At 36.6% G+C, this 1,153,433-nt stretch overlaps 4 protein-coding genes, 1 long non-coding RNA gene, 3 other non-coding genes and 3 pseudogenes across 61 annotated transcripts in view; 7 read left to right on the top strand and 4 right to left on the bottom strand.

Moving 5' to 3' along the window:
- Rims1 (regulating synaptic membrane exocytosis 1) overlaps positions 1-372,784 on the top strand; it is a 405,270-nt gene extending 32,486 nt beyond the window's left edge. The window contains exons 2-35 of one of the 50 annotated variants that reach the window (XM_074079910.1): positions 40,077-40,157; positions 108,143-108,211; positions 141,543-141,756; positions 143,842-143,853; positions 176,892-177,232; positions 180,596-181,461; positions 221,144-221,211; positions 223,060-223,170; positions 228,804-228,903; positions 232,328-232,451; positions 235,729-235,775; positions 236,814-236,926; positions 244,730-244,860; positions 245,264-245,435; positions 245,561-245,714; positions 246,780-246,851; positions 250,839-250,995; positions 251,990-252,115; positions 253,679-253,741; positions 257,912-257,989; positions 258,881-258,970; positions 266,829-266,912; positions 273,978-274,049; positions 279,498-279,680; positions 280,755-280,867; positions 284,812-284,841; positions 295,879-295,991; positions 301,425-301,591; positions 315,764-315,972; positions 358,934-359,072; positions 361,184-361,296; positions 368,533-368,634; positions 369,227-369,366; positions 370,499-372,784. In XM_074079910.1, coding sequence (XP_073936011.1) covers positions 40,077-40,157; positions 108,143-108,211; positions 141,543-141,756; positions 143,842-143,853; positions 176,892-177,232; positions 180,596-181,461; positions 221,144-221,211; positions 223,060-223,170; positions 228,804-228,903; positions 232,328-232,451; positions 235,729-235,775; positions 236,814-236,926; positions 244,730-244,860; positions 245,264-245,435; positions 245,561-245,714; positions 246,780-246,851; positions 250,839-250,995; positions 251,990-252,115; positions 253,679-253,741; positions 257,912-257,989; positions 258,881-258,970; positions 266,829-266,912; positions 273,978-274,049; positions 279,498-279,680; positions 280,755-280,867; positions 284,812-284,841; positions 295,879-295,991; positions 301,425-301,591; positions 315,764-315,972; positions 358,934-359,072; positions 361,184-361,296; positions 368,533-368,634; positions 369,227-369,366; positions 370,499-370,717 — 4,873 coding nt within the window. In that variant the 3' untranslated portion in view covers positions 370,718-372,784. Of the gene's footprint in view, positions 1-40,076; positions 40,158-108,142; positions 108,212-141,542; positions 141,757-143,841; positions 143,854-176,891; positions 177,233-180,595; positions 181,462-221,143; positions 221,212-223,059; positions 223,171-228,803; positions 228,904-232,327; positions 232,452-235,728; positions 235,776-236,813; positions 236,927-244,729; positions 244,861-245,263; positions 245,436-245,560; positions 245,715-246,779; positions 246,852-250,838; positions 250,996-251,989; positions 252,116-253,678; positions 253,742-257,911; positions 257,990-258,880; positions 258,971-266,828; positions 266,913-273,977; positions 274,050-279,497; positions 279,681-280,754; positions 280,868-284,811; positions 284,842-287,506; positions 287,592-295,878; positions 295,992-298,380; positions 298,433-301,424; positions 301,592-315,736; positions 315,973-358,933; positions 359,073-361,183; positions 361,297-368,532; positions 368,635-369,226; positions 369,367-370,498 lie in introns of those variants that run through there. The other 49 variants (XM_074079895.1, XM_074079953.1, XM_074079928.1 and 46 more) reach the window with 49 other exon arrangements.
- Positions 193,086-194,140, bottom strand: LOC141415595 (heat shock factor 2-binding protein pseudogene; annotated as a pseudogene).
- LOC141415734 (U1 spliceosomal RNA) lies at positions 219,402-219,565 on the top strand. The gene has a single exon (XR_012440678.1). It is a non-coding gene; the product is annotated as a U1 spliceosomal RNA (small nuclear RNA).
- Positions 372,785-445,567: 72,783 nt separating the features above from the next.
- LOC141415736 (U1 spliceosomal RNA) lies at positions 445,568-445,731 on the top strand. The gene has a single exon (XR_012440679.1). It is a non-coding gene; the product is annotated as a U1 spliceosomal RNA (small nuclear RNA).
- Positions 445,732-507,261: 61,530 nt separating this feature from the next.
- On the bottom strand, positions 507,262-596,695 carry LOC141424920 (uncharacterized). Its single transcript, XR_012449871.1, has 5 exons — positions 596,397-596,695; positions 595,860-596,007; positions 591,870-592,028; positions 589,224-589,306; positions 507,262-507,686 (listed from the first exon to the last, which is right to left on the bottom strand). It is a non-coding gene; the product is annotated as an uncharacterized lncRNA (long non-coding RNA).
- A 5,253-nt stretch (positions 596,696-601,948) lies between these two features.
- Positions 601,949-1,127,821, top strand: Kcnq5 (potassium voltage-gated channel subfamily Q member 5). Of its 5 annotated transcripts, none has more exons than XM_074079860.1 (15): positions 601,949-602,352; positions 959,500-959,590; positions 999,035-999,161; positions 1,031,679-1,031,854; positions 1,032,117-1,032,242; positions 1,047,309-1,047,419; positions 1,053,249-1,053,344; positions 1,062,358-1,062,452; positions 1,066,317-1,066,343; positions 1,073,884-1,073,904; positions 1,075,152-1,075,372; positions 1,100,129-1,100,237; positions 1,121,355-1,121,486; positions 1,123,553-1,123,679; positions 1,124,571-1,127,821. In XM_074079860.1, the coding sequence occupies exons 1-15, from the start codon at positions 601,949-601,951 to the stop codon at positions 1,125,531-1,125,533; spliced, it is 2,826 nt and encodes a 941-aa protein (XP_073935961.1). In that variant the 3' UTR covers positions 1,125,534-1,127,821. The 5 variants fall into 5 exon arrangements, with proteins under 5 accessions (XP_073935961.1, XP_073935954.1, XP_073935969.1 ...); XM_074079853.1 differs by lacking the exon at positions 1,073,884-1,073,904 and adding an exon at positions 1,071,277-1,071,333; XM_074079868.1 differs by lacking the exon at positions 1,073,884-1,073,904.
- On the top strand, positions 816,040-816,202 carry LOC141415758 (U1 spliceosomal RNA). The gene has a single exon (XR_012440716.1). It is a non-coding gene; the product is annotated as a U1 spliceosomal RNA (small nuclear RNA).
- LOC109684996 (2-iminobutanoate/2-iminopropanoate deaminase pseudogene) lies at positions 934,920-935,333 on the bottom strand (annotated as a pseudogene).
- LOC109686442 (protein YIPF4) lies at positions 1,114,317-1,120,180 on the top strand. Its single transcript, XM_020163752.2, is given in 3 exon segments — positions 1,114,317-1,114,433; positions 1,116,875-1,117,017; positions 1,118,753-1,120,180. Coding segments are annotated over 3 exon segments (1,164 nt in total). The 3' UTR covers positions 1,119,657-1,120,180.
- A 7,547-nt stretch (positions 1,127,822-1,135,368) lies between the features above and the next one.
- On the bottom strand, positions 1,135,369-1,141,096 carry LOC109686439 (KH homology domain-containing protein 1-like). The gene is made up of 2 exons (XM_074079838.1): positions 1,136,360-1,141,096; positions 1,135,369-1,135,748 (listed from the first exon to the last, which is right to left on the bottom strand). The coding sequence occupies exons 1-2, from the start codon at positions 1,136,550-1,136,552 to the stop codon at positions 1,135,552-1,135,554; spliced, it is 390 nt and encodes a 129-aa protein (XP_073935939.1). The 5' UTR covers positions 1,136,553-1,141,096; the 3' UTR covers positions 1,135,369-1,135,551.
- Positions 1,141,097-1,149,660: 8,564 nt separating this feature from the next.
- On the top strand, positions 1,149,661-1,151,378 carry LOC109686447 (thioredoxin reductase-like selenoprotein T pseudogene; annotated as a pseudogene).
- The last annotated feature ends 2,055 nt before the right edge of the window (positions 1,151,379-1,153,433 follow it).

The following is a 1,153,433-nucleotide window of genomic DNA, read 5'->3' as shown; positions in this document are numbered from 1 at the left end:
GTCTTGACTGCATTTTATGTTTTCTTTTTATGTGCATCACTCTTTGAATTGTGTTTCTCTCCCCTGAAGTCCTCTCTTTCCATGAGAGCAGGACTTCAGGCTATTTCAGCTCATTCTCCATCCCTTGGGTTTGGTGGACTGCTGACACAGTTGGCACTTGATCAATATTGGCTCCATGAATTAATGGCTTGCACTTTGGAACTTAAAAGGAGAGCAAAAGGTAATCAGGGAATAAGGTGACAGCTTGGGAACAGATTGCTTCTGTTTTCCCCCCATTTAAAGATGCTTGTATACCAGAACGAGGACAGAGGGCATTGTATTGGAGAAATATCAAACTATATTTCACATGAAGTGTGAATTTTAAATTCAGTAGTGGCTTGGGGAGTAGGCAACTTTGCATCATATGCACATGGGGAAAGCTTGAGGAAATAATAGAGACAGCTAAAGGTATGAACATTATTATTTTAAACATCTAAAATGAAAATAAATAGGCCTGGCGTGGCACAAGAAAGCATAAAAATTATTCTAATGTACTCTAGAACACTGTAAAACTTTGCAGGTGAAATGTCTGTTCCAGTTGTTAGGGAAAAGAATATTTCAATCTACTTTTGCAAATTTTTATTTGAGAAAATAATTAGTAATATTTTAATGGTCACTTATGTAGGTGATGCCAACTGTTGTCAAGTTAAGGTAGAATTTATTTCACTTTAATTTTAGAAATAGGAATGTCTGAAGTGAATAGGAATAAAAGTGAAAGTGTGATGATACTGTATGTGTAAAACAGAAAAGTGTATTTTCTTTTCTCACATTTATAATCATTATTTTCAACAAATGATGTTCTTCTGTATACTTCACATAATTTTAGATACATGATTCTAAAACAGTTTCAGATTTGATATCAGAGGAAATGTAATGATGAAATGAGCTTATTTGTATAAGGCCATTTTATATATGACTTTTTTTTCTCCACAAAAATAAGGCCATCTTTGTGTACTTAAAGTTTTATTCTGCAGTTTATTGTTTTTTATTTGAACATCTTCAGTTGTCCTTGTATTATTTTTTTCAAGTCATTATCAGTGTTCTAGAAGCCTTATTAAGCAGATCTGTTGCAGACAAGGGGATCCAGTGTTTGTGTTTTCAAGTGGCCATTATAACAGAACTTAAGGGGAATACTGGCATGTTAAAAGTAATTGTTTTAATAAAAGAAAACAAACCAGATGGCCTGTTGAAATGTGTGTGTGGCTTGTATGTGTGTGTGTGTGTGCGCGCGCAAAATACATGGTTTGTTATGTTTTGGATATCAAGTGACCCCTACAAGGCTCATGTGTTGAAGACTTGGTACCAGCATAATGTCTGAGCTGGAATATTGTGATACAAATCATGGGTTTGCTGATCTGATTAATGGATCACTCCATTATGAATCCATCATGATTGGATGAATTATTTGGAGGTAGTGCAAACTGTAAAAGGTGGGGCTCGATTTGAGGAAATGGGTCGGGAGGAAGTATGCCTTTGAAAAGTGTGTCTCGTCCCTGCCCGCTTCCTCTTTCTGTCTCACTCTGCTTTGTGGTTGCCATGAGGGTAACAGCTTTTCTCTGCCATGCCCTTCCACTATGAGGTACTGCCTCATCACAGGCCCAGAAACACAGAGTCCAGTGAGCATGGACTGAAACTTCTGAGACTGGGAACCAGAGCAGATCTTTCCTCATTTAAGTCTACTCTCTCAGGTATTTGGTCACAGTGACAAAAAAAACTAATACACAGTTAATTACTTTTTTAGCATTGCAATTCTTTTTTTGTTGTTTTTCATTTGTTCATATGTGCATACATTGTTCTAATGAAACTGTTTTTTACTTAATACCTACCAGGAGAAGTCAGAAGAGTAGCATTTTAATAGTGCTAAATAACCATTTAGAAAATTCTAGTTATCATTTCAAGATATAGTTTAAAACTATTTAATACAATGTCTTCCATCCTAATTTAGAGTAGTTCAAAAGTTAACATGAATTTATGACAATCTCCCAGATTACCTAATGTTTAGGTCTAAATGTGTCATAGGATCAGAATTATATTGCTGGTGGAGAGATCCTAAAGATTAATCAGCCTATTTTTCTGTTGTACAAATAAAATTCTGAAGCCCCAAAATTAGTTTTCTGGAGCCAGGAATGGTGACTTATTCCTGTAATCACACCTGGTTGGGAGGTAGAGGGGAGAATCATGATTGAAGGTCAGCTCTGGCCAAAATAAGAGAAAAAAAAAAAGAAAAAAAATAAAGAAAAGGTAGTTATCTCCAGATATGTGTGGTCCATGACCAGAATCAGATGTCATGAATCCCTTCATTCTCTATCATATGTTTCTGATTTATTAGTTAACCAGGCCTAAATATTTGTTATCTATGACTTTCCTTTCTTCTTTTTTTTTTTTAGCAAATTCAGAATTAATTTTTCCTCATGAAAAACTTATCCTCTTCCTACATTCTAAAACTTGCCTGAAGATTTACAAATGGAAATGATGTTTATTCTGCCCAACTCTGAGGATATCTGGTTTAAGTGTTTAGATTATATTGAGGTAAAGGTCAGGACTGGAAAAGTTAGAATAGATTAAAAGCAGCACCAGTGTAAACACAAGACCAGTGTCCACTGAATGTGTTAAGCAAAGACTGGCTGCATAGTGACCCTCTTTTATTATGAAGCCACTGAAAATGCAGATAGGTCCCTATATAGTTAAATAAATAACTTATTGTTGACACTAATTATTTTGATTCTTGGAGTAGGTTTTTGTAATCATAGTTTCATGTATTCGTGTGTAATTTGGTATACACTCAAATACATTGACCCTAAGGGAGTAATTCCTTACAGTAAAAAAATAGGGAGCCCTGAATAATTTCATCAAAAAGTTAATATGCTTGCATTTAAAATGGTCTTGTATGACCTCAGGAGAAATACTTGGTTAATGTCATATACTTAGATATAGGGCATTTACATTAAAACTCTAATTTACATATGCTTATGAAATATAAAAGAGAAAGCAGAGAGAAAACCTACAGGAGGAACTTAAGAATGACCCAAAGAAACATAACATTATTTTGCAGTGAATAGGCTCTACCGTGAATAAAGGAACTTAAGAAGAGCCATTCACAGACAAACTTGATAATCTGTCATCTTGCACTAATAATAAATTCATCATTACCAATGACTAGTGGATGTCCTTCTAGGATACATGGCTGATATTCAAGTGTTCTGTAATATGTTGTCCATTTTTTAAGTAATTAATAAGTGGGAAAAGGCCAGAATAAAATTTTATAGGCTGAGATGAGAAATACGTTGTAAAGTTGAGGAAGAAACTCAATAGAAATGATGAGAAGTTGTGAAAAGAATAGAGAAAGAGAACTTGATTTAAAAATCCCTTTAAACTGCTTGCTAGGCAGGTGATCTGTCATTTGAGACCCAACCCCCAGCCCTTTTTTGCTTTGGTTATTTTTCAAATAGAGTCTCATGGTTTTGCCCCCAGGCCAGCCTTGGCCCTCTGTCCTTGTACCTACATCTCACATTCTCTGGAGGGGCTATCTGGCTTTATTTCTGCAGTAATCATCTTGCTCTGTTTCCCCAAAAGTTGTCTTTTCTCTCTGCTTTGAGTCATTGACCTTTGTATCACAGAGCCAACAACATGGAGCCTGGCATGTAGCAGACTCTCTATCATGCTTGTTCTGTGATCTAAGTAAAGTGTTCAGTTATTGTGGAGAAACATGCATCTGTGTATTTGACCATTTTTATCTCATTGGAAGCTAAAAGGGAGTTTTTGCTTGATAAGTGATTTTTTTCTCTTAATTTTCAAGACCAAATACTATTGGCAGGGAGAGGAAGTATGAAAAAGGGGTGTTAGGGTGTAGGTTGTTAACTCTCCCACTTCCCCCAAATAATGTCTTATCAACTATACCTCAATCAAAGCCAATTTTAGATTTAAAAAAAACCCAAAACTGTGAATTGAAGTTTAAGATGCTTCCATGGGCCTATCTTCCAATCAGATTTCCATTCCAGGGCTGCTACCAAATAAGTAGATATTGGAAATGATTTACAATCTTAGGAGCAGTTTACTGAATCTTTTAATTATTCAGTGATTTTATATAAAACACAATCTGCATAACGACTCACAATTCTTTTTTTGTAGGTTTTACTATACTTGTAAAGGAAATCCATACCTTTGATGTCTGCAAGTAAAGATTTCCTTGAGTTAGTGCCTGGAGAACTTGCCCTCCTTCTCAAGTTTCCATGACAAGTACTGTTTTAAGTTCTCTCTCAACTCTGTAGAAGATCTGGGATGTGGGAGTAAAAGGGTGTGCATCGTGTTTAGTTCAAAACAATTAAAATTAAATTGCAAGATTTCCCTGGAGCAGTTTTGCATCAATTTGACCCAGCATTATCTCTGATATTTGCTTTAGAATATCATTTAGAACATATAACTCTGGTCTTTGTTTGCAAGTTTATACTCAGAATGGCTTAAAACTATTGGCACCTAACATAAAAGCCAGAGATGAACATGGAGCACATTAACACTGAATATAGGTTGGGGTGAATCACAGTTTGCTATCTTTCAAGTATTACAATTATCCACCTAAAAATGCCCTCTGTGCTCAGTCACCTTCCACGGGTGTCTATCCTGCTCACCACTTAGTGCTGCTGTGTGTTTGTTTTTAGGTTGTAATGTTAGTACTCTCAATATTTTTATTTAACGATTATCTTTTAATTATCATATGTCTCTCTTTTGAGATAAATATAGTAGTTCACTAATCACACTGATTGTGGGTGGGCATAGGTAGCATTACTAAGATTTGTAGAATAGTCACTATCAGGAGATTGGCAAGTCCATGTTAGTGGGATTGTATTAGTGATGGTAAGCTGAGGAGATTAAATAAATTTATGCAGACTTTGATACCGAACTCCAAGTCCTCGGAATAACTGTTAATGTTAAATTCTTGTTGTTCAGTATTAAACATTTCAAGCACAGCACACTCAGACAGCTAGCACACCTACCTGAGTTTTGGAAAAGACTCACCTATTATTACTTTTCCACAGGACTGAACTGTTTCTGTGGGAGAAACACCTTCACTTTCAGAGCTAATGACTGTGTTTACTCACGAGTGTGCTCTGTGTGTGTGTGTGTGTGTGTGTGTGTGTGTGTGCGCGCATGCATGTTTTACTCTAACAAAAGTTATGAGACAGAACTCAGAATTTAATTTCTATAAAAAGTAGACTATTGTTAACATCAAAACCAATGATAAAGGAAGCATGTTGAAAAAAGACAAAGTAAAGTAAATTGAGTTAGAATGAGAGCAAAGGAAGGAAGGGAGGGGGAAAGCAAGGAAGAAAGGAAGGGAAGGCAAGGAGAGAAAGAAGCCAAAGATAGCCACATGGTTGATTTTCTGGGAGGTTTTCTTATAGCTTTAAGTAAAATGAGAGAGTAACCAAGGGAACTAAGCCTTGCTCCTCACTTCTCAGATAAATACTCTGTTTGGTGTTATACTGAAAACTCTTGAATTCAAATAGATATGAGGAATGCATATTTAATCAATCATGTAAATTTACTAGTCAAATGAATTTCCTTCCTACCAACGCTATATTTTATTCTGTACATCAGAAAAGATAATTTATGTTCCAATTAATAATATATTAAAGAACAGACTTAGCTATTTAAGTGCTAAGTCTAATATCATATATCTCACATATACCCAGGCTGCATTTTGATAAGAAAAAATCAAGAAACATGGATGTGAGGGCGATCTGGCTGCGACATCTGTCACCCCATTGATCGCCAGGGTTGATTCGGTTGATCTGGCTGGCTAGGCGGGTGTCCCCTTCCTCTCTCACCGCTCCATGTGCGTCCCTCCCAAAGCTGCGCGCTCGGTCGAAGAGGACGACCATCCCTGATAGAGGAGGACCGTTCTTCGGTCAAGGGTATACGAGTAGCTGCGCTCCCCTGCTAGAACCTCCAAACAAGCTCTCAAGAAACATTATAATCACATAATTAATCTCTAGGAAATGTTTAAAAAGCATTATTAAGATTTTTCTTAGTAAAATATGGTTTGGCTTGGATGTAGTCACAGGTAAACGGAAGGGCGCAAAATAATTCTTGCTGGGGAGAGAGCATGCATGCTTCCCCATGGAAGTATTTCCAATTTGCTTTTTTGCCTTTTTCCCAGTTTATTGTATGCATCCTATCTGGACTGAGACGTCATGTGATACGCCCTTAAAGTGTAAACAGCCCACCTTTGCTGAACAGGATATTCTATGTATACAGCAGAATTAGAGGGCCTCCCTAAATCCTATTCAGTTCTCTTAACTGTCAGCTGTGGTTCAACGCTCTCCTCTGGAAAGAGAGAAGTGTTACTTTTCTTGCACTGTCCAGTTCTGCTTTGACATCTGGACATCTGGAGGAGCCTGAGAGGAGGCTTCCTCTGTACCTCACTTTTGTGCTTAACAGCACAAAAGCTCAAAAGCAGATAGTGCATCACTGTTGCTCTTGGTTTCTCTGTTTCAGCTTACTGATCGAGGCTTAACAGAAGCAAGAACTTCTCATTCAACCTAGCAGAAACTGGCTAACACTACTATTATTTGGCCTCCTGAGACAAATCAGTTAAAATAAACATTTAGTGGCAAGTGGAGCTACTAAGCCTAAATACCCATTCTGCTACTAAGTAACTGTAGACTTGGGAGAGGTAATAAACTTTTCTGATTCTTCTGTTGCCTTGTTTCAATATAAGCACCATATTCAGTTCACTGTAGCCCTGGTAAGAAAACCTGGTAAATTTACCCCTGGTAAATAATAGTGTCTACTATTGTCATTAATCTATAAGTCTGTGAGTGTGAGTGTGGGGGTTACAGAAAAATCAGTGCAGCTAGCTAATTGCTTCTTGTGTCCAGAAAGCGAGGTGAAAATGTAGTGAATATAATAGTATAGTTTATTAGGAAAGAAATTGAGTGTAATAGGATAAAAGTAACAAGAAATGGGAAAAAATGAGAACCATATCCTATTCCCACAGCAGGAAAAGGGAGTAGAGACTGAAAATGGTGATTATAATCTCTAGTCTGATACTTTCTGAGCTGGAGGAATACACGTGGTCATGTCTACCAACCTATAATCATTAGTATAATGGATCTGGTTGGCCAAGATGGGTGCTGAAGCAGGGAGATGTCATCTATGCCCACCTAAAACACAGGGACAATGGGTGGGTTTTAGGACTTCCGTTTGCTAGACATACCTTCCTCCACCCATCCAAGGAGCCTTGCAGTTTATTAGTATCTCAAAAAGGAAGGCAATGCTGGTAGTCCCTGTAAATCTCTCTTTTCTTGTAAATTAGCACCTAAAAGGATATGCGGCAGGGGGGCGGGGGGGGGGCGTGGGTTGCTGCTCTGGCTTTTCAGTTTTTACTTTCTTGTTTTAATGTCTGAGTCTGGTCTTTTTAATATATTGAAATAATGTAATTTCCTTCTCTCCTCATCTGTCTACCCTGCCTCACCCATAGCTCATGGCTAACTGCTACCTAACATGGGAGGTATTATAAACCAGAGTTTGCCTGGAAAACTTCCAAAGCATTATTTAGTAGTTTTGTTACAGAATGTTTGTGTAGCTGGTCTCTAGGTTAGGGGGCACAGACTTGTGAATTTCAGGTGACATTCTTAGATTGGGAATAAAGGTTGACTTGAATTTTACTTTATTTTTTGTTTGGGACTATTTTCAGGCCCCCCTTCTCCCTTTGAGGACTTTCTGAGCAGAACTCAACCCTTTGACTTCCTGCCTCCACAGTATGTGCAGCCTGTGTTTCTGAGTCTTTTGCTACATAAAGTTAATGGTTTGAATCTATTTGCACATACCTAATCTCTGCTTCTTTTCTCAGCTTCTTGTGAGTGCAGCATTGTTGAACTGCGTGCCTAGTTTTGATAAAACTTGGTTTGAACTGTGTGCTTAAGTTTTAAAGGACCTTCCATTTTCTTTTGGATCTCATGTGTTATAGTTTTTGACCCCACACTGCTTCAAATACTCCACAAATCTAGGCTTCCCAATCTGAAACAGGACCCTAGGTCCACACTGGAGATTCACAGTCACTTCCCATGACTGCTGGTACCCATGTGTTTCCAGGTCCACTAGTTAATGCTTTAACTTTTAAAACAAGAGTTCTTGTACATTTGTATATGAACACTAGTTAAGTTACCTTTCCTTTTCTTTATCCATGTCTGGGATCACGCTTTAGATGCATAAAGGGGAAATATCCACCACCACAGAGCCAAGTGGACTCTGAGAGCACTTTCATTACACAGATATTCATGACATTCTTCCTATCACCTGAGTCCTAGCACAGAGCCACAGAGCGGTCATCCACTGTGTGTGTAGAAGGCCACTCCACCTCTGCACACAGCTGAGTCAGAACACACAGCTAACTCTGTGTTTATTTCTGTTGTTAATGTAAGGGTTCAAAATAAACTTTAAAGCCCTCCTTTGGACGTCTTAAGGAGGTTATAAATTACACCTAGAATTAATCACTCTAAATCTAGTTAAATATCATTTCTACTATACATTGTACATATATTCTGGCAATTAGAATGTTTTATGTACTCTTCAGAGTGTTCAAATTTGTATAGTAAAATACTTTATTATTTACCTATAACATATTTTATGTTTGTGGTATGTATTATTATAGTTTCATGTTACATTTAATTGTAACATTTGTTAAGCCACAGACATGTAAATGTAACGTTTTGAGAATCCCTTAGTTATTTTTTTTTAATTTTTAAAAATCTTTTAAAATATGTAGTACTGTTAACAGCGCTGTTGCAATCTGTGATCGGAAGACTTCCAAATTCTTTGTTTCCCACTGGGAAGAATCCATGGCATGGCACATGGGTGTAACGGGAGTTTATTAAATGTTAGGGAAGGGAAATACAAGAGGGAGCATGGTGGGTACAGGTGGAGTCTGCAGGCAGAGAGGATGCTACTTTTCTCTAACTGCTTTTAAAACTTAGGCTAACCTATGGTAAGGGAGGAAGCAGGTGATTTCCACCCAATGATCAATGAGTGGGGAAGGGTATGGGTGGTCCCTGAACCAGAGTGCAATTTGAAATGTAGTATTTTTCTATGAGTCCCAAACTTTCCCTAATTTTAGTCTATGTTAGTCTGTTGCTATGTTATCAGAAATTACCTGATATTTTGTACGGAGAAATTAAAAGTTGCAAAAACTAACATGGAATCAAGGGTGAAAACAATATCAAATATAAAAAGTAGATGCTTGTTAACTGTGAATAAAAAATAAAGCTAGTATTTGAAAGAATCAAGATAGCGTCTAAGTAACTTACTTTCTCACAAACTGTAGATAGTCCAAAAATAGAACTGACATATACTTTATTAAAAGAAAGAGAATTACCTATTGCTGGATTATAAATAATTGATTTTCATTTCTGTCTTGATTATTTAGAGGTGACATTGTATCCTCAGATTTTAACTGTCTGCTTTGAATTTGGTTGTGATACTTACTGGCCTTGTTTAACCACTTGAAACCTGTGATATTTGTGACCAAGCAGGAAGAATGTTGATTTGTGTTAAGTTTAAGTAAGTGGGGTGTGGGGGGGTGATGACTTTATATATTTCCCACTGAATCACACCAGCCATTTTCCCCCAGACTCAGTAGTTTTGAAGGAGTTAGTTTGCAATTTCTGTGAACCGCCCCCTCCAAAAACCCCAAACAACAATAATTGTTTTTACAAGGAGGAAAAGAAGCCAGAACTCCTTGAAAAGGACAAACTTTCCTCTTTGCTATGTTGATTTTACCTTTGCTCAAAATTGTTACTGCTTTAATAATCAATAATTCTAATTGTGAGGCGATTCTGTGGGCACCGAAGAGCTGGCTGTTAGTGTGCATGTAGCATAGCGCAAGCTGGTTATTGAAGGGCGGTTAAGCTTTGCTCAGCAAGGACCATATATAACTTAGGCAGTAAGAGCTTTGTTTTTCTCAAAAGCAGCAGATAGTTATTTTAAATGTCAAAATTGTAGCCTGCATGGTTATTTTCCTCCCAAATTGTTTGATCATACCACTTTGTAATGGAGTATTTGAACAACAAAGTTGTCATACATTCTTTGAGCTTTTGTCCTCACATGTACAATTGCCAACCCAAAGTCTCAAATGATATAAACCTATTAACTGATAAGAAGTCATTGAATGATAAGCTTAAATTATATTGTTCAACCTATGAAAATAGATAATTTAGTTAGACATTTTTTATGTGAAATACAGGAAATGAAATTAATTCTTTTTTTACATAGTGTTTGAACTCAGGACCTCCTGCTTGTTAGGCAAGTGCTCTATGACTTGAACCACACCCCTATTCCTTTTGCATTTAGTTTATTTTTCAGACAGGGTTTCATGCTAGATTTGACTGCACTGGCCTTAAACCCTGATCCTCCCACTTCTACCTCCCAAGCTTAGGTTACAGGTGTATACTGCTACACCTGGCTGTAAGAGTTTTAGTTAGCCATTTTTATTAACGTTTGGAACACATCATGCCTATGTCAAAGGCATCGAATAAAACAAATGATGTTTTTCAACTCCTTAAGATTTTTTATTTAGTAAAATCTTGTAAGTTTGAGTGATGTTGGGAATTATTTTCATATTTGCAGAGTCTAACTACTAAAGGTTAACTTACACGCTTAATATTTAAAAATAAGTTATACATATGTGATTCTGTGTTCCTTAGTAATTGTTAAGTGAATTTTGCACACATATTTTAGAAAATGGGGGTTGCCAGACTACAGGTGCCTAAGCATAGAACTGTGCAGACAAGAGGAGGTGTCCTTCATCTTGTGTTGGTAACTTCCCAGCTGGTGCTCAGCATGGGGTGTGGCGGACAAGCCAGCACTTGACAGGGCACAGCTACAACTTAGCCGGAAGCCATGCTTGTTTCTGGTGAGAGAGGGCAGAGATTGAAGATGTTGAGGAAGACACAGGAGAACATGCAGATTTGGTGGGAGGTAGCTGTTAGAGAGAGGAATGAGAAGCTAAACATCCTGCCATGAGACAGAGAATAGTGAGACCATTGAGAAGAGTTTCAAATGAAAGAAAATGAAATAAGGCTGAGAAATTTCTCTGAAAAACAGCTGGAATATTTAATAACAACAGCAATAAAAATTATTCCTAACGTTGGTATGTGGATTTGATCTTATTTGAGCTGCATCGTGTGAGGTATTTGGCCTGATGATGCTCAGCATTAGTACCATGTTTTATCTAGAATTCAACAAGAGTATTACAGTGTTTGAGCTGGAATTTGAATTCCGAGATTATAAATAAAGCCCCCTTTTCAGTGATGCCCCATGTACTTCTTATGATTTATCTAAAGTTGACTTATTACTACCTTTAAGGGGAGAGTATTGCAGAATATTTGGCCACATACAGAAAAATCTAACACTTATGTTTTCCTTATATATCTGAATATAGTATGTACAAATTTTCAAGACATCCACTTAAGTTGTCTCCTACTAGGGCTCTGGTGGGAAGGAAGTGGCATGATTAAATGGATAATTTGGAAATATTTTAATAAAGGGACTAGTCACAAAGATGTGGGCAGCGTTCAGGACAGGCAACAGGGGATGGTGAGATAAATAGGAGCTAGTAATACAGGAATGCCATGCCTCCTTCAGCCAGAAGAACAGGGGCAAGAGCGACACTGAGAGCCGGAAAGAGAGCTATGTGGAAAGAGACAGAACTTGATGGTTATCGCACTCTGTAGAGAGACTAGAGAGACGTAGCACTGGAGGGACACAGGGATGCTGTCTGACAGTGAGGGGACTGTAGAGATCAACATGTCATCCATATTCACTCTCTACCTTCCAGCTTTCCTGTAGATGCTTTCCATTGGCAAGGCAAACCCAGCCCAGAGGGGAAGTGATCTCATTGATGCAGTTCCAATTGCTGTCCAAGAGCCATGTGGACAGGCATAGAGATTGTGTCTCACCGGCAAATAGAAGTTGTCCAGCACAATTTAGCCCCCAGCCATCCAGTCATAAAACCCTGTTTTATTATAATTTTTAGCACTTATTGCCTAAAATTATTTTAATCATGTATGTATTCTATTAATCATTCATCCAACACATACATTCCAAGAAGAATAAACTAAGCACAAAATTAGTAGAAGGAAGGAAATGATAGAGAACAGAGCATAAATGAAATGAAATAGAGAATAGAAAAACAGCACAAAATATCAACAAAATGAAGTTTTTTTGAAAAGGTTGATAAAATTGACATACTTTTAGCTAGACTAAGACAGTTTTGACTTAAATAAAATCAGAAGTAAGAGACATTGAATTTCATACCACTAACATACAAAAGATCATAAAACTGCTATGAATAATTATATGTCAATGAATTGAATACTTGAGAAGAAATGAATAAAGTCCTAGACACTTATAACCTATCAAGACTACATCATGAAGAAATGGACAATCTGAACAGACCAATAACAAATAAGGATATTGAGTGAGTAATTGAAGTTCCCTATTAAGGAAAGCCCTTGACTTGATGACTTCACTGCTGAGTTCTAACAAACATTTAAAGAATTTATATCAATCCCTCTCAAACTTCTTCAAAACTTGGAAAGAATATTTCTAAACTTATTTTAAGAGGCCAGAACTGCTGTGAAACCCAAGCCAGCCAAGGACACTACAAGGGAAGAAAACCACATGCCAGTGTACCTGTTGAACATAGATACAGAAATCCTCAACAAAACATTAGCAAACCAAATGCAGTGGCATATTAAAAGAATCATTTATCATGATGGAGAGGGTTTTATCCCTGGAGTACAGACAAGTGCCAGTACATACAAGTCAACAACTGGTACAGTACAAAAGAAGTACAATATGATCACCTCAATAGGTACAGAAAAGGAGTTTAACAAGAATTCAACATTCTTTCACGTTTAAAAAAAACACTGTGGACAAATTAGGAATAGAAAGTATGTACCTTAACAAAATGAAGGCCAGATACTTTAAGCCTTTAGATGACATACTCACTACCAAAAAGATGAGTACTTTCCTCTAAAATCAGAAAAAGACTATGATTCCTACTCTCACTGCTTCTATTTAACATGTACTGAAAGCAAAATGAGTCAAGAGAAACAAGACATCCAAATTGGAAAGGAAGAAATTAAATTATCTGTTTTCAGATGATACGATCTTTTACACAGAAAACCTGAAGACTTCATCAGAACTAGTGAAAGGATTTTATTAAAGTTGTAGGATACAAAATTGACATACAAAAACCAGAAGCATTTCTTTACACCAATTATGAGCTACCCAAAATAGAAATCAAGATAACAATATCATTTATAGTAGCCACAAAAATAAAATAAAATAGGAATAAATTTAGTCACAGAGATGAAAGAAATTAAAGACTCAAATACATGGGAAGATATCCTTTTTTATGAATTAGATGAATTAATATTAGTTATAGTGTCCATTATCCAAATTGATCTACAGATTCAATTCAGTCCTTATCAAAATTCCAATGATAGTTTACAAAAAATGGAAAAGCAAGCCTAAAATTTACATGAGTTGCAAAAGACCCTGGATAGTCAAAGCAATCTTGAGCAAAATAAGCAAAGCCAGAGGTATCATACTACTTGATTTCAAAAACTACTACAAAGCCATAGTTATCAAAACAGTGTGACATTGGTATAAAAGCACACACATAGACCACTGGAGAAAAGGGAGCCAAGAAACAAAGTCCTGCATTTCTGGGTAATTAATCTTTTACAAAGATGCCATGAACATATAATGAAAAAAGGACAAGCTCTTCGCTAAATGGTACTGGGAAAATTGAATATGCATACACAAAAGGAGATTGACAAAAGTCAACTCAAAATTGAATAAAGACTTATAAATGTGATACCTGAAATAATAAAACAATTATAAGAAAATATAGAGAAACAACTTTGTAATATTAGTCTGGTAAACTTTTTTTTGGATATGACCCCCCAATATAGAGGTAGTTAAAGCAAAACTACCTCTGTTAAAGACAAGTGGGAGTACATCAAACTAAGAAGCTTGTGGATAACCAAAGAGCGGGGGGGAACAGAGTAAAGGCACAACTATGGTATATGAGAAAATATTTGCAAACCATATATTGGATAAGGGGTCAATATATAAATGTAATCTAACTCACATTACTCAATAGCAAGGAAACAACTTAGTCTAAAAATGAGCAAAGGTCCCAAGTAAATATTTCTCAAAAGAAGGCATACAAATGGCTAATGGATATATGAAAAAAAATTGCTCAACATCACTAAACATCATGGATTGCTAATTAGAACCACCAGAAGATACCACCTCACACCTGTCAAAATGGCTGTTATTAAAAAACACACAAAAAATAGCAAAAAAATGTTGGCAAAGATGTGTAGAAAAGTGAAGCCTTGTACATTGTTCATGAGAATATAAATTAATATGAAGGTTTTTGAAAATATTAAAAATAGACTTACCATATGATCCAGCAACACAATTAATGTGTATATATTTAAAGGATATGAAATTGATATTCCAAAGAAATGGCTGTGCTCCTGTATCTATTGTAGTATTATTCACACTAGGTATGAAATTGGAACCTCCTAAGTGACCATCAGCAGATGACTGGATAAAGAAACTGTGAAACACACACACACACACACACATACACACACACACACACACACACACACACACACACACACAGTGGAATGCCATTCCGCTTTAAAAAGAAGGAAATTCTGTCATTTGTGACAACTTAGGTGAAACTGGAGGACATTTTGGTAATTGAAATAAGCCAAGTACAGAAAGAAAAATACCATATGATCTCTCTTGAAAGAAGGAATAAGTTCAACAGATTTATTGTATATCATGGTGACTACAGTGAATAATAATATATTGTGTACTTGAAAATTGCAAAGAGAGTAGATTTTAAGTGTTGTCATCATAAAAATGATAAGTAGATGAGGTAATACATATGTTAGTTTGGTTTAGCCATTCCACACATACACATATATCAAAACATCATGTAAATAATAAATATATATAATTTATGTCAATGAAAATTTAAAAATTATACTCATACATTCATATATATTAAATTATGAGTGTGTTTTATGGATATCCATAGTAGATATGTCTGTATAAACACTCTAAATTTCTTAGTAGACAGGCTTTATATTTTGTAACTAGTTTTAGCCTCACTTGTACTATGTTGCAGAATTATAAGTGAATATTTTAAAGATGGATAAATGAATGTATTCAAGATACTACTATAACAGGATTAATCTCATAAATCATCAACTAAAGTCAATATTATTAAGAAGTCTTCACAATTTGTATTTTCATACATCATAATTTTAAAATAGCCACTTAATTCGGCATTCATTAAAATGGCTTCATTGTATTACCAGAGCCTGAGGATATCAAGTAAGCTAGTCATTTGTGTTGTTCTTTGGCTTTCCTTCTTCTGGGTCTTTGCTAGAGTTATACTGTTCTACTTCCTTAAATCATGCATGGTCATGCAACTTACTTTAGCCAAGAAAATACAAAGAGCAGTGACATTTAATACTTCTAAGTACAAGCACATAGGAGCCCGTGGTCAGTTTGCCACCCTTTCCTCAATCTGTCCTGACAATTCATGATACTATTGGTGAGGCCTCTTGGAATGAGAAAAATGGAACAGAACCCCTGCTTACCTGAGATGAACTTGTAAAACGAGTGGGAAATAAACTGTTGGTATTCAAACAACTAAGACTTAAGAGCTATCTGTGTTATAGCATAACTTTGCTGATTTGTAGTGCAACAATAAGATTAAGTCTTGGCTCTCCGGGATCTCAATAATATAATAAAGCAGACAGCGTTTGGGTTTTTTGGATATGTGGTTGTTTTATATTTATTTATTTTTGAGATGTGGTCTCACGTTGTTGCTCGGGGTGGCCTTGAACTCTTGGTATCAAGTGACTCTCCTGCCTCAGACTCCCAAGGGGCTGGGCCTATAGTTCACACCACGATGCCCGTAAGGAGAGAATCTTAAAAGCAAATTATAAAACAACACAGGAAATGCCAGCCTGAGATGTTAGAGACCACAGAAATCACAACTACATGAGTTAGCGGATGGATTCACCCAGAGGTGACGCTCGAATTTGGCCTTAAGAGTGAAAAGATCTTCAAATAGAGAAGTTTTAAAGAAGCATTCTGAGATAAGCAAAAGCATGAGGCACAGCAGTCTTGTAGAGTGACAGAAAGAGCTCCTCACTCAGCTCTTCAGACACACATTTATATCCATAAGAGCTACTTGAGTCAGGCCCCCAGCACAGTGGAGTAGAGAACACAGAAGAGTAAGACTGCCTGGATTTGAGCCCTGATTTGATAGCAGTGCCAGTGTGGGTCTCCAGTGTGGCCTTCTAACATGGACTTTCACTCAGAGAACTATGGACAGTATGATAAACCACACAAGGAGGCTGTGAAGATTATAGGCCATAATATTTTCAATAATCTTGCAAAGTGTTTTGCATGTAATTCATGTACAAAACACGAGTTTTTTCTAACTATCACTAGTAATATTATATAGGCCATAGTAGTTTCATTGGGATAGACCAGAAAAGATTGGACAACAGGAATGGACAGGATTGACCCAGAGGAGAGGGTAGAAGAGAACACTGCAGGATGACGTGACCTGGGAACACCTCTGAGCTGTCAGAGCAGGTGTGCCCTTAAGATGTATAAAGATTCCAGAACACTGACCTTACAAAATCATAGCCAGAAATATCCCCTTGTGTCATTAGTTTTTATGCACTGAAGAGAATCTTAATTTTACTCCTTAAAACTATAAACAGACTGAAGGCATAGCTAATTTAGTCCTGCAAAGCAGAGGTTCAATTCGCAGGGAGTTGCTTTGTCCATGGTAATTAGACAAGTGCATTTCAAACTGCTGAATTCATTTTTGAAGTATTAGAATTTTTCGATCTAAGTGCTTATGGGTGTATTATTATGCCTTTCAGTGCAATATCTTACTGCAGACCCAGGGTGTATATGGAATAGGAATGAGAGAACGAACATGACTTGCTACTTTGATCTCAGGACTCTGTATCAGGATGCATGCCACCTTGGGAACACCACCTCCCCTCTTTGGGTCTGGGTATAGGAAGTTAGCAAGAAAGGCCTTTAAGTACATCATTATTTCCTCTTCTGTTTCCAAAAGATCACGAGAAAAAAGAGTGAGAGAGAAAAACTGTATGGTCTGTTAGTTGTCTATCATTAAATGCATTTTGTAGGCAAACACCAATTGCAGTGGGCTTTGGAAGCAGTCTGCCTCAAGGAATAATCCAATTTTTTCACTTGTGTTATGGGAAAGTTGGCTTTTCTAAGCTTTAGTTTTCTTATCTAAAAAATGAAGATAATAAGTATATCCTCCTTTGCAGAGATTCAGGAATGATGAAATGACTAGGCAGGCTCATAGTCTCCAAAGATGTTAAATTAACTTAAGTGACTAGGAGTTGTCAAGAGTTTGTGTAGTAGTACATACAGTAATTAATTATAATGTTTCCACTTAACAGTTGAGGACAGAGTCACTGGAATTCTCTTTACTGCAGATAATTTCATACAAAATTAAGATACATTTACCACATGATCCACTGCTAGGTATTTGTCCAGGAGAAGTGAAAATACATATTTTCACAAAGACCCATCTCCGAAATCCATAACAGTTTTATTCATAATGGGCAAAACTTCCCACAAAAATGGCCCTCACCTGGTTAATAAATGAACAGGTTGTTTACATTGATAAGCTGGAGCACCACTCAGAAACAAAAAGAAATCAACTACTGATATTCATGGGAACAGACAAATCTCCAAAATATACTTAGTGAAAGATGTCACACACAAAAATCTACTTGTAGAAAGGACTTGTTATAGAAATAAAACAGACATCAGTGATTACCATGGGATCTAATGAGGAAGGGGCAGGATTGAGTACAGGGATATAGGAGAGAACTGTTTCGAGTGTAGAAATGTTCCATATTTTGGCTGCTGGTGATTATAGGACCATATACACTTGTCAAAGTACATGTAAGTGGGCACATTAAGTGGGTGAATTTTATAATTTTTTTTCTTTTATTATTCATATGTGCATACAAGGCTTGGTTCATTTCTCCCCCCTGCCCCCACCCCCTCCCTTACCACCCACTCCGCCCCCTCGCTCTCCCTCCCTCCCCCCTCCCCGCCTCAATACCCAGCAGAAACTATTTTGCCCTTATTTCTAATTTTGTTGTAGAGAGAGTATAAGCAATAATAGGAAGGAACAAGGGTTTTTGCTGGTCGAGATAAGGATAGCTATACAGGGAGTTGACTCACATTGATTTCCTGTGCGTGGGTGTTACATTCTAGGTTAATTCTTTTTGATCTAACCTTTTCTCTAGTACCTGTTCCCCTTTTCCTATTGGCCTCAGTTGCTTTTAAGGTATCTGCTTTAGTTTCTCTGTGTTAAGGGCAACAAATGCTAGCTAGTTTTTTAGGTGTCTTACCTATCCTCACCCCTTCCTTGTGTGCTCTAACTTTTATCATGTGCTCATAGTCCAATCCCATTGTTGCATTGTTGTGTTTGCCCTTGATCTAATGTCCACATATGAGGGAGAACATATGATTTTTGGTCTTTTGGGCCAGGCTAACCTCACTCAGAATGATGTTCTCCAATTCCATCCATTTACCAGCGAATGATAACATTTCGTTCTTCTTCATGGCTGCATAAAATTCCATTGTGTAGAGATGCCACATTTTCTTAATCCATTCGTCAGTGGTGGGGCATCTTGGCTGTTTCCATAACTTGGCTATTGTGAATAGTGCCGCAATAAACATGGGTGTGCAGGTGCCTCTGGAGTAACCTGTGTCACAGTCTTTTGGGTATATCCCCAAGAGTAGTATTACTGGATCAAATGGTAGATTGATGTCTAGCTTTTTAAGTAGCCTCCAAATTTTTTTCCAGAGTGGTTGTACTAGTCTACATTCCCACCAACAGTGTAAGAGGGTTCCTTTTTCCTCGCATCCTCGCCAACACCTGTTGTTGGTGGTGTTGCTGATGATGGCTATTCTAACAGGAGTGAGGTGGAATCTTAGTGTGGTTTTAATTTGCATTTCCTTTATTGCTAGAGATGGTGAGCATTTCTTCATGGGTGAATTTTATTGTATGTGGACTATACCTTGATTTTTAAAACTACATTAAAGAGGCTGTTAGAATAGAAATCTCTAGGTAGGAAGTCAGATACTACTGAAGAATTACAACCCATATAAATAATCTTAGGAGAAATCAAGACCTTGATATTGAATGGCTTCCCTAACAGTAAAGACTTATACATTGAACCTGTCTTCTTGAGTTAGTAAACTAAGTTGAGATGTGAATTCTAAGAAAGCTTTAGGAAACCCACATTTGCAAATTTGTTAGACTAATTTTGAAAGGCTCTTCCACAACGTATGTTTGTGTGTGTGTATGAGAGAGAGAGAGAGAGAGAGAGAGAACTAAGATTTGTCCAAATGTTTTAAGATCTATTTTAAAAATGACTTGCTATCTTAACTTCCATCCAGAAACATTTTCCCCTTAGATTCTTCCTTTAGAGCTAGTTTTAAGTGCTATAGGCTGATGCATTTTTATCCAAAATGTGATGAAATGACACAAATTTCCTCCTAAAGAAAAGAGAAGCATGCCTTCTGTGTGTGCTTGCTTCTCATGTTTACATGTTATATAAGGCTGTTTTTATAAAAGAAGCCAGCATTGTAAGATAACATTTAAAATGAGGAATTGTACTGTAAATATCTGTAAAGCTTGACATTTAAATTCTTTCATAAAATCAGCATGCAAAAATCAAATATTTTCTTGGTTAGTAGACTGTGGAAGATTGGAAGACATGAGAAATCAAAGTAAGCACATCTGGAGGTTAAGAGGCTGCTTTTATACTTTTTTCCATATCTTCACTGGTGAGGGACTATTTGGATTGTTTCCTTTGGGAGATTAATAACATGACAAATAGAAACTTTTTCTTCTCATTTTTTTTCTACCAAGGTCCTATTTCAGCTTTAGCTTGGTTACCTCTTCATTCTAAGAGATTTTGTTATTTGCTGGTTTGTTTGTTTTTCTTGCTTTCAGAACTACCTGGTTCTGATGACATCACCATCATGGAATTAGTAATAATGATGATATTCACTCAACCATAATGTTGCATTCATTGTTTTTAGAATGCCATTTCCAATATAATATTTCAAGGGTAGCAAATGTCTACCTTTTAAAAAACAACACAACTGCATGATGCTTGGGTGCTCTCAACACATTTTATGCACAGTAGTGTGTTTGCTACTATGACCCCTCTCAGATTACTTCGCTTACCTGTTTGATGAAAATGAAGTACAGAAAGTTGTTTATCTAAATTTTTCTAGTTAGTCAAGTGGCAAAACACACTGCAAACTCAGCTCTTGTGGCTTTTTGCTCTGCTGCCCTACCACAACTCCGTTATGTGACTATAGTCTTTATTCCCAGCACGGTAGAAACAGAACTGTCGATTTGAGTGTTTGGTTATTATGCTTTCTCTACCCGAGTCTCATAGAAAGAGATCAGAATGGAGTGTTAAAATACAGGTCTGGATTTTTGGCCTCACAAAAACCATACCATGGGCAGGCTTGACTCTGATTTATGATCAGCAATGATAATGCACAGTGTTACATTACATGCAGGATTGGTGGGAAACCTATGTGGAATGATTTATGAAACTGTAGCAAGACTATACTCTTCCTTCTGAACCTGTAGCTTATCCCCCATTGTCCTTTACCCTTACCCAACGCCAACATTCTCTAGTAGCTCTGTCTTTTGGGTAAGTATAATAAATGCACCTGTTAAATATAGTTACATTTACAGTGGAAAACAATTTCAGTATATATTCATTCATTTAACCAACAAATATATATATATTGAGCGTCTTCTATATGCTAGATAATATTCTGTGTGGCCTTAATGGAGACTTTGATGATATTCTTATTGATATTATTATAAATTAATTTTTACTGAAACCAGGAAATGCGTGAAGAACTTGGCAGTGCACATTCAGTGGAGTAAGTAGTTGACAGAGTAATGTGTGTCTTATACTCAGAGAAAGGGCTGGGTTAGGTACCTTCGAGGAAGGAAGTACCTGGAAAACAGGAGCTTCTATATTAAGATGACATGATAAGCAGTTTGTACTTATGTCACTGGGAAGAAAAGTCTAGCTCAAAACTGTGTACAAAGGTAATCCTCACAGGGCCAAGTAGTGATTCTGGAGGGGAGAGAAGAAATCCTTCATAGAGACACAGGCCCCAGTATTTGTTTCCCAGGCCGGTGTGCAATGCTGTTGTGCCCATGCTGACTTCAGCTGGGCTTGCTCATTCATCTTCAAGTTGGCTGCACGGAAGTGACTTCCTTAGCTCAGCAGGGCTCTGCTGAAAGCTTCTTGTTGGACCCAGATTTGTTCCATGTGTCCCAGGCATGGACACATGGAACATGGACAGATTTGTTCCATGTGTCCATTACCTTTAGGAAAAAGGTAATGGTAATGGCAGCCCAAGAGGGCAGGCCTCAGTGCAGGAGCGTGTTCCAAGCTTTTTGTTGGATCTCACCTGCTAACACCTACAGTCCAAAGCAAGTAACATGGCCAGGTTCCAAATCAAGGGATTAAAAAATACCCTTTGGCTACCAGAAGGCTAAGACAAATGGCATAATTAAACCTGATAACACAGGTGTTGGCGAGGATGCGGGGAAAAAGGAACCCTCTTACACTGTTGGTGGGAATGTAGACTAGTACAACCACTCTGGAAAAAAATTTGGAGGCTACTTAAAAAGCTGGACATCGATCTACCATTTGATCCAGCAATACCACTCTTGGGGATATACCCAAAAGACTGTTACTCCAGAGGCACCTGCACATCCATGTTTATTGCGGCACTATTCACAATAGCCAAGTTATGGAAACAGCCAAGATGCCCCACCACTGACGAGTGGATTAAGAAAATGTGGTATCTATACACAATGGAATTTTATGCAGCCATGAAGAAGAACAAAATGTTATCATTCGCTGGTAAATGGATGGAACTGGAGAACATCATTCTGAGTGAGGTTAGCCTGGCCCAAAAGACCAAAAATCGTATGTTCTCCCTCATATGTGGACATTAGATCAAGGGCAAACACAACAAGGGGATTGGACTATGAGCACATGATAAAAGCGAGAGCACACAAGGGAGGGGTGAGGATAGGTAAGACACCTAAAAAACTAGCTAGCATTTGTTGCCCTTAATGCAGAGAAACTAAAGCAGATACCTTAAAGCAACTGAGGCCAATAGGAAAAGGGGAACAGGTACTAAAGAAAAGGTTAGATCAAAAAGAATTAACCTAGAAGGTAACACACACGCACAGGAAATCAATGTGAGTCAATGCCCTGTATAGCTATCCTTATGTCAACCAGCAAAAACCCTTGGTCCTTCCTATTATTGCTTATACTCTCTCTACAACAAAATTAGAGATAAGGGCAAAATAGTTTCTGCTGGGTATTGAGGGGGGGGGAGCGGGAGGGGGTGGAGTGGGTGGTAAGGGAGGGGGTGGGGGCAGGGGGGAGAAATGAACCAATCCTTGTATGCACATATGAATAATAAAAGAAAAATGAAAAAAAAAAAAAAAACAACCTGATAACGAAGTGTGGGTGGTGGGACAAGGATGGGAAAGAATGGATACTTTTGAACAACAATTTAATCAAACTCAAGGTAGGGGAGGGCAGAGGAAAACTTTAAGGGAAAAGAAGTACATCCATTGATGTAAATTGTCTGTGAAAGCATGTTAACATTCTGACTCAATTCTCATTATTTCATACTCTCCCATTACCACTGTTCTTTTCCCTTTCAGAATTAGTATCTTTCCTTAATGCAAAAACATACTTCTTACACAAAAGGTACACTGAAATAGCTTAATTTAGTGACTTTCAGCTGACTCTCCAGCATTCTCAAACCATTTAGGACTGAATTCACATTGAGGAGTAAAACCAAAGCAAACGTACCTGCTCTTCAATTGAGAGCACTGAGTTGCAGCAGCTCTAATTAAGACATAAGAATTACAGCTCTGAGACGTCATCATGCTTTCCCCCAACTCAACAGACCTAAGTTATAGGAATATTATTCCTTACAATATTGCTTTTACACTCAAACTATTTATGCCTATAGAAAAGAGGTTTGGAATAGTCATGTCTAGCTTTCAATTACTTACAGAATTTTTAAAGTCATACTAGTAGATGTGACTTTCATGCTATTTTGTATTTTCAGCATATTTCTAAGAAAATAACTTAAAAAACCTTTCATAGGAAATATTGCTTCTAGAAAGTGCAATTAATGCTCAGGATTTCTTAGAAAATAAGTATTGTTTGTTTCATCAAAAGGTATATAACAAGGCATCTTTTCAATTTTATATAAAATTTAGATTGAGTCTTTCAAACTATCAGTTTTAGGATGTTCCCAGCAATACACACTAATACAACTCTCAAGCAATATTTTCTGAGAAATGCTGATTGCAAACTTACCTTCTAAATAATCTGTGTAAAGTTTAGATCAGGTAAGACTTTTTAACATATAGTACCACTGTTTGTCCTCTTCCTGAACTCTACTTTTAAAAACTCCTTTAAGATTTTCATGTGTACATAATAATTCACCTCCAGGAAACTTCCTCCTACATAAAACAGTTTTTTAGATTTAACTATATTTACATTTACCTTTCTGATTTTGACAAGGTATAAAGGACTAAACTGTGTGCTTTGAAAAGTGTATCAATTGTTTAACTTCCATACTTGTTTATTAGGATGTTTGTTATCTGTAGAACATTAAATTGTATTCCACTTTCATGAAAAATGTCATATCCTCCAATTATGAGGAAGGTGCCTTCTTTATTTGAGCTGTCAGTAACTGTTCTATTTTTTACATTTTATTGGTGTATAATTCATATACAATTAAATGTACAGATATGAAATGCTCAGTTTGATGAGTGTTGACAATTGCTTACACTTTGTATGCAACTCCAACAAGGTGTGAATCATCTCATTACCTTCCCCCTAACAAACATACTTCCCACCCAGAGGGCACTACTTTCTGATTCTTGTCACCTTTGATTCTATTTTGCCTCTTCTTGGACTTTGTAAAAATTGAATTATACAGATATAACTCTGTGTCTGACTTCTTTGCTGAAAAAAATGTTTTTGAGATTCCTCCTTATTATTCCAAGTTTCACAAGTACATTCTGTTGTATGAATATATCACGTTTTGTTTCTATCAGTTCCTCCTCTGAGAAATACCTCTGTTGTCTCCAGTTTTAGACTATCATGAAAAAGATTACTATAAACATTCTTATACAAATCATTGAGGCCTATATTTTTATTTCTCTTGGGTAAATATATCACAGTCAACCTCTGGGTCACAGTATAGGTTGCTTTTTATTATTGATTTATAAGACTTTATTTTGTATACAAGTCTGACATTTACACATATATGTAATGTACATGCATAGGTACACATGTACCTATCTGTACATAATGTGTGTGTAAGGTTCATGATACAAGCATTTTCTTAAGTCTGTGATTGCATATTTGTAATCTTGATAGTGTGTTTGGGGAGGAAATTTAAATGAAATTAAGCATTTAATTATATTTTACTGTTAATGAGGTATCAATAATTCTTAACTAGTTAGTGTCAAAACTAAAATATTCTCATGTAAGGAGGTCATTTTGCTTTTTTTTTTTTTTTTTTTTTTTGTGGTAGTGGGGTTTTAACTCGGCCTACACTTTGAACACCTTGAGCCACTCCACCAAGCCTATTTTGTGAAGGGTTTTTCAAGATAGGGTCTTGTGAACTATTTGCCTAGGCTGGCTTTGAACCCTGAGCCTCCTGATCTCTGCCTCCTGAGTAGCTAGGATTGCAGGAATGAGTCACTGGCACCCAGCTCATTTTGAGTTATGTAGCAATAAAATTATGGGTGATCTGAATACATGAAGAAAGTGACACATTTATCATTTCTTGCCAGTGTTCTTATTTTTCAGTTGACTTAGAACTTAATTTTACATATAAAAAATAGAAAGTTTTAATGTAATTTTCAGGAGAATATCTCACGATATCTTTAGGAATTTATGTATAGTCAAAGGACAATACAGTTATTTGCCTGAGAAAAGTGTGTGAAATGCATATATAAATACCAGAAATACTGAGTTTGTAATATTTCCACTCTACTATTAGACATACATGTAGTCTAATTACTGAAATGATTGCAGTTTTATTCCCATATATCTAATTTAGGAGCCGCATAGAAGTACATTAGGATTTCCTATGCTACTTTATTTATTCTCTTACAGTTTACATAAGTACATTGTTTACTCCTTATTTAATAACAAATAAAAACTCTGGGCTTTGCTAAAGAATTATTAGTTTAGGTTGAAATCTGTTCATCTGATGAATTTATACAGAATGCTTAGACACTAGAGAATTTATTAAGTAGCTTGTATGTGTCATCTCCCTGTGAATTTAATAAACAATAATGAAGGAAAATATGTACTTTAAAACTACAGTCTCACTTGGAAGACAAATGTCTTAAGTTTTGGGTGATATATTAATTCAGTGGACCAAATTGTGAAGTGGTTACATATACTTAAGTAAACATGGTAATACTTGAAAACCAAGGTGGCGGCAAGCGGAAATACACTCTCCTAAAGTGGATTGCCACATTTGCTATTTTATAGTATCATTTATAATAACCTACCAAGCATGGATTGCTGAGAAAAAAATATATATATTCATGTGTTGTAATTCCTAATTATGTTTCACATAATTGTTTCCCAAACTGAATACTATTCCTTTAAAAATGGTACATATTGCACTCCTGTTTTAGAGGTGAAGAGTGAATATTGGCATTTTAAAGATTCTTAAGTTATGCAGTTAAATAAAATCCTCGTCAACTTGTTTAATTTAATGCTTCCTTAACTTATTTGACCATGAAACTGTTTTCTGTCTCTGAGATAACACTTACTTAATTCAAATGTAATGTTTCCGTGACATAGTCTTTCAAAATGCTAGCTTTGTATAACATTTCAACTTTAGCAAGATATCATCATCATAATAATAATTTACTGTATATCTACTAGGTGCCACACACAGCATACTGGTAAGGCAGAATAGATTCCCAAAACTAAGAAAAAATGGAGTCTTTTAAAACTCTTGTGAGAAATATAAACTTCTAAGATTCTTACATCCTGAGATTTTGAAACATTCTCTTTCTTTTTCTTTTTTTCTACTCTAGTTTTGCTTTTCTTGAGAGGATTTCACAAAAATCATAGTATAAAGAGATTGACACTTTTATGACCAAGAGAAAAAAATGAAGTTGTGAACATGCTATGTCAGTAGAATTGTTATGATAAACTCAGTTATGCTCTGAGTTTCCTTGGTTCCCTGGCCAAAAGATACCATTCTAAGTATTTATAACAGAAGAGTAGTGACACTTTCTTAGAGCTAAATTTTGAAAAGTATTAATGTAGAGTTTTATAGAGAAGAATCAAACTGATACACTACACAGTGACCCCACCACTATTTTACAGTAAAGGCAGAAACCAAGGTCACACAGTTAATTTCTTGTATTCACTGTCATAAAAGGTAAGGGTTTAAAAATAAATTTCCCTTCCAGGAAAGCTGTTTTATAAGAGAGTATGACAGTATGGTCCATGTTATGGAGTCTTAGAACCAAGAAAGCTTCCATTAAAAAAAAACTCTTCAGATGATTTTGATATGTGTGGTCATATTTGGAAGGCAAACTCACTGTATACAGATTTTCAAGGGCAGTGTTAGGATCAATGTATTCAAGTTACATAGAGGCAGATTTCAGTAAACATTGCAAAAAGAATACTCCAATATTTGGAAATATATTTAACAATAGAATCAGCTCTCTGAAGGCTAATTCTCTATGGTTTTAGGTTTACCTGCAGTAAAACAGTGGCTACTACAGAAGTTAATGGCTTAGGTAGAATGGTTGACAGATTTTACTCTTGGGGTTTTAAAATCTCTATTATTTTTCTATATACCTTGATCTGTAAATAAAATGTATATGAAAAGTAAATCCCAGGACTAGCTTATACTTTATTTATTTACTTTTTTTGATAGTACTGGTATTTGAACTCAGGGCCTCATGCTTGCTAGGCAGGTGCTCTACCCCTCAAGAGTCACTCTGCTAGCCCTAGCTTATACTTTTTTATTTAAACAGTTTAGGTGAAAAACTGACAGCCTTTATTGTGTGATTGAGATTCCTCTGCTTAATCTCGTTTTTACTTGTATTTGAAGATAATTTTTTAGTTAAAAGTTAATTTAAACAACTTCAAGGAAATAGAATGCTATAGTAATTTAATAGAGTTCAGCTTGTGGAACTAATACTTTTAGAAACAGGCTTCAAAACAGGGCTCCATAAATGGCACATTAAATGGTTGTGATTTAACCTGATTATCACATGGTTTGGAGTCAGTGCACATAAAGGGTATTAAAGAGTTTCTGTCATATTATAAGTGCTCCATAAATTTAAATTATTGTTACAACTGTTGTTAGTGGGCAGACTGACTTGCTTTCAGGTGTAATCTTAGCCCTTCACTTGATTCATGGTACTGAGGAGGTGCTTCTAAGTATTTGTTTATTAATTACACCCAGCCTTTTGTACCAGTTCATGCAGATGTCATGATCCTCAGGCCTTCCCAGCAGGACTTTATAATGCAGAACAACTTTATGTCCTATTTCCAAAGTAGGCATTTCTTGAACTGCTTCCCAGTACTTGGGCTGCTTCTATTAAACAGTCTCTCCTGCCCATATAAGGATCCATGTATTTAGAAGATGCCGTTGAAGGACTAATGAGAATTTTTTTTTTGCCTGAAAGTTTTCCTGTAGTTCTGTATGCTTGAGTTGAGTTTTGAAAGGACTAAAAATTGAGAGAAAAAGTGAAGGAAGGAAAATAAATGGAATATGGAATGAAAATGAAAGAGACAAAATGTGTTCTAAAAATGTGGAAAAGTGAGACCTGTCGAACTATTCTAAGAATCAGGGGAGGGGGACACAGGAGAATGATGGAGGGGTGAGTTTAACTAAGATAGATTGTAAGCACTTTTGTAAATGTCACAATGTACCCCCAGTACAACAATAATATAATAAATTTTTTTAATGTGAAATAGATTTACCTGGCTTGGCAAATGTGCTATGTTAGGTATTAAAAGGAAGAGATTACGGATAAGGGAAACGCATGGATGAAACAAGATAGCTGTGAATGCGCTGGACATGGTCGGAAATGTGAGGCCCTGAGGGGACTCTATGAATTTGAGAAAATGATGTTTAAGGAAGACCCTCTAACTGTTCATGTAAGAGAGAGAAAATGAATTAGGAGTTTTTAGATGTAAGAAAGAAAAGGAAAATTTGAAAGGTCTTCCAAAGGAATAACCAGCAGACTCTGACTTTTCACCATTCTCTAATGGTGCCACAGTGAAGAGATGACAGGGGTGTCAAGAGGACTACTATGTGGAACTCAGGAAGTGCATAAGTTTAAGAGGGGGACCATTGAGTTTAGCCTTTTTAGTCTGTTCAGGCTCGGTTGTCAGGGAAATTTCAGGTAGAAACTTTGAAAACTGATAGATAATAGGAGATGATATCTGGAAATAAAAATTCAGGAGCCATCAGTCCAGTTGAAACCACACAAATGACTGTACTGCCAGATCAGGAGAGAGCAGGTAGCTTGGAGAATGTTTACCTTTGTCAGTGTGGAGGAAGAAATCCTCCTTGCTAGGTGATCTACCCAAATGTCATATCATTCAGTATTTTCCTAGGATTGGTTCATATCTTTATCACTTTGGATGAAAGGGATGAGGGAGAATTTATTTGTAATAATTATTTGTTTTTCTCATTCTAGATACAGAAAGTATAAGACAAAGAAGCTATTATTTTCAAGTATTAGCGTTGCCATCATAGTGTCCAATTGATTTAATTCTTTTGTCATATTTCAGGTAAAAGAGGCATTGGCATTATGGCCTCTTGACAAAATGAATATTTACAATACAAATACAGTGCATGTTTCCTATATAGCACTTTAACATTTACACACAACTCATAGTCCATGTACAACACACATTCACAATTAGTTGGCTCCATTAACTCTTCGATTTTCAAGGCAGGTGAATCAGTTGCAAAAGTAGTTACCATTAATTGAAAGTAATGTCTGGAATATTTCATTAATGCTTTCCAAGTTTCATTTTCTCATTTTATTTTATCTATTTAAAATCCACTTAGATTCCACCAAGGAACCATTATGAACATCTCAGTAGATATTTATTTAGCTATCTGGTTCCCAGATGAGAAAAGAAAATGAGTGCTTTGTGGAGAAAAAGCATTCTTATATTCATAGAGCTACCCTAAAATCATTACTCAAAGAGCTGTAGGTTTGTGAACAAATAAAAATCAGAAAACTTGTTTGTTGTAAAGTAGCTATAGTAAAATTATTCTTACAAATGCCATGTCTTGCTACCTGTCTTACCAAATTTTTTCCATCATAAATATTTAGACTGTAGGCAGCCATTATCTGACATCTATCTCTTATTCTTGTGCAACATTAAATTTGGCAAGAGAATGTCTATAAAGCCTCCTACTTACAACTTGAAATATTCAATTATAATTGTGTGACAAAATCTGAATGACAATGCACTCATTTGCTCAAAACAAAACACTTCACAAGTATCTTGTGATTTTTTTAAATGATGAATTATATTTCTGAGAAGAAATTGTGATATTTCACTAATAAATCTGTAACTTGAGGGGCATTGTCAGGTTTTTTTAAAACTAAAGACACTGAGAACAACATATATGACCAGATTACATGAAAGAGTCGTACCTCCAGGACACCTGTAGGGTCTCAAAAACTTTTGCTAATTCTATTATTTTTTAGGGATTATTCTTTCTTTTGGTGTATATTAAATTGTACATAGTAAGGGTTTTATCATGATATTTCCATACATGCATATAAAATACTTTGATCATATTTACCCCCTCTGTTTTCTTATCCCTTACCTCCCACTCCCCTCCCCCTTCTCCTCCCCCCCCCTTTCCCTTTCCACCTCTCTAATAGTTTCCTATTTACTTTCATGACCTTGGTTGTTCTGTTTTGTTTCCCCTTAGCTTTCACAAATGAGAAAAAACATGACATTTGTTTTTGTAGGATTGCCTTATTTCACTTAGCATGGTGAGCTCTAGCTTCATCCTTTTTTCCAGTTAAAAACATACGTGCATTCTTTATAATGACTGAGTCAAATTCTAGTATGTATATGTAGTAAATTTTCTTTATCCATTCATTGGTTGATGAACACCTAGGCTGAGTCCATAATTTGGCTATTGTGAATAGTGCTACAATAACATGAGAATGCAAGTATCTCTGTAGTAAGCTGTCTTTGATTCTTTTAGGTATATGTATAGAAATGGTATAACTGGATCATATGGAAGTTCTGTTTTTAATTTTCTAGGATACTATTCACTGTTATCTTATTTTTTGTTTAGATTTCATATCCAAATTTATCTTATTTTGCTGAATTTATTTTTCAAATTAAGAAAATTTTAGTTATATGGTTCTCTTTGAGAATATTAATATTTATCTTTAAGTTGGTGTTATTATAGACAAAAGAGTATCTTGCAGTTCACTCATTCAGGTCAGCGATTGCTTCTTAAAGTGGGGAGACCATGAGGAATAAAGCCAGCAGTTTAGAACAGTGCTTCACAACAGGGATGTGAGGCACATAAATTAGCAGTGAGTAGTGTTGGAAGATTTTACTAATGGAAATGGAAATATGGAGGCTATAAACACTTTAGTCTCTTTAGTCTCAAGATTATTCTAATAATATTACTCTCACTTTTAGACAAGCATGCTTTCTTCAGTGGAAAACAAATGGGTGAGACTTTGATTTGTGCAACGGGAGCCCATGCTAATATGTTTCACACAGAAGAACCGTTTGTCGTGGGTTCCAGAGGAACAAAATAGGTTGTATGAAGTGATAACAGACCAGACTTCCAGTCTTACTAGAGAAAATTAGATGTCTTTTTTTTTTCCTGATTTTCTTCTTAATTACTGTGGACTATAAATTCCAGGCAAGGTTTCCTCCCTCCTATCCACTTTTTCCCTCCCTCCCTCCCTTCCTTTTTTCTTTAAACTCCTAAATTTAAAAGACTGAGCCTTATGAGTAGGCTTCAAATGTATTTATCTTGAAGTTCAAATAGATGGTCTAGTGAGAAGGAGAGCCGGAGTTAGAAGCCTGTGAAATTTGCCTGGCAGGGAAGTGGGAGCGCTTATTGCAGGGAAGCTGGGTATTTAAGGAGAAGGGAGCTCTTTTTCACCTTACACCCAGCCAGCAAAAAAGGAATAGGCCAACTTCCTCCTTTGAAGATATGGTAACTCCACTCACTAATGCAACCATAACTGTTAGTTGATGGTAGTTAGGAACAGAGAGCTCCCTGAAACATTCACCCCCATGTCTCAGGGAGGGGTGGAGAAGAAGTTTTGAGCTGATGTTTCCATCCTTAAGAACCAAGTTAAAAATATGAAATGAGGTGGAGAGATGCTTTTCATTCTCCAAAACTTTTCCAAACTCGAAGACATCAAGCATTACCCTGTGAAAATTGTTTTAGTAGCAAATGGAAATGGTAATTATAGTTCAAATGAAAGGAGACACTTGGGAAAATAATCTCTTATCAATTTACTTCATGTTATTCCTGTCCACCTGCATAGCAACCTTGATTCCTTACTAAACTCTGTTCTCTCTTTCTCCTCCCTTTCCTTACCCTCGCCCTCCTCACTTCCACTCCCTCATTTCCCTTCCTCTCTCCTCTTCCTTACCTTCCACCTTTAACTTCTTTTCCATGGCTAACTCTTTTATCTAGAATCTTGTCCATCATTATAAAAAAGAACCATTGCCCCTCCATCACTCTTTGTTTTCTCAGTTCAGCTTTGTGCATTTGCAGTACTTGTCTGTATTTTCAATCTCTGTGTTCAGTCACCCTTTTCTCATGAATCCACTGCAGTTCCATTTAAGCTCCATCTCATTCTTCTTTTTGAGAGGTGAAAAACTGACTTCAGTCCTCATCTTATTTGTTGCCTCCATCTACTACATTGGTTATTGATTTCTCTTCTGGAATTTCCTTATTTTTTACTCCATAGGATTTTTGTTGTTTTTTTCCTTGTGGAACAAAAAGAGGGTTCTCCCTTGCTGGCTTAGTTATAGGATATTTTTGGAACTTTAGTTTTTTCTAAAATTGTGTTGTAATTTGCAGGCATCAAGGGCTTGTGGAGACTGGGTACAGGGTAGAAAGAAAGAAAATATAAATGACAGGGTAGGTATATAGGGGATGATATCAGATATAAATCCATAGGTAAGTGTAACATTGATGAATAGAGAAAAATTGATTTTTTATTAATACTAAGTAGTGGTTTGGATAAAAAGAGGTTAATTAATTGGATATGTTGCTGAAATCTTGGAAACAATAGGATCTTATAGAATGAAGCCTGTTAGAATTCTGGTCTAATGGATGTTAATCAAAGTATGTTTCAGTAACCCAGAAGACCAGAGACTTGATTTCTTACCTATTTTTTTTATTTGTTTGTTTTCTTAAAAGTCATTGAAAAACTTTTTAAAAAAATTTAAATTTCCCATTATCTCACTAGTGAATCACCTCTATTTTAGAACCTTTGTTGTCTGGTTTTGTGAATAATGCCCTGGCCCTTTCAGGGAAGGTCAGCAGTCCTCTACCCTCATTGTGAAAGTTGGCCAGCTGGTTTCCCTTTCGTTATAGTAAAGGGTCTACTTTACTATAACGGGATCTACTTTATGCCTGTCTTAAAATAAAGATTACTCTGATGTAGCTTCGGAGGGTTCCCTGAATACACATTAGAGGTATAACAGTCCCTGATGATTTGTGATTAAAACATCTGGCTTTTCAAAATACAAACATTCACTTTCTCCTTCTGGTGTAGACTTTTCTCCATATTATGGGTAGCAGTCATCATACTCACTTGTTCTCTGTGAAATTGACATGAATATACAATTTTTTATGTAAAATGAGTTTTAAAATAGTATTTTTTGGCTTTTTCTCTTTTAGAGTTTGTGAATGGAAATAAGATCATTCTTGAAGACTTCTTTTGAAAAATGTACTTGAAGTGATTTTACCAATTATACCTGTCTTACAAATGAGTCTTTTATCTTTCTTGATTTTTTAATATAAAATCAAATACTAGATAAGTCATCTTGCATTTCACATTCTATAGTATTCCAATATTCCTATCAGTCTTAAGGTGACCCTACATTTCTAGTGTAGGCAACTTCATCTACTACTATGGTTGGCAATTTCTCAATGGTAACATTGTTCTGCTATATTTGGAGACTGTGGTCTTGAAAAACTAGGATAATGCTTAAATAATACTAAAATATGTGAGATTACTCAAATACTTCCAACAGTGTACCAATATCATGAAATCAGTGGTATAGAAATATATGTGAAGATACTTTACTCTGTTTTACCTCTTAAAATCAAATGACAGCATGAAATGATGGATAGGACATTAGCTTAACTCAAATTCTGATTTTTTAAGTGTCAACATTTGTCATTTACATCAGAAAAAATAATCTCTTAGATATTCAGTTTCTTTATCTGTTAAATGGGGCAATCATACCCCCTTTTAGGGTGCTATGAAAATTAAATAAGATATACTATGTATATTTTGGTATATGATAGATGTTAAATATCCTCACCCTATTTATAAAAATTAGAAGAAAAAAGTGATTAATTCCCTTTACTATTAAGATACTTCCTTATATACAATTATTTTAAAGTGTTATTTGATAAAGTATTAGTACATCAGATGTTAAATAGTGTCTCACTGGTTCAAGTAATAATTTGACATCAGTTTTTTTACTCCATAAGTCATATGCCGAGAAATACTGTTTCTTGTTCAGAAAGAGAATAAACATTAGTTTACATTACATCAGACAAAGGACTGATAACCAGAATATATAGGGAACTTAAAAAACTAAATTCTCCCAAAACTAATGAACCAATAAAGAAATGGGCAAGTGAACTAAACAGAACTTTCTCAAAAGAAGAAATTCAAATGGCCAAAAAACACATGAAAAAATACTCACCATCTCTAGCAATAAAGGAAATGCAAATTAAAACCACACTAAGATTCCACCTCACTCCTGTTAGAATAGCCATCATCAGCAACACCACCACCAACAAGTGTTGGCAAGGATGCGGGGAAAAGGAACCCTCTTACACTGTTGGTGGGAATGTAAACTAGTACAACCACTCTGGAAAAAAATTTGGAGGCTACTTAAAAAGCTAGGCATCGATCTACCATTTGATCCAGCAATACCACTCTTAGGGATATACCTAAAAGGCTGTGACACAGGTTATTCCAGAGGCACCTGCACACCCATGTTTATTGCGGCACTATTCACAATAGCCAAGTTATGGAAACAGCCAAGGTGCCCCACCACTGACGAGTGGATTAAGAAAATGTGGTATCTATACACAATGGAATTTTATGCAGCCATGAAGAAGAACGAAATGTTATCATTCGCTGGTAAATGGATGGAACTGGAGAACATCATTCTGAGTGAGGTTAGCCTGGCCCAAAAGACCAAAAATCGTATGTTCTCCCTCATATGTGGACATTAGATCAAGGGCAAACACAACAATGGGATTGGACTTTGAGCACATGATAAAAGCTTTAGCACACAAGGGAGGGGTGAGGATAGGTAAGACACCTAAAAAACTAGCTAGCATTTGTTGCCCTTAATGCAGAGAAACTAAAGCAGATACCATAAAAGCAACTGAGGCCAATAGGAAAAGGGGACCAGGAACTAGAGAAAAGGTTAGATCAAAAAGAATTAACCTAGAAGGTAACACACACGCACAGGAAATCAATGTGAGTCAACTCCCTGTATAGCTATCCTTATCTCAACCAGCAAAAACCCTTGTTCCTTCCTATTATAGCTTATACTCTCTCTACAACAAAATTAGAAATAAGGGCAAAATAGTTTCTGCTGGATATTGACGGGGTGGGGGGGGAGAAGGAGGGGGCGGAGTGGGTGGTAAGGGAGGGGGTGGGGGCAGGGGGGAGAAATGAACCAAGCCTTTTATGCACATATGAATAATAAAAGAAAAAATAAAAAAATAAAAATACCAGAAGAAAAAAAAATGTTTATTAAACATTTTAACAAATTTAGTGGAGTTATTCAAATCATAAAGCTTATTGGCTATAAATTAATTTATATTATATATAATTTTATATATTTTTAATATATTTTATATAAAACATGCTCTAACTTCAAAAATGATACCTATATTCTCTTCTAAAACATTTTATTTTAGTATTTAAATTAGTTACTCAAATTTATAGCCTTGAAATTTATAGCCTTTTATTGTTTTATCTTATTCACTTAACAAAAATGTGATCAGTGTCTATTAATAGTTGGGCACTATTTTAGGCTCTTGGTATGAGTGAACCAAACAAAGATGGCTGCTCCTCAGCAGCGCTTATTTCAAGCACGTGAACATAAATTTTGTAAATAATGGAGCAATGTGTGGATGTGGAGAGGAGAGTAGACTAGTAGTAGGTGGGATATGTAGGGTAACAACCATGAAGAACTGACATTTGAGAAAAGACATGGAAGAGGCAAAAGGTTTAGTCATACATGTTTCAGGAAAGGAAAGAAGGAAAGACAAAAGGAAAGGTTGGGTCAAATATCCCCTAAGACAAGAGGAGGTAGGGGAGCGTAGGAGGAGGTGAGCTCCAACAGTTCTGGGAGGCCAGATGATGTCCAAAGGACTGGTATTTCACTGTTAGTAAACTGGGGAGCCATTTCAGGATCCTGAGCAGAGGTGTCAGAATCTCCTTTATCTTTCGAGAGTCACTCTGGCTATTGTGTTGAGAATAGACTCTAGGAGGGCAATCATTAAAAATCTATGGTGAGAATTCATTTAAAAGATGATTTTGCTCGATACAGGGTGACAGTAGGGTGATAGATAGAAATGGTCAGATTCTGCACATATAGTGAAAATATAGTCAGTCTGGTAAATAAGGTTCAGAGTGTGAAAGAAAAAAAGGAGCCAAGTCTAAAGTTTGGGCCTGAACAGCTGGAGAAATGTATTTACAATTAATGAAGATGAAGACAGCTTTTAGGAGGAGTAAGACAGAGTTCCATTTTGGAGATGTTGATTTTGAGAAATCTGTTAGATATCCCAACGAAAATGCTGAAAAAACAGTTGGTTGGATGTGTGACCCTGGTTAAGAAGTGAGGATCGGGCTGGAGGTACAAATATTTCTTTTACTTTGGGTATTTTGTGACTTGTATCAGACTGTAGGATAGCTTGAAGCAGTGAATGGGAGGTTTAGAAGGAAAGGTGGCTCTGGGGTCTCTCCTTGTCTGTTTTTCTCCTGGTTTCGTAGGGTAGTGAGTTTGTTTTACTTTTCTTGGTGATATGGAGGTTTGAACTAAGGGCCTGTGTCCTTGCTAGGTAGGAGCCCTATCACTTGAGCCACACCCCTAGCCTTTCCTGGTTCTTCGTATTTTTAATCAGAGACCAGCAAATCAGAAGATTATGTATTTGAAAAGTGTTTCCTTTTCTCATCCTTCTATTATTTTAATCACCCCTAACTCTTTAGGATTAGTATGGGTTAGTAGAGTAGCACTTAGGAAGTCAGCCCCCATACACACTCATTTCCCCAGCAGTGTTTGGATGTCATTGCTATATCCACTGATGATGGAAAAATTAAGAAGGATTGAGAGCAGAAACATAAATAATTATGGCCTACACTTTGTCAGTTTAGTGCATAGTAGGTAGTTTTCTCTCAGTTATAAAATCAGGGCAATTTTAAAGTTCAAATTCAAATAAAGTTTGGTAAAATAGTGTTTTTTTTTATGTGTGGAAGCAGGATAGAGGGTAGATTGCAGGCACCCAAATGGAAAGTCAAAGGAGAGAGAGTAATTAGTAAATTGTGTTTCTTGAAGGCATTTAGAATTTTTAATTCACAAGCTCTAAGTATCTGCAAGCACATTTAGTTCCTGTTGGAGAGATGAAAGCCTTGCAGAGCCTCATCTGTAGGCTTGTGCTAATGTGAGTTCTCCTGCATGTACTTGCAAGGAAGAGTAGAAGTGGCTGAGTGGGCAGTTGGCAGCCATTCATTGAATTGATTGCAGTCATTCATAAAACCCAGCAGTGCTGAGGGCGGAGTCAGGAGGAGCATTCCCCTGAGGTGATTGCAGAATGTCTTATTTGCATATGTCTTCAATGATGCTTGAGAAGTGAGGGAATGCTTGCAATCATTTAGAAGACTGTAGGAGCCCATTTCTGAGAAATCCCTGAGTAATTAAAGACAGCACAAAGAATAAGAGGTCAAACCCCTTAAACTCCCGGTCCCTCAACCTGTGGTCATTCCCTGAAGTTAGCATCTCGGCAGCATGTTGATCTCCTAATTTGTGGGTGAGGGAGTGGATCATGTATACAGCTGCAATATACTGTCATTGCTGTGTTTCTTAAAGAATGAAGGAGTCTTATGTTATTGTAATAAGTCTAATGCATGGGAGATAATGGACATTGCTGGAGCTGAAAAATTTCCATACATTAGCATTGTCAAAATTATTAAGACACAATTCAATTATGATTGAATTTTAAAGAAATGTGAATCCACACAGGCTGAGGAAAATCCTGTGATCATATTATATTTTTGTGTGTCTTGTTCTGAGCATAGAGTATGTTTTTCTTTCTTGCATCTTGAAGAAATTTCATCTAAAAAGAAGTAGGATTAGAAAATACAGGAATATATATTATCATGCTTGAGTAACCCCTGCAATTGACTGAATAGCAATCTGAAACAAATAGTTTCCCCCTCAAATCTCAAATTCAGTATCTAGCTATGTTAGTAGTGATTGTATGTCATGTGGTCAGATATAGATTAGTATGGAAAAGGTGGTGTTCTCCTGTTTGTAAAGATTATATCTAAATTAATTCTAAATATTTTGAAGTATAATGTGTTTGTTTTCATTATTCAGTAAAACTCTAAAGTTCAGAAATTCAAATGAAATTTCTGTCAGATTTTACAACATGTTCAGACAGAAATACTATGTCAACTATTAGAGTTTTAAAACAAAACCACTAGGTTCTAAGATTAAAGTTTTCTTACAAAGACATGTTTGGCTTAGAAACCGACCTGTGCTGGGTAATACTCTGAATTTCATAGAAAATAGTCACTTCAAAACATATTTAAGGAAAACTCTTAAGTGCTAGGTTTCTTTTATTTCAAAGCTTTGTACCAATAACCTCAAACTTGAGATGGAGGAAAGAGAGAGGAAACATAGACATAATTCTTCCAAATTGGCGATATTTTAGATAATTTCACAAACGAGTCCATGTAGATTGAACATGCTGCCTGCGCTATTTTTAGTTGAGTGAGAATTATTAAAGATTTTCCAGTGCTATGAAATTCCTTGTACTTGTGTAAGTTAGATGAAAATGTCAGGGCTCAGAAGTCCTAGTATATTGCTTTAACAGCCACTTCCCTGAAAGTTGTCTTAATGCAGATGCATGGTGGCCTTCTCCAGTGCAACTGGACATAACATAAGGCTTTGTAGTTCCTGTGGATGTTTTTCACCATTTCATTGGGAGTTTAGCAATAGCTCTCAGGAAACGCCACGTTTCTTTACTTTTATCTTGGGAAGACTGTGTGTTGTGGCTTTGACATGGCATTGCTTTCTTTTCTTGTCACATTGCATATTGATTTTTGAGTCTACTTGACCTTGTTTGGAATGAGCAATGTGTGTGAGTGTGTGTGCACGTTTCTGTGCCTTGTGTCCACGTTTCCCTGTATCATTTCTTTCAGAAGTGGAGAATTTTGCCATGCAGCTTTTAGCTCTGGGAAAACAATTTATCCAGCACTGCCTCACCAGTGATCTACTTCTGGAATAAAATAACTGGCCCAAATATTAGCTGTGCAGTCAAAGGCCTTCGTGGAAGTTCTTAAGAACCTATACATGCTTGGGGGTCCTGGATCCTAAGAGACATTTCCATTTAGCAAAATCTAAAATGTAGATTCTCAGTTTTGCAACCAAGACTTCCCTACTCAAAGCTGTGTTTGGTTTAAAGGTTTTGAGGCGGAATATTCGAGTCATCTAAGTACAGTCACAGATAGAGGTTAGTTTCTGATTTTGGCCAATGAATCTTTCCAGTGCTCTGTAAGCCCTGTTTGCATGAGAGTAAGAATATCAATTCTTGCTACCTTTAGAGCTCTTTTACATCATCTGCCCTCTGCATTTATTTATTTTGTGATGAAGATTTAAGGCACAGAGACCTTTCATGATTTTTTTCCCACATTTTACACTTACACTCCCCCCTGCCCCCCACACACTTTATATATGAACATTTTCTTCCATCTCTTCTTCCTCCTGTGTGTGAAGGGAATTTGGATCATGGGGGATGTCTTGAAGCCTCTCAGATCTCCATTTGTGTAAACAGAAAGACCTGTGTGGTGACTAGTGGTGTGAAACAAGAGTCTGTGTCTTTTAGTAAACTAGCTAAAGCCACAGAACATCCTGTTCTTTTTAACGTATCAAACACAACAGCTGGTCCTATCTTTAAGCTTTCAGATGTCTTCATATGGTGAAACCAAAGCTTTCAAAGGGTTTGGGGAAAGCTGCTGACAATCATTTTATTGGTGCTAAAAAGAAAATCAAATACAGAGGCCGACACAGACTTTATTTGGGTATAATTGAGTTTTTGGAAGCCTGAGTCAAAGACTTCAGCTCTAGGGGCCTTTCCAGGGCCTCAAGATTAATATTGAAGGGGCTTGCAAAGACTTTCCTCAGAATGTGTTTTCAGTACCATGTTTAATTTCCAGATGTGTTCTACCCTTTTTATAATTAATAGTGCGTTGTGCTGTCTATCATGCGCCCCAGGTGTGTTGTCAGGGACATGGCGAAGCCTGCTGCCTGCAAAACACCAAGAAATGCTGAAAGCCAGCCCCACCAACCTCCACCGTAAGTATGGCATTGGTTTTATTGACTGAAAATGTCGTCTTTTCCACAGATCACTAGTTACAGATTTATTAATTCACATTGCATGTGGGAGTAGATACTCTGGCTTCTCTGGTGTATATATAATAAAAAGGCTACTATTCAATTAGGTAAAATTATCTGGAAACATGAGCTCTGGATTAGCTGTCTTTATTAAGTGATGTTTGTAATACTGTATTACAGCATTCAAAATAATCAGAGGACAGGAAAACATAGGACTCTGGAGTAGCAACTATTCTGTTTCATTTTTTTTTATTTACTTCTCATTTGTTTTTTTTGGGGGTTTGGAATGTGTGTGGCCATGAGCATAGGACCTTAGGTAGGTAAGGAGACGAGGGAGATAGGGTGGACCTGAATGTGTCAATAAGGGAAATGCGTTGGTGGCCATTACCCAATGTTTGCAATATATTATTTCAAGGAAATGTACAATTAAAAGAGTAGATTGGCCATCTATTTTATTTTTATTATTGCATTCTTAGGTATAAGTATGATGGATTATTAAGGGACCAACAAAAGGGAAAAGCAGGCAATAGAGAAGAAATCAAACAAGTAAACTTGGAGTTTCAAATATGGCATTTGATGAGAAAGTGTAAAAAAATAGAATTCTGCAAAGTAGCACAATCTATTCAGTTTTCTGAATATAATTTTGCTCCTGATAAGAAAAATTAAAATTTAGTTAAAATGTCTTAGCAGTGGCAATCTCCTTACTTACAGCCAAGTAGCAGCAAAACTACTGTGGAAATGCCTCCTTTCAAGGTTTGTAGCAAAAGCCTTTGAAGAAGTGTGTCTTCTGGATGATTTTCCATAGTTTTTTTTTAGCTTTCTTAGAATTATTTAATGTGAAACCAAAATAAAGTGATAAAGTAGTTAAAAGGCTATGAAGAGAAAATTTAAAATTTTAAATTATTTTGCTATGGCAACTTACTAACAATGATTAAAATTAAATGGAATTTTTTCCTACTAGGAACATAATTCTGTTCTTGGAACTGACTATGTCATTCTACTCTGCAGAATTTTCAGGTACTTTACATTTTATAAAAAAAATTCACTTTAAGTACTTGGAGTTTACTTATTTGATCTCTTTCCTGTGCTCTATTTTCTCCTTTGGTTGGCCATTGAAGTGCTTATGTTTTGTACATTATATACAGGGAGAAATAATTTGAAATAAGGGGGGAACAGGGAGAAATAAGCTTTAGGATATAACATTTTAAAATAAATATCAGGAGGCTCAATAAATATGTTTCAGATTTTTTTTTCTCAATGTGCTTTAATATCATCTTCTATATTTAGTCAGTATTTTCCAAGAAATAAGAATTTTGCTTTTAACCATAGTAAAAATGATTTATAATTACATTGATAAAGTAAAAACTTAGAAGTTCTCTTGATGGTGTCACATACTTCCTTTTCTACATTTTTACTTTTTTGTGATGGGGTCTCACTGTGTTGCCCACGCTGGTCTCAAATTCCTGGTCTAAAGTGACCCTCCTGCCTCGGCATCCTTAATCCTGGGACTCTAGGGATATACCTCCATGCCCAAATTCTTTTTCTTTAAATGTTCTTAGGTAAAACCATTTTCTTATGATGCAACTTTTCTTGGTAGATCCCAGGAAACTTAATGGTCCATCCCTTTACATCTTCTGTCTATGAATTCTAAACTTTACTTCTATTAGGATTTAAGTAATTTCTGAGAAAGATTTTGAGAAATAAACATTGATTTAAAATTATATTTATTCTGTATATTAAGGTTTCTTTTTGTTTCCTTACTTTTACTTTTGTTGTGCTGGTGATTGAATTTTGGGCCTTGCACATGTTAGGAAAGTGCTCTATCATTGAGTTATCCCCAGCCTTTTTAGGTTCCAAGGTTCCATCTTAACTGGTCCCACTCATTCCAAAGTCAATGCTGAACTGGAAATTTTGGGAAATAAAGTAATAATTGTCATGATCTCCAAAAAAATTTCTTTTTTTATTCTTTTAAAAAAACCCTTTGACAGACTTACAGTTGTAGAAACCTGTCAGAACTTAAATCTAACCTAGTACAACTTGCCTGGGGTGTCCTTTGAGTTATTGAGCAAGAAGCAGAAGCTGGGGATCTTTGAATCCCCTTTATGACAATTTCTTGTCTCACTCTGTGCTTGTCTGACTAAAATAGTGGAATTCTTTGTAGGTGACTTGAAGAATTTAAAATCTGGATTCATTTCCTATTTCTGTCAATTTTCTATACAGAGTGGTGTTTGTGAATTGAGATCTCCGTATGTGCATTAATACCTCTAGATCTAGGTTGATACAGAAAAGGCAAAAATAAACAGGGAGGGCATTGTTGAGGACAGACTTTAGTCTATTGATAAATGTTTAAACATTTTTAACTAACTACCTGTTAGTGGGTCAGGAAATCAATAGATACCAGTGATCAGAAATTGTTTTAAAATTTTACATGGAATAGAATAGAAAATATGAGTATATCCCAGGTTAGTATTTTAAGACAGAAAGTTAGATTTCTGTATATGGTAGGTAAGTCAAAATATGAAATTTAACATACATTTAGTTATGAGGATTACACTAATGAGTTTTAAATAGATTGGTATAATCAGATTTGCATATCTATATATGTACATGTGTACATATATAAAATATCTATTACTTTGGAAGGAGTGGAGAAAATGTAGTATAAATGTGATATGTGCAAAACCAGCAGTCAGTAGATTATGATAATAGTCCAGGGAGAGATGTGATAATCTCAACTTCGTGGCATGATGGAGAGTAGGGGAAGGAGACATTTCAGGAGCTTGTCTGGGCATAAAATGGGATTCTATCTCAAAAATAATGAATTCATAAAAGACTGACAGAGTGACCCAAGTGGTAGAGCACCTTCCTAACAAATGTTAGGGCCTGAGTTCAAACACCAATACTGAAAAAGAAAAAAGGAAGAGGATTCTCCCAACACAGCTGAAAAATAAGGGTTAAAGAAGCAGGGGAACCAAAAGCCAAAGTAGTACTGGGATATACTGGGGAACAAAGACATAACTGAACAGATAAAAATTGCCCATTGGTTTTGGTAACATAGAGGTCATTAGTAGCATTTGCTGTAACAGATTGAACAGATAAGTGGGTAGAAACACTGTATTTCGGTAGGCTTAGGGAAGGAATGAGAAGTCGGGAGAAAGAGATGACACATATACAACTTTTTCGGGGCAGGGATGTTTCTGGGGTTTGAACTTAAGACCTTGTGCTTATTAGGCAATCTCTGTACCACTTGAGTCATACTCTAATCCTTTTTTGTTTTAGTTTGTGTTAAAGATAGGGTCTCATGCTTTTGCCCAGGTAAACCTTAGATCACACCCTCCTACCTCCACCCTCTGAAGAGCTGAGATTATAGGTGAATACCATCATGCCTGGTCCCTGTATATGATTTTTCAAAAAATTTTCCTGAATACACAGTGAGAGAGGTAGCAAATTTGGTACATAGATAGAAAGCAGGGGGTACTCTACTTACATTGCTTGGTACATTGTATTATACAAGTCTAGGATGGCCACACGTTAATATACTTTATATTTTTGTTAACTGTATATAAACTATTCAGATTCATTTTAAGTTACTATTTATTACACTGTCACTTGATCATATCTTAAGTATAGTACACGAGTCATCATCATCATTTAATCAAAATTAAAGATATATCAAAATATTAGTGGTGTTCACCATGTTTTTGTCTTATCCCTGCTATTCCTAAGGTATTAAATATATAGATGAGATAATATGCTTGTCTAAAGGGTTTCCACTGAAGTTGTAAGAAGGGGAGACAGTTATATAATCAAACAAATTATAATTAATCAGGATAAGTGGTACACTAGAAGTATGTTAAAAAGAGAAAGTGACTTAACTCTGTATGGGTTTGGTTTGGTCAGGGAAGGCTTTAAAGAACCTGCTATCGTTAAGGCGAATGGTGAAGGATGAATAATTCAGTAAGTAGACAAGGTTGGGGTACAGTCTTCCAGAAGGAAAGAGTAGTTTCCTAAAACATCAAATTGTGGTGGAGTAATTTAAAGCTTAGACTCATTGCGGGATCCTGTGAGTGTGTATAATTTGGTCTTGAGGTCGCCCTGGAGAATGGCTACGACTCCACCCACCCTGCCCTGATGAGGCTCTAGGTTGGTGGCCTTGGATGTTTACAAAGTACCTTTTATGGGATACTTCATCATTCTGGTGGATGGCCTAATACCTAGGTGTGTAACCTGTGACCAAGTGCCCCTCCCAAAGGAAACTTGTTTATACTGGCAGCTGGTTTTAGCTCTTGTCTGATTTATTTATTCCTACAAGGTAGCTACTCCATATATAGTAGCCCTGACTGGGAAAAGGATTGGATTTGTGTTTATCAGTCAGGTGAGGAACATAACAAAACACATGAACTGATAGCAGCAGTGTATCACTGACAGATTGCAGAGACAAGAGGGAGCATTCTCACAAGGTGAGGAGCCTTTGTGGACATGCACCTCCTCCAGCAGGTGGGGAGCAAGTAAGAGAAAGAGTGAGGGACTTGTGGACCAAAGCCTTAATTGGGGTCCAGAGTATTGCCCATGCACATTTCCCTCAGACAGCTATAACTGGTGGGTTAAGAGCAAGCAGGTCTGAGCTCCATGGAGCTGTGCTGAGACTGAGAGGCGGTCACTGGAGCACATCTGAGTATCAGTGGGGGGTCGAGTAGGCTGGATCTAGCTCTTCTACATAATTCTTGTACCACCCCTTATTTGAAGTTATTGACACCACTTTGGTTAGTGGTCACTAGAAATTGAGCTCTGGATGTATGCGCATGCATGCATATGTGTGTTTGTATCATGACCAATATCGTATAAAATATACCAGGATATTTAGGGGCTAGGGATATATAGCTCAGTAGCAGAGTACTTTCCTAGCATGTGTAAGGCCCTGGAGTCCATCCCCAGCACAGAAAAAAAATTATTCATGTAACCTTACAGTTTGGGTTCTATAGAGTTAGAGAGTCGATCAGAAGGAATATCCAAAAAATCTTTTGTGTACATGTTTTATGTAATGTGGAGATTCCTTGGTTTGGGTTCCTCTGATTATATTTGTAAAAGTTGATAACCTGGCTTTGACATTGCGTTTATTTGTACTTATTTTTATCTTGTTATGTTAGTCAGCTGTTTGTAGGTCCTGTAATTACTATCAGTTTCATTCATTTATCAAAAAATAACTTTAAGTTCCAGGTAGAAAATCAAATTTGGTCTTAGGATTTTGCTCAGCCATTTCTTGTCCTCTCTGCTCCCTCTTTTCTAGAAGTCATCTTTCTGCACAGTGATAATCCATATCCTCGACTTGACTGTCTGGAGTGCCATCCACCTGAAGGCTTTTGGCATGGGCATGTGTGTCATATACACTTCTTTCCTTTTCTTCACAGCTTTGAATGGATCAGCCTTGAATTGCCAAGGAGACTGCTATCTCCATTTTTCTTTTAATAGGCATGCTTTCTCAGACCTCAAGGGCATGACTGTTTCCAGCAATAACAACTTCTGTACAGACTTAATCATAACACAGAGACTTCTGAGGACCAACATATATGGGTCCAGAATAATAGTGTAGATATGGTAGTATATATTTAGCTTGACTGAAATACTTAACCTTGAGCATTAAAATTATAACTGTGGTAAATACCATAGCAATATAGAAAATATATCTTTATATTTGAAAATATGGTTTCTCATTTGAAATCACACAACTACCACCATAATTATATCTCATGCCAGATAATATGTTAAATGAAAGTTTGTACTTGATATTGCAAACAGTTGGACAGAAGCTCTTGTCATTATGTCACTATGCCTTTCACCTTTGCGTACCAGACATGATCTTCAGGCTGTGTGACCTCTACTTACACCTCTAAATTGTACTGCAGGAATGTTCAGAATGAAACAGAAGAATGGATTACCCACTGACAGACTGTCACCACTGAGACATACCCCAATATGAATATAGTGATTCCTTCCAAAATCTGGAAGAGACCCTATAAATCCTGGAAACTGGCCACCTTTCCCTATTTTTAGAGCTTTACCTCTCTACTCCTCCTGAGCCATGTGGTCTTCTCTGCTTCTGAAGTTATTCAAATTTTTGACTCATTCTTTTCCAAATTCTCTTGCTTTTTGATCTCAGCACAGATGTGGTCCACCCATTTATGTGGAAACCTGCTAAATCAGCTTTGGGTGAGAAGGAGGCATTGAGAAAAAGGAAACTAAATTTCATTAACTGGTGGAAGAGTGTGCAGTAGGGGAAATAATTCATTCCTTTTTTTTTTTTTTTGCAATGAATTGGCCTACTCATTCTCCTTTCAACAGATGCATAGTCTGCAGTGTGCATAGTACAGTGTCAGGCAATAGATAGTATGATGAACAAAGAGGAGTCTTTGTCCTTGTAGAGCTCAGAGAATATCTAATCTAAGTCACAAACAAGAAGAGATGTTAAAAATGTTTTCAGCAAGGGCCTAAACTGAGTGAGTAGAATGATACAAAATTATACTCAGGCCAGACACTGGTGGCTCACACCTGTAATCCTAGCTATTCAGGAGGCAGTGATCAGGAGGATCGTAGTTCCAAGCCAGCCCAGGCAAATAAATAGTTCATGAGACTCTATCTTGAAAAAAAGCCATCACAAAAAAAAGGACTGGTGGAGTGGCTCAAGGTATAGGCCCTGAGTTAAAACCCCAGTATTGGAAAAAAAAAAAAAAAAAAAAGAAAGGAAGAAAATTACACTGAGGAAACTATTGACACAGTTTGCGCATAGGAGATTCTGAGAGGTGCTGACATTTAAGGATTGGCTTGGAAATGGAAGTCCTCCTTCTGAGGGAATGCCAAACAGACAAGACAGTATGTGCAGTGTTGTCATCTGTACATATTTTCTCATAGAGTTTTAAGCATGCACCCAAATGTATTTTAAAAGACATTTGTAAGTAAAAATTTTAGGAATCTAATGGTATTATTTTAGATATTTTATGTAAAGCTTTAAATCTTGAAGGTAAAAAAATACGAAAAAGAAAATTGAATAATAATTGAAGCATATTATTAGGCTTTTTCCATTTTAAATGAGTTTGTTGTGTGATTTCTTTCACTATGGCATTCTTTTGGGACAGAAGATTTAATAATTTTGTAGGTATTTGAATATCCTAGAGGAAATAAATATTTAAATATATAAACCGGATTAAAATATTGCTCCTTTTAAACAGGTATTCTATTTGCTGAGTAAGAACAGAAGATACTTTTCATATGCAAAAGATATTTTAGCCATATATTCTATAACAAGTGAAAGTATTTTTCAGAGACAGACCTTCTCTGTGCTATTTTTAGCCATAAGATTTTTGTCAAAATTGTGATGAGTTTTATTTTTGGGCTCAGTTAAAAATACCTTTCATATACAGTCAGAGATATATAATGTTATGGTCGGCAGTTCTAGTACCACTTGTAGTAGGGATTGATGTCAATTTTCTAATGATATTAAAAAAATAAAATGTCCAACTAGAAAAGGATGTTTTTGCCTTTTAGAATAAAATCAGTACAGCCAGTAACTTGAAAATAGAGAATACTAGGAGCACTGACATTTCCAATTCATGGTTATAATTAGGATGTGACAGATTGTAAAAAAAAAAAATGTGTGGCTTTTATAGTCTTCATTCTCTTTATGTGATTTGCTGGCTAATGTGAGTCCTTCTATTCCAGTTCACAAAGACTTCCAATGCCCCTCTTTCTGCTGTAACTATTTTGATGATAATGTAGTGCTCACAATATGCAGAGTATCTGCATTATAAATGCAGTGGTTTGAATGTATGCCTCAAAAGTTCACGTGTTGTGAACCTACTCCCCAGATTTACGTTAATGGTATTTTTAGGTGTGGCCTGTGGGAAGTAATTAGGATTAGATAAGAGGGGGACATGATGGCTTAGCACACTTGCTTCATCTCAGGGAGTGATACCCCCCACCATGTTATGATGTAGCAAGAAGGCCTTTTAGATGCTAAGTGTGTGCCAGTGCCAGACTCTTGGACCTTTCAGCTTCCAGAATCATGAGCCAAACAAACTTTGATTCTTTATGTATTACCTGCTTTCAAATATTTTGTTGTAAAATAGAAAGTGGATTAAGACATAATCAAGGAAAAGAATTTTGCAATTTTTTTTTTCCTGGAGAATAGGAAACCGTAACTTGAATGTTAGCACCTTCAGTTTCAGTCCTTACTTGTTGGTTAACCTTGGCCCAGTTTGTTTTATCTTCTTAAACCTTAGTTTTCTTATCTGGAAAATGGGAAGGAAGTTATCGCTAGTTATCTCATCAGAGATTTCTGGTGATGAAATGAAAAAAAATGCACGAGAGAGTTGTACTATATGACTGTTGTTCAGCTGTTCTAAAGTAGCAGTGAAAAATCTCTACATTGTTTATTATTTCATTCACTTAATGAATACTAACCTACCTCTTATTGTGTTCATACTGGCATAATTTGAATATAATATTTAGCCAATCCAGTTTGGATCTTTCATTTCTGTATTAGGGACACTTTATAAAAGTGTCCTTCTCACTTGACACTACCCCATTGTGTACAAATGCTCCCTACTGTGCATTAGTAAGGAGGCCAGGAAAATATTTGGAATGTTCCCCCAAATGATCCTGACACTGTGTTCTGATTTAAAATCACTGATATGCAGCACTGATATGTTCATAAAAATGAAGATTAATTGGGGTGGGGGTAATTCTTTAAGTAAAAAATTAACATATGTATCACTGAATTGGACTGCTTTTTCGAAGCTTTGTAGGGAGGAGGCAAGGGGAAATAAATATTAGGAATATTGTTATTAGAAAACTGCTGAGTCTCGGGGCCAGCCTGGTTACTCTGTGAATCACTGTTTCCTGTCCTCTTCTACAGAATCAGTTGTTCAGAATGTGACAGTCTGCCTGTGCCAAGAACATAGATGGTTGTGCAAAACCAGGAAGCTTATAGCCAAAAGAGAATCTGTATCCTCTGGCTACTTCTGTACTGGTATTAGAAGGAAAGTACTAAGTAAAAGGAAAAGATCATGCACTGGACCTTGGGCAAAATGTGCAGAGTATTAATGTTTATTTAGTGAAAAATGATAATGGTAGATCAATGAATGTACTCATCTATTATTTATATAACAAATATTAAACTTTGCAAATGTGCTTGGACTATCTTCAGTGATTTTTAGATAGCATTACTAGTAATACATGATTGAGGTCAATGGGTTAACAAATGCAGGGGATGACATGTTGAAGCAGACCTCTTTTTTGACTTCTAATAACATTGATTTCTATCATTTGCAAATGACTCATATGTAGCGTGTATTTTTAACAGATTTTATTAGTATACAATACTCATATGGGGTGGGGTTGTTGTGACATTTCCATATATGCATACAATGTACCCAGTTTGGTTCATCCCTTCCATTATTCTCCCTCTTCCCCTCCCCATCTTAAAATGGCTTGGGCAGGTTTCAGTGTTCTGTATGTAGCATGAATTTTGAAATTTGTTCACTTTTACTCACTCATTCAATATTGGAGATGTAAACAGTTAAGTAGATGTAACTTAGCTGAACTGAGCAACAAGTAGACAGATCATTTTAACACAGGGTAATAATTAGGCTATGAAAGACCTTACAGACTGCCATCAAAGCACAAAGATATGACATCTAACTCAAAATCTGAAGCTAGAAAAACCTGTTAGAGCCAATAATGCTTGGCATTTTATCATATTTTAGCACTTTATGTGTACTATTATATTTTCTCTAATTATAGAAAATACATGCTTTGAACACAAACTCTGTTCCAAGTGCTGTACTAAATGAGACAGTGAAGAAAGGAATCCCCCCAATAATATAAAATATCTGATCTGCTTTCAAGTAATTTATAATCTAATTATAAAATATAAAAGATGTCTAGATGGATAGATGGATTGGAGGACTGAGACCGTAGCCCAGTAGGTGGATAGGTACAAAAAAGATACTTTGCAATATAAGTAGATAACATCAAGTGAATTACTTAAAAATTAAAACAGGGTTCCTCTGGGAGGACCACACACACACACACACGCACACATACACACATCATGCACGCACACACGTGCACACACAAATACACACATGCACATGTGTGCACACACACTATATTTTTCATGCTTTCCTTGAAGAATGAGTTGTAGTTAGATAAAAAGAAGATATCATGGAACTTCAGGCTAAGACAATGACTTGAATAGCAGTTCAGAAATGAGAATGAAACAGTTAAGCAAAGGGAAGGTTGACATATGGTCTGGCTTGAGAAGCATATTTGGCAGAGGAGTTGGAAATACAAACCTACAAAAGGAGGTTGAGCCAGTTTATGAATATCCTTAAAGTCCAGCCACAAGGAACTGGCTCTACTCTGAAGGAAGACATAGAAGCTTCTGAACATGCAGCTATCCACTTTAGAAGACTGTTTCAGGATAATGAATTTGTCATGAGTATACATAATAGATGAGAATAGGGCATTCCTGGAGAGAAAGAGGGCAATTAGTAGATGATTAAAAGAGAGCAAGCATGTTAATAATAGTAAGGGTAATGGCAGTGGCTACAGATAAAATGGATGGGATTGATATAGCAGGCCCTTATGACAAGGAATTTAGCTATGAAGTGAGCAAGGATGAGGAAAACCTCAGAATGTTTTTCTGAGAATTTGAATCAAGAAGTTACCTTTGGAAAGCTAATGAAAAATAAGGAAATAGAAAAAGTCATGTAACTCTAGCAAATTATATTCCCTAAAATACATGTTTTTTTCCTGAGTACTTAAAGAGGGCCATCGGGGGAGAAGACTGTGGCACAACAGGGGGCCCATTCCATTTGGAAACATCACAGAGGAAAAGTGTACACACCTAAAATTCGTGAGACTGCCCACCAACCTAAGTTGTAGTTTTAGCTCTTGGCTGATTGTCCACCAACTCTGGTAACAACAACTGATTCAATAATGTAGTATTCTGTTCCAGGTACTTTGTGTGCATTTAAGCCCTGCAAACTTATAAAGTACCATCCCTCTCTCTATTTTATAGATGAGGAAACTGAGGCAAAGAGAAATAAATCACTTCCCCATGTGAAAATACCCACTAAGAGTGAAGCTAGGATTTGAAGCCAGGCAGGCTGATTCCAGAGTCTGTGTTCTTACTTCAGCATAGTCAGTACTGGTAAAGCATTTGAACTACCCAAGTGAGGATCCATTGAAGGACCTTTGCTTGTTTAGTTCCAAGGTTAGGCTCTCGAGAGTTGGAACACACAAGAATGCCAGTGCCTGGATTCAAAAGTTCATTTAGTAGGATGAGCACCATATGTAATCCATGAGTAAGCCACACTGTGTATTTACCCCAAGGTGGAATGAATTTATGGAGAATATGAAATTTAATAGAGACCTAGAAGAAAGTACAAAATTGCTATTGATGACATTTTGCATCTAAGTTTATTTCAAAAATAAGTAGGCTTTTATTTGCTTAAAGAAAGAGGTGTTACTGAAATACCTGCACTAGTCACTTAGTAATAAAAACCGTGCTACTTTGAGACATGTTTTGTCTGATTTCCTTAGATTATTTTCCAGGAAAAAAAATCCACTTTTTCATTTCTTGTGTGTTGTCTTCCCACCACCAGTGTTCACTTCTTAATGGAAGAGGCTGTATTGTGTAAAAGTCTTTTGGTCTATTATAATGCATACATCATACTGCTATTCTATACCATTGGAAATTAATATAAATTGCTTTTTAAAATTGAAACTATGATTTGACTAATGACTGCCAAATGACAAGTGATTCCAAGATGGATTTTGTTATTTCCCTTATTAATGGTGGCAGACTGAGCAGATAAACATCAAGGAGTAGAGAATAGGAGGATCAGAGAGGAGAATGAAAGCCTCTTTCATTTTTTCTGTTTAAATCTGCCTTCCCATGCAACGATGAAGAGCTCTTTTCACCATGTGTTATCCTGTGAGGCATTAAAAATGTTAAACTATGTGGATATTTTTACTATATGTATGACTTAGGTGATTGTCTTTAGTCTTGGGTCTTTTTCTTTTTTCTAGATGGGGTCTCACTCTGTTGCCCAGGCTGGCTTCAAACTCCTGGGCCAATCCATCCTCCTTTCATTCCAAATTTCTGAGACAAGGTCAGAAGAAAGTGTGATTCTGTGTGTGTGTGTGTGTGTGTGTGTGTGTGTGTGTGTGTGTGCGTGTACGTGTGTGTGTGTGTGCATGTGCGTGTGCATGAATATAGAATTTAGTTGTTTTGCAGTTAGGCAAGAACACGTGATTTTTTTTCACTTTCAACAAAATGAAAGGCATCATGTACCACTATACTCTGCACTTTGCTCTGCACACGCACTTCCTTATATACAAGGGACTCAAATATGTTGTTTGGATTGTGTAAACAGAACCAAGCTCAATATCTCCTTCCTCATCAAAATGCAACAGTCACACACGTTATCTTTCTTCCCATTCATCTTCCATTTGTGACTTTGCCTTCTCTTAGTAACTCAGACAGAAAACTCCTGAGTCACGTTTAACCTCTTTTTCCTTCTGCTCCCTACATGTAATCAGCCATTTGCTGTCAGGTCTAATTTTGAGTTGTCATTCACATGTGTTCCTTCTGTCAATTCTCACTAACACTCCCTTATTCCAAAATGACTTTCTTTTTAAATGGAGTTGAAAACCTAATTGGCCTTTTAATTTCCTACTCTTTTGCTAGTTTAATTCATCTCACCCAGCTTTGGTCAAAGTAGCTCCCTTCTCAGAGGCCTTCATGCCCAAAAATCAATATATAACTTGCAAAGTCTGTACCATCCAGCTCCTGGCTATCTTCCACAAAGCCTTCTGCCATCATTGATTGCAGGAAACCACATTTTCTGTACTTATTGAAGAAATCCTTTTCTGACCCTAAGCTTTTGCCTCTACTTGTTTTGGCATTTAATTTTCTTACCTAGATCACCTTCTCAACCAGTAATAATCCTACCAGTGGTTCAAGTCTATGCTTAAGTAAGTGCAATCATCTCAAAAACTTGTCTGGTCAAATGCCCCATCGGAATTTCTTCTTTCTTGGCCTTTGGTTATACTTGTCTTACCTAGAGCTTCCATAATGGTCCATCCCTTATTTGTGTATGTCTTGGGCCTTCTGTGAATGCTTGAGCTGTATTTTGATTCTCTGTTGTTTTCCTAATTCTTGCAGATGGGAGTCATTAGTTTTGAAGTGGAATTGGACAACAATATGAAAACACCTTCTACCTGCTCCTGCTCTCACACTCACACTATATCTCTCAGTTTAACTCATATAATATTAAATATAAAGATTAGCCCTATAAGGAAAGGCCCACCCAATATTGTGTGACCAGACAAAAGATCTTTTGTTGATAATGAAATAAAATTGATTTCTTTTCTTTCTACATTGGCATGAAAATTGTCATCTTTATTTCTTGTGAGAAAATTTCAAATTGTATAGCCAATCTAGTAACTTTTTTTAGTTAAAAGTAAATAAATTGTTGGATGTAGTTACCATGGTATTACAACTTCACAGGTTTCTGCATGCTTTTAATAACACACCAAAATTCATAAAATATGTTAATTTTTACCTGTCAGTTGATTAATTACAAATTGCTATCATTTATTATTTCCACTCCTATAACCAGAATGTATTAGGGACAAGGAGACTTTTTAAAATTGACATTAGATTTCTGTAATATATTTACACATTAGCTTGAGAAGAAGGCAAAGGACTTAAGAAATATGTCTCTACTCTGAAATGCTAAATAATTCTTGGATGAAGTAGAGGGAAACACAAAAAGGGGAAATGAGAGGTAAAGGTTGTAGAAATGTCTAGAGGGACAAGAAGCCAGAGTTCACCAACACATAGCAGTATGAACAGGAAGCTCAGACTAACTTATAAAAGTCAGCTGCTAAACTTTCAAAAATTTTGCAAGCTATTGTTAATCATGGGTATTATTATAATTTAAGTCACATAAACTTTATGATTAGGTAAATTGTGTTAAATTAAAGTAGTGAGTACTCAGAACTCATTACTTCCCAATTATTTTGCTAAACGTCAGTGTTTCTACTCTTGAATTCTTCTCATCCATTATATCTAAATAAAGGAAACAATACATTGCACATCTTTTACCAACTCTCTGCTAAAGTGACAACATTACATCTATAATTTGAAATCTGTCCTGGTAGGAATCTTTACATGATGGAAATTGAAAAACCTTGTAAACCAGCAATCAGCACTTTTCTTATTTCCCCTTTTTTTGGGTTTCTTTTTTCCTTTTTTTGTTCCCTTTGAGAGACAGTTCTGTTAATCATTTTATCAGTACACCATTGCAAACACACTCTTTATTCTCTCTTCTCTGCCTTTGAAAATGCTCTTTCTTCTGCTTCCACACCATCTGACACATGTGTGTGGCACGTGAACTCACATAGACAAATAAACACACAAATATGTACCTAATAATCTCCCTTTAGTCACTTTAACAGATGGCATTTCTTTTCAAAGACATAGGCCTTCCAGACATAGTTAATCTCTCTTCTATAGTAGTTCAAATACTTTTATTTCAGCATCTGGCATTATTAATTATACTTTGGGTAGCTATATGGAACAAATCAAAATATCAGGCCTTTTGTTAAATTTAAATTTCAGATGAACAATATGCTTATTAAAATGTGTTCCATGTTTGAGCCTACTTATACCAAAAATTATTCATCATACACCAGAAATTCAAATTTAACTAGGTTTCCTATATTTTATTTAGCAATCCTAAGTACTATAATTACTTCTAATGTTTTATCCTTTGCTAGAGAAATTCCAGGGCTTTTTTTCTCTGTGTTGTCCATCATATCTAACATAGAGAATTTCTCATAATCAGAAGTTTGTCTGCTTGCTTAGTAATGTCTAAACTGTTATCCCATCTTGTTCCTCATCTAACTGTATAATTCCTCAGTGTTTCTGTTGGTTGAAATTAAGAAATAATTTTGATGCAGTTTGGACAACATGTAAGAAATGTGTATTGTAAAGCTGACTTTATATGCTAGGAGAAATAGGTTCGAAAGTAGAGATGGTAGAATTGGGGCAACTAGCAGGAGGCTAAGGCAGCAAGCCCCATGAATGATGCGCCTTGCAATGGGGGTGGATAGCATGAATTTAGATAAAAATATGGAGAGAGAACAGCTAGATATGATCACTGGATATAGATGTTAAATGAGGAGAAAATAGAAATGTCTCTGAATTTCCTTTTTTTGGGTAGGAAGTTGATGCTGGTACCATTAACAGAGGGAGAAATAGAAGATGTGTATCAGATCAGGAGCAGTAAAAATAATTGAGTTCAGTTTGGGACATACTAAGCTTGATGTGCTACTACCAAGCATGATATGAAAACTACCTACTGGTGTGGTATGGGTACTGACAATTAGAATGAGATGCTAGTCAATTAGAAGAGAGGATAGTGATAAACAGTCATGCAGGGATGTTGCTGTGTGAGGCTGCTTTCAGCTCCGTAAAGATGCTCACTAGGGAATTATGGTTATGGATCTGGAGCTCTCTGGAGAACTTGGGGTCCTTGACTCAAAGGTGATACTGATACTTTGAGAACAAATGATGTTATATACAGAGTATTGGAAGACATTAAATGGAGGACTATCTATATTAATGTTACACAAGACATTAAATGGAGGACTATCTATATTAATGTTTACTAAAAATAGTAAAATTGAAAAAAGTAGTTACATTTTGTGCATGGTGGATTTGATGTATTATCTTACTTTCGCTTCATTTTCCATGTTTTTTTCTGATGGACAAATTGTTATGTTAGAACTGATGTTATATACACTGAGGGTTTTCTGCGAATTATTTTCTCAGTTTGTATTGTATGAAGGTAATAGATGGCTTAAAAAAAAAAGCCTAAACATTTATTTCTGACAGTGCTGGAGGCTGGAAATCTGAATTCAGGGAGCCATCACAGTTGGGTTCTGGCAGATACTTTTCCTGGTTTAGAGACTGCCTTTTTTTCTGTGTCCTCATGTGGTAGAAAGCAAAGAAAGAGTGGGCAAGCCCTGTCCTATATCTCTTCCTACAAGGGCAGTAATTATTATTTCCTACTGGTCCCATTCCTCCAAACATCACATTGGGGATTAAACATCAACATCTGAATTCGGGGTGAACATAAACATTCAGTCCATAGCAAACACCAAGCACCAGAGACATTTGGAGGCTTAACCTCTTATCCTATGACAAGAGCACTCATTAGCTAGACCTATTGATTGACTAGTGATAGAGTACCATTATCACCTCAGGAGTGTCTGGTAGATCTGAAAACAAAAAGATTCTGAGAAGGGGGAGAGTGGAATTAATAGTCAAGAACTCAAAGTTGATTGTTCATGAAGCCTCTCTGGCTTCAGTCTGTGAAAAGAGAAGAGAGGACTGGGAATAGGAAGTGGCCTGTGGTGTGTCATTGATCTTGTCCTTAGAGAGCTTTTGCTCTCTTGATAATAGCAATTTTGAGCTGATAGGAAATCATTTGCATTTGAACAGTGAAAATTGTTCTAGTTCTCTCACTCAAGGAGTTCCCGAGGAAACCAACATTGCTGAAGTCCATAAGGTCTAGAAAAGAACACCCTGCTCAAACGTGTGGCTCAGCAGGCCGCAGGGTTGTTTTTTTCCAGATCTGAGAGGATGCTTAATCATTTATCCCATTATTGCAAATGTTACTATAATAATTATAAATGTTCCTTTGGTTCCTGTGGCAGCAAATGCAAGCTCTTCCCATTAGCATAAAGATCCATGGTAGTCTACTTTCAGTAACCCTGCTCTTATATCTGCTTGCCCCCAAATTATATCACCACCTTTACTGAGTTTGAGTCATTGATTGCCACATGGGGCACAGCAAATTATTTCCTGCTGCCATATACTTGTCTGTCTTATTCTTTTCACTCACAATTTTATCCAGTTTCTGCTTTGCTTGTGCTCCAAAGTCTTTGGAGTTCGTGTGAGTATAATTCATATATTAGATCATTTACTTAGGAAAGTCTTAGAGAATTTATAATCATTGACCCAGTAATACCATTTATCGGAGTGTTTCAGACAGAAATAAGGTACCAGTATGGAATGGTATATGTACAAGGGTATTTAATGTGATCAGTTGGGGACTCTTGAATATCCACCAATAGGGAAATAGCTGAATTAATTATGATATTGTCTTGCTATAGAATCCTTATAATCCTTTGCAACTACTGACAAGGATCAATTGTCTTCACTTATCAAGTAAATGAACATAACGAATTGGAGTAAATAATTAAACTACAGCATTGTGACCAGTCCATCACAAGCTTGAAACAAGAATTAGCTTTTACTGGGGCTTTTGATATAGCTCTGTGGTAAAGCACGTGCCTAGCATATGCAAGGTCCTGGATTTGGTCCCCAGCTCCACAAAAAAAAAGAGAAAAAGATGAGCTATTAGTGATGCTATTGGTATTGTATTTATTATGAGAAAAGATATCAACAACATATTTTAAATGAATAAAATAATTTCTGTCTTATCTTTCATACGTATAATCCAGTTCTTATAACAACAACATCATAAAAAGTTTGTGTCTAAGCAGGAGTGGTTCAAATTATTGAATAACTATGAAACAATTTGTAAAAGCACAGACCCTGGCAGAGACCATTCTACTTGAATGCTGCTTTTTTCCTGAATCATTATAATAAACATGTATTGCTTTTTGTAATTAAAATGGCTGAGATTAAAAATAATACTTATCTAAGACAGTGAGTAGCATATAACTCAATGTTTGATAATTGTTATTGACATCAAGTCATTACTTCAAGTTCAGTAAACTTCAGAGATCTTCCCTAGCACTGCCTACCATATCCTTTGTGCTACTGAAGCTCTTATCTTTGCAGCTTATTTACAACACATATAATTATATGGGTAAGACTTTATTCATTATGGCATTACCTGCATTGAAGTTTTTTTTTTTGTCCTGACGCCATCTTTTCTTTTAAGACAAAGTCATATGTTATACTTAATTTACTTCATCTCATTCTGTCCGAAAATTTATTACAAACAAAACATTGACAAATAATTGCAATCAGTTTATTCCAGGTAGCTAAGAATTTGTGAGCTGCAGGTTCTTGACTACCTTTTCTGGTAATCATTGATTGATTCATTCATTCAGCTGATATTTGTTGAAAATCTGTGCATTCTAGGCACAAAGCTACAGTACCAGGAATACAATAGTGAACATGAAAGATAAGGCCCTTTCTGTTATAGAATTACAGGTAAACATATATTTGTAAATATACATAAATAAACAAAATGATCAGAGATTATGCTGGAAGCTAAGAATTAAGTGAGTAAGTGCAGTAACACAGACTACTACAGGGTCATACTTTAATGATGAAATTACAAATGGCTTTTATGAGAGACCTGAGAGCTAAAAGCTGAGAAAAGCAGTCTGTGAAAAGCTAGGGCATGGGTGTCCTCAGCAGGAGGGGCAGTGAGTGGTGACAGCGAATATGTCCTTGATAACTGGAGCACTTCGAGTGATGGCTACTGTGGCCTGAGGTGAAGCTGGAGGAGCAGACTTAAGTTAGGCCATGCAGGACATAGTAAGGGCTGGGAATTATTACTCATTTGATAGTGGTGTGTAAGATAATATAATCTATTAGTGATAGGAGACCATAGTCTCATAAGGCTTCGTGGAATGTATTTAATAATAATTAAGATAATAATTAGATCATATCTAAGCAAGAATATCTAAGAATACTTTTAAATATGTTTTGCTGTAGATTTTCATCTCTATTTAAAGAACCAAATGGAAGAGCAGTGGGTGTTTTACAAGGTCAAAATTACTAGTCTCAACTATATTTCTTTTATCAAGGACTATATATGTTAAGCCATATTGAAAGAAATATAGCAACTGCTTTATTTTTGTGACTTCCTTTAAATTACAGACTTTATTTTTGAGATATCCCCAAGACTATGAGTCACTTGTCTTTTAATTAAAAAAAAACCTTAAAAATTTTAATAGCATGTCAATTTCCCAAGAACATCTGAACTTTTTTTTTTATATCTAATGCTGTACTCTTTACTTTGTAATTTACTTGGCTATATCCTTCCTAGTAGTCCATCCTAAAACCCAAATCCTCTGTATTTTTTAGGTCACATAAATGACTATCTTCAGTGAACATTTCTAAACTTCATTACAGTTTATTAAGCATTGATTTACTCACCAAACATGAGCACATTCTGTATACCAGTCACTAGGCTAAATACTGTGAAGGATACCAGACCTCGTCCCTATCTTCAAGGATACTCAGGTTAGCAGCAGCCTTTCAGTGTAGCACATGAAAAGTGCATTAAAGAGGACAAGTCCAGTACTGTAATTTGGGGAAGTCATAGGTCAAGTGCTTCCACAAATAAATTGTACTGGGAATTTATGAAATGAAGAAGTTATTTATAGCCATCAACACACATACACAAAGATACAGTAACCCTTATAATTATGTAGAACAGAGGTCAGGATTTTTAAAACCAGAAGGTTTAAAGGATCATCCAGCCTAGCCTCCTTGCTTGAGACATAGTGACGCTGAGGTTCAGTGAAGTCATATTCGAGTCTTTGAGCAGTGGTTCCCAGGGAGTCTGTGGTGAACCCTGGTGAAATCCTGACTGACAAATGCTTGCTTCCATTGTGCTGGAGTCATGGCTGCCATGGAGCACCAAAAATGTTCTGTGGGACAAGCAACATTCATCCAGAGAATGTACTTTAGTCTTTTTTTTTTTTAATTTCAAATAATTGAATTTTAACAGGTATGGTGATGTACAACCTATAATTCCAGCACTCAGGAGGTAGAAGCAGAAAATCCACGAGTCCAAGGCCAGCCTGGCTACATAGTGAGATCGACTCAATAAATGAACAGACAACAACAACATCAACAACAAATCACATTTTATTTCCAGTAAACTGCTAATAGGAATTTAAATGAGCAAGTACATGCAAATCAGATTCTCCTTAGCACACAGAAGACTTGAGATGTTGGATTTAGTAAAATCAATTGAGATATTATAGTAAATCTGCTTCTCGGTGTGCTACAACATAAGAACAGTCTGTCAATTGAAGTTTTGAGACTCTGTCTCCATTTATTTATTTATTCATCTATTTATTTATTTTTGAAGTGAGATCTTGTTAGTTTCTAAGGCTGAGCTCAAACTTGAGGTCCTCAAGCCTCCGTCTCTAGACCAGTTGGGACACGGAACATTTTGAAAGAGAAAAGACTATTTGCTTATAGGTCTCAGATATTTACTTGCCACCAGGTCTCTGCAGTCCTCTCTGTTCTGGGACTTTATTTAAAATTTGTTTTGTTTTGCTCTCAACTCTGTGAGGAGAGGAAAGCTCTTGGTGGAATCTGTGCTGACACCTGCTTGTTCTCATGCAAACAGAGGCATAAACAGGAGCATTGCTATTTTGGTGTGATTGGCATCTTCAATTCTTGTTGAATATTTTTTAAATCAGAAGACTTCCTGGGAAGAAATCAATCATAGAGTAAGAGGTCTCTGTTTCTTCTTTCTGTCTCTGGTACAAAAGGATAAAACTATAGACTATCTAAACATGTCTGCTTACAACTTTTACACAGTGAAAGATTTGTGTATGTTGTAGGTTAAACCTATATAAATAGTTGTTATTCTTTTCCAGGTTTATAATTACTTACAAATTACAAAGTTTATACATTTGGGGATTCTAAATTTTCAAATAATGGTGCAGGGGGATATTTCCTTATAATTTTAAAAACTGGATTTTTTGGAAATTGTGGTGCAGATATGCACATGATAGCTTTTCATTTCTATTAACTGGTCACAAATTAAAGATTATTTTTACATTGTTGTCAACATTCAGAGAATGTTGATAGTCAACATTTTTCTTGTTATTTATTTCCTAAAGCTAGACTTCCAAGTGACAATTCGGGAGCATTAAACATTAAGTCAGTGACAGTGGAGAACGATCCATGGTTATCATTGTTTTATTGAGACAGTTTGTGGAAGACAGCAATGTGAATTCCCCCAGCTACTTTTGTTTGTTTTTATCTCCCTTGTCACTTTCAATATGGAGGATTTATGTGGGGAATTTAGTGTTATTACTTTAAAATTGATCTTCAGAAGGATAAACCAAAATCATTTGAGGTTTGGCAAAATATTTTATTACCAAAACAGAGAAGCTACCTCCAGCAAACACATGTAGTAGAAACCCTCTTTTCTTCTTTACCTTGTTGAAGGGCCAAGTATTGTAAATCAGTGGTTCAAGTATTGCTACTGGGCAATTGACATTGGAAGCAAAAATGTGCCAGTGGAAAGTACTTGCCCTCAAGAATCATAAAATGTAATATGCAGTATGGTATGATTATGAAATCATTTAACAGCAGTCTTTAGACGAGCCATTTTAACAGTATCATAGGATCATTTTGTCATGTCCTAAACATAATTTTTTAATTGCCCAAGAAATAACAGATACCCTTGCTCTCTCACCAAGTCTCTATTCCTGAGCCCTATTCAAACTGTTTTTGGGACTGAGATGCCTTACAATGCTTCATCATGCCATCATAACCACCCAGAGGATTTGTCATTGTCATAAACTGTTCTTTTGAATAAAGAAAAATAAAATAACCTAGAAACAGCAGTCCCACTTGTTGTGAGTAGAGATAGTACTTTAGATAGATTTAAACGATGTGTTATAATTTCTCCCTTAAGTTGTGTCTGTTGTCTTGCATGCCTCTGTTTCTAAAGCTGAGCTATGATACTTAATGCCCAGGGAAGGAAAAGGTAGGTTTATTTCCCACAGTGACAGAAGGGTCATTGTTCTGCTTTTGCATCTCTTTTGCAGATTCTTTTGTTAGTGTTTCAGCACAGAAATGATTTTGAAATATAGGCTTTGTTATGATGAAATAGATTTTCTAAATTATGTTAAGTTCAAAGCCTATCAAGAAGTAGGCTATGATCATAGAGTCTCCTTCATAACACAGATCCAGTACTCTGTCATGAAAGCCAGGGTTCTCTGGGAAGAAGAGACATGTGGAGAATTCCAATGAGCCATTCCTCAGTATTATTCATCTAAGATACACAGAAGATGAGGCAGAATTTTGAATGACTGAGTCCGAAAGGCACTGGTGAAAATGAAAAAAAAAAAAAGATTTCATTTAGAAATACTGCTTCCAAATTGAATTTCCAAACTTAAAGTGAGTTCCTGAATCATTTCTGCCTCAGATTGCATTTTCTTTGTATTCTCTAGATGTGTATTAAGTTATAAACTGCTCTTCCTTTTACAGTGATGTTTTATGAACTTAGGCAAGCTGTGCTGTCTCTGGTTTATGATCTTTTGATCTGCAATAGGATGTGTATGTGTGTGTAGTTACTAGGTATGTTCTAGATTATCCCTTCTGAATTAGACTGTTTGTGCTATAATCACAAAATACCATAGATGGAGTGGTCTAAACAATGGAAATTTATATTCTTACAGTTTTGGAGATTGGAAGTACAAGATCCAGGTGCTAACTTGGTTTCTGGTGAAGATTCTCCTGGTTTGTAATTGGCTCTGTCTTGCTTAGTCTTCACATGGCCTTCCCTTAGTACCTTGGTGTATATATAGGGAGAGAAAAAATTTTAGTCTCTGGTTCTTTTCTTTTCTTTTCTTTTTTTTTTTTTTGGTGTTTTTTTTAATTGCTGTACTGGGTGTACATTGTGACAGTTACCAAAGTTCTTACAATATATCATAGTTGAATTCATTCCCCCTACATCATTCTCTTTTATCCCTCCCTCCCCTATTCCTGCGATAGTTTCAACAGGTCTCATTTTGCCATTTTCATACATGAGTACATTATATTTCCACCATATTCACCTCCTACACCCTTTCTTTATACCCTCTCCCTCCCACTGGTACCAACCCCCAAACAGAACCTGTTTTACATTCCTGTTCTCTGTTTTTGAAAAAAATTATTTTGTTTGTTTAAGATAGCTATATAGGCAATTTCATTCCGATGTTTCCATGTATATATGTATTATAACCTGAATTGATTCATTCCCTCCATTTTTCTCCTTTTTACCTCAGTCCCCTTCTTATGGTGATTTCAACAGGTTGTCTCTTCTTATAAGGACACTAATCCTGTTGGATCTGAACCACAACCTTATGACCTCCTTTAGCTTTGGTCATTTTCTTAGAGGCCTCATCTCCAAATCTACAGTTAAGACTTTAATATGTGAACTTTAGGGATGCTAAAATGAGCATGCTATATCACCTTCAAAACTAGAATTTCGTTTTCAACATACTATGATATTAAGTCAATCTCATTTTTATGTAGTCAGGTTGCCTATAATAGCCTGCATATCAAAAATCCAAAACCATTTTCAAGTATTTAAACATTGCTTCTTAACTAATGTGAAGTGCTCATGTTCCAGTGGGTTTGCTTTATCTATATTACTTAATACAGATGGAAGAAAATAACAAACTCATCCACCAGTCCACATTTCCTCCCAGCCATAGTATCACGCACCACTGAGCTTGCGTCTAGCATCCTTGCACAGAGGGACTGAGCAGGGGCCAGGATGATATAAACCTTTATGGGGATAAAGATGAAATAAAATTAGGATGACATGGTCTTGGTAACCCAACCTGCTGTTGGCTGTTGGCTGGTTTTGCTGCAAAGCTACTTTATAGTTGTTCCCTAAAAGTTACACTGAATTTGATTAATTATATAAAGCTCAAAATTAACAATAAAATGAATTTGTGGATCTTATAATTGATAGCTAATAACTAATCAATAATGTAATTTCTATAATCTGTCTTTCGACAGATCAGTTTTCATCAGCGTGATTTTAATGGAATTTTCAATTTGTTTTCATAAAGCACTTTTTCCTTAGAGCAATAACAATATTTTGTCTGAAACACTTTTCAATGACTACTGTGTGTAATACTGAAGTAAATTAATTGCTTGCAAAAGGAGGCAAAGTTCAGTTACATACAATTTTAGAAAAGAGATAAAATAAACTTGCTCATATTAATGAAAAATTCCATTACCTGCCCTTAAGATGATTAAATCTTGACATGAGTTTTCAAATTTACCTTTATTTTAGAATAGTAGGAAATAGATGTAAGGAGATCATATTTTTTAAGCTAGATGATACTTAACATGTGGCAAGGTTTCTTTGAAGAGAGATTTTAAATTCCTGGTTATAAAAAGCAAGACAACTATATTCCAAAAGGAATGCAAAAACCATAAAGTCAAATAGCCATTTATGATACTTAATGAAGTGTGAACAAAGCTCCTGTGTTTTAAATGGTTGTCCTCATTAATTCCTTCTCTAAACCCTAAACAATTAGGTTGGAGTGTTAAAAATCATCGCCAAAACTGAAATAGCATTTTGTGGAATGAGGTGTTTTAGAGGAGGTGTTACTGCATAAGATCTGCAAACATGAAAATAGCTTTATCTCATCACAGATCAAGGTGTGTTTTCTATGTGGGATGGTGAAAAAAAAAGGGAAATTTATTACAGTTACAGACACCAAGAATCCCTAAAAATGTGTATCCTTTAATAAGAGAAACTGGCTAACTCAGGCAATTACTTTAGCAAATCAGAATTTTTAAGTACTAAATCAAAGTGGATAAGAAATCAAAGTGAGTACAACACATGCAAATGGCTTCCTTTGAAACCTCTCTTGGGGTTAGTACCATACTGCTCTCTTCCAGAGAGGAGCAAGTGCAGTAGCTTTCTCTCCTTGGAAATGCTTCATGGTTCAGTAATACAGAAATGTGCAGAAATAGAAGGAAGGTGCCATTTATTCATTTGCAGAATTATCAGTGAAAATATAACACCTAAAGCATTTAATAAATTACTGATGGAATTTAGAAAGGCCCTCTCAAGGAGGCTGAATTGGCCTCCTGGCCTCCCTTTTCAGTTTGGAGTTATACTTAGAATATGATTCAGAAATGCTTGCCTACACTGTGTGGAATTTAAAGAATTTTTTTTTAGTGTGGTACTAGAGATTGAACTCAGAGCCTTACACATACTAAGCAAGAGTTCTACCCCTTTAACAACGCCCCCAACCCAATTTTCGCTTACAGGTGTGAACCACTGTGCCAGGCCTTGTCTACTGTTTTTTTTTTTAATACAGCTTATTCACAATGCAAGTAAAAGATATTTTTGTAGCACTTTCCCTAATTTTTCTTCTTTTGGGATGGAACTGGGATTTGAACTCAGAGGTTTGCGCTTTTGCAGGTGCTTTACTGCTTGAGCCGCATCCCCACTCCAATTTTCCTTTTTTTTTGTGGTACTGCGGTTTGAACTCAATGCCTACACTAGCACTTCTTTTGTGATGGATTTTTTGTGTGTGTGTGTGATGATAGTCTCTTGCAAACTATTTGCCTGGGCTGACCTCGAGCCTGAGTTCTACTGATGTCTGCCTCCTCAGTAGGATTACAGGCGGGAGCCACCAGTGCCTGGCTCCCTAAGTTTTAACAGGATTCTTTTTACACTACTATATATCTCACTATAGTAATGGTTATTTTTATTTATTCTAACTGGTAATCTGATAAAATCTAATTTCAATATGTAATTTTATTTTCATTTGTTATTCTTTCAAGATAGACAGTCATATCACTTTATTTAACTTTTTTTCCACTTTTCTGATACTTGTAGATGATTTTTTAATTTCATTTCCTTATTGAAATGCATCAGGAGAGACTCCCCATGCAATACAAAATAAGAGCGATGGCGATGGTTTTCCTGCTTCCTCGTGATGTCAGTGGGACTGTGCTAGTTTGTCAATATGCCTGGCCCTGACTATTCGTTGGTAAGACAGACAAAAAAAGATCAACAGCAATTTAGAGTAAGATGTGAATATGGTGCGACTGTGCTCTATGAATTATGTAAATAGTGCTATCTTTGGTACATTTTCCTTTAAAGATTCTGTCGATTCTGTAAAATAAATTGGCAAGGATTCTCACTGTCTCAGATGGTTTCAATGGTGAATAAACATTGTGACAACTACAAGTGATCTGAGTCTAGCATTTTGAGGTGAGGAAGTGTAGTTCTTCTTTGATCAACTTAAAAAGTTGCCCACCTTTATAAAAAAGTTGCCCACCTTTAATAATATTAAATATGTATGTCTCTTAAATTAATAATAGCAAAATATTGATATTTGCCATGACTCTTCTGTCAGTGCCATAACTCTTGCTAGTCCATGGTGAGCACAGGTATCTTTAGTGGGGTCATTCCATCTTTCAAACCAGCCAATGCTTTCTGATCTTCTCTCTCAAAACTGGGTGTTGTTAATTTTTCCACAGTGTCCTTAACTTTCGGTATTATTTTGCTGTTCTTGTGTAAGATAGTTGAATGCTAGATCACAGCATCTTATTGCGAGTTGGATTCAAATATTCCACCAGATACTTCTCAAAACTTGTGCTGTTAGTTTGGTATTTAACATGAACACATTTTATTTCTCTAATTTGTTATACTTACTCATTTCAGTCAGTTTCTGAGAATACGTGAGGAGTAGGAAGGGAGCAGCGCAAGCTTGCACTTTTACCCTTTCTTGGATATCAGTATATGACATATATTAGTATCATAAATCTTAAGTAATAGTGATAAATCTTATAAGTCAAGTAGAAAAATGTCCTGATTCATGAGTGAAGCAGGGGCTGGGGTCATAGCTCAGTGGTAGAGCACTTCCCTAGCATGTGCAAAGTCTCTTGATTTGATTCCCACCACCACAAAAATATAAAATGAAAATAAAAAGCATTCTGGGAAGTAGTTTGAAATGAAAATCCAAATGTTTTTCCTTTGGATAACTTTTCATTGATTGAGTTCAAGATATAGAAGATTTACGATTTCCATAAATTGATCCATCAAGCGTATCTAGGAGATACTTATGCTAATATGCTTTGGAAAACCAATGGCTAACAAGTCCAACACTTCTGAGATGGATAATAACCGTTGCTGGTACAGTCTTTGATTTTCAGGTTCTCTTTTGCACATCATTTTTTCTACAACCCATAATCGCACCTGAAGTTTGTCCATTTTCAGTGTTCTCCTCTGCAAACCAGCCTCAATGTGCACACGACTTACATGGCCTGTCCATCTTCTCCTTCTCTTTACATCAAGGGAAGGGGCTGTCACCGTCACTGTGACTCCTGCTCTTGTCACTGCATTGAGACTTGCCAATATTTGTGCCCCTCTGGCCACATGTAAGTTTCTAATGACAAAATCTCATTATTTTGTTTTGTTTTTTTTTGTCATACTACTGCCTTAGTTTTGGGCTTTGTTTGGCTGCGTTGAGACTTCTCTCCACTATGACATTCTCTCCTCAGTACTTTACAGATGTTAGTCTACTCTGAATATTCTCAGTAGTCCTTCCTTCCTTCAATCTCCTGTTAACCTTTGTCTGTGCTTTCTGTATCTTTAAGCTGCTATTTTGTTGCACACACATTCAGAGAAGGGCGCTTATTATTCAGCCTATGGACTAAATACTGCTGTCTACATATTCTTCAGTTTTCTTAAATTTAAACACCTACACAAAACCCACATACTCTGCTTCTAGTCACGTATTTCTCAGTTCAATTAAGGTCATGAGTTTCTTTCATTCTGTGAAGCTGGAAGTCTCAGGAGGAAAGTTGGTCTCTTCAACACATCATAGAAGATGCTTGTACATTTTCAGGCCTCTCATTATTCCAACCTTACTTCACTATGATTATCAGTTCTTTGGTCCATGTTGACATTTTAGAGCTAATTGCATTAGTATTTGTTGTTATCGATGGGTGTTTCTTACTTCTGCCTACTCACTTCCCTAAATGCACTAGACTGTGCTCTTCTTAAGGGCAGAAGTAATATCTAATGTATTTTGGTTTATAAACAATGAAGTTTGCTAAATAAGAATTCAATAAGGGAAAAGGCAAATGTTCATTCTCATGGGTAAGTATTATTCCAAACCTTCTTTAGTTTAATACCCATTTCTATTGTATGTTTGGGTGTAAACTCTAGACATTATGGTTGTCTATCTACATCAGTATGAATAGTTTTCCAGGGATAAGTTATAATTACTTTGTATACTTTTGGGTCTCAGAACTGTCACTAACCAGGAACCATCCCTCTTGTATTCTGGGTACCAGAAGGATCTTATTTTGCTCAAAATGTGGTGCACAAAAATTTTACAAAATGAATAAGTGAAAAGATATGGAAGTTGAGGACATGGAAGTTTTCAAAAGAGCTCAAAATGCTCATTTTATTATCTTGATATCAGTTATGATAGTAAGTGATCAAATGGCTTTTAGAAATAATTAAAAAATCAAAACTAAGGCATCATAAGGAGAAGTTTGTTAAAGGATCTCACTCTGAGATCAAGGAACCTAAACACTGGATGTAGCACTCTATGTCCTGCGCCTCACTGCTCCAGCTTGTTGCTAACTCCAGCTGCCATTGTAACTAGTAAAAAAGTTACAAATGGTAGTAGGTGAAGAACACAAAGAAAAAAAATGCAAGAAATCTGGGGTATCAAGATTTGAAAAGTTGCTTAAACTGCAATCAACCGTCTCCAGGGCTTTCACAGAGGAAGAAATAATGTTATTAGCCCCCAAAATTCTCAAGTGTATAGAGTATGAAGCATGATACAGCACTCATGGCTCCATTATTTTCGACTTGGCAACAATATCCTCGAAGTCTGGGAAGGGGGAAAAAAGGTTGAAAATAGCATCCTAAAGATAAAATGTTTAAAAATGCTTCAGTGGGACTGGTGAGAACGAAAGACCAAAGTTGCATGGGGCGGAGTGCAGCAGAAGCTGCTTCAGCATTCATAAACCCGTCATCTCAGGCAGGAAGGCATGCCTGGCAGCCTGAGGAGGTGGCAGTGACAGTGTCAGATTCACTGAACAAAGGCAAAAAAGAAGCCTGTGCATTCAGAAGCAAGATCACTAGGAACTCCTGTGAACCCCACAGGGCTGTGTGAACAGGTAACTCAGGTCAGAGGCAGGATATAAGAGGAATCGAATTGGGTAGGATAAGAATGGTTAGCGGACGAAGAAGTTGAAAGTCAAGAGTATGGGAAAAAATAGAACTCACCTGGAGTGCTGTTTACCCTTTCATCTAAGAAAAGAAAATGGTAAATCCATCTCAGAAGTCCCATGAAAGAAAAAAGGCCCAGTGGATAATTGTCCTTGCACAGAGTGGAGCCCGTGTGCCTGAAGCTGCTGGTCTTCTCACTTCTGTATCTGTTTCACACCAGGAGGGATGCAGGTATGTTTTCTGGACCTGATGAAATAGCTGCTTTTATCTTTCCTCCAAAGCAGGTGGTTTACAGGGTAAGGGAATTTATCACCACTCACTGACCAAAGTAGGGAAAGAGATGAGGGAAAACTGAAAGTAAGTCTTCGGGGGTCTATGGAGGTGACTGTGTGGTAGGTTGGGTGTTGAGGGAGCAACCTCAAAGTCACCTTGATATGTTGCTGATGTCTTCATTGTCAGGTCCTTTGCCTGCTTTAGTTCTCCTTAATCTTGCAGCAACACGTGACACTCATCTAAAACTCCTTGAACAGATCTCCTTTCTTATATTCCATGGCACCAAATTGTAAGCCTACTGTGGCAGTGGTCATGGCTGTATTACTCTTCACATTGCTTTTCCTGCTTGCCTGAGTGGATGAATGAATGAATGACACAGTTCTGCATCTTCTTGACCACTCCTTAATTTTTCCACTGAGTGCAGATTTTGAGCTTACTGAAGTTACCTGATGCTGAGCACTGGTGGTTTATGCCTGTAATCCTAGCTACTCAGGAGGATCATGGTTTGAGGCCAGCCTGGACAAATAGTTCATGAGACCCTATCTCAAAAATACCTAACACTAAAAAGGGCTGTTCAAATGGTAGAGTACCTACCTAGCAAGGATGAGGCCCTGAATTCAAATCCCAGTGCCCCCCTACCCCCCAAAAGTTATCTGATATAAAAGTGTGTGTGTTTGATGTGTTTGTATGTAATGAGAACTTGTCCAGTCTCTCTACCTAAATTGTCACTATGAAACAACTATAGTCTCATGTAGGTCTCCCAGAAAAGTGTTCAAATAGATATATCCACCTACTGAGTATAGCCTACTACTGTTAAATTAACTATCCACAATAGTTGGTGTCTGTCTTCAATTAGTTTTTAAGTAATTTGAAATGAGGCTGGAGAGATATGTTACGATAAAGCTCCTTGACATTGATAAAGAATCTGGATTATTTTTGGTAAGTGATGTGAACCCTTTGAGACCTTTAAGGCAGGAGAGTCTACATGATTCAAATTATGCCTTAAAAAAGATTGTTCGGTTATACTTCAGTTGTTATGGGCTATAGCAATAATTTAAAAGTGTTTGGGTTAAACTGTTTGTGGAGAAGACATATTTTTATGAATTCAGGAATTACAAGGTTGTTTGGTTTTAGGGCACATTTTAAGGCAGTACAGATTGAAAATCAACACACCCGTGTCTAAATTATTCTTTCTTCTGTACCTTCATAGGTAATATTGTACAAATCCTTATTTTAATTCTTGGTTTCTTAAACATTGCTATGGTGGATTTTATCCCAATAACTCTTGCAATCTTTTCAGGCACTCTAAACCTATTCATATATTGGTATGCCAGTAATGCTTATACATTGGACCATGTGGACCTAATTAGGAGGGACTAGAAAATACCCCATGTTATTGTGGAGACAGCTACTAAAACCATTGAATACTTATCTTTGGCCACGAAAAGCAGCAATTTAATTTGTAAATATTATTTTATAATAAGTATAGTATTTTTAATTAATAATATTTTAAACTTTATTTCTGATTGTTTTGACCTAATCCTTTTATTCACCAACTGTCCATTGAATTTCCAATGCATATCTGAACTGGGCTAAATGTCATGACTACATAAGAACTAGACAGAATATGTGACACTTGCAAGTGCCCACAATAATGGGATAGAGTTGTGGAAACATAGGATGACAATACAAGGTGATCGGTATGTAAAAGTGTGGACTGACAACCCTGAGAACCCAGGAGAGAGGAACATTTGCCTGAAGAGAGACCAATGTCATTTATAAGCTTAAATCTGTCATTTTGGTTTTGGCTCAAGTTTCTCCTTCATTTTACATGTTCAATAAAGTAAAGCCCAGTTCCAGTACTGTTATCTTAAATAACACATTTAATTATATTTAATTTACATACTATAAAATTCATCCAGTTCAAGTGTATAATTCGTGGAACTTTTTAGTGGATTCACAGAGGTGTACTTCACCACTATGTAATTGCAGAATATTTTCATCACCCCAAAAAGAAAACTGATAACTATTAGCAGCCACACCCCACATAATCCTATACCCGAACCCTGGCAGCTGAATTTGCTGAATCTGGTCAATTGTGACTTGCTTATTTCACTTAGCATAATTTTCAAAGTTAATCCTTATTGTAACACATAGAATTTATCTATATTAAATTCATTTCTACTGATGAATAATATTCCATTATATGAATGTAGAACTTTTGTATATCCATTAGTGAGTTGATGGGCAGTTGGATTCTTTCCATATTTTGGCTGTTAGGAATAGTGTTGCTGTGAGCACTCACAGACAGCTTTTTGTGTGAGTGTGTTTTCTATTCTCTCAGCTATACAGATAGTCATACAATAACTCTATATTTAATATTTTGTGGCCCTGGCAAACTGTTTTCCAAAGTGGCCACACCATTTTATGGTCCCTTACACCATGAATTAGGTTTCCAATTTCTTCAGAATCCTGAGTTTGTTTTGTTAGTCATATTGACTTCAGCCATCTTAGAGGTTATGAAGTTGTATCTCAGTGTGGTTTTGACATGGAAATACTTAATAAATTAAGGAGTAGAGCACATCTTCATGTGTTTATTGGCCTTGCGTATTATCTTTGGAGAAATGTCTCATTAGATTCTCTGCTTATTTTTAGTGAAATTATTTCTCTTTTTATTTTTGAGTTTGATTATTTAATATTAAAGAATTAAAATGCAATTAATTCTTGTATATTGATTCAAATTTGTACCCTTGCTGAACTTGTTTGTTCTAATAAGGATTTTTGTGGCTTCCTTAGAGCTTCCTATATAAAAAATTATTCCATCTGCAAATAGAAATAGATTTTTGTACTTCATTCCATCCTTTCTGGAAGCTTTTTGTTTCTTTTTCTTTGGAATTGCCCATACAGGACTTTCCATTATAATTTTGAATAGAAATTGTAAAATCAGACATCATGGGCTTGTTCATATCTTAGGAGGGAAAACCTAGTCTTCTCCACTAAGTGTGACATCAGCTGTGGCTTTTTCATAGGTGACATTTAGTAGATTGAGAAACTTTTCTTCTGTTCCTAATATTCTGAGTGCTTTTTCCATGAAAAGCTTTGGATTCTGTCAAATGCTTTATATGCTTCTTTGGGGATGGGCATTTGGTTTTTGTGCTTTATTCTGTTCATATGAAGCATTATGCTAATTGACTTTCAGATATTAAACCAACCTGGCATTCCCACACTACATTACACTTGGCCATCCTGTAAAATCTTTTTTCATATGTTTCTGGATTCAGTTTACTAGTAATTTGCCAATGATTTTTACACATACATTCATAACCAAGATTGGTTTGTAGTTTCTTTGGGAGACCACATTTGTGTCTGCTTTGGTTTCAAAATTGTTTTTTTGATTTCTGCTCTTGTTTTACTTTTTTCCATCTTTGACTTGATCTTGGCTTATTTTGCCATTTTTCTAGTTTTCCTAACAACTATATCAGAGGCTTCTGATTTTCACAAATTGTTGCAAACTTGTAGCTAATTTCCAGACCCCTATAAAAATAGATTTTGATGTTTTGCCAGTGTTCTCCTTGCTTTTAGGGTGGAAGGAATTTTACTTTTCCCATTCTAGAAGTATTTTTCTCCACAGTATTATTTTAGCTCTATTTGAGAGGAAAATGATCCACAATTTCTTTCTTTCTTTCTTTTTTTTTTTTACTATTTTTCAATACTGGGGCTTGAGCGCAGGGCTACACCTTGAGCCATGCCACCAGACCTTTTTTGTGTTAGGTATTTTTGAGGTAGGGTCTCTCGAACTGTTTGCCTGTTTGCCCAGGCTGGCTTTGAACCTCGATCCTCCTGATTGCTGCCTCCTGAGTAGCTAGGATTACAGGCGTGAGCCACCAGTGCTTTGCTCGATCCACAAAATTTTAAAGAGGCATTAGTTGTATATTTATGTGAACACAGAGTAGATGATGATGTGATGTGGATGATAATTAAAATTCTTCTCAAATGTCTATCACGGGAAAAATAAAATATTTTTTATTTAAGTATTGATATGTGAAAGTGACATTGTATCCTATAGTTACCCTGATTATTTTTGCTTTAGTGTGGGAATTCTAATGTGTTCATTTATTTAACTAGAGTGTTTTATTTTATGGACTGGGTTGAGTCTACTAAATCATCAAAGTTTTGCTTTTTCAGTAAAAGGCATATGCCAGTACACTGGTTAGAGTTTAGCCCTTGAGGCCTTAGTTAAATACATGGACTAGAACATGCATTCACCATGTCTGATGTAGCAGAGAGCAAGCTGCCATCTCCTTCTGCTCATATTAATGACCCATTTTTGCCATGCTCTATGTTAATATTTAAATATTTTATTGGTTATTAACAATTTCATTCTAATGTGAACACATTAAGGCTAAGATATATTGACAGAGCAGTAGTGGTAACACAAGTTTGGTTTCTGTGGCTGAGTGCCACACAAGTTGCAATTATCCTTCTTGAGATTGTATATAGTGTTTCTGCAGATGTGTTTCATTCTTATTTCCAAATGAATATGAAATAGCCTAATTCTTTTATTTTATATAAGCAAAAAATAATACACGGAATGGAAAACTGACACTAAAAATAGTAAGTTTGAAAAAAGTTAGCATGATGGATTTGCGCAATGTGTTACAGTGGCATTGTTTGTTTATTAATTAAACATATTTAGGAGCCTTTGTTATGTGTCAGAGATGTTCCGGATTCTGGAATGCAGTAGTTAATGAGAAAGAAAAATCCTTGCTCTCCTCTTACATTCTACTAGAGAACACTTACGGAAAATTGGCAGTGTATTTAAAAACTTTAAGTACTTAAAGAGAAAAATGAAAAAGAGGAAAGGGGAAGGGAATGTTTCTGTGAGGCATTGCAAGAATATACAGAGTAACCAGGAAAATGCTTAAATAAGCAAGTATCATGTCAATAAAGACCTGAAAGAATTGTGAGTGTGAGCTGTGTGAGCCATTCTAAGCAGAGGAACTGGCAAGTGCAACATCCACAAAGTGGAACTGTACCCAGAATAATCAAGGGCCAGCAAGGAGGCCTGTATGCCTGCAGCAGAGTCAAGGGGCAGAAGTAGCAGCAGATGAGGCCAAAGAGGTTCCCAGATGGTAGATCTTTATTGTCAATAGAGGGACTTTGGATTTTGCTCTGTACAAAGGAGAAGGGCATTACAGAGTTTGTCTGGAGAAATGAAATGACCTAGGGTATATCTTACCAGATCACTCTCCTTGTTAAGCTAAGCATAGCCCACAGGCATGTAAGGTAGAAACAGAGATACCACTCAGAGGTTCCTGCAGTGACACAGGTGGGAGGCAATGCCTTCAAGAAGGGTAGAAGCAGTCCAGGTTTTAAGTTGTTCCATTCAAGATATAATTTGGAAGTAGAGCTGAAAGGATGTCCTGACTCTTAAAATATGGGGTATAAAACATTCTGTGATGCAAGTTATACCCTTAGCGTACCATTTCTACGTTCTTTGGAGGCACTACAAACAACAAAATGTCTGCACTGGAAAATCCCTTTTTAAATTGTCTACACAGCAGTCAGAGTAAACTTTTAAAATCACAAAACTAAGTTTTCCTACTTAAAACCCATTAGCAGTGCCTTTGCTGGAGGGCAGGACATCCAGTTATTCAGAGCCGTGCTCTAAGTCCAAGTTTTTGGCTCATCAGCCTCTTCTGCAGCTCTGGCTCTCCTGTTGCTTTCATAAGGATTTGCTATGCACTGGGGACCCTCAAGCTCCTTCCTGGCCCCTATCACCTGGTTATCTCCTACTTTATTTCTCAATTTAACAGTGCCTTTGACATTTCAATGATGTTTGATTATATGTTACTGAAGCTGACAGAAAGACTGGAGTCCTGTCTCCATGAAGTTCCTAATGAATCATAATAACACCTGAGAAATGACTACTGTCCCATTTAGTGAGCTAGTTTTGGGAACTCCCAAGAAAACTTTTATTAAAACAAGAACATGGCTTAGACTTAAAAAGAGAGTGGGAAGAAAGGGCCCAAAAGAGTTTCAACTTATCCATCCCTCTATAGGATTGGGAATCTCTCAGGTGCTTGACCTCATAATATCTCATCATATTAAAAAAGTTATCACTGTGTTTATTCACTGGCTCAGTTAAGGATAAAGCTTAAAAGTCCCTAGTAGTTTTTCCAGGCATCTTCTTGAGGTCAGGGGCGTGAGAGCAGCGAGAGTGTTTTTCTTTCTCACCAGGGAACCTTGTCTGATTGCTCTGTACAGGACTCGCAGGAGACAAACTTCTCTGAAGTGTGTCAGTCCAGTTCCTCCAGAAGCAGATGCCCAGATGAGAGAGACAGATTTTTATTAGGGTTAATGCTATGTGAGAGAGAAAACAGGGAGGGAGTCAGAAATGAATGGGCCCTAGAGAAGGAGGGAGGGTGGGGAAGCCAGAATAGAAATGTCCTAGATTACCGTGCAGTTTAAGGAAGCTGCGTCAAGACCGTCAGAGACCTTTTAATACAGTGTTGGTCACAAGGTGAGATAAGACCCTTTGCTCCTATGAATGAGTATCTCTGGCCTGCTCAGGAATTGGCTAGAAACAGCTTTGGGAAGAGTGGGAACTCCAAGTGTTGATGGTTTTTCAGAGTATTTAGGTTAGGGCCCTTGGTCAGTCACACTTTCTTCTCTGTACTCACCAAGACAGGCAACAAAATGCAACATGAAAAATGGGCGTTCTGGGCTGCTACTTTTGTGTCACCTTTAGTCTCAGGTCTGCCACTTATTATCTTTGTGAAGCTGGGTGGGTACTCACCTGCTTCTTGCGTCCCATTTCCTCATCTGCGACATGAGGGTGATATGACTAGCTAATGATGATGCTATTCCGTATGACTCTTGTCAAAGTGAAACTAGATGCTTATATAAAATTCCTTGAATGGTTATTCTGACATAAGACAAGCCCTGAATAAATAGCAGTAATAATTATCTATCATTATTATTATTATCAGCAGCACTATCTATGATGGCAGCATTCTCAGAATAGCTTGTTTTTCTTGCACAAGCATTTTTTTCTAATAGCAAGCCTGTTAGGTTAGTAATCATTCTTTCAGTGAACTGTTGCTGAGTATCTACTGTTTGTAATACTGTAATAAGCACTGAAGAGCTTTATTTTTAAGCTATTCCACATTCATTTTCTAATTAACATTGCAGTTATCATGATAGAGTAGATGATTCAGTCCCCGAATTTGACCACACTTGTACAGACATGTCCACTGATACATCAAGGTTAATAATTGTGCCCCATATTATATAAGGAAGCTGGCTCACTTTTGACTGGAATTGTCTCCTAATTCTCCACTCACGAAGGCTTTAAATGTGAGACCACGTGTTAAAAAAATAACAACCTTAATATGCCTGTTTCCTTCTACTGAAACTGAGGCACTCAAATATGTATGTATAAAGAAATTGTTGTTTAATGCAAATATTCTAGAAGCTCTCAGGATGTTGATGAAAGATTTCTATGAACAGAACTTGCAGGGATATATTCAGTTTGGCACACAATGACCCTTTTTGAACATTTATCAAGCCAGTACTATTTCTCAGAGACTTGAAGGATGGAAAGGTACATATGACATAGTTTCTTCCTTTGAGATTTAGACAAGTAGATGATAAGAGCCTGTGGTGAGCTGTGTGTTAGACTTAAGCCCAAGGATGTCCAGTACACAAGGAGAGGATGGTCTCATTTGGGATTAGAGTTGCCAGAGAATAACAGTAAGAGCATCCCAAATATTCTCTCAGGTATAGTAATCAGTTGAGGAGGAACATGATGTTGGAAGGCTTCTTCTGTCCTGGTACCACCCTGTGTAGCATTGGTTCCCAAGCTCACCTCTGGGTTCAGGGTGCTTGCTGGTTTAGTTATGTCTACTTGGAGGTTTCTGAGAGAGGAAGAGGAAAAGGCAGGCACCATACTCACCTGAGGAGTAACTCCCAGAAGCTATAGATAGCGTACCAGCATGTCTCCCCATTGACCAAAAAGTGGCCACATGTGCAGCCTACATGCAGTGAGAGCTTTTTCCCCATAATTATGGGCTTAGATAAAGTGATAGGTTATCTTGCTATGAGCATGGTTCTTAAAGACAACTCAGAACTCTGCCACAAATCCAGCCTACCTAGGAGTGTAGGTAGAGGGAATTGTCAGCCTTATTAAAACAGTAACGTTAGCGTGTATTATTTCAACTTGTTGAGCTACATTGGCTTTCAAAAATACTTACAGAAAATTCCAGCCTAATTGGAAAAACATTATAACAAATCTGTAGCCCTTGACAACAAAATGTTGTAAGTTGTTTATAAATAATGGGGGAAGGATATAGAACAGGCTACAAGTTACTCCATCCTAAAAGGATGGAGTCCCACATGTGTCATGTTCAAGCTTGTGTATTAGCTTATCATCTTTCTCAAATTACTGCATTCCAGTGCTTATACACAAGTGGAAGGGCTTTTGAGAAGAGCAGGTGATCTATCTATCATATTTGGATACATTATGTACACGGACATTTCAGTGCCTATTTTTGTAGCACAGAAGAAAAACTATTCTACTAATAGTTGATGCCATAGTTAACGTCAGGAAAAATACCTACTAATAGTTTATTAAGCATTACATAAGTAGGTGATTAGTGCGCTAGATGCTTTATGCCCAAATCCTTGGTGAATTGTTATATATGTTTAAAAGGGTTTTAGTCATATTTGGTGAAATTGTTTGGGGCTTGGGGTTGAATTGGAAAATCCCTGTTACTTTTTTTACCCCATTTAAAATATTGGAATATAGGCTCATGCTACCGAAGCTACTTTTTTTTCTTTCTTTCTTGTGCATTTTGTTTTGAACTTAGGATCTAATACTGGCTAGGCAGGTGCTCTACCACTTGAGCCACTCCCCAAGTCCTTTTTATATTTTAGTTATTTTTCAGTTAGGGTCTCACATTTTTGCACAAGGCTGGCCTCAGACTGGGGCCCTTCTACCTATGGATGCCTGCATAGACGGGATTGTCACAGCCTGCCAAACCTGGTTTATTGATTGAGATGGGGTCTCACTAAGTTTTTGCCTGGGCTAGCCTTGAACCATGATCCTGTCAGTCTCTACCTCCTGATTAGCTGGAATAATAGTAATGAGCCACTTTGCCTGTCCTACCTGAGCTATTTTCTAACCCATTCTAAGACGCATGTTAGTTTCATATAAAGCTGAATTCCTCTAATAAACTGGAGAATACAGTGGAAGGAGACTGACTAGGAAACCAGAGACTTTCTTTTATATACTGTATCTAACTGCAATATAAAATATTGGCAGGAGGTTTTTATAAATGACATTAAACACACACCCAGAATACACACACACACACACACACACACACACACACAGATACATGTCAATCTGTAGATTTTAGTTCCTTCATTCACTTACATGACTTTTCCTTCCATTGGAACAGTTGGGAATTGTAGGATTTTTTTAAGCATAGCTGTTAGTGATTTTGAACTATGTTGCTTTCTACAGAGAAACTCAACAACAAAAAAGGAAATGATAGTGTAATAATACATAGGGAGCTTTCCAGTGTGATCCAGGTTATCCAAACCACGTGAAAGTCTCTTTTCTTTTTAATTTTTTATTCATTTATTCACATGTGCATTCATTGTTTGGGTCATTCCCCCCGGGCCCCCCCCCCCCCCGCCCCCAGCCCACTGCCCCTTCTCTCTCCCTCCCACCTCCTCGCTTCCAGGCAGAACCTGTTCTCTTTCACATTCTGAAAAAGCAAGACAGATGTTAAATATCTGATAGCTAACATACATTTTAGGTCTACTTCATGATAGAGAACAGTGTCATACTTGCATGGAAGTAAGTACACCATAGTATTTCAAATGTAACCAAAGTTTTTAAGAGAAAGAGAAAAACTTCCAGTCATTCTTATGTTACTTAAAGCACAGAAGACATTAAGTTTTACAGTGTTTTATTTTACATGGTGTGTTTGTTTCCCTGTGCTGCTAGGGATTATGCCCAGGGCTTTGTACTTGCTAGCTCTAAAGGTTTTTCATTTTCATGCTGTGTATATCTTAGTGGGTAAAGAATTTCATTTATTTGGATACAAAACAATTGTTATATACTTCTTACTGTACCTATGCAGGCATCTTGCTTGTGTAAAATACTGAATCCAAATTCATTTCATGTTAAATATATATGTACATTTACTTTACGAGTATACTTACACTGTTAGTAGTTTAAATAGTATTGAAGAAGAATTAAGTGTTAAGAATATATGTTAGGCACTATAGTGATTATTTTATATAAGTAACTACACTAACATAAAAGGATATCTCCACCAGGTTCCAACTTGATAAAACAAACATAAATTAGTTAAATAAGATCCTTCTAAAGGTTGCTGCCTGTGAAGCAGTGTATTAGACCTGGATCCATTCATTAGCTATTTAAGTCTCATTATATACTGCCTTCTTTACTACAAGAGAAATAATAAACTAAAATGCATAAAGACTGTCTTGTCCGAGGTTACATAAGTAGCAAGTGTTAGGACTGAGATTTGAACTAGGGCTTCTTAAAATCTGTGCTCCTTTTACTATGCACTCCTTACAGTTCTTTTAGGCTAGCATTTGCTTGTTTGAATTTGGTTCCACCCAGTGATCACTGTGGTGGTAAGTAGGGCAGCTATATCTCTCAACCCCAGTTTGAAGCTGAAGTTCACAACACATTAATTAACCTCTAAGAAGTCCTGTCTCTGCCGCTTCTGTAAAGTAAAGCTAATAGCTCCACACATTTTTTCTTTATCTCTAGGTGATAGTCTCATTAAAATATAAGTAATCTGTCATACATAGCTATTCTACTTATACTAAAATGTCTGTTGATATCACACATATAAACATGGTTATACTTACTTTCTAAAATAATGTTTGTTCAGTAAAACTTAGGGTTGAGGCGATGCCTACAACTTCTTTGTGTTAGTTATTGGTTGCTTCACTCATGTAAATTATGCTAAAACTTAGTGACCTGAAACAACTATAACCATTAATTATCTCTCATGGCTTCTATGGATCAGGAATTTGAGAACAGTTTGAGTGCTTCTGGCTTGAATTTTCTCTTGAGGTTGCAGTCAGATGCCAACAGATGCCTGATGAAAGGCTTAGCTAGAGCTCACGGATCCACTTCTAAAGAGACTCAGATGGCTGCATTTGATGCTAGAAAAGGTCTTTCTTCCATTTTCAGATGTATGTCTCCATTGGGTTGCTTGAGTATCTTAACAGTATGGCTACTAGCCTCTACCAGGGGAAGCAAGCCAAGTAAACAAGGTGGGAGCTGCAATTCCTTTATGATCTTGACTTACAAAACAAGTACTTGCATTTCCTTCATATTCTTTGGTCATAGGGTCAGGCCTAATTCAGTGTGGAAGGGGATGAGACGACATAGGGCCTGAATATCACTGGCATGGATTATTGGTGGGTATCGTGGAAGTTGGCTACCATACTTATTAAGGGGAACAACACATTTTCTCATTTTATCCAGCACAGAGAAGAAGCGTATTGTGTCTGAAAGAGTACAGATGTTAAAATCTGACAGATTTATCCCAGAATAGCTAGATGGTCTACACTATAGTATTTCTGAGTTCTTTTTATTACAAAACTTTGTGGTTCTCTATTGTCAATGGAACAGAGTGCAAATACCATAGCCTGGCGTTTTAGTTGCTACAAAATTTCATCTGTAACATCCTTTTCTCCATTTACATCTCACTGTTTTATTACTAGGGAGGAATCTACTCATATGGGGTTCACTGGCAGTTTTAGGAAGTCCTTAAATCCTAGGAAAAATGTAAAATAATGTAATAGTATTATATGGATTTTTTTAACAGAGAAATTTGTCCAGATTGCCTATTATTTCTTCCTTACAGGAACAACAAAAAAGACAATTTTACCTAGTTCACAGAAATTCCATCCTCACTCCCCCTTGACCCTCCAAAAAACTATTTATATTCTGTTTTTACTTTGCAATGTCACTTTTTATATATTGCCCTATATCACCATTTAGTGAGTTCATGTGTCATCTGTCCAAAAAAATCTCTGAGGAAGGTCCTTTAAGACAAAAGCCATTTTCTAAGTTATTTTTGATTCTTCCCAAACATTTATTTTTTTCCAGTTCAAGTAAAATATATTCATATTAGAAAATTGGGGATGTATAAGTAAGAAGTAAGGTAGAAAAATAATCCTTACCCACCATCTGCTGTTAAATGTATTCATGTGTTAATATTGCCCAATTTATTTGGACATGCAGGAGTTTTAGTGTAAAAGGTGACAATTTTCTATGCATTTAAAAACCAGATTCTCATTTTTATGGTTCATTGGATATCATGCAAAATCTGCTTTCCATCAAGAATATGAACTCAGGTCTTGGGCCTAGAGGTCTGTGTTTCAGTGACATGGAAGACTGGAATTATCTAACAGATTATGTGCACCAGTGTCTGGAAACACTCTGCCTCTCTGAAGGACCAACCACAAGAAGAAGCTTGATCAATTTGATCACATCTTTACCACCAAAACTCTTTAGAGACGAACATAACATTTTGGAATTCTCAAAAAAGACAAAGGGGTTTTATTATTTGCTGATAATAATCTAATGTAAATATCCTATTTTTAATAGACTACAGTAGTCTCCTATCCCTATCAAATTCATGGAAATAAACTAATAGTACTAATAAACTTATAAACGTTTGCCTCTCTGTTAGTAAAAGCCATAAGAAATTTGGTTGATCTCAGCATCTTTCATAGACAGCATCTTACTGTTGTGAAAATATCATATAAGACTATATTCCATGCCCTAACTAACCAAATAACTACTACTTCAGTTTTTATAAATTTTTATCATGAGAAATGAGAAGATATTAGAAACTCAAGGATTATCAGATTTATTTGGCACAATTTAGATTTTTGAGTTACTTAGCTCAGAGAAGTATGTGGAATTAATAGTCTTGATTTTTGTATTTCTGGGGTTGAGATAGTAAATGTATCAAAAACATCCATTTTGATTTCTTTGCTAGGCAAGGACCGTGTGCAAAACTACTACCTTCAGAGTTCAGATTTCAGAAAAATTTAAATAATCACATGAATACCTGGTTGTATAGACTGCCAAATTACTATAAAATGGAAGGGAACATATTTTGGATTCTGACTGGATATGTTAAGTACAATCATTTTGTGATTTAGTCAATTAGTCACCGATAATTTGGTCTTACCTAGTCAAGTAGTATCAATTTAGCAAAAAGAAACATTTAGCTATGCAGTTATTAATCTCTTAGATATATTTCTATTATGTTCAAAAAGGACATTTAATAATAAACATTAGACATGTTTGTCAAACTTAAGTATATTGACCTGAGAAATTGTTTGGTATCACCTAACTATGCAAAGATTTGTTTTACATATTTCATTTTAACATCTGTACATGCCTGGACAAGCTGAAAATATATTTTGTGACTTGGGATTTCATATATAATTTGGGAATTTTCAATGTGCTAGATAAGGCAGCAAGGCAATGACTCTTGTCCTAAACCAATACCATTTCAACATGGTGGAAAATGAAATGCTTCCTTTCTCAGCTTCTGCATTATCACACTGGTGATGAGTCAATACACCTTTCTGCCAGATCCCCTCCTGTAAAGAGCAAATGAAACATGAATAACTTTTGGTTATTTTAAATGAATTTGCTTATATTAAAATGGGATATTTCTTTAAATATTTTAGAGCTTAAAAGCACTTAGAAGTACTCAGAATACATGTTCATTTTACTCTGTAGATTCTTAGAGTCACTTGAGTATTGAAAGAAGAGTCTAGGTAAAAAAATAGAGATTTAATAAACATTTATGTATTATGTACCTTCAGTAAGCCCATCTTTCTGTTAGATTCTGCAGAACTAATTGTAGACTGGCTTTATGTATCCTTGGAAATGTGCATATAGTGGGCTAGCGGAGTGGCTTACGCACTGAGTGCCTGCCTAGCAAGTGTGAGGGCCTGAATTCAAACCCCAGTGTCGCTAAAAAAAAAAAAACAAAAAAGAAAAAGAAAAAGAAATGCACCTATAGTTGCACTGAAGCAAATGGATGGTAGAATTGTTATATCTTTGTCTTCTCACCTCCGAGATAAAAGTTTTTGTTCAACTTTCCAAGCAACCTTTTGAAAAATGTAATGACCAGATAGATTTTCACCTTGTTCTTGCATACAATGTGGCTTCATTCTACCACTTCTGTTTACGCATTTTGCATACAAAAGTCTCCTCAAAGCTATTGATCGTTTGGTCAAAAGCAGAAAATGTTGTGACCAAATGCAGAAGGGAAAAATGTGTGTGATTTTTATGAGTTGGACAAATAACTTCCTGTGTAGGTTTAATGTTCAGACTTAAATAATAGCTCCTATGCAAGGCAGAAGCAAATTCTGAATTGGTAAGGAGAGGAGAATGGGAGATACCAGAATATCTGTACCAGGCCCCCAATTGATGTAGTTCCCAGTAGTTGATTTGTTCCAGAGTAAGATCCTAAGCAATTAAGACAATGTAACTACTAGAACTTACCCTGCTCTAGCTGACCCTGCTGAGGCAAAGCAAAAAGATAGATTGATTAACATTGTCACATAAAAAAGAGAAAATGAGTGAGGGGACCTGGGATTGGTGAGTTTTGAAGAGGAACAAGCTGCATGTGGAGAAAGATCTAGATAATTTGGTTTTTCCCTGAGAGGACACATGCAAGAGAAGACTTGAGATGCCTCAGGTACACTGAAGGAAATCTATCCAAGTCAAAATTTTATTTCGGGTCAGCCCTGTCCCCAGATATGTGTGTTCTTTAATGTCGAGATAACATATACATTAAGTCAACTGAGGCTATTGTTAAAAATGCATATTTTGACTCGGTAATACCTGGTGATGCCCACGATTCTGCATTTCTAACAAGTTTCATGTAGTGCAATGGTGTTGGTCTTCGGACCACACTTTGGTGTGGATACCAGCTACTAAAATTATCTTACTCGATTCCAAAAGACATTTTCCTCTACTAATTAATATAGAGACTTTGCCTGCACTTTCAGCAGAATATACTTGTGGCTTTCATACTCCTAGTGTTGTGATGGATGTTTAAAAATAATGCACCAAAATGCAATGGAGGCTATATATTTTATGTTAATTAATATCTATAATTGCCATGACATTTTCCACAGTGTTTTGCTAGAATTTAACAGGTATTTGACCAACATTTCTATAATCACAAGATACTACGAATTTTAAAAGACACAATATTTGATTACATTTGAATTATTACAATAAGTTTGTGATTTCACTTTTTAATTGTATTTTAAAATAGGATTATTCATTTTCTTAACATCTTCAGTGTTGTAAAGACATATTTGAGACCGTAATCTATATGATCGTTTTAAACACAATTGCACCGAATAGTTAGAAAAACAAAATTGGAGAAACATTATTTTTAATTGCGAACCACTGTTTCGATTCTTATTTTCAGCAAAATAGATGACAGATCAAAGAAAGGAGACTTAGTTCACGCTCATTGTCTAACTGCGCTATTATTTGAAAGGAGGGCATACAAAACAAAGAGAAAAGATATAGTTGAAATATACTTTCCATAGATTTTTAACTTTATTCTCTTATCCACTGTTTCTTTCTAAGAAAATCATTGAAAGCTTTTAGATATTATTGTTGAAGTAAAAAGTAAAATAAACACAACACATGACGTGACAATTTGGGCAACATTGTATCTTGTGATTACAGAACTTGCCTTTGCAAATCTTTGGTTACCTGTGATCACTCCCATGTGACTGAAGATTACACAGATGGCCATAAATGGCAATAAGAACAAACCACAAGATGACAGCTTGAGGGTTACATTAAAAGAAGTGCTAAAAGGAGCGCTCGCACCTCCAATTTTCTATCTGGCGGAAGTGTGGGAATTTTAGTTCCCACACTTCCGATATATATTTAGCAGTACATAAATGATTAAACAATACTTCCATCAGGGCCTGTATCCTATTCTTTATTTCCCAACTTATCTACCCAATAAAGTATTTTCATTTATGGCCTAAAATAACACTTTATATTTAAGTATAATATGCCAGTGATTCCAAGTAAGGAAGTGTTATTCTTGCAACTGGGATTAAAAATATAGGAAATGTTCCTCAATATGGAAATGTAATTATAGAATTCAGATGCTCTTGAATTGATGTAAAATAAAATCTGGGGGAAATAATCGGTTAGGGAAGAGCTTCCGATGGGTAAACATTTGAGAAGCAATAAAAACAAACACACAGCATTATGGTCCAACTTCCGAGGTGCATGGTGGTTATGGCAACACAGAGGTGAAAGCAGCTGTGGATGTCACTTGGATGCATTTGTTGTGAAACCTTTAGGCTTTAAAAAAATCTGTTTATTTCCATTTAGTCACTTATTTGTTATTTAAATGCCAATTATTGAGCATTTATTAGGTGGGTAGCAATATACTCTTGTGTTATTAATGAAGAGAATAGGCAGTAGAAAACAAAGTCTTTGTCTTTGATTCTGTAATACCAAAGCTGAAAAGAATAAGTGAGCAAATTTAAAATAATTAGAATAACTTAGCAAATGTTCGTTTGCTAATAGAGTCTAAAGTTTTGGCTTTAGAAAATGTGAGGAATATATTCATGGGAAATCTTCTTCTAAAGGATCATATTGGAGATCAATGATGTGTGTGTATTGGCAGGGAGGAATTGGGAAGTAATCCAGGGTCTAAAAAACAACATAAGCAAATGTATACAGAGGGGTGTGTGTGTGTGTGTGTGTATGTGTGTGTGTGTGTCTTTGTGTATGAGAGAGGTGTGTGCTTGTGTGAGGTAGGAGTGTACCATAGTTTAATTATGGTTTGCTTCCTCCCAACCCCCTGCTGCCTTTATAGATATGCTGAAAATTAATTCCTATAGTGAGATATTAAGAAGGTGGAAAACGAAATTGACTATGGTGTTTATAGGCAGGGCCTTTGGGAAGCGATCAGAATAGAATATAGTTGCTAGAATGGAGCCCCCATGATTGAATCCTGGTGACTTTATAAGAAGGGAGAGAGACCAGAAAAGACACACATAAACTCGTGAGTTCCCCATCTCTTGCCATTTGATTTTGTGTATAGTATCTAGACTCTTCCAGGAAGAAGCCCATCACCAGATGGGCCCCTTGACTTTGGACTTCCTTGGATCATGAGCCAAAATAAATGTCTTTTCTTTAGAACTCACTCAGTTGGTGATACTGTTTTACTGGCAACAGAAAGTGGACTAAAACAGTGTGTATGGAAGTGTGTGAGAGAGTATGTCTTTGTGGTCTTAGAAGCAATAAATAGCCCTGAATTAAACAGAATTGAGTATAAGAGGATTGAAAATACTATCCTTTAGAACTTTGACTTGATGCTATTCCTCAGTTGTTTCATGTGTGAATATCTAGACTTCTTAAACAGACACTACCTTCCTAGAACTCTCTGCAGCACTCACCTGATAGCAGTATTTAAGTCTGCCTCATCCTACAGTGGTTGGATTCGTTCACTTCAACTGGAAATGGCATCTGGAAAGAGAAGGCATTACATCCCAGGGACATCATGGATTTATATTTATTCATGAGGGTTGGTTTAAGAACAGTTCTATTTGTATAAATCTTCTGTAAATAGAAATACTTTATTGCATTTCAGTTGGATTTCACCCTAACGCCTTAAGATGCAATGTAGAATTTTAAAAAATAAAGTGTATATACAGTTTCATAATGGAAAGCAGCAGAGCATAGAGGAGAGGCATCTGAATAAAGGATCCTATACATTAGATTCTATAATTTTTGTCTCTGATTATTTCTATCCCTCTGTCTCCCAGGACCACTGGCGTTCTCATGCATTCATTCAGAAGTGTCTTGGGAATGCTTATGATTGATGCATCTGCTATTCTCAAATTGCCTTTGCCTTCTATAGGAGTACAGACATGTAGACACCTCACCCAACCTAGTAAGGCACTGACTATGTGGAAGCATTACATGGTCTGTTAGAAGTACAGTGGAGTTCTAAAGAAGCACCTAACCAGCCTGCAGGGATTTGTGCAGGTGGGATGACAGAAAGCTAAGATAGGTTTCCAGGGGAAGGACATCAGAACTGAGTACTAAAAAGATAAGTGGGCACTTTCCAGGAAGTGAAGAAGAAAAAGAACATTCTGAGCTTGCCTAGTTTTTCTGTTTCTTGGTAACTAGCTTTGCTTTTTCTCAGACTCATATATAATCTCTTTTCTTTCTTTCAGTTCACTACTCACAAAGATTGAAGTCCTGTTGACAAGTTGCGTGGGGACTGTGAATTAAGCAACAGTGCGAGGCATGGCATTGGCACTTTGCTCTCCTACTACCAAATAAGCCTCTGTGCATGGCTGGCGCAGTCCTGGGCATAGAATATTTTCATGCCCAATTCTATGAGTTGTGGTCCTAAATATTTTTGTGTCTATAGTTATTAGGTGCTTTGGGTCTACCTTACCATAAAATGTGCCTCTTTTCCATGGTCTACCTTACCATAAAATGTGCCTCTTTTTCCATGGTCATCTCCTACTTCCAGAGTTGCCAAATCTGACTGCAGGAGGAGTGGTTCAATGGTAGAGTGCCTGCCTAGCAAGTGTGAGGCTCTGTGTTCAAACCTCAGCACTGCAACAAAACAAAACAGAATTGATAAATTGTTTTGGGGTTTTTTTGGCACAGAAACTTCCCTTCTACCAATGTAATAGTCATTAAAGAAGACCTGTTAGAAGATTAAAAAGCAGCTCTGATGATTGCCTTATAGAAGTTCAAAAAGATTTTATTGTCTGTGGCATATGTGAACAGTATCCAGGCATATAATTTAGTCTTTCCCTATGTAACTGGTGTTGGATAGGTATAAATGTCTAAGGAATGAGGAATTGAAATGATACCAAATGTATCAAATATATATTCAGTGTTTCATCAGTTTTAATCAGGTTTTTTTGGTGGTGTGTTTTCACAGCAAAGGAGTGATATTTTTTCCAGTAAGGTTGCCAGGTAAAATATAAGTGCCTGGTTTAATTTCAGACAAAATCTTATTATGTTCCTAAAAACTGTAGTATGGTATACACTTTATACTAAAAGCAATGTCCCTCAATAGAACACACTAAAAATGTTACTCTTGGTTTTTCCAAAATTCTAATTAAATTGGGTGTGCTCTATACTTACTTCCTAAATCTGGCAGTCCCATTTCTTAGTAATATGGAGTAAGTTCTCTTTTACAGAGATGATTGACAATTAAAAAACATTTTCATAGTATTAGAACTGAGTTTTTTTGTCTCAGACTGGACAGCTGTGGAATCGTTTTTGGTGACTTTCAGTTACTACTACTTTTTCTTGGAACAAATATGTGCTCCTTACCCAGGCTTTAAAATTCTCCTTTTAGGACTGGCAGAGTGGCCCAAGTGGTAGAGTGCCTGCCTTGCAAGTGGGAGGCCCTGAGTTCAAACCCCAATACCACCAAAAAAAAAAAAAAAAAAAAAAGGAAAGAAAGAAAAAAAAAGCCACTCCTTTTATTCTAGGAAACTCAGTTAATAATAGAATTATTTCTTTGTTATCTGAGTCACGATCAAGAAGACAGAAGAAATATTCAGAGACTACAGAATTCTAGGAATTTGAAGCTGCAAGAAATATTTAAGTTTAAGTGATTTTTATTAACATAAAGGAACCAGCCACAACTTTTGATGGTAATTGACATATTAACAAGTTAACAAGTTAATAAGTTAAGACCATTTCAAGTTTTCCTCAGTCTGATGCTACACAGGTATATAAATATGACTGTGTGTTATTTCTCTTCTGCAGGGCACTAAGATGTTTAATTGTTAGGTAATTAAAATAGTGAAATTAATTGAATGTAATACCTTTAAAATGTACTGAATTAGATACTATGCACCATGACTAGCAACTTCCAATAGCACCAGTTGGTTACTATGCTCAATAGGCCATCCAAAGCCAGTTGATAAGAAGCCATACTGCTTACTTTAAATCTTTGCCTCAACAGCACCTGGCTATGTTGGTTGGTCATGTAAACTATGACTCAGTGTCTTTATCCATAAAAAGTATTATGGTAATTATAGCTGTGTCAAAGACTGAGGCAAAAATCGATGAAGCTCTGTAAAGAATTTCTAACAATACCTGATACTAGGAAGGTCTAATAAGAGTTATCTATTAGTATCTTTGTATTATTAGTTCATCAGATGCCTGTAAATGGTTAGGGCTGATCATTTGACAGACTTTGTCAGAGTAAATGTGATTAAGGAAGTGATTAAATCTAGGTGTAAATTTTTAGTGATTTTAAAGATACAAGGACACAATATTCAGTGTTTGGTAAGTTGCTGTGTTAATAATTTTTAAAAGACAGTGGCCCTTTCCCCTTCAGTTTTACCAAGCAAAGACAAATATCCTCTTCTCTTGCCTTCAGTGATGCCACATCTGAGATTCAGCACAAAATTTTCTCTCATCTTTTTAAGATTAGTTAGAAAAAATATGCCCACAATAGGAAATGAGTATTTGAATTTGTGAAGTTACGCAATCCTTTTAGAGATTCAAATGAATAAATAAATAAAATAACAGTCACTTTAAACTTCAGTTTCCTTTAGTGACTTCCCAAGAGGCCCAATTATTCACTCATGGGAAGAAGAGGAAAAGTAGCTTCCCACTTCAGGTCTGATAATTCCAATTAGAGGTTTATAACTGGTACAGTTGAGGATAAGTTTCCACATTTAGTGGAAACTGTGTTAAATTTCCAAAGACCCACAGGGGAAGTTCACTATATTTATTTCAGCAATACTGCTAGGTAGAAGAGTCCAAGTAATACTTTTGAGTCAAAAAGGACTTCTTTATTTTTTTAAGTAAAGGAAGACCTCACCCCTTTTAAATTTAACCAAACAAGTAGGCAGCTGTCATTCAGTATTCCATGGATTCAGACCTGTTATAATATCCCAAAAGGCACAGAAGAACTGCAGTTTTGTTCCTGAAATACTCAGATTCACAAATTTCTGCCTGCAGTTTATGGCAACATGTTCTAGATCCAATTCCTTCCTGCTAAATTAGTAGCGTAGCTGTGGGGAAGAGTGAGAGAGTGTGAGATCCTGGCCTTCCGTGAAACCCACAGTCTACGTCAGAGCACAGGAAGTAGTTTCAGATTATGAATTCTCACGTTCAGGTTTAGGGAGGCCTGTTCATTGTCAGTCTGAGAACTGGAGTTCAGGTGAGCAGTTAGTTTTCCAGAAACTCTAGATAAAGAGGGTCACATGGAACAGCAGGGAAAGGCCACAGTTTCCTGTTTTGTAATAATGTTATCGGGCATGTCTTCTGTGAAAAATCCTCAGCATTCATTTATTCACAGATCTGTTTGTACATTCATTCGTGTATCCCTTACTTATCCATGCATGCATTCATCCATCATTAGTACATGAATTGAGAACCAGTACTGTGCTAGACATTGGAGATATGAAGGCATGAAATTACAGTTCTTGATCTTTAGGCCTCAGTAAAGAAATATAGTTGTACTATTCCAGGAATGGGGGAGGAAAGAATAAAAGAGAATTATGGAGGGGGTGAATTCGACTATGATATATTCGATATATTGTAAGAACTTTTGTAAATGCCACCATGTACTCCTACCCAACACAATAACAAAAAAAAATTAAAAAATAAAAATATAGTTCCAAGCTGAGTTCTGTAAGTCTAGCAGTGAAAGGAATCCAGTAAAACATTAGGAAATGTTATCCTCTGAAAACTGATCATCTGCATATTAGCAGTGACCTCATCTTCAACACTATGTCTGTATACTCTGTGCATGGCTATAGGAAGTAAATAGTTGCTTGAAGAGTAGAGAAATATTTTGCTATAGAAATATTTTGGCTAGGTTCAACCAAGCCGAAATCATCGGAAGTAAAGAATTGTTCAAGTTGTCATTCATACAAAATGTTGCTCGCAGGCTAGGAATGGAAGTGGGCAACATGGGGATTTCTAACGCAGTAGGGGAAGGTATAAATTCTACATTTGCTTGTTAATCAATGTATGCATCTTAGCCTGAACTTTCTCCTAGCAACCATCATCTCTGACTAAGTATCACATTCATACCAGAAACAACAGCTGTGATTTGTGCATATTAAGATGATGAAGTTCTGGATATCTGGCCCAGAACCCTTCAGTATTCCAAGCCCTTTTGTGATCTGAGTTATTTCAAAGGCAGTGTAAAGGTTGGGGGTGGGGATAGCAGGCAATGTCTATATTGGTATGTGGCTGAGGTGACAGGAGGATTTTAGCAACTCCTGGGTGGGTGTTCAGGGAGCAGGTGGCATTGGAAGAAGGAAGTGACTGTCAGGATTCAGTTGCATTTGGGGGCGTGTATAGGCAGGCATTAAAAAAAATTGGGTATTCTTATTTAAAGTGTAAAAACACTTTGGTATTCTCATAATGAGAGATGTAATTCAGGGCTTTTAGCATTCTGGTATACAGCCTGTTAGTTTTTCACTGTGCAGTTTTAGGAAGAGCCTAAAGGTTAAAGATAAATAAGAACATTAACCAATTTGCTGAGTCTACTAACAAAACCTGAATGATTGCTCAAAGGTTTTTTTTTTTAACACCTTTATTGAGACCTAGTTAATATACAAAGCATTATATATATTTCATTTATCAACTTGGCGAAGTTGGACATATGCATGCATCATGAAGCCATCACCATAAAGTAATAAATGATCTGGGCATGGTGGTTTAGGACTGGAATCCCAGTTATTCAGGAGGCAGGAGAATCTCGAGTTCAAGACTAACCCCAGGCAAGTTAGCAAAAGCCTATCAAAAACAAAGACAAAAGCACTGGAGGAGTAGCTCAAGTGGTAGACGTGAGACCTGGGTTCAATCCCCAGTATTGCAAACAAAAAAATTAATAAATGATCTACAAAAGTGTCCTCATGCACCTCGGACTTTTACTTATTTTTTGGAAGGGGTGTTGTTTTGAGGCAATTCTTTGGCTGTCAATAGTAAGCCTTTTTATGGTCTTATCTCAGAGACTACACAGTTTTCACTTCACTGTTGCTGGTTGGTTTGTGGAGGCATCGCTTGCTTACCTCAAATAGAATGAATGTGTTTAGTAGGCTGATTGGAACTATACTACCAACTGTTTTTCTCCACCACTCCATTTCATATGGCATGTATGTCCTAAATACGCCTGGAATTGTCGATCTCTTAAGAAATATGAGCACTCTGACTTGTGTGATGGGAGAGCTTCTGCAGTTACTGATCGGAACCAACATGATCCCGGCCTCTTTTATGATTTGGAGAGAATAAAATTTTTCATTCAGTTCCCTGTTGAACAAAAACAAAATACTAATTTCCCCTCTCCCCATTTCTATGACGCAGTCTAGAATTCTTCAGTAAGGAAGGCTGAACAACAGAAATGTGAAAACCCAGATATGCATTAAACACAGTGGCATTACAAAAACATTTCTAAAAACTGAATAGCCTTTTATCAAGGTGGGTTTTAATAATCTGGTCATTTGTAAACACTGTCACATCAAAACCATATAGAAAAGACAGTATTCAAACCTTTGGGAAAACAGTTTTTCAGAATTCAGTGTAGTGTTTAAAGATAGGAGTGTCCTTCAAACACGTCACTACAGAGACACTATAGAGCTCACATACCTTAAATGTGTAAGTTCAACTTGAAATAGGTGTGTCAGGTTTAAATAGTGTACCTTCTTAGCTCACAATGTAATGGGAAAAATTGGAATTTCAAAGCAAGTCTTTATTGATCAGGTTATGAAAGGAAAATAACTGAGATCAATTATGTGGAAAATCACCATCGGTGTGGAGAAACAGTGCTGGTAACAGAGCCCAACTGCATATTTTGTTCCTCAGAGGAACAGTGTTCAGACTGCACGTACGTTGGAAATAACAGGAGCAGCTCACGCTGTTCTGTGCTTTGCAAAATCCTCCCGGGAATGAAGCATAAACGGCCCTGATGACTTTGTGTTGGGATTTTTTCACGTTACCAGAATGAGGTGTTTTCCACATGCCTGGAGCTGGCTGGGTTATGAAGTATTCTTATCCTGATTGTTTTAAAGTATCTCTCTCTTTCTCTTTGCTTTGCCTAATGTGTTTTCATTTTATAACTTGAAATAATTGTTTCTTGCAATTAGCTGTGATATTCGAAAAAAAAAATGAGTATTATTTCCCTGAGAAGTCAATGTAAAAATGGTCTCAATTTGACTTTTCCTAACAGTTTCAAAATGACTCTTAATGCTTTTTATTTGTAGTCATTTTTCCCCAGAAACCACCATTCATTAAATGCTTTCTAATAAGAAGAAACACTAATGTTTTTTATCAGTACTGGTGTGAGTTATCAACATTACTATTTTGAATAATGCCTATTACTAAATATTATACTGACATAATTGATGTCAGATATTATAGAAACCAATTTAATGAGTCTTATATAGATTTGGCAATGAAGAGCAAATAATGTGAGGGACATTTCTCTTACTCTCACAAATACAGAGAGAAAATTTTAATTATTTTTGAAAGTGGATCTTCCTTTCTACCCAACATTCATTTTGACAATATAAAAAAAGTATAAATACATTGATCAAAGTAGGCTAACCTACTAGTGAGTTTCAAATGACCAGTGCCACCACCCAAAAGACCACACCCTCAATCACAATGAACCCTGAAGGGACACACTGACCATATCCAAAACCACTGCATTCATAATTTTTCAAAATTATTAGTTTAAAATGTACCTTTAAATTTAGATACTCCTTTAGATATGAAAAATATGATTTATTTTATTAATAATAATATATATTTTTAACCTCTTAAACTCCCTCCCAAGCCTTTTTTTTTTTTTTCTGATGGTTCTGGGGACCTTGAATTTGCTTGACACACACCTTACCAATTGAGCCAAACCCCTGCCCTTTTTTCTTTAGGTTTTTGTTTTTGTTTTGGGGGACTGGCACTTGAACTCAAGGCTTAGCACTTGTGAAGCAGGTACTCTACCACTTGAGCCATAGCTGATTATTTTTGGAGATGGAGTTTTTGAGCTGGGTGCCTGAGCAGGTATCAAACTGCAATCCTTTGGATCTCAGCCTCCCAACTAGCTAGTACTATAGGCATGAGCTACCTGCACCTGGCTAGCTTTAGGTAATTTTTAAACAGGGTCTGGTTTATGCCCAGACCTCAGTAGAGGGCCATCCTCCTGTTTACACTTCCTATACTGGATTGACAGTTGCATATCACCACACCCTGTTTTTACTGGTTGAAGCGGGGTTGGGGAGGATTCTCACAAACATTTTGAACTGTAACCATCCAGTTCCAAGACTATTTCTTACCTGGTAATTATTTTAGATTTATTTTATCTTATTTACCTTATTGGCAACAGAGCAACAGAAATTCACCACCAATATACTTTTGTCTACTTTGCTGACTGAGTTCGTGGTTAGATATTTTTGTGTACTTAACGTGTGTGTGTGTGTGTGTGTGTGTGTGTGTGTGTGTGTGCGCGCGTGTACATATAGGCACACCTTTTATGTAGCTCAAATGGGTTTTATACACATGATTTTTTTTTGGAAGAAAACAACCCTGTAATTCATTCTTTTTGTCTGTTTGTCTGTTTGGGATCATACTTGCTGAGAAGACAGAGCTTTGCGTTCTGGCCATAAAGAGAAGTCTGAATATTTGTCTACAGATGCCATTTTGTGATCTTTTCTTTAATTCTCTTTTTTTATATACTAATTACAACAAATTTTCCTGGATTTCCATTTATTTTTATATAATTTAAAGAGGTTTTAAAATTATGTGGCCCTATAAGAAAAAAGTATAATGTAAAACTCTTAAAAGCTATCTGGATATATATCCCAAATGATATAAAAAGTACTATTTTATCTTAAATGACTTGAAATGAAAGAGTACTAATCTATTACAAACAGAGAAATAAGATATTTCTCAGGTGATTTCTCAATGGCTTGATGAAATTTTATATTCATACACATGTATGTAACATATATACATCGGATACCTATTTTACTAACATTTTAAATTATATTGTTGCTACTCTTTCTTGCCGAATGAAAGTTCCTTCCACATACCCATGCATTCATTCAACAAAAAATAACTGTAATGTATGTATGAGTTAATCAGGGAGTGCAGACACCTAGAATTTATGTTCATTTCCTATAGAGCACATAAGGAGAGCTACATAGGCACAAAACATACATTTTTCTTCGGTTAAATCATTTCATCTTCACAACAATCCTACAGAGAGGTACTTTCATCATTTCTGTTTAATAGATGAGGCATTAGGCTTAACAACTTTAAATAATTTGCCCAACAAGCAAAGCTGATAACTGGTAGAGCAGGGATTCATTATGAGGCTTATCTAGTCCCAAAGTTCAACTCAAAACCATGTGTTATCCTACTACTCTTCACAACAGAGAAATGTTACTTACGATACTCATCATCAGAAAACCCAACTTATTTATAATATTTCTTATTTTCTTCCCATATTGAGCAGTTAAATATTTCTGTTCTGAAAATACTTTCATAAGCCATCATATTTTAAGATGATAACATCTATAATGTTGTCACTAGTTTCATCAAAAATTTACTAAGCTCTCACTCTGTCAACCCAGATCAGATACTATTTAAAGCTAGAGTCTTAGCATAGGAAAAGGAGTTCTCTGCTTTCTATAGGTTAGACATTCTAGAAACCCTATGAATCAGAAGCTGCCCTCTTATGGCAAAAGACTGGCAGAAGAACTTTATAGCAGTATTATTTCAACAGTCATGCTGTAAGATTCTCAGGAGTTTCCACTAATATGATGAATGATGTATAAGATACTTTTTAAAACATTAGATAAGTAAAAGAAAATCATTTAAAAATTATTCCTAATTCATCATTCACATGTAATCAAGACAAATTATTCATTACAGATTTATAAGTATTATTCTACTACAGTGTATTTAATATTTGGAGACTATTTCACTATACAGGCATTCTATAATTAATTTTAGTAATTCTTTATCAACAAATACCTAGGGTATCTCAAAATTTTCCAAGTATTAACAATGTTATATAAAACATTCTCATACTTTCTTTGTATGCTGCCATTTCTTTTCTTCCTTTTTCTTCTGTTGTGGTTAACCTATGTACTTAGGGATCACAAATAAAAACAATGTAGTCTATCACTAAGACTATTTCTAGTGGTGTTGTCTTCTCTTTCACTTTATAAAGGTTCTTAGCATATAGAACATAGTAAAATATATAAACATGCTCCCAGAATTTCTCGAATTGGTATTTTAATAAGATGTAAAATGCTCCCAAAAATACTTGCTCAAAAGGATATCCTATAAGATTAGTGAAAGAACAAAAAAATATAATTTTAACAATCAGCAGTAACCCAAGAACTAGCTTCAGACAACACCTGAATTGGGTATGAAAATGAATTTTTGACTTCTGCTTTGCTTTTTTAGCTGTAACACTACACCCACTTGGTACTAATTATAATTTTTTCATGTTTCATTTTATCTTAGAATCTGTGCTGTGTGATGCTGTAGTCATAGAACACATGCACACACACATTCTTGCAAGAATGCTTACATCACTGATACTGTGAATGCAAATAAGAAGTTCCTGAAAAGGGAAGTTTCACCCTGCCAAAACTATCACACCTCAAAAAGATGACAGAAGAAGGGAAATGATAAAGAAGTAACAGTGTTAATAGTTGTCATTGTCGTTTTTCCTCTTTCTACCTTAAAATCTAAGAAAAAAAAATCTTTCCAAAAATACCAAGCTGTTACCCTTTGCTGTTTCACATTAATTGTGTATGAGGGGATGAGGGCAAAACTAGATCAACATGAAAATTGCTTGTGATTGCACTATAGAATTTTATGCTGAAATCATTCATTGACTTTTCTCAGAATAGTCCTGTTGAGAACATTTGGTTTAACTCTAAAATTCTGAGCCTGTTCCTTTGAGAATATTCAATTTAACAATAAAATTGTCAAATATAATCTGACATTGCTTTTAGCAGATGGCAAGATACTATTAACTAGATCTTCCTTCATTTTTCTGCCTGTCATACTATAGTCTAACTTTATTTATTGATGTAATTATTTCTTCTGTACAGAGCTTTAAGTAAAGATGCTATTCTGAGGAAGCAGAGAACCAAAAATTTTAATGAATAAAATTTCAATTATCTCATTATAACTTATATATTATAATGGAAAAATTTAATTAAATGTAGGAAATTAAAATTACCCATAAATATGATCAACCTGATAACTTCTGTTTTGGCAGATATGCACCAGATATATACACAGTCTCTTGGTTTTCCTGCTTTTGTTCCTCACTTGATAAGTGAATACACCATTAAATAATGTTTTATAAAAGCATTTACCAAAAGTGATGTGCATTTCTGAGAGATATTAATGCGCTAAAAAATAAACAGTTTTTATTATTAAATAAGTGTGGGGGAATTTTCAAGGGTGCCATTGTAATTCAATAAATATCTACATGCACAGAAAAAAAGACTAATTTAGACCTTTACCTCACACCACATACAAAAATTTATTCAGAATCAATAATAAACCCAGGTATAAGAATAATTTGAAGAAAATATAGCAGGAAATATTTTTGATTTTTCTGTTGGACAAAGAAATCTTGGAGTAGACACAAAAGCATAAAACATAAAAGGAAAAGACTAATAAGTTGGATTTCATCGAAATTAGAATTCTGTTGTTTTGAAGACACTGTTCAGAAAATGACTGTCAACTGCAGGCTTGACAAAATTTTTATAAAGCACATTTCTAATAAAAATGTGTACCAATAATAACTAATAACTATTTGAACAGACCTTTCACCAAACAAGATAATGGCACATTGGCACATGAAAGGATGTGTAACATCTTTAGTCATCAGGGAAATGCAAATCAAACCACAGTGACATTCCTTTCCTACCCACTAGAGCAGCCAAAATTAAAAAGACAAACTTGTTAATTAAAACTAACTAGTGTGAGCAGTTGCTTGATACTTTGGACTCTGGTAGCCCAAATTAGAAAGAAATTATTACCTACTGAATCTATGTGGAAGGATGGGAACAGGGATGGGTCCCTTACAAATGAAGTAGGAGAATCTTGTCCATTGGCCCCTTTTATTTTTATAGAGTGGGACAAGGTTATTTGCTATACATTGGGGTTCAGGGCATGTGGCATGTGATTTGTTTGAAAACTCAGTACTGAGAACTGAAGTTTTAAATTTCAATTTTGCAAACATGAAATTCTGGGGAACATATTTTGCTTTTTAAGAATATTTGCTTTCGATATTTGTTTCAGGCCAGTGGATCATATAAAAATAGATATTTCAGACCATTGTAACAATTTTGCTTTCATGTTTACATTTTTCTGTTCTGTGAGCTGTAGTACTCTGCTGTGCTTCAGTGACTTGAGTCTCCATAAAACAGATAATAAAATTTTGAATAATACAATTCTTATAACTCAGGAAAGTAAATCCTGTTTATTAAATGAATTACTCAAAAAACTCCCATTTGTTATAGGAAGATTGATACGCAGTTGCCAAAAATCAGTTTATCAATAGCCTACAATGAAATGTTTTGTAATTTATACTGACCTATTTAAAGAAGCAGTTATTTTTATAGTAACTCCAGCTTTCCAGTTTTAGCTATTCATTGCTTTTTTTGTTTGGCCCCCCACATTGCAGAAATTGATTTTCGATTTGTGCTTCTCATTGCAGCTTTAAGATTCTGTGAATAAGCTAATCAGATGTTACTACTTACCAGAGTTTTATGTCAGAGAAGCACCATTGTGACACTCAGCAATTCCAAATGAAATCTAAATGCAAACCCTGGAATTTTCAGTTTCATAATGTCTTTGAAGGTCGCGTAAACACTGCAGAGAAGGGATCCTGTGCTAGGGTAATTCTAGAAATGATGATCACATTAGACATCACTGAGCTACCTTATACTCACACAGTTTATTAATCTGCCTGAACTGAACACCTTGGTGAATCCTAAATTTGAAAACATGAGCATAGTATACGAATGAAAATGTTTCAAAAATTTTACCTATTAGGTCTGTAATCTATGGATGCCATCTTGCAGCTCTTTTGGCCTAGTTGGCAGTGTGGAAGGGAGTAAGTTAGAAGAGATAAAAATAATTCAAATAGTCTGTGTCAGTAAAATTTACACATGTCTCCAAAACTAAAAAGGGAATCAGTTAATAATGACATTGTTGGGGTTAGTTGGTTTCTAATGTTATCTTTCTAATAGGAAGGGTTTTTTTTTTGCTAACTCTATGATCATCTGTGGTTGAACTGAATAAATCAGTGGGAGACTGCTTGCAATTATTAGCTAAAGTCTTTGGGTCTATTGAGAAGTTTGTTTTCATTTGCTTCCCCTTTCCATTATTTCAGCAGTAAACAAGCATAAGTTATTTTTACCCCATTACTACTATGCAAAACAATTTATTTAACAAGTTTTTCTTCAATTTATTAACATAATTTAGTTGTATTAGGGATACATTGTGACATTTACAAAAGTGCTTCCATGCTTACAGTATGTCTTAGCTAGATTCACCTCCTCCATCTTTCTCCTTTATCTGCCTTTCCCCCCTTTTTCAGAACAGTTTCACCAGGTCTCATTGTTCCATTTTCATTCATTAATACATAGTAATATTTCAGTGTTTAGCAAACTTCTAGGTATTTGGGACATAGAATGAACATTACAAACAAAACTCCCTCTCTTGTGGAACTTACATTCTATTGGGGAAAGACAGGAAATAAGTTAGCACGTTATGTATTATATTGGAGGGTCATAAATAGCTAAAGAAAAATAGTGAGATCAGAAGTCCCACAAGGGAGGTGAGTTCATAGATTAAATAGGGCAGTGGGGGCAAGTCTTACTTTTGTGCAAGGTCTTGAAGATGAGAGAGTGAACCAAATAGATATGTTGGCAATGTTTTAGACATCTGGAAAAGCAAGTGCAAATCTCTAAGACCAGGATAGTCCACATGCGTGCTAGGAACAGCATGGGGGCCACCATGATGAGGTGTACAGGGGATACGGCCAGAATAGTAGCATACTTTATAGCCACAGCTGTAAACTAACAGTAGTGCCAAAAGACTCTACCTAACAATGCATTCTTTGTAAAAGGTACTGAGCATGCATAAACACACCAAATGCTACCTGTAGAGTTCTGTTTGCCTTGATGGAGAAGTTGACCTGATTTCCAGTAATAAAATTATAATATTAGAAGTAAAAGCATATATTTTAGAAAATAAGGAGAAAATATACTATAAAAATGTTAAATTACTCATAAAACACCATTTTTCTTAATCTGAATTTTGGCCATTTATATTTAATACAGCAGTTTTAACTTACTGTCGTAGACTCATACTCATCCTGGTTGACCTAAGGGGTTTTTGTTTGTTTGTTTGTTTTTTTAATCTCTTGCCTCATAACTCAGAGTCAAATTCAGTTTTTAAAAGCAGACTTGACCTATGTGTTTTAATGGAAGGTAACCAGCTAGTGTACTGTGGGAACACTAAGTGGCCGCTGCAAGCCAGTGGAGGGCAATTTTGACAGGCATGTTTTGATTTGTTGTTGCAGTTACCAAGCAGCATCTAAAGAATTCCCAGCCATATATCTGCCTGAAAAAGAACTAGAAGAGCCTCAGGTCTTCCTCCTTTTACAAAAACAATATGATACTCTTGTACTTGTTTTTGTTTGTTTGATTATTTATTTTTTGGTGGTACTGGGGTTTAAACTCAGGTCCTTATGTTTGCTAGGCAGGCACTCTACCACTTTAACTCTATCAGCTGTAAAGTATAGCCCAGGCTGGCCTTGAACTTGTGCTCCTCCTGCCTCATCCTCTTTGTCTCATTGATTACATGCATGTGCCACCCCAACCAGCTAGTTTCCTTTTTTTGGGGGGGTTGGGGCAGGAGAACTACTGGGATTTGAACTCAGGGCTTCACACTTGCTAGGCAGGTGCTCTAATGTTTGAGCTAAGCCTCTCCATTGTTAGTGATACCTTTCTGACTTTGAAGACTTAGACCTCCTGTGACAGCCATGGTTCAGAGACACAGTAGGGCCTCTGAGGCATTATTCAGAACACTGTGGGTCAATTTCCACCCCCTCCCCCCAACCAAAGCATCCTAAACTGATAGTTAGATCAGCTTCCTGCTTAGTAAAAAAAGGGTCTGGAAAGAGCCTGATGAACTGCCTCATATCTTAAAAACTTCATTAAATTTTCTGTTTCAGAATACTTTCCTTCCAAATACTACTTTTAAGAGTTATTTTTGAGACCCTAGGAAATCAGGAATAAAATGTAAATGACACACTGAGAAAAAATGGATTTACATTATGGTACCAGTGATACAAATTTTAGTTTGAGAAATCAGAAGGTAGGGAAGAGAAATGATGACCATATCCCTTTAATTTCAAACATTGTTTTAAAAGAGTAAGGCTGCTTTTCTCCTGAAATCTTTTAGTCTTCTCTTGGTAAACAGTAAAATTTGTACTTAGACTTACAAAGAATTCTTAGCTTGAAAGTACACATTATATAAGGCCTATAATTGTCAAATATCAGTGTATTGTATTTCTTAAATGAAAATCAGTGTGCTTCTGTGGAGATTGTATTGACCAAAAGGATTCCCAAGAAAGAGAAAAATTTTATCTCATTATATTGGTCTATAATGCAGTTTTTCTCTCATAACATAGCTTATGATACTCTTGAGATTAGGGAAGGTGGTGATCTGTTAGGCTTTTGTCTGTTACCTTTGAGCTAAAATGGAATATTTGTCAAGAAACCCAAAGTCTGTGATGATCCATCTACAGTGGTGAAAATATATGCGTGGTTATGTATGTATGGTTACTTTTAAAGTATGCAAGGTGCACAATGGATCCTGAAATGAATACTGAGAGTATCTTCATTTGTCATATTATGGTAAGAGCTATTTTGTCTCATAGTGTAAAAATCTAGCTCTAGACCAGTGTTCACAGGCTCTCATTTCCAAAGCAAAAGGATTTCCCAGTGAAATACTTTTAAATAAATAGCTCTATTGGTGACTGAGTTCTTTTCTCTCAGGGATCTGTCCGCTGGGCTTAGCCAACATATCCTCTGTTTCTTTTTGCCCTAATGCTGTAGCATTCTCCTGAGCCCTGAGCCTGCAGTATATTGTCCTTTAAAGTTGACAGTAATGCTTTTCCATTCATCAGGGACTTTCAGCAAAATGTGGCCTAAATGTTGCTGTCTCAAGGCTTATATGATATATTTTATTTGGCAATGTCTATAAAGTGTGCAAAACCAAACAAAAGCACCACCAAGAAATAAAACAGAAGAAATGTCTGAGTAAGAACAGCCATATTTGTAGCAATAGTAATAGTGTCATAATGAAGAAAGTGGGCCTGTTGGATGAAATGTGGTGTCAGTTGCTTTCTGGGAAATAGTATTAAACATAAAAATGTTAATGTAAAAGGTTATTATCATAGGAAAGTTATTTTCATACCGTTTAAACATTAATCATGAGAAATAGTTTGAGAATTGAGATAATTTATTACTCATGCCTGAGTTTAAGTGACTTGAATTTTTAGTGGAGTTAAAATATTTGAGGATAGGACCTCTGTAGACTGTCTAAACCGTGCCATGCATTGGGTTTAGCCCTTGACCTGCTGTCACCATCCTGCCCTTGTGGTAAGTGCAATCCAGGGTGATGGCAGATAAGACAAGAAAGAAACTGTTGGGCTGCAGGCAAAGGTTGGGCGAACATGAGAGACTAGACATGGGAGAGTAGATGGAGTGCTGCTACTGGTGCAGGGGTTGAGCCCAAAGTAGACCAGGCCTTTAAGAGGATTCAGAACTTGGTGCAAGAGAACAAAATCAAGGACCAAAGGCAGGGAATCCAGAATCAAGATATGGGATGTAGGGAACACATATACAAATCCTGGTGGCCCAGCCCTCCAAAAGAAAACAAGAAACAGGGAATGAGTCCTTATATATTTATTGACCAGATAGGAGTCAGCCTCAAGAGCTCAAGAGCCTATATCGGGGAACTGATCACCTCTGACAGTTTGGTGTGAGGGCAGAAAGGATCTTTTGTTACAGAAGAATCATAAGTTGAGACATCTAATTATAATTTATTTTGGATAGAGTCAAGGTCAATAGCAGTAAGATAGTAGGCATTCTAATAATGCTTAGTGTAGCATTAGGTAGTCAGAAGGTGAAAGGAGCAAGTGTCATTGTATAAGTCAAGTAGCAAAGAATAGTCCCCAAATTGCTTAGGTTTACATAATACCAAGGTATAAGATAGGGTCACTAACAACACAAAAGAAAATATATTCTTAGCCCACTCCAAACACCTAAAAACTTTAATTTTGTTAGACATATAGCCTTTGTTTGAGGAAAAATATTAAGGATGATTTTTTAAAGAAATGTTGTAGGATAATTAAAGACAAAGAATAAGTACAGTAGTATTTCTTAGCACTTTCATTATTGATCCTTGCTATCTATTTTTATCAGTTTATTCTAATGCTCATATAGTTTTTTCAGAGAAAGCACTTATTTCAAACCATAATTATTAAATTAAACTCCATACATAGTGAATAACTACATATTACTTCCGTGACAATTATCTTGTTTGTTTGAGCCAAATTACTCTTTCAGTGTAAGATTAAAGAATTCATGCTAAAGATACAATTAGAAAAATTAAAGAGAATCTGATAACTTTACTTCCCAAAACTTTGAAAGCCACTTTGGTAAAGGAAAAGTGATTATTATTTAAAAGATTAAATAGTGATTTTTTTGTTTTGTTTTGCAAACCTTCCAAGGTCCTGCCAACCAGTTGTGTGTAGTGTAATGTCTATATCACAAATTATATCTTATTTTTTAAAGAAGCTGTTTTGGTTGAGAATTTAAGAGTAAGTTATTCATCCTGTTTTATTTTCAGTATCACATTTGACCCCGAATTCTGCCCTTCCACACCTTACTATTGATATCCATCCTCAGTGTGGGGCATTTGGGACCCAACCTGCAGTGGAGGATTTTAGTCCTGTGGGACGGATTGTGATCTGCTCTCATATGCTGACCTCTCTCCTTCTGCTCTGTGCTCTTGTTCTGAAGCTAGGGGTAGGAGATCAAGTTTCCCTGTGGTATTCAGGGTATGTCTGACCTCTATTGGTGAGTCCTCATGGCTTCTGTGACTTGCAATGACCAGCACTCAGCTCCCTTTGTGGGATCAAGGCCCAAGTGCCTGCCTTCCACTACAACCCAGCTGTATTGCCTCAACTGAATTGTTGACTTATGGTTACTAATGACTGTCTAGGGTTTCCTACTTGGATAAACCATATCTCAAAATCTTGTCTCAATTCTACACTAGAAGTGACCATAGTTCTACCTGAAAGAGATGCTGATTCTAAACTCTCGCTAATAGAAGAAACAAATCAAAGTGCTTCTAACCAATGGGGGGGTAAGAGAAGAAAAAGTATAATCATGCCAGCAGAGTTGTAGGTTATGACATGCTCCGATAGGTCAAAGTCATACTTTGTTCCCTTCCAAAGTGAATTTACCTCTTCAAGGAACATAGAATCAATATACAGTTATCCTGTGGGTATATGTTTGTGTATGTATTCACATCGCTAATAAAAGTAACTGAACTACAGCCCATGCACTAGAATTTCTGTCAAAGTGAACACTTGAAGACATCTCAGAAATGATTAGCTGTAATTTCAAACTAAAAGAAAGGCCTTTTATTGCTTCCTAATGAAAGGAAGGAAAAAAGAAAGGAGGGAAGGAGGAAGGGAGGGAGAAAGAAAGGGAGGAAGAGAGGGAAGGAGGGAAAGAAGGAAGGAGGAGGGAAAGAGGGAGGAAAGAAATAAAAGACAAGTTGATTTTGTTTCCCTCAAGGTGAGACAGTGGTCTTACAACATTAGAGGCCTTTGGAATTCTTCCAGCTTGCCGGATTAGCAGTTAAGGACCTGCTGCCTCAGTAGCACATGTGTGCAGTAGCATGTTTTCCTCTGTAAGTCAGAAAATCCAATCCAAGTTGCTTAAGAGATACTAGAGAATCTTATATAATTTCAGAGGAAGAGTGTGGAAGAAAGAGAATAGCAGTGATAAATAGGGAGGGAACCCTGGAAGTGTTCACTTCTAGCTTTTTTGCTCCACAGCTTACTTCCTTAGCTGACTACTCTTTGATCTGATTTCACTCTTCTTATTCTGTTAAAATTAGAAAGCATTCATCATTTACATTTCCCTGGAGGGGAACCATAGTGAACTATAACATACACAGACATTGAATCCCGACTGACCTGGATTTTGTATTTCAGTTTTGCCACTTGCTGGCTATACCACTTCAGGGAAATAATTTAATCTTACTTTCCTTTTGAGTAAAAAATAGCATGCAATGTATTTGAATTATACTGAGAATTATACAATATACTATATGTAAAAGCATCTTTTTTGCTTGTTTGTTTCTGCATGTATGTTATTCTTTTCTTTTTGATTAAATGGTTGCTTGACTAATAATAACATAGCACAGACACAGTCATACTATATGAAACACTCGATTCACTTATGTGTTTGTAAATTTCCTTCCTACTATGACAAGGGAAACCACAAAGGTGGTAACAGAAACTGGCGGGGAATTTGCTTCTGAGGGATAGTTCCACTGCACTTACACTAGGTCTACTATATTGGACCAGCAGGTCAATCTTACGTAACCTATTTGTTATGGTAGAGAGTCAGAAAAAACTGATCATATGCTCTGTATGAAAGATGGACCCCAGCTTACTTAAAGAGAACAGTAGAGGTTTAAGTAGGTTTAGGAAGCAAAATCTTTCCACAAATTTCTTGAAGCCTAACCTGAAGGCTGACAGACTCAACATTTATGTGTTTCCTGCCTCTAAATTGTCCCCAATCACTTTGCTCATCAAAATGAGTAGAGACTCTTTATATTTATTCCTTCCCTTCCCATGCTTCCCACATTCATACCGGTACCATAGTTGTTCACACAGACATCTTTACACCACGTTTTTCTTCAGTCTGTTATACTCTAAGGTAGATAGATACATAGATAGATAGATGGATAGATAGATTTAATTTCTTTTTGTGTTTTGGAATTTCTACCAAGGAAAAGAGAGGAACAAGATATCTCATGTGGTAGGCTTTTGTGGAAGAATTTATGTTGTTCTTACTCTTTTAAGAATCACCCAACCATCTCAGTTTCTATAGTGATTTATCACTTAATGGGCACAGATTTGGACTATTTTTATGATAAGACAAGATGGTCAGTAGTAAAGATTAAGCTGAGTAAGGAAGCCTTGCCATGTACTCAGGGTTTCTTCACATCTCTGAATATTCACTTTGCTCATGGGGATATATGCAAATGCCCTCCCACAATGAGGTACATTTCATTTACTTATAAAGAATAGTACTATAAATTAAGCAAACATCAACAGCTAGTATTGGATAAGAAAAGAACACAAGACATCTAAGAAAAGAGTGCTTTTGAACCAGGAAATAAATTAATCCTTACAGAACTTAGGTAACAGTGTAAATTCACTTCTTGCTGAACCTGAAACTTTAAACATATCATAAACAAACCAAATGTAGACATATGGCATGACCATGCCATCAAATGTAACCTATCTGAAACAGTCTTTAGCAGTGTTTGGGTGCACTGAATTGCACCTCAGATTCTTTGACAAGTGACTTTACTGGAGATAACCCTATCTACCAAAGATTAAAGTTCTGTGATGATATAATTTCTTGTGCAAACAAGTACACTTTTGACAAGAAATATCAACAGATATTGTTCCTGGCAAACTAGGACTATGACCACCGTCTGTAAGAGTATTCATTTGATGTAGACACCAGCCACACAAGAGGTTATTGTGACAGTAGAGGACTATACTACTTGCACAAATGCTCCTCTTCTTAGTATAGGCAGAGTTGCATGGATTTGTAGAAAATAAACAGTATTTATTTTGTTTTTACCAAATATATCCAACAATCTCTTGCACTACAAGGTACTTTTTGTTGATTCCCCTGATATTGGTTACAAGGTTCTTAGGGGAACCCACTGGTTTTCTTAAAAAATATAGAACTGTGATTGTATAAAGTTTGTAGAGAGAAAAGACTTCACAGCCTGGCTTCCTGGATGTGATGTCACCTTTATTATTACATGTCACCTTCCCTGTGGGAATTTCTCACTCATCACCTCAGACTGGCCTCAGAGAGGCTCTACGGTCAGACTTGTGCACTCAGTTTCCTTTAAGAGTTGATCCCCATCTTAATCATTTAAACAAAATTTTACAAATGACTCAGAGATTATAGTTGGGTAATACACAGAAAGTGACAACTGTCTTGATTACCTGGTTTTCAAAATAGAGTTTACTCATCTTAGTTTTGGAAACCCCTCTGGGGTTGGGCTGCCTGCCAGGTTCTCAGTTTGTCTCTGCCTGACTGAGTCTGTCTTGTCTCTCCCTTGCCTTGCAGGAGCATTTTCAGATGTGTCTGTGCTCCCAGAAATCCAGGCAAAGAAGAGGGAGGCCCAGAGAGAAACTGGTATTTCCTCTCCTTCATGCTTTGGTCTTCTCTTCTAGGTTCTGTTTTTTTCCCCAAAAGGCCTCTTGGATTATTGACAGCAAAGCTGTGGACATACTCACAAGAGTCTTCCCTCATCTTACGTGTCTTAGAAAAGGCACCCCTAATTCTATGAACATAACTTTAAAACTCTTAGCACCAATGTGAGAAACAGAATTTTAGGAAGACTGTTTTTCTTCATAGATTACATGGAGGTATCACCCTTGCTCAGAACACTTACTAAAGTAGTATTACCTGAAACATTCATCTACGTAATGAATATTGAAATATTTGCATTATTAAAACTGGCCATGGGAAAAAACAACCTCCTGAGTGAGTGCTTAAAGGATTAAAATATAGCTATTAACTTAATCAATCATTTTAATATGTTAGTAGTGATACTAAAAGGAATCTTCATTCAGAACCACATACCTACCACCTATACTGTCTTCTTAATTTGTTCTAATTTTAAATGTGTGAATATCACAGAGAACAAGTATGTGACATATACACAATATATAACCATGACATACTTCCATTAGGTTTGCTTTTATACACTCTATATGTTTCATAACTTTATACAGCTGTGTGATGTATTTCTATCCAATATTTAAAAATGTTTTTTCTAAACCATATTGCTTTAGACTTGTTAATTACTGTGTATTAAATGCTAATTTATTGCTGGTTAAACATATAATAGGAAAGAATAATTAAACATATAACAATGCCACTACCCAATTCAAGGCCCTACGAATTTATTCCAGAATCACTTTAATGTATTTATTAGTGGTGGTTTTATTGAAAACTGGCAGCCCATAGACTGAATTTGGCTTTTTGGTCATTAATCTCTAAATCAATTAATAAAAAGTTCTTTTAGAATAAATTGACATTTATAAATTTAAAAAATTTGTACCAAAATCTAGTTTTGTAGCTTTGTGGACAGCTAGAATATTTGGCAGAATTGGACCTGTCAATTTTATATGGCCTAAGCTTAAGCCTTCAACAAGGTTGCTTTCTATAGTATCTTCCTGTCCTCGATAAGCACTTGAGTTTGCACTTGATCTAGACATTTACCATTCTAGTGCATCTGATACTCTACTCAGAGTAAGATTTCAGCTGCACCACAGTCAATGTGTTGCATCCCAATACCATAAAAACATTGTTCCCCATCAACCTTGTGACCTGGTCTTAAAGGCCTTCCTGTCCTGGCCTCTTTTTCTTACCTGATTTTCTGCTATTTGCCACTAGGTACCATTGTTCTGGTCAGTGGGACTACTTGTTGTCAGATTACAGCCTGTACGTTTGCACCTCTTCACTTTCTGGTGCTTTCTATTCTCCCTTAAATTCCTTTCCTTCCATATTCATTATGAATACCAAAGCCCCTTCTTGGGGTGCAAGTAGAAGTGAATCTCAATTATACCTCCCATGAATAACCAAGGTGGTAATAAGTCTTCCCTCCCCAGGCTGATTAATACCAACTTGTGTGGCTTTCAGACTACTGAATATGCACTACTGTACGTTAAACTTATGTGTGATCAAAGCTTATCCAACTATGGGATATCTAAATCTTGTTCCGTTTGAGTACCATGTATACTTGGCATATTTCCATAAACCTATTTGCCAGTCAGTAATTATATATTGAATGAGAAACTTTTGCTTCTTTGTTCCACTATACTTTATGTAACTAACTTCTTCTGAGAGACAGATGTTGATATTGATATTTGTATTTTAATTAGATACATGATAGATGTGTGTATTTAAAATATTGATTTTGTGAAGTATGTAATTATTTGGAACCCGAGAGCCTTTTATATAAACAAAATTTGACTTTCCTGGTTTTTAATAGGTCTCAATACTAAAAAAAAAAAAATGGAAAGTACTGTGGAACACCTGTGATATATCTTTATTGACATTTTAATGGTATCATGTAGAAACTGTCAGAAAAGCTATTATAGCCCGACTGTAGTATATTGTTAAGTTTTAGGTTGACAGGATGAAATGTGAACCTTACAGCTTATAGAAGTCTTTTAAAATATTACAAGATTTTAGTTATACAGTTTACTGGGATGGTCATTGCTCATGGTTGAGTTATTACTCAAAACCATGTGCTTATATTTAGATGATGTTGCATTTATAGTATGGGGTGGCAACTCCTTTTGTGTCTGCTGATAGGCCAGTCCTGTTGTTTCATGTGGTGGAACTCACGAGGTGCCTTGCATTCTGACTTCTGATCTTCTTTTTGCTTCTCTTTCTTCTCAAGTCCTGCATCTGGGTACATAAAGTAGCGAAGGGTGAGGCTTGAGGCTCGTTCTTTGCTCATGGGCCTTTCTCTAGTTTTCTTCTAAAACTATTCAGCATCTCAGAAACAGTAGCTGAATGAAAAATGAAAGGGGCTGCCAAGGTGGGTCAGTTTATACATTCATAAAGTTCACATCAAACTATTTTTTCTTTTAACATTTTAAGTGTGTTACCAGTAATTCTATAAGAGATTTATGACACAATAATGTCTTCATTTTTCTCCTGGAGGGAGTATTTAATTGTTTTAAAAGACAGAAACAATTGCATTCTTATAAATACATTTATTGAAATGTGCATAAATAGAATTGTTTAGTATAGCTGTGTCAGCAAGAGCTGTAGACATAACTTGTGTATGACCTTTATTTGAGAAGCAGAGAAACAATTTGATGTTGGCACTTTAAATCTCTCAATAGACTACTGCAACAGAGGAACAGCCTACAAAGTAGTGTTTAGACTTGTATGATATCTGCCTATTAAGGCACTTCAAGAATGTCCAGAAATTTTTTACTGGACTCAGTTTTTTTCCTGTCAATTTAAAAATATTTCTTATTCTGTTAAAAGTATAAGAGGAGTAATGAGGCAATTCTGTGCTTGTGACATAGCCATAAAGTGGACTTTTCCACATCTTGTTTGATCAGTTTTCCATTTATTTTTGTTTACATGCAACAGACTACTTGGATTCTCACAGCTGTTTTATCATCATTTCCTCCCTTGTTCTTTCCTCTTTTCCCTCCCTACTATTTTTCCTTTCCAAACCTTTATGAAGCAGTAAGTATAAAGGTAGTATTTTGCTAGTAATCAGAAGGATCAGAATGAGTAGAATGTTTAGCAGGGCATAGTGGCTCACACCTGTAATCCTAGCTATTCTGAAGGCAGAGGTCAAGAGGATTGGTTTTGAGGTGACCCTGCACAAAAAGCTCATGAGTTCAAGTGTAAAAACACAATAAATTGGGCACAGTAATAGGCGCCTGTCATTCCATCTACATGGGAAGTGTAGAGGGGCGTTGTGGTCCAGGCCAGCCTGGGCAAAAACACAAGACACTACGTGAAAAACCCATACATAAGAACAGGTAAGGGAAGGAAGACCAGTACAATTCGTTCCAATAAAGAGATACAGGGGGCAAGTGAGAAAACACAATCCTCTCCTATCTCACCAAATGAGAATGGGTGTGGAAGTATATGTGAATAACCCCCTGCCAGTCATGGAGGAGAAAATATTAATTCCCTTACTTCATAACTGTTAAGTACTCTAGGAAAAACAAGCTTCAGTCACAGAGAAAACTGTCAGGCAAAGAAATACAAGTGGTGGGAGTTGGAAATTGTGGCCTGCACTGAATTTAGAGGAAGGAGATATGGGAAGCATACCAACAGCAGCGGGACAGTACCTGAAACAATAAGTGAAAAACCCTGATCCCAACTGTATAAAGGAAGTGCAAAGCAACTTAAACCCTAGACTTGCCAGTGATAGCCAGAGCAGGACTTTGAACTTCTCTGAAGGAACTGATGAACTCAGTCAGCAAGGCAGCAACAAGGGCCAGACTGGATGAAAGGGGAGGTGGTCTGTGTCTGGTGGACCAGAGAAGGTACTTTCTGACCACAGGGGTTATCTTGCTGTAGCCAGGGGTGTTTCATCTGGAAGCATCTAGATGAATGCCATTTTTAGAATGGTTTTTAATGATTAGGTAACTGCTTATTTCTCAAGTCTCATCTCTGTATTAGTTTGTACTAATTTCATTTAGAAAACCTAATGTCAGTATCAGTTTCCTAGGGCTGCCATAATAAACCACTACACACTAGACAGCTTAAACAACAGAATTGTATTTTCTCAGGGTTCCTGCAGCTGGAGGTCCAGGATTAATGTGTGGCAGGACTGATATACCTGAGGCCTCTCTCCTTGACTTGTCCATCCATGACTTTGCCTGTGTCCTCACATCATCTTCCTTCTTTATATGTTTGTGTCCTAATCTCTTCTTAAAGGACTTCAGTCATATTGGATTAAGAGCCACCCTGTAGACCTCATTTTGATTTGACTACCTCTGTGAAGACCCTGTATCCAAAGATGTTCACATTCTGAGGTACTGGAGGTTAGGACTTCAGCGCATGAAATATTGAAGGTACATGAGTTATCCTACACTTCAGTGGCCTCTGGTTCTCCAACATTCATGCCCTTCTCATATGCAAACTACATTTACTCCATTTCAGCAGTTCCAAAAGTTCTGACCCTTTCCAGCACCAGTGTTAAACCCACAATCTCATCAAATAGCATCTCAAACATCTTGACCCTTGCATAGGTTTTTCTGTCTTCTCAGGATACTCTTCATTCCTTTCTCTTGTTTTTTTTTTTTCCCCTATTTATCCATATAACAAAAGTCTACCTGATGTTTCCTCCCATGTGACTCTTTCATGGGCCCTCTTTCTTGTTTGCTCCTTTAAGAACCTTGTAATTCCCTGCCATGGCAAAAACCACACCCTATATCAAGTAGCCTGTTAAATATTCTTAACAGTTTCCATAGGGATCTGAAACAGCAGGACTTCTAGGGGATCACATGTTATCACTGTAGCCCTGGGATAGTCCTTGAATGTAGAAATACAGAAAGAGTTTGGCAAAGCAGCTAAAAGAGAGGGGAGGCAAAGGGAGAGATGGGGAGAGTAAGGAGAGAGAGGGGGAAGAAATGAGAGGAGGGAGGGGGAGAGAAATTGAAGAAAGAGAAAAGCAAGGAGACAGGGAGGACAGAAGGGAGGAAGGAAGGGAGATTGGTTTCTATTAAGGGAAAGAGGTGGGTCCACTTGCTCAGAAGCTATGAATGCAAGATTATGACAGTATGGTTTCCATCACAGCTGTATGTGTCACCTTGATTGAGTGCTTTAATCTTACTAAAGCTTCATCTGGCAAATAAAAGAGCTGAGCTTTTTGATTTTTGATCTTTATGAAGTAGCTCTATGAAACAATGGATTTAAGATGCAATTAGGGCCACCTTGGCCCTTGCATAAATACAGTGTGGAGTTCTGTTTGAAAGAGAGTTAAAGTGATGAATTTGGCTTAAGTTATGATTTGGATATTTAACGCCTGTGTTATGTTACTGTTTGTGTTAGCATATGCCTTTTGCAGACATGTGTTTGCAGTAACATAATCATGGTGTATGTCATTTAGTACTACAATCACTTCTTTAAAAATATTTCTGTTTTTAGTATATATGAGAGAGCAGTAGTATGAAGACATTTATCTCAAGTCCTGTGTAAAATATGTGTATATATTGCTATTCTGATTTATGGTGATATGATCAGTTATTAATCACCTCTGATTAGAAACACACCCTGGTGAAAAGATTTAGGGATGTCTTCTGTGGATTAACATGGAGAAGAATAAGAGCCATTTGGAGCAAACAGGTATTATGCCAAATCCTAGCTTAGAAGTGATTTTGTGTGGCCTAATGAGTCTCAAACTCTTGCCAAAGCTCATCTCTTATCTCACCTAGAATTACCAGTGCATTGAAAGATGAAGGAATTATCATATGGAACACTGATTTATAATATGCCCTTAGGATCTGTGGGAATCATATATAAAAATATAATTAGTGCTGCCTAATTTAATGAATAAAAATGCAAAATATTTGTTAAATATCCCTTTAAATTTTAACATTTCAGAAGTAAGTATATTATTGGTCATGTTAGCTTTGAGAATTTTTTATCTTTTTGTTAGATAATGGTTTCCTCCAATTCAGAGGAAAGAAGACAAAGAACAGACAGAATTCACATACCTGTAAAAAAAATAACAGAAATAATGGTAATAACAACAATAATAATGCCAAAATTTACTGATTCCTACCCTATTCCGTGTACTTTATCAGGAATTTTACCTGTATTTTCTCAATTAATGCTCGTAATACCCTTATGGAGAAAATTCTGCTTTCTCCATTTTACATCTGAGAGTTTCTTTCTGTAAGGCACTGAAAAGTTGTGTGATTTCCCCCTGATCACAGGAGTTATGTGTTGGACTGAGATTTAAATTCAACCAGACTTGTTGTATTTATAGTAGTTAGTAAAAAAGCACTAGATGAATACTAATCATAAGTGATGTTAAGAATGAAATGAATTAAAAGCAGAGGAAAGGGGGTATCGTATGCTGATAATACAACTAAATTTACATTGTGTTGGGAATATTCCAAGATTATGTGATACAGAAGTAATTATTTCACTTCATCTTATCCTCAAAGGTGGTTTTACATATGCAGGGAAAGGGCATAGAGAGACTCGGATTACATGAAGGATTTAAACAGCCTCCTTCTTGAGACTGTTGAAAGACACACAAATGTGATAAGTGATTCATTATCATCTTGCATATTTATAGATTTCAATGTTCCCTTTAAATCGGTAGTTACCCAAGATAAAAATATTTGGCTACTTTAATTTTCTTCATTGCTTTCCAGGTATATTGTTGCACATGGGACCTATTATATATCTGTGACTTGATGAAATGTTTTGTTGCATTTCACTTACTGTAAAAACCAGAATCTTCTTTTTGAGGCCATTCAGTGTTATAATTAATGGTATGTTTGAGTCTCAGTCAATAACTAAGACTGTTTTGACATCATGCATTTTCAGATTTTTTTCTATTGATTGTACTTAAATTTATCCTTTCAGCCAACTCAGATTAGGAGTCCAGCTATTTATAAACTATTTAGATCCTTTTCCTCTTTTGTTTTATTATAATCATCTTTTGTGCCCAGTAGCAAATCATTTAGTTTCTCCAGGCCTATTTTCTCTTTTGTAAATTTAGATAATAATAGTTCTTACATCTTAGAACAATATGAACATTAACTAAGGCAGCTATCCTTAACTGCTTCCCGGAAGTCCCTGTATTCACAAATAACAGCTTCTACTTTATCATTCCGATATCTAGTGTACACTGCAAATTTAATAGGTCCTACAAGCTACTCTTGAATTCTCTCCCTCAAAGAAACTCCTCTCCTGACTTTCTAATCTCTGTAACCTACATACATGCTGGGGGCAAAATTTAGGAGTCACCCTTGAATCTTACCTTTCATTCATACCTTATAGCCAATCTATCAGTAATTCTGTGAGCTCTATTTTCAAAGAAAGTCCTGACGCTGACTATGATCATTTTACTTGGCTTCTTTGCTGTCATCCTAGTCCAAACCACCATCATCTTCACCAGGACGGTTCCTGTCTGGTCTTCCCGCCTTACTTCTTGACATCTACAGATTTTTCCCCTCCCAACAATAGCCAGAGTGATGGTGCTCATCTCTCACTAGATCATGTCTTCCCCTAATTAAATACTCATTAAATACTCCCAGCAAGTTCCATCCCCTTAGGAATGAACCCTATACAATTTATCATCAATGATTAGCCCCACAGCATCTGATCCCAGCCTCATATTCAGCTCACCTGTCACACTCATGCATCTCACTGGCTTTCTTACTGAGAAGTGCCTTTGCGCTTGTTAGTCCTTCTGCAGAGAATATTTTCCCTTAGATATTTGCATGACTTGCTGCCTCTGTTTACATCTTTGCTCAAATTCACTCTCTTATAGAGGGGTGGGGCCAGGCCTTTTTAGGATAATTTTTCTTGAGAAGCCTCCCACATCACTAGTCACTCTCCACTCTCTTTGCAAAAGTAGCATCTATTATTTGTTTTGCAATGTGTTTATTTACGTGCTCCCTTCCAACTAGAATGCATACCTTTTGAGCATAGGGACTTTGACTTACTCAATACAGCATCCTCAGTGTCTACAAGAGTAGATGGTACATAGTACATTTTCAATATGTGTTTATCAAAATGATGAATGAAACGTCCTAACATGCCACCTAGCATATAGTGACTCCTCAGAAATGTGAGTTATTATCACTATGCCCTCTTCTAATAATACAAATTTTAAAAATCAGTCTCATATTCTCTGTTAACATGGATAAAACACTTTTAAACGGTTATTTCTATATTCCTCATAAAATCTGTTAGGTCAGTGTTTCCATTTCACAGATAGAGTAAATGGGAGCTTAGAAAGATTTATAACTGATTCAGAATCATACTATCATAAGAAGCTCTGAGTTGACCCAAACTATTGTTTCTATGACCAGAAATCATGCAATAGAAGGTGATTTAAATGAAGACATCACTTTTTTTTTAATGTGACAAGAGTTTATTTGGTTGATTTCCCTTGTTGGGCAATACCTCTTTATTTACTACATGATATTCATTCATTTAAACTAGAAGAAGCTTAAAAAAATCCCAGAGAATAGGGGACACCATTTTTTTTAACCTATGGTATCTAACATTCTAGAACCAGACATGTTTTACCATCCGGTGTTATTCTACGATGCTCCATCTGCCTCCCTAATCACTGCCAAGAAACCTGCCTCATTTTTTTCTTCTTTTGAGTTTGTAGCTTTTTAAAATTAATTTTCCATTTTCATGATATGGGTGGTTGTTACACAAGTCAATTTGAAATAATTTTGCTAAAAAAAAAATCACCATACTTAAGTACTGGTAGATAAAATTCTTCCTTTATTCTTAGCCACTAACTGTAGGTCTGCTCAGTTGTCCTCAGAGGCAGAAAACTGTTGTGGAAGAGAAAGCAGATAGCAATAAAGCTGGGGAAAGTGGAGGGGTGGGGAAAGAAGAGAGACAAATAGTTCAAAGAAATGAGAACACATAAGGAAGGTAGCCAGACTTTCAAGAGTATCACCATGATGAACAAGAAAAGGCAATGCCTGTGACATTCCAGGCATTCAGGTGCCTGGAATGATGGCAATGCTGAAAGAGATTGACCTAAAACAAGCAGGGGAAAAAGAAAGCTCCAGAATAGTGGCAGAGAGAGTAGTTGAGGCTGCAGTAAAGTAGATGGTGAGGTGTTTGGGAGCAATGCAGTTAATGAAGTAGAATAGAGGCTAACAATGGTGTAACAGCTGCAAAACTGAATGCAGTATTGTCAAGCTATGGAAGCATGGATTAAATACTGTACAAGCTGTGGGAGAAAGGGAAAGCCAAACCTAATTTCCTCTGCTGCTAATTTGATGGCTCTAAGAGATTCTAGTAGCATCCAGGTGCTTTGCTGCTGTTGGTGCTGCTGTGGCAGGATGTGGAATAGCCACAGCAGAGAAGACAGTCAGGGAGTTTGAGTAACATAGCTCACTGGCCATCTTCTCTAATTGACATCTCTGTGGTTTGCAGAGTCTGGAAGGGCAAACTGAGCAGTGCTTGTGATAAAGATCAGATTCAAATTCCTTAAGGAAGCTTTACTGTTCAGGTTAGTGCTATGGCAAGGGTAAGATGAAAAGTAAATGTCTTAGGATGTCTCAAAATGATGCAGTTGTTTCTGTTTCTTTCATATATGAAGCTCATGCATTGTTTCTTGAACACAAGCATTAATATAGTCCACCCTGCAACCTGCTGCAACATTGCTGCTCAAAACCTTCATTTTTCCTGATGCTCCTGAGACACTTTCTTTTATTCCCACAGTGTCATTGGACATGGGCCCAATCACATGGTTTTCATTTTCCCTGGTAAACTGAAGCACAGTATTGAAAATTTTGTCTTAGAACAGGGGAACAGTAAGAACCCACCCTATTCACCCAAGCTTTCTTGCCTTTGCTTTTTGTTTCATGTTTAATTTAATTTGGTTTCACTTGTATGTCCTGGGACAAGGTAGGAAATCAGATACAGTGCTCAAAAAAACTGTATGAGTTGCTGCTTCTTAGAAAGTATGTACTATAATCATGTTATCAAAATTTTCAGTGCAAGTTTTAATTTGACATATTCCTTTTGCTCTTCTTATTTTTGTTTTTGTCACCTCACATACGAGTCTCTTATCTTGATTGATTTATTGACTCAACATAACTAGTTATGTTACCTGAGTAACTAGTGTGTGCTAGGCAGGATTTTGGGTCCTGTAAATATAATGGTGAGCAAGACAGTGTTAAAAATTCACATACCGAGAAAGTTCTTACATCATTTTATAAAATAGACTGAAATATGCCATTTCAAAATATATGGCAATTGAAAAATAGGTGAGTTATTAATCATTAATATCATTCCATTAATGAACATTTATTGACCTGGTCATGAATGATATAATACGGTTAGCCCTGAGGAGTTTATGATTGATTGGGGGAAAGACCTTGTAATAAATGAATTTGAACCAAACATAACTCTACAATGAATTATATTAGGGCAAGTATGGTTCATTTCTTGCTGATCATTATATTGTCATTTCCTAGTCACAAAAACAATAAAGAAGCTTTTCCAAATGAATTCAGAAATTCTTGTTAACAACAAAATCTAGTTTTCACATTTGTGCTGTAGATTAAGAAGCGTCCAGGGAGCATTTTCTACATACACATCCAGCAACTGTCCTGAAACACTGTACCAGTTTTTTGAGGGCAGATGTCTAGTGTTTTATATTTTTTAAATGTTTCTCAATTTTTTTGCCAAGCCCTTAGCAGGAAGGACTTACTTGGAGGGCAGTTTCTTGGTGCGTGCCAAGGAGCTCTGACAAAGGCTCTGGCATGCACCTCACTTTTGGTAAAGAGTAGAGTCATCAAATGGTGACCTCTGTTCCAAATCCATCCCACCATGTGTTTCTGTACAGCTTGTGAGGTATGATTGGCATTTACATTTTTAAATGGGTAAAGAAAATCAAAAGAAGAATAACACTTTGTAATGTGAAAATTACATGAAATTTAAATTTTAGTGTTTACAGATTAGATTTGTTTTGGAACACAGCTGCCTTCCTTTGTTTTATAGTGTATGTGGCTGCTTTCCCACTACAGTTGTAGGTTGAATAGTCAGGACAGAGACTGTATGCCCTGCAAAGCCTAAAATATTTACTATATTGCCTTTTACAGAAAATGTTTGTAGATCTCTGTAATGAGAAGAGAATTTTCTTTTTGGGGGGAGATTTTATTTATTTATTTATTTATTGTTTAATTATTCATATGTGTATACAAGGCTTGGGTCACAATTTTCACAGGATTTGAATGTGGGTATTATAGTAAGCGAGGTGAGATATTCCTATACAAAGATTCCTACCAGCAGGAGACAGTGGCCCAATCTAGCATGATAAAACACAACAGGTGACATAGTAAGGTCCATATAATGATCTAAATAAAATGAGATCACAGTCATGTGCAGTTTTGCTCTTGGAAATGTAAAAATGACGTAGTTTTAGTAGACATTAAGTTCAAATACGTGTCAATTATGTGATTATGACTGACAAAAATCTAATGTGATGTGGACCTATAAATAGAGATATAGAATATAAAATAAGGAATGATAAGAATACACCTAAATAATTGATACAAGTTTAAGCTGTGCTACTTTAATAATGGAACAGATATCTAAAGCATTTTCCTTGAGAACTATTAGGATGGTGAAGGGATACAAAATCATGCCAAATGATAAATGACTTAGCCTGAGGAAGAGAAGACTTGGAGGGGACATAGCAGATAGCAGTTCTCAAATATTTGGATGAATGTCCTATGGAAAAATAATTCAGTTTATTTTGAGTGAGCCAAAAATGGTAAAGCCTATTATGGAGATGGAGAGCAGAGGCATATTAGGCTCAAAATTAAAAATGCCCACACTAATTCTGGTAAATATGGAATTACATGCTTTGCAAGGCATTCCTTTAAATCCCTGAAAGTGCATCAGAGCCTGGAAAAACTGTGTTCAGGATGTTGCTGATGGGATTAAGTGATTTCTGGAATAAATTTCATCCATTTTTCATTCAACACTGCAGGAACACCTCCTGTGGGAAGTCACAATGTAAAATGAGGCAGGAAGTGTTACAATATTAAATAGACTAGAGATTCTTGCCCTCAAGAAGCTCCCAGCCCAGTACTGTGAAAATCAGTGTCACCTCTCTGCAGTAGCTTAATTTCTGGATGATTCAGCCATAAAATGGATCACTGCAAATACTGATATTCTCTCAACGAATACATACTGAACATGTACGTTGTTCTAGCTACTTGCAATCCATCGGGAGCAAAACAGAGCACTCATGCTAACCAGAATATAAATCAAACACATTGTTTTTTATGCCCTGGTTCTCCAAGAAATATAAAACAATGTTATATCTTTTGAAAACTTTGAGAGTCAAAATCAATATCTCTTTGGGTCTCCAGAAAAGCATTTAAGAACCCTATTTGTGGAGAAAAATGACATAAAATACGCAGAAGTATCTCTTTAAACCTGTGCTCCTTTTTTTCAACATTTGTATTTTTGTCTTCTGTTCTATTTTTTTGTTTGTTTGTTTTGTTTTTTAGCACCTGCAAAATTTAAACTGGAAATTTCATCCTTTGTGTCCTAGCTCTTGTCACTCTAAATGTCTCTTGTTGTGTGAATCAGTATTGGTTCTCCATACAAATAAAATGCAAATCATATCCTTGCCAGAGCTAAACACTTATCACAACAAAATAAGAACAAGTACTTGAAGGTTAAAACTGAGATTCATTGCCTAGCACAATAAAGAAAAAAATACTGAATGCAGCATGAATTTTCTACTGAGCCGAATTCAAAGTACAAGCCAAAAATTCACTAGAGATAAAAACACTTCTCATGCCAAATGATGGATTTTGCTTCCTACTCCAAATATCAGACTTATTTCTGAACCATTTTTCTTTCACATGAAATTTAATACTGAACATCTGATTGCTTTTCACTGTTGAAAAATTGCCATATTTAATTTCACTAAAGAAATCATGTTAACTCTAGTGTCCAGATCAAATGACTGTCCAAAAGAGTGATCAGTCAGACAGAAGCCATCACTCTGCTAGTGAGGGAGTGGCCTGGGTTTCAGCTCTGCTCTTACCTGTGTGACTTCTCTGAACCTTGGTTTCCTTTTATATTAGCTTCTTGAACCTATGAGTATCATGGAATTCAGACAATTGCTTTCACTCCTAAAGAAAACATCATTGTCTATCATGGTTTTTTTAAAAAGTGCTCTCCTTTATGTCTCCAAGAACTTAAAATGACCACACATATTACATCATAAATTTGTTGATTATTTTGATAACATTTCTAACACAATTTCTTTCCTCTTTAAGTTTCTGTATATATATTCTTAAAGTATTAATCCAGAAAGGGATTCATAGGCTATATCTATTTAACATCTCTGAATCTCTGAGTAAGTTGTTTTTACAGAATTCTTTTCTTTTAGACTAGACTTTTAAAATATCTATCCAAATAGAAAAAAAGAAAGAAAGAAAAACCTTCTCCAAGAACAAAATAAAGGAGCAATAATTGGGAAGCACTAGTCTCAAATGTTATGATGGACACTGAGGATAAATTTTACAATCACTTATCTGAGTTCCTTGTGTACAAGTTCCTTATGACCTGTTTATTCATGTGTAATTATATGTGACCAACATTCTAGTGATATTATTAAGTATTCACTGGAAAGCTTTAAGAATTTTAAAAATTATTCTTCCTAGGAATTTAGTCTTCTGTTAATCCTTGCAACTTGAGAAAATTTTAAATTTCAAGAATTGTTACTGCTACTTATTAAGCACTTTAAAATGTGCCAGACACTGTGCTGTAGTCTTTATTAGCTTATTTCATTTAGATCTCACAAAAACATGATGGAGTAAAAAATCTTATCATCCCCACTTTGTAGATAAGAAAACAAAGTCAACTATAGCCTGGAATAGGAACCTATTTCTCAGTTCTAGGGGCTAAAAAGGCCAAGAGCAAGGACTCCACCAATTTAGTTCCTTGATGACAGTTCTTTTCCTTGGCTTACAGATGGCTGGCTCGCGCTCTTTACTGTGCCCTCACATTGTAGAGAAGGACAAAATTATAGTTTCTCCTTCATGTTTTCCAAAGATACTCATTATATTGGGAGGTTCCCACTCCTATATGACCTCATCTAAACCTAATTACCCCCCAAAGGCCTCACTTCCAAATACCATCCCATTGAGGGGTGATGGGATTTAAATTTTGGAAGGGACTAACATTAAGTCCAAACACTCAGGGTGTAACGAGTTAGAATACTTTGCTTAAAGTTACAGAGCTAGTAAGTGGTTAGAGATGAAGTGTGCTTCAGAGACTTGCTAAAATCATGCCTTATATTGGTGCAATGACTAAAAAAATAATTTTCATTTTGACATTTTTTTACTACCCAAGGAATAAACACTCTTTCAAAGAACCTGTAGCTTGTCTCTCTGCTGGACTGCCTAGAGTCTATGACTCAGTCTCAGGTCTTCTTTCTTTAGTGGTTTTCCATTGTACTTGCCTGTCATGTTCTGTAGGAACACAGATTAAGAAGGAAGCCATACTTTGTTCAAAGGGGAGTGTGATGAAAGAGAACTAAGGGATTTATTGAGCATCATATCAGGGTCAGATACTGCATCAATACCCTCTATAATCCTAAGACAGAAGAGCTATTATCCTCAATTTACAATTGAGGAAAATAAAGCTCAGACAGACTGAATTATTTGTTCACGATCCTCAGAAAGTCAGTGCAGAACCTTTGTTTAAATTCCGGCATTTATTAGTGGAAGTGTCCTTACTCAAGGGATAGTGACCAGGAACCTTGGGTGAAATGCTTCCTTTCTGGGCCTTCATTAAGGAGAGTGAAAGGGAGAGGATTGTTTCACTTACATGATGGCAAAGTTTCACAGAATTTGCATAAACCATTTCACTTGTCCCGTGCCTTTGCATTTCTGTTTGCTGTGATGGTGTTCCAAACTGAAACAAGCACCAGAAACCTCTGGGTTTTGAAAGCAATCTACTTATAAAAACTATAATAATCCATATATCACTGGAGCTGAGGACATTTCTAAATGAAGCCTGGAATCTGATCACTTGGCGATGCTCAGATGGTGTGGTGAAAGTAGCTTTTAAAATGTCTTAACACTGATACTATAGAAAGGTGAACAGCAGGATGCACACAGTGACAAATCAGTGGTGCTTCTAGCCAGGCTGTTAAATTATTTTTAGGCAGGAGACATACTGTACACACCAGGTTTTAGATGTGAGTAATTAATATGAAATGCTACCTCTCTCTTTGCCGGTAGTTACACTGAGCTTTCTTCACCTCTCTCACTGTCTTCCCACTCCCATTCCCCAGTACCACATCTATCATCTCCCTTGCAGATCAGGCTTTCACTGAAAAAATTTTCTTGCTGAGTTGCAACAATGCATGGCTTTACAAAAGTGGTGATAGTTACAGCAGCCATGCCCAGGGCTCATCATGCAGAATCTCTGTCGTTTCACTAGTTCTACCATCTGAGATCTGAGCTCCACTAATAAGGTGGGCCAAAGGTATTTGTTCAGATACACTGGTGCTTAGACAGTGAAGATAGGGAAGACAGGCCACTGTCACAGGCCTTTCTGCAGCCCACTCCCTATCTACTACATTAGGTGGAAGCTTTCTTCTAGATTTAGGAGAAACAAAAACAAAAACAAGTAAGCAAGTAAGCAAACAAAAACAATGCTCCTCAAAGGAGCAATTCCTCAGCATCTAAAACAATTTCCCACATCTATATTTATAGCATCGTGCGATGAGAACTCTTAATAAAATGGAGACCTTGAGGCACTGTAATACCTGGATCATCTAACATAGTTCACACACACACATACACACACACACACCCACACACACCTTCTAAGGTATTGAATGTAGTCATGGAAGTTATCAGTTTAAGTTTATGTAATTACTTACAGGAAGGTAGAACCTATTATCAAACACATAGAAAAAAGTCATGTAAGAACTGGATACATATTTTTAGGAATTATACATGCTTTTGTTTCATCATAGAATGTGCATTGTAATAACCATTTAGTATCATCTCTAAATCCACTGGGACATAGATTCAAAAGTTGTAACCAGTAGAGTTTGGCACAGGAGCAAGAAGAAATGAAAAGGGGATGAAGGAACACTATTACCCTAAAAGTCTCATAGATGGGGTTACTGTGTGTACTCATATTGCTTACAGACTATTACTAGAACATATAAATTCAATGAAATTTCTGGTTATTTTAAAGCGATTCAGTGTTTTAATCCAGGTCTATCTTCATATTATAGTAACTGCCAGGTTTTAGAAGTTTGGTAGGTGTCAGGTGGGTACTTTATCCACGATGCCAAAAGAGTAGCAAATAAATTTGGGGATTTTAATCTTTGAGATAAGATATTATTGTAAGTTAGTATCCCCTTATGAGAATATTCTTCAACGGCACACAGCCTGCAAAAGTTGAACTCTTAAATTGGTGTGACTTGGCAATAATTGCATGATGGTGAAAAAAATACACAACATGAAATAGAAAATGCAACCTGAGAATGAGTTTTTAAAAAAAAAGTTATGGACATGAACATAAAAATATGGTGAAAAATATGTATACCTACACTGGCTCTTTAACTACTTCACCATCAGAGCTCTGTTCAAATTTCCCTTATCTCCAATCTGGATTATTAGTGGCCCCTGACTGCTGTTTGTGCTAATATCCTCACCTTGTACTGTTGCAAACAAATAGCCACAGGAATCCTATGAAAATATAAGAGCAGCCATCTGATTCCTCCTCTTAAACTCTTTTGCTAGCTTCCCATGCATACGGTGTAAAAGCCAAATCCTTCTGATGACCCACAAGACCTGTATGTACCCTGCCTCCCTCATCCTCTGCCCTTTTGGGCCTCTCCAGCCACCCTGGCCTGCTGCTTTGCCTCAGGCTCACCAGGAAGTCTCCCTTCTTTAGGGACCCCAACCTTGCTGTTTCCTCTGCTAAGTCACACTACTCATGACTTGCTCCCTCACCTCTTTAGGGTCTTTGCTCAAGTTTCACTGTTTCAGGGAAGTCTTTCCTAAATACCCCACTTGTATTTTAAAAGCAGGAATATCAGTAGTAACAATAATGTCACTTAGAATTCAAAGTTCTCAGACAGTAGTAAAGTGTGAATTTTACTCTGCATAGCTGCATATTTTCAATATGCTACTACATTTAATCCTAAAAGAAGCAAAGGGATACAAAAAGACATGGAGGAAGAGTAGAGTTCTCTGTAGGATGTTAGGATGTGTTTCCAGACCACTCCACTGAATGGCTTCCAATTCAATTAAATTCTACATATTTACTGATTGCCTATTCTGTGTGTCTTTATGCAGGGATTACTGGGTTGGGTAAGAGGGGATGGGACCCAAGTTTCAAGGTTAATATGATCTATTAAAGGGGATTAATCAAGTACTCAAGCAAAATAAGAAATAGTAAAGTGCTTTCTCTTTGATTTCTGCAATATCGATCAGATTATTGAACTAGATCATTTTTAAAGTAATTGGAAGCTAAATATTGATCTACCATTTGATCCAGCAATACCACTCTTGAGGATATACCCAAAAGACTGTGACACAGGTTACTCCAGAGGCACCCACACACCCATGTTTATTGCAGCAATATTCACAATAGCCAAGTTATGGAAACAGCCAAGATGCCCCACTACTGACGAATGGATCAAGAAAATGTGGTATCTATACACAATGGAATTTTATGCAGCCATGAAAAAGAACGAAATGTTATCATTCACTGGTAAATGTATGGAATTGGAGAACATCATTCTGAGTGAGGTTAGCCTGGCCCAAAAGACCAAAAATCGTATGTTCTCCCTCATATGTGGACATTAGATCAAGGGCAAACACAACAAGGGGATTGAACTTTGATCACAAAATAAAAGCAAGTGCACACAAGGGAGATATGAGGATAGGTAAGACACCTAAAAAATTAGCTAGCATTTGTTGCCCTTAATGCAGAGAAACTAAAGCAGATACCTTAAAAGCAACTGAGGCCAATAGGAAAAGGGGACCAGGAACTAGAGAAAAGGTTGGATCAAAAAGAATTAACCTAGAAGGTAACACACATGCACAGGAAGTTAATGTGAGTCAACTCCCTGTATAGCTATCCTTATATCAACTAGCAAAAACCCTTGTTCCTTCCTATTATGGCTTATACTCTCTCTTCAACAAAATTAGAGATATGGGCAAAGTAGTTTCTGCCCGGTATTGAGGGGGTGGGGAGGAGAGAGAAGGGGCAGAGTGGGTGGTAAGGGAGGGGCGGAATGGGTGGGGAGAAATGACCCAAGCATTGTATGCACATATGAATAATGAAAAAATAAAAATTAAAAAAATAAAGTAATTGGGCCATTGCAGGGACAAAAACAAAGGTTTTCCCCCCAGGGTTCTGACAGTCTATTTAATTAAGTACAGTTCATTCAAATCACTTTGATATCGTTCAGAGTTTTTCTTAGATAATGCAATATTATGAAAGGTAAAATGGACTATTCCAAGCTTTGTGTGCACTGTGATTAGTGGAAACTGATTATGATACATTTTTAGTATCTAAATAGAACTGATGATGCTAAGTTTTAAAAATAGAGTGATTATTCTCAGGCATTGCTGGTAGGGGTAGAAGAGGTTGTCTGGAGTTGATTAATAGTGATAGGGGTTCTGGGTCACATGGGACAGATATCGATTACATATACATTTGTATAAATTAAAACGTCTTCTGATGTTCTCTGGTTTTGGCTTTCTCATTTGCAGTTACATTTGAAAGATTTGCTTTATGGTCTCCCTCTCACAGGTGTAAAAGAACTTAAGTTATTTACGACACCTGCTGTATTATTTAGATTTTAGTTAGGTCTTATATGCATATTAACAATGTGCTTTAATTAAAGGATGAAAACAGACGTCACCATTAGCAAATTTAATGGGAAAGAAATTATATCTTGTCACTTGTCTTGAAATGCACTCTAGAATGACTTATAAAATACTGTACCTAATGATGACTGACTAATTCAGTTAAGCATGCAAGTAAAATCCAGGAAGCTTGTATTTCTCTGCTTTTAAAAGTAAAACAGAGTAAGCCTTTTTAGAATAGATTTCTTATTCTTCAGATATTTAGGCCTTAAAAGTAGAATAGTTGATAGTTCTACTTTTAAAAATCTAAACTCAGACAGTTTATTTCATAGTTTTATGTCCTATTTATATTTCAGTCCACTGAAAATCACTATAATAGGACAAAGTAGATGGTTTGTTTGATTTTTGTTCACTATGTCCTCCATACATTGAAAAAATAGCTAATATTTCACTAAGCGCTTACTGTCTAATACTTCCCTAAGGGCTTTGCATATATTAGCTATTTTAATCCTCACCACAACCCAGTAAGTAAGTAGACATTATTATCCCCATTTTATAGATGAAAAAGTGAGGTCTTAAGGCCTTAAATAACTTTCCAGGTCATAAAGCTAAAGAGAGAAAGCACCTATCAAAATTCTGAGCCAGAAATTTTGGCCCCAAGAACCTCTGGCACAAAGAAACATTCATGCACTCACTTCCTGGGACCAAGAAGCAGTAATGCACTTCCCTCTACAGACACGGTGGGGTGCACATGGCTTCCTTATCCTCTCACTGGGGATAAGGGGATACAGAACCCCTGCCCGGACGAGACAGAATTGTTACAGCTGGCCAGATAGAGAGCCTGGTACCTGGAGTGGGCAGGCACAAACTTGACCAACAGAAGACATCATCCAGGCAGACAGTCATTAGATACCCTCAAATTAGCACACAGGGTACTTTTCATCCCACCCCTATGGCTTTGTGATTTCTGAGATACAAAGCAATTTAAAGAACTTTACAGGTCTATTTACATTTTAAAGTAATTATTCTGATCAACTATTAAATGAAAGGTAGCTATTTCTTGTCCAAATGACGTTGAAAAGTCCCTCTTAGCAATTACATCATGGGAAAGAAGAGTGACGGGGGCCTTGTTTAACTCACTAAGAATGATACATTCAATGTGTAAATATATCAGTCATTAAAGAAAAAACAAGGGAAGGGGAAAACAAGTCTAAAATGTGAGAAGTTTTCTGTATAGCATTCATTTACCTACTATTTCAGAGCATTGGTAATATTTATGATTTAGGAAATTTACATGTCTAAGTTCAAAATAGCCTAGTGATAATAATTGTTAAAATACTAGATTTCCTCATTTCCTTCCTCCTTCTCTTTTCATTTGGTGAAAAAAATTTCAGAAAACAAATCATGTTTTCCCCCTGGACTTTCCACAAAACAAATTACCTTGGTGGGTTTGCCTTTCAGACTGACTCTTCTTACAAAATGGTCTTTTTTTCCCTCCGCAGTGGTCTATTGATTCCCTATCTGTGTCACTCATACTGATGTCCATATGCCAAGAAATCCTGCCAGTCCTAGCGGCTTCCTAAACTTATCAGCTAAGTGTACTCAGAGACTTAAAAGCAAAGTATTTTCTTCCCTCATGTTTTATCTATGTCTACGTATAATAATTTATTGAGCTCTTACCATGTGCTAGACCCTGTGCAAAGCACTTTACATTGATTATCTCAATTAACCTTCCCAATAATCCTGGTTAGTTGCTGATATTGTCAAATGAGGAAATTGAGAAATTGAGTCTAGATAATGTCTTCATGGCCAAGGAATCTAAGAAATAGTTAAAACTAGATTTGATCCCAAGTCAGCCAGTCTCCATCCTATACCTGGATAGTTACATACAATCCCCTCTAAAAAGTTTGCATTTGTGGAGTTGGTTTATTACTTTTTCTTTCCCCCTAGTAATATATCAGAGGAAGGCTGGTAAACATAGCCAAGAATACAGCAAAGGCAAGATATACCATGTGCTGTGCATTCCAAAAGATGCAGCCTTGATCGTATGTGTGGATACTGTCATTTACTAAATTGCCAGTGCATGGAGTTGGCTAAGTACATTAGAATGACTAGATGACATGTGCTTGAAAAGTTCACGTGGAATAGAATTATACCTACTTAAACTTGATTAATTACGTGTATAGCATATAGACATCCCTAACATTACTGTTAGGGTTGTTTTCTTAAAATTTAACTTCATTATTTTTAAAAATTTCATCCCTAATTAATACCTTGCTTCATGGTTTCTCAATTTACTTACAAACCAGTTTTTCAAAATAAGAAAATGTCCCCCCTCTGAGGCCAGATTTTCAGTTTTAAAACTCTGACCTGCCTCCAACATTAGAAAGCAATGGTATTGTTCCACAATCCCAAAACAGTATGCCAAGGGCAGCTCGCAAAGCTTCAACACATGCAGTGCCTCAACACAGTCAGGAGCATGTGAAAATGCTTCTGGAGAGATGAAGGGGAGAAAAATGCAAATGTATGCTAGTGGGCTCCATGTCCTGAGATGTCTTCATTTAATGCTTACTCAGGAGTGGCCTCCTGTGGTAAGTTTGAAAACGGAATTAAAAATAAATGCTGACTGAAGTAACAGGCTATAAACACTAATAGCTAATCATCAGTTATGCTCTTGGTTTTCCTAAGTGTCATCTCTAATGCTTTCAGAACGCTGGGATGCTGATTGGATGAACTACACTGTTAGCAGTGCTAAATGCAGGATAGGACTTGGTGCACAGGCATGCACACAAACTGACAGTAGCAATGAAAAAATATAAAACAAAACTGGCTATATAGATGTATGTATATAATATGACATATTATTTACATATTTTTAAAGGGCAGATGGCATAAGCATCCTCTAAAAACAGAAATCAACCATTTTATAAATATTTCTTTTGTTCTTTTTCGGTTACCTCTAAAACACATTGTTCTAATAAATTACACCCCTGCTGATTGTATTAATTTTCTTTAACACATTAGATGTGTTAAAGAAAAATAATTTTAAATAACTATGGAAGAATTAGATGTAAAACTAAAACTATTAGTGCCATCTGCTGGGCAGTTCTAATAACTAAAAGTATCCTTGTTTGAAACTAAAGAACAAGCATGTTTGTAGATCCTAACTGAAAAATAGTTTTCAAAATTGCTTTGGCTAAGGTATAGCTCAGTGGAAGAGCAATTGTCTAATGCAGACAAGGGCCTGGGCTTGCTCCTCAACACTGTAAAATAAATAAATAATAAATAAATGACTCAAGAACACTTGTAAATTTCTGAATCACTAAAATGTTTAGAATAATACCTTTGAATTTGGGTATGTTTATACGTTGTTTAAGAAGCTTACATGTAACAAGACACTACGATAATTTTTAAAACTTACTAATGTGTACATACCTGTGATTCATAAAATTCCTTGTGTAAAATAATGATGATCACCAGGTTAAAATACATAAATCAACATTTTTTTAAAATCTCAATATATTCGTACACAGTGTCTAAATTTTTGTATTTTTTTCAAATTTATTTGTATGATGATTATTTTTATGAAGTGAAAGATGTGTAAAAGAATGTCTTTATTTTCAAGTTTATCTTTGTTGCATGGTCCCTAAATCATCTGTCTCAGAATCACTGGATTGACTGCTACAAAGGCAGGTTCCTCGAATTTATAGCAAACCTATTGAATCAGATGCTCTGTAAGTTTGTCCAAGAATGTGCATTGTAACAAGCCCCATAAGTAATTTAGATAAGGAAACAGCCTTCACAAAGTCATAATTTTCCATTCCTTTGGCCATAGTTAAAATCAGTAATTCTAATATAGGATGGTGCAGTGGAAAGTTGGTCCTAATTACCACAGACCATTTTTCTGTGCTTATGTAAGTCTCTTTAAGGAGGATTTTACTTTTTCTCATTAATGAAATGAGAAAATTATACTTACTGTTCTTCAGAGTTCCTCCGTGTCTGAATTTTCCTAAATCTTTACTAATGGGCCTTGAAATCCTTCCTTTATCTTGTCTCAGAGAATAAATGATGCCAAAAATTAGGAACTATGAGAAAGAAGTGGGAGGCCTTAGTTTAAGCTTGTACAGCTAGATTTAAAAAGAAAAAATGTTAGGGTTGAAGCAGACAACAAACATAAGTGCTGGAGTAATTCAAAGTTCTTTCAAAAGACAGCCAACTTGCTCATCTACAGAATAGCATATTATATTCCTATGATTGGAGTTAAGTAAAAAACTAATCTAAATGCATTGCTATTACCAAATTATTGAGTAAGTTTAATATCTGGTAAGAGTTCAAGCTGTAAGGGGAAGTTTAAAGCTGATGGGAAAATACACTGCTGTAAAGGTGATTTCACTTAAATCATATATATTTGCAATTGCAATCAGTTCCCTTTGAAGAACACGATCTGCCTGACACCGTAAACAACTTATATTTAAAATAAAAAAATATGTAATATATACTAGGAACATTTTGCGAAAATACAATTAACATATGTTAAACAAGACTAATCGTTCCCCTCAGCTACAAAAGAGAACTATGTTTAAGCTTTCCTTAATGTTATAAACAGAGAGCTTGTATTACATTTTGCTTGGTAAAATCAAGTTTATTTTCATAATCAAAGCATCTTAGATTTGAAAAGAACACATCTCTAATGGAGATAATCATGTACAAAAAAGAGATTATTTTCTGATGTTAATCCAAACTCCATTAATAATGTAATAAAATAACTGAAGCTCAGTGTCTTCTCATGCAGTTACCTTTGTATGCAAGAGCCTCAAGGAGTGTTTCCTGGAAACTCTTTAGTAGGTTCCTAAATGGGCCTCATATTGGCTTTCAAATCAGGACATTTCTGAGGTGTTAGAATTCCAAAACCAGACGTTCGTTCAGTGACTTTCTGATTCTGCAATTTTCTGATACAGGGATTCAGTCCTAAAATCAAGCCAACATCCAATTCCTAACCCCCTTCCCATAGTCTTATAGCACAAAATCCAATTATTTAATCTTTTCATCCACATCATCCATGTGATGTTTATTATTTTCACCACAACCCAGACAAAGGGAACACTTTTTCCAGCCATCATTTAAGAAATTATTCACTACTGAAAGACAGCAAAATTTTGCCATGGTATTACAGTGAAAAAACAAAGAGACTGTTTCACTAAAAAGGTGATCATTGTGTTGTGGTAACAAGAGACCACTTTAACCGCACACTTCACAATTTACTGCTTTTCCTTCTCAACTGGTATATGTCGCTATAAACTGCTAACTTATATTTATACGTAACTTAATTCTTAAATAGACAATATATTCCCTGAAGTCGAAAATTATGCTTTAGAGTTGAGATTAGCATGAATTTAAGTTTTAACATTTTTCTATGTTGATTTATATCCTATTACCTTGCCATAGCTATTGATGATGTCTAGAAGCTTCTGAGTAGAGTTTTTTGGGTCTTTAAGGTATAGGATCATGTTGTCTGCAAATAGGGATATTTTGACAGTTTCTTTACCTATTTGTATTCCCTTTATTCCTTCTTCTTGCCTAATTGCTCTGGCTAGGAATTCCAGTACCATGTTGAATAGGAGTGGGGACAGTGAGCATCCTTGTCTAGTTCCTGATTTTAGAGGGAATGGTTTCAGTTTTTCTCCATTAAGTATATTGCTGGCTGTAGGTATGTCATATATAGCTTTTATAATGTTGAGGTACTTTCCTTCTATTCCTAGTTTTCTTAGAGCTTTTATCATGAAATGGTGGTGGATCTTATCAAAGGCTTTTTCTGCATCTATTGAGATGATCAAGTGGTTTTTGTCTTTGCTTCTGTTAATGTGGTTTAAGTTTATTGATTTTCGTATATTAAACCACCCCTGCATCCCTGGGATGAAGCCTACTTGGTCGTGGTGAATAATCTTTTTGATGTGTTGTTGAATTCGATTTGCCATTATTTTGTTGAGGATTTTTGCAACAATGTTCATTAAGGAGATTGGCCTATAGTTCTTCTTTTTGGAGGTGTCTTTGCCTGGTTTTGGGGATAATGTAATACTGGCTTCATAAAATGTGTTAGGCAGTTTTCCTTCCCTTTCTATTTCATGGAACAGTTTAAGGAGGGTTGGTGTCAGTTCTTCTTTAAAGGTCTGATAGAATTCAGCAGAGAATCCACCAAGTCCTGGACTTTTCTTTTTGGGGAGACTCTTGATTGCTGCTTCAATTTCATTTTGTGTTATAGATCTATTCAGGTGATTAATTTCCTCTTGGTTCAGTTTTGGATGATCATATGTATCTAGAAATCTGTCCATTTCTTTAAGATTTTCAAATTTATTTGAATATAGGTTCTCAAAGTAGTCTCTGATGATTTCCTGGACATCCATGGTGTTTGTTGTTATCTCCCCTTTTGCATTCCTGATTCTACTAATTTGGGTTTTTTCTCTCCTCATTTTAGTCAGGTTTGCCAGGGGTCTGTCGATCTTGTTTATTTTTTCAAAGAACCAACTTTTTGTTTCATTAATTCTTTGTATGGTTTTTTTGGTTTCTATTTCTTTGATTTCAGGTCTTATTTTTATTATTTCTCTCCTTCTATTTGTTTTGGGATTTGCTTGTTCTTGTTTTTCTAGGAGTTTGAGATGTATCATTAGGTCATTGATTTGGGATCTTTCAGTCTTTTTAATATATGCACTCATGGCTATAAACTTTCCTCTCCGGACTGCCTTTGCTGTGTCCATAGGTTCTGGTAGGTTGTGTTTTCATTTTCATTGACTTCCAGGAACTTTTTAATTTCCTCTTTTATTTCATCAATGATCCATTATTCATTAAGTAATAAGTTATTCACTTTCCAACTGTTCGCATGTTTTTGTCTTTATTTTTGTTGTTGAGTTCTAGTTTTATTGCATGGTGATCAGATAGTATGCCTGGTATAATTTCTATTTTCTTATATTTGCTGAGGCTTGCTTTATACCCTAGGATATGATCTATTTTGGAGAAGGTTCCATAGGCTGCTGAGAAGAATGTATATTGTGTAGAAGTTGTATGAAATGTTCTGTAGACATCAAGTAGGTTCTTTTGATCTATTGTATAGTTTAGATCTTGGATTTCTTTATTGATTTTTTGTTTGGATGACCTATCTATTAATGATAATGGGGTGTTAAAGTCCCCATTATCCACTGTGTTGGAGGTAATACATGCTTTTAGGTCTTTCAGGGTATGTTTGATGAAATTGGGTGCATTGACATTGGGTGCATGCAGGTTGATAATTATTATTTCCTTTTGGTCTATTTCCCCTTTTATTAGTATGAAATGTCCTTCTTTATCTTGTTTGATCAATGTAGGTTTGAAATCTACTTTGTCAGAGATAAGTATTGCTACTCCCGCCTGTTTTCGGGGGCCATTGGCTTGGTAAATCTTCTTCCAGCCTTTCATCCTAAGCCTATGCTTATTTCTGTCAGTGAGATGGTTCTCCTGTAAGCAACAAATTGTTGGATCTTCCTTTCTAATCCATTTCATCAAACGGTGCCTTTTGATGGGTGAATTAAGTCTGTTAACATTAAGTGTTAGTACTGATATGTATGTGGTGATTCCTGTCATTTAGTTGTCTTAGTTGCTTGAAGGTTTGATTGTGTGTACCTAAGTTGAGGTTACTCTCTACTTTCTTGCTTTTTCTTTTCCTGTTTTTTGGTGCTACCTGTCCTTTCATGGTTATGTTGGGTTTCACTTTCTATGTGCAGAATCCCTTGAAGAATCTTTTTAGTGGTGGCTTTGTGGTCACATACTGTTTTAGTTTCTGCTTATCATGGAAGACTTTTATTGCTCCATCTATTTTGAATGATAGTTTTGCTGGGTAGAGTATCCTGGGGTTGAAGTTATTTTCATTCAGTGCCCAGAAGATCTCACCCCAAGCTCTTCTTGCTTTTAATGTTTCTGTTGAGAAGTCTGCTGTGATTTTGATGGGTTTACCTTTGTATGTTATTTGATTTTTCTCTCTCACAGCCTTCAATATTCTTTCCCTAGTTTCTGAACTTGTTGTTTTAATGATGATATGTCATGGGGTAGTTCTATTTTGATCTGGTCTGTTTGGTGTTCTGGAGGTCTTTCTGTAGATTTGGGAAATTTTCTGTTATAATTTTGTTGAATATATTACGCATTCCCTTTGCTTGCACCTCTTCTCCTTCTTCAATGCCCATGATTCTCAAGTTTGGTCTTTTGATGGAGTCGGTGAGTTCTTGCATTTTCTTTTCACAGGTCTTGAGTTGTTTAATTAATAGTTCTTCGGTTTTTCCTTTAATCACCATTTCATCTTCGAGTTCTGAGATTCTGTCTTCTGTTTGTTCTGTTCTGCTGGATTGGCCTTCCGTTTTGTTTTGCAGTTATGTTTCGTTCTTTTTTCTGAGGTTTTCCATCTCCTGGGTCGTTTCCTCTTTAATGTTGTCTATTTTTGTCCTGAGTTCATTTATCTCTTTATTAATCGTGTTCTCTGTTTCACTTTGGTGTTTATACAGTGCTTCTATGGTTTCCTTTATTTCTTCTTTTGCTTTTTCAAATTCTCTATTTTTGTTGTCTTGGAATTTCTTGAGTGTCTCCTGTACATTTTGGTTGACCCTATCCAGTGTCATCTCTATAAAATTCTCATTGAGTACCTGTAGTATGTCTTCTTTTAAATTATTCTTGTGGGCTTCATTGCATTCTTTGGCATAATTTATCTTCATTTTGTTGGAGTCTGGATCTGAGTATCTGTTTTCTTCATTTCCCTCTGGTTCTTGTACTAATTTTTTGCTGTGGGGAAACTGGTTTCCCTGTTTTTTCTGTGTTCCCGTCATCGCCCTTGGTGTTGTTATTGTCCCTGTACTGTGTGAATTTAAGTATTTTCTGGCTGTAATAATAGCACTAGTGATACTTAGAATGGAAGGGTGAGAGGGGATTGAAAGCAAAGAAGATAAAGGAGAAGGGAAAAACAAATAATCAAGTAGAAAAAAGACAAAACAAAGAAACAAACAAAAAAAGTTTCAAAGATAAACAGGGAGAGACAGTGTACTAATCAACCATAAGCTTGTGGTCCACGTCTTCCCAAGCATTCTGGGTGTGGGCGTCTGGCAGCTCGGGGGCCCTCCTGGTTTCTCCATTTAATGTGAAGTGGAGATTCTCTGTGTAGGCTGGAGGTGTGGAGGGGTCAAAGTTTTGCCTCTTCTCGGTGGCCTTGCCTGCAAGGTGTGTCTCCAGTGTTTCTCCAAGATTTCACTTTAGGAGGCACACTTTCTGCTTCCTCCCTCTAGCCACCATCTTGGAATCTCTTAAGGTTGTTTTTTAAGAGAACAATTTAGTAGAGCATTCCAGGTTATAGAGTTGGTAATTTTGTGGAAATGACCATAGTGTTTGTTGTTTTTCCCTCCCTTCTTCCATTCCTGCCTCCCTCTTTTCCTTCCTTCCTTCTTTCCTTCCCCTTGTAATGTCTGCTAGTGAAAAGAAGGAACATACTAGGAAATAAGTTGGTAAGTTGGTAGGGACCTGGGTTGCAGAATAAAGAAATCCGTCTATAAGTAAAGGAAGGAACCCAGGCAGAAAGTATTTGAAGATGTAAGAAAGTTCCAGGCTAGGAAGGAATTTCTAACATGTATGAAAAGCTAGTACAGATGGGTACAAGCCACCAAGAGGCAGCATCAGGAAGGACATGCCTGTGGGGGAATGCTGCTCCCTATTGGCTTCTTCCTTAGGAACTACATTAAGATCTATGGAGTAAGTTAGGGGCTAGAGACCTCACCCTCACACCTCAGTGGAGAAGCCTCATCTGACCAGCCACATACTGTGTCTACTGGAGGAGGAAGTTTTGCCTCCACATATGCCATGGTCTAGGACACTTCATAGTCTAAGATGCAAGTGCTTACACAGCTGTCCCTGGGATCACACAAAACAGTAACTCCTCCAAAAGGACACTGTAGCTTGAAATCAATTTGAGATAAGAGAGTTTGGGAAGAATTTGAAAATGAGTGAACGTATTATTGAGCAGAAGTGAAGAATCTATGGAAGTTTCATGTCATGACTTTATCAGCATAGCTTTTGCTTTTCCATAGTGAGATTCTGTACATTATCAATGAGCTGTGATCAAGAGCTGATGTTGCCTGGTGATTCATACTGTCATGATTCCAGAAACACTAATTTGCTACTGGAGTCCAAATTTATTGTTATCCTTTGTATGAGCTCAGGATAAGATCTAAAAATGTGAATTTAGAATGGTGTGCTCAGGTAGAAAGAAAAAAGCAAAGCACTAGACAAAAGTTAGTTTCCCTCTCAATAAAGTGGAAATAATGCTGTCCACTTCACAAAGTTATTGTGTGGTTAAATAGATGCATTTCTTAAAATTAATTAGATGGCCAGTGAATTCTTTTGTACATTACAATGCTGGTAAGTACATTTATCATTTCAATTCTGTATTATGCTCATTTCTTATTTGATGATAGAGGATAGAAGTGGATTTTTCATATGAATATACTTGCATAAAAGAAAAAGAATAAGACATATATCATTACTTCTCCACATAGCTTGAGAAATAAAATATTTCCAGTGCTTTTGAGGCCTAGAGTTTTATAAAAAATTTGAAAAGCTTTGTATCTAGATTGAAAAAAACATGCTTTAAGCATAGAGAGAGAGACAGAGAGAGAGCTCAACATCAGGCTTAACAAGCTAGTTTAATCAACTTGACAGGTATACTTATACCTGTATATATGTAACTAATATATATTTATATTGTATGCATATATGCATACTTATACCTGTCCAGTATATTTCACTTGGTAATTATGTTATTAAAATATTTTCTATTCTTATTTATTTTAAATCTATTTTATCCATCAATTGCAGAGAAAGGTGTATAAAAATACCATACCAGGAATGTGGATTTCTCTATTTTCCTAGTATTTTTATCAATTTTTGTTTTACATTTTGTTACATGCAGTTTTTAAATTGTTATGTATAACACTAAATAAATACTTGTAAATAGGTTATTCTCTTCATCTTTAATAATAATTTTTGACTTAAATATTATGTCAGGTTTTTTTTCCTCATCTATTTTTGTTAACTTTGCTATATAGTATCTTCCTTTATTATTTTATTTCAAATATTGTCTGTCTTTATGTTTGAATATATTGCTTCACTTAGCAGTCTTTAAATTTTAGTATGATCATCTTTGGCTTATAATGATTCTGTAGTTCATTACACTGTGATACCTAATGTGTTAAATTGTTTCTACCTTTTCATGACATAGTTTGTAATTATTATATCCACTTTGCCTGTGTTTATGTACTTCTATATTTTAGTTTTATCTTTTTTACACTGACTTTTTTTCTAATTCTGTGGGGTTATTTTTCTGCTACTGGCTTGGATACCATACTTTTTATTTCAATTATTTTTGGTGGCTACCCAACTAAAAATTTCATTCACTGTATAAAAGTTAAAACTGAAGTTCTTGATCACAGAGCCTCAGTGTCTGTCCCTAGGGCAGACATCTGCTTCTGAGCTGTGTTACTTTTCTAAATAGCAATAGTCCTTTGAGGATTTTGTATACTTCCTCTTCATTGAAGGTCATTTAACAAATATTTTAACCAAAAATTTCAGTGTTATATGGAAGTAGAATTTTTTCAGGATATTTTATCTTCAATATGCACTTGTTTGTAAATTACTTGTTTTTTTCTCAAAATGGACTAAGAAAAAATGTATGTATATACACACATACAATACATATATATGTACATACTATTTAGAAAATATGTACTGACTACTATTAAGGTTAAACAGTTGAACTGTTTTCTAAATTGTACATTTCTAATATTTACTGTTTAGTAGAAAACAAGTATCGTGCACAGAAATAGTAATAATGTCAATTAAAAAAATATTAAGTGGCCTGTGAGTGACCAAAGGAGATTGCACTTAGGGTAAGAGTACACAAGTATATATTGTAGGAAGATTTTGTAAGAGGACTGGGATGTATACAAGGCCATGGGTTCCATCACCAGAGCCACAAAGAAGGAAGGAGAGGAGAAAAGGAAAGGAGAGAGGAGGGGAGAAAGAAAGGAGAGGAGAGGAAGAAAGATATTCTAAAATAGATGCTTTATATGATGTATAAAACTCTTTTATGTTTGAATTTTGAAATAAAAAAAGCTTTGTTTTGCAAACCATTATATATTAGCAGATCAGTCATTAGGTCAAACCTGGTCTACTAGTGTTTTGTTCTTGTTATACTGGGAATTGAACCCAGGGCGTCAAGCCCTCTAGCACTCTGTCCTACCCCCAGACCTTTGCTTTTAGTTTTTCAGATAAGGTCTCCAGCTTTTTGCCCTTGGCCAAAAGAGAAAAGATTCTTTTATCTCTGCCTAATTACCTGGAATTATAGGCATGATCACCACACCCACCCCTACTATGTATTTTTTATAAATAGTTTTGTTGGAATGTATCTACACACATTCATTTACATAGTATCTATGGCTACTTTTCTCCTACAAGAGTAGAATTGAGTAGTTGCAACAGAGTCTGTATATCCCATAAAGATGAAAATATTTACAATCTGACCTTTTACAGAAAAGTTTACCAACACTCAACTTAAGTCATGTTCTATATTATAGGATAAGTTTATAAGGAAGCTCTGATATTAGCCTAGCTTTTGCCTCATTTATATTTACTTAAATGGATTTTATTTGGTGGTTCTCACATGCACTTCCTTTATGCTTAGAGTTTTTGTTTCATTTTTCCCTATGAAATGAAATTAGCTGGTTCGGGAATGGTTTCAGATATTATACTATATTATGTGCTAATGCATATATGTTTGCTTTAATTATGAGAGTTTAATAGAAAAAGGTTCAATTGGAAAGCAGATAGTAATGATTGAAGTTCTCCTCAAGATGAGATATTACAAAAATATAATGAAATCCTGATACTTTCAACACTGCAAAGCTTGGGCCTAACTTACTGAATTTGGTGTCTAGAGAGTACAGCTCCCCATCGTTGTCTTAGATACAGAGCATCAAGCTAACTGCCTGAAATAACAATAGCATCTGTGTACCCAGTGTCTGAGGGAATACTTGATTCCAGCAAGCTAACTCAGGTATACAGATGAATTTGATCAGCCATTTCCCAGGAGATTCTCCTGGCAAACTAGCCAATGATTATTGGCTAGGTGTAGAACAACAATCTCAGTTCTCATTTGCAAAACCCAGACATCCTTTCCCTGGGAGATTCAGTGGATGTCATAGTGATCTATTCAGAACAGCAAATAGTTCTATTTGTAGCTTGTAGCAATTTAAGATTGATGAATTTGGATTTATGGAGAGGGAGGAAAGTTAAATCATATTAAATTTGAACATTCTTATGGGAAGCAGTTTGCCTCAGCAACTTGGGTTTTCCCACTACCAAAAGTTATCAAAGAGTAGTACTCTTTCTTGATTGAGATCACAGAAAATTAGAGTATGTGAACATCTGGACATTTTCAAAGTGTGGTTTAGAACTTTGAATGTGACATGGGAAAACTAGTGAGCCCAAACATAATGTAAAAGCCAATATTTAATATTGTAGCATTAAATCAGGTATTTGATATGAAGTAGATAATAGTCTCCTCATTATTTCTGTTTCCTTGCTCCTATTCCTTAATAATCATTTTATTTAATAGAAACTATAAGATTTTCAGTGATATATTATAACTTTTGAATTAATAGATATCCATGGCTGTTTTCTGTCAACTTGATCTTAGATTAATGGGAATTAAAGTATAAAATAGTTAATGCATCACATAACTCTTCAACAAACTTACCAGATATTCTTACATTTATTAAATAAAGGGATACATTTTATGGAAGACGGATTGCCTAGCAATACAGTTAAAACAGTAGTTTTCAAAGTATACATCATGTTCAAATAATTTATGTAATCAATTTATTGTAATTAAGTTTTTTCTGAACTTTATTCAGAATTAAAATTTCAAAACAATAGGATAGAAAATACCAAGAGTATATCACATATAATGTGGCTAAATATTTTGTTCAGTTTTTGCTTTAGTTTCAAGAACATGGGTGTGGTCGTGGAGTGTTGAGGTTGCAGTTATCATATTTTGAAAGGATCTAAGACGTGGTGAGATGGAGTAGCTATTTGGATTTCACTGGTGGGGACACACGTGCTTGTATAGATTCTAGACAGACATGGTAGTGAGCAAAACTGGAACATGGAATACCTGCTAGTACATTTCTTACTTTTGGAGCTCAGTAGAGAAAAGAGCTTTTATGTGTTTTGCTTTCGCTCATATAGCTCTACTTTCATTTTGTTTATGAGAAATTGTTCAGTTTGTCTTCCATGATTTAGTTTACTACTGTTTTCTCTTTGCCCAGGAGATTGCATCAACAATTTGAAAGCTATAAGGAACAAGTGAGAAAAATAGGGGAAGAAGCACGGCGTTACCAGGGCGAACACAAAGAGGATGCTCCCACATGTGGAATCTGTCATAAGACCAAGTTTGCTGATGGGTGTGGTCACCTGTGCTCCTACTGTCGCACCAAGTTCTGTGCACGCTGCGGAGGCCGTGTATCTCTACGATCCAACAACGTGAGTGTCCCCTGAAGAGAAAAGAGCAAATCCTTTACCTCCAGAGCTCGAGAACACCTGTATGAGATGTACTCTCACTTGGCGTAGTTTCCTTATTTGGTTTAAATAGGAGCAACTTCTCTGTTGTGCCAGTGCTTTAAATAAACACGATGTTTTGATGCTTTAAGATAATATTGTAGGACCTAATAGTATTATGTATGAAATTCTGGACTAATTCTGTAATTAATCTACATTTTAATACATTTTAATTTATACTTTCTCACATTTCCTACGTTAGTACAATAGAATTATTTTAAAAGAAATCTGGATGAGTTTTCTTGGGTTTAGATCTGCAGCATAATATACAACAGTTATGATTATCATAGTCCTAAAAATTCCTATCCTTTTTAAAAGAATTTCTCATATGGCTAATCATGTGAAATTTAATGTATAAAGTTTATTTTAAAACAACTTGAAAACATTGAGTATTCTTTGTATTTTTATAATTTGGAAAATCATATTAAAATTAAACTTCCCAGTTGACATCTTATTCTTGGGTAGTTTACGTTTTAAGTAGGATATCTGAAATCTCTTCCTATGGAATTAAGGCACTGAGTACTTTAGACATACTTTATGCTTTAAAGACTATATTATCTGTTTCTTGGGCAAAATAACTTTTTCTGTACAACAGTTTTTTTTTAATCTATAAATCTGGATCACAGTTATTACCTTGTATAGTTGTTATAAAAGTGAAATAAAAATCCCTGTCTTCATAATATTCATATTTAATCTTTCTTTAGATTCCATTTTTTTTTTACAGTGCTGGGGCTTGAACCCAGGGCCTACACATTGAGCCACTTCACCAGTCCTTTTCTGTGATAGGTATTTTCAAGATAGGGTCTTGTGAACTATTTGCCTGGGCTGGCTTCGAATCAAAATCCTCCCGATCTCCACCTCTTGAGTTGTCAGGATTACAGGCTTGAGCCACCAGCACCTGGCTTAGGTTCCATTCTTAAGACTACATCAGTTTTATTTTTCCCTTCTAAAAGTGATTTGTTATGATGAATGCTTATATGACACCCTAAAGCTTGTCTAGAACAAGCTTGGCTATTAAGATCATGTCTGGCACATAGAAAAGATACCATATATATATATATATTTGTTAATTGCCCTTTTTTTAGTATTCTTAAATATATACTGTGACATGATTCTCACAGCTGAGAACCTGAGTTGATAATCAAAACATTTAACAGGCTAAGTTGTAAGGCAGCACTATTCTGAAAAGGCCCTGGTAGTGAACAATGAATGAGGTGTAAGTCAGCTGAGTGTTAGGACTGGCTGAGTATACACAGCTGTTGAATGTTCTGAACTTTCCATGATAGGTTTGAGGGAAGCCAATAGCAATACAGTTAACTATTAATGTTAGAATCATCAGGGTGAAACTCGGGTTTCAGACAGGAGTTTATAGAATTGAATAGGAGGTATTTCTCATTGACGAGGACACTCAGGCCTATTATAGTTCACGCACCTCAACAAAACCCATCTCATTTTGGAAAAAAATGCTTAAAGGAACAAAATAAAAGACTGCTTAACTTAAAATTGTTAAAAATTGTAGGAAGTTGGTTTTTCCAGTGATACAAGTTTTAAAATATTACAAGTAGATATTGCTTTTGGAATAATTTATGGCTAAGGTAATTAACACATTCCTCTCAGTTTTTATCTGTGTGCAGATGTTTAGATAGTTCTTAATCATGACTAAATATTTTAGCAATAATCTGATAAAATTACTTAGTATCATTTTAGGCATTTTAATAAAACACTTCTTTCAAGAATAATATAAGTTAACTTTTCTTTCTGAAGAATATTTTAAATATAATTTACAAATCCAAATTCGAAAACTTTGGAAACTATAGGGCCCCATTCTTGTATCTAACATATAGTAGGACCTGTGTGGGCTTAAAATGAAGGATTTGCTTTTCAAAATGCCTGTGGTAATACTTCGAAGAAAAACATAATTGTTCTAATAAAGCCAGTTTATGTATACATGACTCATTTTTGTTTTTCTCTTTTTCTTCTCCCTCTGCTTGCTCGGATGCTTTCCCAAAGGAGGACAAAGTGGTTAGAATTTATGCTTTCTTTTATTATTATTTGTTATTGTGTTAGATACAATACATATACTGAGCTTTATAAAGTGAGCATTGTACCTAATACTGTTAATCAACGTCTCTCACAAGGAAATTATATGCTAGAAAAAGCTCATCCCCACTTCTCATGAAAAGGAAAATAAGATGAACACCTAGAAGCCTGACAGTATTTTCATTAATATGTAAAGTTTGAGTGACTTGAGTCTATGAGGACCATGTGATCTGAATATAATTCATGTTGTTAGGCCCCTATGTGTCTTCTTAGGTGCTTGAGTTTTGATGATTATTCCATTATGAGCTTTACCTTTCCCAGCACTTATTAGATATAAGGGCAGGTGATTCGAGCTTTATTGAAGAAGAAATGGAATATACCTGAGTTAGTGTACAGGGTGGATCAAATTCAAATCAGAAACTCAAAAATATAATTATTCTTCTGTAGAACAACTTGCAGAATTGTCAAGTTGAACCACATTTTGCCTGTTTCATCTCCCTTATGTATAGCAATCACCCCTTTAAGGAAGTGAAGGATCACTTTTAACTCTTACCAGCTGTACAAACCCCAAAGGCTCTTTGTGCTTGGGAAGGAAGAATCTCGGTGGATTCTTCAGTCACCCTGTCCTTTGTGTGCTCTATCCACCTTCATTCTGTGTAAAGTATAACTTCCTCCAAGCTCTTTAGTCTCCTGAGACTGAGGCAATGAATATTTTGGATTCAACGTATCAACTCAGCTGCCTTTGTTCAAACTTTCCAAGTTTAAGTGATGTCCTCAAGTGCATAATTAGCAAGCATGACATTTAGTTGAATCTTATCTGTGTTTTGAAACTTTGTGTTAATGTACGTTCATCAGTTTATTTCTATGAAAAGAAATCAGGTTGAAAATTATATGGGATAATCTGCTTTCACTAAATGTTTTGCCTGTGCTGTTGGTAGTATATGGGATCATTTTAAAGAATATTACTTTGATGTAATCATGTATTGTATTAGAAAAAGTATAACTAGAATACCATACCTGAGGTTTCATAAATACTGTTACTTTGGGTGAGTCTGTGTTTGAAATGTGGATAACGTTAAATTTCTTTAAACAATAAAAGTGTAAGTAATAATTGTGCTAGTGTTATGCAGACTTGGTGGTGGTAAGACTTGGGTTAGCACTGCAGGGCTGGCCAGACTCATGGTCCCTTTGCCAGAACCACCCATCATAGTAGGCTCTTTGTGCTTGTTGGAATTACTAACTGCATCATGAGAATTCAGGTGAATTTTCTATCCTGAAAATAGAGTGAAAGACTGTTAAATATGATCACTTTCAGTCATTCTCACATTGACTAAAATAAATATATCTAATACTTTAAGTGTTTAGTCATGATTTCCTTAAATATCTTATTGCCCATTGAGTTAGTCCAATGAATTACCTGTCTAGTCCAAGGGAACTGAAGCCAGATTTCACCTTAGTTATGTAAAAGAGAGTAACCAAGTACTAAATAACATGTTTGACTGCTAGCCCTCCCCTATTCCTTTGAGTTCTTTTATTTTTGACACCAAAATCATAATTTACAAGTGTGTGTATGCATGCATACATGCATATGCATATACTACTTTGGTTGAAAAGGGAATAGGAAGAGGATGAATAAACCTTTCCTCAGAGCAATCTTTATCTTGATCAGTATAGTAATAGTGTTGAATAAATGTGATTAAAACACTAGAAAAGTCCTAAGGATGGCTAATGTGCTAGTATTTCCTTCATTAAGTCCAGAATAAAAAATGGCATATTTTTGAGTCCAGCAATATGTTTATTATTTTAAGCTAAAATTTTATTTTATTTTTAGCCTAAATTATATCTAATAATTACTTGGAAGGTTGTGGACTTGCTTATGAAGAAAATAGCTGTCATGATGAATTACTTTGAAATGAGCATATGTAATAGTTTATAATAGAAACACGTTCATACTCTCATTGGTAAAATTGTGATTATGTTTTTTATTTCATTGAAATCCATCTCCTAAGCCTAAATAGATAGGGATACTGTAAAATTCCCCACAGCCTTTTAAAATTGCTTTTATCTTTGTTTTACTCTATTTGGTGGCAAAGGATTGAATTTAGATAGCTCCCTTGGTAACAGTAACACTTTTCCACTAGTAAGCCAACTGAATTGAATCCTCCAAATTCAATTCTTTTGGGATTTCTCATAAATTTCATCAGTACTTTTTTTCAGTATGAAGGATTAGTTTATGAATATAGCAACTGAAAACGAACTTGCTACATTTTCAGTTTACCTGTACTTTCAAAGTGTATCAGGTCTTAAAGTTAAGAATATTTTATAATAAAAGTGAACATTCCTTTGGAAAGCAGAACCCTACCACTTTTTCTCTTTTGAAATGTGAATGAAAGCAGCTCATATGTTATCTTTTAGTAATCATGTGTAAATCACTTTTTATATCAAAATAATAATGTACTATGTTTATGGAGTAACAGACTTTTAAACTGCCCTCTCATAACTTTTCATTGGTGTTTATTTTAGAAACCGTGTTACATGCTGTGATGATGAAACAATTGTGTTTCTATTTTACCAGCTTATTCAAAAAGTAAAATTGGGTGGAATGAACTGTACCAACTGGTAGGTGAAGCTAGCCTTCTCATAGGTGTTAGCTCTGGGATGATCAGTCATTAGCTTATCACTCACAGGCTCTGCTCTTAAACACCAATGTAATGGGTTTTGGTTTTTCTCTTACTTGAATTAAAGGCAAACAAGTCAGTAGAATTATAACCATTTTTAAAACATGATTTGCATGATTACATTAAATATTTATTATTATGAGAAATCTTCTCAGAGGTATCCAGATTTAGTCCATAGCATGATGAAGCAGATGATAAGAATTTACAATCCTACTCATATGAAAAAGTGATTGTAAGAACTTATAGAAACCTACTTTCATGCTTTCTTTGTTTTTTAGATGCTTTGATGGATTTCTATGACAGTTCTCTTAAAAATTCTCCCCAGAAAGATATTTTAAATTTAAAGAAAAGTATATAAATATAGGTAAATATATCAGTAAGGAAATGTTACAATGTGTCTAGAGGAGAACTTTCATTAGGCAATTTGGTCAATTTGATATCTCAAGGTGTTTTGTCTGACTTTGTCGTGCTTACCCTAAAGGGGAATAAAGCAACATGCTACAAAGCTCTTATGTCAGATAATTCAGAAAGCTGTGAACTTTTATTGGTATATATTAAATATAACGTGCTTTGATGGTATTGACCCCTCTATTCCTCTCTCTGTCTCCTACTCCTGCCTCCCCGCTCTCCCCTTCCCTTTCCACCTCCCTGTTAGTGTCCCTGTTACTGTCATAATGTTGGGCTTTGCTTTGTTGTGTTGTGTTTCCCCTTAGCTTCCACAGATGAGAGAACACATGTGACATTTGTCTTTATGGAACTGCCTTGGTTTACCTAACATGATGATCTCCAATTCCATCAAAGAACACAATTGCATTCTTTGTAATGCTGAAAAAAACTCCATTGCTTTCTTTAAACATTCATCTGTTGATGAGCCATATATTATAATTTTGCAAATCAATGTTAAATAAAGGCCCATAGCAGACCTAACAGAGCTGCACCAGGCTGCAGAAAACAATCCTTTTCTCATATGAGATAAGGGCTGTGGTAGGAACAGCTTTCACAGAACCTAGATGAAACTATGTTTGGATCCTGATCCTGTGTGGACATAAATATCAAATCTCCTGTTTACACATCAAGGAGTGAAATTTCTAGATCATGTGATAACTCCTGGCTTAACATTTTGACAAATTGCTGAAATATTGTTCCAAGAAGCAGCACAGCAATGACTGTGGCTCCAGTTTCCTCACATGTCTTGTCAACACTTGTTGACTATCTTCTCGGTCAGTAGCCATCATATTGCATGGGAAGAGAAATGATATCTCACTGCGGTTTTCTTAAGACTATTTAACCCAAAATTGTCAAACTATTTGATACCTATGACTTACCTATCATTATTATTATATGTGGATTAATAGTCTTCCATAAAATACTTCTAAATTGGAAATTTCTTGGAAGTACATTCTCAAAAAGCTAACATGTTTAATGTACTAGAAGTTCGGGTTCTTCCTTTGGGGATTCTTTATTTCTGTCAGTTAGAATTCTGTAAATATTTTTATCTATATAGTCAATCAAAATAGGAGCCCTATGGAATTTAAGCTAATTTGGATTCTACTGCCTGTGTGGACTAACTATCCCTAGGGTGCAAACAAACTAAGAGATTTTTTTTTTTTACAACTGATTGAAAAGGCTATTTTTTAAACACACAAAGAAACTTAGCTTCATTTTTAATCTACCAGGGAATGAAACAAAATTGACACAGAAACTTAAAACAATACCTTAAAAGACTGTTCTTTTAGGGTACATAAGATATTTTCTCTAATGATTGAGCTTTCAGTAGCATGCAGGCACACACATACAGACTAACAGCCAGATTTTCTGTCATCTGCCACCCAACTGCCAATCCATCCCTGAAGCTCGCTGCACAGCAGGCTTCCTCGGCAGACAGATCTCTGTTAGTGCTTTTATTAGTGGGGAATGTGTGACAGTCAGAGCCTATTTGTCAAAATAGCATAGCCACTCTAGCACTCTTAACCTTGCTGTCTAAATGGTATGCTTTTCTCATATTTTAATTCCATCATATTTTCAATTTTTTTATTAGCATATATTAATTTTACAAGTGAATTTCATTGTTTGTTCCACATATGCATATGATATACTTTGATCCTATTATTATCTTTGAATTCAAACCATATCTTCTGTAGAGGCTTGGGTCTTTTTTTGTTTGCTTGCTTTTGTTTGTTATTGTTTGTTTTGGTTTGGTTTACCCAATATGACCATCTGCCTGATTAGTATTTCCAGTGATTTTTTCATATATTTTCTGAGTTATTTTCTAATAGCTTTAGGATATTTATTTATTGGTGGTACTGGGGTCCAAACTCAGGGCTTTGCACTTGCGAAATAGACACATTATCACACCTCAAGCCCTTTTCCTCTTCTTATTTGGAGACAGGGTCCCACTTTTTTGCTCAGACGGCCTGGACGATGATGCTCCTATTTTATACCCCAACTGTTGTTGGGATGACAGGCAAATACCACGCATCTAGTTTTTCCATTGAGATGGGGGGGTCTCATAAACTTTTTGGCCTGGGTTGGCCTATAACCGCAATCCTCTTGTATAGCTGCAGTGACAGGCATGTGCCACTTCCCCCAGCTACTGGCTAAGATTGGGTGTCCTGAACTTTTTTTCCTGGACTGGCCTTGAACTGTAATCTTCCTGAACTCAGTCTCCCAAGTGGCTAGGATTACAGGTGTGAGCCTTTGGTGCCTGGCAGCTTTACATTTTACAATGTATATTTTAATTTTTCAGAATCTACTTCACATTTATACCACCTTACCTCAAATGACCTGTTGAATGTTAATTCTATATGAATGCGGTCACCTTTCCCTCTTGTTTTCTGTGCTGTTAGTCTCCCTACAGTTCTTATGTCTCTATATGTTACAATCCCAAAACTACAGTATTATAATCATTACTGTATCTAATACTGCGTTCTTTAAAGAAGCTGAGAGAGAAATGAGGGACCATTTTATTAGAATTCATATTTTCTACATTTGATTCTCTTCATTTCTTTCTACGTATTCTAAGTTACCATCTGTTATCATTTCCTTACTCTAATACAATATTAATTCCACCCATGTCTTTTGTCCTGTTATGGTAAACTACATTTTATTTCTATATGTTACAGGCCAAGCAATACTCTAATACAACTATGGTTTTATAAAACTCTTTAAAAATTATGTATGATAACAAAAGAGGAGAAACATGAAATTATCTTTTTATACTTATCTGTATAATTATCTTTAACAATATTCTTTTTGTGCAGATTCATATTACTGTCTTTTTATCAATTCCTTTAATATTTGTTTAAGGTTGGTCTTCTAGCAATGAATTCTATCAGCTTTTGTTTATCTTGAAATGTCTTTATTTAATCTTCATTTATGGATAGTTTTGCTGGATATGAGATTCTTATTAACAGTTTCTTTTTTCATGTGTTGAGTATGTCATCATACTGGTTTATGGCTTCCATTACCAGCTGATAACTTGATCAAGATGCTCTTGTATATATTTTCTTGTTGCTCTTAAGAATTTTCTTGTTTTTCAACATTTATAATCACGGGGGCATGTGTCCGGCCATAGATTTCTGAGTATTTCTACTTGGCATTCATTGAGTTCCTTAGATGTGTGCATCAACATTTTTTCATCAAATTTTGGGGGGTTTAGCCACTAGCAATCCCAGACACACTACCGCCCCCACACCTGGGCATGGTTTAGTTTGTTTGTTTGCTTTTTTTGTCTAGTGAACTGGCCGTACCGGCAGTGTTCAGCTTGTGATGTTCAGCTTGTGATGTTAACTGCTCATGGGCCCAGTTCTGGGTGGCATCATTCTGACCTACTCCCCATCAGTGAATCAGAGTTTCTGAGGAAGCTATCTTTGTACTTCTCTTTCCTTCACCTCCTTTTAAGTCCCTAGCTGTTCTGCCTTTATTGGTATCAGCTAGCTGTTCCCCTTCACTAATTGCTTGTCAATTGTTACATGGTTTGAAATAATACTCTGTGCATAAATTGTTCTACAGTCAGATCCTATTAAACTTGGGCCCCTCTTCAGGGATGATCTTTGAACCAGTCTTTAAAGCCTGCTGCAATTCTAGGCTTCTCTGAGCTGGCTTTCCTGGTTCCCTCTGGAAACATCAGCCTCTTCTTAAATGATTGCCAACAAAATCATTGTTTTTGACAGTTCTACTCTGCTTAAAATTTCCAAACCTCTAGTAGAAAATAAAGCCAGTCTCCTCAGGGAAGGCTACAGAATTTTGTCATGATTTGCCTCTTCTCCTGGTAAGAAGCTCTGCACCACTTTGTGAAGCTGGATGTATAAACAGCAACCCCCACTCCATTCCCCTGCACCCTGCTCCCGGTAGAAAACCTGCTGAATGAGGGGGTTACTAGATAGAATCAGTAGTTCCTGGTCATCTTTGCTAGCTTTTCCTGGCATCGAACCTCCATCCTGCAATCACATTAAGGTGAATATGATTAGGGCCTAGTAATTTTGCATTGCCACATCCGGGGGTGTGGGAGTGTGGGAGCCACGTGGAGAAAGTCTCTGACCAGTCAACTGCACTTGCCCTTGCCTGGACTTCGTACAGACACTATAACCCTTTAGTGCAAACTAGAGGTGAGGAAGACAGGAGAGAGCAGAGAGACACATCACGGTCTTGACTGCACCACCTACACTAGAACTTTCATCTTGCTGATATGGGAGAGGAGAAGCAAGGAAGCTGGTTGTGTTTCAGATTCCACAGACTCTTGCTGTCTTATGGGAAATTGGGAGCATTTCTTAAATAAACTTTAATCCATTTGCTATATGTCCTTCAGATAATCTCCAAATAATGTTAACGGCTGTTTTGAAAGCTAGTCCTTATAAATTATTATTTTCTTCAGAAGGAGGTCTGCGAGCTTCTGACATCACCATTCTAGAAATGCTCTTCAAATAGATTTTTCATAGGTCTATGTTAATCTATTTATTCACTTATTTATTCCTTCATTTGTAGGTTTCTCTCTCATCAGAACCTAATATATAATAATTTTTCATTTAAAAATACTACCTGTCTTTTCAATAAATGTAATATTGCTGGTGATGAATTCCAAGATGCTTATTAATTAATTTAATATAAAAGTTATTCAATGTTCAAGAAAAATCATTTGCATTCAATCATTAAGCTCACTCTTATTTGACCAAGCAGCCATGAAAATTAATTATGATAATTTAAAAAATTATTTTCCCTGAGTAACATGCACTCATTCACTGATTCCAGGGTTTTTAATTTTACTATGACTATGTTATATTCTATGTTTAATATACAATGTAGATAAAGCCATTTCTTAAAAAATTTATAATTTAATAAATTCAGCTTAACAGCACATGTGTATATGTATGTGCTTACATAATATAACACTGTATTTGTGCATAATAATTTTTATGGAATTTTATATTAATACAATTTCTAAACCTCCCTCTTAGCATATTGAGTAATGACTGTCTAGTAATTCAGTCAGCTTACTACTCAAACCTATCAGTGCCAAAGGCATCTTGTGCCCATTTGCTTAGAAGCCACAGTGTATTAGACTAAGACCATCCCTCATATTCTGCTTATTAGAGTACTTTTTAAAAGTCTTACAACTTTGCAACTTTTGTTTACAAAATAAATTTTAAATTTATTGGAGCAGTTTTGCAGACACTTAAAAACCTTTCTAAAAATATATCATAGCTGGGTGTGATGGCATCTGTAGTCCTAGCTACTTGGGAGGTAGAGATCAGGAGAATTGCACTTTGAGGCCAACCTGGGCAAGAACTCTCAAGACCCGGTGTCAACTAATAAAAAGCTGGGTGTGGTGCTGCACACCTGTCATCCCAGTTATGTGGAAAACCTAAATAAGAGATCACAACCCTATTTAAAAATATATATAACTTAAGCAAAAGGGCCAGGTGTGGCTCAAGTGGTAGAATACCTGCTTAGCAAGCATGAGGCCCTGAGTTCAAAGCCCAGTACTGCCTCCTCCAAAAAAATAAATTTGTTCTAAATTTCAGTGCTATAACCTAAAGTTAGGGATCTAGATCTTAAGAATTCCTCAATTTAATATATTCCCTTCCTATAGCATTTAATAAATGAATGTAAACATTAGACAATTTATCTGGTTATGTAACATGTAAGTACTATATTTTATATACATAAGTTTATATATATAGTGGATTTTTTGTTTTGGTGTTGTAGATGGAACCCATGGCATTGCACATGCTAGGCAAGCACACTACTTCTGAACTCTGAACTGCATCTTTTTTTAGCAGCACTGGAGTTTGAACTCAGAGCCTCATGTTTGCGAGGCAGACCCTCTTATCATTTGAGCCATTCCACCAACTGAGCTACATCTTTGGCACTAAATATTTTGTTTAGAAAATTACATTTGAGTTGCTTTATAATGGTGGAAAAATAATTTTGTGTGTTTAAATTTATAAACAACTGTGATGTAAAATATTTAATTTTCATAAAAACCAAGTGCTTTTATTGAGCAATTAAATGCTGTTGAAGGAAATTGTATGTCAAAGTGGAAACTAAACCTTCCATAGAAAAGTTACTATGCTTTTTGACTCTTCAGTTACTCATAGGAAATTTGAAATTGTGTCTTTTAAGCTACATAGAAACACCAAAGACCAACCATATCAGCCATCAAAAAAGGTATACACTTCATTTTTTTTCTTTACATATGCCAATCACAAGGAAAAGATGTATGTCCTGCACTTGATGCAAAAGAGATTTCTAGGGAATGAGGACGTCAAGCCTCAGACTGATGGCTGGGCTTCATGATCACAAAGTATTTTTGTTTTTCTCAAACACTTTGATATTTTCTTTGCTTTGTTTGTTGCTGTTTTTTTTTTTTTGTAACTTTTAGACTAAGTCTTTTTATTTCTTCTTATTATTGCTTTGTTAATTTGAGCATCAGACTAGTATATGATTGTTCCCTATAAGGATATTTGTTTTGAAGTCTGTACATTTTAGTTCCCCTTTAAATTTATAGTTGCTAGACATGTCCAAATTGTTATTTTATCTGAAGACCATTTTGAAGGGCTCTTGTAGAGATTTATGTATCAAATTCAGATTGGATTAAATTACCAGGAAAGAATAACTGCTACCTTCTATGAATATGTCTGTCCTTTATTCTTTCCAAGGACTTACCTGTCTTTCCAGGTGAGTTTTGAATCATCTGAAGGCAAAATTTTATGAAATCAGATTGTTCTGTTTTCATGGAAGAACAATCTTCTAAAATAATTACAGGATTTCTTTTTATGTAGGTTTATCCCAAATTGTAGTAGCGTTGTATAACATGACATTTTCTTAGAGAATCATTTGCTCTGATTCCTCGAAAAGTCTGCCTCTTGGCAAATGTATTTTTCATCTGTTGTTCATCTTTAAAACTTGAGATTGGCCCTTTACCGTCATTGTAGTTTTAGAAAGAGGAAAGCTTTTATTATCTATGACTCCAACCTGTCAATTTCCTGAAAGGCATAGGAATGATACAGTGGAGGAGGAAACCAGGCAGTAGGGAATTCCAGCTGATCCATCCATTATAGTTTTCTCCAGCCACTGAAGGTACCTCTGAGTTTCCCAGGGACTATGATATAGTTCTAATTGTCCTGGTGAATTGAAAAGAGAACACCGGGAAGGCGTCAGCCTGGTAGTTGAAGGTACTAGCAGATATTCAATGAGCATCTCAAACTTAACATGAACAAAACCCAAGTCCTGTTCTTATCATACAATTCGGTTTATACCATAGTAGTAGTTTTCACTGTAGTAAATGGCCACTCCATTGTTCAAGTTGCACAAACCAAAAGCCATGAAAACCTCCTGACCTCATCTTTTCTCTCTCTCTCTCTTTCACACCTTGTATCCAATCCATCAGTAAATCTTGTTAGCTCTGTCTTCAAAATATATTCACAGCACAATCTCTTACCACCTCTACCTTGCCATCCTGGTTCAAGACACCATCTATTTTGAATTATTTCATTGAACACTCAAGTGGCCTGTACTTGTGACCTCTCAACCCAGGTAACCCATTCATTGCAGCTAGAATGATTGTTTTAATGTATAGGCCAGATCATATTGTATCTGCTCAAAACCCTTTGATGACTTTCCATCTCATCTCATCCAGTGTAAAAGCCAAAATACTTACAGGTGTACCCAACACCTACTAAACTCCACAGTTACATAAGTCATCTCCCAAACCACACCATCTTTCTGCTTCCTGTGTTCTTCCTGTCTCTGGTGCATGCTAAACTACCCTAGTTCAGGTTTCTGCCCTAGCTCGTTCTTCTTCTGGAACACTCTTTCAGTTCAAAACTAAAGTAGTATCTCATTTATTCCAAAACTCATCCTTCTGTCTGCTTCACCTTGCTAGAAACAGATAAGAAACAGTAGGTAAGCTTGACCATGTCCAGGCAATTAAAATCCATACCATGAGTTCATAAGAGGACTCTTAGTGTTTTCATAGCTCTTAAAAACTGGGTTTTGTAGTGAGTCTTCATGTTTGTGAATTTACATTAGAAGATAAAACAGATTACTCCAGTTAGCAGGTACTCTGGGTCAGAAGCATATGGCAGCTTCAGCAGAAAGTCAAAATCAAGAACACAGACACAAGAATTTAAAAAGCACATCACTTAGACTTAAGTACATTTTCCTTGGTTGCAGCATGATAAAATAAATATATCTGTTCCTTACATTGATGGCCTTGGGGAGAGAAAAGAACATGGAATTTGGAGTCAAAGTGGTTTCAAATCCCAGCTTCTCTCCTTACTGGCTGTGGATAACACTAGGATTTCCGCAGCTAGGCTTTTTTTGGTCTGTGAGGCAAACATAAGTAACCATCTCTCTAGAGGAAGTAACTAACACAGGTGGAAAAGTTCCCTAGCAAGATTCTCAGTACATAATAGACATCGAGATTTCTCTCTTGCTTTCCTCCAAGGTCATGAAAGGAGGGTACAACATGGTGTTAGATAGACCTCGACTCAGATACTGGCTGCCTGCCTATTAGCTGGAAAGCTTTAGGCAAACTGTTTTGACTGTGAGTGACTTGGTGGTTAGATTTGCAGAGGAGTTCATAAAACCTGTTTTTCTAGGTTAGTAGAAGAATTGTCAGTAGTACACATACAGGGGGCCCTCCATAAATAGTAGTTGTAATGATTGTATTTAAAATTCTCCATCTCTCCTTTTTTAAGACAATATTGCAGGTATGTTATATGTTTTGGACAGATTTAGATCCTAAATGGTAAAAATTAAAATGAAATGAATAAAAACAAAACAAATGTGGTTCAAAGCATAGACCCTCAATAGTTCAATGTAATTTATTCATGATGCTTCTGGTCATTTATAGTTTCATTTGCTTTAATATTTAAGACTTACCTTCACACACAAAAGTACATATACTTCAATATTATGAATTTTTCTTATATATATATGTACCTATCTGTTTAAACATGTATATATATATGAACATATATATAGATATATGCATGTGTAAATTTTAATTTTTTCCTACATTCTTAGTACTGCACCTAGTTTTAGATCATTGCTCTCAAACACTAGCTTATGTAAGTGATTTGGGATTGGAAATTTGAGATTTTAATATGCTTTAACATTAAATATTATCTAATATTAATATTGTTATTTCCAGAAAGAGATAGAAAAACATAGTTAAGTCTCTAAGCTTAAAAGCAAAACATAATTAAACCAGACTTCTCTACCCATGAATTACATGAGTTGCTCATGTAATTTAGGATTATCTGCTTAACTGTATTGAGCCTCAGTTTCTCATTCACACAGAGGGGTAATATTCTGTACTTTCAGTGTTTGGGGGATGATCACTAACATTTATAATTTGCTTAATGTAGTGTCCATTATAAATTTCCTATAAGAGGACATCTTGTGTATTTATTTTGCATTGCAATGTCATCTTTCATAGTGATAATAAAATTATATCAATTGATCTTTAATAATTATGTTTTGAGAAAGAAAAACAGCTGGGCACAGGTGGCTCACACCTGTAATCCTAGCTACTTTGGAGGCTGTGTTTGGGAGGATCATATTTCAAGGATAACACAGGCAAATAGTTCATAAGACCCTATCTCCAAAAATATAAACAGCAAAATGGAGTAGAGGTGGGGGTCAAGCAATATGGCACCTGCTTTTCAAGCATGAAGCCCTGAATTCAAACTCCAGACTCACAAAAATAAACAAATAAATAAATAAGTAGGAAAAAAAATACTGACTTGTGCCCTAGTTTCAAGAAGAGCACAGTTTACAGGCAGACAACCACATAAATAAATGAGTACCAGGAAGTTATAGATGCTGTAGTTTATTAAATAGGAGAAAGAAAGGGAATAATTAATTCAACCTGGGGTGATCTAGGAAGGCTTTTAAGAATGACTTCGCTTATAATTCAAGAACAATTTTTAAATGATAATAATAAATATATAGCAAAGAAGAATGGATTAAAATGGTGAGAACACAAACGTAGGCACTTCCCCACCTGCAAAATTCCTCCAAACACAGGAAAAATTAAAATATAAACAAATTTAAAATAGAACTAGAATGTAAAAAGGTATCATTGTCGGACCATAACTTTTTAATTACTCCACAAAGATGGAAACTCTGAGCTAATTAATGAAAGAAAATAACATGCCAATAGAAATTGTTACAGTGGGAAACTATCAGTGCAATTGGTCACTGACGCCATGCATAAGGCGAGGACAGCCCGAGATCACCTCGCCTCTGAGCACAGCCATGTGTGCACACTTGAAGGAAACAGGCAGCGACGTACTTGACTCGGGTTCCAGGCAACACCTGAAGGCTGGAGAACTGTGTGTGAGGAGAAAGATATGACTGAGATGGGCGTCAGGGGAGGAAAGGGGACCAGGCAACCTGAAGACACCTGCCATTCGAAACTGACACGGACTGGAGAAGAAAGAAAGAAAAGAGCGACATAACAAGGGGGGCCACTGGAGCATTCTACCACGAGAGAATAGCCAACTTTGTTTTGATAAGAGAAGAGTTGAGAAATAGTTTTGATAGGAGACGGTGCTCATTTCCATTTATCCTCCACATCCTCCATATGCTCAAATGTGAAAACAAAGACAGTCAGTGAACATAGTCACCCATTTATGCCAAAGTCCCAGTGCCCCCTCCTGTTTCAAAGGTGGGAATCTTCAGAAAGTTACTGTATGACCTGCTTACTAGCAGAAGAAGTTAATCCAAGAAGGAACAGAGCTGATTCAGTGAGATTTGAGAGATCTGCATACATTAAATAAAAGCAGTCTACTAGAGAAAGGGGAAATAAAAGAAAAAAGAGGAGTTAAGAATTAAAATATATTTGCAAAAGTTGTTTGAGAACCAATCAATAGAGCAGGCAGAGCTGAGGCCTGAATCAGGAATGGTTAAGATAGATATTTTCATCAGATAATGGGAAGACAAAAACTATGGTAGAAGAGACAGTCATACACACTTAAAACAAGGAAGTCTAGCTAATTAATAGAAGCTTCAAAAAATGAGAAAAAATGGAGGACATAAATACAAAATCAGAGGAAATATTCCAAAATTATTAAGCATAATTATTTTTTAAAACTTACATAAAGACGCACCTGGGTGAAATTTAGTTACTCCATATACGAACAGAAGAATCGTTAAAAAAAAAGTGTACACATATTGGGCATCTTTGCAATGTGACCACTAAAAGGTATTTTAAATTTTAAAGAATCTTCCACAAATTTTAACATGGAAAGGATTGAAATAAAACATAAGAAAATCCAAAAAAAAAAGAATCATAAAAGGATTCAGGAAAAAGTGAAAAAGTTTACATATAAAGAAATAAAAATCAGATTGTCATTTTTCTATCATTGACATGTTAGAAGTTAACTGAGCAATGTCATCAATGTTCTGAAACAACCTTCTGAGTCTAGTGTTCTGTGCCCAATTGTGAGCATAATAAATATATTTCTGTACATAAAACTATTCAAAAGGTTTACTTTTCACATTCTTTTTCAAATTATCACTCTGAGATCTGGTGCAACAAAATGACCAGTTAACCTCTGTAGTACAGGAATATAAGAGTGATTTAATATCAGGAAATCTAACACCATAGTTTAGTGTAACAAATTGGTAAAGGAGAAAAATCATATAACCAGATCAAGAGATACTTGAAAAACATTTGATAAAATTGACAACCATTTCTAATGAAACACTAAGAAAGTTAGGGATATAATAAAGCCTCCTACATATGAATAGAAAACAGCAATTGTATTTTTGCAGATAAAACAAGAAGCCCATATTTTAAAAAATCAGGACTTTTAGCCAGGTGTGGTGGCGTATTCTGATATCCTAGCTACTCAGGAGGTAAAGATAGGACATCGTGGTTTGAGGCCAACCCCTGGAAAGTTAGCAGGAGAGCCTATCTGAAAAACAAACTAAAAGCAAAAGAACTGGGAGCATGACTCAAGTGGTTAAATACTTGCCTGACAATCACAAGGACCTGAGTTCAATCCTCAGACAGAACTGCAAAAATATTTAACTAGACTTTGGACATTTTGGCTAATGTAAAGAGTAAAGAAAATAAAATAATGAGTATCATAATGGCAATGAAAAGGTAAAGATGTATTTTTTTGCTGACTATAAGGCTACATGAAAATCAATGAGAAAGTAAACTGGTTAAACAGAAAAATATTTGCAAAGTCTAATATGTACATACCATAATTTACTCAATATTTTTACAGTTTCAGGTTTTTTTCACACCAAGAACATCACTACCATAAATATCTTTGTGCATATATCCTCACTAGTGTTTTAGATGTTAGGAATAAATTCCAAAAAATAGATTTTTCTGAAATGCTTACCAAAAACCTTTTAATGAGTTAGCAATATCTGAGACAACACACTCCCTGTAAATTCACTAGTAATCTATGCTAATTTTTTTGTTCCTATAAACATAATGTACATAAAATATTGCTTTCTGATTAATTTAATAATCTGATTTGTTCTTTGTTAAACATATGCATTATTTCATTTGTTTTAAGCCAACTGGGTTTGATTTTTTGAGAATTAATTATAACCTTTGCTCACTCTTCTCCTGGGTTATCTTTTTCTTGTCCACATGTAAGCACTCTTTAAATAATAGCACCTTGTAAACATGTTGCATATATATATATTATATATCCCTATGTGTATATATTTATATGTACATACGTAAATGTATATTTCTGAACCTGTGTTGTTTATTGATTATGTTTGCTTTCAGAACTTTCTATTTTGCTCTTCTGTTCTGAAATTAAGATAACAAAGTTGTGCATAGACTTAAGTTTATATGATCTTAATCATGCAAAGTCATATGTGCTTCTGTATGCATATACATGTGTATATAGAAAGTACAAAAAAGGTAGACTTTGAGGCAGTACCTAGTAACTTATATAGATATTTATAAAATATTGTTATTTGAAAAAGGCAAGTTGCTGAACAGTGTATATGTTTCTTTTAAAAAAAAAATTGAGCCACATTTTACATAGAAAACTCCTCCCTTCAAACGTTACATTTCATTGTTTATTAGTAACTCTACTAAGTGGCAGAACCATCACCATAAATCAGCTTTTATTAGAGTAAACTAAGTGTATAGGGATTTTATTGTGATACTTACATGCATATAATGTACTTTGATCAAATTCACCTGCCCTAATACTTTTTCTTAAGCTCCTGCTATCCGTCTGTCCCCTTTACTTAAAACTCCTGCCAGAAATAGCCAGCAGAGTCAGAAAACAGCAGCCTGCTGTTAAACAGGGATCTTGTTTAATGCAAGTCCACTAAACTAGACTCACAGAAAGTGAACACCCAAAGTCAGTGTTTCCATTCCTCTAATTTGTTTCAGAAGGAAAAAAAAAAAACCAGGCCTTTCATTGTACTGTTTTCACACACGTACATAGTGCAATCATATTCACACCGTCGCCTCTTCTTTTTCTCTCCCTGCTCCCACTGCTTTCCCTCTCCCAAACAGTGCCCCTTTTACAGCAGTGTCCAAAATAAATAAATAGCATGGCATGAACCAGTTTTTGAACATTTGAATACCACAGTAAGTTCCCTCATGCACATGTACAATTAATCCTCATTCCTATTCCCAGCTCCAGGCACTATACTTTCTTTACTTTAAACTTGCCTCCTGTGGACATTTGAGTTAAAGTGAACCAATTTTACATGTGTGTAAATGGGCTTGTGTGTGTTTGTATGATCAAGGAGAAAGAGGGGGAGGAATATGTACCTGGCTGACAATGGTTAAAATCAGATCATTGGGATGAGTGCAATGGAGACAAAACAGAAAAAATTACATAAGTTCTCTTTAAAAACAATAGTAGTTCAGCAAAAATGGGTGCACAGGAAATTTGTATAAGGTACATTCCAAATACAAAGAAGTACAAAAAGAAAAGTCAATTACAATGAGCAACGAAATATCTGCTTCACTGACTGGTCAAAACTTGGAAATCTAATTATGCCTAGTGTTGTTGGGGATTTTGAGAATTGGAGATTTTCACACACTCCTGGTGTGAGTGGCGATTAGTACAGTTTGCTTTAAAGGAGAATTCATCAGCATCTATGAGCATTTTAAAAAGCTGTGGGAAGTTCTTTTATTTTTCTAAATTCTCAGGAAATTGCAGGATTATATTTTGCTATAGCTAAATAAAAACTATAAATATATGTGTTTGTGTGTACACATGTATATGTACATATATATATATATCAGTGTCTCTGGATATATATTAAATATGGTCTAATGTTCAAAAGATACATATGAGAAGTGTCTGGGCTTTAACAAAACCTTAAAGATTCTACAACAGCTACTATTATTTCTACTTCTCTAAAGGAAAATTGTCCCTCATTCTTGTGGACATCTAATTTCTGATTCAGTATAGCTATATTAGTTTAGCAAACTAATCTCATCAGAGATTCACAGTAAAGACTATATGTCAGTTAAAATAAATTAATTTTAAACGGCTTCTTTTATAGCAACCTTTTGATTTGAAAGAAATCACTTGAATTTACTTTTTCAAGCATTTTTCTTCACATTACATTTTATTTGAATTTATTCTAATTTATGTGGACTTCTATCTACCTAGGAACAACACAAGTGAATAGATTATTTGGGTAAGCATAGCTACTAGACACAGTAGTCTGTAGTAAGGCCACCGAATGTCTAATTCTTCTAAAGTAGCTAAGTGCATTTAGAATTAAAAAAAATATTTTTAGTATTTTGCCTAGCAGAAAGTACAAAGCATTAGGAAAATATCACTGTTATAGTGTATGGTACATTATAGTTAATCACCTTGTGTGATTATGTAAAAGCTAGTGCCTTAAGGTTTTCTTTTTGTTAAATTTATGAAAAAGGCACCCACTTTTTTTTTCCCAACAAAAAGCAGATTCCTATGATGTGTGCCAGTGCTGCCACATCTGTCTTAGTCAAGTGGTCAGAGAACAGAAACAACTGGATTTGATTTCCTAGCTTCAGATTAGAAGAATTAGCTATCATTTTAGCTCATAGTTATATTTTTTTCTCTAAATGGTATCAACACTAATATAATGTATACACAAGTAAAACTGTGTTTCTGTTGTTATGTTGATGAAAAGAGTTACTTTTCAGTAAAAGCCCATCCTCTTCCCAGGGGTTTGGGTGTAAGGAAAGAAAGCTGGAACAATCCTGGAAGGAGGAGCCAGCTAATATTCAGGATAGAAAGGTTCTTTCTCCTCCCTCAGCATGACAAAAAAATAGAAAACTTGTTAATATACTAATTTACCCAGTTAATGAGCCATAGATCCCATGTATCTTATATTTTAAGGTGGTGTGGATTCCAATATTGCCAGAAATATTTTGGCAGACCTTTCTACAAATCCCCTAGGAGTAGATAATTTCTCACTGTTTTCATGACTGAGAGTTTAACAAAACTATTTGAAACACACCAGTTAGCCATTTAGTACACAGTTATGGAGCTTGGACACAGACTGTTGAGAAGTAATATGCTCTGTGAATATATGGCAAGAGTGATTTAAGGAGAAAGGCTAACTCCTCCCGGCAACAGTGATAGAGTGCACACCAGCTATGCATGGAGACCATTAAGGAGAGCCAATCTCATCCTCCCCTCAAAACTTGCAATATTCTTCCAAGTTTTGTGTAGTCAAGTCAAATGACTAGCAGATCCTACAGTCTACTATTGGTACACTTGGTAGTTTAAAGTTTGCAATGTGAACACAAACATCCCATTAAAAACATTTTTCCTAAGAATGATAGTGTTGACTGGTGGTAGCAGCTTTTGAAGAGTAAAATTCCTCTTTAAATAAAGGGAAAGGAGAGGTATTAATTTTTGTCACTTTTTGACATTTTATAAAGTTCCTTAAACTTTAAAACACAATTCAAGTATAGTACAGAAAAGTAAATACTGAAATTCTAAATACTAAATAGGTATTTTAGGGTGGTGAGAAAATTCCTTTGTGTTATATTTTTAAAATGTTTTTAGAATTTAACGTGCTTAAATTAGTGTTAGCATATAGGAGGTTTGTGATAAAAATGAGAGGTTACTAAACTTGCATTAAAGTGGTCTGTTCTCATCTCAGCTGAGCTGTTAATCAAATGTGTCACCTTGGGAGAGTGATAAGGGTTGAATGAGGTAACCTATTAGCATCCTTCATGTTCTGATATTCTGGTCATGAAAATATTTATAACTTTTAATCTTTTCACAAAATATTTTATATACTGTTTTTAAAATAATTATTATTAATAATATTCTGATCTGGGCAGTGTAGTACATAGTTATAAACCCAGGACCCCAGAGGCTGAGGCAGCCTGGGTTACATAACCACGTAACCAACCATGATCCAAAAAAACCAGTGGTACTCTGTATTTATTTGCCTTAGTTGTTAGTTGGTCTTTTAAACTTTTTTATTTTTATATCTTTTTTATTTTTATTTTAATATCTTTTTATTTTTATATCTTATAAAAACTCCCTATTTTAAAATTTTAAACTGAGTATGGTGGAAATTAATTTAATTCAGTCTCCATCAAGCATTGTGCTAGTCACATAACATAATCTCTTTCAGCTGAGGAAAACATCAAGTTGATCATTATTTTCCTTACTTTATTTAGAAGGAAAGTTATACCTAGAAAGGTAAACTGTATTTCACAAAGCAATAAGTGACATATTCTGAAATCCAAAGACTGTATTTTCCCCTACTCTACCAATTTAAATGAAAATACCTTATTTATTCCTTGGAACACAATATGAGGTCCTTTCTTACCACTTTAATGTGATTTTCTGACAGAAAGTTGGAGAACATTAAAAATAATCAGTGCAGATTTTACCAAGTTAGACAGTACATTCCTCATCTATACTATGATCCCTGGGGAAAACAGGCAATTCTTTATATATTGTTTCTAAAATGTATCAGACCTTACCCTTAGATCAGATATGATACTAAGAAAAGGACAGCTCTTTCATGAGTAGTTTCAGACTTCTCTCAGTGTGAAATCTCTGTCAAATACCATTTTCCATTATGTATATAGAAATGAGGTTAACTCCAGCTTAAAATTAAGCAGGCTTCATCTTGCAATGACAGGTGGTTCTGCTATGTTATGATATCATTTCCAAGGTAACTAAACAAAGCACCATAAAGGAAGGATTATGTTAGCAGGTGTGAAATAAACAGCAGGTGACCATTTTACAAAAACTTTGCAAAACCTTGAAAATAGATGACAGTTTTCATAAACATTGCCACCAGAAATAATACATACGGAGTTAAGAAGAGAAGCGAATTTTTACCTAGTATATGAAGTACATAGTGAAAAACTAGGTCAATATTAATTTACTAGAAATCGAGAAATTTATGCAAACAGCTTTGTCCAAGGTACAGTGTTATTAAGTAAGCTATTTTTGCAGGTTCTTTGATGACACTGGTTATGCTATTTGTGACATGTTGGTAGGTAGCGAATAAAATTATGTCTAGAAGACAATGTTAATGGTGGCTGTTGTTTTCCTTTTCTAATGGAAAGATGATTCCATTTCTGACTTGTAAGTTAGCCATAAAATTCTCTTGAATATGCTTATCCCAAGATTTTGAGAACAAAGACATATAATTTCTTTTTAGATATAGATTTAGCAATGGATTCTTAGAGGAGAAAAGACATTTTAGAAAATTGGACTGTGCACTTGGTTTTGTTTCTATTTCAATTAGTGAACCATAACAAAATAAGATGTTGCCTAAGTGCATGATTTGGGGGGAAAAGCACATTTTAAAATAAATTTACTTCATTAGAGTTGGCATCATGAAGGGATTCCAAAGCAAAATATTTGGTTAACAAACTCTCAGCCACATGACCATGAATGTGAAGAGTGGTCAGTTTTATAGAACAGGAGACTTTGGTGCAGGTAGGCATGAAGTCAAGAGGCTGTGACAATGAAACGGAGGAATGCCTTCGATATTTCACAGCTTCTGTGGTCATGGGTTAGGGTTCTGACAGAAGGGGGAGAAAGGCCTTAGATTGAGACCCCAGTAGTGGACCAGCTTTGCTTCTGTTGTGCTATAGAGATGTTCAGTTGGTGTTTAGTGGTGTCTATCAAGATCAGACTGCAGTGTGTGCATGAGATGGGTTCAGACCTTGTCAAGGGGGCATGGTAAATTTCCAACACAGTGACATGCTAGCATTATCTTACCGCTACGTATTTTCTGCTAGAAGAATGCCACTCCAACAAATGTCACATTATTGAAAAAGTCTTATTTCTTGAATGAAAACTCTTGAGTCGTCCATATTTTTTTGGCAGTTAAAGAGCAGGGAATGGATCCTGAAAATAGTGAGCAAAACACTAGAGAAAAGTGAGGAAAGCAAAGGTCATGTAACAAATTAAGTCTGTCCCGGGCCAGTTTTCTGGGGACTACTTGGCTCTCAGGTGTTTCCCATTACAGTGGCAGATGTAAGGTGACATTTGTAATAGCAAATCATTATCTAAGCCTTTGAGAGATACAGCAACATCAGCAAAAATGGCAACTGTTTAACATCTGTTGTTTATGAGTGAAAATATTAAAGAATATCATTTCTCTTTGCTTTCAAAAATAATAACTATACTATGTAAAAAAACATTCAAGGTAACTTTCAAGCCATAAATGGTCACTTTACAGGCAATCTAATGTCACAAACCAGTTTTGCAGAAACTGAAATAAAAATTTCTTTGTTTGTCACTATTAGCATGTCTTATTTCCTTAAGCCTGACATTTTTTCCTTTTCATTCTACTTCGTAGGCTAGCTTCCTCAAATTTAGGACATCTGCTCCATGGGTCACAAGGCTCAGAGCAACATATCGTTGCCATTAGAAGCCATTTCCTGCTTTAAAATTTTCAAGGACCTAATAATTACAGCCGGAATCACAGTTGCATTTGGATTAGATGGACCATGATGTCATAAATGTAGTTGAAAAATCATTTTTTTCTGAGATTTCTGAAAGTGCTTAAGGGGTTAATGTTGAAAACCTACATATTCTATTTTAAAGGAAAAAGCAACCAGCTGAATCAAGATAGAAGTCTAAAAATATGATATCAATTTAAAATTTTATGAAGGTGTCTTCAGTGGTTTTCTGACTCTTTGATCCCTTTCATCACAGCCTGCTCAGACTAGTGTACAGAAATTAGTGTACAGAAAATGATCTATATAAGCAAGAAAATGTTGCAAGATAACATTGTCTTAGCTACATCTCCTACTGTCAATAAATTCTCATATCAAATGCTATTCTTTGTCACTGAGACATGGGCTATTGTCTCTAATTATCTCTTCTGCAATAACCAAAGATAACAATGTATCTTTTCTTCCCTTCCCTCCCTTTCCCATTCTGAGGAATGACAGTCATGGTTGGATGGGAAATGCTGTCTTTAGTCTCCATAATCTCATTTTCTCAACCAACATTTACTAGGTTGCAGGCATTATTCTAAATATTCTGCTAGTGTTAATTCATTTAACCCACAAGGAAACTGAGTCATAGAGAAGTTGGGTAACTTTCCAGGGCAATAACAACTGGTCAGAGACAGAGGAGACTCTTAGCCACTATGATGTACTCTTCTCCAGGAAATTGTATGTTTTTCTGATATCTTTAAGAACTTAGGGCTCTGTTCTCAACTTTACCACCAGCTTTGGAATTATGCTACATAATTTCCTGGTGTTCTTTTGCAGTGTGTATCTATGATGTAGGTATGTGTGTATGTACATGTGTGCATTTGTGTTTGATATTATGGCATCATTTATGGAGATTCTGGCACTAGCAGAACTTTAAACAATGAGGCAAGACATTTTCTCTGATCCAGGCCCCCAACACACTCATTGCATTGTGAGACCGTGGGCAATTCACAACCACTCTGAATCAATTTACTTATCTTAAAATAAGGCAGTTGGACTCATTTGTTTTATAAATATTTAAATTTAAGACCTGAATCAGAATATATGTTGATTGGTAAGCCAACCAGTAAGGAAATTTTTCTTGAGAATTGAGCACACCCTTGACATTTGAAAGAAGTACATCCCAAGATATTACTGTACCTCTACGTTTACAAGAACCACGATCACATTTTATTTTCATAATGGAGTAATAAATAAATAAAATTTTGACATGGCCACTTTCTAATCATGATTATCTCTAAAATTATTGAGTAAATGATTTATAAATCTATTATGCAGTAAATAAAATCTATGCTATTATATAACTAATCAGATAATGCCACGCATAGCATACCTGCAGCTGCAATTGTGTTTGTGTACTTGCTGCATTAATGGAGGATTTCTAGAAGGAACTGGAAAGATTCTGAAGTGATACATAGAAGGCAGACCTGGTTTGATGTCTCATTATTTAACTTTATGTGATAACTATTTTATAGAAAATTGCTGATAAATAGATAGAACTCGATAATCTGTAATGGTATCTCCTTAAATATGTACTTTGGAAAATCTGATGAGTATGACAAATAATGCACTTATGTGTTTATTTGTATAGTTGGTTGTAATTCTATAGAAACATTTTGTATTTTAAAATGTTGAGATGGGGCTGGAGGTGTGGCTCCAGTGGTAGAGCACCTGCCTAACAAGTGTGAGCCTGAGTTCAAACCCCAATACTGCCCCCCAGAAGTTGAAATTTACATTTCACAATTTGAAATATACATGACATGAAAATACAGAATGTCTTTGCATTCTCTCTAGGTGTAAGAGTCTCAAAAATTTTTTGAGACCATAAATCTCAGAACTAACTATAAGCTTGAATATGCAGGTGATTATACTGCCTTGTAATATCTTTGCTGTTCTGAAGATGAATTATCTTTACTTGGTCAACTACTTGATTCCTAGAAAGTCTCTCTCTCTCTCTCCCTCTCCCTCCCTCTATCTCTCTTTATCTATCTCTGTATATGTGTGTGTGTATGTATACATATATTTGTATGTAATTTATATTTGTGTGTGCACACACACGTATATATGTATGGATAAATCAAACATCTATATATGGAATAGCTATGATTTTGCATGCTAGGAGGATAATTACATGTGGAAAGAATAACATGTTTAAGACAGAGCAGAATCTTTCTCCTTTTCTCTTTTGCTTGAGGTCTTTGGCGCCTCCTAAGAGAGTATTTGGCTATGTTTACTGAAAACTGACTATAGATAGCAATTAAGTACTACATGTTTTTAAAAGCTAGAAGGATTTTGAATGCCTTCACCATGAAAAATGATAAATGTTTGAGTAGATATGTTTAAACTTATGTAGACATTCTACAGTGTATTCTACATTGTATACATGTGTCAAGTTGCCACATAATACCCATTAATAAGCTCAACTTCTGTCTCAGTATATCGGTTACAATAAATCTGGCAAGGCGTAAATATCTTACTTTGTATTACTCTCTTTATAATTTCTATTTTCCCTTCTAGTCTTTTGAATTAATTGTATTTAGCATTCTGTTCCTCAATTAGCCTGTCACTAATATAATATTTTGCTATTCTTTTATGTTTTATTCATAAAATCTTATATTATTAAAGTTAATTACATATGAATATACTTACCACTTCCTAGAAGATATAAGAACACTACTACTACAACACAATTTATCTTTTCCAATGTTTTATGCTATTATTATGATTTATCTCTCTGATAAATATTTTAAATTATGCTTGTTTCCCATCAGTAGTAATTTAGATTTACCACCTGTTACTGTCCATTCTTTTATTTTGTTTTCATTGGGCCTCATTTTCCTTCTGCTAAAAGTTCTCTTTAAGCCAGGGTCTGGCAGCTCACACCTGTTATCCTAGCTACTCAGGAGGCAGAGATCAGGAGGATCCCATTCAACGCCAGCCCAGGCAAATAGTTCCTGAGACTCTATCTCAAAAAACCCATCACAAAAAAGTGCAGGTGAAATGGTTGAAGGTGTAGGCCCTGACTTCAAGCCTCAGTACTACAAAAATAAATAAGAATAAAAAATAAAATAAAATAAAATTACCTTTAGTATTTCCTTCCTGTGATTCTACTTGTAACATAATCACTTTTTGATTGACCCAAGATGCCTTTCTTAATTTTTAAAAAATATTTTTCACATTCATATAATCTCATTTGGCATTTATTCTCCTTCATCACCAAAACATAATTATACTGTCTTCTCATTTGGCTTTTGTTGAGAGGCCATCTCACAATTACTCCTTTGGAAATAATGTATCTTTTTATTCTGGCTATTTTGAAAAGTTGCATTATGATGTGCCTAGGTGTTTGTTTTCTTTGTATTTATTCTTCTCAGAATTTTCAGTGTTTCTTAAATCTGTGGCATAAGATCATAGACTGGGTGGTTTAAACACAAACATTTATTTCTTGTAGTTCTGGAAGCTAGAAGTCCAACATCAAAGTGAGAGCAGATTTGAAGTTTGAACAGACCCTGCTTTCTGGTTTTGCAGGATGACGGAGACAGAACCCTCTAGTCTTTTCTGGTTATCAGAGCACTAGCCCAATCATGGGGGCTTTACCCATATTATCTCTCTACATCTAGCTGTCTCTCAAAGGCCTCAATTCAAAATACTATCACATTGGTGATGCAGGTATAACATATGAATTTAGGAAGTAACACAACCATGCAGTTCTTAGCAATTAATTTTGGAAAAGCATGGCCTTAAGTATTGCTTCTGCTCCATATTCTTTACTCTGTCCTAGGACTCCAGTTACACATGAAACTCTTCACGGTGTCTCATGTATTTCTTATAATTTTATCTTTCCACTCCCTACTACAGCCTGTATATTTTATCCTAATTTGAGTTTACTGATCCTATTTTCTACTTTGTCTAATCTGAGAGTATACCATCCTACTGAGTTCTTGTTTTAGTTCATTTAATATCTAGTTCCAGAATTTCATTTGGTTATTTAATGTACTTCTAGGTTCTCATTAAAACTCTCCATCTTTCTGGGTGCCAGTGGTTCCCACGTGTAATCCTAGCTACTCAGGAAGCAGAGATCAGGAGGATTGCAGTTCGAAGCCAGCCTGGGGCAAAGAGTTCACAAGACCCTATCTCGAAAAAACCCTTCCCTAAAAAGGGCTGGTGGGGTAGCTCAAGGCCCTGAATTCAAGCCCCAGTACCATAAAAAAGCAGAAACTTCTCAATCTTGACATCTAACTTATTGAACATACTGGACAACATATTGAAATGTGTGCTTTATAACTCCATTCCAAGAACTGGATCTCCTTTGGGTGTGTGTTCTGTCTCTGTCCCCTGTCACTTTCTCTCTGTGTCTCTGTCTCTTTCTACATTTCTGTCTCTGGCTTTGTCTGTCTCTCTCTTCATGTGGTACTGCCTCCTTCCATGCACAGTAATTTACATGTGGATATATGGAGGTGTTATATTTTCCATGAAAAATTATTGATATATGATGCTCTTATGCTATGATCATCCATCCTAGACAATATCGTTTTGCATCTTTGGTTTTTTTGTTGTTGTTTTGTTTGTTTGTTTGTTTTGGTGGTACTGGAGGAGGAATTCAGGGCCTACTGCTTGTTAGGCAGGTGCTCTACCACTTGAGCCACTCCATCAGCCCTTTTTGCTTTCATTATTTTTGAAATAAGGTCTTTCTTTATGCCTGGGCAGGCCTGGACCATGCTCATTCTATTTGTGCTTCCCTGCATGGTGCCACCTCACCCAACCACTGGTTAAAATAAGGTTTTGAAAACTTTTTTGCCCAGGTTTACCTCAAACTCCGATCCTCCTAATCTCTGCCTCCTAAGTACCTGGGATTACAGGTGTGAACCACTATGCCTAGCCACTTTTGCATCTTACAGGCAGTAAGGCTAAGATCACTGTAATCCAGTCAGAGTATGACACTGGGAAGCCATGAACATACCAAGTTCTTGAAGGGAAAGGGGAAGAAATAGTGCTACTCAGGCCATAGAAGAGTGGTGTAATGAAGAGAATGAATACCCAAGGGGAACTATGGGGATGAGGTTATGTCAGAACCTCCAGTACCACAGAGGAAAGACATACCCAGACTTTTCTTCCCTGTGGTCTGGTATCTTACTGTTGCCTCTTGTTTGGGAGAATTGGCATATTAGCAATACTGAGTTTTCCCAATCATTGAATGGTGCCATTATGTTTCTTTGTCAGGCAGGACTTTTTTCCATTTTGTTCACTGTTGTATACCCAGTGACCAGAGCAATACCTAACATATAAGAGATACTCAAAAATATTTGTCCAAATCAGAAATATGTACAGAGTGAAGCCAAAAAGAATATTTACCTTTACTTTGAAGACACATCAGCAGTATGCTTAATATACAGTTTGTAATACCAATATCATTGAGTGTTTGCTATGTGTCAAACCATTATATATGTTATTTCTTTTAATCCTCATATAGATTCTGTGAACTCATTTTTAATAGTATTTCCCCTATTTTACAAATGAGGAAGTTGAAGTATAGAGAGATGATATAATGTGCCCTAGATAGTATAATAAGTTAGGGGAAAGCATTCAGACTCGTTATACAGCCCACATCCAGGGCTTGCTTCTTTCACCATCATTCAGAATTCATTGCTACTTCTTCCATGCCATTCAAGATAATAAGAAGTTTACACATTTACAGAAACATAAGCAGTGAAGGCTATATCATTGGGTAGACTGGGTAAAATGAGGTTGAACTGACAAGACTTTGAGTCTTTTATATGTAATGTAATCAATATGATCAAACCAATAAATAAGTTCACATATATATTTGCAACTCTGTGGAACAAGCTATAATTTTCTTACTGGGTTTGAAAGATGCTGATAGCTCTCTAAAGAGTTTATGTGCATGACTATTAAAATAATGATAATAATTAGTTATTATCAACAATTAGTAATTAGTAATTATTATATCACAGTACCTAATTAAGCATGTGTACAGTTCAGGCACAGTGCTATGCAATTCAGATGGATTATCTCACTTAATTCTGAAAACAACTCAGTGGGATATTAGTAATTAGTATAGATCTGTAGTCTATAGATCATGGCCCTGAGTTAGGGCCTCTAGTTGTGTGTCTTCAGAAGGGAACCTACCTAGGCCACTTAACTCCAGAGCCCAAACTTTCCCTTGAAAGTTAGCAGTGAAATGAAGAATTATCCACTAAGTCATGTTGAGACAGTGAGCTATGAAGAAAAAAAGTTAATGCAGATCTCTAGCTTATCAACATCAATTCTGAGTGATCAAGGTAAAGAATACAAAATATTCAAACAATATTTAAGCAGTTCCTGAGCTGAAGTAAGACAGAAGAATTGCAAATGAAGAAAACAAATAAGACATTAGATTTTAAATGGTTTCCTTTAGTTCTTCCTCTCACTTCTGTCCTGCCAGAGTAGCTGCTGTCTCCAATCTAGAGTTCTCTGGGCTCTGCTGAGATTAGCTGCCTTTGTAGCTAAACTTCTTCACCTGTGGTTTATGCTGCAACTTTTTCCATTTTATTTCATTAACTGACTTCTTCTGTACACTTAACTTCTAGAAATTTGTCATTATTTCCATGCTCTGTGGTTCCTTTATTTATTGTGGACTTATGACTTTGTAACTTTATGTACTATTATTTAAATGGGATCTCACTCTGTTATTTTAAAGTTGAAACATTTGTGAGAGTATGGGGATTGCGGCCTTATTAAATCACCTGAGTTTAAAGTGCAAAGCCAGTTTTGTCTGGTTTGGGTACAATTTGGCACAACACTTTTGGAAAATGAATTTGCAAAATATATTTTAAAAAACCCAAATAAACTCTCATTACAATATAGTGTTTATGCCAAGAGAGTCTTTCATGTTTATTAAAATTTTAGCCAATTTTATTTTTCCAATATATTGTTTAAAAATGCCTTCAATATAATAACCATTTGTTCAGCAGTTCTTCACGGTAGAATTCTATTTTATGTGAGAAAATGTAACAGCTCAAGGGTAAGGCACATGATATATCATCTCTATATAGTCTTTCATAGATATGAAAATGTTTTGGATCACATGGAAATAGTTGAGCTACAATACTAATAAATAGATACAATGCAGTTATAGTGGAATCTTAGTTATTTTAAATTTGCATATAAAATTAAACTATAATGCCAAGAGTGGGACAGTAGGGTTGCAAGTGCTTTTATTCATTAAAAGAAAACTTTGTATCATATTTTTATCTTTAGTTATTCTACTTAATTTATTTTATAAATTTCTGAGGGAAAATGTAAGCATATGAATAGTGACAAGAACAACAGATTTGGGAAAATACATGCACACTGCACTGAAACCAAAGAGAAATCACTTATTTCCATGTATTCCATCATCGACTATTTTCTACTGTCTCATCTACTTTTTTCAACAAAGTGAAATGTTACCTTCGTGATTGTCTCTCCAGTTTCTACTGGAGTGAGCTCTGCTTCGATGAATAGAGACGTTTGCAAAAATGAGGGAAAATGTCCAGAAAATGCAACAACTGTATCTCATTTTTCTCTTCATGTTTTTCAACATGGCATATTTTTTCAAGTATTATATGAAATTAAAACCAATCTCACAAGTTATCTGTAAAAATATAGAATGAAATATAGCAAAGATATATCTTTTGTCTTTTTAAAATGTACATGTTTATGGTCTTTGTAATACTAAATACATTAATATTATCAACAGTCCGGAAGACACATGTCTTTTGCTTTCTGTATCTGAGCCTGTAAACATTTCAAGTGAAGGCAAGTGTAAAGTATTTCTTCCATCTGAATACCATTTTTTTTCTGCTGAACTCATTTTACCTATGGCACTCTCTTTATGTATACAGCAGGAAGTGTAATTTTTATTGCTCCGGGTAAGACGTTCATGTGAGTTTTATAAAATGTTCCACTGTACTCCTTAATGATTCATTGAATAAGAAAGAGAATTTAACATTCTATATAAGAGCAAAACACCAAAGTAATTTTTTCTATTCTTTATTTTTCTGTGTATGGCATGTAGTTTCAGAAGCCATGTTTAACTACCACAATCTTTCATTTAAGTTTGTTTGATTGCTTAACATCTGTGAATTATTAAGGTAAGTGATGACACAGACCTTCCTCAGTTTAGATTAGTTTGGAACACGTCCCAGAGTATAATCCTGCATGGCAGAAGCTCTGAAAGGGGAGTGTGTGTGTGTGTGTGTGTGTGTGTGTGTGTGTGTGTGGTGTGTGTGTGTTGTGTGTGTTAGCATCGGTTGCTTTGACATAGGTTTGCCTTATCCTCTTTCAGAAAATCTGCTAAGAATGTCTCCTCGTCCCACCTTCTGATTATTTAGAAGGCATGTATAATTCTTAATGCCGAATTCAAAGAGAATATCTTGAACACACAACCCCATTGCTGCCAAGCACTTGTGATCACTTTTGCACATGGCTGCCACAATTGCATGAACTGTATTGAAAGGTGTAGCAATCTTCTATGGTAGCCTCACACATTCTCTGTACTTTTTAACTCATATAAGTAATTTCTTTTTTACTAGTGAACTTCATGATATGAATACTTCATATAACGTAAAACAGAGTGGGAGTTAGAAATTTAATTTAAAAAGTAACTTGACATTTTTATATTTAATTTTGTTTCCAAGTTGGAGGCTAGCTTCACCAGACAGCATTAATTTTAAAATAAGTGTTTTAGGTTGTCATGCTACACAAGGAAAGAAAACAGGAAAAAAATTTTTTTAAATGTAAAAACATACACAAATGAAGGCCAGACGTGGTGCCTCATGCCTGTAATCTTAGCTCCTTGGGAAGCAGAGGTGGAGAGGATGGTGATTTGAAGCCAGCCCTCCTAGAGAGTTCGTGGAACCCCATCTCACCAAATAAGCTGGGCACGGTGGCATGTCCTTGCCATCCTGGCTGCACAGGAGGTATACATAGGACGAATGTGGTTCAGGGTGGCCCCAGGTAAAAACGTGAGCCCCTATCCCCAAAATAACTAAAAGCAAAGAGGGCTGGGTCACAGATCAAGTGGTATAGAACACCTGCCTAGCAAACGTAAGGGCCTGAGTCCAAACCCCAGTCCCACCCCTCCCCCAAATAGACAAATGAAGTAAAGCAGAGCTAAATGAATAAGCAGTATTTTAAAATTATCCAAACTATTCTTATTTTGCGTATTCAGTAACCCTTTGAATACACCGGAAGTGAAATTAAATGAATTGTAAAAGTTAACTTTAGTTAATAACATCCTTTTTTCTTTACTTTTATTTATCCTGTAGCAATTCCGCACATTCAGAATTCAAATATTTCCCAAATTGGCAATGGCACATTTTTATAACACTTAAAATGTAGGGCAATAGATGGTGATAATAATTTTCTAGAAATTTCTCAAATATACAATGAAAAATATTAATATTCTTTATTTTCCTATCATTTTTTAAATGTTCTTTTCTGGTTCAGCTTATCCCCAGTTTGGAAACTTAGTAACAAGTGTAAATTTTGTTTTGTTTAATGTATGTTTTTAAAGGAATGCTTTACTATTTTTGTAGAGAAGGACCTAGTTTTGATGATTGGTGATAATTTGCTATGAGTGAATTTCAGAAATTCAAATTAATATCTATCTCTTCAGTTGATATAAAGTAGTAAAAAAGCTCCTACCAATCTTCTTGACCCATTTTTATTTTCACTTTATCAGCTAAAGAGGCAGCTAAAAAACTAAACAGGGAATGTGTACCCTGTCCTCATCCTCAGTTCTGGGAAGAGGGGCTCCTGTCACTATGAAAATCCTGGTCCTGGAGTACTGCCCCTTTTGCTGTCATTCTTGACATGGCCTGCTCATGCAATCACGACTTCTGAGGGACTGTACTCGTGACCTCAGAGAGATGATCATACACAGTGCAAAATTTAACCTTATTTCACTACCGTTTTAAATTGAAAGTATATGCTTTTTTATTTTAATATATGCTCTCTCAATGAATTTTTCATTTTATTTTACATCTTGTATTTGAAGAGATGGTTCAAGAGGATCCTGGAATCTGTCCTTTGACTGCTAGTTTTTCTATTATTGTTATCATTGGCTTTCATTATTGTTATTAGGATTATTGTCCTCATTATTGCATTTATTTTAAATGTTCTCAAAAGTAAGTATGTGTTTCCTTTAAATGGTACTCTATTATAATTTATCAATGGATATGTTTCTAAGTGATTGTCCCAAAATAGGTCTCTAAAGGAAACATTACACTGGAGTGTTCACATATGAATAAACCCAGTCAGAGATCTACTGCTTTAGTAAATATATTTATGGATAATTACAAGGTATAGCATAAGATAAGACTCAGTTTAGCTTACTGCTAAGAAACTAGAGAAATTATACAGCTTGACCTTTTCTTTCATGCCTCTTGTTCCCTGTGAGTAATTTTCACTATTGACTTGTAACAGATAATTTCTGAGGAAACAGACACCTTCTAAATCCATTGAGATGCCAAAGCTGATACACATAAATGTTAATTCTACAGCTCTTATAATAGTTTTATAATCAGCTGTCTACCTCAATTAGAACATTTTTACTAACAGACGCTTAAATGCAGCTTCAGAGTCAATTACACACAATATGGTAAAACGAATCTTAGACTCATTAAAGGCAGTAAGAACTCTGGTTGCCCAGAAGCAAGTTACCTTCAAGTGGGCTCCAGTCTAGACCAGGCACACATACTTGACTGACTGGTGCTGGGACCTTTCCCAGAAGACATTTTTGCAAGGATAAATGTGAGGATCGAGACCTTTCATTTTTTTTCTTAGATATATTTCAGTGTATTGAAAAGAAATGATTCTAAATTAGTGTAGAAAAATTATATTGTTCTCTCTTCTTCAAATAGGTTATGTGGGTATGTAATTTATGTCGAAAGCAACAAGAAATCTTAACTAAATCTGGTGCATGGTTCTTTGGAAGTGGCCCTCAGCACCCAAGTCAAGATGGAACCCTGAGTGATACAGCTACAGGTGCTGGCTTTGAGGTACCAAGAGAAAAGAAACCACGACTCCAGGAGCGATCAAGGTCTCAGACACCCCTAAGCACAGCAACTGCCTCCTCCCAGGACATCACTCCTCCCAGTGCACCACCAGACAGGAGTACCGGGGCTGAGCCCGCACAGCAAGCCTTGGGGCCAGAACAGAAGCAGGCTTCATCCAGGTCTAGAAGTGAACCTCCAAGAGAAAGGTAATAATTCATTAACTCTGTAAGCAAAAGTCAGGGTCTTGCTTGCAGAACAAACCCATTTTCAAGAATTTAACCTCTTATTAGGAGGGATGCGTGGAAGTAGTACTTTTCAGGCCCCACAAAGAAGGCATCAGTAGGCCTGAGGTGCTGTTTCTATCTGTAAAATACATTGTTCCATAGGAAACCTTTGTTGAAAAGCTTTTCTTTCATATCATGCATAGGTATAAACATGTTACATCACTTGACTGAACTACTAACTCACAACCTTGAACTCAAGAAAAGCTCTTAGATCATTGTTTATTTATATAATTTGTCCTTTAGTTATAAATATGCTGAGTCTGCTGGGTGAACGTGACCTATTCAAGGGTGTGCTGGAACATCAGAAAAAGTGAAAAAGCCTTTTTTTTTTTTTTTAATGCTGAGCTCTAAAATGTAACTAGGAATTTACCAGAAGGGCAGGCTGATGCTCCAGGTGTCTGCACAGGCATGTAGCCTAAAGGAAATAGTCTGGTGTGAGTTCTTCGTTAAGGATGCCCATTGGCTAGGTACATTGGTACAAGAAGAGCAGAGGCAAGGCAGATGGTAAGGTAGTGAGGGAACACACTAAATTTCACCGATTTTATCCATGGCATAAAGGAAAACCCTGGAGATTTAAACAAGGGATAGTATGATCAGGTAATTTACTTCAATTATTTGCTTCATTCATTCAAAACAATATATTTTGGGCCAGATAAGAAAGTACACTAGGAAATAGCACTGACAAGGATAGCATAGCCCCCATGTTCATGAGGCTCAAAGGTTAGGAGATCTGACTGTTGCTGGGACTTGGACTAGGCTTGACTATTTCTGTGAAACTCTCCTTTATTCCACTTCCCAAGGAAGGTTTTTGACCCCCCTTTCAAACAAAGCTCATACAATAAGATCAAGGATTTCAAAGTTAAACGGTCAGTCCTGGCTCTGCCACAAGAGGCAGTAATAACCTGCCTTAAAGGGTTGTATAAAATAAAAAGGAGAACATGTGTCTCCACGCTGCACAAGGTAAGCATTTAATAACTGTGGCTATTATTTAAGCTAGGAGTCATCATGTATTTACTACAAGTAAGCACTTTGCCAGGAGCCAGAGTGCATGAGGATGATTAGGACATAGTCCCTTTTCTCACAGACACTGGGGAAGAGACCACACACATCACAGGAAAGACAGACACATAGGCAATAAACCAGGATGCTGTTTGATCAAAGCTAGAAAACACACAGCACTTTGGGACTTCCATTCCCATCCCTCCCCCCAGCTCTGTAAGATTTCTAAAAGTTGTAGGGTAGAAAGGCAGAGTTCAAGAGGACATAACACAAAAAAAACAGGTATGCCTAAACTATTTGGAGAGAAGATAGAACACAAGAGGATACCTTAGTGAGGGTAGAAGTAATAACATTTGGTGACAAACTGTCATAGGGGAAGAAGAAACAAAAATATTAAAAGTACAGTTTAGGACTGGTCATTAAATAAGAAAAGATTTGGGAACTATAAATTTTCTAAAGAGAAGAGAATTCTGTTTTTGACATATGGTGGAAAATGACATAAATTTCAAGAATGAGGTCTGAAATACTTTGATTTTTAGATGAAATGTGAATATTGATAGAGGCAAACACATTTACGGATGATGTAAATAGACAGTGAAGAATTAGGGGTGTAGGAGCAGAAGAGAGGACTGTGGCCATAGGGGTTTGGGCAACTTCAGGGAGAAACAGGACTGGAAAGGTGACAGTCTATTTGTTTTCAGTTAGCGACAATTTCTTGATCATACTTTGTACACCGATCAGGAGCTGGTGAAAACAAAACAATTAGAGGTAGAGATGAGAAAAATCACAATTAGTGCAGCAAAGAACCAGAGAGACTGGCGAACTCCTACCATTTGCATAATACTGGTTCCTTTCATAAAGCATCTTCACAGAGGTGTTTCCTTTAATGCTCAGGTGAACTCTGCAAGGTAAGCAAGCATTACTTGTCAACAAAGAAAAGTAACTCTCAAGGGCAACTGTGCCTTACTGAGTTACCAAATGTTGCATATGAGCATTACAGTCTGAGAAGGACTATATTTAATGGTGATTAATATGACATCACATTAGACCCCAAACCTTGCAGTTCCACCTTCAGATCCACATCCCTTTCATTTCTGGAGAGCTGCCCCTGCTTCTGTGTTTTCCTGTACCACTTGACACCCTTTACCCTTTCTCTAGCATCCACCTCACAGCAGAAATTGCCCCACTTTTTGCCATTTTGTAGTTTGTTCAATTTTCACCCACGACATCTGCTTTTGAACTTAGAATCAAATGACTATACCTTTTGAAAAGCCCACTCTGGGGACCTCAGGATTCCAAAATGAGCCTGGGGCTGCTTCCATTTAAATTGCATATTAGATCATCCAAGTCCAGAATGCTTAGCCAAGCCTCAAACTGCATTAACTGGTGGAAATTCCCTAAATCAAGTGCATTCCTGAGAAGTACCTAAAAGGACAACTGAAGGATCCATTTACAGGAGTCAGATTCCCCTGCCATTTCTCTTATGATCATCTTTGCAAGTATCTTCAACAACATAGAAAAGTAAAATGAAAGCTGTTTTCTTCTTTTGGACTCTTATCCTGAAATAAGTGGAAGTGAGGAAGTGAGAATGAACAGCAGCTTCAAAGTTTCAGTATTTCTGAGCTGGAGGTGTGACTCACAGGTAGAGTGTGTGCCTAGCATGAGCTAGGCCCTGGGTTTGATCCCCCAGGAAGAAAAATAAAAAAGATTCAGTGTTTCTATTAAAGTTTTAAAATGCAAATTATGGTTCAGCTATTGTTTCCTAGTCATCTCGAAAAAAAATTGAGTGCACAAGATTAAGTCAAAATTCAGTTTCTACTACTAATTGTTATTACATTTTATTTCTGAAATGGACACATTCGTATTTACACTTCTTTAAAAGTTTGAGTTGTGATATTTGGTTTCGAAGTGTGAATTATCTTTTGCTCCTGTACATTATTATCTACATTATTTTTATCTAAAGCGTTTTCGTGTTTGAGTAACAAGGAGCGTAGCATAAAATGTGTCAATCTATTGAATTAATGGTTTTTACTGATTTTGGAAATGCGAAACTTAAAGTGTAAAAACAAGATTTCAAGCTCTTGACTATGATTGAAGCCATATTTTAAAAGTTAATCAGTTACACCGGTTTAATGTGGTGCTTTATCTCAATCCTTAATTAGACGTTAAATTGTGACTTTTAATTAAGACTGGAATGCGAACTGGAATTGGAAAAAAAGTTTCTTCCGTGTGCCTTTTTTGTCTTATAAACTGCTCTCCTCCTTGCCGTCCCTTGGCCTATCACAGGAAGAAGGCGCCCGGTCTTTCCGAGCAGAATGGCAAAGGCGCCCAGAAGGGCGAGCGCAAACGAGTGCCGAAGACCTCAGCGCAGCCCGGGGACGCGGCTGCGGACGATCGCGAGCGGAAGGAAAGGCGGGACAGCCGGCGGCTGGAGAAGGGGCGATCCCAGGACTATGCCGACGGGCCGGAAAAACGGGAGGCCGGCCAGGCAGCGGAGGACGAGAGGCAGAGGAAAGAGGAGGAATTCCAGACCAGGTACCGCAGCGACCCGAACCTGGCGCGCTACCCGGTGAAGCCGCCGCCAGAGGAGCAGCAGATGCGCATGCACGCCCGCGTGTCCCGCGCCAGGCACGAGCGGCGCCACAGCGACGTGGCGCTCCCGCACACCGAGGCCGGGCCCGCGCCGCCCGACGCCAAGGCCGGCAAGCGCGCGCCGCCCGCCGCCAGGGCCTCGCCGCCGGACTCGCCCCGGGCGCACGCGGCCGAGAGGACTGCGGAGGCCCGGGCGCCGGGAGCCAAGCCGCTTACGAACCACAGCCCGCCGGCACCCAGGCATGGGCCGGTGCCCGCAGACGCCCCCGAGCTCAAAGCCCAGGAGCCCCTCAGGAAGCAGAGCCGCCTGGACCCCAGCTCGGCCGTCCTCATCCGGAAGGCCAAGCGGGAGAAGGTGGAGACCATGCTGCGGAACGACTCGCTGAGCTCCGACCAGTCCGAGTCGGTGCGGCCGTCCCCGCCCAAGCCGCACCGCGCGCGCAGGGGCGGCAAGAAGCGGCAGATGTCTGTGAGCAGCTCGGAGGAGGAGGGCGTGTCCACGCCCGAGTACACCAGCTGCGAAGACGTGGAGCTCGAGAGCGAGAGCGTTAGCGAGAAAGGTAAGGGGCGGCGCCCTCCAGGAGCGGGCTGTGCAGGGGCCCCGTGCGCGCGTACCCGGCTTGCAGAGATGCGCGCGCGCGCCCGGGATGGAGGCGCGCGCGGTGCCAGGCTTAGAGACGCAGGTGCGTTGGGCTTCGCGGTCACGTGTGCTAGGGGTAGACGTACACCTGTGCCAAGGTCAGGCCTGCATTTCAGCCTGAGTAAGAGGGGAAGCTTGGAATGCGCGCAGGCAGCGATGCAGCCAATGAAAGGCCTAATTTTTATTGACTTATTTGTGGATTTTTTAAAACATAGATACAAACTCCAAATTTAGGAGTTTCTTACTGATTTTGATTCCATTCTGGGAAATTCATTCTGTACTCATGTTTTTAAGTTATTATTTGGAGGTCAAATTATATGGGAAAAATATTTTTTTTTTTTTAGTAAAAGCCCAGAAACTGTGCTCTAGAGAGGGATATGCCACCCCACCCCCCCAAAAAAAAAACTTCAGTTGTATATATTGCAGCCACAAAGGTAGAGTTTTTCAAATTTTAAATTACTCCTTCTCACAATTTGTGAAGAAGTTACAATGATTTCATGCTAGGTATTTTATATTGTGTTTTGGGCAATAACTTTGAGGAATGAAGCTCACATTCCAAAAGCTTTGGGCAATTTTTCTGTCTAAATCCGCACTGTATAATACTATAGCCACGTCTAGCTGTTAAACTAATTAAAACTACATAAGCTTTAAAATTTAGTTCTGCAATCATACTAGCCACATTTCAAGTGCTCAACACAGATCTTCACAAAATTTCCATTAGATATTGCTGGTATAGCATTATTATTAAAATTGGGTGCTTCTTTTGAAGATCATTCTCCTTTTTCTGCTGTTCACTCAGATTTAAGTAGACCACAGTCCTAACTTGTGGTAATGGTCGGGTCCTAGGGTATTTCTGAATGAATTTGTACTTGAGGGGATTATTTTCAGGTTTTTGTTTTTTGCTCATTTTAGAATCGCTGAATTATATGCTAAGGTGTGTACTAAATATAATAAATTTTATTTTAAAAGTTACTTTGATTCCTCACCTTCTCTCTCCAAACTTTATGCACCTGTGCTACTTCCACCCTTGCTGTACACTTCTGTCCAGCCAGTCTCATGCTTTATAGAGCAAAAATGAAGACAGGCCCTCCTGTTGCTGGTATTACTGGTGTCTGTGGAATTTATACCTGCTTAGGGTCAATTTGGTTCTTCTAGCTTATATCCTGATGACTTCTCTTTATAAGTTGCATGCTGGCTTTAGTCTCTTTAAAAATCTGTTGTTGAGTAGACTCTGTTGACTGCCTTTTGTTTTCCTCTGAAGTAATAAAGTAGGTGCTAAGTAAATATGTAAGTAGAAGTGCTTAACTGATGAGCAGATAAGTCCTGATCAGAATGGATATGTACATTTTCCTTAAAGACAGGACTTTACACCAGGTCTTATTCAATATGTATTGTGAGTCACAATAGGCATGGAACCAGACAGAATTGACCCTCAAATTATTTACAATAGCAATAGGTGGTGAAAGTGGCATAGGTGATTGGAGGGATGGGGATGATGGGATGTGGGGGATTTATCATTCTAGAGACTTTGGTGCCCTCTTGGGATGTACAATTCCTCATTAGCTTGTGTTAAATATCTATCTGGGACCACAGGGACATCACATATAAATTTATTTGATACAGATTACCCTGTTTTCTCTTCACTTACATTTCTCTTAATTTCATTCTCACATTTGTTGAATATACCCCAAAGTAGTTGTCCCACTTTAATATTTTAACCAAATCAATATTTATGAAATATTAACTATAAATAATATACCTCTTAATAATATAGCATAGACATTTTCATATTTGAAACTTAATTTTAAATGCTATCATCTGTAATATCTATTAGTGACTTTATTACCATTCCTTACCATTGTCTACAAATCTTGGCAACTGGCCACAACCATGTGCAGTACACTGTGACACTGTACAAGTTACATAGCTGTCATAAGTCTTCATTTTCTTACTGGAGAGAAGAGCTTCTACTTTTAAGGTTCTGAGATAGATTGGATGAGTTGATGATTAAATAGTAAAAATAGACTCTGGTGAGTCAGAGCATCATGGCAGATGGAGTTTGTTGCAGAAACTGCTCCCTTCAAGGAGGCCAGGAAGCAGAGATTGAGAGAAGGAGAAGGAAGGAGGAAAAAGAGAAAGGGGAATGGGGGAGAGAGAGACACACACACCCCAATCTCCTGGTATTTTCAAGCAGCTATCCACAGATCTCTGAGAACTTTAGAGAGAGAGGATGCTCCCAAGATGAAATCAGGCTCTGTGGTATGTATCATTACATACATTTAAAATTATAATTTTAAAATGGTTGTACCTTAAATGGGTGTTTCTCTTGTAATACCTAGCAAATGTAAGCACTTGTTTTTCTTACCCCATAAGTTCCCCCAAATACTCATGAAAATTAGTAAGATCCCCAAAATACTCATGAAAATGAAGAGAAAGGGAGGTGAACTATGAGCAAATGGAATGTTTATAGAGTATGAAAAAGGAAGAGTAGCCTGCTTTTAGAGAGAAGAGCTGGAGCTGGTCAAGTAGGCTAGAATGTGTGGTGTCAGAGGAGAAAACAATCCGTCTCCTAAAGCATCTCTCAGAGAGCTCAGGCTCAGAGACACAGATTTCAGTGGAGCTGGAAGTGATAGCAAAGCTTCAGGGCTTAGATTCATTCAGTATGTATTGACAGAACAGCAACTGCACTCTCCCTCACTTTTCACATTGCCCCTTCCTCCTTACCCCTTTATGCATGGTGAAGCCTCAACAGTCAATTCCTAGGTAAAAATCAAGAAGAAATTCAAAGGAAAGCTTGAATGAAAAACAGATATACTAGAGTGAGTACTTCCCCACTTTGGGACTCCCACCGTTATCACCTTACATTGCACGTCACAACTTACTTACTCTGCAGTGAAAGCTACCAGCTCACATACCCCATTCCTTCACAAATGATACGAGATACACTTGGTGTCCATGAGAGCAGCCTCCCTAAAACCATCTGCATGCAAACTCCTACTAGGCATTCACGAACATCCATCCAGTGCCCATTTTGAATATGAATGAACAACAAGAGTTATGAGATCTGAAGAATACCACAGAATGAGCAAGAGATCAAGATAATCCAAGATGCATTGATTCTAGAAGTAAGAGGTAATTCAAGAGCTCAGGGGTCCTTTAAACTAAGCAGTACAAAATGCTGTACCTCTTGGTCAAGTTTAGTACATCTGAAATGCCTAAATCTTATCCTGAGGGCAGTTTCACCACCTAACCACACAGATACCCTGTGTAAAATATTTTTTGAAATATTAAAGTTATAGACTATGCTCAAAATAAAAAGAAAGTTCTGGATGCCAAAACCCTTAGCACTGATGTGTTTAGACAGAGGTGGTTGGATAAAATATGAGACTATACAACTGGACTTTAGATTACAAGTTTACGGGCAGGTATCCAGGTAGTTCTCCTACAGAGGAAGAAGTAATGTAGCACAATCTGACACATTAAGATACAAGCTCCTATAAGACTTAGTATCTCCTTTGGGTCTGGAAAGAGACAACTATGAAACTGAACAATAGAAAGCCCATATAACCAAGGGGGTGCTCAAAGGATAAGTACGAATGTCATAATTATGAAACATAAACTTCAGAACATTAAAGGTGCTGAGTAAGCAGGGCAACCCAGTAAGCTTTTGGAGATTTAAAAAAAAAAAAAACAGGTCATTGGTGAGGTATGATGGAGGATGTCTATAATCCCAGCTGTTTGGGAGGTTGAGGAATGAGAACTGGAGTTTCAGGGAAGCCTGGGCAAAAGTAAGCATGACTCTATCTCAAAAACAAGTTGGACATGGCAGTGTACATCTGTAATTCCAGCTGTTCAGAAGGCAGAAGTAGGAGGACCATGGTCTGAGGCTGGCCCTGGAAAACTGCAAGACCCTATTTGAAAACTAAATGCAGAAGGACTAAGGAAGCCAATACCCAGTACCACTAAAAGCAAAATCAGGTCATGCACACACAAAAAAAGAGAGTTAAAAAGCCTTTGTACTTCTCATCAACAATGAATTCTAGACTACAGTGAATAGTTTCAGTGTTCTGAGCAAAATATCATTGAAATTACACTCTACACACATTGAAACACCAAGTTCTCAGAAAATCTACTGCTCAGTCTCTTTCTGAGAAAGATACTTAAGGGTATATGCACTCAGAAAACAATCGTAGTAGTCAAGAGATCGGGCATGGAAGAAACAGGAAATAGTGGAACTAACCAAGAAATCCACAAAGAAAATTCTCAAGTGGCATTATGAGCAGAAAGCAGTCTGCGCATGTCAAAGCCAAAAAGCATTTCCAGGAGATTCCAAACAGAATATCTATTAGGAAAAATGTCATAGTTTCCAAGAAATATCCAGTGACTACTGAGTTACATGACATCATTGATTAGAAAGGAAAAGCCATACCTTTCAGTAATAAAAAGCTGTAATTCAAAATTGAAAAATAATTAAATTCTAAAGAAGCCATGATCCAAATATGAAGCAAGCAAAACAAAACGAATAACTTTAAATAAAAACTTGAATGTTGCTGGTATTTACTTGATTCTGGATTATTCTTATATTATAATAAAATAAAAAGTGCTTATTTTTCAGTTTTAAGAATAAACCCTCTGCTGCATTGAGCTTTTATTTATTCATATTTATACATTTGAATATGAATACCATGTCCATGTCAAAATAAAGGTGAAACTGACAGGGGAATAGAAAGGGTTTGGAATAGGCATGCATATAAATATCTAATGTTTTCATATGAAATATTCAAGAGTTGAAAGTTATACTCAAATTTTAAGGAAAGAAATAGAGTATTAAGTATATTTAAATAATGGAACCTATAAAAAAAAGAGTTACAGGAAATAACTCAGTGTTGGAGCAGGTATTAGCATGCACAAAGACCTTGGTTCAATCCCCAGTACAAAAGAAAGGGAGGAGAGAGGGAGGAAAGAAGGAAGGAGTAAAACCATTGACTTTTGAAAGAAAAATAATGTAAACAGAGTGAACCAATGTCTCTTCTTTAATTGGCTTTGGATAATTTTAACCTTGATAATATGTTAAAATTAGAAACAAATAGACAATATCCCAAATAAAGCAGTCAACATTTAGAGGCAAATAAGAGTGTTTTCCTTGGGAAGAACTAATAATAATTAACAGTAAGCTTGAGGGCTTGGGATATAGCTCAGTGGTAGAGTTCTTGCTAGCGTGTGCAGGGCCCTTGGATTGATCCTCAGCCCTGGACAAAATGAGTGAATGAATAAATAATAAAGTAAGGATGAGGAGTGGAATTGATCATGTAGACAGAAAGAATATGAGGGGAAATTAATTATTGGAGATATTCCATATTGCAAGGCCTTATTTTTATAATATGCACAAGTTAATTTAATATTCATTAAAATAGAAAAATACAAAACACTGTCCCTTTTGTTAATCCGCAAGTAATTAATTTTGGTGTTTTCTGGGCTTTCTGTAGTTGGTATTTTAGCAGACAGAACCTTAAAACAGCATGGAGTCCACATGGCAATAGGACAACGTCAGGTTCACGTTTTGTTGTAACCTTTTGAATTTCCCTTCCTAACATATGCCCGGTGTTTACTGTGGCTTAGGGATTATATTGGTTAGAACATAGTGCCTACCTTGGAATTTCTCGCTTCATCTCACCTTTGCGCTTTTCCCTTTCATGTAACTTCTGCCTTGGCAGCTTAAGCTGATGAACACAGTATTTGAGACTTCCTCCACTTCTTAACCTCCAAACAACTGCTTTGTCTGGTCTCTTCCTATTAATATAAACAGTGGAAGACATTAGGACAATTGGACAGTTGGACAGGTTGACATTTGCAGTAATGCCCAAGAGTTTTACCTGGCCTGATTTTCTTTGGTATTACAAGTGACAGAAATAGGAATAAGCAGGCACTAAAGAGAAGAGAAACAAATATCTGACATTGCTGGTGGAAAAATAAACTTAATTTTTACCCACAACTACCACAAAAGAGATGCATGGTAAAGATGTTACTTTGATTTAAGATGGGTGAGGAGACACTGAGAGCTACTTTCTTCTTATAATAGATATGGAATGGACATTAGCTCTTTTAATCATCTGTGCAGTTTAAATCTTGGGAAGAAGGTAGGGGTGTGTGTGTGTGCTGAGCTAACATGTTTTTAATTTCTTATTTCTAATAATATGTGTTAAAAAATTTGGAAATTATTTTGTTGAAAGGCTGGATTTTCAGTTTCTACCTAATACAAAAAACCAAAACAATCTCTCCTTGGTTCTAAAAGAGGAGTTATAAATAAAGATAAGTTCTATAAAAAGAAGAGAAATTAAGTCTGTAAATCTACTGTGATTATACCTAATAATATTTCTTTTCAAATTAGCCCACAGATAGAAATATTAATCATTTAGTTGCATCTGAAAATTCGTATTATAAAATCAGAAGAAACTAAATTAACATCTTTAAAAATAAGTATACAAATTTTATATGTAATATATGCTTACCATTTTAATATAGAACATTTAAAAGAGTAACTAAAGGTCATTTTAAGGGTAATATTTATGCTTCAAAGTCTATACAGAACAAGATTTGATATTCAAGATGTCATTGTCACCTATTTTATCTTAGTAAGTTTTTCTTTAGTATCCTTTTAAAATGCAGAATCATACTGCAGTGTTTTTTGACCCATTTTGTCCAGTGAATGAAAAGGTTGTCCTTACTTCTGGTTCAATTTAACAGAATAACAGAGTTTCAGACCTTGGAGAGACTTCAGAAACAAACAAAAATCTCTTCTTTCACACACTACTGAACAGAGAAGGAAACACTTGGAACTCATTTTGTTTCCAGTACCAGGCAAACCCTCTAATAAATAGTGAATGTTCAGTCAGTTCTGCTACTTGATCTGTTCATGCTTGGGCCTAGTCCTAGCAATCTGGCTTCTGATGGATTCCTGAGATCAGGTCCCACATTTGTACCTTGTTCTAGTTATTAGATCCATGTTCTTGAACCCTTGTGACAGATCTGATTCTGCTGTCCAAGTCCTTCTAGAACAAAAGCTTTGTTTGCCCTTTCTAATCCCTGTCCAGAAGTTAGAAGCTGAGTCCCTGGTTAATGACTTTACTGATGTCAACCCACTACCATATTGCAAATGCAGATATTACCTTCCATATTCTTCTTCATTCATTGTGGGCCACCTCTCATTCTTACTATTGGCCTGCATTTAGTGCTGATTTTCATAGGCATCTTCATTGCTTGTCGTGTTCTAACTATTGAGGCAAACTTCTGAAGTTGGATCTTTTTTTTTTACCCCTGTTCCATCCCAAATGCCATATCTAATTTTAATTTCACTAAACTCTTTTGAGACTGCTGTGTGCCAGATGAGATAATAATTATATTAGTTTCTTAGACCTGCTGTAACAGGACATCACAGACTGTGTGACTTAAACAGCAACAATTTACTTTCTCATCCTTCTGGTGACTACAAGTCCTGGATCAATATGTTGAAAGGGTTGGGTCCTCCCGAAGGGCAGAAGATAGGGGTCGGTCTGCTTCAAGCCTCTCTCCCTGGCCTTATGGATTACTGTTTTTTCTCAGTGTGTTTGCCCATGATTTTCCTCAGTGCATGTTTTTATCCAGATTTCCTCTTATAATGATACTGGTCTCAGTGAATTAAAGCCCCCTGTAGTGACCTCACTTTAATGTAATTGCCTCTTAAAGACCCTATTTAGGCTTAATGACTTCAATAAATGGCTTTGGAGGGGGATACAGTTCAATGCATAGTAATATTCATAGGCAAAAAGAGACCAAGGCCTGTACATGTTTGTAAACATACATGACAAATACTGATATTGGATATTTGTCTTCACTTTTGTTTATGAAGAAAGGTTGGGCACTGTGATTCACATCTGTAATCCAAACTACTTGGGAGGCAGAGATCAGGAGGATCACAGTTCAAGGCCAGCCTGGGCAAAAGTTAGTGAGATCCCATCTCAACCAATAGCTGAGCATGGTGTCACACACCTGTTATCTCAGCTACATGGAAGGCATAGGGAGACAGATCATGGTCATGTGACCCAGGCATAATTGAGAGATCCTGTCTCATAACCAAATCAGAAGGCTGTGGGGGTGGCTCAGGTGGTAAGGCACCCGCCAAGCAAGTGAGAGGCCCTGAGTTCAACCCCTAGCACTTCCATAAATAAATAAATCGAGAAAAGATCATGAAGAATCTCTGTTGAGTAGCTACTTTATAGAGAGGATTTGCTCTCCATGACCATGACAACACAACCAAAGACTAAGCACCCTAAGTATCTTACTTAATCCTCAAGTTCCATCCTTTTACAGACTGGAATAATTTTCCATGGAGAATTTGTAAGAATTAAATGAGCTTATATTTGTCTCTATGTGATTTGTTCCTGATATACAGTAAGTGCTCGATAGACAAATATTATTTTTATGACATCAAATAGGATGTATAAATAATACATGTGTAATGAGTAGAAGGGAAGCCGATGTGCCAAAGTTTCATGTTGGAGCTGAGATAGCATTTGGACAAGAAGAACCAATGTGTCATTCTAGTCAGGTGGAGACAGGCATTATGAACTGTGACAGAACTCATGGGAACACTGTCCTGGGGATAGTAAGTTTATAGACCCATGAGAGGAAAAGAACCCAGGGGTTAGAGGTCAAAGGAACAAGTTTTAATCCTAGCCTCCCCCCCCCTTTTTTTTAAAAGAAATAAAAAACTGTGTTTCCGTGGTGATAAAATGAGAGCATGGGATTAGATCAGTGAGCTTTATATTTGCATGCACTTTGAAAGCACCCTTGTGGGTGCTTTTAAAAAATTAAGTGTTGTGGCAGAAAAGCAGTTATGACTTGGTCAATGGGGGGCAGTACCCTGATTTATTGTTGTGTATAACTGTATTGAGAACTCTAAATAAGACTACTTTGGTCCTCATTATACTCACTTGAGATTTTATAGGAAAATACTAATGTTTAGACCCCAATCCCAGAGATTCTGATATAATCATTCTAGTTTGGGACCTGGGTTTTTGTTGTTGTTTTTTGGTTTTAGAATTTTTGCCAGTAATTTCAGTCTTCAAGGACTTTTCCATATTTTAAACCTGATTCTTTGTAAATTATGAAGTGCTAGTTCTTTTATGAGAATTTTTATTTTGTGTCTGTTAGACACTTTCTTTTTTTTGTCAACATGACAAACACCCAAGAAAGCCTAATTATAGGAAGGAAGTATTTATTTTGGTTCATTGTTTCAGAAGTCTTTGGCTGTGTGGCTTCTGGGCCCATGCTGAGGCAGAACATCATGGCAGTAGCCACAGTGATAACCACCAAATGGTGGGCAGGAAGGAGAGAGAGAGAGAGAGAGAGAGAGAGAGAGAGAGAGAGAGAGAGGATGCTTGCACATTCAGGCTTCCTCATTTTTGCCCCTACATTCTATCCAAGCCTCCAAGCCTGGAGGATGGTGCATTCAGGGCAGGTTCTCTCCTTTCCTTTAGTTAATTCCTTTTGGACATTCCCCTATATACGTACCCAGAGGTGTGCTTTATTAATATTGCAGGCATCATTTCATCCATTCAGGTTGACAATCAAGATTATACATCACAGTAGCATAATGTGGACTTCACCTCAGGAAGATGTATATTTTAGGAAGATGCATTTTGAGAGACACATTTGATACATTTGACACGTTGGGAAAAGGATCCAAAATAGTTCAACTTATTTTTGGTGGATAACATAAAGTGTGTATCTAGCTAGGTGTGTTTTAGAACTCCAACACGGTACTTTGAATTCATTTTCTAACAGACTAGCAGGTGTGAATTCTAACCAGGCTAGCCCTGTGGCGCTTGGGAGTCCACAAATGAGGGCGCATGAAGAATAAGAGAGTGGCCTTTTTAAAAATTATTTATTTCCTTTTCCTGTCTTTTAAGTGTATTGATTTAATGGTCATGCATTTGGAAAAAGTAATCAGTCAATAAATACCTCTTCAATGACTGACAGAAGATAAAGATGGAGGAGGTAGCTGAATGGTAGATAATTTGCCTAGCATATGTAAGGCTCTGGGTTCAATCCCTGTACTACAAAAAACAAGAGACAAAAACTTTTCACCTTATTTTATTATAGCCTCTTTTTGGTCTCAGGATTCTATTTCTCTGTTTTAGTAATTTGGATATTACCTAAAATTTTAACTATAAATAAGGGACTGTAATATACCTACCACTAGATATTAGCATAGTATATATTTTAATTAAAGAAAAATCCGTATGAAAAACTACAGCATGAGTTATAGGAGAGAATGTCCCTTAGTTTTAAGAAAGAAATAAAGAAGAATTAGAAACATCCACAGTAATAGTGAAAAACAGAACAGTTTAGGAAGAACTGACTGGTAGCTGAACAATCAAAAAGATAGGAAATTGAAAATTTATTTGGGTTAATGTTCCCGAAAGTATAGAACTCTACATTAGCCTTAGGGGCTACAAAGTAAACTGTTGCTTTTGGAAGCCATGAGTTAGGTTAGAGATTAAGGACCTCTGGGAAGCCATGAGTTAAATTAAGCATCAGTGGCCTTGTATTTCTCAGTGAATGAGGAAGTTGAAATATTGATGAGTTGCTCAAAATTAAGCAACCCTGATGTTTGGAATTGAAACCAAGTTAGAACTTATTTGAAACCCAAATGAGTAAATAACCAAATTTATTTAGCAGCTAGCTTACTTAACCTCTAGTTGGCATATGTACATTTAGTTTATAAAATGTGACTGTATCTCAAAGAGTATCATGAGAGAATAAACACTTTATAATAATTAAGGGCAAATATTTCTTGTTTTAACAGTATTTATAACATAAAAATTGGAAACCAGCTTAGTTTCCAACAGTAAGTGAAGAGATACTGATTAAAGCAATACTGTGTATCCATAAAAATCCTGTTATGTTGTCTTATGTTTAATGAATAAAAATGTATCTATGATATTCGAGAGAAAGGCAATGATTATCCTATGTATATTATATAGCTTGTTTTTGAAGAATGTTTACATATGTGCATTAAAATGTTGAGTAAACTTGTATTTGAATGGTAAGATAACATGTATTCTTTATTTTCTCTTTTGTCTTTGTATTTTTTTTTCTTCTGACTTTTATTAATGGAAAAATGAGACAAGCCCCAAAAATATAGAACAAACGTGTCCAATCTCATTTGAAGTAGCATATTCACCAGAAGGTTATAAAAGTAAATGTGCATTTTGGGAGAACTAGTTATAATTTACTAGAGGGAATGGTTGCTAACCAATGAGAGAGATGGGTATTTAAACTCCCAAATTTATAGGTTACTGTAGGTGACGGGCAGCAAGGAGCTGGTCTAAGAATGCTCTCTCCATATAGTACAAACATGGGCCTTTCCAGAAAGATGGATTATTTTTTGGCCTACCATTGGCAAGATTAACCAACCACCCATAATATTGTCACTTCCAGGAAGAAGTGATGTGGATACATTTTAATTTATGTCAATCTCTAGTCAGTCGTATTTTGCTATCTTTAACACATCAGCCTAGGCTTACGTCGATAGTTTAGAAAGACAAAGTGAGTGAGGGATTTGCAGAGAGAAACACTGGCGTTTCCTCCAGTCACCTTGGTGGCCGAATATACTTTCATGTCACCTTCCAGATCATAGAGATCTTCCAGGAGTTCCTGGGCAGAGATCTGCAGGCAAAGTTGTGGCTCTTTGACATCACTAGTGTGCTTGCAGGGGAAGGGTGTTCTGGAACTCAGAGGTTGATCTGGGGATTTGGGGCTCTAGAATAGAGACTTCACAAGCCACAGTACATGCAGATATACCCCTGCATTTGATCACTCAAAGCCCACCACAACAAAGGTATGAATCCTGGGCTCAAGCCTTTCAAATGGATGCTCACATTGTACAAAGACATTAGCATTAACACTCTGAGTTTCGTGCACTGTCCTTGCTTTAAGTCTCCCAAATACTATGACATGCTATCCAAGATCACCCAACTTGAAATAATGACGAAGTCACTATGACAGAATATGGCAGAATTTGCCAAATTCTAGCCAAAGTAAAATCAAACTGATTTTCATCAGAATTAAGTTCCTTGATGTGCAGTGACTACAAAATTCTCCATTGTTTGACCGACAATGTTGAAAAAGTTCAATTCATCTCCTACAGAATGGCTTTGAGATCATCCTTGCTGGTGGAGTCACCCTCGGAGGGCCCAGGAGGCTACTCCCATTTCTGGACACTACTCTGCCTGCTGTAGGAGCCCCTGCTTCAGTTCTTTCAGCTGTTGTCCCCAAACCAGCTCCTCCTCTCTCACATGGTCTGCAAAGCTTATCGGAGGAAAGGAACAGTAATTCAGTTTCAGCTGCTGTGAGACTTTCTCCTTCCTTTCCAGTTTTTTCCTACTATTTTTAATTTCTGGAAGCTTTTCAGGACTCCTTCCTTTAGTGTTCTGGGTAAGAGTCAGATACTTGCATTATTTTGGTTATCAGGTGTTCCAAGGCTGCCTTTTTGACTTTGACATATTCTTTAGCTCCCATGTGCTCGCAGTTGCTTCAGAGCCTCCTGCCTCTTTCATGGCCCTGGAGGCCCAAGCTCCCAAGTTCCTGTGAGGCAGTGCTTGCTCTGGCCACACAAATCAGAAAGTGTGGGAACATAGCTGCACAGTGAGACTAGAGCCCTCAGGTTCAAATCTCACTGGGTTCGTGCAGCATTCTGGGGCTTGGGTTGAGGGGCAGATTTGGTGGGGTCCTTCTTCAACCCTTCTGACTTAGTTGGAGTTGTAAGCTTATTAACTCTCTTTCAAACAACAACAACAAAAACAAACGAAACCTCTCCTTCAAAGGGCCTAAATTTTGGTAACCAAAACTTCTGTGCCAGGCATGCAGAGAGTCAATGCCATGCTCCTCTTTCTGTTTTTAAGCTTCTACCAGTATTTGCTTATTCCAGTCTCTATTTAGTATTCATTTCTTAGCTTTGCTTTTTCTTTTTTCAGGCTTTCTAATACATCAAGTTGTTTTTCCGCTCCTTTTCATTTCTTTTTAGAGCTTATGGCATTGTACATCCTTTCATATCCTTTAATGCAAGCGTTAACTTTTCAATACAGTAGTTAATTGTATACATTTTTTTAGCAAATACAAAATTGTTATCTCCACTAAAGACTTTAGTATGCCTTAATTTTCCTCAAACCTGAATTGATTTTATTCTGTAATACATTGTACTGCTATCTGGAAGTTTAGGTGCAACTTGTTTTTAAACATTCGTGTAAGTAGATGTTAATATTCTTATTCTCTGTAGTTAATACTTACTTAAATTTATAGACATCTTTAACATGTTTTAATGATTTCATTGTTCAGTATTCTTAACATCTCATTTTTCTTTACTGTTTTATTTTTCTTGTCAGAACATGTCCTTTATTAATTCTGTCATTGAGAGTCTAGGGGTATTAAAATGTCATTGGTTTGTTATCTTCCCTTAAATAATAGTCTCTTTGGGTCTATAGCACATGTTTTTTCTCTTTCATAATTTCCCGAGCTTCATCCCTGAGTCACAAAGGTACAGCAAAATTCAAGTAGCACCCTGGGAGATGGCTTGGAGTTATTTTCAGCCCAGTTAACTGTAGGACCTTTGGTCAGGGACTGCCTTTATCTCTCCCAGATGGCCAGGGCATCATAGCTTCAGCTCCCGTATCCAGATCTATTTCCCCTTCAGTGGGCCAGATGGCTTCAGTCATTCTTATTATTGTGTTTTCTCTAGATTCCAACTCTGTACTCTTCTTATTCATGCTTTTTAAAATGACTGTTTATATTTTAATATGTTTAGAGTATGTATATTTTTACCTGAGCTCATATTTCATTTTTGAAGAAGAAATTTTCAAAACTTGTGGGAGGAATAAACTAAAAAGCATTCTGGTCCTTTAGCCCTAGTCCAAAGCAAAGAAAACACTGGCCTTTTGTGTGAATTAGTTGGCAATTTAATTGAGTCCTCTGTTCTGGAAAATCATTGGTTCTGATTTGTTTCATTTTATTTCTAAAAGGTTTTCCTATTTTCGTTTTGTGTGTGTGTGTGTGTGTGTGTGTGTGTGTGTATGTGGTGCGTTGGCAAGTGCTCTACCACTGAGTTACTTCCTCAGCCCCTTTTAAAAGTTTTTAAAAGTACTTCTACCAAAAAAGGACAAGGAATAGAAATAAATGGAAAAGAGAAATGATGTATAGAAATAATGAAATGACATTGCAAGTTTCTGTGTAGCATTTCTTACTTTGTACAACATGTAAATCTCAAATTTCTACTATGTGTTTTCTTTCATAACTGGCTGCTTGAAGTTTGTCATATTTTGCCTAACATCTGTTCTTAACTTTTAAAAAACTACTGCTTTGTTATGGAGAAATAGTTCATGTCTATGACAATAGTAAGAACCTAGGTAGTTGTGTGATAGGATTATAAAGAAGGAACCATTACTCCAGATAGCATTACCTGGATTGTAACATTATATAGGCGAATCAGTAGATTCCTTTAATGGCTTTTGAACTTATAAATAAGATTTAAAACTTACCACATATCTAAAAGAAAAGGCTAATCAGGACACTATTTGGACCTCCTTCCACCTTACAATAACATGGATGCCTAAGTTAAAGAAATCAAAAACAAAATTCCACTACAAAATCCTGTAAATGATGGATAAAGATAACACTTAAAAAGGCATAGCTGAGGCCAGGTACTGGTAGATGCAGAGATTAGGAGGCTCCTTCTTTGAGGTCAGCCTGGACAAAAAGCTCATAAGACTCTATCTCAACCAATAGCTGGGCAAGGTGGCATGCTCCTGTCATTCCAGCACAGCTAGGAGGATCATGGAAGTAGAGCTGAGTTCATGTGAAAAAGAAATCCCCAAACGCCAGCAATAAAATGAGAAAACTAGATCTGTAAGCATCACCCTCTCATGGATCCAGCATGTAGTAACTGGGGCTCGGATTTTTAAGCCACACAGGTGCAGGAGAGTTTTGTCCTCAAAAGAGTCAGGAAATTAGAACTGATATCTTTTTATAAGGCCAGGACCATCAAGAGTGCTTCTTCCACTATGAAAGGAGGATGAATATGAAACTTTATATAGCTCAGCTAACTGAGGAATCCTGGGTGAGAAAACAATAAATATCCTGTAAGACATTGAAATCTCATTTCATTCTTTAGATAGATTTTGTAGACTGAATTTAGGGTGCATACATTATATATAATCCCAAGAAGTAAACATTAAATTTGACCTCTGGTCTGTGATACTTTATTCTGTAACACTTTTCTTACCTAGCTCCAAGCTCAAAACCCTTCCCATCCTCCTAGAATAGTTATTTAAGCTACAAAGAACAGTCAAGTAATAAGAAGTGGTACTCAGAGAGCCAATGTTTTGACTTTGTCAGTTGGATTCCATTTGCTTTGACATGTTTCTCTCTTTTACAGAGACATACACTAATGGCTAAAACATTTGCATCTGGCTTTAGGATGAAATGCTCAACTTCTGATTATCCTTTAAATTTGTCACCATGATATCATGTACTACTTAGCTAGGTCTCCTACAGGGAATGTAGGATTAGTTGAGGGTATACACCAGAGACACATTCTAGGGTAAGGGAGTCAGATTTATAAACACTTTTTCTCTTTCTTCTGAGTTTTTCATTCTAATAGACTAAAAACATTGTCATTCCAGGGTCATGTCCTGTTACTCTGACATTTTGGCATATTTGCTCTTCTGACTTTATGCCACGCCTAGTACTGCTTCTATTTCCCCATGAGTTTGGGACATGGTTAATAGTTCCTAGGACTCTTTAGCTTAGAAGACAACACAAATAAATATATTCATTCCCTAAATCCTATTTATGTGATCATCTTCATGTCTTTAAGACTAACCTCGCCTTCTCTCATGTATTGTTATTCTACAGAGTTGCATTTTAAATATTGACTTATCCTGTGTCTAGACATGTACAATTAGAACTGTCTGTATTGTGTCAGTTACACTTTGATTTTTACTTTAGGTATGTTTATTTTATTGTAGCTTAGACTCTTTGAGAACAGTTGCCTCAGTGTAATTATGTAGAGCTGACTAAACACAAGACATTGGTAAAAAGCATATCCATGGGAGTCAGGAAGGAGAGGGTTGAGTTGGTGCTTTGTGGCAGCAGAAGCACAGATACCCCTGTGACAGCACAGGGCATAGAACACTGCCCTGGGTTACAGAAACTACCCCAAGGAATAGCTTGGTCCTAAACATCAGCTCTAAATCTGTAAAATGGAATCCCTTGCTCCTCTCCCTTCTTTTTCACTTAGGATATCTTAACAAAACAATTACCAATTAGTATTGCAAGGATTTCTCCAGCTAGTATTAGAGTAGAGAAATAATTGTTTAGTAAGTATTGCCAAAAATAAGTGTTTATGCTCAAAAAAAGTTTGGCCAGTGCTGACTTTGGCTAAAATGATCTTGAGGCAGGACTTCTCACCACCCTTAGTGGTAATGTACATTGTGATTATTCTAGAAAGGGATAAAATATGCAGCCTGTCTTGAATATATTTGTTTGATTAGAGGTCCTTTCATTTTAAATCATCTACTGATACATCCATAAACAGGTGTTCTGAGGTCAAAGCATAATAGAACTGCATATATCAGCCTCTTGAATGTCCTAAGCCAGTACATACTTTGTGTTTACTCAGTGTACATTCATTGGTTCAATCATAAATCACCAAGAACACAACCCTATATTAGAAACTAGGTAAAAATTACTCCTCAGATTTAAGGAAGAGATGATCTAAATAGTTGTTAACTTAGTTATTGTGGCATTCAAATTCTGGCTGAGCTGTTAACTTGTCACGTACCACATCATTTGTAGTATGGAAATAATAATTAGTGTAGTTAATGCTCAGAATTTTGTCTAGATGAAAGAACTTACAAATGCATGTATTTAGGGTTACTAGAAAAGAATAGCGGCAACATTAAACTTGAAAAGAGCATCAGAATAATGTCTAATGCGGGGCTTCCCTTTAGAAGGCCTGTAGGGAGTACAAAACAATGAAAAGAGCCATGCGCTTTGGGTTTAGCCAATGGAAACTTCTCAGAGGAGCTAATTTAAATTTGCTCTTATGTCCTAACTTTTCATAAATATTTTTTCTTCTACTGGTTTTAAAGATTAAGAAGCTTGATGTTGATAGTAAAGTCTGGTATTTATACATGTTCAGATTAAAAGACAATGTATTTATCTGTTCTGCCAAGAATTTGTCCCACTGTTGATTGATAAGTGCTAATACATTAATACAATATAGAAGGGCTCACAAAAGGGTAAAGCCAGTCAATATGGTAGCAGTGTGTTCTGTCCTCAGGAGCACTCTTCATTCTGTAGCCCCATAAGGAATCAGATTCTGAATTTCCATCCTATCAAGGATATATTGTGTAGCTCCCCTCAGTATGTAAAATTACTTGGTATTTGTATAGAAGAAATATTTTTTATTACAAGATATGATTGTGATCAGCAGAGGACATTTCATAAGTGAATTAGCAATGCATGTTAGAGGTTTTTCAACTTTCAAAAGCACTTTGGAAGAGTTGGGAAATAATATATACATTTACTGTTTATATAGTGCCTCAGTGCCACTTTCCTGAATAGGCTGGTAGGATATGAAACTTAAAAAATCAGTACAGTGTAGAGAATTACTTCAAAATGTACTTGAAAGACATTCGTGATTTGGAAATCAGAATTTACATATGCAATTCCTAGGATTGTGGAGGGTAAAAGGACACTCTAAAATATCTGCTGTTAATGTTTCAATGTTAAAAGTACTGGCATTTGATTATAATATACTTGTGTATATTTCAACAAAAGCTCAATAAAAGTTTGGTGAAGAAGTCTAAGGTTAATTACTTACGAGTTTAATTTCCTGGGCGAAAAAAATTTGGTATACATTCCATATCTCATTCTGTAAAAGGCTGATTCTCTTGTTAACACTTTCCTTCTTGGCAGCCTCTCAGATTTGTTTTGAAGCACATGTATGTGCCTTAGGAAGTATGAAACACATTTAAATGAAAGGAGATTGCAGCACTTTTACTATTTACAACATTCTCTGTATTAAAATCCAAAAAAGTAATAACTACTAGCAGAAAAAATATGACTAACTGAAATCACATGTTACTATTTATTTTAGTGAAAAGGATACAATTGTGACAGGGAAAATATAAAATATAATTCTTTTTCATAATATAGGAATATGCATAACATCTGTTGGAAGACGTAAATCTTCATATTCTGGAAATGTATCATGTCACATATAGTAGGAAAAACTCCCAGAGAAATATATTCTTTTTTAAATCGAGTCATACTTGTATTTCTTTTTTTTAAAAGATTATATGAGCATATTTTAGTTGTACAGGGGATTTCATTGTGACATTTCCATAAATGCTTACAGTGTACCTCGGTTACGCTCAATCCCACTATCAGTCTTCCTCAGCCCCTCCCCCACTTCAAATGATTTTGACAGGTTTCAATGTTCTGTCTTCATGTAAGTGTATAAAGCTCATCAACCATATTCACCCTCCTTTACCCTCTCATCCTCCCTTTCCTCCCACTAGTATCCCCCTAACAGGATCTGTTTTACATTCTTGTCCTTCACTGTGTAAGTGTATATTCATTGTTCAAAGGGGTTTTGCTTCTGACAAGAAAATACAATGGGAAGAGGGAACCTATGTTAAAATAGGTTGTGTAATGGATAAAAATAGTATGTAAGGAATATATAATAGATAAATATACAGTGTAATTTCATGTATTTATTGTGGAAGCAACAAAAAATGTGTTTTTCTTCACAAATCAAAAGCGTGATAGTAGGAAATACTCCCATTAAGTTAATTTTAATAGTGCCAAACAAAAGTGGAATAATTATGTTTCCTGAAATCATCCTGTGGTCTAATAGCCATTTTATTGTCATAAAAATCCTTCATATTAGCCTTCTCCACAAATAAGCTCACAGCAGGACAAAGGACACTAGTTAGAGGAATTTGGGCAATAAGCAACAGAAGGAATGGCTAGGAGCATCGTGTCATCTGGCAGAGAGCTTATTTCCTGAACCCTGTGGATCTGGTTAAAACCCAACAGAGATGCCAATATGCTTCTCCTCAGTAAATGCTGCCCGTCTTCACACCACCAGGCCCACTGAGGCTTCTGTATGGCATTTTATCCAAGCGCTCCTTTGGATAGCTGCACAGCTTCTGCAATGACCTGAGTCACTCATGCAGGGAGACTTTCTCATGCCTACCCCAATGTTTTCTTTCAGCTTCCATTGTTAGTGATGTAGCGGGGAGCGATAGAAGAGGTACTTCACACTCTCCTTAGATGAGATCTTGAGCAGCAGAGAGTGGTTTAAACAGCAAGGCTGAAATTCTCAGGCTGGATTTCTTTGCAAGGTTGCTGTCATGGGTGCCCCTGGGATACCCATCTCTTCAGAAGGGTGGGAAGAAGCGAGGTGTATTGATTCTGAAGGAGGAATGATCGCGGCCCGACGAGCAGGTGCCGGTAAGGGCAGGTGATGAGTTTGGGAAATGGTAATCCCACTTCATTTTCGTTTTGGTTGTATCCAAATCTGTATTTAACCCTTCTACTGGATCCAGTTTCCAGTCTACCTGTTCCCATTCTGTGTTACGTGCAGAATGATTTTGTTCCATTTCTAAACAGAACAAAGTTTCCAATTACCAACTTTACTCTCTTTCTCTGAAATGAGATTATAGGGTCTACAACATAGCCCTGAAGATTGTAAGATGACTAATCATATTTATGATTTATATTTTATGTAATAGCCAAATAAAGAACGATTTATAGATTAGATACTCAGTGTTGTGTGAAAATAAGGAAAACAATAAGAAATGGCTTAATTGTGCATGGGTTTATTTTGTAATCAGTGTATTGTATTCATTACTGTCTCATGCTGTTGCAAAGATTGAGAAACATATGACAAAATTGGAGTCATCATTAGTGGGGATTAATTAAAGATAGGAAGTCTGTGTCACTTTTTCAGAATAAATAGATCCTGGGTTCTTGTGAAAAAACTGAAACTTTTTCACAAACATAGGCCTTGACCTAGACTATGGTGCCACAAGGTCAAATGGTATATGGGAAGCCAACTCAAAATTGCAATTGATGTTAGGCTTTAGTGTTTTCTCACAAGGGAATGGCTGGGTTCACAGCTGAGTATGAGGCTGTGAAGTATATCATCCAGAGGGTAAATGAGCTCAAGATGGCAGTCATTTTAAACTGTTTATGTTTGAAATAAGTAAATATGGTTAATAGGAATTTCTGAATTGATAAAATGAAATAGAAGGGCTTTCCTACTTGTATGTTGACAGTGGCTTCAGTGCCTGACATTTGTTACCCTGTGTGAGGTCTCATAGTGTGTGGTATACTGAAAGGATATTTTACAAAAAAAAAAAAAATCAACAATAGTTTCTTCTAACATTGACTTCTTTTTTCTTATTCCATAATTTCGAAAGCTGTGAATACCATTTCAGAGATACTGCTAGGTTCATCGAAATTTTCTGTTAGAAATGCAATTTGCTACCATGTAACAAATTTCATAATGTCAAGGCACTTTAGATAATTATACCAAATTATTATAAATTTATGAGATGGAATGAGAGATAAATATTAGATTAATAGTATTCAAACTGCTTTTATAATTTAAAATTAGCCCATACCAGGTGATAAATGAGAAAAAAAGAAATAAGAGAAATAATATAATAATAATAAGAAATAATAATGAGAAATAAGAGCTCAGTTGACTGGAGCCTGCATAGACCTATAATACCCATTGTTTCTTAAGTTTCAATCAAAGAAAATTATATGGTGGCAGTTTCATCTAGGGGAAATGAGAGAATCAGTTGTTCAGGTTTTGACTCTCCTTCCATTTGTCCTCTTGCTGGGCCAGCAGGTCTGTCTCTGGACCGTGCCATTTGTATGTCTTCTTTATAACAGCACCATGATGAAGGAAACAAGTGTAGCAGGCGTTAAGACCTCAGCTGTGTTAGTTACTCTGGAAAATCCTCTCTGATTCCAAATGTGGAAGTGTATGATTGCAGGCTCTCACACACCACCAGAGATTTCCTACCAAGAAGTCACTAGCATTTTAACAAACACTGGCACAACTTTGAGGCCAGCCTCCAAAATAATTGTGGTAACGACCGTGGTTACTACAATAAAAAGCTCAAGCACGGGGCTTTCAAATTAGACAAAGCTAAGTTCAAATTCCGAAGCTGTTTTAAACCATGTGACCTTGAGCAAGTTAATTAGCTTTTCTGAGTTTCATCTGTAATATGGTATAAACAATACTGATGTGCCATATGCCTAAGATAAATAAATGAATTAAATAAAATTAATAGACTTAGCATGGTATTTGGCTTAAAACAAGCTTCTAATTAACTTTTATTTCTCTTTCTCTTTTCCAAGCAAAAATTTGATCAGTTTTTGAGTAATTTCAGTTTAAATCATACTTGAAAGTTTGAGAAAAGAAAAAAGAAAGGATCCTGAATAGAGGCTTAATAATACAATCTTTTAAGAGGGGAGATATTTAAATTAGTTAATTTGTTTGAAACTGGTATTTTTCAGTTGCTTTCATGATAGTTCAGTGTTAACATTTTCCTTAAGGGATGATTATTTTTGCCATGTACATAGAATTTAAGTCAACATAGTGCATTTATTTTAAATCAGTGAGGGATGTTCCTAATGTTCCTTCTGTTCTCATTTGACCGATCCACTTTCTGAAGCAAAATAGAAGCAGCCTACCTCTCAGCAAATAATCCCTAGTGGGTTATAGCAGTGTGGCATTGGAACTGAGTGACCTAACACAATAAAATGTAATTGGGGAAGTAACATTTCAAATAAGCTAATTTTTTCTTAATATTGCTGTTATTCTGCAATACAATAAAGTAAATGTAAGTGATATAACGTGAAGATGATTATTCTATGTCTTTTGTACCATGAATTATATGTGTATAATCATCAAAGACACACATCTTCAAAAAGCTCAGAAATACCACCCTTCCCTACCCCCAGCTCCCTAGGAAAACCTATTTGGGGGTTGTCCTTTTGCCCCCTGGAAATAAGCCACCATTAGCAGCAGGCTGGCAGACCGGAACAGCCTGAACGGCACTTTTGCTTGTGTTCCCAGCAATCACTTGTGTACTTCTGGCTTATGCATCCTAGTGCTGATGTTGCCATTGGGCTGAGTGAGACTCCTCAGTTAGGAAAACTGCAGAGGAAATGATCTGTTCCCTGGGAACAGATGCCAGTGATTGGTAATGGGACCCAATCTTTTCAGGTGAGTTTTCTGAGGTCCACATGTGAACTTGGGGTCTGCTGAAGTTTGCCATCATAGCCCATGGAGATTGCAGTGAAGTGTCAGTGGCTGTGTGTGTGTGGGTAACAGGAGGAGCTCCCAGACATCTTCCCGAGTCTTTCCTCCTCTGCTGGCTTTCAGGGACTACAGTGTTTTGTCTCTCTGGCTGTAGGAAGGTAGCTGCATCTGTGCATTGTTTTAGGAAATGGTTAATTGTGGGGTGAGTTGAGCTTTGGTGTTTGCTACAGTGAGAATCCCTTCACTCTAGCACAGAGCAGTATCGATTAATGCTGCAATCAATGAAAATCTTGTACTGCAGAGATCTGTTTTGATGAAAGCAGCACTTACGGCCTTGTTTAGTGTCACCACTGTATAATGCTGGACTCTGCAGTCATTTGGAGTTTGATGTAGAATGGAAGGACCATAGGAAGCTTTATTTAAAATTTTATATATATATATATTTTTTTTTACTGTGTTGTGGATTTGCTGCTATTGCGTGACCAGATACAAGTAGCATTTACTTAACCATTCCAATGCTGCTGTTATTATGTTTGCTGGGTGTCTGCAGTTTCTACTACTTCATACCTTGTACTCAGGACCAGGTAAACTAAACAATGATAGTAATTTATGGATGGATGTAATACTAATGGAATTTATTGTTTAATTATTCAAAAGAGTAAGATACCAAAATGCATTATTTATTTTCTATCAGTAGAGAAGGAATATTTTGCTTTGAAAGTAGAAATTACACAAATATATTATTTTACAATGCTATAATGATTAGTTGTATTATATAAAGCTGTTTTCATGTTTTAAATGTGTATCTGAAGTGCACACTACATTGTGTAAGTGTTATGTTTAACTCTCAACTTGATCTATGTATAACATGCAATTAACTCGGGAAATACATATTTTCCTTCTCTGACCAGAGAGTGTTTTCCGTGTTTACTGAATTACACCAAAATTAAAAGGCGTCACAGTTTAATCTTAAAAATAGAAAGACGTATGTCTACATGGATTGTTTTTTCAAGTGTTTAGACAAAGGCCTGGCTTTTCTTAATTGACAGCCAGGCCTGTCATGATTATAGATCACGTCTGTGGAGATACCTGTGTTTTTGTGTGATGTTAAGTGTGGACTAAAGGAAAAACTGTTTGAAGGTGGAAAGAGAGATCCCAGTCCCAAAGAAGGGAGGGGAAATGTAGTCTTTGGGGTTGGAGATCCCAGTGTGTGACCTTGGGTAAAAGGAGTAACCAACCTCTTCTGGCCCTTTGTTTCATTCTGCCAGTTTGGAAACAGATTCTATTCACAGTGGAAATGGCATAACAGTTTTAAGATGCTCTAGATTATCTAATGATAATGTCTGTGTAGAAAAGGAGCTATTTTTAATGTTTACAGTGATGCATTTCTTTAATATGGAAGGGAAAGAGAGCTTTTTTCTTTCTTTTTTTCCCCCCTTCAATTTGCAGCTTTGATTTTTTGGAAGGGAGGTTATAGCTTTTTAAAATTAACTCTTGGCTCCATTTTAACTCCTTTGCCAAATAGGTGTTGAGCATCTGTGGTGCTCTGAGGGCGCCTGTTAGACTGCACTCCTTAGGGGAAAAGAGGCATCACCTGCCAGCCTACAGCCCCTGGGTGCCTCCCAGGAACCTGAGCTGCCTTGTACTCACTTGCTCCCTCTCAGGTTCAGCAGGTATTGCTGAGGGCAACTGAGGAAAGCACCTGTCTTCTCTTCCCAGCAGTTGACTTTCAAGAGGTCCACTTCCTGCTAAGGGCAAGCTCACAACCCAAAGGATCCTAGGCAGCTGGGAAAGAAGCAGCCCTCTCCACTAGAAAAGTATGAATTGGATTACTGCCTTCAGAGGATAGTTATGGGTCTATGTTAATGAAGCATTCTATTTAGTGAGAATAGAAGGAATTTACTGTAAATCCAACCATGTGCTTAAAGAGTAGCTAAGAATGGCTAGTTGATGTAGACCATGCATCTTGTCTTCATTGTCACAGTTGGGTCTTCTTAATGGTAGACAACCACCATTATAAGATTAGGATGAGGCAATGATGGGTCATGCTTCCACGCATATGCCTGTGAGAGAGGAAAGAAAAGCACTGTGATTGGTTTGTCAAGCTTTGAACAACTGGTCTGATTCATAATCTCTACAGACAAATTTATGAACATGATAACTTTATTAGTAATATGATTCTCCATCACCAAAAGATCATCTGCCCCAGTATCTTCCAAGTTCCTAATTTTATGTGGTGCTGTTGGTGGCATGGTTAGAACAGGGTATTCCAGAGGAGAGTTCTGTTAGAAAAATGATGGAAATAATTTAGACAATAAAGACATTAATCTTGGTGAGCAAGTATATATCTACTCCTCTGTTACTTCTCCACATAATCCACAAACATTTAAAATAAAATGAATGCATGCTGTTTTCTAGTATCAAAGAGATTGTGAAGAAGCATATCAATTTAAAAGGTAGAGAAATTAATGAAAAAATTTTATACTATTATGCTATGACAAAATTAATAGTGAGAATACTTGTAAGTACCTCTCATATCCGTAAGTTGTAGGCTAATGTTCAGATTTTGTATATAACTTGCTTCAGGTAGGCCAGTTTTGTCTTTAAGAAGGAAATTATCATAATTACGTAATGAGTTGATTAATTATTTGGAGAAATCTAACAAATTTTTGATTACCTAGATAACTTAAATGAGTTATTTCAGAGAAGGTTTTATAGATTTTAAAACTCTTCATAAGAGTTTTTAAGAGTTTTAAAGACCTGGTGGGAGATAAATTCTTATTGTGAACATATTTCAAAGCTAAATTCACTGATTGTAATAGCTGGTACTACTAACATGCTTTCAAAAATACAGCACAATATCTATATTATTAATGGTTTAAACATTTTTGGAACTAGAAGCTATTAGTCTCACAATCTCTTTTTCTCTTCCCTCTAGAGAATGCTTTGCCCTTGAAGCTTGTTCAATTCAAGTATTTTCAAAACTGAACAATTTTTGTATTCACTTCAAATTTTTACCTTTACTTCAGGATTATTATGATTTATAATAACTTTTTTAGATTATATAAATTTTAAATTATTTTCTATATTTTCCTTTTTAGCATACATCTCTAAAATTGTTTACGATATCCATCAGGGAAGAGCTATCAGCCCTGCTCTTGCTTCTTCTATATTAAAGGCTTTTAAAAAATATGAATTACTGGAGTCTAGGCAGCTCATGAGAATGCTTCTGAGGTGAATTTCCTTGCTCTCCAAATGTATTCACAAAGCTTATTTTCTCAGAATATTGTTTCTTGATTTCCTAAGTGCCTGTCTTAAATAGGGGTCTTCATGAAAGCTTACTGCTGTGGCTGAGGGCCTACAAGAGAGGTTAATTCTGGGAGCTCAGGGGAAGGCACCACACCAGTGTAGCACGGTCTCATTCTAAGTCATTCATTCATCCAGACCTGTTAGCCATTGGTGCTTAATTTCAGGAGAGTGAAGTAAAAGAAGCCACAGACTCTCAGCATTTAAAATACTTATGCACACAGTTTTCTATACAATTTTAAGGAAGGCCTAGATCCTTTAAATGTAATCTTGGATCTTGTAAAAGGGCTTACATAACTCAGGTTATAATCTTTGTCTTAAAGATCACAACAATAAAGTACTTGACATCCAGTGGTGGAAAAAGTCCTGCCTATACAAAGTCAAGCCATTCCTCCTCAGTCCCTAGAGAATAAACACAAGACCAGCTTCAAATTGCATTGCTCTAAACTTATATTTAACATTTGAGATTTTCATGGGCTGTTATTTTACATCAAATTCAAAAACTCTACCCAAAGCTTCACTTTCTAAAGGATGAGCAAATGGTAATTAATATATTGCAATAAGCAAGAGGATTATGAGTAAATGAAAATTTAAAAAATACTGTGGAGTACTTTCTGAACAAATAGGGGAACTGCATTTTATCTGGACCAAAATTATTTTGTCTGTTCTTGGCAGGCTAGACATGGCTTGTTTCTTTTCAGAATGACTTGGCAGAGACTAGTTTTGTTTTGACAATAGGCTTCTTTGACAATGAGTTGTGATTCCCAAACTTGAGGCTAATCTTGTTTTAACAATAGACATTTACTTATACAGATCTCTCTGAAAGGTTTTTTGTAATCCAGGAGAATTTACTGTAATCAGAGCTGTTCCATGAGTACATGCAAATGATGGGAAAAAATAAGCACAGGATAAGAGACCCCAAAATATACATTTACTCTAACTCTTATAGAGTATTGGTGAGAAATGTGTAATTTCTAATGGGGAGAAACATCAGTTTTTGGAGGTTTTGCTTGAAACTGTCTCTTTTGAGTTTGCTGTATAGAGTTTGTGAACATACTGCTGTTCTCCATGCTTACCTTGGCGGACTTAACAACATTAGATTCTAATAGGTACTGTCTTCTTATGCCTGTGAACTAAGTGTACACCTGGATGTTTGTGGTAATACATCAAACGAAGATTGTGGTAAGACCAAAGGTGTGTGTGTGTGTGCGTGCGATTTTTATTTTTTATCATCAAAGCTATTAATACATCATTTTGAAAAACAAATAGAACTGCACCTGCTTTGTAATTGACATAATGACTAGCATAATACTGCCTTTTATTGTTTTTAATCCCTTTTAACAGTAAATAATGAAAAATATCCAGGTTAGCATAATACTGATTTTCTCACTTTAAAAATCAGTATTTTAATCATTAGAATGAAGAAGAACAATTACTTCTATTCAAATTCTTTACAAATGTATTTCAAACGTAAAGAATAAAGATTTCATACCAAAAAGTAAATAGTATTTGCATTCTTGCCAGTTAAAATAAAAATAAGTGGAGTATAGGAGATACTGTTTTGACAGACACTAAATGGAGATCAGCCTTTAATTTTATTTATGTATATATGAAATAAAGTCAGGGTCTGGAGTGTGGCTAAGTGGTAAAACACTTGCTTTGCATGCATGAGGTTTTGGGTTCATTCTCCAGCACTACAAAAAAGAAAGTCTATGTATGTTGTCAGGGATGAAGGTAAACTAATTTTTCTCAATTGTGGAACTCTTATAATCACTATAAATAATTTGGTATTTCTCATGGCCTCCATGTTTCTCCAGCTCAAGCTTGCTGTAAGATATTTTAAATGAAGTTTAAAATATCATTAGATTGGCTTATATAGAAATCCAGTTATGTATAATGGTTAATAGAATTATTAGATCAATCTTTAATATGCAGGTTTTTATTGGAAGAAACGAATTAAAATGTATTTGCCATCCTTATCAAGGACATCAGTACATATCTCAGTTGGGAAAGATTTGCTATGGACTTATAAAATTTATGTTAAAAATATACAAAGTGATTTTTAAAATCAGTGAAATAATTTTTAATCAACTTTGAGATGTAATGTCATTGAATATATTAGATATTAGTGCTAACAGCAATTTCATTTCTTTCACCAAGTATTTGTAATTTCACATCTTAAATCATAATCTCTGGAAAAGATAGTTGTGTTTGCTTACTTTGCTCTTATAAGAGGTATTAATTTTGGTTAAGAATCATTAGAAGACACTTTGGCTACCCTGTGTGTAGGATATTACCTCTTAACCCTTGATTTCCCATTTTTTGTATGTTGGTCATAAAACATAAGGAAATAGAAAACATAAAGGGAGAAAATAAGAGTTAATATTAATAGTGCAGCTATTTTTTTAAGTATAAGGTGAATCTGAAGTAGTATTTAATAAACAGTTGCTGTATGTTTCTGGATTTTGTTGCATTGATGAGGCATGATTTAATATTGGAATTTGTAAAAGATTTCTGCAAATCACTTCATTCTGGATAGCTGGAGTTTCTGATGTAGTAACTATCTTTGCCATCCATATTACAGTTATTGCTATTTGTTTACATTATGCAACTAAAATATTTCTTATCAGAATTACAAATTTGTCTTTTTTCTCTTAAATTGGGAAGGCTACAAAGGCAATTTTGTCTGTTTTCATAAGAGTTTACGTTCCATGAGTTTTTTAGTTATTGTTTAATGGATATTGTTCTAACACCAATAAGTGGCCATATTTCCTCCAGTGTGTCCATACATAATTGTTTAGACAGTTACATTCATAGAGCTACTCACTGAGCCAGTGCTGAAGGCAAGTGGACTCTTAACCAATTTGTTAGATTTGCTTTTGTGGATTTTTTCACTTGAGTTTCCCTGTCCCCTTTCCTATGAATTCTTATTGTTGCCAGTGTGCTTGTCTGTACCAACCCCTTTGCTCTTTTACACTGTGCATCTTCAAGTGTCCTGATGGAATTTAGTACCAGAAACTCTTGTGTTTTGACTGTAATATTATGAGTGAAGGCTTATGGGGTCTTCTGAGAATAAAGTCTAGAAGCTGAGATTTTGTAGTATTGGTTTTTTGCCAGATGAGAAGCCTCTTTTACTTTCTCCATTCTTTGGCAAGACTCCTAAATAGTTAACATTCCTTGTTATTTACTGAATTCTACTGTTTAAAATATGGAAAAGCTAATATTGTATATTAATCCCATTGCATCAAACATATTTTGAGATTGATGTATGTTTTCATGAAAATAGTTTTAATAAATATATTAAAGTATGTTTGTGCATATTCATTTAATCTTATTTTAATTCCCACTTAAAAACCTATCTTAATACCAAAAATGACATAAGGTAGCTACTAAAATGTAAAAAAAATATAGCTATCTGAAATAAATTAAAAATGCATAGAAAAGATTGGTGAGGGAAAATAAGGATAGAAAACAGGCTGAAGATTTCATCATAAATATTCAAATACACGTGATTCCAGAAAAGTACTATTGCCTGTAAAATGAATGTAATCTGTATAAAAAAATAAACCAGTTGTTCAGGGGTGCACTTATTCTTTCTGATGCTGAACCAGAGAGCGGCTCCTTTTTTGTCATTTCATGAAGACCAGCAGTATCGTGATCCACATACGATTCGTGCAGTAAATGCCCTGATGTAGTGATGTTGAAGCATAATGCATAAACAAATATGGGGCCACATGGAGAGAAGTCTAGAAGTATAGTGTTGGTCAGGTACATGGCTGCCTCATGGAGTTGGCTAATTCAGAGATATATTTTAGAAAAGCAAGGCAGTTTACTGCACTTTCCTCACAAAAACATATTTTTTTCAGGGTGGGGGGGTGGCTGGGGTTTGAACTCAGGATCTTGCACTTGATAGGCAAGTGCTGTCCCGTGCTCCTAACCCCACAAAGGTATTATTGATTCAAATTAAAGGTTTCAGAAACCTCCAGGGGCAGTGTATTGATGGGTATACTGTCTGACATGTGCTTGCTGATAGGTCAGTGCATTGTCTCATTATGAATTCATGGATTTAACTGGTCAGACAAGCTAGTGATGGGACCACCTTGCATCCCATCAATCCTTCATTTACCAGTTTCTTCTTTGAAAATTTAATCTAAGGTGAACATTCTTTGAAATGTTATTCTTTGACCAACCTCAAGTTAGATGGCTTTATAGTAAGAAATGAATATACAGTCAGCTTTCATTTGTGAATGTTGCTTCTTTACCCCCATCTGTGCTTTGTTTTACTTAAATTACTTTTGTCATGCGAGTTGGCATTCCTTTGAATGGACATGGCTTCACAGCTCCACTGCTTTTGTACTGCGGCAGAGGTTTAGACTGTTGACCTTGCAGTGTTTTGCAACCTCGTCTCCTGTGGCTGCAATTGTGAAGGTTTATGAATATGAATCTTAGCAGTTTTCTCAAGAACAGTGATGAGACAAAATTAAAAATGTTCTCCAAACTTTCATACCTAGTGATTTCCACTGCTTGTCAAGGAATTCCTAACTAAAATAAAGCCCTTTTATATATCTTAGAAATTGTTTGCATAGCCCAAATAAAAACAAACTAAAATATCAAATTAAAACAAGATAAAATTTAAAAAGGAAGGCAAAAATATTTATAGCAACTTGAGAGAACTGTGGTTTCAAAACATCTGTCTATATTATATTACCAAATTATTTGCAACAATGTAATCTTGTTTTCTACTTTCTACAGCTTAATAATACATTTTCAAATAATAAACACGATCAGTATCTCATAAATATATCTGTTTTGTTCTGTGTACCCTTAGAATTAATCTTTATTATCATTCGACTATTCTTGTTGTTTAAATCACTAAAGGCATGACAGTGTACTGATCTCCATATTTTTATTATTTCCATGTCTTTGAGATGCAAAGCCAGGTAGAAATTGATTTGACATCAGAATATTATTGGAAATTAATGCTGTTTTGCTAGAGTTGCCTGATTCTGGAAAGAGACTAGCATTTTCCCTTTTCAAAGATACTGGTTCTACAACGCATTCATGCATAATGTCTCTACTGTGAACACATCCAGCACTACAGATTCTTAAGCCTGTGGTTAACATCCAGTCCCCAAACAATGAAAGCAAATAAACCCCAATTTTTTCCACAGGGTTTCCTGGCTGGTTATTCCGAGGCTTTGCACGTGACAACCTGTTCTCCCACGTGAATGGAATACTCAGTGTCAATGTGGAAGCCTGGTCAGTTGGAAACTTGCAGTAAAATACTTCCCTGCTGTGTACAGCACTTCCCAGATTCTTCTATATGAAAGAGTCATTGTGTTGAGAACAAAAAGTTTCCCCAAGATGTTGATTTTTGTGATGTGTTATTCAGTGTACCTTACTATTTTTTATTTACATTCTGGAGAAGAAAAAAAATCTCAGACATTAGGTCTCATGATATATTACACAAGAAATGATTCCTCTCTAAACTATTGTAGTACAAAGCCCTTTGTCCTGCACCCTTGGGGACGTTTCTCCAGATACATTTTATTTTAATTAATTCTCACAATACCGTGTGCTCTAGATTTTTACTGAAGACCATGAGCAACTTTACTTGCTAATTGTAAGGCACAAAGTATGTGTGTATGTGTTGTTGGAAGCTTTTGGGAATTATGATTTGTCAACTTTCTCTGAAACTCATAGTGTCAGGGCAACGCAGAGGTAAAGGTAAGGATGCCATCGAATATCATGGTGTTTCCCAGTGTTTCCAGAACCTGAAGCCTTTTGTGGTCTCAGAAGTCTACAGTAATGCAAATCCATGTCACCATCAAAACCAGGAAAAATAAACTGACGACTAATACCCACTCAAATACATTTTAATTTCTCAATTTTATGATTTTATTTAAAATAAATCCTCAAAAGTTTCCTGTGACTTCAGAAAATCACATCAAGGGTGATCCTGTCATAAGTTTAAACCTACTACACTGCTTGTTTTCTTAACCCTCACTCCTACTGTTATTTAGATAATTTTGTCAGGACTAAACACTAAAAAGGAATCTAAGGGAGTTAATAAGCTTATTTTTTATTAGAATATAAATATTAAAATATATTTGTTAGCTAATATTTGTACTAAATGACTTTTTAAGGTATAATGCAAGCTACTGAAATATTGTCAAGGAGTAATTGCAACAGTTAATGATTTTAATAAAACAATTTTCTAAGACATTTTGAGGCATATTTTGCAAATATTACTGATATTACATGTGTTTTAGTTATGATAGTTACCTACCTATAAATCTAATCTCTAACAACAGGATTTCATAGTCTTACTATCCCAATTGTATAGCTAATTACACATTAAACTTTATTTCTAAAGTCTTTTAAAGTTCACAAACCTGACATAACTCCTCTAACCCCCAGGACACTTTTGCAAGGACGGTGGCAGTGGCAATATGCCATGGTACACAAGAGGAGAAGGTTTGTGGAGATGAAGTCTGAGGAACATGTAACTTGTTTCCACATCCTGGCCGTGGTGACAAGGACTTTAATGATCATGGTGTGTAGATATTTCTCAGAAATCCTAATTTCAGTTTCTTTGGACACGTAGCCAAAGTGGTATTGCCAGATCATTTAGAAGAACCTCCATACTGTTCTCTATAATGACTTTACCAATTTACATTCCCATCAACAGTATATAAAGGTTCCAATTTCTCTACATCCTCATCAGCACTTACCTTTATTCTTATCATAGCCATTCTAGCAGGTGAGAGGTGATATCTCATTTTGGCTTTGATTTGTATTTCCCTGTAACTAGTAATACTGAGTACCTTTAGTGAGATTTCCAGCATGTATGGAGAGGACAGTCCCCCTAAAGCTTCCCTAGTGGCTATGGGTAATGCAGTTCTTCCAAGGAAGGATACTTTTGGGGGCAGGGGTGGGGTGCGAAGGTCCTAGGGTAAAGCCAGAATTATTAGAGGTTCTTACTGAAGACCAGTGGTTTGGAGAGGCCTGTAGTCCTGTGTTAGACCTTGAAATCAAGGGACACAACTGCCCGATGTATAATTTTATGTGGTGTTTGCCTTAAAATATATTTGGGGTGTGAAAGTTGGCATAGATTTTGAATAAAATCACCAAAAAAGTATTTTAGGCAGTATTTTTACAACAGTAGGATCTTATACTGACAGTCATGAAAGATAAGAATTCAACCATGAAAGAACATTTACCAAATTTGCAGCAGTAAATAGTATTTATTTGTAAAATAATACATAGTATTTATTTGTAAAATAACTTTTAATATCTTACAGGTTGTGTGAGCAATGATTAAATTTAACAATATATCTATATTAATACCTAGAAACCAAGTCATGTAAAATAGTATTATTTCTTGACTCTAGCTCTTAGGTGAACTTAGTCTTTTTTGGAACTTTGCTATGTAGAACATTGTTTCTGATTGATTTCAAGGTTAGTTCATTATTACATATAATTGGTGACTCCCTTTGCAGTCACAACAATATTAGGAAACTATTCGAAGTAGTATTTTCAAATATTAATCAAGAGTTGACATATTATCTGAGTTCTTTAAATTTTCATTTTTATTTTATTTTTAATATCGTATTATTGTTGTACTGGGGGTACATTGTGACATTTACAAAGATGCTTTACAATATGTCTTGGTTAAATTCACCCCTCCATCATTCTCCTTTGTTCTTCCTCCCCCTATTCTTAGAACAGTTTCAGTAGGTCTCATTTTTCCATGTATATTTTCATACATGAATATATATTATTTCTGCCATATTCACCCTCCCACACCCATTCCTCATATCCTCCCCCTCCCACTGGTACCAACCCCGGACAGGACCTGGTTTACCTTCCTGTCCTCCATTTTTGAAAAAAAGACTTTCTTTTTGTTTTTCTAAGCTATCTATACAGGGAGTTTCATTATGATATTTCCATATATATATAAATTATATCCCAAAGTGGTTTATCCCCTTCATTTTTCTCCTTTCTACCTCAGTCTCCTTCTTATGGTGATTTCAACATTTAAAAATTTTACTTTCATTCTTATATAGAAAATATATCAACCATATTTGCCTTCTTTACTTCATTCTTTTACCCTCCCTCTACCATTAGTGACCTCCCATTAGCATGACCTTTTTTAGGGTGTCTGTTCATTGTTCAGTGGATATTTGCCTTCATATTACACCTGTACATGCATTGAACTTCAGTCAGTGTAACCCCCTTCCACTGCACTTCCTTACCCTTTTTCCGCTATCCTGTGTTGTTTAAGTTTTCAGAGCATTTCCTTGTGTCTTGTTCCTACACAGATGTGATGTATTTCATTATTATTCACTATCTTTATTTGCTTCTTTTCCTCCTCCCCTGGTCTCCTTATCAATCCCACCTTTGGGTATGTGTTCAGTATATATTGCTATGTATGTATAATATTTGTGTTGAGCCTGTATTCCACATATGAGAGAAAACATGCAGCATTTTCTGAACCTGGCTAACTTCACTTAAGATCATGCCCTTCAGTTCCATCCATTTATCTGCAAATGATAAAATTTCATTTTTCTTTGTGACTGAATAAAATTCCTTTGTATATAAAATTCCACACTTTCTTAATCCATTCACCAGTAGTGGGGCATCTTGGCTCTTTCCATAGTTTGGCTGTTGTGACTAATGCTGCAATAAACATGGGTGTGCAGGTGCTTTTATTGTAACCTGACATATTCCTTTGGGTATATCCCTAGGAGTGTATTGCTGAATCATATGTTAGTTCTGTTTTTAGGTTTTTGAGGTCCCTCCATGCTGTTTTCCATAATGGCTGTACTAATTTACATCCCCACCAAAAGAGTATGAGGATTTCTTCTTCCTCACATCCTTGCCAACATTTGTTGTTGTTTGTGTTCTTGATGGTAGCCATTCTAACAGGAATGAGGTGGAATTTTAACATGGTTTTGACTTGCATTTCCTTTTTGACCAGGGATGTTGAGCATTTCTTGGGTTTTTTTGACCATTTGAATTTCTTCCTTTGAAAAAGCTCTCTTTAGTTCATTTGCCCATCTCTTAATTCAGTCATTGATGTTTTGTGAGTTTAGTTTGTTGAACTTCCTATATATTCTGGTTATTAATCCCTTGTCAGAGATTTTCACCCATACTGTGGGCTGCCGCTTCAATCTGGTGACCATTTCTTCTGTTGTATAGAAGCTTTTCAGTTTCATGTAGTCCCATTTGTCAATCCTTTCTCTTAGTTGCTGAGCCATTGGAGTTCTATTTAGGAGGCCATTGAATATGCCTGTAAGTTCCAGTGTATTCCCTGCTCTTTCCTGTACTACCTTCAAAGTTTCAGGTCTTACATTAAAGTCCTTAATCTTCTTTGAGTTGATATTTATACAGAGAGCAAAACATGGATCTAGTTTCAGTTTTCTGTATGCAGATACCCAGTTTTCCCAGCAATATTTGTTGAAGAGGCTGTCTTTTCTCCATCTTACATTTTTGGCACCTTTGTTAAAAATCAGGTGACTGTAGCGGTGTGAATTTGTATTTGGGCCTTTAATTTGGTGCCACTGGTCCTCATATCTCTTTTGTGCCAGTATTATGCTGTTTTTATTGCTATGACTCTGCAGTATAGTTTGAAGTTGGGTATTTTGCTACCTCCAACATTGCTCTTTCTGCTCCATATTGCCTTGGTTATTCGTGATCTTTTGTGTTATCTCAGTTCTTAAACTACAGATTTTAACTCCTGCCTATGAACTGACTGTTTCTCAAATAAATGTCCCTGTAAAATATAAAAGTGAATAAAATGTATAAATTTTATCGTGTTATAGCCAAAATGACATTTAACTCGTGTGCTGTTCATGGGATTTGCTATCAAAAACACCTTTACCTTGTCTAAACTTAAAACTCATTCTTAGAGCTGAGTTGTTTTTGTGTATGCATTGAATACAAACAAAATAAACTTATTTTTACCTAATATTTTTATTTCTATGTGTGCTATACTGTAATTACCTTGATCCTAACACATATCCTGATATGGAAAACTAAACAAAATAAAAGAAGAAAAACTTTTAAGCAATTTAGGAAATATATGGGAAAGATGGTCCTCGTCTTTCTTCTCTGAAATTTATACTTTTTGGGTGACAACAATTTGTTTTATGTGGGAAGCACAATTTATTTTTGAGATAATAACTAGTACAATTAGGGATGTGTATTAGGAATTATCATCCAGACTCACTTGGAATCAGTCTTAGAATATGTATGAATTATTTTTATCATCAATCATTATAGTACTAATAAATGCTTCCTGTCATCTAGAGGTGATCAAGTAGCTTAATATGTCAAGTACAGCATTAATTTGGTGTAAATAATGTTTCCTTTGTTATCTGCACATTAGGTGTATTCACAGCTTGGGCAAATATAGCTGTCACATAAGCAAGTGAATATTATATATGTTATTAGAGCTGTGGTTTTCTTACAGCTTTGATATACTCGTACATGTCCATCAAGCATGTTATATGGACTTTGTTTTTGTTCCGTTGACGTTTATTGGTCTTTTGCATCCGTTGTACCTTGACACTAGACATCAAAAGAGAGAAAAAATTAAAATCATAAAGCTGCATTGGCACATCCTCTAATCATTGTGACCTGGATTTAGAAGAAATTAATTCTGTTTACAGAGGACTTGAGTGTTATTTAACTGATACATATTTTATTTGTGCACTGAAAATGCATGGCACATGGAAATCTGTATAATGAATATGCTGTGCTGAGTTTAAATATTCTGCTTTCCCCCATGGGGTAGGGAATGAGTCTGCCTTCCAAAAAAATAATGAACTCAGAAGTGTACTGCTTCTCTGAATGTGGCTGGGTATGTATTTGACCTGTTTCAGTAGGCTAACCTGCTGATACACTTTCTGATTCTGAATGAATGATAACAGGAAATTACTTCCTTTATAGTTATATTGAATATTAGAGCCAAGATGCTTTTGCATCTATTTCACAAGTAAATATCATTAATTTGTCATTTTTAGCTATGCTACCAAGCAGTCAGTATCTTTAATGATCTCATAGAACAATAATCAGTTAATGAAGTATATGATTATGAATATTTTAGGAGAAAGTTTTTTTCATGTTGCTTATTCCATTATTAATAAGGAAATGTGAGTAATAAAGACAAATTGGAATACTTAATAATAATTCAGTATCTTTTAAAATTATATTACATGTGTAAAAAAGGTTTAAAGCTACATATTTATATTTTAGCATTTACTTTTTTAAGTCTTAAAGCAAAAATGTTATGATTTAATGGGCAATAACAAAATTAATGATAAGAACACTATCAAAAACTTCACAATATGAAATAGCTGTAATTGCATACTAAAGTATATAAATATGCTAAATATTGATTTTTTGCATTTATGTTTGTTAGCAATATTTAATAGATATCTGTAGTATTACATATAATCAAAATTGTCAAAAGAATTTAGCTGTAAAATTTGCAGCATTCATATTATAACAGAATAGGATAAGAACCAGTGCTGGGCACACATTGTAACAAACTGGTGAATCATATGTAGATGAATCTACATAAATGTATAAATATCTGTCATCCATCTATCTATCTGTCTGTCTATCTATCTGTCTATCTCTGTGTGTATATATGCATGTGTATATGTGTGTATCTATCCATCCATTCAATACCAAACCAAATAAGTTAAGATTCCACTCAGGATGATTGCCTTGCAGAGGTTACACATGACAGAATGCCCTTACAGGAAAGCAGTGTTTTCATAATAAAGTATGAACTGTGTCATCATTGGATTTTACCAGTCCTATCAGCTTTGGTGCTTTGCTGATGAGGACTACTTTTTACCCAGGTATGTATTTGTGTAGATTTACTGAGACAAGATGAGCACAGCATAGAGTTGGCTACATATGAGGAGGATCCCAAAGAGTAGCATTTTAAGACCTCAGTCAAGTTTTTGAGAATACCATGAAACTGCTCTTTTCTTGAAGTCTTTTAAATGGATCTTTTTAGCTTAAAAGACTTCTTAAATAGCTTTTAATTAAAGGTCTGGTTTTTTTCTTCGGGGAATATAATTCCTCTCTTCACAAATATCTCTGTGGTTCTATTAGTTTATCGCAATGATTCAAGATGAATCAGCAGCATACTTACCTGGCAGGGGAGATACCATAATCAGGAAGGTGGTTTTCCCAGGGCGAGGCTTATCCATTGCACTCCGGATGTGCCGACCCCTGCGATTTCCCCAAATGTGGGAAACTCGACTGCATAATTTGTGGTAGTGGGGGACTGCGTTCGCGCTCTCCCCTAAAAAAAAAAAAAGATGAATCAGCATTTAAGAAATCATCAGGCCTGATTACTAGGAATATGAAATTTTAGGGAGAAACTTTAACAAATGGCAATAATCATCTTTTGAATAATAACATTTGTATTAGTAGTATTTTCAATTTTAATGTTAGTTTCTTTGAGAGGAACTAAAGACAGAGCTACTTTAAAAGCAAGCACATGAGGTTTTAGAAACTGTAAATGCAAAAAAGAAAAATAATTCCCTTTGCAACTTCTTTTCTTTCCTTTAAATGAAGACATCTAATAGAAGTTTAAGAATTTACAATCTTTGATATTTAGCTACATACCCATTTTGAGTATGTGATTTTAAGAGGGATATGCATCCCATATGAAGTAAATTTTAACAGAATGTTTTTTGCTGATGCAATTTCTAACTTTAATGTTTGTATAAATTTACTGATTGTTTCCATGACTATTTGAAGAACATTGAAGTGTTTATTGTAGTATGTTTAACACTTCCCTTCTATCTTTCTAAGATATGAAAAAAGAAAAGGAGAACAATTACTGAGAAAATGAAGTATGTGAATTTTTATGAACAGAGATTTTACACATTTAAAAAATTATTTCCTATTGCATTTCATTATACTGCCCATATCTGCCATGCCTTTCACCTATGAAAATTTACTTATGGCCTGCACAGGTATAAACCAAATATATTTTCACAACAGTTGTCTAGCTATAAATCTCACTATTAGTTGAAATGCTTTACTAACTCTATTCTTTTTTCTCTCTGGAGATCCATAAAGAGCAGATTTTCATTTGAGTTAATCTGATATTTAAAATACGAAAAGTCATTTATTCCTGTCCCTAATACTTCTCATATATGTGAATCATTGTTTTCTTTTGTCTGTTATCCCAGGCAAATGCTGAAAACACTGCTACTTTCATTAAAATTTTTCATTTTTCCTCAAATGCTTCCTTTGTTACTGTATTTAAGTCAATAATAAAAATAAAGGTTCATAAATTCATGTGTACTCAGTTTTTATGGCTTTTGGTGAAGGCTATATCATGTGCCCTTTTGATGAAAGTTTTTCTTAATAATTTAATCATTTTGCACTGAACATGTAAGTCATGTTTTTCAGTTGATGAGGAAAGATGGCAAGCAGGGAATAATTTTGGAAGATATACTATCGTTCAGAATAGTAGAAAGGGAGATGGTAAATTTTCATGGTTATCTCAGTTCAGTGAATGCAATTTTAGCAAGCACCAGTAGATGGCAAGCTGTGGCCTTTTTAGGGGAATCTTTTCAGGGTAGGAAGGGAGGATTAACTGTTCTTCCCTGTATGCTTAAATGTCAGTCTTTCTAGGCTTATTTATGAGATAAGAAGGTAGCTCTTCCGTATGTGAGGTACATTTGTAGAACACATTCATTCATTCCAGTGATTCAAGCAATAACCTTTGCAACACAGATGCGTGTCAGTCTGGGATAGACAAACTCTAGATCCCAGTACTCTTTACTTTATAAACTAAAGATGTGATGTTTAAAGTGATATGATCTCCTCTGTAACAGCATTGCACTTTCATTCTATTCTCACTGTCCAGGTGACTTGGATTATTACTGGTTGGATCCCGCCACGTGGCACAGTCGGGAAACCTCACCTATTAGTTCGGTAAGCTTTCTGAGAAGTGAGTGCAATTTGAGGATTATGTGTGTTATTCACTGTCCTTCATCTGATCTATATAATCAATAATAATCATATTATGCTCCTTTATGCATTATATGAGAGCAAATATTTTCATTTGACAGTTTTGGAGAAAAACAGCAATCACTGAAAATTGCAGCAGATTTTAAATTGGATAACAATCTTTTTTTCATTGTGAAATCTTTTTTTCATCAAAAATATCTTAGAAAATGCTTCTCTTGAAGTGTGGCAAAAGAGAAATGAGAGAATAATTGCTAACAAATCTAGAAATGCAGTTTGACCCCTATAATTCTACTTAATTTGGGGAGCTTCTTGAATTTAAGTGCATGCATTAGTGTTTAAGGTTACGTTCTCACACTGGTAGCAGAACTCAAAGTTCTTCAAAGGTTGGTGACGTTTATGCAAATAGAAATTAAAATTGTACACCATTTTGATAGACCCAGCATTTGCCTGGGTCACACAACTTTGCCTCTGGAGAATAGGAAACATGGTACCATGGTAAACAAATGATGTTGGCCTCTTCCCATGTGAATCTCTTTCCTAGAGTATTGGGCATCATGGGTAAGAATTACAACTCAACTCCTCTGAAGAGACCTTAATTTTATTCTTCAGAAGACAAGTCCCAGAGACAAGAATCCACTGTGTGGGTTTTAGCCAAATGGGTCACCCAGTGCTCAGCCCTGGAGCTAGAAGACAAGTTTCCTTTATACCAAATCTTTTGAGGTACTGGAAGAGAACTATCTATAGCTTCCTTCATTCTTTAACTATAATACCAAATCAAATGCTAGCATCTAAAACAGCAGAAATTTTGCCTGTGGTAAGGACAAATGAAGTTGAGTAGAGTGCAGCCCCCTCCCCCAAAATTGGGCCACAACTGTGGTAGTGAAAGTGTTGGTTTGATCAGTAAAACCAGCATGAGCCTTTCTGATGATACATCTAAGAAAGGGCAGCCTTCCCCATGCTGTTTCATATTCCACAGTGACAAATACAATGTTATTTTGAGTTCTCTTGCCTGCTGTTTTTCTTAATCCTAAAAATAATGAGTTCCATTGTGACATTTTCATTCCTGCATATAATACTTTGATCCTACTCACTTCCCCCCCAATTAGTTTTTCTTATTATCTCCATCCTCTTTCTTTAATAGTCCCCATTCTATTTTCATGTAATCTTAATTTTTTTCTCCAGAAAAAAGAGAGAAAACAAAACAAAACAAAATAACGACTATTGTATATGTAAATGAGATTGAGATGGTACAGATCCTCTTTGACTTACAATGAGGTTACAGTCTGATAAATCCTTTGTAAATTGAAGATACTGGTTGGAAACATTTAACCTACTGACCATCTAACCTACTGACCTTCGTCATTTAGTGACACAGCATACTACAGGGTGTTGTCGTGATTGCATAGATGAGTGGGAGCACTTTTGCACCGTTGTAAAGTTAAAAAAAATCATAAGATGATCCATTGTAATTCTAGAACATTTGACAAAAGATACTATGAAAATTCACAACTTAAAAATGTAGAAACATCTTTCTTTATATAAGAGATATTTTAAATTTCAGTTCTATTTCAGAACAATTTTAAAGAGGTACACTTAGCTGCTAACTACTTTTAAAACCATATAGTATGAGTCTTTTGCAAATAAAATATAGGTCTAACTGAAACTTTTTATAAACCAGTGATAGAATCCACTAAAAGAATTTCCTATGAAGTGTCTTTTAACCAAAGAAATTGCCTAATGCTACAACTAATGATTATGTGTATATGGGAAAGAAGGGAAGTTTTTTACTCTTTAAACTTTATGTTTTAATAGCATCCTGTTACATGGCAACCATCTAAAGAAGGGGACCGATTAATTGGACGTGTTATTCTTAATAAAAGAACAACCATGCCCAAAGAATCAGGTGCACTACTGGGTCTGAAAGTAAGTATGCTGGTGTAAAATATTTCTGAAGTGGTGAATTCCAGTATGGGCTGCATTCATAAACTTTCTGACAATGATTTTTAAATCTCTCTCTTCTCCAAAGTAAAATTCCTATAATGAACATACTTCATCTTCCATGTATTTTAATCTGGGTTATTATTCTAAGTCACTTTATTAATATTGCCTATAGATGTATTAGGAAAATCCAACAGAATATAGTAAAACTAAAGTATTTTTCTCTGAATATAAAGTTTACATATTATTTTACACAAAACAGATTTTTGTTTATCATTTTTACACTTACTCACACGTGTATACATTGTTTGGGCCACTCTCCCCCGCCTCCACCCCGCTTCTGGGCAGAACCTGTTCCACCCTCTTGATCTCTGATTTTGTTAAAGAGAAAACATAAGAGATAATAAGAAAGACATGGCATTTTTGCTACCTTGAGATAAAGTTAGCTATACAGAGAGATTCCTAGCATTGCTTCCATGCACTTGTGTATTGCAACCCACATTGGTTCACCTCTACCAGACCTCTTCACTACTTCCTGCTCCCCTTCCCATAGTGGCCTCTGCCAGTTAAAGATTACTATACTCGCTCTTGTACAGTGAGCACATCAACCACCTTCAAGTTTTAAGTTTCCTTCCCTTTCCCCATTCCTCCCTTCCATGTTCTCCCCTTAGTGTGGGATCCATGTCCAATAATATTAATGCATTTGTTTTAGGTCTATAATCCGCTTATGAGGGAGAACATGAGATTTTTGGCTTTCTGAGCCTGGCTAACTTTGCTTAAGATGGTGTTCTCTAGTTCTATCCATTTACTTGCAAATAACAAAATTTCATTCTTTCTGGCTGAATAAAATTCCATTGTATATAAATACCATATTTTCTTAATCCATTCATCGGTAGTGGGGCATCTTGACTGTTTCCATAGCTTGGCTATTGTGAATAGTGGTGCAGTAGACATGGGGGTGCAGGTGACTTTGCAGTAACCTGAGTCACATTCCTTCAGGTATATCCCCAAGAGTGGTATTGCTGGATCACATGGTAGATCAATGTTTAGTTTTTTAAGAAGCCTCCATGCAGTGCTATTCACAATAGCCAAGTTATGGAAAAAGACAAGATACCCCACTACTGATGAATGGATTAAGAAAATGGGGTATTTATACACAATAGAGTTTTACTCAGCCATGAAAAAGAATGAAATCTTATCATTTGCAAGTAAATGGATGGAACTGGAGAACGTCATTCTGAGTGAGGTCAGCCAGGCTCAGAAGACCAACAATCATATATTCTCCCTCATATGCAGACTTTAGATCTAGGGCAAAGGCAGTAATGTGGCTGAACTTGGGTCACATGATAAGGGGAGAGCACACACTGGAGGTATGGGGATAGGTAAGAAACACAAAACATGATGGTGTTTGATGTTCCCACTGCAGAGGAACTAATAGAGAAACCTTAAAGCAACAGAGGTCAATATGAGAAGGGGATCAGGAACTAGTGAAAAGGTCAGTAGAGGTGAATCAGTTTGGGTTATAACACGTTTGTACATGGAAGCAATGCTAGGAATCTCTCTGTATGGCCATCCTTATCTCAACTAGCAAAAATGTTTTGTCTTCCTTATTATTGGTTATGTTTTCTTTTCAACAAAATTAGAGATAAGGGCAGAACAGATTCTGCCTGGAAGCGAGGAGGATGGGGGGAGAAATGGACCAAACAGTGTATGCACATATGAATAAAGGAATTAAAAAAAAAAAAAAAGAAGCCTCCATATTGTTTTCCAAAGTGTTTTGTACTAGCTGACATTCCCCCCAGCAGTGTGTGAGGGTTCTTTTTTCCCCACATCCTGGCCAACATTTGTTGTTGGTGGTGTTTTTGATGATAGCTGTTCTAACGGGAATGGAATCTTAGTGTGGTTTTGATTTGCATTTCCTTTATGGCCAGGGATGGTGAGCGTTTTTTCATGTGTTTTTTTGTCCATTTGGACTTCTTCCTTTGAAAAAGTTCTGTTTAGTTCAGTTGCCCACTTCTTTATTGGTTCATTGATTTTTGAAGAGTTTAGTTTTTTGAGCTCCCTATATATTCTGGTTATCAGTCCTTTGTCTGATGGATAGCTAGCAAAGATTTTCTCCCACTCTGTTGGTGGTCTCTTCAATTTAAAGATCATTTTTTTGTTGTTGTACAGAAACTTTTTAATTTTATGTAGTCCCATTTGTCCATCCTTTCACTTAGTTTCTGGGCTGCTGCAGTTCTACTGAGGAAGTCCTTGCCTATACCTATTGCTTCCAGGATAGTCCCTGCTCTTTCTTGTATTAACTCTAACATATCGGGTCTGATGTTATGGTCCTTAATCCACTTCGAGTTGATACTAGTATGGGGTGATAGGCATGGTTCTAGTTTTCTGCAGGCAGATATCCACTTTTCTCAGCAACATTTGTTGAAGAGGCTGTCTTTTCTCCATAGTATGTTTTTGGCACCTTTGTCAAAAATAAGGTGGGCACAGCTGTGTGGATTCATGTCTGGGTCCTCTATTGCGTTTCACAGGTCTTCTATCTGCTTTTGTGCCAGTACCATGCTGTTTTAATCTCTATGGCTCTATAGTATAGTTTGAAGTCAGGTATTGTGATACCTCCAGCATTGCTCTTTTTGCTCACCAGCCTTGCTCTTTTTGCTCAGTATTGCCTTGGCTAGTCACATCTTTTGTTTCCAAATGAACTTTAGGGTAGATTTTTCAATGTCTGCTATGAATATCATTGGGATTTTGATGGGAATTGCATCAAAACGTGTAGACCGCTTATGGTAGTATAGTCATTTTTATTATGTTGATTCTGCCAATCCATGCACATGGAAGTTCTTCCCACCTTCTGTAATCTTCTTTGATCCCTTTCTTCAGAGGTTTGTAGTTCTCCTTGTAGAGGTCATTTATATCCTTTGTTAAGTTTATTCCTTGGTATTTGATTTTTAATGAGGCTACTGTAAATGGAATTGTTTTCCTATATTCTTTCTCAGTTTGTTCATTGTTGGTACATACAAAGGCTACTGATTTTTATATGTTAATTTTTATATCCTGCTACATTGCTGAAGCTGTTTATGGTGTCTAGGCGTTTTTTTGGGGTCTTTGAAATATAGGATCATGTCATCTGCAAATAGAGATACTTTGACTATTTCTTTACTCATTTGTATTCCTTTTATTTCTTCTTCTTGCCTTATTGCCCTGGCTAGGAATTCCAGTACTATATTGAATAGGAATGGGGAGAGTGGGCATCCTTATCTCTTTCCTGCTTTAGGGGAAATAGTTTCAGTTTTTCCCCATTAAGGCTTTCCACATTAAGGCTACAGGTTTGTCATATATAGCCTTTATAATGTTGAGGTACATTCCTTCTGTTCCTAGTTTTCTTAGACCTTTTATCATGAAATGGCATTGAATCTTATCAAAGGCTTTTTCTGCATCTCTTGAGATGATCAAGTGGTTTTTGTCTTTGCTTCTATTAATATGCTGTAAAACATTTATTGATTTGCATGTGTTGAACCATCCCTGCATCCCTGGGATGAAGCTGACTTGGTCACGGTGAATGATTTTTCTCATATGTTGTTGGATTCAGTTTGCCATTATTTTATTGAGGATTTTTGCATCAATGTTCATTAAGGAGATTCGTCTGTAATTCTCCTTTTTGGATGTGTCTTTGTCCAGTTTTGGGATGAGTGTAATACTGGCTTCATAGAATGAGTTAGGCTGTGTTCTTTCCCTTTCTGTTTCGTGGACAAGTTTAAGGAATGTTGGTATTAGTTTTTCTTTAAATGTCTGGTAGAAATCAGTAGAGAATCTCTCAGTTCTTGACTTTTCATTTTTGGAGACTCAATAAATTAATGCTTCAATTTCATTACATGTTACACCTCTGTATCAGTGGCTAATATCCTGTCATTTCAGTTTTGGATAGTCATAAGTATCTAAAAATTTGTCTAGTTCTTCAAGATTTTCCGATTTGTTGCAATATAGGTTCTCAAAGTAGTCTCTGATGATTCCCTGTATTTCCTTGGTGTTTGTTGTTACCTCCCCTTTCTGTTTCTGATTTTACATATTTGGGTCTTTTCCCTCCTCATTTTAGTCAGAATTGCCAGGGATTTGTCAATTTTATTTTTTCAGAAAACTAATTTTTTGTTTCGTTGATTCTTTGTATGGTTTTTTGGTCTCCATTTCATTAATTTTGGCCCTTATTTTTATTATTTCTTTCCTTCTGCTTATTTTGGGTTCACAAAACAGATTTTAATGGAAAACAGTAAAGTTTGATGAGGTAAGTCTTATCTAACAACACAGATAAGACAAGCAGAAAACATCAATAAGAAGATTGTTTTCTAATAACAACGATATTTATGGTAACACTAAAACAGTATGGTATATCTTTCAAATATACTAATTATCTAACAGATATGAGCCCATGATAGATTATAAAAGATTACTCCATTTTGTAAATTACTCCATTTTGTCTCTCTCTAATATACATATATATACACACACACGTATACATATACATATATATCTTGTGTTATGTGTGTGCCTGTGTATGTGTGTTAAATCATATTGTTTTATGTTCAGTTACTTAAGGTTGAATGATGTTGCTTTAACCTATCAATAGATTGTATTATGATTATGTGATCATTTAACTTTTCAAAAATCCTTGGACATTAATCCAATAAAAATGTGTTCAGGACTAGGGCTGTAAGCTTAGTGGTAGTGTGCTTGCATAGCATGCCTGAGGCCTGAGTTTGATTTCTAGATCAGGAACAATAGTTCATTTAATGTTCTTAATGCTGTCTTATTGATTATTACTACTAACTACTCACTGTGAAATAATTCTGATCACCCGAGGTAACAGCAGTGTTCCTAAGAACTGTAGGTCAGCCCCAGTGTTTAGTGATAGGCCCCCATTTTTAGCTTTGTAGATATGAGCCACTCATTGGGAAAAATTCATTCTAAAGGGTTTTTTTTTTCAGATGTGTACAATTTCATGCAATGCCAAATGAACGCATTAAATATTCAGTAATGTAACTCAGGCTTTGAGAGTCAGGTCAGTGCAGATACCTATCTCAGATGAGAGCGGAATCAGATGGTCAGTTGCAGAGATGCACTTAGGCTGTTGCACTTTGACCATGGTAAATTACTTCCACAGAGTAGTCTCTCCTTGCTTGACTCTCTAGTCTTTACAATCCTAGACCCACTGCATTCTACCATGAACACACAAGAGACCAAAGTCTGGTAAGATATTGGGGCATTGTCTTCATGTAGAAATCATAGCTCGAATGATAGGGGTGAATTCAGCAGATTTAAAAAATGAACCTAATGTAAACAGTGCAAAACACTTGCTGCTTGGTAGTAGTGGTGTTATATATTATTCATTAGGTCCCTTTATTGTTAGGTCAAAGTAAAAAGAAAATCATTACACAGGCTTCCTTACACAGTCATCTCAAATACAGTGAAATGTTTTCTTTTCTATACTATATTGCCAGTTCCTTTAATAAAAAATGTATGTTCCCACACTTAATTATAAGTTCATCATAAAAGAATTTAGGATTAATTCCCCAAATTAATAAATTTTTATGAGTCTCGGGAACTTACAAAATTTCAATATCCAGGTTGTTGGAGGAAAAATGACTGACTTAGGACGCCTTGGTGCTTTCATCACCAAAGTCAAGAAGGGTAGCCTTGCAGATGTGGTTGGACACCTTAGAGCAGGTAAAGTTTTGTTTTTTTTAACATTTAAACAATGTGTTCTCTATGCATAAGTTGTGAATTTCAATTTGGAGCTATTTGTTTATATTTGAGAGTTAAATTACTAATTAATTTGAGTGCATGAATACACTTTCTTCCTAATAGAGACACTTTCCAATTGCAGTAGTAGATAAGCATATATAAGTAGCAATTTGGAGGCAGTTAGAGGAGAAATCCTTCTTGTTTATGAAAAAACACATATTTGCAAAATAATGAGGGATTATTTTCATAACATTGCTACAAAACTTCAAATCTAAAGCTTTGTGAAAAATATTCTACATCACCGTGTAATTGTTTAATCTTTAATTACAGTAATTACTGAAGTGTTCCATAATGGTCCCAAAACACTTATTTCAGAGTGGTATTTTTCATAACACATAATGATAAGTTTTCTATGCAGATCATTCATAAAATATTTGCTGATTTAAATGTGACATGTATTATGCTCATGACAAAGTTCCGCTCTGGCATTTGGAAATGGGTGTAGCTTATAACCTTACCACAGTGCAGGAAAATTACTTAATATATCCACACGTGCCACAAGCTCAGTGACAATGTGCTTTAAAATCTACTTTTGGGAAATGGTTTGCTTTTCATTTTAGTTCACATCATATTACCATATTCTGGTTTATTTCACTTTAGAGTTTAGTAGAAATCTTTGGTAAGAGAGATTGAGTATTAATAACCCATAGAAGACCGTTCCTTTAGAAGTCAGTAAGGGTTTGTTTGGAATAGAATTTCCGTTGTTTAATGCCCTCATGGCTAATAGCCTGAGAAACTGAAATGTGAAATGATAGAAGCTCAACTAAAATAATTATAAAACATAGAGGTGTGCTTTTCACTTTCAGCAATTATTTGAACAAAGTAAAGGTTTTTTTGTATATTCAATTTTACAGTCTGCTGTATTTTATTATAATATAGAAATTTGTTTTCCTTCTATTTGCCTGTAAGCCTCATTGGCCACCAAAAAACTGCAGGCTGTTTTTATTAGTATGACCTTAATTCAACATTTGAGTCTTGTTTAATCTTGCCATAACTTTCTGTAGTCCTGCTCCCATTCAAGTGTCTGCACTTCACTGTGGCTTAATTCGACCACATAAAACACAAAATCAACACTGATTCACTCCTTAGTAAGACCATTCAGTGTCTCGTGATCTTCCTTTGTTAAGGTCAGAACTCTGCAGGTTTGTCCCGCACTAGCATTTCCAGCTCCCCAGCTATGTCAGTCAACCTGTAGGTTTCTGCAAGCTGTTTCCCACCTATAAGACTCGATCAACTCCTGTTAATCTACCTGGCTGCTCTTCTGCTATACCTTTCCATCCTTCAACATTCATCTAAAGTTGCCACAATTCAAAAGTGTTTCCTGATCTCCCAGCTGAACCAGTGATTCATTACTACCTCTCTGGGACCACTTGGCTCTACTTCTGTTCCTCAAATGAACTCCTGTCATTGTATGTAATATATTTACTAAGGTTGTTTGCGTCCGTATTGTTTCTCCACGACACAATATAAAGACAGTGAAAGTATCATTTTCATCTTTGTATCCTCATTATCTAAATCCTTGCCTAAAAAGTGTATCAATTTATAAATAAGTAGCATTAAAGAGACCACTTTCTGGCATGGGATCTGTTTGACCTATAAATAAATAAACATGTATTAATTTAATTTGATACTAGAAATTATGCTGTGAGATTGCTGTATATGTATAAGAAGGAGAATTTTATAATGCAGTACTTTTGCAAAATACTAGTTGCAACTGATTGCTAGGTAATAAAATCAAATTAATTGTTTATATTCATCATTTTAAAAATGAAATAGAACATAATAAAATAGGAAATAGGGTAAGTATCATTTCATACATTATTTTTCTAGCCTATATATGTATGTGCACATACATATGTGTATATACATGCATATATACGTATTTTATGTTATATATGTGTACTGAGCCATGATGGAAGCTTTTTCTTTTCTTAAACAAAAAAATTGAAAGCAATCTGTTGTAAATTTGTAATTATTTTCTTTCTTTCATTTTCTCAGCAGTGAGGTATATTATTGGATATTTGAAAAACTTTTCTAGGTAACTGCTTAGAGTAAATTACTACAAGTTATTTATGAGTTGGTTATAACCATACTGTTTTACCAAACCAAAGCAGGAACTGTGTTTTTCAATAGTCATGTTTTACCTTTGAGCAAAGACACACCTGGAAGAAAAGAAGAATTACTTTAAGTAACCATAGTAAACAAAATTTTTCCTATTTTTTGGTGAAATTCACCTGTCCCAAAACTAAAAGATGTCATATTCATACCTATATACTTAAAATGCATAATGATATTGGTTCATTAGTGTAACACATATTTACTTAGCTCATAATATTTTCTAGATACTAAGAACAACAAAATAGCATGAGCATAAAAAAATATTTAAATTTAGTCTCCCATTGTAAATTGAACCGTCCTGGACAGGGAGCCATTTGGGACCTCATATTGCTATATATATTTTTGAGAATACACCTTTGTTTCCAAATAACTATGGTGAAAACTCTATAATACCTTATATTAGGTTATAATACCTACTGTTAGTTTTTAGCCCATATTTTTTCCGTATTTTTTCTTGATTAAACTTGGACTAGCTAACAAACTAATTTCTAGTATATTTTTTGTTTTGAATTTTTTTTCTATTTGTACTTTAATACTCACTGCATATTACATATAGAATGTACATGTTTTGAACATCTGGAAGTGGGTTAACTGTCATGCAACAGTTTTACATCTGCTTGCTTTGTAACTTTGCCATAGCTACCTGTGTTGCCCCCTGGGTGTGAATCCAAATCCTTTCATGCATTTTTATTCTGTTGTGCATCTAGTGAAGAAAATAAAGCATGATTTATAACTGAAAAACTTCATGCTAACAAGTGTTAATTGCTGTTTTTACCAAAAATAAAACAGGATTTATGCACCGTTTAATAAGAGTCTTTCACATATGATGTGTCGCCTACATTTATTATATGGAAGGCATGCTGCTGGTTGTTATTTTTAATCTTTCCAAATAGGCTGTGCTAATTCCATCCCATAGCATGAGATTATTTTTATATGATTTCTGGTATATCTCAAAAGATAAGGGCAGTTTTGTATTATACTGTTTCCAGTGACCAGTAATATTTTGGGAGGAAGAAAAAAGGAAAAAAGATAGAAAAGAATGAAGGTGTTTAGAAGAACCATTTAGCTGACATTAATTATATGGCAGTTGATTTGCTTTTGAGAGCAGAGCCTAGAAAATTAAACTATTTGTATATGTTTTGCATTTCTTTGTTAAAAAAAAGAGAAAAGATAAGAAAAATAAACAGAATATATAAGGTAAAAAAATACCCTTTTTTTTAAATTCAAGGGGATGAAGTTCTAGAATGGAATGGTAAACCCCTGCCGGGAGCTACAAATGAAGAAGTTTACAACATTATTTTAGAATCAAAATCAGAACCTCAAGTTGAAATTATTGTTTCAAGGCCTATTGGGTAAGGCTAAAAAAACTTACTTCTTAAGTTTAGTTAATTACATGTATTAGCAGGGTTTTAAAAAGAATTCTATACATTCATAGAGTACATGCTAACATGGACAGTTTTTTCATCAATTATGGGAATACATCTTAGGTTTTCAAATTTTCTTAAGTTTTTCAACTAGACTACTGGATTTGCATCACTACATTTTAGAAGTTCCACACATTTAGCAATTATAATATCAAAAACACTAATATGTACTTTTCACAAGTGAAATATTGAAGTAAAATATTTTAGTGGCAGAACTACCTGTTGTTAGTAATTCTAATTTAATGAGTAGCATTTCCTTTAAGGAATCAGTAGCAAACTTATCTTCTTGTGATATGTAAATTTCATGATTTTGTATGTGTACATGAACTTTTTATTATTGTACAAAGGACAGAATATTTTTCCATAGACATCAATGAGTGGGTCCAATTTTATTTAAAATCAAGCAAGACATTAAATATTTTGATATTTGAATTGGTCATAATAGTTACTCTTATAATTTTAAAACCTCAATTTTCAACATAATTTAATTGTTCACAACCAATAGAATATATCTGTCTTACATCCCCCACAATGTTAGCTTTTTCTAGCAAACCCACAAAGTCCAGAGGAAATAGTCATTTGGACAATGTATAGTTTTTAGAAGGCATTTTGAACAATCTCATTATAGTTGGCTTAACTTTTGAATGTAGTCTTGGAAATTACCTTTATTTTCTTACTCTCCAAGATATTATAGAGCCATTAATTCAAGACTTTTTATGTTGAAAATCTGCTAACCTTAATGTGTTCATGAATATATGTCAATGCAAAACATACAAGAAAATATAATTACCCTAATTTCAAAGAAATGAAAAGTATAATCATATACCAAAGAATAATATTAATATATAAAAATTCTAAAATAAAGGCAAGCTTATAATCAATTTTAAGTGGTGATTATTGAGTCAACATTGAAGATGTTTGCAAAAGTATTGTACATTCCTTGTAGATTTCTTAAATAGCAGTATGATTTATGCTAGTTTTACATGACATATGTTCTAGTGGTAAGGGAAATAGAAGACTGGAAAAGAGGTAAGTAAAATTGGAAAATGAGTAAAAGTACAAAAAAATAAAATTTAAAATAAAAGGCTATGCTTACAATCAAATACTTTCATATATAGATATCTATCTATATATAGTGGTTTAACAGTAACAGCTAAAATTCTGGTTTATACTGGCTTAAGAAGTCAATAGGCAATTAAAGTAGACTGGAAGAAGGTTATTTTTACTTTTGTATGAAACTTACCTGCAATGTAATCATTTGCAGAGCCAAACCTTAAATTATCATGGGCTCTGGAACTTAACGAACATGGAAAACACAGGTTATATTTGAATAAAAATCAAATCTGGCATCAGATTTCTAATTAATAAATTATTGGAGTAATTTTAGTTATTTTGAATAATTATGTTCAGTGTCAGTGTCCAGCAATTGCAATTAATATAAAAGGTAAACACACATGCATTTGTAAGTCCCTGGTGCAGTGATTTCAGGAATCATTCCAAATTAACTTCCAGGCACATTGATCACCATAGTCAGAGGCATCAGCCATCTTGAGGTAGTGACTATTTTTTGAGCCCACCAAATACCATATCCTTGATCTTTATACTTTTGTAATTAAAACTGCCACATAATTTGTGAATAGAAGTAATTAAGGTATGTATGAACATAAAGTGAAAATTTGTGTGAAAATATTACTGAAGCAAATAACATTATTTATTTACTTTAACTTCTTTTAAAAGTCACTTTAACTTCTTTTAAACAACTTCCTCCGACCCCTGCCCTTGCCCTTCAAAGACACATAAAATCCAAAGTCTATACTTTGCTTTAGAGTACCAAGTTCTGATTTTCACTATTGACCATGAGGCTAATTTTCAATGAATTTATGCTGTCTAAGAAATGAGTGATCTTGAGTCTTTTAATAATTTATTCCTATTGGGTTCAATGAATTTAGAAGAAACTAGTAGGGGTATATAGGTGTTTTCCTATGCCCAAGGTATTACAAATTAGTCTCTTAATTATAAACTCATACATAAGTTCATTTATATAAATCATTAGTTACATGAAAATATCTATAACAAAATATTTTATAAAATGGATAACACAGGATGTTCTATCATTTGTAAGCAGTTTAAATTGTAGGTGGTTATAAAATTACTTTGCACATAAAAAGGGAAAATGAGACAGCAAAAAAAAACTGTTTTTATTTACATTCTCCCCAAAAGTGTAAAGAAAAATTTAAGTGAAATTAGGTTACAAGGTAAGTGATTAGAAGTTCTTAAATAATATGCTGATAATTCTGTTGGCATTTACTAACTCCAGTCTGCTTTAATATGTCATGTTAATTCTTTCATATTATTAGTCTTCTTAAATTGATACTAAGATATCTTTGGAAGGAGAGGTAAAGTAGTATTATGCAGTACAATCCCCAAATCAAAGTGGTTCAGGGTTCTTAAGGTCACACTAGATAATGATTAAAATTAGGTTATCTTAAATATTTCTTCAGAGTAATTTGTGAGTATGGCAGGAATGGGTGTTCTCACAAGTCACTTTCTGAGCACATAATAAATTGCCATATATTTAGCTAACGTCAGCATAGAGATACAAATCTCTATTAAGGGTATATATATGCATGTATATTATATATGCACATATATAAGAGTTTTTGGCTTTTGTTGCAAGCTTGAACCATCTTTAATTTTCAAAGCAATTCATCCTTTTAATTTTATTAACTTTTGCCCGTGGTATTCATCATGTCATTTTCTTACCAAGATGTTTCCATCCCTTTCATTCAGTAAACTCTTTCAGATGTGTTTGTAAAGCATATTACTGATTTGTAAAATTTATGTCATTTTGATTTTCTAGAATTGAAGTGAAATATTATCTTTAACATTTTTTATTTCCAAAACTTACAGTTTTGGTAGTAAAAATATTGTGGAGATTTTATCCACAATATTAGTCTGATTGTTGTCATCTTAAAGTGTTTTGCTATTAAATATATAAAAAGTTGTTTTTATTGCAATTTTTGTGTGGTGTTTGACATTCATGAACATTAGTAGTTTCCTAAATAGTAACCCTCCTTCATTTTTACATCTATAAGACACCACAGGATTTTCAAGTCACTTAAGTATAATGAGTGGCCTGTTGATTGATTGCCTCAGGCAGGGTTGCATTCCTAATGGGATTTTCACCAGACCCTGTTTCTTTTAGTGACATCCCTCGGATTCCTGAGAGCTCCCATCCTCCATTGGAGTCTAGTGAGTATAGGATTTCTTTGTTATTATAAAATATATTGAAATAAATTGAAAAATAAATATTTAAAATTTTCTTCACTTACTTGATATAAATGAATTGGTATTACTACACTAAGGCTGTCTTCACTGATACCAAAACTTAGCAATCTTGGCAATCTTTGGAAACCCAAAGTTCTACTTCACTCAGCATTTCTTCTTTTACTCTTTCTTGTTGGTATACAAAAATCTTTAGCAGCACCCATCTCACAATGATTAACACAACAGGCACCATCTGTAGTGTGTCTCATGAATGCTTTATTCATATGTGGATTTATCATGCAAGAGTCCCCCAGAAATGTAGAAACAAATGAGTAGGACCTCTTATTATATCTTTAAAATATCTTTAAAATTGGAGATTATCCCAAGGGTACAAAAATAACTTCCTAGAGCCACCATAGGTCCTATTACCAACTAGTATTACTACTTTATACAAATTACACATGTATTTAACATTTTGTAAAATCATTTATTCTTCATGCTTAAAAGTGTTACTGAATTTTAACATTTTTATTAGCATATAATAATTGTACCCAGGGTATACATTGTGACATTTACGTATGTGTTTACAGTGTATCTTAGTTAGATTCACCCCCATTCTCCTTCATCCTCCCTCTTCCCCTGCTTAGAACAATTTCAGCAGGTTTCATTCTTCTATTTTCATACATGAATACAAAATACACCCAACATATTTTCCCTCCTTCATCCTTTCCTTATGTCTACGCCACTTCCCACTGTTACCCACCCCCAGTCAGGACCTGTTTTAACTTCTTATCCTTTTTTTAAGTGTGTATTGATAGTTCAAGGGGTTTTGCCTTGGCATTTCACACATGCATATATTGTGCCTTAATCATATCAAACCCCTACCCCCATTTCTTACTTTTTCTCTGGGGCCCTGCTCCCTGTTCAGCAGCTTAAGGTGCGTTGCCTTGTATTATCTTCATACACAGAAGCAGTGTTTTGATATTTTTCACTGTCTAACTGAATTTTTTTTTCTTACTGTAGGTTCAAGTTCCTTTGAATCTCAGAAGATGGAAAGGCCTTCTATTTCTGTTATTTCTCCAACAAGTCCTGGAGCTCTAAAAGATGCCCCTCAAGTCTTACCAGGGCAACTTTCTGTAAGTACTTTCTGTACATATTGGAGACCGTTAGTATTTGCTCACTGTTTGGTGTATCTTTAAACAAATGCCTGACTTTTCTTGAGGCACACAATAAATCCATAGTCATTCGAGATAATACTGTATTCATCAGTTTTTATGCATTTCTTCAACTATTCCTTTATTTATATATAGAAATACTTATTGAGTACCTACAGTTTACCAGATGTTCTACATATGCATTGGCAACATAAGTATTGTTATGTGCCAGTGTTGAGGGTCCGTGCCTTCACAGGCAGGAGAACTGGCTCGTGAGGCAGCTGAATGATGAGCCAAAGTCGGTATAGGAAGTAGGAGTTATTAGAGAGAAAGGAAAGGCTACAGCTAGAGAAGCACAGTGGAGCCCGGAAGCCAGTATCTCTCTGCACAGGTGAAGGCTGGGGGTTTTTAAGGATGTTCTAACTCTGGGTTAGGTGGGTTTTTCTCATTGGCTATGGATTCTAGGGCTTTCTCCGGTGAACTGGTTTGGTTTGCACCTTTATTGGGGAAGGAGAAATAATCTTGACAGCATTTTGCTCATCAGCCCTGTGGCAGATCTGTATCTCTCCTTTAGGATGCAGGAATGCAGGCCTCCATGGGGGATGGGATACTCACTCATCTGCCTTAGGCCTCCAGACCCAACAAATCCCCACTCTGAGACAAGCACCCAACTGCTTTTGTGGAGAGGGGTGATGACTCATCTAGCTGCTTCATGCTGACAATGGGGCAAGGGGGAGCATAGGGGAGAGGGTACTTGTCTCAGGGGTTGACCAGTGTAGTCTCCAGGGGCCCCCCCGAAAGAACAGGATGGAGGGCTTATGCCTAGGCAGAGGTGAGTATTCCTTGACTAAAAGCTGGAGTTTGATCCATTGGACCTGCTGAGATATAAATCTGGAGAGAGATTTATTATTCAAGACCCAAATAGGAATATTAGTAGGAGCATAAAACAGTATCTGGTAAGGGCTGTATATCTCAGGATCCAGATTCTGCAAAGTCCTGTAACTCCCAAGAAAGCTCTAAGCTGCTTTATGGTATGGGGAAGAGGGAAACGGAAGTTTGGGTTGATTCACTCATGATTCAGGGAGTGAGTCTGTCCCTTTAAGACCACACCTAGGAAGGTGACCTGTGGGAAACATAATTAAGCCTTCTTCTTAGAGACTGTATCCCCGGGAGGCCAGAAAGTTTTGAAAAAGATTAATTGCCCTACAGATGAGGGGCTCTGTAGCTCTGCACAGAAGTACATCATCAACATACTGAAGAAGGGTGGCCTCTGGGTAGTGCCAACCTAGTAAGTCTCCGGTTAGGGCCTGTCCACAAAGATGAGGGCTGTCTCTAAACCCTTGTGGTAAAACTGTTCAGGTTAGTTGCTGTGAAGGGTTTGTGGAATCTTTAAAGGCAAACAGGAGCTGACTGTCAGGATTTAGGTTAAATGTAACACTTTTGGATAAAAGAGAGCTTTAGCTCATTATTTTATATAAATTTACACTTTTAACTTTGTAAATGTTTGTACCATATTTAGATAAAGTATAGACACAACACTGTTACAAGGTGGTCATTTAAGACACATAGCAAATATGTAAATGAACTGATTTAGTAGTACTTAAAGCTTGACACGATCAACAGAAAACACAAGTAATTACTTTGATAAAATCTTTCCAATTTACAGTTTTCTGTAGATGTTACTCAGAACAGAACAATATTAAGATAGCCTTGTTATTTTATAGACATAGAGAATTAGATTTTAGTTTGACATGACCCTAAAAATCTTTTAGGCAACTGTTAGATTCTAGTCTACTTTAACTTTGTCACACACTGAAGCTTTTTAGTATACACTTTTAAAATTTATTCAGATGTGCATACAACATTCTAAACCCTTTGATGGTTTGTCCTTATTCCTCCTCTCCATATTTGGAACAATCTTTAAGACAAACCCTCTTTATAAAATCCTTTCTTGTCCAAAAAAAAAAAAAAATTCCTTTTTTCCTTTAACTTCTCAAAAAAATACACTCAATAACTCTATATATCCTTTCTACTTGTTTACTTTGTAACTTGTATTTTAAAATTAACTTTTATAAGAATTTTAAATTTGTTATAGGGGCTGGAGCAACTAATTAGTAGCCCTTTTTTTTTTTTTCCCCCTGAAGGAGGGAGCAGCAGAGATAGCTGCCTGGGGGGAGGAGAATTTGAGCTTTTAGTTGAGATAGTAAATCCCATCCCAGCAGGGGCACTGGAGTTTCAGGAATTATGAGGAAAGAATGACAGAAGAGGAGGTCTCCCAAAGACCAGGCCAGAGGCCGGGTAAACTAGCACTCTAGGGGCTGGCCAGATATGCCCCCAATGATAACCTTGTTATTGGACTGGGGACCGGGAGAGAAAGGTAAGGCAGAGAAATGGGCTCCACTGTCTAGTCAGAAAATGACCTTTTACTTTTCTGCCATTATGGCTACCACGAGGTTCCTCAACATGGATGCCAAGAAGTGGAGCATGGACAGGAGGCCAGGACCCATCAATCCATAGGAGGTGGTACCTCACCTTCCATCTGGAGACAGACGGGGGCAATTAGACCTCTAGTGGTTATGTTTGCAGAGAGGGCAGGGTCCTGGTTGGGGGGCAGGGCTGTCTCCCACACTGTCCCCCTTCTGTCCACCATAGTAGCAAGTTCAGGATGCAGGCCTCAGTCGGTGGGGCCCTCTCTGAGAGCAGCAACGAGGCCGTGATGTCTCTTATCATTTTCTCTCCTGTTAGAAAGGTCCCGGTTATAATATACAGACATGGCTAGCCGTATTAGTTGGTTCAATGACTTTTTCCCATCAGCCACAGACTTTGAGTTTTTTATGAATATCTGGAACTGACTGAGTTAGAAATTTATTTTTGAGGAGAACCTCTCTCATCTGTGACAGTGGGTCCCCTGTGGTATGCTTTCTGATAGTGTCTTTAAGATGCTGTAAAAAGGTAAAGGAGTTTTCTTCAGGGCCTTGCTATACTACAGTCACCTGGGAATAGTTTAGAGGTTTAACTTTGGTTCCTTTTTTAGCCCTTCCACTATGAGATGGATTAAGTGGCATTGACGCCATTTATCTTCCTTACAACGTTTTTTTTTTTTTTTATTTAGCAAGGCCGGGGAATTGAACCCAGGGCCTTGCATATGCTGGGCAGACACTCTCCAACTAAGCTATGTCTTCAGCCCCAAATATCCTTTTTTTGGCTCTCCTGAGATTTGAACTCAGGGCTTTATGCCTGTAAAGTGGCACTCTACTGCTTGAGCAACACCATCAGCCCCCTTTACTATTCTGATTTTTAGTGTGGATCTGTCAAGAGGACTGCCTGTGCCCCTGTAGGTGTAGGCACATTTGTTCTCTCATTTTTAGGTGCCATGGGTATTGGGGTTCATTGTAAATGGTAATCATTTCCAACCTGAGTGGCCTGGGCCAGAACACATTACTTTTCTAATGAGGAAAGAGTTTGGTATAATAGAAGCATAATGTCCTTCCATGCCAATTCAAAGGTTTGGATCACAGAGGTAAAGGCTTGAAGGTATTGGTCAGGTGCATCAGTATAGAGTCCAGACGTTTTTTAATTTCTCTTAGATCTGATAACTGGAAGGGACATAGATTTGCCCTCTTCCTACCATTGCCTGTTGAAGGGGAAGCACCAATTAGGAGGTTCTGAATATTGGGGTGGCTTAGGAGGTAGGGCAAAGGGTGGAGCAGTAGGGGTGGGGGCCTTGCCATTGATGAGCTTTTCTGGTCCTCCTTCCCCATGTTTATTCTGTGGCTTACAAAGAATGGCCAGTATTTGAGTACCTATATAGCAATGATGGTGCCAATCTGGGTGGTCTCGGAGATAAAAGAAAATTTATATAAGGGACCTCGGTTTACTTTTCCTCCCTTTTACAGAAAAGGTCTAATTGGAGTATGGTATTGCAATTTAAGGAACCCTGTGAAGGCCACTTCTCTTGGTCACCCAAGGTATACTGAGGCCAGGCCTCAGTACAAAGCTTCCAACATTTCCTTTCAACGTGTCAATAGACAGACCAGAAGACTGGAAGGGGCAGGTCCCATCTAGAAAGACAAGAAAACAATAAACTGGGTCAGCTCCCTGCTTGTCAGCATCCTGACTGGGAATGACCTTACTAACAAGTCCAGGCGCCCTGTCCCATGACTCCCCCTGCCCCCCCCCCGCCAATCCATGGTCAGGACCAGGGAAAGTGAACTGGTTGGAGAGGCTGTTTAACAAAGGAATACGTCATCTGTAAAGTTACAGAAGGACGTTCAGAGGGCATCCCGGGGCAATCACAGTACCACAAGGGATGACTAGTGCTAATATTTGAAGGGAAAACTTATGCTGAGGCCAAAAGTCTAGCAAATTTTAAATGAGAATTTTAGAGACCACAGTAATGCCCATTTCACTGTTCCCAGGAGGTGACATTAGTGCTTTTTGAGACCATAACCTTGAGCTAATAATCGGCTTATAAGGGCTGGGTTTGAGGCCCGAGTTGTGTGGTGGGGCTGGAGTCCTGGGAGCAGGGCTTGCACAAGGTGCTGTCCCTGTCCCACCACACACCCGGGACAAGTGACCCTGCCTGCCTAGGCCTGATCCTGCGGCCTGTCACCCCTTCCCTTTTCCTGTGTATGCGCGCCTGCACACGTTTATTTTTCCTCTTGTCCCTTTTGGGGGAATGGAGGCGGGTCACAGCCATGTGTGGCTGGCGGCCCAGGATGTGCTGCTGAGTCCTCTTTATGGATTTTCTTAGCTTTGGCAGGCATTTTTGCTGTGTCCAGAAGCTGGCATCCTGTGCACAAGCATGCCTGTTTGCTTTCCCTCCTCCCCTTGTGGGGGTGGAGTTAGGGCGTGAGCACAGCAGCCACAGTTTTGTAAGCACTTTTGCCTAGCAGGTGATTTAATGTTACTTTAGATTGAGAAGCCTGACAAACTAGTTGGAATAACTTAAGTCATAAGGTACCAGGTTACAAGTTTTTCATGGGAGGCAGGGTCCCAGTAAGCCCAGGGAGGGGAAGGCAGACAGAGACAAAGGACACATGGTGAGACCATGGAGGAGGCAGAAAGGTGTGCTGACATCTTAGGTAAGGGAGGGGAAGGCAGAGCCTGGAGGCATGACACATGCCTGAGGGATTAGCCATCACCTGTGCCTCTGGGTCGCTCCCATTGACTGGTACTGGCATGCTTTCAGCAACACGAAACCTCCACTCTCAGGTCACTGTCTCAGGAAAAAGGGGCATTAGACATGGGGAAACAGAAACAGTCATCAGATGCCATAATCAATCAGAACTCCACCAACGTAACATGAGGCATAACTCAATAAACCCCGGGCTTGTTCTCGGCCCACAGGGAGGGAGCAGGAGCTCTCCCAGAGCTGGAATCGCCTTGAGGCCAGAGTTGGCAAGGAGCAGCTGGATTGACACCATGATGGGAAGGTCCCTCAGGCAGACAGGAAGAGACAGGCAGGGTGAGCAGCACAGGGAGGTCTGCTTTTGGCTAGTCCTCAGCAGTGGGTTTCCCCCAGCAGGAGCATCCAGCAGGATGCCAGACACTCAGTGGTCGCACCTTAGGCGTGTCCCTGTTGGTTTGGCGCTCTAGAGTTACCGACCTTGGTCCAGAAGACAGGAACTCCCTTCGTGTTCACCAAAATGTTACATGCTGGTGTCTAGGGTCCCTGCCTTCACAGGCCAGAGCACTGCCTGGTGAGGCAGCTGAATGATGAGCCAAAGCTGGTGTAGGAGGTAGGATTTATTAGAGAGAAAGGAAAGGCTACAGCTACAGAAGTGCAGCGGAGCCTGAAAGCTGGTAGCTCCCTGCTCAGGTGAAGGCTGGGGCTTTTATGGACGTTCTAACTCTGGGTTAGGTGGGTTTTTCTCATTGACCATGGATTTGCAGGCTTTCTCAGGTGAACTGGTTTGGTTTGCACCTTTATTGGGGGAGGGGAAATAATCTTGAGAGCATTTTGCTCATCAGCCCTGTGGCAGATCTGTATCTCTTCTTTAGGATGCAGGAATGCAGGCCTCCATCTCCTCAGGATGCAGGAATCATAGTGCCCTCCATGGGCGATGGGTTACCCACTCATCTGCCTTAGGTCTCCAGACCCAACAATATAATAGCCATTGCTTTTGGTATGCTATTAAAAATGTATATAAGTCATTTACACATAATTGTCTTAGAAAATCATGATAAATTTGCTTAGTTATAAGCCTGGAGTCTGAGAAACTTAAATTTGCCATTCATCTTTTTATCTTCCTGAGACATTTAGTGAAATGCTAGCACTGATAGCATTTCTAGAAAAGCTACTATTTCCCTCACTTTTGCCTTATCGTGTGATCTGGGGAAAGCTGGAGTTAAGAAACTGTGGTTAACATGAGCCACATCTGTGTGGATGAAAGCAGAAAATGGAACATTGGTCTTAAGAAAATATCAACTTCAAATTATTCTACAAACAATTGCTTTTTTCTCTTTTGATACTGTGTGGCACTTTATAGTCTGTCTCTGCTGCTTTTCTTGATATAATGAGTAAAAGAAAATATAAGCCATCATTTTCAAAAGCTTTTTTTGGTTTTAACTCCTCCCTTTAATATATATCTCAGTATAACTTGTTGTGTTTATCTGTTCTGACATCTTTTTTTTCAGTGTATATATGTGAATCTCTCTTATTCTTCATCTATGTTTTAAGAAGATGAAAATCCATTTTGATTTTATAAAAAACATAATCTGGTATTAACTGAGGATCAGACAGTGCGTTTCATACAGATCCAGATCTTAACCAGTGAAACTGTCTCACAGTGAATTTTAACTTGTTATCATGGCTCTTAAGTATTTCCAACACATATCCATTACATTAACCATGTGTATTTATATTTCTGTTTTGAAGAAATTTTAGCAAGATTTATTTTAGTATAACAGAATAAAGTAGGGAGAAATGGGGGGAACAACACTTCCTGTTCCCCATTCAGGAAATGGGAAGAAAAGCTCCTATTTATATTTCATATTCAACCACAAAGTCAAAAGTAACTTCTAAGTTAAAGGAAAAATGTTGACGTTGTGTGGTACCTTTGGTTTCACATGTAACTTTCACTGCTGAGTGCTGACATTTGACCCTTAGGACTTTGACAACAATGTGTACTCTTTTCCCATTTTTCTTTAAACTACTTTTCATGAAATCATCATTCTAAATGTCATTCGGTCTTCATGCAGTTTGAAGGAATCATTTATGTTATTGAGCCCACCTTTGTTTTCCTCTCTTCTCTCATAAATGTAAATTATCCTATAATAGGTTAATTATAAAAAGTTAAGTGGAGAATACTTAGCAATGCCTGCTGTAAAATAGGAACACAACATAGAAGCTTCCTGATCTCTTCCAACCCCTTGTGTCTTAATCTCAAAACTTATTTCTGATGGATACATTGGAAAATACATTTAGACGTCCTATGATCAAGACACTTATAATCACCAAACTCTTGTATTTAGAATTTAAAAACCAGAATAATGATTTCAATAGTCCCTGAATTAAAAACAGTATAAGTTTTATTTCTATAACATAAGATATAATACTGAAAGTTTGCCAGCTGTAAGTTACATTAAAAGTGTAAAGAAAAAAGTTAACTTACACATAATTATGCTTTCAAATTGGTAATCTTTTCAGAACGAATATCTATAATTCCTTTATATTGCAATCTTAAAATGTCTCTTTTATAAATATATGTTTAACATTTTATGTACTATTTATAATTATTCATGATTTTCACAAATAATAATTTCTTTCTTTATTGCTCTTAGGTGAAGCTATGGTATGATAAAGTAGGACACCAGCTGATTGTAAATGTTCTGCAAGCAACAGATCTTCCCCCTAGAGTTGATGGCCGTCCCAGGAATCCCTATGTAAAAATGTACTTTCTTCCAGATAGAAGGTAGTGAATAATTGTAGAAGAAAATTTTGTTAGAATCGATGCTAATGAAAAATGCAGAATTTCTTCTTTTGGGATTATATTTTCTAAATGTAATAAATAATTCTCTCTCAGGGAATAAACTCTGTCATTACTGAAAAATAATCCCTCCCCCTACACCCTCTTTTATTAGAAAATAATCTGTCCATTTTAAGTGTCTCTTATGTTGTTTATGCTATTATTAATATTTGATAGAGATACATCATCAAGATTGGAACTGGAATTGTAGTAATATTAAATCTATAATCTATTCAGACTTTTATGTTACAAATTAAAAACACCAATGACATTATTACATATAACTACAGTAGATGGCAGCATATACTTGTTTTTGCTTGTTCATTTACAAAACATCCTTATTTTTCAGTGATAAAAGTAAAAGGAGGACCAAAACAGTAAAGAAAATCCTAGAGCCAAAATGGAATCAAACTTTTGTCTATTCCCATGTACATCGTAGAGATTTTAGGGAGCGAATGTTAGAAATAACCGTGTGGGATCAACCAAGAGTACAAGAAGAAGAAAGTGAATTTCTCGGAGAGGTGATGTATATTGTAAAGACTCAAGTCAAATGCTTAATGAGTTCTGTGACACATATTAATTATGATTACTTTGAGAGAGTGTTTTGACAAACATGCCTGGTTTAATTTGAGAACTGCCTTTTCAGATCCTCATAGAGTTGGAGACGGCTCTGCTAGATGATGACCCACACTGGTATAAACTTCAGTCACATGATGAGTCCTCACTGCCTCTGCCTCAGCCGTCACCTTTCATGCCAAGGCGACACGTGCACGGAGAAAGCTCTAGCAAAAAGCTGCAGAGTAGGTTAAGGTCTTTTGAGTTATCAAAAATTGATTATGTTGTAGTGACCTAATTAAGGATTAACATTCACACATTCATGATATTTTTCATGTGTTTTATTAGAGTTCAAACTATTGGAACATTGCTCATCTATAAAAGATACTCAGCAAAACTATTTTCTACATTATCACAATAAAATTATGCATATATGTACATATATATGTACACAAAATGTGAATAATAGTTCTTTTATAGAACTGTTAATTTGTTGATTGGTTGATGGTGCAGTTATTTCTGTCATTACTACTGGGTTGCTATATGTAAGGTCTTAATAACTTTATGGCTATCAAGGATATTTATATTATTTTCCATAAGAAATATATATTTAAAAACATGACAAAGTAAGTATATTGTAATTAACCTGATGGTTAGGAAAAATTATTTTCTTTGGAACTATCCAGTGATTTTTGAGTTATGAGAAAATCTCTGATTTAACAACTGAAACTTAAAAGGCACATATTTTGGTAATCTGGAGCCAGATTTTTTCATATAATTGAATATTTTGCTTTAATGCTTCCCTGATAAAGCATTTCCTCAAAATTAATGTTTGGTGAAATATAGTGGCTAAATCTGGAAGCAAAATGTAAATATTTTATACAGGGTCCTGATGCCCTTTCACTGCCTTGAGCTCAATAGCCTTCCAGCCAGGGGACCTCTGTGAACCTTTCCACTCAGTACCATCCTCTAAAGTGCAGAGGAAGAAAGGTACTTTGTGTGATGTGCTTTGCTTCAGGCTTTTACTCCAAAATACTTTTAGAGTATTTTAATTAAGTAATCTGAATTGTTAAATTCTTACTCTGCATGGTCCCATTGTTTTCATGTCTTCAGCATAATGTTATAAGGAGGAAATTCTGGGAAAATATTAGAGAACAAACATTATTTCTTAAAAAACTGACTCAGTGTTTACTTTCTTTTTTCTTGTCAAAAATATTGAGTAGCAATGTAATTAGCTTTGAAAAATTGACCTTGTCAATTTCATAAACCAACCAGACACAGAGGTATCTGTTTGCCTTACTGTTGTGCAGGATCTCAGCGAATCAGTGATAGTGACATCTCGGATTATGAGGTTGATGATGCTATTGGAGTAGTTCCGCCAGGTGCGTGGGGAAGAGCATGGCTCTGCTTCACTGTGCTGCTTTGCCTGTTCTCTCTGTCAACCTCCAGACTTCTTCAGAATGCTGAACTGGAGAGCCATAGGACAGAAAAATCAGTATCACATTATTCCATGGTGACTTGTGTTTCAGATGGCTAAGAAGGTTTAAAATGATCTAGCATCTATCAATTAGCATCTGTATTAAGTTAGTCAGGTTCTCCCTTACATGCATAACCGGTCAGGTACAACGGATCTTTATTTCATGATGCCCTGAGCACAAGTGAAATGTGAATTCTGTTTTGAAAGGATATGGTTAATTTTAATCACATAAAAATGCCATTCTCCTGTGTTTTATATTATATTTCTATGATTTTTCTCCCTCCATTTCTGAAAATTCTGTAGACTTCATGGAATATACTGAAAATCTGCATGGCAGGGTCTAAATTGCATGTGGCATGGCTGTAGCTTTTAATGCTTTCGTGATGTGCTCACCACCAATTCTATCTAGAATGTGTGTGTTTTAAAATAAGAAAATGCTTTAGAAAGATTCTGTATGAATTCAAAATAAACATTTTTGCCTTTGTATAAGTTGGTAAATTTTTCATGACATTTTACATTTCAAATTTAGGGAAATGTGTAAAATCAAATAGTAATAGCTTACTTTCTTGGCACTAACCCTATACTGTTTCCTTGATTTATTCATAAAAAAGGAAGCAAATATTCAAACAAGAATTAATTAAAGAGACAATTCTGGGACATGTAAATATGATTTATTAAAACCAGTTCATTAGAATAGTATTTATAAATATTCCCTTATGTAATTTTTTAGATGTGGATGCACTTAATCTGAGGGCAATACTGTTGGCAAAATTGATAGAGTCTACACATTGTGACTAGGTTCACAATTTAGAGAGATACATACAGCTTCATTAAACATAGGGAAAATTGTGGGGGAGTTCTCTAAAATATGTTTCATTTGCTCTTTATAATCCAGAGAAAATATAGTATTGAGTCATGTATGAAAATAGCAAATAGTGGGGTGTAGTGATGCATGCCTATAATTCCAGATGCTGTGGAGGTAGAGACAGGAGGACATCTGAGGGCGCCCAGGAAAAGCTAACAACACTGTTATCTCAAAAAACAAAATACTAACCGAAGGCTTGGGGGAGTGACTCAAGTGGTAGAACACTTGTCTAAGCATGGGCAGGGCCCTGGGTTCAATCCTCAGTACTACAAAAATAGGATGGAAGTATGATTAAAATAATAAACCTAGTGTTGTGCACATCTAAATACCTACATATTATTCTTTGACATCAGACTATCAGTGAGAATTTTGAATAATACGTATAACATTTTCTGGTTGTTGTTTTTATTTCTTAAAGGACCATACACATTCTCAACAGAAACTTTGATGCAAAATATAATAGCATATTGGTTTTTATGAAGTTAAGTGTTAAAAATGACTATAAATTTAAATCCATTAGCATATTCAAATAGGAGTCAGATTATTACTGCTAGGAAAGTCATGATATGTGACAAAATCACCCTTAAGGTAAATGAAATTTCCTTCTGTGGGTGGTTCTTACATTTTATTCACCTGAAATTTCTTATTTTTTATGACAAGGCAAGACAGAATGAAAGAATAAATAGCCAACTAAATAAGCATTTACTAATGTGATGAGTTTGTTTTTCCTTTTTCTGGGATATCAAATGGATATTGCCTTCTGAGAAGTCAAAATGGGGTATAGGCCCACTGTAGATGTGATTATTGCCTTGGCAACATGAAAGAACACTGAATTCTAAATGTACTTATGTCCAGTACTGTATTTGTCACGGTGCTGGAAAACACACATAATCTCTTTTATCCTGCAGAAGCAACATTTAAATTATCATTTCAAGTAACAATTTCATTTAATTTAGCATTTTCAAATGCATTGAGCCTAGCTTTTAATAGACTATAACTAATAATATATAACCAATAAATAATACTTAATGTTTCAGATGTCTGTTCATAAATATATGAAGGGAATCATGTAATCCAGTCATATTTTCAGATATACCATCCTTTGACCCAATGCACAGACATATGCTAGTGTCTAAAGTCACACAATAAACATCTAAAGTCATACAGTACATTCTAAATACAGAGAAAAGATGAGGCACTGATAAAATGAGCAATACATGAATAAATGAAGTGGGAGGTTCAGTTAATAAACACAACACATTTCCCTATATTTCTAGAAATTAATTACAATAATAGTTCTTACATTTTCCCACATCCTGTGTGAAGAGAAAATCTATGTAGATGAACCTCCTGGTTGTATATGTCGTTAAGAAACTCAAAAGCTTAGTTCAGAGTATTCTACCTCAGCCAAATTTTAAATTTTCTGATACGTTGGCTTTTCTAGAACCTGCTGCATGATTTACTACTTTTTTCCACATAGATAAACATAACAGGACCTGAAAACTGTTGAGACCTGCAGAACTACACTTTATTAACTTATATTTATACTTATTGTTATTTAAAATAAATAATTGTAGCTGATTAAGGAGAATAAAATCATACTGAAAATGCTCTAATTTGAAGTGACACAGCTGGTAACAGCTTTTGGGAACATTACAACAAATTCAGAAAATCCCTAATTTCTGATCCAGCTAAAACATCAGGTGAGCATTTGATAGCAGTCCCCTCACACTCATGGTCTTGAATGTAGAGTACATGTTGTCAATAATAAAAGAAAACCAAGTTACTGTAAAATAGATAAAAGAGTTATAAATACATATTTACCTGTAAATGTTAAGTATAGTCAAATATTTTGAATATTATGACACAAAGATGAGATGCATACTGACTTTACATCATCAGAATGGTGTACCCGACAAATTACACTTTATGAACTCTCAAGATCTTCCTCTTACCTTAAATTCCGTCATCAGAGGATCCAGTGACATCAGATAAACCACTGGGAAATTATTTATCTGCCTTTAGAAATGATGTTTCATGCCATATTTAAAAAATAATACGAGAGTTATCTAGGGAAAAATGAACAACAGTTTTAGTTTCCCAGTTAAGTTACTATTTTCCTGGTTTGTGTACATTTTGTGTAACTGTAAATATAACTACTGTTTCCTTTCACCCAAATTATTGTTTTTATTTTCCTTGCACTCATAGAAAACAATGACCCTCATGAAAAAATTTTAAACTCTAAACTGTTATTATGGAGATTACTGTTTTATCTTAACCAAATCAGAGATGATAAAACTTTTCTTTTCATTGGAGAAGAGCCATAACAGTTTATCTATAATTGCAGTTTTATTAACTGCATTAAATTCTGTTAAACTGGCAAAATTCTGGAATAGTTTCAGGTGTGCAGGGTAGATTTAATGTTTTCATACTGTTAATTTTCTCTGCATTATTGCCATAAATCATCTCCATTCACATACTACTTATACTACTTACATTTGAAAATTGCACTATTATCCATGGTTTGCAGAATTCACAATCAGTATTTGTAGTAATTAAGTCCACTGCACTCTACATTAATTAAAATTGATAGGATTGCAGTCCAACTATTTTGAGAAGAAAATTCAAATAAAGAATTTATTTAAAATACATCAAATTTCTAAGCATTAACTTGTATATAAACTATAGTTCACTGTCAAGTGCTTGATTTAAGTTTTTGAAAGTCACTAACTCATTCATTCTTTATTAAAATAGTATCCTAACTTATCATGTCTGAGGCATCAACTGTTGTGTTCATATTCAGTATCTCCTTAGCAGCTTTGAACCAAAAAGAAACTTGTTCTCATGCATGTATATGTTACACTCTGTGTACGTATACTAAATACTTTTGAAGATAAGCTAATAATACGGATTGCATGGCATTTAATGTTAATAGATTGATGGCTGCTTTAATATAATTTCGTATTTCCACATTAATGTTTGAATTAAAGTAGAATGCTAATAAATTTTTGCATATACTCTTGCCAGTGGGTTATAGGTCTAGTGCTAGAGAAAGTAAATCAACCACATTAACAGTGCCGGAACAGCAAAGAACAACTCATCATCGCTCACGTTCAGTGTCTCCTCATCGCGGTGATGATCAGGGAAGGCTGCGTTCACGCTTACCAAATGTGCCATTACAGAGGTAGGCATTAAATGGACTCAGTGTCCTTGACGGTACTTTTTAAAAAATTATAGTGTAAATTACCATGTTTGGAACCATAATGAAATAATTGTTTGGTCAATCAGGTTACTTCTTTCACAATCATTTATGAATAAAATGCTTTATTTTTACTCAACCTATGCAATAATTTGTTTTTTAATTTTACACTTGTGCATGGAAACAATGTTAGGAATCTCTCTGTATAGCTATACTTATCTCAACTAGTAAAAACGCTATGTCTTTCTTACTATTGCTTATGTCTACTCTTCAACAAAATTGGTGAAAAGGGCAGAACAGGTTCTGCCTGGAAGTGAGGGGTGGAGGGAGAGGGAGGGGGCGAGGGGCAAGGGGGAAGAGAAATGACCCAAACAATGTATGCACATATGAATATGTGAATAAAGAAAAATAGATAAAAAATAAACATAATAAAAAAAATTAAAAGCAAAACAAAGAAAAATTTATCCAGAGAGTGGAAGAAGCTTATGTTCCAAGCATAGCTTTTAAGTTACTGTCTTGTATTCTATTTGCAAGTTTTCTCTCCTGTCAGTAGAAACGGTACAATAATTATTCAGAACTATAGAATGAAGTGGCAAAGAGGATAAGTTAAGAGGCAGAATGTATTTTTAAGAGATTTAGTGGTATCTTTTTGAAGCAGTTTAAATGCTAGGAAAATAAAGCATACATAATATACCGCTCTATTTCATCTTACCCTGCATACATACCAGCAGTAGTAATTATATAGATAAAAGTCATGTCCTCTTTTGACAGAGATGCAAAAGAAAATTGGAGACATTGTAGCACAGGCAACAGAGAGAATAAACACTCTTAACTCATTGATTAAAATAGGTTTATGTATGATGCCAACGCTTTTTAAGCCATGTTATGTGTTTGCTACTTACTGGCAGTTCCTCTCCCTTACTCTGTGTACACAGAGTACCCAGGGTACTTTGACACATGAATTTTTGTGTCATTTTAGGAGCTTAGATGAAATCCATCCAACGAGAAGGTCACGCTCTCCAACCAGACACCATGATGCCTCCCGAAGTCCAGTTGATCATAGAGCCAGAGATGTGGATACCCAATATTTATCAGAACAAGACAGGTACATGTCCAAATTATGAATTCTGTGTTCTGAACTTTTTGTTTTAATTTAATATACACAAATATTATGGAATTGTACGTTTGAGAGTGAAAGTATTTCATTACTCAAAACTGAACTCTGCTGGAATAAGTATTAAGATATTCTAATAGAAATGCAACTCTAGAAAGTACTGAGCCAACATTATATTGTTATGATATTTTGTTGAAAACACACTTTATATTTAGCCAGGCACAAAGCTTGTTGTTGACTTAGACACTGACCTAAATTATTGAAATGAGCCTATATTAGCAATATTCTCTTTTAAGAGTCACATTGTTGGGGATGCTATTTTTGTAATTATAAAAATTACGTTATTTACTTAATTAAAATATTTGGATATGGGTCTTGAGAAGGAAAGTTAATTTTGCAGAATTTCTGTGAGAACTTCATTCACGATGATTATGTTACATACCTCTCTTTAAATAAACTGTCTTTCCATAAATGTCTATAAAATACAAAGCACTGAGATGGATTCTTTTTTATACGACTATGTACTTTAGTTCTGTATTTGTGAGCCAGTATTTTTATGGAAATAGTTACTGCGAGTCTATATTCTGAATCTGTTGTTCTCCATGCCTGTGAATGGTCTTCTCAGTTACCACTTGCTTATACTCACCAAAGGTGAGGGTCTGGTAAGAAGCTTCATAATATTCACCTTGATGAATGTTTTCTTCTAGCTTTTTGAAGTAAAGGAACTTTCAGTGAGGAGGGAAAATGATAGCAATGCTGAATGATTCTTTGCCACACAGTCAAGGTCACAATCCAGGTTGAGCTTCTTACCTACTGCATTGTCACAGGCTGTGGGAAGTGGTGCCATGACCTTCAGGGTGGGGAGTCACAGTTTTTCCTGGCACAGGGAACTTCTCTGAAGAATAGGGTTCCAGACTGCTCACTTGAGCTAATTGAATGAAGGCCACAGTGTCAACATTTCTTTGGGCCTCTGTGTGTTTTAGTGAGGCTCAGGGAGGAATCAAGGGCTATTTGACAAGGCAGTCAATGTAGTAATAATTTACATACAGAAAGAGTATCAATTTTAAATAGAAATCCTCATCAGAGACACTCCTAGTTCATTAAGAAAATATATAATTTTCAGTGACTATTAAAGCCAAGAAAATTAATCCTGTTTTAAGTTGCTAAAAAGAAATAAAAACTTAGAGTTCCAATTAATATTGGAAAGGTCAAACATATATGTTTAAATATTCAGATATTATACTTTAAAATATATTCCTGTACCTTAGTTGGGGAATGTTTTGTTTTGCTTTTTATATTCTATAAAATCATCTTGAAGCACAGTAGGAAATCGGCGACAGCTAGGACTTCACCCATAATGTTTGTACTTTATTGTTTACATTTTTTAAATGCTGTCATGTTTATTTTTGTTTTACCTCTCAAGCAAATACGCTAGTGCAGACAATCTGGTTTCTTCCCTTTTCATGTTTTCATTGGCATACCATCGGCATAATCCATGTCATTTAATGCCTCATAACTTATCTGTTTCACTCACCACCCATCCTGTCTGTGCAGTGAGCTTCTTATGCTGCCCAGAGCAAAACGAGGACGAAGTGCAGAATGCCTACATACTACCAGGTAAATACAGGGATCTGGGAATGGTGACTGTGTATAATGACTCTTTCCATTCTGCTATTCTTCCATCTCTGCCTCGGTGATATTATTACAAGTATTCAAAAATTGTTTTGTTTTATGTGGAGGTTGTGAAAAAGTTTCCAAATCCATCTCAATTCTAATCCAGCCAAACTACTTTGCTATCTTTATATTCAAAAATCTAGAGACTGGTAAGCCTATGCAGAACTGTTCTCACATTGGAAAAGCTGAGGAATAACCAGGTTCTGCAATTAAGTTCTCAGTGCTCATTGTGAGTCCCTGCACACAGACACAGCCACACCTGTCCAGTCACAGGAGTTCTGATCTGTGCATGGCAGTGTTATTGTTTCCACAATTGTAATTTTTCTTGTTTTAGCCTTTTTTATTTCCTGTTGGAATCTACTGTTATGTTATTCTATTTACTTTTTAAAAATCTTCACCAGTTCATTTTTAATGACTAGGCTTCAGCTTTCATCTTGATAAATAGTAAAAGAATTTGACCTGTTAACTTCTTAACTCACACATCCTTGCCAATTTAGAAATGTTGTAATACAAACTTTCCCATAAACATATAATAAAAACAATACCTTTTTACAGATTAGGAGAAAAACAATGTAATATTCACCTCAAAATTAGAGTTCAAAGCTTGATGTTTTATCTTCATCTTATTATATCTTGAATTTCATATAGAAAGAAAAATGTTTTAAAGATTATTCATAGACTACAGCGTATTAATATTTGTCATCAATTTGAAGTTAATAAAACATAAGGAAGTAGTGAGTCAGAGAAGCAAATCAACACAGAAACACTTCCAAATACTTTACCCAATAAAAAATAAGAGGAACAAGAAGGAGGTATAATTGCTAGACCTAGGATGGAATGCAGAGCAGTGTGCAGGACTCATTTTACCTATGTTGGAACATGACGTTCTGCTCAGTAATATAAGCATGATTGGACTAGTAAGTTTATGTAGCTAAAATTGCCCCAGTGATTACTACTGCTGTGTTTGTTTGTATGCCACAGCTAAACATGAGAAAATATTAGTTCTGCTTGCCAACTGAGAAAAAAATATTATAAAAATCACCTCGAGTTCTTCATAATGCCAAATTATCCAGGAGTATCAATAACTATTATTCGAGGCAGCCAGTTTGTCAATAAAAATGGTTTGTTTGCTAATTCTGGAAGTTTTCTCATTTTTTTTTTTTGATGTAACTACAACTGAGGTACCTGAAGTGTGCCTGGCATCCAATGGGTAGTTTTAGGATAGTAAAATATATATTTTTCATTTTCTTATTTTGTACTTACAAAGGTAAAATATCTTCAAAATACAATATATACTAAGCTGCATAATTTTATACTATCTTATCTGTAATATTGATATTTTGCTAATAATTCCAAAATCCATTAATCTTATTTGTTTAATAGATAGAATTGGTAGGTTAACTATGTCCTGATCTGTGCATATAATATTAATATGTACAAAATAAAAATAGTTGAACGTGCAGCTGAGACAGATCAAGCCCTGTAACTCATATACTACAAAAAGAAAAAGATAGGAAATGACAGTAGATTAGCCCAATGTATAGACTCACAATATGTCACTAGTGTGTTCTCTTTCCTCCTCCTTCCTGATATCTTTTACAACAGCAGTAACTGTCGCACTTAACTGATTCCCTCAACTGCTGATTGTATTTTTATTATGACCATAATTGAGCAACTGCCCTTATATTCCTGAATTTTGAAACACTTCCTTTTCTTTCATTCCCTGAAGTACAATGCTAAAAGTATGAAGATAGAGAAAACATGAAACCTGTATGTATATGTTATATCTTTTGTGTTTGTGTTCATGTATTTATAAAAACATTTCAATAAATATGTATCAAAATATGTATACATAAATAACCATAGATTTCTATGGCTATATAAATAATTAGGTTAATTTCAAATGAATTACAGCAGTTCATTAGCAGTATGACTTATGGCTGAAATATTAACCAAAGTTTCCAAAATATATCATATCATGTTTATTTTTGACTTTTAAAAAATAAAATATGATAATTACTACCCTCCAGGAAATCTAAGGAAAATAACACCTATTCAGTACCAAGCACAGCATTAAGCACTTAATGTACTTCATCTGAGTTTTATAACAGCAATTTAAATGATATGAATATTACTTTCTTCATTTTACACATGAGGAAAAATGCTAAGGAAGTTTAATTTGATAAATAACAGGAAAGATTAACAATCAAATTTGTTTCATGTTTTCCAATTAACTATTTGTTTTTCTAAGAATGCAGCAGCTTGTTCTGTGAGATGTTCTACCAATTGAATAATTTTTAGCTAAGTAGATATTGGAAACTTTAAAAATTAAAATATCCCCCTGCTGTGCTGATTAATGAAGTCTAAAGTACTAAAATAAAAAATCTGCCTCATGTTATTTAATTCATTTGTACCAAATTGTGTATCATGAAATAAATTTTTCATAAAACTCCTCTCAGGAAGTGGTAACATACAAAAGATATTGTAGCTGCCTCAGTTCATCTGGATATTTTGTACATATTGTCGCATTTTCTCCTCACAGCATGCCTGTTGAGTAGATGTTATGTCTCCTGTATTGTAGATGTAGAAACAGGAATGTAGTCTTAACCTGAATTTTCCAGTTCATAACCAGTATGTGGCAAAGATAATGTGTTTATACATTCAGACTATAAATTTTATGCTATTTTCCATTCTATTTCCCATTGTACATGGATCTCCCTTAGAAAATTCCTGAAAAAAAATCATTTTTGAAACAATTCCTAAGTAGATTTTATGGCTAAAGATATTTGCTCAAGGTTAGGCCTTGAAAAGAATACCCTAAGGCAGGCTGAATCCTTACTTTCAATAAAATTTTTGTGTGCTTGAAAATGCTGCTCTAGTACATTTCCAAGCCAAAGCTTCAAGGGATTTCCTTTGATTTGACCATTAGCATTAATGTATTAAACCAGCAGGGTATTTGATATCGGTATGTCCTTGGTAAATGTAGTTTACCTTCACTATTCATTGTACTTTAATGTAAACTAAAATCAATGATGGATTTTCATAATTAATGATTAACTTTGTAGAACACTATTAAATTAGCAAGAAATTAATTGACTGGACTTAGTGAGCCTTTAATGGGACAGTCCAGAAGTTCTGATAGATTTTAAAAGGATTCAGGCAAAGTTGGGCCTTTTGTGCCAATTTTATGTCAATTAAAAATTCCCGTTCTGTGCTGGGCATGGTGGCTCACATCTGCAATTCTGGTTACTTGGAAGGTAGGGATCAGGGGGCATTGAGATTTGAGGCCAGCCTGGGCAAAAAGTTTGCAAGACCCCATCTCAACCAATGAACCAGGCAATGGTGGTACATGCCTGTAATCCTAGGTACTAGGAGGCGGAGGTGGGAGGCTTGCAGTCCAAGGCTGGCCTGGGGCAAAAATGGAGACCTACCAGAAAAATAATCTCGAACAAAAGGACTGAGGGTGTGGCTCAAATGCTAGTGCACAAGGCCTGGAATTCAAACCTCAGTACCACCAAACAAAAAAGAAAAACACTATTCTGGTTTACCTCTCACTAAAGTTCCCATGGTAAATTTTACCCATGATTAGATGAAAAGAAGTTGCTCCCCAGCCACTGCTTCACGGGGCCTTGGTTCTTTCCTTTCTCCATTTCATTCCAGTCCCGTGACCAGCCTTGTGCCTATAAGGCTTGTCACTCTTCACGTGATTTTAGAACATTTTAGCAATTGCATTCCATAAATTGTTTGGTTTTACTCTCAACTATGAGTTGTTTAGTTCTATAAAGACAGCATAATATTAAAACAAGGATTAAATATTAAATTTTAACACTGGTAAATAAAACTTCATAGAATTTAAAGAGAAGCTATTTTTCTAATGAAGGCAGTTAAATTATTATTTGGGATATATGAAAATTGGGATATATGAAATCTAGTGTCTGTGATTTCATATTTTACTAATTCTAAAGCTGCCTTAAATAATTACTGTGTTTCTGAGAAAAAAATCAGAGATCCATTTAACTAGCTTTTTAGGCTTCCTACTTTCTTAATATCCTAGTAAAATTTGCTTCATATATATTTTTCTGTTTCCTACGTGTTTGTGTTGCCATGCTCCAGACATCTTGTTAGGCACTATAAAACATTACCGCCCAAGATGCCTTTATTACAGAACGGCTCTCACTGGGATATCTACAGGTAAGAGCCTCAGCAGTGAGCCCATTCTAAACTAATTCCTAATTCCCTTCCTATTAAATAATAGAAAGTTTACATTCTTATGCAGCATTAGCATTTTCCTTTGAAATTAATTATACAGTGAGGAACATTACATTAATAACATCTAAAATTTGTTTTAACTATAAAACTTAATAATTATAGGATAATTCTTTAAATGAAATCTGCTAGCCCCAATGTCAGAACTCTAGCTGTTTGTCATTTACTTGTTGTTTTATTTGTTGATTTTAACTACAGTAATTAATTTTATTTTATGTTTATTTCATTTGTGTATTATTTTAATTTGTGAAGCTCCATTCTGCCTGCACATGCTAAGACCAAATCAGTGACTAGACAGGAAATTCCCCTCCATCACCAATGCTCTAGCTCAAGAGTATTGAGATTCACTGACGAAACATTGGTTAGGTAAGAACACCTGGAAGTGATGTCTTCCACTTCCCTTGTCTGCTGTTGTCAACAGAGTTCAGCTGTAAAATGACTTCTTCTCGGATGTCCTTCATTTTGTTTTGGTGTAGCATCATTCTTGGTAATGAAGTTTTAGGCATTTTGTTTTAGTGCTTCCTGTATCCAGTTTTTTCATAAGTAGGTGTGATTTGGTGTCATATTTCAGTCTGAGATCCTTTAAAAAATTATGCAAAGCAATTTAAGCATAATATTTGTTTAGTTTCATTTTCTAAACAAAAATCTGAATTGCCATCCTGTCAGCTCTCTCACACCCTTATGAACTGAATCACAGTGATTCTGCATTTTATGTAAGGAGAACATTATTTTATGCTTTACTCTCTAACATGGTCTTCCTCTCTTTGTTTCCTTTGTCTTTCTCTTCTACCACTGGATGCAATGCACTGGCACTAGTGAACTGCAGCCCTCCCTTGGCAGGGCTAGGAGTGCTAGTACCAACTGCTTGAGACCAGATACTAGTTTGCATTCACCAGAACGAGAAAGGTATAAAATAAAGACTTTCTTAATTTCTTAACATTTGTACTAGTGATTTTTTTCCAATCACTTGTTTTGTTTCATGTGGGTCTCTCAGGTTTATCCATTCATGTTCACTTTGCTGATTGTCTACATTTTCCCTCCCTTGCACATGTCTGCATAGAGATATGCATATGTGGATACATCCAGGAGTTCACATGCACATATTTCTATGAGTTTTATGAGTGGTGTGATGTAATTTGTAATTGCTTCTGGCTGCTGCTTTTCCCCTTTAGTTGCTGTTTAGTCCTTTTATTTATGTACTACTCAGGGAGCCTTCGGTATGCTGATAATATCATAAGGTCCAGTGAGACACTTGAAGGAGTGGATCACTTTCCTATTAGTTCCATTGATGAATAGTATTTATAGGTTCAACAAAATCTTCTGTAAACTAAAAGTAGGAAAGGTGAGATGTGTTGAAACTCTTCCAGGAATGAGGGGGATAAAGGAAAATGATGGAGGGGATGAATTCAGCTATGATACATTGTAAGAACTTTTATAAATGTCACAATGCATTCCCAGTACAACAATAATATGATAATAAAAATATAAAAAATAAAATAAAAGTAGCAATTCTGTTTTAATAAAATATTTTCCTTATGCATCTATATTCACTTTTTAATCAACCTACTCTTTGGTGTAGATCATGTTAGACTTAAATTATATATTCAAAAAAATGGTGTGATAGAGATTTCCTTGTGCCTTACAGGAATAAATTATACATATAATTTTGCTGAAGCCTTTTAAACAACCAGTTAATAATTCTGATTTTAATTCAGGTGTGTTCAATGAAATGTGTTGTATTGTTTTCTAATTTTTAGCATCTAAATTTTCCATTGTGATGGCACTTTCTATTCTAGTAGACCTAGCTGTAATTGATAGTCTTGGTTATAACCCTTACCTTTTTTCAGTTAGAAACCATTCAGGAGAAATTTTCCAACTTACCTCTTTATAAATGCTGAAGAAAAATACTTAGTCGAACTAATATAACCCTCTTCAGAGGCTGCTTAGCACTTTTCCTTATTAATCTTCCTAGTCTTTGAAATATTTATTTCTGGAATTAAACAATATGTACAAGTACTCATATTTATTTTAATATTTTAATGTTCTAAAATCTACATTTTAATTTGTATTGTTTGTAAAGTTAATACAAAGATGAACATCATTTATATTTTGCATTCCTCTACGTTTGAAGTAGAAAATTAGTTGACTTGACTATAGACTATTCTAAAATCACAGCTGGACTAGTCTTATATTCTCTTCTGTCATACATTATTCTCCCACAGCAATTACAATGGTAAGTATTACTTCTTTTTATTTTTTTGGTGTTAAGTCAAGGGTAAAATAGTTCAGGGCAATGGAATCTTCTGACTATAACACCACTCTAACATTTCTGTTGTTTAGATTGGTGCTATCTAATAGAAACATCCTTCAAGCCATGTGTGTACTTGTAAAATGTCTAGTAGTCATATTGAAAAGGTGACTTTTTTATTTGTGGAACTGGGGACTGAACTCATGGTCTCTGGCATGGTAGGTGGGCATTTTACTATTTGAGCCACACCCCAGCCCAAAAGGTGAAAATTTTAATACTATAACTGAGTATATGACAATGTTATCATTGTAATATAACAATAATTCAAAAACTATCAGCAAGATAATTTGCATTCCATTTTTGCATAGTAAGTCACGCATACTGAGTGTATTTCGAAGTTTTAACTCATTCTACTCAGAACCAGCCATGTTCCTATGGCTGTTTTAGCCGACAGCCCAGGTCTTTTCTCATAGCACATCCTCTCTATCGTGTGTTCCCTTGTGACTTTGAACCCACACAGCTCACATGTCTTGTCTGTGTGCTGGTGAATTTATTCTCTCTAGTAGTCCCTTAAAACAGGTCAATCTATAGACAAGAAAGCTAGCCATAATTATTGCACAGGTCATTGTCAAATCCAGGTCAACAAATTCACTTTATACATTGAATAAAAGTAAGTTTTTACATTAAAAAATCAAGGAGAGAGATTAGTATTACCAGTGATTCTTCATTTATTGAGGTCACTTTGTTGCCAAGAAGGAAAGTGAGGTAAGTTTTCATCAAGTAGATTTCAGAAGTAGTAGATACTTACTGGTTTTGAAGATAGGGACTATAAATACTCTTTGCACACACACCAACAAGCAACTTGAAAGTAGAACATGACGGTAGCAAACTTGGTGACTCTGCTTCTGGAAGACACAGCTGAAGTCCCTGCCAAGACATGCAGAGAGTAGAAAGTGGGGGACCTTGTGACCCATCCAGTTGCTTCATTCCTCTCCTTGATCACAGAGTTTAGTGTCAGTTTCTAATGTATACATAGTGGATAAGATAAAGTGTCTAAGAAACCTTAAGATACTAATTTCATATCCTTTTTTTCTGGCAAGCGTTTACTGGGACTTAAACTCAGCCTTGCACTCGGTAGGCAAGTGCTCTACCTCTTGAGCCACACCCTGGTACTTTTTGCTTTTAGTCTTTTTCAGATAGGATCTCATGTCTGCCCCCTCAGACTGGCTTAACTGCAATTTCCTACCTTTGCCCCCAAATAATTGGGATTACAAGTGTGCACCACCATGCCCTGCTTATTTTTAAAACAGGGCCTCACTGACCTTGCCAGGGCTGGCTTTGAACTGATACCCTTTCCTCCACTTCCCAAGTGGCTGGGATTATAGGCATAATTTCCTTTTCTTAAGATAATAACATTATTTTCCAGAGCCCTCATGAAATGGTAAGTGTTAAGCGTTGGTGATTTGATGACTCCAATTCATTTTGTTTAACATTTACCTGTTGTTACACCAACTTAATGCATTTTCCAAAATTTCTTCACTAACTTTTAAAACAAATTAAGTTTTGTGTTAACACAAAAGGTCAAGCTCTCAGTGCAGATTCAGCACCCCGCACCATATTTTACTGGCAATTCAAAAGATTAAAAATAAGTACTCCTTTTGTACAGGAACTAGAAACCCTCAGGTGTACCATAGCTCCCTTGTTAGATGGTTTGGCCCAGATTAGCAGATGAGTTGTGAGCTTTGCTTCCAGCTGTTCATGTGGAAGCACCTTTTGGGAAGAAAGTCATTTCCCTTTAGGAATTCCTCCATTGTACATTCTGTTGCTTACATAAAAGGAAAAATGCTTTCCAACAACCTCAATTCAGTGAGTTACCCCCATTCATCCTACTTTGGAAGTCAAGAAATTTGTGTGTTATTTTATAAGAGAGGATTTCGCAGATAATACCCATCCTCCTTGTTTCCAGCCATTCCCTTTTTCTTTTCCAGGTTGTAAAGCAATTCATTGAGACATTGATTTGATTCATTCATAGACATTGATTTGATTATTAGACCCACTGAGAAGAGTTGTTTTTCTTGGAGGTTTTTGCATTCTTCCATGATCTTTCATAGCAACCACAGCTTTGCAGAGGGGCACGAAGGGGCTTTCTACCCCAATGCCTCCATTTTTTAACCTTCCAGTAAATCCTGCAGTCTGACTTCTACTCCTCCCACTGCATCATTACTGGGCCAAAATTACTTTATGAGTTACAGTGGCTCCCAAATTGTTCAGTGGCATCTTCCAGCATTTAGCATAACCACTCTGCCACTGGAGTCCCCGCCCCCCAAATACCTTTTTCTTGTACCTCTGTTATGAGCAGGCTTTTTTTGCAGGCCTCTCTTCCTTCCCTAACGTCACCCCGTTTTCCCCGTTACTCTCTCCTATGCTTCCCCTCAAATTATATTTCTATGCAACGCCTCACTTTCCTTCATATGAAAACAATGATTTACTGTGATTGGCTAGCACAGACCTTCCCTTCTTAGTACCACACACTAATTTCTAAAGGATTTCAAGGCCCTGGGTAAATCAAAATTTCCAACTCAACTTCATTATCATACTTTGTTCACCTCACAGAAAATGCTTTCTCCTCCTAAATATTCCTCACATTTGATGTCTTTGATATATAACAAGCTGGGTGTAGTGGCACACACTTATTATCCCAGCACTTTTAGGGAGGAGGATCACAATTTTGAGTCTAGCCTGGACAACATAGCAAGTTCCAAGCCAACTTCAGGCACATAACAAGACCCTATCTCAAAAAATAAAAAAGAAAAATGAAAAAAAGAAAAGACATATACTAATGTATGTAGCCACATAATCTGGAAACCCTTCTCCTGCTGCTTTAATCTCAGTGAGTTCATGAATTCTATCATATTCTCCCCATTAGATCCCTCTCCTCCATTATACCTCTTCTCTAGTTTTAGTACATTCCTTCCCTATTAGCTTTCTTATAAACCCAAGTAATAGTTTTTCATATATATGTATATATCATTAAATATATCTCTCTCAAATTTTCTTTCCACTTATTAAAATACCCTTCCTTTGCTGTCTGCTTAAAAATTCACAGATTCTTTAAAAATATAAGTCAAATGCCATCTTTGATGACCTTTCTTTGTGCTCCAGAACTTCCTTTCTTTTTCCTATCAGAATTCTTTGTTTTCTTTTGTGTCTACATAATTTTATGTTTTACCTAAATGTGTGTTTGTTTCTTTTGCTATATTGTAAACCGCTTAAGAGCAGGGATCATTTCATGCTATTTTTTTCATCTCATGATGGCATTATCATTTTACTTAGTGAATGTTTAATTTGGGGAGATAAGGGACTTTAAAACACCCCTTACTTTCCACTCTCAAATTTAAGTCTAATTGTGAAGTAGACCCAGGCACAGATGAGAGATCATGTTAGGAATCTGTAGCTTTAGGTCTACAAGCTGGCTAATATCTAAACCCCAAATTAGCCAATTCACTGAACCACATGTTGCTTCTACTGCAAGACCAGGCCTCATATCTCTTGGCTGCTTTGTAGGTTTGTTTGCTGCAGTGTTTGCTCTTTTTGCAGGCAGCTTGATCGGGAAAGAAGAATTCAGAAAGGGCTCCATCACCTATGCCTGATTTTTTAACATAAAGTCACCCATTATATAAGCCACTTCTCCTTCCTTGTGTGCAGCAGAGGGAAGGGTTACCTGAAGGAATTTCCTTCAACATGAAAACATTACGCCAAAGAGAAAGGAAGTTCCAACCTAAAAATCAGGAAGTATAAATTAAATTGAAATAAATATCATAAATCTTCTTTCAGAGTATAAGTATCTATTAATTGAGATAGGTGAAGTTCAGTTAAAACAATAACATGAATAATGGGAATGTACAATAAAAATACATACTTGTATGATCAGTTAATCTTGTTTGACTTGGTTTCCATTGTAATAACCTCACAAATAATTTTGATTCATTCTATTTATGGAATGAGTGATTTTTATTTCCATTTAATTTCTCTTACAAATAAACTATTTAGCCATGCTATGCCAAGACATACACCATTAAAAGAAATATATATGCATTCACGTGTATTAATTACACATTTAAAAGCACACATTTTCTTTAAGATTTGTCAGTGCTAGAGAAGAAAGTCATAATTTAATCATTTTGTAATTTATTGTACAGAGGCCTATCAATTCTAATTCCACTGTATCTCCGGGTCCCCTCATTCACTCATATGTATCGTGACTGTTAATTTCTTGCTTAAATTTCTCATTGTTTCTTACCTGGGCTACAAAAAAGCCAAGAGTCTTCTCTATTCATTATGTACTTTAATATGTAAAATTATCTATTCAACAAATAGATGTTATAGTATTAATTTAGAATATTTGATATTAAAATACTAATAATTTACTAAAAATATAACTAATATAAGTAAGCTGTTTTCAAAAAGAAATCAAGAAAGGGCTAGTTTAGTTCAACTTAATTTTTGAGTTCTCTGACATAGCCTGCCATATTAGTTTATGATATGAAAGTAGAAATTGAAGCTTTGTATGTTTTTCAATAAATGGGGGGAGGGGAAAGGAAGGGATAAAGATCTTAATTTTGTTTCCTTTGTGTGATAGGAAAAAGAGTTGCACACATTTCAAAGCATATACAATATGCTTATATAACTAAAACTCACAAATATGTGATATCAAACTTTATATGATTTTCATTTTTAGAACAAAAATTGGCTATAAGTGATCTTACTCTCATCTGCTATAATATAATGATATCAGCATATTTAGAAGGACTTTGAGTGTAAAGATATATGTGTATTATGCTAAATATTTGTTTGAAAGCTATCCTTTAATAGTTTGCCTTCACAGCTGCTTGTTTCTAAATGTATACCTCTTCATAATTTTCACTGCATGTTTCGTATTTATAGCATTTTTCTTTACTTTTACGTTTAAATAAACACAGGGACTGGAATTTTGCCTCAGGAAGCAAGGTTACTCATAAATCTTTCAAGTTAAAATTATTATCTCATAGGAAATTACTAACTCTATTTTTATGTTTTCAAATAGTACCAGACATTTTAACACAGCTGAGATATACTTAATGTAGAGACATTAAGTATATTATGACTGCAGTCATAATTGTTTTTCAGTTATCTTTGAAATATTTTACTTTATCTTTATCTATGGAGCAAAGCCAGTAAGTTGAAAAGAAACACTTTAGAGCATTCATATTTGATTGATCAATTATTTAAATAAACTTCAAGTAATTAAATTTCAAATTAATGGAACATGTTTTCAACTTAATAAACACGTAATAAATACATTTACAAGTACATACCTCACTGCTTTTACTTTTGCTCAAATTCTGTTATTAAATGTCTTTACTTGCTTATGACTTTGTCAAAGCCCAACTTGAACTATGCTGTTTGTCCATCTAAGTCTGATTGAATGAAGAGTAGTAAGGGGCTTTCAGAATTGACTGGCTGTTGACCTCAGGTATCTTCATCACATGTTGGCAGTGCTTTCTGCTTTTGTTCAGATGGTCAAGTAAATCCAACACAGCAAGTTCTAATGGCAAGAAAAGATGGCTTTTCCTAATTGTAATGTTAGGAATGATCTTCTTTGGATAATTATAAAATACTACTCCTTAACGAGTCCCTTGTTGCAAATGAAAAAGCCAACATCTAGACAAATTATCTTACTGATCTGTTCTTATCTAATACATAAAACTTCTAAGTCTGACCTGTTGAGTTTCTTATTGACTCTTTCAGGTTCTCAGCTAGATTCTTAATAATTTGTTAATATACATATACTAAATCTCAAGATAGTTTTGTAAAATACTGAACCAAGTTTCAATTTTGTTTTTCATTAGTCACACAAAAAATATTGTTGTAAATGCTTTACCTTATAACATAGCAGTTTGAGCAAATGTGAGACACTTATACAAATAAATATTAACAGAGCTTTCTAAACAAAATGCTTAATTTTTCCATTTTTCTCTGTATTCTCCACTTTCTATTATTGTGAATAAAGAGCTCTGCAGTCTTCTACAAAAAAAAAACTTAAGACTTCATTTGTAGCCTCCCTGTGAATTTTTGCTTTCACACTAACAAACATTTTTCTATCTTGTGTATAACTGCTTTCTATTGCATACACACACCTCATCTTGCCACCAGTAATTTCAGGACCTGATATCAAGTACACAAACATAAGTGAGATTCTTAAGGTTTCATATTTCAAAACTTAGTTATATTCAAATTTCTGTATGTGTGCACACAGGCTTTTTTTTTTTGGCAGTACTGGGGTTTGAACTCGATTTTATTATCTTTCCATATTATAACTGGTCTTTCTATGTTTGTAAAAGTGAAAATTAAATTATAGATCAAAGAATTAACACTTTGCCTTTTGGGGGCATTATTCCAGTCCTCTTGTTCCATATATTTTATTTTAGGAGTTACTAAATGTCCTGTTTTTTCCTGTCTTGTTCACTGGGCAAACAGGGGTAGATGGTCCCCTTCCCTAGATAGGAGACGACCTCCTAGCCCCAGGATTCAAATCCAGCATGCATCTCCGGAGAATGACAGGTACTTGTCACCTCCTCACAGACAAGTGACTTCTAGGGGCATTTAGGCCACCAAGTGAAGGATGATCAAGAGAAATGTTGGTTATGACCTGCTTCCTTTCACAACCCAAAGCCAGTATGCCATGATCTGTCAGTAATTGCCCCAAACTCTGGTAAAGCACCTCAGAATACTTACTGAATGAGAGCACCTAGACAGTGGCATAGTTTAATACAATGAAGTCAGGATCCAGTGATGAGTTCTGTTCTGATGAGCATTTATTTCATTGTTTAGAATTTGTAGAAGCTCATGTACATATTATTTTTGTTTACATGAGAATAAATGAGAATTCTCAGATGCTTTGGAGTGTATTAAAATCTGCCACAGAGGCTGTTCTTGGTTGTATCGGTTGGTAATGTGGTCTCAGTTATCTTAATGATTAAATTCAGGCTTTGGAGTATGTTAAAAAATGTGTAGTATAAAGTAGAGCACCTGGTTCTTGCATACTTTATGTATTTTGTGCTTTTAAACAAAATGTTGTCAAGTGCTAGAGAGTCGGTCTTCAAGGTAGGTTTTGAAAAATAGCCTGAGTTCATCAAATCTACTTCATGCTCAGCTGTAAGAAATATCACGGGATATATTCTCTATCACTTTGTTATTATCAGTTTACAGTAATCTGATTCTCCTATCTTATGATGTGTATTATACATAGTTCTTATCTTTAATTATTTTTTCTGTGTGATCACAAAAGATTTTGGGGTGTTGGAGATGCTTCTGTTGAGAGAAGTTCAAGCAACACATTGTTATCATTTATTAAATAGATAAGTAGGTGTGGTGTCTCTGAAATAGAATAACTAGTTTTACAAGCATACAGTTCTTTTTTCTTAGCAAAAATGTATATATTACAGTAATTGTATCCTTAGAGAAAAGTGATATAATTTATTCCCTGTGTCTGTACACAATCATGGCATCTTCAGAATTTCAACCTGTTAGAAAAAAGTAAACACCACCACTAAAAAAAATTAATGTCATTTAAAAATGTTGGGAAAGACTACAAACTTCAATATATTTGAACATGTTTTCATTCCTAAAATATTTACCATTTAATATGCTTTCCATATTTGGAATTTAACCTCTGCTGTTGTCTGATTTCTAGGATAGAATTTCTGGGACTAAGAGAATTAGTAAAATCTCCAGTCTAAAAATTATTGCAAGGATAAAGTCATTTTAAATAAGAATAACATAAATGTGAATAAGTAGCACATTGCTACTTATTCAAGCAATAAAGACTTTGTGCCCACTGTTCAAATGGATAAAATCAGAATAGTGATTTAAGAATGACAAGGTCCTGTTGATAAAGGCGTTTCCCTTTAGAAAAGATAATTCTGGATAGCCTTTGAACTTTTCTAAAAACAATGATTTCATTTAATGCAGTGGCTGAGCATTACACGATTAAATTCTTTGTAATGAATGCAAATGTAAGTTTATCTGGGCTTTTATTAAATAACATAGAAGCCAAAACTACTTTCAGCTGTTAGCATACATTAGTTGTCATCTTTACTTGAAAATATATGAATTGATTATGTTGATTCCCTAGATTATAAGTATGTAACTACCAAGATTTTTAAGAGCAGAAAAGTGCCTATTTAAATTTAAATTTAAATTTAATTTAATTTAATTTTTGGCAGTACTGAACTTTGAATTTAGGGCCTTACCCTTTCTAGGCATGTGATCTACCACTTGAGCCATACTTCCAGACCTAGAAATGAATCTTTTAGATATTTTTATTGAAGGAAACTTATTAAACACAAAATATTGCATATATACTCTTTTTTAATAATGACTTATTTGTAAATGAGTCCTATATTCAACCAAAAGTAGCACATTTTAAATGGCTTGATATCATAGTCTGTTACTATAAGAGACAAGAAAATAGTTTACAATAAACTTTTATTAGGCTTTAAGAATAATATGTGCCCAGCAAAATGTGAACTTACTGTCAACTAATATTAAAGTTATAAGTAGCCATCCTGTCCATTTAACAAAACATAAGGAGCTCTTGCCTGTCACCTCTTAATAGCTTTGTTTACTCATTCGGAAGCTCCTACAGATCTCTAAATGAAATGAACTTGGTGTCACATTTGGGGATAGTGAATATTTATAAGGATTTGGGCTGAGGTGACCTCCCAGTTTACACTGGGAGCCAGGAAAAGTACAGTGTTCTGAAATCAGTGACAACTTGCACAGTCAGGATCTGGATGTCTTGTATCAGGGCCGTATTTGACTATGTTGAAAATAGCATAACACAAAAGTAATTTCTTACTTAATAGGGTTCTCTAATAGGTTGAGATAATTCAAGAAGTACTAGTTTCTCTTCTCACCACAAGGGTGTAAACAGACAAGTGTGTGTGCACATATGCATACATGTACAGTGTTTAATGAACCATTTCTGCATAATTTAATTTCAACACTAAGCATTCTTAGAGTTTTCTCAAGTGGTACCATTGATTTATTTGAAATTAGCATGTAGGTAGGCTTATCTAAATATAAGAGCATTCTGTGGAAACAAATTTTAATACAATAATGAAAAACAGTAATAAAGGAAATGAACTTGATCAAAGTAAATATCATAAATCCCTTTGTTCAATTAATATGTGACAATAGAAAAAGAGGGTAAAAAAGAAAAACACTCAGGATTGGTCCCCTGGGGAATGTTTCTCCCTTTAAAATTGTGAAAATTTTCTAAGCTTTAAGGCTTTTAAAAGTCATCATTCATAACAAATTATCTCTTCATAAGTGGCATGATTTTAATACTGCAGAAGTAAGTTTTATGAACTTTTACGTGGATATATAATTCTCTGAATCTTTATAAAACTTAGATCTACTTGTAGCTTGAAATTAACCAAAATTTGGGTTTGGCTATGTAGAAAAAAAATGCATGCTAATGCACCCTTGAAACACCATTGTGCTGAGTTTGGGGTACACAGTTTGAACATGCATCCATGTATTAAACGGTAGTGTAAATTACTCATTTTGTTATTGTTAAGTAATTCAACTTTAACTGTTTTTTCAATAAAATTAAATATTTTTATGGGCAAATTTTGTATTTTAATATGTAAAGTTACTGTCTCCAAATTTTTTGTTGAGAATCTTGGTTCTGCATCAGCAAATCTGATATTTTTAAGGGTATCATTTAGTGGTGTGTTACTCACCACTAAATATATTTATATTAAGTATAAATATATATATTTATAAAAATATATATTTATATCAATTTATAATTGATGAAATAACCCTAGTTTCCTAAATTTGGCTAAAAACTTTTTAAGCATCCTACTGAGTTAATGATTAGTTCTCTGGTTATTTCTAAGAGAAATAACCAAATTTACATAGTTTGCCATATCTGTTACTTGGTGATAGCTACTTGTCTATAAGGATTCTTGGCTTAGAGTATCATGTGGTTTATCGTGATTTAACATAAATTATTCTTTCTCCATTGAAAATATTTATGGAATAAACAAACCACCCACATTTTCACTTCCAAAATTCACAGCTGTTGTCATATATATGCAGACTTACATATTATAGAAGTACTTTTAAGTTAAGTTCATTACTTATCGTTTCATTTATTTACAACATTCTTTATTATCTGTGTTTTCCAAAATATTCTCTATTTGAATGAATGATATGTGCCCATTACTAAAATATTTGGTGGGTCTGTTCAATGGCTACAGCCATATACACAAGTGTCAGTAATATACAGGAGAGTAAATAGGTCTTGATTGCATGTGTCTGTCTTCACTGCATATGACCATTACTTATTTAGGCTGATTCAATTCCAATTATTTTTTTCTTACCAGACCATGAGAAAATAAGATAAAGTTTTGCATTCAGTATTAAGATAATATAAGCCAGCTAAGTAATTAGCCAACACATTCACATACACTTACGTCAGTGTTCTTTTTTTTTTTTTTTTTTTTGGTACTGGGCTTGAACTCAGGGCCTTCATCTAGAGCCACTCCACCAGCCCTATTTTTGTGAAGGGTTTTTTGAGATAGGGTCTCACGGAAATATTTCCCCGGGCTGGCTTTGAACTGCAGTCCTCCTGATCTCTGCCTCCTGAGTAGCTAGCATTACAGGCATTTGCCACCAATGCCCAGCCAGTGTTCTTATTAACTGAAAACATTGTGTGATATATTTGTGTTACCTTTTTTAAAATTGAGTCTGTTTCCTGTTGCAGTATGAGAAAACATACATTGGACCCATAATAACGACTGATATTTTACTTTGAATAAATTAACTTTCTGGCTTGACACTTAATGAATATGTTAGTAAGAACAGATGAGTTAACCTCTCTAAGCCTCAACCTCCTTATTTGAAAAAGGGTAAAAGCATTACCTTTCTCCTTGAATTTGTTTGATCAGATGAGAGAATGCAGGTCAAGAGGTCATGATAGCACTGAGGAAGGTCTGCATAAATATTGATACCATAATTAGCATCATAATAGTCATCACCATCATAACCTAACCACAAGCTAGTATATGAATCCATTACTTTGAAAGATATAAGAGTTTGCAAACTTCACAGAGGCAGTGAAACCTCAATTCAGTCTAGAAAAATTAATAGAAATTAGCAGGGATAGGAAGAAAAGCAAGCAAGTTCTGAAAGATGCCTATGACCTTTTATTGTGCAGAGGTAGAAAGTCTATATGAAGGCTCACCGTGTTCTACACAACCTTCCTCCCTTCTCCCCCAAGCTTTTCCCACCTGACTCAGCTCTCTCAACTTCTGCTGTGCTGGCCTCACAGATCTTTGAAGTTACCAGGTACACACTTGCCTTAAGGTCCGCCCTTTGCCTGGAATATCTTTCTTTAGATATGTACATGGCTAACTCCCTCACCTTCAGTTTTGCTGATGTTTCACCATCTCAGTTGTCCTTCCCTGCCCACCCTAAATAAAATTGCAGTGTGCACCTGTCCCTAACCCTCACCCCATCCCCACACTTCTGATCCCTGTTGCTCTGGTGTACATTTTTGTTCTCATTTATCACCTCCAATACTATTTAATGTATCTGTTTGAGATTATTTTTGTTGTTTAATTTTTGTCTTCCACCAGTAAAATATAAGTTGCTTGAGAGGCACAGATCTTTGTCATTTTGGTTCACAAAGTTCAAGCACATAGAATAGTGCCTGGCATGGGTGCATGCTTAATGAGTGTCTCTTGCATTAATGAAAGACTGAGTGAAAACCTGTAGTGACAATGAATTTCGTGGGTCTTCCTGAAACCCTGCTCTCATCTGCTTTCCCTGTGATGAAGATGAGAAAAGGATCGTTTATCCTCCAGGCAGTTATCCTGAGTCCTTTTGGGACCAAGCACAAATTACTCACATGATATACTAATTTTCACTTCAAGGTCATGTCCTCCTGGACCTGCAGCCCCTCTTATCCTGCCTGTCTGCTTCCCCTCCTTCACATCTTTGTGCTGTGCTTGTGGCTTCCTTTCCCATACTTCAGGAGCAAGTTTCTCTTCCCAACAAACATAACAACCATCTCCTATTGATTTCAGGCACGTGCTGTGTGCTTCTGTACTCCTCTGCCATCCCCCATCCCCTCTCCTGACCATAAGAGCCTTAAATTGATAGATTTTGCATTAGTGTACTATCAGAAAGAGATTGATTTCTTTTGCTTTCTCAAAGCTGTACCAAATGTCATGCCCCTCCCCCTTCTTGGGAAAGGGGACATTCATAGGACATGCATCAGAATTTACCTCCTCCACTCTTTTTCTGGACAGTACATAGCAAAAACAACTTTGGAGACAGACAGACTTATATTCCTGTCTTTGCTACTTTCTGGCTGAGTGGCCTCATTTGAGCATGTTTCTCCATCTGTAAAATGGATAAAGTGGAGGTGACGCTTCCTTAAAGAACTGTTATGGAAGCTAAATAAGTCAGTGCTCCCCTTCATGCCCAGGGCAGGTACTTCAAATATCTTCTTAGAAAGGGGACGTTGGAGTTCCACGAAACTAAAGAACATTCAGCTGAAACCCTAAATTGGAAGAGTAAGATAGTGTGAACCCAGTTGCTGGCAGAAATAGAAGAGATGGGGAGAAATGAGCAAGCACAGAAGTCTATAAACTCCATAAAAAATAGACTTTGTATTTTCATATCTATTTCTAGTGTGTATCAGTGCTCAACAAAATACTAGACCCTTAATTAGAATGTTTGACATTAATAACTAAAGACATTGGTCTCAACATTGTTGGAGGAGATGATATCAGGAAAGAAAATATGCATAAATTGTGGGGATTCAATAATAAATAAAAACTATACATTCTTAGGATTTTTCTGATTTCTTAAAGGTATGAGTTTCTAGACTACAATATTGTATATTATTTATTTTAAATATATAGTAATTCTATGAGTAACTGTAAGATGACAGGTATGTTAATTCCACTGTGGTAGCTATTTTACATATCTTACCGTGTTGTACATCCTAAATATACAACCATCATTATATATTATATATACAAATATACATTGTATATGCTTTTGAAAGTGCAATATAACTAAGGCATCTTTACAGTAGTTTAAAAAAGTAGTGTTAATAGTTGATTTAAATACTTTCACTATGTAAACATCTCTCACTACAGCATTTTCCTTCTGTCTTCTCAATTTTTTAGTGAAAAAAACAAACAAAAACCTCTGTAGCACCAAGTTTCAACTTTTGTAAAGGGCACTTCACCCTTGTGGTCTTTCAGCACCTATGTCACTACCATAATCATCCATTCCACTCTCGAATTTATTTACCCATCGGGGAGGCAAAGTTGCTCAGCAAGGGTCCATATCAGATCATTGCTGAAGACATACTCGTCTAGACTAATGAAATGTCAGCTTTTCATGTCACCTGTTGGCAACTTCTGTCCTTCACTCAGCACCAATTTTGATTTTTTTTTTTTGAAAAGCACTAACTGGAAAAACCATTTAGATAAAATAGTTGTCATTTTTCATGTCTATTGTTTTTAATCATTGTGCAATGTTACTGTAGCTTAATTCATCATATATTTTGTATTTCTTTAACATTTCATTCCACAGGCACTCCAGAAAGTCTGAAAGATCTAGCATCCAAAAACAGACTAGGAAAGGCACTGCCTCTGATGCAGAAAGGTAGGCTTGGTGTTGTCATGTGCTGCCATCTTCGGTCTTGATAACAGATTCAGGGGTGCTCTCACTCTTGTTTGACATAAACAGTTCTTAAACCAAGTTGTGCTGTTTAAAGAATTTCATGTACATAAATTTACACATGTATGATAATAGTATCATTGAAGAAGTAAGAAGGGTATTTTGAAGGCAGTTCCTAAATACTAAGGTTTAAAAAAAGATCTCATGTGTTTGTCTTCATGATCATTCTGTTGACTAACAAGGGTTGAATCCATGCTCATTCTTACATACATATTAGGACTTCAATATTTTGTCTCTGAGATGATATTAAATATTTCCAATGAATATATTACCTGGAATATGCAAATGTTTGAGTGTCTGTTATCTATCTGAATAATGTTATATTTTTTTTAAAAAGTGTTTTTCTCCAAATGGATAATCTAAAATTCTTCTTGTGCTTTTCAATCACAGATACATGCTGAGTTTATGTAAAAGTTATAAGGAATTACTGACCTTTTATTTACAGTTCATCCAATTCAATAAAGTTCTTTAGTATTTTTAGGTACAATATATTAATACATTTCTTCATACCTGCAAACACATCTAAAAATGTCCAAGTGATACATATTCTTTAACTTTTTCATTTATCCTACAATTGTTGAGCACATGTAGGATTACACAGATATAAATGGATGAGTACATTCCAGTGTCCAGGTATTATGAAGGTATGCACAAGTATAGTGAAAACAGAAAAATGAGTAGAGGAAGGAGAAATTAGAAAATGATTCATAAACTGTCATTATTGAACTAAATATAGATACAAATCAAATGTGAAGAGTAAAGTTTTTCACGACAGGGAACAATGTGAGAACACACTTAAGATGTTAAATATCTTCTTGAATTTGGGGAAACTACCAGTTTTGGAATGGAGAATGTAATCAAAGCATGGGAAAGAGAGCTGAAAATAAAATTGGGGACATCTTGAGAGTTTAAATGTGTGACATGACTATTCCATAATAATGCTAGGCCAAAGAATCTTAACTTCTTATAAGTCATTGTTAAATACTAAACATGGTTGGCAGATGATCAGTTTTGAGCTCCAAAAACGTAGATCACTTTGACAGCATTTTGGAAAGTGGATTGAAAAAGCCAGGACACCAGTGAGGCTGTCAAAATAGGTATGGTTGAGATGGAATCTTACAAAAATTTAGTGATTCATTTAATTTAAAATATGTTTCAAGCTATGTTTTAAGTTTAAGGAACAAAATAGTGAACAGCAAAAAAAAAGAGAAAGCTTCTCAGAGGATATTACCATCGAATTGAGATCTGAAAGGAGGTATGAAATAAGGGAAGTCATGACACATGGGTAAACAGGAGATTAAATTTACTCCAGGCTAATAGTCCCTGGACTGCTTATAATAGAATAAGAATTCACAGAACTCAAAAAAGTGTTGAGTAGAAAAAGGGATTGGACTTTGAGAAAGTAAATGAAGCAGAGTTCAGATAGATTATACATAGATAGATAGATAGATGAAAATAATGCCAATTATGTTTCTACTTTAATGTTCTTTAATTTGAAATCAGCTAACAATAACAGAAATTCTAGAGCTGAAGGTATGACTCAAGTGGTAGAGAAGTTGTTTTGCAAACAGGAGGCCCTGAATTCGAACCACAGTACCAGTACAACTAGAAACATGAGACAAAAACGTAAGAAAAACTAACCTTTTATATTAGTAGGTGTTTTGGTTAGAATTACAGCTCTTTGTTGACTTTTATTGGTGCATAAAACACATGCCTAGTTTTCTAATTGAATTGTTGAATATTTACAAAAGAATTCAACCTGATTTTCTAGGTTACATTATCTTTAATTTCTCCAAAGATACTTTGAGTTAACATCTAGCTACAGATGAAGTGAGGTCACAGTGTGAATTCTTCCCACACTGAATTTTTTTGTTGTTGTACTGGGGCATCTACTGCCCCAGTCTGGATATTGATTCTTGATCTTTGGTACTAATACCTTCCAGTTTTGCATTAGCTTCTAACAAAATTTTGTTGTCATAATTTTAAAAGCCTTTTTTGGCTTCCACAAATGTGACTCCATGAGAAATAACCTTGTAAGAAAATATTTTGGAAGATATGATGACCAGTTGTAAGTCAAGGATGAAAAGAACTGGTTTTGTCTTCTGTGCTGAGCCATTTAAATTAGTGCTTCATATTCTCTTGGGAAGATTCTTAGTAAAGTGAAAGTTTTACCTTTCATCTTCAAGTAAGTTCAGCTACAAGAACTGCTAGCATCATTTCTGCATTGCATTCTAGTAACTTTTCTTCTTGTGGCAACTACACTCTGCACCCTAACTGTGGGATGCTTTGTTTAGACTACTATTTAGAATTGCTTAAAGGTGTGCTTTTTATGTTATTCTGTTGCTATGGGAACTAGCCTGTGCAAGCCTGGAAGGGGCCATCATATGAGGAGCCGTTTTGAAGATTTGACCCTAAATACCACAGGCATATCCCTCCTTTAGCAAGTCATTTTAAAAGCCCCAGAATCATATTTTTAGGCTTTAGTAGAAGTAATTTGCTGCAACAGAAATGTCTGACTAATGATCTAAGGTTTTGGTGAGAAATGTGTCATAAGTCCAAGTCAAAACACTAGTCTAGGTGAAGAAACAAACCATGGATTAAACTCAATGGTAATATTTAGATAAGCATTTGGAGATGGTGAGCTAGATGATAGATAGATGAGAGATAGGTGGTAGATAGGTAGATAGAAAGATCTGTACATATAAATTTATTTATAGATATCTGTGGATATCTATAAATATGTCTATATATGGCAGAGCAGCTTCTTATTAAATGCCATTTTCTGAATATTTAGAGCCCTTTCAAACTTTTGGAGTAAAATTCTGTTGAGTCCTGTTAAACAGTTTTATACTTTTTTTTGAGATGTTAAACTACTATTTTTCATCTCATGATATGGAAACAAATGCTGTCTCACCAGAAAGAAAAGAGAGCAACTTTTGGTATTGACAGAACTGTGTGGAAACTCTCTACCATGTTTTCTCTCTTTGTTTTTTGAAAGTCTTTCTATGACCCTTAGATTTTCCATTTATAAAATAACATAATTATATTTCTCAGGATGTAAGACTACAGAAAGGTGCACATAGATAAGTATGTGTATATTTAGATACCTACATTCATGTATCTGTACACATACACATTAATTGCCTAGAGTGTGTAGATGGCCTGATGCTGATGATCCTTAAAGAATAGTTATTATGTTACTTATTCATCATTTACTCCGCTCCATTTTCTAATATGTTTGCTCTAAATCTCTTTCCTTGTTTTTACATCGTTATATACTTAGCAAATTCAATTTTATGATCAAACATTGACAGCATAGATTCTCAACTTTACACTTCTATACGTAGGTTTTCTTGATTAGTTATCTTTTCTTTTGCCTAAAACAAACCATAGCTGGTTCCATTGTCTCTCCTCTGTACAACCTTGCTCATCTCTCTTTGTTTCTCTCTCAGCTTCCCATTGTAAACTAAAGCCTTATAACCACAATCCTCTCTTGCTCAAGCAAAATGGCTTTCTATGCTTCTTTGATCTGTGCACTTTTGCTTACTACAGATTGGGTAGAGGCAGGAACTGTTTCATTATTGAGGGGTTTTTAGTTCATGTAAAAAAACAGAAGAAGAAGATCTTGTGCCAAATGACTGATGTCAAACACAACAGGTTTTTTCTCCATAAACCTCCTTGTGGTTCAACAGATATAAAAGTCACATATTCTAAAACTGTACAGTGTTCACCCAGAAAGCTGTTTGCTTCGAAAACTGTTTTTTATCCTTTTGCCATTCTGTTTGGTTCTAAATTTTTCCGCCTAAATTATTCACCTTTCAGGTTATGTTTAAGTTCTTTTGGTGGTTATAAATAACATTAAAGAAGGAAGCAAGCTTTTAGTGAAATTATTCTAGACATGAAATTTCTAGTTCCTAGTGTGAGAATTGTATGATTTAATTTTCAAACCACATTCGAAATGTGTATTTTGAACAATTTGATTCTTAGAATAACGACTTTTAGAGAGTTTCAGATAAAACTATTCTTTTTGTTGCTGTTTTGTTGTACGTTTTTTAGCATATATCCATTGTACGAGTATTCGTTGTTCTTTGTTATGGGAAAGAACTTGGTCATATAATCCTTCTCCTGCCAATCAACTTTCTACAGCTATGTGAACGCCAATTCAGAATGAATGGACAACTTTAACATGTGGCGTATCATCAGTTTACTTTTATTTAGAAATGGAGGTGACAGTACAGTTTTTAGGATTTGAATTGATAAAGCATTAATCAATTCATGGCTTAAAAGGATAAAATGTACCATTTTTAAAGACTTAAGCTGACCTAATCTGTACCTTTTTGCTTTTGACATTTCATTTTCATTTTATTGTTCAGAAATGAAAGTGATACCCTGAATCAAAATAATCATATCTGTGAAAAGTATTTTACTTAAAAGAAACATTATCAAACTAAACACAAATTGAATAAAGTGTTTATTAATATACTTTGGTGATCAATATGTATTTTTTATTCTCACAAGGTCACTTTTAATAAGTGAATCATTTCTTTAAAAGGATGAATGTTATTTTCTTCCATCTGATAAGATAGTACATAATGCATCTTATTTAAGATAATACTGAAAATGACAAAGGCAAAAGCATGTATGTACTTCATTAAAAATTTGGCTTCATAAAAATTTTGAATACTATATGTAGATAACTGCCAATATATTGACAGATGTTTTCAGATGCTGTCATATGTGAGGGAATATGCTTTCTGTGCATATATCAATCATTCACACTCATTCTATGAATTAATGAAGCATTATCCAACTTACATTATTTTTATTTTTTAGTTTGCTTATATTAATCTCTACAAACCTTCTCTTTTTGCTTCTGTTTGCCATAGATTTGCTCATTGAAAAGTAAACTTATGAACATTGTAAAAATATACACAGGTTTCTACAGTGAGTTATTTCTTCTTGAAGGCAAGTACTTGAAGTATCCCTGTGTTCATCATTCTAACTGTACATACTCATTCAAGCAACATATCTTTATTGAGCTCTTGCTCTCTGCAAAGTTGTATTTTAGGCACTGGAAGTAGAACTCAACAAAAACCAAAAGACAGAAGTCGCCTCCAATTGGGAACTCATAAGAGGTCTGTTACATTAGAGAAACTTATATCAGCCCTTTACAAGCCAAGTGACATTCATATTTGCAATAAGGACTTATGTGTTTGATTTGAATTTCATTTTAGTAATTGTGATGAGTTTTCTTCTTGTTCTTTAAAAATCAGTGACTTGTAATGGTAACCAGGTTTTCCATGCACAAATGTGTTGGTATAAAATTAATGTGAACCTGCTGACTGAAGATGTTTTTTGGCCCTAATGTTTTAGGGTGCTCCCACCATGTCTTTCTAGAAGGGGATACGCAGCCCCAAGAGCGACTGATCATCCAGTCCCTAGGGGAAAACACCCCGCTCGCTCAAGGTCGAGTGAGCACTCTAGTGTCAGAACACTGTGTTCTATGCACCACCTCGCCCCCGGAGGGTCGGCGCCACCTTCTCCGCTTCTGACAAGGTTGCTATTCAGTGTCCAGCTCAGCATTCATGTCCTGCCCTCGGGTGTTGGTGTGGTGTTGCACCTTCCTGAGCACTCCAAGCTTTCACTCATCATGACACCATAGTTTTAATCCTTTCTTTGTGGCACTTACACCTCTCCCACATCCTGTATTATTTACATCTATCTTCACTGTGCTGGTGGTATTCTATAGTTTCTGCCAATTAGCTATCATTGACAACTGAATTTGGCTGTGTTATGTCCTTTCATTTGTTTGTGGCATATTCATATACAATTTATCAAATATGTGAAATTCTTTATGATAAACTACTCAGACCTATTATGTCTTTGCTTTAATGAGCATGAGAGGAATTTATGAGTGTGAGAGGTACACCTTCTCAATGTGTTCATAAACTCTTAGGGTAAATAAAAATTCTTCATTTAAAAAAAAGTGTTTGAATGCTAGCAAATGGAGATCAGTTTAATCCTGAGCAAGAGTAATGTATCTGCATGCTTCTTGAATTTCCATTTGTAATTTCAATCCTTGTGTCAGTATATTTCACAGCACATGTCCAGGGTTATCTTAAATACCCTTTCAAGGTTTTTCTTACTTAAAAAGAAAGAAAAAGCAATTGATAACTTAGATAAGTGTCCAAAACAAGAATTACACTTATCAGTGATAAGTAGTTCTCAAACGTGTATCAGTTTACTAGCAGCAGTTTAGGCAACAGCCTTCCATCACTAATTTCTTTATTTAAGATCCACAGGCTGTAGATAGATAAATCTGGTTTAGCACTAACAAAATGAAATAACTAGCCCAGAATGCCCAGATTCATAGGAAACTAACAAGAAGTGAGTCAGATTCAGCTCAGTTCAGGAGTTCATTATACAGAACTATGTGTGACAGACATTTACAAGTCTCTTTTAGTCCCTTTTTTTATTATTCCTTTTACACATATCATGAAAAATATTTCATTTTCCTCCTGATGGCTCGGTTAGGGGTCTTACACCTATTTTCATAGTTATCAGAAGAAGGAAAAGGTTGTTGGCAGGTTGCACTGAAATTTCATCCTCCCCTTTGCTTTTTGCCTGCAGAATGCACCGACAAGGCAGTCCAACCCAGTCTCCTCCAGCAGACACATCCTTCAGCAGTCGCAGGGGAAGACAGCTCCCACAAGTGCCAGCAAGGAGTGGAAGTATAGAACAAGGTATCCAACAGAGATCATTGTCCAAAGATCTTGGATTAAAAAACCTCCTCTTTAATACTGCTTTTATTAAATGAATAGTTTCGATTCTACATAGTTCAATGAACCCTAAGAATTTAACTTTCTTAGAATTTTATCCCCAGCACCTAGTTTTAGTGGTTCATGGCGTATACTGGTTTTTGTTGAGTGAGTAAATGAATGAATTTTAGATCGTCATTTAACAAGAATGGATCCTACAATTTTACAAAGGTATAAAGGTAGAATAGAAGATGGAAATAAACATCCATACAGTATATTTTTATATGTTAAAAGAAGACTTACTTTACCTTATTTATAAAACATTTTGAAATTAAATACAATCATATTGAATGAGATTTACTAGTTTTTTTTTTTTATTTTAGCTTGGCAGTATCTTATATTTTTTGTAAATTCAATGATGAAAATAACCTAGACACATTTTAATGTCATTTTCAGTAGTTCATGTTGCCTAGAGATTCTTTTATTTTAAGCATATAGATTATTGTATTTTCCTAAGGAGAGGAAAGAGCATGTTGTCTCTGATAGAGTGTGTGTGTGTGTGTGTATGTGTGTGTGTGTGTGTGTGTGTGTATGTTGAGAGAAAGAAAGAGAGAGAGAGAAGAAGAGAGAGGGAGAGAGGGAAGAAACCAGATTCTGAACTTCCTGAGCTAAATGAATTAAATACTGGATTAAGATAGATTTGTTATTAGTACTTTGTCCCATATATCTTATTAGAGATTCAAAAATTACTGAAATACTTTCTAATTTGGGGTTGTAATGTAAATGGAATTGACATATTTAAAACAGGTATTGAAAACCTTCATCCCTATGAAGAAACTGAAAAGTTAATATTTTGAATATTTTTTTCAATTGTTGGTTGCCACTGATGTAAAACTTACATTTCATTCCATATTGAGGGTGCTGGGTACATAATTCCCATGTAATCTAAGTGTTTCACTGAGTATATCTCAGCAATTTTAAAGATCTGAAAAGTTAAATGCATTGTTTCATAGACTGATGTGGCATAGTCTATCATGCAGAATATGTGATTATAGAAAAATTAGTATAAATTTTAAGAGGTATCAACTTATTAGTAGAGTTGAACTGGTACAATAAAATCTGGGTTTGGATTTTTTTTAAATGATACTTCCTGTTGGTCGTCATTCTTTAGTTTTCAGACTTGCTATAAAGGTATCCATGTAGTCAATCAGGAAAATACAATTCTTTGTGAAACTCTGACTTTCTTTTCTAACATAGTAGTTAATTTATTAGAATTATCAATTGATGTGTTTAACAAAGTTTCTTTTATTGTATGGGAACATTTTGAGAAGATTATTCAAAATTAATGTCATTTAAATTACAGCAGTAAGCCAGATGAAATTATTTTAATTACTTACAAATAAAAATTGGTATTTATTTAAATTATTCATTTATGAACTCCTGTTGCACAACTGAAAGCACTGCAATTTTTGGTGTTTAGCTACAAACTCAGTGTTACTGGTTATACTGATATTCAAAAGGTCATGAACTCCTAAAATTCTTTGCATTTCCTCCAGTTGCAAGTAGTACACTATTGTTCAAAAGCATATGAAGGTACTGCACATAATTCTCACATAGTGAGATTCCAGTTTTGTTATTTCTATAGAAATTAGAATCGCTTCTGCAAGATCATTTGCATTGTATGTTGGATTTAAAAAAAATAAACCTCATGTTATACTGTTAATCTCAATGTTACTTTTGTGATACTCATGTTTACAATTGTGTTTCAGAGAAATCATGAATTTCTAATGATTGAATTGAGGTGGGGGAGAAAGGAGTGACCAAGAATGGCATTGATGGAGGGGTTTTTTTATTTTTTGATATTTTGTATCACAAATATACTAGTAAACACTGGTGGTCATTTGAGTTTTCTGAAGCATATGATCTTAAAAATCATATAGAGAAAGGTTTTTTTTATTATTGTTGTGCTGGGTGGGCGTACATTGGAATATTTACAAAGGTTCTTGTAATATATCAAATAAATCATACTTCAATTCACCCCCTCCACTGATCTCTTTTGAGAAAGCTTTTTAAAAATGTGACAACAAGCATCTATTATGATATATAAATGCTCTTCTATAAATAAAACAGAATTGGTGCATTTTATGATGCTAATGTATACTTTGGGACTTTTGGTAAATGATAACACTATCTGCCGCCATATTTTTAAGGATCTATTTAAAACTGAATAGTTCACATAACAGCTGTGTTTGTCCTAACATATGTTTTCAAAAGCAAATTTCTAATTTGGTGCATGGGTTTCATTCGTGTTTAGCACATTGTATTTAAGATTGATTCCATTGTTGTTAAGGATATAGAATTGTGTTACTCTTTTTTCTTTTGATTGTATTTACTAAACTCCGTTCTGTCTCATACAAAGCATTTGGTTGAGCCTCTACTGCACTTGACTTCCTTCTGGTCTTCTCTTTTTTGCTGTTTTCATTTTTTAAATGAAGCGTGGTTTTCTGTTGTTTTTTTTTAAATAATAGAGTTGATAAACAACTGATTGGTAAGAGCAAATATTTCAGATGGTTTAGATTCCTCGATAGTAATACAATTTGTTGATGTATTCATAAGATAATTTTATCTATATGGTTTCTGTATATAGTATCTATACTTTTTAGGATATGTATCAGGATAATCTGATTGTTTGATTGATATATATGTTTTTTCTTGTAAAGGAGATTTACTATATTCTCTTTGTATACCATGAAAGCAGTATCTCCCATTTTACAGGCTAATATATTATTTGGAAGGATATGTTTACTTAATTGTTGGAAATATATTTTAAAATTCCTTTTTAAAATTGAGAATCAGCCTATTTATTATATGAGTCTGACAATTTTAAAGTAGATTTAGAGGTAAATCAAAGAGGTGATCAGAGTACAGATTTTGTGATAAAAGTAATAGAAAAAGTAGTATATAATTTAGGAAACTAATAGTTTATGAAAATTGAAATCAAAGACCTCTGTGATAGTTCTTTACTTGCGTTTCAACATTGTATTCCGTTGTAATTCTTAAGTAGGGTGAGGCTGAATGCAGCATGATTGGTTATATAAAAATGTGTGATTTTCTAAAACAAATTGACTTTTTTGTGTGTACACAACTGGATGTCTTTGAAAGAAGTATTTTTGCAAATTGACAGTGGTATGCCAGTTGTGTTATGCATTTTGTTCTACATCTGCTACCCAAAACTCAACAATATTTCTCATAGGAAATACTAACAAAGGGATAGATATAAAGCTTTAGGAAATGTCTAAGAGATACAGTCTATCAAAACCAAGTAATTTTAGTTTGGGATATTTTTAAATAATTAATTTGAGAAAGAAGAAAATGTTACTTAATTTAGAATATACTTTTCCATTTTGAAAATATAGAGTGCTTTCTACAGGGCAAGTAAAATATGTACTCATTAGTAAATATGGAACTTAATAACTGATTTTTTTATTTATGAAATTTCAAATTGTATGAAATATCATTTTTGATGGTAAAAGTTTTTGTTACTAAGTATCCTTGAATACATTTACAATATAAAACCATTATGAGTTTAAGTTAAAATGTTTAGTGAAATTGGTGCTAAAATATACAATTCTTAAAAGTCAAGAAAAAGTGCTATGCAATATACTTTTCAAATGTCAAACATATTAATATCCCAGCATTTTTGTTTTATTTTAAATCTTTAAATTGCTGTATTTATTTTTCTTCGATTAATTTTAGTACCATATTTGAGACTTCCTCATGGTTTCTCATTGCAATTTATCATGTCACATCATATGTTATGTATTTTTATTATTCATGCCATTGTGTTAATTCATATTTCCATGTCTAACTATAAATTTGCTGATTTCTTTCTTTTGTTTCCATCATTATGTGCATTTAATTCATTGAAGAACAAGAAAACTATAAGTCTTCTACTAAAGGTAAATATCAATGTAACTTTTTAGCTATTTAATATTGCTACTTTTCTTTTCTAATAGTCAAAAGCTTATTTAGCTGTACTTATTGAAATAATGAGGAAAATTATTTGACAGATAGCTGTTTCCCTGAAATGATTTCTGTGAGGCACTTACCTATTCTTTTATATTAGGTGAAGCTTGTAACAAAGAGGAAAATATTCCTTTAAAACTATGAATAGTTTTGCTTCAAAATTTGTCCACATTGGTAACTAAAATTCATTTGTCTTTGGAAATGATATTGCATAATATTATATGTTAATATATTTTGTAATAATACACGACATGTTCTTTATTTATATCTGGTTTTTTTGTTGTTTTCATTTCCCTGCTTTCATAAAAAAAGGGTTTAATTCTCACCTATTCAGGGTAAATTCTGCTACAAAGGAGCAGATGTCCCTGGATTTTACTGTCCTTTTATCAGTAAACTTAGTAAACTTTCAAACCCTCATCACAGTCAGTCTTCTGCAAAGCAGCTACCTAAATGTTTGTACTCTGGCCCTCAATATTGTATGATACTCATAAATTCTCTGTTCTGAGAGGTAGAGGAAAGGAAGCTCATTCAGGGTGTCATGTTGACACATTTCTGAACTTCTCCCTGTTGTCTTTTGGATCACATTTTAATTTTGGTCTTTGTACTTGAGTTTCCAATAAGCTGCAGGCCTCACTACAAACATATATGTACCCACACCATTTCTTATTCAGTATTGTGATTGGCCTGATTAAGTATTTGAATATGAATTTTCAGTTCAGTGTAGTAATGTCACTAATACTTAAAATTATATAAAAGTACATTTATCCAATATTTGAAAGTGGATTGATTGAGTCAATGTGTTGTCCATAGTGACCCTCAGAGCTTGTCCTGAGAATAGTACCATCCCTATTTTGTGAATGAGGAAACTCAAATTCAGAAAAAACTTTTAAAATTTGTTCTTAGGAATTTAGTTAGATTTGAAGGATTAATTTTAGTGTGACAAAAGCCTCAGAATTTTATATTAGAAATGTATTGTGACCTAATTCTTTTACCTGAAAGAAAAGAAATAGTAATTCTATATTTTGAGTTCTTTTTGTATATGCATTATTACCCAGAAGATATAATTCACTTATCAAAACAAAAAATTTATATGGTATAACAAAAAAGTTTGCATGAAGTATGTATATTTATGACCTTGCTACAGAGCATGATGGTTAGTTGTTTGTATAAGGTCAGTATGTCCTAGATGAGGGGTGTCATCACCTTGTCAAGTCTTGCTTGGAGACAGGGTGTAGATATGCCTCACAGAAATGACCATCTGACTGCAAACAACCAGAGACATATCCCAAAATTCATCTATAATGACATAAAGCCACAGACAATATTACACATTTCCTCTAGGACTTAAGGTCATGCCTTCACCCACCGAAAGTAGTTCTCAACAACCAAAAAGGATAGAAGCAAGCTCAGATATTTCTCCAAAGTCATATTTTAGGCTCCAAAAGAAATACATGGTTCTCAGCATAGAAATAACACTCCTCAGAGCTGTAGTCCCTCCTCTCTGGGATGTATCTTAGTGAAGAATTCAGGTTATCACGAGTGTTCACTTCCTGGATAAGTGAGCAGTAGGACACACCATTCTTAGCTGACTATACAGGCCAACAGGCTTATTAGTCAAAGTTTGTCTTTGATGATTTGTCGATGAACTTACTGAACAAACAATGTTCCCAGTTGGCCAGGGGCTAAGAGATTTTGCTGACATTTAAGATTTTCAGTGCTAAAATCAGGATAGTTCTAGGCAAAGTGAGATAGCCACTCTAACTATACAGGACCAATGTATTAATTTTTCAGCACATTTTTGTAAGGCCACATAAAGAGAAGTGTAACATGCTATTACCATTAATGGTAAAGTGTATATGTTGATAACTCAGCTAAGAGCGTTATATATTTATCTCATATTTTCACAACCTGAGATATCACCAATAATATCCTTACTTTCCAACTGTCAAATCTAAAGCTTTCAAAGTTTAAAAACTTGGCCCCTTATCAGTCATTCACTTGGTAAGTGATAGGAGAGCAAACTAGACACAGGTGTCTGACTTTTTTCTTAACCAGTCTCTCTACAGGCTTTCCAACATTCAAACAGCACTTACTGAATACCTGCAGTGCATGCACTGCAACCTTATTGTAGCAACACGTGTTTAATAGAACTGAGTCAAAGTGCATGAGTAGAATGCCCAAAGTAACAAAGCTGCTATGAGGCAGACGCAGATTCTGGCTCCACGGCCCGCGTTCGGTCCTCTGCGCCTCTTCTCACCACACCAAGATCTTGGAGAGGCCTGCTGTATTCTCTGACCTCCCAAGGTGACCCAGTTAGTCACCATTCAGCTAAATCAATACCCAGATTTCCCTTTAAATTATCCATCAACTTGAGAAAACGAATCCAGTGTACTTAAAAAGATAACACAACCTTGGGCTTGAAGTTAGCTAAGGAATTATAAATAATGTTCTTACAGCTTAATTTACCTTTTAACTCTTTATGTTGAAAGCTGGGAGACTGTATCATTTTAGGTTTCACAGACTGCTTTTAGGCCTATTTTAAATTATTCATGCTAAAAGTAAGCCAATTTTTCCCTCTCTGCTACATTTCTTGGACAGTTTTAAAGAGCCCATGAATGTAGTTTGGGGGCATCGAAATAATATAAGAAGATCAAAACTGAACCAGAAATTAAATGGCTTCAAGGTGAGAAAAATATTATTGTCGTAATAAATTTCTAATTTACATGCCTTTAGAAAATAGTATTTCTTAAATACATTAAAATTATGGCTTATGGAAGCAATTTTGAATGATATCAAAGCACATCACTATGTTTTCTACAAATATAATTTCCTTTAGTATGAATAAAATATGTATAATTTATATACATGGATAATGAGAGGCAATTCGAGTCCAAGTACTTAAATTATTTCAACAGGGACGAAGAGCAAATAGCATTTTGTTGCTTTTACTTTTGTAGTTCACTAATAAGATATGTAATAATTATAATAACCAGACCAAGCTAAGGATTGTCTCTACATAACTGTGTTTTTAAGTTCTAGGTTTCTGTAATAATTGCTCAAATTACCTATGCTTTTCTATGTTAAATACTGGCAAAAACCTTGCTTGCTGCACTGATATTTGAGTATCAAACCTATGTTATGAAAAACAAATTTGTATGGAACTATGGCATTAACATTATTTAGATTTGGTAAAAAAGTAAAAATATTAATTTTAGTAATTTTTCATTTTACCGGTTATTGTATAAATGGCAGTTGATAAGGAAGAAAGGAATACATTTTATATAATGTTATAATGAAGCCCACTATTGACTTTTGACTAGTAGAAGTTCTAAGTGTAGTTTAAAAATCTGTTATAATGACTGTGGGGAGACAGAGGCAGGAGGATCTCGAGTTCAAGCCCAGTCTGGGCTACATAGCAAGACCCTGTCTCAAAAAAACCAAGGACTGGGATGGTAGCTCAGTGGTAGAGTGCTTGCCTGGTATGTACAAGGCTCTAGATTCCATCCCAGCAATGAAAAAAACAGATAAAATCTGTAATGAACAGTTAAGGGAATTACCAGAGAGTGAATTGTGAGCTCACCAAACAAAGATTCAGTGTAGACTTTGTCTTTGTCAAATGAACTTAAAGGAACAGTTGCAGTTCAAGTTGGAGTGGAAGGGCCTGCATTGTTGCTCTATACCTGGTTGTTGCTGTTTACATTCCTTTGTTGAGCCTACATTTCATAAGCTTTTCATCAGGTCGATGTTGGACACTTCTGCTTCACGACAGAATTTATGCCATCCCTACAGGCAACTGGCTTGTCTGTTCTGTCTTTTTTCCGTGATTATATATACTGCCTCATCTTGACTTATTAGAAAAAAACTACAAAAATAAATGTTTTGTGGTTTATTTAGAAATAATACAGAAAAGATTGCTGTTATTTTTGGTGAAAAAAATCAATTTTGTATAGTTTATTTCAATCTAAATAAAATGTGAATTTTCTTTAAAAAAAAAAAGATAACTTATTTTAGTAGTGTACTGTGGTGGTGGACATGGTAACAGATTATATACTTGACTTTTGCTAAAATAAGTAAACTGATTTGTGTGCTTTTCAGAATCCACATTATCTTAACTGTCTTTAATACCAAAGGATTTCAATTTCATTGACATTTCATTATTATTTAGTAAGTAGCATATTGGCACAAGTGAATGATTTCCTGTTATTGTAGGTAAGATTTTGATGATTGGGAGCTAGGGAGATAGCTCTGTGGTAGAGTACATGAGGCACACGTGCACTCATGCATGTGCACATACACACACACACACACACACATACACACACTTTCTAAAGGTGCAGGTTTCTTAATCTTCCAAAGCATTGCTTTTCTTGAATACTTATTATGAATATTTATGGAGAATTATTTAGAGGTTCACTATTTAGAGCTCTATTAGTAATGTGTCTACTTTATTCCTCCCTCCCTCCCTCCCTCTCTTCCTCTCTTTGTCCTTCCTGCCTGCCTGTGACAAACCCTAGCCTTCTCTTTTAACTTTGGGCGCCCAGAGTGTGAAACAACCCAGAGAGAACAATTCTGCTGACTCAAATGTATTTATCTGAAACGGTATCATAAGCTTTAAAGCTTCTAGGCATTTCACACATACCAGACCTCAACCTGCAAGATATACTGAGTAGAGGGAGCACCTCTTTTTCACTTTCAAGTTTTGTGCAGAGGAAAATAGAAAGCAAGCATTTGTCTAACCTCAGGCAACATCTTTGATATATTTTCTATATAGTTGTTTTTGCCCTTCAAATATTGTAAAACTTGAGAAGAGTCCATCAAAACTCATAGTTGAATTTATCAAGATTATGCCATATCAAGCTTTTCAAGACAGATTCTGTTGCATTAACATTACTGGAATAATTAAAATGATGGATAAACCTATCAGAGGTCATTTGGCATAAGCAACATGACAACCTCAATAATTGATTTTGCTATCCTTCAAGAAGCCTGATTATACAGGCTGCTGTTTGTCAAGATTGTATTAGGAGTGCCTTCTAAATGAAACAGTTGTCCTTCTAAATACATACACATTTTAAAAAAGCCATTTAACTCTGAATAACATAAAACGGTAAGGTAAAGCAGAGTCTTCATCAAGAACCTGACTGTCTTATCTGACAAGGACTGGAGTTTCCAGTGTTACTCTCAGGCTTGACAGTTTTAACACTGAGAAGTGATGCCCAGGGTTGGCAGTGCTACGCTTTTTTACCTTATTGAGTGGAAATAAGCATGCTGACACAAACATGGTCTTGGTTTGGCTGTGCATAAATATCCTCTTTCCCCTGTGCCAATGTTAAATTTCAGTGATCTATACCAAAAGTAGATTTTTTTCTTCTGAGGTCAGACAAGATCAGGCATGTTCAGAGAGGTGTGGCCCTAGACTAGATTATTTTCTTTAAAGTCTTGAAAGTCACTGTGGTGTTTTCACTTGACATGTATTCTTTACTTGTAGTTTGTGCTTCTCATGTTGGAGAGACGTTTTCTTTCATTTTTTATTATTTCATAATCCTTAATATACAAAGATGCAAGGAAAACAACTTGAAACATTTCTATGCTTACAAATCAAATTGCATTTTACTCAAGGAAAATGACCTCAAAACTTGGACATTTGTATTTAGTCAAAATAGTTTAAACATTTGATCTTTATGTATAGTTTGTATGTATGTAGGGGGTAGTTTGGAAGTTGTATGAGTATTACATCATAGTTGCATACTATGCTTGTATGACTCCAAAACTGAACATTAAAGAAATGCCTTATTTCTTAATTTGAAGCCATGACAGAAATAGAAATGTAAGAAAAACAGCTGGTTAAATTTTCCTTAACCTCTATAGTTTGAGTAAATTAACAAATTTTAAAATGCTAGAAATTAGATAATAGAACAAAAGACAAAGTTGTTACAGTTTTCCCGTTTTGCAAATGTGAAAAAAAATGTAAGTACCTTAACAATATGCAAGTAAAATAAGAGTGCACAATAGCAGAAGTTCCTGAGCAATCTCCTCTCTTTTCCAATAAAAACCTTAGAGGGACATATGAAGATTGATTGAGGGAGCATTGATGAGCTGATGAATGGTGATTTGTCTAGAACTGTAGTACTGGTTTAGATTTTTTTGATTGTCATTCCTAGGTTCTTAGTGTTTTGCCACATTACTTCTAGATGAACGAAAAATACTAAATTCTTAGTCCTCTGAGGTCTAAAATACTACAAGCAGAGACTAGTATTGCATTTAAAATTTTTCAAATATCAAACCACCTTACTTGATATAATAATGTGAGATCTAGCTTACTATTAAGTTGTTTTTGTGTAGTCTGAATATGACTTGATTGCCTAAGTTAGCTTTCCATCTTTTATCGCTTTCTAATCTCTGTGTTATTTTGTTTCCTGTATTTGATTTTGCACTATCAGTGAAGTTATTTCTTAAAATGTAATTGTTTAAAGAATGAAATTTTTTGCTGTTATTGATAGCTAAGGTATTATAAGTATTTCATTCATACACTTCATTCCACCTGACAACTTCCAGATGCAAGGTCATTATCACTGTCATTGCTCCTGAAAGATGCAGAGGTGAGGACGTGGCTCATCTCAGCTCCGTGTGTTGCCATACAGCAAGGAAGCAGAGATTTTAATTTCTCTATTCATAAAATGTGGTGGCATGTTATGATTGACCAGATGGACTTAACTGTCCAGTCCACTCATGTATTAGGTAAACTTGTTTTAAAAAAAGCTTATGATCTTTTTACTTTGACATATTTAGTAATATAAAATTTTACATTATTATCTCCCACTTACAATCATATTTTACAAGGAAAACTTGATATTAGACAGTTTAATAGTACTATTTTCCCTCCATACACAATCATTTAAAATTTCAAATTTATGTTAATTTCTAGCTACATGGAGAGACATGTGAAAGATTCAAGGAATTTTGAGATGAGAACAAATTCATTTTTTATATAAACTCATGAAAACATTTTAAGTACATTTACAAAAGTTTTGTGTTCAGATTGAATGGTACTAAACTACCCATAACTATAGCATTTAAGTATTTTTAAGCAAGTTTCAATGTCTTAAATCAGCATTTCCCAAATAATCACTTTTTGTTTGGAAGTATATTATTGACTCTTAGACTTATTCAAAAATAATTTTTAGCACAGGTTTTTTTAAATAATATGAATGAGACAGATCTAGAAAAATATATATAGGCCCAACAGAAAAATTTCAAATGATTTCAGCGTGTTCATATGTTCACCAAAGTTGATACATCTTTGATCCTGGACTTGATGAGTTTGTGAATCTTTGCGAATTATAGTTACTTTGATTACCCTGCATGTTCCAATTACAGTTTTTCTTTTTGGATGAGTTTTAGAAGACAAATTATTTCTCAATTTTGGTTTTATCTGCAAAAATAGGTTCCAGTTTTATACACTATTAATTGTAACTTGAGTAGATTTTTTAAATTTGTAGATTCACCTGAATAAATGGCAGAGTTTGAAAAGGACAATAAATATAAAATTGCCATGAAGAAAAGGGATTTTGGTCATTAAATATATTTCAGTAAAGTAATTTTTTAGAAAGCACAACTTATTCAACATAAAACTTTATCAGTCAGTTTATAGTTTATAGGGAAAAATTTGGGCCCTTCAGCTTCCTCAAAAAAAGCATATTCATAAAATTGCAATGCTTATTACATCTTAGGGACTAAGAAGATAAATTATTTAATATACTATCATACTATCTGTAATTATAGTTGAAATAGTCTATAGAAAACATTCTTATATTTTGATTTTATGATATATAAATTCAATTAAAAAGTAAATGAAATTACATTGCTATAGAAAATGAAAGGAATTACTTAACTCTGTGCTATGTGACACGAGATTAAAAAATTAAAATCTCTCTTTTTTATCTTTCTGTAAAGGAGTAACAATTAGCATTTTGTTAGTCTACAATACTATCAACATTCACAAAGTTCCTTAAATGTGGAGTATTGAAAAATATTTTATTTTATATTTTAATTTTGCTGTTAGAATCAAAATTGATAAAATAGTGAAAAATTTAAATGATGATTATTCTTATTATTTAAATGACGATCATTCTTTTCAAAGTCAGATATTTGAGCTCTCTAGGATGTGGTTAATTTTACTTACGGTGACATAATCAAAGGATAATAACATTTCAACAACTCAATCCAATTCTAATAATTGCTATTATTCTTTGTATAAGTCACGTAAGTTAATGGGATCATATCTTCTGGTTCAATTTGAACCAGAATTTCATGAAAAATACCTTATTTTACTTGATAAACTTGTTTTGCTGTTTAACTTGACACACTTACAGCCCAGAAATAACATCATTTTATTCCACAATATGCAGCTGAGAAATAAAATGGAAAAGCACTCAAAATCTTCAAAAAAGTTAAAGAGCTTCCACATTCATGCTGAAGGTTCTCGATGATAATGAAGACTTTTACTGAAACACAGTAACAAATATACATGAAATATATGTCATCTGGAAATAATGACAAGTACTGTGTTAGATTATGTAATTATCTATCCTTTTGATATAAACAATAAATGATGAGCTGTTTGTTTTTTCACCTCTGTTCTTGGAATCCCAGAGCAAGCAATGAGGCTAGCATAGAACTTTATTTTGCTGGAGTAGCAAGAGTATCCAGGCATGATTTCAAGTCAGAATATTAATTTGGACATTATTTATGCCCTTGACATGTTTAAAACATGTCAGCTTCAAACTCTTCAGGAATAAATACAGTAACATAATCATTTTTAGAAGGTAAAGATGAACTCATTTAAAACAATCGTCAGATAACTTTTAGTTAGGTACTAACTAAAGGAAAATGTCTATTTATAGGAGTGAGGTGTTGTTTTGGCAAGATTCAGACTCTCCAACTGTTTGAAATTCCTGCAGGCCAGTAGTCTTGGGCATAATCATGGGGGTGTTACCATCAAACCCAAGAACTGAGGGGTAAAAGTGAAGGTTACAAGGCTAGGAAAAGAGAAATTTAGTTCTTAAAGTCAATTTTATTTGGTAAACTTAGCTAAACTACCAACACTTAAATACTTTTAGGTGGTGAGAGTACTTTGAATTGCTTTGAGTCCTAATTATAGAGTATAACTGATTACAGTTCATTTGACTTCTTCAATACTTAGAGCAAATGACTGAGTGCAAACCCAGAGGTCCTCATGCCATAAGCAGATAGTTGCACATTTTCGATCTTGCATATGACTTTCTGCAAATATAACTCACACTTTCCAATAACTTAGTTTCAAGTCCTGGTTACTGTCAGGTAACATTTTGCTTTATAATATTCTCTTTGACTCCTTATATGTTGTCAAGTAATGAATAAATTTCTGAACTACTTTTCTCAAGCTTTCTGTTGAACCGTCTTTCTATTGTAATGACTGTCAGCAGTTACTGTTGCTTCAGTCAACATTTTCAAATCAAGTGTGTATCATTGCTTTAATTCACATAATTGTGCTGTTGGAGATTAACTTTGTCTATTCTAACTTACTGAATTTAGCAATGTGAAATATTAAATAATTTGGTGCTAGTATGATTAAAAGTGCAATTAAAACACTTAGGCACAAATTGAAGATGCTATGCAATTAATGTATTTGTCTCTTAGATTAGGGCTTTGTACAAGAACACCCAGTAAATTACACTTATTTACTTAATTTTTAATGTGGGTATAAATGTTGCTTATGATAGTCTACAATTATGCATTGCAACAGAAAAATTTGTTAGCAAATGAGTATAAATTCCTTGTAAGAGATGAAATCAGCAGTCAGGTTAATCAGATACATTGATATTCCCGTTAACTTTTAAACCAATAGTGTCCCATGGCAGAAACCTCATCATATATTTCACCAGACATTTTCCATATGTTTATGTGTACACACAAACACACACGTGCACACACACACATGTGCACACACGCGCACTCAGGCTTTAAAAATAAATCTTAACACTTTCTTTGGAGGTTGAGTATTCTAGCAAATTGACAAAAGATAAATTGTAAAAAATAAACTTAGATCTCATTCAGCATAGGTATAAGATTTTGAATAGTTTACACTGCACACAACTATACCCTTAGCTCTTTAACCTGTTGCTTATAGACTGTAAAATTTAAAAAGTTTTGAAGTTGGGTTTATGATGAATTCTGATTTGAAATAAGTCATTTTATTGAAGCAATTATGGTCTTCTAAGCAGTCATACTTTCTGTTTAGAAGGTTAATAAAGGCTTATCATATTACATATTACAAATTAAAGAGCTAAAAGAGGATACCTCATTTTCAAAACTTAGGAGTTTTATGTATGTGGCTCTCACATAGCCATCAGAAACAGAAAGTCAGTCTTTTATTTAAGCAAGTCCATTTTTTGGCAAATGTTCATAAGAAGCTACTGGTAGAAATTCATGATTTAATTAAAAAATTCTCCAAAAAGGAGATAATTATCAAGCAAACAGCTTTTAGATGACTTGTACTTAGCTGAGGATGCTGTGTGTGTGCATGCTTGTAAGCATGTGCATATATGTGTGCTGTGTTAAGTATGCAGACTCATTTTCTATATGTACATGCAACAACCAGTTGTTTAAATTGAAAACACATTTTCATAATTAAATTTGGTTTACATAATGAGTTATGAAGAAAATTAAAAATATTTCATATTAGAGAAATAGGGTACTTATCTTTTGTTACTAACATTTGTGTTTCCCCATTCTATGTAGTTTGAATCATGTTCATCTTTAGATTAACAGAACTAGCATTATGTATTTGGCATTTTGTTTAATTTATTAATCATGTGTTATTTCTAAAATTCATTTCTTTGAACTCATTTCGAAAGCATTAAAATCTGAAACCATCAGTTCGGAAAGATGCTTCACGTGTGTTAATAGGCTTCCATTGTGTGTTTTTGCAGCAAGCTTAGTAGTGGAGGAGCGCACAAGACAGATGAAAATGAAAGTGCACCGATTTAAGCAGACAACAGGGTCTGGTTCTAGTCAAGAACTTGATCGCGAGCAATATTCCAAGGTAAAATTAGTAGTATGCAACCAATAGTTTCCCTTGTAGAAACATGCAGTGTGTGTCAGGCAGGATTAGCAAGCCCTGAGTTATGTAGAGGAAGGTATCATTAAATACTAATCTTGCTTCATAATTTCTACCAAAGCTTGAAAAAACCTTCCCAGGTTGTGATATTTTCACAAGATATAACCATTTGAATATGATGTATTTAATTTTCTTCAAAAAAGAAAATATATAAATAGTTGATATCAATGTCACTTAATGATTGGTTGTTTAGTCACATTTACAGAAATAAGGTAGATGACGCTCTTTTGTTGCTTGAATATCACTTAAATGTTGCATTTAAAATATTAAGATACATATTGGTAGTCTTAAATATTATTTTGGATTGGTGCTGACTATTGAGGCCTGTTAGTAAATGACAAAAATCCTATGATTTGGGATTTCTTATTTATCTGTCTTTGGTAAGAAAAGTAACTGATTTCAAACTCTTAAAAGCTGAAATACACAATTTCAAGTGTCTGTAAGCATTACTTTGTATTTCAGTGTTTTCTAAGAAAACACTAAGAATTTTATGTACTGCTAATATCTCATAAGTTTAATTAAAATGCTGCAGAATGAAATAATTTTATCTTTTATCTGGTGTATTTTTAAATCTTTTTAAAATACTACAAAAGTAGCAGCAGTCATTTCAGGCCAACCTTTGTTGGAAGTAATGACCTATTAGAAATCCATATAATTAAAACCACATTAAATCAATATAATTAACCTACATTGTGGCCCAGAAAAACTTGTTTTTTGAAAGAATGAAGGTTGTTCACTATAGAGACAGATATTCAGTTACTAATACAAAAATTAGAGAAGGTACAAAATACAATTTTCTACCCATACTGCCCTGGGATCATTCATGTCAGATACAGACCGTCAGACTACACTTCAATTTAGATGGAGAAGCTTTCCAACTGAGACAGGGCAGAATGGCACTGCTGTTCAGGGGTGCCAGCTCCCAAAGTTTTACCAGCCACTTTTTACAAAGCAAAATCTGGAAAACAAAAAGAAAATTGTTAAGCAAAGCCTGTTCACCTGTCATGGAGTGGCCAGCTCTGTATGCCTTCTCTGCAGCTTGTTCCTTCTGGTATTTCCAGCCTACTTGTCTGTCTTCTCCACAAATACCATCATCTCTTGTTTTCTTTTACTACAGATGCAGTAGGTACTAGAAGACAGGGTTACTGACATTTTTTACTTTGCTTTTAGATGCAGTCGTTTGAAATTTCTTTAAACTGGAAATAAGTCAGAAACATCTTATGGATTTCTTAGCCTTATGTTGAAACTTGAAATAAAATAGGGACATGGGCCAAAATGGGAAACAAGAAAAGAGTAGCAACATAAGTACTTATGGAAATGTCACAGTGAGCCAGCACTCCTCCAAACAAGTAATATATGCTAAAAATATTTTTAAGAAAGAGCCAGGGTGAAATATTGAAAGCCTTTTGGTAGCATTACAAACGAAGACTCTACTCACTAATCAGTCAATCAAAAACTCTATATAATGAAATGCTCTAGAGCTCTCAACCACCATTGTCCATAAGGCATGGTAACTTAAAAGCAGTCTTGCCTTGTCAGAGAGATACCAAATCCTCTGGCTCACAGCAATTTAGAATTTGAAAAGACTTCAAAATCTTTACTGCATCTTACTTATTTACCAAAACTATGACCACTGAAGCTCATAGGAAAGGAAGTAATGTATCAAAATTAGTAATGCCACGCTGTAGAGTTGACCTGCCACTCGTGCTCCACTTTGTTCTGCATTGCGTGTCATTGAAATGCACTGCAGCCTGACCCAGAGGCTCTCACATGGCTTTAGTTGTACACCTGCATGCTCTCTTCTCAGCACCCTTGCCCTTTCTTCCATTGCAGTTGGGCATTTTAAAAATCCATTAGTATAGCTGGTAATACCAACAAAGGAGAAATCTAAGATATGGCAGCTTTAAAAACTTTAAAGAATATAAGAGAGGAACTATGTAAGATAAAATATGTAATTAGCCTATTTTTGTTTTATTTTGTTTATCAAGTAAAAGGTGTCTATGCTCCTCAATGCTGACCTTTATATTATGGACTAATGCTTCCAATAGAAGTTTTTTTATTAAATTTATATGAAATTCATACATACAGTTGTACCTACTAACAGAATTTTAAAAATAATGGCCTTTTTAGCTACTTTAAACTTGTGTTGCATACTTTTTATTTATTGTCCTTTTACACCAATAATTTATGTATTTTGCAAAGATCTCTTTTTATTAGTCATACATATAAGTTATATTTAGAAATTTTAACTTTGTTTCTTAATTGACTCTTTTTTACTAGTCTCAGGAACTACACTTGTTTTTTCTTTTTGCAGTGCTGTAATTTGACCTCAAGTCCTTGCTCTGGTTGCTTGAGCCACACTCCAGGTGCTTTTGCTTCAGTAATTTCTCAAACAGCGTCTTAAGCTTTTGCCAGGGCCAGCCTCGGGCTGGGAGCCTGCCTCCACCTCCACATGGTTGGGGTCACTGGCATCGACCACCGTGCCTGCTTGTTTCTTTGAGACCTGGGCTGGCCTTGAACTGTGACCCACCTCCCTGCACTTGACACTTTTGATGAATCAATACACCATTGTTGAAAATTCTGCCAAATAGAAATTGGTAACCACTCTCAAAATGCATTTAACTAAATACCACTACGGCTGTATTTTTTCAGGGAAAAATAATTATCAGATGAATACAATTTCTGCTTTTTTTTTGAAACTTGTTACTTGTTTTAAAAGAGTAAATAACCCTAACATCCACCCTGAGTAAGGAACTAATACTGACTTTGCTTTTGAAAGACACAAAACTACAGAATGGCTTTGGTATCCTTGAAATGTGTCACAGTGCTATTTTTTCGTTGATGTCGTTCAGAGTCACACACCTCAGTGACCGGCTGAGACTCCTAGTTGAAGGGAAATTCACATTTAGGCCTCACATTGTAAGAGTGAGATGTTTCTGTAACAGAGGCAGCAAATGAGACTGACATGATGGACTTTGTAGGTGCTGCGGAATGTTTACTGTTAGTTCTAAAAACAGCAGCCCTGCGATTAGCCTCCTCTCCCATTGATAACATACTTCCTTCTTTCTGGTCAGTATAAATTCCTTCTGAGTATATCATCTCCCTCAACACATAACTCCACTAAAATATCCAATTGTTAAATAGGAAATTCAATAAATCATGCTTAATAGAAAATCAAAGTGATTATTGAAATTTCATCATGCTTTTCTTAAAGAGTAAATATAGTAGAAAAAGGTAACTAATAAATAGTAACTATTTCATTCCCTTCAAATAGTCAAAGTGAAGAAAACTATGATTTTGTATCAGGATGATCAACATCAGAAGATATGGGATGCCATTATGGAAAATTTTATTTTGACATTTTTTATTTCATTTGTGTGCTGGAATAGCAAAGCCTATATATAAAATCAAGTTGGAAAAGCAATGGGTTTTAGAAAAGGAAGATTTCATTAGTTGAAGAAATATTTTCATTTATACTTATATATCCTTACGCTAGCTACATTGCTTAATATTGACAGTCCTGAAATAAGGGAAGCATTTGTTCTGGGTGCCAGTGCAAAACCAGAAAATCTCCTACAGATGGATAATCTTCCAGTATTAAACCCCAATTATTTCCTGTTTTCTTGGACAAGCTATCACTACAATACATTCAGAAACATTATAAATATCACCATAGTATATCTATTGTATCACAGTAGTTTTTAAAAAACAGTAATATAATTGTGTTTGCACCCTAGCAAGTGTTAAACTCAAGTTCTAATCTATGATCCTATTAAATTTTTACCACGTATCTGTATACTTAAGAACAGTTCCTGATGGAATGAGTCACGTTAGTCAGGATCACTGTATCTGATATGACAGTTTGTTTTTAAACAGAATTATCTCATTACTTCCAACACATTAAGTAATTCATTTTACAGCAAACATGAAATTGTGTAGTTAAGTCAGTTCTGGGCATATTCTTCTATGTTAGCATATGGTTTTCAGTGATAGTTATGATAAATCCTTTGGGAAATTAATTTTATAAATATTCCATAACCTTGGAATTGGTATAAAATTCTCTAATATATAGATGAAAGGTAAAGAATTAAAGCTAATCTTTAAGTGTTTTAGGACCAAACTACTCTTACATAAGGGATTAGGAAGAAAATCTATTTTTTTAAATATTATTTTATTTTTTTGTATGTAAGGGTTCAATTTTTAGTTTTGTCTTAAGTAGTATATTTTAGCAAGAGACTGTATATTATTAACTCTGATAAGTACTACTAGAGGATAGATTACTTTTTATGAGGGCTTAGTGAATAATTGAGATTTTCATACCTTTTTTACTCATAAGTCTAAATGTGAATTGGTTGTTGGTAAACTTACCAGCCAAGGGTTTAATTATATTTGGTTATGTTTTCTTTTATTTTATATAAAAAGTTGTACTATCTTTCCAGTACCTCAGATAAGAGAAATACTTAATTATTTTTAAATTAGCCACAATTAAATAACTTTGCTATTATCACTATAGCACATATAGAGTATGCAAGTTATTTACTGTGTGGTCCTTGCAGTAAGATGGTGAAGTAGACAGAAGAGAGTAGACAAACCCCCTTGATGAGTTTGTGTGTTCTCACATTTTATCTGATCATTCCTAAAATCTCAGAAAATGAATAAATAAAGGACAAGTTTAAAGACATTTAAGTATTAAGTATATATTGCAATATTAATAAGAACACCATATTTTACTTTTGACACTGGGTTACTAGTTTAAATCTAAAAATGTCTAAAAAACCGTAACAGAAATGAAGCGAAATCCACTCATTGCCTCTGCTGCTTTACTCAGCTTGGTCCCAGCACCTCAGCTCGGTTTCCATGTTGGCCTTCTCTTGGTGAGGATAAAGTTTTTGAAGCAATCCAAGAGATAGAGTATGATGTGTTAGAATAAAGAATTTGGGTAAATGGAACAGTTTTAGAAACAATGAACAAGTACAGATATGTAGAAGCAGTCTCTACCATGAAAAGAGTTGAAAATGAGTTAATCAGGCTGTAGTAAAAGCAAAAGAAAAAAATGAGGAACTTATGTACTACAAAAAAATGACGAATACAATTTCATACCTTAAGCATATACAAATAATCCAATGAATTTTCCATCCAGGCAATTAAATTGTGTGTTCAGTCTTCATAAGCCATTCTTATCAAGATTTTTATATTGTAAATAATATACTATATTAATGTTTGGATTATCTTAGATTCTACACCTACTTTTACAGAGGTTCACTTTGTGGCAGTTTAAGTAGTCACTAACCTCACATCTGTGTTTTTCCCCCCATAATCCGATGATGGAGCTCATCCTTTCTTGTTTTTAATCTTTAGTATAACATACATAAAGATCAGTACAGAAGCTGTGATAACGTCTCTACCAAATCGTCAGATAGTGATGTCAGTGACATGTCCGCCATTTCCCGAACCAGCAGTGCCTCACGCCTCAGCAGCACAAGCTTTATGTCAGAGCAATCTGAGCGCCCCAGGGGTAGAATCAGGTGAGTTGACAATGCCCTTTACATTCCCTGGATCTTTGCCCTCAGTATAACGTACAGCCAGCTTCCAGAATATTCTCTCCAGAATTCATGTTTAGTTCAAGTAGCAGAAATAAAAATAACTGGGTAAGGGCTGGGAGCGTGGCTCAAGTGGTAGAGTGCCTGACTAGTAAGCGTAATGTCCTAAGTTCAAACCCCAATACTATCAAAAAATAAATAAAAATAACTAGGTGACTTCAGCACTGACTGACTTCTCTAGTAGTCACCAAATTACACAAATATTCAGTTGTGTCTGCTGATAGATATAGCTTATTACTATAGTCATAGCTATAAAGACGGCTGAGAGTCACATTTTCAGCAGTTCCATATAAAGTGATAAGATACACAGAGCAGTGTTAGAAAGCTGTTTCTGTAAAGAGCCAGATAGTAAACATGTAAGACTTAGGACAGTGTCTTTCACAACGACTCACACTGTCATTGAAGTGTGAAAGCCATACAAACAAATAAGCATAGCTCTTGGTCGCTCTGTCTAGCTATCTGTCTATCTTTCTATCTATCTATCTATCTATCTATCTATCTATCCATCTATCTATAATCTATCATCTTTTTGCAAAAGCAGACAGTGGTTACATTTTCCCCAAAGGCTATCATTTGTCCACCTCTTCTTCAACCTCATAATGGCCAGTCTGCTTTCAAGATGGGGTACAATGGGGCTGATAACAAAGTGCACATCCCTAGTTTACATTATGTAAGTTGTAAAACATAAATATGTAATCTTGTTAAGTCACCAATAATGTTCTTTGGTTTTTGCATGACAAATACCCTGCTGAAAGGGAAATACCTCAGACGCTCAAGCTCTGTTTAAACTAAAGCAGAATTACTATGGAAAAGCATATTCAGTATTTGTTCTTAAACAGTTTTCAGAAATAGAAGTTTTATGGAAGAAATGTGGGAATGGATGAGAATCCCAACAATATAAATGTTAAAAATAGGAACAAATAACTTTATAATACACTGAAAGTCTGGTATTATTGCACAGTTTGATGTGCAATAAAATGTATCCCAAAGATTCCTTCAAACTGGATTTTCCTCAGCCTAGCTTGTCTGTTGAAGCAAATTGAAAATAATTATCTTCCTGTTAACAATTCATATCTGATAATCTGGATGAACAATTTCAACTGATATTTTTAGAAAGAAAGTAGAAAACAGGAAAACTTTAGTCTACTCAACAAAGGGACTAGGATTTTTACAGAGCATAGGTTGAAACATGCTAGTGCATTGGAGCCAGAGCTTCTATGTGGGAAAAATGCCAGCCCAACAAATCAGCACTGATTAAAACCAGAGGCTCCCTTGCTGCCTAGATCAACACAAGTTTTCTTATTTGTTCAAGGTGCTAGGGATGAGTACAAATGAATTTCTTAACTGGTAAACCCATTTTCTCTAAACACTTTCCTAGTTTCTGCTTCCTTTCCCTTCTCTATAGTTTAAAACCCATAAGAACTGAGATTTTCCTTTTTTGTACGTGGATTATGGCTAACAGCTAAACAAGTTTTCCTTTCAGCTAATATGAAAGCTACGCTTCTTGAAATCTCATATTTTATGTCTGCTATTCTCCATATGCAGGCTCTTCTGTTACAAGGATGCCCTGCTTTCAGCACTAACACATGAAGAAGGATTATGCTCAATATATTACTCTTTCTTAGTTGTATTCTAACTTCATAGATTTTATAGTTCTTTGTGTTCAAGTTCATTGTTAAAAATGAGCAGATTATAGAATATGTATCATGATAAGTAAAAACAAATCTTCGAGTTCCTATCATTATAAAGACTTCATTATTTTTTCTGCTTGAACTGGGGTTAGAAATCAGGACCTTGCATTATTAGTCAAGTGCTTTATCACTTGAGCCAAGCCTTCAGGCTTTTTTGCTTTGTTTTTCTGATAGGTTCTTGTGCTTTTTGCCCTGGGCAAGTCTGGAACCATAGACCTACTTAAGCTTCCCACAGAGCTGGGATTACAGCTGTGCGCCACCATGGCCAGCCTAGGACTTTACTATTTTCTAAAACTTCCTAAGAATAGGATTTAGGCCATACGCAAGGAGATAGTAAAACATTAATTATATTTAGGGGTTTAAAACTACTTTTATATTCTGCGTTCTTATATATGTGCCTTCTTTCATCATTATATGACATAAGAAGTATTTAATTATACCTCTCCTTGAATAGACTTTATTTTGGGAGTCAGCAAAATGATTTGGAAGACTTTGCAATATCTCCTGAAGTCAGTGTTTAATGCCATAAAAGCCACTCTGGTACCTGTCCCTCTTATGAGGGACTGTAGGAAGGAACCATGTGACATGACCTTATCTTACTAAATAATACCGTAATATGTTGTCACTCAAAACACTAGTGCTTTCCATACTGCTTACTACATTTTTCAGTCAGTGATTTACACTACACATTATGGTTTTAAAGGCTTTGTGTTTGGGATAAGGATTATACAACAAATAATCTTGTCTACATAGGGCTGCAATGATGGAACAACTCTGAGGAAGGGCAACCTTCTGACAGACGTGTTCACTCGTGGCAGTCTGCTCTGTTTGAAGTGGCTCATCTTGGGTGATTGAAGAGTTCACTCTAGATGGTCTAAAATGCACCTCAGGTTTTCAGTTTAAGTTTATAGGGAGTAGTAGGAAAAGAAAATAGACTCTAATGTTTGTAGAGGGAAAATAACCTTCTCTAGAGATAATGATTTAAAACTTACTCTAAAAAGTTGTTGAAACAGATTAAAAGCTATAGGCCATAAAGATGCTTCTTACAAGACAAAATCAACACTTAATGCTTCAAAATAATATTTCCTTTGTTACAATTAAATTAGATTCTTTTTGCAATCTGTCTGCATGATAATTTATAGCATATCAAAGATGAAAAAGTCAAATAAGTGGGCCTCAGGAAGTTCTCATGTTCTGTGAATGTGTATTTTTGTCTTTGCATATCGGAGAGCTGGCCAGTGATTGGAAAGTAGCAGTGTTGTGTCAGTTGGTAACACATCACTTTAATGATCCCCACTTTTAATGATAGCTAGATTATGGACATTTTTCAATACTTGTCCATTGAGCAAATCTCATGTTTCCATGGCTATTAACCTATTATTTAAAATGGCTGGAATCCCCTTTTGCCCCAAACCAGTGCTTCCCATGTCACTGTTTCCTGTGCCACTTTCATATTTGCCATAACTACCTAATGCCTATATTGCTACACTTCATATGTGTTTAAAACACTGTGGCTCATTAAGTATATTTTATTTGTACCAGGCATTCGAGTAGGTGATTTACATGCACTATCATTATCACCAAGTAATGTTATGTAATGGTTACTTATCCAATTTTGCAGATAAAGATGAAAGAGAAGCACACATGGCCTGTAAACAGTAAAGCCAGAGTTGAGAGCCTGCCAGCCCAGCTCTGGAACAGTTTATTCCATTTGGCTGGGACTTTTTTGTAACATAAAATGTAACATTAACAGTGCACATAAGGTGTAAATAATAATAAATGCTCATGTACCTACCACCAAGCCTAAAACATTAAACAGTATCATTAAAAGCTGAGCACCTATGAATGGCTTCCTCACCCAATCCTGTCTCCACAATGTCAGGTACAATCTCCCACTGATGTGGGTGCCAACTCTGTTCTTTGTCAAAGCTTTACAAATCCCAAGTCAGTTTCTGGCCTATATTCCATGAGTCTTGTGCTAGTTTCTGTACCAATACTGCATTCTCATAATTAATATAGCTTATTCTCATAATTAATATAACTAGCCATAACCACCATAGGGCGATCTCCTCATTTGATTCTTACTCCTCACCAGTGCTGTCAGTTTGTTTTGTTCTTTGTTCCTATGTATTCATTTCAGAATTAAGTACATTCACTTTTATAAAGTAATTAGGATGACCTGTGTTCAATGTATAAATTGATTTGAGAGGAATTAGAGAGACTGAGAATTCCATTGTATATTTCTGCATTGATTTTTTTTTATTTAGCATCACTCCAACGTTAAAATGTTTCCTTAAAAGTTCATATATACATAACTGTTTTTGTATTTATATACACCATATATTTGTAGGTACATTCATGATACTTAAATATTATATTTTATCACTGGTTCTACCTATTATTTTATAGAGGAAAATTCATTTTTTGTGTATTTTTTAAATTTAAGTCTAACTTTTTTCCTTAAAAATACTGTATTATCTGAGTCCATTCAATTTTGGCTTGTAGTATCTTCATTTTTACATAATTTTAAGTAGACTTAAATTCTACCACATACTATTTTTTATTCATTAGTTATTCAGAAGTTAGTGTGAATTTCCAAAGGTATGGAATATTTTTGATAGTTTTTGTTATTTATTTCATACTTAATTACCTTCATGATGTATTAAGAATGTATTTTGCTTGCCACTGATCATTTCAAGTTTTTGAGGCTTGAATTATGGACTTTGGTATTTTTTGTAAGCATTATGTATCTGAACGTTAAGCAAATAGCATGTATTTTTCAACACATGAAGCTTATTATTTATACTGTTCAAAACCTCTTGCTGTAGTCATCTTTTGCCTATTTAATTTGGAGTGCCTGGTTAAAAATCTCTTCGGCTGTGATGTGGATCTGTCAACTCCTTTTTCATTCTGTCCACTTCTTTACATGAGATGATTTAATCAGGTTCTAGTTCAGAATTCTTTTATCTTCCTTGTGATTCAACTCATTTATCATTAAATTTCTTAATCCTCAAAAATATATTTTGCTTTAAAATATTTTTGTTTCTGTATGAGAACAGAAGCATTTTAGAAGTGTTCAGTCTAACTTTTCTATGACAGAAAATTTTAGTTTTATCGCTTGCAAATAGCCAAAGGTAAATTTTTTTCTTCCAACTTTGCAGTCTATCATTTCATGTTTTGGTTTATTGACCTGCATTTTTTTAGCATAACTGGAGACTAATCTCAGGGTTTCTAGACAAGTACCCTACCACTTGAGCTTTGCTCCCAGTCCTTTTGCATTTAGTCTTAGGATCTCACTAATGTCTACCTGGGCTGGCTTGGAGCCAACATCCTCCTGTCTCTACTTCCCAAGCAGCTGGGATGACAGGTGTGAGCCATGACACCTGGCTGATGTGCATTTACTTAGAATTCTGATAACATTTGGGATTATTTCAGTTATTCTCTGCTTTCACTTTTTCTTAATCCTTTTTTCTGCCTTTCCTAATTAGTTTTTAATGGAATTGTTTTTATTTCATTTATTCCCTTTATTACTCTAGAAATTTATTTTTACTGGCTAATTTGGTGGCTCAATTATATGTTTTTGGTTAAGCAGTAAATTTAAACTCAGTAATTACATCCACATCCTCTTAAGGAAAAAAAATACAAGTATCATATACTTTACGTCCTTCTGCCATTGGTGTATTTTTGTCCAAGGCTTTAACTATCTGTTGGGTTCTTTCTCCAATTATTACATGTCATCTTTCTTTTAAGTGCTTTATATTGACTCAGTTTTTTTTTTTTGCCAGCAATTATTCATGTACCCTAGATCTTCATTCTATGATCATTTTCCTTCTTCCTACAAAAAAAAAAAAAAAGAAATCATCCATTAGAAATGCTACCCGTGAGGGTTTGTAGTCAGACTGAGACACTTTTCCTCTTACTGTTCTTTCAGGATCTTTGTTCATGCAAGGTTTTGGTTCTAACTCTCACTGGGCCTGGAACCAGGACTCTAAATGTCTCATCTGAAAAACCTCCCCAGACGTTCATCACCTGATTACGATTTAAATTCCGTTTTACTCTTTTGGCTAAGGGGATATGCCTTTCTTGTGAACTGAAGTTTCTATTTTAACAAGTACTAGTTGAGATTTTCCCATGCTTTCTAGACATTTAAGGATAAAGTAGTTTTTTAGAATGTGTCATCTACACCATTGCATGAAATGGAAGTTCATATTTGATGTGTTACTCTTTTCCATGATCTAATAAAAAAAGATATTCAAGCCAGGCATGGTGGTACACTCCTGTATGCAGGAGACAGAGGTAGCAGGATCTTAAGTTTGAAGTCATCCCTGGCAAAGTTAGTGAGACCAAATCTAAAATACAAAATACAAACAAACGTGCTGGAGGTTTGGTTCAATTGACAGAGCACTTGCTTCCCAAGTGTGTGACCCCGGGTTCAGTCCCCAGTACTTCAAAATACATATGTGTATACATGTATTTAAAAAAGCAAATTAATGAATTAAAAAACCTGCAGATGTGAAATCAGGTCTCTAGAGACTTTATTCCAACTCAGAGAGCAAATGCCAGGGCAGGGCATAGTCATTGCCTCTTGAACTGGAAGTGAGCTCTGCGGAGTTTGAGAAAATAGCACTGGGGAACATAGAGGGTTTGATGAAGAGAGCTGAGCACTGGGAAACCTTCGGAGAAGAAGAATGCTGCAGCAGAAACAGGAGTGAGGGGAGTCTTTCTCCCATGTCTTGCATGGGGAACAAGACATGTTTCTCTCTCTTTTTCTCTCTCCTCCTCTCTCTATACTTTATCCTGTTAAACAAAAATAAATCCTTGCTAAAACTTCAAAAAAATAAAAAGAAGAAGCAGCAGCTAGGGAATGGAGAATAATGTGGAGGGGTAAAGGTAGATACAGCTCAAACTGAGAAAGAGAGTCTGGAACTCAGGGAATGTTGAGTTAGAGGAGCAGAATAGGATGGACTGAGGTTAAGAGAGTTGATAATAATCTTTAAGTGAACAACATCCTGCACTCAGAATTCCCATGAAGGACAGCGTGCGGCCCCAGCCTTGCCCTGTAGACTGCTGTCAGCTCACATGCCAATCTTTGGTTCAGTCAGCTGTGGCTTGGTGCCTCTACTAACTAAGGTGGAGAACATCAGCAAGGGTACAATTTCTGTAGACCCAGGTTTATTTTTCTGTTTATTCATACATTCATTCACTCAGTCATTCCCCAGTCTTTTATTGGATGCCATATGCAGATACTAGAGTTGATACTGATTATCTGGAGTAAAACAAGACAGACATGATCCCTGGCTCTGTTTTATGTGCATCTTTTTGTTTTATTAGTATTTAAGTGAATCTTGATTCATACATAATAATACTACAATGTATATATCCCCTTGAAAAAAGAGAATCATACCTGCCACTTGGACCTCACAGGACTGTGTCTGAATAAAATAAAATAGTATATCAGAATTCTTTGGAACTGAATGCTACATATTTATCACTCAATTACTGCATGTATTGTATGAGGTATTAGATGAGTTATTTTATGTCTTAAAAGTCATCCTTAAACGTCTCATGGGGCAGATGGCTACCATATAGTATGGCACAATACTTTGTAGAATGTGTATTTTGATAACTCATATTTAACTGATTCACCTAACTGTGCTTAATGGTGAGCTGGATGCGTTTAAATGTTGGCTTTAACTTTGAAGGAGATCGGTTTTATTACAGTGGAGGTTTTCAAAGTTATGCCTTTCAGCATAGGTGCTCTAATGAAATTAATTGTCTCCAAGAGACAGAGAGAAAATCCATACAGTCAAAACAAATGAATGAACTATGGGATGAAGACAATACTTAGATTTGAAGACTACAGCAATTGTTCCACTGGTGTTTGTTTTACATGTCAAAGGTCTATGAAAAGCTAATTTTTAGAAAGTAAAGTGCTGATATTTTAAAAATATACTAGAAACCAAAATATGTGGTGCTATAAATTCTAGTGCCATGATTTCCAAAGAAAAAAATAAAATGTGAAGTCTAGTTCCAATTTTTTAGATATTAACTACTTTTTAAAATTCAAATAATTCTATAATTTAGGTGAAGAACTATAAAATATTACAACTGTATTTTCAAAGAAAAAGAAAACTATCAGATTGGTATGCATTGGTTTTAATTGGTCTGTTTTCCTACTGTATATTTGATTAAACACTTCATATTTGAGATAGATAAAATATTTGTTACTGCTTTTTAGAACTTTAGCTTTACATAGTATGACAAGTCTGTCTAAAGGAATATATAGTTTACTTCCAAGTTCATTACAGCTTTCATAGTCAACAGATATAATACCCTTCTTGGTATGAAAGCAATGTGGAAAAGTGAAGTATTCTTCACTTTATCATTTTTTAATCACTTAGGAAATTATCATTTAGAACTATGTTTCTGTACTTATTTTAACATGTGATTACCTTGATTTCAACTAGGCTGTTTTAAAGCGTACGCCTTAAGACACACTTAGTAACCAAGTGTGAATTAATTAATAATTGTTAATTGAATACATATTATATATACCATATAGTGAATCAAGAAAATGGAGACTTTAAAAGAACATACATGCTAATTTCCTATAATTAATGGAATCACTTTCAGAGTTTTTGGAACAATCCAAAATATTTAGTTGTCCTCTTTGTTCGTTTATAAACTAGAACAACAGATATATTGAGAAAACATTTGTCTGTGCTAACTTTAAATTTTATGATTTCATCATAAATTACTTTTATGTTGCATATATCACTTGATATTATATAAAATCACATGTAGGTGTGCTCTGGTTCACTGAATATTCACTAAATATTGTACACCAGCATTTGTTAAACTTTGTGTGTACACTCGTGCACACACACAAGTGCATTTATAAAAGATTCAAAATACATGAGCATTTATATTTTCAAATGACTATTTATAGTAAAACAACTTTTCTTAGAACAAATATAAAAATAAAAATGATTTATATGATATTTGAGCAGAATGATTCTGTTTTCTATTCTTTACACACCATTATCCACCCAGTTCCCAAATCAAACATAACTGTATGCCACCTTAAATTTTACATCCCCCGATCTTCTTTTCAATTCAGTGCTTCTCAGAGTTTTGGTTTTGATTTGTTTAGTGTAATGTAGCCATTACATTACATTAGCTAAGTTTTTTTTTTTCACTCTCTCCCAGCAACAAGAACCAATCATCACCCTTTCAGAGTAATATTGCTTTGATTAAAAATGAGTCATCATATCCTATTAATTTTACTTCCCCCCAAAGACCTACAACCATAAATTTAAGATTACAAATAGCTGGTGTTTATTCTCCTCTCTGTTTTCTAAGAAAATGCTAGAAATTTCTTCTCATATGAAACTAAGAGGCAACCATATCCCCTTAGTTACACATTATGGAAAATAGCTTTAAAATTCAGTGAAATCTATACCAAAACAAGTGGAAATACTATGAGTAGTTACTGACTTTAGGCAATTATTTAAAAATGTAGAGTTCTCTAAAATAAATGCAACACCTTTGAAAAGCCCGTCAGAAAATGCCCAGCTAGAATCTGTGACACTAGGAAAAGTTTTAGCCATGGAACTCCTTGAAACAATGCCTTATACCTGGGAGTATCGGATGACTTGACTCTAGGAAAAGCATCACAAGTCTGCTGTTCTGGGCAGAAAACAGGACCTCGGGGGATTGTATATAATGGACAGCATGGCAAGAGCAATTCATCATAGTTTGCAAAGAAATAAATTGCTATAGCACCGTTGTACCACGTGTATCTTTCTTACTTATCATATGAAGATTCCCATAATATTTCTGGTCTGATTCCTCTACCCTTATTCAAAAATAAGAAATAATGGGCAGAGTGTGTGGCTCAAGTGGTTGAGCACCTAAATAGCAAACCCAAGTTCAAACCCAAGTACTGGCAATAAATAAGTAAATAAATAAATAAGCAATAATATGACACATTCACGGTTCCAGGCTGATTGGATAGCTTGTATCAGATTAACTTTCCACAAATAAAGCTGCAAATGCCAAATCAGAATGAAGAAAAAAATCATTAGCAGGCATTTAAAAAAGCAACAAAAATGCAGAAATTTGAGGAGCTCCAATCTTTAAAAGATGAGAAAAGCATAGGCAAGTTTTAAATTCACTCTAATCTCCTCTAAAGGTACTTCATAGTTTGGTGCCCTGAGAGAGATAGCCTGGGCAGTGGTTTTTCTAGACTGAAGAAGTAGATGTCCCAGTTAAAACTGGGAACTGACAACTGGAAATTGTGAACAAGAGTTTCAAAATTAGCTACAGAGTCCCCTAAACTGTCAGGTAAGCATGCACAGAGAAGGATTCCAAGAAACCAAACAAATGCAACAGCTGTAAGGGACAGAGATTGGGCAAGTTCCACAAAATTAAAGAAGAGAATCTTCCATTTCTTAAAGATTTCAGGGGTTAAAAACAGATGTCATAAATAAGGAGAAGACTTTGGCTAAAATGTCATCATATGTTATGAAACCCCAAAATAGTGGAATGATTAAAAGAAAAAATGCTAAAGAAATAAATGTATAAACTCCCAACTTAAAATTTTATGCTTGCCAGCAAAATAAAAATCTTTCAGATAATAAATAAATATATAATGATAGATAGATAGACAAAGTTGGTTATTGCTATCTAACTGCCTAACTCTATCACCCCCAAAAGAAGCCCATACCCATTAGCAGTCATTCTAATTCTCTCTGCTCTAACCTTGGAAAACTACTAAATTACCTTTCATCTTTATGAGTTTCACTCTTAGACATTTCATTTAGATGAAATTGCACCATATGTGAGGATTTTATTTCTTCCTTCTTTCATACAGTATGCTTTCAGCTTCATCTTCATTGTAATATGTGTCAATATTTCATTCTTTTTTGTGGTTGATCATATTCCATTGTATGGGTATGCTACATTTTGTTTTTCAATTCATCAGTTGATGGTCAGTGGGTTGCTCCCACTTGAGTATTAGGAATAATGCCTATACAAATCTTCATATGTAAGTGTTTGCGTGGATGTGTATTTTTATGTGAGCATATGACTAAGAATAGAATTGATGGGACATATAGTAACTTTATGTTGAAATTTTGAATGGAATTGTTCAGTCATATGGTTGTTCTAAGTTTAACTCTATTGAAGTTTAACTAAACTGCTGAACTGTCTTCTAAAACACCAGCATCATTTTGCTTTCCTATCAGTAATGTTCCAATTTCTCCATATCCCCATAAACACTTGTTTGTTTTTAATTATAGTTATTATTGTTTTTTTGAATTATAGCTATCCTGGTACACATAAAGTGAAATCATATTGTGGTTTTCATAAAGTTGTTCAGCCAAAATTATCAAACAACTTTGACATCTCCACTGTGTGGATTTTAATCCTTATGTTAAAATACTTCTAAGTCAGTAATTTCTTAAGAATATATTTTTCATAAAAGCTAATATTTTCAAAGTATTAGAAGTTCAGTTTCTCTATTTTCTAGGGATTCTTAGGTTATGTTAGAATTATAGAGGTACTTATTAATCTATATAGACCAGTCAGAACAAGAACTCTATTAAATGTAAGGCACCTTGGCATCTAATATACATCTCCTCAAATGGCTATCCTTAGGTACACAAAGTAAGAAGATTTTTTTTTTATCACCAATTGAGAAGACTATTTTTAGTAAAGAGAAGTAGAAGCTATTCATCCATAGGGGCAAAATCAACATGGACACCTTGCTACAGACTTTATGCAGCTGTTCTTTTTCAGTCTGCACAAGGTATTCTCTCAATGGTGTGTGATTTTAGCAGCATGCAAGCAGACACACAAGCAAAGACTAATAAGCCAGATTTGCTGTCATCTGCCACCCAACTTTCAACATATCCCTGGTGTCTGCCATCCAACAAATTTTTTCCACAAATCAATTCCCTGTCATTGCTGCCAAAACAGTTGGGAATGCATAGTTAACTATAAGCAGAGGAGAATCAGAACCAAATTTGTCCAGAACCAGAACTAGACCCAATCAGACAAAACCAAAACCCAAGGAAAACATAAGTGTCTCTATATTTCCTTTTAAAATTAAATCTGAAGCTAAGAAAAGGCAAGTTGAGACTGAGAGAGCCTGTTAATTACCCTTCTCTGACATCACAGATTAATGAGCTCAAGTAATACATTTGAACATCTTTGGTAGGACTTCTACACTATCAAAACATAATTCTCAAGAAGAAGACAAATGATCAAAAAAAAATACCTCACAAATACCAAAGTTTTAATTAGGGCATAGGAGAGAAAACCAGATCTGAGAAACTCATGTTATTATATATGCATGTGTATAAACATTTGAAAAAAAGGAATAGTTGAGTAAGATTATTTAGATAAATTTAGAACTAGATCATGTGCTCTAGGTCAATAAAACCATGACCTCTTGGGTTATCTTCTCTACTAGATTGGTGACTTTAATAAAAAGCAGTTTTAGTGAAGTGGTAGAGACAAACTTGTCTCAAGTTAGTTCAGAAGAAAAGAGGAGTAGATGGCATATCAACAACTTCTGGAGGGGTGTTTTAGCAATAAGTTATTCTCTGGAGAGAAAGGGGGAACCAAAAAAAAAAAGTGGGTGTTTTGTTTGTTTTCATTTTAAAGATGGGTTCTATAGCAAACTATTTGTATGCTGATGAATCACTTTTATTTCAAGTTAAGCATTGGGAAGGGTTGTGCTATAGCAAATTTGGTGATGCATAAAGTGCATCCTGCTGTATCATATCCGAATCTTACACTGTTACCAGAATGAAGCAGAAAACAAAGGGCGGGAGATAATAGTCATGACAGCATAGAGCCTCTAAGATACATCTTAAGGACTTCAGGCACATGTAAATAATAGGAATAGTTTTTGTGGTTTTATTTTTTAAGCAAAAAGAAGCAGAATAAATATAAAGGTAAGAAATGGGGAGAGTAAGAGATATATTTGTGCTAAAACCTTGGCCTTTGAATTGATTAATCTGGCTATTATATCAGTAAGTAAACAGAACAATTGAAAATACCTAAACATCTTCTCATTGAACACTATAAGATCCTAAATTCTTTAGAAAGGTATAAGCATCTTCCAGTCATACAAGAATGATTTTAAATATCTAAACAAATATTTCAATTTTTGAGGAAAACTCAGATCTCATAATTTCTTCACAGAATCATTTTAATACAACTTCTTGACTCAGTCCCCAAATAGTAGCAATTGGTGCACAAATTTTTGTTATTTCCAGAACTTTTATTTGTCAATATTGCAGAACAATGCATTGCTCTAATTAAACACCTATGGAAAACACTGTTGAATCTTCCAAGCTCATCTTATATATTCACAATAGAAATAGGATAAAAGGCATTTTTCTGTACTTAACTTCATCATAACCTAAGGAACATTGTTCTAAATGACGTAATGGTGCTTTTTTATGAAATGATTTTAAATGCAAATTGAGACCTATAATGAAACTCTACTTTTAGGAAGACAATAGGGAGAAAACAAGTACATGTTAGCGAGTCCATGGCTTACTATAAAGGGAAATAACTTAAAACTTAGAGTTAATGAAAAGCTGATTAGAATACATTGAATGGATATCTTATTATTATTGGAATTTTGATATGGACTATAAGCTAATGATTAAAAATTCCAAATTAAAGTCTCAGTGTTCAATTCACAGTCCATGAAAGGTCCTAAGGACTTGTCTCTTTTCTATAGTTTATAGGCCCTCCTGATGTTGCCTTCCCATCTCTCTGACCTCACCACATGCTAATTTCCCTTTTAACTGAAACATTCATTTTATATATATCCATAAGCATTATATAATGCTAATGTTTTCTGTTTAATCACTTGTAATATCACAATTCATTCTGACTCACATATTAAAAGCAATCACACCGTTAAAAGATTTTATATTAGCTAATGTATATTTTATAGTTCAAAATAAGAAATAGAAAAGGAAAAGGTCAATATGGTACTAAAGGTTTTATACATCGTTTTTTTGGCTAATATTTTGAGGGAACATAAAATTAAGAGGATCATGGGTCGGTAACACTTAACCTCACCATGGAAAGCATTGGTGTTATTTCTCTTTGCTATCTTTATAAAGTCTATAGATTATTAAATATTGAAATGTCACTGTTTTAATCTGTCCCTCATAAATATTTTTGATGTTGTGATGTGACCGTAAAGTATTTGTAGCTGTAGGATGATGATAACTGACTTTTTCCGCCTAAACATATGTCTGGATTATTTGAAAAATTATTAGATTTAGAGTTTCAGTTATGCTGGCCTATAATTTATGGATGCATGTATGTTTTTACTTTGTAAATATAGTTCATTTACCCCCAAAATGCAAGGCAGACGGATGGGGACTTCAGGAAGAGCCATCATGAAGAGCACCAGTGTCAGTGGAGAGATGTACACACTGGAGCATAATGATGGCAGCCAGTCAGACACAGCTGTGGGTACTGTTGGAGCAGGTGGAAAGAAACGGAGATCCAGCCTGAGTGCCAAAGTAGTCGCTATAGTGTCGCGAAGAAGTAGAAGCACATCTCAACTTAGCCAAACAGGTGAGTGAAATGAATTCAACTTAAACATGTCACGTTCTTACTGCCAGGGCCAAAGCTGTGATCTTCATGCTGTGACTTCATGACATTGTTGGGTGTGTTTTGTTTTTCTTTGCAAAGGAAATGTATTTTTCTGACTCTGAAAGTCTGTTAAATGTATGGGATTTTTTTTTCTCTGCAGCTCTCTGAAGAAGGTATTTTCCGTCAATGTGTAAAGTGGTCAGATATTTTCCTCTAGGTTAAAAAAATAAGTACAAATTTACAAGGCAATATGCAAGGAAATGCAAAGAAGTGTCAGAGATCCAAATTGATTTATATGCAAGAAAAGCAGCAGGTTCTCTTTTTCAAAATGTTCCATAATTCAATTACCTACCATTTAGGCTATGTCTATAGTTTTTATAGAAAAGAAGGTCAGTTGTGCAACTTGAAGTATAATCTTCAAGGTACTTTATGAATATAACTGAACTATATTTGTTACAGTTTCAATACAAGTGAACCCCAGAAGCAATTTTTACTTTAGAAAAATGGGTCAGTGAATTCATACAAGCACAATAATGTTTTAATATAAATTTGTATTTCAAATATTTTCTAGGGCTTATAAATCTTAAAAGCTTTGTGTCCTGAAGGTATGTGTGTGTATATGTGTGTTTGGGTATATAAACATATATATCTAAGCAAATGCAGAAACGAGAGAGACTATTTTTATTTTGTAAAATGCAACAAAACAATATTTAAAACTGCATAATATTTGATCATACATACCACATAATTCATTATTATGCTCAATCCTTTGTAAAACCAAAGGTAAGTGAAGTAGTGAACCAATTTAAATTGTCAACATCTGTTTCTCGCCCTATAATCATTGGTTCCATTTTTTGTTCCTCAATAGCAAGAGTCTTGTCACAAAATTTATTTATATGAGAAAGGCTTTATAAAATCCTTTTCATAGGTCATTCAGTATTCTAGAAAGTACCTATTTTAAATTATGCATTCTCCTAGATATATTGAAAAATAAATTTCTAGTAGGAAATTTTGAATCATTTAGAAATTGAACTAGTGCATATAGCAATTCATCTGAACAGATTTTAAGGTTTGTCTTAAAATCATAGGCTTAGAATGAACCTAGATTACCTTGCATTCCTATAATGGATCTGCCTTACTTGCTATCCCAGTAAGGTAAGCTGTTCTCTTTATTGTTAAGGATAATCTTTATCTTCCTTAGGGTCAAGTTTTTTTAAAATAGGAGTAGGAGGCATTTTTCATTTGTTTTGTTTTGTTTATGATGGTTCTTCCTGGTTACTGTTTTATGCTCTGTAGTGTAGAATATGGAGAAAGGCCTTGACTACCAGACTTAAAAATTCTTCATTGCTTAGATGAAGTAGAAGTGTTCTTTAATATCACTTAAGGAAACCAGTTTTTCCTATGTGACATACTGTAGATTTAAGAAATAGCTTGTCTTTCTTTCTTACTCTCTCTTTCTCTCATTCTCTCTTTCATCTTTTTTACCCTCTATTTAGTTCCTTCTGTCCCAATCATGTTAATGTGTTGACTTTCAAATAATGTCCGCCTTCCCATAAATTGCATTTTAATAATTTCCATGGAATATCCTACTTTCAGAAATTAGATTATAGTGTATGAGTGCAAAAGTATATGAAATTGATAGTGAGGAAGCACAGAAAATAATGTGATTGACTCTCTCACACAGTTTTGAGAGGCTTTCTTGAAGAGGTGAGGTGAAGCCTAAGCACAGAAACATAAATCAGGAAGAATACACAGAAAAGAGCTGGGGTAAGAGAACAGTACATTGATTACATGTTGAAATGCAGAGTGCTTACTCCCCTGGGATATGAGAAATAAATTGTGTGGGTTCTAAAACCATATGAAAGATTTCTTTAATTTTAAAGAATGCCTCTACTAAATTCAGAACACAGTTAATGTCAGGACAGATCTTAGATCAAATCAATATACCTGGGACGATGATTTCTAAGTAGGTATTTTAGCTTTCTATATAGTACTATACCAGCACAGTGGGTATTTTAAAAAATTGAAATATCTTTCCAGGTAGAAGGAAATCATTCACAACTAAAATACACATGAACCCAATAGCTGAATGTGAAAATGTAGGAATGCGAAGACAAGCATCCATATTCCCAAGGTAAATAGTGTGCTTTCCTGGCAAGTTGCATATGGGGACTGAGTGGTTTCTCTTGGCCTCCATTTGGATAGACCATTGAGGGAGAGGTGAGAATAGAGTGTGCACAGGACTCAGCAGTTCCCTCTCTGTAAACATCATCTCATTCATCTCCATTTTGGAATCGGGATGGGCTTTTGTCATGGATGGAAGAAGGTAGGACAAGAGATGCTGTGCATGGAAGCCCAAAAGGATGGAGCTGCACATTTTTAAAAAATTCATATTGTCCCTAGACAATAATTATGGCAAGAAAGTGTCCAGAATATAAAATCCCATTCCGTTAATCTTTTTTCAACTCTTTTACCGAAGTTACACAGGTAAAGCAAATTATAAAATATATTGTGCTGAGTACTTGCCAGGAAAGCACACTGTTTACCTCAGGAAAATAATTGTCTTATATTCATCTGTGGAATTCTCTTTCTACCCAGTCCAGTCTACCAAGGTATTTTCTATATTTTAAGTGTAGTCCTACTTTGTGAAGATTCTCTGACTTTACCTTTACAAAAATAAGTTTGTAGCTCCTGGGAAGAATGACCAATTTAGTCTGAAGATTTTAATAAAATTTTCTTACATCTCTTGATTATTCACATTAGAAGCCAAAAATTCTTACAAAGGATGTGTGCCCCCCCCCATAGATTTAGAAACTGAAAGCTACTGTGGATCCAAATCTTGCTTAAATCTAAATTCCTTATCTGTGCCTCATTTATTTGATTCATTTAACTGCACAAGAAAAACATTCTAAGGAACATAATGTTTCATGTTCTTTGCTTCCTGAGCACAAAATAATGGTGCCAGAAATGATTCTGCAGTCTGCAAAACCATCAAGTGAATGTAAGCAAGGGTTCTTTTATTTACTGTTGCTGTCTGGCGTAGGAACTCACTACTGTTAATAGAGATTCAATTCAGCTATTGTAACTCATCTCCTGAACACATGCCCTAATAAGGAGTAGTATTTTCAAACACACTCCAGCTGCTCTATTTTTGTTCTTTTCTTTGTTCTGAACTATAATTTTTCAGTTTGGCTATGATGCAGGTACACTTTTAGTTTGGCTTGACAGAAAAAAATACTGATTTGAATAGAATTAATTTTTATAATTAGCATGTATCTCAAGATTTGGAGGAGAAAAGTAAATTCAGTACATGCCTAAAGGCACAATACTAAGAATTCAGCTAATTACATGTGGTGATAATTATTCTAACTGTGCTAAGATAATTTTTAAGCATGAGATCAATTTTGCAATGGGTATCAAATTTTAGAGAAGTGTGTCTGATTATATTTAAACAGATGACCAATTTTATTACATCCTCAATTAATAGAGAGTGGTTTTAAAGAGATTTTTGTTGACTTATTTCATTAATGGCTTTCATATTTTTAAGCACAGCAAAGCAGAAAGAACATATAAAAAGTATGTACAATATTGCCACTAATTGCAAATTCATTATGAACATATTAGTATGTCATTGGCTAGTCTTTTTATGCATTTGTGTTAATATTAATAAAAATATTAATAACAGTTATAATTTATTGAACAATTACCACATGCCAGTCAAGATTTTAGATGTTTTTCATATATTAATATGTCCAGGCTCAAAACAAAGCCATAAGATTCTCTTCTCATCTTACGGGTTCCTTGACTCATCTGAAACCACACAACTCTTAGGAATTGAGGAAGAGCTTATATTCTTAACTGCTTGATTACAAACCCATTGCAGTGCATGTACACACAGAGAGATAACATTTTATATAGCTCTTTTAAACAGTCATGGCTTTATAATACTTATTTTTGTTCTAATATCCCTTGCTTTTAATTTTCAAAAAGGAAGTTTATTGAGAAGACTGCTTAAGACACCATTGCAGGATAATTGTGCCAGGATGTTTTTGGAATGAGGTGGATGGGTTCAGCCTCAGAATAAATCCTTTGTATCTGAGAGTTGGTGGGCAGTAAAGAGAGGGGATGTCACAGGGAAGGTACACCATGTTGCCATTTACCAGAAGAGTGACTACTGGGAAAGGGCCATATTTGTAAATTCTGGCCGTGTTGAGCCTGGGAGGCTCACTGGAAAGATTTTTTTAAGGCAATTTGAGAATTATCAGTATATTAAAAGCCATTGAAGTCAGTGAAGCTCCTTAGTAAGGATAAAATCTAAGATAAAAAAGAATCTAGAAAAGATTCCTGAAGAAAAGAAAAAAATTAAGATGTTTTGAGTTACAGTTTCCCCAAATATAAAATGGAATGATAAATGGTACCTACTTCAGGAGACTGTTGTAATGATTAAGTGAAAATATTTGTAAACAGACTAGCAAAGTTCCGGGCATATAGCAAGTGCTTACTACTACTAATAGTAGTGGTAGTAATTAGTAATTCTAATAATCCCAGGACATCAAATCAAAAAGGCAATAGGTAAAGGACAGCTGTCAGTGCTGTCACTCATGAATGGTAGCCAGGTAAATCCAGCCAATTTGTCTGTTTTTTAGGTGTGAATGAGTTAATGGAATACAAATTCTCCAGATCTAATGTTTGAGTATTTTTAATCAGTCGTTCTCAAAGTTCCTCCAGTCAAGTTCACCTTTGAGGATCTAGTGAAGCCTAGGTCCTGGCCTCAGTCATTTGGACTTGCTCACGTGTTAACACCTCATTCACACCCTGGAAAGGGTTTATGAACTCCTTGAAGTGTGTTTATCTCAAATTAGGATAATCTGCAAGAAGTAGTCTATGCTGTCTCTTTACAAGCTCTCTCCCTTTTTCCCATTATCCAAACTTTATTTTGTTAAGCATGGGGTCCACAAACTCTGGCTCAAAGCAGACATAAGTAAATGGTCATTATTTATTTGTATCTCACACATATGTAACTTCATTTCTTGTGAGGTTCACATAACATGCTTTTAAGTTTCTTCCATTGCACCTTTGCAGGTACTAATCCCTCTACATGGATAGTTCTTAAATTGTCATCTTGATTGTCAAATCCATCTCTTCCTTGGAGCCCTTTCCAAAGTCCAGTTTCCCAGCAGGGCCAAAAGAAATTTTCTGAACTCCTGTAAGACTATTCTCATGTGATACTGTTTAAATATTTTGCCCATAAATATCTGTAGAAGTTTTGTCACAAAATGAACTTCAGAGTTACTAAAGAGTAGTAACCATGCATCAGGTATGTTTGGGGCTTGCACAGCAGTGTGTTAATGCAGAAGAATCTCAAACATTTGTTGGAGGAGTGAGTTTGAAGCTTGTTCAGTTCAAATGGTAACTTATTGATCACATTATGGTAGTTTATTTAGTATTCTTATATGCTATTCTTGATGGGTAAACTCTAAAGGTTATTGTTTTTCTGTGTTGGATTTTATTATTTCTCAAAAACAAGTATATCTCTTTTATTATTTTTGACAAGTAGAAGTGATTTGTGGTTTCTCTCCCACTTTTTCCTTTTCCATCTCTTTGCTTATATATCATTTCTAAGTCACCTGATTATTGAGTTGGATTCTTTTTGCCAGTCAATTCCACCATTTTGCTTTTAGGTATTAGTAAAAGTATATTAGTAAAAGAAAAAATAGTGTTAGTAAATAAGAACAGTAGATAACTACTATTTTAAGGTTTGGGGGAAAATATTTTGGGGCAGTAAATGAATTTTTTGCTGGCAATAGCTGCTTTACCATCACAGTAAAAGTAACAGTGACATTTTATTAGAAAATTTCTGAAAGATAAAAATATGCATTTGTGAGGAATAATAGAAGATGATAAGAAGAATTATAGTTCCCAACATCCTTTTGCATAAATTACCTCTTTTAAGAAAAATCTACCTATTAACCTTATGAAAATGTTTTAGGTAAGACATGCAAAAATGTTCACTGTTAATCTGTTTTTTATTGGGGGTGTGGGGTTAGAAACATCAGACCTTTGTGGATAAGGGATCAAATATTAACTGCTTTCCAAGTAAGCTAGTCGTGAATTCTTATTTGGAAAATATCTTCTGCTATCAGGCCAGCACATTGTTGTTAGGATTCTTCTTTTATAACCAAAGAATGTGGTACACACAGAGATTAGTCATAGTTTCAGTGAAGTTTGACAGAATTAATATTCTAAAACTACAAAGCAAAAAAATGCAGCATTCTAGATTGAAACTCTAAATCCTAGATTGATTTTTTTCCTAACTGAACAAACTTTTATTTCAAAAGCATAAGCTTCTGAGAGGTAACAAAATAATAATCATATCATACTTAGAAAATACTGAAATGAAAAATTAATAGATAAAACTAAGTAAATTTACTTTTTATTGAATTTTATTTTTATCCATTTATAGAACTATGAAATGAGAAAGACATGATTTAATGTAGATCCTAGGTTTAAATTTGGATGATCTACATTCTAGTTTTAACCATTTTTTAATCTCTCCTTTTTTAATTGTTGTGCTAGGTGGGGTATATTGTGGCATTTACAAATGTTCTTACAATATATCAAATAGATGATACTTGAATTCATCCCCTCTACCATTCTCTTTTATTCCTCCTTCCCCCATTCCTGGAGTAGTTTCAACAGGTCTCCTTTTTCCATTTACAAACATGTGTACACAGTATTTGCACCATATTCACCCTGCCATGCCCTTTCCCCACCTCTTCCTCCCTCCCACTGATACCAATAAACGTAATTGCATTGTGATGTAATGAGAAGTATATTAATTGAGAAATATCAAAAATGGTTAGCATGTTAATTGAACTTTTTTACACTAGAATCTTTGATTGTCCACCTGCACTATGAAAACTGGAAATAGATGCAAAAGCTCTAATGAGGGAGAGTGAATTCTAGAAAGAAAAGTGTATTGATTAGAAATCCACAGGAAAAATAGCACCTGGAGATAGCTAATCAACTCCAGGTGGTCCAACCTGCTGCTGAAAATGCCGATTCCTACCTCAGGATATTCACCCAAGCAATCATGCAATTGTTTTGAAAATAAAAAAAAAGAACCAGAAAATGTCATCTTAAGGAACAATTGCATAAGATGCCCTGCAGATTATTTACAGAGCAAATAATCTACATAATTCTCAGTAACAATCCAAATCTGCATAATTAAAAAAATCCTGCAGTGATCTCCAGCAAATCATTGAAGAAAAAGTACTAATTGACAGATGTATCAGAAACTTGCTGAGAAGGTTGATGTTAATAGCAAGATCAGAATAGGAAAAAGTTTATTTTCGAAATAAAAAATTTACTCAAGTTCAGTTCTTCGACTTTCTATAATGATTAATTATTCTGTCTTCTCATGGATCATTCCTTATAGTCTTTTGCAAAGTAAAGACTCAAAAGCATACCACTTTGGGAAAAATCATCCATTTTCATATAATTAATTTAAGAATTCTAATCCAATTTTTGTACACAGAAAAAATAAAGGAACATAAGATTAAATTTAAATATGTTGCTATCATATGAAATGGATTGACGACAATGATAAAGCAGGTTTTTCCAGAGATGCTTGAATTTGGTCTTTTTTTCACATTTTTATTGGGATGTCATAATTTTAGGTATTTTGGGGATGCACTGTGATAACACCAAACATGGTATGAAATGTTTAATGACAAATCAAGTTAATTAGCATTTTCATATCACTAAACATTTATCACTTCTTTGTGTAGAGAGTCTTCAAACACTATATTTATTTATTCATTGGTCTTGGGGATTAAACAAGCATGGCAGACATGTTCTCTACCCCTGAGCTGCACCCAAGTCCAGCTCTTCTCTTCGGGTTCTTTATGTAATGTATAATGGATTGTTGTGACTGTAGTTACCCCAATGTGCTTACTTCTCCTACATATTTTGGTACCCTTTATCCAACATACTTCTATCCCCCACCCTGCTCCCCTTCCTAACATCTTGTGACCATTATTCTACTCTCTGCTTTTATGAAATCAGTTCTTTCAGCTACTTCATATAACACAGAACATGTAGTACTATCTTTTTGTGCAGGATTTATTTTACTCTCCAGTTCCATCCATGTTGCCACCGATGGTAGTTTCATTGCAACTATTGATTTTAATTTCCAGGGTGCTTGTGGTTTGACTACTGAATCCCTTGGTGAGAGTGCCTGAGTCAGAGTGACTTTGTGTTAGCTGAGCCCTGCAGGCTCCTGGCTGTTGATGGCACTGGAGGCAGACACGCTTCTCCTGCAGACCTCTACCTCTGCCTTGGTTTTTCTCTTCAGATCCAGGTTGTCCTAGATTCAATGGCCCAGATGGCACAGTTCAGTGCACATCTTTTTACTCTGCAAATGGCTTGGCAATGTTACTAAAGGCAATACCAGTTTGTTCTTTTGTTCTGCATTCGTATTTTTATAGTTGTCACTCATTGCATACCCTTTAGCTAGAAGAGTTTGTGCCCTTTAAAACTCAGCACTGAGTTCTCTTCATGGTGTCTAAGAAGTAGAAAGCATTTACCTTGCCCCACAGTTGTTTACAAGCACATGTCAACTTTTTGATAGAACTTTATACTTTACAAAGCCCTTTCATGCTCTTCATCTTCAGAGTGCAAAAATAATGGAAAGCTTTTAAAATAAGAGCCTCATAAGATTAGAAAAAATTAGAGATGCTTTATCAAAAATGTTTCCTGAGGAAAATGATTTTTATTTATTATTTTTTTCCTTACTGTTGCACTGGGTGGGGGTACATTGTGACACTTACAAAAATTCTTATAATGTATCAAATATATCAAACTTGATTTCACCCCTTCCTCTGCTCTCCTTTACCCCACCTCCTGCATTCATAGAACAGTTTCAACAGAAATCATTTTTGCATTTATATACATGTGTATACATTTTTCATTTTTTTGCACTGTATTCACCCTCCTACCCCTTTTCCCCACCACCTCCCCAATCCCACTGGTACCAAAATGACATTATTGCTTGTTTGAGATAAAAGTAGCTACACAGGGAGTTTCCTTGTGATATTTCCATTTATATATGTATTAAAACCCCAATTGATTCATCTCCTCTAATTCTCTTCATTCTATCTTAGTCCCTTCCCTATAGTGGTTGCAGCCAGTTTAAAATCTCTATATTCATTCTTGTATAGACAGTACATCAACGATATTTACCTTCTTAGTTTCCTTCTTTTACCTTCGCCCTCTCGTACATGAGCTCCCCTTAGTGTGACCAGTGTTTCAGAGTATTGCTGCATTTGTATTAGGTCTACATTCCATATATGAGAGAGAGCATGATGTGGCTTTTGGCTTTCTGTTCCTGGCTAACTACACTTAAGATCATGCTCTCCAGTTCCATCCATTTGCCTGCAAATGACAAAATTTCATTCTTTGTGGCTGAGTAAAATTCCATTGTATATAAATACCACATTTTCTTAATCTTTTCATCAGTAGTGGAGCATCTTAGCTGTTTCTATAGCTTAGCTATTGTGAATAGTGCTGCAATAAACATGGGTGTGCAGGTGCCTTTGTTGTAAGCTGACTCACATTCCTTCTGGTATGTCCCTAGTTGGTATTGCTGGATCATATGGCAGATTTATTTTTAGTTTTTTGAGGAGCCTCCGTACTGTTTTCCAGAGTGGCTGCACTAGCTTACATTCCCACCAGCAGTGTATGAGGGTTCCTTTCCCCCCACAACCTTGCCAACATTTGTGTTTGTGTTCTTGATGGTAGCTATTCTCATAGGAGTGAGGTGGAATCTTAGTGTGATTTTCATTTTGATTTCCTTTATGGCCAGGATTGGTGAGCATTTTTTCATGTGTTTTTCAGCCATTTGGACTTCTTCCTTTGAAAATGCGCTGTTCAGTTGATTTGCCCATTTCTTCGTTGGGTCATTTACTTTTGGCGAGTTTAGTTTTTTGAGCTCCCTGTATATTTTGGTTCTCAGTCCCTTGTCTGATATATAGCTAGCAAAGATTTTCTCCCATTCTGTGAATGGTCTCTTCAATTTAGAGACCATTTCTTTTGTTGTGTAGAAGCTTTTTAATGTTATGTAGTTCCATTTGTCAATCTTTTCTTTTAGTTGCTGAGCCATTTGAGTTCTACTGAGGAAGTCCTTACCTATGTCTTTTGCTTCTAGTGTATTCCCTGCTCTTATCTGCACTAGCTTCAAAATTTCAGGTCTTATATTAAGGTCCTCAATCCACTTTGAGTTGATACTTACATCAAGTGAAACGTGGATCCAGTTCAGTTTTCTGCAAGTAGATATCCAGTTTTCCCAGCAAATTTGTTGAAGGGGCTATCTTTTCTCCATCATATGTTTTTGGCACATTTTTCAAAAATTAAATGGGCTTAGTTGTGTGGATTCATATGGAAATGACTTAAAGTTAAACAATATAGCCACTTTTTATTCCTCAAAATGTCCATAAACTTCAATAATTCTTAATAATTTTCTTTCTTTTCATTCAGGAAGTAACTGTGAGAAATAAATAATATTAAGTTGCACAAATATTTCAAATTTTACATACATGGCACATGAAATTCTAAGATTTTACAGACTGTTTTTAGGGGCATATTATGTAGCATCTTATTCATTCTTAGTTGTAATATTTCTAATTCCGTAAGATTAAAAAAAAGAGCTTTCTCTTGTTTCCCATTCATTAAATCTTTGGGTCAGTAGTAGCTGCCTGAAACTTAACAGTTACTCCCCACTCAACTTAAGTTTTTATTCTCATTTGTCAATAATTTTTATATGATGGCAATGATTTTTATGTGATGTCAAACATTGATGTCCATTCATTCCACAGACATTTATCAGATGTTAACATCAGCTAATAAGAATGGCTATATTTATTCATACCATACAATGTGACTGGTTTTATAGAAAGCCCATGAGGCATACTATCATATTTAACCATGTCAACAACTCTGTGAGGCTGCCACAAGAGACTATGCATACTACAATGATTATCTTTGGATTTTCAAGGGAAAAAGAAGCTGAGAGTTGTGAGTTAACCAAGGCCACACAGCTAGTAGGTGGCAGAAAGGTAATTTGAACCTTAATCTGTGCCCAAACTCAGTCCTAAACCAATAAGCCAATATCTGGATATATTTAAATTGCTATGATGTGATAGTTAAGTACATATTTATCCAGAATAACCCAGAATATCCAGTCTTAAAAGTTTGACATTTCTATAGAAATTTATATAACTAGAAGAATATTTAATTTGAACTTCATTTTCCTTTACTGGGAGAAAATTATAAAACGTATATCCATAGAATGTTTACTTCAAGTGTAATATTAAAGCACATGTGTTTTTTTCTTCTACAATTATATGTCTCAGTTTGTTGCTCCAGTTTTACTTAACAGGAAACTGAAATACAAAAAAGTCATCCTCCCTTAGTTCATATAATAAGAGCAGAGCTGGAATTTGAACCCAGCACTTGAGGTGCAGTCTATGCTATAAGTGGGGTCTGTGAGTGACACTGCCTGCCATTGTCTGACTCTCCAACCATTGTACTGTACTGCCCATCCCAGCATCCTGAAGGACTGTCTTAGCTAGTGCTGTCTTAAACTGGGTAAAGCTCAAACACGGTAGAATTTTGTTTCTTATTCATTCATTCATCCAACAGAAATGAGATTAGTAACTTCTGCCAGGATTATCTGTGGTGAAGAGAATCTATGAAGAAGACAGCACACCTCTGATTATGCAGTCTTCCTTCAAAGTAGTAAGTGATACTGAAAATGGTGCTGCCTTTTTTCTGCACCAGGTGGCTAATTTCTGAGGGTGTTAATCAAAAGAAGGAAAGAATTCCCTGGGATAGATGCAAGAAATCAGAAAAGGGAAGAGAGTTAAAACTGTGAATAGACATGTAAGAGGTTCCCTTTGGCCCACATTACCTGAACTGTATGTAGTATGTCACCAGAAGAAGAAACTACTTTTCCTGTGAGAGAAGGTGGTGTGGATATGGACAGTGTCAGGCAACTGTCCACAAAACTCTCCTAATTGTGCTAAGCCAAGAACAAGATAGCTGTGTTGCAGAGAAGGGAAAGTACCTCAGCATATCGTCTATATCTAGAGGAATGCTTTATTGCAGTTATAAGAAAACTGGATTCATCTGTTCTACTTATTTAGCTGGTTAACTTATCCATAAGGATAAGCCTAATCATAGGTATTGATAATGGTTCGGTTTGTAGAGCATTTACTATGAGTCAGACTGTCACAATTCTAGCACTTTAAAACAGGAACCATTCTTTTCAGCATTTTTAGATAAGGAAACTCAAGCTCAGAAAGATTGGATAATTTTCCCAGGGTCACATAGCCAATAACTCACAAGTCTCACAAGTTCAGTATCTGAGTGCCAGAATTTTTATTCTTAACCATCATCACATGCTGTCATCCTCAACTAATTTGATGTATTAGTTAACATAATTCTAACTGCCATAACAATTGACTCTCAAAAGTATAAAGGCTCAAATAAAGATTTCCAAAATCTTTCAGTACTTATAGAAAAGCATTCTTCTCTAAAGTCCTCAAAAGTATAAAGACCAAATACAATAAAATTCTGTTCACTGTTCCTTTCTCAGTTTGAGACAGTGTTCCTATGACAGTAAACTCCTCCTCTGTTTGGCTGCTCAGGCATCTAGTCTTTTTATATTTTATGCATTTTCCATTATGGCAGAACAAGACAAAGAGAATAAAGAAGAATAAAAGAAAATGACTAAGATACATCTGATTCTTAAATTCCTGTTATAGAAGTGTCACATATCCCAACTATTAATGTTTTATTAGGGACAGTGAATCACATGGTGGCCCTGCCTAGATGTTACAGGTGAGGGTTGGAAACACAGTTCCAGCTTCTAGTCACATAGCATCAATTCCACACAGTGGAAGGGGGTCAGCTAGCTCTCAGACACACTCTTCTAAAAAGTCATTCCGTGTAAATAATTAAATATTTGAGAATTTAAATTACTTTTTAAAATTGAGTCTGAAAATATCTGTGCTGTGTTCAGGCACAGTGGATCGTTTCTATAATACTAGCCACTCCGGAGGCAAAGATCAGGAGGATTATAGTTTAAGGACATCCAGGGAAAAAGTTAGTGAGACCCCATCTCACCAAACAAGGTGTGCATAGTGGTGCACATCTGTCATCTGTTCTGTGTGGGAGGTCATAGGCAGGAGGATCATAGTGTGAGGCTGGTACTAGGAAAAATGCAAGATCCTATCTGAACAATAGCTAATGCAAAGTGAACTGGGGCGATGGTTCAAGTGGTAGAGTGCCTACCTAGCAAACATGAGGCCCTGAGTTCAAACCCCAGTATTACCAAAAAAAAAAAAAAAAAAAAGAAACTTATGCTTATGCTTTCTTATATTACTGTAAACTTTGTGCACTGCCAATATAATCTAGTAGATACTTTATATGAGTTCCAAAGCCTATCACATTCCAAAACTGACCCCAGGTTTTTTGTTAATTCTTCTGTTTAAAATTTTCCTGCCCTCTTCTGAAGCTTGGAGTCAAGAAGCTTTCTTTATTCCACACCATATAGACTGTACGAAATTTAGCCATTTCTTTGTTTTTCTAAACAAAACAATTTTCCCATACATGCCCAGAATTCCTGAGTTTAATACACTGTTTGTATAAAGATTCTGTTGCTAGCAGGGAAACTTAGGGGGAAGAGGTGACTAGGAAACGGCTGTGTCACAAAGCACATGTTTTGCTGTCTCTGTTTTTCTCTCTCCTCTCGTGTATGCGGTTCAGCTACCATTCCTGGATTTTCTGTTTCTCAGACAGACATGTACTTTATCCATCATTTATGCTTTCAAGTTGTCTCATCAGGTATAAATTTATTTAACCTTTAAAAATGTGATGGAAGGGTGAATTCAAGTAAGATGTCTTTGTTAGATTTCAAGAACTTTTGTGGATGCTACAATGTACATCCACTCAGCACAATTTAAAAAAAAAAACAGGAATATGAGGTAGGTTCATCATTTTTTTCTGTTTTCCAGTGAGAAGATAAGATAGAAAGATTAAATATCTCATCATCAGCAGGGCTAGGATTGACTGCTCACTTTTGACCCCTTAGCCACTGGGTAACTCTGCCTTGCAATGGGGATGATTTTCTCACTAAGGAAATTCCTGATCCAGCTTGTTAGCTAAAACTCTTATTTCATTATTTATTTCTGACAATAGGCCCATTTTTAATCTAACTCTTAAGTACCTCCTATAGTTAAAACAATTGTAATAATTACATAGCAATTCTTTAACAGAAAAGTAAAATGTGTTGTACAGTCTAGCATTGGTTATTACTTACATTTGGTGTCTCCAGAGCTCTATAGTCCATCTCAGTGCAGTTCTTGAGAGGGAGAGAGCCACTTATTGTTTCTGTGAAAGCGGATTCAATTTATTCCTAATTTTTCCTAGCATTCTCTCGCTTTTTAGAAAATAAAGAGTTCTGTGGATATATTTAGTTTCTTTCACCTTGTGTTTGTACACTCAAAAATACATGTGGCCACATCTCAGTGTACCTGGCAGTTTCTTTAGTTGTTTATACTTTTTGGTATACCTTTTGTTACATAAAGCTAGGCCAAGAAGTTAAGTCCAAACATCTGCAGGCTGCCCATAGAACCTGGTTGTCAATGTAGCTTGAGTTCTCTCCCCCTCTCTTATCTATCACTTTTGTTCTCTGTGGTATGGCCAAATAAGAAACGTGAGGAAAATTCATAGACTTACATAGACAAATTGGGGTGAAGAGAACCATTATGTGTTTGCCACGATATACCAGCAGTCAGTAATGCAAACTGTAAGAATGTCTACCAAACAATAAGGTGGACTATACAATATGGACAGAAGAGCGAATACTTTCACTTTGTCGACTTATCTAAATTTTACTTTCGTTTTTTCAAGGAAGGTGCTCTACCACTTGAGCCACACTCCCATCCTGGTCCTATTTTTTGTTGTTGCTGTTCATATAATAGTTGTGTCATTTTATAATTTTTGCCCAAATGCAAATGTGGAGGTAAAAGACTTGCAACATTATTTTCTAGTCAATCTCTAATGGATTTTATGTTGTCTATAAAGCTTAAAAATGCAATACTTATACCCAAATCCTTTTAAGTATTAGAGTGTAGTGTACCTTTTTTAAAATAGTTAAGTCTGTCATGGAGGATTTACTTGATGCCAAAGCAAGAAAGTATGTATGTATTCATGCTCTAAGATACTAAAGCAAAAATAGCACAGAAGATGAGTGTTTAATTTTAAAATTATTCTCCCTAATTTCTTTTTCCTCTATATGCAGGAACTTAGTTGTTCTAGGTTCTTTTTAACACTGAGAAGTTATGCAACAATTATGTTCTCAGGTTAGAGACTTCTAAGTCAAGAGACATTGGGTATTTTATGTTTTTATATGTCTCACCCATGGTTTCTCAGTAGTTCACTCTTACAGTTAAATGAATTTTGAATTTGAATTTTGGGGCTCTCTCTTCTGATATTTTTTTCTTTTATCTTTAGTTGTATCCCCTTATTTATATCCATCTTCTCTTCCTCCCCTCATGAAAAAAAAATCTGAGTCACAATGAGCATAATATCAGAGGTTACTGATAAAACATACTTTGACATCCTTGTCATGTACATAGTGACTCTTATTATTGACTCTCAGAGGATTATGTCAATACATATAAAATACTTCTTTGGCTTAGACGTCTCAAAAAATTTTAAAGGAGATTGGATTTCATCATTGACATAATTTTTCCACATAATCTGGAAAGGTGGGCGGCCGTTCTAGATCTATTCAGCTGACACACTGATCTCTAAGGGATGTTCACTTTATGCTATCTTGGAACATAGTTATTTCCTCTCCACAGAACACATGAACTAAGAACTACTTTGACTCCAAATCACTGAGCTCCAAGTACACTTGAAATTCTACAATTTGTTTTTGGGAATTTGAAAATGTGTTGCTGAAATAGACAAAAAAAAAAAAAAAACGTTCTTAGGACTGGGGTCATGCCTCAAGTGGTAGAGTGTCTGCTTAACAAGAGCAAGACCTTGATTTCAAACTCCACTACTGCCAAAAATAATGACAGTGTTCTGTGCTTATCAAACTCTTCTACTGATGGGTTACTAAAGGCAAAGGAAAGTGGTACGAGTCCCCAGAAGGACAGAGGGCATGCCTGAAACAGCAGCTAAAAAGGGATGATTCTTCCTAGTCTTGATCTTAAAAATCATGAGGTTTTTCACCTGCCACTTATCATACTCATGTTATTATAAAGTTTTCCAAAAATCTTTTAGCACACAGAAAAGTATTCTTCTCTGAAGTTCATATTCTTTACCTTCAAATATTCTCCCCGTGTGCATGACACAGGTAAGGCCAGACACACATAACTATGAGTGAAATGGAGATTTTTTTTCAGTGTGCTCTGAAACTATAATATGCATCTAACTAGACTGCAGTGATATCACACTTTTCATGTAATACCAAAATCTGCCTCTGAACTAGTTCAGTAATTCACAGGGCATTCAGTTTGGTGAATAGGGTGAAGAATAAAAGGATGTGATGATCCTATTACATGCAGTCTCGTAGAAAAGGCCCCGTTTTAGGCTTCTGTCTCCTTGGCTGCTTTGATGTCCAAGCCTCAGCGAAGCTCACTGGAGGGCAGGGAGACCAGCACTGAGCTGAAATGTTCTCCTAGCAGCCTGAGGGCATCCCACAAAGCAACCATTGCTCCACGCAGATGAAGGACCTGTTCTGTTGCTGAGTCTGGCACATACAAGGAGAGCGGCATGAGCCCTGTGTGCTGGGATGAGAGAACACTGTGGGTGAATATTTTAAAGTATAAACAATAGGATTATGGGGTCGTTCTGTAGGTATGTATGCCTGCCTATCTTAGTGCATGTTCTGCATTGAGTGTGTTGCTAGAACTGATGTCAGCAGGCCTGTGCTCTAGGCCTCCCTGCCAAGGCTGGTTTTGTGACTTTGGCTATGTTTTTCACCTTTTCAGCCTCAGCAGCAGGATAGTAGGTTTGGGTTATATTAAATCTCTTAATACTCCCAAACTCTATAGTCTATGGCTTTGTAATTTGATTTCCACAAGAGTAGATTTAACCAACGTATTCTTTACTTGATTTTTATACATATGTAATATTACACATTTAGCATTTCTATAATCTTGGAATGAAATTTGCTAAAGATCGCATCTCAGTCGTAATCCTATTTTTATCAATTTGGTAATTAAAGGTGTCACTTTTTTATACTTTCCTAAATACAAACATATATTGGGTCTTATTAACTTTAGGGATTGAGAATTATTTTTAAAGCCATTAACAGCTCTTGTTTAAGGGTGTAGCCCATCTCCTTAATGTTTTAAGTAGCTCTACTATCACACATTCTACATTGATCTGCCTCAAACGCAGCTCCTGCCTGCTACAAATTAGCTATTTCTTTCCCCAGCAGTATTACCACCTTGTCTGTATAACATGGTAGAGTATAAAAGCAGTTGCTGGATTTGTACAGTTATATGAATTTGTTCTTTTCTTTTGTCTTTCATGGAAGTGAGGTAAGAACATAAAGGAATAAAAAAAAAAGATAGTACCAACATTGAAATAAGTATATGTTTGATAAAATATAATTTAACAAAATTTAACTAAGGCTGTGTCTAAGACACAAGGTAGATGAGTGAAAGTGATAAAGAGATCTATACAGTTCTCTATACTGTACAGTTCATTATCTCTATAATATTTCAGAGAGCCTTTTCTAATGCAAAGCAGAACTATAGGGTTGTGTGAGAACTGGAAGAAATATTTGGAAATGACTTCTGGAATTCCAGAATTTATGATTAGCAAAGGCTGCTAATTTCAAGAGGATTTCCTGTTTGCAAAATATTCCATTTAGTAGAGACTCTGTGGGGATAGTTAAAGAAAAAATCTATTTAAATATTAACCTCAACTGCAGAGATAGGACCACAAAGGGGAGGCTGTTAAGTTTGTCACAAAAGAGTATAGGTTATGAGATGCTCCCATTCTAATGAAAGGAATGTCTTAAGATAAAAAGTGAGGAGAGAGTGTATTCACCAGACCCTTGAGAAGTCAAGGGAGACACTTTTTGTATTGGGATAGAAAGATGGAAAGGATGGATGTGGGGGATCTTAGGGGCATGCCACATCAGATTCCAGCTATCTACGTATGTACTACCTAAAGCCATTCATAGGTACAAAACAGCACAGCCACAAAAATCAGACCAGACACAAATCTGAAACCTTAAAGATGCCACTAAGGGGCATTCTCACTGCTGCTCATCTGTGTACCCTAAGCTTTAATCTCCCCTTGAAGTTACAGCCATGGAAAACTATTTCCTTTTTCCAGAAAGTGACCTTCCCAAGTATCACAGAGCTGGTTATATGTATCTTCAATGGTCCTCCTTCATATTCAGCATTTCAGGTTCAGCATCAATATCAAAGCTCATTAAATTAGCATTTAGCACCCAGATTCACAAAAACCTCCCCAGAACAAGGTAATTGACTATTATATTTTGCATGCATTTTTTTATTAATGTGTGAAATAACAAGGGTTTCCTTTCTAGTTAACAGAAATTTTCCTCCAAGAGTCATTTGAGGGAAATAACATTTATAATATATGACAAAAAGCCAAAATGCATCCCAAGGTTGGGTTTCAAATACATGTTTAAAAAGAATCATTTTTCCTTTTAAATGCAGTATATTCATTTCTTATTGCTGCTATAATAAATTAACACAAACTTAACTACAGAAAACTTAAGGCAACAGAAATTGATTTACTGTTACAGAAGTCCAATACAAGCTAAAGTGTCAGCCTTCTTCTGGAATCTCTAGGGGAGAATCCTTTTGCTTGCCTTCCCAGCCTCTGAGGGCTGCCACATTTCTTTGCTTGCAGTCTTCTTCCATCTTCAAAGCCTCCGTGGCTAATGGAATCTCTCTCACATCGCATCCTCTGACTCTATTGCCTCTCTTCCTCTTTCAGAGATCCTTGTGGTTCTGTTGTGCCTCTCCCAGATAACCCAGGGTAATCTCCTTACTTTAAAATCAGTTGCTTAAGGAGCATAATTCCATCTGCAGCTGTATGTGTTCCTCTGCAACACAGGTCCTCCATGTGCCACAGAGCTTTCCAGAACACTTTCACAGGTTGTAGAGATCATGTCATGAACATCTTCAGAAGGGGGGAGGGTCATTATTTTATTTACTGGATTAGGTTTCATAAATTCTGAAGTTTATACAAAGTACACTTTGAGAAAATGAACAAACAAAATTATAAGTATAAAATTAAACAAGAACAGATGTAGGATGGTTATCTTGAGTACATTAAATGTTATGCAGAGAATAGGGCCCTGGGAGAGTTCTACAAGGGAGAGTTCTATGAGGGGCCCAACCTAGACTAGTGACAGTGAGGGAGGAGGTAGAGCAAGCTGAGTAGAGGAATGTCCTACAGAGAAAAGGACTGGATCTCAAGCAAAAGAAATTTTGTGGACAAGACCTGTGATTAGAAAGCGGATAGTAACTTTGAGGAAGTCAGAATCAGAAGTGTAAGGAGAAAGGGTAGAGGGAACCTTTTTGATAGAAAGTGGGAGCCAGGTCCAGTAAGGCCTTGTGACTATATTTAAGATCTTGATTTCATCTTAGATGTAATAGGGTGCTGTTGACTGTGGTTTGATCTGATTAGCAAATTTAAAGCTTTTTCTGTGTGTTTTGGACAATAGAACTGAAGAGGGTCAAAAAGGCAAGAGTGGTAGGATGAAAAGAAGTATGTAGAGTTGAAATGTAAAGACTTCAGTTATTAGCTACCTTCTCCTGAAAAGAATTCTAATGTGTATGCCTTTTCATTGAACGTAATTCCTTTTTAAAAAATGTTCATTAAGCACTATTTGAGATATACGAAAGGGTAGAAAGCACACCCGATTGCTTGCTTTTATGCTGACACTCATGTGTAGTCGGCTTCTTTGGCAGGTGTTTACATTTTAGTTCTGATCGTGCAGAGAACACAGTTTTCCCACATGCCGGCATTTCAGCAAACTGGTTATGAGGATGATTGGGAGTTAAAAAGCTTGTTCTCAAATCATGCCAGGTCTTCTTTAGCTAATTGTAAAGGCTATCTGATTTAGTATTTGTTGGTGGTGTAGGAAAGGAGAGGCATCCTCACTCCACACACACCTGTAAGCTTCACATACCTTCCAAGACCTGCTGAACGTGGTGCCACCAGCAGCCTTCCTTGTCAGCGTCCATCAAAATACCTTATTTTAGGAGCTGGTGGCATGGCTCGAGCAGTGAGCAGTGCCTGCCTCACAGCCCTGAGTTTGAACCCCTAAATAAATAAATAAATAAATACATACATACATACAAACCAGCCCCTCCCCTACTCCTAGTCATAAAACTGTATTCTTGTTCTCCTATTTTTCTGTTCTCAGATTCTCATTAAACACAATTTATGTTTTTGAAGGATTTTGCATATCTTTAATTTTCTTGCACTTTTTAAAATGGTTTGTACCCTTTCTTGTGTAGTGTTCATTTGTTTGCTGCACTATGATAAGTAAATGTATTATTAGGACACATTTATTTATCTGATGATAGAGGTACAATTTTATCTTTAAAAATAGTCCAGATGGATAGCTATGTAAGAATTATCACTCTGTATAGGTGAGTTTCTAAAGAAGAATCAAATTATCACTCTATATAGATAAGTTTCTGAAGGAGACTCTATGATATGTACTCCCCATACAAGCTACCTGTGAAAATTAGTATTTTATAGTTTATTTTAAGTAGAGTCTATGCCATTTAAATTACTTAAGATATTAGTCCATTGACTAATAATTTTTTTTCTTCATTTCCCCAGTATTGACTAAACCACATAGTTTTCCAGCTTTAAAAACACAATAAGCTTTTCTTTGGCAACTCTGTTGATTGGGTTCCCCTAAAAAAAGAAAAGAAAACCCTGTGACAGGTCTCAGGGTAGTTTATTTGAGAGGCAATCTCAAGTAAGTTCCGTATGGATTGTGGAGAAGTGAAACAAGGAAGGAAGTCACTAATGGGTGTATATTTAAAACTACTGCTGTGGGCAACTGGAACTTGATCCCATTTGAGTTCATGAGAGACTGTGTCTCCCTGAGGTTCAGTAAGCTTGGCATTTATCCAGCAACTCCCATTTGTCCTTGACTGAGGACTGCATCTCACTTCAGGAACTGCTTTTTATGTGGGGGCAGTTGTTTTTCCTTGTGGTAGTAATTTTGCTCCTTAATACTACTTAACTCTCAGAGCCTTACTTCTTGTACTTGTGAACAATAGCAGTAGGAATAATGAGAATTATGATGAGGGTCAGTGGAAATATGTGTGAAGCACCGAGCATAGGGCACAGTCTGTAAACATGCTCAACAAAAATAGGGACTTTTTTTTAGCCCTACTGCTTATTTCCTGGCAGGAGTGTTGGCATGTGAAAGAGCATGAGGAAGGAAACCTGTTTAATATGTACATCTTAAAAGTGACTGTGTTGACAGCTCAAGTGCACTGAGCATGTAATGCATGCACCAAGTGGGTTCAATGCAAAAATTAATAGGGAACCTTCTTGCCCGTGGGAAAACCCTTTAAGCAGGTTTAGCTTGGAAATCACGATCTAGCCCCAGTCTTTACTTCTCTGACGTTTCTTACACAATTGGAGAAGATACATAGAATTTAATAAAATGAGCAACATATTTTCATTCAATTTGGTTTAAATGTGTCTTCATTATATAGTTTAACGTTTTGTGACTCTAGCAGTTTTGAAATCATGCCTGTTTAGCAGTTTTTTAATTTATGAGATGATACATGGCAAATTTGCTCAATGATTTTGCACTTCGTGGCTTATACTATAATAAGATATAGGAAAAAAACACTCTTGACAGAAGCAGTTTAATCATACTGTGTGTGAGAGAGAGGAGAGGGAGGGAGGAGAGGGAAGAAAAAAGAAGAGGAAGAGGGAAGGAAGAAAGGAGGGGGAGAGACAGTAGAGAGAGACTTTCTGACTGAGACTTCACAGAGAGTTCTAACAGATATTCCACCCCAGAGACAGAACAAGTTATTTAAACCAGGTCAAAGCGTTGCTGTTTATTTTTCCCCAGAGAACAATTTAATGCTGATTCTTAATTTTTTCAAGATAAACAAGGTAAGTTGATGTTTCATCTATGTATTACTGAATCCTAACAGGAATGTGTTGGTTGATTTATAACTTTTCATAAAACTAAAACCAAAAGCCAAATGTATGTATTTGTCTGAAGCTGTGATGTGTAACAGTTTTCAAAGGTGGTTGTGTACTTGAAATTACCAATAATTGAAAGAAAAAGAAAAATCTAAAATTTGTACTTGTAGAAGGATGTTACAACTGCAGGTGTGTTTGTAGAATTGTAATGTACAAATTGATTAACTTTAAAGCTAGACTCACAGGATTTTAAAGCTGCATGTGAAGTTCATAGTGCTTAAACTCAATAGAACCAAAACAAACATCTAATGCCCTCATACAATTATATTTTTTCTTAAAATATTTATACTTCTGTTTAAAATTGTCAACTGTATTACATGTAATAAATCCCTTTATGTACCTTTAAATATAAATACTTTACTGGAAATTCAGAATTATACTTACTTTGCACTTTGATATAATAAATCACATCTTCCTATTTAGGCTCCAAAAAATTTGCCTTTCATTTTGTTATGCCCAGGCAAGGACAAGACAAATTTTTAACCTTTTAGATCACAAGATGTAATAATTTGGTGAAACTTCAAAAAATAAGTTTATTTTGTGGCTTTCAGATAGTTTATGGGGGAAAAGTGTAATCTGATATTTTTTCTAACCCTTTTTTATTCACTCATATGCTAATGTCACAAACTGTCTGAGTGAAATTGGAAGCATGTATTATCATTACTAGACTTTGTACCAAAGCCATTCTGAGAAGACTTTGGAAAAGGATAGTTTCACATTTTTGTGTTTGAAAACAGTACTGTTCTCCAATGTCTAAACATATGTTAACATCAGTATTTATCAGTAACTTCTATTCTTATTTCTTTGTAAGACTACTTTAAGACAGAATCTAATGGAAGACACTTTTCATATGAAGAGTTTTATAAATTATTTATAAATTTTCAAAATATAGTCTTCTGCATATAGCTTATTTTTTGCTTATAACTTTATTTTATATTCTGAATAATAGTATGGAATTCTTAATTTTTAGTTTAACATTTAGCCTTTACCTTCAAAACCAGGGATTATGCATGGAATGAAAGCATAAATACACTTAGGGTGGTTGTAATACATTTGTGATTTACTTCTTTCCCTCCCCTAATTCCCAATTTAGTTTCAGTCATTTGTCTTAAAAGGAATCTTAACATCTGTTTAGTTTTTATGCCATCTTCGTGCTTAACCAGCTCAGTGTAATGTCCTCCTGCTTCTTATCTGTGTTCATTATTTATCGGGAACAAGAAATCATTTTTCTGCCTAAGTAAATAAGTTCCTTTTTTCTCCTGTACATGATAAATTTAGAACAAGAGCAACAGTACAAAACCAATGTCTGGATTTTTTTTTTTTTTACTTAAGTGGCCAATTAATAGGAACTACTTTGGGCTTCTGTGAAGATGCATGTACAGTTAATATTCCAGGTTTTAGTTACTAAAGTTCACTCATCAATTCACCCAGTAAACATTTGCTGAGGACCACTCTTCAGAAAACATTCTGACATAGAGTGCTGAGGGGAGATAGAGAAACATATATATTTAGATTAAAAGTTAAATGTAAGTAAAAGACTATCATAACTGTATAACATTAATTTAAATGTTTTCATAGAACAGATCTCAGCCAACTACCTATTTATTTGTAGGCATTTAGAGGGGAGTATCACTGCAGCTTAGACTGTTCATGCTAGGTTGCAAGAAGTGCTTTGAGAAAGTCTTAAAGGCTTGGTTAGGAACAGATTAGAAGGACATTCTCATCCAGGGAAAAAAATTAGAAGGACATCTAAAAGATCAGAAGGTGGGAGGTCATGAGGAGAAGCTTAGAGACAGGAAATGTCAATGGATGAAGGGTTGTTACCAGTTTGGCTGGAGCAGAGAGTTTCTGTCAGGATATAGGGAGAGGCAAATATGGCAGAGTTGGTGAGATTCAAATATACAAGCCCTGTAAATAACATGCTAGACTGTGGGGAAGACAGTAAAATTGAAACAGGTGCCCAACATATAATTTTCCATGAAAATTAATTGGTCATGGTTGTACAAAGCTAATTGAAATGACAAGAATCTCAGTGCGTGGAGACCAATTAAGAAAGAAGAAGAAATGTGTAGAGGAGATAAGATAGTAAAAATACTGAAGTTGCCATCCACAGATGGAATGTCTACCTTCACCAAGGAAACCGTAACTGTGCTCTTAAAGGCTTTCAGCCAACTGAATCAGGCCCATCCAGATTATCTGAAAAAAATCTCGTTCGTTTAAAGCCAACCAATTGTGTGGTTTAATCACATCTGAAAAGTACCTTCATAGGCACACCTGGGTTTGGGTTTGATTAGATAACTGGGAACTGTAGCCTTGTCAAGGTGACACATCAGAAATTTCAAAGTGCTGTAACATCTGAAATGCTGGTAGAAAGTTCCTAGGTGAAAATGATCAGAAACCCATTGGAAATTCAAGATTAAAACTTTGAAAAGTTGTGGAAGTTGGAGATACAGCCACGGGAGTTATTTATGGAGAAGTAATATCCATATAGTCAGAGCTGTGCGGATCCTCATAGAAGACTGTAGAATTTGCACATCAAAGATGAATTTGGGAGAAAAACCATTTCTAAGTGACAGAAGAAGAGTTAACCAGAAAATAAGGCACCTAGCCTTAGTTGTCCCTCTGTCTGCCATCCTTTCTCCCTGGCTTTTCTAAGGTTTGGAATGGGGCACAGAACATTGCTGGTGGTTTCCCTGCTTTTCTCCTGGACATGGGAATCTTGCTGCCAAAGATACAAACAGAATTTCCACTGAAAAAGGCTAATGGTTTTTATTGTGGACTTTGATAGTACAATTGATGTACTTCAGAAAAAAAAAAAGGACTCCAGACTGCAACAGCAGAGAACAAGATGTGAGAGCTGCATCTGTTAGGATTATCTAGTGAAAAGGTCTGCTGGGACCTTTGTCCCACAGTCAGATGTCTTCTGTCTTCTTCATCTGTCTAATACATTTTGATTTTACTCTCCTCCTCTGGGGAGAGTTCTTTAACTCACCCCAGCTAACTTGGTGCTTTGATTCACTTAAGCATGTTTTATGTTTTTGGTCCTACTGAAATAGAATTGCTTTCTTGATTTTCACCCTCACCAGGCAGCCAGCTCCTATTAATTTTGAATCCCTGGGACCTGGAATAGTAGATGAATACCACAAAAAAAGATGGATAGAAGGTAAATCTGTGGGAGTGTTGTATGCAGCTTGTGGAAGAAATTTGGGGGGTTCTAGAGTTTAAAGAGTAAAATGAAAGAGAATAAAGTAGAGAAGAAAAGGAAGGGATGTGTTTGAGACGACTGTTGCAAAGGTGGGGGAGGAGTTTCATTCTCCTTATACAAAAAAGGAGAAAGAGGGGTTTGGTGAAGGTAACAATATAGTAGGCAGGGAAGAAGGATAGGAGAAATTTGTCCTCCCAGGAAAAGTAAAAGATAAATCAGTGTGAGAGAAAATATGCCATCTCCTAAAAAGATGAATTTTTTTCATCTGAAATATTTCAGATTTTAAGACTATACTTGTCAACTTAATTTTGATCTAAATTATTTACAGTGCTTGTAAAAATTAAAGCTGTTCTCACTTTCTTTCCTTTCCTTTTGTTTTCTTACCTATCTAATGTATCTGTCTATCTATCTAATCTGTCTAATCTATTTATCTATCATCTGTGTGAAGGGTCTATTAGGGACACACATGTAAATTTCTTTAATTGGTGTTTCATCTCTGTGTCCCTGCCCCCAGCCAAATGCTATCTTTTCCATGTACTACTAGGTCCAACTATGTGTTCTAGAAAAAAGGCTCATGGATTATAATTCTGGTAAACTTTTATTAAAACCTTTATAGTCTCCTGGAGAAAAGTGTTCTGAAGTGCTGAAATGTATAAAGCAAATGCTCATCCTGCCTTTCACTCCAACAAAGCACTATTATAACAACTTTCATTAAGACTTGAAACTCCATCCATATTTGAATTTTACAATTTCATGCTTATCTTTATCCTTCTATATATTTGAGTATTGATAATTATACCTCCTACAGTTAAGTAAATTCTCAAGGACACCAGAGAGCTGAAAGAGCAGGAATCATGTGAAGGACAGAGTTAGGAGAGCTATCTTGAAGCACTGGAAGTGTTCAAGAGCACTGAGAGGCAATAAGAGGCAATAAGCAGGACCCAGCCATTCGGTGTGTGTGAGCAGACCTGATGAGGGCCAAGTAAAGTGTGAGCGTGTGGTCACTTGGAGCTAGAGCCCCTGTATTCTGGTTCTGCCATTTACTATGTCTGCAGTTGTAGCAAAATCATTTTGTATCTCTCACCCTTGATTTCCTCATCAAGTAGAAAATATTTAGCGAATAGTAGTGTGCCTTACAGATCTAATAATTATTTTATGAATAGCAAAATAACCAGAAGGAAGTATTGGCTTGGGCCCACAGATGGTCAGCGTGTGGAGGGATGGGACCAGGGCCACAATCTCAGCAGCTAAAGTATTCAGGCCATGGCTTACAGGTCTCCTCTGCGGGCCTTTTGAAGTTGCCATACCAAGCCTCACAGTCTGTGTTGGACAGATCATAAATGCGATAATTACTTTCCACATCATTGTTACATTGTGGTGTCTTTGAAAGGAAAACACAGAGCTTAAAGAAAAGTGACTCATTCTTCAATCAAAATTGCTGCTATAAATTTCATTGTATTTAACTTTTACAAAATACCCATCATTTCTTACAGGAATTATTTCATGTATTCCTGAGACCATTGTTTCATCTGTACCTTCCAGGGTTCTGTCTTTCTGATTTTTTATTTTTTTGTGTGTAGCAAATGGTAGATGATGCTTTCAGATCCATAAAAATGTTCTTTTTGCTCAGATTGACTTAGAGTTTGACTAGCTATTTTCTCTCAAAAAATATGAGTTTATTTTGTACAGAAATATAGCTGCAGTCAACTTACTATGACTACAAGATACCAGGCAAATACAGTTTTTTTTTTCCTTCTGTACTTTTTAGGGGCAGTTTCTATTTTTATAATATAAATACTTTTAGTATTCCTGTTAATTTTTACATTCAAATGAAAAGATAGGAAATTGACATTATTGTTATAGACTTCATATTAATTATTATATATAATGCACATAGTATGAATTTCAAAATTTGATTGGCACCAAAGGAAAAAAAAAATAAGACAGTACCCCACAGCAAGTGACTTTGGGATCACTTTTTAAATTTGAAAGATAAAAATAAATTAAAGCCAAATAACAGTATAATTAAGAGCCTTTTATTATCAAGACTCAGCATTAGTTTTGTAAAGAAAATCTCCCTGTCTCTAAGGAGAACAACAGAACCAAGTGTGATTTCTCTGGACTGTGTTAATTCACAATGACTAGCTTTCTGTTCATTGTAAGGACACTATATATGGCTGTCGCCAGGTTCCACCATCTATTACATAACAATTTACCAAAGCAGAGAGATGCTGAGGTCACTGGCTATTGGACTTGGCCTGTGAAAATGTGAACAAATAGAGTATGACTCTGTGTGTGTGTGTGTTCATTCTGAAACAAACAATTTTGGAATAAAGAACACAGTCCACTGCTTTCATAGGATGACTTCTTTTTAACAAAATGAGATTGAGTTTCCTTCACAGTAAAGGCCAGAGGCTTTGCAGTAGAAAGATCCCTCCTCCGATTTTCACTGTGTTAGTAAGAAGGTCTTTGGCTAGAGGCTAAGCTTTAAACCTCACTGCAGCTTTGGGTTTTTTTTTTAATAAAATTTTTATTAGGATATATTCATTATGCGGGGGGGATTCGAAGTGACAATTCCAATCAGATTTATGTTATACATTGTTTACACTTCCCCGGTCATCTCTCCCGCTCAGTCTCCTCCTCACCCCACCAAAAACAATTGCAAGAGGTTTTTTAGTTCTGTTTCATACAGGTATATGAAGTCCATCTACCATATACCGACATGTTAATTTCCTTCCTTCACCCTCCCCCCAACACACTGTGCCTGTGCCTATTTTACAGTCCTGGTTTTCGTTAATAATATTTAAGTTGACATTGAAAGGGTGTGTTCAGTTCTTCAGAAGAGTATCTGGTGCAGTTGCTTTTTTTTTTTTTTTAAAGATCCCAGTTGGGTCATGTTAACCCACCTATCATTTGCATTTCAGGTTTTCCAGTTCAATTTTTATTTTTATGCAATCTTTTAATACCACATGAGCCTCAAAATATATTAAGAAAATCATTTTAGATTCTTACACATTTTCATCTGCTCTAATGAAAAAAATGTCAAGTTTGTTTTTAACTTGCGTGATAGAGTTATCAAAAGACACAGCAGAATGAAAATACCTAATAATTTTAATACTATTAATGATAATAGCAATGTTATTTGAGATATTGATTACTATTGATAATATTATTTTCAATATTAATAAATACCTAATATTTTTAATATTCTTTTGTACTGATTTTTACCACCAAGCATTTCTGTTTTATTTCTTGAATTTTCTTTTGGTCTTTGGATATGCAACTTTGTTTTGTTATTTAATACTTATTCTAACCATAGTCAGTGAAGAAGCAACAACCAGCAATTTCTCAAATTCCTTAGGCATGCAGGTACAAATCAACACTTTTATATATAAGTTACATTCTTCCTAATCATGCAGTCATTCCTCAACAGTGACACACAACCCATCCCTGGCACTGTTTATGCCACGTGCCTGTTTTTCAACTTGTAATCTCCATACTATGAGGTGGGCTTTGAGCTCAGTGCCACCCTGAAATGATGTAGTCAGAACGTTTTGCTCTAGAAGGACTTACTGGTCAGAACCACGTTGTGCTGATGATCAGTGGTACTCTTAGGGCCCTCCTTTCCCTATCCCCCTTCTCTAGTCCCCTCTCTCCTGCCTTCTCGCCTCTCCTCTCTGTTCCTCTTCTTTCCCTCTCATTAATTAGTTCTCCTTTCTCCTCTTAGGGTCCTGAATCTGATAAATATCTGAATATGTCTTTTGGGTGTCAGAAATTAAGATGCCAATCACAAATCAACATAATCCCCAACTGTAATACAACAAATGATAATATTTTGGTAGATCGCATCCATCTTCAGTAGATCTTACCTTTTGCATTTAAACTTGCTGCTTCTCTAACCACACAGTTTCCCAAGGATGTGTGTAATTTCTGCCTACTGAGTTGAAAGTATTCTCAGCTGGGGATGGTAGTGCACACATGTAATTCCAGGTACTCAAGGCGGGAGGATGGCAAGTTGGGACGCCAGTCCTGGTGAAGTTAGCAAAATCCTATCTGAACAACAAAATACAAGCAGTTGGGGGCATGGCTCAAGTAGTAGACCACTTGCATAGTAAGCACAAAGCCCTGTGTTTGATCCCCAGTACCAAAAAACCCCCAAAAAACAACCATTCTACCAATGAAGTCCACAGTGTCTTTGTTAATAAAATGGAAATTGGATTGTATTAGAAAGTTACCAGGAGCAAAGATGTCTCTCTGACCACCTGTACTTCTTACCTCTTGATTTTATGAATGCAAGAGAAATAAGAGGTACGTTACTGCACCTGAATTTGCTTTCTCCTCCCCTGAAAATTCTGTAGTTAAAAAAAGGAAGACTAGGTTAAGCATGGTGGTAGTCCCACCTGTAATCCCAGCTGCTCAGGGAGTGGAGATTTGGAGGATAGCAGGTTGAACCCAGCCTGGGCAAACAGTTCAGGAGACCCCATCTCAACCAATGAAAACCTGGGCATAATGGCACACCTGTCATCACAGCTCAGCAGGAAGCATCAATAGAAAGATCATGGTCCAGGTGGGCCTGAGCATGAATGTGAGACCCTATCTCATAAATAACCAAAGCAAAAAGGGCTGGGATAAGGCTCAAGTGATACAGTACCTATTGAGCAAGCATGAGGCTCTGAGTTCAAATCCCAGTACCACACAAAAAGAAGACTGTATGATTTCTGATTTTATAGTTTTGAAAGGACTGATCCTGCTACCCTAGTTTTCTTTGGAATCTTTGCTGAAGTCAAATCTGAGTAGGTTATGTTGCCACATTCTATTAAAAATATGTAGAAAAATACTTTAGGTGAAGGCCATAAAATACTTGTTATTATGCTGGCACATTCTGGTTTTACTTTGTGAAGTAAAAGTTTTGTTATACCAAATCTCTCTCTGCTGTCCTACTCTCATCCCACCTCACTTCCTATGTGCATCTATGGGTTTTTCAGTTCCCAGTGTGCCTGCACAGAAAATCATTCCTCACAGAAGTGAGGATTGGCTCTTCAGAGATACACACACCCAGTAGAACATTTACTCTTGTACATCCTCCTCTTTGCTCATAGGCTCCCAAGTTTCCTTACTGATGGGAGGAAAAGCTCCATAAAAGAGAGTAGGATTTTGCTATTCATGTGGTATTTTTCTTGAGTTTTTAATCATCAAAAGGTGTCACAAATTTTAGAGTCATAAAAAATCCAAGTAGAAATACCCAACAGATTTGTTCTGATGTTAACTCCTTCAAGGGGACAAAATTAAGGATTCAGTGAATTGTGAAGCATGAGGCACTTTTATGTCTGAGGGATTGTAGGTCTGGCCAAGGCCCTGAGTAATCAGTGGGAATCCTACGTGTTATCAGATGTCAAAGGAAAGGTATTTTGGTCTTCCACCTTGAAAAAATACCTTTATTCCTGGTTTACCCCATCTCCTGATGTGGCCCATTGCCTTCCCTCTTCTGTCTACACGCCTTGGCTTTGTCATGCACCTCATAGAGCCTTACATGTGTCCCAGCCACATCCACATCAACTTGGACTTCAGAATATGCGCATTGGTTGTGCTACTCATCCTCAGGAGGACAGACCCTAGAAAGACACCTGAATCAGCTCTGAATGTGAATTCATGATCATTAGGCAGGAATTTCTAGGTTCCCAGGAGAATACTTATCCAAGGATCTAGATGCTAATTCAGAAGACGGACCAGGGCTGTGGGTGGGCACATGTGCAAAACTCCTCTTGCTTCATGGGGACCAGAAGAGTGCATGTTATATGAAGAAATGAGGCCAGATGAGAGCAGAATGGGCCCTTTAAACATGGGCAGAGTGGAGCCTCAAGCAGAGTTTTCATGTTGTACTGAGATGATCTTCATAGTGCCTTGAATACAACATGGTTTTATTAGCTGTACTGATTAACTTCTATTCACACCAGTTTGTTAGGGGACATTGGTCTGTGCTGATGCTATAAATGTGTACAACTAAAAAAAAAAATAGAAGAACATCACAAATGCCTCTTTACATAAACTTTTCTTTAAGAGATAGTCAAACACTTTTTATTCTGTCATGTCATTAAACTACATCAAATGAACAGTATTTATTTCTGGCATTCACTAATTGTCTGATAGACACACATTTTCAGGTGTGATCTGCCTCTCTTCTGCAGACTGGGAAAACTATATCCCTGCTCCCTCAAACAAGAAACTACCCAGTTATCCCTCATCACCAAACCATTCAACACACCTGAGAGACACTGTGACTTTGAATTTCAGCAGATGCAGGAAGAACCTCCATCTCTGGTGACTAATGACATATGCTAAGTATCTCCAAGGTCAGTTTCAGGGTCTCTCAAAATCGCTGCCTATTTTCTTAAGTTGCCCTGCTGGATATCCAAAAAAGAATTTCACATGCACCACACAGCTTTATGTTGAATCAGACCATCCCAATTCTGGTGAAAATTCATTCTGTTCATCTCAAACAATGTGGTAAGAAGCACAGAGAACCCACTTTGCTTTGTAGAATATAGAAATCGTTTACTAATTTTCTTTGTAATCGGAAGAGCTCTCCCTTCTGCTCATAGTAACTTGTGCAGTACAGTCATTGCCCCACTATGATTAAGAACTTCACATATGCATGTTTGTTTCAGAATATTCAACTTCTAGGAAAAGACACTTTTGTTTATTATACTTTGCAGGATATCTTATGCAGTAAGGAAATTTATGTTGAGTAGTGGTTGCTAGAATCTTCCCTCTAAGCCTATATCCTCTGAGACTTCATAGCAAAGAAAAATGTCCACTAACTTTACTGTTAGGAGAGGAGTCTTCTTCCAGAAATGAAACTGTGGAGGACATATTTGATAAAAAATGTAGGAGTGTGATGGCACACACCTCTAAGTCCCAGCCATCAGGGAGGCTGAAGTAGGAAGACTGCAAGTTCAAGGCCATTCTGGGAAACTTTGTGAGATTCCAAGTTGTCTTAAAATGCAATTTTTAAAAAGGAGTTGGGGATGTAGCTCAGTGGCAAGATGCTCGCCTAGCATGCATGAGTCCCTCGGTTTAATCTCTGATACAAAAAACAATGCACACTGAGTTTCATTTATAATATTGTCTGCTATGATATAGGATAAGATGTTACTATGACGTAATAGCCCAAGTGGACAGTATGGTGTGAGGCTGTTACAGTGACTCCATCATGTCAAGGATCCAGGCTCTCCCAGCTTCAGGATTTACTGGCCCCCTAAGACCCAAAGTAGCTGCTACAGCTACCACTATCATGCCCTCTTGAGGGAAGAAGAGAAATGTGGTCATTCTCTACTTGGGAGGATGGAAAAAGTTCTCACATTAAGAGCAAAGGGTCAAAATGGATATTGGGAATACAGGCAATCTCTGAGATATAACTTAACTGTGCCACATTCTAAATAGCATTTGGGGTTGAATGTGAGAAAGATGTGTGTGTGTAGAGCAAGGAGAATTGGCATCATTCCACTCATGCCCTAATCTATGCAAGGTACTTTGTGATCTTCTCATGTAACAATAGTAACTTTAAGTGGGTACTCAGCACTGTTCTATTTATTTTATAAGACTTATCTCAGTCACTACTCAAATAACCCTATAAGCTCCCACCCCCAGATAAGGAAGGTGAGGCACGGGGAGGCTAGGGAGCGACCTGCAGAAATAGTAAGAACTACAGAACTAGTAAGGGCGGACATTCTCTTTACAGAGTTAACCCAAACCACTTCCTGTCCAGCCACCACTTGGAATATCAGGCTATATTGTGAGATTGAATAGGAGTAAAGATTCCCTAAATATTAGTATATAGAATTTAATAATTTTTTTTAAATCTGAAATAGGCAATAAAATATTTACTTCTGGATTTTTAATCTGAAGTGTAGCTTTACTTTTACAGTCAGTGTTACATGTTCTATGTTTTTACTTAATAAATGAAATTCAACTTCATCTGAGGTATTAGCCCAAAGGAGAGTAAGAAAAACAGATTGGAGATAAGTGCAATATGTTTACTACTAGATAAGTAAATCTCAGGCCTGATTTTCTGATCATCAAGAGTTATTAATAAGTGATTTATGCATACCCATGTAATAATACTTTAGACCATTTTTAATCAAAGTGACTTTAAAACCAAGTCTATCCCAGCATTTAGTGCTTAGTTTCATCCTCAGACCATTTAAGTAAGTATCCTATCTTTTGGGGTTTTTTTTAATCCCCATGTTTTAAATGATATTTAAAATTATCACATGGATTAAATAAAATAACTTTAGAATGTTAAAATAATGATATCTGTTCCCTAGATGAGTGAGTCTGTTAGGATTTACATAACAAAATATCACAGAGCTGGTGTCATAAACAACAGAAACTTACTTTCTCACAGTTCTGGTGGCTGAAAGTCTGAGATCAAGATGTCTGCAGCATTGGTTTCTTCGGAGGACTCTCTCCTTGACTTGCAGACAGTGACCCTCCTCTGCCTCTTCCTGGGACCGTCCCTCTGTGCACAGGCATCCCTGGCACCTCTCTTTGCATGTCCTAATTTCCTCCGTTTATAAGGACCCTAGTCAGGTTGGATTAGGGCCGCCCTAATGGCCTTATTTTGTCCAAATACAGTCACATTCTAAGGTACTAGTGGTTAAGGTTCAGTATCTGTGATTGGGGCGGTGGGGGGTAGGGAGGGAAAAACATTGTGCCCATAACATTCAAAACATCCTGGAAATTTGGAGGCTGTGAAAAGTTCAGTATTTGAGTGTTTTCTCCTCCCTTACTTGGTCTTGGCCAAAACAAGAGGTAATACAGTTTCTGTCTCAGTGAATAAAAATCTCTTTACTTAAATTCTTTGAGGCAACTTTATTAAATTTAATGTGCAGATTATTCAGAACATATAAAAGGCCATCTTGAACTTGCCGTTGCATACATTTTTACCAGCATGGTGAAAGAAAAAATGTTGCATCAATAAGCATTTTGCTGAATAGGTTAAGTGTGATTGAATGATCTGAACAGATACAAAGGCAGGGTATGAGAACCACTCATAACAATACCAGCCTGCTTATAAGGTAATAGCTATTAACTACAGAAGAGTTGAAAAAGTAAACATCAGTGTTTGGTACAGATGAATCTCTTTTCTCAAGTAGCACTGAAGACAACTCAGAGTACATGACAGCAAAAGAAACAATTTTATCTGTTCAGGTTATAGAAGAGAATACATATGTCACCATAAAAGATTTGAAGTATTGATTTGAGGGAAAATACTATCAAGGGAGTTTATTCCATACATCTCACAAAAATATTCTGAATAATACTAATTTTAGCTCCTTGACTACTGTCTTTCTTTCATTGCAAGTTTCTTTCTTTCAAATAAATAAAGGGTACCTACAGGGGATATAGTGGATTTTATGGCTTATAAGAATAAGCAGGAGAATAAGTAAGAGAAATTGAGGAACACCATAAAAGTCAAAGAATGTTCATGTGGTTTTCTAAAAATAAACCTCAGACCTATGAAATTTTATAAGCTGTACTTAACCTGCCTTAGAATGAAATATAGGTACAAATTTTGACACAACACAAGAATTGTTTTTATTTGTTTACTGAAGAAAATCGTGGTACAAATAGGGAAGACAGATGGAAAATCTGACTGCAGGCTACCATAGCATAGGAAGCTTCTGACATTAACAAAGGAAAAATGCTAGATAGTCTTGATTTTTGTCCTGAGAACTTTGCATGGAGTCCTTCATTTAATACCCAGAAAACAACCCTATGAACTAAGTATGATTATCCCCCTTTTCATAGATGAGGAGAGTTAGACTCCGAGAGGCTCACTAAGCTCCCTGCAGCACCACTTGTAGGTGGTGAGGTGACTTTAATGGTTGTTGGGTATCTGTGGCAGTATTACTGTATCGTATTGTATACAGCACAAAGTGTGCACACACTTACATATGGTTTATAATTAGGAAGACCAGACTGAGAGCTCGTGAGGGAACAGCATTGATAATAATGAAGCAGCAACCCCAGGATATGCCACTGTGCCCCCTCTGGGCTCCTCCGCTAACTTCTCTGGTTTCACATCTCACTGTCTTCACTCACCATTAGACTAACTCTGCTCACTGGGGAAGTGCTGTTACTTCAGAGGGCCATACGCTTTCTCATTTCAGTACCCTTAAAAATGGCATGTTCCTGGCCTGAAATAGAGCCTTGAAACTCTCCTCCCATTCACTGTCCACACAGTTAAAATACCCCTTGAAAAGTCCTTTGGATAATAACCTGGAGCCTCTTGGTAAACCCAAAACTGTATGATTTTACAGTTTGACTACACGGCTGCTATTTTGCTTAACACCAGATAATCACTGATTTTCTTTTAGGCAGTGTACTTTAGAAGCCATCATAAATACCAGAATCATTCTTCAGGAACGGAAACAAAAGAAAAAGGAGTAGATTTGCATTTCTCACCCAGAGATTGCTGCAGGTCATCTGTTCTTTACAGCAGAATCACACCCACTGCTGGAATTCTCCTGTCCCCTTCTCTTCCTCTCTCTCCCTCATTATTTCAGGATAACCAGAAGACTACATTTAGTCTGTGCTTTGTCAGTTAATAGCACATTACCGTACTAATCTTTGGACCCAAATTAATTAACTAATTAGGTTAATTTATTGAATTAACTAGTCCTTTTGGCATTAGAGACTTCTCTGCTTAGATGACTTGTCTGATACCATCTTTCTTTAGCCTCTCTTACCAATATTAAACCAATAATGTTCTCTTTGTCTGTGTGATAGACACAAGTTCTGTTATCATAAGCCTAAAAAGTAGACAACCTCTCCAGATGTGCTGTTCAATCAAAGCAGCTTCAAGAGCTTTCTGTTTACTCAGCTCTTGTTCACTCTTCACTGCTCACTCCTTTTAGGTTCCTAACTCCACACTGTCTCACTGAGTATCCCCCTCTAGCAGTCAGTCATCTCCTACACTATTGTCACTTCTATGTCTTTTTCTTACTAACACTCCAAGTAATGATCAATACATTCCTTTTTTTAAATTTCATGAATCACTTTACTCAATTACTGCGTTATCACATTTTTCCCTTACATTAAAAGATCCTCCTTTAAGCTGTGCATGGTGGTATACATCTGTAATTCCTCCAAGTACTTGTGGAGACAGAGGCAGGAGAAGCATAAATTCAAGGCCAGCCTGGATTGCATAGATAGCAAGATTCTGTCTCAAAAAAAAAAAAAAAAAAAAAAAGCCCTCCTGATTACAGCCTCAACAGTCTTGGTTTTCTTCTGGATGACATCTAAATATGGGAATATCATGGGCTTCATTCTATTTGCTCTTTTTCTTTCTATCTATATTTCCTCATGTAGATTTTAATTGCATCTGCATATTGATATAGTATATCTGTCATTTCCATCTGTTTTTAGCTCTGACCTTTTCCTCGTGATCTTCACTCATACCTACATGTTTATATACCCTGTCCTGTCCCGATAGTACTTCAACTCTAATGCAAAAGTGATTATCTCTTATATTATAGGTACTTGATATTTTATGAGTATTTAAAAGTGAATTAATAAGTCACTTGATTGTTTCTAAATATAACATAAATGCAAAAATAGAAAGTTCACATGTAAATATAACACCTTTTGGGACAATCTCTGAAAAGAAAAAGTTTGTCATTGCCCAACATGGGTAAAATGTTGCCCTCAAACACTGTAGATTTTAGAAGTATTTTATGTGTTTGTGATTATGTAATAGGAACACTACTTTTTAAATCTGTTTGTTCTTTGTACAATATTTGGGACAGCATTTTCAAATCAAAGGTTTTGTATCACAATTTGTAGTAGCCTTCATATAAGGTTAATGATTCTTGATACAATAATTACTAATAATGACTATATTCTGAACATTTTCTAAAATTTCATGTATTTTAATTTATTGTATTGATATTAAAGTGTCCTATATGTGTAATATATTTGTCATAATTTATAGTATATATGGAAAGACATGCAGATAATTACATACTTATATATTATAATTGCATGCTTATCTAGAGTACATGTGATTTTATATGTAGATTATATGTGATTTTACCAGTTTTCCAGATATACTCACAAGTTCATATATGAATGTACAAATGAAAATGTGTAGGTAAACCATTTTTTATTTGTAAAATAAGACCAGATTTTTATGTTTTCCTAAACTGTGTAGAGTGAAATCATCACAAGCCTGAGATTAAAAAAACTAGGTTTCCTGTCCTACTTTTGCAGATAACTCACGTGGCATTGAGTCTAGTAACATGTAAGCTCCTCCATGGCAGAGTTTTGTCTGTTGGTTCATTGCTGCACCACCAGCCTCTACAAGAGACGGGTCAAAGCAAGTGCTGAACAAAGTTGTTGCATGGATTATGTTTCTCCAAATTTAGTTTTCTCAAATTCATAAAACATCGATGAAATAGCAATCACTCCAAACCTCATAGTCTAAATGATTGTGTTTCTTCCATTCAGCTGAATAGGGCTTTTTGAAAAATGTGAATGTTTGTCCTACTTGAAAATGCTAAGACCTATGTAGTATTCCATTTAAAAGCTCACTCATTCTCAGATTGAGATGAAGATTTTCTGTTTGTTAAAATGGTAAAATAGTAAAGATAATGCCAATATCATATAAATTTCTGATATAATAGCTTAAAAGGAATTATTATTTTTGTGATTAAGTCACAATAAATACTTATTTATTAATAAATTTATTATTTATTAATAAAATATTAGAACACTTTGAATTTAAATAAGACAGATTCAATGCTGGGACTGTTGATTCACTCTCTCCTTGGGCCATCTTCCACAAGAAGAACTAAAACAAAAACTTTACCATTAACAAGGTATCATTCAAATTCACAAAATTAGGTAACTATAAAAGGAAGTTTAATAACCTCTCAAATTATGTTTTTCAAGTTTTGTTTGTTTTTGATTTTGTGTAGCATTTATACCTTGTAAACTATTAAGGTTTAATCGTTCCTTAAGATTTTGGGACATCCTATAACTATACCTTTCACTGATACATCAATTTAAAAATACAAATTAATAAAGATTTTAAAGTTTTTCTTCCTATTCACTTAACAAACATGGAATGAGTGACAGCCATTTGCAAACTGTGTTAGGAAATGCATGAGAAATTGTGTATTGACATTCTACACTCCGTGGTCATTTGGACAGCTGGCCATCCACAAAGCCCTGTGATCCCCAGCAAAAGAGTCAACATCTGGTGTGGAGTCAGCGTCAACATTAGAAAGACAGGAGAAGAAACTTGGGGACCTGGGTGATCCTGCAAGAAAACCACCGCCTCCATTCTTCTCAGCCTCCCCACCACAACCACCAGGACCAACTCTGCCGTGTCTGACTTCTCTCTTCCCTCATGGCTTATCCTCACTTCATGCTCCTGCTTAAAGAGACTGATCACTCTTTAAGTAAAACCATTTCTGCTCTACTTCTGTCACTTTCCTTCTTGTCCTACGTAGTATTTTTTCCGTAGTGCCATGTTCATCTTCATCAATTTGTTCATTGACTTTACTCGATATAGGCACACTAGAATGTAAGCTCCATGTTAGCAGGAAATTTGTCATTTGTTAATATTTCCTCAGCATTAGAACAGTGTATGATACTTAGTAAGTGCTTTGTAAATAATTGTTGGATGGATGAATGGATGGATGAAAGAATGAATGAATGAACACTCTTTCCAGAACCTCCCACTGAGATCCTCTTAATTGTTTCTCTGCCAGTTTCCAGTATCTCCTCACCTTTAAAAGTTTCACGTAATTTCTCTAGCTACGAACATCATTATTTTCAGTCAGATTAATATTCTACCCTGGCTGTCTTGCTTCACACTGCTTTTGGGAAACATTTGTCACAATTCTATTTGACCCAGTATTTTGGAAATATGGTTTAGGCATCCCTCCTCTAAAGTGCTTGGGATTTTTTGGGGTTATTTTGACTTTTCTTCCAGATTTGGGGTATTTGCATCTACATATTGATATATCTTGGGATTGGTACCCAAGTATAAACACAATTCATTTTTGCTTCAGATACCATATGCACATAGTATGAATGTAATTTTATAAAGTATTTTCAATGCATCTCAATTGCAATCCACCACATGACACATGAGATCAAGTGTGCAATTTTCCACTTGTGATATCCTGTCAGCCGTTAAAAAGTTTGGGATTGTGAAGCATATCAAATTCTGAATTTTGGGTTAGGGACACTCAACCTTCATACTCGTGGGGACCTACCACTCAAGTGTGATCTAACAAATATATGGGCATGGAATGAAATGTTGCTCAGTCACAGTGACTTCTTAAATGAACTGCATCTAAGAAGGAGGCATAGTATATAAATGAGTAAATACCAAAACTAAACAGCGTGTACAATGGCCATAAATGAAGTTCGTGCCTTCAGTAAGTATACAGGTTTCTGCAGTGACAAGTCAAATGAGCAAGACAGAGACCTAAAAGAAAGGAAGAGAATTCCTGACTCTCAGGTGGGAATATTGGAATATCCATACAAGTGTTGTAGGATTGTAAATGACTGCACTGTTCTTAATGGCAATTTAGAAATCACTATGAAGGTTAAATGAATTCCTGCTCCTTCACAAGCATTTCAACTACTAGAAATTTGTTATATTAAAAACTTGCCTATAACAACTAGAATCATTCAAATGTTCATAAATAGGTGGTTTAATTTTGAAATCACGTTGTCATATAATGGAGTAATGCAATCATTAAAATAAATAAATACAGAAATGTTTGTATTATATTGAATGCAATGAGAATTTTGCACATTAAACTGATATGATCTCACTATCATATTTACAACCACACTTCTGGATACTAAGGACAGCAATAAGCAGTACTCACACATACCTGCCCTCCTAGAAATTAAAGTCAGACTGGGAAACAGACAGCAAACATGTGAGGTTTTAATGCAGATAGAGCAGTGCTACGAAGAAAAATCATAGCAAGGAAATAAAGAGGGACGAGGATCAGAAAAATCCTAACTGAGGAGGTGACATTGGAGCAGAGTTTTGAATAAAGGGAGGGAGCAAGGCAAGATCAGAGGGACAGATAGTCACAAAAAGCGCCCTGAAAATTCACGCTTGGGGTCTTCTAGGGAAATGCAAAGAAGAATGAGGAGCAATGGAGTGAGCAGCAGAAGGGGAAATCTGAGAAGTATTCAGGGACCATATTAGCTGGCATACTTTGTGAGCCAGGCTAACAATTTGGGATTTTCTTAATTTTGTGAGGCACCATCAGAAGATCTTGAGCAAGGGAGTGACAAATTCAGATTTGTGCCTTTTGAGAGTCACCATGGCTGTTAGGTAGAGAGTTTGTGAGAAAGAAAAGAGTGGAAGAAGATCAGTTTGGTGACAGTGGCTTGAAGTAGACCTTGAGCACAGAGAAGAGGAAAAGTGGTCAGATCAGTGCTGCATTTTGAATGTGAAGCCAAGAGGCTTAGCTGCTGGATCTGGTGTGGGATGTGTTGGAAAGAGGAAGCAAGATTAATGACAAGGATTTAATGAGCAACTGAGGGAAGGAGCTGTTTCCTGAAGAAGAAGGTGTTTGGCAACAGTAATAATGGAGGTGGAGAATTCTGTTGGGGATGTGTTCATGTTAAAATATCTGTTAGATCTCTAAATGAAGCTAAAAGGCAATTGGATTAATGATTGATATTTAAGAGAAAGGTTAAAACTGGAGATGGCATATGTTTGGGGGTCCTTGAAGCCCAAGTTGGGGCCACTTATAAGGCAAGTATAGAAAAAAGTGAAAATGCCTAAGGGTCAAGTGCATAGGCCCCTTCTGTCTAAAAATTCTGAACTGGAGGGACTTCAGGCCCACGAGACTTAGGAGAACCAACCAGTGAAAAAGGAGGAAACACTTGTGTGACTCACAGGAGTAAAGTGAACATCATGTGTAGGTAGAAAGAAAAAGTAGCTCATAAGTTACTAGCCATCAGCCTCATTTGAGGGATGAAATTCTGGAGGATACTCGGTATTTTCTATTTCTGTAATGTTTGGTATTTTGTAAACAAAATCGTGATGAAAAAGTTAAGAATAATGAAAGATTAATAAACCTATTAAGAGGTTATGTAATTATGAACTTTAACTCTATTACATCTTTAATTAGGCAATTTACAAAAGGTTTGCAGTGACCAAAAGTGAGAGGAGGACCTAATATCTTTCAGAAGACATATCTAAGAGTGCACTATTTAAGTACCTGCATTTGCAGAGCAGTTGTGAGGAATGAAAAGTTTATGTGTGTGTATATGTAGTTATGTGTGTAAAGAATTTTTCATGTTATTAATGGGCATTAAATAATAATATGCAAAAAACCAGAAAGTAAACCAGAAATGCATACAGAACATGTGAATGGATGGAAAACAGCCTACCAGTTTGTCATTACCTAACGGAACTGATCATATGTGTAACCAAATGAAGGTTTTAAGAGTTTAATTTCCATGCTGTGAATAGAATGCTGGCTAGTGCATTCCACAGGGATTCAAGCAAGTTGCTCTGAACTGAGAGTTTATCAAAAACTGAAATGAGCCAGACATGGTGGCACACACCAGTAATCCCAGCTCTAGAGGGGGTGAGGTAGGATAACTGGGAGTTTGAGACCAGCCTGGGCTACATAGCAAGGACCAGGCCAGCCTAAGCTACATAGTGAGACCCTGTCTTAAAAAGAAAAAAAAAACTGAAGTGGAAATGGTCAACAATGCAATGGAACCTCACATTCCCAAACCACCAATCAGGAGTCGTGCAGCTGAATCAAAAGGTTCCAGTAATCATGTTGCCTCAAGTAAATATGTGTTCTACCTAATCAGATAACCTGTATGCCATCTCAGATAAGCTGTTGTCTGTTAAAGTGCTGTGAAAGTCATCAGGTAAAATGCCACTGTTTCTCTTTATGAGGATCACTTATACCTGATGGCACGAACTGTGGTTTTTTTAATGCTTGGGAGTGTCACTTCTGCTTAAAGGACATGAGCCTTTCCTTTAGGTCTGTTCCCACACATTTGTAAAATTCCAAATTAGTAGAAATCTATCCTTCCTTAGAATAGTTCTTTGCAGAAATCCAAATTTTCATTTGTAGTTGTCAGCGACAGTAACACAATGAGTTCATTTTGGCTCACTGAGATTTGGGTAGACTCTGGAACTATGGCCGGATTGTACCTTCTGCCACTACCCCTCTTAGCCAAAGCACTTTGGCAAAGAGATTTAATTAAGCAGATTATCCTCTTAGACCATGACTTTTCTGATTAAAATTTTAATCATAATGAAAATTAACCACTGTATTTGCAGAACCAATTGATATTTGTAAGAAAACTGTCTAAGTAAAACTTAGGGTTTCTTTTACTATCTCCTGTTAGAGTCGGGCCACAAGAAATTAAAAAGTACCATACAAAGAAGCACAGAAACAGGAATGGCAGCCGAAATGAGGAAGATGGTAAGACAACCAAGTCGGGAGTCCACTGATGGCAGCATCAACAGTTACAGCTCTGAGGGAAAGTAAGTGACGTCAGCACATCTGCACAGCGCTAGGACCACGGAATTGTGTAGCAGTGAGCAAAATGCCAGAGGTCCAAGGGTTACTGTATGCTTTTTTTTATGTAACCAGCCCGACCTCTTCTATTGCACCCATGGAAATACCCATGCACCTGGCTGTTCAAACTGGTCAAAGCTCAAAGTAGTCCTCCACTGAAGATACAGTATAGAAATGCAACATTTCATGGATTCTTTCATATGAGAAACTCATAATCTGATTGGGCCATGAAAATCTTGAATTAAAATTTAGAAATGAGAAACTCATTTCTGATTTTTCTACAGTTGTCCAAAACTTTTTTGGGCTCTTAAGTTGTTACAAACCTAACACACTCCTACATTTCTTATTTTAAAATTATCACTGAGTTTTACCTTAAGACGAAAAAACCCAGGATCTGTTTACCTCATTATATTTGTAACCAAAGATTTTTAGTTCTGAAATTAATTAATTCTGAAAAAAACTAAATAGATTTTTTTGTTGGTTAATTCTTTTACTATTTTATATGGATCCTACAAAAAATCTGCATTTTCCTATGCGTAATAATTTTTCTGGACTGGGTGTGTGGCTCAAGTAGTATAGCACCTGCCTGGTAAGTGCAAGGCCTTAATTTCAACTCCTGGTACCACCAAAAAATTAAAAATAAAAAAAAAATTTCTGGTCAAATTGAACTTTTATTGAAGTAGTGCATCTTGTAAATAGTAATTCTTATGCTACAGGTTACAGAGAGTTTGACTATGCACAAATTTTTAATAATTATTCATCTAATACCATTTGAATCATCCAAAATTCTACCAAGATAATCTTCAAAATTTCTTTTCTTTTGGTGACATTTTATATACTGTTTAAAAATAGAATTATGCCAAGTTAATGTTTATGATATTCTTTCTCATTCCTGAATCTAGGTCCCTGCTTGTTTGATCAAATGTTTGCTAGGTATGGGCCCAGCAAGTATAGTTGAGGCAAAAATCAGCAGTTGCAAAAGTTAGTGAATAAACTTACTGAGCAGATACCAAGGTGTGATGAAGTAGTACAAAGCAATATGTAAATCAAATACTAGAAGTATTATTTTCTGATACAAAAAAAAAGAAACCCAACAAATCAAATAAAATTTATCCTTCCATGGATAAGCCACTTAAGCTTTTATATAGGTTATTTTCTTAGTTTCTGGATAGGATAGTAGTGTATACTACTTTGGTTGTGGGGAAATAATTTGTGAAAGCACACCAGAAACAGGCCATAAAAAATATGTCCACTCACAAAATACTTACCAAATGCCAGCCACATAACAAGCACATTGCTGTTATCCAGAGACAATCATGCCAACAAAACAAAAGGAGCACATCACCTCTGTTTTGCAGGTCATATATCTGGGCTTCAGTCAATCATATTTTAGTAAGAAATAGTCATGTTCTAACCAGGTAACTTTCATTTGGACTAAATAAAAGCCTCCAATAAACATCTAATTCATTAAAAAATGAATCAATGAAATATAATCAAAAAATTATTAGCCTTTTTTGAAATTGCATTCATGTTACTTCATGTTTATAAGCAATTATTTATTAAAGTTATTAAAATTTTTATCTCACATTTTTCACCTAGATATGTTTACATAGTGATGTGGGATTTGGTTTTAAAAGTGTCCAGAATAGACTGGAATTGCTCAAGTGGCAGAGCACCACTTTGCAAGCATGAAGCCCTGAGATCAAACCCCAGTCTCACCAAAAAATAAAAAAGAAAACTGTACGTAAAAGTGTCCAGAATATGTACTAAAAATGACACCTGAGCCCTCCTGTATGGAATATCACATCATAAACTGAGATTATAGGCCTTTTCTCAGTCGGTGTTGTGTTTCACATGCTTGGTCCGCAGGCTATGCAAAGCATCAGTAAGTAAACAGATTGTCTAAGTAGAGTTCATGTTTCAAGATCAAAATTATTTAAAAGGAAGCAGCAAGAGAATTGCAGATCTATTGCTTAGGATGTGTGAGGCCCTGTGTTCAACTCCCAGCACTGCAAAAAGAAAAGAAGTTGTAGGAGATCTAATGTTTTATTTCTGGTTTTCACTCTTTCACTAATAGCTTGATATTTCCTGGAGTGCGACTGGGAGCCGACAGTCAGTTCAGTGATTTCCTTGATGGACTGGGGCCAGCCCAGCTTGTTGGCCGCCAGACTCTTGCCACCCCTGCGATGGGTAAGAATCACTTCTTTTTTTTTTTTTTTTTTTTTTTGACAGCAAAATAGAGGCTTCCTGGTTGGCAAAGCCATTTAAAATGGCAGAATAGTCATATAAGTGAGAAGCAACACTTTAGGGCATTGCTTGTTCTGATGACTGTTCTAGTTTCTAGCATATCTTTCCTATTTGAGACATTATGCTAAATAAGTGCCATTAGTTATAAGTCTTTGAATTACCACAAAACCCTGTCAAGGCAGAGAGACTACAGCAGATCCTAATATAGGCTAGATGGTAAGGTTTCACAGCATGGGAAAATAAAATGGACTGTGCTGAAAGGGATGTTGGCATAAGTGTTTAACTGTTTGTAAACAAATTGATGAAATGGTCTCCCACTAAACAACTCACAAAAAATACATATTATTTTAGACTCTGTATGAAAGGGAATATGAAGGAAGAAACTAAAAAATACTGGAAAACATTTAAGTTAGTGTTTCTGTAACCTTGGAGTGAGGAAGAACTTATAAAGGATCAAACCAAAGCCAGAAAAAAAACTTCTAAGGTTGAACATCCCTAATTGAAAATCTGAAATCCCAGGTGACCTAAAATCTGAAACTTCACCATAGAAAACTCTATACCTGGCCTCATGTGACAGTTCACAGTCAAAACATGGACACAATAAAAATATTGTATGAATTACTTTTAAGCTATGTAAAGAAATACATATGAAACATAAATGAATTTTGTGATAAGACTTGGGTCTTATCACCAATATATCTTACTATATATTTACAAATATTTCAAAATCTAGATATATGTGAAAACACTCTGACCTCAGGCACTTTGGATAAGGGACATTCAACCTGCTAACATACTATACCCTAGGTGAAGTTAAAAGAAAGAAAGATGGTAATGGATAAAATTGCATGTAGCATGTCCAAAAATTATTTCCATGGTCAACATGAGATTCTAGCCCAAAAGAACCCAGGGGAAATCTAGAAAAATGGGTGAAAATAGATAAAGAGTTATTCATGGAATTTCACAATGCTAGGGATTGATAGAAAAAAGAAAAATCATACATGTTTCCTAAGAGAAAAATTAATTCTACACAAAACTATCAAAAACCAGATTCACACTGGGCATTTGGTGCACAGCTATAATTCCAGCACTTTGGACGCTGAGGCAGGAAGATCATGATTGGGCTCTATACTGAGTTCAAGGCCAGCCTCAACTGCAGAGGGAGACTGTCTTAAACAAACAAACAAAGTCAAATCACATTGGACTTTTTAGTAATAATACTGGACACTAGAAAGAAAGCATTACCTTCAAAATTCTGAGGAACAATTGATTTCCAATCTGGCATATAATCACCAGCCCATTTATCAAGTAAGTTTGAGGCTAGAATACATACTTGGATAATCAATGTCTAAAAAACATTTTCCTCATATCCAGCACTGCTCTGAAAGCTGTAGGAAGATTGCCTCAACAAAACAAATGGAATTTTAAAATTGTGAAACAGAATAGGAGGAAGATAAGATCTAATAAATAAATGCTTCCCCACAAGAGAGAGATGACTATGGGATATCCAGCATTATAGATAGAGCCAGGAGATCTGAAGATAACACCTAGAGCAATATTTGAATGCTATTTGTACAAATTGTAGCATGTCAAATTCCATAAGACAAATAGTGCAGGGGAGAGAGAGTAAGGGTTGGAATTAGTGATACATATATAAATATGTAACTAAATGCTTTTTCAAAAAGACACTAAATGTAAGGTAAAGGTAGATATGTCCAAAAGATGAGAAGTAACTCTAGTACTTCAGTTCACACAGCCCTGAGTAAGGTTACATCATCCCGAGAAATTGTCAGGTTTATAGTAGGGGTGGAACAATGAAAGAGATCAAAACAGGAAGTCAATAATAATCTAAAATCAAAAGGAGGAAATATTTTTTGTAAGTATGGTGTTTAGAAACAGTGAGGATAAAGCCAAAAAGTAAAATATAAATGAGGTAAAAATACTGAAGAATTTGAAAGCAGTAACTTTTGGAAGACAAGAAGTTGAGAGGGGTTGGGAATCAGTTATTAATTCTAATAACAAATTTAAGTCAGTTTCTAATAACAAATTTAAATCAGTGCACTTTAAACAGTGCACATGTGGTTAGCAAGAACTTTTTTCAATTACCAGAAAAAACAAGAGCCCTCTAGAAACTCAAGTGTAAAACAGAATCATGAAACTAGTGAGAAATCTATAAGAAAATATTCAACTTAGAAAAAACAGAATTCACATCTGAAAAGGTAACTCAGCTAACTGAAAACAACTTAGAAATAATTTAATTAGCACAACATAAAAAGGCAAAGAGGTTATTAAACAAAAACAAGTATATAATTTGAAGAAAATAGATTAGGAAATGAAAATTTTAACAATTAAACTTACAAGTTATTATTCCCTGCCTACATATTGCAGCAGGCAGCACAACATACTCATAAAACTCAATTGCTGAGCTGACAATAGAATCAATGAAGACATACACAGACCCACAGTGCTTGCCCACTACTGCCCTTCACTGAAAGATGCCATCAGCAAGAAAAATAACCTTAAAGGATGAAGCACAAGAAGCACTGATCTTAAGTGAAGTTACCAGGTTCAGATTGCCAAAAAACTGCATGCTTTCTCTCAAATGTGGACTATAGACCTAACACAAATACAGCAATATTATGAAAAACAGGTCATGCTAAGGGGAGGTCACTTACTAGAGAGGGGAGAGTAAAAGAAGGAACTTAAGAAGGTGAATATGATTGATGTACTTCCAATACAAGAGTGAATATAGAATTTTAAAACCTGTTGAAATCATCATAACAAGAGGACTAAGGTGGAAAGAAGAAAAACAGGAGATGAACCAATCTGGTTGATAACACACACACACACACACACATATGGAAATGTCACACGGAAACTTGCTGTGTAGCTGTGTTAAACAAAAATGTCATTTTTTTCATTTTACAAAATGGGAGATCAGGAGGGTGGAACAAGTCCTATGGCGGGGGGGTTGGTACCAGTGGGATGGGAGAGGAGGTGAGGAAAGTGGGGAGGAGGGTGAATATGGTGCAGATTCTGTGTACATGTATGTAAATGGAAAAATGATACCTATTGAAAGTATTCCAGGAACAGGGGCAGAGGAGATAAAGGAGAATGATGGAGGGGGTGAATTCAACTGATATATTGTAAGAACTTTTGTAAATGCCACAGTGTACCCCCAGAACAATAATTAAAAAGAGAAGCAATGATGAGGAAACCTGGTAAATTTATAAAAGAAATTATTATTATTGTTATTTAGCCAAAACCAACAAAACAGGATTTTGCATGTACTTTTTTTTTTTAAATCTGGAAATAAATTGAAGCAAAATGCTAGTTAACATTGAGAAGCTAGTTAATATTGAGAAGCTAGTTAACACTGAGAAGCTAGTTAACATTGAGAAGCTGGTTAACATTGAGAAGCTGAGGAGATAGGAGATAAACAAAGATTATTTTCTAATTTGGGAGTAAATAAAACATTAGCTTACTTTAGATTTTGATGGAAAATGTAAAAACAAGATGTTAAATATTCAATGTCCTCTTTAATAATAGAAATAAAAATACTTAAACTCTACTGGTAAAGGAATAAAGTAAAAGTCTGATTATATAATAAAAGACAGGAGGGAAAAGAAGTAAAAGGAAAACATTTAAAAAATACAAATTAAAATGAACAAATAAGTCCATTTCTAGAATTATTCACCTAAGTGAAATAGGTTATTCATAGCAATAAAAGATTCAAATGACTGAAGAAACAAAAAAGCTGTATGTGGTAAAATTCAGTAGCAAGAAGACTAAAGTTAAAAAAAAAAAACTTGAAAAACTGTGGATAATTTAGCTACACAAATGGTGAAGCATGAAATCCAAACCAAACCTACTGAAAACATCTAGGATAGGTAAACAATCTCCTTGAAGGTCAAGCTCCTTAGAAGGATGGATGGCTTGGTGGCAGGCCTATGTTCAGAGCTCCTCCTTCCCCGGAGGCTTTTTCTGTTTTCATTTTCCCCACTGAAGGGCTAAGAAACCAAGCTGTACTTCTTTCCCTGTTTTCTTTTTTCTTTTAAGAGCTAGGAGGCAAGAATATGAGACTAAGTTAACCTGTTGACCCACCCTTGGTTTGGTTGGGATCTAAAAGGCCTCTACCCTGAAAACCTGAGCAAACTGGAAATAGATTTGGCTCTGGAGCAGTAGAAATGAATCACCCAGATCCTTAATATTTGTAAAGTGATCAGAGACAGTAGCCACCTTGCAGAATCAAAAGTAAATCATTAATAAAAAAGAAAAACAAAAATAACTGAGATAAAAAATGTTTTTTCTAAAAACAATATTGTAAATAAAACATCTAGTTATTAAGTACAAATAACCAGGCACACAAGAAACAAGAAAGGAGATAATTTTTTTAATGCAGAAATAACATAATAAAAATAAAACCACAGTGACTATAGATATTTGAGTTAAATATTTAAATTAAACATCATTATGCTTATATAGCCCAAGAAACTAAAGGGACAAGATTGAGAATGATGCCCCATAATAAAATCCATTGAACACACACACACACACACACACAACCGAATCTCTAGAACTAAAAAAAATAACTATAAACCCAATAGATGAGTTGCCAGCTAGGGAGAGAAAGTATCCAGAATTAATCAGAGACAGAACAATTGAAAATATAAATGTGAAAAAAATGGAGAGAAGAAAATTAAGTCTAATACATCAGTAATTACTCTTGCAGTACAATTCAGGGAAAGAGTATATGGCAGAAGCCACATTTAAAACTGTAGAGATTGACAAATTTCCCAAACTATAAACATCAAACCAAACTTTCAAAACTCCCCATGAGCCCCAAGAAAAACAAATCCAACAATAATAAAAATAACATCACAACCGAATTGGTTTTTTTCCACAAGTGCATGGCTGGTTTAATATTTTTAAAGCAATGTAATGCTACCATAATAATAAAGAAGAAAAATGACCATCTTAATATGCACAAAAGAAATAGTGTGATGAAATTCTGTATTAATTTATAATAAAAAACTAATGCTAAAGTAGGAGTAGAATGGGATATACTGAATCTGATAGTTTCTACAAAACACACAACAGATTAGCCAAAAAATATAAATCCCATACACTGACTTCAGAAGCTTAATATTGTACAGTCACCCAGGTGTAATAATAAGGCAGTGTCTAGTAAAATTAAAGTGTATGTTGCTACGACCCAACAATATAACTTCTAGTTATATATCCTTAAGACACTGTAGCATTTTTAAATAGCTTGTTGTATATTTGAATTAGAATACATTAGTATACAAGAAGTTCTCATTGTGATAATTCCATATATGTGTACAGTGTACTTTGAACAAGTTCACCCCTCCACTATATTCCCATTTCCTTCTTCTTCCTTCCCCCCTTTTCAGACAGTGTGTGGTGGGTTGCATTATATACACATGAGTATATATATACATATGTGTGGAGGGTGTACTTTGATCTTCACCTCTCAGTGTCCCTTCCTTTCCCTCCACCCCGTCCTGTTGCTCCCTCCAGACCATCCCCCACTCACATTCATGTCCCATTGTCATCATCATTTTGTATAATTCTGTATAACAGTTCCAAATAGGAAAAGAAAAGAATTTCAACTGAAATTAGGCAAATAAAATCTGACACATTCACACAGTAGAAAATTATATAAATATTAAGGGAATGAGATCTCTGTGTGTCAACTTGGATGGCTATCTAAGCATCAAGTGAAGAAAGCAAGTTTCTGAGCAATACCACTTATAAATATGGAAATCTATTTGAGATGAACAGTTATTTAAAAGTGTAAGCTACCACAAAAGAGAAAAAAATAGACATCAGAATAAACCTGAATGGAACTATAACCATTAAGATTTAACATTTTCCCACTGAAAACTGGGAGAAAATAGGTGCAGATAGTTTCACAGATGAGTTCTAATAAACCTCACTGCAAGAGAAATGAAAAATTTTGGACCAAATACCTCCAAGGGAAAAAAAATAGGAAGAGGCCAGCCATGATGGCTCATACCTGCAGTCCCAGGCTATTCAGGAAGCAGAGATCAGAGGGATCACAATTTAAGGGCAGCCTGAACAAAAAACTTGGCGAGATGGCATCACAACAAATGAGCCAAGTATGGTTGCATGTATCTGTAATCCCAGCTAGGTGGAGGATAGTGAGCTTAGGCAAAAATGTGAGACCCTATCTGGAAAATAACCTAAAACAAAACAGGGCTGAAGGTGTGGCTCAAGCAGGAGAGTGCTTACCTAGGAAGCACAAGAATCGCCAACAAATAAATAAAATAAAGGAGAGGCCTCTCTTCAACTCATTGTGATCACTGATCTTGTGTTATATCAAACTATACATGGGCTACATAAGTCTCTACCAGTCAAAGAAATGCAAATTAATGTAACTTTTTAAACATCAGATTAGCAAAAATTAGACATACTTCTCGTAGTGAGTGTGGAAAATGGGAAGACAGTATTTCTGTAGACGGCGCAGTTTGAATTAGATCCAAAACTTAAAACCTGGGAACCGAATGTTCGAGGAAATAACCCACCAAGGGTGTAAAAATTCTTACAAAATTGTTCATTTCAGCAATAAAATAACCTGTATTTCCATCAATAAGGATCTGGTTAAATATAGAAAAAGATGCCCATTCAGTGGCCCATATAGTCAATAAAAGGATGATGTATGACCATTGATGACAATAGATGAATAAATAGATCAATAGATACGTAGATCATACATACATGCATATACAGACAGGCAGATAGGTTGCTAGGACAGTCACCAAAATATTAATGGTAGTTTTCTCTAGATAACAGAAATACAGAGTATTATAATTTGTCATTCATAAGTAAATAAAGTAGATGACATAGGAGCAAGAAATTTTATCAAAGAATCCTGTAAATACTTTGGTGTTGTTAGTGGTTTTTTTTTCAACTAATTTGAAAATCTCTTAAGATGAATGAGTACCAGAAAAAATAAAAGAAATATTTCAAAACTTGATTTGGAGACTGTAGAAAAAAGTCATGGGTTCTAAGTACTAGTTTTTTGTGTGAAGACCATGAAGATAATAATTTGGAATCTGCTCACAGGCCTCTGCTTTACTTACTGTTTCCTAACTGCAAAGGAGCTGAGACTTGTCACTGTGTCTCCACTTGCAGGTGATATACAAATTGGAATGGAAGATAAAAAGGGCCAATTGGAAGTTGAAGTCATTAGAGCACGAAGCCTCACACAAAAACCTGGCTCCAAATCGACACCTGGTAAGGAAAAGAACTACTGAGTTGGGTTGAGAGAATAGTTAGGAGGCAAAAAATTTGAAACATTTCCTGCATTTGAATTTTATATGCTCAGTTTTAAATCATCTCATTGACTTGAGAAGCAACTCTTCTGTCATCTTTGATTCTCTAAAAAATGGATCTGGGTTTTCTTTGTATTATTATTCTGTCAAGAAGGTATGAGGAAGCAGATTGTTGTATTTTTAAAAGTTTAATTATAATTGTGTCTTGACTTGTGTCAGTTATTTTCTTTCTGTACATGTATAAATGCAAAGGAAAAGAGAATCTAGTTGTAAACAATGAGCTTTAAGATGTAAACCTGCTTTACAGTGCCAGGCAAAGCCCAATTAAGTCAAAGTCTTAAGGTAACTCTGCACAAAAGCATGACAGTAGTGATAACACACATGAGTTTTAAAGACTAGAATTTATAAAACAATAGACATTTAAGATGTTTCAATCAGTGAATTGGGAAACTTTCAATACACTTCTCCAATCATCTGATAAAGTATTCTCTAAAAAGTAAAAATCAAATGAATTCAAGAATTGACTTCTTACATATTTATATACCTTTGTTTAGCTCCATATGTCAAAGTGTATCTTCTAGAAAATGGGGCCTGCATAGCCAAAAAGAAGACAAGAATTGCACGGAAGACCCTCGATCCTTTGTATCAGCAGTCCCTGGTTTTTGATGAAAGTCCGCAGGGTAAAGTTCTTCAGGTCAGTAATAGTCTGTCAGTGTTACCCATATGAACATTGAAGGGGTCATCAGCCACAAAGGGAGTAAAGTGCAGTAAAAACAAGCACAGTATTACGCCACTGAGTAGAAAAAATAGCCACAAGTAGTTACTTTCTGATGCAGTAATTGCAGTATTAATGGTACCTAGTGGATCTAATGCAAAACATTTTTTACTTTATCTTTTCTTCCTCTTCTCCATCCTCTTCTCCATTTACCTGTTTCTCATTCTCCTCTTCTCCTCAGTAAGTGGACAGACAGACAGACATCAAATTACATGATGTTAATAACAGCAGTTAAGCATTACTGTGTACTGGGCATGAGCCGTGAGGAGGAGAGAGGAAGAGGAAAGAGAAGTGTGCAGGAACTAGCAATTGACTGAAGGCCAGATGCACCATTAGCTGCTTACATGCATTGCATCTTTTACATGTGCCATAAATACTACTATTCTCATTTTTATGATGACATCTGAGAAATTAACTGATTTGCAAAGATACCTAGAAAGTTGAAAAGGTGGGATTCACCAGCCCTGCTTGTGTAGGGCAAGTGATGGCTTTCAGCAGAGAGCCTTTATAGATGGCTGAAGGATTGGCATAGAGAACCTGGGAGTGTGTTTAGTTTCAGGCAAGCCCATAGTTATTTTTCAGTCTATCTCTTCCCTAACAAGTACATACTATAAAAGAAATGAGACGAACCTTCTCATTCTTCCTGCATGCTGCATGAGCACACTCCATAGTGCTCTGAATTAGATTGTTTTGCCTTCCTAGGTTCACAGATTTTTATTTTTATATCTTGTAGCCCTTTGCATTGCTTATTAGAAAGTTTTTACACAAGAAAGTTTCTGAATCTGTTTATGAGTAAACATGTATTTCATACCTTAACGTAGATTATGTAGCTAACTAGGGAAGCATTCCTTGCATTCCACCAAATTTAAAAACTATTGTGAAGTGTCTCTGAGCATCTTATTATTATCAGTTCTTACCTATGCCTCCTCCTTTGTTGCATTCATTTCCTTTCCTTCACTGACTGCTCACTTTGACAAAATAGTTGCTTTGAATCTTTCAAAAGTGAAAAAGAAAGAAGTTTAAGTTATGTTGCATTTCTCTCTCTCTTCAGGTGATTGTCTGGGGAGACTATGGCAGAATGGACCATAAATGCTTTATGGGTGTGGCTCAGATATTGTTGGAAGAACTTGATTTGTCTAGCATGGTGATTGGATGGTATAAATTGTTCCCACCATCATCATTGGTGGATCCCACACTCACTCCCCTGACCCGCAGGGCTTCCCAATCATCTCTGGAAAGTTCAACTGGGCCTCCCTGCATTCGATCATAGTGAACTCAGAGTATTTCCAATAAAACTCTACCTTTCGGGATAATAATCTGAACCAGATATTTCATGATCAAAAGCATTGTTGGAGACAGACAATCAACTTGTGTTTTGCCTGTAGTAGTTTTTCAATAACATGTCCCAACTGTTGTTTAAAACATGGCTTCATATGACAGAACAAGGCAATCTATCAATTAGAGTAAGAATCAATGTGCTAGTGAGAGTCACTGATGCTTCTAACAAATAGAAAAAGAGAAACTTGAGATTCACATGCAGCACACCCACCCAACTGAACAAACTGGAAACTCACTCTGTGAAAAGTTGTAATCTACACATTTCTGCACAAACCACAAGCAGTGTTATTTCCCTGGCGTTTGAGGAAAGTTTTTGGTTTTTTTTCATGTTTTGTTTGTATGTTGTTTGTTGGTTTTTGTCATCTTGAGTTTTTTTGTTTTGGTTTGTTCTCATCATATTTGTTGTTTCCAGTACTTTTTTGATTGTGTCATAATAGGCTTCATGATGCTAACAGAGACCCTTCCTTTCTTTTTCCAAAAGCACCCAAAAAAGGGCTGAAGCGGTCTCTGTAGCATCCTCCTGGAGCGTTCAACAGCTAGACAAAATGAGGCCAGTTCAGGGTTCCACTGGGCTTTCATTTTATAATTCAAAGTCTTATATGTGGAAGCCCAAAAGACAAAAAGTTATCTTCCAAAACTGATAATCACAGACTCACTTTTTAAGTAAGAACATATCTGTTTGCATTCCAGAAAATTAATTTATGGTTTCCATTGTTGTGCGTGGATGACTTTTAAGTCAATCTGCAACTGATTGCTGGGGACTAAATCTAACTGCATAATTGTACTTTGGAAATGCTCCTTGTAATGCCTTTTCCTTCCTGATATCAAAAGAAAATATGCTTATGTGTATAAACCATACTTCTCACTTCCCAAAATGGTAACTAGGAATGGATTTGAGCCTAAGACACTTTCAGCTATGCCCAGGCTTCTCAGCCATGCCTCAGTGTAGACTTCCCGTCTGCCCTGGAAGAAGCATGGTATGAGCTATTCACTATTCCACTGGAAATTCCAGTTGAAATATTCTGCACTAAACTAATATTTTTATTAAATTTTAGTTTACATTTCTTTGAGGTCGATGCAAGCACAAAGCTTGATTTTTTAATGCAAAGTATCTTACTTTTTTGGGAGAAAATAAAGTCAAATTTCAATTTGCATTTTATTCATTTCAGTTCTCCCCGGCCTTGACTTTTCCTTGTGACATTCTGTATATGTGCTATAAACTGCAGACCCTGCAGGTGCATCGATATGTTCTCCCTACTTTTATGAGTCATTCAACTTTTGTGACTACACAAATAGAGCAGCATGACTTGGAACTGTTCAAAGCTGCATGCACATTTTGTAAAAAAAAAAAAACAAAATGAAAAGAAAAAAGAAAAGAAACAAAAGGTTATTTAATAATGTATGTTAGTTCCACATAGGCCAGCTTGTATGTTGCATGTACTTGTACAGTTTGCTCGTTAATTACTATACTGAAATAACCAAGAAATCTAAGCCATCCATTTTTGTTATAGACATTTTGCAGGTTTTAGCCAGACTCAGTCTGCGGGTCTGGAGTGAAATGTCTACAGATGGACTTTATTTTTTACCCTCTGGAAACGTGATGTAGTATGGACCAAATTCCTTCTAATAAATATTTTGGTTGTAGATTCCTACCGTGGGGCTGTAACACATTTAGACACTGTGTACACACTAGGTTTACTCCATAGACATACTGCCTGCACCACGTGGATTATTTATTATTATTTACACATGCCAGAATTATCTGCCCAAAATTCCACAGGGCACAGATTGAGCCCTGCCCACCATGCTGAGCAGGCGAGCTGAAGCATTGGTGCACTTCTACTGGACTCCGTTCTGTCTTAGTGGCCAACAATCAACTGACTGTAATTGGATAGTATCTTTCTATTCTGACCACTTGTCTTAACACTCCCCTGTGCTTTTAAATGAACTTCCAACTCATGTATGTAAACATGTTTAATAAAACTTACTTTTCATGTCAGTCGGTAGCCATCTGTGTTCTATGTTCTGACACATTTCCATTGTGGCTTCTATGGTGCAAAAAGGGAGCCAGACCATGGGGAGGGGAGGCTGGGATTTGTTGTCTGCTGCGGGCATTTGACTTGACTTGTCACTGCACTATATATGTCTTAAACTATGGCCCAAAAGGTTCTTTGCATTACATACGAGTTTTCACTTTGTCAGCCTGTCTAAGTGAGCACTTGAGTTCTGAAAAGTGGCATTATTAAAAACAATAAATCTCAGTAAGAATCAAATGAAGGTTGTTTCTCTGCTGCTGTTTGTGCTAATAAAAGAGACAGCTCCGTGTCCAGTTGCCAAATCATTTCAAGTTATGTGGCATATCAAAATATCAACACCTGCGCCTCTCATCAAAGTATCTGGTTCCTCTTTCCATCTTTTACCTTTTGGACACCAATTACCTTACAGAATCTTGACTTAGAGTAGGCCAACCTAGCAAAAACAAGCAGAGCATTTACTCCAAGTGATAGTCAGAAATTTAGGGAATAATATCTTCAGATAAGTTTCTCCAAGTAACATGCTAAAGAAAAATTATTAGCTTTCGTAATTTTGTGATTTTTGTTTCCTAAGTGTGCCCATATATTTCATAATCATCACCCTTCATGAAACACTTGGTAAGCACTAATTTTAACTTACGGTTTAAAAAACCTTTGAGAAACGGCCTCAAATTTCTAAGGCCTTTTAACCTTTTAACTTCGTTAAGAAAGCACAGCTAAATCAATATCACATTTGCAACAATAAAGCAATTTAAGACCCAGCACCATCAGCTGTTTATAGGTATAGGCCAGTTCAATGACTGTTATCCATTGTTTTGGTCGGCAAGACATGAGATTATCTGTTAGGCTGGGTCAAGAGGAGGCAAAATACTGATTTGTTCAGTTTAAAACAAACATCAGTAAATGTTTAACATATGTACTAAGGCTGAGTGGGTGAGGGCAGCCAAACTGTGGAGATAACTTTAAAATTCTTTGTCTACACAAGAACAGAAAAACAGTAATCTCTCTTCAGTAAGAGAAAGCTGCACAGTGTGAGGATTTCAGGGTCTTTAGTGATGGAGAGGAAAAGGAGTTTTACTAAGTCTAAATGGTTTCTTGCTGATTCTGTTAACCTATTTCTTGAAATCTCAGCCTAAGATATATATGATTTAATTATACTTAACCAGCATGATTTAAGGTTTAAGTACTAGATGATAAGCAGTTGGAATATAAAAGTGAAAAATAATTGATTCTATTAAAGAGATGATTATACAAAACAAAATTAATATAACATATATTGATGTGTAAATGTAATCCTATAGGATTATGTTTAATTCTCACAAAAGTCCCATGATACAAGTACTGCTATGAACTCTACTTTGCACATAAGGGTTTGCAGTTTAGAGATGCTTGACAGCAGGTCAGTACCAGACCTGAGATCAGAACAGGGTCTGTCCAATCCAGAGCCAGCCCTGCTGAGCACTCTGTTCTCCACTAACTGCTGACAGTTGAAGTAGATCTTCATTCATTTTCCAGGTGGGAAAGGACCCTAACCCAACGCATTCTGCTTTAAGGCAGCTGCTTCCCCATCTTGGTCTCCCACATGTTGCTGAATGACTCTGCCATTACCATAGGGGTTGAGAACAGGGAGAGGAGGCAGGGGGCTCTTCTTTATTTCCTGAGCCCCTTTTCTAAGGCTTATCTCCTCCAACTTTTATGGTCTCTTTTATCTGAAGACCCCATTTACATTCCTCAACTTCGTGAATACATGATATACAGGTCACAGGAGCAATAGGAATAAAGGAAATAAACAAGGCTGGATCCTAGACTTGCCCTTTGGTTTTAGGTTTAAATTGTATTGTATTTCGAGTACCTTTGACTAACTCATTGTCCTCAATCCCAATGTGGCAGTGCCCCTCAATTCTGCAGCAGTCACAAAGGAGCCCTGTAGGGTTTTCAAGTACTGTGTATGCTGTCTAGGTTATTTGCTCCTAAAGCAGATTCTGTGATTCTTCATCTGTATGCAGGGTTCCTTCTCAGAGGAGGTCAGCAGTCACTGGTCCCTTGCACAGAACCCATACTCTATGTAGCACTTCCATCCTGAGCCCCAGTCAGAGGAAGTAACGTGCAAACCTTCACATCTAAGTGTGAACCAAGCATGATCGATACCGTCATCATAACTTAATGACTTTTTCTGAGTTGACTCTAAACTCAGAGCTTGGAAGAAAGTCTTAGTTTGAGGGGAGTTATTTTTGTTTGTTTTTTTAATCATCACAAAGAGATGCACTGGTTGAACTGTGCCCAACTGTAACTGAATCTTTTTCCATTATTCCATTAGCTCCCAGTGTGGGAAATGATCCCTCCTCCTCCTCCCCTACACACACACACATACTCCATGGGTATATGTGTAATGATCTCTAGCACCAGAGGCCAGGTCTTTACTGTTCATGGAACTCTTCCTAGTTACATACAGGTTTCAATTTATCCCTCTCCTTCGCACATCCCCAGACTATTCAAATGAGCTCTTTCCTACTCTGCATTTAATACCTCACCTACTGTTCCTTTGTTACTCCAAGGTAAGGTTTCCAAACCAAACAATCAAACACGGAGTGCCCAATTACATTTGAATTTTAACTTTTAGAATATAACTTCAAATTGCTTTTTTTTTCTGACATCAAAATTTAACGGGTCATCCAATATTTTTATTTGCTAACTTTGTTTGGCAGCCCCACCCATATTGTCATCTGGTTTGTGCCCCCAGCACTGCTGAAACACTCTCCTAAATGCTATTTGAACCACTGAAAACTTTCCAATGAAATCTTTACTATGAAAGATTTTCTTCCTGGAAATTTTTTCTCTTCATTGTCCTATTTCTCTATCTTTGAGAAAGACTGGGTTTTGTTACAAAGTCTCCACTCTTAATAGGACTATATACCCATATACTGTCATATTGTTTTGCACTTGGTTAGCTAGATTTGTGTGTCAGGGAAAGTTAATGAATATGACATCCACAGAAGCTGGTCTCCACGGGACAGTCTTTCTGTTGGTAGGCACTGCTCTATCAAACTAGTCCTTGAATGAAAGACACATGGAGCCGGCCTCAACCCAACTACCAGCCTAAGACAGAGCTGCCCCAGCTGACCTCCAGACAAGATAAAAAAATTTTGTTAGGAGCCACTGATTTGGTGGTTTATTATGGAGCATTACTACAGCAAAACCTATTCCACCATCCTTTATCAGTTGCCTTTCGTTGGCAACCACTATGCATAATTTTCTTGCAAGGCACTAGGTAAAGGACAAAGCTGAACAAGACACAGATTCTTGAATAACCCTTAACTTTGGTTATTTCATAAGATTCTGGCCTTTACCTCTTTCTGTGCTCTCATTCTACAATTTTTTATCCACTCAAGACTTCAGTTATGGCCTCTATCTTAATCTGTAGTGTAGCAAGTTCTCCAATTAACAGGTCTGAGTTCCAAATTATTTACAGGGTATCTCTAATGACCCAGCTCCTCAAACTGAACAGATACAAAAAGCCGTTGATGAACTAAATCCAAAGTTACTTCATTTTGTTGCACACTACCATTTCTCAAGCTCCAAAGTGTATGCATGTGCCACATAACATTGTGTTCAGCAGTGGACAGCATGAATAGCAGGAGGAGTAGGATGTGCCATCTAGATTTGATACTTAAATACAATAGGTATTTAAGTATGCTCAGGTGTAAAACATAACAAAGCATTATTCAGAAAGTGTCCTCACTGTCAAGCAACACAGGACTCTATACTTGAGATTGATAATAAAAGTAGTGAAACAATAAAGAAAATCCATGAGGAGTTGAAGGACGATGGGTTCCATTCATAACATTCAACAATAGGTATTTAATTTAATTTATACCAATAAATCACTAAGAACAAACCACTGGATATCTTAGGAAATTAAAAGGACCCCAGCCCTGAAGGAGCCCACAGCTCTTGCCTAAGTTGAGAGAGTGGTGTGGCTCAGCTGTGAAGCTGCACTGAAAAGGTGAAATCTCAGTTAATAACTATCGAATAGAGGGACATAAAAGATATTCCAGGTAAAGAAAATGTGTAAAGGTCAATGGAAGGAAATAATATGGCACAGTAAGAACTGAAAGGAGATCACTGTGACTGAACTATCAAGATCAAAGAAGCTAGAAAGCTAGGCGGGGCAGTTCTTAATGGAGGGCCACCACTAGAAAGAATAGGACCGAAGCCAGGCAACAGTGGCTCACGCCTATAATCCTAGCTACTTGAGAGACTAAGATCAGGAGGATCATGGTTCCAGGCTAGCCCAGGCAAAAATGTTTGTGAGACCCCCATCTCCACGGACAAAAGCTGAGCATGGTGGCATGCACCTGTCATCCCAGCAACAATGGAAAGCGTAAAATAGGAGGATCTCAGCCTGGGCAAAAGCCAAGACCCTATCTCCAAAATAACCAGACCACAAAAGGCTAGAGGCATGGCTCAAGTGAAAGAGCACCTGCCTAGCAAGCATGAACCCTTATCCCACTACTGCCACAAGAAAGAAAAAAAAAAAAAAAGGACCCCAAATGTGTAATAGTTCAAACACAACAGAAATTTACTCCTTCCTGGTGAGCACTATTGGGAGGGTGAACAGTAGCTGGGAACTCACATTGATGGGGGCCCCAAAATCTCTAAAGCATGACTTCTAGGCTCCCTGGAATTGGCCCCATTGTGGCCATATAAACTAGGAAAAGATAATGGGGGAGCACATTTAGCATAAGCATATGGACCTGGTCTGAAGTGGTGCATTTTGCTTCTTCTCATATTTGTCAACTGTCATCCAGTCACATGACCTCATCTAACTGCAAGGGAGGATGTGAGTGGTTGGACACATAGGAGAACATGGATTTTGGCGAGCAATTGGCAAATCTCTCTCAGTGATTGTCCTAACTGATGAATGAATAACTAAATGGAAGTCAAAACATCTTCTTTATACCAGTACCAGGGGCTGGTGGAGCTCACTTTGAGTAGGAAGGTGAGTACTCAGGCCTAGAAAACACAACCCTGTAGTTGTCCATCCTTTCCAGGGGCTTTCTATCTACTAAGAATAGCACCCAGGTGAAACCAGTCAGTTTTCCAAACCATTCATATCTTGGACTCATTTGATAATAAGTGATAAGTTGATACATCTAGAGCAATGTCTGGGGAATTTATTTCCTTTTCTTTGGAACAGTCCTGATGAAAGCTTTTCAAATTCCATACCAAAGAACTAAGAAATATTCTATGAGCTTATCTCTAGTAGTAGTAAAAGTGGTAGAATGAGGATCTGGATATGGTGGTGCACTCCTATAATTCTGGCTATGTGGGAGGCAGAAATGAGAGGACCAAGGTTTAAGGCCAGCCCAGGGAAAAAAATTAGCAAGATCCTATCTAAAAAACAAACTAGGCATGGTGGTACATGACTGTAATCCCAACTCTGCATGAAGCAGAAGTATGGGATTGTAGTTCAAGGCCATCCCAAGCAAAAGCATGATGCCCTATCTGAAAAATAAACTAAAGGAAAAAAGGGTTGGGGACATGGCTCAAGTGGTAAATGCTTTCCTAACATGCAAGGCTCTGAGTTCAAACACTTGTATAAAAATAAACAAAAACGAATATAAGAAGAGGTAGAATTTAGGGCAAACAGGCACTTTCCAGAACCTTCACTCTTGCTTCAACCACAGCTCTGAGATTTAATGTGCCTGATGATTTTAATGGAGTTTGGAGAAGGGAGACGTCATTACAGGTTAGTTTGGCCAGTTGCACTTAGGTGAAAAGTTAGGTGTAGACTAAGAGAATGAGTCTTTAATAGTGACCACACGCAAAATGTGACTCTGATCTGTATAAACCCTCTATTAAAGGAAATTAAGCTACTAGAACCCTCCCTGGTAGAACTAAACAACAAAACAAAATTCCCCCAATGTGGGTGAGGTGAAAGGAAGCCAGCCCAGTGCCAGCCTCCTGGAATTCTGAGTCTCTTCATCCTCCCTCCCCAGAAGCCTGTCTGTTGACTGTCACAGATGAGCAGGGACTGGAAAAACTAATTAGGAATTCAACACAGTGCACATAGTGGCATGTTTTCATCTCCTGGGAGGTTGTGCAATACTTGTGAATTTCCACTGTTTTATTAACTGGCAAAAAAAATGTAGTATATGGTTCTCCTCAGTATTTGGTTTCAAAAGAATTCTCCCTCTGCCACACCAAGCTGAATGTCAAAAGTTCAATTGATGAACAAGGATTTCCCTTTCTATCCCAGCCCTCTGTTGGTGAGGGCTAGAATCTTAGAGAGCAAGTAAGTGTGGTGGCACTTCGAGGCCACAAGATGGCAGCAGTACCTCGTGCAGCTTCCAGAAGACTACAGGAAGATGGCCCCTTTGAGGGGCAAGTCCCTTTAGTAAGGAAGATTAAGGCTAGGAGTGACTAAACCTAAAGTTAAGGACAAATCGTGTAGGGAAAGAGGGTTTTCATGACATAAATAGCTGTTTTAAAATATTTCATATTTATAAAAATGTCAAAACCTTTTCCATCTATATCTCCTCTAAGAATTGGTCAGAAGGCCTTATTTTGTTGAATGAATTCTAAATTTTGGTTTATCTTCCTTAAAATTATAGTAAGTTCAGTTTCAGTCCCCAAATGTGTCTGGTGAGAAGATGTCTGTTATTTTATCTCGTAATAAATTTTCCTATGTGCCTCTCAACACAGACTCACAAGCTGAGGTCCTGCCTGGGCAGAGGTGAAGGGTCTGAGGCACTGAGGGAGACACTTAGGGTTGAACATTTTAACCACTAAGAGGTTTCCTGGGGTTGCCGCAACAAATTAGCACCAAGTTGGTTACTTCAAACAAAGCCAAACCAAATATCACTTTACAATTCTGGAAGCCGGAAATCCAAAACTAAGGTGTTAGCAGGACCATATGTCCTTCCTCCAAAAGCTGCAGGGAGACTTCTTCCTTCCTTTACCAGCTTCCGTTGCTTCCAGGCAGTCCTTGATTTGTAGTGGCATAAATCCAGTCTCTGCCTTCTCCACATGCCTTTCTTCCCTGTGTCACTCTGTCTTCTTCTCCTTTTCTGTGTCCTACAAGGGCATTTGTCATTAGATTTAAATCAGGATGACCTCATCTCAAGGTCCTTAGTTTAACTGAGACTATAAAGACCCTTCTTCCAAACAAGGTTACATTCTGACATTCTAGGTAGACTTACTTGGAGGCAGGGGTCAGCGTTGAACCCACTACAGCAGGTTATTCCCGAGTTCTCACTGTTCTCATCAGCATTATTGAACATCGATCAATCTGAACAGAAGCAAGTAAATACCAGGCCAAAGCAGTAAAGTTCACCGGACCGTGAGTGTATGAGTTTTGAGGGATGCAGTATTGGTAAAGAAATTCCCTCCCTCCAAAACATCTCTCTGAACTTTTAGTGAGTCCATTAAATAACTTCCTGTGTATATGTTATTAATAATAGTGATAATAACAATATTCTAACGTATACAAATACTAGGGTAATAATAAAGATATTTTAATTGGATGAGTCTTTTATGACAAACAGGTATAAACAATTGGGTGTGGACCCTCCAATAATACTACCCACCGTGCTTGTCTAAGAGGGAGTTAGCTAAAAGTGCTTTAAAATGGAGAGAGCCATTCACGAGTAGAAAGTGTGCTTTTCCTTCTTGTCCACTTTTGCAGTACATACAGACACGGGGCGTACAGAGGCACAGCCCGAACCCTTCCTATCCAGAGTCTCGTTCTGGGATCTGATAAGAAGCAGCAGTGTCATGTGGAGCTTGTCAGAGGTGCAGAGCTCAGGTCCCAGACCAGACTGACTAAGTCAGAATCTGAGTTTAACACAGTCTCCAGGGAGTTTACATGAGTGCTAATTTTGAACAGGCTCCACTCTAAATGACCCTGGTTTGCAAGTTTTATTTGCTAAGGTGGGGGTCCTCAGTCTTTGTCTCATTGGTTGACAAGGTTGGGTGGGGGAAGAAGGCACTCTGACCTCTCCTTGCTAGTCATCCTCAATAGGCTCAAATGTGAGTCACAGGAAGGCTCCTGACTTGAACATCAGTTGGGTTCTGCTTTGATTTCTATGAAAGATGCTCACTGTCTGAGGAGCCTACAAAATTCTGCCACCTTCACTCTGACCTTTTAGTGTTGTGTTTTCACAGACAACTGAAAAGAGTAACCCCAAGGGCATGCCAGAGACACTGGTTTAAAGAAAAGAAAAGGAACAGTGGGGGAGAAAAGGAGGACAAAAGAGCCCACTGGAAAACCCTTTGATTTTTCTCACTCCTGATTCCTTATAGCACAGTGTGAGTGATGATAACACTCATCACAGTAAGGTAAGACACAAGCTGTGAAAGCGTTCCTGCTTTGAAGTGTCCAGATGACAGATGCTCTATACATACAAAGTGATGGCAGCTGGGTTGGCGTTTCAGAAGGAGAAAGTGTCCGTTGTGGCCACTTAATCTTTAAAAATGGGACAGTGCCTGACAGTGTTGCAGGGTTTCACATGGTCCCACTGTGGGTTGCTGAGGTTTCTGGCTGGGGCATGGTTGCCAAGGAAACTGCTGCAGGAGAGATTGGGGCTGTCTGGGTTCTTGGTTGATTGCTAGAGCTGAAAGTAGAAATTCATGTGAAAGACAGATTTTCAGTGACCAGGGCAAAAGCAAATGATGTTTACTAGAAGGGATCATGCCCATCTCTCCTCCAACAGAGCTCATCTGGATGGAAACTCTTAGCAAGAAAGGATGCAGGCTTCTTGGGATCAACAAACAAGACTTAGAAACCTTCAGCCTGAACTTACGTGCCCCACAGGGGGCTACTGGCTTACTTAGGTGGGCACAGAAGTCTTAACCATTCCTCTTGCAGATGAACCTGGTAACACAATGACTAGATCAGCCTCAGCTGGCTTACGTTGAGCTTTCACTCTTCAGGACCAGGGAGAAATGCTGTCTTGCCATCTTCTCCACTAGGAGGGGATACAGGATTTGGATGTGCCACTTATTTGTCTTCTTTGCTGCACATCTGTGAGCTTGTCTCCACTGTTCCCAAATGGAATCATTGTTTCATCTGGCTTCTGTGGTATGATATTCAAGTCTTTATTTTCATATTCTATTGTGATTATTCTGGGAGTGTCTACTCCTTTCATTAGTCAAATAATTCCTTGAGATCAATGTTATTTCATCAATAATTATTTGAGAAATCGCCCTAACTCAGTGAAAGCAGAGAGAACACAGCCAAGAAAAATAAACCCTCAGTGAAGCAAAACTGATCATCTATTTGAAGACTTACTAATTGCTAGCAATGTACATAGTTATTGCATGTTATTTTCATGTTCCTTCTACACATAAAAGGTAGGTGATATTGTCCACACTTAAAGAAACTGAGCCCTGGAAAGGTTAAGTAAGTGACTTACACAGATATCTAACAACTTGTCAACTACTAAGCTAGTATTTGCAGCCAGATCACCTGATACAGTTTGGCCATTGTACCAAACTTTCTTAGAGCCTTGTGGTGGATCATAGAGAGCTCTGCACATGGTGTTCTTCAGAGTGTGAAGGGCATAGACCTCTGTGGTGATGAAGCCATCCTTGGTGAGAGGGTATGAGGCTAGATTCCACATCTGGTGGGATTCAACCAGGACCTAGTGATGTGTGTATTAGGATGCCAACACGGTAACATAGATGACATGCACAAGTTCCAATAATTATTACTTTTGTAGCCTTTTGCATGTAATGTAAACACATTGCTCTTCAGATCCCTCACCTCCAAATTAGGATAAATAATATGACCTTCCTAAAAGGAAAACTTAGGAGAATTAAATTAGATGCTATATGCACATGTGCCTAATACAATTCGCAATCCATAGTACGTGCTTAAAGATTTATTATTATAATAATTATTATCACCAATACCATCATGCTAATTATAGATATTATTTTTGTGGTAAAAGTGAGGGTTTGCGGTTTTTTGTTTATTTTTAATACTGAAGGTCAAACCCAGGGTCGCACACATGCTATCACTAAGAAACATCCCTGAACCAAAAGTATTTTTTTAAAGGCTTAAGGAGATGCTCAAATTTAATCATTTCTCAAGTATCATTTCAAAATCTCTGCCTTTTAAAAGCTTAGAGAAGACACAATAGTGTTACCCAAGAGAAGAGAAAGGATTCTCTCTGGCCAGTTTATATTCTCATCATAACCTGCCAGCAAATGAGTGTAGATTTGCATAAGTTATTTAACATCTTTTGCACATCTGTGAAAAAAGGTAGTAAAAGTGAGGACTAATTTGTGGAAGTGCTTTGAAAACTAAAACTATCACATAGAGGCTCTTTTCCCCTGGTCATCACTCACAGACCCTATTTAATGTGGATTGGTTAGAACACAAGTGGGTCTCCTCACCTTTCCAGTGACCCCACTTAGCTTGTCAATGTCCCTGAAAGGATAAAAACGTGATTAAACGGCAACTTTCAGAGGGTACAGTCTATGTTTTGTATTTCTTGTTGGTTTTTCTAGTTCTGTAAATTTATTGTCACACACTAATCCATGTCTTCATAAATAAATAGAAGATCTCTATGGCTCGGAAAAACTATCTACAAGTAATTTGATAACCAATCAGCAGTAGCCCCCTAATGATCAGTTTGCAGTATTTACCACCAAATATCCACCTCCACTTCCAGTGACCTGCCCTTACACTTCTGGTGTCCCAGTCCTTCCTCTTTAGCATGTACACCTGCTGATGATCAGTTCCTCCTCTACCAGTGTTCTTCTGGCTGTCATAAGCCCATGATGTTGTGGATGCAACTTTCAGTGTTTATTTTCATTAGACTTGGTAACAGGCAAAGAACACCATTTAATTCCCCAGTCCAGTGGTGGCAGACTCCTGATAGGTCCTCAGCAGCCACTGTTCCAGAGACTGTTAATTTCCCTCATGTAGTATTTATGCAACTTGCTCCCAAATGTTCTGCAGTAGATGGGATCTGTGAAATGAAGATGCTCCAGCTCAAATATTCACTCACTCCAGTCAATTGATATGACCTTTATCTTTGGATTTGTCTGGTTATTGAGACTACAGTCCTGCTTGAGATTCCTGCTGCTTTTCCACAGACAATTCCAGAAAGGCTGCAAGTCATAGACGGTACAGTCTGGATGTGCTCATCACACCCAGGCTGTCTAGCTTTAAGTCAAGCAGGCTCATCTTGGCTTAGTAAAACAAGCCATACCAAGACAGAAATGCAGTTAAAGCATTATTTTTAGCACTGCATATGCTTAGGTCAAAACCAGTCTTCCAAAATAGCAGTGCCAGCTTAAATTCCTAAATATGATTAAAATCTTAAAACATTTAAGCAGGAAGGAGTTATTCATTTTGCAGAAGAATTACCTAGGGCTAGAAAAGTAATGTGACCTTTGAGCTCCTAGTTAGTGGTTAGTGGCAGAGCTAGGATTAGAACCCATTTATTAAGCCCAGTACAACCACTCCTAGTGTCTTACAGTTTCTTGGTTTTGTGTGTGCTTTAGAATGACAGTCCAAACTGTTCGCAGACATTATCTTATTTGATTTTCATGCATTGTATTAATTTCTTTAATAATCTATTAAGGGTAATGGAAATATCCTGAATAGATGCACAATTCCCCCTCTTTGCCTCTGAAGTTCACTCCTCAACTGGAAAGATCAGTTTGGATCCATTCTGGAAATGTCAAAATGCCAGATATTGCATCTCCATGTGCACAAGATAAATTTGCTCTATTGTTTTATGCTGGACATAAGCTCAGGATTCAGAGTGACTTGAGCAGGCTCTGTAAGAATTATTCAGTGACATACACAAATGAAACAAGACAAAAAAAAAGCACATGAGAGAGATTTGTTTTGGAAGAGACTCTTGCTTATTACTGGTTTCTGCTGACGTTCAAGGGGATTAAGACAGAATGAAAGAAGAATAACAAACACAACCTGCTCATCTTAGAAGTTTTCATTCCTGTGGGTCTATACATTGCAAGAGGGAGGGGAGAGGAGGGAGCAAGGGGAATGGTGTCCCTTGGGAGTTCAGCCAGCAGAACTGCACATGTCTGGCTTGGATTCCTACCACACCTGACCACAAGCTTAGGCAAGCCATTTATTCCCTCCGAATCCTCAGAATTCTGAACCATATTGGTGATATCAAACCATACCACCATTATTGCTTTTACTAGTATTATTTGCATCAGTAAAAGGCTTTCTTCAGTGGAAATTGAAGTCTTAATCTGTTAAGGTGATTTTTTTAGTGGAGTGACTTCATGGTGGGCAGATGAAACAGTTCTGCTGAAACTCTCCCTGCCCAGCTCCCTGGAGCAGCCCTTGCATGTTCTGTTGAACAAGTACACAAGCAAAGGGCTGGTCTTTCAGGGTCTCTCATTTATCCCCTTGTCATTCCTACTTCCATGTCAGTCTGTTCTCTGTGCCAAGTGCCTCTAACACATCACCAGGAGCTGAAGCGAAGCCAGATGGTTCACCCCATCTTCTGATCCCCAGAGTCAAAGTGAACATTGATCCAGATGGTTCTGAGAGGAGCCTGGTACCAACGCTGCCACTGAGTGCCTTATGTGGCTTAATACTCATGGCTGACAAGTAGAATTTAAGAATTATTAAATAGACGATTAAACACCTTAAAATTTCTAAGCAACTATTTGATTAAAGGCTATTTCTCTTATTGAATGTAAGATGTGAGCTATACATAAATTGAATAAAAGTACTTGTATTAATAAGAATGATGGCAAACAGGTGCATTTATCAGTTCATCTGTGGCCTTTGAAAGTACCAGTCTTTATAAGGCCCTGTATTTTCTGGTTGGACAAGGATCTTAAGTGCTCAGGCATCAATATCTTCTCCTCCAGTCTTTTGTTTTTATCTTCATTTTCTGTATGTGGAATGAAAAAATGGTGCGTAGGGCCTGTATTGTGATTTAACACAACAAAGGTTTTCCTAGGTAGAATGGTAGGAGGTACCCATTCCCCAACGCCTATTGACTTCCTTGGCTCTCAGTCTTCAAGATCACCTGAGGCTAGTAATTTGTAAAGATACAAATTGTGATCCTTTTTCTGTTTCTCTATCAGTGTTGTTCATCTGTAATGTTTGTTGTTCATCACCTACAATGTGATTTCTGATTCCTAAGAGTTTTACAAAACAACCAAGGACACCACTTTGTAATGTATTTGCATTTTCCCCCTGAAATATCATAGGCAACATTGCCTTTAAATGACTGCAAATACAACAAGAGCTAAATGTGAATTCCCTGTTATTTTAAATTTTTGGCTGAGGCTCCAAAGCTGGTAAGGAAGGGTGTTAGATAACTGAACACTCTAAAAGGAGATACCAGAACAAGTAGGCCACACTTACAAAGTGGTAAGCCAAAACAATTTGGGGACTGGAGGTGAGGCTCAAGTGGTAGAGTACCTGCTTTGCCAGCAAGAAGCCCAGAGTTCAAACCCCAGTCCCACCAAAAAAAAAAAAATACAGAAATACAGTTTAGTCACATTTAACCCAACATTTTTCATTTAGGACATTTACAAGAGAGAGAGAGAACAGAGGAGCGAGGAGAGAAGAGAAAAGAGAAAGTGAGAGACAGTGGCAGAGAGAAAGATAGAGATTGACTATGGGAAGTTTGAGAGAAGGTTTTCTCTGGGGAGATTGCTGGAGGGTAGTGCCAGGCTTTTGGAGTGAAAAAGAGGACTAGTTTATTCCCACAAGCTACTTATGGAGCACTTCCACAGAACCACTCACAGGGGACACAGGCTCTTGCCAAAACTGGGGAGACTACTACCTGTTCCCTAGGGATGTTTGGAGTTGAAATGGTTGTAAATGACCAATCAGAGATTGCCTCTTCACCTGGGAATTAGATCTGTGGGAGTACCAAGCAAAAGAATTCATAAACTCTGTGTGAATCCATAAAAGTCAATGCATGAGCATTTGGATACCTCCCACTCCCACTCCCAACCAGTGCTAGAGTATGGCCTTTAAGCTCCTTCCCAGCTTTTCCTACAGCTCTGGAGTGCCAGAAGCAATGCAGCAAGAGGAGTTGAACAGTGCATGTAAACAGAACAGAGCAGGTCTGATGGCACTGCCCCACTTTACTGTAGATTCCGGAGCCTTTACTGGGTTCACATTGGCAGTGAGAAGCATAAACCACGTGAAGGGTTAAAGTCTTGCAATGAGACTAGGTTGGACTTCTCAAAAACACATATGGAAAATTTCAAATATAGCAAATGAACTTCTACATCCTTATTTCCCAGCACCCATGGCTACCCTACCATGTCTTAACATCCCACTCGCACCATTCTACATACTAAATGAATATGAATGTTTTCATATCGAAATGGAGCTTCTCTGTTTTGATGTCTGATCACTGGCAGCTTTCTTGGTGTCTACTACTTGTTAGTAAATTGTCCTGTATTTAGTGTTTTGTGGTTGCCCAATGAAGGGAGAGGTCAATCGCCTACTATGTATCAGTTCGTGTATCAGAAAGATAGCAATATACCTGTACCCAGAAGGATAAGAGGTTTATCGCTCAGATAATAGGACTTTCTGGGGAGAGTAAGGAAGGCATCCAAGTCACTCTGGAATGGCTTGAACCAAGTGAAGAACAAGTGGTTTGGATTTTTATTGTAGTTAGAAGACAGAGCCTAGATGAATTTTGTTCAGACTTGCTGAGGACTACCATAAGCCCCTAGACATCACCTCGGGGTATCCATGTTGCCTATGGCTGCACCCCTCCTGGCTCACTGAGTCCCTGGGCAGTATATGAACAGAAACAAAAGTTGCTGCCATAGCAGTTCCTTCCAGCAAAGGGTGCTGTGCCAGAAGGCAGAGGCCAAGAGTGCTGTGGCTCATTTCCCAGTGTCTGCTCTCACTGGGAATGCTGAATATACACCATAAATTACAGCTCTTCATAGATGAGTTTCTAGGAATAGTTTTATTCTGTTTTTATGATGTGTTCCTCCCTACCAGTAGATGCTAGAGGCCCTATCTGACCCAAGGGAGAATTAATTCAGCAGCTCATCCAACAACAGTGTCAAAGATCTACCTCTGGCTTCTGAATAGCCAGCTAAATCAACTCATTCTTTTCAATCCCAGAACTTTGGAATCAGCTCAAAACCTGAGGAATTGTTCAGGTCCTCCAAGGTTTGGAGTGGAATGTCATAACATCAACCAGAGAAAATTACCTCTTTTCTCTAGATGTTTTTCAGGATGAGCCCAATGTACCAGAATGGTCATAGAACCTAAATCCCTTAGTCCTCAAAACATTTTCCTCCTGGGTATAAACAATGGAGTGATAGAGCCAGCTTAGAATCTCTGCTAATACCTCTCCCCATGAGGTTTATGTAGACATTTTATAGTTTAACAGGTTATTTTGATTGATAACAACTTAACTTGATCACATATAAGAACTCTATAGCTTTGCTGTCTCCTCATTTTAATTTTTTAATGTCATAATTTACCACCTTGTATAGTATGTATTTCTTAACTAGTCATTGTGTTTATAGTTATTTATAATAGTTTTGTCTTCTAACCTTTATTCTCAAGATATAACTGCTTTCACACATACCACTATTACAGTTCCAGAATACTGAATTTGATTTTTTTACCATTGAGTTTTGTACTTTCCGATGTTGTCCTGCTGTTAATTAGTATCCTTTCATTTAGACTTGAAGAACTCCCTTTAGCATTTCTCGTAAGGCAGGTATGGAGGTGGCAAATTCTCTCAGCTTTTATTTGTCTGGGAATGTCTTTAGCCCTCCTTCTTTCTGAAGGACAGCTTTGCCAGTCATAGTATTCTTGGTTGGCAGATTTTTCTTTCAGCACTTTGGATGTATTATCCCTACTGTCTCCTGGCTTGCAAAGCTTCTGTTAAGAAGTCTATGGATATAGCCTTATGTAGTTTCCCTTATGTGTGAAGAGTCTCTCGTATCTTGTGGCTCTCAAGATTTTCTTTGCCTTTGCCTTTGACAATTTGATTATAAGGCACTTTGAAGTACTCTTCTTTGGTTCGTCTTGCTTGGGAATCCTTTGAGCTTCAGGAATCTGGACATTCATATCTTTCCTAACTCACATGGGTACCTTGGAATCAGTTTTGGTATGAGTGTTTATACAACAGAAATTGGAAAATGCTACAAATCAGTGCTTTGTTTTTTTTAACCAGAGAGCCAGTCATTAAAAATTTACCAGTCAGCAAGGTACCAGTATCTCATGCCTATAATCCTAGCTACTCAGGAGGCAGAGATCAGGAAGATACTGGTCCAAGCCCAGCCTGGGCAAATAAGGTCATGAGACCTTATTTCGAAAATACCCAACATGAAAATGGACTGGCAGAGCAGTAGAGTACCCGCCTAGCAAGGGTGAGGCCTAAGTTGGAACCCTAACACCAGCACCGCAAAAAACAACAAAAAAGAAACAAGAAAACACCTACCAGTCCATCACTTGTCAAAATAGAATGGGAAGAGGGGTGAGTAAATGAAACTTTGAAGATTTTACCTAAGCATTGCAGAAGTGGACAACTTTTAAAGTGAAATGACTTTATTTTCTCCTCTTTTTTCATTAGCTCTCACTTGGCTCATTTCCTCTTTCCATACATATGAACAAAATTATGTGTTGTTATGTATCTTCATAATTCCCAGTTTGATACCTTATATAAGGCAGGATAGCATCTGACTTAAAAGACTGGTCTCTGAGTCAGAATTCTAGGTCTTCCACTTTCTAATTATTTAACGAGGAAAAATTTTATTAAGCTTGAAAATCCCAGTTTCACTATCAGAAAATGTGGTTAATAAGAGACTTCAGTTTATGGAGTTGCAATGAGAAACAAATAAGGTAATGCCTGGCATATTATGGGTACCTGCTAGATATTTGTTAAGTAAATGTTGTTTGTAGGCTTGTAAAAACATTTTGTCAGTGCCTGATATATACCAACTGCTTAGTAAATGTGAAATAAAAAATTAATTCACTAGCCTGGACGTATCATCAGTAGTAATCATTTCACTTTCTTAAATCTTCCCAAATACACCCCAGACCCTTAAAATGATGTCAGAATCTGTTCTTGAAAATTTTCCAAGTAGCTCAAAGGTAAAATAATTTATTTTGCTCCAAACAAAAGTCCATTCACTGCTCAAACAAGCTGGAAGAGAAGGAGAGGCTGGATTGAGGATGGCCCACAAAGCATTTGCATCCATGTGTGACAGCTTGTGGCTTCTGCACATGCTATAGAATGTTTCCAAATGCTATTCATCAGTCATCCCTTCTGTTCCTGCTGCTTTGTATATTTGACCATGTGACCTTCATACATGCCCTTTCCATGTTTATATTTGAATTTTTAAATTTATCTGAGTCACCTACTACTTTAGCCCTTATGATAGATATTTAGTTATCTTAGGAATTTAAAGGTAAATTTAAGAAATTAGCTAAAGAATAAAACACAGTTTGAAATTGCATCATTTTAAGTCTGAGTATCCATATACTGCTTTGCAGTCTGTCTTATCTGGTATTGAGGGGTAGATTTATACCTCTGTGTAAAGCTCATCGAGAGATTTGGGGATATTAATGGTAGCAATAACAGTTACAGAAAACAGAGACAATAGCAGCTATTTGCTTTTGTGAAAAAGAAGGAAAAATAGAAGCAAACTGAAAACTTAATCCCTAGTAGTCAACTGTCAGAAGAAGCTGTACTTTCATATGCCAGTGGGCAGATAGCAGCTTATAAATCATATTTAAGACAGAAGGAACTCTCATAAGGAAAAGGTAACCAGAGTTAATGGTGGTCTACAACAAATTCTTTTTGGTTGATTCCTCCACTACTGCCTCCACTTCCTGTTTCTTCTTCATTCCCTGAAAATTGGTACAAATCCAAATGTCAGCAAATGAACTGCATGAGTTTCTAACGGACTCTTCTGGGAAATACCAAGTAATCAGTTGAGGTTGTGTCCTTTCTATGTTCTTCCCTCTTCTTCAGCAGACCCATGAAAAACTATGGATAAGGTAATAAGTATATGCTGAACATATGCTCAGAATTTTTTGGGGTGGACACTACCAAATGTCTGATTCTCAAAATTCACAATTTGCATAGAGAATAAAGGCTTAGAGACAACACTAAGCAATATTGCATTTGTATTTACTTAAGTGCTAGTTACACACAATTCATCAATTAGTGAAGTAATTCAACAGAGGGCAAGCCTCGAGACTCCAGACAACCACAGCTGAGGGAAGATGGAATTGGACCATGAAAAAGTGGTAAGATTTGATATTCCAGGGAAATAGAAGACTTGGGAGTTGGAACAAAGGCCAGCAGAGCGTGAGGAAGGCACAACGGATAGGCTGTTTAATGTAAATCTAGTCCTTAGGGTAAATATAGTTCACAGACTAGATCCACGTATGTATTGGATTCATGTCTCATTTCATCAGTGACTCAGTGACTAGATCTCTTTTATTTTATATTGATTTTTCTTGTGACTTCGACAGACATTTTTTTTTTTTTGCAGTAGTGGGATTTGACCTCAAGGTATCATACTTTGTAGGCAGTCACTCTACCAGTTGAGCCACACCCCCAATCCGTTTTTTTGCTTTAGTTATTTTTCGAATAAGGTCTTGTATTTTTCTCCAGGGTCAACCTTGAACTGCAGTCTTCCTACCTTCTCCTCCCATGTATCTGGGAATACAAGCATAAACCACCATGCCTGACTTACTTGCTAAGAAGGTATCTCTCTAACTTTTTGTCACAAAAATTGTCTAGAACTGTGATCCTCCCATTTCTGCCTCCCAAGTAGCTGGGATGACAGTCATGAGGGACCATGCCTAGCCTGACTTCTATCCACTTTATACAATCTGATTAGGTAGTATCCAAATCATTTTACTTCTCCTAGGTGCAGGTTTTCATTAGACAAAGGATGAGCTGAAAATGAGCAACCTCAAAATATACCCATATTTCCATATTAACTACCCAGGAAATGGAAAAATAAATAATTACAAATCCCCTTTTACCTTTCATAAAATAGAACTCTGTGGTAAATATTCTAATTGCTTCATTTTAATATTTTTGTTTTTCATTAAATCCAATAGTAAAGAAAATAATATCAGATCACATAACCACCAGTCCCTACTGAAATATCCATAAAAGCAACAGTGTGTTCTGCCAAGGCCAAATTCACAGTTGGTAGATATTAAGATGCTAAAATCAGAAGTGCATCCATACTGGGCTCTTAAAAGCACTTTTCTTTTCCATCACAAACTCTAGCACACAATTTTCATAAGGTAAGAGTGACTGGGGTTTTCAATTGCAACATCACAGGGACATTAAAATAATGGTTATAGTGACTATCATGAAGCTGAGAATATTGGTTTTTGCCAAAAAACAAAAACAAAAACAAGGATAGCTGGCCTGGACAGATCAATACTTAAAAAATAAAGAAAAGAAAGAAAGAAAAAGATAAACTTTCACAATTAAATTTTTAAAGCAGATTTGATACCAAGATTGTTAGAAAAACTTAATTCTACTTCAATATAACTGTTCACTTAACAGATGGCAATTAAAGAAATAAGTAGAAACGTAAGGGCATATTAAAGTGGCAACATTTAAAAAGTTTCAAAGCTGTCCAAAATTTTTGTGCTTGCCAAGTTTACATTTTAATTAACCTCTGTTCAACAAATTTTGTTCCTTGGCTTCTTAGCCATATACTCGCGTTCAGATGTACCAAGTCTGACTCACTCAACTCATCCACTCAATGTCCTGGACTAGTCTCTCAGAACTGTGAAACAACAGAGGCCCTGAGTTCAAACAGTTATTATTGCTGGGGACATATTTGCAGGACATTAGGACCTTATCTGTAGCCATCTCAGCTGTTGGTACAAACAAGGCCCAGGACACAGGGCGGATCTTCTGGTGTCTCAGAGCTAAATCAGTGGGACTCAGCACCAAGGGTCCTTTTGGTTTTGCTCAGCCACTACTGGTATATCTCCCATGTGTCCCAGTTTCCCTCATGTCCACAGTCTGTCTCAAACTCTTGCTATCTTCATGCAGAAATGGATGGAGATTTTCTTCCATCTGTGTTGTTAAATCTTAGCTTCAAGTGAGGGAAGCGCCACTTTCAGTTGCTCACCACTCTAATGTTATAACTTGTCAGGTGATGGCAAGTTCTTCTGTCAGGGTATGCCTCAGCCGGGAAGCTACCTGAAACTCTTCAGAGTTCTCATGAGTCCCTCATCTTTCTGAGGGTCTCCTATGTTCTGTTATCCTTACTCCCATCATGGTGAGTCCAGAGGCTCATGGCCTCCTTGACCAGATCTGCATGGGAGCTTCTTCCATCGAGGATCTTACAGTTAATAAGACAATAGGTACAACACCCAACACCCACATTTCAGTATTGTACACACATACAGAAGTAAACAGGTTGTGTGTGGGAGTACAGGGGAAGAAGGTGGTGATTGTGTACAAGGTGTTAGAAGAGGTAAGTGAGAGCATTCACCACAAGGGAGAGAGGTGCACAATAGTAAGCAGGAGGGAGGCATGGGCAAGCCTGAAGTACACAAAATATCCACGACTGCAAGTGTATATACACACACACATATATATGTGTTTGTATGTTCATATATATATGTTTTTATATATGTTATATATGTATGTGTATAACTATATGTATGTATAAATGTATGTGTGTATATATATATATATATATATATATATATATATACACACACATAGAAAGAGAAAGAGAGAGAAAGTTTGTGTTGGGATTGAACTCAGGGTCTCGCACTCGAGCACTCTGCCACTTGAGCCATACCTTTGTCATTTTGCTCTTAGTTTATTTTTCACATGAGTTCTCACACTAACTTTTCCAGAGTTGACTTCTAACCACTATCTTCCTGCCTTCACTTCCTGAGCAACTTGACTTGCCGGTGTGTACCACCTCAACCATCCCTCAATGTGTATTTGTTAGAAGCAATGCCATTTGGTAAGTAATTGGTCACAAGAAGCAAATAAAGTAAATTCAAGTAGCCCTTCTTGCTTAGAGGATGGGATAATGACACTACTACTATCAATATCCAAAACAGAGAAGGAAGGGGTTTGCAGATGCAGAAAATTGGTTCCTTTTTGAACTTCTGAATGTGAGATGCTTGATGCCTATGCAACACACAGAGGAGACACTCAGTAGAGAGTGAGTTCTGATTTGGGAACTCAAGAGGCACATGACTCCTGGATATCCTTAATGTGCTTCCATCCTGGATGCCTTGGATATGGATGCTCTCACCCTGGGAGACCATGCAGAATAAGGGAAAGAGTGAAGTCAAGTGCCATAAACCATGATCTTGACATGAGGCGGGTAAGCAAGAAAAAGGAGAGAAAGATATTACTACTGAATTTGTTACTTAGAAAATGATTAGTGACTGTGAGCAAAAAGATGGCATAGTGTGACAGAGAGATGGTGTCACAGGACTGAATAACAAATTAAAAGTGAAAAAGCAGAAATACTTCCTACAGATTGGCATTTTCTTTCAAGAAGTTTGTCCAAGAAGAAACAAAAAGCAGATAACATTATACTTGTTTTTATATCTGGTTACAAAAACAATGCATAAAAGTTTGGAAAAAAAAACCCATAAGAAGCTTATGTTATAAACTTTAAAAATGGCTTAGAAGAAATTGACATGAACATATTTACTAGGGGAGAAAGTTACATTTATGAAATACTAAAAGAGAAAATAACTGATGGCAAATCTTTGCAAAAAGTGTTGAGAGATTAGTTTTGGGAAGAACGAAAACACCTGTTCCTATGAAATGGGAATCAGGAAGAAAGAAGCAGAGAGATGCTGTTAGAGGTAGGAGACAGGACATCTGCAACAGGGATGGAGTAGTGGACTTTTGAGGTGTTAAGTTGAAAAGAATGGTAAGAAGTAGAAAACTGACCTTTCCAAGAAAGAGAAATGCAAAGCAACATGAGAAGGTTAGCTGAAATTGAAATCATACATTTGTACAAATGATCTAAAACACGTTTTGAGATTAAAAAAATAGAAACTTGTCCAGGTGCAGTGGCTCACATCTGTAATCTCAGCTACTTGAGAGACAGAAGTAAGAGGATTACAATTTGAGGCCAAGCTAGAAAAATCCTCAGCAAGATTCCCATCTCAACAAATAAGCCGGGCATGGCCGAATGCCTTCATTATCCAGTATCAGGGGAAATGTAGGTAGGAGGATCGCAGTCCATGACCGGTCTGGGCAAAAACATGAGACCCTATTTGAAAAATAACTAAAGAAAAAATGAATAAGAGCATGGCGCAAATGATGGAGTGCTTTCAAGGTCAAGACTCTTGAGTTCAAATTCAAGAGAAGAGGTAGACAGATGGTTATTGCATAACTGTGGCTTCACATATCAGGCCGAGTTGATAAGGTTTGAGTCTTTAGGAAAGACAGTCAAAATGGTTTGACTACGTTATTTAATCCCTAAGAGGAAGAAAGGAAGCCTATCAACTAAAATTAAAGAGAATAACAATGCCTAGCGGCTTTGTTAAAGAGCAGATTTCATGATTTAGTGGAAGTAGATGAGAGAATAGTGGAAGAATAGGTGTGGTTAATAGAAGAGAATACCAAAATTATTGTTTTGAATTTAATGCCTTAAAGAAAACAATATCGGTTAATAGTAAGATAAAGAGATTTAAAATGATTTTGAAACGAGTTTTGTGTACAAGATGGCTTATTTCCTTTAAAAATTAAATTCCTCCAAGTTTATGGCAAGAGTTGGGGGAAAGATGACAACAGAGACAGATATTAAAATATTCAAAGTGTGTGTATCAGAGACGTGAAGAATTGTCACGATTACATTATCTATGACCAGATAGTGGTAGCACTGCATGATGTGATTCCAGAATGAAATGCTGGATATTTACAGAAATGTGGGAAAGCAATGATTCCAACCTAGCAGTGAAGAACTTATCATGAATGTCTTCAGAACACTTTTAATTCTCTAGAAGTCAAGCAAGAAGAACAAAGTTTCATTGAAATGACCCATTAATAAATATGGTATCAAGTACACTAGTTTTGATAACCCTAGTGTTTCATTTTTATCAGTACTTTCAACATGTGAAAAATCAAATAATAAATAAGTTTTGAAAAGTCCTCAAATTTAAATATGAGGGCAATGGAAAGATAACTATCTTGTGAAGACGCAGACTTGTTGGAGTCATCCTGTTTTTGTTTGTTTGTTTGTTTTGTTTTTATAAAACAAGGATCTAGTCATTTAGTACTAACATTCTATGTCAAGAATAGAAAAAAAAAAGTCTTGAAAATCCAGAAGACTAGGAGTAAGAGGTTGCAAAAAGAAAGAGGAAGTGAAGATGGAAGAGGAGGAGGAAGAGAAAGGAATGACTTCTAGAAAGTACTAATAAAAGCAGATGGCTTTTAACTTCCATCAAGGCACCATTTTGGTTATTAATTCCTTTGAATTGTTGGGAAGATGTAATTGTGATTGGAGGAAAGAACACAATACTAGGCCATTAAGGGGCACAACTTCTGATACCCATAGTTTAGAAAAGAACTTGTTGGCATTTGATTCCAGCCTGAGAAGGATTAACCAGTGTTTATATATGGATGGTAATGTTTCATAATAACATGTTCAAAATATTAGAGAATCTCTTTATAAAATAGCAAAATATTAGAAAGTCATTTTTTACAAAAAGTTAATGGAAAATAACACACACTGAAATGTTAACAAAATTATCTCTGAACAATGAGATTACAGGTGTTCTTTTCAGTAACTTCTAAATTCTCTGAAATGTATTCACATAAATAGCTTCTGGAGCTCATTTCTTCACTTCTGTTGGTGACTAACAACCAAATGTATACTAAGTATGCTAAATATATAGTACAGATACTCCTGAACTTACAATGAGATGACAGCCCAGTAAATTCATCATAAATTGAAAATCTAAGTCAAAAATGCATTCAGTACACCTCATCTATTGAATGTCATGGCTTAGCCAACAGTACCACATAGGGTGCTAGTTTTTAGCCTGCCTGATTGCATGGCTGACTGGTAGCTGTGCCTGGCTGCCCCAGGCCAGCACTGTAAGGTTATCATGTTGCATAACCATAGCCCAGAAAAATCAAAATTCAAAAGTCTCAAAGATGGATGGACTAAATGCTTATCCATTTTGCACCATTATAAAGTTGAAAAATTGTAATCAAACACAAGTCAGATATTGGCTGAAATCCATTCGTAATTGGAAGCAAGAAATAAATGTTCTTAAAATTATACCAAAAATAAAAGATGAGTTGAATTATGAATGTGGAAAATTGGTCTGGGATCAATAGTTTGATTCTGCCATACCAGCCAAGGATTACCCTAACTTTAGAGTGTTGTAATACCTTGGTGGAAAATAAAAACACATAGTTCAACAAGTTAAGAAAAATCTATGAGTGATGATATTTCTTCTTTGCAAGCATATGGGACCAGAGGTTTACTTTTAGCTGCAGAGTTTTTTAATCCTTATTAAAATCTCCATGAATGCTAATACACAAAAAATTTGCATGATGTGATAATTTAGCAAACAGATCTAGAAATTAGTCTTGATTTCTTCTAATGTAATTTATGAGTTATCTGCAGGAATTGGCATTAAGAAGAAGAATGTTTCACTCATTGGACTGCTGATGGTGCTAGGGCTTAAAAACAGGCAACATGGGTAAGAGTCCAGTTCTTGATCTCAACCATTATGTTGGCTTAAATATAATTTAGGCTTTCTTCTCCCATTATAAAAGAAATTATATACTTCTAGAAAATTTGTAAAAATTCCAAAAAAGAAAGTTTAAAAGTATTTGGATATATTTCTTCAGATTTTAAACATTAAAAATAGATAAGAGCTCAAGGTTAAGTCTTTAATGGTCCCCTGGCTCATTATTGAAGGCCCAGTGGTCTCTTCTCTCCTTAAGACTAATTCATCTTGTTCTTCTCTCCCAGCTACCCAAAATACTATGGTATGGAATGTGTCACGTATTTTAACACTTAAGAATTTGGGTAATTTTGGAATCTCTACTCCCATTTCCTGCATGGGGAGCAGGATATGTTTCTCCTTTCCCCCCCCTAACTTCTCCCTACTTTTATCCTGTTATACTAAATTTCTTTACTAATAAACTTTATTGTCATTTTCACTATAAAAAAGAATTGGTGATTTTAAAGATAAAGCATTATCAAATTCACATATTTTTACATGTAGAAAATCATTCATGGTCAATAGATTGATTTTACACTACCAGCCAAACTTTATCCTAAATTTAAAATGTTTATAATACAAAAACACATAGCTCAATAAACTAAGGTGTGCATTTGAAATTACAGGACTTCTTCCTTATAAATATATGGAGCTAGAAGTTTTCCAAAATACGCACACATGTGTGCACACACAGTAACATTGACACCCTTCTTGCCAATTGGCAAGACCCAATTTTTCTCATCTCCTTCAAGCCCTGGGTTATGGCCATTACTTTTAGGACTCCCTATTACTTTTAGGACTCCCTCTGAGTTGAAAAGAGCCTGCAACGTAGATTCCCCAAAGGCTCAGTGGAAATTTGCCCCGGAGGAGCTTACCATCTGCAAAATCTGAAGAATTGGCAAGAGGGTCCCTTTTGAAAGAAGCATGTGATGTGTCTCTATTTCTGCCTAGAGATTCATTCCATTAAGACATCAAGAAAAGGATCCACTCTGCAGCTTTTACAGTCAGTTCCAATCAAGTAGTCCAAGAAGCTATTTACAGTATGAAATCATTCTTTCTAGGGGATTTGCTGAAATACTTTCCTTGCTCTAAGCCATCAAAATACTAATCCTGTGTATACACACTTTCATCAGTTTGACATGAGAATTGATAGTCTTTTAATTTTTTTCAAAAGAACAGAGTGTCTTAGTATTGTGTGTACATGCAGGTGATTTTGTAAAAGAAAATAATTTTAGAATTACTTTCAAAAATAGCGAGACTTCATTGCTTGAAGTCATTCCTGTGCTTGGGTATTTGACTTTGTTGATCCATTTCATGTATCAAAGGAGAAATGGAAAAAGGCTTTGGAGGTCTAGATTAGTCTAGATTAGAATGGAAAAACAGCATTTGATGCAGAGTTTGAGAGATTAAAAAGGAGGGTAGGAGATACTTGGCAGAACATGGACTGACTTTTGATGCAGTGTTGGAAATTAAAGAAGGTAAATTTCCCCAAAGTGTAAGTGCCTGATTAGATAATTGAAGAGAGATGGGGAAAGAGGCTTGGAAGTTATTTTCTGTGTGATATGAGCCACTATAGTGAGCTAGAGCAATACAAATTTAAACTGATTTTTTATTTTCCTGGATTTCAGATTGTGTTCTTTTGGCTGCAACAGCATGTTGAAATTGGCATAAAGGCTGCCTGGCCATCAACTGGGAAAACCCTTCCACTAAACACTAAACATTAGAGAAAATGTGGCCCTCCAGATAGTGACTACGATTGTACACCTACCAAGAAGCAGTTCCCCAACCAGCAGCGTGGCTCTTGGGGCAGATGCAATGGTGGAAAGGTCTTAGGCAAGTATAACACATACTACAAAGGAGGAGGAACCCTACTAGAAGGAAACAGAGTAGAATGCTTTGGCGGAGCCTCATCAGCAACTGAGCAGTACCCTAGAGCTGAAGAACTACATCTAAGGGGAAGACTGATGGATGGAGAACAAGTCAATGGGAAGTGCAGGCTTCTGGGAAATGACAGACTCTGTTTTGGTTCAGTGAGTTCCATTCCTCAATTGTATTTAATTAATTTTATTCTATCCTGCTGTCTGATTGGCAGCTTTCCATAGTTAATTTTTTGAGCAGTGGTTAGCCATTGTCTCTCATCTTCCTTACTACGGAACCTCTAAAGTCACAGTAATGTTGTCAAGAGCCTATCTTTCATGGCCTCTAAATGTGCATTCAGTAACTCCTTGAGAAATAGCATGTACATTTTCCCACCCTTAATCCCTAGCTCATGTCTCTGCTTGCCCATTTTTCCCACCCCACAACTTGCCCAAAAGAAATATGTTGTATTTCCCCATAAGGTAACTTGACATCCTCACCCCAAAGAAAGAATGGGTTCTTTCATTTTTCCAAATAAGCTAAACAGAATGATTTTTAAACTTCATCAATAAGACTACTATTCTAATTTTCTACAATATATAGATTTTTCTAGTAAGAGTCCTTGTGGAATTATCACAGATCACTACACGCAAGAAGAGCATTTGGACAAAAGACCCATCCTCAAGGACCTCAGCACTTTCTGACAGAGTGAAAATAAAAGAAATGGTAATCATTCTGAAAGCATACCATATGGCCTACAAGATGTGTGAGTATGGAAGACTCACATACTAAGGGAAACACAGATTCTGGGAATTAAAAATGAATCCCCTCACAAAGAAAGTAGGCCATTCCTCATAACTGAATTCTAAGACCACACTTCTCATCTCTTACTTCTTATTTGGCGTATCTCTGCTGATATAAGTGTATTTTTTAAAAAGTGAATTCAGTTCTCACCTCAGCATGGTGATATCATGCTAAAGGTGATATCATGGAGCATATGCTTTTCAATTCTAACATCATCTTCTCATTCCAAAAATAAAAGAGATGCACATTTGAACTCACTTGGAAGGCGTATGTATACAAGATTACTATCCTTTACATTAGCTGTCTAGCATTGCCATAAATGTTAAAAGTATATTCAGAAACAGAAAAAAAAAACTTCTTGTGAATTTCTTTTAGGTAGGGCTTGCGAATCTTGCTACTACTGAAATTTTGGCCTAGGTAGTTTTTAATAGAGTTTATTTTTAGAAAAGTTTAAAAATTAAGCAGAAAGTGCTGAGGGTTCCCATTGCATTCAATTCTCTTATGCAGGGAGTTGTCACGTGCATTGTAAGATAAAGGTCTAGCAACATCCGCTCCACCATTCACAAGTATCTTCCAGTTCTGACAACTAAAAGTGTGTCCAGACATTGCCAAAGTCCCTTGTGGTCAGATCATCCCTGGTTGAAAATTATTCTATTAGAGTTTGGCCTTACCCCTATAGGAAAGATAGAAGCTAGACTCTCTCTTCTAATTTTATAAGGGGCATTATTTTTAAGCCCCACTTGACTAAAACACAGCACCTTGCTAGATAATTTGAGACTGTTTAATTTCTGCAAATAAAATCACTATTATCTCATTATAAATGTTTTAGAAACATAAGACCATTGGGAGTAGGGGAGAAGGGACTGAGAGAGGAGACCAGAGATGTTCTTAAGAAAGATCCACATCATGGTATTTAAAGGTCTATCTCCAGCCACCATGTCCAGGAGTTCAATATATTTCAAGGAATTTCTGAATAATTGATCAAGCCAAAGAATTTCAATTCATAGAAATTGATATTACAACTCCTCACAAGATACTAAATAAGAAAAACAATACAAGTTTGTTAAATTACAATGAGAAATTGTGTTGGGAAGGACAAATATCCCTCCTGCCATAATGGGCAGGTTCCCCCAGTAGTTTAGCCACATGGCAGCTAAATTGCCAGGGAGTACTTTGTGGGCATGGGATCAAACTAGGGGAAGTAAGACTTGTCATCTCATAGTGTAAACAGCCTCAGTTTTTGCATGGCCTGACACATCCATCTCCGTGAAGCCCTAGGGAGAGACATGCTAAATCAGTGCTTCGAGAAACATCAGAGAAACTCATTAAAATAAGGTACATGGGCTCCACTCCCAGAGATCCTGACTTAACAGGACTGAGTAGGACCCAGTCATTACAGCTTTAACAAGCATCCAAGATGCTCATGAAACATTGGTCTCTAGGTTCTTTTTTATCTGTCTATTCCTTTTGCTTCCATGGGATTTTGAGCAGTCCTGATCAGCTTAACACAGTCTTTCTCTGGAAATGTGAACACATTCAGTGGTTGCAATAAATTCTTACCAGCCTGGAAAACACTTTGTCTCTGTAGGTAATGCTGAATGCATGGTATTGCTTTCCATTTGATCAAAACATTGGTGCATCAGAATGGGGAATGGGAAGCAGAAGGTAGGGACATCATAGTGTGAATTCCATGTGACACCTACCAGTACTAAAAAGATGTTTTCCATGAAATGTTATTGAAGGTAATTGATGAAGAGAGGAACTTTCTCTCTTTTAAGCAGATGGAAATGTTTTGTTGTTGATTTTAAGTCATTAGTTTCACTGGAATTACCAAAGAGGAGAGCAGGCTCTTATAGATGAGTAATAGACATCCCCCCTTCTCTCCAAGTTCCCCAATTACTAAACTGGATGTCCTGTTCTTCACATTATAATCCCATCTGTCCAGTCATTCTGTAAACACTTACTGAGAGTTTATTATGGGGCAAATGTGAGTTTCAGTTTTTGTGCCATAAAATTTCTGCTCTGGGGTGCAAAGTTGTAGGGCTGCGACTCAGGAGGGAGCAGAAAAATAAAGAGAAGAAAGATTCTACTTCTAATAGGGTGAGGTGTGGTGTGAGAATCAACCTGTGGTAGGATGAGATATGGTATGGCAATAGAGGGAATGCAGGCCAGCTTCCTCAGAGAAGGATAAAGATGAACTAAATAGGGTAAGCCTGTTAAGCAGAGGGAGGAAGAGATGACATTCACAAAAATGAAACAGTATGGACAAAGACAGTGATGTGAGAAAGCCCAGTGCCTCCTGAGTTCTATCAGTTACCAATTTGGTGGGAATACAGGGTACATACACATGAAGACGTGGTATGCATTGGGAGGTAAGCAGAAACCACTCCATGAAAGTTTGGGTACAAACTGCAGAGGTGGCTTTGTGGACCCAGGTGGAAATGAATCCTTAGATCCTTTCAAGAAAAGGAAATGACATGAGTGGGATGATGTTTAGCAGAGATCTTTCTGTAGCAAGGTAGTTTCCTGTAGTCATTCAAGCAGAGGCTCAAAGGCAAGCATGAAGAAGCGGCATGGAGGATAAGGTGCAGGCTTGAATATCTTGCTGCATTTCTAAAACTTTCATGCTTTAAATAATCCATTTGCTTTGAGGACGTTGTCTAGCAGTTCTCAGAAGCAAGTTGTATAGGAGAGAAAGATAAGATTGAATAAATTCATAGTTGTCATATGAAAAAACCTTAGGCCAAGGAGTAAGAATTTTTGTAGATCTGAAGAAGCAATGTGGCAGAGCCAGCTGAGTGGCTCACACATGCAATCCCAGCTCTATGAGAGACAGAGATAGGAAAATCACAGCTGAAGGCTAGCCCCGGCCAAAAAAGCAAAATTAGGAAAAGCCTATCTTGAAAACCAAACTTACTCTGGTGGCATGCAACTGTAATCCCAGACACTCTGGAGGCATGGGTAGATGGAAGGAAGTCCAACGCTAGTCACAGGCAAGAAGCATTAGACCTTATCTGAAAAATAACTATAGTAAAAGGGCTAGGGGTTTGGTAGAGAGCATACCTAGCAAGCATGAAGGCCTGAGTTCAAAACCCCAGTATCACCAAGAAGGAAAAGGTTTAAAAAGAGATGTGGTGGAAGAAAATGAAGAATGAGGTGAGAGGAGAAGGGTCAAATACTATAAGGCCTTAAAAATTTGGAGAGCCTGTTTGCAGTAGTAATGAGGATGTAAAAAAACCTGGGAGCCAGGTTGCAATAGCGAGTGAATATTGAGGGTTAACATTTGAGGTACAAGAGTCCCAGCTGAAGATGAGTACTGTGTGTGAACGTGGAAGGAGATTTGTGCAACAGAAAGCTTTCAGGTATCTTCTTAGCCTGTAACTACCCCCCTCTCTTACCCTTAAAACCATGGTGGTCAGGATGATGTCCACACTGGCCATCCTGTGTGGCAACCTTGACCAACTGGAACAATCAGTGTCAGACACCTGAGGATCTAAAAATCAGAATATCTGCAATTCTGTCTTGCCTGAATTCTGGTACTCTTGAGTATTATCATCTTTGCCATATTCTATTGTTCTGTTTTTTAAAAAAGCGAGAGAAAGAGAACAATGCAGACATACAAAAACAACAAGTGAGAACACTTAAATATCCCCAAGAGATAAAGTCCATTTTCCCAAAGGCTTTCCAGTACTCAGTCAATAACTTTGGATGGTTTTCCTATAATTTATTTACTTCCTATAATTTATTCAGCTAGGCATGGTGGTACATGATTGTAATCTCAGCAGCACTGGGGAGGCTAAGGACTATGAGTTCAAGATCAGCCTGAGCTACATAGTAAGACCTTGTCTCAAAAATAAGTTATCTGGTATGGTCCTATATGATATAACTTTTTAAGGAAAATAAAACATGCTTGCACTCATAAATTGAGAAGTTCAAATCTAAATATTTATCAGAAGGGCTAAAATGTCACTGTCAATAACAATCAGATCCCATAAGGAGGTACAGAAAGGAGGTACTTACTCACATGGAATGCCATTGTTTTGAATGGCAATTTGGCAACAACTGCAAACATTTCATGTATATTCATTTTGACACAGACATTTCATGTCACATACCCTCTAAAGTAAACAGAATTTTCTGCATGTAATCTCTATCAGAATTTGTTTGAAATAGTAAAAGTACACTGGAAACATGCTACATAACCACAAATGGATGATGGGTAAGTTATATTGTGATATATATACACAATATAATATTACGCATACCACATTTACCTAGGATGAAATGAGATGGATATCTACTTGTTGATATATTAGTATTTCCACCAAGTGTTATTGAATACAAAAGTAAAGTATCAAAAATTGAATACACCCCAGTTTTATTTGTATATATTTTCAAAGAGGAAGTTTATAGCTATGGCTACCGTCGTTAAGAATTCAGAGATATTCCCAAATAAATTACCTAATGATGCATCTCAACCTCTTAGAAAAATGAGAACAAGCCAAACCTAAAAGCAGCAGATGGAAAGAAATAATAAAGATCACGGCAGAAAGTAATGAAGTGAAGACTAAAAGAGCAACGCAAAAAGTCAGTAAAACAAAAAGTTTGTTCTTTGAAAAGATAAACAAGATTGAAAGGCCTGTAGTCAAACTAACCAAAAGAAAGAGGGAGAAGATTCAAATTAGTAAAATAGAAATGAGAAAGGGGATGTCACAATAAATACCCATGAGATTCAGAAGATTATTAGAGAATACTTCAAAAACTTATATTCTAATAAGCTGGAAAACCTAAAAGAAATGGATTAATTTCTAGATGCATATGACCTACCAAAATTGAGCCAGAAGGATACACATCATATAAACAGATTTATAATAAGCAATGAAATTAAAGCAGTAATAGTTTCCCAAGAAAGAAGAGCCCAGGACCTGATGGATTCATTGCTAATTCTACCAGAACTTTAATGAAAAACTAAGAGGAAAGGAAGAAGGAAGGGAGGAAGGGAGGGAGGGAAGGAGGAAGGAAAGAACTTACACATCAATTTCCTTGATGATCATAGACATAAAAATCGCAATAAAATGCTTACAAACCAAATCCAACAACACGTTGACATGTATACTTGTATTTGCAGATGTACTCATGATATTTTCTGCCTCCATGCACAGTAAATTGCTTACAGTGATTAATCTGGGAAGAAGGACTTGAGTGGACTATGGAATGGAGGAGAAAGAAAACTTTTTCTTCACATTCTACACCTCTTTCCTGTACTATTTTTTAGCATGTCCATAGGTTACCTGGGTTTAAATAAAACAAACTTGCTCTTAAGAGCAGACTTAATACCTGCTGTCTATACCGGGGTCATTCAAAGAACTGGTCCATGTCAAACTGAAGTACATTTGTCAGAATATAACTCATCACATCCTTTCCTTCAGCAAATAGCCTTCCTGTGAAAATCTATGTCAGCTGCATCATGCTTAGTGATGTCTTGTTCTAGATTCTAGGTCAGCTCCTTATCCCTCGCTGGCCATCAGGGTTCTCATGGGTTTTTCAGACCACGCTCTGAAAAACACTGATTTATACTTTAATATGATTTTAGGACAAGTTTTTACTTGTACGTGTTCATCTGTGTTAAGACTCTGTCCTTGCTTTGGAGAATAATATATTTTAGGAATATGGTTAATCTATTTCTTGAGCAGAATTTTTTTAATGTCCTTGGTTCACACAGACACTCAGGGACCCAGGCTGGCAGAGTCTTTTGTCAAAAGGATTTAATAGGAAGATTTAAGTGTAGCCTTGGGCATTAGCTAGCAGGAGAATGTAGTCCCACTTAGGAGCAATGGGCCCTTGAATATTCAGCCCCTTGCTGAACAACTGTGCATACTGTGCAAAGGGAGATAATCTTTTGGCTTTCTCTGTTATAGAAATTTAGATTATTTGTTCCAGTACTATAATGTAGAGCAAAGGAAACTAAATATGCTCTTCTCGAATAAGCATTAATATAGTCAGGGTTGTAATTCTAGTCATTAACTTTAAATATATCTTTTATATATACACATGCAAAGTGCCCTCCATAACAAACTGTGAATGGCAATTGATATGATAGCATTTTCTGAACTTATTTAACTTGGGAAAACAAAGCAATGTGGCAACTAGCTGATTCCATCTAACACACTAAGCTAAGCAGCTATTGTGTAAACATACTTTTTGGTTGCTTCCCTAACCTACTCTGAGACTATCTTACTCACCTAAGTGGACAGACCCTGGAAATCTTGTTTAAATTCCATTACCCAAGCCTTTGCCTATTGCCTGAGATGAGTCTGAACAACCTGAGGCACTGAAAGACACAAAAACTAGTCATTTCTCTACTGGGCTCTTAATCAGGAAATGACTGGCAGTGGGCTGGGATGACCATGTTGGTTGGCCAATGAGAAAAATGTCAATGAGTAAAGAGAAGAAGTGAAAATGAGAAGCCATGTGTACCCAGAGAGCAAGATTCACTCAGGAAGCAGTGTCTGCCTCCCTGAAGCTTTCCTGTCTTGGTTTTGGTCTCTCCAAGAGCTCCTTCTACACCTTGCATGCTGCTGATTAATTCCCCTATATGTTCTGTTTCATAAGTTCCTCTGAGAACAGTTGTTTCTCATTTCTCAATTCCAAATTTCTTGCCTCTATAAATCAGTGAGCAAAGGAGAATCTTCATTAGGCCCATCGAACTCAGATGGTCACAGCTTCTTTAATCTAGGGTCTCTAAATCCATTTTTGAGCAATGAATACACAGGGGTCTGCCTCATTGTATTTCTCAGACATACTTACCTCTTGCAAGAATAGGTGTGAGGCATAAAATATTTGGTAATTCTGATTTTGAAAATATAGTTTTTGCTTTCTTATGCTTTCATCTCTTAGAGCACTAGTAGCCTCACCCATGTCTTGCATCTGACTCTGTAAGGCATCCGGGACATTTAAAATACATGAACTTGCCTGACCTGCACTCAATTTTTCATCCTGTGACTCTTCACCAACTCTGGATTCACAAAAAAAAGTTCTCCAAACTATTGCTTGAATGATGATCAAACTCACATTGCAGATCTTGATCTGGAAGCCATTAACACTACACTTCTTTCTGTTTTAAGCCCACGTTTATTTTAAGGGAACAAAAAATGTGTGAAAAGCAATAACTTTCATTCAGTCATTGCCTAGGACCAATTCTTTTATATGCAATCTGAAGTACTGTGACTATTTTTCTTTAACTTACTTCCCTACCCCGATGAATCTTTTATTATTATTATTACTATTGTGCTGGGTGGGGGTACACTGTGGCATTTACAAAGGGTCTTACAATGTATCGAATATATCATACTTGAATTCACCCCCTCCACTGCTCTCCTTCATCCCCCACCCATTCCCAGAACAGTTTCAACAGGTATCATTTTTGCAATCACTTACATGTGTACACATTAGTTGTGCCACCTCTCATCTCCTTCACAGTGTCAACCCCCTCTCCTCCCCGCCAAGCCCCCAGCAGAACTTGTTCTGCCCTACTGTTCTCTGATTTTGTAGAACAAATATAAAAGATAGTAAGGAAATTGCATTTTTTCTAGTTTGAGATAAAGATAACTACACAGGGAGTTTCCTTGTGTTGTTCCATGCATGTGTGTATCACAATCCAAACTGGGTCATCTCTACCAGACCTCTTCACTACTCCCTAGTCCCCTTCCCATAGTGGCCTCAGCCAGTTTAAGATTACTGTATTTGCTCCTATGCACATCAACCATATTCAAGTTTTAGGTTTCCTTCCCTTTCCCTATTTCTCCCCTGCACATTCTCCCCTTAGTGTGTGACCCATGTCCAATAATATTACTGCATTTGTGTTAGATCTATAATCTGCATATGAGGGAGAACATGAGATTTTTGGCCTTCTGAACCTGACTACCTTCACTTAAGATGATGTTCTGCAGTTGGCCATTTGCTTGTGAATGACAAAATTTCATTCTTGTGGCTGAGTAAAATTCCATTGTGTATAAATACCAAATTTTCTTAATCCATTCATCAGTAGTGGGGCATCTTGGCTGTTTGCATAATTTGGCTATTGTGAAAAATGCTGCAGTAAACATGGGTGTGCAAGTGCCTTTGTTGTAACCTGACTTATATTCCTTTACCCCATGATTCTTGTCCTAGGTAGTTTCACAGGAAATGCATTTATTCTTGTTAAAAGATAGATGCATCCAATGATGGAGAAGAGCTCAGTCTCATGACTTGATAGTAGAGACAAACTCTCTGTAAACATTTTTTTCTCCTTATTTCACTCATCAGAGCTCTTTGCTCCTTTCATACACAGAATTTCTAGGAGCCCATGTTTCAGCCTGAGGTACCCTGAAAAGGTAGCAGCTGGCTGAAGTCAAATGGTCAGGTAAGTCTGAGATGCCATCAGGTGGTTTAGTCAGCCTGTCTGCAGATGCCTAGCTTGTGAGGTAATGCTGTGTGAGTTTGGGGATGAGGCTAATGGAAAAAATAGTTATAAAGGCATCATAAAAAGATGAACTCAGTTCATACTGATCCTTCACAGTGTTTTCTATTTCTCCCCATTATTATGCTGTTTTACTATGTCTTCTGAGAGAACCATGGATTTTGTTAAGAACTGGAGAAAATCAAAAGCTTCTGGGTAAGGCAAGGTCCAGAAGGAATCAGTCATCTTTTGGCCAATGGCCCACCTAGATCACTGGTGTTCTTGACTTGGGTAACTTTTGCTTAATAGCATGAACTACTCATCATTCAAGGAGAAAGAAATTTCTACTTTCGCAGGGGGCCTTTGTAGGAATCCAAAGAAGCTTGCCCACTTTCATGGCTCCTGTCCTGCTCTCATCTCTTGCTTCTCTCTCTCTCCCCTGCCTGATCTCATTTAAAAGAAATTAGTGCAATTATCCCTTCCTTTCTCAGTCTTTCATAATGTTCTCTCTTACAGTCCTGCAGTGCTACAGCCATGTGGAGATGGCTATATGAATATCAGATTCATTTATTCTCATAAAGGCTTTAATTAATCTCATTCGAAGTGACAGGATTCTGAATTTCTAAATGTCTCTCCTCTGAAGGTGGTCTTCCCAGATCCCTATCTTTATATGTTATTGCTGTGTGTAACAGTCTTTTTGAATAACTTAAACTCTTATAGCAAACTTCTTATTGACCACTTAAATATGATGGTGATGTGCTTAATAGTTCTTTTCTTTCTTATATTCATATACTAGAAAAAAAAATCCTAGCCCTTTTGATTGGCTTTTGTTGGAAGACCTTTTTTTTTGGTGGTGGTATTGGGGTTTGAACCCAAAGACCCCTCGTACATTCAAGGCAAGCACTCTACCACTGGGGCTATGCCCCCATGTCCTTTGATTTTGACTTTTTTTTTCTTTTTTGCAGTTTCTGGGCTTAAATTCAGGTACTACATCTTGAGCCACTCCAGCAGCCCTTTTGTGTGAAGGATTTTTTCAAGATAGGGTCTTGTGGAACTATTTGTCTGATTTGCCCAGGCTGGCTTGGAGCCATGATCCTCCTGATCTCTGCCTCCTGAGTAACTAGGAAAATCAGTGCCCGGCCTGATTTTCATTTGATTTTGAGACAGGGTCTCACTGCCAACTTTGCCAGGGCTGGCCTCAAACCCATGGTCCTCCTGCCTTTACTTCCCAAGTATCTAGAATTATAGGTGTGCACTACAACACCCAGTTTATTGGAGGATTTGAGAGATCGCTAGGTGTAGAGTTTCTTCTTCCTGTGGTGTGCTAGACAAGAAAACTCTAGACATCTTCTTACAATTCTTCTTAGGTCATCTGTTAATTCCTGGCGTGTTTCAACTTCTCTGAGTCTCAGGTTTTTCATCTGAGAAATCAAGGCTACTTGATTATATAGTTGATAATTGTCATTCTAATACCAAATTTTCCTATCTTATTAATGGATCCATGGTTTTCCTTCATACAAATATCTTTATAATTCCCCTACAGAGAACTAACCAAGACTATGTACAAAGGTTCTGATTATCAATTTCTCTATGCATCGGGTTTCACATAGGTAGAATCAGATATTTTTAAACCCACTTAAGACATGTTATGTTTTTATACATAAGATACATTATTTCTGCCATAACAATTTAGAAATATTTTTAGCTATAGATGAATTTATGTACCCCAAAACTCTAGAACCTCGTTTCCTTTACTAACTGTAAGAAAGCTTAGAGCCAAATTCACTGCCCGAATGTTTTATTATGCTAATGCTATGGTTGAAGAAAGCATCTTTCTTTTCATATTATTTCTGTTCTGTATTATCCTCAAATGTCTTTCTTCAGAGTTTTAATCTTTAGGTGTGAGCAGAATGTAAGGCTTCAGTTCACATTCAATCTTGAATTCCAAACTGATAAATTTTTGGATTCTTGGTTATAAATTAACCTACTCCCTTGCAATGTTTACTTCCCAGCCTGTTGGCAGCAGCTCTGAGTGAAGACTTATGCTCCCTGTAAGCATTTCTGCCTGAGAACTAAGGGGCTGTTTTAAGTATTGAAGTTTGAGAAGATGGTCCTACAGAGGCCATCCACGGGGAACCAAAGTGAACAAACCATCCAGAGTCTATAGCAGTTTATGCAAAAATTGCGGCTCACATGTGCTCAAATAGAACTGCTGCATATGAGCAGATCCGTAGGTTTCCCAGGCCTGCAGAGTCCCCAGTCTTCTACACCCTGGGGAATATCCCATGCTAGGAAGCATGTCTTCACGCTGAAAGCTGCAGCTCCTTGGTTCTTTTCTCTCTCAATTGCTTTCTTTTGGGGCCCAAGGATTTTGATGAAGTCAAAATCCCCATGCACAGTTAGTAGTGCTCTAAGGTATGCAGTGCCCAACTGAACAGCTGCCCTGTGGAGTGCTTTCCATAAACTGACTCACAGAGCTCTGTTTTGGTTTCTACCTGTCCCTTTGGTCCCCCGCAGCATTACTCCAACTCTAATCAGTGTTCAGAACATTGATTCTACTCAAGAAACTCCTGATGTCTTTCAAAATCACAAAACAGATAATATCACCTAAGAATTGTGAGCACTCTCTTTAAAGTGAACTCAGCAGCTAAGAAAGAAAAAAAACGATGGTAATTTTGGAGAAACAACTGAGAAAGTAGAGATTAGAGAGCTTAAATTAATCAGATTTCAAAAATACTTACATTCATTTGTTTTTATTTGCTCTATTATAGTCTTAGGAAAAGTTATCAAACAGATCCTATTGACACTTTTCAGAGGAATTCTTAGGGCTGCTACTCATTGAGTTCACTGCCCTATGAAACCAAAGTTAAAAATCACTGAATGCTATTTAAAAGAATGAAGTCCCATCATATGAAATCTCAAACACCCACAAAAACATTTAAGTGTCTCAGTTTACCTTTGGTTTCCAGTCAAAAATAAGGACAGTATATGCTTTATAAAAAAATCTCAATAGTGATAGTTATTTATAAAGAAGTTTTTAGCTGACTTATAAAAATCTTGTGACCTTATATGAACATATAAATGAGGTTTATAACCCTTTGATTTTGAAGCTACTTTGTGAAATGTTTCCCACATGCACATTTGGTAGCTGCTCTAACCCTGATGATTACCCAATCTTCTAGACTCCAAATATAGTCCAACACTGGGAAGTCCACTGGCTTTCTTAGGAATTTTCTTCATCCACCCAGCAAACCAGTAAACTGACCACACACAGGCCAGATTCAATATTCCATCTTACATGAACTTGGGTCTTCACCATCTGCCTGCCATCTGCCTTGCTTATTCATCCTCTTATGCATATTCTTGCATGGGTATTTTATTGTACATAAGCACACATTTCTGGAGTATTAATATCTGGGAATAAAACTGCTCATTATGGATTTTGATAATATATTCAGCTCTTGAAGATTTTTCAAAATGGCTTTACCAATTTATACTTTTTTCAATTTGTTTTTAACATGTACATAAAATAAAAATTATGTATGTTACTGAGGTGCTATATTATGTTTCAAGACATATATATATTACATAATGTTTAAATCAGAATAATCACATTTATCTCTTCAAAATTTACCATTTATTTGGGGTGAAATTGTTCAAAATCTTGTCTTCTCATTTTTGAGGTATACAGAACCTATAATCACTCTACTATGCAATAGCACTCTAGAATAAATTTTGCTCCTATCTAACCCATTGATCAACCTTTCCCCATACTCCCCACTCCTACACTTCCTGGCCTCTGGTAACCAATCCTCTATTTTCAACTTCCGTGAGATCAACTTGTTTATATATTCCACATATGAAGTGACCTTGTGTAGCACTTGTCTTTCTGTGCTTGGCTTATTTCACTTAACATAGTGATCTCCAGTTCTACCTATGAAATGATAGAATCTCATTCTTTTTTCACCAAATGATATTCCATGGTAAGTACATACCATGTTTTCTTTATTCATTCATCAGTTGATGGACACTCAGGTTGTTTTCATTTCTTGGCTATTGTGTTGTAATGAACATGGGAGTGCAGATGTCTTCAACATGCTGATTTCATGTCTCCAGTCCAGGAGTGGGATTGCTGGATCATGTGATAGTTCTATTTTTAATTTTGGGGGGGAGCCTCCATATGGAGTTTTCCATCATAGCTGTGCTAGCTTACAGCCCTGCCAACCTCTACCAGCAGTGGAAAAATATCCTACTAGCTCTATATCCTCAGGAACATAAGACTTCCTAAAATTTATCAATACACAAGGTATAAAGAGGTATCACTGAAGCTTTAATTTATATTTCTCTCATGGCTAATGAGATTGAGCACATTATTATGTGTTTATTGGACTTTAGAATTTTCTCTTTTGTGAAGTGAATTTTTCTCATTCTTTGTTTTTAATGATTCTGAGTTAATGCATTCCATATATGCACCTGTAACCAGTTATGTATTACATATGTATTTTCCTTCTCAAGGTTGCCTTTCAATGGTGTCTCTGGTAAACAAACGTTCTTAATTTTAGCAAGGTTAAATTTATCAGTCTTTTCATTTAAGGTTAGTAGGTTTTATGTCCTATTTAAACAATATTCTCCACCCTTGAATCTGGTGGAAATATTAGGTACTCATGTATATAAGTGGAATGGGGGCAGGGGGTAAGGAAAATGATGAAGGGGGTGACTTCAGCTATGATATATCATAAACTTTTGTAAATGTCACAGTGCACCCCCAATACAGCAATAATTAAAAAAAACTATTCTTTAACCTAAAGTCATGAAGGTACTGTTTTATATTATTTATCAAAAGCTTTATTGTTATGAATTTCTCATTTATGTCTATGACAAAACTGCAATTTATTTTTGTGAATGGTGTGAGGTAGGGAGTTCAGTTTTTCTCCATACACATCCAGTCATTTCAAAACCATCTATTGAAAGTGTTATTTCCACTGATAAAAGTGTTATCTGAGTGCCACTTTTTATCATGAATTAGATGGTCATATATTTGTGGGTCTATTTTTTGGATCTTTATTATATTTGATTGTTCTTTAAGTATACCTAAGTTAATTACATCCTTTCCTGTTCAGTTCTTAATTGCTAGTCTAGGGATAGATTTAAGGAGCACAAAATTTTATACAATTTTGTGTCCTCCTATAAGAAAAAAAATGAAATGATGAATCTAAAATTAAGTACAAAAGTAAGTGAGAAATTACAGCAAATTATAAATCTTAGAAAGCTGGTAAGCCCTAATAAAACCATGAAATTCAAGAAAATAATGTATTTTATTAAGTTTTGTTTAATATCTCAAGAGATTTTTCTTTATAATTTTTGGCTACATTTTCTTTGATTGTCCTTTCATATGACAATGGTTTTTCAATACTCTTTTCTCTAAAGAAAAAGAAATGAAAATTAAGTCTTTCCTATAGAAAAAACTATTACTTTTTGAATTTAGAAAAATTTTGTTCAGTTTTATCCATCTTTAGTAAACATGTGAATATGTTAGAATTTCTGTCAAATTTGTGAAATTAGTCCCCAAAGTTTTCATGTATGGTATGGATATACTCACCATTTACATGCTGCTACTAGTTTGCATCTTAGTAACAGAAGAATTCTAATAATTTCTACTTTGCATGGCTCCATTAAAAATGTATGGTGAAGCCAGGCACAGTGAGGCACCCCTGTCATCTTAGCTACACAGGGTTTGGGAGGGCAAGGGCTGAGATTTGGAGGATTGCAGGTCCAGGCTAGCCCAAGCAAAAATGTCCTGAAGACCCCATCTCAAAAGAAAAAGCTGGGTGTGGTGGTGTGTGTCTGTCATCCCAGCAATGGCAGAAAGTGTAAAATCGGACTTCAGGCCAGCCTGGGCAAAGAGCAAGACTCTGCAAAATAACAAGAGCAAAAAGGTCTGGAGGTCTGACTCAAGCCATGGAGTGCCTGTCTAGCAAGCTCAAAACCCTGAGTCAAATCCCACTAATTCCCACAAAAGTAGGGTGGACTTCCTGTGTGTACTACATTGTGAAGTATATTTCTTAATCAAGAGAACTTCAATTTTAACTTAAGCATCCATAGTAGGAATTCTCTCCTTAATCTTTTACATGTACAATAGTTGGAAAACTTCCACCTGTTTTCACGCTTTGTTTCTCCACCACCTGCCCACTTCTGATGCCAGGCACCACAAGACACACTTGATTAGAAAGAGAGCCTCTGATCCTGCTTGTTCAGTCATAAGCACACCAGAGGGCTTAGGTATATTGCTGGAAGTCATTCTTGCAATGAACTAACATTAAATATAACCCCAACTTGACTTCTCCTCCTTCAGGTCCTTTAAATGCCTACAGCCCTTCCAAAGTCTGCCAAGAAAGGCAGATATATAATAATGGTGAATTTGGAAAGGAAATATATAGCAGTCTTCATTGACTGTGCTTAAATTATTTTGTTTAACACATTTTACAAAAACATGTAATGTGTGAACACAGTATTAGGGCACCTTCAAAAATCCTGAAAGGAGCATTGCAAACTCCAGGGTCAATTTGGCTTTAACTGTTCCTTTGTAATAAAATGTAATAGCCATTGGAACTGTCCTCACACCTAGCCATTCTTCAAGAATGACTATGTTACTTTTGGTACGCTGTATTTCAATACAAATTTAGACTCAACTTGTTTTGCTTCATACAGATATGTGTAGGGATTTGGACCAAGATTATATTGAATCTATGCACTGACATATTTATATTAAGGTCTCCAATCTATGTACATAGTGTGTATATATATGTATATATATACATATATGTGATATAATATATCCTCTTAATGCATAATCTTTTAAATTTTCTCTTATTAACTGTACATGAATTCCTATAAAGAGATGTCAAGCATCTTATCTTAATTTTATTAGTTGTTCTGGATAATTTTATTAGTATACTGTAAATGTTTTTATAAATTTAATTTCCTAATGTATTTATTTCTGTTATATATATAACTATATAAATATACACTCATGTGTACTTAGTAATTCTGCTAAATTCTATTAAAACAAAATTTCTCCGTAGGTTCAATTGAAATTTTTCTTTCAAAATTGTATAACTTATTTAAAAATAATATTTCTCTTCTGATTTTTTTGTCAATACTGGGGTTTTTGTTCAGGGCCTTGCACTTGCAAGTGCTCTACCACTTGAGCCACAACCCTTTTTGGTTTTCTTAGGTTATAGTTTCAGTAAGATGTCCCTTTTTGCCTTGCTGACCTCATTAACTTTTTCCTACAACCCCTTGCCCTGGGGTTGACCTACAGCCATGATCCTCCCATCCTTATATCATCCCTGAGTAACTAGATATAGATGCATATATGTATATATGTGTGTATGTGTGTATATATATATATATGTGTGCATACACACACACATAACAGTTATTTTGCCTTGTCCTCAGTACTCAGATGAATGGAATCAGTGATAGAATCCTTGGTTTTTTAATATCAAAATATGCTATTAAGACCAATGCTTCCTATAAAGCTTTTTTTTGTAGATACTCTTACTCCAACTTGGGGAACTTAATCTTTTTCTATTTAAAGCATTTAATTGTGAGTTAATGACGTTGAATTTTGTTAAATGTTTTCCTACAACTGTTGAAATGATCACTATTGTTCATATCTACAATGTCTTAGCATGGAAAACTCTACTGATTGATTTTTGAATGTCATACTAATCTTGAGTTCCTGGGATTAGCTCCATTTAGTCGTATATTACTTCTTTTATAGATGCCACATTTCTTTGCTAGCTTTTTAAGGGAATTTTTCAAGAGGTACTCATTCGTGAAGTTAGCCTATTAAATTTTGTTCCCTTGCTTTTAGAGTCAATATTATCTTATTTCACAAAATGCCTTTGTAGTCTTTCTCTCTTTTCTACTAAGAAGAGTTTTGCTAAGATTAAAGTTATTTCTTTTCTAAATGTATGGGAGACCTCATGACAAATTCACTTGAGCTTGGAGTTTTCTTTGTGGTTAAGGTTTTCTCATTGTTGTTTTAAAAAAATAGTTGCAGATAAATTATCCAAGGTTTGTTTTCTTGTGTCAATTTTGGCAAGTTATGTCAAATTTTGAATAGAACCAACTTTTGGCTCTTCTGATTCTCACTATTGTATGATAGTTTCTGTTTCATGATTTCTGCTCTGACCTTCATTTTATAATTTCTTTACTTTCCTTGGCTTAATTTACTCTCCCTTCTAGAACTTTTTGAGAAGTTTGCTTACTTCACCTATTTTCCACATTTTTTTCTTTTCTAATAAATGCATTTTAAACAATAATATGCTTAAATTTTGCGAACCATACATCTGATAAGATGTATCTGATAACCATAAGATACAAAACATATAAGGAACTTAGGTAACTCAATAGCAAGAAAACAAATAGCCCAATTTAAATAGAACTACCATAGGATTTAGCAATTCTACTACTAGGTATATATCAAAAGGAAATCAAATCAGTATGTAAAAGAGATACATGCATTCCCATATTCACTTCAGCACTATTCACAATACCCAAGAAATAGAATCAACCTAAGTATATATCCGTAGATGGATAAAGAAAATATCTATCTATCATCTATCTATAATAAAATACTATTCAGTTTTGAAAATGAAGGAAGTCTGGAACTAAAAGACAATACTACATGGTTTCACTTGTATGTAGATGCTAAAAAGTTGAACTAATGGAAAAAGTAGAGTGGGAGAGTGGGGAAAGTTGTCAAATGAGAGTAAATTTCAACTATAAGGAATAAATTTGAAAGATGTAATGCATGGCATGGTCAGTAACAATGTGTTTTGTTCTTAAAAATCATATTAAAATATATTTTTTGTCATGACCACAAAAAATGATAAATATGTGAGGTAATTCATATGTTAGCTTCATTTAATATTGCACAATGAATAAATACTTCAAAAAATGATTTCATGCATCATAAATGCATTCGATAAGAGTAAAATGCCATCCAAGGAATGATGTGGAAGCATACAGGATATTATGAAGTATACTTTTGTTATCATTCTACTTGAAATACTATGCAATTCATTATGATTTTTTCTTTGACCTACATATTATTTCAATGACTATTTCTTAGTTTTTCAATGATATGCATATTTCCTAATTTTGTGATCATATTTCGTGTCTAACACAATTGCATTGTGATCAGAAAACATAACCTTTGAATGTATTGAGCCGTGCTTTATAGCCAATGTATGGCCGATTCCTCTAAATAACCGTATGTATGTGAAAAAATTGAAGCCTGCAGTTATATGAATGAAAAAGAATGGAATAAGAAATAATACTGAAGTCATATAATACTATCAAAGCAAACAAAAATTGAGGTGCCAAAATTATTGGAAATGTCCCATTTTTCCTGTGCTCTCTACAGTCTCTAATGTCAGTTAAAGCAGTGTTGATGAGATGGGAAAGAAGGGGGCCGATTGTGTCTGCATACCATTTTTCCAACTTTGCTCAGCTGAGAGGCTCACAGCTGTGTAGTTATATTCAATTTTTGCTTTCTTTTTCCCATGAGCCAAGAGACAGTGTATTTTAAATTTTTCAGGCATCAGTAAATTATGCATCTGGGAGAAAATATTTTGTATGTAATACATACAAACTAATCTATAATGAATAATTATAATTTTCTGTTCCTCAGAAAGGCATCTCAAAGAGTAATATTTGAGATCATTGTTTTTTGTTGTTCTTTATTTGTTTTGCTTTGTTTTTTAACTTAGGCACCCACTTTTAGTTTCATACTACTGCAAATAATGCCAGTTTTACTTTCTGCCTAATATTCTCAGACTCTTTCCCAGGGAAGTCATTTATTTTGTACTAATTATGTATCAATAACACAGTGGTGCTGAAACATGGGAACACTGGATCAAAGAAAAGCCAATAAAATAGGACCTATACCCCAAATAGTGAACTCAGTGAACTTATGGAACTAGAAATGCATAAAACATAGGACATTCACTGATGTCCAGGCAGCTCAAAAAATAGTAATGGAACAAGTCTTCCTTTGAATTTTCTTTTATGTTGCCCAAGTTCAGGTAGGGATCCCCAAATGCTGTGACTCCATTTTTTTATTAAGTTTTCTATTGCTTTGATTCAAAAGTCTTAAACAATATACACCAAGGCTGGAGATAATAATTGAGAGGTAAACACAAAATGGCTGAAAGAAAATGGCTATTCCATTCTTTCTTCTGTGGCCATGTGACCTTGAACAAGGTACTTAACCCAGCCTGTTTCTTCTTCTTACAAAAAATGTTTTTATTAGTATATGATAGCTATACAGGGAATTTCATTTTGACATTTCCATATATACATATATTGTACTCCAGTTTGGTTCATCCCCTCTATTATTCTCCCTCTGTGAAATGAGGAAACTCATCTTTACACTGAAAGGCTGTGGTTGAGTTACATGTGATTATTCCTGCATGTGATTATATAATATGCTTGACACAGTGTAGGAATAAGGCACTTTAGAGATTTGATTATCTGTATGATTATTAGATTAGTATTAGATTCTGGAGGAAACAAGCCTGTGACCCATGGGAGAGACTTACCGGTAACAGGAAGCAAGTGGATCAACGCTTTAAAACAAAGTCACGTCCTTTGTTATGACTGTTTTCCAAAAGCAACAATTTCCATTTAAATCTTTGGAAATACAAGATGAAGTGCTTTTCAATGACAAGGTCCACTTCAAGACACGAGTGCTTTTACATAGAAAATAACTGCACTATCAAAACAATATCCTAAACCTCCTGCCAGACATTATTCATTTCTACTGTGATTCATTTTGCTTCAGGTACAGACAATGTAGTGTCATTGTGAGCTCTGGTACTTTTTAGCTGTCCTTTCAGATGGGAAGAAAAATGATTTTTCTGGTTTCTCAGGCAGGAAAAGCAAAATGCAACTAACTTATTTATGATTCTGTTCGTTCAACTCTTTTTAAAAAAAAAGATTTCTTCTACAAAGCTTTAAAAAATGTGGCTCTTTTTATCAAGAGGACTTGAGAATAGAGTACTTTCTGAATTCCACCAAATAATTTATTGTTACTTAGGTAAGCCACTTAAGTTGTCTCCCTCTGACATCCTGCCATAGAAATGTTGATAATAATGACCAGTTTTTCCTTAGGCAGAAGAGACAGAAAAAGACAAAGTCAATACAATAATAGTAGTGACTTATGTTTTTGGATCACTACCTATGAGCTAAGAACTACTCTAAGCATTTCACATGTAACTCAAAGTGTCTAATCCTCATAAAAGTCCTATATGGACTTTTTAAGAAATAGCCCCATTTTCAGATCAGGTTGTGGAGGCCCAGAAAGTTGAATCATTTACCTGGAGTCCCAGACTAAGGTACTCTGCCTCACACCCATAGTCACATCTTGCAACAATTCTCTCCTAATACCAGATATTTTTGTGGGTCAACAGAAGTGTCAAACTTTGAATGTAGGAATTACATCCCCAAAGGTATTGTTTGTCTGCTTATTTGTTTTAAAGCAGTATGTCCTTCGTGTCTCAGGCAAAGATAGATGTACGGCTGACAAGAAAACCTGGTCCTTTGTACTCATATTCCCAAAGTGGGAATAATCCTTACAACTGTTCTGCAATCACTTCTCGGTGGCACAGCCTTTGTCTTTGCCCGTGCTTCCCCCACTCCCCTAGAAGTCTTGGTTGAAGCTGAATTCCCGGCATCCCTCACCCACACAGAATTTCCACAAGCCTGGTTCCAGCTGGACTGGAACTTCCCTTCCCCAGAACTCGTACCTCGCTAGAGGTTGTCTTACTTGACTGAACACAAAGTGCCAACATTAGAGACAAGCCTGCCAAGGCAGGGGAGAATTGAAATTGATGCTACCTGACTCAATCTGTTCCATCTCACATTGTGCTGTCAGAGCAGTTCTCTTGAGTATCAGGCAGCTTTATTGATCTCCATTTTTCTACCACAGAAAATGAATGCATCACCTTCCTTCCAGATCTCCTCGATCTGATTACCCTGACATCTCAAGTGTTTGCCTGGGGCCAGCCTTGAGCCATGATCCTCCTACCTCTGCCTCCTGAGTAGCTAGGATTACAGGAATGGATCACCACACCCAGCTGTTTGTTGTTTGGGTTTTTTTTTGATATAGAGTCTTGGTAACTTATTTTTGGCCCAGACTGGCCTCAAACTGCAATCCTCCTATATTCCTCTCCTAAGTAGCTGGAATTACAGGGGTAGGCCACCATGCCTGGACCTGCTTGCTCAAAATGTTTTCTATAAATATCTCTTGAGCAGTCACTGTGTAACAGGTGTGGAATAAGAGGCTGGTCAAGAATGGCTTCCTCTCAGTTTGTCAATTCTCACCAATTTTTTTTAATTCATTTATTCACATGTGCATACATTGTTTGGGCCATTTCTCCCCCCTACCTCCAGTCCATTCCCTCTCCCCCTCCCCCACTCGCTTCCAGGCAGAACCTGTTCTGCTCTTATCTCTACTTTTGTTGAAGAGAAAGTATAAGCAATAATAAGAAAGACATAGCATTTTTGCTAGTTGAATTAAGGATAGCTATACAGAGAGATTCCTACTATTGCTTCCATGTACAAGTGTGTTACAACCCATGTTGATTCATCTCTAACTAACCTTTTCACTAGTTCCTGATCCCCTTCTCATATTGACCTCTGTTGCTTTAAGGTTTCTGTATTAGTTCCTCTGCAGTGGGGACATCAAATACTTTCATGTTTTGGGGTCACCAATATTTCAAACCTCACTCTCACTAAGTTATTTCCATTAAAAGTCCACTGCTTAATATTAACATTTTTACTACTCTATGTCTATCTCTTCAGTTAGGTGCTAGCCACTTACAGACTTTAGACTTTGGTATCCTTCCTTAAGCTGAGTACACGCTAAGTGAACAAAAATACCTATTCATTGAGAAACTTAAACAAAATGCTTGAACTTACTAAATCTTCATTCCAACTAAGGTCTCCAAACTTGACTTAGAAAGTGACAATGAATTGTTAGGAAACTGATGAATTATTGTTGCCATCTGTGCAGATGTACATGAGGAATACGGAGTCACTTTTGCTCCTTAAAAATGGATGGTGTTGATATGTGTCTGAAGATAGCGGGGGTGGGATGCAGGGAGATGCAAGAAATGTACTTCTTTTTGTACCTAGTCCAAATCCCTTGATTTTCTACCTTAGTATCTTTCCACCAGTACAAAACTTCTTTGACATAGTTTGGTTCCCATCTTCTGCATTTTCTTAGCACAGATATGAGTGTTACTTCTGCTAGAGCTAAGAATTCATCCAGTTTTCTGACCTTGTCTTATACTATAAGATCATATGTTCTAAAATTCTTATTTGTGATAGCTCAATCTTCACATTGTCCTCATAATGCTTTCTTCATTTATTTTATGGTATTGCTAGTCATTTCCAACATATCCTACTGGAAATACTTCAGCTTACTCATTTAATCAAAAGCCCACTTTGTTCATTTTACTTTGTAATTCAGTTTTAAAGCATCTTTTGCAGCACAATTGTTATGAATTTTCAATTTATTTTTGTATCTATTTTTATAGCTGCCACTTCTACAGTGTGGCAAGATTTTTTTTCTTAACTTTAAAAACATCGTTTCCAAAAGAAAGCTGTTCTAAAATCTGGCTTTTTCAGCAAATGGAACACCCACACAATGAAGACAGAATGACAGAAGTTAGAGGTGGGAAACACGCCTAAGGTCACCTTGCCTATTTTTTAAGCAAATACAAAATGTGTATATAATAATGCTTGCGTTTACATAACTTTCCATTTTAAGCTTAGAAAACCATGTTGTTGACCTTACTATGTGTTCTCTTATCAATGGGTTCTTATGAGAACCTTGTGAGATTCACTAAGTTCACAATTCCTTTGAAATCAGTTTGTATCTGTGTGGTAGAATTGTGAATATGATTGATTCCAATTTATTTTACTTTTAAAGGATGATAACTTTCTGATTTTAGGAGTAGTGTTCTCTTTGTCTATTGCTTTGTAGCAAAGAAGCTCAAAACATTAACAATTGAAAATAATAGCAATCATTTGTTTCCATCTTATGATCGCTTGGCAGGGAAAGTGAGCTTAACTTGGCAGTTATTGTTTGGGGCTCTCATGCAGCTGCAACCAGATGGTGGTGACTGCCAGAGTTAACTTAAAGGCTTCCTCACACATGGTTCTTCAGTGGCAGCTTAGCCAGGGCTGCCAGCTGGACACCTATAAGTGGCTTCCCTAGGCACCCTGGGCTTTCCCCAGCATGGTCTTGTTCCCAGGCAAGTATGACAAAATAAAAATGTAATCAATATTATCCTGTCTGACCTAGCCTCAGAAGTTACATAGCATCACTTTTACTGAAGAGGCATGTGTAAATGGGGGTTGAGGCAGAGAATAAGGATAAGAAGTAGGGGAGGTGCGAAAATGGAATCCAGCTCCAGGGAGGTCACATTTATGTGGGATAAATGTTTTTATTGTCTTTAGAAAGTAAAGTGGTCCACTAATAGTTATATAATCAACTATTTATTATTTTCAAATGATAAGGACCTAAAAGTTTTAGTTTAGATACCAGTTTCAGATATTTTCACACCATTTAGGTGTCACTAATTCATCTAGCAACGTGCAAAGCTCTTCGTATTACTTATTTTCTCTTAATGCTTTGTGGTCACTCCTTTTAAGTTAGCTCAGTCAATGAGACAGAAGAAGAAAAAAAACATGCTAATTCATGACCCACACACCCTATCTTATCCTTCAGTGAGTTCATGCAGTCTCCCTACCAACTATGTGAACTTGAATGTGAGTTGACTTCTTTGTCCTAAGCATGGTTAAATTGTTCCCAAAATGCTCTTTTAGCACTAAAGTTCTTGAATTCTGACTTTTATATTTGCATATTTTAAACTGTATTTTCATCTGCTAAATAGACATCATTACCAGTGCCACCTGATAATTATTCTAATGAATGTGCATATGTTTATTTTCCTATTTTGGACCCCATGGAAAGCCACGAAATCAATTCTTATCACATGTTCCATCTTCACATATATGACAAAAGAATTATACGTCTATTTGAAGTTGAACTTATCCAAATTACACTCATTATTTTTCCTTAGTCCTTTTAGCCTAGCTTAGACTAGTCCATCAAGTCCCAGAAGTTTTCCAATGAAAATAATAATACTGTTCCAATGATCTGTCCTTAATAGACTAGTTGATAACATCTTTCTTTACTGAACATGAACCTGTGGTAACATGTTAGGAAATGAGAAATCTGGATTCTGTCAGAGGTATGACATTCACTTGGGAAATCAGCTGTTAGTGTATACGGGATGTTCACAACACAATACTGTTCCTATGCATTTGTAAGTAAATATGAAACCCAAGTCTCCAAAATATCTACTACAGCTATCTAAATGAACATCCAGTAGAAGTGACAAAACAGTGGTCAACTGTGGTTCCCAATGCCACTCTTCAGTAATATTTGATCATTTGGTTGAGTCACTGAATGAAACTTTGGCTAAGTAGGAACATCTCCCCTTTCTCCATCGGTTGTGACTTTTGAGAGCTTAATTCATACTCTCCTGCATCTCTTTTCTCTGTCCTCCAATTCAGATGATTTCCCCTTCCTTGCTGTTACCATGATGGTTTTTCTCTACTCCCACAATTCAATTTGTCCTCCCATTTCTGACTTTGAAATCACCATGAGTTTCCTCCATCTTGTATATAATAAACACTCCTCTCTACCGAGTTCTTTTTCTGACCTTATTCCTATGGTCAAACCCAAAGTACAATCCTAGAGCAAATCCTCTGGGAATGGGTCTGTTTATATGTACGACTCTACTTATAGGGAATGGGTCTGTTTATATGTGCAACTCTACTTATAGGGAATGGGTCTTTTTATCTACTAATGAGCACACACACGGCATATTAGACACTGGGGAAATACTGCCATCTTCCTGTCATTATTCCTTGTTGTTTGATCATTCTTGCTTCAGCCTTGACTACACCTTCTAACGTGGGAACCAAGACAAGATTAGCTGAGAAGCTCCTCTGTCCTGGGTCTTTGGAAGCTGCCGATCAAGGCCAAGTGTACTACTGGAGTAGCACAAAAAATGAGAAAGCAGGCTATTGCCTCTCCTCCTTTGAACTGCCGTGATTCATGATTCTGAGGGAGAAAGTCAAAGTCTTTCTGGCATTTCTCTCCATCCGCTATGTGTCAGCACTCCTTGTAAGCACAACATATTCAAAGGCAGCTTGAGCTTTAGGGAACAAAAGTGACCCACACTGAAAATGCCACTATGCTCATCACTGCCGGTCATACAAATTAGCATTTGGAAAGTTGTTGGACCCAACATCCAAATTCTGTTTCCTTAATGATCTCATCCAGGACTATGGGGCCAAGGAAAGGAAGAGAAGGAATGCTGTTGCCCTAACTCTAGAAATTTGCTGAGTACAGTACAGGAAGACTGCCCAGCCCACTAACCGGGCACTGCACAGCATCCCTGCTGGCAAAGGTCACTCAGGTGTTCCTCTTCACCATCGCATCATGAAAGCTGTGTTTTCTTTGCCGTAGAAGAATACTTATTGAGCAGCCCACTAGGGAAAATATAGAGTTTGCTCTCTTCTGACTTAGCTCTTAAATAAAAATTGCTACTTTCACATAAAGAATAAAACCTGAAATCTCATAAAAATCACAATTGTTCTTTATACTTATCTCCCATCCCTTAAAACTATTTTTTAAATGAATAATGAGAATACATAGCTATAACTGGATTAAAATTTTGTCCTTCAAATGTGAAGACACTAACATGAGAATATTCTAGATGTAAAGGAAAAACAACATGAACGTAAGTGGGGGATATTGAGAGGGAGCGCGTGGGAAGTAGCAGGAGGAAAAGAGGTTGATGGGAAGAATATGATCAAAGCACCTCGTGTGCGTGTACGGAAATGTCGTAATGAAGCCCATTTTTAAAAACTGCAACGAAGACAAAAATAGATGGATGGGGGCAGGGGGAACAAGAAAGAGTAATAAAGAGAGTGAATACGACCAAAATATATTATATGTATGTAAGGAGATATCACAGTGGAGCCCCACATTGTACAATTAATATATGCTAATAACATGTGGAAAAAAGAAAATAAACACATAACTTTCCTAAGAAGCATGGTTAAAATGAAAACAGGGGAAGAATATCAGAGCATACCCTTACTCTAATTAAAATTCAAATAAAAAGCATATTGAAATGGGCCGATAAGTTTCTTTATCATATCATTAGGTGCCTAGTGACAAGGAAATAGAAATAAAAAAGCATTTAGAAGCCTTGAGACTTTGTTATATTTCAAATAATTGTTTCCTCATATTAAAACAATTTGCTGCATTGCCAACATGTTTGCTTGGTGGGAAGGGTGTAGGGTAGAACTTTAAAGTCATTCAACTTCAGAAAACAAATGTGGAATTGCAGGTGGGGCACAGGGCTATTGGCAACTCTGAGTGTTGCAGAGGTGAATGGATGCGTTGTGCAGCCCACTCTGCCCAAGAGTGCTGTGAGCTAAATAAATACTTTGTTCCTCAGAACTACAGGTGTGGACTTGAGGCAGTGGTGACAGTCTGCTCCGCTGATGGCCAAACATGCTCTCTCTCACTCACAGACTCAAGTACACACAACCTTTCTGTGTGCAGGTGGGATGGGCTAGAGTATAATTCACACATTTCAAGTAGTCAGTACAACTTCTCTTCCTCGTACTAAGAGCACTTTGTGCCAACTTTAAGATTAAGAAGGGAATAATATTTACTTTTCAAATGTCAAAATTACCAAAGTGTGTATTCTTGGATTGGTTTGTACACTTCTGTTTTTAAGCTAAAAAAAAAAACCTTGAAACTAATGGATGTCTCAACAGTCTGCCTCAGTGTGATAGATGGAAGCTTCTTACATGAAAAAAGTACACTGAAATGAGAATTCTAGTTGCTCAGAATTCAAATTAAGTTTCACATTTTGTTAAATAAAACTTATTAAATAACTACCTTCTGGCCTTTATCTACAAAATGATTTAAAGTCAAGTTTTTTAAGATTGAAATAGCCTCTTTCATGGTAGCACAATGTCAGTCTCTTCAGAGTGCCCAATATTTAATGATTAGAGGGTTCATAAGGAAGCCAGGCATGAAACTGACCATCTGTCAGCTGCATCCATATCCAATGTCTTCGATCTTGTTCTTCAGCCTCAGCTCCTACTCGTCCATTTTCTTTGGCTATGAATCTTCATACAGACCTACAGACATTGTTGACTGATCAGGGTGACACCATCACTGCAAACATCAAAGTGGAGTGTCTCTTGGAGTTTTCAAAGCTGCCATTCTTGGGGTTGTCAGAGTAATCTGGGTTCTCTGAAGAGTTATGGAGAATGAAATGCTCTCTGACTGTCTATCTTTTCCACCAGTTCAAGCTTCATTCCCTCAAAAAGAGTTTCTTCTCAAGACAATTCTTTTATCTTCAATGAAAATGTCTTTCTCCATAAAGCAAGAAAGGCACTGCAATCTCCATTTCAGCTGTGGGCTTTCCATTACACACCTAACCAAAACAAAGCAACACTACTCCCCAGTCCCTGCACATGAACACAACAAATTGTAATCTTCTACCTAAAATAATGCTTCTGAAGCAAAAAAGATTTTCTGTCTCTAGTTCTTGCATATAGTAAAACAGCCAAAAGTTTTGAAATTGTAGATCTCCCATCCAGTTCTTATCCCTATCCTCCAATCAAGGTTTTTGGTTTAATTAAAGCTATTTACAAGGTACCCTGAACTTATCTTCCTCTCACATTCTCAGCACATGATCTTAAAGGAGGACCTAAGCCCTCCAATAGCATCAGTGTATTCTAAAATGGTAGATCTTCCTACACTCTGAAAATCATAGCACTTTGTTCTAATGTTTTCAAAGCACCATATCTATCTGTCATGAACTTCTAGCCTGGAAGAAAAAGGACACTAACATGCAAACAATTCAATTCCAAGACAATCTGTGAGTAACCATGGTTATCCTGGGGAAGAAGAGCATAACTGAGTTTTTAAGAATTCTTGGAACAGGTTGAGTTTTGATTTGGGTTTTGAATGATGAATGGTGTGTTCACAGGCAGCTATAACAGGGCAAGGCACTTCAGGCAGCCCTCAGGAAATCTGGTAGGTCAAAGACATGAAGGCAATGGCATGGATAGTGAATTAACAATTGGGAAAGTATGATAAGGAAGGGATATTGGGAAAATAATTGGGAAATTAAATTACTGAGACACTGAGCAACTGGCTAAAAGGTTTGAAGTTTGTCTTCATTTGGTAATTAATGTGAATTGCTGGAGCAGAGGAATACTATGATCAAACTTGAATTATTAAGGAAAATACAAAACTTATGAGCTTAAAAATTATTGACACCCATAAAAAAAGAAAATTGGAGGGGATAAATTAATAAAAGCTTATCCAATGATAAAAGCAAATGACACCACAGACAAATAGCCTTCTGGGCTTGCACATGGCACCCATAATAATGACACTTACCAGGAAATGTGTACTCATTCCTGCTTAGCTCAAATTCACATATCAATTTCTTTGTTTCTTGGGAACAAGGCAAAGATGAATATTGTGTGGCGTGAACCCATAATATTAAACAAACCTTATTTAGAACAAACTGCCTTATTTTAAGGGAGTCTGCTTTTTCCAAATGTTGTCATTGTTTGTATAACAGCAAGCATGGATTGTGCTTGTATGATTCAGTATGGACATGTTTTTAAGATACATTATTTTGAACCATATTGCAGAAATATGGCTCTAGAAATATTTTCAAAATTATTATCTCTCAGAATCTAGAAATATGCCAGGTGGCCATGAACTGTGAGACCAACTAAAAATTACAAAAAAAATTCATATTAGGAATAACTAGGTAATAATGCTGCAACCAAGCTATCAATCTTACACTGAGTTCTCAAACCCCCTGAAAGTCTCACTACATGCTAAATCAGAAGAAATTTGCCATCAATATAACCAAGATTCCCTATCACTAAAATAGAAACCACTGGATGTAAGGATGTAGGAAGATGAAAGTAGCTGATTTACTCACAGTTTCCCTCCTTCCTGCACTAAAAAGGCGGTACACGGCTTCAGAAAGTGTAATTTCAAGACCTCCTCATCATAATAAAGTCACTGGTTATAATCAATAAGTGTTGCTAACGGTTAATTCAAGTAATGCACACTCAGCATTCAGATAGCTCAAAAGGCTGAAAATACTAAAACTCATTTCTTGATTATCTGCTGCTAGTCCTTAAGAATTTATTAGCAATATTGCTGTTTCTCCATAAGAAAGGCATGCATGCTCCACAAAGCTACAGCACTGTGTCACCAGTGCCTTTATATAGTACAGGCTTCAGCTAGCTGAAAAAACTTAAATTCACAGCAGCCCATGGACAAATGTAATGCACCGCCTATTTATGTAAGGGATAAGAGCTAAAAATAGATTTTAGATTTTTTTTGAGACTTTTTTCCTACTTAGCCCAGGCTAGCCTCAAATTCATGATCCTCTTGCCTCTATTTTCTGAGTGCTGGGATTACAGCATGTGCCATCATGCCTAGAAAATTTGACATTTTTTAATGGTAGGAAAGCTATCAAAGGGAGAATAATATTTTTTAACATGTGAAAACAATATGAAATTCCAATTTCAGGGTCCACAAATAAAGCATTATCAGAACATATGCCTACTCGCCTTTGTGCTACAATAAAAGTGTGGAGTAGATGGAATAGAGACAAAAGGACCCACAGACGCAAAAAGATTTACTGTCTGACCCTATACAGAAAACGCTTGCTGAATCCTGATTTATAGCATTCTTGGAACAAGAAATCAGGAGTAATTTCGTATTTTTTATTTTTAAAAAAACCAATTTTTGATTATATTTATCTAGTGGAGAGAAAAAGTTTCCTTTAACAAGGTTTTGGCTTTTGTGATGGTAATGCCAAAATTCTCAAATGGGTTCCTAAAGGTATGTGATTTTTGAATTCTGTGGATAAAATAGGGGTGAGTAAGTAAAATAAAGCATGAAAGGATGCATTGCAGGCCTGAGATCCCTGCAAGGATGGGGGAGCATACTGAGTGTACTGAGTTACAGAATGTGTGCCTGTTTTCATTTCTTCCTGGCAGGTATGTAAAACTGAACTATTTATAGCAAAGCAGGCAATGGATGAACGCATGTTAGCTGAAGAACTACCTTCGAAAATATTGGCAACGGTTCTTGGTGGGGAGGAGGCACTACCTTAAATGACCCAGAATAGAAAATAATCACAGAGAAAGAATACAATTCAAATGTGAAAACATGGGAGAACACGGCTCAGACTCCAACTTGTAAATGTTCTGCTTCAAGCAGTTGTGATGACATTAATGTCCCTCTCAGAGTACCAGGAGCACAGGCACTGCATATTTACTGTTTCATTCCTCTAGCTGCTATCTCAAGTCCTTTCAACACACATGATTCATGAGTCAATGCTTTTTTAGAGGCATTTTCCTGAAAGATCTATGATTTCTATTCATTCAGACGGTGATCAATTAGCAATCCTAGCTCAGTTTATGGCCCTCCTGTGCTATAAACAGAAGAGGAAGAAGAAACAACCTTTCAAGGTGTCTGGTTGCACTTGCTATTCCCTATTGACCAAGAACACAGAACCAATCTAAATGGCTTTAGGCCTCCATGGCAGCTTGCAGAATTTATTGGCATCACAGTACAAATCAAATGAGCAAATAAAACCACCGCTGCTGTGAAAAGAGAGGCAGAGCTCAGAGGGAGCAGTTTGCTGTCTGCCAACATGGCGCAGGCTCACTTGGGCATCTGGAGCCCTGGGGATGTACCAATTTAAGCATATTTTAATACACACCACTAGCATTTCTCTTTTCTCTCTTAAATTGAAGGATCTGTTCTGTACACCGGGACTCAGACCTCCAGATATCTGATCAATGCCTCTATGTGGTACAGCTGGCAACACCATGTTATACATGGAATTTTCAGGTACAGCTGTTGCTTTGCTTTCCTGCCTGAGCTTGGCCATTGGCTGTTCACTGCCTTAGCTTTATGGCTTTTTCTGGTTTTGATTTTATTGCTCTAATTTATGTGAGCAGCTGTATGGTGACTCTCTAGACATGTCCTAGTTGTCATCCACCCTTACATACAGCTCCTTTTGGAAAAATCAAGGAAGTTGTCCTTACCTAACTGGGTAGGTTTAATCTGATAGGCCACTTCTCATGTCTACATTCACCCTGGGCCCAGTCTACCGTTATTCTGAGGTCATGCTCTGGTTTTCACAGTGGTTTCCAATAATTGATCAACTGACATACTATAATTCAGCAATTCACTTTCCACTGCTGGTTAACTTTTCTTCAAGTGTAACCCTTCAAAGTCTTAACTTCCCACTCACAAGCTCAGTTAGAGCCTTCACTTAAGGCTGTTATTTCATTGTGTGAACCACTAACATTTTTAGAGATGTTAGGAAATTGACAATCGGCACCTAAAATGTAAAGAAGATGAGGAGAAGGTAATGATAGGAGATGTAATAGGTGCTAGAGGCTGGAAATCAATGAAAGGTGCTCAGAACATCATTTGTGTCTAACACAAAAGTACAGAGCAAGTCCAGTGAATAAAGAGGAAGAATTCTGTGTGAATTTGGAACTTTTACAAAAAATGTGGAAGTATGAAAGGAGGCATATTAGTTTAATTTTAGAAAATTAGAGATTTGTTACAAAATTAACCTGTATTACATTACATTGTAAGCGTAAATTAACATCTTGTCTAGAATCTGCTATTTTAGCAAATTTCTCGATAACATGTTGATGGATAAGAATTAAATTGTTGCTGTGGAAAGAGGAAGTACAAGATATTGAAAGAAAGTCATTACAAAATCTCTTTAAGTGATCAGCTGAAAACAGCTAGGTGGTGCAGATAAGTGACTTCTGGACAATGTATTAAGCAAAACGAAAGCACACTAAGATGTTTGAAAACTGTCACTTGGCCAGGCACCAGTAGCTCATGCCAATAATCCAAGCTACTTGGGAGGTGAATATCAAGAGGATTTCAGTTCTAGGCCAGCTGGAGCAAACAAAGAGCCAGACCCCATCTCCACCAATAGGTGGGTTATTAGAACATTCCTGTCTTCCCAGCTATGTGGAAGGTATAAATAGAAGGACTGAGGTCTAGGCTAATCTGGGTGAAAAGCAAGACCCTATCTCAGAAAAAAGCAGAGAAAAAGGGCTCAAGGCATAGCTCAAGTGGCAGAGCACCTGCCTAGCCGACGTGAAGCCATGAGTTCATCTAAAAAAAGCCCAGTACCATCAAAAAACAAAACAAAACAAAAACCAATCACTGCTAACTTGTGTGTAAGAATACACAGGATGTTGAATAAAGGGGTTTGTGGGAGTTTGGACAAGTCACTTAAATTTCCCAAATTTTATCTTCTTAACTTTAAAAGCAGAGATACAAATACTGACCTCCACAGGGTTTGAGGAAATGAGATTAATACATGCAGGGTTTTTACATAAGATCAATTTATAAATTGGGGAAGAGCTAGATGAAAGTGATTTGGTTAGAGAGACTTTGTTGCCAATATTACTGATATTTGTAATGATGTCTGTCTCTGGAGCCGCTGCTCTATGCCATACCTTCTGCTGAGGGCTGGGAGGAAGTATATTGTCTTTAATTTTTATGACAACCCTGAAAAGATAGGTATTGCCATTTCTACTCTAATGACAGGACACATTTTCTAGCATCTTACTTTCCATTCAGTATACAGGTACGGCTTCTCCACTTCTTGTAGATGTAAGACTAAATACTATAGCCCAATCATCCTTCAAAGACTGGCTTGGTGCTCAGTATGGTGGTATATGCCGTAATCTCAGTTTCTTGGTAAGCTAAAGTGAGAGGATTGCTTGAGCTCATGAGTTCAAGACCTGCCTAACCAACATAGTGAGACCTTATCTCAAAAACACAGAAAATCAAATAAAGAAAACTGGTGTGCTTAATACCTGTAGCTCTGGGACCTTTCCTAAACCCCCCAGCCTGGGCATCCTCTTTGCTTATTTTGTGAGAACCTTTACCTTCTGTGAGAATTTAGACAATATCACAGATAAGCAAGGAAATATCCACACAATCTTTTGGAGGAAGTCAGGAAACGGAAATCTGATTTCATACCTATTTGTTTTACAGTTGTGAAACTTAATTCTATACATTTCTAAGAGAAAGAGCCATCTTAATGAATGGCAGGGATACAGACCTTGGAATAAACAGCATGTAGTGAGCTGCCTTTTCTGCCAGACCTGAGGACACAGCCTTTCAGGGCTTGCTTTGTTCAGGAGCACTGATTTGATAGGGATTTTGGGGTGCTCACCCAGATCCTCTCTTCCTTTGCAGGAGGAGATTTTGTCATGAAGCAATGCAGAAGCATACTGTGCTTCAGATTAAAACCCTAGAGTTTTACACAAAATAAGTGCCAGCCTTCAGAGAGGTGAAGGGAAGAAAGTAAATTTGTGAATGAGAAAATGAATTCCAAAAAATGCTCTTATTATCACCAAGACTGACAGAAATCCAACAGGCCAGTTCTGTTAAGACTAAATATTGTCACAACTACCGTCAAGCCTCCACGTAAGTAAATTATGATGTTCACAGATCTTAGCCACTTTCCCCTTCATGGGCCCTTTCCCCCACACGCAAAAAAATATTCTTTTGTCTTTAAGAATTTATTACTTGGATACTTTTTTTAAATGTTTTTAGGTATATTTTAATGGGTTTCATCACATTTTCAAACACTTATATAATGTATTTTGAACATATTCACTCTCTTAATACCCTCTTTTATCTCCTCTCTCCCACCCACTGGTTCCCTTCCACTTCTCAAATAGTCCCCCTTCTATTTCCATATCTTTTCTTTTTTTAATTTAAATTTATGGAGCCATGTTTATTGAAAAATTAAAATGACATGACATTGGGCTTTGACAATTATTTTGCTGGCTTTCAGACCTTAGACCAGGGAGGCTCAAACTGTAAGAACTTAGTTTTTTCAGTACACTATATTTTAATCCTGTGACTGAATTTTAATTCTTCATCAGCTTTTTCTGTTTACAAGATATAGGGAAAAAGGGAAATCTCTTTTTTTTTATTGTTGTGCTGGGGGTACATTATGGCATTTGCAAAAGTTCTTACAATATATAGAACATAACATACTTGAATTCACCCCCTCCATCATTCTTTATTCCCCCGCCCCAATTCCTGGAATAGTTTTAACAGATCTCATTCTTTCATTTACATACATGTGTACACAGTATTTGCCCCCATTTGCCCTCTTACACCCTTTCCTCAACTCCTCTTCCTTCCCACTGGTGCAACCCCCCAGGGAAAAACTGTCTCTTGTTTTCTGTTTTAGCAAAAAAAAAAAAAAAAAAGGCATTTGTCTAAGACAGCTGTACACACAAAGAATATTTTAGAGCTTATATTTTGATCATGTTGGTAGAATGATGAATATAATTAAAATTAAATAGCAAAAGATTTTATTTCATCTAAATGTTTAATTTTTTTTCTTCTGATTTTAAAAGAAATAAAAATATTTTCATGGGGTCCTGAAAATATACCAGGTGCTGGGCATTGTGCTTCCTATGTCTCCTGGGGAGGTGGCTCCTGATTTAATTTTTAAGTGATGGATTTCTATGACTATATTTATAAATTAAAGTACTCCTTATATTTTTTAAAATTAAACTGCTTTTATCATATTTTAACATTAGAGTTTTACTACCTTGATAAAAAAATACAGAATTTTCCTTCTATTTCTGTTTGGGAAACAAAGGCTTTAGAAATCATTTTTCCTTTGAATTAAAGTTCTTTGAGCCAAATTGAGGAAGAAAAAGCAAGTTTTTTTTTCTTTGTTGGTTACTAGGCAATTTTCCTAGAAAAGTAATGTATATTATTATTATCTTTACTTTTATTAACTAAGATTTATATATTATGTGCACCTAACATTTTTATCTGCGCTCTTAATCTGTGGTTGCCTGATACTTCTCATTCTTAATGTTCCTATGGTTTTCTTTCTTTTCTTAATCTGCTATCCCAGAGAATTGGCTATTTTAATCATCCTTTCAGGTGAGGTCTTTGATTCTTCTTGATCATTTCTGCCATTATGCTTTTAAAATTTTTTATTTCTTCTTTTTTATTTATTTATTTATTTATTTTTTATTCATATGTGCATACAATGTTTGGGTCATTTCTCCCCCCTCCCCCCACACCCTCCCTTACTCCCCGCCCCCTCCCTCTCCCCTCCCACCCCCTCGATACCCAGCAAAAACTATTTTGCCCTTATCTCTAATTTTGTTGAAGAGAGAGTATAAGCAATAATAGGAAGGACCAAGGATTTTTGCTAGTTGAGATAAGGATAGCTATACAGGGAGTTGACTCGCATTGATTTCCTGTGCATGTGCGTTACCTTCTAGGTTAATTCTATTTCTTCTTTTATCTTTATAAAGAAGTCTTTTCTTTCATCTTGGGTCAGATGCTCTAAGAATATGACTTAATGATCCCTGTTTACAGAAAAATCTGAGCTAATGACACAAGTTTCCCAAGAAAAAGATGAAATGAGAGACAGAAAAAGTCTTGAAAGAGAGAGACAATGACTAAAGCCAGCTCCCTTTCTTACCTTATATCACATAAACTATAAAACTCTTTTAAATACATTATTATGTTGGTCAAATACAATCTTCATATTCATATTTCCATTACACATGTTTTGCTTAGTGCTTGACCCACAGATCCTCTGTAGCTGCTAATTCAATAGGTGCTGATAATTTTACAGCTTCTACTTACTGGATGCAATAGCTGTCCTCTCTCAAATCTCCAGTACTCACCAATTAATAGATTTCACTCATTTTCCCTTATATTTTCAAACCACAAATACTGTAGTCACCACTGGAAGTGTGGCCAAAGATGAAAGTTCACTACTGTAGAAGTTTATAGACATTATACTGGGAATATTACAGGTCTAGGGCCACCTATCTAATATCTGATATCTATCCTATTCTTCTTTGCATCCATCCCTTGTGCAATCCCAAATTTGGGAAGAGATTAAAAATATTCTGAAATAAAGAGAAATCTCTGAAAAGATATCCTATGGCGTATCTCCTGCTAGGGCAGCAGTTGGAAGCTACCCATCTCAGGTACAGACCTGATTCTTCTAATTTATTGTGTGACTTGTGCAGATCATTTTGCATTTGCAGGTTCAACTCCACTAGTTGAAAAACTTGGATTTTGGTGAAATGATTTCTCAGATTTCTTTCATCTCTGCGATACTATGATTTCATGAATCTTTATAATCTAAGAAGTTTCATAAGGATGAATTCAGTTGTGTGACAATTATAAGGCTGCAATATTCCTTGAATTTGTAAATATTATTTAATATTGATAAGTAAGTTTTAGCATCTTTCATTATTAATGTATACTAATTGTACAAAATAATGAGTTTCATTATGGCATTTTCACAATGCATGTAATGTACTTTGATTGCATTCACCCCGTTCTCTCCTTCATCTCCCCTCTTCCCCTCCTCTTCCCTAATAATATCCCTTCTACTTTCATGTCTGTCATTTTCTAGATTCCACATATGAGAGAAACATATTATACTTGTCCTTCTGTGTCTGGTTAATTTTGCTTAATATCATGATCTCCAGTTCTATCCATTTTCCTGCAAACAGCACAATTTTCTTCTTGTTATGACTGAAAACTACTCCATTGTGTGTATATACCTCCTCTATTTACCCATTCATCCACTGGTGGGTATACAGCTTGGCTATTATGAGTAGTGCTGTGATAAACATAGGTATGTAGTTACCTCTATTGTATGCTGACTTTTATTCCTTCAGATATGTATCCAGGAGTAGAATAGCTGAATAAAATGAAAGTTGTACATTTTAGAACATTCTTTCTCAATTGATATACCTCTGAGAAGGAGTAAAATTTGCATATCTTAGCTAGAATACATTAACAGATATAAAGAGCAATATTTATACATAGGTCAAACACTTCTGTTGTGATCTTTCACTTTTAGAATGAAATTTAAAATGTTGTTGGGGCCAGGCATGGTGGCCTAACTACTTGTGAGGTGAAGATTGGAGGACTGTGGTTCAAGGTCTGCTCTAGCCAAAAAGAAGCAAGACCCTATCTCTAAAAGCAACCTGGGCATGGTAGTACACACCAATAAACTCAAGTTACTCAGGAGGAGCAGGTAGGAAGATCACAGTCTGAGGCTAGCCCCAGGCAAAAGTGGGAGACTATATCTGAAAAATAATCTAAAGGAAAAAGGGCTGGGGTCAACACTCAAGTGGTTGAGCACTTGCCAAGCAAGTGTAAGGCCTTGAGTTCAAACCCTGGTACCCAAAAAGAAAATGTTGTTTATATGGCTATGAGAAGTTATTTTGAACATTGCAATAAGGAAATGTTGGCTAGAAAAGAATTCTCCTTTCCTATACACTTCCATTTTAAAATGTGGTATTTTGCTTCCAGGAGAATATCAATGAATAAACTGACAAGAGCACTTTGAGGAAATATGAAGCAAAAATGGTGTGTGAGGCACACACCAGGCAAGGGGTCACAATATCATGAATATAGTCACTGTGCTTTGTAGATTTCAAGGTCTCCAGGGTTAACAGTATAACTGCGCCCTCAGAATTTCTCTTATCTCTCAAGCTAGAACCACTTTGCCCTGCTTTTGACTGTGATTGGACAATGATTTATGAATAAAGATATAAGAAGAAGAAAATAGTTGTACGTATGCAACATTCCGAGCACTCCTATCAATTATCTTATTTGTTTTTCATATGATACTTCTATATGCATTATTTTTAAATGAAGGAAACTGGAACTCAGAAAAGTTAACAGGCTAATAAATGATAGAGCAAGAATTGACCACCACATTATCTTTTTGTATACCACATAGAAGAAAAAGTTAAAATGTCCTTTCCTTGTATTTGGGAAAGGTGAATAGTTTATTACATGCTTTATAGAACATTTAAGAGCCAACACCATCATGCCTGAGGGGAAATATTACACTGAATCACCCAATATGTACAATTAATATGGCTTAAAGAGCCAATATCATTTTTAAAATTGATTTTTGTTTTGTAAATTTCTTTTGGGGTACTGGGTTTGAAGTCAGGGCCTTTTGCTTGCTAGGCAATGGCCCTACCACTTGAGTCACCCTGTTTTGTAATTTTTTTTACTTACAAATAATAATAGATACCATCTATCTAATACTCACAGAAAAGTGTACAAAATAGTATATTATATATAACCTTATTTAATCCTTATACAAAGGTATGTGCTAAGAAATATTATTTCCATTTTAAGACTCTAAAAAGTTAAGAAATTTGATTTCTTCAATGTGCACAGTTAATAAATGGATGATGTGGAATTTGAACTTGGGTCTCTGACTCAAAACCCAGGGTTTATCGGCTGTGCTATAATGCCATACACTGGAACAAAGAGAGCCCAGTTCTGTGCTGACCTTTCCCGAACTCACTGAGAAACTTTCTAACTAATTTAACTTCTCTTGACTCCGTTTTCTTTATAAAATTAGGTAGAAACAGAGCATTTTAAGGATTCCTTCATTGTTTTCAACACACTGAGTTTCCATGGCCTGAGGCAACCCTCAAATATACAAGGACCATACTCTTCAGACTTCTTCCACTCTGACTTTATTTTTCACTAAAAAAAAGAGACATGACCAGCAATTGAGCCTTATGACAAATTTGGAACTGGTAAAACCATTGGCTTCACATTGCCTGCGAAACAAAAATTGTTAGCAGTTCCTGACTCACTCTATAATAACCTCCTGTACACATTTACTATGAGGGAGTCTAATAGCTTCTGGAAGAGGAACTTTTAAAATTATATTATTTCTTAAAAGCAGAGTAAAAACAGCAGAACCTACATCAAACTCATAGCATTGTCCCCATACATAAAACTTTGAATAAGAAATAGAACAGTCCACTTCTATTTTCATTATCACAGCTGTTGATTGGTGGTAGAATTCACAAAATGTATTTTGACATGCTTCTTCTTGTATTTTTAAACAAATTATTAGATATACACATGTAAGCATGGTATATGTATGCGAGCATCATCCATCTTCAGATACAGAGCATTAACAGCATCTTTGAATCCTGTGTGCCTCTCTCAAATCATATTCCCCAAACATCCTCTGAGCTCACCTCTTGCCTGATAATTTGCATGAATCATTCTTTTGTTTTTCATTATAGTTTGGCTATTCGTATAGCTATGAACAATGCAATGTTTAGCTTTGCCTGTTTTCTATATTTAGAGATGGAACAATCCTACTATATTCTTCTGTGACTTGCCATTTCTATTACCCAATATTCTTTTAGGATTCATCTATGTGGAGTATGTAGATGTTGCTATTTTGTTACTGTGATGGTTAATCTTTTTTTTGGTGGCACTAGGATTTGAACTCAGGGCCTCGTGCTTGTTAGGCAGGCACTGTACCACTTGAGACACATCCCAACCCCTTTTTGCTTCAGTTATTTTGGGGATAGGGCCATGCATTCTTTCCCAGGCTGACCTGAACTTGGATTCTTCCATTTGTGCTTCCTGTGTAGCTGAGATGACAGGTGTGTGTACCACCACACCTGTCATCTCAGGTTGAGATGGCATTTCATGAACTTTTTGCTCAGACTACTCTTCAACCTTCATCTTCCCTATCTCTGCCGCCTGAGTAGCGAGGATTACAGGCATGAGCAACCACACCTGGCCCCATGATGGTTAGTCTTGATTGTCAAACTTAATTGGATTGAGAAACACCTGAGAGATTAGTGAAGCAAACTGGGTGTGTATGTGAGGGCATTTCTAAAGAGAATTAACTAAGAAGAGAAGATAAGCCATGAATATCAGTGATACTATCCCATAGCTGGGAGCCCAGATGAAATAAAATGGGGGGATAGGAGAAAGCAAGCAAACCCAGGCATCCTCTCCCTCTGCTTTCTGGCTGCCAACACGTGAGCTGCTTTGCTCTGCCTCACCCTCCCTGCCATGATGGCCTGAAACTGTGGGCAAAAATAAATATCTCTTTTCCTAAGTCATTTTCCCGAGGTATTTTGTCACAGGGATGAAAGTCTGACTAATACAGTCTAGGTTAATAGCATTCCAAGGTATACTTATACCACAATTATTTATCCATTCTACTGTCTACTATTAATAGATAATAGTAAATAACTATACCTTACTTCTGTTTATTTGATTTTTTTTTCTGTTATAAACTAAAATGGCCATTTACCTCTTTGCTGATACATGAATGCAGCAATTTCCCTAACATTTGTACCTGGGGGAGCAATTCCTAGATCTTACAGTATGTACATTTCAATTCTACTAATTCAGATTACTTTAATCAATGTTTTTTTAAGTTAACCTGTTACAAATATTTTATAATCCGGAGCACAAAGAATGTGTAGCCCTGTCAAATTGTAAAGTCTGATTTCCTGAACATAAATTAACATAATAAAAGAAAATTGTGCTCAGTTAGTATCAAATTATTTAACCAAGATATTAGTAAAGGCCACTGAAAGAACAGAGAATTTCTCTGAGTTGGACTACTGAAATAAGGAGAAATGGTTGATTCAAATGAAATACAAGAAAATCAGCATGGTGAGATGATAAATGAAGAATGCAAAGATAAAAATAGGAGGCTGTGGTATGGATAGTACTATAGTCATCTGGATATGGTTTAGCTATGTCCTACTGAAGGTTCATGGGATTGAAGGTTGGTCTCTAGGGTGCTGGTATTGGGAGATGCTGTGGAAACTTTAAGAGTGAGGTCTACTGAGAGGTCCTTAGGTCCTTAGGTTATTGGGTGTGTACTGTCAGAAGGTAATTCTCCCTGTGGCTTACAAGAGGGTTGCTATAAAAGGATCAAGCCTTGACCCTCCTGTCCTCTCTGCTCCTCATTCAAGATGTAATCACATTTTTGCTCCTGTGAAGGTTCTATTATTGCTATCTGCACCTGGAGGTGATACAATCTATGGGCAGCACTCAATGAGCTGTACTACACCATTTGGACCTTCAGCCTCCAGAAATATCAGCTAAGTATACCTCTCTTCTTCATAAATAGCCTTTATCAAATATTTATTATAGTGACAAAAAGCTGGCTCATACACAGATGGACAGATCATATTTCTTTTATATTAATAATTAGATACTTATTGTTATTTCAGGTCTTGAAGATGATCCAACTACTGAGAATTCTGTATTAATAAATATAAGCCAGTATACCAAGGACAGAATCTGTATTAACTTTGTCTCACCTGTCTTCCTTCCCTGCGTCTCACTCTTCCTCCTCCCCAGTCCACTTTTCTATCTCCATCTACCCTGGCTCAGTCATTAGCAGTTCCAAGAATAGCTCTCTACTCATAAGGGTAACAGTGCAAAAGTGAAAATATCTCAGGATTTTCTAAGAAATTGACATTCTACGGAATATATTCTTAGAAATACAAAAGACAATATAGAATTTGCATTCATTTTAGGAGTGTATGCTTTTTTTCTGTTATGAAATATCTTAGGAGTCATTCCAAATTGTGTTCAAAGAGAATTGCATGAAATGTCCATCTTTGGTAATTGTCCCTAGCCATGGACCTCAGTGGGTACTGAAAAGTACCTCAAATAGACAGAGATTTATATTTTCAAATAAATAATAGGGTCATACTGTAGCAAGAAAGGGGAGGCCAGAAAAGAAACAGACAGGCTGGTGTTCTGATGAAAAGACAGGGGGAGAGGATGGCAAAGCAGAGAGATAAAATTTAAAGAACTGAAACATGAAGAAGGTCACATAGCACTGGGGAAATGAAATAGGCAATAAAGCCATATGCAGCCATATTTGGGTTGAGTTTTGCTTTTTGCTTCTGTAACCTGCTTGCAAGGGTATATAAGGTGGGACCCCTTTGTTCTTGGGGCTCAGCTTTGGACACAAGTCTGCTGGGTCTGTGCCGGCACAATAAATGTTGCTTCCTGCTAATCTGCCTCAGAGACTCCTATCTCAGCTCATAATTTCCTGCAACATTACTTGGAGGTTTATCTGGGATTACAGGAGATGGTGAGTTATCACCTCCCTTGTCACCAAGGTGTATCCCCCAGACCTCTGGGAGGAGATCCCACCAGGTGCCAACAGACAGCTTGATCCGGAGGAGGGGATTCATCTTCCCGGTGAGTTGGAAGGGAGGGCCTTGGATGCACAATGGAACCCACTGAGGCACAGGAACCAACTTAGGAGAACAGCTCTTCCTACTGGTAAGAACCCGTGTTCAAATTCAGACCTGCCCCAGGAGGCAGAAGGGGAGACTGATCACCTCCCAGAGATCCCCTAATAACCCTATTTGGGGTAAAACCCCATCTCTCAGGTTAAGGGAGCAAGATGAAAATGTATAAGGCACCTCTGAGAGTTAGGGGGGTTGAGCTTTTCCATGGATATAGTCACAACTGAGGTTAAGGGATGGATAACAAAAAATTCAGTTCCAAAGGGGGGAGACTCCTAAGAGAACAGATGCATCATCCACCATTCCACCAGATAGCCCTCTGGGTATAATTTAAATGTTTTTTCTTTTTTTGAGATTGCTTTCTAATTGTGTGTGTGTATGTGTGTGCTTGTGTGTGGGGGGTGTGTATGTATGTATGTATGTATGTAAATTTATTTAAAGCACTGGGCAAAATTTAATTTGCTCTTAGAATTCCAGCTCATCTTATGCGCACTTAAGTTGATATTTTTTTCTGGCATACTTAATTTATAAAACTTTTATGTGTGTGTGTATATGTAAGCATCTTCAAAATGGTTCTTAAACTGCTATTATAAGGTTAATGTGATATTCAAGGTAACAAAAAAACAGGGAATTTATTTTAAAGATCTCTGTTACAAACTTCTTAAACTTTTTACCTTTAGATATGTAAACATCTTGAGGATGATTCTTATTATAAAGTAAATGTAAGAAAATTATTACTTTGTTCTACTGCTACTTTTAAGAAAACAGGTTTTCAAACTTATTTCAATCAGGTCTCACTAGGATGCAGACATTCAGGGGTTAACACACTGGCTTAGACCAAAAGAGAGAGAAAGAAAGGGGGGCTACAGTCTGTAACAGAAATCCTAAAATTTGGGTAGTTAAAAATGACCTTAGCCTGTCATAAATAAAATCTGGGATGTAATTCTCTCTTATAATACATGGGTCTATTAACAAATGGGCTTTCTATAAATTGTTTTTATGCAAAAAATAATTTTAAGGTTGCTTTCTTTCTGTTTTTTTCATACAAATACAAGATTCTAAGTTAAAAGGTTTTATAAGTTAATTTCAATTATATATATAATATATGTATATATATCATATAGATATGATATTAAAGATATGGCTTTATAATAAAAAGATAAAAATACTTTTAAATAAAAAGATAAACACAAGCTCCTGTAGAGGGACATATTAAGTTGTCACAAAGATATAGATGCTTATGTAAGTGATTAAGTTAACTAAAATCTAAGAGTTACATTAAAGGTTTTTGTAAGGTCAAAATTTAATGTACTGATGTTAAACTAAAACTTAATTCTCTAAGCTCATAACAACAAGGCTATCTTAAAAATATTATTCTTAATAACATTTACAAAAACTACCTTAAAAATGGTTTTTGCTTTGTCAAGATAATTATCAAAAATTTTTGGTGCTACAGGTTAATCCACAAACTTGTCAAGACAACAAGAGTTTATTAAAACAGAGAGACAAAAGGCAGATGAGCACAGAGAGTACTGCTACACTGATATGAGGGTTGAAATAGATTTATTTATGTAAAGCAAAGTAAAAAAATAAAAGGCCAAAGTGCACCCTCCAGATAGGATAAAAAAATTTTAAAATCTCAAAAAGAAATACTCCACTAAAAGTCAAGACCTCCAGTTTTTATTGGAGTCAACAGAGTGGAAATATTAGTACTACTCCTTCCACATGTCAGGCAGAAGGAAATTTTGCCCTGGGAAGGCCATCTTGGGCCTGTTATTTTAGGAGGCCCCTATTGACTACAGATTGGTGGGATCCTGCTGTATCTCATGAGCCATGTGTTAATGTCAACAATCTGGGATGCGATCCCTTATCAACATCTGAGCCATGATTCTTGGCCATTAGGTTTCCTAACTCCACACTTAGTCCCCATAAATATTTACCTGTGTTCTATGGTGATTTTTGTAGGGATTTTAACTACAAAGGTAACTGAGTCATGTTCATTGAAGAGTTGGTTTATGCTGGGGTTAACAATGAGGATAGCCATGTTAGGGTCAGACCCCCTCCTCCCTTACAGATGGCTTACTAGAAACTCCCCACTCAATCCCAAAGACTGATAAAGAGACAATTGTTAACTTTTATCTCCCTGGATGGATGCCAAGGACAGTTGACAGTGACCTAACTACAACTTATCTTTCTTGGTTGCCCAGCAACAGTATCCGTTAGTGACCTTCCTGGTACTTTCCCACTAGCCCCCTATATCTAGCCCAACCCCTGTGTGTGGCAATGGGCTCTAGCTCTCTTGCTGGGGTCCCCCTCCACAGGGCTCCTGCCTAAATAAATAAACCCTGTACTGGTGTTTGAGCCATCTCTCTACCTCTTCCATGCCTTTTATTTTCTAACAGTTTATATAAAATTTTCTAGATGACCTCATGGTTAAACAACTGTTATCTTGGGTGATTCTAAACAGTTGGTACCCTATATGTGTCTGTGACTGGTGTTTACTAAGACTACTCTTTCCCCCTACAACTGATAAAAATCTAAGGTTTTACTTCAAGAAAACTAAACTAATATGTATATATAACCTCTATAGAGCTGTGATGCTGTTGCTGGCTCTTATATTTATATTTTTCAAGTATATCAAGCCTTCTAAAATACAAAATTTAGATAAACATGGTGACAAAAAGTTAATGGTACTGATAGAGTATTCTGTTAGTTGCTAAAATGTCCATCAGAATTTTAACCATAACTCCTTAAGTTTTTGTCATGACAGTGCTGATCCTTCTGGGGCATTTACAATCAAGTCCATAAAAAATGACTCTAATAACTACTTACATGTCAACCAGTTTAGCTTTTTAGACATCTGCTTTTGTTGGATGTTTGTTTGATATTGTTCTTATCTAAAAGCATGCTACCTAAGAGCCACTCCTTCTAAACCTCTTTGTTGCTTAAATTTGGCCAAAAGGGTCGATTTGGCACTGACTCCTATCTGATCTGTTCATTATTCCTCCCCACCACATGGGACCAAGACCAACCAAACAAACAAAATCCAGAAAAGAGCAAATCCTCACAATGACCAATCAAGAAAGATCTTCAGTCTGAAGCCATACCACCTTGAACACGCCTGATCTCATCTGATCTCGGATGTTAAGCAGGGTCAGGCCTGGTTAGTACTTGTATGGGAGACAGATCTTCAGAAGAGACTGCTCAGAGACAAGCAGTTTGGAGACAAAAGGGGGAATGCCATCAAAGGTCAAATGGAGTCCCTCATGCCAGACCTCTCAAAAATAACCAAAGCTGAGAGGATTAAGGAAGTGGTTCTTATACATGTGTGGCTATCTGGCATTAAAGCCAGATACAAACTCACATTTTTTAGACAGGGTCTTCTACTTAGAGACAAAATAACTATTTTTACTGGCTCTAAATTTCTTTAATACTTAAAGATGGTGGTTTTAACTTTTTAAAAAAACAACGCATTTTCTTGGACATATATACTGATAATATATTGTTGCCATGGTAGTTCTCTCAGTTAAAAAAAAAGACATTGTCTGTGTAAAAGAATAAAATGTCCAGCTATTAAAACCCCATTAGATACTTACCTGGCAGGGGAGATACCATGATCACGAAGGTGGTTTTCCCAGGGCGAGGCTTATCCATTGCACTCCGGATGTGCTGACCCCTGCAATTTCCCCAAATGTGGGAAACTCGACTGCATAATTTGTGGTAGTGGGGGACTGCGTTCATGCTCTCCCCTGGAAAAAAAAAAAACCCATTAGAGGGGCCCTTTTGTTGTTGTCTTGTCTATCCCCACTACAGTTAAAGTAGCAGAGATAGCTCCTTGGATCCACCACAGTGGATGCATCCACTGATTCAGGGAATGAATCAGTGATTCAGCTTCACCTTGTAGGATGACCTTCCAGAGCCTGAGTGCCCTCCCTTGGCAGGACTCAGCTTCCCAGGAAACAACAGGGAACCAAGAATGGTGGGATGACAGCCCTGCTCTAGTCACCTCAGGAAGCTGACTAATCTATGCAGGGCTGAAACTTGAGGAGTCAACTCTCCAACAGGACAGACTGTTTTCCACACCAGTTATGTCACTGTAATGTATTGTCACTCCTTGTCTGTGTCTTCTGCTGTAGTTCTCACTCTAGTTTTTGCCATAGGTTTGACAAAAACCACCCCCACTGATTGGATTTATTAGATCTCTTCTACCTCTTTTGGGCAGGATGCATAATTACTGCTTGCTACTGATGTGGTCTCCCTTCATTGTTCCAGAGCCCTCCTCCTGTGACCTTTGTATGCATACTACTTGGGCAAGAAGTGTTGTCACTAGGACTTTGCTTTTCCATACTTACTATTCCTGTGCAGGCACTGTTACCGGGTCACACACTCACAACTCTACACCTATCTAGTGTGCTCCCATGGTAATCAGCATATCTGCTTCAACGCCACTTATTGCTCTTGGGAGCAATGGTTAGAATCAGAAACATCAGCAATCCTGGGAACCTTGTCAGCTGTACCCAAGTGTTTAGCCCTGATAAACAAGTGTCAATGCTCTTTGATGCATGTGCAGCCATAGACCAAGGTGGATGTGGAGGTATAGGCTGTGGCTGTGGGGGCCTAGCTTGGGAAAGAGCCTATACATCAAATGATAAGTATATGTGCTGGGGAGACAACTCTTGGCCACATGATAATGTAGGTTCTTATTACTTCCCTTATTAAAGTTGTGTTTCATGGACCACATGGCAGAAGGCTAAACATGCAGTCCTCCTTCACAAGGGGAAAGCTGCCCCTGACTGCACCCATGGCACCTATAACCTTGTAAATTTCACTGTACTTAAGCCTCTGATTAAACACAGGGACAAATAATTAACATAAGGATAGATGAAAAGGGCCTTGACCCTGGGAGTCTGATGCACCTCAAATTAGTAACTGTTACCCATGAGAGTTCCTCCTACCAAGTTTTTCACTCCTTTTATGAGGAGATGAAGAATGTATTTTCCATCCTTGCCCAAACTAAAAACTTGTTCCTCTCGCTGGCTTAGTCTATAGCCCAGACACTGAATATCACTTTGTGCTATGTTTGTGGGGGGACCAACATGGGAGACCATTGGCCTTGGAAAGCAAGGGAGCTAGACCCACGGAAAGATTGACAGGCACCCAGGGGACTATATTGGATCTGTGGGAAACTAGTTTATACAGTGCTACCTAGAAGCTGGTTTGGGTCTTATGTACTAGGCTCAATCAGACCATTTTTCTTCTTGCTTTCCCTCGACAAGGTGAAAAACTGGGAGTCCCCATATGTAAAAAAAAGATTAAGTAGATAAAAACAGGGTGCTTTACAAATTGACAATTGGAAAGATAATGAATGGCCTCTTGAGCACATTTTGGTCCTGCCACCTAAGCAGAAGACGGGTCCTGGGGCTATCACACCCCTATATATATATGCCCAACTGCATTATTAGACTGCAGGCTGTTGTTGAAATTATAGCTAATAAAACTACAAGGGCTCTCAATTTGCTGGCAAAACAAAGCACTGAGATTCGCAATGCCATCTATCAGAACCGCTTGGCTCTAGACTATTTGTTGACCTCTGAGGGAGGAATTTGTGGAAAATTTAACCTGAGTGACTGCTGCTCACAGATTGATGTTGAAGGAAAGGTCATAAAAGAGATCACAGACAGATGAGAAAGCTTGCCCATGTCCCCATCCAGACTTGGGAGGATGGGATCCCAATGACCTGTTTGGAGGATGGTTTTCTGCCTTAGGTGGATTCAAAACTCTGATAGGGGCAATGGGCCTAATTCCTATCTGGCTCCCCAATGCTACAGTCTACCAGGACTGTTATGGAGGCCATTATAGAAAAAAAAAAAACGGCAGCACATGTAATGATGCTATGGAAATAGAAACCCCTAGATCAGGGTGATGTTCTTTGACCCTAGGTGGGTCCGAGCATCAAAGGGGGGAATAATGTAGCAAGAAAGGGGAGGCCAGAAAAGAAACAAACAAGCTGATGTTCTGATGAAAAGACAGGCGGAGAGGATGGCAAAGCAGAGAGATAAAACTGAAAGAATTGAAACATGAAGAAGGTCACATAGCACTGGGAAAATGAAATAGCCAATAAAGTCAGATGTAGCCATATGTGGATTGAGCTTTGCTTTCTGCTTCTGTAACCTGCTTGCAAGGGTATATAAGGTGAGACCCCTTTGTTCTCAGGGCTCAGCCTTTGGACACGAGTCCACTGGGTCTGTGTTGGCACAATAAATGTTGCTTCCTGCTAATCTGCCTCAGAGACTCCTATCTCAGCTCATAATTTCCTGCAACAATAGTGTGAATCTCATACACCTTTAGACAATGGCTATCCAAAATGTTTGTAGATAATGTTGTGATGAGTAAAGGGGAAATATAATTAACACCATAGGTTAATCCTAAGTGGCTTGTTTGTCTAAGTCTTCAACAATGAATATATAGATTTGAGCTACTGTCTTGTTTTGTTTTGGAGGTTCTGGGGTTTGAACTCAGGGCTTCATGCTTGCAAGGCTAAACCATGCCTCAGCCCTTCGGCTACTGTTAAGAGGTGTGTGAGAGCAAATTTTGGATATTAATAGAGGTTTTGAACTTTAAAATAAAATTTAGGAAGAACTACAGTATAATATACATCTGTACCTCTAGTATTATATGTACATTATTAACATTAAATGTAATTAGTTTCATATGCATACATATCTTTCTCCACCTCTTGATGGGCAGAATAAGAATTTTTCCATAGAGATATGCTTTCCAGCTCTTTCAGAGACGTTATTTTGAATTATTAAAAAGAATACTGATCATTTGTATTTGAATATCTTATTTGTAAACAGATAAATTAGACACCACCATTATTCAATGGAATTTCTCACATTGCAAAAGACGGCCAGGGTCCTTTCTAGATGTATCTTTGTAGACATTACTTATAAAGCAGTAAGTGCATAATAGGAAGAGGATCAAAAAGCTTAGTTGATTAAATATGAATTAGAAAGTAAGATGAGCAAAAATGTAATAGTGATAAGTATCTCTTCTTCATTATTGTTCAGGTTTTGAAAAATTAAATTTCATTTAAAAATTTCTTGACAATTCAGTTCTAGTACCCAAAACAATTTCTTCCAAACCCAAAAGTAATTAGAAGCAGTCCTGAATATACAGTGATTGCACTTATTTTCTCTGCATTTGAGAAAAATTTCCTTGAGTGGAAGAGACTTTTTCTTAAATAGCATAAAAATGATACTCTACGTACAGCTCAACTTTATAATTGAATTCTTCAAATGAAAATAAAAATAACAAGAGTGATTCCTCACTTGGCTAAAACTCAGCATAAGGATTTCTTGCTAACCCCCTCAGAGAACTGTGATGGAAAATAACTCAACTGGCTGCTGACAATGTTTTCGACACATAACAAAAATATAAATGACAGTATTTTCATTACTGCTAATAATGAAAATATTAGTGTCTAAATATTTATACTCTGGAAAAACATGAAAGTTTGATTGGAGTAGTAGGGGACAAAAAATGAAACACGTGCTTGCTAATCACCAAAATAGATTTGTTAAATTTGTAAAACAAATCAGCTTCTAATAGCCTATTGGGGTTTCCTCTGTTCTCCTAGTGACACTTTAAGGAAGAAATTTAAGTTGGAAACAAAACAAATATAACAAGGAAAATGATGAATTTAATATAATCTTTAAAATTTTTTATTATATTAAATTTACAATTATCATCATTAATTATAGGATTATATGGCTTATTCAAAGTAATGGGTTTCATTACGGCACTTCCTTACATGTATATAATGTACTTTGAGTTCTCCTCCACGCCCCTCATGGGTCAGTCAATAAATAATGTACTTGAGAGAGTTTGTATAAATAGTGTGTTGGCACTCGGGGGAGGTAAGATTAGAACTAACTCCTGGAATAGGTTCTGGCAGCCTCACTGAATTGAGGCTGTGAGTTGATGCAAAAGAGATTTTGTGCAGGACAGTTTATCCTCAGCATTTGTTATGTTTATAGATGTGGAAATACAGATACTGTAGTGTATGTACAGAACAACCACTTGAGAACATTTATTTTTTTTACGCTTGTAACACAAGTAGCCCTTGCCTTTGCCCTTCAGAGGAAACTTTTCTCCTACCATATGGAAACAAAATGTTGCAATGCAAAGACAAACTAATGAAGGTTAGTGTTTGCCTCTTGGTTGTTTGGAGAATAAGCATGACCTCTGTAGAAGTGTTTGGAGTCTTTGCCGAGCCCTATCTGCTAATAAACGGGATATCCACAAGGTCAGACTCCCCACAAGAGAGAAGAGAGCAGACTTTACTTAGGAGTAATTACTCCTGAGGAGTTCACCTACTAGGAGAGACACATTTTCCTTCAGAGTAGGCTAAGACCAGTTAATGATTATTTATCATTTTGAAAGGACAATTGAAGCTCATCTTTCCCTCCTATTAACACTTCCACATCACATCTATATTGCAACAAGATTCCCTTAGATACCACATACCTACTTAAACTCATCTGTAGTCTTTCATAGTAGATTAAACTCTATTTCTCTCCCAAAGCAAAGGGATGCATCCTGTTACATGTCCACATTTTGGTTACACTTTACAAATACATCATCAATTTATTCATCAGAGATTTGACTGGTCTTGGTAATGCTTAACAAGACTGATCATGCTTTATTTATACTTTCCCCAAAAGTATAAACAAGCATGAATCAAACCATTTCTAGTTCTCCTTGGCATTTGACGTAGGTTTTAGTTTTGACTGTTTTAAAGTAACCATGCATATTCATGGTGTGGCAACTTAGAATTTTTCTAAATACAATGTTGAATTGTGTTATCTTCAAGGCTAATGTGTGTGAGCCAATCGTGATTCAGTTGAATGCACTTGGGCAAAGAATTCTCTAATTTCATCACAAAGTGATGAAAACTTTTGTTTCTTGGAAAAATTATCCCCAAAGAAGTCATTCTTAAAATTATAGAGCTCTCCTAAGAGAATGTGGAATGCATAAGACCAATATCAAAGGTCTACTAAATTGATGAATGTTTTTAAAGAAAGCTATGTCTGGGAATATGATAGAACACCTGCCTGATGTGCTCAATGCCCTAGGTTCCATATCCAGTACCACCAAAAAAATTAAAAATAGAAGCTAAGGAAAAGATGTACATTACTAGGTGCAAACATTCAATTAGGGCATAAAAATACTATTGTACTTAATATCATATTAAATACTGTTTTTATTGTTAAAACACACTATAGAGATCATTTAATCTTAAGATTTCCTAATAAAGATATTTTATCAATACATTGTCACAATTTTCTCCATAAAACAAGATAGCCAGGAAGATATAGTCACATTAGCATATCACTATGAAAGAGATTAATTTGGGACTATTCTATAAAGAACTGTCTGTCACCCAAGCAGATACAACTGCACCTTAATCAGGTAATTCTGTCACAGGCCCTTCATTCTTCCAAAGTGACATTGAATTTCTCTCTGTTCCTCACACTGTGCTTGGTGCTAGGACACAATGATGGGCAAGACAAAAGGAGACCTAACTGTGTGGTGATTTCAGTCTAGTGATGGCAACAGGCATTGATCCTATTATTGTATGAATACATTCATTAATACAAACTGTAACTTACTTTTTTTTAATGTTCAGTGCCCCTGTCATGTTATATCAGAGCCTGTCTTGCCCATTCTGGAAGTCTTGGGAAGTTGCCTTTGATCTGAGTACAAAAGAAGGATGAAAGTCTGGGCTCTACCATATTTTGAGGGGTCTGATAGTTGCCCACCTGGAGACAGAGAACGAGACAAGGAGTTACTGTGAGGGCAACTCATGAAGCCCATTTTTCACTGCAGAGACTGCAAGGACTTCAGTCTTTATGCTAAAGTTTATCCTAAAATTTATCTTAAAGTATCCTTAAATAAAAGATGACATAATCTGATGTGCATTTAAAAAAATCACTCTGGCTGATATGTTGTAGAGAATAAATTTGGAGACTTGTATAAAAATGATGTGAGAATAGTTAGGAAGTTCATTGAGTGCTCTAGATGAGAGAAGATGGTAACAGTTTTTGACGTGTCCTAGAGTGAAACTATTGGAGAGGAAATACTTGACAGATTTGTGAGGGAGGTGAGAATAAAATTAAAAAGACACATTGTTTCTCACTAAGTTTTAAGAGTCATTGAATGTCAGAAAGTTGTTTTTTGTCCCAGTGAACTTCTGAGCAATCCCATCGTCTGTATCAGTTTCCTGATGAGACAGTAAAAGCTTCCATTCTTTAATAGCTGCATTCCTGTTTATTGTGACATGTAAATACCTCCAGGAACAATGATGCCATGCCCTGTAGTTTTCTGGTTATTGTGAATGCCTTTTGGTGGTTAGCCTGAATTTCTTATCTTGTTAATTCAAGTCTCTTTATCATTGACCAAACCAATAGACACTTTCAAAATATAAAAAAGCTGTAACAATCCAGGTTGACTGTGTTTGAAATTATTCTCAATAATATCATAATTAATAGAAGTTCACTCCTAAGTTCTTTATACTAAAACAATCTGAAGTACAAATTAGTAAAGTCAACTGACCTGACATAACATACTATATGGATATTTTTCCTTAAGCAAATGCAATATGCCAAGTTGAAAAACTCAAATTTAGACTAAAATGGTGCTGGAGTGATTATAAGCTGTGAAATACCTTTCCATTCCCTCCCTGTCTCCTTCAATATTCATGTCCCCAGTCTCACTGTTGGTCACTTTTTTTTATTCTGAAGCAGTGACTGCCAATCAGGTATGCCACTCCTGAGCCTTTTACCTTTAAGACCTTCAGTTAACAAATATTTTTGACCATTTGAATTTCTTCTTTTGAGAAAGTTCTGTTTAGTTCACTTGCCCATTTCTTTATTGTTTCATTAGTTTTGGGAGAATTTAGTTTTTTAAGTTCCCTATATATTCCGGTTATCAGTCCTTTGTCTGATGTGTAGCTGGCAAATATTTTCTCCCACTCTGTGGGTGTTCTCTTCAGTTTAGAGACCATTTCTTTTGATGAACAGAAGCTTTTTAGCTTTATGAGGTCCCATTTATCTATGCTATCTCTTAGTTGCTGTGCTACTGGGGTTTCGTTGAGAAAGTTCTTACCTATACCTACTAACTCCAGAGTATTTCCTACTCTTTCCTGTATCAACTTTAGAGTTTGTGGTCTGATATTAAGACCCTTGATCCATTTTGAGTTAATATTGGTATAGGGTGATATACATGGATTTAGTTTCAGTTTTTTGCAGACTGCTAACCAGTTTTCCCAGCAGTTTTTGTTGAAGAAATTCAAATAGCCAAAAAACACATGAAAAAATGCTCACCATCTCTAGCAATAAAGGAAATGCAAATTAAAACCACGCTAAGATTCCACCTCACCCCTGTTAGAATAGCCATCATCAGCAACACCAACAACAATAGGTGTTGGCGAGGATGCGGGGGAAAAAGGAACCCTCTTACACTGTTGGTGGGAATGTAAACTAGTACAACCACTCTGGGAAAAAATTTGGAGGCTACTTAAAAAGCTAGACATTGATCTACCATTTGATCCAGCAATACCACTCCTGGGGATATACCCAAAAGACTGTGACACAGGTTACTCCAGAGGCACCTGCACACCCATGTTTATTGCGGCACTATTCACAATAGCCAAGTTATGGAAACAGCCAAGATGCCCCACCACTGACAAGTGGATTAAGAAAATGTGGTATCTATACACAATGGAATTTTATGCAGCCATGAAGAAGAACGAAATGTTATCATTCGCTGGTAAATGGATGGAATTGGAGAACATCATTCTGAGTGAGGTTAGCCTGGCCCAAAAGACCAAGAATCATATGTTCTCCCTCATATGTGGACATTAGATCAAGGGCAAACACAACAATGGGATTGGACTTTGAGCACATGATAAAAGCGAGAGCACACAAGGGAGGGGTGAAGATAGGTAAGACACCTAAAAAACTAGCTAGCATTTGTTGCCCTTAACGCAGAGAAACTAAAGCAGATACCTTAAAAGCAACTGAGGCCAATAGGAAAAGGGGATCAGGAGCTAGAGAAAAAGTTAGATCAAAAAGAATTAACTAGAAGGTAACACCCATGCACAGGAAATCAATGTGAGTCTACTCCCTGTATAGCTATCCTTATCTCAACCAGCAAAAACCCTTATTCCTTCCTATTATTGCTTATACTCTCTCTACAACAAAATTAGAAATAAGGGCAAAATAGTTTCTGCTGGGTATTGAGGGGTTGGGGGGGAGAAGGAGGGGGCGGAGTGGATGGTAAGGGAGGGGGTGGTGGCAGGGGGGAGAAATGACCCAAGCCTTGTATGCACATATGAATAATAAAAGAAAAAAAGAAATAGATGAAAAACAAACAAACAAACAAAAAACAAATATTTTTGAGAGCCTAATTCTACCCCAACTCCTATTACATATCTCCATGGGACAGTCTTCCAGCAACTCAAATCCACTTATCTGAAACTAAATTAATCAACAGACTCCCCAGATCTATCCTCTTACTGTGGCATACACTATTTCAGTCAGAGTTAACAAAATGGTCTTACTTTAGTTGGACAACCCATTGCTTTACTCAATTCATGCCGCATCTCTCCTCACTCTTTTTAACTCAGTCACAAGTCTTACTGCTGTATGTCTTCAACCTCTTTCAGCCTCTTTCTGCCTTCACTTTTAGGGCATCAATTAATACCCTTGACATTTCTAGAATGCTTAACTCTCATTGAGCCTTTCTTCCTCTCAATGCCAAACCATCCTTCTAGTCCAAGCTTTCTATTAGGAAGACTGACCTAATCACCACATTTTTGTGCTTGAAAGTCTCAAGTATTTTCTCCTGGCCTTTAGAACACAATAGTAGCATCTCAGTATAGCAAACAGGATCCTTAGGAATGTGTTCTTTTACCTATCAGTTAACATAATACCACCACTTCTCTTCCCAAACTCCAGTTGCAAATAACTTCTTGTTTTGCAGTTACATAACATGTTGCAAGTATATGCATTTGCTCTTCTTTCTGCCTCCCTCTATCATGACTATACACTGTCAAGATTCAATGCTAATGTTATTTCTAAGAATTGGATTTTCACATCAAACCCATGGGTTCCCACTGCCTTTACACTTTGTCCATCTGTGTATAGGGACCCTCAAGTCAGCAAATGTTTGTTCTTGTCTCAGTAGATCCCCAGGATCAACTGCAGAGCATTGTATGCAACACATATTTGACATCATTCAATTAGTGCTGATAATTACAGTACTTAAAAACTTGAATTACTTAGCAGGTGCTAAGTGTTTTAGTAAGTTTAGAAGAAATACATGCACAAACACACTAAAAAATTAAAGCATGAGTGAGAAAATGAATAGGCAAATGTAAAAAAAAACTCATTATGGGACTCAAAATAATTTTCAAGTATTGTTTTACTTGACCAATAGTAAAAACATGTTTTATATAACAAACACTTTACGATCCAATCATAAATAATGGAAACAAACATTTCATGAGAACAATTTTTTCTCTTACTGTGCATGCTATTGTCTGGTAATTTTGTACAAATATTTCATTCTTTAAATATTGGCTAAACACAAGTTTCACTTCAGGACTTATGTGGAGAAAACACTGCTTCAGTATTTTTACAATAAATGGTTTATAAAGATTTTCAGTCACACAATTTTAATACTAATTAAGAATACTTGAAAGAAGCAATTTTGCTGATTTTTAAAGCTACTCAAAGCTCATCAATTTCCTAAATATGTGATCCTTACTGACAATCCACCAGTATATTTTAATAATAATAAGTAGCTTAATATGATAATTTGACATATTTCACACAGTGAAGTCATTGGAAGGGAAGCAGGCTGAGTGAGGTTGAAGCAGGCTTTGCAGTCATTGAATTGGCCAGTTCCCATTTGCGATCTTCCATGTTGTCTAGACACTGAATCCCTATTTCTTATTTTAAAAGAGCCAAATCCCTTTGATGGTGCTCCAGTTCTATAAATAGTATAAAATATAATTGGGGGATACTTTTCTTGAAGTGAAGTTAGTGATAGGAATCAAGTCAACATATAATTCCAGAATATTATTTCTTTTCTTTCTTATTTCTGGACAACTCTATCACTGTGAATAAACTGCAGCTAGCTTCCCTATAGCTGTGATGTTTGGAAAGAAAACTAGCAACGTTTTTAATAAGCATAATGAGCACATATCTGCCAATTTTTATTTGCTTCATAAAAACAACAAATATTAAACTTCATATGTCAGCATTTAAGTAGCCCATAATGGAGGGACTGTTCCATTATTTTTCTAAATGAAAGTGCAAAAAATCAGAAAGATGCAGAAACTTAAAGAGATGTTGCCAGTGTTTTGCTCTAGAAACATTAATCTCTTTACAAAAAAAAAAACGACCCATCACAGGATCTACCCCAGAAACATCATGATATATGTCTTCACAACTAAAGTTGCAAATATTTTAAATTGAGATTTTGGAAAGCACACTTACGTAAATGTTTTGTACTTAAATAATTCATTTTTCAAAATAATATTTAAGCCGTGTTAAGAAATTTGTCAAAATTAAATTTCTATCCCTACCCTCCTGCTATGTATAGTAGCACAGCTGCCATGAATCCTTAATTTGAGTACACAACTTGTATAAGTGGGACATCGAATGCCACTTCTCGAGTAGAATATGGGGTCCTCTTGAAATGCTTCAAGGCCATAAATTTCCTTCCTATGTTTAGTAGTTATACTAAAGCTGAAAGCTTGAGAATCACCATTCTCAAGAGGAAGGAAGCTATGAAACATGCATATTCATATAGATATTTTCTAAATGCATTTGATGTATTGGAGAATAAACCAGAAAATGTCAAATCTATTTATTGCAGATTTCCCATATTGTTTGATGGACTAAAAAAGCTAGGTGAGGATGTTTTGGGATATGAAGGCAAGGAAGAACAGGCAGAACAAGTAGGATGTCCCCATAGAAGAAGAGGAGGGAGGAATTTTCAGTGGCACTGCCCACCCAGGGTATAGATTCCTGAAGTAAGAGTGTCAGGGAAGGTGGTAAGTATGGTGGGGAATGCAGAAGGCTGCTAGGGACAGCAGAGACAATGGCCTGGCAATGGGTGCCAAAGCCTGAGGAGAGTAAGGGGACATTAGTGCAATGAGACAGAAGTATGATTAATTACATAGATGGATGATAGGAGTCAGGGTCAGGGAAGGTAGGTACAAACAGGGATGAGGAGAAAAGTAGGATGAATCCTGTGATATCATACTGAAATTGGAGCTATGACTGTGAACTCATGTTTTCCACATATTTAGGTAGACATAGAAATGATGTAGAAGTAACTATGTGTACGTCAATCAAAATTCTTCACAGAAACAGAACAAATAGACTCATCATGAGGAATTAGCTGCCAAGATTATGGAGGTTGACAAGTCCCAAGATCTGCAATCAGCAAGCTAGAAACTCAGGAGAGCCAAGGGTGCAGTTCCAGTGTGGAGGCCAGAGACTTGAGACCTAAGAAGAGCCAATGTTTCAGAGTTTGAAAGTAGAGGAAGACAACAACAACAACAACAACTACAACAAAACACAGCTCAAAGACAATTGGGTAGGAAGAGTTCCCCTTATTCATGGAAGCATTAACTATTTTGTTCTGTTTAGGCCTTTAGCAGATTGGATGAGACTTGCCCATATTAAGGAGAGCATTTGACCTTGCAAGGTCTACCAATTCAAAGTTTACTTTCATTCAGAAACATCCATATGGACACTCCCAGAATAATGCTTGACCAAATAATGGAGAACCCCCTGACCTAGTCAAACCAACACTTAAAATTAACTATTATAATATGAGTACTGGAATGTACCCAGTTTTTGGTTACTAAATACTCTTCTACCTTAAAAGGAATTAGGATTCCTTGGAAAAATTAATAAATCCAAGGCTAGAAAGGGAAACTCAAGATCAGCCTGGAGCATTTTATTATGGCATAAAGATTAATGAAGACATGTAAAAAGGATGCATGAACCAGCTTGAAGAGGCTCCCATTGGCCAAATCCAGGGCAATTTGAACATTGTAATAAGTAATAATAGTAATATATTATAACATCAAATAAAATAAGAATTTATGAGCCAATATTCATTGTTAGCTAATTAATTGCAAACCCGATGCAAGATGAGATTTTTACATAATCGCAAAATACATCCTCATTAAATGTGCAGAAGGAAAAGTAGTACTTTTCTAGTGGCAAAGCCTGGCAGAAACTAAACAAGGGATAAACATTAACACCAATAGTAATAGGACAAATCAAATCATGTGTGGCTGAAAGAATGTGATGAGACAAGTGCGGTATCATTCTATGGTATTTCTACAAGAAATAAAATGAATTATGAGGAAATAAAGATGAACTCACTTGGAGGGATATTTTGTGAAACAGTTGACCTTTCTCTTCAATAGCATCCATGTCATAAGACTGAAGAAAATCGAAATTTTATTACAGATTGAAGAATAAGGAAATGTGGTAACTAAACAATACATTTGAGTCTGAACTGGATCCTTTTGCTGAAAAAGACATTATTTGAGTAATTAATATAGTATAAGTAGGGTCTGAGATTATATGGGAGTAATACATTTGCATTAATTTCCTGGTGTTGATACCTTGTGGTAATGTAAGGTAATATCTTCATTTATAAGAATATTCGCTAAGTACCTGGAGTTGATGGAGCATTGCACCATGATTTTACTCTCATATTTAGGAGACAAGAGAGCTTTGTTCTGATTTTACATTTTTTTCTCTTTTTCTTGCATTGGCAATCAGAAATATCACATCCTTATGAATACCCTTTTTTGCTCTATTCCCTTATGTTTGTTTATTTTCTTGTGAAAGAACAGTTGTTTACTACAACTCCTCAGTTTATAAATTACTATCGATGATTTTTTAAATCTTAAAAACAATTATCAGGTTTGGATTTTTGTTCACAAAAACCTCACCAAGTAGTGGTAGTTGGAGTCACCTCGTCATTCATTCTCCTTCAATAAGTCTCTTTTTAGGAATTTCCACTATATGTAAACACTCCCTACAACGTCAATAAAATTGCCTTAACAATTGGAATCAGCCATCTCTATTTTCATTATTTAACTGTAAGTACACTTCATCTTTAGTTGATGTCTTTGCAAACTTAGATACTCTCAGCCTCTGCCTCCTGGAAACTCTTATCTCACTTGACTTTTTGACAAGATTTCTTTGCTCTCCTCCTACTTCTCTAGAATTCCTTCTTAGTGGTATACGTAGACTATTTTCCTGCTGATAGCCCCTAAAATATTGATGTTACACTGGGTTCTGACATCATGTCCCCATTACACAATTCTCCTGAATTATCTCTTCAAAGTCATTCATATCCTGATGGCCTCAAACCTCCACTTGCAGACAGATACCACATCTACATATAGACCTGAAGAGCCTACTGCCTAGAAAACATGTACACACTTGTTTACCTTGGGCAACTCAGAGTCAGTAAGTACCAAACTGAATTCATCATCAAATCCCATATCCTCAGCTGGGTGCCCATGGCTAATGCCTGTAATCCTAGTTACTCAGGAAGCAGAGGTCAGGAGGATCAAGGTTTGCCCAGGCAAAGAGTTCCCAAGACCCTGTTTCGAAAAATCCTTCATAAAAATAGGTCTGGTGGAGTGGCTCCATGACAAAGCCATGCTTTATCCAGACCAGAACACACTCTGGCCCTGTTTTCTTTCTTTTTCTTCAGATGATTATCCATCTGCCTAATTTAAAGTCACCACATTTTCCAATGCACCTTCCTTCACAGTGCCTCAGTCCCTGATTGCTCCCCGAGAGTCCTATGGTTGCCTCATACTGTATTGCTATTTGCTATCTCCACTCTCATGACTACTACCAAGCTTAAAACCTTAAAATAGCTTGGTATAACTCTCAGAATAAAACCCATTCCTTATCCTGATTCACAAGACTCTTATTCACAAGACCCCTATCTCTCACCCCATCTGGTACCACGCTTTACCTCCCCCAGGATCCATGTAGCTGGCCTTCCTGGATCTTAAAGCTCACCTTGTGAATTGCCTGCAATCCTGTGATTTCTATATGACTGACTCCTTCCTTTCAGCCATTTCTTACTTACCTTAAATATTATCTCAGAAGAAAGGCTTCCTGACCACTCAATCGACTGAGCTCCTCCATCAGTCTGTCACTCCACATAATTCTCTGCATAGTGATCATCACTATTTGAGATTTTTCTCTTTTTTTTTAAGATAGTAAGGGATGATTTATTTAGCAAAGCATAAGTACACTGGGAGGTAAAAGACAGGCAAGTGTGATAGAGCCAACTATGTAAACAGGAACAGTACACCTCAAAAAGGAAGGTGGTTAGATAAGGTCAACCATTTGAGGGTCCTCCCCAAATGGTTTGGCCACTGTGTATGGGCTACCCAGGTGTGTGCACTTAATTCTGTCTTTTCCACTTGATCCTCTTTGTCTTTCCTGTTTATGCTAATACCCTCCCCAAGAGCTCAGGATACTGGATTCCTTCAGGGATAAGCAAGACAGATCTTGCCGACAGGCACAATCAGGATCCAGAGTCTTGCTCCCTGTCAGGACACAGAAATGCTGAATAAGCTCAGGCAGAGATGGCTACTGAGAATTTGGCATTTCCATTGTTGGAGTAGCAAAACTGTAGTTGTGACGAAATGAAGTGGGTATAATATCCAAGTATAGAAAAGGGATGTATAATTAAGCAGTCTCCATCAAAGGTGTGGTCCAGCTGAGCACAATTTCAGGGCTGGTCATGCAGGGCCTTGACTCTTGTTGTAAGAAGTTTATCCATCAGTTCTGTTGTTCTAGGAATCCAAGGTGAACTGCGAAGACAATGACTTAGAGCCTAGCATGCAAAATGGAAGAAAAACATTTTCAGGTTCATGTAAAGAGTCACTGCTTTTTAGGAAAATCACTTTTAAGTACCTGTTGTAATTTCCTCCCCTTATATTTTGTCTTGAAGGAATTAGGGTATTAGCCAACCTGGATTTGTAGGTTTCCTGGCTAAGAGCCTGAAGCACAAAGTTAAAAGAACTCATTGTTTGAAACTATAAGTAGAAGTACCATTATAAAGCAGAATACAAGATATGCCACCACACCTGGCTAAAAATTACTCCATTCTTATTCTGACAACACCCCTTCTTGTCTCTCAACAATGATCTTTGATGACAACTCTATGGTTTTGCTTTAATGGCCCTTTGATGAGCTGTGTCCCAGTTGTTCTAATTTGATCCTATGTCAGAGATTGACATTAAGGTCAAGTGGGAGTCAGTGTCAATAATGCAAAATTTAGGGAATTAAAAGATCTAGAAGGACTGACTCTTGGGCTGGTCTTACCTGAGTCCATTCTGTCTTAATTGTTAATTCTGTCTGTGCTATGGGTGATGCCTCAAAAGGCTGCATAGGTTGTTTTGTTAGAAGTTGTACTTCTACAAGAGATACAAAGAGTTACAAAAATTATAAAGTTTTATAAGGAAAACACAAAAAAAAAAGAGCAAATATTTAAGGAAAACTAACTCATTTGACAAATAAGTTCTTGTAAGAGTCATTGTCTATGAGGCTCACTGAAGAGGCTCCAGAGAAGGACCAAACTAGATGACAAAAGACGGAAGAGTTGGAGTTAGAATTTTGAAAATATTTTGCATCTGACAAAATGGTCTAGTTATTTTCATTACATACAGAATTTTAAGATAATAATTATGATTGACAGCACCATCAAGATCCCCTTGTTACATTTAGGAGCACATGCTCACAAGCCTGCAAAATGCTAGCATCACTAACAATTTCAATGTGAAGGAAACCAGCTTAGTAAAGTGTTTTCCTAAGTTTTGTATTTTGGAAGTCATATTTAGATAATATAACTATATTTAACATTGAAGGAACTAGCAACAATTAGCATCATAGTTACATGGGAATCTTACATGTTAATTTAGTTTCTATTGTTTTGACAGTGCTGGGGGTGGTGAACTCAGGGCCTTGCACTTGATAAGCAGGCCCTCTACCACTTGAATCACTCTGATAGCCCTAGTTTCTACTTTTGAACTGAGATGTAGAATCTCTGGCTTTGTAGGATAGTAAATGTACAGCACTAACAAAAATCAAGGCTTTTAGAAGTTTAAGGAAGGATACCAGTGACCCTAACAGACTTATTTCCTGATGTACAAGTGCATCTGATATATATAATAACAATATGATCATTTATTCAAAGCAAATAGATGTAGACCTGGTTTTAAATAGCAGGATTGCCCAAATGACAGAGATTTTTCCCCTCTGAATGGTATTGAATACAAAAAGCAGAAATGCCAAAAGTTTCATTTTATTGATTAGATCCAGATATAATGTACATTGTATAAAAAAGAGCACTTGCTAGTCACTTTGCATTTATTTTTAACTCTGTAAGCATTTCTATAACATTTAGATAATGTTTAGACATATGGATCACACAATAGTCATAGATGTAGGAAGTCAAATGTACTAAAATTACCTAAAATAAAGTGGCCATTTAAAAGTCTGAAATAAACAAATAGTTAACCTTGACATTGTTAAGAATCAGTTTCTTAAATAGTCAAGAGTCCAATAAATCAGCATAAAACACAGTTATCTTGATAAAACACAAAATCAGAGTTCTAGACCATTATTTTTGCAAATGTTACTAAGAGCAGAACAACATTCTTAAGAAAGCCTTGGTTGCTATAGACAGAGAAGTAGCTTAAGACACAGGAAGAAAGCAATCTTAAACTGTTCTTTATACAGTAACAATTTACACAAAACAAATGTTTACTGTAGACCCAAATATATTGTAAAAGAAAGTTGAATCCAAATTATATTTATGACAGAATGAAACATATTAAGATCACTTGTGGGGATATACCCAAAGGAATACAACATAGGTTACTCCAGAGGCACCTGCACGCCCATGTTTATTGCAGTGCTATTCACAATAGCCAAGTTATGGAAACAGCCAAGACGCCCCACTACTGACGAATGGATCAAGAAAATGTGGTACTTGTACACAATGGAATTTTACTCAGCTGTGAAGAAAAATGCAGGTAAATAGATGGAACTGGAGAACATCATTCTGAGTGAGGTCAGCCAGGCTCAGGAGACCAAAAATCATATGTTCTCCCTCATATGTGGACTTTAGATCTAGGGCAAATGCAACAATGTGGTTGGACTTGGATCACAAGAAAAGGGGGGAGCACATATGGGAGATATAGGAATAGGTAGAAAACCCAAAACATGAAAGCATTTGATGTCACCATGCCAGAGGAACTAATACAGAAACCTTAAAACAACAGGTTATCACTAGCAGGGGATCAGGAACCAATGTAAAGATCAGTTAGAGTTGAATCAACATGGGTCATAACACATTGGTACAATATAGAGCAATAGTAGGAATCTCTCTGTATAGCTATCCTTAACTCAACTAGCAAAAATGCTTTGTCTTTCTTATTATGCTATGTCTTTTCTTCAACAAAATCAATCACAAGGGCAGAATGGGACCTGCCTGAGACTGAGAAGGGGAAGGGGAAAGGGTGGGGGAGGGGGGCAGGAGGGAGAAATGACCCAACCAATGTATGCACATGTGAATAAATGAACAAAATAAATAAATAAATTTTAAAAAAAGATTATTTGTCTGTGAGATCCCTCTTTGCAAAACTTTAATAAAGCAGTTTTATCAACAAGAAATAGCTTGGTTTTTTGTTGTTGTGTTATTTTTTAAAAAATTTTATTGACATGTAGTAGTTGTGCAGGAGATACATTGTGGTATTTACAAGTTAGATTTATTCCCTCATCCTCCTTCTCTCTCCTTCTTAGAACAATTTCAACAAGTTTCATTCTTATATTTTCATACATGAATATAAAATACATCCACCATTTCACTCTCATTCACCCTTTCCTTATGCCCATCCCCATCCAACTGATACCCACTCCCAGAAAAGACCTATTTTACCCTCCTGTCCTTTTTAATAGGTTTATATTGATAGCCCAAGAAGGTTTTGTCTTGGTACTTCAGGCCTGCATATAGTTCATGCTTTAATCAAATTAATGCCCTTCCATTACTTACTCTTTCTCTGTCACCATGCTCCCCTAATAGAAAGCTTGGTTTTAAAAGCTATTATTTCTTTAGTCCTGAGTGTTTAAGAGTTAATTGTTGAATGTCTATATTTCATGGGATATGAGCCCTTTTCCATGTTGAATTAAGGACTTTGAGTTAGTTAAGGACTTTGAATAACTGCTTTTTTTTCTTTTCAGAAGAAGAGAGGAGTAAAGAGAAAGTAGTTACTCCATCAGGAGTGGGGTTTTCCCATATGAAGAGATAGAGAAGGAGTCATATCTGACAGCATAGCAAGAGTAGAAACTTTCTTTTGGATTTTATGATCTATCCCTAGGTTCATGTTTAAAGCCACGAATGCTTGGACATATGGGACCTGTGACCATTTCCCCAACCTTCTACAGAATAGGTCTAATTATAGGATGGTGTTCTTACTTAGGGACTCATTGGTAGGACAGAACACCCATCTCTGAGGTCATATTGGGGAGTGTTGCAGAAAATGCAAAGACAGTTTAGCCTGGGGATTTTAGAATTGAATGCTCTCCAGTGGTGTAAAATACAAGGCAGGGGTGAATTCTGAGGTATGGAGAGCTTGAGGGAGTCCCCAGAGCTACCTCTGTGTGAACCCATCTATGGGGAAAGCATCCTCTTCCCGTAGTGACCTGCCCTAAGTCTGGCCCATTTTGTGATTTCCTCTATCTCCAGGCCAACTTTGGGATACTTTGTGGCCCACAGCATCCAGGATTCCATAGATCACTAAGGATCTAGTCTCTCCATAAATCCCATTTTCCCTTTAAATAAATGCCCCACACTATTTGGTGAGTAGCCAGGGCTCATAATCTTGGAGATCCAAAAATATAGATTCCCCATGGATACCCTTGGTTAATACATTGTGACCTTGGAGGAGATGACTAATGAAACAAACAGTGAGAAATTTGTCCCAAGTCAACATGGTAAAAGGGTCATGTCCCAAGAAATATGGGTGGGAATGGGCAAGTGAGGTCTTGACAATGTTGGGAACCCACCACCATTCCACAAAGCTATGAAAGTATTGGTGCTCAATTGCTGTAGAAGCTAGGTTGGGAAGGATACATGATTTAGTGTGGAGGGCCAGAGATCAGAAGGTAGTTCTCTAGCCAACAAAGCAGGTGAGAACAGGGCTTACTCCTTTAGCAGGTCAGAGTCATGGTATCAAAATGTTACAAGTGGTTTGGGGTATTCCAGATGTTCTTTGATCCTTGGATGCAACCTCTAAGATCAGAACACTACTCCAGGTGCTGCAAAAAGAACCATGAAGAATTGAAAGACAGTCAGGCACCAGTGGCTCACACCTGTAATCCTAGCTACTGGGCAGGTAGAGATTGGGAGGATTTCTGTTCAATTTGAGAGTCCCCATCTAAAACAATGGCTGGGTTTGGTGGCATGCACCTGTCATCCCAGCTACTGAATAAAAGCATAAATAGGAAACTCATAGTCCAGACTGCCTGGGGAAAAAAGTGAGACCCTATATAAAAAATAACCACAGCAAAAAGGGCTAGAGGCTTAGCTAGGAAATATGTAGCCCTGAGTTCAAATTCCAGTATCGCAAAAAAAAAGAATTGAAACATAGTAAAGCATAGTTTATTATGAAGAATAAATACCCCTGAAGGCATGAGGCAAGTGATTGAATAAGTCCCACCAACTAATGAGGGACATTATACCTCAGAGGGATGAGATGGAAAGTTGAATACAGCCAAACACCTTGAATATTTTTCTTAATTGTCCATTTGTTTCTTTCTTATCTGTGTGCTCTAACCAGAAGATCAACTCCACGAGACAATAAATATTTGCTTGCTTGCTTTCTTTGCATTTTTTGCCACCTCCAAGGAAATCTATGGGTTTTGAACTCAGGGCCTCGCATTTGCTAGGCAAAGGCTCTACTACTTGAGCCACACTCTCAGTCCTGCTTTTTTCTTTAGGTAACCCAAATGCTAAGAAAAACACCTCAATAAATCATTTTTTTGAAAAAATGAATTCCCTACACAATTACAGATTTCCAAAGGACAGACTATAATTAATCTGTTTTTTGTGATGCTATCCTTAGAATACCAAAGACTTTAATCTTACTATTTACTCAAGAGATACATGTTTAGTTATTTTTTTCTATGTCTATGTCTAAGGCCCTGTACTATGAATAAAAGTAATAAAAATGCAATCCAATAAGAAAAACTCACAGTCCACTAGAAAAGTCCTCAAACATAAAATTCCAATCTATTTTTATTGAGTTGCTCAACATTCCAAAATCACACTTTACTTTGATCACACTAAATAATTCCAATGCCAAACATAATATAGCACTCTTGCTGATATTGCTAGAAGTGAATTAGAGGGTGGGAACCATCATTTGGAGAAGCCATTTGTCATCCCTTGCTCCAAATCCTCTTCTAAGTTCCGTTCTTGGTCTCTTTCTGTTGTCTTCCTAAGCTGTTGCCTACTATCCACCACAGAAGAATGTCCTTCTTGTCCTCTTCTTGTCCTCTACCAAACACAAACCTGTTATATAAAAGTAACCTGTAGTGAATATTTGGGGATTAAATTTCAGAACAGAAAATAACCTAGTACTAAAGCCTGAAGACTTTCCCTAACAAGAGACCTCTCACTACCGTTTTTCCTCCTTAGTCCCCAGCCTATACACAGGGGTATTTCTAGACCCTAATTCTATGAATAGGAGCTTTCTCCCAGCTAATTCCCAATGTTTTATAATCCAGAAAATGTAGTTTTCCTTATAGCACTTTCTCTGTTACATAAGTTCACATATCTCATTCACAAGGGAAACCCTAGTAGGTTTTTCTAAGGTAAAAAAGAACCGTCCATTCCCCCTGTTGGGGGGGTGACCCTGTTTGAACAGAAGAGAGGTTTCATCACCTTCAAATTGATTTCTGCCCACAAGGCCTGAAATTGCATTTAGTTTGGGCCAGACATGCTTCACAATTGAAACATTTAAGTCTTTCACAAGAGTTTTCTTTCAGCTACATCTCTCGATCTGCATTTGCTTAGTTAAAATTTTGACCAAAGCACAGAGATTTATCCCTGCAACTTTCATCTTATTTTATTTGGCCCATTATTACAGCCTGTCAAGATCTTTTAGAATCTTGGTTCTGGCATGCAATCTATTCACTATCCCCGCCAACTTCATGTCGAGTACAACTTGCTTAAGTATGTTCTCTATCCTTGCATAAGCCACCAAAAATGGCTAACAGGCATGTGCTGTTTTGCTACAGGATTCCAAGAATGAAAAAGAAGATGAAATCACCAAATGAGACACGTAAGGACAAATATCTTTAGACTAGGAGTGAAGGACTCATGTTCAGGCATGTGTCTCCCATTGTTCTTGGCAATTCCTTCCTACTTATTTTGAGGTATGGGTTGACGTGGTGAGAGAATAAGGCCTGAAAGAAGTGGGTGCTCTAAAATATAATTTAATGTTCCAGAATCAGAGCTAGGATAAGGCAAGTGAGAAGCAGAAGACAAAAGATTAAAGGAGGCACTCACACTCAGGGTCTTATAAGATCAGAGCAGCATCTGCAGACTCTGGGAATGAATGCCTTCTTAAATTTTATACTCCAGGCTTCTTGCTTGTCTCATCCTGATGTGTGTTCCATAGTATTTAATGTGTAGAAGTTTTGTTTGTTAGAATTTGCTTCTCCAAGCTGAAGTTAAAGTGTCCTATTGCCATGTTCTTCATTGTTAGCAAAAACTCCACAGTTAATATTTCTAGCCATCGCAGTGATGCTTGCTGATGCTCAGTTGGTTTCTCTAGTGGACCAAGACCAAAATTACTAGCGTTCCAAATATTTACAGATAATAAGAAACAAGTGTAGATCCACTCAATTTTTGAAACTAAGAACACAGGCTTCTGCACAACAAAAGAAATGGTCTCTAAATTGAAGAGCTTTTCTCACAGGATGGGAGAAAATCTTTGTCAACTATACATCTGACAAGAGACTGATGACCAGAATATACAGGGAACTCAAAAACTAAACTCCCCCAAAATAAATGAACCAATGAATAAATGGGCAAATGAACTGAACGTAGCCTTTTCAAAGGAAGAAGTTCAAATGGCTAAAAAAAAAAAATACATGAAAAAATGCTCACCATCTCTGGTCATAAAGAAAAAGCAAATCAAAACCACATTAAGATTCCACCTCACTCCTGTTAGAATGGCTACCATCAAGAACACAAACAACAACAAATGTTGGTGAGGATGTGGGAAAAAGGAACCCTCATATGCTGCTTATGGGAATGTAAATTAGTACAACCACTCTGGAAAACAGTATGGAGACTCCTTTAATAACTAAAAATAGATCAGACAAATGATCCAGCAATCCCACTCCTAGGGATACACCCAAAGGAATGTGACTCAGGTTATTACAAAGGCAACTGCACACCCATGTTTATTGCAGCACTATTCACAATAGTCAAGCTATGGAAACAGCCAAGATATCCCACTAACAACTAATGGATTATGAAGATGTGCTATTTATATACAATGGAATTTTACTCAGCCACAACAAAGAATGAAATTTTGTCATTCGCAGGTAAATGGATGGAACTGGAGAACATCATCTTAAGTGAAGTTAGCCAGATTCAGAAAGCCAAAAGCCACATGTTCTCTCTCATTTGTGAAATATAGGCCTAACACAAATGTAACAATATTATGACACACTGGCCACACTATGGGGAGGTCAAATATGAGCAGGGTAGGGAAACTAAGGACTTGAATAGGGTTGATTCACTCACTATCCAAGAATGAATATAGAAATCTTAAAATGACTGAAACCACCATAAGAAAGGAACTAAGGTAGAATGAAGAAAATTGGAAGAGATAAACCAACAGGGGTTATAGTACATATATACATGGAAACATCACAAGGAAATTCCCTGCATAGCTACCTTTATCTCAAACAAGTTAAAATTTCATGGTTTTTGTTTTCTCTTTTCTCTTTTTTTCTCCTACAAAATTGGAGAACAGGAGGGTAGAACAAGTGCTGCCCAGAGGGAAGGGCTGGCTTCATTGGGAAAAAGGACATACTGGGGAAATGAGGTAGGAGGGTGAATACAGTGCAAAAAAAATGTGTTCACATGTAAGTAAATGCAAAAATGATACCTGTTGAAACTTCTCCAGAAATCAGAAAAGGGGGGATGGGGGAAGAAGGAGAATGGTTGGGGATATAAATTCATGCATGATATATTGTAAGAACCTGTGTAAATGCCACAATGTACCTCCACCCATCACAATAAAGGGAAAAAAAAGAAATTTGTTATCCAGCATATTTTGTAGCCTTCTATACCAACCATTGTCTTAATTTTTAAAATTTTGCTTCCCCCAGTCCCTTGCACTTTGATCCACCAATACCATCACTTACAGGAAAGCCAAGTTCAAAACCAACTCTAGATTAGTTGGGTAGATTGTGGTCTTTGAGGAAACAGTTGGTATATGCAGATGACTTGCTCTATTGAGACTTGCTCAGCCATTTTTCTTGGCTGGGGCAGGTTGGGGGTCCGTGTTGCTACTCTGCATCCAAACTGCTGCTCCTAGGACAGATGTCTAAGTGATCACATAGTCCCAAGCCACAGCGCTTCTCTCTTTCTCTTTTCTCAAGCTCATCACCACTATTCCGCCAATGGAGGTTGTACTCTCTGTTAAAAAATACATTTTATTTTGCCTATGTGGTTTTCTTGTTGTTGCTGTTGTTGTGCTGGGGGGGTACAATGTGGCATTTACAAAAGTTCTTACGGTGTATCAAATGTATCCTACTTGAATTCACTCCTTCCTCTGCTCTCCTTCTTGCCTCCCCCCATTCCTGGAACAGTTTCAACCGGTACCATTTTTGCATTAACATGTATGTGTACACATTTTTGCACTGCTTTCACCCTCATACCTCTTTTCCCTGCCACCTCCCCCATCCTGTTGCCCCCTCCACCATCTGCAGGACCTGTTCCACCCTCCTGTTGTCCAATTTTGTGAAGGAAGAAAAGAAAAAAATGACATTTTAGCTTGTTTGAGATAAAGATAGCTACACAGGGAGTTTCCTTGTGATATTCCCATGTATATATGTATTATAACTACAATTGGTTTATCTCCTCTAATTTTCTTCATTCTATCTTACTCCCTTTCTTATGGTTTTAGCGGTTTAAGATTTCTGTATTCATTTTTGTATAGAGAGCATATCAACCATATTCATCGTTGTAGTTTCCTTCTTTTACCCTCCCCCTGTCATAGGTGACCTCATGTTAGTGTGACCATTGTTTCATAATATTGCTGAATTTGTAACTAATCTATATTCCACTGTTTTTAATATAGCTGTTTACCTGGTTGCATACACAAAAATCCTGCCTCATTTTCTTTTTAAATAGGAAGTATTTCATAGCTATTTAATAAATGGATGAATGAACTAATGACAATGAGCAGTAGGAACTAGGTATCTAGCACTCTGGAAGCCATGTTACATTACCTGAATTGCTAATGTACTTACAGCATGAAAACACTTGGGACCCCAGCTATGGCAACAGCAATGTGTGGGTAATATACAGATACTCCTCATCAGTTATAAGCATTGCATTACGTATGCTAGTTGGCAAAATCATAACTAAAAGCGCAATGTCTAGTGGGTAAAGAGGATTCAGAGAAAATAATACAAGTAACATTTGTTATAAAATGGTAATACCATTTTATTATTTTTCTTGTGCATGCACACACAATAAATATAACGTGTAAAGGACAGATAGTCCCAGAACAAGTGAGATTATTTGTCACCTTCCCTTGCTGCAGTATCACCCTTTTCACTGTTTAAAAACAAGTAACAAAGGTAGATTTTCAGTCAGCTAAGATAAATTATGTTAATTTATGCAAGGCAGATTACATTCCTTAATATTTAAAAGTTTGATTAAATTGGATTAAAATTAAGTGGTTTCATTTTTGTATTTTCATATTGCCTTGTGATGTTTTCTTTTTCAGCAACTATATCACAAGACATTAGTGGAAATTATAGAAAAGGGCTCTGGGCATTGAAAACATTCATAATACCTGCCTTCATGGAGTTTATAAACTAGAGGGACAGAATTAACCTGTACACAAGGAAACATTTGGTCAAAGATCTATTATTCAGCATTTTCAAACAAAGACTTCCATTAAAATTTTATGAACCCAGTATTTGGAAAAAGGAAAGGAGATGGGTAATCAACAAATAGAGATTTAAGGAAATTTAGAGATGAAGAAGTGATGTCTGGTTCTTTTGTTTAGAAGAACTCTCCAGCCTAGAATGCACAGAAAGGTTTATGTCTACACTAATCTGCCATCAACCTAAGCAATACTGGGCTAAAAAGTGCTAGAATCAATTGAGGGCAAAGTTAGACATGGGACTAAAAATAAGGTGAAGGACAGAATATCTGCATTTGGAATGGTTGACTGCCCTCCCCCATACATCTTTCAACCTCCAAGAGAAACACACTGAAAAGCAGGTTCTGTCCACCAGGCAGAGGGAGAATTTTCAAAAGAAGTTGAAAATTCCTAGAGAACATAATTAATTTAAAGTTTCCCCACAACAAGAATCTTGAATTCTTCACCCACCCATTGTTCTAAATAAGTACTTGGCTATTAAGTAGCACTATCTACATATATAGAGGTACTAGTTTTTACCAGCTTATTTGTAAAAAATAATTAATAAACAAATGAGGTACACCAGAAACCCACAGAAAGCCTTCAATATGAAAGGGTAACCAAGAGAAGAAGCATATAGGTATATATGAAGACAATAATTAAAATGTCCAATCATATTAATGATTGAATAAATCATGACCCATCCATAGAGCTTGGTAAATATCATCCAAGGCTATTTATTGATGTGTTCATAATACCTTAAATAAAAAGAAAGCCAATTACAAGTTAATTTGTCAATAAGCAGAGTGAAGATACATGTGTATATGTGTATGCACACTCTATATCTATTTATCTGTCTATCATCTATCTGCATTTTCATGCATAGAGAAATTCTGCAAGATTGCACTCTAAAATTTAAATATCAGCAGTATTTTTCTTTGGAATTGCAAGTGATTTTTTTCACTTCCTCTCTTCCAATGAACATATATTGTTTTATGATAAGAAGAAACATTTAGTGGTTATTGTTTGGTTTGCTCTCAAGTAGCCTAGACATGCTGCTTCTGCTTCTTCATTCTTTCATATGCTCTTCAGTCTTCTGTAATTTAGTTTCTACCCCCAGGTTTTCATAAAAGTTACTATCCAGCAATGTCACAAATGGCTTTTTAGTCACAAAAACCAAGAGATGCCTCATTATGATTCAACCTTGTCATGGTACTGGATATTTCCTATTCCCTGAATCTTCTCGTCGTTCAGATTTCTTAACTCTGTATTCTCCCTGCTTCATTCCTACCCCTCTGCCCCTCTTCTCTTTTCTGTGCTTTCCTCTTTTGCCGGTCCTGTTGGTTATTCTCTCCACTTTTTTCCTGGGAAACCCTTTATATTCCCATAAGCTGAACTATCACCTCTCTGCTGCTTTCCCATAAGCTTAATTACATCTGTATGCTGTTGACTGTATCACCTACATTTTCAGTTCAGATTTCTCTTTTGGTCTCAAAATTCTAACGTCAAATCTCAACCAACCAAAAATGTCAACTTGGATATGTTTGAAATTGGGCTTATTATGATTCTTCTTGGCTCCATGCATAATTCTTCTGCGTGTTCTTTCGCAATTTTACAAACATCGTTTCCCAAGTTAGAAATCTCCATCTGGATTTCTCCCTCTATTTGCTTAATTGTTCAATTTCTCGTGGGGATATTTTTAAAAGTTACCTTTTTAAATTTTTAATATTTTTATTACTGTGCTGGGGATACATTTTAAAAGTTACCTTTTTTAATTTTTAATTTTTTTATTACTGTGCTGGGGATACATTGTGTCTCAAAATTCTTAAGCCATACTCCCTTGGGAAACAAGTTTATCAATTCAAGTAATGTACTTAGGCAGAGTCTTTTGTCTTTAGTCTTACAGACATCAATTATTTCCAGAGTTCCACAAATTAGCACTTTTCCTCTTTCCTTACATGTTCAGTAAGGTTGTTTCATTTGTTTCATATATTTTTAACAGAATTAGATTGCATAAAATGACCTAGAACCTTTGGCCTCCAAAATTTGTTTTAATTAGCCTATGTTAAAATTCATTCTTTGTGGTTTGACAAATGCATGACACATGTTGTCATGTGTCCACCATTCAATTCCACACAGAGTAGTTTCACTGCCCTAAAAATTTCCTGATCTTCACCCTCCCACCTTTTCCTGAACTCTTGGAAACCACTGAGAGTTTACCGTCATGATAATTTTGTGGGTTTTTTTTCAGAATGTCATATTTCTGGAAACGTAGAGGATGTAGTCTTTCCAGACTGGTTTCTTTCACTTAGCAATATGCATCTAAGATTTTACAAGCCATTTAAAAAAATACCTCAATAACATTGCTGTCTTAGTCCATTTTCTATTATAACAGAATACCATAAATACAGTAAGTTACAAATGATCTAAGTTCATTTGGCTTTTGGTTCTGAGAAGTCCAAGAGCATCTGGTGAAAGCTTTTGAGCTTATTATAACATGAAACAGAGAAAACAGGACCAAGTTCCCATGCTAACTCACGTGGATGGTGGTAGTAATTCATTCATCGGAGCTCTGCCCTCATGACCTAATGACTTAAAAAAATCCCTACCATCAAATTGGCAATTATATTTCAGCATAAATTTTGGGCATGACACTCAGATCATAGCAATTCCATTGTGTGGCTATACTATATTTTTCTATTCATCTTTTGAAGGACATCCTTGTTGCTTCCAGATTTCAATGATTATGAATAAAGCTTCAATCAGTACTGGCATGTCAACTTTTGTACATAATAAGACAATATTTAGATTTATAAGAAATTTCCAAATTGTATTCAAAATGGCTATACCATTCTGCATTCTCCCCAGCAACTGTTGTCAGGCTTTTGGCTTTTGGCTTTTGGCTACTCTAATAAGTATAAGATAGCATCTCATTATTGCTTTAATTTGCAATTCCTTAATGACTTCTTAGCAGATTACAAAAGACATAAGACACCAAGAAAAATTATATTGAATTGAAATATCCTAAAAGGCAGAAATGCATTTACATAACGGATTTGTAAAAAACATGGTTTAGGTTTGATTGTGTAGCTCAGTGGTAGAATGCATGCTGTACAAGTCTGTGGGTTCAAGCCCCAGCACCACAAAACAAAACATAATTTATCTCTATGGTGTCTGAATATAGACACATTTAGGTGATGAAAATCAAAGACACAAACAGGTTGAAAGTTGAAGAACGAAAAAGATATATTCTGCAAACAATAGCAAAAAGAAAGCTATGGTGATACTAGTATCAGACAAAATAGAACAAATGTTACTGAAAATAAAGGAGGACAGTGATAATACATGATAAAGATAATACATAATACAGTATAATTCATTTATTAATTCACTGTGATAACACATGATAAAGAAGATATGACAATTATAAACATATCTACACCTAACAATAGGGTGCCGAAATGCAAAAAGCAAAACTTGACAGAAATGGAAAAAGAAATAGAGAATTTGACAATCATAATTGGAGATGTCAACAATGAGTACAGAAACTAGATAGTACATTATCAGGAAATAGAAGACTTGAACATGTGAGCCAGTGAGACTTAACACAGTTACAGAACACTCCACTCAATAACAGCAGATGGACACTTTTTGAAGTGCACATGGAGCATTCTGCAGGATACATAAGTTATCTTCAATAAATATAAAAGTATGGAATTTATGCAATGTATGTTCTCTGACTACAATAGAAAAATAAGAAATCACTAACAGAAGGAAATTTTAGAAGCAAATATATAGCCAGCAGGCCACATACTCCTATATAATCAATGGGTAGAAGAAACCAGAAGGAAAATTGAAAAATAGTTGGAGGTAAATGAAAATGAAAATACAACATATAAAAACTTATAAGATGTGGCAAAAGTAGAGTACACAGAGAAATTTATGGCTATATATGACCACAGCAAAAGGGATAAAGAAATCAATAACTTTCTGTCTAAAGAAAAATTTAAAAGATCAAAGCAAGTAGAAGGAAGAAAAATGATTGATGTGAAAATAAATGAAATAGGAAGTAGACAAGCAAGAGACAAAAATCAATGAAACCCAAACCTGATTCTTTAAAAAGAAGTAACACACATTTAGTTAGGATGACCAAAAAAGAGAGATTATGTTTTAAAATCAGAAATTAAGAGAGAACATGACTGTCAACTTCCAGAAATAAAAAGGATTGTAGGTGAATACTATACCACAAACAATTGCTTGCCAGAAAATTACAATCATCATGAAATGGGCAAATTCCCTTGAAAGATGCAAACTTTTACTGACTCAAAAAGAATTGAAAATCTGGCAGGGTACTGGTGGCAGTAATCCTAGCTACTTGGGAGGCAGAAATCAGGAGGATCGTGGTTCCAGGTTAGCCCAGGTAAATAGTTCATGATACTCAATTTCTAAAATAACCAAAGCAAAATGGACTCTTGGAGGTGTGACTCAAGCAGTAGAGCCCTTGCTTTGCAAGCGCAAAGCCCCAGGTTCAAAGTCCCAGTCCTCCCACCCCCCCACACACAAAACAAGAAATAGAAAACCTGAATAACCTTAACAAGTAAAAAGCTTGAAATAGCAATCTCAAAACTTCTCCCAAAGAAAACCCTGGGCCTGATTGACTTTGTGGGCCTCCAGTCTTGTCTGGTTCTGGGTGCCTGGCATTTTATTCTTCCTCTGTCTCTGTCTTCCCTACCACCAGCTATCTCAGAGCAATGTACCCATCTGCAATGCTGGTGCTTACAAGCCAGCATTTCCTGCTCCAAGAACCTCTAGACACTCTGCATTGCCTCTCTGGGCTGTCAGAACTGTCTCTGAAGGTAGCAACCATTGTTATTAATAGTGTGCAATTCTGCAAACATGGGGCTTATTCTTTTTCAGAACACATGTTGTAGAAACATGCTTTTATTTATTTTCTAGGACTTTTTTTGGTGCAGGTTCATTAACTTAATAAATGAGCAGTGCCTAAAAGTCCCTGATATGAAATAAGCATTATTTAAAACCTTGTGGTTACTAAGGATAACTATTTTATATTTAGTTTTGTGGGGGACGGGCTTGTGGTAATGAGGTTTGAACTCAGGGGCTCATGCTTGCAGCCCCAGACACATTCCTAGCCCTTTTTCATTTTATTTATTTTTAGGATAGGCTCTTGAATGTATTTTTACCTGGGGCTGACTGCAATCCACTTACCTCAGCCTCCCTAGGTAGATGTGATTACGGGCATATACCACCATTCCTAGCTTATTTATTGAGATGGGAGTCTCACTAACATTTTGGTCCGATTGGCTTTCAATCACAATCCTTCTAATCATTGTCTCTGGAGTAGCTAAGAATATAAGCATGCCCCATCACAAATAGCATGGATGATGTTCTTCTAATGTGATTTTTTGATTTCCTATTTTCTACAATGTGCTGTTACTTCAAAATTTCAGAAATATATAATTTAGTAATGCTTGCCTTCATGAAATCTATGAATGTTCAAAATTTGATTTAAGATAATTTTATCAAAAATAAACCACAAATAGAAGCCAAGGTTGAAATCTGTGGGTGATCAGTAAGAGAGAGCTTTGTAGAAAACGTAGATTGGAGAGTCCAAAGTACTCATTATGCCCAACCACCTCTGACATTTAGCCCTGAAGCTGGGAAGTGAAGAGCAGCATACATTTTAGACACCATCACTGAAGGAACATTTCTGCATAGAAGAGAAGATTGTTCTGCAAATATAAAAATCACTAGAACTGGCATCCCATCAACAAACATGCCAGTACATTAGCGACCAACTACTGTGGTCAGGAAGAAACTTTATGCAGCCTCTGGAAAAACTAATAACATTTTCAGGAGTTGAGACAATGTTCCCTCAAGGCACCTGTGTGGATTTTATTGGACATTGGAAATAAGGAAGAGGTGTCAAAAGACTCCAAATCCGCCATGCTAAAGGACCGTTAAAGCGTGGTCCTAGTCACTGAGGTTCGGAGGTATTCATCATAAGGGAGAAATGATCCACTCAAGTGTTGTGTGAGCATCAGAATCCCTGGAGACAAATATTTACAAGTCTTTTATGCTGTTTAGGCAGACACAAGTACACAACCAATGGTGAAGATAGTGTACTACTAGGCAGATTCAGGCCAGGGAAGAAACAAGGAGAAAAATACCCAAGATCATGCACTGTTACCAAAACCCTAGGTAGTGAAAATCCAATGCTGAAATCACAGTATGCACAGGAAAGTTACATCTGATTTTGAAAAGCATACCAAAAACTCTATCTGTATAGTCACAGTGAGAGAAATACTAGAATACTGAAGACAATATGCTTGTGCATATTTCAGAACAAAGAAAAAAAGAAAGACAATATGCAAGCTCATACTGAAAGAAAGAGAACTGTGATGGCTGCCAGCAATTATTAGGTAAAGGCATGAGAGCCATTGAACCTTGTTCACCCTCCCAGGTGGACACTGTTGGAATCATGGGCCACACCTACTTCCATTATTAGCATCATCCCCTAGTTACATGGGCCATCTGAGCCACCCATTTTTCCTCTCTCCCATTCTGCACATCACCTCATCTTTTTTTTTATTGTTGTTGTACTGTGGATACATTGTGACATTTATAAAAATTCTTATCATATGTCATTATTGAATTCACTCTGTCCATCTTTCTCCCTTATCCTCCCCTCCCCATTCCTGGAACAGTTTCAACAGGTCTCAGTTTTCCACTTGCATACACATGTACATAATTTTTCCACCATATTCACCCTCCAGCACCCTTTTCTTATGTCCTTGCCCCTTTACACTGGGACCAAACCCCCCAGACATGGGGGCAGCACATGTTTTGTCTTCCTGTTCTCCACTTTTTGAAAAAGAGGATGACATTTTTATTTAAGATTGCTATGCAGGATGTTTCTTTGTGACATTTCCAAGTATATATCTATTATAACCCAAATTGGTTCATCCCCTCCATTTTTCTCTTTTTTACCTTAGCCCCCTTCTTATGGTGATTTTAACAGGGTTATTCTTGTATAGGAAGTACATCAACTATATTCACCTTCTTAACTTCCTTCTTTTACCCTGTCTCTCTTGTATGTGACCTGCTTTTCATAATATTGCTTGTATTTGTGTTGGATCTATATTCCACATATGAGAGAAAACATGCAGCTTTTGACTTTCTGAATCTGGCTAACTTCACTTAAGATGATGTTCCAGTTCCATCTACTTACCCACAAACAACAAAATCTCATTCTTCCTTGTGGCTGAGTAAAATTCCAATGCATATAAATACCACATTTTCTTAATCCATTCATCAGTAGTGGGACATCATGACTGTATCCATAGCTTAGCTATTGTGAATAATGCTTCAATAAACATGGGTGTGCAGGTGTATTTATTGTAACCTGATTTATATTCCTTCAGGTATATCCCTAGCAGTGGTATTGCCAGATCATATTTGAGGAGCCTCCATACTGTTTTCCATAGTGGTTTTACCAATTTACATGCCCACCTATAGTGTAAAGACAGAGAGTCTGCTTATCTTATTGGGATTAAAATTCTGAATTTGGTTTTGCTTTTTCCATTTACCTACAAAAGGGAGTTGGCATTTTACCTAACTCTCAGAGTTGAGTCTGTTTCTTCCACTCTCTGACAAAAGATCCCAAGCTGTTGAAAAGCATGTGATTTTAAAAAGAGGGAAAGAACAGGGAAAAGAAGATAGAGCAGGAGGGATAAGAAGAGTAGAAGACTGCAAGGGTTAAGAGGCAGACCAAGGCAGAGGAAAGAGAAGTACAGGAAAAGGTTTTGGGGAATTCGAAAACAGACGGTGGAGCAGTGCAGCCAGGAATCATACAATGGACAAGAGAGATGTGAGAGCTAAAATGCTCCTTCTACTCTGTACATCTATCCTCTTCATAGTTACAGAAAAAAGAGCTAAAGACATGGTGTAAAGATTAAAGAAGTCTTTTCTTGTTGGTTTGAGTTTTCTTTCATCAAAACATTGCTCTGGAATTGAGCCATGAAGATCTCTGGGTTCATAGTTGGCAGGCAGGAGATAATGAAGACTGAATTTGGTTAGTGATCAGTGAAAGCAATTTAGTTCCACATCCAGGTGTCTCTTCAATACTGTTATTTTTTTTATTTCCATATCCTCTCATTTTAATTTAATTTAATTAATTTCACCCTTTCTTTTATATTTTTGTCAGTCCATTCTTGGCTTTGCAACTAAATGCCTGGCTGTTCTAACTTGGCACATCAATTGACCTAAAGATAAGATGCTTGCACTTCTTTATGTCGCCTTACTAGCTCTCTTAGAGAAACTTTAGACCACAACTCACTCTTTCCATTCCACACACAAATGCACATATTCGCCTCCACAGCTCATGGTTTTAGTGATGAGACAGAAAATTTCAAACTATTAGGAAAAGTGACCATTTTTTCAAATAATTTACTTGGATGTGATTATAACTGATCTCTCCCAATATAAAAGGCAAGAAATTAAACATCTAAAACTCCAAGAGGCTGAGTCAATCACTAATTCATTTCATCACCCAACAGATATTTATTGAGAGTCGGTAAGGTGTTAAGCAACTAGGCATTTTGCTGGATGCCACAGATAATAGTTATGAATAGGACATATGCTCTCTTCTCAAGAATTATACAGGTAGTGGAGGATTCTGATAAGTAAATAAGCTATTATAGATGTACCATGTATGCTAACCCTTATCATTTGGACTGAGGGAGCACAAATACAAGACAACTAACTAAACTGAGATGGAAAAACATGTTGATATTCAAAAGGGACTAAATTTCAGAAGTAAAGAGAGGCTCAGGAATGTATTGGAAAGTGTGTAATTTGAGGCGTCTGTGTTGTCTATTACCTCATGGTCAGACCTTAGCATTTATCATTGTGATCAATTTTATATTTTTATATTTCTTTACTCCCACACACATCTATTTTCAAATAACCTTTTCCATCCATCTGATTAAAAATCAAAGGAATAAAGTGGAGTTTCTTATGTGCCAGGCACTAGCTTAGCATGCTAATGGTTCTGCAGAGAGAGTCAATTGTGATTGCCATGGGGTATGCGTAGTCTGCAGTAGTCCAAAACCAGATCAAGCAAATAAGTGAAGCCAGCCAAGTGGACTACAATACGAAATGTTGAATATTTTTAAAGCCTGGCTTTACTTTCTCTGTCTAAACTTTCTAAAGTTCATACTACTAAGCAACACTGTAAAGGCAAAGAAAATATATTTGCAGATGAGGAGTAAGGCACCAGATGCTAATTGGGACCTTTTTCAACATCAAGAGAGTATTGTTTCACATATTTGTACATGAAAGCAATGCTAGGAATCTCTCTGTATAGCTATCCTTAACTCAACTAGAAAAACTGCTTTGTCTTCCTTATTATGCTTATGTCTTCTCTTCAACAAAATTAGAAATAAGGGCAGAACAGGTTCTGCCTGGAAGTGAGGGGAAGGGGGAAAGACTGCAGGGGAGGGGAGCAGGGGGGAGAAATGACCCAAACAATGTACACACATGTGAATAAATGAATAATAAAAAAAGATTCTCGAAATATAATACGGTTCTGGATAATTTTGAGACCATAGAGGGGAGACTCAGGTTCTGAGGCCCAGCAAGACACACACCAGCCTTCTATACTTGGATGCAGAGCCTTTGCTGTTAACCCTAAAGGTATCTCTTTGCCACCTCTTCCGAGTTTACTTGCTAATATCACATCCCTGGATGCGGAATCAGCTTCACTCTTCTTCATGTGCCTAATGTAGGTTTCCAATGAAAGAAACCAACTCGACACAAAGAATAATAAGATTATGATAGAGATGAGTTGCAGGAAGAAATCATAAAGGAATTGGAAGTTGTCCGTGGTAGAAGTATGAGCAGAACCAGCCATTTCAAACATTCTGAGGTCACTTTTGATGAGCTCCCCTAACTCTCTTCAGCAGAGGAGGCACCAATTCTAAACGTGAAGGGAGAAATGAAGAGTGAATCGCTGAAGGGTACAATTTCACCTGGGAACAATGCCAAGAAGCAGCAGCTTAGTGGGGCAGCCTCAGGGCAAAGTCCAAGCCTTACCCCACACTAGTACCCCAGACTGTGAGAGAAGAACAAGCTGACTGTTACGTAAGGAAGGCTGGAATTCAGGTAGCCAAGTGTCAACAGTATGTCATGTGGAAATGGGGGGAGCCACAGAGCCCCAAGTTGGGATTCAGGATGAGTCCTTCATCACTGCCCGTCCTGGTCACTTTGAAATGCAGGGACAGTAGTGGTAGAATGAAAATTAGCTAAGGGCAGAAGTGAGGAGCTTTCCCAACTTATGGCTGTGGCAGGAGAGGTAATCAGGTCAAAATCAAGATCAGGTATCATTGCGAGCCACCACTTGGACCCTACAAGTCAGGGAGGGATAGCATGACACTGATTTGTGATATTGGCGTAGAATTACTGCCACACCCCTTGCTTAGGGATGGTAATCTGGGCAAAAATACTCACATGTTCACTCCTATAAAATTCAAATCAAAAAGATAAAACAAGTGGTAATGATTGGAGATCAACCACTTTTCTCCACTTATAGAGAACCTGCTGGAAACTTTCCTATCTCTAGATGTCACAGTAGCATTTCCCAACATGGGCATATAGTCCCCACTCCATCTGGTAGTGATAGACTCTGAGTGCCTCCCACTTGTAAAGAGGAAAGAGCCAACAAAGGTTTCACTGAGTAATTGGTTTAATAGAGCGTCTTGAAAAGTAGCCACATATTCTATTAGAATAATTACAATACATTTGCACAAGAGTAACATTTTGGTTGAATTTCTAAAGCTTAAAATCAACTAAAAATCATTCCATACAAAGCTGCCAACAAATGAAGCTTGTCTAAAAAACCAAAATTTTATGTGATAATGCTTCTGGAAGCTAGGGCTGTGGTCGGGGTGTGTTTATGTTTAGATTTGAAAACCAAACTTAGAGGCAATTTATAGTAAAGAAGCAGACATTCAAGAGAGGCACATTCCTCATGCCAGTTATGTCAGCATTGAGTTAAGTAAAGGTGATATTAAATAAACACACATCTACTTTCTCTGTTGCAAAAAAATCCCCAAATACCTCATTCACATTTGCTTCCTATTTTATTCATTCTTATCTTAATGCAGTCGAACATTGTTTTCTGTTTCCTTGCAGAATTGATTACTATGCACATAATATTTGGAAACTAGCATCAGAATGTATCAGGAAGGATTTGTCACAAGGAATGATGACATTATCTAACCCTCTTCTTCTTGCAAATGCTTATGTGATGACTAAGACAATGTATTTCCATAGTTTCTCCCACGGGTAAACAAGGGTAACTATCTTTCTCTACGTATTTTAATATTCTCTATTTTTGAATGCTAACTTACTCTACTGTTCTTCTCTTAGCAGATTCCTCAAGTTTAACACAAGTTGAGTTATATATATATATTTATATATCCATATATTGACAGATCAGTAGCCTCAAGCAAGCAATGAACAAAATTGCTACATATGTTCATCTCACCACAGATGCTTTCTCTTCTCACTCTGGGTTTTAAGTGTATCAAATATTAATAAATGCACTTGTGAATGCCCTTATGTCTCTAAGATAATCTTTGTACCAAGTCCATTTTTGCTAGGTTTATAGAGTCTTTATATAGGCAAATTTTCCATGGTCAAAAATTCCCAAGGGTGGCATATCCTGTAAACACAGACTGCTAAAGGTAGCAAAGTGGGGGTGGGGGCAGGGGGGAGAAATGACCCAAGCCTTGTATGCACATATGTTTAATAAAAGAAAAAGAAAAAAAAAAGAAAGATTAACCTGAAAAAAAATAATAAAGGTAGCAAAGCAAATATAATTGACTGTCATGATTTAGACTCAACAACTAAATTGAAAGTCACATTGCCAAATAATGGCTATTTAGGAAATTTGAAACCCAGGCCAAGACTGCAGTTGTACAAGATGCTGACTAAAATGATCCTGTGGCTGCAGGATCTGGTACATGTTCAGCCAAATCCACTGTCATTAATGGTAAGGCCAACTTTATTAGTCAACTTAGGACCTGCTAAAAACTTATGGATAGCATAAAAATAAAACACCTTTCCTTTACTTGGAATGGAGAAATGATTTTCAACCATTAAAAATATTCAATGAATAAAAATCCATTTTAAAATAAATTCCTTTTATTTATTTTAAAAATAAAATTATTTTCTACATACATACAGGCTTCCTCAGAAATGTAACAAACACATTTTCCTGATCAGTATCAATCCACCATGTGCAAAATGCTGTGGGAACAATAGAAGTAAACTCAGGCTTAAGCAAATGATTTGTGGCAAGAAATGATAATAGCGGGTGTTTATAAATGTTCCAAGCCTTGAAGTTGGAGACTTCACTGCTCAGTGATCTGGGCAAACACTTAACTTTTCAAACCTTTGTTCAAGGCTAGTATTACTGGCTCTATTTGAGACACAAGTTATGGTGAAGGTTAGGTATGAGATTGCATTTCTGGAGATGTTACATTGTCTCCCCGTGTGGTTGATGCAGTGATGAACTGGCAATGTAACATTAGAATCATTTAATTAAATGATGCTGATTCTTGATCAATAGTGATTTTCACTTGTTAGATTTAGGGTTCTTCAGTGATGCTTGACTCACTTGACCTTTGTCATGTCTTTTCTCAAGGTTATGTTTATGGAAGCTGCATGGTATGTGGAAAGGTACAAAGTTTAGTCAGAGGGTCTGGTGCTCTGTGACCCAGGGCAAGTAACTTAGCAAATGATGAGTACAATGACAATAACGGGGCTGGAACATACACTTTCAGGAGTGCTCACCCACTTGGGATTGGCTGAGTCTTGTACATCTTGTTAAGAATTTTCACATCAGCTTTATTATCATATCCATTTCATGAATGAGGAAACAGAAACTAAAAGTTTATATGGCTTGCCACATTAACCAGTATTAGAAATAGATACTAACTTGAACCCAAACAATCTGCTTCCAGAATCCTTGTTTTTATTTGGCCTCCCATAAAATGAGAGAGAGTAACCAACCTAGAGCAACTGAGAAGGTGAAAGTCACCAATGTTAAACACATACTGAGCTTCCACAAATGGGCTTAGCTTAGCCTCTGTGAACAACACTCTTGGGAGTAAAAGTTGTGGAAATCTCTACTTCTCTTTGGGTCTCTAATGAATTTGCATTCGAGGAAAAGATAGCTCCTGATAACCTAAAAAGAATTTCCATGTGCACTGCTGTGCATTAGGCTAAGGGAGCTTTTATTTTCCTCTCCACCAATAAAAGCTATAACAATAGCTTTTCTTTTCCTCTTCACCAATGTACAAGCAAAAGGAGATTTAGCAAGCAAGGACTGTAGTTCTAAGTCAGTGACTAAGAATTTTTTTTTAAAACAACAGGGATGATGGCACACCATGGAAGCTCTTGTTTATAAAAACTTTTCTGTAAGTGTCTACACAAAATAATGGCTTCTCGTTTCTGAGTTTAGTTTGACTTAAATGCACAGTTAAGAGTTTAAGATGATCTTTCAAAATCTTTCTACATCCTTATTACATTTTGATAATCATTTTCTTTAACAAACCAGTTAATATAAACCATTGAAAATATGTCTTTTATTGTTAAATTGCTGGGATTACCATACAATTTTTGGACTAATAAAGTTTTAATTGAACTTTCTTATAAGCAATCCAAAAATACACATGTGTGTTTACATATATGATATGAACTGACTTAATATCAATTAAATTGAGTTAAAAGTATTGCAAAACACCCAAGATCTGGCAAATTGTTATTTGGAAATGAGTATTGCTATGGCATTTTGAAAACTTGAATATAGCAAGGGGTTGCACACAATATCTGATATCTTCTACAGCGAAATCTGACATTCATAGCTGGTCTCTACCATGCCTTGGCTCTATTGGTGCTATTACTATTACTTTTATGGATAATTTATTTTTGAGCATTTCTTTTTAATTTATTCTTATATTTTGCTTTCAATATCAAAATGAACTATATATAGTTACTGTATATATATATTATGTATAGTTTTATATATATACATATATAACTATATATATGGTTTTACATATATGTACATATGTAACTATATATAGTTTACTCTGATATTGAAAGCAAAATACAAGAATAATATAATACAGTATATATGTAGATAGCATAATGAAGCCCAACAAATGCTATTTGAAAAGGTGGAGGAGGAGTCAGGGAGGATAAGGGAATATAATAGGAAGGGTAAACTTGTTAAAGTACACTGTACATATCTATGGAATTATCATAATGAAACCCCCTTGTACTATGAATGTATGCTAATAAAAATTAAACAACAACAAAAATATGTGTACATGGAAGATGAACTTTGGGAGTAAAAGTTCTTCACTAAACCAGGTAGATTTTAACCTAAAATTATGTATTTGACTCTAACTAGGGAAGATTAACAGCAGTGGTTACTAATAAATAAGATAAAAAACAAAGACATTAGTCAATTTCACTCTGGAAGAGTTGCCTGCACACAGGTCAGCTCTTGCAGCCTCACAGTCATAGCTGTGGTTTTGGTGTTGAGGAATATGATGTTGACACAATGAAGGATTGTGGGATGTTTAAAACCCCCCACTGTCTATTTGTTTGGTTTAGGAATTTGAACATCTTTGTTAAAATGCAAATATTAATTGATGTGTTAGCATTTTAAATTTTTTTTTCAGTAGTGGGAATTTAAGCCATGCCCTTGCACATGCTAGGCAAGCACACTCTACCACTGAGCCACACCTCCAGACCCAGTGTGTTGACATTTTAATTGCTAACAGTGACATCTTAATTCAAATGCATGAAAAAGATTAGGTTAGTAAAATGCTCATCTTTTAAGAATATCACACATGGGCTGTATTCACTTGGTTTGGATGTGCTTAGGATAAAGAAAGGTATAGAATATAAGGCTGTACTTGGTGTTGAGAGGTTGGGGTTGGATATCATGGTAGATAGTGGTTGGGATGAAGATACCCATTCTTTTCTCTTCACCAGGGGTAGGGGCTAACAGTGCCAAAATACAAAATAAAATGCATTAAGACCATTCTTTGTCTTCTTTCCCAGAAATAATTCAGTGCCTTTTATGTTTTGCTATGTAGCCAGGCTGACCTCAAACTCATGATCTTTCAGCTTCAGCCTTGTAACTGTTGGGATTATAGGTGTGCACCACCAAGCATGCCAGATCTCAGTGTTATAAATCAAGATAACCTGTGGCACCTCTGAGCCCCAGAAATCTGCTTTTGCTGATATTGAGGATGCAACACAGGTCCTCAGGCTAAATTTGAACCCATCGATTCAGGCTTTAACTCCTCAGGTCACACAGAATTTGGATTAGGATCAAACATACCTGCCAGGTTTTTTTGTTATACAGACTATAGGGCAGTTGGGATGATGTACTTACAGGATATGCTATGCAAAGGACTCTGGAACCAAAAATAATTCCACAATGTAGCCATCTTGCTAGTCATAAATAGTAACAATATTGATTTTAGCCATCATTGTGTGGGTCAGTATTTATTATTTTGAGTACCTGGAGGAAATGATGGTGTGTTTGCAATTTGTAATTTGTTAAAGTGTTCATAGATTTTTCTCTTTCTTACCAACCTATGGCAAACAGCAGAGAGTCCAGGCTGGAGAAGTTGGCCATAGTGGTAATGCTCAAGAGAGAATGGAGAAGACTGGATTATAAAGGAAGATCCAATAATTTGTTGCATACAGGAGACACATCTAATCGACAGAAACAAACACTGGCTTAGGGTGAAAGACTTTTAGAAGATTTACCAAGCCAATGGCCCCCCAAAACAGGCAGGAGTAGCAACACTTTTTTCAGACAAAGTAGACTCCAAACTTACATTGATCAAATGAAATACAGAAGGACATTCCATACTAATAAAAGAGGAAATACATCAAAACGAAATAATAATGATCAACCTATATGCACCCAACGTCAATGCACACAACTTCATCAAAAATATTCTGAACAACCTAAAAACATATATAGACTCCCACACAGTGAAAGTGGGAGAATTTAATACCCTCCTATAACCAATAGATAGATCATCCAAACAAAAAATCAATAAAGAAATTCTAGATCTAAATCACACCATAGCTGATGTCTACAGAATATTTCATCCAACTTGTGCACAATATACATTCTTCTCAGCAGCCCATGGAAGCTTCTCCAAAACTGATCACATTTTAGGGCACAAAGCAAGCTTCAGCAAATATAAGAAAATAACAATAATCCCATCCATTCTATCTGATTATAATGCATTAAAACTAGAACTTAACAACAAAAATAATAGCAGAAAACATGCAAACAGTTGGAAGCTGAACAAGACATTGCTCAATTATCAATAGGTCACTGATGAAATAAAAAAGGAAATTAAAAGTTTCCTGGAAGTTAATGAAAATGAAAACACAACCTACCAAAACCTATGGGACACAGCAAAGGCAGTCATGAGAGGAAAGTTTAGCCATGAGTGCATATATTAAAAAGTCAGAAAAGAGGGTGGGGGCTGCAGGGAGGGGGGAGAAATAACCCAAACAATGTATGCACATATGAATAAATGAAAACAAAAAAAGGACAGAAAGATCTCAAATCAATGACTTAATGCTTCATCTCAAATTCCTAGAAAAACAAGAACAAGAAAATTCCAAAACAAGCAGAAGGAGAGATATAACAAAAATAAGGACCAAAATGAATGAAATAGAAACAAAAAAAATTGCAAAGAATCAATGAAACAAAAAGTTGGTTCTTTGAAAAAATAAACAAGATTGACAGACCTTGGCAAACCTGACTAAAATGAAGAGAGAAAAAACCCAAATCAGTAAAATCAGAAATGCAAAAGGGGAGATAACAATAAATACCACGGAAATCCCAGAAATTATCAGAGACTACTTTGATGAGAACCTATATCCTAATAAATTTGAAAATCTTGAAGAAATGGACAGATTTTTAGATACTTATGATCATCCAAAACTGAACAAAGAGTATATTAATCACCTGAATTGATCTATAACAATTGATCTTCAATTGAAATTGAAGCAGCAATAAAAAGTCTCCCAAAAAAGAAAAGTCCAGGACGTAACGGATTCTCTGCTGAATTCTAGGAAATCTTTAAAGAAGAACTAATACCAACCCTCCTTAAACTGTTTCATGAAATAGAAAGGAAGGAACAGTGCCTAACTCATTTTATGAAGCCAACATTACACTCATCCTAAAACCAAAGACACCTCCAAAAAGGAGAACTATAGGCCAATCACTTTAATGAACACTGATGCAAAAATCCTCAATATAATAATAGCAAACTGAATCCAACAACACATCAGAAAGATCATTCACCACAACCAAGCTGGCTTCATCCCAGGGATGCAGGGGTGGTTCAACATATGCAAATCAATAAATGTAATACACCATATTAATAGAAGCAAAGACAAAAACCACCTGATCATCTCAATAGATGCAGAAAACGCCTTTGACAAGATCCAACAACACTTCATGATAAAACTCTAAGAAAACTAGGAATAGAAGAAAAGTACCTCAACACTGTAAAGGCTATATATGCAAACCTACAGCCAACATCATACTTAATGGTGAAAAACTGAAACCATTTCCCCTAAAATCAGGAACAAGACAATGGTGCCCACTATCCCCACTCCTATTTAACATAGTCCTGGAATTTCTAGCCAGAGCAATTAGGCAAGAAGAAGAAATAAAAGGAATACAAATAGGTAAAGAAACTGTCAAAATATCCCAATTTGCAGACAATATGATTCTATACCTTAAAGACTCAAAAAACTCTACCAAAAATTCCTAGACACCATAAACAGGCATAGCAAGCTGGCAGGACACAAAATCAACTTACAAAAATCATTAGCTTTTCTATACACCAATCACAAACAAACTGAGAAAGGATATAGGAAAACAATTCCATTTATAATAGGCTCAAAATAAATCAAATACTGAGAAGTAAACATAACATAAATGTGAATGACCTCTACAAGGAGAATTACAAACCCCTGAAGAAGAGATCGAGGAAAACTACAGAAGATGGAATGATCTCCTGTGCTCATGGATTGGTAGAAGCAACATAGTAAAAATGACTATACTACCAAAAGCAATCTACATGTTTAATATAATTCCTATCAAAATCCCTGTGATATTCATCACAGAGATTGAAAAAACTACCCTAAAGTTCATTTGGAATCACAAGAGACTGCGAATAGCCAAGGCAATACTCAGCAAAATGAGCGATGCTGAAGGTATCACAATACCAGACTTCAAACAATATTACAAAGCAATTGCAATTAAAACAGCATGGTACTGGCCCAAAAATAGATATGAAGACCAGCAGAACAGAATACAGGACCCAGATATGAATCCACACAACTATACCCACCTTATTTTTGACAAAGTTGCTAAAAATATACAATGGAGAAAAGACAGCCTCTTCAACAAATGTTGCTGGAAAAAGTGGCTATTGGTCTGCAAAAAACTGAAACTAGATCCATGTTTATCACCCTGTACTAGTATCAATTCAAAATGGATCAAGGACCTTAATATCAGACCTGAAACTCTGAAGTTGGTATAAGAAAGAGCAGGAAACACTTTGTAAGTAATAGGTGTAGGCAAGGACTTCCTCAATAGAACCCCAGCAGCTCAGCAACTAAGAGGAAGGATGGACAAATGGGACTTCATAAAACTAGAAAGCTTCTGCACAACAAAAGAAATGGTCTCTAAACTGAAAAGACCACCCACAGAGTGGGAGAAAATATTTGCCAGCTATGTATCAGACAAAGGACTGATAACCAGAATATATAGGGAACTTAAGAAACTGAACTCTCCCAAAATCAATGAACCAATAAAGAAGTGGGCAACTGAACTAAACAGAACTTTCTCAAAAGAAAAAATTCAAATGGCCAAAGAACACATGAAAAAATGCTCACCATCTCTAGCCATAAAGGAAATGCAAATCAAAATCTCACTAAGATTCCACCTCACTCCTGTTAGAATAGCCATCATCAAAAACACCGCCACCAACAGGTATTTGTGAGGATGTGGGGAAAAAGTAACCCTCGTACACTGCTGGTGGGAATGCAAGCTGGTACAACCACTCTGGAAAAAAATTTGGAGGCTTCTTAAAAATCTAAACATAGATCTGCCATATGATCCAGCAATACCACTCTTGGGGATATACCCAAAAGACCGTGACACAGGTTACTCCAGAGGCACCTGCACACCCATGTTTATTGCAGCACAATTCACAATAACCAAGTTATGGAAACAGCCAAGATGCCCACTACTGATGAATGGATCAAGAAAATATGGTATTTATAAACAATGGAATTTTACTCAGCCATGAAGAAGAATGAAATCTTATCATTTGCAGGTAAATTAATAGAACTGGAGGACATTATTCTGAGTGAGGTTAGCCAGTTTCAGAAGACCAAAAATTGTATGTTCTCCCTCATACACGGACATTAGACCTAGGGCAAATACAGTAATGGCATGGACTTGGGTCACATGCTAAGGGGAGAGCACATATGGGAGGTATGGGGATAGGTAAGAAACCCAAAACATGAAAGTATTTGATGTCCCCACTGTAGAGGAACTAATACAGAAACCTTAAAGCGACACATCAATATGAGAAGGGGATCAGGAACTAGTGAAAAGGTCAGTTTAAGACGAATCAGCTTGGGTTGTAACACATTTGTATATGGAAGCAATGCTCTGAATCTCTCTGTATAGCTATCCTTATCTCAACTAGCAAAAACACTTTGTCTTTCTTATTATTGTTTATGTTTTCTCTTCAACAAAATTAGAGATAAGGGCAGAACAGGTTCTGCCTGGAAGTGAGGGGGGGTGAGGGGGAGGAGGGGGCAGGGGTAGTGGGGAGAAATGCCCAAAAAACGCATGCACATGTGAATAAATGAATTAAAAAAAGAAAGAGAATTGAAACTACCATTGGAGGGATGTCAATGTGGATGTATTTTTGCAGAGACATGCCAAACAACTCTGTCTTTCAACAGTTTAAATAAATGGACTTGGAAAAATATCAATGTCATATTAGTCAAATCCACAGTTCTAAAAACTTAGGAAAAAAGACTAATATATTGCTTCCAGTGTATTCCCTGTTATTTTTGCACTAGCTTCAAGGTTTCAGGTCTGATATTAAGATATTTAATACACTTTGAGTTGATACTTATACAGGTGAAAGACATGGATCTAATTTCAGTTTTCTGCAGGCAGATATCCATTTTTCCCAGCAACATTTGTTGAAGAGGCTGTCTTTTCTTCATGGCATGTTTTTGGCACCTTTGTAAAAAATTAGGTGGGCATAGCTACATGGATTCATATACGGGTCCTCTATTCTAGTCCACTATTATATCTGTTTTTGTGGCAGTGCAATGCTGTTTTTATCACTGTGGCTCTGTAGTATGGTTTGAAGTCAGATATTGTGATGCCTCCAACGTTGCTCTTTTTGCTCAGTATTGCCTTGGCTATTTGCAGTCTTTTGTGCTTCCAAATGAACTTTATGATAGATTTTTCAATCTCTGTGATGAATGTCATTGGGATTTTGATAGGAATTGAATTGAACATGTAGATTGCTTTTGGTAGTATAGCCATTTTTACCATGTTGATTCTGCCAATCCATGAGCATGGGAGATCTTTCCACCTTCTGAAGTCTTCTTCGATTTCTTTCTTCAGTGGTTTGTAGTTTTCATTGTAGAGGTCATTCACATCCTTTGTTAAGTTTACTCCTAGGTATTTGATTTCTTTTTTGAGGGTATTGTAAATGAAATTGTTTTCCTGTATTCTTTCTCAATCTGTTCATTGTTGGTGTATAAAAAGGCTACTGATTTTTCTAAGGTGATTTTGTACCCTGCTACTTTGCTGAAACTGTTTATAGTGTCTAGGAGTTTTTGGGTGGAGTTTTTTTTTTTTGGGTCTTTTAGGTATGAAATCATGTCATCTGTGAACTTCCTCAGTAGAACTCAAGAGGCTCAGCAACTAAGAGAAAGGATGGACAAATGGGACTCATGAAATTAAAAAGCTTCTGGACAACAAAAGAAATGATCTCTAAATTGAAGAGGCCACCCACAGAATGGGAGAATATCATTGCTAGGTATACATCAGACATGAGACTGATAACAATAATATACAAGTTGCTCAAAAAACTAAACTTCCAAAAAAATCAATGACCCAGAGAAGAAATAGCAAGTAAACTGAACAGAACATTTTCAAAAGAAGAAATCCAAATGCCCAATAAACCCATGAAAAAATGCTCACCATCCCTGGCCACAAAGGAAATGCAAATTAACACTACACTAAGAATCCACCTCACTCCTGTTAGAACAGCTATCATAAAGAACACCACCAACAACAAATGTTGGCAAGGATGTGGGGAAAAATGAACCCTCACACACAGCTGGTAGAAATGCAACCACTATAGTACAACCACTATAGAAAACAATATGGAGGCTCCTTAACAAACTAAAAATAGATCTGCCATACAATCTAGCAATACTACTCCTAGGGATATACCTGAAGGAATGTGAGTCAGGTTACAACAAAGGCACCTGCACACACATGTTTTATTGCAGCACTATTCACAATAACCAAGGTACGGAAACAGCCAAGATGCCCCACTACTGACAAATGGATTAAGAAAATGTGGTATTTATACACAATGGAAGTTTACTCAGCCATAAAGAAGAATGAAATCTTGTCATATGCAGGTAAATGGATGGACTACAGAACATCAACTTAAGTGGAATTAGCCAGCCTCAGAAGGCCAAAAGCCATATGTTCTCCCTCAAATGCAGATTATAGGCCTAAAACAAATGCAACGATATTATGGGACATGGGTCACACTAAGGGGAGGCTGTGCATCGGAGGGATAGGGAAAGGGAAGAAAACCAAAAACTTGAATGTGGTGTATGTGCTCAAAGTACAGGAATGAATAGAGAAATCTTAAACTGTCTAGGTCCACCATGGGAAGAGGACTAGGGGAGTAAAGAGAACTGGTAGAGATGAATCAATTGAGGTTTTAATCATATATGCATGGAAACAACACAAGGAAACTCCCTGTGTAATTGTCTTTATCTCAAACTACCAAAAACTTCATGTTTCTCTTACTATGTTTCATGTTTTTTCTTATACAAAATCAGAGAACAGCAGCGCAGAACAGGTTCTGGCTGGGGTGGGGGATGGTACCAGTGGGTGGGGGTAGATATCAGGGAAAGGAGTAGGAGGACAAATATGGTGCAAATAATGTGTACTCATGTATGTAAACGCAAAAACGATACCTGTTGAAACTGTTCCAGAAATTAGGGGAGGGGGGGATGAAAGAGAGCAATGAAGGGGGTGAATTCAATTATGATATATTTGACACATTGTAAAAGCCTTTGTAAATGCTAGAATTATACCCCCACCCAGCAGGACAATAATTATAATTTTAAAAAAGACTAATATATTGGATAAAGAAGTAGGGATCACAGGCAGTTACAGTTGATCACACCTGTAGTTCCAGTACTGGAGACACTGAGGCGGGAGAACTGCTTGAGCCCAGGAGTTCAAGACCAGCCTAATCAACATAGCAAGACCCTGTCTCATAAAAACTAAACCAAAGCAGGAATCAAAAAATTTTTTAAAAGTCAGAATGCTGAATACGTATGCTATGGAGAAATGTAAAAGGTGCAAAGGCAAAATTATATTTTGGGTTCAAATGTTGAATTGTACAATTCTTGGGTAGAGGATATGTTGTTTAACTGATTATGAGTGCAATGAGTAAGGAGGAGAAATGTCTGCCAAGAAAACCCCTGTGGTTTAGACTAGGTTTATAGGAAGCTTCTAAGTGGTCTGGCTAGATTTTGTGTTGATAAGATCTCACCAGGAATCATTTCTCAATGATAGTTAAAAAGATTCCTGAAGGGAACCTAGAGGAAGGTGTCTGAACTAGCGAGGGGATCTAGAAGCAATGTCAAATGGTTTTAGGAAAATGGAATGCTCAATTTATAGAATAAAGTCCTGAAGGGAGTATGAGATGGGTGGTCTTGGTACAGTGTTTATACATAGAAGGATTCACTTTCTTCTGTATGGTTTCAGAAGACAAAGCAAGAACTCATGGGTCCAAGTTTAAGAAGATTCTTTTTTTTAATTCATTTATTCACATGTGCATACATTGTTTGGGTCATTTCTCCACCCTGCTCCAGTCCCCACCCTTTCCCCCTAACCCCTCTCAGTTCCAGGCAGGTCCTGTTCTGCCCTTATCACTAATTTTGTTGAAGAAAAGACACAAGCATAGTAATAAAGACAAAGCATTTTTGCTAGTTAAGGACAGCTATACAGAAAGATTCCTAACATTGCTTTCGTGTATCCATGTGTTACGACCCATGTTGATTCATCTTTACACTGGTTCCTGATCCCCTTCTCATGTTAACCTCTGTCACTTTAAGGTTTCTGTATTAGTTCCTCTGCAGTGGGGACATCAAACACTTTCATGTTTTGGGTTTTCTACCTATTCCTATATCACCCATATGTGCTCTCCCCTTGTCAAGTGATCCAAGTCCAACCACATTGCTGCATTTGCCCTAGATCTAAAGCCTGCATATGAGGAAGAACATATGATTTTTGGTCTTCTGAGCCTGGCTGACCTTGCTCAGAATGATGTTCTCCAGTTCCATCCATTTACTTGCAAATGATAAGCTTTCATTCTTCTTCATGACTGAGTAAAATTCCATTGTGTACAAGTACCACATTTTCTTGATCCATTCATCAATAGTGGGACATCTTGGTTGTTTTCCTAACTTGGCTATTGTGAATAGTGCTGCAATAAACATGGGTGTGCAGATGTCTCTGGAGTAACCTGTGTCGCATTCCTTTGGGTATATCCCCAGGAGTGGGATTGCTGGATCATATGGCAGGTCTATGTTTAGATTTTTAAGAAGTCTGCAAATTTTTTTTCCAGAGTAGTTGCACCAGCTTGTATTCCCACCAGCAGTGGACTAGGGTTCCTTTTTCCACACATCCCTGCCAACACATGTTGTTGGTGGTGTTTTTGATGATGGCTATTCTAACAGGGGTGAAGTGGAATCTTAGTGAGATTTTGATTTGCATTTCCATTATGGCTAGTGATGGTGAGCATTTTTTCATGTGTTTTTTGGCCATTTGAATTTTTTCTTTTGAGAAAGTTCTGTTTAGTTCAGTTGCCCACTTCTTTATTGGTTCATTGATTTTGGGAGAGTTTAGTTTCTTAAGTTCCCTATATATTCTGGTTATTAGTCCCTTGTCTGATGTATAGCTGGCAAATATTTTTTTGGTGGTCTCTTCAGTTTAAAGACCATTTCTTTTGTTGTACAGAAGCTTTTTAATTTTATGAAGTCCCATTTATTCATCTTTCTCTTATTTGCTGGGGTGCTGTGGTTCTATTGAGGAAGTCTTTGCCTATAACTATTAGTCCCAGAGTGTTTCCTGCTCTTTCCTGTACCAACTTCAGAGTTTCAGGTCTGATATTAAGGTCCTTGATCCATTTTGAGTTGATACTAGTACAGGGTGATAGACATGGATCTAGTTTCAGTTTCTTCCAGACGGGTAACCACTTTTCCCAGCAGCATTTGTTGAAGAGGATGTCTTTTCTCCATTGTATATTTCTTATGGGAAATCTAGGTGGGACTTAGAGGCACTGAGCTATTACAAGAAAGGCAGAAATCCAGGGGAAAAGGCAATTTTGTAAACAGTGTTTTCCTTTGCAAGAAGTTCTTAAAATTGGCTGGAATGATCAGTTTCAAGGATCTGGTCAATCTGAAGCTATTTAAGCCCTCCCATCCCAAGTTTCTGAGAGGGTCTATCAATGTGAACATCTGAAAAATATGTAATTTCTAAATTACTTTGGAAGAGAAAGAGAAACTGTCCCTTTCACATTTGTTCATATAGTCACTTTGAGCTAGTGACCATAATTCCTGTGTGCATTTCTTTGACATTTGCACAGCACAACTATATTTCTCTAAATAGATACAGATATTTTAGTTTTTAAAAAATTCTTGCAGTTTTCTGTGTCAGAGCATTGGGCCCTTCCCACACCATCTAAACATTACTTGACTTTTTATAACTATGCTCAATGAGGAACAAAGTTTTGAAAGTGTATTGTAAGAACAAAGTTAACTACAAACCAGGGAATCTCTGTACATCCTGTGACAATGGCTTAATTTCTATGAACTGCATTTCATTAGAGGTTGAAAAGACTTTAGCACCTGGCACAATGAAACAATTTTAGAATTCTCTCTCCATGCAGAAAAGAAGGAAACAACTGTGGGAGTGATATTTCTTTCTGACAAGGAAGAAAAATCAGAGGCTGAAGAAAAAAAATAGAACACTTCTTGGGAATTAAGAGAACCAATATAAGTGAGAAACACTCAGTAAGACATAAAATGAAATAATAGGAAATTATCCTAGGAGCTGAAAAACACTTAGACCAGAAACTAGAGCTTTCTATAGCCTTTCGTGGTTCCTTTCTAAGAGAGATATGCTTTGAGACCAAAGCCTATCTGGATCTTTTGAACAAAGTGATCATAAGATCTCTTATTTATAAAGTGGAAGAAAAGCTTCAGTTTTAGGAGTCTTATCTGAAATGTACAAATGTCACACTAACTTGAAGGCTATTAGTAATCAGTTCCTCTGAGAAGTCATATTTCAGAATGCTCTCTCAAATGTCTTGGTTACTAATAGCTTCTTCTTCATAACTGCCGTTATAACTTTCTCAAGAGGGCAAGAAAAGTACAAGAAATAATAGGTGGGAACTCTAGAATATTCTTCATAAATATGTCAGCTGCTATTAATCATAGCCACATGGTCCAGTTCTTAGCCTTCATAGACACCCACAACAAATTTTTGGTGACCAATTCTGAGGACAACTAGCTCACATTCAGTGTTTTGCCTCAATGTAAAGTTTTTGGTTCAATTCATTGGGGGAAACTTTGTGTATCAAGCAGTATAGACATTGATAAAAGTGACTTATTACCAGGGGAAGATTAAAACTGTTTCAGCCTGAGTGGCTGTACTGGATCTTAAACTGGTAAGTCCCTTGGGACTAGTGATATGGAAGGTTTGTCTTTCTTAATGCTTGGGGGATTGAAGATGTCACTTCAGGGACAGGCAAGCTCAATGGAGGGAGGAAAGAGGGGGAGTGAATAGGAATTTGCCACCTCCTATTGCAGCAGAAGAGGTGGAGTGACAGCCATCAGAAAAAGCCCACAGGACTTTCATCCTCTTGAGTGAGAAGTAAAAGTGGTCACTGGACACAGCTTTTTTGGGGTGTGCATAATCCTGGGTTCGAGGATAGCTCAGGGAGGAGAAGCCAGTATGTTCGTCTGGGGAGATCCTGGTCTCCTGCCGAATTAAGGAAGGGGACAATTGAGTTGGTGCACATTTGCTTTTGCTATCATAGAGGTATGATGAGGCTGGCACCCGAAGTGCTCTGGAGCTTCTTAACCCTGCACACATTTTTTTGTGGGTGATGAAGGGCGTCGATCCAAAAATACTAACTGAAGACAACAGGCCTCTTTTCTGCTGCCAGATGGGATATGGAGAGAAGGGGTTATTATTATTTTTTGTCTAAAGGCTTGAAGTTTTTTAATTTCAATCCCTTTTCATACTCTGTAGGATGCCTAGGTCCCTAGGCCTCCGAGCATCTCCAAGCTGTCCCCCACGTCCTTCCACAGTTTCCATCCTCAGTTGAAGGTGGGGCAGTCCCACCTAGTGTGGCTCTTCTCCTCACAGATGCCACCCTACTAGATCTGACATTACATCCAGAAGTGCAAAAACCCCTCATTCCTGGAGCTCAGCTGGGACACCTGTTTGTATACTGGCCCAATCCTGAATCCCACTGCAAAGAGGACTTGCTCCCTGCTCCCAAGTGACTGAATATAGGACAGTAGCCTGCAGCCCTTGCAGTAGCTGAGGCTTTGGTGAAGAAGGAGGCACCCATCTCCCATCAGTGCAGTTTAGCAGCATGAGGTCCCCAGGTGGCAGGCCCCTCCCTGGATAGGTGAACTGCAGCTCCAAACAGCACCGAGGGCTGATCCCTGACATGGCCTTCATACAGGTGTCCAAACCCTGGGCAGAAATGACCATGTGTGCGTGCACCCGAAAGTATATGTATGCACATGACTGTATGTGTTTTCTTGTGAGTGGGCATGTTCATTATTGGAAGGAGGAAGGTAGCTTTCTTCAAATGTCTGTTGATACTGAGATGTTAGTACATAAGAAAAAGAAATAACTTGTAAGTGTCCGTGTATGACTGGAATCATAGGCCTGTACCTTTTGAATATGGATTCTGGAATGTTTAGATCTGTAGGACTTTTCTCTGGAATGGTTCAATTTATCCTAATAATCAGTCAGTCTTCTGACTGAGGGGTCCTGTCTTGTTAGGCCTCCTTTGGGGAATGACCAGAAACAAGCAGTGGAAAGGGTCTACTTGGTCTCCCCTTTCTATCCTAGCTCTGAATCCAAAGTCTCTTGATTCACTTTTTCCAGAAAATATAACATGTTTTATCAAATCAGTAAGTTTCAGCCTCCACTTGTACATTTTGAAACTTTTGGAGGGATGCATTTAGGATATTTTGGCTTTTAAAAGAAAATTCAGTGAGGTATTTATCTTACCAATTATGGAATTATATTGTTGGGTGGCTTCTGTTTTTCTATTGTTCTCTTTAAAAAATCTTATTTTAAGACGAGCTAATTAATTTTAAATTGCAAAGTATTTGCAATCACCTTAATCAGATTACCCATTCTTGAATGACTTTGATATTTAAGTGCAACAATTACCTACCCGTGAACCTTGCTCAAAGAAAAAAAGGAAAACAAAAAACAGCATGTATAGGAAACCCTGAAAGCAACAGCAGTAAAAATCATTAAAGACATTACCATGCTTTATATTTCTTGGTCAAATCCTATAGTGTGGATAAAACAGAGTAACAGAAAATATAAAATACTTCCATCGAACAAATCTATTTTAATTTCATAGTACACGCTGGGTTTTTGTCCTAATTTAATTTTTGATATAAAATGAAAAACATTTTAAAGTATTTCTTCCAATGTACAAGTTTGATTTTGGCTTGGCAAGGCAGATTTATTTCTTAAGAATCTTGCATACAGAGTTTGTCTTATTGTTTATCTTTGGGATATAGAGATGCTGGATTCACCAGCAAAACATCACAAAAACCTTCTAGGACAATGATAGAAGGAGAGATGATTCTTTGAGCTCTCATGAAAAGCAATAAATAGTGTAAAGTACTTTTCAGAAGCTTCAAATATGAATCAATTATTTTCTCAGAGAGTATTATGGAGTATTATGTATTTAAGTAAAGTAATCATCAGGGCAGACATCACAGTCCACACATTTCATTTTCTTACCTCAAGATGGAAAAGGTACCCCTAAAATCCAGGTGATGGGTGGATAATTACTCATATTCACTTACCACCTTTTTATCTGAGCTTAGGTTCATCCGAGTGCAAGAGATCACTAGGTATAAAATGAACACTGGTTTATGTGTTCAAGGTACCTTCAAGGTTTAGTCATCCCAGTAATAAGTTGTTCTTCCCAGTAACCCACAATTCCTGGAGGAGCAGTGTAAGCTGGACCGGAAAGGAGCAGCTAACCCAGACACAGATACTTTGCAGATAAGCAGTTATCTGCTAAATGGCCAGATATGAAAGTTCTACTCAAACTGGGGCAAATGAAACCAACTTGGTTCTCTCTTGGGAACCTAAAATGGGTAAACAAAACATATTTTAAAAGTTAATTTTACCTTTTTCCTTTTTATTTTAAGTATAGCTACTAGAAAACTTAAAATTCTCATATTCATCCACAAAAGAGATCCTATGATTTATGAGTAGATAGTATTTATTTCAATAGAGAAGAGAAGGCATAATCAATGATTGATTATTGAACAGTTTAATAATAATCCAAAAATTACTCTACCACAGATGATTCAGTGAATGATGCCAGTATATTCCTATCCCCAGGATATTACACATAAAATAATTAAATGTTAATATGATGATCTATTTCAAGACAATGCTCAATGGAACCACAGAGAAAGACATAAAGCATCAAACAGTGATCCCTGGTTGGACCCCAAACTGGGGCTAACAGCTCTCTAAATTTTTATACTACCTTAGAAAAGCAGTTGCAGGACCAAAACAGAATGTAGAAAAACAAGACACAGAATGCAGATTGGGTGAGGGAGTCATAATTGTCACATAGCATAGCCAATCCTTTGCTTAGAGTTAAATGCATAAGCAAAAGTTAGGGCTGTAATATACATCCAGAAATGAATGGCCCAACATAGCCAATTGAGTGACTATAAAATGGACAAGCAGAGAGATTATTTTAGCCACACTGTTTAAGCATCACCACTAATTACTTAGTGAGGAGAATATGGAGACAAGTAGCTAAAACCAATCTATATTCAGAGAAGATTATTACATGTACATAATACATAGAATATATTTCATAAAGTAATCCTTAAAATAGTGTTCAACTAGTCTCAAAATATTGATTGACTTCATGTGTTTTCCAGATAAACAGTACTTTGGGTATTATTGACATGGTACACCTTTTACCATTCTTTTGTCAAGATTTGGTACACAGAAAGGAGAAAATCAGTAATCATCCACCTCTAAGAGAACTCTGTTTTGGGGAGTTTCATTTCACAGGACAGTGTCAGTATTTCACTGGAACATGTTGTTAGCTTTTTCAGACATGTCTCATTCATGGGAGAAATTAAGGAACATAAATATCTAGAATTAAATGTAATGGAAAGTAGATAAGATGTGTATTATGAAAAGTATAATGGTTTACTTGAAAATATACAAGAGAATGTGAATTGATGGAGTGGCATACCCACTGCTTACCAGAAGAATAGAATGTTCTCACAGTAGAGCACTGCTGAAAGGGTAAAGGGATCAACCCCTTTTTTGTTCAAATTTTTATTAGCATCTATTAGTTGTACAGGGGTCACATTTCCATACATGCTCACAATACACCTTCGTTAGATTTATCCTCTCCATCATTCTCCCTCCATCATCCCCGACACCTTACTTAAAAATTTCAACACATTTCATTTTTCTATTGTCATACAAGTATATGAAGTACATTGATCATATTCACCCTTCTTTTCCTCTCCATTCACCCTTCCCCTTCCCATTAGTACCCACACCCTAACACAACATGTTTTACATGCCTATCCTTCATATTTTAAGTATATATTCATTGTACAAAGAGGTTTAGCCATGGTAGTTCACTCATGAATATATTGTACTTCAATCTGATTAACCCCCCATTACTCCTCTTTTTCCATCCTTACTACTCTCTAATAATCAACAGCTTTCAGTGAGTTTCATTATGCTATCCTTCCTACACAGATAAAATGAATGTATTTTAATATTATTCACTATTATTCTCTTTACCTCTCCTTCCTTTTCCTAATCCCTTCAAACAGTCCCACTATTACAAATACATTCTATATAGAGAGAGATCATGTTTGTGTGTGTGTATATGTTTATCTTTTGGGTCTGTCTTCCACATATGACAAAAAGCATGCTACCTTTGACTTTCTGACCTGGCTCATTTTCTTAACATGATGATCTCCAGTTCCATCTCTTTACCTGCAAACAACATAATTTCACTCTGCTTTATGTCTGAATAATACTCAATTGTGTATATATATGGCATTTTCTTAATCCATTTATCAGTTGTAGGGCATCTGGGCATTTCCATAGCTTGACTATTGTGAATAGTGCTGTTATAAACATGAATGTGCATGTGTCTCTATTGTATTCTGGATTGCATTCCTTTGGATATATACCCAGTTATGGTATTGGTAGATTGTATTGGAGTTCTATTTTTATTTTTTTAAGGAATCTTCATACTGTTTTCCATATGGTTGTACTAATTTATATTCCCACCAATAGTACCAATAGGGTTCCTTTTTCCTCATTAACTTTTGTTGTTTATCCTCTTGACCATTGCCATTCTGACTGGGGTGAGGTAAATCTCAATGCTGTTTTGATTTGCATTTCCTTCATGGCCAGAGATGTTGAGCATTTCTTCATGTATTTATTTGCCATTTGTACTTCTTTCTTTGAAAATTGTCTGTTCAATTAAGTTTCCAATTTCTTCATTGGATTGCTCATTCTTTGAGAGTTCAACTTTGTGTGCTCTCTGGATATTCTTGTTATTAATCTCTTGTCAGATGTATAGATAGAAAAAAATTTTCTCCCATTCTGTAGTCTGCCTTCATTCTAATGATGTTTACTTTGATGTAAAGAAGTGTTCAGTTTGATGCAATCCTATTTGTCAATCCTGTCTTTTGTTTGCTAAGCTGTTTGAGTTCTATTCAGGAAGTTATTGCCTATGCCTATATGTTCCAGTGTTTTCCCTATTCTTTCTTGTAGCAGTTTCGAAGTTTTCAGTCTTACATTGGGAACTTTGATCCACTTTTGACTTGGTATTAGTACAGGGTGAGAGACAAGGGTCTACTTTCAGTCTTGTACATGTGATATCCAGTTTTCCTAACATTATTTGTTGAAGGAGTTGTCTTTTAAGCAGAGAATTCGATTAATCAGCCAAAGACAATAAAAAAAAAAAACCCCACCAGGAAAACACGAATGGAATATGCAAGACCTCTGGGACACCATCAAAAGACCAAACTTATGTATCATGGATATAGAAAAAGTAGAGCTAAAGGTATAGATAACTTATTTAATAACATAATAGCAGAAAGTTTCTCCAATCTTGAGAAAGGAAGAGACATCCAGGCATAAGAGGCTTTCAGAATACCAAACAGGCAAGATCAGAAAGAAACACTCCTAGACATATTATAATTAAAACACAAAATATATAGAAGAAAGAAAGAAAGAACTCTGAAATCTGCAAAAGAGAAGCAACAGGTCACATATAAAGGCAAACTCATCAGAATAAGAACAAATGTCTCAACACAAACCCTAAAACGCAAGGAGGTAGTGGAACAATGTATTTCAAACTCAGAAGGAAAATGCCTATCAACCTGGACTAGTTTACCCAGCAGAAATATCCTTCATAGTTGAAGGAGAAATAAAATCTCTCCACAAGAAGCCCAAACTAAAGGAACTCATGACCACCAAATTAGTACTACAGAAAATACATAAAGGAATCCTACACAGAGAAGAAGATAGACACAACCAGAAAAATGCAAGGAAAAAAAACCCCACCAATCAAGTAGATTAACAAGGAACAGAGGAAAAGTGAACCTCAGAAAACAACAAAATGCCTAGAGATACTATATACCTTTCTTTTTTTTTAATTTTTTTTTCTTTTATTATTCATATGTGCATACAAGGCTTGGGTCATTTCTCCCCCCTGCCCCCACCCCCTCCCTTACCACCCACTCCGCCCCCACCCTCTCCCTCCCACCCCCTCAATACCCAGCAGAAACTATTTTGCCCTTATTTCTAATTTTGTTGGAGAGAGAGTATAAGCAATAATAGGAAGGAACAAGAGTTTTTGCTGGTTGAGATAAGGATAGCTATACAGGGCATTGACTCACATTGATTTCCTTCTAGGTTAATTCTTTTTGATCTAACCTTTTCTCTAGTTCCTGTTCCCCTTTTCCTATTGGCCTCAGTTGCTTTTAAGGTATCTGCTTTAGTTTCTCTGCGTTAAGGGCAACAAATGCTAGCTAATTTTTTAGGTGTCTTACCTATCCTCACACCTCCCTTGTGTGCTTTCGCTTTTATCATGTGCTCATAGTCCAATCCCATTGTTGTGTTTGCCCTTGATCTAATGTCCACATATGAGGGAGAACATATGATTTTTGGTCTTTTGGGCCAGGCTAACCTCACTCAGAATGATGTTCTCCAATTCCATCCATTTACTGGCAAATGATAACATTTCGTTCTTCTTCATGGCTGCATAAAATACTGAATGTGAATGACCTCAATTCCCCAGTCAACAGACAGAGAATGTGAATTAGATGAAAAAGCAAGACCCAATCATTTGTTGCTTACAAGATATACATCTCAATGACAAAGACAAACACTGGCTTAGAATGAAAGGGTGGGAAAAGATCTTTCCAAAAAATAGGCCCAGAAAGCAGGCAGTAGTTATATTCATATCTGATAAAGCAGACTTCAGGCAAAAATTCATCAGAAGAGGCAATAAAGGTCACTAAATATTAATAAATGGGACGGTCACAAAAAAAAAAAACTAACAAGATAGCATTTGATGTCCTCAAAGCAAAGGAACTAATGCAGAAACTTTAAAGCAACAGAGGCCAATAGGAGAAGGGGACCAGGAACTAGAGAAAAGGTTAGTTCGAGAAGAATTAATTTAGAATGTAACATGCATGTACAGGAAAGCAATGCGAGTCAACTCCCTGTATAGCTATCCTTATCTCAACTAGCAAAAACCCTTGGTCCTTCCTATTATTGCTTATACTCTCTCTTCAACAAAATTAGAGATAAGGGCAAAATAGTTTCTGCCTGGTAGCAAGGGTGTAGTGGGGGAATGGGAGGAGGTGGGGGAAGGGGGGAGAAATGGCCCAAACATTGTGTACACATATGAATAAAAGGAATTAAAAAAAAAAGAGGAAATAACAATGTGCCAAATATTGGTGTACCCAACTACATTAAAACTCACCACTGGATTCAAAAGCACAGATAGACTCCAACAAAGTAATGCTGGGAGAGTTTAATACTCCACTCTCACCAATACATAGGTATCCAGACCAAAAAAACCAAACAAATGAACAAACAAAAACAAAAAAACCCTCAGAATGAATTGACACTACAGACCAAATGGACTTAACAGGCATCTACAGAATATATTATCCAGCTACTCCATAATACACATTCTTCTCAGTAGCCCATGGAAATTTCACCAAAATAGACATGAAGCAAGTCTTAGCAAATGTAAGGAAGTTGAAATAACTCCCTGTATTCTATCAGACCACAATGAAATAAAAATAGAACTCAAAAGCAAAAGAAACTCCAGAAAATATTCAAACACATGGGGATTGAACAACACATTGTTGGATGACCAGTGGGTCATCAAAGAAATAAGAGGAAAAATTGAAAAGTTCCTAGAATCTAATAAAAAGGAAAACACAACCTACTAGAGCCATTGGGATATTACAGAGGCAGTGCTGGTAACAAAATTTATAGCTTTACATTTAAAAAAAACAGAGAGATCACAAATAACCTAATGATACACCTTAAACTTTTAGAAAAACAAGAACATACTAAACCCAAATCTATCAGAGGGTAAAAAATAAGAAGGGCCAAAATCAATGAACTAGGGATAAAAAAAAAACTATACAAAGAATTAAGGAAATAAAAAGTTAGTTCTTTGGAAGATAATAAGATTGAAAAACCTTTAGCCAATCTGACTGAAGGAGGAAGGAAAAGACTCAAATTAATAAAATTACAAATCCCAGAACCTGATGGGTTTACTGCTAGATTTTGCCAGACCTTTAATGAATAACTAATACCAGTACTTAAACTTTTCAACAAAATAGAAAGGGAAGGAAACTTACCAAACTCATTCTATGAAGCCGGTATCATACTCATTCCAAAAAGGAAAAGGACACACACACAAAAAAGAGAATTCTAGGCCAATCTCTTTAATGTACATAGATGCAAAAATTTTCAATAAGATATTTCTAAACCAAATTCACAACCAAAACATCATACACTAGGATCAAGTCAGTTTCATTCCAGGAAAGCAAGGGCAGCTCAACATATGAAAGTCAATAAATGTAATTATTTGTATTTTTAAATTCCAATAATTTTGTGTTTGCAACTCTTCAAGATGATTTTAATGTTCTCTGAAAAAAGTTAATGTAAAACTAGATCTAAGCATGGTGGTTCACATATGTAAACCCAGCCTTGAGGGAGGCTGAGGCAGGATTGCAAGTTCAAAGCCAGCCTGGTCTACCTAATGAGATACCTACCTTTTTCTTTTCTTTCTTTCTTTTTTTTTCCACAGTACTGGGGATTGAACTCAGGGCCTTCACCTTGAGCCACAACACCAGCCCTATTTTTGTGAAGGGGTTTTCAAGATAGGGTCTCAGGAACTATTTGCCTAGGTTGGCTTCTAACTGTGATCCTCATGATCTCTGTCTCCTGAGTAGCTAGCATTACAGGCATGAGCTACCAGTTCTCTATCTTAAAAAATAAATAAATGAAGTTTCAAATGGAAGGTGTACATACTGCACAGTAGTCAGACACCAGTAAAAGGACCCGTTACCTTCCCAGATTGCTTACTGATGAAATGGAGGAGATTCATCACAGGAGACACCCTACTCAAACCTCTCAGCTGGGGAGAGCAGAAAACTCTGCATTTTTTAGATTTCCAAAGCCTAAAAAGCTTCCCATCTCCACCGTCAAGGGAGCAACCACCTGAGAATCACTGTCAATTACAGTGTGAAATTCAGTGGCTCTGAACTCTAGTAAGTTGAGAGAAACCAGTTGTTGGTGAATAGGAGCCTGGGAGTCAGGAGGATCAATCAGAGTCCCTTGCACCTTCCCTGTCAGTACAAACTCTCTTGACTTGGCTGCTTTGTGCACTTCCAGAGAGCCAGAAAGTTTGATGAAGAGCATACACATCTTGGGAATTTCCCATGCTAAATCAATACACAGAGTGTGCCTCTCTTGCTACCATCTGGGGGCCCTCAGCCTCAGCTTGTGGGAACAGTTTTAGGCAGATCCTTCAGCAGCACTATAGAATTCATCACCAGCATGGAAACCAGGGTAGGACTCAGCCTACAAGAATTTTCTGGTGTAATTGGTTCTGTAAGCTGCCCACCCAAAAAGGTGCTTTCAAGATAAGTTTTGTGGGGCGGGGGTGGGAGAATCCATCATTTTTTTGTAAGCAAGGAAGAAACACTGACTGGAGGGGTTTTGTTGTTATTCTTTCTTTTGCTTACCATTATTCTGTTATTTTTGCTACCTTTATCCCATATGTTTTGTCACTCTTTCATATCTAGCTTCTCTTCTCTTTTTTCCTTTCTCCATCCTGACTCTTTTTTATTACTTAATAATTAGTACCTCTATCTTTAACAGTTTTTACACTTCTAGTTTCTTTCTTCTCTAACCATATTTGGTGTATAGTTGATGTTACCATTTGTCTTGTCCTATATTTAAATATCTGATGTGTGGTTCAAATGTTGTTTTTCTTACTGCTGTCTGCTTTCCCTTGTTTGAGTGGAAGTAGGGATCTTGTCCACAAGAGAGGAGTCTCCACTAAGCAGAATCTGAAAAACAAAAACAAACAGAAAACTGAAAGAAACATCCAGCTCAGCAGACACAAAAATCACAACATAGAAGCAGGAATATGAAAAAACAAGACAATATGTACAACACTTCTAAAAGCTTCATGATCCCTCAATAACAGAGGGAAATCACAGAAAAAGAATTCAAAAGTCTACTTTTAAAAATGATCAGTGGCCTCAAGGAGGTTTCAAACAGTCTAATGAGTAAGGAAGTCAACTCAAGACCTAGATGAGAAAGTCAGCACACAGAAGAGAAATTCAGCAAGGATATTGAAATTCAAAAAAGAGAAAACCAAATGGAAATGAAAAATTCAACAAATCAAAAACACAGTAGAAAGAAAAATATCAATCATAGACTAGATTAATCATAAGAAAGAATGTTGGGGATTGAAGACAAAGCTGATAAAATACTTCATTCAGGCAGCAATAAAAAAAAATTAACCAGTAGAGCCCAACATTCAAGAACTGTGGGACATGAGTAAGAGACCAAACCTAAGAATCTATAGGGTTGAAGAATGAACTGAGATACAAACTAAAGGCATAGAAAACTTATTCAAAAATTACAGCAGAAAATTTCCCAAATCCAGGGAAAGATACGTATCTTGAAGTACCAGATGATTTGAGAACCAACCCAAAATAGACATAGCCAGAAAAGAAACTCTTTACCGCACATTACAGCTAAAATACCAAGGCTATAGGACAAAGAAAGAATATTGAAAGTTGAAAGAGATAAATACCAACTTGCCTACAAAGGTAAACCCATCAGAATAACATTCAGCTCAGGAATAAAAAAATTCAAGATAGGAATAGAGAAATAAATGATAATTAAGAAATAATCAAGCATTATTAACTAGGTAAACCAGCAAATGCCCAAAATGAATATGGGAGAAAGAAAAGAACAAGGCTCCACCAAAAAAAGGAAAAACTTCTTAGATCTGATAAACACTTTCAACAAAGTGGCAGGATATGAAATCATCATACAAAAATCAGTAGCTTTTTATATACCAATAATGAACAGGCTGAGAAAAATTAAGAAAATAATTCTATTCATAATAGGCTAAAATAATAAAATGCCTAGGAATAAACCTAACTGAGAAATGAAAGACCTCAACAATGAAAGCTATAAAACACCAAAGAAAGAAACTGAAGAGGACACTAGAAGATGGAAAGATCTCCCATGTTCTTGGATGAGCAGAATTATTATGAATTAATATTGTGAACATGACTATATTACTGAAAGCAATTTAAGATTCAATACAATTCCCATAAATATTCCAATGACATTCCTCAGAAAAATGCAAAACTAAACCTAAAATTCAAATAGAAGCACAAAAGACAAAGGAATTCTTTGCAATAAAGACCAATGGTGGAGGAATCAAAATAATTGACTTCAAATTATACTCGAGTCATACTAACAAAAACTGCATGATTCTGGCACAAAACCAGAAATGTGGACCATGGAATAAAATGGAGGACCCAGCAATAATCCCACATAGCTACAGCCTTCTGATTCTGGACAAAGATGCCAAAAACATATGTTGGAGGAAAGACAGCCTCTTCAACAAATAGTGTTGGGTAAACTGGTTATCCACTTGTAGAAAACAGAAACAAGATCTCTATATCTCATTTTGTACAAAAATCAATTCAAATGGATCAAAGGCCTTAATATAAGACCTGAACATTTGAAACTACCTGAGAAAACACAGGAGAAACCATTGAAAATACAGACATAGGAAAAGAACTTTTAAATGGGATTCCATGAGTGGAGTTCATGAACTAAGAGCAAGAATTGACAAATGGGATCAAATGGAAAAGTTTTTGCACAGCAAAGAAAACAACCACCAGATGGAATGGGAGAAAAACTTTGCCAACTATTCATCTGACAAGAGATTAATATGTAGAATATATGAAGATCTCAAACAATTAAACACCAATATCAAAAAAATTAAACAATTATTCCTTTGCTTTTTAATCTTATCAATAAATACGCAAATGAATTGAACAGACAATTGTAAAAAATAAAGAAGTAAAAACGGCCAATAAATACATCAAAAACATTCAACATCTTTAGCCATCAAGGAGATACAAATCAAAGCTACATTGAGATTCTATCTCACCATAAGCAGAATGGCAATTTTCAAGGAAGCAAACAACAACAAATGCTGGTGAGAATATTGGGCAGGAGGAGGGTAAAGAACCCTAGACACTAATTGATGGGAATGTAAATTAGTGTAGCCACTATGGGAGTAAGTATGAAGACTCCTCTGAAAACTAGTAATAGAACTATCATATGACCCTGCTATACCATAATTCCAAGGCATATATCCAAATAAATTAAAATAAATGGATAAAGAAATTATTATTTGCACACACAATGGATTATTTTTTAGCCATAAAGAAGAATAAAAGTATCATTTACAGGAAAATGGATGGAACTAGAAATCATAATGTAGAATGAAATAAGCCACACTCAGAAAGACAAATGCCATGTTTTCTCTCATATGCAGAATATAGACCTAAAAATAAACAGTGAAACATGAAGGTACTGAAGAGACTACTTCCTATTTGGAATTAAAGACAACAAAGGGTGATATATGCATGTAAAAAATGTCATAATGGAAGTCATTATTTAGTAAAAATAAAGATTAAATTAATAAAATAAAAATAAAGATAAGTTTTTTAAATGAGTGTTACAATATAGTTTACAATAATTAAAATACTGACACATGAGCAAAAATATCCTAGAAAAATATCTTATTTATATAGCATTTTTAAAAGCATTTAAAACATTAAATTAGGCAAGAAAAGAGAGGTTTGTTTTCTAAATGGATTACAAACAATTTGTTATTGATTTGGGAATAAAATCTGTTTATGTTATCTCACACCACATCAGAATAAATACAGATGAATTAAGGACTTAATTATTAACATTTTCCCCCTCCATTAGAGTTATCAAGAGTTATTACTTATGAAATATCTGGGAGAGGAAGGACACTCAGGGTTTAAAATATAAATGTGAAATTAGAATGGAAAATGACAACACATAAGTGTCTATGTCCAAACACCTACTTTTGTGTAGTTTAAAAACCACATTTCATCTGGAGGGCTCAGACTTACAGGTGCTCACATTGGTGAATGAGATTTAAGTCCCTAAGTCCCCTCTCTTTAGGGTACAGAGTGAACACATTTATTTATAGGTGACCCTGATAAAGGGTCAGTATCTTTCATTCACAAAGTGCTACTAAAATGACCATAGGATTCAGAAACAAGCAGGGAAAGAATTTACAGAAGGGCAAATGCAATGGGTAAATACCATAGGGAAGTATGTTCAACTATACCATTTAAAATTATTTTTTCTCATAAAAATGCTGAAATATTTTTCACCTATCATTATCTATATGATTTTTATGCTTAATTCTTTTTAAAATCTATTAGTTTTATTTTTAAGTGATACATAACTTTACATATTTATGAGGTAAAATGAGGGAATTGGATATATCTGAAGTTGGGAAACTTTAAATCATAACAGTTTTTTTAGTGTGCAGTAATGGAACCAGGCTGCCCTACTGGATATTATCATAATTGAATTTTTATTTTCAATATATAAATGGATACCATTCATTTGGAACATTGTATGTGTGTGCTGATGAAAATACTAAACTGTTCATGTTTTTTAACTTGGTTTATTTCTTCACCAAAGATTATTACACTATCATTTAAATTATCATAGTAAACTATTTTAATAACATGAAAAATGCTTGTCCTAAAGAATAAAAATTTAGGTTGTAATTCTGCTCAGCATGCCATGAACTATAAAACACTAAGACTAGAAGGAAATATATCAGAGTGTTTTCAGAATTGAAGCGGTGTGATTATGAGGAATTTTTTTACTTTTATTATTCCTCAGGTTTTCACTTATGGTTCTTACGAGTTTTGGAACTAGATTTTTTTTTTTTAACTTTCCTTTATTGTTGTGCTGGGCGTGGGTGCACTGTGGTATTTACAAAGGTTCTTACAATGTATCAAATATATCTATCTTGAATTCACCTCCTCCACTGCTCTCCTTCATCCTCCCTACCTCCACAATTCCTGGAACAGTTCCAACAGTTACCATGATTGCATTTACATACAGGTGTGCACATTATTTGCACTGTATTCATCCTCCTATCATCCTACCCTGTCCCGGCCACCTCTTCCCTCCCATCGTGCCAACCCCCCCTCTCCTCCCAGAACCTGCTCCGCCCTCCTGTTCTTCAATTTTATAGAAGAAAAAATCAGAAAAGATAAAAAGAGAAACATGATTTTTTGCTTGTTTGAGATAAAGATAGCTGCACAGGGAGATTCCTTTTGTTGTTGCCATGCATATATATATATATATATATACACACACACATATATATATATACACATATATATGTATATATACACATATATATATATATACACATATATATGTGTATATATATACACATTACAAATCAAGTTGGTTCATCTCTTCTAGGCCTTTTCACGGCTTCTCGTTAGGGTGGACTCACAGCCCATAATATTGCTGCATTTGTTTTTGGTCTATAATCCGCATATGAAGGAGAACATGTGGCTTTTGGATTTCTGTGTCTAACTTCACTTAAGATGATGTTCTCTAGTTCCATCCATTTATCTGAAAATGACAAAAGTTCATTCTTCTTTGTGGCTCAATAAAATTCCATTGTGTATAGATGCCACATTTTCTTAATCTATTCATCAGTAGTGGAGCATCTTGGCTGTTTCCATAGCTCAGCTATTGTGAATAGTGCTGCAATAAACATGGGTGTGCAGATGCCTTTGGTGTAACGTGACTCACATATCACTTACTAGGAGTGGTATTGCTGGATCATATGACAGTTCTATCTTTAGTTTTTAAGGAGTCTCCATACAGTTTTCAATATTATCTGAGGGTTTCTTTTTCCCTCACATCCTTGCCAACATTTGTTGTTGTTGGTGTTCTTGATGATAGCTATTCTAACTGGAGTAAGGTGGAATCTTAGTGTGGTTTTGATTTGCATTTCCTTTATGACCAGGGATGGTGAACATTTTCTCTTGTGGTTTTTAGTCATTTGGTCTTCTTCCTTTGAAGGAGGCCCTGTTCAGTTCATTTGCCCATTTCTTTACTGGGTCATTGATTTTTTGGGAGTTTAATTTTTGAGTTCCCTCTATATTCTGGTTATCAATCTCCTGTTTGATGTACAGTGGCAAACATTTTCACCCATTGTATGGGTGACCTTTTCAATTTAGAGACCATTTCTTTTCTTGTGCAGAAGCTTTTTAATTTCATGTGGTTCCATTGTCAATCCTTTTCTTAGTTGCTGAGCCAGTTGAGTTCTACTGAAGAAGTCCTTGCCTATGCCTATTGATTCCAGTGAATTCCCTGCTCTTTTCTGCACTAGCTTCAAGGTTTCAGGTCTGATGTTAAGGTCCACTTTGAGTTGATACTTGTGCAGAGTGAAAGGGATCTGGTTTCAGTTTTCTGCAGGCAGATATCCAGTTTTCTCAGCAACATTTGTTGAAGAGGCTGTCTTTTCTCTATCATAAGTTTTTGGCACCTTTGCCAAAAATAATGAGGGCATAGCTGTGTGGATTCATATCTAGGTCCTCTGTTCTGTTCCACTGGTCTTCATATCTGTTTTTGTGCCAGTACCATGTTGTTTTTATTGCAATGGCTCTGTAATATAGTTTGAAGTCAGTTATTGTGAAATCTTCAGCGTTGCTCTTTTTACTCAGTTATTGCCTTGGCTATTTGCAGTCTTTTGTGTTTTCAAATGAACTTTAGGATAGATTTTTCAATCTCTGTGGTGAATGTCATTGAGATTTTTATGGGAATTGCTTTGAACATGTGGGTTGCTTTTGATAGTATAGCCATTTTTACTATGTTGATTCAGACAATCCATGAGCAGGGAGATCTTTCCATCTTCTGTAGCATTCTTTGATTTCTTTCTTCAGTGGTTTGTAGTTCTCCTTGTAGAGGTCATTCACATCATTTGTTAAGTTTATTGATAGGTATTCAATTGCTTTTGAGGCTATTGTAAATGTAATTGTTTTCCTATATTCTTTCTCAATCTGTTCATTATTGGTGTATAGAAAAGCTACTAATTTTTGTAAATAGATTTTGTATCCTGCTACTTTGCTGAAGCTGTTTATAGTGTTTAGAATGTTTTGGGTGGAGTTTTTGGGGTCTTTTATGTTAGCCATCATGTCATCTGCAAATAAGGATAGTTTGACTTCTTCCTTTCCTACTTCCTATTCCTTTTATTTCTTCTTCCTAGCTGTAGTTAAGAATTCCAAGACTACATTGAATAGGAGTGGGGAAAGTGGGAACCCTTGTCTTGTTCGTGACCTTAGGGGAAATGGTTTTGGTTTATTCCCATTAAGTATGATGTTGGCTATGAATTTGTCATATATAGCTTTTATTATGTTGAGGTACATCCCTTCTATTCCTAGTTTTGTCACAGATTTTATCATGAAAGGGTGTTAAAGTTTATAGAGGGCTTTTTCTTCATCTATTGAGATGATCAAGTGGTTTTTGTCTTTGCTGTTAATGTGCTGTGTTGCATTTAATGATTTGTATATGTTGAACCAACCCTGCATCCCTGGGATGAAGCCAACTTGGTCATGGTATATGATCTTTCTTATATGCTGCTAAATTTGGCTTGCTATTATTTTATTGAGGATTTTGCATCTATGTTCATTGAAGAGATTGGTCTATAATTTTCATTTTTTGTTGTGCCCTTGTTCAGTTTCAGGATGAGTGTAACTGGTTTCATAAAATGAGTTCGGAAGTGTTGCCTCCTTTTCTATTTCATGGAAAAGCTTAAGGAGTGTTGGTATTAGTTCTTCTTTAACAGTCTGGTAGAATTCAGTAGTGAATCCTTCAGGTCCTGGACTTTTCTTTTGGGGAGATGCTTTATTGCTGCTTCAACTTCATTGTGTGTTATAGATCTGTTTGGGTGATTAATTTCCTTTTGGTTCAATTTTAGATGGTCATATGTATCTAGAAAATTGTCCATTTCTGCTATTTCCTACTTATTTGCATATAGGTTTTCAAAGTAGTCCCTGATGAGTCCCTGGATTTCCTTGGTGTTTGCTATCTCCCCCTTTTTGTTTCTGACTATTAATTTGGATATTTTCCCTCCTCATTTTCGTCAGATTTGCCAGGGGGTTGTCAATCTTGTTTAACTTTTAAAAGAACCAGATTTTTGTTGTTGTTATTTTGTTGATCCTGTGTATGGTTTATTTTTATTTATTTATTGGTCTCTATTTTGTTGATTTTGGCCCTTATTTTTAGCTTGTTCTTGTTTTTCTAGGAGTTTGAGTTGCAATATTAGGTCATTTATTACAGATCTTTCTGTGTTTTTCATATATGCACTCATGGCTATAAACTTTCCCATTAAGACTGCCTTGCTGTGCTCAACAGGGTCTGATAGGTTGTATTTTCATTTTCATTAAATTCTAGGCACTTTTTGATTTCCCTTATTTACTCTATGGCCCGTTATTTATCGAGCAATGTGTTGTTCAGCCTCCAATTGTTTGAGTATTTTCTGCTGCTTCTATTGTTGTTAAGTTCTAGTTTTATTGCATTGTGGTCAGAGAATATGCAGGGGGTTATTTCAATTTTCTTATATTTGTTTTGAGACTTGCTTTGTGCCCTAGGATGTGGTCTAATTTGGAGAAATTTTCGTGGGCTACTGAGAAGAATATATATTGTGCTGTTACAGGATAGAATACTCTGTAGACATCTGTCAGGTCCATTAGCTCCATGGTGTTTTTCAATTCTAGGATTATCTTCATTGATTTTTTTGTCTAGATGACCTATGTATTGGTAATAGAGGAGTATTAAAGTCTCCCACTACCACTGTGTTGGGATCTATTTGTGATTTTAAGTCCGTTAGTGTATGTTTAATGAAGTTTGGTGCACCAACATTGGGAGTGTATAAGTTGATAATGGTTATTTCTTCTTGATGTATTACTCCTTTTATTAGTACGAAGTGTCCTTCTTTGTCTCTTCTGACTAATTTAGGTTTGAAGTCCATTTTATCTAACGTAAGTATTGCTACTCCTCCCTGCTTTCAGGGGACCATTAGCTTGGAAAATCTGTTTATCAGAGAAGACTTTTATTCCTCCATCAACTTTGAATAATCGCTTTGCTAGATAGAGTATCCTAGGACTGAAATTGTTTTCTTTCAGTGCTCAAAATACCTCACTCCATGCCCTTCTTGCTTTTAAGGTTTCTGTTGAGAAATCTCATGTCAGCTTTCAATATTCTTTCTCTGTTCTCTGTATTACTACTTAATATAATGATAATATGCCATGGAAAGGTTTTTTTTGGTCATGTTTGTTTGGTGTCCTGGAGGCTTCCTGCACCTGGACAGGCATCACACTCCCGAGAGGGAAATTTTCTGCTATATTTTGTTGAATATATTACATATACCTTTGGCTTGCACCTCTTCTTCTTCAATGCCCATGATTTGCAGGTTTGTTCTTTTAATGGAGTCACTGAGTTCTTGCATTTACTTTCACAGCTCTTGAGTTTCTTGTCTAAGGACTCTTCTGTTTTTTCATTAATTTCTATTTTATCTTTGAGCCCTGAAATTCTGTCTTCCACTTGGTCTAGTCTGCTGGAGTGGCTCTCAACTGTATTTTGTATTTGCTTTAAGGAAGTTTTTACTTCCAGGATTTCTGTTTGATTCTTTTTTCTGAAGTTTTCCATTTCTTTGTTAAATTCCTCTTTCACATTTTGTGTTGTCTTCTTTATTTCACTTGTCTCTTGTTTCATAATCTCGTCAGTTTCATTTTGGAGCTTGTTGAAGTCCTCTCTGAGTTGTTCCTGTGTCTTCTCAAGTTTTTTATTTGTACTGTCTTGATAATCTTTGAGTTGTTTTTGTATGTTTTCCTTGAGCTTCTCTTCAAGCTCCTTCATGGGTATTTCTATGAGCTCATTTTTTATTTCTTTCAGCATGTCTTTACAGACCTCATTGAACTCATTAGACATAGTTATCATTATTCTACTGTTTTCAGCAAGTGGGTACTCATTTTCTTCATTTCCCACTGAATCCTCTATTAAATTGTTAGTCTTTTGAGGGATTGTATTTCCTTGCCTTCTTTTTCTCCCCAGGTTTCTACTATGTACTCTGCTCCCATATTATTGATTGACTATTTGGGGATTTTAATCACCTTTTGTCTTCCCACTGACTCAATTACTATCTATAACTGGCTTAGACATTAGCTAGTTTGATGTGCTTTTTCTGTTCCCTGACCTGGCAGTATAAATTAACAGTAACAAATTCACTGATTCAATGCAGGACCAGTTATTTACAAAATATGTAGAGAGCCCCTGGGTGATATTATCTATAAGCCATGGATATTGGGGGGATAATAATTATTTGGATAAAGGTAGATTCTTAGGTATTTAAAGTGCTGCTACTAGAGGAAGGAGCAGAAAGGAGGAATGGAGTAAGGGGGGTAGTGTTGTGAGGCATGGGGTCCTAGGGTACTAAGTCCCTAGCATGTGTTGAGGTGTAGTTCAGTCATTGTGGGAGCAGGTGCTATTGTCAAGGATTGCCAAGGGAAAGGAAGGATGGGTAATGTGTAAAGTTGGTATAACAGACTATTCAGTGGGTGGTGCTTATTGAAGAGGTCAGGGTAGTGAGGGGAGAGGGGGGTGGAGGAGAGGAAGGTAAGGAGGAGAAAGGAAGCGAGAGATGATGGAAGGGAGAGAAGAGAAAGAAAAAACTGGTGGAGAGAAAGGAAAGTGGAGCAATAGAGGGTTGAGTGAGTTAGTGTTAGGACAGAATGGAAGAGGGAGGTGGATGACAGTAAGGTGGAAGAAGGAAATGAAGAAAACAAAAATTAAAATTAAAATAAATGAAAATATAAATGATGTAAAATATCAGTTCGATGAATGTTCTGGACTCTTTCCTCTGATTTCAGTTTCAGGTGGTAACACTTTTATATAAGGGCTTTGACCAAAACATTGTCCTTTCTTATGGCTGGTATTTTGAGTTGCATGGCAATCAATGTTGCCCCTCCCTATCAGACAGCCTTTGCGGGGGCGGGGCTTGGCTCTGGGTGTTTATACCTGGGCTTCCTTAGTAGGGTGGGCCCCCTATCACAGGCAGATTCTCAGAAGTGGTCCCATGAGAGGCTGGTAAATGAGCAGTCACCAGCCCCTTCCACTCACAGGGCAAGCTTGTGAATGAGAAATGAGCTTTTCTCTTGGTGAAACTGTCAGTTTCAGCTTGCTCCCAGTTTTTCCAGGGCAATACAATGTACCATGCCTGGCTTTCCCCACAGCACTGCTGAGTGGCCCCACTCAGACATGGATTTTTTTCAGCTGCGAGTTCTACCCCTCCCCCCTCCACCAGAGAGAGGAAAAATGTTCCCTCCTTGTATTTGGCCATCAGTTTTGTCCAGGTGGCTTGCAATCGGCTCCCTACCTGTGCTAGAATATGTGGTTCCTTCCAAAACAGATAGTGTGTTGTGCTCATCTGGTGGGTTTGCAGATTCACATGGTTGAAAATGGGTCAGCTACAGGGCAGCACAGGCAGGTAGCAGATAGAGGTTTTGTGTCCATGTGTATTTGGAAAGTCCCAGTCTTCCCAGATACTTGCAACTCTCCTGCTGGGGTTCTCTGTGTTGTGTTATTGTTAGCAAGATTGCAGACACACTAAGGCACAGACACATCTACACAGGTAGAGAGCAGTCAGAGGTTCTGTGTCCATGTGTATTATGGTGGGTCCAGTTCTTCCCAGATGCTTGCAAGTTTCTTCCTACAGTTTTCTGCATTGTGTTCTAGCTTTACTGACCCAGGTGGGAGGGAATTGAAGAAAAAAGAAAGAAAAGAAGAAAGAAAATGAAGGAAGGAAAGAAGGAAGGAAGAAAAGAAGGGTGAAAGGAGGGAAGGAGGGAAGGAAGGAGAGGCAGATTGGTTCAGGACTGCCTGACCCTGTGCCCAGCTGTTATGCACTATAAAAAGCTAGTTTAAGGGTTAGTCAATGAATATTATGTGCTAGGTGTTGGTGGTATCTCAGTTGGCAGAAAAAGCAGGGTTACCTGATCCTTACTGTCATGAAAATCTGGAGTATATGTTTGAAATTGTGCAGGTCAAGGTCCCAGTGTCCATCAGCTATCCACCATCTTGGTCCTCCTGGAACTTGACATTATATTGTAATGAACTGTTTGGTGTTTTTCATTTTTATTATAATAATATTGTTGTACTGGGGATACATTGTGACATTTGCAAAATTTCTTACAGTATATCATAGTTCAATTCATCCCCTCCATCATTCTCCTTTATCTCCCCCCCATTCCTGGAATAATTTTAACAGGTCTCATTTTTCCATTCTCATGCATGAGTATAATATTCTGCTACATTCACCCTCCTATTCACTTTACTTATATCCTCCCTCACTCACACTGGTACCAACCTACAAGACAGGATCTGTTTTACCTTCCTGTTCTCTATTTTTGAAAAAAAGGCATTTTTGTTTGTTTAAGGTAGCTACACAGGGAGTTTCATGGTGACATTTCTGTGTATATGTGTTTTATAACCCAAATTGGTTCATCTCTATTTTCTCCTTTCTACCCTACTCTCCTTCTTATGGTGATTTCAATAGGTTTAAAAATTCTATATTCATTCTTATGTAGAAAGTACATAACCATATTAACCTGCTTAACTTCCTTCTTTTACGTTCCCTCTCCCTTTAGCATATCCTGTTTTTCATAATATTGCTTGCATTTATATTGTATCTATTTCCCACATATGAGAGAAAATATGTGGTCTTTGTCTTTCTGAGCCTGGCTTACTTCACTTAACATGAAGTCTTCCAATTGCATCCATTTACCATCAAACTACATGGTGTCATTGTGATTGTAATTTGTATTTACTTGATAGTGAGAATTTTTTCATGTAACTGGCTAGTGTGTTTGTATATCTTTTTTTTTTTTTTTTGAGAAATGTCATTTTACCCATTTTTCTTTGGGTTACTTGGCTTTTAAAAATTGACTTTTTAAAGTTTCTTAAATATTCTAAGACTATTGTATATGATACCAAGTCCAAAATCAGAAAGCTCTGAGACATTGTTGTTATGAGAAAATTAAACAAACAAGAGTTGTCTCTAATATGTGGAATATTATTTATCAGCAAGGGTACACCAGGGTTATGTCAGTCTTTACAGATTCTTAACTACAGTGAAAGAAATCATGTTATCACTGAAGTGAATGTTTAGACAGAACTACATGGGTTTCTTTGAAACTCATGCTCTGGTGACAACTGCAATAATAGCAGCTAATATTTTAGCACACTATATGCCTAGCTCTGTTCTAAACTGCTTTGAGTGCTGTAAAAGTCTAACTTATAATATTGCTATGTGGTAGTTATGATAAAAGATGAAGAAATTGAGGTTTAAATAAGTAATTTAATAAAGTTTACTAAGTCCACATATCCAGTAAATATGATGTCCTAGAGTTTATTGTGTGTTTTGGGAAAGTGGTCATTTAATTACTATATGATCCAGAGCCTTCTAAGTTAGGACACTGATAAACATCTCTAATATCTCTTCCTGACGTGTTTAATTAAGAAACATCAAAACTGAATATTCAAGGGTGTTAAGTTATTTTCATCAAAATTAAATACTTTTGCTCTATGAAAGATTCTTAAGAGGCTGACGAGGCAGGCTAGAGACTGAGAGAAAATATTTGCAAACCACATATCTACCAAAGGATTTGTATCTTGAAAAAAATTCAAGAGTAAAAAATAAACAAATAATCAAATTTGACAATAAAAAGACATTGTCAAGTGTTTCACCTAAGAGGCTATGAAAATAGCAAAAATGTACATAAAACATTGCAATGTTAGCTACTAGAGAAATGCAAATTAAAGCTATAATGAAAGAAATACAGTTCATTGAAAAGCCAAAAAAAATTGAAACTAAATTTTAGTTTCTTTTTCTTTTTCTCCTCTGCCACCATAGTCCAGCGGAGAGTTTTTAAAAGATTGCTAATGAGAAACACTAAAATAAATAATAGGTGAACTTTTATTTGGTCCATAGCACAAACAGATTTGAGAAGTTAAGAAAACACTAAACAAGAAAACTCTAAAAATATCAATGCCAAGACATATCATAATCAAACTTCTGAAAATTAAGACAACAAAAAAACTGTAAAATATCAATAGATAATACTTCACCTATAGAAGGAAACAATTGCAATGATAGGGGATTTCTCAACAGAAATCTTGAGCCAGGAAAAAAGTGGAACAATGCTTTCAACTACTAAAAGAAAGGACTCAGTGCACAATTTAGTATTGAAGGAAAAATAATTTTCAGATGAATAAAAACTAAGAGAATTTATTGCCATCAGACTCAACCTAAAACAATGATTTTTTTCTAAAAAGGAGATGATATATCTTGTGTGACTTCATTTGTATAAGATCCTTGAACAGAGATGAAGTACAGGTTTAGACTTATGAGGGGGAATAAGCATGAGGCAGGGTGTTAGAAGGTAGGATGTGGATAGAGAGTGATAGCACAAAGGTGTCTTATAGTAAAACCCTCTGTATCTTGATCATTGTGACAATACAAATCTCCACAAGGGATAAAATTCCAGAACTACACACATGCATATACTACATATACATGCACACAGAAATTCATACAAACCTGGCAAAAGCAAATTGTGTTCTGTGGATTGTGCCAATGTGAACCCTTGGATTTCATAATGTATTACAGTTAAGACAACCTTACACAGTTTTTTTAATTGCCTGTGTATCTTTTATAGTTATGTCAAAATTTAGAAAATTTAAAGGTCTGGAGTAAAGTTAGTATGTGAAAGATTTCCTTTTAATTTTAAATGGCCATGGAGACTTCATCTATTTGGGGATAACTAATACCAGAAACTACTACTAATACCAGCAACATAGTGGTTGCTCACCAGCTATGCTCACCATCATAGCTCTGCTATGATGTACGCAGACAGTTTCTTACACAATTCCCAAATTGAAAGGTAGGTAGTATTTTCATCCATTTTTGGAAGGCAAAATAGAAAATCAGAGAGGATATATCAGTTTCTCACATTTTCATGAAAGATTTGGTGCCATATCCCACAAGTAAGATGAAACTTGAAATGCTTTGAGGGGTTGTGGGAAAGCCTGTCTGCCTCTCAGATACATCTGTCTCTTATCATTGATGCATATGCCTCTGTGTCAGTAGTACTACCTTTCAATTTTTTATTAGAAATGTATTTGATCACATGTTGGATCTACTTTGTAATTTTGCTCAAGAAATGTCCTCATATCATCTAAAGGTGAGAAGTTTCCTAAAAACAAACCTTGCATACTAGAAAATTTCTTCTAAGATTGGCTTTCATCTTGATACCTAAAACTGAAGTGTAGGAAATTTGATCAAAATCAGTCAACCCATTTGAAAGTTAGTAGGAAACAAACAAATGTAAAACAGTAAAGGTTCAATCAATTTCACCAGGTCCAATCAATAATTTTTTCATTCCCAATTCAGTGGGTAGTCTTCTTTTAAACATCCATGTAAGCCAAGAATGACTAAAAACAGCATTTGATTTTACCACATGCTGTTAGGTAAAAATTAACTGCAGGGAGGCAGAAGACAGAATATTCAATAGCAAATTCATTTCCTCCATATGAAAAAGTTCTCTTCATGTAGATCATATAAAATAAAAAGCACTCTGTAATTTAGATATTAAGAGGGTAAGTGCATTTCTGGTTGACTTTTTAATGTGTTCTATATTCTAATGATTTCCTTCTTGGGTTAGAGTGATTTCATGATTGAACTTCAAAAACAATAATATGCAGTGATCATTAATTTAATGTACTTGACTGACTTGAATGTTGATGGTTTGGTTTCTTGTCTTAAAACACTAAATTTCTAATCTTATAATAATGACACCTTTATTTTTTACTTTTAAGTTGGTAAGTAAATATCAAACTCAGATGTCAAGAGTAATCCCACTCCCCCTTTCTGGTAGTGTCTGTTCATTCTCTTAACACATTATCCAACACTCAAGTGCCAGGTATTATGTTAAGTGTTGGGATATGTCAAGTTAAATTACATTATTACATCTTTGTAAGTAAGAGGTGATGAAAGATCTATATAAAAGCAATGGCAGTAGAAACAACGGTGGCTTGCATTCATTTGCCAGTCTCTAAGAGTATCCCAGTTTCCATGGAGGAGTGGATGAATTTAGACCTGAAGCAGACAATATATGAGATGATACTAGAATACTAGAAAATGCTCCAAAAACATTCCACAATAATGTAAATATAGTAGGTTTAATAGTAACCTCCACTCATTGGTACCACAGAATGAGAGCTTGGATGGAAATAGGGTTTAAAGATTGGGCATAGAGAAAATGAGGTCATGCTAAGTGGGCCATAGGTTCATTAACTGGTGTCCTTATAAGAGGAGAGAATACAAATAAACACCAAGAGGTGAATAACATATCAAAACACAGATGAAGACAAGTGAGGATTCCACAAGCCACATAATGCCACAACCACAGAAAACAGAAGAAACAAGAAAGATTCTTCTCACAACTGTCAGAAGGAGCATGGCATGCCAATGCATTCATTTGGATTTATTTTTTCAGAAGCCATAGGAAACTAACACAGGAAGTGTGTCAAAGTGGCACAGCCAACCAAAAGAAGTCCCAAAGGCCACACTTCAAAAAATCTAAGGAACAAAATAAACAATTTAGTATCAGGTTATAACCAAAAGTATAAATTAAATGTGTATTAATTTATACTCTTGTACATAAATAACTGAGTAAAATACATGGGAAAGAAAATAAAAACCTCACAGGCAGATATCCCAAATAGTTCATGTAGTTACTGTATCTTCAAAGAGCTGGAGCATAACTCCCGCTTCTTAAATGTGAAATGTGCATAGTGACTTATTTCTAAGAATGCAGCGTAGAAGTTGGTGTATTTGTAACTTCATAGTAAGGAAATTTAAGAAATAGCACTTCAACTGTATGATCAAGACCAGCATCAGCAATGGTTGACCAACACGTTGACATCAGGTACTTTTGGTGTAATGTGATGAAAATGACACTATCCATGAGAAAAACATCAGGCAATTCAAAACTGAGGAACCCTATGGGCCATACCCCTGAGAAACTATGAGGCCAGAAAAACAAGGAACTCCTGAGAAATAGTCATAGCCAAGAGAAGACTAAGAAGAGACGATTAAAACACAAAAGAGCAGATTTAATTCCTAATACATCAATAGTAATGTTAGAAAAATGTTGTAAGTTATCATTGAAAGAGGAAAAACTGGAAAAGTAGATTTAAAAACATGACCTAAATATATCCTAAGAAACTCATTTCACGTATAACAATATAAACAAGTTAAAAGCAAAATGATAAAAATTGTATCATGCAAATATTTATCAATAGAAAGCAGGATTGGCTTTGGTGGCATAAGATAAAACAGGCTTCAGAGTAAAGAAAATCACTATGTACAGAAAGACACGTTATATAATAGGAGTTAATACGCCAAACACATAATCAATCTTAAATGTGCACTCAAACAATAGAGCTGAAAACCTATGAAGCAAACTCTGATAGAACTGAGAGAACTAGACAAATCTGTAATTGCAGATGCAGGTTTCAACACCCTTTTCTCAACAATTGATAGTACAATTAGAATGCAAGCCAACAAGAATGCAAAAGAGAATTTAAAAATTATCCAAGAGGATCCAGTAGACATTTACAAAACACCACTCAAAAGAGCAAATTCAAATTCATTTTGGTGGCCATAAAACATATGCCAAAATAGATCAGATTCAAATTTTAAATTTTGAATATTGAATTTTGATATTTAAATTTTAAATATTTAAAACTTACATTATGCTTTCTGACCACAGTGGAATTAAATCAGAATTAACAAAAAGATATAGAGAAACTTGAAAACTCAGCAACAACCTTCTAAATAATCCATGAGTTAAAATGGAAATCTCAAGGGAAGTAAAAATTTGTATATCTTAACCACTCCTAGGGATATATCCAAAGGAATGTAAGTCAGTCATATTTACATACATGTGTGCAAATTATTTGTACCATATTCATCCTCCTATCCCTTTCTCCACCATCTCTCCCCTCCTACCAGTGCCCCCACCCAACCTGTTCCACCCTCCTGTTCTCTGATTTTGTAAAAGAAAAAACATAAAAGATAAAAAGAGAAACATGACTTTTTTGCTAGTTTGAGATAAAGATAGCTACACAGGGCATTTCCTTGTGTTGTTTCCATGTATATGTGTATCACAACCCCAACTGGTTCATTTCTTCCACTCCTCTTCACTCCTCCCTTCATGGCCTCAGCCAGTTTAAGATTACTATATTTGTTCCTATACAGTGAGCACATCAACCACATTCACATTCAAGTTTTTAGTTTCCTTCCCTTGCCCTATTCCTCCTGTGTGACCCATGTGCATCTCCCTGAGAGTAACCCACGTCCCATAATATTGCTGCATTTGTTTTAGGTCTATATTCCACATATGAGAGAGAACATGTGATTTTTGACCTTCTGAGCCTGGCTAACTTCACTTAAGATGATGTTCTCCAGTTCCTTCCATTTACCTGTAAATGACAAAATTTCATTCTTCTTTGTGGCTGAGTAAAATTCCATTGTGTATAAATACCACATTTTCTTAATCCATTTGTCAATAGTGGGGCATCTTGGCTGTTTCCATAGTTTAGCTATTGTGAAAAATGCTGCAGATTCCTGCTTCACTGAACACAAGCTTAGGAGATGCAGCTGTTCTGCCTTTTCCTGTTTCATGGCCTAGGGCTGTGCCTATCTCAGCCTACAGGAGATCCAAGATGGAGACTGGAATACAGCCACAGACCACGTGAGCTCCGTGAACAGGGACTTTGCTGACATGCAGGAGACACACTTAGCTGAGGTAAAGCACAAGGGAGAGCTGAACCATCAGCACTCTGAACCCCTAGCTCATGGAAGGCTTCTCCACACTACGACTTACTAAAAGAACAGCCAGCACTACACACCAAGCCCAGCCTCATAGGCCCACGAAGCTGCTGCTCCAGCAGGCTGTGTGATCTCATATCCTTGGGCCCGCTCCTCAGCCCCACCAGGGCCGCGCTCCCCCAAACTCCCACCCCTCAGACGCACATGATCATCACCAGGCCACACAGGCCTGCACAGGCCTGAATGATCTCTGTCAGGCTGCACCCCTAAGGCCTGCCAAGTTGGCAATCCACAGACATTCACGATCTCCACTGGGAAGAGCCTCTCAGGCCTGCCAGGCTGCCGATCCACAGACAAGCGTAAGCTCCACTCTGCCAGGCCCGAGCCCTTCAGGCACACAAGGCCCTTGCTCCAAAGGCCCACTAGATCACTTCAACAACAGGCCTCCACCTGCAGCCCTGTGGGACCCCACCCACCTGTCACCCACCATAGGAAGGCTCCAAACCTGCCTAGGAGACAGAGAGAGGTCTAGATGCTAAAGGAGTAACAGCAGAACTACTAAAACTGAAATTCCACTCTTCCTGAACTGGTGATTTTATTTTTTTTTCTATTTTTTCTTTTTATATAATTTTTGTTGTTGTTTTTGTTTTTTGTTTGCCTTTCTTTAAAGGTGTGGCTGTTTTGCTCTTTGATCATCCACCGTCTCTCCCAGCTGTTTTCCTTGGTACTCTCTTTTTTTATTTTTATTTTTTTCTCTTTTTTCCCTTCTACTTCTCTTGCTTTCTCTATATTCTCCTTCTACCTTAATTTTGTTAGTTTCACTATTGTAACTCAGCTAACACTAAATTACACATAGTCCAAGGACAGAAATGGTACCAAATGGAAATATGGGAAGATGAAAAAGGGATGGAAACCATTCTCCCCCCCAACAATAAATTAGTACAGGATTCAGAGGGAAATGAAGAAAACAGATACCCAGATCCAGACTCCAAGAAAACAAAGATAAACAATGCCAAAGAACCCAAGGAAGCCCATAAGAACACTCTGAAAGAAGAAATACTGCAAGTAATCACTAAGAACTTCATGGAGAAGTTACTAGACATGGTCAACCAAAATGTACAAGAGGCACTCAAGAAATTCCAAGAGGACAAAAATAAAGAATATGAGAAAACACAAAAACAAATAAATGAAATAATAGGAGACCTAAATAAAAACCAAAATGAAACAGAAAATACCACAAATAGATAAATGAATTAAGGATGAAAATTGATAACATTAAAGAAGAAGTGAAACTTTCTCAATGAAACCCCACCAGCACAGCAACTAAGAGATAGTATAGATAAATGGGACCTCATAAAGCTAAAAAGCTTCTGTTCATGAAAAGAAATGGTCTCTAAACTGAAAAGAACACCTACAGAGTGGGAGAAAATATTTGCCAACTATACATCAGACAAAGGACTGATAACCAGAATATATAGGGAACTTAAAAAACTAAATTCTCCCAAAACTAATGAACCAATAAAGAAACGGGCAAGTGAACTAAACAGAACTATCTCAAAAGAAGAAATTCAAATGGCCAGAAAACACATGAAAAAATGCTCACCATCTCTAGCAATAAAGGAAATGCAAATTAAAACCACACTAAGATTTCACCTCATCCCTGTTAGAATAGCCATCACTAGCAACACCACCAATAGGTGTTGGCGAGGATGCGGGGAAAAACCAACCCTCTTACACTGTTGGTGGGAATGTAAACTAGTACAACCACTCTGGAAAAAAATTTGGAGGCTACTTAAAAAGCTAAACATTGATCTACCATTTGATCCAGCAATCCCACTCTTGGGGATATACCCAAAAGACTGTGACACAGGTTACTCCAGAGGCGCCTGCACACCCATGTTTATTGCGGCACTATTCACAATAGCCAAGTTATGGAAACAGCCAAGATGCCCCACCACTGACAAGTGGATTAAGAAAATGTGGTATCTATACACAATGGAATTTTATGCAGCCATGAAGAAGAACAAAATGTTATCATTCGCTGGTAAATGGATGGAATTGGAGAACATCATTCTGAGTGAGGTTAGCCTGGCCCAAAAGACCAAAAATCATATGTTCTCCCTCATATGTGGACATTAGATCAAGGGCAAACACAACAATGGGATTAGACTATGAGCACATGATAAAAGCGAGAGCACACAAGGGAGGGGTAAGGATAGGTAAGACACCTAAAAAACTAGCTAGCATTTGTTGCCCTTAACGCAGAGAAACTAAAGCAGATACCTTAAATGCAACTGAGGCCAATAGGAAAAGGGGAACATGCACTAGAGAAAAGAGATTAGATCAAAAAGAATTAACCTGGAAGGTAACACCCACGCACAGGAAATCAATGTGAGTCAATACCCTGTATAGCTATCCTTATCTCAACCAGCAAAAACCCTTGTCCCTTCCTGTTATTGCTTATACTCTCTCTACAACAAAATTAGAAATAAGGGCAAAATAGTTTCTTCTGGGTATTGAGGGGGTGGGGGGGAGAAGGAGGGGGTGGAGTGGGTTGTAAGGGAGGGGGTGGGGGCGGGGGGAGAAATGAACCAAGCCTTGTATGCACATATGAATAATAAAAATCAAAAAAAAGAGGAAGTGACCCACGACATGGAAAACCTCAGGAAAAAGAATGAAACAGAAATACAAAACAAAATGGAAGACCATTCCAGCAGAATAAAACAAACAGAAGACAGAATCTCAGAACTTGAAGATGAAATGGTAATTAAAGGGAAAACCAAAGAACTATTACTCAAACAATTCAAGACCTGTGAAAGGAATATGCAAGAATTCACTGACTCCATTAAAAGACCAAATCTGAGAATCACAGGCATTGAAGAAAGAGAAGAGGCACAAGCAAAAGGAATGCATAATATATTCAACAAAATAATAACAAAAAATTTTTCAAATCTAGAGAAAACTATGCCCTTCGAGGTACAGGAAGCCTCCAGAACACCAAACAGACTTGACCAAAATAGAACTATCCCATGAAATACTATTAGTAAAACAACAAGCACAGAGACTAGAGAACGAATATTGAAGGCTGTAAGAGAGAAAAAACAAATAACATGCAAAGGTTAACCCATCAAAATCACAGCAGATTTCTCCATGGAAACCATCAATGCAAGAAAAGCACAGAATTAGGTCTTCTGGGCACTAAATGAAATTAACTTCAACCCTAGGATACTCTACCCAGCAAAACTATCATTCAAAATAGATGGAGCAATAAAAGTCTTTCATGATAAGCAGAAACTAAAACAATATATGACCTCCAAGCCATCACTACAAAAGATTCTCCAAGGAATTCTGTACACAGAAAATGAAAGCAAACAAAACCATGAAAGGGCAGGCAATACCAAACAACAGGAAAAGAAAAGGCAAGAAAGTAGAGAGTAACACTGATTCAGCTACACACAATCAACCATTAAATAAGAAAGACAACTAAATGACAGGAATCACCACATACCTATCAATACTAACTCTAAACATTAATGGACTTAATTCCCCCATCAAAAGACACCAATTGGCAAACTGGATTAAAAAGGAAGATCCAACAATCTGCTGCCTACAGGAGACCCACCTCATCAACAGAAATAAGCACTGGCTGAGAGTGAAAGGCTGGAAGAAGATCTACCAAGCCAAAGGCCCCCATAAACAGGCAGAGATAGCAATACTTATTGCAGATAAAGTAGACTTTAAACTTACATTGATCAAATGAGATAAAGAAGGACACTCCATACTAATAAAAGGGGAAATACACCAAAAGGAAATAACAATTATCAACCTATATGCACCCAATGTCAACACACCCAATTTCATCAAATATACTCTGAAGGACATAAAAACATATATAAACTCCAGCACAGTGATAGTGGGAGACATTAATACACCCCTATCACCAATAATAGCTCATCCAAACAAAAAATCAATAAAATTCTAGGACTAAATCACACCATAGACCAAATGGACCTAGCTAAAAGTCTACAGAATATTTCACCCAACTGCTGCACAATATACATTCTTCTCAGCAGCTCATGGAACCTTCTCCAAAATTGATCACATCTTAGGGCACAAAACAAGCCTCAGCAAATATAACAAAATAGAAATAATCCCATGCATTCTATCTGACCACAATGCATTAAAACTAGAAATCAACAGCAAAAACACCAATAAAACATGCAAACAACTGGAAGCTGAACAACACATTGCTCAATGATCGATGGGTCATTGATGAAATAAAAGAGGAAATTAAAAGGTTCCTGGAAGTTAATGAAAGTAAAAACATGACCTATCAGAACCTATGGGACACAGCAAAGGCTGTCCTAAGAGGAAAGTTTATAGCCATGAATGCATATATTAAAAAGTCAGAAAGATCTCAAATCGATGATCTAATATTATAGCTCAAGCTCCTAGAAAAACAAGAACAAGCAAACCCCAAAACAAGCAGAAGGAGAGAAATAATTAAAATAAGGGCTGAAATCAATGAAACAGAAACAAAAAAATATATATAAAGAATTAATGAAACAAAAAGTTGGCTCTTTGAAAAAATAAACAAGATTGACAAACCCCTGGGAAACTTGACTAAAATGAGGAGAGAAAAAACTCAAATCAGTAAAATCAGAAATGCAAAAGGGGAGATAACAACAAACATCATGGAAATCCCAGAAATCAACAGAGACTACTTTGAGAGCCTACACTCAAATAAATTTGTAAATTTTCAAGAAATTGACAGATTTCTAGATACTTACAACCATCTAAAACTGAACCAAGAGGACATTTTGTGTATAACACAAAATGAAATTGATGCAGCAGTAGAGTCTCCCAAAAGAGAAAAGTCCAGGACCTGATGGATTCACTGCTGAATTCTATCAAACATTTAAAGAAGAACTAATACCAACCCTTCTTAAACTGTTCCATGAAAGAGAAAGGGAAGGAATACTGCCTAACACATTTTATGAAGCCAACATTACTCTCATCCCAAAACCAGACAAAGACACCTTCAAAAAGGAGAACTGTAGGCCAATTTCCTTAATGAACATTGATGCAGTAAGCCTCAAACAAAATAATGGCAAACCAAATCCAACAACACATCAGAAAGATCATACACCACAACGAAGTCAGCTTCATCCCAGGGATGCAGGGGTGGTTCAACATATGCAAATCTATAAATGTAATACAGTACATTAATAGAAGCAAAGACAAAAAACCACTTGATCATCTCAATAGATGCAGAAAAAGCCTTCAACAAGATCCAACACCACTTCATGATAAAAGCTCTAAGAAAACTAAGAATAGAAGGAATGTACCTCAGCATTGTAAAGGCTATATATGACAAACCTACCACCAACATCATACTTAATGGTGAAAAACTGAAACCATTTCCCCTAAAATCAGGAATGAGACAAGGGTGCCCACTATCCCCACTCCTTTTTAACATAGTCCTGGAATTTCTAGCCAGAGCAATTAGGCAAGAAGAGGAAATAAAAGGAATACAAATAGGTAAAGAAACTGTCAAAATATCCCTATTTGCAGATGATATGATCCTATACCTTAAAGACCCAAAAAACTCTATCCAAAAATTCCTAGACACCATAAACAGCTTCAGCAAGGTGGCAGGATACAAAATCAACTTACAAAAATCATTAGCATTTCTATACACAAACAATGAACAAACTTAGAAGGAATACATGGAAACAATTCCATTTATAATAGCCTCAAAAAAATACCTAGGAGTAAATTTAACAAAGGATGTAAATGTCTTCTATAAGGAGAATTACAAACCCCTGAAGAAAGAGATCGAGGAAGACTACAGAAAATGGAAAGATCTCCTGTGCTCATGGATTGAAAGAATCAACATAGTAAAAATGACTATACTACCAAAAGCAATCTATGTGTTTAATGCAATTCCCATCAAAATCCCAATGCCTTTTATCACAGAGATTGAAAAATCTACCCTAAAGTTCATTTGGAAATACAAGAGACCACAAAAAATCAAGGCAATACTCACCAAAAATAGCAATGCTGGAGGTATCACAATACCCTACTTCAAACTATATTACAAAGCAATAGCAACAAAAACAGCATGGTACTGACACAAAACTAGCCATGAAGACCAGTGAAACAGAATAGAGGACCAGGATATGAATCCATACAATTATACCCACCTTATTTTGACAAAAGGGCCAAAAATATATGATGGAGAAAAGACAGCCTCTTCAAAAAATGCTGCTGGGAAAAGTGGTTATCCATCAGCAAGAAACTAAAACTAGATCCATGTCTAACACCCTTTACTAGTATCAACTCAAAATGGATCAAAGACCTTAATATCAGACCCAAAACTCTTAAGTTAGTACAGGAAGGAGCATGAAACACTCTGGAACTAGTAGGTATAGCCAAGGACTTCCTCAATAGAACCACAGCAGCCCAGCAACTAAGAGAAAGGATGAATAAATGGGACTTCATAAAATTAAACAGCTTCTGCACAACAAAAGAAATGGTCTCTAAACTGAAGAGACCACCCACAGAGTGGGAGAAAATATTTGCCAGCTATACATCAGACAAGGGACTGATAACCAGAATATACAGGGAACTTAAGAAACTAAACTCTCCTAAAATCACTGAACTAATTAAGAAACGGACAACTAAACTAAATAGAACTTTCTCAAAAGAAGAAATTCAAATGGTCAAAAAATACATGAAAAAATGCTCACCATCTCTAGCCATAAAGGAAATGCAAATCAAAACCATACTAAGATTCCACCTCACTCCTGTTTGAATAGCCATCATCAAAAACACCACCACCAACAGGTGTGGAGAGGATGTGGGGAAAAAGGAACCCTCGTACATTGCTTGTGGGAATGCAAGCTGGTGCAACCACTCTGGAAAAAAATTTGGAAACTTCTTAAAAAATCTAAATATAGGTCTGCCATATGATCCAGCAATCCCACTCTTGGGGATATACCCAAAGGAATGCAACACAGGTTACTCCAGAGGCACCTGCATGCACACCCATGTTTATTGCAGCACTATTCACAATAGCCAAGTTATGGAAACAGCCAAGATGCCCCACTACTGACGAATGGATCAAGAAAATGTGGTATTTATACACAATGGAATTTTATTCAGCCATGAAGAAAAATGAAATCTTATCATTTACAAGTAAATTGATGGAACTGGAGAACATCATTCTAAGTGAGGTTAGTCAGACTCAGAAAACCAAAAATCGTATGTTCTCCCTCATTGCAATCTTTAAATCTAGGGCAAATACAGCAGTGTTGTTGGACTTGGGTTACATGATAAGTAGAGAACATATATGTGAGGTATGGGGTTAGATAGAAAACCCAAAACATGAAAGCATTTGATGTCCTCACTCCAGAGGAATTAATACAGAAACCTTAAAGCAATGAGAATGGGATCAGGAACCAGTGTAAAGATCAGTTAGAGATCAAATCAACCTGGGTTGTAACATAATTGTACATGAAAGCAATGCTAGGAATCTCTCTGTATAGCTGTCCTTATCTCAACAAGCAAAAGTGCTATGTCTTTCATATTATTGCTTATTTCTACTCTTCAATGGAACTGGAGAAAATCGCAGAACAGGTTCTGCCTGGAAGGGAGCAGGGAGGGAGGGAGAAGATGGGGCTGGGGGCAGGGGGTGAAATGACCCAAACAATGTATGCACATGTGAATAAATAAATAATTAAATAAATGCTGCAATAAATATGGATGTGCAGGTGCCTGTTGAAACAGTTCCAAGAATTTGGGGAGGGAGGATGAAGGAGAGCAGTGGATGGAATGAATTCAAGTGTGATATATTTGATACATTGTAAGAACCTTTATAAATGCTGCAAGGTACCCCCACCCAGCACAACAATTAAAAACTTGTATATTTAACTGAAAGGAAAGGAAAATATTGCATCAAAAATTGTGGAATGCAGCTAAAGTAGTTCTGAGAGGAGCACTGATAGCTCTAAAATGCACAAATTAGTAAAGAAAAAAATATCAAATCAGTAATCTAAGTTCCCACACCAAGAATAGAGCAAAAGAAATCCAAAGCAAGCAGAAAGAAGAAAATAATTAAATCAGTGAAATTCAAAACAGAAAATATAACAGAGGAAATCAAAGGAACAGACATACAGGTCTATAATATAATGCTGAATTTACAAAGCAACCTTTTATATTTTGTATTTATGTCTTTTTGTTATGCCCCCTCATTTTTGCCAACTTATTAATTTTTGCTGAAATAAAATGTTTCAAGCTTGTCTAAAAGTTTCACTGTTCCCCTTCTAGAATAATCCTTTTTTCTAAGGAGCTGAATCCTGTGGGGGAAGAATGGTATTTACAAGTTATTGTCAGAGAACTAGATATGTTTTTTGCTAGTGATCTATATTCTTTCTAGGCTTTCTCACCAGATACAACTTTAAACTCTGTGTGTGTGTGTGTGTGCATGTGCACGTGTGTACATGTGTGTGTGTGTGTGTAAAATGAATTCATTGTGTCTACTCTAATCTTTTTCCAAAACCCTGGGTACCTTATTGTGTTTTTCCTTTATGAATACTTTCTTGAATAAAGATGACCTTGGTTTCCATTATCCTCAAAATATTTAGTAATTGCACATAGAATACAAAAATAGTCAAAACTGCAAAAAAAAAAACCCACCCAAAACTATTAATGAAAGGACTTTTATCTGAAAGTACCCCTTTATCTGCAGACTCCCTACCCATTACTTCACAGTGCCTCTATTTTCCTTTTACTTCCTATTATAATTTCTTTAGGGTTCTCATCTACTGATTCCAACATATGCACTCTATTGGAGCCTGTTTCTATTGACTGTTTTCTCACTTGACTAGGATTCACATTTGCTATCCTTCACATGTATAGTAATTTTAAAATTATTTACTGAACTCTGTGGATAATCCATAATAGAGACTGAATTATGTTATTGCCTTCTGAAGAGTATTAATTTTTGTTTTATTAGGTAATTCATTCAGAAGGACTCAAACTACAAACTTCAGCCAGGCACAGTGGTACACATCTGTAATCCCAGTTACACAGGAGGTGGAAATAGGAGGATTGTGATTCAAGGCTGTCCTGGGCAAAATGTCAGTGAGTCTATATCTCAACAAACCAGGCATGGTGGCACATGGCTATAATTTCAAGCACTTAGAACGTGGATGTAGGAGGACTGCAGTTGTGAAAAGCTCAAATGAGACCATATCTGAAAAACAGAAACAAGAGAGCTGGGGTCATGGCTCAAGTGGCAGAGCACTTGCCCCGAAAGCATGAAGCCCTGAATTTAATCCCCACTACCACACACACACACACACACACACACACACACACACACACACACATCTGTAATCTTTCTCATGTTTGCTCAATTCAGGATAAACTTTTATTATTGATATATACTAATGTACAAAATAATGGGTTAGATTATGACATTTTCATATACATAAATATGTTACTTTGATCATAGTTATATCCCTTATTACCCACACTAATCTCTCTCCTGCTTGTCCCCTTCCTAATCCATAATCATCCCTCTTCTACTTTCATTTTTTTCACCTAGATTCTGCAATCTGGCTAATTTTGCCTAATATGATGATCACCAGTTCCTTCCACATTCCACAAACAACACAATTTCATTCTCATTTTACATATGTTGGGGACTTGAATTCTGTAAATCCTTCCTTTTCAGCATGTGTCCTTAATTTTCTGGTCATTATGGGAATATCAAACTCTGTGGTAGATTTAACTTGCAACCAGATCCACCTTCCCAGCACTGTGGGCTGGAGAAGCTATATGATAGGAGTCCTCACTTACCCTTCCAGCTTCTGCCTTTCAGCTTACTCCTTTGCCTTCAAATAATTGTTTTAAAGAAGTGTTCTGAATAGGGTTTAAATTGTGATTTACAGCACAGTCATGCCAGATCAAACTCATACATTTTTATGGTCTCTTGATCTTTTTTTATTTCTTTAAACATATCAAACAAACACATTCTACATTTTCAACAAATCAATCTGATTCTTTTTTTTTAATTTTTATTTTATTCATATGTGCATACAATGTTTGGGTCATTTCTCCCCCCTTCCCTCACCCCCTCCCTTATCAATCTGATTCTTGAATGTTTTACAAGCCAATTATATCTTCTTTTTTCTTATGTTGGCTTTAAAAAATCTATTTGTGATTTTTTTCTTATTACATTTTTAATGCTTTGATAACCATATGAATTTAATATTTTTCCCATGATTTCCTTTTGTTTTGCTTTCAGGCTTTTAGGTTATTCTTGTTATACAAAGTGATACTCCAATTCAAATCTCCTTTTACTAAATTCTTACTTTTTTGGAAGAAATAAGTACTGAGAATTCTGATCTAAAATCCATATGAAGACTTACCCCTATCCCTTCCAAGTACAGCGAAATCTGTAGGAGGTAGGTTTATTTATTTATTTGCGTGGTTCACCCTTTAAGCACAGATATTGACCATGATGGGTTTAAGGTTTTTATTTGTTTTAGCATACAATAGTTGTACAGAGGTTCATGGTGACACAATGTATATTAATTAGATTCACCCCCTCCATCATTCTCCTTCATCCTCCCTCCCTCACTTCTTAGAACAATTTCAACTTGTTTCATTGTTCTATTTCCATACATCTATACCAAATACATTGACCATATTTACCCTCTTCACCCTCTCTACTTACCCTCTCCATCCCTGGTACCCACCCCCAGACAGGACAAGTTTTACATTCCTGTCCTTTATTTTTTCATGTATATTGATTGTTCAAGGGAGTTTCACCTTGGTATTTCACACATGTATATAATGTATTCTAATCAGATTAACCCTCCTGGGTTATAGTGTTACAGTAGGGAGTCTAAGCCAAGTTCCTTTTCTATAGGGATACTAAGTATCATCTCCTGAATTTTCCTTCTTCCTACCTCCAGCACCATGTGTGGAATTCATTTCTGGGAGTTAGAGACAGAAATATTTTTAGAGTATTTCTGGATTCAGTGAATTCTTACTTCTTTCATTTTCTGCTTTGCCATAATCTTTTCATTCTTCTACTTTCTGGCTAATTCAGCTGGTCTTTTTGAAAGATAATTTTTTTATGTTAGCATTTTAAGTGTTTGATAAGTGAAAAGTCTTTCAGGATACCTAATATATAATGTGGTCAGAAGGAGAAGTTTTTTATTCTACTTTTAACTAATTTTTGAGTACTTTATTTATATTTATATTTAATACAGGTGTTGACAAGGTTATGGGATAAAACAATTTATTGTACTTAGTTGAAAGGGACTTTGAGCATTTTCATCAGTCCAGTGACATGTGCAGTATATACAGCAGAAACTGAACACAACTGATGATGCATTTCTAGTTTCCCAGGCTGAGGCAGGATTTTGTGTTCCTTTCTGAAGTGATAAAGTGTGTTTATCATCCATCAGCATGCTGCTGACTTTCTTGAAACTGTTAGTGATACTACCTGTTTATAAAAATAGTTAAAATTAAGTAAGATTGTTAAAGGATTACATTATGTCTATTTCAAGAGCACTTCTGTTTTTAAGAATTGATGGATTCAGGGAGTTATGATCATAAGAATGTTACCTGGCTGCTTCACACAAATGAAAAAGAACTTGAGTAGTCATCTAATCCAGTCATTCCTCTCAAGCAAAATGACAATGAAACCACTTTTTGTACACGAGAATGTATTCTACTTAAAGGTTTCCAAAGAAAACCACTTTTTAAAATGTGGTAATAAAACTAATTATATCTGATGCTTCTTCCTAGATATCTTCAAACCCACCTATCCTACCCTTATCTATGGCCTCTTAGTCACCTCAGTCATCTTCCAACCTACCTAAAAAGAAATACCAAACATAGCAGTAAAAATTGAGAAAAAAGCGACAATAGTTTCTTTCTGTCCCTAGCCAATAAGCATTCAAAATTTTGTCACTGTAAAATATAAGAATGGCACAGTTATTTTTGCTATTTGCCACTGTAATAGAGATTACTATGGCCCAAGCCATCACAACTGCCTCACCTGGCCTTCACATTTTTAAAGTAGATTACTAAAATGTGTCTAAGGAAAAAAAATCAAGATAATCACAAAAAGCCAGCTATCCTATCCTCTGAATCACACAACATTCTTCCACTTCCTTGGGTTGTTATATTTCATACAATATGTGTTTCCAGCTATTAAATCAGCCTTCAGTTTATTCTCCACTAAGAAAGATAAAAGCTACTCTTTTTATGTCTTCTCACAAATCCATATTTTCTTAGCTTTTACCAGTGGCTTTTCTCTGAAATTTCCACAAGACAATTCTCCTCTCAAGATGTGTCATCATCACTTCTTTCAATCTCAAGAAATATATTTATGTATTTACCAACTGAAACTTCAGTTATATTAATATACATATATAATATATAAATGTGATATATGTCTATATATTGGTATACATTGATGTTGCTGAAACTTTAATTCCAGGTTTCTTTTTAGATTTATAATTATACCTACGTGTTGGCAGCAATAAACTAAAGGGTTTCTGACACTTGAGCTCTTTCAATCTAAGACAACAATGAAGAAGAAATAAAGTCATAGATTGAAGTGTAGAATTTTACTGTTGATAGACATACACATGTGATTTTTCTAAGTCATGTCATCTACTTTTTTGTGATAAAGTACATATAACATGAAATTCATCATTTTAACCACTTTAGGAGTATAATTTCTTTTTTAATGTGGTACAACTATCACCACTATATTGTCCCAGAACAGTCTTATCACCCCAAAAGGAAGCTTATACCTGTTCAGTAGTCATTCCCCATTCTTATACTCACCCTGCCATTCCCTGGTTCTCACCAGTCTGCTTTCTTTCTCTATGAATTTGCCATTTTTGACTATTGCACATAAATACCCTCATAAAACATGGGGTCTTTTGTGTCTGACTTCTTTTACTCAGCATGTTTTCAAGGTTTACCCATATTGTAGTTTCTATCAGCTCTTCATTTCCTTGTGATTGGATGATATTCCATTGTATGAAAATGCCACATCTGGATTACTAATTAGTTAATGGAGATTTGAATGGTTTCTACTTTTGGCTATTGTGAAAAAAATAATTCCATATAAAGAATACTTTTACTTGACCACATATTTTTAGTTTTTCCTGGGTATCAACCTCAGAGTGGAATTGCTGGATCATATGGAAAGTATTGTTTAACTCCTATAGCTTTCTCAGGAACTCCAATCCTTTTTCCACAGCAGCTGTGTGATTTACTTCACCACCACCAATGCACAAGGGTTCAAATTTTTTGACGTACTCATCAACACTTGATATTTTCCTTTTAAAGAAAATTATAGTCATCTTAGTGGGTGTAAAGTGGTGTATGATTGTGGTTTACATTAGCATTTCCCTAATGACAAATGACACTGAACAACTTTTCATGTGTTCATAGGGTGTTTGCAAATCTTCTGTAGGGAAATGTCCATTTATACCAGTGACCCATTTTCAAATTGATTTCTTTGTCCTTTGGTTGTTGACTTATAAGAGTTCTTTATACATAATAGACACCAGACTGTTATCAGACAAATAGTTTACAAATATTTTCTCCCAAACTAAGGGTTCTCTTTTGATGGTGTCCTGTGGTGCACAAAAGATTTTAATTTTGATGAACTTTGATTTATCCACTTTTTTGTTTTGCTTTTAGTATTATAACTTAGCATTCATTACTACTCCAACATCACTATCACTTCAACTTACCCTGGATCCATTCCTATTTCTCCTATCTTAGAGGTGATCTTGAAGATGGCAGACCATATCCCCAGTATGGTTCTTAGGGTTGGAGGGAACAGAGCTAACCTTGTTTCCAAAGGTAAAGAATTGTGATTATTTGTTTTGACCTGTCAGGCAACTCTCTGGAGCCTAATATAGAGGGATTTCTCTTTTTCTTCTGCTTAGAAGTCCTTCTTGGTAGAGGAGCAGTTACATAAATATACAACAGGCAGTGGTCAAAATATTCAAAGGCAAATGAGTCTCCTGATGCCCCTAAAACGAATTGTGTGAGTTGAAAGATCTGGGAAAAACCTGAGAAGAAAGGTAGGAAAGTGAGATGCTTTGGCAGAATCAGGGCTTTGAAAAATTCCAATATAAATCATGTTCATACCCAGCAATTGAATTATTCTCAGAAAGAAACTTGAAAAGTCCCTAAACTCTCACCTTGGCTGACTTTCATAGACTGAAAAAGGAAGAAAAGGCCAAGAAAAAGTTACAAGCAGCATGACTAAGCATTGAAGATGTGTCCCAAAACAAATACATAGTGCCCAGCTGCTAAGACTGAGAGACTTTTGGGTCTTTTTCCTTTCCTTTCTCTTTTCCTTTTTCCTTTCCTTTCCTTCTTTCTTCCTTTCTCTTTCTTTTTTCTCTCTTTCCTTTCCTTCTTTCTTTCTTTCCCTTCTTCCTCACTCCTTCCCAATTTTGCTTCAGTCATTTAGAGGCTTCAGTAACCACATACAATGTAGTTTGCTATAATTTCCAAACATAGTTTAGAGAAGTCACTAAATAAGGAATATGATAAGAAGCAATGAACCCTGGAGAGGGGAAAAATCTGACTTAGCAACTTATTTCCAATATTATAATATTCAACATGTCAAGTTGTCAGTAAAAATTCTGAGACATGCAAAGAAGCAAGAATTTATGCCTCACTTATATACACACAAAGAAATGTGTGAAACTATTCTGAGAAAGCCCAGATATTGGTCTTCTTTATTAAACAAAAATATTAAATTTACTCTCTTATATATGCTCAAGGAGCTACATGAAACAGTGGACACAAAAACTAAAGGAAAACAGACAAATGTTGTATCATCAAATATCTTCAAATAGAGAATATCAATAAAGAAGTAAAAATTATAAAAAGGAAACAAGTTGAAGTTCTGGAACTTGAAAATGTAACAGCTAAAATGAAAAATTCACTGGATGGGTACCAACAACAAGTTTGAGCAGATAGAAGAATCAGTGAACTTGAATATAAGACAATTGAAATTGCCTAGGCAAGCAGCAGGCAAAAAAAAAAGAACAAAGAAAATTCTACTAAAAATATTAAGAGAACAAAGTACTTCCTGACTCTTTCTATGAGGCCAGCATTACTTTGAAACCAGACAAAGACATCACAAGAAAAGAAAACAATGGAGCAATATCTCTAATGAATACAGATGCAAAATCCTCAACAACAACAAAAAAATCCTCAACAAATACTTGCAAATGAAATTGAGCAACTTATAAAAGATTATACACCATGATCATGTGGGATTTGTCAACATATAAAAATGAGTTGATATAATGCACTGCATTAAAAAAATGAAGGAAAAAGTCAAGTTATCATGTCAATTGTTGCAGAAAAGCATTTGACAATGTCCAACAAACTTTCATGAGTAAAACACTCAAAAATTAGGAATAGAAGGGAATTTACTCAAAAATGATAAAGGGTATTTTTGAAAAATCCATGGGTAGCAAACATCACTCTCAATGATGAAAGATTATAATTATACTCAGTAAGGTTAGGAACAACAGAAGAATGCATGCTTTGCCACTTTTATGCAACATTTTACTGGCAATTCCAGCTAGAACAATAGGGCAAGTAAGAGAAGTAGAAGGCATTCAGATTCAAAAGGAAGAAGAAAAATTATTTCCTTTCACACAAAACACCATCCTGTACAATGCATATCCTAAAGAACACACATACACACACACATACACACACAAATACAAATACACACAACTATTAGAGCTAATAAACAAACTCTCCAAAGTTGTGGGGCACAAAAGCAATGCACAAAAATTGATTATATTCTAAGACATTAGTAAGTAGTGTTTCAAAAAAATTTAAGAAAAAAATTCCTTTTACAGTAGGGTAAGGCCTCAACTCAAATTAGCCTAACCTATTCCATTTTGTAAAGGATTCCATTTTGTCTCTCAGGAAGGCTGTATTATTTTGTTTTGCAAAACCCTACTTACATCTTGTTGACAGCATAGTCCAATGACATGATGACATGGAAAGAACTGTACAAGTTAAAAAATGACACCCCCTCTCAGCAAAACATTGAGAAACTGACCACCCTAGCCACTTCCTGGAACAGCTAGCTAAACCAAAAAAAAAAAAAAAAGAAAAAAGATGTCAGTAGTGTATTCCTTCTACATCTTTTTTTTTTAATTTATTGTGTGCTTGGTGGGAGTACATTGTGGCATTTACTAAAGTTTTTGCAATATATCAAATATATGGTACTTGAATTCACCTTTTCATCCTTCTCCTTTATCCCTCCCTCCCTATGTTCTTGGAACAGTTTCAACAGGTATCATTTTTCCATTTACATACATGTGTACGCAGTATTTGTACTATATTCACTCTCCTACACCCTTTCCCCGCCCTCTCCCCTTCCAAATGGTACTAACCCCCATCTTCTACATCTTAAATGCTTATAAACTCCAGCCCTAACCTCATTCTGGGCTGATACCTCTTAGTATCTGGCCCCTTTCCTCACTTAGCAAGAGAATAAAAGTTTACTTCTGCCTCAATTCCTGCTTTTTCTGTGAAATCTTTCACCCCGTGCACTAGCCTCATGGACTGGGACCTAATAAAATTACAAAAAATATAATATTTAGGAATGAATTCACCCAAGGAGATGAATGTTTGCACACTGAAAACTACAAAATAATGCTAAATAAATAATGAACAAGAGGAAATACATAACTTGTTTATAGATTGGAAAATTTAATATTGTTAAGATGTCCATGTTCTCCAAGGTGATATACAAATTTAATGCAATCCCTATCAAAATACCATTTTTTGCAGAAATGAAAACCTCATATGAAATTGCTAATTATGCTGAATAGTCAAAATAATTTTGAAAAAGAAGGAAATTGGTAGTCTCAAACATGCCAATTTCAAAGTTTACTAAAAAGTTACAATGGGAGAGAATTCAGCTTCAGAAATAAAAATATACATTTTAGGACAGTTGATTTTTGAGGCGAAGCTCATTTGATTGGGACAAGAATCGTCTTGTCAACAACTGGTACTTGAACACCTGAGAGTCCACATGTGCAACCATGAACATGGGTGGAGGGGTGGCTGGGATGTAGCTCAGGAGAGTGCTGTGTAAGATGAGCAAGGCCTTGGATTTAGTCCCCAGCATCTTAAAAAAAAGAATGAAGTTGGGTTTATGTTATATCACATAAAAACAACTCTCCAAATTAGATAAAGCTCTACATGTAAGATCTAAAACTACAAAATTCTTAGAAGAAAACGTAGGTCAGCTAAATAGGGCCCATGGACCAGAATCTCCTTTTGTGAACAAAGATTTGTTGGCCATACCTACATTCCTTCCTTTGTATTATCTGTGGCTGCTTTTGAATTACCACAGCAGAATTGAATAATTCCAATAAAGCTGAATATATTTATTATTTGGCTCTTTACTCCTGAATTAATCAGTTTTTAAAAGAAAGAGAACAGAGCCCCTGCTAAATGCAAGAATGTGTTCATTGTATTTAAAATACATAGGAAAGGCAGAATGAATTATTAAGGAGTGCTTATTGGACCTCAATATGACAATGAAATTTCTTCATATTAGAGGTAATGTCATGAGGGAAATATTGATTTGACAAATCTACTTTCCAATGGACCATGTCTACAATTCCACTTTTGTGTATCATTCTGAGATTCTTAGTGTTATTTTCACATTATTATTAAACTTTCCATGTAATGAAAACATGGCCTTATTTTTGGCAAAAGCATGGCTCTAATTTTATGTGGCACCATAGAATATGTATTCCAAATTTACAGGATAGCCTTCCTAAAGGGAAGAGAATTTATATGTATCAAGCCAAAGAATTATATAAATACATAAGTTGTTTTTTTTTAAAGCACAACCCCTTGAGAACAAATTAGATGTTACCTGATGTGTACAACATTCAAAAAAACAAGAGCATTTGCCAGGTATGATGGTTCACATCTGTAATCCCAGCTAGACAAGAGGTGGAGGTAGAGGATCATAGTCCAAGGCCAGCTCTGGGCAAAAATCTGGACCCCATCTGAAAAACAAACTAAAGCAGAAAGTGCTGGGAGCATCCCTCAAGTGGTAGAGTGCCTGCCTAGCAAGAGTGAGACCCTGAGTTCAAGCCCCAGTTCCACCAGAAAAACTAAAAAACAAACAAACAGAAACAAATACATCCACCAGAGAAGGGATATGGTGAAGATTATCTTGCTGACCTCAGGAAAGAAAAGAATTTTACGTTTATTTTCACTAATGGCATATATTTCAGGGAATACACAATTTCACTTACTGAAAAGAAGTTATCAATTATACTACTGGTGCAGAAGTAGGAGCTAAGAAACTGAGAAAATTAGTACTAGCAAAATCATCTCAGTTGCAGCTCTCTTCAACCCACTTCTAATCATAGTATTTTCCACCTCTGGGAATGGAAATTAGAGATAAAGATCATTTCTTAGGACCCTAGAGAACTCAGACCAGTACTAAATAATTCGCCTGGTATCGAGGGGGGTGGGGGGAGACGGAGGGGGTTAGGGGGAAGGAAGGGGGCGGGGGTAAAGGGGGAGAAATGATAAGACAGAACGTTAAATCTTCAGTGGTATGAAAACACCTCATTACATGTTTGGGAATGTCTTTCTTCTGGAGATGTTTCTGGTAATTCTTAAAGAATGCCGTTTCCTCTGAAGACAAATCTTTCCCTCACAGTCTATACTGCTTTCCAGTCATCTCAGTATGATAAAGTTTTAAGAGGAAATCATAGGTGATAAGACTGACAGACAGGCTGGCTGAAACAAGAAGACACTGAAACCTGTAAAACTAGAAGCAAGATACCCTGACCCAGAGACAACACACAGTGGGTATGTATTAATGTTATTTTTAGGGTCAAATAACATCCAAGCCTATTTTGAAAATCTCTGGTTAATGGACAAATTAGCAGTCAAATTTATTAATGACACAGTTACAAAGATTTATAAATTTGCCTAAGATGATTTCCATTGGACCTGGAAATTACAAATGTAAATTTTTATGAAGTTTATTTTTGTTTTGTGTGTGTGTGTATATTTGTCCTATCATCTTAAAACCAACAACAGGGAATGCTAAGTGCATGGTTTCTTGGTGTTCAGTTCTACATAAATCCCTTGCTTCATTCTGCCTGACCTCTTGCCTTCACTAGGCTTCATCTGACATGGAAAGTAACAGCAAATTTGGCTGAGGAGGGAGACACTAAAAAGCATTAAAAACAACAACATCCTAAGGCCATAAGTTTAGGTCCAAGATGAAGAGTTTAGGAATATTCTCTGTTGCTCAGATAGTATCATAATCATCTTCTTGACAGCAAAAGAAATTAACTGGTTAAAGCTCATTATTAAATAAAAGTAGAAATCACAGACTTCAAAAATTTTAAAACAAAATGTACTGACTGATGAGTTAGCAGGATGGCAGTGAATTTGAGACAAAAAGAAAGTGGGATATGGGAAGGCTCTAAATTAAGATGAAGCAGAATATCATATATCAGTTATCAGCACTGTTCACTCACCAAATTCAGCATGGAGAGAATTACAATGACACCCATAGTAATTATGAGACGATGAAATTAATATGATTATTAAATCCAAGTGAATTAGAGAAAACTCCAGGAACAGCGTTGAGATGCTGCGGGAGCCCATCACTGGACTTTCTCTCCTGGTCTGTGGAAATCAGGAAAGAGTGTCCTCTGTTTTAATCAATGTTCACAAAACAACAATAGGTTGCATGAGCAGAAAGCATAAATAAATATCTCTTGGGAAACAGAAATCCTGTACCAGAGCCATTTTTTCAGCTACATTAACACTGAAAATAATAGACCAACAGAAACTACAAGCTGGGCAAAACCTTAGTGATAGTCTAAATGACCACACTCTGGATTGCCAATAAGGAAACTCAGTGCAAAGTGGCCTGTGAATATGAAGAACCAAACTTACGTATCCACACATATGTACACACACACACATATATCTTGCCCCTAAAGCGCCTCGTCTCTTATTCATTTACTTTTCACATTGATAATTAAGTCCAGTGCAAAAGTACTTCCACAAGCACAGCAGGTGAATCCTTTTAGCACATATGTAAATAGCGGAGAGTCAACTCTCAGTGCAGAATTGCACTTCACATTATCTGAAAGGACACACAAAACTGCTAACAGCAGAAACCTCAAAGAAGAAGGTCAAGGAAGAGGAATTAAGATGGTAGCAAGAGGAACTTTAGTCTTATTTATAAGTTTTGGATGCAATGAATGCCTTCTTATACTAGCTGTGTAAATAAAATATCAACTTCAAAATACTGTTTTAGTAGAGACTTAAGTTAATGCTCACATATTTACACACCCCTTTTCTTGTTTCACAGGTTAATACTTTAAAAATGCTTGAGATAAAAAGCATGATATCATCTCCCCACTTCTATTGGTATTATTGTATGACCTAGCCAAATAAATTTTTGATTTGGCATGGTAAGGGACAGTTTTTTTCCTCTCATTTTTTACCACATCCTCATGTGTGTGTTTGCCTGTGTGTGCATATGTGTGTGTGTGTGTGTGTGTGTGTGTTCTAAGAGATTACTGCATTGCAAACCCCATAAAAGGTAGAATTTGAGACTTGGATGCTGTGGCACATACCTTAGTTCTAGTCCTTGGGAGGATCACAAGTTTGACACCAGCCTAGGCAACTAAGTGAGACCCTGTTTAGTACAACCACTATGGAAAACAGTATGGAGGCTCCACAAAAAACAAAAGACAGAACTGCCATATGATCCAGCAATTCCACTCCTGGGGATATACCAGAAAGAATATGAGTTAGGTTATAAAAAAGGCATCTGTACACCCATGTTTATTGCAGCTATTCACAATAGTCAAGCTATGGAAACAGCCAAGATGTCCCACTACTGATGAGTGAATCAAGAAAATGTGATATTTATATACAATGGAATTTTACTTAGCCATGAAGAAGAATGAAATTTTGTCATTTGCAGGTAAAATGGATGGAACCGGAGAACATCATCTTAAGTGAAGTTAGTCAGGTTCAGAAAGTCAAAAGTGGCATGTTTTCTCTCACGTGTTGAATATAGACCCAATACAAATACAGCATTATTATAAAAATCAGATTATGCAAAGGGGATGTTACATACAATAGAGGAAAGGTAAAAGAAGGAAGTTAAGAATGTTAATATGGCTGATATATTTCATGTACTTCATCTACAAGAATGAATATAGAAATTTTAAACCTGTTGAAACTACCATAAGAAGTAGACTAAGGCAGAAAGGAGAAAAATAGAGGGGATGAACCAATTCAGATTATAATACATACATACATGGAAATGTCACAATGAAACATCCTGTATAGCTATCTTAAGAAAAAGAATCCAAGCCAATAAATAAATTCAAGAAGACAGTTTCCTTATATGGAACCTATTATCAAACCAGTCACTATTTGGTAAAATAGTCACTATTGATTAAAATTTTGCTGAAAATTTTACAAACTACCAGAAAACTAAAATCTTTATAAGAATAATTGTATAATATTTATAACCTTTGCCATAAAAAAAAATCTGTGCAAGCTTGGAAGTGACACATTTACTTGTGACTGAGATGGGCTTCATAGGAATGCAGTTAGCCTCCCTGTCATGTGGCCCTTTCTACACGAGATTTGAAATGTAATCTGCTATGTTTAGCTTGGGCAACAGCCCCAAATTGCTATGGGACAACTAATGAGCCAGCTATGTGTACTGATATTTCGAGTGCAAATTGTAAAGCAAAAAACCTATTTATTCTGTTTGGTTAGCACGTTCATTTGTGGCCCTCTCATGCAATGAAATTCAAGTGGTTGTTTAAAAAGAACAACCTGGTAATAGGAGAAAATGTCTTCCTGGATAGCAATGTTGAATAGCAACATTGTTAATGGACATAACAAAGAATTCAAATCCTTATTTGAAAAGAAACAGAATTCCAAACATAGAAATATTTCATAAAATATTCTTTAAGTAGACAAAATCTAGGCTATTAAACCATTTTCCATTTAATTTAATCTAGTCTGTGAAAAGTTGATGAGAGCCATTCTCATATACTGTAGTCAGCTTCTGATATCTGTCATGTTTAACAAGTTTGGGACTCATACTATTTTATATTTTGATGACTTTGTTTTTTGTTTTTTTTGGTTGAGCTACAGTTTGAACTCAGGGCCTTGCGTTTGCTAGGCAGGTGTTCTAGTACTTGAGCCACTCTCCCCAGCAATTTTTTGCTTTTAGTTATTTTTTGGATAGGGTTTTGCAATTTTGCTCAGGACCAAATAGCTGGCATTACAACACAAGAACCACTGCTCCTGGCCTAAGAACTTTTAAATATGAATAAGAATAGAAAATCTTATCAGTATAGTTCATTTACCTTAATTCTCATATGATACATTCTGTCGTTATGACTCCTGGACACCTTGCTCTAATTTAATGTGCATAGGTAGGGAATACAATAGAATTTTAACCCTTGAAAGAATTTTTGAAATCTTCTAATTCAGTTTTTTTCAAATGAGAAATCAAGAATTTAAAAAGTGAATTGACTGAAGTCACCCAGCAAGTTAGTAAAGACTTCAACAAATCAAACACTGATCAACATATACAGATGTGTTTTCTTATATGAAATCAAAATAGGAAAGTTAAATGGGTGTGAAAGAGATAGCCATCACAAGAGTTCATAGAATATTTTACAATATATCTAAACAAAAGCTTGCCTATAATATAGAATTTCACCTATTTTATTTTTCTGCTTTACAAACCTTGCTTTCTCAAAATCTCCATTGTTGCTCAGTGCTTCCTAATTACAATTAAATTCCTAATGCTGCTTTTTACTGATAAAGCAACATTGGAAAAAGTAGACTCCTGTCAATCTCCCACTCATTTTGTAAACTTACTATTTTCTGCACTCCTCCTGTGACTAAATCAAACCTATGAAGTCCCACTGTGTAACTCCTCTTCATCGTGGGTTAAAAAGTGCTCTTCTTCCTGCTACTCAATGTACAATTGAAAAATTCAAACTGCTGATAAACAGCATGGATTCCTAGACTAGAAAGCAGACCATCTGTGCACCAAACACCTTAGCGTAAAGAATGAAGTCTCCTGTTACTGATTCAAAGCATGAATATAAATTATAAAACCCTGGGATATTATCAGACGATATATTAAAGGCTGCTAACAAACTAAAACTTCACATAGAGCCCAGTAGATGTTGCTTCAAATTCTCTTCAATTTTTCTTCTTTGCATTCCTTTTAATGGAGTTACCAGTGATAGCAAATAAAAGTGCAAGATGTCCTATATGTCAAGAAACATACCTACACTGAAAAATTCTTTGTTGTTTGCCTGAAAGTAAATTTTAACTAGGCATCCCATATTTTAAATGGAAAACCTACTTGTATGAAAGTGCCTTTGACATATTTCTGAAGATGATCTGTCCTTTCCTGTGAGTTAACTTCAGATTTTCATGTTTGGAAGGGAGAAATATTCAATGAGTGATCAAGCTGTAACTACTTCATGACCTGACATGGACATTTACCAGACTTAATGTATAGGATAGTCGACCAGTAGACAAACATTTTTCTTAAGAGCCCTAGGGTATGTAGGCTCTGCAAGTGATGCAGTTTCTGTCAAACCATTACAGTCTCCCTGGGTAGTGTAACATGGGTGTGGCTGTGTTTCAATAAAACTTTATTTACGAAAACGGAGTGTTAGGCTAAATTTGGAATGGAGACTGTGGTTTTTCAGCCAATGTTACATTGAACTGGCATTTAAATGATACTCCAATAGTGTTCAACTTGACTTATTGGAAAATCTGTCCCAATAATTGAACTCCCTCAAAATCACCAAAATAGCACTATTACTATTTTGGGAAATGGAAATCAAACTTTTTTTTGTAGGAATTTAGGACTTTAAACTTGAAAAGCAGGCATTGTATCTCCTGAGCCACACCCCCAGTCCCTTTTGCCCTGGTTATTTTGGAGATAGGGTCTCATGAACTATTTGCCTGGGCTGTCCTTGAACCTTAATCCTCTCAATCTCAGCCACCCAAGTAGCTAGGATTATAGGCGTGAGTCACAGTAATCTTTTAAGATACTGTGCTGCATCCCTCTGTTATTGAAGTAAGGTCATCATTAACACGGGATCGATCATTAAAGTTTGGAGCATTAATTTGAACTAATTAAATTTAGTACATTGTATTATTACATAGTTCATAATGAAGAGAATCACTATCATTTAGCCAAATTACGACTTTTAAAACAATGTAAATATATAAAATTTAAAATGGTAGTGGCAATTCAAAGACAGAAAATTTAAACAAGAAAAGTATCATTGAAGAAGGCAAGTGAAAAAGCATTTTGTTAGACAAGGGCAGCTGAAAGGCAGACAGATAACAGGATATAGCTGGAAGGATAAAGAGAGAAAGCAAAGATTCTGAGTAGTTTCCATGAGTCACTGTTGAGCCTCCGTAACCGGAGAGGCACAGAGACTGATTCAAGTGGATACAGGGAAAGTGAGAAGAACACACAAGAAAAAGGACAAATTGAGCCAAGGACCAAGAAAGGATGAAGTAGAGTGATGGCCTAGATACCTTCCCTGGCGAGATGTGTGGAAAATAGAGCCCTGGGAATTGGTTTTGTTTATGATCTCTTGCCAGCAAGTCCTTGTTTACAATATGAGGGTTAGGTCAAAGATGACGGGTGTACCTGACGATGACAGAAAAGCCTTTTTACTGTAAGCGTGGTTCACTGTTCTAGGGGTTTAGTCTGGTAGGAAGGATTCAGGCACACATTTAAAATCAATCATGCATGTGACAGCCAACGATGCATTTCAGATAATTCACCGGAACAAATGTTTCACTTGCTAAATTTGAAACACAGATTTAAAAAATGCAAAAGCAAATTGAGTGGAAAAAATTACTTTAATAAAGAAGTTTCATTTTTCCTTTTCATTAGCATCAAAGCCAGAATAAACCTGATATAATTTCAACTGTAGAAATGACTAAAATGAAGTAAAGAAGTTATTGTCATTAAATAGATATTCCTGTGGTAATAGGAATAGACAGTGTACACTGAAGAGACAGGGAAAATGAATGAATAATAAATAAAAGCAGTATTATTCTGAGGGCTCAGAATCAGTCTGATGTCAGTGAGGCTGAGCTAGAAGAGAAATTCAAGAGTTAATACATAATAAGTGACCAACATTCTAGTTTTGCTAGACTTTGCTAATTTGTGAGGTAAGATTCTTCCCAAGTTATATGCAAACTTAGAAGCAATGGCCCAGGGTAGATTTAGTTACTGTCTGCATATAATAACGAAAATGGTAACTGAACAATCTTAACAGGAAAGTGTATACATTGTTCAAAATAACTTCCAAAAATCTCTAGCCCATTTTTTTTGTTTTGGAGTTTTTTTTTTTTTTTGCAATTGTCACACTAAATTAGATAAGAAAGTCTTCATTCTAATGAAATCACTAGATATCCTCCAAGGAAAACTTCATCTCGCTGGAGGCATAATCACTAACTTTCCCTGAGGACTTGTTAAACATCAGACATGGTGATAAGTGCTTCAATCTCAATTGTACAACAACCTTGGGAAACACAGGTACTGTTAATATTTCTATTTATATATGTGGAAAAAAGAGGCCTGGAGAGGTAAAGTAACTTGTGAAGAAGCAGAGCTAAGAAGCAGCAGTGCAGGGATTCTACTGCAAGCAGCCTCATCTATACTAAAGGACTTTTTTGGGCCCAGACTGAAATAAGTGGTTACTTGGCACCACGGTAATAGTCAATGTGGCCCTCCTTAATCAGTGTTTGTTGTACCTGGGTTCTGTGGATGAAGTTTCCTGTTCTTAGTCACAAACCTCTCTCATCTCTTCACTCATGATACTGGTTCCTGGATAGGAAGGGGCCTAAATGTGTTGTCTACCAGATCTCTGATTTCCAGGGTTGAGTCTCTTGATCTCCTGCCTAAGCAGGTGTGTCCTGTCTCCCCCTATCCAGCCTGTGGACAGCCCTCTGGAGGCCCACACTTTGCCCATTCTCAGCATTCTAGTCTCCTGATTGAATTAATTATGTGCAGTGACTGTTTGGGGAAGTTTTATCCAAAGAAGAGTCCTCAAAGTTGTTGAGCAGCAATACCTATGAGCTTGTTAGAAAGACAGCTTCCCACACTCCAGCCCAGACTTACCATCTCAGTATATTTTAAGTGGAGGCCCAGGAATCTGTACCTTAACAAAATCCCAAGGTGTACCGTAAAGACATGAAAGTTTCAGAAACACCAACTAAGGGGACTCTGTATGGCTTTGGCTTTCCCTCACGTTAGGCTGTTCATGGCTCTGTGTTGAGGAATCCTCCAGGACCTACAGTCCTCTCTCTGAGGAGCTCAGGACAGCCTTTCCCAATCCCAAGTGACTAGAGTTCATGACTACAGATAGGACATGTTCATTATGACCATACTTGAAAATATCTCTTCTTCACAGAAAGAAGTGCTGTATGTTTTTCTTAGATCCTTAGTTCTCCTCAGATTCCCAAAGAAATCAATGACACAAAAAGCTGTGATGCTTGTCACAGTTCCCAGTTACTCCTTGGCTTTGAGGAGTCTCAATGCATAAAGAAAACTCAAAAGTAAGATCAAACAAACAAACAAAAAACACACAATTTAGCTCAATATAAGATGGTGAAGATCATGGAAGCTGAAAGTTAAGTGATGACTCTGTGATCATCACCAGACCTGCCTTCCATTCTTTCATTTTAATCTGGGTTGCTTCAGCCATTACCTTTTCCTAAATGTTTATTTAATATCCAAGATACTAATTTTTGAGTAAGTACATAGTGCCAGAGTGCTAGCCTGCCAAACAAGGGGGTTTATAGTCTACTTGAAAAAGATACCATGAGTACATATAATACAAGGTAATAATATGAACAAAACAAGGTATTGGACAAAATCACCAATTATTTAAATTACAAGCTGTATGGAAGCTCTACCTAAACAGAAGCTAGTAGATTCAAGATTTTTTGAAAAAGGAAATCAAACTTGAATTTGAACTATCCAGAATCAGAGGTCATCAGTACAGAATATAAACAAAATTGTTAACCTCTCAGTTTCTCCAAATGGTTAGCACGGATTTCTTTTAACATTAAAATCAAATTTCCTCCTGTTTGTTCATCTGAACTAAGGATTTACCCCCACCTGTCTCCACATCTCACTTTCTTCTTGTCTGTCTCTGTATCTGTCACTCTATCCTTGAAGTTTTAGCATCTCTCTCCTTGTGATCACACAACTTATTTTAGATCTGGCCAGTTTCTTCAGAAGGTTCCAATCTGGACTTTTAACACCCAGAATTTAAATTTATTCTACATCCTGGACAAAGAAGGGATGAGAGACTTGCAGAGAAAGACAGGACATGAAAGCACTATGTAGATATGTCAGATGTCTTCCTGATACCTTAAAAACTGAAATATATAATCAAGCACAGCTCAATGCATTGTTTTGAAAGTGAGGATATGGCCAAAGGGTGGAAGAATTACTTAACACAATTATTCTTCTCTGAAGACAGTTAAACTGAGGCAGAATTCTAAAAAGGAAAATCAAATATTTAATACAAGTTTATGTTAGATTAATTTTAACATTATTTCTAAATCTAAACTTATTTCTAAATGTGTGTGGGGGGCATTATGCCATTTTCAATTTATATACATTTCCTAATTGGTACTTTTTTCAGATTTGAAATTGTAGCTCAACAAAATTTTGATTTAAACCAGAAAGGAAAACAAGTTAAAAAGGGAATGGTAGGAATAGGATAGAGATAGAGGGAGGTTGAATATCAAAACGCAGCTAGGTAGAAGGAGTAACTTCTAGTGTTCCACAGTATAGATGACTATACTTTAGGATAACTTATTATATATTTTACAAAGAACTGAAAAAAGAGGCTTGAAGCCTCCAAACATAAATTATAAGTATGTGAAAATGCTAATTACCTTGATTTGATCAGTATACACTACCTAAATATGTTGAAATATTTCAATGTAATCCATAAATGTGTATAATTATTATATGTTAGTCAAAACTTTTAAAATGATGAAATCCAAAATAATAATATTAGACTAGACAGTATATACTTTTTCAACAAATCAAAAGTTGAAGAGTTCTAAGAACACAGATACATTAATGATATTTTATATGACACAATCCTTTATCAAATATTTATATAAAGAGTTTCATATAAAAGTAAAATAGTTAATTCGATAACACACTATAAAATTTGTAGCAATATATTTCCCTTTGAAATTTAATATTTTTCTTTTAGATAATTATATGTGTGAGGAGCTGCAGGAAAACTTATAGCTTGGCTATTGCAATTTGCTCATTTACCTAATATTGATATATTGCATGTGATAGTGTTAAGTCATCAAAGAATAAGAATTTTAATTTTATTTATATATAATTGTATTTCTTATTTATTTTATTAGGCATGTAATTGTTGTATAGGGGGATACATTGTGATATTTACATATGTTCTTATAGTATGTCTTAGATTTATGCCCTCTGTCATTCTCCCTCATCCCCCTCCTCCACTTCTTCCTGTGACTGCAACAGGTTTCATTCTTCTATTTTCATATATGGATACAAAAATATATCTATCATATTTATCCACATTCACTCTTTCCTTATACTCAACCCCTCCAACTGTTTCCCACTTCCAGAAAAGACCAATTTTACCTTCCTGTCCTTCATTTTTTCAAGTGTATATTGATAGTCTAAGAGGGTTTTGCCTTGGTACTTCACATCTGTATATATTGTGCTTTAATCAAATTAATCACCCATCCCATTACTTATTCTTTATCTATCACCATGCTCCCAGAGCAGTAAGATGGAAGAAAGAAATACAAAGGATTCAAATAGGATGGAAGAAGTCAAATTGTCCCTACTTACAGATGATATAATCTCATACTTAAAAAACCCTAAAAACTCTACCAAAAAACTCTTAGATTTCATAAACACATTCAGCAAAGTAGCAAGATAATGAAATCAATACACAAAAATCAGTAGCATTTATAAACACAATGAATAGTCCGAGAATGAAATCAGGAAAACAATACTATTCACAATAACTTCAAAAAAATTAAAATGTCTTGGAAAAAACTTAACGAAGGAGGTAAGGGACTTATACAATGAAAATTACAAGTCACTAAAGACAGAAATCAATGAAGACATTAGGAGCTGGAAGGACATCCCATACTCGTGGATTGGCAGTGAAAATTATTATACTACCAAAAGAAATCTATATTTCCAATGCAATCGAAATACAATGACATTGTTCACCAAGATAGAAAAGTCAATCCTAAAGTTTATATGGAAGTGCAAAAGACCTCAAACAGCCAAAGCAATCCAGCAGCAAAAGAGCAATGCTGCAGATATCACAATAGATTATGTTAGAGAGCCATATTAATAAAAACAGCATGGTACTAGCACAAAAAACAGTCATGAAGACTAAAGGAATAGAAGGCCCAGATTCCAAAAGACATAGCTACAGCCAACTGGTTTTTGAATAAGGAGTCCAAAATATGCATTGGAGAAAAGCCAGCCTCTTCAACAAATAGTGCTGGGAAAATTGGATTTCTACCTGTGAAAGAATGAAACTAGATCCCAGTCTCTCACCCTGTATTAGCATCAATTCAAAGTGGATTAAATATCTTAGTGTAAGACCTGAAATGGTGAAATTAATCCAGGAAAAACAAAGGGCACACACTGGACCACATAGGCATAGGTAATAACTTCATGAACAGAACTTTAATAGTTCAGGAATTAGGAGAAAGGACTGACAAACAGAACTGCATGAAAATAAAATGTTTCTATACAACAGAGGAAAAGGTCACCAGACTGAAGAGACAGCCTACAGAATGGGAGAAGATCTTTTCCAGCTATACATCTGACAAGGGATTAATAACCAGGATATACAAGGAGCTCAAAAACCTAACCTCTCAAAGAATCAATGACCCACTGAAAAAATGGGCAAAGGAACTGAACAGATAATTCTCAAAAGAATAAGTGTAAATGGCCAATAAACATGTGAAGAAATGCTCAACATCCTTGACCACAAAGGAAATGCAAATCAAAACAACATTGAGATTCCACCTCACCCCAGCCAAAATGGCTACCATCAAAAACACAAACAGCAACAAATGCTGCAAGGATGTATGGGAAAAAGAATAGTTCTACTCTCCTGGTGAGAATGTAAATTAAGTGTGACTGGTATGGAAAGCAATATGGAGGTCCCTCAGAAAACTAGAAATAGAGCTACTATATGATCCAGCAATGCCACTGCTAGGGCTATATCCAAAAGAAGATGCTCCAGGGTATGACAAAGCCACTTGCACACCCGTGTTTATTGTAGCACTGCTCACAGTAGCCAAGCCTTGGCAATAGTCCAGATATCCATGAGTGATAAATGGATTAAGAAAATGTCATCTATTTATACACAATGGAGTTTTATTCAGCCAAAAAGTAGAATGAAATTATGTTGTTTGCAGGCAAATAGATGAAACTAGAGAACATCATGTTAAGCAAAGAGAGACTCAAAGAGCAAAAGGTTGCATTTTTCCCTCAAATGTGAAAGCTAGACCTATAAGTTAAATACATATATAAATACATATATGATCATATAAATATATCTATATATATATTTAGAGAGAGAGCAAGATTGTATTAGTGTGTCGGGGGGGCAACTATGGGATGTGGGAGAGGGAATGAAAATGTTAGAGAATGAAAAATATTGAAACAACCCATCTCTATATGAATATAGTATAGTGTGAAGAATAAGAATTTTGCTAACACTACATGATGACAAAAGTAAATGTCTAGTAGTAGCTGGAAAAAAACAGAGAGAAAGTCTACAATGCTGATGTTGAGGAAAAGATTAAGTCAAAGAAAACTCTCAAGTATGGTGACCCAAGATGGCCTTAAAGTTCCCCTAACTAAATTTTAGCCAGGCTTCTTTCTCACTCTAGGCCCTGACATCCCTTCTGTTAGAGCACTTATTGGAAAATAATTTTCCATTGTAAATTCTTTCTCTGCCCCTTTGAGGTATATATGTTCTCCCAGGCTCTCGCCAGTTATGACTCAAGAATGTCTTTCTTGAGCCATCCCTTGGAATGGTATTCATCACCAAAGATATCTCCAAGTGTTTGAGGGAGGAAAGGAATCTAACTTTCTTTGGGTACTAATTAGTAAACTCAGATCCCCTAAATACAGAGAAAACATTTGCAAAATCAGGAATAAATATCTTAATGTATTCAACATATCCCTTGAACAACCTTCCCCTAACATCTTCCAAGTACTTTTCCACTATCTCACTCCAGAATTTAAAAACCCTTTTGTTTTAGCAGAATTTAGTTCAGACGGAGGTTGCTCTCCCATACTGGAATGGCCTTGAATAAAATCTTCCTTTACCTGTTTAACTTTCTCAGTGCAATTTTTACATGGGCCATGGTGCCACAATAAGGCCCAAGGATAGAAAACAAGGCAAGAAGCCAAGGTCTATGAAGACACCATTATCAAGCCAACGTTTCTAAGTGCTTATTAGCAAAAGACAAAGTGTTTACAGTCTAGTGGTACAATAAGGCTTTGCCACATATGACTTTAAATCAGAGTTAAAAATGAGTAGTGACTTGAAAGAACTCATAAAATTCTACGAAAGCATCATAAACTTGTATGGCTGATGTTAGAAACCAAAGACGCATGAAGCATTTGCAAAACACTAGCAGTAATAAAAGCAGAAAACTTTTGACAAAGTTAATACAATGACAGTAATATGGAATTACTGAGTTAGTAATATGGAATGTAAGTGATGCAAAGAATCATAGAGCTTAGCTATCCTCATCTCTTGATTTGTATATGGTTATCACAGGGACAATACACACACACACACACATCTGCATATATATACATATGTATATACATATACACTACATATACATATATATGTGTATACAGAGAGGATGGCTCAAAAATTGGGGGAGGTGAGGACGTCGGCTGTCTGCTTTAATGATATAGGCAGTGACAACAACAATCAATAATTGCCATGCCAAGTGTTTCACATATCTTGCATCATTTTGTCCTTCCAAAAATGAGGAAGCTATTATTATCCCCACTTGTCTGATAAAGAAATTGAGTCTCAGAGAGACCACACAGCCAGCAGAAGGTGAGATTGACATTTAAACTAAAGCTGATTTTAAAAGCCAGATTCTTGCCTGATTAATTCAGAGGTTGTCAATTCTAGCTAAACATTAGAATTGCCTGGAGTGCTATTTAAAATATCAATATCTGGATCTCATCACTAGACATTCAGGTTCAATTGGTTTAGAGTGCGCTCAGGCATTAGTATAAGAAAAGTAAAAAATAAAATGAATCTTTCTCAAGGTGACTGTAATATGGAGTCAATCTTATGAACTATTGCACTAGGCTATTCTGTTTCTCTTCCTACCCTTCTGTGGTGGAAATAATAGTATAAATCAATACCAGCAGAGACAAAGCTTTCTTTTCACCACTTCCTAACCTCTAATTCACCTCAGAAAATAGCAATCTGACTTCCACGTTTCACCATTCATTCACACGGCAACATGCTAAGGCTACCAATTAACTTCTACCTAACAAATCCACAGTTCTTTAAATACCTTCCTGCATCATTTGACACTGTGATTACAGCATTATTCTAGAAACTGTACCTCTTCACCAGTTTGTCAAGTATCTTATATATACAGTTGTCTTACTAGGATTTCCTTCCTTTTCTTTCTTCCATCTTCACCCTCAACCTTTCTCACTCAACACATTTGCATGCCTGCAGTTTATCTCAACTCACTTTTACCTTATCAATTCCATCCCTAAAGGAAAAAAAAAAAAACCTCTCTCTCCAGCCTCAATTCCACAAATCCAGATGCCGATCTGGAATATGTCCACCTGCTTTGCTGTAGGCCAGGGATGCCTGGACCTTAGAATGGTTACTACCCCGGAGCTAGGGATTACTTTGTTACGCAGGATCTGTTGTTCTGCGTGTTGTGTTGTGGCGTAATCACCACTCCTTAGCTCCTTAGGGTGAAGAAGACCACCATGCTTCCTAAGCTCTCCTTCTCAGCCTCAAAGGGCATTTGTCCTGCCAATACCAAAGCAAAGCTTCCTAAGAATATTGCTTTAATGGAATGTTAAGGAAATCGAAATTACAAGTGTATTCTACTAGATCCTTTGCCTGCTTTCATGTTTCCTCAAACACAACTTTTCTGCTGAAACACAAGACAAAGGTGAAATTGCTCACAGTTGTGATTGATGTGCTGTTTTCCTTATTGTGACTCTTTGTGCTGCTAGCTAGACCTTGCATGTTCATTTTTTCACTTTAGATATTTATGCAAAAACAGGGATAGAGGTGTGGCTCAAGCAATAAAGCACCTGTCTTGTAAGTATGAAGCCTGAGTTCAAACTCCAGTACTCCCAATATATGTATGCATTTACTTTTCAATTACCCAGTTATATACAATTGCGGATGTTTCTACTTTTTTCTTGTTTCTGAGATCACACTTGTTAAAACATGCTGCCTTTGATAATGACAAGTCATTAGTTATATGTTCCAATTTTATGACAATTGAGTTTCATTAATTATACTATATAAGGTAATAATACTCTGAGGGGAATAATATTGTTATTTTAACTTTTATAGGTTTATTCTGAACAATCATGATTCTGGTGATAATATTGATAGTAACAAGTAGGCTACTTTCTTTAGTGAAGTCTTTCATAGTTTATGTTGGCTACTGGAAGAGCATTCATCTCAATATGTTTGTCTTACTATGTCAGAACACAGGAATATTGTAGCATCCTATTCTTTATTTTTACTAGAGTTATAAATAAGTAACAATTTAAAGATATATAAATTAAGGCACCTTATTCAATAACTGAAGTTCAAATTTATGTATGAGTAATAAGCTCAGGAAGTGTCTTCTTAAGTGATAATTGTATGGATGGATGCACCCTGTCACTTGTAATAAAGCGCAAGTGCTTTGCAATTTATATTAAGAAAAAAATCCACTTATGAGGTTTGCAAATGTAGTCATTCCACTACTGAATATATTAACTTTGTCATATTAAAATCACCTCCCTAGTGTTAAGTTTTAAATCAATTTCTGTCATACTTTCCTTTTGCTTACAAGTTAATATGCATACTGTGCACACTGCACGTAACAGATACAGTAACATTCAATAGTTTCCCCCTTTGCTTCATGTGTTTAATATAAAATGTCATTTTCACTGTGCTCTGTGTAAGACTTGCTGGAACTTGCCGATGAGCACATATTCTCCAAGACACTTTAATTTTTTTATTTCCTATTTCAAGCAAAGCTCTAACTGAAAACTTTTGATAAGATGATTTGTAGTCAAATTTGTGATAGAAAAGATTGAGCCAAGAATTGAAATTTCTTGTCTGCTTTAATACTAATCTTTTTATGGGACAATTAGTATGGAAGACCCAGTAGTTTTCAAGGAAAATTCACCCCTATTTCTTTATTTATGCAACTAAGTATGAAATAGGTAAATTTGGGATGGATTATACTTGACCTTGCAAAGTCGAAGCACATTCTAACTTGTAAAATAAAAAGCCTCATGATTAATGCAACTGACTGATGGATTTCACCTGTATTCCTGAGTGATAGTTTTAGTAAAGAACCAGAATTATCTGTCATATACGAACTCTGGTCAATCCCAGAAGACAGACATTTGGCCAGTGCCCACCTAGACTTCTATGACCTGCAGACATTTGCCTTAACAGGGAATCTGCCACATTTTTTCCTGCATCCAGTGGTCCACAGACATGCCAGTGGACTGCCATCATAATTTCTCTCTTTGGTAATCTAGCAGAAATATTCTATTGAAATTATAGTCTCACATCTTCATCTGTCTCACATTTCTCTACCAGTGCAATCTGCAGTTATTAACAGTGGATAATTCTGAGTTAGATATGAGACCAAACATTAAAAACAGAATAAAATAATTAAGTCAACAGGATTTTAAGGGTAAAGACCAAATTTTGGTTTCCACATGTATATATTATGATTTTGTAGCCATGAGACAAGGAAATAGAACATTAGAAAATTATCCTATAGCTCTAATGAAAAGATGTGAGGAGTAATAAGGCCCTAATTTATGAAACTCAACACTGACATTGCTAGGGTTCTTCGTTTTCTCTGAGGAAAGAGAGGTTTTTTGGAAATTTACATCAATTTTTAAAAACACCAATAAGGTGAGTGCCCTGAATTCAGTCTCTCTGTAGATTTCTTCCAGTCTAAGCCCTCATCCTGGGTACATCCTCCTGGAAGTTAGGGACTGGGCCTCCCTCCCTCCCTTCCTTTTTCCCTTCCTTTCTTCCTCCCTGTTTTTTGGCAGCAGTACTGGGTTTGAACTCAGAGCCTTACACTTGCTAGGCTGGCCATGCTCCCAGCCCTTTTTGCTCTAGTTATTCTTTGAATATGGTCTCACATTTATGCCTAGGATGGCCTGGACCCAGTAGCTGTGCCCAGTTTTCATCAGAGTTTCTCTGCCTCCCAAGTAGCTAAGATTACAGACCTGAGCCACCACACTAGTTCAAGTGTAGGTTTCTTGATGCTTTTTACAAAACATTCTTTGGACAATGGAGATACTGTGATGTAGTAGGTAACAAGACGAGTGAACTTTGGAACCACACAGAATAGAATCCCAATCATACCATTTATTAGCCAGTGGCCTCATGACATTGATTTTTTCCCTTACTAATGTTAGGGAGTTTTCCAGATATAAAGTGGAAATGGTAATATTTAATTAAGAGTTGACAGCACTGATTGAAATATCATGTGGAAAAAAATTGGTACTATGCCTTACATATAATGCATATTCATACAGTAGCTAGATTGCAAGCATTTTTATATCTTTGACAACTTGTATAATCTTTAGAAAGTAATAGAGTTAAGAGAGAAGAAAATGAGCTCATTTACTTTAATATCCTAAACTGACTTCCTTTCTGCCAGTACAGAGTAATTTTCTTAATTTTCTAATAACCATATCAGAGGATTCCCTTCCATGCCAGGTATAGGCTTTTGTAGGTTCAAAGGGTTGCATGAAATTGCCTCTTTAATTTCCCCCCACTTCTCTCTTATATGTTTTTCTGTGAAATATATTCAATCGTCAAGGGAAAAATTTAGTCATACCTCATCTGTAAATTTTTCTAGCCCTTTCAGAAGAATTACTAGTTTCCTCCCTGGTATTTCCACAAAAAGCTGAGTATGTACTAAGTATGTATTTTATTATCTTTGATATGTACCAAAACTTTTTTCCTTTGACAGCATGTAAGCTCCTTAAGGGAAGAGAGTATGACTTATTTGTCCTTATTGAAGTCAACAGTGTAAAAAACAGCTTTAAAATATGGGCTTTGGGAAAACAAATACTGAGAATTTTTCTGGCCAGTGATGTCAGTTGGTATTTGGAGAGCCACTAGGGATGCAAAAGTATGGTCAGGAATTCTGCTTGACTGTCTGTAGGAATGCCACTGTGGAAAGTGACATTTGGAAGCCCTCCTGGAGTATCATGACTTGAAGTGGCAGTTTCTAAGTCCTGTTTTTAGGATCCATATTTGCTCTTGATATTTTGTTGTTCAAAAATTATGCATAGTAAATTATAAAACATCACTAAAGAATTCTTTAACTCATTTCATTCTTTCTTTTTTCTCCTGAAAAATAAGAGAATGATATCTCCAGTACTTAAAGGTAATTAACTACTCAAGACTTCAACCATAGTGATAATGTGCTTTTTTTGGTAGCATTTCTAACATTCTCAAGATATAAAAATAAATCAAGTCAAAATTCAGTTTATATTTCTAAAATATAAGATAAATGACTGATTATCTTAACGAGGTCATAATTATAGTAAGGTCAATGTCACTAGTGATAGAAATTACAGTTCACTGGATGTGGAAAATATAATAATATAATGACCTTTTGAGAAACCAGGTTTTAAAAAACTATTGGTGATTTTGCCAATTACTCTATAAGCACTTTGTTTACATTAATGAAATATTTTTGGAGAGATGTTAAGAAATGAAGGCAAATAAAGTAACCATTTCAGGGAGCTCTTTTCTCTACATGTAGAGAAGAATCACTCTACTCTCAAATGCAGCTTCATGTCAATAAGAAACAATTATCCGTATTCTAGAATAGGTTAAGAGTTAAAGAGAAGTTAGGGAAGCCATTAGTTTCTCCATCTCCTCTAATTATAATTTTTAAACTAAAATTTAAATGAACCTATAATGCATACTCCAAATGAAAATAAAAATCATTTTTAATTTTAACCAAAATAAGTCCTACCAGGTCAGAACAATGATGGAGCAAATTGTATCATCCATTTTTCAAGTAGATAGTTTCTGATAAGTTTTAATGGAAATAAAATTTCTGAGGTTAAATTATCATAATTTTTACTGTGCTTAGAAATAAGAAAATGAATATGGTTGATGTATTTTTTTCTATGAGAATGAATATAGAATTTTTAAACCTGTTGAAATACAGAATTTTTAAACCTGTTGAAATCACCAGGGGCAAAGGCACAAAGGAGAAAAATAGAGGGGATGAACCAATTTATATAAATGTCACAATGAAACTCCCTGTATAGCTATTTTAAGCAAACAAAATGTTTTTTTTTTCAAAAATGGAGAACAAAAAGGTAAAACAGATCCTACCTAGGTATTGGTACTAGTGTGTGAGGAGAATATAAGAAAAGAGTGCAGGAGGTGAATATGGTGGAAATATTCTGTACTCATGTATGCAAATGAAAAAATGAGACCTCTTGAAACTACTCAAGAAATGGGAGGAGGATAAAGGAGAATGATGGAGTGCATGAATTCAACTATGATATATTGTAAGAACGTTTGTAAACGTTACAATGTACCCCCAGCACAACAACAACAAAAGAGAAACTTAAAAAGAAATATCCAGCCAAGCCTCAGGTTAAAAGGAGAGAATTTTCATTTTACTTCTGTTCTTTCTTTGGAGCAACTAAAAATATGGAACTTGAAAAACAACCTCATTTTGATTTTTGAAGAATTCAAAAATATTCTATTTATTGAATTAACTAAAGAGAAAATTGTTACCTATTTCAGATAAATTATCCTTTCTTTCCATTTTTGGAACTGATTTTTTTCAAAGTTATTATTATGGTTGATTACATATTTATAAGTGTATTTTATCTTGCAAACTAATACTGACTTTGGGATGTTTAGATAGTTGGTCTATCAGGTCTAAACATTCCCTTGGCATCTAAAATTTTGCCATGAAGAAATATTCCAAAAAAAGCTTATGACTAATGTTTTCCAACAACATTCTAAAAAGTACATTACAGAAAAAGTGAGATTTGGCAACTTAAAAAAATCTTTAAGCTGGGCGCTGGTGGCTCTGACCTACAACCCCAGCTACTCAGGAGGCAGAGATCAGGAGGATCACAGTTCAAAGCCAGCCTGGGCAAATAGTTCGCAAGATGCTATCTCGAAAAAACTTGTCACAAGAAAGAGCTCATGGAGTGACTCAAGGTATAGGCCCTAGTCAAGCCCCAGTACCAAAAGAAAAAATAATTTTAATAATTAAGACTAAGGGGACAATTTTTAAGTACCCAAAACAATCAATATAAACTCAACTACATTATTAATCAGTTTAAATGTCAACGATCTAAAAACACAAACTAAAGACAGAGATTGGCAGGGCACGGTGACTGTTATCTCAGTTACTCAGGAGACAGAGATCAGGAAAATAGTGGTTCAAGGCTAGCCCAGGAAAAATATTAGCAAGACCCCACCTCAAACAACAATCTGAACATGATGGTACACACCTGTGGTACCAGTTATTAGGGAGGTGGTAGGTGGGACAGATGTGGTCTGAGGCTACCTGGACAAAAACAAACAAATAGCAAGACCCGTACCTAAAATATAGCAAAGCAAAAAAGGGCTGGGGGGATGGCTCAAGTGGCAGAGTTCCTGGTTAGTAATTACAAGACCCTGAGTCATGACCCCAGTACTAGGGGAAAAAAAAAAAGGACAGAAATTGTCAGAGCAAACCAAAAAACAAGAGCCCAACTAAATGTTATCTATAAGAAACCTACTTTATATACAAAACATGTCTATCTATCTATCTATCTATCTATCTATCTATCTTTAAAGTAAAGGAATGATGAAATAGATGGATCAACTATTACAGTATGGTACTTTAGCATCCCTGTGTAAGAAGTTAGAAGATACATCAGGCAAAAAACAACCCAGTTGAACAGTTGAACTTAACAGAGCCAGCAATCAACTGGATCTAATTGACATCTATAGACTATTCAACAAAACCAAATGATACATTCTTCTTATGGTATCCACCTGGAGCACCAAGCTAGCCCACATTCTAAGACATAAAGTGAACTGCAATAAATTTTAAAATGTAGAAAATCAATTAACGCATGCTCCCAGACCACAGTGAAATTAAACTAGAAATCAACAACAGAAAGATAGCTGAAAGTTCAATCTTTTTTTTTTTCATTTATTCATAAGTGCATATTGGGTCATTTCTCCCCCCACCTCCCACCCCCTCCCTCTCTCCCCTGCCCTCTCCCTCTTTCCCCACCCCCTGCCCTCTCCCTCCACCCCCTCGCTTCCAGGCAGAAACTGTTCTGCCTTTATCTCTAATTTTGTTGAAGACAGAGTATAAACAATAATAAGAAAGACAAAGTATTTTTGCTAGTCGAGATAAGGATAGCTATACAGGAAGATTCCTAGCATTGCTTCCATGTACAAATGTGTTACATTCTAAGTTGATTCTTCTTGAATTGACCTTTTCCCTAGTTCGTGATCCCCTTCTCCTATTGACCTTTGTCGCTTTAAAGTTTCTGCATTAGTTCCTCTGCATTGAGGACATCAAATATTATCATATTTTTGGGGTTTCTTACCTATCCTCATACCTCCCATGTGTGCTCTCACTTTATCATGTGATCCAAGTCTAATCACATTGCTGCATTTGCCCTAGATCTAAAGTCCACATATGAGGGAGAACATACGATCTTTGGTCTTCTGAGCCTGGCTAACCTCACTCAGAATGATGTTCTCCAGTTCCACCCATTTACTTCTTCATGGCTGAGTAGAATTCCACTGTGTATAAATACCACATTTTCTTAATCCATTCGTCAGTGGTGGGGCATCTTTGTTGTTTCCATAGCTTGGCTATTGTGACTAGTGCTGCAGTAAACATGGGTGTGCAGGTTGCCTTTAGAATAACCTGAGTCACATTCCTTTGGGTATATCCCTAGGAGTGGGATTGCTGAATCATATGGCAGATCTATGTTTAGATTTTTAAGAAGCCCCCAAATTTTTTTCCAGAGTGGTTCCAGAGTACTTTACATTCCCACCATTAGTGTAAAAGGGTCCCATTATTCTTACATGCTCACCAGCATTTAAACAAGAATGAAATTATGCAATTTTCAGGAAAGTGGACGGAACTAGAGATCATCGTGTTAAGGGAAACAACCCAGACTCAGAAAGACAAATATCACATCTTCTCTCTCACACGTGGAATCTAGTCCTTAAAAATGAATGACAGAAGTATAAAACAGGTTCCTGTTTGGTGTGAGTATGAGGGGAGGCTGAGGGAGAGGGTGTAGGGGGATTGAACATGGCTGAAATATTTTATACACATATATAAAAATGGAACATTGAAATTGTTTTAAGAGGGGGAGGGAAGATTGGGGAAGTGCGAGATGGGTGAATTTGATCGGAATACATTATCCACATATGTGGAAATATCACAATGAAACCTCTTTACACAATTAATATACATGTGGATCATAGAATACCAAAGTGAACTCTGCTGGATACTATGGGCCTTGGATGGTGATGATTCACCAGTGTGTAGGTTCATTGACTGAACCAAAGATATGCCGTGAAGGGGGTGTCCATAGTGGAGGAGACAGGGCATGGGTGGGAAAGGAGGTTATGAAAATTCTCTGTACTCTCCATTTATTTCGCTGTGAACAAAATCTGCTCTAAATGTAATTTATTAATTAAAATTTTCTTTATGTAATCTTTTATTTTGCATAGACTTGTACTTCAGAACTGGGAATGCCAGCAAAACAACTGCAGTAAAATTGAAAATAATGATTTTAGTTTATGTATACAAAATTTCCACTTATAAGATAGAAAAGTTTTATTCATGTTTCTCTTGAAGACTCTTTATTCATGAACCATTGACAACTGTAAGATTGCTCTCCAAAGTCACACATCTCAAACTTATTAGATGATGACAAAACAATTTTCAAACTATTACACATTGGCAGAACCACAACAGGAACTCATTATCCATAAATGTTTAATATGCCTTAAACATTGAAAACATTACCATTATATGCTAAAGTTATGAAAACTAAGATGCAACAAGAGCAGATGGCCAATGTCAATGTTCTAATACCTGGGTAATGGTGATGACTGGCTGTGCTTTAGCAAATGGATTAAATGACAGGTATTAGGTGCCTACCCTTTGTGTTTCCTCCTTAGGAATTTTCCTTCCTAAGAAATTTCATGGGAACGTCTGCTAAAGGTAGGTTTTCTTAAACTTAGATATTAGCATAAACACATGTATGTGAGTTATATATTATTTTGTACCTAGCTTATGTTTGTTATATACTTGTTTTTCCTAAAAGTAAAGTTATTGCTAATATTTTTGCACCGAACATGTATCAGCTTAATGTTCTGCAGAACAGAATTTGGAAGATTATGTTCCAGATGATTAAGCCTTTCAGAATAAAAGAGGATGTTCTATTAACAGAGTCTAACTGAAACAACAGTATCTTCTTTCATCCTGGAAAAAATTGACAAGAATGTGAAAAGTGACATTTTCTAAGGCATAGTGTCATTTTTCTTTTAAAAACACTGCTGGAAATAGTACATGCCATATTCCTTCAAAAGCTCACTCTCTCACTCTCTTTCCCTCCCTCCCTGTCTCCCTGCTTCTTTCTTTTTCAGGTCTGTGTGTATGTGTAGATATTTGATAATTAATTTGACTTACATGTTCAGTAAATGACAACCAAAAGGAAACAACACATCCATAATCATTAGTTTTAGAATGTTTGGATGACAGCACCAGGAGGTCAAGTACAACAACAAATAGTACTGAGACCAGATCTTCACAGAAACGCAAGGTTATTGTATGATGAGAATCATCAAAATGTTTCAGGTTTTGTATATCCATTTCCTCTAATTAGTAGATTTTCTTTAAATAAATTCCAATTACTTAAAGACAAAGACTATAAAAGCCATTTCCTATTGTATAATAAACGTATTTCAATACTTACTGAATCATATGGTTTTGATATAAATGTGTGTTGATGCAAACAAAAGGACATAATAGCTAGTTGTGGGCAAAAAAACTGATGTAAATTTGCACTGTGGATACCAAAGAAAGATTTTTTTAAAAACAGAACACTTCTAAATTTGGTTGGCTTTTATTTTCCATTGTGCATATTAGACATGTTTACTCTTTTTCTGTGGTTTAGTTATATATTATTTGGTACCTAAAGAAAATCACAATTTAAACAACCCAGTACTGCAACAAGTATCAATTTACTTTAAAAAAAAAATCACAAGGGAGAGACTAACAGCTAACTGTGTCTAAAAGTTCTCCAATATTACTTCAATGGAAATGCAGAGAAGAAAGCAACAAAGTGAAAGTCTGGAGAAAACACTAGGGGAAACGATGGGATATTTGCTTTGTCATCTTTCGTATGAATCATCCCTTTTCTTGAAATAAGTGACATATATTGTATTTATGCTCCAAAGCTAAAATAATTGAATGGTCTTACACTAACAATTTTAAAAGTGATAGCTATGATAGCTCACATTTCAGAAAGCTTCACAATATCCTCATTCTTGGAAGAGGCTCAGTAGGATATTACTTTTATGTTTACTCAACATATTTATTTTGGAGCCTGTAAGTTCTTCTGAGTGGAAAGTACACTGTATGGTAGTTATAGCAGTTTGTGCTATGTAACTTATCCTGGGGAGGCTGTATTCAGTTAGTGTATCTCATTTCCACGCAGTTTTCTGACCCTACAGAGCACTTAAGGAAGACTCTTCTTGGCTTGCTCAATGTTCTTAGTGCCATCTGCTGCATGCTTCTGGCTACTGTAGGGAAACTCTAGTTAACAGGAGTTTGTCAAACTAGAAAGAGCTAACCTCGTATTCATTAATTTGTGATTCATGAGTAGAAAGAAAACAGTAGTATAGCATCTGACATAGAAGACTCTTGAAATTAATTTAAAAATAGTTAACAGTATGGAATAGCTTAGTGATTCTCACACTAAAAATTTATCTTTAATGTACTCCATGTCTTTCAGCTTGTTTCTTAGACAGGTCATAAATCTATTATATCTAGAACCAGGAAAAATAATTTAAGAGAACCAGTCCAAAAGTTGATAGAAGGATAATAATATATTTTAAAGGGCTTCTTTTTATTTAAAAAAAGAATAAATAGGACAGATGTAAAAAGACATTAAAGAGCAGATAAGCTCATTATATTGAAGAGCATTTTCAAAGATGGATGTTGATAGGCAACTATTATCTAAGTGGAGGGAAAGGCTGTGTGTTATCCTATTGTTTTGAAGATTGGGAAAACTTGTATCTAAGTGTGCAACTCTGACTCTTTAATCAACCACACCAATTGGACACATGACCTTTTAACATTATAAAGACTGATACTATCATGTAATTGTATCCTTTTGATTATTTCCTTAAGTAAACTTTCTTTCCCTGACATAAGGTCTTACATTCATTATCATAAGAGTTCATCATGAGTAGTAGGATGGCTGCCAGTTATGACCAAGCTCTTGTGTGTACTCTTGTTCTAGTCTGCCCTCTTCTAATTTTGAGGGTGCTTGGTTTCCCAAAGATTCAACAGATTATGTGGCCTTCAGCAAATTCATTGTTCAATGAATGCTGTTCCAGTGTTACCTTATCTTCTGTGTTGTTCTTTAGATCACTTGCAGGGGCTTAGAAATTTTGAGTAGAACATCTCCTTTCTGTAATAAGCATAGTGAAATATGTTCTGTTGAGATAATTCGTAATTTAATTTTTAACAGTCTAGTTTATCATCTAAATTATCTGGGTATAAAATGCCCAATGACTATCCTAATCTACATCTCTTTAAACTAGCAATACTTTATCACAATCCCTTGAGATAGTTTTTCTTTTTGTTCCAAAGAATTATACCTTTCTTTCACCCTGACTACAGACTATTCTTTTTGTCAGATAATTAAAATATTATATTTTATTCCCTGTAGTGTTTTAAGATCATAGCTTCCTAAAAAGTATACAGGCTCTTTCCTCAGTGTTGGAAATGAAGCAGACTATGTGCTAATGGAAAAGGTGTTTAATTATGTATAAAACAAATCATGGTTGCAAAATCAAAAGAAATGTGAAACTATAGAGAAAAAAGAATGTAAGGGAAAATATGATTAAAAGCATCACAGCTTATGACAAATATATGGCAGAAATATGTAGATCAAGCACCTTAAAAATTTAGTCATTATTTCTTAAATAATCATTATAAAAATAAAGTAGTATTTAGATCTTTCTGTTTTTAGGCACTGAGAATAAATGTTATTTTGTGTACAACAAAGATAGACTTTCACAATGTGTAATTCAAGTGTGGTTAATATCCTCTTTCTGAGGAATCCTTGCCGTCCACTCCCTAAAATGATTAGGAAAAGATCACTTCTCTTCCTCAAATGCCAACAATATGTGCTTCAGTTCTTTCTAGAATTTCATTTAGGACTACCAAATAAAAGTATTAGAAAGCCTTCTGTCCCTTTTTCATGCCCCAGCCAATGCTCTCCTGGTGCCTCTTCTACATGCAAGGCATATGATGAACTTGTTTCTCTATGCTATACTGACTTGATATGTTTCTTTTCATGGGAAACTGTATAACAAGAAACAGCCATATGGACAGAGTAGCACCTCCAAACACCTGCACATGCTGGATAAACCTGACCATGGCCAATTTTCTTATTCTTACTTATGCCTGCTGCATGTACTATTCATGCAGGTCTTCTCAACCAGCATTATTTAACCTGAAATTGATCATGAGAAATACTGAAACTGATTAGCTATCTGACTCCAAGACATACATGTCTTTTTTAGAGAACTGCACCTACAAAGAGAACTATACAGAAATCAGGGTCAGATCCAGGACATTTCATGGGTTTCTACCACTGATCCTCTATTCTGTTCAGAGACTTGGTCAGAAATAAAAACACAGTTTTTAGGCTTAGTTTTCCATCTGCACTTTCATTTAATTCTTTAAAGTAACCCTTTATCTCAGTCACCTGACTTCTATCCTGACATACTTAACATCAAATCTACATCATTGTGTATGTTATCCAAAAACATCTCTTGTTATCCCTTTCTAGGTCCCATTTTTACCCTTAATCCCAGTGTTTTCTTCTTATTAAAACCTTAATTTGCATTTTTCTGATTATAAGTGAGATTAAAAACTTTTTAAAAAGTGTATTGGCCTTTTTTACCTCTTTTTTGCAAAAATGTGTACTCATTTGTTTCGCCTATTTTTTCTTTTACTCGTTTCTATTAGTTAATTTATTTATAGATTCGAGTCCTTTCTCTGTTAGAATGTATCTTCTCCCACTTTGTGTCTTTTGGCTTATCACTCTAACTTTAATATAATCATATTTATTGATCTTTTCCTTTGTAGTTAGCACTCTTGTTTCTATTTGAGAAATATTTCCATTCCCAGGTGTCATGAATAAATGATTCAAACCTAATTCCTAAATCTTTATCACTTTGCCTGTGCCATTCAGGTGCTTTATCTGCCTATGACATGGTGTGAGACAGGGATCCACTTTTACCATTTTGTCCACATAGTAATTGTCACCATTATTTTTAAATGTTTTTTTTTTCTGCTGCTCTCTACTGCTTGGTCCAATAGATGCCTAACTCCATTTGTAGGCTCCCTCTTCACTTCATTGGGTTGTCTTAACTATTATGGGTTGTCTTATGTGCTAATGATATAACTCTTAATAAACAGTAGAGATATATGCTAACTTCTCATATTTCACAAAGTAACATATGCATGGCCTTGTTTACTTCTTTATTAGTATATAATAGATGTACAAAGGGACACATTGTGGTATTTACATATGTGCTTATAATATATCTTAATGAGATTCACCCCTCCATCATTCTCCATCATTCCCGCCTTCTTTCTTAGAACAATTTCAACAGGTTTCATTCTTCTATTTTTATATATGGATACAAAATATATCCAACATATTTGCCTTTATTCACCCTTTCCTTATGCCCTCCCCCTTCTCACTTGAACCTACCCCTGGAAAAGACTCTTGACCTTCATTTTTTTAAGGTGTACATAGATAGTCTAATGGGGTTTTGCCTAGTTGTTTCATATATGTATATATCGTTCTTTACTCAGATTGCCTCCCCCATTGCTTACTCTTTCTATGTCACCTTGCTCCCCTATTAATCAACAGCTTATGTGAATTGTGTTATATTATCTTCATACATAGATGGAATGTTTCAATATTTTTCACTCTCTAACATTGTCTTCCTCTCTCCCGCCCCCTTTCTCCCCCAGACAGATCCACTAATAAATCTTGTTCTTTCTTTTTCTCTGTGTGTGTATATGTATGTATATGTATATATGCATGTGTACATTTATCTCGTAAATCTAGCTTCCACATGGGAGGGAACTTTTGAGACCAACTTACTTCACTTAACACGATATTCTCCAATTCCATACATTTACCTCCAAACAACATAGTTTCATTCTTTATGGCTGAGTAATACTTCCTTGTTTATATATACCACATTTTCTTAATCCATTCATCAGTTGTAGGGCATCTGGGCTTGGCTATTGTGAACAGTGCTGCAATAAACATAGGTGTGCAAGTGGCTCTATCATATCCTGGAGCACATTTCTTCAGGTATATGCCCAGGAGTGGAACTGCTGGAACCTATGGTAGTTCTATTTTTAGTTTTTGGGGAACCTCCATACTGCTTTTCATATTGGTTGCACGAGTTTACACTCCTTCCAACAATGCTTTTTTAACCCACATCCTTGCCAGCATTTGTTGTTCACGTTACGAAGACAGCAATTCTGATTGGAGTGAGGCAGAATCCTTATGTCGTTGTCACTTGCATTTCCTTTATGTTGAGCATTCCTTCACATGTTTGTTAGCCACTTGTACTACTTTTGAGAATTGTCAATTCAGCTCATATGCCCATTTATTCGGTGGGTTGTTGATTCTTTGAGAGGTTAGTTTTTTGAGTTTCCTGTATATTCTGGTTATTAATCCCTTGTCAGATGTACAACTGGAAAAGATTTCTCCCATTCCACAGGCTGTTTCTTTAGTCTATTGACTGTTTCCTTTGCTGTGCAAAAGCTTTCTAGTTTCATGCAGTCGCATTTATCAATCCTTTCTCTTAATTGCTGAGCTAATGGGGATCAATTCGTAAAGTTATTGCTGTGCTGATGTGGTCCAGAGTAGTTCCTATTTCTTCCTGGAGTAATTTCACCATTTCAGATCTTACACTGAGATCTTTGATCCACTTTGAATTCATACTAGCACAAGGTGAGAGACTGGGGTCTAGTTTTAATCTTCTGTAGGGGATATCTGGTTTTCCCAGCACCATTTGGATGTCTTTTCTCCAATGCATATTTCGGGCTCCTTTGTTGAAAATCAAATAGCTGTAGGTGCATGGGTTTGTATCAGGGTCTTCTATTCTATTCCATTGGTCTTCATGCCTGTTTCTGTGCCAGTACCATGCTGTCTTTATTACTATGGCTCTGTAGTATCATTTGAAGTCAGGAATTGTTATACCTCAAGTTGCTAAAAAGTTGCTCTTTTAGTTCAGGATTGCTTTGGCTATTCAAAGTCTTTTGTGCTTCTATCTGAACTTTTTTTCTGTCTTGGTGAAGAATGTCATGAGAATTTTGATAGGAATTGCATTGAACATATAGATTGCTTTCGGTAGTATAACCATCTTCACAATATTGATTCTACTGATCCATAAACATGGGAAGTCATTCCATCTTCTAATGTCTTCATTGATTTCTTTCTTTAGTGATTTCTAATTTTCATTGTGTAGGTCTTTCACTAAATTTATTCCTAGGTATTTTAGTTTTTTGAAGCTATTGTGAATGATACTGCTTTCCTGATTTCTTTCTTTGTTCCTTGTTTGTATATAGAAATGCTACTTACTTTTGTGTATTGATTTTATATCTTGCTATTTTGCTGAATGTGTTTATGGGATCTAAGAGAGTTTTGGGCTGAGTTTTGGCATCATATAATCTGCAAATAGGGACAATTTAGCTTCCTTCCCTATTTGAATCCCTCTTATTTCTTTCTCCTGTCTTATTGCACTGGCCAGGAATTCCAGTACTATATTGAATAAGATTAGGGCGAATGGACATCCTTGCATTGTTCTGATTTTAAAGGAAATGGTCTCAGTTTTTCTCCATTTAGTATATGTTGGCTATAGGTTTATCATATATTGCTATCATAATGTTGATGAATGTGCCTTCTATTCCTAGTTTCTTTAGCAGTCTCATCATGAGAGGAAGTTGAATTTGGTCAAAGGTTTTTTCTGCATCTATAGAGATGATGATGTGGTTTTGTCCTTGCTTCTGTTTTTATGTTGTATTATGTTTATTGACTTGCATATGTTGTACCATCCTTGCATCCGTGAAATAAAACATTTGTGTGATTTTTACCCTTCCTTTTCTCAAATTTTCTATGTGGGCTCATCTTTATCCTTATTAAGCAAATCCTTTAGAAATTCTTTTTAGTGCAGTTTTGAGAGTGGTAAACAATCTCAATTTAAGATGTTTTTCTCCATGCTGGGGATCAAACCCTAGGCCTTTTCCATGCTCCAACCCAAATCTCAACTTTTGTTTATCTGAAGATAGCTTTATTTTACCTTCATTTTGGGAGACACCATCACTAACTATCTTGAAACTGTAAATATTCTACTGACTCCTAGTATCCTTAGTTGCTGTTGCTTAGTTGCTGTTATGGACTTGACTGTTGGCTAAGCCACTGTGTGTTTGAAAGCAATCCATCTTATATTGTGTTTAAAAGATTTTCTCTTTGCATCAGGTATCCTGCCTTTACACTATTGTGTGTCTACATGTTTGTCTCTTTTTTATTCAAATTTTATTGATATAATTTAGGTTCCTATGTAGTTATAAGAAACAATACAGAGTATGCATACTTTCCCTAGTTTTCCTCAATGTTAAAATTTTGTAAAACTGTATAATACCAAAACCAGGAAACTGTCATTTATATTATCCACTTATGTAATTCACATTTCTCTAGCTTTACTTTTGTTTATTTCTGTGTGTATAGTTTTACACAAATTTATTGAATATGTAAGTTTGTGAGTCCATTATTACGATCAAGATAAAGAATAGTTTCAAATGCTACAGGGGTCCTCCTGTTGCCCTTTATAGCCACACTCATCTCTCCTCTGCAGCTGCATGGGTTTAGGTACACAAACTACAAAAGTCAATTCCTACTGTGTTTAGACCACAGTCTTCATACCTCTGCCTCTGTGATATGTGCCACTGTGCCCAACTTCTTTGTTGAGGTAGCATCTCACTAACTCTTTGCTGGGGCTGGCCTGAAATCACTGTCTCCCAATCTCCACCTCCTGAGTAGCTGGAATTACAGAAGAAAACCAGCTCACTAATTTTTTACTTCTTTCTCACCAGTTCTTAAGTTTTTCGATTAAGTTCTTAATTTTTTTACAGTTTTAGGATAAGAAGATTGATTTTTTTTAAAAATCAGTATCACTTTTTTTAATAACTTTCCAGTTCTCACATTTGTTTTCTTAATATATTTTTAGCTCATGAGCATAAGCTGTTTATAATATTCTGCTAATTTCAATATTTGAATTCTTTACAGATCTTTTTCCATTGTCTGTTTTTAGTCAATGGCTTCTTTACTTGTGGTTCATCCTCACTCTTAGAGAATCTCTCTTGTCAGACTGAAGTTGGGTAGAAAATCATTTTTGAAGTCTGTTCCCTTAACCCGGGATGTTGCCAAAAATCTCAGGTCAGCATCACAGCTATTTTTTTTTTCAATAGAGAGAGAGAGAGAATCTGGGCAAAAGCAGTTTTTATTTTTGTACTTACCCCTCTGAATGGTTAGTTCATCCTACATTTTGAGCAGGTAATAACTCAATACTTGGTAAGCACACTTAATGCCTTTAAGATAGTTTTAAACATTTTTTTCAGCTTTTTAGTTATCGTTTCAGAACACTGAGGGCCTAGTAAATATCCTTTCACATTCTTTGCAAATTTGAGTCATGTAAAACAGTACCAATTTAGAAATCACACACACACACGCACACACACATACACTTTGTTAAAGGATTCCAAAGATGTACTTGTAGAGGAGTAAGGAAATTTTAGAGAACATTATCAGAGATAACCAGGCCTTAGCATATAACCATGGAGTCTGTGTTTTGTTATTTACTTTTGAGGTTTTAAAAAAAGATGTGCAGATTGCCAAAATTTCTTGGCACAAATACAACTAAAACACAGAATGGAGCATGGGGGTGAAGGAGAACAGATTTATTCTCCATATTAATTCCATAAGTTCATTTACTACTTAAAGTTTCTAGGCAAGAGAATTTAACATTTTTAACAGCTATTTTTCTTTATTTTTAAAAATTGTGTCTTCAGATTAACTTCAGATTAAAAGGAAGGGTTATAACTGGTACTGCTACATTCAACATGTCTTCAGTAGCTTGCTGAGTTCTGGGAAAATTACCATATGGAGTGTGTAAACATGAGAGGAGAGCAAGAGGGGAATCCTACCTCTCAGAAAGCGTGTGTCTTGCTCTACAGTTCATTGAAGGCAACAGCAACTTCAAAAAGCAGTTTGAAGTGGATCTTAAAAGTGGCTCCTTGGTCAGCAGATTGTGTGTTAAGAAAGGAATTATAGATTCAAAACTCCTTGAGGAGGGGAACAATTAAAACACCACTAATGAGGAAAGCCATGAGGACCCACATACACTGAGGGAAAAAAGCCCAAGGATATGTACTTGATGAGGATATTCCCATTTAAACCCTGTAAAGTAAAATAGCAATGTTAGGTAGTCTGTGAACTCATGTATGAAAATGGAAAAACGAGACCTGTTGAACTATTCTAAGAATTGGGGCAGGGGATAAAGGAGAATGGTGGAGGGGTGAGTTTAACTAAGATAGATTGTAAGCACTTTTGTAAATGTCACAATGTACCCCCAGTACAACAACAATATGGTAACTTTAAATTAAAAAAACCCCAGTATTTGTGAAAACACAAAGAAAATTATGATTTATATGAAGACAAAGGATAATGTGAAGTGTCTATAAGCATATCCCAGACAAAGAATTCACTCACATCAAGCTGTGCTTTATCTTGGAGATATTTCAACACTGCACTTACAGCAACCTTAAGATTAAGAAGTGCAAGAATAGTAAATTCAATTCTCCTCCCCTACCAAAAATAGCATAGTAAGGTCAGAGGGTATCCAACCTGAAAAAAGTGTATACTGAAGAAACTACACCTTGATTTACTCAAAATCACATCTACCCCGATAGCTCCTGGGATGTCTCATAGGATATGAATTATTTAGTTTTTCCAATTATATTGTGAATATGAGTTTTCCCTATAGCACTTATCAAAGATAATTTTTTCAATTATTATCATTAAACATGAAGTAGATGCAAAAACATGTACTAAATATGTATAATGTACCAAAAAATAGCAACACAACCCTGTAACAAACACATTTACCTGCAACTCACTTTTAGAAACATAGTGTTAAGAACACTTTGTAAGTCTCATAAATACCATCTCCTCATCTCATTTCCTGGCCATCCCCACCATCCCAAGTAACCATAACTGTGTTTTCCCTCTCATTCCTTTGTTACTGAACATGTTTTTTTAAAGTTATCAATATGTCTGCATATGTTAAATATTGTATCATTTACTTTTAATGGTCCGGTACTGTATATAAATGGAATTTTCAAGTGCAGCAAAGATTGCATTTGCTTTGCTCCTGAGATTCAACATTGTGGTGGTTGTAATTTATTTCTTTTACCACCATTTTCTATTCCATTGTAGGAATATTCCACAATTTTTAATTCAATCTACTCTTGGGTTGCTTCCAAGGTCCTCTCTCCCACCTTGGCTGTTAACAGGCAGTGCTTCTAGAAAATATTGTTGCACCTATTTCCTAGTATCCATGTGCATGGGTTTTTGGAGAATATAGGCAAGAATGGAATTGCTAGTGATAGGATTCATGTATCTTCAGCACAATTGGAAAATGGCAAATATTTAAAAGGTTCTAATTCACATTTCCATCAAGAGCACATGGGTGTCATGGCTTCATCCACAGGCAAAATATGTTCTCAGATTTTAAGGTTGACTTGGACAGGGTATGAATTACCTTCTCATTTTTTTCTTCATTTCCATTCCCCTGATTCTTAAGAACAATGAATATCGTGTGTATCTTCTGGCTTTCTTTTTACTTCAATTGAAATGACTCTTCAAGTGGGTCCCCTTCTCCTCCCTCTTCTTTTTTAAAATTTTAGGTCCATTTTGTTGACTCATTTGCCTTTCTCTTATAGACTTTTAAGATTTTTTTCTTATATTCTGGACTTTAAGTCTTTATCAGTTATAAGTATTGCAAATATTTCCTTCAAAATTAGAGTATCTTCTTATTTTTTTTATGGATGTTTTGAGAAGTTATTTTAATTTACTCATTTATTTACATACTTTGGAAGGTTTTGTTTTAGAAAGCTTTCACTGTTCTACAGACAAAGATACTTTCCATAATTGCATTAATTGGAAATTATTTTTGTGTTTATGTTTGGGCTCAATATTACTTTTCTTCATACTCATACCTTTTCTTAAACTGTCCTTTTATCAAAATTAAATAAGCAATGCCAATTCATTATCAATCAACTTTGCATATGTTTCATTCTATTTCAGGGTATTCATAGTTTATTGACTGACTTAATTGCTACAGTTTTACATTTATTCTTTATGATTTATAAAGGCAAGTATATTTTCTTCAGGAGTGGCTTGACTGTTTGGGACTTTTTGCTTTTCAATATAGTGTCATATAAATTTTAGAATCAGTTTGTCAAGTCCCATAACAATAAAAAGCTAACAACAAAATTCATCAGAATTTCTTATTAGAATTGCATTGAATTTACAGATTAACTAAAGGGAAAGCATGTATCTTTATGACATTGTATCTTCTAATCCATTCATACAGTGGATCTCCTCGTTCAGTTAGGTCTTGGTGTTGTTAAGTTTTATACATTTTTCCATTAATCTTTTAGATTTTTATGTAATTTATTCTTGAAAATATTTTAGATGTCATGATAAAGGTACTATTTATTTGATTCCGCTTTCTAATTCTTTGTTGCTAATATACAAAATGTGATTGAAGTTTTTCATTGGTCCATGTGCCTCATAGTCTTGATACTTTATTCAGTAATTTTTTAAGGTTTCTACATTTTAAAAAAATCATGGCAGCTGTGAAAAATACTAGTTTAATTTCTTTTCTTCTAAGCTTTTTCTTCCCTGTCATTGTGACAAAATACTCAGTAGAAGTGGTGATAACAGAAAACTTATCTTTATGTTATCTTAAAAGGAATGCTTTTTCAGAGGTTTATTATTAGGTAAGGTCTGGAGCTTTGGATATATTCTGTTAGGGAAGTTTTAATATTTGATTCTTAGACTGGTAAGAACTTTACCACAAATTAAATTTAATTGTACAAATCCTTTATGTTCACCCACTTAGATGATTATACATGATCTCAATAACTTCTTAAAATAGTATATTACTGAAACTTACTGTCTTTTTTGTTTTGTCTTGTCACAGATTTTTTTGATGACAGGATGTAGCCAAAGCTAATATCAAATTCACTGTGTAGCCCTGACTGGCCTAGAACTCATGATCTTCCTGCTTCAGCCTCTGGAGTGCTGAGATTACAGATGTGTACTACCATACCAGGTCTGAATCTTATTTTCTATTTAACTATCTATATTTCCAAATTGCTACACATTTTTTTCAGAATTATCACTTTTAAACAAGGCTGATATTTTCTTTGAGATTTTGACATTTATGTTCATAAGTTAGTTGGGGTGGGATATCTCATATTCTGTAGTCATGGTAATATCTGATGAAATGTAGGCATGCATTTTTATTTCTATATTAAAGAATAGTTGATAATGAAAAGGACTAAGAAATAGGTACATTGTATGTGGGAGGGGCACTTGTGAGAAGGGCAGGGTGAGTGGAGGAGATGAAGGTGAGGGAACAGAGTTGGTGGGCTTCATATACATATATAAAAAAGACCAATGAAACCTCTTGCAGGTGACTTAACTGGGCCAGGGAAGGGTTTTGTTGGGGGGAGATAGTAAGGGGGGAACCTAACCAATGTACAATGTAAGCCTATTTAAAATTATTACAGGAAATACCCCTTGTACAATGAAATATCCTAATAGAAAAAGAAAATGGAAAAAAAAGAATAGTGGGTGTAGGATCAGAGTTGAGTCATCTGCTGAATTTGTAGAATTAATAAGTAGAGTGAGCATTTAGGGAGTGCATAGGAGAAAAGACTTAACTATTGATTCATTTTACTTAACTATGAAACCCTACTCACTTCTTTTCCTTGTTTTCATTAAAAGTTAATTTGATTTATATTTTTGCAATTTTTCCATTTTAGCTATAATTGCATGTTCATTGGGATACTGTTTTAATGATAAGCTATCATTTTTATTAGCATATATTATTTATAGAAAGTGTTTCATTATGATATTTCCATATGCAAATGTATTTTCAGTTTTCTTTTTATTGTTTTTATTAGTGTACATTAATTGTACAAAGTCAGGGGATTTATTGTTATATTTGCACACATGCACATGAAGTATTTTGACCATATTCACTCCCTGATCACCCTCTCTTTTCCTTCTACCTTGTTACCCCTCGCATAGTCCCTATTTTATGTTCATGTCCTTCATTTTTAGATCTAGATTACACATATGATAGAAAACACATTCTCTTTCTAAGTGTGACCTAATTTGCTTAACATGATGATCTCCAGTTCCATCCATTTTCCTGCAAATAGCATAATTTTATTCTTCTTCATGGCTAAATAATACTCCATTGTATATATACACTACATTCTCTTCATTCATTTATCAGTTGATAGAACATAGATGGACTCCATTAACTTGATTGTTGTGAATGGTGCTGCTATAAACGTGTGTGTGCAGATAAGATAGCTCTACTGAATACTGTCATTCAATATGTCCAGGAGTGTTAGATCAGGATCATAGGGTAGTTGTATTTTTAGATTCTTGAGGAACCTCCACACTGATTTCCATAGACGCTGCAATAATTTACATTCCCACCCAACAGTGTGTAAGGCTCCCCTTTTCCCTTGCATCCGCGCCAGCATTTGTTGTTTGTGTTCTTGATGATTGCCATTCTGACTGGAGTGAGACGGAATCTTAGTGTAATTTTGATTTGCATTTCCTTTCTGGCTAAGGATGATTCTTCCATGAATCTATTGGCCACTTTTACTTCTTTTAAGGAATGTCTGTTCATTTCATTTACCCATTTAGTAATTAGATTAGTTGTTTTTGGTTTTAATTTTTTTTTTTTTGATCTGTTTAAGTGTTCTGAATATTAACCCCTTGTCCAATGAATCACTAGCAAGGATTTTCCCCCACTCTTTGGTTTGTCTCTTGATTCTGGTCATTGTTTTCTTTGATGGGAGAAGTTTTTTATTTTATACAGTCCTCCTGAGCAATTGGGGTACTATTGAGGAAGATGTTGTCTGTGCTCGCATCTTGAAGATTTTTCCATATGCTTTCCTTTAAATTAGCTTTAAAGTTTCAGGTTTTACAATAAAATCTTTGATCCGTTTTGAGACGATTTGTATGCGACAAGGATCTAGCTTCAGTCTTCTACATGTGGATAATCAGTTCCCAGCACTCCTTGGTGCTACTGTTGACAATCAGAGGGATCTAGCTGCATGGCCTTATTTCTGAGTTCTCTGTTTTATTCCACAGGTCTACATGTCTGGCTTTGTGGTAACATATTATTCTAAATTACACACAATGCCTAGTTATGCCCCTCCCTTTTCCCTGCTAAAATATTTTCCTTTCATCCTGTCTTACCGGAGTTTGCCCATTTTACCATTCAATTTCAAGTAAGCTGACATTGTTGATATCACCATCATATGTTTTCTTTTCTTTCTATTTTTATTTTGGTTTAATTTCCTAAATCCATTCATTCTGAGTGTTTTTAAATTTTCTACTATAATAATTTAATGCTCTTTATTTCCTTTTAAGAATCACTGTATCTTCATCACATGTTCTCCAAACAGAATTTCATTATCAATCTGTTTTCAGCACTAATTTTTATTATTTTGATATCTTCTTGGTTCTATATGTTTTTAAGAAAGATTTAATTTCTCAAAATGTGATTTTCCTTTAGCATTTTTATTAATTACTTCTAACAATTCACTCTGGTCAGAGAATATGTTCTATATGGGACCAGTCATTTTAATTTGCTGATCCTTGCTTCATTCCACAATATATGTTTAATTTTGTAAAAGCTCTGAGTATCTCTGAATGGAATGAGAAATTTATAGTTGATCAGTTAGATTAAATTTAGTTGTGCTACTCAAATCTGCTATACTCTCACTGACATTTTGGATCTGATCACTAGTTACTAGACAAATGTGTTAAAAATCCCCCCCAACTCTGATGTACATTCAACTTTTCATTACATAGTTGCCTACTGTTCTTAAAAATGTATATACAAGTTAGAATTTGTAAGTCGTTTTTCAATGGCAATACTGGGGTTTGAACTCAAGACTTTACACATGCTGGCAAGTGCTCTACCACTTCACCAGTTTCCAGTCTTTGCTTTAGCTTATTCTTCAGATAGGATCTTGCTTTTCCTCAGGATCAGCCTTAGACCTTGATCCTCCTACCACGGCCCCTATGTAGGCAGTATTATAGGTATTCACACCACGCTCAGCTAGAATTCTTTAATCTTGATAACAAATTGCAATTTATTTCCATTTTGTACTACTCTTTGAGCTATATTAATGTTTTTGTTCTAAGGTAATTTTTTTCTGATTTTGTGTAAGTGCACCATTCATTTTTGACTACCATTTACTCAATGTATCTTTCTTCCATCCTTTAATTTTCAAGCAGCATTCTGAAGTTTTAGATAGAATTTTCATTTTTTAATCAAGACTGAAAACCCTTGTCTTTAACCCAATCATTACTTATGATTTTATTCTTGGAAATCAAATTAGGAAATGCAATAATAACCAGATAAAAGCACAGATTGATTTCCCCAAGTATGATTAAAACATTCTAAAATTCACATAATTAGCCACCAAAGACAACTGCATTATATAAAGTATTGGAAAACCCAACTTACCACACTGCTTAATGCTTTGCTTAATGGGCTTTTTATTGAGTGTATTATGTCTACTGTATATCCATTCTGTTATTATTAAATGCAAATTACTATGTAATATATATAGTACCATACACAGGGTAGGTCCTTTTGTATAGCCTAACAAAGAAATCATATGTTCAATATGGTAGGATACTACCTAAATTTGAGCCAGCGCTAGTGTTAGTGCCCCCCAAGATAACTGGCAGAAGAAAACAAAGAAGTTAAGCACTCGGGAAGATAAATCAGCAAGAAACAAGACATTATCAAGAACACGCCTGAGATCTTTATACAAGAATTGCAAAACCTTCTTACTGAACACACACAACTAAACATCTTACCACTGCTTATGTAGTTATATAGAAGTTGGTTTTCATTCCAGATAGTAAATATCTAGCAAAACATTTGCAAGTCATTATTGTAAATATCTAAATAGTAAGAGCTCAGAAGACAGAGTATCTCTATTTGGATTTATTTCTTCCATCTTATTTTTGTGCTGTTTGTCCCATCTATCTCTTCCTTTTCTGGTTTATTTTTTGTTTTGCCTTTTTAGATGTTTATAGGACATTTTTATTTGTTTTGGCAGTACTTGAACTCAGGCCCTTATGCTTACTGGACAAGTAGATGCTCTACCACTTGAGCCACACCCTCAAATTTTTTTGCCTTAGTTATTTTTCAGATAAGGTCTCATGATTTTGCACAGACTGGCCTTTAACCATGATCCTGGATCTATGCCTCCCATGAAGCTGGGATTACAGGAGTGTACCACTGTGTTCAGCTTTTATCGAACTTGTTTTTTCTCACACGTTTCCCTACACAGGTTAGAAAGCTAAATCTTCTATTTCTATTATTTTATTTTACCTCAGTATTGAAGACACTTACTTAGAAAAATCTGAAAGTGCAATTTTCACCCCATTAAACAATGATCTTATTAAACCTTTAAATTGAGTCACTCTTCCTGACTTACATGTAATTAATAGACATCATAGTTCTATCCTATTTTAAACCCATAAAGAATTACTAATTTGTCCATTCATTGTTTACATGTCTATCACTTTCTTTGTATTTTTTTTCAGTGCAGGGTATTTAACTCACAGCCTTGCACAAGCCGGGCAAGCGTTCTACCACCAAGCTATAACCCCAGCCCCACACTTTTCTTGTCTTAATCTTTTTTGCATCAGTCACGTGTAATTGGTTCCTTTTCATCTGGAGTATGTCTTTTTGAATTGTCTTAAAGGAGTGTATTTTGGTTGCAAACTCTCTTTTCCCTCATCCAGCAATATATTCTTTCTAACTCTTCGAGGTTATTTTTTGCTAAGTATGTAATTCCAGATTGACGTTTTTTTCTCTCATCGCAATGATAATTTACCACTGTTTCTGGCTCCAGTTATTGCTACTGAGAAGTCAATGGTCAGTCTAAATTTAATTTCTTTCAGGTTGTTCTCTCAAGATTTATTTTAGTCTATACTATTCCATAGTTTAAACTAGAAAAAGTTTATGTCCATTTACTTTTATTTATTCTGCTCTAGATTTGTTGCTTTATAGATTGATATTTTCCATTGGATTGGCAAATTTCTTAGTCAGTTTGCCTCTATCTCATTCTTTGTTTCTAGATATCTATTTAGATTCAGCTCTGATTACCTCTTTTCTGTCATACTTTCTCTCTTTCTCATTTTTCCACATTTGGGATAATCTTTTCAGATCCCTCATTGAGTTCACTAAGCATTTCATGACATATCTAATTATCTTTCAAATATAACAATTATTTTTATCTCAACACTTTTTCATTTCTGAAATTTCCATTTTATTCTTTTTCAAGTCTACTTGAACAAAATGAGTATACTAGCTATATCTCAATCCCTTCTTTTTGAAAACAAGTGCTTTTAACATGTTATACTGTGGCCATTCTATATTCTGTCTAATAATTCCCATGTCTAATAGTTTTACTAGTTCAACTCAGTTCTTCATTTGCCTTGCTGGTTTTTATTCATGTAGCTCTGCTTCCTTGAGTGCTGGTGACCTTGGCAATAAGCTCCCATTCATTAGAACTTCATCTGTAACTGTTCCTGAGGGATGACTTGAAACTTGATTGCATGTTTGCATTTGCTTCTTCTAAGTTCCTGAGGACACACCAGCCTGTGACCCTTAAATTAAAATACTACTAATAGCATTTTAAAAATACCCACCTGATATGAATTCAGCCTGCAAATGCTTATCTTCTGACCTATTAGAAATGATTAGTACACACCCCTCTGTCATAAATCTAATGCCAGATATTAAGACAGGTAATAATTCTTGCAATCTTTTTCTATTAGTCCTTTAATTAAGGCTTCAGTCCCTTGGGATTTTATGCAAGGAGAATCAATTATTAGATTCCATCTTTTGTAGTTTTGCCTTCTGCCACTATCTGTCCCCAGCCCCTAAGACCTGTGAAAACTGAATATTCATCTGAATGTTAGTAAATATTTCCAGGGTGATAATTTCACTCACAATGAGAATTTTTTTCATTACTTTTTTTTTAACCTCTGAGAGGCTGAACCAGATCATATTTTCTTCCACAATGCCAGAAACAGAATGTCTATGGTATTTCTTTACTATGTCAGCTAATATGCATATCTGCAGTCATATGTATGTCTGCATGAATAAAAATATCTATTCTCATCTCTTCATTAAAATCACTAATAATCTGAATTTTATACAATACTCATGTCTGAAGATAACATTAAGATACATGTGTTTACTTGACAAGCATTTTTAGTGACCTATCATTCTGGGTTGTTTCTGAATCTGGGAGCCCTTCAAGGAAATCCTCTGCATAGAATCTGTGAACCCCTAACATTGCCATGTAATGATTGTTTCTTTTTTCCTTCTCCTGGAGAGGAGATGAAAGAAAATTCAGAATCTTATGACCCTTCCCAGAAGATAGAGAATATCTAATGTCATAAAATTTCCTGCTACATTTTTCTTTTGGTTTATTTGGGGATTGTGTATTTGTTAGCCTGCTTATCTTTGAAGTTACATTTACTTGTAATTGACATTTCTATAAAATAACAGAGACAAACAAGCACCTCAGTGTCCCAAAAGAGGTGATAAATTTGTGTTTGGATGTCACTATGAGCCTACAGTTTCTGTTCAGAGAAAAGCAGTAAAGGGTCTTTGTACATTCACCCTTTTGATCTGTACACCGCCATCTTGAACTATGAAGACAGGGCTACAAGAAGGGTACAACTCCCACTTACCCCTAATCTTTAAAGAGTCATCAAAGGCTCAGGACCCCAGAGCATTGCTATGTTTGAAATACTTCACTTCAGGTAGACAAGTGGAAACAAACTATGTAACATTTAGATGTTGACTGCTGCTCCACTTGCTGAAGGTTCAAGTGTGTGTGTGTGTGTGTTAATTTTGGGACATGTTCTTGACTCTCAATATCTGAAATTTTATTATCCCTATGATATATTCAAAAATATAAAGAAAAACTGAATTGTGGTTCAGTCTAAAGAAGGCAGCAGGCAGCCCTGTGGTTTGGCAAAATCCAGAACATCTGAGATCTTTGTATTGTAGCCTCATGAATACCATATACATTGAATGATGTATATGACAGAAACAAATCATATTCTGGAATTAGCCACAAATAACACCACAAGTAAAACATGCAATTTTTTAATGTTTATCAATTTTTGGCTAAATAATAATTATTAAGTTTGATTCTCTCTTTACACCTTATACTCCACAATCTGTGGATCTTGAAATGCTTCAAGGGGACAATAATAAAGTATATTTCTAACTATTTATAGTGGACATTGATCATGGGTTTTGACTCATGGGTCCCTTCTGAAAGTTCTTGTTTTGAGGAATTCCTTGTTGTAATGGTGTGGGATAGCCAAGATAAAGGCAGAAAAAAAAAAAAAAAGAATGCTCTCACTTAAGACTGATTCAGAAATGAACATAAGGAAGGAGGCCAAATTCTGTTCTCCATTTTTATGGTGAGAATGATGGCGAGGTGGTTGGCTTTCTTTCTTCTTCTTCTTTTTTTTTAAGACAGCTGCTAGCTAAAGGAGACATTATGATACTCACAACTTCAGTGCAGTTAAAAAAAAATTCCATAAATACTGGAAGAGTGGCATCAGTATTATCAGATCAATTTTGTATGGCTTGGGGCATCATTCCTAAACATTGGGCCACTCTTCAATAAGATGTGCAACCTAATCATCTCCAAATAAACATTTTTAATTTAATTAACCAGAGCCAGATACTGGTGTTCTTACCTGAGAACCAGGACTGAAACTGAATTTGCTACTAAGAGCACAATGACTAAAGGAGTACCTGGTCATTTGCAGCCTGGAAAGCTGCTGACTCTGATGAGTGGTCCTTGGGTTTTTGCATGTTTGACCTGGGATGGAGACAATGTGCCAACTAAAGTGTGAATGCTGCCAGGCGCCAATAGCTCATGCCTGTAATCCTAGCTACTCAGGAGACAGAGATCAGGAGGATCTCAGTTCAAAACCAGCCCAGGCAAATAGTTCAAGAGACTCTACCTTGAAAAAAACCCACAAAAAGGGCTGGTGGAGTGACTCAAGGTGTAGGCCCTGACTTCAAACCCCAGTGCCATGAAAAAAAAAGTCTGAATGCCTAAGAAAATTCCGAATATTTTGTATGGATCGGCTCAACTTTCTGCTTTCAGCAAATTCCTACAACAAAGACATGGTAAGTCAGGGTAGGACTAGCTTGTCTACAATCAGATGGGAGACAATACTGCTTTTTTTTTTTTAATACTGCTTTTTGAAGGAAGAAATTCTGTGCTTTGTGATTGAAAGGGCCTCGGAAGTTTATTAAGCCATTTTCTTTGGTGTCTCAAATGCAAGCTGATGAAAGAAGCAACTCCCAATAAGTCCCTTAGGTCTCGACAGACCACGGTTACAGTTCTTTCTAAAGCAATTCTAGTAGGAATTCTCAGCCAAATAACACAAGTTACCCACTGGCAAAGATTACAGTGAGGATATTCATTATTTTGAACTGCCTCAAAGTATTGACCACAGTATAGCCACAGGGCTAAAGAGATGATAGCAAAGTTTCATGCCTTTTGGTAAGGACTAATGCTGTAGACAAGATTTCTACCTATGGTTCCTGGCACTATAATTCATTAGAAGCTAATAGACTGGCCAAAGTAATTATGGCTAACAAGTCTGTGACTGTTCTGTCCTTAATATGATCCCAGCACCTAAGTTTACATCAATAAGAATTGGGCTACTAGAGTGATGCAGCCTCCCAGAAATATATCCTCCTGTTGGGGTGACATCCCTACATGTGATTGTACTAATCAGCTGGAAAAGTAAGATTCCTCCAGAGACCAGGGTTAGGCCTAGCTGAAAAATTACTGTAAGTACATGAACAAGAATTTTTTTCCTTCCTCTCCAATCCACCATCTTCTAGTTCTATCATTCTTTTTACTGTGTTTTCCTTTCTCGTCTTTCCTACCTGAGAGGTTTATTATATTTCTTTCTACTCCTTGTCTCAATGCATCTATATGATGTGTTCAGAGCAACTATTTGAAGTGTCTAAGTCATAGGATTCCTAGGAGTCATATTTAGAGATGATTAAAAACAGTGTGCCTCCTTCAGAGATCCCGAGGTCCCACTTTAAGGTAAATTAACTACTTTGATAACATTTTGGGGGCCAGGTAGCTCTACATGCACAAGCTGTTGAACAGATGTTATCACTGAGGGGAACTGTGACAGACACTGCTGGTTGTCTATTCATTTCTTGTTTCCTTTAACTAAGTGTATTTCAATTATTTTTCAATGAGTCCAACTAAAATAAACTTTCCTTACCTGACTTGCAGTCATGATTGGTCACGTGGCATATGGTATTTCTGGCCAATGAAATATAGGTAGGAATTCCTCAGGAAGACACTCTGAATGAAAGACAAAGATCATTTTTCCCATGAGCCTTTCTCTTATTCCCACCTAGAAATCAGACATAATATCTGGAGACACAACAGCCAGAGTCATGACCTATAAAGATCAGTGAGGCATTCTAGAAGGCAAAAGAGACAACAGAAAAGATGAGATCTTGATGGTTTCATGGAAGCTTGCCTGCCTGACTCAAGACTTATTTCTCTGCTTGAAACAAATAAAATTTCCTTAATCCAGTGTTTTGAGGGGTTCTATTTGCAACTAAACACATTTTTAATAGAAAAACTCATAATGTTGGGATCCAGAATCCTCGAGACAGGTAACACTGTAACCAAAGATGCCAGATCCAGCTCAACTGGAAACTGTGCAAAGTAATGGGTTTAGGACTTGTGATGTAGATCAAGTGGTAAAGCTCTTCTCTAGTAAGCAAGAGGCCTTGCGTTTAAATTTCCCATACTATAAAGCAATGGGCTTCACTGTGACATTTTCATATGTACATATAAAATACATTAAGCATATTCACCCTTCTCTTGTTTTAAAAGCCAGAGTGATCAGTGTTTATGGATCTTTGCAATCTTGTCATTTGTTCTGCTCCCAGATATGGCTGTTAGTAAAATTTCTAAATAACCCTCTATTCCTAAGAGTATTTTCCAGTTTACAGGGACCTTAGGGATTTATGGTTAAAAGCACAATCTCTGGAGTAGATATCCATTGTTCAAGTTCCGACTTTTCCTTTACTATTTGCATAGTACTGCATAATCTCTTAATCTTTCAGAGCTTATTTCTGCTTCAAAAACAGGAAGAATACATTACTGTCCCCTCATATAGTTGTGTCGGACAATAGGAAAGAAAGAATGTTGGAGAAAGTGCATTGACTTTTTTCAAGAAGAGTTAAAACTTAAAGTGTGCTTCTGCATTGGCGGAAAGGAATCTAAGCCCCACCCCAACTGAAAAATTCACTAAGATTTTTTAAATAAGTGAGACTTGTGTGATAGGTGTCAACTCAGAACAAAAAGTTCTTTAAAAAAAAACCAGAATATGAGAAGATTGAAACTTTTTAGGTTCATGTATGTAAATATTTCCATATATATACAACCTTAATATTTTCTTTAGCTTTGGAGCTACTAAAAACATGATGATCTGTATGGCTCAGTAATGTTGAATTTGCCACTTAACCATTCCAACAAATTAAGACTCTTGATTCATCCTCCTAAACTACTCCCACTGTAACAAAACTGGAGCACCATCTTTAAGTATTACATTGTAGACCAACTAGCTGGTGCAAGGCACTTTGCATGTGTTACACAATTCAGTTCATCTCCTACTAACCATATATTGTATCCCATGTTAAAAATGAGAAAAATTGTGCAGAAAAAACTAAATAATGTATCCTTGTTTGGTCATATGTTAAATAGTTATTGGGATTTAAGCTCAATTATGTAAAATCTCTGCTTTTTCCAGAAGAATTCATAACAGAAAACAATCTAGCACAAGTTTGATCATTTTTGTAGAAACAAAAAATTTGAACATTAGGAACATTAATGAAATAGGAGTGCTACATAATTCAAATTTTAGAAGTAGCTATTTTTGCTTAAAAGAATGACTTTCTTTTCAAGAACAGAGAAGCTTAGGGAGCACAGTGGATAAGTGAAAGCAGAAAAAAATCTGATATTTTGGAAGCTCCATGTGCCCATGTGTCTATAAACAAATTGAATATGCACATGTGTATATGTATGTATAAACAATAAGTCCCTATAGAAAACATATCTTTGATTCAGCAAAGAGATATTAAAATCAAGCTTTTCCCAAAAGTGTACATAAATTTATTCAGTAAGAAAATTTACTAAGCCACTTTTTCCCTTTTGATATTTTCCAATTCTAACACTCTCTTTATAAATCAAGAGACTGTGTCACAAGAAAATTGCTACCTATTGTAGTACATTCATATGTTATTAACTGTAAAAAAAATAAATATTGTCAACTTGATTTAACTCTTTTAAGGTTATGATTACCACAAGGAATGGATGTTTTTATTCAATTTTTCAAAAAAAGATTCATCACCAAAATTGGAAATATTTGCATTAAAATGATTCTCAGACCAATGTCCACTCCTAATTCTCTCATAAAATAACTCTAGTGAAGTAGTGAATAGGCAGATAAAAACCAAAGTTACTTTAATTAACAGACTGATATTTAATCACCATTCTTATCTAAAGAGCTCTTGTATAAGTTCTTGTGGAATTAGATGAAGTTTGCATAAACATATGGAGTCATTTGAAGGATCTATATTCTAATGTAATCAAGAAGTAATCTCTCAAAGAGTCCTCAAAATCCTCACCAACTGTCCACTTGTTTGTTGTCTGGATTTGCTGCCTCTTTTTTTTATGTCCTAAGGTAGAGGCAGGAAGTCTGGTCCAAACTCAAGTATGATTAGCTAGCTAATCACTGTAGATGAATATTGAGAGGTCCACCTTTAAGGGCCCAGGCCGGGGCAGGGGAGAATGACTATACTGACAGGTATGGGGAGGAAATCGTCTGCTAGACAGTCTTAACTATACTTACTTATACTTAATGGTGCAGTAGAAGGTTATCTGATGCATATAACACAGTGCTTCAAAGGAATGTTGGAGTCAAGGTGACATCCAGAAGTTCAAGTGGGTGGGCAGGCAGACAGCTGACACTGAAGAAGTCAATAAACCAGTAACAGGATGCCAGTAACCACTGTGGGACATGGGATTAATTTCTGAGGATGACTGAGAAAAACAAAGATGAGGTCCACGAAATAGGCAAGAGTAGAAAGGATGCAAGCCTAGAAATGACTAGGATCTATTTAATATAGTTGAAACCGTGGCAGGAGCCATAATAGATTCGTGGTTTGTATGCATGGATGGGCAATATTTTAAAGCACTGAACCGTGATTATGTTAATAAGTACAACATATATTAATATATTTACATATATACACATTAAACTGTGCATACACTAAACAAAACAAACATGCATACGTTCTTCTTCTTTTTTTTTTTTTGAGGTTTGAATTCAGTCTCTAGAAGCTTATTTTGATACAAATTCTTCCTAAGATATCCCAACAAATGAAGAGAGGGGAATTTTTCCAACCATATTCTTCAAGGTCAGCAAAACCAGAAAGGATACAACAACAGAAAAGAAAACTGTAGGCCAAAATCCTTGGTGAACGCAAGTACAAAAACCTCAGCAAAATCCCAGAACAACCAAACACGAAAACACATTAAAAAGATTATTGACCATAACGAAACAAGATTCATCTCGGGGATGCAAATCAACAAATGTGATATACCATATGAGCAGAATGATGACCTAAAATTGTTTGATCATCCCAAGAGAAAGTACAACAGGCATTTGGTAGTATTTAACATGTCTCTATAATAAAAAAAAAATGCTGAGCAAATTAAGTATAGGGAAAACATACCTCAACATAATTAAGGCCACAGATAATAAGCCAACAACTAACATTTTAGTGAATGAGGAAAGCTGGAAGCTTTCTCTTCAAGATCTAGAACAAAACAAGGATGCCCATTTCGATCCCTCTTAACATAGTGCTGAAACCCTAGACAAGCAATGAGGCAGGGAAAATAAATAGGATCACAACTGAAAATGAGGTTGTATTGTCACTGTTTGTAGATGACACGATTTTTCTTTTTTGAGACAGGATCTTGCTATGTGGTACAGGCTGGCCTGGAACTCCTAATCCTCCTGTCTCAACCTCCCAAGTATTGGGATTACAGGCATGAACCACCATGCCCAGTGACATGCTTTTGCTTATAAACAACTCTGAAGTCTCTATTAAAAAATTCCAATTAATAAATGAATTCAACAAGGTTGTAGGATACAAAATCAACATACAAAAACCAGTACCATTGTTATATATCAATATTGAATCATCTCAAATAGAAATCAAGAAAACAACCCCATTTATAATAGCTTCAAAATAAAATACATAGGATTTAATTTAACCAAAGAAGTGAAAGACCCTCACAATGAAAACTGATTCAATGAATCCACATCAAAATACCATGATATTCTTCACAGATATAGAAAATATCCAAACTTTGTATGGAATTGCAAAAACAAAAACAAAACAACCGTGAACAGACAAAGCAATCTTAAGCAAAAAGAACAAAATGGGAGTCATTAAACTATCTGATTTCAAAATGTATTCTAAAGTTGTAGTCATCAAAACAGAATGGCATTAGCACAAAAACAGATGCATAGACCAGTGGAACAGAACCAAGAAGCAAACCCACAGGCATATAAGGCTTTCACCAAGTTCTTAAACCGGTGTCATCCAGAAAAACTCTAGAATCATTAAAAAGAAAAAAAACCCCACTATATTCTAGAGTAACGAATTCAATACTAATCACCAGACATCCAAAATATCACATATATTTCAAAGTGAAAGAGCAATCATTTGAATATTGATGTTAGAAGTAGAGTAACATCAAGACCTATATATGTGAAGGTTTGTTTTGTATTTGTTGAATCTAGTAACGCTTAATAAAATATCTATCTATAAAAACACAGATTGGTATATTATCGGACATACTTGCTTTCATTTGGTTTTAAACTTCACAGTCATCTGAAAGCAATTATCTGTAAATTTTAAATTTTCACTTCTGGATTATCACAAGGTTTACTCATTTTTCAAACTGAGTTCATATTTCTCAGAAATTTAATCTCTAAATTTTAGCCAAATGTTAACAATCACAGAAGTTAATGTTTTTGAAAATTAACCAGCTACTATTTCAATTTACAGGCTAGATCATAAATTGAACTTAAGGTAAATCTTGATAATATTAGTAGTAGTAGTTAACAGTTATTAAGTACTTGCTTAAGGATCAGCCTTTTGCTGAGCCTTTACATAAAGGATTTCATTTACTCCTCACAAAAGCCCGGTGATATGCATATTATCCCCACTAAAACCATGAAAGAAATGTAGACTTAATGAGATCCAGGAACCAGGATTTCACAGTTCAGAAGTTTTTTCTGACTTCAAATTCTGAGCATATTTGAAAACATATTGTTACTTATTGCTGCACTTCAGTTCTCATTCCCCAAAACAACACTAGATCTTGTGGCCCCAACTTGTTCCTTATTTTTGATCTTTCTGTTCACACCAGGAAATATCTTCTTCCTTAAAACAATTATCAACTTCACTTCTTTTTTTCAATCTGCTTCTGTCTTGCATACAAAATACCATGCAAAAGCAAAACCCAAACCTTGAAAACATGTGACATAGTCTTCTATGCATTGTCTCGTTTTAGCTCATCAAAATTTCACACCACAGTGGCAAGCCTCATCTTGGTTGTAATCCTACATTCCCTCTGTTTTTTCAGGACAGTTAACTCTGACTACTGTTAACTTTTGACCAACAAGATCCCTATACAAAGTCTAGGGTCTGCCAGTATCATATTGGTCCCAGTCCTTTCCATAACATGTAGCAGCCCAGCCATAGTCCTAAACACTCAGGATGGCCAGTGTCTTCATCTTTTTGCTTTCACTGGCCTCGTCTTTTTGCTCCAGTGACTGTTCATCTTGTTTTTTTGTTTGTTTGTTTGTTTGTTTGTTTTTTATAGCTGGACCATGACTAAAAAGGTCAGGAGAAGTGTTTTTCTAACTGTCCCAACAAATAGTGTCATTTTTAGTCCAGTAGTTTTTCAAAAAAATTTTAACAGACTTTCTGTTAATATAATTTTATACAGAAACCTCATATATATAAGAGAAAAATAAATCTCTGGTTGAAACTCCACAAACTTGAATGTCCTTATTTCTGCCAACTCCTGACCTGTTTGGGGGACTCTCCATCTCACCTCAGCTCTCAGCAGCACAAACCATGTTGAATATTTAGCAGATATCATGTTTTTTCTTTCATACAGTTTTTCCCCCTGAAGGATCTGGTCAGTTCCTCAGCCTTCATTATATAAAGAAAATCAAATAAAATGTATCCATAATGCATCTTCCTGATAAAACTACAAATAACATTATATTAAATTGAACTTTTTAAAATGTTTTATTAGATGTTTACCAAATATTATGAGTACTAAATAAAATTAATAGAAGATGTCCAAGTCATCTCCAACCTCACAAATAACAGTGGAACAGTGTCAGTCAAACTTGCAGCTCAGTTATCCAAATGGCTGTGAAGAGACAGCCTGGGGACCTGGGGGTGGCTGGAATAGCCACTCATGCTGTAGGTGAGTCAACATAGAATTCTGTCTAGAGCCTTTCTCAAACTCAATTCCTCTGTTTGCTACTTCCTCTCCTTTCCCATCACAAAATTATCTCTACTCCCTTCATCTTCAAATTATTTTTCTCTCCACTGTCACTTGATTTGTATTTCTACAATTCTGCAAGAAAAAAAATGAATTTTCCAATTCTTATTGTGAAACCCAAAATAACTATTCTTATTTGATTTCCTTGCATCATTTTCTACTGAAGCTCCTTTTTTGGTCTATTGTGGCAGTAGACCTCATCGGCCACTCAGCTTTCTCTGTTTTACCCTCCTTCCTTACTTACTTTAAGTGCTCAAGCTCATCAGAGATAGGTTGTCAGTCCTCTTCCTTTTTAAATTAATCTACATGCTTCTCCAGGTAATCATCTTTGATTCCCCTGACTTAAACAACGTGCTCCACTCATAGGTGCTCAATTCACATCGAGTGCTTTTCTGAAAGTAGATGTAGGAATATGCAGTGTTTCTTGTTTAACATTCTCCAGTGGCTACCTGTTCATAGGACAAAACCCAAAGTTCTTGCCCAGACCCTTAGCCATAACCCCCAGACTAATTTCTCCTACCTCCCACTTATAGCTACATCTTCAAAAGCAACCCGGGCTCCAGTAGAATCCAACCACTTGTCATTCTCAAAGCATGACCAACATTCCAGATTTCGCATTTTCTCAAATGCTTTTTCATTTAATACTCTGCCTTCATGTCTTTGTCAATGTCTAATTATTCTTTAACACTTGAGGAATAGCTATCTATTCAGGACATCCTCTGTAGCCTACAGGATTCTGCAGAACCCTTTCTGAACTCATCAACAATTTATAATTACTTACCCTTTATCCATGTCTCCCACTAGTCCATGCACATAAGAATCAGTAATATTTTTCATCTGTGCACCACTCCATCTAGTAGAGTATCTGTTTACTGATGATTGCTTGTTGAAGGGATGAATACATTTTGGGAGCTTCATAAGGATGTTTTCTTAATTATCCTTTGAAAAATAATGGTAAAATGTCAGTACCACTAGGGGGCACAGAATTGTAACAGAATTTTCAGTACTCTAGCTCAAAGGAGATGTTTTCCTTCTGTATCAACTTACTCAATTTCTAAACATGAATCTTAAAAAGATGAAATAGCTCTACTTAAATTAATGCCTGTAATAAGGATGTAAATAACTGACTAGAAAATAGTGATATTGTCATACTAATGTGCCAGAAAAAAAATGAGATAAGTTATAGTCAAATAAAATAAACAGGGTTTTGTTAGGGAAACTGAAGAGTATCAGGAAAAAAATCAAAATGCAAATACAATGTCAAGAAATTAGTGCTATGAGACTCAGAACTCTTAAATTTTCAATTAAGAAAATATCTAGCAGGCTGAGGCTACAGTTCAGTTGGTTAAGCACATGTCTAGTATGCCTGAGACCCTAAACTTGTTCACCAGCACTATGAAATAAAGAAGGAGAGGGAGGGAGTGAGGGACAGCGTTGGGGGGAGAGAGAGACAGAGAGACAGAGAGACAGAGAGAAGGAAGGGAAGAAATATATATATATTTACAGAGAGAAACATTATTTTGGGGGAGGACTGGGTTTTTGTTTGTTTAGCTTTTGTTGTTTCATATTACATCCCTCTAAGTTTAAGTGTCCAGGCTCGACAACTTACGAGTTTCAAAGAGTTATTAGCCTCAGTTTCTTCCCCTATAAATTGGGAATGATTGTTGTACATACTTGGGAGGTTATTGTCAGAGCCAAGTAAAATAAATATTTAAATCACAGTGCCTAACACATTCTAAGCACACACTAAATATTTGCTATTATTTTGCTGTAACAGTGGTGATCAGTGTAATAGTTTGGTAATTCTTAGAAAAATAAATTGTGTAGCTGCTGGAATGGAAAAGGTGAGAGCTTTTGAAGCCCTTTCTTCTTTAGACACTCTTTCCCTGTTCCCTTACCAAACTCTCCCTACAGCAGCATATACTTACACCCATAACCCTTATGAATCCAAGGACCAAAGGCCATTCTGAAGGGGCCAAATTCCACTCACTGTTTGATGTAGGCCTGGAATTCCTACTGTTAGAACCTCCCTGCAGACTGGCCAGCCTCAGATGCTCTCTGATATTGATTGTTCTGGGTTCTTGAATTGATTTCTGCTTGTTGGAGAAACAGTTTGCAAAGCTTGTATCGTATCTCTAAGGGATAAGATTTCCTAATGGACAAACAATGATATTTTGGTACACTATGCTGATATGTTTAAAACAGTAAGAGAAAGTAAATATGTTTTCTGATCCAATGGCTATAATGATATCTGCAAAATGTTTCTATGCTTATTGGTTTGATTATGGCTTTAAAGGCTAAAGAGAAGGGTGATGATCTAGCTTAAAGGGCATTCTGTTCAGCTGGGTGCCAGTGGATCACGCCTGTAATCCTAGCTACTCAGGAGGCAGAGATCAGAAGGATTGTGGTTTGAAGCCATCCCAGACAAATAGTTCAAGAGCTCCTATCACCAAAAAAACCCATCACAAAAAAGGGCTGGTGGAGTGACTCAAGGTATAGGCCCTAAGTTCAAACCCTAGTACTAAAAAAAAAAAGAAGGCATTCTGTTCAGGGCTTTTTTTTAAAGTTATTTTTCAGATAGGATCTCATGGTTTTGCCCAGCCATCCTTGGACCATGACCCTCCTACTGGGATTACAGGCCTGAGCTACTACTCCCAGGATGTTCTTTTAGACATGATCTTGCTAACTTCTTTGCCTGGCCTGGCCTGGAACCATGATCCTCCTATCTCTGCTTCCCAGGTAGCTGGGGTTACAGGTGTGAGCCTTTGCCCCACAGGAGAATTCAGTTCTATCTCCAGGCCTTCCTAGCAAATTCTTGAGTTTTGTATGAGTCATTGAACAGGAGTCAACTATAGATTTCCACTTTTCTATTTGTAAACTTCCTTTTTGTAGTAAGGTTTAAGGGTTCTGTCTGTAATTACTGCTCTGATTAGCCCAGAAACTTGAACCAGAGTATATCCACAGCATTAGAGAAAACCACTAACCTCACTCTCTAGTTAATTAGAACCATGAACATGACCTGATGAGAGTGTATGTTGTGTTGAGATGGTCAGGGCAATGAAAAATGGGTAGACATGGAGGAGAAAAGGAAGTGAGAAATTGGGTCACTGACAGTTTTTGAATGCAGTCCAGATGTAGTTATTGTGCATCCTTTACAGAAGCTGGAAGTCATTCTGGGGCATCTCTAGCCCATGTATAGAATTTTCAGTCCAGAGTATGTTTCAGAAGAAAACATAATGGGATAGAAAATACTGAAATAAAATAGTTCTAGTAATTATGTTCAGTTGATACCATCTCCAAATAGACTTCACAGAACAAGGTTCCAATATCATAAATTTCAGGCAGGCATCACAAAGGAAAGGTTGCAAGCAAACCCATATCAAAGGGTGGCAAGGCCAATCAACTCACATGCTCTACACTAGCAACAAACATTTGCCTTTGAAAAAAGGCAACTGTCATTTGCCTTTACCTTTTCAGATGGCTTAATGCAATTTTTAGGCATGAAATATACACTGTATTGTTTTAGTCATGGCTTACCTTTCTGATATTTCAGCAAAAAGAAAAGGCAGTTTCCTAGCAACATCTGTATTCAAAGGAACAACAATAATAAAAGCTTAATCACAAAGTATTTTCCTCAAAGCTGATTCCTGTCTATCCAGGGAAGTTAGGGGGTAGCAAAGTAAGTATGTGTAGTTTCCTATGAGAGGTCTGAACAGCTTCACTTGGATTTTCCTTCGTGGGCATGGAAGAGCAGATGGTTAGGATTTGCAGCTAAACCAATCTTCCAATGATAGTAAAGACATAGATACAAAACTGTGTGCTGTTTTGTCTGTTTTCTGTTGGAGAGGCAGAAGATCTGAAGGAAGGGATACTGATGTATCCCATTGCTATGGGGTTCCTAGCAATTCTCACCCTGACTATACTGGTGGATACCTGGGTGGGTTCTCTGTTCTGGACTGAGTGTTTAAATGGATGTTACTGTAGAACAGATAATCTCAAAAGGCCTCCCAGCTTTAAACCACTGCTAAATCACTCAGATTTGATGTTTAAAATGTTTATTGGCATTTGCTCAATCAGCAGCATAGTTTCACTAGTATTACCGCTATATCCTTTGGAAATAAAGCCATTGGCTGTGCTCCATGGAAACGTGCCTGGGTGCTGCCTCTCTGCATGTAAGCAGGGGCCCAGCAGCAGGCTGAGGTGGAAATGACCTGATCACGGTAGTAGAACTCTGGAAGGAAAAATTGAAGAGGAAGTGGTTTTCATTTTACTGCCTTCAGAAAAGTCAAGCGTCTCAAGTTTAAAGCGTGCACACGAGTCATTTTAAGTCTCTACATCTTTCACCCTGAAAGTCCCTACACAGAAACTCCGTGGGGAGTGTAAATATAGCAACAGCAAACTCCCCCCTCCCCCGCCTTCAGTCGGGGTCCCCGCTCAGCTCCAGGATTGGAGAGCTTGTTCCAGGACTCCCTCTGCATCTGCCTCGAATAGCAGGGCACGGAGCAATCTCTCTTGCACCTCCACAGTGCGTGGGTGTGAAGTATATTAGGGGGAAGCAAGAGTGACTCTGGGTGTTGGTGCTGGGCTCAGTCACGTGGCACCGCTGCCAGCTGCATGGAGCTCAGAGCTAGTTCCTCCTGCCCAGAGGCTTGCGGGGAAAGCAAGGTTCTGCCTTGACAAGCTTGGAGCCCGCGAGAAGGATTCACACAAGTAATGGCGATAAGAATAAAACACAAAATAAATGAAGCTATTGGGGGAAGGCAGAAAGCAGCTGCCCACAGACGTGGGTGTGTGTACAGGGGGGAACTAGATAGAGGATTTATCTCCGATATTGTTTGAGACTTACGGAAGAAAAAAGCCCACGGGAAAATCCACCTTGCTGCTGTCTGCCACAGCTCCCTATTGGAAGCTTAGTTCAGTTTAACTTGGTGACTACTGCTCTCTTTCCAATTCGGGAGGAAAAACTACTCTTCTGGAAGCAGTTCCCATGCCTGGCATCCTTTCAGTTTCCCCACAATGAATGTGATTTTTAACTGTTTATGCTTTATACTAACACTGATTTAAAACCAGAGGCCCTGGCTGGCCAGTAGCACTGTGGCCTCCCGCTTCGTTAAGGTTATGGGTGTGAGGCCGCCAGGTGCCAGAGGTGGTGGGAGACCCAACCAAGTGGTTCCACTTCTCTAACGGTGGAAGTCACAGCACCCAGGGTGGGGTGGCACCTCCTACACTCCCCATCCTATTAGGATTCCTTGCCCAGCAGTGGAGACGCCACCGCCACCTCTGAGAGTTAGCAGTTTTATGACTTTCTCGGACTTAAATAGAAATTTCTTGACGGAGGGAACTGGGTTCATTCTCCAGGTCTTCGCTGCCAGGCGGAGCCCAGGGGCAGTTCAGTCACCGCAGAGGCGCACTTTGGAGTTTCACGCCCTCCCCACACTTACCCCACCCCGGGGGTGGGAAGGATGTTCCGTTGCTCGCGGACTCCCTGTCTGATGCTCGGATGGAAAGTCACAGGCTGCAGGTTGGATTGAGCCGTGGGAAGAAGCCGGGGTCCCCGTCTCGCAGTCTCACCAACTGTGACCTCCGGGTGTGCGCACTGAAGGGCCGAGGACTCGTCACCATTGGAGAAGCCAAGCGCCACTGCCTGAAGCGTGGCCCCTCTCGTTGGCTCCGGGGCTACCTGGAACCTGGAGGAGAGGACAGGTCGGTTCCTGCTCACACCTTTTGCAGAACGATGGCAGGACCTGGCGCGGCGGCGTAGCGGCGGGAGTACATTGCGACTTGCGCCTCCACTGACTCCACAGGGCACCCGGCTGACTTCGCCTTCCGGACAGCTCCAACCCCCTTGGGAGAACCAGATCCAACTCCCGCCTCGGAGACTGACTTGGGAGGCCGGTCCTCAGCGGGGGAGGAGGCAGACGCGGTCTAGGTGCGGGAAGTGGAAGGAGAGAAGAGGAGCTGCGGCTGGGTGTGCGCGCGTGGGAGCGCGCCCCGCATTGCCCGCTCCTGGCCGGGGCCACTTCGGAAAGGAGGGAGTGGTAGCGGCGGGAGTAAGAGGGAGGGAGAGAAACCCTCTCAAAGTGACGCCCCCAACAGGTCCGGATTTTGAATTGGAAGCGAAAGGCAGCTAGAAATTGGGGCTCCTCGGCCTCCTCCGCCCCCGCTCCGAAGGTTTGCTGGCTGCCTGCTTCCCGCCCCCGGGCTCGCGGAGGTCGCTGGCAGGCGGGCACCCCGTCGGCTGCCGACTTCCTCCTTGAAAGCGGCCGGCGCACATGAGGCTACTGCCCCCGCCGCAGGCGCTGGCGCCCCCCTCGCGGTGCCCGTGGTGATGCCATGCCCCGCCACCACGCGGGAGGAGAGGAGGGCGGCGCCGCCGGGCTCTGGCTGAAGAGCAGCGCGGCGGCGGCGGCGGCGGCGGCGGGCGGGGGGCGCCTGGGCAGCGGCATGAAGGATGTGGAGTCGGGCCGGGGCAGGGTGCTGCTGAACTCGGCGGCCGCCAGGGGCGACGGCCTGCTGCTGCTGGGCACCCGCGCGGCCGCGCTCGGTGGCGGCGGCGGCGGCCTGAGAGAGAGCCGCCGGGGCAAGCAGGGGGCCCGGATGAGCCTGCTGGGGAAGCCGCTCTCCTACACGAGTAGCCAGAGCTGCAGGCGGAACGTCAAGTACCGGCGGGTGCAGAACTATTTGTACAACGTGCTGGAGCGACCACGCGGCTGGGCGTTCGTCTACCACGCGTTCGTGTGAGTACCTGCGCCCCCCGCGCGCCCCCCGCGCGCCCCCCGCCACGCCGCGCCGGGCCCCCCTGGGCGTGCTGGGCGCCCGCGCCCTGGCCTGTGGCGCGCGCACACGCACACTCACACATAACACACACACGCGCGCGCGCGCGTCCACGTGCTGATTTTTATTTCTTTGCACGTGTTTCTGCTCTTCCTCCTAGAGCCTTCCACCTCCCCCAGCTCCTCCTCTCCCACCTTTGCAGCTTGACCCTTCTCCCCGAGGGCACCCAGTGAACTGCCAGACAGCTCCTGGGCACCCGGGTGACAGCCGGGCAGAAGCGTGACTTGGGCTTCACAGCTAATTAGGAGTGATTAGGTTCTGAGATAAGGTCAAGTTCAACTGAGTGGGGAGACCAGGAGCTGGGAAATGCGCAGGGAGGACAGACACCTGTGTGAGATTTGAGAGTGATATTGGAGGGGTTAGGGGGTGACAGTGGGGCAGGTGTGGGTGGAGAGGGGACCTCGAGGGCTGGGTCCTCAGTGCTGTGGGCGGAGCAGGGGAAGCTGCTAGTTGGTGGAGAGAGCAGCTAGGTTTGAAGAGCGCCGGAAACCTACCCTGCCACCACCACAGCCGCCACCAACGGAAAGTCTGTCAGTGCTTGTAGCCCTGCTTGTAGCCCTTCTTGCTGCTGAGAAGGTGGCCAAGGTCTAGAAGAGCGAGCCACCGGAGAAGCTACGCTCGCGCTGCGACCAGGGCAACCTGGGGCGCTAGAGCGCTGGCCCAGGTGCGACAGCTCCAGCGCAAACCCGCCACCTCTTGAGCAGGGTCAAGCAGTGTGGCTGAAATCCACATTTGTGGCTCTGAGTCAAAGTGTGTGTCTTAAGTAAGCCCTTGCCATCTAGCAGAGAATGCTTAATGAGAAAATGATTGGAAGCAAATGTTTATTTTTCCCTTAGGCATTTAAAACCTTTCAGTGGCTTTAAAGTTTACTACTGTTTTCCCACAACGTCCATTCATTCAATCTCCTGTTAAAGTTAGGTTTATCTGGCCATTTTACGGTTATTTTTTGTCTTTACACCCTGTCTACTTCATTCTTTTTTTCTTCATCTTCTCCATTTTTAGCTTTACCCGCTCCAGCCCCGCTTCTTTATGTTAAAATGAAATATAAAGATGACACTCTTAGGAGACTCATAGAGAAAGTTACAGGCAGTCACTGGCACATTCCTTGTTTCCTAGTGAAATGTTTTGAACTCTTGAACTAGATTTTTTTTTTCCAGAATTGAAGGGGCGTCATCTATACACATCCTCATCTGGTGTGAAAGATTGGCACCACAGGAAAACAACATGGGAGAAGGGACTGGTTTTGTAAATAGGTGAACCTGGAAATCTGACCACATAAGAATCAGGAAATTGGTGGAGTCTACAATCTGTGAGGCCAGTGGTGTCTGGAAAATTTTACAGTTTCAGATTGACGCGAGCATGTAGGACTAGGTAAAATATTCCATTCAGCTTTCCCTTTTACAATGCACACAAGGAGAATGTTGTGTTGTAGCTTTATTACACCAAAAGGGATAAATGCTATCATTCAGTGATGTAAAATTCACATTGACTTAGAAGTAGATACTGTAATTAATGACAGTCAAGTATAAACATTACTGATACTTAATATGTTCATCTTCTCTGGGTTGATATATAATTAATCTGTTACTTAATGAGCCTAATAAATTATTCTGACCTGTCAGAGTACACTAAAAATTTAGCAATGATGATGCTTAATTTGGCAGCAAATATACACTGTATGGATAATGATTTCTCTTTTTACAAAATTTGTTCAAAAGTGTTCATGACTGAATTTTTAATGTGATGCTAGTTATAGCCTTTCTTTGTTTCTGATTTTTTTATTGTTGTGTTGGGTGGGGTGCATTGTGGCATTTGCAAAAGTTCTTACAATATATCAAATATATCATAGTTGAATTCACCCTATCATTCTCCTTTATTCTCCCCTCCCCCATTCCTGGATAGTTTCAGCAGGTTTCATTTTTCCATTTGTATACATGTGTACACAGTATTTGCACTGTATTCATCCTCCCACACCTTTTCCCTACCTCCTTCCTCCTCCCACTGATATGGTCCCACTGGCAGGAACTGTTCTGTCCTCCTGTTCTCTGATTTTGTAAAAGAAAAAAAAATGGTATTTGTGTTTGTTTAAGATAGATACACAGGAGTTTTCTTTTGACATTTCCATGTATGTATGTATTATAACCTGAATTGGTTCGTCTCCTCTATTTTTCTTCTTTCTTCCTTAGTCCCTTTCTTATGGTGGTTTCAACAGGTTTAAAAATTCTATATTCATCCTTGTATAGAGAGTACACCAGCCATATTCACCTTCTTAACTTCCTTCTTTTACCCTCCCCTCTCTCGTATGTGACCTCCCCTTAGCATAACCTGTTTTTCATAATATTGCTATATTTGTATTAGGCCTATATTCCAAATATGAGAGAAAGCATGAGGTTTTTGGCCTTCTGAGCCTGGCTAACTTCATTTAAGATGATGTTCTTCAGTTCCATACATTTACCGGCAAATGACAAAATTTCATTCTTCTTTGTGGCTGAATAAAATTCCACTGTGTATAAATACCACATTTTCTTGATCCATTCATCAGTAGTGGGGCATCTTGGCTGTTTCCATAACTTGGCTGTTGTGAATTGTGCTGCAATGAACATGGGTGTGCAGGTGCCTCTGCTGTAACCTAGCTCACATTCTTGCAGGTATATGGCTAGAGTACAATTGCCAGATCACATGGCAGTTCTGTATTTAACTTTTCACTTTGGTAAATTATGTGCGGTACATCCAGAGGGCATTAGAGACTACCTTGATTGCTGCGTATCCTTGAGATCTCCTAACCATTAGACTTAAACATGAATGAAAACATCTCACTATTCAATGAACATTTTCTTTTGGGTGGTTTGGAGTTTGGCAGGTTTTTATGAGCTTACAGAATTTTCACATTTTGACAATGATTTTGAAAAAGGTTCAGATTTGAACATTAACTTTCTTACCAGGCTTTATCAGTCTAGCAGTGCCTTTAGTGTTAGATAGGAAATACATTACGTACTTTTCAATACGATGTTGTATAGAGTTTTGCATTATATGCTTCTAGGAGTCTGAAGCTGTAATGTCTGAGCAGCTACAAAGGGGTGCTAGATCCACATTGGCTCAAAGAGAGAATGGATAAAGTCATCTTGTGGAAAGACTGCACAACTATAGCAGACCCTAGGGAAAAGAGGCCCTGTTTAGCAATTGCTGCTTATGATTTTAAATGGGTTTTTGAATAGCCAGACTTTACACATTAAATTAATAAAGCAAAGTTCCTTTGAGGTGTAAGTCTAACAAGACCATTAATAATACAGGAAATTATAAGAAAATCATTTCTAGAGAGGTGTAACTAACTAATTCCCTGCCAGCCTGGGAATCCCCAAATCTTATTTTAATAACAGTTTTTCTAGCATATTAAGGTTCCTGCCAAGAACAAGTGCACTGTGATTAATGAGGCACTTCAGGGATGAATTTACGTGGTAGACCAGTGTTTATACTGCCAAGAAACAAGAAGTGTGTGTTTAAAGTTATGCTTCAGGTAAAGAAAAATTTCTGGTAAATATGCAAAACTCATTATTATAATGATATTTTGATGATAAAATGTGGTTTTAAGAGTACACATCCTAGCCCACTGATAAGATGACTCGCAAGAGCAAGAGATGTCTGAAATACTTTCTTCCAACCAATAAATTAGTGGGAATTAGGAGATGTGTGCCCTTTCTGCATTTTTTGTTTTACTGAGCAGCAATGTTTTGTCTTCATATGTTCTTCAATTTACTACATGAGCTATTGAAATGTGAGGTGATTTACTTCTTTGAATGTTGTTTGATTCTTCTTAATTCCCACTTTTAAGAAAAATTCAAGAAGAATAATGGTGTAGTAGAGGAATACATGATGGGATTCCAAATATAAAATAGCATGGGTGTAGCAAACGTGGTTCTAAGAAATTTCACAGGAAACAGTATTGTAGAGATACCTAACTAATTACTTAGCCCAATGTCTTTTTGCCTGGTTTAACATCATGGATGGGAATTCATAGATATTTTAAACTAGAAGAAATAAATAATCCAGTCAGTCAACTAAGCTAGGAACTCTGAAGTCATCCATTTTCTCATACTTACTCCTCCTGGCCATCCAAGGTGCCATTAAATCCTATTTGCTCACTTTATGAATATTTTTCAAATAAATTAATTTTGGTTCATTTCTACTTCCACTATCACTGCCTGTTTCTTGGTACCTCCCCTTCTATTATATTCTTCTGCCTGATTGCTTTTTGCTCACAATCTTCTAGTTGGGCCTTCTGACACCATAGTCTTATACTTAAAACATGAATCTTACATCATTCCTTTGCCTAAAACCTTTCTGTTACTGACATCTACTTATTTATTTATTCATTCATCTACAAAAGTTGACTGTTAATTAACATTACTATTAGTATATCTTTAATTCCCAAATTAATAAGTCAAAGGTCTCCACATTCAAGAAGGGAAAATTTTCCAACGTGGTGATTATATGAACAAATGTGAACCAACATTATCAGTGCTCTTCTAGAGGAGGCAGGTTACAAAGTTCCATAGAAACGGAGAAGGTAGTGTAGGAGTTGAGGGCCGAAAAACCAGTAGTCTTGAAAGGGGAAGTGAGGCATGAGTTGAGTTTGGACAAATGAGGAGTTAAAATGCAGGAAGGAATGAATAATGTTGGTAGAGAAAATAACTTGAGTAAAAGTATGAAGCCGTGAATCAGCACAGTAATTACAGGTGCTCTTATGTACTTGTAAGAGGGGTAGTCATATTCCTGACCTTTGAGAGTCTCTGAAGCTGGCTGTGGAATCTGATTGATATCACATAGAAAGTACTGGCCAAAGAATGATGAAAATCAGGGGAAAGACTAAATCAGATATGAACTTTGGAAATGGGTGAATTTTATCTGTTTGCAAAATGAATTAGAGGAGATAAAATGGAGTTGGTATTGCCTATAATGGAGTGGTAGCAGTTGTACAAAATGTCCATTTATTCTTGCATTCTTTTTTTTTTCTGTACTAGAGTTTGAACTGAGGGTCTTAGCAGGTGCTCTGCCACTTGAGCCATACCCCCAACCCTTCATTCTTGCATTCTTTTATCCATAAATTCATCTGCAAATGTCTGTTGACTCCCTACAGTGTGCTCTAGAAAGGTGAGAGATGATTGCCTTAGGAACTAAGTCAGTAACTTTGGAGATAAAAAGTAGGGTTTAAGAAGAGAAATATTAAGGATGTAGAATTGACTGATCACCAGTATGACATGTGGTGTGAGAAAGATGATTCTGACCTGGGTGATTTGAGGAACAAATAGTGCCATCCACTACTGTATGTTCACAACAATGGAGGGTTCAGATTTGGACATGTGAGTTTTATGTCAGCACACAGAGGGCACACAGTTAAACATTATTGAATGAATGAATGCATTTACAAAGCTAGAAGTTAGTCTAAATTTCTGAGTCATATACTTAGATTTAGAGGCCTCTAGCAGTTTGTGGTAGTTAAAGCAATGAGTAAAAGTAATGAGACAGTTTAGCGAATGCACAGACTGAGTGAAGTTTAGGGAATGCACAGACTAAGTGAAGATATGATGAAAAAGTCTTGGGAACACCAATATCAAGCCTTGAATGGAAGAGTAAGAGTCCACAGAAAAACCTGGAACATCCATGACAGAGCAACCCAAAGGCCAAGGCAAAAGCCAGTAGACCTTATTCTCAGGACAGAAAAGATGTGTCCAAGAGGCAGGTTATGCTCAGCAGTTTCTGGTGCTGCAGAAATAACTAGAAGTTGAGTAAGAATTCAAAGGATTGCTCACAAAGGAGACAACTGATAGCCTTTGCTACAGCAGCATAAGTGGCATTGTGAGGATAAGTATGATTTCAGTAGAGAGTGGTTAAAATGGAAAATGGGCACAATAGTGTAAGTGAGGCTCCAGATTCCTTGGATCAGTTCAGAAGATTCTCACACCATGGCTGCTGTTCATCTTTCTGGCCTCATTACAGCCCTCCTCTCTAATATGCACCCTAATGAGAAGCCTCTGGACTGTTCTGTCCTGGGACTCATCGCTGTCCCTTTCCTCATGCTATGCTCTTGGTCTCTTCCCATTTCTCGTACTCTGACTTTCTAACTCCTGTTGCTTCTTCACAATGCAAGGATGGCTTTCTCTTGGACACACATCTAAACAGCCTACCAAGACGAGTTAGGTACCCTGTCAGGTCCAAAGGCAGTCTGGGACTATCATCATCATGGTGCTTTCCCCTGTGTGTTCTTATTGCAGGCTACTTGCTCAGTCTCTCCAGTATGAGGAAGAACTTACCATACAGAAAAGTTCTATTTTGCTCTAAGTCTCAAGCACCCAGCAAGGTTCCTTTTATCTAGTAGCCACTCAATAATTGCTCACTAATGAGTAAGTAAATAGTTTTCTTTGGAAACCTTCTACAGAGGCATTTCAGAGTGGCCAAAGCTGAGAAAACTACCAAGTCTTTCCAGTTCTCTTACAAGTAAGGTACTGATGGTCTATTTAAAGGAAAAAGACTCTTTTTCCTTTAGCCCAGGAAGCCAGTGTTTTGTTCACAGCTTTTCAATTAATTAACTTTGGGACGTGAAATAATTTTATCCTTTTGGGTCTCCAAATCTTCATCTTTGTATGGGCATAATAGTGTCTACCATCCACTTGAGATGAAGGAAGATAATATTGAGAGTCTAAAGTACTGCTATAAAAGGAAAAAAAGTATTTGGAATTAAAAGTTGTCTGATATTTTAATATTTTATCTCCTCATCTCTGAGTTGGAGAGTTGCTTACTAATTAGTCACTGTAACTTCATTCCTGGCTAATCTAGACCTATCTGCCACATAGGAGCCAAGACTTAAAAGAACACATCACTCCTCTCTTGATGGGGAAATCTGTTTTTGCCTCTCCTCCTACACACACACACACACAATCCTGAATTTCAGGGGCTCTTTTTCTCTCTTTCTTGTTCACTGCTTTTTTCCTTTCTCACTATGGCTCATACATGTATCTTGATTCACTTACTGACATCCTAGATCTCCAAAATACTCTGTTGGTTCCCTTGTGGAAGATGGAATTTGACTCCACTAGCCACTCTGATTCTGACTTCATTTGACCTAATTAATTGCCTAAGTTTTACATATAAATTTTGTTATGAGCTGTCTGTTCTAGAAAATGATGCTTGCATTTTATTTTTGCTTCTGAATTCCTTAAATATCAATGATTTCACTTAATGCAGAGAGGCTTTATACTACTTATATTTAACTACAATAAGAAAATCAATCTATTTTTAGAAATATAAACAATATGGTCCCAGTATTTGGGGACCGTATTACAATTACAAAGGTTGAAAAGTGTTAAGATACTTAACGTTTATTGGGAATATTATAGCCTAAAAGAAATAAAATATCTGAACAGAATATTTCAAAATAGAATAAAGTTCTGATACAAGAAACACTATAAACAAGGAAGGAAGCCAGCAGCCTTTTGATAACTGCTTGCAAGGAAGGAGTGCCAATTTTAATTTTTAATTGCAAATGTCCATTTTGGCAGATGGAAATGCCAGCAGAGAGTTTTTATCCTAGCCCAGTGGTGTGAAGCCCAGTTGTTGAACAGCCACTTCTCATAGTGATGTGTAATTATTTGTCAATGTTTCCATTTTAATTTTCTTTTCCTTCTTCCATTTATGAGTATGTTATTTGAAGTTTTATTTGGTTGCAACCTGGGAGAGTGATTGACTGCACAATTGTATTTTTTTCACAATTAGTGAGATTCTTTGAGGGGTATCAGAGTTTCTGGTTGAATAAATTTGCAAATAACTTTGAATATTGTTGAAGTCACCAATTCCTAAATTTAAAAATAGTTTGCACTTTTTTCATGATGTGCATATGCATATGGAATATAAATACACACACATAAACATATACACACTATATCTTTAGCACAGAATTTGTGTCATCACAAATATTTACATTTCTCTTTGCTTTGCTCCACTAAAAGTAAAATGAGAAACTCGAATAAACTGCAATTTAGAAATAAAAATAATCTTAAATTTACTCTTGGTAACATGAAGATTATCTCATAATTTTAAAGATACTTAAATTTAACTATGTATAAAGAGATACATTTTTATTCAACAAACTCAATGATAATGGTCACCGTTCCCCTTTATAGTAACTATGAATTAAATCTAGAATTTCTGTTTCTTCTTCAGCTAGTGGCAAGATGATCTTTTATAATTATAATGTCACAATCTACCCTTTTTCTTGTTTTTAACAGTCAATTCCATTTAACATTTAGCTAACAGCCATTATGTGTACCAGGTAATGTGTTCAACAGTAGTGGTTCAATAAAGAGATAATATGGACTGGAGGAAACTCCACTGGGGAATATGATTAGGTTCCAATTCAATCACCAACTTTATTTCTACTAATTTGACGATTGTGAGCTACTTGCTTCCTATACCAGTTTCTTAATCTGTAAAATAAAAATTAAATATATGTTATAGTATTGTATATGAGATATATTACATCTATATATTATATATATATATATATATTAACACTTAGCATGGTAGCTATTATTGACATTAGAGATAAAAATACAGATAATATTTCTGTATTTCTATGCTAACAGTCCAGGATTTTATCTTGTAGGTGTTGGACATTCTTTAAGACAGATAGGACTTAAGTAATAATGCCATTGGGTCTTACTTGTTATTTATTTGAGATAGGCTTTATGTATCCCAGACTTAACTCAAACTCTATATAGCCCAGGATGGCCTCCAACTTGCAATCTTACTACCTCAGCCCCTAGAGTGCTGGAATTACAGGTGCTCACCACCATGCCCAGCTGTCATTGGATTTTCATTTCATGTTTATCACTCTGCCAGGTCTATGAATGATGGCTTGAAGGGGATCAAACTGGAGATAGAAGATCAGTTTTGAAACTGTTACTCCAATTGAAGAAGAGATAGTTCAGATGTAGACTGGGAAAATGATAGTAAGGATAGAGAAAAATAAAGCAATAGGGTTGAAATGTATTGATGATCAAATGTGGAAGATGAAGAAGAGGGACAGATTTATTTTCAGGTTTTGCTTGGGCAATTTTATAGATAATGGAACCATTAACTGAGAACAAGAATGCAGGCAGAACAACAGGTTGAAGGAGAAAAGGGGGTGATAAAGTGAGTTAAGCTTTGGAGATATTGAGCATTCAGTGGTGATGGGATTTATCACTATACAAACACAGAAGCCTGACGAGGTTGTTGATACAGGAGTTGAAACCACAAGAAATGCAATAAAGGGAAAGGGCAGTAGGTCAAGGTTGGCTACCTGGAGAATGCCAACATTAAAGGGATGAACAGAGATATAAGAAATGAGGTGGAGTTGAGCAAGATACAAAGAAAAGGTAGACTAAAATTTTGTGAAATGGTTGTGAAATCCAAAGGTGTTGAGAGAGTTTCACAAAATGGTCAACTATGAAATGTAGAGAGTGGTTTAGTCTGATGAAGACCAAAGATTGGACAATGTGGAATTGTTCAGTGATTTTGTAACCTCACCAATGTCAGTCTTCAGTGAAGTGGAGATTGCAGAAGCTAGATTGCTGCTAGTTGAGAAATGAATCAGGAACAAAGAGACGAAACGGTGAACTGAGGCCATGTATTCAGTCAGTTTGACAAGAATAAAAGAAGTAAGATTGGATACCAATTAGAAGGAAAGGTAAGGCTAAGGGAAAAAATTAAGAGAAGATAATGTTATAGGAAAGAAGACGATGCATCATGAGTAAGTCATTTCAATTATGGATTACATAGACACTATTCTAAATACTTTATATAAGTTGACGCTTTGATTTTTCTAACTCTATTAGTATTATCTTCTCCTTTATTCAGATTATTGAGGTAGGGTGAGATTCAATATCCTATCCATGGGTTAAGGATAAAACAGGGCTTTGAACCAAGGCAGGTTTGCTAAAAGCCCACATTTTTAGCTATCATATCTTGACTACAGGTGGTACCTTTGTGCACAGGACATCCTCATCAGATGGATAGAGTAATTACAAAACCACTTTGGGAGTCTAGTATTGTTGTTAGCAGTATACTATGTAAACAATAGACATTTGTTGAATAATTGGACAGTAGCTAAAATCCCTTATAAACCACTATCAAAAAATTGAATAGTTTGGGGAGTGTTGCTCCTCTTCCTTCAAATTCTAACCAGCTGAAGTTCCATTTTTTTAACATAAAGTCTTTCTTGTTTTATTTATTTACCTTTGGATCATGTATTTTAGTCCTTAATTATATTATTACATTGTCCTCCAATGAAATTTTGATCTAATTCTTCAAAAATACTTGATGAGGGTCTAAATAAACCAAATGCTCTCTTCTTTTGTGTTTCCTATCATGTAGTTAGATTTTCATACTTTCTTTTTAATCAAAATTCAGCCTTGCCATCAATGAGTCTATTTTAATGACCTAACTTTTTATGTTTTTTGGTGAAACTGGAGTTTGAATTCAGGATTTTTGTACTTGCAAAGCAGACAATCTACTGCTTGAGCCACACCTTTAGTCTATTTTGGTCTGGTTATTTTGGAGATGGACGTTTTAAAGAATTTTCCTGGGCTGGCCTCAAACCATGATCCTCCTGATCTCAGCTTCCCAAATAGTTAGGAGTACAGCTTAACTTTTTTTTTTTAATCCAGGAATTTCCTTAGGTTCTCCTAGTTTAAATTGTATAGCAATTTGTATTGGTAGTCTGAGTAATACTTTTAAAATGCCATTTCTGTAACTTTAAATCCCAAATTATACTTTCATTAAAAGATGTCTAAGATTCATTTAAAAATAGTAACATTTGCTTCATTTAAATCTCATAGTGACTGAATATAGGACGTTTGCTCTAAACTGATTTTATAGGGTTTTCTTTCTCTCTTTAATATAATAAATGCCCTGTTTTCTTTGTGCTGAAAGAACTATATACCATTTACCTTTTATTCTTGTCTCTGTCCCCTCTCCTGTGTACACCTTCTATTATATTTTGTCCTTCCTTTTTGTAATTTGTCCCATTTCCCTTTCTAGTTAAACTACTATTTTTTCTTCCTCTTTGTGTATCTACCTTTCTAGACTGATGTTCTTCATTTATTTTACTGTGTGTATAATTTGATGTCTCTTCTTTTGAAAGCTGTCTGTTCTTAATCAAGAGATGCATTAACTTTCTGGTTACTCACAACTTCTGAGTACACTGCTCAAACACACCGAGCTTTCTATTTTACTTATCACTCTGCAGTAATTTACAGAGGCTTCTAGAAGGATGTCAGGGATAGAACATTTAAAAAATTTAGACTCAAATTTCTTAGAAAATAAGAAGTTGCTATTAGTTTTCCTAACGTCTATTTTTTGTGAAATAAGGAATACTCAAATATTTGGTGAGTAATTTTTGAATGATCATGCTTCCCGTTGTGGAAGTTGATTACTTTATACAGTTTAGAAACAAATTAGAAATTATTTTTTCTTCTGGATGGAATTAGTTTAGAAAAAGACATATTTAAAAAGTCTGAATATGTTTGTAACATAAAGTTAGATAACATTTAACTTAAAAACACCACATAGTCTGTTCTAGTCATTATTCAGTGAGCCAAGAAGTAGATCTATAACCTGGCATCAGAGATCTGTACTTTTGTGTGTAATTAGGCAGTTAAAGGCTGGCTCAATATGCAAGTGTATCATATGAGAATCTATGAGATAGAAAACCATCTGTATTTTTCCTAGTTGGAAATTTTTCCAAAACATAGAAATTGTGAAAGCTAGTCCTATAGCTATTACAGAATAGGAAAGAAGTTTATAACTACCAATTTCTCTAAGCCTATTTTCTCTTACATCTGAGTGCATTGGGGAGCACTGGATGGGATTGAGAGTTTGGATTCTCCTTTCTGTGTTTTGAGTAGTTGGATAAACTTCTCATCTTTCTTATTTGTAAAATTAGGATGCAATTCTTCAAAGTTTGTTCAATAAACTGAACTCATGCTATATATAAGGCCCTGGAGGAGGAACTATGGGGGCTTAATAAAAATAAGACATGGTCTGTTCTCTCAAAAAATTTTGGTAGACCTTACATCTAGATTGATATTAGTTTATTATTTAATGCTCCTCAGAAAATCATCTCTGTGAATTGATGTAAGGTACAAGCAAAGTTTGGCCTTTCTCCAGTAGCATTTAGCAATCACTCCTGTTGAAAGGATTTACAAGGTAAACTCCAGGATTCCAGGATCACATATATAGAACTACTGATTGTCAGTTTTCCTGACCTCTTGGGAAACTGAAGCTGCCTGTGCAGGTGGGCGTTCTGCTCAGGGCATTCCCACACAGAAACCAAACACAGAAGTTCCCACTGATCATAGTAATTTCTAAACAGTAGTAATTAAACTAGTTAAACTAAATGTTCTAGTTAATAAAACATTCTGAGTATGTTTAATTTGCTCCCAAGTATGTTAAAAATAGAAAAGAAACTGATGTAGCTTCATAATACTGGTTTGGGGATGTTAATTTTTTTACTCCACAAAATGGCTTAAGAACAATAATATAAATCAAAAGTTTGGTTTAAAATAAACCAAATGAAATGCCTGTTTATTTTCAATATACACTTTAAGTTTCTAATATGGTTAACATTTTTATTCTTATACATGAAGGAAAATATTACCCTGCCTTCCATAGAGCCTAAAATTCACTCATTCATTAATTTAATCTTTGGGTACCAACCACGTACTATGTTCTTGGAACACATTGGAAATACATCTTCCCATTTGTTCAACTATCTTCAAGAATGCAGAAAAATTGCTCTTTTCTTATCTAGACAGTAGTACTTCCCAGTGACGTGAAGGTCAGGAAGTGTTAAAAATGTGTGTTCTTAAAATCCTGAAGGTGCTTTTCAACCACCTCTTTGAAACTACCTCTTTAAGCTTCAAATAGGTTTTTGAACTTGATCAGCAGTCAAAGAATTGTAAAATGAGATTAAGTTTGTTTTACATTTATCATACCAAATGATAAAATTCTGTAGTTCCATTTTGTTCCATTAAACCAAAAAGACAGAGAAGTAGAATGGCAATACAAATGACCTGTGGGAAACACATTTCAAACCTTCAAAATATGTTCCCAGACCCAAGGAGCATCTGTTCTTGTGCAGTCCTTGACAAGGAGAAGAAATGACACTTGGTTTTGGAAAAATAAGTTCAACAAGTTTGCACTCCAGTGGTCTTCCAAGTGTTTTACTCTAGAAGAAAGCCAGGTAAGTTCTTTAGCTTCATATCCACCAAGTGATAAACAGAATGAGTTGGGTTAGAATTCTCTCCATGGAGCCAACAACTCTCCTTTACACAGTCCTATCTAAGTCTCACACTAAGATGGTCCTGCTAATGGTCGTTTGTAGAGTTCCAGATGTCTTCTTGTCCTTGGATACAGCGTCAAAATTAGGACATTGTTCTAAGTGTGGCAAAAGAACCACGAAGAATTGAAAGATAGTAGAGAGTGATTTATTAGCGAAGCATAAGTGTACCTCAAGGTATGACACGGGTAAGTTGGATATGGCCACTGGCCTAAACAAGGACAGTAAACCTCAAAGGTGATGACTTAGATAAGGGCCAGTTTCACATGGAAACTATAGGGACTGCAGTTTTGTCCAATAAGGTGGGGATCCTCAGTGATGTAAAACTGAGGGTTCTCCTCCAAATGGTTTGGCAGCTAGTGTGGGCTGTCCAGGTGTGAGAAGGTCTAAGCCTTGGCATTTAAATCCTTCTGGGTTTAAACTTGATTTGTGAAATGAACTCTATATGGAGGGCCATTATCTTCATAGGTGATATATGAATTGTTATTATTATGTTAATTATTGGTTCAGGGTGGCCTGTTACATCAATTGTTGGTCCAGGTTTGTTTATTGAGCAAACTTTATATTAGTTTTACCTCCTTGTGTAAAATACCTGGGAATTTCCTCTAACATTCCTTCAATCCATCCAAAGGTAGAACAGAAAAAACACTAGAAAAGGAAAGTATCCAATTATTGCCTTTGTGTCATCCATTTATTTTGGTCATGCTCAGTAGCCCTTTATTCCCTTCTCTCTGTAGAATGTCTTTGTCATTCTACCAAAAAATGAAAGTGAGAGTTTTTAAAAAGTATTTTTAATAAAAAAAGATTCCCTCACATGGTTCCAGAGGTTTTCATCCAGTGTTGGAATTGATTAGTTATTTTGCAAATTATTGTTCTTAAACTAGTTGGGTCATGCTGCTGAGAGCTGTTTTCCAGAGCTCATGGGAATGGAGTTTTATTCCAGGCTTCAGGGCAGGAAATGGATAATAAAAATAAGTTTATAGATGGTATTAGGTGAGGTAACCTAGACAACCATACACAAGAATAGTTAAGAAACTTATCACATCATGCTGAAGAAAACAGAGTATTCCTGTAATTCAAGGATAGGTAACATAATTCACAATTGTCATCAATGGTAGATCATAGATTTTTCCCTCCAAAAAAAGACTAAAGGAAAATACCTGATTTTTTGTTTTTGTTTTTGTTGTTTCTTATGGGTTCAAATTCCCTTTCCACATTGCAATCTTAATATAGTTTTCCAAGGTACATAGAAGGATATTTAAGGGACCTATTCATAATAAATCTAGTATGCACATTTTTATATATGTTTCAGGGGAACATGTAAAGTCAGTGAGTGGTTGCTTCTGAGAATGCATCTGGCAAGGAGCAGCAGCATAGCATGACGGGCCTGGCCTGGAGCATGCATTCTGGAAATATGAAGGAAGGGAGAATAGGAGAACTGGAGTTCTTAGACCTCAGTTAGCTCTTCATAGGTAAGAGAAATAACAGAATCAAGATTTTGAGCAAGTGTAACCATGATCAACCAATAGTTGCTTAATTTTGTCTTAGGTAGAAACAAGATGCACAGCTAAACAAGTGGCCTGTTGGGCTTTGGGAGAGAAAGACAGGATTATCAGTTAGCAGTTCAGGGGTGATGGGTGAAGAAAAAACAAAGGTGCCAAGTAAATAGTGTAGAGATAGAGGTTTAGAGAATACTGGCATTTGGGAGATGAGAGGATTAGATAAAAGAGAGAAGGAGAAACACTAGGGCAATACAGCATCCGTAGGAAGACCAATTTCAAAAGAAGAATTGCAGTGGGGTTTGAAAATATTACAAGGAAGAGAAATGAAGTTGTACATGTAAAAAGAGGTAGTAATATAACAGCCAGAGCCTAGAAGAAAATTCAGCCATATAGGAGTGGATAGCATCTGCAGCACCATATGTTAGGAGGATGTCCAGTTTCACAAGAAATAACATGATGTCCTGGAAAATAGGACCAAAACAACCCAGCAAGTAGGTAGTGTATGGACAGAGCAATCAGCATCTCAAAAGGTGCCTCACAGAGTGAGGGTGTCCCCTACAGTATAATTGTGAAACAAAAGTGGGGTCTCCAGGAGAGAGGGTCATGTAGAAAGATCATCCTGTGCAAGCAGGGAAATACGGTGGGAAAGTAATTTTGCAGTCCTGAGAGAGAAGCTGCTGAGAGCAAAGCAGTTCTAAAGAATTTGAGATAAGGCACCAGACAGTGTTGGAGGAGAGAAGGAGGAGGGTGATTAGGCTGTGAAACTGACAACTAGATGGGTGAAGAGAAGGAGAATGATAGACTAGGAAGCAACAGAGTAAAGCTAACGGTTTTATTTCTCCAAGCAGCTAGAGGTCTGTCCAAATAGAAAAGCCTCACAGCAGGGTGCCCCATTAGTGGAGATATTAGAATAATTAAGAGGAATAAGATAAGAGATCCTGGAAGAGAGATAAAGACATATGATAAATAAAGCTCTGGAGTGGTTAAAAAAAAAAAAGAATGACATCGTATCTTGGCAACAGGAGAGGCCCAATCAGGTTTTGGCATCACCAGGTAGAAAGCTTAGTGGGTGAGGTTCAGAGAGCTTCTGTAACAGTGGTGTGCAGGGGAAATTTTAAAGAGCAGCTGGAGCGATAACTTGAGAGACCAGCAGCCATGTAGCCATGATGAAGAGAGTGAAAATGCTGTAGAACTCACATGTATGTGACCTTGGGAAAATCATGAGCCTCTCTAAGCACTGGCCATCTGGTAAATGTGGAAATAATGAGACAGGTGTTAAAGCTCCTTAAATAATCGTTGACAAAAAAAAGTAGTTTTTAAACTTCCTAACCAATATAGTCTTTTAGTTTTCTAAGGGAAGAAATGATGCGATAATAGACACATGTAAAAAAAATGTGTTCAGTGAATAAATGAGTTAAAATTTAATTCACAACCACATTGTATTTGGTGCCAAACTGATATAGCCAGGCATTACCTGTTGTGTGCATAAACTCTCTGAGCTTGAGCAGATTTTTTTTCTGGTAAACCAGGAAAAATCTTATAATTTTTTTTTGTTTTGGGATACATGGATAAAAGCACATTCTTAAAGTTTAAATTTGAAAGTGGTCAGGGACAGCTGCTTTGACACATTTAAGTAATAGGATTGTAGAGCTTAAAGGAGTTTTTGGGACCTGTTCTAACACTGTCCTTTTTCACATGGGAAAACAGTCTACAAAGACATTAACTAACAGTTCAGGGACAAGCACTGTTGGACTCAGCACTGATGGTCATGCCTTCCACTGCCTGTCTAGAAGGGGCTTCATAGTGAGGGAGTTGGTGGAGTGGCTCAAGCACTTGCCTAGAAGGGGTTTCATCTGTAGGTCTGTGACCCACCTTAACCTTGTTTTCCTTGAAGGTATTCTATGGTTTTTAAAACATGAAAATTGACGTTTATCTCAAATACTATTGTTTGGTCAACTATTTTATGAAGGATATTCTACTTACAAACATTGTAGTATCATAGCAAATAAAATATTCTCCCTTTTAGAAACTCCTAGTAGCCTGCAGAAGATAGTAATTTCTATGAATTTTCTTTCCTCTAAAGAAGTTAAATTCTGAAGAAATGTTTTCTCCTGGGGTTAAAACATGCATTGACTTGGTATTTAAGAACTCTAATAACTGAATAGATTAAGGAAGAAGCAAATCAGTATTTAGTTTATGCAGTTGCAGCACTGTGAACTGTGATTTGTTTCTAGATATTAAAATTTTGTGAAAATTGTATCCATAATTTAAGCAAGTAGGAATAGGAAAAAATATGTAGAATATGTGTAAACATTTCATGAGGAATCCCAAATGAGATCTCTCTCTCTCTCTCTCTCTCTCTCTCTCTCACACACACACACACACACACACACTCCCCTTAACATATTTATCCAGAAATTCAAGTGAAGTCCAACGTCTGCATTAAATCTGCTATGTTAAACAGACCCAACACCCTATTTATAAGCCTAAAGAGCCTGGGCCAAGACAGTTGGATATGGGCAGGAACAGCCAGCTAGGATCCTAACGCCTAAAAATCCTCATCCTACTGCATGACAGGGGAGGCACATCTCTGCACATCTCCAGCTTTACAAGCACAAACTTTCTTTTTTCATGAATGGTTAAAATTAACTTGAATTTGTTTTCTATGTTCCTGATAATTCTTTATCCATATCTAATATGCCTTTTATTGTTAATGTTATCTTTAAAATACAGTGGTTTTATTAATGAATTATGGGAGAGAGTTTTGGTGGTTTAAAATTGTTAGCCTATAAATGATAATTTTTCAGATGGGTGGCCTGCATGCACCAAAAAGTTGAAGTATATTATATGTGCTTCTTCAAGCATTTTCTTTTCGGGTAGGAAAAACTTGACTGAAGAAAATGAAGGTCTTCCATTTATTTTGATGAACAAGTATTTATTCCTTATTTCTCTCATGAATTTTGAATGTCCACAATATTCTTTCTCAGTCAGTATAAGCTCCATGCTGATAGTCCTGAGCTACTTCATCCCCCAAACCCAGATTGAGGGATGGAATGGATGTAAAGCAGGTGAGGTTCCATTCCCTTTGATGCAGAGCTATTGCTTTTTACCTTAAGGAAGAGGTTCAGTTTGACACCACTAGATAAAGAACACTGTGAAAAGGCCTCCATTCTTCATGGGCAGATTTATACACAAAGAGCACATATCCTCAGCCATCTGTGGCATAAATGGATCCTATAGTTATTAAAACCCAATCTTGCCTATCAAAGAAAGTCTAATTATTTGACATTTCTTAAGCACCCTTGGTATGGTTCTGCTGTTTAGCAACATCAAATCCACAGGCCAGATCTATAGGCTGGCATAGTAACATCAGCCTATTAAAATTTTTGATGGCTCCTAAAGAAAGATATAGCTCTTGCATGTTTGTTAGAGACCATAATTTTCTTCAGAAATCTGTATCACTTGCAGTAACATAAGCACATGAATATTCCTTAAAGCATTGTTTTGTCATTAAAAATATCCAGAAACTACATAAAACTCTATCATTAGCAACTAACTAAATCAACAGTGGCAAAATCACCCAGCAGAAAACTGCATCCTTTGTGAAGAATGAAGTAGATATGCATGGCATGGCATGCCACGGTTTCTAAAATGAATTATTAGGTGAAAAAAATCAAGGTATTAGACAGTGTACACTAAGTACATATGCAAGCATCCCCTTTTGTAAATAAAATATTCACATACAGTACATTTGTGTTATTCATGGTAGTTATACTCTAAAAATTGTTGCAAACACTGAGTTAGTGAATACTGAGTAATTGCTCATATTGGAAATACAGGGTTAGGTCCTGCAAGTCTTTGGTCACAACATTGTCATAAGCTTGTTTTATGAGTGTTTCTGTTTAAAGACATTATTTAATATATACTGTTGATTTGCTAACACTGTGCTTACAGCCAGTAACACTGTAATTCATTCCTGAATGAAGCTTATATTGCATGTTTTCCCCATAAGTCACATCGCAGCCTTCTTGAGCTTAGAAACATTCAGTACCCCTTCAGCCTGTCCAGTGTTACAGGAGCATGTGCAAGAGAATGCTCAAACCTTGGATCCTCTTCACATACCTACTAATGACCTCAAAAACACTGTATTGGTTTTGAAGGCTACAAATCACATTTCCCTCTCATTTCATTTGTTCACTCGGTGAGGATCTCCCTTCTCTCCTGTCACCACAGCATCAGGCATCATCACCATTCTTATGGAAAGCTGCATTCATTTTCTGGGGAGCTCTAGGGACAAAGTTTAATTTGAGCCAAATTGATATAGTGAATCAGGTTCTTGAAAAAAGTTGACCTATATAATTTTGCAAGTGAAGAATATTTTATAACTGCTAAGTATGACAATGTAGAATATGAGCTCTCAGGGTAATTTGTATCACACAGTGTTTCCCTGTCCCCTAGGAAGGCCTGAACTTCTGGGTGCTCCAGGTATGGAGCACTCTTGTTTAAATTCTTACCACAGGTTGTCAGAATTGAGACTTAACCAGTAAGAAATTAGTGACATTAATAATATAATAATCATCATTCAGTAGTATATGAAATATGGTGTGAAAATTCTCTTTAGGTAAAATTCCATCAGCTTGGCTCCCTGCTTCTCCCTCGTAGTGTCAGAGGAAGCAGGGGCCCCTTGGTTTGATCTCTGCTGACTTCATGATGTATCTAATCACAAGCTTTTGAGACTCTTCTTCCCCAGCGTGTCCAGACTCAAAAATATCCATTTCTGGCCTCAGCGTGTGTAGTTACTTGAATTTTTTTTTTGAAATCTTGCCATTCATAACTTGTAACTTTAGAAAACAAGGGAGAGCTTTAATTTTTGTATAATGTTTTCTTCCTTGAATGTATCACGGCTCTCTTTTCTTTTAGTGAAAGGAAAGCCTGAATAGAAAGTAACTTGTGCTTCTCTGAAATGCGTTTTTCCTTCGTTAATGTAGAGATTTCCACTTCTGCCCGGGGCAGTCTGTGATGTGCTGTACCCCCGCTAAAGAGAAAGCTGAAGCTAAGCTGAAGGTGGATGAAGAAAAAGATGTATCATGCGTGCCCTATCTAATTATAGCTGAGACACATTAGTGTTCATCGTCTCCCATGCACTGTCACCCTATCCCCGTTGTTATTCTGTAATCTAAAATCATTCCAATTTTTGTTTAATTAGACTTCTGATAGTAATTTCCACCCATCATTCTATTACTTCTTAAATTTTGAGAATACTGTCTTTTACATATGTTTGTATGCATTTACACATATATAATCAAAATGTGTGAAAAACACCCCTTCCCTTGAAAAAAACTCAACAAGACTTGTAAAGAATAACTTTAGTAACAAATGGTGAGTTTATTTTAAGAATAAACTTTGTAATTGTATGTACCTCTAAAAATAAAAATAGTAAAAGCTCTAAAATGTTTACTTTCCTCACCAAATATGACAGTTATGCACTAGTGGAACTGCTTGTAGTTACTAGTGATCTCATGTCACCACAAAGAGTTTGGAAAAATGCATATGGGTATCTATTGGTATATATAGCTTACTATTGGATCTATATGAGGACTTCAGTAAAACTTAAAGAATCAGAAAAGGATCAAATCTGCATCGCTGGTATGCTCCTCACCAGTCCAGGCTTGTTTGAGCTTGAGAACAGCCAAGGCAAGGAATTCTCTGTGACTGGTTTGATGTCAGTTGTACCATGAGTAGACTGTGAGGTAGTACTCCTGCCCTAGGGCAAGTGCATAGCCTAGGTGGCATTGTCCCCTTGCAAGTCACTATCTAGTCCTAGAATCCAAGCCACTATTACACTTTAATCACATTTAAAGGGGTTCTAGTTTCCTACCCCTATAAAACTCTCAAAGGAGTTAGATCCTCAAATCTATGTGACTATCCTATTTGTTTTCCTGGAGGAAGAAATATCTGCAAAACTAAATTATAATCAAAAGTTGCCTTGGTGAACATAAGCACAGATCAATCAGGCTCTGGTCAAGTTTTGTAGATTGGGAGTCCAGTATAACTGACACTTTATTGGAATGCCATCATGTACATCCACATATCGTCTATGACTATTCTCGTGCTACAACACACGAGTTGTGTAACTTCAACAGTCTACTGTCTTGCCTAGGCTAGAAAACTGATCTCTGTCATATGTACTTGCCTTGTAGGTGGGTAACTTACAGAGACATGAGATGAAAAAAAATGAGCATGGTCACTCAGTCATCAGTTGAGTTGAAATAGAAAGGATGCCACTAGTTGGAGTCAAGAGTAATGGCAGGTAAGAGAGAGTGCAAGGTGAAGTTATGAGAAAGAAGAAAGCATGTGTTAAGTAGAACCTGGTCATGAGACAGAGGGGAGTAGAACAGACAGAGAAAACAGCAGTGATGCCCTAAGATGAGAGAGAGATAGAGACAGAGATAGAATCATATGACCTGACAGAGATTGGCTTGTCCCTCAAGCACTCTGGGTTTCTGATAGCTGTCGTGCCCACAGATGTAAATGAATCCCTTCTGTCCATACCAATCAAGGAGTTCTTTTTGCACTCGAAAGATAGAGGATAAAATAGACTTTTATGTGTTTGGCCCTTGTGGGACAGATTTATTTTCCTTATTTCTAAGTTCCTATGAGAATGATCCCCCCATTAGATCACTGTATTAATACATACTAATATGTCTAAAAATGTCGCTTGGTATAAAAGACAAGCACTGTGTTGATAGAAGACTTAAATGCAGTTTTGACTATGGTTCAGACATGTCACACTATACGATATTAAATAACATTTTCCTTTTATTTCATTTGTTCAGTCACTCAGTAAAAACATTGAAGACCTACTAAGTGTACAGAACCTGTCAAGACAACTCAGTGGATAAGGACATGTATGTAGCAAGACCTACACCCAGGAAAAATAATTTTATAAGAAAGTTGGGCCATGTACACCAAAAATTACTATGCAGAGAAACCTGTGGTAATTTAATAAATATTTATAGGAGACTCAGTATGCACTAATGTATAATGACAGGCACCGTGGATACCATGTTGGATGAGGCTGAGTCTTTGACGTTGATAAAACATAATGCTGCATGTGAGGAGAACAGAGGCTTACTGCTTGCCAGTGAGATCAAGGAAACCATGATGGGGCATCATGCAGATGGGCACATGACATGTATGAAGTTAATGCCCATTGCTACCTCATTGACATTAGGGAGAAAGTTCATAAAGAGAATGACAAGTAAATGAGTGGCAGTGTTACATGCTAAACTATGACACAGTGGTAGAAATGAGTGAATTAGCGCTACTTGTATCAATATTGAATCATCTCAAACTTAAGATTGAGTCAAAAATAAAGTTGTTTAATCTCAATGGAAATCTTAACTGGACCACTTGAAGTTAATTCACTGCAGAGATAAACAGTTAAGCAACTAGTCTGATTAAATTGCTTTTTTTATTTTAGAAAATGTTAATAATGTATGTTAGCAAATGTCCATTTATGAAATAAACTAGAGTGTGTTCATAAATGGCTTTTAATGGCTTTAAAAAACCCTCAGTATTCTTTATATCATCTTTAAATTACTCATAATACCAACACAAAAGAAAATAGCTGTTTTACTGTATCATTTAGCGACTAGTGACAAGAGACACAGTTTCTTTTCTGATATTTTAAATCTATGGTTGATTTAGTCCACATATGTGGAACCCATATATGGAGGGTCCACTGTATTTTCTTCCTTTTTAAAATTCATTACACATTTATTTACATGGTGCATACTGGTGATCGGAAGATGAAATAACTGGTTCTTGGGTCCAAGTAGTTTCATTCCTAAGGGAGAACTCAGCACAGTGTGGTATCACCTTAGAGCTGCTATGAGAAGGAAATGCGCAGTAGTCGCTAACCCTATAGCGTGAGGAAGAAAGAATGGCTAGCCTGTTTGAGGGGACACATAGGAAAAACAGCAACAAAGGCCAAGGAGAGAATGTTTTATCAATTCCATTTGTGAATTGTAAGTACTATATGGAGGTGAGGCAAGTGGTGAAAGTTTTGCTTTTTAGGGTCTTGTTCTCGTACCTTTTGTTCACATATTTACTGCAGCTGCCCCTTCACTACACTATAATTACCTGATTACCTTTTTAATCTATCTATAAAATCCTTGAGAGTAGGAGCATTCTATTCATCTCTATTCCCTAGTGCCTAACATAGGACCAGCATCTGGTGGGTATAAAATGAATGCTCTTTTAGTTGAACTGAGTGAATAAATGGAAGAATGGGTGGATGGATAGGTGGGTGGACAGAGCTAGATATTCTATATTTAGAAATCAATATACTTGGGCTTCCACTGCTTCTGTGGGAAAAACAACATAGGAGGAAAATATGCAATGCATAGGGTATGGACATGTAAAAATATTTTTACTAGAAATACTCTTGGACTTTATTATAAATTAGAAATTATTTCCTCCCATGTCTGGCCTTTCCAAAATTTCATATTCATGTATGCACTCATATACTTGTTAAATTGCTGGAGTAAAATCTTGTTTGCTTTAGTAGTCTATTCTTTTACTGAGATGACAGTTTTTAATGAGTAACGAAGGTTTTCCAATTAAATCACAAATTTTGCAATGTGTACCTCAATTATAGGAAAATAAACTGCTTAGTCCACTGGAAAAATCTTAATGCTGTTAAATCCTTTAAAGTGGTATTATATATCAAAGAGTATACCTTTAAAGTACCAATAGAGGAAAAATAAAACAGCTCTGGAGACATAAAGAGACCAAGCAGACAGCTGGAATTTTGGGGAAATGTCTGTGGCATTTGGGTTTATTTTTAAGGGAAAGAAAAATTTTCCATTAAATTTTATAACACAATAACATTTTTAAAACTTACACTCAATAAAAACTTTTATAGTGCTAATGTAAAACTCAGATTATATTTTATTCATGAATTGCAGATTTCTTTTTTGACAGGGGTGGATAGCGAAGAGATAGGTTTTTATAAGCTTCTTCCATTTCCTTTATTTACCTCCTCCTCCAGTCCCAGTGCACACACTCACACACAAGCACATCTTTTGATTTTCATTTTTCATGGAATCTACATGTAGACACCATACAATACATAAATTAAGAAACATTCTGAGTATTCACTGGGACATTAAAAAGAAATCAAACAAAATGTTCTGTAATGTGTAGGCAACTTTAAAAACACTTGAGACAGAAGCAAAAAAAAAAAGAAAAAAGTGAGAGAGAGGCTTTCTAGTCTTGTCTTTTTTAGTTAGATGTTTCAGAAGATAAAGAAGTTTTAATTATGTGCTTCCTTAGAAGAGTGGGATATTAACTCTTCTGAATCATTCTCTCTAATTTTGAGTCCCTCTGTCATCTTTGTCTCCCTCTTCTTTTCCACTAGCTTCCCCTCACCTTTTTCCCTTCTCTTCTCTTCTTCCCTCCCCTCTTTTCCCTTCACTAAAAGCCAAAATTGCTTGGTGGTAATCCCCTTAAATTGAGCAGGATTGAGCTAGGAGTCATTCTCACTTTGTACTATTCCCTATTTTTTTCTAATCTGAGTATTCTTGGATCATTTCAACTCTTACTGATCAGTATCACCATCCACCTCTCCAGTCATCGTGTTAGAAGCTTTGGAAAGGTTAAGGCACATTTGTTAATATCAAATGTGCTGTGCTCCTGAATTCAGCCTTAACTGTGGAGAGAGATACTGTGCTGGAGAGAAAAGAATATTGACTCCTAGTCAGAAAACAGAGTTCAATTTAGGTTCACATGTTACTCTGAGCATGATCTTAAGTAAGAAAATTTTCAGTGCCCAGATTCCTCATCTATAAAATGAAGATGATACAACCACATTACTAAAGTGTACAGAGGATTACATGAAATGATAATTATAAAAAAAAGAAAACAAAACAGGCTCCTGAGTGATACCTGGTAAATTTTCCTTCCCCTCTGTGAGGTTGTTTACAACATTCTAGATGCATTCCTTATATCAATTTATTCACAGACAATCACAGGTATTCACAGACGAAGAACCAGTCACAATTACCTACTGTAGTTTATTACACAAGAGTGGTTTTAACTTACTTTAAAAAGAGATGTCTCTTGGGTTTTCATTACAATATGTTTCTGTCACATTTTCTGAACCTTCCATGTCTTGAAGCCTTCATGTTGGTGTTTCATAACCTACCTGCAGTTGTCAGAATCATTGGAGCAAGCATTTCCTACTTGTCTTAGACACATTCTATGATCCTCTCTTCACCTACTGCTTCAGTTTTTATTTTTGTTGGAAGAATCCTCCTTTGATTTTTCTATCACTGTTTGCCCTTATAATTTTATTTCCATTTAATTTCACAGGTGTGAATTTTCTTTCAATACTACTCAGAAAGCAGAGGAAAATGGATGGTACCCACTAAAATTACTGCACTAATGTCAGTCTCTTAACAATATACTTACTATTATAGCATTTTATTTTGAAAGTGTAAATATGTACAAAGAGCAGCTCATGTTAGTATATGTGAATGCAAAACAATTAATTCTCTTGCTAAGCATACTCACTTATCAAAGAAAAATACTGCCTTAATATTTTTCCAAGACAATTATTTCTGAACATCTATTAGAAAAACTATTCTAGGGAAAAATGAAGTTATTTGTATTATTTAATACCAATAATATTTTTTGAAACTTATATAAGCTTGGACTTTTCATAAACTTTCATATACACTTGTATCTCCTCATAGTCAATAAGTATTTGGAAGACTTTATCTCATTTGTAAAGTGTAAATAATAGTACCATCTTCTTATTGAGCTACAAATAATACATGTAGAATTTAACTCAGTGTCTATCTTGTGGTAAGCATTTAGTGAATACTAAATATTGTGACTGAGTACATATTATAGGCATAGTTTGGCATAAGACCTTACAATATAATAATAGGGACAATTAACATTTAAGTAGGAGAAAACAGAAAGGAAACAAACAGAAATGACTTAATTGTGTTTGAACCCATAGGAAAGGAAAGAAATTTGGGTCCATGGGGAGGTAACTGGGAGAGTTTGTGGGTTTGGAGAAGGGACAATACTCATGTGTTTGGGATACATTGAATTTAAAATGATAGAAGATATAGGAAAGATTACTCTAGCCATTTCATGGATTGAAATACAACTTCTGTATTGTCATTTACTCAATTTTTCAAGAGATTTTTATCGTGGGGCAACTGTGTATTATGTACTGTGCACAGGTAAGATACCTACGATGAAAATAAGTAAATTTGTGAATTGGTTTTCTGAGGGAAATTTAGGCATGAAGAATGGCCAACATTTGCAAACAGGAGGGAGAAAAAACCAAAGTCTCCAAGGCAGCAACCCAGGAGGCTGATAGCCTTGTAACAGATAGGGAGAAGGTAACTTCAAATGATTGAAGATACTCAGAAAAACGGCTTTTATAGGAGTTGAATATGACTTTTAGAGTTTAGGATCATAATTCAGATAGCAAATTAAGATAAAGACAAATAGCAGATTCTTCTACTATAGTTATACCAGAAAATTATTACATGTATCTACTTATTCTAATATGAAATCATTATTTTCATAAAAGTAAAGGTATTCAAGCAGTTATTAAATGAACAGTAAAAATGTACTTTTGCCTAAATACTAATTTAGTATGATCAAATATTTTAAATGCCTAATTCTGCAATTCTCTGCACAATTTGTAGGTAAACTAGACATATTTCTAAGAAACAGTGCTTACCTTTCCTTCTTATTTTTGTTGTGATGTTCAGTAGATAGAACCTTTTTTTCTAAGAAAAGGAAAACTGGATGTTTTGGCTTGGTGGTAGTATGCAAACAGAAGAACAATGAAGAAAAGAACTTCAGAATAAACCATGATGGACTTTATACTCTAGCATCTAACCATCAAAGAATACCTCGAATACTACTAGATTGAGTTCATATCAACAAATATGTCTTGACTATCCATTTTTAAAGCAGTGTGTTAGGTTCTACAGATCACATCCCCACAATCTCTAGATGTTAAGAACACAATTATATAAATAACTGGGACAAGGGAAGGTCTTTTGATCACATCTGTGGAGCACTGAGTAAATTTTCCAGAGAGAGAAAGAGAGAGAGAGAGAGAGAGAGAGAGAGAGAGAGTAGTTGGTAGAACAAGACAATGTTTATGGAGAAAGTAGCATTAGAGAGGAATAAAGAATAAGGATGGAGAGTGATGCCACATTTGACCAAAGAACAAGGTAAACAAAGACATGGTTACAAGTTTGGAATGTGGCGTTACTAGGGAATCACCATCTGTTGACTGGAGCAGAAGACATAAAAGTGAAGTAGTAAGAGATTGAGATAAATGCGGAGGTGTGGGTATGTACTGTGTGAATGCTGTCCTGAGGAAATCATGATTGATTCTGTGGGAAATGAAGAGCCATGAATGGATTTTGAGCCAAGGAAAGACATTATTATAGCAGCAGTTTAGAATACTGATATAACATCAGTGCATAGTGTATTCTGGAAAAAAGACAAATGGGAATTGGAGAAACTGGCTGAGAACCTAGAACTATAGTCCAGCATTGAATGAAAGTCTGAATCAGGATGGAATTGCAGGGAAAGAATCTGTGTATGGGTCTTCCAAAATTCAAATATTTGAAAACACTTCAAATATCCAGAGCACATGTTTATGTTTAAATTTCCCACGTTGCCTTCGGCAGGTGGAGCTGTGGTGTGATTCAGCACAGGTGATTCAGCTGCAGAGCACCACTTTTGTTCTGCATTAATAATGGTTTTCCAATTTTAAAAGGCCACCAAAATGGATGCATAAGTAAAATTAGTTGCTGCTTCTACTGTGCTTGCCCTGGGCACTCACACAGCCAAATTTCTTTGGGGATTGAGGGCCACACATAGCGGTATGATGTGATGAACTGGTTGCCCCAGGAAGTTTAGAGAGGCCTCATGATTACTTTAAAAAGGCAACTGGTCTTCTTACCCACTATAACTTAGACATTGCTTTGTTTTCCCTCTGGGTTCAGTCCTTAAATGCATCTTTACTTACTATACCATCAGAAGCAACTGGCATGTTTGAAAATGTATTGCTTTATTTACTTTTCATAAGGCTTAGTTTCCTACTCAGCAGAGAGAATAATCTCTGAGTGAAGAACATTTTAATTGCTGCTGTGTTATCTGTTCATCTACTATATCTTCTAAATGTTAAACAGAATTTAACATTAAAATGCACTTTACACTAAAACTTTTAACACTAATAACTATAAAACAAGAATCTTTAGCCTGCTTTTCTCTACCTTTCGCCTAAATAAAGCCCCTAAATTTAATATTTTATGTATATGAATCCAATAAACACCATAAACTCAACTTTCTGAGCATTGTATTCCATGAACTTTTCTCTAGCACACAAATGCATGTGAACTTGCATTATAGCAATCCAATTGGCCATTACATCCAGGCTACATTTGCCTTTGTCACTGGATGTGATTATGATTTTTCAATATTAAGGAGAGGCACTTGTAATTTTTGCTTATCATCTTTCAAAATAAATCTCCAGATTAACACACTCAGTCAATAAGTGGTACCTTTTTTAAAGAAATAGATTTAAGTATTATAATGTACTTTCTCAGACTGAAAGAGGTTATTTATTGTACTTCTGAAGGTTTTAGAATTTGCCTCATGGACTCTTCATGTCTAAGGGAAGAAACAAGGTCTTGTTCACCTGCAGTGGTTCCTGGGAGATACTTGGAAAGTTTACTCAGAGTTTTAGAACGTGCCAAGACTATAAAAATTCTTTCCTTACATTAAAGCCTTTGTAGATAGAAATTCCTAGCTTATTTGCAAATGATGTTATGGTACAGTCATGGTTTATTTTTGTATATGTCAAACTTGTATAATTCTTATAATTTCATAAGAGAATTCAATGCAACCTATAAAGCAACATTAGTTTATCTTTGATGTTCCCAAATGTACCCATTGTTGGTTGTTATTCTTACATATGACTTTTTGGAAAAACGTCCTTGGAATTTGATACACTCAGCCACATTGTTTTAAGTGCTCACCAAACTTCTCACAAAGTTGCATTTTAATCCATAACTTAGATTCAAATGAGTCATGGCTGTTTTTATTTTTCTGGTATTCTGGGCATCTACAGGCCAGTATTATCAGCAGCAAGAAGCTTTCCCAGAACTTCTAAAATTGTTTCCTTTTATGCTTAAAAATTAATAAAACTTGGGTCTACATTTCAAAATCAGTTTTGAAAGAAAAAATGTCCTCTAAGTAGGACTCTTTGAAAATAAAATATGTTTGTTCTAAAGATCAGGTACATTTATTTTTGTGAATTTAAATGGTCAATTTTAGTGACATGAAGATAGTTCAATTTTAAAAACAAGAATATATAGAAAGATGGGAGACTGAGAGGGGGCTATATAGCCCATGTGTTTCATTGCACACTTTCCTTCTAGCATGCATCTTCCATTCCATCTTCTTACTCTTGTGAGTTCGTAGATTCCTTAGATCCGTGTGAAAAACCACCTTTTCAGAGTATTTCTAGAACTTTACATATCCAATAACTAGCGCCATCTATGGACTTCTTTGGTACCTTGGGAAAGTGTTTAGGAAAACACGTGGGAGTTTCTCCCTTTGCAATGGTGTCTCCCCTAATAGATTTCTCTAGAGCTGAGACTTTGTCTTTTCATGCTATCTCTGTGTCACGTGACTGGGTGTTTTACGATCTGTGCTCAGCACTGAAGCTAAGAGTGTAAGTTTTAAAACCCAAGTCAGATCAGGTATTTCTGCGGTTAAAAACCTTCTTGCGCTGTCATTAAAGCATTCTGAATACTGTCAATAGTTATGTAAGCTAACGTATGTTGATCACAGACTGTGCTACACTATACACATTCTAGTGTCATTTTATCCTCACCAAAAGCTCTTATTATTCCTTCTTATGCATGAGAAAAACTGATTTACAGCAAGGTTAATAATTTTCTCAAGATCACTCAGATAGTGAGGTGTCAGAGCTATGCTTTCTCTCTCTTCTTTGTAACTGTTCAGCCTCTGAACATTGAATATTGTTATAAACAATGTCTCTCTGGTAACTTATAGATAAAAACAAAATAACATGATTATGTATTTCTTTGAATTAAAAAAAGACAATAATTGTACATTATACTTGATACATGTATACAATGTATAGTGATGAGACAAAGGTAATTTATATTTCATCTCACATTTATCATTTCTTTGTGTTGGGAACTTTCATTCTCCTCTCTTCTAGCTCTTTATAAAATATATAGTAAATTGTAAACTACAGTTATGCTATTTCACTCAGTTGAAAAGTGTTAGTATTATCTTCAGACTAATAATGGTGACTAAAACCAAAGTCATGATAACTTAGATATTGAAATATAATAAAAAGCACAATTAAAAATGTATAGGAGACTCATTTTGTGGGTGACAAAACTTTATGTCCTTCTAATTTTTTCTTGAGTTTAGGAAAATACAAATTCCATCTACTATCTAGTCCCCATATATTTCTCTTTTCTAACATTTCTTAAGGTATTTATGTCTAAATAACTATCCAAAGGAAAGGCATTTTATGTACAGTGAGATTTAACCCTCTTGCCATAGATGAAGGCAATCCTTATTTTGTTAGGAATGTAAAATTTTCTATATAATTGATTGTTATTCATGTTTAAATTATAATAATCGCATTGTGAGTTTACTAAATGGAGTACAACATAAAAAAGATATGACTTCACATATTAAGGTATTTCTAAAACTTGTTTAATTTTGTTTTAGTTTTAATATGCAGGCCTACCAGCTAATTTAGCATGGCCCCTATTACTGAATTATATAATCAAAATAATAGAAAGAGAATGCCTGCCTGGAGGTACCTATTCTTAGATTAAGAGTTACTCTTGGAAAAATACAAGTTAGCTTACCATCCATAATATTATCCAATTACTCTAACATAGTTAAAAGCATATAAATTGTTTTTATCATAGGAGTTGGTTTCTTTACATATGTTCCTCATTGGCATTTAGCTTCACTTTTTTTTACATTGAGTTAATGCTTGGAAATGTTTTCAATATTGGTCTGTATTTTGAATGATATGCACACCATTTTAGGTCACTAAAGTGTAGTAATTAGATGAGTTTAAAGCTTTAGATTTTACTTTAAAAGCTGGTCTGTGGCTTACCAAGTTTGGTTGGCTTTGCTATTTGGGAAAGTTATTTAACGTTTCTGTGTTTGTTCTTCATGGGTTCATTTATGTAAAGAATTTAGCCTGCTATTTAGCACATAAAGAACTATTTTTCAAGATTATAGAGTCACATTATGGGCAGGAATGAGCTCCTTAAGATGAAGGACTGAACTACTTGCAAATTATTTATTTTTAGCTGCCACAGTCCCTAAAGTACATGAGAAGGCCATGCTAAAAATGAATATATGCCCTAGAGGGGCTGCCACGCTCAGCGTTCCTATGTATTCTGTTTCTTTTTGTTCAGCATTTGTTTCATATTTTCTTCCGTCTCATAAGCCATTCTATGGCATGATCTTTCTTATCTGTCCTCATCCAATGCATAATTGTTTGCCTATTTAGAAAGCAACTTTTATTATCACTTCTTTTCCTCTCAGAACACTTATATCCTGAACCTTTGCTTTTGTGCAGCTGAGAACAGTAAGTTGTCATTTCATGTGAGCATATTTATTTCAATCAGAATTACTTTTTAATTTTTAATGATTAAAATACCAGGAATGAGAAGTAGAAATTGATACTTTACTAATAAGAGAAAAAGTTGATAAAATTTGTATTTCCTTTGCATAGTAAGATATCTACAGTTTGCTGCTCTTTGATTCTTTTAGTCATTCAGTAGTGTGGCAGTGATGTGATGACATAAATGACTTTGTTTATTGAAAAGCAGGTGTGGAGCTGCTACAAGATAGATAACATTACACTATGCCCATGAGAGACAAAAAACAAATTAAAAATTAAGTAATGTTCACAAATAATCAAATTGAAACACCTAAATGATCAAAAATACTTGGGCTACCTCCCAAGACACACATGTTTATGTAAAACATGTTTCCATGTATCCTAAAGAGAGATTTTTTTCTTTTACCTTCAGAAAGAGCTCTTGATATCATTTAGCAAATACAACATTTTGGACCACATAAGAACTGACTTATTCTTCATCTTTTTGGGAGATTGCTTTGTTGTTGTTGTTGCTGCTGTCATTTGAGTTTGTTTAAACCATCCTAATTACTGGTAAAAAAAATAAGGAAAGCTATTTTTGACAGCTAAACATGATCTAGAATAATTACCAACCTATCTCTGAACTTATAAAAGCACAGAGAGTAATATCAGTGAGTTTCGTGTTGCTCTTTTAAAAACCTTCCAGGATGAAGTATTTTAAAGGTCTCAGGAAACCTCAAGCATGGTACAATAGCAGTTGCTGGATCATTAAAATATTCGTGTTTCCAAGGAGACATAACATTTCGTTTCATTAAGATTTGTCAAGGATGTGAAGCATCACACATTGCAATTATAATTGTACTTGGTATTTTACATAATTCACTTCTTAAGGGATATCCTTTTGGGCCAGCAGTTTGAAAATATTTTCTTTTCTGAATATAGATGAGGACCCTGAACTGAGAAAGGCTATCTTTCTCAGTCCTCTCCCTATTCCTCTATTCCCTATCCATGGCTTCTACTCTACCTTCCCGTTGTTGTCTTCTCATCAGCAGTGGCTTCTCCAAGCATGGATGTGATGTTGATCCTCACCCAGAAAGGACAGGATAGGAGGGTGGGGATAGTTTCAAGGTGGCATGTCTTTGATACCTTCAGGACCAATGTTGTTGACTTTAGTTTTAGGCCCCACTTGTCCACCTGCTTCTTTTTAAAATTGCTCTGAACTCTCCTGGAAGAACTCTGTTATCAGTGTAATTGACCATTAATACTGACAAAGAATGGCATGATTATTTTTAATTAGATAATTCTTATTAGTATATATTAATTGTAGAAAGGAAGTCCATTGTGATATTTCCATACATCCATATAATGTACTTTAATAAAATTCATCCCTTCTATTGCTATTTTATCCCTCTCCCCATACTCCCTTTAGTTTTTAGTGAATCTCGCTGTACTATTTTTCACACATATAATGTACTTCAGTCATATTCATCTCCCCCAAAGGGTCTTCCTTTAGCAGTCCCCATTTTACATTCATGTCATATCATCATCATCATCGTCAGCAGCATCATTATTATTTAGATCTAGATTTGGATTTGCAGCTGAGAGAAAATATGCACTATTTGTCTTTCAGAGCTTGGCTTATCTGACTCAACAGGATGATCTCTTGCTCCATCCATTTTCCTGCATTTTTCCTTATGGCTGAATAACACTCCATTCCTACATATTTAAAATCCGTTCATTGGTTATTGGCCATCTAGGCTGAATCCATTTTTTGACTCCTCTCTAGGCTTGTGGGAACTAAGACCTACCTCAAAGGAGGTCTCCTTACATTATTTCATCACATTCCAAAGTCAGAATAGAAAGAAAACCTCACAAGTTATCACCATCCCTGATATGGTAGAAGAAGGCCAAGTAAGGACTAATCTAACACTGGCAGGTCCTACGGAAGCTATTGCAGTGGGTTACAGTGAGCAGTGATACTGGTATTCACGTAGCAGTCTTGTTTCAATGTGGAGCTTGAGGGTGGAAGAGGAAGCCATAAAAACACACAGAAATTAATTTTACACTGTAAGTAGTTGGCACAAGGCAAGCAAACATATTTTGGTTCTTACACTTTAAAATTTTCAGAAGGCCATTTTTGTGAGAAAAAAATAATAATGTGTATATATACATATATATATATATATATATATGTATATATATATATATATATACATATATATATATATATATATATGTATATATATATATATATATATGTATATATATATTCGTAGGTACTGCACAGTGAATGAACCTTAAATTTCATGATTCTTCTCTTGCACAGCCCCTATTACCTAAAGCTGTTATGGTCATTATTACCACTAACCATATTTGACATTAATCTCATGAGTCGCCCCTACTGAACTGCAAAAAACATGAGGTACTTAGTTTGACAGATAAGCACAGGATCATTGTGGTTTACTATGTGCAAATATATTTTTAGTGTAAAAACGTTGGGGTTTTTTTAGAGCAAAATAGATCCTTTAATGGAAATGCAAATCAAAACCATACTAAGATTCCACCTCTCCCCTGTTAGAACAGCCATCATTAAAATCACCACCAACAACAGGTATTGGCAAGGATGTGGGGAAAAAGGAACCCTTGTACACTGCTGGTAGGAATGCAAGCTAATACAACCACTCTGGAAAAAAATTTGGAGGCTTCTTAAAAATCTAAACATAGATCTGCCATATTTTCCAGCAGTCCCACTCCTGGGGATACACCAAAAGGGATGCAACACAGATTACTCCAGAGGCACCTGCACACCCATGTTTATTGCAGCACTATTCACAATAGCCAAGTTATAGAAATAGCCAAGATGCCCCACTACTGACAAATGGATCAAGAAAATGTGGTACATGTACATCAGCCCTGAAGAAGAATGAAATCTTATCATTTGCAGGTAAATAGATGGAACTGGAGAACATCATTCCGAGCAAGGTTAGCCAGGCTCAGAAGACCAAAAATCGTATGTTCTCCCTCATACGCGAACTTTAGATCTAGGGCAAATACAGCAATGTGGTTGGACTTGTGTCACATGACAAGGGGAGAGCACATATGGGAGGTATGGGGATAGGTAGGAAACCCAAAACATGAAAGTGTTTGATGTCCCCACTCCAGAGGAACTAATACAGAAACCTTAAGGGACAGAGGTCAACATGAGAAGGGGATCAGGAACCATTGTAATGATCAGTTAGAGATGAATCAACCTGGGTTGTAACACATTTGTACAAGAAAGCAATGCTAGGAATCTCTCTGTATAGTTATCCTTAACTCAACTAGCCAAAAACGCTTTGTCTTCCTTATTATGCTTGGATCTTGTCTTCAACAAAATTAGAGATAAGTGCAGAACAGGTTCTGCCTGGAAGCGAGGGGAGTAGGGGAGGAGAAGACGGGGGAGGAGGGCAGGGGGGAGAAATGACCCAAACAATGTATGCACATGTGAATAAATGAATAAACAAAAGACAAAAAGATAGTTTTCAATTTTAAGACAGATTTGAGAATAATACCAATGTGTATAGTATGATATTTTAAAATTACCACAATCTAAATTTCTCATTGTCATCACTTAAATTCATCTGAGAATTGCCAAGAATTTCTGGAAAGGGAACCTGTGACATCTTTTTAAACCTCTATCTAACTAGTGTTGTATGAATTATTCACATTGTAGATTGGCCAGTACGTAAGAAACCACTTTCCAAGTCAGGATTCATATGAGGTCATTAGAAGCAAGCTAACATTGCCCAAAACAGTCTAACTACTTCCTTCCTCGCTGTGTAGTTATGTTTTTCATGAATGGTTCACCTTTTCAAATTTCTACTTGTTTACAGTTGTTGACACAAATCAAGTAGAGCCGGTGTGAGATAGTCACAGTGTGCAGAAGTTAGGTAATCCACACCATGTTGTTCTTGAGGTGGTATTGCCAGGTGGCCACACCACTGGGATGCTATATCACAGGGAGATTGTTTCTCATCACTGGAATTTCCATCAGAGTCACTTCACGAACCACACAAGAATTTCAGTTATCAGGCTATCAGTGAAGTTACTCCAAAGGTGTCACCCCTCGCTCACTACTTATGGTTTGTGATGACTTCATATTTCTTTCCATATTCAAAATAAATAGGAATGACTCTAAATTAGAAGATTCATAAACAAGTTCAGCTCATTCCACAGCTTCTCCAAATGATTGCACTTTACATGGGAGCATAGAGGACTTCAGTCGTCTCAGATTTGATGAGGCTATTTTCACACTTTAAAATATAAAATTAAATATGCATTTTCAGAAATAAGCAACAGCAAATAAAAGGAGTATATGTAAACATCATGATAGTGACAAGGATTTTAATGTTATTACAAAAATTCTAACTCTAAACTTGCATTCATTTTTATAGTGTGTAAAAGGGAAAGAGCAGATGGAGTACGCATCCATACTGATTGTGAGAAGCCAGGCCTCAGCTCCATGTCATCACAATAGCAATGTCAAATCACAAAACCTTTCAAAAATGAAAGAGATTTAATAATTTTCTGCCAATTTTATTAGCTGAAAAGTAATTTACTCCTATTTTGAATCAATTTAGATTCAGGATGTAAGTTTGAATCTTACATCTGTCTTTTTAAAAATTCTTAAATTTCCTTTTGAATAACTTGAAGTACTGAAATTATATGTAACAACTAGCATATAATGAAATGATTCAAAATACTTACAAATAGATTAGATTGTCTGAAATATAGATTTACTCAATGACAATATAAAAAGATGAAAAATTATCAGCAAAATACTCATAATTACTTTATTACAAACATTTGCACTTAAAACCTTTTAATAAAAAGTATTATTGTAACATTCAAAAATAAAGTGTGAAGACCAGTAAGAAACTTATGGGGTATATTTATCATTTAATGGTGAATTAATTCCCAGAATTTGAAATAAGCATATAATTAGTACTTATTTCTGTCTTCTACAATTATATGTTCTGTTGTTTATAAACAATGGATAAACATCCCTAAAATATTGGCCATCATCAACCACCAAATAAATCAGTCAGTTTAAAAAGATGTGTGCTACCATAACGCTAGCAAATATTCATTAAAAAATTAATGAAGGGCATGTTTTTCAAAGACAATATCAGAATAGTTTCACATATGAAATATCTGGTGCTTGCAACTACCCCACACCACTGATTCTATCTTGTATCTGTTTATATTTGCTTTTACAGCAATTCAAAAATTGGATCTCATCAAGTAAGAAAAGTAGGATGGGCTTAATCTATCAAATTAAGGTAGTCACCAAAGGTGACCAAACCTGGCATCTGTCTCTGTGCTGGATATGGGCGCATCCTGCAGTTGATCAGTTTGGTTTGGAAGGTGGCAGTTCAAAGAATAAGGAAACTTGAAATTCACTATCAGATAAACACCACAGAAATTATTATTGATAGCCAGATCACTCAGTGGATGTCAAAATAAGTGGATAAAAATGGTGGAGAAATAGGAGGTTTGTAGAATCTCAAAGTATGTCCCCTAAGAAACATCTTAATTACAAAGGAAAAACGTTACTTTACAATGGAGAAACTCAACAGGAGCCATTTGGTGCTCTTGATAACGTCATTGGTCACAGAATGCACGTATCAAGGTTAATGCCAGCAGAAATAAGATACATCTGTATTAGGCTTCTTGACACGATGGGAATAAGACATTGAACCATGCATCCCTACATGTTAATGTTCATGCTAACAATAAATAATTTGATGAGATAATATAAGAAAAAAGAAAATAAGTAACATCATGCAAAATAACTGTCTGGTAAGTTTCAAGTTCCTGAAAGGTGAGGAAAAATTGAGGAGCTGTCATAGACTAAAGGAATCAATGTAATATGGGATCTTATTTTGGAACAGTCAAACAAAAATTCTAATTTAGGCACTAAAAGTATAATAATGCTAATTTATTGGCTCTGATAAATGTAATATATAGATGTTGACTTTTCACAAGTGTAGGTAAAGGGCATATAGGAACACTGTAATGTGCCCTTAGTATGGGATATACTATTTTTGTCTCTTTTTCTGTAATTCTTGAATGGGTTCAAAATGTTAACTTGTTTTATAAAAAAAGAAAGTTGACAGTCCAAATCAATACAATTCACTTGTATTAATTAAACATAATTACCGAGCATAAAATACACGATAAGTACTACAGAGAATACCATGATGAGTAAACACAGTTCCTACCCTCAAACAATTAGTAGTTTTGTGAGTGAAACAAAATAAATTAATATAGCAATACTAGCAATAGCACAAAGGAGGCAGAAATGACCTCCTCTGTGTGTGTGTGTACCTGCACACATGTAGACGTTTGTGTGTCTCTGCTAGGCAGAGTAGTAGATTTAGAAAAGGTTTTTGTGAACATGCTATGAGACAGAAATTAAAGAGTAGAAAGAATTTCTGTGGAAAATAAGAAGCTTCCTAAGCAGAAAGATCAACATAAAGGCAGATCAGGGTAGTGAGGGTTTGGGGAGCAACGCGTGTTCTAAAGCACAGAGTTTCATTGTAGGTTACTTCACATGGCTTTTTTTTCAAGGGTTGAACTTGGGACACTGTGCTTGCTAGGCCGGTGCTCCACCATTTGAGCCACACCCCTAAGTCCTTTTTTTTTCTTTAGTTATGTTTGGGAGAAGGTCTCTCATTTTTGCTTAGGCTGGTCTGGATCACAACCTGTTTAAGCTGCCAGTGTAACTGAGATGACAGGTGTGCATTATCATGCCCAGTTGTTGGTTGAGATAGGGTCTCACTAAACTTTTTGCCCATGCTGGCCTCGAACTGTGATGATCCTCCTGATCTTCCCCTCCTGAGTAGCTGGGATTACAAACATGAGTCAATAAGTGTGGCCTCATTGTTTTGTAGCAGTAGTAGTAGGGATTGAGCTCAGGGCCTTGCACTTGCTAAACAAGCACTCTACCATTTGAGCTCCACTACATCCTTTTGATTTTAGTTTGTTTTTCAAACAGGGTCTAGGGATTTTATCCAGGCAGCCTGCTACTCTCCTCCTTCCCTCTCCCAAGTAGGTTGGATTATAGTTATGTGCCACACCTGGCCTCCATGCAGTTAGTACTCATCAATGGGTATCTTTTGTATCACAGCTCAAGCTGTCATATAAAATACCATAGACAGTTTGGGGGAAAAGCAGTGTGAGTTCATTTTCTTATAGTTCTGGAAGCTTGAAGTCTCAGAGAAAGGTGCAGGCCAATTTGTTACTGGTGAGAGCTCTTGTTTTAGCTTGTAGATGGCCACTTCCTTGCTATGTCCTCACGTGGTGGAAAAAAGAGCTCACAAGTTCTCTGGTGTTTCTTCTTATAAGGTAATAATCCTATTGGGTCAGGTCCCCACCTATACAATCTAACCTAACCTTAGTTAACTCCACAAAGGCACTAAGCAGCCAGTTCAGCTCTTGGCTGTCTTCTTGGCTTGTAGACAACCAGCTCCTCATTGTACATTCACATAGCAGGGAAAGTGACTGTGTGAAATCTCTCATGTCTCCTTTCATAAGAAAATGAAGTGAGATCAGATCCCCAGCCTGTGACTTTGTTTGACCTATCTACAATGCATTCACATTGGGGGATAGGGATTAGCATATGAATTCTAACAGAATATAAATATTAACTACATAACAGTAGAGAATGTTTACCTTGGGGAAGTTGAGTGAGTCACTTGCTGAGGAAACAGGAATAGTTTTACAGGGAGTCTGCAGTGAGTGCTTGTAGGGCCTTGTGAGGCGTGAGAGGTGTTTCTTTTCCGAGTAGTAAGAAGAGTTTCTCATAGCTGTGCCACCAGCATACAGATACAGTCTCAGTAATTAGGACCACTCAGTTTTCATGAATCTTATCCAAAAGCACATGCTTTTGTGTTTTTGCACTTGGGTCTTGCTTTCTAGAGAGAGTTGATAACAACAGTGAATACATATTTATTTACCATTTTAAAATTGTGGGGTTAAGTTTTCTAATATTTATTCAGGAAATAGCACCAATTTTATACAATATGTGGTAATTTCACCCTTATATCTAATAAACTATGTGATGATTATCAAAAAGGTAACCATGACAACAGGCTTTCTTGCAACTTGCAATTCCACACACATTAAGGAATCTTTTAACAGAAGAAAAGCAAAAAGATCCACTGAGATGCTCTAAGACTGTACCATAGACATGAGTTTGTAGCTTAGTATTTTGAGAAATAAATGGATCAGAATGCAGAAGCCCTGGAATCTAGTTCAGTCTCTGGAACTTTTTTGACTGTTTGTGCTTTGGAAAATAACAACCTCCAGAGGCTTCAATTTCCTCAGTTGTCATACCAGCCTTACTGATTCATCATTATTATGCCCCAAAAAAGCATTTTGTAAAGCATTATATTTACTTCACTCGTTATTTCATTACCATAGTAGAAGATTATTTTCTAATATTTTTTACTGTCATTTCATAATTAAAGGTAATAGTAAAGTCTAGCGAGATCAGTGTTAGAGTAAAAAGTGATATGAGTGATAAAAAGCCCTAGGAAAGGCTCAGTGGTCTGTAGCGATTATGCATGATGAAGGGATGGCCTACAGACATCCAGAGAGTTGATGATGAGCAGAAGGGAAAGATAAGCATGAGTTATTTAGGCTCATTAAACAAAACAACTTTGTTATTGTGAAAGTCACTGTGAAGGAGAAATGGCTTCTGGGTAAGTTGTAGAATCCTATTTTGTGACAGATACCTCAGTCTGGGAACAGTCTCGACCTAGAGTCAGGGACTGGGACTCTACAGACCCAGAACTCTCTTTTACCTTTGTGATCTGTGTTTCTGTATGGAGTTATTGTGCTGTGATGTGGATCATGATTGTTTACTTACAGAAAAAGAAGCAAAAGTGGAAAATCAGCCCCTGAATACACAATGACTCAAGTGTGCTTCCTTCTTAAAAAATAGAGTTCAATTTTTATTTAAAAATACTGAAAAGTTTTGAGTATAGTAAATAGTAGAACACACTTCTTCCCAAGGTTATTTTTATTTAAAGTGATTGAGCCTGGGAAAGAAAACAAGGAAAAAGGGATTGGACTAGGAAGAGAGGGGAGGAAGGAAGAGCCTGGGGAGAGAAAGTCACATAGGCAAGAAGGATTTTCCCGAAAGGAGGAGAGGAAGAAATGGGGAGAGCAGAGGAGGAATGAGGACACATGGTGTGAGAGCATTTAGACTGTGGAAATCAGCATTATAATCCCTGGTCTCTTGCCTTTGAAATTAGTTGGCTGTTTAGTCAAATCTTCAACCCCCAACACCTCAGTTTTGGTTTAATAACTTGAGAGGGCCATCAGAGTGGACACTGGAAATGATTTCCTAGAAAGTGGTAGTAATCACAAAGCAGTTTTATCCAGATTAAATCAAACCAAATGTTCTTCAACAAGAAGTTCTCTACTTCAGCTGCATGAAGAGGTTAACGTGAATCAGCTTTTTCTATTTCCAGAATTTTCGCGTCTTAGCAAAATACATTACACTAAAAGCATTAAAACATTATTTGTTTTATTACAATGCAGCATTATCTTATAAGCTACATTTCTAACCCTAAAGGCTTAAAGGTTGACACTGTACAGTGAATAATGTGTCACTACTGATCCTTTTTTGGAACAAGGGAAGGAAAACTCTGCCTGTATCTATCAATTATCCAGTGTTTCGTTGTTTTGGACTAAATTATTTTTCACTTTCCCAAAGGCTAGATAATAATTAAATATCTTAACTAGATGGATTAACTAGATGGACACTGAATTCAAAGCATGGTAAGTGGAGATTTATCAGAAGTAGGTGTGGAAAATTGACTTTTGATAAGCTTCAAGAAAGGCTCAGCTATCAACCAATTCCAATCCTACTTCGTAGAATAGCTCTGTATGTTTTATTGTTCAAGAAGTAAATGTGTATGAGAATAAATGTGTGTGGATGTAGAAATCTTACTTTAAGTAATATAGTTACTACAAAAGACTTTTGTAGAAAGTTCTTTGCTAAGTTGTATTTTAGACTTTTCATTACAACTATAAAAAAACCATTAGTTATTTTTTGCTTTGCTCAGCTCTTTCTAAGACAAAACAAAACATACAAATTTTAAAAACCTTCTTTGTTTATATTTCTCAGAAGGCATTCTATATTGGTACCTGAGGACCACTTGATTTTCGAAATTGAGTATCCAAAACAGTCTTAAGGACATGTAAGGCTTAGTCATGAACTTACTTGTTAAATTATCAATTTAATTATATTTTCTATTCAAGGACTTTTCAAGAAATTTAAATTTGTTCTCTATTGTAAAGAGAAGTTTAATTCCCAGGAAAAATTAGAGGAAGTAGTCTAGTAATATTTAAATTAAAACATTGTGCCTTTGAAGTATTTTGTGGAAAGCTAGTGTTTATCTCTGAGTCACAGATTCAAATTTCCAGTCTGGCCCTTATTTCTCCAGTCTTGCTTCTTACTCACACAAACATCCACCATCTGAGATTAGCCATCAGTGGTCAAGGCTAATTGACTGGACAATGGCAAGAACTGCCACTGAGATTATAACTGTGAACTTTCTTAACATGCTTCTTATACCACCTTTCTGAAGGTTTGTGTAACCATTTTCCAGAATGACGCCCAGAAGCTCTGCCTTTATAAAATTCATCTCCCTTTGGGTTTTATGTTCCTGAAGCTTTATACTATTAATTTTACAAAGATTTACTAGTTAGATTATGAGATGGAAGCAGTGGTTTAGAAAAATTGATGTAGCCCTGAATTGAGGGAATAATCACTGGACATTTGGACCTAGGATAGCCCTTTCTTTTTTCCTAACATATATCAGTCTTACTATTTTTTCATTTTGAATTTTTTCATTCCTCTTATGAACTGTTTAAGTAAATTCAGAGAATTGCATCTTTGGGACTGTAATCCTAGGCTATAATTACATTGACTGTTATCAATACCTTTTTACTTGAGATTCCAGGTGTGAGGCAACTAACCTGCATATCCTTCTTACCATTCCATGAAAAGGACAGGCTAGTTTCTGCTCTTATCTTGAATACTGAGATATCGCTTGGCATGTGAGCTAGGAATAGGAGAAGTGTGGGGGAATGTAACACATCCAGAAGAACAGGAAATTTTACCTTTCTTTTTCCCTGAATTGTTTATTGTTTTTCAGTCATAAAATAATAGAATGAAAGTCCCATCTTAAATTACTTCACCCTGCTATAAACTCTATTTTACTAAGTCAGGTGATATAGACAGATAATATGTTTCTATTATATGCTAAGTCCACAAAGAAGCAGGTGGATATCTAGGTTTTTGAGTTTCTTTTGTTTTCTTTTTTGTAGGCAGGGTCTGATTGTAGCCCAGGCTGACATCAAATTCTTGATCCTCCTGCCTTGGTCTCCTAAGTGCTGGGATTAAAGATATGTATCATATGCCTGGCTTCTATGGGTTTTTGAAGTGAACTTTTGGAGTAAGCATCTCAAACTTTTCTAAATTAAAGATACTGTGAAGATTTCTGTATGAACATAATAGAGCATAAGACTTCAGTCATTAGAAAGAAATTTAACTATTTATTTCTTTTATCATTAACTGACCAGCATTACATTCTTTTTTATGCTTTTTGTTTCTTATTTTTGTTTTGTTTTTGCAGTGCTGGGAATTGATCCAAAGGCCTCACACATGCTAGGCAAGAGCTCTACCACTGAGCTACATCCTCAGCCCAACCAACATTACTTTTTAAAAACTGTTTTCACTTATTTTTTTCTTTGTATTTTACTTTTGCTTCTTCTGACAAATTTCACTTTTTCTTTAAAGTCTGGGCATTGACCTTTTTACACTTATTTTGTCCTGATTCTTTATGAAATGCTGATTTTTTTAAAAACCCTTTTTATGTGGAGATGAAACTAATATGTCTAATCTTTTGTTTTGTTTTCTTTCAAAAGACTGCTGTTAAATAACAGAGGGGTAAATGTTAAGAATTCTGACTGGCCTAAATCCAAAGCAGTGTTTTTGGATTACAGGGAGTGTTTAGGTCTTTAGGACATGATTGCTTTTTTGGTTAGTATCTTGTTTTCAACTTGCTTTTTGGTTAGATGTGTGTGTGTGTGTGTGTGTGTGTGTGTGTGTGTGTGTGTGTGCGCGCGCCTGTGTGCATGTGTGTATGTCTATGTTTCCACAACAAGCTTTGGATTTTAAGGATTATCTTCTTTGGGTTAACAAATCAAATTAGTTTAGTAACTGTAGTCTCAGTTTATTTTATCTCCCTAACAATGGGTTAGCCAAAATCTGGTTCATAGGATCATATGCACACCCTACCACACTAGTTTCTGAGGCCACCATTACCTGTGGCGAAGCAAGGCACAGTTCATCACTCATGTCAGCCACACCAGTAACAGAGGCGAGACTTAACAAGCCTTCCAGTTTCTGCTCTTCAGAAATTCCAGCACCAGTCTTTGGGTTTAAGGTCACCTGGTGACTCCAGGAATTGTGATGGTGGGATAGTTCCAAGTGATTTGGGAACCTTAGGAATAAGAATATTTGTATGAGGATGACATAAAATGACATTCTTCTTGGGGAGTGGGGAGCTCTTGTGATTAAGATTCTTCATTGCTTGACATGCTGTGAACTTTCTAGTGTACTTATACTTATCTTGAAATGTGGTCCATGTCTAATGTCATAGCAAAAAAGATTATTGGGTATTAACATTTTATGCATCTTAAACCTTGTCTTTTTCAAACCTTATCCTATAATTGAAAAACTTGACTATTTTTAATTCTAAATACAACATATCTCAGAATAAGGTTTAGGTAAGGGTAAGGTTTAACATTAATTGGTATCTGTGACACCTAGCACAATCCTAGGGAATTCAATTGAGTGAAAAAATTATTCTGTTCAAAACAGAATGAGTTACTTATAGAATAGATATAATGCTACTGTACTATAAATCAAATATCAATGCCCAGCGTTGAATGAGCAGACGTGTTTGCCTCTTTTCATCTTTCATTACATTGATGGATGCCACATGTCTTTCATAGTTGATTTTTTTTCCAAGTGGCTGGCAATTACTGCCATTACTGTCTGTGATACAGCAGTGCTCAGATAGCAGCTATTCTGCTTATAATCAGATGAACAAGATATTGCGTTTAGCTTTGTTTATGGAAAAAAGGACATTTATGAACTTGTGGTTAGAGGCCTGTTCGCAAAAAGGATGAATGGTTTCTTGGAATTATAATTTGAATTTTTTTGAGAAAAACAGACATAAAATGTCTCACCATAGGGCTTGAATTGTTTGTAACTTACTTCTCTGCTGATGTCCAAGGACTCCATCAAGAGTGTCACTTGAATAAGGAAAGGTATTAAGCAATGCAAAGAAAAAGATGAAAGATGGTGAAGATAATAATAATACTTCCAGCTTGTCAAGTGCCCACCATCACATTAAAGGGCTCTAAATGCATTTTCACATTGAATCCTTACAACCCTATATTGTCATCCTTATTTTAAAGATGGAGAATTTGAGGCCTAGAGAGATCAAGAAACTTTCTCTAGGGCACAAACAAGAAATCAGGATTCAAATCAGCCTGACTTCCGGGTCTGTGCTTAACAGTGATTAAAAACATATTGCTATATGTCACTACTCAATTCTCAAATAAAACCTTGCATTAATGTCATTTCCAAATGCACAATATTAAAAATAAAGAAAAAAGTAACACTGGTCATATGCATTCGTGATTGTTAAATAAAAATTACATTATTGTATTTCTTTTCTGGACATTTTCATTGCATTAAGTTACAAGAAGACCAAAATACAAAACTTGGCATTTTTTCAACAAGTGTGTATGATGCTCTAATAAGGGTTTAAGATATCTTTAGGACAACATTTAATTTGTAGGACTTTTTTATTAATGTGCTCGATCTAGTAATTGTTTATTTCTCCCTTTGTGTATATTCCATATTTGATCTTCTGCTGGTTTCAAAAAGCCATACACTGTAGCTCTTACTTAACGCCATTTTGACTGCATCTTGTTCCAAAAACAAAAACAGAAAAACTGTGAAACATTTGTTTACAAAAGCTGATAAAATGAGACTCATCCAGAGCAATTTTTTCCAAACTTTAAAATTGGCAGGAAATTTTGTTTATAAGACTATAGAAACCAAACTGAGATTAACATACAAGATTGCAAAACTTGTTTTGCTAATGTGGGATCTATCACTGAGGAATTCACCAACCCTCACAAGGTGAGCTCCTCCGGGAAATGTTTGTTTGGGGAAATGATGATGATAGGCACAGGTTTTCTAGGTAGACCTGTAAATATAATTCGCAACACCTCACACACAACTTCAGTAGGTTTTAATATGCTTCAGAATTGTACAACCAATGCCAGTACGTACTTCTAAGATATTTTTATCATCCCCCCAAAAACCCTTTTATGGCCCATAAGCAGTCGCTCTCCATTCCCTACTACCAGCACCCCAATTCCCAACTCTAGGAGACCTTCAGTCCTCCTTACCTCTCTGTGCACTTGCTTATTCTGAATGTTTAATATAAACAGAATCATACAGTACGCAGTCTTTTGTGCTTTTCTTTTACTCAGTATCTTTAAATTACATCCATGGCATAACATGTTTTAATATTTCATTCCTTTTTTTCTGTTAAATAATATTCCAGTGTGTGGGTATGCCACATTTTATTTATCCATTAATTAGGTGATGGATGTTGAATCAGTGTATTTCATTCGTGCAATAATCTAATGAGTAGGAGCAGGAATAACATCTATGCTAAATTCCAACTGGAGGACAGTAATTAGCACTCTTGATTTCTCCCTCTTATTAGGCAAAACCATAGCCTGTGAAACGAATGTACCTTTGGGAAGAAAAACCTGACTTCTGGAGAACCATGAGAAATTTTTCCTCACTAAAATGACTCAGCAAGTTAATTTTGCTTCTTCTCACTTTGCCCAACATTTGGCAATATAAATTCATTGGCTGGATTCCCCCCCAAAATTCATGCTAACAAAACATAAAAGGAAATAATCTCTTCTCACTGTTGTATGCCAAATTAAGTCTGAAATAATGTAGTGTTATGAAACCAAAAGTATAAACTAGCACTTTCTGTCCATACTGTCTTTGTTGGATTATCTCCCCACCCCCAAAAATAAAAGGAAACATAAATTTCTATTGATAGTGACTTTTGTGATCTGATACTTTAAGTGGATATTTAGCAAGTGACAATAGATTAAAGAGCACTAGACTGTAGTTAGTTACAGCAAATCACAAGATGCTAGAAGTACCACTTACTAATTATGTCCTAAAGAGCTTGAGTTAAAAAAGTGTGGACTAGCTGTGGAAACCTTGATCATCCTGTTACTTGCTTCTGCAAACATGATGCATGCTGAGTGACCTGGGTGTTTGTCACAGTTCTGGAGATGGTACACTTAGGTCCTACATGTCTAGGAAAGTACAACATTGAAGATGTGAGAAATAGTCAAGAGAAGTATGTCTCTTAAGTAGTCAGAAAGCAAACTGAAATTGAACACAGATCCAAAGTCTCTCTCTTTGAATTAGTCAAAGATGGGTAATGAATGTTTAATATCAAAACTGTAGATGCCACACAGCCATAGTAATATAGCTTATGTAGCCCCAAAGACAAAGATGCTACACACCTGCCCTTGCCCTGAGTAAAACTGTTCAGCCTGCCTCTGTTATGGTCCTTACACATTCACAGCTGCCCCTTCCAGCTTGGCTTATTGTCATCACATTACAATATTAGGACATCCTTAAGATGTGATGGAGTTGTAATGGATTAACTTATGAAACATCCTCTTTCAACACCTTAAGTGCCCATTTCTGTCTTATAGAGTCTGGAAATACTCTTCAATGTTGTAATTTTCCCTTGGGGAGTCTTTAGATGTACCCAGGACTTACTCCTTGGTTACCTTGGAGGATGAAGGGATTTCTCACCTAACTGGGGACAGGAAAATTGCTGAAGTTCCCCAGGAATTGAGGATTTCCTCACTTGTCAGGAACTAACCTTCTTCTTGTGAGATCCTTAAGAGTCACTGACCCAGGTTTCAAGCCCTTGGGGAAATGAACCTCAAATGAGCTATCTCCATAGATAGACATGTCATAAAACATCACATTATTTATATTAATTCTTAGCAATCTGGTCTATAATATTGAAGGGACTGGACACAGTCTTCTCATAGATACATTGTTTAGGGCATCATAATGTTAATTTTAGTGACATTATTTTTAGGAATGATGGGTGTCTATTTATCAGATCCAGCTGTTTCCCCTGATCAAGCTGCCTGCCTGACCCTGAAGGCACATTGTGCTTTTGGAGCCCTCTTGTGATAATCTTCTAAATTTCTTCCAGCTCTGTCATCCTCATTCTATGATTATTTCAGGTTTAAACAACAGGACTTTCCGTTTTTGCCCTTGCCCCCATGGTTGGGCTGTCCATGCTTTCCTCCGTCCTACTCCTACCTTTCCTTCAGTGCCAGAAATCCAGTAGTTGGCTACTCTTGGCTGTCTGAGCTCTCTAACTAGTACCTCACACATACCTTGCCTGTCTCATTGCTCAGACTCTGAAAGTACTCTCCATGTACCATCATTTTACTCCCTTCATTAAACATCTATACTTATGAAAGTAATCTGTTTAAGCAGATTCACATTGAATAGACAATTGCTCTTCTCTCTTGTCTTAGCATTAGAAGGGAAGTGTGAGTAGAAGAGATGATGCTTATGAGGTCCAATGATCAATAGTTAGTGGAAGGTCAAGGTGGTGAGGGTGAAGGAATTGTAGAGGGAGGAGACTGTTCTGCTTATTTTTTAACAGTTGGAGAAAGAGGGGGGCAGTGGCCCCAGCCTCCAGGAGGTTCTCTGCCTTTCTGTGTTGGAAGGAGGAGCTGATCACTGCCTGACTTGCAGATGTTACTCCCTTCCTCTTTGGAGCGTGTGTTTCACTCTAAGTACTGCTTTCTCACAGTAATATGTGACTTGGTCCCTTTAGTAAGTACCATAGCCTAGATACAGTGCTGTTTTTGACATGTTTCATGTTTTATTTGATTTGCTTTTGATTTAACAACCTGTTACACAGAGTGTCTATCACAATTTTTAAGTGGAGAAAGTAAAGGTAATTAATTCAAATTCACATAGATAGTTAAGTCTTAAAACTAAGCCTCAAACTGAGTGTGCCTGAATCCCAAAGCCAAGCCTTTGCCTCCAGGCCTTCTAAGGCTTTCAGAAACTCCTGTGGTTAGATACTTAAGGTCAGAGGAGGAAGAACTCTGTACACACGTTACTACTCACTTCTGGACTGAAAAGTAAGCTCCTTTATGCACACTGGCCTTTCTCTTTTTCAGCTGATCACCTATCTACATATCTTAGCTATTTCATAAGTTTGCTGTTTGTGTAACAGTTCTGATCAGAGATTATATCAGCAGAATGTTCAGATTTACATTGTCTGGAACTTAATTATATAATTGTTAACAAGTTTTTCTTTTGCACTGCCACATAAAGCATCGTTTTCTATCCTCACAGAGTCTTAGCTATAAGAGAACCTTTAGTATCTTTATTTTTCTGATAATGAAATTGAGAGTTTACTGACCTGCATGGTCAGTGTCAACACACAGATCGTACAGTTCCAAACCGGATCACATGTCCTCTTGTGGCTCTCCCGTCTATTCTGAATGAGTGTGATCCCCCCAGCCAGAGGCACCAATGTCCGTATTCATCAGGTCAGGCCTGAGCATGGAGCTTTTGTTTGCACTAACAGAGACCACATCCCACAGTCCCTGAAGAGTGGTCCTTACTGACGATAAGATGCCAAACCACTCACCAATGTCAAGGTGCATCTGCATCATGGAATGACACCCTGTATGGACAAGTACTTTAGCCTGAAAAATTCCATCCACTGCGACACCCAGGAAAAGTGTCCAAAAATTTTTATGAGTGTCCTTTTGACATTCCCTCCCAGGCATTAATATCAGGCTTCAAGGTATTGCTTTGTTCCTCCTCCACACTAATCTTTAAAAACATCTCTATTGGGCTATATTTCTTTTCTTTTCTTTTCTTTCTTCCTTCCTCCCTCCCTCCCTCCCTTCCTTCCTGCTTTCCTTCCCTTCCTTTCTTCTTTCCTTTCCTCCTTACCTTCCTTCCTTCCCTCCCTCCATCCCTCCCTTTTTTTTGCAGTACTGGGGTTTGAACTCAGGACCTCCTCTTTGAGTCACTCCATCAGCCCCTTTTATTGTGATGAGTTTTTTTGAAATAGGATCTTGTGAACTATTTGCCCAGGCTGACTTTTGAACCATGATCCTCCTGCTCTCTGCCTGCTGAGTCGCTAGGATTAGAGGCGTTAGCCCCCAGAACAGGCCAGGGCTATTTTTAGAACATGGCCCCTTCTACATTGTTTGTTTATATGTCAAGGTCAAAACAAACAAGCACAATTTTTTAAACACATAGAACAAAAAGAGAGAAGAGCAAGAAATTGACATGAGGATGTGCCTTGTTCAGAATTCAGGAAAATTCTGATTTGGTTTAGAAACTGTTTTATCTATTTTGGTAACCTATATTTAAATCCCAGGCCCAAAGATCTGGGGCTCCAATTCAGTGATTTCTGTCTAAGATACACAAAGTTTCTGGCTAATCATTAAGCAATTTCCTTAGAATAAATCCCTCAATCAAGTGAAGCATGCTGTTTTAAGTTGAAGCTTGTTTTTAGTTAGCAAAATGATACAAATTTCAACAAGTATAGGTTTTGTTCTTTTTCTTTTCAACTGCATGTATATGCATATAAAATAAAATTAAAAGGGTCACAGTGCTATAGTTAATAGTGAGACTCCCCCACTCACTTCTTGTTACCCCCAAAACCATTTCCTTCCCCATTAACACCACTGGTTTGGCATTTTTAGTGTCCTTCAGAGCTGCTGAATGCCTTAAGATTAGATAAAGCTTTTACTTCTGTTCACCGATGTTAGCATATCCTACACTCTGTGTATTGTGTCTTAGCATGCATGTAGTAACAGCTTTCTTCATTTTCATATTACATACAATTCCATCATAGGTATAATGCTAAATTATTTAATGTGGCTTCTATTATTTCTAATACTATCTAGCATATTTCAATAGAAATATTAGATGAATGTCAGTTTACTTGTGTGTTAGTATATTGAGAAGATGACTTCATGTGAGTGTCTTAGCTTGGGCCACTATAACACAATACTATGGGCTGGATGACTTAAACAACAGACATTTATTTCTCACAGTTCTAGAGACAGAAAAGTCCAAGATCAAGATGCTGCACTTTGTAAGAGCCTTTTTCCTTCTTTGCAGATGGCCATCCTCTCACAGTACAATCACATGATTACTTACAGAGAGAGCCCTGGTACCTTCTTCTTATCAGGAAACTAAATTCCATTATAGGTGCTCCAACCTCAGGATCTCAACTAAACCTGATTACCTCCCAAAGTCCCTACCCCAATGTAATGCCATCACATTGGGGGCTTTAATATATGAATTTAAAGTGTTCCCAAATATTTAGCCAATAATATTTCTGGTTCAAAGTGTAAAATTTTGATAGACTTACTGTTATTCTGCACTGGATTATATTCATTTCAAGTGTAAGAGGAAGCCTTTGAACTTTGCTAACCAAGTGTGTCACCAAATTTTTGGATGTTCTTGAGCTGATAGGTCAAAGTGGCAGCTCTCAATGTAGCTTTGATTTACCTTTTTCTAGTTATTATGGGAGCTGAAAACATTTTAGTGACTATTACACTTTCTTTTCTGAGCATTAGCTACTTACAGCTTTTACTCACTTTTCAGTTGGGTTGGTTGACCTTTTCTTGTTTTGTAGGAAATGCTTATATACTAAAAATTACTCCTTTGTCTCTGACATAAGCTGTAAATAGTTTTCCAAGTTTGTCTTGTATATTTTGATTTTGGTTAATGAGGGGCTTTCTGTGTTGAGTTCAAGTTATTCTTCTCTTGTTTTGTATGTCTAGGCTGGGATTACAAATTATGTCTTCCATCTTTATATTTAGAATTTCTAAATATAAATATTTATTAAATATAAATAATTTCTTTATTGTTACTTCTATTCTTTGGTACACTTTGGTATATTATTTTGGTATGTATTATGGAGATAAGAACCAACATTTTAATTTCATTTTATTGTATTTTTTTCTTTTAATGCCTGTTACTCAGTTCTATTCAGACATAGGTTAATCTATCAAAGAAAATACTTCTTGAATCATAACAGTGCTAAAATGACATGATTCTGTATGATTATTCATTTTTATTACTGTAAGGACCATCTGGATAATTCAGGTTTAGAATGTGTATACATGTGTGCACATTTTAATTATTGGAATTAGATATATTTTAGCCTTTCCTTAGTTTACCAGTTAGCTGCAAAACTATTCTGTTTAATTTACACAATCTATAAACTGCATCTAGGCAGTGAAAATGAATTACCCCAGGCAGCCATCAGTGGCATCAACACCCAGAGTGTGTTACACCTCTGAGGCTGTGTATGAGGCTTTACTAGTACCTAAACTAGTAGTGCTCTCTGCTCAGTTTACACTGACATTATTGTTTGTACTACACACTTGTGTGGAAAATCTACTTCTTACTTGTGTAATTTCTATTGTATAAATCTTATCTTTCTTCCTCAGGAAAGCTATGAAGTACTTTATATGGAGACCATGCCTTATACTTCCATCTAATCTGCTTAGAAACATTTGAGTGTCTACCATGTTCCAAGCACTGTGGATAGGTTGAAAGAGGTGAAGAAGTGTGGGCCCCGTCTTCAGTGGAGACAGAAAGAAATGTCAGTAGTCACAATCCATGTGACAGCCATCTTCACAGGGCCCCCAGAAGTTTAGAGGAAGGTCATCCAACCTGAACTAGGAAGGATGATGGGAGAATTGAGGAGATAAAAAGTGAAGGCAGATTCTACTATTTAGACTCGAAGTGGTAGACAAATGATGGATATAAAGTAAGTTCAGGAAAATTCTTAGCGACATTTTAGTTGTGTTTCTATTGTAAACGTTGCATCTCAAACTTGTAGAGTAACCCTTCATTTATTTGGCTTTTTTCTAGGAGGAAAAAATGGAACATTTTCTCCTGAGAATTGAAAGGAATCCATATGAGTTCCAATTAATAAAACTTTAGTATTTTTATTTATTACTTTTTAAAAAGTTCTAAATGCATGTTACCTCCCTTTATTTATCTGTAGTATACTTAGCAGAGTTTATGCTTTATTTGAGGTCTCAGAAATACTACTGAGAGACTTGTTTGTACAACACAGCCCCTTAGGACCTTAGAAGTGACAAGGTTCTTAAATTTAGCATTTTAATAATTTTTCTTTCTTCCTGTTGCCCCAAGGCTACACTAGATTCAAGTGTTCACTTCCAGCATTTCTTTAGCTCTGTCTTTTCTCATTTTATGCTTCTTATTATGTGTTGTTTGGAAAAACAGGTGAAGAAACTGGTCAGAATTATGATGAAAAGGATTTATAGAATTCCTATGATAGCTATACGAACTTTAATGACAGAACATATGTGGTCAATTTTTACTACCATCCAGCCTATTAAAACAACTGATTTCTCAACAATGTTCAATCTCTCAGCTAAACTTTCTGGTTAAGCTATCCAGGTATAGATGGGGTATAGTCATATTTTTTAAATAAAAATATAAAAGGCACTCAGATATTATTTAATGTAATTCTTTATCCCTCTTATTAAAATTGCATCATACTTATCTATGGACAATATTTATCATTTTATCATTTGAACTTGTTTTAATGTAATCTAATACTATAAAATGTTTGTGATTTTAGAAAGTTAGTTTATAAAAGTTCACTTTGTGATGTGTTATTTCTCATTATATTCAAATTGCCCCAAATCATAAGATCAGTAAAAATTTATTCCCTTCAAAAAATAATTCATGTCAAAATAAAGCACATATAATAAAAATAACAAAATAACCATATCTATCAAAAATGAGGAGTTTTGATCAATAAAATATTATAATAAGTCATTAACCATTCTTTTCTCATCAAAGTTCTTGCAATTAAGAACTTAATTTACTTATTGTCTATCTACATTTGTTTTTGAGGAACTTGAGAAACCACCCTTTGGTTAGAACGGGACACTAACCCAAGCAGCTACATCCATTTCCCTCCACATGTGTGGAGCTCTAAGGTCAGCAGTTGAACAGAGTGAGTGAGAGCAGTGATGGATGGGCAGTGACTAATGGACCTTCAGTCACGGGTCATTCCCCAAGGACAGAGTTGGCCTTCACAAGGAAAACAAAATGGAAAGTCTCCAACATAAAGACACATTCCACAACCTCAGGCAATATCCTCAGCTTATCCAGCCCTCTCACAAACATGACTGTTTGTGCAAGGAGAACTGGGTGAGGGAGCATCAACTGAGAAGGTCAAGGAGCATCTGGCAGATGGAAGGAGGGCATCCTTTCGAGGAGTAAACACATTTGTGATAGATCCCCACCAGATTCCAATCCCTATTGAAAGATAAAGTTCAGAGATGGCTGACTTGATGGTAGCTGAATTTTTTGTCAAATAATAATTGTAAACTATATACAGTAATGGTTACATTAAGTATTATTAACCAAATGGTAGCTTATCTGTATTCATTACAGTTTTTGTTATTGTTGCAGTAAAATTTACATTACAATTCAGTGATGCTATATGTAGTTTTAAAATAGTTTAATTTTATTTCATTTTTCTAGTTAAAAAACAAGTTTTAATATAACACCAGTGTAGAGGGAAAATTTTTAAAAAACTACATAGTAAATTGACTGTAATCAGTAACTGATCTTCTGTTTTGAAGAGTTATTTGAGAGTTACTTAAGAGGTACAAGATTAAATTTATAACATCAACTTCAAAACATAATTGGAATCACTTACAAAATCATAAGAACTGCTATTTTCACAGAATTATTTTGCTATACAATCAAATATAGTTGCTCTCCATGTATAATATTATAATTTTATCATCATCACATTTGTAGATTATTTCCTCTAAATTTTGACCCTGTTTTTGAATCTCTGCATCTGGTTTCCATTCTCCTATTTATCTTATCTCCCTCACTAAATTGAGTTTTATATCCTATTTAGGTTGTGGACAGAACATTGATAAAATTTCTTGTTATACATTGTCACGTTGGCTTAAGCCATGTGAAACATTGATGTTCCCAGTTACAAGACATCTTCCTACAAGAAGTGTAGAGGCAAAGTCTGTGAGGTGTCAACATAAAGGATGCCACCTGTGATGCTGTCATCAATCATTCCCCAAGCATACATAGAACTGACATGGGGAAGCTTGTGACACTTGAATGAATTCTGTTCCCAAAATTTAATAGTCCAATATCTTAGCTTTCTTAGGGCACACATTACTGGGACTGTAGGTATTCATTCTTTTGTAGTGTTTTCATTCTTCATGGGAAGGATGCTAACGTATATGGGATATATTGGATATTACTTAGATGACTGCACATAAATTATATATAAATGACCTTTAAAGAAGATAAAAAGAATGAAATTATATTTGTCCCTTAGTTTTTCTTAACTGTTGCTATTGATAGATAATAATTTAAAATATCCAGTATAATTAGCTTCTTAATCATCTCATTTATTAGCTTAAATTAATAGTAGATGGCAAATTGGCTTTGCTTCTTAGCATCGGTTTTTGGAAGCTTGAATGTAAATGATAAACCAGCAAATGCAAAAGGAGCTGCAATTTCAGACTGCTTGACATAATGTATTTGAAAGGAATACCTATTCCCTTCACCTATCACTCTGTTTACAGTAGACTTGTGTCAATTATGTAGTTTATCTCCATAGCCTCAATAATAAGGAGATTTCAAGTTGGAATGTGTACTTCTATTTTTACAAGTATCATTTAGAAACCAATTTACAAACCCTGTGATTTATGAAATATTTGTGAGCAAAACTCCCAATGTCATTGGAATGATCCAAATAAAAGAGGGTCTTATATTGAGCAGTTTTCCAGTTTAAGATCTGCCTTTTACAATTGCTCTGCAGTTGACCCTTCAGTCCTACTTTGAATTGCCAGATGAAAATAAGGTTCCCCTTCAAGTGGTTGTTGCCATGGGCAACTGGTACTGACGCCAAAAGATGAATACTCTACCTCCTTAGTTATAATGCCTACTTTGTGAGCTAAATAAAGAACTAAATTGTAGCAAAGAAAGTCATACAAAAATGTGACATATCAGGAAAGGATGGAAATAGGAATATCAGAGATGTGGAAATAAGAAAAAGAATTACTATCAGCACATTTATGGTAACTGCCTGACATTTTGGACAGATGTCCTCATCTGAGCAGTCTACATTTCCACTACATAGTCCTAGCTAGAAAATTAACATTGCTCACTAGGCCAAGTCTTCCTTTTATAACATAAATTTATGTCCTTAGTTCTTAGTGGAAGTAAGATTGCGATGCAATTGTATAGGAAAATATTTGCCACCATTTCTATCTTGCATTTTTCAAGTAACATTATTTCTTGACATTTCAATTGCTTTATGCTATTTGAAAAAATTTATAATGGAGAGAGACAATTTCCTCTAATTTCATTTTGGATTGTTTTATTAGCATGTTGGTTTAATGAGAGAAACTTCACATAGGTTGTGCTACGGCAGCATTCATAATTTCTTTGATCAAATTGTGCAGCTTTTAAAATAGTCATTCCCATGATTGCAGGAATCCTGTAAAAAAAACTTTTATTCATTGTTTCCTAGGTATTGCTGTTCTCAAAGTGTGAGTTCATTACTCCTTTATTTGCATTTGGTCTGTGCAGATGCTCTTCTTGTCTACAAGGAACTCATAGACTGATTGGGAAGATAGACATAAAACCAAGTAATTATAGATAAATATATTACAAGCTATAATCAAGTCATAAACTAGATGTTACAGGAGCACAAAGGAAGACACATGTTCATGGAATAAGTCAGATTTAGCTGGCATGGTGAGTTGGGATTTGCAGGATGAGTGAGAACCAGCTGCCTGCAGCAGGGTCACTTCCTTGATCAAAGTTCATGCAAATGGTCTGTTTTATTGTATTTCTCTTTCCTTTCTCTCTACTGTTGAAACTAATTTGTCAATTAAGGAAAATAATTCATCTAGAGGAAAATTCTTCCTCCTGCAATGGGCATTCTAGGGTATGGATTCTTCCATATAAGACCTTGCAAATCCATTCTATTGAGCATGAATGTCTCTGCATTTTCTAAGATGGTGAAGAGGAGAATGAATCCTTTCAGCACAGCTGGGAATGGCCTCTGCAGAAAAACCTTGACTCTGTGTTCCAGACTGGCTGAGATAGTCTTGACTCCAAATGAGTCCTTTTCCCCTCATTAAAAAAAATTTGCTTATCAGATTTTAAGTCCCACTCCAATTGATCTTGGAAATATGTTCAATGTAGCAAAGACACAGAGGAATTAAGATGGGTTAGGTTTTGTTTTCAAGAAATAAACTGAACTTAGAAACATAAATTTCTGGGCTACTAACTTAAAGATGATAATTAAAGCTTGGGAATGGATGAGAGAACCCAGTAAAAGCATGGAAAATAAGAGAACAAGCAAGGTGAGGGGACGCCTCACAAACGTGTAATTGAAGATAGAAAGAAGAGCAAACAGTGAGATGTAAGGAGTTCTCAGAAAGAAAAGAATCAGGACAGAGTATTTGGGAATAAAGTAAGGAAAGCATGTTAGATAGAGTGCCAAATGCCGCCTGAAGGTTTAAATAGGATGAAAATTGAAGAAGTGTAATGTATTGGGCAATTAGGTCATAGGAACCTTTGTGCTTTTGCGTTCACTACATAAAATCTTGGGGAAATGCTTATTGGAAACAATCACTGCTGGTATTAGCATAAGGATGAGGGAGGGGAGGAAAACTAATAGAGAAATGTTTCTTTTTGGAGGAGAAAAAAGGGAAAGACTGTAGAAAATTGAAACTAATCATATGCCAGTAAAGGAAGCCCTAATCTTAGAATTGTAAAACAATGACTAGATGCTTAAAGTATACCACCATTGGCCAAGACTGCTTAAACTATTCTAGAAAGGTGAATATTTTAATTGCTTATATTGAATCTTAATTATGAACTACTAATAAGAGGTATTAAAACCAACACCCCACTGATTTAATTTGGAGAAATACATTTATATTAGCTGTTTCTAAGACTTCTTTCTACCCTTCTCAAAACCATAGTTATTCCAAAATTGGTTCTCAGTTTTAAAAGCAGAATTGCTGACAAAGAATGACATACAAATTAAGATGTTTTAGTTTCTGAAGGTATTGGGAGCTCATGTTTTTTATTCTTTACACTGATTTTTGGAGAACATTGATTAACTTAAATTTTTAGATTTAATTTCTTCCTTTGGGCCATTACACATAAATGCCAGCTGCCTTCTGCCAAGCAAAACTAGGACAGCCCCATATCAAGGTACCTTATTTTAAGCTGTAGGGTTGCTGAGGATGTAAGAAATTATACATTTTTTGTGCAAAATGTAGGTAACTTTTTCTGGCAATTACCCTCTTCCATATTTTATATTCTACCATTTTCATGAGATATTAGAACATAAGAAATATTCATAATATGTGCCACTTAGGAGGGACATCTCTATCGTGGACCCCAAAGAAGATTGCCAGAGGCTGTGCCCCTTATGGCTGGGCAGAAGGACACTGTGTTATTGTGGTCTTAAGGCTTGGCACAGTAACACGTGCATCTGCTTTTGAGTCTGTACGTTGTTCTCACGTATTGAGAGATAAGAGAGGTTGTATGGCAGATTTAAAGGGAAATACATTGCCCAAAGAAGGTGCCTGTGTTCTAGTGCTAATATGGGCCCATATTAACTCTGCAGTTGCCCATGGGCAAGTCAAGCCAATGGAATTTGCTGAGTCTAGTTCCTCATCTCTAAAATAGAGATTCATGCCTCTGACTACCTCACGGAATGGCTGTGCAGCTCCAGGTATAGCACCCCTGCACAAGCCACACAAAGAAGTATGTTATTAGCACGATCTCGGACCCCACTGTTCAATGTGAGAAAACACATCAGTGATCATTGTAAAGCAGCATCATGAGTCTGTATTTCATGAGTTCAATGCCATTTCAAAATGGCATGAATTCCTCCATAGGCTCAATTACATTTTCATTGTTTTCTTAAGTTCAGGTACATAAAATAGATAATCTTGTCCTTCCCTCAGGTAAAGAGCATTTCCTTCAGATTTTTTTTTACAAAAACCTGAAGTTCACAGATGCTTCTGATGTCACACCTTCCATCCCATTGCCTCTTTTCCTCTCTGACTGTCACTGTCTTTACGTTGATGTCTTTCTGTCCTGCATATGAATTTTTTTGTACTTTCACTGCATAAGCATTTTTCCATAAACTGAAATAGAATATAGTATGCACACACAACACATATAGCTGTTTTATTAAAAATAATGTTTTGGAAGATTTATCATTATTGATGTACAGTTTTATCTTGAAAAGAGAATGTATACTTTTAAATTGCTGGTAAAAAGGTAAACCTGTGCAAATATTTAGCACAACAATTTAGAAATGCCAGACAAATTTAAAAGACTGCATATTTCATAACTCAGCAATTCTACTTTTCTTGTGTGATCTCGAAAATCTCAGACAAGTGCACAAAAATGTGTACAGGGTCATTCATAGCAGTGGTTTAAAAAATTATTAAAATATCAAGTACATTTAAATCCATAAACAATACTTGGTGAAGCCTGGTGTGAAAAATTTAAATATTAGACAACTTTATAGACAAGGTCTTTTCTCTTATACCCAGTTCACCATGATTTTCATGTAATCTGTTTGTATTTTAAATGAATGTGCTGGTCTTGTGTAAAATAATTGCAGAAGAAGAAGAAGACATCTTCAAAAGAGATACAGGATAATAATTGGGCAAGGTCTATTTTGCATTTTTTCTTATTTTATACAGTTCTGGGTGACAACTCTTTGTTCTATCTCTTAGTTATTACAATCAAAGAAGTCCTTTAAATTAATATTATATAAGGAGTTCTCTGCTTTAGGAAAATCTGACATGTTAAAACATGGGCTTAAAATATATAGTAGATTTTTTAAAATACATGTACACTTGGATTTACAATCAGAAATACCTTTGTTTAGGGATACCCATGGTATCTTGAATATGGCTCAGTATACCAATTTGATTTTTTTCAATTCTTCTAGTCCATCTATTGTATAAAAAGAAAGGTATCGCTATAGACTGAAAGGTAATAATTTGTCAATGGATAATGATTGATACAACAGTATCATATATTAGTAACTGTCATGATAAGCTTAATGAAACCTAGGATACCAAGTTACTATTCGCCCATCCACAGCCTGATAAGTTATAAATCAGATGATCACTATAGTCAAGCAGGGTTTGCTATCTATTTTTGCTGCTGCTTGTTTGTTTGTGACAGAGTCTTGCTATGTTGTCCTGGTTGGTCTTGAACTCATGAGCTCAAGTGATCTCTTATCTCAGCTTCCTGAGCAGCTAGGATTACAGGCACATACCATTACTGTAGCTAGGGGTTAGTTTTGTGATTTCATCCTACTCAGTATCATTGAACATCTTTTTCCTTGTTCAGCAATATCTCAGAAAGTAGTGACTCCTTAGCTTTGATAGGCTATTTGTCATAACTGGTCATTCAGACTGTCCACTTATACCCTAGATCTTACCAGTTGTGCATTTGTAGGTTTCATGTGAACTGTGGGGGACAAGTGGGTTGTAGGATCAACCCAGAACTGTGGGGGACAAGTGGGTTGTAGGATCAGGTCCAGATATGGTGGTTACAGAATCTAATAACTCATGATGACCTCAACATTGTTTCAGTAGTTTCTTCTGTCGAAATTTGGAATAGAAATTCTAGATTTGCTCCATTGGTTTCTCTGAACCATACGTAAAGAAAGGAACTGAAGGTGGCAAAACAAAGTAATCCAAGACAAATATCAGAATCAAAAAACTTAGAAGAAAACAAAATAAAATCCCTTAGGCTTACATGAAAAATAAACAAGGGATGAGGCAATACAGAAATAATTGATGCTGAAAGGCAAAAGGATTAAAACAAAATAAATTAAAGTTTTAAGACATGGGTCCAGTGACTGCAATTTTGCATTGATGTTACACTTTCTTAGTCATGACTCTCACCACTGTGTTGTTTTATTAAAGGGGTTCTTTTCTTTCAGCTTTATTGAGGTATAATCAATAGGTGAATATGTTAATTAGTTCAATTACGGTACTTCACAATATATTCATATATCAAAACACCACGTTATACCCTTTAAATATACATATATACATATATAAAATATATATATGTACATATATATATATTTTTTCAAAGAATTGCTTGATTAAAAAAACAAAATGCCTTTGTTTTAAAACCCAAATATGTAAAGGATTACTAAACATGGATGCATTTACATACTTTGGTTTTTTTTATGTTGCAATCAGGAGATTCTCTAGGCACTGTACAAACATGTTGTCAGGTGTTTATTTAGAAAAAGTAGAATAAATGTTCCATGACAATTTTGAAATAGACCTGTGGCTTTTTTTCAGAGTTTATTATAATTTTTTTAATTACATTAAAAAGGCCAAATAAAGTTAACAATAACACAATGTCATAATTAGAGAGCATGTTGATTTCTTATTAGGAGTGCCAGAAGGCAGCCATATTAACACTGTTTTGACTAAGCCTTGAAGATAAGCATGGCTCTTTAGAAAAACTACAGGTAAGATCGCTAATGAATGGGCAGAAATCTAGAGAAGCTGTTATGATGGAAATCAGGTACAACCTTTGACATTTAAAATTCAGATTCACTTTTAAGGAGCTGCTTTTGTAAAAGAGGGAAGCAAGAAAAATGAACTCTCATCTTCTTTGTAGTATGAAATATTATTTATGAAATGATTTCAATAATGACTAAACATGAGCTCAGTAGTTATATCATATATAAATGAAATAGCATAATGAAACCCACTAAAACTGTTTAAAAGGGGGGTCGGGGAGAAGGGAGTATTTTAAGAAGAATAATGTAGACAGTGAATTTGATCAAAGTAAGTTGTATGCACGTATGTAAATATCACAGTGAAACCCCTTTGTACCATTAATTTATGCTAATAAAGTAATAAAACCAAAAAATGCTGAAAAACTCATGTATGATTGCAAACTGTTTCAACAACTAAAATGGATTTAAACAATTCCTTTGTTCATGTCAGCTGAGTAAGACCTTTCTTATTCTTGACCTTGAAAATTAATGATTTATGTCAAAACTTTGTTTTCACTATGAGAGTTACATTATCCTACTTAGCTACTTATATCACCAAGTTAATTGGCAAATCCCTCACTTTACTGTGAACTAAATAACATCACAACTGGAGAACAAATGATAGTTCTATGAATCTCAGGAATTTATAATTTGATGAGTTAAAGTTTTATTTAGTATAAGAATCCTTTAACCACATAATTTTCCATCTTAGCTACTTAGTTTGGTTTCTGTTGAGATGAAACAACTAATTTGAACTTTGATTAATTTGAAAATTTAGCTTAATTTAGATCAGGTTTAAGTACTCTTTATTTTGGAGTACTCGTCATTATTTACAGCATTGGATTAAACTTCTGTGAGAAAAATAGCTAACATTTATTGAATCTCTGTTTTAGGCATAATGGTCTCCAGGTATCACACCTTAATTTTAATGCATTATTGTTCCTTTTTGTACTTCTTCATCTGGAAAAAGGGGATAAGCTCAAGATCCATAGCAGAAACTTGTTTTATGATTAAATGAGATCATTTGTATAAAGCACTTAAGAAATAGCATAGAGTAAGCACTCAGTAAATGTAAGATCAGCTCTTTTGATAATCAGAATAGTCATATTTTGGCATATTGTTATTATGTTTAGACATATTCTTGCTTCGATTTAAAAGAATGTCACACACAGCTAGTAACTGACAAAGATGAGATGCAAACTGACTTTTGTTTGGTTTCAGGGTTCAGTCCCTTACCTGCATTCTAACAGCTAAATAGCTATAACATTTGCTTTTGTTTCTTCAAACAAATTCTGCCATGAAAAACCCCATCCTATCATCACTGTTCTAGCTCAGATCCATCCAATTCTCTTCTAGTCCATTATTTTTTAAAAGATTCATCAGGTTTAGACAGTATTTACTTTTAGGACAATATCTGGTTCTGTGGTTTTCAACCACTGTAACAATTGCTAGGTATGACCCAATTATACTCCTAATAGTAAAATAGTACAATAAAGAGCTAAAGTTTACAAATGACTTTTTAAATATAAATTGTAGCAGATGCATTGTTATTCCTGAAACAACATCCCATTTATTTCCCCACATTACTATATGCTGTTTTGAGAAGGAAAGTGAGGGTAGATTTGCAGCCAGTCCCCTGAGAACCTTGCACAGAGCACAGACTAATAATTTGCACTCCCGCGGGAGGAAGTACTCTGCTATCCATCACAAGTGCCAGGCTGGAAGACCAAGACAGGCTGTACAAACCCATCCCTCTGCTACCTCTCCTTACAGGGTTTTAGCCTAACAACTGACCAACTGAGAACAAAGTCTTATTATCTAGAATTATCGACACTGTAAATTCAGGGACAAAACACATCGTTTTCACTCTCTTATGTCCTGGATACATTACCACTAAATTCATTATTGTTAACACTTACTGTAGACATACAGCAACAAAATTTCCAGGTGGGACTTGAAAATAGGATGGGAAGTTTCTAGTAGCTTCACTGTTTGAGAGATTAATAAATTATATTTTGCTGCACTTTGTAGATACACCTATTTGCTAAATAACCACTCAAGGTAAAAAGATGTTTAAAGCTCTTCTATTTATGAAAATTTAATAAAGCAATCATTCAGTGTTTAATATAGTGGAGTAAAGGTTAACAGAAACTCATGTAAGTTTTAAGGCTTTTTATCCCAACTTCAGGTCACTTGGTTTAACCTCTAAAATACTGCATTAGACCATTTTTTTTAACTTCTGAAAAACAAGTATTAAATATTCTGCTATACCAATTTTGCAAATAAATACTATTCAAGAATTAATAATAAATTTGGTAATTTTGTACATAGTACTATAAATTCTGTAGATAGGAGTTATTTGGTATTTCATGCATATAGAGGAAAAAACATGTTGTGATCTGTTTTCTGATGTGGTCAATAAACTGACATTATATCATCATATATTCCTACTTCAGGGAATGTTCAACTGAATTGTTAATTTTTTTCCATAGCACATTAGGATTTTAGAATGCAGAAATTTGAAGCAAATACAAATTATGTTTTTGGATAAAGGTCTTCTTAGATTGTACATATTGTCCTAGAATATCATTTCAGAGGCAAGTTAGCATTCACAAACAAATGACTTCAACAGCGATACATTATAAGGGTGAAGTTGAGCACAGATAAAAATACTGAAGTCTATTTAGCAACAAATATCTGCTTAGATAAAAGATTGAAGCCAAATACAGTCCCCAAATGATGTGGTTCAAGGGAGATAAATCTGGACTTCTTGAGTTACTGCCCAAGGTTAAGGAATACAGGCTCTTTTTCTTCTTCCTTTTTACTTAAGGAGTGTATAAAAAGTTTAGAAAATGGGTAAATTTTTTTTGCAAGTGATAAAAAATATTAAATCCTTGAGATGTTGCAATAAATAACTATGGTTAAAGTAGAAAAAGGAGTGTTTTCAAATTTCAAGGAATAAGAAGTCCTTTTGTTTTGTTCCACTTTCTGGTGAAATACTTGGAAACTCAGCCCAAGGGCTACACAGGTTCAGATAAGTGGTGAGTCGTTATCCTGTGTCCTCGGCGTGTGACCCATTCGCACCTCATAAAGAACATTCAGATCGAAATACAGGTTCATACATTTCCCTAGACCTCACAGCAACTGAAAACAAAACAAAACAAAACATGACTTTGCAGTGTGATTTCACTTCCGGCAGATCCAGGTGAAAAGGAACCACTCATTTATTATCATTCCAAGTGTGCAGCCTTTTCACTTCTTTGTAATCAATGTTGATTCATTTAAAAAAGTATTTTACTAATCTTTCTCTTCCTGTCCATCTGTGTAACCACTGACCTGCCTTGAGCCCTGTTCAACTCTCTCTCATTCAAAGAGTCTCCTACCCAGATTGTTCTACTCCGTCCTGTCCTCTGCACAGCCATAAGAGTGGTCTACTTAGGATGTATGTGTGTTCATGTCTACCCCCTGCTAGGGCCCTGCTTTGGCTCCCTACAGCCAGCAGACAGAGGACAAACTGATCAGAGTACACTGTAGTCCTCATGGACAGGAGTAGGTGTCATTTCTCCATCTACCTAACATTCTCAACTCCATTCCAGGTCCCTGAACTTGTAACAGTGGCTAGCCCTTCCCAGCAGCTGCCTTCCCCATGCTACCTTTTAGTACTTCCTGTTTCCTTTAGCTCTCATTTCGCCCTTTAATCTCAGCTCGCATGCCACCTCCTATAGACATTGGTTGGATGGCCCTACTGTATGTTCTGGGAATCTGTTTGTTAATGTATTTCCATGGTGTTTTATAATTATTTGTTAAATGTCTGCTTCCCCCAGTAGACTGTTAATTTTTGAGGGATAAGAGCAGTGTTTTACCAATCCAACAAAACCATAAGGGCTGAAAATAGCTAGTTAAGCCATTTCTTTAAAAATATTTTATTTGGCCAGAACCAAGGTACATAGACTGAAATTCTTACAAAGAAGTATTTGCAAAGAAACTAGCTCAGTCTAAAAAGCGGCAAGTTCAGGTGGTTTGCATGTACTGTATGTCAGCATTTTTAGATATTCATTTATTTGATCTGATTTTTTAAAAACATGTTTTCCATTTATCCAATTCTGTTTGTAATATGTGTTTTAATTTACAGCTAAACTGCAAGAATATGTATGGCCCTGAGAAGGAAGTAATTACCTAAGATGAGGACATTTGATATATTTGCTCTTCCTGTGAAACTTGTAAAACTGTTCACTTTAAGAGATTTTTTTTTCTCTTAAAATACGGATTTTAAAAGGGGAAATTCAATAAATGGTTTATTTGTGGCTGCCTTACAAAATAGGTCCTAATCACACTTTTCTTTGAAAATAAAAGTGAATCCTTAGTTCTCTCTGAATACTGATAAAGATGTTAATTGTGTTTTTAAAATTTTTATAAATAGTTTCTATTCTAGGGTTGAACTTCATACCTTTATAGTCTCATTATCATAATTAGGCTTTTCAGGAGATCATTTCTTATTTTCCTGTTTTTATATATACAGTCACAAATATTTAGAGAAGTATTTCTCATTTTTTATGAAATGATATTAGAATCATGTTAAATTTATATTTTTAAAAGAATGTTTTCTAAAACCCATAAAGTCCAAACTGAAGTATTTGCAAGTTCATTATTTAAATCTTTAAATACTACATCTATGACATGCATGTTATGTCTTATAAAGACATAACAGTTACCCTGTTTTTTAATTTCCTGGAAATTACCTAGTAAGAACTCCACAGGGATGTATACAAAAGGTGCTTAACAAACTCTTTTAGGCAACTGTAAAATAATAGCTTTCTTTGCTTAGGATGATATATTAAGAATTTTGTCAAAAAGTCACATATGATATTAAATAAGCTTTTAATAATTTTATAACTTGAAAGCTGCCGTCCTATAAAAGGGATATAATATGAGTTTAAATTTCCCATATATCTTATTTTTGCTTTTAAAAAATGTAATAATTAGTTTTTATGAAAAATAATTGTAAATGATGAAAAAGTTTTCATTCATGTAAAATGTAGTTTCCTTTTTGCTTAGAATTACATTCTGTAACTAGAAACCTTTATAAATATGGAAGGCTATTATTTGATTTTTTTTTTAACTCAGGGCTTCAGACTTGGTGGACAGACGCTCTACCCCCACCCCCGCTTATTAAAAAGCATCCTGATTTCATAGTCCTTTATTCTTTGTTTTTTCCCCTGTATGTTGATTTTATTATTATTCTTATTGTTGGTGTACTGGGTGGGGGTACCTGGTGGCATTTACAAAGGTTCTTACAAGATATCATATGTCTCATACTTGGATTCACCCCCTCCACTGCTCTCTTTCATCCCTCCTCCCCCATTCTGGGAACAGTTTCAACAGGTATCTGTTTCGCATTTACTTACACAACATTGTACCCCATTAGCCACGCCCCCAGCCCTTTTTGCTGTGGTTATTTTGGAGATAGGTTCTCATTTTTAAAAAATTATTTATTTCCTTATTATTTTATTATTTTTGTATTATCATCTTACTGTTGTACTGGGGGAACATTGTGACATTTACACAATTTCTTACATTATGTCATAATTGAATTCACCTCTCCATCATTATTCTCTATCCCCTCTTAGGGTCTCATTTTTTACCTAGGCTGGCCTGGATCAAAGTCCTCCTATTTATGCTTCCCACAGTAGCTGGGATGGCAGGTACATCCACCACTCCCAGCCTTTTCTATTGAGTGGGGTCTCACAAACCATTTGCCCAAGTTGACCTGAATTGCTTTCCTCCTGATCTCAGCCTCCCAAGGAGCTAGAATTATAGGCATGAGCCACTGGTGCCCAACTTTATGTAGCTATTCTTAAAAATATGCCTAGAGGTTTAAGTACTTTTTAAATAAAACGCAACCAATAAGATAAACAAAAAATTGCAAAATATAATCTCTTTTCCTATAATATTTTGTAGTTCCTTTAAAAAACAAGCTAGGCAGAAATTCTCAAAGTAATTATCAGACCTAATTTTTTAACAAAGAGGCCTGTCAGATTTTATAACTTAATTACTTCAATCTGGGAAGTAATTTGTTATATTGGTACAATGTTGACAGGCCCAAATTCACTCAAAAAGAATTTCAAAATAAAGTCTAGTACAAGATAAAAGTTTTTATTTTTTTTGATATTGCTGTCTAGCTAAAAAAATGAGTTTTCATGTGAAAATTTAAACAAAAGAAAGTGCAAAACTATTAAAATGAGATATTGTGTTTATATAAATTGATTTTGAAATAAGTGTTTGACAAATGTTTGCTTATGAAGAGCTCATTTAATTTAGTTCAGAATTTTGTTTGAATAAAGGCAGCAGAAATGAGACATATTAAACACTATAAAAATTAAATTTGTTAAAATGCCTCTCAGTGTAGTTGTATTTTCACTTTTTAGATGAATTATTGAATGGTCAAAACAAAAGCACTTTATTGGCCACTGTATGTTTGGTTATTGTTATTTCTTATTAAAGCAGAAGAATAAGTACAAAAATTACAAAAAGGAAAGGATATTCCCTGTGTAAGTCCAAACAGTTTGATACATTTAATATCTTATGAAAATATCTTGTAATAATTGAAATTTAAAAGATGTCTGTTTTTTTTAAGATAAAAAAGATGTAATTATTAATCTGTAAAAGACTGTGTGCTTTCTTTTTCCCAGACACTATAGTGGACACCAGGGTGGGGAAGATAAATTATAATTATCAGCCCTCATAGATTTGCAGTATAAGGAGAGTAAAAAAGACCTATAACTGTACAAATGCAATATAAATAATAAATGTGTGGTTTTGCATATTGAATAAAATTGCTTCACTTTGCCCCTGGCCGTATAGTGGCTCCAAAATATGTATTATATATGTCCTAAGCTAGTCATATAGATGCATTCTTTCTAATTAAAAAAATCTGAGTTCCTATGTAAGTATGTATAATCTCACATTCTTAATCAATTTCTAAATGTCAGTTTATAACCATTTGTATCTTTCTTTCCATAACAAAATAACTTGTTGATATTAGATTGAGTAAATGAGAAAGCATATTAACTCATTTAAGCAATAAATCCTCTAAATATTTTTGCTAACTTCTAATTGTGGCTACCTAAATTGATGTGATACTGGCCTTGAAAGCAACCATGTGCCTTCCTAAATATTTAGATTAAAGCCAAAGAATAATTAAAACAAAAAGAATATAACTGTTACACATGTTCATAAAAGTACAGAACCATCGGTGACTATGATTTATCATCCATATGTATTCATTCCTTGTCAAAGGAACGATACATAGAGCCACATGCAATAATTTCTATGCTCATTCATATTCATTAACATAAAGATCAGCACAATCATTATACCTTAAAATATCTATGGAAAAATTTATTATCTTATTTTGCTTTTTAGCTTCCAGACATGTAGCTAACACGGTATGAGTATGTGAGCATGTATGTATACCTATTGAGACATATGTACAAATTAGTTTCTAAATGGGAATGACAATTAGCTACTTTTTTTTTTTTATCATTTATATTATTTTCTTATTATGGTTTTTTTATTCTGATTTCTTTCTCACTATGAAAGTCACACATTCCCATTTTCAAAACTTTAAAAAATATAAAGATGAAAAGGAAGAAAATAAAAATCACTTATAATTTCACCATTCTGAAATGTATTTCCTACTAATCTCTGTTCTATGTATATTATACTTATTATTTGATGACATAATATATTCATTCAATATTTTAATTATGTTAACATCTATATCCTAATTCAATATATATGTGTACATATATCTCACAATTCATTTAAGCAATTCTCTTGAGCTGGCTATCAAAAATTTTCCAATTATTCAACATTATAAAACCACAGTCACTCCTCAGAATCTGCCAGAAATTGATGCAAGACCCTCTACAGATACCAAAATCTGTGGGTGTGCAAGTTCCTCATATAGGCTGACACAGTGTTTGCATACAACCTTTGATATCTGTCCACATACTTTAAATCATCTCTGCATTTCCTTTGTGACAGAGTAAGTACTGGGGGTTGAACCCCGTGTCTCATGTTTGTTTTACCACTTGAGCTATGCCTCCAGCCCTTTTCATTTCATTTTACATTTTGTTTTTGTTGTTTTTAGGTTTGGTTTTGGCTTTTGGCAGTACTGGCAAAACTTTCCTAGGCAAGCACTCTACCATTTGAGCCACCACCCCAATTGTTTATTTTGTTTAGGAGATAAGGTCTTGTTAACTTTGCTCAGGCTGGCCTCTAACTCATGATCCCCTTGTGTCCACCTCCCAATTAGCTACTTCTTAAAAGGTTTTTTGATTTGCCTACATATTCACCAAACCATCAGCTTTTTAAAAACCAGTATTCATTTCCATTACTAAGTATGAAAATTTGAATCCATGGATGTGTCCACTATAGAACCAGCATTGGTAAATACTCTTTTAAATTTCAGAGTAGAAAGCCTTAGATAAATTAACATAAATCAATATCAATTTGTCTTTGTAGTAGAAGTGTTCAATATGTGACCATTGTATATAGATAGATAGATATGTTTATTTAAGAATTCTTTTAAAAAGCATAATTACTCTTTATATCTGGATTCAGTAGGAAATGAAATAAGGTTTATGTTTGTTAATTAAAATGGAAAATATTGAAAACCATCCAAGAATAGCTCTTGAGAAAAATTATAGCTAAGATAAAATGTTTAAATATTCAGTTTATTCCCTTTTCCTTGAATCTCTTGGAATTTAAATTATACACTAACTTGAAAATAGTAAATTTAGGGCAGAATATAAGCTAGATACCAATTATAATTTTATATGAACATGTTTAATCATTAAGCAGACACAGATGTTCTTAATAAAATGCAAATCAAAAAATGTTGTTTCTACTAGCTATCCAAAACAAGAAGACAAGTGTTCAGGGTCCACAGCTGGACATTTAAGCTTTTACACAATTAGTCAAGCTATTACAGATTATGACCCTGACCTGGCCTTTTACCCACATTCAGCTTCTAAACTGTAGTTCTTCCTTGTTCAAAGTTCAGACCTTCCCCTGCATTTCTTTCACCAGTCCTAAAGATGCAGTCCCCATCCTTAATTATTCTTGTCGTCTGCTCTTCATCTGCTAATTCAGGACTTTAGAAATGTCCTTTCAAGGAAAGTTATACGCACTTTCAAGTTGCAGCTACAGATTTAAAATGCCCACCTCCCACTTAACCATGTCTTTTATTCTCCCTCCTCCCTCCCCGCATCCTATCACAGTTCCAAAGTCACTGCTTTCTGTAGCTCCTGAAGAATTTTCTTTACCCTTTATATCATTAATATCTCACACTTGATTCACCCAGTTCTACTTTGGGCCTTTAAAGTTATGCTCTCTGCACTGCATGAAATGTACTTTTGTCTTTCACATACTCATCTGACCTTCAGGCCCATCCCAAGGCATGCCTTCCAGGAAGGTCTCCCAGCATGCTCCCCTGGTCTGGAGATTCTCAGCATCATTGAAGTGTTTATTATCAATCTAGGACATCTAGACAGAGTAATGGTGGCTTTTGTTGTACTTGCATTATACCAACTGTTTTAAGAGAAGGAACCATGTCTAGTCTTCTGATGATCCCCATATACAGCACAAAAGGAGTATGTTGAGAAATACTTGTTAATTAAGTACATTACAAACATCATTATGAAAATTAAAAATCAGTGGTTCTTAATCAGGAGTGATTTCAGTCCCACAGGGGACATTTGAGAAGGTCTGGAGTCATTTTTGGTCATCAAAACTAAGAAAGTCATCAAAACTAGTGAATAGAAGCTAGGGGTGGTATTAAACCTTCAACAATGCATAGGACAGCCCCACACAAAGGCTTATTGACAACTCCAAGGTGTCAGTAATGCCACGGTTAAGAAATCTGTTTAAATGGATATTATATTCGACTGTAAGCATTCAAAGATCATTTGTATTTCCATAAAAGAAAGAACCTCTAGGATGAATTCCATCAGATACGAATGCATGCATTCCCCTTCTTTCTTTCTGCTATTTATAGATGATCAAAGAAATGCTCCAGAGATAGTCAGAGGTAATTTGAAACCTTAGGTCTTTAAACCTTCATTTGGGTTCCAACACACACAAAAATCAAAGATAAACTTACTGTACATTGTATTTTTCAAAATATAGAAGGCTGCCATGATGGCCTAGAACTCATGATACTCTGGCCTCCAGCTCCCAAGTGCTGGGATTATTGTTATGCTGCCAAACTAGGTACCTTCTTTTAAATGCTCTAAAAAGACATGAAATAATTTGGAATCTTACTCTATGGCAAAGATTTTTTAAATATCACATTTAAGCTTATTAAACAAAGTCTTCCCCCCAAACTTCCTTCCAGGTGGAAAAATAAATCAAAAGATGATAGATATGTTATAATTTTGATTCATGTACTTTTCAACAAGTATTCAAATTCCTTCCAGGATATTTTGGAAGAGAAAGAACACAATTCTGTAAGGATATGCAATATATATAGGTTTTATTAAATTATATTTATTTTTGATAAATTCCAAAATAACAAATGATCAAAGTATAGTATCAGTTTTCCTTTTAAGATTCTCTATTAAAAAAAGCAAGCATAAAACTATCCAGTGTTTTTTTGCTTGGACTGGGGTTTGAACTCAAGGTCTCGTGTTTGCTAGATAGGTGCTCTACTTTTTGAACCACACCACCAGCCTTTTTTCTCTGGTTATTTTAGAGATAGAGTCTGGCTTTTTGCCCAGGCTGATCTGGACCATGATCCACCTATTTTATGCTTCCTGCCATAGCTGGAATGACTGGTACACTCCATCACAACCAGTGTTTTTCTGTTTAGATGGAAGTCTAGTGAACTAGACTAGTGGGCTGGCCTGGAACCATGGTCATTCAGATCTCAGCCTCCTGCGTATCTTAGGATGAGATATACGCCACTTTGCCCAACTGTTGGTTGAGATGGTGTCTCACAAACTTTTTGCCGAGGCTGGCTTCAAAAGGTGATCCTCCCAATCTCAGCCTCCCAAGTAGCTAGTATTATAGGAGTGAGCCACCAGCACCTGGCTCCACTTTCTTAATAATACTTGGCTTGGTGTAGGAATCTTTCTAAATATGTGCTTTTATTGCCTTGTTTTTAACACATTTATTTCAACCAACATAAAACATTAAAATAACTTGGTCCCAGAATCCCATTCATTGGTGAACTAAAGTGCCATCCAAATAAATAATGATCTGGGATTATACTTAGTCCTTCGAGAGGAAATACTTCTAGAAATAAAAATACTGTTATTCTCTTTCTCTTATAATTTTCATGGCACTTCTGGTGGCATTTTTATGGTCCCTAGCAGAGATTTGGCCCAGAAAATACATGCTTAAACTGAGGGTGTATCCCTGCTAACCAAAATGAATTGAGAAATAGCTAGAAATGCTACAACTTCTCTTCATGTCCTAAAAATCATTTCAAGATGTTTTCTATAAACCCCCACTATTTTTGCTTTTTAAAAATTCATTCAGCAAATGTTTGTTAAAAACATACCATGTCCCAGTCACTAGGTCTGAAGTGCCAGCTACTGGTGGGTATGACAGACATTCTTCCTCTTCTGTGGAGGTCACAGTCTGGTGAGGCAAATGGGCAAAAATCAAATAACCACACAAATAAATACACTTGCCAGTTCATTCAGAAAACACGTGTTGGGTGTTCTCTGTGTTCTGTGACTACACTAGACAGAGGAGAAATAGTGCCTAAACACATGAAACTTACATTCTGATGGGCAATTAAGACTGTACACAAATGAGTAATAGGGATTACCACGGTAAGTGTTACCATGAAGAAAAATAAAGCCATGTAAGGGCATAGAAAAGTTTGGGATTTGGGACAATATGTTAGAGACAGTGGTCAGAGAAGGCCTCTGCAGGGGATGATACTTGAACAGAAAACTGAGTGAAAAGAAGTCTTGTTGTGCCATAGGAAGAGAATTCTAGGGCAGAAAGGCATGACATATAAGGGTATTAGCAAAAGCAATGGATAAATGAGGGAGGTTATGGGAAGAATGAGATCATAGACATAGGAAGGTGCCAGATTTTGTCCATGGTAAATAGTGTTGATCATTATAAACTGTGGACAGTACGTTGTGACAAATACAAGATTTTAAGAGAAAAGGTAACAAGAGTCTGCCTAACCTAGGGAAACACAACTGAATTATGTCCCCCCACCCCACACTCAAAATTCATTTAATTTCCAGTGTGACTGTATACGAAGACAGGGCCTTTACTGAAGTAGTTAAGGTTAAATGAGATCATAAGGGTAGATCCTTAATCTAATGTGCTGGTGTTCTGCTTTGAAAAAGAGGAAGAGATACAAAAGGTACATTCATACGGAGAAAAAGCCATGTGAGGACACAGGGAGAAAGTAGCCATCTGCAAGCTGAACAAAGAGGCCTCAAGAGGAAACAATCCTACCAACACCTTGATCTTGGATTTACAGATTTCAGTACAAATGTGTGTTGTTTCAGCCACTGAAATGGTGTTTTTATTTCGTGACACCAATAGCAGACTAATACAGCTTCTCCAGGAAAGTAATCTTTGAGCTGAAAATTGAGGGATGAACAAAAGTTAAACACATGAAAAAAAGCATAAGGAATAGCACGTGAGAAGCTCTGTGTTTGGAAAGCACTTTCTGTTTGAGTATTAAAAAAAAAAAAAAAAGCCTATTGGCTGAAGCTAAAGAGTGGCACATGGGGAGAAGAAAGCTGTGGTAGGAACCCAAATCATACCAGGTCTGGTGGACTCTGTAAAGGATTTTTGCCATTGTCCTAAAGAGGTTGACATGGTCAGATTTGCATCTTAAAATATCTTCTGGCTGTGGAGAATTGGGGTGGGGGAAGAAGACATACAGGGAAACCCCTCCAAAGGTCCAGAGAGGTAAAACAGCCTAGATAGGGATGGTGGCAGTGGCCTTAGGGAGAAGTGGATTGGTATTTATGGAGGAAGTTGACCTGATGAGGATTGCTCCCACATTCTTGGATTTTCAGCTAGAAAGAAGGTGATCTTCTTAAGGTCAAGAACATTGGATTTATAATTTTATGTGCAACCTGCTCAGTTCCATTTGGGACATGTTGAATTTGAGATGTTTCTGAAACATCCAAGTAGAGAATCGGTAAGCAGATGAGTCTGGAGCTCAGAGAACAGATGGAGACTGGTTGGTCAAAGGCATAGTATAGTCAAAGCCTGATATGGAAGGCACTAAATGCATATGTTTATTGGCTGGATGAATAGATGGATGGATGGATGGATGGATACAGGGAGAGGGCTTAAATGAAAAGAGAAGCAGATCTAGAATGACAACCTTTTCAGGCTGGGAAGAAGGGAATGAGCTTACAGAGGAAAAGCAAAGTAATAGAGAAGAAGAAATCAGTGTACTGTGAGGTTTGAGAAGACAAGGAAAGACAGAGTTTCAGGAAGGCAGGATAATTCATCTTGTGGAATAAGTGATGAGCAGCAGTCAGCTTAGCACACAAACGGAATCCTAACAGCTAGATGGACTTTAAAAATACTTGAATCTGTTTATTACCATTGTCAATCTTTGAATTTAGAAAGATTTGATTTCTTATGTATAAGTTGTACCTCAGATAATAGTCTGTTGGAGCTACCTTTGGAAGCATGTCTCTGACACATTCCCTGCATGAGTGCATATATAATTACATCATGATTAAATTATTAAATTATGATTGAATGACAGTTGGAAAAATGTATTCAGCTAATAGAACTCCAGTAGTTTTCCTTGACAAGTCCACTTAGAATATTCTCTCTGGATGAAAGCTCAAGAATGTTTTGCTTTTTTATAATCTCCTTTTACTGCACTCTGTTTCCCTATATTTCTGCATAAGAAAGAATTGACTGAGCTGGACATACTGGGCACACATGTAATGCCAGATACATGGGAGAGGAAGCCAGGAGGACTGCGGGTCAAGGCCATCCTAAGCAAAAAGTCAGCCAGGCCCAGTCTCAAAAATAAGCCGGGAATGGTGGTACACAATAGCAACCTGGAGGCAAAGACAGGAGGATCGTGGTCCTAGGCCAGCCTGGGGAAAAACACAAGAACCTATTTGAAAAAAAAAACCACAGAAAAAACACCGAAAACAAAATGACTTGGGAACATGGTTCAAGTGACAAAGCCCTAAATTCAAACTCCATTACTGCAACATTTTTTTAAATTTGTTAAATCTGGGTTATAACCACATGATGAGTCAAAATGAAGATTTAGCTGAACAGGAAAAAGTAATTTTGTTTCAGTCCTGTATACCTTTTGAAAGTAAAAAAAAGATAAACTTGCTGGATATGGTAGCTTATGTGTGTAATCCCAGCTAATGGGAGAGCAGGAATTGGGAGACTGCACCTTGAGGCCAGCTTGGGCAAAAAGTTAGCAAGACTCAATCTCAAACACCAAACTGGGCATGGTGATGTGCACTTGTGGTTCCAGGCAGGGGTAAGAGGATTGCAGTCCAAGCCTGGCCTGGGCAAAAACAGACCATATTCAAAAATAACTAAAGCAAAAAAAAAAAAAACCCAAAAAACAAAACTGGGAGCATGGCTCAAGTGGCAGAGCACCTGCCCAGCAAGCACGAGTCCCTGAGTTCAAACCCCAGTACTACAAAACCGAAATAAACTGAAAGAAAAAAAATGATTTTTTGTGAGTATAACATATCTAGCCTTAGTTATTCTCATATAGATTCTCTGCCTTGCAGCATAGCTGTGGGTTTTTCTTGAGCATGAGTATCTTATAACGAAATCCGGGTCACAGCTCTCAACCTGGAGATTAAGGGTGTTTACCAAAAAGTCCTGCAAGGCCATCCCACTTGAATGGTCTCTTCCTTGAGACAAATAACCCAGTTGGCTTTTCGCTATTGTTATCTGCAGTGGAAAGACTAGGAGAAAAGTCATTAATTAGTCCTTGGTTTAAATCCCAACTGTGTCATAAATATTTAGTTTAAGGGATACTTCTCTCTCTCCCTCCCTGCTTTATTTTTTCTTCAACACACTTATCCTAGTTGGTGTTTTATTATATGTTTATTACTTATTTGGCTTTGGTCATTGTTCCTTTGGAAAATAATCTTCACAAGAACTGGAGCACTGTGTCTTCTGTTTGTTATACCCCAGGTCCAAGCTGCGCTTAACATACCATAGGTGCTCATTGATATTTACAGAGTCAAGAAATGGATAGAGCTTAAAGCCTAATGAAGGAGATAAATATGAAAATGCTGGTTGGGTTTATAATTTATTAGGAAATGTAATTCCTAACTCATATCAAGTCACACATTTGAAATCCAAGCATACACCTTGTGTCAGTAACATCTCTAGCTGACTTCTCTGAAGCTCCAGCCCCACATTGGATGTTTCCATATGAATATCAGATTGGCATTTTGAGCTCAAAGTATTCCACTGCAATCATTTTATTTTTAGTTTTGGTTCACCTCATCTCAAGCCCTCATAACCTCTTCCCTTTCAAGCCTGCCTTATCTTTACCATCACCATCTGCCTGCTCATTTGAGTACAGAACACCTCTCCTTCACATATCCAGCCAGTCACCAAGTTCTATTAATTCTGCTCCTACAATGTCTTTTATATTTACCTTCCAAACCACCCATCTTGGTTCAGAGTATGACCTCCTTTTCTAATATTTACACTCTCTCTTTTGTCCAGTTGACATTCCATATAGCCATCCAAGATTTGTTAAAGTGAGATAATTGATGTGACTATTCATTTTTCATTAAGTAAGTTCCTTTCATTTGGCCATTCTAGTCCTAAAACATAAAAGTCGCAATTCCAAAGACTAGGTAAGTTTATGTCAGTGGGCTGTCAAAAATTTTCAAACTTCTCATTTGTAGTAGAATAAAACTCAACCCCAGTATTCTCAGACCTCTGTGTGTGGATTCTTGTACCTGTCCTATGTTGTTTCCAGGGAATTCTGCACTTCATCCTTTTTTCTTCTCATTCCTATAGGACTGGAATTAATTTCCCTTTCACCTTACACACATAATAAAACCCATTCATTTTTCGATGACCAACTAAAATGTCATCTTATCCACGAGCCCTTACCTGCAGCCATGGGCAGAATTAAGCCTTTTCTCTTCAAGGCACACAGACTTCCTTTACTCCTCTGTACAAGCACTTACCTTTAGGGAGTAGACAGTGGGTGGCAGAGATGTTTGCTCCAGGTGAGTCCATTTTTTTTAGTGGTGTTTAAGGCTGCTTATTACTAATTACTTATTTAAAGTATCAAGTTCACATTCATGAACTTGAATCTAGCCATCTGGATTTGAACCATCTAAAATCTAGCCATTATTGTACAATGCTGTAGAGTTGTTTTGCTCTTTTTCTCTGAAGTCCGCTGTCTCTGATATACCAAAATGAAAGAGCTTTTTATAATGCATTTGGTAGAAAGACTCACACAGTCCTTGGAGTTCAAAGTTGGAAATGAATTCTCCTCTAAAGTGAAAAAAAAAAAACTGAAAAACAAACAAGACTTCATAGCGTTTGCCATGTAATATTAAATACTTTCTTTCCCTTCCCTGTCCGATGCAGCTCTGGAGCAGCTGCGTTGGTACTTACTATTGTGTGGGTTACAATAGGACGTGGGATGTCTTTATCATAAGCGTGGACAGTGGCTGTCTCCGGTATTGTTTGACAGCTCCTGTGCTCTTTCACTAATGACCATCATATTTGGGGTTTAATTGTCAACTGTTACACGTCAGAACTGCTTATACTGGCTAATTTCTGACAATTTCTAAATGACAGCTGCTACTGTCAAGGCAGTTCAAAAATAGCAAAAACTCGATTTCCCCTTAATATCCTGAGAATCATGTTCTAGGGCACCAGGGAGTCTGAGCAGTAATTCTGATGGATTTTTGCCTTTGGATTTAGAATAAACAAATTAATGCTAGAAACAGTTTTCTAACAGGAGATGATAAGGAAGTAGGCAAACAAAAATAAATGTCATAAACAGGAAAAATACAAACTTTCAGCAGATTAGCTTAAAAAAACACACAGAACTTTTAAATTTAGGCAAGAGTGTTAAAATTATACAATTTGGCTAAATATTTGCTCTTATTATGAACCAAAGGTGATAGTTAAATGTGTCTTATTACACAGAAGCACTTGCACGGTTATTTACTACTGAATATTACTTTAATTGGCCTGACTCATCCCTGAAAGAGCCAATATCAGGCAAATCATTACAGTGTGGGTGTGGGGGATGAACTTCAGTCCCTGTACCTGCAGTGAGATCACTGAAGGACTCTCGTTGGTGTTTGTAGCACTCAGAATGGCCACGTACCCAGGTGCATTCACAGCACCACCAAGTTCCCCAACCCATCCCAAACCCCCGGCCAAATCCTTCCTTTGTTTGGCTACTAAGCATAGTCACAGAGCCATGTACACTGTATACAGGCTGTTCATTAAAGTGTTTGCCTTTTGACTGTTCTAAAGTCTCTCTTGGTACAAAGATTCAGACAAGATCCTGAAGCACAAGATGGAAATAGAGAAACCAGCAAAAGGAGCCATTTCTAAACTTGGTTGACATTAGAGCCTATTTTCCCATAACAGTCAGCATCCTTGGTCCTTCACTAAAACTCAAAAAAGATTGACATGTAATTTACTTTGAAATATAGATGTATTTAAATTATAAGATTGCATTTATGAAAAAAACCTTTAAAGTAATATTTGGTTTTGTTCTATATGGTATTTTAATGATAATTAGCTAATAATTGAATTGGAATTCTTATGATGTTCAAATACTAACTTGGCTCTTAAAAATATATTTTACAAAATCTGAATATTCTAGCATAATCCTTTATCTGTCTTCAGAAATCTTAGGTATAAAAACCTTTTATCTATAATATATAGCAAAATTGAAAAACTTGTGATTGATTTTTATGATATAATTACTTTTTATTATTATGTGTAAATTTTTTTATTATTATTTTATTATTCATATGTGCATACAAGACTTGGGTCATTTCTCCCCCCTGCCCCCACCCCTTCCCTTACCACCCACTCCGCCCCCTCCCTCCCCCCCCAATACCCAGCAGAAACTACTTTGCCCTTATTTCTAATTTTGTTGAAGAGAGAGTATAAGCAATAATAGGAAGGAACAAGGGTTTTTGCTGGTTGAGATAAGGATAGCTATACAGGGAGTTGACTCACATTATTATGTGTAAATTTTTTAAAGACAGGGTCTCACCATGTACCGCAGCCAAGCCTGGAACTCACTATTTTGCTCAGGCTGGCTTCAAACTCATGATCCTCTTGCCTGAGTGCTGGGATTGCAGGCATGTACCACCATGCCTGACTGCTACATGTAAAAAATTTAAAAATATATTTGAGATTATAATTTAGCACCTGTTTCAAGGCAATAAGAACTCTTGTAGTTTTATTATAAGGATGCTAAATACAAAGAGAGAATATTTTTCTCATAAAAGTAGAATCCCTGTCCATAAATATGTTATTTACAAAATAACACACAGAGTGTAGCTCAGTGGTAGAGCACTTGCTTAGTGTACGTGAGGTCCTGCGCTTGATCCCCAGTACTGCCAAAAACAGAAGTAATTCACAATGTATAATAATGTTAAACAAAACAATGTAGGGGATTTTGTGGAGTTTCTTATGTTTTCAAAAAATTTCATGTCAAATACTTGCAGTTCTATGTGAAATTATTTACAAACGATTTAAAGATTGGTGAAGAACTCATTCTAATGCCCTCACATTAGTTCTCAAACTTAAAACTTTTGGCCTCAAAACTTTCCATATCCTTTCTGATCTTTTACTTAATTCTAATATTGTATAAGAGATGAGCACCTATTTAAAGGTAATGGCATCATATTTCCAGTGACTTACAACAGCAATTCTGAAAATGTCACCTAATAAAGGAAATTTCTTTTCAAGGAACATCTAAATGAAATGAACTAGAGAAGATCCTTGCAAGCTAGTCATTGGATAAAGGATCAATATCCAGAATATATATATATATATATATATATATATATATATATATGTAGCTCCAAATATTAAAACACCAGAAAAATAAACAATCCAATTAATAAATGGTAAATGAATTGAATAGACAGTTCTCAAAAAAAGAAAAAAGTACAATGGTCAATAAACTCATGAAGAAGTATTCAGCACCAGCAGCAAAAAGGAAATGCAAGTCAAAGGAATACTGAGATTCTGTCTCATCTGAGTCAGCATGGCTACCATTAGGAAGACAAACAACAAGTGCTGGTGAGGATGAGAAGGAAAAGGAACCTTTACACTCTGCTGATAGGAGTGTAAATCAGAGGAGCCACTATGGAAATCAGTACGGAGGTTCCTCAAGAAACTAAAACTAGAGCTACCATAAGACCCTGCAATACTGCTCCTGGGCATATTTCCAAAGGAATGTAAGTCAACATGCAGTCAAGATACATGCCCATGTTTATCACAACAGTATTCACAATAGCCAAACTGTGGGATCAGCCAAGATGCCCACTGAGAGATGAATGGATAAAGAACATGTGGTATATATTTATAATGGAATATTATTCAGCCATAAAGAACAATGAGGTCTCATTTACAGGAAAATGGATGGAACTGGAGGTTGTCAGGTTAAGCGAAATAAACTAGATTGAGAAAGACAAATATCACATGTTTTCTGTCATATGTGGCATCTAGACCTAAAAAAAGAATGACATGAGTATAAAACAGGTACTGTTTGTGTGTGGGGGGACCAGTGGGAGTGGGGAGGGAGAAATCAAAGTACTTTTTATGCAAAAATAGAATCATGAAGTCCATCAAACTTGTTTTTAAAAAGAAGAGGATAAGAAAGAATAATAGAGGGAGTGAATTTGATCAAAGCACATTATATGCTTGTGCGGAAATATCACAGTGAAACTCCTTTGTACAATTAATATATGCTAATAAAAATCAAAATTATTTTATCATAGAAAAATTTTAAAAATCAAGGAGACTTACTATCTGGGATTTGACACAAACCAATTATGAAGAAAGATATAGATCTTAGAGAAAATTATGTAAAGAATTAGCTGTGGAGGGAGAGGTCACTAGCTGAGTCTGAAAAGGCAGATAAGGTCAAACAGGCCAAATCTTTTCCCACAGAGCTCTCCAGGGTCATTTCTACTGCACTGTACATTTTAATACAGTCTATCTGCTCCTTCATTTTAGCTTTATTATTTCAATTATGTTTTACTTCAAAATGTATAGTTTTTAAAAGTTTTCAACAATATCCTATGTGTGATTTATTTAGGAAATAATAATGTAACAAGCTGATGAAATGAAATTATTCTTTTGGAAATGCAGCTTTAAAGAAGAGGTAGAGCCCTTGCTTAGCAAACACGAGGGCTTGAGGTCAATACCCAGCGCTGACAAAAAATAAAGTGTAAGTACTGAAATCCAAGAACACACACATCTAAATTAGATGATGGAAGTTCCTCTTAACAACGGTCACCCAAATAAGGTTTCCAGTTGTTCCAGTGACGTGACTGTTCAGAAATATTCTGTTTTGAGTGCAGCCCGTGGTAGAGTGCTTGCTCAAGATGCTCCAGGCCCTGACTTTGCTCGCACCACACACACACACACACACACACACACACACACACACACACACATACACATACACACACGCACATACACACTCACATATACACATACACACTCACATACACACATACACACACGCACATACACACTCACATATACACATACACATGCACACACGCACACATACGCACACCCACACACTTACACATACACACGCGCACACGCATGCACACACACATACACGCACACACGTGTATGCACACGCGCGCACACACATGCACATGCACACGCACATGCACACACATACACTACACACATACACACACGCACACGCGCATACGCATGCACATACACACGCACACATACACACACGCACACGCGCACGCACGCACACACATGCACTTGCACACGCACACACATACGCACGCACACACACATACACGCACACACATGCGCGCACACACACATACACATACGCACACACACATACACACACACACTTGGATTTTGGATTTGCTTTTGTAATCAAGTTATGAATACATTAAAAATTCCTAATACAGCTGTATCTTATTCTTAAGCCAAATGTTATTATCTACCTTGATAATTCACATTTTTTATCTTACGGGACCCAAATGATTTTTTACGGGCCCCCAAATAAAATCCATCCTTTGAATTTATTAAAAAGAATGGGACATGGTTCAGAAGGAAGTTAAAATGTAATTTTTTGAAATATTTAACTATGAGAGTAAATGTTAACCTCACAAAATGACAGTTTTATAAAGGGATGTGTAAGTTATGGTATGTATAGTGATATGTTCTTATCCATCTGTTTACTTATGAATGACATACTGTGATAACATGAAAAGCTATTGTTAGCATCAATGAGGCATTTACATTTTTTCTGGTTTTGTTTTAAAGTGATTTGTTTAATAGAATATTCATTTGGCTTTTGCAGTCCCACATAAGCAGTGGGGAAAACACTGCTTTACAGTATTTCTCATAACCTTTAATTGCTAATTTCAGCAGAAGATTTACTTTTTTGTTGTTGTTAAATCAATCCTGGCACCACATTTTGTAAACAGGGTGTATGTAGCCACAAGATTAACTTTATTTTCATGTTCTTATGTCATGGATAAGACCACATTTGTTTGCTTCCCTAATGTATATAGTAGGTGTTTAATTGCTGTCTGTTGAGTGGGTATTGGATGTCATACACTTACTCTGTAATGTTTAGATTTCCTGACATTTGAGAAAAGTATGCAACTGTGATGAAATGAGTGACAAAATTGTGTTTTTAACAAAAGCAACCTTTAGAGAACAGATTGTGTGGGTATTTGTTCATAAAGTGACACAAAAACTTCTTGTTCCACTTTAGCCACTGTTTTCCCAATGCCATCTTAAAGTAGCAATTTAAGTTCATTTGTGCATTCAGTCATCACAATGTTTATTAAACACATACTACATGCCAAAGAGTGTTCTGGAGATGGGGAAGATAGTCATAAAAAACCAGCTTGCATGGAGTTTGCATTCAACTGGGGGTCGGCAGGGAGTGGAAAACAGTGATTCTGGAAAATCTAATGATTAATTTGTGGGCCCTTTTTCTGATTACTGACAAAATGTGAGTGATGATCCCTGTGTGGTGGATGCCAGTGGCATAATTTGATGACCTTCATAAACTGTCACACATGACAGGGACTGCTGCTCATCCAGTTTGGCCAAATCTAGACCATTTGGATGCCTAACACCGCCCCAAGCTCCATGATGCTGTAAACGGCCCTTTGAAGAAGAACGCTTGACCTCCCAAGATTTCCCAGGAGTTACCAAACAGCTTGTCATGGGAAAATGTTCTCAGATTGTGTATGGTTTTAGGAAATATATGTGAAATATCAGTATAAGAACCCTTAATTGATGCACAGTTTTTAATAAAGGTTACTGGAATTGGGGATGTTGGTTTTAACATTAACAGCATTTTGAAAAGGTAATAGCAGTGACATCAATTAAGTCATTAGTTCAGAATTCCTCCCCATAAGGCTGACTCTAGATTTTTTACTATTCATCTAAGCCACAGAAATAAAAATTCAGTGAATGCTTTTGTTTGTGTACTCATGAATGAATTTCCACAAAAGCACGAAAAAAATCATAGTACTAAGGAGGCGTTTGATAAATTCCTTTATTTTTGAAAGGTCATTTGTTTAGGAGAATATTCACTCGGGTTTTACAGTGTAATAGCAGCAACAGTAGCTGGAATCCTGCCTGGGAGTCTTTCCCAGCATGACCTCACATGACTCCTCCCAATAAAATGTCACACTGCCAGTTGCTAGCTGTGTATCTCTAAGAGGGCAAGGATTGCACTTTACTTGTGGACCCCTTCCACCCACCATAGCTACGCCGGTGCATATACAGTGACCCACACGTGAAGAACCCTTGTCTTTACAAATTGACTTTGGAGAAAAGCTGTAAAGAGCCCTTTCTTCCTTGCCTCAAGTGGTTCGTCTGAGAAACTGAGGTTGCTGTGACAGCCTTACCTTTTCTAAATTCCTTTAGATATCCATAATCCTATAAGAGAGTTTGTATAAGAACTGATCTCTGAGAGGGAATGAGTAGTGGTTAATTGTGTTATAAACCTGTGCCTGATTCTTTGCTGGCTCCATGCTCTGTTTGTCAGTTTTCCTTCAGCAGTTGGCTGCCTTCTCTTTATCTTGCTTTTTGCTTGCAGATTAGGGAGGTCTTGAGACTCTTTCCTTCTGCTCCCTCTTATGTTCTTATCTGAAATCCTTCCACATATTTGGGGTACCAGAATTGTAAGGGCTAAAACAAATGACAGTCTTTCTTCAATTGCCAGCATGGGTCCCAGTTTAGGCCTGGTTTTGTATGTGTTCATATTTTATCCATTGCTCTTTTTGAATTGAAATGTTAAAAATATTCTAGCTTTGTTTCTAAGAATAACTTCTCAGAAATAGTTGAAACATGGATGTAAAACACGTTCAATGGGAATAAAGATGCTAATGGGATCAGAGGAGAGGGTATTTGTTCAACATTTATTTATTCATTCAATAATTATTGACTGAGCATCTCCTATTTGTTAGGATATGTGCAGCATAAAAATAAATAAGACACAATTGTACTTCTCAGGACATGCTGACAAGACAGGAAAAATTGTAATCTTGCCCTGAACTAGCAGGAATCAGAACTCCAACTCAGATTTTTAGACCCCTACTTTGCCAAGCTTTCTGATGGAAAACTATTATATTGACGTCATGGTGAGAAGTGTTTGCGGGATTAACCTGGTGTGCGTAAGGGGAAACTGAGCGTTGGTCTGTCCAAACATTAGGCGTCCCTGTGGTTCCATTCCTCCTGTCACTTCCCAAGGCAATGCCGCTCAGAAACCTCTTGTCATGTGTTCCTCTGAGTACATCCCAAACTTCATAAATAGCTATGCAACAACAAAAGAAAAAACTCTTCAAGGAAGCAACGTCCAGCTGTAGACCAACAATATCTGACTCATTTCTCAGATTAATGAGATGATGTAGCTATCTTGCTACATATCTTGAAAACCTGGGTACTGAATGTTCAAACCAAGCCAAGCCAGGATTGAAAGCCAGGTCTGTGTGAACACAGACCTATTCACATTTGCAGTAATAGCATTGGGGCCTTCTGCTTAGAGGTTCTTCTCTGTGCAGGTGGAATCGATTCTTGACAGGAGTGGACAAAAGAGCCCTGTGGATATCACTCTTGTTCCCCTGATAACTTCCTTCATTCCCCAAACAACTCCTTCGGGATTGGGCAACTCCTTCGGGATTGGGCAGGACACTGTTACTGTCAGTACCATGTCTGTATTCCTCGCATGTCCTGGCAGCATTTCTGAAGACTGTCTCAAGGCTCTTACTCAAGAACTGACATCCCACATTCACAGCCTCCTGTACTGATCCCGTGGAACTAGAGTTTGTCACAGTATCCCAGACTGCTGAACGATTTGGCAAGAATCCCATATTCCTTTTCATCCAGGACCTTCTTATAACTCATATGGAAACTGAACTCTTGGTGACTTGGAAAATGTGAAATCAATGATAGAGACATGATCAAAAGCCATACATGTCCAGCACTCAAGGCAGCACTCATCATTTCTACCTTTTGTCAGCTACTGAGGGACTTCAGACAATGTGCTTTCCAATCATTGTGTTAGCTTATGGTTTCACTGTCTTCCACAGTGCTTTTTTACTGCTATGCACACACAGCTCACTAAACCTTTTGATAGGCTTGCTGCTTTTAATCAGCCATAAAATAGATAATCAGATTTTGCAATATTTTTGCTGTTTGTATCTAAAATAAAAGTGATGAGACTTCTAGAGAATAACTCTTCTGTAAATTAGTTCACTCACTTAAGTTTCTAAATACACCAAATTAATTACTACCTTTTCCAAAAAAGTGTTTGCCTACTTTGTGTCTCTTAGTTTTCTAATGTTATTTGTGTCATAGAAAAAGTGACTGGTAAGGGTATTTTCTCTTATTCCTACAGATTCTTGGCAGGGATTGAGCATGTGATTTTCTTCCATTTCTTTTCTATTCAGCCAGTTTTCAATCAAAGGAGCTTTTGCTAACATGGGGAATTCCTTTCATAAGAAACTCACGGTCATATCAGCATGCAGTGACGTGTGATAGTTGATGTGATTCATAATTGGTAGACTCATAAAATTCCCAGAAATGTAGGGTGATAAAGGATTTTAGAGATTAGTTCATCTGGTATTCTTATTTACTAATTGGGAAAGATTTATTCAAAGTCCCAGAGATGGTGGGTCCAGAGAAGAAATCTCAAATTCTAGATCTAGACCATTGTTTTTCCTTCTCTCACCTCTTAGTCTTCTTCTACTTAAAAAAATCAGGAATACCTCCTGAATTTAATTTACGATTAAATTTTTTAAGTGGAGTACTTATTCCATTTGGGTTATCATCCTGAGGACACAGCAGCAAAGTAGAAAGTATGAACTTAGAAGCCAGAGGGAAAATGACCAAATATGAATTCTGTCATATTTGTGTGATGCAGGAAAAGTTAGTTAATCTCTCTAAACTTCACTTTTCTGATAAATAAGATGGATATTATAATAGTACATATCTGCATATGTTATTGTGACTGGGGATTAAATGAATTAATACTATATGGTGCTTAGAGTGCTACCAGTAAGTGTTTCATAAATGGGGTACACGATTCTTAAGTGTCTTCTTCCCCTTCATCAGAAACAAGTAATTTTTTTCTCCTTTGTGTTTAAAACAATGGCTTTTTGTTGCACTGTAACTATTTTGGTTTTCTGATAAAACTTACAAATAAATTAGTCCATAAAATGTCAAAAATAAGTGTCAGAACCAAGCCATTCTTAATACGCGATCTTTAGTATCATATGCATCAGAATAGTCTGTAGGAATTAATTTAAACCTAAAATTTCTGGCCTGTATTATGACCCAGTAATAAGACTCTCTAGCAGTGAAAAGGACTAGGAAACTCTTTTATAACAAACCCAAAATGTGATTTTTATACACTCTAACTTTTGAGAACCATTGATATAGATGAATCATGTGTCAGATGTCAGATTACTCAGCCTCATATATTGCTTTAGCCATGCCGTTTCCCTGTTTAAATAACTTCCAGTAGCTCTCGCTAATCTCCAACTTGGCAAGGAGGTTCATCTTTCATCAGGCTTTGTGAACTTTCTTATCCTTCCTTGTGGTGGGCTGAAAATGCTCTCCCCCAACAAAATTGTCCTTGCCTAGTCTCCAGAATATGAGAATAGAGTATCTCATGTGGCCAAGGGACTTTGCTTAAATCAGGAATATTGAGATGAAAGATGATCCTGGATGATCTGGATGAGTCCCACTGTAATCACAGGAGTCCTTGTAAAAGAGAGGCAGGATGAGTAATTACATGACAAGAGATTAAAGTGATGCAAAGAAGGGGTCCTGAGCCAAAGAAGGTACACAACCTCTGGAAGCTGAAAAAGAAAACAGAAGCTCCATTCAAGGCCTCCAGAAGGAATCAGTACTGCTGATGCTTTGGCTTGGCCCAGTGCCACTGTTTTGGGACTTCTGGGCTTCCGAACTGTAAGATAAGAAGCATGTGTTGTTTGAAGCCTTTTTGGTAACTTGTTGCTAAAGTGACAGAAAACCAGTACATTTATTTGCTCCAAGTACTCATTATTCCAGCCCCTTGGCTGAGCATTTCACGGGAAATGCTCTTGCATTTTCCCTAAACTACCATTACCCTTCCTTATCTCTGCACAGCACAGAGATAGCATCTACCAGGCATATACTCCCCCTTTGGTTGCCTGCCATTGGTTATACTAAGTTTTCAGTTTTCTGTATAAACCCTCTTTCCTATTTGTCTAAAAGCCTCCCTTAACCCTTCCAGTTAAGAGTGATTTTCCTTTTGCTGACGTTCTAAGGCAGACAGGATCTATGTATGCCTTATCTTAGGAATTCAAGTATGAAAAGCTCTGTCTAGGAGTCGGTAAGTACAAAAATGTCTTAATTCAAAATCTTTGTGTTTAAATCCTGAGTCTGCCACAATGACTTTGGAGCACTTTCTAAGATCTGAAAGTTTTCAAAGTTTTGAAAGTTTTCATCCATATCAAGCTCATCAAGTTGTGAAGTGTAGAGGTGTTCACATAGAAGTGAACTGAATCAGAGCAAGGACTTGACATGTATTGACAATATTACAGATTTATTTAGCATGTCTCTGATTGTTGTTTACACTTTAATGTGCTCATGTTTCTGTTTCCCTGTCAACTCTGTGAAAGTAGTGTGACAAAAGTTATAATAATAACAGAAATAAGAATCATAAAATAATAGCAAAGTAGTATAGTGAAAGGAACATGGAACTTTGGCAGACTCATTTCAATTTTAGCTTTGCAATTTCCCTGGCCATGTCAAAAGAAAAGATTATAAGTTTTTTCATCTTTTAAAATGAGAATAGTAGGACTGAAGATATAGCGCAGTGGTAGAGCATTTTGCTAGACTATGCAAGGTCCTGTGTTTGATCCTCAGCATGTATAAATAAATAAATGGAATAATATTGGTGCCTGTCTCAAAGTTGATTTCAGAATTAAAATAATAAATTTAAAGTGTTACCAAAAGTTCAATACATGTTAATTTTTATTTGTGATGACTGATAAGTAGTTTTCTGTTTGTTACCATTATTCTGTGTCTAAATCTTGTTATACCTATTACTTTATATACATCAATGATATGAGATGCAGGAAGAAGAATCTTAGATAAATACGTAATATTTAATGGCAAGCTTTACTATCACATGTGCTGCAGAATTTGAATCCCTATAGGCTTTTAGGGCTTGATGTTGGAGAAATGTTCATACTACAAAAAAATGCAGAAAACACATAAAGCCTGCCTTAATCTCTCTTTCTTTGATCTCAGATAATTGTATGAATAGTTTGGTCTTTTAAGTATTTGAATATATTGGATTTTGAAGCAATTTTTGCAAAAAAGAAATCTGTGATTCAATACATCGCCATTAATCATTACCTTCTCTTCTAACCCTTCATGCTATTTTGGTGCAGATGAGAGCTCTCCTATCGCAGCTGATTTGAATTCATTTTTCAAATGAGAGTTCATGAGCTCGTATGCTAAAATTAAGGTCTATTACATCTTCTGCACTTCCTTTGTCTACTAATGTTGTAATGTAATTTTTTTGTAATTGAATTTCTTTTGACATGCCTTCTTATTTAGACACTCAGGCTTGCTTGCAAGTTTTATATCTACTGATGTTTGTATATTTTATATAAATGTTTCCTCTGTGGTTGGCACTTTAATTATTTTAAATATTGGTCTTCCTAAGACCAAAGAAATATGGCTCAAGAATGCTAGGAAAAAGTGGATGTACTGAGTTTGTCATTAGAAGCAAGGAAGGGAAAATTCAAGCTAGTAACTGTAAGAGAAGGTATAAATGTACTTGAATGTAATAAATAGATGACTCAGAATTCTTCCCTTGACATTTATTACTTTTAAAGCAAAGCAAATTCATCTCGTCTCTTTTCCTTTACCTTCTTTTATTCAAAGAAATAATTTAGAGGATTAACTTTATCTTAAAGGTAACTGAGGATTTCCCCTATGATCTAGGTGATGTTTTATTTTTTGTGTGTTCTTTCTAGAGTGAAAAAGGGAGGATGAAATTGTTTGTAGACTCACTCTGGAAACTGCCTAGTAGCCTAGTGCTGTGCACAATTGTCCATTTACTTTGGAGAAGCATCACACATACACCACAAGTGGCTTTGATATGAGAAATGAAGAGCTCATTTGAAAAAGCATTAAACGTTTGCCCTGTGGAGAGATTTGTGCTTTGTGTTCCTCCTTAACCATCACGAAGGCGTGCCATGGCTGAGATCTGAATTAGTGCAGAATGAAGCCCATGTAGCTTGAGAGACTTAGTGACCTGTGATTTTAGTTGTGAAGAAATAATAGCTCACACTTGTGAAAAAGAGAATTTCTGAGAGTCTCAGTTAAAATAAGGTATTTGAAGTCAAATAGAAAAAATATTGTTTAATTTGCCATAGATTTCAGTACAGAAACGCAAGCTATGTTTTACCTTGTAGCATGTTTGCATTAAAAAGAGAAATAATATGAACAGCTCAATATGATCCTAATAAGGCATTAGTTCACCTATGATTAACATGTTAAAAGTTAATTATTACATACTAATGTAAGGATGTATTTTTTACTTACAATTTTCCTTGCTTTTCACCTAAATATGATTCATTTTTAATAATCCTATAGTAGAAAACCATGCTATCTTTTCAAATAGACTTCTAAGTGTAGTATCAAATTATAATCTAATCAGTGACAAAATGACATTATTGTATTCAGTTCTTTCTCTACATACATATTCCAAAAAGTCTATAAATCCTTGATATATTTCATGAAGTTCAAATAGCAGTCATTTGTGCATACCAGTTTTAAAAAAAAAACTTATTCACCAGGCCTGTTGCATGGCTAAAGTAGTAGCGCTTCTGCCTAGCAAGCATGAAACCTCAATACCATCAAAAGACAAACAAACAAAACTAATTAATCATGTGAATTACTGTTGAGGGGGAGAATTTCACTGATTAAAAGCAGTATATGTGGTATGGCATGACTTGTTTTGAATACATGTAGTAGAAATTTTTTTTCTATTAAGAGCTATTTTTAAAATCTAATTAACTAGAGAGTATTATGGTGGTTCCCAGGGGCCTGGTGGGGGTGAATGGTGAAAGGGCAGCTGTTGATCAAAGGGTACAAAGTTTGAATTAGGAGGAAAATAAACTTTAGTTATCTGTTGCACCAATTACTATAATTAATAATAATGCATTGTATACTTTTAATTTGCTAAGAGTAGAATGTAAATGTTCTTATCACAAAAATGATAACTATGTGATGTGATAGATTTGTTAATTAACTTGATTTTCTCACTGCACAATATAAATGCATCAAAACATCAATTGTACCCCATAAATATATGTAGCATAGTTGCTTGTCAATTAAAAAAACAATTATTTTAATCACCAAAGGTAATACAGCCTAGTTTTTCATTCTTGTGATGAACCCCCATTTGGGATTATAATATTTAAATTTTATAGTAAAAATAATCTATAAAATCAGCCACACCTTTATCCAATAGTCTACTGTGTAACAAATATGGATACATCATAGTCACAGCTTTCTTAGCATAGTATCTTAAAATGCCTTACTCCCAAAGTAATTTAAATTCACAATGAATACATTTATTGCATATAAATATTCTCATCTCACTTAATCTAAGAAAAAATTTAAAGTATGGTAAAAAACAATTTAATTGAAAATAAAAATGGTCCCTTAAAGTTATCAGGAAGCTTGTGACTTCATAAATTTTAGTGTTCAAGATAAACAGGAAATCTTTTTAATTCCTGTCAAAGGTGACTGCTTGTACTGGGGTTACAAATAGGGGAGATGGTGGGTGATTAGAAAAATATGTTAAATGGAAAATAGATTTTGAAATGTTACTGAATAAATGCAAAATATAAAAAGTTATTTTGTAGTTGAAAGAATTTAAAAAAAAACAGTAAGGACTAAAATAAAGACAGGGAGAATACAAAAAGCAGGAGCAAAGACATGAAGACCTTAAGTTCTTGAGCAAATTTATAAAAGATGAACTGTTCCAATCACACTTAGTCATGACCTTCAGGAAAGTGATTTCTTTTTGAAATATATATCAGTGGGGTAACTACAATAACAATTGAGTCCCTAAACATAGAAATGTTTTCTTGACAAATGTAACCATTAATTTTTAACTGTGATGAAGCATGTTCCCAGTGTGACACATTAGGGTTTCAGAGTGACCTGCCATGGGCACAGGAGAGATGAGCGGTGTGCTGTGTTCTGAGTGGTTATCATCTGCTTAGAGTTACTTTTAACTCATGGGCTAGAGAGTTCTATTTTACATCTTGATTAAAATTTATGGGGAAATAAATAAGTGCAGAAAATGTCAATTCCATCTCTGAAGATAATGATTTCTAGTTTGTATAAGAGTTTCACTTTATATCTAAACATCATTCTTAATATTTAAGATAACATCTTTTCACATTAAAATTCAATTATATTGTTTTTGTACTCATGGTCCCTTCCTCCAGAGGATGTCCCTGTTATTTTCTGCTGTCACTTGATTTTGTAATTTTTCTAGATCTTATTGAATTTTTGTAGATATGAATTAGTGAAATACAAACAGCTGCCTATGAAATAAGCTGGATCAATCTCTAGCAAACATTATTCCTCGATAACTCCTCAGATTCTAAATTTGGTGCATTGGTTTTCTGTTGCCATGATAACAATGCAAAATAGTTTATCTAACCCCAAGGGGCATTCTGGAAGCATTTGTTCCTTCCTCCCTGGTTGGGTGGTGTTGATTAGGATCTGGATGAATGAGGTTGCACTCAGCTGGGCTGGGATTTCAACCAATTTGGGTCTAAGACCTCTGTAGCTTCCTTTCTTCTTCCTTGTATCTGGAGCTATGTGAGACATAGTTTTCTTATGGCAAAAGGCACCGTAAATACATCAAAAGCACAACCCACCAAGAACATTTTTAAAGACAGTTTATTTCTGATTGACAAATAGTAACTGTGAACATCTTCCTTTTCTCCACTCATTCACCATCCTCTGATAACCACTTTTCTAATCTCTGTTTCTATGAAATCAAATTCCCTAGATTCCACATATAAGTGACATCATACAGTGTTTGTCTTTTTGTGCCTGGCTTACTTCACTCATGCATTCCAGTTCCACCCATGTTGTCACAAATGACAGAATTTCCTACTTTTTACAGGCTGTTTAGCATTCCATTATGCATGTATATCACATTTTCTTTATTTGTTCATCAGTTGATGGGCACTTAGATTGCTTTTTGTCTTGACTTTTTGAGTACTGCTGAAATAAATATGGGAGTGCAGTATTTCTTTAACAATTATTTTGAATATGTACTCACTAGTGAGATTGCTGGATCATACAATAATTTTATTTTTACTGTTTTGAGAAACCTCTATACTATTTTCCAAAATGGTTGTACCAATTTACATTCCCACCAGTTGTGTATAGATGTTCCCTTTTTTTCTGTATCCTCACCAATACTTACCTTTTCTCTTTTTTATAACAGCCATCATAACATGTATGAAGTGATATTTCATTGTGGTTTTAATTTGCATTTCCCTGATGACTATGCAAAACAAATGAAACAGTTAACAGAGTAATGAGACTACACACACACTGGGACAAAATGTATAAATCATACATCTGGTAAAGGACAAAGAGAAAAAATACATAAGGCATGGCTGGGGGCATGGCTTAATTGTAGAGCATTAGCCTGGCAAATGTAAGGTCTTGAGTTCAAACCTCAGTACCACCAAAACAAACAAATAAACAAACAAACAAAAAATACATAAGGAACTCAGACAACTAAATGGCAAGGAAACAAATAACCCAACTAAAAATGGGCAAAAGATCTAAGAAAATATTTCTCAAAAGTAGAAACATGAATAGACAATAGATTCATGAAAAAATACTGAGCAAGAACATTTTAATCCTCTGCTCCTGTACTTTCGCTACCATTCCATTTATCAAGGAAGGTCATATGACAATGCATAACATCAATGAAGAAAAACATGTTTTGATTCTAAAGGGAGTTTCTGCAGAGTATCATGGTGTATGGTGTAACTACGGGAAAGATTGGAAAGCTGGCAAGAGTCACACAGTTGCTGTGTTCTGCTTTCTAGATCACAATTATTTGCATGCTTTCCATGCATAAAATATCTTCTTTTAACAATCTTCTTTCCAAACACCCCCTTGATATATTATTACTCTATGGAATCAGATTCATTCTCTAGGATCTAGTGATTTATATGACTTGCGTATGCAGTACTCTTGATCTGGAGACCCGTGAATTTAACCTTTCTCTCCCTAAACACACCCTCTCAACACAGAATGTGTGCCATGTGCCTCTCTTGACCCCCTTTTTGGATAAACTGTTCATGGCAATAACCCTGGGAACACTTTATTCAAAGGTGGGGGCAGTGATGGGTACATAGCCGTCACTGATCCATAGCAATTCTGAAATCTCACTAGACAGATGCTACCAAGTCTTCCTACCCTGAAGGAAGGGAATGTTCTTTGATTAGGTACTGATTATGCTTCCTGGAAATTAACTAGAGAAGAAAAGAGGTTATGTCAATTTTTGCCTTTGTGAATGTATTCAGAAGCCATCAAGATTTTCAAGATAAGCAAAGAAAGAAGTTTCCTTTTAAGTTGTTTTTGACATTTTCTGTACTTCTTTAATATGACATATCCTAGTACATAATCATACAGGTCTACAGGTTTGTGAAGTTGTCAGTGTTACAATATTTAATTTGTTTTATTCAATATTCCTTATTTTATTTTTGCCTTAATATTGCATTTTAGTGACCCAGATATAAAATAATATGTAGATATAAAGTGAACAGTATATGTCCTAATATAGTTCTACTTGTCTTTTCTCTTTTTGTACAAGTAGTGTACAAAAGATATTGTGCAATGTTCTTTTTTTCACTTTATGCATCTTACAGATTTTTCCATATTGGTATGTGAAGAGCTTTCACGTTATTTTTATAACTACATATTATTCCATTTAATGAACAAACCATTATTTATTTAATCTGTCTCCTATTAAAAGACAGCATATTTCCAATGTTTTGCTCTTTCAGATAATGAAGTATTTATGTGTCTTATCACACATGGGTGAACATACTCGGGAGAAATACAAAAGTAGAAAGGCTGAGTACAGGGTTTGAGTTTTTAATTGACAGAAACTACCAACTGCCATTGATGGAATTTGTAACAATGTAGTCATGCACTGCATCTTGACTTTTCAGTCAACAACAGACCACATATCCAGTGGTGGTCCCAAAAGATGATATGGTTTAGCTACATTGTACCATTTCTGTGTAAGTACATTTTATGATACTCACACAGTAACCAAATTACATCAGGAGCATTTATCAGTACCAAATTTGACAGTGTCCCTGTTGTTAAGTGATAAATAGCTATACCTACATCCACCAACCTTCGAGAGATAGCTTCATTAGTCTCACTTGCCGGCACTGCGGCTGCAGTGCTTGGGAATTTGGTCAATTTCCCAAGTACAAATGAAGTTGTCTTTCTCTTATTACCAGTGAAGGAGGGGTTATGTCATGCATTTAAGAGCAACTTTGTAAATTTTTAAACAAATTACCTTTCCAATACTAGGATTGTGTTCCATCAGGTTGTTCATGTTTGTCTTACTACCTTCAATAAGTATCAGAGAAGGGACTGTTTTGTTGAATTCACATATATTATGTACCAAGGACATTTGTCCTTTTTAATCAAATAGTAATTATTTTCATATAATTGACTTTGCTCATATTTTCAAAACTATTTAGAATGTTGTTTTTCTTTGGTAGATGAGCTAATCTTTAATTTTTCTGTTATGTCATCTAGATTTTTTTGTAAAAGAAAGGTCTTAACCAGGCCCAGTGGCTCACACCTGTAATCGTAACTATTTGGAAGTTGGAGGATCACAGTTCAAGGCCAGCCGGAACAAAAAGTTCAAAGATTACACTCAATCAATAACCATGGTGTGGTGGCACTCATCTGAAATCCCAGCTACTTGGGAAGTATAAATTGGAGAATCACATTCCAGGCTGGTCTGGGCATAAAAACTGCTGTATTCTATTCGAAAAATACCTAAAGCAAAAAGGGCTGAGGGCATGGCTCAAATGGTAGAGTGCCTGCCTAGCAAGCACAAGACCCTGAGTTCAAACCCCAGTACTGTCCCAAATAAAATAAATAAATAAAGGGCTTTCCCACTTCAAGGTTATTAAAACAATTCTTCTAGTACTTTTATTATTTTCTTACATTTAATCTTTGATTTAATCTTTGATTGATTCACAATTTGTTCTGGTGTAAATTAAGGATCCAATTTTATTTGCTCAATATGTCTACTCAGTAGTGTCAACACCATTTACTGTGTAGTCCATCTTTTCTCCACAATGTGAAATGCCACTTCTATAATACACCAAAATCCTGTATATTTCACTGTTTATGACATTTATGTTTTTTAAAAAAAATTATATCCCTATTTGTTCAAAGCTTTCTTATCGTTTTAACTACTGAGGCTCTATGGTATTTTAATATGTGGTAGAGTTACTCATTCTTCATTATCTTGTCAGAATTTTCCTGGCTGCTCTTGTTTTTTGTTTTTCATACAAATTTATAATCATTTTATTTTGTTTTGGACTTAAAAGTGTATTGACTTTTGAGAACTTGGGGCATGCCTCAAGAAGTGGATCACTTGCCTAGGAAGTATAAGGCTCTGGGTTAAATCCCTAGTACCAGCCAGGCGCCTGTGGTTAATGCCTGTAATTGTAGCTACTACAGAGGATCACGGTTGGAAGCCAGTCTGGGCAAATAGTTCCACGACAGCCTTTTGAAAATACCCATCACAAAAGGACTGATAACCAGAATATATAGGGAACTCAAAAAACTAAATTCTCCCAAAATTAATGAACCAATAAAGAAATGGGCAAGTGAACTAAAAAGAACTTTCTCAAAAGAAGAAATTCAAATGGCCAAAAAACACATGAAAAAATGCTCACTATCTCTAGCCATAAAGGAAACGCAAATTAAAACCACACTAAGATTCCACCTTACCCCTGTTAGAATAGCCATCATTAGCAACACCACAAACAACAGGTGTTGGCCAGGATGTGAGGAAAAAGAAACCCTTTTACACTGCTGGCGGGAATGCAAACTAGTACAACCACTCTGGAAAAAAATTTGGAGGCTTCTTAAAAATCTAAACATAGATCTACCATATGATCCAGCAATACCACTCTTGGGGATATACCCAAAAGACTGTGACACAGGTTACTCCAGAGGCACCTGCACACCCATGTTTATTGCAGCCCTATTCACAATAGACAAGTTATGGAAACAGTCAAGATGCCCCACTACTGACGAATGGATCAAGAAAATGTGGTATTTATACACAATGGAATTTTATGCAGCCATGAAGAAGAATGAAATCTTATCATTCGCAAATAAATGGATGGAACTGGAGAACATCATTCTGAGCAAGGTTATCCTGGCCCAAAAGACCAAAAAGTCATATGTTTTCCCTCATATGCGGACATTAGATCAAGGGTAAACACAAGGGGATTGGACTTTGATCACATGATAAAGCGAGAGCACACAAGGAAGGTATGAGGATAGGTAAGACACCCAAAAAACTAGATAGCATTTGTTGACCTCAATGCAGAGAAACTAATGCAGATACTTTAAAGTGACAGAGGCCAATAGGAGAAGGGGACCAGGAACCAGACAAAAGGTTAGTTTGAGAAGAATTAATTTAGAAGGTAACACACATGTTCCTGGAAATCAATGCGAGTCAACTCCCTATATAGCTATCCTTATCTTAACTAGCAAAAACCCTTGGTCCTTCCTATTATTGCTTATACTCTCTCTTCAACAAAATTAGAGATAAGAGCAAAATAGTTTCTGCCTGGTAGTGAGGGGGTGGGGAGGAGAGGGAGGGGGCGGGGGGGTAAGGGGAGTGGGCGGGTAGGGAAGGAGGAAGAAATGACCCAAACATTGTATGCACATATGAATAAAAGAAAAACAAAAACCAAAAGGGCTGTGGAGTGGCTCAAGGTGTAGGCCCCTGAGTTCAAGCCCCAGTATCGAAAAAAAAAAAAAAAATCCCTAGTACCTCAAAAAAAAGTGTGTTGAATTTTGGGGTGCTATTCCATTTAAGTTAGCAATAAGAAGACGATTCCCTTTATGATAATTTTTCCTATGGAAGAACAACGGCTGCATTCGTATTTGTTCAGGTTGTATTTTATGTTCTTTAGCTGCATTTGAAGAGTCTTCTTCCTATGGCTCTTGCACGCTTTCCTGTAAGTGCCTCTACTTACAGCTTACCATAAATATAGTGAAGTGATGCTGAAAAGGAAGGACTCAATAGCTATTTTAACCTTAGCTCTACTTTCAGATTGGTGCAGGATTAGAAGCAACAGATGTAAATTTTTAAAGAAGATATATCAAAGTTTTAAGTGGAAAGGAGGGAGAGGTGTGTAGATATAGCCTATTAGGTTCTAACTGTCTTTTGCCTTCCTATCCAATGAAAGTCGCCATATTTGTCTGACACACACAATATGGACAAAACACAATGATTGTAGAAAAGTCTCAGAAGGCAGAACAGTTGTCTTTAGAAGCAGAAAGAAGTGAATCTAAGAATTTGTATCAGCTAAGAATGTGATAGCTGTCCATAATGACATGATAGAGAATTTTTTTTCATGCATATGAGTTCTGAGTGTAGGCACTCCAACATTGGTATGGTAATTCCACAAAGGTCTGTGATCCAGGCTCTTTATCTGTAATTTCTTTTTCTCCTCCTATGCTTAGCATGTGACTTTCATCTTCAGCTTTGTCTCATAGTTCAAGATAACTGCCTGAGCTCTCACCAACATGCACATTTCAGCCATGAGAATAAAGAAAGAGGAGCAGGGAAAAACGTATGTGCCTCTAAGCTAAGACAATCCTCTTCTAACAAATTTTCGGGAACCTCACTGTTTTTCACTTATCCTACAATTAACTGTATAAGATGCTGCTTGCAACAATACACAAGTTCTGTTACCTAAGGAAGGAAGGGTAGATGAACTTCCAGGAGGCTACTTCTGGCCCCTATCATAAGGAATAGACATTGTTTTCATTTTCCCCTTTAAGTGTGTTTACAAGAGATAGGAAAATACCAAGAGGGAAATAGAAAAATGAATAGTGTGAGTACAGCTCAATTATTTTTCATATCCTTGGATCGTTTAAGACAATCTAGTGTTCAGAAAAAAAACCAAGGTAGAAGTCATTGCTATGGATTGTACTTTCTCAATCCTAAAATGTTTCAAGTACTTGTTCTCTTTTTCTTCTTCAGAATTGAGGAACCTCAGTAAGAAGTTCAGATACAACCCTAAAGATGATTAAGATGTAGTCCTTGCCCTGAGTACTGTAGAATTTAATGTATGAAGCAGATAGGTAAAGAACTACTTCTAGTGCATAGTGATGAGTGACTTAACAGGGGGGTGCACCAGGTCAGAGGGGACACATACAGAAGGCTCCTGGCTAAGTTTAGGTGGAGGACTACATCAGGAGGTGAAAATTAAGCCAAGTCCTAAAGGACCCGTTTCACGATAAAGAATGAGTGTATATGTGGGGAGGGAGAAGGTGGTAGGAGGGTGAAGCTAGTTGGCTGGAGAGAAGAGCTAATGGGCAGAAAACCTGCCCAGCCAGAACACAGCATTTATAGTCTTGGAAGTGAAAATGAGCACTGTTCATTTCAGGGCTTTGCTACCTCTTACAGGCATCCTTAGCTGGGAATGACTGAAGAGATGAGAATAGGTAGGAAGCCAGGAGGGATTGGATCATGAAGGGCCTCTGTGCCAAGCTAATTACTTTTTTACATTATCCTTATATGCAGAACCTAGAGGACTGGGAGTAGGGAATGATGTATTCAGATCTGCATCAAGAAAGGTTATTATAGAGGCAAAAAGTAAATCCAAAGAAAGAGGTGGTAAAGAGGCATTTAACCTAGACAAAAAATGATGAGGGCCTTAGGATTGCAGAGGGGAGAGTGCATGCCTAACATGGGCAAGGCCCTGGGCTAGGTCCCCATCACTAGGAGGAAAGTGAAAGAAAAAGAAGGCATAGGGAACATTCCAAAGAGAAAGGTATGGTCTAACTCTGGTAAATACTGAGGGAAGTTGAGTAAGAATGAAGTCTAAGAAGTCAAGAAATCCTTCCCATGGAGGAGTCTACAGAACTGGGAGCTGGCTGAATCAAGAAATAAGGAAAATGGGGAAATATAGGAAGGCGATTACTATTCATTGAGTTGTGAAAACAGGAAGAGAGATAGATTTTGTAGGGAAGATAAAGTGTGCTCAGTTTCATGTGAGGTGAGTTTAAATTTCTAATTAGATGTCCACATGGGACTATGGGAAATAGTCCCTTAACTATTGGGACTATTGAACTTGGGAAAATAACTGGACTGAGAAATTAGCTAAATATAGTTTAAACCATCTGTAACTAAGCCAGATGAGTGGGTGGAGTGAAAAGGGGCAGAACTCTGAACAACACAACACTTAGGAAGAGAAGAAAGAGAAGGAATCAAAAATCAGTGGAGTAAAACTAGGTGAGAGTAGCATTAAAGAAGTCAAAAAAGATCTGTAAATCCTATATAGATACCAAATAAAGTAAGAACCAGCAGGCTTATCAAATTTAGCCACATAAGCGTCATTGAGGATCAATGTAAGGTAGCTTTTGTGGAAAGGCAAGGGCAAGGAGTGAATGAGCACCAAGGAAGATAAATATATCATATTTTCAAACATAGTTGTTTATTGGATTAGAGAGAAGCAAAATTTTGTGTACATGTCTTTACAGTTGGAAGAGTATTGGGCAAGTGTTTCCATCCAAAGAAAGGAGACACTGACAGAGGGGATATTGAAGCAAGCTTCTGAGAAGTCCAAACATTTGTGGAAGGATGAAACTTGAAGGGAGGAGGAGTACATCATTCAGTGTAAGGGATGGAAGGAAACCAGGCTGTGATCAAGAGGCTTAGAAGTGCGGAAGAGGGCAGCAAGGGTAGAGACCATGAGTCCCAAGTTTCTGAAGACAATTGAGGAGATGACCAGGAACAAATTGTGAGTCAGCCCTGCAGCCACATGACATTGGAGACCTTGCATCTGTCATTCCTTCATCAGTGTGACTGTGCCACCGTCTCCCTTGTTGCTCTGTATGTCATGCAGAAGGTGAGTTAGGTGAACAGATTTATTTTTGTAGGATTGAAGTTCTCCTAAATGGGTGTGAAGGGAGGATATAGGAATGAGACTTGTTGGTTTGAGCAACAAAGTGGTTAGATTGGAAAGGGAATGAAGGCAAAAGGAGACTAACTGAGGAGAAGTCGGGTGGGCCTAGGGTTTGCTTTTGTTGATAATAAAAATTAATGATAGTGAGAATGAGCAGAGAGGTCTGGAAATTTGATCACACAGGGGCTTTGCAATACTCTCAAGGTCAAGACTAAGAAGTAATATTTAAGTGAGTGTTAAATCATTACATATTGCTCACCTCATATATGAATAATCAAATATAACCATAAAATATTTAAAGTACTTCTAAGTTGCTTACTGCATAAAATTTTTATCAAGTCCAGCAATTATAGCTGATTTTATTGGATGTTAGAATTCCTCTTTTGATACCCAGTTAAGATTAGTCTTTTTAATTTATAAGCTATCACTCTACTTCCTAAGCATATAACCTCCTATTGCAATAGAGACCAGCAAAAACTAATGGATGATGTTGCAATTTAAATATCATAGACTTCTATAACTTTAGATACTGCTAGGTCATTTTTACAATTTAAATAAAAATTTAAGATTGCCCAGTTTGGGCCTTTCTGAGTAACTGAATAGCTTAAGAGATCAGTTTTCTCAGCTATAAAATCAAAAATGTTTAGGTGCTTATTGAACTCTGATTCTGTGATTCTGTATTTCGGTCTTACGTTCAGCCTCACTTTAATTTCATGACATTTCTAATAACTATCAAGCTAAAAATTCTGTAACTCAGTCTCTAAGCCATTGGTCAGAAGAGAAATCAAGTGACTTCATTTGGACAGTTTAACAAAAAGCCAAGAACATTCTGGGAAAAAAATTCAGATAATTGATGACTGTAATCTTGTAGTTAGAGCTAAAATCAGCACTGTCTGTATGATGTTAAAAAAAAAAAGTCATCGTTCAGGACATGTATGGAGGCTTCCAGAACCAAGTCTTTTCAGCAAAATCCAATGTAACAATTACTTTTTCTATTACAGAAAGTCCTTGAGACATCATTTTACTTCAGATGTTTTTGAAATGACATATTTCTGAGATTGGGTTGAAACCACTGTTATAATAAATGATTCCTTTTGTCATAGAATGGGGTACTGCTCACATTTTCAATGTCTTAATAAAATACTGAATAAAGTGACTATAAACTACATTTTTATAAAAAATGACTATGCATCTTTAAACAAGCAAAGTATTTTAAGAAAATATTTTTTTATTTTTTTAAACTGAAAGTTGAATTCATGAAATTCAAGCACACTACAATTTGTCAGAATTATTTAGAATACAGTTGTTTGTTGATAACTTTTTAATTAGAAGTCTTAAATAAGCAAAATTATTTTTATTTTTAAGGAACTTTTTAATGCATGCTTTGAAAAAGGAAGATTTTGTATCTTTTCTATATAAAAGCTTTTTTATATAATATAGCAAGTAGAAATTTAACATTATTTTGCTTTTATTTTTAAATCACTTTGAAACACTTCTTAGACTGAAGATTTCATGCAGAATGTATATACTTGGTGTAACAACTTCAAAAACTTATTTTTTTATATTTTTGTTCCTCAATAGTTTTTAGAAAAAAATGAAACTCATAATTGAAGATTTATTTACACACCTATGTCCATGTGTACACACACACAGATTCCCCCATTCAAATTTTAATATAAGATGTGCGACTAGAAGGTTTTGTCAGAGCATTATCAAAAACCCCTAAAATGTCAAATCTCTTTGATCACTGAATTCTATTCCCAGGAATGTACCAGAAGAAAATAACTCAAAAAGAGAAAAACACTTTCTGTATGAAGAATTTTAACAGTATTATTTATAACTTTAAAAATAGCAATCTAAATGTCTAACTACGAAGGCATAATTGGGTAAATTGTGGCACAGCGATAGTATGGATTATTATATCGACAAAAAGATTGATAGAAGTACTAAGAAGGAAAGTAAGAATCTGTTTGTGAAGGAACAATGAGAAACTAGAATTAACATGATATATTATCGATACACTTATGTATACATAAGATTTCAGGAAGAAATTTTAAACAGGCGGTATATGTGTGGGAATGGTTTTCAAAATATATAAAATTTTATGTGATGAGAAATATGTGTAGAATACAGAGCTTTTAAAGAATGTTAAGCTGAGTGGTAAATAAAAGGAGTTTTATCATAGTAGGAATAGTAGTTGTCATAACTTTTATCCTATATATTACTTAATGTCAATGAAATGTTTCAAATAAACATTTGAGAGACCTGGATTCAAGTCTGCAATCAAGATCACACTGCAGGTCAAGGATGCACAAGGTGTAGACATGTGTGACTCACATCCAGAAAGTGCAGACATCTCCCTTCTCTTTGAGTGACACCACCACCTTCGTGAAGTGCCCGAGGAAAGGCCTGGGTGGACACTGGAGTGTAGTTTTCATGCTGTGGGTCCTGATTCCCTAGTACAGCTTGGTGTCAATACAATATGTGGAGAACCATGTATTTGTTTTGGTTTGCTTATTTGTTTTTGTCGTTTATTTTAGGAACTTTAATTTTTTCAGTCCAATTAAATGCACATGAAATCACCTTCCATTCTGATTATTTCATTTTTACTTTATGACAATACTCACATATAAGTACTGTTTCATGAAATCTGTCTCAATTGTACTTGAGGGAAGCAAGTAGAAGAGGGAGAGGCAGACAGACATACAGAAGAAAAGGAGAATATGAGGTATATTATGTATGATCTGAAAGAAAAAGTTTTAAAAATAATAGCTTAGAGAGAACAACTAGTCTGTTGGCAAGAGAGGATGGGAAAAGCTGACTTTCCATATTCCTCAGATTCAAAGCAGCCTCAGGAGCCTATGCTGGGGCTCACCTGGGGAGGAAGATCCCGGGCTATTATCAATGTCCAGAGACTTCCTCAAAGAATCCAGACAGCCTTGTGTTAGAGAATAAAAAAGAATAGCATTGTTTTACTTATGTTATATTTTAGGTTATCAGCTAAGTATTTAATATTAATATTTTCAGTATATCCAAAACAGTATGCTAAGAAAATGGTAAGACTTTCAATTCTCCTATTTCTCAGATATTTTATGTGTCTTATTTTTTCTTTTTATGCTGTTATATTGATTTATATATTTCCTTCTTGATTACAGGAACTTGCATTGTAGTATAGAAAAAATATATAGTGCAAACACGATGTCCTTCCAGTAGGAGGATAGATTAATAAACTGCGGTTTATCCAGACAATGGAATATTATTCAGCACTAAAACATGGACTATGCAGCCTTTTAAAGAAATGAAGAAACCTTAAATGTAAATTAGCTTATGAAAGACGCAAGTCTGAGAGGGCTACACAACACTGATTTCCAACTATGTGACCTTTTTGAAGAGGCAAAATATAGAGACAGGAAGATCAGTGGTTCCCAGGGGTTAGAGGGGAGGATGGCTTACTAAACAGAGCACAGAAGATTCTCTGCATGGTGAAAGTACTCTGATACTATAGTGACCTAGCATAGTCACTACACATTTGTCCAAACTCATGAAGTATAGCACACCAAGAGTGAACAGTCATGTAAACTATGGACTTAGGTTGATAATGTATGTCAGTATAGGTTCATCAATTTTAATAAATGTTTCCAGCTGGGCATGGTGGCACACACCTGTAATCCCAGCTGTACAGGGGACAGAGATTGGAGGATTGTGTTTTGAAGCCAGCCCAAGCAGTAGGTTAATGAGACCCCATCTCAACAAACAAGCTGGCTATCATGGTCATGCCTGTAATCCTAGCTATGCACGGAGCACAGACAGAATTTCAATCTGGGGCCAGACCTGGGCAAATATGTGAGACTTTATCTGAAAAATAACTAAAGTAAAAAAGGATTGGAAGCATGACTCAAGTAGTTGAGCACCTGCCTATTCAAGTAGTTGAACAAGAGCCAGACCCTGAGTTCAAACCCCAGTATTGCCAAAAGATACATTGATAGATGATAGATGATGGATGATAGATGATAGATAGATAGATAGATAGATAGATAGATAGATAGATAGATAGATAGGTAGGTAGATAGATAAATGTTCCCCTTTGACGAAGAATCTTCATAGTGGATGATGCTGTGTGTGGGGGGTGAGTGTGGGGGGTGAGTGTGGGGGGTGAGTGTGGGGGATGAGTGTGGGGGTGAGTGTGGGGGGTGAGTGTGGGGGGTGAGTGTGGGGATGAGTGTGGGGGTGAGTGTGGGGGGTGAGTGTGGGGGGTGAGTGTGGGGGGTGAGTGTGGGGGATGAGTGTGGGGGTGAGTGTGGGGGGTGAGTGTGGGGGGTGAGTGTGGGGGGTGAGTGTGGGGGGTGAGTGTGGGGATGAGTGTGGGGGATGAGTGTGGGGGGTGAGTGTGGGGGGTGAGTGTGGGGGGTGAGTGTGGGGGGTGAGTGTGGGGGATGAGTGTGGGGGGTGAGTGTGGGGGGTGAGTGTGGGGGATGAGTGTGGGGGGTGAGTGTGGGGGGTGAGTGTGGGGGGTGAGTGTGGGGGGTGAGTGTGGGGATGAGTGTGGGGGGTGAGTGTGGGGATGAGTGTGGGGGATGAGTGTGGGGGGTGAGTGTGGGGGATGAGTGTGGGGGGTGAGTGTGGGGGGTGAGTGTGGGGGATGAGTGTGGGGGGTGAGTGTGGGGGTGAGTGTGGGGGGTGAGTGTGGGGGGTGAGTGTGGGGGAAGGTTTATGAGAATGCTATACTTTCTAACTCTAAAACTTCTGTAGATAATGCAGTTCATTCTTTAAAGAATTTTGAAGAAATTAAGGATTAATATGAGAATTATGGAAAGACTATAACTGTGGGAGTTATAGAAAGCAGCTTGTTATGGGGCCTTTCCATGGAGCAATTCTGTTGAAAGTTGAATGGAAGTGCCACATCAGAAGGACTGAGGCCAGCTGTGTGGGGCTGTCTTGAACATGATCCCATCCATGATTCTGCATCAACTCTTCCGTTTGGTCTTATTCCACTTGGTCCCTGTTACTTCTGAACTCCTTTCATTCCATAGATGAAACTGAGCTTTTGCAGCTCCACTGAACTTCATTTTCAAGCCTATTCTTTCTTAGAAATGATAGTACAAACATCACTTTAACAAGTACAATATTTAAAGAAAATCATGGCCCTCTAAATAATTTGTTTATCAGAGAAGGCAACAGAGCTCCAGATGGTGTGTTCACTTAGGACTGAGAAGCTATTAATTCTCACAGCAGCTCTTCTGCTAACTATTTTATAGTCCCAGGAACTGATGTCATTCTGAGTCTGCTTCATATAGTATAAATCTATAAAATGAGAAAATGAAATTAATTCATGTATTTTAAGGATATTTATAGCACTATAAGTTTGGGTTATTATATTAGTTATCTACTGCTGGATACTACAGAGCCGCAAACTTAGTGTCTCTAAGCAACATAAATGTGTTATCTCATGGTTTCTGTGAGTGAGGCATCTACTCAGTACTTAACTGAATTCCCTGCTTAGTGTCTCACTTGGCTGAAACTAAGCAATTCCTAGAAAAATTGTTTTTGCAGATTTTCATTGCAGTAATATCATTGCTGTCTCAATAAGTTTCTATGTTTTCTCTGGATGGTAGCATCTGCATAGAGCCACTCTAATTTTTCCAACTAACTTCAATTCAAAAATATCTTTGCGTATCTATTATTTCCCAGATCAAGACATGGGAAATAGCAGACGAATGTGAGAACCTGATCTCTGAGAAAGATGTCTTCCTAGTAAAGCAGATGTGGGAAGGATATTAAGGGAGACCAAACCTGAATCATTTTGAGAGGAGGAAGGAAAGCCAAGGTGGTTGCCAGGATCGGTTTGTCCTGAGAGAGACTTCCCTGCTAGGAACTGGAAATTCTCTGCAAAGTCGCAGATTTGCCATGGAAAGCCTTTGCATTGGGAGACTCATGAAGCAGTCTGCAGAGGTCAGCCGAGCTGACAAAGAAAAGCTACAAAACAGCAAAGCTAAAATGAAATCCTCAATGAAAGAGCAAGTCAGAGCAGCAGTTTTATAACATTTTTTGTAGATGATGCTGGGGAGAGAGCTCAGGCAAGAGAAATGCTTAGGAGATACAGATTCACCCTGAGGTTTACTCAGTTATAAAGAAGATAAAATTCTGAGGAGAGGATCAAAAGGTGGATGAAGATTTTTCCAAGCCTAGTTATGAAAATAGAAGGAAGCTAGAAAATTGGATTGTATGCTTACTGTAAGAGTCAAGCGTTGGTCCTGTTTTTTGCCTCGAACCCTTGGTAGAGCCATAAAGATTACAGCTGCTGAGCTGTCACCTTGCTCAGTCCTTTCTATTGTACCTCAAATTATGACTTTATTGTGCTGCAGTTGAATCTTTTGGGAGGGAAACCTAGGAATCTTAGAAAGATTTTTGGTGGTTACAGAAGTCACATTCCAGTGCTCACTGAAGTAACACCACTCAAAGGCTCTCTTTGGGGGAAAGGGCTTAAAAGTGCAAAGATGACATTGGTCACCTAGAAAGAAGATGAGTGCCTGGTGGAAGTTCCTGTTGAGCCATTTTGCCCTTTCCCTGAGTGAGGGAGACAGTTGCTAAGAAGGCAATGAATTGAAATGTACTTGACTTGAACTTGGATGTCAGGTTGCCCAGGAAGTAAATTCTCAAAGGGAGCGCAATGGTTAAGGTCTCAAGTGTCACATCAGAACACACAATGTTTCCTTTTCTGCAGAACAATAGTACTAATGAATAGCCAGGAAGACTGTGGTTTAATTGAAGGGATGATGCCTCTTGACCTTCTTTCCTTCAGGAGCCAGCCTGTAAGAAAGACAGCCCCAAAGATAAATGAGACTCTCTTTCATCTAAGGGAGGAAGGACACAAATGTCGCCTAGGGCAGACATTTCAAACTTACATGAACATATGAATCAGCTGGATAGTTATTAAAGTGCAAGTTCTGGTGTAATAAGTTAAGAGCAGTGGAGGGGGAGGAATTTGCATTTCTAAGTTTCATGGATTCACACACTGAGCATTAGAATAGGAAAGGCATCCCTTAGATGATGTGATTACGGTCTTCACATACTGCTGAAATAGGAATTAAAGATCTCTTCAGGAATACTTAAAGATTTACAAGAAAAAAAACCTCCAAATAACCAAAACCAAAATAGATTTGGCTCAAAAACCAAATATATTTGCTGAAGCTATCTCTAATTTATCTAAAAGACCTGTCATAAAATTTATAAGAGTAAATGAGGCAGTTGCTTGAGCAACAGGCAAACCTATCTCCACTATCTCCTAACTCTTAAGAATATGGTCTTCTGTTTTATGTTTCAGGGCTCCTTTAATATCAGCCTGCCACCCCCCACATCCCACCTTACTCCCCATGCCCTGCTTTTGAGCCTATACTGCCACTGCTCTCAATTGCTTTCATACAATACAGAATGTAGGTTGACATGGCAATGAATTTTAGATTGAATCTCTTGTGTTCTAGAACAATTTTTTTTCTTAAGGGAGAAGGGATAGAGAGTCTCTCTATCCCTGTTCAGAAGATCCCTTCACTATTCTTTATTATAATATTCATTTGAATATTTACTGCAGTGGCATTCAAGAATCACCAAAAACATTGTATTTCTCTTAAAACTGAATGCAATGTAGCTTCCCTTGAATGAATTTAAAAATTTTGATGCAAATTTGGAGATAATTTTGAAAGTTCATAAGAGCTGCAAAAGTTCAAGTTGATAAGCTCCCATACACAAATGTTCCTTCCCTGCTCCTCTTTCTACTGTTATTTATAGCAGCTGATCCAGAGATCAGCTTTCTTCTCAGGATCTGATATAAATAACCACAATTCTCTAAGTATGATCTAACTTAAGATTTCCAGGTAACTCATGAACGATATCTAGCTATTTGTGTTCATAACTTGGCACTGATACACCATTGTTATTAATATGAATTAACACTTTTCATATAAAATGCAATAAAAGTTGCACCTGACCTCAAGGACATTTTCATTAAAAATGCCAATTCTTAAGGAGCAGGTAAGTCGAGTTTGGACATTCCAGAGACATTCAGAAACATCAATGGTGGTCTTTTGAGGCTGTGCCCCTGAGTTGGAATTTTCCTCAACAATGACGTCCAAATGCAGAAATGAACATAATGACCTCAATAGGGTGCAGCTGTGTGGTATCTGTCAGACCTAGGGATTGTGAGCATCTGCTTGCTTTCATCACTAACGAAACCTGAAACATTCTTGCTTCTTTAAGAAAAACAGACGAGAAAGTATAATATAAAGCTCCCTTTTTTTAGGAGTGAAACTAATCTATATTGCTTTTACCTTGACTTGTCCACATTAAAGGCTACTCAGTCTGGCATCTTCACAGATTCTTCAAAACGCTTTGATCATTTTAAGCATTTCAGATGTATCTTGATCTAAAATGCACTCTTCAGGTAATGCGACAGTAATCATTAAATACTCACAAGATTTAAAGATCAAAGTATGGAATAGAAGTCGATGTTTAACTATGGAAATAAAAGCATTAACAAATAACAAGGCCGTAATCTTTCTCTACTATTAATGAGTCCAAATATTATTAAACCCAATTAATGAAATATTTCATCATATAAATAATGAATTTTATTAAATATTGTTCATGACTTTAGTCAACTGTAATTGAATTATGTTAATAGAATTTTAATGGTTATAGACCAATATTTCCATGCCGCTTCAGAATTTGAATTTTAAAATGAATTTATAGTAAATACAAACCCATTTTATTTTCTTTTTGCATTGTGCAATATAATGGATGAAAACAGAATGTAAGGACAGTTTGTCAAGTCAGTTTATTAATGTCACTAGTATAACCAACCAAGCTTATACCACAATGAACAGAAGCCCTTTCAAAGTCCAAATTCCACCCTCACTACTAGGACTATGCTTATATTCATTTTGTATCTACTTCGGATTTATTAAGGAAATAATGCTGGACCTGGATTCAGTTTCTGATTTGTTTTCTTGCGGGATCTGTTGCCACTGAGTCTTGGCTTTCTCTTTGGTAATCTGGTGACCCTAATCTGTGCCTGGCCTATCTTATGGAGCACTATTAACTGAAGTGAACATAGAGTATTAGATTTGATATGAAAATTTTTACTGTATTTTTCAGGATAGACTACGTTTTTCTGTAGTGACAAAAGAAACACTGAATCTTAGTCTGTATGTAGCTCATTTCCCTCTCGTGCTTCAGGTCTTCTCCACGAGTTTGGCTCATTGTGGTCTCTAGTAGACCTAAGCTAATGGGAACGCCACACTAGCATGTACTTCCACAATCATCAGATCTAGAGAAAGATTTTATTAGATCACACACTGGCAATTAAAACTTGTTCCAACAGTGATCACACCTCCAACTGAGCTTACACTTCATTGGCCAAAGTAAGCATCATGGCTGCACCTAATTTCAGAGGTAGTGGTGCATCACATCTCTACCACAGGCCTGGGAGGAGAGAGCAGGACTTTTATGAGCTCTAATGATTTTCACAGGGTTTTAAAAATGGAACTGCAACCTATCCTGAGATGAGTTTAGTGAAGACATTATCATCACCTTGCAATGGTGAAGAGAACCATTATATAGCTTTTTTTTAACCAAAAATTATGGATATGTGCCAAGATTTGAGAAGGGGAAATGTTCTCACATGAAGTAAATAAATTTCTGAATACTTTATGAAATGAAGTAGGAAGAAAAACGGTAAGAAAGTCAGAGGCACACCAAGCTTTCAGGTGAATCCTATAGCTAAACCAGGGAAGGCTGTTTAGAAAACTTGAGTTAAAGACAATATTGAATGGAAGAAGCATGAATTTAGGGAGAGGAAAGGATAACCTACAATACAGAGAAGCAGAATTCAGCACAGCAATTATGATTTCCAGGCTATTCTTAATGATCACATTAATATTGTTTTTGCTAAAATATCATGACCTTTTTAATCTAATGACTCAGCTTTTTTGTGCTCCTGTTTCTCTAGCTCTTATTTTATTGCTTTGCCATTTGGAAGTTCCGCATGAAAGAAATTTTCTGTGTGCACAATTACTCCTTAAAACTGAAAAGATTAGGAAATTATTGACTCCTTCATACTTCTTTTGTCATCTCAAATCAATTAATTGCTTAAATTGAGCTCTCTAGACTTAGCTGTTCTTGTATCAGATCAATAACAGGTTAAATGTTTAAATCAAGCAAGTGTGTGTACTTTTCACACCCCTTGCAATTTCTAGAAGCCACCCCAGAGTTAAGATTGCTGTTCTCTAATTGCAACAATCAAGTCCAGGATCTTTTCGGGTGCTTGCAACTTTTCACTCCAAAATTTAGCCTATATTTCTGGGAATAATAATTCATCTGTGCCTTCTTTAAATTAAGCTTAAATTTTATTTAGTAATTAAAACAGCTTTTTGAAACAAAACTTAAAGTTGCTCCCTGGTGTTAGACACAGTGAATTTCTGATCTTTCCTAAAAGAGTCAGTAGTATTAGTTTCCCTGAGTCGTCAGACCAAATGACCATAAACTGAGTGGCTTAACAGAACCGAAATTTATCCTCTCACAGTGTTAGAAGCCAGAAGTCTGAAGTCAAGATGTGTCAGAAGGTCATTTTTCCTAGAGTTCTGAAAACTCTAGAAAGGAATTTTTCCTTCCTCCTTCCTAATTTCTAGTGGTTCCCAGAGATCCTTGATATATTTTGGCTTGTAGCTACTCCCATCTCTGTATGTGTTGTCACATGTCTGTTTTCCCTCTATGCCCCCATCTCTGATTTCAAATTTCTCTCTCCTTGTAAGGACACCAGTCACTGAATTTAGGGCCCACTAAAATCCTGCATGACAATAACAATAAAAACAGCATGGTACTGGCGCAAAAACAGACATGAAGACCAGTGGAACAGAATAGAGGACCCAGATATGAAGCCACACAACTATAACCAACTTATCTTTGACAAAGGAGCTAAAAATATACGATGGAGAAATAGCAGCCTCTTCAACAAAAACTGCTGGGAAAACTGGTTAGCAGTCTGCAAAAAACTGAAACTAGATCCATGTATATCACCCTATACCAAGATTAACTCAAAATGGATCAAGGATCTTAATATCAGACCCCAAACTCTTAAGTTGATACAGGAAAGAGTAGGAAATACTCTGGAGTTAGTAGGTATAGGTAGGAACTTTCTCAACCAAACCCCAGCAGCACAGCAACTAAGAGATAGCATAGATAAATGGGACCTCATAAAGCTAAAAAGCTTCTGATCATCAAAAGAAATGGTCTCTAAACTGAAGAGAACACCCACAGAGTGGGAGAAAATATTTGCCAACTATACATCAGACAAATGACTGATAACCAGAATATATAGGGAACTTAAAAAACTAAATTCTCCCAAAACTAATGAACCAGTAAAGAAATGGGCAAGTGAACTAAACAGAACTTTCTCAAAAGAAGAAATTCAAATGGCCAGAAAACACATGAAAAAATGCTCACCATCTCTATCAATAAAGGAAATACAAATTAAAACCACACTAAGATTCCACCTCACCCCTGTTAGAATAGCCATCATCAGCAACACCACCACCAACAGGTGTTGGCGAGGATGCGGGGAAAAAGGAACCCTCTTACACTGTTGGTGGGAATGTAGACTAGTACAACCACTCTGGAAAAAAATTTGGATGCTACTTAAAAAGCTAGACATCGATCTACCAGTTGATCCAGCAATCCCACTCTTGGGGATATACCCAAAAGACTGTTACTCCAGAGGCACCTGCACACCCATGTTTATTGCAGCACTATTCACAATAGCCAAGTTATGGAAACAGCCAAGATGCCCCACCACTGACGAATGGATAAAGAAAATGTGGTATCTATACACAATGGAATTTTATGCAGTCATGAAGAAGAATGAAATGTTATCATTCGCTGGTAAATGGATGGAATTGGAGAACATCATTCTGAGTGAGGTTAGCCTGGCCCAAAAGACCAAAAATCGTATGTTCTCCCTCATATGTGGACATTAGATCAAGGGTAAACACAATAATGGGATTGGACTTTGAGCACATGATAAAAGCGAGAGCACACAATGGAGGGGTGAGGATAGGTAAGACACCTAAAAAATTAGCTAGCATTTGTTGCCCTCAACGCAGAGAAACTAAAGCAGATACCTTAAAAGCAACTGAGGCCAATAGGAAAAGGGGAACAGGTACTAGAGAAAAGGTTAGTTCAAGAAGAATTAACCTAGAAGGTAACACCCACGCACAGGAAATCAGTGTGAGTCAATGCCCTGTATAGCTATCCTTATCTCAACCAGCAAAAACCCTTGTTCCTTCCTATAATTGCTTATACTCCCTCTACAACAAAATTAGAAATAAGGGCAAAAAAGTTTCTGCTGGGTATTGGGCCGGCGGGGGGGGGGGGGAGGAGGGGGCGGAGTGGGTGGTAAGGGAGGGGGTGGGGGCAGGGGGGAGAAATGAACCAAGCCTTGTATGCACATATGAATAATTAAAAAAAAGGAAAAAAAAAATAAAATAAAATCCTGCATGACTCCATCTTAACTGAATTGCATCTTCAAAGACTATTTCCAAAAATGGTCACAGTCATAGGTATCAGGTACCAGAAGTTAGATAGCACAAATCAACCCATACCACTGGATGGAATTTTTGAAACTTCTATATTTCTGTGGCATCTATTTGTAGGATTCTGTGAAATACTTACCTTCCCAGCCCACAAATAGAGAAAGATACTAATTTTACCACCATAATTTCTTTTGCTTCTGATTTATGCTTTACTTACTCATCTGCATCATTGGTTACTTGCCCTGAGTACTGGTTCCTTGATATCAACTTTTCTCTTCCTGACTTTCTTTGTGAGATTTGTCAAACTTTCCCTTCTTTCAAAAAGCTTGGGAGGCAGTTCAGCTGTACTAGAGTAGACATGCTAGTGATCAAGGTTGAGTCACTATTTCACTCCCTGTCAGGGATCTGCTGACAGATACTAATGATCATTGTCTTTGAAATAAATCTGAAACAGTGGTGACAGAAAACAAGGGTTGTACCACTTTTAACAAAGATAACTCAGATTTATTTATTTATTTTTGTCTTGCTCTTCATGGACTGCATTGGATATTATTTAATTTAAAATAGAAATCTAAACCCAAATTTGAAGTACCATCTTTTTTTTTTTCAAAGTAATGTTAATATAATTTTGAGTATAGGAATAAAGGATAATACACAGCACTCTAAAAGTACTAGATAATAAATCAAGATTCAGCAGCATCCTTTCACGTTACACTGCATTACTGTGTTAAACTAAAATGTACCACACATTATGCATATTAGTGTTGTAGTTGCCAAAAATAGTGAAACTACTTGACTTTATCTACTGGAACTACAAACCACTTTAATTATAATTAAATTATAGTAGCAAAAGATGATATGTTGTACTGCCTAACCTTGCCTAGAAGGAGACAGCACATGGATTTTGAGGTTTCTTGACGATTACATTATTTCAGAATTTTGGTACCAATCTATCTTTAGGGGTTCATAACCCAAGGTCTAGAATTTGAAAAGAAAGTAAATACAGTATATTTTCACATACTCTGATAATTCAATATTTCTTCAATTGTGAATATAAACAACAAACCACAGTGATATTGGTATCAACAGAAATTGATTAGTTTTAAATTACATCACAGGTATTGAATATATCTGAAAGATATACTCAGAACTCCTTTAAAATTATATTATCTGCTAGAGCTCCCTCTAGACCTTCTTATTTGATGCATTAATAATTCTTTTAATAGTTCTGTCATTATTTCCATGTAATTATTTATCATTGTAATGCTTTTAATTTTGTGAATTTTAAAACAATCATAAAAACTGGTTCCTGAGGCTTCCTGCCCAAGTAGCCCATAACACAAATTAGATAAGATCATTGGTGCTACTTTTAGTCCCTTCTTTTTCATGATGATAGGTTCAAACATTGGCACTAAATACTACAACTTTATTTGTTGTTCACTTAGCCAATTCGTAATTATCTGATTTTTTTTACAATTTTTTTTACATGATAGCTAACATTGGGCTAAATGAATGAATATATAGGTTTTTTTAAAGTGTAATATATAATTCTTATCCTATATGACATTGCAGTCTAGTTAGTACATAGCACATGAATTCCCATTTTTATATCCAATCATAAAAAATAATTAGTTGTTTGTGTAATGCTTTTAAAAATATTCTCAGAAACCTGTCCTACCTAAGAACTAATTGGACACCATCAACAGGATTATTAAATTAGTAAGGCAGCAAGCATCATTTCAGTTTTTTTTAATTTTTAAAAGTGACTTTTCCTTAAGAAGTGAGAGATGGAATAAGAAAAGGGTTAGCTCTTGCAAATTGCATTCAGTATGGCTTTCAGTTCACATCACTGTTTCCTTACAAAAATCCTGTGTGAGAAAATCCTCAATATTTTTTGGTGTATAATCTGTACATTTACCAAACATGTAAGATGGGAATAAGTTGGGCATAAGTGGGTTGATTATATAAGACCTGGGTCACTAAGAAAGGAAAAAGAAAGAGGCCTAATGATGCTGGGACTAAGTAATTACTGACTGTGAACTTTGATGCAGTTAGTGTGCAATGGTTCATTTGTTTTTAAATCCCAACCTACTTCTAAATGCAAATACAACTCTCACAAAAACTCAGGAACAAGGTGGAGTCAAGCTGAGATAAACTCAAACTGGCTTCAATGGCAGCTTGGTTGGCTGGTATGGTTTCTGACAATGACCCATAACCTAGGTCTTTCCTCTTTGAAATACTCAAAACTTGTTAGACTAACAGCATGTTAGCAATATTTAGAAGCACACTATAAATGAGAATCTTGAGCCCTTCCTCAGACTTTCTGAATCAGAACCTGCATTTAAAAAATTCCTAAATTGACTTGAATGCACATGAAAGTTTCTGAAGCACTGGTGACTTGAGGTACAACCATCATAGATGAAAACTGACTGGAAGTTTTTACACTTTGCTTTCCCATCATTTAAGGGACTTCTTACTGCATGCATCAAAAGAAATGAGACCCATACTAACAAAATGCATTTAATAATTACTGTGGGCGAAATCTTATTAAATCAAGCAGTTTTTCCTGAAGAACTTTAGAGATATTTTTGTCATGGAGAGCACAGTGTATAAGAAACATCAGTCACTGCTGGTACCACAGTTGTACCAGGAGAGCTCGTGTTCCGAAAGAGCAAGAAGGCTCAAGTATTGTATTTGGGCAAATCATAAACAGATAGTGTGCCAGGAAAAGCTAATATTTTTCCTGCACTGGCTCTGACATGTTCACACATGAGTGTATTTCATTCAGAAAAAGCAAGGACTCTAGAATGACACAGTCTGCTTTTATGAGAAACAGATGTGCCATGGTTCACCCACTCCCTGACCACCTGTGGTTTGCCCATGACTCAACTTTTTTTTAAATAAAGGGAGTTAACTCTTGGATTCTGAACAAACTCTAAATTACATATTTATTTTTTTCCCTCCTCATATTTCTCTTCACTGCTCATTGCCATGATACAACCTTACCAAAGTTTGAATATGCCACAAAAAGGAATTCTCAATGCTCCAAAGCATTTTCACTTAATGGCAAATCCTTGCTCTGGTATTTAGACTGAGGTTCTGTTAAAAGGTCAGACAGAATACCAATTTATCCAGCCAATTAGAAAAAGTGATTTTATTACATTTTTAAGCCACCTGGTTATAAGGTATACTTAACTTTATTTTTTTAGTTAAGGACAGGAATTGTTCTCATTTAGAAATATACTTTTAGATAACACTGATTAGTCACTTACTCCTCAGCTACCCTTATTTGTGGAATAATTTGAAAAAATTAAAACTATCATTGTTCCTCCAATTTCACTTCTGGCAATACCTGCTGTTAAATCTCACAATGAACTACTTCCTGCAGTTGCTCACAAGTAGCCAAGAGGACAGATTTGAACTTCATTACATTTCATTTCTCCTGCCATGCTCTGCTTTCCATTCCACAGAAAGCAGGCAGGAAAATGGTCCAACCACAGGTAGCTGGATGGAAAAATACAAGGCACAAATAGACACATAGGGAGTAATCATGCCTTGAACACTCACTGACAGTATTTTGTAAAAATATTTTTATTTCCATTTAAGCAATCAACTTAGGGTTGTTTTTGACATACCATTGACATATTTGGTTGTTCTTTTCATAGAATCTTCTTTATTTCTTCAGAAGCATTATCTAATTAAAAGCAACATATAAGTTAATGTATCCCATCAAAGAAATACTGAAATACTCACTATCTTGGGGCCAAATTATAATTACAACCCTGCTAAAAAAATCAAAGACCAAACACCTTTTAAAAACCCACAATTACTTCATTGTTTATAATTTTTAATTGAAATGCAGATAACATGGACTTTTAATTTCATAAAACCTTCATCCATATATCTTGGTACCAAAATGTTACCCAAAGTGGCACACAAAAAAATTTCATGTACTGTTTTATAAATGTAGAAATAAGAAGCATGACCTGGTCACACTATGAGTCATGGTAGTTGGAAGGGAACTCCCAAGTACAGTTCTTACAAGAGCGTTCTGTGACTTCCAATGCACCACTTCCATTCAGAATGAAAGAATGACCTGGAATGAGTAAACCTGAGAAGCACTAATTTCTTAGAAGTAAATGTTTACTAGAAAGCGCTTTCAATATCATTTTAAAAAACTTTGTTTTCAAATGAGAAAATATCCTATTTCAAAGCAATAGATTTGGAAACATAGGCCTACTTAAAAACTGACTTAGGTAACATAATTCTCAATGAATTATCAGTATCCTTGGAGACATACTAATTTTATGATTGAGGGTAGATTTGGAGCACATATCGAGCTATAGAAGAATAATGAGCTATATTTTTAACAAAAGTTGATTTTTAAAATTTTTATTAGTGTATATTAATTATACAAAGGTGTTTACAATTTGTACTTTGGTCAAATTCAAAGACATTTTTCAAATGGCTGCAATATGATACTTTTGAAGTCTACTTGATTAATGTCACAATACTGACATTTCAGAATGCAAATTACTCTGTATGGCTAAATATGGTTCTATTTGGTACATTAAACTTCATGAAGTTGAAGTCTAAAGGCTTTGAATTAAATGTATAATTAAAAAGCCTAATTCATTGGTTACACATATTAATTTTGTATTTTATTAGAAAAGCAATAATAATGCTAAAAGTGTAATTTGACCCCAAATAAATCCTTGTACCTGGTGATAACATCCTTAAAAAGAACTATTATTTCTATTTCCATCCCTTCAACATATATTTAGTGAGTTTCATCAATTTATGTCATTTAAAAAGAAATGTCAAACAAAAGAGTAAAGCGGTGTCTCCCAAGTATGCCAATTGACCAAAGATACTACTTTAGATTTTTGCGTAGATTGAACTGGTAGTAGGATGCAAAAAATTGTATATGGTTATAGGTTGTAACACATTTGTACATGAAAGCAATGCTAGGAATCTCTCTGTATAGCTGTCCTTATCTCAACAAGCAAAAATGCTATGTCTTTCTTATTGTTGCTTATTTCTACTCTTCAATGGAACTGGAGAAAATCGCAGAACAGGTTCTGCCTGGAAGGGAGCGGGGAGGGAGGGAGATGATGGGGGTGGGGGCAGGGGGTGAAATGACCCAAACAATGTATGCACATGTGAATCAATGAATAATAAAAAAAATTATATATGGTTAAAATATGGCTTCTCTTTTTTAAAAAGAACCTATAATTTGACTGAAAAGAAAAACTTGTCAAAAATTGGTTTCACTGCAAGAAATGTTATCCAAATGGTTGCAGGGAGGGAGAGGCATTAGGGATTAAGAAATAGAATTTTGCCAAAAGCAATAGCTCACATCTATAATCCTAGCTTCTCTGGAGGCAGTTTTTGGGAGGATGGCAGCTTGAGGTCAGCCCCGACAAAAAGTTAGTGAGATCCCCATCTCAAAATAAGCCAGTCATGGTGGTTCAGGTCTGTAGTCCCAGGTATTTGGGAGTCATAGGTATAAGGACCACAGTCAGAGGCCGGCCCCTGGCAAAAACACAAGACCCTATATGAAAAAATAACAAAAGCAAAAGGGATTGGGGGCTTGACTGAAGTGGTAGAGTGCCTGCCTAGCAAGCATGAGGCCCTGAGTTCAAACCACATTACTGCCAATAAGTAAATAACGAAATAAAATTTTAAAAGCTTTGGGTAAGGTCTTAGGGGATAGGCAATGATTTTGACAGGAATGTTGAACAGCAAATTCAGGAATAGGGTACAATGTGAACTGTTGCCTGGACTCATCCGGTAAGGATGAGGCTCAGGACAGAAAAAAAAAATCAGAAAATGTGGATAAAAACCCAAATTGAATCTGTATTTGAGTAGGCTTTAGTGATGTGCTACAGAATTATGACTAATCTTCAGATAGCAGAGGACCAAGAGAAAGTATTTGTGAGTTTTTCTGTCATCAAATTGCATTCATGCTCGTTACAAAAAGGAGAAATGGAAATTATATGTACATACTTAGAATGCAAAACTATCAAACAGTTTGAGCCACTGAAAATTGCCACTTTTGAAAGTGAATAACAGACAAATATCAGCAGTTTTGTGAAGTTCACTTTATTAATTGATCCTGGAATCAGAATGTGTATTTTACCATTGACTTGTTTTATGAAGACATTCTTAGAATGTAACAAAATTAAGATAGAAATAGTCATTTTTGCTCTTTACTACAAAAAGCAATGGATTAATGCTATTATTTTTGACCCCGTACTATGTCCTAAATGCACATTAAACACCTTATTATACTAGACTCATTTCTTCTTACTAGACTCATTTCATGGGTAAATAGTGAAAAGGCTACTTATATAACTTACTGTAAATCAGCAAATATAATTTTTAAGGATAGGAAATGAAACTCAAATTATTTATATGAACTTCACCAAATTATTAGTGAGTAAGTGATAATGTTCAGGTTCAAGTGTCTTTTGGCTCTTGTCTTGATACTTTACACTGGGATCAAGCTGACTCTGCAGCATGACTGCAAGTTTCCCAGTGAAAAATAAAAATAATTTTCTGTTGAGCATCTACTTTGAACAAAGCAAGAATCAGGTGATTGGTGTAGAGCAGCCACTAAGAAAGACATTATCCTTTTTCTTATAAAGCCTATATTTGAATTGGGAGGCAGATATAAGACACTAATTGCAAAGCAATTTGTCATCAAAATCATGCAATATGCTACAAGACAATGTGTGGGTGAATTGTCAGTTTATAAGAAAAAGAACTTGATCCCCAGGGCAGGGAGAATGACTCAGGTAATTAAGTTAATGCCTGAGGAAGTGCAGGAGTTAACAGCTAATGGGGAAGCAAGGACTTTCACTCTAGCTGCACCCATTGATTTTGTAACTCATCCTCAAAATCAACACAAATTATTCTAAGCCTTAGTCCATTACCCCCAACTCTCCTGGCCTTCCTAAGTCCATAGTCTGTAAAGTTTATACTAACAAAGTGGTACAACCAGTACATATAAAATAAGAGGCTAGACTAAGTTACTGCAAAGCTCTACTTCTGTCCCAGTAATCTAGAGTATTGGTTTTTTGCTTTTTGCAGGTATCACTACCACATTATTGAAAACCTGGTGTATTTGAAATGGGGCATAACAATCTGAACAGTGGCAAAGGATTCTAGATTCTTCTAAATTGTAGAATATTTCCTGAAGAAGCAGGAAAAATTATGTATCTATCCTTAGTTTTTGAATATTATTAATAAATTGAATAATTAAAATGTGAAGAAATATCTTATTTTCTAGGATTTGTTAAGAACACCTATACAGTCATTTAACAAACACCATAATCAATCTATAGAATGCTTTCATCACCCTTTCAAATTCCTCCATTCTTCTTCCCCCAGTCCTAGTTTCTGGCAATTATTGGTATGACTTCTGTTCCAACAGTTTTGCCTTTTCCAGAATGTCACGTAAATGAGGGCTCAGGCCTGGCTCAAGGAGCAGAGCACTTTCTTACCAAGCTCAAGACCCTGGGTTCAATCCCTTGCACCACAAAAAAAAAAAAAAAAAAAAAATTCAGAGTGTCACATAAATGGAATCATACAGTACACAGACTTTTGTCACTGTTTTTTTTCACTAGGCACATCCTTTTGATTGTGTTGCATGCTTTATTCCTTCATTTCTTTATATTTCCAAATTACATCCCATTTTATGGATGCAGCATAATTCATTCATTGTTTTAGCCAATTGATGGATATTGGATTTTGGCAATTCCATTGCCAACTATTTTCCAATTAGTTTTATCATTTTACGCTCTCATTAGCAATGTGTGAGAGTTTCGTTGGTCTGGTATGCAGATCAACATTGGTTTTTTTAAATGAAATTTAGCCATTTAGTTGGCATACCATGGCATCTTAGTTTAATTTTCATTTCTCTAATATTTGATGATGATATTTATCTTTTCATATGTTATGTGATGTATCTTTTAAAATAGTTTGTCCATTTAAAAAATAGATTATTTTCTTTTCATTATTGAACTTTAAGAGTACTTTACAAATTTAGGATGGAAGGGGTTTTTTATGGGATATTTTGCAAATATTTTTCTCCAGGTCTGTGACTTGCCTTTTAATTTTCTTAGTAACATCTTTCAAAATTGAGTAGACTCTGAAATTTCTAATGGTCTACAATTAAAATAAAATCCTACTTATTCTTTTCTTACATGTGTAATTTTAATAGATTTTTGTGCTCTTTGCACTGATTAGGACCTCTGCCATGATGCTGGGTACGAATAGTGAGAGCAGAGAGTCCTGCCATGTTCCTGGTCGTTCACTATTTTACCATTAAGTATGATACAGTAGGAGGTTTGTTTGAGGTACCCTTTCTCAGGTTGAGAAGCTCTTCTATGCCAAGCTTGCAGAAGATTTTTTTGGGGGGAGATGATTATTTTTATTAATGTAGTTGTTATTAATATGCTGAGTATTGAATTTCTAGTATAAACTTGCTTATCGTGGTGTATTCTTTATTTTTTTATTGTTGTGGGGGTACATTGTGACATTTGCACAAGTTCTTACAGTATTTTATAGTTGAACTCCAGGTCAATGGATTTGATTCACTAAAACATTATTGCAGTTTGTGAACACATTTGATGTTAGGATTTTCTCAATGGGGGACAATTTTGCTCCCTCCAAGAGGATATTTGGCAAAATCTGGAGACATATTTGGTTGTCACATCTTATGGGAGAAGGGATTTGCTCCTGGATTAGTAGATAGAGGCCAGGGTGCTGCTAAATATCCTAAATTGTCAGGAAAGCTCCATACCACAAAAAATGAGCTAGGCCCAGTGTCAATAGTACCACGTTTGAGAAGCCTACTTTATAGGATTTCCAATCTATCGAATTTGTTCAGATTTATTGTTTTGTGACCCAGAATATGACTATTTTGGTGAAATTTCATTACACACATGAAAGGAATGTTTGTTTTCTTACTGTAGGGAAGAGTGTTACGTAAGAGTCAGATAAAACTGGTTGATAGCGTTGTTCAAGTCTCCTGCATCCTGACTGAACTTTCTACTTGCTCTACAGACTACTGTAGGAAGACTACCGAAATTTCCAACTATAGTGTGCAGTTCTTCCTCTCAGTCCTGCCAGTATTGATTCATGTATCTGAAGCTATGTTATTAGGTACATTCAGCTTTACATATATTCTTTAAAAATTGACCTCTTTATCACTTTTTAATGTCCCTCCTATTCCTAGTAAGATTTCTTGTTCTGAAATCTATTTTCTTTGTTATAAATGGAGTTGCTCAGGCTTTCTTTTGATTAGAGTTTGAATGGTATATTTTCCATACTTTTAATCCTGTGTATCTGTATTTAAATTGTATTCATTATGCTCTTGATATAGTTGGGCCTTTGTTTAATTTAAGTTGAAATTTTCTCATAATGTATTTAGAACTTTACATTTGAATGTGTTTATTTATATGATAAGTTTAAACCTAGGTTTAGGCTTGCCATGTTGCTAATTGTTTTCTGTTGATTCCATGTGTTCTTTGTGACATTTTTCTTCTTTTTTAATCTTTGTATTAATTAAATGTTTGTATAATCACATTTAACATCCATTATTAGCCTATTAGTTGCTCATATTTTAAGAGATTTTAGTAGATGATTTGTAGTATACACATCTAAATTATAGCAACCTACCTTCAGGTAAGTTTACACCTTTTCATTTAGTCTTAAAAACCTTACAACATAAACTCCACTTACTCCTTCACATTCTTTATGCTATGTTGTCATCAATTTTGCTTCTATATATGTTACAAATCTCACAATACATTGTTGCTGTGTTTGCTTTAAACAACCAATTATCTTCAAAAGTCATGAAAAGTAAAAAAAATATATTTTACATGTACCTTTATCTACCATTTTCAGTGGTGCTTACTTCTTTATACAGTTCCAGATTTCCATCTGGCATCAAGTACATTCAGTCTTAAGAACTTCCTTGAACTTTTCTTAGAGCATAGGTCTATTGGCTTCATGCCTGTCCATGGCAGTAGTCAGTCACCTGCTGCTGTACAATTCTGCAGCAGGAAGGATCTCTCTAGTTTCCTGCTCTCAGTCTTCCTCATCTGTGCCTGGTGGAGGCCCATGGAAAAAGAGCTACTGTGTGTGCACTCACGTGTCTGGCATATTTAGCCCTAAAATTCAAGAGAATTTAGCTAATTTCTTCCTACCTGTTTGTAGGGAGGGCTCCTCCTTCTTCCATGCTTTGCCAAAGCTGCAATAGTTTGAAAATCCCTTTTGAAGAGCTTATCACTCTTTGGAGTTAGTTTACTTGGTTGCTTTTCAACTCAGCTCTGTAATGGGCTCAGATTTGGAACATCTATTTTAATATAAACATTAGAATCATTTCTCAAAAAGCCATAACTGTGAAAATGGGATGATTCCATGGCTCCAGGTTAGGAGAGGCGTGGAGATGACATCATAAGGAGATGAACTTTGTGCTCTGACTAAATTCCCGTTTACTACATTTTACTTGCTTAATTCCTATAAGTGTTGTATGTATAAGATTAATAGACTACTTATGGATCTTCTTTATATGTGGAGCATAGTCATCAGTCCCTGTTCCTATGTACTCAAATAGTTGAAATATGCACATCTGATACTTGATAAAAGTGAATCCATTAAAAACAATGATTATTTTAAATGTGTGCAGGTATCTCTTTTGTATGATTTCATTTCCTTTAACAATATTCCCAGGAGTGGGATAGCTGGATTATGTGGTAATTCTACTTTTAGTTCTTTGAGGAGCTTTCCTACTATTTTTCATAATTTTGCTAATTTACACCCCCAAAAGCATTATGTGAGGGCTCCATTTTGTTCATGGTCTTCCCAGAATTTTTGTTTTGTTTTGTTTTGTTTTTGATAATAGCCATTCTAACTGGGGTTTGATGATATAAAACTCTCATTTTAGTTTTGATTTGCAGGCCCCTGATTGCTGATGGTATTGAGCATTTTTTCATATACTTATTGTCCATTTGTATTTCTTTTATTTTAATTTTTTATTCATTTATTCACATGTGCATACATTGTTTGGGCCATTTCTCCCCTCTGCTCCCTGCCCCCTGCCCCTTTCTCCAATTTTGTTGAAGAGAAGACATAAGCAGTAATAAGAAAGACAAAGTGTTTTTTCTAGTTGAGATAAGGATAGCCATACAGAGAGATTCCTAGCATTGCTTCCATGCACAAGTGTGTTAAAACCCAAGTTGATTCATCTCTATCTGACCTTTTCACTAGTTCCTGATCCCCTTCCCATATTGACCTCTGTCACTTTTAAGGTTTCTTGTATTAGCTCCTCTGCAGTGGGGACATCAAATACTTTCATGTTTTGGGTTTCTTACCTATCCCCATACCTCCCGTATGTGCTCTCCTTGAGAAGTGTATATTCAAATCATTTGCCCATTTTTAACTGGGTTGCTTCGAGTTTTGTTATAAAGTTTTTTGAGTTCTAGATATTAAACCTCTGTCAAATGAATAGATAGTCAGGTATCAGATGAAAATGCTTTTCCCATTCTTGTGCTGTGTCTTCATTCTACTAATCATTTCCTTTGCTGTGCAGAAGATTTTTAATTTGTTGTAATCCTATTTTCAAGCTTTACTTTTGTTTCCTGTGCTTTTTGAGTCCTATACAGAAAATAATTGCCTGTGCCAATACTTGAAGAATTTCTTCTGCATGTTTTTCTCTAGTAGTTTCAGAGTTTAAAGTTCTACATGAAGGTCTTTGATCCATTTCAAGTTGATTTTTGTATAAGGTGATAGGTCTCAAGTTTCAGTCTACATGTGGATATCCAGTTTTCCCAGTAACATTTGTTAAAGAAGCTGTCCTTTCTTAAATGTTTTTGGCACTTGTGCTGAGAATCAGTTGGCTGCAGATGTGTGGATTTATTTTTGGCTTCGTTATCATTTATGTTCCATTGGTATATACATACATATTTTTGTCAATACTATGCTGTTTTGTTACTATGGGTTTGCTCATTTTGTTTAGCATTGGTTTGGGTTTTTGGTATCTTTTGTGCTTCCATAAATATTTCAGGATTTTTTTTCTATTTATGCGAATACTTCTTTTGTCATTTTGATGGAAAGTGCATTGAATTTGTAGATTACTTTGGATAGCCTGGACATTTTAACAATATTTTTCCAATCCATGAATATGGGAGGTCTTTTCATCCTTTTAGTGTCTTCTACAATTTCAGTCTTTAGTGCTTTATAATTTTTATTGCAGAGGTCTTTAACATCTTTGATTATTTTTATGCCTAGATAGATTTTTTTGGATGCTACTATGAAAGGGCTGTATATTCCCTGACTTCTTTTTCAGTTCATTATTGATGTCTAGAAAAGCTGCTGATTTTTTTGTTGATTTGTACCCTGCTATTTACTAAATTAATTTATCAGTTTGAATAGTCTTTTAGTGGAGACTTTAAGATTTTCTATGTATAGAATCTTATTACCTGCAAATGAGATCATTTGACTTCCTCCTTTCGTATTTCTATGCCTTTTATTCTTTTCCCCAATTGGTGTGGCTAATATTTTTAGTACTATACATAATAAGAGCAGTGAGGAGGGCACCATTGTTTTGTTCCTGATGTTAGAGGAAATACTCTCAGCTTTTCCCCATTCAGTATGATGTTGTTTATGGGTTTGTCATGTCTAGGTTTTATTATGTTAGGGTATGATACTTCTTACCTAATTTTGTAGCAGTCTTATTGTGAAGGGATATTGAATTTTGTCAAATGCCTTTTCTGTATCTATTGAGATGATCACATGATTTTTATCCTTTACTCTATTTATATGATATATTTATTGATTTGAATATATTAAACAAAGCCTCTTTACATTCCTAGAATGAAATCAACTTGATCATGGTATATAATCTTTTTCATGTGTTACTGGATTCAATTTGTTGGTATTTTGCTGAGATTTTTTGCATCTATGTTCATTAAGTATATTGGTTTTCTTTCTTGTGTATTTATTCAGTGTCTATAATCACCTTTAAATTTACCTATTAAGACTGTTCATATTGTGATGCTTATTTATTTATTTACATTATGTCATTTAATTATTATAAAAATGTATTAAGGTATGTGTCTGTAAGAAGGAGGCATATCAAAGTAGGTCTTGTCCAGAGTTTGGTTTTTTATAACTAATCAACCTAAAGATACAATCAAGTAATGAAAGCATATTAGGAAGAAATTATTACCAATATCAACAAAATAACCAGAACTTTAAACATGAGTAATTATGAGAGACAATCCATTGAAACCAGAAGTTTGGAAAGTTGGGGGGGAAAAAGATCTTTGGCTTTTAAGAACTTTATATTGGACAAAACACCTTAAAGTCAAAAGAAAGTCAGAGATACCACATTATTTCTTATTTCAGGTAAACCTGGTCCTCCAGCCAGAACCACCACTGAGCAGCAACCAGAGTTGCACGGAATCTAAAATCCTAGGAGATAAATGACCTCCCTGATAAAATTCCTCATCTGTGATGAGATGGGATTTAAGTGCAAAGACTGAGCTGTAAGTTTTTGGAGATGTGAGTCTAAAGTCAAAAGACATAAATCTTAGCAAACAAATGTCCTTGTCTCTTAGGTTTTCAGTCTCTTTCCCATTCCAATTACAAGCAGAAGAAATATTATAGTAGAAGAAAGAATGATCAGTTCAGTTCAGCTGGGCACTGGTAGCTCATGTCTATACTCATGACGCAGAGATCAGGAGGATGGCATTTCGAAGCCAGCCTGGGCAAATAGTTCTGAGAGACCCTATCTTGAGAAAACTGTTCAGAAAAAGGGTTGGTGGAGTGGCTTAAGGCCCTGAGTTCAAGCCCTGATGCTGAAAAAAAAAAAAAGAATAATCAGTTGAAAATAATTTTGCGGTAAGATTAAAGGAGGATCATATGCTCAGCTCCATACTTACAGCTGCATCTTTTTATCTCTCAATGGAATAATGATCATGCAGTAGAGTGTTCTGGAATAATTGCTTCTCATGGAGGCATTAACCAGGTCTTCCTGTACATACATGGAGGACTGAATTCTTATGGGTATGTAACCACACCTCCCGGTCTACATAGCGTAGTTCAAGTTTATGCCCCTTTCATTTTCAAAATACCATGGCTTGCATGGAAATATAATTGGTCATCCTCTTAATGAGATTCTCCTCTAGAGATGCCTCCTCCCCAGAATGGAAAGTAGCAAGCTACACATATAGTATCAAATGTTTACTCAAAAGCTACCTTTAAATATTTTATACTCATGTTAAAATAGCTAAGTACTTTCAATTTCAGTAGTATACTAATTAATATAATAATAGTAAAGGGATAAAGCTTCTCGTATGTACACATATACACACATTCTGCCATCTTTATTTTCGTATTTGAGTACCCTGACACCTAACAGTACGGTAAGAAGTAGAGGGAAGACAGTAGATAAGATGTACAAATAAGAGAGTGTTACTAACGGGGTGAAAGGACAAGAAGTGCAGCTATTACTGAACAGAACATACTGAAGCACTCAGCACTTCTGCCCCAGGATAACCCAGACCTCCTCTGAGAAAATCATCTTATAGATGGAGAAAGGAGCCCCTTTCAGATGACAAGCTTTGTTTTCACAATCAGGGTATGACTTTTGGACTTTGTGTATACTTGGTAACTTTTATTAATGAACCGAGTCTAGTAATTCATGCTATCCCAGGAAAGGCTGTATTTAGAAAAGCAGCATTAATATTCCAGATTTAGGTTTAATAGACATGTAGAAGGTCTCCTGGGTAAAGTTTTCAAAACAGCTCGAGCTAATTAAAAAGATAGGGTTGTCAGCACCTGGACAATGTGGAAACAGTCAGTGACTTGCTTTTTATTTTGTGTTGTACCCAAGTGAAAGCTGAATACCACTGGGGCTTCAGGAGTGTATGTTTGTGAGGTGAGAGGGTTGATAAACATAGATACAGTTCAGCATTGGAATAAAAGTGAAAGGCATTTCTTAGTCACTTTCAAATCCTCTAAAAATAGCCACAAGTGTCTGCAGAAGCTGATACAGGCAGAATTCCCATGGAAACCCTCAAGGCTAGAAGGGGCGGGTATTATTTCTTTTTAACCAATTATTGATTAAATGACTCCTGCTCCCTTTCTATAATGTAGCAACTGATGAACCAAACCCCAATGACACCTGCTTTTCTGTTCTGTTATCAGCAGTGTCTATACTTCATGTAAAAACAATAAAATAAAAATTTTTAAATTTCACTAGGAAAGCTTTGTAGAAAAAGAAACATCAGACTGCTTCACATTCTGTGCTTGTGCTTTTACTCTGCAAGTAGCTTCTTAGTTTTCAATATTTTCAGTATTATTGGTTCCACATATTTGTCTGTGATCAAGATTATCCTTCCTCACATTTTTTCATTAGTGCCTCTTTTGAATGTATTGTCAGTTCTGAGGAACTAAGAAGAATTAAAGAATATAAGACTAGCTTGAAAAATGACATTGTGAGGGTCACTGTTGGGCAATGATGAAAATCACTCTCAGATGGAAATAAAAATTCCAAAAATATTAAGAGCCCAAATGATTTTTATTTTTCATTTATCTTGGAATTTTAACACATTTGAGGAAGTTATCTTAATGAAATAATTAGCTGTTTAAATCTCATTTTTACAAATACAGACGAACTTAAATATTTTTAAATTACAAAAGCAAGAGTATAATAAAAATGAAAAATAATTTTCCTTATAGTTTTCAATACAAAAATTATGACTAATGTAATGACTAATTGACTGTCACTTTGAAAACTTAATGCTTTATTTTTTCATTTTAGTCTTCTTCCCATTTGCCTTCTTTCTAATAATATGTGTTTTCTGTGCTACATTGTAAGTAATAATTAACATATGTACATGGTGCTTAATAACCTTTCAGCACCTCCATATAAATCAGATTTAATCATCATAAATGTAAACTTAAAAGGTCATAAAGTGATCACTTTTATAATTATGACATAATTATAAGATAATGTAATTATTCATCCTATATTATTTTATTTGCTCATGTACTTAAAATCATTTTAAGCCCTTAATTTTAAGACATTTTACGACAGCTGACACATGTGCATTTTCTTTTCTAGTATTTGCATCTTTAAATAAAGATTACAATGCAATACCCTAAAATATTACAGTTCACAGAATGTGTATTAGGACTACATTTTAGACATTCATATTCCTAAATATCAGTAGGAGTGGCTAGAAACAAACCTTTAATGAACAGAATCCCCAAGATTCCCAGATCATGTCTGCAAGTTTCCAGGGCCAGTTGCTAAAAAGGTCTGGTTTTCTTCTTCAAGAATCCTTTGAAGAGGAAGTTATGGGTACAACATGCACCCCTCCTCCTCATGACAGTGTGTTAGGGACATATCTAAGAAACATTTCCCTCCCTCTCAGCCCCACCTGTGAGAGATATTTACTGTTAGCCAAGGGAACACTAGTACAGGGATCCAGTTAATCTGAAATGTCTACGAGTATGCCACAGATAAAGAATTTTAAAAATCACTTGAATGTTTGTGGAAAAATAATGGTTTTGTTGTTAACTTTTTGGATTTAAAATCATTGGTCCTAGAATAACTCAGACCTGCTTTTGAAACAATTTTAACATCAGCTAGACAGGTGACCTTAGGATGCTTTTTAAAAATATGTTTTAATTTGGACCCTTCACATTTTTTTGAGACACGGTCTCACTATGTAGTCCTGGGTACCTCAAACTCTCAATCCTCCTGCCTCTGCCTCCCAAGTACTGGAATTACAAGCAAGAACCACTATGACCATCCCTCCCTCCATATTTTTGATTGATGACAACACAATAAATGTTATGAGACCAGATCATTTAATCAGGCATCAGCATTTACAATGGCCAAACAAGGCTTGGCACTAAAGGCTTTCAAAAATATAGGAACCAAAGAGTGGTATATTATGACCAAAAATGTGATATTGTTGCAATCCACCAGAAAGTTAATTTTGAATAACATCTAAAGTTGGGCAGTATTTCCTAGGCATTAGAATAAAATACAACCTATTACCCAAATAACATGAGGATGATACCATGTCATGATTAAATGAGTAATACATGTGGTTTGCTACTGTTTGAATAACATTTACTGCTGTGTCTTACAAATTACTTAAGTATATTACATTCATCCATTTTAGTTAAATTTTCCTTTTATCCTTTGTGCTAAACTGACTTTATTATTGTCATTTGAATCTAATTTAAATATTTAGTTTCATCCTTCCCAGCTATAAAAGTAATTGAGTAGCACTGAACCATTTTAGTAATGCTTATAGTAAAACCACACACAAAAGGCCTACACAATTATATTGTTAAGCTATTATCCAAAAACAGATCTGTTTTCATTTAACAGTAATACAAATCTGTTCCATAAATGGTATCTTTCAGTTTACCTATGAACTATGAACAGTGTAGTTCACAGTTAATACATTAATTATTACAAACATAAAAATTTGTGTTCACATAAACGTATTGCTCCTTATTTACTTTTCTGAAAAATTCCTACTGCCTAGCATGCTGGGTGTGTCACTTCAACAAGTCATGGAAGAGTATTAACAAACCTTACATTAATTATTTTTTAAACAGGCTTAATAGCCCTACAGGCAGAATGTGTTGGCCTTAAAGGGATGAGTTATTATAAACACTGTCTGTGTAGACATTTGAAAGAAACAGCGTGGGAGTTAAAATTACAGGTTCAAGAACCTATTTTTCGTCGTTCTCCCACACATATACTCATCTCCTGTCATATTCTTTCCCAAAAGTTTGCCAATTTCCAGTGTTTCTCAATAGACCCTTCTTTTAAATAAATGCATAAAGTGTCAGCTACAGGTCATGCTTGGTTCCCTTTTATTGTCTTGTATCAAGATTCTTCATATCTAAATCCTTAAAATATAAATTCTTGCAATTCTAATGTTCTAGTACTGGAACAAATTGTGTTATCAGTAGAAAGGTGCTCATTTCAAGTGTGAGGCTCTATTGTAATTTCTATCCTAAAGGAGGGCTCCAGATGGTGCTACCACTCAATTCTTTCTCTCATTCCTTAAATATTCTAGTTAAGATATGGTAAGCCTAAGAGCAGGAATATATATGGAAGAACATTTTAAATGCTCTATGTTTTCCCAGTAGTCCCTTGAGGGGTCATGTGCTATTGTGAAAAGAATAAGACATTTGGGGGAGAAAAATTCTGAATTCTGGTTCCACCATTTCCTTATCTTATATTCTTGGTAAAGTAACTTAATTCTTTGCACTTTTATTCCATCTCACTATACAACTTGTTTTCATTAGAGTTGTATACAACAAGATCCAGAGCTGTCTTTTTAAATGACTATAAGCTCTACATTATTGTGTAAACAGAAGATATTATGTTCATTACTTTGCTAATACCTACCTAGAAGAAAGAAAGAAAATCTAGTGAGCCAAGTAACTAGAAATGCCATATTTGCCAAGTTCATACTCAGAACACTAGGAAAATGTTCTAAATAGGTGGTTTCCAAAAATGATGAAACACTGCTAGTTTAATTAGAAGATTAAGCCAACTTAAAAGTTATACTCAGGAGTTTGGGGGCAAGATTAAAAGCATCCACTGTTTTGACTGTGAATGAGAAGAGTCAGTGTAACACAGGAGAGACTACATTCTGAAGAGAGCAACAGAGGAAGAACAGTGGAAATCGCAAAAGAGGGAGCAGGACCACAGAACAATGTGGAAAAACAGAGTCCACAGTGAAAAGCAGCAAACAGTTCCAAACCCATCCCTGGGTCCCTGGGGAAGGAAGGGAAGCCAAAGACTCAATCACAAGGTAAGGCAGAGGGCACTGATGACAGACTAGCAATTCTAACTGCAGGATAAGCCTGAACCTCCCTTAAGTCTTAAACTTAGTGCAAGGATTTGATAAGACAGTGATTTTCAGTGTGGAAGGTTAGCCTCAGCAGAGAAAGACATTCTGGCACTTCCCTTACCTTGGAGAGCTGTTAGTAAGGCACTGTCTTCAGAAAAGGCTGATTTTTTGAGACTGAGATACTCTGGACATTCACAGCTTAGGGAGTCTCAGTGAGAGATAATCATGAGAGGTGGTCAAGAAGAGGGAGAAGGTCTGACATGGTCCCACAGAGAAGTTCAAACAGCTGGGAGCTCTAGCAGAGAAGGGCTCAGTGATTGGAGCCCCTTCCCTCAGTGGAAAACAGCAAGGCCTACTGCCTAAGGGCAGAGAGGAAGGGAAGCACCAAACCTGTGACTGGCTTAGTATTTGGCCTCCAGGTCCTGCCTCATGGCTGCATATGATGGCTGCTTGGTGGTTCTGAGTCCTGAGCACAGACTCTCCAAACCATGTGACTTCCACAGTGTCCTCCCTCTCACATGGAAGTGAACTATCAGGCAGGGATGAAAGCACTGAGATTTGTCCCTGGAAATTGCATACTGACAGGTGTTTGCTGCCAGATGATTCTAAGGGCCTGCCTACAAAGCCCTCAAAGTCACAGGATTTCCATAGCCTGGCTCTCCACCCCCTAACAGGGAAGTGAGCTTCTAGGTGCAGCTTAAAAACACTGAGAACCATGTCTTAGAACTGTAGCCTGGCATGTGTTTGCTTCCAGGCAGGACAGAGGGTTTTAAGCCCAGACCCTCTGAACCGTGTGACTTCCACACCCTCCTTCCCCATACAGGGAGGTGAACTGCTGGACTAGATTTATAAGCATTGAGACCAGTAGACAGAATGACTAGGTCCCCCAGCTCTGTCCCAGCCAATGCAGAATTCAGTGCTCTGGTTGTTCCCCCTTCCCTGCCACCAACATATTTGGCATTACCCCAAAGTTTGGGCTCTTACTACATTTGGGGACACAAACTGGGTATCTTGTGGAGTAAGTGGAAACCTATGCAGTTTACTGACTGTAAAGCTTCCTATAGTCAGCAGTGGCTCCCAGTAAACAAAGAAGAGAAGTTTCTATAGTAAAAGCAGCCCGAAAACATATAGCTGACCCTTCTACAAGAAACTTCAGCTAGCTCATCTCAGTCTGAGCAAATTCCAATGCAAAATAGAAGAAATATGAAAAAACTAGGCAACATGACTCACTCCAAACTCAGCAACTCCACTGCAACAAACACTAATGAAAGTGAGGTAGGCAAAATCTCATACAAAGAATTTTTTTAAATGATAATAAAAATGATCAATTAAAGAGGGCATGAATAAACACCTAAATGAATTTCAGGAAAACTCAAAGAGCTAAGTGAAATAGAGAAGACAGCATAAGAAATGAAAAAGGAAATTCAATAAAGATATAGAAATTCTGAAAAAAATTGTATTGAAATTTGGAAGTGAAAAGCTTAAGAAGTCATGTAAAAATAACAATTGAAAGTCTCTCCAATGGAATGGATCAAATTGAAGACAATATCAGGGCTTGAAGACAAGGTAGATGTGTTAGAACATGCAGATAAAGATAGGAAAAAAACCTAAAGAAGTATAACAAGAATATGGGAGACATCTGGGATACCATTAAAAGACAAAACCTATGCATCATGGGCATTTAAAGAAAAGGATAAGAGGTGCAAGCTAAAGGCATGAAAAACATATTCAATAAAGTAATAACAGAAAACTTCCCAAATATTGAGAAAGAGATGGTCATTCAAGTACAGGCTTTTAGGACTCCAAACAGATAACCAGAAAAGAACATCTGCACATCACATTATTGTTAAAACACTAGGCATACAGAACAAGGAAGAATTGAAAGCTGCAAGAGAGAAACACCAAGCATCCTATAAAGTCAAACCCACCAGAATAATATCATATTGCTCAGCAGAAATCCTAAAAGCAAAGAAGGCATGGAATGATGTATTTCAAGTCCAGAAAGAAAACAACTGCCATCTTATATTACTGCACCCAACAAAGCCATCCTTCATAATAGAAGGAGAAATAAAAGCCTTCCATGATAAACAAAAACAAAAGCAATTCATGGTCACTAAACTAGAACTGCACAAGGTACTTTAAGGAATCCTGCACACAGATGAGGAAGATAAACATAGGCACAAAAATATAGGAAAGAATAAATCTCACTAGACAAGTAAGGAATAAACAAGCACCAAAAAAACCAATAAAGTGACAGAAATTACTACAAACCTTTCAATAATAACTCTGAATGTTAGTGGTCTCAATTCTCCAACCCAAAGTTACAGACTGGATGATTGACTTAAAAATCAAGACCCAATTATATGTTGCCTACAAGAGACATACCTCACTGGCACAGACAAAATAGGCTTAGAGTAAAAGGATGGAAAAAGATTTTCCAAGCAATTGGAACCTGAAAGCAAACAGTAATATTTATACTCATATCTGACAAAGAAGATTTCAAGCCAAAATTTTTAAGAGGCAAAGACTATCACTTCATATTGACAAAGGGAACAATGCAGCAGGGAGTGAGAACAATTGAAGACATATATGTACCCAATTTCATAAAAATTATACTCATTTGGAATGACAATATAAAAAAACAAAAACAAGCAAACAAAAAACTCTATATGAGACTGTATAAGAACATCTTTCTTTAACAGATTAGGTAGGAATTGGTGTTTGGTATCAGTCAAGGTAAAACAATAAAAGCTATTCAATGCAGAAAGCAAATTTGAAGCATCCACCATGTGCCAACTACTATATAAAGTGCTAGGAGTACTGATTTGAATGAGAAAAGCAGAATCTCCGATCTCTTGGATTTTGTACTCTAGTGCGGGTGGGGCAAGGTGGGAGGCAAAAGAGGCAGATCATCATCCATAAATAAGAATATCAGATCAAGATAAGGGCTAAGCAGAGAACCAAGACAGAGTAATGAGTCAAAATGACTGGTGTCTTCTTTGTACTGGGTCAGCAAGAAAGTTCCTTCTTATAAGGTGATGTTTAACCTTAATTCTCAGGCCCAAAACAAGCTAACCCTGTGAAGAGTGCAATAATAATATTCCACAAAGAAGGACAAGCTCGAACAAAAAGGTCTTAAGAGAGTAAATTGGATGTACTTAAGGATAGTATTCCTAGAGTGCACTGGCCAAGGGAGAAATAAGAACTAAGATACTGAAAATACTGAAAGATGTACAAAATGTAACCTTCTAATTCCACAAGTAAAGGATTTGGGTTGTATTGTAAGTATGATGAGTCACTATAGAGTTTTAAGCAGAAAAATGACTTGATCCAATTGGCATATCTAAAACATAATGCTGTCTGCACTATGAAGATTAGACTATAGGAGTCAAGAAAGGAAACTGGAAGACCTGTTAGGAGATTACTGAGTTGTTAAGCAAGAGACCATAGTGGCTTAGACTAGCTTGATAGTGATAAAGACATTCATTCTTTCATTCACTTATTTGGCTAATACTTATTCTATTATTGACTTATTGGTCTATTATGCACCAAAATCTGTTCTAGCAATTAGGCATACAGCAAGAATGAAAAGTAAAGACCTGCCTTCATGTAGCTTTTATTCAGTGAAGGTTATATATGACCAAGGGGAATGAAGAGTGCGGGAGCTACTTTTAGGTGGGTTGGTGAGAAGATCTGTGATCAGATCTATGTGAGGGGATAAGCATTGTAGTTGTCTGGAGAAAGAAGAATTCAGGCTAAAAGATATCAAGAAGACCCTAGGAGAGATTAGTTTGGAGCACAGGTGGATAGGAAGCAAGTGGCAAGAGTTGAGGTCTGGAGGATAGATACAGGTCAGGTAGTGGGGAGGATTTTAAATTTTCTTCTAAATGTTACAAAAGGCATTAAAGGGTTTGGGGAAGAAAAGTGACTTGATCTAATCTATGTTTTAGAAGAATTTTTGCTGACTTCTGTATGAAGAAAAGACAGTAGATGCAAGAGTAATAGAAAGGAAGTGGAAAGACCCATTTGGAGACTGTTGAAATAGACCAGGCAAGAGATGATGATGGCTTGGCTTAGAATGATATCTCTGGAAGTGATTAAAAAAAAGTGGGCATATTCTGAAGAGGATCTGAATACAAAGCCTGGAGAATTTGGTAAAATATTGGATATTAACTGTAAGAGCAAAGAGCCAAGAAAATTCCAAGGCTTTTGTCCTGAGCAATTAGGTAAACTGCAGTGTAATTTGCTGGATATGGGTAATGGAAAATATGGTATGTGAGAGACTCTGTAAGAGAGAGTTGAGAATTTAATATTTGCTTTTGGATATGTTGTTTGAAATACCTACTAAATGTTCAAGCAGAGTTGTCTAGTAGACAGCTGTACAGTAAGAATGTCTATTTGCAGATTTATTACATGAAGTTTTGACCAAACACCATCAAAAATAATAGTAAATTAAAAAGTCAAAAGAAACTTCAAAATCAAAAACTTTAAATTCCTATGTGCACATCACACAGTTCAGTTGTTGTGAAGAAGCTCTCAGACAGTCCTGCAATATCATACATTGTGTTTAAATAATTGTATGACCCACTGGGTGCTTCACTGACCTTAATATTGTGAAAATATGCCTCCTAAAAGCAAATGTTGCCTAAAGGACAAGGTAAAAGTTATGGTAACCTTCCAGAGCCAAAAAGGGCACATAATATGCTTAATGTAAGTGATGAGCTGAATTTTTAAATCTGTTGAAAGGCACCATGTGTTTAGTGGAAGTTGAGTGATGTTGGAAAAAAATGAATGAAGCATCTGCAGTACAATACTGAACTCTGTGCATTCTGAGCATATATATGCTACAGTTTAGAGAAGATGCAGCTAGAATTTTCAATTTGGATTATCACTACATATAAATAGGCTTTAAACTAGATGAAATGTTCTAAAAATGATGAAAATAAGGATGGAAGCACACTGTGTACATACATATAAAGACATCATAATGAAACCCACTAGACACTGAAAGGGGGGAAAAGGGAGAGGGAAATGGGAATATATGGAGGAGGTAAACTTGTTCAAGATACAATGTATGCATGTATGGAATTATCACAGTGAAATCCTTCATATTATTAATGTATGATAAATAAAAAATGAAATTTGAAAATCTGAATAAGAATGACAAGAATCAAGGATAAATTGTTGGCTTAAACAACTGAGTGAATAATTGCCTCATTCGTTGAGCTGGGAAAGACTAGAAAAGCAATAGCAATAAGTTTAGAGGGACAGAATCAACACTTCTGTTTTACCATATAACAGACATTTAAAATGTCTGTTATACATACCAAGGAAGTTGTTAATATGCAATCTATTTTTTTATTTCCTTTATTCATATGTGCATACAATGATTGGGTCATTACTCCTCCCTTCCCCCCGTCCCCTTACTTCCAAGCAGAAACTGTTTTGCCCTTATCTCTAATTTTGCTGAAGAGAGAGTATAAAAATTAGTAAGGAGGACCAAGGGTTTTTGCTAGTTGAGATAAGGATAGCTATACAGGGAGACTCCTAGTATTGCTTCCATGTACATATGTGTTACTTTCTAAATTGATTCTTCTTGAACTAACCTTTTATCTAGTTCCTAGTCCCCTTCTCCTACTGGCCTCTGTTGCTTCAAAGTTTCTGCATTAGTTCCTTAATATGCAGTCTTAAAACCAAAAGAGGTTGACATCAAGCAATGTTATTAGGACAGCTGGATAGCCATGTGCAAAAGAATGAAGTTGAATTCTTACCTCACACCACTTATAAAAAATTAAGTCAAAATGATCAATTCCTAGATGTAAGAGCTAAAACTATAGTCTTAGAAGAAAATATAGGGTCAAATATTCATGACTATGAATTTGGGGGGAAAAGATTTCTAGATATGACATCACTATTATGAAAAACAGAAGAAAAATAAATAAATTGGATTTTATCAAAATTAAAATAAAAAACTTTTGTGCTTCAAAAGACACCATAAAGCAAGTGAGGACACACACAAAATGTGACAAAATATTGAAAATCACATATCTGACAAAGATATGTGGATTGTATCCACAATTACTTAAAAATACTCTTATATTTCAATAATCAATTCAACCCAATTTAAAAAGTGAGTAGGAGTAGACATTTTTTCAAAAAAAAATAATGTGTATGTTTCCTTAAGAACTAAAGGCAGCAAACATTGTTTCATATGTGGCTAATAAGCATGTGAAAATGTTTGATATAATTAGCCAGTAAGGAAGTGAAAATCCACTTCCTTATGAAGTGGTATAGGATGATACCACTTCATCCCAACTAGTATGGCTATAATAAAAAAAAATTACCTAACAACAAGTGTAGGGAGGATGTAAAGGAACTGGAACTTCCATGCACACTTATGGAAATGCAAAACGGCTCAGTGACATTAAAAATTAGTCTGCTAGATTCTTAAAGTCTTCAATGTAGTGTTATAATACAACTCAGCAATTCTACTACTAGATATATACCCAAGAGAAGTGAAATGTATGTCCACACAAAAACCTGAACATGAATGTGCATATCAACATTATTAATAATAGTTAAGAAAAAGTGGAAACAACTCAAATATCCATTCACTGATGAATGAATAAATAAAATGTGGTGGGTCCAGAAATCAAGTCTAACTTAGCAATAAAAAGAAACTAATAACTAATATATGCTACAATGTGGATGAGCCTTGAAAATAGTATAAGTTACAAATAACCACACGCTGCAAGATTCAACTTAAATGAAATGTCTTGAGTATGCAGATCTGAAGTGATAGAAAGGAGATAAGGGTTTGCAAGAGCTGTGGCAGGGGATGGTGCAAACAAAATGCAGTCACTGCCAAATGATACAAGGTTTCTTTTGCTTATGATGAAAATGTTCTAAAATTGATGGTGGTGATACCTACACAGCTTTGAATATATGAAAACCATTGTATTGTGCATTTGAAATGCATAAAGTTGTGGTACATCATCACAGGAGTTGGAAGTGTGTTTCTATAAAGAAGGAATGGTGAACTGAGTTGAGTGCTGCAAGGAGATTGACTAGAAAAGACCAGAGGATTGACTATTGAATTTGGTAACCTAGAAGCAATAGATGGAGAGCTTTGGGGAGTTAAGGTGGAAAATCCAACTGAAATCAATGGACAGAAAAGGAGATAAGGAAAGGAAGACAGGTAGTTCAAAAAATTTTGCTTTGAGAGTGAGTAAGAGGTGGGATAAGGCCTGGGTTATTATTTATTTTTCTTTCATTTGTTACAGGGAAGCTTTGTTCTCTGATGTGATTGTCCTAGTACATACAGAGAAATCGATGCTATAAGAGGGAGATAGAGAGTAGAGAGTAATTACCAGAGCAAATGCTCTAAGAGAACAAGATCCATATTCCAGGTGAAAAAAATATGAACCTTAGATGGAAAAGGTATGAACCTTAGATAGTAGCTGGACCCTTTAGCCAATATAACTGGAAGGAAAGCGGATCAAGTGAATAAAATGAGTGATTCCAGTTACATCACAATCTAGTTCTTTAAAATTAGTGTGCTTTTTCATAGCTGCCTTACTTGGTTGTTTTTAGTTTGGATTTTTGGCAGTCCTGTGGTTTAAACTCAGGACTTCATGCTTGCTAGACAGGCATCTACCACTTGCACCACTCCACCAGCCGTGGGTGTGTTTGTGTGTGTGTTGGGTATTTTCAAGATAGGGTCTTGTGAACTATTTACCTAGGCTGGCTTTGAACTGAGATCCTCCTAATCTCTGCCTCCTGAATAGCTAGAATTACAGGTGTGAGCCACCAGTACCTGGAACTTCCTTATTTTAAAACTTTATTGTTTGTGTATGTGTGTGCGCACATATGCACCTCAAATATCTTTCAGTTGTTAACCCAATTTTGGTTCCCTTTTGTCATTCCCAATCTGGGAATATTCCACAGTTCATATTTACAAACACTTCACTGTCCACTTCATGGTTGGAGCTATTTGTTGAGCTTTAGCCAACAGTCCTTGCAGTGGAAGAGGAAAGAGAAGCATTTCACCATGTGGAAGAGAATCACTCTATAGAGGACTAGTTTCCCTATCCCTGCCTGAAATATATTTGTGCCTTTCCCACAAATGTATTTATTTTCTTAGTTCCAGTCATGCAGTAATCAGAGAGGATAAGCCACCAGTAGAAATATAGAGCAGTTAAATCAAATTTGAAGTAAAACAGAAATACTGTGCCATATTAACACGAGTAGAGAGCAAATGCACATATTCTCAATTTTATTAATCTTTTCAAAACCAATTTGATAAGTAACATGGAAATAAAATCAGTGATATAATATTTAACACTATGTAAGTGATGAAAATACAACCTTTAACATGAAATTTGTGTTTTGAGTTGTTTGATAGAACTGTGTAGTATCCAAATAAATCTAAGCTTGGTCAAATGCAAAATCATAGATATATCTCAAAATGTGAAGAGTGCTCGATTTTTTTTCAATTCTTAGAATCCTTTTAGGAACTTTTAAAATAACATGCCAATGCCTGAACACCACCTAAGATCATTTAAATCACAGTCACTGGAGAGAGACCTAAGCATAATTTAAAAAAAATCTTTCTAGCTGATTCCATGTGCAGCCAAGGTTGAGAACCATTGGACTGATCACTGAGAATTTCTTGAAGAAATGAGCAAAGTTGTTGCATGAGCTTATGTTCTGGACATTGCTAACTGCATACTACAGACATATGTAAAGAAAAAACCCACTAAAATGAAATTTCGCATCTTCAGAAATTTATGAAAACCCACTAAAATGAAATTTCGCATCTTCAGAAATTTATGTTTTGTCTGAAAACAATTTGTGTAAATAACAAGAAGTTAAAACAATGAATTTGTCTCTTGTTTTTTTATCAAGCTCAGGAAATAGAATAAAAAGTTCAACATACTTTGAAAATGTGAAAGACTCCTCCACAGCTATTAAATTGATTGAGGTGGGAAGTCGGCCAGATTATTTAAAATCTATTTTTAGGCACTGTGCTGACAGGTGTTGTACCTTCTATTGCACTGTCCTGGAGAGAGGGCTTGCCTCGAGTAGATACAAACTTTAAAACTATATTCAATAAAAGAAACAGAGTCTGTAAATCTATAAACAGAGGCAACAGCATGGACACCCTCATCAGAGCATCTCAAGCAATTGGTTGAGAAAACTCAAAGAGAAGAGATAGCTTAAAAATGAATTTTAATAGCTCATTTGATTGGAAGTCCATTCAGTAAGAAATAAATTTTAGAAATGTTGGTGTCTTGGTATATACATATATTTATGTACATATATATGTATGTATATATAGAGAAAGGATATATAAATATGCGTATATGTGTAATATATGTATATATATGCATATATATATATATCAGCTGATATCATTTTTGTATCAATGATCCAAAAATAGAAACAGAAAGAAAGGAAAGAGACATAGGAGAAAAGCAGATGACTGGCATGGCAGATACCAAGAGACTTCTCACATATTTTGCCTTTGTGTTAAGGCATTAAATATCAGATAACTGTGAGAAATTTCAATGAAGACTTTTTTTGTGTATTATTGTTGTACCAGGGGTACAATGTGACATTTACAAAAGTTCTTATCATATATCATAGTTGAATTCGCCCCCTACATCATTCTCCTTTATCCCCCTCCCATTCAAGGAATAGTTTCAACAGGTCTCATTTTTTTCATTTACATACATGTGTACACAGTATTGGCACCATATTCACCCTCCTACTCTCCCCATATCCTCCCCCCTCCCACTGGCACCAGCACCTCAAACAGGACCTGTTTTATCTTCCTTTTCTCTGTTTTTGTAAAAGGGCATTTTTGTTTTGTTTAGGATAGCTATACAAGGAGTTTCATTGTGACGTGTCCATGTATTTATGTATTATAACCCAAATTGGCTCATCACCTCTTTTTTTTCTCCTTTCAACCTTAGTCCCCTTTCTTATGGTGATTTCAACAGATTTGAAAATTCTGTATTTATTCTTATATACAAAGTACACCATTTCCACCTACTTAACTTCCTTCTTTTACCCTTCCTCCCCATTAGCAACCTCCCCTTAGCATTACCTGTTTTTCATAATGTTGCTTGTATTTGTATTGTGTCTCATATGTCTCCCACATATGAGAGAAAACATGCAGCTTTTGTTTTTCTGAGCCTGGCTTACTCCATTTAACATGATGTCCTCCAGTTGCATCCATTTACCTTCAAAAACCCACATGGTATCTTTCTTCCTTATGGCTGACTAAAACTGATCTGTTATCTACTTAGGGAAGCAGAAAGATCTTTGGCAAAATCAATATAGAACTTTAAAAAATGCATTTGGAATTTTAAAGGACAAAGAGTAGCTAAGGTCTTGTGGCAAATTTATGTTACCAACCATCAGGTATGTTGTAGAGCAGTGCAGCATGGTTGCAAGGATAGATAGGTACAAGTCAGCGAAACAGAACAGAAAGCCCAGATGCAAATCCACACTTGCAGGTCACCTTATTTATGACAAAGATAGCACCATGGTATCAGTGGTAAAGGTTTCTTTTCCCCCAAAAAGAACTTCACAGTCAACTGAATAGCCTTGTGGGGAAAATGCATGTTTACTCATCAAACTACACACAAAAAACCAATTCTAGATGAATTGCAAATCCAAGTGTAAAAGTTAAAAAAAAAAAAACAACTTCTAGAATAAGGATTGGTAAACTTTTCTTAAGGGGAAGAAAGTATGTATTTCAGACATTACAGATTATATGGTCTTTGTTACAATTACTGAACTTTCTACCATGGTAGCATAAAAGCAAGACATAGACAATACATGAATGAGTGAGCCTGTCTGTGCACCAATAAAACTTTATTTACAAAAACAGGTGGCAGGCTGGATTTGTTGACAGGCTATAATTTTCCAACCCATTTTGTACAACATCTGTCTGGCCTTGGGATAAGTAAAAATTTCTTATACTGAACACAAAGGGCGGTAATGAAAAGCAAAATTTGATAAATTAGATTGCATTAAAATTTTTAAATCTGTTCATCAAAAGATTGTGAAGATTTTTCACTGTTAAGGTTATGAAAAGGTAACTTACAGAGTAGAAGGAGATACTCAAGATGTTCAACAAAGGATTCATATTCAGAATGTACAAATGCAAACACACACACACACGTATACCCATCCAACAAATCAATGAGAATTAGACAACCTGAGAAAGAAAAAAGCAAGAAATTCAAAATAAGTTTCCCAAAAGGAGCACCACAAAAGATACCCAAATGGCCAATATACACACAAAGATTCTCAACCTCATTAACTATTAGGAAAATAAAAAATAAAATTTCACTGACAAACTAGTCTATGCACACATGAAAAAGATGGACAGTTCCAAGTGTTATCAGGAGTGTCAAACAGCCAGACACTGGTGGCTCACACCTGTAATCCTAGCTACTTAAGAGGTTGAGATTGGGAAGATGGAGGGTCGAGGCCAGTCTGGGTAAATAGTTCTCAAGACCCCATCTACAAAATAAGCAGACAGAAATGGACTGGAAGTGTGGCTCAAGTGGTACAGTGCCTGCTTTGCAAAGTACGAAGTCCTGAGTTCAAACCCAGTCCCACCAAAAAAAAAAAAAAGAATGTAGAACAAATAGAATGAGCAGACGGTCGTGGAGAGAGTATAAATGTGATAAGGAACACATCTCTCATGCAAACAAATTCCAAATCACTTATATGAGAGGGAGCATATCCTGCCTTTTAAGGGTGGTCCCCATAGGGTGACTTCCTTCCAGAGAGGGCAGTATGGAAAACAGAGAAAAGAGCAACTTTGCAGCAGAAAACTTATTAACACTTCCTCATCATTGATGTCATATTGACAACATGCAGCCTTGATGTAAGAGTAGTCATTTATGTATGTCGTCTTCCTCCAGAAAGCAAACAATCTCAGTTATTAGCAATCTCAGTTAAGAAAATCAGAGAAGCCCAAACGGAGACACAGTCCACAAAACAGTTGACTTAGTACTTCTCAAAACTGTCAATGACATCGAAAATAAGAAAAGCCTGAGAACCTGTTACAGACAGAATAGTTCATGAAAACATAACATCTAAATGTAATGTGGTACCCTGAATTGGGTCCTGGAACAGAAAAAGGACATCAAGGAAAAACTAAGGAAATATGAATAAAGTATGGACTTTACTAATAATGTATAAATATTAGTTTATTAATTATTACACATGTACCCTAATAGTAAAAGATGTTAAAAATACCAGATGCTTGTGACATGGTTACTGAACTCTGTAATAACCTTACAACTTTTTTGAATAATCTAAAATAAATTTGAATGGATTTCAAAGTGAGGAAGTCATCTTTATAAAGTGATTAAACTTTATGAAGGTGAATTACTTCCTTTTTCTATAACACATTAAGGTGGGAACTTTACTATTACTTTACACGTCTCTTAAGTTAAACTATGTATCAAACTTCATGCAGAATAGCTGAGTGATGAAAAAATCAAATGTTTTGTTAGTAATTATGGACTATTAAAAATTAATTTTCACTTCATTACACTTTTTCAACAAATAAAATAGAAGCCTCATAGAATGCTGGAACTGAAAGGGACATTTAAGAGATTAGTTCAGCTCCCTAACTTTATATCAAATAACTGAGTGCCAGAGAATTGGGGACTTGCCCACGGTCATAGTAAATTGGTGGGAAAGATGGAATTCACTTATTTCATTGAACAAGCACTTGCTGAGTATTTATTATGTTTCAAGAACTGCGACAAGTGCTAGAAGTATAAAAAGAAGTAAAACTTTATCCTTCAATAGTAGGAAATAGGGGTGGGAAGAGGCAGGGAAATGAATGGATGAACATAGTGCAAGCAAGTGGACAATGAATAGAAGATGCCATGAGAATTAAAAAGCAAATCTCTGGAGAATGGGTAAGATTTAAACTGGTGATGAGGCCAGGAACAGTTATTCCAAGCAAAGCTAATCATATGTGTCAAAGTTGGAAGAGGTAAGATAATGTTCTATGGGCTCTCTGCTGTTACTGCAGAATTCCGTAAACAGGGAATAGATAGACTAGTGTAAAAAACTACATCATGGAGAGATTTTTATACCACTTAGTGAGCTGAGCCTTTATCTCCTAAGACGTTATTATGGAAACCTTTTCAAAAAGGTTACTGTAGTCCTGAAAAGGTGGGTGGTAAAAGGCCAGTTCAGGAACATGATGGTGAAGATGGAGAAAAGGAAGTGCATTCAAGAAGTACTTAAGAAAAATGACTGATGATCAATTGGATGAGGATGGGTAAGTGGGTCAAGTAAAGGAAGATGGTGGCCAAGGAGTCTTGAGGTGGACCTTTAATTTTAAGAAACTTCAGATCTGAAGGGGTACACTTTAACCCTGGGCTCCATTTAGACATTTTGCTACTTTCAGTCCAGGATGCATCTCTGAATACCACAAGTGAGGCAACATGTGATGAGTGTTCTAAAGAAAACAACCAACAACAAAAATTCATCATTATCCAGCCTTATTCTATCAAAAAGGATATGTTCTTGCACTATATACATATTATCAAGAGAAACCATTAGGGTGATTCTTTGAAGAACCCAGAGAATTTGCTTCCAACACTGTGTTCTTTACTTCTGGGCTACAGAGATCCCACCATGAATTTCAAACATACCCCATAAGGTGCATTGCCTCAAATCCCTGCCCTATGCATCCTCTGTTAAAGTCTGGTGGCAGTGGGTGACTGTGCTTGTATAGGGGATTGTATTGTGTATATGTGGTCTAATATAGGCATGGTGACTGCAGTTAATGATAATGTATACATGAAAACTGTTAAGAAATTTGATCTTAAATCTCACCACACACACAAACAAGAGCTACAATATGATAGGCACATTAATTAGCTTAATTGAGGTAATCATTTCACAATGTATACATATGCCAAACATCACATTACATACTGTAAATATACACAATTTATATTTGTCAATTATACCTCAACAAATTTGGAAAATATTTTTGAAATAAGAAAGTTCAATAAAATTGAAATCTACCAAACAAACTAGAAGAGACTTTTATCCCAGAGCATAGAAGTTTAGGCAGTTTGGAAACAGAAGAGCAATTGATTACATTGAATATAGAAGAGAAGCTACTAAAAGCAGTTCCTATAAAATTATCCATTAAATTTGGCAATAAAGAGGACCTAGGTGACTCTCATGAGAGTGGTTTTAGTCTGGTGATTGTCCTGAATAGGACTGAGGTGAGTTGATGACAATGTAGGTGATGAGGTACAGGCTGCTCTTCTAGACTATATATTTGAAGGTTTGGATGAAATCAGAAGGAGAAAGACAAAAAAAAAATCTAGATGCAGAGCCAAGGGAGACCCTTTTGCTACCTGCTTAATTTAGGATGAGATATTTAGTATGTTTATAAAGAAAACATACTAAAGAAGTGCTCACTGGAAAGCCAGGGTTGGTGAGAGAGCAGGATAGGCAGAAGCCTGCAGGAAGAGCAGAGGCAGGGTCAAGGGCATGCAGAAGAAGGGCTGGCGTCCAGCAGGTGAAGGAATATTTCCTTTTCAAATCCAGAAAGGAAGGATGCAGCCAGTATAAATGAACATGTACACAGGTTTCTTGGAGGGTGTGTGTGAGTGTGTGTGTGTGTGTGTGTGTGTCCCCCAAACAGAGTGGTAGAGCATTAGGACATGGGAAAAGATAATAATTGAAGGTTTCAATTGACATGTATTTAGTTATTCATATTTTTTTCTAGTAGGAAGTAAGGCTAGGAGAGCATTTGGGTGAAGAGTGAAGAAAGTAGACCAGGTAATTACTGAGGCCAAAAATAAAAATATTAAATTGAGGGTGTTAAGAGTGGGATAGTCTTACTCTGAATCTGCAAGCTTGTAGATTTTTTTTTTCAGTTGTCATCAGCTACCAGAACTGTTAAAGGTATTTATTAGGTATCCTTTACTGTATTTTGGTGTTATGCACTACAAACATTACCTCAATTCCAGTAAGTAGGCATGTTTATTAATCCAATTCACAGGTTAAGTAACTTCTTCAATGTTTCATATCTGGTTAAAAGGCAGAGCACAGGTCTAACTCCAAAAATATGTTGTTAACCATATTTACCCCCAAGGAATTGGAGCTTTTATAAGGAAAGGGTATAAGAGGGTGATAGTGGAAATATTAGGTACTCATGTATGAAAATAGAAAAATGAGACATGTTGAAACTATTCCAGGAATGGGGGAAGGAGGATAAAGGAGAATGATGGAGGGGTGAATTCAACTATGATATATTGTAAGAACTTTGGAAAATGTCACAATGTACCCCCAGTAGAGCAATAATATGATAATAACAAAAAATGAAAGAAGTTGATAAGACATTTTACCTAGCCTCAGGGAACTTCTAATATTCAAGAGGATATGCTAATAAATAATCGCAAGCAGATGCAAGGGATTGTTATGCTTAAAATGCAGAGGATGTGGGGACTCGGCACACTTACTGAGGCCTTAGGGACCAGATTTGGGTCAGTATTTGCCAGGTGGACAAGGTCCTGGGCATTCCAGTTTGGGGACTATATGAGCAAAGGCCAGGAGGCAGGACAAGGTGTACCTTTTTGCTCAGTATATCTGGTATCTTGTTGAGTGAGTCTTTGGGGAAAGGGAGAAATATGGGATCAGATAATGAGGCATTCTATCTACTAAGAACTTTATAATAATCAGCTGGATGATGTGCAAGGTTTTAAAGAAGAGGATGACATCAGATTGAGTTTTGGAAATATGACCTTGTCAGTAACAGGCAGGATGGATTCCAGAACAAAGAGAACAATAATTATGATAATTATAAGCTGTCACTTACTCTGAATCTGGCACCATGCAAGCAATTTTCAGAGATTCAGTGACTTAATATTAGAACTCTATGAGTGAAATTTCCTCATAACACAGGTGAGGAAACCCAAGGCTCTGACAGGTTAAGTAATTTGTACAATGTCTCAGAGCTAAAAGTGGCCAAGGCAGAATGTGCGTCTCAGCAGACTGGGTAAAGCAGGATCTTGGTTATGAGGCCATTACAATGACCTTGGGTAGAAGATGCTGACAAGGAGGAAGACAACAGCAGTGTAGCTGAAAAAGGAGAGACTAAGCCTCAGGTTTCTATCCCTGAAGCCAGTGTTCTTCCACTGTTTCCTTATTTTTGTAGTGTTCTTGTTTATGTATGAGTACATGTCTTATGGTATCTGTAATGGGTGAAGAGTGTCTCACCCAAATTCATATCTATGCCAGATTTCACAATACCGTCTTCTTTGGGAATAGAATCTATGTGGCTGTTGTTAATTGTTAAGATGAGCCTGTTAAGAGAGCAGGCACTAAATCCTATCACTGATGTCCTTGTAAGGAGAGGAGAGGACACAGAGAAGAAGTAAAGGAGACAGAAATTGGCAACTCTAAGCCAGAAAGCACCAGGGTTTGCCAAGACTCACCAGAAACATAATAGGCAAGGAGGGATTCATCTGTAGAGTCTTAAGAAGGAATGTGGCCCTGCTGACACCTTGATTTCAGTATTTTAGCCCTCAGGCTGTGGGAGAGTAAATTTCTGGTGTGTTAAGACATCAACTTTATGGTAATTTGCTAGGGTAACCACAGGATAGTAATACATGTTTCTTTACCCAAGTTGGTTCTTTTTTTCCAGTTAGAGTTATATGCTCATACATTTATAAGAGCATACAAATAAGTGCATAGCTTTTGAGAGAAAGATCTCTCACCATTGAAGATCTGATGAGCCTGCTATCTTTATTGCCCTTTCCCTGAAAGAGAAATCTCATTTGGATTCCCTACGGCAAATCTTGTTTTCATCTATATGTTACCTACTTTTTTAGTACCTTTTTAAAATTTTTGTGCCAGGTGGGGAAACATGGCATTTACAAAAGTTCTTGTAATATATCAAATGTATCATACTGGAATTCACCCCCTCCATTATTTTCTTTCACCCCCTCTTCTTCAATACTGGATTAGTTGACAGATTTTGAGTTACAAAAATAAGAATTCTCTTTTAACCCTAGCTTGGCAATAACATGAAGTTAAGATTTATTTTATGATTAGAAAAAACAACAGCCACTGTACTTGGAAAAAGGTAGGAACGTGCTGGAGCCTGCTGTAGGCTTGGCATTTGCGGTGACCCAAGGATTGACAGAATCTGCTCTTATTCATCACTGGAAATATCAGGAATTGTTGGCAAAGTGCCGGATAAGCAATCCAGCATGAAGGGAGTCTTTTCACATCTTATTTGAAACCCTGAGTTTTCACGACACAGAACTGTAGGATTTTAGAGCTAGCCAAATATAATCAACATGAAATTACTAGGAGTTAAAATCATTTTACTTTCTTCCAAAATAGTGATCTGATTTAATTTTATCCCTGCATCATTTGTCCTTTTGTGCCAACCACTTTCCTGTTGACATGGCACTTACGTTTGTGACCGGCTTTGCAAATGCTTCTAGGATTTATTCTGTGCCATTCATTTTTCACAGAGAAAAGCAGGACACAAGTGTACTTGAGATATCCACTCAGACTCATTAGTCACAGAGACAGTGTGTGTGCATGTTCCCACAAGGGTCTGGGCTAGATCCTGATGGTGAAGAAGGAGTGCTGGTGAACAGAGTGGTTCTGTTGAGAGTATCTTTTTCCATGCCCACTGCCTCAGTCCCATACAATGCACCTCATTTCATGCTTCTCTGTGAATGATGTATTATAAGTTGTATGTGCATGTGGAGGCAAATAATTATCCTGTTCTCCAGAAACATAAAAACACTGTCATCAGCATGGACCACTTTCCTTCTAAAATGCACTCCTGCAAGGTTTTTGTGGTTGTTTTGCTGAATTAATAATATTTTCAAACAGGATGTAGGTCTTAGGATCAGCAATGTGGGGTTTCTTGAATTCAGGTGTTACTTGAAAAGTTTCTTCTTCACAAAGCTCCCTTGTCCTTCTGTCACCCATTTTTATAATATAATAGTTACTTATTAATTTATTCATGGGCCTACTGTCTGACTTTCCAAATTCACAGACTCTCTCCTGTCTTATTCACTTTATTCACTGTGCCATCTACAGAGTCCTGGACTTACACCTGTTGTTAATCAAAAGTTTGTTTAATGAATGAATTGATGAAAATGGTCTAGACAAACCAGGAACCATAAGGAGTAAGGTTTGGGAGTAAGCAGCAGTGATAGAAGCTACAAGTGACTGAAGTCAGAGATCCTTTCATCAAGAAGTAGAAGCAGGGACTTGGGTGAGAACCTCAGGTAAAGATTTTGGTTAATGCTGGGAAGGACTTGTCTTAAGAGTCTGCAGAGACAAAGGAGGAAGATGTTCAAGGGACAGGCACAAATAACCACCTGGGAGGAATAAAAGGGCAAATGGTAATGGGGTGTCCTTCAGACAGTTGTACAGTAGATGGAGAGAGGGGTAAGTAAGTAGAGCACTTCTAAATCTTGCTTATAAAATGTGACAAGTGTATAATAACTCTTTTTTTAAAAAAAGAAACTGATGAATTCCCAATCATCATTTTCCAAGGCTTTACAATAAGAATATACATTTTAGTATCTTATATATATGCCGTGCTTATGTCTAGTGGGAAATGACACTATAATGTAACATTGGTGTGTAGTGTAACATCGTGCTGGAAAAGTGCTACTTTGAAATGAATTAACCAAGTCTGAATTTGTCTCACAAGACACATTCAGGAAAGTGTTCAGATAAAGCCACCCGGCCTTGGGATGTGCCTTTGTCTGCTCTTCCCACTCATGGTCCCTCATGGCTTTATATACAAAGCAAGACAAGCTTTTTTCATCCAAAATATCCTAGGTATTTATTGCCAGATGAAGAAATTGTGGAAAGAAAGTAGAGAGCGTCATTGTGTTGAAAGAAAAGTGAGGAACCATGGGTATTCCAGTACTACCCAGTGTCACCTAGTTACATTTAAAAGTTCTGAATAAACAACTTCGGGGGAGGGAGATATTTTCCTTTTTTGAATTCATGTATCTCTGTGCTGTTGTTTGGGCATCTTTTCAAGTTTCCTTTGTTGACTTGGCTGTTTGGGATTGGAGAATTCTTTTTCTTATCCGTGGGGAGGAATGCTTTTCTAACTAGAGCCTGATGATTTTGCTGGGATGACAATGTTTGTGTGGGTTTGCCACAGAACACAATAGACTGTGTAACTCATAAAGAGCTGAAATATGTCCTGGAGTACCTAAGAGCCTAGCAAATGTGGAGTTAAGATCAACATTCCAACTGCTGCATCCCCTCTGCCTCTATAGCTCTGGTGATTTCACCCCTTCCCATCCTCAACCTGGACACACATTTGGCAAAGTGCTTGAATGGACGTTGATCTGTTGGGAGAGCAGGTCCACAGTGTCCCAGGAAAGTTGAGGCAGGGGAAGTGGCCTGCAATCTTACACACCACACTAGGCACTATGTTTCTCCCACACACCCTGGCCTGGGAATTCTGAATTTGATGAGGAAAGACTGGATAAGAGTAAGGGAGGAGCAGAGGAAAAGGGACATTTGGAGGAAAGAGATGAGAGAAGCACAGACATTATAGATTTCCAGGAAGATAAAAAAGACTTTTACTAATATTATTATAACATAGTTACTATATTAGTTAAGGTTATATTCACTGCAGGTAATAGAAAATTAGACTAACAGTGAAAAAGTTCAGAATTTGTTTTTCTCACAAAAGAAATCTAGAGGATTCCAGGCCTGCACAGTGTCATGCAAGACCAGGGCTTTATCTGCTCTATCCTCTTCAGTGTGTCATCCTCATGTTTGTCCTCTCATGGTTGCAAAATGGCTGCTTATCTCCAGCCCCACAACTACATCGCAGTCACCTGGCAAAGGGACAAAGATCCCAAAGAAGGCTTTACACTTTTATGGGAAAAATATCTTCTTCCAGGAATTTCTACCCATGTCCTCTTGGCCAAAACTAGTCATATAATAGGCCTTACCTGCAAGAGTGAGTAAAAACTGGGACATTTACTTTTCTAGCCTCTGTGATAAGGTTGGTTCAGAAGACAATGGATTTTGAATGAACCAAAATGGTCAAGGAAAAATTATCAAATAATCAAAGATAAAAAATAAAAAGGGAAAAAATAATTAGGAGCACCAAACTACAGAAAGCTAAGCAACAAAATGATCAAAAGTCATGCAGCTACCAAGGAATAGCATCATCCAATAAAAATAATAACATTCATTTGTGGAAGCAAATAAGTCATCCCTTAAAGGACAAAATAGAAGAGATGAGATGAGGATGGATAGGAGGAAGGTTTGGGGAGGGGAGAAAGAAATTCAGTAAGGACACTGAAAAAATGATTAATGGTTGAAGATACGAATTACCCTAATTTGATTAATATACATCATTTACCTCTCTGAACTGAATTAGCATAATTCACCCTACAAAGATATACAGTTTTTAAAAAATTATTTAAAAGGTAATGATAATCATTACCTTCATAATGGCATTGAACAATACCAAAATGCTTTAGACTTTCTTTGCTTTAATCTTCATTGTAAAATGTTTGCACCCTTACACTAATGGAGAGCATGTAGAACAAGACTATTTTATAATTAATGTAGACAGCTTTATCTCCAAGATGTTTAAGGGGCACATGACCACCAGAGTGTCCCTGTCTCTATGACAGTGCTTCCTGGTGTGGGCAAAGGTTTCAGCAGCAAAGATTAGAGACACCATGGAGCTGATATGATAGCTGGATGACATGACAGGACTATCAGTAAAGAAACAGAGCAAAGCAGAGTTTGTGTGTTTTCTCATCTGCCCTTCTTCTTGGGCACCTGATTAACTCTTAGTTTGCAAGTTCAAGCTTAATCATCACCCCCCTCCCTAGAGTCTATTTGCACCTCATGCACGTACCACTGTCTAACAGAGTTGCCCTTTCTGTGTGTCCACATCACAACCGTGCGTCCATTCATCATGGATCCACCATGTTCCAAGTGCTGCCATATGCCTTGAGCTTAGAACAGGTCAGCCTGTGCTCTCCAGAGCAGTAGTGCCCAGAAGAAATATAATGTGAATCCTATCAGTAATTTTAAGTTTTCTATTATTCACATTACAAAGGCAAAAAGAGATGAACCAAATTGGGCTATAATACATGGAAAAGCCACAAGGAAACTCCCTGTGTAACTATCTTAAACAAACAAAAATGTCATTTCTTTTTCTTTTACAAAATTGGAGAGCAGGAGGGCTGAACAGGTCCTGCCTGGGGGAGTTGATACCAATGGGACAGGGGAGGAGGTGGGAAAAGTGTGTAGGAGGGTGAATATGGTGCAAATACTGTGTACACATGTATGTAAACAGAAAAATGAGACCTGTTGAAACTATTCCAGGAATGGGCGAGGAGGGATAAAGGAGAATGATGGAGGAGTGAATTTGAGAATGATATAGTGGATGTATTGTAAGAACCTGTATAAATGCCATGATGTACCCCTAACCAGCAAAACAATAAAAAAGCAAAAAGAAATGGGTAAATTAATATATAGTTTATTTAATCAGTATATTCAGAATAGTACTGCTTTGTGTAATTATTACTGGATACAACAATAATTAGCAAAATTTATGACATTCTTGTTTTCACATTAAGTCCTCAAAATTTGTGTGTATTTCAATACACTCACTTTGGACTACTACATCACAAGTGTCAATGGTCAATAGCTACACTTGGTGGATAGCTACCATATTAAAAGGCAGTACTCCAGAGCTTGCAGACCATAAGTAATGAATTATCACAAATCTTACTAATTGTGCCTAATAAATGCTCAATAGAGAGAGTCCATGGCATGAGATCACACTGGAAGCTGTCTTATATGTGGAAAGTCAGCTACTTCCGAAGTCATTTCCAGTGAGTGCATTTGTCTTAGCAAGTTCACCATAACCAAGAGAAGAGTCTAGATCCCAACCACATGGGTTTAAAAAAACTTGATGATTTATTCAAAGTCCTAAGGTTGAATAACTCCAGAATCCTGGCTTCTGGTGACAGACTTAAGAAACTGGTGGATAAAAATGAGACTCCCATTCCATTTGTGATCAAATAGTCAGGAGGTCTATGCATTTGTGTCACCTCCACATGCCATGTTTGACTCAGCTGTCCTGTGAGATCAATCCTACCCTCCCTTAACTGTTTTTATAAAGCCTCAGAAACTGAGAATGAGTTTTATATTTTAAATAATTGAAAAGAAACCAAAAGAATTGCAATACATCAAAAATATGCAAAATTCAAATTTTATTGTCTATGAAAATATTTTCTTGGATCACAGCCACACTCATTCATTTATGTATTATCTATGGCTGTTTTTTGTAGTACAGTAGCAAAGTTGAATAGTTACAACAGAGATCATATGGTCCACAAAGCCTAAAATATTTACTTACTTTGTCCATTTCAAAAAATATTTACCAAACCCATGTTATGTATATAAATCACTTAAGGAGTTTTGAAGAAAAACAAATATTTAGTGCCATCCAAAGTAATTCAGAATTAATTAGTGGCTCGTGAGGCTTAAATACCAGTATTTTTTTTAAAAAAGAAAACAACAACAGCAAGATTCTGTACTAAAGTAACCAGAAGGGTATATGGAAAACCCAGGCTCAAGACACAGAGAGTTAGGAGCATAACTTCATCCTGTCAGTCTACCTGTCAACACAGGGCCACTTGAGTCAGCATGCCAAGGCACATTCTTCTGAGTCAGTATTCAACCCTGTTCACATTTACCTCTGTGACCTGGGTGTTCCTACCCTTCCAAGCTGCACTGACTCCTCTGCTGATTGACAAGTTCCTCCTGCTCAGTCACCAGTTAATCCAGCCTTATCAGCCTGAGACCCATTCTGTCTCTCCCCGACATGACTTTGTCTGTCTGTTCTGAATCACTATTTGCTGCTTTTATAGTTTTCTCCAGACTAATCTGATTTTCCTTTTCTTTCTTTTCCAAAATACTTCTTGGTTATGTCAGTGCCTGTGCCTTAGACAATTTACATTCCAATTGTTACTTTCCTTGGGTATCTGAGTCTCCAACCTGACCTGCACTAAGCCATGTAAGTCTTTGGTGAATGAATGAAAGAATGAATGGGAAAGGAAAGTTAGAAAAAATAAGAGGAATTTGCAAACTATGTGTTGTAGGTGCCGTGAGTTTAAAATTAGGATGTCCAGATTTGAAAATCATCTCTGCTACTTTCCCTGGGAAGCCTTATGGAAAAATCCCTTTTCCTTCCTGAGAGTAAAATTTTGGATACCTATATAGTGGTGAGGTAATACCTACTTCAGAGGATAGTATGAAGATAATTTATCAACTACAGCAACACACAGGGTAAATAGCTCTTTAATAGAAACTACCCTCTTTCTAAGTGCTAAGACTCCTTTGGCATTTAAATGGCCTTAATTACTTATATCTATAAATATTTTGTGATCCTGCTTATCAAATAACACAGCTGAAAGCAATATTATTAAAGATTTCTTGGTAAAGTATTGTTTGTAACATTTTAAAGTACAAAACTTTAATTCTAGATAATAAAATTCTGTAATTAACAATGGTTCTAATAATTGGTTTTTATATCATAAAAGAATCACATAAACCTATTCATTTTGTATGTTCAGTCCCTGTTTTGTAAAACATTACATTTTATATTTTTCTTCAAAGATTTTAAAGTTTCCAAATGGGAAACAACTTCACTTGAGCCTATATCTCATTTTATATTGAGAAAACATGGGTCTATCCTAAAAATTGTTGTTTTTCCATTTTTGCTTGTTCCAAAATTGTTATAGATATTGAAGGATGAAAAGCTTCCAACCTTAGCTTCACATTGGAGTCACCTGAGGAGATGCCTTTAGATGCTGCTCCCCAGCCCCGCCCCAGGCCACAAACTCGGAGTGTGGAGCCAGGACATCATCCTCTTTCAGGTCTTCCGGATGATAGCAATGTGGGGCCCAGGCTGGGAGCCATCAGTCTGTCCTACCTGCTTTGTTTAAAATTTGGGGGAAAGAAGCATGCAGGTTATATGATTGGCCTTATTCCCCTGAGATGAACTGGACCTGGAACTCAGCTTTGCCACCCCCAGGACAGTATTCAAGGCTGAGAAAAGAATTTTAGAATGTATACTTTTCTTGATGCACACAAAAACTTCACTAAGTAGAATGTTGCTTAAATTAATTTAAATATATAGATATATAAAATAGCATTCATAGAATAATTAAAAAATATATTTTAATTGAGTTCATTGAGCAATTTTGTGTATTAAGTGTGGTGACTTCCATCAGTAGGTCTCTTTTATGAGTCAGGTGTTTTCCTTTCCATTTTTTCTAATAATAATAGATCAGTTTAATATATTTTTATACATTATTCCATGCAATTGAATACTGTCAAGTTATTTTTAAAAACCCCATTAAAGGCATTTCTTGTTTTAACTGCCCAGCATTTATTCTTTCTTCTTTTAATAGTTGCATCCCATTTTTTCCTTTGGGATGGTGTGAAAGAACAGATGCACAAAAAGGGCAATATATTTGTATTGACAGCTAGTGAGTGTCAAAGTCAGGAAATAAACCAAAGTCATAGAACATGTAGTCTCATCTTTGTTTTCCCTCCTTAAAAATAAATCTCACATATGTCCAATCTTTTGCCTTTTGTTATATTTTTTCTAAAGATATTAATATTTCAATTTACTTTGGTCAATTATTTAATATTTTATTTATTTAGGAAGTTGCAGATAGATACATAAAAAGAACTTGTAAATATCGCAGGCTGTACCAGAGAGTGAGGAATCAGCTAAGACATCTCAGTAAAATTCCTTCGAGTTAGTCCCCTGGTACGTTTAGTGAGTAGCAGGAAGAGAGAAGTATTTTGTTTTGTTAAACTTTTTGGAGATGAAGTGGACAGAATCTGCTGGACAGGAGTGATGAGCAGAATGCACTTACATTTCACAAAGGACCATTTTATAATAAACCTGGATGGGTCCCAATGCAAGAGAATAGAATAAGAGCACTATTGAGATGAGGGGGTCATGTAGTGGCCAAATAGAATTAGAGCTAGATTCAACTTGTCAAGGTAGATGTTTGACATATCTTGCATGTCTGTCCAGAATTCATTAAAATGTTTATTTAAATATTAACACTTTTTAATACTCTAAGTGCTTAAAAAGTTGCACTAAGAAATTTTTCTTTTTTTTCATTCTTCTTTTTAAATTTATTTATTTTTTGTTCATTTTTTCACACATGCATACATTGTTTGGGTCCTTTCTCCACCCTGCCCCCCCTCCCCCAGTTCTGGGCAGGTCCCATTCTGCCCTTATCACTGATTTTGTTGAAGAAATGACATAAGCATAATAAGGAAAACAAAGCATTTTTGCTAGTTAAGGATACCTATACAGAGAGATTCCTACTATTGCTTTCATGTACCCATGTGTTACAACTAATGTTGATTCAACTCTGACTGATCTTTATGTTAGTTCCTGATCCCCTGCTCAATATACATCAGACAAGGGACTGATAACCAGAATATACAGGGAACTTAAGAAACTAAACTTTCCTAAAATCAGTGAACCAATAAAGAAATGGGCAACTGAACTAAACAGAACTTTTTCAAAAGAAGAAATTCAAATGGCCAAAAAACACATGAAAAAATGCTCACCATATCTAGCAATAAAGGAAATGCAAATTAAAACCACACTAAGATTCCACCTCACCTCTGTTAGAATAGGCATCATCAGCAACACCACCAACAACATGTGTTGGTGAGGATGTGGGGAAAAGGAACCCTAGTCCACTGCTGGTGGCAATGCAAGCTAGTGCAACCACTCTGGAAAAAAATTTGAAGGCTTCTTAAAAATCTAAAGATAGCTCTGCCATATGATCCAGCAATCCCACTCCTGGGGATATATCCAAAGGAATGCAACACAGGTTACTCCAGAGGCACCTGCACACCCATGTTTATTGCAGCACTATTCACAATAGCCAAGTCATGGAAACAACCAAGATGCCCCACTACTGACAAATGGATTAAGAAAATGTGGTATTTGTATACAATGGAATTTTACTCAGCCATGAAGAAAAATGAAATCTTATCATTTGCAGGTAAATGGATGGAACTGGAGAACATCATTCTGAGCGAGGTCAGCCCAGCTCAGAAGACCAAAAATCGTATGTTCTCCCTCATATGCAGACTTTAGATCTAGGGCAAATGCAGCAATGTGTTGGACTTGGATCACAAGACAAGGGGAGAGCACATACAGGAGATACAGAAATAGGTAGAAAACCCAAATCATGAAAGCGTTTGATGTCCCCACTGCAGAGGAACTAATACAGAAACCTTAAAATGACAAAATTTTCTTTATTCTTTCTTGAAATCTAGTCTTTTGTGTTCTGCTGAATGACAGCAATCACAAAATAAGCTCACGAAGTAGTGAAAGTTTCTTTATATAAATGAAAAATCTGGTAAAGCCTATGGGAAACCACAGACAACTTCACATGAACTAGACAGTAATGAAAGTCAATTTAGTGGCTATAGCCATTTGGCTTCAAGTTGAGCTATAATCTAAACATAGAAAGATAACTTGTATAAAATGTATCTTTCTGTTTGGGAAAACTAGTATTTAGAAAACAAAGGATATTAAAAAGAATGAAGCAAGAAGTATTAAACATAAGGATAGAGAGCAGAATTCTTAGATCCAAATTACTATATTCATTATTTGTTTATTCAGTAAAGATTTTTTGAGCATCTTCTATGCACCAGGAATTATTCTTTATGCTGTAAGAATGGTAACAAAACAGAGAAGTGGCTTGAATTCTACTGGAGAGAAACCATCAGGAAATAGTCAGTGATCACTTCAGCTTTTCAACTGCTCTGAAGGAAGTGAACAGGGTGTGGTCTTGGAGAGTGGCTGAGAATGGCCACTGGTGGATGACAATGGTTTCTTCCATAGGGAGTCACAGAGGATTTCTCAGATGAGGTGGCATCTGAGGAGCCATCTGAGGCTAAGAAAGAGCTAATCCAAGGTCAAACTCATGGAGGAGCATATTAGGCAGAAAGTGTGTTTTGTGTAAATTCCCCAAATAGCAGCTTTGTATATGAAAGGAATTTTAAAAAGCCAAAGTGCACAGTAGTGGGTGTATACATGCACATTTTAAACACACACAGAGAATGACAACACACACACAGCAGCTAGACTACTTACTATCCCGGGATCAAGATGGATAAATTTCCTTGATGTTTACTTTAAGGTATTCTAATTCCTTTTTCTCACATTCCATGCCCTGTCTTTATCTCAAACACACACAAGTTATTTAGGAAAAGATTTAAAATATTGACCTCCATAAAAGTGCATCTTTATCTCTTCTTTAGAATGTCATATCAAATGACACCTGCTCGCACTTGGTTGATGGGTGGTTTTTCTAAACTCATCTATTTGGAAACCACTCATTTCCAAATGACTAGTATGCAGTGAAAGAAAGACACTATATTTTCATAGAAGGAAAACTAATATAATACACTGTCTAAACTGAGACTCCCAGCAAAAAAACTTTCTTGGGTATCATGAGTATTTAAACCCATTTTGAGCATCATTTTTTAGTCATGGTGGTAAACTGAATTGTTGAATATATTTGTGACTCTTCATTTATAGAGAAAACTATTTTATATTCTGAAAAATTTGAATAAATTTTTTTGTTCTTTTTTCTCTATTCATCCTTTCACCACATCCATTTAGTTCTCTGGATCATTGTTCACGAAACTTCCAAAATATCATTTTAAGGTCTAGTCTCTTGGTGGTGTTTCTGTTTTAGTAGGGAGAGATGTTACTATGTCATACTTTTGCCTTTTCAAGAACAACAAAACAAATAGTATAGACAACCTTTTGGACTAGTATTTTAAAATCATTGTTTCTCTAAGTGGCTTATGAATAAATCATCTCTTGAATGAAATGGATCTTTAAATAAACATGGCCCTTAAAATGGCTACATTCTGTAATCACAAAACATTTCAATGATGGGTCATGTGTTTTTCATGTTAATTTGGAATTTTGTCATTGACTTTGAGGTGCTGTTACAATTCAACCTGCCTCTGGTGTTTTATGTGCCTTAAAACTTGTTGCTACTGTGTAATAACCAGGAAAGTATAGCTGCAGGGTTCCAATTACTCTGGCAAAGAACCTTATTACATTGTCTCCGACTAAGCCTATAATTAATGTCTCTATTTCAAGGCCATTTCAGTAAATTCAAAATCCAGAGACCTCCATACCCATTTAGGAATGCATATGAACACTTGTAATGTAGCAGACAGTATTGCTAAAAGAATTTATGGAAGAATATGGTATACTTCAGCATAGGGTGCAAACATTTTTTATACCTAAAGACGTGGCTTGAAATTAAATGTGTCATTCTAAGAATTCTCAGTGGGGATATAATAATCCCTCTTTCCACCAACCCTGGGGGAGAGATTTTTAAATGGATGAGCTATCTTCAGGTGGCCACAATCAAGAATATACTGGACATTTATGTAGGTTTCTAAAAAGTCTATACTCATCTGAACTCAAGCCTAACTCCATTTTGCAAATAAACACAAAGTATTTTTGCACAATTTTAATACTACATTTTGCAGGAATTCAACTACTGAATGATCAAGAGACAATTGCGGTTAATTTTATACCAAACTTTACTAAGAGTTGTTCATCATTTCAAGAAAACATCATGCACTTCGTGGCAGCACAGCTTGTGGTATTTGAGTTGCCAATAAAACATGCCTATATTATTATATATTTGCAGCAGCCACAGTTGAGAGGACTCTGGGTTTAGATGCCACCATCCAACAATTTAATTATGTCTTCTAACCAAGAGCATCACGTCCAAACATTTACCTATTGAAATGGATTTATTGTGAATTACTCTCCTAATATTTTTCTTTTATATTACGGGGGGGTTATGTGCTAAGGCAAATAATTTTTTCTTGTTGTGCTGGTTGGGGGTACATTGTGGCATTTAAAAAGCTCTTAACAACGTATCAAATATATGGTATTTGAATTCACACCTCCACCACTTTCTGTTATCCCCACCCTCCCCCCATTCCTGGAATAGTTTCAACAGGTATCATTTTTACATCTACATGCATGTGCACACATTTTTTGCACTGTATTCACCCTTCTACCCCCTTTTCCTACCGCCTCCCCCAACACACACTGGTACCAACACCCCTGTGGGCATGACCTGTTCTCCTGTTCTCCGATTTTGTAGAAGAAAAGAAAAAAATGGCATTTTTGCTTGTTTGAGATAAAGGTACACACAGGAAGTTTCCTTTTGATATTTCCATGTATATATGTATTGTAACCCCAATTGGTCATCCCCTCTATTTTTCTTCATTCTACCTTAGTCCCTTTTTTATGGTGGTTTTAGCCAGTTTAAGTTTTCTATATTCATTCTTGTACAGAAAGCATATCAACCATGTTCATCTTCTTAGTTTTCTTCTTTTACCCTACCCCCCTTTTAAGTGACCTCCCCTTAGTGTGACCAGTTTTTCAAAATATTGCTTTATTTGTATTAGGTCTGTATTCCACTTATGAGAGAAACATGCCTTTTTTGGCCTTCTGAGCCTGGCTAACTTCACTTACGATAACGTTCTCCAATTATGTCCATTTACCTGCAAAATGACAAGATTTCATTCTTCTTTGAGGCTCAGTAAAATTCTATTGCCCATAAATGCCACGTTTTCTGTGGCATTTCCGTAGCTTAGCTATTGTAAATTACGCTGCAATAAACATGGGTATGAGGTGCCTTTGTTGTTATCTGACTTACATTCCTTTGGGTATATCTCTAGGAGTGGTATTACTGGATCATAAGATAGTTCTATGTTTAGTTTTTTGAGGAGCCTCCATACTGTTTTCCATAGTGTTTGCACTAGCTTACAATCCCACCAGCAGTGTATGAGGGTTCCTTGTTCCCCGCATCCTCACCAACATTTGTTGTTGTTTGTATTGTTGATGATAGCTATTCTAACAGGGATGAGGTGGAATCTTAACCTGGTTTTGATTTGCCTTTCCTTTATGGCCAGGAATGTTGAGCATTTTTTCATGTGTTTTTTAGCCATTTGGACTTCTTCCTTTGAGAAAGCTCTCTTCAGTTCATTTGCCCATTTCTTCATTAGGTCATTGATATTTTGGGAGTTTTGAGCTCCATGTATATTCTAGTTATCAGTCCCTTGTCAGATGTATAGCTGGCAAAGATTTTATGCTATTCTGTGGGCAGCCTCCTCAATTTAGAAAGCAATTTCTTTTGTTGTGCAGAAGCTTTTTAATTTCATGTAGTCAAATTATTTTATTTATGAATTTCTCTTCAGGATATCAGAAGGGCATTATTTAAAAAGGTGTATTTTAAAGGAGAGTTGATTTTATTTTTATTGGCATATTATAGTTGTACTGGGGGTACATGGTGACATTTACAAAAGTGCCTACAATGTATCTTAGTAAATTCACCCACTCCAGCATTCTCCTTTATCCCCCTCCCCCACAGTTTCCACAGGTCTCATTTTTCCATTTTCATACATGAGTACATTATATTTCCACTATATTCACCCTTCTTTTGTGAAATAAAGTTAGTAGCAGTTCTTTAAAAGTATATCATTCCTCCAAGGAAAAGGGTGAGTGATGTATATGTGTATACATTTGCACTTCAGAGCAAAGAAAAAAAGGAAGGAAAGGGGATAAGGGAATTGTGCATCAGGCCCGGTGCCCAGCCCTTCAGGTATATGATCTCATTTTGTGCATGGAGCTGAGAAATGCCTTGTGTGCTTTGATTCTCCTGGCCCTGTGATGCCATATTCAGGGCTGACATTTGGAGAACAGAGAATAAGAGGAGATTAGGAGATGAGTATTCTTGACATTGCCAGAATGTTACAATTATTTAAAAATTCTGTTAAATAAGTGGCAGTCTCAGAGCCTGATTTATGGCAATTGATAAAATTTTCACAAAGAAATATTATCATGAAATTTGAACAAAATCCATAGTGGATGCACACAGGAATTCATATGCATATGAATGTCAGCGCACGTTGGTACACTCGTGCTTCCTATTTATAGCTTTTGAGATACATTCGCAAGTGATAAATGAACATTGAAATGCTATACATATGTTTGTATCCACTTTTAGCTGTGGAGTTGTTTCAAAAAGCGGCATCTCCACTGAGCCAAATCCCAGGCATTTGGAAAGAGAAAAATGTTAAATATCTAAGATGAACCAAAGAGAAGAAAAAGAAAAAAGCAAAAACTGACAGCTATAGCAATAGTAAACCTGACATAAAATTATCTTTATGATAACTAAATAAGAAATAAATTGCATCAGAATTCATAACTAATCCTTTGTTGGTTGATGATAGTTTAAAAAAAAAACTGACAGAAGAGTACCTTTGTGATACACAGGCAGTTTTAAGCCCTAAAGATGATTTTTTTTTCTGTATAACAATTCAGTTGTCAATTCAAACCTATTATAATTTTGGTTAAGTGACCTATTGCTTTCTTTTTTAAATGGCTGGGTAAGGCTAAAAGTTATTATTTAATGAGGAGTATGTGTCTTGGCATCTTGTCTTTTACTAGTCAGAATACTGCTGTAAGAAGGAACTAAACAGCTGGGCACTGATGGCTCACGTCTGTAATCCTAGCTATTTGCAATGATGAGATAGGAGAATTTGGTTCAAGGCTAGCACTGGCAGAGTTCCTGAGACCTCATGTCAACCAATATCTGGGTGTGCCTGTCATCCCACGCTACGCCGGAGGCTGAGATTGGGAGGATTGTGGTTCCAGGCCAGCCTGCACAAAAAGTTTGCAAGAGTCCATCTCAAGAGAAAAAACTGGCTGGCAGAGTGTCTCAAGTGGTAGAGTGCCTGCTTACCAAGTATGAGATCCTGAGTTCAAACCGCAGTACTGCAAAAGAAAAAAAAAAATCAAGAGAAAAAAATCTGGGTGTGGTGGTGCATGCTTGTCATTCCAGCAACAGCAGGAAGCATAAAATAGGGGGAAACATGGTCCAAGCTGGCCTGGGCACAAAAAGCAAGACCTTATCTCCAAAATAACCAGAGTAGAAAGGGCTGGAGCTGAGGCTTAAGCAGCAGAGCACCTGTCTACCAACCACAAAGTCCTGTGTTCAAAACCCCATACTGTTAAAAGAAGAAGAAGAAGAAGAAGGAGGAGGAGGAGGAGGAAGGAGGAAGGAGGAAGGAGGAGGGAGGAGGGAGGAGGGAGGAGGGAAGAGGGAGAAGAGAGAAGAAAGAAAGAAGAAAGAAGAAAGAAGAAAGAAGAAGGAATTAAACAAGGTAGGAGAGTCTGAATTCAAAAGACCTGTATTGAAAAGGTGTCATTTTGCAGCCACTGCAATAAAATTGAAGTAATTCTTTCTTAGGTATTCTTTGGTTGCAAGTTGCTGACACCCAAATAAACTGGTTTAATCAAAAAGAAGAGAATATGTTCATGTACCTTACTAAAAGTCTGAGGGTACTATTTGCTTCAGCCATAACTAGGTAAAAGAACTCAAATTCTTGTTAAAGTTGTCTTGTTGCTCTCATTTTACCTCTTTGCTTTTCTCTGAATTGACTTTTCACTCTAAAGTAGATGCAGGCAGGCATGTGGGGTGACAGAAGCACCAGGTCTGTTATTCTTATCCAACTAGAATGAAGTTTGCTTTTTTCCAAAAACTAAAAAGACAAACAAAAACTAGGGTGTGTTTTTTTTTTTGAGCCATTTTGGTCACATGCCAATGAAGCAAGGGCTGTGGGCTGGGGGATAGATGATGCTGACCAGTCAGGCCAAGGTCATATGTCTTAAGGACAGCAGGGAAGGGACTGCTGTCAGCCCCACCAGTCTCTGAACCACATGCACTGAGATAAGGAGGTGAGGCTCTACACCCTTCAAATACTGATGGCATAACCTAGGAGAAAGCAGCCAGATACTGAAGTACAGCTGTATATATGACAGTCCCATAAACCCCAATTTTGTTCCTCTTTCTCTTCAGATGTAAGAATGAATAGTTATGGAGTGACAGAATGTTAGAACTGAAAAAGACCTGGTAAATTATATAGTAGAACACTATCAATTTAAGTATTTTTTGAGCATTTGCTCATCTTCAAATTGAGGCTTGCTGATTGCAAGAGCTGGTTATCTTACAGCAGTGCAGAGTACTTACAAGGAGTAGTGTAAAACATGAATCAGAATTTTATTAAAAGCACTCAGTGTATATCCTAAAGATATTTTAGGAATTGGGCAGTGATGTAGACTACAGGAATTATTACCAAAAGTTTATGCAAAATAAACTTTTTCCCTTTCCAGCTATGTTACCATTTCCAAAGTTTCTATTATTATAGTAACTTGTTACTTAGTCTAAAATGCTTATTGAAAAGTAATTCTGCTTTCTTTTTTCCCTTCTTTATATTTTCAGTTCCTATGACTAATATTTATCCTAATTATTGCTGTTAAGTACAGTTGATATGCACCCTCTGCTTGCAGAAAATAACCATTGCATGAATGTATGCAAACTGTATATAAATAATTATACTTACTTATTATAAACAATTCATTGTTAAACATAATTTGTGGAAGCAGTTTTAAAATATTAAATATATTTTGAACTAATTACACAGTGTCTTATAAATAGGAAAAGAGATGTTTGACCCCAAAGTAATAATCCATTCACTGTCAGTTTTGACTCCACATTTGAAAATTATGTGACTGTCTGCAATCCCATTGCCCAGTCCTGAAAGTGATGTGAAGCAGGTGACTTACTAAAAGCCAGCCAGAACCACAGCGAGCCAGGGAAACTCCTCTGTGTCTGCAACTGGTCACCTCAATTCATTAGAGCTCATGATAATAAGGTCAAGGTCAAGGTCAAGGATTTGATCCCTGGGAGTGCTGGAAGAACACTGAATCTGAGGCCACAGACCACAGCACTGTCTGTCATTATGGGAAATAAGACTTGAAAGACATGGGTAAGGTAATATAGAACAACTCCAACCCTAGCAGCACTGTACATAGCATGCTGACTTGTACTAGGAGCCAGACTCTTCATTCCAGGAGGCATTCATATCATGAATGGGATTACAAGATGATGGAGGCTTTTGATGACCCATGGAAGCTTATTTAAGGTTTCAATATAATTAGATGTCTTTGTAAATTTAAGACAGTAATATTAAATTTCTCAAGAAATACTTATTTTAAAAATTCTAAAGGTCAAAACTTGAAATATAAATAGATACTCTAATAGGATTAAAGGGCAAAAAGAGGTAATGGTGAATCTGTTCATTGAATATAATGAGATTATTTTCAGGAAAATAAGTCCTTAGCTTAAACAAGAAAATGAGCAATACAGAGCAGAGATGTTATATTGTAATTCTATGAACTAACTGCCTTTATGTTTTGCTGATATACATTGATTTCTTCTTGGAGAAACAAAAATACTTATTATAGTCTCAGTAAAGTATCATGGAAGTAAGTAAATTTTTATTCAATTCCAAATTTATCTACAATAACTAACTTATGAACTATTCCAGTTAGTCAGGACAACATATCAAATACTCATAATGATTTCTAACCTTTTTTTGATTTATCACAATCTTAAATATAAATACTGTTATGGTTACATTGATGAGTATTTGTTCTATGCTATCAGAGCTCAACCATCTAAGTTCATGTTCTGATAGTGATATTTAGTTCAATTGAGGTATTAATTGTATGAATAAGATGCTTTCAAATTAGGAAAATGAATTAAGTTTTTATAGTACAGTAACTTATTTGATTAACTATAATGGAGATTATGGTGTTAATAAATAATTTTAAAAGGATCAAAGTCTGGCTAGCACTATAGTGCAGATATTAAATGTCCACAAAGAGCTTTGTGTCAAAAGCTTGGTCCCAGGATGGCAGAATTGGGAAGTAGTCGAACTTTAGGAGGTGGTGCCTTGTTAGGGGTCCTTAGATGATTGGAGGTGTACCCTTGAGGGAATTGTGGAACCCCTTTCTCTTTCTCTCCCTTTTCTGGCTTCTCAATGTGAGCAGTTGCTACATTATGTGCTTTGGGCCATTGCCTTCCAGCATGCTGCCAGAGGCCTGAAAGAAATGGGTTTGCCCAGTCATAGACTGGAACCTCTAAAACTGTGAGCCAAAATAAACCATTTGGAACTGAAGAACATCATTTTAGCTGAAGTTAGCCAGGCTCAGGAGGCCAAAGGCTGCATGTTTTCTCTCATGTGTGGAATATAGACCTAATGTAAATACAAGCAGTATTATGAAAAATAGGTCACACTAAGCAGAGCTCACATATGTGAGAGGGAGGATAAAAGAAGGAAGTTAAGAAGGTGAATATAGTTGATGTACTTTCTATACAAGATGAATACGGAATTTTAAAACCTGTTGAAATCATCATAAGAAGGGGACTAAGGCAGAAAGGAGAAAAATAGAGGGGAAGAACCAATTCTGGTTATAATACATATATACATGGAAATGTCACAAGGAAACTCGTGTATAGCTATCTTAAACAAACAAAAATGTCGTTATTTTTCTTTTAAAAACTCAAAGAACAAGTGGGTGGAACAAGTCCTGTCTGGAGAGTTGGTACCAGTGAGAGGGGGAGGATGTGGGGAAAGGGAGTAGAAGGGTGAATATGGTGCAAATACTGTGTACACATGTATGTAAATGGAAAAATGATTCCTGTTGAAACTGTTCCAAGAATGGGGGGAGGGGTATAAAGGAGAATGATGAAAGGGTAAATTCAATGTGATATATTGTAAAAAAATTTGTAAATGCTACAGTGTACCCCCAGCACAAAAGTAAAAAAAAAAAAAAAGAATAGATATACTATTTTACCATGCCATTATCAAAATCCATGCAATTAAAAGACTTGGTGAGCATGTGGAGAAATCAGAGCCTTCCTATATTGCAGGTAGGAATGTAAACAGTTTGACAGTTTTTCAAACTATTAAAAATAGAATTATTCCACTCTTAGATATGTACCCAAGAAAATAGAAATTGAGCCTACACAGAACCTTTCACATGAATGTTCCTACCCCATTCCTACCAGCCGAAGAGGAGAAACAACTTAAATATCTACCAACCATTGAATGATAAACAAAATGGGGTGTGAAGGAATATTTGTTAACAAAAGGCATGAAGCACTGATACAAATGAGAACTTACAAGACATGACACTAAGAGAAAACCCAGATATCTGTTGTATGATTCATTTATGTGAAATAAATGGATGATGTAAAGGTTAGTTGTTTCCTTGGGTTGGGGTGAGAATGGGCACAGGGCTTGTATTTGGGGTAATACAAATATTTTCCAAAACAGGGAGGATTGAGGAGGGAGATGCCTTGAAACAACGCTCTAGAGTGAATGGATAAAAACCTTAGATCACATCATTTCTTGGGTACCCTCTCCTGGGGACCCCCCCACAACTCTGGGGTCTCTACTATCCCACTTTATACTTTTCTATCTCAGTAAACTAAACCACTTTACACTTTCAAAAAATATTTTCCAAAATTAGATTGAAGCAATGTTTGTACAGTTCCTTAAATATAATAAAAATCACTGAATTATAAAAAATAAAGGTACACTTTTTATTTTTATAAGTTAATTATCTCATGTACTTGTTATAGTGATGGAAAACTGACTTTTAGCTAGTATTTGGGACAGAAAATATCAATATATTAATTAGTATGCTAATAATAGTTAATCATTAGGATGCTATTTATAATTTTTAACTCTAATTAATTCTTTTTTTAAAATTTACAACCATTTATTAGCAAAGTGGCTCCCAAATGATCTTGCAATTGTTACACAGCTTGGGGAAAATCCCGTTTCTGCACACATACACTGATCACTGCCTTGCGTGAGCAGCTCATTCATGCACTAATGTTTTCTTTTTTAACAGCAATCACAAAAAGCTTATTAATAAATTAGTAGTGATATAACAAAGTACCAATGTTTTCTAGTAATAAGTATGAATAACAAAAGCAAATGTGAGCATTATTTTCTTAGTTTTATTTACCAGTCATGTGAAAAAACGTTCCAGGTAGAAAGCAGGTGTATGGTCAGATAATTCGAAAAACAGTCTTGTTTCAAGGTTTTCTTTTCTTTTTCCTCATTAGTTCTTTGCTAGAATTTACTGTTAATCAGTTATTCAGTGCCTAAAATGTGAATGTCACCATTAATCCTGACTCCTAGGAGGCAGAAGTGGAAAGATCACAGTCTAAGGCTGGCCAGGCAAAAGTCTGAGATTCTAAGAACAAACTAAAAGCGAATGGACTGGGGGTGTGCCTCAAGTGGTAGAACATGAACAGAGGCCCTGAGTTCAATCCCCATGGCAGCCAAAACAGAAGGGGCAGAGCCATGCCAAAAGAGCCTATTTGCTCACAAACTGTGCCCATAGGCCAAGGACCGGTCATATTTGAAACATCATTTTTGTTTTTTTCATGACTTTATGAGCATATGTAGTTGTACAGGGGGATAGACTGTGGTAGTTACATATGTGCTTACAATATATCTTAGATTTCCCTCCCCATCATTCTCCCTCTCCTCCCAACCCTGTCCTTAGAAAAATGTCAACAGGTTTCCCACTTCTATTTAAACTCATATTTTGCTTTCAAACATGAAACTGAAACATATTACATTACATGTGACATATAATATCATTTAGAAATATGAATATTTCCAGATGGGGGTAAAGAATAGGGATGATCAAGTTCTGAGTTCATGGTGAACTGACATTATTAGCCAAAGGTTAGTTACCTTCCCTTATAATAAATATTATAAATATTTATTATTATATATAATTAATATAATTATAATATAAAATTTTAATATAAATATAATAATTATTATTATTATTATAGAATATTATTATAGTAAGAATATTCTAAAATGGCATTTGTCCACTTCATGTTCTATTTGCAATACTGTTTCTCCATTTAGTTACTTATTTATGTGTGTCTAGTATGGAACCTTACACTATTTTTAGATTTTACACACACACACACACACACACATATATATATATATATATATATAGTGTGAAATATGTCTTAAATTTATAAATACTTTTTTATCTAACTGGCAAAGAATGATGTATCAGCCAGGATTATCCTGAGGAACAGAACCAGTAGTGTAGTATATTGAGAGAGGGAGAGACAGACAGAACAAGTGAGAAACAAAGAGAGAAAGACAGAAGAACTAGTTTCCTGGGAAGCAACCACAGAACTATGAAGAACTAGTTTCCTGGGAAGCAACCACAGAACTATGAGGACAGGCATGTCTGAAATCTTGGGAAAGGCAACAGGCTGGAAACTTGGGCAGGAGGTGATGCTTCCGGGAACTCTCAGAAAATGTTCCATTTTGTTCTTCAGGCCTTTCAATTGATTGAATGATTGCCACCTGATGTATCGTGGTAATCTTTATTTAAAGTGGGTTGGTTATAGATGTTAACCACATCTACAAAATACCTTCATAGCAAGACATAGACTGTTATTTTCCTGATAACTGAGAACTATGGTTTAGTCAAGCTGACACATAAAACTAGTCATGACTTCTTATCTCCTATTCTCCTTAAGATTTTCCCTCCCCATCAAATAACATCATTAATTTAAAACTGTACGCATGGGCCCTGTGTAGTGGCTCACATCTGTAATCCAATCCTCACTACTTGAAAGGCAGAGATCAGGAGGTTTGAGGTTTGATGCCAAAAAGTTAGTTATACCCCATCTCAACCAATAAAAGCTGGGTATAATGGTGCATTCCATTCATCCCAGCTATGCAGGAAGTGTAAATAGGAGGACCACAGTCCAGGCCAGCCTACACATAAATGGAAGACCCTATTGGAAAAATACTTAAAGCAAGAAGAGCTGGGGATGTGGCACAAGTTTAGAGCATCTGCCTAACAAGTGCAAGGCCCCAAGTTCAAACCCCAGTACTGTCCTCCACAAAAAAAGCCAGGCATGATGTTTCATGCTTGTAATCCCAGCTACTTGGGAAACAGAGGTAGGAGGACCATGGTCTAAGGCCAGCCAGGGCAAAAGCATAAGACATTAAGTGAAAAACAAAACTAAAGCCAAAAAGGTGTGTGGGGTGGGGGGCGGTGGGATGGGCTGGAGGAATGACCCAAGTGGTAGGGTGCTTACCTAGCAATCGCAAGCCCCTGAGATCAATCCCTAGTACTACTGAAATGAACAAACAACAACAAAAGCATATGCTGGACTTTTAACAGGAGAATATACTTGTGAAGTTTATTAAGTTGCACACCACTGCTTTGAAGCATGAAGAAGACAGAATCTGTGTTTTCTACACCTTGTCCAGCAACGTGTTCTTTGAGATCAAACATGGAGGATCCAGAGTTGGAGTGTGAAATGCACATGAGGAGAGCACTGAAGTTGACTGTCAGCATACTCATCTTCAGCTCTGGGACTGCCCGAGTCCTGTTCTGGAATGAAATGGAGAACCGCCCCGTTATTGAGTATGTTCCATGGGCCAGCCTCCAGTCTTTCATGTGTTCATTTCTCACGGCAACCTCATAAAATTCTTCCATAGAGTGGAACATGTATTTAGATTTGTAGTCCTTCAAATGATGCTAAAGAAGTAGCAAGCTTACTTTAAAAAGATACATCCCCAATTATTGTATCAAAATTATTGCATTCTAGAGCCATTTGAAATACTTCTGCAGAAAGCAGGGGAAAATAGTTTACTTTGATTATTGGTACCTTACTATTGTAGATTTTATGGTGTACTTTTAATAACCAGGGCAATAGATAATTGCAAGAAACAGCTACCCTTTTTCCCACCTATGCCATGGTCGGTGTCACAGTTTGAGTTGCAAAGAGTATGCCTTACACTTCGCAATGAAGTCTTATTTGATTTCTCATCCCTTATAATGATAAGCAAAATGATGGTAGCTATTTTATATCACCTGAACACTTTTCTACAAAAAAAATAAACAATCCTGTATTTACTTAGTGTACTGATAAAATTCATCATGGACTCAACTCTATATCCCTCAGATAGCAAAGCAAAGCCCAATATAATACTGCTTTTTTAACTTTTGAAGAATTTTGTTTATGTTAACTCTAGTCTCATTTCAGTAACAATGATGAGTGTAGGTCATTTCTACAGATGAATTTTTTGTATATTTCTGAACCAAAGTATTTGAAGTATAAAGAGCCTCATTGTCCATATAGTAATCCTCTTAAGATACAAGAATTTGTGTTCCATCACTAGATAAAAACAGAGCAGCGACCAGAACTCATTCTCCCTGCTCCTACCCCAACAGCAGCCAGTCAATTAAACTGCATTCTGGTCTCATGAGAGCCTAGTCTTATACAAACTCACTTCTTGCAAACTCTTTGCTTATATGAATATGCATCTCTGGGTTGAATTTAAGGAATTACAATATGACACTATTTATCTGAGTGACCCTGTCTCCCTAGGCTGCACCAGTGCCCAAGGGAACTTTTCTAAAAGATTGCATCTAGACATTGTTCTGAACTCTAACTGAAGTATATGACTATTCTTGAGACAAGCGAGTCCATTCTCAGGCCAACTGCAGTCAATGTTTGTCCTGGACACAATCTTTGTTCCTATTCTTATTACTCTTACAGAAACTTCACTATAGAAGCAAAGTGGGATATAATATGTCACATACAGGCTCATTCTCAACATTTAAATTTTTGCATATAGAAATCTGTGTAATACATTCAAGAAAGCTCTTGACCAGCAGCAGATACTTACTGAGAAAAAAGTGACCACACACCTCTTGCTGAGTCCTAAGAGCGCTATCTCCCAAAGTCTGGAATGGGAATTGCCACAGGGATACATTTCTCCAGGGGCCTTAACTGTCCTCAGATTTTCCAAGACCTTGTGTTTAATGATTTCAGTTTCCAAGTGTAAAGCTTGTACCAGCAAGGTCTGCCCAATGTGTTAGGCCAGAATATTCTTTATAGACATTCCACTCATGCTATAAATCATTCCTACACCAATTTTCCCCTCAAAATTAGGGAGTTTTAAATAATAATAATAATAATACATGATTGTAAAAGGGAAAAACTGTTTGAGAGGGAAGCAGGAGAGGGTGGGGAGGGTAAAAGGGGAAAACAATAGACAGTAAAGATGATCAAAGTATGTGTGTGTATATGTGCATGAAAATAGCATAATGAAACCCACTAAAAACTGTTAAAAGTGGGGAGACAGGGTAACTTAGAGTAATAGAAGGGTTGGATTTGACTAGGTATATAATTTTAATGTACGGAACTATCAAAATGAAACCCCTTTGTGCAATCAATTTATACTAATAAGAAAATTCTGGAGCTTTGGCTACAGGTGTAAATGCTTTAATGTTTATAAACTTTCAAGAAAAAGAAGTGACCTTAATGTGTTCACAATTATATCACTGAGAAGTACTGGTCCTATGTAGTGTCATCAGAAACCTTTTTCTTTGTTGATTCTTCAACTAAATGCTTAATGCCATGATCTTCCTCATCTTTTTTGGTTTTATTTGCCTGAAGTTGGCTTTTCAGAGATCTTCTAAGAAAGATTCTGCCGCAGTTTTCACTTGTTAACTTTCATGATGCTGAATAAGTTATATGTGCCTAGATAGACACTAAAGCTTGCCAGGAGTGTTTTCTCTTTTACTTTGTATTGATGGGGGTGTCTTTACATACTGCATGAATTTCTTAACCATGTTCATGACCATAAAATGATATAGAGGCATAATTCCAGATAATTTTGGTAAAATCAGCTGTTACAAGAACATAGGCAAAAAATTTAAAAGTGACCAAACCTGTATTCCATGAGGAAGTCAGTTACCATGTAACTAATGCCCTTAAAAATATATTTGCTTCCTATGTATCTTACTGATTATAAAAGTCACACAGATTTCTTGGGGAAAAAAAATCATAAACTAAGGAAAATAGGAAAAACATAGTTTGTCAGTAATTACACTGAGTACCACCACTCCTAATATGTGCTATTTTCACCTAATCTTTTTAGAATGTATGTTTTGCCCACGTTTGGTCACATTGCATGTTTTGTTTATATTTGTTTAACTTTGCAACATTATCATTTATCTGCATTATTGAAAATTACTGACAAAACTTATTCTTGGTAATAATCCAACATGTGGAATTTTCCTGGTGATTACTGATTGGGTTATTTCTAGTTGTTCTACTTCTGATGGACTTTAAGGAAAGCTTTCCAGTCCGGGGTTTGTAAGAGAAGGAGCAGAGAAGGGGCCGACCTGAAAAAATAGGAGTGGACCCTCAGAACTAATGTTACTGCTAATCCAAAGTATGGGACACATAGGACACATATTTAATTCCTTAGTTACAGGTACATTAGCTGCGTGTCTTGGAGTCTTGGAATTTCAGACAAAGCTTGATTTCTCATTCAGAGTATTTTAAGAGGACTTCTTGAGATTGCATGAGCCTCGTTGTTTTCTGCATATTGCCTTACTTTGTTGCTAATTTTTTTCTCCAGTTTTAGTCCTTAAACATGTTTGCTGAACTGACCCTAACTCCTTATGCTATTTTTTTGAGGATTAATCATTTTCTTCTTTTTAATTTTGCTTGCTAATTTTCAGTCTTATTTTCCTATTAAATGATTATAAGAATTACATATAACTTTTTTTTATTGTTGTGCCAGGTGGGGGTACATTGTGGCATTTACAAAGATTCTTACAATGTATCAAATATTTCATACTTGAATCACCTCCTCCACTGTTCTCTTTCATTCCCTCGCCCCTGATTCCCAGAACAGTTTCAACAGGTATCATTTTTGCATTTACATATATGTGGATACATTATTTGTACCAATTCATCCTCCTACTCCTATGCTTTCCCTGCCCCCTGCCCCTTCCCCCCCGGCTTGGTTAACAGCAAGTACTCACTTATTGTATGTTATGTGTATGTCAATATAATAGATATTTCAAAGATACAGTGCAAAAGTCTTCTTCACTCTGAAAGGAATTAAAATCTGTAAGGTTATAAATGGTAAATTATCTTCTACAATCAACCTCTTTTTCTACTTAGGAATTCTTTCTCTGCTTTTTTTTTCTTATGTCACTTATGACTAATTCTGAGGTGAGGCTCTGGTGCTCAACATTTGAATTACATCACAGCCACCTGGCGAAGTCTGTCAAGTAGATGTTCAGGTTGCATCCTAAGTCTGTCAAATCATGGGACTCAGTAGTGGCAAGGCTTGCTAGAACTTAACAAACCACTGAGGTAAATCATTATTGTCTAGAATTTTAATGTGTTAGTGGTTTGTCCAACAAACCATTTGCTGTTCTTTGGCCCTCACCAACATCAACCTCTTAGAAGAGGTATCTAAGACAATGCCTGATGAGTAAGAAAGAGTTGTTCTAGCAAGAGGATAGAATAGGCTGTGGGAAAGTGTTCCAAGCAGAGGGAATTCAAAGTACAAAGGCCTTCAATACAGAAGATGTGGTCTTTGCTGATAACTGGAAGAACTGCAACATGGTTGTTGCCATACTTTTGGAAAATAAGAAGGAAGGAAGTACTGTTAAAAACTTGGACTTTATCCTGAGGACATTAAGCTGCCACAGAAGAGTTAGCAGGCAATAGATTTAATCAAATGTGTGTTTTACAAGCAGCGGAATGGAAACTTGTCTAGGGACACAATGGGGGCTAGAAATTGAAAGGGAGTCAATGAGTCCTTATCTGGGGTAATGGAAGTGGAGAGAGTGGAACTATTTGAGAGATACTTAGGAATATCTAAGCAAGACATTGTTGAGTATAATACTGAAATTTCTACTTCAACCAAATTCATTGTCGAGACAGGAAATATAAAAACAACAACCCCTTTGGGAGTGGGAAAAGTGTAGAGATTTAACATAAAGAAGCAAAGACTGAGTTTATTTCTTTTTGTTTGGTCTGGAATGTTCAGTTAAAACATCAACCAAATCGAAACATCTTTAAAGCCATCATGTCACTGTGTGTGGTGTGATCATTACCAAAGCCAGTTACCTTTTAATTGGCCATAAATTTTCTCCTATTTATGGTACTCATCCTGATGATCCACTGTGTGTATTTAAAGGAAATCAATTTAAAGCTAGAAAAATGAAAGCGCTGGGGGGTTTTTTTTGTTGTTATTTTCATGTCTTGTTCCTTGGCACTTACAAAGAACCTTTCCCAAGTTCAGCAGTGAATGAAGAATGACTGTAAAAATGATACTGCATTGTTCGAGTCACATCCATGTTGACTAAGTAAAGCTTTATCCAAATTGGCTGGATGGTGACTATGTTTGGTAGAACTCTGATACAGTCAAAGGAACATTTAATGACGGTCAGTCTGCCTAGATACGAGAGATGCATTGCTTTCAAATGGTTCCCCTTACTCTCATTTTTTTTCTGAAGTTCACAGATGTGCCTGGGTATTTTGGAGAACTGCTGGAAAATTTCACTCACACACTAATGGTTCCAATGAACACAAAATACCTCTTCTAGAGAGCAGTTGCCAATAAGCAGTATTTTTAGAGGCACATGTCACAGTTTCTGTTTGCCTCTGTTGTGACTGTTAATGGGCTCTGAATGATTAAGAAACAGCCTCCAATAAAAGGCATCACCCACTGCTTCATCATCTACCATGGGCACTAACTGTTTACTACCTACACATTATGCTCAGGCTACCATGTCGTTAAACTGTGCTCCACTTAAATCAGCTTCCAGAGCCTTGCTCTTACTCCCTTGAACACAGTCATCATTTCCCTGTGTCGGAAACAGTGGATTGTTCCTTTTGGGTTCTTAGGATAAGTGTCCCTTCACAATGATGTCATATCATTTATGCATGCTTCCTCAAGGAGCTATTTTAGTGAGTTTCCTGAGTTGTTTGGTAAACTTTGCAACTCACACTAGGAGACTCTCCCCAACTCCAATAATTCTCTCTGGTACATTGAGAAAAGGGATTTTTCTCAGAGAAGAAATGGGATGTGAAGGAAATACGGCCCATAGAATGTAACACTAAAGCAGGTAAGACATCTTATTGCACAGAACACATACACTATGTTATTCTAGTATATCCCCAGGACTAGTTTTCCTCCAAGAATTGGAGAACCAGAATTGGAGTAGAAATCTAACTGGAGTAGAAATCCATTTTTCTTTCCCAGTATGAAAATTTCTCACCCCCCAGCTCCACAGGAAACCTTCCAATTTCTTCTACTGTGTTTGAAGATGAAAAAGGAAGTGCTTGCTTTTGAAAACACTCCCAGCTACTATCATATTAGTACTACAAATTATGACTGTGAGCAATTAGAGGGGAAAAGTCATTCAGGTGCCATTTTGACATTCTGTAAACATGGCCATAAAAATAAAGTGCCCCTTTGGACATGCTTATTCATAACTTTGAGGATAAGAATGAAGTCAAAGCTATCTGAAACACAAACATGGTTTTTCATTCTGATATATAGGGTTAGCATTATTTTCAACAGCTATATAACCATGAAGGGTTAATATCTTTTAATCTGCCTCTTTTCTGAAACAGCATGATAACATTTTATGCTGGGTAATGGAAAGGTACTAAGAATACCCATGTCTGGCTCTCCTTGGTCCTGAGTACTTATTTGTCTAAACAGATGTGTTTATACAAAGGCAGGAGAATGTCTTCTTACCTAAAACTCATGCATGGCATCATTGCAGGTGGCATTCCTCAAGTGCAGATATATCCAGGTGGTTCCAAAATGCAGGGGGAGTAGTAGTTGCCAGTTACAGCCTGTGTGCAAAATAAACTGCCACAGATGGTGTGGAACTTTCACTGTTTCCAGAGCTGGGTTTACAACAAAGGAGAATTCGGTTGATGGTCAGTCCTAAAAAAATACTTCCGGTAGAAAGGAAGAATCATAGAGGAAGATTTTATTCTTTCCTTCTCTCCCAAAAGAATGTTTTGCTTATGCTTCCTGAATCAATCTGAATTCTAGAGACTAAATCATGAATGTTCATTTGATGTCATCAATGTCTCAAGTTCTTCGCATTCCATCATAGGAGAGGATTGTAATTTATTTTTCCTGTGTTTGTGGACAAACATACTATAAATGATGTATGCAAGCATCTCTTTCTAACAACAACAAAAATGCTGTATTCCACCAGCAGTTTTCTTAAAAAAGTCTCCTCTGAGAATGACTCCCATACTCCCACAGCGCTACAGCAATAACAGAGTGTCTCATGGTCAGCGTGTATGAGAGTTATTTAAGGAAAATTGGAATTCTGTGGGTGCTAAATTCCATATATCACTCACTCATCCTTGGACTCCTGCAATGCATAAGCCAGCACTTTGCCCATAGTAGGTGCTAAAATTGTGTATATTGAATGAAATCATAGTCTACAGCCATACCACCCTGAACACGCCCGATCTCGTCTGAAATCATATTGCACAGGGAGCCCACAGAGAATATAATTTACATTATGCTGAAAAGCATTTAGGGGCAGGATTTACTTAGTGACAAAATAACTGTGTACTCTCATGGACTTACGATCAAACCATGTGCACAGAGGTCCTTAGCAGTATCTTGATAAAAATTGTTGAGAAAGAGCTGAAGAGCCACTTTGTGTGAGGAAAGTCACTCCTGGTCAGAGAGAGAGGCAGAGAGGCTTAATAACTTTGGGCAGACTGGAGCTAGGTTGACTGCACTGGCTTCAACAGCTTGATCTCCTTAGATGTCAGAGTCATTGGCACACTGGGTAAGTCCAAGCTTTATTACAAAGGTTTTAGGAATAAGTGAGAGCAAATTACGAAAGAAGCGGAAAGCTGAGGTTCACTATGATACCAGCTGTTGTGACAATTACTGGGTCAAATGAGAGACATTTGAAGTTGGAAGCATTTTTTATTTAAACAGACTAAAATGCATATTTCCCTGGGTGATTTATAATCTACTGAGAATTTATTTATAAGATAGTGTTACAATGAAGCCTACACTATTTTGGAAACATCCCAAGGGAGATTGCTTTCCTGAGGAAATCAAGCATTCATTTTCAGTTTTCTTTATTTCTTACCTAAAGATGCTGTTTATTCACTCGTAAGTAGCTATGGTGTTTCATCCACTTTCTTTTACAGTTCATTGGATTTGTTTTTATCAGCTACCTCTGACTAAAGTGAACAGTCTGAGAAATATATTTAAACTAAGAAAGACTTTCTTCTTAAATGCCCTTCTTTTCAGAGGCTTTTTTCTAGGATTCTTCCAGCACGAAGGTCTTGTCCTGAGAATATGTTAGGCCAACTAAGGAAACGTTTATTTTTGAAGCCTACTCTGGTGTAGTCTATTGCTTGGTAAGGGTAATATGAGTTTGAAAGGTTTTTCATTAGCTTACTAGCATAGTACACATACGTTGTAATAAGTATTTTTATCTAAATGAGCCCTTTTCTCTCTTCCCACAATTATAAGACACTTCTTTATCTCATGTCCACCTGTATTAACCTAGAAGGTAACACCCACGCACAGGAAATCAATGTGAGTCAACTCCCTGTATAGCTATCCTTATCTCAACCAGCAAAAACCCTTGTTCCTTCCTATTATGGCTTATACTCTCTCTACAACAAAATTAGAAATAAGGGCAAAATAGTTTCTGCTGGGTATTGGGGGGGGGAGAGGGAGGGGGTGGAGTAGGTGGTAAGGGAGGGGGTGGGGGCAGGGGAGAGAAAGGACCCAAGCCTTGTATGCACATATGAATAATAAAAGAAAAATGAAAAAAAAAATAAAGCCTTCATTTGAATTACCTTACTTTCATCCTTGAATCAGTCACTTAGGAGCAGTCACTGGGCAATCGAGAGTTGTTCTGGTCCTGCTAGCTGTATTGACCTCTGGTTCATGCCACAGTCACCAAGAGTCTATGGGGCCAGCTTGGGTCAGAGCAAGAAAGCAAGAAAGCAGGATTGCTCTCAAAGAGCATGGCCTAGCACAGAGTTTCTGCCATTAATGTGCTTCAGGGCAAGGAACATAGTGGAAGAAAAGTACAGGGAGCAAAAGACAAAAGTAATTCGGTGTGATACAATAGCTAAAATGGTACCAGGTTCCCAGGTGAGAACGGCAGCCACCATGCCTGAAGGTGGCTTAGAAAGAGAACTCCTGTGGGAATGTGGAGCATCTGAAAATAGGATGAATTAACTATGTCCCATTGCACCTCCCCAACACTGTGTAATGTTATGATTCACTTCCGAGTTGCAGCCTGGCTGCCTGCCTTCAAATGTTCACTCCACTACGTACTAATTGTACCACCTTAGGGAGGTTGCTCAAGCTCTCCATGCATTTCTTTCATCATCTGTAAAATAAAGGTTATAAAACCATTACTAGCCTCATGGGTGCCTGTGAAGATTACTTGATAATATAAAATACTCTAGCTCACATGTGTAAATAGCAATGTTTGACACAGAAGTTGTTAAGCTTTTGGCATTGTGTTGTCTGTTGAAACTCCAACTACATGCCTTTAAAATCTAACTTCTATATGGCTTTCTTCTTTTTACCACCAGTGTCTGCTACCACGTTTCCCTGTCGAATATTTTCCAGAAAAATTAATTAAAACATTTAAATCTAGTGATTTATTATTTGACACACCTGAACAGAGAGGGATAATCCTGATCTTTCTTCTTCTTTTTTTTAAATTATTGATTGACTAAAGTTATGGGGACACTACCAATCCAGGCCATGGTGACAGTAAGAATAACTTTCTCTTAATTGTTTTTATGGTTTTCTTTTAAAACAGAATATCCTTACTTTAGAGTTTTAAGTAGGAGACAATTCAACAGAATAGAACTCTGGGAGTTCTAAGTAGGAAACAGTTTAGTGTACTATTCATAATTTTGCATCAATTTCATGTAGAATCTTGTCAATTGAATTGAGTAAACAAATTGCAAATATCAGGAAGGAGAGTGCATGGGGAGAAGTTGGAGAAATGGATCAGGGTCAAGAAGTATGCAATTAAGTTTTGGATGATCCATTTTGAAGCATATATGAATATATAGGGTTCCAGTGCTTAGGGGTGGGGGCTTGGCTCAAGTGGTAGTGTGCTTTCCTGGAGTTGTAGTGCTTGCTGTTCTAGCAAACATAATTTGTATTCTCAAGGAGCCTATAAAGTCAGGAAGGTGGCATATGGCATTCACATGGGGACTTTACAGCTCAAGAACCTAAAACATACCTGACACTTTGGAATGATGAATGCTCACATTTTTTCCCCTAGAACACAGCAAAGTGAGCAAATGTAATAATAGCTTAAAACCACATTTTTATAAGCACCCTGACAGAGCTCTGAAGTTCTATGAGGTAAAAAAGGAGAGATGAGGGAAAGACATGAAAGGGTAAACACTTGATCTGGGTTAACATTAATGTGCAGGATGCACGGCTTTGTGGGCAGAGGCAGTGGCAGGAAAATCCAGGAAGCATGGGAGTCATAGCATACTGTTTAGTTTAACTAAACTGATGTTGAGAAGACATTGAAAAATAGATTGTCTCCAAACCAATGTTGACTTACACATTTGACTTAATTTCAAAGGGCAATGGGGACTTGAGGAAGATGTTAGATCAGGGTAATAACCTGGTCAGAGTTATGTTGTAGAAGGATAAATCATTAAAATGGATCAGCAAATTGAGTCCAAAGGGAGTGAGAATTGAACCACTTGGCAATGAGCTTAGAAATTAGAAGCCCAGTGCAAGAGACACAAGACAAAATTGATATGATTCATTTTGAGCCTCAAATGATGACAAATGATGGTGCCATTAGCAGAGCTAAGCAGCCCAGAATGAAGATCTGGAATGATGAGGTGATGATGAGTTTAACTTGGGACATATTAAGTTGAAAGTGCTGGCAGGACATCCAACACTGGAACGCATGAGAGAGATTTTCAGTGGAGACAGCATGCATCTACAGCAGATGACTGAAGCATTGGAATTACCACAGAGAAAGTGCCTGAGAACAGAAGATTAAAGACTTTTCCTTCAGGACCATCCCACTCACAGAGCAAGAGCACACAAGACAGAATGGCCAGAAATGAGGTGCATGCCTTGTCTTGGAGTGAGGCAGAAATCATAGGGGGAGAAAGTATCCACACAGAAAAACTGGATAAAAATTTTATTGTTTCAAATAAGTGTGGAACTGAGACGAGAGGCTGAATTTGGTGACTAAAGGAAACTAGCAACCTTTCATGAGAAAAGAAAGGTGGTGAGGGCCAAAGCCAGGCCATGATTGTTTAAGGAGGGACTGTGTCGTGAGAAAGGAGAAGCAATGAGCACCGAGGGCTTTTTTTCTTTTACAGAATATTTGGTAACAAAAGAAAAGAGATATTAGAATTGTCTTAATTCTACAATTCCCCTAAAAGTCAACAACTTTACAACTTAAGGGAATATAGTAAAATTAAAGTAATTTTGTAAGAGCAGGGAGACTTCGATAGGCCTATAAACTGAAAGGTCCCAGTGCTCTCGATGAGAATAAAATTGAAAAACAGTGGGTGGTGAGAGAGCTCAAAGCCAGTGAGAAAGTACGGGCTCAAGGACAAAATTGAAGTGTTCTAATTTTATGAAATCCGTGTTTTGTGTCTAGATTGTTGTAACAGTTACCATGACTTGCCCAACAACTCAGAACTGATTGTGAATAGAATCCCAGAGGTGAGTGAGCCATTTTAGGACCCAGCTATGTGGTCACCATGAATGTGACCTGTCTTTGCAAGGACCTTATCTCTTTGTTGCCATTGTCTGTAATTTCAGAGAAATATACTGACTACTTTCTTCACAAGAGAGTTCTTTCAAATGGACAAAGACACCAGAACCTCAGTAGCACATTCAGCAAAGGGTGGGAAGAAATACTCCTAAAATCTACCTTGCATATCAAAGCCAGGAGTCAGAAGCAAGCATTTCACTGATCTGACAACTACAGAAAGATATTTCAGGTATTTGTCCAGGTTCTGCTAGGGTGCATTTATTTCCAATGTGAGTTAGACATAATAGGGATTTGCATGCTTCTACAACCAAGAAGGAATAAATATGAGACTCCATTTTTAAAATAAAATCACATTCAAATGCTACAAATTAATTATTATCAGCAGTATTTAATATATGATTCAAAATAGATTCTAAAAATAATAAACAAGCATGATGTTACAGCACAAAAACAAAGGCAATTGAAAATGCAATTTTAAAGTGAGGTAATCCTTCAGAAAAATGTATTAAAATTGAGAACAAGGTGAGGATCACACCATGTCATCATGGAACAAGAGTTAAAACTGGGAAGACTCTTCAGGATTCCTCTGACAGGCTCTTGGTTTATAAATAAGGAAACTGAGGCCCACGGTGCCAAAGAACTCCACCAAATGAGTACACCTATAAATCAGTAAGGCATATTGAACCATGACAGATTTTATATTTTGTATATTCAGTTAAGTTTTACAAAATCTCTAAACTCAGTGGAATAAAATTTAACAGACAAACAATGGAATTAGCCAATTTCACAATACAAAAGTTAGAAAAATTTGTGGATCAGCATACTTATTTCAACCTAGTTAAATGTGAAGAAATACTGATCAATAAAAAGAAAATTCCATTGAGAAGTTATACATCAATTTTAGCATGGTTTTAAGAAAGCCATAAAACTCCTACTTCAATAAACTTTATGAACATTTGTTAAGATGGACTGAATCATTATGAGTACTTTTAAGAAGTTTTTATAATTTTAAGAAGTTGTATTTGTTTACTACACAAAGTTTATATTACAAGGAGAAAATGACTAAGAAGGTTTTTTTTTTATTATTATACATTTTAATTGTGTTTGTGGCTATGGAACTATGGTAATTATTTTATAAAAGTTTTATAAAAGCTAATATCAGAGAATTTGAAATTTTTATAAGCATTGCTATTAACATTTAATATATGCACATTAATTTAAATGCATGTGTTATACTTGACTTACATTACATAGTATAAATATTATACATATGGGTGATTCTCTTAATATTTATGAGTGAGCAATTATTTTAGAGACAGTCATTTTAGAAACAATTATTTTATCTAATTTGGAATAAAAATATATATATTGAAATGTTTAATAGCAGAATGAGTTAATAATTCCTTAACCAATGTTATAATTGTTAAATTTTATTCAAATTTAAATCTGAAATCTTTTAAATTTATATTCTTAAATACTGTAACTTTTAAAATATTTATATTTAAATAATCTTAATTTAATTCTTTAAGAAATAAGAGGGTTTTTTAAATTCATTTATTCATATGCGCATACATTGTTTGGGCTTTTCTCCCCCCCCACCCCCCACCCAAGAGGGGTTTTTAACAACAGTGAGACTGGCATAATCTCCTGTTTCACAGTAATTCTTCAGCTGTATCCATGCCTCTGCTTTATTAGACACACTGCATGCTCTAACAGGAGCTGGTGTCTGTGCTTGTGTTCACTGTGGGTTAAAAAGTTGATGCACATTATTTTATAATTTGAAAAGCTAAGAAGTTAGCAAAACACAGAATAAATATAGGGAATTAATATTCATCCAGCAACAAAGCTATGTAAAAATCAGCATATCTATGAATAAAAATAACAAGAATTTAAAATAAATCACATTATTTTATAACTTAATCCATATTTCTTCAGAACCTAAAGCTTTTCTTTTTTTTTTTTATAAAATCACAACTAGAAACTACTTAGTATTTCTTCCAAGAATATTTAAAAAATAAGAATTATATAATACTCCACAAGCAATCCAGGCAAGGAATGTGTAAGCTGGATACTTGGTAGCACCATTCAGATCCGAGAGTGGTTCCCTTGCTCCAAGAAGACAGTTGGCCCTCACCTCCACCTCCTAGCCCAATCCCAGCGACTCTGGCCAGCCAACTACAATAGGCCATCATTCTTCTTTGGCCACCTCACTCCTGCAATAACTTCTCACCTGTCATGTTCTGCCATCTCACCTTTGACCCAGTGGCTCTTGAGCTTCGCCAAAGGTGACCTAAGCTTCCCATGTCTGCCTGTTGTGGGAGCACCTGATTTCTAGCTCCTAGGCAACCAGTCATCTAAGGAGTAAATTCCCACACCTGCTTTGTGCCCCTGAACACTTCTCTCTGGTCTCCTTCATTCCCATTCCTTTCTCTGCCAATTATGTTACAGATCCCCTTTGCTAAGCCACTTCCAGCTTGGCATGACATTACTCCCCCATTTTCTCAATCTCCAAATCTGAGGCCTTGGAGCCCAGCGGATCAGCACAAGCCCATTGGGGGCAGGTGGTTTTGCTCTCTGCTATGACAGTCGTGACTCCAGCCATATTTTTTTGTAGGGACCCCTGTCAACTCCTCGTGTCATGGTGTGTGGAACTTTAGGTTCACCAAGTAGAGGACCTCATGGTTTCCATTTAAGGGCCAAAATACTATTTGGGGAAACTTGGAGAAGCCACCCAGCTGGTGAGAATTAGAGCTGACATTCAAACCCAGAGACTCAGAATACACAGGTCTATGTTCTTAAGTACATATGTAGACTATATGAGGGTACACAGGTGGAGTATTAGAAGTCTACTAGCAAATCTGATCACTCCGTCCACATTGCCCTCACCTTTCTTTTCATTTTTGTGTGTGTAGATTTAATAGGTTGCAAATTTATGTATGAATTCCAAAAAGTCAGTGTATTCTTTAATATGTTTTTGAATCTCTCATTTTCCTATAATAGGAAGAGAATAAAATATCTTCAAAATAGAGAAACAAAGAAGTCCTGGGGGAAAGCCCAGAAAAGATGGCAGGGTTTTTTGTTTGCTTTCTTGTTTTCTCTCCTTGGCATCAAATACAGACTTACCAAAAAAGACAGGCAGCCCTCGAGATGTCCACAAAATGTAGTTATTTCTCTTTATAGAGAGGCACTTCCCTTCTCACCAATGGAGCCTCAGGGCCATAACACGTGAAGGGTTTATGATTTAGGGGTTATGGAAGCATATGAGAATTGTCATTTTCCAAACAGCGTTTTGTATGTTCATCTTGTGCTTACTGGAACGTTTTATGAGTACATTTGTAAATTGTCTCACTGGACTTTTGGATGAATTTCTGGGAAGGCAAAGCTAATGTACAGACAATGACTGCATGCTGTGGCATGAGTGGAAAGGACAAGAAAGGAAGCTATCAGGTCCAGCATTGTCCATGTGGCTTCTAAAGCTGATAAAAGAGTGAAGATGATGTGCACAGGTTGAGATAAAGAGACTAACAAAAGTAGTGACTATGAAGGACAGAGTCTAAAGCTGATTCAGGGGTTCTAATAGTAGTCTTCAGATGATAGTGGAATATGCAGCATGGTTACCTAATATAGTGTTCTCCTGAGCAATTTGAAATCAGTCCACAAAAGCTACTTCCTACTGAAAGTCCTATTCCCCACACCCCAACCTCTTCCCTCAAGAGCCATTCTAAGGAAGCATGGCAGAGACCCATCCTGGGTTCCAATGCTCTTCTCTGTCTATTTCAACACTTACCGACTTTATCCTTTTCCTTGAGCTCAATGCAGCATGCATATAAATGAGAGACAAATTTACTTGTCTGCCTCCCAAATTGCCTTTCATTGAGTTTCACATATTATGTTCTGTCACTGTGGAAGACATTTGGAGCTAAATATTCAATCTCAACTGAAATGCCACAGCCATTTATCTCTGCTTCTGAATAGTGTTTATTGCAGGGTGGCCACTCATGAAGTTTCAAAGAATTTTTTTAAATGTATGTTAGTTTTCTCCACATCTGGCAATTTCTGACATTAATCTCTTCTCAAATCATATTGCCTTTGCTTCTACTTTGTTAAAAAAAATGTAATTATTTCTAAAGCCAGGCATGGTGGTGCATGCCTGTAATTCCAGCTCTCAGGAGGCTAAAACGAGGATTACAGATTCAAGGACAGGCTGTGGTATAGAGAAAAAGTCTGTCTCAAAAAAATTTTCCTGCTTGCCTTCCTTCTCTTCTGTTTCTTAGAGTCTGGGCCATAATACCATCTCTCTGCAGTGCTTCGTGTCACTGTCAAAATGAACTCTGATTAGTCATGTCTAGTTTTTCTTTCCATAACCCATGTCACGCTTCTCACTGCCTAATAAACCAAGAACACAGTCTCTGTTCAGCCTCCCATCACAACTCCTGAACAGCTGTTTCAGCCTTTCTGCTGCTCTCAGAAAGACTGTTAATTCCTCAGGCAGTTGTTTCCCCCTGGTCTAGGTCATGCCATGTTCCCTACCACCCTCATTTTTCCCTTAAGGAAACTTCCAGACTCTGTCCCCTGCATAACCCCTTCCCTGACCAGAGACTATCCAATCCCTGAAATGACTAAGGATGCAACTCCAAGGCCACCCCACCCATCACGCAAACTTTCATTTTCCTCCTATGAAGAATTATTATTTCTAAGTCAGCTCCTGCCCTGCTCATGTGCACACTCATTTGGGTGATTGCATTTCTCTACAACACACAAATGATGTTTGTTATAAACACTCAGGGTGCATTGATTAATAAAATCATTGCATGACATACATGTTTTCCGTGTAACATTTTTTCTCATGTTTCCTTGTGTATTGTCTGCTGAGCTGCTCATAAGGATGACATGCACCATGGTGACCAGTGGTAAAATCACCAAGCATGGCTTAGGAGAGATGTCCTTGGGATGCTTCTATAAAGCATGTGTTCTTAATTTGTGCATCTGGGAATCTGCAGGTTCTTTGGTTTCTTTGTCTTTTTCATTATGTTTTCTATTCTATACATTATTACTAAGCACCTAACATTTATGGAGAATAGTACAACAAATCCAAATACAGACTCTCTATATTAGTTTCCTATTGCTGGTGTGGCAAATAATCACAAATGTAGTTGCTTAAAGCAATATTTATCTATCTTTGAGGTTAGAAGTCCAAAATAGGTCATATGAGGCTAAATTCAAGGTGCAGAGCTCCAGTCCTTCTGGGGGTTATGGGAGAGAATGAATTTCCTTCCATTTTCTAAATTCTAGACAATTCCACATCACTCAAACTTTTGCTTCTATCATTAAATCAGCCCTGGCTCTGACCCTCCTGCTTCCCTTTTACAGAGACCATTGTGGTCACATTGAGTCCACCCAGATTATTTAGGATAAATTCCCTATATCATACCTCCAAAGTACTTTTACCATGTAAGGTAACATATTTATAGGCTCTAGAAATTAGAACATGAATGTTATTACTATGCAATTATTAAACCTACATGTAATATGTTTCATATGTTAAGTTGAAAACAGATACATTAATATTCAAATGAAAAAAAGGAAATTTATTGTTTTTTTGGTCATTTTATTTTAGTAGCTGTGTGGCCCAGATTGGCCTTGAACTTAAGATCCTCCTGCCTCAACCCTCAGAAAGCCGGCATTTCAGGCATGCACCATCATGCCTGGCTAGAAAATTTGGTGTTTAAGAACACACCAACCAAGTACTGAATTGTTGATAGAGTGTCAGTTGGAATTTTTTTTGTAGTAAAAGTAATGCTAAAGTTTATTAGGAAAGCAGTCTATTATAACAGGACGAAAGTGGAGAGAAATGGGAAAAGGAGAGGAAAAGTTCCTGTTCCCCATGCAGGAGACGGGAGTGAAGACCTTATGTTGTCATTTTTTTGTGGAAGAATATTTATCACATATTCTTAATATACCATGCTGGTTACACATCAAGTTATTGTCACTGATTGCTTTACATTGAATATATGGAACATTAAAAATGAATATGACCTAATAGTACCAGCGTTTATTCAATACAAGTACTTACAGGAAAATCCAAGAGCCTCACATGTCACCTTTCTGAAAAACTCTAACCAGTAGCATTTTTTCTTACTCAATAATTTTTTCAGCATTGATATCTGAACATAAGCATTTTACCCTGTAACAACCTATGAGGCAATAACAGCTGTAGAAGGGAACCATAAATGTTGTTCGCAGTGCTGGGCTTGCTAGAGTCCCTGACCTAGCAAGATCAGGGTCTACCAGATGCTTCACACTTCCTTGATCCTGCTTCTGGAACAGCTCTGGACTTGTACTTTATATCCAAACCTATACCAATTTAGGGGCTCAGAAATACAAAAAATATATTTAATAACTTGGTAAACCAAACAGACATGGATAGATTGTGTGGATTTTGCAGACAACACATTCAAGTCCATTTCATATGGTGAAGTCTGGCCAATTTCAACCAGATATTAGTTTGATCTGTGTAATACTAGCTCTCTTTTATAGTACACAAATATATAAAAATATTTGCTATATTCTTGTTAAATTCGTTTTAATGTTTCCAAATTATTTTTTATTAATAAGTGCCATTTAACTATTCTCTGAATGTCTTATTTTCGTCCATAATTCCTGTATTCCAGTGAGAAGAAAATTAAACATTAGGGGTTTAGCTCCCATATTGTTTCAGAAAATTAGTTTCCCTTTTTAAGTAATTACTAACATTTGGAGTTTATGAATCATAAACTAATTGCAAATTGCCTACCTACTATTTTAGAAGCATTTGAGCAACAGAAATTGTCTTCAAATTGATCAGCTTTTTGTCTATAAGAAAATAAGGACTCTGTGAAATAATGAAGAATAAATAGTTAATATATTTGAAAGAGGGAAAGTTTTTAAATGAATTAGGAAATTGTTAGCTTTACTTCTTTACCAAATTATTCAATTTGATGGTCTGAGGTAGAAGGTCAACTTGAGCCCATGAGTACAAGACCAGCCTTGCAAACACAGTAAAACCTGCCCTAAGAAATAATCAGTTATTTTTGCATTTATTATGTGCTCTTAAAATATTTTTTCTGTTTTTCTCTTTTTTGCTTAACAATTGCTAATATTTTCTATCACTCAAATGACAAGCCTATGAAATTTATCTGTCTTTTAATTTACACATTTACTTATTATGGTAAATTCTGTATTTTTACCCTGGATCATGAATTGACCTTGAACTTTGACATGTAAAGGTAAGGAGCAAAATGATCTCAGAAGACCAAAGCCCTTTCCACCAATGGCAGTGGTTGGCAGCTGAATATAATTATAACCCCAACTCTATATCTGTATTCAGCCTCTCTCTCTCTCTCTCTCTCTCTCTCTCTCTCTCTCTCTCTCTCTCTCTCTCCCTCTGAGCAGACTAGGGAAAAACAAAAAGCAACAACACATTCACCTCGTGTACCTTTTCCCCTTGATATTTAGGAAATAGCTTCACCTCCTCTATGGGACATTTGTTCCATGCCTCAGACTGTCTTTTTCCCAATCATCCTTCAAAATCTACTCTACCAAGAGAATGACATCTACCAACCATTCAGTATTCTCTGATCTCTTTTGTTGTTTTCATTTATTTTTCCTCAGCACTTATTGTTTCGGGATGTGCTGTGCATTTGTCATCCTGCTCCCTGTTGAGAATGTAAAACCTTTGAGGGTAAGGATTTTTGTTTGTGCTGTCCATATCTCCCCAGCAATCAGAATAGTGCCACTGACAGAGGGCAGGAAGAAATGCCAGCATCAGTCAGAGGGCACAGAGAGAACTGTGGATAAGATGGTGTGCCACTGAGAGAGTGCTCTCCTTTTCATGGTGAGGGCAAGAAGTGTCTTATGTGAGAGAAGTGTTTGCAGGCAAGGCAAAAACAGCTTGACTCATGGAAGCAGTCTGTCCTTGAGTGCCAGCCTTTTACAAAAGCTCAGTGAGCCCCACTGTGCAACATATGCCAACCTGAGGGTCCTTAAAAAGCTGTGTTTGGGAGTAAGCTACTGGCTCTGGAAAACGGTGTCCATTCCTAGGCAACCTGGAAATAGGTGTCCAGGTCATCCTGTTTGTGTACTCATATGGACACACATGAGGCTTTGCAGTTTTTGAATGAATACTTGATGAAACCAGTCACATGTGCATTAAAGCAAGTAGATGTCATTGCATGATTCATTTATCATTGGACAGTGGAAGTCTCAGCTGGGTAAGTCAACAAAATATAGATGGCTATCTAAGGTCTATAAGGCTAACTCAAAAGTCTAATCCTGGTTGTCTTTCTTGTGTCAGCCTTAGGTATTAGGCCAGAAAGAGATTGTACTCCCCCAGGTGAAAAGCCACTCTGAATCTGGGACTGTTCTTCTCCCACTCCCTTCATTCATCCATGAGAAGGATCTTCAGCCCTGGAGGCTGAAATTTGCACATGAAACTATAAGCTTTTCAAGATAAAACTATGAGTTCAATCTGCTCTAGCCATCACAAGATACATATACACATATAAGACATTAGGAATACTTTAGTCACCAGTCATTCCTCCTGTGAGATCAGTCATCAGAACCTCTGATTAGCCTTGCTAATGCCTTGGTAAAAAAAAAAAAAAAACCCAGATAATTATAATGAACTAAATTTAGAAACAACAGTCATTTTTGTGGATTAGAAATAGTGAAAGTCAGTGTCTCCTTATTAGTCTTCTTATCTCAGAAGCTACAAGAAAATTATAAGAAATGATAAATAGAAAGAAATATATTATACTTATAACTAAAAATGACTTTTATTTTAGTGCCCTTGTATGCCTATCTGCTTAAATAGAAGCATGCTTATGTTCAATATTATTTTATCCTAAATGTTCCTATTATGATCATAAAAATGGTTTTAAATTGCTCCTGGTTTTAAAAAATCCACAAAATAAATTTATATATATACATAATTATATGTTATATATGTATATGTATATGTATATGTGTGTGTATGTATGAATAACACCCACATGTTACACACACACGTGTATGTGTGTGTACACTGTCATTAGGCCGTTTGTATGACCATCACATCATGTCTTATGGAACCACCATTGTATGTGCAGTCCGTGGTTGGCCATTATTCAACACATAAATGACTGTGCTGTGTGTGTGTGTCTGTGTCTGTGTCTGAATATATATATGGTTATCCAGAGATGGATAGTAGTTATTTAGAGACCCAATATTTGTCCATTTCTGCAACAGGACCGTCTGTGAATGGCTTTCATCAACTAGATATTGCTTATTCCTGAAATCTGAAAAAAATCTCAAGACAGCAAAGCAACTTATTTTTTTAAATGGAATTTCATAGAGCAGTTAGGCAGATGAAAGATAATTTGGGCCCCAGGCATTTTTTTGTAGCTCATACCATTCAAAAGAGCCTATTTGGTTCTGTTTACAAATGACTTTACAATAGTATTAAATGTCTCTTTCTGTTAACTCAGTTAATTCATTGGTTCGTTTGTTCATTCAATGTGTATTTCCTGAGTGCATTCTATATACAAAGCATAGTGATAGGAACTATAAGAGAGGTTATAGCCTCATAAACACATACCCAGAACTCTGAAGTATGAGTTTGCTACATGAATAATTTGTAATTCTACAGCTACTGTTGGGGTTCAAGAAGAAAGAAAGCTTCTGACATCTGTATTAGTCAGAATCTTCATCACTGTGACAAAATAACTAACATAAGCAAGCTGAGGGAGAAAGGATTCATTTTGGCTCATGGTTCCAGAGGTTTCAGTTCATAGTCCTATTTGCACTGATTCTGGGCCAGAAGTGAGACAGAATATTATGGTAGGGGGGGACATAAATTAGACACTACTCATCTCAAGGGCATCCAGGAAGCAGAGAGAGGAAAGGACCAGTGACCAGGTGTAGCCCTCAAAGGCACACCCCCAATGACCTACTTTCTACAGCTAGGCCACACCTCCTAAGGTTTCCATTATCTCCCAAAATAAAGCCACCAGCTAGGGACCAAGTATTCAACACATGAGTCTGTGGGGGACATTTCATATTCAAACTATAATGGACATCAAAAGAGCATTCTGGAAGGAGGTGACATCTGAACTAACGATGAGGTCAGCAAACATAACTAGAAGTTCAGTAAGCAGAGAGGCAAAGGGAAAACACGATTTTAAAAAAGCATACATGCATGGATTGAGTAGATACTTGAGACAAGGCAAACTTTGAAGTGTTCGTGAAACAGAAGGGTGGTCTAAGACAATAGTGGGAAAGTGGGAAGAAGATTGTTTGTGGTGGACATACCATGGGCAATCCCAAATGTGGATGGAGGGACTTTAGCTCTGTGTAATTATAGGTAGGGAAGTCATTAAAGATGCTTCCATAGGAGCAGCATGGGACAATCGCATCTTTGGTAGGATTAAGCTGGTACACAAAGATCAGAGAGGGGTGTAGTGAGGTGGTGAGGGCTTGATTTCAGGGTGTACAAGTGAAGAGAAATCCTAAAGAATCGTATGGGATGAAGTTTGGGCTAACAGAGAGGGAAGGGTCAAAGGTAATCAAATGTTTCAATTCCAATGTCTTATAGGACAGTGTGTCTTTAATGGAATCAGAAGATCAGGAGGGGGCAATCTCAACCCTACAGGTGATAAGTCATTCACAGAGAAATATCCAGCAGGTGGCAGGAAAGACAGGATTGGGGAATGGGAGAGTTCGAACTGAAGAGCATATCCTGGAGTCACTCAGAGAGATGAGAATTGATGAGATACAGCAATGGAAGCAATGTTTGAAAGAGTGACAGACAGGAGACTAATAGAACATAATCTTACTTCTTTTGACCAGATTTTGATGACCATCTTTAGCTTTTACTCTTTTCACTGTTTCAAATGACTATCTACACCAGGAGCTGTCAACAAAGGGTGATTTTTGCAACAAGTGTGTGAGGAAGAGGATGTGATGCCACTGCATCCAATGGGTAGATGCTAGGGATGCACTCAACATCCTGTAATGCATGGGGCAGACCTCCACAACAAGGAATTATTTGCTCCAAAATATCAAGGGGCCAAGATTGAGAAACCTTGCTGTATGTTTGCCAAAAGAAAATCCCTTCAACATCTTGTTTAGTCAAACAAACATTGCCCCCAAATATACTTACTTGTCTCCTCTAAGAACTCAAAAATAGAAATCCTTTTGGAACTAAACAAGCTCTCTAAAAAAGGTCTCCAATTATCCTTCACATTTCTCCAAAAGTAAAAATTATATGCTCGGCATAAGAATGACAGTTTGGGAAAAAAACTGTTTCCAGGGAAGTAAGCAAGAGTTCATCCTGTTGTTTTTTGCCCAAGTAATTCCAATAGAACACATACCATCTGTGGTTAAACCACTGACAGACAAACTAAAAGCAGGCGCACACTTGATCATATTTGTTCAGGCTGTCCCTTGATAAATAAGCAGTGTGTTGTGGGCTTGAGTAGCCCCAGCCTGCCTGTGAGCCTTCTTGCCTGCTTGCCAGCAGCATCAGTCCACATAGGCTATGTTGTGTCTATATTCATCATGAAGGTTCCTAGGGTTTCTGCATTTGAGAATAAAATTTTATTTTTGTAACTTTCCTAAAGAGATACTTACTGGATTCATTTGATAAAGTTACAATAGGCAAAGGAGTCAAAAGTTTCATAAACCCTTCCACAAACCACTCAACTTCTCTATGCTTAAGGACGAAAACTGTGTCATTCTGTCCACATCCACATCATCACACTTCTTAATGAGAATTACCTGACATCTCTTTCCGAGCTTCTTCATCTATAAAGAGAGGATGGTAATGTGCCCATTCACAGAGTTATTTTGAGACCTGAATGGAGTAAATGCCTGGCATATTCAAAAATCACACAGTGGTTAGCTTTTGCAGTGACCTTGCTGACTATAATTTATAGGCTAGTTATAAGAATTAAAGAAATCTATGGAACATAGTAAGCATCCAAAAAAGTATTATGTATCCTTAAAAGTCTAGAAGTCATAGGTTTTGATATGTGATTATAAGCTTTCAGTGAGAGCTGAAACTCTATTTCTTAGGCCCTAGTTTATAAATTGTTAATCATAACCCAAAAGGTCTGTAATAATCAGATTGAGATTATTCGGCTTTGTATAGCATGTCACTGAACTAAAGTTCTCATATTATATCATATTTTAATCTTTGAACTAATACGTATCCCTACCATATTCATTTCTTCCCTGTGAAAGACACACACATGAAAATAATCATTAAATATTGTTTACCATGAAAGAAGTAGCCTGTTCACTGGGATGTCAATTTGAAAATGTGTTTGTGTGTGTGTGTGTGTGTGTGTGTGTGTTTAGAGAGCCCCATATTGAAAATATGGACAGAATTTTAAGATTTGTTTAAGTTTCTAGATAGTAGAATTGCAGGAGATTTTCTTTGGTTTTTGCTTGATTTATCTCTAAATTTTATTGGAATTTAAATTTCAAAATAGAAGTTGGAAGACAACAATTTTAAGTGACATGTCACATATTCTTTAGTATTTGTTTATGGAAAAGATTAAAATCCACCGACAGGAAAATAGAAAATATATTGTGACATATTTATATGATGGAATAACCACACAATTTAAAATAATGGCATATCTATAATTGTCAACATCAATAAATCTCAGAAACATCAAGCTGATAGAAAGAAGCAAGTTATAAAATAATATGAAAAACTATAATAGTTGCATAAATTTAATAAAAGACGTTATGCAGCATCGTAAGTGGATTACAGAGAATAGCTGCATCAGGTGAGGGAGTTAGGATAATGGGCTTTGGAAGGAGAGAGACCTCCTCTTTATGAAAAGTTCTATAGTTCTTTTATAAAACCAAATGAATCTGTGAGAAGCAAAATGACCAAGTAGGAACATTTGTGAATTCAGGGGCTGGGTACATGTGTTTGTTATATTATTCTTTGTACTTTTCTGTACTTTTTAAGCTTTAAAAAAGAAAAGAATGTTTCATTAAATGGGGCCTGTAGAAAAAAAGAATTTAATTGACTGCAAAGTACCCTAAAATTAGGATAATTTGCCAAGACCCATGCTGCTCAAAAGTAATTCTTATTCCCCTTCCAGAAAGCGTTTCAGACTAAATAACATGGTGTTCATTTGACTCTGAAGTATGTACCTAACGAGGGTAAATAATTTTGTTTTATTGAGAAAAGACTCAAAGAATACACTAGCAAAAATGCTTGAAAAACCTAGGAATTAATTTTAGTAATTTGAGTAAATCTACCTGCAGGTAGTTTGAGACTTTTCAAGGGTTTTACACAAAATAATTTCACAGAACATAAGATGCACCTTGGTAAGTCGGTCAAGGCATGATTCAGTTTTACCCTGTTCTCTTAAGGAAGCTTTTGAACTGGCCCTCAGCCTCACAATCCTCTGGATTGCTGCTTGTATGTGGAAATGGAGATTGACATACCACTCAGAGGAAGCAAAGCGAGGCTATCATCCATTCCTAACAGGAATGTATGACTTCCGTTAACCCGCGGCCCAGTACTCCATGATTGCTCCTTGTGTTGTGTCACTCTCAAACAGAAACAGCAGGAATGATTTTTCCTTTGATTTCAACTCCTGTTTACTTTACATTATTTCCCAGCCATCCTTCCCGTGTCCCTCCCCCAAAAAATGCTTTTGAGTTGAATTAAGCAAATTTTGTTATCTCGTTCTGTGACCATAAGTTACTTTTTTTTTTTACAAAGTCACCATCCTATTTTTAATCAACCTCTTTTCAAATGTATGATCCCCAAACTCAGGAATATGCTCAAATAGTGATTTCTTTTTCTTTTCTTTACTGGCAAGGTACAACATGAATTTCTTCAAATACCATAAACATCGACCTTGATGGATGATATTCACTGTATGAAATTTTTCTCCCTCATCACTAACCACAGTGGCTATAGCTCATATATATACAAGTGCTGTTTCCTGCTGTACCATAAAAGTGGCCTCAGAATCTTTCTCAACATGAAACCTATTTACTTTTGCTGCAGATATATTCCAGAAAGCATGTAATCCCTTTCAAAACTTTACAATCCACTAATTACACATTGCATCTATCATATTGATTGAGACTAGTTTTTCCCTTTCAGTTTCTAATAGATTACCTTCAGCTGTCTAGGAAGCAAAAAAGAAAAATATTTCACCAATAAAATTTCACTCATTTTTCTTCGGCAGAAGGAATGTTATCAACCGTGTGTTCTGGTAGTATTAATTAGTAATAATACATGGAGTGAATTATTATGGATTAAAATAGTATATACTATTAGTATATACTAATACTAATACTAATAATAGTATTTACTAATAGTAAATATTAATATGATATTACGTTTCAGACACTTTACTAAGTGTCCTATGTATATTCTTCATTTTGTCTTTGCAACAACCCTACTCAGTATGCATAATTACACAGATGAGAGCACTGAGGCTTAGAGAGATTAGGTGATTTGACCAGCAACACATGAAAGTTGCAGAGTCCATATTCAAATCCAAACACCATGCCCTTAAACATAACAGTATACTCAGTGTTGTGCTGCAGCCAGCTCGTAACTGGCTCATGAAAGTCAACTGCTGAAATTTGAGGAATTATGCAAGCTAAACTATTAAAAATTAAATTGTATGAAATTTAAGTGAATACATTAAAACAAAGGTAATAAATATTCAAAGCCCATTGCTTCCTAATTATTTACTCCATTATACCACTAAACTCTTCAGGTTATTTACAACTGTTGTGTCTTCGTGGCGGGATGACTATGTTATTCTGTCTTGCTGTGTTTCTCTTCCCAACTCCACATTCAGTAGCATCACACCTATAGCTTGAAGTCAGCCATGGATGGAGAATTTATGCCACAGAAATTGGCAAGGGGTATAAATCAGGGTTTTACACTTGGTTTTGCCTAGCTTTGTTTTTTGGGGACTCGGTTATTGAACGTTTGCCAGCATACCATTGACTACACGGGTGTGTGGTGGTCTTCTTGTGGTTTTTGTTTGTTTTTTTATTTTTGTAGTCATTTTTGTCTTCATTGGATTCCTCACCAGTACCCTAATTTTGGGAGTGAGTTGAGATTTTGGTGGGTGAATTTAATAAGACAGTGAAAGGAATGAAGCACTTCATCAGAGTACCCAGTCAACTTGTAGGCTACTAACAAATCAGGCCTGAATTTTATGAACAGACATATTTCCTAGATGACAATTAGGAATTGAGGATTCTGATGATTATGTGACTCTCAGACCGTTGTCTGAAACTTAGATTGTATTTATTAGAGTAAAACTAGAAGAGACTTGCAAATTTGCTGTCTTAAATGTCCACTTTTACATAAACAGGATAATTTTTTGTAGTTTCCAGCTACCTACAGTGTCTGGAACCATTATCTATACCAGATAATGTATTGGTTCAGCTTCTAAGGGAAAGTTATGAGGCTTCAAAGACAGGACCATGCCTTTTTTTGTCTTATATTTCCATTGTCCATTCCCACTCTGTCTTTGAATAAGGCATTGTGATCTGTATATAATAAATAGCTGTGGTATTCATCTTACCATAAAATTCATAGGTGGCATCCTATTTGTAAGTATTATACTTTGCATTCCCTACAAGGCAACTATAATATGGAACTCAGAGGAAAATTTGCATATGTCTGTTCTCACCTAGTATTGCCAAAAAATATTTTAATTCACCCTTAATATAAATCTTCAAATAAACCACCTAGCACTTCTTAGAAAACAACATGAGATTAAAAAAAAGTTTCAAGTCAATAAAATTATGTCATTATTCATTTGTTCATTCATTCAACAAATTTTTGATGAGGAGCAGTGATTATATAAGAACTATTTATTGAGTGCTTAATATGTTGCAAGTTCTCATATATGCATATTATCCTACACAAAGCACACAATTCTCTGAGGTGGCTGTTATTATTATTATTCCTATTTAAAAGATGAAGAAACTATTATTTGGGAAGTTCAAGATACTTGTCCACATTGGAACCAGACAGCTGTTCCTTTATACTGAGCTCTTAATTGCCTAGTACCCTATCTCTATTTAACATCTGTGCTAGGTGCTACATGGAAGGTAAAAAGACATGCAATATAGTTATGAATATTGAAAAACTTTCAGCCTCATTAGAGAAAAATAAATGGGAATGATTACATTATGAAGGTGATATCCACTAAGCCACAGATACCCCACCAAATATAAAAGGCCTAAGATAAAGGGATTCTTTCTCACTGACCCTGAGTTTCCTTTGCTATAGAGTTTCCAGAAAAATAGACTTGCTAAGGGATTCTATATGTATTGCTACCTTTACTGTTTGTGGAGCACATGACAGATTTAGTTAATGGGCTTAATGTGTGTAAATAGAAAGCTGAGAACACTAAGTTCTTTGATAGCTCTTTCACCACTTCTTCAAATATAACCCTCCATCATCACTCTCTGAATAGGTACTACTCTTTTCCTATCCAAGGCATTACTGATTAGTTCCTTTGCTTCTTAAGAAGTGTGCTAGAAAGTTCTCATTGAAGTAGTTTACAAAATATATCTCTGTATTTTCCTAGGGGGAAAAGACACTCAAATTAGTGCTTGGTAAGAGGAAGTTAGTATGTGAAAGTAACATTCACAAGTATTCCCTAACTTGTTTGCTGTGACTAATATGCAGAAAAACATAACTTCATAACAATAGTCTGTAGTTTAACAACACTGCTTAAATATTACATCACTTTCATTTTCAGGAGTCATATTTATATACCTTATATTATATAATCTAAAAGAAACACCAACACATAAAAAATAGCTACACCAAAAACTTGTTAGAAAAATTTGAGTTCACACCACTTTACATAGCTGATATTCTCTTTTATAAATGTTGTTATATATTGTATCTTCTTGGAAGCCTGTTAAAAAATGGAACTGAGTGGGAAATTTGCATATTTCTGTTCTCACATAGAATTGCCAAATATGTTTTAGTTCACTTTTTATATGGCATTGAGTCCAACTACTTAAAAAAGAATTTTTCCTGAGTTAATTTTAACCTTTCCATGTCCTTTCCAGTCCCATCACTTTTAGATAGTTTTCAAGAATATGTATTTGACCAATTATTCAAATTAATAAAAGACACTCTTTCCTCCAGGTACTATTCCATTTCAGTCTGGAAGTTGTTTCATCAAAATTTTCCTCTGCTGAGACTTCTATCATTTTATTCATAATTTTAATTCATATTTTATCACTTAATTCATATTTTATCTGATCACATCGAACATATCATAATAGCTGCTTTAAGGTATTTGATTTATACTTCTAATATTTAGGTCATCTTGAGGTTGGCAGTTCTTGGCTGTTCTTCCTTGAAAATAGGTCATGATTTCCTGTTTTTTTGCCAAATAATTTTGAATTATATCATGGACATTGTGAATTACTATGTTGTGGAGACTCTGGATTCTATTATATTACTTTAAAGGTTATTGATACTTTTATTTTAGTGGCAATTATCAATTATCTTTGTAAGAATCAAACTGAAAACTATTTTCCCTACCATTGTTGGCAGCTCAAATCACTATTCAGACTTCTTTTACTTCATTGTTTTATTTACTTTTATTTTCAACTGACAAGTTATAAAAGTATATATTTATGAAGTACAATGTGATGTTTTCATTCATGTGTACAATATAAGATGATTAAAACAAAGCTAATTAATACGTTAATCTAACATACTTGCTTTTGTGGTGAGTATATTTGAAATTTACTGCCTTAGTTCTTTTAATATATACAATACATTAACTATACTCACCATCCTATGCAAAAGATCTCAAAACACACTCCTTCTAACTGAAATTTCTTGCCCTTCGACCAAGATCTCCCTATCTCCCTGCCTTCCCCACCTCTGCTAATCATCACTCAGCTCTCTACTTCTATGAGTTGAGTTGTTACAGGTTTCACATATAAGTCAGATCATGTGGTATTTGTCTTTCTGTGCCTGGCTTATTTCACTTACCATAATGTCCTCCAGGTTCATTTATGTTATTGAAAATAACAGAATTCCCTTCTTTTTAAAAGCTGAATGGTATTTCATTGCTGATTCCATGTCTTAGCTGTTGTGAATGTTACTACTGTGAATATGGGAGTGCAGGTGTCTCTTTGGCATACTGATTTCAAATCTTTGGATATGTATGTTCCACTTCTGGATCATATAGTAGGTCTTCTTTGTGTTTTGAAGAACCTTCACACCACAAAGCTATTAGTGTGTCCTTGACCATTACCATCCCCCAGGGTTTTCAGAAGATGCCTTTTAAAAAATTGTGCTCAGAATTTACAGTTATTTGCAGGAGGTTTGGGTAAGACCTTATTCTTCCATCCAGAAGTGGAAGGTTATATTGCTCTTATAAAACAAAACTTTGCTGCCATTTTCCAGAAGCACCTTGTAGTGATATACAAACCTTGGGATATGATTCAAATGACTCCCTCTGGAGTTGTGTAATAGCCTTTATAATGTGAAGCACACACAGTTACTGTGACACAATTGTACCACTAAACTTAGTGTGACTATTTTACACCAAATGAAGAATTATGTTTTACGTTTGTCCTTGGTTATCATCTTCATGTAGACACTAATCTAAGATGCCTGGACTGCTGAGAATCAGTCCTGCTCCAGAGTAGGCCCTTCCTATTGCATTCTGAATGAGCCACTGCAATGCTTCATGTAGAACTGTAAAGAACATCATCTAACTGAAATTGAGCCTACTGACCCACTCACTGTCACAACTCACATACTCCCACACCTCTTCATAGTTTCTCTTTTTAGTGGCACTGTCTATATTGCTCAGTGATTACTTTTTGTAAGACTATCATAATTCCCATTTGTTTTGCAAAACCAAGGGGAATGACTAGCAAGGTGACTCTTATTACTTAATGTATCAAATCAAAATTCCTAACTAGCTTGAAAGGAACTCATAACCTGAATCTATCCCATGATTCCAACTCTTCACTGCTCTATCATGGACTGCCTCTTCCTTATTCTGTTCTAGATATATCACTTCACTTTCCATTCAGCTCTTTGCTGTGCTTAGGATATTGAAGGAAATACCTTTATGTTTCTGTGCTCTTTCCTGCATGTATTCCTCCCAAAACTACAATTAGTAAAGATCATTGTACTGTTATTCATATACTAGTCAAGAAATGGAAACAAGTAATAAATGCATAAAGGAAATGAGGTACATATACACAGTGGAATATTATTCAGCCATTAAAAAGTCTGAAATCCTGTCATTTGTGACAACATGAGCGTTCCTTGTGTTTGATGAGATAAGCCAGGTACAGAACAATAATTTTCTCATGAGTCACTCATATGTGGAATCGGGCTAGGGAAAATTTGAGTAAGTGGATACTGAGTTACAGTTAGGTAGGAACAAGAAGTCCTGGTGGTTATTACACAATAGTGTAAACGTAGCCAACAATAATGTACCAATACATTTCAAATATCTAAAATGAAAGTTATTTTGAAAATTTTCACCTTAAAGATGAATATTCGAGGAGATAGACACATTTAATCTGATTTAAACATTAAACAATGTATACATGTATTGAAACATCATGTCATCCCATTAATATCTACACATTTGTTTTTATGTAACCATTAAGATAAATTTAATTTGAAAAGATTATATTGCTGTATTTTTTGCTATTTTATTCATCATAAACCTGTATTATTTTCTACCAATATTACACCTGATTATTCCTTAAAAATAATATATGCATGAAAATGTCCCTTTTCTCGTTTAGGTAACATTGTACTAATTAATCACAGCACTTATTTCTTCTTTTTTTGTGGCAGTACTGGGATGTGAACTCGGGGCTTTGTGTTTGCTAGGCAGGTGCTTTACCTCTTATGCCATATCTCCAAACTAATCTTAAAAGAAACATAACTAATATGCTCACTTGTATAAGTAGTAGATTAACTCTATACATTACAGCAATTATTATGAAACATTTAAGGGATGTTGATATTCAAATCACATATAGCCTAAAACAGATTACCAAAAAGATGATGATGTTAAATAATTTCTTAATGATGATGATAGTGGATCTTGGTTGTCAAGGAGTTGCTAGTTGGTATCATATTTCCTCTTGATTAATGTACATAGAGTATAAAAATAATTTTAGTCAAAACTATCTTGGGAATAAAATGAATGACAAATATCATAGGGTTAGTAGATTCTGTTAACTGGAGACTCCTACACATCACAAAGCAAGGATTCACGAAAGATCAGACTGAAAAGTCTTCTGGTAGAAGAGGGACAACTCTGAGAAAAAGTGTTTGGAAGATGATGTGATATGGAAATGAATGTCAATATCTTGACACCATCCATGAAAATGACTTCCAGAAAGAGAGAAAAGCACAATACATTCCTCTCATATTAAATTCATTGAAAAAATTTTCAGTCTCCACTGTCCATTCTACCTAGGCCCCTGACTTTATACAATAGCTGGAAAGTATTGACTCTGTCTGTAAGACTGGAGAGCAGTAATGATAACAAGAAGAACTGACAACTGTGATTCATCAAATGCATACTGTGTACATGCTCTGCGCTTATTTGCGAGGCAGGACAGCCTGTAACACAGTTATTGTGATTTGCATTTTTCAGAGGAGAAATCTGGTGCTCAACATGATGTAGTTTACCCAAGGTCACACTGACAGGATAGATTATAACACATCCATCCAACTCTCCATCTTAGACTTGTAACCACTGTATGACAAGGCTTTTCAGAAGGATGAGCTCATCTAATAAGAACATACCGTGCAAGGTCTCTCCGGAAAGGTCTGTGTGGTAGATGTGAAAAAAACTTTGACAACAAGATAATGCTGTAGTGATGCAAGACATTGTTCCCTCATTTGCTCATTTTTCTTTGTTTTTCCCCTTTTCTCTCATCATGCTTGGTAAATACATGAGTCATCCTGAAAATGTGCACTTCTCTTTATTCATCTCTAGATCTGTGCTATAGGGAAACATTCTAACTGAAGGCAGTATAAAAATAGTAGAATTAAAATAAAATAAACCTCTGTAATTCAAACTCTACATGTTAATATGTTTTCTATTAATCTCACTTTCTGTAAAACTAACTATAATATAGAAACAGGAATCGAGTAATAAATCTGATTCATGTCTTTATCTTTAAGTATTGCATAAATGCAAAATTATACTGGTGGAAATAAAAACCCTGTGAAGTACATAATTTTAAGATGTAAAACAAGTTGTAAAGTAATCACTCCTATAGAAATGGTATCCCTAACCTTTCCCTAATTACATGAAGGTTGTGACATTTCATGTCCACTGGCACAGCTAAATATAAACAGTCCTCTGTGCCTGCTCCCTGTGCTTTTGCTGACTGACACAACAATTAAGGAAACAAGTTTCCTTTGTAAATTACAGCTCCATGCAGCTTTGAGTAAGCAAAAGTGTACATTAGAAATATTTTTAGCTTGACAAGAAACTTTCCAAAGGCTCCTAATTAAGCATTTAAGTCCAAGAAACTATAATTGCAACTGCCAGAATAACTGGGAAATCATACCTTTGGTGGGCTCAATCTTCAACTGAAACTATTGTTGGGAAAACCTATGGAAAGGCCTTATTATTCTCGAACATCCTCTTAAATGGAAGGCTATTTCTAATACCGTCCACTTTATGAGAAATTCGGGTGCACTGTTCATATTGGAGGGTAATGCAATGTGTAAACACAAGTGAAAAGAGTGAGCGTAAGCACTGGTCACTTGTGACTAGAAAAGAAACTTCCAGACTCATACTCGTCCCAGAGAACTATAAAGCAGAGTGTCACATACCATGGATTGGACAAGGGTTCTCACTGTGGGATTCAGCTATCAAATACCAATTAGATCTTACCAGAACACTGTCTCATGTATAACTTGTTCCCAAAACTATTTAATCTCAGAAGTGTCACGTGTCCAAAAGAATAGTAAACTGAGTATTATGCAGAATATTTCTACATATCTCAGACTTCAAATATTGTTATATGATGGTAATAAACTTTGTGTAGTTTAAATGTTAAGAGCTTTCGTATCAAAATAGTAGTAGCTTTAATGAGGATATTTTTGGTAATTAGCATATATGAATTTAAAATAGCAGTCACCTAGCTACTGTTGTCATAACAAATCATGTTATGGTCACTGGTGCACTTAACCAGGTAATCTGTGAATATGTTCAGGAAACTTTATACCCATTTGATTTTAAATAATCATATTGAAGGGGTATTGCTTATTTTGTTATCATTTTTATTTCACTGTTTCAGTTTTTTCATGATTCTTTTTAATCCCAAACAAAGAGTTGGGGCAGCACAATGAGTGACACAAAGTGGGCTGCCAGTAAAACTTTCTTGATGCTTGACATTTGCAGACTACTTACTGTGGGTTCCAGGTAATACAAGTGTTTACTCACTCAATCCCCATCACTAATTTCATAGGAATTATACTCAGATGAAGAGAATGAGGGTTAGAGAAATCAGGTGACCCGAGCTAGAGTAACACAGCACAAAGTGTCATAAATTGAATTTGTGCCCAGCCTGTGTTGCCCTAGAGTTCTTGTATTAATGGCAACGCTGTATTAATAAATGAATTCTTATTAAATGAGCAACGAGATGAATAAGTACTCTAGCTTAAAAAAATATCAGACTACGACAGAATATGATGGTAAAGCTATGAGACTTATTGTTAAGCAAATCTGTCACATTAGTTTCATACATATATAGTTTCAAGACATGTTTGTTAGACACTTTCATTCTATACCAATAGCACCACCATTTCTTACAGCCACTGTGAAGCTATTCTTTCAAAGTGATTCTAAAACCAAATTATAAGCCACAATTTAACCTGACAACTTTAGAGTCTTACTAGCTTAAAAACAACAACAAAAACCCACACACAAAAAAAGAGGATTCAGAGGCTGATTATGCACCTTCTTCACCAAATTTGTCTCTGAATGACTTTTGATGGTTAAAACAGTTAAATCCACCCTCAATGGATAAAAATTGTCAACTCTCAAAGTATTCAAAAAGTTCTTGTAACATTTATTTTAACCAATTCCAAATTTTTGAATAATAAGGTATTTTTAATGCTAGTCCACTTAGTTGGAAGCACCAATGAGGATCCTGTTCATTTAGATAAATAAGTTATTTAGCAAACTCCCCCAAATGAGCCTTACTCATTTAAAATCCATGTGCTAAAACCTCTGCCTTGCTCCATGTTGTTCCATTATTCTGTATTAGAGAACAGTGATGAAACAGAGTAAGGAGGACAGCTACTGACTTTTCCCTTAGAAGGGTGTACAACCAAAGTCTTTGGAAATATTTCCTTGACCTTCAATAGTCTTTTGAGTAGTGGTGTTGATAGCAATTTATCAGAAGAGGAGTAAAGGATTTTGAGAACTGTCCTTAAACAAAGCTTAAGGCTCTTGAACCCTTGGTTGGTCATTTTCTCTGCCCCTATTTCCTCTTCCAATGATGTTTACCTAGCCTCTGAGTATTTCAGTTCTTGGTCTGTGCTTGATGTCAGGAAAGTACTAGCTAATGACAGCTTGCCATTTTACTTATGGCTAACCATTTATAATGGCATTTTACAAAGAAGTTTTTAGAAAGAGAAAAAGCAGCCTAACTCTGCTGCTATAGAGCAAAGCCTCCATCCTCTGCACTCACTTCTCTTCATGAGAGATTTGCAAACTAAACGAGACAGTAGACACATTCCTTGGAGTGAAAAAACCAAGTATCTCAGAGGTTTAATGATGCTTGCTGGTATAATCAGAATAACATACCATAAGCTGTGAACATCTGAAGAGAACCTTGTGTTTTTGGCATTATATCTCCATCCAGAAAAGCTAGAAAAAGAACTTTCAATGAAAATTTTCTAATTTCACAGGAAATACCTTAAACTTTTCTAGTCCATATTCCAGAAGAAGCAAGATACTTGAGTTGTGATATTTTATGAGTGCTTGAAAGGCCAGTGGTGGCCTTGTTATATAATAACTTCATAATGAATGCTCAGGACAGTCTTTTAATATCCATAAGCTTTACCATTGACAAGAATGCAATGCCGATACACATTGACATTGACTAATGCCCACTAATTAATAATAAATATACTTTGTTAACAAGATTAAAATTAAAATTTTCTTATGTACTTTGGAATTAAGATGGGGGTTCTGGTCTGGATTTGTAACTCAGCTCTTTACTCATTCTAAAAGTCTATGTAAACCAAAAAAAAAAAAAAAATGACTAGCAGGCAACTTTGACTTCAGGTGAGGTTAAACATATCTGTCTGAATCTACTCACATTAAAAGAGCCAAGGAAAAGAGAAGAGTATGGAATATTATCTGACTGTACAGAAAAATGAAATCATGTCTTTTGTAATAAAATGGATGGTGTTGGAGATCATCATAGTAAATGAAATAATCCAGACTCAGAAAGGCAAATATTGCATGTTTTCTTTCATATATGAAATCTAGATTTTTTTTAAAAAATCACACAAAAAGAAGAGACTATTTGGGAAGTAGAAGGAGATTGGGGAGAAGGAGGATGGTGGATAATGGGAAACCTAGTGAATATGATAAAAGTATTTTACATGCATGTGTGAAAATGTCACAATGAAATTCATTATTTTGTATAATTAAAAATATGTTAATAAAATTCATTAAAAAAGAAAAGAAGTAAGTCAATTTAACTAACCAGATATACAACAGAATTTGAAATCTAGATGTCCCCAAAGTAGGTCATCAAATACTCAAATCAATGTAGGAGGATCAAAACAGTGATCTACTAAGTGCTGACAAAGAAACAGGCAGACATTTCTGATCAATCAGGGCACTGTTTTCAGCAGGTCTGAGAAATACAGCTGAGTCATAAACTAGTGAGGTAAGGCTCTGTGTTGGCATGTGTGAAGCAAAGTGGCATTTTCAGGAGTGTCACATCAACGCTGAATACTTTGAACTATTTCCCTCCCATTTCTTCACTCCCCACTTGTGACCCTCCCCCACGCCCAATACTCCATGATAGATTTAATTCCAGTAAATCACAAACAGCCCAAATCCTCCAATGTCTTGGAACTTATAACAAACACTCAGAAACAAAATTTAAATCCTCTGTATAAAAACATATTTATGTATCAAACATATTCTTTGTGCAAATATATTTGTCCACCAAGTATTTTTTTATAATGTTGATTTTTGCTAGTTTCCTTCCTATAAGTTTAATCAATATATGATTTTTAAGGCAAGAAATTTCATAGCATCAGGGTTGTATTTTTTTACCCAAGGTATATTTAAAAGTAAATGTTTAGTTAGAAGCACTTATGATTTCTTAATGTCAGGTGAGAGATATAAGTCTAGCTTAGTCTTAGAACAGCCCATCACAGGAGAATAGAATTGTCATCCCAAATGAAATATGAGTCAATGTCTGGACTTTTATTTGGATCTAAAGTAGTTTACTTATCTGAGGTGGCTTGCACAGTTGGCACAACCTTTAATGACGTTTATTTCAGAGTTGCTCGATGTCTGCTTTCCATGTAAAAGGAGATACAAAGCTATGACTTCTCAGATCAGGCTCTGATTCAGATCTATTAAATGGTATTTATGATAGCCTACTGCGTGCACTGCAGAGCACTCTGTCAACTTCTTTGTGACTCCTGGCAAACACATCTCTTCTATGGCTCTTGCCCCCAACTCTCCTGTGGGAGTAATAACCTTTCACACTTATCTAGTTCCTGGGAATGCTGTGAAAATTGACAAGTGAACTTTGAAGTATGTGAAATCCTCAGATGAATGTGATATATAAGCAGAAAAGAATTCTGCCTTTCCCGGTTATAGCCAGACCCTGGAACTTCTCTAACAAGCCAGGTTTCCTGGTTGGATGCTACTTGTCTCGGTCTGTATTATTCTGAGAGAGCTGGTGCGTCTTTTATTATTATGTATCCCTGACTCATGGCCCGGGGGAAGATAGGATAGGGAGATCAAATTATATTTCACAAAAATATGGAATAAAGATCTCCCAATTTATTTCATTGCATTTAAATGGAGGGCCTCAAATCTTTGTGATTCATTATACATTAAAAGGGGAGGGGGAAAAAGCTTGCTTCTGGCCTAACAGATATTTTTTGTGTTTAGGAAAAGTCTTGCAAAGATATTCAAAACCCACAGTAACTGATTGCTTAGAAGTTTAGCTCATAAATAATTGAAGGGAATAATTTCTAAAGCTCTATTGAATTTCAGAACAATTTAAGGAGTCATTTCTTTAAAAAATGTATTGTCAGATTAAGGTGATATTGTTACCACCTTTCCAAGTAGCTCATTAGAAAGCAAGTCATGTGAAGGTTTTAGAGTACACACTGCTGAAAACCTCTGGTATTTAAACTTGTCAGCATACATCTGAAATTATTAGTTTGATGACACTTTCTGCAGAATACAATTTTGTGACTCTTGTAATGTGTGTCAACAGTTAGCAGTATTAATTAGCACTCAGCAGTCAGGAACTGAGCTCATTCCCAGCTGTTAATCTGGGACCAACTCAACAAAGACCCCTATGAGCTAAGTGAGTCTGGCTACCGGTCATTCAATTCACAATCTGTCATACTTTTCTGGGCAAAGCTTTATTTCAACTTTTTAATACCCAAAGTATTATTACTGCTCGAAACTTACTAAAAAGTTCATTTCTAAAGAAATTGGCATATAGAAAGCAATATTCAAAATCTTAACTAAAGTAAATTACAAGTTATTTCAATTTTTATGTATGTTCAGTTGAGTTCCACTAACTTCTCTCCACGTTCTACCATCACTTGCATAAAATATAATTTATTCTTTAAACACAGTAGGAGAAAACTAATACAAAACTTGCCTATACTTATTAACAAAATTAAAAATATCTATGATTGATTTGTGAAATTATATTTTACAGGGCTGTTTCTCTTGAAAATAACTGAGATGTTTTTCCTAGCACATAGTTATTTATATTCATATGTAGAATAATACAGATAAATTTTACCCTATTAGCTGGATAAATAGATGGCAAAAGACAGATAATGTAAATACAGATAGAGAGTAAGGTACTTCACTGTATCTGCATATACATATATATGTATGTACACACACATATTTATACATATATATGTATATACACACATATTTATACATATATATTCATACACATAATATTAGTGGATAATGAACTATTCCTTCCATTTTTCATATTTAAATTATTAAATAGAAAACTTCTCTGTGGCCTTCCTAATAATATTTAAAATCCAGCCCTTAATAATATTAATGAGGACATATACAACAATTTAATCATGAGTAAGTAGGACATATTTCATTATATCTATAGAAACATAAAAGTCTACATGTCTCAGTAGCGTGCTAGAAGTGGCTCCCATCAGCTTCTGAGAGCTGGTTGTTAAATCTTTGGCAATTTTATGAGCCAGTTGTTAGCCATCCATCATTAAATTATTAATTATTTGAACTTAAATTACATTAAAAAATACTCAGAACTGTAATTTTTACTCATCACTGTAATTTTTCTTATTTACATTCAAGTTGCATGTTATGCTATATCATGGAGATACTAAGTAATCATGAGCTACTGAGCATCTCTTTCCAACTTCATGTCCAGCACATCTCATTGTAAGCTTAAAATCAGCCATGTCGAAGTATTTACAACAAATGCTACAGATAAGGAGTTTTTCTCCCCTGAAGACTTAGTGTCAAACATTCACCGCACACTATCCTAATTAAGTTATTGAGTATTCTGTTGCTTCTTTATATCAATTTCTCTTCATCCTTCTAATAGTGTTTAATCAAAGTGAGGAAAAATATTAATTTACATTTCAATCAACTATATAGTTGTCTTTTGCACTATAAAAAGTCTTCTGAGATTTTGTCATTCGAAACTCTTGTTCTACATTGAACTTTAGGTAAGATCTTGGACAACATTGAAAAGTTCACTTCAAGTGTAAATTGGAAAGTAATGTTTGAACGTTTCTGTAGGACAGCTCTGGCTGATATGCTGCCAGTTTGAACAGCTTATCCTTGTGTCTAATTGCTGGAATGAAGCTCAGATAACATCCACTAAATGTGGAAGCAGAGCAAGTTTGGGAAAGAGGAAAGACTCTCAGTCTAAATGTAGCTCATAAAAGAAATCCCTTCCGACAACACCCCCAAGTTTTCAGAATTCGGCTCCCATTCACTTTTATTTTGTTGCATCTTATCATGTTTCTTGTAAATGTTTAGAGAAATGAGTAGTTTGACTATTAATATATACACCAAATCCTTAAAGTAGAGCCATACCTATACAGCACACCTTCAGGTTTGTCTTTTCATGTAAACCAATTTCAAATAGGGACCACAGCAAGCCATGCCAATACTTTGTAGTGAAGTATTGTGCAATGAGGTCACAATGACCTAGACATAAATACTATGAATGCTTTTAGTATTTACATATAACATAACATTCAAGACTTAAAGTGGCTTGTTGCAATTTAAATTTATGGTATTATTTATTGTTGTTTTTATTTTTATTAACATATTAATTGTATAACTAAGGGAGTCAAGTATGACATTTAAAGACATGTACACAGTGTGTATTTTTTTAATTATTCATTTATTCACATGTGCATACATTGTTTGGGTCATTTCTCCCCGGTACCCCCTTCCCCCACACTCTCCCCCCTACCTCCCTCAGTTCCAGGCAGGTCCTGTTCTGTTGTAAATACTTCTACATGGCTGATTCAATTTTGTTGAAGAAAAGACATAAGCATAATAAGGAAGAATAGCATTTTTGCTAACTGAGTTAAGGATAGCTATACAGAAAGATTCCTAGCATTGTTTTTGTGTACACATGTGTTACAACCCATGTTGATTCATCTCTAACTGATCTTTACACTGGTTCCTGATCCCCTTCTCATGTTAACCTCTGTCGTTTTAAGGTTTCTGTATTAGTTCCTCTGCAGTGGGGACATCAAACGCTTTCATGTGTTGGGTTTTCTACCTATTTCTATATTTCCCGGGTGTGCTTTCCCCTTGTCTTGTGATCCAAGTCCAACCACATTGCTGCATTTGCCCTAGATCTAAAGTCTGCATATGAGGGAGAACATGCAATTTTTGGTCGTCTGACTTGGCTGACCTTGCTCAGAATGATGTTCTCCAGTTCCATCCATTTACCTGCAAATGATAAGATTCCATTCTTCTTCATGGCTGAGTAAAATTCCCTTGTGTACAAGTACCACATTTTCTTGATCCATTCATCAGTAGTGGGGCATCTTGGCTGTTTCCATCACTTGGCTGTTGTGAATAGCGTTCAGGATGTATTGATCAAATCAAGGTCATTAGCATTCCCATTTCTTAATGTCTGAAGGCTATGAGATCCTCTTTTCTAGATTTTTCAAAAGACTTCTCCTAAAATTTAAATACTGATCCCTGCAACTTAATAGAAAGGCATGCTTACCTCAACCACTAAGGTTAGAAAAAGTGGAAGGGTAAAGTATATAAATGTGAATAATCATTTCCTTATAATCTGGTTGTATTGAAATTTCAATTAACTAATGTTATATATAAAATACTTACAATCACACTTACTTAGGCAACACAAAATATGGGCTGATCATAATATTACCTGTGGTGAAAAAACTGTTAGGAAATTATGTAGTTTTAGTTGATGACAATTTTTATTTTGCCATGTGTGTTCGTTTGTATAAAAAATGTTCATCATTACTATAAAACTCTGCCATAGGATTTTTTTAGTAATCCAAAGAGTTACTAAGAAGTCTTTCATTATACTTACCTGGCAGGGGAGATACCATGATCATGGGGGTGGTTTTCCCAGGGCCAGGCTTAACCATTGCACTCTGGATGTGCTGACCCTACAATTTCTCCAAATGTGGGAAACTTGACTGCATAATTTGTGGTGGTGGGGGAGTGCATTCGTGATCTCCCCTACACTTAAAAAAGTGTATCATTAATTATTTAAACAGAATAAATAAAAATATAGGTTAAAGATTCTCATGTTTAGTCATTTGAGGTATTATATTTTCTATTGATCTCTTTTATAATGTCAAAACACTTTAAAGAATCATACCAAATAACTGCTATGAAGAAGTTAACAGCACCCCCCACCACCACCACCACTATACACACAGGTTACACGGGTGATTAGAGCAAATAGATTAATTTTGTCATGCCAGTTGAGAAGTATCACTTATGGGCTCTCAGTTTTCCTATTGTAATTATATGCCCTTGTGGAAGAAAAGACATAATTATCATTTTCAGTATCTTTGGCCTCACTGAGCTCTTGATATTGACATTTTGTACCATGGATAATAATATTCTCCCTTCATCCAGAAGAACAAGAAGTGCTATAGAAGCACTCACTCATCAATAGCCATTGTTTTATCATCAATTATCACACATTAGAAAAGAAACAGCACCAAGCCTTCCCCACTGCAAATTATTATGTTCTCACAAAGCCTTACCAGTACAAAGCATTCAAATTAAGTTCACACTTTTGATAGGAAGATAAGAAATTATGCCATTGTAAACTAAAATTATTTTTTATCAGTTTCAACATTTTTAAACAGGGCAGATTAACACTACTTTAAATGTGAATGTTTATTTTTAAGGAACACAAAAACCCTGATTAAAATTAACTAGCTACTAAAAAATGTCCATCAAGTCCTAGTTGCAGTAAAAGAATTATGAACATGCTGAGTTAAAAGAAGCAATTATTAAAATAAACAGTAATGCAAATGAAAAAAGCTAATCTATATGTCTATTTCAATGTGCTTATATACATACATAAAAATAATTTAAGCAAAAGTAATTGAGTCTTAATTTTTTGCACTACAGTTCATTATGTTTATAGACAAATGTAGAATATAATCATTTCATTCAGTGTAGTGAAATATTTTCAGATATTCTGACAAGATACCAAGGAAATAATGTTCATACAACTTAATGTAGTTTGAAAAGGCACTCTGATGAAATTTTGGCTAATGTTAGACTAGGGGGGAAAAGAACCATTATAGAAACCAAGGGCTTGGAAGTAAGTGGTTTATGAGTCAGGAGCATATTAAGTGGTTAGAAATAATGAGTGTTACCAGCTGAGACATCAAATCCACCATGCAGATTTTGCCTTCTAGTATAGATGAGATTTTAAATTAGATTTTAGCTAAAGGCCCATTTTCTGAAAATCTTAAATATCAATGTTGCTTCAAATTTGTCAGTATAGTTAACTTTCTATACCCATAAACTCTTCATCCTTGGATTCAACCAACTTCAGGTCTAAAATACTCAAAGAAAAACGTGTGTATGCTGACCATGTGTGGACTTTTATTTCATTCTTCCCTAAACAATACACTATAGCAACTATTTATGTAGCATTTTCACAGAATTAGGAAGTATACTTAATCTGAAGATGATTTAAAGTATATAGGAGGATATATGTAGGTTATATGCAAATATCAAACCATTTTATAAAAGAAACTTGAGCATCTGCAGAGTTGGGTGTCCAGGGGGAGCTGAGTCCTGGAACCAATCCCCCACAGATATCAAGGGATGGTTAAATATGGTGTTGATAAAGGCCAAAGAATAAGCCTGCTAAAGCTCATCTAATGATGTAGAAATATCCGTAAATTAATAAAGTAAACATGATTAATACACATTCTTTTGATACTGGGTCATCCCTTCCTTGAGATAAACTGACTTTCCCAGATTTCTCATAGAAATAGTAACACTGATATTAATGCTAATGTACTGTGGTACAAGCACTCCTCACTTTTTACACTTTTCAATATTCTCAAATTTCAATTACCAAAGTGCAGGTAAATAATATCAGGCCCCTAAATGTAGATTCAAATTTCTGTTATCACAGTATAAGAGTCATGAGTAATTATATAAAACACAAACTTCATTGCTAGTTCTTAAGTCCACTGATCACTGTGTAAATATCAAATATATATCACTGGTGACCAATTATGTCACTTCATCCAAGGTTATAAGAGATTGGTCATTGCTGATCTGTTACTGAGTTTACACACAGAGGAAATAGAGTGTAGTTTTTCTGTCTTCTTGTCTCCCAGTAGTAAACCATATGACATCTGACAAAAATGGATAATCTAAAGACAGGCTAGTCCAACAAAAGTGAAAATGCAGCAAAAAATGTAGTACTGCTAAAAGTGCAATTTGAATCAAACAGAAATGGAGTTATAGAAAAACAGCTAGCAACAAGAATGTTCACATGGCCCCCAATGTACAGATCCTAGATGTTCAGCAAGAGGAACCTGGTGTAGGTGAACCTACTGACATACGTGAGGGAAGTAGTCATGATAAAGAAGATGATAGTGGCCCAGAAAAAGTGACATCAGCAAAACACTTTAGCATTAAAGGAACTCTCAGAAATGCCATGCCATGAAAGGGGAAAAGACAAAATGTTGGAAGTGAATCCAAACTGAGAAGTATGACAATTTGAAAGCCATAGAAAACATGCTTGTGGTGTTTCATTGTTCTCTGGGTGGCCAGCTTGTACAGCCAAGTTTATAGGGCAGATGTGTGCCTTCCAAAGAGGGCAGTGTGTAATTTGAAATCACTGAGAACAGACAGAATCAGGCTTAACTGGTATAGCATTTACTCAAAGCAAAAGGAGGGGGAGAAGGTAGAAGATCTAGCAATGAGCAATGTGATGGTTCCTGAGCCAGCGGATCCCTACGTGGCAGCCAATTTGGGAAATGTGGCAACATAGAGGCTGCTAGATAGAAGGACTCCAGGTCCTGACCTCTTCCTGGGGAATCTGAAATGCCAAAAGCTTGGGGTGTGCCTGGCGAACATAGACACACATGCTTAAGCAGAACACAGGCACATACATCAAGCCCAGGACAGGGAAAGATAATCCCTCACAAGGCGACAAAACCAGCGCAAGCTACACAGGCTCTTAATCTCCAAGTAAGGAAATGTTCTGGGCGCAAAGCCACTCTTCTGGACAGGAAATGACAAGCTGTGTATGATTGCCTTTTCCAGTGGTAAATTATGTCGCCAAAGGAAGAGAGCAAGCACTGTTCACGCTATTCTCTTTATTTTTTGTCATTTTTATTTTTGACACATAATTTCTCGTGTTTGTGGGGTTCAAGGTAATATTTAGATTCTTATATATTGTGTAATTATCAAATCAGGACATTATGCTAAGTGAAACAAGCCAGGCACAGAAAGACAAACACTACACGATCTTACTCATGTGTGGAATCAAACTATTCTAAATAAGGTTTTCTCAGAGAAATAACACTTCTATTCTCAATGTTTTTAATGTTTTAAGTTAACAAATACTAGTTGTACTTCTTTTTTCATTTCCCTATACACTAACATCTAACAATACAAGCATTTTTCATGTCTTTATAAAAAACTTTTAAGTTCACAGCTCAATAATTTTTCCCATTGATTATAAAGATCATGTTACTTGTCACTTTGCAGTCATTCTCATGGTCTTTCATGACTATACAAAACAAAGATTACCTGTATACTTTCAATGTTGGTCTCTTCTTCAATTTTTATTAGCATAAATTAATTGTTCAAAGGGATTTCACTGTGATATTTCTATGCATGCATATAATGTACTTTGATCAATTCACCCTTTCTATTCTTAATCCCCTTTTCCCCCTCTTAAAGAGTTTGAGACTTAATTGAAGAATTAAAATATGCTCATTAATTTATTCAGTAAACATTTTTAAGGCCTACTATGTGCTGGGCATTGGGCAAATTCTTGGGATGCACGAGAAAACAAAATCCACAAAGAACTCTACCTCATAGAAATTGCATTCCTCAGCAGTAAGAAAACATCGCTAATTGTAAAATGTGGATTAAAAGGGAAAGCCAATGGTAAAGCTTAATAGATTGAGAGAAGTCACTGGAGAAAGCAGAATTTGATCTGAATTGCAGCCAGTAGAACTATATTATGAAGTAGACTGTAGAATAAAATCATTCTAAGTTCTCTCATGGAATTTAACTTTAAAATATTCTTGCTCTGAAAAATTCATTTGTAAATATAGAGAAAAATTTTCCGATACTGAGCTATGCTTTAAAATTGTTTCTCCATTTCTATTAAAATATATGCATGGCAGTAGGGCTGGGAGGTAGCCATCATGAAATTATCTTTGCTTATTTAATACATAATTGTCATTGAACATAGTTATCTCTATTAGCCAATTTGCTGCTGTTCAAAACATGTAGTCCATCCTTTCTCAGTATAAACACTCAACTTCTTTCTCTAGACATGTGGGACTCGAGACCCTACCTGAAAAATAATCAAAGCAAAAATGGGCTGGGTGGAGGTGTGGCTCAGTGGTGGAAAACCTGCCTAGCAAATGCAAAGCCCTGAGTTTAAACCCCAGTGCCACCAAAAAACAAAAGACCTACTCTTTAAGAGCTCCAGGTTTTGTAGTTGAAAAATATATTTAGCTATCCAATGTATTTACAAAAGAACAGTTTTATAAGGCACATGCTTTCTTTTATATTACTCTACTTCCCTTTTCATATCTACTTCAACACCAGTAACCCCCCCAAAACCATAAATTCCTTGGTGTAAAAATCTTTTTTTCCTTACAGACTTTTTTTATGTCTCTGAGATAAAATTGGCATTTTTGACTCAATATTGGCTTTTGATTATTTCTGTTCCTTGTTTAGAAGAGATAATTATTTAGAAGAGATATTGGAGTAAGCCAGAGTGGAATGCTCTGTACATACTAGACGTGATCTGGTGCGTGTTCCTGCATAATCCTTAGCTGACTAGATAAGTTAGGTGCCTTGTTTCCAGTAACAGAGAATCTTGTCAAACTTGGAAAAAACAATAGAGTTTCACATTATAACTGGAAGGCCACTAATCTCCCTGGCCTCTGAAATCCAAAGGGATTTCACTGTGATATTTCTATGCATACATATAATGTACTTTGATCAATTCACCCTTTCTATTCTTAATCCCCTTTTCCCCCTCTTAAAGAGTTTGAGACTTAATTGTATCTATTTGACTAATGACCTCATTCATTCTGCTTATATCTTTTCTTAATGTCTATATCTCTATAGCCATCTAAATTTATTCCAAAGGTTCTTTTTAAAAAACATTTTGTTAATGTATGTAGTTGTACATGTTTCCATACATGTATATAACATACTGTCATCATATTCAACCCCTCTGTTACCCACTCGTATCCCCTCTCCCCAACACCCTTCCTCTTCCATAATAGTTCTCCTCAAAAGTTCTTTTGTATTTGCACAATGAGATCCCACGATGCTGTGTTTCTGTCACCTCACACCCGCTTTTCAAGAAAACAAGCTGTTTTTCTGACACGTGAATTGGGAGTGGAATTTGAACATTCCTTCATTTTTAAACATGTCATGTGCGTACGTTTGTACTTTCCTGAGTTTCTCTATGCTATTGCATTCAAAATGTGATTTTTGCATCCCTGCTCTTCAGCATTTATTTTTATACTTTATACTTTCACTCTATTACTTGTTTTCTTTCATATTTAATTTTTTTATTTTTTGCTTTTTAGTCTTCTGGTCTTACATCTCTTTTTTACTTTTCTTAGGATACCTTTCTTCAGAGCATCATCTCTCTAATATCTGATCCTTCCTTCCCAAGATGTTTCAAGTTCTATATCTTGATTGTGGTGATAGTTACACAAATCTACACATGTAATAAAATTTCATAAAGCCATACACAAACATTTAAAATAGTGCCGAGAGTGAGGAACGCTAAGGTCTTACACCAGTGTATAGAAATGGTTGGAAAAGAATTTATAATTGTTTTCCCCGCCAAATGCCAACATTCCTCTAGGTTGTTATTTTTTTCTAAATTCAACCTCTGTCCTGTTTTAAATCTCTTTGTGGCTGCTTTCCTCATTTACTCTTTATTTTTCTTTTGTTTTAATTAAATTTATTTTTAACTGATACTTGAAAACATAAAAAATTTACATCCCGATGGACTACAATGTGATGTTTCAAAACATCTATATATGTGTAGTGTTTAAATCAGGTTAAATACACCTATCTCCCCAAACATCACTTTTTCATGGTGAAACTTTCAAAATACTTTCTTTGAGTACAACACATTATCATTATCTCTAGTTACTCTGCTGTGCAATAGCACTTGAGAACTTGTTCCTATGTGACTTTAACTTAGCACTCATTGATCAGCCTTTTCCTAACTCTTCTTCCCACTAATCTCCCTGGCCTCTGGTAACCACCATTCTACTCTCAGCTTCTATGAGACCAATGTCTTTAGATTCCACAGGTGAGTGAGATTATGTGGTACTTTTCTTTCTATTCATGCCTGATTTCATTATAATTACCTCTGCTTCCATCCATGCTACAAAGAAATGATAGGATTTCCTTCTTTTTATGGTGAAATAGTATTCCATTGTGTAAGCATGCCATGTTTTCTTTATTCATTCCCAGATGATGGACATTTTGGTTGTTTCCATTTCTTGACTATTGTGAAGTGTTGCAGTGGAGTGCAGATGTCTCTTTGACATACTGATTTCACTTACTTTCATATATACCCAGTATGGAACTGCTGGAGCATATGATAGTTCTATTATTAACATTTTGAGGACTCTCTATACTATTTTATATAATAGCTATACTAATTTACATTCCCTCCAATAGTAAGCAAAAGTTCCCTTTTCTTCATATCTTGCCAGCACTTATTATCTTTAGTCTTTTCTTAAAATAGTCATTCTTCCTGGGGTCAGGTGATATCTCATTGTGGTTTTGATTTACAGTTCTGCTGATTAGCAATGTTGAACAAGAATCTATTTATAGATCTATTGTACATTTTTAATTAGGTTATTTATTTGTTTGCTATTAAGCTTTTGGTGTTCCTTATATATTATGGATATCAACCCTTTGTTGGAAGTATAGTTGAAAATATCTTTCTCCATTCTTTAGGTTGTCTCGTTACTCTTGATTGTTTAATTTGCTATGTGGAAATCTGAATTTAATCTCACTTATCTGTTTTTCTTTTGTTTCTTGAGCTTGGGGTTCTTATTTTTAAAACATCCTGTCCCATCCCAATGTCCCATTTGTACTCCCGTTGATAAAAAAAAATATATATATATATATATATAAAATTTCCCTTTTTAATATCTCTACCCTCAGTAAGCAATTAGTGAAATTTTTTACCTCTTTCCCTGTGTCAAGTGGAGAGGGCATCAAAGGAAAGACATGGCCTTTTCCTGAAAAATCAAGGTTCAGTGGAGAAGAAACACAGGAACAATGATACAAATACAAGTAATATGAGGCTCCTAATCCTAAGTGTCACAAGCATGGTGACACTTCCCTGGCTCTGCTACCACTTTTACTCTGACTAATTCTGTCTTCCTCTGATGGCTTATCTGTAAAGTGACCCTTCAATACCACTTAAACTGTAGTGCAACCTAATCATTTCAACAGAATCTTTGCAAAGTACTCAGTCTTTCTTAGGAGAAAAAGCTTTAAAAGCCCTGGTATTCATTCGGGAGTCTGCTGGCTTTACTGTTTGTTCAGTGTGTGTTTGACTTACTTATTTAACCTTTTCTAAGCTTCAGTTTCCTTATCTGTAAAATAATGGGAGTAATAATAATGGGAGAAAGATACATAGGATACAAAACCAGAAGAGCTCTTCTAAGAATATGTAAGATGATTCATGGAAAATACTTAGTACAATACCAAAAAGTTAGTCAGCACAGTGTGTAAATTATTTTTTCTTCCTTTTTAGGTTATCAGGGCATATGTCTTTAATAGTATCCATTTATTCATTTTCTACTATCAGAACTTTAATCAAGCAATATCCATTTTTCTTGTAAAACTCATGTGTTCCTGGGATGGTTCCTCATTCTGAAACACTGTATGTCATGCATTTGGGTATGAATTAATCCCTACAATTCTATTCTGTCTTGCCATTAATATATTTCTGGATCACTGTCCTCTTATGGTATGTGTAAGAGAGAGAGAGAGAGAGAGAGAGAGAGAGAGTGTGTGTGTGTGTGTGTGTGTGTGTGTTAGAAAAGCAAAGGGAGGGAAAACTACTTCAAGTACTTTTCTTTTTGATTGTACTTTGGTTGGTTTTTTGTCCATTTCATAGAGAAGCTTCATCAATTAGAAGCTTTATCTAAAGTGTCCTGTGGATTTTGGGGTTGAGAGCTCACATTTTTTAAAAAATAGCAACATGAGTGTTGTTAACCAGTCTCCTAAATTACTCCCAGGCTGGTAGAATTAAAAGAGTAGCCACCAGGCAATTTGAAACCCTTCAAGGTCGTGACCAGAATGGAGAAATCTAGCCAAAAATGGAAACAGTATGTGCCTCATGAATTTTCCTTTTTATTAATAATGACTCAAGAAGAAAACAGGTGGTTGTAACAATGCAGACCAACCCAGCAAAATTCCAAATACAGAAAATAAACATCTGAGATTCCTTTAAAGTAGAATTTAAAACACAAATAAATCCCCAGAGGGCCAGTAGGAAAACTGCAATAGTAGGAGGGCCAGTGAGGTGTGTGGGAAATTAGAGAATGGGTTGTGATATGGCACTCAGGATTGTAAACACACATGAAAGCAAAGTAACAAAGCCCAAATTTAGGGCCCCCTCACTTAAATTTCATGGCCCCCTATTCAGGGTTTTCTGTTGTAGTTGAAACAGAAATGAACCAAGCCTTGTATGCACATATGAATAATAAAAGGAAAAAAAAATAAAATAAAATATGTAAAACAAAAGCCAATAAAACTAAAAAGAGAAATGAACAAATCCACAATTATAATTGAAGACTTTAATACCTCTTTCTCAATAACTTTTAAAACAACTACGTAAAAATAAGCATGAACATAGAAAACTCAAGAACATCACCAACAGAAAAAACAAAAGAAGGCTCCCCAAATTGTAAATGCCCACAAAACCTGCATCCACACCTAGTTGTCAAGTATAGGAACTCCTTTCAACCAACCCAAGTAACTCCTCTGCATTGGTGTCTCTCACTTGTTTCTGTTTGCCTTACTGTATGTATGCCATTTTCCAGATGAGCCTTTCTGGCCCAACTGAATCTTTGGGCTTGCGTGTAGTTCTGATTGGCAGTGTTCCTAAGTCTGGCACAGACTCTGCATGAACTTTCAAACCAAAGTCCTGAAGGCAAGTAACTGACGCCTATCCTTCTTCTCCAATTAATTCTGAATTCCCAGAAGAGGGATCTGATGGTCCATCTGAGTCAGTTGTTACCTGATCCCAGTGGTCCCCGGCCTGATTGAAGAGGGCCCTATCCGGGCCAAGAGACCACTTCCTGGGGAGTGGGAGGGCAGATTCTCTAAGGAGGAGGAATTCATGTCTCCTGTATTTAAGAAGGAAGTTGACTCAGTACTTTCAGTCTACTTAAGATACACTAATAACTGAATAGGGAGGGGCCATAGCAAGTGACTTGCTTTCTTATTGTGATTCCCATAGTGCTCAGAAGCTATGATTTTCCTGCTGCCTCTTCCTTTACATTTTTTTTTTAGTATTATCCAAATCTCTCAGCAAACAGCATCCACGAGACATTTTTTTTTAAATTCTGAGAATATCTAATAGACTTGTTCTTATGTTTTACCATCCTTATAATCAAGATGTTTTTCTGGTGTCTCCATTGGGCTAGGGGAAGGAAAAAGAAAAAACCCTAAGCAATGTCTTTTATTGATTTAAGACAGTATATTTCTTTGTTTTTCTCTAAGCTATTTTCACTGTTATTTATAGGAACACAGTCCCCCCCCAAAAGAAGAAATAATATTTTTTTTTTCTGAGGAACATAGACTAAAAACCAGAAGCACCTTATGACTGACTAATTGGCATTGTTGGTTACATCTAACGCTGTAGAGGATGTGTATCTTAGCAAGCAGCAATGCCTTAAATGTGTTAAATGGGAATATAGGAAAGGTATGATCCCAGACTTCTAAGAAAAACCAGGCTGTTTCTCATTTTCTTGTTTGTATGTTCAAACTTATAGCCACATAGGAACTACGAGCTTTCCAGAACCTTATATTTTTAATCCTATGAACAAGTTACCAGGTAACTAAACACAAACAGGGCCAAAGAAGTTTGCTTCTGAGAAGGCAAGAGGTGTCACATCCACTTCAGAAATAAGTACTTTTTGATCCAGTTGCCTTTTTCCTTTTCAAGACTATATTCCTAAAACTTGCATTTTTAGATTCCTGTTTCTGCATATGATTGCATAATACTTTTTTTTTCATTAAACACAGTGTGTTTTATTGACAAGACTCCAGAGGGTTTACAGAAGGGGAAATTTAGCTGCCAAGAAAACCAGTTAGACAGCAGTCATTCTGAAAAAAATAATAGAAATTATTTTTTTAAATAGCTCATGGTAAGCCAGGTGCTGGTAGCTTACACCTATAATCCTAGCTACTAGGAAGGCAGAAATCAGGAGGATCGTGGTTTGAAGTCAGTCCAGGCAAATAGTTCACAAGACCCTATCTTGACAAAACCCTTCACAAGAAAGCATCTTATTTGTTCAAAAAATTCTTCAAAACTGTGATAGAAATGGGCAACACTAAAAACTTCAGCTAAATACTGAATATTTAAATTCATATCACACAAATAATAATAAGTATCTTTTTGTAAATAAACAGTATAAACTGTTTGTTCTTTGACCACTGCTTCCTCCTACAGGGGAACAACAACTCCCTAGTAGAAGCAGTTTGCCTCTCAATGCCACCTGTCCCCTTTCCTTTGGCATTAAACTGGATCTGCAGTCTCCCTCTGCAAGTAGCTCAGTGTCCAAATGTTGAAACCCTGTCTAGATCCTGCAGTCTCTTTATAAATTCTTCTGTCTCAACACACCATTTTCCTACTTGCTTTAGCTTTACTTAATTAATTTTTTTATTATTTATATGCCCTTTTCTTTGCTCTCTGCTTCTGCCTCCACTCCTGTTGGCCTTGTCTATGTCCTGGGAATGCTATCTCCAGTGTTACCTTCCCCTCTATCCCACTACATCTCCTTTCATCGTCAGTGAAGACTCAGGACTCAAAGCTACCTAGTACACACATACAGTAAAATCCTGATTACTATTCTACCAGCCTTGCTAACTTCATTCCAAGTCCCAAACTCTCCAAAAACAACGTTTGCGCTCTCTCTCTCTCTCTCTCTCTCTCTCTCTCTCTCTCTCTCCATGGGGATTCAACTCAGGGCCTTGAGTTTGCTCTACCATTTGAACCATGGTCCCAGTCTGTGTTTTTCAGAAGGGTCTCGTGCTTTTCCCCAGGCTGGCCAGGAACAGTGATCCTCCTACTTTGCAAGCAGCTGGGATTATAGGCATGATGTCATCATGCCCCAGCCACTAAGTCCTTTCTTCATCTGATTTTTCCCCCTGTGGTATTAAGCTGATTATTTGCAAAAATAATCTGATATTCTCATGAGGTAACATTTATTAAAGGTTAAAATGTTAACAGTGTCCAAAGCTTGAGCGAGTTTGATTTTATGAAATCACGCAGAATTATCTGACAGTGCTAGTTTCTATCAGTAATAACATCAGTTCATAATTTCAGAAAGAGACAGAGAAGTTTTTAATTACTTAGACTTCTTCATTTACTTTGTGAATTTTGAATACTAAAAACAAACTGGTTTTGGTGTTCTGTTATTTCAGACATTTGTTACCTTCAGTCAGAGGATATGATATGTATTCCAAGAAAATGGAAAAACTAGAGTTCCAAGAATTACACAGAGCTTTTCACATTTGAGTTGATGATTTGCACATTGCTTTAATTCTCAGCAATTTCTCCTACTTGGAGAACTACCCATGGGAAATAGTTTGTGTCCTTCATGCATTAAATACTTGAGCACCTTCTTCCTTAAAGACCTATGTTACATGAGCTACATTTCGTTCATTAGATTCTTACTGCATCTTTAGAGGTGAATATTATACCCCTAACTCTGCAGAAGAGGAAATGAAATCTAAAAAAGTGATATAACTTTACCACAAGGCTTAAAGTTGTTTGTGGAAATCTGGATCTGAGTCTAAAATCCTCAGATCTGAATTCCAAGTTCTCTCTACACCATTCTGTCCTCATTTCTTGTTCTTCATGTAGACGACATTGTCATTTAAGTATAAATAGCACTAAGACTCATCATGAAAACATACATTGAAAAGCAGACTTGGCCAAAATGCAGAAAATTAATACACAAAGCGCTTTGCAGATATAAACTCTTTCATCCACCACAATGAAAGGTACTAAGTAGGATTAGTGGATTCACTCCACAATATTGAACCCATCTCAGGGTCATGTAATGTCCTGTCACCACCCTACCCTCTCTAAGGTTCAGTGCATTATCTCTTTGACAGGCTAATCCCTGTGCTCAGTTCTTTTGATCACAAAGGATCTTGGACAGGATGTTTTGCCATCCAGAAAACCAGCACTACTGGGATGCCAGCTGGAGACGTGTCATGAAAGCCTGGCCCTGATTCCAACAGTGTGTTGAAATTGGGGCATATTATTGACATAGCTCCTGGCTACGTACTTTTCAACTGACAACTGGAGATTACTAACAACATCTTGTATGCATATATATCCGTTGTTCTAGAGGATCCCAGGTCATGGTATCAGCCTGTGTAAGTATAAGTGTCTGGAATCTTGAGTGTGGGTTATGGGAAGAGAATTGTTGTTTTTCTGCAGAGAAGGGTTGCTATATCCATTTCCTCATGTCAATGGACACTGTGCAGCACATAAATTTAAAGTGAAAGTGTGTGAGCTGGTGTTTGCTGAAACCAAATAGACGCTATCAGTTGAAGATCTCAACCCAGCTATTCACTCCTTCAATCACCTCCTGGAGCCATATTGCCTAGATCAGCTGCCCTGGCAAACAGGAATAATAAACATTTTATTGAACATACACTATTTTCCTAAGAGCTTTAATCCAACAATATTTCAAAAGAAATTAAGCCCATTTTATAAACATGAATATTAAGACTTGGCTAAGTCAGGTAACTAGCCAGAGGTCACATGGTATAAAATGACAGTCAATATTGAAACCATGTCTGTCTTCATACTTACATCCATGGAGTCTCAATGGTTATAATTTCATTCTGCTGCCTCAGAATTTCCCCATCACGCTGATTCAAGTTCCTTGTGTCTTCTTTATTTCAGCCATCTCCCTCTTATTCCTACTGTATGAGAATATTATTCTTACCTGCAAAAAAAAAATCAAAAAGCAAAAAGAGATTATCCAGATATGTGTTAGTAATCAGATCCATAGGTCTGTCTCTAAACCGCAAGTTAGTCATCCTCTCTAGTTCAAGTCAGCCCTTGCCATGCAGCATCATGGTCAGTCAATTGATTTAAAAACATGAAAACATTTCAGAATTAAGACTGTTTCATGATATAACCTACTGCCTAAGGGTCTTGCACTTTTATAACCTCTATCATCAACATCCTCAATAGCTCTACAATATACATAATAAATATAATTAGAATATCCTTCCTTAAAATGGAAAACTACATGAGCTTCATCATTTTTACAACCTCCTGTTTGTCTGAATGAGTTCAAATTATTTGCTCCCAAAATATATGTAAATTGTTTCTGTCTAGCCTTTATAAAATTATTCTAATCCATTAAGCTGTGACACTGCTACAATTGATACATGGCATGGATTGCATATTACTTTAATAACTGAATGGTAGATACACACATGTACATAGACTTGAAGGAAGATAGATTGAAATGATGTCTGTGAGTTGGCATTTGCTTCATGAAAGGAAATAAACCTCAGTCTAATTAAATACATCTCACAAAATTAGCTTAGCTTTATGCTTTCTCAAACTTCCTCACAGCTTTCTTTACATTCCCTTTTTAAAAACTGACCTTAAGAAAATACAACTTTGTTTTTGTTCTCTGTGATAGCTCTTTAACCTGGAGTGATGCTTAAAATTCAGAATATCTCTTGCCAGCCTTTTACAACTTTCTGCAGTCTTTGAAAGAAACATGAGATATTGTGGAACAAGGGAATTAATTGCTTCATATTGGTAAAACCAACCTGGACTAGTACTATATTCCATTTAAATATGTAAAGAAAAATAAAGACTATAGAAGTGTGTTCCAAACAGACAATAGGAAGGTGAATGGGTTTAGCAATAATTTATGAAGAGGAATAACCAAGGAATTCAAGATGTTTAACTCAAAGAAAATAAGTTGCAGAGGGAATAGAGTAACTATTACCAAATAATTGGTGAAATCTTGTGTAGAAGAACAATTTAGACCTGGTCTTTGAGACTCTAACAAGCAGAACCAGGATATGTCAATGGACCACCACAGAGTTACACGAGTTGTATTCTGCACATGGACACCAGCCAAGGAGGTAAATGGATTGAATTTATGCTTCAATGACCAAGTCCTGTGGCCTGGATCAGACTGTAGGGTGTAAAATTCTTTTTTTTAAATTGGTCTTCCAAAATTAGAGATAAATGTAAAACAGTTTCTGCCTGGAAGCAAGGGGATAGGAGGGGAGAAGAAGGGGGCGGGGGTAAAGGGAAAGGGAGGGGAATGGGGGGAGAAATGACCCAAACATTGTATGCACATATGAATAAATGAAAAAAATAAATTAAATAAAATTGGTCTTCCAGGAGGCATTACCTTTTTCTATTTTCACAAAGGTACTGTGTGTACTTATTATGTAGGCCCTGAATTCAAGTTTTTATAATAACATTTTATTAGTCATTAGTTTTCAGAAGACCAAATCAACTTTCTCAAAGACTACTGGGTTCTTGGGCCTCTGAGACCCCAGAAATTAGATAACCACTTAATAGAAATTTCATTTTAATCATAATAGAGAGAGGCATATTAACCAGATGTAGTCCAAAAGCGGACCTGAACTTTGGTTGGTGATTAGCAGCAGTTAAGAGAGTGGACTTTGCTGGAATGGGAAGAGAGTCAAACAGGTGCCGCATGCATTCAGTGAGTACTGGGGCAGGCAACAGATAGTTCTGCAGTTACAGCTGGCATCAAGAGCCAGGCAAAGGTAGCAGGCAGGTGTGGCATAGTCGTGGGAAAGATAGGAGCCAGTAAGCTATAGCAGTGCAGCCAAATGAAGGCGGTCTGCAGCAGAAAGGCACTGCCTAGAGGCAACAGAGCTCCTTCAGAGGACCTGAGAAGAGGAAGGCACTCAATTCCTAAAAAGAGTAATGAAGATAAGGGTTCAAGTGTAAGAAATAACGTCAAGAGCAAGTTTCTGGCCAGGACTTGGTCTCGATTATAAGAAAAGTACCTGGTTAAGATTGTGCTCACCTGTAGAGCAGGATTTGTGATGTTGCTGAGTCTTTCCAGATGTGAAACCACATTTCCTTCTATCCTTACATCTGGGCATTGGGGTTTGGAGAGACTGACATTGCAAGTGGGGTATTTAGTGACTTACCTGAAGAGAGGGCAGCCTGTGACAGCAGGGAACCAGGCAACATGGGTAATATTGAAACATTAGGTGGATGTTTTGAGTAAATGGTCTTTTAAGTATTTTCTAGTCCCTAAATATTCTGATTCTGTAATGATAGATGAACTTTTCTGTACTTTTTTTCTATTTACTTCAGATAGGAATATGTGCCTTTTCTTCTGTAGGCCTCCTTACTCATCTTTCACAAGAATCACTTTAATAAAGAGAACATTTTGACACAGCCTTTACTTTAAGATGTAAATTTTTTTTTAATTGACGGCCCTGGTGTTTTTAAGTGATAAGCACAAAGGCTGTTTAATGTGCCTTAAAGGTAAGTGGGGGCCATTGTCAGGTCAAGGCTGGACATGGTTGCAAAGCAACTTCCAGACAGCACAGAAACCATGAGTGTTTTCTCATGGCGAGAATGTGGTGATTTTTGTGCAAGGAACTTGGTATTATAAGAAGCTTAGAATGTAATAGTTTGCTCCTTAGGGCATATCAAAATGTTCTCTTGCCCAAATTGCTGCATTGAAAAATCCACATTGTCAAAATGGCCCTATCAGAAGTTCACCTATCAAAATTATAGGAAACCAATAAGAGATTGCTAGCTGGGTTTTTTAATGCTACCTTTCACTCTTTGTAATGTATTTATTTATATAATAAATGCTATTAAGATATGCTTACATGCTCATCTTTAAAGTACAACTATCGCTGAAGTTTCAACATCCTGATTATAATTCTTTTTGACTACTTCTTTAAAAAATATCTTAAAATTTGGACTTGTGGTAAAATTATTTCATTATGTAACTGGATACCTGGAGTTTTGCTATGACTGAAATGACATCAGGATAAATACATCTGCTAGTTGAATGGCCTTTCTTTTTCGTCTCTTAATGTTTCATGTTGATGTTCCTTATAATCTTGGCAAAAAATACAATACATTCCTTAGCCTTATTAAACTTTATCAATGTATTTAAAACCATCACTTATTTTGAAAGCCAATTTATCATAATCCTATTGTCTTATAAAAATATATTACTTGTTTTAATGCCCTTTTATCTAACGTATAACCAGATAGAATTTTGGTATTGAGGGAAAAAGATTATACAAAAAGCACATGGTCCAATAATGTAGGTTTCTTGTATATATCGTGAGAATGACTATAATTTATAGTATATTTTATAAATAGGCTTTTAAAATTCAAATTGTTGATAGAAAACAATTGTGGTTATTTCTCTGCTGCTTCCTTTTCCTCTTGTGCTAATTTTTCCTTTTAGTTTTTAACCATTTGATGGCAATATCCTGAAAGACTGTGTTTTCTAGCTTCCAGATAAGTATCTAGAATCTGTACACAGGCCCAAGGCTGGACTGACAGGTGCTGTGTCATGAGCATCACACATGCCCAGCCATATGTCCTCCATATTTCTATCATCACCATACGTTTCCAAGATAAAAGCTAGCATGCCCATTTTATAAACAGAAAGAGGAGCACTTCTTCCTTAAATTATTTTTTTAATTTGGAAGAAGATGTCAGTTAAGCATGTGCCACATCTTTAGTTTGACTTCTAATTTTTACTTGACCATGTAAAAATTCTGACTCTTCTAGTCTGGTAGGAAATTACAGGAAGCAAATGGGAGATTGCTAGCTGTTATTCTTTCTTGTATTTTCTACTCTTTGTAATGTGTTTAGATGTTTATGTAATAAACACTCTTATGTCTGCCAACTGCCTCATCATTGAATCTGTCAAATAAACAAACATGCATTGGATTCAAATTTTAAAGTAGCTATTCACTAAAGCTAATGGCTTATTCTACTTGGGAATAACTCCCTGCAGTAATAACTAATAAAATTAAACAAAAATATTCTAGAGTGTACATGTCATATTAACCCCAAAACAATTTTTAACCTAAATGTAAACTAAAAGCCACCTTCTTTATTCACTAAATACTCAGGATTGAAATGCAGAGTGAAATCAAAGAAACTCCCAGGCTCCATGAAATCTGGTCTGCTTCTGTATTTAAACTTGCCTCCCCCTGCCCTATTCCTCTGAGAATGAGTGCAGACAGTCTGCACCCTGCAGAATCTTGGACTAGCCAGGAATTCATCTACAACCTTACATTTCCCCACACAGAACATGGAAGAGATGAATGCTCATTCTGAGACTATTGAGAGAAACTTTAATCTTTTCTCCCTCTTGCCAAAATGAGAAGTTCTCCTACAGAGTCAAACAAAAACAAAAAACAACAACAAAGAAATAAACCTAGGTCTCCAGGGAAGGGTGCAAGCTTCTTGTCAATGTCTTCAGTTTTTGCAACCCTAAGTAGATTTTCAACAAATGTTTGGTGGATGGATAGTCAGATGAATGAATGGATGATTAGATGGACAGATGGTGGATGGATAGAAAAGGAGCTAATTTTAATGTAATTAGCCTTATCCAAACCCATAGCTTATGTTTCACCATGTACCTTTCTTTCTTCCCTTCACTTCCTAAAAGAAGTGCTCTCAGCACGTCTGAGTCATAGTCTAATGTAATGCATGTTGTTAACTTGCTTCTAAAATTAAGTGCTAAAGTTTTTAAATTATTTCTTAAGTTGAAACAGACTCAGTTATCTCTATAATAATGTCACTCTCGCTGATTTGCATTCCACAATGATATTGCCATAACAGCGTAAAGAAGGATGGATCTCTGTGCCAAATGGACTAATGCACATTGTGATTCTCAGCACAACAAAATGTTGGGAACAACTGCTCTGAAATAGTGACAATAGTGGATACTTGAATCCTTTCTGCATGCCAGACATTTTCCTAAGAGCTTCATATGTATTATTTTATTCAATCTTCTTAAAAACTCTGTCTCTCAGGGTTTGTTTTCCTCTTGTGTAGCCTCATGTGGTTAAATAACTATGTCAAAATCACACAGCTAGTAATCGATAGAGCCAGGATTTAAACCCAGACCATGTAATAACAGGGTTTTTGCCCTGCTACTTTACAATGAAGAAATTTTTTTGGTTTTCCAAGTTATGCAAAATTGGGGGTGGAGGAACAACATACAAAATGACCCTAATGAAAACTCAATTGCCACCTCTGAGGAGTATTGAAATTGTGAATTCTATGGGAAAAAAATTGGAAAAAAAATCCTTAAAATCAGTGTATATGTTTCACATTAAATTATTTTAATGTAGAATCATTCATTGTACAAGTATTGGGAAGCTTACATATTCCTTGTAGACTTACCAGATAGCTCTTCTACTAAAACAGAGTCAGTATTATATGTGTGATTTTTCTGCTCTAAAAGTTTCCAGACAATGTTACTAATGTACAATATAAGTCTAATCGAAATTGTCACTATGAATCCCCCAGCATAATGAATATATCCTAATAAAAATCATAATAAAAATAGTCTCCAGAAATAAGAATGCTCAAACTTTTCTTAGAGACTCGCTCAAGCAGCTTATACAGTTAGAGAAAGAATCTCCAGTCTCTTTGATCTAAACCTTTCTAGAATCAATATCTTTTTCTTTCTTTCCAATCAAGGAGAACTGGTTTTCATTCTCAACACATAGTTTATGTCCAGATAATTTTTCCTTTTCCCCTTTTCTCTCCAGCACTAATATGGCAAAAGCTAAAATAAAGTGTTCCAGTTGAAGATAATATTTGAGTTTAATGCTCAGTTATTTATTGGAACTTGCAAGATATGCTCTTCACCTCAGATAACTTAAGAATAATTATTGTACATTATGATTATGTCTTACACCTGACACAAACATTATGTATCCTTCCTAAAACATACCGTTGCTCTTACTGAACAACCTCAAGGCATAGCTATATAAAGCAGCTCGGAAAGTACCTGTATAGTCTGGGTGAGATTTTATTTGACCTCATCAATAAGCTTACTTTAACATAATCCTCCAACCATCTATGGACAGGAAAAGAACAGAAATGCTTACATGGTATTTCTGCTGCCAGATATCAGATGTGATTTATTACTGAGTAAAGCAGTCGGCACAATGGTTTTCACTGGCTTAGAAAAGTCTGGCTGTACTTTCTCCTTAATCTTGTCATTGGCCATCTTAGTATTTAATTACATTTCCAGAGTATTTCAATAGGAGGAGAGTGTTTTTAGTACATTTAAAATAATCTAGAAAAACTTTTTTTCTTCCTAGGCAATGGGATAATGTACAGTTCCCTCAGACTAAAAACACTCCAAGATAGTATTTTAATAGTAATTTAATACTTATATTCAAAATTCTTTCCCTATACACATATATACATCCTTTACAGTCATTAAAGTATGTTCATGAAAGAGTTAAGACAATGACCCCATTAATATATACACTCTGAAATGTATCTTTGAATTAAAGCTCCCTATTACATGTAAATAAACCTAAACCCAGCTGATACTATGTTTAATGTATTAGCAATGATACCCTCTCAGCATCAAAAATCATAGTTTTTATCACAAATGAGACTCTCCCTCAATCTGAAAGGACAAGTATTTTAATAATACCAAAAAAATTAACTTTCTATATTTAGAGTGGGAAAAGAAAGGAATAACATGGTTTTAGTTTCCTGGAAAACGCATTATGAATAATATTACCAAATTACTTAGATAAGATAGGTACTGAATTATTTATTTCCTTAGGAAAATTTTATGAGGTACATTCGTCTACGTAGAAGAAATAAACATGCACTAATTTCTTAGAGTAAGACATAGACATGGTGGGAACCAGAGTTGTGGGACCTAGGTGATCTATTAGCATAAATATTGATTACAAAAGATTTAATGATCCCATATGAGATTTTTCCAAGGAAATTAATTTCCATTTCAATCACTGAAATTACCAAAACTAAACTAGAAAAGCCTATTTTCTCAAGTCTAATGGGAGTAATTTCAGAAGAAGAAAAAGAAACAATAGGCCTTTTGACAAGTGAATAATAAGAGCAAGAATAATGACAGCAGAGTCATATTAGCTATCTTTTATCAAGCGGCTGCCACAAATACGGCACTGCGCTAGAGCCACACATCCCCTTGCTCAGAGCCTCCTGAACTGTGAGCCCCTCACTCCGCTCACAGAAACCACGTCTCACATGCAAGAGCAGAACAAGAATTCAGTCACTACTTCACAGCTGCATTCAGTGAGACAAGACCCTGAAATCCCTATATTTAATATTTCACCAAAAAAAGGAAAAAAGGGTTAAATAGTGCAAAGTAAGAAGGTCAATTTCTCAATAAAAGCATAGCAAGATATAAAGTAAAACTTTAAAAAAAAATAATGCTATGGACATTTCTTCCAATAACATTGTCATTATTGAAAATATTTGGGGAATCGGATTCTGGAATTGCTGCAGATTTCACAGTACATTCCCTTTAATTATCTTCACTGGTGGAAAAATGTTTGATGGAGATGAATTGCATTTTTAGAAGCAGCCTGAATGCATGTAGTACTTCTTTTATGCGTAAAGCAGTTGATACTTTAAAGAAAGCCTATCCTAGCAATGTCATCGTAGAGACCTCGGTAGCGGCCACAGAATCCCCAGGCTTTGTTTTGTACAGAATTTCTCGGACGCCTGTGATTCCCCTACCACAGTAATTTGAAGTGAGCATTTTACCCAACAATATGAATTCTCTATGAATAATACCATTGATTTCACTGGAATAAGTCAATATTCATTTCACCTAGATTTTGCCCACTAAACTTTTCTCCATGTTACAGTTTCCATCACAGACCTATTGTTTATTTCCAAGTTTTACTGGAGACAACATATTCCATCAGCAACTTCTGTCCTCTTCAAATACACTATATTTTGTCCACTTCACTTGAAAGACTGCAATAAATGTCAAGTTGTCACTGTACTTGTTCATCAGTCATAATGAATGAGACATCTTGGCAGAAACTTCTTTCATTCTTACCTTGTTTAGTTTTAAATGAAAATGGCTGTTTTATAATCTTTACTAGTCAATAATCATTATTTAATCTATTTAAATTGCCAATGTCTGTCCAACTCACCATTTCGATTGGTTCCTTGGGTTCTGCATGTGTTTTTATTGACTTAAATCATTAGAGATACATTGATAAATATTTAAAATATAATGGATGATATAATAATCACCAATGTGTCTGTACCCATAAATAAATACTAATGTTTCTTAGGATTTTTTTTAACAAATTAAATATTTCAGGTAAAATTCCATGCCTGCTGTATTCACCACTGAATTTACATTTTTATATTTTCTTACTATGTTTATGGTAATCCACATATATAATGTATAGTGTATGCTACTTTTCTTCATTTGTAAAAACTATATTATATGGTATATTATTTCTGTAGCTTACTTGCTTTTTCACCTAACATAATCAGTTTTTCTTTTCATATCTTGGGGTTTCTTTTTAATACATAAAATATCTATAGTTAGTTATTGGTCTTTCAATTAATATCCTGTGTAATAGAGTTTAATTTTTTTTTTTTTGATGGCACTGGGGTTTGCTTCATGCTTGCCACACAGGCGCTCTTACCACCTGAGCCACTCTGCCAGCCCTACAGTTTAAATTTTAAAGCCTAGGTTGTCCAAAGATTTCAAAGTAAATTTTAAAATATTAATTTAAAACAACTTGTGAATAAATTAAGATATCACTTTTTAATTTTTTTTGGATTAAAATTCAATTTGTTTATGTATTTAATAGGTGAATTCCCCCCTCAAAAGTCTGGAAATACTTAAGAAACTGTTAGCAATCTCTCTTAAACATTTTAATTAAAGCCACAAATTTGATATATCTGATTCAATATGTATAAGAACAACAATATTTTTCTAAGCACTTACATATTGTTTGTGAGCACAGTAAATCTAAATTAATAGTTTTAATGAATCATATTGCCTTGAGCACTTAAACATTGATTTAGAAGATAAATCTTTCTCTATTCATTTCAACAAAAATGTCAGATTCCTTTAAATTCCTCTCTTAAAAACAACAGATAACACAGGTGCACATTAACAAAATGACAAAGCATTACTGTGTTTCTACTTAATACAAAAGTGTTAATATTAAGCATTTATTTCACTTCTTTATCATCTCCATCATTTGTCATACCACCAACTGACACAAAATCATTTGCCATGGAAGCAGAACGACCATCTCAAATGGCTGTTTGGTTAGACAGAGTTTATAGAATTAAGGCTTTGGTATATTTATAAATTTAGATTGTTAGGCAGAGATTTGACTAAAACAAAGGAAACTCAGTGGACTCTGTTGTATGAAAGATCATCAAGTTGGGCATTTTTCACAGTGCCATCTGTTGTTATATCAACTGGTCTTTGGGGAGAAAGAGTCACTCATAGCCTATCCCATGGGCATCTCTTAATTGTCACTCTTTCCTGTTTTCTTTTAAACATCTCATACACAGCCTTTATCATGGCCTCCTCCTTAAATTGGGACCATCTATTTTTTCAAAATGGGATATATGCAAATAAAATATGCTAAATTTCAGTTGATATATGACATCTTGAGAAATCCGTGGATGCCTTTGTATATAGCTCATATGATTGTCTATTTTGAAAAATATTTTAAGCTCGTGGCTTTTGATAGCATTAATATTGTGTGTGTGTGTATGCTCTGATTGTCACACCCCAGGAGGCTGTGACAAAACCCTTACAGACATCTTTGGAAGAGTTCTTGCTTTCAGATAATGACTGCGTATTTTGAATACAATTTTATTTTCCTACTGCAAGAGAGGAAATTAATTACTCTCATTTTTCTTTATTTTGACTGTACAGTGGTTTGAACTCAGGGCCTTGTACTTGCTAGGTAGGATCTCAGAAATTAATTACTCTTCAAGAAGTCCTGTGTCCCTGAAAGACAGAGGCCAAAATCTGAACACCATGGGTTCACAGCAGATTGTAACTCGTGAGAATGGTGGATGGATATGATATTTTTCCAGGGAAAAATGACAGACCTGGGAGAGACATTTTTGGAAGTTCATGTGCACTTCATGAAATTCATTTTGCCTTTAAAGTCAAAGTTATTACTCTGTTAAATTTTTTTGTTCTAATATAAAATGTCTTATCTCATTCGTTTCCATTTCTGACTATCATTCTTTTACCAATCTGAATATACCATTTTCTAAGATGATATATCAAATTATATTATTAAATTATGAGAATGTCTAACTTGTATAATTAGATATGTTTTGTTTGGATCCTTTAGTTGTCTTAGCTGAAGCTGAGTCTGCTCTTTATATAAATCATAATTTTATAGTCATGTTTGGAGGAACATTATGTTTTCAAAATCTTTCCATGTTATAATGCATATTTTGACTTTTAGAGACATTGCTATAAACAAATATATTTGAATATATCTCTTGTCAACATGTGCTGTAATCTCTCTGGCATCTAAATCTGGATGTATGATTATTAGATTATAGATTCTGCTCACTTCTTACTTTACAAGGCATTTATAAAGCACCTCTCAAAATGAACTGACAACTTGCACTCCCACCAGGAACACAGGAAATTTCCAATTTTCCCTCTTTCTCACAAGATTTAATATTGTCAGATGTTTTAATTTTTACCACTTCTGATAATAAAAAAGTGACTGTTCTTCAGTGTTTTTGTAGTTCACTCCCTTTACCAGTAAGATTGAACAACTTTACACAGATTAACTTATCATTTGGAATTCCTGTTTAGTAAATATCCTGTTCAGTAAATATCCTGTTCACATCCTTACCCCACTCTGTGTCTTTTTCTAAATGATTTTATATACTCTGAACATTTACTGTTTGTTATATATGTTAATATATATCTTGTCTTAGGCACTTTACTTTTAACATTGTGCTATATTTTATTGTAGAGAAGTATGTTTTAATATAGCCAAGTTATCATTTTTATCACCTTGTGTTTTGTGTCTTATATAAGAAATCCTTTCTTGCCCTGATAGAATAAGGGTATTCCTCTTACATTTTTGAGATTTTTAAGTGTTTTTTTCACATTTACATCTTAAAATCATTTGGAGTCTATTTTTATATATGTATGAAAACTAAGCCTAATTGATTCTAGAAGCAAATGTCCAAATATCATTTATAGTCCACTTTCCTCTTTTCTTGGCTGAATGTTAATGCCTCTTCTTTGTATACCAAAATCCCCATAGCTGGGTAGGCTTCTGGGGTTTATGCCCTTCTGCACAGATCTACCTTTCATCTATCCCTGTGTCTGCCAGTGTTCATAATTACTACATGCATACAACATTGCGTAGGGCAACTCTCCCCTTCGTTTTCTTTTTTCTAATTATCATGTCTAATCTTAGACCCTTCTCTTCCCTATGAAAATCAAATCACTTGGTCAATATGCCTCCTCCCAAAACACACTTTATATGATTTGCTTGGTAATTAAAACAATTTCTAGAAAAATGTGAAAGAATTGATATCTAAATAATATTGTGTCTTCTTTTATTAGTCTGTTCACACTGCTGCAATAGCATATCACAAACTGTATGGCTTGTAAAAAAAAAAAGCCAGAAATTTATTTCTCACAGTTCTGTAGGCTGGAAGTCCACGGACAAGTTGTAAGCAGACCCAATGTCTGCTGAGGACTTGTTTCTTGATTCTTAAATGGTGCCTTCTCACTGTGTCCTCACATGGTAGAATGGGTGGGAGGGGTCTCTTTCAGGTCTCTTTTATAAGGGCACTAATCCCATTCTTGAGGCTCCACCTCCTTTATGTAATCATTTTCCAAGGGCCCCACACCCTAATACCATCACTTTGGGGGTTAGGATTTCAACATGTGAGAGAGACACAAACACTCAGACCATGGCCCTTGCTAGCCATGCAGTTGTCCAATTTTGCCACTCATTTTGTCTTCTGTGAGTAACAAGGAAAGTCATAGACACATCCATATCTATATTACACTTACGCCTTGGAGCCTTAAGGATTTTGTCGCCATAGTGAGTAGTGTCTTTTTGTTCAGATTAATTTTCTATTTGGATATTGCTGCTGTGTAGAAACACCTCATTTTTATATTTTGATCTTAGATCCCACAACCTTGCTGAATTGCTTTATTAGTATTAATAGAGGTTTTACATTATATTGGATTTTGAATATAGATTTTTTTTTTCTCAATCTTTCCTAAGCTCAGTTTCTTATTGCTGTGACTGGAACCTCCAGTACAATGTTAAATGGTAGGATTAAGAACTTTCAAAGGGCAAATGGCAAGAGCAAAATATGGGTGGTTGGATTGATCCCAAGTTTGTGGAGCATAAGGGAATTAAATACATTGGTAAAATTATATTTGATCTTTTTAACTGTGGTAATCTAACTGGACACTGGTGCTGCTTACAGTAATAGTGATGGTAGCCAACATTTATATTTCAGAAACTAGGCCTAAATATTTGTATCAAGCATAATACTTAAGAAATCACTTGATGAAGTTAACTACTACTTGCCACCATCTCAGGGATGAGAAAAATGAATCCTAGAGAAGTTTACTGACTTGCTCAGTCACACAGCTAGCAAATGATGGTTACAGGGCACCAACCCAGGTGCTCCCCCTCAAGACCCTCAGCATTAGGGCATCGGCTAGTTCTTTAATTCTGTGAAGGACCAAAAGAGAGATACAGAGCCAGATGTGGTGGTGCTCACTGTACCCCAGCTACTCAGAAGGCTGAGGTGAAGGATCGCTGGACCCCAGGAGTTCAAGAGCAGTCTGAAAGGCATAGCAATGGCCCACTTCATGAAAAGAAGAGAAAGGAAAGGAAGAGAAGGGAAGGAAAGAAGTAATGGACTTCAACACCAGCATAAATGATTTTAGGTCTATTTTCACTTACTTCTCAAGTGTGCCTCTGATTATTTTCCCTAAAGGTTTTAAGAAATAGGAGAGAAACCACAGTTCTTCATTTCTACCTAATTATTGAGCACCAGTTACATGCTAACAATGACAGGGAAAAGAACTGCCACAACGTTTCAGAAAGATTTCCGTGTACTGAAGCTGATAGATGACATGACCAACTACAGTTTCAGACATGATAAAAAAAATTTTGTAAATAAAAGTATAAGCAAATGCTTATGAAAGCATGGGAATAAATCAGATCACCTGTTGAGATTCCATCCAGTTAGTGATTCAGCAATTTGATCTTTACTTTTTATACTTTTTGATTGTATATTCACTGATAAAAAGAAGTAAAGGACAGACATGGATGAACTTTTCTTTTTTTTTAATTCATTTATTCACATGTGCATACATTGTTTGGGTCATTTCTCCCTCCTGCCTCTGCCCCCACCCTCTTCCCCCTCCCCACTCCCTTCCAGGTAGAACCTGTTCTGTGCTTTTCTCCAGTTCCATTGAAGAGTAGAAATAAGCAATAGTAAGAAAGACATAGCATTTTTGCTAGTTGAGATGAGGAGAGCTATACAGAGAGATTCCTAGCATTGCTTCCATGTACACATGTATTACAACCCAGGTTGATTCATCTCTAACTGATCTTTACACTGGTTCCTGATCCCCTTCTCATGTTGACCTCTGTCGCTTTAAGGTTTCTGTATTAGTTCCTCTGGAGTGGGGACATCAAACACTTTCATGTTTTGGGTTTTCTATCTAACCCCATACCTCCCGTATATGTTCTCCCCTTGTCATGTAACCCAAGTCCTACAACATTGCTGTATTTGTCCTAGATCTAAAGACCACATATGAGGGAGAACATATGATTTTTGGTCTTCTGAGTCTGGCCGACCTCGCTCAGAATGATGTTCTCCAGTTCCATCCATTTATTTGCAAATGATAAAATTTCATTTTTCTTCATGGCTGAGTAAAATTCCGTTGTATATAAATACCACATTTCCTTGATCCATTCATCAGTAGTGGGGCATCTTGGTTGTTTCCATAACTTGGCTATTGTGAATAGTGCTGCAATGAACATAGCTGTGCAGGTGCCTTTGGAGTAACCTGTGTTGCATTCCTTTGGGTATATGCCCAGGAGTGGGATTGCTGGATCATATGGTAGATCTATGGTTAGATTTTTAAGAAGCCTCCAAATTTTTTTCCAGAGTGGTTGCACCAGCTTGCGTTCCCACCAGCAGTGTACAAGGGTTCCTTTTCCCCCACATCCTCACCAACACATGTTGTTGGTGGCGTTTTTGATGCTGGCTATTCTAACAGGGGTGAGGTGGAATCTTAGTGTGGTTTCGATTTGCATTTCCTTTATGGCTAGAGATGGTGAGCATTTTTTCATGTTTTTTTGGCCATTTGAATTTCTTCTTTTGTGAATGTTCTATTTAGGTCAGTTGCCCATTTCTTTATTGTTTCATTGATCTTCGGGGAGTTTAGTTATTTGAGTTCCTTGTATATTCTGGTTATCTGTCCTTTGACTGATGTATAGCTTGCAAATATTTTCTCCCACTCTGTGGGTGTTCTCTTTAGTTTAGAGACCATTTCTTTTGTTGTACAGAAGCTTTTTAATTTTATGAAGTCCCGTTTGTCTTTAAATGAACAGAAATTTTTTAAAAGATCATATACTTTCTCAATAAGTAATAATTTTATAAATATATGATTGCTACTTCAAAAGCCAAAATATCCCAAGTCAAATTTTAAAAGACCAGTACTATTACAGATGTATTTCATCTGTGAATTTTAGTCCTGCTATACAAAGAAAGCATCATGTTAAAGTGGACGTGGGTGGTTCTAAGATTCATTTGCATAATTGTTAGTAATACAGAGAAGAGTACAGGCATTAACTGGGAAATACTCTTTTTAAAAGGCCTGAAGGGTGGGGATGTAGCTCAGTGGTAGAGCCTGTGCTCAGCATGTACAAGGCCCTGGGTTCCATCTCCAGCACCTCAAAAATAATAATAATAATAATAATAAAACAATAAAAGGCCTGATCTTAGACAAGCAAATCCTGGGTATGCCTCCTAAAAATACATAAGATGCCATGAAAATAAAGAAAAAATACAGTACTACAAGATGAGAGAAACTGTCAGTAGGTGATATATTCAGGAAAAGCTCAAGACATTACCATTGTATAAAGTTAAGAAAATTAGGTTTAAAAACTCAGAAATTTTGATACTTTTATTGCTTGTCTTTACCTTTCAGGTATTCATTTTCCTAAAAGTTAATACTTTAAAATTCACTTTTGAATAAAGTAATGAAACCCATTAAAATGTTTATAAAGAGGGGGGGAGGGATAAGGAAGAGGGGTGAATTTGATAGAGGGGTGAATTTGATCAAAGACGTTATATGCATGTATGGAAATATCACAGTGAAACCCCTTCATAAAATTAATATATGCTAATAAAAAGTAAAAATAAAGTAAAATCCTCTTTCGAATAATTAACACACATGTATAGGCATATCGTTCTTCTTCTTATCAGCACACATCACACATATTCTGGGAACGGATTGCTTCATTTCTTTGCATCCTGCTGGGTTGGAGTTGACTATGAGGTGCCTTTCCAAGGACTCAAGGGAAGTTTGACAACAGTATAAACACCGTTGTAGGAGCTTTATGGTCTGTAATGTGGGAAGCAACTTTTATTTTTTTCATGTGGAAAAACTAGGTCTATATCCCATTTTATTTTCAACTTGATTTAGATAGAGTTTCAATGTGACTAACAAGTCATGACTCATGCAGTTGTTGGTTGGTAATTAATCATAGGCCTAACAGCCATCAAAAACCCACTCTTCTGTGAGATTTCCAGCCTTAGCTTCACCAGTCTTCCTTCTCCACACTTAAGGTGTGTGAGGTAATCATTGTCATATGAGAGTTGCTGAAAATAAGAACAGCATCTCTGCTCCACACTTCTCAAAATGTTAAACAAGATGATTTTTCTCCTTACACTGATTTTGTCTATTTACTTATACCACTATATCTTTCTAGGACAGTTGATGCCTCCTGTTCTAAGATGAACAATGTGTTTTTCCTGAGTATACTGCCTTTGTAAAACAAAGTGAGAAATTATAACATGAAAACTCCTGATAAGACAACTTTTCTTGCTGAGCTCAGCCTCTATTTAAAAAAAAAAAATCTGTGAAGGATCCATTGTTAGATTTTCTAGGCTCCTGTTGAAAATTCAGAGTCAAAGCTTTTTAAAAAGCATTTAAGAAAAGAAAGGAAAGGGAAAGAGAAGGAAGAGTCCAATTTGAAACACTTAGAATGGAGCTGACTCAGAAAGAAAGAACAGAGCATATGCAAGCAAGAGTGAGAGCTAATGTCAGAGAGAGAACTTTTCATATGCATAGAGGCTAGGTTATGCAGGAGAACTGAACAGAAAAATTCCTATTGCTACCTGCAGGTGAACTTCAGGCTGCAGCTCATTACACAGCAGGCAGCATGTGCATATGAGAGGAGACCAGGCAGGCTACCAGGCTGCCATAAAAGATAAGGAAGTGGGAAGAACAAAGAAGGCAAAGGTCTGGAACCTAAAATAAGACAGATTAAGAGAAATGAGGGGCTGCTTAAAATGTCACAGAAGCACAATAAGGTGAATAAAGTACAAATAGTTGCTAAAAAGGTGTCATTGGTGAAATTCAATGCATCACATAGTGCTTACTGTTTTTACTGCATGCTGTGTATTAAGAACCAGTATCCTAAGGGAATACGCAATGCCTTCTCATTTTTTCAGAATTACGTGTGATAAACCTCTGCCACATCAAGTAGATATTTAAAGATATGACTAAATTAAAATTTCTGATACATATAAATGACTTAGGTCTGACTTCTTTTACCAAAAGCTTTCACACCATGGAGCATACTCTTCAGTCCAGGATATAACTAGAGCCTGGGGTTGGATCCATCCTAAGGGTTACCTCCCCACCCTCCTTTGGATATGTTCTGGTGAAATTGTGACACCATTTTCAATGTTGAGTCTATAGCTATTAAGAGAGTGCAATAGAAAGAGGTAATTTAAATTTTTAGCAATTAAGTCATGCCTAACTTATCACTGTAATCATCAAACTCCTCTTTTGCCACATACAAATCATCTATCTCTGCCTCAGTTTCACTATTTAAAATGAAATAAAGTCAATGGTAAACTCGGTAATTTTGAAGATTAATTTTTAGATAGGAAGCATAAAGTATTTATGGGAACAATTAGGCAATTGGTTCAACTAGGAATTTTTCAAGAAATGATAGCATTTATTATTTTAAATTTGTCAGTTTCTTACGTGTGCAGGGACCATTTCAGTTGAGACCACCTTTGTACCTATGAAGGTGCATACAACTAAATCCCCATGCATCGGTGCGTAGTAAATAATAGAAACTGAAAAGCAATTCTTGACCAAATAAAGGATACTTATCTTCCTAATAATGTGGTGGTACAGGCACCCTGAAAATCTCTCTTATAACACCATCTAAAAGCGCATAGCCAGGCTCACAGGGAAATGGTGGTGCTCCTGAAGGCCAAAAGGAAGGAGAAATTCTGACTCCAGTGTGAAATCAGTTGTCATCGGCCACATGCTCCTACTGACGCCCAATGGCTCCGAGCTCAGATCACACATGTACAGGGGACACAGAACCTAGAGGGCTACTGAGCATCCCAAGCAAATCAAAAAGCACCTGAGGACCAGTGCCATGGTTTAACGGGAGAATAAGTAGGGGAAACCACTTCACAGAGTGAGAGACTAAAGAAAGGTTAAGAGATACATTTATTCAGAATTCCAGAAAAGAAAAAGAAAGAAAGATAGATGGGGAAGAGAAAATATTCCAGAAAAAAATTGTTAAAAATTTTTCCAAAATTGAAGAAAGACAATTATCCAATTTAAGCACTCAGATTTGTTCCAGTGTGATTAAGGAAAATAAATTACTACACACCACAGGAAAACTACAGAACACAAAAAATATATAAGAATGTAGAAAGAAAAGCAGACAGCCCAAGAATGACAAGTAGACTGACAATTGACTTCTCAGGGGCAACAATGGAATACAATGACAGTGAAATAATTATTTTAAAGTTCTGATAGTCAAATTGCTGACAAGTATAATTGTCTTTCTTCCAAGAACAAAGGCAAAACAAATTCAAGTAATCTCAAAAAAGAAATACAAAACTAAAACTAAAGAATTTATTACCAAAAAACCTTTACACATGTATTTTCCTAAAAGGACTTTGAGCACATGATAAAAGCAAGAGCAAACAAGGGAGGGGTGAGGATAGGTAAGACACCTAAAAAATTTAGCTAGCATTTGTTGCCCTTAATGCAGAGAAACTAAAGCAGATACCTTAAAAGCAACCGAGGCCAATAGGAAAAGGGGACCAGGAACTAGAGAAAAGGTTAGATCAAAAAGAATTAACCTAGAAGGTAACACCCACGCACAGGAAATCAATGTGAGTCAATGCCCTGTATAGCTATCCTTATCTCAACCAGCAAAAACCCTTGTTCCTTCCTATTATTGCTTATACTCTCTCTACAACAAAATTAGAGATAAGGGCAGAATAGTTTCTGCTGGGTATTGAGGGGGTGGGGGGGAGAGGGAGGGGGCGGAGTGGGTGGTAAGGGAGGGGGTAAGGGCAGGGGGGAAAAAGGACCCAAGCCTTGTATGCACATATGAATAATGAAACAATAAAAAATAAAAAAAAGCCAAAAGCAATTCTACCCTTTTCTCTTCCTCTTGAATTTTTAAGTCAGTTATTTGTAAAATCTGACAATTACTTGAGACACTCCTCACAACACTGGCACAGCAGTGGGTGGAAAAAAAAAAAAAGATATGCTTCAGGAAAATGGCAAATTATCCCAAAAGGATGATTTTCTGAAAGACAAGAAAGAATGGCAAGCATAATTATGTAAATATAAGCAAATAAATGCAAAAAAGATAATTGTTATAGTGTTAAAAACTACTGAAAAACAGTAGCAAATAAATTTTGAGGGGATCATCAAACTAAAAATGTTCTAAGGAAGAAAGAAAACTTTCTCAAAGGAAGATCTGAAATGCAAAAGCGTATGATAGGCAAAGAAAAGAGTTAACATATTGATAAACCTAAACATTGATTAAAATAATACTTAATCTGCCCATTAGAAACAACTAAAAATCTGGGTAGTGATCAGAGTAATGGAAGATCATTCACTGAATTATTCAAAGAGAAGGTAAATACATTGATTAAATTTAAAATTTATTCACTTTCATGTACTAGGAATGAAAGTAAACACTAAAATATTAGAATTCAGGAGTATAATTCCAAAACTAGAAGAAAGGAAAACTAAGAAAAGAGAAAACTCTAATTAGTTTAAAAACACTGAAATGAGAGAGTCAAGAACAGTACAAACATAATGCTAACCCAGTAAATAAAAGTGCCTAAAAGGTTGAATGAAAAGACAAAGATTAACAAGTAGTAGATTTTCGAAATTTACTATATTACATTTGTAAGAGACCCACTTAAAAATATAGCTGACCTTGAGCAACACATGTTTGAACTGTAAAGGGGCCATTTGTCTGCAGTTTTGGGGATTTTTTTTTGAGATTTTCAACAATTTGAAAAACTTCCAGATAAGCTATGTACCCTAGATATATTGACAGAGTTAGGAAGGCAAAAGTTAGGTAGACCATGAATGCATACAATATATGTAGCTAATTGTTCATTTTATCATTTACTGTCATAAAAATACACACAGTATCTTACAGAAGGTAAACATTATCAAAACTTATGCACAGATTATACGTGGCACCATTCACAGTTGAGAAAAAGGTAAACACATGTAAAGATGCAGTATTAAACAATAACTGCATGAATCTGACTTGCACATACTGTACCAAATACTATTAGCGTAATAACTTTGTAACCACTTCCTGCTGCTGTTACAGTGAGTCCAAGTGCTGGGAATGCCAATGCCCATGACGCTAATCATCTCCACATGAGCAGTTGGTCTCTCCAGTACATTCTGGATCACAGAAAAACATGATCTCTCATGGTTTCCATGCATTTTTCACCATATATAATTTGAATAACATATGATATGTGTCAATCACTGCTTTATGTTATCTATAAGACTTCTGGCCAGTGGCAGGTTATTGGTAGTCAAGTTTTGAGGAAGCCAAAGACATGAAGATTTTCAACTGTGTGGGAGGTTGGTGTCATTCACCACTGATCTGCTCAAAGGTCAACTATGTAATACACAAATATTGAAAATAAGATTGTGAAAAAATATATCCCATGAAAACTAAGCAGAAAGAAGTTGGGATAGCTATATTAAAAGCAAACAAAATAAGGAATGAATATTATCAAAATATATTATTATATGGATGGATAGAAATATCATAATGAAATCCCCCACATTGTACAATTAATATATGCTAATGAAAATGTAGGGGAGGGCTGGGAGAGTGGCTCGAGTGGTAGATCAGATGCCTAGAAAGTGCAAGGCTCTGAGTTCCAACCCCACAATAATCTCTCCCTCAAAAATAAGGTAGGGAAAAAGAAGACAAAATAAAATTTAATACAAAAAACTGGTTAGAGATAAAAAGGGTTAATACATAAAACAAACAAACTGGTTAGAGATTAAAGAAGGTTAAACATAAAACAAAACGTTAAAATTGGCAAAAACTACCAGGATCTCTGCAAATCCAGTATTTGAAGGCGTGGAAGGTAAATTAATGCATCAGGGAAGACGATACTTGAACTGGGAACCGATCTGACTCCATGCACAGGGCGGGGCGGGGAGAGGGGTGCAGAGGGTAGTAGTACAAAGAAAATGAACTAAAGCAGGTATTTTGTACACTTTATTAGACTTTATGAAAGAAGTAGAAAATCACTAGGGAAAGCTTTTTAAATTTCTTTCAATTTAAGTTTATTTTTAGCTTATACATAAAAACATAAAAGCTATACCTACCAACTGAGCACCATGTTAAGCAGATGATAGTCACAATTAAATGTTAGTTTGCAATTAGTAATTGTGGTGGTGCTGAGCATAATGGCTTACAGGGAACCCTGACTGAGTCTGTGATGAACCATAAGTATGCCTGGTCTCAGAATCAGAGGATGGTGATAGTACCTATAAAAATAAATCATCTCTGTCCACATGATGTAGGCTTTACTTCTCTCTGGAGGACCCAGAAAGAAGTTTCCTGCTTCACCTCATCTTGACTGATACCTATCACTTGGTCAAATACAAAGATGTCTTATTTCCCTGTGATGCTGCATTCCTGGCTAGTCTATCATCCCGCCTGTCTATGTGTTCATGTGTTCATTTAATATTCATCAAGGAATCTTTTACTACTAGGCCCACTTTTGTAGACATTGGTGTTATAGCAGTGGGAATGCCTTATTTTTATAAAACCCACATTCTTCTTTAAAAAATTTATATTAGCAAAAAATAATTGTACAAAAGGGTTTCATTATGATATTTATATACATGCATAAAATGTACTTTGACCCATATATGCTACTCTTTCTTAATTCCTCTCCTTCCTACCCCTCCTTTTTAACAGTTTTTAGTGGATTTCATTATGCTGTTTTATCCAGATATATAATTAAATTATGTAATTTCAGTCATATTCATCCCCCATCACCCTCTCCTTCTTCCATTGCTCCCCCAACAGTCCCACTTTTACAGCCATATCATACTGTTATTATTTTTTAGGTCTAGATTCTGTATATTAGACAGAAAGTGATATTTGTCTTTCCAAACTTGGCTCACCTTGTTTAACATGATGATCTCTAGTTACGTCCATTTTTCTGCAAATGACACCATTTCATATTCTCCTTTATTGCTAAATAATACTCCATAGTATATGTGTACCATATTTTTATACAATCATAGATCTTTGGGTACCCAGACTGAGTCCATGTTTTGGCTATTATAAATAATGATGCTATAAACACAAGTGTGAGGTTATCTCTATTGTATTGTTGATATGTATTACTTCAGATACATGTCAGGAGTGTTAGAGCAGTATCATAGGGCAATTCTATTTTTAATTTCTTGAGGAACCTCCACACTGATTTCCATAGTAGCTGGACTAATTTGTCTTCCCATCAACAGGGTATAAGGGTCCTTTTTTCCCACACCTTTGCCGACTTTGTTGTTTGTTTTCTTGATGAGAGCCATTCTGACTGTGGTGAGATGGAATCCCAGTGCCATTACAAAACCCATATTCTATGTATTGGTGTGACTGTGCATGTGGAAGAATCTTTGTGGGTCTGAAAATGAAGAGAAAGATAGGCAGCATACTACATAATTAAATTATATGGGACATAAGAATATGGTATATACTATAGAAAAATTAAGGCAGATAAAGGAGATGCAGAGTGCCTGAGATAACAATTTTAAGTAGGTGATGATGGAAAGGGGCTTGCTAAGGAAATATCTGAATCCAGAAATAAAGGTGTTGAGGAAGTGAATCATGCAAATATTGAAGGAACAGTATTCCAGGCGGAGCCAACATTGAGGACAAAGACCCTGGGGTGTGATTGTTCCTGGCATGTTAGAGAAACATCAAAGAAGTTACGGTGGCTAGAACAGCATAAGACAGAAGAACGGAAACAGGAGTGAATGTCAAAGATGTTCTTCTGGGGAAGCAAATTAGCTAGAGGCTTTGAAAGCCATTAGAGAGTTTTAAGCAGATAACTAACATGATCTAACTTAAACTTTGAGAATGTGTTAGGAATAGTCTAAAATGCACTCAAGTAAAGGTTATCTTACATGCTGCTTCCACTTCTGTCCTCCTTTCTTACCATCTCCAGTTATTAAAGGAATAAAATGCTGTAACTTCACCAAATGAGAGAACTGGACCCTAGCAAGAGAAGCAGACTAACCTGAACATTTACTGTGCTCCAAGCACTGTAGTAGAACTCTACTCTTTTCTCTCAGTTTAGCAACAGAATCAGATTTCAGTGTCATACTTTACAGAAATCTTTTAAAGACAATTACCAAATAGTAAGCTACATTTTTAGAAGGTCCCCAACCCTTCTCATTGATTTGCTAAGGGTACCGTGGTTGTTTCCATCTCATGTGTAGGAACATCCACCAACAGGGAGTGCACAAAGCAGAGTTCTATCAGAGCTGCAGACGGCCATACCACTCTGAACATGCCTGATCTCATCTATCAGACTGCATGTTGCTGGGGACATGCCCAACTTCCCAAGAGGATCTGCTCCCTCTCTGCCAGCCATCACAGCACCCTCACCCTGGGGGGGCAAGGCTAGCTTAGAAGTATAGTTATTCATTTATTTATTTAAAAAATTTATGGATCTATAATTAATACACCAAAATTGTATATATTTGATTTATACATTTTGATGAGTTAGGGCATGTGGATACACTCATGATAAAATCACCATAATCAAAGTATTACATACATCCATTGCATCAACATAAGATCTGGCATCTTTACATATTTGAAAATATACAATACCATATTGTTAACCATAGATATTATACCCTGTAGCAGATCTCTAAAACTTGTCTCATACAACTGAAGCTTTACATAGGATTGCTCCTTTCTGTGGCAACATCTCTGTCATGACGAATTCTTGGGAAGATGGACAGAAGAGTTAAGAGGTGATATTCTAAAAGGTCATTGCTTTTAGACAGCAGTGGGGTATGAATGTGTGGCATACTGCCCTTTTGGCGGGCCTATGCTTCATGGTCATGAACTTGCCATTGCTGATGCCATTTGAGTGGGTGGAATGTTAGGCTGCACCATGATCAAAATCATCACGCCTCTGGTTTCTTGACACAAAAAAACTTTGTATTGCAGAAGTGATCAGATGGAAACCTTCGCATCTTGGCTAAAAGTGAATCACAGGTCTCATTGACAAACCTTGGAAAACGCCCACATCACATAAGCACAAGAATACTGAACACCAAGATTGACGCCAAACATCTGATCCTTGTGAGAGAACACATAGCTCTCACAAGGGAATTCTAGTAATTGAAATGGAATGAACTCTATCCCAGTATCTGAGATTAATAAACCATTATTTATAGTTTTGAAAGAATTTGGGGAAATAGGAAAGTACTAGGAGACTAGAGGCAGGCAAATGCTCTTGCTAATTTTATTTGGGGGGCATTTTGAGAACAAGTGAGCTTCAATTTGATCAAAAGCAGTGTTTTGGAATGGATTATTTAATGGATCAGCACATGAGTTCTTTGAAAAACAAGTGTTCTTCAAATCCAGAATGGACTTACCAAGAATAAATCATACCAGACTTACCTTATTTCTTTGGTCAATAGATTTACTAGACCTATAACTTAGGTATTGTTAAATAAATTTCAGTAAAGTAGTTGGCAAAGTCAGGCATGGAAGTCTTCAGAAAATGTCTAGTTATTTAATTCTTCAGTTAACAATACATGTAAATGGTTGGATGAACATATTTAAAAAGTATTAATGCAGATATTGTAAAGAATTATCAAAATTTGAATGAGAATATTCAGATAAAGGACCCTTCATATCCAGATAACCTATGCTTCCGAGACTCTTAACTGATGACTATGTTATCTCTCCTTAATCTTAGCTGAAAGGCCATAAGAGGATGATAAATTAAAATAATTTTAACAAAACACCATGTAACTGAAATTGTCTGCTCCACAAGACCTTCAACACAATTACATAATCCAGTTATATAATGGAGTCTTAAAAATAATAAAGTTGTATAATTCATCCACTAATGTTAGACTCCAGCACCCACGTAAGATGCAGCCCCATCATCCAGTTTAATCCTTACTACAGTGAAGAAATATTGACCTATTGTAAGAGTCTAGCAGCTTAATTTTAAAACAGAGCAACAATTCCTGTGACCAACCAAGAGCATTCTAGAATTCTCTGCTGTCTGTCTCCCATTCACCTCAAAATCTGATAATATTCTAGAAGGCAAAAGCCTTGAATGTCCACACATTTGCAAATAGTCTTTCAGAGTTCTCAGACCTGGAGTTAATAGTAATTATTGCTATGTTAACAGCCTCATGAACACTGTACTTTTTGATCTAGTTAAAGGAAATTTTTTTAAACAGGAGATTAAATATCCCTTTTTATTGTGTGTAATGTTATTAGATTTGGAGACTAATCTCTCTCCCTCTTACATATATAAATCAGTGATAAATGCAAAACAATCACCTCTTTTCCCCCAAAAAAGGAAAATAATTAACATTTATTGGGTGCTTGCTATATGAAGAACACTGTCTTACCTATCTCTAAGTACCTTAATTTAGCACACAGCCTTCCTCCAGAGGTCAAAACTCGACTCTATCAGCAGCATTCTCTTATGCACACGTGGAAATCTTTCTTTTAAAGCTCATGTTGATATAAGTTATCTTATGGGGACCTGGGAATATGAATGTTTCTGTCACATAACTGATCTAGTAGACTAATATAGGTTAAGTTCAATCAGATAATTTGCAAAATATCAATTCGTCAGTCCTTGGTTTTTAAATGCAGCCCTTCAACACACACAGAGCTAAACTCGTGGTGAGGAGGAACATGGCTAACTCATGGCTGTAATGAAAGTTCCACTGGATGCTGTTAACCAACAGCCAGAATGTTGGCTTCACTACAGAGGTACCTCTCTGGCATATTTGGAGAATGCAAACAGATGTATCAAACTCTAATGTGCTATGACAGGAGGATTTCCCCTACCAATCATAAGAGTGAAAAGGTCTGGAAACTGTTATTCAACAAGAAGCAAAGCTCTTCCAGCTAAAAAGCAATTTGCAGTCTGACACTCATGCCACAGCAATTTTTACAAAAGCTTGTACTTCATATGGAATCTGTCTTTACAAGAAAAAAAAATCTATATTTTATAGATTTTTAATATCTAATTCATATCTTATATCATGGCTTGTATAGATTTTGAAACAATATCAAGAGCAGAAAGCATTTTTTTTAACTTCATCTGCTCTTAGTTAAAATATCAGTGTGGGGTTTTTTCTGTTTAAGCAAAAAAAATATCCTTAACAAGTTCTATTGATTATCAGTCATGATTGCTAAGCTTATAAAATGGAACCATATGAAAACAGTCCATATGAATTTGTAGTAGGAAGAATAGGCATATGAACATTCCAAGGGAAAAAGAGTCCTTTTTTTCCATTTGCCAAGTAAAATTTTCCATCCTTATGATCTCCAGAAATGAAAATAAAAATTATAAAACAATTGTATGAGCATGATGCAAATAGAATGAGTACTGCCCAGTGGTGTAATTAGCCTTATCAATGCAAGAGATGCTGAGGAGCAGTGTGGGGCCACTGGACCATATGGGAAGTTGGGGAGGGCCCATAAAGTACTGGAGACTTCTCTGCTGTTTGCTGCATTGAGATTAATGCATGAGGCTACTGTGCCTTTTTTTTAAGTGCCAATTTCAGACATTTTTCCTTTGTAAACTAGGACTACCAGAATAAGGAGTAGTAGAATATTCCGTCTAGTTGGTGAGTATCTGTGGCTGTAGGTGGGAAATCTGATGGTCTTCAGCAGAAAGAGACTGGAAATTATCAGTAGATTGCAAGAAATGCTTTTGTAAATGGTCCAGGAGAAAACTTTGGTATATACCTTTCCAACCTTCAATACGATGCTCTAGGAGAGTCGGGGCTTTGTTAGAATCCTGTTAAACCAACTACTGTACTTTTTTCTTCTCTTAATAAACATTGACTTTTAAGAAAAATGCCATCCTCTATATGAATTTGTTCTATACATACATCCTCAGTAAGAGTATTTTTTGGAGGACTGTTTTCTTCTGGCAATGATAGATTTATACGTATTTATTTACACTATTTTTGGTACCCAGGTAGACATTTTAAGGCAACTCACTAAGGTGAAGAGGGTAATCCTTGATTATTCACTCATTTAATAAATTTTAATTTATCATCTACTACGACCAGCCACACTGCTTAGCACAGTCAGATAAAAATATTGAGGAGGGTGCCAATGTCTTGTGCTACTTGAGAGGCTGAGATTGGAAGAAGCATGATTCAAAGCCAGCCCAGGCAAAAAAGTTAGTGAGACCCCATCTCAACCAATAGCTGGGCCCCATGGTACAAACCTGTCATACCAAGCTACTTGGGAGGTTGAGATTAGGAGGATCTTAATTCCAGGCCAAATTGGGAGAAAAAACAAATTCATGACACCCCAGCTCAATGAAAAAAAGTCACAGTGCACACCTGTCATCCCAGCTATGGTGGAAGCATAAAATAGGAGGATTGTGGTCTGGCCAGCGTGGGCAAAAAGTAAGAGCCTATTTCCAAAATAACCAGAGCAAAAGGGTCTGGAGACCTGGCTCAAGTGGTAGAGCATCTTCCTGGCAAGCGTGAAGCCCTGAGTTCAAACCTCAGTAGATTACTCAAATTTCCTACTTCACTGGAACTGTACCCACCCAGGAGGCATAGCTTTCCCAGGTCATCCCGGAACCCTAACCCCATAACTCCTATAATCGCAGCTTTGCTTCATTTAGATTTTACCTTCATAATCTGTTACTCTCATTACTAATTCAGTGATTCCCATGCTTTCTGATGTTCCAGTGACATGTAATTATCAGGTATTGTGAACCACTTTCACATCTAAAAATGCGTTAAGTATTTGTTTGCCCTATAAAAATAAGTCAGAAATAATTTGGTTTAGAACTTCATAGGAACCTTCAGGATAATTAAAAACATTCTCAGATACCGAAATCTAAATAATCATCCTGCAAAAGTGTCTTTTCTGAGTTCCTTCAGAATTTACCATCTCTGCAACTCGATAAGTCAAAGAAATCATTTCATCCCTTTCCCCAGGAAACATAGTTCATAGTCACTCTTGTCCTTCACATGGGGCCATCTCAAGAAGGAGTACTCTGAAAAACAACCATGAAAACACAGGACTACTTAGGGCTTTAGTGTTTTCCCATTTCTCTGCTGCCAACTGAACCCAACAGCTTTCACTGATACCTCTATAGGAACTTGGGTCTTGTATGGCAGCTTGAGTGGCTTTGAGCTTTGACAGAAGGTCATAACATTTTTGTTAGAAATGATATGCAAATTTTTCCAAGAGGTTATGTCCTCAAGTTTTTATTCTGAAAGCAAGAAAAGCTGCAAAACATATTTCTTTGTAAATCAGATCTTAAAAGGTGATGAAAATGAATTGCCCTCTAGCTTTTGTCTTGGTTGACAATTCTTCTGGGATATGGTTGATTATTTTTCTAATTCCTCATGGAGGCTGTCAGATCTGTCTGATTAAGTGAACACTAATATAAGGAGGTTGTATAAAGGATATTATTCATGGAAATTCTTTCCTTTTAGAGGCTGAAGCAGAAAATTTCTCCTGCATAGGAGGAAATTTCGGCACTTTACTTTGGCTCCCTTTTTTTTTTTTTTTTATTAAAAATCACATTTTGAATCCTGTAAGATAATTCCCATATTTTAGAGGAGGAATTGCTGTCACAGAGGATAAATAACACCTTTATTATGTGGTCAGACAGGAATTTAAGTTAGGCCTTCCCCAAAAACTAAAGCCCACACTCTAAAACCATATAAAACCATAGGACATAGAAACCTCATTATTCATGGTTTTCTTCTTTATAGGGAGGGACATGCAGTGTTTGTTATCTGGGGAGGCCCAAAAGAACATCTCACACACACACACACACACACACACACACACACACACCTTCAACTCCACACATGTTGATTTGGTAGGTTTAAAGGGGAACCACGAAGGTTGCATCTTCAAAAAGCTCCACAGTGGATTCAGATATTCATGCTCAGTGGAGAACCACACATATTATGATACTTCAACTTAAGCTGGCCAGTGAAATGCCACCAGCACTGATCATAATGTCTGATCAATAATTCAAGCATGCCATTGAAGACATGTTTTCACTTGTTTATTTGTTTGTTTATGCAATAGGACCTTGAAGAGGAAAATATCAGCATGTAGTTATATGGATTCTTTATTATATTATTGTTGTACTGGGGGTACACTGTGACATTTGCAAAAGTTCTTACAACATATCATAGTTAAATTCATCCCCTCCATCATTCTCCTTTATCCTTCCCTCCCCCATTCCTGGAATAGCCTCAACAGGTCTCATTTTTCCATTTTCATACTAAGCACATAGTATTTCTACCATATTCACCCTCCTACACCCTTCCCTTATATCCCACCCCCCACAGAATGGTACCAACCCCCAGATAGGACCCATTTTACCTTCCTGTCCTTCATTTTTGAAAAAAGACATCTTTGTTTAAGATTGCTACACAGGGAGTTTTAAAGAGTAAGAAACTGAGAAGAGCCGGGGTTAGGAGGAACATTCACTGAGACTGAATTACTCATTACCATTCATTCTGTATAATGAACTCAATTTACATGTTATTCAACCACTGAGGATATTTTTATAACCTAACAATAATAGGTCTAATGCATTTATTTGATGTTTTGATATGGATCATGAAATTACCTTTTTAAAAGACTAGAGGAAGGGCTAGCAGCCTTTCTCTTACACCAAAAATACCTATATTAATTCTCAAGGAGTCTCAAAGTGCTATAGACCAGCCAGTGTTCATATCTACTCCATATTTATCTACCAGAAAATTCAATGAGATTTTGCCAGGTGTGTTGGACAAATCCTAAACTTGAGAGTTGGACATTGCTGAAAAAACTTCGTATATTTTAAATAATGTGCTTAAGTCACAAAACTTAATTCCGTCAATATAAATAATGAATTGAGTTCCAAACGTCGTTTTCTTAGCAAGTCTATCAAATTTGACAGGGTTATTTGTAAACTGTAAATAAGTACCTAATGGGAATTTGTAAAAGGTCACAATATAATTGAAATGCCATGTACTTGCCCTGAAAAATACTTAAGAACAATTTTCCACATTTAACAGTATTTAAACCAAGTTTTTAAATCTGAGTATGTACAGGGTGTACAAAGCTTTACTGGAAAGTCAGAGAGACAGCAAGTTTTAACTTTGTATGTATACTGAATCCTAAGCAAACCTCATATTGATTATTTAGTCAGTAAGCTGTTTGGATCATGATCTCCACTAAATGTTTAGAGGCCAATTATTAAATAAATGCTTAGGTATTTTTAAACCTATTATAATTGTGGTTTTCAAGCTTCAATGAATAAACAACCAAGGAGCCAGTTTAGTATGCTGATTCCAATGAGAGGAAGGAAAATTTGTCCTAACTGCTCTCCTTTTTGCTTGTTGTCCTAGTATAATTTTTAATAATATCCACCTTCACTCTCAGTGTAAGACTTAGATGGTAAATTACAGTCTACTAAAGTTTAGAGTACCCAGAATTTCCTAAAGTCTACCACCTTGTAAAAAGTGATGCTCCTAGAGTTCTTAAGATTCACTCCAGCCCTATAGCCCTGATACCTTCAGTATGTGGTGTTCACAGAGCCATCTGTCAAAAACTCATATCTAGGATTCATATGACATCTGTCAATAATTCAAATAGTGTAGAAACCACTAGTTTCTGTATGCTCTTGCTGTAGTATCCTTGCAGACCTGTTTTTCCAATATGTTCTTGACTACATATGATAGTATTACAGTCTTCCCAGACAACCATTGCAACCAAAGTGCAAAAAAAAAGAATGATGAAACATGCAGAAGTACCAATGGGTACCGATGAGAAGGGCAGGTTACTGCAAGAGTAGAAAGAGAAGAGAGTGAAAGTATAAATTGGCCCACTGTGAGGCTCTGGAAAATGTGGAAAAGCACTGGAATTACACTGGTTTTGATGGTAATAGTTGAAAAAAATTTTAATGAGATCTAGTCAGGACTAAATTGATTGGTTTCCTTTTCTTGGTTAACTAAGAGAACACATGAAAACATTTGATAAACAATAAATGCCTAAGAACCATTATGAGGGTCACCTAGGACTCAATAAAAACAGAACCAAAGGAAAAAAAAAAGATAACAAAAGGAAAGGTAAAAAGGAGAAGTATGAAAGGTGAGACTAAGTTGTGGCTATGTCATAGGCTATACGAAAGTGTAAGGAAGTAGAGGACCACAGCTAAGAATCTTGGTTTTGTTGAGGTGGGCAGGTAAAAGAGAAATATTCATAAAACTAATACAAAGATTAAATGAGCTTTCTAGGAGATATTTCCATTTTATAATCCATGTGGCCTTTATTTTTTATAAATGAGGTTATGTTTACCCTGTCTATACTACTAAAAACTTGTCAATTCTGGCTGTGCTACCAAAGCAGAATAAAGTGAAATATTCTTCTTTGATATTTTATTCATTTTCTGTAATAAATTATTATATTCAGGTACTAACAATTACTTGTTCAATATGCTTGAATGGTATGTTTTCTGTTTGATAGTGGGTAATGACACATGAGGGAAAGTGGCTGTGTACTTAGGCACTACTGTGCAAATGACTTCATTTCCCGATTTTTCATTTATCTTTTAACCAAAGAATTTTCTCCTGATAAGATGATGTTCTTCTCAAAAATCATTTTTAGTAACCTTACACTCTTCCAACTTGCACAGGTACTATAATTTCCCATCAATTATCATCCTTCCTTAATACTTCAGATTCTTTTTTTCTTGACTATTGCTGTGCATAAGGTTTTTCCTTTACTTCAGAGCATTTATTAAAGATAACTTCGTGATAGTATACTTACTGGGTAAAAAACCTATGAGTATTTGTGAGCCACATGATGCATATTTTTCAAAGTACTTTTATAATGGATGATCGTCTTAACAAATATCCTGCACTGTGTAAAATTATTTATTTATTATTAGTTGAATTATAGTAACAATAAAATTTTTTTCTTAATTTGCTTTGATTGCTAGTCAACTCAAAATATTTACTTATAATTTTTTTTATAATCTTTGTGAGTGGTCTAGTAGTAGTATTGCCAATTTTCTAATTAGGATCATGATGTTTTTCTTAAAGATTTGAAGTTTAGTAGGCTATGACTGTCATTCTTGTTCATGCTATATTTATTCCAATAGGAGTTTGATGCACCTTCTAGATATCAGTGTATTACTTTGGGTCACATAGAATTTTAATTTTTATTTCTCTTACTGTGTTATTTTGTACATGCACTTAGAAGTCCACTCTCAATTTTATTTTCCATAACCATTTTTATTTTTATTTAGAATTTGGAGAGCCTTAATATTTACTACTAACTCCAACATACATAGAATTTCTTACTGGTGAATGCTGTGAGATGAAGACTTCAGATGAGATTACTTTTTCCTCACAAATAGCTAGCCATTTGTTTTACAATAACTTATTAACCCCTTCCTTCTCCACTAACTGTGACATTTCTTTCACTCTAGGTAAAATGAGTTTTGTATATATTTCTTTCTAGAGTATCTCCTTTTACCCTTTTGATATATCTGCTTATTCTTATGACATTGAATCCCATCTCAACTATGGCACTTTATATTTTGACTAAAAATAAACTTTCCAAAGTAGTTTATGACAAGTCAAGATAAATGATTTTATGTTATCTGGGAAAGAAATTCTAAACAAATTTTATCTACAAAATAGGTGATTTGAAGGTTCTCAGCAATTCAGAAAAGATTTTTCATAAAAGTAGTTTTTAGGTATTTTTTGTTTTTAAGGACAAGGAGGTCACTTAAAAGATATAGTGCTCCAAACCTACATCATTAAGAGAATAAAGGTTTAAATGTGCCTTTCTCTCCTAATTATGTGTAACCACCATTCATTCATGCTGGAATACCAAAGGAGATGCAAACTTTTTCTTTTCCTGAGTGATTAGTATACACAATGAACCATTACAAGCAATTATCATAACGCTCAATATTTTAGTATCTAGGGTCATTACCTCAGTATTATTTTTAGACAGGTCTTCTAAGTAGTTTCCTACTCAATCTTTTCAACAACATTTATTGAAAACTGAAAATTCTTAGCCCTCGAGTTAATCCTCAATGTTATCTGAGAGCAAGTTGAATCTTACTGTGGAAGAAGAGATCATGTAATTCACCAACCCCATTTGCATAGATGAAGAGTCCTGCACAGAGATGGTTTGAAATCTACAGTGCCACTGGTGACCAAGCCAAGACTTGTATTCATGACTTCTGGATTCCACTTCAGTGCTGTTTCTACCCTGCCAACCTCCCCATCTTTCTGTGCCATTGTTTCATTGCCTCACTGAGGCAGTCACAGTAGTTCATCATCCATCATGATAAATATGTGTACCTTCTTACACTTGGGAGTAAAAATACTGCAAGCCTATTCTGAACGAAAAATATTAATAGAAATGTGTTAACAAACCAAGACACTTTGTTCCACAAGTGCTTTCACCAAGTATGAATATTAGTTCAAGATTTCTACCATCAAGAACTTGTGGTTTATATCTTTATTAGCTCCTAAATGTTTAAAAATATATGAAAGAATATACTTTATCCACAGGTGATTTTCCATGTCCATTTATTTTTTTGTTTTATTTTTTATTATGGTGATGGGGGATACATTGTGGCATTTACAAAAATTCTTACTATATATCAAATATATCATACTTGAATTCACCCCCTCCACCATTCTCCTTTATCCCCTCTCTCCCCATTCCTGGAATAGTTTCAACAGATCTCATTTTTCCATTTATATACATATGTACACAGTATTTGCACCATATTCACCCTCCTTCCTCACTTTCCCACCTCCTCCCCCTCCCACTGGTACTACCATCCCACCACCCCCGCAGACAGGACCTGTTCAGCCCTCCTGTTCTCTGATTTTGTAAAAGAAAAAGTGACATTTTTGCTTACTGGTCTCCAGAAACATTTATCAACAGAAACTAAACATATGGACTTTCTAAAATTAAGAAAACCTTTTTGGAATTGGAAGAGACTTTTGAGTAGGGCTGGATGCAACAAGCCATAGTGAATTATTCAAAAGCAAAGCTCAATGGAATACAGGCAATAAGTTTGTGCTGTGGAAGCAGAGCTCTGTAAATTGATACGTGATGATATTCAGGGTCATTTAATTTGGTGGCCTGGAAGAGAATCAAATGAATTGAAAAAATACTTATAAATATTTCTGTCTTCTTTTGTAAAATGAAAGATAATCTGCTAATTTGAATATGCCCCATCCTTTACTCCAGCAATTTCTTTTTAGAAATTTAGAAAACGCATCTAATTTCACAAACATTTGTCATTCCCTGCAATTGGAAATGCATGCATACAATTTGTCAGTCTTATGAAATTGGGTATCTAAAATAGAAACATTCTAAAAATGATCTTATTTTATGACAATCCTTTTGATATTTTTCAACCTCAGATATCTTAAAATTGAAATAGTAATATTTCAATACAAAAGCTTTCAAACAAAAGGCAAAATCGGATCTGAAATCACTGGAAAGAAAATGTAGTTGTAAGGGGAAAGTTATAGTTAATAATAATTAATGACTACTAGAAACAGACAAAAACTGATAAGGTTCTCTAGAGGAAAAATAGCTGTAGGGCAGACAAGAGAAGCGAAGTGTGATAGTGAGTGAGGTTTTTAAAAATAAAGAAGACAAACCCAGTAACAGCACAGAAAAACAAGAATTAAAGAGGAGATTAAGTCAGAGGATAGTCTATAAGTAATCCAGAAACCGTTTCCTTTGTCAGAGGAAATCACTAAGAAAAGATTTTTCCAAAGCATGAGTGATAATCTTAGGCCAAAATCAGACTGCTCCCATGCATGGGACTCAGGAAGGTAACAGTTATAGCAGCCTAGTTGGAAAACCAGGCACTTCAAAAGGAAACCTTTCCAGTGAACCCAGAACTTTTTGCACTCTGGCAGAAATTCAAAGACTAAAAAAAACAATATATAAAGCCAACAGGGTCTTTTTTCCTTTCTTTTTTTTTTTTCTTTATTTTTTTGGAGGGCTGGGTTTGAGGGAGTACTGGGGTTTAAACTTAGGATCTCATGCTTGCTGGCAGGCTTCAGTTATTTTTCATCACTGTTTTGCCCATAGGGATCTCAGACCAAGATTTTCCTAACTATGCCTCCTGAGTAGCTGGGATTACACACAGGTGCTTGTACCACACCTGTCTTGACAATAGCATCTTCTCATCCCATTTGAAGGAATATTATCTTCCTCAAATAGAAGACACAATTTAAAGCAAAGATACCTAAAGTAATACATGGGAGATCTCTAAATGAATAGACTGAATGTGACTAATGCAGAAAGTAAACATTTCAAAACTGATAGCCATATGCATTATCAAGCTTATATTTGCTGAAAAAAGTAAAAGGTGGTCATCAATGAGAATAGTTTCAGGTTGTTCCTTGCTGTTGAATATTGCTGAATTTCTTCACAAGGTTGTAAATAATAAAATATATTAAAAATATGAATCTCTTTATCAAATATAACTCATGATTTTTTAACTTGAATTGTGTGGTATAGCACGTTACTGCCACCTGTTTGTGACACACCTAAATTGCAAGAATACTATTTAACTATAAAGCTAATATGATCGTTATTTATGATATTAAGCTCTAAGATTCATTATGATTTTATATCTAACATCTAAGGAAAATTTCAAACACATTGTTGAATTTGCAATGGACAGAAGCTGGCTAAGGACAGATATTAAGATGTGGTAGATAGTGAGATGACTGGCATCAATGCAACTTAGGTCCTAGATAGAGGAAGAATTATTGAAGTAAGAGTGGTGGTGGTCACAAAGTGGTATTTTGACTGCAGTACTCTAAAAAGTATATTATATTTGGAGCTAGACAGTTGATTTCTTTTAATGTTCTCATATTATAGTTGAGGAAACAAAAACCATAAAACCATAAAAGTTAAATCTGTTCAGTGTTACACAATTAGTGACAGACATAAAAATGAACCCAAAATTCATGTTGAAAACCTAACTCCCAAAGTGACAGTGTTAGGAGGTTGGGTAATTTGAGAGGTAATTAGGTCAGATGGATGGAGGCTTCATAAATGGTATTGTGCATTTGGAAGAGGCCAGAGAGCTAACTAGCTGCTCTTCCACGATGTGAAGAGCAAAGGGAGGTTGGCAGTTTGCTCCCTAGAAGAAGGCCTTCACCAGACTCCCCCACAATTCTGGCACTCAGAATTCCAGCTTCCAACATCATGAGAAATAAGTTTCTGTTGCTTATGAGACACTCTCTCAATGGTACTTTCTTAGAGCAGTCTGAACTAAGATAAGTAGTGAGGGGCTGAATGGTGAATGAGACTGATGCTTAGAATAAAAGTCTGCCAAATAGGAGGAGACAAATAAATTTTTGTTGAGTATGTTTGACAACAGAGACTCATTGTGATGCCGCTACAGAAATCCAAGCAGGAGAAGAGGATACTGGGCCAGCAGGATGCTGTCACTGAGTGTACACTGGAATTAAGTGTCCATTGAAATTCTGTAAAACTGAGAACATCATGTGTATTCACGTTGGATGTTGAACCCAGAGTGAAGATGAAGTTCTGCATTTTGTTTGCCAGGGCAACATTTCACTTTTAGCACTTTGCTTTCCTTAAAGACATCATGCAACTTCACCACTGCAGTCGCATTAGCTCTGAGCTGGCAGTTTGCTGATAGCTTCTGTGCTCTAGAAGGCTTACCCATTCATTTTCCACTCCCCCATTCGGCAGTGCACATCTTTGCCCTCATTCTTCACTGCACAGTTCAAATACATAAGCTTTATAATTACTAAAAACCAAGAGAGGAAGAAATTGGAAAATAAACAAGCAAGGGTCGGCGGGTGCACGCCAGGTGAGTTGTTCAGAGTGTTTCTTGTAATCAATGGCATTATCATTCCAAATGTTGACAGGCTGGGTTTGGAGAGGATCCAGAATACTCAATCTCACTGAAAATAGTTAATTATCTGGGAGAGGAGGGAATCGGTGGGTGCGGGGCTATGCGCTTAGGGGCAAATGAAAAAGAATTGGCGGATTTATTAATCTATAACTTTTTCATAATGAGCGCCAATGGATTAGAGATGCTTACTAAATTTACAAATACTTCCGCTAGGGAATAAAGGGTTCCACTACCTTGTTAATTCTGAATACTTTTTTGATTAGTTTCAGAGTGCTGTTGTCTTTTTTGCCAAATTTATCAGAGAGGTTTGGAGCCTCATGTTATCCAAAATGCTCATAATTCATTGTCATACTGTTTTAAGTTTAAATTCAAGTCATGGGACACTTCAGCTTGGCAATGATAAGCACTTTGTCAAACTTTTGAACTTGATGTTCTCCTCTTATAAGTAATAGCCATAGTCTCAAAGAAGTGCTTGAGGAGTTTAATTGGATTGTTTGTGTTTAAAAAGCCTAGCACATGCCAGACACATAAAAGAGACGAATCTTCATGACCATTCTGTCAACTAAAAAGTTCTCCAAAGATATCTGTGCTGTATTTAAAAACATTAGAAGAGCTAAAAATCCCAGAGACAACCACCCTGGTATTATTTAAGTTCTATTTTACTACTTGGAAGAATTCATTAAAGTCTTTTTTTTTAAATGACACGTATTTCTGCATTCATTATTCATGATAAATACATTAAGTCAATTTTAACCTAGGTAACAATACTAACTTGAAATGTGTGGGATATTAGCTGCAATCTGAATTTCCAGGTATATCTTTCCATTTTCTATTTTCTCACCACGAGTAGACTTAAGTTAAATTTTACTCAGTAGCATACTTAATATGTTAAGTGTACTTAACATGCTTAATCTGGTTAAATATGTTACACCATAGTTAATCCCTATGGTAAAGTCACAGAAATTCAGACCCAAAATAAACCTTCAAGGCTACCATAACATTATGAGGGTTTTGAGGAACAGCAGCGACATGTCAACCTAGCTATTCCCTAGAGCAGTGATTCGCCTCGTCTCTGGGAGACTTTGAGTCATACATGAGTAGTTTGCAGCCATGGAAAATCCTATTATGTAGGAAGATAATCAGTGTTAGGTATTCCATACATGGGTACAGATGTTTTTCCAAAGTATATAGATGCTACTGTGATTTGAAAAATAAAAATTCATTCAAAGGTATTACTGAATTTCAGTAGTGTGTTTTCTTCAAGTATAGTTATTTATGTAAAGTCTATATGCTCTCACAAGAAAATATTGGACATTTTAAATGGTGTAAGGGAAAAGAAATAAATTTTCTTCCTATCTTAGGTTCATGGCTGAGGCCCCTATAGCAGTAAAATAGAGATTCATACTAGAAAAGCACACAGATTTATTTAATATACGTTTTCATGGCATGGGAGCCTTTACAAGAAAATGAAAACCCAAAGAAGTAAGTATGCTTGTGCTTTTATGCTTAGGTTTGATAAGGAGTGAACAGTCATGGAGAAATATGACTGGAGGACAAAGGTGTAATAAACTAGGGAACTTAGGAAGCAATTTGTTTACATTTTTCTCTGTGTCTCCAGAGGTAAGGATTTTCCTTTTCTCTGGGAATAGGGAGAGCAGCTCTGGAATAAGATCTTATGATCTGCTTCAGGGGAGAAGAGCAAACAAGGTCAGAGAGTCACCTTCCTAGGTTTCATGGATTTCTTCAGGGAAGAAGAGTGAAGGAAAGGTGAGCATGACCTTCTGCTTCTCCTGTTTGATACCAAGGTACCATATTTGAGGGTAAAATATCCTAATCTCCATCAATGGAGTCTCTATACTAGAAGGTCAGAGGCTAGGGATTACTCACAAAGATAGGACAACTTGGAATAGGGAAACCTGTCCATCCTGAGGCATTTGGTGAGGTTACTGATCCAGTTCAATTTGGGGAAGACCATCACAAGGAATTTGGTGAAAGAATTATGAAGGTACTAGAGAAAAACTAGGAAGGATTCATGGGCTTCTTTCATTGATGAGGGAAAGGGAAACAAGATGGTTTTCAGCCTGCAGATGTATTAATTTCTTAAGTTACCATGCTTCAAGGGTAGGGTTTTCAAGGCTCAATAGCAGGCCATCTTTCAGGACCAGGCTGTGCTAGGGAACACAGACTGTTCAGCCCTGGTTTCGTGCTTTGAGGGAACAGCTTTCTGCTGACATTATGCCTGCACAGGGTTCCCTCTTCGATCTTAAATGTGAAAATAAACATACGTATGTAAAGCACAATAAAAGCAGATTTTAAAAAGTAAGCAAAGCAGGAGAATGCCTGTTGCTATGACATAAAGCGATAAAAAATAAATCTTGGGGGGTAGGATGGTTGTTTAGATGTTTCTTGTTTTATTTTCCAAGGAAGCTGTCCTATGAAGCTGTTAATGAGGGCTTTCCAGTCATTAGTGACCCTGGGAGAGCCAATGACAGTCCTCACACTCAGGCCTCAAGCCAGGAATTTGGACAGCTATGTGTTTATATACCTGGGGAGGGTGAGCTTTTGGAAGAACACAAGCTCAGAAGATCTCCTGATCAAAGAAAGCATGCAAAACCCAGACCAAATAAACACTCCTGGCTGTCTCTAGCTCTCTTTCTTCCCCTTTCAATAGAGAATGTTCCCTTTTCTATTGCTCTGCCTTTTTTAACATGATTGGGTGGGGGGGAATTTACAAGAATGAAACATGAATCGGAAATAGATCCTACTAATTAAAATAGGTAAAATGGCTCAGGTTCCGTAGGCAAGAGAAGAGATGCTGAATCTACTTAATTATGGCTTTTTAACAAAAAATATATTTGCAGCAAAAATGCTGATCTATTTTTCCCATGGAAGCAAAATAAGGAGAAGTAGACAAAGTTGGCAGCAAGATATATTTAGATTGGATGTGAAGAAGGTCTTCTCAGTTATACGAGATGTCTACTCAAATTATAAGGAATGTACAGTTAAGTTGGCTGCTTGAGATATGGTCTGGTTTCAAGGATGTTTTTCCTCTTATTTAAAAAAATTTTTTTTTTATTATTGTGCTTGGTGGGAGTACATTGGAGTTTTTACAAAGGTTCTTACAATGTATCAAATATTTCATACTGGAATTCACCTCCTCCACAGCTCTTTCTTTCCCCTCTACTCCAATTCCTGGAACAGTTTCAACAGGTATCATTTTTGCATTTACATAACATGTGTACACATTATTTGTACTGTATTCATCCTCCTACCCCTTTCCTTGTCCCCTATCACCTCCCCCAGGTGTCAATGCCTCCACCAGCCCTCCTTCTCCCATCTGTAGAAGAAAATACATAAAAGATAATAAGAAAAACAGGGTGTTTTTGTTAGTTTGAGATAAAGATAGCTATACAGGGAGATTTCTTGTGTTGTTTTCATGCATGTATGTGTTACAACCCAAACTGGTTCATCTCTACCAGTCCCATTCACTACTCCCTAGTCCCCTTCCCTTAGTGGCCTCAGTCAGTTTAAGATTACTTTATTTGCTCCTATACAGTGAAAAAATCAACCACATTCAAGTTTTTGGTTTCCTTCCCTTGCCCTATCCCTCCTGCACATCTCCCCCTGCCCCATGCCCAATAATATTGCTGCAAATTTTTTTAGGTCTATAATCCGCATATGAAGGAGAAGATGCAATGTTTGGTCTTCCGAGCCTGACTAACTTCACTTAAGATGACGTTCTTCAGTTCCATCCATTTACCTACAAATGAAAAAAATTCACTCTTCTTTGTGGCTGAGTAAAATTCCATTGTGTATAAATACCACATTTTCTTAATCCATTTGTCAGAAGTGGGGCATCTTGGCTGTTTCCATAGCTTGGCTATTGTGAATAGGGCTGCAACAAATGTGGGTGTGCAGGTGACTTTGTAGTAATCTGAGTCACATTCCTTTGGGTGTATCTCTAGGATCCCCAGAATTATATGGCAGATCTATTTTTAGATTTTTAAGGAACCTCCATATTGTTTTCCATAGTAGTTATACTAGCTTACATTCCCACCAGCAGTGTATGAGGGTTCCTTTTTCCCTGCATCCTCACCAACATTTGGTGGTGGTGGTGTTCTTGATGGTAGCCATTCAAACAGGAGTGAGGTGGGATCAGTGTGGTTTTGATTTGCATTTCCTTTATGGCCAGGGATGGTGAGTATCTTTTCATGTATTTTTTAGCCATTTGGACTTCTTCCTTTGAAAAAGTTCTGTTTAGTTCAGTTGCCTATTCCTTTATTGGGTCACTGATTTTTTTTCTTTTATTATTCATATGTGCATACAAGCCTTGGATCATTTCTCCCCCCTACCCCCACCCCCTCCCTTACCACCCACTCCACCCCCTCACTCTCCCCGCCACCACCTCAATACCAAGCAGAAACTATTTTGCCCTTATTTCTAATTTTGTTGTAGAGAGAGTATAAGCAATAATAGGAAGGAACAAGGGTTTTTGCTGGTTGAGATAAGGATAGCTATACAGGGCAATGACTCATTGATTTCCTGTGTGTGTGTGTGTTACCTTCTAGGTTAATTCTTTTTGATGTAACCTTTTCTCTAGTTCCTGGTCCCCTTTTCCTATTGGCCTCAGTTGCTTTTAAGGTATCTGCTTTAGTTTCTCTGCGTTAAGGGCAACAAATGCTAGCTAATTTTTTAGGTGTCTTACCTATCCTCACCCCTCCCTTGTGTGCTCTCGCTTTTATCATGTGATCAAAGTCCAATCCCATTGTTGTGTTTGCCCTTGATCTAATGTCCACATATGAGGGAGAACATACGATTTTTGGTCTTTTGGGCCAGGCTAACCTCACTCAGAATGATGTTCTCCAATTCCATCCATTTACCAGCGAATGATAACATTTCGTTCTTCTTCATGGCTGCATAAAATTCCATTGTGTATAGATACCACATTTTCTTAATCCATTCGTCAGTGGTCGGGCATCTTGGCTGTTTCCATAACTTGGCTATTGTGAATAGTGCCGCAATAAACATGGGTGTGCAGGTGTCTCTGGAGTAACCTGTGTCACAGTCTTTTGGGTATATCCCCAAGAGTGGTATTGCTGGGTCAACTGGTAGATCAATGTCTAGCTTTTTAAGTAGCCTCCAAATTTTTTTCCAGAGTGGTTGTACCAGTCTACATTCCCACCAACAGTGTAAGAGGGTTCCTTTTTCCCCACATCCTCGCCAACACCTGTTGTTGGTGGTGTTGCTGATGATGGCTATTCTAACAGGGGTGAGGTGGAATCTTAGCGTGGTTTTAATTTGCATTTCCTTTATTGCTAGAGATGGTGAGCATTTTTTCATGTGTTTTCTGGCCATTTGAATTTCTTCTTTTGAGAAAGTTCTGTTTAGTTCACTTGCCCATTTCTTTATTGGTTCATTAGTTTTGGGAGAATTTAGTTTTTTAAGTTCCCTATATATTCTGGTTATCAGTCCTTTGTCTGATGTATAGTTGGCAAATATTTTCTCCCACTCTGTGGGTGGTCTCTTCAGTTTATAGACCATTTCTTTTGATGAACAGAAGCTTTTTAGCTTTATGAGGTCCCATTTATCTATGCTATCTCTTAGTTGCTGTGCTGCTGGGGTTTCGTTGAGAAAGTTCTTACCTATACCTACTAACTCCAGAGTATTTCCTACTCTTTCCTGTATCAACTTTAGAGTGTGTGGTCTGATATTAAGGTCCTTGATCCATTTTGAGTTAATCTTGGTATAGGGTGATATACATGGATTTAGTTTCAGTTTTTTGCAGACTGCTAACCAGTTTTCCCAGCAGTTTTTGTTGAAGAAGCTGCTATTTCTCCATCATATATTTTTAGCTCCTTTGTCAAAGACAAGTTGGTTATAGTTGTGTGGTTTCATATCTGGGTCCTCTATTCTGTTCCACTGGTCTTCATGTCTGTTTTTGTGCCAGTACCATGCTGTTTTTATTGTTATTGCTTTGTAATATAGTTTGAAGTCAGGTATTGTGATACCTCCTGCATTGTTCTTTTGACTGAGTATTGCCTTGGCTATTCGTGGCCTCTTGTGTTTCCATGTAAATTTAACAGTAGATTTTTCAATCTCTTTAATGAATGTCATTGAAATTTTAATGGGAATTGCATTAAACATGTAGATTACTTTTGGGAATATCGACATTTTTACTATGTTGATTCTATCAATCCATGAGCATGGGAGATCTCTCCACTTTCTATAGTCTTCCTCAATCTCTTTCTTCAGAAGTGTGTAGTTTTCCTTGTAGAGGTCTTTCACATCTTTTGTTAGGTTTACACCTAGGTATTTGATGTTTTTTGAGGCTATTGTAAATGGAATTGTTTTCATACATTCTTTTTCCGTTTGCTCATTGTTAGTGTATAGAAACGCTAATGATTTTTCTATGTTGATTTTATATCCTGCTACCTTGCTATAGCTATTGATGATGTCTAGAAGCTTCTGAGTAGAGTTTTTTGGGTCTTTAAGGTATAGGATCATGTCGTCTGCAAATAGGGATATTTTGACAGTTTCTTTACCTATTTGTATTCCTTTTATTCCTTCTTCTTGCCTAATTGCTCTGGCTAGGAATTCCAGTACTATGTTGAATAGGAGTGGAGATAGTGGGCATCCTTGTCTGGTTCCTGATTTTAGAGGGAATGGTTTCAGTTTTTCTCTGTTAAGTATAATGCTGGCTGTAGGTTTGTCATATATAGCTTTTATAATGTTGAGGTACTTTCCTTCTATTCCTAGTTTTCTTAGAGATTTTATCATGAAATGATGTTGGATCTTATCAGAGGCTTTTTCTGCATCTATTGAGATGATCAAGTGGTTTTTGTCTTTGCTTCTGTTAATGTGGTTTATTACGTTTATTGATTTTCGTATGTTGAACCACCCCTGCATCCCTGGGATGAAGCCTACTTGGTCGTGTTGAATAATCTTTTTGATGTGTTGTTGAATTTGGTTTGCCATTATTTTTTGAGGATTTTTGCGTCAATGTTCATTAAGGAGATTGGCCTATAGTTCTCCTTTTTGGAGGTGTCTTTGCCTGGTTTTGGGATAAGTGTAATACTGGCTTCATAAAATGTGTTCGGCAGTTTTCCTTCCCTTTCTATCTTGTGGAACAGTTTAAGGAGAGTTGGTATCAGTTCTTCTTTAAAGGTCTGATAGAATTCAGCAGAGAATCCATCAGGTCCTGGACTTTTCTTTTTGGGGAGACTCTTGATTGCTGCTTCAATTTCATTTTGTGTTATAGGTCTATTCAGGTGATTAATTTCCTCTTGGTTCAGTTTTGGATGATCATATGTATCTAGAAATCTGTCCATTTCTTTAAGATTTTCAAATTTATTTGAATATAGGTTCTCAAAGTAGTCTCTGATGCCTTCCTGGACTTCCATGGTGTTTGTTGTTTTCTCCCCTTTTGCATTCCTGATTCTACTAATTTGGGTTTTTTCTCTCCTCATTTTAGTCAGGTTTGCCAAGGGTCTATTGATCTTGTTTATTTTTTCAAAGAACCAACTTTTTGTTTCATTAGTTCTTTGTATGGTTTTTTTGGTTTCTATGTCGTTGATTTCAGCTCTTATTTTTATTTCTCTCCCATTTGTTTTGGGATTTGCTTGTTCTTTTTTTTCTAGGAGTTTGAGATGTATCATTAGGTCATTGATTTGGGATCTTTCAGTCTTTTTAATATATGCACTCATGGCTATAAACTTTCCTCTCAGGACTGCCTTAGCTGAGGGTCACTGATTTTTTTTGAAGTTTGGTTTTTTGAGCTCCCTGTATATTCTGATTATCAGTCCCTTATCTAATGTATATTTTGCCCCTTATTTTAAAAAGTGAAAAACTACTAAATCTTTGCTCTCAAATAAAAGAGCCACATTTTTTACTCATTAAAAAAGCACCACAAAAACTTGATCAAATAACTTCCATATTAAGTGATTTTCCTGAATGCCTTCCAAATATTACTTAAATCTTCCTGAAAATAACAGATTCTGTCTTAAGTACTTAAATCTTAGAAAATATCTTTTCAATTAGAAATACATGTCTGTGCTAAGAACCTGTAGATTTAAAGCACAGACCTTCTTCTGTATAATGTGTACTTCATCTGTACACACACACAGTCTCACATGGGCACACTGACTGAATTTTAAGTACTACCAATAATCTCCAACCATTAGAAAAATGACAAGTTCATTCATTGTACATCTGTTTTCACATCTAACCTCATTTAATTATTTATTTAAGATTCTACATTTGAATATTCAGACATAAAAATGAATCTGTCCTGAAATGTAAGATCTATGACATGCACAGACACTACTAAAAATTCATAACCAGTACCAAGATTCCACCCAAACCAGAAGTTGCACAAAAATTTGAGGGCAAACAGAGCCCCACACATGAATTTGCTCACACATGAATTTGTCCTCACTGGACAGTGGATGTTAAGTGGCTTTGGTTTTTATTCCTGATAGACAATCTTAGGGAATTGAGTCATAGCTGTAGAATTGGTCTTTTGGAGAAAATTCATTTTAATGTTAAATTATTAAAACTTAGCTCTTTTACACAACTCTAAAAACTGTAGTGACTGTACAGAATCATTGGTAGTTTCTATAGCAGCAACTTCTTGTCTTATGTCTTTTCCCCAGTACTTATTATTTACACAGGATTAATAATGGGTATTAATTCCTGAAACAAAGCAAAAAAATACCCAAGCTGGTATTAGTTCATTCTCTTAGTCCCCTTCAGGGGAAGAGATTGGAAGAAAATCCAAGTATGCTTGGGGCAAGGAAGAAACTGGGATTGCACCGCTGATAAAGAGGTGGAGGATTGTATAGAATGCCAACCCACTTCTGCTTACAGTGTGTGGCTTACTTGCTTCCCAAGCACTATCAGAAAAGAAGACTTTGTTTGTGCTCAGCTTGAGTATTCCATCCAAGGATCTTAGCAGTAAATCTTCTCAATTCTGAAAGGGAAGACATTTTCCCTGATTTCAGTTCCACTAAGGTGAAAGAGAATTCTTTCCTTTCCTATTTCATAAATAGGAAAACTCTTACATAAATCCAGAGTTTTTCTCCACAGCTTATCTTCTGCAATTACTCAATTTAGTGATTGAAATTTAGCAGATTGAAAAAAAATTCTAGCTTTATTTCATTTAAACTTAGAAATAAAAAAACAAACAAACATGAGAGAAATATGTAACTTCTCATTGTCCTAGTTGTCTGCTCTGCAGAAGTCAGCTTTCCAGCAAAGAGAGGGCCAGCTCCAGTGGTCAGGCAGTGACCACAAAAGCCCAGGAGAAATGTGCATGGACCTCCCAGTGCATCTCAGCCAGGAGGCTTTTCCAGGCATCTGAGGGACAGACACCTCTCCAAGACAAACTGGGGTGCCTCTGTGAGTTAAGAAGCCTGGTGATCTAGAGAAGGGGGCAGGCAGAAGTGTCCGGCATTGCTCAGTGAGAACGAGGAAAGAATCCACAGCCCTACACTTGCCGACCCATTTCTGCTTTTGGCAATGATGAGCAATGCCTCTAAGATGCATCGCAAAGATCCACCCTCACTCACAGGGTAAAATTGCGAGGCAGACCCTGCCCTGAAGTACCTCCCTGTGGATGCCTAGTGCTTCCTTGTTCTCTACACCATGAACACATTCCTGACCATGGAAGAGTACGGTGTTAGTGTTCCTGTACATTCACAGAAATGAATCCTCCAAGCCAGCTGTATTAGTGCACACCTGTAAACTGAGGAGGATGAAACAGGAAGAGCAAAGGTCAAGACCAGCCTGGGCTACACAATAAGGCTTAAAAAGAAAAAGGAAAGGAAAGAAGAAAAAGAAAAAAATGAGTCCTCCATCTGGGAAGAAAGCCTGGGCAACTCAAAAGGAGCCAGGACACTGCAGGAAGAGCTAGTGCAGAAGAAAGGAGGGAGGGGACAGTTGTTAAAATTGCTTCACAGTCTAACCAGGGACACTTCTGCTGCTGCTTATCTCCCACTGCATGTGGTTCAAATAAATTAGACTGAGTAAATCTTGAGAAAGCACAAGGCTAGACAAAAATTACCAATGCTTACTCCACACTTACTGTTCCTTTTATGTTGTAAATTTAAAATATTTTTAAAAGAATGAATAAGACCAAATAAAGATTTTTGTTAAAATAGGAATACCAAAAACTTTCAGAGAACTTAATTTGGTGCAGAGTCTGGGAAATTTAAGAGCTCAGTTTTCATAAGGTGGTTTGCCTGGGAAGGAAAGATGGTCTCAGGAAGCCCACTGCCCACTCCTCACCCTCCCCTGCAGGTGCTGAGTGGAGTCACTGTAATCTGGATCGGGATTTCTCACCATCACCCTATGGACATTTGGGTCAGATGACTCTTGGTCATGGAGGCTGTCCTGAGCATTGAGGACGGTTAGCAACATCCCAGCCACCCCCAAGTCCTAAGCTGTGACAACCAAAAGTGCCCCTGGCATCACCAAATGCTCCTGGGGAAGGTGTAGGGGCCTGGGCAGGACAAGCTTGCATCTAGTTTAGAACCGTTGATACTGGTTAAAACTTGCAGTCTGTATTCTCTGTGTCTCTAGGCACCATGAAAAAGTGGCACCTCAGGAAGTGGGGCGTGCTCCCTTCTCTTCTTTAACATTCCTACTAGACATACGCAGATTCAAGTCCCTTAGAATCCCTGCTTGGCCTAGTGTACAGGCATGCCAATTTCTTTAAACTCAGAACCCCTGTTTTCCTCTAACACCCAGCAGTGTCTTATGGAACTCTTTGTCCTTGAAACACTTTGGATGGACTTTGCCTAGTATAGAGCCTAGAATAGAGGAAAATTGATTCAGAACATGAAGGTCACTACTTTTGTGAACATGTCTCGAAGTCAAGAGAGAAGTCTTTACATGAGGAGAGGCAAATTTGGTCCTCCCCAGAACTTTGTGAATTTGAGGGAAATCTAGAGAAATAAAGATGAGAAAAATATGGAGCAGATGGTAAAGTCCCTAATCAGAACTTCAAAGGAAATTGAGCGCTGGTGGCCTACATTCCTTTACCCTGCAGAAAGTCGCACCAAACCAAACAAATTAATGTGACGAGGGGGAGATACGTAATAATCCTAGCCTAGATAGCTACCAAATAAAACGCTGGGTTTCTGTAGCTGGAGTATAGCTCAGTGGTAGAGCGCTGGCGTAGCATGTGCAAGGTACTGGATTCAATCCACAGCAGTACAAAAACAAAAACTTAAAGCTTTGGAGCCCTATCTACTAATTTCAGTTCCCTATGCTGTAGGATATTTTATGATACTATGATATGACATGGCAAAAGAAAAAAGATACAAAAAAGCTCAAGAAAACAAGTGGCAAGTATTGAAAGGAAAAGTTGCATGATGTCTAGAAAGGACTTACAGAGACTGTTTCCTCATTCACTTATTCCAGGGAGCCAAAAAGACTGTGGTGACTGTCATTCTCTCTTTTCTTCCCTTCTCATCCATCTCCCTCTCTCTTCCCACCACTTCTCTCCTCTTCCTCCTCCTCCTCTACCTCCTCCTCCTCTGCCTCCTCCTTCTCTCTCTCTCTCTTCCTCTCTCTCTTTCTCTCTCTCTGTAATTTAATGTATATGCAAAGTTTCTCCTATTCTTTTTAGACAGGCTCCTGCCTCCTGGTGGTGTTGGCTCTCATAATTTCAATGAGTATATGACATTATCCCACCCTGTGGTTAACTTTGGCCCAGATTCTAGATGATCTTTTTTCAAATGCCCTCAATGTTTATGGCCATCCAATGAATTCATTGGCTTTAGATCAGGTGTTCTCTGGTCCAGTCATCTGAAGCCAGGGGAAGAGGAGACAAACAAAATATTTATAGGGTCACATAGACTACCCATTCAACAGGCTATGATACCCAATGCAGCTTGTAATGAAAAATTTATGAATGAGACAGAAACCCCAAAACACATCTATTACAACTCACCGATGCATTCAGTTTACAACAGTAGTGCTGACAAAAATCATACTGATACATACACATTCTAAGTGCTATTTGCTCGTTCACTCATTTTATTCCCATAGCAATGTGTGTGGTAGATACAGTTATGCTTCCCATCTTTTAGGAGTATATGCTCTGTCCTGGCAAACTGTCTTGGGTAGACTGGTTTCAGAGAAACCATCAGCCAATACTAAATGTGCTTGTGGTTACAGATTCATTGTGTGGCTTGTGGTTGACTTTCCATGTCTCAGCAGGATGTATTCTATGAAAGCTCACTAGTAATTTACCTCACTCAGAGTTTGTCTGATGCTTGAAGCCAAGAACCCTAGCAATTGTCTACCACAACCAATGCAGAGTTTCAGCTGCCCATTGAAACTGTCTTGTGCAGCACAGCCTCCTATCTACTGTGTGAGAGAGTCGGGCATGTCTGCTTGTGCCATGAATGCACCTCTCTTTTCCATTGGCTACTCAGAATGATTTGTTCTCTAAATGTCATGGTGCATTCTGAACCAGGCTGTTGGAATCCGCACTAAGAAGACTGGTGACCACATGTCGATCAATTATATTTTCCATAGCTTGCTGTGTTATTAAAGGTTAGCCATTAACACTACTTTCTGAAGAATTCTGCCACTCAGGTGTTTTTCAGAATCAAGGAACTCTAACCTTTAACATTTTCCTGACATTTATTTCAGTGAAGAAAAAAGTTGATGCTCTTTTCCCTTTCTAGGTTCTACATTTTTGCTCCGAATAAGATTAATACTCCTAATCCTTCACCCAATTCCAGTCTGTCTTTTTGAAGTGTTTCTATTACAAAATCTTAGAAAATTCTTTTTATATTTGTATTTATTCTGATTCTTTAAGTAGAGTGATATTGCTAGGCACTGAAATTTGAATAAATCAACATTATTCAGCTATTAAGTCAGAGTTCTGCTTCTTACTATACTATTTGTCTGGCCTTAGAAGAAGTAATCTTAAGCTCTACATTTGAGTTTCATTCAACCAAGAACAAAAAAATTTACCTTCAGTATTCTTCCTACTATCTTCAATTCTACTCAGTTCAACAAAAATTCATTGAAAAACCCGAAACATGAAAAGCACAATGATACTGCCCTATTGACCAAAAAATAGTGATACAGAGCCTGCCATAAAGGGCTTAAATATCTGGGAATGAAGAGTGAGAAGAGGAAAGACACCGAAGGATAAGAATAAGATGGCTTTATAACACCAGGACTGATACACGTCATAAGACAATATTACAATCGTGCTGCAGTTGGTAGAAAATGGCCATAATATCTGATTAAAAAGAACAGAGAAGTTTCATGAGAGGGCAGTGTGCAGGCAGGGAGGACCAGATGGTCAAACACATGAGCAGAGGTGTGGGGTTAGAATATATACCTAGCAAGTTATGAGAATGATGTGACGGCTGACCAGCCTCAACGTACACCAAGTGTTTGGGTGGAGAGTAGGAGAAGAACTAGGAATAATTGCCCATTTCCATTTCTGGAAAACTCAAATGTGTAGTGAGTGACAATGATCAAGATAGTGGACTAAGGGGAGTGAGGTTTCAGCCCTCGCTCAGCTACTTACTAACTATATATAACCTTGCTTGCACAAGTGAATCTCATCCCTCTCAGAAAAATGAGGAAAATAAGGAAATCTGCTTCACGAGGTTGTATTAAGGATGACATGAGCAAGCCACGTGAAGTTCTTCATAAGTACTGAAAATGTGCTATGTAATCTTTTGTTCTAGAGAGTCTTGAATTAAATATCTTGACTGAAAATTTATCAATGGCTCAAATCAAAACTGTGCATCAGTAACTCATAACTCGTTGAATAAGTGAACCTAAGTCGAATTCTGCTTTGTGACTCTAATATAGTACCTTTGTCAGTTAAAGTATAACAAAAAAAGTTTAAAACATATACTCCCTCAGCATGAAATGCTTGATGTTGTTAAAGACTATTCTTCCAAGAGGAAGGAATAGACAGTGCCAGTAAAGTCCACAGGCTGCCATTTTACTAAACAATAGCATTGGTATGATACTAGAAACTCACTCAGAAGATATATAATGTACCAGACTCTGTTCTATCCTAATACTGATTTCATAGTCATGGTCACATTTTATTTATAAACTTTCTAAAGTATCTAAGCATATAGAAAACAGACAAATCTAATGGATTATTTCATATTTTATTTTCTATCTCTTCTTTAATTACCTATTATATAATAGTCTATTTTAAAATGATCCTTATTTGTTAGTTTAATTAAGTTTTAACTGATTGTTAAAATCATGTATTGGTGGTATATAACATGATGTACTTATTGATATATGTATACGTTGTGTAATGGCTAAATCTAGAAAATTATATATTACATACATATGTATATATATATACACATATATACAATATAAATGTATATGTTATATATATTAAGTTATCTTTTTTGTGATAAGAATAATCTAAAATCTGCTCCCTCTGGAATTTTGAAGTATACAATACACTGTTATTAATTGTAGTCACCATGTTGAACAGTGGATCTCTTGAAACTTACTCTTCCTAAGTGAAATCTCTATCTTTCATCATTATTTCCCCAGCCCTTCTCCACCATCAGTCCCTGGTAACCACCACACTGCTTTCTGCTCTTAAGAGTAAAACTTTCTGCAATGAGAGGAATCTCACACTATAGCTATCCTTATCGCAAACAGCAAAAACCCTTGATTCTACTTATTTATATTTATAATCTCTCTTCAACAAAATTAGAGATAAGGGCAGAACAGTTTCTGCTGGGAGGTGGGGGCTAGAGAGGAGAGGGAGGGGGAGGGGAGGGGAGGGGGAGGAGGAAGAGACGACTCAGACATTGTATGCTCATATGAATGAAAGAAATTAAAAGGAAAGTTCAACTTTCTTAGATTCTGTGTTTAATGATATCATACTAGATGTTTCTGAGCTTGGCTTATTTCACTTAGGTCTATCTTGTAGGTCTATCCATGTTGTTGCAAATAACAGAATTTCCTTCTTTTTAAAGGCTGGATATTATTCTATAGCTGAGCTATTGTGTAAAATGTTGCAATGAACATGGAAGTGTAGATGTTTCTTTGACATACTGATTTGAAACCCTTTGAATGTACCCAGAAGTAGAATTGCTGGATGTTGTAGTAGTTCTATTTTAATTTTTTTTGGAGGAACCATCATTCTGTTTTCCATACTGGCTGTCCTAATTTACATTCCCACCAACAATGTGTGAAGGCTTTTCTCCACATTCTTATCAGCACTTATTATCTCCTGTCTTTTTGATAATTTATCCTAGCAGATATGAGGTGAGATATCATTGTGGTTTCAGTTTGTATTTCTCTGGTAATTAGTGATCTCAAGCATCTTTTTATATTCTCCCTGGCTATGTGGATGCCTACTTTTAAGAATTGTCTATTGAGATCCTTTGCCCGTCTTTTGTTTTCTTGATCTTGAGTTGCTTGAGTTATACAATCTTTAGATGAAAACAAACAATAAACACAGTTTTTACCTTTGAGGATAATTTTTGAACACAATGGTTTCCATTTCAGGTCAAGAGGAGTGTAGAAAAAGGTATTGAAATAATTCAATCAGAGTTTACAAAACGAGAACATTTTGCTGATATTCCATGAGTAAGATGAATAACATTCAATTTACACTCTAATTTTTCACTCTATTTTTCACTCATTCATTTTTTAAATAATTTTAAATGTGAAAACAAGCTTTATTATAGTTCATCTTCTAATAATTATACATCATAACCTGCTCATCTGAGTTCTATGAATCATTTTCATAACAACTTCCAGTATATGAGATGTGAACCTAGGACAGACTTTTAGATTTTTGAGCCTGAAGAACAAATTCAAAATAACACACTGAGCTAATCAGAGGATACTGTAAAGCTGCACTATCATTTTTTTTCTGAGCAGAAATTGATATTGGAACTATCAAGTCAGAAATCTTATATACCAGTCAAAACTGGAGCCACCAAAATTCCATTGTGAGGTTTTCCCTTCACTTTGAAGACTTAGGGTGAAAGTGCCTTATACAGTGGATGCCATCTTCACAGGATTATGGGTTTTATCCTCTCCTTCCACATGCTACAGCCAGATTGTCATCAACAGCACATCTCAGCTCTGGGGTAAGCTCACTGTTGTCACTTTAAACTCATGCTCAAAGCCTTCCTTGAAGTGACAGATCCTAATCTTCCCTCCCCAGAGCTTTATAGGACCCTTCTCTTTTCTCACCCTCCTCCCACCCATAAAACCACATACACACACATGCGTTCATCCTTCTGAGCAACCTTGGAAGGGTGAGCAACTGCTGTCCTGGTTTGCCCACAACTAAAGGATTTCCTGGGATATGGAGTTTCAAGTTCTGAAATCAGGATGGTTGGCTATATTGGTAAGGGGAGATGTAGTAGGGGGCTGCTGGCAGGCAGTCTCCTAGTTTCCTTCCCTCCCACAGCTCTCATTTTTTCAGGATTTTGTGAGCCAAATTTTAATTCTTTTTGTTCCCATATGAAAGCAAGGCATGTGGTACATGTCTATAGTGTCAGTACTCAGGATGCTGAGGTGGAAGAATAACTTGAACCCAGGAATTCAAGACCAGTCTGGAAAACACAATGAGATCCTCACTCAAAAACTGTACCTTTTATTTATGAGCACATATACTCATAAACGCATTCACAAATATATGAAGAAAGGGTTCTTACTGTTCAGTTAGTTCTGATAGTTTGTCATTTTAGAGCAGGATTTTCTGAATCTACCAGTTAGCCCTATTTTCCGAACAACATTAAGGTTTGAAAGCTATGAAAATTGTGCTAACTGTAGCAGGAACAGTCAGATCTACTACTGGAAATTATCTTTCAGTAAAACATTAGCACCTCTTAATAAAGGGAATAATTGAATGATTATGAATGATTTCTGAGAGGTATATAAATAAGTATGCCCAGCTTTCAGAATAAGGATATTTGCATAGCTTCCTGTGAATATGTGAGAAGGGGCAGTGGTGAGAGATGGATGTGCGTGGAGTTTTGGAAATGGTGCTCTTCAATCTACATCTGTCAGCTCTGTAAAGAGGTTTATAATAACAGTCAAAACAGCTGTCTAACATCTGAATCACTTAATTAAAAGCTTTATACCTCAACTGATTGCTTTTTTGCTTATAATTATCTCCTAAAGAAGCCAATGCTATTAGACTAGATCTACAACTAGTCACTTGTTGATACATTCAGCCATTTCTTCATGGAGCGTCCACTCCATGCTGCTCTCTTTTAGGCATGTTCTAAGCCTGGCCTCAAGCAGTTTGTCATGCACTAGGGATATAAACCAAATAACTTAATAAGTATGTGCTTAGAACTCATGATAAGGGCTGTGAAGGAAAAAGGTACAATAGTGGCGGGGATACAAGGTAACCTTATGGAAATATGATAGTTGGTGTCATCCAGACAGAGGTGAAAGGTGATTCTGAGTAGAGAACAACGTGTTGGAGGGAGGACCTTGCTTAGCAATTCATGGAACCTGAGAGAGATGCAGGCAAAGAATAAGTGCTGCTAAAGGTGACATAGAACTGTGGAAGCTGAGGCAAAAAGCCTTTGTCTCTTAGATGAAGTGTAATGACAAGCTATCTCAGCATTTCAAACTTAGATGCTTAGATGTGTGGCCCAGTCAGTGTTATAGAAAGAATACTCTGTCTGCCTATTTGGAAACAGACCTGAGAACAAAGAGAAACAGCGGGAGCCCGGAGAGGCTGCATGTCAGCCAAGTGGTGGATCCAGCATTGATTCCCCTCTACAGGGAGGTGCAGAGTGAGGGCAGAGATGCAGAATCTACCGCTGGCTCCTCTGCCTTCAGGGATCCACCCTCATCCATCCCATTGACTGCCAGGGAAGACGATAAACTGTTCTATCCCACTGAATTTTATTGGTTTGGGACACAGAATTGACTAGAAAAGATTAATTAATCTTACAGCTGCAAGAAGTTATCAGCTCATGAAAAAGTACACTATATTAAAAACCAACACGCTTGCATTGTTTATGGGAAACATCTGTCCACAGTCTTTGCTGAGGCATCGCTTCTTCCCACCTCTCTCCCTCCCTCTCTCTCTCTCCCTCCCTCTTTCTCTCTCTCTCTCTCTGGCATTTTATTCGGATTTCTAAAAGTTGGTATGGTGCTTAACTTGAATCATTTCTGATCATGTCGTTGGTAATGTAAGCAATGATACCTACTGACTCCCTAAGGCCTCAAATTATATAAAAAGACGATGAATACTATCTAAGGAGTGCCAACAATCTTAATGTTCCTTAGAATTTTCAATATAATTCTTTGTGGGAAAAAAGGCTCTAATTTTGAAAGTTTGGAATCTTCTTTATATAATATTTTAAGGGAGTAATAAGATGATGTGTGTTTTTATTAAAAACATGTAGAGACAAGTGATGTGCTCCAAGTTTCTCATCACCATAGTGACTTCTTGTCTCTTAAGTTCAGCAAATAATTCTTATTCCTTGATAAATGTTTAGATAGAGTCAGGACTCAAAGTTTAAAAAAATAGAAATCGAAGCTCCACAAAGCACTGACCCAAGGAATTAAATTTTACAAAGCTGGCTAACTTTGGTCCCACAGAGGGAAAATTTATGGTCGTTTCAGTAGTACTTAGTGGTTCTTTATTAGCCATGTGGAAATGCTAAAATTTTTACAACTAGAATTCTATAGTTTTAATATGCAGCAAATATCCCTGTACTAAATCCCATTCGAGCTTCTCAAATATTTCAACTATGACAAGCTTAGAAAGGCTTTTTTTTAATATGACTTGCTTATATCTCACTTTGGAAAAACTGCTTGATTTGTTTATGCTATAAATCAGACAAACAAGCCATCTCATTTATGGTGAATTATTTTTTGTCATGTATTCTCCTATGACTTGAGATCCTAGAGATTTCCACAAAGGCTTTTAAAACTAGTGTGGGTGACAATGAGACTAATACAGAATTTCAGATAAATTTAGTATCACAAAGCAGAATCATTCCAGTCTAGAAAATGAAAAACTGGGGTAAGTATGTAGGAAAATTGGGTTAACTTCCTCATATCACAGCAGAAAATGTTTAAATATCACGATATAAACAGTATGAATGTCAACTTGACCAGTCTACAGTTTCTTTAATGTTGCATACTTTATTGCTTTCCTTAAGTTGAATTTACCACTTAAGACTTATCAATTTTTATTTTTCAAGAGCTCCTGCCAAGCAAGCACAAGGCCCTGAGTTCAAACCAGTACTTTCAAAATAATAGTAATGATAGTAGTTGGCCTATGTGTTACATTTGCATTAAAATCCTTTCTACATAAGAATCTTATTGTTAAATAATTTTAGCCTTCTAACCACCATCTCCCACAAAAGTTTAAAGAAAATTAAATTAATTTTAATATTGGAAAATGTAAACAGAAGGCCCCATGTTTTTCAGACCTATGGTTGCTGAGAAATCTTCATTTTACTTTCAGATAAGCCTCATTTAAGAAAAAAAAATCCCTAGATAGGTAGGTATATATACATAGTTTGAGATAAATTTAGAGTATACTCTAGTATGTGTGTCTATATATGTATTAATAAAGAAAATTTATTCTTAGTGTAATCGAGATGGAAATTAGCTATTAAAATAAATTACTTATACACCCAGCACAATTCTGTAATCTGAACATGGCAATAAGCTTTGATTTGTCATTCATGACTTCTTTCACCCAGTCAACCAACACTTATTGATCATTGTCAGGAGTTTTGCTAAGTGTTGGAGAAGTATAGATAAGAAACATTTGGTCCTGATATTCAAAGACTCACAAAACATCCTCAGGTTTCCAGTCCTGAGCCATGTCCAGACGTTCAGTGGATCATTATGGTCATCTAACTAATCTCTTCTATAAATTGAAATTTAAAACCCTAACTTCATAAGTGATTACTCACAACTCAGAAAACCATAAACAACTCCCCTAACTGTTCGACCCATTCAAGAGCTTGGTTTGTAAAATTGTGGCACTGAAACTAAGATCCCTTTTGTATTTCTGAGAACAACCACTGACCAAGTGCACTGCTGATGTAGATGGGGTAAGAACTTGAAAGATTCTTTCAGTTAAAAAGGAAAGAGAAAATAAAGCTTGGGGGAATAAGACCAAATGGGCCATGTGAACTGCCTACTCCTCTAAGTGTCCACCAAATGCACTGTGGTCATCTGGGAACAAGGAAATCTGATGTGGTCTCTATTCATTAAAATCCCAAGTGTACTAATTAAGAACTTTATATTATGGAATTACAAAAACAAGTCCGTGTCTTTCATGCACTTTCAAACTGCAAAGTTGTCAAGTTATAAGCCTGCAGTTGTGCCAAATATAACAGACAGCATAGTATAGAGGAAACTGGCCTAAGATAAGAATATGCAAAATCCAAAGCATTAAAAATGTTCATTTAGCCTCCTCTGCACAGTGGATTCATGACACCCAATGAAAACTTAAAACTCTCATTCACCTGTGCACAGTCCAGAAGTCCAACAGGACAATAAGACATGCTGATGCGATTACGTGTACTGAGAGGAAGGGAAATGGTAAAAATGAAAGTTAAGTATCTAATATATTTGAATGCAAATTCAAGACCCAGAGAGAATAACTGAGATAACCTGAAAGGAGTAGAATTTTGCATCATTGGAAATAACCCATGGTGAAATAATAACACACTGAGCTAGAATAGAGGTATAAGTTCCTTAGGAATTAAAGGATAAATACAAAACAAACAAACAAATGAAAAATTCATTTTGGCCAAGCATGGTGGTACATGCCTATAATCCCAGCTACTCAGGAGGCACAGATTAAGAGGATTGTGGTTTGAGGCCAACTCAGGTAAAAAGTTAGAAAGACACCATCTCAACCAACAAGCCAGGCATGGTGATATGTGTCTGTAATCCAAGCTATGTGGGAGGCATAGGTAGAAGGATTTCAGTGCAAGGCAGCCCCGGGCAAAAGCATAAGACCTGATCCGAAAACTCACTGAAGCAAAAAAAGACTGGGGGTGTGACTCAAGTGATACCTGCCTAGCAAGTGCCAGACCCTGAATTCAAACTCCAATACTGACAAAAATACGCTAATATATCCAGGATAATTTTAAATGTATACAATTTGCTAAATAATTATTGGCAAAATCAAAAAAGTATCAAGAAAACATTAGTAAATGTTGATATTAGACACAATCTTGTGATAGGAAATACCGGGAACTACATGGTGCAGGCTTTCTGTTTAGATGAAACTCATGTAATTTAACTTGCTTTCCTTTTGCCATAACTGTCAGGGAGTTTTGTGAGAAATTTCATGCTCCATCATAATAACTGTTCATTATTTTTTTTTCTTTTTTTGGTGGTATTGGGGTTTGAACTCATGTTTTTCTTTTCTTACATTTGATTTTATTATTCTATGTTGATCTTAATATGCAAAAGATCACTTTTATTAGTGTTCATAAATCACTTTTTAAATCATTTTTGCAAGGAGACAATATACAAAAAAAGTAATGTCGTGTCATCGTGTCATCATGGAGTTCAGCAGAGTTTCTTATGTGGACAGACCTTTAACATAGATTTGCCACATTAAGTATTCATTAATTGATGAAGTCTTTCATAGGAAATTAAACAAAGAGAAAACGATGTCAACCAACTTATTAAAATATTTTCATTAAGCATGTCCCTTTGAGAAGAGCAGCTATGTTTTTATTACCTTAAAACCTACAAAGGAAAGTTTCTTTTCAAATATAAGATACACTACTTTCTTCTGGAAAGACTGGTCCTTGTGTGAATGTTAGCCAGCCTTGACTTTCTAAATCACTCCAAGAACAAACAGAACAAGTGAGGCATACTAAGTGAGGTTATCTAAGTAGTAAACCTCAAGCTAATTTTTGAGGTCATTAATATAATGCAGTTAATCACCTTCGTTAAGACAAATGGGCATTTTACAAAAAAAAAAAAAAATCCTGTGCAAATGTGCCTTGAAATAAGGTTAAATAGATCTAATTTATGTTAAACTTTCATTAGCCATATGTGCTACTGTGTGATAGTATTCGTGCATATGTTGCTTACATTAATTGCTTTCATAAGTTAATTACTGCAACACCCTTTGGCTTCTGTTCATTTGAAACTTAACAAATGTTCACACCAGCTGTGGAAGTGATTGAAAGCAGTAAAAGAATGAATAAACCATTGGTTTACTTGTTTAAATTAAATCTGCTATCTCAAACTGTCCCGTGTCTTAATACATTAGAAAAGACACTGGAAGTCAGTAATCATGCAATTCCCATTTTAGTCACTGCTTAGTCGAACTTACTTAAGTAATAGAGATAACAAACCTTTACCTTCATTGGTTAGCCCCTGCTCTCTGGAGGTGCTTGGGTCACCGCTGACTGTGGTGGTTTTATTGTGGTGGCATTGATCGGTACTGCCATACAATTAGACGTAAATCTGGTCCTTGTACAGAAATATACAGACTGTCATCTCTGATGCCTTTTACAGCTCATTTTAATTATGTACTAAAGTTTGTGTTTAGAGAAATAACTCATATAGACAAATGATTTTAAAAAATTATAGAACTCATCTTTTATTAAAATAAGTTTATTTTTTCTTACATCATCTCATCCTGAATCCATGGCCTGTTGGGCAATAGGAAAACATGTACTTTTTAAAAAACCCTTTGAATCACTTTTTTAAAGAATCAGATTTCAGGGTGTGTGGCTAGACACTTGCATTAGCCTCTGATCACCTTCTGAAACCCAGATAAAATGAGTATAAAGAGTTTTGAAGACCCTAAGTCAGTAGAACAAAGAAATACAAGAGAGAACGCAAACCACCATCCTGGGAAGCATCAGGACAAGTGGTACTGACTTAGCAGAACCTAGAAAGTTAAATCCTAAGTCAGCAGCTAGGGATGCCAAGAAGCAGCTCATTTATATCACAGACCCAAAGACTCAGCGCCCGTGGCCATGGAGGGGAAGTGAATGGAGCCTCTATCACAAAGCCTTTTACATGTTTGTTTAAGAGGAGTTAGAACCCAGTGCCCCTCCACATCTCCATGTGAACAGGTAACTAACTGACCCTCCTGCACTCTGGCAGGAATTGGAGGTGCTTTTTCTGGACAGAGTCCAAGAAAGAACTTCTAGAATACAGTTCCAGGCCACTCAAATGAGGAATGCCAGGCCAAAAGCAAGCAGGTAAAATGAAAGTTAACACATTACAGGTAGCTCTCTCCCACTTGGCTTCCAAACAAAGCCAAAGAATAAAATGACGAAGCACATTTATATTCTCTTGGCACTCAGAACCTTCTACGGGGAATCTCTATAGTCCAAGAACAAAGACCTGACTCAGCCATAGAAATAAGGCTGGGTACAAAAGGTGGGGAGCTTGTGAAAATGTGAAAAGACCCAGCCAGACCACCTGACACTAAAGGCCAGCTACCTCACAGAGCTCCCAGAAGCCTTTATACTACTCACTACAGGGCTCAGCCAGGATAGAGATTACAGGGTCATAATAATAGAAATCTTGAATGTGGATCCTACCCAGATATATCATGATTCTTTTGAGAGACAGAGCTGGGGCATAGAAAGTGTGTGTGGCGGGGGTAGGAGTGACGGAGTGGGTAGTTGTGGAGAGAGAGAGAGTGAGGTGAAGGCAGCAGAGGAGAAAGAAAACTTCATCCTCACTTCCTAATAGAAAATCAGTAGAGGATGCCTACATTGAGTAACCCAGGAGCTGCACATAGCCGTGCAATTTAAATTTTCTTTTTTAAATCAGACTTGAAAGCAGTTGGTTTGGGAGCAGGAAGCTGTGACTCTCTCAATTAAATGCATGTATACGTATGTCAAAAATAAAAACAAAATTTTAAATTGTGTATAATAGATGCTTATATAGTTGTCATGTTAAAAAAACTCTAAAGAAAGTAAGAAAAAGACATTATTCTTTTTTTTATCAATTTCCTAAACTTGTTTTTTTATAACCTATCACTGCCTGCTATTGTAAGACATATGTGACACTAGGAAGTATGACTTTTGGATACCCCAGCCATATTATATCAAATAGCCTGAAGTGCATATATACTCTGCACTAAATATAAATTATGTATGGCATACAATTTGAGGGATTTTATAATTTTGCTCTGTAAACTATTACTGTTTCAAGTAACTAAGCTATATGATTTATTTGGTAATATTATCAGATTTTTTATACTTTGTCTTACATAAAATCTGCTTTAAAAATATCTCTTGAAAATTCACATGAACTAATTAAATTATAACATTGTCTTTCTCAACAAAGAATGTAAGTCTGTAAATTACTATAATTTATATGAACCATAAATGTATTCTGTTGCCTTAAAACAAGTTTGGGCATGAAAAAATTCAGTGCTGTTCTTAAATAATTGTCCCCAATAAAGCAGCAAGACAGGAAAAAAATTTGAATTTTTAATATGTCAATATATTTTTGACTATATAAAATAAAAATTGCCTCCAGATACTCACATTGGAAAGACTTTTGAACAGTATTTACTATGTTATGAATTTTTTATAAATTTTTTATTATGAAGGGGATTCAAAGTGACAATTCCAATCAGACTTATATGTTACATTACTTACATTTCCCCATCATCTCTCCCCCTCAGCCCCTCCCCAACCCACCCAAAGCAATTGCAAGAGGGTTTTTAGTTCTATTTCATATAGTTATATGAAGTCCATCAGCCATCTACCATCACCTTAATCTCCTTCCTTCACCCTCCCCACCTCCCACTAGTACTCTCCACTCCCTGCCTCCCCACCCACCCACTGTGCCTATTTTTACAATCCTGGTTTTTCTTATTATCACTTAAGTTGACGTTCACATGGGTGTCTCCATGTATCCCCACTGTGAGCACACTTTACTTTGGTCTGTTCAACACCTTCCATTACTCTCCCTTATCCCTTTACCTCTAACCCCTGTTTTTCAACAGCTTTCAATACACACATCTTTACATCCTCTACCTTCACATCCTATGTTATGTAATATTACTGATGCTCTATCATCTCTTTTCCTTCCCCTCTTTCTCCAAGTTCCATAGGGTAGTTCCACTGTTATAAGCATGTTCTACACCTGAGTTTGTATATTATTATGCTTGTTTTTGTGTATATGTTTATCTTTGGATCTATCTTCCACATAGGAAAGAAAACATGTGTCTTTTGTGTTTCTAATCCTGACTTAACTTCACTTAACATGATGTCCTCCAATTGCATCCATTTACCTTCAAACCACATGTCATTATTCCTTGTAGCTGAGTAAAACTCCATTAGGTATATATACCACAATTTCATGATTCGTTCATCAGCTGTAGGGCATCTAGGTTGTTTCCAAAGCTTGACTACTGTGAATGAATATTGCTGTGATGAGCATTGGTGTACAGGTGTCTCTACTGTTTCCTATCTTATATTCCTTTGAGTAGATGCCCAGGAGCGGTATCACCGGATCATTTGGCAGTTCTATCTCTATTTTTTTGAGGAATCGCCATACTGCTTTCCATTAATTTTCATTCCCACCGGGAGTGTTTAAGGGATCCTGTTTTGCCACATCTTTACCAGCATTTGTTGTTGTTATTACTCTTGATTCTGGCCATTCTAACTGGGGTGAGATGAATTCTAAGTGTTGTTTTGAATTGCATCTCTTTTATAACTGGGAAAGTTGATCACCGCTTCGTGTATTTACTGGCCATTTGTACCTTCTCCTTTGAGAATTCCCTGTTTAATTCATGTGCCTCTTGCTTTATTGGAGAGTTGATTCTTTGGGGGCTGAGTTTTTTGAGTTCCCTGAAGATTGTGGATATTAGTCCCTTATCGGATGAGTAGCTGGGAAAGATTTTCTCCCATTCTGTGGGCTATCTCTTGAGGGTGACGGTTTACTTTGCTGTGTAGAAGCTTTTTAGGTTGATGCAGTCCCGCTTGTTCATTGTTTTTCTTAGATGCTGAGTCTTTTGAGTTCTGTTTAGGAAGTCGTTCCTTATACCTATCTGTTCCAGTGTATTCTCTACTACCTCTTGGAGTTGTTTCAGAGTTTCAGGCCTTATGTTAAGGTCTTTGATCCTCTTTGCATTGATTTTGGTATAGCAAGAGAGATAGGGATCTAGTTCAGTCTCCTGCATGTGGATATCCAGTTTCCCGCAGGATTTGTTGAAAAGGCTGTTTTTTCTCCATGTGTGTTTTGGGCTCCTTTGTTGAAGATCAGTTGGCTATAGATGCGTGGGCTTGTGTCTGGATTTTCTATTCTGATCCATTGGTCTTCTGTCTGTTTTTGTACCAATATCAGTACATATTGTTATGGCTCTGTTATACAGTTTGAAGTTGGGTATTGTGATGCCTCCAGCATTAGACCTTTTGCTCAGAATTACTTTGGATATTCAAGATCTTTTGTGTTTCCATACATATTTCACAATTGTTTTTTTTCTATTTCTGTGCAGAAAGTCATTGGAATTTTGATAGGGATTGCATTGAACATGTAGACTACTTTTGGTAGTATGGCCATTTTCACAATGTTGATTCTACCAATCCACGAGCATGGAAGGCCTTTCCATCTTCTGATGTCTTCATTTTCTCTTTTCAGTGATTTATAGTTTTCATTACAAAGGTATTTGGTTCCTTTCATTAAATTTATTCCAAGGTACTTTATTGTTTTTGATGCTATTATAAATGGGAATGTTTCCCTGATTTCCTTCTCAGTCTGTTTGCTGTTGGTATAGAGAAAAGACACTGATTTCTGTATGTTAATTTTGTATCCTGCTACTTTGCCAAAAGAGTTTATGATTTCTAATAGCTTTTGGTAGAGTTTTGGGGATCCTTTAGGTATGGGATCATGTTATCTATAAATAGATAGTTTGACTTCTTCCTTCCTTATTGAATCTCTTTTATTTCCTGCTCTTATCTTATTGCTGTGGCTGGGAATTCCAAAACTATATTGAATAGGAGTGGAGAAGGCAGACAGCCCTGACTCATTCCTGACTTTAAGGGGAACGGTTTCCATTGTGCTCCATTTAGTATGATGTTGGCTCTAGGTTTCTCATTTATATCCTTTATTGTGTTGAGGAACATTCCTTCTATTCCTAGTTTCTTCAGAGATTTTATCATGAAAGGGTTTTGGATTTTGCCAAAGGCTTTTACTGCATCTATTGTGAGGATCGTGTCCTTGTTTTGTTTATATGCTGTATTACATTTATGGATTTACATATGTTGAAACATCCTTGGTTCCCTAGAATGCAACTGACTTGGTCATTGTATATGATCTTTTTGATGTATTGTTGAATTCTGTTTGCCAGTATTTTGTTGAGAATCTTTGCGTTTATATTCATTAAAGATATTGGTCTATAATTCTCTTTTCCAGTTACATCTTTGTTGGGTTTCAGAATGAGTGCAATATTGGCTTCATAGAATGAGTTTAGCAGTATTCCTTCCTTTTCTATTTCCTGGAAAAGTTTGAGGAATATTGGTGTTAGTTCTTCTTTAAAAGTTTGGTAAAATTTGGCCCTGAATCCCTCAGGTCCTGGGCTCTTCTTTGTAGGGAGACTCTTTATTACTGCTTCAATATCTTTGCATGTAATAAAACTATTTAGGTAGTTAACATCTTATTGGTTCAGTTTTGGTTGGATATATACATCTGAGAATTTATCCATTTCATCTAGATTTTCCAGTTTACTTGAATGTAAGTTTTCAAAGTACTCTCTACTGATTCTCTGTATTTCAGTAGTATTTGTGGTTATGTCCCCTTTTTCATCTCTGATTTTATTTTATTTTATTTTTTTTAAATTTTTTTTTTTATTCATATGTGCATACAAGGCTTGGTTCATTTCTCCCCCCTGCCCCCACCCCCTCCCTTACCACCCACTCCGCCCCCTCCCGCTCCCCCCCTCAATACCCAGCAGAAACTATTTTGCCCTTATCTCTAATTTTGTTGTAGAGAGAGTATAAGCAATAATAGGAAGGAACAAGGGGTTTTGCTGGTTGAGATAAGGATAGCTATACAGAGCATTGACTCACATTGATTTCCTGTGCGTGGCTGTTACCTTCTAGGTTAATTCTTTTTGATCTAACCTTTTCTCTAGTACCTGTTCCCCTTTTCCTATTGGCCTCAGTTGCTTTTAAGGTATCTGCTTTAGTTTCTCTGCATTAAGGGCAACAAATGCTAGCTAGTTTTTTAGGTGTCTTACCTATCCTCACCCCTCCCTTGTGTGCTCTCGCTTTTATCATGTGCTCATAGTCCAATCCCCTTGTGTTTGCCCTTGATCTAATGTCCACATATGAGGGAGAACATACGATTTTTGGTCTTTTGGGCCAGGCTAACCTCACTCAGAATGATGTTCTCCAATTCCATCCATTTACCAGCGAATGATAACATTTCGTTCTTCTTCATGGCTGCATAAAATTCCATTGTGTATAGATACCACATTTTCTTAATCCATTCGTCAGTGCTGGGGCATCTTGGCTGTTTCCATAACTTGGCTATTGTGAATAGTGCCGCAATAAACATGGATGTGCAGGTGCCTCTGGAGTAACAGTCTTTTGGGTATATCCCCAAGAGTGGTATTGCTGGATCAAATGGTAGATCGATGTCCAGCTTTTTAAGTAGCCTCCAAATTTTTTTCCAGAGTGGTTGTACTAGTCTACATTCCCACCAACAGTGTAAGAGGGTTCCTTTTTCCCCGCATCCTCGCCAACACCTGTTGTTGGTGGTGTTGCTGATGATGGCTATTCTAACAGGGGTGAGGTGGAATCTTAGTGTGGTTTTAATTTGCATTTACTTTATTGATAGAGATGGTGAGCATTTTTTCATGTGTTTTCTGGCCATTTGAATTTCTTCTTTTGAGAAAGTTCTGTTTAGTTCACCTGCCCATTTCTTTATTGGTTCATTAGTTTTGGGAGAATTTAGTTTTTTAAGTTCCCTGTATATTCTGGTTATCAGTCCTTTGTCTGATGTATAATTGGCAAATATTTTCTCCCACTCTGTGGGTGTTCTCTTCAGTTTAGAGACCATTTCTTTTGATGAACAGAAGCTTTTTAGTTTTATGAGGTCCCATTTATCTATGCTATCTCTTAGTTGCTGTGCTGCTGGGGTTTCATTGAGAAAGTTCTTACCTATACCTACTAACTCCAGAGTATTTCCTACTCTTTCTTGTATCAACTTAAGAGTTTGGGGTCTGATATTAAGATCCTTGATCCATTTTGAGTTAATCTTGGTATAGGGTGATATACATGGATCTAGTTTCAGTTTTTTGCAGACTGCTAACCAGTTTTCCCAGCAGTTTTTGTTGAAGAGGCTGCTATTTCTCCATCGTATATTTTTAGCTCCTTTGTCAAAGATAAGTTGCTCATAGTTGTGTGGCTTCATATCTGGATCCTCTATTCTGTTCCACTGGTCTTCATGTCTGTTTTTGTGCCAGTACCATGCTGTTTTTATTATTATTGCTTTGTAATATAGTTTGAAGTCAGGTATTGTGATACCTCCTGCATTGTTCTTTTGACTGAGTATTGCCTTGGCTATTCGTGGCCTCTTGTGTTTCCATATAAATTTAACAGTAGATTTTTCAATCTCTTTGATGAATGTCATTGGAATTTTGATGGGAATTGCATTAAACATGTAGATTACTTTGGGGAGTATAGACATTTTTACTATGTTGATTCTACCAATCCATGAGCATGGGAGATCTCTCCACTTTCTATAGTCTTCCTCAATCTCTTTCTTCAGAAGTGTATAGTTTTCCTTGTAGAGGTCTTTCACATCTTTTGTTAGGTTTACACCTAGGTATTTGATTTTTTTTGAGGCTATTGTAAATGGAATTGTTTTCATACATTCTTTTTCCGTTTGCTCATTGTTAGTGTATAGAAATGCTAATGATTTTTCTATGTTGATTTTATATCCTGCTACCTTGCTATAGCTATTGATGATGTCTAGAAGCTTCTGAGTAGAGTTTTTTGGGTCTTTAAGGTATAGGATCATGTCGTCTGCAAATAGGGATATTTTGACAGTTTCTTTACCTATTTGTATTCCTTTTATTCCTTCTTCTTGCCTAATTGCTCTGGCTAGGAATTCCAGTACTATGTTGAATAGGAGTGGAGATACTGGGCATCCTTGTCTGGTTCCTGATTTTAGAGGGAATGGATTTAATTTTTCTCCGTTAAGTATAATGCTGGCTGTAGGTTTGTCATATATAGCTTTTATAATGTTGAGGAACTTTCCTTCTATTCCTAGTTTTCTTAGAGCTTTTATCATGAAATGATGTTAGATCTTATCAAAGGCTTTTTCTGCATCTATTGAGATGATCAAGTGGTTTTTGTCTTTGCTTCTGTTAATATGGTTTATTACGTTTATTGATTTTCGTATGTTGAACCACCCCTGCATCCCTGGGATGAAGCCTACCTGGTCGTGGTGAATAATCTTTTTGATGTGTTGCTGAATTCGATTTGCCATTATTTTGTTGAGGATTTTTGCATCAATGTTCATTAAGGAGATTGGCCTATAGTTCTCCTTTTTGGAGGTGTCTTTGCCTGGTTTTGGGATAAGTGTAATAGTGGCTTCATAAAATGTGTTTGGCAGTTTTCCTTCCCTTTCTATTTCATGGAACAGTTTAAGGAGGGTTGGTATCAGTTCTTCTTTAAAGGTCTGATAGAATTCAGCAGAGAATCCATCAGGTCCTGGACTTTTCTTTTTGGGGAGACTCTTGATTGCTGCTTCAATTTCATTTTGTGTTATAGGTCTATTCAGGTGATTAATTTCCTCTTGGTTCAGTTTTGGATGATCATATGTATCTAGAAATCTGTCCATTTCTTTTAGATTTTCAAATTTATTTGAATATAGGTTCTCAAAGTAGTCTCTGATGATTTCCTGGACTTCCATGGTGTTTGTTGTTATCTCCCCTTTTGCATTCCTGATTCTACTAATTTGGGTTTTTTCTCTCCTCATTTTAGTCAGGTTTGCCAGGGGTCTATCGATCTTGTTTATTTTTTCAAAGAACCAACTTTTTGTTTCATTAATTCTTTGTATGGTTTTTTTGGTTTCTATTTCGTTGATTTCAGCTCTTATTTTTATTATTTCTCTCCTTCTATTTGTTTTGGGATTTGCTTGTTCTTGTTTTTCTAGGAGTTTGAGATGTATCATTAGGTCATTGATTTGGGATCTTTCAATCTTTTTAATATATGCACTCATGGCTATAAACTTTCCTCTCAAGACTGCCTTAGCTGTGTCCCATAGGTTCCGGTAGGTTGTGTTTTCATTTTCATTGACTTCTAGGAACTTTTTAATTTCCTCTTTTATTGCATCGATGATCCATTCTTCATTAAGTAATGAGTTATTTAGTTTCCAGCTGTTTGCATGTTTTTTGTCTTTACTTTTGTTGTTGAGTTCTACTTTTACTGCATTGTGGTCAGATAGTATGCATGGTATTATTTCTATTTTCTTATATTTGCTGAGGCTTGCTTTGTGCCCTAGGATATGATCTATTTTGGAGAAGGTTCCATGGGCTGCTGAGAAGAATGTATATTGTGTAGAGGTTGGATGAAATGTTCTGTAGACATCTACTAGGTCCACTTGATCTATTGCATATTTTAGATCTTGGATTTCTTTATTGAGTTTTTGTTTGGATGACCTATCTATTGATGATAATGGAGTGTTAAAGTCTCCCACAACCACTGTGTTGGCGTTTATATATGCTTTTAGGTCTTTCACGGTATGTTTGATGAAATTGGGTGCGTTGACATTGGGTGCGTACAGATTGATGATTATTATTTCCTTTTGGTCTATTTCCCCTTTTATTAGTATGGAATGTCCTTCTTTATCTCGTTTGATCAATGTAGGTTTGAAGTCTACTTTGTCAGAGATAAGTATTGCTACTCCTGCTTGTTTTCGGGGGCCATTGGCTTGGTAAATCTTCTTCCAGCCTTTCATCCTAAGCATATGCTTATTTCTGTCGGTGAGATGAGTCTCCTGTAAGCAACAAATTGTTGGATCTTCTTTTTTAATCCATTTTGTCAAACGGTGTCTTTTGATGGGTGAATTAAGTCCATTAACATTAAGTGTTAGTACTGATAGGTATGTGGTGATTCCTGCCATTTAGTTATCTTAGTTGTTTGAAGGTTTGATTGTGTGTACCTAACTTGATGTTACTCTCTACTGTCTTGCTTTTTCTTATCCTGTGGTTTGGTGCTGCCTGCCTTTTCATGGTTAAGTTGGGTGTCACTTTCTGTGTGCAGGATCCCTTGCAGAATCTTTTGTAATGGTGGCTTTGTGGTCACATATTGTTTTAGTTTCTGCTTATCATGGAAGACTTTTATTGCTCCATCTATTTTGAATGATAGCTTTGCTGGGTAGAGTATCCTGGGGTTGAAGTTATTTTCATTCAGTGCCCGGAAGATCTCACCCCACGCTCTTCTTGCTTTTAATGTTTCTGTTGAGAAGTCTGCTGTGATTTTGATGGGTTTACCTTTGTATGTTACTTGTTTTTTCTCTCTTGCAGCCTTCAATATTCTTTCCTTAGTTTCTGAACTTGTTGTTTTAATGATGATATGTCGTGGAGTAGTTCTATTTTGATCTGGTCTGTTTGGTGTCCTGGAGGCCTCTTGCATTTGTATGGGAATATCTTTCTCTAGATTTGGGAAATTTTCCGTTATTATTTTGTTGAATATATTACGCATTCCCTTCGCTTGCACCTCTTCTCCTTCTTCGATGCCCATGATTCTCAAGTTTGGTCTTTTGATGGAGTCGGTGAGTTCTTGCATTTTCTTTTCACAGGTCTTGAGTTGTTTAATTAGTAGTTCTTCAGTTTTTCCTTTAATTACCATTTCATCTTCAAGTTCTGAGATTCTGTCTTCTGTTTGTTCTATTCTGCTGGATTGGCCTTCCGTTTTGTTTTGCAGTTCTGTTTCGTTCTTTTTTCTGAGGTTTTCCATATCCTGGCTGTTTTCTTCTTTATTGTTGTCTATTTTTGTCCTGAGTTCATTTATCCATTTATTCATTGTGTTCTCTCTTTCACTTTGGTGTTTATACAGTGCTTCTATAGTTTCCTTTATTTCTTCTTTTGCTTTTTCAAATTCTCTATTTTTATTGTCTTGGAATTTCTTGAGTGTCTCCTGTACATTTTGGTTGACCCTATCCAGTATCATCTCTATAAAATTCTCATTGAGTACTTGTAGTATGTCTTCTTTTAAATTATTCTTGTAGGCTTCATTGGGTCCTTTGGCATAGTTTATCTTCATTTTGTTGGAGTCTGGCTCTGAGTTTCTGTTCTCTTCATTCCCCTCTGGTTCCTGTACTAATTTTTTGCTGTGGGGAAACTGGTTTCCTTGTTTTTTCTGTCTTCCTGTCATTGTCCTTGGTGTTGTTACTGTCCCTGTACTGTGTGTAATTAAGTATTTTCTAGCTTGTAATAATAACAATGGTAATATTGAGAATGGAAGAGTGAGCTGAGATGGAAAGCAAGAAGTTAAAGAAAAGGGGAAAACAAATATACAGACAAGAGGGAGAAAGCAGAACAAGGTATCAGACAAGAGAGTTTCAAAGGTATAAACAGGGAGTGTTAGTGTACTAATCGACAGTAAGCTGAACAGACAATAGAGTGACAGGGAGAGGATTGAAAATCAAAGATAAAAAAAAAATAAAAAATAAGTATATGAAAGTAATATCTATTTATAAAAATGAATTAAAATAAAATGGAAAATAGAAAATTAAAAAAAACAAAAAAAAACAAAAAACCAAAAAACTTCCAAGTTTATATGCAATGTAATTTCAGTCTTAATAATTTGGATGTCCGTCTCAATCTCCAGTCCTGGAGTTGGTGCCTCAGATGTTGTTCTGTAGTTGTCTCATCAAAGGGGATGCATAAAGTAGAACAAAACTACACTCACACACACACAGAAGAAAAAAAAAAAAAAAAAGCCCCACCAAGTGTCCCCAGTTCAAATGCAATACAGTTTCAGTAAGTTTTTCGGCTTGCAGGTGTAATTCGGTTGTTCTCTCATCAAAGGTAGGGAGAAAAAGAAAAAAAAAGCGTCTGGAGGCAGTTCTGAGAGTGGTATCTGCAACTGTGGCTTGCCTGCCTGCTGCTCTCAGCCTGTAGCTGGCGGCGTTATTTATGCAGATCTCTGGGGTGAGCTTAGCACTCACCTGGTCCCACAGGCTTTGTTTGCTCAGAGTTCTCCTGTGTGGGGGAGGGGGGCCTCTGCTACAGGCTTTCCCCTTTCCAAGCACTGGGAAAGGCGACACTGCCCCGCGTTGTCAGGCCTGCGTGTTTATTTACAGTTCACGTGGGAAGTGGGTCTTCCCTCCTCTCACAAGCGTCCCCGCTCCTGGTTGCTGGCGCGCCCCGCTCCCGCCAGAGCCTCTCCGGCCCGCCCGGCTCGTTTATTTACAGTCCCGGGAAGGAGTCCCTTCCCCCAATCTTCAGCGCTCAGGGCGCCCCACCCTCTTTCCAGCGTGTCTTAACTGTTCTTATTGCTTAGTACTCAGTTTCTCTTTTTTTCCCGGGTGGAGGTCAGTCTGTCCAGGGGGCTATGCTGCTCTGGCCCAGGCTTGTCTGTGGGGGAACCGCGGTACCGCGAAGCTCACCTGGTCCGCGTCTTCCCAAGCCGTATGGGCGCCGGCCACTGGCGGCCCGGGGGCCTCCTCTGTTCTCCGTTTAACGTGAAGTGGAGATTCTCTGCGCCGGCTGGAGATGTGGAGGAGTCAAAGTTATGCCTTTTCTCGGTGATTATGCCTGCAAAGTGTGTCTCCAGCGTCTCTCCAAGATTTCACTATAGGAGGGTCGCTTTCTGCTTCCTACCTCTAGCCGCCATCTTGGAATTCCTCTCTCTGATTTTATTAATTTGGGTCTTCTTCCTCCTCCGCTTTGTCATGTTGGCTAAGAGTTTGTCAATCTTGTTAATCTTTTCAAAGAACCAACTTTTAATTTCATTGATTCTTTACTATGTTCTGAATTTTAAGAATTTAAAGATTTTAAATACATTAAGATTTTACCTTAAGAAGTAAAACTGGAGTTGAGAGTCAAAGGAAACTATGAGATTATCCATTCGTTGCCAGAATATTTTATCTCTACTTCAGATTATTTTTAATAATGTGTTGAAGAATTATGCCTTTGCTAGCCATCTTTACTGGATGAGCATCCCAGGCTGCTGGCAGGGGGGTATGGGTGAGCAGGTTAGGAAGAGTCTCTGATCCTTCTGAGATTTGCACCTTGCCTGTGACACATTGTATTAGTTCAGACCCTGCTGTGAGTACCAGTTAATGATATCCTGTCACCTGTTCTAGATAATGAATTCTACTTGGTTGTTCCAAATTAGCTCTATTTAGGCTGACCATTATTTGTCGTCTGTTCCATAAGCCTAACTCTTATATCTGAATATTTTTTAAATAGCCTTCATACTTCAAAAACACAATGTATAAATAAATTATTTTTCTTTGAGTTGTAAACTGTTGCTTTCTTTCTTTAAAGGGTTTGCTTTGAGATCATGTGTCTCCTCCTCATAAAAACAGTAACTATTTGTATAGAATTTCACACTTTACTTTTTATTCCCCAAAAGTGTTTCATCATTATCATAAGTCAGTCATTGTCCTCATTTTTAGCCAAAGTCCTTAATCTTACAGAACTTTTTTCCTGAAAAAGACAACAGAAGCAATAAACAATTAGTCAGGCAAGGGTGGTGTGCACATATAAGTCCCAATTTCTTGGGACTTGGGCCCAGGAGTTTGAGACCAACCTAGGCAACATAGTAACACCCCAGTGGACATACATCGAGACATCTCTTTGAACGTTAACTTAAATGTTCATAATGAAAAACAGGACTGTAAATAATGGGGGGGTACTAGTGGGAGTGGGGAGGATGAAGGAAGGAGATTAAGGTGACAGTACATTATGGTAGATGGACTTCATACACATATATGAAACAGAACTAAGAAATCTCTTGCAATCACTTTAAGTGGGGCAGGAAGGGGTTGAGGAGGTTGAGGGGGAGAGACGGTGGGGGCAATGTAACTAATTACAATATAAGTCAAATCAGAATTGTCACTCTGAATCCCTGCCGTATAATGAATATATCCTAATAAAAACTTATTTAGAAAAATGAAATAAGTGAAAAAATAAATAAACATCTTCCACTAACGAGCTATTTCTATAGAGTGTGATAAAGGAATAAAGCTGTGAGTTTTAGGAATAAAATGTGTTGAGAAAGCAGGGATATCTTGCTCTACTTTGAGTAATTGGGCTTCTCCGAGAGGGTGACATTTGAAATGAAGACTGAATAACCTGCTGAGAAAATCTCTGAGAACAGCATTCTGTACAGAGGCTATATAATGACCCTAAGTTAATTACCACGACATGTACATAGCAATGATGAAGATGGGGATGATGGTGCAGGTGTTCATGGTGACTAGGGTGGTGCTGGTAGTGATGCCCTTCCTTTATAAATGAAGTTCAACAAAACTAAATAAAATGACCATGCTCACATAATTAGTAAATTATATAGGCCTCCAAACCAGAATATTTGTTAACGATGAGATTTCAAAGGCAGCCTTTCAGCTGTCATATCAGAAGTGCTCTTAGAGAACTAGCATATCTTTACAGGAATCCCCTAATTTCAATACTTCCCAAGCATGAGACCTAATGCCTTCTGCTGACCCTAGTACTTCAGCTTGGTCACAAGCTGTTTGTCTCTTGCCTGGGTTCTCATGTCACACATAACTCAGCTGTACTGTTTTACTTCACTGATCAACAATGAACCCAATCTCACTTCCTACCAGTATAGCACTTGCTTCAGTATCTCCAAACCCACTAAATCTGCAGCCCATTGGAACCTCTAATCCAGTGACCCTAATATTTGCCAATCACTACCCTCATGTGCTCACTTTCTTCTAACTAGGGTAAATTCTATGTGCCTTTGCCACAACAGTCATTTGCAATTTCTCCAATCTTGCTTAAACCCATCCATCAATCTCTTAACTTGTGTTTGAGAAATTAAACGGCACTTAAGAAAATCTATGACCACACTTGACTGGTCTCTTTAAATCCATGACCATATATCTCGGATGAGTCCTCACCCGCCTCAAGTGTCCTTCCCAACACTGAGCAGCAGCTGCATCAGGACTCCTTTGCAGGAGTAGTTTCCTTTCTACTATATCATTCTCCTCAGCATTTAAACATCACCTAACATCCCCATTAAAGGCAAACATCTCAATCTCCCACCCCATTCAGCGTATGCCTACTTTCTCTATTCTTCTTGTCATGGGGTAGTTTCCCCTTCCTTAGCTTCCATTCACTGTGATTCATTCCCATTGAACTTGAGTTCACTGAAACTGCTTTGGCCAAATTCAATGGCATCTTCTCTGTCCTCCTCTCACTCTCTCTTACATCCCATGATCAGCCTCCCTCCTTTTGTTTTCTTAAGGAAGAGTATGGCGAGGTAGCTCAGCACAGCCTGGCCTTGAACACACTGTGTAGCGCAGGCTGGCTCAAGCTCCATATCCTCCTGCCTCAGTCCTCTGAAGGCTGGAATTATAGAAGTACACCACCACCCTCTGCTTTAAACTTCTTTTTTTTTTTTTCAGCTTTCTTGAAATTTTCCTCTCTGGCAATCTAAGGTTCACATTCTCCTGGGTTTCTTTTCTCTCCTGGAAGAACCCTTCTCAGAACCCTTATGGCTTCTCTTCTGTAACCTATGTATACACTTTGGGTTGTACAATCCCAAGCATGAGGCTTTTTTTGTTTGCAGATTTTTCCTAAGTGGTCTCCCTTGTTGTGTTTTCAAATCTTATCTATGCTGACAATACCTCTTTTTATTTGTTGCCCTGAACTCCAGGCTCACACAATGAGAAGCCTCTTTGACATTTCTATTATGTGTCTAAGAGTCATCTGAAACTTAACATAGCCATAACAGAGCTCCTGGAGTCATCCCGCGAATACTCCTTTTCCAGCGATTCACATTTCAGTAACTGGCACCTTCCACTTGGTTGCTTATACTAAGTACAATCATTGCTAATTCTTGATTCTTCTCTTTTCCTAACTCCACATCCTGTCCATCAGCAAGTCCTGTCACTATACTTCTAAAATATTTGGAGTCTGTCCATTTCTCTCACTCTTTTACCTATCTGTCCTCTAACTGCCATCACAGGCTCCCATCTTTTTGCCTCTATTATTTGAATTAGCATACTAACTACTCCTTCTCTTCCACTGTTGCCCCAAACAGCAGTCAAAATAATGCTGTAGAAATATAAGTCAGGCTATAACTCTCTTTTGCTTCAATAACTCTTGACTTTCTTCCGACATTAAAACAAAATCTCAACTCCTTATAATAGCCGATAAAAATGAGTGATCCGGTCCCCAGCCATTTCTTCACATTCTTGTACCATTTTCTCTTCTCCCTCTAACTTCTATTCCCCAAACACATTAAGTGTGTTTTGGCCTCAGTATTTGTACTCATTAATGATGATATGGAGAAGGACCTTCACACCTTGCTTTTTCTTAGGTCCATCTTCTCCATTCAGGTCTGAACTTACAGGTCCTTCATAGAAAAATCTCCTGGACTATCTTGTCTAAAATAAGGTCCCAGCTACTTCCTATCCTGTTACTCATGTTTATTTTCTTCACTACACCTATCACTCTCCAACATTTTTACTTTTTTATTGATTTTCATCATGACATGCTTTCCCAGAAGAATATGACTTCCATGGAGTGGTAGAACTCACCTGACTTACCCTGGCTTTAGTCTCAGAACACTGTGGAATAACAGAGTGCCTATTCCATAGCAGATACACAGTAAATATCTATTGTAAATTCAATGATAAAATAAATGAAAGAAAGGTTGGATACCAACTTTAATGTTAAATTTAATTCCAATTTCTAGGTGAGGAATTTTCTAAAATAAGGGACATTAACGTAGAATTAGATACTGTGTTAAAGTAAGTCACATACAAAGTTTTGAAACAGAAATTTATCACTTTTCCAATCTTTTACAACTATGCCCAATATCATATTTAGTATTCTATATTTCAGTCCAAAATTAATATATAAATTTATCTGATTTAGGGGGCACACTGGGGATTGAACCAGGGCTACATGCATACTAAGTGTGTACTCTTCCACTATACCCCTAGACTCTTATCTGATTTTTAAATGAATAAATCTTTTTCACTTGGTAATGAATAAATTCTATAATAAATTCTTGAATTTTTATCAAAACTTCCTTCTTCCCTGTCTCCTTCCACTTGAATCTCCATATGTCATTCAATTCCTCCAGACCGTGGCTTCCTCCTCATTGAACTGGGCAACGTCCAGTTTTCAAATTCTCTGACTTTATTTTTTTTTATTTTTTTTTTTTCATTTTTCTTTTATTATTCATATGTGCATACAAGGCTTGGTTCATTTCTCCCCCCTGCCCCCACCCCCTCCCTTACCACCCACTCCGCCCCCTCCCGCTCCCCCCCTCAATACCCAGCAGAAACTATTTTGCCCTTATCTCTAATTTTGTTGTAGAGAGAGTATAAGCAATAATAGGAAGGAACAAGGGGTTTTGCTGGTTGAGATAAGGATAGCTATACAGGGCATTGACTCACATTGATTTCCTGTGTGTGGGTGTTACCTTCTAGGTTAATTCTTTTTGATCTAACCTTTTCTCTAGTTCCTGGTACCCTTTTCCTATTGGCCTCAGTTGCTTTAAGGTATCTGCTTTAGTTTCTCTGCGTTAAGGGCAACAAATGCTAGCTAGTTTTTTAGGTGTCTTACCTATCCTCACCCCTCCCTTGTGTGCTCTCGCTTTTATCATGTGCTCATAGTCCAATCCCCTTGTTGTGTTTGCCCTTGATCTAATGTCCACATATGAGGGAGAACATACGATTTTTGGTCTTTTGAGCCAGGCTAACCTCACTCAGAATGATGTTCTCCAATTCCATCCATTTACCAGTGAATGATAACATTTCGTTCTTCTTCATGGCTGCATAAAATTCCATTGTGTATAGATACCACATTTTCTTAATCCATTCGTCAGTGCTGGGGCATCTTGGCTGTTTCCATAACTTGGCTATTGTGAATAGTACCGCAATAAACATGGATGTGCAGGTGCCTCTGGAGTAACAGTCTTTTGGGTATATCCCCAAGAGTGGTATTGCTGGATCAAATGGTAGATCGATGTCCATCTTTTTAAGTAGCCTCCAAATTTTTTTCCAGAGTGGTTGTACTAGTCTACATTCCCACCAACAGTGTAAGAGGGTTCCTTTTTCCCCGCATCCTCGCCAACACCTGTTGTTGGTGGTGTTGCTGATGATGGCTATTCTAACAGGGGTGAGGTGGAATCTTAGTGTGGTTTTAATTTGCATTTCCTTTATTGCTAGAGATGGTGAGCATTTTTTCATGTGTTTTCTGGCCATTTGAATTTCTTCTTTTGAGAAAGTTCTGTTTAGTTCACATGCCCATTTCTTTATTGGTTCATTAGTTTTGGGAGAATTTAGTTTTTTAAGTTCCCTGTATATTCTGGTTATCAGTCCTTTGTCTGATGTATAATTGGCAAATATTTTCTCCCACTCTGTGGGTGTTCTCTTCAGTTTAGAGACCATTTCTTTTGATGAACAGAAGCTTTTTAGTTTTATGAGGTCCCATTTATCTATGCTATCTCTTAGTTGCTGTGCTGCTGGGGTTTCATTGAGAAAGTTTTTACCTATACCTACTAACTCCAGAGTATTTCCTACTCTTTCTTGTATCAACTTAAGAGTTTGGGGTCTGATATTAAGATCCTTGATCCATTTTGAGTTAATCTTGGTATAGGGTGATATACATGGATCTAGTTTCAGTTTTTTGCAGACTGCTAACCAGTTTTCCCAGCAGTTTTTGTTGAAGAGGCTGCTATTTCTCCATCGTATATTTTTAGCTCCTTTGTCAAAGATAAGTTGCTCATAGTTGTGTGGCTTCATATCTGGATCCTCTATTCTGTTCCACTGGTCTTCATGTCTGTTTTTGTGCCAGTACCATGCTGTTTTTATTGTTATTGCTTTGTAATATAGTTTGAAGTCAGGTATTGTGATACCTCCTGCATTGTTCTTTTGACTGAGTATTGCCTTGGCTATTTGTGGCCTCTTGTGTTTCCATATAAATTTCACAGTAGATTTTTCAATCTCTTTAATGAATGTCATTGGAATTTTGATGGGAATTGCATTAAACATGTAGATTACTTTGGGGAGTATCGACATTTTTACTATGTTGATTCTACCAATCCATGAGCATGGGAGATCTCTCCACTTTCTATAGTCTTCCTCAATCTCTTTCTTCAGAAGTGTATAGTTTTCCTTGTAGAGGTCTTTCACATCTTTTGTTAGGTTTACACCTAGGTATTTGATTTTTTTTGAGGCTATTGTAAATGGAATTGTTTTCATACCTTCTTTTTCCGTTTGCTCATTGTTAGTGTATAGAAATGCTAATGATTTATCTATGTTGATTTTATATCCTGCTACTTTGCTATAGCTATTGATGATGTCTAGAAGCTTCTGAGTAGAGTTTTTTGGGTCTTTAAGGTATAGGATCATGTCGTCTGCAAATAGGGATATTTTGACAGTTTCTTTACCTATTTGTATTCCTTTTATTCCTTCTTCTTGCCTAATTGCTCTGGCTAGGAATTCCAGTACTATGTTGAATAGGAGTGGAGATAGTGGGCATCCTTGTCTGGTTCCTGATTTTAGAGGGAACGGTTTTAATTTTTCTCCGTTAAGTATAATGCTGGCTGTAGGTTTGTCATATATAGCTTTTATAATGTTGAGGAACTTTCCTTCTATTCCTAGTTTTCTTAGAGCTTTTATCATGAAATGATGTTGGATCTTATCAAAGGCTTTTTCTGCGTCTATTGAGATGATCAAGTGGTTTTTGTCTTTGCTTCTGTTAAATTCTCTGACTTTAATCTGTAATTTCAGCATTACTATTTTATGGATGTGTTCTTGTTCATATGTTGCTTGTCTCTGTAATTTCCCTCACAGTTTCATTTGTGCGTTTTGTGTAATTGACATGGAACTGTGGTTATAACTGTAACTGGGACTGTAAAAGCCCCCCAGAGAGCTGAGGGCACAAACAAAATAGCTAACTCATAAAAATAACAATTCATAGTGATAAATTATACATACAAACTAGAGTTTTAAAGGAATAAAGTAAAATTTTATTGTAGTGATTTATAAATGCTCTGTAAAAAAGAATTATCACTATTGATTCCCAAAGAAGCTTTAATATTTCTTCATAGCCACTGTCCCCTCAAGTTTTTTGGATATTGAAGGAGACAGGTCTTGGAGGTTCTGTATGATGTTCTACTAGTCCAGCACAATTTCAGATGCCAACTGAAGCCCATTTCACTCGCGCAACTAAATCATCTTTTGCTTAACCAGCAAGAATTTGCTCTCAAGGACGTAGTGACAAACCTTCACAGATATGAGCAACCAGAAGCACTTTCAATGGAAAACTATGTTTGCTTCTGCCATGAAACCAGTTGTCCATGAAATATAGCACACAGTACCAAACTCAAGGTAGTGTAGATCAGGTTACAGTATGTTCTAACAAAAAGCCACTTCTTTTTGTTCTTCCATACTGCGTTTAGTAATTCTCTCCTAAATTTGGCTATGTAAAAGTGAGTTGTGCATCTTTGCCCAAAATAGAGGGCAATTAAGCAACCAGTACACAAAGGGGTCCTCAGAGAGTTACATGCTCACAAATTTGCCAAATAACGAGAGAAAGCAGTTGATTTTAGTAACCTTAAAGAATTTCTTCAGTTCTCCATGTTATTATGCACGTGCCTCATTTTAAAGCAAAAATATTTTATCATTCTATGTCAAATAAATCCATGGTTAAAGATAATTAATGTTTTTATTTAGTTCTATATAAAAAGTCCAAAAGTTTTTAGACCTCAAGTTTCCTCTGTATCTTATCGCTTTAATTTAACCTAATGGTGTCAAACTGCCTGTGTAGTCAAAGGCTTAGCTTTACCTCCCTCCGCCCCTCCCCCCACCCCGCCCCGCTCCAGATCTGTTTTAATATTTTCAAAAAGCATCATCCTGACCTGGCCACCTCACAGGTTTTCTGATGAAATGACAAGGTGCCACTTGGTTTACAAACAGAGTAAGATATCATGGGCAGAATGTTTGCTCCCTAGTAACTAATTAATTAAGACATTGATTTCATAAATTTTTGAGTGTCTACTAGGTGCTCAACTTCTTCTGAGGTACTGAGGCTTCAAAAATGAATGGGTCTGAAAATAATAGTTGCATGAAGGCAAATGAATAAGATTTCTGATTGTGTTGATAGAAATTATTTAAGATACAATTATGGTAATTATTGCACAACTCCATAAATTTGCTTTTTAGCATAGAATTGTACTTTTTAAAACAGATGAATTTTATGGAAGATTTGCTTTCCTTCAGTAAAGTTTTAAAACTTAAGGTACCGTCCTTACCCTTAAAAAGCTTACTGTACTGGAGAAAACTGATACATAAACCTAGTATGGATGCTGTTGACCTTCAGTTGTCCATAACCAAGACATTGAAAGAGTTAAGCATTTAGAAAGTAAGCATTGGGCTGAGGGGCATGGCTCAGCTGTTAGAGCACTTGTCTAGCAAGCATGAGGCCTTGAGTTCAAACCCTAGTACTGCAAAAGGAAAAGGATTAAAATCCTATTAGCATTAGATATATTGTTTCAAATTCAGAACAGATTTCCTGCTCAGTAGATGCACACAATATCTAAAATTTGCAAAAACCCCTTGACCCTTATACCAGATTTAGCATGTATGAGTCGTATTTTAAGAAACAAGGCCTTGACACGTCTGAGAATGTTGCCAGTATTCTCAAACGATGTTTACTGAACATCGCAGAACCCTCGGTACTGTGCAGAAAGTGGTGGAAACTGGGCTGTGAGGGAGCAGCTGAACCCTGGCACTCTCTTCTTCTTGAACCCAGCCCCTCAGGGACACTGGCTGGCTGGGCTCCCAGATCATCCCAACAAGCAGGACTGAAGGGGTGGGCAGAGCAGAGACAGCAGATTCACCATGGTCAGGGTGACACAGGGGGTCAGTGACCGGGAACAGGGGTCCTTGCTTTCTAAATTCAAAGAATTGGAAGTGGAAGCACTGCAAGGTACAAACAGAGTAACTTCATTCCCAGGATCGACAGTAAAAAAGCTACCCAGTGAAGAGCTGAGCAGCGGGACCCAGAAACCAGTACTCCACTGAAATGTTTTGGTTTCTCCTTTTACTGCTCTTTTAGCTCTGCCTGCATTCCCCCTCCCTCCAAAGTTCACTGGTCCCTGGAGTATGCACTCTTGCTTGGTTTTGTCATCTTGTTCTCAGCAAGTTGTTCTTGCTGCAGGTAGGGACTTCTGAGAAAGACCTCCAGCATTCTCTTACTGCCAGCTTGTAGGCTGGCACTCTGTGGTTTCTTGATGCAACTCTACACAGGAAGCTCAGCTAACCAGGCTGTCAGCAAGGCTGTCAACTCAAACCTTGCAGCAAAGTCTTTACAGAGCTGACGGTAATATTGTCCCCGGGCCGGGGTCTGCAAAGCCAGCAGTACTGTTCCCATTCAAGGGAGTCTGCTTTCACTGGGAATGAATGAGCTGACAAATCCAGTCCATGTTTCTATTCCAGACATATTTTTTGCTTTGGAGAAATGTAAAAGATACCTTTGATCTGCGTTCAAAGTTGAAGCCCAGCTCTTCCAAGCTTTCTTATATTTCTAGCAGTTGTTCTACTTTAAATCCTCAACTCCCAAACTGCATTTTCAATTTACACAATTCTTCCTTGAAAAGACATCTCTCAACCAATTGTCTACCCCTCTGAACAGGTATATTGGGTATCATTCTCTTCTGTATACCTCAGATGAAAGTAGATATGTATGTGCTCACTGTTGATCAAATTATACATTCCTTCATTCACTCAACAAATAGTTAATTAGGCCTTATTATCTACTTAAAGTTGAACCAAGCCTGTAAAATCAGATTACATCTAAACCTCATAAACCTACATGCACAACTCTCAACCAAACCCATGTATGTCCTTGGCATCACCGTGAACATGTGTTTGCTTAGCTGAGAGAGGTTGCCATTTATTTACATTTACTCCTATGGAAGATGAGTAAAATGTGAAAATGAGCAGAAAGATTAATGGCAACAATCATTTATTGACTGGTTTTCACTGCTTTGTAACTAAACAGGAAGATAGCACATAAAAAGTGTTATTCTCTCTGGTACTGGGCACTTCACAAATCCCTGTCCAGTCAAATAAATTCTTTAAAAAAGAAAGGAAGGGAGGGAGGGAAAGAAGAGAAAGAAAGAGAGAGGGAGAAAGAGAGAGAGAGAAAGAGAAAAAGAAGAAGAAAGAAAGAAAGGGGAAAAAAGAAAGGAAGGAAGGAAGAAAAGAATGAAAGAAAAAGAAAGAAAGAAAGAAAATGTTTTTTAAAAAGTGTTATTCGCCATGGTGTCTTTCTCTCTTAGTCATTTTAAGGTTAGAAAGAAATACTGATTCTTATACTGCTTCTCGGAACCTTAGTTTGTCGCTTATAAAATAAGGGTGTTGACCAGGAACTAGAGAAAAGGTTAGATCAAAAAGAATTAACCTAGAAGGTAACACCCACGCACAGGAAATCAATGTGAGTCAATGCCCTGTATAGCTATCCTTATCTCAACCAGCAAAACCCCTTGTTCCTTCCTATTATTGCTTATACTCTCTCTACAACAAAATTAGAGATAAGGGCAAAATAGTTTCTGCTGGGTATTGAGGGGGGGAGCGGGAGGGGGCGGAGTGGGTGGTAAGGGAGGGGGTGGGGGCAGGGGGGAGAAATGAACCAAGCCTTGTATGCACATATGAATAATAAAAGAAAAATGAAAAAAAAAAAAAAAAAACCAAAAAAAAAAAATAAGGGTGTTGAATTCATCACCTCAAAAGTCTCTTTAAGCTTAAATACTCTTTGACACTTGGAATCATACCCAAAATTCAGCCCTTAGTTTCTCAGTCAAAAGAGAAGTTTGACATAGAGCCAATATGGCTGACTGTTCCACCCCTAAGCCAAAACTTAAGAATTTGATTACGTCAACCAGAGGAAACATTTTATCAAGCTGAATTATTTATGCATTATTACGGAGATGGTAATCACTTCAGTCAAACTATTACAGTTTCAGCAGGAAAGTTTTTTCCTAGCTCTTGATACTCGTTTTCATGCATAGGGTGGATATGGCCAAAATCTGGTCTTTTTTTCCTCCCCAGCCCACACCCTTCTGGGGCTATAACGGTCACATCCAGCTATAAGTGGTATGGTCCTTAGGTCACTGAGAAATCAGTCCAGGGATGACCAGGATTCTGGAAAGCTAACAATTGTAGGTCAACATTCACACATAGGGCAGAAAAGTCATCAGTGTTATATCTAAATGAACCAATTTAGTCAAAATAATAAAGATCAGTCAGACAAATTACACTTGTTTGCTCAATAATGAGTCTTCTCTATGAAGAGGCAATATAAGGTAATGATTGAGCACCAAACTAGGTTTAAATCAGACCTTTCACACACACTAGCTGTATGCCTATTGGTAAAATGGGAAGAACAGTGGGGTTGTTTAAAGGATTAAATAAGGTAATCTCAATAAAATACTTAGGGGAAAAGTGCCTGGCGCATCGTAAACACTGTTTAGTTATCTGTGAGATATCTGCATGGTATACCTCCAGGTGGAAAAAATTAAAATTAAGCTACAAAGAAAAGAACAATTAGATGAATGAAGAAAATGTATGAGGGGCATTGGCATTGCCAATGGGTAGGGTTTTACTGAGTAGGGATTCAAAGATCCCTATTCCATAAGATTGTCATGAGCCTGAAATAAGATTATAAAGTACCTAAACTATTACGGTAGACTGTCCTTCCTCCCCCTCCCCCTCCCCCTCCCCCTCCCCCTTCCCCTCTTCCTCCTCCTCTTCTTGCTCCTGAGTCTCCTCTTGCAACTAATAGCCACTGATTTTCTCTTTTATGCCAGGTATTCTTGATTCTGGGGACAAAACTGGAGAACAAACCATGGTTCTGACTCTAGAGTGTAATGGGGGAGGAAGGTGTTTTAGCAGGTTCCCTCACTGCTGAATACATGAATACACATTTTGGATGAGAGCAAATAGAACTGTTTGGAAAGACCATGGGTTGGAAACAGCTGGGTGGGGAGAATGAAGGCTGGAGAGTGGAGTTTAACAGGCTGGAAGGTTAAGCCCTCCAAACCTGGGGTATGAGCAGCCATTTTAACCCTGTGGCTGGAGCTCCTGAAGGCAAGTAATGGGGTGCTGAGGCTCTCACTGAAAAGATTTGGAGGAAACACAGTAATATCTAGCAAAAAGCTGCTTTGTCTTACAGATAACCAAACAGTACCTTATGACTTGTTTCTAAGTAAAAGTCTTTTTCCATTTATAGACTTATACACATTTTTAAAACATAAAAGCTTTTCACTGATTGACCTGAAGTGTCAAATTTAAAGCTATTTCTCTTATTCTATATAAATTTTGTCAATATAATTATCAATAATTACTCCATACATAGCCAAACATTCATCAAGGAGTTAAAATTACTCTAAAAAATCACACTCATTCCTGATACCTCAACTCTGTAGCTGTCAGGTAGACATCTGAAATAAGCTCAAAATATATTTTACAGATGAAAATTTAAAGAGATTGACAGATAAAAGAGTTAATGAAACATAACCCCAGTTGCAGAGAAATTTGTCGTGTATAGAAGTTTTTTGTTTGTGGTTTGGTTTTTGTTTTGCAGTATGAGGATTGAACTCAGGGCCTTGAATTTGCTGGGCAAGTGGTCTGTCACTTGAGCCATGACCCAGTTCTTTTGCTCTTAGTTTGTTTTTCAGATAGAGTCTAACTAACAGTGCCAGTCTGACCTCAAACAGATCCTCTTACCTCTGCCTTCTGGGTAGCTGGGACAGCATGCACCGCCATGCTGGCTTGGTTTGTTGTTTGTTTTATTTGGGGTTTTATTGTAGTTGTTGCTATTGTTATTGTTGACAATATTCTTTTCTTTTTTTCTGGCTTGCTTCTGAGATAGAATCTCACTAATTTTGCCCAGGCTGGACGCTAACTGTGATCCTCCTGTGTCCACCTTTGCAAGTAAGGGATTACAGGTCTGTTCCCCCATACCTGACTCAAGAAATATGTTTCTTTAAACCTGTATGTTTGCTGTGGTACTGAGGACCCCTAAAGTGACACAAAATCACCTGACCATTATCTATATGTGTCAACCTATTTGACATTTCCACAAGTAAAATGATCATAATATTTAAGGAAAAATAAGCCTTTTGAAGTTTCAGTCTTTCATTCCATAGTGTACTTGGCACTTCGGCACAAGCTGTTTAATTTCACAAAGTTAAACTTCTCAGAAGGGACATTTGGGAACCAAATAACCATTTTTATCCTTTTAATGGTCATACCATTGATTTGACATGAAAATTAGCACAATTTCTTCCCATTGACTATTGAAAGACTATCAACACTGTTAGTAATATATTCTATTGTCCCACAAATTTTTTAAAAATGAACTTGTGGTTCGGCCATTTTTCAAAAGTCGTAAGCTCTTACATAGGCTGACCTTGCTGTGCCATATAGAATCTACACGGATACATCCCAAACTACAGCTATTGTTGTGAATCTGTCATCTCTGCTGCAGAATTGAAAATAAACAATGGGCTAGTGTCAAGGAAATACAAAGCTGGCCTCACTAGATGAAGTTTACTTTTAGTTACTAAAACTTTTTGAAGACTAAATTACAGAAAACAGCAATCATTTTCTAGCACACTGGCTCCTGAAACAAATCAGACAACTGGTTAATAATAGCATTTTTATTAATAACCTACAGAAACACCTGTAGTTATTCATCAGAAATCTTCAAAATGATACTCTAGTCAAGGAGTGTCAAATTATCATTTAAAACTTCTTGAATAAATTTTAGGAGTGGTTTATTACTAAGAGTGAATTAAATACCTTTTCAGTATATTCAGTAGGTTACATTTAGTAACCTAAAGATTGCCACACTTGATATTAGCCAAAAGTCCAAGAAGTATGTATGGCCTAAACTGAGTCCAACCTTAGTTTCAACACCTGCTAGCTGTGTGATCTGAACAAGTTGGTTTTCTGTGCATCAGTTTTCTCATCTGCAAAATGGGATTGATAATAATAAATGATGATTGTTAATATTTACATAGCTTCTGTTTTGTACCAGGCACTGTTCTAAGTGAGATTTCAAGAGATACGGAGAGAGGAAAATACAGACTGATAGATAGTACACACCTGTTTCTAGTTTAGGATCATTCATATTCTTAATTTTCACAACTGTGTGAGGCAGCAAGTATTATTTTCCCCTTTTTACAGAAGAGGAAACTAGGAGAACAAGAAGTCAAACAACTTGCCCAGATTTTCATTTCATTATATCATCTTTTGCTATGTTTTGTAGGATTTCATAAGATTTCTTGGGATCAAGACACATTAACAGTATCACACATTTTTGGTTTCCACTAACTTCACCCACCAGAGTATGAAACAACTGAGGTTAATTTTTTTAATCATTCATTTTCCTATAAATATTTACTGAGCACTTTCTACCTCCCTGGCATTATTTTAAGACCTATTCTATAGCATTCAGTAGAGAACAAGAAAGACAGAAAAGATCCTGCCTTTCACAGAATTTTTTTTTTAATCCTTTTTGCATTTGCTCACATGTGTACACATTATTTGGGCCACCTCTCCCACCCCCTCTTCCAGGCTGAACCTGTTCTGCCCTCTTATTCTCCAATTTTGTTACTAAGAGATAATAAGAAAGACATAGCATTTTTGCTAGTTTGAGATAAAGATAGCTATACAAAGAGATTCCTAGTGTTGCTTCCATGCACATGTGTATTGCAATCCACATTGGTTCATCTCTACCAGACCTCTTCACTACTTCCTGGACCCCTTCCCATAGTGGCCTCTGCCAGGTTAAGAGTACTATATTTGCTCCTCTACAGTAAGCACAACAACCATATTCAAGTTTTAGGTTTCCTTCCCTTTCCCTGTTCCTCCTGTGCATATTCTCCCCTTAGTGTGTGACCCATGTCCAGTAATATTACTGCATTTGTTTTAGGTCTGTAATCCACATATGAGGGAGAACATGTGATTTTTGGCCTCTGAGCCTGACTGACTTCACTTAAGATGATGTTCTCCAGTTCCATCCATTTATTTGCAAATGACAAAACTGAATTCTTTTTTGTGGCTGAGTAAAATTCCATTGTGTATAAATACCACATTTTCTTAATCCACTCGTCTATAGTGGAGCATCTTGGCTGTTTCCATAACTTGGCTATTGTGACTAGTGCTGCAATAAACAAGGGTGTGCAGGTGCCTCTGGAGTAACCTGTGTCACATTCCTTTGGGTAAATCCCTAGGAGTGGGATTGCTGGATCATATGGCAGACCTATGTTTAGTTTTTTAAGAAGCCTCCAAATTGTTTTCCTAAGTGGTTGTACTAGCTTGCATTCCCACCAGCAGTTTCACAGTTTATCATCCAGTGAATCATTTCTGCATTAACTCAACTCAAACTTGAGCCTTTAATCTTGGGAAATAGTGCCACAATTAAAACTGAAATATTCCATTTGTTAAACACCTGGGACTTTAACAGAGAGATGCATTACACAGTCCACAGTCATCTCTATTACTTTTTCTTCACACACTTAAAGAAAACTGCTCCACTCTGTTGTGGTAGTATATACTGTAATCCCAGCACTTGGAAAGTGGAAGCAGGAGAATCGATGGTTCAAAGCCAGTCTGGGATACATAGCATAGCAAGGCTCTGTCAAAGAGAAGGGAAGAGAAGAGAAAGGAGAAGGAAAATTGTTTCAGAACCAAACTCTAAAGAGGCTTCCTCCCACCTGTGCCAACCTCCCCCAAACCAGCAACTGAGGGTTCCAGAACTTCTGAGAACTGCATCCATAAATAAAGCCCATTTAGAAAAGATGTGCCAGCATGTTCTCCTCCAGTGGTACGTGAGCAGATGTTTCACAAGTCACTCATTCTCCTCATCAATGCATGGAGAAAAGTCATCCATCACAAAGTAGAAGCAGAGGCTGTCACAGTGCTCAGAACAGAATTTCACTCTTCATCTTCTTTCCTGATACTAACTAGTCCTGTAATTATTTTTGGTCCTGCTATCATAATAATAATTGTATAAATTTATGGGGACAGAGTGATATTTTTATATATGTATAGATCATAGGATGATTATGCCAAACAAATTAACATATCCATGTTTCTTTTTTCTACAATTATGATGATGCATTCTCAAGAAATGAAGGAGAAAGGAAACATATTGATCAGATACATACTTAGCATATTTTATCCTGAATAATTCTCAGAATAACTCTGAAAGTCAGTATGTTTAACTTCCATTTAACCAAGTGAATATAGAGATTCTGGAAAGTCATGTAACTAGCCCAAGCTTATGGAGATAACAGAGCCAAGACTAGACTAGCTCTGTCCAATAGTCATGTCTTTGCCATGAAACCTTAGTTTTCTGTGCTGGCAGAGACCATGCAGATGACTATAAGACTATTACTGTTCAAGAGAAAGTCATTTTGAACAATCTTTTATATGCCCTACTGTTAACATTAACATAACGAAGCATCTATATATGTATCCATGTAATTCATCAAAAATAATCAAATTAATAGTCATTTGAAACACTTTTAAGTCAATTACACCTCTCAGATGAAGTGCTACATTCTCCATATATCACTTGATGACTCCATTAAAAGGAATAAAAATAATTGACATAGCTGAGATTAACACCTTTCCCCATTCACTTTATTATATACCTTTTAAAGTTATCATCATCATCAAAATGATATTTATTTTGTACTATAATTCCTAAGAGAGTAGCGTTTGGACTACAAAACATAACTGAGGTACAAGCAAGCCTTGATGCTTATTTAATACGTCACAAGCCATTAACTCCTTTGAAGTGCTGTGTTTTATGTGCTGAGAAGGAAAATCTTTGCATTCATTTGTGCAAAGAGTAGAGAAAAATCAAAATCCTATAAATATTTCCATACTACTTTGAACTTAACTATTCCCTGTAAGAAACCAAACATACATTTGTTTCTTCCCTAACATCTATTAAATCTAATTGGAAAAGGAAATAAATATGAACTTACTTATTAGCAAATGCTTAATATTGCTTTTAATTATAACTTGACTCTAAAGGAGCTTGCTTACAGAAATCTGGAAGTATTTTATGTATATTTTTCTCACGTATAAGACCTGGGAGGGGCAGACCAAATCAGGTGCTTCCCCTCTCTATTCCAGAATGACCTCTGCTTTTGCTCCAACAGAAGCAATCAACCCAAGTTGCTATAGTTTGCATCTCAAATGTCCTTCAAAGGCCTACATATTAAAACCTTGGTCCCCATCTGTAGGGCCTAGTAAGAAGACTTCTACTCACTGGGGCATGCTCTTGAAGAGACTGGTGGGATACCGAGCCCCATCTTCAACTCTCTTTTGCCTCCTGGTCATGAGGTGAGTGGTTTGGTTCTGCCTTGCCACTGGCCCAAAGCAATAGGGCCAACTTATCGTAGGCTGAAACCTTAAAACTGTAAGCCAAAATAAAACATTTCTCTTTATAAGTTGATTGTGTCAGGTATTTTGTTACACTGATAGAAAGCTGATCAACATGTTGTACTTGCCTGCTCTTACACCCACTCTCACCCCCAAGACTGTAAATTTCATGCTTAATTTTAGTTCCTGGCACAGTGGAACCCACTGGAATGTTGTTCAGAAAATTCACTTTGTGATTTTTTTTTTTTTTTGTACGGGCAAATGATTGTCGAGCCAAAAGGAAGGCTTTGCAGCAGATATGTCTTGGCTGTTATGTTTGAATGGCACTTATTTTTTTATCTGATAGTTCTGATACAAGGTTGAGGATAAAAACATGCCAGTAAAGTAGAAAATATTTGGGTGTTAACTTTTCAAGATAAGTATTTAAAAATTAAAATAATATCCTGGTTATGTGGGCTTATGTGTTGTAGAATATTGTAGTTATGTTTTGCCTCTTGAACACATTTATAGTCAAGATAAGACACTTAGGCCTCATCAAATTTGACAGACTAAATTATTTATTATTTATCCTATTGAAACAATTTTCATTAAAAAATTCATGTTTATTGTAAGAAATTAAAACAATGCAGAAAGTTCAAATAAATAAAGAAAAATGTGAACTATCACACTCATAGAGTGTCAGTGCTCTCCAGGTCTCTGTGTAGAGACTATTTTACATAGCTATTTTTGTTGAACAATATATTGAAATCTATTTCCTTATAAAAATGATAACCTGATTTAAATCTATGTACCAACTGAAATAAAAAAGAAAAAGATATGGGAGAGGAAGCTTCCTTGCTGTCCTTTCCTCATTTTCCCCACATGAAAAATGAAGCACTAGAAGGCATACACGGAGCTCCACACCAAGTTATGTAACCATCCTGACTCTGCTGCTGCTGGCCTTCCAGGGGGCAGTTACACAGCTCCTCTCCTGGGCTTCTTGCTCTTAGTTTTCCACGAGTGATTATTCTTTTTTTTTTTTCATTTTTCTTTTATTATTCATATGTGCATACAAGGCTTGGTTCATTTCTCCCCCCTGCCCCCACCCCCTCCCTTACCACCCACTCCGCCCCCTCCCTCTCCCCCCCCTCAATACCCAGCAGAAACTCTTTTGCCCTTATTTTTCTAATTTTGTTGTAGAGAGAGTATAAGCAATAATAGGAAGGAACAAGGGTTTTTGCCTGTTGAGATAAGGATAGCTATACAGGGCATTTCCTGTGCGTGGGTGTTACCTTCTAGGTTAATTCTTTTTGATCTAACCTTTTCTCTAGTACCTGTTCCCCTTTTCCTATTGGCCTCAGTTGCTTTAAGGTATCTGCTTTAGTTTCTCTGCGTTAAGGGCAACAAATGCTAGCTAATTTTTTAGGTGTCTTACCTATCTATCCTCACCCCTCCCTTGTGTGCTCTCGCTTTTATCATGTACTCATAGTCCAATCCCCTTGTTGTGTTTGCCCTTGATCTAATGTCCACATATGAGGGAGAACATACGATTTTTGGTTTTTTGAGCCAGGCTAACCTCACGAGTGATTATTCTTAACTATATCCCTAGATAACTAACATCGCAATAGCCTTTGAACCACAATATAAACTGTAACTGCATTAGTGAGCTGGCAGGGCCTTGTGTATAGGCTTTCATGAATAATATCTTAAGTGATAATGTTCAGAGGAAAAAAGGTAAAAAAATTTCTAATGTTGAATTTAATCACTTCACTTGCCTTAACAGTCTATTTCTCCTGAGTTTTACACATGAAATAGGCTTTGTTCCACATTTATAGACCTGTGATCAGGCAATCTTTAATTATTCTTTTGAAGCTAAGTCAAGAGGGGAAGTTTGGACTATCTGAAGTTATCATCATCAAAAAATATTTATTCTGTTATGCTTCATTAGAAGGGCAAGGTTTGAATTCATAAACATTACTAAAATATAAACCTGATTCCATGCTTACTTAATTCATCATGAGCCTTTTTAGCTAGTGTAGACGAGTTAAGCAAACTCTCATCTACTGATTTGGTATATCCAAGGTCATTGGTGTATCTCTCAAAAAACATCAATGGAAGTGTGAAGGGACCTACTCACTCTTAGTATAAAAATCTAATAACTGACAACTTCACATGCAGAAACATTACCTGTTTATCTTTCTGGATTTCAAAAGCAACAAAAAATATGATTTATTTTATCTGTAGTCCTCCTAACCTATATCTATATTTTTCAGTCCATCAGTCTGTTTATATGTGATGGCTACATTTACTCTGGCAAATATTAAATAATTAGATTTATTGTAGCCAAGTAAAATGTATCTGTTTGGAAAAGTATGCAGAGAGGTGACATGGAGATAGTTTATAGTTGATTTTGTTTCATAATAGAATCCTGTAACTAGAACTTTGGCTTCTGTACAATTTAGATACAGTAAAATTATAAACAACCATTAAAAATAACAACTTTATGAAAGTCTTAGGGATCCAATTATACAAGAGGTACCAACATGCTGGGGTTTTCCCAGAATACTAAAGAAATCAGTTAATGTAGCACCACATCAATTTAAAAAGCAATTATCAACTTTGCCTACCAACTCAGAATCAAATTTCATGGTAGTAAAGAATTGCTGGACTGAACTTTGATTAACAATACCACAAATTTGTAGGAAACTTGTGAACGTTCCTTGAGGTCATTCTTATGAGATTAAAAGGAATGTATTGGCTTCACAAAAGGGAGGAATTTAAAAAACCAGCTGGCTTATGAATTCAACTGACTTGTCATTACCATAGTTTACAGTTAAGAATCATGAGAACAACTTGTTCTGGCTGATTCCCCATGCACACTGAGCACTGGGTTTCTTCTTTGATTAACATATAAACTGTTTTATTGGGGTTTGGCTTCTTTTCTCTCATGGAATGCACAGCTCTTTTTTCCTTTTAATGAATTTGTGCACAGCATTAATTTCTCCTCTCAAGGAAATGGAGGTTGATCTCATATTATCTTTACATACTTTGAATCTACTCCCCTATCATGTGTTTTTATATTTTTAAAAGGTATTTCCTTAGGGGTTTTTTCTACATTTTAGTATTTAGGTTACTTGTCACACTAATAGATTAACACATGTCAACAGTTCGTTTCAGTTTTCTTTAAATAGATTTGAAGGACCTTTAAATAGCTTGAGTTTCATAAACAGAAAATGAAGATTTTTATATGATTACCTTAATAATCGGTGTTACCTGTGTTATGTTGAAATTCCATAGGAGAGGATGGTAGCAGATCTGTGGACCAAAGAAAGTTGACATAACCAATAAATACACATAAAGTATATCATTAAAGTCTCTACTGTCCTCCCCCAGAAAACCACTTTCTTTTTTATTTTTTTCCTCACTCGTTTCTGGTTAGTATTTTTACTGTATCAAAAATCAAACTCATGCTTTTTGGTTGGCAATGTTCAGATTTACTTACATTCATTCAGTAAAAGACAGAAAACTTATTTTCATCTCATTAAAATTAAGTAAAACTCAGACAAAGGATCTTTGGTCCCTTTCAGGGCCATTGCACTCAAGGATGGAATGTTGAACCCTGGCTTGCAATTAATATTAATTCTCAATAACATTACAGAAATTATCTTCCTGTGCTATCTAATAAGGAATAGGAATAGTGGAAGTACTAGTTCCTCTCTTTCAGACATTATGACACTTGGTTTTCATGATCTGGAGTCAAAGGGTGCAAAATAGAACTACATGTGGCCCATAGCATGTCCAGTCATGTAAAATGGAGCAGGACACTTGGCTCCACCATGTTGGGGTACCACGATAAGCAAACACAGCTGTAAATATCTTTGTATTTTCTTGTCAGTCTCATTTTTTAATAAATACATTAAGAAATACCAACATGAATCAGTGTAATAATTTTGTGAGTTTATATCCTATATGTGTGCTATGTTGTTAATATTACAGACTATAGAAAAATGTAACTGCTTTGGTATAGGTTAAAAGTATTTATGTTGTACTCATTGTTATATATATCATAATTCAATATGTGACCAAGCTCAATTCTGGCATTTTTCTCAATTAAATATGAACATTACTGCAATAATGAATAAGTCATTGCTTCCATTCTTTTTCATTAATTGTGATAGGAATAGGTCTAACTACTACTGCTCTGCTAGGAAACAAGAGTAATAGTTGCCTTACCCAATAAACTGAATTTGTTTTTAAAAACAGTTATCAGTTTAATGCTATATTTAATCATGAACGAAGAACAAAAGTTCTTTTTTCAATACTCTCTATCCTCTCAAGTTGTTTTTATTCAAAAGTCTTACACAATCTTTTTATTCAAAATTCTCTATCCTTTCAAATTCCCAAAAGAGACACAAGAAATTTGCATTTGTTCTTTCAGAGAATTAGTATAAGACTATCATAGAAATTTCTCTTGAATATTTTTTCAGCAACGATCCTGGTAAGCCACATCACTAAAAATCAGAAATAGCTAAAACCAAAAACAAAACAAAAATCCAACAATTGTGTTCACAAGTCCCATTAGAAAGTTGATCCCTTATTGCTTTTTTAAAAATGTGTCTTGATAGTAGTTTGTAATAATCACTTGTAGAATATTCGATGACATTTCTCATGACAGCCAATCTTGATGAACACCATGATTAAAAGATTCCCTGGCACACAGGGTTTCATCATCCTCTGCACCACTTCACTCGTTTGGAGATGGGTGTGTCTGAAGTCACTGAATGGAGATGATGAGGCTAATGCTTCACCAAAGAAAAAATTAAAACTGTTGTCTCAAATCGGTCTGAAAATCCTTGCTTGTTACTGCCAATTTGTGTGATGTATCAAAGAGAGAATCCAACAGTATTTATTCCATTCAAAAGTCACAGGAGCCACAAGTTGCAGCAGAGTCACGCTGCCTTGCTGCCTCCAGTAGCCCCAGCCAACTGCTGTGCCCTGTGCTCCCTGGTGACAGTGATGACTAAGACACTTAACTCCTACTGAGGCAATGACTACAGTGATGTGAGCAGTGAGGCTACAGTTCTGTTTGTGCTGGACAGGCTTGGAGGAAGGGCAGACTCCAAGGTCTGAGCAGTAGAACTCTTCCAATCCAGTATGGCCCATCTTAAACTTGACCACTAAAGTTATGTTATTATAACTTGGAAGGGGGCCATGTCATGGGGAGGGAACCCAAATATTGACTCTTTATGCCTGTCACGATGCCATAAGAGTTAATCATCCAAATGTTACTTTCTGAACTCTGTCAGAGGTCTTGTGAAATCAAGTTGCTGTTAATGATTACATTGCATATCGGATCCCAACACCTTAAAACAATCTTCTCTAGCCTTTTCTATTGCTGCTGCTTAGACCTGACAAAGTTATTTTTCTAAACATGTTAAGCTTGGTTTCCAGTTCCTCAGCTTCTCCCCAAATCCTGAAAAATTGATGTTGAGAATTTGAGTATTTTCACATGTTGTGGAAGTGATTGAATATAAGCAAGAGTTAGATATTCTGATCATAATTTTCAACTCTCTTACTGTTCCCAGGTGCTTTTCCTCTCTTCCAAAAAAAAAAACTTCTCTCTTAATTTAACACCTTAGCTTTCTACTGTGGAAATCTCTCTCTCCTAAAATATGTAATCTGTCAGCAATCATGAAAGTATATACCTATGCTCTTGTTTTACTTCATGGTAGTGTTTTTATTTTATTTGAATCCTCAGCCATTTGTCATAGGACATCTCAGAGAAGAAATACTTTTTAAGGAATGAATATAATACACATAGAACAAAGGGCAAAGTTCAATTCTTAGTACGTTTCAAAGTTGATCTCCTTTCTGAAGAGTGTAGAGCACTTATTATTACTTTGGTTATATATGAAAGGACAGGGTTTTACCTGACAGAATGAACTCACTACTTAAGAACAATTTGTGCATTTGGGGAAAAAAATAGCCCTAGTAAGTTTGCTGAGTTGAAGATGAAAAGGGTGAGTGGTGACTGTAAGCAAAGCAAAATAAGGAAACCATTGTGGAATATGGATAATTAACGTGTCAGGTAAAGGGGTCTAGTTTAAAGCTCAACAACACATGTTGTTCACCCATATACACACACAAATATCCAGTACTCAATCCCTTTCACTTGTGCCAACGTTTCCATTCCGTATAATCCAAGATACTTCCATTCCATTTAGTCAGATTTTCTTTCTTTTTGATATGTCTTATTTGCACCATTGAAAATAAGTTTTATTACATAGATGATAGCTGCAGTTTAGGATCTTGTATGATATACTTTTTTAGCACACACAGGCCATAACTTTCCTCCTAGAACACAGTATTCTAGCACTTGCAGATCTTGCAACTCTTTTCAAAGCACCCCAGATTTTTTAATGAAAATATTTTACCAAAAAAAAAATGGGAAGCTTCACAAAATTTTTACTTCCCTATGCCACTGCTGAATCCTAAACCTAAGTCCATTTTGTAAATTGTTTCCCAGTTTAGACATTGCAGGACTCAAAGTCAGATTATCAGATTATACCTTCTTTGAAATTCTGTTTGACAATAACTGTTTCTTTCTCAGTAATTGTCTTACTAGCAAAGTTCTTGCACACCTTTGTCAAGAATCTTCCTTACACTCATTCCCTCTTTTATCACATTACCAAAATCATTCCTTAACTGGAACTTTTTTCTTTAATAGCTGCATTTGTTGCTTTAAGTCAAAACTCATAACTTTGTTTGCTCTGTCTAGATTATAAATTCAAGAAACAGAAATCTATTCTCTCTCCCAATTTTTATGTTTCTTCTGAGGACAGCAATGTCTAATAAAGGTTCAGAAAACATTCTAGTAGACTTTCCATTAGATTCTTTCATACACCCAGCAGTTTTTTGTTACATATCTAGTGTGTGTTAAGCATTGTGTTAGACTCTTGATATAATGAGTGAGGCAGACTTGGCCCATGACCTTGTCATTCTTACAGTCCAATGATGAAGCATAGATAATGATAATTTCTCCTGACACACACTTTATCTAGTGAAGATATATGTGTTTGTGTAAGAAATTTGATTAACATTTTCCCAAAGTGGACTTAAGCCTGACTTGCAGCCAACTAATTATAAACCAAGATTTTCTTCTTATGAATAATTTCAGTTGGCAAATTGTGAACCATAAGACCTTTCCAACCCTCAGAATAAGATCTAGTAATTCAGCCTTTGTTTCCAAAGAAGAGGTTATTAACTAGATATGACCAAGGACGTCCATATTAGACCCTTGTGTATTTCAGTTACTACTTTCTCATGTTATAGAAAATGACATCAACATGCTGAGAAATATTTAAACACAACTGAAACACAATGACTCTTAAACCCATCGTTAAATCCTGTGAATCGTAACCTGTCATCTCTGTCCCATCCCTTTCTAGAGTAAGAAGTCCTATCTTAGGTCCCCATCTGGCCACCACAACACCCTTACAATCTTTCCATTCCCATGCCTACTTACAACTAGGAATCCTTAGACTATTTTGTACCTACTTCAAGAAACTCCAAGAGGACTCTTACATTTTTTTAGTTACCTGTGGTGACAGGAACTCAGGTAGACAGAGTCAAAGAGTAGAATGAGACTTTCACAGAGCTGTGACTTTTGAAGTTTGAGAATATATCATTCATCCAAAACAAAAGCAAACAAAAATCTTAATGGAAAAAAATGTGAAGAAAATAAAGAGAGGTAGCAAGGCAGGAAAATGAGAGTAGCTAGAGGAGGCAACACAGACGACATTTCACCCACAGTTCTTATCTTTATCTTATCTTTCTGGACCTCAGATGTTTCCTTGGGATGATTTGTGAGATTTCAGTCAACTTACTGTGTAGCTGTTTTCTCAGAAGATGTGTGTATGTGTGTTGGTTAAAAAAAAAAAACAAAAAACTTTCCCTCACTAATCTCTCATTGGCTATGAAATGTCACCCCATCATCAAGGATAGCATGAATTTAAGTTGCATGATATGACTGTAAAATGTGCTTTCCTAGATATTCAGCCCTTCCCTCAAGCAGACTTGGCACAGTGTCTGGCTTTAAATGGTTGGTTCCATCTGTGTGATAAAATTGCATTTGACATCTGTTTAAAATGAGCACATGAAACTTGAAAAAGAAGGCCGATCCTCAGTATTGAGCATGACAGAATCTGGGGTCACAGCTCTCTTTATGTGTGCAAGCTTAGGAGCTCACAGGGTTTACCCATCTTGTCAGCTACCTTTTTATCTGGATCCTGTTAACTTGAGATTTGTTCTTAGCTCATGGAAAAGGTCTCCCTTTGTTTTCTTCCCTCAGATAGGGTAAGTCTCTTGGCAGAGTTCTTCAAAGGCGGTTAAGTTGGTAGCATCATGGAAATTTGGCAGTGAGTCATGGACCAGCACAGATTAAACATTAGTTTAGGTCATTTTTACAGGCACTCATTCCACAATTTTTTATCTTTTTATTTTAGCAGTTAGCATAATCATGCACAACCATCTAAAGTAAACCTTCTAGTCCATTCTTACTGTTGTGTAGTCTGAGCATTTATGAATTTAAATTTAAATTGGATATATAAACATGGCAAAACATGAATAAATCAGCCAAAGGCCTTCTGAATTGTTCAGTTTACACATCTTTAAAGTTAATACAAAAAGTCAAATTCAGGCCTATGATTAAATAAAAAAAAATTGAACAACTGGATTACTTTGATGTATTTCATCTCTGGCAATTTTGTTCTTTTGCCTTTTAAATCATTTTTTAATTACTTTGAATACTGCCAAAGAGCATGTTCACTCTAATCTATTATAACGACAAGTGGGAACTTTGTGTCTCTAATATAAGAAAGAGGATTACATTCTGGATGATTTAATCCACCTTATATTATGTTGGTAGTGTTACTTGGGAAGTGGCACAGATGGATATGGAAAGAAATAGGACTCAGTCCTTGAATAGTGTCTCCTATATTAACAATTCTGAAACTGAATTATTTTGCATTTTATGCTTTGATAGCACTGGGATGCATCAAAGTAACATAAAATAGGTCTTCTATGGTTATATTTTTCTAAAGATACTATGCAAAAACAATAGTTCTCAAAATAAAGCAAGCCTTAAAATTTTTAAGGGCTAAATTCTTTTTTTTTTAATTTTTTTTCTTTTATTCATATGTGCATGCAATGTTTGGGTCATTTCTCCCCCCTTTGCCCGGCCCGCTTGCTACCAGGCAGAAACTATTTTGCTAAGGGCTAAATTCGTTAGCCTATAATCTTATATCATCATTGAATAGAAACTTTTCCATTGTTTTCAACCAAAAGAGAAGAGAAGGGAATTATACTAATGAACTTTGAGAATATGCTTCATGTTGAATAGATTCAGTGCTTTGCCCTTGCTTTTTGTACTGAAGTCTTTCCTACATTTATCATTTCATGTAATACTTATAATAATCCAATGGTGTATCTTTATTTTACATAGTTAAAAAAAACTGATAATCAGAAAGTTTTCTGAACTATTCACAATAGCCAAGTTATGGAAATAGCCAAGATGCCCCACTACTGATGAATGAATTAAGAAAATGTGGTGTTTATTTACAATGGAATTTTACTTAGCCATGAAGAAGAATGAAATCTTATCATTCACAAGTAAATGAATGAAACTGGAGAACATCATCTTAAGCGAAATTAGCCAGGCTCAGAAAGCTAAAAATCATTTGCTCTCCCTCATATGCGGATTATAGACCTAAAACAAATGCAATAATATTATTGGATATGGGTCACACACTAAGGGGAGAACACATACAGGAGGAATAGGGAAAGGTAGGAAACTCAAAACCTGAAAGTGTTTGATGTGTCCACTGTAAAGGAGCTAATACAGTAACCTTAAAACAACAGAGGTCATATGGGAAGGCGACTGGGAAGTAGTGAAGATGTCAGGTAGAGATGAATCAATTTGGGTTGTAATACACATGTACATGGAAGCAATGCTAGGAATCTCTATGTATAGCTGTACTTACGTCAAAGTAGCCAAAGCGTTATGTCTTTCTTATAATTGATTATGTCTTCTCTTCAACAAAACTGGAGAAGAGGGCAGAACAGGTTCTGCCTGGAAGAGAGGGGGGTGGGGAGGCAAGGAAAGGGGTGGGGAAGAGGGTGAAGGACAGGGAGGAGAAATAGCCCAAACAATGTATGCACATATGAATAAATTTTAAAAAATAAAAAAAAAGACAGTTTGCTGAAAGCCACAATGATACAAACCAGAGTCAAAATCGTATAATTAAATTACTTACAAAATGTAAAACAGTTTACACTAAGGGGAGAGGGATAAATGAAGAAAGTAAAAAGGGTGACTATGATTGATGTACTTTCTATACAAGAATGAATATAGAATTTTTAAACCTGTTGAAGTCATCATAAGAAAGGGACTCGGGTAGAGAGAATAACAGAGAGGATGACTCAACTTAGGGTATAATACATATATTTAAGCAAATGTCACAATGAAACTCCCTGTATAACCATCATAAACAAAAATGTCTTTTAAAAAACGAGGGGCAAGAATGTAAGACAAGTTCTGTCCCGGGGTTGGTACCAGTGGGAGAGGGAGGACATAAGGCAAGGGTGAAGGAAGGAGAACTTTGTGGAAATACTATGTATTCATGTGTGAAAATGGAACAGTGAGACCTCTTGAAACTGTTCTAAGAAAAGGGAGAGAGGAGGATAAAGCAGAAAGATGGAGAGGTGACTCTAACTATTTTATACTAGAGGCACTTTTGTAAATGTCACAGTACTCCCTGTACAACTATAATATGCTAATATATTTATTTAAAATAGCGGAAAAAATAATAAATTACCTACAATGTCTAACCATCCTTTAAGTGTAAATAATCTTTCAAATACAGGAGGTATGATTTTTAATAATACCCGAGTAAGAACTCAACTCATTATATTTGAGGTTTGGCGAAAGACTTAAAACTGGTATTTTTTATGTTCCCTTTTAGCTTTTTCCTTGGCTTGAAATATTTCATGGAAAACCAACATATCCAAACAGATTAGAATTGAAATTCTCTGGTTGAAGGAGGCGACAGTGAAGGAGGAGACAGGTAGTCCAGGCTGAACTCTTGAAACTGTGGCTTTCCCCTCTCCCACTAAGATGAACTTTAATGTCTTACGGGGACCTCTGATTTGTGTGAGATAATCTGAATGTATAAAAGAGTTACTCTTAGTAAACTGTCCAAAGTTTCCTCAAAAGTCAGCATGCACAGGAGTTTGGAGCACTGGGTATCCAAGTCCATTGCATTACAGTGCTCAGACTCCAGCATCCAGGTTTATCTCTGCGTCTACTTTAGAGTATGACATAGAGAACATCAATGCCACTATAGAGCTGGATTTTCTAAGCTTTGAGATGAGCAAGGATTGTTCCAAAGCAGCAGATTTGACCTTTGTCCATATGTATGAAGCTTTTGAAAAATATCTATACCTAACTCCCAAGGATTCCCATTTACTAAATGCCCCCAAATGATTCTGTTGTACAGACAAAATGGAGAGCTCCTAGTCAGAATGAACTCCCTGTGTCTTTCTACTTCTAAACTGATACTGTCATAGGAATGTTGATGAGGACATTCTTAACTGTCCCATCCATCCTACTCCATAGCACAAGGAGCTTAAGGAAGGTCTTCTTATAAATATCACTGTCCTTAGTGTTCACATTATTCATACACTGGATTTAACATGACTGGCCTTTCCCACAGAAAACTTGAGAGAAAGGCAGATAGTTTAAGGGGTTCCCAAGAAAAATTTCATTCTTGTTCCTTTTCCAAGTTGATGTTTTCTAACCATCACTGTTAAATCCTGTATCTTACAAATTATGAGAAAAAATTCTGTGCCCTCTTTCAGAATGACTACATTATTTTACTAGATTTCTCAGAACAAATTCTGTATCTTACGGACTGATGTGTCCCCAGTCCGTAATACAGTGAATGCCTAACACATAATAGATGTCCCATTTTTTGTTGTGCTTTTGTTTTTAGTTTTGGTAATAAGTGAAAGGCATCTAAATTCTAGCCAATAGAATTTTCAAAGCTAAATAATGTATGACTAGGTTTCCTTTATGAAGTCTCATTATAGAAAAACTGAACAAAAAATTATGAATGGGGAAAAAATGGGCAGGCCAGGCATGGTGGCACACACTCCTGTAATCACTGTACTCAGAAATCTGAGACAGAAGGATTGAGAGTTCCAGACTAGCCTAAACTATATAGTGAAACCCTGTCCCCCCCTCTACAAAAAACAAAGCAAAACAAGTGGGCAATAGAAGGAGTCAATACTGTAGCCTCCCTACCACCATCCCAATTTTGCAAGTTGGTCAGATGAGTAGTTGATTTGACAGAATAGTAGTATCAAGCAAATAACTTATTTATAACGTATAGTTATAAAACTATATGTTATAACTACTGTGTTCAATCTGTAAACAGTTCCACAATTTTTATGTGAGGTTAATATCCTGCCAGTATAGCCCCAGAAACCTGTTCTGCACTCCCTCCCACCATACCCAGGACCACAAAGTGTCAAAAACATGCCTTCTTTCTAGGTTCTCCTAGAAAGCTTGTAAGCCATTAAAGGCAAGCACTGTCTCTTAATTGAACAATATGGTAAGGGAATTTTGATTTTTTACATAGCTATATTAGGGTACCCCAAAATATGAAAAACATATGAGGCCTCACACATGAGTGCCAAATAAATGTTCAAGTTGATGTTAAACATGTCTTATACTAAGATCAAAAATCGGGTAACGATTTCAGTGACGTTAGTGGGCAAATTGCCCTAATTGGCCCTATGGGAACATTGTTTCTTAAATTTTCAAAGTTTTATGCATTATCTGAAAACAAGATAACATGTAATAACTATCCATTAGTATCACATTAGGTAGAGATGTTAATGTCCCTATAACACAACTACAACCTGTTTTACTAACAACACTTGCCAATGCAAAATTGCATGGAATCCTACATGTGTGACCTGTTTACTGAAAATTAAGAAAAGGTTTAGGCAAATGTTTACTCTTCTCTTTTCTCCTATATACCTCTGAGTTATAATTTAATACTTAGAATGTTACCAACCAGCCAGTACTCTTCACTTTTCCTTTTGAAAATGTGGACTTTAAATCAGATTTTTGTTGCAGGAGAAAATGAGTTTAGTAGTCTCTGGTCTTGTTAAGAGACAGAACACGCATCAATCAGCAGAATAAAATGTGTTTAGCTTTCAGGCTAGTCCTGGACAATAATGATCCTGCAAATAGGAGCTAGAATTCTAGATGCTTTGCCTGGGAAACTTGCCCAGGGCCCTTTTTTGGCTCTCTTTTTTTTTTTTTCTATTTTCTATTCACCGTTTCATTTATATGCACCAAATTAATACTAAAATTCATATTTGGAAAAAAAGGAAGATTCTCATGTTACTAGAATTAAGGAATTCTCCAAGGAATTCCTGTTCAAGGTCTCAAGCCTCCAAACTTTTAGGAAATGTATGTCTATAGTATTTGGGTTACCTGCAAAGACATCCAACACATATCCTTAATTCTAGAAATTGTGCTACCAACTAAAGGTGCTATGAAAACATTTAGGAGTCATAGTTTAATACAGCACATCTAAATCTAAAGAGTAACAAACGATATTTTTTTCAGTTATATTTTGTGCTGTGCAGCCTGGGATTCAGACATGTTAAAGAAAATAAGAATTATTCCCCATAACTGAGAGCCAGGAATAAATCACACTTTCTCATTTCTGAGTTCACAGTATAAAAATTATAGTTTTTGTCTTTTTTTTTTAGTTGCTTTGGGGAAAATTCAGACTGGAATTGTTGGTGAATAAAAGTTTATTTATAAACTTAAGGATCTAGGAGATTCACAGTTCAATTCAAATCCAATTATAAGAATGACATTCCAGAGCAGAAAAGTACAGAAAGTTAGCTTGACTGTGCTTAATTTTTTAGCTAAACTTTCAGCAATAGCTGTTTCCATCTAATGCTCTAAAATGACTAAGTATAATATAAGGTGACTTGGGGCTACCAAGGGTGTTTGAAAATAGGTCAGCTAGGGGCCAGCATGGAAGGAATGCATTGATACACATTGCTTCCTGTGTGCTAGTTTTCATCTGTTATGGGATGGGGACACAGTGAAGGAAGCTTGAAAACATGATCTTTCTGTTGGCATTGTTGTGACATCTGAGCCCATGGGATAATGAGAATTACCAACATAAGACTAAGAATAGGGGGAAGGTGTCCAATGATGCCACAGACTTTCAACCACATTGTCACAGCACAAATGATCAAGATCTAACAATGGGTAATGAAGAGACCCTTTAAATATTCATAATGTAAATTCATAAAAATATGCGTTCATCAAATGGACTTCTAGTCACTTATTTTCTTCTTTTTGGCAATCTACACGTTTATTTTATTTCCATTAGGAAAGTATTACTTATATATATAAAATTTGGGTCCACTTTCTTCTCCTTTATACTATTCAAGTTTGAATATTTTGGGTTTACTCCTCACATATCTAACATGAGAACTAAATATTTCACATCATGAAATTAATAAGATTTAATTGAATTATGTGCATTCTTTGTTACTTCCCAGGAACAACCTCATCTTTTCTGTAGTAACTCACCTTTTCCTTTGAGTAACTATGTAATAGTGTCTCCTCTGTCACTTGTAGCAGTATGTGTAATTTATAGCATCAGTAACTGGATTCACCAATCTTCAATTCTTGTCAAATTTCCTTATGATATGGTGTTTACATGATAACCAGCTATTACTGGTTACTATTACTATTCCCAATATCAATAGTAAAAATTAGGGTGTAAATTTAAAGGCAAGATAGAAATTCCACAGACAAACACTGGATCCACTTATTTTCTTTTAATTTTTATTTTATTCATATGTGCATACAATGTTTGGGTCATTTCTCCCCCCCTCACCCCTCTCTGTCCCTTACTTCTCCCCCTTTCCCCCCCTTACCCCTCGCTATCCAGCAGAAACTATTTTGCCCTTATCTCTAATTTTGTTGGAGAGAGAGTATAAGCAATAATAGGAAGGAACAAGGGTTTTTGCTGGTTGAGATAAGGATAGCTATACAGGGAGTTGACTCACATTGATTTCCTGTGCATGGGTGTTACCTTCTAAGTTAATTCTTCTTGAACTAACCTTTTCTCTAGTTCCTGGTCCCCTTCTCCTATTGGCCTCAGTTGCTTTTAAGGTATCTGCTTTAGTTTCTCTGCATTGAGGGCAACAAATGCTATCTAGTTTTTTGGGTGTCTTACTTATCCTCATACCTTCCTTGTGTGCTCTCGCTTTATCATGTGCTCAAAGTCCAATCCCCTTGTTGTGTTTGCCCTTGATCTAATGTCCGCATATGAGGGAGAACATATGATTTTTGGTCTTTTGGGTCAAGCTAACTTCACTCAGAATGATGTTCTCCAATTCCATCCATTTAGCAGCAAATGATAACATTTCGTTCTTCTTCATGGCTGCATAAAATTCCATTGTGTATAAATACCACATTTTCTTGATCCATTCGTCAGTAGTGGGGCATCTTGGCTGTTTCCATAACTTGGCTATTGTGAATAGTGCCGTAATAAACATGGGTGTGCCAGTGCCTCTGGAGTCACCTGTGTCACAGTCTTTTGGGTATATCCCCAAGAGTGGTAGTGCTGGATCAAATGGTAGATCAATGTTTAGATTTTTAAGTAGCCTCCAAATTTTTTTCCAGAGTGGTTGTACTAGTTTACATTCCCACCAACAGTGTAAGAGGGTTCCTTTTACCCCGCATCCTCACCAACACCTGTTGGTGGTGGTGTTGCTAATGATGGCTATTCTAACAGGGGTGAGGTGGAATCTTAGTGTGGTTTTAATTTGCATTTCCTTTATTGCTAGAGATGGTGAGCATTTTTTCATGTGTTTTTTGGCCATTTGAATTTCTTCTTTTGAAAAAGTTCTGTTTAGTTCACTTGCTGGGTCCACTTATAATGATGCTATTGTAAGAGATCCTTGGAGAGCTATTGCATCAATTTCCACCAGGCTTCCTTTGGGCAAAGCAGCAACCTGGTATGCAGCTCTAGAATGGAAAATTACTCTTGAAATACTGTTTGTAGATTTCATTGATAGTACCAAAGTCATTTATGTCAGCCAACAAAACAGTTGTTTTTACCATATCAGTGAAGTCACAACCTGCAGCTTTCAGAATTTCACCCATGTTCATAAAGTTTGTTTGGTTTCTTCCACTACCAGTCCTGGCACAAGCTGTCCACTAGCAGGATCCATGTCTACTTGTCCTGAAGTATATATGGTTCTGTTGACTTGGGCAACTTGACTGTAGAGACCAATGGGCGCTGGGGCTTTTGTGGTGCTGATCAACTTTCTTACCGGGAACAACATGGTTAATCCTGTCTCTGTCAGGCACTCAGTGAGAAGCAGCCTCATACCAGCTCCATGCCAATTTCCCAGCTGACTCTTCACTCATTTTCCTAATGTTTTAATAGATATTTGAATGTTTCCCTCAATATTGTATTTCAATTCTCCCTGAGTTATTTTTATATAAAATATTATCATAATCAAATGTAATGTGGTCAACAACTGAATTAATTCACCCATGAAGCTGATGCAATTTTGAAAACTGTAAAGTATAAAATAGCATGTGCCCTCACATCGTCTACTAGTGAACAAGAACACTATAAATGGAAAGTTAGACAGTAAGCAAATGCATGTTTATAATTACATATAAAACTATTAAAGACCATGGGGGATTCAGGAGATGATTTCACAATAAAGTGTAGTACATTGGAAATATTGTCAAGATTGGATTGATGGGATTTTGGATGGTCTGAAAGGAGAGGACAAAGTAATTTAGGCACAAACTTGAAGAAGGATACCAAAATGAGCCTGAAAATGATGAGATCCACCCAAAGAATCATGCACTTGGATAACAGTGGTTGACAGGGGACAACACAGAGACGGGAGTTATGTGTAATGACATTGAAAGATAACTGAATTGATACTCAGTTCAGGAGGCCATAGGGAGCCAATAACATCAAAGGGGGAACATGAACTCAAAAAAAAAAAAAAACAAAGAAATTTAGGATCAGCTTGTAGACTACATGGCAGCAGAGAAAAAGTAAGTAGAGCCAGGGAAACTAATCAGGAGTCAATTAGTAGTAAGACTTTCCAAGCCTGGACCAGATGGAGTCAATTTAATTGCTTCTCAAGGATACACTCTACCTCTCTGCAAAGGACTTTAAGCTGATTATTATATAATATCCAAATATAACCAACAACTGTCTTACATTCAACAATCTTGTTACCTAAAGATTTAGACATATTTTAAAAACACTTGATTCTTTTTTGCTTCTAAGATAATGAGATTTGTATTTCACACTTTTCTGAAGAAAAAGTTTTCAACCAAGTTCTAACTTTTATGAGCTAAAACATTATAAATATTACTGAAAACAAAAGAAATCAAACACCTAGGTTAATTTAGATATTTATGAAAAGGAAAACCATTCTGGAGCTGGTTGAGTTTATATGACTGAAATATTTTCAGACATTTTAGAGTTAGATTCCTTTGGTGGCAATGAAATTGCTTTAAATCTCACATCTGTAGTAAACTATTTTGAAGGGCTCTTTGGGTACTAAACAGCAGAAAGTTACTCAATAGAGATGTAGGGTGGGGAAAGGGGAATCTCTTTGGCTGATCAGTACATGACTTGGGCTGTATATAGGGGCTCATACAAATGACGTAAATGCTCTGTTTAAAAGAGTAAAAATACCAATTTAACTAATACATTTTCATTTCTGTTTTTCATTTAACAAACCTTAGCCTTGCTGAAATTAAATTTATTATATTTTTAAATGCATGACTTTTATTTCTTACTAAATGCCATGAGAAATCAATTGACACCTACATTTCTTACTAAATAAAAGTGCCTAAAATCTACAGGGAGTATTATTTTAGCAAATATACCTTGCTTAAATAATGGTTGAAAACATTCATTTTAAAGAATGAATTTAAAACCTTCATTTGGATTGCTATAGCTATTAATCACAGCCTTTATGTTTAAAATGGAGAGCTTAATATATTTGTCAAATTGGTCATGATGAGTTCGGTACCTTATTTGAGTTCCACAATTTTTCATTGTTTAACAAAATTGAAAATAGATAATTATTTAAGTGAATCACAATGATGTTGTCTAGGTCACTTTGATATTAGTTCTAAAGTCTGTGGATGCCTTGACAGCCTTGCATTTATTCAGTTGACGGACTTAGTAATTGTATTCGTGCCCTGATAGACTTTTAAATGTAAGCTATAAAAAATTAAGACTGATGACATCATTTAAATTCCTCATTTTACTCATCTTCATGACCCTTGTAATCATCTGGAGATTATTATAAGGATGTGATCAAAGGGTTCGTGTTAATCAATATTAGGTCAAGCTTCAATGCTCTAAGTCCTATAGACTCCTTAGTTTTTCTTCTTGTAACTCCTGTTTATTTATCGATTCTAAACAAACCACCTTAGTTAGGGAAAATGTGCATTAAGGTACCGAAAAATGTTATTTGTATGTGAACTACAAATATTGATTTCTCTGACTTTCTTACTTTGTAAGAAAGCATTATTTTTAGCTCATATTTCTATGAATTGATAATAGTAATATCATGGCTATTTAAATAAAAGATGTTATAATAGATATTTACACATTTTAAATTTTATATGCAACATACATGTACAGGTGATCATTATTTATAGATTTCATATTTACAAATTTATTAATTACAAATATTAATTTGTGAGGCAAAAATCAGTACTCATGTCATTCACAGAACGGTAAGAAAAATTTTAGTCTCCCAGCTGAGTTTAAGCACAGTGACACCCTGTCTTCTTGTATTAGGTCTATGTTTTTCTCATTTCTGTGGCTTTTGCTAATAATTCCACTGTTTAGAATGGCCTCCACAGTACCGAAGTGCTGTATGTTGTGCCTATACACAATGAAGAGTTGGTGTGCTTCATAGAGAAGTATGTCCAATTTTCAGGCCTGAGTTATAGTGCTTACTATTAGCTGTAAGTCCAATATTAATAAGCCAATAAATGCATTAAATAAGGCATCACTAAACAGAAACAATTTTATGTATTGATCAGTTGATGAAATTGTTGTGACCAAAGACTTGCAAAGCTCTAGCTCTGTGTTTTCCTTAGGAGTAATGAATCATTTGATATTTACTAATTCATTGTTTATGGTGACTTTTAAAATATAGCTACTGAAACTAATGAGAAGTGACTGTATTTTCTGTTTTTTTTTCTCTCCTAGATCCATTTTCCTAATATTTCATCTTAAACCTTGTGGTTGGTTGGTCTGAACTGACATTCTTATTGCTGTACTGTCGACCAAACCCAACATCAGATAATTTAGAAGAGAAAAGTGGTCCTATAGTCTCAAGAGTTATTAACATAAGAGGGTCATGAATTTTATTTTTAAATCCAAACTTCAACAATCAGTCTGCTATTAAGGTTTAATTTACCAGACTTAGACATTAATATTTAGATTCTTAGGAAGGGGTTATAATTGGATTAATTACAACAGAATCTTATTGCTTGAGCATTAGTAGCAGCTACCCTCATGATTTATGAAAAAATAGTAACAAATAGCTTTGTCTATGTGTAGAAGGATCTACCACACACTTATACATAGAATAATTAATGAGTTCAGATTTGTCTGGAAGTAATACTTGAGCTTATGCAGATCAAACTCTTGACTTTACAGAAAAAGATATGCCAGTCCTAAGGAAGTTAAATGCCTGCCCAAGGCCACATACTGGGGCAGTGCTGGGGCGGTGTGCTCGTCCAACCCAAGAGTGCTTCCGTCCATCAGACCACCCCAGCTCTCCACTACAGACAGCAACAGAATTTTGTTCTGCCTTGAAATAGCATCCCAAGCCCTACTGGAATTTCTTGTTGTTTCATAAATTTATTTCCTTCTCTCTTCATTAATTTAGGCATATTTATGAATAGAAGTCAAATGTTCCCAATTAACATAGAATCAGAAATTTTGTTTTGTCTTTTCATTATAAAAAAGGAAAGCAATATTTTGAAAAGTGCCTTCCTTGTGGTGACACTTAAATGTTTATACTGAAGTTGAACTCTCATTAGGAAAGCAGAACTTCCACTGTGTTCAATTTGACACTTGGGGCAGGATCTTTTTTTTTTTTTCATTTTTCTTTTATTATTCCTATGTGCATACAAGGCTTGGCTCATTTCTCCCCCCTGGGGCAGGATCTTGAGAGGTGGTGGAGGTACTAACAAGCAGTACAAAGCCTCAAGAGGAAGTTATTCCATACAGACTATGCTTGGAAGCCAGCACTTCCCCTATAACTCAGTAACTGGAAAGGATGGTGGATAGGGAATACCAACAGCTGATTTCAATTTTTTGAAAAGCCCTCAACTCTGCTTTGAAGACTTATTGTTTTGGGAGGGAATTGGAGAAATTAAGAAATGAGATTGGATTTGCATTATGTCTTGTAAAAGTCAGAGAAAGATTACAATGACAGATAGACAGTATCTAACATACAATATTTTCTTCAATTGTACATTTTATTAAATGGAGCAAAATTTCATCATTGACTCCCTTTAGCTATGACAACGGAGAAGGCCCACATTTATGAAGTTTTCCATTAGGTTTTATTCATACATAGGAAATGAGCCACCATAAATGTAATGGTATTGCTCTTAGGGTTTTATTTCTCCTGTTTTTTTATAACACTTTTTAGGATAAAAACATTTCTTGCACTATAAAAATTTTACTCAATAAATTTTCAAGTTATTGCAGTGGATTGATAATCAGTCACCAGACCCTCTCCTATAATGATTTGTCAGTATGGTAAAAGATAAGTTATTACATAATTTTAAAATATACATCTAAAATAAAACTTATCCCTTTATTTAATTAGAGATAAATCAATGAGAAAAATGTATGATGAAAGTTTTTGGTAATATTTATCTTTCAATATATTTCTCATTCCTTTCTTTTTATTTTCCTTCATCTATATGAAGCAATCAACACGTATTTATTGAGTTGTTTGATGTTTCCAGAACTACAGAAGTCTCAAAGGGAATAAAGAATAGTCTCTGCTCTCAAAAATGTAATGTTTTCCACACCAGGCTCTAAAAAACATGCAGCGTTACTTAAGATATCTTAAGAGGGTGAGTAGGATGGCTTTCCTTGATCCAGGTTTAGTAATGTGACACACACGTCTTCCCTTAGGCACTCACCATTCGCATTAGATGTTAAATGTGTCTCCAGAGGAAGAGCATTATGGTCTAGGCTGATGAAGAAAAGAATCTCAAAGGAGGTTAGACCTTAAAAGAAATAAAAGTGAGGTCGAGAAAAAGCAAAAAATTAGGGCAAGATGATGGACCCTGACATTATATCCCCCAAACTGTTGGCTTTATTTGGATGAGCGGGAACAAAGGTGCAGACAATGATTACTAAGACTTTAAGTTGTATGTTTCTGTATGGTTTGTGTGCTCATTTTTACAGTCAGTGAGGTTTATTCTTATAATCAGGAGATATTTTCCTAAAACTCACTAAACTTTTCCTATCAGATTAACTACTGATATATGTAGCTTTTTACTTCCATAATTGTATATACAAGTGTATACAATATTTGCAAACTAATAATGTGCAAATATAACATATTGGTCAAAAATAAATTCAAGCCCCAAGGTCAAACTATGTTGTAAACTTAGGTAGCACCTGTTGTTTATTCATCTCCCAAGTGTGGCTGACTTCAGGAATGAGAATAAACAATGTGGTCCCAGTTACTAAGTTTCCCTTTTCGGCTAGTCACCTAATTGGTATGTGATGACATTATACCTGAAACTAAGGAGTTGAAGAGAAAGCTGAAAATAGCCAACGTGAGTTTCCTAAGTGTACTTTGGCTTTTGTAAGAACTTTTGATTGCACCTCAGTTTCAGAGTATTTATTTTTTAAGTATGTTTTATTTTAAAGTGACAAACTTGGGTATTCCTTAATAGTTAATGATACTTGTGCCCAAACACAAGAAATGTTTTTAATGTGAAAATATAGTTAGGCTTGAAAATAACAGAACTGATGATCCACTAGACAAAAGAGATGATTTCTAAATATTAGCTTGGAGAGCCATTTCTTATCTCTTTAAGAAATTATCTTTTGGAGCCTGAGAAGATATACATGAACTTTGCATGGGTGTATACACGTGGATTTATACACACATATACAGCAAAGTATACGCATAATGCTAGTACAACATGTAAGTTTGGATCAAGTGAAGGTAATGAAATTTTATCTATATTCTGATATACAATAATAGCAATTTCATGTGGTTGAACCTGATAAATTAGTTCACTTGCTAAGAAGAGATCCCTTCTCTCTTGATCAGAGAATTTGCCAGTTGTATTGGAGTAGTTTTTGAACTCTCTTTGCATTCCCACCTTGAGTCAGAATTCCCTTCCTGCCTCGTCTGCTTGTTTACCATTCTGTTCTATCATTCTAAATATTACTGGACAGGTTAATTATTGATGTTAGTCCATTTTTTTGATTTGGAAATTGCCAGACATCAGATCTTAAAGGTCAAAGGGAGTCCATATGGTTAAGTTCAATATCATATGTGTGTGTGTGTATGTGTGTCAGTGTGTGTGTGAGCTATAGTCTCCCTTTCCCTATTACCGATCCCTCTTTCTTTCATTCTTAATGTTGTCAAAGAGCTTCTACACGATCCCAGAACTTCAGGTACCTAAAAGAAGTCTTGTCAGGATGACAAGCCCTGATCATCTAATGTTGCTGCTGAACTGCTTGGTAGGAGTTTTAAGGCTTGCATAGAAGACTGATTTGACTGACAAACACTAGCAAGAAAATACTCCCCCAAAGATTCAAACATACTTATTACTGTTTTGTTTCCTATATTTCATCGTGTGTTGCCCCTCACTCAGCTCAAATAACCACCAGCTTCATGGATTAAGTGTCTAAACCCGGCCATGACTATTCAATAGTTTGATTGCCACCACGTGTGTACACATGCATACAACACTGACAAAATAATCTAGAAACGGAAAATTGCAAAGTGCTTGTTCCACATATTGTTTCAGTCGTACCAAATCTAATTACCCACTTGAGGAGAATTAGATGTTATAGCAGGTGCTGAATATGATGTAGTGAGTTTTATAGCAGATATTTTTTAGTAGAAATAGGAACAATTCTTGTTACAGCTTTTTGGCTGTTTTGCCATTCTAGCTACTGGTAAAGAAATTCTCTAGCCCTACATTTGTCATAGCCCCTGCCTCTTCAAGCTCCATTAGTCTGAAGGCAGTCTGCCATGTGAGAAAGCCAGTTTTCATACTCTTCCTTTCAGAAATCTAGTGCAGAAATAGACACACACTTGTAAGGACTTGCATTTTCTGTTTTCTAGTGAATAGATGAATGTCTTTTTGCCACTGAATATAGCATTTTAACCAATCAACAAGTAATTATTGAGCTACTTCTTTGCATAAGGTCTCCATGCCTGGTAAGTGTTCAATGAGTTTTTCATAAATTCAAAGGAGTAAGACAAAGGCCCGTTCTCGGGGACTCTCACAAGAACAACGTGCAGTTATACAGTGCTTTCTTTTCATCTTGTACATAATCCAATCCTATGTACACATAGCAAGGATTACACTTCATTTCACAAATGAAGCAATTGAAGCTGAGAGGAGATAGAGATTTGCCAAAGGGATCCAAGATAAGGAGTAGTGAAGCTAAGCTAAACTTTCGGGCCTTCTTATGCTGGGCATAGTGGTGGCACACACCTGTAATCCTAGCTACACAGGAAGCATATGTAGGAGGATCACAGTCCCAAGTAGGCCCCAGTCAAAATCAAAACCCTATCCAAAAAATAGCTAAGCCAAAAAAGGTCTGGGGCATGGCTCACGCGGTAGCATACCTTCTTAGCAAGTGCAAGGTCCTGAGTTCAAACACCAGTACCATGAAAATAAAATAAAATAAACTTACAGGCTGTCTAATGCCTAATCTAATGTTAGTTCCACTAAACCACCCTAGCTCACTAACTGAAAAAGAATCACTCTGACTAACGGAGGAAAACAATAGCCATTCGTTCATTCATTCATTCACTCATTCACTGATGCTCCGAACTAGTCAAAATATTTGTCCCAATTTCTGCCAAGCAGGTTTCCCTCTTTTAATTGTTTCTGATTCTTTAGCTCACTGGTTACCACAGTCATATAGTATTGAGAAGCGCAAAGTTTAATTAGTAAAAAAAAAAAGCATTAAATCTTTAAATTTTTTATGATACTCAGTGAAAAGGAAATTTTAAGCTTTGAGGTCATCGGGAATCTGCACCTTCCTCTCAATTTTGCTGTGAATATAAAACTGCTCTACAAAAAATAAGATATTTTCTTTAAAACTTTGGGGTCAAGAATACTTTATTAGAGAGGCTCTGGATCTTTTCTGAAGCATCAAATGTTTGAGAGCTATTCTCAGGAACACTAACAAACTACTTGTGTGTGCCTTGAAGCATGTGCATTCTTTTTTTTTTGGGGGGGGGGGTTTTTTTTGTGGAACTGGGGATTGAACCCAGGGCCTCATGCATGCTAGGCAAACATTAAACCACTGAGCTATATCCCCAGCCCCAAGCATGTGCATTCTTTACTGGAGGGTAAGGGTTTTATAGAAATTCTGAGCTATTACGAAAAATTATTTTGAAATTGAAGAATATTAAGTTGCTTTGTTTCCCAGAGTTTTATGGTGAAGGAGATATGCTTTGGAAACCTTTTCAAGGACTTAGAATTTTACAATGATGTTAAGAGTTGCCTGACACCCATTACAGGTAATATGGTTAATTTCCCATTGCTTTTCTTTCAACTGTGGTTTTCCACTAAGCCACATTAAATAGACAAGACAAAGATTAAATTTTCTTCTGATGAGTAGATACCCAGTTTATCTATTACAAATGACAAAATGAGAATAATAAAGAAAGGAAACTGTTTTCTCTCAGTTCTGTCTGTCACAAAATAATATTATAAGCTTAGCTCTGCTGAAGAAATTTCAAAATATGTGACATGTCTTTATATCTATTTGTCCTCCCATTATTTTTGTATTTAAAGAGATAAAAAAGCACATAAGTCTCCTTATATTTCAGTGTATTTTTTGAGTGATAACCTTTCATCCACAATAAACTGCAGTAGAAACGTACACTCATTATGGGATCTCTTTCATGCGGACTGGAGTAGGAGAAACCCACACTGAAAGCCTTTCTGGAGCATGAGCTATGGAGCTGAATTGCCCTTGTCTTGACAGATGACAGTGTAAGTCACATTATTGCCCTTTGTGACACTCTAAATCAAGGGTCAGCAAACTATGACCTGTGCACCAAATCTGGCCTTGTTTTTTGTAAATAAAGTTTTATTAGAACACAGTTACACCCATTCATTTACAGCCTGTGACTGCAGAACTAAGCAGATACAAGAGAGGCCATAGACTCACAAAGCCTAAAATATTTACTACCTGCTCCTTTACAGAAAAAGTCTGCCACTCCTGCTGTAACTCTTCTTTTCCTCCCTGTCTTGCAGATGGCAATAAGTAATGGGAAAAGACATAGCCTACACTTATGGCAAGAAGTAGAAAATAATTCATTTTTTCCTGGATTGTGCAGGTGATACTTCTGGGTCACTGCCAGCCTTATGCATTTTGAAGGGCCCAGGAATCAGAAACTATTTCTGGCTGTTCAACAGCAGGGCCTTCTTGCCATTACTCTGAAGAAAAGCAGAGACAGCAGATTATCAAAAAAAAAAAAAAAAAAACCAACTGAATTTTAACTGCTAGGGATTTTAAAGTTTATTTAGTACATCCCTGTCAGCCACTGATAAAAAAAAAACTGAGTTATGTTTCCTTTTAAAGATAGAAAAAGTAATAAAAATAGAAAGATGAGTACCCATGAAAACTGGGAATTTAGGGCAAAATATTCATATAAATAGCACTTTCTACTTACCACACTTACACATGTTATTTACAACAATGCATGTGTTCAGTGAAGGGTAAAATATTTTATTAACAACCATATTTTGTGTCTCTTTTTTCTATTCAATGTCTGTCTACCTACATGGAATCACTAATTTCAATATTTTGGTCACAAAAAAAGGGGGTGTGTAGAATTCTTACTCTCTACCAATACAATAGCAGCAACATAACCTCTTCCTTACTTACCAGACCCTGAAAGTTGTCTGCAGTTTGTAAAGCTGACAGCAAATATAATTTTGGAGAGAGGAAGTACATGTTGTCTAGTGTCTGTCATTGTTTGCCAACTTTTCTGGTCTATGAACTACTTGAGTGACTCCACACACTGCAACTGACTTTCAGCTTCCTTTTAGCTCTAGTCACTGGGAGCAAGAAGTACCATTGTAGACTGATCCTTAGAGCATCATCTATCTCTGTATTCCACAGGCAGGTGTGTTCAGAGTTTATTGTCATTACTCTCTAGAGATACCTGTCTGCCGGGTTTGTTTTTTTCTTGATGCTGTACCACATCATAAAGTCTGCTGCCAAGAGTACTTTAACTTCTCAAGGAGATTTTGCTTTCTGCTGCTTTAGTTACTCTACTATTTCATTTCTGTAGACCAAAGCGAGTAGAGAAATTCAGCGGCAATTACAAGTTCTTACTTTTTGACAGCTTTAAAGTCTTCTCATTACATGAGATGGGTCTTCATGTATATATTGTGTAACAAAGACCTTCACTGAGATTTTCCATGCGGTGCGAACATCTTCAGAAAAACTTTCAAGAAAAAGATTTTAAAGCAAGTAGATTATTATGGGTCTAATCAGTTGAAAACAACCAAATTCATACTTTATCTTTATTATTAAATATAATTCTTTAAAACAGCTTTTTGGTACAAATGGCCAATAAATACCTGAAAAAATGTTCAACATCCTCAGCCATCAGGGAAATGAAAGTCAAAACTACATGAGCTCCTACCTCACCCCAGTCAGAATGTCCATCATGAAGAGAACAAATAATAAATATGGGGAGGTTGTGGAGGAAAAGAAACTCTTACTCACTGCGTGGAAATGTAAGCTAATCAGTATGGAAGTTCTTTCAAAAAATTAAAAATAGAACTCTCACATGATCCAACCACACCATTTCCTTTGTGTATTTGTGTTGGGGGTGTGATGGAGTTTGAACTCAGGGCCTAAACCTTGAGCCACTCTACCAGCCCTTTTTGTGATGCTTTTTTTCCTGATAGGGTCTTGCAAACTATTTGCCTGGTCTGGTTCTGAACCATGATCTTCCTGATCTCTGCGTCCTGTGTAGCTGGGATTACAGGTGTGAGCCACCAATGCCTGACTAAACCATACCATGCATAGCCAAGGTCAGCTCACTATAAAGATACCTGTATGCCCATGGTTATCATGGCAGTATTCACAATAGCCATGTTGCAGAATTGGTTTAGATGCCCATCAATGGATGAATGTGTTAAGAAAATGTGGTGTGTATAGAGAAAATAGAATTCTACTGAATCATTAAGAATGAAATTATGTTGTTTGCTGCAAAATGGAGAGAGCTGGACTTCATCATGTTAAGTGAAGTAAACCTGCAAAGACAAGTATCGAATTTCTCTCATTTGTGGAAGCTAGGTGGAACGGAACAAAACAAAACACCAAGGTCATGAAAATAAAAGGGGACTAAGAGGGAGGTGGAAGGGGAGAGAAAAAGAGGATGATAACAGGGAGAGGTGAGAGAGTATTAGAGGGGATGAATATGATCAAAGTACAAAATATGCATGCATGTAATAAGTCATGATGAAACCCCTTAATACTTGCAATTTAATATGCACCAATAAAAGTAGCTTTTTGTGAGGTGAACAAAAACCACACTCATTCACAGTAATAATTGGCTCCTCTGAGGTGGCCCCTGGCTTATCCTAAACGGGGAGATTGTTCATTTGCATAGCAGGCGAGGTGGGCAGAATCATTAGTGGCTATTTTAATACTGAATTGAAATCTCTACCTGTCAGTTTAGCTCAGGTTTATTTCCATATTTGTTGGGAGCCACTCAAATAGTTTCCCAGGAAGTAGGGTAATGAGGGGCTGAGAACTGAGGTCACCAAAGCTGTGGTGTGTGGAAAAGACACTATGATGTGTCAGCTTCAAGCACTTCATTGCATGTATTCAAAGCCAGCTCAACATAGTTGCCTTCGGGTGGGTTTGTTTAGACCAAGCCATATAAATTGGGTGCCTCTGATCACTGTGAGCATTCTTGCACATTTTGCATTTTTAAATGTCTTGCATTATAAGCAGAGAGTTTAAATGACAAATCCATTTAATTCATGTCATAACTGTGATCCATGTTAATAAAAAGTTGTAAAGATTATGTAGCAATGGGCAATTTTCAGTCAATTTAGTATAGTTTAGAACGCAGATTATCAGTTGATATTCTCTCATTTGATCTTTAAAACAATTCTACAGGAGTTTATTTGATATGTTAAATTACACGGGAATTATTACTAAGGAAAAAAAACCATTCTACAGGAGAGGCAAAGAGGACATGGAAACGAGGCTGTGTGCATTCCTGTGACAGAGCAGGAGTGCAGTAATTAGCTGATGTGTGACTTGCTAACTGGCTGCAGACAGGGGAAGCAGCACACCGAAACATGGAGTCCCATTATTGTGTTCCAGCATGATATTTTGCAGAAAACAGAAAGGAGACAGGCATGCCCAGGGGTTCTGAAGAAATAGAAGAGTTGGTTTCTTGTGCAGATCTTAAAATCTAGACAAAGAACTTTGGGTGAGATAGTAAGAGAGCTTTAACACATAGTTTTAACACAAAGACTTGGCATGATAATGCAGTCCTTTGAGGAACAACATCTAAAAGGCCTACGGAGGTTGAATTTCAAGTGCGCCATTACTTTGGCTTCTTAGTTATGGGATTTAAGTTTTATTATTCAATAGATGTGGCCTTTCCATTGACATCCTCCCTGGCCACTTTGTCCAAATGTTCAGCTCTGTCCACTTCTGCATTCTATCCTCTTCTGCTGTTTCCTTTTCCTCTTTATGGATTATCACTCTCTGACACAGAATACACTGTAGTAATTTATATAATGTATTGCCCACTCACCCCTCCCACTAGCATGTAGCTCTACAAGGGCAGGAATTTCTGTTAACTTTATTTACTATCTTACCTTCAGCACCAAGAACATTGCCTGGTACATAGAGGCCCACAAATACCACATGTTACATGAGCAAATGAGTTGATTAGGGCCTGTGCCAGGACTTGTTCTTGATACTGGAAAGAAAGTAGTAAATAAGAGACTCGGTTCCTGCTGTCACAGGGTCTGCATGTTAGCAGAGGAAACCAGAATAAACAAGCATATAATTCAGATGGTGCTATCTGCTCAGGAAAATACAACAGAATAACAAGAGTATAAAACACCACGTAGAACGCTCTTCTGTTTCATGCTTTGAATATATGACAATAGAAGAGACTGCTTTTGTTTTAAATTCATTATCTCTGAACCAATAACTGGATTTCGTTCTGGGTTTGTTTTGGTTTTTTGTTTGTTTGGTTGGTTGGGGTTTTTGTTTTTGTTTTTGTTTTTTGAGGAAAAGACACAGAAACAGAGCTTGCAAAGGCAAAAACCCTGACAGTGATGGATTTCTGAATTGCAGACCTCAAGCCCTTTAAGAAACAGTGTTCCATTACCTTGTTCTACTCAGCAAGACCATTTCCAGCCATTACATTCAGCCATTGCCTGCCTGCTCTATCTAGCAGAATGAGAGATGTGCCTTTTTTAAAAAATTGCTACCAAAAAATGGGGTTTTTATTTTATATTAGATTTGCTGCACACCCATGTTTATTGCGGCACTATTCACAATAGCCAAGTTATGGAAACAGCCAAGATGCCCCACTACTGACGAATAGATTAAGAAAATGTGGTATTTATACACAATGGAATTTTATGCAGCCATGAAGAAGAACGAAATGTTATCATTTGCTGGTAAATGGATGGAATTGGAGAACATCATTCTGAGTGAGGTTAGTCTGGCCCAAAAGACCAAAAATCGTATGTTCTCCCTCATATGTGAACTTTAGATCAAGGGCAAACACAACAATGGGATTGGACTTTGATCACATGATAAAAGCGAGAGCACACATGAATAATAAAAGGAAAAAAAAGATTTGTATTTTACTGATACATAAAAACAAAAAATGTACATATCAATGGAGTATCATGATAATATGATACAGGTATTTGTGGTAGAGCAATTAAATTTTGATAGAGAAGAATCCATGCAATTCTTTCAGACCAAATGAGTGTCATCCAGAAGCTGAGACCACGAGGAACATGAGAGATGGGCAGCAACAGAGGAGAGTATCAACCTTCTCATTCTGAGGCCTCCTCCACAGGGAGGCTGTGATCCTTTTCAAAAACAGACAGAACTGTACAGAATAAGTAGCTCAATAAGGAAACATAGTTAGAAGTTAGGAAAACATTTTTTTAAATAACAGTAAAAACAAGAGGTTTGAAAAGAGACCTTGAAGGAATACAAGACACCAATTTTGCTCACTCAGAAACTCTCTAAAGAATTGAATATTTTGTTCCATTTTTTGTTATGTTTTCATTTGGTCTGGGTGTTTGTTTGTTGGTCTGTTTCATTTCATTGCTTGTGACAATGTCTCACTATGAAGGTCTCAAATTAGCTATATAGCCCAGGCTAGCCTGAAACTTGCAAAGTGATTTTTTTTTTGGCAGCACTGAGTTTCAAACTCAGTGCCTTATGCTTGCTAGGCAGGCACTCTTACTGCTTGAACCACTCTGCCAGCCCTTTTTTTGGTGTTGACTTTTTTCCAAGATAGGGTCTTGGGAACTATTTCCCTGGACTGGCCTCAAATCTCAATCCTCCTGATCTCTGCCTCCTAAGTAGCCAGGATTACAGGCATGAGCCACTGGTGCCTGGCTGCAATGTGATCTTCCTGCCTCCTCCTCCCAGGTGCTGGGATTACAGGCACTCTATTCTTAGGAAAGTTTTTTTTAACACATTTTTAAAAACACACAATTGTTAAGAATAATTTCATATGGACTATAAGCCAGATAAACCACAACACACACTCAAAAAAAGTCTTTCTTTTCTTAAAAAAAATACAGGAATAGAGAAGAAACAGTCCAGCTGTTGGAAAGCCAATATTGTTAAGATCACATAAAGAAATGAGAGCTATTCACATTCTAACCTATTCCTTTTTCAGTCAAAAAGCATGATTTTCAACCCAAAAGGTATCTTCAAAATGTGATGAAAAGAAAATGAAAATATAAGATAACCAAACTGTTGCCTGTTAATGAGTTCACATTTCTGGACCTATGTTTGCTATGTTACAAGGCATTGAAGCATTTGAGGATGAAGTGGAAGAATTTTATTGATAAACTTTAATAAATCTTGAAAAAAACGCAATAGGTGCCAAATGGTCAGAAAGAGGAAAATATTCTAACTGTATAAAAAGAGTAAAATATGGGGTCCTGGACTTTGTGTTTTGAAGCTCAAGAACAATTCCCAGAAATACATCAGATAGAATATTAAGCAAGTGAACTTTATAATAAACGTATGAGAACAACTGTGATGACTAGAAAGTAGCCCAAGCTTGCCAAGAACAAGAAACACTAAATTATACTTATTTCTTATTTGGATAGGTTCACCAGCTTGCTATATCAGAGCAATCAAGTAGATAAACTGTCTTGATTTCAGTAAAGCACTGGAAAGTGTTTTATAATGTCCTTGAGGAATAGAAAGAGAAATTTAGGAAGGATGATAGTACTCTTGGCAGAATATGTATCTGGTAAGAATTCTCCAAAGTCAAACCATAGGATTTATAAGAAAATCTTGCCGGTAAGTGTAGGATGCTTGGAGTAGGGACCTGATCATTCATGCTAAGCATAAATGAATCAAGATTAGCATATTAATATATAAAAGTAGCAAATATAAAGTCTTTTCAGAACTCCAAATGAGCAAAATCTATTCATTTTAGTTTAAGTTAAATTTGAGCCAATGGTATAATTTGGTTCTTTACAAAGAATGCTACTTTAGACTATAATCTCTCATTTCAAGGAAGTGATGATAGATACTTTCAGGCTTAGTCATTCAGTTCAGCTTATCTGGTACACCCTGTATGATGCAGAAAAGAGTTGAGACTATTAACAAAATATATATAGTGTAAATGGATAAAAATAACCAAAAGTCTGCCTTCCTACTAAAACAGAAAAACCTGCTAGAGCACAGGCCAGGCCTGTGTTCCTAATGCCTGGCACAGTGTCTGTAAATACTCAGGACTAAGGCAATACAGGGAAGATAAGATACTGATAGAATCATACAAAGAAGACAAGAATGAAGTCATCCGTAAACATATATTACAAACACACCTCTGAGCTTGCTGGCAGCCAAGGCAAAGAGACAGCGGTATTAAAAGATCAGCGTCTCACACTAAAACTTCATCACTGTTTTCCAGAAGCAACAGAGATTTTTCTTACAATAAAATACTGACAAGAATTGCTCCTGGGATGCCTCAATGAGCAAATGCAATGTGAAATAGTGAGCTGGAAGTATGGCTTAAGTGGTACAGCATCTGCCTAGCAAGTACAAAGCCCTGAATTCAAAACCCAGTACTACCAAATAATAACAACAATGTTGTTGAGAAAATAATAAAATATAGTAAGCTAGCTGAATGATTTTTACTCCTGCTCAAGGAAAAAGCAGCTTTCCAGTTTAATAAAAGAAACTACTTTATGAACCAAAACAGGAGGAGTTCAAGGACATGAGTTGCTAGGGTTCATTCAGGTTGTTGTGATATGTTAGCAAAGATAGAGAATCGGTAGTTCCACATCCTTGAGATGGTCGTTCTTGAAATCAAACACTTGCTAATAGCTGGGCAGTGGAAAGTTTGAAGTTGGATTCCCTGGCAAGAATCAACAGTGCAGCTATTTTGTGCTGGTGGCTAAAGGCCAAACTTTTTGCTTACACTGGAAGATCATGGTGGGGCTGAGTCTCACTTTGAGGGATGCAGTAACAAGCTGGGTAAACTTAGGGCACAGTGGCAAGGAGAGTGACAGATCTGGACATAGTTGTGTATGCAAAGTAGACAGCAACTTGAGCTTCATACATTTAATCTGAGGACAGACAGGGAAATCATGACAAAAACCAACCTCAAATATCTGAGGAACTGTCTTAGGAAGGTGAGAGCATATGTCTTCTGTGCTCCAGAGTCTGAAGAAGGAGTGGAGTTGACACTGAGGGAGAATACCCTGTGCTGCCTTCACGTGGTAGGAGGGTTCTGAATGCTAGAAGGATTTACAGAGAAACTGTCAGTGATGTTTTTTAAACAACCACCGTCTTGAGAGGGAGACTCAGTCAGAAACCATTCCTGCCCACATGGATTTCCTGAGCTTCGGTACAGATCAGGCACAGCATGTCCTGAGTCTGTGTCTCCGAGTCCCGTGACTGCTGTGAGGGAAGCCTCTGGAGCTGCTTATTGGCACTCATGCCGTGTTCTAACGCTCTCACATTAGCCATGGTCCTCTACAGAAACTGCCATTTCCTGTATCCTCTCATTTCCTCTTAATGCCACATGTAAAAGGCAGAATCTCATTTTTAAAACTATTTGCCGAGTTCCTGCTTTTCAAAGTTCACAGAGATTACAGTGGTTGTTTTTATTGATTGATACATTTACTAATACTTAGGGATCATTGTACTTAAGCAGAAATGTGTAGTATTTTCAAGCAAATATTCCACATCATTGTTAATGATACCAAAATGTCATATTTATCTTTTTTTTTCTTTGCAATGGAAGCTGGAGTGGTGCTGTGGAGAGATTTCAGGTGCAAAATGCTCTTCTCCCATGGATTATTCACAAAGTACATTAAACAAAGTATCAAGGTTAGAAAGACAGGTAAATTTAGGATGCAAGAGGAAAATGAGCTCCAGCCCCTTCCCCTGATGATGAGGTCTTGATTTCACTAGGTGATGAGTCCTCCAAGCCCATGCATGTTGTCAGCAAATCATCTATGGACACTCATACCAGCACGCATACTCCGGTCATCATCATTCATGATGTTCTCTCAAGATCTTCCACCAAATATACTAAAGTGCATACTTTATCAAAACAACATTTAAAATTTTATGAAAAGTCAGAGGCTGGGTTAAATTTCTGCTGCAAGTTATTTCTAAAGAATTATTTTCTTGGCCAGGTGCCATGGCTCACAGGAGGCAGACATCAGAAGGATTTCAGTTTGAGGGCATTTTGGACAAAAAGTTCGCAAGACCCTATCTCAGCCAATGGCCGGGTATGGCAGTGTATACCTATCTACCCAGCTACACGGGGAGGCACAAATAGGAGTACTGCAGTCCAGGCTGACCAGACAAATAAAGTGAGACCCTGTTTCAAAAATAACCAACACAGGAAAGGGCTGGGGGGCCTGGTTCAAGTGGTAGAGCACACACCTAGCAAGTGCAAGGCCTTGAGTTCAATCCCAAATACTGCCTCCCCACAAAAAAAAATTATTTTCTCAAAAGATTGTATACCTGCTTTTTAGCATCCTTTTAGTCCCATGCTCCTATTTCACTTTAAGACATTTAAGATCTCTCCTCCAACGTTTTCTCAATAAGTATAACTGTCTACCACGAAATCTTAAGAGTCCCCAAAACACTTGCAGAGAGCACCTTCTGGGTAGAAATGTGTGGTAGCTTCAGTCAGCAGAGGCCAAGCTCGATGGGATGCCCACACTAAGCATCCACTCCATTTCTCCTTTCCCATTGCGTCATTCACAATCGCTTGTGAGTGGCTAGCCTCGTGCATCTGTGTGAACACCAATACCACAACTTACGTTGGTTCATGTGATAAAGCAGCAGCAGAGCTTTGCTGAACGCCTCGTTTTCATGCCATTATAATTCTAGCTACCAAGTGAACCTGTGCTTGAAGCACAAATTTGGAAGCTGGACATGATTTGTTCCACAACAGCTCATCGTTTTCCTATCAAACTTCTTACCAAATTAAGTCTAGCAAATTAATTCTTATTTTCCCCACGAGAAAAGTGGTGGTAGTTTTCTTGACCCAGCACAGAAGTCTTTGAATTGGTAATACTTATTTTTTTAATAAATACACTTCTCATCTTACAATAACCAATGCCTTCTATAAAAAAGTTTTGAATAAAATGTTGTCACTGCTCCCATTCGTATTCAGCCACTAAAGAGATGCGGTGGAGTAGTAATGGTCAGTTGACAGCATGCACACATGAGCATGGGACCTTTCTAAGCAATGATGTCAATGGAGCTCTCAGCAGTACACTGTCACAACCAATGAGCTCAATGTCTGAATATTGCCTCCTTAGAGGGGACCCTATTGGTCAATTCAGTGCTTTCTCCAACTAATAAGTCTGTCCCTGCCAATACTACCCAAGAGTTAGCTCTTAGCAGAATGTGTCCATTGTTCTTCATGATGTCATTCACCAAGATCAGGAAATGTCTCTCAAATACTGTTTATGCTTATTTACTGATCAAAACTTCATATGTTTGGTCTGTACCGTTCTCAGGAGGATCATGGTTCAAGGCCAGTCCTGGCAAAAAGTTCACTAGACCTCATCTCAACGAGGAGAAAAAGCTTGGCATGTAATGTGAGCCTATCATCACAGTAACATAAGGAGATAGGAGGATCACAGTTCAGACTGGTCTGGGCAAAAATCAAGACCCTCAATAACCAGAGCTAAAAGGTCTGGAGATGTGCTTTAGGAGGTAGAGTGTCTACCTAGCAAGCACAAAGTCTGAGTTTAAACCCCAATACACACAAAAAAAGAATTAAATTCTTATAAATTCTTAATAATTCCTGAGGATAGTGATTGCTTTGTACCTCTTGTAGTACTTGACATAGTGTTTTTCACAATGAGTATAGTATTCAATATGTGGCTTAAATTTAATGAAATGGATCAATGGTGGAAGTAAGGGAGAAAGGAAGGAAGAAACTAATGAATGTATTTGCCTATCCATAGGCCTTTAGACTGTCAGGGCAATGGAAATCTCTGGTTCATGGTCTTCAGATGGGCCCCTATAACAGGTCAGAAAGCTGGCATAGAAACTATTCTCATTAGAAAAGAAGGCAATTATTTGTTCAGAGAGAAGAACATGGGCACAGTGACATGATGAAAAAAGATTAAGCAGCCCCCAAATATTATTGAAAGTGGAGCTAGCAAAAAGATCCGTTTTGGAAGACAGAGATCATGAAACTACCACTGGGATGTTTTTGGAGGAAGATGGTGTCATTTACTGATTAAATAATTCCCTGCTCACCTTTCTTAATGTTTTCTGGTAAGCCAGGACTTGAAGCAAGAGCAAAGTTATCCAGATAACTTTTTTGGTGCCACATCACCCTCCACACCACCTTAGTGATCCCTGAATTTCCTTTTCTCACTGGGGATTTGGGGGTCAGGTAAGTGCAGTGGATTTTAACTACTGGCTTACAACTTCCAGACTGTTAGGGCCAAATTAAAGATAATACTTCATTAAACACACTAGTCAAAAGTATCATGGGTCATTAATAATATTGTGTACTAGGTTGTAATCACTTGTAGATTCCTTCCCCTTGGAGACATCCTCCATTTGAAACAGCGAATACTTCTCTCTCAGTTTGAAGAGTTAGAGAAGTATCCCCAGAAATTTTGCTGTGCCAAATATGTTACCACCACTGTCATCTGTTGCTCATTCAACAATTCTGTGTGGAGGCTGACTGCATGGGCGGTGTTTAAACCCTCTGTCTGTTACACAGCCTTGGACAAGTTGCAAAATATCCTTAACTACCAGTTTTCTTATCTGTACAGTTTTGATAGTGATGTTTCCCTAAATTTGTGAGGACAATACAGGAAAATACTTACCACAGTGGCTAGCTTATAGGAAGCCTTGAATGTTAGTAACTGTTATCAGCATACAGAACATGAGCAATCCTGAACTTCCATTCCAAGTCTGTGTTAGAATAGATACAAAGAAATAAAGAACTAGCTAGCATTTGTTGCCCTTAATGCAGAGAAACTAAAGCAGATACCTTAAAGCAACTGAGGCCAATAGGAAAAGGGGACCAGGAACTAGAGAAAAGGTTAGATCAAAAAGAATTAACCTAGAAGGTAACACCCACGCACAGGAAATCAATGTGAGCCAATGCCCTGTATAGCTATCCTTACCTCAACCAGCAAAACCCCTTGTTCCTTCCTATTAATGCTTATACTCTCTCTACAACAAAATTAGAGATAAGGGCAAAATAGTTTCTGCTGGGTATTGAGGGGGGGAGCGGGAGGGGGTGGAGTGGGTGGTAAGGGAGGGGGTGGGGGCAGGGGGGAGAAATAAACCAAGCCTTGTATGCACATATGAATAATAAAAGAAAAATGAAAAAAAAAAAAAAAAAGAAATAAAGAATAGTTGGGCCTGGTGTGGTGGTGCAGATCTGTAATCCCAGCTATGTGGAAGATGAAAATGAGAGGATTGTGGTTCAAGAACAGATTGGGCAAAGGTTAGGAAGAACTTATCTCAAAAACAAACTAAAATAAGAAAAGGACTAGGGGTGTGACTCAAGTGGGAGTTTAATTCCCTGTACTGTCAAAAAAAAAAAAAAAGAATAGATAGTATAAATCGAGGGTGAGCAAACTTATTCTCTGAAAGGCCGATAGCAAATATTTCAGTCTTATAGGCCGTTCCAACGCTGTTGCAACTGCTCAGTTCTGTGACTGTAACATGAAAGCAGCCAGATAGTACATAAATGAATGGTGTGGCTGTGTGATGATAAAACTTTATTTACAAAAGAAGGCATTAAGGGCCAGATTTGTTCCCCAGCCATAACTAACCAGTCCCTGACCATCACACTTCAGTGCCTATAGAAAGAGAGCTTTCAGGGCAAGCCAAGATTATCTCCACTGTCATATGGCAGAACATAGAAACTGACATGTTAAGGACCCTTATTGTGTAAATTTCCCAAAGATAAGTAAAGGAAAAAATTTTGGCCCAGACACGAATAACCAAGGCAATACTCAGTAAAAGGAACAACTCTGGAGGTATCACAATACCTGACTTCAAACTATATTACAAAGCAATAACAATAAAAACAGCATGGTACTGGCACAAAAACAGACATGAAGACCAGTGGAACAGAATAAAGGACCTGGATATGAATCCACACAACTATAACCAACTTATCTTTGACAAAGGTGCTAAAAATATACGATGGAGAAAAAGCAGCCTGTTCAACAAAAACTGCTGGGAAAAGTGCCTAGCAGTCTGCAAAAAACTGAAAGTAGATCCATGTATATCACCCTATACCAATATTAACTCAAAATGAATCAAGGATCTTAATATCAGACCCCAAACTCTAAAGTTGGTACAGGAAAGAGTAGGAAATACTCTGGAATTAATAGGTATAGGCAAGAACTTTCTTAAATGGAACCCCAGCAGCTCAGCAACTAAGAGATAGCATAGATAAATGGGACTTCATAAAACTAAAAAGCTTCTGCTCAACGAAAGAAATGGTGTCTAAACTGAAGAGAACACCCACAGAGTGGGAGAAAATATTTGCCAAAGGACTGATAACCAGAATATATAGGAACTCAAAAAACTAAATTCTCCCAAAATTAATGAACCAATAAAGAAATGGGCAAGTGAACTAAACAGAACTTTCTCAAAAGAAGAAATTCAAATGGCCAAAAAACACATGAAAAAATGCTCACCATCTCTAGCAATAAAGGAAATGCAAATTAAAACCACACCAAGATTCCACCTCACCCCTGTTAAGAGTAGCCATCATGAGCAACACCACGAACAACAGGTGTTGGCGAGGATGCAGGGAAAAAGGAACCCTCTTACACTGTTGGTGGGAATATAAACTAGTACAAGCACTCTGGAAAAAAATTTGGAAACTTCTTAAAAATCTAAACATAGATCTACCATATGATCCAGCAATACCACTCTTGGGGATATACCAAGAATGTGACACAGGTTACTCCAGAGGCACCTGCACACCCATGTTTATTGAAGCACTATTCACAATAGCCAAGTTATGAAAACAGCCAAGATGCCCCACCACTGACGAATGGATTGAGAAAATGTGGTATTTATACACAATGGAATTTCATGCAGCCATGAAGAAGAACGAAATGTTATCATTCGCTGGTGAATGGATGGAATTGGAGAACATCATTCTGAGTGAGGTTAGCCTGACCCAAAAGGCCAAAAATCGTATGTTCTCCCTCATATGTGGACATTAGATCAAGGGCAAAAACAGGAAGGGGATTGAACTTTGATCACATGATAAAGTGAGAGCACACAAGGGAGATATGAGGATAGGTAAGACACCCAAAAAACTAGGTAGCATTTGTTGCCCTCAATGCAGAGAAACTAAAGCAGATACTTTAAAGTGACAGAGGCCAATAGGAGAAGGGGATCAGGAACTAGAGAAAAGGTTAGTTTGAGAAGAATTAATTTAGAAGGTAACGCACATGCACAAGAAATCAATATGAGTCCACTCCCTGTATAGGTATCCTTATCTCAACTAACAAAAACCCTTGGTCCTTCCTATTATTTCTTATACTCTCCCTTCAACAAAAGTAGAGAGATAAGGGCAAAATAGTTTCTGCCTGGTAGCGAGGGGGTGTGGGGGTGAGGGTGGGGACGGGGGCGGGGGGTAAGGGAAGGATCTGGGGAAGGGGGGAGAAATGACCCAAACAATGTATGCACATATGAATAAAAGAAAAAAATTTTGGCCTAGAGCAAGTAGCTCAGATGTTTTGTTTTTTTTATCTTGCACTTCAAGATAAATGACTTCAACCATGAAACAGAGCCTTCTCTCTTATTAGACACTTTCCTTTGGAACTCAGCTTCTCCCTTGATCCTGAAACTTGCATGTTTCTAGAAATGAAAATGTGGATTGATTGGTAGAAAATGCTTGCTCCTCTTCTGATCCCTGTCATTAAAGTTTGAGCAGACAAAGCTTAAAGGTCATTTCTCTAGCAGTTTTGACTGCAAGGAAATGGAAAATGCATGGCTAATAGAGGAAATTATCCCTTTCCTTTCCTATTCTCGTTAATATAAAAGAATGACAGGTGAGAATCTAGGAGCAGCATCAGACTCTGACGATGGGCCCTCGGCTTAGTAAAAACTACTTAGAACATTGACAGCTTGCCAAGGCTGCCAAACATGAGTTGGATTCTCTTTTTTTCAAGAATTGTTTTTGCAGCATGTGTTTCAGCACAGTACATCAAGAACCACCTATAATCTCTGCTGGGGAAATTCACAAATTCTTAAATGTGAACATTTAAATGCACACAAATCCATACATGCAACCTTTTCTTCATCAATAAAGTAGCAAAGGAAACCCAGTGACACTATACATAATTTTGTATTTTGATATTCAAAATGTCTATTGACAATTTCATCTATGCCTATTCAAATGAGTCTAATGTTTTATTCATTCTGTAATGATAATACAAGATTCTTATCAAATTTCTCTTTTTTCTGTTTCACAGATTCCTCCTTGTCTTTGGTTGCTTGATTTTGTCAGTGTTTTCTACCATCCCTGAGCACACAAAACTGGCCTCAAGTTGTCTCTTAATTCTGGTAAGTGACACAAGTGAGCAAGAATGATCATAAAGCATATGTAATATAACTATTTGTGACATTTTATGCTATGCATTTTATCCCACATAAAGTTCTACTAGAAAAAAAGTGTTACTGTGAAATGTAAGTTTCAAAGATCACAGAAACAGTTAACTTACAGTCAATTCTCAGAAATATTTAGGAATGCTAGTATATAGCAATATCTTGTGTTATTGTTGCACAGAAGATAATATTTGAAAGCAGTTTTAATTATGTTTACCTATGTTAATAAACAAATTATAACAGAAGTCAGTATCCGAGAGCCTGTCAGATTGCTGAAGGCTGCAGTATGGAGGGCGTTTTCCATTAATTACTGTAGCTAAGTGTAACTAGCTGAGAGCCCGTGAGAGCAGGGCACCTCCTAAGAAAACAGAAGGCTCCTTCATGCTCCTTCTACTAAAAGGCTGCATTATGAGTTTTGCTGCTAATGCAGTTACCTGGTGGGAAATTCTGAAGTTTGCTCTGTTTCCATTATGCTGTCAATCCTCAACCATACGGAATTACTCAATTCACTTTAAAATGGAAAAAGACCCCCAGATATTTTAGTCTGAATAATTCTGGGCTTTTTAAGTTCTTATAGTTTCTTTTAGAATAAAACTGTAGCACTGTATACTCGGAACACATCTGATTCAGAGTTTGGTTATATCCATTTCGACCTGGCTCACTTAGTCCAAAATTATCAGACTTGACAGTCTCAGAACTGTCTGAATGACCTGGAACAACTCACTTGTGTAAAGTCTCATGGAATAAAGAGGAAGGAGGGAAGAGAGTTTAAGATGGTTTGTACATGCTAATAAACAGATCTCTTACATTGCGGCAATAAGCATTTAATATGAAAAAGAGTTATTATCATGAAGGTGGAAAACGAAAAATTTCCATTCATATAATCTGAGAGGAGGGCTTTTCCAGCCTGTGCTTCCAGATGGCTAGTTTGTGCTTGAGTTTGCCAAGACATCAAGTCTTTCAGTCTGTCATTAGGGAGAAATCAGTCTTTTTAGTTGGAAACAAATCGATCTCGATTTGTCTTCATACAAATTGTGCACAGCAGTATATGTTATGGTTGCTGTTTCAAAACCCCAGGTAGACAACAGACAGACCGAAGAGCACCTTGGAGATTTTTCCCATTTGGGTAGCAAGTGCGTTTTTGATTGTTACAAATGATCTGAACCCAAGATCTAAGGCTCAGCTATCTTTAGGTCCACATACAGCCAGAGATTTTTAATTTAAAATATAAATCTGATTCTCAGACTTGAGAACATGAAAAACTGGATTTACTGCATGACCAATGTTATCTATTAGGAAAGAAACAATCATTAGGAATCTCATAAAAAGATTCATTTCATAATGAAGTCAAGAATCTACAATGTTAGGTCACATCCTCAAATCCTGGAAATATAAATTAGGTTATTGCTATGTTTCTGAATAAGCCAAGGAAACTTTGTAATTATAAAGCCCAAAATTGATTAGAATCTTGACTTTAAATGGGTTGAGCAGTGAACAACTGATCACAGCATGTAACTTGTTGTAACTAACGTATATTTTAGTCGATAAAAATGTGTACATTGTTGATTCTCAGTATTTTTCTCTTTCTTGGTGCTGGAGATCAAACCCAAGACTTCCTGTATGCTAGGCAAATGCTGTACACTGAAATATACCCTCAGCCCCACCCTTATCAATCTTGAATGCCTTTGATTTAGGAAAGTAGAAAGAAACCCCTCTGCAAATGAAGCATTTGAGCAATGGAGTTAGTGCTACAGGTAGACATTTTCAGAAAGGTGCTAGAACATGACTTTCCATGGAAAAGGGTTTGTTAATTTTCCTATTTTTGTGCTGTAATGATAACAGTGTCCAAGTATGTGTTTTAAAACCAAAGTATATTCTAATGACCTGCATAGACATATGTAGACTATGTCACAAAGCTAAGATTTACTGGTGTTCGTCACTAATATTGTCTCCAAAAACTGTATACATTTAGAAAAAAAAACCAATTCAAATATAATCCTTGAGATTTCTTTCTTTACTTAGCAATTAATAAATTATAAAAGCATTCATATTTTAATTCATTTCACAATGAGTTAGCACAGTATGTCACAAAAGTTCACGTGAATATAGAATATTAGGAAAAGCCAATGAGAACTCTAAATGATTTAGGGAATCTCTTACTTACTACCTTTTATAATCTATGCTTCAGGTAGTTAATCTGATTTTAAAATCTGTCTATCCTCTGAATACTTAATCAAACAGAATTCAAAGAACTCAACTCTGTCTAGCAGTGTTTTCAGTTCTCAAGATGCAGCATATCTGAAGAATTAGCATCCAGACAGCAAAAGAAATGGCTTTTGAAATGTCCACAAAAATTTACATTAAAGTCACTTTTTATTTTATTTTTTTTGAGACAGGATCTCGCTATGTTGCCCAGGCTGGTCTTGAACTCCTGGCACCCACACTCTGCAGTAGCTGAGATTATAGGCCCAGACCACTATGCCCAACTTAAAGTCAGTTTTGTATGTTTTGGTGAACATTGCTGGTGTACAAAAATAATACCTTATGAGTAAACTTAAAGTTACAGGTAAATCATACATTGCAATTATATATTTTTCATAACTGTCTCTTTTAGTTTTTTTAAAGCATTATAAAATATGTTCAGATTTCTTACAATTCTATTTCTGTGCCCAAAAAAGGACACTGACACTTTTAGCAGGGAGCATGCTATAGACAAATCTGGATCATAGCCAAGCTTCTCAAAGAGCTCTTGACCCTCACTCTTTCCCGCCTGATTGGTTCCTTGAGGGTACCAATGCATGACATGCAAGCCATTACATTAAATATTATCTTGGTCACCTCCTGGGGTTTAATGAAGATTGGCTCTCCATCCCATAACCCAAGAGGAAGTTCCCATTATCTCAACCCAGAATTGCACTCCCAATGCTACTTGTAAATTGAAGCTTCATAAACTTACCTAAGTTATGAGCCAAATTAATACTTGTGTTAATCTGCTCATTTATTTTCTCAGGTGGACGAACCAAACTTTCATCCTGTATATACACTTCCTTTACTTCTCTTCACAGGACTAGTGATGCAGTGTCTGTAGCCAGTTCCATTAGTTCAAATTCCATTTCCGCCACTTCTGAGCTGTAAGACCTTAGAAATTACTTCTGTGGAGTAGTTTTCTCATTTGTTGAAAGTGGATCGGAAGGGCCAGATACAGTAGCTCATGTCTATAATCTCAGCTACTTGGGAGGCAGAATCAGGAGGATCATGGTTCATGGTTAGCTCAAACAAAAAGTTCAGTCAAATTATGGAAACAGCCAAGATGCCCCACTACTGACGAATGGATTAAGAAAATGTGGTACTTATACACAATGGAATTTTCTGCAGCCATGAAGAAGAATGAAATCTTATCATTCTCAAGTAAATGGATGGGACTGGAGAACATCACTCTGAGTGAGGTTAGCCTGGCCCAAAAGACCAAAAATCATATGTTCTCCCTCATATGTGGACATTAGATCAAGGGCAAACACAACAAGGGGATTGAACTTTGATCACATGATAAAGCGAGAGCACACTAGGGAGGTATGAAGATAGGTAAGACACTCAAAAAACTAGATAGCATTTGTTGTCCTCAATGCAGAGAAACTAAAGCAGATACCTTTAAAGCAACTGAGGCCAATAGGAAAAGGGGACCAGGAACTAGAGAACAGGTTAGATCAAGAAGAATTAACCTAGAAGGTAACACACATGCACAGGAAATCAATGCGAGTCAACTCCCTGTATAGCTATCCTTATCTCAACTAGCAAAAACCCTTGGTCCTTCCTATTATTGCTTATACTCTCTCTTCAACAAAATTAGAGATATGCACATATGAATAAAAGAAAAAAGAAAAAAAAGTTAGCAGGACCTCATCACAACAAACAAACCAGGCATGGTGTCACACTTGCAATCCAAGCTACATAGGAAGCCTACTTAAGAGGATCATGGTCTGAGGCCAGCCGCAGACAAAAAGTGAGACCCTATCTGAAAAATAAAGTAAAAAGGGCTGTGGGGGCTCAGGTTGTAGAACACTGGCCTAGAAAGCATGAAGCTTTAAGTTCAAACACCCCTACCACAAAAAAAAAAAAAAAATTGGGGAAGAGGGCAGAACAAGAAGCACTAAGAATTCATCTCCCCTCCTAGACAACAACTGCACTGGCACAATCTGATGTTCTTATTTTGGAACTCTTGTATCTGTTGAATACTTGAAAATTCCAGGAGAAGGTTTGAACAATAAATTGTAATTAATTTCAGTCAACTTCAGCTCTTCATATAGTAGCAGCTACCCACTCCCGCCAACACACACACACACAAGCCATTGGAGGAAACTGTGTTCCAGAAGCAGCCTGCACACTGTCGCAGAAGCCAGAGTAGGCAAAAGGGATCCTGTCCTCCACATGTCAGAGATCTGAGTTCTAATTGCTAATTATTGCTTCTGATCATAGAATTTCAGACAAAAAGGGGAACCACAGTTGTATAACAATTATAAACATTTACACACCTAATAACTGTCTATCAAAATACATGGAGCATAAACTGCCAGAATTGAAGGGAGAAATCAACAGGTGTATAATAGTAATTGGAGACTTCAGCACCCCACTTTCAGTGGTAGGTAGACCAGTCAAAATATGAGTAAGGAAACAGGAGACTTAACACAGTAAACTGAGGCAATCTGACAGACATGTATAGAACACTCTACCCAACAACAAGCATGCACATTTTTCTCAAAAGCACATGGGGCATTTTCCATGGCAGACCATATGTTACTTCACAATTTAAGTCTCAGTAGGTTTTTAAAAGATGACTATTACACAAATCATCTTTCCCTTCCACATGGGGTGAAGTTAAAAATAAAAAGAAATAAATCTAGAATATTCACAAGTATTTAAAAAAATTAAACAATACACTGTTAAATAATCAATGGATTAAAGAAAAAAGCATATGGAAAGTTGGAATGAATGCAAACAAAAATACAAGCTACCAAAACTTATGAGACACAGAGAGAGTGGGGCTAAGAAGGAAATTTTTATGTCTATAAGTGCTCACATTAAAAAACAACAAAAATGTAAAACCAACAACTTAACTTTACCATTTGTAGAACAATAAAAAGAGAAACAAACTAAACCTAAAGTTAGCAGCAGGAAGGAAATAATAAAGATTAGAGAATAGGTGAATGACATGGAAAACAGTTAAACCAATGAAACTCAAAATTGTTTCCTTGTAAAGATCAATAAAATTGACAAACCTTTAGTTAGATCGACTAAGAAAAAGAGAAGACTCAAATTAATAAAATCAGAAATGAAATCATTCTACAGAAACAGAAAAGATTACAAAAGAGTACTATGAACTCTTAGATAATTTAGATGAAATTATTGGATAATTTAGATGAAAGAACAAATTCCTCTAACACAAAACCTACTAAGACTCAATTATGAAGAAACAGACAATCTGAATACACCTATAACTAGTACAGTGATTCAAACACTAGTCAAAAGTCTTCAAAAAAAGAAAAGCTTGGGACCTGTTGGCTTCCCTGGTGATTTCTAAAAGCATTTAAAGGAGACTAAATACCAATTCTTCTAAAATTTTCCAGAATCTTGAAGACAAGAAGATACTTTCTGATTCTATGAACCCAGCACTATTTTGATAACAAAGCTAAAGACACTACAAGAAAACTACAGACCAATATCCTATATGAACAATGAGGCAAAAATCATCAGCAAAATTATAGTAATCCAAATTCCATAGCATATTGAAAGGATTGTATAGTATGACCAAACGGGATTTATTACTGGAATGAAACAATAGTTCAACATATGAAAATCAATCAGTAGAATACACCAAATTTACAGAATGAAGAAGGGAAAAGGTCACATTATCTTTTCAATTGATGCATAAAAGGCACTTGACAAAACTTAACACCCTTTCATGATAAAAAAAATTCAAAAAACTGGGAATAGAAGGAAAGCATCTCAATATAATAAAAGCTGAATTTGAAAACCCCACAGTCAACATCATACTAAATTGTGAAAGACTTAAAATTTTCTCCTCTAAGATGAGAAACAAGGCAAAGATACCTGTTTTGCCACTCCTATTCAACATAGTACTGGAAGTTCTAGCTAGAGCCATTGGGCAAATAAAAAATAAGAAATAAAAAGGCAGCCAACTTGAAAAGGAAACAGAAAAATTATCTCAGGTTACAGATGATATGATCTTATATGTAGCAAACCCTAAAGACTGTATACATAAGAAACTATGAAATAACAAGTGAATTCATCAAAGTAGCAGGACATGAAGTCCACAAACAAAAATCAATTGCAATTCTAAATACTAACAGTGAATAGTTTGAAAAGCAAATTCTGAAAACAATTCCCTTTACAATAGCATCAAAAAGAATAAAATAAGGTGGGCATAATAGCCCACCCTTGCAATCCTGGCACTGAGGAGGCTGAGGCAGGAGGAGCACAAGTTTTAAGTCAGCCTGGGCTACACAGCAAGGCTGTGTACAAAAAAAGAATAAAATACTTAAGAATTTACTTACTAAAATGGTAAAAGAATTGTACAATGAAAGAATAAAATACTTAAGAATTTACTTACTAAAATGGTAAAAGAATTGTACAATGAAAACTACAAAAGAATTGCTTAAGGAAATTAAATAAGACATAAATAAATGAAAATATAACTTATGTCCAGGGTTTTAAAGTCTTAATTTTGTTAAGATGTCACTTGTACCCAATGTGACTTAGTCTCCATTAACATCCAAAGGGTTTTTTTTTTTTTTGCAGAAATATAAAAGCTCATCCTAAAATTCATATGGATTTTCAAGGACTCTAAATAGTTAAAACACTCTTGAAAAAGAGCAAAGCTGTGTCAGGTGTGGTGGTGCATGCCTGTAATCCCAGCACTCAGGAGGCTAGGCGTGACAATATTAAGTTCCAGTCCAGCCTAAGCTACAGCTACATAGTGAGTTCATGCCCAGCATGGACTAATGAATTGAGACTCCATATCAAAAAGAAAAGATGAAGAAGGTGATGGCAAAAGCTGAAGGACTCACAGTTCCTGATTTCAATACTTACAATAAAGCGACCGTAATCAACATGATGTGGTGCTGACATAAAGATGAAAATGTCCACCAATGGAATATAATACAGAGTCCAAAAGTAAACCCTCGGCGAGTGACTTTTGATGCTTACCTAACACCACACACAAAATTAAGCCAAAATAAGTGACTGGTCTAAAAGTAAGACTTAAAACTGTAACGTCTTAGAAGAAAACAGGGCAAAAGCTTCATGACACTAACTTTGGCAATGATTTCTTGAACATAACACCAAAGCAAAAGCTACCAAAGAAAGGAAGGAAATTCTGACATGCCACAGCGCAGAGGACATTATGCTAAGTGAAATAAGCCAGTCACAAAGAGAAATCTACTGTATGACTCCACTTATATGATATACTTAGCAGAGTCAAATAGCATAGAGATAAATTAGGCTGGTGGTTTCCAGGAATCGGGGAAAATGGGGAATGAGAAATTACTGTTTCATATGTATTTCAGTTTCATGAGATGAAAAGATTTATGAAGATGGCTGGTGGAAATGATCACCCAACATTGTGAATGTTTTCAAACAACTGAACAGTACTTCAAAGTCATTAAGGGTACATTTTATACTATGCATGGAGTTCTTTGTTTGGGTTTGGGTTTTTTTTGAGACAGAGTCTTGCTGTGTAGTGCAGGATAGCCTAGAACTCACTACAAAATATATGAAAAATTCAAAAGAATAATTGATAGTAATATAACCTACTTCCGATGACTGTTATAAAGATTAGATAAATATAAGGGCCTAGAACTGGGCACAACACAGAGAAAGTAGTAAAGCAGTAAAAATCATAATTGTTGCCTCTTTCATATAAAATGAGGATCTGACAGGAGCACAAGTGCAAGTAAATTGTGGAATATTTTTAAGTGCTGCATTTGAGAAAATACTATGCTTTTATAATGGAAAATGAGTATCTTTGTAAGAGTTTTCTCACCACAATCAAACACTTTATTATGACAGGTTTATACACACTTTCATGAAGTTACTGGATGGTACACATTTAGCTTTGGCATGTATTCACAATAGCCACTCATTTCTGATGACTAATGAAATGGATTTTTCTCACTGTAGCTTTTTGGTAGATATGTCTGATGACAGTGCTCATAGCTCTATAAGCTCTTCTCTCATTCTGCATCTGTTGAGTGGAGCATTAGTCAGAGTTATCACTCTGGATCAGATGGAGTTACTTGCTCTGCCTAAAATTTATGAACTCAGAGACAAGTACAAGGCCGTGTGTCCAAATTTCAATGATAATTAAAAGTTGTTTTTAATTTTCCATATTTTGTAAATTCATCAAAACCAAAGGGAAGTAGCATTTAAGTACCTTTCATTTATTAGGCTCACTGATTTTTTATTTAAATATACAAGCAATAGCAAGCATGAAGTCCTGGTTCAAATCCCAGCCCCGCCAAATTAAAAAAAAATCTTGCAATATAAGTATCCCTCTCCACTGTGAATTTTACAAAATAGCTAAATAAGTTGTGCAAGATAAACACCAAATATGTAACAGAGTCATGACTCCAACCCACACCTTGCTGACTAAACGCTTGGGTTGTCTTTCTTCAGGACATCCAGCCACCTATCATTCTCTTGCTTCTTTTAAAGTTGACAGTACATTTGCTATCACCCAGTGAAACACTAACGTGTAAGGCCTCTTTAAATAGTAAAATTTCATCTTCTAGTCTCACCTGATACTTCAGGTGAGTATCAGGCAGTGGAAGTAAATTCTCCTTTTCCAGGTAAGACTACCATGTAAAGATTTATTTTGAATTCATTAGGTTGAGATTATATGTTTTAGCTTTTCATTTCCCATCTTCTTAAGAACAGTAGTATTTAGAGTGTTTTTCTTCTCTATTGGATAACTTCTTGCCTTCCAGGTTAATTTTAAGTGTTTATTTTAGGCCTTTATTGAGAATTGTTTATCACATTAAAACAGACAACCTCTTCATTTAATGAAAGTGATGTATAATATTTTCAAATTTTTCATTGAACACAGTCATTTCTAAAATTACCTATCCGTAAGTATTAAAAGAAGTACCATTGTCAATTTTAGTAAGCTAGACACTGTCTCAGGGAATTTGTTTATCTACCCTGCTTCTTTGTTAGACTTCAGACACCAAAATGATTGTGCTAAATATGTGAGTGAATATTCAAACCCATGGTCTAATAGCCAGGTATTCTTCAGCATCTGGGTGTTTGACATCTTCTGACTCGAACATACTCCTATCTGCTGCTTGCATTTCATGCACAAAGCAAACATAGTTTTACTGTTTTTTTGCATAGTGAATCAGTTCCTGAAATGTGTACAAATCAAATTCAGGGAAATCTAATTATATCTTAACTGCACTAGTGGAGCTTACTATTTAAAGAAAATCTGTAGTGAATCCCTTTGAAAAACTAACAACAACTACATAATTAATCTATGTTACCAGTTTGTTTTCTTTTTCATGTGGATGCATATGTTATTTAAATTGTTGTGTAACATGGCACTGAAGAATTAGAGATATTGTTTGCATTTCTCATCTACCAGGGTTTTTTTTAGAGAAGGGGGGATCAGCCACAAATACAAAGTCTAAAGGTTTGCACATGAAATTGAATGATTTGGTGTAGAATGATATTACACTAGTCTTTACATTGAAAGCTTCTGGCACTAAACATTGTAAGAGAGGATAACAGACTGTAATTATAACCCATCCAAGGGTATTAAATCATGTGTTCGTAATAGAAATGGCAGTGTGCAAGATGGTAAGCAATTGTATGAGGAATGAGTGATGTACATTGTAACTGACTGCAGAAAGTGCTAAGAATATCCCAGTGAGCATTGAAAACTGTAATTATTCTACTTTGCTTTTCTTTCATCAAGGAAAAATGCAAATAAACTTGAAAATGATTCATGGAGACTAACGACTCTCATCAATTTGCTGATGACTGAAAAGCACAGGCAGCAATAGTTAAACACCTACACTGGATCTTAACTCAGGGATAATAACATAGTAAGAAAGTTTCCCTGTGAAAAGTATTTCAGATAGTAGAAGCAAGAGTTGTTCAAGTTAAAGAAAGTGAAATTGTGCCTGAAAAACACAATTAAGAAGGAAAGAACTTGCCACATTTCTGGTGCAAGTATTAATATCTAACCAAGTAGCCTCATCATATCAGAGATCTTCTGTGTAATATTTGTTTCAGGACTTAGTGAACAGCCAGCAGACACCCTTAGCATTATCAAACAGCCACCTGCAACTAGGTCTTCACTGATGCTTAGCTCCATTTGCTTTCCACAGAAGTATATTCAACTGAGAGAGATGGAGAGAAACAAGGAGGTATGGTAAACATTACGAGGTTGCTAGAAAATAACAGTATCCAAGATAGTTGGCAATGGATGGAAGAAAACCCTTCCCTTACTATTTTTTCATCCTTAGCTCATTCCCATCATTTGAAACTCTAAATGCCTCCTCCTTCTTGGAATAAATTCTTTCCTCTAGCTTTCTTTAATACTGTCTAGTTCACATTGTATTCATTTTTTTAACAAGATTTATGAAGTGCCTAATGTAAGCAAAGCTTTCTTTTAGGAAGATATACCAATGAATAAAACAGGCAAAATCTATGTCTTCATGAGTAAACAAATATGCAAAGCAATCTATTGAGGATTATTTTTAAAAGAAAGGGAAAAGGCAAAGGTAATGAAGGCATGTTTAAGTAGTATGTTTAAAGAAGTCCACTAAGAAGGGTACTTGAAGTGAGGCAACAAACCACACAGCAATTAGGAAAAAGAACATTCTAGGCAGATGGAGCTTCAAGGATGAAAAATCTGAACAGGAACAAACCCTCTGAGACCAGGAAGCTAAGCAATAAGGTGGGTCCCTCTGTTCCCCATGCTGACATACATCAGGGCCACAGTTAAAGTGAGGAGATACACCATGACTCTACAAAGTAGATGAGAGAAAATTTTCCAAGGCAAGAAGATGATAACAACTAAAGGAGAATAAAGCAGGCCAGAGAGTGGAGAAAAACAAGGCACCCTTTTGACTGAAAATTTCTTGTGAATAGAGCTCAAAGTTGAGTCAGGGATAGAATTTATTGCAGTGGTTTCTAGGATAAATTATCAGTAGAGAGTTGATGGAAGAAGATGTCCAATTTTTAAATTAGACACCATTAATATTAAAATTAAAATAGTATGATGGATATGGCACCAAAATTAAAACAAGACACAGGACCTGATTTTCAAATGAACTGTGCAGGGGACTCATAGACTGGAAGCCATTTGAGCAGCAGTTGAAGTCATTCATGTAAAACACAATGGAGCCTTACACCAAGCAGAGCAAGGGTGAGCCAAAGGGAGTGGGCACAGTGGAGCAGTACAGGCAGTTTAGAAGCTAAAGCAAAACTGTATCCCCTGTCTATGCTTTACAGACAGCCTTCAGAGGGCCTTTCTCCTCAAATTGAGGTACTCCATTCTGTTGGTTACTATACAACTGCAGGTTACTTGCCTCCTGCTGGATGTTGTTTTACCTGTGACTTCTGTCTGCTCACTGTCTCTTTGGTTGAGCCCACCATCTTGCTCTGACCTAGGTATCCAGACTTTGGATTTCCCAGTAGTTTGTCTCTGATCCCATAGATTTCATGGGATGGCATGGTCTGGTCCTGCCACTCCCTCTCCTAATTTCTCCAGGCCCAGTTCCTTGCCTCACTGCTGTTATAATTCAGATACACGTTAAGTACATCCTAAATTCTAGTTTCTGTGCTAAGGACTGGACTTTAACATATGATTAAAACATTGCCCTAGCCTGTGTATAGCATGTTACTATCTACAGCCTCTCACTCTGGAAAAAAGTAAATAGCCTCAACAACATGGGCTGATAGAAAATAAATGGTGAAATTAGGAGATGAGAGAAAAATGGGTTTATTATTACTTTTTATAAATTTCCACATTAAGACATATTCATATAAGTAATTAGGCCTACATCAACATGTCTTTTTCTCCTATAGATCACAAATAAGATTATAAAAACTATTTCAGTATAGGTTACTGCTACTAACCGTCCTCATATAGTGCACTTTGGTTTGGTACAGTATAAAAACAAAAGCTAGAAGGCACGGGGTGGGTCCCACTGTTCCCCTTGCTGACATACATCAGAGTCACAATTACAGTGAAGAGACACACCATGACTCTGCAAAGTGGATTAGAGAAAAATTTTCCAAGCTGTAAATGGCAGCTTGACAAACAACATTACAGGCTGGAGTCAATGAGAATGCTGCAGACCTGGCTTCCTACAGGACTATAAATCACAATGAATCCACAGAACACTACTGGAAAATGGAGAACAGAAAGAGTCTGTGTTCCAGGCTTCCAGCCTTGGCTCACTGAAGACAAATTGAGGGAGATCCAGGCCTGCACGATCTCAGCAACATAAGAAAACCTGGAAGTCCCTTCTTGTACAGAACACTGCAGCACAGCCTCAGCAGAGAAATGGAAACGCCAGCTGGTAACAATCCACCAGCGCAGCCAAGAGGGTGGAAAGAGTGAGCACTACCCCTGGACAGCAAGGCAGCAGGAGGACTCCAACCTCATCACACAACCCACTCCCCTTTACCAGTTTTATCCCGGTCCTTGCCTGTGGAGAGACAGAGGAGGGGGCTTACTGTCCTCCCCATCATTTACTCTCCTGAGAATTACTTTTCACCTCAGGTGGAATCAAGTATAAATCAACATCAAGTGCAACATTAAAACAAAGAGACATTCCAACATAATCCAAGGGTCTCATGGATAAGAGGAGCTGTGACAATACTGACTGGACAGTTTGTGAGTTAATTATGCATCATGAATCTGGAGGGTTCTCTACCCTCAGCCAGTCAACTTGTCTGCTTCTTTCCAGCTAGCTGAGTCACTGTCTCCCTGATCTTGACCTTTCACCCACAGCAGTGGAGAACTGGATGCCCAGGGTTACTGGACCCAGGCAAAGATAGACGTGAAACTGGTGGAGGCAGGTGGTGGGTTGTATGATGAAGTCAAGAAGCTTGTCGGTTTGCAGGATCCAGGAAGGAGCTTTGAAGAGTTCTAGGCTGGAGGTCAGAAATATGAGGCAAACATGATAACCACTACACTATGGAAACAGAAATGTGAAACAGCAACTGGGTCATTCAGAGGACAAGCACTGTGAAGACAAGCATTTCCTTGAGTCACCTGCAGACTGAAGGGTTTTCTTTCCATTTTTGATTGCTCATTGATTCATTTATTCAGTTTAGTTGCTCATCAAATATTCGCTAGAAACTACCAAGTCTGCTGTCAGCCAGAGGCATAGCACACATTATATACCAACTATATACTGAGATACACATATGGTCCCCATCCTTGCCTATTAAAAATATTTTCCTCATTATATCTAGTGAAGAATTTGCAATATCATGCAAACACAGTCTGTCTACTACTTTTCAGCAATTGTAAATAGGATAGTGATGACAATGTACCATGGAAGTTAGGAGTGATTTTTCCCAGATTACAGCAGCTGAGTCTAAAGCACTTTGCCTTAGGTGAAAGCATCGAGAAGAAGAGCAATAATTTTCATGTCTACCTTCTTTATTGTGGACATTTGCTCTACAAGGCAATTCTCTCCACATGAACACAGGCTAGGGGCAAAGCACTTGCCTAACATGTACAAGATGCTGCATTCCATCCTCAGGACACAAAAAAATAGACATGAACATAAATGGTAAATAGAAGTAATCCAGATTTAGCATCACTTCACTTTGTGCCAAACCAATACCTAACTCTCTACCTGTAACAGGGTTCCCTTGTCTCCTTTCTTAAATCCCCCTTTCTTACATCCAGTTCCCCCACATGTCTTCACCTTGGTGGAAATGAAAGCCAGGATTACTGGAGCATTTCACTATTAGAATTTGACATCTTTTTAATTAATTTTAACTATATCTTATTAAAATTGTTGTTTTTCTTAGACTGCTGTTTACAGAGTTCCATAAGTTTAGAATGATTTGCATGTTCCATTTTATCACAATCTCTATTCTTTTTAAATTTCATTTTATTTTTTGAATTAGCAAAACTTCATTGTTATAATTCTGTACACCCCACAATGTACTTTGAACAAGTCCACCCCCTGCATTGTATTTCCTTTCCATCTTTCCCCACTACTCACTTTTTCGAACAGTATTTGGAGGGCTTCATAATGTTGTGTTCATTCTATATGAAATGTACTTCAATCCTCTCCACCCCTCAGTATCCCTTCCCTCCCATCTCCCTCCTGCTGATCCCATCCTAAACAGTCCCCCATATACACTCATGTCCCACTATTACTGTCGTCATCATCATCATCATCATTTCAGGTCTAGGTTTCACAAATTAGAGCGAACATGTGAAATTTGACCTTTTTGCATGTCACTCAGTGTGAGGGTCTCCAGTTCCACCCATTTTCTTGCAAATGATATCATTTCATTTTTCTTTAGAGCTGAGTAGTATTCCATGGTATATATGACAATCTTGCCTAAATCCAGGCATGTGGCCAATGTGTACATTGCATTGTGGCAGGAAAGCCAGCACTAAAGTGGGTGGTGTTTCACATTCTACATGTTCCAGAGCACTCATTGTATTCTGGTGATACAAGTGAAAGGGCCCAGCAACACAAAGTTGAGAGGTAGGGTGTCACCCTTAGGTCCAATAAATCAAAAGAATAAAAAAACCTATATCAGATCAGACCATGGTTTGGAATATTATACATCTAATCAAACTGTTCTGCACTCCCCCTTATCAAGCTATGTGAAAGAATTTTTAAGTTTTACAAACCTGTTCATCAAACATTTAAATTTTTTAATTAGCCTTAATTTTAATAAAGGAAATGTTTAGGTAGATTAGAATTTAAAGGATTGCTTAGCCTAGGAGTTCAAGATCAGTCCCATCTTAAAAAAAATGTTAGAAACTGTTACCATGGAGAAAATTGACAATAGTTCATTAAAAATATTAAACAATCTGATTTAATAATTTGAACTTCTTCATTTTAACTCTAAGAATCTTGGCATCTTCTCAATATGTAAAACCTATAATATCTGAACTATTCTATCTTTTCCTGTTTTTAAACTAAAGTAAAATTCCAAATAACTCCAGAATTGGAAGATTCAATTCCTTACTTTGCCACATGCTAACTTCACATCTAGGTCTTTCCTTCATTCTACAGAAATTGGTAGGTTAGTTTCTCATGGATGCCAACGTATGCTGCAGTGCACCCATGTGTTCAAATGTCACCCGCACACATTCACAGTCATGTGCTCCACTCCAGCAACTAAGCCCCTCATATTTTCCATGCATTGCCTGTGAGCCTTAAATGATGCTTCTTCTACTGAAAAGCCCAGTTACCCCCTCTTCCCTTTGCCACCTTGGTAATTCCTATTCATTTTTAAATTCTCAGCTCATGTCTTCTCTTCTTGAAAATTTTCCCTGAGTCTCCAGGAGTTATTATTCTTCATTTTTCTGCACTCCAGGGTTCAGCATAGCTCAGCAAGAATGGTCCACACCAGTATATGTTCTACAGTATTGTTCATTGCACTCTAGTATGGTTGCTGGTTTCCATACCCGTGTTTTATTTCTGTTAACATGAAAACTAGATTAAGGTTTAGGAACGTATATTTGTCTTTAAATTTCCTAGTATGTATCACAGTGACAAGCATGGAGTAGATGCTTAATAAATGTAAAAACTAAATAACATGACCATTCGATCTTTAAAAAAATCCAGCATGTACTTCTGTTTTGGTGTCTTTATAGCATTTATCACTATTTGGTATTTCCTCGGTGAGTTCTCATTGCATTCATTATTGGCTTCTGTAACCAAATAAAAGCTCTTTAAGAGGTAGTGCTTGTTATTTTCTCCACTTTAACCTCAATTCCTAGAACAAAATAAACACTCAGTGCCTGGAAGAAAAGAATCTGAGATAGAACTCTCAACTTCATGAAATGGATGGCTAGATCTAGGTTTTGCTTTCGTGCACTAACAGCAGGCTTTTAAATGAATAAATGACTTGCAATTCTAGCAGTATTAAATTCCAGAGAGACAGTTTTTCACTCATTCGGAAGACCTGTAAAGGCAAGTGTAATTAAGCAGTGTGGATCATATGTTTCAAAATCTAAAACAAAGCAACCCTTTGCTAATTTTTGCCTCTTTTTAAACTCTTTTTCATTTTCTTCTGTGTTTCATTTGCCTTCTGAGTCTAGGCTAATTAAGCATTTATGCTATTATAGCAAATACTCTTATCTAATATCAAAGCAGGCTGATCTCTAACATTAAATAATAATGGTATATCATGAGTCTGTGGCCAACATTAAAAATGGATGGTATAACAATAATTACTGCAAAACCTAGCCACTTATTCACTACTAATGTATTTTAATTAAAGAGTCGTTTAGTAATGACCGAGTCCTTCCCTAATGATGTCTACAGGCACAGAGAGAGAAGAGAGAGTCCTGTCTCCAAGCAGCTTCCTTTGCTAACACTTTGGATCTACTGAGTCTAATCAAATGAAGATGTAGTTATCACTCCCTCCTCAGACCTCACACAATTACTTTATTACAGTCCATACTCACATTTAGCCATTCATTAAACAAGCATATCTTGGATACCTACTCTGTTCTAGGCTTGATGCCCTATCTCATCCCTAATCTCATTCATGCTTAAGTGAAAGAATCAAGAATAAGTAGAATTAGAGGCTATGTGATTCATCAATATAATGGAAATAGAAATGTATAAAAACAACAATTGGTTACAACAAAGGAAGTGACTCAGATTCCACCAGGAGTTGGAAAGGGCTTCCAGAGGCCATGACCTTTAAGAATAATTTATTTCACAAATGTCTGGGTCAGTCTGGCTAGATTTTAGGGAGATTAGGTAGTTTAAGATGCTCAGAGAATGTTGGAAAGGGACTTAGAAGAACCTAGCTTTCTAAGTACAATAGTACACACACACACACGCACACATCTGTGCTTTTATTTTCCATAGTTTTAGTTATCTATGATCAGCTGAAAATATTAAATGGAAGATTCCAGAAATAAAAATTTGTAAATTTTATACTGTGTGCCATTCTGAGTCTCTTCCTATCCCACTGTGTCTTACCATGTGTAATAATCATCCCTGTCAAGTGTATCTGCACTGTATATGCTACCTGCCTGATAGTCAGTCTGTAGCTGCCTTGGTTATTGCAGTGCCCATATTTTACTTAATTATGGCCCCAAAGCATAATAGTAATGATACCGGCAATTTGGATATACTAACCAGAAGTCATAAGGTACACTTCTTTTTATGAGAAAGTGAAAGCTCCCAACTTAACAAGGAAAGAATAAAAGTCTAGGCTAATACACAAATGTTTATTGTTCATTCATCTCATCACATATATAGTTTTTTACCTCATTATTACAAGAAAAAAAGGAGTACAGTACAATAAGATATTTTGAAAAAGAGAATGAGAGAGAATCACATTCACATAACTTTTATTACAGTATGTTTTTAAAGGTTTTCTATTTTACTATTGGTTATTATTGTTCATCTCTTACTGTGCCTAACTTATAATTAAATTTTATCTTAGGTGTGTACATATAAGAAAAAACTTAGCATATGCAGGGTTTAGTATTATCTGTAGTTTCAGAATCCACTTAGGAATCTTTGAACATATCCCCCTGTGGAGAAGCAGGGGACTACTGTAAAGTTTTTGGGATTTTATGTTGTAAGTGATGGAAATTGAAGGGAGGTCTTTAAGTAGTATAATACCATTCTCAAATTTGGTTTTGAGAGAGATAATTCTGGCTACTCCTTGAGAGGTAACTAGGATAGAGAAGGGATGGTGGAGGACAGGAGAGAATGGAGGCTGCTCTATTGCCCTAAAGCATCTGGACTAAACTAGGCAGAGAAGGTAGAGGTGAAAGGTTGGATTCAGGGGGCCTCTCTGAGGACAAGCCAACAAGGATGGTGTTTGAGGTGAGAGACTGGAAATAAGGATATCAGCCTTTTCTGGTTTTAGGATGTGGTCAGACCGTGGTGCCATCAGCCCAAACTGAGAACATGAGCCTTCAACAGGTTTAGAGGAAAGATAGGCCGGTTTATAATATATTTGATTCATTTGGGGACCATCAGGTGGTTTGGAAAATGTTTATCTATAGTTCAGGAAATGTGGGAATTTGTATTTGGATATCATGGGTATATAGGGGAAATGACGGAACCCTGAGAGATGGAAAATAAAACATGGATAAGGAAATAGTAGCCACCATTACGATAAGCAAACCACTTTGCAGATCCATTATCAACACTGTTCTCTGTGTTATGCCTCTGAAAGCCTTCATGTCAAACACCCCTTCTCTTAAAACTGAGACATTTCAGTAGGTGACTCCCCAAGACGTGGCTTATCACTTGCATCTTCTTTTTTAAGTTATTAGAATATTAAGTTTTTAGAGTATTAGCTGACAGCAGTCTTCATCCAAAGTCTTGGGAGTCTGCAGGATAGAAGAAAAGTTAGGGATGGAGCCTTCTTCCTTTGAAGAAGCAATGGATTAACATTATACTGAGAACTCACTAGAATTGATTTTTTCTTCTATTTTTTGTTGTTGTGCTGGGTAAGGGTACATTGTGGCATTTACAAAGGTTCTTGTGATACATCAAGCATATCATACTTAAATTCACCCCCACCACCATTCTCCTTTATTCTCCCTCTGTCCATTCAAGAAATAGTTTCAACAGATATCTTTTTTCCATTTACCTTCATGTGTACATAATGTTTGCCACATACCCACCCTTTTACTCCCTTTCCTCACCTCCTCCCCGCTACCACTGGTATCAACCCCTCCCCATCGGGAAGGACCTAGTCTTCCCTCCTGTTCTCCAATTTTGCAAAAGAAATGACGTTTTTGCTTGTTTAAGATAGCTATAGAGGGAATTCCCTTGTGGCACTTCCATGTATATATGTATTGTCACCCGATTTGGTTCATTTCCTCCAATTTTCTTCTTTCTGCTTTAGTCCCTTTCTTATGGTTTAAACCTGTTTAAAAGTTCTATATTCATTCTTGTACAGAAAGTACAGCAACCATATTCACTTTCTTAACTTCCTTCTTTTACCCCTCCCCGCTTGTGTGTGACCTCCCCTGGCATGTCCTGTTTTTTATAATATTGCTACATTGTATTCGGTCTGTATTCCACATATGAGAGAAAGTGTGTGGCTTTGGCCTTGTGAACCTGGCTAACTTCACTTAAGATGATGTTCTCCAGTTCCATCCATTTACCTGCAAATGACAAAATTTCATTCTTCTTTGTGACTATATAGAATTTCACTGCATGTAAGTACCACATTTTCTTAATCTATTCATCAGTTGTGGGGCATCTAGACTATTTCCATAGCATAGCTATTCTTAATAATGCTGCAATAAACATGGGTGTGCAGGTGCCTCTATTATAAACTGACTTACATTCCTTCAGGTGCATCCCTTGCAGTGGTATTGCTGGGTCATAAGGCAGTTCTATTCTTAGTTTTTTGAGGAGACTCTACACTGTTTTCTTTTCTCTCTCTCTCTCTTTTTATTGTATTCATATGTGCATACAATGTTTGGGTCATTTCTCCCCCCTTCCCCCACTCCTTCCCTTACCCCCCCTGCCCTCTCCCTCTCCCCCTCACCCCCTCGATAGTCAGAAGAAACTATTTTGCCCTTATCTCTAATTTTGTTGAAGGGAGAGTATAAACAATAATAGGAAGGAACAAGGGTTTTTGCTAGTTGAGATAAGGATAGCTATACAGGGAGTTGATTCGCATTGATTTCCTGTACATGTGTGTTACCTTCTAAGTTAATTCTTCTTGAACTAACCTTTTCTCTAGTTCCTGGTCCCCTTCTCCTATTAGCCTCAGTTGCTTTAAAGTGTCTGCATTAGTTTCTCTGCATTGAGGGCAACAAATGCTATCTAGTTTTTTGGGTGTCTTACCTATCCTCATACCTCCCTTGTGTGCTCTCGCTTTTATCATGTGCTCAAAGTCCAATCCCCTTGTTGTGTTTACCCTTGATCTAATGTCCGCATATGAGGGAGAACATATGATTTTTGGTCTTTTGGGTCAGGCTAACGTCACTCAGAATGATGTTCTCCAGTTCCATCCATTTACCAGCGAATGATAATATTTCATTCTTCTTCATGGCTGCATAAAATTCCATTGTGTATAGATATCACATTTCCTTGATCCATTCGTCAGTAGTGGGCATCTTGGCTGTTTCCATAATTTGGCTATTGTGAATAGTGCCTCAATAAACATGGTGTGCAGGTGCCTCTGCAGTAACCTGTGTCACAGTCTTTTGGGTATATCCCCAAGAGTGGTGTTGCTGGATCATATGGTAGATCAATGTTTAGATTTTTAAGAAACCTCCAAATTTTTTTCCAGAGTGGTTGTACTAGTTTGCATTCCCACCAGCAGTGTAAGAGGGTTCCTTTTTCCCTGCATCCTCGCCAACACCTGTTGTTAGTGGTATTGCTAATGATGGCTATTCTAACGGGGGTGAGGCTCCACACTGTTTTCTATTGTGATTGTACTAATTTAAATTTTCCACCAGCAGTGTATGAGGGTTCCTGTTTCTTCACATCCTCGCCAACATTTGTTGTTGTTGTTTGTGTTCTTGATGGTAGCTATTCTAACAGGAATAAGGTGGAATCTTAATGTGGTTTTGATTTGCATTTCCTTTATGACCATATGTTGAGCATTTCTTCATGTGTTTTTTAGCCACTTGGATTTCTTTGAAAAGTTCTGTTCAGTTCTTTTGCCCATTTCTTCATTGATCCTCAAATTTTGGGGAGTTTAGTTTTTCGAGCCCCTGTATATTCTGGTTGTCAAACCCTTGTCAGAAGTATAACTGGCAAAGATTTTCTCCTATTCTGTGGGCAGTCTCTTCAATTTAGAGACCATTTATTTTGTTGTGCTGAAGCTTTTTAATTTCATGTAGTCCCATTTATCAATCCTTATTCTTAGTTGCTGAGTCAGTTGAGTTCTATTGAGGAAGTCATTGCCAATGCCTATTGCTTCCAGTATATTATTCCCCACTCTTTCATACATTAGCTTCAAAGTTTCAGGTTTTATATTAAGGTCCTTAATCCATTTTGAATTGTATATGTACAGGGTGACAAACATGGATCTAGTTTCAGTTTTGTGCAGGCAGATATCCAGTTTTCCCTGCAGCATTGGTTAAAGAGGCTGTCTTTTCTCCATCATGTTTTTGGCGCCTTTTTCAAAAATTAGGTGGCTGTAACTGTGCAGATTCATATCTGGGTCTTCTATTCTGTTTCACTAGTCTTTGTGTCTGTTTTTGTGCCATACCAGGCTGTTTTTATTGCTTTGGCTCTGTAGTATAATTTGAAGTTGGGTATTGTGATACTTCCAGTGTTGCTCTTTTTGCTCAGTATTGCCTTGGCTGTTTGTGGTCTTCTGGGCTTCCAAATGAACTTTAGGGTAGATTTTTCAATCTCTGTGATGAATGCCATTGGATTTTTGGTAGGAATTGAACATGTAGATTGCTTTTGGTAATACAGTCATTTTCACTCTGCTGATTCTACCAATTCATGAGCATGGGAGATTTTTCCATCTTCTGTAGTCTTCTTCAATTTCTTTCTTCAGTGGTTTATAGTTTTCATTGCAGAGATCTTTCACATTCTTTGTTAAGTTTGTTCCTAGGTGTTTTTTAAGGCTATTATAAATGGAATGGTTTTCCTATATTCTTTCTTAATCTGTTCATTGTTGGTGTATAGAAAAGCTACAGAATTTTGTAGATTGATTTTTGTATCCTGAAACTTTGCTGAAACTGTTTATGGTGTTTAGGAGCTTTTTGGTGGAGTTTTTTCAGGTCATTTAGTTTTTTTTTTTTTTTTTTTACCACCTAGCTTATTAACATTTTCTATGAAAGAAAAGTCAGTAGCCCTCAGGCTAAACTATTCCTCCCATTCATCTGTGGGCATGACATAACTCTTATGAACAATTAGGGATACCCTTTCCCATGAGAGAAAATGGTGCTTCACAGATATATCTCTGTGTTACAAATGTTTTCTCCCATAGCCAAGAGTCACTCATTGGCCATACCCTCATACATCTGGAAGGTTCCTTTCAGGTCATTTAGATATAAAATCATGTCATCTGCAAATAGAGATAGTTCGACTACTTCCTTTCCAATTGGTGTTCATTTTTTTTTCTTCTTCCTGTTTTATTGCTCTGGCTAGAAATTTCATGACTATGTTGAGTAAGAGTGGAGAGAGTGTACATTCTTGTCTCATTCCTGACTTTAGAGAGAATGTTTTCAATGTTTAGCCATTTAGTATGATGTTGGCTATAGGCTTGTCATATATAACCTTTGTTATGTTGAAGTACATTCCTTCTATTCCTAGTTTCATCAGAGCTTTTTATCATGAAAGGATATTGACATTTATTGAAGGATTTTTCTGCTTCTATTGAGATGATCTTGTGGCTTTGTCTTTGCTTCTGTTAACATGTTGTGTTACATTTAATGATTTGCATATGTTGAACCATTCTTGCATCCCTGGATGAAACCAACTTGATCATGATGTATGATCTTATTAGGTTTGCCAATATTTTATTGAGGATTTTTGCATCTGTGTTCATTAATTCTCTTTTTTTGTTGTGTCCTTGTCCCATTTAGGGAGGAGTCTAATACTAGCTTCTTAGAATGAGTTTGGTAGTATCCTTTCCTTTCTATTTCATGGAAAAGTTTGAGGAGTGTTGGTGCTAGTTCTTCTTTAAAATAGAATTAATTTTTTAAAGCAAAATTTTTAAAGGAGTTCACTGTCAACCATTCTTTAACTTAAGTCTAGGGCTAAATACTATGAAGATATAGTGTAATTTCAGTCACCTACTGCCATTTTTTCTGCAGGAGAGAGAGATGAAGTTCTCCAAGATATGGAGCACATTGGAAGTCTGGGTTTCTTACATCTGAATAAATATCCAAGGGTGTGCATGTGATCAGTGGCTTTGTAGGAATTTAGAACCCTACCCAAAAGTCAGTCTCTTTCTAACAATCATTAAGTTGATCAAAAATTTCTCCTAACATACGATAGGAAATGTCCTGCCACCTGAGAACCACCTACCTAAGCTTTGTGAATTCTTGTCTTTGTCCTTAAGCCTCTGGAAAAAGTAAGCCTGGTCATATACCTGAGCAGCATATGTCAGTATCAGAAGTCACTGGCTTAAGCAACTGCAATATAAAACACACTGATGAAAAGGATAAAAATTATTAAACAACAAAAAAAAAGCCTTGGTTTACTGCCTGTTTATGAACTTCCTTACTTATGTCATCACATGATAAATAGAAAGAAAAAAATCAAAATTTTATATTTTCAGATGCATGCAGGAAAGCAAAAAAGGAGAGTAAATTGCTTTGGGAAATCTTCAAGAAAAAAAAATACCCATTTGAAAGGAGGGATTTCTCTTCCTCTTGACTTAGTAATATTCAGAAATATAGAGAGGTGAAACAAAATTTCAACATAATTTAACACTGGCCAGAGCCAGAATTCATTTTTATGTTTCTGTCAACTACAAACAACTTTTTAAAAATTAGAAGATGGAGCTTTTTACCTCACACCTTACAATGGACATTAACATGCACAAGAATATCATTCAAATAGACTATCTTTGCAGCAGACAACTTTTCAACAAAGCAAATAACTGCACTCAGTTTATATGAATCAAGTCTAGCTTCTGGAGGTCAAGTGCATTCTATGTGACAATAGTCATCCCATGCCTCCTTCCCACAGAACACCACTACCTAAAGCAGTATTTCTCCTCAACACAAAGATTTCAGCATTGTATGAGTGTCAGTTATTTACTGTATGCTTTTAACATCTTGAACACTCAACATTGGGTTCAAAGTCAGGGAAAGACAGAACTATTTTGTCCCTGGCATCTTTACTAATATTCTCACTTATGGTCACTCCTTTGCCTGCAACCCCAAAGTCAGACAATAAGATAATTTGAAATCTCTTTTCTTTCCCCTGGTGTGGTTTATCTGCCACAAAAGTGAAAAGCAAGCAGTTGTTCCAGTTGTTCACTATCTTCATCTAATCCACAGACTTCTGAGCTAGACATTTATCAAATTTGGGGGAAAAAAGTGACTTTACCAAAATTTTTGCAACATATTTGATGTTCTACATTCACAGGAAGATTAGGGTAGGACATGGGTGGCTCATGCCTGTAATCCTAGTTACTCAGGAGGCAGAGATCAGGAGGATCACAGTTCAAAGCCAGCCTGGGCAAATAGTTCATCAGAACCTATCTTGAAAAAAACCCTGCACCAAAAAGGGCTGGTGGAGTGGCTCAAGGTGTAGGCCTTGAGTTCAAACCCCAGTACCACACACACACACACACACAAAAAAAAACCAAGAAGAATTTGAGTATTAAAACAGGGTAAGCAAGCAATGTAGGGTTTTATATCTTATAAATATATAAATAAAACATTTCAGGTGTTCTGAATTTCTATGTAAATTTATGTTAGCACTTTTTTTTTGGCAGTACTGGGGTTTGAACTCAGGGCCTTTCACTTGCTAAGCAGGCACTCTACCACTTGAGCCATGCCACTAGCTTTAAATTTATGTTAGAAAGAACATAAAAATCATCAAGTATAGGGTACATGCTATAATCTCAGGTCTTAGAAGTTAGAGGCAGGAAAATTGTGAGTTCGAGGCCAGCCTGGGCTACATAGAGAGACCCTGTCTAAAAAAAAGAGAGAGATAGATATAGATATAGATATAGATGCATGTACATATATAAATATATATATATATATATATATATATATATATATATATATATATATATGATGACTCTTCTTTTATCTGTTGTTTTTTAGTCCTTTAGTGCCAATAAGCAGTATCAAATGTAAGCTGTCAGTTCAAGGCCATGTTGAAAACTAGGATAGAGGAATGTGGGTTTGTACTTGGCAATGAGTAAAATACTGGGTACTCTTCTGAAGTACAGACAATTCTGACAATTATGAAGTATTTAATGAGGATAGGATAAATTTATATTTTTCAAGCTTCTGTTTTTACCAAGTGTGGGGAATGCCTTGTTCTTAGCTTAGACTTTCTTTCCTGTTCTCCTGCTCAGAATAGACACACAAATGAGTCCTGTCCCAGTTTCCATGCTCTGCTCCCTGGACCATCTGTGGGTGCCTAGTTCATGTTGAAGAGCTCTCCCATCTTTACCAAACCTGCTGAGGGACAAAAGCAACTGTGACAAGGACACAGAGAATCTAAGCTGGTTCTTCCCGAGGCCTTTGCCTTGGAGCACACTCCTCATTTCCCTCAGAGTAGAAGCCAAAGTTCTTCTAGCAACCTAAGACCCTATGGAGTCTGATCCTCTGTTTCCACTTCTCCTTACTCCTGACCCCTCTCTCTTATGCAGTCTGATTCAGCCAGCCTGGTCTTCTGTTCCTGGGTCATATCTCACAGATTTTGTTCCAGCTGATCCTCTGCTTAGAAGCCCCTTCCATCAGGGAGCTGCTTGACTTACTGCATTAATAGCTTCAAATCTGCTCAGAAAAGCTCAGTTTGGATGTCCTGGTTAAGAGTGGAAAAACAGCCAGCTCTTTCACACCTTTCCCCTCTGTTATTATTTCCTAGAGTTCTTACCTCCCAACATTCTATAAAATATGCTTGCTCATTTTACTATCCATTTTCCTGAGCTAGAAGCATCAAGTGGGCAGGGATTTTTCACTCTGGTCATTTCTCTATTCCCAGAATCTAACAAAGCACATAGAAAACACTCAATAAATATTTAATGAATTGATGCATTTTAGCAGTTAAAAAGTGATTTCTATGTATCAGACATTGTTCTAAGTACTATATAAGTATCAATTATTTAAACTCTGGTAACAACCTTACTAAGGATGTTTTGCTTTCCCATCCCCATTTTGTAGAAAAGGAACAGAGAGGTTAAATTAAACTGTACCTGCCTCATGAGTGGCAGAGCCCCTCCATGCTCCTAACTCCTGAGCTCTGCTAAATGAATGAATAAACATAGAGTAGTGTGCATTTTCTGTAGTCTGTCCTAATCATCCCACTGTGGGCCAAATTAATGATCCAAATCAAGTCACTGCACTGGCTTTCCACTTCCTTGAAACTTGCGCCTTACCAGATATTCAGAGGCCAGTACATCAGGAGAAGAGGTAAGTAAGCAGGCCTGTGTACCTTTCTGTAGAGGTATGAAAAGGATCAGAGGAGAATATGCAGGTTCAGAGCAAGGAACTAGTGAAAACGTGCTATTGAAATGGATCTGAAGCCCCCTGACTAGCTAAAGACTTCTTTCTCATCCACCTTGCCACACTTCTACTACTTTGGGGACTACCTTCACAGATCACCTATGGGACAGACGAACACATATTTACATTCTAATTTTTGCAGCTAGTCGTAGTTTGTTGGAGAGATAACCTCAATGTTTGGGAAATTTAAGATGATTGAAAGGGTGTAATTAGACTTTGGAAGGAGGCATATCTCTTACCAGTTTTCCAGTTAGTTGATACTTAAGAGAATCTCTGCTTAATAAACTGTTGCCAAATAAAGATCCTGCTGGGTTTTCTTTAATTAATGAGGTGGCTCAGTTGTAATTATTCCATTAATTGTTTAAATGCAAGTGAGCACTATTAAGAATCTTGACAAGAATTTCCTTTCAAACATGCTAAACCTTCCCCCACCTCGTCCTCTCATTTCTATTCTAAATTTGCTGGTAAATCCTCTTAAAAGAGGATTATTAAAAAAATAAGTGGCTCAAAATAAGTTTTACCTAAATTCTAATAGAATTATCACAAATTCTGTGTTAGTAGAGTCTGACTGTAAATGATGACTTGTGTTTGTGCTTCTGAAGAAGATAAGAGTCCAGTGAACCTGTATTTACTGAGAACAGAGTAGACCATGAGAACTTTCAGCAATGTAAACAATTTATGCTTTCTGATGAGTTACCAGTCTCGGCTATATAAAGCTAGTCATTGAACACTACACTTCTGTAACTCTCAGGTGCTCTTCAGTATGGGGGAAGAGACCTTGCTTTAGTGCAATTCTGTTCCTCTCCTACCAAGTTGGAACTTCTATCATAACAAAAGGCTGAGATTGACACAGCTGCATAGTAGGTTACCGACAGAGGTCTGACAGAATGTCTTCCATAGAGGCTTCATGGGCTGGCCTGGGAAGGTAAGCAAGGATGAAAAAGGGAGGTTCAAACGGGAGAGATGAGAGCTGTTTCCTTTTCAACCAAGGAAATTTTCCAAAGGCTCCTTGTTTCAAGAGGAGAATCCACATTGTAGGTTACTTGCTCCTTTCTCCTGTAGCCCAACAACCCCCCCACTCACTCTAGGCAGACTGCAAATTCATTTCCAATTCACCTTGCCCCAGGACTGCTTTTGTCTAGATTTTACAATAGGTCAACTTGACACTGCTGTATCACTTTACGTCTAGTCAGGCATTCCGTGCTGCTTAGGAAATGGTAGGAAATGCACTTTCTGCAATGCACTTTCCTGGGGCAAACCTCTGCTTCTAAAAAGCTATCATTTTTGCTCAGAGCCTACTTCTTGTCTATGTCCTGTAAAGTCAGACAGTATCTGGGTCTACATTCCCATAACTTTGATCATTTTATTAGTTTAAACTGTGTATCAGTCCTCTCTTATACCATTACACTACTACCATGGTCTCCAAATCAAGTGTCATGTTGCTGGGTAGGAAGAAGTCTACAACCGAATAGAAGAGCAAGAGAGCAGAACAGCGTTTCAAGTTTCTGTGTCAGATCAGTTCTCTCCAACACTAAGTGATTTTCCAAATCAGTTCAAGTGATGACAGTTCGTCCTGTGGATGGAAGCCATCACATGACAGAGGTTGTTGTGTATAATCAATGCAAGTGGGCAGTCGTGTATTAATTAAGATATGTTGATGATGTGAAACATGGCAGGAGTAACATTCCGAATACTGTTATGAACAAATAAGAGGAATGACTTCTATCAGGAGTCACTTCTGCCTAAAATAAAGGCTGGACATAACAAGATAAGGCATTTTCTCTCTAACAAGGAGACTACAGAAAAACAAATGGGGGATCTGGAAGTAGGTTGTTGGGGCTAGAGACATGACTCAAGTTGCACAGTTTATGCCAACACAAGGCTCTAAGTTCAACTCCCAGTACTGCCAAAAAAGAAAAGAGAAGAAAGCGACTTGGTGAATAACAGAACAGAGAAATGGATTGTAATTGAAACAAGGGACACTCCCCCACCTCATTGCTTAGATTAAACTGTCAGGATAATTCACGATTAATTTAAATTGATAAACATTTGCCACATACTATGTCTAATAATTTGGGATAATAACAATTATCATTCCAAAACATCTAAAGATTCCCAGAGAGTTTCTTATTTTTATAACCATCTCAGGTTTTTCTTAAGATTTTAAGACACATTTATTTTCAATCTATTGGTTAATGGTTCAAACGAACAACAGTCAGAAGAACTCATTAAATCAGTTCAATATTATCTAATAAATAGTCTTTCATCTTAATTTAAAAGTATACTTGATTTATAGCATGACTGATCTTGAATGATCGTTATGAATGTCTAGAAACATAGTAAATATCTCAAAATCATGACAGATTTCACAAAGGATGCACTGTGAATATTCACAGTGTTAATAAAATTGAAATTACTAAAATAAATTATCTTGCATATAATTGAAATTTCTTTGTGACCTAGATGTTCAAAATGGTAGAAAACTTCAAGTGTTCTTCCAATTTAGAAAATGTCACTAATGGAATATTGTTACTATGCCATTAGTGTATGTGCTTTGGGAATAACTCTTTCATGTCTATCAGAGATTGCACTGAAAGCAAATATGCACTTTCTATTTGTGGTGGTAGTTCTATTAATATCATTCCTTGTATGTTTTCATTCTTGAACTTTTTTCTCTTCTTTTTTTTTTGTGTGTGTGAACCTAGTTGACTGATTTCCAACATCAAGCATTTTGTGCATTTAAACATACAGGTGCACATGCAATATAAACAAGAGGGACTTTTCTAAAAAGTTACCAACACATATTATGTTTACACAGAGTACATTAACGCAAATAACACATACTATAGTAATGGGGAAATATATAGTCTTAGGTAATAAAATGCACTTCGGTGCTTATAAAGGAAAAACATCAACAGAAGTAAGAGAGGAGGAAAGTAAGTCCAGGCTTTGAATCAAAATGATTTCTGTTTTACCAGGAGGTCCAGAAGGAAGGGGATCAAGTGACCCAGGAAATCATGGGGATTTCTCCTTCTACTGGTGGCATATGAAGGTCTACAATGAAACCTAGGGTATGGAAAACTTTTTAAAAGAAAGTATCTGATTCCATTGCACTGCAACACTACCTGGCCCCTTTTCTCCTGTGACTACAATCCCACTGACAGCGCAGCATTTGAGGATCTCAGGGATCAGCCCTCTAACAGCACAAGTTCTGCCTTCCTCATGACTGAGTAGATAAAACCCATATTTTTGCTTGACTTTCAGTAGCCACTTTGGCTCCACCCTGAAATTCCATTTTTTGCATTAAAATGCTTGAGAAAAAAAGAAAAAAAAGAAAAGAAAGAAGGGAGGGAGTGAGGGATGGAAAAAAACCAGACCAGGCATGGAGGCTTATGCCTGTAATCTAAGCTATTTAGAAGGTGGTAGAGATCAGGGGAACATGGATGTTAGAGGCCAGTCCAGGCAAAAAGTTAGTGAAGCTCCATCTCAGTGAATAAGCCAGGTGTGGTGGTTCAGGACTGTCACTGCAGCTAGTCAGGGAACATAAATAGAAGGATCACAGTCTGAGGCCCAGCCCTGGGGGAAAAAACAAAAGACCCATTCTGAAAAACAACTAAAGTAAAAAAAGTCTTAGGGCCTGGCTTAAGCAGTAGAGTACCTGCCTAGCAAGAGCAAGACCCTGAATTTGAAGCCCAGTAACTACCAAAAAGAATAAGAAAAGGAATAAACTCTTTCTTCCTCAAGTCTGTCTCAAGAACTGTGGTATATAGGGGAAAAAAATTCTATAATTCTAGTAAAAAGAGAAGAAATATCAGATGACCCCAAATAAAAATAAAATTGGTCATTGGCATAAATTACAGGAGGTGAACTCACTAATTGTTGTACAGCTTAGATTAACCAAAATAAAGTCACACTCACATCAAGACATCTCTTGCAATAGAAAGGAATCCATTCACCTTCTCATTGTAGTTAATGTCAAAAAGCTAAAGAAGGAGGTTAGCAAAAACTCATAGTCCAATTAACTTACTCCAATTTTTCAATATCTACTAGCTCTTTTTCAGAATTTTATCTGAATAGATTAATAAAACAGTCTGCTAATTGGGTTTTGCTGAGCCTAAAACCGTAACTGAAGGCAACTTCAACCTTTAGCAAGGGCCTGCCTAACACGGAGGAATGACTACCATGGATAAGCAGTTTCTCAAAGAGCACCACTTGAGCAGCACTATGACACATCATTCTGTGAATTCTTTGGTATGTGTGACTTATCCCCCAATAGCTTGTGAACTCCTCGAGGATAGAGAACACATGTTCATCTTGCATGGTTGTTGCATTCAATGTACATTTGTAGAGTGAATTCGAAAGAAGCAGAACCCTAGAAATAAAGTAAACTTGTGCAACAGTTAATTATACTAAGCAATGCAAATAATGTAAAGAAAGAGGGAAGGACAGATTTTCTGGAACTCAAAAGATCTTTCAGTATAAAAGAAATGTATTTGGTCCAGAAAAAGGCAGTTGTAAGGTCAGAGACATAACTCCCAAGTAAGAAAAGTATAAAAAGTTCTGAAATTCTCCAAGGTATGTCCAGTCCTGACCTGACTATTGGCCTCTTGGTGGCATAGAAGCCATCCCAAGGATGTATCTCTTGATTGAAATACATCATTTGCTTGTTTTACGACATTTCCCTTAAAATTTTATAAGTAGCTTAAGTTTTAAACTTAAATTTTCATAACTAAGAGAAGTCATTGGACTTGCATGTCTTATTATTATAAAACTAAAAGATTGTGCTGGGGGAGTAGCTCAGTGGTAGAGTACTTGTCTAGCAGTGTGCAAGACCCTGGTTTTGATCCCTAGCATGAAAATAAATAAAGAGTGTGAATATTATCAAAGTACATTATATGTGTGTACAAAAACAGAACAATGAAACACATTAAACATTGCTTAAAATCTAAACGAATGGCCTAATTTTATTACTGGTGGCAGTTTTAAATTGTCAGTCATATATTTGGAGAGATAGTACACACAGTTCTTAAGAGAAGCCACTGTTCCCAACAGGGAAGAAAGAAAGGGACATCTACTTCCTACCCTTGACTCAAATGGCCTCAAACTCTGGCCACAATACCTGATAAAAATTTGCCTCATCCTTCCTTGGTAACAAAGTGTCAATCAGTCATTTGGACTTAAAGGGTATTTTCAAACTTCTACATTTTCTTTGTGCCTCTGAAGAACCTTGAGGATAAATAAATGTGTCCTATAGATGGGGCTAAATGAAAGTGACTTACATTTTAACACATGTGAAAATTTGAAGAGATAAAACATGTACAGGGGAATTTCAAGAATCAACTGACCAAAAGAGAGATCTACAGAGGCACTGGATTTTGTTGGTGCTATTCAAAATAATTCACCCATCAATGTCTTCCTAAGCTGTCCAGGCAGTGAGGCAGCCTCAGTTTTATACACACACACACACACACACTCACACACACACACACACACACACACATGTATATAAATATGAGTCTTTCAAGCCTCTCTCAAGCATTGCTTCCCAAGGCAGGGAGCATCATTACCCCTTCATATACTGTTCTCCTTTCCCCCATTCCCTACCCACTCCCACTTTAGATCCTCCTTCCCGCCCTCCCCACTGCAGTGTCTACTAAGCACCTCAGTAAAGTTCTGGCATAAGCTCTCACCATGTAGGCATGATTCTGAAGGTACCCATGTGTCTTCAACTCCAAGGCTAACCAGTCCAATTCTTCCTCCATTACATCAATACATCTTCCAAAACGTAAGAAGTTTGAAAGACAGATTGATGATGGTATGTTATGTCACATAAGTATTGACTACTAAGCATGTTTTAGGATATTTTTCTGCTGTACAAAAAGATAAAATTCCAAAAGATGATTTTCTTTTGCGTATTTATTTCCACATTCCAATTTGATTGAGGAACCATTTATAGAGCTTCATTTCATTTCCTTAATACATGTTACACTATTAGAATTACCCAAATTACAAAGACAAATAACTGCAACCCTTATGACTGATGCCGTTCTTTGCAGTTAACAACACAATTTACATCACAAGTTCTTTTACTGCTGCTGTTGTGTAGGAAGCAAGCTGGTCAGCTAGCCTGGTGCTTCTTTATACACATACACAAAAATGGAGCAAAAATAGCTGGAAATTGAATATGTTGATATTCTGAATAAAAGCAATAGTTTCGATTTTGTATGTCTAATTAGCCACAGCTCTTCAAGAATTGGTGCAAATATCATGGGTTTTCTAATTTCAGCAATTCATCTTCACAAAAACATTATTTGATGACATAAAGCTAGAAAAAAACTAATAGTCACAGCAGACAGCTTGTAGATTAGACAAAGGTCACTGTGTTTTAATGAACAGTGCTGTTAATTAATCAGAAAACAACAAGAACATGTGCTTTTAGGCAATGGGAATTTGTACCAAAAAATAATCAATCTTCACCTAAAAACACTTCAAGTATCTAGGAAACAGAAAAACTTCATGAATGGAATTTAAATCTCAACTGATAGAACACAGTCATATTTACCAATGAAATATTGTCACAGTTCTTTGTGGTGACATATGAAGAGATCACCTTAGTATCTGAAAAGGAGCATTAATACAGAAAGAACTGTCTCAATAGATATCTAGGTAGAATACAAGACTAGCTCTACCAGTGCCTCTTAGGATTCTTAACTTCTGTATACCTATCCAGAGTCTTAAAGAGGAATACCAAAATTATGTGAAGGATGAAATCTAGAACTGCTTCAAGGCAGGTGATAAAAATAATAAATATTGAGTGAATTTGATTAAAGTATATTATAGACATGCATAGAAATATAACAATGAAACCCCTTCAAACAATTACTATGCACTGATTTTTACAAAAGAGAGAAAAAGAAAAAAAATAATGAATGTTGCCTTTGGTTCTACAGAGGACTGTCAAAGCTAAGCTTCTAAGGGCTTCAATAAGGAAGAACCAATACCAATAAAACCAGCTTTACATTACTGCTTTCCCCCAAGCAGATCAACTACTTAGAATATTATTCTCTAACTCTTCAATGGCCATTTAAGTACACAGAGGGCAATTTGGTTCAACTTACCCTGAGGCACAGCAGCAAAGGCACTAGAACCTGGCTGGACAAGCAAGGGTCAGAACTACCATTCATCTGGATCATTTCAACTAAATGTAACAGGTTTCTAACTCATTTGAAAATAAAAAATAAGAAGACTCCCCATTCAAAGGGTGACTTAGAGAGCACCACTGAACCAATACCAGCAAGATCAGCCTCTGGACTTGAACACATTTCCTCTTTTGAATCAATCCCCTGGACTAGATTGCTGGCAATGGCTTTTTTTCACTGAAATTTGTATTGATATCATTGTAGAGTCACATGCAGTTGTAGGAAATAAAAGAGAGAGCCTGTATACACTTTCCCAATTCCCCAAATGGGAACATTTCTTAAAACTTATACTCTAAGAACGTAACAAGGATAATAATGTTAGTGAAGATCACAGATCTTATTGAGGTTTCTCCAGTTTTACTTGTACACATTTGTATGTGTGTATTTAGTTTTGTAGAATTTTATCCCATGTGGAGATTTGTGGACTTTTCAGAACACTCAGGATTCTGAACAATTCCATTGCCATTTGCTCACTACTCCCCTCAACCCCTACAGCTCCTATCAGCCACTAGTCTCTTTTCCATTTCTAGAATTTTCCACTTCAAAAAAGTGGTGTAAGTGCACTTAATGGTATGTGGCCTACTGGGACTGCTTTTTTATCAATCAGCCTAATTCCCTAGCTATTTATGCAAGTTGTCATATTTATCAATAGTTCGTTCGTATTTATTGTTGAATAGTAACCCATAATATGACTATCCCATACACAGCTTGTTTAATATCTTCATGGTCTGAGTTGTTTTCAGTCATTATGAATAAGTTTGCTATGAACATTCATGTACCAGTTTTTGTAGTAGGATAAATTTTTATTTCTCTAGTGGAAATGCTCAAGAGAACAATGGCTGAGTGCTAAGGCAAATGTATGTTTAATACTGTTTTGTTGAGGGAGTGTACTATTTTACATTCCCTCCAACAATGTTTGAGTGATCCAGCTTCTCTGCATCCTCTTCATGTTTTGTGTTGCTGTTATTTTTGACACTATTTTTTTATTTTAGCCATTCAGATAACTGTGTAGTACTGTATCATTGTGGTTTTGATTTCCATTTCCCTGATGGCTAATGATGTCGAATATCTATTCATGTGCTTACTTGTCATCTGTGTATCCACTTCAGAGTATACCCTCTACTTTGAATACCCTATCCATATCTTTTGTCAATTTTACAATTGAATTTTCAATTTTCTACTGTATGTTGAATTTCCTTCGAGTCTATGGTTTGTCTTTTCACCCTCTGTACATGGGCTTTCATAGAACCAAAGGGTTCAGTTTTGATGGAATCTAATTTATGGGTTTTTCCTTTTATTATTTGTGCTTTTAATGTAAAGTAAAAACTTTGTTTAAGCTAAATCCCCTAAATCTTCTCTTATATTTTTCACTGAAATTTTTATTGTTTTAGGTTTAATATTTAAAGCCATGATCTTTATTATTGATTCTTCTACAAGGTTTAAGATTAGGTTCCTTCTTTCCTTCCTTCCTTCCTTCCTTTCCAGTGGATGTCAAATTTCTCCAGCTTGGTTGTTGAAAGGCTGTTCTTCCTCTATGGACATGCTTTTGTGCCTTTAACAAAAATCTGTTGAGTATATTTATGTGACACAATTTCTGAGTTCTTGAGTCTGATCTATTTTTCAATATGGCCATTCCTCTGCCATTACTGCACAATCTTGGTTACAGAAGCCACATAGTAGGCATTACTATTGGGTAAAGTAATTCCTTTTGTTTTATTATTCTCTATCAGGATTGTTTTAGATACTCTAGGGCCTGTGACTTTCCATATAAATTTTAGAATATTTATTTGTATCTTTAAAAAGCTTTGCTGAGATTTTGATAAAAATTTCATCAAACCTACAGATCAATTTTTACTCAATTTGCTGAGTCTTTTAATTTTTGAACACAGTGTTTCTCCCCACTTATTTAAGCCTTCTCTTATTTCTTTCATATGTATTTTGTAATTTTTAGCATGTAAAATTGTACATGTTTTGCTAAGTGAGTATCTATGTATTATTTTTATTTCGAATAGTAGAAAATACTGTGCTTATAATTTTGGTTTCATCATGCTCACTTAATATACAAAATGTGATTATCTTTTGCATATTGATGATATATCCTTCAACCATACTGAACTCACTTATTAGTTCTAAGAGTGTTTTTGCAGATTTCATGAGACTTTTTTCTATAGCAATCACATCATCTGAAAATAGAGACCTTTTTCATTTGACTTTTCAAACTGTACCTTTTATTTGTCTCATTACAATAATGATAACTTTTAGTACAATCTTGAGTAACAGTAATGAAAGTAGACATCTTTACTTGTTCTTGATTTTAGAGGATGGCATTCATTTTTACCATTAAATGTGATGTTACCTATAGGCTTTTTTATAGATAATATTTACCAAATTGAGGGAGTCAGCCTTTATTCCTAACTTGATTTTATTGTGAATGGGTATTGAGTTGTGTGAAAGATTTTTCATCTGCATCAACTGATGTGGTTATATGATTTGTTTTTCTTCTTTAGTTTGATAAAATGCATTCCCTGGATTGATTTCAGACATTTAACCAGACTTACATTCCTGGAATAAATCCTACTTGCATATGTTACATATTTCTTATATCTCAGTGGGTTCAGTTTGTTAATATTTCACTCAGGATTTGTGCATCTAGGTTCAACAGAGATATCATTTATGGGTTTTTTTTTTGTTTTATTTTTGTATTATCTCTAGCCAGGTACAGTTGCATGTGCCTGTGGTCCCAGGTATTGAGGAAGCTGAGGGAGGATAATTGTGTGAACCTAGGAGTTCAAGGCCAGTCTGGACAACATAGCAAGATCTCATCTCTTTTTTAGCAGTTTTTTTTCCTTTTTTATTAGCATATGGTAAATGTACAAAATAATGTTTCATTATGATATTTTCATGCGTATATATAATGTACTTTGATCATATTCGCATTCTATTGCTCTCTTTTGTCCCCCTATTAAAGACTCCTATTGCTTTAAAAAATGAATAAAGAAATGTTTTCTCCTTTTCTGTTTTCTGAAACAAACTGTATGAAACTCACATAGTTTTTCTTTAAATATCTTGTTGATTTCAACAGTGAAATTATTTGGCCCGAGAATTTCTTTTTTGAAAGCTTCTTAATTACAGATCCAACTTCTTTAGAGGTTATGGGACTATTCAGATCATCTATTTCTTCTTTGTTTGGTTTTCATGGATTTGATCCCTGTCTTCTAGCTTGTCAAATTTATGTACATATGTTATTCATAGAATTCCCTTATTAGTTTTAATAGCTGCAGTATCTGTAGTGATATACTCTATTAAATCTCATATACTGGTGATTTTTGCCAGCTTTCTAGAGAATTATCCATTTTATTGGTTTTTTTTTCACAGAACCAGCTTTTTGTCTCATGGATTTTGTTTTCTTATTTTTAATATTATGAATATATTCTTATCTGCATTATTTCCTTCTTTTGCTTTCTTTTATCCTTCTGTTTCTAATTTCCTGAGCTGGGATCCTGAATCATTCACTTGAGACCTCTCCTTGTTTCTATTGTGATGATCATTTAATACTACAAATTTACACTCTCTTTAACTGCATTCACATATTTGGATGTATTTTCATTTTCTTACAGTTTTATGTACTTTGTAATTTCCTTTGAGACTTTCTTTTTGACTAATGAATTACTTAGAAATGTGTTACTTTATTTTCACATTTAGAAATGCGCTTATATTTCTGTTACTCATTTCTAATTTGATTGTATTGTCATCCAACAACACGGTATCATGATTTCATTCTTTTAAATTGTTTGAAGTTTGTTTATGGCCTCAGGATATCATCTATCTTAAATCAAAATGAAAAAGAATGGAAAAATTATACCAAGAAAAAATATGTAAAAGATGTGTTCTCTGCTGCTGTTGGGTGGAATGTTTGGATTCAGATGAGGTCCTGCTATGCTGTCCAGACTGGCCTTGAACTCTTAGGTTTAATTATCTACCAGTTAAATCCCATAAGTTACCATTATATTCGAATATTCTGTAAACTTGCTGCTTTGCTTTCCACTAGTTCTATTTCAGCAGCTCTGAGAAAAGGGAATGATGAATTTCCCAAATACAATTTGAATCTCTGTATTTCCCTTTTCAGCTCTACCAGTTTTTGCTTCATTCATTTTCCCTTAATCTCTTTTAAAAACAAAACAAAAATCAGCAAGCAATATTCCTGAACAATGGACACTGAATAAAGAATTTGCATATGCCACATTTCAGGTTTTCTTGGGTATCCTTCATAACATTATCTCTCACAACTGGAGTGCCAAACTTCCTGGTATAAGTAGGAGTTAAGGGGAAGAATAAGAAAATAAATGGACCTGCTGCTAAACCGACGTTGGGCCCAGGCACGGCCACGTGTGCATTTGGAAAAAAACATGGATTTAAAACAGGTGATCTGATACATTGACACACTAATAAACAAGTAGACTCAACTACTCAGATATGCATCCAAAACCAAAATGAAAACTAAATAAAACGTGCAGGTAATCAATGAGTAACTATAATGACTGCAATTTTGGTTTTCTGTGCATAGAAGATTCTATACATAGTTTTAAGTCCTGTGAGTAAGCAGCAAGGATATGGGAGATTTATTTCCCATCATGAGAAATATTTATGTAGAGAGCAAAATAATAGAAGGATGGATGCTGTGTCTCTACCGGGCATTTCAGAAGTGCAACATGTCACCAAGCACTCTAACTAAAGAAACAGACAATTGCCTGAAACTTGCAACAAAATGCCATTTCCACAAATTTGGTAACAGTTTTTATCTTACGAATGGGGTGAGACAGTGGGGAGTGGGTTAGAACCTTTACTTTCTATAATGCTCTATATTTCTGTGATATTTAAAAGTTTTAATAAAGACATGTATCACTTTTATAATTAAGCCATTATAATAAAAATCAATTAATAAATATTCTGCATTATAAATACTGAGTCAATTCTTGTTGAAAAACAAGAAAGGGAATTTTTTTTAAAGAAAAGCAATTTTTATAAACCCTGGACCTGTCCCTCTAGGGACAAACGACTGTGCTAAGCTGGCTCCAGAGACAATTTCCGTTTACAAATTCTGTTTGGTTTTTCATTCTGTGACTGACTGTTTAATGAGCCACTTTTGCTGGCCTTTCCCCAGGGTTAACTCACAATTCTTCCTAAACAATCTCAAAGTCGTTTTGCTGGCACAGGTGTTGTTTTCCAGCTGTTGCCAAAGGGCAGCACAATAATTAACAAGCTTCAGATCCGGAGGATTCGGAGTCTCACTTCTGGCAATGGACACATGCCACACACAGTTATGCTTCTGAGGTGCACTGTTTTGTAAGGAGACTTTGAGACCATAACAAAGGAACTTGGTATACTTCTCAATATTTATTTCTTTTAGTCTGAGAACAACAACTCTTAAAGATTCAGGGATTATGTCAGCCTTCGCAGCAAAATGAAGCTCTGTTCTCTGTTGAATTTGCAATCATATTTCAAGGTCCACTCATTTCACTCAGCTATCTCATGTTTTTGAGTAGCTAAGGTCAGCTATACTTACTATTTCAGATGAGATAGAGCCATTAATCGGCCTGCACATTTAGTACTAAAAATGACCTTTATATTTGCAGTTCGTTAGTGACTTGAAAAGAAATCGCATTCCTTGATAGGAAGTGCAGACAAGTGAAGCTTTGATGCTGTTCAGTTTTGGTTAGATGTGGAGAAAGGATGTCGTTCATTTTAGACATTACCAATGTTTTTGCTATGGTTTGTTCTGTCATGCTTCCCTCTGACATGTCTTGTCTGATATTTTAGGAGTTCGTGATGATTGTCGTCTTCGGTTTGGAGTTCATCATTCGAATCTGGTCTGCGGGTTGCTGTTGTCGCTACAGGGGATGGCAAGGAAGACTGAGGTTTGCCCGAAAGCCCTTCTGTGTTATAGGTGACTATCAGAGTCCCAGCTATGTGGGTTTATGACATTGCAAACCTTGCTCACGTCTCCTAACTGCAACATTTAATGAATATTAAAAGCTAACCTCCATGGAATACTTACTATGGGCTTTTGTATTTTAAAAGTTTTGACTCATTTAATCTTCACTATGAAATAGATCATTTTTACTCCCCATTTTACAGATGAAGAAACTGAGGCACTGAGTGGCAAAGTAAATTGCCAAAAGTCATACAGCTAATAAGTGGAAGAGATGGAATTGGAGCCAGATGAGCTTTCTCTAGAACACCATTTATATCAATTAAGTTATAATGAAATATATGGTTCTTTGGTGTTGCCCAGAATTAGAGAAGCATTGATTTTAATAAGAATTCAAAAAACAAAATAGCTCTCAAAAGAGATACAGTAGATCAAGAACAGATTTTATTTCTATATTTTTCCTAATAATGCATATCAATAGACTGGTTCAAGAATGATTACAAGTATGGCTTATTTTCTGCTTTGGTAACTTCAGACCTAACAATGTGTTCTACACTCTAAAATACGATTCCTCTGACCCCATGATCTCCAAATAGATAGCATATCTCTGTACTTCCCTAGCTTCTGTGGTTCCAGACGATCTCCATTCTGCTGGGTTTCAGCTCGAAATTATACTTCTTGATAAAGACACCATAGAACATTCCAGAGTTAGGATCTGGATCTCTCAATAATATATTTAAAATTCTATCGAAAGGTTGAAATGCTCTATATTAAAACAACTATTATTATTTTATTATTAGCAGCCAAACTTGATTTTCTAGCTCTTACATCTTTCTCACTTATCAGGCAGCCATTCAAGCTCAAGTGCTGGGAATTCTTGGTGAGGCTTAACTTCAAATACTTCCAAGCTGAGCAAGTTGGGTTTTAATTTACGAGGTAGTTTGGACTACCTTTTTCATCCACAACAGGTTTTCCTGTTTGAGGAGTCAGGAGTTGCTGAGAAATCCACTTAGTTTTCTCCCTTATCCCTGTTCTCTGTGGTAAAGGCCGAGTGGATCCAAGCATCCTTGGCACTGGTAAGAACAATCCCTTATTCCATGCTTATTTCATGCTGTGCACGTTTCAAGAGAATCCAAACAGAACTTATGGAAATTTGGAGTGACAGTGAAATTCTAAGTTAAATCAATCTTAATATACCTTGTTTGGCCTTAACAGTACTGCAATCTATGTGCCCAATTGTCTCTCATCTACAAAATAAGCTTTTTACTTCTTTTTGGAGACCATCATGCTAGGGTGTGGACAAAAACAAAGGGTAATTTCTGCCTTGAAGTTCTATTCAGTAGCAAGGCATATTAGTGAAGGCATTTGATTTTTCTCTGTGGAGATTTTTTTCTCTTTCTGCATTGTCTGCTCAAGCAGCATTATGAAGGACTGTAATTTGATATGGAACTACTGCATGACAAGTACTCTCTGTCCCATCAGGGGCCCCAATAAGACAGGCAGATGGTTGGCCAAGATTCATTCAAGTTCTGCAGAATAAGGTGGGTTCATGGATGACTATAGGAATGTTTCATTCCAGACTTTAAAACCAATTAAAAATTACAGTTCCAGAGGCAATGTCAACATATTTTTGGCCACCAAACTAAAAAGAACGTTCTTTCCCTGCTGACACTTGATAGCTGTTTTCAGCTATGGATACAACAGCACATCTTAAGTCCTTTAATCCTTCTCTTCTTGTCTCAGATCCAGCAGATCTAACTCTAAAAATGATGGTATTTTGTCTGTAATCCTATTTGTCTTGACATCTATCAATAGTGTCCTTACAAACAGGATGACATGGATAGTCATGAGTTTATTAACTCTTGAACCCTCTTTTTCAATTGGATATTTTACATCTAGTAGACTAATTGCTTTGGAAGAAAATTTTATTGGTAGATATATAATGAATTCCCATTAGAACCAAGACCAGATATGTACTTAAGGTTCGAATAACCATGCATTTCTCTTAGCATTTTATTCAATGTTCATGTAACAGATCTGTGTTCCTGCTAAATTGATTCAGTAATGAAATATGTTCAAATGTAGCTTATCAGTATGAGATCAGTAAATTTTTTTAATATTTTGCTTTTTAATTAGCATACATTAATAGCATACTAATTAATAGATGCATACAATGCACTTTGAACAAGGTCATCCTCTCCTTTATACTCCCATATGAAATCAGAACAATTTGTCCTAAATGTCACCTGCCTAGAGGCAGCAGGCTATACCAGATTACTTTTTTAAGACCCTCTCTAGACTTGCTTTGTGGATCCATAAAAATACCTGATAAATTGGTAAAAGTTAGTAACATGATCTCTATAGTTCCCTTGTTCAACCAAATTTATACTGACAAAAGAAAAAAAGGAACAGCACATCTCTGTCATCTATGATAGATTTTCTGAGTGGGAGTTTGGAAATACAGCCAAAACTTCTCAAGACTTCATATATTCAGAAGATTTGATTACTCTGAACATACTAAATATACATCCAGGTGTTTTTAGAAATCTTGAGCATTCAAGAAAAGAGCATAGAAAAGATTGTGGCAGTCTAGCTGTTATGCCTTCAACGTGGGAAGTGTTTTCTGTAAGCGTAACAGTGTTATCTTTCCCCACTGGAAACAGACTGAAGCCGGTACTGTGGTCAGCCAAAAAGCCTCCTATAGTATTGAGCCCTGTGGACCAACTCAAAGTATTTGGACATAATTTGGTAGAGTCCCCATTAGTTAATTCCAAAGAATTACTTTGGCATTTCCCCTTCAGAACCATCTAACCTATTTACCCATTGACTCTAGCCAAAACCAGGAACATTACAAATATACATTGATTTAAGAGATCATAAATCATTGAATACTTATATTTGGAAAACATATTTTAAACAACTGTAACCTAAGGGACATTTCTACAGCTGTGGGCAGTAATCACTGCATTCCGGATGTAGGGGTGATGCATATTTTAGGATGACTACCTGAACTATGTTCCTTACCCAGGCTGGTTGTTTTTATTTTCATACAGCAAAACACAGTCATTCACTCAACAACATCTGTATTGAGAATATGTTAATAATCTCAAAGACTGATTTCATGGTCATTCTTTTTTACAACTTTCATTAATGACCTACCTGAAAATCACAAGAAGTATCAAAGGCTGATACCTTAGATCACAATAATGAGCCTGATGCGTCAGGAAGCCCACAAATTACTTCTCACAGTGGCTTTTACTGGGTTTCTTGGTGGTTCCTTCTAAAGACAGATATAACAGAGCCATATATTTTTCAGTTTTGAAGTGTGTCTTAGGGAAGCATTGAACACCAGTCTATTAATCTTGCACCTATATTTGGTGCTAAATGTTAAGTTAGAAATTTCTTATTGCTATTTTAACCATTTCCCTTCAGTGTAGTATTTCCACAAGAAGACAAAGAAGGCAAACCACAGCACAGATGTTTCCTCCATGAATTGAGCATGTATGTCTTCAACTTGAGATAAGAGTGCCTCAGAAAAATGCCAACAAGTGTATTTTTATTAGAAAATGTGGCCAGCTTCTTACTTGGCTAAAAAGAAAATCAAGGGTTTTATTAAAATCAAATACATGGCTGAGGCTACCTTAATATATCTGTGATTTCATCTTATTGAAAGGCAACTCAAACTTCTGATGTGTTCACAGGTTAGATCAGAGACTCCCAAAATTGCTACTAGTTTATAAACTAAAGATTTAAGACATCATTTTTATGTTTCTCTGTCTTCGTCATCTTTTGTTCTAAGAGACCTGCTCTTGATCTGCATCGTCTAAAGTTTTTTGCCCCTTAATCTATAACAAGGTTATAGTTTCACACAAGTTATTTCCCATCAGTCATGTACTCTCCTACAACTTCTCTTGATTTCTAAGTGCTCAAACTCCTTCATTGCACATAGATTCCTTCATATGATTAACTGGACATCCAAGGACAAAAAAATCTGTTTTATCACAGAATCTCAAAAACATTTCAACGTCTTTAGTTAACAGTAGCTTTTATTTCTTGAGAACTACTGTATTCTAGTTAGTACTCTAAGCATTTTATAAATGTGGTCTTGTTTAATCTTACATCTGCACTATAATATTCCCTTTTATACATGAAGAAGTCAGAAAAGACTTAAGAAACTTGCCAAAGTTAGAAAGGTGGAAGGCAAAAGAACCAGGATTATTTTCTTGTGATTTCATTCTAGAGAAATATACCCACTCAGCTGTGAAAATGTTCCCTTTATTGCTGATTTGCTATTTAAAATTAAATTTATTTGAACTTTTGCATTGTCATCAATTTACAAACAGAAAATGGCACTTACATGTTTATCATTAGTAATTCAAGAAGCCAGATTTTACAGAATGATATTAATAGCAATAACGGCTTTATTTATAGCAAATATATCAGATTCCCTATTGCAGCTCTTTAATTTGAAAGGGAAATTGGGAATTAACAGATTTACATACGCTTTTGAGCAATGAGGTTTCCTAAGTATTTTCAAACTAGAAACATCTTCTAAGGAAAGTAATGCTACTCTTAGGAATGCCTTCATATGTTTGTTAATATTAATGGACTTTTGATAATTTAGATAATTTTTGACTTGGTACACAAACAACTTATAAGGAAGCTTGATAAGTTTATATGATTTGACCACAGAGAGCACACTGACAGGAAGACTATTTCCCACTCCTTCTATAACCTTTAGCAGAGCGATATAATATATATTAGTAATATTTGTACTACCACATGTTATATAAGAAAATTCATTCACAGGTAGAATGTTTATGTGCCAAACACAATCTTAGTGCAAAGGATTCAAAAATGAATCAAACATGGTTATAAGAGTATGGTCACTGGTACCCACAGAAAGGGGGAAAATGAAAGGAAGTACACTTATAGTGATATAGAAGCAGTTAGGGGAAGAAAGCTATAGAATATCATGATACTTCAAAACACACAGGAGCAAAAGATCACCCAAGTTTTGAGCCCTCCAAAAAACTTTATACAGTTTCTGCCATGTCTAAGAGTGGTTCAGCATGATGGGAAGTGAAAGAGAGCTACTTTATATCAGATTGTCCAAGAAAATCTTTCTGAATAATCAACCCTTGAGTTGACCTGAATATTTAAAAAGGAGCAAGCCATGAAAAGATTTAAGCACATATCTTCCCAGGCCAAGGGGCAGCAACTTCAAGTAATTTTGTTTGTTTGTTTTGTTTTTAACTTCAAGGAATGTTGAGAGCCAATGAGCTTGGCTTACACAGGAGACGGAGCCTTGTGGCTGAGCACAGTGGACAGTGGGGAGAATAGTGTGAGGTGGTACAAGAAATGAATGGAAGTCACATCCTGAGAGCGCCGTAGACTATGATGCAAAGCAGCCTCTAGAGACAGGCAAAGGTCTAGTACGTTGATGTCAGGCCTGATAGAATATTTTGGTTAAAAACAACAATATTAATAAGGCAAGAAAAAGCATTCATGCCTGATTGAACTTCATATCAGCAATATGCAAATGATTACCCACTTTGAAGAATACACATGTAAGTTATAAGGAAATAATTTCTCTGATTTTTTTTTCCATGTATCTCCATTTCTGCCCTCAGAAACACGAGATTTCAAATGAGTAACTGCACTGATAACGTGATGGCAACTCTTACAACCCCACTGGTAACTCCCACCAATTAGCAATTCCCAAGAGCCTTTCTTCCAAAAGACTCCAGTCCAGACTCTTATTAGTTATAATAACTGCAATGCAGGTTTACCTCATTAAAGATTATTTATTTCCTTTGAGAAATTGTGCCCTCCTCCTCAAGATGTTATCTGAAAACTTACGATCAATAAGAAGCATTAAACTGTCACCACGGGGTAGATTTTCCAAGTGGTGCTTAGAATTCACCAGTATGAGTCGCATTAACTTCAGTGAAAGTCCTGCAGTTAAACCACTGCACATGGCTTTGACAATGTTCTACAGTACATCTTTGCAGTGCTTTTTTAAATTTTTAATAAATATCACAGAGAGACTCAGTGCACAGCTGACTGCAGTATTTAAGAATGGTAATGTACCCGTGCAGTAGGAGGCTTTAAAATTAGATTTTAAAGCTTCTTTTCTATGAGGAGCCACAACAACAATATAAATGCACCTTTAATTCTTCAAAGACCACCCTTCTACAAAGGAATTGGGAGCTCCATTAGAATATAGAGTTCATAAAACAGAACTATATCCCTCTGCAATATTGTTTATTTCACACTATAGCTGGAAAAATTGAGGCACTATGAAGTGGGGGTGCTTTGTATTCAGCTATAAGTCAGCAATGAAGCTAGGAATAGAATACTGGTTTCCCAATAGCTCATTGCTCTGAAGCACTGCCTCTTGTTAGAGTCAAATTTAATTACAGTGTAATCCTTTTAATCTACACATGGAAGAATAATGAAGGAGCAAGAAAACTGAATTTATTAACAGATTACTTAGAGACCAAGTTACATAGATTAGAAATTTTCTTTTTGGGATCCAGATTTTCTAGAACGTGTTCAACACCACAAAAGAGTTTATCCTAATCCCATGGGCCAGAATTGGCAAAGAACTTCTCAACTTTTCTCACTTTGAAACATAAGTAAAGGCTCCACTCGAAAATGCTGCAGAATCATCTTCTTTATTAGAAATAAACCCATTAAAAATCAAAATATCACAAGAGAAAAAGTGCACAATTTCCCTCCACCAACCCTTCTGGGCTAAAATAAAAAACTACATTGAGATAAGGGCTCAATCTTCATTTTTTTGGCTTTTGATGACTTTTATACAATTCATCATGTCTGTGCACACACTGGTCTATTTCCTGCATTCACATTAGAAAAAGAACAATAAATTAAGAGCTGTGTTGCAATAAGAAATCTTAGCTGGGCATCTATAATCTAGCTACTTGGAAGGCTGAGATCACAAAGTTTGCAGCTTGAGACCAGCCCAGGCAAATAGTTCACAAGACCCCATCTCAACCAACAGCTAGGTGCAGTGGCATATGCCACACGGGAGGCTGAGATAAGGAGGACCATGGTTCCAGGCCAGCCAGGACAAGAAAGCTTGCCAAACCCCATCTCAACAGAAAAAAGCTGGGCTGGTGATATGTACCTGTCATCCCAGCAACAGTGGGAAGCATAAAATAAAAGTATTGTGGTCCAGGCTAGCCTGGGAAAAAGTGAGATCCTTTCTCCAAAATAACCAGAGCAAAAGGGCTGGAGGTGTGGCTCATGTGTGCCTAGCAAGCACGAAGTCCCTGGTTCAAACCCCAGTACTACTAAAATAAATAAGAAATCTTCCCTTGTAGCTGAGCATAAATGAAAGTCAGGAGGAGCTGGGGTGCCTGGTGTTACATCAAGACAAGTAAAGTTTCATGGTTTAAATTATAAATCATACATACATATGAATTGTCTCATATAATTCCCACAATGTTATTAAAGTAGGAAGATGTTATTATCCCCATTTTATGTCTTAAAAAACTGAAACTTAGATTAAAAGCCCTGTCAAGGGTCACACAGCACATAAGCCAAGAGCCAGGGAGGATGAGGGAAGAGATTTGTTTGAGCCAGGTCCTGATTTCATGACACCCATTCCTGAACCACCCATGTGGAACACAGGAACAAACTACTAAGCCATCTGATAAGGTCTGAGTCCTCTCCCCAAATCTCCTTCTTCCCCTTAGGAAACATTATCAAAACTCTAAAAGCAGACATACATCAGTATTATAAAAGAGGTAATCTCTAAGCAGTCATCTTTCTAAAATCTAGCCTTTTTTCCATTTTTTTTAAATTTTGAAATAACTTTAGACTTACTTGGAAGTTACAAAGATAGTTCAAAGTTCCCATTTTCCCTACTGCTGTCCTTTTAGAATCACACTTTCCCCCCAATCTTAACCTCTGGGAGCCATGAACCTGGTCTCTGTCACTGTAATCCTGTTCTTTTTGGAATGTCTCTCTTCCCCTAGGAGATTGCTACTTCAATCATACAGTAGCAATGTTTTGAAATTGGCTTTTTTCACTCAGCATGATGCTCTTGAGATCCATCCAAGTTTTCACGTGCATCAGCAGCTCATTCCTTTTTATTGCTAAATAATATTCCAAAACGTATATTACAGTTTATCCATCTACTTGTTGAAGTTTGTTTGGCTTGTTTCCAGATTGGGGCTATTACAAATAAAACTGCTATGAACATTCACATACAGATTTTTATATGAAAATAAAAAAATCTTTGTTTCTCTTTATATGAACATAAAAAATTTTTATTTCTTTAAGGTAAACACCCAGCTTTAGGATTTCTGAGTTTATGGTAAGTGTTTGCTTTAACTGTATCAGAAACTGCCCAAACACTTTTGTGTCCTTTCCTTTTGAGATATAGTGAAGTCTATAACAGAACACCCTGAATACACCCAATCTGGTCTAAAATATAAATAGGTCTAGAATATTTCATGAGAGTAAGTTACATGTATGCTAAATTACAATGGCATCAATGGCATTTCAATTTTCATAGGAAAAAAACATTTCTGCCTTTTCTTTCTATGAAATTATTTTAATAAGTAAAAGTTGCTGAAACCCATATTTCATCACTTGGGTCAAGAAACAAATGAAAATATAACCCAGTAAGAAGCAGTTCTTTATGCTTTGATAAATGAATGTAAATTTGATGTTTGTATAGATGAAGCATTGAGAGACCAATTAAAATAAAAATCCAATACTGTAGAAATTCCTGAAGGACCACTACTTAAACCCACCTTTACTTTGTAGAGAGTCCTTATTCAAGCAAACTTTACTGAGACCACTACTAATATGCTCATCTGCTAAAGGATATGTACAGACACTTAGCCAAACCCTCAATTCATACCTCCACCAGAACACCATGCTTAAAATTGCCACCAAGACCTACAGTGCTATAGAGAGTTGAGCACAACAATCATGGTTCTCATGTGACCTAAAAAGAGGCGATTTGTTCTCCTTAATCCAATACCTGTCAGGTATCCTCCTATTCTTAAAATTAAGAACCCCCAGCCTTGCGTCTATGACTCTGTTCCTCCTTCAGAATTCTTTCATGTTCACCAGTGTCTCTTCCATAACCATCAGAAATTAGTAAAACAGCCCTGAGTGGTCAAAATGCATTTAACTTGTTGAGATGCTATAGCAATGCTGGAACAACCAACCACTCGTTTGGAAAGATAATGTTAGACTATGACGGTCGAGCTGTGCAGTTTTAGGGGGTACAAGATCTACCCGGGCACAGGAGGCACTATGCCAGGACAGACAGAAAGGTTTTCCAATTTCTCAAGGCAAAATGTGAGTCAGCGTTCCTCTCCAAGAAGAATCCCCTACCGATGAACTAGACTGTCTTCTACAGAAGAAAGCACAAAAAAAGAGAACCCGATGTGCTGTCAAATTCCAGCAGGCCATCATTGGTGCATCTCTTGCTGATATCATGGCCAAGAGAAATCGGAAACCACAAGTTAGAAAGGCTCAAGGAGAGCAAGCTATGAGGGCTGCCAAGGAACCAAAAAAAAGCTAAGCAGGCACCTCAGAGGACAGCAATGGCTGCTCCTAAAGGCAGCAAGTAAGCAAAACACTGTGAAGCCCATAAAGTTTCTGCTCCTCAAGTTGGTGGAAAACACTAATTTGGAAGATCAGATTTTTAAATAAAGAGATCCATCTATAATTCTTTAAAAAAAAAGTTAGGTCCATATCTAGCCTACTATAGTACAAGATAAACTCCAAATAAACCAAAGTTGTGAATCAAATAAAATCAATCTTGAAACCAGGAAGTCCTTTTTAATTACAGCTAAAAATATTGATAAATCAAGTCATATAAAATCAGAGACAAAAGCCATGGAGACACATTTCTGTCATCCCAACACTGGAGTGGGAGAATCATGAGTTCAAGGCCAGCCTGGACCATTATAGGATTCCCTTCTCAAAAAAAAAATTTTTTTTTAAAGCAAAACATTTCAAGGCATCAGCATGATAAAAAAAAATAAGCAACATCAGGAGAAAAGTGCAGAAAATATTTACAACTCCTATCACAGACAAAAAGCTGGTCTCCTTAAGAAGTGGGTTTGTGGCTCAAGTGTTAGAGCCTACCTGTCAAGTGTAAGGCCCTGTGTTCAAACTCCAATACTACCAAAAAAAAAAGAGCTGTAGAAGTCAAAGGAAATTCAGTAACTCAATATAAACTGAAATATGCAAAATGACATATGAAGAAAGAGTGCACAGAAAAAGAAACGCATACCTCTTAAACATACTTAGTCTCATTCATAAAAAAGAAATGCACATGATAACATTTGGTTATCTATCAGATTGATAAACATCTGCTGTTTGACCAAACCCTGTTTTAGTGAGTCTATAAGGAAATAAGCACTCATATGCCACAGGAATGCAAAGTACTATCTCCTTTATGGGAGTGCATCAATATCTGCCAAAATTACATGTGCACTTATTTTTCAACCCAGGAATTCTGCTTCCTAACAGTTCCATCTCTTTGTAGCAAATGTTCACTAGAGCTGAACAAACTAAGGCACATTCACACAATAGAGTACAATGAAGATGTCTCCGTACAGAAACAGAAGGATCCCAACATAAAGAAAAATATTTTGTGATATATAGTGTGCTATATATAGTGTAACAAAAGAGAAAGTAAGCATTTATATTCATATTCTTTTGCAATGTTAAAAAACATTGAAAGCATTTTTTAATGAGAAGAAAATCTGGGTGTGTTGGTACACACCTGTGATTCCAGCACTCTCAAAAGAGACAGGAGGATTACAAATTTAAGGCCAGCCTCGGCTACGTAGCAAGTTTGAGGTCACCTTTGGCTGCACGGAAAGCCAAAGGGCCAAAACAAGGAGTCTTGGGGGAGAGAAAAAGAAAAGAGTAAGTAAATAGTGAGTGGGTGCAAAGTAGATGGGAACAGGGATAGGAGCAAAATTTCTCATCATGCACTTCATCATCCTGGTATTTAAACCATATAAATATATTTTGTATTCAAAAACTAAATACAAAGCACTATTGCCTAGCACACTATAAGCACAGCTTAAATGCCGACTGTTGTTTTTTCCCATAGAAACACTGGGATGGATTGAGTGGTTCCTATGGTGTACAGGTGTACAGAATCTCACTCAACTGTAGACATTTTTGTCATCGCAAAGAAGTACAATGCCTTGGGTGACTCATCATAGGATTTTCATGTGAACACTTTCAGTTCAAGGCTGAAAAAATACAGAATAGCATTTTTAACTCTCTTAAAGTGCTGCTCTAAAGATATTTTGTGATTTGTCTTAAATCGGCCTACATATATTTCCTGAATTTTAAACTTGGAATTGTAGTTGTGCCTTCTCAAAGGATTGCCTAAAATGGTGAAACGAGGCGATGCGTGAAAAGTACTTAGCTTAGCGCCTTGCATGTAATAAATTCCCCATCGGTGTAGTGGAAATGAACTCAATTATGAAGATGGTAGCTTCAGTGAACCTCTGATCAACCCTCGGATCAGCAAATACAACCAGAATAAAATTACCAACTCACAAGAAACTCACTGCATATTTTATTGATTACTTCTCTTCAAAATATCTTCACTGATAACTGCATTCCTAAAGTTGAGAGCTTATGTATCTTAAATAAGAACTAATTTTTACCTTTAAAGGGAAGGGAAAAGGTTGAAACCAAGCTTGGTACTTTTGAATGTAGACCTCTTTAAATATAATAAAAAATTTTAGGAATGATGTGTATATTACCTGAAGGCTGTTGGATTAACTCAAGGGGTTTTTGACTGGTTGTTAATTATGGCTTAGCCTACATTAGTCCTAGGAGGGATTTTTGGCCCCTTAACTAGGCTAGCTATGCCTGCAAGGCACTCTATTTCCCAGTGATAGCATTCATCACCCATGGGTGTGGTTACTTGTATCAGTGTCTTCTGTACCAACTGCCTTTCACTCCTGTGGAGATAGAGAGTGTCTCCCTATCTATATCATCCCCAGCCCATCCATACCCTTTTCTATCATTTACCCAGGTCCTAGCAGCTTCTAGCCATGATGAATACAAAGTGGATGAATTGAAATATCAGGAAATTACCAGCTAATAAACACTCACCAAAGAACCTCATCCCCACCCACCATCACAAACCCTAAGCCCACATTGTGAAATGAGCAAATGACGGGGAAAAGTGAGGCAATTATCCAAGCAATGCAAAGTGAAAAAAACAGCACCTTTACCTCAGTCATCCAGAGTTTCTAGAAGAATGATTTTGACTTGCATTTGTTAATCTAATTGCTTCAACTCTCTAATTTAGTCATATGAATGTGATTATATTTTTCAGTTTTGCATATTTGTAATTATATGTACTTTTAGAGGAAGCAATTCTCCTGTACTGCCTTTTTCTCCCTTTTTCACTTTTGCCTTTTACAAAATGTTTTAAATATTTGATTTTAGCCCCTACCACAGGCTCCAAATCTGTGCTTGGAATTTGCAGATCAAAGCACTGTAGCTAATCCTGAGGACATTTGCCATCTTGTGAGTTAAGAATCCATCTCTTATCAAGTTTCTGTGGTTTTCTGGAGAATTTACTAGTGACAATGTTAAAATGTGCACATCTGAAACTATTTTTGAATTGCTTTTTCTTGATACTTTTCCATATTTAGTTAATGGGGAAACAGTCAGCTCCCGAGTGGGACTGAACTCCATCAAGCCAGCCCTAGCCTCTTTAGAAGAGATTCCTGGGTTGTATTATCACATGTTTTCAATAAATCTTGGGGGGTTTTGTTGTTGTTATTCTTTAAACAGAGTGTGTCTTATTCAAAAAGCTCATGATGGTAAGAAAGGAGCTGATAATGAGAAGAAAGTGTGTCCAAAGTAGAATTATTTTTTCTCCCACAGCCTTAGGATTTCTAGTAAGATATTGTTTCACGGTCTGAGCTGCAGATTAGGCCCCTTTAGTATGAGTTCTAAGACTGTCTTTGCAAGTAATTCACTGCAGTATTGTTTACCAGCCTTGCTAGCACATCGTTTCTTTCCTTTAAGCTCAGCAGTACCCATTGTAAGGTACATAAACAGAAGCAAGTATAAAATTAAAAAGTTCAATACACTGTCCTTTACCTAGTATAAATAAGGGAAGATTTTGACTAAGATTTTGTAAATAAAGATGGGATCTCGATGCACAGTTAACCATGATCTATTTAGTTTATAATCTCATTAAAAACTACAGATATATAGATATCTATCTCTCTCCAAATGGCAGCATGCAGGATGCATGCTGAGTGCCAGATACTTGTCTATAGCTGTTATTTACCCAAATTTACTTCTTTAAAGCACTATCTTTTCATTCTTCACAGAAGGAAAACTCTATTTTCACACTCCAGTGTTTATCCCTAAGGTTTAGCAGAGTACCTAAACTATATCCATTTCTTACTTCTAAAAATAAGAAATTGTGCATTAAAAAAGATTAAGAGAGCCAGGTGAACCAAGTAATTCTCAATTTCCCCAGATGATACTGAGAGTAAATTCCCATCCATAGGTGTCCTTTGCTTAGTGACATTTGAGCTCATGTGGCATCTCCATTGCAAAATCCAAATAGCACAGCCTAGTCAAAGAATTCCCTGATGATATCCTTTCGAAAACTTTTAGTAGTAGGTGATGACTAATCGTAACCTGCATCTCATCTAAAAATAAGTATCAAGTTTCTCAGAGAAAAATTACACACCCCAACACTACTGAACACAACTGCTTGCCAAGAATTAGAGTCACTATCTGTGAACTGCCAGTTTCAGTGTGAAAAGGGAGGAATGAAAGTGAAGCATTTGTGTTTTCTGCCTGTCAGTTTAAACTGTAAAGAATTGTTTGCCTGTTGGTGTATAGCATTCAGGTTACAACCCTGAGTGAGACAGGCAAGCATTGCACTTCTTCATAGAATGTTAGGGGATTTCCAGTAGGAGTTTCAACTTTGATCACTCATTGGTCGGAATCCAAATCTTTTTTTAGATCTGTAGTCAAATACTAGTTTGGAGCTTTGGTCAGAAGTCGAAACTGACTTAAGCTTTGACATTAAGTATGCATGAAAACAGGTGCTAGAAGACAATTTTAAAGTGCAAAAAATTGCTGCTTCTAAAAGCCTTTCTTATACTTGCTATATAAAACGATACAATGTAAAGCCCTAAACCGTGTTCTAAATCGTCGTGATTTCTCATCTCTTTGACTTATTGAGGACTGATGGAATTACAACCAGGTAATTTCCTCAAGATGCTAATGTGTTTGCCTCCTACTCGTTACAATGCGTTTCAGGGGACAAACACTTCTCTCCTGTTTTATAAATAGAGAAACACAGCTTCCTTCCGCCCTCTTATCTGTAGCCCACTGCTGAAATCAAACATTTTGTGATCACACTTTGAAGCAATAGTTTCAGCAGATTACTGGTATTGGATGGGGATTAGTCCAGTGGCATACAAAAATAATAATATCTACCACCTGACCTGTCCTCTGATCTCCAGCCTCATCTACCCAGAATTAACAAGGCTGAAGCCCAGCTGCTAATTTTGCCCCGCAAGCCACATACCTCTTTTCCCTCTCAAGCTGCAAGTACTTCTCCATCTCAGTAAACAGCCCTTTGTTCACCTAACTGTCTAATCCCAAAACCCTGAAGTTAGCCTCACATCTCACAATCCATCCTTCAGCAACTCTTGACTTCTCCAAGTCCCAAGTCCAGCCATTTTTCCATGCTTCTCCACATCATCCTCACTCATAAAGTTGTTCTCACCCTTTGTCCCGAATACAGCAGTGGCTTCTTTACTAGCCTTCCAGCTTCCTCTCTGGCATCCAGGCCCCTCCAAAGGCAGTCAAAATGATGTTGTAAAATACAAATCTGATCTTCACTTGACCTAAAATCATTCCATGGCTGCTGTCACACTTAGGAAGAAATCTGAAGTCATTACCGAAGCCACCGTGACCTGGCAGAACATACTCTCTCCCTTCCTCTCTCCTTTCCTCTCCATTCGAGCTACCTTAATATCCTTACCTCCCCTGAAATACACACACACTGCTTCTTCCTCAAAGGTCTGACAATTTTTGTCTGGAACACTTTCCCTTTAGATATGGTCACAGTTACCCCTTCATGTCCCTAGGTTTCAGCTCATATGATTTCCCTGACTATCCCAGCTCAGTAGAAATTGTTCCTTTGGGATTTCACCCTTCATCCTGCTTTGTGTCTCTCCAGGGTCCTTGTTACTAACATTGTATTCTGCGCTCATTTATTAATTCAATGTCAGCCTAGCCTATGGAATGTAAGCTCCAGGAGGGAAGAAAGCACTTCTGATTTATTGATTGTACCCTCCCTGGTGCTTGGCCCATGGTATGCATGCAACAAAAATATTTGTTGAATGAATTAATGAATGGATGTGCAAATTGCCTTAACATTTACTTTGAGAAAAATGTTTCCAAAACACTCCTGCTGATGCTTCATCACTGAACCAGTATCTAAAATGAAGAACACCCCACTTAGAATTCTAGAAATTCACAGTTAGAAAGGAGCCTTGCCACTTGCTGCTTTGACCCCATCTCATTTTAAAGATATGGAAACCAGCCCTGAGAGATCAGGGATAAGAAAGCTAGTTGGTGGCAGAACTGATTGTTAAGCCAGGCATAGTAGACTGTCCTTTATGCTTCTATAGATTAATTCTGTTTCTTTGAAGTGGTTATAACTGTGTATATACGGGCAAATATAATGGAACCACAAAATCTCAATTCCTCCTTAACTTTCTGCTCTGTTGGAAATAAATTATTTGCCACATAATATATGTAAGACTCTAAAAAAAAACATAAATTCATCAGAAATGGTCCCATATGGGCTAGACAAGCTGACCACCCTGTCACACTCTGCTGTCCCATTAGAACTACTTAAAATATTAAAATGTTGAAAATATAAGACTTTTTACTAAGTTCTGCCTGAATAATAACTATTTGTAGGTAGACATATTCCCTATTGTGAATACTTTATAGTTTCACATTTAAGTCTTACTGACCACTAACATGCCTGTTAACTGGTCTTTCTATGAGAAAAGATACGAGAAGAAAAGCAAGAAATAAAATGCAAGAACTCTGGGATCAGACAGCTAGGACTTTGATTCCTGGCTCCTTTTACTAGCAAAATGACTTTAGATAAGATTCTCAAACTTTCTTATCATCAGTTTACTTATCTATAAAAGTATTGGGGCATATGCATATATATATGATATTTTTTTCAAATTGAGAAGTTAACACGATGTCAGGCAAACTAAGGATTTTATATGTATTATGTCATTTAATCCTCACAACAGTCTTACAAGAAAAATGGTTCCATTTCCTATTTATACAAGAGGACTCCAACACTCACCAAGATTAATAGACCTGAAGTTGCACAGCCAGGAAAGGATAAAAGTAGGAGTCTCTGGGCTGTCTCCCATAAACTTCACACTCATAACCCCTTGGAGGGCAATTATGGAGAGGTAATGACATAGAGTCTGTACTGGTTCCCTTGGAGGGCAATTATGGAGAAGTAATGAAATAGAGTCTGTACTGAGCACCCCTCATGGCCTTATGTATCAGAGGTACTCAACAAATAAATGTTGCCCACTTCTCTTCTCTTTCCCCACACAGACTAAATAAATTACCTTGGCTAATGTGCTTACCTTCCTGGACCAGAGCTTCTCATTTTAAATAAATAATAGTTCTCCCATTCAATCCCCAGTACCACCAAAAAAAAAAAAAAAACCACATAGTTCTCCCTTTTCTCACTACAAAAGCAATACATGCTATAGATCTTTTTTGAGAAAAATTTATATATGAGGAAACTAAGTTTTGTACAATACCACTACCCAAAGACAATCACCATTACATGTAAGCATAGGTACTCAAAATATCTCTATCATCTATCTATCTATCTATCTATCTATCTATCTATCTATCTATCATAAAAATACATATTTCTTTTGAGGAGCAAAATTGGAATCATCCTATATACCCTGCTATGTAATCAATTCTTTATATACTGATATATTGGAAACATTTTGTCTCATCAAATGTTCTTCTAAAACATGGTGTTTTATAGTTGTATACTATCCATAGGAATAATAATAGTAATAATAAGGTAAGTAAGATTATGTGTTAGCACTTATTTAATTCTCAAAACAACCCTGTGACATAGCTACTTTTATTACCCATCATTTACAAATAAATTAAGCCACAGAGAGGTTCAATAACTTCACTCAGATAGCCCAGCTAATAAGAGGCAGAGCTAGGGTTGGAATCCAGGCAGATGGGCTCTATAGTACTTTGTCTGAAAAGGAAATATCATGGTTTTTTGATTAACCCTCTTTTATTAGAAATCTAGGTTGGTTCTAATTTTTATGTTGTTAATAATAGTATAATAAGCATGCTAATGCTAACTTTAGTTATCCTAAAATTAAAATAACTGAAGTAATAGATACTCAAATTGTTAATACTTTTGGAAAAAGTGCCAAATTCCCCCCCCTCAAAAATACCATTTTATCACTGTAGAGAATATTAATAAAAGAACTTTCTAAGTTCCCACTTCTTATTGGTTTGTTTTATTTTGGTTTGGTTTGGTTTTTCTGGTACTATGGTTTGAAACCAGAACCTTGAGCTTACTAGACAGGTGCTCTACCACTTGAGCCATCCCCTATCCTACTCCTTTCTAATATTGATCAGTCATTATTTTCTATTTATATTTATTTTTTAGAATAAAGCAAAGATTTATTAGGATGCCATTAAAGAAAAACAAATGGTGGCAGCCTAGCAACAAGGAAAATGTCACTACTGCTGCACCAATATGGAGTCAGGGGCAGGTTTTGATAGAGTTTATTTCATTGCTTGTTTCTTTCTCATGGGCCTTGTAAACTGCTCATTATTTTATACATCATCAGTTTGATAGTGAAATGGTACCTTACTGTTATTTAAAATTTCCAAAGTAGTAATTGTAAATAATTTCTTTCCATATATCTATTGACATTTTTACTTCTTCCTAGGATAAATTTGTATAATACCTTCTGTCCAACTTCTACTACCATATTTTCTTATTAATTTTTCAATATTAAATACATTAGCTTTTTGTCCTTTATCATATATATTTCAAATTTTTCCAGGTTTGTTTTTTTGCTTCTAAATATGTTTGAGGTTTTTAAACATACACAATGTTGAATTTTCTCATATTTGTACCTTTGCTTCACAACTGCCAAATGAGAGAAATTTGGTCTATTCTTTCTAAGACACTTGAAATTATAAAATTGTATTCTATTTACCTTGCTTATTACTGTAAACAAATAACTCATCAAACAATTGCATATCAAAGAAGTTTTGAAGGGCTGCAAGACCCTAAGTTCAATTCCCAGCCCCTCATAAACAGAGAGAGAGAGAAGGAGACAGAGAGAGAGAGAGAAATATCTACAGTACAGTAAGTATTGAGGTAGGCACTGGTGTTAGAAAGAAATATAAGCACTTCTGCACGCTGTCAATTTCTTGTAGCCTGCTAGAGAGAAAGGGGCAAGTGGAGAGAGTACTACTGCAGAAGGGCGACGACAGGAGGGTTTCTCACAGCTCTGGGGCACTGCTGATATGAAGCAGGTTGATGCTTGTGCCGAGTTCCAGAAGCAAGAAGTTAGCCAGGCAGGAGAGGGAAAGGGCTTTCCAGGCACAGCAGCAGCATTTTGTAAGCCTTTAAATGCCAGGCAGCAGAATTTGATCTTTGGTCTACATATTGGAAGTTGGGTTTTGTTTGTTTGTTTTTGGCAGTTTTGAGGCTTGAATTTAGGATTTCATGCTTTCTGGGCAGGCACTCTACCACTTGAGCCACTCCACCAGCCTTTTTCTTGCTTCAGTTATTTTTTGGATAGGGTCTAGTGCTTTTTGCCCAGACCAGCCTCCAGCCCCAATCCTCCCACCTCTCCAAACCTCTGTGTCCCACAGCTAAAGATATGGCCCAGTACCTACCTCTGTCTCCCAAGTAGCTGGGATTACAGGTGTGAGCCAACATGGCTTGCTTCATCAGAGAAATAATCTAGTCACTAACATTTTAATCTAGCAGTAGAACACAAAATGGTTTAAAAAAAGGAAAGGCAGGAGGAGGTAAAGAACAGGCCGGAGGTTAACTAAACAACTCAGATGAGATGAGAGAGGCAATGAAAAAGGAGATGTTAGTCTATAAATTTAATGTTCAATCTGTTTTAAAATTTTTATTTTGATTTTTTTTTTTTGGCAGTTCTGGAGTTTGAACTCAGAACCTTGCACTTACCAGGAAGTCACTCTATGTCTTGAGTCACACCTTCAACTTGTTTTCGTTTGTTTGTTTGTTTTTAACTTGATAAATTTATCCTGAAATTCACCTGCTTAAAAAAAAAAAACTATGTCTACAAAATGTTATTTTTTGAGGTGGAAAGGAGAGGAATAACATTGAAAGGATCTATCAGATGTCTAGTGTTATTACTGATTCAGGAATAGGCAATAAAAAGAATGGAATAGAGAAAAAGTATTTCTTAATCAATGTATGGAAACATGGAAAAGAACAGACTCTTTAGTTAGATGGTGCTGGAAAAATAGACTAACACATGGCTAGATGGGCCACCACATGGGGTAAAAAGTAAGACTAAGTTCTCTGCTTCAGCACAGAGACACACACAAATTCCATAAAAGTTACAGGCCCTAAGTTAGAGCAATGCTAATTATTACAGCATACATGACTTAACAGAATCGAAGTTTATTTCCTACTTGTGCAGTAACCGATCCAAGGTGCCCTGGTTGGGGGCTGGGGCATGGGCTCCATGCAGTCATTCAGGAACTCAGGCTGCAAAGGCACTGCCGTCTTCAGCACCTCACTTCTAAGGGCAGATGATGGGCAGGAAAGAAAAAGTGATAAGGTGCAGTGCTTCCCTCAGCCTGGAAGTGATATTTATCACTTCCGCACACTTCCCGTGAGCTAGAAGTAATGATGTCACCCTGCCCAAGGCAAGGGACTGGGAAATAAGGCCCCTGGTTGGGCAGTCATGTCCCAGAGGTAATTCCACACCATCCCAGAGGTAGTTCTATACTGTGGACCACACAACTGTGGCGGGCAGCCAGCCGCCTTTGCCACAGACACCATTCCAGTTAGTAATGGGCTATACAAGCATATAGATAAACCAAAAGAAAATACAGGAAAATATTTTTATAATCTTGGATGGACAAAACCATTCTAGATAACATAACGTCTGACTTCTAAATGACATAAAATCTAGGACTCTGTTTAAAAAAGGGGGGAGACAATAGTTAATGCTAGATTTATAATTCCCTGAGTAATATGAGGAAATACTTAGAAAGGTGTTTATCATAATACTAAACAGTAAATTTTGGCTATTACTATTATTATTAACATTAGCACTCCTTTTTATTAATAAGGAGTGAGAAATAGGTGTTTCCATACATTGAGGGCATTTTGATATCTATCACAATTCAAAATGTGCTAACACTCTAACATCAATTCAACTATGATATATTGTAAGAACTTTGGTAAATCTCACAATGTTCCCCCAGTAAAACAATAATAAAAATAAATAAATAAATAGATTTTTCTCAAAGTCAAAAAAAGATACCCATAAGTGGAGTCCAGTAGCTTCCGCCTATAATCCTATCTAGTTGGGAGACTGAGATCCAGAGGATTATGGTTCTAGGTCACCCCACACAAATAGTTCAAGGGACCCCCATCTCCAAAATAGCCAGAGTAAAATGTAGTGGAGGTGTGGCTTAAGTGATACAGTATCTGCTTTGCAAGAGCAAAGCCCTGAGTTCAAGCCCCAGTTCCACCAAAAAAAATAAAAAAGAATAACCATAAAAATAGATAGGCTTGTTCAGTTCAACATCATTTTAATAACAAAAGTAAAAGTAACCTAAAAATTCATTAATAACAGATTGATTAAATAAATTCACTTCCTATTTTATTCATATGTATAGTGCCTGGATATTTTGTAGTAACTTTTATATTTATTACTTTAAAATACATATTTCATCAAAATTGTGCAAATTTTAACTTATAGTGAAGCCATTAAACATAACTCAAGGAACTGGACATTAAAAGGAGTGTGAGAGGGAGAGAAGCTTTAGGAATATTGTATTTGTTGCACTTCCAGAAAGAACAAGATAAGATGACTTTAAAGTGCAAGAGGGAAATTTATGTTAGCTATTAAGAACTTTCTGAGGCTCTAAAAAAGAAGAAGAAGAAAATTAAGGACTGGGTCATGACTCAAGCAGTAGAGCGCCTACTTAGCAAGTACAAAGCCCTGATCAGGTTCAGACACCAGTACTGTGAAAAAAAAAAACCTTAAGCCGGGTATCTCCAGACAGTATGTACGCTCTGTGGTTTGCCTCTAGAAAATTTATCTGTTCTTACAACTACTAGCTTAAAATGGTTCAACCTTGTTCTAAATTCTTCCCACTGTGATTTTAAATTAAGCTAAATTACACCTTCTAAAAGACATATTGTGTGGTGTATTCATGGTAACAAAATGCAGCTCTCCAGTGCAGATGTAGAGAGTCCTCCAGTCCATGACAGGGTAGTGCTAGATGTAAATCCACCTTCCAGTGACAGCTTTTTGGTACTTCAGTGACTAATCCCTTTTCACCAGGGTTCATAGTGATCAATTCATATTGATTTCACTGACTAAATAATACTTGAACAAAGTTCCAGTGCAATCTAAAAAAAAACCTCATTCACAATCCCTGTGTGTCTTAAATACTATCACTATTTACTTCTTTCAAATCTTTGTGGTCTCCTCAAATCTCAAACATTCATCAAGAACTCATGCTAAGGGATTCGATAAGTTTGTGCGCCTACTTCATAACACTGCCTAAGCCTGTATTTCACATTTCTACTCAGCCACTTATAATCAATAACTTTATTCCCAGCTTGATCATATCTGTCTCCTTTGGGAGAGGCAGAGTTTAGAGCTCAGGATTACACACCTTTTTTCATGCAATTTAGAGTTCCTCCTTATTTATTAGCAGCTCTATTTCTTTCTCTAGCCCTATTTTCTTTTGATACGCCCATAAAAGTACCATCTGTTGTTAGCATCATTTTATTTCTGCTTCATCCTCCCTGCACACTCCCCTGAATGCTTTATGCACTAACAATTTAGTCTTGATTTGCTATCCACCTGCTTTTGCAACCTCCCCCTTTTGTTTTCCCCACCCCCATCCTGCCCTCTATGTTCTTTATCCCAGAAGTGGCTATGGTGCTCCATAACTCTTAAAAGCACAGCTCTGGAGTCAAGTAGGGGCCTTTACTTCTACATTTGTAAGCACATGGGTATAGTACTATCTGCTACACTGGATTGTATGAGGGGTTAAATATAACAACATGCCACAGAGTTTCCCACCTGCAGCACTATTGACTTGTGGGCTGAGCCACTCTTTTCTTGGACTGTCCTGGGCATTGAAGAATGCTTAGTCTCTAACCACTAGGAACCAGTAGCAACTCCTCCCTTATTTATGACAACCAAGTGCATCTCCAGACATTGCCAAATGACCCCTTGCCCACAAAAGTGTCCCCCCTCATAGTCATTGGTGTCCAATGACGTCCACCATACCTGGTACACAGTAGGGACTTGCTGGGTGGTTGTGGATGGATGAAAAGACATTTTAGTACAAGGATATAATATAATGCTTGACCCTCACTACATAAATGGATGAACAAACAAACAGGAAGCCATTCAAATGAACCTGATTCTTTCTAATAGTTGTGGCATACTGCATCTATTTGCCGATGAGCAGTAAGGGCTCTTTCTCTACCTTATACTAAAGTTTATATTTTCACAAAACACAAGGCTCCTGTGTTTCAATAAATATTTCAGATGAATAACTAATTGCACATCTTTAGCCACCCTCCCAATTTATTTTGTAAAGTATAATGTATGATAGCTTATATTGCAGTAAAATTTAGTGCTAAATCTTGAAGTGATCCTTTGATAAACTTTCATATTTATTTTAAATTGATGTTCCATGGATGTGATAAAAGAACAAAGTTCAAGCTACTTTTAAGTGTTTATTAATGTACATTTGTCCTATAATTTCCATATTTCAGGCACTGTTCTAAGTGTTTGGGGTAAATTAGTGAAAAACAGTACAAATGTTGTTATTATAGTTAGCCACACTCAAAGAGCCATTTATAAGGTATGGCGCTAGTCACAATAGCTAAGCATGGAAACAACCAAGATGCCCCACTACTGATGAATGGATTAAGAAAATGTGGTATTTATACACAATGGAATTTTACTCAGCCACAAAGAAGAATGAAATTTTGTCATTTGCAAGTAAATGGATGGAACTGGAGAACATCATCATAAGCAAACTTAGCCAAGCTCAGAAGGTCAAAAATCAAATGTTCTCCCTCATATGCGGATTATAGACCTGAAACAGATGCAGTAATATTGTTGGACATGGGTCACACACTAAGGGGAGAACGTGCACAGGAGGAATAGGGAAAGGGAAGGAAACCTAAAACTTGAAACTGTTTGATGTGCCCACTGTAGAGAAGCAAATAAAGTAATCTTAAACTAGCAGAGGCCACTATGGGAAGGTGACCAGGAAGTAGTGAAGAGGTCTGGTAGAGAAGAATCAATTTGTGTTGTAATACACGTGTGCATGGAAGCAATGCTAGGAATCTCTCTGTATAGCTATCCTTAGCTCAACTAGCAAAAACGCTATGTCCTTCTTATTATTGTTTATGTCTTCTCTTCAACAAAATTGGAGAAGAGGGCAGGACAGGTTCTGCCTGGAAGCTAGGAGGGTGAGGGGAGAGGGCTGGGGGAAGAGGTGGCCCAACAATGTCTACACATGAATAAATGTATAAAAAATAAGGTATGGGGCCACAAATTAATAAATATATCAATAAATATGAAAGAAAGGACTATGCATAACTTCAGTCTTAGCCTAGGAAATATTCTAGGTGGTACTGACAGCAATACCAGTGGATGGCTAGAACCCAACTAGAAACATTTTTGTGACTGCATTCACTGCTTGCCATTTGGTTGCTCATCTTTGATTTCATTTTGGTGAAGTCTGACTTTCCCAACTGATCTGAATTACAATGGAAGTATTGAATCAAATCTGCAGTTACCTTTGCATATTTTGTGCCTTCAGACATTTAGATTATGATTCACTCTGTGCATAATTTTTAAATTATCTCAAACTTACAATGTTCCTTTTTTTTCTATAGTTATTCTCTAACGAATTAACTTTATAGCATACTCTTTGTGCTATACTTTTACAGATTGATAGCTGTTTAAAAAAAAAAGAGTATAAGCTTTGCACTCGTCACTGCTTCCTCTGTAAAATGGGACCTGTGTGGTGCCTAATCCATAAGCTTTTTATAGGGATTAAGTGAGATAATGTCTTAGAACACCAGGCAAGATTGTAATTTCTATGTACTATCTTTTCTGCACCCCTGCTAGCCATTTACTTATTTCCACTGTTTCAAATATTTCACATAGCAAATGAAGTGTTATATCTCTTTCTTTATATTTATAGGATGTGAGATGTTATATTTAGGAGGATGTGAGATTACAATGAAATAAAAGCAAAAATAAATATCCAGGGAGTGGGTGGGAGGTAAGAGGAAGAAATGGCCCAAACATTATATGCACATATGAATAAACAAAAAAAAAAAAAAATCCAGCAGGGCCGTATAACTAATGTTTCTTTGTAAGTCACTATTCTCAGAGTAAATCCCTCCAAATGATGTAAAACACGATCTCTGTTTACACACACTTGTTCTTTAAAATATTTTCTCTCATTGAGTGCATATATTAAAAAGATTGAAAGATCCCAAATCAATGACCTAATGATACATCTCAAACTCCTAGAAAAACAAGAACAAGCAAATCCCAAAACAAATAGAAGGAGAGAAATAATAAAAATAAGAGCTGAAATCAATGAAATAGAAACCAAAAAAACCATACAAAGAATTAATGAAACAAAAAGTTGGTTCTTTGAAAAAATAAACAAGATCGATAGACCCCTGGCAAACCTGACTAAAATGAGGAGAGAAAAAACCCAAATTAGTAGAATCAGGAATGCAAAAGGGGAGATAACAACAAACACCATGGAAGTCCAGGAAATCATCAGAGACTACTTTGAGAACCTATATTCAAATAAATTTGAAAATCTAAAAGAAATGGACAGATTTCTAGATACATATGATCATCCAAAACTGAGCCAAGAGGAAATTAATCAGCTGAATAGACCTATAACACAAAATGAAATTGAAGCAGCAATCAAGAGTCTCCCCAAAAAGAAAAGTCCAGGACCTGATGGATTCTCTGCTGAATTCTATCAGACCTTTAAAGAAGAACTGATACCAACCCTCCTTAAACTGTTCCATGAAATAGAAAGGGAAGGAAAACTGCCAAACACATTTTATGAAGCCAGTATTACACTTATCCCAAAACCAGGCAAAGACACCTCCAAAAAGGAGAACTATAGGCCAATCTCCTTAATGAACATTGATGCAAAAATCCTCAACAAAATAATGGCAAATCGAATTCAGCAACACATCAAAAAGATTATTCACCACGACCAGGTAGGCTTCATCCCAGGGATGCAGGGGTGGTTCAACATACGAAAATCAATAAACGTAATAAACCACATTAACAGAAGCAAAGACAAAAACCACTTAATCATCTCAATAGATGCAGAAAAAGGCTTTGATAAGATCCAACATCATTTCATGATAAAAGCTCTAAGAAAACTAGGAATAGAAGGAAAGTTCCTCAACATTATAAAAGCTATATATGACAAACCTACAGCCAGCATTATACTTAACGGAGAAAAATTAAAACCATTCCCTCTAAAATCAGGAACCAGACAAGGATGCCCACTATCTCCACTCCTATTCAACATAGTACTGGAATTCCTAGCCAGAGCAATTAGGCAAGAAGAAGGAATAAAAGGAATACAAATATGTAAAGAAACTGTCAAAATATCCCTATTTGCAGACGACATGATCCTATACCTTAAAGACCCAAAAAACTCTACTCAGAAGCTTCTAGACATCATCAATAGCTATAGCAAGGTAGCAGGATATAAAATCAACATAGAAAAATCATTAGCATTTCTATACACTAACAATGAGCAAACGGAAAAAGAATGTATGAAAACAATTCCATTTACAATAGCCTCAAAAAAAATCAAATACCTAGGTGTAAACCTAACAAAAGATGTGAAAGACCTCTACAAGGAAAACTATACACTTCTGAAGAAAGAGATTGAGGAAGAATATAGAAAGTGGAGAGATCTCCCATGCTCATGGATTGGTAGAATCAACATAGTAAAAATGTCGATACTCCCAAAAGTAATCTACATGTTTAATGCAATTCCCATCAAAATTCCAATGACATTCATTAAAGAGATTGAAAAATCTACTGTGAAATTTATATGGAAACACAAGAGGCCACGAATAGCCAAGGCAATACTCAGTCAAAAGAACAATGCAGGAGGTATCACAATACCTGACTTCAAACAATATTACAAAGCAATAACAATAAAAACAGCATGGTACTGGCACAAAAACAGACATGAAGACCAGTGGAACAGAATAGAGGATCCAGATATGAAGCCACACAACTATGAGCAACTTATCTTTGACAAAGGAGCTAAAAATATACGATGGAGAAATAGCAGCCTCTTCAACAAAAACTGCTGGGAAAACTGGTTAGCAGTCTGCAAAAAACTGAAACTAGATCCATGTATATCACCCTATACCAAGATTAACTCAAAATGGATCAAGGATCTTAATATCAGACCCCAAACACTTAAGTTGATACAAGAAAGAGTAGGAAATACTCTGGAGTTAGTAGGTATAGGTAAGAACTTTCTCAATGAAACCCCAGCAGCACAGCAACTAAGAGATAGCATAGATAAATGGGACCTCATAAAACTAAAAAGCTTCTGTTCATCAAAAGAAATGGTCTCTAAACTGAAGAGAACGCCCACAGAGTGGGAGAAAATATTTGCCAATTATACATCAGACAAAGGACTGATAACCAGAATATACAGGGAACTTAAAAAACTAAATTCTCCCAAAACTAATGAACCAATAAAGAGATGGGCATGTGAACTAAACAGAACTTTCTCAAAAGAAGAAATTCAAATGGCCAGAAAACACATGAAAAAATGTTCACCATCTCTAGCAATAAAGGAAATGCAAATTAAAACCACACTAAGATTCCACCTCACCCCTGTTAGAATAGCCATCATCAGCAACACCACCAACAACAGGTGTTGGCGAGGATGCGGGGAAAAAGGAACCCTCTTACACTGTTGGTGGGAATGTAGACTAGTACAACCACTCTGGAAAAAAATTTGGAGGCTACTTAAAAAGCTGGACATCGATCTACCATTTGATCCAGCAATACCACTCTTGGGGATATACCCAAAAGACTGTTACTCCAGAGGCACCTGCACATCCATGTTTATTGCGGCACTATTCACAATAGCCAAGTTATGGAAACAGCCAAGATGCCCCAGCACTGACGAATGGATTAAGAAAATGTGGTATCTATACACAATGGAATTTTATGCAGCCATGAAGAAGAACGAAATGTTATCTTTCGCTGGTAAATGGATGGAATTGGAGAACATCATTCTGAGTGAGGTTAGCCTGGCTCAAAAGACCAAAAATCGTATGTTCTCCCTCATATGTGGACATTAGATCAAGGGCAAACACAACAAGGGGATTGGACTATGAGCACATGATAAAAGCGAGAGCACACAAGGGAGGGGTGAGGATAGGTAAGACACCTAAAAAACTAGCTAGCATTCGTTGCCCTTAATGCAGAGAAACTAAAGCAGGTACCTTAAAGCAACTGAGGCCAATAGGAAAAGGGGACCAGGAACTAGAGAAAAGGTTAGATCAAAAAGAATTAACCTAGAAGGTAACACCCACGCACAGGAAATCAATGTGAGTCAATGCCCTGTATAGCTATCCTTATCTCAACCAGCAAAACCCCTTGTTCCTTCCTATTATTGCTTATACTCTCTCTACAACAAAATTAGAGATAAGGGCAAAATAGTTTCTGCTGGGTATTGAGGGGGGGAGCGGGAGGGGGTGGAGTGGGTGGTAAGGGAGGGGGTGGGGGCAGGGGGGAGAAATGAACCAAGCCTTGTATGCACATATGACTAATAAAAGAAAAATGAAAAAAAAAAAAAAAATAAAATATTTTCTCTCATTTCAAGTGACATACTCCTTATTATGAAATTCCAACATTACAGAAATTAATAATTTGGAAAATTATTAATTTAATTATTAATTTAACCTGACTCTATAGATAACTAATGGTATTAATTGTGTATAGTCTCACGTTTTTCTAACCGTATATAAATTTTTAATTTTTATTTTATTCATATGTGCATACAATGTTTGGGTCATTACTCCCCCCTTCCCCCTGCCTCCTCCCTTCCCCCCACCCCGTCCCTTACTCCCCCTGCCCCCTCACTACCCGGCAGAAACTATTTTGCCCTTATCTCTAATTTTGTTGAAGAGAGAGTATAAGCAATAATAGGAAGGACCAAGGGTTTTTGCTAATTGAGATAAGGATAGCTATACAGGGAGTTAACTCACATTGATTTCCTGTGCATGTGTGTTACCTTCTATGTTAATTCTTCTTGAACTAACCTTTTCTCGAGATATCTAGTTTTTTAGGTGTCTTACCTATCCTCATACCTCCCTTGTGTGCTCTCGCTTTATCATGTGATCAAAGTCCAATTCCCTTGTTGTGTTTGCCCTTGATCTAATGTCCCCATATGAGGGAGAACATACGATTTTTGGTCTTTTGGGCCAGGCTAACCTCACTCAGAATGATGTTCTCCAATTCCATCCATTTACCAGAGAATGATAACATTTTGTTCTTCTTCATGGCTGCATAAAATTCCATTATGTGTAGATACCACATTACTTGATCCATTCATCAGCAGTGAGGGATCTTGGCTGTTTCCATAACTTGGCTATTGTGAATAGTGCCGCAATAAACATGGGTGTGCAGGTGCCTCTGGAGTAACCTGTGTCACAGTCTTTTGGGTATATCCCCAAGAGTGGTATTGCTGGATCAAATGGTATATCAATGTTTAGCTTTTTAAGTAGCCTCCAAATTTTTTTCCAGAGTGGTTGTACTAGTTTACATTCCCACCAGCAGTGTAAGAGGGTTCCTTTTTCCCCGCATCCTCGCCAACACCTTCTAACCATATATTAATACATACTTTTACTAAAATAAGACTACATCATACATAGTATTTTGTAACTTCAAATGTTTTCAAATATGTCTTCCAACTGAGGATGTGGCTCAAGTAGTAGAGTACCTGCCTAGCAAGCATGAGGCCCTGAATTCAAATCCTCAGTACCACACACACACACGTGCATACACGTACACGCGTGCATACACACACATACTCAGTGTCTGCATCAATACACTTAGTTCCTTCTCAACAGCAGAAGCTCAAAGACGCTTTTGGGGCTCTCTGGGCACCTACCCATAGAGGCACACAGAGTTTAGACCTGACTGGAAAAAGGCCTTTGGCTGACCTTTGAACTGCCAACCATTGACACTCTCTCTCCAACAACCAACCCTAAAAGAAGTGTGACTCCACAGATCCTGTCAGGTCATACTAGGAGCCCAGAGCTTTCTCGTGCAGGGAGAAGGATGATTCGAATGGAGAATGCACACTCATACAGCAGTTAATCTGGAAGACCATGGGAACATTACAAATACAATACCCTTGAAGTAGAACTCCTGTTTGGAGTGTGGAAGTCCAGTCATGCACAACCCACTTGAAGCAGGAAGTTCTCCTTGGGGATATTAAGGTCAAGCTAACACATTGAAATTGCTCCAGGAAGCCATTCATCCCCACTTCACGTTAACCATTGCAAAATCTACTTCCCACCTCTCAGACATTTAATCTTGGGGTGATTAAGTTCTTTTGTCTATGCTTTTATTAGCTGTCCTTTGTCTCTTATTTGCTTACAAAATGGCAGATTTTTTAAAACCAAATCAACATGTCAAATATTTAAATATGCAATTCCCTATAATGTACAGCATATATAATTACATATGCTATTGTAACAAATGCAACATTATTTAATTTGTGCACCAAACTTTCACGTAACTGACAGACTAGGTATAGAGAGAGTCTATATGGAGAACCTAGACTATCCAGATTTATTGTGGACTGACCTAAACAATATGCAGTGTTCCAGGCTTCACAACAGTAGGGAATTTGGGGCACAAAAGAGATAGGAACTTGGGGCAGGGCTGCCAAGGGAGGAGGAAGATGGCAGCAGGGGCCAGGTATTTAAAAAAGAAAAAAAAACTCCAAATGGATGGATGAAATTTTGAAACAACAGCAGGAACTTTTGGGCCTGGATTGTTTCAAATACTCAACAGAGTTTTCAAATAGTAGCGACAAAGATGATCAAGTTTTAAATAGCCATGCAGCAGTGAAGGCACTGTTTGTAGAAGGTTATTGTTTTGTGAGGGGAATACTTTTTGTCCAGGGGACTACTTTGCTCCAGCAGAAGATGGAAATGCAGATATTGTGAGAGCCACTGAGGACTTCTGCCAGTTAGTAGCCCAGAAGCAAAAGAAATGGGCAGATTTGCAGGTTAGACAGTTTAGTTCATTCAAATGGTTTTCCTGATCCTGATTTAGTATTAAAGTTTGGTCATATGGACAGTACATTAGGCTTTCTTCCTTGGCAAATCAGATTGACTGAAATTATCTTTTTGTCTTCCCACCTAAAACATCAGTTGGAAATAAACTTATAAATGGGAGAGTATTGGAGAATGCAGAACATAAACCTACAATTCTGAGCAATTAGCAGCAATGTTTTAGAAGCTGAGATTTCAGAGTTAAAGGCTTCAACCTCTACTATTTTGTTGTTTTTGTGGGGAGTAGAGGGAGTGATTAGAGCTGTTCAGGTTATTGTTTGGGGAGGGGAATACTTTTTGTCCACTTTTTCCTAGTGACCAAACTGATTTTTAAGAATAATATATTGACTTATTAAATGGAAGTATTCTGATTTTAGGGTATCTTCAGAAGACTAGAGTCCTGCGTCACTCATATGTTAAAAGCTTCCTCACCTTGAGAGGAGAGAGCATACCTGTTTTCAGATATCCATCCATTTTCATTTCTTCATTATAGTCAAAAAAATGTGACTTGAGAGTGTTGCTCTGGTGTCTGTGCTCCAAGTTGTAAGATCATTTGAAAGAGAACTCTTACTCAGTGTATTGAAATAAAAAATTTTTAAAGTTTTAATTATTAAATATTTATATATTGAATGAGGCAGTTACAAACAAAAAGAAGCAAATACATTGTAATCTTAAAAATAAAGGTAGACAATTTACTAAAAAGATGAAAGTTTTGATTTCCTTTGTTTTTGTGTAATGAGTAATATACCATATAGTAACCAAAGTTGATTTAAAAGAAAATTTCTGCTAGCTATTTTTATTTAAAATAAGCATTTGAGAGAAGTTACCAAGAAGCTCTTTTCCTTAAAAGTAATCTGTTCCTCTTTCGAATAATATCTGAGATTTTTATTCAGTAAATACCAATGGTAACTTTGTATAAAAGATTAAGTAAGATTGAGAACTGGGGAGGGAATAAAATATTACCAAAGTGTATAACAATAATTTTACATGTTCTCTTTTATGACAGAGAGTAGCACTGGTTCTGTTATTTTAAAAATAAGTGATTTTTTGATAGGTGCTTAGTGTTTTTCCCTCAATGCTGATCCTTGGACAGAAAACAATCTTTGTATTTGATGGACACTTTTTAAGAAAACTCTTACTAAGAAATGTACAATAGTTCTGTTCATTCAGAATGGATTAAATACTAGGTCTCAGAAGTCTGAAAAATAGCAAAGAAGACTGGATTTGGAAAGCATGGTGTGGAATTGCTTGTCAGCCTCTAAAGTGATGAAGAATAAATGTTTCAACTTTGGATTTTAAAAAAGAGAGAGATGAACTTGTTCAGAGAGAAAACATTACACCAAGCAAGCAGCACTTTCACTGGTGGGTGGGCTCCCATGCTTCTGTCACATTGACCAGGGAGTCATCATGCTGGGGACTGAGGCAGGAGCTTTAGCTGCAGACAAGAAAGCTAACAAAACCAGAGGCGCTATGAACCCACCACCACCACCCACCCTTACAGCTTCCGGAAACACCCAGGTCTCTAGGCCATTGTCCAATTTGTTGAAAGTTAAATATTATGTGGTTCAAAATTGCACAGATAGAGCACAGGATGGCCAAGGGTTCAGAGCTAAAGCCATGGCTCGGTCCTGTCTGCCTTTCATTCTTCAGCCATCAGGGAGCCTAAGTGAGGCTGGATTTGAGATCTGCATGTTTTTTGACTCAGAGATCAGAAATAGCGTTTTGAGAAATTAAAATTCCTCCTCACGTGACCTATGGCTGTCTCAACCTGTTTCTTTCAGATACCATTGTTCTTATCGCTTCAATAGCAGTTGTTTCTGCAAAAACTCAGGGTAACATTTTTGCCACGTCCGCACTCAGAAGTCTCCGCTTCCTACAGATCCTCCGTATGGTGCGCATGGACCGGAGGGGAGGCACCTGGAAATTACTAGGCTCAGTGGTTTATGCTCACAGCAAGGTACAGTTTGCTTTCTGGGTTTTAGAGTAAGCCTTTTCACTCTTTTCATTCAGTGTGTTATATTTAACATGCCTATTAACAAGCAAACGGTTGTTTTGGAACTTGGTTAAACCAGTTTGGGGATGTGATATGGGATGGATTATTTTTAAATTATTCTAAACAGCCTAGAAGCAGTAAAGTGAATGGAATCATGAATAGATCTTTTTCTGCTTCTTTAAAGATGTTTCACCTCTAAAAATCTTTCATCCCTTTTTTTACCTAGGAATTAATCACAGCTTGGTACATAGGATTTCTGGTTCTTATTTTTTCATCTTTCCTTGTCTATCTGGTGGAGAAGGATGCCAATAAAGAGTTTTCTACATATGCAGATGCTCTGTGGTGGGGCACAGTAAGTATAAAATTCTGTTTTTGCTCACTAGATATTGTGAAATGCTTCCTTTGAATATAATGGAATCGTTCCAATGAATGAACGCAACAAAAATATTAAGTCCCAAAAGGGACTCGTGAAAATATACACTATTTGTAATTGTCTGAAGAGTTATGGCAGTGATGGGGATTAGGGCTAGGTTTTCTTTTGGGGCAAGAAGCAGTGGAAGGAGCCTTTCTGTCATCACAGGGCAAGGAGGAACAAAATTTACCTGAGCAGATGCTGTTAGCCCTCCCATTCACCCCCATTCCCTCAACTCCCCACCCCCAGCTGCAGAAGCAGGCAGGAGTGCAGGACTGAAGTGAGGGCCCTAGAAGTGCTTCCGTTGTTCCCACCTGCAGGACCAAGTCACCCAATAGTGCACACCTTTCCCACAGCTGGGACAGATTCCTACCATTAGGGCACAGCCTAGGGAGGGAGGAGGTAGAGGGAACAGAATGACTTGAGGCAAAAGAACACATTCATCCTTGGTAATGTTCTAGGACGAAGTCTCTTGTTTGTTCCAGTCTCACCTTCTCTCCTTACACCCCCTCTGCCCTGACAAAAATCATGTTAATGGAGACAAAGATAACCTTTATGTTGAGATTTTCATAAGGTGTAGAGGTTCAAGAATGTGTTTGAAATGACAGCTTTCTCATGAAATCTTAGCAGAGTAAGCGAAAAGGGAAAAAAACGTGAATTGGTAGCTGAAGAAAGTTAAGGGAATAATTGAAACTTAGAAGAGTAAAATGCAGTACAAAAATGAAATAAATGAATAAATAAGTAGAAAGCTGAGTCCCATCTGTGAGATCAGAGATGATATGCACCTAATTTCAAAACTTTCCATTCAAAATCCTGCTTTTCCATTGAAGAATAATTTTCCAAATTTATTGTTGCAATTCTTATGCAGACAGAAAATAAATGTGCTAATCATTGTATGTAATTCATCTTTAACATTTTAAGTCATTATCAGTGACAAAATCAGGGAGATTTTACAACCACTCAGAGTACTATCTACTGAGAATAACAGAGGGACACAAACCAGCATACAGTACATGTATATATATGGAAATGTCACAAACTCCCTGTGTAACTATCATATACTAATAAAAACAAAGTACTGTCCAAAGAACAAAAGCATGTGTGATCAGGAATATCAAAGCAAATAGAAGGAAAACTGAGGGCTGGTGGAGTAGCTCAAGTGGTAGAGTAACTGCCTAGCAAGCATGAGGCCCTGAGTTCAAAAACCAGTACCACCAAAAAAGAAAAAAAAAAGTGGGGGAGAAACTGTCTTCTAACACCGTGTGGGAAGGAAGGAAGTCAAGCATCCACCAGACATGATTCATTTACATGTGTGTAGACAAGAATTATTTTGCATTACCATGAATCTTCTATAACTTACTGAGTTGTAAAATAGCTCAAAGACCATGATGGTGCAGAGCTCCATTAAATCAGAATCAATAACCTGGAAAGGGTATACTGTGTACAATGCACAGTTGTCCTTTGAAGAAAAAATTTCCCTTGCATTGTAAAGACTTTATAAAGCAGTCATTGGAACTTGTGCCCTAATAAGAATTTCACAGGATATAGCAGTGTTTTATGTACTATATAAATTACATTTTTATTTCTTTAAGGCATTCCAAAGGGGCATTGTGTGGAACTATACAAAATTTATAGTTAGATAAAGAATTTCCACTCTCTTTGGTCCAACAGAATAAAACCCTTATAAATCATTAGTATTTTTCCTTTTTTTTTTTTTTGGCGGTACTGGGTTTTGAGCTCAGGAATTCATGCTTGCTAGCTAAGCATGCACTCTACCACTTGAGCCACACGCCAGCCCCTCATCAGCAATATTCTTGAGTACTAGCATTTTGCTGAAATAAAAATATATCATTTTCTTTAGCTGTGATTAAACATGGCTAAGTGTTGTTTTGAGGAGCACAGATTTAAGTTCTGGTTGTTCATTATTCCACTACTCATCAAAAGACCATCCTCAAGACAAGGAAAATTTGTCAGAGCTGTATTGAGCAGAACTTGGTATATTTGTTGGTTGTGTAGTAGCAATAAAATAAATAGCCATCAGAAATATATTCACTTATACTTTAAGACTTTTAAAAACTTATCTGAATAAATGTCTGCTTGTGTGGTAACAAAGCATTCTCTTGGTTGAATACTTTGGTTTCCAACTCCTGCTCTTTATCCACAAGCAATATCAGATATTTTGAAAGGAGAAGAGTAGCAGCCATTTGACATTCTTAAACACCTTTCCTACATAGACAGCAAATGAAAATATACTACTCGTGGTGGACAAACTGTATAAACTGAGGAACCAGGAGGCTTTTCTTGCTACCAATGGTCTATCATCCCATCCTTTAATTCTGATTTTTTATTCTCTTGGGTAATTTCTAATATATTTCAATTACTGAGGCACTCAGCTGCACCTTTTTCCTCTTGAGGATACAGTCTGAAAGCTCTTTCTCTTTTCCATGAGTCTTGCCTTTCTCCTTATTACTAATAGGAAGCCAAATCGGGCATTAAACAGTGTGTGGGAAACTCTTAATATACTCACTTAGTCACCAGCTTGTTTCTTCTGCAGGAATAACACATGAAGCAGGTTTTTGAAGGTCATACCTGTGACTTTTAGGGAGAAACAAAACACTTTCAGTGATCTCCACTTAAATTGCACTGTTTTGACTGATGTTGAACCTGTAGTTAACAGGTTTCTGAACAGCCTAATTATGTTTACGTTTTAAAAAAATCTACCCTTGATATGAGAATAAAAATCTTCCAATATGTCAAGGTTCTAGGAGTAAAAAAAAAGGACTTGTTATTCTAAAGCAGGTTTGTTGATATTAACTGACTCATTAATGATATTATCTGAAGCCTAAGAGAAGATGAAAAGTAAACAAGAAGACTTATTTCTATTCATTGTCAAAAGAACAAATACTAAGCCAGTTGCCGGTGACTAGTTGATGCCTAGCTACTTGAGAGGGTAAGATCAGGAAAATCCAGGCCAAATGGCAAAAAAAAAAAAAAAAAAAAAAAAAATTCATGAGACCCAATCTCAACAGAAAAAAGCAGGGCATGGTGGTACATACCTGTCATCCCAGCAACTCAGGAAGCAGAAAATAGGAAGATTGTGGTCCAGGCCAGCCTGGGCAAAAAGCAAGACCCTATCTCCTTAAAAAAAATAAAATAAAAAAGAGCTAAAAGGGCCAGAGGCCTGGCTCAAGCAGTAGAGAACCTGCCTAGCAAGTGTGAAGTCCCAGTACTGCCAAAGGAAAAAAAAAAAAAAAACCCTAGGTCTTAGTGTAAAATAAATAAATTTTATTATGTGTCAATAAAAACCTTCATGAAAAAGTTGTCTACATAATTTTTAGTTAAAAATCTTCCATGTTGTATGTATGGGCACCTTTATGAATAGGGAACATGAGATCACCTGGAGTTGGAGTGTTTCTTAGTGCAAGGGTTTGTTGAAAAAGGAAATCCTCCTTATTTAGACTCTGAAGAATCAACACTAAGTATCAAAATGCAATTTGGGTTATACAGGTAGAGTACCCCAGTGATTCCAAGTGTTAAATACTAAACTTCTTCCTAGATGACAGTGAGGGCTGCCCCAAAACTAACTTTTGCAGAGATACAGCAGGTGATCAGCCCTGATCAGTGTCAATAAGGATTTAAAGCACTTCAGCCCCTGAAGTAGTTCCACACCAAGGAGTGATTGTGCCTAGCTTGCTGAGTAAGTAAGATAACAGATCTTGGTACCAAAACTGTTGCTAGTGCTCAAAGGTGGTGTTTCCTGTTGGTATAGACATGGCTGTTGTAGGTGTTAAATGGCAGGGCCTTTGCAACAAGAGCTGTGTGCTTCATTGCAGATCCTCAATTTGAGCACAGAAGGGGCTTGGGTTTTGGAGGTTGTGATGCAAAAATGCTCTGGCATCTGAGGTGGCTGCTAAAGAGGCAGAGTGTGGAGGAGGGGAAATGAGTAAATCCAATATCTAAGGCCCTGGCAGGTCCTGGAAAAGAGGCCCCTGTGGTTGCTCAGAGGAGCTCCACTCAATGCTACTTCCTGTTACTGTTTTCCTACTTTTTAACTGCTTTTGATTTATTCTGAAATAATTTAGGAATGGATTTTCCTGAAGTTATTCTCCATTATTATCATCTCCTTTCCTACTATTATTTTTCTCCCTTGGATTTGCTTTAGTTTTTTTCTGAAATAATTTAGGATCAAGTTTTCCTGAAGTAATTTTTCTGGTAATAATCCTGTTTTTGAAAAACAGTTTTTCTTCAGAAAACCAGAAAGTTCTCATAATGAAGATAGTTTTGTGGGGTTTGAAAGAAAAGATGTATGCAGCCATAGTTAGTATAAATCTACTCTGTTTCATCTTATTATTGCTGTACTGGGGGTACATTGTGACATGTACAAAGTGCTTACAATTATCCTTACTCAAATTCACTGCCTTGGTCACTCTCCCTTATCCCTTCCCTCCCTTCTTAGAACAGTTTCAACAGCTATCATTTTTCCATTTTCATACATGAGTACCTAATATTTCCACCATATTCACCCACGTACACCCTTTCCTTATATCCTCCCCCACTTCCACTGGTGCCCCACCCCAAGGCAGGACCTGTTTTATCTTCCTGACCTTCATTTTTGTTTTCATATTTTTTCTAGCAATAATTTTCTTTTATATATATATATAAATAGAGAGAGAGAGAATTTATTTTGTTATTGTTATATTGTGGGTACATTGTGACACTTACAAAATTTCTTACAATATATCATAGTTTAATTCACCCCCTCCATCATTCTCCTTTATCCTCCTTCCCCCATTCCTGGAATAGTTTCAACATGTCTCATTTTTCCATTTACATACATGTGTATGCAATTTTAACAGAATATTTCCACATATTCAAGAAAAACACTTTTGTTTAAGATAACTACACAGGGAGTTTCATTAGAACATCTATATATCCCAAATTGGTCATCCCCTCCATTTTTCTCCTCTCTACTTTAGTCCCCTTCTTAAACCTGTTGAATCACCAGGTCTAAATATTCTATATTCATTCTTGCATAGATAGTACATCAACCATATTCACCTTTTTTACTTCCTTCTTTTACCATCTCTATCCTGTTAGTGCTCTCCACTTACTGTGTTCTGTTTTTCATTCTTGTCCGTCTTTGTTTAAGTGAGTGTTCATTGGTCAGTGGGATTTTTGCCTTGATATTATACCTGTACATGCACTGTGCTTAAGTCACTGCACTTCCTCATCCTTTTCTCCCTATCCTATATTGTTTAACGGTTTTCACTGTATTTCATTGTGTCTTGTTCCTATACATATGTGATGTGTTTTACTATTATTTGCTTTCTTTCTTTCTTTTCTTCATCCTTTGGGCTCCTCTATCTGTCCCACTTTGAAGTACATGCTCTGTATACAATATTTGTGTGTCTGCAGTTCATGCTGAGAATCTTACAATCTTTCTCAACAAAAGATTTTACACAGAGGCTCCATGTGTAATGTAGTTTCCTGTGCACTCAACAAGTTGCACATTCCAAATATATGCTGTAAGCTTCATCTTCCTGCAATAAGAACTTTGTGGAATGATCAAAGATGCCCTTGGCCTTGGTAATACTGGTTGTCCTTCAGAGAATCAGCCCTCCTTAGCCCTCTTCACATTGGGTTCACCAGTACAAAATATTTTCCTGCAATATTTTATAAGACACTGTTTCCTAACTTGGTGCCAATATATTAAATTAAAACAAATCTTTGTTTCTTACTGTCAGTGCATTGCCTGCAGCTATCAATGCTTTATTTGGCCATAAGAGAATCAACACACCAGCTCCAAACTATTCAAGAGTATTCTGAGCTACTGAGCAAAAACATATACCCGAGCCATTACCTAACAACAACAAATCCTAGCTGTGGTAGGAATCTCTAAGTCTCTTCCCTACCTTAATGCATGTATTTATGAGGCATAGTGTTCATAAGCCTCTTTGGAAAATTCTTTCCTAAGAAAAATTCTGTTCCTCTAATAACACCATCTCATATATGGCTCTGAACACTTTTTCTCAGTGAGCGTTATTTCATGAGCATTGACACATGGTGTCCTGAAAAGAACAGAAGACTTTTAGTCAAGAGACTTGCAATCTAGCCTCAAGATTATGATTTCAGTAGAAGCATGGCATTCGGCAGTCATTTAATAGCTTGGTATAAATGGAGGTTGTCATATTACCCAAACCTAAAGCTACTAAATGTATGAAATGAGATTAGGACACACAGATGCTTTATGAAGTGTGAGGAAAAGGTCAGTCATAACCATTATTGTATATCTGACCACAAACCTGGAAGAACAATGTGAGTGACAATGTCCTGAGCTACCTGCCATACTATATAATGCTATCACCACACGAGCGTCATTTTTCACATTTTTATTAACACATATTAATTTCACAGTGTGGAGCTTTCACTGTGATGTTTCTATGCACACATATAATATACTTTGATCAATTCACCCCTTTCTATTACTAGTTCTTATTTCCCTTCCCCCCACCCTTCTTTTTTATCTTTCTTGCAATTCTAATGAGTTTTAGTATAACATTTTCATATATGCCTACAAAGTCCTTTTAGGTTTGAATATAGAAAACCATTCTGATCCACAAGTTCATGGTCAACAAATTTCAAAGCTGACTGCACAGATTCCATGACCACCCACTGCCTGATCAGTGAATAACCTAGAGAGGAGTGAAAAGAGAAGAGAAGGAAAGAGAAGAAACAGGAGGAGAGGAGAGAAGATAGGGGAGGTGAGGGGAAAGGAGAGGGGGAAATTGTTGACTGTGCCAATAGAATCATCCTTCCTTAAAGGGCCTCCTTATGGGGAAGTCCTACTGTGCTGCAGAAATATCAGTATCCTTATCATATAAGGATATGCAGTATATCCTTAACTAGTTCACATGAATGCATTAGCTGTAAGCTAGTATGATAATTATATCTTCATAATTAGGCCAGTAAATATTTAATGATTTCTCACTTGAAGGAAAGAGAAAAAATTTATAGGAATTATTTCTTCTATTGAACAAAAAACTATAGCCTAACCAGTGTGTAAATTATAATTTGACAATAGAATCTCCCATCATTTTTTTTTGTAAGGGGGTTGACATGGTCTCACTTTGTAACCCAGTCTGGGCTCAGTTTCCCAAGTGCTGGGATTACAGGTCTACACCACCAGGCCTATCTCTGTCATCCCATTTTTTTTTTAATCAAGAAAACTTGGAGCAGGAGCAGAATTTGCATTCTGAGGAAGAATTCTTCACTCCACCTCAGACCTTGCTACCACAATTATACTTTCCTGCCAAATTTTCAAACTACCAATTTTCAGAAAATATCTTTTCTTACCTGCATAACTGTAAGTGAGCATATGGAAAGGAGGGCAAAAATTTATCAGAGCTGTTCTTATCTGCCAAAGCACCTTTGAATAAATGCTCTAACTAAGGAGATGGCACAAACCAGCAAGGATTTCTGAGGCCCTCTGAGATGGAGCAATGGCGAGGTGAACCATGCCTGCTCAGATCCTGATTCAGCCCATTACTCTGCAGCCAGAAAATGAGCCTGTTGGCTTCTGTCTCAGATCATGTAGTATGGCAACAGACAGAAACTTCTCACTGAATAAGGTCATTACTCTGCCTGTGACAGCACTGAAAGAGATGTTGAACATATTTTTAATTCTTTAACATTTTCTTTATTATTTAATTTTTAGGGTAAATTGAAAACTTGACTTTCCCAATGATATTGTAACTATCCTATTCAAAAGTCAATGAGTAAGAGTCATAAATATGTTTTTAGTGAAGAGTTGCTCTATCTAACATGTGTTAACCAGAACATCTCTGACAAACTCTGAAACACACTAGACTTATGCTCAATACAGTCCTCTAGACATCCATCTCACCTTTCTGAAGCTCATCCCTTAGATACACATAAGCAAAAATTGATGTTCACATATGGGTAGAAAAGCAAAGCTCATAAATACTGCTCCATATACGTGCCCATACATGTAAGGATTGTATTTGTTCCAGGATTGAGTACAGGTTCTCACACTTTAGCTCCTCATCACTGACTGAGTAGCCAACCCTCCTGGCTCCTATGTAACATGCTGACTAAGGCCTGCCACACACCAGTGCTCCAGACCCACAGAACTCTGTTCTTACCACTGTCTGAAGCTCACCAGCTGTCAGTGTGTTCATCCCCAAGTGGTTTTATACCCACAGTACTGGTGACTATAATGGCATGGTTAATTTCATACGAGTGCATAAGCTGAGAATGTATGGGACAGAAAGAAAGATGGATGGTATTATGAAAATGGAAGAATGCTTTAGAAAGGCTCAATTATTACAAATTACTAAGAAATGTATTCCTGCAAACCAGAAGTGAACACATTGAGTGAAGCCCAAAAAAAAAGCTCAAAAAAAAAAAAAAGAAAAGAATACATTATGGGTAAGGTTTATGCAAACAAAAAAATGAGACAGAACCCCAATTGCAGAAAACTTTCTTCATCAAGAATATTAGGAAATGAATGTACATATATACATGTATACATATTGGGTTAAAGTAAAATATTTTATAGATATGTGTGTTTTATATATGTATATATCTATGTGTCTATATATGTATATATTTCTATGTACAAATTATATATATATATTTGTATAGATATACATATGTATATAAAATACATATACATATATACCTCTGTGGTTATCTGCTTTAATCAAATTTCTGACTAAGTAGAGTCAATTAACCACCACCAAAGTTTCAGTGAAGAAGACTTCTCTGAGGCTGGGGCTGTAGCTCAGTGGTAGAGCACTTGCCTAGCGTGTGTGAAGCCCTAGCTGTGATCCCTAGCACCAAAGAAGTAAAAAGATTATGCTGAAGAATAATTTGGAATAAGTCACAGGTAGGTTTAGGAAGTGTTGGGTTTCAGATGAACATGGCTTTTTGTGTCTTCCTTTGATAACCCCCACCCCGCACTGCAGCACTAGTCTCATGAACGAATGTGTTGTGAGCAATCGCAGGTAGCGTACATATCAAACATGCGCCAGAAAAGCAAGTTCTAGTGGGGAGAGTAAATATTTCTGTTTTCTGAAAAGAGTTGTTTTGTATTTTGTTTTCTATTAAAATGTATTTAGTTTCAAAAAAAAAAAAAAAGAAGGCATCTCTGGGGCTGGGGATAGTAGCTCACTTGCTTGCACGAAAAAAGCCCTGGGTTTACCACCACCACATGCAGCACCATAAGAAAAAAATAAATGAAAGAAAGGAAGTGAAGAAAGGAGGGAGGGAGGGAGGGTAAGAGGAAGGAAGGAAGGAAGGGATTATTCTAATTATTCTATAAATTATCATGCATTAATACATAATATCAGAAAATCTGCTGGGTGCCAGTGACTCATGCCTATAATCTTAGCCACTCAAGAGACAAAGATCAGGAGAATCATGGTTCAAAGCCATCCGGGGCAATAGTTCACAAGAGCCTATCTCAAAAATAACCAACACAAAAAAGGGCTGGTGAGTGTTCAAGTGGTAGAGAGCTTGCTTAGCAAGCATGAGACCCTGAGTTCAAATCCCAATACCACAAAAAAAGAAAGAAAAGTAAATCATCTCACCTACAAAGAATAACAGGGTTCTCTCACATGGAGATTTATTTCACATGGACTCAACTGCACCATGGTTCAACTCATTCCCTTGAAATGTATGTTCTATGCAGACTGAAAGTCTGATGTATTGTGATTCAGTTTTAGCATTGCATATATTAGAAAAGAATCAAATGCTTTGCCTCAGGAATTATCAAAAATATACTAGTACAAGGAGAACACATTAACAGACCACACTTGGGTTGTTTGTGTCATCTTGGGCCCACCCAATCCTGGTCTTCCCCTCCCATTTTTTTAAAGTCATGAAGCATCCTCATGGCTCATCCAACATGAACAGAAGCATTGCATCTGCTCCCAGCTCCTTTACCCACATTGCTCAGCCCTTTCACCCTAATGTCACATCGCAGGTAGAACTGGCAAGGAATGCCACAACACAGGGGTGATGAGGGATTTGCAGAGAAGGATGTAGTTCTTTATCTTTAATATTGGGTCCCTTGTTTAAAGACACTGCTATGGCAAGGGAGGTGCCTTATTTACTGACTTGTTTTTTGTTATAACAGGACTCCATTACTAGATTTAGTTTTTCCCAAAATCCACTCTTGCTCTGTAAGTTCATGCAGTCCATACCACTAAACTAACTGCGTACTATAATTGATAACCACTGGGCACTCAGTGTGGGAGCAGTTGCAATACAGAGATGATGAGCCACAATAAAAATCAGCCATCTGCTACTGAGATCTTGGAGATCTAAGAAGAGAGAATGAATCAACTGCCACACCACCAAATTCCTGTGAAGTCCAGGTGTAATTTCCTCCAAGCCCTGAAGATCACGCAGCCTCTCAAGGTTCTCTGAACAAGCTGCTGTTGCAGGACCTTCCCAACCATCCTGGCAAGCTGGGGTCTGTGGGCTCTGCATGGGCCTGTCTTTCTCTGACTCTGGACCTACATGAAACTAAACGTTACTGGGTTTAGCCAATGAGACATGATAAATTTTCTAGAAGGAGGAATGGTTCATTGTTTAGCATAAGCATGGGAGAGTTAGCACCAAGAAGGTTTCTGCCTCAGGGTTTTCATGCAAAGGATCAGCTAGCTAATTGCCATCAACAGTGCTGAGAAAAGAAAAGAAACAAACATAGTTGTGCTACTCCAAGGACACTTGCTTCTTCTTCAAGGGCAGCTCCCCTTGAAAGTCCAGAAAATCAATGTCTATGAGGGGCTCATCTAAGCATGGTTTTATCAAATGCAGTTAGACCTTGCTCTAGAAAACTGATAGCTATATCAATCAGATGGGTCATTGTGGATTCCTGAGAAGATTCACATCTTGGAGACTTCATAATTTTTCCTCCTTATTAGCATGTATTAATTGTACAAACTAATGGCTTACATTGGAACCTTTTCATATAAGCATATAACATACTTTGATCATCTTGCTCCCCATTACCATCTCTTCCCTCCCACCCCCTCCCCTGTTCCTGTGCCTTTCCCTGGTAGTGTCCTTTCCACTTTCATGAGACTTCATAGCTTTGGTGCTACCCCTCTGATCACATCACAAAGCCCAGTGTCTCTTTGTGTCCACAGAAATGAAAGGATGAACAAACTTCTACCAACTTCCCTCTCTGTTAGAGAGGGAACAACCTGCAGCCCTGTTGCAAGATCTTTCCCAAGCCTGGCCTGTCAACAAAAATCGCCTAGACTTTCAACCAAGAAATTTCCTGAGTTGATTTGAAGTTGTTGAGGTCAGGGGTTCAGCTGCTAGTTATTCAGGTCTCCTGCACTTGGAATTGTAGTCATCCCAGAAGCCTGAATCATAGTGCAAAGAGGTGGACAGTCTTTACCCATCCTCAAGAGATCCTGGGCACTGCTCTAAGTCCACGACCTTTTATAGTCCCCCTCTACACAGACCACCCATATAGGAAAAAGGGAAAACCTAACATTCAAAATAAAACAAAATAGGATGTCTTCTCTTCTTGGGGTGCTCTTCTCTTGTTACACTCCTGTGTCTCATTCTTCAGATGTAGAGACAGTGGTTCAAATCCTACCCTCTCAGTACTTGTACCAGGCAGAGTAACTTATGTTACTGAAATAAGAGCAAGCCATGAAATGTAACATTTTTGCTTTGACCAAATCATGATATTTCTCCTTCAGTATATTATTACTAATAAAAGATGAAGCTATTTTGCAGAAAATATACAGTACATTAAAATCTTTCCCACATATTTGGGATTAGGAAACTATAAAAAGTTTGATTTGGTTTTTTTTCCTCTTTGGTGTTCTCAAGAAATTCCTTTGAGAGTCCTAGGCTGATCCTATAATAACATTTGATCACCTTGGCTACCAGACTGTACTACACATGTCCTCTCTCTGACCATGGCTGAGCTCCTCCACCCAGCAGGCCTCCTATTGCTTGTACCCACATCCTCTCGTACCCTCACAATCCCCAGACCTTTCCCCTGACAAGGCCTGTGACTCCTCATAGGACCCACCTACATCCTCACTGAAACTGAAGGGACTGACAAAGCCCTCCAATCCTATTCCCACTTAACTGTACCCACACCATCCCCACTGTTGAAGGGCTGTCCTGACAATGCCAAGGCTGACCCTGCAGCTGTGCCCTTGGCCCCATTTCCTCTGCCTTCTTGGTACCTGTCCCCCATCATAAAGCCACCACACCTTCCCTCTTCAGTTTCACCCTCTGAAATATGCACAAGTACATCCTAGAAAGCCTCTTCTGCGTCAGAGGTTTCCAGGAGTTCGCACTCCATTTGCTGCCAGTGTTCTTGAAAGGATTCTCCACTTGCTTTCTAAACAATTAATGAATTCTTTCTGCTATGTAGCCAGAATCATGCTGAACATTAGGGAGATAACAAACAGGAAGGTCAATTGTTCCTCTTTCTGGTAAAGGAAAGAGACCCCTCCCCAAAGAAAAATACAGCAAACTTCCACTTGTGATGAATACCATTAAGAAACAAGGAGCTGAGCCCAGTGTGGTGGTGCACATCTGTAAACCCAGCACTCAGGAGGCTGAGTCAGGAGGATCACAAGTTTGATTACAGCCTGGGCTGATTCCAGTGATAGAACAGAATGTACAAAGGCCCTAAGGCAGAAAGATCCTGGCTTGTTTGAAGATCTGGAAACCCACTATTATCAAAGTGCCATGAGCACAGGTGAAATCAAGATGATCCTGGAGAGGCAGGCAGAGACCAGGTCACATAGGCCACAGTTAGGAGCTAAGAACATGTTCTGAATTCAATAGATAGCCATCAAAAGATGTTTAGAGGGGAGGGAGAAAATAGTACCCCTTGAGGTATATAGAGAAGGAGCTCAAGAAAGGCAAGAACAAAAGCAGAGAGAGCAATTATGAGGCTAGTGTAGCAACCTGGTCTGCCAGGGTGGCAGTGAAGACAGAAAGGGATGGATTTACACTATCTTAAAGAAACAGATTCAACAGGTCTTGCTGATAGATTGTGTGAGGGGAGCAAGGGCATGACATAATTAAGATGGTCCAGAGGCTCCCGACGTGAGCTACTGAAAGAATGGTGTGCTGCTCTTAGCTGAGATGAGAAGGGACACATTTGGGGATTCACAGGGTGGGAGAAATGAGTTCTATTTTAGCCCATTACGTTTAAACGAATATGTGGCATCCAAACAGAAATATCAACTGCAGAGTAGTGAATCCAGAGCTCAGAAGAATGGCCTGGTGTAGAACTATAAATGTAGAATAATTAAATCAAGCTAATTAAGGGTTTCTCACCTCAAATATTTATTTTTCTTATTTTCTGTGGTGAAAGCATTTGAAATATACTCTCAGTGATTTTGCAATATACACTATACTAATATCAGTCATCTTCACCACACAGTGCAATAGATCTTGAACAACAATAACAATAAAAGACTTATTCCTCCTGTCTGAAGCATTGTAACTGTTGACCATCATCCCCCATTTCTCCAACCACCAGCCTGCAGGAACCACCATTCAGCTCAGTGCTTCTTTGAGTTTGACTGTTAGATTCCACACATAAGTGAGAACAGGTGGTATTTGTCTTTTCATGCTTGGTTTATTTCAGATCATCTCATTAGATACAGAAAAAGCACTTGACAAAATTCAGCATCTTTTCATGATTAAAAAAAAACTCTCAACAAAAAATTAGGTATAGAAAGAACATACCTCAACACAATAAAGATCATATATGAAAATCCCGCCACAAACATGCTGAACAGTGAAAATTTGAAATCCTTTCCTCTAAGATCCAGAACAAGACAAAAATGCCCACTTCTGCAGCTTCTCAATATAGTGCTGGAAGTCCCTGCCAGAGCAATTAGGCAAGAGAAAGAAATAAAAGGCACTCAAACAGAAAGGGAAGAAATGAATTATCAGTGTTTCCTGATGACCTGAACTTATATATAGAAAACTCTATATTACACACACAAGAAAAAGTTAGTACAAATAAATTCAGTAGAGTGGCGGGACACAAAAGTCAGAAGAGTTCTATACATTAACAAGGAATTTTCTGAAAAAAAGAAATCACAAGGATAATTCCATTCATAATAGCTTCCAAAAAAATACTTAGGAATAAATATATCCAAGAAAGTAAAAGGCTGTACACTGAAAATTATAAATCATTAATGAAACCAAAGAATTGACTCATCTTCCTCAAATCCCCTATGCTCCAGTACAACATACCCTCCTTTCCAGAACCTGCTCTGTGCGTTCTCACCACTCTGCAACTGGCCACCTGTTCCCCTCCCCAGAGCCCTTCTTCATCATTTCTGCCTCTCAAGACGTCATCCCTCCTTCAAAGCCTAGGAATGACAACAATTCCCCCAGCTGAGCCTCCTCATCCCGAAGCCAGGAATGGTCGATGTGTTTCTTGAATTCCCACTCTCATCCCTGCGTCCCCTATTTCGTGTTTTAATCGTGGTGTGTACACGCCTCCTTCACTCTGCTGTAAATACCTTAGGACAAGAACTATGCAGCACTCAGTTTGGTCCCACTATAAATTATAACATGTACCTTGCACACACCAGACCTTCAGGAAATGCCTGCCAAGGTAATGAATGGACAACCTTAATTAACATAAATTGCTGTTTGGAGGACTGACTCAGTCCTAAATCCACAGTGCTATCACTGCTGCATCGCTGATGGTTATCTGCGCACTTAAATACCCTTTCTTTGAAAACACTTAGAAAAGATGGAAAACTGGGGAGGAACAACTATGTAGGTTATTCCTTTCCTTAAACAAGGAGAGGTTCTGGTATGCGTCATGGAAAATTAAAGCACAGTCATAAAATGCGTCAACAAGACTTCTTGAATAATGATTTAGTAGAAATGTTGCTTTGCCTCCTGTTACTAGGTCTTAACTTTCTTTGCAAGTACTTAAGCTGGATGTTCTATTTATTTTGTTTTTAGATTACATTGACCACTATTGGCTATGGAGACAAAACTCCACTAACTTGGCTGGGAAGATTGCTTTCTGCAGGCTTTGCACTCCTTGGCATTTCTTTCTTTGCACTTCCTGCCGTGAGTATCTTTGCAACAGAAAAGCAACTCTAGGTCTTTGGGGTTAACCTGAGTGAGTGCTCACAAATGGGCGGGTTTGCTTGGAAACACATCTGTATCGCTGACATATATCATCTTTTCTAATGAAATGCCTTTTCTAAATATATCTAGTTGGATAATTTAGAATATAGAGTCTTGAGATGTTAATAGCAGCTTTACGCCAAAATAATAATTCTGAAAGGTGGCAGCACCTTTCAGTCAACATGCCACTGAAGATTTTAATGTCTGTAAAGTTTTAAACATACTTTCATTTTAAACTGATCGCTCGCTTTGGTTTATACTGCATACGGCTGAAGAGACAGATATACACAAATGAAGTATTTTCCTCTTCAGATCCCTTTGAGTGAAACACCTATGACCTTAAGTGTTTGAAATGTGTCTGATGATTTGTTCTTTATGTCATTGTCATTGACTTTTCTTAATGAGCAGTTTCTGCATCTTATCAGAATGAAGAGCACATTTACCTTCCCCCAAGCTTCTGGTGAAAATTTCTCCTTCATGGACAAGGCTTGCCTGTGTGGTCATCTTATCCTTTTGTTTCATTAGAGGCCATTGGTTGTAATATTACAATGTTGACTCCCCTATCCCCAGGCTTTCATTTTTATCCACTCCACCTAGGGTAGAGGTGGGGAAGTCAACAAAAAGGAGTGCTGGGACAGTGGCAGCAGTGTGCCTACGGAAAACAGGCACAAGCTGATGCTTTGGGTTCTGTCATGCAGAACCCAAGAACACCCACAAAGGAAGCCAAGCAAGTGGGGAAGTCACATGGAGATTTTTAGCAGCTCAGTCTTTAACTCACAGGGCTCCTCCTCTGTCTGCCTGTTAATGACCTTCCCATAGTCAGTGCCCAGACTGACTAACTGGTTCTGCCCTAGATCACTCAAAGTCACAGCAAAGAGACCGAAAAGGCTATGCACTTGCTTGGGCATTGGACCTCAGTTTGACCTTTTGTTAAACACACACCGTGTGACTGTATTAGTGTGTTCGTGCTGCTGTAGCAAGGTACCACAGACCGGGTATTCTAAGCGGTAGAAATTTACTATCTCACAGTTTTTGGAGGCTAGAGGTCCAAAATCAAGGTGTTGGCAGGGCTGGTCCCTTCTGAGAGCCATGACGGAAGATATGCCTCAACACTCTCTCACTGTCTTGTCAAAGGCCATCTTTTTCCTGTGTCTTCACATCATCTGTGTCCAGATTTCTTCATCTTATAAGGGCATCACTCATATTGGATTAGGGACCACCCTAATATCCTCATTTTATCTAGATTATTTCAGTAAGGGTCCTGTCTTCAAATAAGATCACATTCTGAGGTATAGTGATTAGGACGCCAACATATGAATGGAGGGGGGCACATTCAGCTCAGACAGTGACTTTTTTAGTATGTTTCTTCATCAGTATAATGGAGGAAGAATTATTGAGCCCAGATAAGTTTTGTTATGAATAATGTGATCATGTAAGCCAAATGTTTATTATGAAGAATATTCAAGAAATGTTACTTCCCTTCACCTGTAAAAATATATAAACACATGTTTCCTGCTGCAAAATGATGGAATCAAAAACAGTAAAAAAGAAAAACTCATGGTGCTGACACTATCAGTCAGCACCATGGCTCATGCCTATAATTCCAGCTACTCAAGAGGCTGGGACCAGGAGGATCACAGTTTGAGGCCAACCTGAGAAAAATGTTAATGAGACCCCCATCTCAAACAATAAGCTGTGTGTGATGTTACACAAGACCATAAGTAAGAGGACCAAGTCTGAAGCAAGTCCTAGGCAAAAAAAATGCAATATCCTACGTGAAAAATAACCAAAGCAAAAAGGGTTAAGGGAATGACTCAAGTGGCAGAGCACCTACCTAGCAAGCTTCAGATCCTTAGTTCAAAACCCAGTACCACCACCAAAAAGAAAAAAGCCTCACTTTTATTATTCATGTGACAATTTCAACAATCCAGAACAGAGCAGTCACTCACTAATAAGATTCTGACTCAAGAATCAGGTTCTGTACAGGAGACACCTTTAGAAACAGTAAAATGCAGTCATGGATTTCTTTCCCTGAAATAATGCTACAAAGTATCTTCTGTTTGGTGTACATATTTACCCTGTGGTCACATGTATAACTGGATAGCTAAAATAGACCCTGGTATATAGGTTATTTCATAAGATACCCACTTGAAACCTAATTCACAACCTTACCTTCATTATCAGAGAAAATTCTGATAAATTGACCTATATAGTTCACAATGCTTTGAAGATTATAAACAGCAATGTAGAGGGAGGCTAATAAAACAAACATTATAGCAGGATGAAATGTAAGAAACAGCAATGAAGGGAAACAAAAGTCTGTAGCCAGAAAGAAGACAGAAGTGTTCAAAGTGTGCGAAGACCTGGCCAATTAGTGTTGGGGTCAACCTGGTTCTGGAAGCTGGCTGCATCCAGAACATGCCTGGCCCCCATAATGAGGCTCTGGACTATTCCAGTGAGGTTAAATTGTGTCACTGTGTTAAGTTAAAGGTCAGAGACTAAGTAGTCATTCTTGGAAGTATTTCCAATAAAGTGATTACAATTTTTATATGCAACTTAAATTAACACAATGTTGGAAATCTGAAAAATGTGCTTGCACAGAACAGAACATTTCCTAACAATGCCAAGGAAAGTAGCCTTTCTTAGGGATCTTTTTACTATAGCCTCACAAATAGGTGCTGAGTTGTCATTTTTGTCTTGTGCTCCTGCCTGCCAGCAGTGCTGTCTAACTGACATTTAGGAGAATGCATTGGCATTTTGCTGAGAAAGATAGAGATGGATTTAGAGTCTCTCCTGTTTGGGGTTCTTCTCACTCAGGAAACCTGAGAACCAAGGTTTCCCCATCTCATCTCCAAAACAGGACTCTCTTGCCCCTCACAGAATGGCACAGGCCACCCATCCTGGGGACCACTTCCTCTGGGGCCCACTCCACCCCCAGGCTAGTGAGCTCATGGAGGAAGCCCAAACCAGCTCCTATGTATCACCCAGGCAAACAGCTCTTTCCCCTCTTGAGGGTGCTGCCACACTTCTGCTGGACATTCCAGCTCTAAGTAACTTTTGACTGATGGAGAAACTGAGTTTTATAGATACTGAATTCCTTGAGACATCCAGCTAGTAAGTTTAATGCAAGGACTAATTCTGTTTGACTCAAGATGTTAACCATTCAATAAATAAATGGTAGCCATTATCTATAATCATTAACAATATTTGAAAATACAATTATTATATATAATAAAATATTAACAACTATTAAAAAAAATCTCAGCCTAGCTTGTTTGCCACAGGGTACAAATTAGGCTCATTTAAGATAGAAGATAAAGAGAGGTGACTATTTTAAATGCTTACCAAAGCAATTTTTTTCTATTTGGTATTTATGTAGCACCCCTTGACAACTACTATCACTTAAAGCCTAATAATTTTAATATTTGTTATCCTAGAAAAGAAATAATTGAAATGAAAAGAAAACTCAGTTTCTAAGCATTTTCATCTATTGATGTCGATTAAACCATGGTGCGTGTGTGTGTGTTCATAACAGACTTTAGCAGACTTCTATGTAACACACCGACCTACATGCTAAGAAGGAGGTGGAAGAAAATTGGAGTGGGGCCATGATGAGACAATGAGCAGACCTGATTTAATAACTGCTGTAATGTACAGTCTGGCACAAGAGATACATAGCAAGCTGTTGCCATCTACTAATAGATGTTTTTAAGCAATACAGTGTGCTTTTTTGCACATCTTATTTATTGGGTAGATTCTAGATTTGTGCTATGTAGGACCTGCCTTCATTTTCCAAAGGGGATTTAATGCTGAACCTCATATCCACTTAATGAATGCTATTAATTTGATGCTTACAAAATCTGACTTGTACTCCCTAACAATAGATTATACACAAATACGCACATAATATGTGCACAGCTAAGACTTACTGTAAATAACTGCTATAAATTCTGATGTTTCGTATTCTCTCCTACATGTTTATATGTCATGTAAAGTAAAATTGAAAGAAAAATCAGTTAATCATTCCTAAATAGTCTTACATAATAGAAAAAAATTAGGAGTTGCAAATGACTAGAGTTGAGCTGGATTTGGAAATGAAGAGCCATTTTACAACCTCCATGTGGAGGGAAATGTTCTATAAATCTGTTATCCAGCTTTTCATAAAGCTTAATTTGTGCAACTACAACCTGCCTGAGATGGATCTCTTAGACAGCATGAGACACACGCTGAAAAAACAGATGGAAAACAGAACCTGTGGTGCCATGGCTAACGTCATGGCATAGTCGCTTATCCTAATTAATAATAATAAAATAATCATTGTTCACTAGCAGCAAATAGTATAATTTTATAATTGTGTGTTTTAACCTGATTGTATTACTTCACTTATTGTCTGGTTATTGTCACAGATATACTGAGAATTGTGAAATCTCAAGATAAGAGAAAGGTTAAAGGCTACCTAGAGCCTCAAAATATCTCAGCCAAGTTGTCACCCAGCCAAGATTTGACACCTCTTAGAGATAAAAAAAAAAAAAAACCCACCTTCAGTCAGCCTATACCATCTTTGAACTACTTAAAAAATACAAAGAAAAGAAAAGCAACCATTTCTTACCTATGGCAAATGCTGACTTAGAGCTTATAAGATGCCTATCTCTAACCTAAGGGTTAGACTCCTTGAAGTTAAATAAAAAGCTAATAATTTATAGCTTGCAAGTAAAATCCACAAACTTGAAAGCAGTGGAGCTCCAAGTCCCATACTAACAAAGTCAAGAATATAGACAAAGCCCAGAGACCAAATTTAGCAAGCTCTGACCAACCAAGGTTGAGACAAAAAGCACCTTGATTTCACAAATGTTAGACCGAAACAAAATGAACAGAGAGGGAACATCAAAGAACCAGAATTTTGGCAGATCAAGGTAATAAGCAATCTAGCCCAAAAATAATAATAATAGTTAGTGTAAACTCAGGAGGGAATACTAATCTTACTAACCCCAAAATCTGAATAGCTGGCCAAAACCAAAAAGACAAGGAATGCTGAGGGAAATAGGAACATGCTTTGCCGTGACCCACACTCTTGCCTTTATTGTAAAACAGGCAAAATGGAAAACCTCTAGCTTCAAAATGAGATCCCATTTATCTCATCTGGATAACTGCCCCCCACTCTTCTTCACTTTACTATGGTTGGTATATATTTATAGCACCATGAAGGACTACTGCCAACCGCCCCCCCCTCGCCTGCTCTCTCATTTTATGGGTGGAATACACACAATTTCAGAGTTTCATCAAAGTTCTAGAAGTACTCCCATGTCCACAGCAGTGACACTTGAACATTCCTGAATTCAAAATCCAACTCTGCCCAAAATCAGAGTTCATGCCCTCTAAATTCTATCACAGATCAGTCCACTCACTCATATTTAGGCATAAAAAATGTCATGGAGAAGGCCACACACAGAAAAATTTAATTGTCATTTGTATTTGCAATTATGGTGTCTCTTATTATACCACAAGACAATAAATGCTGATGCCTAACTGGTTTGCTGAAGAACAGAAGTCATTCTGTCTCTTGCAACACTGCCAACAACTTGCCATCCTCGATTGCATTATAATAGAGATAAATAGCATTTGTTTTAACAAGTAATGTGTTTGTTATAGACAGAATACATGCTGCTTGTCTTCTCAAAGACACATTTTAGAAGTTTTTTAAATATTTGTATTATTTCACAGTGCTTTTGAAATTTGTTTTTATAGCACTATTTTTATATTTTGTTCCAGGGCATTCTAGGCTCAGGTTTTGCATTAAAAGTACAGGAACAGCACCGCCAGAAACACTTTGAGAAAAGAAGGAACCCAGCTGCCAACCTCATTCAGGTAAATGTCACTATAACAGGGAGAGAGCAACATCTGTCTCCATGAGTGCTTGTTGGGTCATTTTCCAGTCTCATACAGTCTTGGGTTTAGCAGGAGTTCCCCTCCTCCCAAACAGAAAAAAAAATTGCTGATTTTTTTTTTTTTCGTCTAATGTGCCATGCATTGTTCAGGTTAATTAACCATACCAGCAAGGCCATGCAGAGGCTAGCAGTTACATTGTTGCGGAATGACCTGATATGTCTTATGAATTACTTTATGAAACATAATTGATCATTAAGTGATGGAGCAGAATGTGGCATTGCTCCCTGCATTACAATTACTCTCTCCAGCCAGATGTATGTCACTGCTGTGAAGAGCAACATATTTGTTTAGAATGTCAAAGTTCAGTGTCCGTGGAGTTGCTTTTGGTGCCAGGTAGGGCAATAGCTTAACACAGGAATCCTATTTTGAGAGCTGGTAGGTTTATGGAATACACCAATGCTTCAGCACATGAAACAAGCATATTTAAATAAGCGTATTATTTACAGCTAGTTCGTAACACCTAGGTGATATTCAGTATTTCATTTTCTTTCCAGTAACTCAGGGTTTGCTTTAGCACTAAAAAGAATGCTTTACCTTTTGCCATCCATGTCTTTTGGAAATAGACCAGGTTAAGACTCACAAATGAATTTTTCTGTTAGATCCACAGTGTGGAGTTGGCACTTAATTATATGCTAGGTAATTCTACAACCTATAATGTATTCCCTTCCTGCCAGGTAGTTGAAGCTTCAGACTATCTAATGACTAAATGAGTATTTAATGACTAATTTTTAAATCAACCTATTTATTCTACAACTATTGACAAGAAATGGATCATTGGGCATCAATTTCAAAGCAAACAACTGAGAATTTCTACTTTTTAAATTTCTAAACTTTAAAAGAGCATTAAAGAGAAAGTTTCTTGTGTATGAATCAGTTATAATGATGTAAAGCTGTGCTGCCCAAGGTAGTAATCACTAGCTCCATGTAGTCATATAAATATAAATTAATTAAAATTAAAAATTCAGTTTCTTTGTGGCATAGATACTTCTTAAGAATTCAACAGCTCCAAGTGTCTATCGGCTTCCATGTTGCAGGATGCATATAGAGAGAATGGCAGCAGGAACTTTTCTGATCTAGCATACCATTGTCAACTACTAAATTGAACAAAACAATTTCTAATTGAACCTGAAAATAAATTACTTTTCCTGCAGCAAATCGTTAGAGCAGAGGCATTTATATGTCCACAGCCAAAGTAAGGCAAGGCCTCCATCATGGGTAGCTGATAAAAGGAGGAGAAGATATTGATTGAGCAGTTTTACTTGGAGGCCTAGAATGTTAATTTACGGAATTTGGTTATGTAACATATCTTGTGGTCAGCAATTGAATTTGTAAAAATGTAGATAACATCAGAGCAAAATCATGAATCTTATTTAATATTCTAAATCACATATTATTTTTAGTAGAAAAGAATGTAAAATGCAAGGCTTGAAATGTTCAAGAATATCTTTATAATCTAATCATCGTTTCACAAATCAAAATAGAATTTAATAATTAAAAAAGCAACTGCTTCCTCACTCAAATGTAATTTACTTACAATGCATTGGAATACTAATGTAACTATTAATTTGCCCATTGCTTTTCCCTTATGCAGCCTTTGAACAGAATTAAGGGCTTTGGGCCTTGATTATGTAGTGTAGAAATTATTTTTGAGACTGTCGTAGGTTGCAAAGCAAGCCTCATTTGCTGATCTGTTCATTTTCTTACCCAATAAACCTGAGTTTGTTTGCTGAACATACAAAGCATCAAGACCAAAGACAATCTCATTCATTTTAACGCAGTCACTATCTTCCTACAAGGGCAAGTGAGATGTGCAAATTGCTTTTTCATTTGGTTGTGAGAGAACTAAATTAACCAGCATTTCAAGGTTTTAGGGAGAAGTTTAAAACCCCAGCAGCTTGCACCAAGTTTAGCTGTGTCAATATCTTTGTATGATTCATTTAAATTAACTTTTCATCTCAAGTGGAGCAGTTTGGGAAAAGAAATCAGCTCTCAGTAACATTTTGAAAACCTGCCCAAACACAACAATGGGATTGGACTTTGAGCACATGATTAAAGCGAGAGCACACAAGGGAGGGGTGAGGATAGGTAAGACACCTAAAAAATTAGCTAGCATTTGTTGCCCTTAATGCAGAGAAACTAAAGCAAATACCTTAAAAGCAACTGAGGCCAATAGGAAAAAGGGACCAGGAACTAGAGAAAAGGTTACATCACAAAGAATTAACCTAGAAGGTAACACACACACACAGGAAATTAATGTGTGTCAACTCCCTGTATAGCTATCCTTATCTCAACCAGCAAAAACCCTTGTTCCTTCCTATTATTGCTTATACTCTCTCTACAACAAAATTAGAAATAAGGGCAAAATAGTTTCTGCTGGGTATTGAGCGGGGGGAAAAAATCCTAAGAACTGAGACATAGCTCAAGTGGTAGAGCACTTGCCTAGCAAGCACAAGACCCTGAGTTCAATCCTCAGTATTGCCAAAAAGAAAAAAAATCCTAGATATTAAAAACATGATAGCAGAAAAAATAGAAGTAAAGATAGTTACTAAACTCTCCCAAACAGCTGGTGGTGTGGCTCAGGTGGTAGAGCACCTGCCTAGCAAGTGAGGCCCTGAGTTCAAACTCCAGTGCTGACCCCCGCCAAAAAAATCTCCCAAACAGAGAAAAATAGAAGGGATGAACCAATTCGAGTTATAATACATATATACATGGAAATGTCACAATGAAACATTCTGTATAGCTATCTTAAACAAACAAAAATGTCTCTTTTTTATCATTTTTACATTTACTTTCATGTATACATTGTTTGGGACACCTCCCCTCCCGGCCCCCACCTTTCTAGGCAGAACAAAAATGTCTTTTGTTTTTCAAAACTAGAGAACAGGAAGGCAAAACAGATCCTGTCTGGGGGAATTGGTATCAGTGGGAGACGGGGTGGATATATGGAAAGGGTGTGGGACAGTAAATATGGTAGAAATATTATATAATCACATATGTAAGTGGAAAAATGAGACCTGTTGAAACTATTCCGGGAATGGAAGGGTAGGGGAGATAAAGGAGAATGATGGAGGGGGTGAATTCAACTATGGTATATTATATTGTAAAAATGTTTGTAAAGGCCACAATGTACCCCAATACAATAATAATTAAAAAATTAAAACAAATAAATTAATTATCCCAGGCAGTAAAATTAAAAGATAAAGACAAATAATAAGGCAAAAAGAGGTCCAAGATCCAACTGATAGGGATACCTCAAATAGGGTACAGGGAAAATAAATGGAGGATTTTTTTTTAGAGAAATATTATTCCATGATTCTCTAGAACTGGAGGGTAGGAGCAATCACAGTAAAAGAGTCCACCAAAAGTCTACACTGTAAACCAAAAACTTCATGCCAAGATTATCATAGCAAGATATCAGAACACTTGCAGAAAAAAAAGGATATCCTAAATACATTCTGAGTTGGACATGTTCATATGATCAAGAATCAGGATAGATTGGTTATCTCTTCAGCAACTCTAAAATTAGAAGATAGTTGAACAACAGATTCAATTAGGGATGAAAATAACTTCCAACTTAGAACTCTATACCCAGCCAAACCACTTATGATATGTGAGGACAGCACAAAAAAAAATTTTAGGCATGTAAGATCTCAAAGCTTTATCTACCTTTTGCCCATACTCCAAAAGCTACCTGAATAGAATTGTTCTTCCAAAATAAGGAGATAAACGAAGAAAATAAAAAGTGTGAGATCCAGGAAATAAGAGCTCCTACATAGGAAAAGGCAAAGGGGATCTCTGTGATTATAAAGAAGGGAAGCCCCAGGTCTGAAGGTATGACTCAAGCAGTAGAATGCCTGATTTGCAAGCTCAAAGTCCTGAGTTCAAACACCAGTTCCACTCAAAAAGGAAAAGAAAGAAGAGGAGGATTAGTGGGAGGGGAGCAGGAAGGAAGTGCCAGACAACAGACACAGCAGGCCTGTGCAGCAGAGTAAGCAGGGGCTGAGAGCTCCAGGAGAAGGTCATCAAGGATGTAGAAAATACAACAGAAAGATTTCATGATGTGTTTGGCTAGAGGAATTTTATATTTTTGCAGATGAGGTCAGGAATGTATTCTTTATAATAGTTAAATAAAAGTAAATAAAGAAATTAAAATGGGTCCCGGTGCTGGTGGTGGCTCACACCTGTAATCCTAGCTACTTAGGAGGCAGAGATCAGGAGGACCACAGTTCAAAGCTAGCCAGGGCAAATAGTTTAAGAGACCATATCTCGAAAAAACCCTTCACAAGAAAGGGCTAGTAAGTGGCTCAAGCAAACCTCAATACCGCAAAAAAAGAGAGAAAGAAATTAAAATAGGTAAATAATTAATCACTCCCAGGGGGTTTATATGTGAAAAAAGAATAGTCATAGAACTTAGTATTTAGTCAAACTAAATACACCCCCAAAACTGAATTATACTGACATTATTACATTGCTAAACTGGGAACAATAGTTACATGGTCATAAAATACAAAGTCTAAATAATAACTTAAAAATGTAATATAACAATGTTGGAAGGATGAGAAGAAGGGAAGAGGGCATGTAAGATAACTGTTAATATCTTCCATGGTAGAAAGTTAGTTGACAATGCCTAAAATGGAAATATGAGCATAAAATTTTTAGTACTGATATTTTAAAATGTGTGCCTTGAAAAAAAATAGGATCCATGTTAATCTACTTTTGGATAATCAGCCAAAACTTCCTAGACCATTTCCAGAAACCGTCAAATTTGACATAGCTATATTGCTCCAAATACTATAATCTAAATTGTCCCCAAAACTGAGTTCTACTGACATTGTACTTCTAACTATATATAACAGTTCAAATGTGGTTGACTGCCTTAAAGCACCAGCATTACCTGATAAATAGTAAATTGGATTTTCTTTTTTTATTATTATTCATTTATTCACAGGTGTGTACATTATTTGGGTCATTTCTCCTTCATGTCCCCTCCCCCACCCTTCTCCCCTCTCCCCCCTTCCCTTCCAGGCAGGTCCTGTTCTTCCCTTCTCTCTAATTTTGTTGAAGAAAAGACATAAGCATAATAAGAAAGACAAAATATTTTTGCTAGTTGAGTTAAGGATAGCTATAAAAAGAGTCCCAGCATTGCTTTCATGTACAAATGTGTTACAACCATGTTGATTCATCTCTAACTGATCTTTACAGTGGTTCCTGATCCCCTTCTCATGCTAACCTCTGTCACTTTAAGGTTTCTGTATTAGTTCCTCTGCAGTGGGGACATCAAATGTTTTCATGTTTTGGGTTTTCTACCTAGTCCTATATCTCCTGTATGTGCTCTCCCCTTGTCATGTGATCCAAGTCCAACCACATTGCTGCATTTGCCCTAGATCTTAAATCCACATATGAATGAGAACATACAATTTTTGGTCTTCTGAGCCTGGCTGACCTTGCTCAGAATGATGTTCTCCAGTTCCATCCATTTACCTGCAAATGAAAACATTTCATTCTTCTTCATGGCTGAGTAAAATTCCATTGTGTACAAGTACCATATTTTCTTGATCTATTCATCAGTAGTGGGGCATCTTGGTTGTTTCCATAACTTGGGTTTTCTTTTGCTTCTTGTTAACTTGTCCTTTGGAGTAGATAAACCATAGGAAATTTCCTGGAGTGTTATTTTTCTCTTGCCAACCTCTATGCGATTTGGGCTTTAAATAAAGGAACATCAGGTACTGGATCACACAAACATGGGATTGGATTTCAGCTAGTAGAACCAATTAGCTGAGATCAAGGACAAGACAAAAATAGGACAAGTATAAGAGTAACAGAGTTATACTTTCCACTTCCACTTTGATTGAGGGACACACTTGCCCCTTCTGTATTTCTCATTTACAAGGCATTTTTAAGATATGAGTAATGAAGGAAGCAAGAGCTTAGCCTTTGAAATCAATTTGATAGAAAAAGAGCAAGATGCTAGATATTATTGTAAAGAAAATCTTCAATTCTCTGAGTGCCCTTTTTTAATATGAACAGATAATGCCTTGGTGCCATTTTTTGTTGTATTCTTGTTTGGGATTATTTTTAAATAGAATCAAATAATTTATGAATCTGCAATGTGCATCTAGCTGTACGTGAGTCTTGCTTTCAGAGTATCAGAGCTTACATATTTGTCCTGCCTTCTGTGGAGATTATTCAACTAAAGCAGCATTCTATGCCCTCTCAGTTCTGGAGATTCTCTGGGCCTCACTATGACAGAGTCTGCAATAATAAACCCATGTGTTGGTATTTGTTATTTTTTTTAATTGTTGTGCTGGGTGGGGGTACATTGTAGCATTTACAAATTCATACTTGAATTCACCCCTTCCACCATTCTTCTTTATTCCCTCCCCCCTTCCATTACCAGAATAGTTTGAACAGATCTCGTTTTTTCACTTACATACATGCACCCTCCTATAACTTTTCCCCTCCTCCTCCTCCCTCCCACCAGTACCACCCCCCCCCTCGGCAGGATCTGTTCCACCCTCCTGCTCCTGTTCTCCAATTTTATAAAAGAAAAAACAAGACATTTTTGTTTGTTTTTCTTGATCACTTTAAAAAATGTATATGTGCAGTTGCAAAAAGTAACAGTTCAAGATATGATGGTAATTTCTTTACCATCTATTAAGATGCCAAGATGCTTAGTACAAATTTCCATAGATTTCTTGGTTAAATCAACATGAGCCATGTGGGCAAGGCTTCAGGTAAGGATTCCTGCTTGAGAATATTTAAAAAAAAAAAAACTTCCTTCAAAACATAAAACATCCCTCAGGTTCTACTATGTATTTTTTAACTTTTTCATGTCACTTTCTGAACATCCCACTGCAGTATAATATGCATGCAGAAAACAGCACATTTCCTAAGAGAACAGAGCACTGCCACATAGTCAGCACTCAGATAAGCAGAACATAAGTTCCTATGTGTCCTTTCTCAATCACTATTCCACAAGGATAAACACTGTGCTACCTTCTAACAGCATAGAGTAGTTTTCCCTGGTTTTCGTACATTCTGGAAAAGTGCTCTTGCTTCTTGTTTCTGTCACTCAACATTATTCACAGAAAACCCATCCATATTGTTGCGCACAGTTACAATGAGCTATGACCGTGCGGTCCTCCATTATGTTACCATACCACAAGTTTCCTATTTCTGCTACTGTTGATAGATGTCTAGACATTTCTGTGCATGTCTTTGGGCTTCTCTATTGAGTATTTATCTAGGAATGCACAGCTGTATCATAGTATATGTACAGGCTAAACTTTAATAGATGCCACCAGACAGTTTTTCAAAGTAGTTGTGCCAATTTTTAGCTTTCTATTCAGCTCATTTTTACTCAATGATATTCTCAGGAAAGAGAATATAATTAGATCATTTTTTCTTCATTGTAGGTTTCCAAATCATGACTGGTGGTTATACAGTAGGGATATGACCCATTTAAATGAATTTCCCATATAAAATAGAATGCTCTGAGTAATGAATCATAATAAAAAATTTTCTCTGAAGAGATTGGAGCAAGGTCTTGGTCATTAGAGATGTTTGCAGGGTCATTGCAAAAGGAATAAATTTACCAGGCTCTATGTGGGAAAGTAAGTACAAGCAATCTCTCAAATGGACAGTTCAGATGGCAACCACAGTCATCGGCAGTCAGCAAAATTCCCAGTGGAGGGCTAGGACCAAGCGCCAGACAATTAGAGGCACTGTTTCAACTCTCCCAACCTGGATGAGCCATTTCATCTATCTGAGCATTTATTTTCTTATATACAAAACAAGGGTCTTAATCCACATTTTATAGTAAGAATAACATGAAAATTTCAAGTATGATTATGTGTAGTAGACAGAGCTTATGTTTTTACAGCAAAGACATAAAAAACATATTCTTAGATCATGACATTAAATCCTTAGTTTTCAATTATATTCCTGGAAAATATATTCTCACCTATCTTGTTTAGCCCCGCATTTTGCTTTTTTTTTTTTTTGTGGTTACTGGGGTTTGAACTCAGAGCCTCATGCTTAGTAGGTAGGCACTCTACTACTTGAGAGTTGGTGAGCCCTTGTTTGTGAAGGATTTTTTTTTTTTAGATAGGCTCTCTTGAACTATTTGCCTGGGCTGGCTTCCAACCACAATCCTCCTGATCTCTGCCTCCTGAGCAATGCCCAGCTGTCATTCTTTTCTTTTCTCTTTTTTTTTTTTTTCAGTACTGGAATTTGAAGTCAGGATCTACACCTTGAGAAACTCCACCATCCCTATTTTTTGAGATAGGGTCATGCAAGCTATTTTCCTGGGCTGGCTTCATACCACAATCCTTCTGATCCTGATCTCTGCCTCCTGAGTAGCTAGGATCACAGGTGTGAGCCACCGGCACCTGGCTTATTATCTTCATTTTTAACATTAGAAATATTTCATGGTTCAACTTCAGGGATTTCACTGATTAAATCATTAACATGCCCTAGAGGTCATTAGTTTACTAGTTAGTTTACTAATTACATAGTGAGGTTTTTTTTGGTAATTCTATGCATCCAACTTATCAAATATCCCCCAGAGTATATGTTTATGCTCAGGTAATTTACTTAACTAGTGTCTTGGACATCATTATTTATTGAGCCAGTTAATGAAGACCATTTTGGTTCAGATAATGTAGTTTTTCTCTCTAGTTCAAAAATTGCATTATGGAGCACCTTTTGGTGCTGTTGCTTTTTTGGAGTGAGTTGTTTTGAAAAACAATTTTGATGTGGTACAGTATTATAAAAGCCAACCAGTTTGCTTCTTTGGGGCACTTATGAGAGCAAAAGGATGACGAGGAAGAGATTCTTAATGTGTAAGAAATGAATAATCTGCCTTTTTATTTCATTCTATTTTCTGTTCTCTTTTGTTTTCCCTCTGTGTCTCTGTGTACGTCACATGCAGTGTGTTTGGCGTAGTTATGCAGCTGATGAGAAATCTGTTTCTATTGCAACCTGGAAGCCACACTTGAAGGCCTTGCACACCTGCAGCCCTACCAAGTAGGTATCAATGTGACAGCTGGTGCTGTAGTTCAGTCTTTTCTCATCTGTTAAAATAATATACACACAAAAAAAAGTGTGGATTTTTGACTTGACTTATTCTCTATTGCTCTTAAATGGATGTAAATCTTTTTAGTAGTAACCTGAGCACAAAACTGCATGGAATCAGTAGCATTACTCACCATCCACAGACCTGGATTAAAGATTAAAGGAACGTAAACTTTCATAGGGATTTCTTTCTCCTATTTCAGGCTAATTTTCTAATATCTCATAAAGCCTATCAGAATTCCAAAGGCAAACACCATGGTTCTTGAAAAGTCAGGGTTATTTATCTTCCACCCATCACCTGACCTCGAGAGAGAATTGCTTTAAAAGCAATGTCGCGTTGCACATTTAAGTCTGCCCAAGTCATTTCTCATCTGATCCCCTTATAGGATGTCCTCAAGCTTTCACTTGCAGACCAAACTAATATCATTATCAAAAAAGGAAGAGAAAGAGAACAATTGGAATCTAACAGGATTATGGTACTGACCACAAACACTCGAAATTTCAAAGTAATAACTATTTCCATTCACATTTCACTGGCCAAAGCAGGCCGTCCACTATGTCTAAACTAGCACAGTCCTAGCATATACCTGAAGTAAAGGAGAATCAGAAAAACTATTAATAGTCCTAATGATCACCACAGCGATCTTTAATTTAGAAAAAAAAACAGTCTAAGTCCTAGGGTCCTGAACTCCAGTTCAACAAACAGGGAGTATGGTAAGTCATAATCAGCATCCAAGTTAAGAAGCCCTCACTGAAACACCAAAGTCAGTACGCCACGAGAAAGTCTATGACACCCCAGTTTGATGAGAACTGTCAGTTCTTCAGCTTGCTCAAAAGGTATTAAAGTACTTATCTGCCTTAGCGTTTTAGAGCACTGGCCATTTCCCTTCATAACTCAACAAAACCTTACTTAACCTTAGTGGTTTCATGAGACTCAAGGCACTTCACAAAGCCACCTTGTTCTTACGGATCTGGAAGGAGGTCAGCTGGGAACATCTTCCTGATTCATTGCTTGGCATGCCAGGATTAGTGCCAGGCTGTGGTACAGCATCATGCAATCCATCGGGAAGCAGTAAAGTTATTGTAGCTACCAGGATTTGTTAAGCGGCCTCCCTGTTTTGCCCTGGGCATCTCTTCCTACTCTCAGACAAAAGAACAAGCACTGGTAAGATGATTCCTATGCACTGGTAGGACACATCTCCTAGAGGTCTGTGTCTAAAACTGTCAGCACCTGGGACAGAGATATTCCTAGCCTCCTGCCTCCCTAGGACTTTGGGGACACAGAATCATATCAAGGATTCAAGCCTGAATGCTGTTGAGTGAATGTGTGGATTCACATTCTCTTTTCATTTAGATCTTGAAATTTAGTTGAATTCCTTTTTATTAAATATTACATCCTTTCAAAGTTTTGGTGTAAAAAAAAGAACATCACTCTTGGGTCATCTATTTCCTTGGGTACATGAATCAAAAATGAGAATTACATGGAAATTATATTTCTCATCTTCATGAATTGTTCTAGATAAATGTAAAAGAGAAAGGTTAGTAGGAAAAATGATAGAAGGTTCTCAAGTGACAGAAGAAAATGGTGTATTATCATATGTGATTATCTGGCTTTCCACTTACTGCAGTTTTTGGATTAAAAGTCATTCTGAAGCCTGGAGAAGGTATTTAATAATGAGTCAAATTCTCCCAGTGCATCAACTAATATTTTGCTCACACAATTTCTTCTTTTCCTCTGATACTTTCCTGGTTTAAATGGGGGTGGAGGTGGAGGAGGATTGATGCAAACACTGTCTTCATCCTGCCCCCTTGTGACTCTCAGTCATCCCTCACTCACCTTCCCCTGCAACCTCATTAACCTGAGGTTCAGCCCAATAGACTGAAGAACAGTCATTTGTCCGGAATGACACAGCAGTCACTAGCAAAATTCGTAAGAATCTAGATGCCCTAATGCCTCTTCTCCAGGGATACTTTGGTATTCTTGCAGTTCTTGTTGTTGTTGTTGTCTTGTGGTTCCTTGTTAAATCACTGAAAATGTAACTCAAATTATGGGCTTTTTCCCTAAGAATAATATTCAATGCACAAAGCATCAAAACTTTGCCTATAATTTTAGTGTATTCACAGACTCCCTGAAGCCAAGTTCAAAACCTTTGCATTAGAAAGAAAACCTACTTAGTCAAAGTTTTAAGTCTGTGAGAAGAATAATTTACAATGACCTAGAGGTATATTTTTACACTTATAATTAGCTGGCTTACTGAATGCAGAGTGATGTAGTAAGAAACAAACCAGAGCTTCCTTTTAGGACTGAGAGTCTAAGAACTTGTACAGAAATAAGATCATTGACTCTTCTATGTATCCATTCAATAAGTATTCACTGAAAACCTACTATGAGCACAACACTGTTCTGGGGCCTAGAAATTATGCAGTAGTAAGGGGGAAAAAAACGAACAAGTTAGAATCTAAGGGCTCAGGAAGTATTTACTCAAGGGATACTGGGGATAGATAATAAAAAATAAATATGTAGAATATAAAATATGTGAGGTGACAATAGTGTTAAGGAGAAAAGTAAAATAGAGAAATAAATAAGGGAGTGTCAGGGGCTGCAATTTTAAATAGGTGGTCAGAGAAAAGATCATGTTATCCAGAGCATCATCACCATCATTATCGTTAAAGCTATTGTTATTAAAAAATGCCAGCCCTGTGTGCTGGTTCCCCACTGTTGCAGAGATGCAGTAGGATGCGTTCACTCCACAAGCTCGTCTCAGGGAGTAGTATAAAACTGTGTGGGGGAGAGATGCACAGGCAGAGGGTCATGCCGTACCCACTCAGACTCACCAGGAATAGAGATCAGCAGTTTCTTGCTCTTTTTAGACCTAGCTTTTCTCTTACATGCAACACATCTTAGAGGTCTGAGCAGTTGCTATTTCAAAGTTTTGTTTAAAAAAAAGAAGGGTTTGTAGAGGGAAATATTGTTCCTGATTTTCCTCTCAAAGTCAGTGAAGGTTATGGAAAGGATGAAGCACAGGTAAAAGTGCTACTTTATAGAGTAAGTGGAATATTTTATGAAGCTATAGGAAATTATCAAGCTCCAAGGATGCCAAAGGTACTTTTAGAAGTCAGAATTTAGAGACTACGTGATACAGCCTTCCCATTTAATCATAAGAGCACCAAGACCCACAAGAAAGTGAGGTGCTTGTGCAAAGGCCCACAGTTGATTTGCAAAGAGTAGTGGCCCTGCACAGTGTTGCCTAGACCTAAATTTACTACAGTGATTTATTTAAAATGCCACCCAACAGTAGGCTAGAATCAGAGAGATTTTCTATGTACTTTACTTACTCCATGGGAATTCCTACTTTAAAGAACAGGAGAAAAAAATAATCTGCGTCAACAGTGATGAAGTACAAAGTCATGGACACACAGATGAATGAATCCAGATTTAGTAGTCTGGAAGTCTGCCTTAGGCACAGGAACTGCAGCTGCATTGTAACCAGCAATACTAATGCTGGGTACGGCAGATTCATCACCAGCACTTTTTTCTTGGCCATGGATAACTCTGGCAAAGGAAGAGTCTATGGTGTGTGGCTATCTGGGCAGTATTGGATTTGCCAATTAATGCTGCCTCGGATCTGCACCAAAAGAACATATGATACAAAATTGGGTGCATTAATTATAAGTAATGTTACTTTTGTGGATCCTACTTGAAAACAGTTATTCAAGGTACCTGATTTCCCCAGTCTCCAATTTGGCCATTATCAAGTTCTATAAATGTATTCACCGGTTTGTCATCGTTTCTCTTCTGTCCGCCTGCACCTGAAGGAAAGAACAAGGGGAAACATCAAGCAGGTTTGTGATTTCTCTTTTTGCTACATTTGTTTATAAATCTGATGCCAGCAGATGTTTTAAATGTGTCTCATGAGTAAAATCGATCAACAATACAAGGTGATTAAAAGTGACCTTTCACAGATTGCCTGCAAAGTTTGCTGGGGTTTATTGATTTTTTTTCCTCCTTGGGAGCAGAATCATCTTCCCTAACTCACTCCCTGCTTTAACAGACTGCAGGGCATAGAACATTCTGGGGACAAAAGTAATTATACACTTTGATTACTCCACGATGCCGTTTTTCCAGACAGAATTCTTATCCAAGTGTTCAAAAGTAGTAATCTAGAGGGTTTAGAAATGAAGGATGTTTTTCTGAACACTATGGATTTGGACAGCAGCCCATGATTCACTTTCCTTCATTGGGATCCTGCTTTTGGGGGTGGAGAGTTTTTATTGTATTATTTTAGCAAGAAGTACACTGCGTACAGGAGGAGAAGCATCTCTCTGGGCTATCTCCAGCCCACTGAGGCTTAGTCAGGTGATCCAGTTCAAAAGAAGAGTCCCTCTGTCCCTCAGGAAGATGACACCCAGACAGAAAACTTCTCCAAATAACTCAAGTTCACTCTCCCATGCCCTACAAGGAAGTGCTTTATCAGATTAAATAGAACTAGACCTAGAGGGAACAGAAAATAAAAGAGAACATTTTCATCTGTGCTAATAAGTAACAGGAAGGGTTTGGATTTGGGAAAAAGACCCTGAAGAACAGAGATGGGTGGATCCTGCACTGATGGTGTAAGGAGTGGCAACAAGGGAATACCAGGTGCCTGGAAGGGAAGAAGAGCACATTTTTCCTATCCTTGGCACTTGTTGCAGTAAACAGGAAACAAAGACATCTCCTTCCCAGAGTTGGCTTCTAGGTGGGAGTCAATATGTGTCTAGCTTTGTAGTATAGTAATAATGGCATTAATTATAAAATATTTATTCAATAATGAAATGAGCTTTAAAAGTTTACACAGGGTAATGGGGCCTTGGGTTAACCATTCTTGTATTAGCACTTTAAAAGATTACCAAATTAGGACAAATATATTCATCTATACACAAGATGGATGTGGTAGGACATACACCATTAGGCACTCCTGTGTAGATGAGCCTATGTGGAGATGGCATTAAAGATCCTCTCCTACTTGGTAGCCATAGAGTTAGAGCAAAGGATATTGGACACTCCCAGGTGACACTTCCAGACAGTGTAGTTGACTGAACACTTGGTCTTCGCCACTTCAGAGATATTTCTGACCAAAGAGAGGGTCTAGTCATTCGGCTCAGTATTCTTTGCAGCACTGGAAGAGTCAAGCTAAGTCTGGCCCTTGGTCCTTTTTGCAGTTTTCACACAGCCTTTATCACCCTTCTGTTGTGTCAACATTACTTGAACAAAATAACACAAACTAAATTAAATCATAGCCATTATAAACTGTTCTAATTTCTTTGGTGATATTTAAAAAGCCTCCCTTTCTCAGGAGCTATCTGTTTTTACAAATTATCTCAAAGGGCGTTTGTTTCCAAATTCAAAGGGCAGAGACCATCTTTGGCATAAATTCTAGAACTACTAGAGAGTAAGTTCACCTATCTTGGTTTCATCCTCCGAAAGGGAAGTATTAACACCCAAAGGGACATTTGTAAAGTATTCAGAAATTCTTATGACCATCCTCAGTGAGGGATGACTGGGCTAGTGCATTTTCTAGATGTTAGGATAGCAGAAAATGAAGTGTCACTTTTGAGCTTCTGCTCACTAGTCCAAACAATGAGTCTTCCAGTCATCTGTCCCAGTACAAAAGGACTACCAATAAAATTTTCAAAATTTCATGTTGTTCACTTGCATCTAAAACATTTAAATCTCTTTTGCATGCTTGTGACTGAGGTTTTCACCTCAGATTTGAATATATACAGGACCACCAAGCTCAATTCATAACTTAAAGAATCATCCAGAAATTTCTTGCTTCTCTGCAGTCCTTGGACATTTGACAATTTGAAATCTAACTTGAAACAAGTCCTATGCTACTACCTAGCCTGGATACCTTGCTTGCTTAATATCTCATACTTCACACACTCGTGTCTCCTGTCCCCCGGCTATCTATCTATCACATCATCTATGTAAAGCTATGGCAAAGAATGTGCTCAATAAACTATTTTTGGACAAAGTAATAAAATGTCCCTACTTCAAGTATAGTTCATGTGGAAGACAGGAAAAAAAAAACACAATAAGGGAAAATATAAAGAGAGAAAATTAAAAGCATTGCAATAATCTGAAAAAAATAAGCAACGACTTTGCTTATTTAATTTTCTTTTTTTAATTGACACATAAAAAATTGTGCACATTGAAACTCCCATTTTAATATTGCCTTGGCTTTTACCTTGTGCTCCATATGCAATGGAATTTATAATATTGCATAATGAATGCGGAAAGACTATTGTAATAACAATAGCAACAGCGCCATCTTAGAAAATAACAAATTTGTCCTTACTCAAGCAAAATATGCACAAAGGAAAATGCATTTATAATGAGAGCACTCCCTTAGAGAAGAGCAGCAGCTCTGGATCCAGACTATTGTTAATTAATGCTTGACCCCATTTCAAAGGAACTAATTAGCACAGCCCAATAGCGTAGAGCCCCTCACAGCCTTTGCACTATTGGGTTATTGAAGGCGGTTCAGATAAGCAGATTAGAAAACATTCAGCCCAAGGAGGGGCCAATTTTTTTACCTTTCATATATCTTAGAGTGTGGAATCTCCTAAATCCTTCTTTGTGGTTTTTCTTAATATTAAAAAAAGCTAGGAGCAACCCAAGTGCAGATGAACTCAACGCACCAGCTGTCACCCCTCTCCCAGGTTCCAGGCATCACAGACGGCCATTCACCAAAGACTTTTCTCTCTGCAGAATAGATGGAGGTCAAACACATTCATGTAACCTTCAGTTAATTATGTTCCTTACTTTGGAATGTTCTTGTCAAAAAGAGAAGTTTTGTCTTTCTACACTAAAGCTAGGGTATGTTTAAACAAAATTTATCTATGATATCTCAGGCTAAGAAACAATGTTGTATTGTTTGTGACAGATCCAAAAGCTTTCTTTAAAAGTACAAACCATCAGTCCCAAGGAAAAAACTTAAATATAACTCAACTGAGCAATACTGAAATATTGTTTCTTTGGCTGTCTTTGGTAAGGGTCAGTTACAAATCACTGTTGCTCTTAGCTGAGCCTGCTCTATTCATCCTTTCCTTAAACCATAAATACAATTTATCATCATTTTATTGTTCATTTATTTCCCTCTGTCTTCCCACTAAATCAGTCTAACTTCATATATGCAGTCATAAATGTTTTACTAATTTTATTCTATTTAATCATCTCATTAAGTAATTATTCCTACTCATCTTTTAAATTGGACAGTTTTTCTATGTATGGTACAAATTGTTATTTTCAGAGAATAGAATTTACCTGAGAACACTAACCCAATGTTGTCACCTGCCACATTAACCCAGTATTCTCCCCTTGAACTCCTATGTTTTTCTTCTTCTTTCCCCCTCCCCGCCTCCTTCTGTGCTAGAGATCAAACCCAGGGCCTTGTACATGCTAGGCAAGTGCTCTACCAGTGAACCACACCCTGGCCACACCGTTTCCTCCTTGACCAGGCCCTCAGGTAGTGGTCAGTGAGTCATTACATTGGTATAAGAAAGTGTTTTCCTCTTCCTGCCTAAATTTTCATTGCTACCCTCTGAGATTTGGGGATTACCTATAAGTCTCACTGCTGCCTCCGCTCCTCCTGTGTAAATAAACAATGGCTAAGTATGGAGCTGCCTCACTTCCAGTTTACGAAGCCTTGCCACAAGCCCCTCAAACTTCTCAGATGGCAGACTGTCTAAACTTGCCTTAGCAGTTGCCTGTAAGACTGACATAAGATGCATGTCCTAAAAGTTAAGGCACAAATAATATTCTTTTATTACATTACAATCTTGTGCTGTGACTCATTGATGGTTTGTCTACACTGCTCCAGCATGTTGGCTTTTATTGGGTTTTAAGATGGTGTGAGACTCTTGAACGGAACTCTAGTGCACTTGTGGAAGGAATTTTATTGTGTGTTCTTGTCTTTCTTCTGTATTTACCTTCCATTAGCTACATTTTTTTCTGTGTTCAATGAATAATCTGCAAGTATTGTTAAATTAAACTTAGTATGACTAGACTTTACTTTTTCCCAGCATAGTCAGTTTGGGTCCTTACTGGCAAAATGTTAGCTTGTTTCCAGAACAGTCTTTACAAAATCATCTCTCCTTCTGTTCACGCTTATTGATAGAGGGAAAGGATTTACTCTTTTAAAGTATATCACAGGACTTAAAATAAGAAACATCCTTTTTTATTAACAAAGGAGCTGCCTAGAATCTTTTCTTCTGTTCATTTTTTTTTAGTATGTATCCAATCTGACAGTTACCTATATAACTATAACTGCTGGTGTCTCACAGAGATAAAAAACTAGCTATCTCTACATTTCCAAGCAATTCATGTAATCATTGATTTCTGTAAATATTTATCCTGCAAATTTCTAAAGTATTTTATTCCCCAGTCACTTATATTATGTTGCATTGATATTTTCTAGAGGAGCTTGCTACAGTCTAAAATGTTTGTAGTTATTTTCACCTGAAACTGATGGATGCTAACACATAGACCACCATCATTTGCAATGCCTAGTTCAAATCTAATTACTTCTGCCTAACCATGAAGAGCACTGGCGTATTTCAACCAGCACAATTAAACTACCTAGTACTCACTGCTTATATAGCCTACGTACTTATATATTAAAAACCCATAAAGTGAAATGCCTTTGTTTTTAGTAAAAGAAAGAAAGAAATCCCTAAGCACTTTCCTGGTGGTGAAATGCTTAGTAATGCGCTGCTCTATTTCCCTCACTCCTAGTAAGTTCTGTAGTAATAAGCAGAAGCTCTTCAGAATGTACACCTCACGGAAGCAGAGGTACCCAGCATCCCAGCTATTGACATGAGATTTGAGAATGTCAACTAACCTCAGGTGCATGACCAGGTTACACGCCACCCCACCTGAGCCCTGTTCACAGACTCACTCTCCCTAGGGACTTCTCGAATGAGGTTTCCAGCCCGCTTGGAATTTTCCTTGTTGCCTGTTGCCTGCTTTTGTTAATCCCCACTGGGACAAATAGGCAAGGTCCTGGCTAGGACCGGCAGCCAGCCCGTTGGCGCCCCCTTGTGGCTGAACAGCTGCTAAGCTGCTGCACGCATTGGATTGTTAAGGCTCGGGTTGCCATTATTGTGCCTGAGGCGAAAATTTGTAGAATGCTTATCCTATGAAGAGCTAAACCTCAATTAAGTATAACAATAACTACAGCGTTCTAAGTGCTGGAGGATTACCATGGGGTTATGGTGCCACACAGTTCCTGGCAGGGAGCATCCAGTAGTCAACTGCATGCTGAACCATTTGAGTGACTGGTACATGTGGTTCTGGACAGGGGTTCAACCCTCAAGTACAGAGCAGTTGGGCAGACTCCCCTGAGCTGGGAATGCAGGACTGCATCCTAAAATGCACCAATCAATGACCACAGCGACCTTCTGCCTACTTTCTCCAAAGAGAGACCTCCTTATTGGCCTCCAGGGGATCATTCGTGGTATTCTTCCTAAAATTGCTGTTACATAAATCTTCCTCAAAAGTCCTGCTTATAAATGTCACCAGAAAAAGGCAAGAAAATAATGGAAATTTGAATGTACCAGTGAAGAATCTATATTTTTAATCGATGTGTGTTTTCAGTAACAGCTACCTAATCAGTTTATTACTTATCTAATCTAGATGCTCTGTTGATTTCCAAAGGGGAACTGAAGTAGAACAACTAATAAAAGTGAGCTTTTCCATGACAGGACACACAAACACATATTTGCCTTAGGGTAAAAAATTTTGCCTAGTTAAAAAGTTCTGGGTTAGGATATTATTCTGAATTTTCATACCATTATGTGAAAAGAGAAAGTGAAAACATCACATCTTCTCTAATTTGGTGTGTAATTTTTTGAGTTTATTTTAAAATAGTTTTTGGAAATTCTAAAAATCTGAGGTATTAGCAAATACTTGTATACTTCAGAAGGACAAAAAGGAAGTGACATCTAGAATTAATTTATCAATTTTAAGTGCTTTAAATGGTATTGTGATTTAGAGAATTTTATTCCTACTTTCCATTAATTCATAGAAGTAATGTCAAAATATTTCATAGGGACAATTTTAAAACAGATTTGTAGAAGCAATTCTTAAATATCTTATCATAAATAAACCATGTTTAATGTTGATACTTTCAATTTAGATATTTTATACTCTTTTAGTCATCGAAATTTTTGGGGAGGTGGTACCAAGGTTTGAACTCAGAGACTCATGCTTGTTAGACAGGAGCTCTACCACTAGAACCACACCCCCAGCCCTTTTTGCAGGTAGGGTCTTGCATTTTTGCTTGGGCTGGGCTGGATCACAATTCTGTGTATGCCTCCCAGGTAACTGGGATGACAGGTGTACACTGCCACCACCCAACTTACTTGTTGAGCTAGAGTCTTGCTAATTTTTTGCCTGGGCTGGCCTTGAGCCATGATTCTCCAATCACTGCCTCTGGAGTAACTGAGATTAACAGGTGTGAGCTACTGCCCCTAGCCAAAAACAGATTTTTTTTTTAAGGAATAAAAGAAAGGCCATATTAAATTGTTTTATGATTTTTAACAGTTGCCTGTTCATTTCATTGGCTTAGGAAAGAAACATATCTTGAAAATTTGGGAGAGTAATTTGACGTTTACTGTAGTCACCCTTCTACAGCATCTGTTAGTTTGAGAACAGGTACTGTTACCAAAGACCAGACGTAGTGAGGACTACTTGTGCAGTTATTAACCTAAATCAAGCTGCAGGAGTGAGCCTATGTGTCCTGAACCAGATGATCATAAATTAAATTATGGTTTAGATGCATTGAAATCAGAAAGATTGAAATTTTTACAATTAAAAAAAGATTACAAAAAGTAAACATTTTGGACTCTATCCCTTTGATGGATTTGTTTAAATAATTGAAGGCTTTTGGATGACATGAAGAACTTAGCTGAGAATAAAAAGATGCAGTTTTATGATGTTATTGTCACTCTTGTTTAACGTAATCTATCATTTAATCACACATTTGTCAAGTCTAGAGAAGCCCTTGGGCTGATGGGCCTGTTGTCAAGAACTCTTGAACTCATCACAAAACTGCCCAGCCTGCTCTTTGCATGTGCCTTCAGCTGGTCGCGCTGGGCTTTGCTGTGTCTGCTTTCAGAAAGGGTGATGTCAACTGCATGGTCAACTCCTCTGTTGTAACCAGAACTCTCTGACCACCACAGCTCATGATTTGATTTGTTTTCATGTAAACACACATAAAACATAGTGCCTTTTTAGAATATCATTTGTGAAACAAATAGGCATGGAAAAATAAATGTTATTGTTTCTTGTTAGCTATGAAACACATGTCCACTAAAAACATTTGCTGTTGGCATGCTGCAGCTGTGGACAGTGGACCTTGCGGTAAGTGGAAAAGACAAGACCTCCACTTCGTCTCAGACAATCCTTACCCCTGAGAACGCTCCTTCATCCCCCACGGAGGCTGCAGCATGACTCCAAGTAGTGCTCCAAGCAACCTCCCCTCACATCCATTGCCCCATTATATTTTTCTAGGCTCTTCTGAGTCACACATTGATAATATTGTGTGGCCTTCTAATGCATAGCACAAGCACTTTGTAAAAGAAACAAGAAATCAAACAAAATGGGTATGCAAAGCTTCCTATAGCTCATTTGATTCCTACAAAAATTCCTTACCTTGCTGCCACTTGTATCCTAATACTAGAGATAAGGACTTCAAAACCCAAGTTTCTTTGACTCCACCCTGCCTGACCCCCCAGCACATCACACCACATCCCTTGATTAGGCAAGTGTAAAGATGTATTTGGGGTTTTATTGTTGTTGTTAATGCTTCCTTGATCAGACCATAACAATTCAATTCTGGCCAGCCTCAAAGAACTGAATGTTTAAACACATATAACTTACCAGTAGCTGCCACAGCAAATCAACAACCTGTTTAATAGCAGGAAATTGTGTAAGTGAACACTACATTGCATTCCGCTAATCAGTCATCACATTCATTACGTGTTGAGGCTGTTCTACCTTGTGTGGTTTCTGTCTCAGAAGAATGCATATAAGCATAAAAGAACCGTAATGTTAAGTGTTGTATGTATAATGTGTATGCAGTGCTACCAACCGCTATGAAATTGCATGAATTTATGGATACCATAATCTTGCCTGGAAGATAAAATGCATGCTGAATGTAGGGACATGTGTAACTGTCATCCCTGTTTTCCTATAGAGATGTTAAGAAATTACAAAGAGATATGCTCCCAAACAAGACTACTTTGTTTTTCAAATCTTAAAGTTAGGGGAAAAGCTAAAATCACCCAGTAGTTTTTAAAGTGAATTCCAAACCACTCCCTGGTTATCGCCAGTGCAATCTGGTACAAACTGCTGTACCTGGTCTCAGATCTTACTGTGATGAATCCAAAAAGTGTGTGTATGCCTATAAAATGAGACGAATTACAAATGAACACAAACAGATTAAGTAAAGCTCAACTTTTCAATAATGGAGAAATACATTATGTTCCTACTTGCTCCACCGTTGTGCCTGTGAAATATATAGCCACGTACAGTTTCTCAGAAGATTGACCCGAGTGCAACGGAAGCAATTTCTTGAAATGGAATAATTGTGCCTCTGTTTTCCACAGTCAGAAGCTAAGTTTTAAGGAGCGTGTGCGCATGGCTAGCCCGAGGGGCCAGAGTATTAAGAGCAGACAAGCTTCAGTAGGTGACAGGAGGTCCCCGAGCACCGACATCACAGCCGAGGGCAGTCCCACCAAAGTGCAGAAGAGCTGGAGTTTCAACGACCGAACCCGCTTCCGGCCATCACTGCGCCTCAAAAGTTCTCAGCCAAAACCAGTGATAGATGGTAAGCCCGGTTTTTCCATAACCATTTTTAATTTCATCGGCTGTAGTCAGTGAGATTACGAAATGATTAGTTCTCCATGGTACCTCTTGAAGATAGAAGGAAAGAATCCAGGAAAAGAAATTATTTATTTTATTGGAAATTTATTCATTGCTTTGGGCAAATGTACAGAACCTACATTAATTTAGGGGAGCAATTTTGGCAGCTAAACCTACATTTCAAAGAAGCCAAGGGGCCGGGGACTTAGCGTGGCAGTGGAGCTAAGCACAGGAGGTCCTGGATTCCATTCTCACCGCCACCAAAAGAAAAAAATAAATATCAAAGAAGCCAAATACAATTTTGTCGATTCCTCACTCATATGTCCAATACATCCACATTGGTGTGACTATCTTTCTGGTATGTATGTTATATATTATCAGCAAAGGGACAAAAGCCAAGGGCAGCTAAGTGCTCCAAGCATCCTGATCACAGTAAGAGGTGACAGATAGCCCCTTTCCCACAGGCATCAGCTAAAACTAAGCCAGAGCTTACTGCTTATCTTCCTCAGAGGCACTCCTGCTGGTGAACGTTCTTTTGAAGTCTTCCAGTGATGAGTGACGTTCAAGTTCTTCTCCCAAGAGGATCCTATCTTATTTATCATATTATGTAGAAGTTTACTGGCCAACACACTTTATCATGTGCCACATAGCTTTCATGTTTATAAAATAAAACATTTTAGTTTTTCATTAAAGATTAGCTTGGTTTTAAGTATGCCCCCTGGGATGTCTTATACTGGGCAAAGAACCAAAATCAAATAGCCTCTTCCATTAATGCACAAAACGGCAAAGGCTATCAGTCCTTCTGCTCTCATTCTCTAGAATAACCTGTATTTTCCCAGGCCCCGAAAGCTCAAGGGATAAAACTAACAAGCCGGGGTCATAATCACAGTGAACTCAGGCTCCTTGCAGTGAAATCCCCAAAACCTCAGCCCACAGCCCCTCCCAGCTTCCTCACAGGCCCCTGGGGAGAGGGCTTCCACTCTCAAGTGAACAGTGTGAGTCCCCTCTCCACACTTCTCCATTCTCCACAACCCCATGGGTGCCCTGCTCTCCAAATAGACTCCTAGTCTCTGACCCAGTCTGGCCTCTCCTGGGGGAACTGGCAGCTCCCATCCCCAGGGCAGGACATGCTGATCCTGCCACACTTAGCCCCACCTGTTGCTCTGCTAAGGTGGAAATGCCTTTCCATCAACGCTGGTCACTCCTCCACCAAGCCACTTAAGTGTCCTGAGTCATCAGCACAGATTTTCAGTGCCCTCAAGTTTCCACACTTTCTTTCCTAGGAATTTGGCTGAAAGTCCTTGAGCAGCTGAGTCTGCAGTAATTGGTAACAGGGCTTTATGTTACACTTGAGATAGACTTGCTGAATATAAATGGATATATCCTTTCTGGAAGGTAATTTGGCAAAAATATATTAAAGCCTTTGCATATGCCTAAGCCTAGACATATCCTACCCACCAGCTCCATTTCTACAATACAATCAATATAAAGAAATAGCATCAGACATTGACAATTATTCTATAAATGAAAAATTATTGACATGAAAAATGATCACAAGCCAGGCATGGTGGTACATGCCTGCAATCCCAGCATTTGTGAGACTGAGACAGGAGGAATGTGAGTTTGAGGCTAGCCCCTGGCCTACATAGCAGACCTTGTCTCAAAAAGATGTTCACAAAAAGTTGTCCCATTTTTGCTCATATATTTATATATTATGTATCATATGTTATGTATGTAGATTTGTGTGCTTATAGGGAAAGGTCTGGAAAGACAAAATGCATAAATCTCCAAGTGGTGAGACCAGTTATATTCTGTTTCTTCATTCTCCTCATCTGCATTTCTTAATATTTCTATGATGATCATAAAAAGCTTTTGTAATACGAAAGCAAAGTAAAATGTTTTGTTATGCATAAGTCCCTCCGTTCTTGCACTCTCCCCTCTTCTTCCCCTCATCTGCTCTAGGGCCCTTGAACTCATTGATATTCTCCAAACTCCCCTCTTCAGGCTGACTTCCTCCCTACAGGTGGAAACACCTGCTCTTAGTGAGGGGACCCGCCTTCACTGAGTGTTGACTTACACTGTCTAATGAGGTTTAACAGCTTCTACAAACAGAGCTCTTAGGTGTTTCGTGGGTTACCATCACCACATACCACAGACTGGGTGGTTGAAAGAAGAGAAATTCATTTTCTCACACTTTGGAGCTTACAAGTCCCAGATCGAGGTGTTGGAGGGGTGGTTCCGTTTACAGCTCACTTCTCGATTTGTAGAAGGCCATCTTCTCTGTGTCTTCTCGTCATCTTTCCTCTCTACCTGTCTGTGTCCAAATTTCCTCTTCTTACAGGAACACTAATCATATTGGATTAGGGCCCACCCTAATAACTCCATTTTAATTTAATTACTTCTTTAAACACCCCGTTTCCAATTACAGTCACAGTTAGTGGCACTGGAGGTTAGGATTACAACGGATGCATGGGGGAGTGGAAATTCAGCCATCACAGAGCTCCTGCTCACATCAGAGCATCTCTGGCAACTGAGGTGTGTCCATGTCTTGGACTCTGACCCTGTGTTCCTACTGTACCAAAAACCCATTCATCACCCATTACAATGGGCCATATTCTTCCAATGTAGGCTTCAAAAAGCATCCAACTCCTTGCTATGAGGCTTAGGGTTGGCTGCACATGTTTAACTATAAAATGTGTAGAACTTGGATTCCAAGCATAAAAGATGAATTCTAGTTTACTGTTGGCCAGAGGGAAAAGAATTTCAGAGACTTGCTAGAACCAGCACTATCCATCATGGTATTTTCTGTATCTGCAAAAACATCCCAGAACTCAGACATAAAAAGACTTCCTATCCTCAAACAAATCATAAATTGGAAAGATCTCCCACTTTCTAGATCATTTGGTACAAGTGCAGCTCTGCTTGGTTAGAAAGGAATTGCTTTTCTCTAGTTGATGCCCATCTCAGTGGATTCTGAGCTCCTCAGGGGAGGTGAGGCTGATTGCTGTCCTCCTGAAGTAGCTTCATGGGTGCCCACGGCAGGAGACCATGGCTCCTGAGTCCTCATTCAGTACAGCAGTCCAAAGTCTTCATTTCTAATTTAACTTGATGTTGGGCCTTGGAAAATTGGAGGTTCTTTTTTTTACAAGGAAAAAAAACTGAAGTAGCTATCCAGTAAATGCGGACCTCAATTATACATTTTTATTTTTAGTGCCTCTCCAGGATTTAAGTATGTCTAAAATCCACTTATCACTGTAGAAAATAATATAGAACACTACAGTGTACTCCCAGTTGTTTCAGGTCTATTTCTTTACTCACTTCACAGTGCTTTTCTTCTTTTTCTCTTTCCCTTGCATCTTTTGGGCATTTCATTGCCCATTATCATGCTCAAAGAAAGTAGATGAATAAAAGAAAGAATAACAGAAATTCAGCTCAGCCTGAAAGTTAAGAACTAAATTTACATTTGGAAAGTAATAGGCCTATAGCTGAAATTTATTTTGAGAAAACAAAATAAATTTAATCTGTAAATTTTAGTAGTTCCTACTAAATCTGATACATTTCACTATAGATGGTAGTATTTTAATTTAATGACTCATATAAAAAGTTATTAAATACCCATGCTGTTTTTCTTTTCTTTTTTTTTTTTTTTTTTGCTGTACTGGAGTTTAAACTCAGGGCCGACACCTTGAGCCACTCCACCAGGACTTTTTTGTGTTGGATATTTTCAACATGGGATCTTATGAACTATTTCCCTGGGCTAGCTTCGAACCATGATCCTCCTGATCTCTGTCTCCTGAGTAGCCAGGTTTACAGGTGTGGGCCTCCGGTGCCTGGCTGTTATCATTTTTTATGAGATTAACATTTTACACTTAAAAGGGGCACAACTGCTTCCTAATATCTCATACTTTTGTGTGTCAGAGAAATGAAAAGTAGCAAACAGATGTTGGAGCCTGAAATGTACAAATGACAAAGGAAAGACAATCATCTATCAGGACTAGTGTGGTGTTGCCATAACAAATTTATTTTGCCCAATATAATATGAATGGCATTGTTAATTTATAAATTCTATAATAACAAATTGAAATGCTTCATTAGTCAGTCAATAGTATTTAAGCCTCTTCATATAATTTTAGAAATTAGGAGCATAGATGGGATATTTTTTCATGAATGTATGAGAATAATAGGATCAGAAAGACAAAAGCCACAAGTTTTTCCTCATAGGCTGAAGATAGATTCAAAGATAAACATATACACAGAAACAAGCATGATCACATACAAACTCAGATGTAGAACATGTTTGTAACAGTGGAACTACTCTATGGAACTTGGGGAAAGAGAGAAAGGGAAAGAGATGATAGAGCATTGGTATATGGCATAACATAAGATGTGAAGGTAGAGGATATAAGGATGTGTATTGAAAGCTTTGAAAAATGGGTGGGGGGGAAGGTAAAAGGAAAGGGAGAGTGTTCGAAGGGATTGAACAGACCAAAGTAAAACACACCCACAGAGAGCATACATTGAGACACCCCTTTGAATGTCAACTTGAATATTAATAATGAAAACCTGGACTGTAAAATAGGTACGGGGAGAGGGGTAGACTAGTGGGAAGGGGGAGGGTGAAGGAAGGAGATTAAGGTGATGGTATATGATTTATAGACTTCATATACCTACATGAAACAATTGCTTTAAGTGGGGTGGGGAGAGGCCTCAGGGGGAGAAACAATGGGGGCAATATAAATAATGTACAATATAAGTCTAATCAGAATATGTCACTACAAAGCCTCCCCATAATGATTACATCCTAACAAAAAATGTATTAAAAAATAATAAATTAGCCCTTAAATATTTAAAAGAGTTCTTGTTAGATGCAAAAAAAAAAAAAAGAAAGAAAAAGAAGAATGATAAAACTAACTTCTGTTGAATCCTTCTCTGTGTCAGGGGTCGCTCTAAATGCTTTACCTCTGTGACTTCATTTCATTTTCCCTATGTCCCTATGAAATGTTATTATCCCCATTACTATCCCCATTTCATGAATGGGGAAACTAAGACTTAAAGCTAAGTAACTTGCCCAATGTCTAGCAGATGTTAGTAGAGAAACCACAAAACACACACCGTCCTCTTATGGACATAGTCTAAGATGTACTCCTGTCAAGCCTCCTTACCATCTTCCGTTTCCTCTCCCCCTCCTACCTGGCCCCTGCTTTCACTCTTCCATCTTCAGTCCGTCCAGATTCCCCATCCCTTATAAGCTTTTACTACTGTTCCATCTCATGTTTCTTCAAGCTCCAGCCACCACACCTCTTAACAACCTCTTGTTCAAAGTTTCCCAGAGCTCCAAGATTAGCCAAATTGGGAAATGGCCTTTCACTGACCCCTTTCTGTTTTGATCAGGTATCTAGGAAGAGATTCAGGATAACAGCCATGCTGGTCTGTGTCTATTTGCCCAGGCAGGGAGACAAAGGATGGGGTCATCTGAGGCCTGTTTCAAGATGCAAAAGGCAGTGTCAGAAGATGGAAAGCTGTTAGCTTACCAACCAAGCAAGTAGAAGGTGAAAGATTATAAGTAAGAGAAACAGCAAGCAGCCAAAAAATCCATAAGAAAGACACTAGAGCCAGAAAAGTTTTCAGATTTCTGGAGACTAGTTTTTCTATCAAGGTGGCCTATCCTTGCTAGACCCTGCTACACATGGGAAAGGTTTTTAGAACTGCACTCAAAGAGTACAGTAATCTTGACAGAGCACAAGTAGATAGATCCACCCTATGGTGCCTAATAATTTGATATGAAATAAACCCCGTGTCCTACAGCAGTTAGCATCTGTTAGTTCAAAAATGACAGTAGATTAGAAATCTATCTCACATATACAAAATACCATGCATGTTTTAGTATGTGTACTGTTGTTCCAACTTCAAGGGAAGATCTCATTCCTGTTAAGCCATCCCCAGGGCTAATGCTGGCTGCTAGGGAAGACATACCCTCATGAGATGTTTATGAGAAAGATTAGTTCAGCCTGGGTGCAGGAGATATGTGGGGTACACTGAGTGCAGTCTGAGTGAGCTAAAGAGGCTGAACCCCTTCCAGTCATGGGTGTCCCTTGGGAAAAGTCTCCTTGCTCCTGGCACTGCTAGGAGACATCTCCTCTTTCTCTCTTCATGTTCCTTTCTCCCCTCAGCCAGTGCACCAGTGAGGATGCAGTTGAATATCCAAATACTTTAAACAACAATGCAATTTATAATGCCACAGAAAAAAGCCCAGAGACAAGAGGATTCCCAGCAAGGAACATTAGGGCTCTGGCTTCATATCTTGAGGATTCTCGTGACCCTTGTTTGGATGCTGCCTCATTGATGTCCCCACTTCCTCCCCCTGGAGAGAAACAGCCAAGCAGTTCCAAGCCTCTTACCCAGATACATCACTTTCAGAGGCAGAAGGGAGGCCATCTTAGATTTGTATCTCTTCTTAAAACTGAGGAAAACTGTCCATTGGCATCTTATTTTGTAGAATTCTCACTAACCTAAAGAATGGACTATTGTCATTGACAGTCACCAGTTAGGACCCAGCTGATGGGTCTGGGACCAGACTCTCTAACACACAAAACTGGATACATTTGAGAATTAAGGTTTAAAGATAGGGTATTGGGAAAGTAATCTCTAGTAGTGTCTGATAAAGCCAAAAAATTGTTTCTGCTTTGGGGTGAAGGTAAGAAAGCAGTATGCCCTTAATCATGGTATTTCCTCCCAAATATTTTGTCTGTCATTTCAGTTCCTCTAAATGTCTAGAATTGTTGCATATAAAAGCAGATTGGGAATTCCTTTCTTCCTTCATTTGTCACATTGTCTCCATGAGACCATGAACACAGACTGTCCTAACTTCTTGAATTTCAAAAGAAGGACAAAGTGGATAAAGGAAGGACCAGATAAAAATAAATAAGTTAGAGGCTGAGCATGCAATACATGCCTGTAATCTCAGCACTTGGGAAGCAGAGGCAGGAGAATGGCAAGTTCAAGTCCATCCTGGGCTACCTAGAGAGACCCTGTCTCAAAAAACAAACAAATAAATGCATACATAAATAAATAGAGTCTTTCGATCATCTAACCCCTTCTCACACGTTTCCTGTCAGTGCCACTAAAGGAAGATTGGCCCAGTGCCTTCCTCTCCACCCTTTCAGCATCTCAGTGATGCCTCACTCCTCAAGCCACTTCCCTTAGTGACTCTTCTTTTTGATATTAATGATAACTGACCAGATCTGACCTAAAAACAGCAAAAGGACTGGGGAGTGTAGCTCAGTGTAGCAGGACACTATATAAGGGGATAAACATCAGGGGTTGGGGGTCTTTGGGGACAATCTTAAAGGCTGGCTGCCATAAATTTCTTGAAATTCAATATATCTCAACTCACAGATTTCCACCTCTTCCTTTCAACTTGTCACAACCCCTAGGCACCAGTTCTCCATTCCTTTGGAACATTTCCATTACTTCCCTGCTTCTAAAAGCATCTGGACTTGTGACCTCTGGTATAACCACGTCATGTATAGTATCCTTCCTGTTATATATCTTAGCCTTCAGCCTTGATCACATTACAGCTGCATGATTATAATCCACTCACTGTAGCCCTTCAAAAATAATGGTAGTTCACACCTGTAATCCCAGCTCTTCAGGAGGAGGAGATAGAGGATGGCAGTTTGAGGCCAGCCCAAGCAAAAAGTTTGCAAATTCCCTTATCGACCAATAACCTGTGTATGGTGGCACTCACCTGTTATCCCAGCCACCCAGGAAGCATAAATAGGAGGGTCACAGTCCAGGCCTACCCAAGCATAAAATGAGACCCTATTTTAAAAATAACTACAGCAAAAAGGACTGGGGCCATGACCCAAGTGGTAGAGCACCTGACTAGCAAGTGTGACAGCTTGAGTTCAAACCCCAGCACTACAAAAGAATAAAAGTTAGCAAAATACTGAGTATACACTCAGTGTAACAAAAATTAGTGTAACAAAAATAAATACAAAAAACAAGGGAATTACCCTGGTTTCATGTCTCTGACACAGAAAAGTGCCTCCCTCCCTTCACTAGATCCCAATCTATTTCTTCCATTGCCAAAGTCAGGGATCTCCCTTAATGTTCTAAGTATGTCCTGTGTCCCATCTATCATTGTGAGGCATAAGTGGGCACCAGAATGGATCATTCAGAGAATTTGAATAAGCCCTCCATTGCTGGATTTCAATCCAAGTCAGAAAATAATTAAGGAATGTTACTCAGAGCTAACGTTTTCCTTGACATTCAGGGGCCAGTGAGTACACATGACAAACGCCACCCCAAGGAATTTGCCATTTGTAAGTTTTACAGTTCAGCCCCATCTCTGTTGTAGTATTGATTTGTACTAGGGTGGACAAAAGGCGATCTCAGATTTGACACTTTTCAGAAACAATCTGTGCATGGCCTCTGAAATTTGCACAAATAAGCACAAAGTTAACCATTACACAAATCACAGAATTTAGCCTATATTTAGAAGAACTTTTCAACTGCATGGTGATCTTTCATTCGTATATCTCAAATTATTTCCTTCAATGGTACACTGAGTTGTCTGCTTCACAAAGAGAAACCAATATGACACAATTTTTAAATTATATTTAATCACGTTCATGGTGTGCTCTACTTGGCAAAGAAGAAAAAAAAGAGGTTAGGTAAAAGCCAGGATTGTCCTTTTATTGCAATGGACAGGTAACATAGGAAAAAGACAGGTTACCCAGCCTTTGCTTTTTGCTATCTGCAATATGAAACTTTCATTCTTTGCCCCAAATTCCTTTTATTTTCCTTTTGGTGAATGATTTTTTCCAGTTTTTCTTCCCTTGTTGTCTTTTTCCTCTGTTGCCACATATAGTACATAATCAGAGCTCCTGGACTCAGAAGAATATTGCCTGAGGAAAATTAACCTTTGTACCTCCAGTTACAAACCAGGAAACCCTTAATTCCCACTAGTGAGAGATTTGCATCTTTCATTAGTCTTCAGCAATAGCAACTGGTATACCACACAGGCTGTTGGAATGATGACTAATCATTTCCAAAATTGTTTCAAACCGATATTCCTGGGCTGGGATGTATCTCAGTGGTACAGTGCTTGCCTAGCATGTGTGAGACCCTGGGTTTGATCCCAGCACCAAAAAAGAAAAGATAAAAAAAAACCCAAAAACCTGTATTCCTATGATTTAGTGTTTTAGTTGAAAAATGGCATGACTCCATATCTCCTTACATTTGCCTCAGTTGTCTGTTGTTGAATAACTACCTCCTTCTCCCAGATTTAGTGACTTAAAACAGCCACCATTCACTTAGCCCGCAGTTCTGTTAGGCAGCTCAGGTCTTGGCTGGACTCACAGTCGGGGATCTGCTGCTGGGTTGGCTGGGGGCTAACTGTGATTGGTCATCTGCCCCGTGTGGTCTCTCACCTGCTGGGCTGGTTCACAGGGTGGTGGTGAGTTCTTAAGAGCAATGCAAGTGGAATCTGCTAAACTCAAACCATCACAGTACATATTCCAAGACAGCCTGCTCATCAAGACAAATGGCAAGAACAGTCTTAATGCAGGACTCCACGTCTTAAGGAAGGAACTGCAAGTACCATGGTCAGTATTGCAATCTATCAGTCATTTGTGACTTACTCACTTTTCAGTATTTCCAAATCATATTGATTCTTTGAAGACAGTGTTAGAACCTATTCATTTTGTATTCTGCTCTAAACTTTCCTTCACTTTCAGAGCTTGAGAAGAAAAACAGCATTGTGAGCATGTAGTATATGCCAGGCATTGACTAGGCATTTTCATCTATTGGTTTATTTAATACTCACATAAACCATTTTGCAGATAAGGAAATTAAGACTCAGAAAGTGCAAATAACTTGCCTATGCCACAGGAGAATTTTGAAATTGTACTTAGAACTAATTTCAAAGCTTTTTATTTTCTAGCATGCTCTTTGCATGTTCTTTTTTATATAATTTATATCATTAGTAAATGCATCAATGAAAATTGGTGTAAACAGGTTACATGTTTAACATTAGCCAAATAATTTATTATCTGCTTTTTCAAAATATATGGCAGATCTGCTGAATTTGTGCCCCTTTATCATTGTACACTACAAACATTCTCTCCCAAGCCCTTCCTGTGGCAAACAAGATAATGCACTAGTAATTCCCATTGTTTTTTTAAAGCAATACTTATGTTGCCATGTCTAGTAAAATGAATTGAAACATCAGGGTTGACACATTGGCATTTCCTGACAATATCATGCCAGCCTCATAAGAGTTGAAAGTTGAGAAAAATTATCAGATATATTTAGAATTCTCCAACAGACTTGATGAAAGAATAATGCAAATTTGCGATTCTGCAGTTTGTCAGGCCATTATGAAGCATAACTGCTTTGATTAAGGTTGGACATCTCTGAATATGGTTGAAAGGAAACATCACATCCTTGTAGAGGTAGGATTAAGTCCTGCTAAATCATTTCACTGTTGATTCAGAACATCTCTCCAATGTGAAGCATTCTAGAATGTACAAGTGTTGAATGGTAGGCACAACTCATTAGCCTCTTCAATTTAGCTCAGTTGTAGCCTACGTGAGGAGAGTACCTGAGACCATGCTGTCAAATGTGGAGTATCCACTGTCTCTGTGATCTCAACATGGTTGGTCACTTCCCTTTGCTAAGATGGCCTCAAGATTTGTTTTAATAAAGGCAGTCCTTCTAGACTATGAATTCACCTTGCTTTTGTTACAAACACCTTGACGATTTGCTAGTGAAACTACAAAAATCTATAAACATTGATTTTTCTATGTATGAGTAAAAAAGTGCTTTTAAGAGCTATGAGTTTGGCCAGGCGCCAGTGGCCCACACCTGTAATCCTAGCTACTCAGGAAGCAGAGATCAGGAGGATCATGGTTCAAAGCCATATTGGACAAATAGTTCAGGAGATCCAATCTCAAAAATACCCAAAACAAAAAAAAGGGCTGGTGGAGTAGCTCAAGGTGTACAACCTGAGTTCAAGCCCCTGTACCACAAAAAAAAAAAAAAAAACATGTTATGAGTCTTATGTCTTCATTTCAAAATTGGGAAGACTCCTAGTGCCTTGAGTATAGGAAGATCTCAAGGAACTTTCATGAAAATTGAATTAATCAGACACCATGGCTAGAATCATGGAGGAAAACAGAGCTTGTTTCAATCCTAGTACCCTCACTAAGTTGAGTGAGATGGGACAAATGACCTACCCTCACTCTATTGTTCTCTCTCTCTGTCTCTCTCTCTCTCTCTCCCTTCCTCTCTTTAGGAATAATACCTAACAGTATAGTTATGAGTAATAATGAAATATAATGCATGCAGAATTCTTGTACAATACCAAGCATAGTACAGGTGTTCAATAAGTTGAGTGTAGTTATCATTTAATAATTCATTAATGCTAATCTCTGCATTGGTATTGATGAATTGATGTCTTAGACTTGATTAATTTACCTATTCTCCTCTTCCCTTTTTCCACTACTGCAGTTCCTATCTGTTATAAATGGAAAATTAAAATTTAATGTACACACAAACTTTCTTCTTTCATTCCTTACAGTAAGTTTTAAGAATTTTCATATTGAGAATCACAGCAAGAATGACATTCTATTTATTATGTCCTGTGCTGTTGCTATTAGGAATAACTCTCCTATATAGACATTGCTTTACTGTATGAATGACAGCACAATGCATGGAACATAAGAGTTACTTTAAAATATTTATTTTGAATGAGGAGCAATGAACATGTTATGAACAAATGATACAATATTTACTCAGGATCCAATTAGTTAAACCTTATTGATAAAAATTTCTTTGGGTTTTTAGAAAGCACACAGACAAATTAGATGTGTCACTGGGACAGAGGATGTATTATTAAAAGTGTTATTGCTGAATCACTGAATGCTGAGATATTCACTAAGTGGGTATTGTAGTGATTTTAAGAAGATAATGAAACTCTTACAATGCTTTAAATTACAATATTTTTTAAAGAACACATAAAACATACTCTAGTGTTCCCGTTTGAATAAGGATAATGAATATAGCAATATGAAATTAAAAAGAAGAAAATTAATTTTTTGTAATTTTCCCTTTACCTTATTGGCAGTTACTAAGCCATTATTACAGTGTACTCAGCAATTTTAAGGGTAGAGATCATATTAATTGTTCTTGAAACCCCTGTAGTGTTCCATATCATCACTCAATACAGAAAGACTCATTTTAATTGAGTGTCTAGAAGTATTCCATGAAATTTTGCCAGCATTTCTGCTAGCCAGTAAGGTTAATTGGCAATCTTTAATAGAGAATCTTAGAGAAATTTACATCACAATTAACATAATTTAAGATGCTGAGCATGCATGAATTATTCCTAAATGGTATCTTTGATCCTTAAGAGAAAGTGCACAAATGCAGCATTACCTTCCGTACTAGGCCCCCTCACTAGTGTGAATTAGTATTTCTAATGTTGCTAATTACTAAGGCTGAGAACAAACATAGTAACAATCAACATCACTAATCAACGAAATGCAAACCAAGATTTCACCTCTCTCCAGTGACAATGGCTATTATTATAACAAGTGTTGGCAAGAATGTGGAGAAAAGGGACCCTTTACATACTGTTGGTGGGAATGTAAATTAGCACAGATGTTATGGAAAACACTACAAAGGTTCCTTGAAAAATTAAAACACAACTACCATATGATCCAGCAATCCCACTCCTGGGTACCTGCCCAAAGGAAATGAAATGAATGTGTAGAAAGATATTTGCACTCCCATGTTCATTGCAGCATTAGTCACAATAGTCTCAACGGATGAATGAATAAAGAAAACGTACCAAGCATAGGTGGCTCAGGCCTGTAATCCGAGGACTGTGGTTCAAGGCAAGTCTGAACATCATAGCTGAGACACCATAAAAAAAAAAAACCTAAAACCATATACTTCCTAAATCTTCCTCCAGTCCATCCACATCTACCTCCACTACCATTGCTGTAACTCTGATCACCAGCATCCCTTATCTAAATCAGGTATCTCTCAGCTTCCAGTGTGGCCCCTTGTCCAAAATCTATTCACCAAATCCAACCATGTAACTCCAGACTCAACTCTCCAGCAATTCTCCCCTACACACAGGATAAAGCACAGACTCCATTAAAACCTAGCTGTCACTGGGCACTTGTGGCTGAGATCAGGATGATCACAGTTCGAGACCAGCTTGGGCAAATAGTTCTCGAGACCCCCATCTCCAAAATAACCAGAGCAAAAATGAACTGAAGGTGTGGCTCAAGTGGTAGAGAACCTGCTTTGCAAGCTCAAAGCCCTGAGTTCAAACCCCAGTCCCACCAAAAAAAAAGGAAGAAGAAGAAAATGTAATATATATGTGCATAATGACATGCTATTTAGGCATTTGTGACAAAATGGATGAACTTGGAGGATATTATGCTAAATGAAATGTCAGACACAGAAACATCTCATTCACATATGGAATAAAAACATTGAGCCCATAGAAGAGAGAGTTGAATAGTGGCTACCAAAGGCTGCGACAGGTTGGGAGAAAGAACTATGGGAAGATGTTGGTCAAAAGATAGAAGGAACAAATTCAGCAGACCTATTTACAGGAAGGTAACTATAGTTAATGATAATATATTGTATTCTTGAAAAATTCAGATAATAGATACTAAGTATTCTCACCACAAAAATGATGATACATTTGTTAATTAGCCAGATTTAACTATTTCTCAATGTATATATGCATATTTCCCCAAAACATCATGCTGTACACAGTGAACACATACAATATTACCTGTCAAATTTTGGAAAAATAAGGACCGGTGGAGTGGTTCAAGTGGTAAAGCAGGAGGTAAAGCTGACTAACAAGCATGAGGCCCCAAACCCCAGTACCATAAAAAGAAATTTTTTTGAAAAATAAAATAATAAAGAAAAAGTCGAAGACTATAAGTAAGCCCTTTAGGAAAGAACATAATGGCTTTGCTTCTCACCTCTTCCACCCTGCCCAAAGACTGCTGTTCCAGAAGCAACCATTTTTATTTTTCAGCTATTTCTTCTGAAACATGTAAGTGTCCATGTTTTTCCAGTAACATGTTTACTGCTAATTCCTGACTAACCAAATTTGAACACTGCATATTTACTTCCTACTCTTTTGGTGAACATTTAGCTCTTTATTCACTGTTTCCCTTCTGCATACTCATCCATCCTTCCAATACAAGTTACATTAATTCTATTTTTTTGGCAGTATGGGACTTGAACTCAAGGCCTCATGCTTGCTAGGCAGGCCCTCTACCACTGGAGCCACACACCCAACTCTTTTTGCTCTGGTTATTTTGGACACAAGGTCTCACTTTCTGCCTGGGCTGCCTAGACCACAGTCCTCCTATTTACACTTCCTGCATAGCTGAAGTGACAGGCATGTGCCACCAGGCCCAGATTTTTCCATTGAGATGGGGTCTTGAAAACTTCCCCCTCCCCAGGCTGGCTTAGAACCATAAATAATCCTCCCTATCTCAGCCTCGCACATAGTTGAGATGACAGGCACATGCCACCACACTCAGCAATTGGTTGAGATGGAGGTCTCACAAACTTTTTGCACAGGCTGGCCTCAACCTCAGTCCTCCTAACCTCCACCTCCCAAGTAGCTAGGATTGCTCAGTGTCTCCATTTTGTCTCTGTGTTATATTACACTATAATCGCGTCTTAGTTTTTGCTTCTTTAGTAGCACATAAATAACCAATACTTTGTTGTTCTTTTCATAATTCTTCCTACATCTTCTAATAACCTTTTGGTAAAATCTTCTTCAAGGTCAGCTGCCTCAGGAACCTGATGGGCTCCATTGCTACTTTTCTGGGTGAAGACAATCCTAGGAGCCTCCATCCTGCTTTCATCTAGATGGCTGCTCTCTGAGCCTGCTGTTCTTTTTTGAACTCCCTTTCTTTTTTCACTTCTAGACTGGATTGGTGGTTTCCAGCACTTTCATAAGAAAGAGTACATGAAAAGCACGCATTTTGAGACCTTGCATGTCTTGTAATGGCTTTTTTCCATTCTGATTGATTTGGGGAGGTAATTTCTTCTCTTCATTTTCTCCATTCTCACTTTATGGAAATCTGTCATTTAGAGTCTGGACTTGTGGTGTGGCCCTGCTTTTCTTTTCTTTCTTCTCCCATTTTCCACCTTTTGGTCTTTTTTCTCTACTTTCTGGGCATTTTTGTCAACTTTATCACCCAAACTTCATATTACAATTTCCATTTCTGCTACCATTTCTAAGGTTCTTTGCTGTTATTTTCCCGTGTTTATTTTTGTTGCATGGATACAGTATCTTGCTTTATATCTATGACAATATCAATGATAGCCTGCTGAAAATTTCCTTTCCTCAGTTTCTCTTTCCTTCTAGTTGCTTTTGATCTCTATTTCAGCACTGGAAGATTTCCTCAGATATCTAGCAAACCTCGGTTATTTCTTCATAATGAGTCTTGGAAGACTCCAGGGGTGACTGGAACAGTGAGCATGTCACTGGAGCTGGCCAACTTAGATTTTCTCTATAGGTTGATCTGAGCCAACCCAACCATTTCTTGGAGACTTCCTGGTGTTGGTCTCTTTCACTCTTTTTTTTTGGGTCAGATTCCCCAGAGAGTACTGACCTAAACTCCTACCTAGAGGGTAAAGGGCTTGCTGCCATTGCTACAATGGTGAGCAGGTGGCAGTGAGTTCTCAACCCTCAGTGTACATCTGCTCACTGACTCTTCCAGCTTCTGGTTTAGTGCTGTCGGTGGACTGTGCCTGATGACCCCCTCATCCGAGATTTCCATCTGCTCCTGGAAGAGGAGAGGACCACAGGGCCAGGTGTCTAGGGCAGGTTGCACACAATCTTCTTTAGCTCAGTTTTACCCCTCCCCCCTTGGATCCAGAGATACCCAAAGCTGCCAGTTCCTGAGACATTTGCATTTTCTAAAGTGTAAATCTTGCGTCTCAGTTTTTCCCAGGGTTTTCTCCCTGCTATCAGCTAGTCCTAACTTGTCCATCTGCTTCCCTCTTCCAAACTTAACCAACTGCTGCTCCTCTCCTCTCCTCTGCTTTTATGCACTTATGCCTTTTTAAAAGTAGCTTATCACTATATTTTAATGAGTTTTTCAGAGGGAGCAAGATTAGATGTACACATTCAATCCACCATCTTCACTAAGAAGGGAAATTCTTTCTTAGTTATATTTGTATATGTGCATCTTTGTGTGTGTGTGCTGGATCACAACATAAGACATTCCTTATTGTGGAGGGAAATAAAAAAAAAAAGCAGTCAAGTTCATCGCATTTTCTCTTTAGTTTAAAAGTCTCCTCACAGACCAGGTGTTAGTGGTTCATGCCTGTAATCCTAGCTACTCAGGAAGCAGAGATCAGGAGGATCACAGTTCAAAGCCAGCGTAGGCAAACAGTTTGCGAGAACTTACCTCAAAAAAACCCATCACAAAAAAAGACTGTTGGAGTAGTTCAAGGTGTAGGCCTTGAGTTCAAACCCAAGTACTGCCAAAAAACAAAACAAAAAGGTCTCTTGTGGATCTGAGAGAGTTTAGAAGATATTTTTGCCCTCCCCCCTTTTTTCATAATGTGGTATTCACAAGAAATTCTAGCTCTAACCCTTTTCGGGGGAAAAAAATAAGCCATACTTATGCTGCTCATGTATTTGAATGTGCCTCGGTTTGGGTTTAGGGTACTAGGACTGTTTACTCGGGGTCCTAATTTTCTGTTCCTTCTCAAGAATTTCATAACACTAAAAAATAAATAGTAAACCCAGCTAGGTCACACACTCTCTATCAATCTGTAATCTTCAGTTGTGCGAACATCATTTCCTATTTAAATTGTGTCTATTTTGGTTAAAAAATATACAGGGAGATGCATTTTCCTGTTTAAAATTAGCTCTTTACTTAGAATATTGTGTTAAAGCTCAAAAAGTTATTTTACTGTGAAACTAATATATGCCTTAGGTATGAATACCTGGACTTTTTTCAAATAACCACAGTTTTTCCTTTATTAATTTTTTCAAATACTGTATCATTTTAGTTCTATAGCCTAGAAAAAAAGGAATGGAAATGTGTCCACAAATGCATCAAAAGTTTTCTTACAGAATTATCCTTTATTTCTACAGGAAGTCATAGGATGATTTCCTAACTCTTAGTAGAAATGCACTATAACCAATTCACTCCAAATCTCCCAGATTCTGAATTAATTCGTCAGTGGCCACATTAGTGAACTTTCACGGTTTGTTCTGCAATGCCACCAATACAAGGTACTGGGATAAAGGTCAAATTTGGAAAAGGACACAGGAGAGAAACATCCAAAAGTGACACATGGAGGCACACTGTATCTTGCTGTAATATATTTACATGTATTTACATTGCTCCTAAAGAGAAAATTAAGTTTAGATTGCTTTTTTTGTTATATTAACATGAACTATCCATATCGTTCCTCAGGGCATTGCACTTTCTAGTCAGGTGCTCTACCACTTGAGCCATTTCCCCAGCCCTTTTCACTTTAGGTTTTTTTTTAAATAGTCTCTTGCTATTGCTATTTCCTCCTATTTATGCTTCCTGCACAGCTGGAATGACAGGTGCATGCCACCACGCCTTGCTATTGGTTAAGATGGGGTCTTGCTTATAGACCCAAGAATTTAAAGTGGGCCTACAGGTTATATTTCTACCCAAAAATCAAGGCATACATACAATGATTATTCAACAACTATTCCTGAGCTCTACTATGGAAGTTAGTCATTCTTTTGCCTTAAACTTCTTTTGCCTCTTAAATATTTTCATGGGTCAATAGGAGGAAATCCTAATTTAAAATTTTACGATAGACCAGGCACAGTGGCTTACATCTGTAATCCCAGCTACTCAGGAGGCAGAGATCAGGAGGATCATAGTTTGGCCACCCTGGGCAAGAAGTTAGCAAGAACCCATTTCAACTAATAAGCCAGTTGTGGTGGTGTGCACCTATAATCCCATCTACAAAGGAAACACAGGTAGGAGGATTGTGATCTGAGGCTGACCCCAGGCAAAAACACAAGATCCTATGTGAAAAATACCTAAAGGAAAAAGGGCTGGGGGAGGGTGACAGTTCAAGTCATAGAGCACCTGCCTAGCAAGTGTGAAGCCCTGAGTTCAAACCCCCGTAGTACAACAACAACAAAATTAAACATTACAAGGTCAACTGGGTTGTTTTTTCTTCCACAGTAGGCTTTGAATTTTACCTGATCATGAATGATCACCAAAAAAATTAATTAGTCAATTAATTGTAATAAACAAAACACCACAGTCCAAGAGAAAATAATAAAGTCAAAATCCAGAGGCTAGCTAATGGATGAGAAGATGGTCCTACCCTCATGGAACTGGCTGTCTAGCAAGGAAAGAGACTTGTAAACAATCAAATATAATATGATAAGAAAAAGTGCACCCTGGGCCAGGGCTGAAGCTCAATGGTAAGGCACCACAAAACACAAAACAAAAGCACAGGAGCTTCTGTAGCCAGCAGAGGCAGAAAGGGCTGGGCCTGTCTTGGCAGTCGCAATGCATTTCCTAGAGATGATAGACTCCTGAGGAGTCACCACTGCAGAGCTGGATCCCAAGCTCTGAATTTTGAACTGCTGCCTCCACACCCAATCCTCTTTGCTTGGGACCAAAGTAACTTGAAGAATGCAAGACACAATGACCATTTTCAAAATGACACACAAGTTCCCTGTATGCTGAAATTCAAACAGTCTATTCTGCGTATCCTCCCCACTGGGCACGGGCAGGAGGGGCCATTGTGCACATGATAACCTACCCACTGCAAACTCAGCACCCAGAGACTGCCGGCCAAACAAAAAGGAAAGGAAAAGAAGATGGGTGGGGTAGAGTGTCCAATAGTGAGGGTGCTTACTACTGGCAGCTTGTTGGGGCTGGAGCCTGTGTGGAATAGCTGTAATAAAATTAAGCCCAACAGGCACTTCCAGGCTATCAGAATAAATTTCTCTCACATGGCAACCAGAGATGTTTAACCTTCAATCTGTGTTGGGAAATTGACTTTGACATTGAGCATCAGCTGATGCAGAGGTAATGAGACTAAAAGGAAATATGCCAAAATGTAATAGGATTTTGCTCAGCGTTAGAACCATGGGCAAATTCCTTCTCACTCTTTATGATTTAGTTTAAAACTCTGAGAGGATGGATGAGGAGAGGTGGGCCAACAGAGGCAGGGTTGAGGTTAGGTAGAAGTGAGTTCTGATGTTCTGTGGCACAGGCGGGTTGATATTAACGCGCCTTATATCTCAAAGTAGCAGAGAGGATTTTGGGCTGTATTTATTATAAAGAAATGTTAAAAGTTTCAGGTGCTGGATATACAGATCACCTTAATCTGCTTATTACTGAATGTATACATGAATCAAGTCATCACATTGTTTCTCACAAAAATGTACAAATAGTATGTAGTCAATCAAAAATGAAATTAATAAAAAGTGAATTAAAAAATTTAATTCCAAATTTCAGTTTCTACAACAAGCATGCATTACTATTATTATTATTATTAGGAGAAAAGTCTATGACAAAAAATATATTGTCTAGAGTATCTTTTATATTCCTTATTAGTGCGGGAGGAACCCAGTATGTCTCTCGGTGACTTAGAAGCACCTAGCACAGAAGAGAAAGAAGGGCCCAGCCAAGGATATAGTGAAATAATACCTTACTATTCAGGCCTGAGCACCTACCCTAAACTCTAGGTAGATTAAAGAATTGTCATTTGAAGACCACATGCCTAAAATGGAATTTCCAAATTTAGGTTGATATTGAAGGTGCTGTAACATGGTGGGGGTGGGGGAGCAGCTGAAATTCAATCAGCATCAAAGGAAGGAGCCCTGGGAAAATAAATGATAATTCATGATTCATGACAGAGTGTAACCAGTCAGTTATCACCACCATGAATAGTGGCCCAAAGTTGTAATGGGATTTCCCTATAGCATATTGAGGCAGTCTCTGCATGCTTCAGTTAAATTGCTAAAATAAAATACATTGCGGACTTCCACCCCTCACACTCTAAGTGCAAGAAACACGATCACAGTCCTGGTTGTCGTTAACTTCTGTGACTGTGGAAGACTTTTTTTTTCTTCAAAACAATTAGTTTTTCTGTTTTTTCAAATACTCTGCCAGTGAGTGCATGTTAGTAGTAACTGAGGATGTACCTCAATGGTAGAGACATGGTTAGCGTTCACGAGGCTCTGGCTCCTAGGGAACACTCTTAGGGCAAATAGGCTAGAAGATCATTTCTTCTTGTTAGTGGCTTGGTTGCTCAATTTGACTCTATGGAAATTAGATCAGGTTTTATTATTATTGTTGTTGTTTTTGTGCTGGGTGGGGGTACAATGTGGCATTTACAAAGGTTCATAAAATGTATCAAATGTATCATACTTGGATTCATCCCTCCACTGCTCTTCCCCAAGCCCCCTTCCCTGATTCCTGGCACAGTTTCAACAGGAATCATTTTTACATTTACATACATGTGTACACATTGGTTGTGCCATATTCATCTGAAAAGTAGCAATTTTAACTAGTGGTTTTTTCAAATTTTCGTTTAGATTTTTCAAAATGCAGGAGAGAAAAATATCTAGAAATAAATCCAGAAGAGTGATAACTAGTAGGAAACGGGACTGGGAGTATAGCTCAATGGCAGAACACTTGCTTAACCTGCTCACGGTCCTGGGTTTAATCCCCAGATCACAAAAATAGAAAGAAGGATAGAGAACAAAGGAAAGAGATAAAGAATTGTATTCTATACTTCTTTTCCTTCCCTATGCTAAGCATGACCCATGCCCATGGGGACAGGACTTTGGGGAGCACCTTATTCCGTTGACATTTTGCCTTTTGTCTCAAGATTTTGTGCAGATTGCTGCTCACATAGGCTCATGCTCCCATAACTCACATGTCCCATACGCCAGGGCAGGCAGCTAAAATGGTCCCAGCTAAAAATTTAGCCCGAGGTGTTTAACACTCATATGTTTTAAGCCTTTAGGAATCATAAGAAAGACCCTTAATGTGTTATTAACCTTACTTGACTAGAAAGAAAATAGGTGTCTCAAGATATTTATGAAGAAAAAGATAGTATCTTCCTCATTTTCATGACTTTGAAATAAGGACTAACAAGAAAAATCCCTAATTCAGCCCTTGACTCAACACATGCCATCAAAGATACATTTGCTATTGCGCTAACCAAACTTACCAAAAAATAAAAAGTAGGACTGTTTAATTTGTGCCTTGAATAATCAAATTATAAAGTATTATAATAAAGCTACTCAATAAGCCACATTTGACTATAATACAACTGGTGTCTGACTCCCATCCTCTGTCCATCCTTGTTCCTCCAACTGAAATGGAGAGACAGAGTCTCTTTTTGGAGTTCATTGGGCTGAGACAGCAGTAGACTAGGAAGTAACTCTCTTGTACTCACTTGGGTTGTCCCCGAGTCCACCGACAGCAGTAAATGTACCGTCACTTTTGTGGTTATTGTGACAGTACACACCTGAAAAACAGTTTTCTATTGACTTCACAGTTGAAGGACCCTGCTGTGTAACTTCTTGGACAGCCGAGGTTATGTTATGGTTGGTTATGCTGTTTTCGAGCAGAAAGGCCATCAAGTGCTGTGGGATCTGCCTTTCCTGTGTGCCCTCAGGATTCCCCAGTTTTCTGTGGTATGAGATGGAACTGCTAGAGGTATCTCTTCTCGACTTCAGGTGAAAGAAAGCAGTCCTTCTGTTTAGAAGGACAGCATAAAACATTCTCTGGAATTCTATACCGAAAATCCTGATAACACATGTTACTTGATATTTCCTTTAAGTAGCTAACATCAGGACATCTCACAGGGCTCCACAATAGCAATTGGTGGCCTCAGTTCTATCAGCTTATCCTGTAGGTGAGCCCCGTCTCTACCTGTCTTCCTCTTCCAACCCTCACACAGCATCCTGGAAGTTCCTTTGGGAGGTGGGTAAGCTGAGCGTGTGGCCATGGTAACCACGCAGCCCCACACTGGATCTTCCTTGGTCAATTCTGTGGGGTCCAAACCATACCAGGTGCACATTGCCATGTAAAGGAAAATGCAGTGCCAGAGAAGGGAAGCCAGAGGCCAACAGGAGAGACAAGAAGGACAAATCTGGAAGGGTTTGAGGTGAAACTCAGGGTCAAGCAGCTGCAGACCCCAACTGCACGGGTTAAGTTCTGGTTGGATCTCGGAGTCTCCACGTATCCCTGGGCAAGTTTCTTAGCCTTCTGTGCCTCACCTCCACAATCTATGAAACAGGGGTAATAATAGTACACACGTCTTGGGGCTTTGTAGCAATTAATTAAAGTTCTTGGCACATAATTAGATTTCTCTAAAAACCTCTTACTACTATCATTATCATCATAATTAATGTCCTGGAGTAAAGAATTAGAAACTATAAAGAGGAGTTTTTCAAATACATTAGTTTCCTGGGTTGTCATAACAAGTTGCTCCACATTGAGTAACTTAAAGCAACAGAAATACATTGTCTCACAGATTAGGAATCCAGAAGTCCAAAATCAAGGCATTCCCAGGTTGATTCCTTCTGGAGCTTCTGAGACAGAAACCATCCTGTGCCACTCTTTCAGCTTCTAGGGGGTGGTGCCAGCAATCCTTGGTGTCCCTTGGTTTGTGTGTCCACTCCTCTGTTCTCTGCCTCCATCTTTCTTGTATCCCTGGGTCTTCTTCTCTGTCTCTAATAAAGATAGTTTTATTTTCAAATTACATCTGTAATGTCATGCTATGCAACTTACTAGCTTCACTTTTACCACCTTTATGGCCTCTGACAAGGTATTTACCCTCTCCAAGCCTCAATCTCTCCACAATACCACCACCAATTCATAGAGTTGCTGTAAGTATGAAACCCAATATATGCACAAGCTTCACCTAAGCGCTAGCATACATTTCAGAGAGTGGTTGCTATTTACTGTAGTCTAGTTGTACTGCTATAACAAAACATCTAAGACTAGATAATTTATAAAGAATAGAAATTTCTTTCTCACAGTTCTGGAGATGGAGAAGTCCAAGATTGAGGAACCACCAGGTTCCATGTCTGGTAATGGCTAGAGCTCTTTTTCCAAGATGGTGCCTTGTTACTGCATTCTCCAACCTGTGTTCTCACATGGGGAAGGGACAGAGCAGGAAAAGGACCCATCTATTTCCCTTCAGCCCGTTTGTAAGGTTTCCAATCCCATTCCTAAGGACGCTGCTCTCACGATTTCATTGCCTCACAAAGGCCTCACCTCTTAATACTGTCACACTGGCAATTAGGTTTCCACATTTGAATTTTGGGGGAAAAATTCAGACAATAGCCCAATTATTATTGTTAGTGTGAGGTGGCAGTTCCATCTCTTCCCCTTACTAGGCTTGAGGGCAAGAAGGCCAAAGGACCCTCAAGAAGAGCTGTGAAGACTCGTCTCTGCCCACACATTCCTCCAAAAGTAAACTGAGCAAAGCCAGCAAATATTAGTGGAATTAAATGGCACACCAACTGCCTTCCAAATACAAGCACTGTCTCAATGAATTGAGGGATTTTGAATCCAGTCAAGACAGCCCATGGCAAAGTCCCTTCTTGTCATGACAGCTTTAGTCCAGAGCTAATACACAAAGTACTTCAAGTCCTACAGTGTAGGACAACACTTAAAGAGACTTGGACCAAATAAGAATGTTGTTCAGAGGCTACATATCCCATCTCCTGTGAAAGCATTTTATTACATTATTTAGTTTTTACTACTAAGATAATGCACACTCATTATAGAAATTTTAGAAAATATAGCCAAATAAAAAAAGTAAAATCATTCTTAATCCCATATAAATAGATTTCTTTCTTTAACAATGTATTATGACAATTTCCAAGTCATTAGTCTTCAGTATCATTTTTAACAGCTTCTCAGTATTCTAGTGTATAAACCTGCCAATATTCATTTAGCGTATCCCCTACTATAGGACTTTTGTTTTCAATGTTTGTTACTGAAGAAAGATGCAAAGATGAGTTTATTCCTTATTCATTTTATAAATCATCCATAATTTGGTGTTTATTATGACCCTGCCCCTTTTCCAAATGTTGCAATTAAACCTGAGAGTAAGTTTGATTAGTGTATGAGGAATTGATTTTCTTATCCAATCTGAAAATCTGCTCTTAGCACTGGTTGTATTATCTTAAACAGTCTCTCTCCAGGTCACTGCCACCTGTGTCCAGTAACTAATACATATTCACCATTCTTGGGTCTGGCTGCTTAGCTCACTTGTTCAGGGAATAGGAATAATAGCATGGGATTTGAGCTCTGTATATGCAGGCGGGTTAGTCACATGTCCACAGACTGTTTCTGTAACTCCAGACAGCTGTCATTTAAATGATGGCTATTAGTTTCCAAGGAACTGAGCAAAGAGCATGTATGGAGCAACACAAATCCATCACCACCATCTTCCCCTTGGAAAACAGCTCAGAAAAGTATTCATGTCAAGTCACATAATACTGGTGAGGTTGTAGAGGAAGGAAAAAGAATAATATTGAAGAAACAATTGGCTGACCTTATACATGCCATGGTTTATAAGCTTATCTGTGAGTACCCCAGTATTCTGTGTGAGGCAAACTCAGCAACATGTTTTAAATCACTGCAGTGGTGTTAACTGGTGTTGTTTTTTGCAGCTGACACAGCCCTTGGCACTGATGACGTATATGATGAAAAAGGATGCCAGTGTGATGTATCCGTAGAAGATCTCACTCCACCACTTAAAACTGTCATTCGAGCTATCAGGTTGGTAAAAGTCTTGAACAAAATGATTCGGAGACATATCTCTGATTCTTTGAGTTATATGTTGTTAAGTTGTTTTTTCATCAGGTAAATCTCCTGGAATAACTACTTCCCTATTCCTCTACTTTCCTATTAAATTGTTAAGTATTCTCCTGTAATCCTAGCTGTGTGGGAGACATAAGTAGGAGAACCACAGTCTAAGACCAACCCCAAGCAAAAGTGCAAGACACTATCTAAAAACAAACTTAAGCATTTTAGGGCAGGGAGGAACAGGGCAAGTGGTAGAGGACTTGCCCAGCAAGTGTGAGGCCCTGAGTTCAAACCCCAGTATCACATCCCCCCACAAAAATTGAACTATCTTTTCTTAATACAAAACTTTACTGTGTTCAACACAAATATGTTGTAAAATGTGGGTGAGATTTGAAAAGCCAGGCCATACTGGGGAGATTTCATGGGAATTGCTGAGTTGTATGTATTTTTTGCTTTAAGGACAATTTATTGGTGCAACTGGATTTTCAAAATTAATTTTAGGCCCTGATGTTCCAATCTTTGCATTGTATTTTATATCAAATCAATGCCTTCTAGGCTATTTTAAAGCACATTAAATTCTGAAAATGAGAACTTCAGAGTACTCTGCAATGACCTGAGCCTGTCTTCTGAAATTAACTGTTAATATTGATCTTACTAGCTCCTCTGTTAATGGCAGAGCTAACTAAGAGAGTTCCCAATGCTCTCCCACTTATCAAAAAAAAAAAAAATCCAGGATGTGGACTAAGTGAACTGCTACCTGTTCTGCCAACTCAGTTTAACCCCACTGGGAATGTTGAGTGACTATACTACAGAAAACTACCTCTGATCTTTTGGGCACTTTTTGCCTTTTACCAAAAAGCAAGAGGAAAGCTTAAAATACCTAAACCAATTTGATTATTCTGATACTTGGTCTAATCTCAAATATCAGTCCCCTGATTATTGACTTCTGTTTTTGTTGGTTATTTAGCATCATGACAGACATGGCTTTACTCAGTGGTTGGAAGTCACTAGGAAAGGAGAAATGAGTTAAAAGATTTGGGTAAATATTTGTGGGGACAAAGAAATCATGGTATGGTGAAAATATGTGCATTCCATTGATGCTTAAACTTTCTGTAGCAACCTAAAAAGAAGTCAAGTCAAACTCAAATACTTCCCAAAGGAACATTCTAACAATAAACCCTACAGGAAGGGAGACCAAATCTTACTGCCTGGCCTGGATGGTCTCAGATTATATGTCTTTTTTCATCTAATTGTTAATAGTATTCCCTGCCTTTCTCAAAGGATCCCACTTTGGACACTCAATTATAGGTCACCCTACCCCTGTGGAACCTAGAAGCCTTGAGTGACATTGAAACCCAGAAAATCCAGAATCTGTAGTGAAATGATGTTTGAAGACTTTAGTTAAAGGGATTGTTGGAGAAGGGTTAAGATGTGGCTCAATTGGTAGAGTACAACCTGCCTAGCAAGCTTGAGACCCTGAGTTCAAACCCCAGTACTGTCAAAAAAAAAAAAAAAGATGACAGGGGATGGAGAGTTCTAAAAATGCACTATCCTATATGGTAACCATCACTGGTTGTCAGAGCTATTTAAATTTAAATTAATTAAAATGTAATACAATTTAAAATTCAGTTTCTCAGTCACACAATCCACACTTCAAGTGCTCAGTAGCCATAGGTGGCTAATGGCTACCATATTGGAAAAAGAATGTATGGAACACTTCTATCATCTCAGAAAGTTCTGTTGGACATTGCTGCTCTAGAAGTCACCTTGAGATCCTTTACATACACTGATAATATCCATCAAACACCCTAGAGTGAAGGCAGGACAATTCAGTCCCCAGATTAATCTGACTTGCAACAGGCAAAGAAAATCCTGTCTAGTAGAAGCAGATTAGGCTTCCTAAAAGTCACACTTTTAGGAAACTTAACTCAGTTTGTGTCATTTCCAAGACCTGAAGCTTTACTTTTGCTTCACAACCAATAAAAAGGATCGTGAGCTGTAAGAAAGAAGATGAAATAGGTTTATTCTGCCAGCTAAGTACTTTAACAACAGTTTAAGATTTATATTGCTATAACTTCTGACCAATTTTTATACAGCCTTTTCAGAATTCCCTTGCTTTTCAGAATTCTTTCTTGGTCCTTATTTTTAACTTAACTTTCTGATTTACCTCTCTGTCCTTTCTGTGGATTTCTAAAGATTTCTGCATGCTACTTTGTGACACCTGAGCGGATGGCTTTTGCTTACTGTTTTTATTTAAACACTTTCAAGTTCCATTTAAAATTACTGGATTCTATACAAATCTAATAACTACACTAAATAGTTTAATAATTTGATTGAAAATCTTTCATTCAAGATAGTAGTTAATTTTTAAGGTAACATGATTAAAAGACCAAGCAATACAATTAATAGTTATGAAAGTAAGTTTAAGGTATAAGTCCTAACTCTTTTACAAAAATGTTCATTCCCTGAGTTTAATTGCATAAACAAGATCAACAACAGTTTACAGTTTTCCTGCCAGAATATACTCACTTTCTGCAACTCACCTGAAGTAGTGTTTTATACGTATATTACTGATTTCAATTGTGATCCATCTATAAAATATCAACTTTGCTTTGGCATTTTTCTTGTTACTTTTTGGTGGTTAGATAATTAATATGAATTGAAGACAGCTTTTGCTTACCAGTAACTCATGAAATAGTAGTTTTTCTTAAGGGACAAATTAAAATGTCTAACAAAAATATGTATTCAACTGCAAGTATGGAAAATAATATTACTACATTCACAAGTAACAAAGTAGAGATTCCTGTTTTCAGTTATTAATATTTAGTAAGCATTGGTCATTTTCTTCTTACTTTTGAAAGTGAAAATTCTTAGGCAATGAGGTGATTCAGATCATCAGTGTCCCCTGCCTGTAATCCTAGCTACTCAGGAGGAGGCAGAGCCAGCCCAGACAAATAGTTCATGAGACCCTACCTCAAGAAAAAAAAAAAATCACGTAAAAGAGCTGGTGGAGTGGCTAAAAGTGTAGACCCTGAGTTCAAACCCCAGTACCTCAAAAAAAAAACAAAATCATTCTCTGGACTCCATTACCCAGATGCACTTTCAGATAAGTAATGTCACCTTTTGTCACATTTTGTTGTTGTTATTTTGTTGTTGTTGTTGTTTTGCAGTGCTGGGGATTAAACCCAAAGCTGACACACGCTAGGCAAGTGTTCTACCACTAAACTACATCCCCAGCACTATAAGGTCACTTATTATAGTACATAGTTAGCAGTGACTATTCTTAGACTGTTTTCAAAATATGTCTTTCACTCGGAAGAAATTTCGTTTAAGACTACCACAGATTTTCCTCAAAATATCGTTTCATGTAAAGTCACAAATTTTCTGGAAATGTGTTTTCAAACTCACCTCTGGGAGTGGAAATTATACTTATTTTAAACAAAAGCTCTATATCTTAATGACTCAGTTCAAACAATTGAACTTTGTTTTCACCCACTCATGGAAATTAATTTCTAAATAGAAGGATAAAATTAGCAGAGAAGTAAACAAACTGATAAACTCTAAGGCTTCCTATCTATTCACTTTTCCCTATTTTTATGGTAGAACAGTTTTTCTATCACTGGCTGAAAAATATAGCCAATAATTTACCTACAAATGTCATTTCAAAGTGTGAAGTTTCTGGTTATTTGAGAATTTCTGAACTGACTGAAGAGGTTAGGTAGTGGCTGTTACATTTCAGGTGAAGACTGGCATGTATTCACTGTATGTGTTTGGGCAAATGTTTACATAAAAAAGTCACCACGCTGGGCACCAGTGGCTCACGCCTGTGATCCTAACTATTCAGGAGGCAGAGATCAGGAGGATCGAGGTTCAAAGCCAGCCAGGGAAAATAGTTCAAGAGATCCTATCTCAAAAAACCCCATCACAAAAAAGGATTGGTGAAGTGGCTCAAGGTGTAGGCCATGAGGTCAAGCCCCAATACCACACCTACACAAAAATTATTATATGCTTTTTTTACCTATAATAACAAGTGTTTGAAAGTCATAGCCAATAAAACAAAGTATTTATGAGTACCAGAATAATAATTTTTTAAATGCAAAGCAATTTGTATAACTTTCCTGTACTGAACTTGGTAGGCAATTTCTCAGCTATGCACACCAAGGCAAACATATAAGTCCTGTTTAAAGAATTGGGCATTTGGGGAAAGTGCTTTGCTTGTTAAAAACAATGCAATGCAAATTTTATATGCTTCTTACCAGTATTGTTTTCATAGAACTCCTACAACTAAGATCAAGGCCATTTGTAACAAGAGTCTCAAAGACAATTGTCCCATCAGCTTGTTTTATACAAGCCTGTTTATTGTCAGTCTTCAAGAACTGAATTACAGTAGACTAGGGGCACAACTGCATGTGTGCGGCCCTGGGATCATCCCCCAAACAACAAGAAAATAAACAAAAGGACTGAATCAGGATGGCACACAACCTATTTTTCTTGTGAACATAACTAAAACAACCCATTGCAGATAATCATTATCTTGACAAGAAATGAAAAGAAGTGATTGATTACATAATGTTCTTAACTTCTCTCAATACGGCCACACAATAATCACGATACCAGCCATGGTGTAGGTACACTGTAGGCAACTTTTTTTTACTCAAGTCAAACCAACCTTTTAAAGAATCAAGTGAATAAATCAATCTAGGATGAAACTCAAGGAATTTTTTAATTGAAGTTGCAACCATTGTTAATTCCACCCCACTGCACCACTCCCCCTGCTGCTTAGGAGTGGTGGTACAAGAAACAAGACAGCCTCTGTCCAGCACTGTGTAACTCACATCACCTCTCTGTGCCTCTGTTTCCTCATTCATGAAGTAGAAATGGTCCTAGTAGAGTTGTGAGGATTAACATTTCATTGTATCATGTTCTTACAAATTTGCAAAGCACTTACAGCAGTGGTGCACATGATAAGCACTGTGTGGATGCTAGGTATTATTACCCTTGCGTTATCTGGGCTCCTTGGTGCCTTCCCAGTGTGCTGTCACCCACTGCACATCTGTGGCTGGAAAGACAGGTATTGAACTTTTTCTCTCCACCTCCTCCCATGAATGGAACACTTCTTTTCCTCTTCTGAGGGGTGCCCACCTGTGCCCCTTTCCCCAGGAAGCACTTGCTACGACTTCCTTGAAGTTATTACACCTCTACCTGGGCTGATCAACTACTCAGAGCTGAAAGAGCACTTTTTTCACCCAACCATGAAGCAAAGTTCCAAATATACTCTCCTGCTTCCTGCCCAGGGTGAACTTGCTGCTTTCCCAGGCTCCCCTAAAAAAGTAAGAGGACAGGCTGGCTGGTGGAGTGACTCAAGAGGTAGAGTGCCTGCCTAGTAAACATTAGGCCCTGCTTTCAAATCCTGGTACCACCAAAAAAAAAAGAAGTAAGAAGACAATGAGAGGCAGAAGTTACCTCTTCTCTCTCCCTCCCCCACCCTTGCAGAGGCCTGACTGCAGACTGTTTGAAGTTTCTCCTAGTGGTCAGTATACGCACTCAGAATCTCTGTATTGAGCTTCTTCTACTCTGCACAAGGCACAGAGATCATCATCAAAAAGAGAGACAGATTCCTGCTTATAGTCATGCAGGGGGCTGCCATGAATACCAGAGGTGGAAGGTAGCACTCAGGAAGACTTTCTGGAAGGAGGGAATGAAGAAGTCTGGTAGATACGTAGGTCTAGCCAGGTTATTAAGGGGAGGGGAAACTGTATTTGCAAAAGAGCAGAAGTGACTGTGGCATTAGAAGGTATTCGTGTGTTAGTACAGGGCTGCAGAGTAGAGGTAAAGCTGAAAGAGGAGTAAGAACCATCATAATGAGCAGAAATGACTGGAGGCTTTAAGTACATTAGTAAATTCATCAGACTGGTACTTTATTCTAAAACTTGGAAAGATTACAGGTAAAGAATGGATTAGAAAGAATTGGATTAGAAAGAATGGATTAGAAAAGCTATTACTGTTGCAATACCTAGATCTGATGGAGTCTGAGCCAGGCAGTCATAATGGACAATAGGATGGATTTTAGAGCATTCTGGACATAAGAAATATATGGAATCAAAGCCAGGTGTGATGGCATATGCCTGTAATCCCAACTATAGTGAAGGTAGAGATAGGATGATCTTGGTCTGAGGCTGGCTAGAGCAAAAAGCATGATACCCTACCTGAAAAATAATGGAATCAAAAAGGACTGGGGAGTGACTCAAGCACAAGGCCCTGAGTTCAAGCCCTAGTACCACCAAAACCAAATATATATAGATAGGTAGATAGATAGATATAGATATAGATATAGATATAAATGACTTGAATATTTACTGGTTTGCGAGAGTGGAATGAAAGAGCAGGAGGAGTCAATGATGGGACATCTGGATGTCTGGCCAGATACAGATTGGCTTAAAGAGAGATAGTGCATTATTGCAAGCATTGAATTTGTGGCTTCCAGTGGGGCTCAGCAGACAGGTGGATCTCTCAATCTGAAGCCCAGGAGAAAAATATGGACTGGGGACAAACTTGGTAGCCATCAGCACAGAGATAACTATCTTGCAGAAGTTGCACACCAGAAGGTAAAAAAGAGAAGATGGTCTGCACAGAATCTTAAGCCTAAAAACACATAAGGAGCTGCAAAAGAAGGCTCTGAAAGAGACTGACTCAAAGCACACAAACAGATGGAAATCAGGAGACTGTAGCAGAAGAGGAGCCGGGGGTGGGGGAGAACGTATTTCAAGCAGTAACCAAGGTCAGCTGTGTTAAATGCTGCTAAAAGGTTAAGAATGATTTAGAGTGGAAATGTCTTTTGAAAGTGGCTACAAGGATGTCACCAGAACTTTGGAGAAAAAAATCAGGAGAGCAGAAGAGAAGGGTTTGAAGTCAGATGATAAACAGAACATTTTTTTTAATTGTCTATCTGATTCTTTCACTCTAAAATATGAACATAGATGAAATGTCAAGAATTTCTTTGTAACTGGCAAAGACTCATCAACCCTTCGAAAATAGTTCAGATTTGAGGAGCTAACTGAAGAAGCACAGTTGACACGTCAGTTTCTGAGGTGGATATGCAAATCAGCCTTCACTGTCACCTGGGCTAAGTGATGAGGGTTCCTCTGAAAGACATACACGATGAGATCATTCTCTTGACCCTTTCCTAAAGTGCAATCTCAACTCTGAATCCTTCTTAAATCTCAGATAAGAACACTCCATGGATAGAGAAGAGGCACATGTTTGCCATCATGTGGTTTTGTTAAATCCACAAGCTGTTTAATCATCACCAGTTCTTAATTTTGCTGATGGCATCTCTGCTATTTTAGCAGAGGTGATGAATCTCTGTTTGCAAGTCACTATTAAGCCATTCTTGACAGCCAAGTCTATACATGTTGCAAGGAAAGGACCCTGCCAGCAGAACCTTGTGTGGATTACTTAACACATATTTTTTAAACCAGCTAATATTTTCCCTGGAATATTCTTTTTGTTTGTTTTTGCTTGGAAGATAATTACTTGTGGCCACTCTTTGCTCTGAGGATGCATTGGTAGCATCTGAGGGTTTTTTTTTCCTTTGATAATTTAAATAGAATCTTCTATTCATTGCTCCAACTAAAAATATTTAAGAGCAATCAACAAGCACAGGCACTTTATGCATTTACTTATGAACCTCTTCAAAGTTTATGCAGGGTTTTAGACTCCTAGGAAAATAAAATCTCCAAATTTAGTTTCCAGATCAATGTTCACAAAATGCTGAGAGGAAAGTTAGCCATTTACAGACTTGCTTGGATCTGGAGGATTTTGCTTGCCTTTTACTACTTTTCCTACTGAAAAGAAAAGCCAACACAGCTACAGGACAACCTACTAGATCCTGCAAATAAGAGATAATAATAATAATATTCAACTCCCAGTAATAGAAGTAGTGTGGCCACAGACTTGTCCCCCTGTCCTAAATTAGCCAAATGGGGCATCTGCTTGCCCCTGCAGTGAAGACACTAGATAGACTGTATGCCAGTGCAGCTCATTTACATATCTCTATGAAGAACTAAAAGCCAACTAAGACTGGCTGGTGTATCCAGAGCTCATGGGCTCCTGTCACTGACTAGTACCCCAATGTGAGATGAAATAAGGGTGGAGGAGAGTTACTTATATGGTTCTGTAACTTGTTTTGCAGGATTTTCAGAGTGTAAATGCTCTGTACACAGATGCAAACATGTGTTGTTGAATTATGTTTATATATTAACGGGAAAAAAATGCTAATAAATATTCTAAGCAAGTAACACATATACTTTCAATAGGGACCCTGATTATCAAGTTCTGTAGCCCTCTTTGTCTGCTGGATTTGCTCCGTGATCAACACCATCCCAAAAATCTCCGAAAATCTAGAGAGGGTTCTGGGTCACCTCAAGATGAGTCCTGACACCCATGATTTTAAGGGAGTTGGATCCTGAAATTCTCATGGAGAGTCAGAAATCAAAGATAGAGGCTTCCAAACTAGGAAGTTTGGTTTTGGAACATGCGTAGAGTAAATCAGCCCCAGAAACCAACATGAAGTAAGGGGAAGGTCAGGGGAAATGCCATATCCTCCCCAGAAACACAAGATCTGGGAACATAAGACCATTTCAGTCTCTCTGGAAGAGACTTTGTGAGACCACCAGAGTTGAGGGTACAGAGAAAAACCATTTCCTATCACTTGTGCGAGTCTGGGGTAGACATTCCTTTTCTGCATTCTCACATTAACGTGTACTTCTCAGTGGCTCACTCTTCACAGAGTAGATTGTAATTGTATACCCATTGTCTGCCCTACTACACTGCAAGTGCTCCAGCTACAGGACTTACTTCTTCAGCATTGTATCCCTGGCTCTTACACAGAGGCTGGCACTCAATAAATGTTTGATGGGATTCTTGAGTCCCATTCATCAGGCACATTCCCTTGGGGAAGCAGTGTATTAAGTTCACCTGGAGAGCTCCAGGCCCCAGATAAAATGAGACTCTCAAATCCTGCCAGAAGTCACGGTCACGGCAACTGTTATCTTGCACTATGAATGTAGGACCAAGTAATCATTGTTGTTGTATAGGAGTCTTCTTAACTCTGCCAGCTCCCTCCAGATCTTCTCAGAGCCCAATGTAGTAGCCAGCTCAACAGTGTAGGTGTTTGACAAATATTTATTGAAAGAGTGAATGAATCAGTCACTTTGGCTTTCGTTTTCCCAACAAGATAATCCTTTGAAAAATTAATCGAAATTCTGAACTACTTCTTAGATGAAACTTCGGACCTCATTCAGAGAAGGCAAGGCAGGAAGCATCTTGGTTCTGGATAGAGGCCTGACACTAAGGTACATTAATACTCTGACAATTGGTGTGACATGGTGACTTAGATTTATGCAAACTTGTGTAAATCATGATCACTCCTCTGCATGGGGACAGGGGCCATTCCAACCGCCACCCGATCCCATTTCTACTTCAGTGACTATCAACCTGGACTGGACATTAGCATCCCTTAAAGACTTTTATAAAACTCCCTGGGACTCCAAGTATAGCACACAGGTAGAATGCTTGTCTAGCATGTGTGATGTTCTTGGTTTGATTCCCAGCACCAAAAGAAGAAAAAAAGTGAATATTTAGCTGATGTGATGTGACTCGTGCCTATAGTCCCAGCTACTCAGATCACTTGAGTTTAGCAGTTTAAGACCACCCTGGGCAACACAGTGAGACCGAGTCTCAAAAGAAAAAGAAAAGAAAACCCCTGGACCACATCCTGGACCAATTAAAGCAGAATTGCTGGAGGGAAGACCCAGGCTCCCTGTGGTTCCAAAAAGCAGTCAAGCTTGGGAAGTACTGCTGTCTTCCCAGTCAATCAAACTGCCTCTCAGTTCACAGTCGGCTGGGCCCTCTCCGCCCTGCACATGGTTTGGCTGCTGGCCGGGCCCATCCATCTGTTTGGTGGCAGCAGTAGTCATTGCTGCTTCTGTTTTCTCATCCTTCTTATCTCTGCATATTCATATGCAATGTCTCCACCCTGATTTAGAGGGCTGGAACAAGACTTTTGCAAGATTTTATAACTCATGGCAGCACAACAAATGCACCTACATTTCCTTAGATGTGCACATGTGTTTGTGTGTATATATAGATATATCCTGCCCAGAGTTTAACTTTGCTTTAGTTATTTCTTCATGCTCAGAAAATTGGATGAGCAGACTTCTCTAGTTTCAACAAGAGGTGCCAATTTTGATTTGTGATGGATCTTTTGCACCCCCTAGTGGTACTACTGGCCCAAGTCAGCTTGGTTCAATAGGTTTTACTAGACTCCTAGCCTCTTGGTTCCCAAAGCACCAAGGGAGACTGCCTTCAAGGGTCTTTAGCCCGTTGCTGCTGTGTTATCCTAGTAGTGCTACTTACCCTCATAAAGAAAAGAGCCTGGCGCTAGTGGCTCACGACTGTAATCCTGTTTCCTCAGGAGACAAGAAATCAGGAGGATTGAAGTTTGAAGCGAGCACGGGCAAATGATTTGTGAGACCCTATCTCAAAAAAAACTTTCAAAAAATAGGGCTGGTAGAGTGGCTCAAGGTGAAGGCCTTGAGTTCAAACCCCAATACAGCAAAGAAAAGAAAGAAAAGAAACCAAAGAGCATGTTTCAAGTCCTCTGTTAGTTAGAGCACTTACCTAGCTCTGAGTTCAAATCCCACTACCACCACCAAAAAAAAAGAGGTGACAATTGTACTCTTCTAGTAGGGTTATACTATGAAGTACTACCTAGTATTATTATAATCTTTATCAGCAAATATGTCTTAAAGGTCCTACTTTTACTCTAGAAAGATTTGCTCACTTGATTCTTTCAAGCAATACACAAATCATATTCAACTTATTTTGTTAACATGTGAGAGACCACCAAGGTCATCTGTGTCTTCCTCAAGCCAGTTGATAGACTTTCATTTATTCCTGGCTTCAGGGCATTTCCTCATAGCTCTTACCTAAACCGTGGGCCAGCAAACTACAGCTGGAGCTGAAAATCTAACGCAAGGCCTGTATTTGTAAATAAAGTTTTATTAGAATACATCTATACTCATTTGTCCTGTGGTTGCTTTCACACTCACAGCAGAGTTGACTACTCCAGCAGAAACCACACAACCTGGCCTTTCCAGGAAACTCTCTCTGTGCTTTATGTAGATTTTGACTCTTTCTGGGATTAACACAGCTGTGTTTGGAGATCCCAAGCACAGAACATCCCAGGTAGCCTAAGATGCAAAATCAGTGTTCATTCTTCTTCCTGCCACCCAGAATACCCTGGCCCCAGCTCTCCCTCCTACCCTCTTCTTAAAGTTAAAAGTCTTAGTATCTGAAATGCAATTGTCTTGGAGAGAGAAAAAAATGAAAAAAGATCTTTTGAATTCATAGTCTGATTACTATTTTCAGCACCCTTGTTTTTTCCTAAGGACTAGAATTATTAAACTCTTAACTTTATTTCATCCCCCAAGTAACCAGAAAATTACATGCCTTCTTTTCTCAAAGACTAATAATGTAGCTTTTTAAAAAATCATGGTATATAGCTTTCTTAAGTATTATTATTGGATATATGGTAGTTTCCACTGCAGTGCTTTCTCCATACCAACAGATAATAAAGGAAGTTACTGTCATATTTTTAAAAAGCATGATACAAACTGGGAAATAGACATTTTAAAGCAAAATTGACACAGTGCAGTGAGACTGATGTATATGCCCTACAACTAGAGTAAAGTAAGATTTTTGTGACAAAAGAGAAAATATTAGAATTATTGAGAGTTGGGAAAAAAGAGACATTTGGAGAGAATGAAGGTGGTGAGGAGCAGTATGAATCTAGCCATGGAAACTTCGTTGGGAAGACAGCGATGGAGATGTGTAGAATAGTATATGTGGCCCAGGGATCCCTTGTGTGAATGCTGGAGAGTACAGGGAATGTAGGAAGTCATACAAATAGCCACAGCCATTCTCCTTACTGTTTACAAATTTGCCAGCCTGTGGCCCAAGACCTGACCCTGACAGCCAAATCTTCACTCACAAAAGGATCTTACAGTGACTCAAAGAATCAGGAGCCCCAGGGAGAGCCCTCACATGGCCACCCTTAGAGCAACAGGATTTTTGGAAGCACTTATAGCAGTGTCCTAGAAGTTTCCATCCCACAGTTTCCATCGCCTCCAACTGTCATCACATTACTAATCCATCACTGGATTAATCCTTTTATGAAGTCAGAGACTCAATGATTGGATCCATCAGCTGGGAAACTAAGCCTTCAAAAATGAGCTTTTTGTTGTTACTGTATGGCTTTTTTTTAATTTTATTTTTTTTGAGACAATCTCACCATGTAACCCAGGTTGGCTTCAAACTCTTGATCCTCCTGCCTCTACTTCCCAAGTGCTGAGATTATAAGTGTGAACCACCACTCTCAGTTCTCTTCTCCATTGTTTTGACGGTCCTATAATACTGTAAAATGTATTTAGTCAACATTAGGAGCATCCCAACAAGCTCTGCCCAGGAATGCTCTCTTCCCTTTCTGCCCTAGACAGTTTGGTTTTGCTTTTAGCTGTCTTTTTTACATTTGCTACTTACCAGGTTACAATATCATTTATTTATTCTTTAATTTGCAATGTTTTTTGCCTTTCTCCTTACTTCCTCATAATGATATCTTATTGTTTGTAATTCAGTTGCTTTGTGAGATCCCAATTACATTAGTAGTCTAAGGGAAGATAATACTATTACGTTTTTTATGATTTTTCAGAAGTAGTTCTATTTAAATGACTCTTCTAAACCAGAGATGGTCTTGACTGTCAAAAAAGTGAACATTTATTTTACTTTAGAAAGTTTCTTGTACTTTTTTATCCATTCATCTGTTGATGGGCATGTGGATTGATTCCTTAACCATTGTAAATAGTGCTGCAATAAACATGAGTGTTCAAGTATCTCTATTGCATGCTGACTTACATTCCTTTGACTATTTGCCCCAGAAAGGTGTGGTGTAGCAGAGTGATACGACAGTTCTGTTTTTATTTTTTGAGGAACCTCCACACTGACTTTTATAGAGGCTGCACTAATTTAATTCCCACCATCAGTAAATATGGGTTCCTTCCCTCTACTGCATCCTTTCTAGCATTTGTCATTGTTTTCTTATGGTAGTCATTCTGACTGGTGTGAGATAGAATTTCCAAGTCATTTTTATTTGCAGTTCCTTTATACCGATGCTGAATGAGAAATTTTCATTTGAGAAGTGACTTTATCAATCCTGAAATCCCAGTAATCAGGAGGTAGAGGCAAGACAACTGCACATACAAGGCCAGCCCCAGCTACATAGGGAGACCCTGGCTCAAAAAGCCAATAGACAGACAGGTAGATGATAGATAGATAGTAGATAGATAGATGATAGAATAAAAAGTGACTTTAGAGTTGATTCTTGAAGACACAGTAAGATTTCAGAAAGGGGACTGAATGGTGTTTTCGTGGACCTGAAAATATTTTAACATGGTTGGAACCTAAAGTTCCAAGAAAGAAGTAAAAGACGATGAGGCAAGAAAGGCAGAGAAAAGCCAGTCCTTATGCAGACTTGTAGGATATACTAAGGAGTTTGATGTCTGTCCAATAAGCCATGGAGAAACCACAAAGGACTTGGGGGGAATGGGGGAAAACATGGTCTTATTTGTATTTTGAAAGGTTTATTTTCTGTAAGGCATCTCCAGGTCAGATGCAAAGTGAGGACAATCTTGAGAGGTACTAGTACATGCTTGGTCTTCCCTTAGTGAAAGTGACATGATAGGGTCATCACTCTTTATACAAATTATTATTTAAAAAAATACTTATGCTTGTAAACAGTCCCTCTACATTTACAAAACACAGTACCCAATTTAGAATTTTTCGTATCTCATTTCAAATCTCTTTACTGTTTTGTTTCCAATCTATGACACAACCACTTTTTTTTTTAATAATCTATTTGGGTTCCATCTAAGAAAATGCAATCCTTAATAAGTAAGTAAAATGGTAAATGTGCTTCCCTCACTGATGTGCTGGTAAATGCTTGACAACCAGCTCCAAGAGAAAGAGGAGCATATCAGTGGTGAAAATGCTCCTACAAATAGCCAGTTGATTTCAAGCTACCAATGTCATCCCACCGAGCCAGGAGTTGAAAAGGTACATGCAGTAGGTCATTATCCAGCATTCCCACCACCATACAACAGTGAATAACCAAGAGCACAAGAGCAACAAGTAAAGAAATGTTCAGGAAAGGGTGAATTTTGAGTACACATTATCTTTGTTTTAATATTATTTATTTGATTATAAGTTTACAAGAATGCAAAAATTACAAACTTTAAGAATGGCCTTTCTTAAAATTTAAATTTCCTAAAAATTTAACAATCAGGTCTCAAGAGTCCGTAGAAGCCTGCTTGAGCCCATCACTGTACATTCTTCTCTTTTCCAAATAACTGAAGTGATGTTTAAACTGTTTAACTCTGCTACATGAAGTGGGGAAAGCTGAAAGAAAAGCAATGGAGGGAAGGCAGTGCCACTGTGGAGTGGTCCAAGGTGTAATAATCGGTGGTAAATTTACTAAGAAGTTTTAACTCTGTGCTACTTCACATACCAATTATTACATAGCTACATTTTTCTAATGTAAAAAATTATGGTTTCATTTTTGTTTTTGAGACATGATCTCACTGTGTAGCTCAGGACGGCCTCAAACTTGTGATCCTCCTGCCTCAACCTCCCGAGGGCTAGGATTATAGGTGTGTGTTACCACACCTGGCTCAGTGGTTGGTTGTTTTGTTTTGTTTTGTTTTGGTGGAATTGGGCTTTACACGTGTAAAGCAAGCGCTCTGCCACTTGAGCCACACCTCTAGTTAATTTTGCTCTGATTATTTTGGAGATGATGTCTTGAAAGCTGTTTACCCAGGCTTGCCTTGAACTGTAATCGTCCCTATCTCAGCCTCCCGGGTAGCTAGAGCCGGGAGGCATGAGCCACCAGCACCTGGCTTCTGACTCAGTGTTCTTTTTATTATTGATCAAAATGCTAAATAATGAAAAACATAAAAATAATAAATATTGATCAGGACTATAAAACAGATTTTCATTTCATTTGGCTAGATCATAAATAGTAAATTATGTAGCAAAAATGAAGCTATTTAAGCTCTACATAAAATGATTGAGCATGGGCTACAATGCAATGTTGTCTATAAAATGCCTCAAGTCGTACCTTCTGTGCAAATGTCTGTGAGCGGAAAAAGAGCATTTTGCAAAGGATTAATATTCAGAATATACAGGGACTTAAAAACCTCATAACAACAAAAAAAAATCCAATTAAAAATGGTTAGCAGGGCTGGAGGTGTGCTCAAGTGGTAAAGCACTGCCTTGCAAGGGTCAAACCTGAATTCAAACCACAGAACCACCAAAAACAAAAAAATGGACAAAAGTTATGAAAAGACAAAACCACAATGAGGTATCATTTCACTCCAGTTAGAATGGCCATTATTAAAAAGACAAAAAGTAACAAATATTAACAAGAATGTGGAAAAAAGGGAACTTTTATACACTGTTGGAGGGAATATAAACTAGTACAGCCACTATGGGGAACAGCAGGCAGGTTCCTCAAGAAACTAAAAATAGATCTACCTCTGAGGTAGCTACCACATTCTGGCCATACATCCAAAGAAAATTGTATCAGCATATCAAAGAGATTTTGCACACCCATATTTGTTGCAGCACTATTCATAATAGCTAAGATATAAAATCAACCAAGATTCCCAACAATGGATATATGCAACAGACTATTATTCAACCATGTCCCAGCAAAATGGGTAGAACCAGAGAACTTAATGTTTAAGTAAAATAAGTCAGAAGCAGAAAGACTAATGCTACGTGCTCTATCTCATATGTAGATATTTTTAAAAAATCAATCAGAATGTATAATACTGGAAGCTGGGAAGGATGGGAGAAAAGGTAGATTAATAGAGGTTGGATGACAGGTACCCAAAGACAGTTAGAAGGAGATATAAGTTCTAGTGTTCTGCAGAACTCTGAGGTGATTGTATTTCACAGAAACTTGTTATATACTTTATGAACATCTCGAAGAGAAGAGCTAAGGACTCCAAACACAGGTTTGATAAGGAGATGGGAATGATAATTACCCTGATTTCAGAAGGATAGATAGATCGATCTATAGATAGACAGACAGACACATGGATGATAGATACACTTACATTTTATATTATATACCCATATAAGGAGATGGAAATGTTAACTACACTGATTTGATCACTTCACACTGTATACGTGTAACAAGTATCATATTCAGGGTACAATTTATAGGTACCCTATAAATTTGTACAATTAAAATAATAATCAAAAAATAAAAATAGAAAAACAACATGCAGCAGTGAAATGAAATGTCATAGAGAATTCACGTGACACCTTACCAAGAAATGGGTCAGTCCACACTGGCCCAGAATTTGATCCTCAACATTAATTAATTAATTAATTAATTAATTAATTAAATACTTTAAAAAAGAGTAGATCCCGCATTAAGGCAACAAAGGTAATTAACTCAGAGTGGATGAACAGGAGCCCTCCTCTGGCAGACTGCCTGGGTGACAGCCAGTGAGAGCAGGCAACTTCTGCTGCAGCTTGCGCTCTGCTTCCACTGTGTGGCGGAGGAGCTGCTGGAGACCCAGGCCACCTTCATGCTTCTCCAGAATCAATGCTCTGGAAACCAGGAAGCGAGGTGGGGGTGACAGTTAGGCAGGTCTGGGTGGGAACCCTGGTTGCTTGTGGGGGTCAAGTTACTTAAGGTGTTTGAGCTTCAGTTTCCCAAAATATAAAAGGCAAAAAGAAAAAAGAATATCATACCAAATGCTGTTGAAAAGAAAAGAAAAATCAGGGGAAAATTGCTGTTGAAAATTAGACATAGCATACTCCACATAACAAGTAGTAGACTGATATCATTGAAAAGAAGGATCCAGAGCTGTTCGATTAGTTCTTCTTGTTTCATTCTTAATATGGCCCAGATTAGAAAATGCTTTCTTTATTGCCTTTTTTCCTTCATCCTCCTATTCAGTGGATATTTCCTTTTACTGTGTCAAAAACTGTGCTAAGCTCCAAGCATACAATGTTAAAGAACAATAGTAACAAAGCTAACTTTTGTTCAGCACTGACCATTAAGTACAAGATACCTATCTTTGCCTCTACCTAAGCTATGTAAGTGGGGTCAGTATCCTTAAGCCAATAGCTAAAAAAAAATTGGTCATATAAAGTCACTAATCAAAATCAAAAGAGAAAAACATTGTTTGCATCAACCTCATTTTCTCTTGGTAATTGGTTTTCTCTTGTCATACCCTTGGAAGTAAGGGAAACTTAACAGTGGAAGAAAAATAGTACACAGAGAAAATGAAAACTGGACAAGTCCACAGGATTAACATCCAGTTCCCTTTTCAGATTTGTTAATGACAGATTTGTTCACAAAGACACAAACTCTAGAAAATCTCGCTTTTAATTTTCTTTGTATTTTCTCCAGATTATGTATATCAGACTTATTTTTCTTCCTTGTATTTCCTTTTTTAAGTTTGTCTAAAATATGTCTGGTGTAAGGAAACCAATATTTACATAACCACCACTCAGGGACAAAAAATGCACAGATTAGTGTTTTTGGTGTAGGAGAGTGAGTCCCAGTGAAACCTAAATGCTGATAAACAAATTTAGAACCAAAAGTAAATACCAAACAGCTAACTTAAAACACAGACTTCCTTTACTTTCTATTGAATAATTTTGCTTAAATGTCTTTGAGAAAAAAATAAAGCCTATCCTGAATAAAGAAAAGAATGATGAAAAAAATGTGGAAAAAAGTAAGAATGTTGGGGATAAGTGATTCAATGATAATTAGAATATAATTAAGTTGGAGCTAATTATACAATAGCAAAGTGGGGTTTGAGTTTTTTAACCCCTAAAGCAATTTGAATTCACCACAGTAAGCTGCCAATTAGGATAAGTAATGGGCATTTTCTTTTTAAACTCTAACCTTCCTAATCTTCCCACTTTTCACCAACGGACAATAAATCTTAGTTCGTAGACCTAAGTAAGCGATTCCTAGCCTGGGATCCATGAATGTTATTTTAGGAGTCTTTGAGCCATTTAATAGCTGAGAAACACCAACAGGTTTAACATTTATCAGCAATAAAGCTGCACAGCCTTATTAAAATGTTACGCTCTTTGCTTTCATCAGGAATTTTATGAAATTATCCCAGAAACTGGTTACCTTAGGCAGACTAGCTATTGCTGCATCATGGAAGTTATTGATAACGTATTGTTTTAAAGCCTGGAGCTCAAGTTAAGGGAGCCATGTGGTAACAGACCTCTGGTTCTTCAGGCTCTGAGAGCAGACTTAGTTGGTAAGTGTGCTGTGTTTAAACAAGAGAGGCCTGGCCAGCTAATCCAGCAGTATAATGCAGAAACCGTTCATCTAGAAATCCACAGAGGACGCCGGTGGGGCCGTCTCGGGTCTCGCCCCAGGCTGCACCTTCCGCCTCGCAGGCGCCGGGGAGCGCGAGGTGCAGGTGGGCGCCGCGGCTGCCTCGGGCCTGGCCCGGCCGCAGCCTCCTCCACCTCCACCGCCGCGGGCTCGGAGGGCGGCGGGATGCAGCCGCGGGCCCGCCGCCGGCGAACGCCCCCGCGAACGGGGACCTCACCTTTGTCTCCTCAGCCCACGCGGAGGATCTCAGTGGGTCTTCAGCATCCACAGATGTCAAATTAAACCTCGGTGGAGACTTTATCAAAGAATCTACAGCCGCCACATTTGTGAGACAAAGAGGGTATGGTTGGCTTTTGGAAGTTGAAGATGATGATCCCGAAGATAACAAGCCACTCTTGGAAGAATTGGATATCGATCCATAGGACAGTTACTACAAAATCCGATGTGTTTTGATGCCAATGCCATCTCTTGGTTTTAATAGACAAGTGGTGAGAGACAATCCTGATTTTTGGGGTCCTCTGGCTGTTGTTCTTTTCTTTTCCATGATATCATTATATGGACAGTTTAGGGTGGCCTCATGGGTTATAACCATTTGGATATTTGGTTCATTGACAATTTTTTTACTGGCCAGAGTTCTCGGTGGAGAAGTTGCATACGGCCGACTTCTTGGCGTCGTAGGATATTCATTACTTCCTCTCATTGTCGTAGCTCCTATACTTTTGGTGGTTGGATCATTTGAAGTGGTGGCTACACTTACAAACCTGTTTGGTGTGTTTTGGGCTGCCGACAGTGCTGCTTCATTATTAGTGGGTGAAGAATTCAAGACCAAAAAGCCTCTGCTGATTTATCCGATCTTTTTATTATACATTTATTTTTTGTCCTTATATACTGGGGTGTGATCTAAGTCATACATGAGCAGGAAAAGACCATGTTACTTTTGTAGGTAGGCTGGGAATTCTTGCTGAAAGACTGTAGAAAACATTGCTGGTAAAATTTTACACATCCCAGATGTAAAGGCAAGTTTAAGGTCTTTTTAAAACAATAATTTTTGTATTTAATTAAAGCAGTTATCTGGGATTTTTTGGTCAGAATTCTTAGTTCTGTTTGATTCTTCATGCATATTCCAGTGAATAAAATATAAAAGCATTGTGTTTTTAAGATTGTGTCAATATTCACCTAAAAACTTGTGCCAAAAGCACCTGGATCATTAATTATTTTTCACTTGAAGGACAGATTTGACAATATCTTGATAATCTAAAAGTGCAATGTTTTTTTCTTTAAAGAGTTTTCTCATGCATCGCAGATCCTGTAGATATATATTTATATTTATACATATATATTTATGAAATAATTCTTATTTACAAAATATGTTTCTGAATAGCCTAAAAACTAAGGTACTAAATCTGATGCTTAAACTTTCTTTAATTTGGCCATTAATCTTTTTTATTTAAAAATTTTAATTTGTTTTTTAAATTGTATGTAATTTTTAAAAGAATAGTTGCTGATACAGATTTGGTTTGTGTGGATATGCTTTTAAAAACCACTTTTGAACGTCTAAACATCTGATTTAATGTTTCTGTTTATCTCTCTGACCAAAGGTGCAAGTGGTGTAATGGATATGGCATTCTTTGAAATCATTAATATATAGGAAGACAGTAATATTTATAGCATCAGTAAATATTTTTTAAGTGATACTCCTAAATCAGAAAAATTATGGGAAAGAGACCTTTAAAGTCCTATGGTCCCGAACAACGTTATATGGAGTAGAAAATAAAATGTTTTCCAGCAAAAAAAAAATATAGAATCCATAAATTTCCATACTAGTGTACATTAGTTTAGGGAGAAAACAGAATTGGGATGGTTTTTGTTTTGGGAGGATGGGAAGAGTTTTGGAGGGCCGTACTGCGACTTGAACTAAGGACCTTGTGCTTATTAGGCAAATGCTCTACCATTGGAGCCACCTCCCCAGTCTGACCATTCTATTTTTTAAGGGATAGTATCACTAATTGTTGTATCTTAGATTTCTGGACCACATGGAATGTGGTCATGCATTTTGACTATGATTTTAGTTCAGGGTTTCAATAGACATTTGAAAGCTACAACACCAAATATTTACACTTTTAGTGTGTTTTTCTACTTCTTTTTTGCCTTTATTGTTGGGCTGGGTTGGGGCACATTGATTTTTCTACTCTTAAGATATGTTTCACATGAGATGCTCTTAAACTGTCCTCTGTAATCTCAGCTTTTTTTATTCCATTCTGTAGGAGTCTAACATAATTTGATATATGACTTTTACCTCCCCAGAGTTTCTTTTTTTTCCCCCCTCATTAAACTTTGCTTTAATAGCTCTCAAAAATCGGTGACAGATTTTTGTCAAATTGTCACCACTAAAAAAGTATTGATTTTAAAAACAAATAACTTAAACTGCCACACAAAGAACAAATAGTCCACAAAACATTCTACTTTCCTTCTGAAGGCTTTACAATGCATTGTTATCATTAACCAGTCTTTTACTACTAAACTTAAATACAGTAAACTTTTGGTAACTTCCTGTGGCAAAGTTGTGAAGACTAATATGTAATGTGTTGTTCATTCAGAATTATGAAATTTCATGTTGCAAAAAGGAAGTTTAAGGAGACACTACGCCCATATGATGTCAAAGATGTCATTGAACAATATTCCGCAGGTCATCTGGATATGCTGTGTAGAATTAAAAGCCTTCAAACACGGTAAGCAATGAAAATGTCGTTTGTTGTAAAGGAATGGGCATGGAAACTCTGGGAGGAACTTCTCTTTAGTAAACGAAGACTCTGAATTCCATGGCTCTAATTTATTCTTAGTGGGCAACTGGACTTTAGCTTGCTATACAGGCGCTCTACCACTTGAGCCACTCTGCCAACCCCGGACTTTAATTTTTAATATAGATGTAAATCAGGCATTAAAAGCCTCCAACTCTCTCAGTTTCTTCATCTGTAAAATTGGAGAGAACGGCTGGAGATGTGGCTCAAGTGCTGAAGTGCCTACCTAGCAAGTACGAGGTCTTGAGTTCAAACTCTAGTACTGAAAAATAAAAGAAACATAGAATGTTAGCGCTTGTCTCATAGGGTTGACCTGAGGATTGAATGAGCCAATAATAATATGTAAATGCCCTGGCTCTGAGTATTCAGTAAAGGTTAATGGTGGGCTGGAATGCAGCTCAGTAATTAATAATTAAATGTCAATGGCTGTTGCTGATGCTCAAATTATTATTGCTTTGTCTATTGCTATTGTTTTATTATCTGAACCCTTCAGGAATAAACAAGTCTTTCTCCTTCATTAAGCTTATCCAGCCCCTGAAGACAGATTGACGTCTATAGCATTAAAGCCTACCACAGAGCATAAGAGCACTGACAATCTTGTTACATGGCTGGAGAGTTGAGACTTGGCCCTGTATTGCTCCTTGGTTGCTCTCCCTTCAGAGTAGGTTCTTGCCTTCATTGGTGTCATGTATGAGCTGGATATACACCATCCTTCTAGTGATTAAGGAAATGAGTTTAGTATGCTAATTCCAACTGTATGTGGATGACTGATCGCATCATCTTCAAGCCAAATATTTAGTTAGTCAATTCAGATGTTTCTAAGAGTCTTACTTTCAGGCACAAATTACCAGCATTTATGATTAAGTAGTACTTATAATGTAAGGACTGAGTCTTAAATATTTTTGGAATACCCACAGCACCCTTTTCCAAGTGAAGCTTATACTAGGATCTTAGTAAAATATCTTTTGATAACTTTGTTCATTCTTTCAGCCTATTACATGTGCCAGGCGTGGTGGACATCCAGAGACTCATGAAACAATCACCCAGTCACTGCAGCACTTACAGCTTCACTGATTAGATGCCTTAGCAGAAACTAGACACTGCCTATTTTCTATGCAGACTGGAAAGTTGAATCAATACTCCTGATAATTCAAGTCTAAGACACACACAAAAAGAAGAAAGTGATTTCCAATTTGGCTGATCAAGCCTCCTTAGAAATTGCTTTAACTCATCCTATGATTATGTGATAATCTCGGCCTCAGTGACTGTGGTATTCTAAGCTTTCCAAAACTTCTACTGCTACAGAATTAATCTTGAGTTTCTAGCTCATATATATTCTCTCAATTCAAATTCCAAAAGAAAGAGACCACAGCTTTCTTATCTAATTATCATCCATATATCAGATGTATAGTAAATTCTCATTGAATAGTCTGTCTTATTGATGCAAAATAACCACAATTATGATTTTGCCATATTTTGAAGTGGTTGAATTCAGAACTGCCCCATCCAAGTGGAAACAGACAAATTATTTTATTCAGGACAGTTTTGCCTCCAGAAGGTCACCACAGGTGAAAACTGATCACATGTATAATCTCGTGTTAAGAAAATAAACACATCAACTGGAACACATTCATCCTTATTTCATCTTACTTAACTTAAAGACACTTGTATTTACTTTTTCCTTCCTTTTCCCCTTTGGTAGTAACTGAAGTTTTTGAACTCAGGGCCTTGTGCTTGCTAGGCAAGCGCTCTACCACTTAAGCCATGTCCCCAGCCCTTTTTACTTTAGTTTGTTTTTCAGGTAAAGTCTCCTGCTTTTGTCCAGGCTAGCCTTGGATGGCAATCCTATCTTCACCTTCTGAGTAACTGGCAATACACACCTGTATACCACCACACCTGGCCCATAGTTAATTTTTTTTTTTTCCAAACACTTTGGTCTGGCCTAGGGCAATCTCCATCTTCAGTCCTCATAATCAGATATCCTCTTTCTCTGATAGTGTTGATCAAATTCTTGGGAAAGGGCAGATCACATCAGACAAGAAGAGCCGAGAGAAAATAACAGCAGAACTTGAGACCACAGATGACCTCAGTATGCTTGGCCGGGTGGTCAAGGTTGAAAAACAGGTAAAACTCAAGTTTTTCTTTTTTATCAAAATTGATTATAAGAAATTGAAGCATTAAGATTGAAATTAATCTTAATATATTTTAAGGAACAAAATGAAGAAAGAGCGAATGAACAAAAATTTTCTTTATGTACAGACAGCTCTCAAACACTTCTGAATTTCCATTTAAAAAATATAAAATTTTATCTCATCAATTAATACTTAAGTGGAAGCAACTAAAGATTTTCAGTAATGAAATAGCAAAAGACATTTTTTTCTTTGTTTTTTGATTATTTTCCCTGTCTCTCTCTTCATTTACCCTTTTTAAACATAAGACAAACCTTACCATAATTATGACAAACACTGGGTGTTTGTTAACCCTGAGGCTGTATCTTCTCATACAGATACAGAAGTCGAATCCCAATGAAATCATAAATATTCCAAGTATTAATTCTGAAGCATTTTGAGCATTTATTTTTAAATTCGTACTCACCTGGATTGATACCTAAGGTCTTAATTTCCTTATAGAATAAGTTCCTTACCAAAATCCAGTAGAGTTGCAGAAAGGCAGTCAGAAGAATGAGGAAACACGCTCTGATGGGGGTGGGGAATGTTGAAGTTGCACTTTTACAGTGCTTATATGACTTTTTAGAACACAAATCGTCCAGGTTAAAGAAGTGAAGGGAGGAGTGCCAAAGGGGTTATATGAAAGCCAAGGCCATGCCTCTCCCCACATCTCCTCCATCCATATCACTGCCAGACACGACAGTCACCGACTCAAAACTACATTTACCTCATGCTCATTGTTCATTCCACTGTATCAACACACACTGATTTCATTTTTGATTCCAGAAGTGCAGTCAGCTCTTACTATCGGGGTGTCCTCATGTGTACCCATCTTCCCCACTTTCAGGTCCAGTCCATTGAATCAAAGCTGGACTGCCTGCTAGACATCTACCAACAGGTCCTCCGGAAAGGTTCTGCCTCCGCCCTCACTTTGGCTTCATTCCAGATCCCACCTTTTGAATGTGAACAAACATCTGACTATCAAAGCCCTTTGGATAGCAAAGACCTTTCTAGTTCTGCACAAAACAGTGGCTGTCTAACCAGATCGGCCAGTGCCAACATCTCACGAGGCCTGCAGTTCATTCTGACGCCAAATGAGTTCAGTGCTCAGACTTTCTATGCGCTTAGCCCTACTATGCACAGTCAAGCAACACAGGTGCCATTGAGTCAAAGTGATGGCGCCACAGTTGCAGTCACCAACAACATTGCAAACCAAATAAACGTGGCACCCAAACCAACAGCCCCAACAACTTTACAAATCCCACCTCCTCTCCCAGCCATCAAGCATCTGCCCAGGCCAGAGACCTTGCACCCTAACCCCGCAGGCTTACAGGAAAGCATTTCTGACGTCACCACCTGCCTTGTTGCCTCCAAGGAAAATGTCCAGGTTGCACAGTCAAATCTGACCAAGGACCGCTCTCTGAGGAAAAGCTTTGACATGGGAGGAGAAACTCTGTTGTCTGTCCGCCCCATGGTGCCCAAGGACCTGGGCAAATCTTTGTCTGTACAAAACCTGATCAGGTCAACAGAGGAACTGAACTTACAACTTTCAGGGAGTGAGTCAAGTGGCTCCAGAGGCAGCCAAGATTTTTACCCCAAATGGAGAGAATCCAAATTGTTTATAACTGATGAAGAGGTAGGTCCAGAAGAGACAGAGACAGACACTTTTGATGCCACACCGCAGCCTGCCAGGGAAGCTGCATTTGCGTCGGACTCTCTAAGGACTGGAAGATCACGATCATCTCAGAGCATTTGTAAGGCAGGAGAAAGTACAGATGCCCTCAGCTTGCCTCATGTCAAACTGAAATAAGTTCTTCGTTTTCTTTCTCGGCCTAGCAGTTCCTTTAGCCATACATACCATTGCATGAACTATTTTGAAAGCCCTTCTAAAAAGTTGAAATTGCAAGAATCAGGAAGAACATGAAAGGCAGTTTATAAGCCCGTTATCTTTTAATTGCATGAAAATGCATGTTTAGGGATGGCTGAAATTCCAAGGTGCATCAACATTAATCCACTCGTCTAGTAATGTACCTTGAATTTAAAATCCTGAGAAACCCAGCACTGCTAATGCTACAGAGTGTACAAAAATGGCAAGATGAGGTCATTTAGAAGAGTTGACACTGTATTTTTGAAATTGTGAGAGTAAACACCTTCAAATTTCAGGCATTTCTGCTTTGTGACTAAGTACAGAATACATTTTCAAAATTAGGCCATAGCGTATATTAAAACACAATGGCTGTCAACAGCTGCTAATGAGATATCAAGTAAAGCAGAATTCGGGGATAACAGACACAGCTGCTTATGTTAAGATAGCTATGCCAACCCATTTCCACTCAGTCATTTTATTATTAATGTAACTTGAATGTCAATTTGTGTGCTTTTGGTGATTTAGTGCTGTGGCAAGCAATTTTGCACATCATTTCCATGTTGTCTTTGATGACTGCAATGGTTTTCAATGAGGAAATGTGCAAAGAATGAAATTCAGGGTCAGTGGGGCAAAGAGAGTCACTTTTTGACAAATCCTTTAGAAACTTATTCCCCAGTGGCAGAATCAACTCTGTAAGTGGTCAGCTTCTATACAAGCTTGTGAGATGCTGGTCTGGGTGTCAGTCAGTGTGGCTGAACTGGTTTCTCCACAAAGGCAGGAGCTCCAGGCTTGCCAGTGCTGCCCACCTGAAGGGCAAGAGGGAGAAACTCTTCTCCAGGAGGTGACATAGAGGTAGAGCCCTGGGGGAGGGGGCATTTGAGTGGGATCGAGAGAGGAAAGGTTTGGAAAGAGTCTAGAAGCAACAGCAGGAAGTAGTAGAAGCCAAAGGGCAACAAAGAGAGAAACAAACCAAAATCAAATAACTAGATTTTTTAAGAAGTAAGAATTGCTAGGGAATTCAACTACCTACACATCCCTTATTCTTATAAACAGAGAATTTTGCAAAGTATTTATTTTTAAATATGCCCTGAATGTCTTTTGCTATTATGTAGTACATTTTGCATATGAAAGGCTAAAACTAAACTTCCTTTACTTTTTATACTATAGTGAAGATTTTCTATTGTTCCCAAGAATATTGTCCAAATCTCAAATTACTGGTTCAGTTTCCTGGTATAAACATTTAAATTAGAAGCCAGATAACAGGGTTTGCAAATCAAAACACTTCGTTATTACTATCATGGTAGCAAAAAGGCCAGGGGAGATTTTTTAAATGTATTTATCAGAAAGCAAGCAATGCCAACTGCTTATTTGTTAGAAAATAGCAGCCAGGTGTGGTGGTACACACATATAATCCCAGCACTCGGGAGGTGGAGGCAGGAGGACCACAAGTTCAAGGCCAACCTGGGCTACATAGTGAGACCCTGTCTCAAACCAAAAAAAAAAAAAAAAAAAGAGAGAGAGAGAGAGAGAGAAGGAGTAAGGGATGGAAGGAAGGTTTCAAACTGTCAGAACTTTGACCGAAGTAATGGCATTCCAAAGGCAAGGAAAGGACAGACAGCATTTCACTCAGTTAAACTCTGGCCACAGAAGAACTCAAGAAAGGAAGAGGTTTTTCCCCGGTAAACATTTGAGCTGCCTCCAGAGAAGCTTCCCGGGCAAATGAGCAGGGATACCCACAGCCTATTCAAAGGAAGGAGGCCCTGAAATCCACCCCCCACACCACCACCACCAAATCCTCTCCCCCCAATGACATCCTCTGTCACTGGCTCTCTTTGCTTCCCTTCTTCCTTAATTGCTGTTGATTCCCTACCATGACTTTTGCTTAGATTTTCACAAGGCCTTAACCAACCTCCACCCCAAATAAACCAATTCTTCTCTCTACCTAAAATGTACCCTCCAGCTGTTTAAAATTTTTCCCCCTTTTGGTAAACACTGAAATTTTTAAAACTTCCTCTTCTCATCCCACTTGGATTCTCAATCACTTCCCTAGAGTGTATCATTTAGAATCTTCTTGGCTGCTGGAAACATACAGAAAATAACATTTAAATTTTATACTCCAATTAAAAAGATTTTTGTCAAAGCTTTTAAAGCAATTATTTTCATTTTCCAAACACAGAATGTTAGTCAATTATTAAATTTTTCATGTGCCCATGTCTCCACTAAACCTGAAATGAAGCATCCTCCTCTCCTCCAAAGGACATTGTACACATACACACATCCCTCCTCCGACCTAAAGCCAGACACCTGCCCCACACTCAGCAGGCTCTCTCCAAGTATTAGCTGAGGAAAAGGAGGGAGGCAGCAACCTTCAGGTAGCACTGATTCTTGGACATGCTTTGTCCCAGGCCGAACCCCACTGGCGGCAGGAATTGCGAATGTTTTGGAGACCCCTTCTTAGGCCTTGTCATGCCTCCAACAGTACAGTTCATCCAACATTGCTCAAGACTGAAGATAAAGCAACAAAGCCTGAACACATCACTGAGGTCTTAATCACAGCAAAATGTGACATACCTTGTTGCAAAAAATATTTGTATACTGAAGCCATGACTGTTTTGTGTCTGTCTTACTCTAGCACAAAAACTCTTGGATATAAAAACATGGTTGTATGGTGTGAAAGCTGTAGGGTTCTGTCTGTTGCATCCCTCTCTGTGGGAATGAGAGGGGTCTCCTGTTTAAACTTAGCAAAGTCCCATTGGTCAATCCCAAATGTGTCTTGAAGCACAATTTACTCAGTAGTAGTCACATGCTTTCTCGGTTCTATGTCTGCCTTCTTCAACATAGGGTTGATCAAGCTAACACTTCATTGCAAACATCCCATGTATGAGATTAACTAAAAACTTTGCTATGTCTGATCTAAATGTTTGCATTTTGTTAACTAAATTAATATCTGGAGATTGCAAGTTCTGCTTAACATCAGATACTTTATTGGGTTTTTAAGTCCTTACCTCTTGTTCTTAGGTGCCTTTCTCATCTTCCAGTGACTCAGTGATTTTGAAAGTTCTTAGTTTAAAAGTCAAGCAAGTCTAATAAAGAGTAGGAAATGAGGCACAATGTGGCTAAATTTCAAACCCATTTGCAGAGCAAAACTGTAAAGATGATGAAACTTGGGCACCTAAACAAATGGATGACTTCATTCAATCAAATTAAGGAAATATCATAAATATTAGCTCCCCAGACACTGGTCTTTTTTTTGCCTTAAATGACATGGTTGTGTTTTGTAAGAGAAACTTAATATAATTATGTGCATTCAAGTGAGCAGTTCTAAAAGTCATGTACGACAATGCAATTGTCTGTTTCCTGAAAACAACTGAATCGAGAATATCATATCCATTTCAAGCTATCATTAAAATGTAATTTCCTTTGCTCTCTTTTACTGGGATTATCTGTTTTAAAGTAAAACATTAAAAAGATGTCTATAACAGCTAGTGTGACTATTTTTATCGGGAGCTAACTGATGGGTTCTGAACTGACTGATCCAAGTCAACCAAACTGTATACAAGTTTGGACTGAAATATAAAACTTCTTTCTTTGAAATGTTGCTAAAGAAATATTTGTTAATTTAGGGGTGGAGATTTGCATATGCTCGAGGGTATTATAGGAAAAATTAATTTGGTGTGGATCATTACTTAAACAACTGTGCATTTGAGTATTTTGTTAACTACAAGTGAAGTATCCCTTATCTAAAATGCTTGGGACCAGAAACATCTTGAATTTCAGGTTTTCTTAGATTTTGGAATATTTGCGAATGTATAATAATACATCTTGGGGATGAGATCCAAGTCTACACATGAAATTCATTTGTTCCATGTAGAGACCATTCACAAAGCCTAAAGGTGATTTTATGCAGGTGTGTGTGTGTGTGTGTGTGTGTGTGTGTGTGTGTGTGTGTGATTTGGGGATCAAAGCCAGAGCTTTGCCAATGCTAGGTAAGTGATTTACCAGTAAGCTACATCCCCAGCCACTTATACAATAGTTTTAATAATTTGTGCAAGAACATTTTCATGGTATGGGATTTCCCACTTGTAGTGGTCATATCAGCACTCAAAAAGTTTGGAATTCTGACACATCTTGGATTCAGTTTTTCAGATTTGTGATATTCAATCAGTGTAATAAGACTGTTTGCTAAATAAGTGATAAGAAATAGAGGCCAGGTGGGTCCCAGCAGAGATTAGGTGGATGCACCTACCAGCTCCGGTTTACTAGGGGATGGCTTCTCTTCCAAAAGAGACTGTTTCCCTTCTTCCTTACAAAATTCCATTACTTCTATTCTATTAGCAACTTTGTGCTAAGTGACTGGGATTAATTCCAGAATCATTTACAAGGAGGCTCAGAATGTTAGAACTCCAGAATACACAGCCATAATACCCTAACAAAGATTTTTTTTAAGACAAAAGGAGAGAGAATAAGGAAAAGTGATTCTGGATATAAAAGAGGCTTCCTGTCCCTGCTCTAAAGAGCTCAAATGGGGATGTTCCTATTAACTTCTAAGCAAGTGAAAATAAAATTGTGTATGGAACATGCTTGCTTGACCAACTTTAAAGTGTAAACAGCTTCCAAACTTTTTAAACTATTTTAACAGTACCTCCCACTCGTACCACTTAAAAGCAAAATATATTTGCAATTATTCTACCCTAACTATTTATAAAAATAAGTTGCTGATCCTTGAAGTAGAAATTGTATTAGCCTGGTTTCAAATCATCCAAGAATCTGATGCAATTATTTCTTTGAAAAAATTGAAATTTGCATGAACTGCAACAAGACTTACCCTTTAACCCACATAACTCTAAATTACTCAGTTTTTTTTATTGTATTTCAATGCACTGCATTGAAATCACAGCACTTCAGATGCAACTGGCAAAACCTTCCTGTTCAAATAAACACAAAACTCAAAGGCACATTGATAAGATAGTCTTTGCTCACTCATGATTCACATCATCTCTGTCATTTTGGAATCTGGTTTAAGTCCAGTCTGCACTAGGATAGACCTCAGGGTCCTAGGATTCCCATACACAGCTGCAGCACTTCTTTAAAACCTTTCACCTATATGGTTTTTTCTTAGCTTAAGTGGCACTCATCTCTTTACTTTTTCTTCCTTCTCTTTTCCTTTGTGTACATTGCTGTGACGGCTTTCCTATATTGTCAGCCCCTTGCCCATTCTTCTGCCCCAAGAATCTAGGTGCTCACACCTTCCCCTTGCTGCAGCTCAGGGTGCCGCTGACCCCACATAAGCCATGAAGACATCACACTGCACCGACTCCAAAAGCATAGACTTGTCTGAGAGCCTACAAAGCTCCTCACCTGACCCCTGAGGACAAAGCTGTGACACCCCCTGCCCATTACCAGACACCATGCACTTGATGGAAAAGGAGGCCAACACCCATGCAGGAGGAGAATCCCTTGTCTTTAGAGGAAATTAATTCTGCTCTGGGTGCTCAAGTCCCCACTCATCCCCATAGCCCTCCTGTCCCCCAGGTCTGCAACTTCTCATCTCACACCTTCCCCTCATCAGCATGCTGAGCCCTCTCCCAGGTTACCAGCAACCTTCTGTTCGCCTCCTTCCCTCTTTATTTTACTCTCAGCTCCTCTCCACACAGTCATGCAACTTGCATTGACGTTTCAGTTAACTACACACCATGCTAACCACAGTGGTCCCATAAGATACATTGCAGCCAAAAAAAAATCCGATCACCTAGTGACATTGCAGTCATTGCAATAGGACAAGTTACTCTTGTGCTTGTGGGGATGCTGTTTGTTTAAAGTATGGCATGGGTAGTTATGTGCAGTACAGAGAATGTGGTGAGATGATTAATGACTATCTTACTGGTGTATGTATTTTATTAGTTTAGAATGAATTTCTACTTGAAAAGAAAAGTTCAAGGATGGGGATGTAACTCACTGGTACAGTGCTTGCCTGGCATGTGTGAAGCCTGGATTTCACATCCCCACCCAGCACTAAAAAATAATTATTTAAAAAAATAAGAACTGAGTAATGTGGCTTAAGTGGTAGAGCACTTGCCTAGCAAGCACAGGCCCTTAGTTCAATCCCCGGTGCCACTAAATAAATAAAGAGTTAGTAGTTTAGAGGGCAGAATGCCTACCTGGCATGGATAAGGCTCTAGCATCGTCAAGAAAAAAAAATCACTGTGAAAAACTATGCCGTGTTACACTGCAGCCGCTGCATATGTCTGTGTTTCCATATTATGTCTCTTGATGGTGTCAAGGTGCTAATCCAGTGATTGACCTATATTAAAGAGTGTGAGTACACCTTGTGAACTTAAACAAATCAATGGCTGGTGCATTTCTCAGAACTTATCCCATTATTAAGCAATGTGCGGCTGTAGTTATAAAATAAGTTATCCAAGGTACTTCCATTGCCACACTTACCAGCACATCACAGTCAGAACCACACCACTCGACACTCTATGAGCTCATCCCCAATCTTCTAGAAGCTGATTTAGTGAACACCATTAGCATCCCTTTTGGCTTTTCAATAACAGTTGACACTGCAACCACTCTTTCTGTTAATATTCTCTCATCGGAGCTGGGCATGGTAGTGCACGTCTGTAATCCCAGTAATCCAGAGGGCTGGATTGGGAGTTCAACACCACCTAGACTACAAACCAAGACACTGTCTCACCAACAACAACAAAAAAGGCTGGGCACCAGTGGCTGAGTTGTAATCCTAGCTACTCAAGAGGCAGAGATCAGGAGTATCGCAATTCAAAGCCAGCCCAAATAGTTCATAAGACTCTATCTTTAAAAAACCCTTCACATAAAAGGGCTGGCAGAGTGGCCCAAGGTGAAGGCCCTGAGTTCAAACCCCAGTGCTGCAAAAAAAAAAAAAAAAAAAAAAAAAGAGAGAGAAAACCCTTTCTCATCAGCCCTTCTGAGTGTATCCATGGAAAACAGAAAGGAAAACTGTCCAGGTGCTTTTTGATTTTTTTTTTCCTATTCTCTCACTCAACATACCTCTAATCACCAGGAAGCATGGGAAAATCTCTCCCTATCAACAACCATTCAATCAATTCTGCAGCAGACACCAGGCTGAGATAGCATCCAAGTCCACAGGTTGGGGCTGAAGGCATCAGTGAAGTGGTAGAGTGTAGGTTGACGACTCCATTCCACAATACTGGGCTGGGATGTAGCTTGGTGGTACAGCGCTTGCCTAGTATGCGTGAGGCCCTGGATTCGATCCCAGCACCAAAAAAGAAAAAAAAGACAAAAAAAAAACCTCTCCCACAAGACTGCTCCATCATCAGATCATAATCACAAGAAATAGAAGTACAACTTGTCAACTATAACACTGCTGTAAGTTGGAGTTCCCAATACTTCCACCTCAGCTCGATTAATTTGCTAGACCAACTGAAGGAAACACTTTATTTACATTTACCAGTTTGTTATAAAGGATATTACAAAGAATACAGATGAAGAAATTCATAGAACACATTATACAGGAAGGCTCTCACCACCCTCCAGGAACCTCCATGTGTTCAGCTATCCCAATCTCCCTGTCCTCATCTCTTTGGCGTTTATGGAATTTCATAGGCAGACATGATTATTAAATCATTGACCATTGATGATCAACTTAACCTTGACGAGCCTGTCCCCTCTCTAGGAGCTGGAGAGTGAGGTTAAAGATCCAGCAATCTAATTAAGCCGTGCCTTTCCTCTGCCCAGCTCCCATGCTGAATCTATTTAGGAAGCCCCAGCCACCAACCATCCATTAGCATACAAAACTACTCATCATTCTGGAAATTGCAAGACTTAACAGAAGCTGTGTCAGGAGACCTAACAAAGACCAAATACAAATGTCACATCACAGTCACCTGCCTCTCTTGGCTGAGTCCTCTTTATTGACATCAAGCCTCTCGGTTAGAATATGGCAATGGCTTCATTAGAAGACAAAGACTTAAATTAGGGATAGGGTTCACGCTGTACTCCCAGCACTAGGGAGTCTGGGGCAGGAAAATCTTAGGTTTGAGGTCAGCCTAAGCTGACCTAACTCAAAGACCCTAATTCAAAATAAACAGACCACTGGAGGAGCAGTTTGAGAGCAGTGGCTACGAGAGACAGAGGGCAGATGGATCAGCAGGGAGGCAGCAGGGTGCCACTAGGCCAGTACTAAGGCTCTACCATGCTGCAGCTGCCCCCAAGCTCCACCCTCACTGCAGAGCCCAGCCGGTGAGCTAACATTAGTTTCTAGAGCCAGCAAGCAGGCAGAGGCAGCTCTGGGCCTTGTGTCTACTTTCAGTGCCTCCTGAGGCTGCAGTGAGGACTGGGGAAGAATGGTATGGAGCAGTGTGAAACCATGGTAAGGTCAATGTTAAGCTCAACCACAAGGAACCATCGACCCACATCTTGGCCTAGAGTGGACCGTGAAACAGCTCAAGCTCCTCCACCAATGCCAGGAAGAGGCCACTCAGAGCTGAAGATCCATGGGAATGAGCTCCTAGAGACGGGCAGAGTGACCAACCGGCTGCCAGGGTCAAGAGGCTGCTGGCTGACTGTTACAAACCTACTGAGGCCTTCATCTCTGGACTGCTGGACAAGATCCAGGGCATGCAGAGGCTAAGCTCACCCCAGAAGTATGGGTGCCCAACTCAGGTGAACTCCCACTGGACAACTTAACCAACCAGCAAGAGAACACCTGAATGCCCATGGCCAGGACTGGTACCATGAGGAGGTCTCCGTGCCCCTGCCTTTCCCTTGCCCCTGTTTGCCATTTTGGGGTGTTGGGATTTTTTTGTTTTGCTTTGTTTTTCATTTTGGGGGGTTTGTTTGCTTTTTGCTATTACTAAACTGATGAGACTTTTTTTTTTTTTTCAAAAAGAAGCTGTTTGAAAAATTCAAGTGAGAGAGCTGACAGAGTGGTTCAAGCAGTACAGCACCTGCTTAGCAGGTGTGAGGCCCTGAGTTCAAACTCCAGTGCCATCAAAAAAAAAAAAAAAGAATGTGAAAACTATTTAAATGACACATAATTTTGCTGGATGTGGGTAGCTAGCTGTAACCCTACTCTCAGGAGGCAGAGATCAGGAGGATTGCAGTTCGAAGCCAGCCCAGGCAAATAGGTTGTGAGACCCTACCTCATAAAAACCCATCACAGAAAAAGTGCTGGTGGAATGGCTCAAGGTTTAGGCCCTGAGTTCAAACCCCAATCCCCGCACCCCCACAAAAAACAAAATTTCAAGTGAGTATATATTTGTGTAATCTTGGGTGAAGAGATTCAAATGCAGCTTTCACTTTCAGGGGAAAGTTCCAAAATGAAGAATCAGGAAGTTTTACTAGTCACCTATTCAAGATTCCAGGAACATCCTTACCACACCCCTACACACCTCTCACAAGCCTACCCAACTTGTGGCCATCAGGGCCAATGCTGACTGCCTGGAGTTTACCAGGTTAAGCACAGTTGTCTCCCTGCCTATCTTAAGGCAGCTGTTAGAGTCTCCATCTGGACCCCTTCTATCTGTTGTGCCCAATTGTCTGTATTTTAAGACCAGGAGAATCCTGGGCCTCTTAGGAAGGTCCCTTCTTTTAAGAAGTCCCTGTTTTCACTCATCTCAGAGTAACCTGACCAGGCTTCTGATCTAAGAGAAGCAACTCATGAAAGAGACACCTTGGCTGGTACTCGCTGGAGACATTACCTCTGCCCAGAGGAGCCCCTTCAGGGCTGGGTAGGCTCGTCCAAAGGAAAGAGGCCACACAGAGGCATTACGCCTTCGTAACTTGTTTTATTGGGTATCTTTTCCAATAGAACCCTTCCCTACATTTAGGAGACTTCCCTTAGACACATGCCTAGAAGTTGGGCCACAAATTCACACTTCTGTTAATGTCCCTCATCGTTCTCACAGGACTGGTCAAGACTTCTCCTCCCATCTCCCTTCCCCAGGGAGGTCAGTCTTCATTACGGGTAGAGTGAGCTCCAGTAGAATCCCAAACGAAGCAGTTTGTGAGGGAAAGTGTTGGGAACTTCAAGAGAAATGGTCCCACTAATCCTGCTAACAAAAGGCAGATCCCAGGTGTCTGACTGCATCTTGCTAGAGGTAGCCAGGTCGTCCTTGGTTAGGGGCTGGCTCCGAACACGCCGCAGCATCTCGAGGCCTGTGGAAAGAGTGGCCAGGAATGGTGAAGCAGGGCCTATGACTAGAACCAAGACACCCATGGGACAGAGTGGCGGAGAGAGTCATTCCAGCCCAGGCTCTTCCAGGTGACCCATCAAATCTTCCCCACTACCTTTTCCTCCCTCAGTGACTTCACAACACAAGAATAGTAACTTTGCCCTACTCCTCAACCAATGGACTCAGGCAGCATCTGGATTTCCAACCACCCAAGTGATTCTGTAAGAATTTGAGATGCACCAGTGCAGTGGCTCAAGCCTGTAATCCTAGCTACTCAGGACATGGATATCAGGAAGATTAGGGTATGAGGCCAGCCCTAGAAAAAAGTTCAAGAGATCCCATCTCCATCAATAAAAAGCTGTGCGTATTGGTGCACACCTGCTATCCCAGTTATTCCAGAGGTGTAAATAGAAGGATCCAGGTCCATGCCAGCCTAGGAATAAAGCAAGACCCTATCTAAATAATAACCAACACAAAAGGGGCCGGCAGAGTTGTTTAAGTGGTAAGAGTGCCTGCATAGCAAGCATAGGCTGAGTCCAACCACTAGTACCATACACACACGCAAAAAAAATTTTAGATGTGAGGGACACCTACCTCGGGCTCTACTGAAATGGTCCCGACTCCCCAAACTCCAGACCATGTCCACCAGCCACTGCCTTGCCTGAAGGGGTCCGACAAGAGTGACTCGAGTCTGGCCTGTGGCTGTGAACCACTGCTCCAGCTGAATGAGGGTGTGACTGTGCAGCTCAATGCAGCGAAGGTATGCGTCCCCTTGGCCTGTGGACATAAGAGGTCAGGGGAAGACAGGTAAACCACCAGCACTGGGGTCAGAGCCTGGTGCAGAGAGGAGAGAGGTGAGAAGGAAAGATTGGAAACTATGAACAGGGGTAGGAGAAGTGGGCAAAGGCCACTCACCAAATATGTACTCCTCCAGGTCCTCTTCCAGGTAAAACACCAGTGGAGCACTGAAGTGTCCAGGCACGGCCCACCAAGCTCTGTGGCCAAGAGAGCTCATTTCCGTGTTGCTGCCCTGCTCTTACTATCCAGAATGAACAAGTCCAAGCAATTGGCTGGACAAAGTGAAGAAGGGCCCATCTCTCTCACATATACTCACTCCAGCAACCCACCCTTTGCCACACCCTAGTGAGGGGCCTGGAGCTCCTCCCAGGAAAATCCACTCCATCAATTGTAAATTTGATCATTTAATCCTTTCACTCCAAATTTAACCCTTTCATCCCAAACTAGATAACCTAATCTATGTTTGCTTTTCTGATGCCCAGAACCCAAACTTTCCTTCACTCTAATTTCAAAGGAATTTGGAACACATCTACTGAGCACAGAGTGGTGCAAAGGTTGAGGAACGGCTGTGCTGTGGCAGAAAGGCTCCAGAATGGGCTCCCTAGATTTCCTCAGGTCCCAGCAGTGACCCAAGCAAAGCAAGGTTTATTTAGGGTGCTGCCTTAGGGACACAGAAGCCAGCTTTCTAACATAGGGTAATTATCTCAATAATTTTTATCTAGGAGGTTAGGAGATCAAAGTGCTCTCCATTGCAAACTCATCTTTACCTAATTTCAGTTTCACAGCAGCCTCTCTACCTCTGTTTCCATCATTATGGCTGAGTGGTCTTGACTGCTGAAAATATTTTGCAAGACACACAGTTATGTTTAGTAGAGATTAATGTTCACTTGTCATTTTCCAAATGCAAGTTCTTACCAGGGTTTTGGGTTTTTTTCCACTTTTAAGCCTCCCCTTTTCACCTAAGGCAGACAAAGTGAATTCTGAGGACTGTAAGCTTTGGGTTTCAGATCCACACCAATGTCAGACTCCACCAATCTCAAGAGGAATCCTTTGCAGCTTCATACAGTCAGCGTCTCCTGGGCCTTTCATTGTAAAATGGGATATTGCATCATCAGAAAAGACAATGGAGTTTTAAACGTCATGGTTTTTTTCTTTCTAGTTTTCCTAAATATTCACTTGAGACAATGACTTTTTCAAATAAAATACACTTTTAAACTGTTCTTTAGTAATAGCCACAGTGAAATGTGTAGAGCATATCCCTGAAGAATAGGTTTGGCTTCCTCAGACCCAGAATTGCAATCAAGCAGTTTTGTGATCAGATCCTTGACTATCCATCAGGAACATCCTCTGTCCATTCTGGAATTCAGTGGACAATGGGCAGAACACATTTATAAGGCAATTGCTTTCATTAATGCTACTTGTTCAGGAGCCTAGTGGTGACTAAGTTATTTCCTCAGGAATCTCAGTTCGTGTCCTTTGAACAAGTCTCCACTTTTGTAGATGGCTCCCTCCATTTCACTATCACCTAAACAGCAAAGCTTCAAAAAGTTCTTTCATTTCTTGCCATTTTTAATCATATGTTCACAAGGGGTCAGAAAACCTATTTCCTATTTTTTTCTGAAATAAGCCAACCCAATTGAATTTCTACTGACAGCATAAATATTTGATGTTTTTTACTCACATTTGCAGGCAAACTCAAGTGAGGGAAAAGAATTCAGGCATTTGGGCTGATTTCACTTGTGGGAGAAGGTTATTTTCTGATGGTGTATTTACATATTAGAATATTTGACAAACTTTAGTTTATATTTTTAAGTGTGAACCATTAACAAGCCACATATATAAAAATAAATAAATAATCTTAAACAAAGGAGTTTCCAAACCAACTGTACTGAGCATGGACAGCTCCCTAACTATCTGTCAGAAACTTTAGCTCTCCCTCCCCAGGATGGGAAGCAGAATTGGTGTGAGTTAAGGAGGACACCAAGAAATACAAGGGACTTTAATTATTCTATGAAGTTTAGTATGAACGTCACTAACTGGCTTAGAAATCAATGTATTGGCCAGGAACAGGAGGATCATGGTTTGAGGCCATCCCAGGCAAAAGTTAGCAAGACTTCCATCTCACTGATATGCTGGGCATGGGGCACACACCTGTGCAAGTAAGCAGGGCAATCCATCCAGGCTACCCTGTGCAAAAACTCAACACCGTGTTGGACAAGGAACAAAAGGGGCTAAAGTTGTGACTGAACTGGTAGAGCACCTACCTAGCAAGGTCAATGACCTGAATTCAAATCCCAGTTTAACTAATGTCTTGCCAGGCATGGTAGCTCATCTTTTTTTATTCCAGCACTTGGGAGATAGAAGCAGGAAGATCTAGAATTTTCTGGGGTTTCATAGCTTGTTTCAGACCAGCCTGAGCTATATAGTGAGGCCCTTTCTCAAAAAACCAAGGGCTGGGAATATAACACAGTGGTTGAGACTTCTTTAATCCACAAAAGCAACATGTTGACTTTTATTATGTCAGTCCATACAACAAACAAAAGGATATTTTTAACTTTAGAAGCACACAATTATTTTATTATAATTGACTACAGAACACTCAATATTCTTTTTTTTTTTTTTGACAACACCAGGGCTTGAACTCAGGGACTCACGGATGCTAGGCAGGCGCTCTTACCACTTGAGCCTCTCTTCCAGCCCCAATGTTCTTTTGATTTGTCTTTTTTGTTTTTTTAAATCTTATTCTAAGTTTGGTAACTAAAAAGGCATTCATAATATATTTGAGGTACTCAAAACTTAGAGAATATTAAGCAAACCCAAATGTTCCTATTACTTTCTTTGATAAATTAAAAAAGCAAATATTTTTTAATGATGTACATTCTAAGAAACCAAATTTTTTTTTTGAGATGGGTTCTAACTGTCAGGGGAGATGAAGGACAGGTTCTTGGTCTTCTCAAAGAAAGAATTCAGGAGAAGACACACAGCTGAGTTTGAACAGGGCAGATTTTTTTAAACAAAAACTAGATTTTGAAAAAATTATTACACAATTTCAAAGCAACAGTATATTCCCAAAGGAAACTGACCACAGAGTCAAGGGCACAGTGCTTTGGGGTCTTAGGCACTTCTATGTATAGGATTTAATGATTATGCTAAGAATATGTACAGAACTGGGGAGTTTTCCAAGAGATAGGAGGGCATTTCCAGGAACAGGGAATGGTTTACCGAATAAGGTGTTATCAGACAGAGCTAAGGTAGAGACAAATGAGGCCTCTGGCTAACCTTACAGTTGCAAAAGTCCACATTGGTGTCATTGCTAGGGACTGTTGGCTGCTGTACCAAGAGGAACCTCGACCATAGTCATCCATTACTCCAGGATAAAAGTAAAGCAGAATGTTTGGCGAAACGTTCCCAGATGTGATGCTGCACCTGCTTTCTGGCTCCTTCTGCTATTGGTCCCTTTCTACCTACCCCACAGCACCACTATGTTGGCCAGGGTGGCCTTTTGTTCCTGAGCCATGGGCTCCTCAGCCTGGCTAGTAGCTAGGAGCACAGGGGACGTCACCACGGCCAGCTTCCAAATCAAATACATCTTAATAGTTTGAGTATTTTGAACATGGGATCTGAGTTTTAGAAAACAAGATTAAAAGCTATGACTTCTAGAGTGCCGTGAGTTGAAACAGAGAAAATGTATGATTCAGATGTATTTTGACGATCGAGCTGAGGCAGGAAAACGGGGAAGTATGATTTGGTCGAGATTGGGGTGGAGACTGACCAGATCAAATGTCATGAAAGTCCTGCCTAGGACATGCCTCCTTCAGGAGATAGCTGATTCGAAATGTCCTTGGAACTCCTTCTTATGGTAAACTCAATAGTCACTGCTACACTGTGATAAAAGAGGATGTTTGTGGGCTGGAGGTGTGGCTCCAGTGGTAGAGCACCTGCTTTGCACAGAGCACCGAGTTCAAACCCCAGTCCCACAAAAAAAAAAAAAGAGATGTTTGTCCAGAATGGAAAACCGGAGCTAGGCATGACCTGATGGCTGGGATCTGGCCCTCAGATGACATTTGAGACATCCCCTACTTAAGACTTCACAGGTGAACTGTATCTCACGCATGCAATCACAACCGAATGCATTATGGGTAAGAATAACATCTGCCAATCAAACCTGTGACTCACCCTAGCCCCTCCTGCAAAGACTGCCAGAATTTTCCTTCCTTTTGTTCTTACAACCTATAAGTTGTGCTTAGAACAAAGATGGGGCTTCTGAGCCATTTGGCTAAAGTCCACTGCTCTGTCTTGCACAGTTTCCTCCTGACTGCACTTTCTTTCTTTTTCTATACTGGGGCTTGAACTCAGGGCCTTCACCTTGAGCCACTCCACCACCCCTTTTTCCGGGATAGGATCTTGAGAACCATTTACCCGAGCTGGCTTCAAACCTGATCCTCCTGATCTCTGCCTCCTGAGTAGCTAGGATTACAGGCGTGAGCACCAGCTTTCTTTTTCTTACAATAAACCTTTACTAATGCTTTGTAATCTGTGTCTCTGTCCAGTGCTTTGTTCGGAGATGCAAGGACCTGAGATCTTCTTGAACAGGGTCTTCAGAAAGCACCCTGGGTACCAGAGCCAGTAAGGTTTTCTAATTTAAAGATTTAGGGCAAGAGGTTCCCCAAAAATATGTTTTTTAAAACCAGATTTGAAACCAGATGCCGGTGGCTCACTGCCTGTAACCCTAACTACTCAGCAGGCAGAGATCAGGAGGATCGTGATTCAAGGTCAGCCCGGGGCAAATAGTTCCACGAGACCCTATCTTGAAAAACCCTTCACAAAAAAGGGATGGTGGAGTGGCTCAGGATGAACGCCCTGAGTTCAAACTCCAGCACTGAAAAATAAATCAGAGTTGAGGCTGACTGCTGCCCCCAGTTACCTTTCACCTCTTCCTTCTGCAGAAGCCAGTGCAGCAGGCCTCAGTCCTAATTTGAGGCTGCACCTAGGAAAACTCGCCAGGGAGTTAGTCAGTGAGGGGAGCTCCCGGAAGGAGTGTGTGGGTTGGGGGTAGCCAGCTGGTGGTCCCGGAAACGTCCCACACACCCACATACTCCTGTGTTGCAGGCTGCTCTGTCAAGAGTGGTGGCAGAGAACTTGTCTGCCTCAAATGGGAACCCACTACAGGTTGGGGATGAAATTGCACACTACCCCCTTGTCTTGCTGGCAGGTGAAGCAGAGACTGGCGGCACAAGTACCTCAGCACTGCCTATCTGCAAGATTTTCTTCTCAGTATACTTGGGTTTTGGTGGTGCGAGACTGAGATCTGGGGTCTGGGGAGGAAGGCCTGGTGATCTACTAAATCTACTAGAAAACGTTTGCGCAGAACCAGAGATATTTAGAGGCTAGACAACCCCTTCTTTCTGCTTCCTCTTCCCTCTCTCCTCTACCACAATCAGTCTCTCTCTCTCTCTTTCTCTCTCTCTGTCCTCTCTCCTCTCTCCCTGTGTCTTTGTCTCTCCTCTGTCTGTCCTCCCTCTCTCCCTCTCCCTGTCTCCCCACTCTCTCCTTCCTCCTTCCCATCACACCAGCCCTTTCTACCTGCTCCCATCCTCAAAGGGCACAAAACTTCCTCCTCCTCCTAGAGAAGGTTGTCTCAAAGAAAGAAGTGGGATGAAGTAAAGAGAAAGATTTATTTGTGTCCAGGGGGAAAACAAATAGAATACACTCTGGGAAAATTAGTACATAAAACAGTTAAACTGAAAATGGAAGCAAGACATCTAGACCCCACTAGGGTAAGCTTCAAGTGTGACTTGATCCCCTTTTTTTTTGCAAAAGGTCATGTCTCCCTCTTGATTCTTTCATGTGAACAAAAAAATTGCCCACCAATCCAACCCACTTTCAACCCTCAATTACTATTGCTTTTAATGCCATCCCCCAACTTCGTATTTCCACCTGATACTCACACACTCAAATATTAGCCCTTTTAGCTGTTGTGTTAAAGCTAAAAAAAAAAAAAAAGATTTAACCTAGAAAAATTATCTCTGAGGAGCAGGAAACCATTTATCAATTTACTCGTGCATAATTATCAAAATACTATTATCCAAAGTATCACAGTGTGCCCAGAAACAGACAAAGATAGTGCACACTAGGTTATCTACTGCTAATTACACTCTCTTTTTTTTGCAGTACTGGGGCTTGAACTCAGGGCTTACATATTTAGCCACTCCACTCGTACTTTTGCGATGTGTTTTTGAGATAGAGTCTTGCAAACTGTTTGCCTGGGCTGCCTTCCAAACATGATCCTTCTGATCTCTATCTCCTAAGGAGCAAGGATTACAGGTGTGAGCCACCAGTGCTCAGCACGCTAATTGTACTCTTTATTACCTCTTATTTTGGTAAAGGCAAGTGTTGCCAGTTTAATATATGGAGTACATGATCATTTTTACTTAATGTACTAATGTGAGTGTGTGTGTACACACAGAGGAAGGTTGGGACCCCTAACGCTTTTGGGCTTGCCTGTCTCCTGATGGGGTGGGTTCAACACAAGACAGGCACATCTGAAACCAAAAGTGTCAGTAATTTGCTGACAGCAGGAAAATAAGCTAACAAATATGCACTGGAGGGGGTTACAGCTTTTCACAAGAGGTTCTGAAGAGTCCTTATCCTTGGGCAAATACACAATACACGAGAAATAGATTTCAAATTGATGGGTTTTATTTAGTATGATTTCTCAGGCCGTTTTTTTGTTGTTGTATGTTTGTTTTCAGTGTTGGGGTTTGAACCCAGGTATTTTTGTTTGTTTGCTTGTTTGGTTGGTTTGTTTTGGTTTTCATTTTGAGATGGAGACTTTATGTTGTCTTGGCTGTTCTCAAATTCCTGACTTAAGACACTCTTCTGCCTTATCCTGCTGAGTAGCTGGGCCTACGGGAGCATGCCACATGATCGGGTCATTCATTAGCTCTATCACTGTGTCCTTTCTAACTCACAGATGAAATTTTTCAGTCACCATTTGACTTCCAAATATAGGAAAAAAGAGAATCTTGTAGTGGTGATGGTACCTGCAAATATCATTTTGACTCCAACCAAGTGGCTTAAACTAATCACCATAATCCCACTACCCTTGCTAGTGACTAGTTCAGGAAATGGCAACAATTTTGAGATGAGATAAAGGCTGAAGGAAGTTTCCAGACTAGGTTTTCCTCTTCTGAAAAGAGACCAAGAACTTGTCTCTTCTCCAGGTAATTGTGACTAGATATGATTTGGGAAACAGTAACAAGCATCTTGCTCCCAGGCTGAAGGGGAATAAAACACAGATAGAAGAGGGACAAAACTGAGTCTAAACTGGACAAATTGTGCCTGCACTTCTTGCTACTGGCAATAATATTTTATTAATATTCAACTATTTCCTGTTACTTGTAGCTCAGAGCACACTGTGAGTCTTGTCCCTTTAATAAACTTCCTATTTTGATTGACTGGACTCACAAATCTGTTTATTGAAGAAAGGAGAATGCATGATGGGTAACCAATATTTTGTTGAATAATGTCTTTTTATTTGGGCAGTACTGGGGTTAGAACTCAGGAATTCATGCTTGCTAGACAGGTGCTCTGTCACTTGAACCACGCCTCCAGTCCTTTTGGTTTTGGTTTTGGTTGGTTCTTTTTCCCTCTGCTTATTTTGGATATAGGGTCTCACTTTTCACCCAGGCCAGCCTGCACCAAGAACTCTCTATTTTATGCTTCACACCATCACTGGGATGGCAGCTTTCATCTATGAGATAGGAGCTCTCACACTTTTTTGCCTGGCCTGGTCTCAAAACCACCATCCTCCCAATCTCAGATTCCTGAGAAGCTTCAGATGACAGGCACTCTCAACCATGCCCAGTTATTGGTTAAGGGGGACTCTTACTAACTTTTTGCCTAGGCTGGCCTTGAACTGAAATCCTCTCAATGTCAGTCAGCCTCCTAAGAAGCTAGAATTACAGGCATGAGCCACCAGTACTGGGCTTGCATCAATTTTTTTGAGGTGCATTGGTTTGAACTTAGGGCCTACACCTTGAGCCACTCAACCAACCCTTTTTTGTGATGGATTTTTTCAAACAAGGGTCTTGAGAACCATCTACCCGAGCCAGCTTCAAACCATGATCCTCATGATTTCTGCCTCCTGAGTAGCCACCAGCATCCAGTGACTTGCATAGTATTTTAAGAGCAAAAAACACAAAGTACATCTTCATTATTTTAATATATAAGTACTTCCAAACCACATATTAGCTGGAGACATGGTGTAAGTGGCAGAGCAACTGCTTAGAGAGCATAAAAGTCCAAGTTCAAACCCAGAACCACCAAAAAACAAACATATTAAGCATCAAAGAACTCCATCAAAATTTATATGCAATAATCCTGCTCTTGTAGAACAGAAAATCAATACTATAGAGAAATGCAATTTATACATTCCATGCCGAAGCCTGCTAGTTGGAATCCTCACTGTGCATCTTGCTGAATGAGTGAAACTCTAGTAATGCAACAATTGTGAGAAATGGCATTTCTATCAAATCTGTCTAAGAGATTGAAGTCAGGGTAAGCCCAATAAATGTAATGAACATTTCTGCTGGGTGTAGTGGCACACACCTGTAATCCCAGGCTGAGTCAGGAGGATAGCAAGTTCATAATGAACTCCCTACAAAATGAGTTCCGATGAGAGTGGCTGGGTTACATGATGAACCCCTGCCTCAAAAAACAAACAGCAACAACAAAAAATCTTCTCAAGAATACAAAACTTAAAAAGAAAACAAACAAAAAAAGAATTCAATACTTACTGTTAAGCCAGAGAAACTATAGTGGAGGAAAACACTGAAGATTTATAGCAGTCTATCATTTGCCCTCCAACATAAATACTTATCAAAAAAAAACTTTTACATTTCAGCCCATCTCAGTTTATTAGGTATCCCTAAACGCACACTGTGAAAAAAATGCTCTCTAAAACCTAATCAGTGAGAAATATGTCAATGTCATTTATCTTATTTTGAACATGAAAAAAAACCTCACATGTTAAAGAATTGAATTCATTATAAACATGCATAATGAAGCCACAGATTTAGGTATTTTGCACTAAAGGAAACACAATTCAACAATGCTAATCTCTAAACTTAAAAATATCCTTAAGGAATCATTTTGTTGGAAACACTGTTTTACAATTGTTACAATTTATTCAAAGTAACTTAGCTTTTCTTGGCTAGTTAGGCAATGCCAAACAAAAATTTTCTAAGGCAAACTTTGCCTATAAAGGGCCAGACAGTAAATATTTTATGCTTTTCGGTCAAAACCACTATGTCATGCAAAAGAAGTGAAAGACAGTAATGATGGGTACAGCTGTGTGATAAGAAAAATTTATATATAAACACAAATAGAATCTCATGTAATTTTACATATAATGAAATATTATTCTTGATTTTTAAGACCAATTAAGATGTATAAATGCTTCCTAGAATAAAAACTGGTGCCAGGGTAAAAATAATTGTCATTCTCATTCTTTCTCTAGAGATAACCCAACCTGGTCTGTTGAAATTGTTTTCCTAATAAACTTAATTATGATTTTCACTACAAAAAATGTTTCTAATCCACAGATTGTACAAAAACAGGCATGAAAAAGAATTAGTCCTCCCAGGACACTAAATATTACAAAACACCAATAAATAAAAGAGTTTGTTTATTGATACAAAAGAAGATGTCAACAAAACACAACAGAAAACCCAAAACTACACCCAAATGTTTCCATAGAAATATAAATTTGGTAAGGATTTGATAAGTTCAGATTACTGCAGAAAAGACAGATTTGTCAGTCAATGATGCTTGGATACACAGGTGAGTCACTATAAAATCCATTATCTGACTGGTAACCATGCTTGCTGGGGAAGTAGGTTGAGGCTCCTTTCCTTGCTCTCAGTTGGTAGCTTCTGAAAAACTTGCTCTGCCCCAAGCACCAGTTAAGCGAGGATTCACGCTGGCTGCACATAGGGCATGGAATTTGATGCAAGAGTTGAACACAGGAGGAAGGAGTCCAGAGTGGTGGCTTGGGGAGCAGCCCAAAGTCCTGTTGGAGCCATTCTGAGAAGGAAGCAGCTCCTGGTCCACAATACAGGGCAAGAGCACCCATTCAGCCCTTACTCCTGAGAGAGTACAGGGCTCAAGTACATCTTTTTTTTGTTTTTGGCAGTACTGGGGTTTGAACTTAAGACCTGCTGCTTGCTAGGCAGAGCCTCTACCACTTGAGCCACAAGCCCAGCTAATAGTAAACTTCTAATCAGTGCCTGTTTAGTTCTTCTGCATAGGCCTCTGAACTATGGAAAGAAGTAAGATGAATCCTTCCTGGGCATCAAAACAATGATAATCAAGAGAAAAATGAAGTAAGAACTCTGTGGAGTTCAAGGACTTAGGTGAGCAGAAAGAGCTAACGGGTCCCCATTAAGAGGGCTTGGGGGAGTAGCAACGGCAAATAAGAGTCATTATCAAGAGACTTGTTAATAGGCTTTTTTCAGGTACTTCATGTCTTTAGTGCTTAAGACCTAGACTCACTAAGTGGCCTGGCTTTGTGTCATCCCCACAGCTGAAAGGGAGGGACACCCTCTGACAGTACATCTGCCAGTCTGAAATGAAAGAAACTTTGTTAGTGGGAGTATAACATGGAAGTTTTTCTACCTCCATTCTACTACGTGAATGAGTCTCTAAAAAATCTCTTATTATCTATGGGGGGGGAAGGTAGAATATTTGTCTAAGAAAAATGTTTCTGAATGTAGAAAAGAGTTTTATGGGTACCAATGCTCATCACTTTTTCACTTTATTTTTGGGGGTGTTGGCAGTACTTGGGTTTGAACTCAAGATTTCAGGCTTGCTAGGCATGCATTCTATTGCTTGAGTCACACCTCCAGCCCTCTTTTTCACTAATTAATTACCCTATAGACATTCAGAAGAAAAAGCAGGGAGAAAAGACATGCCGCACATTAGACCAAGAATTGTCTTGGGGTGTTGGGTGCAAGCAACACTTGCTGTGAGAAGCAAAATAAACTTTGAAGCAATGAAAACAATGAGGAATCTATCCTGGGGAAAAAATTCAAAGGTCAGTTGTGATCAGGGTATAATTCCCAAATCCTGATTTACTGAATACAGGGTCTGCTAAATATTAAAACCCTTAATAAAACAAGTGATATGTTGGGCCTGAGTATCTCTCTCACTCTCTCTGTCTTTTTTTGGTACTGGGGCTTGAATTCAGGGCCTCAACCTTGCTAGGCAGGTGCTCTACCACTTAAGCCTCTCCACCAGCCCTGAGTATTAACTCTTAACAATGAAGTACCAATGGTTATTGAACTCTTACAAAACACCAGGTCTCCTTCTAAGCCTTTCACTTTCATTTGCTCAATTTGTCCTGGCTTATCAAATAATAGGCACTATTGGATCAACATATATATATATATATGTACATAAATATTATTATATATAAATATATATGTAATAATACATCTTACTGTGGGAGCAGCTTCCAAGAGCCTAGCCAATAAGCTGAGGAATCTGAGTGGATTTAAAAGTCCATCGGTGTTTTGTCAAGGATGTGAAGGCCATTCAGTAAGAGAGGGCAGTCTTTTCAGTAAATGGTGCTGGAAAGACTGGATATCCACATGCAAAACAATAAACTTGGACACTTACCTTACATCATATGCAAAGCTGAGCTAGCATATATCAAAGACTTTAATGTAAAACCTATACAACTCTTAGAAAAAATATTGGGCAAAAGCATCATGAAGGGAGGGGGTTAAGGTAATATAATGGAGGAGGTGAATTTGTTCAAAGTACACTGTACACATCTTGGAATTGTCACAATGAAACTCCCTTGTACTATTAATGTATGCTAATACATAACTTTTAAAGAAATTCAAAAAATTACAAAAGGTTGGTTAGCCTACGTTTTTTTGTGGGTATGGAAAGGGTCAGTATTTAATGTCCAAGGGAAATAAACATTCCTGCTTATTTATTGTTTCATTAATTCCCCTTTTGGAAAAATAAATCAAATTCCAAATTCTGCTTACTCTCGAAAGATTTCTTGCTCACTGATGACCCTTGATTTGCCTAGCAGTCAGTCATTTGTAGCTAATATAAATTGGTTCAAAACAACTTGTGAAAATAGGACAGCCAATTGAAAAATTTTCAAAACAGCTTGCTACCAATGTTTTAACTCAAACTGGGTACTTTGACCCTGTCAGAACTGTATTTCCATGAAAAGGATTTAATACCAATTGAGCAAGGACAGAACTTATTCTAACTTATTCTTGGCAAGACTAGGAGAAATGAGAGACAAACTTACAAATTAACTTCTCAGCCTGCTGGGGTTGGCAGATTATAGATGGGAAGGTAAAAGAAAGGAGGGCAGGGATACCTCCACTAATAAAGGAGAGGGATCTTACTTTTCCCCCATAAAAATACCTTCATTTCACCTTTGCTCTTAAAGTTGTTTTGCTGGGTTCATAATTCTCAACTGACTATTCTGTCTCAGCTCTTTAAACATATTATACTACTGACTGGTGGAGTGGCTCAAGAGGTAGAGCATCTGCATAGCAAACATGAGGCCCTGAGTTCAAATCCCAGTACGGGCCCCCCAAAAAATCACACATAAACATACTGCTGATGCTGACTGCCATTACTAATAAGATGTCTGGCAGGTCTAATTGGCTTGTTCTTACTATTATTTTTCCTTTCTGTTTTGTGGGTTTGGGGTTGGTTTGGTTGCTGTGGTTTGTTTTGGTTTTTAGTTTTGTTTGGTTCGATTTTTGTTTGGGGTTTTTTGTTTGTTTTTTGAGACAGTAGCCTTGGCTCCTGTCCTCTTGCCTTAGCCTCCAGAATGCTGGGGTTATAAGCATGCACCACCTTTTCTGGCTTCTTTTTGAGTTTTAATTCTTTTGTGCCTGTCATTATTCACCTTTCTCCATTCCATATATCTTCCTTCTTCATTTCTTGGTAAGGCTTGCCAGAATTATTTCTTAACAATTGCTAGGGTTTGAATATGGATAGTGTCCCCAAAGGTCCATGTGTTAAAGATTTGATCTCCAAGGCGGTGGTGGTAGCAGGCACTATGGACCCATAGCAGTGAGGGCCTATAAAGGAAGTGCGAATCAAAGCCATTTAAGATTCCACCTCAGAGCCCCTGGTGGCTAAAGTCCGGGCAGGTGCAGTCTCAGTGCAAAGGCGGCCTGCGCCGCTGTCTGAGTCAAGATGGGGCTTCTGCTGCTTGTCCTGGTGACGGTGACTGGGGCGAGGCTTCGGCCAACATGGGCGGCGTGCCCAGCAAGAGGTTAAAGATGCAGTACGCCACGGGCGGGCTGCGCAAGTTCCAGATTTGTGTTTCCTGAGGGTACTGGCGAGTATTTGAGGAATACATGCGGGTTATCAGCCAGCAGTATCCAGACATCCATAGCGAAGGAGAAAATTACCTCCCTCAGCCAGTTTATAGACATACAGCATCTTTCCTGTCAGTCTTCAAGCCAGTATTAATAGGCTTAATCATTGTTGGCAAGGACCCCTTTGCTTTCTTTGGCATGCAAGCTCCTAGCATCTGGCAGTGGAGCCAAGACAACAAGGTCTACGCATGCATGCTGGTTTTCTTCTTGAGCAACGTGATTGAGCACCAGGGATGTCAACAGGTGCATTTGAGATCACTGTGAATGATGTGCCTGTGTGGTCTCAGCTGGAGTCTGGTCATCTCCCATCTACGCAGCACTTAGTTCAAATCCTCGACGATGAAATGAAGCTTAATGCGCACATACACTCACTCCCACACCATCGATCACAGCCCCACTCTCAGCACTGAGAACTCTTCTGCATTATAGGATTTTGCAGGAGCAGCGTGACTGGCACAATGAAGACGTGAACTGAAGACAGCCGGCTGTTAGTACAGACCGGATACCCTTGGCGGGCTCATTGTACTCTCGGGAAACCTCGTGCGGACAGTCTCTCAGTGCTGAGGCGTTTGGGAATTCTGCACATTTGTGGAGTGCAATAATACTGTGTAGCTTTCCCCAAAAATTCACTCCGTTTCTTTTACATGTAGACATTATTTCTTGTAACTTTCTGCTTAGTCATTTTGAAAAAGTAGAAAATTGAGTTACAATTTGATTTTTTGCAAGATGTGTGTTGAATTTGTTGTGCTTTTATATGAATTTTCATTTTTTATAGTTTAAAGTCAGCCATTTGGGTATATAGCTGAAGTTCCAAATAGTTTATAAGGTTATTAGACATCTCCTATTTGGCCATGTCCGATTGATACAGTTTCAAAGTACTGCAGGTTATGAACAGTGTGTTATTCAAGATTATGGGGAAATTCAGTACCCGAGTACTCCCACCCTGTGTGTGCGCGCGTGTGTGTATGTGTGTGCACGTGCACGTGCGCGTCAGAGGACTGCTACAAACCACCTGCTCTAAAGCCTGTTGTGCAGTTCAGGTGTCTTGCCTTGACCAGTCTAGTGAGTTGATTAACTGGGCCTTTGTATTTAACCAACTAAAAAGTAAGCAGATGTCAGTTCAGTGAAAAAGTTTCAGTTGTTTGCTCAATGTACCTGTTAACATATTTAATAATTGCCTGCCTATTTTTTTGTTTTTGATTTACAAATAACCTCACAAGGGGCACACTTTAGATTCATATACAAATAAGAGGTTAACTTCCCATTTTCAGAATAGCTGAAGCTCCCTCACTAAATACAAGTCTGGTTGAACTTCTTGCAACATTGACATTAGGTAAACGGAGACCATCTGATAGTAACTTATCTAGCATCCAGTATGTCAGAATTTTACTGCATTTGAAAATTTTTAATTTTAATTTTTGTATTGTTCCAGAGCTCTAAAAAGACAGTTTAAAAAAAAACTTAAAAAATTGATACAGTGTAAGAATTATTTAGCAGAAATAGGACCATAATGTGGATAAATAGCTGCGTGACGGCAGTGACAACATACTTCAGACTCATACATGAACGCAGTTGTAGAGCCAGAAGCAGGCCTAGATTTGTTAGTGGAAGTGAAGGGATTTGAGTAAAAGTGACAAAGTAATTCAACACTGGTGTCACTAACAGTGCGATGCCACAGGACTTGACCTTACACTCACCTATTGCAGCATCTAACCTTACACCTGAGTATCACTGAATGCTTCCTTACCTGAATGTGTTAGGTAATGGCTCTGAGTATGAGCCTCAAGGTAGAAATTACGTAATCTTCATGCTATGGGACATTAGTCTGTTGATTCACTGCAGAAAATTGATTAAATAGTTATCTTTTGATTGAGATTGTAAAACTGTTAGCCTAAGATCTTCACATAGAGATAGCCAATACAATTTAAATGGGCAGTTCCTTAGAGATTATTACCTAAGTGGTGTAATGCCATTTCATCTTCTGTGTACCACTCCAAAAGCCTGAACACCCTGGGGTCCTTCTTCAACCAGTGGGCATTCCAGTGACACTGTAACCTGTGGCATGCAGACCCTCCAAACTTGGGCCTGTGACGTCCCATGGACTTTACAGATGGAACCATGAAGAACCCAAGATTCAAATCCAACTTTCTCCATTTTGCCTTGGGCTGCGTAATTTGTCTTTCAGAGAATAGGTACACTGGCTTAGACACTGATAAAGCTCGACCAATGTTGACACCCATCTCTATTTTGTTTTCTGCTTAGCCATATTTAACTCTAGAATCCAATAGAGCCTAGTAAAAAAATAAGTGGGATGCATGAATATAAAAATAATATAAGGAAAAGGACAAGGTAAACAATTTAGAGTGTAACTTTATTCCTGACATTTCACAATTTGTTGGTTGCTTATAAATTGGTGTGGCTGTGTAATTTTGTAAATGTCTATACACTATTTAATTAAAAGGCTGTAGGATATACCAGCAGGTTGGCTAATGTTTATGGAGTTTTTGCCACAGTTGTCATTGTGGAAGAAATTGTTTGTTTATTAAAAAAAAGTTGGTTAAAAAAAGAAAAAGAAAATGATTCTACCTCACTCCTGTTAGAATGGTTACCATCAAGAACACAAACAACAACAAATGTTGATGAGGATGTGGGGAAAAAGGAACCCTCATACACTGCTGGTGGGAATGTAAGCTAGTACAACCACTATGGAAAACAGTATGGAGGCTCCTCAAAAAACTAAAAATAGAACTGCCATAGGAATAGCAAGTCAGGTTATAGCAAAGGCACCTACACACCCATGTTTATTGCAGCACTAGTCACAATAGTTAAGCTATGGAAACAGCCAAGATGCCCTATAGCTGATGAATGAATTAAGAAAATGTGGTATGTATATACAATGGATTTTAATCCAGAAATAAAGAAGAATGAAATTTTATCATTTGCAGGGAAATGGATGGAACTGGAGCACATCATCTTAAGTGAAGTTATCAAGGTTCGGAAGACCAAAGGCCACATGTTTTCTCTCATATGTAGAAGACAACACCTAATACAAATACAAGCAATCTTATGAAAAACAGGTCACACTAAGGGAAGGTCACTAAAGGGAGAGGGAGGGTAAAAGAAGGAAGTTAAGAAGGTGAATATGGTTGATGTAATTTCTATACAAGAATGAATATAGAATTTTTAAGCCTGTTGACACCACTATAAGACTGGGACTAAAGTAGAAAGGAGAAAAATGGAAGAGATGAACCAATTCAGGTTATAATACATGGAAATGTCACAATGAAACACCCTGTAGACCTATCTTAAACAAAAATGTCTTTTTTTCAGAAGCAGAGAACATGAAAGCAAAACAGGTCCTGTCTGGGGGGTGGCATCCACCGGGGGGAAGAGGGTATAGGGAAGGGTGCAGGAGGGTGAATATGGTGGAAATATGACGTATATGA

The sequence above is a fragment of the Castor canadensis genome, chromosome 1 (assembly GCF_047511655.1).
Source record: "Castor canadensis chromosome 1, mCasCan1.hap1v2, whole genome shotgun sequence".
In the NCBI taxonomy this organism is placed as follows: Eukaryota; Metazoa; Chordata; class Mammalia; order Rodentia; family Castoridae; genus Castor; species Castor canadensis.
Note: the sequence above shows the minus strand (reverse complement) of the source record. Positions and strands in the feature narration are given on the sequence as shown.

What these genes read in the sequence shown, in the direction of transcription:
- Kcnq5 (XM_074079853.1), top strand. Translation starts at nt 601,949, where the DNA reads ATGCCCCGCCACCACGCGGGAGGAGAGGAGGGCGGCGCCGCCGGGCTC. An exon ending in ATGCTCTGTGGTGGGGCACA is followed by an intron (nt 1,032,243 to 1,047,308) that starts GTAAGTATAAAA and finishes TTTTGTTTTTAG; the next exon opens with ATTACATTGACCACTATTGG. An exon ending in CACACCTGCAGCCCTACCAA is followed by an intron (nt 1,062,453 to 1,066,316) that starts GTAGGTATCAAT and finishes CTGCACCTGAAG; the next exon opens with GAAAGAACAAGGGGAAACAT.
- LOC109686439 (XM_074079838.1), bottom strand. Translation starts at nt 1,136,552, where the DNA reads ATGTCCACAGGCCAAGGGGACGCATACCTTCGCTGCATTGAGCTGCAC. An exon ending in CCATTTCAGTAGAGCCCGAG is followed by an intron (nt 1,135,749 to 1,136,359) that starts GTAGGTGTCCCT and finishes CTCTTTCCACAG; the next exon opens with GCCTCGAGATGCTGCGGCGT.